General features: G+C 40.3%; 6 protein-coding genes, 1 long non-coding RNA gene and 2 pseudogenes across 20 annotated transcripts; 5 read left to right on the top strand and 4 right to left on the bottom strand.

Moving 5' to 3' along the window:
* Positions 1-8,841: 8,841 nt before the first annotated feature.
* On the bottom strand, positions 8,842-51,371 carry CAND1 (cullin associated and neddylation dissociated 1). 2 transcript variants are annotated; one of them, XM_047866030.1, is made up of 15 exons: positions 50,899-51,371; positions 39,721-39,864; positions 29,565-29,719; positions 27,661-27,784; positions 25,797-26,053; positions 25,612-25,717; positions 24,110-24,255; positions 20,681-20,973; positions 18,783-18,924; positions 16,959-18,452; positions 16,148-16,243; positions 13,313-13,482; positions 13,068-13,232; positions 11,360-11,467; positions 8,842-10,391 (listed from the first exon to the last, which is right to left on the bottom strand). In XM_047866030.1, the coding sequence occupies exons 1-15, from the start codon at positions 50,964-50,966 to the stop codon at positions 10,167-10,169; spliced, it is 3,693 nt and encodes a 1,230-aa protein (XP_047721986.1). In that variant the 5' UTR covers positions 50,967-51,371; the 3' UTR covers positions 8,842-10,166. The 2 variants fall into 2 exon arrangements, with proteins under 2 accessions (XP_047721986.1, XP_047721987.1); XM_047866031.1 differs by lacking the exons at positions 29,565-29,719; positions 50,899-51,371 and having other exon boundaries at positions 39,721-39,847.
* Positions 51,372-150,943: 99,572 nt separating this feature from the next.
* Positions 150,944-154,091, top strand: LOC125171338 (uncharacterized). The gene is made up of 4 exons (XR_007154272.1): positions 150,944-151,151; positions 153,369-153,453; positions 153,604-153,706; positions 153,996-154,091. It is a non-coding gene; the product is annotated as an uncharacterized LOC125171338 (long non-coding RNA).
* A 79,404-nt stretch (positions 154,092-233,495) lies between these two features.
* Positions 233,496-233,925, bottom strand: LOC125170653 (40S ribosomal protein S24-like; annotated as a pseudogene).
* Positions 233,926-253,697: 19,772 nt separating this feature from the next.
* Positions 253,698-941,398, top strand: GRIP1 (glutamate receptor interacting protein 1). 9 transcript variants are annotated; one of them, XM_047866736.1, is made up of 25 exons: positions 697,123-697,144; positions 698,389-698,688; positions 748,405-748,485; positions 783,325-783,460; positions 786,079-786,224; positions 794,193-794,276; positions 798,739-798,814; positions 801,227-801,372; positions 837,569-837,716; positions 839,594-839,763; positions 845,258-845,413; positions 846,091-846,243; positions 855,158-855,344; positions 855,927-856,072; positions 868,003-868,083; positions 880,467-880,536; positions 882,764-882,909; positions 896,507-896,651; positions 898,783-898,922; positions 899,077-899,271; positions 912,849-913,005; positions 913,967-914,078; positions 919,271-919,504; positions 937,497-937,643; positions 939,602-941,398. In XM_047866736.1, the coding sequence occupies exons 2-25, from the start codon at positions 698,406-698,408 to the stop codon at positions 939,827-939,829; spliced, it is 3,567 nt and encodes a 1,188-aa protein (XP_047722692.1). In that variant the 5' UTR covers positions 697,123-697,144; positions 698,389-698,405; the 3' UTR covers positions 939,830-941,398. The 9 variants fall into 9 exon arrangements, with proteins under 9 accessions (XP_047722694.1, XP_047722698.1, XP_047722695.1 ...); XM_047866735.1 differs by having other exon boundaries at positions 846,088-846,243; XM_047866738.1 differs by lacking the exons at positions 697,123-697,144; positions 698,389-698,688 and adding an exon at positions 253,698-253,933 and having other exon boundaries at positions 846,088-846,243.
* On the top strand, positions 482,631-482,976 carry LOC125170269 (60S ribosomal protein L35a-like; annotated as a pseudogene).
* Positions 941,399-944,035: 2,637 nt separating the features above from the next.
* Positions 944,036-978,017, bottom strand: HELB (DNA helicase B). 3 transcript variants are annotated; one of them, XM_047867726.1, is made up of 13 exons: positions 977,778-978,017; positions 976,130-976,540; positions 975,047-975,216; positions 971,868-972,746; positions 967,761-967,938; positions 966,192-966,333; positions 963,639-963,793; positions 959,910-959,991; positions 959,357-959,416; positions 956,842-957,070; positions 955,902-956,045; positions 948,566-949,051; positions 944,036-945,047 (listed from the first exon to the last, which is right to left on the bottom strand). In XM_047867726.1, the coding sequence occupies exons 1-13, from the start codon at positions 977,959-977,961 to the stop codon at positions 944,943-944,945; spliced, it is 3,225 nt and encodes a 1,074-aa protein (XP_047723682.1). In that variant the 5' UTR covers positions 977,962-978,017; the 3' UTR covers positions 944,036-944,942. The 3 variants fall into 3 exon arrangements, with proteins under 3 accessions (XP_047723682.1, XP_047723683.1, XP_047723686.1); XM_047867727.1 differs by having other exon boundaries at positions 977,707-977,915; XM_047867730.1 differs by having other exon boundaries at positions 976,130-976,248; positions 977,778-977,873.
* A 38,873-nt stretch (positions 978,018-1,016,890) lies between these two features.
* IRAK3 (interleukin 1 receptor associated kinase 3) lies at positions 1,016,891-1,068,535 on the bottom strand. Its single transcript, XM_047866582.1, has 12 exons — positions 1,068,388-1,068,535; positions 1,051,797-1,051,979; positions 1,046,852-1,046,910; positions 1,046,177-1,046,231; positions 1,044,761-1,044,912; positions 1,040,865-1,040,929; positions 1,034,462-1,034,576; positions 1,033,529-1,033,647; positions 1,020,257-1,020,455; positions 1,019,926-1,019,988; positions 1,019,667-1,019,831; positions 1,016,891-1,017,875 (listed from the first exon to the last, which is right to left on the bottom strand). The coding sequence occupies exons 1-12, from the start codon at positions 1,068,533-1,068,535 to the stop codon at positions 1,017,360-1,017,362; spliced, it is 1,839 nt and encodes a 612-aa protein (XP_047722538.1). The 3' UTR covers positions 1,016,891-1,017,359.
* A 14,005-nt stretch (positions 1,068,536-1,082,540) lies between these two features.
* TMBIM4 (transmembrane BAX inhibitor motif containing 4) lies at positions 1,082,541-1,102,319 on the top strand. The gene is made up of 7 exons (XM_047866380.1): positions 1,082,541-1,082,719; positions 1,085,930-1,086,038; positions 1,087,440-1,087,545; positions 1,091,694-1,091,727; positions 1,095,122-1,095,239; positions 1,101,439-1,101,484; positions 1,102,048-1,102,319. The coding sequence occupies exons 1-7, from the start codon at positions 1,082,623-1,082,625 to the stop codon at positions 1,102,252-1,102,254; spliced, it is 717 nt and encodes a 238-aa protein (XP_047722336.1). The 5' UTR covers positions 1,082,541-1,082,622; the 3' UTR covers positions 1,102,255-1,102,319.
* Positions 1,102,320-1,106,825: 4,506 nt separating this feature from the next.
* Positions 1,106,826-1,116,462, top strand: LLPH (LLP homolog, long-term synaptic facilitation factor). 3 transcript variants are annotated; one of them, XM_047866382.1, is made up of 3 exons: positions 1,107,786-1,107,936; positions 1,110,309-1,110,528; positions 1,115,845-1,116,462. In XM_047866382.1, exons 2-3 carry the CDS (start codon positions 1,110,324-1,110,326, stop codon positions 1,116,021-1,116,023), a joined length of 384 nt encoding a protein of 127 aa, XP_047722338.1. In that variant the 5' UTR covers positions 1,107,786-1,107,936; positions 1,110,309-1,110,323; the 3' UTR covers positions 1,116,024-1,116,462. The 3 variants fall into 3 exon arrangements, with proteins under 3 accessions (XP_047722337.1, XP_047722338.1, XP_047722340.1); XM_047866384.1 differs by lacking the exon at positions 1,107,786-1,107,936 and adding an exon at positions 1,108,905-1,108,963; XM_047866381.1 differs by lacking the exon at positions 1,110,309-1,110,528 and having other exon boundaries at positions 1,106,826-1,107,936; positions 1,115,845-1,115,983.
* The last annotated feature ends 36,971 nt before the right edge of the window (positions 1,116,463-1,153,433 follow it).

The raw sequence follows: 1,153,433 nt of genomic DNA, 5'->3' as shown, positions 1-1,153,433 counted from the left end.
AAAACAGGAATCCTTTTAGGCCAGCCGAGTCCCAGAGAGGACTCCAAACTGTGAGACATTAGGTACAGAGGAGGCCCGGGTTGCTGGTAGTATTAGGTTATACATAAAGGACTGTCTGCGAACAGTTGATTCAGTCAACTCTTCCCTTTGTCCTCCCCTACTCAGCAATCATAGGCAATGGCATGAGGAATAGCAGTGTCAGCACAACGGTAACAGAGGTGCTTTAAAGAAAAAAAAAAAGGACTATACTACATGTGTGGAAATGGGACAGGCTCCAAACATGGGAGTCGGCCCCTAGACTATGCCCTCTTTGTCACTTAGCAGCAAGGAAAACTCCCCGGACTCCTTGTCTCAGCCTACAAGACAGTATCCAGTCATATTAAAGGGAAGAGAAAACAATATATTCTAGTCAAAGGCATCTTTTAAACTTGAGCAAAGATACGAAGGTAAAGAACAGTGTGGTGGCTCAGGAAAACAGTTCTTTCTTGCCAGAGGATAAAGGTCAGTCCTTGGTGTGACAGATGCTAAGGCTAGCGGGACAGACAGTAAGTAACCACATCTGGAGATTGTACTTGCCCTATGGGCAGAAGGGAACCACTGAGGGATGTAGTGCAAGGATATGAAATGGTCAAGACCGCTGTTTTGGCAATTGTGTAGAGAAAGGAGTTGGGAATGCATGCTCTCCGGGTATTTTAATACGGTAGTTCCCAAAGTGTGGTCTGGAGAGGCAGAATCCCGGCCAGGCAACTTATGAGAAATGCAAATTATTGGGCCCCACACCAGCCTACTGGACCTGAACCTCTGAAGGTAGGGCCCAGCGATCTGTCTTAAGCCTTCCAGGTGATTGTGACGCATACTCACTTGAAACCACTCTTCTAAGAAAGACCTCTTACCTTGAAGCATTTCCTACGAACCTTTTCTGCCTCGCCCAGGTAGAGTGGATCATATTCTCCATTGTCATCCTCTCAATCCCCATCCCTCCTTATCGAGCAGAATTTTGTGGTGCTTCTGTAGGTCTGTTCTGTCGTGGCAATGAGCCCACTTCTTCGTATCAGGGACTGTCTCTCACCCGCCTTTGCAGGCCAGCAGGACCTAGCAAACCACTTAATAAATTAGCTTGCTGAATGCATGAACACAAAAAATACCTATTAGGAGGCATTTGCAGTAGTCCAATCGAGCTAAGGAGAAAGTGAGGTCTTGAGCCAAGAGGAGTTGGGATGGACCTGAGAAGTGTTCAGGAAATCAAATGGGCAAGATGCTAATAAGAGCTAACAATTACATAGCACTTACTTTGTACCAAGCGGTCTTATGGGCTTTACAAGTATTTCTACTCATCCTCACGATAACCCAATGAGGTAGCTACTATTTTTATCCCCATGCTATAAATGAGGAAACTGAGGCTAAGAAATTTACCCAAGTTGAGCAGCTAATATTCAGCCGACATTCAAACCCAGGCAATGTTTGGCAGCAGAATCCTTGGGCTTGACATTATTCTGCCTCCAAACTTGTGCTATTTTGAGTGGTTGGGTAAATGGAGGGCCTTCCCCAAAGACATAAAGACAGGAAAAACTCGGGGAAGATGCTGAGGTCAGCCTTAGATATGCTGTGTTTCACATACCTTGGCAGAGGGTCTAGCCAGTGGTTTGATGTAATAGTCTGAAATACAGGGGCATGGACTGGGCTCAGTATATGGATTTTAAAACCAACATGTAAACAATGAGAATGGATGAAGTTACCTAGGAAGTATTTGTTACGGGTATCCCCACTTTTCAAAAGTTAATGTTACGCCGCTGTGCTTTTATGAGAGGCCTACATGAGTACGTGTGTTCACGAACAAAAAGAAACCCCAAGAGGGTTTCTGCTTTTATGAAAGAAAGCAAAAACAGCATTCAGCGGTTGTTTTGCAGCAGTTAATAGAGGCAGTGAATGCTCCGAGAGTGGCGCCACCAACTCCTTCCCTGGAACCACACTCAGCAGCTCAGCAACACGCTGCCAGAGCTTTGAACTGTGTCTGTGGGCAGATGCGCTTTGTCTCCATTCATTTTCATTCATTCACTCCATTCATTCATTCATTCTGTTGGAAAGACGTGTTCAAAGGTGTCAGAAAAGCTGGCAGGTTAGTTTTTGGCTCTGGGAACACTCAGAAATGTTTCCATGTAAGTCAACGATAGTTGCATCTTCACTTTATGCCATTTCGTCTTATGAAAGCTTTGATAGAAGGCTCAACTTTTGGTAGAAGGGGAAACCTGTGTATATAAGAAGACATGTGGACCGAAAGCCCTAGTGAACAATATTTGAGGGAATCTTGAGATGCAGGGGCCTCATAAGGAAACCCCAGGAGACAGCAGAGTCTTAGAAGCCAAGGCAGCAGGTAGTCTCATGAAGGAAGTGATGAACAGTATTAGTATCCATACATTCAACTAAGAAAAAGAACGAAGGCCATCTTTTGGCCAAAAGAACGAAGGCCATTCGTCTTTTGGCATCTAAGACGTCACTAATAAAGGGATGAAAGCCAGATTAGACTATGTTCAGTGGAAAGGCGGCAAGAAAATTGGGAAAGCAAACCTCTTTCTCTATAGATAACAGGATATCTTGTGGAAGATGCAATTAAAATTAAGTTTTTAAGATGAGACTTCAGTGTACTTTTGCGGCCAGCGGCTGGAACCAGTGGAAGTGGTGTTGAGAATAAAGGGAAGAAATGAACCAACTTAACCAAAACCTGGGAAAGGCTGGAGAGCACAGGGCTCTGGGAGCTAACGGTTGGTCTTGAGCTAATGGGTAACAACTCAGTCTCTGAGATGAGGGTATGAGTGAAGATGGGAATGGATGTGAGAATTTTAGATGGAAGGATGACCTTAATTTTACCGATAAAATTAGACTAATGGTAATCCAGTAGGTATGGAGAAGAAAGCTAAGCATAAAACTTAAAGCAAGATTTAGGGAGTGAGTGAGCATCCTTAAACGCAAATAATTTTATGAGTGAGCCATTTAGAAAATCAAACCAGGAGATCAATACTGGGTGGAAAACAGGTTAGGAAGGACTGAGAACAAAAGTGTGGGAAATACAGACTGCAGGGCTCTATGAGGTCAGGATCAGTTTAGAGCCAGTGAGCACAGAATTTGATGGACAGGAAGTTGTAGTTGAAGTAGGATATCTGGGGTTAAGTTCAAATAGCTCTAAATGAAAATATCTAAGCTGTATCCCTCAGAAGGGTTGGTTGAAATAGTAAAGATGAAAGTTGACAAAAGGAGAGATCATAGGGTTGGTTATCTACATACGTCTGTTAGAAAATAACCAACATTGCTGGTACTTTCATTTGAATACACTTGAAATGGGGAGGGATGAAGGGGACTTTAGGCGATCCATTTCCCATGGCCCTGGGTGCCAGTGTTGAAAACGGGTAAAATTTTATTCTGGAAAGGGTGAGGGTAGTCATAGAGGATAAAGAGAAAAGATGGAGAGGAGTCAGACACTGGCACTGAGTGAATAAAAAGTTTCAGAGAAACTCGGCATGTTGATTGAAAAGAACTTGTTATAGGTAGGAACATCTAATTTTGAGTTGTGGTGGGGCATGCAAAGTGACAACTCTTCTACATCCCTTGCCTCTATTTAACAAACAAAAATCACAACTCAGCTTACTATCACAATTGCCTCGAGAGTGAACGTTGAGCTGTTACATATGGCCATGACTTCTTGCCCATCAAAATGTGGTAAGTGATATGTCATGGTTGGGCACAAGCAATAGGAGACAGATGTGATTCACTTTCCCTCCGTCACAGCAGTGGACAGGTAGCCCGGTCATACTGCGTCCTAGTGAGATGGGAAGGCGACCCCCCCCCCCCCCCCATGCTATCTACAGTAGACCTGTAGAATAATAAACAAGTTGTCATAGACTCCCTATTTGGGGGACTGTTCATATTGCAGTATTATTTTATATACTTCTGTCCATTTGATTTCAAACATCCTGACTTCCATTCCAAACTATATTCATTATTCGTTCAGCGTTAGCATTCCTTCTCACCTGTTTATACCAGTAATGTCCTAATTCATCAACAAATGTCTGACCTTCCTTTTAACCCATTCTCTAAACTAATTTTTCAAAAAAATACAAATCTGATCACATGACTCCCTAGCTTGTAAGTCTTTCTGTGGTTTGCCATCATCCCTGAAATTAAATCCAAACTGTTTACAAGGCCCCATATAATCTGCCCTTTCTAGCCTCTCATTATTATATTGCCAAGTACAGCCATACTCAGCTTCTGAATATGCCATGACCCCTTGTCTCTACGCTTTTGCCAGTTCTGTTCCCATTGGAGTACACAGCTTCCTTGGCTTAGGCTTGTTCTGAACCCCAGACCAGGAACCACTGTGGTACAAACCATGCACAACCTTGTATTTCCTCTATTATAACACTAATAGTAATTATGCAGTGTGTTTCCCTGTAGGTACTGTCTCCACTACCAAGCACATAGTACTAAAAAGTAGGAGGTACCAAGGAAAGGTGGGGGGGGAGGGGAGGTAATTAGCTTTGCCTCTGATACATTTACAGGAAGGGAAGCATGGTAGTATATTTTATATAAATCTTGACATGTAGAACTCTGTGAGTAGGGGCTATTGCAGAACACTTATCAGTCAGGGCTCTTATCTGGAGAGCAACGCATGGTCCTCTGATAATCCTTGACTGCATCTTAGAAGACAACTGATGCTGAAACAAATTTCTGAATCTTTTAAATGGCAATTTTGAAGACTGATTTGTCAAGGTTATTCTGGACCTACGCTGTGAACCAATGACCTCATTAATATTTCAGTATCATGTAAAAGGAGAGAAACTCTTATTTTTGCTCATGCCAATTCCCCCAAGTGGTACTTGAAAGATGACTCACACAGTAGTATTGTTTCAAAGAACAGGCAACCTTGTGGTCGTTCTTCTGCCACTTGCCTACCACCATCTGTCTTTAAAATCCCATGTGTGGGTATCAAGATTCATACGGAAGCATTTTGTTGTCTCCAAACATCAACTAATGCCAGAAAAATAGCAAAAATCTGCTATAGTCAGCTTTTCAAGGTTCAAATAGATATTGCCTTGGACTTACAAAAAACAGCACTATTCGGCAGGTCTTCACATATTCTAGCTAAATAGGAAATTGCCTGTACTGGGAAAGAAATCATTAGTTCATTAAGGTAAATTAATCAACTACTCTCTTGGAAGAGAAAATGAACAAATCTTATTCTTTTTGTAAGAATTAAGGAAAACGTACCAGTTGCTCATGGCTCCTGTCCCTAAACTTTTGTATACAGCGCATTGATCCCAAAGCGTTCAAACTGCTTCACGTCCCCTGTATAGTAGCAGCCCCTTTATGTTCATATTTCTATTAGGTGTGCAGAAAGCATTTTACAGCCAGAGAAAAAGTGTGTGTTAAGGGATTTAAGACCACCCATTTCAATCAGAGGCGCGAACAGTACAGAGAGTAGAAACCTATTTTCACTAAATCATGAGACTTGAACTTAACGATTAGGAAGAAAATAGGTTCATCTGAAGTAGTACTTAGGAAGATGAACTGACACAAGGAGGTCTGAAAGCTTCTACGTGTACAGTTGTCGGTTGGGTTTAGCTGCTAGAAAGAAATCTCTGCCACAATGTTTCTTAATCGGGGCGATTTTGCATACACGGGGGAGGGACATTTGGCAGTATCTGGAGACAATTTGGTAGTTAACAGCTGGGGCTGGTGATGGTACTACTGGTATCTAAGTGGGTAGAGGCAAGGGGATATCTTACTGCACAGGGCAGCCCTCATGCTACAGAATTATCTAGTCCAGAATGTCCATTGTGCCAGGGATAAGAAATCCCGGTCTAAAAAAGAACAGGTCTTTCTCCATTGAAATCTAAACCTTGGAGGAAAGCATGGATTTTAGATCTAGAATAAAGAGCCAGGAGTTTATTTCCAGCCCTTTTAGGAAAGCCTAACTAAACTGAGTTCATAGATGGTAATGATTCCAAACAGAATCACACACTTGTGTGTCTTCTAAAAATACTACACTAGGATTATAGTAAGCTACCATCACACACATTTAGCTGCCCTTACCTAAGAAAGCAGTTGGGCTTCTATTAAAAGTGAAATGTCTGTGAAACAAGTAAAACAGCTTTTCAGAATAACAGGGTTATTAGTCCAGGCTATTAAAACATGAGGTTACTATGATGCCATACATTAACCAGTTCTGGAGTACAATTCTTTACATCTCTGTGTGTGTGTGTGTGTGTGAGCATTCTAGAATAATATCACTCAATGTCCTTAGTTACTGATAATGGCTAAATACACACTAATTCCAATACTACCTAATCTGGAAAATTTTCAGTTGATAGAATGTAAGCTTTTTCTAAGACCCAAGTGAAACAATTCAATTTGCCAAAATCATCAAGAATAATTAAGATCAGAATTAAGTGGTAGGAGGAGGTCAGGGTATTAAGATTCCCTCTAGTAAAAATTTTGTTCTATTCTGAAATCTGACACACATTGACATCACAGGGTCCAAATAAAGTAAAACCTGCAATATCCCCTCTAGTAGTTTTAATTGAAGTTGGTTTTTTATGATGCCCAATGAAAAATCCCACTTTCAATTAGAACTTTATAAGCAGAAACGTGTTGCTGATAGATCTCGTCCTAATGTGTAGCATAGGTGTTCACAACATCTTTTCTAGGAATAGGAAAAGAAGTAATTTTACTGTGTATGCTTGAGAAAATGGCCTCCTCTGGTGAGCCCTTTGGGAGCTCGCCACCAAAGACTTCCATAGTGTTCCATATTTACAACCAAAGGTATCAAAGGAAAACTTATCACATTTAAAACCAGAATATCCTTTCCCCAAACAGTAATATGAAGTGTTACTCCATTTTCCATTCTACAGATTAAATGAGATTTTAAAAAGATGGATCTGGGGTGGCACTGCTTTGAAAAACCGGATTCAATTTAAGATAGAGCTAGAATCCAAAACATGCTGAAATTTTTAAGCTCTTTAATATCAAAATATTTACGAAGCATAATATATGTAAAGAATGGCAGTTAACTTTAACAATTTAAATTTTTGGTAAAATTTAATGTGGGCAGAAAATGTTACTTCAACATTTTAATTGTGAAGTATTGCTATATACTTTATCACGTGGCTGAATAAAGCTCACGGCTTATTAACTAGTGAAATGTTTCAGTGACTAGGGATTTTAAATATCTCATTCTTTTGAACTTCAACCATGACTGTATAATCATATTCGTTTGTTGTCCCCGAGCCTGAACGAGGTATAAACAAAAATCCCTTAGAAATGGTTAAAATAGATATGCTCATATGTTATTTACCCAACAAAAATGTAAAAAAAAAAAAAAAAAAAAAAACCAAAAACCTGATTTGAGTAATTATGGTTACATAAAATTTTTTGTAACTATTCAATCTTTTAAGCATTCTAATTCCCAATGGTCAGAAAGTTTTAGCCATCACTACTGAAGACATGACTACCTTTGCAAAAATTATCATTCAGGGGTGCCTGGGTGGCTCAGTTGGTTAAGCATCTGACTCTTGATTTCAGCTCAGGTAGTGATCCCAGAGTCATGGGATCAAGCCCCATGTTGGGTTCTGCGTGGAGCATGGAGCCTGCTTAAGACTCTCTCTCATCTCCTTTCCCCTGCTTACGCTCTCCAAAATTAAAAATTATTCAGTGCTATTGACTTTATATATAAACTTTTAGGTTAGGCCTTGCCATACCAAATTTCCTTTCTGCCTTGGTTTCATAAAATAGCCTCAAAATGCAACCCTGTATTGAACTTTTTTTTAAAGAGTCAGATCTAAACAGTTTATATGTCCTCAAGAAAATCGGCAAACAGCTGTTTTCTATTAACTTGTAGCTCTCCAGAGAAACCTACATATTAAGGAGGTTTTGCTTAATGGTTGTCCATAGTAGGTAAAAGACCAGTAAGTAGTATGAATGGCAGACTACGACCAGACCCCACACCTCGCAACCTCGGTTCCAGAATTAGTATATCGCCACTAGAAGTACCAAGTTAATCGGTATGACTCAACATTTAAATCGGAGTATTCTTCTCTGTTAACTAATTTTGTCATGTATGTAAATATATATATGTGAATATATATATTTTAAAAACTACTAAAACCAGATCTACTAGAAAAAAGTGTAATCTACTTTCGTATTAAAAGATAGAATTTCAGCTGTTAGAAAAATCAGCCGTCTTCCAAGACAAAAAAAACCATGCATCTTGGAAGTTAAAAAAAAAAAAATCCAATACATGAGAAGTATTTGGATTTAACGTTAGACAATTAACTAAGACAGTCACACAACATATGCATGTCAGTCTCCTATGTGGTCCTAGAGCCTGCAGTATTGTAATTTATTGTGAAACCATGTAACCAAATACTTAAATATATCCACAACATCTATACCACGGTAATGCATAGTACATAATATACTAACATCTCAAAATAAATTTCTATTACAGTTTTATGCAAATTATGGTAGAAGATTATCACCTGCCACATTTTGAAATGGCACCAACTTCATGTAACGTTCTAGATTAATGTACTAAAATCCTTACTGGTAATGATGTCTTATGCATTATCATCTGAACATTTGAAATCAAGCTGTTAATCGAATAACCACAGTATGTTATCAATTAAAATCACTGCATATTCAGATGTTAAAGCAGGAAGTTATACAGCAGGAAAAATATTTCTAATTCACAGTTTCAAAAATAAAGGGTGCAGTTTTCAAATATCTGATTGCTTAAAGTGGTCGATTTAACAACTGCCTCCTTCAATACATGTAAACTATGTTTGCACAGCATTAGGAGATGTCTTTTATTTCAGAAGTTAGTTCTTACTGTTACAGGAGCACCACAAATTTGAAGGAAGAGGCTACAGTGTGAAATGAGCTCACTGAAGGATATGTTAAATAAAAATTTCACTACAATATAAGGTACTGCAAAGCTTTGCTTCCCCCCAGCACAGACCCCTTAATCAGGAAAAGTAGTCAACACTTACCAAATACAATATGTGAATTAGCGCTACAAGAGGGGGGAAAATCTAACTCAACTAAAAGAAAACACTGTATTAGCTAACAAACCTGTGACAGCTTCAGAATTTTCCTAAAAATAAAATTCAAAAGCGTACACAGTATTTGTATCCTTCAATAAGGAATGTAGGGATCCAAAGGGAATGAAAGAAACATCTGGCTTTAAAAATTTCTAAGTTGGAAACACACGCACACAAATGGGTAACTGAGAAAAACTGAGTACTTAAATATTCAAATTTTAAATGTGTAAGAAAATTTATAATAGAAAAAGTGGCAAACTGTTATTGTGACTTGATTTGCTGAAAACATCTGCAAATTCACACTGGCATTAAGAAAACCAAAGTTTCAAAAATTTACCCCTCTCTCTCTCTTTCTCCAGATATGTTTTCTGTGCAAAAATAAATATCTGAAAATTGCACTAATACAATAATACTATTTTAACTTTTGTTATTATGAATAATCTGCACATGCTGCTTTACAGACAATACATATTTGTAAACTTGCTCATGCAAAATTAGTGTGCACAATAGGGATACTGTTAATCCCCATACTTAAAAAAAAATGATACCTTATCTTTTTTTAAACTGCCAAACCCTCTGAAACGTAACAAATCTTACACAGATATTCTTGTCTGCCAGCTAAAAATCGATTTATGTTGCTGAAACAAAAAGTTATACGAGAAAAACATGGTTTTCATCTTGTAAAATTTTTTGATTTTTTTTTTTTTAAAGAAAAATTATAAAAGAAAGAAATTCATGGTCACAAAATTTCAACATTTTAATCCTAAACATTACAGGGCAAATAGATACTGGACCCTATCTCCATAAATCCTAAATTTTAATTTCCATTTTTTAAATGTTGCCCTAACCACTAAAACATTAGTGGCTTTACAACCTCTGGAGATTGTGGAAATACATGTTTCTGAAATAAATGCTACAAAAACAACAATGGAAGAAAGCCAAACTGTCTCCATGAGAAGAGGGAAAAAAATGGAACATTTTGAAGCCTTAAATACTTCTCTTTCCATATCTTATGGTTAACCTGTCAATTCAGTGCATCATATGGTCAAAGTAATGGTCCCCGTGTTGAACAAACATCTAACTAGTGTCCATTGATTCCAAATTAGTAGACGATGAATCTTTTTGGATACTTTCAAAGATGGCCGCCAGCTCAGGGTTAGAACTGATCTGTGACTGGAATTCACTCATCAGTGGACTCTTCTCTGCTTCTGGAATGGTTAGCAATGCTGCTACTGCTCTCATGGCAGATCGCTTTAGTTCATCTTGCTTTTCAAACTCCTGCTTTACTGAATTTGCTTTCACCTGTAACATTGAGTAAATTTATATTATAGGTTATAAAGACAGCTCCTGAACAAAATTTAAGCATGTAGAAATTTCTGGTAAATAAAGCAAAGCCACTGTCTTATAGGTCCAAAAGATACATTATACCTAAACACAGTTATTTTTAAACTGTTGAGCAGTAGCTCTCTTCCTTTGAGGGAACATTTTATACAAAGCCCCCTTATAAAAACAAAATCCAGAGCCCTCATGGTTGAAAATAGAATGGGACCCAGAGCCTTACCTGCTTAAGCAAGTCCTACTCTGGCCTCCAAGAAACTATTCTTCTAGCTACCCTGTTCACTCATTTTTCTTCAAACATGTCATGTACTGCCATGAACTGTGTATTTCTTCTGTGAAAAGTCCTGTTTCCTTCTGAATCTAAAAATAATTCTAACTTTTCAAGGTCCATTTTATATGTCATCGTGCTCATATGAAGTTTTCTAGGACTCCCACTCACCACCTCCTCTACCAGAATACACCATTTCCTCCTTTATGGTCTCAGAATTGATACTTCAACATATGATACATAACTATAACATTAAATAAAAGCTTTTAAGAATGGCATTTAATGGTGCTACGTTTTCTAAAACATCCACATCTAAAAGGTTAACTTTTTAAATTTTTTAATGTTTGTTTTTGAGAGAAACACAGAGTGTGAGTGGGGAAGGGGCAGAGAGAGAGGAAGACACAGAATCTGAAGTAGGCTCCAGGCTCTGAGCTGTTAGCACAGAGACCAACGCGGGGCTCAAACCCACCAACCTCGAGATCATGACCTGAGCCAAAGTCAGATGCTTAACTAAGCTACCCAGGAGCCCCTAAAAGATTCACTTTTAAAGCCAACTAATACATAGGGTGTTAGCATGGTTAAATCTGGAAAACTACAGTATGGAATCAACTAGGATTCTTGAGTATACCAAGTCTGGCCTAGGGTGATGTCTATCAGTGATTACCTTAGTTGTACATGTGGCACGTAATGGCTCAACAAGTCGGTCCAACCTCTGTAGCACTGCACTTGGACAAAGGGTGGAGAGTCTCACCAACATTAAAAATGTGAGCATCTATTAGAAATTAAAACAAAAAATTTAGACTTTGCATTATTTTCTAAAGACAAAATTCCAAATCCTGACAAAGCTTTTAAGAGGAAATGCATAGCATGTACCATCAAGTTTCATTTTAATGTAATCTGCCATTTGGAATCACATAAATTTGTTTCAAACTTTATTCTGAGGAATATTAATTATGAGCATTAGGCAGATCGACCTTAGAATGTAGTCCTAGAGTCCAAAACTAGTAAAGTGGTTCTCAATCCTGGCTGCACATTAGCACTGGAAATCTTTAGAAATCTGCCCAATTCCTCAACCCCTTTCCCAGAGATTTTTACTTAACCTGTCAGGATAGGATCACAGATACAGTATTTGTTAAAAAGCCTTGTGTGTAACAGAATGGAAACCACTGAACAAGAAAATAACTAGAAGAAAAGCTCTGTAATAAGTTTCCACTGTCTTAGAAGATATTCCTAAAAAAATCAAAAAGACTGGTTATTCAGTCTTATATATTATCCATATATTATATTATCCTTATATTATAATATATAGATTACATATATATTCTATATAAATCTATATATACAGATAATCTATAGAATATATGTAGAGAATATATACATTATATTATATTATCCTTATATTATCCATATAAAGCCCAGTAACTCATTATCTTCTTTTTCTCTTACACTATAAACTACAGAATAAAACAGGAGGATCCTATTACTTCTTTTGGGGTTCTTTTCGTTGAATTTGGGAGGGTCAGGTTACTACCACATAGGAAACAAGTTGGAATTCTGATAGTATGGCTGAATTACTTTTCAACTACCACTTTTGCCCTGCTTGACTAAAGGGCCTGAAGAAGAGACAATGAACGTTTTTTAAATCACCCTTTTATAGTTCATATTTAAAATGGACATGAGCAAATAAAACAAAGAGCAGCTATGCAAAGTTCCTACTCTAAAACTTTGAAGGGTATTTCTAATTTCTACAGATTGCTATGTATATGTGGAAACAGTCCTTCTGTATTATCCTTTAACAATACTTTTGATATTAAGCCTATTATACTGGAAAATAAAAACCCCCCATTCATGTAAGTAAAACAGTTATCATATAGAACAGCTCTAAAGACAGACAAAAGAATTAGCCAAGACACTGATGGAAAACTAAAAAGGAAAAGAAAAAACTCCCTTGAGAAAATTACTGTCCAATATTAAGACAGGCCAAAAAAAAAAAAAAAAAATAGTAGTAGTAGTAGTAGTAGTAGTAATAATTTCACTCCTTATACTCTGAACACCAAAACCTGCCTGGACTCTTCTTTTAAGTAATGGAAAGATCTCTGGTCTATGCATTAAAGCAAGCTGGCATACAGAATTTGAGAATTTTCCATCCATAACTTAGACTTGACTTCCTCCTCCAATGAGGTTTCTGGATTTTCCCTGTAATGTTACACTGTATTACTATTACTTTTGCATATTCTAGTTTATAGTACACTTATTAAATCATGACAAGCAAATCAATTTTTCTTAATACACAAGAGTAAATTGCAAGGGTGAAAGTCACTATAGCAAAGTCTTCCTCTAAAGCAATTTATAAACAGGCACAAATATCTTACCTTAATATCATAATGGTCCTTCAAACCATCTTCAACATGATTTAGAAATTCAAAGATATCTAGTCTATCAAGACAACTGTCTAAAAGTGTGTACATACACTCAAAAGCTGCCTTTCTAATATCCAGTCCATCATCAACTGTATGCTTAAATGGACCCATTTCTACCTGTTGAAACAAAAAAGAATGTGTGGATATACTTAAAAGTAAAGGACAAGCTTAGATAAACAGTAATGTAACTAACTTACCTCTCTTATAAGCTCCTTTCTAACTTTTGTTTCATTATAAAGATGTGGCAGAACAGTATCTAGAAGATCCCTTATTAATGACGGTTTATTATGTGCTGCTGAATTGAATGTGACCAAGGCTACTCTTCTTACATTCAAATCTGGGTCTTCCAATGTTTTTAGGAAATCACCTGAAAATTTTAAGAGCAACATCATATAGTCATGGTAGGCTTAAAATACAATATACATTATATATTTTTTCTAAATGGCTAAGTTTATGTTGATATTATTATTTCTTCCATGCAGGTGACAGAAGGACACGATAAGTGAAATACATAACTTCTTTTGGCAACAGGTAATCAATTAGACCCACTCACATTCAGACATGATAACCAATTCTTAGCACTATTATATAATGCAGAGGGTATGGAATGAGTGAGCCCCAAAAGTTCTTCAATTACGTTTACAGATACTTAATTTAAAAAAAAGGTAGGTTGCACAGAGAAGTGACGGAACCAGCAGCTATAAAAATATTGCGAATGCTGCACTCAAGAGTTCAAAATTAGTATTTTCACTAAAAGCAACAAAAATAGAAAAAACTGAGTTCAAATAAAATAGTTAGCCTGAGATAGATCCGCTGCTTGATAAACTGAACACTATTAACAAGAACACAATTTATCGGATGATAAGGAGACATGCGCCTTCAAAATACTTTTATTTCTATCTTTAATGCCGAATGTATGAATTGGTAAGAGGTTAAGAATACAGAAGGAGGAACCTGAAACTCAACACAGAACAAAAAGTAGAAACTGCAAACGTGGGGAAGAAATTATAGCGCAAAGATGTTTGGAGTCACACAAAGGGGGATCCAAATCACTTCATTTGCCAATTTTATGACTTTTGGCAAGGTACTTTAGGCAAGAGCCTCAGTTTCTCAGCTTATAAAAATGAGCATTCCAAACCTTTTAAGACTACATGAGTAGAATAAGCTGCATGTACACTGTTGAATAGTCTGGGACATACCTGGTATTCTTATGGAGCTACCATTCTTCATTATGCAGTCTCAACCCTACAATCAGCAATCTTTTGGAATACAAGGGGAAAAAGAGCAGTGCCAACACTTGACTGTATCACAACGGCAATTTGAGAAAAATGGAAAGGAAGTAATACTTCAGACACCATACACTGGGGTGCAAACTCAAGGCTGACCCCCCAGGAAACTTCTGATCACAAAAAAGTTCAGGAGATACCTTGGATTCAAAAAGAATTCAAATACACCAGACTAAATCTCCTCATCTCTCTCTTTGCTTAGAATTACTAAGACAGTAAATGAGAATAATACTTTATTCTAATTATCTGCTTTCAGAAAAGCATCTAAAATATTGCTATTATTATCAACAAATGATGACATGGACTAGGATCAAAGATCCCCAAATCTTCAGTTTAAAAATTATAATTTTTAAAAAGCTTCCTAGGTGGTTCTGATGTTCATATTAGTCACAAATAATACTAAACTAGGTCATAATTCAAAGAGAATGACAATCATCTGATCAAATAACTACACCAACGATACACAATAGTTGACTTGTCAACTTGGAAATATGTCTCTAGAGATGTGGCACAGGATTCTTTGTCCTATCTTGTACAACACAAAAAATGTCAACAAATATATCAAAGCAAAAAAACAGGTGAGGAGAACAAAGGCAAGAATCTTCCAATACAGACCTTCTTTAAATTATTTCTAGGTCCCAGCGATAGCATCCATTTATCCCTGCATCCCTCTTATTAACTGGTAATCCATTTCTTAACTGAAAATCCATTTTCATTTTTATTTAATCCAAGTTAGTTAACATGTAGTGTAATCATGGTTTCAGGAGAATTTAGTGATTCATCACTTACATATAACACCCAATGCTCATCCCAACAAGTGCCCTCCTTCATGCCCATCACTCAGCCCATCTCCCCACCCAGTACCCCTCCAGCAACCCTCAGTTTGTTCCCTGTATTTAAGAGTCTCTTATGATTTGCCTCCCTGTTTTAACCTTACTTTTCCTTCCCTTCCCTATGTTCATCTGTTTTCTTAAATTCCACATGAGTGAAATCATATTCATCTTGCTCTGATTTATCTTAGCGTAATACATTCTAGTTCCATCCATGTTGTTACAAAGACAAGATCTCCTTCTTTTTGATCACCAGGTAATCCACTGTAATTCTTTTAAATTGTGTTTTTTCCCTTTGTTGGCCTACTGCACAATGGCACGAAACTACAAAGCTTCTTTGCCATATCCCTCTATTCTCTCTGCTGTTATTGTCATTGCTCTGTTTCCAAGAAAACACCAAACTAAGCTCTAAAGGTTTTTAGTTTTACCAACTCTAAGAAAATTGATGATGATGAAATCAACACAAGAAATTGTAAAATCATTACTAATAATCCTAGAAGCTAATTCTTGATGTCACAGAAACAGAGACAGCCCTAGTCTTTCTTGGCTATCTTAGTTCTACCCGACTCAGTTTTTTATTCTTCCACCGTTTCCACCTTACATATGAAGTCTTCACAGATCTCCCTGGGAGCTGGAGGGTTTACAAGTAATAACAGAAAACCGGGGCTCCCACAGATAAAGCAAGGACCAAATATGTAGTTGACTCTGAAGGACATCCTAGTGTTATTTACCAATTTCAGTGATTTGCAAAATTATCTGGTAACAACTGCAAACTGAGGGATGATAGATAATCACACATTATCAATTATCTTTTTAATGAAATAATTACCAGACCCTTAAAAGCATTTTAGTTCCTTGGTAGTATTTTTGGCTACTGAAATTATTAATCAGTATGTTCATCTTTGTTTCCACTTACCTATGCAGTTCTTTAACAATGGATCAATAGGTTGCGGATGATCAGAAATAGTAAACTTCACAGCTGTAACCACAGAGCTTCGGGCATACGATGAGCCTAATTAAAAATAAATTTTAAGTCTACTGGTATGTAAATTCACTAAAATCCACGGGCATCTTTATCATTTTCAAACCACTTTCAACTAACACCAGTGTCTTCAATTCCTTAGAATTCTCTTTGGTCCAGAGGGGTGACACTTACTGTTCTCAGGGAAGCAAAGTTTTACTCGTAAACTATAATCCCATTAGGTTTCAAAAGAAATAATGTCTTCTGGGAAGGAGAAGGGCTGGAAGAACAGCAGTGGGGGATCTAAGCCCTCACAAAAGGGAAGTGTTTAAACCCACAATTTCTTAAAAAAGCAGTTTCTAAAAAAAGCAATGGCTATTATTATCCCCTATTTGGTCAAAAGGAGTTGACACTGGTAATCTGAAAACAAAACTCTCCTAGGTTCTTTCCTTTAAACTAAATTCATTAATTTTAGTATTATAATTAGGACTACCAAGCTCCTTAGGAGACGTTAATTCAACAAACATCTGTCTTTTCCACAATTTTAAGATTAAAAAGTAGCACTGAAATATAATGAACACTGGAAATTAGAACAGATTCATTTAACCATTATCTTATTATTCTATCTTTTTAAACAACAAAATGTCACTTGAATATGGCAATAGGTTCTACATATAACACAAGATTGTTTTAGCTTCTGCATTAGGCATCTTTCAAGGTTACCAACTGCTAATAAAATTTTAAGTAAGAAAATCTAGGTACCCACCTGATATCAAATACCCCTTAAGCCGTGGAAGGAGAGTTTCTGGATCAATTAGAGTGAGTTTCCCTAGACATTCAGCAACAACATTTCTGGTTCCTTCTTCTGCACACTCACAGTGCTTTAGCAATAAGGCCCAGATATTTTCAACATATGGTTTAAGGCCCACCACTGATGCAGAGCTAATAATTTCCTTCAAGGAATGAAGCAGAAGATACTGCCTTTTGGGTTGACTGGTTATTTCTTGTAAGACAAATGGCAGATACTCAGGAAGGTTGCCCACGCTAATGCTGCCTAGTGCATAGGAGGCGGCTGATTTAACTTCTTCACTAGGAGATGAAAAGGCTTCTAATATTACAGATTTTAGTTCCAGCTGCCCACTTAAGTCAATATGATGCCCAACTTCTCCAAGAGAAAGCAGAGCTAAGAGACGAATGGAATCTGTAGACCTTGAGTTCTTAACATCTTGAATAAATTGACCTACTACGGCTGGTCCTTCTTTAGGGCATGCTCGAGTAAGGGCAGCTACACATTTGGCAATAGAATAGTAAGACTGCTTGTGAGTAAGAGCTGTGCTCTGAGAATAAACTGGACCAGTCAGCATGCGCAACAAATCCATGTAGCCTAGATTGTTTGTTCCAGTGACAACCAGAGCTTGGAAAAAGTCTAGCATGGCGCTAAGAGCTCCCCCCTGCAATAAAGGTGATCTCACAAGTCCAATAAGTTCATTGAGAATGGATCCACTTATTTTTGAAAGGGAGGAGGGATACACTTTCGCCAGTGTGGTAAGAAAACTGATAGCCATCTGTGAAACGTGCATATCGCTTTCGCTGATAAGAGGTGGGAGCTCATCTAGAACTGCATCTATCATGGCAGCTGTCAAGCTGTCACTATAGTTTTTAATTAGAATATCTAGAGCAGAAAGGGTACCCAGTTTCAAAGCTCTCTGGTTTTTCCTAAGAAATGAAGCAAGGATAGGAACCCCTTCTCCCAGGACAGGCCTCAAATCTATCTTCAAAGGCGACCCAGCAATCAGTGTCAACGCCTTCACTGTGGTTAACCGGGTAATTTCATTCTTTAGTCTCTCCAAGAAAATCTGAAGCGTATTAGGCAAATCAGAACCCAAATTGTCTCCAAGGTTGCAAATAATTTGCCCCATACAAGAAATAGCCCTTTCCTTGACTTCCTGATCAATGTCGGCTGCTTTTAACCTCTTAATGGTGCAGGTAAATAGATCTTTGATATAAGGAGTTGCATCAAACGAGGAAGGCTGATCTAAAGGACGAATTACTTTGACAAGCTGTTGGGTAACAAGAAGTGCTTCAGATGTAATCTTGTAAAATGGGTCTCCGACACAAGCCACCACTGGAGGGACCAAAGCCTGAACGTGAGGATGGAAGACTTGAGGAGAGTGGTTACAGAGGATTACATACAGACACGACAGAGCATCAATCTTCAAATTTGATGAACTTGATTTATCATTCAGTGAGAAAATGATTCCTAAAAAGCCAACAAAAAAAAAGTCCAATAATTCTTAGTTTCATGAAAGAAAAAAATTAAAACCTAATCCCTACAATATTACTAAAGTTCCCACTTCGTCATACTATCTCTAAAGTAGAGACTCCACAATCTACGATAAATAGGACAGCCAAGAAAGTTAGAGTAAGGTTTTAAACTTTGTACTTGAAAGTTTCTAACTTGAGTTCAAGATGGTTGTACGTGCAAATTAAGTTGTCACAAATTACGCTTTTGAAGGAAACAACGATTTAAGCTTATCGAAGACTTAATAATAGTCTGTGATAAGTCCCCAAAGTGATTTATCTTTCATACCTGGTACAAGTACAGGAATGTGTTGCGTTAGGGCTCCAGGTAGTACATTTACCAGTTCAGTTAACATGTTAAAACAACACTGACGGGTCTTGACACTTTTTTCTTTCATCTGTTTGTGCAGAGCTTTAACAATGTTGGGAACCTGTAATTATTACACACTCATTAGCTATTGGTATTTCCTCAGTACACTTACCACAAATTATAGGGGACAGGGAGAATGAACAGTTTATCTTTTTTTGTCAAATTCCTAATTCTGCTATCTACTAACAAGATTGTCTGATGCAGCTTTTGTTGTACCCACTACATTTGTTTTCTTTGAACTGTATTTGCTTTATACTGATCACAGAGAAAAGCTAGCATTAGCTCTCTAACAGAGCAACAAGTCTTCCTTAATTTTTGATTCTGAAATACAGAAGACTAAGTAGAAATCTAACCAAATAGTAAATTTTCAACCAAAATTTTAGCAACATAATTTATAAATGGCTTTTTGAACAAAAATAGCACAGATACGCATTAAACGAAAAGGGACAAATTATGGAAAATAAACCATTAAACAACAGGTCTTTATTTTTGCTTTTAGTTTGCTCTCACAATGAAATAAGACCTCACTTCAAAATATAGCTACATGCAGCAAGTTTATGATTCAAAGACATCTGCTTCTAAACTTTCTACCATTTTGTTAGCTGGTAAAACATAAATAGGGTATTTGGGTGGGAGGATACATACAGACACAAACCATGTTGAAGAGTGATCTGAGGGCTAGAGACAAAAGACAACAACCTGATTTGTCAAACCATCAGAATGTCCCATGATTTTACCTGACTTCTATACATTTATTTAATGGCTAGTGTCCTCCATACACTTTATCTGTTTCCTTCTACAGTGCATTCTTCAATGTTCACCTTTAAGTTCACCAGGAATTTTCTGTTAATTTGTACTACTTGAAAGCAAGAGACATACGGTATGTACATCTCCCATAGTTTCGTTGTTCAGTCCCTCTCAACATCTGTTTTGTAATTTATAAAAATGAACCAATGTGTACACCATTGGGCTGCTGTAGGGATTAAATACAAGATAGGAAAATGCCTAGTGTGCACCAAACATTCAATAGGAGCTATCTAGCTCTGATCTTTAGAATCTTAGAGATGTTCTAAAATGAAAAATATCAATGCCAGCTCTTATTAATAAAAATCCGTAAGTACTTACTGTGTACTAGGCACTACACTAAATGTTTACATAGGTCATCTCATCTCTTACTTCCCTGGGTAGACAATTCTAAGTAAACCATTACTACACGTGAGAAAAGTGAGGTTTAAAAAAATAACTACCTTGTCCAGGATCATGCAGCTAAATTAGAGCTGTGGAGTCACACTACTTGTGTTCATACTTTGCTTCACTCCTAAGATTCCTCTGTTAACATCAGAGATAATTTTACTGAATCTTAAAATTATTTTAATATTGCTTATCTAATAAATCAAGAATACCTCAATCAGGGTAAACTATAAGTGACATAGCATGAATGAGTATACATAAACTCCTATAGAAGTATATCCCAGAACTCTGCTTCTCTGAAGATGTTCTGAGACTCACATTTCCATATAAAAACCCAATTTTACAAGATCATATTTATGAACATGACTTTCAATCATACTTTTTTTTTTAATTTTTTTTTTTTAACGTTTATTTATTTTTGAGACAGAGAGAGACAGAGGATGAACAGGGGAGGGTCAGAGAGAGGGAGACAAAGAATCCGAAACAGGCTCCAGGCTCTGAGCTGTCAGCACAGAGCCTGACGCAGGGCTCGAACTCACGGACCACGAGATCATGACCTGATCTGAAGTCAGCCGCTTAACCGACTGAGCCACCCAGGCGCCCCTCAATCATACTTTTAAACTGACCTGACTCTGAAGCATTGTCAGAGGTGTTTCTCCCTGCTCCATAGCATCAGGGTCACACAGCCAACTTTGTACAGGACGAGTTTGCTTCAAAAGAGAAAGGTATGCATGAAAAACATCTGCCTTTACATTCTCTTCACGCTCTTTAAATCTTGATATCAGTGCAGGAGAGACAGTCTTGTAGAATTCTGGAAGCATTTCATGCCTTGTGCTAACTACAGCATCCAAGCACTTAGCGGCCGCACGTCTCACTTTCCAGCTCATGTCGTCATCATCGCTGTATTCGTCGTCACTCCCTAGAGAGAAGTTTTAATGTTAACAGGTAAGAAAAGTTTATCATTTAATACAGAAAGTGAATTGATATTCAGACTAAGACAGTTTTAAAACTTTTCACTTAAGTACAGCAAGTGTTAAAAGAGCAAGTACTTAAACAGAAATTATACCAAGTTACATATAAATTAACCTCTAAAGAAAATAATCGTAATTGTTTTTAACTCGTTAATCATCTTCTCACTTATTACGGGTAATGAGCAGCTTAAATCATTTAAAATCATTTTTAAGTTATTAACACATGAAACTTCTTTCCAAAATAAATACTTATAAAACATAAATCTCTCATCCCAACCTTTTAAACAGTATGTTTACTTACTTGACACTATAGGAAAAGCAATCAATCAATCACAGAAGGCGTTAATAAGATAAACCAGCAAATATGATTTGTCACTATAGATGATATATTAAAAAGCATGGTTACAATCCTAGGACATGCTGTAGACTAATTTTCTGGGGAGAAAAAGAATCCTGACTGACATCAGCTTTCTTTGGGATTACAAGGGTTTTCACTACATTTAATGATGGGCTCTTAGGAAAAAATATGTGTATTTTCAACCTTTCAACGTATTCTCATGACAGTTTAAAAACACAATACTTCCTCAATTACAAGAAAATCCTTCTAACAACAAAGCACCATCTTCTCCAAATTCCTGTTAAACCTTAAAATAATAAGCATTCCAAGTATAAGCATTATCAACTCCACCTCACTTATGGATGCTTCATTACATACATATGTAATGTGTGTGAAATCTCTGAAAATTATTTCCTTCCAACACTATCAGACTGAATCAGTTGGGCAACATAAAGTCAGGAGGATGGCAAAAATGCTAGCAGTTCTTAGAACAGTCTAAAATTAACAATAATTTTGTTATTAGATAAGATTATAGCCCTGACACGCTGATTCCTCAGTGGGGGGAAAAGATGTCATCTCTTCACGGGCTTATATTCCAATTAGCTTAGTGACAGCTAAATGTGGCCAGCTATGCCTTACAAAATCCTAGGATTATATTAAAGTTTTGTTCACTTAATTTCATTTTGGCACATTATAGGAAAACCTAACCAAATACTACTAAACCCAAGGCATATGACTTATTTGCAAATACATATTTGAAAACTAAAAGGTACTGTATCAAAATAGATTATTTAAAAGCAAACAAATAAATGAAGTTTTCCCCATGGCAACCCATGTGAATTACTTGGTAGAAATATACTTTATTGGAAAAAAAGGGTTATTAAAACATTAAATATCCTAATCACTGAAATTATGGTGCTTTTATGTTACAGTAACACTATGGTGCAAAGACAGTCATTAGTTATAACCCATGAAAACTGATGTAACGGCTAAAGGACTTGGTTAGTTATTCAACATAAGTACCTGGCACACTAAAAACCAACAATCAAAACTTGGAAGATATTGCTACTGCTTTTTCCAAAGGATATTCTATTACAATCTCTTCATTAATACAACACATTTACTGAGTGCCTACTGTGTGTCAAGCACTACCCTAGGCACTGGGATAAAGCAGTCAACAGAGAGACTAAAACTCTCTGTCCTCATGAAACTTACATCCTAGATGTGGAAAATAATTACAATATGTCAAAAGGGATTAAATGCAATGAAAATAAAAACACTGAGAAGGAATAAATAAAGAGGAAAGCCCGGAGATGAGAGACTGAATGAGGGGGGTATACAAGAAAAAGTAATTATGTATAACCTCAAAGTTTTTGGCCTGAGAGACTAAGATGAGACGGAAAAGGCTAAAGAATAAACTGGTTAGGCAGGAGATAGGGGAAAAGTGGGGAGAAGATATTTTATACATCTAAGCAGTGAATCAATTAAGCAGATGTATACATGAACTTAAAAGTCACAGGAAAGATCTGGAATAAAGAAAAATTTGGGTTTTCAGCATAATGATATTAAATGACATTTAAGGATATTAAACCTAGGAGACTAGGTAAGATTAACAAGAATACGAGTTCACAGAGAAGTCTAAGTCCTGGAATACTCTGAAGTTTAGTGGTCAGGATTATGAAGAGCAACCAGCACAGCGACTGAAAAGGGATAATCACAAAAACAGGACTACACCCAGGAGAGTGTGGTACCCTGGAAGTTCAAGAAACATTGCCGAACTTAGTAATAGGCAAACATTTGAGATCACTGGCAATCCTGTCCATCACTGAAGACTAGATTTAAGAGAGAAGAAAAAAGGAAGTGGAGAGCGTTCTTTTCAGTTCGGTTGTAAAAGACAACTGGGCATTAGCTGCCCGTGTAATATTGGGTTAAGGGAGATTTTTTTTTATAGTCGCTTGTTGTTTTAAGACAAATGAAATTACAGACTTAAGAGGACATAAATTCAAAAATCAAAAGTATGAAAACTATCATGAAATCCACCAACCCATATACCACATAACTTACCTATTATCTCCACTATGATTCTTTTAATACTAGCAGAAACAACTTAACACAAACATCTATGTTCCTAAAAGTGCTATCCCTTTCCAGAGTAAATACTACAAATCACAGCATGAGGACATCAATCTTAGGAGCCTGAGTAATGTTTAGATTATTTATGAAAGTTAAATGGAGCCTCAAACAATATTTAGGATTTTTCATGAATGTATACAACCAGCCAAACAACTGAATATGTATATCTACATCACAGTTTAAAATAACATTCATTTCCCTCCTTACAAAATCTTTGTAGAAATTTGAATAAAGAAACATAAAAACAAAACAAAACACACACACAAAACACAAATATCGTTTATATTGCTAAGGGGAAAATACTAACATCTTTTTTTTCTGTATATTAAAAAAAAATAAAACTGGGACATAACTTTGTCCCACTTTTTCACAAAGCTTATTAATAAGTGCCTTAATATTTTTCTAGAGCAGGACTCTGAAAATGTTGTATAGCAGTTTAATACATAGATGCCCCATAATTTATTTAATCAACTTGCTATTGTTGAATACTGAGGTCATTTCCACTTTCACTATTATAAATAAATGGTACAATTTGGGGTTAAGAATCCTCTCCATCTATAACACTGGCTCTTTGATGAAAATTTAACACACTGCTTCTATATAATTTGAAATACCTTGGTCGTCATCATCACCACCGTCTGCATCCATGGCATTTTCATCTTCATCTTCATCATCATAATTATAATTTGGATCATAGGTAAGATATTTAAGACAAATATTTATAATGGTAGAAACATGAGGATATACTTCCTTAGGACATCTGAAGAAAAAAAATAAAAGCTCCCTTGAATAACTATTTTTCCCCTTCATTTAATATCTGACACATTTTGCTTTATTACCAGATTTCTTTCTTCCCTTTAACGTAGCACAGAAAAAGTGGTTCTTAGCCTTTTCAATAGCAATGACTCGACATATTTTAAAATATTTACTTTTCAAATGACACTTAATTTTAAGATGAACTTTCCCCCTCACATTTTCACATCTCTGAAATCAGGATGATTCTTACAATAAATGATATACTGTGGTTAATTTAGGGTGGAATAGAAATCTGTATATTTATGTCTATCTTCTGAACATACGACTAGAAGACCAAGCCCAAGTGAACATGCTCTTCAGCAACTAGGACTGTTTGTAAAAATGCCAGTGCACGCTCTTCTAGGCTAGGTCTTCCAGCTATATGCTATACGTTCTAGCTCTGGCTATATGTTCTGAGACAGAACATAGAAATGCCCCACAATAAAGGAATAATTAAAAGAACAGAAACAAATCCCACAATTTCTGATTTTAAAAATTTGGTATGGGGGCGCCTGGGTGGCCCAGTTGGTTAAGCGTCTGACTTCGGTTCAGGTCATGATCTCACGGTTGATGAGTTCGAGCCCCGCGTCGGGCTCTGTGCGGACAGCTCGGAGCCTGGTGCCCGCTTCGGATTCTGTGTCTCCCTCTCTCTCTCTGCCCCTCCCCTACCCATGCTCTGTCTCTCAAAAATAAACATAAAAAAAAAATTTGGTATGACCATGAAGCTGCTTCTCAAAACCATGAGCGGGACAAAGGATTATTGCAGATAACAAGTGAAGTCTCAAGACACTGTGCTACCAAACTTAATTCTCACCAAAGGCAAAAAAAAAAAAAAAAAAATCTGCTACTTAGCCAGTATGGCCTTCTAGCACATAAATGCAGATTTTATTATTAGAACCAAGGTTTCCAAATTGAGATCCACTGTCCTAGCAAAATGGAGGTGATAAACCTCAACAATTGCTGAAAAGATATAAAATTCACTATTGATTTTTGGCCAGATAATTAATTTACCCTAATGCCCTTTAGGATAGTACACATTATCAAATTAAATGAAAAGACAATGATAAATGACTTTCTAAGTTCAAGTCCTAAGAATGAAATGGAAACATTTCAAAATAAAGACTGTATTCTGAAATATAAGATGATATCCACTTCAAATACTATATGATCAGCTTAATAATTTAATCAAGATACATCTGAAATCCAAAACTCAAATCCTGACTGTCAAAACAATCCATTTCTCCACACCCACCTAACCTAGAGCGTAATTATTACTCTAAGGGAACATTTTTATTTGAAAAATAGAGATCTTAAGACTTACCTTCTCACAAATGACTCAAAGGCTTGAATGCAATACTCTCTTAGTTCATCATCATCTACATTACAAAATTTTACCACCAAAGGAATTATCTTCTCAAGGTATTCACCTAAGAAAAGCATATTGGTTCTTAAAAATATTCATTTTTTTCTTTAAAGAAAATTTTAAAGTATTTAAATATTTCTTACCTATTCTATGACCAGCTTGCCTACTAATTGCAGCAATACATTGTATGTAGGTCCTTGTTGTTGACATGGAATCATTTTTGGACAATTCTGACAACAGATGTTCAATAAGATCTACAAAAACTATATTTCCACAGCTCATAACCAGATGGCCAAGAGCAATAATGGTTCTTTTCCTCACTGCAAGTCTAGGGCTGGTCAACTGGGGGAGCAGACAGGTCAGAATTGAAGGATGGAAATTAACAAGAAGTCCTCCTTGCCTTAAAATAAAAAAGAAAACAATAAATAAATTCAAGATGTTTGAGCACTACTTAAATATCTGGCCTCTGACCCCAATGTAGTCAAAGAGTAAAAATGTTAGAAGGCACTAATTCAAATTCAGAATTCAAGTAAAACTAAATTCTTACTCTCTCTACCAACCCAACTAAAAAGTTAAGTAAATACAGTTTTGAAATTTGTATCCCAAAATTCCCTTCTGCAATCTAGAACTGTATCCCTATCCAACCAACAAGCTTGAGAATACATGAAAAAACCAATGGTCTTGTCCCTTTCTCCCCCTCCCAGATTTCTAATTGTTTTCTCTATTAATAGCTTTTTCTCTATTATAGCTTTTTGGGAGTTCACAACACTCAAAATCTCAGCATCTCTTGACTATCCCTGCGGCCTTCCTCAACACATCTATATACGAAGTTGCATTGATCTTGTTGATTCAACCCTCTTCTAAATCATTTCACATGGGCAGGTCAGGGAGTCAATAGCAGTTAAGCATCTATGTGCCAGGACACTGCAACTGATCCAGTCACAGGACAAGAAGTCTAACTGAATAGTTCCTACTTAACCAAATTAAGTATAAATCCCTCACCCTCTTCAACATAACCACAACCTATGAAAATGATTTCCTACTACTCTTCTATTCATTTCATATATGATGGAAAACAAGAATACAATGTTTCCCAACTCCAAGATTACTTAATGCTAATATATCCTAAGCCTGGGCACATACACCAGTGTCCTATCCATTCTTCAAAATTAAATTCAAATGCCAGTCTTTCTTGGAATCTTGGAATCGTCCATTTTAAACCCAAAAATACACTTAATAGTTTCAGTATTTAGTCTCATTCAATCTTACATTGTAGTCATTTTTGTCCTTATCTTCTATAGTACCATATAAGCTCTTGTGTGTGCCAGGATGACTGCTCTTACCTTTCACTATAAGTATGTACCAGACGAAGGCATTTGATTATTTTCAAGTTGCAGTGGATCAGGCAAAAACAATATACAATGAAGACATAATGATTTGGAGAATTAGGGACAAAATGAAATTGACAGGTCTTTTAAGGTATATTCCCCCTAAGAGTTGCTTAGATCTTCCTATCTTCCCAAGTTTGACCTCCAGATGAAAGCAAACACGGAACAAATGTACAAAGTCAAGCTCCCTCCTCCCAAAACATGCAGTATAATCATGGGTGCTAAAATGTATACCAGCATTATTTTAACTGGAAAATTTGTTACTTCTACCCACACAACTCTTATCTAAATAGATCATTATATTCAAAATATAAGAGTAAAAAACTAAATATAAAAACTGTGATGAAACATTCAAATGACAAATTTTATTACTTTTCAAAACTACAAAAAATGCTTGCTGTGCAGGATTACATGATAAATAATTAGCTTATTTCTCCTCTTACCCCTAACCACATATCTATAAAACAGCCACAATTTAAATATGAACAATTAAAAAATAACAATATTAAAAATAAACAAACATGAACAATTTTAGGCCAAATTTTATTTTTATCAAAAGGCGTTTTAATAAATGCACAGTTTTTGTATTGTAAGTAATATAAATCACAGGCATGTTTACCTGCTCAACATATCAGCCATAATATCCAAAGCTTCTAGCTGAACAGAGACATCTTCCTGCTTTGCTATTGCACTGGTAAGACGTCCAGTAATCTTTTTACATACATTAGCAGCTAATGCAGAGCCTGCATAAATAATAAACCAATTATAATTTCAAGGCAAGTAAGTATGTTGATTCCACCTTGTATTTATGGTGGTTACCAGATATTCAACAACTCAAAACTTGATTATAATCAAGACTGACTCAAGAGATTCATGTCAGAAAAATATGTATTTCAAAACAGATTGTTTTCCAATAAAATAATTTATTAGACATAAACAATAAGAGATAGTAACTGCAGAAGGAGTACACGACATAGGCAAAACAATACCAATTCAACAGACTCTCCTGGACAACTACTTCTATATACAGAAATGACTCGCCTGTGGAGCCAGTAATGGCTATAGTGTTTGCACCTCTAGACTGGAAAGCAGAAATGATTATTCTTCTACTTGAATACTCTTATTACTAGTAACCTAGATATTTTAAAATTTCTGTGAACTAAAAACCAAATATATTCTAACCTCCAATACCTAACATGGTCTCTTAAAAAAAAAGAGAGAGAGCTGTAACCTAAAATAAGATCCTTCGTACTCCAATCCAAAGATCCCAAAACTTCATTATGAAGTAGAAATGCTGTTCCAAAGAACTCATAAATCAAGGTTATTACTATTCTGAAGTAGATTCATATTGTTACTGGCAAGTGGAAGAAAAAAAGGAACAAGAAATAATCTAAATGGTTAGAATTCTTGTTAGAACCAGAAACCAACTAAAACATGTTTCAATGAAAGAAAAGAACTAAGGATGATTATCAGTGTTAACTAATACAAGAGATATTTTACTGACATAATTAATCAATGTAATAATATAAGATATATTTTATTGAAATAATTAATAAGAGTAAGGACAAACTGGTAAGATACAATAGAAAAAGCATCAGCTTTGGATTAAAAGATAATGGAGGATTTGAATCTTTACCCAAACAGGTAATCAAAACTTTGGGTGAATTAACCTAGTCTTTCTTTCAGTTCCCTCAACAATAAACTGGAAATATTAAGACCTCCCATATGGCTGATCTTTAGACTAACTGAAATAATACACGTGAATCATCTAGCATGGTAGCTAGTAGAGCAAATGATTAATCAATACTTGTTAAGTAAAGGACTAAAACCTACACACTTAGACTACATTACCACCAGTCTCCATCTTTCCACGAAATAGGGAGGTAATAATTTCACCCCATCTGTGAATCAGACCATCAAAAACCTTAGCCTGCTGATTTTAGCTGATAGCTTAGTAGTCAAAACCAATTCTAAAATCTGCATTACCTAAATATTTGTGCCAGAGACCAAAATCTAATTAATAGACAAATTCATTAATTGTAGTTTTAAATTACCAAGGTAGCTGTAGATTCAGCCTTAAAGATACTAGTAAACTCAACTATTTCACAGCTGTTTTAACGGTGTTAAGTATTACACATCATAAATTTTGATACAAAGCAAAATTAATACTGAAAATAGAGAACTAGTCAGAAATAACTCAAAATTTTGGTTATCTTTTCCCTCATTGCATAGGTTGGCATTAACTCTATTCTGTAGTTATGGTACATACAACAATATAAAATCTTGGTATTCCTACAAGATACTTAAATTCAATCAAAAGATATTCATTTAAAACTGAAAATTGAATTTATTTTTAAGCAAAAATAGGACTTCAGGCTTTTTTTCCCCTTGATTGTTCAATGGGATCTTTACAAAGACCTTTTGACAGGCACTGCTCTCCCTCCCTGACCAGGAGAAAAAAAGGTGGAGGGCAAATACCTCCAAGTAAAAAGGAACTAGGAAGAAAATGGTGCTCTTGCTTACCACTGGAAGCTGGAGGAAGTTCTCCAATTACTGTTTTAAGGCCAATACTTGAAATATCTCGAAGTTGTTCTTTATCAGAAAGCATGTTAGTGCAGAGGGTATCTACAATTGTCTCTACTTGGTATTCTTTCACTTTACTCACTAAGGGGCCAAGACTGTAATATAAAATAGAAAATAAAGTTTTTAATTTACATTAAATACAAAAACAGAAAAATAGACAAGTAAAAGAATTTCTTCTGCCTAGCAACTACCGGCACAAAGCAAATACACTATGCCTGAATCACAGATAGTATATGAATAAGGGTTTAAAACAAATTTGATTGATGGGTTTCCCACATCTCCCCACTGATTTCTACCATGGTATCATGAAACAAGATGCTTACCACCCCCCCAACCCTTCAAATACAACACATTTTTTTAGTAATAAAAAGGCTAATTAGGAGTCTGCTCCTAACAGGGATTCTACGGTTTAAATGAAATAGCAATGCCATCCAATATTTCACTTCGCCAATTTTAACCCTTCCTTCCTCCTATCATCACCAACTCTATCTTGTGAACCAAAAAAATTTACATCCCTCTTATTTTCTTGTTTAAATTTTTAAAGCACTAAATAATCTGCTGCAAAAAGTTAGTACTACTCTGTCTTCCCAAAGAACCTTCCTTGTATATTCCTTCCATATTAGTATCTTACACTATTATTATAGGTTTGCATGCAGGTCAACTGTTTGAGGATGAAGAAAAGTTCTTCCTTTGCATGCTTCCCATAGAATTTAAGATAGTAGTTGTTTGGTGCATGAATTTTCACTGAAGAGCCATTGTATTCAAGACTATACTGAATAAGAAAAGTATGGCTCCTATCTCCATACATTTACCACTGGTTGATAAGGTAAGGAATTCACACAACTACTTGAGAAATGAAGGCATTCACTACTCTGCACAATTTCTTAAAAAAAAAATTAAAAAAAAAACTTTTAAATTCAATGTTATTAGCATTTACAGGACAGGAGACTGAACCTTAGGGACAGATTTTTAGGTACTGGACTTTGATGGAATATTGTTAAAAAAAAAGAAGAGCATTTCAAATGGAAAGATCAGAGAACAGAATGAGTGGAATGCATACTGAAAGAAATGAGGGGTGAAAAGAACTGCTTGATACAAAATACACATAAAAGAAAACAGGAAAGGTAGGCCCCTGAGACATTATGGAAACCTTTAAAGTCAGGCCAGCAAATTTAAATGTGATGTGGTAAAACTGGGAGCCAATGCACTCTGTCAAGCACACGTGACATGATAAAAATAGTTTAATTTGATAAATGTCAGATCAATGTTTCATATACAGACGCTCAATTAGCTGTCAACTACTTGACTAGAGAAGTCAAAGGCAGTGCAATTTGGAGAATTAGGAGAAGGACGAAAAAAAATCAGGAAGACTGGATTTCTCCAACAACAGTCCAATCCAAAATGATGGCAATGACAAAAGAGACATGGCATATATGTAGAGACCCAGGTGAAACAATGAAAACATTGAGAGTGAAAATAAAAGGGATTCCAAAAAGGAATTTAAAGAGTTTAGCTTCTGGCAATGGCAAAATAGTTTTGTTGGACGAACCCTTCTGCAATAATGTCTGTCAACTCTCTAAAACTGTATTTTTGAAAACAACAACTTGGATGCCAGATAATGATGTAACTAAAACCAGAGAAAGATCTACCTAGAACTCCAAATCCAATGAAATTATTCCTTAAAACTGTAAAGATAATTCATTATCACAAGCTGAAAATTTATCACCACCAAACCTATACTACAAGAATTGCCAAAGAAAAGTTCTTTAGGCTGAAGAAAAATTAAACCAGATAGTTACTCAGATTTACAAAGATCACCAGAAATGTAAATGTGCGTAAACATAAAAGGCTATATTTAGAAGACTATATGGGGCACCTGGCTGGCTCAGTGGTAGGGCATGCAACTCTTGATCTCAAGCCCTCCCACTGGGTATAGAGTACTAAAAAACAAGCAAATAAATTTAAAATTTAAAAAGACTATATAGTTTTTCTTCAAATTATAATATTGTATTATAGACACACATACATATATTTTTTTAAAAAAGCACAAATACAGGAAGAAAGTAAATGAAAAATGTTTCAAGGTTTTTATACAATTTATATCAACTAGTACAATATTAACTTTTAATAGATTGCCATAAATTTAAGATGCAATTTATAACCCCTAGAGTGACAATTCTCAAATTTTTGGCTTTAACACTTTGAAAATCAATCAAGATCCCAAAGAGCTTTTCTTTATGTGCACTGTATCTGTCGATGTTTATACCATATTAAAAAGTACAAGTAATGAAAATAAACTATACTCTCAAAAAAGGTGAGAATAATAGCACTGTTTTATATGTTTGCGCTTAAAAAAATGGATCTCATTATCTGATTTTGCATTCAGTCTGTTGTGATATCACATGTCATGTGGCCTCTGGAAAATTAAACCATGCATTTAAAAGAAAATGGAGAGCCAAGGGGAAAATAACACCTTAGAATTATTCACATAATTTTGACACTTCCAGGGTCATGGGATGTTCCAAGGTCCCCTAAATCAAACTTTAAGAACTGTTGCTATAAAATATTTGATTAATCCAGGGGCCCCTGGGTGGCTCAGTCAGTTCAGTGTCAACCCTTCCTATCAGTTCAGGTCATGATCTTGCAGTCCTGAGATCGCCCAGTGCATAGCCTGCTTGGGATTCTGTCTCCCTCTCTCTGCTCCCCCACTCCTGTTCTTACTTTGTCTCTGTCTCTGTCTCAAAAGTAAATAAACATTTTTAAAAAATATATGTGATTAACCCAAAAGAAGGCAGGGGAAAAAAAAAAAGAAGAACCCAGAACAACAACATAAACAAAATAAGAAGAATGACACACACCTAAATCCAAACAAATCAAATATTTACAATAAATGTCAATGGACTACATAGGCACTCCTATTAAAGGGCAAAAACCATGAAACAATCAGAAAAAAAAGCAAGAATTAACTATCTGCTGTCTACAAGACACATCATTTAAAGATAAAAACACAGATTCAGATTAAACTGAAAAATAAAAAAAAAGATACATTATGCAAACACTAATCTTAAAAAAGCTGGGGTGGGGGCGCCTGGGTGGCTCAGTCAGTTGAGTGTCCAACTTCAGCTCAGGTCATGATCTCATGGTTTCTGAGTTTGAGCCCCACATCCGGCTCACTACTCTCAGTGCGGACCCTGCTTCAGATCCTCGGCACCTCCCTCTCTCTGCCCCTCCCCTACCTACCTGTTTTTATTCTCTCTCTAAAGTAAATAAATCATTTTTTAAAAAGCTTTGAAAAAAAGCTAGGGTGGCTTTTCCACATTAACATAAGAGAAAATATATTTCACAATAAGGTATATTTAAAGAGAAACATTCTATGCCCATAAAGGTCAAACATCAAGAAGACATAATTATAAATGTATATGCACTTAAGTCATATAGCTTTAAAATACATGGGAGCAAAAACTGATTATCAAAGATAAACTATCATAGTTGGAAATCTTAAACACTCCTCGGTATTTAATACCAACAACAACAAAAAAATCACAAAGGATATAAATCTGAACCTTATCAACTACCCTGACCTTTCTAAAACATTATACCCAACTACTGCAGAATATACTTTCTTCCAAGTATAGATGGGACATTCACCAAGGCGTACCACACGCTAAACCATAAAAGAAACCTAAGTAGACAAAACAAACATCCTGAAATTTTAAAGAGTATGGTTCTCTGACCAAAATGGAATTAAATTAGATACCAGTAAAAATAAACATCTAGATAACCTCCAAACATTTGACAATTGCTTCTAATAACCCATGGATCAAAGAAAAATCACGCTGAATTAAAAATGTTTCAGACTAGGGGCACTGGCTGGCTCAGTAGAGCATGCAACGCTTGTTCTCAGGGCTGTGAGTTTAAGCTCCACATTGGATATGGAGATTATTTAAAAATAAAATCTTGGGGTGCCTGGGTGGCTCAGTTGGTTGAGCGTCCGTCCAGCTTCAGCTCAGGTCATGATCTCATGGTTTTTGAGTTCGAGCCCCACGTCAGGCTCTGGGCTGACAGCTTGGAGCCTGTTTCAGATTCTGTGTCTCCCTCTCTCTCTGCTCCTCCCCTGCTCATGCTCTGTCTCGCGCTCCCAAAAATAAATAAATAAACATTAAAAAAAATTAAAAATAAAATTAAAATCTTAAAAAATAGATTTCTACCAGAATTTGTAGAATGTAGCTCAAGAAGTAATTAGAGGCACATATATGTCTTTAAATGCTTAAAAATGTGAAAGGAAGAAGATGAAAAGAAAATAGTAAAAGAGAAGCAATCTATGAAATAGGCAACAAACAATAGAGAAAATTAACAAAACTTAGTTCTTTAGTAAGTAAAGTTGGTAAATCCCTAATTAGATGAATTGAGGGAAAAAAAGAGAAAACACAAATTATCAAAATCAGAACTGAAAGAGGATATTCACCGATGACACTGATGACCCGTTTAGGTAGAAAATCCTAAGGAATTAACAAAAACTACTATTAACCAGGAAAGTATGAGATACTATGGTTCCCTGTGAAAACAGTATTGTTAAGATGTTGTTTCTCTTCAGAAATCTATATCGCTTCAACACAATCCCTATCAAAATTTGAGCAAACTTATTTGAAGAAGAGAAATTGACAAACTGATTCTAAAATTTACATGGAAATTCAAAACAACAAAAACAAAAACCAACAACTAAAAATCAAAGTTCTCTTGGGAAAGGAAGAATGAAGCCACAGAACTTACACTACCTTACATCAGGCTTCTACAGATCTATACCAGCATTTTTGAACAAAGGGCAATTTTTACCCTCCAACAGACAGCTACCAATGTCTGGAGACATTTTTGGTTGTCACTCCCGGGGGAAGAAGGAATGAATGGTACTAGCAAATAGTGGCTAATGGCCACGATGCTACTAAACATCCTACAATACACAGGAGGCACAGGATAGCTCTTCACAACAAAGAATTATCTGCCCAAAAAGTCAATAGTGGCAAGGCTGACTAATACACTACACTAATGTAACAGTTTTGTACTGGCAAAAGAATACACAGAGACACAACAGAGCCTCGGAATACACCCACATTTTAATAGTCAATGATTTTTGACAAAGATATCAATGCAATTCAATAGAGAAAAGAAGGTGTTTTCAAGAAATGTTGCTTCAGCAAATGGAAATTTATGTGAAAAAAATGAACTTGGGGTAGCTCAGTTGCTTAAGCATCCGACTTTGGCTCAGGTCATGATACTGCATTTCCTGCGTTCAAGCCCCACATCAGGCTCTGTGCTGACAACTCGGAGCCTGGAGCCTGCTTCAATTCTGCGTATCCCTCTCTCCCTCCCCCACTTGCACACGTGCTCTCTCTCTAAATAAACATTAAAAAAATTAAATTAAAAAAAAACCCTCAATTCTTACTTCACAAAAAATTCAAGACAGATCACAGGACTAAAAGTAAAAGCTGAAACTCCTAGGCTTTTAGAAAAAAACAAGAGAAAATTGTTGCAACAAAAGGTAAAACTAAGGTTTCTTATGATAGGGAAAACAATTACCATGAAAATTAAAATTAATTTATAAATTAAATCAAACAAAACTGAATTTAAAACTAAAACTAAAAACTTAAGCTTATCAAGTTGGGAGAAAATATAAAATATATGCATGTATATGAATTGTCTATATTTCCCCGCCTCAATTGGGAAAAGTCCAGCAAAAAAAAAAAAAAAAAAAAAAAAGTCTAACAAACACAAAACAGCACTGTCATCATGGACATGTAATTAAAACTACACCTATACAAAAACAAAAACAAAAAAACTACACCTATACACTTATTGGAATGGCTAAAATTAAAAAGTGACAAAACCAAACGCTGAGGAGAATGTGGAGACAACTGGGACATTCGTGTAAAATGATAAAATACTTTGGGAAACAACTGGGCAGTTTCTTAAAAATCTAAATGGACAACAGCAATTTCATTCTTAGGTATTTATCCATAAGGAAAGACCTATATCCTAAAGAGGACTCATAGAAGAATGTTCATTTTATCTCTATTCAAAATAGCCAAACCCAAGAAAGAAACCAAATACATAAATAGATACCAATGGACTACTAATCAGTAATAAAAAGTCAAGAAATACTAATACACTCAACATGGATGAATCTCACAGATATGGTGAGTGAGAACAGCTGACACAAAAGAGGACATACTGTATAACTTCGTTTATATGAAGTTCTAAAACAGGCAAAACTACTTTAAGGTAAACAAAACAACGGTGACCTTAAGTAGGAATGTTGTATGTGAGATAAGGATACAATTTTATCTTTTTCAAATGGTTAACCAGTCTTTAAAAAAAAAAGTTCAACTTCCCATCACGTAGGTTCTATTCTATTTTACTCCATTTGTCCATTAATGCCTCACTACTGTGATTAGAGAAACATAATAGTCTCTTCATTATCTAGTAGGGCTAAGCAATACCTCTCCAACTTCAGCAACTGATATACTTTTTCAGACTTTTCTTGGCAAACACCTGCCTCCTTCCCTCTCCCATCAAAATATACTTTAAAGTGGGGCGCCTAGGTGGTTCAGTTGGTTAAGCGTCCAACTTCAGCTCAGGTCATCATCTCACAGAGTTCATGAGTTCAAGCTCCACATCGGGCTCTATGCTGCCAGCTCAGAGCCTGGACCCTGCTTCAGATTCATCGTCTCCCTCTCTCTCTGCCCCTCCCCATCTCGTGCTCACTCTCTCAAAAATAAACAAACATTAAAAGAAAATTTAAAAATATTTATTAAAATATACTTTAGAATCAACTTGTCTAGCTTGTGGAAATAACTGATTTTTACAAGTAAGTTAGCACTAAGCTTGGAGAGAACCAACAACTTTGTTGAGTTATCCTATCCAAGGGCATGGAATGTCTTTCCATTTATTCCAAGTACATTTTTGTCAGGGGTCAAAAATATTTTAAAGTTTTCCTTAAGTTTTGAAAAAGATAAAACTATAACCTTACATACACCATACGATACCCTTACTCAGGGTCACCACCTCACACTTCTTGTTACATTTCATTCCTAGGCATTTTGTCTTTCTGTTGCTGTAATAAATGAACATTTGATTCCATGAGATATTCCAATTGGTTACTGCTTGCTTATATGAAAGCTACAGATTTTTGTTCATTACTTTCACATCGTATTACTTCACTGAATTCTTCCTATTTGCGTTAAATTTTTTTGACTGACTTGATTATTCCCACGTTCCCATGAACCTCTTCCAATTCTTACGTGTCCAGTTTTATTACCCACTTGTCCTACAGTGACTAATACCTTCAAAGAGAATCTAGTGGAGATAGAGACCATCTTTGCTTTGTAGCTGATTTTAGTGTAAAGGTATCTGGTAATTTATTGGCTTTTGGGCTGAGGTATGAATGTATATGTTTGTGTACTTGTAATGCTAAAAAAGGTCTTGTCAACTCCATGTTATTAAATGTTTCCCTTGAAACAGGTAGCGAATTTTCCCTAGTCAGATAAAGCATCCCTGACCTGACCTGTTCTTCACTCCAATGACATATTAAGTAGGATATTGGTCTTTGGAAGGTGTTTCACTCCTCTAATTACACTAAGTAACCTAACTAAGTGTTCTGTGTTGTTGTTGTTGACCTAACTAAGTGTTGTGTTTTGTGTTCTTGTTTTTTAATTGTCAATGCTGAATCTTACCAGCGCATTGACAACTGTTTTTTCTTCCTCTTATCTGTTAACATGATGAGATATACTGATCAAGCACATAATACTGAATTGTCCTCATATTCCTGGGACTGATCTCACTTGATCGTGGTCTATTACACTTACTATATTGTTGGGTTATACTTTTAACATTTAAATGGTTTGTACTTTTCTGTTTTAGTATTATCTTCAGTCAGGATTTGTTATCAGTAGTTGGGTTTAAATAAAAGACAGGGAAGTTTTCATACTTTATTTTCTGAAATAGTCCTAGAACTCTCTGTACTGGAATTATCTGTTCTTTGAGGTTTCAAAGACTTGTGTGAAAGATTTCTGGGCCTGAGTTTCTTTTGGGTGATAGGTTCTTTAACAATTTTCCCAATTTCTCAATAAGGCTACTTAGTAATTTATCTACTGTGATTTTCCCTCCTCCAAGAATCACTCTTAGGTTTTATCTCCTACTGTATTACTTTTGTTTACATCTTAATTCCTTTCTTTTTTCCTGAACATATGTCATTTCTTCCCCCAACCTGTTAATTTTAAGTATAAAAGGTCTTCAAAACATCAAAAGCTCAGGTTCCTAATGATACATCCAAGTAAGAGCTATGTACCTCTCAACTCTCGACCTGGGACAAACACTACTTTCAAAAGCTGGTAAATGCTCAGCATATATTTTGAACAGAACTTAATTTTATTAAGCACAGGCAAAATCAATAAAAGATAAAAAATCATGATTAAAGTAAATTATACTCATTTGCATTATTCTGCATCTTATCTTTTGAAGACACATTTTATTTTAAACTTGCAAATGTCCCAAGTTAAAGAAAATTGTACTGCAGGTCTAGAAATTCTATGATGACCAATGATTTCTCACATTTTTGCCTGTTTTTACAGCAAGTATGTAAAAGCTTAGCCTAAAACAAACTTAAAACCTTTATAAATAAAATGCAATAAAAAAGTAATCATGAGACAATGCTTTATTTAAACTGATGCCTAATTATCATAGGCATACAAAATGACAAAATTCCCTAATCTGTCATACGAAACTAAACGTTATACTTTCTAATAACTTACTATGTAAATTGTTAAGGTTTTCTAGTATTTGATAGGCATAAATTAAACTATTTGTGAATAGAATTTACTGAGAACTCAAATTCTGTACCTGATTACTAAAAGTAAGAGGCAAACTGTCAATATCATGCCCAATTAGATGCTCCTACTGCACCGTACACAAAGACAATTGGAATTCCCACAATTTTTAGGAACAATTCTTTGTAACTGCTGTGTCATCACTGTTAATTTGGACTAACTATGGTTTTAACTGCTGCTATTGTTTACGAAGTCTTATTTTTTATTTCCCTTGATCATTGGTTCTTAAATTTTCATACAGAGATGAATAGAGGCAGGGAGGCCTTGTAACCCAGCTAAAAAAAATCAAGTCAAACAAGTGAAAGAACCGCTCTTTCTGAAGTTTTATATATATATTTCACGCAAATTAAAATACCATAGGTGCACTTGGGTGGCTCAGCCGGTTTAGCATCCAACTTCAGCTTAGGTCATGATCTCAGGGTTCATGAGTTTGAGCCCCGCATTGGGATCCATGCCAACAGTGCAGAGCCTGTTTAGAATTCTCTCTCCCACTCTCTCCCCCCCTCCCCTCCCTCCCTCCCTCCCTCTCTCAAAACTTTAAAAATAAATAAATAGGGGCATCTGGGTGGCTCGGTAGGTTAAGTGTCCAACTTCATGATCTCTAGGTATAAGGGTCGAGGCTCCACGTTGGGCTCTGTGCTGACAGCTCAGAGCCTGGAGCCTGCTTCAGATTCTGTGTCTCCCTCTCTCTCTCTGCCCCTCCTCCACTCACACTGTGTGTGTCTCTCTCTCAAAAATAAATGAACATTAAAAATTGTTTTAGGGGCGCCTGGGTGGCTCAGTCGGTTAAGCGTCCGACTTCGGCTCAGGTCATGATCTCTCAGTCTGTGAGTTCGAGCCCCGTGTCGGGCTCTGTGCTGACCGCTCAGAGCCTGGAGCCTGTTTCAGATTCTGTGTCTCCCTCTCTCTGACCCTCCCCCGTTCATGCTCTGTCTCTCTCTGTCTCAAAAATAAATAAAGGTTAAAAAAAAAAATTTTTTTTTTTAAAATAAAAATTTTTTAAAATAATAAATACCATAAAAAGCCACATCTAGTCAATATAGAAACTTTAAGAAGTGTGTATGTACCACTTACAAACATTAAACACCCACGACTCACCTGCAAACCCTAAAGAAAACTACAGAAAGACACAGCACAAAACTAAGATAATTTACCAACTATTACACTAAATTTTTTAATGGGGTGGTGGAGGTGGGAAGCAAGTAAAAAACACTTACCATTTGACAGCTAAATTCTGTACCTCTCCATTTTTATCTTCCAGTAACTTCAAAATCATTTTCACTACTTTCCTTTCACTATCATCATCCAACTTGATGGAATCTTTCTGCAGTTCTGTCATCAAATCATTTGTAGCCATAAACCTATCAAAAAATTAAATTGATTGGTAATTAAACATTTTTAAGCATTAATTTAAAAAAAAAAGATTCTCCTCCAGGTTAGTCCTGTTTTAAGTTACTGACAGGACCTACAGTGAATGCTCTTTCATTCTAATTAATAGCATCATTGCTTCCAGGAGGAGAAAGGTGCCTTTATTTTTTCTTTGCATGCAGTTTGAATTTTATCTAGGAAGCCTTTAACTACAAACATTAAGAATACCTTCTTGTTTACTATTGTGTGTGTTGGGGCACGGGGGGTGGGTCACACATTACAAAATTACTGGGAAACTTCCAAAATACCAATTCTCACCTCTACCCCAACTCCCATCACAAGGTATCAGGTGTATTTTCAAAATGATAAAGAGGTGATTCTAGAACATCATTCCATCTGACATCCAGACCCCTCAAAAACCACTTCCACAGACAAGTTTAATACTGAAAAGTCTGACAAAAAACCCAGACTGATCAACTGTCTAATCTCAGCTTTAAAGTAAAGGGTTAACAGGAGACAAAAATAAGGTAAACAGATATTCAGATTTTTTCCTCATATACCTCACCAAACAACGGTCTTCAAAGTAATTTCTCGTAGTAATATATAATCACATTGAAATAAAGCCTCTCAAATCTGTTTAAGGGCCAAATGAATTTTTCCCATAGTTCTTGGTTCTTCTCTACTTACTGAAATAACCTTATTTAAATAACAATTACTTAATGCTTTTCTCCTGTATTTGAACCAGATCCAGTTTGAGGAAAAGTGTAGTTATTTTATGTTACGTACAGAAATGTCAAATCCATGTTTAGATCAATTAAAAAACACAACTATTGGAGCTGAAACGATAAATAACTACACAGATAGTCTGGCAATATAGGCAATAAACTATGGGATAAGGACTAGCAAAACAACTTATTTAGGAATTTAAGGAGTTAGTATGTTCATTCACTTAATGCTGATTTGACAAAGTTTTAAACTATAATGCAAGCACAATTCTTACCAAGTTTTATAAAACAGCTTATAAAGAAAAGTCTGTGTTCAAATTGGCATTACACAAGGTAAAGTAAGCACACACTTTTTAAATGAACACAGTTCTAATTGGAAGCTCCTCTCCATTTTATATGATGACAAATGAAATTAAAACCACACGATATTCTAGAAAATAAAAAACAGAAATGAGCAGCACACTAATGCAGGCACTTTACACACCTTAAGCCATTTAACATCTTAGCCATTCAACTTACATAAAATCCATGAAATAAAACGTCAGTAGTTAGTAGTTAGGAGCTCTAAAGACCCCTGAAACGCTTATTATCTGGTTGAAAAGAATATGGCAATCTTAAACTTAGGTAAAAAAGCAAAAAATCTAAAGGCAAAAAGTTGTTTTATGGTTCTGAAGGGAGTCTACTGGTACACAGGTTCTTTCCTTTATTTACCACTTATTTATTCACTGCCTATTATGCTACAAAGGCTGGACTATGAGCAAAGGACAAAAAGTAAATAAACCTTGGCTCCTGACCTCAGAGGAGTCTACTCATTTTCAAAAACCTATGATTAATCCAAAACCACAAGGTACCACCTCACACCAGTCAGATTGGCCAATATCAAAAATACAAGAAATAACAAGTATTGGCAAGGATGTGGAAAAAAGGGAACCCTCATGCCCTGATGGTTAAGACGCAAACTGGTACAGTCACTAGGAAAAACAGTATGGAGGTTCCTCAAAAAATTGAAAATAGAAATACCATAGGACGCAGCAATTCCACTGATGGGTATCTGCCCCCCAAAAACAAAAGCACTAATTCAAAAAGATATATACACGGAGCACCTGGGTAGCTCAGTTGGCTGAGCGTTTGACTTCAGCTCAGGTCATGATCTCAGACTCTGTGAGTTCGAGCCCTGTGTCGGGCTCTGTGCTGACAGCTCAGAGCCTGGAGCCTGCTTCAGATTCTGTGTCTCCCTCTCTCTCTGTCTCTCTCAAAAATAAATGAGCATTAAACAAATTAAAAAAAAAAAAGATATATGCACCCCTATCTTCACTGCACCATTATTTATAATAGCCAAGATACGGAAGCAACCTAACTGTCCACTGATTGATAAAGAATGATGGAATATTACTCAGCCATAAAAAAGAATGAAATCTTGTCATTTTCAACAGCATATATGGACCTAGAGGGTATTAAAGGGGATTCAGAGGCACAAACTGTAGTTATGAAATAAATGGCAGGGATGAAAAGTAAAGCATAGGGAATATAGTCAATACTGTATTAATTTAGTATGATGACAGATAGTGACTATACTTATGGTGACGACTGTGTAAAGAACAAAATTAAAACTGTCGAATCGTTATGTCATACACCTGAAATATAACACTGTATGTCAACTATACTTCAATAGAAGTATTTTTTAATTTAAACCTATGATTAATGGTTAAACATTTTTTTTAAAGTTGAAATAAGCACCAGTGAAATTAGCAACAGGTATTTTTACAAATGAGGAAAAACAGATTGAAATAGTATTAAGTTATACCAAAAGTTACTTTTTATGGTGACCCCAAAACCAGAAGGTTCTAAGAATTTCTTCCTTCTGTTAATTTGATATAAAAATTTGCACTATAAATCATCTTATAAGAAAGTTGTTTGACGAGCTTAAAATCTGTCCATGGCAGATTCAAAAGACAATTTGTAAAATGTCTCTTAAGCATTTACTATTTTAGGTATGGTGCTAAGAACGAAGATGATAAAATAGACTCAGTCCCTTCCTCTTAACCTTTTCATCTAATACGGCAGACAGGTAAATGTACAAATCCCAATCTTACAGATTTTGAAAAATACTCAAGGACATTTGACAATCATCCCACCAAAGAACAGACTATTGGTTTGGATCTCAAAGGATTAACACCTTTGAGTGTTAATTTGCATGGGGAAAGCTGGTTTGGGATTTAAAATTTTCATTTTTGTCTGTATTAGTGTGGGGTGGGGTTGGTAGCACCAACAGCAATGCTAAGGGATGTAACGCTTCATGAGTGAAGGGCCAAGAAGCAGTTAAGAATGGCTGGGACACAAATAGAAAGAAACCTAACAGGAAGAAGACGGAAATGTAGGTTGAGGTCAGGATAAGAAAGGTCTTACATACTCACTATGTAGTGAGAACCTATTATGTATCAAGTACTATGCTAGGCTCTGTATAAACAAGAGATGGTAAAAGCACATAGTTCTGCGGTCTTGAAGCTTACAATACAAATAGAGACATTTTAATTAAAAAAAAAAACTACATATATGGGTTAATTATATATGTAATTATGAACAGAGATAAATGCTAAGAAGGGAAGGAAAGGAATATGGCACAAAGAGAACTCAATGGTATAACAAAATAACCTGATGTAGACTGCATTGGGGGTTGTGCACCAGGGAAGAGTGAGACCTGAAGCATGAGTAGGAAATTTTTTGGGGGGGGCGGGGAGCAGGGAGATGGCCAAGTAAGCAAGGACCAGGAGGTTAAAGAGATTTGGGGGTCTTATTAGGATTTTAGTCTTTATTTTAAAAGCAATGGGAAGCTACTGAAAGGCATCTGAGGTAGAGATGGGGAGACTATGGAAATGATTAAATGTGCATTTCAGAAACATTCCTCCAGCTACATACACTATGGTAAGAGTTTGGAGAGAACCAAGCTTCCTTCAGCCAAATTGAATGGAGAACAGTTAGGAGAGTTCGTGCAGCAGTCTAAGTGAGAAATGATGGTAGCCAGAATCAGGGTTATGACAATCAATGGAGGAAGAAAATTGGACATACAATCGATCCTCATTATTAGCAGAGTAAATGCATTCTTGTTTCAGCTCACACACTGTAGAGTATCCTCTTCTCTATGTATTGCCACATCTTTTGCATGTTTGTGCTTTCTGTTAGTAATTTTGCTGTTTAAAATGAACCCCAAGCATAGTGAAGTACTGTCTAGTGTTACCACACTACAAGAAGGCTGTGATGTATCTTCCAGAAAAAAATACATGTATTAGATACGCTTCTTTCAAGCATGAAGCTAGTGCTGCTGGTCATGAGCATGTGTGAATGAATCAACAACGTAGTTTAAATAAGGTGTCTTTAAACAGGAATACACAAAACAAGGTTATGAGCTAACCAACTATGAAAATGTTGTGACTAGAGGCTCACAGGAACCTACCACTGTACTTCTAGAAGGCTTAGAATCACTAATTCAACATTCATAGTAACTTTATAGTACTAACTACTGAGAATAATAAGAACCAATCATTTGAGATTTAAAAGGTTAAAGTAAGTCTTTGAAATGGATTAGATATGGGGATGGTAAGGGATGAGTTAGAAAATGGACAAAGGAAGAGGAGGAAAACCACAGGACTTGGGTGTTACAGTCAGGTATGTACCCCTTCAGGAGCCTTACTGTGATTTAACAGCCACTGCCACATTGGATGGTTCAACCACTCATCTTACAACAGGAGAAAGGATTAAGAAACCTGGCTCAACTACAGACTACACTGAATGTCCACTCCTCAGAATCCTAATCAACAAAATCTCGGCAAGAGTGAAGGTGTGCACACCATAAATCAATGCCCTGCAGCCAAAAGTGAGGACTGAGAAGGAAAAAAACTGTAGCTCTGCACTTCAGGAACTGATCTGAGGCTTATACCTCTATCTCAATGTTATTTCAAACCAATCTGATGCTTACAGCTAAAACATATTGTTTTCCTGTACATAAACAACCTCATAGAACATCCATCTCAGACAAGTTCACTTAGCACAAAATACGGAACATCCCCTTTCTAACTCATTAAGTGACTGCTTCTTCTTCAATTAGTTTTGCCTCTGCTTTAGTCTTGCCCTCCGTGTATAAGGATGTCCAACGACGGAACTGCCCCACTCTCCAACAATCCAATCTAATGTGAAACTCCACTTCCTCAGACCCTTCCCAAAATTACCCAAATGAATAGGACCCAACATCTTTTTACTGAGACTTCGCATAGTGTGTGTTCTCCCTCACTGTAATGGTAATAAACCCAACCTGTGTCAGGGATGACTCTACAAGAGAATTTCAAGGAGTAACAAGTGGTAAACAGTCCTTGTCTATCAAGTAGATAAACAAAGAAAATATCCACTGAATTAGTTACACAGAGCTTGTTAGAAATTTGGGGAAAAGTAGCATCGGTGATCTTAGGTGGGCAACAGCTAAGGAGTTTAGAGTTTGTCTTGCAGTCAGTGGGAATTAGTGGGGAAGGCAATGATCAGCTGTGACATTTGGAAAGAAAACTCCAATGGAAGAGTTACCAACAGACTGGATTAAAAAGAGGCCTGAGACGGGAAGACTAATTTGAGAAATACTCATCAGGGAACTAAATGAGACAGAGAAAGGTAGAAGGGTGACATCAAGGTTTTCCAAATTGGGCCATCCGGTAGATGGTAATCTAACAGGACAAAATAAGAATAAAAATGGCTTAAGACGGGAGACAGGGAAGTTAGAACGTTAACTTCCAGGCTTCTACAGGAGTCCTAGGTGGATGTAACCTACAGGCAGTGCCATTTCATTCATTATTCAATAAGCAGTTGGGGGGTACCATCATTAGGAACCGTGCCAGGCTCTGCAAACAGTTAGGAACACCTGGCTTATTCTACTGAACTAAAGTTCCTTGAAGTGAGTTATTCATCTCTAGTAAATCCAAGGTAGAGATGCAGAAACAGTGGTAGAAACAGACACCTTGTATTGCACAATGAGCAGCTCTCACAACCCTCCCCTCATGTACAAACACAATTTTACCCTTGTTACCAAAAGAAAGCTAAATAATACCGGCCAAGTGCATCATGTAGTGAACCAATTATCTTTCAAAGAACTTACCACTATCTCATTTTTTCTTATTTATTCCCTTACAACATGAATTTAGGACAGTCTTAGTATTGTCCATGTAAATAAGACTAATTTTTAGTACTCTTTCTTCTTCCCAGTTTCCTCAATGAGGTCTTTCTTCTATTTTTCAGTGGTGAGCCTTAATCATTGCTGATAATCAGCGTTAGCAGTACACCTTTATCAAGAAAAATCACGTAAGTGAAATCCAGTAGCTTACTGCCATCAACCAGCAAAGTACGTAAAAAGTGCCCAGACATCACCTTCTTAACCTCTACAAATCTATTTCTTCTGATTAAACTTACTTTTCTGCAAGTACAAGTTGTCCAGAGAACTTAGCTAGTATTTATTGTTACATTATTGTAAATGCCCATGTAGTACTTTCAGCTGTAAGACCTCTACGGTCCCTTCCAGCTCTGAAAGGCTATGATTCCATACCAGACCTGAGGTTTTTATTAATTAGCATTTTAAAGTTTCCAAGAGAAAATACCTTCTAATGTCCAAAACAACACATAAATAAATAAATTTGGTAACATAAACCATTATCAAGCTAGGAAATTCTGCAACGCACTAAAAAATTATTTTAAATTGTATCAAATGATATTAAAAAAAAAAAAGATTGGGAGATTTTACAGTGGTTTCTGGAAGACATTTCCCAAAATCCTTACACGCTTTTCTCTCAACTCTGGAATTAAAATCCAATTCAACTAAAACAAGCACCTATTAAGAACCCGCAAGGCCAAAACAGTACAGGATTCAGTTCAGTGAAACAAGGTCCCCACCCTCAATCAGTTCCCTACACAATACTGACCCCCAGCTCCAGTCAAAATTACCTACTCCCTCTCCCCCAATGGCATTTTGTACAGTGTGCTTTCATACTTATACTCATTTTCTCTACCTACAATTTCAAGGCCTAGCTCAGATCACTCTATGAACATCAACCTCCTTGCTTTCATCTTCTCTGCCACTTAAGCCTAATAACTACATACTGCCCTGGGTTCTTCACCTTTTTATAAAAATGTCTTAACCATTCCACAAGCATGGAGTATTACTGAGGGCAAGCACTAGATCTTAAACATTTTGTAGTCCTTCTCAGGGAGTTACTAAAAGCATCTTCTAGCACAAAATATTCCATAAGCCTGAGAAGGAACTGAAATTTAAGTTCTTAGTCTTAAATGTACCCTACTCAAAATTCTGGAGAAGTAACATAACATGGTAGCTAAGAGTTCATGTTCTGGGGGTGTCTGGAAATCCCAGATCTAATGTCTAACCCACCTTGGGCAAGTACTTAATTAATATCACCACATCTAAGATTCCTCAACTGGAAGAGAGACTGTTAGTATTCACCTTACTAGTATCATAATAAAGATAATTAGGATCAAGTGTATGAAGTCGACAGTAAGCATTAATGTTAACTATTATGTAGAAAAAAATAAAATAATGGTAAATTTTCTTTAGCTCTTGATTCCTCGTAATACCATAATTCAGTTAGTGGTGAAACATATGAAAATAAAAGCAAAACTTTAGTTACCTCAACTCACTGAATTTTCAACATTAATATTCATAAGTGGAGCATTCACATGATTCGTGAACACTAAAGTTTTCATTTTGTTATCTACAGAATTACCTAACTACTGGCACTAAACCTTAACATACCACCTTCAGGGATGCCTGGGTGGCTCAGTTGGTTAAGCGTCCAACTTCGGCTCAGATCATGATCTCCCAGTTTGTGAGTTCGAGCCCGGCATCGAGCTCTGTGCTGACAGCTCAGAGCCTGGAGCCTCCTTCGGATTCTGTGTCTCCCTCTCTCTCTGGCCCTTCCCCTCTCAAGCTCGTGCTCGTGCACTCGCTCTCTCTCAAAAATAAACATTAAAAAAAAAAGATACCACCTTCAAAGAATACAGAATACTAAAACACGAAAGAAAAAGACGTTAGACGCCCCCCAATTGAACCCATGATTTAAATCTTACAAAATGATTCTTTAAAAATGCTGACATCTGAAAATTTTGAAGCCTGTACCCATTTCTTTACATGAACGGACTATGTAGTTATCCAGAGACCTAAAATTTCAGGCCTATTAGGGACCTTTTGTAATCACTCATGTACAAAGTGAAAATTTAATCCCAAATAAAGTAGCCTGCCCAAGATTTCACAGATGGTTCACAGAAAAGACTCCTTAGAACCCATGACTAGAACCCATAATTTGTGACCAGCAGGTCATATTCTCTATGGATTCCACCATGAGAATAATAATCTTTTTTTTCTTTTTAGATATAGCACTGTTTTCTTCTGCCCTTAGCACAAATAGTGCTAAGTGCCCTTGCACATGTTTGATATTCCAGACTTTTAACTTTGTCCTCAAGATCTTTCTGTTGGTAGATATTTTAAAACATGTAGCAACAAAGTATGATATTTATACCAAAATAAATTTCAAGTGAGAAGTTAAAGGCATAATTTTAAAATAGAACACATACATTCAAATGTCTGTACTGCAATTATACAGAAAAATGTTCAAAATACTTGACTTCAAGTGCTCACTATTTTAATCAATCTGTTAAATATCTGTAATTTAATATACACAGTGCTTTAGTTCCAAAGACTTGTCTGTTAACTAGATGGCTTGAACATAAGACATGTCTTTAGAACAGAGTTAATAAAAATCTTAATGTCAAGGGGCACCTGGGTGGCTCAGTCGGTTAAGCGTCCGACTTCAGCTCAGGTCATGATCTCACACTCCGTGAGTTTGAGCCCCACGTCGGGCTCTGTGATGACAGCTCAGAGCCTGGAGCCTGCCTCAGATTCGGTGTCTCCCTCTCTCTCTGCCCCTCCCCCACTCACATTCTGTGTGTGTGTGTGTGTGTGTGTGTGTGTGTCTTTCTCTCTCGAAAATAAACATTAAAAAATTTTTTTTAAAAATCTTAATGCCAAATTGCTCAAGTCACGGTTTCCACACTTATCTTTCTATAATGTTCACCAACTATTAGAAATATATCAATATTACACTTTTAGAAAAATAATCCACCAAGCAGTGTTTTGATTTACTCTGGCTGAAACTGGCAGATAATCCTTATCAAGTTCAACACTGACTATAACTTAACATCAGAGCAATATTTCTTTCATATAGTTTATTTAAAAAAGAAAACATGAAAGCATGTATGTATTATCTTTATAAGAAATTTAAGTATCTTCAGTCAAAAATCACATATGCAACATTCACATGACTTGATTTGTTTATATCAAACATTTTACCCATACACAAGTCTCACTGGCTGACCAAAACAGTGCCATTATAGGAAAGTGCTACCTACCTCTAGTATGAAATTGCATACAATCAGAATGATATTGAGTACTTTTACAGAATGAGCCAAACTGACAGAAATGGGAAGGGGGCAAATCTCACCACACACTCTACACAGCCGTAAGTATGAATACATACACACACACACACACACACACACACACACACACACACACATAAATGTGTGTGTGTACATATCACCCAAATATGTATTTCAATTTCAGTGTCTTGCACTGGGAGCAAGCAAAGCTCCAAAGGGAAGTAAACAGAATTCTAACTCTAAAAAAAGCAAAAAAAAAACACCTTTTATTTTCTCCAATAATCTTGATTTTGATCTACACTACCCAAAACAAACTCGTCTCTTCCAAAAAGTCACAACACTAAAATCTTCGGTATTAGCAAACCAGGTTTAAAAAGTTTCAAATGCAAAACTTAACTCCCTAGGTAGCAAAACTTTAAAAAATTCATTTCTGGCTTTGAAGTCACAGAACCAGAACTGTATTTCACTGGGCATCTGAATATGCCAGCACATCAATTTAATTAGGAACGTGATCATTACATTTTTCATGGTTCTCTTTTCACAAATGGGGAATTTCTTCCTGGCAGGTAAGGTCTGGATGGGTTTTCAGGTGTTAAAGGGTACTGTTCATATCTACATAAAACTTGTGGAGACTTATAACTTATAGCCTTAAGACTTTGACTTCAGCCACGATTTTAATAGAAGACTATCTGTTCTTTTCTTTAAAATGCACACAAAACACAATCAACGAGCCTTAGAGAACAAAACGGGTATCAAAGAAATATAAAGCTTGTTTTTAGACCAGGAGCTTATTTATTCTGTGATAAGTAAGGATAGGAGGTAGGAAGGAAGAAATCCAACAATTACTGTAATGCAAAAAATAAAAATAAAAGAGAGAGAGAGAGAGAGAAACCAAGATAACCCGTGAAAATATAATATTTCTTCAATATGCATGCTACAAGGTTTGGAAACGATTGTACAAGTCTTCTGGAACAGAACTGCTAATAAATGAGGCTTCATATTCACCACCCTCGTATTTGAAAACTTCTATCAGTAAGATCCATTTGCTCATTTTACTCTTCTGTTTAAGGTTCAGGAATTCACCTTTCTGGCAGTAATTCTGGATATAAGGAAATGAGACTGGAATCCCCAATTCCTGCTTAGTTTTTACCTGACAAGGAAAAATGACAAGAGACGCTGGCGGGAAAACCCTGCGAGTCAAGTTTCCCCAGCCTGGCTCCCCTCCACCCCACCCCCTTCTTCCCACCTTCCCGAAAGGAATGGTCCAAAGAAAAAGTTTATAACCCAATCCAGGAACAGCCACCCCAAAACAAGCACATCATTGAAGCTGAATGCACCTAGGCCCACTCCCAGCTGCGGGAAAAGAGGCGGCACCTGGGGCCCGGAGTGGGCAGCAGCCAGAGCCCCAGCGAGCAGGGCGGCCTAGTGCCTGAGGCGGGCGGGCCGGTAGGCCCGGCCTCCCGGTCCCCAAGCCTAGAGCAACTCCCTTCCCCACAACGGCGGGTGATTTTGCCCCTTCACGCCACCTGGGACGCGAGAATCATGTCTCGGGATTGGGGGTGGGGGCAGGGAATGCAGTGGCGGCGTCTGGGGACGCAGAAGGGGCCTCAGACCAGCGGCGGGCAACCGCCTAGAGTAAAGAATGGGGGGAGGGGGCTGGAAGGTGGCTCGCACAGGAGCCTGCGGGAGCGGGGTGGTGGGCCGGAGACCTCAGGAAGGCAGAGGGACCCGCCAAGGCCAAAGGGGTGGGGCAAGGCCTGTGTGAGGGCCAGGGCCGCGGATGGGGCACCCCAAGGTGGGCGCAGGGTCGGATTTCGGCCTCACCTGAAGTCCTTGTCGCTGGATGTCATTTTTTCCAGCAAATTGGAAATGTGGTACGAGGCGCTCGCCATGTTGACGGCCTCGATCCCGCCCGCTGGCGTTGCTGGTGCTGCTGCCCGCTGCCGGCGCCGCTGTAGCTGGGGCTCCTCCTCTCGCTTGCGGCGGCTCCCGCTTCCAGGGTCGCAGAGCGACGCCGACGCGGACTAGGGAGGCGCCTCGACAGGCTGCCTCCTCCTCGGCGAGGAGCGGGCCTGTCCCGGAGGAAGCAGAGGCTTCGGGGCCGGCCTAACGACGGCGCTGCTCGCAGGAGAACGAGCTCATGGGCAGCGAGGAATACAGCAGGGCCTCTCCGGGGAGCTAGACGCCTCTACTCGGATCCGTCTCGCTCCCACTCTCTCCGCACTCGCTCCCTAGGGCAAGAGGCCAAAACCCGCCTCCTTCGCTCCAGGGGCGGGGGCGGCGAACGCGGGACGCCACGGAGAGCTGAGGTCAGGGTTCACGAAGGTCTCCCCACGCACGCTGTAGAGACGCTAGTTAAAAGGCAATCCTGTTGGCTGAAGACTCCGTCAGTCTTCGCGTGACCCGCCTTTCAGAAAGCATGACAACGACCAAAAGGGGCTGTTCTCGCGAGACTTGAAAGCGACGGTTAAAGGACGGGGGGGCGAGGGGGAAGAGCATGCTGTAATCTGAGAATAACTTGATTTTTTTTTTTTCTGTACGACAGTACTGGGGAAGGTTTACGATTCTTAAGGAGTATAAGGCCATAGAGTACTGATAATTAAGGTGCAGCGTGGCAACCAACATAAGAATTATTAAAAGGAGCTTTCATTTCGAATCGGACGCGTGGCCTACTTCGCCTTCACCACGGGGGAACAGTGTTGCCACGTGAAAACCACAAATCCCAGAATGCAGTCGGGGTTGTTACACTGAGTCAGGATGTGATTGGCTGAAGGAACTTGTAGCTTCCTCATTGGCTTCCGTGAGAGGAGTGGATGCCGGGATTTGTAGTCTAGCGAGGCAGTTGTGGCTAAAACGTTTAGCTCCCCGTGCCCTTGGTTTCTGCCGCGGGTTCGGATTTCCTCTTGCAGCTCTTTTTGCTGTTGTGGGGTGTCTGCAGAGCTTGGCTGCTGCGGTTTGGGCAGGCGCATTGCGGATCAGTTAGTGTTCTTGGCAGAGATGTAATAGAGATTTCCTAGCGCTAATCCTTGAGAATGATGGTAGTCTCATCCTCTGAAGGCAGCGGAGTCTCTGCTGGCTCCCTCAGTGCATGAAAGAGCTAGCTAGCTCCCTAAAGCAAGGAAGGTCAACGACCAACGATTGTATTCAGGCCTACTCGTTTTATTCAGATTACCTAAAGGACTATCCTCTGTAGTCAGCTCTTATGGATTTAATAATCCTGCAGTTGTGTATTTTATTGTTTCCAGACACACACATACACACACACAGCAGTGGGAGATCAGATACCAAATCTTTTGCTTTAGTACCCACGTTTTTATCTGTTTAATTGGAATTGGAGCTAGCTGACAGGCCTTTCTAAAAGAAGAATGGGAAAGCTCAGTCAGGCGACAACAAAAATGGTCTCTCTTACTGCTCTTGTTAAGAAAAAGAAAAAGCTCCTTCCTTCCAACTATAAAATCTGACGCTTCCCTACTGTTCTTTCCTGTAGCTGTCTTTTCTAAAAGTCAGGCACTGTTATAATCAATAACGGTTAAAACCGATGAAATGTGATCTGGCCTCATAATTCATACCTAAATTTTCCCCTCGTTTACTCCCACATGTCCTTTTGCTTTAATGCTGTGTTCCTCCCTAGTAGCACCGTATCTTTTCACTCATTTTACCCAAGTCGACCATCATTCTCTAAGAGTTTCAGCCACAGTTAACTCCCTTCTGAACAACCTTTCCACAATATTTATACAAACTATGCTTTGCACATCACACACAAACAAGCTGGTCATTTACCTCGGGTGGACCCCAAGGCTTAAAATCTCAATCATCTGGTGATAACATTTTTTTTTTAGCCTGAATCCAGTCAGACACCAACTCACGTTTTCTCCATTTGTGTATTAAATCCTTTCATTTTTCAGTTTCCAACTGAACTATGATATTTGTTGCCAGACAGCTTGGATATAAATTCTGCTTACTGACACTTATTAGCTGTCTTAGGCAATTCATTTTAAGGTCTCTGAGCCTCGTTTCTTTATGGCTAACACTACAATCATCAGAGTACAGTATTATCCAATCTGGCTGTTTTAAGAGTCAGGGTGGCTCAGCAGGTTAAGCGACCGTCTTCAGCTCAGGTCATGATCTCACGGTTTGTGGGTTCGAGACCCGGTTGGGGTTCTGTGCCGAGCGCTCAGAGCCTGGAGCCTGCCTCAGATTCTGTGTCTCCCTCTCTCTCTGCCCCTCCCCTTCTCATGCTCTCTTTCTCTCTCTCTCTCTCTCTAAGATAAAGTAAAAACATTAAAAAAAAAAAAGTCAAAGGAGCCATTGTCTGAGCCAGCTAGTGTTGCCATAACTAAATACCATAGATTGGGTGGCTCAAACAACAAGAACTTGATTTCTCATAGTTTTGGAGGCTAGAAATCCAAGTCCAAGGTAATAGCAAGGTCAGTTTATCCTAAGGGCTTAGCTTGCAGATGGTGGCCTTCTCATTGTGTCCTCATGTAGTCTTTCCTGTGTGCACCCACACCCCTAGTATCTCCTTCTCTTCTTTTAAGGACACCAATCCTATTGCATTAGGGTCCCTCCCTTTTAACTTCATTCAGTTGTAATTGTGTCCTCATTTAACCTCAGAGATCTCTTTAGCGGTTCTGTCTTCAAATACAGTCACACTGGAAGTTAGGGCTTCAACATTTGAATTTTGGGGGGCACACAGTTCAGTCTATAACAGATGTCCCATATAAACTGTTCAGCACAGTACTTGGAATGTAATAATATTTGTAAATAATATTTCTGGCATTACAAAGGTCGTGGAAAGCATCTAATAAAAGTCAGCTATTATTAGTAGTATATTCTCTCGGCCGTTTACTTGTCCTATCCCAAACCATTCTGCGTAGCCAGTTTAGAGTGTTTTAAAACATTGTTTTTAGAGTGCCACTCAGCAATTTAAAAAGTTCAGTGGCTCTCTACTACTGAATGAAGTCCAAATGTTTTGGCAATCAGTGGCCCCCTTCATCTGTCCCTAACCCTTTTTCTCCTGAACTTTCTCCCACTATTCTAATATAGGAATTGCTCCCATCAATTTTTGGAGTCCCTCAAAGACCCAACTCCAAGTTTTTGTACAATCATCACTATAAAAATAAGCCCTTACTTATAGGTCAGGTGCTAAATTCATTTAATCCACATTTTAAGTATGAGAGGCACAAACAGCTGAAGTAACTTGCTAAAGGTCACCAATAAGGTACAGTTGGGATTAAAATCCAGGCAATGTGTTTCAGAGCCTATGCTCCAAATCTCAGTACTAAAACGCTTGTCCCCACCTGGAATGCTATTCATCTCCCCTGTCTCTTTCTAGGATCTTGAACCACTATAATAGTGTTTATATTCTAGCCTCCAACAAGAGTGTAAGTTTCTTAAGAGCGTATACCAACTTTAAACAACTACTGCTTCTTTCAAGTACTTAGCCCATGCCAAATTCATAAGAGACACTCAAAAGTATTTAATTTGGGGGTGCCTCAGTCAGCTAAGCATTAGACTCTTGATTTCAGTTCAGGTCATGATCTCATGATCATGAGATAGATCCCCGTGTTGGGTTCCACACCAGGCATGGAGCCTTCTTAAGATTCTCTCTCTCTCTCTCTCTCTCTCTCTCTCTCTGTCTCTCTCTCTCTCTCCCTCTCTCTCCCCCTTTCCCCTGCTCACGCTCTCTTTCTTTTTCACACACACAAAAAATACTTAATTCTATTTTGTATTCTTGACCTCTTAGAGATTTGATCTGTGTATTGTTGAATATAGCTTGTAATTAAACAGTGGGAAAATGCTTTCCTTTAAGGATCTGTAAATGCTAAATTAATTTTAAGTGCAAAAGGAAATAAATAAACCTAGACAAGGCTGTCGTCCAAGAGTTGTCTTTCTAGTCAATGGTCATAATGGAAAACTGAGACAAGAAAAGAAGAAAAATGGTGTCCTTCAGCTCTTCGAAGCTTCTTCAAATATCAACCAGTAGGTTGGCTTAATTCACAAACATTTATTGAGTGACTACACTGTTCTAGGCAGTGTACTAGATACTGGGGATGCAAAGATGAGCAAGAAGACATTTTCCTTCGTTTGGGAGAGGCATTCATGTTGACCAAATCTTAAATTTCATACAATTTTTTTTTTGTATTTTGTCTAAAGGAATGGATCCTGAAATTGCCTTTAAGATGTAAATATGATGAAAGGTAAATATGGTAAAATGTAAATAACTATTAAAAGATAAATATCAGTAAAGAGAAGGCAATGGAAACAATACAATTGACTTAGGAAGTCATATGAAGTTGTTGGGGTACAAGCATGAAATGTTTTGTGTTTTGTTTTTCAAACAAACGCTGTTAATTCTTTTACATGACTCTTAATGGCATATTGGGCAGATCCCAGAACTTTACCTTTGAAGTCTTCAAAGTTCAGTCTAGTTTTGTTCAATGTCCATCCTGACACCACTTCCTGCTTCTATACCCCTTACAGCTAAAGGGAATGACAAGGGAGAAGATAAGGGGAAAGAGGAAATTTTTCTTTATTTACCTGCCTATAGTTCTACCTCTCTCTTGACTGTTGATCGCAGATACCCAAAGACCGACTGGCTCATGAGGGTCAAGGTTGTAAGTTCTTTAACGTGTCTTTCAGAGGTCTTCCTTCTGCACACTTCCATGACTTAACACATCTGAGCATTCCCTAGTCCTCCAGGTGGCAAATAGCACTCACAGATGGAGTCCCTCATGAAGGCTCCTGCCTATCTTATTTTGAAGGGAGTTGCTTACTTCGCCTGCTGAAACTCAGGCATCCTCACCACTATGGAGGGGGTTCAGGCTGCTGCACCGCAAGACCTCTTCCTGTACTGCCATTTCTCACCATTTTTCTTCTGCTCTCCTCAAAAGGGCACAAATCAGTAGGCGACCACCCAAGGAGGAGTTGGGGGGTACCAACATGAAATTTATTTATTGTTTTGGTTTTTTTCATCACTGCTCCCAAATACACTCCATCAAATACTTTCCTTTACCCTTAAGAACACATCTTGGGCAGACCTCAAAGCTCTCCAGAACTTTCTCTTCCTTCAGAGATTCTCATTTCTTCTGGGTGTGGGGATATTTTGTTTGTTTGTTGGTTGGTTTTTTAGAACGGGAAGGGGAGGAAAGACCCAGCACCGAGCACTTTCTGTCAACTGATGATTTCCACATTTCTCTTAGAATGTTCTCTTATCCCATGGTAGCCCTCTTCTATGGACTGAGAGGTGTTGCTAGGATGATGGTAACAAAGTCACTTCTAAGAGGGATGGCTTGGTGGGTCTCTTTAAAAATGGGATATTTTATGCCTAACATTTTCAACCTAAGGGCTTCTAAGAAAATAGAAGTGTCTCATTTTATACATATGTGGAGGGAATGTGTGGAAAGAGACATCTGAGAATGTGGAAGGACAACAAAGACAAGTTTAAAATGACAATGACTCTTCTATAGGGAAATTATAGGACTGGAGTGATATGACAAAGAATGAAACTTTCTTTTTCTGTTTTATGACTATTGAAGCCTTAATAAGTACCGTACAATTTCCCAGTGATTTGAGAGGAATGCTATTCAGTTCAGGTTAATTTTCCAAAAGATGCTTCAGGGCTTTACATCAGTTTCCATTACTACAAGGAGGCTCCCCATTATTACAAGGGGGCTATAACATAGCATTTCCCAAACCATGTACTGGTCCCAAATACTAGTTCCATAAGATGTCAATAGAAGCAGATATTATTGGGGGGTGTGTGTTATGGCGGGTAGCATTTTGGTTTAAAAAAAAAAGTTTAGGAAACAGTTTTATTAAATCCAGACAAATCTCAGGACATTCCATATGCTAATGTGATGTGAATACCCAAGAAGAATATATAGAATCCCTATGGACTGACCTGTGTGTTTCATTCACTCCCCACCCTTACAGGGGTGACAGGTTCAGATGCTGAAGGGCCAGCTTCCAGTGGTATGGTATTTGGAGACAGGACCTTTGGGAGGTGTTTTGGTTTAGATGAGGTCATAAGGATGGGGCCCTCATGATGAGATTAATGCCCTTAAGAAGAAACACCAAGAGTTCTTTCTCTCTCTGGGTCATGTCAGAAAGAAGGCAGTCAACTACAAGCCAGGGGGAGAGCTCTCACTGGTACTCAACCATGCTGACACCCTAATCTAGGACTTCCAGCCTCCATAATTGTGGGAAATACATTTCTGTTGTTTTAAGCCACCCCAGTCTATGGTATTTTCTTATAGCAGCTTAAGCTGACTAATACAAGTATGCAGGTACTTTACACATTTGAGCATAGAGGTTTTTTTAGAGTCCTACCTATTACCATTTCAAGGAATGAGTACCATGAAACATTGAAAATCTTGTTTCATTGGTGAATTTTATTCTGAATTGAATGCTGCATGGGTGATGGGGAAAAAGACAATCTTGGCAGAAAATAAGTTTATTTGACATTCATTTTAAAACAGCCTTCTGCCAAATAAATGTGGATTGTGCTTAATTCATAGATTTGCTGTAAACTGAGTTAAAGGAAATAAAGAGAACAGAACTATACTTATTCAACCAGTTACTAATTTCTGAAATATAATTCTTTGTAAAATGTCAAAGCTGATGTGTTAATAGTGGAGGAAAAGGGCGGTTGTCATTGTGTGTCAGCATAGACAGCTTTGCACACAAATAAACACAAAATGCACCTGTAACAGATCATTCGTTAATAATGAATTCACCTTAGATGCAAAAGGAAGTAAATGCTGTAGAAGACTGATCTTAAGAAGATTTATTTCCAATTGTTTGGAAACAATTCCACAGCTAGAGTTTTTTCTATGATCTACTCTCTTCTAAACAACTGCTAGACGCTCTTGGTTAATTTTTAGTGGCACTCTAAATCAAACTGAATTGTTATTCTATGAAGGGATTATTCTTTTAGAGTTAGAAATACATTTGTAGCGTATTAGAGAACATTACAAAGATTATTTATATCACAGAGGTGTTTCCTTTGGAACATCTACCATTGCATTATTACTTTTGACTCATAAGTCTGGCATTTTAAAATCATAACACCCTCTGATTTAAATTTATAAGAACACTGTCCAGGATTTTCAGACAACTAAAAATATAACTTTACAAATGTAAATCTGGTTATCAGTTTTTACAGAAGGATGCAGAAGAAAGTGCTAGAATTCAGCAAACGCTGCATTTTGCTTTAAATACGGATGTTGTACTGATGAGGTCTGATCCCGTTGTTTAAAATGGTATTCTGCTTACCACCAGATGCAAGTTTTGACTTTTGAGAAAAAGTGTGAAAAAGTAATTAAAGGGAAATAATGAGTCCACAGGATCAGAGATTGAAAAAAAAGGTACAGTCAAATGAGGTTGGAAAAAATGGCAATTTTAATAAAAATAAATTAAATGAAATGGTACTGGGATTCTTTCAACAGTGGGTATTTATACAGTGAAATTAGTCCACCATTATTATATGTACTAATAGGTGAAGTGATAGAAATAACACATTCTAGAAAGAAAATGCTGATTATATAAAATACTTTTTTATTGTATTTATATCACTTTGGAAAATACAAAATTTTCTGTATGATCTAAGCAAAAAAACCTCAAATTCATTTTACATTTCGTGGAGAATGCTACAAAAAAAATTGCATCATTTCCTAACAAGTGTGAGAGCTTTATTATAATGGAAGCAGTTGTTAACTCTTAACATATGTCACAATCTAGAATTGGTTTAAGGAAAATGTTTCTTGTTTGGGGCAAACTATTACTTTTAATAGTCCAAATAAGGCTTAAAACAGGAGAAAATACTTACAGAAGATACATTTGAGAAAGGACTTGTACTCAGAACTTATAGAGCTCAATAAGAAGACAGAAATTCCTATTAAAGAAATGGACAAAAGATTTGACCAAACTCTTCACAAAAGAAGTTACAGGATGACAAATAAACACATGAAAATGTGCCCAATATCATTAGCATCAAAGGACAAATCAAAGCTACAAAGAGATGCTGCTACAAAGTTTTTAGAATATTAACATCAAAAAGGCTGCTCATACTATGTGTTGGTAAGGATACAGCACAACTGGAACATTAAGACACTGCTCTTGGATATCAATTTGGCAGTTTCTCCAAAAGCTAAACACACATCTACCATATATCCCAGCCACTCCATTCCTGGGTGTCTACCACAAAGAGAAGAACATGAATGTTAATATCAGATTTATTTGTAGTAGTGCAAACTGGAAACAACCCAAATGTCTGCTGACAGGTGAACAGAAAGACAACCTGTGATATATGTACACAGTGGATTACTTTCTAGCAGCAAAGTGGAACGAACCACTGATAAACCCACCAGCATGGATGAATCTCAAAAGCATCATTTTACATGAGAGAAATCAGAGGAAAAAAAGAGTACAGACTCTGAGTCTATTGATATGTAATTTTAGAAACTGCAAACTCATCTGTAAAGACACAAAGCAGATCAATGGGTGGCCAAGAGATGAGGGTGGAGGACAGATTAAGACTCCAGGACGGTTTTGGAATTGATGGAAATGTGTGTTATTTTAACTGTAGTGATGATTTTGCAAGTGTATACATATGTCAAAATCCATTAACGTGTGCACTTTAAATGTGTGCTGTTTATTGGATGTCAATTATACCTCAACAAAGATGCCAAAATAATGATTAAAATAGAAGCGAGTTACCTAAAAATAAACAAACTTTTTAAAAATACAAGCGTCAGAATAACTTCAGTTTCTTTCATGGATTTTCCCTCAAAGAGAGCATTTACTCCAAGACATTAGAAGAATAATTCAGTATTGTCACCCCTGGAGAGCAAGAGATACTTACTACAAAGGAGGAACCAGGAATTGTAGAAAAAAGAGTATATATTGACCATATACCTATTTACAGTCTTGGGGTGCCTGGGTGGCTCAGTTGGTTAAGCGTCAACTGTTGATTTCGGCTCAAGTTATAATCCCAGGGTGGTGGGATAGAGTTCTACATTGGGCGTGGAACCTGCTTAAGATTCTCTCTCTTCCTCTCTGCCCCTCCTACTCTCTCTCTCTCTCAAACACAAACAAAATACATTTACAGTCTTGATAAAAAAATTTTAGAAACTAGTGATACTATATTTATGACACTTAAAAATATTTATGTGCTAATGCCTCATTTGAAATAACTTAGTATATACATTTATTTAAAAACTATTCACTACTCAAACATAAACCATTCCGCCTGTGCTCCATCCCCATAGGTCCAAGTGTTCTGGCATGTTTCTGCTTACAAATTGCACATTCACCTTAAACCCAAGTTGCCATATTGTATAGCCAGGTGATTCAGAGAGCAGACTCGACCTCACAGAAACCTGGATTCAAAGCCTGGCTATACCACTTATCCTGTAATCTTGGGCAAGGTCTCTAAAACGAGAATACTACTGATAGTACCTAGGATTGTATGAGGCTTAAACTAGATCTATATAAAATGCCTGGCACAGGTACTTAATAAATATTACCTACAGAGAAAGACAGATACCATATGTGTTCACTCTTATGTGGATCCTGAGAAACTTACCAGGAACCCATGGGGGAGGGAAAGGGGGAAAAAAAAGAGGTCAGAGTGGGAGAGAGCCAAAGCATAAAAGACTCTTAAAAACTGAGAACAAACTGAGGGTTGATGGGGGCGGGGAGGGGTATTGAGGAGGGCACCTTTTGGGATGAGCACTAGGTGTTGTCTGGAAACCAATTTGACAATAAATTTCATATATTTAAAAAAAACTGAGAACAAACTGAGGGTTGATGGGGGGTGGGAAGGAGGGGAGGGTGGGTGATGGGCATTGAGGAGGGCATCTTTTGGGATGAGCACTGGGTGTTGTATGGAAACCAATTTGGCAATAAATTTCATATACTTAAAAAAAAGAAAAAAATAAAATTACATTGACAATTTGTTAAAATAAACAAATCAATCAATCAATCAATCAATATTACCCATTCTTATTTAAGAACAAAATTAGTTTTCTCTAAAAATTTAACCCTCCTTCCCTATCACCATATTTCTTTTTGTAGCTCCCGCAAATATTCGCATCTTTTAGACTGAAAATCTTGGGAAAATATTTGAATTTTGTGTTCCCTTCATTATCTTCATTCACTGGAACACCAAGTTTTCATGAGAACGTTACTTAGATTTTTCTTTTCTAATCAACTCCCAGTACAATTGGTCTCTCCAGACCCTCTTGAACTCTGCTATACAGTTGTTCAGCAAACCATAACCACAGTAGACACTAGCTGGGTGATTGAGGCATTAGCTGGGTTACTTAGCCTCAGCAAGCTTCAGTGTCTCCACTACAAATGCAGGGTGGGGGGTGGTAATATCGACCTCGTAGAGTTATGCGAGGACTAAAAATCCTTTTTACGGTGCTCGTACAAGAGTAATTATCTGACAAACGGGGGGTTACTTTTACCATTTTCTAATTCTCTGTTCAATATTTACAACTTAAGATCATGTTAGCTTTTTCAGTCACCACGTCTCACTGTTGCTTTGCTGATTTTACAGTCCACAAAGCCTCCAAACATTTCCCTACACACACTGGGCTTTGGTTATTCTACATACCGTCTTCCTCTCCTTGCATAGTTAGTGATTCTCAGCTGGCTCAACTGAGAATGAACTGGAATGCCCCTAAAAATACTGATGCTCAGGCCACACTCAGACCAATTAAATAAAAATCTCTCTACGTCAATTCTAACATGCAGTGTTGGCATTGAGAACCGCAACTTTGTTTTGCTGGTTTGGGTTCATGTTTGCTTGGTTTTGTTTGGGACCTACTTGTAGAATTTTGCGTCCATTTCTGAAGATATTTTTGGATCTTGGTTTTACCGTAAGACATGCTACCTACCCCTTGTACTACCCAGTTTCTGCAAATTTAGGCATTATGTCAGCAACGTCCTTAACCAAATCATTCATAAAAATTCGAGAATAAGACCCTAACATACTCCTGGAGAATTCTCCATAACTTGGCATCAACTCATTAGTCAGCACTTTGGGGAATATCATTAATCGATTACTCTAATTATAAATCCACATAACTACACTGACAATATTTCTTGATGTGCAAACATCATTCCTTCTAAATCTTTTCCTACTAAGGGTACTATAAGAGACCTTGTTAAGGACTCTCTAAAAGCAATATATATATTATGATCCTATCTAAAAATGATATGAAGTTTGTATGGCCTGATTTTTCTAGTACACCTGCTCTCCTCCTGATCACAAGTTTCCTTTCTCAGTTCGTAAAGACTCAACAGTTCATCCTAGAGTCTCACTGGGAGTTATAGCATGCTCTCAACTCAATAGCTTGCAGATTCTTTTTTTTTTCTTTTTAATTTGAGACTTTATTTTCCAATATTTTAAGCACCCTTCAGTTCTCTCAAAATTCCTGAAGATTATCAATAGCCACTTAGTAATCATCCACAGCTCTTTGATGGATAGATATGATGGTATCTTTTTGAGATATTGTTCACCCAGGCCTTGAGATAAACTTGACCAGATGGGTATTTCTTTGCTACTTTACTCTCTTGATCTCCCTTGCTTCTTGTTACTATTTATTTTGTCCTTTCCAAGCGATGATAAATCTTCACAGAAAAAAAAAAATGGAAACGCCTTTAAAGTTAGTAAAAGTAAAGTTAGTAAAGAGAGTTCTGTAGCTGAATTTAATTTTTTTCTATTCAGTAGCATTGTGCCATTCACCCCCAGGTGTAGCCTTGTACCCCATTCTTGTTTCCTTAACTTACAAGTCTTTTTTTTTTTTGCTATTCATAATTTTCACAAGCCTCAGTATCTTGTGAACTTTTAGCTTCACTGACATTTCCATATATTCCTTGCTACTCCTCCCAATTATTTCCCCTTCTTCCTCCTCCACAAATTCCCCTCCTCCCCCTCCTCCTTTCACCTCTACCTCTTCCTTCCCCTCCTCCTCCTCCTCTTCTTCTTGTCCTCCTCCTCCTCCTTCTGCCTTTGGATCGTATTTCTTTTTTCATTTTTTCAAGAGTCCTTTAAATATGAACTTCCTGGAGATTTCTCCATGCATTCATATCCATCACTTTATCTTTCTCCCTTTTTCTCCCCCATCAATGTAGATCAGAGGTACAAGATTTTTTTCTGTAAAGAAGCAGAGCATTACCTGCAGGGTTATCGGCAGCAGTAGAAGCTAAGAGAATGGCATAGAACAGATTCTTCCCCAGAGCCTTCAGAGAGAACATGGTACTACCAACACCTTGATTTTGAACTTCTAGCCAGCCATGGGAGAATAAATTACTGTTGTTTTGAACCACACAGTTAGTTTTACTTTGTTACAACAGCCATAGGAAATGAAAATAGAAACACATACAAATCCACCTTGCAAATGATGGTATCTCAGCCTCAAGGTTCGTAAAGGTCTCTTCTGGATATTTGTTTATTTCCTCAGGGGTTCTCTCTCTTCTCTTCTATGCTGTCTTGCTTTCCAAAATGGCATCAGGCCATACAAGGAACATTTATATGTCATGGCTGTATTTGGGATGGAGGGCCTGGTCTTCTATGACCTATGGTTGATGTCAATTGTGACTTCTTAACCCAACTGAGACTTTTTTTTTTCCAACTGAGATTTCTTAACCCAGGGTCTCTATACCCTTGTGTCCAATCTCACTTCCTTCACTATGGTACAGCTTTGTCTTCCTGACTGAGGTATAGTTGGTCCTACCTAGTGTTTGGGGTCATACACTGGCAGCCATTGATGATGAACATGACCTTTCCCCTGACTCTTATTCCAAAGTGCCTGTTCTCTATGGCCTGCCCCAAATGAAGCCTGTTTGGTTATCATTGTCTCTTCTCTATTTATGCTATCTTCTTGTAGGCTCAGGACCTCTCAGTGAGATACTTTCTTTGCATGAAGTCAGACGGTGCTGGACACTGGGAGGCTGCCTTCCGACCCACAAATCTAGGGCCCTCCCTCAGCCTTCTACTCTACCATTTCTATAGCCTAAAGTCTGTGATGCTATATTAACCACGGCTTTCTTTGGGAGGCATTGAAAGTGTTTTCAGTCTTCACCTGAGGAAGCCAGCTACAGACTTCTGACCTGGAATTCTCCTAAACATATCTGGTTGCTTCTACTGTTGTGTTCTCCTCTGAAATTCACCTCTGGGCTAGGGAGGGAGAAAGCCACAGCTCTCCTGTTTCCACCCCTCAGCAGCAGGCAGACTATTTCTTTCCCTTACAGGGTGGCAAGAACTTTTCCACATTACATTCTCATTGTTTCTTCTGTATATCCAAGTTATGGTCAGTCCTTTTTCTTTAAAGTTTATTTATTTTGAGGGAAAGAGAGCAAGCACAGGGGAGGGGCAGAGAGAGAGGGAAAGAGAGAGTCCCCAGTAGACTCTGAGCCACCAGCTCAAAGCCCAACACAGGGCTCGATCCCATGAATTGTGAGATCATAACCTGAGCTGAAATCAAGAGTCAGACACTTAACCAATTGAGCCACCAAGCACCCCTCTGGTCAATCCTTTAAACTTTTGTTCTAGAATAAAATTTAAACTTTGATGATGGTGAGACAATCCTTTTTTCTCTGTTAAAAACCATCTTTCAAGACTGTTGTCTTCCTATAAATTTTTACAAGTCAAATTTGGAACTAAAGGCTGATCAATGACTTTTTCTTTCAAAACTCTACTTGTTTCCTTTTCCCAGAGATAAGATGCCCACAGGTAAGCCAACTCTACCTGGCAGAAGGACCATGGATGGTAAAGACGAGTTCTTGAAAAAGGAAAATACACCAGAAGACATTTCAAAATAGTTCTACAACAGAGTCATTCATAACTTTATTATCAGAACTTCATTTTTTTTTTTGAGAGCTTTCCTAACGTGTTGAGCTTTGTGTCTTTTAAGTGCAAAGAGTTGTTTTGTTTTGTCTTTACTTCTCTTAGAAGACCTTGAATTGACTTTACATGATGAATACAGCTATTTGGGGCTCTGATGAGTTAGCCATACTCTTTTAGCTTTAGAAGCTTCTCTACGGGACATTTAGAACAATTTCTCAAGAGCTGCCCTGGAGGGCATTCAGAAACCCTCCAGAGTTTATTCTCAAAAAAGCTCTCTTGTATCCAAGCTGAAATTCCCAAGGCCAGACTCATCTTCCATGACATAATTCTCTCCTATCTCTGGAAGGAATTTCTGTCTCCCTAGGCATCTGCTAGTATCCTGTAATCCCCTACACCGGCATTCCCAAGGGTCTCAACAAAGGTATCTTCATGGTTTCTCCTGGGAAGCTCCAGTCAAAGAGGATTTCTGATGACCTATTCTGACATCCAGAATTGTTGACAAGGGTGTGCAAATACTACTATGTGGCAGTGAATTTCCTGTCAAATTCTTCTATATTTTTAATATGTATCATTAACCATATACTGTGAATTGAGAAAAGCCAAAAAAGAACAAAAATTTTCAATGTAGATCACAAAAGTAGCCCATTCTCTCAAGTGATGAATTTTTCAGTATTTTCCCACTTAAATTGTGTTCTTTTATTTCCTAGTACTTTTCTTTGTTTCTTTAATGTTTTCTTATTTATTTTGAGGGAGAAAGAGAGAGTGAGCATGAGCAGGCTCTGTGCTGTCAGCACAGAGCCCATCACGGGGGCTCCATCTCACAAACTGTGAGATCATGACCTGAGCCGAAATCAAGAATTGGGCACTCAACTAAGCCACCCAGGTGCTCCTAGTACTTTTCTTTAGAACAGTACATTATTGTAGTCCACTGATTCTCTTCCCACATTCCTTTCCACATTCTTTTCTTTCAAAAGATGACAAAAATATATTTAAAGAACAATATGAATTTTATTTTTTTTTTTCAACGTTTATTTATTTTTGGGACAGAGAGAGACAGAGCATGAACGGGGGAGGGGCAGAGAGAGAGGGAGACACAGAATCGGAAACAGGCTCCAGGCTCCGAGCCATCAGCCCAGAGCCTGACGCGGGGCTCGAACTCACGGACCGAGAGATCATGACCTGGCTGAAGTCGGACGCTTAACCGACTGCGCCACCCAGGCGCCCCAAACAATATGAATTTTAAATGTCAATTTAAGGACTTATTAAATTATATGAATATATATAATTTGAATGTATACATTCAAGGTGGCTGTTTTGCATTTATTGACTCAAATTACCAAACGTTTGTGATTCCACATTTTGTACAAGGTGCTGTGTTAGCTGTTGCAATACCACACCAACCCTTTAACAACCCCAATCTGGTTATTATAATTCACAAGATACAGTATGGCAGAAGGGCATGGACTTGGAAGTCAGATCGATTTCAGCTCTTCTTTGATCTGCCATTTACAAACTGTGATATTGGGCAAAATAGCTATTATTATTATTATTATTCAGGCTGCTGATGAAAAGTACCACAATGTTCAGCGTGTGCACTGAAGGGAAGTGACTAGTTCTGAGATTAGTAAGGATGAATTTCAAAATATTTGACAAAGAAATGGAATTAGAGGGAAACTTTCAAACATGAGTAGGACTGCAGAAGGTGAAACTAAGGCAGGGCCAGGAGAAAAAGAATACTCCTTGGTTTATAAATAAAACACCCAAAGTTTAAAAGTATTTGTGTCTTCTTATTTGCCCTATCCATTTAATTAATATAAGGGTTCTAAATGTTATAATTAATTATATTATATTAATTATATAATATAAATGTAATAATTAACTATACATAATGAGCATACATGTTGTTTTACCACTGTACATAAATGTGCTACTTTGTTGTTTATATTTTATGACACATCCAAGTGAATATGCTTTGAAAATGTTATAATCTGATAAAACCCAAAGCATATATCACTTTTTGACCTACTATCGTATATAGTTAACCAAAAATGATCTTTAAAGTAAATAATTAAGGAATTCTGTACATTAGTCCCACCTTTATCCAGTGGGGTCTTTATTACTAACCTTGTGTTAAAACCTTGCACAGCCCAAAATCTATTTTCCTGGCTTCTCTCAAACTGGGTGCAACTCTGTTTTAAGCAGAACGCTTCACCACGTGACAAATAGCTTAGATGGTAGGGAAATTGTTTTTTCACTATTGCACACAATCTCTCTAGAAATGTTGTTCCTAAATGAATGCGCTGTTGTTTTTTTTTTTTTATGTTCCCTAATCTTGTTCCTGAAAGTTAAATACATTAAGATAGTTGCTAATCAGGGGACTTGTGGATTCCAAAGAAAGGACAGGCCAGCCTGTACTTGTCTAGTTCAGACTAGCAGTGCACCAAGTGGGGGGTGGGGGGAGGTTTGTGCATGCAGGCATGCTCAAAACCACCGAGATACAGCTCGAAAATATGAGGACTTATGTTTACATACATGTTTTTTACATTCTCCTTGTATACGTTGTTTCATCCTGCGCATACTTGGTTACCATCATAACATATGTATCCAATTTGTACAAAACAAAAAAAGCATTTAGATAAGTTGGGAGGAACGTGCTCAGTTGTTTTTAAACGTTAGGGATGTGCAATTGCAAACACTGATGCACTGCATAAGAGTTAGCACCCTCTGAATCTTATGCTCCGGGGACTAAGTTGGGGTTGGTCACACAACAGAAATAACCCGAACCTTCAGTGTCATTTAGCATATCTTCTGTCAGAGAATAGATGGGTTTATGAGCTACATTTGGACTTTTATGCTTGATTCACCATTGTAGGTGTTTTTTATTTTATTTTTTTCTTAAACAACAACAACAAAAACAGAAGCACTCCATATTGCTTGGCCCCCGGCTTCAGTAAGTATCAGTGTGCTGTTCTATTTATCAGCTTGAGATTGGCAATAGCAAATAATTAGCAGTAACTTCATAATTGCCACAGTGCTATCATTTATTGAATAATTTTGGACCTCACAGAAAATATAATGGGTAAAATGGGAACGGGCTTCTCTCACCTGCATTGACTCCAGAAGGGGAGGATTTTAATCTCAAACACAAAAACTACTTGTTGGGGCGCCTGGGTGGCGTAGTCGGTTGAGCGTCCGACTTCAGCCAGGTCACGATCTCGCGGTCCGGGAGTTCGAGCCCCGCGTCAGGCTCTGGGCTGATGGCTCAGAGCCTGGAGCCAGTTTCCAATTCTGTGTCTCCCTCTCTCTCTCTCTCTCTGCCCCTCCCTCGTTCATGCTCTGTCTCTCTCTGCCCCAAAAATAAATAAAAACATTGAAAAAAAATTAAAAAAAAAACTACTTGTTAACTTTTCTTATGGGAAGCCCCCTTCACCACCACCCCTTTCCTTCCCTACCATGCACACACGCGCGCGCACACACACACACACAAAGGTTGTTAATCAGAGATACTCTCAATTAGGGGAATGAAGGATTCTCTAGTCAGTTTTTTGTTCCCTGAATACATTTTGATTAATATAAAAATGATTTTTAACCAATGCTCATGTTGAAAATGACTTCAGAGGAGCACCTGGGTGGCTCACTCAGTTAAATATCGGACTTCAGCTCATGGTTCGTGAGTTCATGCCCTTTATCAGGCTCTGTGCTGACAGCTAAGAGCCTGGAGTCTGTTTCAGAGTCTAGGTCTCCCTCTCTCTCTCTGCCCCTCCCCCCCTTCTGTTTAAAAAATAAACATTAAAAAATTTTTTAATGACTTTCAGATGTTATACTGTACTTCATTTTAATAAACTGAACTAAATCTGTCTTTTTTTCTGATAAAGCATTTTGTAAGACCAAGGATTCCCATTCCTTATACCAACTTTCAACCTCTATAATTATAGCAGTAGGAGAATAAATGTCTATATGGACCTCAAAAAACGTTTGACATTTAGGGATTATTTTCACAAAATATTTAGGTTGACATCCTTTTCTTATCATCTATCTTTTTCTCTGAAAGTGTTACTGTCAGACTATTTTGGTTAAATTGAAGATTCTGGTCAATTGCACATAGGGGGAGAAGGTGGGTGTCCTATGAAGTCCCGTCTTACTTGAAATATTCCTTTGAGTGACCAGTGCCTTAAAAAATAAGTCTAGACAGAATCAACCATTAACACTCTTGAGAGTGTTAATGAAACATTTAACACTCTTTCTGATCCTGTTTTCTTCTTCTTTTTTAAAGATCTTACTTTTAAGTAATCTCTACACCCAATGTGGGGCTCAAACTCACAACCCTGAGATCAAGAGTCACACGCTCCACTGACTGAACCAGCTAGGCGCCCCTCTGTTTTCTGACTTTTTCTGTGAAAATTTAGCACCGAGGGCGTTGAAACTATTTTACATATTCTTTTCGCCAGAAAGTGTAGGAAATCTCTGGTATAAAAAAAAAAAATAGAGAAAGATCTTATAGCCACAAACATTTGGAAATCCTAGGTGTAAAGGAAACTAATTTTCTTCTGGTTTCCAATTTCTACCAACACATGCTATCAAGTTTGTTTTATATGATGAGCCCACTGCCTGAGTCCACAAAATCTCAGAGATGAGAGGGTCTAGCATCCACTCTATAAGAGATAAGACGCAGGGTACTTGTTTAATTTGGGCTGTCGATAGTGGTGAGCCATGACGCTTGCTTCCAGTCTTTTCAGAAAGAAGCATTCGTACCTTCAAAGGTAAACACGAGTGTTTGGGTGATGCAGTCAGTGAAGCATCCAGCTCTTGATCTCGGCTCAGGTCATGATCTCACGGTTTGTGAGTTCGAGCCCCGAATCAGGCCGTGTGCTGATGGCACAGAGCCTGCTTGGGATTCTGTCTCTTCTTCTCTCTTCCCCTCCCCTGCTTGTGCTCTCTCTCTCTCTCTCTCAAAGTAAATAAAAATTTTAAAAAAAAAGGTGACCTCAAAGAATGTAATTTCCATACTGGTTTATGGTATTGTTTGAGTGTTGTCTAAGGCTAGTCTCTCCTAAAATTATTTCTGGAAGAGTAGGCCAAACTTCACCATGAAACAAATCACCTGATAGTATTTTTTTTTCCAAAGGTGGCACTAGTACAACAAATTGTTAGAATAGAAGGTGCTTGATAACATTTTTGAGTAATAATACAAAATATTGCATCTACTCGCACAGTTTACAATAGCTATTATGTACAAGATGACCTTCAAATATATAATTATGTAGGAGCATTTTATGATTTTTAGAAATGAATATAGATCATCTCACCTTTAAATTACTTGATTGGGGTGCCTAGGTGACTCAGGTGGTTAAGTGTCCTGCTTGAGCTCAGGTCATGGTCTTGCAGTTTGTGGGTTCGAGCCCCGAGTCGGGCTTTTGCTGGCAGCTCAGAGCCTGGAACCTGCTTCGGATTCTAGGTCTTCCTCTTTCTCTTCTCCTCCCCCACTTGTGCTCTGTCTCAAAAATAAATACACATTAAAAAATTTTTTTTAATCACTTGAAGTTACTCAGTTTTATTTATTTTTTTATTTATGGCAAGAACACCTTAAGGCATAAAAGTAAAATGCTGATCTAATTGCAGCTAATGGCAGCGATAAGGCTCCGGAGTTGGACAGAAATGCATGCGTTAGAAAACAGAATCTGGAGCTTAATCAGCCTTATTTTATACAAGAATAACAACCTCTAGTCCACAGATGTGTTGTGAAGACGGAATGGAAACATGCAGGTGCAAGACTTCACCCAGCGTCTGGCACATGGGAAGCCCTCTCTTGGCGGGGGCTATTAATAGTCATGCCGTGATAGTTTGTAGGAGGCCTTAGAACAGAATTGTACCCTCTCCTGGAGAGCGAGAGAGAGATTTTGAGAAAGTGGCAGTAGTGTTTGTTATCTCGGAACAAGGCAGGTCATCTCCCTCCAAATGTTTACTGTCTTCATCAGCAGTATCCCGCCTATCATTCAGAAATAGAGCAAACTATTCTCAGAAGTTAAAACATTTCATTAACGTCATTCCCACGGAAACTTCTGCAGAAAAGAAGTCATGCTGATCGATGGTAATTGATTATGTTAGAATCAGATACAAAATTCAACTCTCACTGCTTTTTAATCCAAGCCTCCTCCTTTACACCCATTCAGGATTTAGCCAGGCCATTGCTGGCTCTGGCATGACTCAAGAAATTAGGCAGACACCTAGCCCATTTATGTTCGCAGGCAGAAAATCTTTATTCCTCTTTATCTCTACCAAACCATTTTGCAAATTTTCTTTGTAACATGCACACATGCTTTTGCACTTGCAAAAATTTGGGCCGATAGACAAGCAGTTCTTACCACAAATGTAATAGTTGAGTATAATTCGGTCTTTATTTTCAGCAGTCACAATAAAAGGACATTCAAAATTTATCAAATAGATAGCTTAGGGAGTGGTTATTCATATCAGAATTTCTTTATCATTAGCTTCTAGAATAAAACAAAGGGCCGTCAGAGAAGCATGAAGCTAAAATGTTAGGAGCTCTTGAGCAATGAAGCAATGAAAAAAATAATAAATTTACCGAACTTTTATTTACATAGAGTCTGCTGGGACAGATTTACCTCTGGATACTCCTGGATCTGTTTGTTTATTTGTTTTAATAATATTAACTTTTTAAAAATAATTCAATATATAAATAAAATTATTATGCCCCAAAGAAAAATATTCTGAGTTGAGGTACTTTTATGTCTTTTGTGTATGAAATGAAACGGACTCATGTCCTGTTAGGGACAAAGATAAGGATAAAACACTAAAATAAACAGAGCTGTTGTTAGTAAGGAGACATATTGAAAAGCCATGATGAAGTTTCTGCCTCTTCATTAGGCTTTTCAGTAGACACCTATAATGGATGGTCAGTAATCTGAGTGGTTCCAGAGTCTGGTGGTTAATTCTGGTTAGAGGATTAGTCTCCAGTGTGCCTTGGCATAGATCTTGTACTTGGCCATGTTTTCCTTTGTTGTCTTTGGACAAAATTATAATAATAGTGCGGAATCATTGTTTCTTGCCTGAGCTTAATGACATCACAGAATTTTCCAGTTCATGCTGGTCAGCTACCTGTCCATTTGCTCCTGGGCTACCATCAAGTTCTGGATTCAGATGAATTAGGTGCTATGACACACCATTCACCCCAATATTCCTTTTTTTGAAATCTAAATTATCACAAAAGGGAACACATAACTGTTGGCCTTTAACATAAATCTTAGAGAGTATAGAAAAAAATATCATCTAAAGTAGGGGTTTTCAGGGGCACCTGGGTGGCGCAGTCGGTTAAGCGTCCGACTTCAGCCAGGTCACGATCTCGCGGTCCGTGAGTTCGAGCCCCGCATCAGGCTCTGGGCTGATGGCTCAGAGCCTGGAGCCTGTTTCCGATTCTGTGTCTCCCTCTCTCTCTGCCCCTCCCTCGTTCATGCTCTGTCTCTCTCTGTCCCCAAAATAAATAAACATTGAAAAAAAATAAAGTAGGGGTTTTCAGACATATTTTCATTATGTCACACATTAAGAAAAACATTTTTATATCACAACTGAATACATGCAAATTTATAGCTATATACACACATAAGCATATGTGATATTGTGATTTATAATAAGTATACATGTGGTCTTTATCCCTTTCCAGCATAGAGCTCCTTAAACTCTTGCAATTTCCTAAGTGACAGGAGAGAGAAAGTTATCTTTTGTTTTGCTGATGAGGTGACTTTTGGACCCTACTTGGGGGCTGGTTGCCAGTGGAACCAACCACGTGATTAGAGGGATGGAAATTTCAATCCTACTATCCCACCTCCACACCTCACCCCCACATCTCAACCTCTAGGAAGAGGAGAGGCGCTAGAGGTTGAATCAATACCAGTGGCCATGAGTTCATCATTCATGCCTTTGTAATAGGCCTCCATAAAAATCCAAAAGGAGTTCTGGTCCAAGATGGCAATGCATGAGGACCTTGAACTCATCCCCTCCACAAAACATACCAAATTACATGTAGAGCTAGAACGATTCCTCTTGAAGAAGAATTGAGAGCCAACTGCAATGCAAAAGACAGAGAGAATGGTGAAAGAGAATACCGAGAGAGCCAGAAACATGGTAACAAAGGGAATGCCTGCCTCCCACACTACAAACTGCAGTGGGAAGAGATAGTACTGAGGGACCAAGAACAAATTCCTTGGTCTTTGGGCACAGAAACAAAGCCACAGTTAAAAATACAACTCACATAGAGAAGAGACAGCACCAGAACTTGGCCAAATGGCTGCAGAGGAACTACAAGAAGTCTCTCTGGGTCAGAAGGACTGGAGAAGGATGTGGTTTACGTTCCCAATTCTCCTTCAGACAACCCTGGTGGAGCAGGGTCAGAGCCCATGACTGGTAGGTCTGATCTACAAAGTGAGCTGGCTGCCTCAGCAAGCTCCAGGTCCGCAAGCCCCCACCAGCCCTGGTGGTGCTGGGGCATGGAATTTAAACCACCCGTGTTTTGTTATGTTTTGTTTTGTTGGTTTTGCTCTTGTTGTTTGTTCATTCCTTTTCTTTTTTTCCTTCTGTTTTCTTTATTTCCTTTGTTTATTCTCTCTTTTCTTTAAAAAGCCACAGTTTATGGGGCGCCTGGGTGGCGCAGTCGGTTAAGCGTCCGACTTAAGCCAGGTCACGATCTCGCGGTCCGGGAGTTCGAGCCCCGTGTCGGGCTCTGGGCTGATGGCTCAGAGCCTGGAGCCTGTTTCCGATTCTGTGTCTCCCTCTCTCTCTGCCCCTCCCCCGTTCATGCTCTGTCTCTCTCTGTCCCAAAAATAAATAAACGTTGAAAAAAAAATTAAAAAAATAAAATTAAATTAAAAAAAAAAAAAGCCACAGTTTAAAGGGCAACTAGCATAAAAAAGAGCCAGTCCTGGAGCTCCACCCAAGGTGGCGTAGTGGTTGCTGGAATGCTCTCTGGATGGAAGGGGACTACTGACAGACTCTCCACTGGCTCCCTTTGCATTGAAAGCAGAGACCAGTGTACCATGAGGGTTCCGTAACAGGCCTGCCACTTCAGTGAGCCCTGAGCTCCTAGCCCACAGGCCTACCAAGGTGGCCAAAGGCCATTGCACACCGGGACACCCTTGGTTAGAGCTCACTACAGCCCCAGCCTTTGTGTCAAGATGCCACAGGCACAGAACACCCTGGAATACTCTAGGCCTATACGACATTAGCTTCAGATGGCTAGCAAAAGCACCCCTGCTGCAGAGCACTCTGGAACCTCTCCGCTGACATCTACTTCAGACCCAACCACCCTGCCAGGGTAACCCCTGCATCAAGAGCCCTGGAACACTCCTGCCCATGCTGTACTGGGCTCCAGACAACTGGCCAGGGCACCCCCTCGGCTGAACACCTTGCGACGCCTTGGCTTGTACCCAATTCATCTTCAGCTATCCTGCAGATTACCTTCAATTTGGAGAGCCCCCGGATAACCCGGCTTGCAACCACTTCAGTTGTGGCTGTCCTGCCAGGACACATTTTGCATGCAGAGCCCAAGAATCACACCAAGCCCTGTCCATTTTAGCATTAGCTGTCCTGCAAGGAAGCTCCCTGCACAGAGTGCCCCAGGACCTCCCAACCTGTACCCTGCCTTAGCTCCAGTGTCCCCTTTAGGGTACCATTGGTGCAGAGAGTCCTGGAACACCCCAGTTTATATACACTTCAACTTTAGCTGTCCTGCCAAGTTGCCCTCTGTGTGTAGAGCCCTGGGTCCCCCTGGTTTGTGCCCACTTTAGTTTCAGCTATCCTGCCAGGGCACCCTCTGCATAGAGAACTCAGTGACCTCCTGGTCCACACACCACACCAGCTCTGGGTTCCCCACCAAGACACCCTGCACAGAACATCCCAGGACACCCCAGTTTGCATCCATTTAAGTTTCCGCTTGAAACATATGGAACCTCAGGACACTTCACCTGCATTTTCTTCAGCTTTAACTGACCTAAAAGTGTGCCTACTATGTGGAAAGCCCCAAGACCTCCAGCCAAGCCAGTTACAGCTTCAGCCAGCCAATGAAAGTTACCAACCATACACAGTCTAAATTGGGGATGACCATATACAAGACCATTCCTTCAATTTTAAAAAAAGTAGCTTTTCTGCCTACTCCATAGAAACAAACACAGAAAGTCAAACAAAATGGGTGGGAGGGGGAATATGCTCCAAAAGAAAGAACAGGGGAAAAACAACTCAGAAAAAGAACTAAATAAAAGGGAGATAAGTAATATGCCTGATGAAGGAATTAAAGTAATGATTGTGAAGATATTCACCAGGCTGGAGAGAAGAATGGAAGAACTCAGTGAGACCTTCAACAAAGAGATAGAAAATATTAAAAAGAACCAATCGGAGTTGAGGAATACAATAACTGAAATAAAAAACACACCAGGGGGAATCAACAGTTGGTTAGAGGATGCAAAAGAACATATCAGCAATCTGGAAGACAGGGTAATGGAAAACATGGAAGCTGAAGAGTGAAAAGAGAAAATAGTTTTTAAAAACAAGAGTAGGTTAAGGGATCTCTGGGACAACATCAAGTGAATAAATATCCACATTAGAGGGGTCCCAGAAGAAGAGAGAGAGAGAGGTCAGAAAATTTATTTGAAGAAATAATAGCTGAAAACTCTTCTAACCTGGAGAAGGAAGTAGATATCCAGCTCCAAAAAGCAGAGTTCCAAACAAGATGAATTCAAGGAGGTCCACACCATGACACATACTGAGTATAATGCCAAGGGTTTAAGATAAGGAGAGAATTTTAAGAGCAGCAAGAGAGAAGCAAAAAGTTATTTATAAGGGAAAACCTAAAAGCCTATCAGCTGATTTTTTGTGTGGAAACTTTACAGGCCAGGTAGGAGTGACATGGTATATTCAAAGTACTGAAGAAAAGAAAAAACAAACCTATAACCAAGAATACTCTGCCCTGTAAGGTTATCATTCAGATCTGAAGGAGAGATGAAGAGTTTCACCAACAAACAAAAGATAAAGGAATTTATCACCACTAAACTAGCCATATAAGAAGTGTTCAAGGGATTTCTTTAAGTGGAAAAGAAATAGTCATAATGAGACTCTGAATATAAAAATGTAAAATATGATAGCATGTGCATAAAATGTGGAATAGTTTAAAAAAAGAAGGAAAAAAAGGAAAAGAAAAAAGTTTTTTTAAAATTTTCCCTTTCTATTTCCTTTTCTTTTTCCTTCCTTTCTTTTTTTTCTTTTTGTTTTTAGAATGTATTTGAACTTAAATGACCATCAAATTAACATAGACTATTGTTTAACAGTGACATGCAAAAGAATGAACCTGGACCACTTTCTTACACCATACACAAAAATAAACTCAAAATGGATGAAAGAGCTCAATGTAAGACAGGAAGCCATCAAAATCCTTGAGGAGAAATGAGGCAAAAACCTCTCTGACCTTGGCTGCAGCAACTTCTTACTCAACACGTCTCCAGAGGCAAGGGAAATAAAAGCAAAAATGAACTACTGGGAACTCATCAAGATAAAAAGCTTCTGCACCACAAAGGAAACAATCAGCAAAACTAAAAGGCAACCAGTGGAATGGGAGAAGATACTTGCAAATGACATAACAGATAAAGGGTTAGTATCCAAAATCTACAAAGAACTTATCAAACTCAACACCCAAAAAACAAATAATCCAGTGAAGAAATGGGCAAAAGACATGAATAGACACTTCTCCAAGGAAGACATCCAGATGGCCAACTGACACATAAAAAAATGTTCAACATCACTCATCATCAGGGAAATACAAACCAAAACCATAATGAGGTGTAAGGTGTACCACCTTACACCTGTCAGAATGGCTAACATTAACAACTCGGGCAACAACAGATGTTGGTGGAGAAAGAGGATCTCTTTTGCATTGTTGGTGGGAATGCAAGCTGGTGCAGCCACTCTGGAAAACAGTATGGAGGTTCCTCAAAAAACTGAAAATAGAACTACCCTACAACCCAGCAATTGCACTATTAGGCATTTATCCACGGGATACAGCTGTGCTCTTTCAAAGGGACACATGCACCCCCATATTTATAGCAACACTATCAACAATAGCCAAAGTATGGAAAGAGCCCAAATGTCCATCAGTGGATAAATGGGTAAAGAAGATGTGGCATATATATACAATGGAGTATTACTCAGCAATCAAAAAGAATGAACTCTTGCCATTTGCAACTACATGGATGGAACTGGAGGGTATTATGCTAAGTGAAATTAGTCAGTCAGAGAAAGACAAAAATCATATGACTTTGCTCATATGAGAATTTTAAGAGACAAAACAGATGAACATAAGGGAAGGGAAACAAAAATAATATAAAAACGGGGAGGGGGACAAAACAGAAGAGACTCATAAATATGGAGAACAAACTGAGGGTTACTGGAGGGGTTGTGGGAGGGAGGATGGGCTAAATGGGTAAGGGGAATCAAGGACTCTACTCCTGAAATCATTGTTGCACTATGTGCTAACTAATTTGGATATACATTTAAAAAATAAAAAATAAAAAATAAATATATAGACTATTGTTTAGTTAGGATGTTATATATGAACCTCATGGTACCCACAAAGCCAAAACCTATGATAGATACACAAAAAATAAAGAGAAAGAAAACCATACATAACCTATAGAAACTCATCAATCACAAAGAAAGAGAGCAAGAGAAGAAAGGAACAGAGAAGAACTACAAAAACAACCAAAAAAAAAAAAAAAACAAAATGACAATAAGTACATACCTACCAGTAATTACTTTAAATCTATGTAGTTTAAATGCTCCAATCAAAAGACATATGATCGCAGAATGGATGTTTAAAAAAAATAACCAAGCCCCAAGTGCCTATAAGACACTCAGCTCTGACCTCAAAATCTATATAGACTCAAAATAAAGAGATGGAAAAGCATTTATCATGCAAGTGGAAGTGCAAAAAAAGCCTGGGGTAGTAATATTTATATCAGAGAAAATAGACTTTAAAGACTATAACAAGAGACAAAGAAGAACATTACATAATGATAAAGGAATCAATCCAACAAGAAGATACAGCACATGTAAATATCTCTGCACCCAACACTGAGGGCCTAAATACAAATATTGATATACAGAGAGAAATTGATGGTAATAGAACGTAGCAGGGGACTTTAACACCCTACTTACATCAATGGATAAATCATACAGGCAGAAAATCAACAAGAGAACAGTGTCTTTGAATGATACATTGGACCAAATGGACATAACAGATATATACAGAACATTCCATCCCAAAACAACAATATACACTTTTTTTCAGGTGCACTTGGAACATTCTCCAGAATAGATCACATATTAGTTTACAAAACAAGACTAAATAAATTTAACATTTAAATCAGGGGCACCTGGGTGGCTCAGTTAAGCATCTGACTCTTGATTTTAGTTCAGGTCACAATCTTACAGTTTGTGAGATCTACACTGTCAGTGCAGAGCATGCTTGGAATATTCTCTCTCTCTCTCTCTCTCTCTCTCTCTCTCTCTCTCTTTCTCTCTTCTGTCTCTGCCCCTCTCCCATTCAGGCCTTAAAAAAAAAAGAATATTGAAATCATGCCATGCATCTTTTCCAATCACAACAGTATGAAACTGGAAATGAATCCCGTGGAAAAAAAAATGGAGAAAACACAAACACATAGAGGCTAAATAACATGATACTAAACAACCAGTGGGTCAATGAAGCAATCAAAGGAGAAAATAAAAATACATGGAGACAAATAAAAATGAAAACACATGATCCAAAGTCTTTGGGACACAGTAAAAGCAGTTCTAAGAGGGAAATAAATAGCAATACAGGTCTACTTCAAGAAAGAAAAAAAGCTCAAATAAACAATCTAACCTAATACCTAAAGGAACTAGAAAAAAGAAGAAACAAATCCCAAGGTGAACAGAAGGAAGAAAATAATAAATATCAGAGCAGAAATAAAAGACACAGAGACTAAACAAAAATAGGGGAAAAAAAATCAATAAAACCAAGAGCTGGTTGTTTGAAAAAGTAAAAAAAATTGATAAACTCTTAGCCAGACTCATCAAGAACAAAAGAAAAGAAACCCAAATAAATAATATCAGAAACAAAAGAGAAGTAACAACTGATACCACAGAAATACAATGGGTTATAAGAGAATACTAAAGCAAATTATATGCCAACACTTTGGACAAACTAGAAGAAATGCATAAATTCCTAGACATATACAAACTTCCAAACTGAAATTGAATTGGTACTCAAAAAACTACCAAAAAAATAAAAGTCCAGGACCAGAAGGATCACATATGACTTCTACTAAACATTTAAAGAATAGTTAATACCTATATTCCTCAAACTATTCTAAAAAATAGAAGAGGAAGAAAAGCTTCCAAATGCATCCTATGAGGCCAGCATTACCCTGATGACAAAACCAGACAAAGACACCACAAAAAAAGAAAACTGCAGGCCAATATCCTTGATGAACATAGATGTAAAACTCCTCAATAAAATATTAACAAACCACACACAACAGTACATTAAACAGAGCATTCACCACAATCAAGTGGGATTTATTCTGGGGATACAAGGATGATATTTTTGTGTATCAATTGGTGTGATACACCACATCAACAAATGAAGGTTGGGGAACCTGGGTGGCTCAATTGGTTAGGCATCTGATGTCAGCTCTGGTTGTCATCTTGTGGTTCATGGGTTTGGGCCCTGTGTTGGGCTCTGTGCCGACAGCTCAGAGCCTGGAGCCTGGTTTGGATTCTGTGTCCCCCTCTCTCCCTGCCCCTCCCCTGCTCATGGTCTGTCTCTCTCTCACTCTCTCTTAAAAATAAATAAACATTAAAAAATAAATAAACAAAATGAAGGATAAAAACCATATGACCATCTCAATAGATGCAGAAAAGGCATTTGACAAAATTCAACATCCATTCACAATTAAAACTCGCAACAAAGTGGTCTTAAAGGAAATGTACCTCAATATAATAAAGGCCATATATAAAAAACCCACAGCTAACACCATACTCAATAGTGAAAAACAGAGATTTTCTTCAAGATCAGTCATGAAACAAGGATGTCGAGTCTCACTACTTTTATTCAACATAGTATTAGAAGTCTTAGCCACAGCAATTAGACAAGAGAAAGAAATTAGACGCATCTATATTGGTAAAGAAGAAGCTAAACTGTCTCTATTTGCAGATGACACAATATCATACATGGAAAATCCTAAAGACTACCAAAAAACTACTAGAAGTAGTAAATGAATTCAGCAAAGTTGCAGGATACAAAGTTAATACTCAGAAATTGGTTGCATTCCTATATACTAATAATGAAGTAGCAGAAATAGAAATGAAGAAAACAGGGGCGCCTGGGTGGCGCAGTCGGTTGAGCGTCCGACTTCAGCCAGGTCACGATCTCGCGGTCCGGGAGTTCGAGCCCCGCGTCAGGCTCTGGGCTGATGGCTCAGAGCCTGGAGCCAGTTTCCGATTCTGTGTCTCCCTCTCTCTCTGCCCCTCCCCCGTTCATGCTCTGTCTCTCTCTGTCCCAAAAATAAATAAATGTTGAAAAAAAAAATTAAAAAAAAAAAAAGAAAAAAGAAATGAAGAAAACAACAGCATTTACAATTGTACCAAAAAGAATACAATACCTAGGAATAAACTGAACCAAAGAGGTGAAAGACCTATACTACAAAAACTATAAAACATTGATGAAAGTAATCAAAGATGACACAAACAAGTGGGAAAGATATTCCATGCTCATAGATTGGAAGAATTTAGTGTTAAAAAGTCCATGTTACACAAAGCAATCTATAGATTCAATTCCTTATCAAAATACCAATAGCATTTTTCACAAAACTAGACCAAATAATCTTAAAATTTGGACACAATCAAAAAAGACCCCAAATAATCAAAGTAATTCCTAAAAAAGAATAAAACTGGAGATATTGCAATCTCAGATTACAAGAAATATTTCAAAGTTGTAATAATCAAAATAGTATTGTACTGGCACAAAAATAGACATATAAATCAATAGAACAAAATAGAGAACCCAGAAATAAATGCATGCTTAAACAATCAATTTCTCTAGGACAACTATGCAATGTAGAAGACAGTATCTTCAATAAATGATTCTGGGAAAACTGGACAGCAATGGTTGAAAGAATGAAAGTGGACCACTTTTTAACACCACACACAAAAATAAACTCAAAATGTATTAAAGACCTATATGTGAGACCTGAATCCCTAAAAATTATAGAAGAAACACAGGCAGTAATTCCTCTGATATAGGCCATAGCACCATTCTTCTAGGTATGTCTTCTAAGGCAAGGGAAACAAAAGCAAAAATAAACTACATCAGAAAAAAAAGAAGAAGAAGAAAGAAAGAACAAAAACTTTTGCACAGTGAAGGGAACTATCAACAAAATGAAAAGGCAATCTACTGAATGGGAGAAGAGATTTGCAAATGATATATTCAATAAGGGGTTAATATCCAAAATATATAGAGAATGCACACAAACCAACACCCAAATACCAAACAATCCAATTAAAAAATGGGCAGAGGAACTGAACAGACATTTTTCCAAAGAAGACATACAAATGGCCAAGAGACACGTGAAAAGATGCCCAACATCACTAATCATTAGGCAAATGCAAGTCAAAACCACAATGAAATATCACCTTACACCTTTCAGAATGGGTAAAATCAAAAAGACAGTAACAAAGTGCTGGTGAGGATGTGGGAAGAAAAGTTTCATACACTTTTGGTGCAAATGTAAATTGGTATAGCCAGTATGGAAAACAGTATGGAGTTTCCTCAAAAAATTAAAAATAGAAATACCATTTGATACCCTCCCAATAATTCCACTATTGGATATTGTATCTTCTACCTCTTCCTAAAAAACAAACAAAAAACCAAAACAAAACAAAACAAATGCCCACTAATTTGAAAAGATGTATGCTTATTACAGCATTATTTACAGTAGCCAAGATGTGGAAGTAACCTAAGTGTTCATTGATCATTGATAGATGAGTGGTTAAGGAATATGTATTATGTATATATCACACACACACACACACACACACACACAGGAATATTATACAACCATAAAAAGGATGAGATTGTGCCATTTGAGACAACATGGATGGACCTCTAGGGTGTTATGTTAAGTGAAATAAGTCAAAGTGAAAAGAAAAATACTATATGATTTCACTAATATGTGGAATACCTCCTCCCCAAAAAAACCCAACAACAAATGAATAAAAAACAAAAAGCAGAACCAGACCTATAAATACAGAGAACAAACTGATGGTTGCCAGAGGGAAGATGGGTCTGGGGTTGGGCAAAATGGGTGAAGAGAAGTGGAAGATACAGTCTTTTCAGTTATGGAATGAATAAGTCATGGGAATAAAAGGTACAGCCTAGGGAATATAATCCGTGATATTGAATGGCAATTCACAGGGATAGATGGTAGCTACACTTGTGAACATAGCATAACGTATAAACTTGTCAAATCCCCATGTTGTATGCCTGAAATTAATGTAACATTGTGTGTCAAGTATACTCAAAACATAACAAAATAAAACCCCAGAGGACTTGGTTCAGAGAGCTTCTGAGTTGGTGAACATGCGGGCATTGAGAGAGAGTGGTGCCCTAGAGAAGGAATGGAAGCTCCTCACCCTTTCCCCATACCTTAACGTATGCATCTGTTCCATCTGGCTATTCCTGAGTTATATCTTTTTATAATAAACCAGTTATCCAGTAAATAAAATGTTTCTTTGAGTTCTGTGAACTACTCTAGCAAATTAATTGTACCCAAGGAGGGGGGCTTGGGAACCTCTGACCTATAGCCAGTTGGTCAGAGAAGTGCAGGTAACAACCAGGACTTGGGATTGGCATCCTGAGTTAGATGAGGTTGTGGCAATCTCCAAACTTCAGAAGGCTTTGGTTGGAAGCACAGTTGATGACTGGGGCTTATAACTGGCATCTGAAGGAGCTGGGTGGAAATCTTATAGGACTAACCTCCTACCTACGGGATCTGATGCTATCTCTGGGTAGTGTGAAAATTGAGTTAAACTATATATAGGATGCCTAGCTAGTGTTCAGAGAATGGCTTGGTGGTGTGTGGGGAAGTCTACTCCCTACTTCTAGGAACTGGTTCTAGGAACTCGAAAAAAAAAAAAAAAAGCATGGATACACACACACACACACACACACACACACAATATGAAACTAAAATTTCATCGAACAGTACTTACTCTTACCATAGGCAACACACTTTAAAATTTTCTAATCATTTTATTTTATTTTATTTTATTTTATTTTATTTTATTTTATTTTTCTAAATGGTTGGGATCCACTAATAGATTGTGACCTGCAGTTTGAAAAACCCCCTTCTCGGGAGAGTCCCTAGAACTTGCTTCTTCTGGTGAAAATCTGCTGAGCTTGTCACTCTTAGTGTACAGGATAAAACCCTTCCCTTCTGCTAAGCATTTGTATAATTTCTGTATGGCAGAAACCAGTAGGAAACAGATTTTTGTCTCCACAATGGTAAATAAGTCCAAAGACATAGGCTTACAGTCTGCTTAAATATAATCAAATAATTTCTACTTGATTACATTCTAATGAACTTGTTAAACATACTGTGAGCTATAGGGAAGAATACAAAGTACTTTAAAATAAACATTTAACATTATCTCTGCTGGTTCCAGAATGACACCCGCAAATATTTTGCTTAGGGCAAAAGGACAGTGCCCCTTGCCAAAGGAAAGGATGTTAGCTCCTTGTCTGAGGTCAATTTAACATAACAGTAAAAGGTACACATACCCATTTTGTCCTAAAATGGGCAAGATCTACAGTCAAGGCTTTCCCTGCCCCTCACTTTCTAGATACCTTTACTCCTGCAATCTGTTTGTAGTCCATGGTTGGAAATAGGTTCTTCATATAGCTGTGTGTACAGCTGGTGACCAGAATCAGGGAGACTTCTGTCTGCCACAGTAGAAGCAAGAAGAGGCAGAGGTGGCCGTTGGATGGAGCTTGGATTCAGAAAACTGGGGTTTGAAGATTCCACTCCTTGGTGAACTACACTGCCTTGGACAAAAAAAGCATTCACCTTCTCTGAGCCACGGGATAATAAACACGTAGGATGCTATACACCTGCCATTTGCCAAGTATGGTGCTAGATTTTTACAACGCTAACAAAGATGACTAAAATATACTGCATATCCCTAAAATGGAAATGACAATACTGTTCTCATAGTTATTATCAGAGTTATTATCAGAATTATCTCATAATATATTATCTCTCATATCTCATATGAGATATCTCATATCTCATATATATTATCTCATAGTTATTATCAGAATCAGAAGAGAGAACAAACAGGAAATACCCAGCACAATGTTTTACCCATCTTAGGATTATTTGTTCATTTCTTTTTGTATTGGAAGCCATCTTATTATGCAATATAACTCACATTTAGAAAAGTGCAAAGGCATATCTGTTCAGCTAACTGAATTATTAAAAAGCAAGCATCATGTAACTGTCACCCAGGTATAGAAATCGAAAATTACCATTACTCCAGAAATCTCTACTTGCGCCACCAAATCACAACCCCTTACTCGTGCTAAAAGTAGCCGTTTGCTTGACTTTCACTGTTATCACTGTCTTGCTTTTCGTTATGTACACATCCTTTTTTTTTAAACCACATAAGTATGCATCCTAAACATTATAGTTTGATTTAGCCTGATTTTGAACTTTATATGTAATCTGGTCCAGCTGGCTTTTTTCAGTTATCGCATTATTTTTAATATTCACCCACATTGTAAATGTGAGTTGTAGTTAGTTCATTTCTGTTGCTATCTAATATTCAGTTAAATAAACATCCCACATTTTCTTTTTTAATCCACTCTATCATTGATAGATGTTTGATTTGTTTCTACTATTTGACGATTACACAACATCCATGATGAAAATTCTTGTACACGTCTTTTGGCCCATCTAAGTTTGCATTTCTGTAGAGTATATATTCAGGAGAAGAATTTCTGGGTCATAGGACATATGTGTCTTCATTCCTCCTAGATAACCTGTAATTATTCTCAAAAGTGTTTACACCAATTTACCATCAAACCAGCAATGGGTGATAGTTGCTTTTTACCACTTTCTCACCAACTCTTGGTACTGTCAGATTTTGAATTGTAGCTAGGGTATATAGATTTAATTTTAACTTAAATTTCTCATTCCTGATTGCTAATAAGATCAAACACCTTTATTAGCCATTTGGATTTCCTCTTATGTAAATTGCCTATTTGAGATTTTGGTGCATTTTTAATTTTTATTTTATTTTATTTTTTTGTTTTCTTTTTTTCCTTTAAAAATTTTTTAATGTCTATTTATTTTTGAGAGACAAGAGAGATAGAGCATGAGCAGGGGAGGAGCAGAGGGAGAGGGAGACAGAATCCAAAGCAGCTCCAGGCTCTGAGCTATTAGCACAGAGCCCAACACAGAGCTCGAACTCACAAACCATGAGATCATGACCTGAGCCAAAGTTGGACACTTAACCGAGACCCAGGTGCCCCAATTTTGGCCCATTTTTTAAAAATTGAGTTGTGTGTCTTTTTCATAATGCTTTGGATATGATTTCTTGGTTATATATGTAATATAAAGGCTATGCAAATGAATTCTCCCACTTTGTACCTTTTCTTTTCATCTCTTACTGATGTCTTTTAATGAACGTGTTCATGATTTTAATTAGTCTATGGTATCAATCTTTTTCTTTATTTTAAGTGCTTTTTTTTTGGTCCTGACAATATTTTTTTATGGTTATTTATTTATTTACTTATTTTTTTTAATTTTTTTTTACATTTATTCCTTTTTTTGATAGAGACAGAGCACAAGCAGTGGAGGGGTAGAGAGAGAGAGGGAGACACAGAATGTGAAGCAGGCTCCAGGATCCGAGCCATCAGCACAGAGCCCGACACAGGGCTCGAACTCACAAACTTGCGAGATCATGACCTGAGCCGAAGCCAGACGCTTAACCGACTGAGCCACCCAAGCGCCCCCTTGTTTCTTTTTGAGAGAGAGAGAGAGAGAAAGCATGAGCAGGGGAGGGGCAGAGAGTGAGGGAGACACAGGATCCGAAGCAGGTTCCAGGCTCTGAGCTGTCAGCACAGAGCCCATTGCGGGGCTCAAAGTCACAAACCATGAGATCATGACCTGAGCCAAAGTCAGACGCTCAACTGACTGAGCCATACAGGCACCTCTGACAATGTTTTTTAAAAAGAGCTTTTCCCTCTCCGTACTCCAGTGCTACTTCTGTGATGAATCAAGTGTTCATATATGCGTAGGTCTGTGAGTTCTCTTTATGGTCCCATTGATCTATGTGTCTATCATTGCAACAATCCCACAAATATATATCTTTATTAATTTTTATCTATTTATTTACTGAAAAACTGTTACAACTTTTCAATATGATTGTGGACTTCACTTTTGTAACTTTGTATTAATTTTTGCTTTCTATATTTGGAGGCTAAATTATTAGACACATACATTTTAAAGTTTGTTATAAATTTCTTGTGAGTTAAATGTCTTACCATAATGAAATTCTTTTATTTCTAGTAATTGAAATAAAACATTTTTTTCTTATCTTCTACATCTTTATTTCTTAAATGTTTCTTATAAACATCACCTAGTTGTAATTGTTGGAAAATCTTTGTCTTTTAATTGGATCATTTTGTTTACTTATATTTAATGTAACTATGGACTCATTAGTTTATACTATTATTGATCTATTGCCTCTGTGGTCCAAATCCACCCTTCATTGCTGTGCCTGTGATATTGAAACAATTCTCTCTTGACAGCTGGTATGATGTTAAGCTTCATCAGCTGAAGCCACTGGAGACAGAATGAAAGAGAATGCAGAAATAAAAAGCATGTAGCATCTCCCCATAGACAGCTCCCTCTGGCACTTAGAAGGAACTTCCCAGGGAGTTCTATCACTGGGACACCTCACTGGACTCTGTCATATTTTAACTACTTCCTTTTCCATGCTGTTTCTCGTGTTGAACTTTTCACAGTGCTTTATAATTAATCTAGGCATCAGATTCTTTTCACTACTAGGATATAACTTCCTTAAGAATAGGGTCTATGTCAACAATAGCCAAAGTATGGAAAGAGACCAAATTGTCCATCAATGGATGAATGGATAAAGAAGATGTGGTATATATATATATATATATATATATATATATATAATGAAGTATTACCCAGCAATCAAAAAGAATGAAATCTTGCCATTTGCAACTACGCGGATGGAACTAAAGAGTATTATGTGAAGAGAAATTAGTCAGAGAAAGACGAATATCATATGACTTCACTCATATGAGGACTTTAAGATACAAAACAGATGAACATAGGTAAGGGAAGAAAAAATAATATAAGAACAGAGAGGGGGACAAAACATAAGAGACTCTTAAATATGGAGAACAGAGAGTTGCTAGAGGGCTTGTGGGAGATGGGCTAAATGGGTAAGGGGCATTAAGGAATCTACTCCTGAAATCATTGTTTCACTATATGCTAACTAACTTGGATGTAAGCTAACAAAATAAGTTAAGAAAAAAAAGAATAGGGTCTATGTATTTATTATCTCTACTCCACAGTGCTCAAGCAGTGTTCTAAGCAAAAACAGTAACAGCTAACTTATTATATTCTAGACATTATCTCGTGTTTGAATATAGTTGATGTTTGGCCAATGCTTGTTGATGTAATAGCAAATTGTTATTCCCGTTTTTCAGGTGAAGTAGCTGAGGCTCACAAAAGGAAAATAACTTGCTGAAGTTCACATAATTAGTAAGCGGCATGATAAAAATTTAAGCATAGAATATGTTTCTCTCCTCTGTTCTGCACTTATTAGGATACAAGGATGCTTCATGCCAAGAAGGGCTTTTTTTATTTTGTTACGTAGAGTAGAATCCTTTGTTGAATTTGAACTCAATAGTAGAAAATAAGGAAGAGTCATACATAGCAATATGTGCCAAGCACCTTGCATAATACATTCACTGATAAGATGGGTATTACTATCATCATGTTACAGGAAAACACACTGAAGCCCAGTGAGGTTAAGTGCAACTTCTCAGGTCACACAGCTCCTAAATGGCAGAGACAGAACTCAAACCCCATTGGTCAAGCTCTTGAATCTATACTCTTGACCATTAATAAATGTATCAACTGTTGAGGTACCTAAAAAAAGGTAAGAAAACCAATGTAACAAATAGCCATGTACCTATTACTCACCATAAGAAAACATTAACCCCATATACTAATCACATTCTCCTGTATTTGGTGGCTTTGATTTGTATGCATATCTTTATGTTTTTATAATATGTATCTGAAAGTACTGTACAATATACAGTATTAGTGTCCATGTAGGTATACTTATAAAATGACCTTTCTCAGCAAATATTTGAGCGTCTACTCTGTGCCAACCACTCTTCTAAGTACAGAGAACACAGTAGTGACAGAACAAAATCTCTGCTGTCATGAAATTTAATTTTGTAGTTGGGAGACAGACAATAAAGCATAAATAGAACAATATACAATATCTCTGGTAGTAATCAGTAAAACAAAATAATGCATAGTAAGAGATAAAGAGTGATGAGACTGTGGAACAAGATAAAGCCCTCTTTTAACCAGAGATACTGAGCAGATATCTGAAAGAAATAATAGAGTGATGTCCTACATTAAAAAAAAACAAAAAAAAGACAATCTTGTCACTGTGGAGAATAGATGGCAGTGGGCCAAGTGTGGAAACAGGGAGACCTGTTGCAGAGAGTTCAGGTGAGAGATAATGATGGCATGGATGGTTGAGGAGATCGTAAGTGGTCAGATTTTGCTTGTATTTTCAAGGTAGCGTTTATAAGAGAAACGGTCTGTAAAATTTGTTTGTCCTTATGTTTCTCGAGTCAAGATTATATTAGTCCCATAAAATGATCTGGGCTGCTTTTGTACCATCTTTAGGGAAATTCATTTCAAATAGGAACTAACTTTTCCATAATATGTTGGTAGAACTCACTGTAAACCCATTCAGCTGGGAAATGTGAGGGTGGAATGAGATGGGATGGAGGTCTTTGGCTACCATTTCAATTTCTTTAATTCCTAGTATTTTCTTCAAATTCTTACACTTAATTTTAGCATCTTTTTGTTTTTGTAGGTGTTGTCTAATGCTTCCCCTGACTCCATGCTCCCATGCTCTTATATCAAATGTTTAGCTAATATATTCTCATGGCTCAAAAACCCAAAAGTACAAAACATTTTATAGCGGAAGCCTGACCTTCCATACTTGTCCCCATATGCTCAGTTCTTACCATGATACCCATAGATGACTATTGTTCTTTTTTTTTTAAGTTTATTTTTATTTATTTTGATAGAGAGATAGAGAGCAAGTGGGGGAGGGGCAGAGAGAGAGGGAGACAGAATCCCAAGCAAGCTTTGCACTGTCAGCGCAGAGCTCGATGCGGGGCTCAAGGTCATGAACCATGAGATCATGACCTGAGCAGAAATCAAGAACCTGATGCTTAAACAACTGAACCATCCAGGCGCTCCAGTGAGTACTGTTCTTAATTTCATATGTGTCATTCCAGAGTTTATGCATATTTCAGTGGATTTAAATATAGTCTCATTTTCCCACTTTTTAATTAAAGGTTGTATGTTATAAATGCTCATCTGTACCATTCTTTTAACCTAATATTATATTTTATAGATTTTCCATAACAATACATAAAATATTTTCTAATGATTTTTTAGAGTTACATAATATTATTTGTATTTCATTCCATCATTCTCCTAGTGATATACTTTCAGGTAGTTTCTCATCATTTTTGTTATAAACAATGTTTGTAGCAGATACTACTTGTATCTTTTCAGCCTCACCAGGGTCATTTTTCACTATTTTGTTTTCCTATTTATTCTTGTGTTGACCCGTCTAGCATGAGCTATTGCTTACTCCAACAAGACCGCACCTTGTTCCTTGCCCAAGATGTGTGACTTTCACTTCCTGTTTCAGGGAGGCCAGTTGCTACTGAGGCATGAGATACCCTAGGACAGACTCCGCTCTCATGCATTTAAAGCAGAATTGCACGAAAATAAATGTTAGAGAACCCCTGAGGGTAATTCTTCGAAGAAAGGGAAATGGGAACCAACGGAAAAGTGACCCACCCTCTCTCCCTCCCAAGGATTGCCCTGAAATACAGTAGTTCATAGGCTCTTAGGATCCTGCAAGATCAAGCAATGAGTTTTCTCTGAAACCGGGTGGGTAGCCTGCTCAGTATTAGACCTTGAGGTGGTTCTCTCTACTTCCTTGCCTCTTTCACCTTTGCCTTCCCTCTTGGGCTTGCATTCTCTGGTAAAGTAGCAACACGTAAGGGTTTGCCTCAGGCTCGGCACTTGAGAACTGAGACCTCTAAAAACCAGGGGTAACCCTTGAAAGCAGCCCTCTCAGGACAGGATTGGGGAGTTGTGTTTCTCGCCAGTTGGACGCCAATAGGGACCCTATTGCTGGTGGTAAGTGGAAGTGGCAATATCTCCCGCTTGTAATAGCATCAGGATCACTAGGGCTTTCATCCAGGACTTCATTGGGATGACATATGGGGGAAACTGAGGCCCTGGCATGTACTGTGGCTTTAGCACATCTCATGTCTCAGGGGATAAGGCAACAACTACAAACATAAGGATTATGGAGGAGTTTGGATACTGTTCATGGCATTAGGCATGTAAGGTCACACAGAGTAAGGTCACACAGAGCCAATTGCCACTGTGAGAGTCTGAGGGGTGCCTTGCTGATTATTAAGCTATTGTTTGCTCCAACCCCTCTTGTCTATATTTTGCTTTATGATGCTCTCTGTATTTCTGTTTTAGCAGTGGGCTTCCTGTTCGGTTTTTCCAAAAGGGAACACTAGAGGGAGACTGGAAGCCTGGAGGAGAAGAAACAACTAGCTCCTTGGTTTTTTGTGTTCTGTGCCTGTCGACATCACCTCCTCAGAGATACCAGCTTCCAGACCCCTCCTCAGAAGCCTGAGTTCCTGCTCCAGGGAGGTTCTCCAAGCTTCTGGGCTTTAATAAATCCAATCTCTTTGATCCCCAGCCCTTGAAATGGTAGCTTCCTTCTATGCTATTGCTTCTGTGTTCTCTCAGTATTTTCCTTTTGCCTTTTCAATATTTCAATATCTGTTCAACCAATTCCTTATGATACATTGTCTCTGTTACATAACTGGATTGAGTCAAATAAATTGAAAGGGGTACCCTTTTCAGAGACTATGGTGTAATGTGTTATTTTACACACCTGGAAGTGGCTCTAGTCGTTTACTTGGTTGGTTGACAGAACTTGGGTCCAGTGATGATCTGCTTTCACTGAGATGGGGATGCAGAACCTTCCTCCACATAAGGCAGGGGTAGGAACTTAGAGGTTTGGAGGACTGGGATATTGGAGTAGACTTATCATAAGTGGCCTGTACACTAACCCCCCTGATCCACCTTCATTACATCATCTTAGATGCCTCAGAAGACATTTCTTTCACTGGGGCATTAAGCAATATGTAGGTGAGGGGAGCACCAGTATCCTAGAAAAGTTCTGTGGTCTTTGTGGTCAGCAGGCCAGGCAAGATGTTGAGAAATGCTGCCATTGCAATGGGTCCCTGATTTCAACAAGGCATAGTGGCACCAAGTGGTAGCACTTACCTACTAGAGACAGTGAGGACACATTTCCAAGAGATGAGCATCCCCAATGAAGGGATAATCAAAATGTTTGGCCACCGGCCACAGAAATGAAATAGATAGACATACTACTAAAATGTTACTTGATGCTTAGAACAGGAAAATAAAATAATCCGGGTCTCATGACCAGAAAGCTGACTTGAGCCATCACAATGGAGAGTCAAAGCCTCTCATCTAGCTTACAGACCTAAGCCCGTTCACAAGTTTTGATTGGGTGGATCTGGGATACTTGGCTGGCTGAGTCAGAAGAGCATGTGACTCTTGATTTCAGGGTCATGAGTTTGAGCCCCACGTTGGGGTTAGAGATTAATTTTAAAAACGGTGGGTCCCTTGAGAAAGTAACCTGCGACACGGCCCTGAGTATATAGTGTAAATCTTCCTCAAAGCTTCCCTTGGTGAGACATACCAGAGATTTACTATCATGACTGTGTACTAAATGAAAGAAAATACTTAGATCTTGGCTGATAAAACTTCTGGAGGAGTTTATAAGAAAATGCTTGACTTCTGCAGTTACGAGGCAGACTGCCCTGAAAATCAGGCTCCAGATCCGATTTTAAGGGTGGCGGTGCAGCAAGGGACACTCGCTGCAAACTTGACAGATTTCTCATGTGAAACACAGGACATTGCTAGAATATGAATAGGGTCTGAGATCTGGAATTAGGGCTCTTAGATAGGTGAGTCTAAGATTCTGGGATGCCTAAATACTTCTAAACCCTCTAGACTGACAAAGAAAGACCCTTCCATTTGTTAGGAAGAGAGGCTTTCTTATATCCAGAGACCCTGCATGAATTCAGCTGCAGCTCTAGCATAGCTATAGTATCTCATAAGGTGGTGCCAACTATTAGCACACATACCCCACTCCAGGCTGAAAACCAAGATCAGATTTCAGCACAGGTCGAATATGGAGGTAGTCTGCTCCGGGAAGAAGTAGCTTACATATCAAGGGAATTGAATAATGTGAATCGTACATACACGCATAAACCAGGGGAACCCGTGAGGTACCAGATTGTAAAGAGCACTGGACCGGGTAGGAATGTGAAATATAAGGCTGGCTAGGGGATGATTATTGATATGAGGACACTATCTATCCCTCGGGATTCAATGTTTTGGGTCAGGCACATGGACCCAGTCTTCCCAGTCTGCTGGGATGGCTCTTTGCAGTTTGGATATCGCAATAGACTGTGTAATACCTGAGGACCTACCACCTCATAGTTCATCAGAGGTCCTGAAGGATGTCCTCTTCTTAAGCGCAACAGAATGTGCTTGTAAAGCATCACTGATAACTTTGAGAAGTTTAATGGTTGTTGTCCTGTGTAGGCTGGAGTTGACGGTGTGAGATGCTGCAATTGAAGTTGTGATCCTTGGAATTCAGGAGGATAAAGTGATTAAGAAATGGCAGAAGCCAGGTGGCAGCACTGAATCATCAGAGGCAAGATGGATCTAATTAACATGATGAGTAAGGTCAGCATATGTCACTGTTTGCTCGGGATACTTTTTGCCAGTTGTCCCAGTATAATTATTAATAGTGCCAGCTTTCACTCTCAAAAGTGCCCTCGTTTTGACAATAAATCTTTGGTTACCCTAGCAATGGACAGAAAGAGTAAATGACAATCAGGATGCCTTGATCCACAGGGATCTAGGGTGATGACTATTAGATCATAATACATCTAGTGTCAAAACAGAAGGACAACAGACAGCAGTGGTACCTGATTTGCAGAACGTCAACAAAAGCAATTTTTAAAAATGAGAGCTGATGGTTTGTAGGCTAATGTCAGCTATAGGAAATTGCAGTTTCTCATTCACTTTCCAGAGCTAAGCCAGTTCACAGACACAGAGCCAACTGATTGACGCAGAGAATGTATGCCCTTGAAGAAGTACCCCTCACAAGTATATATTTTTTCAATCCTTCCCTAAAGAGACCTATGATTTTTTTCCCCCAGGATAACTGTCCAGTGGAGAAAGGAGAACATTCAGACTTTTTGAGGGCCAGGGATAAGGTAAAATTTATGCATTCTCATTGATAAATGGAGTCTTGGCCCACGTCCATCATATGGTGGATCCAGTGAGCCCACAGATTCATCTTGTGGTAGTTTTCCTGGTCTTGAATATGTAATTGGAATAAATACTCTCGGCACAAACAGAACTTTTACATTTGACTATAGACGTGTGAAACAAAGACCACAGTGCTATTAAGAACCGAGTGAAGGGGCGCCTGGGTGGCTCAGTCGGTTAAGCGTCCGACTTCGGCTCAGGTCACGATCTCGCAGTCTGTGAGTTCAAGCCCCGCGTCGGGCTCTGTGCTGACAGCTCAGAGCCTGGAGCCTGTTTCAGATTCTGTGTCTCCCTCTCTCTCTGACCCTCCCCCATTCATGCTTTGTCTCTCTCTGTCTCAAAAGTAAATAAACGTTAAAAAAAAAAAAAAAAAAGAACCGAGTGAAAGTCCCTGAAACTGCCACCAACCCTAGGCAAAGAGAGTAAATTAGAAGTAATACCATCCTAGAGAATTGCACAGATTGGTGCACTGTACAAGACAGAAAAGGATGCAGGGATATTGCTTCCCATAATCTCAAGGTTTGAAACTTGCTCCTGCAAAAAAAGGGGGGTATATTATTGGAATACCATAAATATAGACAGTTGGTAGCCCCAATGGGCCAGTGGCCCCAATGCCCCAGTTTTAATGGAGCAGATCAACATAGTACTGGCATTCAGTATCCAACTATTGATTTGGTAAATAAATGTGTTTTGCTTAGTCTCAATTAGTAGAAAGGATCAAAAGCGGTTTACTTTCATATAGCAAGGACAAATTTATTAATCTTGATGCACGCCTATGTTAACTTTCTTACTCTCTGTCATAATGTGTCCACAGGCTGTTAGTCATTTTGATATTTCATGAAACATCACCAGTCCGCTATACTGATGACATCATGCTATTGAATCCTATAGCCAAGAAATGGCAAGTACCCTGGATGATGCCCTAACAACACTAGAAAGTGGAAGGAAAGTCCCGTGGAGATTCAGGAGCTTGCCATATTAGTAAAGTTTTCTGGAGTCAATGGATTGAATAATGCTGGGATCTCTCCTTCTAAGATGAAGGATATATTGTTGCCCCTCACACTTCTGTCACAAGAAAAGCAGCACTGTGTTTGCTGGGCCTCTGGATTTTGGAGTAAGTAGGTACTGTAATACAGAATACTGCTTTGACTCATTTGTGGCATGACTTGGAAGGTTTTCCATTTTCTAAGAGACCCAGAGCAAGAGAGGGCTCTGCAATAGGTCCAGGATCAACTGCAAGCTTCTTTGCCACTCAGGTCCCATAAACCAGCCATTTAGTTTTGAGTATGTAAGTTTTTCACATCTTTTTATAGATTCATCCCTAAGTATTTCATATTCTTGATGTCATTTAAAATGGTGTTTTTATTTCAATTTTTAGCTGTAAACTGTTGGTATATAAAAATACAGTTTAGTTTCACATATTACATCATACTCAGCAAACTTGCTAAGCTCACTCATTAGTTGACCGGATGCCAGATATTAAAATGTTACCTTGTTATGTGAATATTTTTGTGTTCCTACAATATTTTTCAGATTTGTTCTGGGATCTAGTGAATTTAGATACAAAAATACAAATAATCTGATCTTTTTCTGATTGGGTTCCCAGACCCAGAGTAGTGCTCAATGCAATTATTCCCAACTACTGAGGCAACTTCCTAAGATTATTAATTATTGCCCTACAAAATTTTTTTCAGTCTTATTGGTGGAAACAGGCACTATTATCAGCCAAGCACTGTTCTCCAATGTTTTCATCTGGGTTTTATCCTAACATTAGAGGGGGATTCTGCAGATGTCAGAGTTCTCTCTCTGTCAAACACTCTCATCTCTAGGACTCTGGTCTGCAAACTCTAGCTATTTTGGTCTACTCAGACTCTCAGCTTTACCTCCTCAACCGAGAGTGTCCACCAGGAATTCCTGGGTTCCCCTCCTCATGCAGTCATAGGGCAGTCTGAGCAATTGGGCAATCATAAGGCTCACCTCATTTTTATTCTCTAAGGATTGCTATTTTTAATTCTTAATATCCTTGAAAAACATTTGGTTCATATATTTGTTTTTGTTTGGGGGGGGTATTTTGGTTGGGAGGGTGAGTCTAGTTCCCATTATTCCCCCTTGGATGGAAATGGAAGTCTCAAAAATGAATTTTAAGAATACATTTGTGGGGTTCCTGGGTGGTTCAGTCGGTTAAACGTCTGACTCTTGGTTTCGGTTCAGGTCATGATCTTATGGTTGGCGAAATGGAGCCGTGTATGGACGTCACACTGACAGCAGGAAGCTTGCTTGGGATTCTCTCTCCCTCTCTCTCTGCCCCTTCTCCACTCGCTCTCTCTCAAAATAAATAAATAAACTTAAAAAAAGAATACATTTATTACATTTTATCTGAAATTTAAATAAACTTGAAAAAGAAAATACATTTATTACATTTTATCTGAAATTTGTAAGTATTCTATAGCTTAAGGATTTTCGTGTTTTTTAAAGTGGTGTCATCTGCTAGTTGCCTTCTTCCACATGCAAGTTCCCCTTCCATTTCAGTAACAGAACGCAGATTAAAGACACACCGAACTGAGAGATACAGTTCCCATTCCTCCTTGTATGTAGGTATGTGTATTTGACTAACTGTTGCTCATAAAGTTGTTAACAGTAATGTTTGAACTTCCAGGATTCTCCTTAATTTGTTTCTTTCCCCCTTCCTCTTGATTAGAATGTAACAGAATAACTGGAGTATCTTGGTCCATAAAGAAAATTTGCATGTTGTTAATGACTGATCAGAAAACTTAAATGGCCTGGTGTTTGATGATCCTAAGGAGCCACCATGGCATCTTGAGTCTGAATTTCCTTCCTTCTTTCTTTCTTTCTTTCTTTCTGTATAAAAAAAAGTTACCTTTTTCTTCTTTAAGCCACTGTCCTTGGGAGTTTTCTGTATATGCTCTGAATCATTCTGTCTCATGTCTAGTTTGCCAAATTGCCAGAAACTTAAACCAACAGCTAGAGACAAAACCTGCCATAAAGAAAAATTTGAGGTAGGGGAAATTTACTTGTGATTATGACTCACCATTTAGTGTCTTTTCTCCACTTTCTACCAACTAATATGCTCAGTGCTTTCAGTCTCTATCTCCCTGTTATCAAAAATTGCTTTCAAGAAAGGATCCAGGACACCTGGGTGGCTCAGTCAGTTGAGAGTCCAAATCTTGATCTCGCAATTTGTGGGCTCAAGATTTGCATCGGGCCTCCACTCTGATGTTGCGGAGCCTGCTTGGGATTCTCTCTCTCCCTCTTTCTCTGTTCCTCCCCAGCTCACATTCTCTTTCTTTCTCAGAATTAATAAGCTTAAATAAAAAAGAAATTAAATTCTAATAGTGAATTTTTCAGTAAGTCCAGACACTTCATTTAAAATTACCAGTTTTTAGTTGGGAAGGGATCCCTCGTGAAATTCTATTTTTCATGGGGTGCCTGGGTGGCTCAGTTGGTTAACTGTTCAACTTTGGCTCAGGTCATGATCTCACAGTTCATGGGTTCGAGCCCCACATCAGGCTGTCTGCTGTCAGCACATAGCCCACTTCAGATCCTCTGTCCCCCTGCCTCCCACCTTCCCCTGTTCTGTCTTTCTCAAAAATATACATTAAATTTTTTTTAAAAAAAGAAATTCTATTTTTCATAGAAGCTCAAGTGGGAAAGGTGGGTTTAGCTAATGAGTAGAATTTCCATGCATGTTTTAGACAGGCAATATGAAATATATGGCTCATCAACCTGCCTCCATCTTGAATTCAGAACCAGAGAGTAATATATTTGAGAGAAACCTCATTATTTATCTTCTCTGAAACTGTACTACAAAACTTGGGCATATCATCGCTATAGTTTCTCTCTGTCTCTGTCTCTCTCTCATCTGCTCTGGGAAGCTCATATGTTACAGTGAATAGACTCAGTTGACCAGACATCCACATGCAATTGAACCATTTACATGTAAACAATCATAGCAGGTAGAGAAACAAGTGTAATATAGTATGTCTCCCATTTACAAACCCCTCAATTCTTTTATTTATTCAACTTCTCAATGTCACCTCTACATTTTGATCTTGAATGTAGTTCTCTAGGCTTCTGAGGGGTGAAAAAGATCTGTGAGGTGAGAATGTTATTTTTATCAATTTTCTTCTTGTCTGCTATTTGTAGCAGTAGCGACAATTGCTTACTATATGCCAGAAAAAAAGCACAGGGATAAGATAATCCCTTCCCGTCCTATGGGATCCATATAAGGCTATAATTTTGTGGCATTGGCAGAGACTCCCTGAGAATTTCTTAGCCCTGGGGATATGTGTAATTCTTGGACCTAGTAAACAAACTCATTCATAACTCATATGTATATAATTTAATAGGACTGCCAAGGCATGTTTGCTTGGTTATGGATTTATGGGTATGAATGACAGATACAGAACAGAATTTCTTTTAAAAAGGAAAATGCACTTTGAATTTTTTATTCTCACTTGCTTAGTAAGTAGAGAAAAGCATGTGAAAGGGAAATATGCAAAAAAACTGTAATGTAGATTGCAAAATAAATTGTCAGTGAAATACTGTTAATCAACATATACTATTCATTCATTCATCTATAATACACACATTCATCAAGAGCACTTGCTTTCTTTCTCCAAGCTCTGTGTATGACCTCATATGGCATTCTCACCCTTCATTTGTCAGCTGGAAGCCCACCTACTTAGAGAGACCTTCCTGTGCCCTCCTATCTAAAATAGCCTCCCCTGCTTATGCTTTATCTCTTTACCTGTTTTATTTGTAAGATTCATCACGGTCTGCAATGATCTTCCTGACAATAACTGAGCTTTATGAAGTCAGGGATCTTTTTTTTTTTCCATCTTGTTCATCTCTGTGATCTGCAGTCTAGTGCAGAGTCCAGTACCTGGGATAGTCTCAGGAAAATAGTAGTTGGATAAGTATGACTGAAACAGTGAGCTCCTACTCTATGCCAGGTATCACCTAGCTAAGTGCCCCTCAACTTACTCAAAGTCTTATAGGTAAAGACAGGTGTGTCAATAGTAAATATTAACAATATAATCAGTTTTATTATTTTGTGAAGGTGCTGTGCAAACACATAAAAAGCTTCTAACTCAGAGATTCTCCATCTCTGCCTCGCCAACATTTTGGGGCCAGATAATTCTTTGTTATGGACAATTCTTTGTGGGGGGTGGGAACTAGGAGGAGGGCTCTCCTGTGCATTGTAGGATATTTAGTGGCATCTATGGCTTCTACACACCAGTTGCCTCTAGAAACCCTCCTCTGAGTTGTGACAACTGTAAATGTCTCCAGACATTGCCAAATGTCCCTTGGGAGCAATATTATCCTAGGTTTTATAACCACTGATCCAACTCAATCTATATGGTAAAGGTTTGAAGTTTAAATTTATTTTCCTATTCATCTGCCCATTATAATAGAAAATTTAAAAGGTACAGGAGCAAAGAAAAAAAAATCCATAATCTTACCTGGCTACGTCTTGGGATAACCATTATTTTAATGTATTGACACATTTCTTATTTATTTATTTATTTATTTTTATTTATTTTTACTTATTTTTTAAGTAGGCTCCACTCCCAATGTGAGCTTGAGCTCATGACCCTGAGATCAAGAGTTGCATGCTCCACTGACTGAGGAAGCCAAGCACCCCTTGACATATTTTTTTCAACTAATTTCACTCTGTAATTTTCCCTTTTCATAGATGAGATCACATATATTAATATGGCATAATATAATTTTGGCTTAATATTATTCTTCTGTAATTAAAAAATATGTAATCATCAAAACAGTATGGCATTGGCACAAAAACAGACACACAGACCAATGGAGTAGAATCAGAACCCAGAATTGGATGCACAAATGTATGGCCAATTAATCTTTGACAAAGCAGGAAAGAGTATCCAATGGAAAAAAACACAGTCTCTTTAGCAAATGGTGTTGGGAGAACTGGACAGCAACATGCAGAAGAATGAAACTGTACTACTTTCTTACACCATACACAAAAATAAACTCAAAATGGATGAAAGACCTAAATTTGAGACAGGAAACCATCAAAACCCTAGAGAAAACAGGTAACAACCTCTTTGACCTCAGCCACAGCAACTTCTTACTCAACACGTCTCTGAAGGCAAGGGAAATAAAAGCAAAATGGAACAATTGGGACCTTATCAAGATAAAAATCTCCTGCACTGCAAAGGAAACAATCAATAAAACTAAAAGGCAACCAATGGAATGGGAGAATATATTTGCAAATGACATATCAGATAAAGGATTAGTATCCAAAATCCATAAAGAACTTATCAAACTCAACACATGAAAAACAAATAATTCAGTGAAGAAATGGGCAGAAAACATGAATAGACGCTTTTCCAAAGAAGACATCCAGGTGGCCAACAGACACATGAAAAGATGATCAACATCACTCACCACCAAGGAAATACAAATCAAAACCACATTGAGATACCACTTCACACTGGTCAGAGTGGCTATAATTAACAACTGGAAATAGATGTTGACAAGGATGTGGAGAAATGGGAGCCCTCTTGCACTGTTGGTGGGAATGCAAACTGGTGCAGCCACTCTGGAAAACAGTGTGGAGGTTCCTCAAAAAATTAAAAATACAACTATCCTATGACCCCGGAACAGCACTACTAGGACTTTATCCTAAGGATACAGGAGTGCTGATTAATAGGGGCACTTGTACCCCAATGTTTACAGCAGCACTTTCAACAATAGCCAAATCATGTAAAGAGTCCAAATGTCCATCAACTGATGAATGGATAAAGAAGATGTGGTTTATATACACAATGGAGTACTACTAGGCAATGAGAAAGAATGAAATCCTGCCATTTGCAACAATGTAGATGGAACTGGAGGGTATTATGCTAGGTGAAATAAGTCAGTCAGAGAAAGAGAGATCATATGTATTCACTTATATGTGGAACTTGAGAAACTGAATATGATAGGGGAAGGGAAGGGGAAAAATAGTTTCAACTAAGAGGGAGGAAAACCCACAAGAGACTCTTAAATACAGAGAACAAATTGAGGGTTGATGGGGGAGAGGGGAAAATGGGTGATGGCGCACTGAGGAGGGCACTTGTTTGGATGAACACTGGGTGTTAAACGTAAGCAATGAATCACGGGAATCTACCCCCAAAACCAAGAGCACACCATATACAATGCATGTTATCTAATTTGACAATAAATTATATTAAAAAACATTAAAATAAATAAAATAAATAAAAAATGATTTAAAGGCTTTACAAATTAAAAAAATAAAAAATATATTCATGCAAATGATTTTAATAATTATAACTATATAATAAGTATTTTATGTATATGGTATCTATTTAGTAATATATAACATATAATATTCCATAAGGATTTTTATCATAATTGATATAACAATTCTCTTAATATTAGGTGATTTTAATTCTTTCAAAGTTCATACCAACTTACTCTACCACCGGTGGTATATAAAACTGCAAATTTTACTGTAACTTTACTAATATTATAATATTTAAAATGTTTGCTACATTTGATGGACAAAAAATTCCTCATTTTTACTCACATTTGCACAAAAACCATTTTTTTAAAGTTCACTTATTTTGAGAGAAAGTGTGTGTAAGAAGGAGAGAAACAGAGACAGAGGGAGAGAGAGAAGCCCAAACAGGTTCCACGCTGTCAGTGCATAGCCCAACACGGGGTTCAAACTCATGAACCCTGAGATCATGACCCGAGCTGAAATCAAGATGCTTCACTGACTGAACCACCCATACACCCCCTCATATTTGCATTTTTGTTAATTCATTTGCTTTGCATGTTAACAGACTTTGACTGCTTATCCTGGTGTTTTCCTTAGCTATTTTGAGAACTACTTTATGCGTTAAATTCTTTATATGTCATGTATTAAATTTTTGGTCATATACTCCAGGTTTTTAAAAATAAGGTATTTAACATTTAATTTGGTTTATGGTATTCTTAAAGAAACAGTGGCCAATTTTAAGATACATTTAAGTTTGATCTTTTTGTTTATGATTTTTTCCACTGATTTGAAACTTTGAAAGTCCTCTGTGTCTAGAGGATCAGATAAATGTTTATTTATTTATTTATTTACTTACTTACTTACTTATTTATTATTTATACTTTCTGCTGCTTTAAAAAATATGTTATATATATATTTCACTCTGTTACTCCTGGAATTTATTTTAGTATGTGAAGTGAGAGAAGACTACACTTGATATTCTTCCAAATAGCCAGACAATCATTCATGACATTTTTATTGAATCATCTTTTCCTCCCTTAATGTGTGTTGACTATTTTATAACAGTGTAAGTTTGTACACATCCTTGTGAGTGATCTTACAAACTAGGAATAATACTCTGACACAAGAATGAAACTTTATAGTTCATGTTTTATTTTTTAAATTAATGTTATTGTGGTATAATTTACATACAACAAAATGCAACAATTTTATTTTATTTTATTTTATTTTATTATATGAAATTTATTATCAAATTAGTTTCCATACAACACCCAGTGCTCATCCCAAAAGATGCCCTCTTCAATGCCCATCACCTCCCCTCCCCTCCGTCCCACCCCCCCATCAACCCTCAGTTTGTTCTCAGTTTTTAAGAGTCTCTTATGCTTTGGCTCTCTCTCCCACTCTAACCTCTTTTTTTTTCTTTTTTTTTCTTCCCCTCCCCCATGGGTTTCTGTTAAGTTTCTCAAGTTTCCACATAAGAGTGAAAACATATGGTATCTGTCTTTCTCTGTATGGCTTATTTCACTTAGCATAACACTCTCCAGTTCCATCCACGTTGCTACAAAGGGCCATATTTCATTCTTTCTCATTGCCATGTAGTACTCCATTGTGTATATAAACCACAATTTCTTTATCCATTCATCAGTTGATGGACATTTAGGCTTTTTCCACAATTTGGCTATTGTTGAGAGTGCTAAAATGCAACAATTTAAAAATGTACAGGTGAAAGATTTTGACAAATATAGACATTCATATATGCACTATGACACTGAAGTCACACCAGGCATCTTTTCTGACTATAGTGCTTTGTAACTAGAAATGAACCACGAAACAAAAATCTGGATAGCATACAAATACATGCAGGTTAAATAAAATCCTATTAAATAATGAGTGGGTCAACCAAGAAATAAAAGAAGAAAATAAAAATTACATGAAAACAAATGAAAATGAAAACACAATGATCCAAAATCTTTGGGATGTGGCAAAAGCAGTTCTAAAAGGGAAGTTTGTAGCAATACAGCCTACCTCAAGAAGCAAGAAAAATCACAAGTAAACAATCTAACCTTACATCTAAACAAGCTAGAAAAAGAACAAACAAAATCCAAATCCAACAGAGGGAAGAAAATAATAGAGATTAGAGCAGAAATAAATGATATAGAAACAATAAACAAAACAACAAAACAACAATAACAACAACAACAACAAAACAATAGAACTAATCAATGAAACCAGGAGGTGATATTTTGAAAAAATTAACAAAATTGATAAACCTCTAGCCAGACTTATCAGGGGTGGGGTGGGGAGGGGGACTCAAATAAACAAAATCACAAGTGAAAGAGAAGAAATAACAACCAAATACAAACAATAATAAGAGAATATTACAAGCTATTATATGCCAACAAATTGGGCAATCTGGAAGAAATGGATAAATTCCTAGAAACATATAAACTACCAAAACTGAAACAGAAAGAAACAGAAAATTTGAACAGAGCCATTGCCAGCAAAAAATGGAATCAGTAATCAAAAACCTCCCAACAAATAAAAATCCAGGACCAGACAGATTCACAGGAGAATTCTACCAAACATTTAAAGAAGAGTTAATACCTATTCTTCTTTTTTTATTATAAATTATTTTATTTTCTTTTTTACTCATCTACATACTTTTATTTTACATTTACTACATTTTACTACCTACATATTTTCACATTTTTATGGTAAGGATATATATTGATTTTATTATAAGAGGAATCAAATAAACATTACTATAGATGTCAAAACCCTGGTAAGTAATACCTATTATTCTTAAACTATTCCAAAAAATAGAAGAGGAAGAAAAATTTCCAAATTCATTCTATGAGGCCAGCAACACTTGGATACTAACATTGGAGAAAGACACCACACACACACACAAATAACTACAGGCCAGTATCTCTGATGAATATAGGTGCAAACATCCTCAACAAAATACTAGAAAACTAAATCCAACAATACATTAAAAAGAATAATTCACCACAATCACGTGGGATTTATTCCTGGGATGCAAAGGTGCTTCAATATTCACAAATCAGTCAATGTGATACATCACATCAATAAGAGAAAGGATAAAAAACAAATGATCACTTCAATAAATGCAGAAAAAGCATTTGAGAAAGTACAACATTCATTCATGATTAAAAAAAAAACTCAACAAAAGTTTAGAAGGAACGCACTTCAACATAATAAAGACCTTATACAAAAACCCAAAGCAAACATCATACTGAATGGGAAAAATCTGAAAGCTTTTCCCCTAACATCAGGAACATGACAATGATGTCCACTCTCACCACTTTTGTTTAACATAGTACTGTAATCAGCTAGAGCAATAAGAAAAAGAAAGAAAGAAAGAAAGAAAGAAAGAAAGAAAGAAACAGGGAGGGAGGGAAGGAAGGAAGGAAGGAAGGAAGGAAGAAAGGCATCCAAACTGGTAAGGAAGAAGTTAAACTGTCACTCTTTGCAGATGACATGATACTATACATAGAAAACCCTAAAGACTCCACCAAAAAATGACCAGAACTGCGAAATGAATTCAATAAGATCGCAGGATACAAAAAAATCAACGTACAGAAATCTGTTGCATTTCTATATACTAATAATGAAATAGCAGAAAGAGAAATTAAGACAATTATTCCATTTATAATTGAACTCCAAATAATAAAGTACCTAGGAACAAACGTAACCAGAGAGGTAAAAGACCAGCACTCTGAAAACTATAAATCATTGATGAAAGTAATTGAAGATGACACAAATGGAAAGACATTCCATGATCATGAATTGGAAAGCAAGTATTGTTAAAATGTCTATACTACCCAAAGCAATCTACAGATTTAATGCAATCCTTATCAAAATACCAATAGCATTGTTCCAGAACTGGAATAAAAAAATCCTAAAATTCATATGAAACCACAAAAGGCCCCAAACAGCCAAAGCAATCTTGAAAAAGAAAAACAAAACTGGAGGTATCACAATTCCAGACTTCAAGTTATACTACAAAGCTATAGTAATCGAACCAGAATGGTACTGGCACAAAAATAGACAGAAAGATCAATAGAACAAAATCAAAACTTAGAAATTAACCCACAATTAAATGGCCAATTAATCTCTGACAAAAAAGGCAAGCATATGCAATGGGAAAATGGCAGTCTCTTCAACAGATGGTGTTGAGAAAACTGGACAGCTACATGTAAAAGAATGAAACCGGACCACTTTCTTTCACCATACACAAAAATAGATTAAAAATGGATTAAAGATTTAAATGTGAGACCTGAAACCATAAAAATCCTAGAAGAGAACACAGACAGTAATTTCTCTGACATCAGCCATAGAAACATTTATAGCAGCATTATTCACAATAGCCAAATTATAGAAAAAAAAACCAAATGTCCATCAATTGATGGATGGATAAAGATGTGGTATTTACACACACACAATGGGGTATTACTCAGCCATAAAAAGGAATAAATCTTGCCCTTTGTAATGACATAGATGGAGCTAGAGAGTATAATGCAAAGCAAAATAAGTCAGTCAGAGAAAGACAAATATCATATGATTTCACTCATATGTGGAATTTAACAAACAAAACAAGCAAAGGAAAAAAAAGGAGAGAGAAACTAAGGGAATAGACTCTTAACTATAGAGAACAAACTGATGGTCACCAGAGGGAAGGTGGGTGGGGGGATAGGGGAAATAGGAGAAGGGGATTAAGAAGTGTACTTTTCATGATGAGCACTGGATGAGGTATGGAAGTATTGAATCACTATACACCTGAAACTGATGTAACACTATATGTTAACTATATTGGAATTAAAATTAAAACTTAATAAAAAGAGACTATACCTCTACTGAGCAAGGATGCCATAATTCTTTAAAAAAATTAAATGTTTATTTATTTTTGAGAGAGAGAGAATATGAGCAGGGAAGGGGCAGAGAGAGAGGGAGACACAGAATCAGAAGCAGGCTCCAGGCTTTGAGCCATCAGCACAGAGCCCGATGTGGGGCTTGAACTCATGGACCATGAGATCATGACCTGAGCCAGAGGTGGATGCTCAACCGACTGAGCCACCCAGGCACCCCATGGATGCCATAATTTTTGAATAAAGGATTTTGAACGGACTCCAGAAGTGTTATTTACCATTGTATCTCAAAGCCATAGATTAGCAGAGCAGTAGAAAGTAGACCGAAGAATTTAGTAACAGATAACATAGATTTGAATTCTTTCTCTGTTTTGGTTCACTTCAGATCTCTCACCTTTAAAAAGGATACTGATTTTATGTTGCAGGGTTAGTAGTAGTATTAAATGAGTTTTAACAGAAGAAAGTATGCAGCACAGCCTAAGTGCTAGTTTTATTTCTTCATTTATCTAAGTTTAATGTTGTTTGTCTCCAGTTGACTAAAGAGTGCACAATATTTTTAATTTATGTCCTTCCAATTTTCCATTAGCCTCACTGACTTATTCTCTTTCTGCATCTTCCCCCGACCCAAGTAACATTACCCAATACTAGCTTGAGCAGAAAGCACGCACAGCAGAAAGGAATACTATAAAAACAGTACGGTCATCGGTTTTGGTATGGCCATCAGAGTGGCAAAGAGTTCATGTTTTGAGTAAATTTTTTACGAGACACTGAAGGAATTTTTGTTATTTTGGTAAGGGGTCATATCAATGCTTGACAGTAATAATTTTAGTAATATTAGGTATGGTGAGTGGAAGACAGGCCAAATATCAAGTAGTTAAAATAGTGGGCTCTGAAAGCAGAATGTCTGTGTCCTTCCCCAGCCCCACTTGCTAGCTATGGAACTTTGGACAAGTTGTCCAATCACTCTATATTTTGGTTACCTCATCCATTAATGGGAACATTACTAACTCAACCCTTTTTATTTTTATGAGAATTAATTATGGGTTATAATAAGTGCTCTTTAGATTTGCAACTCTTTAAGTCTCAAAACTCATTTAAAAATTTTTTAATTTATGTTCATCTTTTATTGTCTTACTACTTAACAGCATCATAATATTTCTAACTACACAAATAATATTTATTCCTTTTGCTAATAGAGTATTCTCTGTTTACAAGCATGCCTCTGCTTTGCTTGAGTTAATTCTGGAATTTTGTCCAGGATTTTATAGCCTTCAGGTTGTAAAGCAGCCAGGAATTTTTTCTGTGTGTATTAGAAGTAAAAGTAACACGGGGCGCCTGGGTGGCGCAGTCGGTTGAGCGTCCGACTTCAGCCAGGTCACGATCTCGCGGTCCGTGAGTTCGAGCCCCGCGTCGGGCTCTGTGCTGACGGCTCGGAGCCTGGAGCCTGTTTCAGGTTCTGTGTCTCCCTCTCTCTCTGCTCCTCCCCTGTTCACGCTCTGCCTCTCTCTGTCTCAAAAATAAAAAAAAATTAAAAAAAATTAAAAGAAGTAAAAGTAATACAAGACTTGATGTTGTTTATAAGCCTGTGCACTGTAAAATAAGGTGATCATATCTGGGTTGACTAAAGATTTAGGTCAACAATGGAAAATGAAAATTCATGTTGATTTCCTAAAGTTGCACATCAAGGAGTTTTTGTTGGCTTGCTCCTTCCTTGAAATAAGTTGAACTTATTTTAACGGATTAGCACAGTACACACCCTACATTCCTCTTTGCTAGCCCCCCAAAATGTTACTATAATCTTAACCTTCCTTTAAAAGAATTTTTTTTTCTTCCTTCAATTATTCTTTCCCCAGTTCTCTCTTTGCATTTCTCTGTAAATCCTAAACATTTGTGGGCCCAAGTACTATTTTATTTTTCTCAGTGATTTGGCCGCGACGCTTTAGGACAAAGAAAGAAACATCTTTTCCTACTGATAGTGTATCAAATTATTTTTGGGAAAAATATAGAAAATTGGTAGAAGAATTAGAGTGACATCAGTATTTCCAAAGCTCACAAAGCTCCAGGTTATAGGAACGTAGGAAGCTGATTTGACTGTATTAGCGGCCACCTGGATGTTCTTGATAAATAATTTACAACTAATTTGCTTGTTTGAAAGATTAAAAATGGGTTTAAAGGGCCATTGGCACTCAGTCTGCCTGGTGTTGATCTAAGCAGTAAAGACAATAATGAAAAATCTCTCAGGAGATTACACTCCAAAGGAGGAATTTTGGGAGCCGGCATGAGGCCAGTTTTTGTCCAGTACTGTGAAAGCGTTTCAGAAACCAAGCGATAAAGTGTTGCAAGTGTTCCCAATTTCCCTCTTGATGTGTTTGGTGTAAAATTGCTCTCTGTATTTTCAGCCAAAAGATGCATGCATCTGCCTCTCAAAAATTAAACCATGTCTGGTGACAAGAAATAGGCACTGGGGAAGCATATTTGTTGTTAAAAGGTATGTTTTCTTTACACGAGGTGTTAAGGGAATGACAATAAATTAGCATTCTCCTGCTTTGTGTTAAGCTACAGAGTAAATTTTTGCTATACAACTCCAATCTCAGGAGACAGGATGCCTTGATTAATAGAGGAGGCCATAAGATCAAGAGAAAACCACTCTCTTGGCTCAGTCACCAACCTAGAACCATAATAATCATAAAACAATATTTGATCCCAAACTGTATACTGTCTCCAAATAATCAGTAACCTCTTACTATAGACACATTTCTCAAGGGATGTTTCATTTTTTCTTTCCATTCCCAGTAGGATTCCTACGTAATCTCCATCATAGAAGAAAACACAAAAATTAATTCACAAGACGTTTCAATCAATAATTCCTTTTACATCAGGTGTGTGTGCTTTTAAAAGTATTCAAATAACATAAACAGTTTAATTTGTTTTGATTTTTTTTCTTCTATTTCTAATTACAGTTGACCTTTGAATAACAGGGGTTTGAATTGGATGGGCCCTACTTATATGCAGATGTTTTTGATAAATACAATACAGTACTATATTTTCTCTTACAATTTTCTTAATAACATTTTTTTCCAGCTTACTTTATGGTAAGAATACAGTGTATAATAAATACTGCTGTTTATGTTATCATTAAGGCTTCCAGTCAACAGCAGTCTCTTTGTAGTTGAGTTTTGGGGGAGTTAAAAGTTGTGTACAGATTTCAACTTCATGGAAGGTCAGTGGCCCTAACCTCTGTGTTGTTCAAAGGTCAATTGTATTTATCACCTTGATTTTTTTTCTATATTCTTGTTCTTATTGTTTACTATTTTGAGAGAGAGAGAGACAGAGCATGAGCAGGAGAGAGGCAGAGAGAGAGAGAGAGAGAAAGAGAGAGAGAGAATAAGAAGCAGGTTCCAGGCTCAGAGCTATCAGCGCAGAGCCCAATGTAGGGCTCAAACTCACCAATTGCTCAACCAACTGAGCCACTCAGGCTCCCCTCAATATTCTAATAATAACAGGAAATATATACACTGGGAGAACTATCTTGAATGTTTTATCCACATTTTATTTAAAAAAAAATTTTTTTTTTCAACGTTTTTATTTATTTTTGGGAAAGAGAGAGACAGAGCATGAACGGGGGAGGGGCAGAGAGAGAGGGAGACACAGAATCGGAAACAGGCTCCAGGCTCTGAGCCATCAGCCGAGAGCCCGACGCGGGGCTCGAACTCACAGAGGGCAAGATCGTGACCTGGCTGAAGTCGGACGCTCAACCGACTGCGCCACCCCGGCACCCCTTATCCACATTTTGAAAACAAGGATTGAGAAATGTATTAATTACATATAAACATTAATAAACAAAATTTAATATTTCAACAAAATTGTCCTGAAAGGTGACTGTAACATCCTCCTGTGGAAGGGAAGGAATAAACAGAATAAATGGCAAGAGATGTCTACATATAAAAATAGAGTTATTTTTGGATAAATGCCCTGAAATACTATTTAATACTTATATTTCAGAATTATGCAAGCAAGAACATTCCCCAAATTTATTTACATTATACATAACTCAGTGGGTTAATAGAGATTCAAATGCAAACTCTGAAGCCAGTATGATTGAAGTTTCAAAGGTGAAGGATTTCTCAGATAGTATTCTGCTTAATTCACTAAGAAGTATAGACATTATGCTAAGAAATGAGTTATATATTGTAATTATCATCATGAAAAACTGCTAATGTGCTAATACTCTCAAAATGCTATTTAAAAATTGAATACCGGGGCGCCTGGGTGGCGCAGTTGGTTGAGAGTCCGACTTCAGCCAGGTCACGATCTCGCGGTCCGTGAGTTCGAGCCCCGCGTCGGGCTCTGGGCTGATGGCTCAGAGCCTGGAGCCTGTTTCCGATTCTGTGTCTCCCTCTCTCTCTGCCCCTCCCCCGTTCATGCTCTGTCTCTCTCTGTCCCAAAAATAAATAAACGTTGAAAAAAAATTAAAAAAAAATTGAATACCAAAATGAATTACTGGGACCTTATGAAGATAAAAAGCTTCCGCACAGCAAAGGAAACAACCAACAAAACTAAAAGGCAACCAATGGAATGGGAAAAGATATTTGCAAATGACATATCGGACAAAGGGCTAGTATCCAAAATCTATAAAGAGCTCACCAAACTCCACACCCGAAAAACAAATAACCCAGTGAAGAAATGGGCAGAAAACATGAATAGACACTTCTCTAAAGAAGACATCCAGATGGCCAACAGGCACATGAAAAGATGCTCAACGTCGCTCCTTATCAGGGAAATACAAATCAAAACCACACTCAGATATCACCTCACGCCAGTCAGAGTGGCCAAAATGAACAAATCAGGAGACTATAGATGCTGGCGAGGATGTGGAGAAACGGGAACCCTCTTGCACTGTTGCTGGGAATGCAAATTGGTGCAGCCGCTCTGGAAAGCAGTGTGGAGGTTCCTCAGAAAATTAAAAATAGACCTACCCTATGACGCAGCAATAGCACTGCTAGGAATTTACCCAAGGGTTACAGGAGTACTGATGCATAGGGGCACTTGTACCCCAATGTTTATAGCAGCACTCTCAACAATAGCCAAATTATGGAAAGAGCCTAAATGTCCATCAACTGATGAATGGATAAAGAAGATGTGGTTTATATACACAATGGAGTACTACGTGGCAATGAGAAAGAACGAAATATGGCCCTTTGTAGCAACGTGGATGGAACTGGAGAGTGTGATGCTAAGTGAAATAAGCCATACAGAGAAAGACAGATACCATATGGTTTCACTCTTATGTGGATCCTGAGAAACTTAACAGAAACCCATGGAGGAGGGGAAGGAAAAAAAAAAAAAGAGGTTAGAGTGGGAGAGAGCCAAAGCATGAGACTCTTAAAAACTGAGAACAAACTGAGGGTTGATGAGGGGTGGGAGGGAGGGGAGGGTGAGTGATGGGTATTGAGGAGGGCACCTTTTGGGATGAGCACTGGGTGTTGTATGGAAACCAATTTGACAATAAATTTCATATATTGAAAAAAAAATACCAAATGAACACATTAATAAAATTACAAAATAAGGCTAAAAATAAAATAAAATAAAAATAAAAATTGAATACCAAAGATCTAACAAATTAAATTATATAATGAAGTTCTGAGATCAGAGAGTGGATAAGTAGAATACATTCTGGAACATAATTTTTGTTTTGGGGGGATTCTTCCTTTTATTAATATTAGATTTATTTTTTTTTTTGGCCCTTTTAATGTTGTTCACCAAACTATGCTGTATTTATAATTTGAATGTTGTTATATCAGCTTCTTTATGTTGATATTTATCAAAATACTCATCCATTTTATCTATTTTTGGATAATTCTGGAGGCAGCAGATAGGTGGATTTATTTTTGCTAACTGAGAGTCTCTTTCAAAAGATAAGTTTGATACTTTACACATTTTATGATTACTGATATACTTATTCTTGTGTCTGCCATATTATCTTATGTTATCTATCATACTTTTATTTTTTTGCTGATTTTTTTCTTATTCTGTTTTCCTATCTTTTCTTCAAGTGATCAAGATTTTGTTTCCCCTCTCCCCTCTACTTACTTGGAAACTATATGTTCTATTTCTTTCTTCCTTCCGTTTTAAGGTTGACCCTTAAAATTGTTTTCTCCCCACCTGCTCCCTCCCTGACCCTCAAAAATTTTTAACATTCATGCATATAGTTATATTTTCTTAACAAAGCCCAAAGTTAATTAGTATCTCTCTCCTCCTTCTGAAGAAGTGCTAAGTCTACCTTAGCACACTTTACTTTTCTTCAACTGTTCCCCAACTTCTGTATAATTTTTGCCTGAAATTTTAGATCAATTTTGTTACTAAACATATAAAATATCATTTTGTTTTTATTTACAAACATTCATTTGCATTTCCATTATAGTTTCCTGATTCTTGGCTCACTTTTTGTTCTTGCTTATCACAACTCCTTCTAATTCTATAAATTTATTTAGTTGAAAATAGACTTTCAAAGTTCTTCTTATGATGGTTTATTTTTATTTTAGAGGTGTATGTAGGCTTTAAAATACCTTTAAAATTATAGCTTGACTGGCTGTAGAATTATTGCACAGCTCTATTTTTCCTTCATAAATTGTGTAGATACCAATCCACTTCATGGGTGTCTATTTTTACTGAGAAAACTCTACAGCTAATCTGATTTTTATCTTTGTTTTATAGGATTTTCACTTTATCTTACTATTCTGCAATTTTATTATGTGTCTAGATATGAATTTATTTATTTATTTATTAATGTATTTATTTATTTATGTTTTGAAAGAGTGCAAGCAGGGAGAGACAGAGAAAGAAAGAGGAGAGAATCCCAAGCAGGCTCAGCACTGTCGGCCCCATGTGGGGCTCAATCCCACAAAATACAAGATCATGACTTGAGCCAAAACCAAGAGCTGGTCACTTAACTCAGTGAGCTACCCAGGAGCTCCTAGATGTGAATTTCTAAAGTATATTTATCCCATTTGAAATGTGGTGGAATATATCAGTCTGAGTACTCTTTATTTGGTTCTGAGAAATTCTATGCCCTATCTCTGATGATATTGCTTTGTACCCATGTTCCCTCTTCTTCCTTTTGAGGTTCCCATTAGATTATGCCAGACCCATGGCTTCAGCGGGTTACAGCTATAGGTTTCTGTTTGATTTTGTTTGTTTTTATCATTTTTATGGTAATATCTTGGTTTCTGCAACGATATGTTCCCCTTTGTGTCTTTGAGTGTAGCCATGTGCTTTTCAATTTATTAAATATCTCTTACCTATCACTTATGTGTGTGTGTGTGCTGAAGATGGGAATTTTAGCATTGGTTCCATTTACCAGCCTGACTTCGAAGTTACCAGAACGTATTGAAAAGAGAAAAGAAGAAACAGTATACAGTGGATGCATGAAAATATGGTATGCTAAACTTACATAATCACTTACTTTATCCCAATCAATATCTGTCCCTCTGCCCTAAAATAAGATTAAATTTTAAATAAGTCACTCTCATAGGTACTACTGAGTTACAGAGAGTAATTCCATAGGGCCTCATTATTTACTTCTAAATGAAGAAAAAGGGATTTTCTTTCTTCTACTTCTCCCCAAGAAAAATATTTTCATCACTCAAACCCTATTTCCTCTGCAGTTCCTATCCTTTCTAGATTTGCCAGGGAAGAAAAGAGAATTATCTGAGACCATTAAGCCAATGGAACCATGTTACTCGGCAGAAAAGAAACAAAGAGGAGGAAAATGGCCTTTGATGCAGCAGAACTTGAGAAATGAGAACGGTACATGGATCAGAGGAGGACACACTTGCCCCTTCATAAGTCATAGCCAGGAAAAAGACTTTTGAATTATTACCTTACATTTGTATCGTTCCAGGTAGGCTGGTAATAGCAGTAGCTGTTGCCATGACAACCTACAGATGACGTTAGAGTTCTCCAAATCCTGAGGCACTTATATTGTAAATAACAAAGGCTAAAGGAAGCAACTTTTAGTTTTGTACTTACTTTTACATTGTTAACATTCCTCTGACATCATCCCATGGGCATTGTGCTCCCAAATGATTTTTATTGGTGTCTGCCACAGTTACCTGAGGCAAGCTGAAATAACTGAATAACTCTCAGACAGAAATAAAGATATTCAGATACAAAGCAATGAGATGACTGGCCCGAATCCCAGGGAGAAGTCAGTGACAGACCTCAGAACGAGGCTCATTGCACTTCAACGTTCCTCACCCCCCCCCCAATCCTGAGATAGCAGTTCTGCACACAACATTAATCATTCCAGCCAAACCCATTTTTAAAACGACCCCTGAAGTCAACAAACCAAACTCCTAAAATGGGATCTTCCTTGGCTGAAGAAAAATATAGAATTTGTTATCTGGTCTTTTCTTCAGATTATTTTCCAGGTGGTAATAATTAAATTAATGTCTCAGGCTGCATTGAATGAGGTACACATAAAATCCTAGTAACGTTGCAGGAAAATAATTCTTGTTAGGGCTGGGGGAAGTCTGGAATAAAACGTAAAACCCCAAGATCTTACTCTGGTCTAATGTTTATAGAATAGAAATTAAAGCTCAGAGACTTTAAATGCTTTATCCAAGGCCACACAACTTGTGGGCAAAGCCAAGAACAGAAAATCTGTTCCCCTCACTTGCAAGGCAGTGCTCCTTCTATGTATTACACCGAATATGATGAGTGCCTCCCTTGACACAAGTGACAGAGCCTGATGGATTATTAGGTAGGCAGGAGTCAGCACTTTGCTGTGGTACTCATCCTCCCCCTGTTATTTTCATATGTGGAACAGAAAGCCTAATTTTTGTTACACTAAAAGCAGCACAATATAAACAAACTTTCAGTTAATATTAGCCGTGTGCCAGGTGTCTTTGAGGCAAGTGATTTTTCTATCTTAAAATTCAGACCACTAGGGAAATAGAGAATCAGATACCGGAGTGAATTTGAACACGGTTGCTGATAAGGCAGAGGGAAACTCTACGGTTACTGCCAAAACTACCACCTCTAAATGACCTTCAGTAGTAGCAAAGTATTCCACCCCATTTGGGAAATGCTCATTTGGCACAGAAGCCCAGGCTTGCGGCAGTTCACGTCTCTGGTCTGACTCAGCTCTCGGTGATGTTGCCTTACAGCTAATATTTCGTTTCCTGAAGACCATCAACAGGTAAAAAACACACCGCCCACCAAAACCGTTCATCATCTTAGCTGCTATTGTTTTTTTTTTTCCGCTGCTCACTTTCAGTAAACATTTTAAAGAAGCAGATTTAGCTTTTGGCTTCCACTGTGATCACCTGATGAGTCACGGCACATCGAGAAAGGAAAGATGTCAAGAATGTTTAATCAGCAGTGATTTAAACAAGGGACATATTTGAGAGAATTAACAAAATCAGCATGCTCATTGCTCCAGGGTGATTTTTCTTGCTGGTAAGACTAAATGAAAATCAAACCCCAAAGCAGTAGAAGTCTTTCAGGTCCAATTCATGCTGCCAAAGTTAAAACACTGCCAGGATGGAAGGCTGACTCACTCCCTCTGCCAGTTACAGCTGTGTTTTTCGTATTTATAATGAAATCTTGATTCCAATGTTAAAAAAATTCACTCATCTTCCCAAGTTTTATTCTTATCTCTTACCCTCCATCCATTCCCTTTCCCCCCGTCCCCACTCCATTCCTAGGAATTGATTGCAAAGCAGTTCAAGGCATTTAGTATAACATCAGTTCAGAATGTCCTAATTTAGCCTGATGTAAACGTCCTGAGGTAAAATATCCTGAAGGAAGGCTGAATCAATGAGTGGCGATTCTTCTTCCTAGTGAAGTCATCAAAGATAAGTGGGCCAGAAAAAGTGCTTAAAACTAATAAGACAAAATGTATTTGGAAAAAAAGCCTACAAAGTGTAGGCTTAAAAAAAATTAATGGTGAAAGTCCAGTATGTGGGAGAACCGATCTTACAACAATTCACGGAAGAAAGGCTGGGTTTCTTTGGCTGCAGTTTCATCAGGAGCCAACAGTGCAGTGTTGCAAACTTTTGCTGCATTATGAGATGCATGATGGCCAAGAATAGTGTGGAAAAGAGCTAATTCCACCTCGCAATACTCTCATGACATCTGGATCCTTGTATATAGTTCTTGTAGCCAGGTTTTCATGTAACTGATGTTTCTGGCTGCTGATCTTGGTCACTTTTGTGTCAAATTAAATTTCGTAATGTGTGCCTGTGTCCTGTGTCTACCAACAACTAGTAATACCACATACTCATGGAAAAAGTGCCAAATAACGTATGAACAAGAATATAGTGACAGAGAGTGGGCCTATGAAAATCCAATTGCAGATTACAGACGGACAATTGCCTCACAATTAAATGCCTTTTTCAAGTAACATTAAGCTTCTGATTGAAATGAAGTTAATCTTTAGTGTCCTGCTTAGAGCTTCAGATATGACTGTAGAGCTCACGGATGCAAAATAAATAATATTCTTATATTTATCATGCTTATTATTATGGAAGCCAGATGGGAACATCAAAGTGGTATATTACAGATGCAGCACCTATTGACTAGAAAGCTGATGTCTTTCTGGATGTGTGGGGAATTCTATGTACGCATCGCCTTCAACAATTTGTTATGTCCACATGTTTATCAAAACCACTGCACCGGTTCTATTAAGAGTTGATAAGTTTCCTTACTTATTTCTAGATTTGAATGTTTTAGCTTGGGACGGAGAAGATAAGATATCCCATAGCAGCAGTTGAGGGTTACTTGCTTCCTATGTGCCGGTTGCTTCCTTTGTATGATCCCGGTCCTCCAGAAAGAAAACAGGACAAATTAAGGTGACTCCGCAGCACCAGGAAAGGAATTCAAGTCATACCACCATCTTTTGAGCAGGTTTAGAAGGACAAGCAGGCTTGGTCACTACCAGAGGCAGTAAGGAAAATTCCCACAGACCACAGCAAACAAAGGAGCACTAGCCCAGGGTATCTTCCCAGGGTTCAGCACAGAGGGGGCAGGCAAAATCACTCCTCTCTTAGTCTTTCCCTGAAAGGGGTCCATCTATATAGTTTGAAAGCTGCTGCCTAAGGGTCAGACCTCTGAGTTAGCACACATCTAGCGGCTGCCTGTGATACTCCTTGGGTGCTAGGGAAACATGGGTAATTCTGGAGGGTACGATGCGAAGCAAAATAAAGTAGCTGGAACAAGACCAGTTCTGCATGAGACTGGTTATATATGGAATCTTCAAAAAAGAGATAAATTCATAGAGACAGGGTAGAAGAGCAATTGCCGAAGCCTGGGGGTGGTGGCAGGATGAGGTTGGGGAGAGAAGTTGGTATAAGGTACAAACTTAGTTATAAGATGAATAAGGTCAGAATCTAATGTATACCATGGTGACTATAGTTGGTAACACTGTTATTGTACAGCTTAAATTTGCTAAGAGAGTAGATTTTGAATGTTCTCACCGAAACAGAAAGGGTAAATATGTGAGGTGGTAGGTGTGTTAATTAACCCAACACAGGCAATCCTTTTCCAATGTACACGTATACCAAATCACCACATACCTGGCTACAATTGAAGAACTAATAATAAGTATGTGCTATTCGTATCCAGTATCAGTGATCTAAATAAGCTTTGTTCACAGCCTTCTACGGAGTTAACCTCTACCAGAGTTAACATGGTTAGATCACAAGGAAACTTTTTTTTTTTTTTTTTTTTTTTTTTTTTTTTCAACGTTTATTTATTTTTGGGACAGGGAGAGACAGAGCATGAACGGGGGAGGGGAAGAGAGAGAGGGAGACACAGAATCGGAAACAGGCTCCAGGCTCTGAGCCATCAGCCCAGAGCCGACGCGGGGCTCGAACTCACGGACCGCGAGATCGTGACCTGGCTGAAGTCGGACGCTTAACCGACTGCGCCACCCAGGCGCCCCTTTAAATTTTTTTTTTTTTCAACATTTATTTATTTTTGGGACAGAGAGAGACAGAGCATGAACGGGGGAGGGGCAGAGAGAGAGGGAGACACAGAATTGGAAATAGGCTCCAGGCTCTGAGCCATCAGCCCAGGGCCCGACGCGGGGCTCGAACTCACGGACCGCGAGATCGTAACCTGGCTGAAGTCGGACGCTTACAAGGAAACTTAATTTACTGACCATCTTCTATTAAAACTGACCTTTTCCAAGGTGAACTTTTCACCTTTAGAAGAGGAGAGATGGTTTGCAACTGCATTATTCTTTTTTTTTTTTTTTTTTTTTTTTTGGTGCAAAAGATGTTTTTATTAAAGCATGGGGACAGGACCCAAAGGCAGGAAGAATTGCACTAGGATTGTGAGGAGTAATTGATCATATACTTTTTTAAAAAAATAGTTTATTTATTTTTAAATTTACATCCAAGTTAGTTAGCATATTGTGCAAAAATGATTTCACGAGTAGACTCCTTAATGCCCCTTACCCATTTAGCCCATCCTCCCTCCCACAACCCCTCCCACAACCCTCTGTTTGTTCTCCATATTTAAGAGTCTCTTCTGTTTTGTCCCCCTCCCTGTTTTTATACTATTTTTGCTTCCCTCCCCTTATGTTCATCTGTTTTGTATCCTAAAGTCCTCATATGAGTGAAGTCATATGATATTTGTCTTTCTCTGACTGACTAATTTCGCTTAGCATAATACCCTCCACTTCCATCCACGTAGTTGCAAATGGCAAGATTTCATTCTTTTATTCCTTATCATTTTCATTTCATTACTCAATGAAGTAATACTCCATTGTATATATGTACCACATCTTCTTTATCCATTCATCCATTGATGGATATTTGGGCTCTTTACATGATTTGGCTATTGTGTTGTTAGTGCTGCTATAAACATTGGGGTGCATGTGCCCTTTGAAACAGCATGCCTGTATCCCTTGGATAAATATCTAGTAGTGCAATTGCTGGATCTTAGGGTAGTTCTATTTTTAATTTTTTGAGGAACCTCCATACTATTTCCAGAATGGCTACACCAGTTTGCAGTGCAAAAGAGATCTTCTTTTTCTGCACCCTCACCAACATCTGTTGTTGCCTGAGTTGTTCATGTTAGCCATTCTGATAGGTGTAAGGTGGTATCTCATTGTGGTTTTGATTTGTATCTCCCTGATGAGTGATGTTGGGCACTTTTTCATGTGTTGGTTGGCCATCTGGATGTCTTCTTTGGAAAAGTGTCTATTCATGTCTTTTATCCATTTCTTCACTGGATTATTTGTTTTTTGCGTGTTGAGTTTGATAAGTTCTTCATAGATTTTGGATACTAACCCTTTATCTGATATGTCATTTGCAAATATCTTCTCTCATTCTGTCGGTTGCCTTTTAGTTTTGCTAATTGTTTCCTTCGCTGTGCAGAAGCTTTTTATTTTGATGAGGTCCCAATAGTTCATTTTTGCTTTTTGTTTCTCTTGCCTCCGGAGACATGTTGAGTAAGAAGTTGCTGTGGCCAAGGTCAAAGAGGTTTTTGCCTGCTTTCTCCTCTAGGATTTTAATGGCTTTTTGTCTTACATTTAGGTCTTTCATCCATTTTAAGCGTATTTTTGTGTATGGTGTAAGAAAGTGGTCCGGGTTCATTTTTTGGCTTGTTGTTGTCCAGTTTTCCCAGCACCACTTGCTGAAGAGACTGTCTTTATTCCATTGGATATTCTTTCCTGCTTTGTCAAAGATTAGCTAGCCATATGTTTGGAGATCCGTTTTTGGGTGGATCTCCACCAAAAACAGAATAGAAAATTCTGTTCCATTGATCTGAGTGTCTGCTTTTGTGCCTGTACCATACTGTCTTGATGATTACAGCCTTGTAATACATCTTGAAGTCCAGGATTGTTATGTCTCTGACTTTGGTTTCCTTTTTCAAGATTGCTTTGGCTATTCGGGGTCTTTTCTGGTTCCATAGAAATTTTAGGATTGTTTGTTCTAGCTCTGTGAAGAATGTTGATAAGGATTGGAAAGAATGTTGATAAGGAATTTTGATAAGGATTGCATTGAATATGTAGATTGCTTTGGGTAGTATTGACATGTTAGCAATATTCTTCCTGTCCAGGAGCATGGAATATTTTTCTATTTTTTTGTGTGTCTTCTTCAATTTCTTTCATAAGCTTCCTATAGTGTTCAATATATAGATTTTTCACCTCTTTGGTTAGATTTATTTCTAGGTATTTTATGGGTTTTGGTGCAATTGTAAATGTGATTGATTCCTTGATTTCTCTTTCTGTTGTTTCATTATTGGTGTTTAGGAATGCAACTGATTTCTGTGCATTGATTTTATATCCTGTGACTTTGCTGAATTCATGGATCAGTTCTAGCAGCTTTTTTGGTAGAATCTTTTAGATTTTCCCTATAGAGTATCATGTCATCTGCAAAGAGTGAAAGTTTGACCTCCTCCTGGCTGATTTGGATGTCTTTTGTTTATTTGTGTTGTCTGATTGCTGAGGCTAAGACTTCCAATACTATGCAACTGCATCATTCTTAAATGGTACTCTCTGTAAGTTAGTTACGGGTAGGGAAAGAGGAGTTTCTTTAAGCAGAGGAAATGGAGTCACAGAGACCAAAGAGATGAAACAGAAAGTCACACTTGCAGAATTTCAAGTAATTCATAATGAGAAAATAAGGGCAAGCAGTGAGGCTGCGTAGTCATAAAGAGCTTGTTGGTCTTGGTAAGGAAAATGGATTTTTAACCTGAGGGTTATGAAGGCCATTGAGGTGTTTTAAGCAGGTGAGTGTCTTGACTCATATCTACAATTTAGAAAGACTACTTTCCCTATGATATGGAGAATGGAATAGTACTGGGAAAGCCAACATCACATTAAGGAGACCAAAGAACAGAAAGATGTTCTAGTCATTCGGCAAAATTTGGTGGTATTGCTGCTGAATTGAGTGGCAGTGATGACACAAAGAAGTGAAAAGAGTCAAAGAACTATTTAAAAGGTAGAACTCCTAGGAATGGGAGTTTGGTTTGATTATGAGATGAGGGAGAGACAGAATTAAGGATGACTCCCTGGTACCTTGGACAGTGATGTAGATGGAGGCTCTTCCACAGATAGGAGAATATAGGAAAAGAGGGCAAGTTTGGGAATGGGAAGGCAAAGATGCTATGTTTAGTTTTGGATATGCTGAGTTTGAAGTGCCTCTGAGACACATAAATGGAGGGCTAAGTAGAGTTTATGTGCTACTAGCACTTGAAAATATGTACCTGGAGGTCTGAAGAGAGAATGTGTCAGAACTCCAGATATGGAAGTTCAGTATATATAAATGTTAGTTGGAGCCCATGGAACAGAAAAAATGATATAGGGAGATTCTGTAGAATGAAAAGAAAAGAATGTAAGGGATAGATCGCAGAAGAACATCAACTTCTAAGGGCTTGTCAGAAAAAAGAACCCATGAAGGAATTTGAGAAGGTGCAGTTTGAGAAAAAAAGAACCAGCTGAGTATATGATCACAGAAACCAAGGACAGATTTCAAGAAGGAAGAAGTGGGAACCGACGACAGATACTTCTGAGAGGTCAAGTAAGGAAAGAGCTAAAAGAAGCACATTATATTGGCAACCGTTAGAATACAGCAATGACCTGGCCTTCAAGTTTTACACAATTTACATGGGATTGGCAGGGAAGTGGTGAAACAAAGACATGGGAAGACAATAGAAACATAAGAGCATGTAAATTCTGCTGTGAGCATATATATACATAAGAATTAAAATGGTCTGAGTCACATTCTGCATAATTATTACTGAAAGGCTTAAAAATAGAATTTATACAAGGTTTTATAAGAGGGAGACATTTGGCTTGGTAGAAGATCCTCCCACAGGAGAAATGGAAAATCGATTCTGTTTCTGTAATGTTTTGTGGGATTGTTCTGAATTCTCCTCACATATTTCATGTGTTCAAGGTAAGTTTCAAAACTGTGGCAATTTTTATGGTAGCAATATATCATATCTGTGACACTTTGGATTCACTGACATATAATATGCAAGAGTTTTCTCCCTATGGTCACTGTTGGTTTCACTTTGTTATGATGTATTCAGATGTGAGGTTTTTGTTTTGTTTTGTTTCCTCCACTGGGGAAGGATAGGAAAATAAGACTTACTGAGTTAGAAGTCTTAGTCCCTACATATCTTCGAAGGGTAGGCTTTGCTATTCCCATTTTATGGGTGGAGAAGTTGAGTCTTAGAGAAGTTAAGGTCACAATGAAGCTTAACTCTTTCTAACATAATTTATTATGTTGTCTCTTCCCTTCTTCATTATTTGGAAAAGTTGTCACTAAATTGCTGGCAGGTTTCCCCCATTCTTTCCTCCTGATAGGTTTCTGGTAATATTTATTCATTCTAGTACTGCCCAAATGCCTAGATCAAAAATATCTGCAAGTAAATGCTGCTCTGAAAGAAAATGAATGTCAGAATTCTTTACCTGATGACACTTTAAGCAATTAGGATAATTATCATTGTTACCTTTACCACCATCACTGTTATCACACCGGCAGTGTACTCAGATAACAATAAAACGTAAAGACCTTACAAGGTGGCTTAAAAATAAAAAAGGATGACTAAGGTCATTCTCGTATAGAAGAATAAGTAGAGTTTATGTGCTAAAATCTCAGCGGTCCAAGAAAGCATGTTTATTTCTCAAATATCACTCCCATCCCCATGTATATTTGCTGATGTTTAAATTTCTATTAATTTTAGTGTTTAAAATTCTAATAACAGGGAATAAAGCCTTTTGTCTCACAAGAGAGATGAGACTTAAGGACACATACTTTTTGAAAGAAGGAAACTTGGTGAATAAAATAGACTCTAAGATACAAGTGACTATTCTAATTAGATCTGTATGGTAAAGAATAGACAGAGAACAGAAATCACTTTATGATTGAAGTTTATGATGAAGGAGTTAGAGGGTGCCACAAAAGGGGGGGGGGGTGAGAGGTTAAAATGACCAAAACTTGTAGCTTCATATCTTTGCTTAAAAGCATCCCTTAGAGGGCTAGGACCACTATGATTTCTTCTCCCCACATTTTGCAAAAAGTGAAAGTAATGTTTCTTTTTTTAATTCTGAACTATAGATATTGCTTTCTCTAGAAGTTTGTCTCTGGCTTCTACCTCTAGATTTATTATGCAGTTCCTTGCTTGTTGACATGTGCTTCAGCATGTTTATCCTTATTGATGGCTCTAAATTATAAATGCCTTGAGGCCAGGATTTAACTACCTTGCTTACCATAGCAGAATATTGGTAATATGTCTGCTAAACAAATAACAAATATCACTTGATTTGGTATGTGAAAATTAGGATTATTTGTCCTTCGATTACCTTCCACAGATGCTTCAAAGATTGGGAATGTAATGCAACCATTCTAGGTGCCTGTGAAAAAGGGCACTATCTTAACCTAAGGAAAAGAGAAACAAAACAGTGAAGAAGTCAAGAAAGAGTATAGATGATTGAGACAAGTACTGCTGTGACTCAAATTGCTTCTAAGTAGGTGCTATATGTTTAAAAAAAAAAAAACCTTTTTCAAATCTCTTCAACTGACAAAGGTGTGGATTTAATCTATTTAAAGATTTTTCTATTTCTCAAATCTTTGATGCTCATGCTTTGTATATTACCTTCCGAATAGTGAACACTTTTATTTATCCTTTTGACATTCCTTTTTCTAGTGATTACTTCAAAAAAGTTTTATTTGAAATGTCCCTGAATGAAAGTCACCTGAATACTACAAGGAATGATTTTTGATCAGAACACGTCAAACAGAGTTTTATATTTTTTAAATCCTAGAGACACCTTGATAGAACTTTCTTAAATTTTTCTGGCAAAGTATTGGAGTGATCTCCATTTGTCTTGGTCAGATGAACTCAACTGCCAGGGTTGGTCAGCCATAGGAAGGGAGAGATTTGTCTGAAAGAATAAAGCAGGATGCTATTTTGTTAGGGATTTCTTTCATGCTCTAAATTTGTCTAAGCACATTTTTTTTGGTAATGATCCCGAAGAGGACTGCCAAGGGAAATTCACATAGAATACATAGAATGTAATGAACCACGTAGTGGTCCTGATTCAAAGCATACCAGCAGTCTCCCTTCCATTTCTATTTCCCTCCATCCTTCCACTCCTCCCATTTTTCCTGTCCTATGTCTTCTTTCATGTTGGTGGAGGGGATTAGTACTGACAGTGGTCAAGAGGAATACTTGATGGTGAATGAGGTGAGTGGGCAGTTTAAGGTTGTAGAAGTGGGATGTGAGAGAAAGTCTTCAAGGCCTCCAAGGTTTTAAACCAACACAGTGTTGTTTGGCACATGCTAGAGGAGGAGGGGGTCTCTTACAATTATTCAATTGCCACTTTATTATCAATGTGACATACTTTAAGTTAGTCAAATATTTAATAAGGGTGAGATAAATTCTCCTTGTGAATTCAGATTAAATACAGTACCTGATTTTTATCTTTCTCTGTTTTTAGCTATATTTTAAAACCAGAAATCATCTTGTTGAATATTTCATGAACCCAGATTATAACTTAATATAACCTGTAAAGCATCTAAGTTAAGGAAAGAATCAGAATCATATATTTTAATAAAATCCCAATTAATCTCACTGAATTTAAAGTTCCTGCAACAGGTGTAATCTTTGGCAAAGAGGAGTATGAAATGAATAAACACAGGCATGCAGGTTGAAGGAATAACTGATCTGACACCAGAAGTATAACATACTGAGGCTAACAAGCATTTTTAATCAATAATCAGGCCAAAAATAAAAAAGATGACAGGGAAGATAAAATACAGAAGGTCATTTGGTCCATCTAAAGAAGACACTTTTTTTTGAGGAAAACATTTTAAGACCCTGCAAAATAAATTCATGAATTGAACAGCTGTGCTTTACTTCTAAAAGATTCCATGGAGAATATATTAGTATGCATCACATCTAAAAGCCTGAAGTTTAATTACACAAAATTATTAAAGAGAGAAAACTTGTGTTTCTCTTCCTTTCAATGAGAGAGAAAAATAAATGCTTAACTGGATACCTTCAGGGTCTTCCACAAAAGAAGTTGGGAACATCTTTACTTGTATAGTCTCAGGCTCTGCTCATATCAATCTCTACCTCTCAGGACAGAAAATGCATAGTGGAAAAATATGATAAAGTATGAGGGTAGCCTCCACCTCTATGCCACCCCAAAATTAACACAATATTCTTCCATGTTGCTGAAGCTTCAGTCAGGCTAGAAACCTAGAGTGAATATGAAAGGTAGATGAAGTTCATTTACTATTCACACCCCCACAACCCACCTCAGTAAGGGAAGAGCCAAAAATTACAGAGACCGTGACATTAAAATTTCAGTGCTTAGTCAGAATTAAAGCCTATGATGAGACGGCTCCATGTTTCCAAAAACTGACAAGAAAAATCCAGTGGTAGAGCAAGATTGGTGGAGCTGTCCAGGGTCCTGACACTAGTCTGCATCATCTGTGGCCCACTGTCTCCTTCTCTATCTCGGTTTTGAACACTAATCTTGACCTTCCACATTCCTTCAGAAATGCTGACAACTCTTGCCTACTACCTCAGAATACTTTAAGACTTTCCTATACAACCTTGCCTTAGAAAATAGTAGTAAATGTGGCTTTCTCTCCCCCTCAGCCTGTGAATATCCAGGATAGGGAAACTTCTGGAGTAAGGGAAGGTTTTGATGACACTGGAGAGATATAAGAGCATTCACTTTTATTTTTATAAGCACAAAGTAATTTATTTATATTTTAAATTTATTCCCCAAATTGGACTTCTTGGTTATAAAAATATCCATGATTTGATACTCTAGTGCCCAAGTGACTACAGTATAATTAGTTATTAAAAGACAAGGCGAAATAACATACTCATAGAAACTAGTTTCAATGTAAAAAGCCCAATATAACTACAGTCTGTATTCATTACAAAAATGTTCCCATTCTAGAGCAAATGCTGCTAAAGGGGAAAAACAGATATTAATATAACACAGTCCAGTTACCAGGAGTTATTACTATAATAGTTTTCTGTCTAAAGAAAGGACAGGAGAGGCTTAAGAAATGTCCTGAAATTCCTTATCAGTTTAGTCAATTATATAATATGAGTTAATATCTATTATTTCCAAATTTATCTATGTCTTTCTCTTAAAGCCATAAATGTTCAAAAACCCCTCATATTTGTAATAAATATAATTTATGGTTGGACACTATTTTTTTACTCTGGAGTTTTAGATTATTATTGAAAGTAATATAAATCCACGTGGCTAATTTTCCAAAAGCTGTTTTTAAAATCCAGTAAATTTATTCTTAAATAATGCAACTTCTGACCTGCTTAGTATTCAAAACCAAAAACTGAAATTCTGCCGCCCTCTTTGCAGTCTATTGATTTGAGAACTACAGCTGCTGAAATTAAACTTTATTGTTAGCATAGGGCTTTCAGCTGAGGAAGCAATTTCAAATTGGTTTCTTTTCTAGCCCAGCTTAATATTAAGTAAATATGTGCCTATAAGTGTCTCTAGCAGATTATTACCTAAAGTGGTGCATGCAACTCTGCAGGTGTAGCTCTGAGAAACTAAAATCTACTTTGGTAATGTATCTTACTACCCAATGGATAAACATTAGTTTTGAAACTGAATACACAGTTATCCTCAGAGCTCTAGAATGATTTCAAGTTAGACTTTTCTTCATTTAACATACTTTTAAATTTAGTGCTCTAGGACATATACATACAACAATGAAATGGCCACGGTTTCTGTGCTTGACAAGTGCCTTGTCTAGAGAGAAGACAGAAACAGAAATAGATATTATAATATAACCTGGCGATAAACAGAAATATGCACAGTGTATCCTGGGAAAGGCTTCTTACTCATGTAGGAGGTAGTTTTAGGGAATTAGGAAGGCCCCCCTAGAGGAAGTCGAGTAGAGATTGATGAGAAGGATGTCTTTGCTTTATTTCTCTAAAATAGCAAGTTCAATTTCCTGGTTCAAGAAATAGCTTTTATTCTCTAAAAATAATAAAATAATGTTCCCTCTGCTGGCATAAACAGTAACTGAAGTAGCGGAAATAATAACCCATCATTTTACAGACATTCTGAAAGACTAGGGGGAAAATGATGAATAGAAGAATAATATAAAGAGCTGTGAATTTTGAATAACAAGATCAGTAAAGATATCACCTATTTTCATCCCAAATCTATAGACAGAGGAAATTTGGGGAACTAGAGGAAAGAATCATAATGTCTCTTCATGAATGTCCTATCTTTTAAAGAAAATTGTGCCTTTCAAAGTTATATCTTGAACTACAATGAACAAAACATACAGAAATTTGTCTCAGAAATCAATAAAGCTTGTCTTTGTTTGATATTGTGCCAATTTAAACTTACATCTGAACTCTATCAGACTTCCCTTCTTGATAGAGAAAGTCTTCGTTACTAGCCTAAGCAAAAATAAATCTCTATCCAAAACATCTCATGCCAATTTACCTTCTGTGATGCATTTTTGTGTCATAAAAAGGTGAGGCTGAGAGTTTTGAGTGCAACTATTTGTAAAAAAACCCATTTTTATCAACTGACTGTAAAGAACAAGGAAAGGCAGTACCTGCTATGCCCTGTATCCACATAATACAAACATGAATGAAAGTTTTTCACTTTGACACATGGTTTAAACAAAGGAAAGAACTAATCTAGATAATTTAGTTGAAATGGGTTTGGGGCCGGTGGTTAAGTTCTAGAGTACAACACTAAGGAATGAAGAATAGGAAAGGGAAACCACTATGTTACCCACAAGCCAAAGAGACAAAACTATAAATCGTGATAAAACCTAGGGATAATTTTACATCCCAAAAAGAATACTTGAGCTAAGCCATATAAATGTCTTATTTATATACAGTGTTAACCATCACTACCACACTAACATTCACTCAGCATTTGCTATGTGCTGGCCCTATACTAAATGATACAACTTTATTATTTCATTACATCTCTGCAACAACCCCGTGAAGGTTGTATTTCCATATTTTCACAGAATCTAAGACATCATTGACTGTGATGCATGCCATTGTTTTATATATGCACTGTGAAGAAAGTAAAAACAATTAAGCTATGATTTTCTTTCCAGTTAAGCCACATTTAGATTTTAAAATCTAAAATAATGTGCACTTGGGAACAAATGAAATTCAGTACTTTGGCCCTTCTTTTAAAGAGGAACAAACTAAAGTAAGGTTGCTTACTGTAACTTTCCCAAGATCATATTCAGGCAAGAAAAAAAAAAGTAGAGGAGCCAGGGTATGAATCTGGAAATCAGGCCCGACCGGGGCCACTGTCTGTTTTCATGGTCTTCAACGACCAATGCCCCTCTGTACCCAGTATCCTTGTCTTTTGAAGCAGAATTTTCAGTTTTGAACTAGATTATTTCTAAGGTCCCTTTCAGCTCTCACATCTTGGATTCTTTATCTTTACCAACAGACAATGGTTTAGAATTTAATGAGAAAAAAAACCACAACGTGATCACACACAGCATAATTTTATGGCCATGGAAATGAAAATGGGCCCTGGGAAATAACTCAGACTTTGGGGACAGCATAACATAGTGGAAGCAGCAATGGCTTTTAAGCCAGAAAGTCCTGATTTCTAGAACCAATGCCAGTTCTTCTTTAGCTATATAACACTGGGAAAGATGGTTAGTCTCTTTAAACTGAAGTTTCTTTAAAAAATAAGCATATGCCTGCTTCAAAGGATTGTTGTGAAGGCGAACTATCATAATAAAAGTCAGTCCCTGGACATGTTCCATAAAGTCTAGCACCCCATACTCTCCTAGGATCTGGTCATGGGTATTTTGGGGCTATAGTATTCCCTGCAATGTCATATGACAATGGTATTGGAAAATTGAAAAGAATGGGGGAAATTGTGTAATGTATTACTAAGATAGTCATTTTAGAATGTGACAGCTGTAGAGGTTTGCTACCTCCCCCTTTGCCCCCCCCCCCCCCCCCCAGTATCCATTTCCTCTTCTTCTGGTGATAGTGCCATGGGAATCACTCTCTTTTTCATCTCAGTGCAAGTGCTTTGAATGTAGTTGGCTGAACACCTAACTCCATGGAGGGGCACGAGACTCCGGCTTGGAAAATCTAATATCTCATCAGATCCAAAGAGAGATGATCTGGAAAGTTTTGTTGCAACTGTTGAGAGGAAGCATGTACTCTTTTCCACTGGATTTGAACCTTGACACCTGGAGCAATTGATAGTCACCTTGCTAGCTTGTGAGTATAGGAAATGACACAGTGCTCTAGGAAACAGAATTGAGAGATACAGAGACACCGTGTCCTGATGGCATCACTTAAGTTCACCACTGGATTCAGTCACAGTGAAGCCATGGTTCAGACTTCCATAACAAAGTACCATAGACCAAGTAGCTTATAAAAGCTACTGGAGGCTAGAGTGCCAGCATGGTTAGGTGTTGGTGAGAATCCTCTTCTGTGTCACAGATTTCTCATTGTATCCTCACATGGTAGAAGTGGTGAGAGAGCTCTCTGGAGCACTTCTGTAAGGGAACTAATCCCATTCATAAGGGTTCCACCCTGCTGGCCTAATCACCTCCCAAAGGCTCCACTTCCTAATGCCATCACATTGGGGGGTAGGGTGGGATTTCAACATATGAACTTGAGGGGTGACAAACATTTAGTCTGTTGTAACCTCTGGGAACTAATATACTCCTCTCTTGCTTAAGCTTATTTGGGTTAGATTGTCTGTTACTTACAACCCACAAATATCCTCAATACTTTTAAATAAGATAATGTTATTAGATTGCTTGAAAGAATTTGTCTGTTGGGAAGAGAAACTACTATAATTTCTTCACATAATTCTCTTGCTAGGACTGGACAGAACCAAGACTACCACTATCATTTTGCAAGCTACCTTATTTGTAAGCACAGTGACAGGATGTCAGGCACAGAAGAAAAGAATCACAGCGTCTTTTCTAGTTCCGATGTGTGGACAACCTGTACCTATGTTGTTCCCAGAGTCACCACTTGTTTATTTTCTGACACAATCATTTAATAATCAAAGGTCATATTCTAGAGATTGCTTTCAGATTTTTTTCCTCTAAACCTTTTAGTACAATTGGAAAACCCAATGCATAAAATGTATCGGTATTAGTTTCACTTTATCTCATCCTGTGAAAGCACTAATGAAGAGGCCAGGGCAAATGAAAAGCAGGCTGAAGGAGAAGAGAGGCCATGGAGATCAGAAAAAGAACACCAGAGTGGGAAATTCATTGTACAGAACAGAGTTTATGTAGACTTGGAGTTAGTCCCTTTAAAACAAGATTTTCATTAAGTGTTTTCTAAATCTTATATGTGATTTGGATAAAATCCAAATGTATATCCATTCCACATTCCTTAGCCTGGCATTTAAGGCTTTCCATTATCTGACCCTAAACTACTCCAGCCTTACTCCTCCTGCCTTGCCCATACTAACCAACTGTCTTAGCCAGACCCACCCATTCCCATCACTTGTACACACTCAATAGTCTCCCATTGCTGTGACTTTAATCTTTCCACCTAAGGAAACCTCCTCTCCATTTGACTTTCTTAATTTCCCACAGAGATCAAATCAATGCCCTCTGGTCTCATGAAGCTTTTCCTGACCTCCTTAGACAAAAGGGATTTTTCCTTTCTCTCAACACTTAGAGCATTCATCTCCTATCTCTCATTTGACCTGTACTTATATATATTGCCTTGTCCTGTTACCTGTCCTTTAATGTGAATGCATTTTATTTCCCCAAGTAGAGTGTTTACTCCTTGAGATCAAGCATGATTGTACCTTATGTTTCATGACAAACCCAGTACTTCCTGGCACAGTGATAATGTACAGAGTAAATGTTCAAAAAATAATAATTTGTAGGTTAAGGATTGAGGCTGAGTAAATCGTCCCTCTACAAGTTTTTGCTCACAATTTCTCTTGAAAATGGTGTCAGTAGCTGGGTGTCAGGTCTGAAAGAAATAGAAATGTGGGTATTTGGGTAGGAATGACAAATGGATAAATGTTAAATGGAAGGGAATGATGGGAGAGACATGGTTGATAGAGTTGAAATGAAATATATACAAAGCGGTATTGTATCTGTGGAAAAGCTTCATTCCCAAGCCTTACACAAACCACAGCTACACAAGCCTCAACTGCAGCAAGATTGACCCCAATGTATACATATCAGAAATTGTTCAGTCCTCTTGATGATACTGAAGTATCTCCTTGCAGCTGGAGAGTGATAAATCCTGAGAGGAGAATAATTGCTCGATATGCACATGAGAAAGTCTGCTGAAGGAGCTGTCCTTAGGACATGGTTATGTGACTGAGTTAGTTTACTTAGCGTTTTGGAGGTTCGGTTCCCTCAGCTATAAAATGGCAGTAAGATTACTCTGACAGACTGCTAACAGCCTAGTTAAGATACATTTCCCCCTCTTCCTTACTAGTAGAAACTCTTTATTATTGGGGCAGTATATGATCAGCTAAAAGTACATTTCCCATCCTTCCTTGCAGAGATGGATGAGATCATGGATCACTGAACTGGAATTTTTGGAAATCTCTTTAAAGAGCACTTGTAACTTGGAATCTCTCTCTCTTTTTTTTTTTCCTCAAGTAGGCTTCATGCCCAGTGCAGAGCCCAATGTGGGGCTTGAACTCACAACCCTGATATCAAAACCTGAGCTGAGATCAAGAGTTGGACACTTAACTGACTGAGCCACCCAGCCACCCAACTTGGAATTATTTTTAAAAATAGATAGGAAGTATGCCCTTCTACATTTCAAGTTCCCTACTTCCGTCTCCTACCTGGAACATGTATATGATGATGGGAGCTATAATGACCATATTATAATCATGAGACTAGAAGCCATTTATTAAGTCTGATGAACACAGAGACGAAATAAGCCTGAATCTCTCATGGCCATGGGACTGAATCAGGGTTTTCTTTGGAGTGTTTTTATGTGAAGGGGAAAAAAATCCTTTCTTATTTCAGTTGCTGTTTTTCCTATCTCTTTTAGTAGTAACCAAATGCAATTCCTACTTCATAGAATTGTTATATAAATTAAATGAGACAATATTTAAAAGGCCATATGTGTGCTATTATCCTTTGGAGTAAGTAATTAATGTTTGGGATATCAATTTTGATTAAAATACTGTCATTTCATTTATTTTTTTTTACTGCAAGTGAGGTTGAACAAGTATTTTTAAATATTTACTTCACAAATGCTTATCATGAGTAATTGCAAACTCTTCTCTTCTTGTCAACTGTCCCCTCTGTTCTTTTCCCTTTCTTTCTCTCTCTATTTCCTGGCATTTGTAGACAGGTGCATGGGGCCACAGTACTTATTTCTAGTTATTACCCACTCTGTTCTGATCAGGCTGTGGATTCACTCTTTCCATGCTCTGTACATTTTTTCTTGTTACTTTTCATACACAGAAAGTCCTTGCCTGACTCTGACTACCCAGTGCCTGTTCATTCTTAAAGCTCATCTGATCTTATTTAACCACCCTCCATCACTGCTGATCACAGATTCTTCCATACCTGTGTTCCTTTACCGATTAACTACACCAAACTATTCAACACTGAATAATTTCTCCTTGTCTTGCTTTTTAGTTGTTAATATGTGGAATTCTTATCCTGTGCACTAAACTGTCCTTGAAAGATGATACCACATTTTTAAAAGAATGTTCTAAGGCCAATGTACATGACACTATTGTGGTTGAATCATGGTTGATTCTCCCATCTTCCAATCTCTAATAGTGTCTAGTGCAAAACTTGGCACAGAGAAGATGCCTAATAAACATACGATTAATGGAATTGAAAACTCTTTGCCTTGTTTAGGTTACGGTGCCAAAACAAAAAACATTCAAATGATATTCAATTAAGAATTTTCATCTGAAAAAAAAAAAAAAGAATTTTCATCTAGAAATTGGAAGTGCATCCCAATGAACTTGTACTGGAACAGACAAGTGCAATTGAAAAGAACACATAGCTAGCCAGAGATAAAATGGAAAAATACCAGGCTGGTCAAGAACCATTTCCAAGTTCTCTGTTTCCTTCACTGACCAAAGAATTTATTCAATCGGGTCAAGGAAGTACTTCAATTGAATGCCAGTGAGCTTCCTTCAACCTGGGGGAGGCAGTGGTAGAACTTGCCATCTTAGAAGAAGCCTATATGTGCATATTTAAATTTTTCTCTTAGAATGTCTGGCACAGAACAATTATCATTTCCACCTATCTCTTGTTTGGAGGAGGTATTTTCATGCTAAGTCAGAGATTAAGTATAACATTTAATTTAATTTTCAGTTTTCCATTTCCTTTACAGCTTTGAAACAGAAATTACTTTTATTAAAGTGTGAGTTGAAAGTCAAAACAAATTGTGGTGGCAGAATTTAAAATTCAAGTATATATAAAAAAGAGTCAAAAGGCATGGAATTCATTTCCACATCTGAGAAGGAAAGCAATTTTTCCAGTAAACTAAAATGTAACTAGTAATAATTTGATTAATATTTTTAAGGGAGTCTAGCAATCGTCCATTAATAAAGGTGCAGTATGCAGAAAAAATTGCTTTATTTGTATTATACAATGAATGTATGTCATTAGGAAAAGATTAGAAAATACAGATGATTATAAAGAAAAATGAAAAGAAATATCTTTAAATCATCCAAAAGCCCACTACCCTAGAAGAGAAGAGCAACTGTGGCCATCTGGAGGTATATCCACTAAGAATATGTATACTGTTAAGACTTTCTTTTTTTAATGTTTATTTCTTTTTGAAAGTGAGAGGGAGGGGCAGAGAGAGAAGGAGACAGAGAATCCGAAGCAGTCTCCATGCTGCACAGAGCTAGACATTGGACTTGATCCCAAAAACTGTGAGAATATGACCTGAACCAAATTCAGGAGTCAGATGCTTAACCAAGTGCGCCTCCCAGGCACCCCAAGAATATGTATACTGTTAACAAGGTGAGTTATATCCTTCTCATTCTCCCACAATTGAGGCTAAGGGCATTTAAGGATGAAAGTCAATCATCACCTCACAATCTAATATCCAACCTCTGGGGCCAGCCTTCCCCCTGCAGCCTTGCTGGAAAATACCAGTGCAGCACCTAGCACCAATGTCATTTCCTCCCTACCCCACAGTTATGTAAGATCAAAAGTAAAAGTAGAAGGATCCTTCTTCCTTTCTCACAGGAAGAAGAGGAGGTTGTTTTCTCCCCATTGAAATTCAATGAGGAAAACTCCAAAATGATCATCACAGAACATTTGGGGGTACCTTTAAGGTGAGGCATTAGTATTTTATTCTCCAGCTTGATGATGACTCAGGGACAGACTTATATACATGCTTCCTATATAGGAACAGAACATCAGAGAGTTCTTAGCATTTGGGGGCTTTGGGGATCTAAGACTATGGCACTGTGATTTTAGACATTCTTTCCATTTATGGGGAAAAGATGGTTTGCTTGCCATATGTCCTTTGAAGATTGGAGATGCATTTGGTTTGAAGAGTTCTCAAAGTAGGAGACCCATTATTGGAAGGCTATATCAGTCAGCAGTGCTTGGGTATAAGATAGATAGAAAGAAGAATGGTTCGACTCCTACCCCATTCTATTTTTTAGGAGCCTTATAGGGCATGAAAGACCCTGGTAATTTTCCTGGCTCCACACAAAGGATCATGGGAATTTTGAGACAGGAGACTTGAGGCTGCCCAGATGTGTATTTTGAGAGTCATGTAATGAGGTATTCAAGTTTGAGAGGGCCTCGGGAATACATACAGCAAGAGGAACAATAGGAGACACTTCTATTCTGTGAAGGGGCTCTTGAGCAATGGAAAGTGTCAGGTGAAGTCTAATACCTCCCCAAGAAAATCACACTCACAGCCTGTGAGGAGCTCTTCACAACAGTAGAGGTCCCCAATATCACATCAAACCAAACTGAACCAGAACAAAGATAGGGTCTAATTAACATTTAAGTGAGGAGACTTCTGCCAATTCTGTGTATCACCAACACTGAAGGAATTCATGCCTGGGAGAGGAAAAGAAAAAAGAAGTTTTAGAATCTAAACATACTATCATACTCTTTACTCCCTACTCTAAGGAAGCAGGGAAAAGAGATGAGGTTGAGCTTTGAACCAATAATTAGGAAATGCATCTTATGTATAAAAATAGGATTTTTCTAGAAACTGGAGGTAACTGAAAAGCTATGGAATCTAGCCAAGACTTTATTGAGGGAGCAACAACACACATTTTCATGCCCCAATTGCAAATTATCAATAAGCCTGTGTGTGTGTGTGTGTGTGTGTGTGTGCGTGTGTGTGTGTTCAGGTAATATGCAGGACTAGGTCATGCCAACTCTCCTATTAAAAACAACTAAAAATGCTGAATAACGTTTTTTTAAGGTTTTTTTTAACCTTAAGAGCATGGAAAAAACATAAATGATTATTAGACTAAAATTTAAATGCAAGAAACACTCAGAATGGTAAGTCAAGAACAAAGTCTCCTTTTGTCTTGAGGACATTTGCTTAAAACAAAGGAAAACAAGCATAGTTTTTACTGTCTGGAAGGCACAGGGAAGCAGTGGGCCTCCAAAACCTATCCATCCCAGTGTAAAACTTGGATTCCAAACTGCTACACACTTAGTGTAAAGATAAATCATAAGACATTTCCAAACAACTGTTTGTACCACCTTTACGGAAATAAAAAATCAACTTGAAAATATCTGCAAGATAAGAGAAATTATAAAAACAGATCATTATAAAACGTGATCCATCAGATTTGGGAAAAAGTAACTGTGTTTAATAGCAGATTAGATAGAGGTGAGGAGAGGACTAGTGAACTAGAAGATAGGTCAAAAGAAGTTATCCAAAATGCAGAACACAGAGAGCAAAAAATGAAAAATATGGAAGAGACATTAAAAGTCAAGGAAAACAAAGTGATAAATTGAATATATATTTAATTGGAATTCTAGTGGAGACAAAATAAGACAGAGACATATTTAGATAGATTATGACTGAAATTTTTCTAGAGATGGAAGCCACCAATCAAGCCATTCTAAATGCCCAGTGAATCTTGAGTGGTATAAATAAAAAGAAATTTACACCTAAACACACTAGAGTAAAATTTCAGAAAACCAAGAAAAATCTTAGACACATTTTAAAGTGATTATAACAGCATCAGATACAGTGACTGACTTCTCAAGAGTAATACTAGAAGCCAGAAGATAGGAGAATGATGTGTTGAATATGTTCAAATGAAAAACTGTCAACAGATTTAATACACAAAATTATCTTTCAACAATGAAGAAAAAATAAAGATATTTTCAGTTCAACAAAAACTGAAAGAATGTGTGACCATTAGACCCTCTAAAAAGAAAATTCTCAAGGAATACTTCAGGCAGAAAGAAAATAATCCAGAGAAAGGTCTGAGATGCAAGAAGAAATGAAGGCAAAAAGAGTGTTAAATAGGGGGTAAATCCAAATGACCATAGAATGTCATGAGCAACAATGATAATGTGTTGGGGATTAATGAAATGATAGCACTAAAATATGCTTAAGAAAACAAAATAAGATCATATAGGGGCTAAATGAAGTTAAAGTATTTTAAGGTCAATGACAAAAGTAAAGGTATTTATTAACTTTAGACATTTATAAATTACGTATGTTGTAAATCTAGAGCAAAAACTAAATGAATAAAAATAAATAACACTAGGGGCGCCTGGGTGGCGCAGTCGGTTAAGCGTCCGACTTCAGCCAGGTCACGATCTCGCAGTCCGTGAGTTCGAGCCCCGCGTCAGGCTCTGGGCTGATGGCTCAGAGCCTGGAGCCTGTTTCCGATTCTGTGTCTCCCTCTCTCTCTGCCCCTCCCCCGTTCATGCTCTGTCTCTCTCTGTCCCCAAAAAATAAATAAATGTTGAAAAAAAAATACTTTAAAAAAAAAATAAATAACACTAAACTTGTATAAGAGAAGTCCAAATGAAGCTACATAGAACAATAAAATAGACATAGGCAGGACAAATTCTTTTTTAAATAATAAAATAGATAAAAACCTAAATTTATAAGTAAATACTCTAAATAAAGGATAAAGATGACCAGAAAAATTCTAATTATATGCTATTTACTAGGAGGGATATATCTAAAATACAAAAAACACAGAAGTGTTAAAAGTTTAATATGTATATATATATAAACCATTTATTAAAATTTTTTTTTCAACGTTTTTATTTTATTTTTGGGACAGAGAGAGACAGAGCATGAACGGGGGAGGGGCAGAGAGAGAGGGAGACACAGAATCGGAAACAGGCTCCAGGCTCTGAGCCATCAGCCCAGAGCCTGACGCGGGGCTCGAACTCACGGACCGCGAGATCGTGACCTGGCTGAAGTCTGACGCTTAATCGACTGCGCCACCCAGGCGCCCCTATATATAAACCATTTAAATACTACAACTCTTCCCCTCTAAAAAAGCTGATATAGCAAATTAATATTATAAGAATGTTTTTCAAGACAAAAAAATCATTATCACAGATTAAGATAATAATATAAGAGATATATTGTTTTTTCAAATTGGTATGAAATATTTAATGTGTCAAAATTTATGAATAAAAAATAAATATAGAAAAATTAATAGCTTCATGATCCTAGTAGGAGCCTTTAAACAAATAGATAAGAGTTTAGCATAGAAAGAGAAAATTTGAACAGGATAATTAACACACTTGACATAATGAGCATATATAGAACATAATAACCAGCATCTGCTGAATATATATTATTTTTAAGGGCTCAGGAAAGTTTATGAAATTGATTATTGACCCATCAATTTTCAAAGGGTTGAAATCATACATTATAAATTGTCTAACCACATTGCATTTCAACTAGAAAGGAAAATGAGGGAGAGAACCAGAAAATCCTCATAGGTTTGAAAATTTAAAAATATGTTTCTAACAACCATATTGTTTAAAGGAAATTATAATACAAATCAGAAAATATTTTTAACTAAGCGATAATAAAAATACTATATGGAGGGGCATCTTGGTGGCTCAGTCAGTTAAGCTAGTGACTTCGGCTCAGGTCATGATCTCACAGTGGGTGGATTCAAGCCCCGCGTTGGACTCTGTGCTGACAGTGCAGAGCCTGGAGCCTGCCTGGGATTCTGTGTCTCCCTCTCTCTCTGCCCCTCCCCTGCTCATGCTCTGTCTCTCTCCCTGTCAAAAATAAATAAACATTAAAAAAAAAATTTTTTTAAGTTGAACTCATAAAAACAGAGAGTAGAATTGTTGTTGCCAGTGGCCAGGGTGGGGAGGTGGTGACTAGGGAGATATTGCTCAAAGGGTACAAACTCCCAGTTATAAGATGAATAAAGTCGGAGGACTAACATACAACAGGGTGAGTGTAGTTAACAATACTGTACTTCATACACTTCAAAATGCTAAGAGAACAGATCTTTAATGTTCTCATCACACACAAAAAACAATAGTAACTATTTGGGATGACAGATGTGTTAACTACCTTTATTGTGATAATCATTTTACAGTATACATGTGTCAAATATTCATGTTGTACATCTTAAACATACACAATGCTACATGTCAGTTATGTCTCAATAAAGCTGGGAGGGGGGGAGGGGACAGAAATCCTGAGTAGTCCTATAACTATTATATAAATTGACTCTATTAAGTCAAAATTTTCTACCAAGAAAAGTTAGGACCAAATAACTTCAAAGGTGAGTTTTCCCAAAAATTTGAAGAAGAAATCGTTGAATCTCATGTAAACTCTTAGAGAAAATTTTAAAAAGAGGGAACCCTTGCCAACTCATTTTATGTCAGCAAAACCTTGACACCAGAATCTAAAAGGATAATATAAGAAAAATTATAAACTAATTTCACTCATGAAAAAGTATGCAAAACTCGTAAACAAAATATTGGCAAACCAAATCCAGCAATATGCAAAAATATAATCCATCAAGCCAAGAAGCAGAAACAGTATTTAATAAAATTTAGCATTATTTCATGAAAAAATTCTTAGCAATCTATAAATAAAAGGGTGCTTTGTTAATCCACTGACAAAATCAAAAATACCTATTGTATCTAAAAAAATACCTATTATACACATCATAGTTAATAGCAACATATTAAAAGTTTTGCTTTTATAGTAGAAATGAGTCACCAGAGATGCTTACTATCACTACTTCTATCCCACATTGTAGTGAAGGTCTTCAATATCATAGTAAAGAATAAAATTATGTAAATAGTGAAGAGATCAGGAAAGAAAATACAAAATGGTTATTTTCACAGATATAATGATATACATAGAAAATACCAAAGAATCTACTCACAAATTATTAGAATTAATAGTAGAGTTTAACAAGTTTCCTGTAGACACTAAACATGCAAAACCATATTGTAGTTTCACATATAAATTGTAGTTTTAATACTTATAGTTGACACCCAGAACAAAAATAAAATTTTCAAAAGCATCAAAAATATGAAGTACCCAGGAATCAACTCAAAGATGTTCATGCTTCTAAAGGGAAAATTCTAAATTTGACTGAGAGACATTAAAGAAGACCTAACTGAGAACTATGCCATGTTAATAGACTGAAAGAACTCAATATTCTTAAAAAATTTTTTTTTGTTACATTTATTTATTTTTGAGAGACAGAGAGAGACAGAGCACAAGTAGGGGAGGGGCAGAGAGAGAATGAGACACAGAATCCGAAGCAGGCTCCAGTCTCTGAGCTGTCAGCTGAGAGCTCAATGTGGGGTTCAAACTCACAAACCATGAGATCATGACCTGAGCCGAAGTCAGATGCACAACCAACTGAGCCACCCAGGCGCCCCAAGAACTCAATATTATTAAGGTTTCAATCTACCCTTATGTGATTTATGGCTTCAATAGATGTTTGTGTGTATGTATGTAAGGGGAAAATTTATTAGCTAATATTACATTTATGTAAAAAGCCAAAAGGTTAAAATGGTCATGATCTCTTCAAAAAGAAAAATAAAGTATGAGAATTTCGTGTATCAGATAGCAATATTTAATATAGAAGGTGGGAAAGATACTAAGTCCAGTAGAACAAAAGGGAGTCTAAAAACAGTTGCAAGTATACATACATGGATGCTTGATACATGGCAAGAAGCACTGAAAATCAGTGGGAATGTTTGGAATATTCAATAAATGATGCTAAAACAGTGGTTATCCATATGGGCCAAAAAAGAAAATTAAACCACTACTTCACATCATATACAAATCAAAGACCTATAGTTGGAAAACAACAACAACAACAACAACAACAACACAACTAATAGCACTTTAAAGAGGCAAAATAGGAGAGTATCATCATTTCATGGCTTTTGAAGCAGGAAGGTCTTATTTAACTCTACACAAATAGCAATACCATGAAAGAAAATAATTAAAACTAAGAACTTCTATTCACCAAAAACATCATAAAAACAGTGACAAAAATGAACGCACAGTAGGAAAATATAATTACAACACACACAACTGACAAAAGTATATGCAAAGGTGTAGTATTCATATAAATAATTCATTCAAAAATTTGGATTATCTACTATGCAGCAGGCACTGGTCCAGGTAATGGAAACATATTCTAGTAGCAACAGAGACAATAAAGTAGGTAAAATACATGTAGTGTGTTACACAGGGATCAATGCCTAAGGGAAAAAGAACAGCAAAGGGGCATGATATCTGTTGTTGGTAAACATATGCTTACATTATCATTCATTCATAGATGCATGTTCTGAGTCTGAGATAACTTGGGACATGTGTAAGATCTATGTAGGCTTGGGCAAGGTATTCCATCTGCACCCCTTTCCCCCACCCCCAGGGTCCCCTGTGCATGTATCTGTACCTTCCCCTGGGCGCACACATATATATTTCCCTCTCCTGCTTGTGGATATACATAACTCCTGAAAAAGAAACAGAGCTTTTACCTTTTAAATGCAAAGATACCTTAGAGAGGTAACACTATACTGAATTTACATTTAATTTCAAATTAGACTTTTTCCCTGAGAAAACGTAAGGAGGAGAGACTAGTAAGAACTGATTTCTGGTGTTGAATGAATGGAAGGACTATAGAAACATGCAATGATCATGCAATTTCTCTTACAGTTCCTAGATACCCAGCTAATAAGTGTCTGTCTCCCCCATTGCTGGGAGTGTGTGGTGCACATGCTGGGGCTGGATTTGAGCTAGAGGCTGAAGTTTACTCTAAGTAAATTTACTCTAAGATAGTTTGAGGTGAGAATGTAAAAAGCATCTGTGGGAAGAAATTGCAGAGTTGGAAGAACTATCTGCAGAAACTGAGGCATTCTGCTCATCAGTGCATACCTGAAAGAACTATCTCCCACCACAAGCTCATATATCCTTGGTGTGATGATTTGGGACTGAAGTCATCATAATCGCAATAATAAAGTAGCCACAATCCAAAGCAGGATCAGTTGAGTTTCAGACTGCTGAATCTCTGACATAAGTTGGGGATAACTCAATTTTCAATTCTTTTATTGAATGGTTTGGGTAAAATGTTGCTTTTGTACAAAACACACTTTTATATAAAACAGACTTTTGCATATGTGCATCCTTTCAATTCCTTAGCAAACCAGAAGATACAGTTTAATAACAAAAAGAGGGGGAGGGCCCAAGAATGAGCACAAATACTGAGGAAGCTGGAAAGCAGGAACAGGAAAACATTGAGTAGAGGAAGTTTAGAGGCTTGAAATAAAATTTTGTTTACTGAATACTTTTCCTATGTAAAAATATAGGTCCCGGCTATGTCTTCCATTTTCCTGGGTTTGTCACTCTTCTTCTTCCACAATATTCTCCAAACAGCTTCAACTCATGATTTTGAAATGAAGGTAAATACATACGGTGGGCAGTATGGAAAGTTGAAATAATTGGGAACATCCTGTGGTTCCTCCTACTGCTCCCAAATGCCTGAATCATTGCATTTCATACATGGACAGGATCAAGGTCTTTGGAGTAATGGTGTCATTATCTGGGATGAAAATCCTGAATTTGGGTAATTTCTCACAATTACTCCACTCTTCCCCTGAAGCAAGAAAAGTGAGGTATAGCTATCATGATTCTGATTCCTGTTTAGTTCTGAAAATCAAAAGACTTTGAAAATTTGGTATCCCTCTTTCATTAATGTAAACATACCAAGGTCATTGAAAGCCTAGCACAGCATGTCCACATCTATTCCTTGGTACCACTGAGCTGATTTTGATTTGTTTTCATCAGTCTGTGAGATCATTACTATCCTGCTGTATAATTGAATGGTTTTGTATTAGCATCTAGCTTTCTCAAAATGAGTTCACCAACAGGGAGTGAATATTCAGTAGTAACAATCATCTGGGTATATTTCTCCCTAGCAACTCCTCTTATGGAATGTTTGACTTATACTGGAAAGTAAAGTCTCCTATTGATAGCTTTTACTAAATCCTCCTTTTCAATTTTCTCCCATCTCTCCATCATAGGTACCAAAAATAAAAACCCAATTTTTGGAATGGATGAGTTAGCATATGGCAGTCTTTCTCTATATGATTGTCCCAAATCTTTAATGTCTATAGTCCTTTCATTTGGGGTTTTTGTATAAAACTGTCATTGACCTTGTAAGTACCAGCTGTCCTCTTGAAATATGAGGATGGTAATGATGACACACAGGATTGATAATAACAAATGGTAGTTCATATTTCAGCTGAGTTGGGCTTTTATGCTCTGCTATTAGACCCAAAGTATTCCATATGGATAGAAAATATTAAAATATAATTCAATTGGCTAATCTCTTCTTTTTGCTACCAAGCAGGGCATCTGGATAGAAACCTACACTGAGTCTGCTCAAAATCAGGTCAGACAGGGCATTGGGGTTAGGTGGCACTTTTAAACTGAAGATTTGAAGTTCTTGTTTGGGGAGATGAGATTCTTATCTGGGATGGAGATTATTTTACCACGATCCTCCACTTTGTCATAGATTTTGTGAGGGCGAACTCACAAAAACTGGACTCTTTCATAGTTTGGAATGAAAATGAAGCTAAATCGGGGCCTTGGGAATAGCAAGGCAGCAAGTAAACAAAATAAAAGAGACTTGAGACTCAAAATAAGTCAAATGATTTTGACTCTAAAAGAGAATGTTTCTCTATACTATCTTCAAAGACCGAACTTTGGTCAAGTTAATGACCTTTCTTCTGGTCATTAAGAGATGTTAATACCGCCTTGAAAAAAATTTGCTATGACATGAATATAAAGAGAAACTACAAATGTTTAATTTTTCTTTAGCTTTCAAAAAAAAGACTTTTAAGAATCAAAAGAGAAGTTCCTAAGGGGAATAAGACATAGTATGAAAACAATAATCATCTCCCTGCAAGGACAGATTTTCCCTAGCAGCGATTAGCACCATCAAGAGAGCCTTCAGCTGTCAGCTCCTTCAGGAATTGCCCAGCTGCAGAGAGCTACCTCACCTCAGGCCCACAACTTTGGGAGAGATGGTCCACATCCAGTGGCTGATAAAGGTGGGGATATAGAGACCTAGTCCTTTTGTCTCATTGCAGGACAGCTGGGACCAGCCATTTTAGATCCAGAGGTCAGCCTAGGCAGTCATCAAGCTGCCTCACAGCTCTACTTCACTTTCTCCCAAATCCCACCTCCTTCCCTTTTTGCCACGTGTATAGATCCCAAGAGGCCACACTTAAGAATATTCTACACACTCAGTTTTAGTAACCAACCTGCAACAACAATAAAAGCAATAGAAAATAAAAGTGAAGGATGAATGATATTGTCTCTGAAAACTTCTGATTAGAGTTTTTTAGTCAAGGAAAGAGAAGGAAATTTGGTGTCTGTAGGTGTGTGGGCATGTGTAAGTGTGAGTGGGGTGGAGGGAGCTTCCCATACCATACCAAGCAATTTTATGACACCAGCAGGAATTCAACTCAATTATGACACTATCTACTTGGAGATAGTATCAGATCCCACAGGTCAAGGGTTACAAGACTGCCCCCACTGGGTCCCACTTCAGATGCCAGTCACAAGTCCAGGTTGTCACCTGTTCTTCAGACCAGCTGGTTCCCAAGACTCCCTACTTAGGTTTGACTAATTTATGAGAGTGGCTCACACTAGTAGATTACTGGTTTATTATAAAAGGATGTAACTCAGGAACAGTCAGGTGGAAGAGACGTATAGGGCGAGGTATGGGGAAAGGGTGAGGAGACTCCACATCTTCTTTAGGTATACCACTCTCCCCAAATCACATATTTACCAAATTGTGTCCTTTGGGATCTTGTGGAGGTTCTGATTAAATCATCGGCTATTGGCAATCAAACTCGGTCTCCAGCACCTCTCCCCTCCTGAAGGTGGGGAAGAGATACTCATCACTTGGTTGGTTCTCCTGACAACCAGTCCCCCTAAGTTACCAAAGGGCTTTCCAAAAGTTGTCTCATTACCATAACAAAACGCATCTTTATCACTCTTACCCCAGGAAATTTTGAGGGTTTAGGAGCTGTGAGCCTGGAATTGTAGACAAAGACCAACCATACGTGAGAAATATATTTTGGTTATCTGGATGAGCAGATACTCTATTTTTCTCATAAATCACAGTATTTCAGAAATCAACATCCATAGACTCCCGAGCACCTCTGGGTCAGCACCAGGAACTCAGGTGAAGAAGAATCAAGACTTCTGTCTTTGAATGAGTCTTCCTTCTCTCCTGTGCATAGGAGTCTTGTTAGCTCTATTTCTCATTTGCAGTTGGGAGCAAATTGTGTGCTCACCTATAGGTCCCCCCTTTCCAATAGCCCAAATCTTCAATAGGTCCTCTCCATCAGAGAGGGTTTTTCAATAGCAGTGGCATGAGAGGGATTCACAGTGAGGAAATTCACCTCCTGTGTGCTAATACATATCTCTTCCTTAAGACCCCTCTACCACAGAATCAACGGTGCACTTGGTCCAAAGGCTAACACTAATGTTTTCCCCAGAAGTGCTCCTATCCAGAAGAAAAAGAAAAACACATGCTTTGATCTGATATAGGAAATCAAATTCTTATGCTTATTTCTGAGTCCTGTCACATGGAACAAGGAAAACAGAAAGAAAAATGCGTGTTTGCCCTCCTTTTATATTAGCACGCCTAGTGACCTTGAGACAGAATACCCAAATATTAAAAGGACAGCCATCTTAGAAATGACTCCAGAAATTGGAAGACTTCACAGAGTGACAGAGAGAAGAGATTAACTTTTCTATGGAAAGTACAATTAAGTTCTGGAGTTTGCATTGAAAATATGTTAGGCTATATTACACAGTGTTCCCACTAGGAGAAAATTGCCTCTGAAAGAAAGAGGAGGAAGCAAAAGATTCTTTTAGAGGAAAATCCTTTTCATTTCAGCAATCAAGTGAAACAGATGGAGAAGGAATTCGTAAAGAGAATTTTTCATTGCAAAAATTTTGGAGTTTTAGTTGTTGTGAATCCCAAATCCAAACTCAAGTATTCTTACTGTGGACTGAAAGCAAATAATCATCTAATGTTCTAATGCTCTGATTATGGTTTAGTGGTGATGATGATAATGGTAACAAACACTGATAACAGACATTTTTTAATGTATCAGGCATTATTCTAACCAAATAAGCAAGTATGTCACGGCCTTCCATGCATTTGTTTATGCACTAGAAGTAGTATACAAATGGTTCTCGACACTTAACCTCGAATGTAGATAAATGATACATCTGAATTTCTATTTCAGCAGCTCTACCTTGAATTTCACCAACAACTCTGTACTCCTACTGAGGATTGGTTTTTTTAGTGGTGGTAGGAGGTGAAGGTTTGTACTTCTCTTTCACAGCATTTACAGTAGAATAAACATTTAATAATTTCTCAGAAAATTCTCTTAACTTTATTAAATATACTTGCACTCTTCTTTTGGTAGCCTGCTTGTTGTTTCAATTCAACTCAACAAGCAATTATTTGTATTTGTGATGTAAAGATGCTGCAAACAGAGAAAAGACATGGGAGGGTCCTCTGCCAAGACACTTGTAGTCAGTTTTAAAGAGAAAAGGCAAACACATGGAATGGGCAGGGAATAAGCCAAGGCAGAGTATCATTAAATGTCACAGTGTTCTAGGAGTTCTGACAAGGAGAGGGACCAGCAATGGCTGGAGCCAGGAGGGGAAAATAAGGTGAAGGGAGTTGACCAATGGCTAAGATAGGTAGAAGGAAGAGAGGTAGCTGGGTACTCCAGCAAGAGAAACCAATCGCAATGAGACCCATGTGGTCGGAGCCCAGAATTTTCCCTTTCTGGGAGGATAAAATACCTTTGCTGAGAATTCTAATTCTTCACAACACAAGACGCCAGATCATTAAAGATAATAGTTAACATATTACTTGATAATTCAGAACAATAAGAGCAAATATAGCATGTGTGTATTATCCTCACTTTTTAAGGGAAAAATATAAATCCAGATTAACATTTTGTATGTTAGAATAACTCATTAATATTTTAATTAGTGAAGATATTGAAATAAATTTTTTTAGAGTTGCTTTGCTGTGCCTAGGTGGCTCAGTCGGTTAAGCGTCCGACTTCGGCTCAGGTCATGATCTCACGGTCTGTGAGTTCAAGCCCCGCGTCGGGCTCTGTGCTCACAGCTTGGAGCCTGGAGCCTGCTTTGGATTCTGTGTCTCCCTCTCTCTCTGCCCCTCCCCTGCTCATGCTCTGTCTCTCTCTGTCTCAAAAATAAATAAAAGCACTAAAAAAAAAAAAGAGTTGCTTTTTGTGTCTGCTATTGTTTAATAAAATTTGAATAGATCTAGAATCATAGGTCATTAGTTGCTTCCTCCTTTGGGCTTCCACAGCATTTTGTATTTAAATCTTTTTTCACCTTAATTATATTGTGCAGAGTTTTGTTTTTGTTTTTGTTTTAAACTGACTTCCATGTAACCAGGTTGCCAAAGTAGATGACGCTCTCCATTCTGCCTATAAAACATGCTGACTGATGCTTAGGACATTTAGTGCTTGAAGATTCTACTCTTCAATATGCCTTCATATACTCACACCAGTCGAGCTATTTGTTTATGAAGAGTCAGTTGGGAGCTGTCTGGGTGGCTCAGTCAGGTAAGCTTCTGACTTCAGCTCAGATCATGAACTCATAGGTTCACGAGTTTGAGCCCCACATCGGGCTCTCTGCTGTCAGCACAGAGCCTGCTTCAGATCCTCTGTGCCCCTCTCTCTACTCCTCCTCCACTCATGCACACACACTTTCTCTCTCTCAAAAATAAGCATTAAAAAAAGAGAGAGTCAGTTGGGTTGGTTCCCAAAGTTCTTTAATCCAACTGTACTTCTATTGACAAAGGCAAGTAACTAAAAATTTCTATTAAAATAGATCTAAGTGATACAACTATAAAAAACTGGTTGTGGGGTGCCTGGGTGGCTCAGTCGGTTGGGCGTCCAGCCTCAGGTCAGGTCATGTTCTCACGGTTCGTGGTTCGAGCCCGTGTCGGGCTCTGTGCTGACAGCTCAGGACCTGAAGCTTGCTTCCGATTCTGTGTCTCCCTCTCTCTGGCCCTCCCCCGCTCATACTCTGTCTCACTCTCTCTCTCAAAAATAAATATTTAAAAAATTTTAAAACAAAACAAAACTGGTTGAAGGGATCAGACATGATTCTGCACTCAGATTGATGGCAGGTGCCTTTAAATTCCTGCTCCCCTTGAAAGAATTTGAAATTAATTTACTCACCAAGCAATGGGCCCATAGTTTTGTGACTCTACATCAAAACATTGGTGAATTAACATGCATTCATTTGTATTGAGAACAAAATAATTGTAGTATATACGTATCATACTTTAAGTATCTGGTTTCAATCTATTTTTTTCTATTCACTGACCAACCACTAGTCCCCATTACAAATAGGAATCTACTATCTTGTGGTATTTGGTTTATGAGCTTCTATGTGCTTGAGGCAACCACAAGTTCAAGTTCTGACTTGACTGAGTGGTCCCAGTGCCAGAACACTGGAGATGGGAGATCACAGATTCCAGTGGGCTACAAGAGGACCAAGACAAGCAGGGGTTCGTAGCTTTGGAACATCATAAACTGGTAACATTTTAGTAACATTTTGTTAAGTAAAAGCATTAAAGAAGGCTACCATGGCTACCGTGTGTTATCATCAATATTTTTTAGGACAATTTTAATCATCAAAAAAAGTTGAACATTAGCTAATGGACATTCCTTTAAATGTAGTATTATTGGGGCACCTGGGTGGTTCAGTCAGCTAAGCATCCAACTTTGGTTCAGGTCATGATCTCACAGTTCACGACTTTGAGCCCCCTTGTGGGGCTTTGCGCTGACAGCTCAGACAGAGCCTGCAACGTGCTTCAGATTCTGTGTCTCCCTCTCTCTCTGCCCCTCCCCCTGCTCTTTCTCTCTCTAAATAAACATTTAAAAAAATAAAAAAAGTAATAAGTATGGTATTACTTTGTATGATTCAAAACTCACTACACTGGGGGTGCCTGAGAGGCTCAGTCGGTTAAGCATCCCACTCTTGGTTTCAGCTCAGGTCATGATCTCACAATTGGTGAGTTCAACGGTGCAAAGTCTGCTTGGGATCCTCTCTCTCTCCCTGTCTCTGCCCTTCTCACACACTCTCTCTCTCTCTCTTTTACTATCTCTCAAAATAAATAAATAAACTTTAAAAACAAAATAAAAACTCACTAAATTGTCCTTATTTTGTATACTTTGCCTCAACTATGTTATACCTTCATTTGCAGTCTGCACTAATTCAAAGACCAGAAGTTTAGCTCCTGAGAGTGGTGTTTATGTAGTGTTTTCTCTTTTAAAAGGGAAAGGCATGTTCACACTCTCCTCCCCATGTTGCCTTACATTATTTTATTATAATGTAAAGTAAATATGCACATATTTTACGGGAACATAAAAGAAATATGAGCTAACAGCTCCTATCCAACTAAAAAACAAATGCAAGTTTAGAAATTAAATACTAACAAAACCACATAAACATTTAAAATTCAAATTAACAGTACTAATTTATTTATTTATTTTCAGTGTTTATTTACTTATTTTGAGAGAGACAGAGACAGAGCATGTGGGGGAGGGGCAAAGAGACAGGGAGACAGAGAATCCTAAGCAGGTTCTCTGCACTGTCAGTGCAGAGCCCGACTTTGGGCTTGAACTCATGAAACCATGAGATCATGACCTCAGCAGAAACCAAGAGTCGGATGCTTAACTGAGCTACCCAGGCACCCCACAGTGCTAACTGAATATAATACATGATGTCTTACTGGAACTACATTGCTGACATAGGCTTTAATATATAAGGACATCGTCTCAGGTCATATTTTATATGTAGTCATTTTTTATATTTTGATTTTAATAATACTAATGCAAGAATAAATGTGTATTCTCTTAAGTATGATTTTGTTTCCTAGTTTAGGATAAATAGTCTTCCTGTAGGGTCAAAACTCTTCCAGTGAATAATGGTCCTAGAATAATTATCATGATGTGTCAACTCTGTAAATTGTTTACTTTAAGGTAATTTTAACATTGTGGCATTAAAATATCTATATATGGGCATTTAATCCAGCAACGGAAATAATGAATACTTTACAGCATGTTTATTGTTCATGAAATGTTCCTAGTTAGTATCTGAACAATATTCCCACTTTGAAAATAAGCATGACGCCAGATGCTACGGTATGGGTTTTCTTTTTTTAATTCTGCATGTCTACACCATCATATTTCATGTAACGATCCCATTCTCCTACCACTTCTCATATTCTTATGACTTTGAAACCCTCAGCCAGTCGGCACTCTGATGCCATCTGATGCAAACACAATCACAAGTACAAACACAAGCTCAGGCACTAGAAATACAAGGCGTTAATTTGTTAGGATGCTATCATTGTGACAAGCCAGAATATGCTTACGTTAATTTTTAAATTTATCAGTGAAACAAAAACACAAATTTAAAAACCTTTTTCCAAAAACTGAGAATCCTCAGAACATATCCGTGCTTTCCCAGAGTTCCAAAACCCTGGTCCAGGGCAGAGTGAAAGGAAGAAGACCAGGAAATTAAAAGGACTTGAAGTATTCACAAATGTTTTGGAATAAAGAATCAATTGTCAATTACTTTATTTAAAAAATTATTTATTTAAATTTAAGTTAGTTAACATACAATGTAGTATTGGCTTCAAGAGTAGAACCCAGGGATTCCTCATTTACATACAACACCCAGTACTCCTCCCAACAAGTGCTCTCCTTAATGACCATCACCCATTTAGCCCATCCCTCCACCCAACACCCCTCCAGCAACCTTCAGTTTGTTCTCTGTATTTAAGTCTTTTATGGTTTGCCTCCCTCTCTGTTTTTAGCTTATTTTTCCTTTCATTCCCCTATGTTCATGTTTTTGAATAGAAGGAAAAAAAAGAACAAAATTGGGATAAAATAAGCATGGAAAATAAACATATGGGAAAAGCCAGGTTCCCAGGGCAAAGACTACAAACAAAGAGGAAGTCAAGAGCTAACCACCAATAATGTATCCAAAGGAAAGGTTCAATTGATGGAGGAATTAACAGATAAACCAGCAGGATCCAGGTGCTTAGGAGTTCAGCCCGAATGCTGTCAGAAAAGGTGTCAGCAAGGCTCTAGGATCTCTGTGGACATTTCTAGTTCAGTATTTCCACCCCCAATTGTTAAAGGGAGACACTGATACCGTCTATTTCCCTGTTTAGACTGTAAGCTCCTCAAGAGCTAGAACATGGCCTTTTTCATCTCTGTCCCTTCACTACCTCACACAGTTTCAGGTACACAGTAGAGCTCAAGTAAAACACATGGAATGGAATAATTTCTACATTAGAAGAAACGTTAAAGACCCTCTAGGCCAGTGTTTCCCAACTTCCAAGCTACAGGTGAAAGGGCGGGCCTACGCCTGCCGACTCCATCTTGTTCTGTGTCCTTCACCTTGACCACGCCTCCTCCCCTTGAGTAACCTCCCGCTCACCCGTTCAAACTTCCCAATCAAAACACGCCCTGCGACCTGCATAACAGAACTCGGACCCTTCCCCAGCCAATCGGCTGAGGCCACAGCCATTACCTCACCAACTGCCCCTAGGCCCCAATAAAACCTTTGTGCTTTTGAAACTCGCTCTCTCTCCCAGGTATCTCACCGCTGCGTCGGTGCAGGTAGGGGATTGAGCTCGAGCTAGCTCGAATGAAGGCTCTTTGCTTTTACATCAGACTCGGCTCCCTGGTGGTCTTTGGGGATCACGAATTCTGGGCATAACACAGATCAGGAGGGAAATTTTTACCTGTCTAGCAAAAGCTTCTGCTGTACTCTAGGCAAGAATATTTGATAACATTTATTGGCCATTTACTCTTCAAACCCAGGTCTTTCTGATTTTAGAGACAGAATTGTTAACCATTTTGATATAATACTTCCAAACAGGTTTTAAAGTCCTTCATCAAGTTACTAACTTATAAATACCTAATTTTTAAAAATCCGCAAGATAGACATTATGGTGGAGTTGACCAGCTATCTACCAAAATTCTTACTCCCCTTTGCATTTAGTATAGAGTTGCTGGAAAGTGGCAAAGTGACTGCCCAGCCACAGATGACATTTCTCAGCCTCATTTACATCTAGATGAGGTTATGTGAGAGTGGACAGTGACACAGCAAGTTCTGTGTGGCACCTCTGGGCCAGGGCTTTAAGAAGCATTGTACCTTCTCCCAGCTGGATTCAGATGATGATTATTAGATCCTAAGGCAGGCATCAGCAAACTTTTTTTGTGAAAGTACAGGTAGTAAATACTCTAGGCCTTGCAGGCTGTAATATTTCTGTTACAATTATTCAACTCTACCATTATAACGTGAAAGCAGCCATAGACAATATGTAAATGAATGGGCATGGCTATGTTCCAACAACATTTTACTTACAAAAACAGGCAGCAGTCCAGATTTGGTCCACTGGCTATAGTTTGCTAACTCCTACCCTAGAGGATTATGGAGCCACAATATTGAAGGAATCTAAATCCCTATATCCCTACACAGAAGAGAGTCTCCTGACTAATAGGAAACCCACTTTGGATTTGAGAGAGAAATACTTGAGTGAAAAATAAATTTCTATTTAGTTTGAGTTGATATATTTTTAGGGACATTTATTTGTAGCAGCACCCATCAACCTATTTTAAAAAAATGGATAAGTTGAAGTGCAATATTAGCATAACAAAAACCAAAAACAAAACCCTAAAAATGTATGGTACCAGCGTAAAGGGCAGGTGGTGGGCACCAAGGAAACAGATGCCTAATGCTAGAATGAATACGCAGTGGCAAAACATTTGGTAAAACTGTCATTTGCATTAGCTTAGAATGAAGATGAAGTGCCTACAGAGTTTGCAGTAGGGGGTTTGGAGGGGAGAGGATTGGAAAAAGCCAGAATCTTAGTGTGTATTGACAGTTGCATTAGTTGCTTGATTGCTGCCTTTAGTAAGATAGTGCAAGAAACTTACGAGCTCAGGCAAAGATTCTCTGGTTAGAGAGCAAGAAGTAAAAGAGATAAAATAAGGCTTTCCAGTGTTAAAGAATGTTTCTAGACCTTAAATAACAGGAAATAAGATGGAAGCAGATCTTGAATGACAAGGGTCCAATAAGACTCCTCAGTCAAATAAAGTGACTCAGCTCTAGCAAAGATACCATTGAGGGTACTGCCCCTTACTTAAGCCTATGGCTTTAGAGGCCTCAAGATAATTCTCATTAAATTGAGCAAGAAAGGGAAAGGGAGCTAAGAAACAAAACAGAGTTGAGAGCTATATGCTCAAGGAAAGAACTTGGACCTAACTGGAAGCAAATAGATTGAAGCCTACTAAGTTCCTGGGGAATCTGCTAGATTATATTATTGTCCCCTCCCTCTGATAAGATTATATGGCTCTGCCCACTGCCTTAAGACTGGCAGTGCCTCCCTGAGGGAGGAATATATTTCCCTGCCCCATTGATATTAGACTTTGGCCATTGTAATGTGAAAAGAAGTAATGAATGCTATCATGTTCTATCATATGCCTTAGGAGCCATTACATGGTTCTGCTAATTCCAGATACGAGTTGATCCCCTAGTCTGGATCCCAGAATGAAGTAACATAGAATAAAATTCTGCCAAACTAGTGCTGACATTTAATGTGAGCAAAAAAATGAATTTTTATTGCTGAAAGATACTGAGTTTTGCTTATTACCACAACAAAACATAGCAGTAACTGACTATCATGTAAAGAAATGGTAATCCTAGCCCAAAATCTATGATCACTTCAGCTTTAAAAAAGAATACCAGGTCCCAAAATCACACAGGCAAGAAGCAGCCTATGAAATCTGGACAACTCTCAAGAATGGCACACTCCCCAACATTTATTTCAGATGTGGGCAAGGAGGATAACAGACAGGAGGGACCTCCAGAAGAGGCGACAGCTTCTGTTCCTTGAGAGCAGAACCAAGGTCTAAGGTAGGAGTTCTTCATAGTCCTCCCCAGTAGGATTCTATCATTGCTATGACTGCTATGCATTTCCCATTCTTTCTTTATCTACATGAGAACTTCAGTTGCATGTTTCCCATCCCTGCTCTACCATTGTGTATCTTCTTTTCCAATTTATAGTTTGCCAGACCAAAAGAAGACCATTCTTAGAACTAGTGAAAAGGACTATGTATCACCAAGAGATCATGGAGTTTGAGCTTGTTGCAGAAAGTGCATGATACTGGTACATAATTCCCTGGGGGAGGAGTAAGCATATCCTATGGGCGCAAAGAAGGTGAGCACAAATATTTAGTGCTAGAGGGGCAGACCGTGCAGAGAGTTTGGTGCACTTCCCCTTTGTAGAGCATGGAATTATCCCTGAGAAGGCACAGCATTTCTCTGCCCCTCTTACATCAAAAGTGTAGGTTGATGACTAGTTCCAACCAAAGGAATGTTTGTGAAAATGATAGACATCATTCTGGGCCATGCCTTATAAAAAGAGAAGTACCTTCTTTTCCCCTTTTGTTGACTAGATGCTGATAATAACACTGAAGACTTATCGGATGATGGAACGGCAAGATAGGGAAAGCTGCCTGCTGATCAGAAACTATGCCTTGTATTGATACATGAGTGAGAAATTAACTTCTATAGTATTTAAGCTATGTAAAATTTTTAAGTTTGTTTCTTTTTTTTTTTTTTAATTTTTTTTTCAACGTTTTTTATTTATTTTTGGGACAGAGAGAGACAGAGCATGAACGGGGGAGGGGCAGAGAGAGAGGGAGACACAGAATCAGAAACAGGCTCCAGGCTCTGAGCCATCAGCCCAGAGCCCGACACGGGGCTCGAACCCACGGACCGCGGGATCGTGACCTGGCTGAAGTTGGATGCTTAACCGACTGCGCCACCCAGGTGCCCCATTTAAGTTTGTTTCTTATGATGCCTGGTGTTTAGGCATCTTATGATGCCTAAACACTTATGACTAAACCGTATTACAGAGATGGTAGTAATTCTAAGAGTCTATATTATTGGGAGGATTAAATCGAGAAAAGCAGCTCTGGTGAATTATGGTGGTTAATCTTTTGTGTCAATTTGACTGGGCCACGGGTGCCTACATACTTGTGAGATATGTTTTCCTGGGTGTGTCTGTAAGGGTGATTTGGGATGAGATTAACATTTGAATTGGTAGACCAAATAAAGCAGATTGTTCTCCTTAATGTGTGTGGGCCTCATCCAATCAGGTGAAGATCTAAATAGAAGAAAAGGGCTGACCCTCCCAGGATTAAGAGGAAACTTGACCTGCCTAACTACTAAGCTGGGAAATTGGTCTTTCCCTGCCCTTAGACTTGAATGAAAACATTGGCTTTTCTTGGATCTCAAGTCTGCTGGCTTTTGCACTGGAATTTACTCTATTAGCTCTTCTGGTCTCAGGCTACAACTATATACCATTACATCTCCTGGATCTCCTGGATCTCCTGGATCTCCACCTTGCTGACTGCAGATCTTGAGACTTCCCAGTCTCCATAATTGTGAGTGCCAATAAATCTATATATCTCTATCTATATCTATACACATACATACATACATCCTGTTGGCTCTGTTTCTCTGGAGAATCCTGACTCTTACACATATATTAAATGTTCAGTAAATATACATCCATTCTATTTCTAAGTGCAGCAGTTAAATCCTATTTTCTTTTCTGTTACCTCAGCTCTGCTTGCCTTTATTCCTAGTGTGTATGGCAGAGAATACTTGCTCCATTCCAGCCTATTTAAAGGAATCTTTCCTGCCCGTGTAAGAATGCACTATAAGTTTATAAAAGCTAGCCTTGGATAATAGATTTGGTCTCTGGAATTCATCCAGAACACATCCTAGCATATTTATTCCCATGCATAAATCTTTATTGTCACATTCCTTTACTTTACAACTTCCACTGGGTACTTTACCGTCCATGCTGATTTTTAGTTCAAATTCTGATCTTTCATGCTAGATATACATTGAGCCTATTGGACACAGTGATGATATTTGCCCTCTGGGATTCACCTCCACTTCTGGCTCTGTCCAACACTCGAGTCCCACTCACCATATCCATATGGAACCCTTCTGGAAAAGGAGAATTTTGTGTTCCATGGATTTAAAAGTGGCTTCCCCTTACATTTAGTTGAAGACTGATAGATTCAAGGATATTGTGTAGCTTCATGAATCATGTCCTTACTCAGGAAACTAAGAAGCACACTTGACAAATACCATTACTGTGCATTACTAAATGTCATCTCCCTCACGAGCTGCATGTTGGCAAGCCTATCAAGATATCAAAAAACGAATGGGGTCCTTTATCCATTACCAAAATTTCCCTTTATTGCTACACTATCATACTTAAAGATGTTAACCACTTGATGGCAGGGACTTTGGCTTCTCTGCTGCTGTATTCTGAATTCCTAGAAAAGAGTTTAGCATGTAAATATTTGTTAAATGAGTGACTAAACACTTATGATCTGTGCCCCCATATCCTTTTCTTTACCTTTAAACTATGCTACCAACACTATTAATATCTTTATTAAGTCTCCAGTTCACCTCCTCCCTATTCGCTAACGTTCTCAGTTTGTAACAAACTAAGAGACAAGGGCCCTGCTTCTGTGTAGTTAGCTCAAATGTGCAATAAGGACATTAGATCTAGTACCTAGGTTCCAGAAAAGCAGACATGTTTACTCTCATTGCTCAAAACCAACAACTTCTGCAAGTTCTTAGGCACTGATTGTTATAGTGGTCCCTCAGTCCAACTTCTATAAGTACATTGGGGCTTTGTTAGGATTACTAATGCCATAACGATACCATTTGAGATAGTTAACTACTCTTGCTAATTCCTATTATAGACCAGCTCCACGAAACCTTGGGCTTGATAAAGTTAAGACTTTTATGGAATCTACAGCTTTGGGCAAAAAGAAAGAATAATAAGTGATGACAGCTTTGCAGGAACATCTCAACTAGTTCATGAAATACATGAACACCAAATACACCAAATGGTGACATTGTTGAGCTGTTACAACAATCCTGCCTTCCGATGAGTCATAAAGGGGATACTCCATGAGTTTCTGGATGAGAAGGTTTCTTTATACTTGATTTTCAAAGAACTCTTCTTGGGTTAGTGTTATAGATGGGTCACATTTTGTCTAAAGTACATGATCCACTGATGCTAGAGAAAGTGAATGCTATTGTATTTAATATGGGGTACCCTGCAAAATCAAGAACTCCATGTTATTTCTAGTTTTTTTTCTGGCTATACATGATGCCTAGGGTTTTCTGGTCTTTAGCTCTCATCCAATGACTGTCAAAGTATAATCCCACACTAGCATTACCATTTAGGAACTTGTTAGAAATTTACCTATTCAGACTCTATCTCAGACTTAATTAATCAGAAACTAGTGAACAGGGCCTAGCAATCTGCGTTTAACAAGCCCTGCAGATAATTCTGATAGATGCTCAAATTTAAGAACCACTGCTCTAACCTGACTATACCTGGGAATTCTTTACATGGGGAACAGGGTTTTCTTGGTACCTATGTGTGACCATGGCCTCACAGTCATTTAAAATCTCATTCATCTCAGCTTTAAACCTTATCTGCTCTGATTCTTCATTAGCCTTCATGATATAGCAAACATTATTTAGAGGAAAGCATACTTCAGAAGCAGATCCAAGTCTGGGTGGCCTCTGCTCTCTGATTCTTCTAGAAATTGATTCCAGTCTGAGCCAATTACTCTGCGTGGGTATTAGAGGTCATGGCCACTTTTAGAAGAGACCCTGAGTGATGCTCCTAGACAACAATGAATAACTGAGGCAGACCTGTAAACTCAGTTCATGCCAGATGAAATGGACCACTTTATGCTGATATCTGTTACATGCTATGCAAATGGACCTGCCTGACTTTACTATGAAAGCCAGAGTATCAGCGGACAGAAGACAGACCCAACCCCAGCCAATCCTCTGACGCTATGGCAGTAAGTCAGTTAGTCAGTTCTGTCTGAGAGGGCAGAAATCGTTTTACCCTGGGATGGTCCTTAAGGCACAGAGTATTGGTAAACCCTTACATCCAGACCAGATATGTCTAACACATAGAAGTCACTTAAAATTTACAATGCAGCCCACCAGGATTTTTGGTCGTCTCTCACTAGATTTGAAACCCTGCAGCACATCCCTCCCTGCCATAGCTATCATGAGTTAAGGGACCACTGGACTTGCTGACAAACTTAAATACTCCTGCAACATGATCACCTTTCATTTCCAACTTCAGGTTTTCCCCCTAACCATCCTATAGATGGGGTACCTTGTCTATAAAAATGACACATTTTTTCCTGCTTTACCTCTCCCACATAATACCCCTGACATAACACAACAGTAACTATTGCAATTTTCTTTATTTTCTAATTCTTGGTGCTCAGATATCTGGGTCAAATCTATGGCCTTCTGTTTTCTCAGTGCTAATTTATTTTACAAATATTGGTTAAACACCTAGTATTTACCTGGCATGGAGAATACAACAATAAGTAAAGCTGATTACGCCTTCTTCCTTCCCTACCTCAGTTTTGATTCCATTGACTGAGCACTTACTATGTGCTAGGCACTAGGCTGATAGATTTACATACATTTTCTCAAATAACAGATGAGGCATGTAAAATTAATATCTTTATAGATAGGGCAATTAATGCTCACATGAGCAAAGTAATTTCCCAAGGTCAAACAGATGGTAATTAGAGGGCTTTGGACTCAAGCTGAGGTTCAGGCTCATGAATACCATAAAATACTGCATTGGCTACTTTTGCAAAGCCATTCCACTTCTTAGTGATTTAGTGAATTAGTTCACCTTCTCTCTCCAGAATAGTTCCTCCATCCAATCATGAGCCCTTTAAGTGAGTTTGAGTCAGCTGTGTAACCAAGCATTCGATGAGCAAGAACTCAATGGCTTACAGATGGAACTTTTTAGACTGAGTCTTATGTCATCTATTTGGATCAACAACTCAACTAATTTTATTCTCCAGCTTCTGTTTGATTCTATACCAACCCCTTTGAATAATCTAGTTTGGCTAGACCAGCATGTTCCCTCGGATCTTGGCACTTGTCCTCAGGCACCCGGCACCTTGCCAGCGGCTAAGTCACATTTCTAGACCCTTAATACAATGGAAATGACTAGACTGGCCAACTCTTTAAGAATTTCCTCACCAGGGAAGGTGCCGGTCAGATGAAAAATTCACATAATTTACCATTGTAAAAACCTAAGTATATTGGAAAACTCTGGAGTAGTTAAACTCTGCTTGAATTTAACATGGTGACAGTCATCTTAAGCTGTCCTCCAAGACACTTTTTACAGGACCGGTGTGGCCATTCCATTTGCAGACAACTCTTACTTATACTGGGATTCTACTAAATTTTTCCTGTGTTGTTGTTGTTGCTGTTGTCTTCAATCCATTTTACTTGTGCAGGATCTATTCCTTTCTGCACAGTACTGTTACTCAAATATTTTTATCTGTCAGTTTCCTTGTTGTGCCAAGTCACAACCCCTCCCACCTCTCAGTCTGGCTAAACCTCCCCAGTCCATATAACTTTTCCTTATATCAGGGTCTCCAGTCTCATTAGTGTCATTACCTTCTAATTACTCTCTAGTTTGTCTAAATCTCTCTGTAAGTATGGCATCCAGAATAGCACACAATTCTCTAGGACCTTAAAACACATCTTTCTTTGGGGCTCCTGGGTGGCTCAGTCGGTTAGGTGTCTGATTCTTGATTTCAACTCAGGTCATGATCTCATGGCTTCTGCGCTGACCAGGGAGCTCCTTGGGATCCTCTCTTTCCCTCTCTCTCTGCCCTTCCTTCACTCGCACCCTCTCTCTCTCTCTCTCTCTCAAAGAGAAATAAGTGTTTGAAAAAACCCACATCTTTCCTTTAAATATGATTATGAGATATTCTAGACAAACAAAATGTATAAAGAATATAACACTGACGTACCTATCACCAAGTTTAAGCAGGATAGTGTTGAATAGATGAAGCCTCCTATTTAACCTCCCCTTCAACCTAGTCTTACCGTCCAGAAGTAATGACTGGAGGACATCACCATTATCATAAACAGAATGATAATCACTGTTTACCAATCCACTGTATTTTTTATGCCAAAGATCATTTAAAATTATCCTTTATGCTGCGCATGCCATCCCAAGCTAATAACTATCAATCTTGTTTTTATAAACCTTCCAGAAGAGAGTTAGTATGAGCAATAGCTCTTTATCTTTGTTCCCAGCTTTTCATTATTATTTCTCCCAATGATTTTTTTTATGTTTAACTTAAATTCTTACTATTAACAGTTAAGATAATTAAATTTAGAATGGACGACAAGTGTTCTCCATCTTCTGATGTAATCTTTTCATATCATTTTGAAGACATGTTTTAAATCTTCTGTGCAACTATCTCCTCACCAATCTGGGTAGGTACTATAAATAAGACCACTTTCTGTTTTCTTCTCAGGAAGTTTGAGCCATGAAAACTGTAATCACTTCCCGTTATCGGAGGTGATATTAGTTTGGTAGTCTGAGCCTCTCTTGGGAAGATTAGATTTTCTCCTATATCTCTGTGGTCCTGTAAATCATCAATAGATTAATCTCCAAGCTGGATCTAGCAGATATCTGTGAGCTTCCCTGAAGGAATTTAAGTGATTACATGTATAGCATATTGTCTGTTCCAAAGCTAGTAACAATTGACTAAATTTCCCCATACTTAGGGACTGCTGATTATACTGAAATCGCAAATTCTTCAAAGGAGTTGATCAATAAAATAGGATAGCTAGGGAGATGATAAACAGCTTAAGAATTGTCTTTAACACTGTAATTTCAAGGATATTCTGAATACATATTTTAGAAGAAAACATTGCAACTTTCTGCTGTTTAAAATAGACTTCAATGAAATAATGCTTGATTTAGATGCTGTTGCAATTGAAATAAAACTAATTCCAAAAATACTTTTTCTGTGTTAAAGAAAAATGGCTTTACTTTCTGTTACCAAATGGATTCTATCTTCATTAGCTAGAAAACGGCAGCAGAGAAATCACTTTTGGCAGATTATACAAAAAGAAAGGAGTTAAATACAGTTTATACCCTTGAGAAAGATTATATCTGAACCTTTAATATTAAATAACCTGGAAAATGTACAAATCTCTGTAGTCATCAAAGTGAAATGCTAATCAAATGAATTATATAGCTTCAGCATTACTAATAAAGTTGTGCCCTTTATTTGTCCAAAAGAGAAGTCTATCAAAGAGAATAAAAAATTTCTGGGGAAAATTAATTAAATTTGTAGGACCCCTCCCCCAAAAAACCCCTAAAATAATACAGTTAAATAACCATGATTTCCCCCTTTTTTGGAAAGTTACTCAAATATAGAAAAAAACAACTTCATGTATTCATCATCACCCAAAATTAACAGATGCTATTAACATTTTAACATTTTTGTTTCCGATTTTAAAATTTAATAAAGGAAATAAAATATTTCCGATGAAGTTAAAATTTCCTTTGTCTCTCTCCCAGCCTTTAGTTCCAATTTCCTCTTTTCCTTCCCAGAGGCGTTTTCCACCTCACAAATCATGAATGTGATGTGTATCCTTTAGGTCATGTGTTTATACTCACTACATTCATGTACTCTTTTTATTTGTGTTCAATTTACATAAATGCTTTTATAGGGTATCTGTCATTCTTGAAATTCCTTTCACCATTCTGTTACTAAGGACCATCCATGTTGATTAATATAGCTGTAGGTCATCCACTTTAATTGCCGTATAGTATTTAATTTCATCACACAATTCACTTATTCACTAATGGAAAGTTAGGACATTTCTAATAGGTTGCTATTTTAAGCATTGCTGCAGTTGACATCTTTCACATGTCTTCTTGTGCACATGGGAAGTTTCTCCAGAAAATTACACTGTTAGGTGGGTGCAATTACCAAAATATTCTCCATATCCGTTGTACCAATTACAGCTCCACCCCAGAGTTCTTGTTTCTCTGCATCCTTTCTAGCATATGGTATTGTCAGTGTAGTGAACATTTGTCATGCTTTTTGGCTACCCAGTATCCTGCACATCCTTCTATATTTGAAGTATCTCCAATTATGAGCCTCTACCTCCCACTATAGACATCAACACTCTCTTTCCCACCCTCCCTAGACTTTGCCAATCAGACTCACCCACACCAGATGAGGAATGGAAAACCAGGGACTTAACAGGAAACAGGTGCTCCTTAGAATCCACTGTTAAAGAAAAAAGTAAATAAATTTACTCTACTGAGTAAATTTAAAGATCTAATTGGCTTTATTCATGATTCATGAGTCAGGCAACATCTAAAAAATAGAAGGGTATTCTGAGGAGCTGTACAAAATGGGCCGCTTTTATAGGCAGAAATGGGGTGGGAGGTGGCTGGTAAAGAGGTTATTAGCAAACAAAAAGAAAAAATTGTTTCAGGCAAGATCACCTTCCCTTTGAAGGAAAGCCAGGAGGTCTTATCATGACTACCTATCTATACTAATCAGGAAATTCCAGACTGATTTGTTTGAAATTCCACTTCTGGGTGAAGCCAAAACTGCCATCAGGTTAGATATTAGTCTGATAGGCTTTAGCATAAGTAACTCCAGTTTGGATCTGTTTTTTGTTTGTTTGTTTTTTTTAATGTTTATTTATTTCAGAGAGAGAGAGAGAGAGTGCAAGCAAGTGGGGGAGGAGCAGAGAGAGAGGGAGACACAGAATCCGAAGCAGGCTCCAGGCTCTGAGCTGTCAGCACAGAGCCTGACATGGGGCTCGAACCCATGAACCGTGAGATCATGACCTGAGCTGCAGTCAGATGTTTAACCGACTGAGCCACCCAGGAGGCTTTGGACCTGTTTCTTTTTAACACCACTCTTGGCAACAGCTACATCCATTTTTCAGAGGCCTCAGAGACAGAGATTCCAGAAGCAACATTCTGTCCTGGTACCAGTGATACAAACAGCGGTCGGTATTTAGGATTTCTTGATAGTTGTGGAGTTTCAGTATCCTAGGAAGGTGTGATTTGGGGCATGGCTCCTGGTCCTCCTTTAGACTCAGCATTTTCAAGTAGGCATCTGGATGTATCTCTAAATAGGGTGGACCTTGGAAACAGGCTGCCTCTGTAAAAACCATCATTTTTTTTTGACAAACTGTGCAACCTCAGGTAAATTAACCTCTCAAAGTCTCTGCTTCCCCTTCCATAGCAAGGGGGAAGTAATTGCACCCATCTTAAAGAGTTGTGAGGACATGATGAGCAAATACAAATAAGTCATTTAGAACTGTGCCTGCACATAATGAGTAATCAGTAAATAATAGCTACTATAATTTATAATTTACATTCTTTTCCTTCTTAAACTGTGCTGATTTCTGTAGGTTGCAACTACGAAAATGTGTGTGATCTATTCAGATGTTTTTATTTTTTTTCTGATTTGATAGACGAGAAATCATATCTTATGGATTTTATTGCATTTTCCTAATGCAAGTGGATCTAATCTTTTTTTTTTTTCTTTTCTCATGTTTATTGGTCATTTGAATTTCATCTTCCGTGAATCGCCTGTTAGTAGCTTTTGTGCATTGTCTATTGGGTTATTTTTCTTTTTCTTATTGAATTGTAGGCTGTCTTTATATATTCTGGATACTAAACCTTTGCTTTATGTGTTGCAAATATCTTCTCCCAGTCTGTCACTTGCCTTTAACTTTGTTTATAGTGTCTTTTACCATGTTGAAGTTTTAAATTTTGATGCGATCCAATTTATTAGGCTTTTCTTTTATCGGTTAGGCTTTTTGTGCTTCGTTGAAATTCTTTCCTATCCTCAGGTCATAAATATATTATCCTATTTTTTTTCATAACAGGTTGAAAGCATTCTTTTTTTTTTCTTCTTCCGTTTCAGTGTTTATACATAATGACCATGGTTTTTAAAGATAAATTATGTAAAAGGTTATAGCAATAATAACTTCCCATTATTTCTCAGCAAGCTGGCTTACCAACAATGAGAGCAGCAGGATTGTCCGTTCAGAGATTGGGGAACCATCTTTACTAAGACACAGGAAGCAAAGAGGCAGACTATCAGGAAGGACTGATAATACAAGCTGATGAGAGTCTAATTTTTTAGGGTTTCATCTTTTTAAAAGCCCTTGCAATTACATGCAAGCACACCTCACACATGGTTTAGATGTATCTATCTAACTAGAGGTCGGAAATCAAGAGACAGTGCTTATGTCATGCTAAGAGTAATTTTAATTTCCCCTGAGGGAATTCTAGGCTGCAGGGTGAAGAACAGAGTGAAGGAGCAGCGCGGAAAAATCTTTGGAGGCTCAATGTCCTCTAGCCACTGCATTAGTGCTCTTGACTCAGGGTGGAAATGGATTGTGTCATTTTAAATTAATCATTTCCAAACTTCTCTCCATATCTATTTTGGCCCAGAATAGAAGCCTGGTGTTGCAGATTCTTTCTACCACTCAAATAAAAATGACTCTCTTCATTTGCTTCCATATCTCGCACTCAGAAGTCCATATAAAGTTGGATTTTGTGCACATACTATATATTCACTTACTTATAACAACGTTAGTTGTGCTTCAAGCTGAAATCAGTGAGAGTACTGTAGTGCAGCTGGAAAGACGCAGCTGAGACATTTGGAAACATTTGGTAATTACACTGCTCTGGGCTTGAAGTCCTACCAGTAGATATTCGAGATTCACATGGATCAGTTAAGGCATTCATTTTCAAACTCTAGGGTCCATAAGAAAGAGCTGGAGAGCTTATAAAAGTAAAGGTTCTAATTCAGTAGATTAAGAATGAGGGCCAGGCATCTACATTTTTACATGCACTCCCAGTGAAAATGGTCCATGAATCTCTCTTTAAGAAAATGTAGGCTATGTTATTTCATCTCTAGGGAATCTTCTGTTGACTTCTAAACCCTCCAGAGCAGAGTAACACATTACACACCAATGTCAATCAATTATCAGTTTTGCTAGTCATTTAAGATCCTTGGTGGAAAAGGATCTGAGAAAAATTACCTTTTGTTGAAGTGAAAGGCAGAAGTAGGGATCAATTTACAGTGTAAAGCAGGCATTGTCTGGAAAGAGGAGGTTTTGGTGGACCAGGAAAAGCACAAGAAACATGTCAACTCTGTACATAGGAACAGGGATGGGTCACTGGGCATGATTCACTCGCTAATCCAAGCCTCCAGCTATGCCTATGAATATGGCTCAGTCTTGGGCCTCTTCTCAAATGACATTCTCTCCCTAGCCTATCTCACTTTGGGTAAATTTTGTGATATGTGAATTATATCTCTATAAGGTTGTTTGGGTTTTCCTTAAGCATATTGTATACAGCAAAAGGCAAAATTAATAAACTCAGAAAAGACAGGCCAATAGAACACATCCAAACTTGAGTACAAAGAGCAATTATTTTTGAGAGAGAGAGAGAACATGAGGGAGAGGGGGAGAGAGAGAGAGAGAGAGAGAATCTCAAGCAGGCTTCACACCCAGTGCTGGAGCCCAATGTGGGGCTCGATCTCAACAGCTGTGAGATCATGACCTGAGCCAAAATCAAGAGTCAGACCTTTAACTGACTGAGCCACACAGGTGCACTGAGCAATTTTTTAAAAAGCATAACAAGGAGAATAAAAGAGATATGCAGGACTATGCCAGAAGACCTAACAAAGAAATAATATGGCAGTAGCAATATTTGGAGAAATATTTGTGCGTTTTATGAAACTGTTAAAAAATATTAATCAATAGACTCAAGAATTTCAGCAAATCCAAAACAAATACAAAGAAAATTACATCATGGCATATCATAAACTGCTAAAAACCAAAGATAAATAAATATTTAAAAATACTGGAATCTCTCTTACCTGAATTTCACACACTGGTTCTAGAAGAAGTGGAAGCAAGAAAGGAAAGTGTTGGGAGAGGCTGGACCAAGTGATGACATTCTTCTCATGATTGGTGAAGGCCATGGTCTAAAGGACAGCCTATAGTTTTCTGCCTCCTAGGTAGGAAAAACCCAGTTATTCCTTATTGTTTTTCTTTATCCTGTGTGTCTCCTATACAATTCACACAGAACACTTCACTTCTGGCATTGGTCACCAAATGTGTGGGTTTTTTCCCCCACAAAAACAAGCAGCTGGTTGTCCTATAATTCAACTCAATTCTGACACAATTTACTTGGGAGACAGTGTCAGATCCCACATGTAAGGGCTCAGCCACACAAGACTGTCTTTCAATCCCCACTTTGGATGCCAGTTGAAAGCCCAGGTGATCACTTGTGCTTCTGACCAACCGACTATACATTGAATGTTCCAATGACCCTCTCCTCAGTTTTGATTAATTTGCTAGAGTGGCTCATAGAAATCAGGCAAACATGTTTATCAGTTTATTGAATGATATGATAAAGAATACAGATAAACAGCCAGATGAAGAGATACAGAGGGTCTGGTCTGGGAGGGTCCTGAGGACGGAGCTCCTGTCCCCATGGAGTTGGGGTGCATCACCCTTCCAGTGTGCATGATGTATTCACCCACCTGGAAACTCTCAAATCCACGAGGATTTGGAGGCTTATAATGTAGGCATGATCAACCATTAACTCAATTTTCAGGCCTTTGTTCTCAAGAGAATGTGGCTGGAGGTGGCAGGGGAGGGGGCAGACTAAAAATTCCAAATTCTAATCATGGCTTGGTCTTTTCTGGTGACCAGCCATCATCCAGGAGCCCTCTAGGAGCTCACCCAGAGTTGCCTCTTTAGAACAAAAGACAGTCCTATCCAGAAAAGTACAAGGATTTCAGGAGCACTGTGCCAGGAACCTGGGGCAGAGATGAATATATATTTTTTCTATTATCTCACACCTGGTATCCACCATATTTAAGTAAGAGTAAGAGAAATTGGAGCAGAATGAAAGGGCATTCTAAAGCCAGGTTGGCACATGTCTTCTAGCATAGTCCAGCCTCAAGGACCTTGCAAATATGACCTCATCCTGAGCGCACTTTGGTATGTTGGAATTTATACTCATTGATTTAAACCAATCACAGGGGCTTCTAGTAATAGGATATTGATCCATAGGTTGGGGGTAGGATTATCTCCATGGAGACCTCACTTGATGCACACCAGCAGAAGAAAGATATTTCTGAACAGGAGAATGCAATGTGCTTTAGAACCATGCACAACTGGGTTTGAATTCTAGCTGTACAATTGACTGGCTATGTGACTCTGGGATTTCACAAATTTTCATTTCTTCATCTGGCAAATGGAGATAATATTTATCTTGCAAAATTCTTGATAAGATTAGATGAATATATATACATACATACATACATATTAAAATAGAGGAGAATATATTTAATCCTGGAATATTGGGTTGTCTACATCATTAGTTTGCCTTCAACTAGAAAATGAGAGGATTCAAATTCCCATGCTCTAATTTCTGACACCATATCAGAGCAAAATGCTTAGTATACTTGCCAGGGTTAATAAAAATCATCATTATTTTAAAAGGGATACTTATATTTGGTTATTTGGCTTTTATATTATTCCCTAGACATATGACTTTTTTCCAGTTAAGTCAAAATTGTTTGCTTTATCACTATAGTCTTGCTTAAGAGTTTTATTTCAAAGGAAAATTTTAGCTCTTGCATATCCTAACAGAACAGAATAAATGTACCTAAAAATTTATTTCCAAGGACCTCTCTTCAAAAAAGTTTTTTCAAAAAAGTAAAATGCTAAAAATACACAATATAAAATGGATTGGCTACTTGAGTTTTACAAATAAAATAGAATTTGCATCACTCATGACACTCCTCCAGTTTGTTGCATGGACAAACCATTGCCTTTTACTTATAAAATTAGATTCAAGGAATAAAAATTTATCTATTCAACAGAAATTCTAATTCACTACTTGTGATAGTTGAACTTTATTCATTATAAATAATTTTCCGGTGTCTCAGAGTTGTGAATATTTTGGCACACATTTTCTACTTCCTTGCAAGGGGAGTCAAAACTGAATGAATATTCTCTTTAGTCTTATGAAGATAACCCAAAGACAGCTCCTGGTGGAGTTATCTCTGTAACATTTTCTGTGTTAGATGCGATTGCTCTCCTATGGATGTATTGCTATATTTGGGGAATTTTTCCCGACAATGTCAGTTTCCTTCCGTACATTTCAGTTAGGAGGTTGCCAAAAGATTAAAAGAACATTGGGGTAAAAAAAAAAACAACAACTCACTAAGATAAAGGAGCTTTTTTGCTTTCTGGATTGAGGAAAGTATTGAGTTTTAAGCTCACTCAATTATTTTCTCAAAACTCTTTGGTATAATTTCGCTTAAAAACTATTGTGTATTATTGCAGTTGATTGGATTATTTAATCTGTAACAGTGAATAAAAGACTTAAAAATGCAGTTCTTATTAGCTGGGTGATTTATAAATTCTTAATTTTGTATGAGTAATGATCACTTTTTTTCTTTGTGGTCAATGTTGATTATTCCATTATAATCTGTGATTCAGCAAGCATATTAACCATAATGATGTTTGATAGTTAATCAGTATCTTCCTCCTGGGGAAGGTTCCAACCACTCTATAAAGTTAAGAGAAGGGATAAACAAACCTCAGAGATCACAGCATTCACTCCTAAAATGTCTCCCCTAGGGTGAAATTGCCATTGCTTAATAGTGCAGAGTGATGTTTCACGCTGTTTAGAGGAAGTAAGCAAGAAAGAAGAGGCCAAGTCCCATTTCCAGGCAACTGAATAAGAATTCCTTAAATTTCAGTGACATATCCAAAATTTCTGGAGTATCTCAGGCTATGACTCAGGTTTCTATCCTTTGTGTCCAATTGAAATGTTATGGATATCAGAGCTGGCAGAATGTCAAACCTATATTAAAGCAAAGCTTTATCTAGGACATGAAAGGTGAAATCTACTTTGAGCCCATTTCTAGACTGGTAGAGCCAAGATGGAGAAACCAATTCATAAGATGGACAGAAAGAAATTATTTGGATATTTTAGAACAAACTTCTTAGGTAAACATTATTTTCTTACTCTGTTAGTTTTGAAGAGAAAATAGTCTTCCAATGAAAATGAAATCACGATGCAATACCACAGTATATTCACTCTGGCTAACAAACTCTGAGATGACTCCCCATGATCCTGACCTCCGGGTGTTTACATCTTTGTATAACTCTTTCCCCTTGACTGCAAACAGGACTTGTGATATGCTTCTAACTGATAGAATATGGCAAAGATGGTGGGATGTCACTCCTATCATGTTATATAAGACTCTGTATAGACATGCCTCATTTTATTGTTTCATTTTGTTGTGCCTTGCAGATAAAAATTGCATTTTTTTGCAAACTGAAGATTTGTGGTGACCCTGTATCAAGCAGGCCTATCAGCACTATTTTTCCAACAGCATTTACTCAATTTGTATCTTTGTGTCATGTTTTGGTAATTCTCACAATATTTCAAACTTTTAAATTATTATTATATTTGTTATGGTGATCTGTGATCAGTGATCTTTCATGTTGCTATGTTGTAATTGTTATGAGGTGCCATGAACTGTGCCCAGATAAGATGGCAAACTTAGCTGATAAATGTTGTGTATGTTCTATTTCACCATCCGGCCATTCCCGCACCTCTGCCCCTCTCCTTGGGCCTCCCTGTTCCCTGAGACACAATAATTTTGAAATTAGGCCAAGTAAGAATCCTACAATGGCCTCTAAGTGCTCAAGGGAAGAGTTGCATGTCTCTCACTTTCAATCAACATCTAGAAATGATTAAGCTTAGCGAGGAAGGCATGTTGAAAACTGAGCCTCTTGTGCCAGAGAGTTAGCCAAGTTGTGAATGCAAAGGAAAAAATCTTTAAGAAAATTGCAAGTGCTACTCTATGAACACACAAATGATAAAAAAGCAAAGCAGTCTTACTGCTGATATGGAGAAAGTTTCGGTAGTCTGGATAGAAGATCAACCTCACCGCATTTCCTTAAGGCGAAGCCTATTCCAGAGCAAGGCGCTAACTCTCCTCAATTCTATGAAGGTTGTGAAAGGTAGGGAAACTGTAAAAGTTTGAAGCTAGCCGAGGTAGTTCATGAGGTTTAAGGAAAGAAGCCATCTCCATAACATGAAAGTACAAGGTGAAGCTAATGTAATTCTACATTAGCTGATGCTAATGTAGAAGCTGCAGCCAAGTTGTCCAGAAAATGTAGCTAAAATAGTCAATGAAGGTAGCTACACTAGACAACAGATTTTCAATGTAGATGAAACAGCCTTCTGTTGGAAGAAGATTCCATCTAGGATCTTCATAGCTAGAGAGGAGAAGTCAATGCCTGGCTTCAAAGCTTCAAAGGACAGGCTGAGTCTCCTGTTAGGGGCTAATGCAGCTAGTGACTTTCAGTTGAAGTCAATGTTCATTTACCCTTCTGAAGATCCTACAGCTCTTTAGAATTAGGTTAAATTTATTATTTCTGTGGTCTGTAAATGGAATAAAGCCTCAAGGACAGACATTACATATGTTTACAGCATGATTTATTGAATATTTTAAGACCACTGTTGAGACCTACTGCTCAGGAAAAGAGTTTGCTTTCAAAAGACCACTGCTCATTGATAATGTACCTGGTCACCCAAGAGCTCTGATGATGATGGAAATATGATTCATGCTGATTTCATGTCTGCTAACACAACATCCATTTTGTAGCCCATAGACCAGGGAGTAATTCAACTTTCAGGTCTTATTGTTGAAGAAATAGATTTAGTAAGGCTATGGCTGCATAGGTAGTGACTCCTCTGATTGATCTGTGCAAACTGGAAAACTTCTGGAAAAGATTAACCATTCTAGATGCCATTAAGAACATTTTTGATTCATGGGAAGAGGTCAAAATATCCACATTACAAAGAGTTTTGAAAGAGTTGATTCTGCCCTCTTGGATAACTTTGAAGAGTTCGAGACTTCAGTGGAAGAAGTAACTGCAGATTTGGTGGAAATAGCAGGTGAACTAGAATTAAGTGGAGCCTGAAGATGGGACTGAATTGCTACAATCTCACGATAGAACTTGAATCGATGAGGAGTTGTTTCTCATGGATTAGCAAAGAAAGTGGTTCCCTGAGTTGGAATCCATTCCTGGTGAAATCCTGTGAAGATTGTTGAAATGACAACAAACGATTTGGGATATTACATGAACTTAGTTGATAAAGCAAGGAAGGGTTTGAGAAGATTGACTCCAATTTTGAAAGAAGTTCTACAGTGGTAAAAATGCTATCAAACAGCATGACATGCTACAGAGAAATTGTGAAAGAGTCAATGGATGCGGCAAGCTTCATTATTGTCTTATGTTAAGAAATTGCCACAGCCACTCCAATCTTCAGCAACCTCCACCCTGATCAATCAGCAGCCATCAACATTAAGGGAAGACCCTCTACCAGCAAAAAGATTATGACTCGCTGAAAGCTCAGATGATGGTTAGCATGCTTTAGCAATAATTTTCTAATTAAGATTTGTATATTTTTTAGACCTAATGCTATTACACACTTAATAGACTACACTATGGTGCAAACATAACTTTTACATATACTGGGAAACCAAAGTTCATTTGGCTCACTTTATTGCAATATTTGCTTTATTGCAGTGGTCTGGAACTGACCCTGCAATATCTCCAACATATGCCTGTATTAGCAGACCGGAAGTAATGTTGTGGACTTAATAAAGTACGTAGCTGAGTTAGAGAAGCCTATGTAGCAAGGAACTGAGGGGGGACTTTCGTTATCGTGGACAACTTCAAGAACCTGAAAGCAGCCTCCAGACAGCAGCCAACAAAAAGTTAGGGCTCTCAGTCATACTGAGGGAAGGAAATGAATTCTTCCCACAAGTTGAATGAGCTTGCAGGCAAGCTTCCAGATGAGAATGCACCTTGGTTGCATTCTTGATTGCAAGCTTGTGAGACTCTGAGCAGAGGACTCAGTTAAATTGCTCTCCTAATGCACAGAAACTGTGATAGAATAACTATTGGTTTTTTGTGTGTGTTTTTTGTGTTTTTTTTAGTTTTTTTTTTTTAATGTTTATTTATTTTTGAGACAGAGACAGAGCATGAACAGGGGAGGGTCAGAGAGAGAGACACACACACAGAATCTGAAACAGGCTCCAGACTCTGAGCTGTCAGCACAGAGACCGGCGCGGGGCTCGAACTCACAGACCGCGAGATCGTGACCTGAGCCGAAGTCGGACACCTGACCAACTGAGCCACCCTGGTGCCCCAACTATGTACTGGTTTAAGCTGCTAAGTTTGTCATAATTTGTTATGCAGTTATAGAAAAGTAACATACCCACCAAAATGGCAAGAAATGTCATGCAGAAAATACCAAGTGTTGACAAGGATTTGGCACAATTAAAATTTTCATATCCTACTGGAGAGAGTGGAAATTGATTCAGCTACTTCAGAATGGCAGCATCCTAAAACTGAGTATATATGAATCCTATGACTTGGCAGTTTCATTCCTAGATACATAACTGAAGTAAATGCATACACGTTTAACAAAATACATGTCCAATAATGTCCTTAGTCACACTGTTTACAACAGTCTCAAACTGCAAACAATCTAAATATCTATGGCAAGGAAAATGAAAAAATAAATTGTTTATTCTTAAATAGAAGTCTATACAGCAATGAAAATAAATGAACTAAAAATACACACAATATGGAAATTACGAGAATAATGTGAAAAGAAAAAAAGCTGGTGGTTTATATAAAGTTCAAGAATAGGCAACACTAAACTATGCTGTTAGAAGCCAGTACAGTGATTATTCCGGTGGGGGTACGGACTATAAGGGAACATGAGAGGAGCTTCTGGGTGCTAGTCATATCCTATTCCTTGATATGGAATCTATGATACATAAGTGTGTTCACTTTGTAATTCATTAAGTTACACATTATGTGTGTACTTTTTTTCCCCCTGTATGAATGTTATACTTTAACTAAAATGTTCCCCTAAAGATAGTATTTCCTCTACATAGCCTCTCCAAACTTTTTATGGTTAGATTCAATTCACCTGTCCTTTTGTACTTAGGGTATAAAGGAAGAAAGTAATAGGGAAAAAATCAAAGCAACTAATTGGTGCTAAAACCAGAAAGCAAACCCACGTCCCACATTTGTCTAGTATAAGATGTCAGGCTTTTTTATATTTATAGCTCTGAGATATTAGAGTGTAGATTGTATACAGCATGCCTTTCTATCCCTACATACTCCCATGTGTTTTTTTTTCTGAGACAATAGACTCTTACATAAACCACAGTATAGCTATCAAATTCTAGAAATTGAACATGAATGTAACACTTTTATGTAGCCACAGTCTGCCTTTTATCAATTTTCTCCATAATGGGCTTTACAGCATTTTCCTTCTCCATTTATCTATTTACCTATTATCAGTATGAACTCTTGAGTTTCAGTGACTAATAATTCATTGTGATCCTCAATTATTTTCATGCCCAGTTTCCCAGATTTGGCCAGTGGAAGTCCTTTCAAACTGCCATGTCTATTTGCTATGATCCATAATTTTTGACTACTTCCTTAACTTCTCACAAAAGATGTACTAGGCTTACATTATATTTTCCCTGCCTCAGACCTGAAATCAGGCTTTCTCCAAAGTACTTTGATTGCATTCAGTGGAAAGTAGTATTCGAAACCAAAATTTGGGTCTCAGGTGTGGTCATTGTTACTAGGGTGCTTTACTCCTAGCCCTTTTGAGGAACAGATAAAGATGTATATACATACATATGTACACCTGTATGCACGCGCACGCACACACACACACACACACACACACACATCCATACATCCACAGACACTTGGAAGTGAGAGAGCATAACTGAATGAGCAAATAGGGCTTCCTGTCAGTTCTATTCCCTTTACTTCTGAATTCCTAATCTTGCCTCTAGTATATCTAGCTAGGTCCTTTCACCATACATAAATGCAATTATATAATACTTTGTAGTTTATGAGGCACTTTCATGGACATTACCTCCCTTGAGCCTCATAATCACCCTCTGATAGAGCCAGGGAAATATTATTGTCATTAACTTATAGATGAGAAAACTAAATCTCTTAAAAGTTAAGTGTCTGATTCAGATCACCTTGTTAATAAGGGCTAAAATCCCAAGTCTAGTGTTGTTTACTTTGCACATCTCTCTCCATACAGGAAAGTTCATTAGTCCTTGAAGATGGCTAGACACTTCTTCAGCACAGGTAACACACAGAAAGTCAGGAGTTCCCTTCACATCTATGTGACTATTCAATTCCCAGCTTAACCCACACCTTTACATGCGATGTGGGAGAAAACAGCTGTTTCATCTCTCAGCTTGTATTGAATAATATAGCTTCTCTTCCTTACTTTTTGTCCAATATAATGTGGTAAGCAAGTAACATATTAAAATTCATCATTTTGAAGACTGTCAGAGCACCCTAAAGCTAATGAAAATATAGCATAAATGGGAATGCAGACAGTCTGCATCTTCACAAAGTTTTATCAGAAAGATTCCATGTTGAATCATTTATGAACTTAAGGAATTCCAGCCAAAAATCCAACTTGTGAAAATGTTAGTTTTTGGGAATAATCCCAGATATTTGGAAATAATAATTTTAGAGCATAGTGTTATTCTAGAGAGCACATTTATCTATCAGACCTAATATCCTTATCTCTACCCAAGTCATTTTGAATGAATTTGGTCCTATACCCATGTTTACTTCTAGTTTTATAACCTTGATATGTACACGAAATAAAGAATTTTACACGACAAAATCATGACTTCTTATATTTGCATTACATTTCTCCTAAGAGGCAATCTCCCATGAGCATATGGGGCAACTGCAAAATCCCTCAGAGCTTCCTATACAGAGTAGCTTAGCTACTAGGAGACTTACGGTTCTCCCCTGAAGGGGAAAGAAACACCTCATACCCTTTAAAATTGAGATCGCTACGGTACTTTAGGATTTCCTGGTTTATGATACTATGAGCCGTTGGCTATGATTACCCCATCTAGACTGTAGGTAGTATGTATCACCACTTCCTGATTCCATGGCAGCCATTGTTAATCCGTTGTTTTTTCTGGCTTTTTCCTACCTTCCGTCATCCTTTCCAAACACTCTCCCTCCACATTGTTAGTTCATATGCAGTCTCATAGTTCATAGAAGAGTATAGTTCAATAGGAAAAGCTTAGTATTGGGAGGCAGAAAACCTGGATTGTGTCTCCACTTTATCTAGAAATATCTGTGTCACTTTGAGCTAGTTCTCTGGGTTTCAGTTATCCTCTTTCACCACCATCATCCTGTTGTCATCATGATCTGAAGTTATTTAAGCTTCAAAATTTTGGTTTCTGTTTCAAACAGTATCAAACTAGTATAAAGGTATATACTAGTTTGAGGAATCAGTCCATTCTGCCTGATTCTGATAGGCATCTGTCTACACATAAATATGATGCCCAAATAAAGCTGAATATTGTGATTCCCAGTTAGGAACTAGGGCAGGGAGGCTAAGTGGGAACTTCATTCATTCATTCATTAAATATTTATTGAGATACCTCCATGAATCAGTTATTCTTCTAGGCATTGCAGATCCAACAGTGAATAAGAATGTTCAAGGACCCTGTTCTGTGGAAGATTTCATTATACAATGTGTAGACGGACAAACAATAAATACATAAAGATATTAAAGGAAAAATACAATTTCAAATGGTGAAAAATACTATGGAAGAACAAAAAAAATCAGAAAAATGGGATGTAAAGAGCCAGGCATATAAGAAAGTACTTTAAAATGAATGATCAAACAAGGCTTCTCTGGGGAGGTCACAGCTAAACTGAGCCCTCTGTCCAGTCATACAAAGATCCAGCTGCAAAGGAAGTAGCCTGTGTAAGGAAAGATTTTCCAAGATGGCTTAGTATGTTGGAGGAAAAGATTGAATACCAGAATCATTGCAGTGTAATGAATGACGAAAGACTTATTGGACCTGAGGTAAGAGAGGTGAGCTGGGCAGATGAGGAAAGGAAAACACTTTTTCCACATGAGGCAGGAATGATGCTTGCAAGGCAGTGGTCTTTCTCCTTGGGAAGAGCCAAGAGTGTCACAAATGTGGGATCAAGTAACACCAACTGTCAGACCAACAGAGCCAATCGTTGATTTAGGACTGTTTTATAGAAACCCTAAATCCAATTGGAAGTCCAAAGGTAGAAATCCATGTTTCAATCTAAGACGTTCACTACATTTTTCCTCTGAAAATCCCATTATGCTCAGAAAAGGAAACTTCAACCTGTCCCTGAAAAGTAGGTCATGAGAATGAGAGATAGTAATTGGGGGAGAGAGAGAGAGACTACAATGACAAATGATGAAGAATTAAATCATGCACCTCACTTGTTGGGAGGCTGGGAAAGCACTTTACCTTTCTTGATGTCTGTTTTGACAACTGTCCAATGAAGGCCTTAGACAAGATATTCTTTTTTTTTTTTTTAATTTTTTTTAACATTTATTTATTTTTGAGACAGAGAGAGACAGAGCATGAACGGGGGAGGGGCAGAGAGAGAGGGAGACACAGAATCGGAAACAGGCTCCAGGCTCCGAGCCATCAGCCTAGAGCCTGACGCGGGGCTCGAACTCACGGACCGCGAGATCGTGACCTGGCTGAAGTCGGACGCTTAACCGACTGCGCCACCCAGGCGCCCCTAGACAAGATATTCTTGAAGTCCCTTTCCCATTCTAAGGTGGAATTGTCTGTTTATAACTCTAAGATTTCTAAAATTGTTAATCATTTAAACAATTGCTATTTAAACAATCTCTGCTCTATCAGACTTAAAATTGAATAACAAACATCACTTTTTCTAAAGCATTTTGAAGTTTATCTAGTCCCAATCCTGTACATAAGTAATTTATATTATTTAGGTGGTTTATTTCCGTTAGTACACATATTCTCATTAAATTTCATTATATTAGCTTGCAACTCATATTTTGAACAGGATAAATTGAAGACCGAGTCCTATAGCAATCCACCAGAGACCAACATTTGGAGTCATTCAATAATAAGAGAATCTGCATATCTCCTTTATCACTATTGTATTGTGAAAATTTGGGGTCACTCATTTAATCGGGTGGGAATCTATATACCTCCTTTATCACAAGTATAACGTGCAAATTCTACCTTTGTTTTCCCTTTTGTAAAACTCGAGGCAACATTTATCAGTTTTTTATCCAGAAACTCTCTTACTCTCCAAGATTTCTTAAAGATCAGCAATCTAATCCATCGTACTAGGACTTTGGCAATTAATTCAGTAAGTCCCAAAAGGTTAAACTCATTTGAAAGTAAACTCTTGTAATTTCAGTAGGATTTAAATTATTCCTACCAATGTTTAATCTACATTTTTGGTCTGGCATCAACCACCATCACAGAGTATATAAAGAAAGATCAGTATATTCTTATTCTTCTCTTCAAGCTAGATCCTTTAAGAGTGCCCTTTATTACTTTCTATAAATTTCAATTCTTTCTGGACATTTATCTTTCTGATAATATCATAATTTGGTCTGTGCCATCCCTTAAGTGTCTTAAATTATGTGTTCTTCCTTTCATATTTTGTTTGCATTAAAATGTGACTTTATCTAGTAGGCAAAGGTTATCACATAGGCAGTTCACAAAAGGAGAAACATGGGAATACATGACGTATCTCACTATTAGTCAAAGTAATAAAATTGAAGCAATGAAAAGACATAATTTGTTCAACAAATTGGATAAGTTTAATAGCTAGTGTAGGTAAGGGTCAGGAGATATGGAAACTATCCTATTCTGGTGGTGGGAAAATAAATTTGCATAACTTTACCATAGGCAGCATTTGATGTGTACTTTTGATGGGGCTCTTCCTTTTCAAATAATTTATCTTAAGGAAATAATCAGTTATGTGCACAAGACTATGTCCAAAAGGATTTTTTTTAATGACAGGACTGTTCATAATTCAAAGCAATCTAAATGTCCATCAGCAAGGATTATGAGTTGGGTTCCTCTCTCACTTGAGTCTTGAGTAAATTCTAAATTTAAGCCAATTCTGATCTCACAGTTCTCACCAGTGTGACTTAAGTAAAAGTATATGGGTATGTGTGGGAGTTATTTCTAAGAAAGGGGTTCTTTCTTTAAAGAATCACACTGGAAAAGATGAAAAAATAAAGGTCCTTTACTTTGACTGGATTTTATCTTTTTTGAATATGATACAAGATACCAGCCAAAAGAATGATTAACAATTTCCAGCCCTAGTCATTCTTTTGTGAAATTTGTGTTTCCATCCATATTTTCCTTTTGTCTGAAGGACTTTAACATTTTTTATAGTGCACGTCTGCTGGAGATGAGATTTTTTAGCTTTTGTGTGTTTGAAAAGGTATTTATTTACATATATTTTTGCTGGGTATAGAATTCTAGATTGAAATGTTTTTCTCTCTGCTTTAAAGATTTTTCTCCACTGTCTCCTAATATATGTTGTTTCCAACAAGAAATCTGTTGTTATCTTTATCTTTGTGCTCTGTACATAATATGTCTTTTCACTCAGGTTGCTTTTAAGATTTTTCTCTTTACACTGGTTTTAATTTTTTTTTTCAACGTTTATTTATTTTTGGGACAGAGAGAGACAGAGCATGAACGGGGGGAGAGGCAGAGAGAGAGGAAGACACAGAATCGGAAACAGGCTCCAGGCTCTGAGCCATCAGCCCAGAGCCTGACGCGGGGCTCGAACTCACAGACCGAGAGATCGTGACCTGGCTGAAGTCGGACGCTTAACCGACTGCGCCACCCAGGCGCCCCTCTTTACACTGGTTTTGAGCAAATTACTTATGATGTGCCAGGGTATGGTTATCTTCATGTTTCTTGTGCTTGAGGCTCATTTATCTTCTTGCATTTATGGGTTTATACTTTTAAACAGTCTGAAATTTTTTGATCATTGTTTTTCCAAATATTTTTCTGTTCCCCCATCCCTTTCCTCTCCTTTGGAAAACTAGTGATATGCACATTAGGCTGCTTGAGGTTGTCCCATAGCTATTGGTGCTATGTTAATTTTAAAAAGTTTTCTTCTCTCTGTTTTTCATCTTTGATAGTTTCTATTGCTTTATGTTTAAAAGTCACTAAAGGGGAGTTGCGGCAAGATGGCGGCTTAGGAGGACGCTGGGCTCACCGCACGTCCTGCTGATCACTTAGATTCCATCTACACCTGCCTAAATAACCCAGAAAACCGCCAGAGGATTAGCAGAACAGAGTCGCCGGAGCCAAACGCAGACGAGAGGCCCACGGAAGAGGGTAGGAAGGGCGGCGAGGCGGTACGCGCTCCAAAGACTGGCGGGAGGGAGCCGGGGCAGAGGGGCGGCTCGCCGGCCAAGCAGAGCCCCCGAGTCTGGCTTGCAAAAGCGGAGGGGCCGGGCGGACTGTGTTCCGACAGCAAGCGCGACTTAGCGTCTGGGAGGTCATAAATTAACAGCTCTGCTCAGAAAGCGGGAAGGCTGGAGGACAAAGGGAGGGAGAGCTGCTGAGCCCCCTGACGACAGAGCTCAGTTTGGTGGGGAACAAGGGCGCTCGCCAGCGCCATTTCCCCCGCCCATCCCCCAGCCGAAATCCCAAAGGGAACCGGTTCCTGCCAGGGAACTTGCTCGCTCCGCGCAAACACCCAACTCTGCGCTTCTGCGGAGCCAAACCTCCGGCAGCGGATCTGACTCCCTCCCGCTGCCACAGGGCCCTCCTGAAGTGGATCACCTAAGGAGAAGCGATCTAAGCCTGCCCCTCCTGCCCCCGAGCACCTTGCCTACCCACCCCAGCTAATACGCCAGATCCCCAGCATCACAAGCCTGGCAGGGTGCAAGTAGCCCAGACGAGCCACACCACCCCACAGTGAATCCCACCCCTAGGAGAGGGGAAGAGAAGGCACACACCAGTCTGACTGTGGCCCCAGCGGTGGGCTGGGGGCAGACATCAGGTCTGACTGCGGCCCCGCCCACCAACTCCAGTTATACACCACAGCACAGGGGAAGTGCCCTGCAGGTCCTCACCACGCCAGGGACTATACAAAATGACCAAGCGGAAGAACTCCCCTCAGAAGAATCTCCAGGAAATAACAACAGCTAATGAGCTGATCAAAAAGGATTTAAATAATATAACAGAAAGTGAATTTAGAATAATAGTCATAAAATTAATCGCTGGGCTTGAAAACAGTATACAGGACAGCAGAGAATCTCTTGCTACAGAGATCAAGGAACTAAGGAACAGTCACGAGGAGCTGAAAAATGCTTTAAACGAAATGCATAACAAAATGGAAACCACCACAGCTCGGCTTGAAGAGGCAGAGGAGAGAATAGGTGAACTAGAAGATAAAGTTATGGAAAAAGAGGAAGCTGAGAAAAAGAGAGATAAAAAAATCCAGGAGTATGAGGGGAAAATTAGAGAATTAAGTGATACACTAAAAAGAAATAATATACGCATAATTGGTATCCCAGAGGAGGAAGAGAGAGGGAAAGGTGCTGAAGGGGTACTTGAAGAAATCATAGCTGAGAACTTCCCTGAACTGGGGAAGGAAAAAGGCATTGAAATCCAAGAGGCACAGAGAACTCCCTTCAGACGTAACTTGAATCGATCTTCTGCACGACATATCATAGTGAAACTGGCAAAATACAAGGATAAAGAGAAAATTCTGAAAGCAGCAAGGGGCAAACGTGCCCTCACATATAAAGGGAGACCTATAAGACTCGTGACTGATCTCTCTTTTGAAACTTGGCAGGCCAGAAAGAATTGGCACGAGATTTTCAGGGTGCTAGACAGAAAAAATATGCAGCCAAGAATCCTTTATCCAGCAAGTCTGTCATTTAGAATAGAAGGAGAGATAAAGGTCTTCCCAAACAAACAAAAACTGAAGGAATTTGTCACCACTAAACCAGCCCTACAAGAGATCCTAAGGGGGACCCTGTGAGACAAAGTCCCAGAGACATCACTATAAGCATAAAACATACAGACATCACAATGACTCTAAACCCGTATCTTTCTATAATAACACTGAATGTAAATGGATTAACTGCGCCAACCAAAAGACATAGGGTATCAGAATGGATAAAAAAACAAGACCCATCTATTTGCTGTCTACAAGAGACTCATTTTAGACCTGAGGACACCTTTAGATTGAGAGTGAGGGGATGGAGAACTATTTATCATGCGACTGGAAGCCAAAAGAAAGCTGGAGTAGCCATACTTATATCAGACAAACTAGACTTTAAATTAAAGGCTGTAACAAGAGATGAAGAAGGACATTATATAATAGTTACAGGGTCTATCCATCAGGAAGAGCTAACAATTATAAATGTCTATGCACCGAATACCGGAGCCCCCAAATATATAAAACAATTACTCATAAACATAAGCTACCTTATTGATAAGAATGTGGTAATTGCAGGGGACTTTAATACACCACTTACAGAAATGGATAGATCATCTAGACACACGGTCAATAAAGAAACAAGGGCCCTGAATGAGACATTGGATCAGATGGACTTGACAGATATATTTAGAACTCTGCATCCCAAAGCAACAGAATATACTTTCTTCTCGAGTGCACATGGAACATTCTCCAAGATAGATCATATACTGGGTCACAAAACAGCCCTTCATAAGTTTACAAGAATTGAAATTATACCATGCTTACTTTCAGACCACAATGCTATGAAGCTTGAAATCAACCACAGAAAAAAGTCTGGAAAACCTCCAAAAGCATGGAGGTTAAAGAACACCCTACTAACGAATGAGTGGGTCAACCAGACAATTAGAGAAGAAATTAAAAAATATATGGAAACAAACGAAAATGAAAATACAACAATCCAAACACTTTGGGATGCAGCAAAGGCAGTCCTGAGAGGAAAATACATTGCAATCCAGGCCTATCTCAAGAAACAAGAAAAATCCCAAATACAAAATCTAACAGCACACCTAAAGGAACTAGAAGCAGAACAGCAAAGGCAGCCTAAGCCCAGCAGAAGAAGAGAAATAATAAAGATCAGAGCAGAAATAAACAATATAGAAACTAAAAAAACTGTAGAGCAGATCAACGAAACCAAGAGTTGGTTTTTTGAAAAAATAAACAAAATTGTCAAACCTCTAGCCAGTCTTCTCAAAAAGAAAAGGGAGATGACCCAAATAGATAAAATCATGAATGAAAATGGAATTATTACAACCAATCCCTCAGAGATACAAACAATTATCAGGGATACTATGAAAAATTATATGCCAACAAATTGGACAACCTGGAAGAAATGGACAAATTCCTGAACACCCACACTCTTCCAAAACTCAATCAGGAGGAAATAGAAAGCTTGAACAGACCCATAACCAGCGAAGAAATTGAATCGGTTATCAAAAATCTCCCAACAAGTAAGAGTCCAGGACCAGATGGCTTCCCAGGGGAGTTCTACCAGACGTTTAAAGCAGAGATAATACCTATCCTTCTCAAGCTATTCCAAGAAATAGAAAGGGAAGGAAAACTTCCAGACTCATTCTATGAAGCCAGTATTACTTTGATTCCTAAACCAGACAGAGACCCAGTAAAAAAAGAGAACTACAGGCCAATATCCCTGATGAATATGGATGCAAAAATTCTCAATAAGGTACTAGCAAATCGAATTCAACGGCATATAAAAAGAATTATTCACCATGATCAAGTGGGATTCATTCCTGGGATGCAGGGCTGGTTCAACATTCGCAAATCAATCAACGTGATACATCACATTAACAAAAAAAAAGAGAAGAACCATATGATCCTGTCAATCGATGCAGAAAAGGCCTTCGACAAAATCCAGCACCCTTTCTTAATAAAAACCCTTGAGAAAGTCGGGATAGAAGGAACATACTTAAAGATCATAAAAGCCATTTATGAAAAGCCCACAGCTAACATCATCCTCAACGGGGAAAAACTGAGAGCTTTTTCCCTGAGATCAGGAACACGACAAGGATGCCCACTCTCACCGCTGCTGTTTAACATAGTGCTGGAAGTTCTAGCATCAGCAATCAGACAACAAAAGGAAATCAAAGGCATCAACATTGGCAAAGATGAAGTCAAGCTTTCGCTTTTTGCAGATGACATGATATTATACATGGAAAATCCGATAGACTCCACCAAAAGTCTGCTAGAACTGATACAGGAATTCAGCAAAGTTGCAGGATACAAAATCAATGTACAGAAATCAGTTGCATTCTTATACACTAACAATGAAGCAACAGAAAGACAAATAAAGAAACTGATCCCATTCACAATTGCACCAAGAAGCATAAAATACCTAGGAATAAATCTAACCAAAGATGTAAAGGATCTGTATGCTGAAAACTATAGAAAGCTTATGAAGGAAATTGAAGAAGATTTAAAGAAATGGAAAGACATTCCCTGCTCATGGATTGGAAAAATAAATATTGTCAAAATGTCAATACTACCCAAAGCTATCTACACATTCAATGCAATCCCAATCAAAATTGCACCAGCATTCTTCTCGAAACTAGAACAAGCAATCCTAAAATTCATATGGAACCACAAAAGGCCCCGAATAGCCAAAGGAATTTTGAAGAAGAAGACCAAAGCAGGAGGCATCACAATCCCAGACTTTAGCCTCTACTACAAAGCTGTCATCATCAAGACAGCATGGTACTGGCACAAAAACAGACACATAGACCAATGGAATAGAATAGAAACCCCAGAACTAGACCCACAAACGTATGGCCAACTCATCTTTGACAAAGCAGGAAAGAACATCCAATGGAAAAAAGACAGCCTCTTTCACAAATGGTGCTGGGAGAACTGGACAGCAACATGCAGAAGGTTGAAACTAGACCACTTTCTCACACCATTCACAAAAATAAACTCAAAATGGATAAAGGACCTAAATGTGAGACAGGAAACCATCAAAACCTTAGAGGAGAAAGCAGGAAAAGACCTCTCTGACCTCAGCCGTAGCAATCTCTTCCTCGACACATCCCCAAAGGCAAGGGAATTAAAAGCAAAAGTGAATTACTGGGACCTTATGAAGATAAAAAGCTTCTGCACAGCAAAGGAAACAACCAACAAAACTAAAAGGCAACCAACGGAATGGGAAAAGATATTCGCAAATGACATATCGGACAGAGGGCTAGTATCCAAAATCTATAAAGAGCTCACCAAACTCCACACCCGAAAAACAAATAACCCAGTGAAGAAATGGGCAGAAAACATGAATAGACACTTCTCTAAAGAAGACATCCGGATGGCCAACAGGCACATGAAAAGATGTTCAGCGTCTCTCCTTATCAGGGAAATACAAATCAAAACCACACTCAGGTATCACCTCACGCCAGTCAGAGTGGCCAAAATGAACACATCAGGAGACTATAGATGCTGGAGAGGGTGTGGAGAAACGGGAACCCTCTTGCACTGTTGGTGGGAATGCAAATTGGTGCAGCCACTCTGGAAAGCAGTGTGGAGGTTCCTCAGAAAATTAAAAATAGACCTACCCTATGACCCAGCAATAGCACTGCTAGGAATTTATCCAAGGGATACAGGAGCACTGATGCATAGGGCCACTTGTACCCCAATGTTCATAGCAGCACTCTCAACAATAGCCAAATTATGGAAAGAGCCTAAATGTCCATCAACTGATGAATGGATAAAGAAATTGTGGTTTATATACACAATGGAATATTACGTGGCAATGAGAAAAAATGAAATATGGCCTTTTGTAGCAACGTGGATGGAACTGGAGAGTGTGATGCTAAGTGAAATAAGCCATACAGAGAAAGACAGATACCATATGGTTTCACTCTTATGTGGATCCTGAGAAACTTAACAGGAACCCATGGGGGAGGGGAAGGAAAAAAAAAAAAAAAAGAGGTTAGAATGGGAGAGAGCCAAAGCACAAGAGACTGTTAAAAACTGAGAACAAACTGAGGGTTGATGGGGGGTGGGAGGAAGGAGAGGGTGGGTGATGGGTATTGAGGAGGGCACCTTTTGGGATGAGCACTGGGTGTTGTATGGAAACCAATTTGTCAATAAATTTCAGAAAAAAAAATCACTAAACTTTTCTTCTATAGTGTCTAATTTATTCTTAATCCTATCTAATATATTTTTCATCTCAGACACTACAGTTTGCATCTCTAGAAATTTTATTTGGTTCTTTTCTTTTTAATACCTTCCATGTCTCTACTTAACATTTTGAACTCATGGAATACAGTTATAATAACTCTTTTAATGTCCTTGTCTGCTAATTCTAATATCTGCATCAGTTCTAGGTCAATTTCAATTTATTGCTTTTTCTTCTAATCATGGACCAAATTTCCCTGCTTTTGCATGTCTGGTAATTATTTATCAGCTGTCTGACATTGTGAACTCTACCTTGTTAGGCACTGGGTATTTTTGTATCGCCATAAATAATTTTGGGGCCTTGTTCTCAGATGCAGTTAAGTTACTTGGAAAGAGTTTGATCCTTTGGTTCTTGTTGTTAAAATTTGTTAGACAGCTCTGAACAGCATTTAGTCTAGGGGTAGTTATTCCTCGTTCTGAAAGCAAATTCCTTTGAGTACTCTACCAATGCCTTATGAATGACAAGTTTCTCCAGTCTGGCTGATGGTCACAGGCACTATTCCCACCTATGTGTTGGTAATGGTAATCATTCCCTCTAAGCCTTATGAATGGTTCTTTCCTATCCTCAGGCAGGTTCCTCACACGTGTGTGCTGATCAGTACTCTGCTGGATACCAACGGAGACTCTCTGTAGACCTCTGGAGTTTAATGTCTGCACTGATTTCTCCTCTCTGTTACTCTGTCTTGTAAATTCCAGCCACGTGAAGTCTGCCAAATCCTCACCTCAGTCTCCTCAATTCAGACTTTACCTGGGCTCCCCTTTCATGAACTGCAACCTGGAAATTCTCTCAAGGCAACCATCTGGGACAATCGTAGGGCTTGGCTCATATTTTACCCATCTGTTGGGGATCACTGTCCGTAGTGGCCAGATGTCCAATTTCTTAGAAACAGCTTTTTCATATATTTTGTCCATTTGTTGGTTGTTTCAAGTGAGAGAACAATTCCAATCCTTGTTACTTCATCCTTTCTTTCATATTTTAAACATGTTCTTTAATAACTTATCAGAGACCTTTCTTTGTAGTCACACTGGTCTTTTAGATGCCTCACACTTGTCTTCCTCATTTACAGTTAAATATTTCTGCAAATGCTCACTCTAACATTTAATGTAACTTCATTATAATTTCAGTATAATACCCTGAGGTTAGAGGTGGCTGGGTGGCTCAGTCAGTTAAGTGTCTGACTCTTGGTTTTGGCTCAGGTCATGATCTCACAGTTTCGTGGGGTTGATCCTAGAGCCTCACATGGGGCTCTGTGCTGACAGTGCAGAGCCTGCTTGGGATTCTCTCTCTGCCCCTCCCCTACTGGTGCTGTCTCTCTCAAAATAAATAAACTTAAAAAAATACCCAAGAGTATCTTCCATTTAATGTCATAGGTATCTTGACAGACATTTACTGTCTTCTGAATTTCCATTTGCTTGGCCACATATCTTTGTAGTTAGGGTGGACCATGAGACTACTAGTAAATGGGTGATGAGTGGAAATGGCATATGTTGTTTCAGGTCAAAGTTTTTAAAAGAGTGAGTTCTCCATTCACCCTCTTCAATGGTACAGGGAAGGCTGAAATCACAAGTTGAGATAGCAGTACCAAGAAACAGTAGACATTCCATCATTCTGAGTTCTTGGAGTAGCTCCCTACCAAACTGCCATTCAACATGTAGTGTGACCAAGAATAAATGTTTGTTCTGTAAAACCACTAGGACCTGGGAGTTGATTTAGTAACACAGCAAACATGGCCTAATCTGAATAACACACTCAAAAATAATATACATCCTTTCTACAATCAAATATATTTTCTTAATATCTAAGTTATAGTAATGGAATTTCAAACAAATCTCAACTACTTGGAAATATTAATAATACATTTTTAATCCCCTCCAAAATAATTTTGGAGCAAAGAAAATGCTATTTCAAACTACTTGGGAAATAATGACAATGAGAACACCTAATAAAACCTATATGCAAAGAATTATTATAGCTGATTGAATTTAATACTAAAAAATGTACCATGACCAAATAAGCTAATTCAAAGCATGATTAATGTTAGAAAGTATAAAGCATCCACACCAAAAGGTTAAAGAAGAAAAATAATCTCCAAAGATGCTAAACAGAAAACTTTAATTTGATTTTAAAAGAAAAAAAAAAAACCTTTGAGCAAGTGAGAATTAGGAAGATGGTTCTTAAAAATTATAATGAAAAATATATCCCAAACCAACTACAAATATCATGCTTAATTACTAAACACAGAGATTTCTTATTTTGAAGTATGAAAGACAAAGACTTCCTCTATCAGCACTCTTACTTACCATTTTTCTGCAAATGTTGGCCATTATAAGACAATAAAAGCAAGAAAACAGAACTGTCAGAATCTGTTACCTAGAAAACTCAAGAGAATCAACTGAAAAGATTTTAGAAGCAATGAAAATGTTTAGCAATATGACTATAAGTAAATAAAAATTGGATTTTTTAATATACCAGCAAAATCCAACTTTGAGCAAACAAAGTCAGATTTCCAGAAAGCACACAAACAGGCCTCTGCAACAATATTTATTGAGGAAACTCATAGAGATGGAAGCAGTAACATGGTCTGTGAGTTTAACATTGCTCTGCACATTCTGAAAAAGCACAAAGAGATTTAGCAGTGTCTGGGGTCAGATACTAAGAGAGGGCCTCTGGCCCTAGGAATATGAGTCTTAGAAATTGTTTGGGGAAACACCAGCCTCTCACCAAGCACGATCAAGATTCTGACAGAAGCTTATTCCTTATCACCACACTGCCACTTTAGCAGTTACTGTTTGGGAAGAATCAGTCCTCCCTTTGATATTATTTGGGGACTGTGGCAGATTCTGTTATCCAAAAATTGCCACAGCAATATTTCTGATCCCACATGCTCTTTTAGAGACTCGCTATATTCCATCAAGTATAGGGTCTATCTAGTATCTCCTTGAGCTAGAGTATACATGTGACTTCTCTGACCAATAGAATAAAGAGGAAGTGATACTATGTAACTTTCAAGGCTAGTGCAACAATAGGACACAGTTTCCAACTGGTGCTTTCTTTTTGAGAAGTTGCAGTGGGGAAACCAGCCACTATGTTAGGAGAAAGCCCCAACTAGCCTATATGGAGAGACCATATGGAGAGGCCAATGTGGAGAAGAATGAGCCCCCCCAACCCCGGCTCCCCCCACCCCGCAACCAACAGAAACGGGTGAGTTAACAAGCCTTCAGATGATTTCAGGTCCAACCTTCAAGTACTGCAGCTGAGCCTCAGACATCAAGAGCAGAGAGACTGTACTCACTGTGTCCTGCCCAGATTTCTGATCCATGAATGCAGTAAGTGGTTGTCTCATGCTATTCAATGTCGGGATAATTTGTTATGAAACCTTAGTAACTCAAACAGCTACAAAAGTTTAAGTATTGCATTTGTAACTTATGTAACCGATGGCCTGATCCACCACCTCAATATTATGCCAGAATTGATTGCTTTCACACTTGACTTTATCCAGGTTTCATGGAGTTCTGTAGAAGGCCAGTTTTCTGGGAGACAAATCTCAGAGAATCAGTCAAGGTAACCATTACCTCTGAGCCAGATAGAAACTATAATGGAAAAAGGTCGCATTTATAATAACAGCAACAAAATATCTAGAAAATAGCAAGATATTCACAGGGCCTAAATAAAGAAAACAAATTTTCTTCTGAAAAACATAGATGAGGGCTGGTTTATCTAGAAAGAAACGTTTAATGCTGAAAATATGTCAATTTTCATAAATTAATGTAAAGTTTTAATATAATCGTATTTGGAAAATCTAAAAGTGTTTTTTTCAAAATTTTACATACGAATTCTAAAATTCATCTGGAAAAATACAAAAGAGGATTTATGAAATTTTTGAAAAAGAATGCTATCCTTCAGGGTCCAATCAGGAGACAGAAGCAAAACAATAGTTAAAACAGGAACCATTAATGTTAAAAATTATTAACTATGAGAGAGAACTGGAGTAATGAGGGGTTAGCTAATAAGAAGTAAAGAGAGCTAAAGAATATAATAGCATATAGCCGCTAATTCCAGGGCTGCAGAAGAAAGAGCCTCTCCCGAGGGCTGAGATCTAGATTTTGTTGAAGGCACACCTGTGTCTCACTGAATGGCAAAAAAGTTACTATGGCATTGCACCCATGGAACTTGCTTGAAATTTGCTTTCTAACGTGCTGGAGAAAGCGGTTCACTAGAAGATGTCCTGCTGAAAGGATCTGCCCCAAAACTGCCAGAGGGAAGTGCTGGGGGCAGGTATCGGTTGTTGGGTACTCCAGACTGCTATGCCCTGCAGGAGTTAGGCACTACAGAACCCACCCACGCCTGCTGCAGATTGGTAAGCAGCACCCCAGAACTGAGGATGGTCTCTTCCTCTTGCAATATCTCTCTACCGCCCCCTACTGACAAAGATTAATGTCATGCCACCTGGCAAAGGAAAATATTTAAAGGATTCGACTCCATTTTCCCAGAGCATTCAATGAAGGGTGAGTTTGGAGCTGAGAAGCAGTAAATTGATTACTGGCAGAAGGTGATTTGGATCGTCACTATCTGATATTAAAGTATACTTTAAAACTGTAATAATGAAAACAATATGAGAGTGGGACGGGACTAAGAAACTGACTAATGGGAGAGACTAAGAGAATAAAAATCTCAGAAACAGATATGTGTGTGTGTCTATATACATACACGTACAGATATGTGCATATACATAAATATATACAGTTAGCGTATGAAAGAGGGAGCATTTCAAATCATTGAGGAAATTTGAGGAAATAAATTACTTGCTGAGAAAATAGCATAAGATTACCATTTCACACCGTACACAAAAGTAAATTTCAGATGGACTAAAAAATTAAAGTTTGGAGAGCGTGGTCCTTTATGATTGCATCAATTCTTCCCGGTGCCACCAGACAGCTCACAGCACCATCTCACTTGCTGGCGTCTATGACAACAAGTAGGACTCTGATAGTGAGAAGAGTCTTGTTTCAATTCACTTGAAGGAGCTGAATCTGGACATCAAGAGCTCCACCAGAAGGAAGTTCAACAAGACACATCCAGGTTCGTGGGAAAACAATAAAGGTACACATAGGGTATGGAGGAGGATAACAACGATGCTGCTGGGCTAGAATATCATCATACAACCCCAGGAAAATAGGTGCCTTGTGGTTTATAATGATGCTAAATGTGTCATATATGAAAATATGGACTGGTGATTAAAAGAATGAAGAGGTTATGACAATAATATTTTTATGACAATGCTTGTTCGGAACAGGAAGTATTTACTTCCTCTCCAGGCAGTCCCAAAAGATGAAACAAGAGGCTTCTCTGAAGAAAATCATGTCATTCATTGAGACATCCACTTTAAATGGTACACAGGTAGAGTGTTTACAGGCAATCCTTCCTGGGACATTCCATATTGTTTCTCGGAAATAAATGAAATAACCTTATAAACCTAAACAACTTTATAAACCTAATGATGTTTCACCAACCACTAACAAAAAGTTCAAAGGTACAATGAGATCATAACCTTCCCTTCTTGCCTAGTTATGATTTGACTTGCAGGTCATTTACAGTTGATCCTTGAACAACTTAGAGGGTGGGGGCGCTGAAGTCCATGTGCAATTGAAAATCCATGTATAACTGTTGCCTTCTCCAAAACTGAACTACTAATAGTCTACTACTGACCAGAAGCCTGACTGGTAACATAAACAGTAAATTAACCACATATTTTGTATGTTATATGTATTATATACTGTATTCTTAGAACACAATAAGCTAGAGAAAGGAAAATATTAAGAAAATCATAAGGAAGAGAAAATATGTTTATAATACTGTACTATAAATCTACCAAGAAAAATCCGTGTATAAGTGGACCCACACAGTTCAAACTTGTGTTCAAGCGTCCAGAGTAGTTAAATATATGTAAGATTCACATAGCTAAAAAATGAGTTCAATTTTTAAAAGAAAGTCTTTTAAAGTTGTTCAAAAATAAGGTTGAATATTTATCTGAACTCAGCACAGTGTCTTTCTGAACATAACTGCAAATAAAAAAAACAAAGAAAATATTTATATATTACCTAAAATTTTAAATCTAATAAAGACACCATGAGCAGAATTTTAAGGTCAAATTTTAGAAGAGAAATTTGAAAATTTCATGATAAATCTTGACTATCATTAATATGTAAAGAGTTCTTACAAATCAATAAGGAAATTTTAAAAGCCAGTAGAAATTATGCTAAAAATATTGTCAGGTATTTAAAAATAAGTCTAAGTAGCCATCAAGTTTATTACCTCATTAATAATCTAAGAAATATACATTTAAAGAAAAAAATGGTTTTTCCTGCCAAATTGACAAACATATTTTTTTTTAATTTTTTTTTCAACGTTTATTTATTTTTGGGACAGAGAGAGACAGAGCATGAACGGGGGAGGGGCAGAGAGAGAGGGAGACACAGAATCGGAAACAGGCTCCAGGCTCTGAGCCATCAGCCCAGAGCCCGACGCGGGGCTCGAACTCAGGGACCGTGAGATCGTGACCTGGCTGAAGTCGGACGCTTAACCAACTGCGCCACCCAGGCGCCCCGACAAACATATTTTTAACTATATAATGTGTTAAAATTATTGTATACTCTTTCGCTCAGCAATTTCATTTCTGTAACTTTGTCTTAAGCTAGTAAAAATAGATGTTCACAAAAATGTATGGTCAAAGTTGTTAAGGACATTATTTATAATATTTAAAACTGTAAAACTTTTAGAAATCCAACACAAGGGGTGCCTGGGTAGTTCAGTCAATAAAGCATCTGACTTTGGCTCAGGTCATGATCTTGCAGTTCATGAGTTTGAGCCCTGCATCAGACTCTGTGCTGAAAGCTTGGAGCCTGGAGCCCACTTCAGATTCCCCCCCCCCCACCCCTTCTCTCTCTCTCTCTCTCTCTCTCTCTCTCTCTCTCTCTGCCCCTCCCCTGGTCGCACTCTGTCTCTATCTCAAAAAATAAATAAACACTTAAAAGTTAGAAATCCAACAGTAGAAGATTGCGTTAAACTAATTTCTATAAATTCCTACAATAAGAGAAATACCATAATGTAGTAAAGGGCACAGACTTAATTTTAAATTAGCGAGATTCAAATCTGAATTTCGTATTCTTAACTTTAGGGCCCTTGACAAGTTATTTATTTTACCTAAATCTCAGTATAAATGGGGAACCCTAAAAGTGCTTAACATAATTGAAATGAACATTAAATGAGGTAATCCAAAAATGCATCCTTTATGCAATGTTAGCACATAAAGCCAATGAAAATTAACTTGGTAATTTTTCTTAATAGAGTATCATGTAGATATTAAAATAATGTCTCAGTTGACCATGTAATAAAATAGAGATGAAATAAAATAGTGTTTATGATGTATTAATGAGAGAAAGAAAGAGTATAAAATTTTATATAAACTATATACAAATTGTATAACAAGAAAAGCGTAACGATTACTACATTATTTTCTCCTTGGTAATTTTCTACATTTTCTGCATTCTTCTGCAATGAACACCTATTTTATAGTAAAAATAATAAGGGGCGCCTGGGTGGCTCAGTAGGTTAAGCATCCGACTTTGGCTCAGGTCATGATCTCGCACTCGGTGAGTTCGAGCCCCGCGTTGGGCTCTGTGCTGATGGCTCAGAGCCTGGAGCCTGTTTCAGATTCTGTGCCTCCCTCTCTCTCTGCCCCTCCCCTGCTCTGCTCCCCTCATCTCAAAAATAAATAAACATTTACAAAATAATAATAATAAATAAAAATATAATCGGATACATTGCTGAATACAGTCCAGCTTTTTTCTCCTTGACTATCACAAAATATTATGCAACGTCATTTTATTCTTCTAAAGTTCTAGCCCTTTTTCTTTATCAACAAATTCTTTATTGTAGGCTAGGATTAGATTCAAAGCAGCATTTCCCCTTCACTGCTTTCCTTGTCATTTGGCAGATGGAATTATCAGGAATGCATGTCAAGAATGTATATTCCTGGTAATAGCTGATCTAACACTGGTGTCACATTTAAAGGGGTGTTTTAATTTTTTTTTCCCTTTGTACCCTGATAGGATTAAGGGTATAAAGATACTGTTGATATGCCAATATTCAGAAGAAATTTATTTCATTTGTTAGGAATAAAGTCAATGCAGCATCCACTTGCACATTTTAATATAAGTGGCCTAAATAACAAATATAAAATAGTGCTGATAATAAAATGATAAGATTTTAAGTGCCAAGCACATAATATATGATCAACAAAAATTAAATAAAAGAAAACCAAAATAGGTATCAGCCACTGTGTACAAAGTATTCATATTGAACTTATTAAATTATTCTTAAATTTTAGAGATACTGTGTTGTTCACCATTTTTTTGGCAGAAGACTTCCATGAAACTTTTGCCTAGGGGACTTGGGAACCTATATTTTAATGCTGTCACTGGGTTAGTGCTAGCCAGGGCATGCTTGACAATAGCAGTTAGTGACATTCTTTTCTCCCCTTTATAATAAATGTCCCTGCGTTTTCTGTTCAACCTACAAAAGTCCCTGTTTCCACTGTTCATTCTCTTAGGCTTAATTCATACTCCTTATCATTGGTAGATTTCCTGTTCCTATCACTATCCACCTATATCAGCCAGGATTAGGTTTGGTCCAATATAACAGAAAACACAACACGAAGTAGCCCTGGCTATTTTAGGAAAGTTTAGGTGAAGGAAATTAGAGATAGGCAGTCAGTGACCAGTAAGGGGGCTCCACAGTGTCTTCAAACGCTTCCACAAGGTTCGTTCAACTCAACATTCTGCCATCCCCGGAGGGTGTCTATTAGAAGGTGGAGAAGGGACAGTAAAGTGTTGTCTAGACCAGAAAGCACTTTGAAACAGAAAAATGAAGCAAGCCACTCCATACCCTTTACACAGAGTTTTATGCGGGATAACTTACTGACAGAGGGGAGGGGGTGAGTGGAGGATCCAGGTGTTATGTACCCATTCTCTGCCCTCCACATCTGGACCTTAATCCACAGCTTTTATAGAGTGGGGGGCGTTGTGGTGAGGTCAAAGGGTAGTTATTCAAAGTGGCACCATCTGTGGGACAGTTATCTCTACTAGCTACCTGAAGTGACACCTCCTGTGTGCCACTTTAGGGAAAATCAGAACAAGCCTTCCCACCTTCTAGTCAGGGCATACATTAACCTCCAAGGGCCCTTGGAGGGAACCCAGCGAGGGTCATTGCACGGGCATGAGCAAGAAGGAGGGCCCAAGATGGAGTCGGTGCTCTCAGCACTCCTAGAGAATCCTTGGCTCCATGATCCAAGATAGCTGATGGAGCTCCCGCCAGCACAGGCATATTCCAGGCAGCATGACACATGATGGCTATGCTGCTTTATTTTAGGAGACTTTCTGTGCATACCTCGTGGCACTTCCTTAATACCTATTTTAGTTTTCTCTTGATGTGTAACAAATTATGCCAAAACTTAGCAGCTTTAAACAAAAAATATGTGTTGCCTCAGAGTTTTTGTGGGTCAGGAATCCGTGTGAAATTGAGCTGAGTACTTCTGGCTCAGGATTTCGCATGAGGTTGCAATCAAAGTGTTGTCTGGGTCTAAATCATCTGAAGGCTTACCTGGAAAGGATATGCTTCTAAGATCACTCATGAAGCTATTGACTGGCCTAGGGTCCTTTCTATGTGTTGGCTGGAGCCATCAGTTTCTTGCCATGAGTCTCTCTGTAGAGCTTCCCTCATAGCAAAAGAGTGTGAGAAGACACCACAAGATGGAAGCCAGAGTCTCTTTCTAACCTGATCTTAGAAGAGACATTTCTTCACTTTTGTGCATACTCCATTCATTAGAAGACCCAGCTGATTCTCAAGAGAAGGCAATATCAAAAGGGATTTTTGGGAACCATTTTTTTAGAGGGAGGGTGCAAGTGAGAGAGGGGCAGAGAGAGAGAGAGGGAGGGAGAAGTGGGGCTCACCCGGCGTTCATGTTTATACCTGAAGTGGGGCTCCAGCTCACCCAATGCGGGACTTGAACTCACCAGCTGTGAGATCATGACCTGAAGCAAAGTCAGATGCTTAATGAGTGAGCCACCCAAGTGCCTGGGAACCATTTTAAAAGCTGCCTACTACAAATCTCATTAAACAAAACATGGCCACATATACAGATCTTCCTCGATTTATGATGGGGCTATGACTGGGTAAGCATCACAGTTTAGCCTAGCCTACCTTAAATGTGCTCAAAACACTAACATTAGCCTAGAGTTGGACAAAAGCATCTAATACAAAGCCTATTTTATAATAAAGTGTTGAAGACCTCATGTAATCAATTGAATACTGTACTGAAAGAGAACAACAGAATGGTTGTATGGGTACAGAACAGTTTTAAGTGACCAGTTATTTACCCTTATGATGGCTGGCTGACTGGGAGCTGCCCAGCATTACAAGACAGTATCCTGCCACATATTGCTAGCCTCGGAAAAGATCAAAATTGAAAATTTGAAGTACAGTTCCTACTGAATGTATATTACTTTCAGACCACTGTAAAGTAGAAAAAACATCGCAAGTCAAACCATCAAAAGTCAGAGACCAACTGTACCATAAGGGAATCTGGAAATGTAGTTTGTAGTTGGTTGCTAATAAGCTCAGATAAAATTCTGTTTCAAAAAGCAGACAGAACTGTTTGGCAACAATCATAGTCTCTGCCACCTTCACTGATCCTTTGCTCTTCATCACATGATCTCCCTTTTTTTCTCCTTTCTCTTCTTCCATTAGTGTCAATCCTACACCATTTGTTCAACAGAGACCTCCATATTTGTTATTGAAAGGTATGAATATTGGATGTAAAACACCATCTTCTTGACCCTTATTTATCAGGATGCTCAGGAATTAGCAATTTCACCCATTTACTCCATAAACCTCTCCTATAGATCTAATCTAAGGTCAAAAAAACAAGCTCTTTCTTTGTAAAATCCCTCAGAGCCATGTCTTTCTTTTCATTCACACAGTAACTACCTTTACATGGTCGCTCAACATATTGTATCTAAAGATAATTCCCTCCTTGATTATAGTATCTCCTCCTTAAATCCGTCCTAAATGATCTTATAAGATGATAAAAAAATGAAGAAAGGCCTGATAGGAAGAGCTCTTAGATAGAATTTGGGGAACTTGGGGGGCGCCTGGGTGGTGCAGTCGGTTAAGCGTCGGACTTCAGCCAGGTCACGATCTCGCGGTCCAGGAGTTTGAGCCCCGCCCGTGTCAGGCTCTGGGCTGATGGCTCAGAGCCTGGAGCCTGTTTCCGATTCTGTGTCTCCCTCTCTCTCTGCCCCTCCCCTGTTCATGCTCTGTCTCTCTCTGTCCCAAAAATAAATAAACGTCGAAAAAAAAAATAAAAAAAAAAAGAATTTGGGGAACTTGGGATCTAGCCTTGGCATTGCTCCTCACATACTGTGTAACTTCACAAAACCTACAGACTCCTCTAAGACTGAGTTTCCTCCTCTGTGATTTTAAGACCAAGTCATAGTAGGAACACACTAAAGTTCCCCAGTGGTGGAAGGAATGGACATAGCATGCCTTGCAGCTTTCTCCTGCTGCCTTAGATCCCATACTCTTTTAAGTGATAACACAATTTATCTGGCTTGAATCCAGGTGAGATACACCCCTTGCCCAGCAGCTAGTGAAGGGGTAGGAGATGCCTCAATATTATAAAACCACTGTCTTCTTCTAGATTAGAATGGTATGTACCTTGGAATCCCTTTCTCCTTCCTATTACTGAGTCATAGTCATTTCTAAGCAATATTTCAGACCTAGGGAGCTTTTCCTTCTAGGCTAGCAACAGAGTTTTGGGGCCATATTTTTCTGGGCTGATTTTATAACTGGTTTGTCTTTTTAAAACTCATTTCGAACTCTGCTGTTCAGTTACCACTGCACAGCAGTCTATAATCTACAAAATAACTTTCTGGACTTGTTGTTCTAGTGTACAATCATTTGCTCCAAGGAAGTTCATCAACGGCCCCCTCAAGGATTCTGGGGATATTTGAAATCCAATGAGAGAGAGAGAGAGAAGTATTCTTGAGACTTAGAAATGTATTCTAATAATAGCATCTAGGTCCCTTGTTGTAATGTCAGGCATGGGTGCATTAAATAGATTGAGTCCAACTGTGCCCAGTATGTACTTGTGCTTCACACCATTAATGATGGGCAAGAAATCAAACCAAGTATTTTCAGCAGTAACTCAACAAGCCATTCCACCAGGAAATCATTTCCTTCAGTCAATCAGGCACTGTGAAGTCATTTCAAGTATTTCTCTCACTCCTATTTCAGCCAAATGTTTCAAATTCTTCCAATAAACTCTTTCTGAAAAGAGTTTAAGATACAAATTAGTATTTGAAGGATTAGACAGGACAGTGGTTGAACTCTGAGACAGCAAGCACTTGCTGCATGACTATCACAAGACACCCGACCACCCACACCTTAATGAATTAGAAATTAATGGCTTCAGGGAGGTATGTGCCTAAAAGAGTGTGAAATCCATGCAATGCTTTGAAGAGACTGTTATATAATTTAAGTTCATCACTACTGATATTAATCAGCCTCTTTTCGTGATGCATTATTCATGTCAACTAATTAATATAATTAGTAGGACTCAACTTTGTCTTTCACGGTGAACACAGCACTTCTTTTGTCTTTATTCTTTTTTTCTTATTTGCATTTAGCCTTTAACTTGGCAGTAATCAACCATATATACTTCACTCACCGAAAAAGCAACACATTAGTCATCACCAGTCATTAAATATGTTCCTTTATTTTTGAGGGAAAAATCCCTCCAGAACAATCCCTACTCTCTGCCATGTTTCAGTACCATGGATGTTGATCATTGTTCTTGCCACTTTTGCCCATAAAAAGCTGAGAATCTGAAAGCCAACGGCATGCAGTCACCTTTTTTTCTTTTCTTCTTCTCTTTTCTTTTTCTTTCTTTTCTTTTCTTTGAAAGAGTGGAAGTGGGGAGAGGGGCAAAGAGAAAGAGAGAGAGAATCCCAAGCAGGCTCCACACTCAGCATGGAGCTTGATGCTAGTCTCAGTCCCATGACCCTGGGATCGTGACCTAAGCCAAAATCAAGACTCAGATGTTTAACTGACTGAGCCACCAAGACATCCCTCAGTCACATTTTTCAATCCTTATGCAACAGTTCTTTCGCCTTGAAAACACTAGGGTTGGCCTCAGTGATAAACTGAAAATTCTCTTCAGTGCAAGACTGAGGCACAGACATAGCCTTAGGCTGTTTCAGGTTTTGACTTGGAATTTACATCAAATGTTGGCATCACCACTTAGCTGGGAACTAGGGAAAGATTGGACCAAAAATCACATAGAGGGTAAAACCTTTGAATGCCACCCTTCTACTTCCTATTTTTATTCAATCTCAATAGTCTTAGCTGCCCATAGTTCCTGGTTTATTCCCAGCTCTATGCCCCACTTGCTTTTTTCTCTTCCTCTGTGCAGGCTCTTCTATTCCAATATTACCTAGAATCTTAGAAACTTAGAATCTCAATGATAGAAAAGAACACAAACTTCTCTGGTTCAAACCTCTAGGCAGTGCATCAATCCTTTCTATAACATTTGTCAGAATATTTTCCAGTCTCTGCTTGAGATCTTCTGAAATGAGAAGGTAGCAGCCCATTTCAGTGTAAAAGGTTACATTTTAATCTAATTGATTAAAAACAATTTTCCTACCAAACTAAAATCTTCAGTTAGTTTCTATTTACAGCATTGTATTCATTCATTTATATATTGAGGAGGGGAAAATTGGGAGAATTTTAAGGGCAACTCTTCAGGGTTTTCAGAAAAAGAGGGTGTCAACACCTCCAGGTGGAGAGAGAAAGCAGAAAGAGCAGTAAGTGAAACATCACAGAAAACCTAGCTGCAAGCCGTTTGGGGATAGATGGCTTTACCATCTTTACCATATCCTTGTATGTTTCTTTTTCTTTTTTTTTTTTTAACTTTATTCATTTTTGAGAGAGAGAGAAAGAGAGAGAGACAGAGCATGAGCAGGGGAGGAGCAGAGAGAGAGAGGTAGACACAGAATCCAAAGCAGGCTCCAGGACTTCGAACGACACGGGGCTTGAACTCATGAACCGAGAGATCATGACCTGAGCCGAAGTCGGATGCATAACCGACTGAGCCACCCAGGCACCCCTGTTTCTTTTATGTCTTGAAGAATACTTCATCCTTTACCAACCACATCCTTCTCCAGGACCTTGTACTACCAGATATCATCTCTTTTTCTTTGGTGTCTTTGTCTCTCCTATATCCTTTCAATAATGTTTGAGTCTTTTCCAATATAAATGCCTTCCATTTATACTGCCTAGCCTCAAGTTTCCACCCTTCTTTTTCCTTCCAAGTAATCCATGATGAGAGTAGCCCAGTGTTCTCTAAGGTGTGGTTCGTAAGCAATTCATACCAGAGTCACCCAAATCTTTGTTTAAAATGCAGCCTTCTGGGCTTTGACTCCAGAAGATGTGAATCAAAATCTGTGCAGCAATCTATTATTTTTTTTCTTTTTAAATAAAGCTACTCTAACATCCACAGAAGTAGTCAATATTCCAAGTCTCCTCAGCACAATGTAAGCAAGCTCCCACCCCACTTTGCTACCAAAAATCTCAATAACCTCTGCAGCCATCACCTTCTTAAAAGTTCTATCTTCTTGTTTTCTGAAATCACCATCCTTTGGTGATTTCCTACTTTGCTTTTGTCTCCTCTTTCTCTGTCTTTTCCTCAGACTCTATTTGCTCATGCTGTAAATGAAACTGTTTCTCAGTTGTTAATCCATGATCCTTTTCTCACTGCACATGTACTTCCTGAGTAACTCATGGCTCCAAGGACCACCTATATATGATCTCCAATACCTGTGTCTGCTTTATCCCTATTTTAAACTTCCTAGTAATTATAGAGAATCATCAAAATCAACATTTAAAAAGTAGAATTCTCTCCATAGTATCCCTCCCCTCAAACCTATGTCTTCATTTTTTAGTTAATATCAGTAAGGCTGCTTTCAACTTTAACTTACAGAAAACTCAGACTCAATTGGTTTGAATAAGAAGGAAAATGTATCGTTTCACATAATGAGAATTCTAAAAATAGGTTAGTCTCTTGATTGGTTAACTCAGAGCTAAATGACATCAAGCAAGACCCAACTCCTTCTATTCTTACTTTCTCCCATTTTTAGCCCGTTGGCTTATCCTCAGACTAGCCTCTCATTGAGATCACTGCAGCAGTGCCAGTCATCATATCAAGACAAATAATGTCTGTTGGAAGAACATAGGGACTATTTCTTTTCCTGTGGGTCTTCATATCAACAAGAAAGGTTTTCTTTCCCAAAATCCCTTTAAGAGATTTCTCCTCTTGGAAAGAGTTAAGATGGTGGAGCAGTGAGGGGACCCTGAGCTTGTCTCTTCCCTAAAACATAGCTAAATCAGCATCAAACCCTTTTGAACACCTAGGAAATTGATCTGAGGATTAACACAACAATCTGATTAATTTGAGTGAGAGATCTTGGCAGGTACACCATACGGTTCAGTACACCAAACTGGGGGAGAGAAAAGCCGCAGTGTGTCAGAGGTTAGGGAGCCATTTGTGCTGAAAGAGGACAGAGAGAATGAAAGATAAAGGGGAGAGTGCAGCACGTCAGGATCATTCAAGATAAGCACTCCCCCTGAAAGTAGCTGTAGAAAAAGAGAGAGAAAGAGTGAAAACACTCAAGGGAGAATGGACAAGAAATCTGTTCCCCAAAATCACTGATGGGGGGAAAGGAGACGGTTTCAATGCCAACAGGATTCTATAAACAGTGGAGCACAGAGTCTGAAGTTTTGGAGCTCAGCATCTGGTAGTGCTCCGACAAGGCCCAGGGTGCAGGCAGTGTGGTCTGAGAGGACTGGGTGCCCCACAGGAAGAAGCAGTTCCCTTGCTTCAAGTGCATTGGGTAGAGACGATACAGCCTCCCCACAGGCAAAAGTCCTAGTGGACCCTGGAGAGGTGCCATGTTTATTGATATTGGAACAAAGACACCAGAATGCAGCAAAACCTGGTGCTGGCTGTGTGTTGTGATTTACCACAAACTCTGAGCCTCTGCTGCTACCCGATCACACGAATATTTTCTGGGGCAAGCCAGCATCCAGCCATAGCACAACTAGACCCTCCCCAACAGGATCATCACAGTCCAAACTGCTTGGGTCTCTGAAGTGTGGGGTTTTGAAATACACGCCCATCCAAGATAAAACTTTGGAGGAAGGTGCCGCCTGGCAGATAGATAGCTTGGATACAGACAGGGTAAAGGCAGGGACTGAAGGAAGCCTAAGACAAAGGAGGGGTGATTGATGGCATGTCTTTGAGGGCATAAAATTCCTGTGCCACAGACTAGAGAGTGGGGTGAAGCCATTTTCACCTCTAGCACAATGACGCTAATTGACCCCAGTGAGCTAAGCAACACCACCTAGTGGAGAATGGAGCCATTACACCAATCCCCTCCAACCTCCTCCCTCCAGGCACATCCCACAGAGGACCAGCACAAATCCCTTCCACCTGCTTACACTATGGACCATAGTGTGCTGCAAAGTTTCAGTTCCAGGAGAAATTGGATCTAGCTTCATTTGGGTTTCATTTTGTTTGCGTGTTCATTTGTTCATTTCCTTTGCTTCTGTTTTTGTTTACGTTGTATTCTTTTTAATTTCTTCCTTTTATTTTGCTTTGTTGAATACAGAACTAGCAAATTTTGTATTCTACTTTATTTATTTTACTTTATCCTATCATTAACGTTTTTAACTTAAAAAAATTTTTTTAATTTTCTCTTTTTTTAAATTTTTTAATATTTATTCATTTTTGAAAGGCAGAGTGAGACAGAGTGCGAATGGGGGAGGGGCAGAGAGAGAGGGAGACATAGAAACAGAAACAGCCTCCAGGCTCTGAGCTATCAGCACAGAGCCTGATGCGGGGCTCAAACTCATAGACCGCAAGATCATGACCTGAGCTGAAGTCGGCTACCTAACCGACTGAGCCACCCAGGTGCCCCTATTTTCTCTTTTTTTAATTTTCTATCACACTTCTCTCAATAAGCAGACCAAAACAGACCTAGGATCTAGCTTTATTTGATTTTTGTGTTGTTTTGTTTTTAGTTTTTTAATTTTAATTTTTTATTTTATTTTACTGATTTTTTTTCCTTTCTCCAAAATGACAAGACAGAGGAATTCATCACAATAGAAAGAACAGGAAGAAATGACATCCAGGGATTTAATCAACACAGATATAAGTAACATGTTTGAACTAGAATTTAAAACCAGGATAATAGGAATAATAGCTGGGGTTGAAAACAGCATAGAAGACACCAGAGAATCTCTTTCTGCAGAGACAAAACAACTAAAATGTAGTCAAGCAAAAATTAAAAATTCTGTAACTGAGATGCTATCTCAAATAGGTACCATGATGACGAGGATGGATGATGCAGAGCAGCAAATCAGTGATATAGAAGATAAAATTATGGAAAATGATGAAGCAGAAAAAAAGAGGGAAACAAAGGAAAAGATCATGATACAAGACTTAGAGAACTCAACAACTTACAATAAACCAGCCTTACAACAAAATTTTAAGGGGGACTCTTTGACTAGAGAAAAAACAAAACAAATGACCAAAAGCAACAAAGACTAGAAAGGACTAGAGAACGTCACCAGAAACAACACAATGGCAACTCTACAGACAACACAATGGCACGAAATTCATATCTTTCAGTAATCACTCTATATGTAAATGGACTAAATGGTCCAATCAAGATGTGTGGTATCAGAATAGACTTTTAAAAAACAAAAACAAAAACAAGATCCCATGGAGTACCTGGGTGGATTAGTTGGATAAGTCTCCAGCTTTTGATTTTGGCTCAGGTCATGATCTTACAGTTCAGGGGATCAAGCTCTGCATTGGACTCTGCTCTGACAGCACAGAGCCTGCTTGGGATTCTCTCTCTACCTCTCTCTCTACCTCTCCCTCCTTACCCTGTCTCTGTCTCTGTCTCTCTCTCTCAAAATAAATGAATGAACATTAAAAAAACAAGATCCATCTATATGCTGCCTACAAGAGACTTATTTTAGACCTAAAGACACCTGCAGATTGAAAGTGAAGTGATGGAGAACCATTTATCATGCTCATGGACGTCAAAAGAAAGCTGGAGTAGCCATACTTAGACAAACTAGATTTTAAAACAAAGACTAACAAGAGATGAAGAACGGCATTATATCATAATTAAGGGGTCTATCCACTAAGAAGATCTAACAATTATAAATATGCCCCAATGTGGTGACACCCAAATATATAAATCAATTAATCACAAACATAAAGAAACCCATTGATAATAATACAATGATAGTAGGGGACTTTAACACCCCACTTACAACAATGGACAGATCATCTAAACAGAAAACCAACAAGGAAACAATGGCTTTGAAATACACAATGGACTGGATGGAATTAACAGATATATTCAGAATATTTCATCCCAAAGCAGGAGAATACACATTCTTTTTGAGTGCACATGGAACCTTTTCCAGAATAGATCACATACTGTGTCACAGATCATCCCTCAACAAGAAAAAACACTGAGATCATACCACATGTACTTTCAGACCAAAATACTATTAAACTCAAAATCAACCACAATAAAAAATCTGGAAAGACCATAAGTACTTGGAAGTTAAAGAACATCCTACTAAAGAATGTACAGGTTAACCAAGAAATTAAAGAAGAAATAAAAAACTACATGGAAGCCAATGAAAATGAAAACATGACTGTCCAAAACCTTTGGAATGCAGCAAAGGCAGTCATAAGAAGGAAGTATATAGCAATCCAGGCTTTCGTAAAGAAGGAAGAAAGGTCTCAAATACACAACCGAACTTAATATCTAAAAGAGCTGGAAAAACAATCAGCAAATTAAGCCCAAAACCAGCAAAAGAAAGGAAATAATAAAGATTAAAGCAAAAGTCAATGATATTGAAATAAAAAAAAAACCAATAGAACAGATCAACGAAACTAGGAGATGGTTCTTTGAAAGGATTAACAAAATTGATAAACCCCTAGCCATATTTATCACAAAGAAAAAGGAAAGGACCCAAATAAATAAAATCAGAAAAGACAGAGGAGAGATCACAACCAGCACCACAGAAATACAAACAATAATAAGAGGATATTACAAGTAATTCTATGCCAACAAGTTGGGCAATCTACAAGAAATGGATAAATTCTTAGAAAAATATAAACTACCAAAACTGAAACAGGAAGAAACAGAAAATTTGAAGAGACTCATAGCCAGAAAATAAATGGAATCAGAAATCAAAAATATCACAACAAACAAGAGTGCAGGGTTAGATGGCTTCCCAGGGGAATTCTACCAAACATTTAGAGAAGAGTTAACACTTTTTTTTTTTTTAATTTTTTAACTCTTTATTTATTTTGAGAGAGAGACAGAATGTGAGCAGGGGAGGAGCTGAGGGGAGGGAAACAAAGAATCAGAAGCCGGCTCCAGGCCCTGAGCTGTCAGCACAGAGCCCGACGCGGGGCTCGAACTCACGAACCGTGAGATCATGACCTGAGCTGAAGTTGGACGCTCAACCGACTGAGCCACCCAGGGGCCCCACGTTAACACCTATTCTTTTGAAGCTGTGCCAAAAAATAGAAATGCCAGAAAAACTTCCAAACCCATTCTATGAGACCAGCATTACTTTGATTCCAAGCCCAAAGACCCCACTAAAAAGGAAAATTACAGGCTAATATCCCTGATGAAACTGGATGCAAAAATTCTCAACAAGATATTAGCAAACTGAATCCAGCAATACATTAGAAGAATTATTAACCACAATCAAGTGGGATTTATTCCTGGGCTGCAGTGGTAGTTCAGTATCTGCAAATCAATCAACATAATACACTATATTAATAATAAAAAAAAAGGATAAGAACCACATAATTCTCTCAATAGATGCAGAAAGAGCATTTAACAAAATACAGCCTCCTCTCTTTTTTTTTTTTTTTTTTTAACTTTTTTTTTTCAACGTTTATTTATTTTTGGGACAGAGAGAGACAGAGCATGAACGGGGGAGGGGCAGAGAGAGAGGGAGACACAGAATCGGAAACAGGCTCCAGGCTCTGAGCCATCAGCCCAGAGCCCGACGCGGGGCTCGAACTCACGAACCGCGAGATCGTGACCTGGCTGAAGTCGGACGCTTAACCGACTGCGCCACCCAGGCGCCCCTACAGCCTCCTCTCTTAATAAAACCCTCAAGAAAGTAGGGATAGAAGGATCATATCTCAATATTATAAAAGCCATACATGAAAGACCCACATCTAATATAATCCTCAATGGGAAAAAACTGAGAGCTTTCCCCCTAAGGTCAGAAACATGTCTCTCACCACTGTTGTTCAACATAGTACTAGAAGTCCTAGCCTTAGCAATTAGACAACAAAAAGAAATAAAAGGCATGCAAATTGGCAAGAGAGAAATCAAACTTTCGCTCTTCACCAATGACATGATACTCTGTGTGGAAACCTGAAACACTCCACCAAAAAACTGCTAGAACTGATACATGAATTCAACAAAGTCACAGGATATAAAATCAATGTACAGAAATCGGTTGTACTTCTATACATCAATAATGAAGCAGCAGAAGGAGAAATCAAGGAATTGATCCCATTTGCAACTAAACCAAAAGCTGTAAGATACCTAGTAATAGACCTAAGTAAAGAGGTAAAAGATCTCTGAGACTGCTGACAACTATAGAAAGCTCATGAAAGAAATTGAAGAAGATACAAAGAAAAGATAAAACATTCTATGCTGATGGATTGGAAGAACAAATTTTGTTAAAATGTCCATTCTACCTAAAGCTATCTACACATTCAACACAATCTTTATCAAAATAACACCAGCATTCTTCACAGAGCTAGAACAAAAAAATTCTAAAATTTATATGAAACCAGAAAAGACCTCAAATAGCCAAAGTAATGTTGAAAAAGAAAACTAAAGCTGGAAGCATTACAATTCCAGACTTCAAGCTGTATCACAAAGCTGTAATCATCAAGACAGTATGGTACTGGGATAAAAACAGACACACAGATCAATGGAACAGGATAAATAACCCATAAATGGACCCACAAATGTATGGCCAACTAATCTTCAACAAAGCAGGAAAGAATATCCAATGGAAAAAAGGACAGTCTCTTCAGCAAATGGTGCTGGGAAAACTGGACAGTGATATGCAGAAGAATGAAACTGGACCACTAACTCATACCATACACAAAAATAAACTCAAAATGCATGAAAGTCCTAAATGTTAGACAGGAAACCATCAAAATCCTAGAGAAGAAAATAGGCAACAACCTCTTTGATCTTGACTGCAGCAACTTCTTACTAGAAAGGTTTCCAGGGGCAAGGGAAACAAAAGCAAAAATGAACTAGTGGGACCTCATCAAAATAAAAACTTCTGCATGCTAAGGAAACAATCAACAAACTGAAAAACAACTGACAGAATGGGAGAAGATATTTGCAAACGACATATCAGATAAAGGGTTAGTTTTCAAACATCTCTAAAGAACATATGAAACTCAACACCCAAAAAACAAATTATCTAGTGAAGAAATGGGCAGAAGACATGAATAGACACTTTTCCAGAGAAGACATCCAGATGGCTAACAGACACATGAAAAGATGCTCAACATCAGTCATCATTAGGGAAATACAATCAAAACCACAATAAGATACCATCTCACACCTGTAAGAGTGGCTGAAATTAACAACTGAGAAAACAACAGATGTTGGCGAGGATGCAGAGAAAAGGACTTTTGCACTGCTGGTGGGAATGCAAACTGGTGCAGCCACTCTGGAGAACAGTATGGAGGTTCCATATACAAAATAGAACTACCATATAACCCAGCAATTGCACTACTAGGTACTTATCCAAAGGATACAAAAATGCTGATTCAAAAGACCACATGCACCCCAAAGTTTTTACCAGCAATATGAACAATAGCCAAATTATGGCCCAAATGTCCATAGACTGATGAATGTATAAAGAAGATGTGGTATATATACAATGGAATACTGCTCAGAGATCAAAAAGAATGAAATCTTGACATTTGCAACAATGTGGATGGAACTAGAGTATATTATGCTAAGCTAAATAAGTCAGTCAGAGAAAGACAAACATCATGTGATGGAATTTAAAAAACAAAACAGATGAACATAGGGGAAGGGAAGGAAAAATAAGAGAAAAACAGAGGGAGGCAGACCACAAGAGACTCATAAATACAGAGAACAAACTGAGGGTTGCTGGAGGGAGTTGGATGGGGATTGGACTATATGGGTGATAAACATTAAAGAGGGCATTTATTGGGGGTTGCCTGGGTGGCTCAGCCTGTTAAGCTCTTGATTTTGGTTCAGGTCATGATCTCACAGTTCATGAGTTCAAACCCCACATCAGGCTCCACACTGACAGTGCAGCCTGCTTGGGATTCTCTCTCTTCCCCCCTCTCTCTGACCTTCCCAAGCACTCCCTCTCTCTCTCTCTCTCTCTCTCTCTCTCTCTCTCTCTCTCAAAATAAATAAATAAACTTAAAAATATTTTTTAAAAAAGGAGGGCACTTGTTGAGATGAGCACTGGGTGTCATATGTAAATGATGAATCACTAGGTTCTACTCCTGAAACCAATGCTACACTATATGTTAACTAACTTGAATTTAAATTAAAAAAAAAAAAAAGATTTCTCCTCTTCTCATTGGCCATAATTGTGCCACATACACTTTCCAAAATCATCTACTGTAAAATGGACAGAGAAGGGCCACGGTGGTAGGCCCACCTCTCTTGCACCATAATGTTACCTCGAGGATGGTCAGTATGTGATGAGAGTCAGGGTTCTGTTAGAAAATAGAGAAGATAGTTGAATCAATCATAATTAGGTTTTTGGTTGCTGTTAACAAACACCCAAATTCAATAGTGGTTTAAATGTATAAAGAAATGCAGAGGCAGAAAATCCAGGAGAGCTGTTTTAGTTCCATGAAGTGATGAGGGATCCATGCCCCCTCCAAGCTTTCTGCTCTTCGGCATGAGGTTGTCATGCTACAGTCCAGCCAATAGATCCCCAGTCTACACAGTAGTGTTCCAGAAATGAAAGAGAAGAACTCAATCTCTATCTCCTTAAAGGAAACTGCCCAGATAAGATTTATTCTTAAATTGCAAGGCATCTGGGTGGCTCAGTTGGCTAAGCATCCGACTTTGGCTCAGGGCATGGTCTCATGGTCCATGGATATGAGCCCCCGGTCGGGCTCTGTGCTGGCAACTCAGAGCCTGGAGCCTGCTTTGGATTCTGTGTCTCCCTCTCTCCCTGCCCCTCCCCCACTCATGCTTTCTCTCTCTGTCTCTCAAAAATAAATAAACGTTAAAAATTTTTTTAAAAATAAATTGCAAAGGAAGACAATAAATGTCATTTTTAGCTTGATACACTGTCCAAGGCTTTGTTACTAAGGAAGGAGGAAGGTCTATTTGGAGGCATCCAGCAAATCTGCTGTGGGGTGAGCGTTCATGTGGGTAGCCAATTGTGTCTGGTGCTGTCACCATTTGTTTCCCCAAGCCATCCGAGCTGGAAACCAAGCATCTTCTTGCATTGTTTCCTATCATTTGACATATGATACGAACCCTGACGATTTTGTCTGCAATGGACTTAACAAACGTTTTCTTTTATCTCAATTCCCACTGCCCCTGTCTTTGATAAGAACTTCATAATATCTGGACTCTTGTAATAGCTTTCCTCCCCTCCTGTCTGTATCTAGACTTCTTATTTCAGTCTATTCCCCATGCTACCTTCAAATTCTTTCTTAAACACAACTGTAATTTACTAAAATAACTCCAATAACACTCTATTGCTTACTGAATAAAGTTAAATTGCTTAGTATGTCAGTCAAAACTCAACACAGTGACCCCAGCCAATCTCCCACTACCCCCTGCACTTTCGTTACACAAGACCAAATCCTTTCAGGGCCATCCAGGTAACACTGATTCGTTTAGTGGTATTTGTTTTGCTAACAGATTACAACATGTGGTTAATATATATTTTTCATTTTTCCTCTTGCTCCCTAGGCTGCCAAATTCTTTCAGAAAATTATATCCCAGTGTGCTTTCCTAAGTTATTTTGGAGTGTGTATGGTTTATTTCATCATAGGCTCTCTGTCATCTATTTTCATAATCTAGCAATGAGTTGGGATCCATGATGGCTCACTAAAGGCACGCAAGTCACATTCTTGAACAGATCATGATAGAGCAAAGGGAAAAATGACTATGGGAACTTAAAACACAGGTTCCTTTTTGTTTGTTTGTTTGTTTTTCCAGTTTTATTGAGGGAGACTTGACAAACAAAAATTATATACATTTAAGGTATAAAATATGATATTTTGATATATGTATACATTATAAAATGATCACCATATTCAAGCTAATGAGCATATCCATTACCTCACGTAGTTATAATTTTTGTGGTGAGAACACTTAAGATCTACTCTTTTAACAAATTTCAAGTATACAATGCAGTATTTTTTAAGGTGTACAATGTGATAATTTGATACAAGTATATATTACAAAATGATTATCACAATAAGGATAATTAACACATCCTTCACCTCACATAATTACTATATTTTGTTGTTATGCTGAGAATATTTGAGATCTCTCAGCAACATTCAAGTATACAACGCAATATTGTTAACTATAGTCACCTAGATTTACATTAAATCCCCAGAACTTACTCCCCTTATAATAGGAAACGTATACCCTTCGACCAAACTCTCCCCAGTTCCTTTACCCTCCAGTCACTGGTAACCACCAATCCACTATCTCTCTATGAGTTCAGTTCTTTAAGATTTCATATGTAAGTCAGATCATATAATATACATGCAGATTCCAAAGAGGGTCAAGACACCTTCAAAGAGATAATGAAAAAAAAAAGTAGCAATCCTCAGATAATTAGGAATTGATGAAAGTTCTCTGACATCTCAGAAGCACTATAATACTACTGCAGACCAGAAAGATTAACCATAACCATCTATTATTTAAGTGGGAAGATGCGTAGGTTGGAGACACGTCATGATTCCAGAGATTTGATAAAATAGCTGGTGGATGATACTGGAAAAACATTTTCCCAAATGTATGCGATGACACGATTTTGTTTTATTTTATTTTATTTTTTGAGACAGAGAGAGACTGGAGAGAGGAGACTGGAGGAGAGAGACAGAGAGAGAGAGAGAGAGAAAGAGAATGTTAAGCAGCCTCCACACCCAGCATGGAGCCCGACTTGGGGCTCCATCTCACAACTGTGAGATCATGACCCGAACTGAAATCAAGAGTTGGGCACTTAACCGATTGACCCACCCAGGCTCCCCAACATGATTTTATTTCTAGGAATGCCTCTCATCTTCAAGTACTTATAAGTGAAAGCATATGTATTATGAAGCTGATAAAGCTTCAATATAAGGACCTCCACCAGTACAGGTCCTTTCTGAGGTTCCATGACAGGGCCATAGCTATACATTCATGTGGCTTCATGGGTATTTTTTAGTAATTTAAAAATGACAGGAAATTGCAAAAATAGATACATCACTATCATCCAGAGACCCAATATGAGCTTTTTCAGTTGTCCCAATAAAGTGATTCAGTGTATGATTATGTATCGCACTAAACTCCTTCAGTCTGGAACTGTTCCTTAGTCTTTCCTTGACATTCATGACCTTGATGCTTTTGAAAATTACAGGCCAGCTATTTTGTAAAATGTCCCTCAGTTCAGGTTCATCTGATATTTCCTCGTAATTAGATTCAGCTTATACATCTTTAGCAAGAACATTACAGAAAGCTCTGTTCTCATTGCGTCTCTTCAGGTAGTACATGATTTCCATCTGTCCAGTTAGTGGTGGTGTTAATTTTGATCACGGCTCAGGTGGTATTTGCTGGATGTCTTTAAAGTTACTTTTCCCCTTTGTAATTAACTTATTTGAGGGAGGCTTTTTGAGACTTTGTGAATTTCACCCCACTAGTTTTAGCATTCATTAATGACTTGAATTATTACTATAATGTTTGCCAAAAGATGATTTTCTAATTCCCTTATTCCTTCTACATTTATTAGTTGGTATTCTACTCTTTCTTCTCTCCATTTATTATTCACGAATTAATTTGTATTGATGTGAATTCATGACTGTTATTTTATTTAATGAGCAATAATCTGTTATTATCATATTTTATTTTGACCTCAAATTGTCCCTGATTTGGCCAGTGGGAACCCCTTCAAGCTGGCTTCTGTGAATTTTGACACATCGCCATTATTCTTTGAGTATCTCTTGCTTTCTAAAAGAGCAGTATTTCCAAGCTTATCTTACAATTTCCCTGCTCCAAACCTGCAATAGTATTGACAAACCAAGACCTGAGCATTAGGGGTGCTCACTATTTTGGGGTGTTGCCTTTCCCAAGCCTTCTCAGTGGAGGACCTAAGGAACATATACATATGCACACGCTTACATCTATATTTATTTTTATATCTTCATATGTCAGTTCACACTGATCCCTCCTATTGCAATCCAACACAAGGTTCACCTTAACTGTCTCCTTAGCATATTTATAACTCCGTTCTCTGACAGTGAGAAACCTGGCTACCAAAACCTGGATTTATTTAACTATTGGAGCAATTACCCCTTTCTCTTTCTGTAACCAATCTTCCCCCCAATCCCTGCCACATGGATGTCCCCTATCCCACCCCACGCCACACTACCCCTGACCATGCACTGGCCTTCTCCTCATCCAAATAAGCCCTTCTCTAGGCTGCCTCTATCACCCAATCCTGCCTCACTCTGAGTTCAGATTCCCTCTTTACCACTATTGAACTCCAAAGTCCACCATTGGCCTCATGGACAACCTCCTCATTCTTCTGGGGCACCACCAGCCCACATCTACCCATTTCCAGCCCCACAGAAGATGCCATCTTCCTTCATCCCATTTGGTCTTTGATACATCATGCTGCTGTCATGACCACGACCACTTCTGACAGCCACCTACTTCACTTGGTCCCAATTAGTGTTTTTTGGATTAAATTGTTTCGAAAATTTAATCCAAAATTTAATCCAATCCTCCCTCCAGGATTGGAGGGAGGAAGGGTTTTAATGTTTTTATAAAATAAGGATATTTATGCTTTCATAAATTTGGAAAAGAAAGATATTTTTAACCACAATCAATTAAGAGCACTCTCTCTTCCTATTGTAGTTTTTCTCCTGTCACATGACCCCCAGCGTCGAGCGGCACTGAAGAAGGCATAAGCATTTCTGGGATCTAGCTAATGAGAACTTGGCCTGGAGTTATGTTTTGTTTGGATATAGTGGAATATGTTTATGTGGAACAAATATTATATATTTATATTTAGCTTTATTTTGCCACCTGAAAAGAATTTATGTGTGACTTTATTTAACAAAGTGAAACAAATGTTTGATTATAACCTGCCACCAGGCAACATTTACAACCAAACATCATGACAACACAGCTGCTATAAAAGGTGAGCGAAAAGATCTCAATATTGATCATATTGATCAAGTTTGCCCAATATGTGCCCTATGTAGCTCACTCCTTAATCGTGCTGTAATAAAAAAAAAAAAAAGTAACCCCACAGTTCCTGAGGTTGTTGATTGCTTTGATATTTGGCAAACGTTCAGTGTTTTCTGGTTCATCTCCTGGATATAGTATGTAAACCCACATACCAGGGGTGCCTGAGTGTCTCGGTCAGTTAAGCAACGACTCTTGATTTCGCTTGAGGTCATGATCTCCCAGTTTGTGAGATCGAGCCCTGCGATGGACTCTGCACTAACGGCAGGGAGCCTGCTTGGGATTCTCTCTTCCTCTCTCTCTGCCCGTGCCCCGCACATGCTCACTTGCACATTCTCTCTTGTTCTCAAAATAAATGAATAAATTAAAAAATAAATAAACCCACATATCAATGTGGCTTTTTCTTTTTTTAACTTTTAGTCTAGATGTAACAACGTGATCTGCCCCTTATAAAGGTGTTCAAGACTTGCAACATGGACACAAATAAGATGCAAAAAGTTTATTTAAAAATTAGTAAAACTCGGGGCACCTGGTGGCTCAGTCAGTTAAGCATCTGACTTCAGCTCAGGTCACAATCTCACGGCTTGTGAGTTCAAGTCCCGCATCTGGCTCCATGCTGACAGCTCAGAGCCTGGAGCCTGTTTGGGATTCTGTGTCTCCCTCTCTCTCTGCCCCTCCCCTGCGCACACTGTGTTTCCCTCTAGTTCCCAAAAATAAATAAACATCAAAAAAATTTTTTTAAGTTAGTAAAACCCAAAAATACTCTTTAACTATAATGTGGTAGCCATTTTACAAACACTTCAATAGAACAAGTGAGAAATTATAGATTCCTGATTTAAATGCATGTGAAGGGTACCTCCTTTTATTTTATTTTATTTAAGTTATGAAAGAAAAGATTTAGGTGAAATTAATAAAATGTGAAATGTGATAAAGATGAGTGATGAAATCTATAGAGATTGTTTTGACACCGAAAAGTCACTCAAAGGAAGAGATAAATTTTGAATAAAAGTAATAAAAAAAGTCATGGATATTGTTTGATAATCCAATTAATGAAGAGTGAAGCATGTGACTACAGTGGGAAAAAAATGTTAAATTTCTTGCTGAATTGACATAAAATTACTGACATCAAGGAAGATAAAATAAAACCCATGATATACCACCATAATGAAAACATTAATGACAACAGGATGATAGTGTCATTAATTCAAAGAGAATTAAAGGCAAGTCACTGCCAAAAAGAAATTGAAACACCCTAAAATCTTATAGCATACATAAAAGAAACTCGATAGTATTTCCCTAAATTTGATAACAGCCCTAAAAAATTAACGTGGTATTAACAATAAAGACTTGTGAACTTGTAACATATTTTTTTCTCAACTGGTAATAATAAAATTCAATGTTGGGAATGCAAGCTGGTGCAGCCACTCTGGAAAACAGTATGGAGCTTCCTCAAAAAACTAAAAATAGAACTACCCTACGACCCAGCAATTGCACTACTAGGCATTTATCTAAGGGATACAGCTGTGCTGTTTCAAAGGGACACATGCACCCCAATGTTTATAGCAGTACTATCAACAATAGCCAAAGTATGGAAAGAGCCCAAATGTCCATCGATGGATGAATGGATAAAGAAGATGTGGTGTGTATGTGTGTGTATGTATATATATATATATATATATATATATATAATGGAGTATTACTTGGCAATCAAAAAGAATGAACTCTTGCCATTTGCAGTCATGTGGATGGAACTGGAGGGTATTAGCTAAGTGAAATTAGTCAGAGAAAGACAAAAATCATATGACTTCACTCATATGAGGACTTTAAGAGGCAAAACAGATGAATATAAGGGAAGGGAAACAAAAATAATATAAAAACAGGGAGGGGGACAAAACAGAAGAGACTCATAAATATGGAGAACAAACTTAGGGTCGCGGGAGGGATTGGGGGAGGAGGGATGGGCTAAATGGGTAAGGGGCACTAAGGAATTTACTGCTGAAATCATTGTTGCACTATATGCTAACTAATTTGGATGTAAATTAAACAAATAAAAAATAAAATTAAAAAAATAATAAAATTCAATGTTATCAAGCATCATAGAAAAATTATTAGCTTTCTTTTTTCCATACATACAATATTGTAAAGTTGTTGCTATATGAAGAGGCTACCAAAGAGTAGGAGAAGCACCCCATCCCCATTTCCACCAAATGATGGGGAGAATATGGTAAGTAGTGAATTAATTATATTATTATCTTATTATTATAATATAACAAATTATATTATTTTTCCAGATTCCAGTGATATTTACCAGCTTTTACACTTATAATTTGTTGTCACTACTTTCTCATTCTAAATAAATCTTCATCTTAATATTTTATTTCATATTCATAATTTTTATTATCTTTATTAAAGAGGATTTCCAAGTATATAATCTCTGGGCCTCACATAGTCTGGATCTTCCCCTCATAGAATTTATAGTATTCAAGCAGGCTTCTCAAGCCTTCCACTCATGCTGTTCCCAGTGCCTGGATCTGCCTCCATCCATGTTTGTTACCTACTATTCAAGATTTAACTCACACATAGCCTTCTCTGTGAAACCTTTCAGCCTCCACTCCTACCCATCTCTCAAGCAGAGTGCTTTCAGAGAACATTTACATATCTTATTTGTAATAAGATGGATAATTATATCCTATGATAGAAAGGAGCTCTTTAAAGGCAAGACAGGGCCACCTTGTCCCCAGCTCCCAGCCTTACACCTGTTACTCAAGAAGATTTAGTAAACATTGGGTGACCAATGACTTTATGAATGAGTTGCAATGTCACACAATATGGTAAAAATTTTAAGAGGTACAGTTGCCAATAACCAGAGATAATATGGTGCTTCCTTTTTTATCTTGTTACTTCGATTTCTGGACCTTTTCCTGAGCTCTTTGGTGCCTGTAATCCATCCAACTTTTATGGCAGGTCTTCTGGTGGTGGAGAAGCACTTTTATTTTCGTAAGCTGCTGTTCAGGTGTCTTTTACAAACAAGTACCTTATTGGAGGGGAAAAGAAGATGAGAATGATGGGTCCATAACGCTCAGGGGGGACTTATCATTTCTTTGTATTGTGGACAAAGGAACAGAAGCCTCTGGAAAAAAAAATTCATTTCCTGATCTATTCAGCAATCTATTAACTTCCTTTCCCTCATACACAGTGAGCATTTTTTTCTGCTTTTTTCCACTCCCTCCGTGGGCTATTTCATTTCCTCTCTCATATTTAGCACATTAGCACTTCTCAAAGTTTCAATTCTCTTGCACTGCTTAATATCAATGTGCTTAAATGCAGAACTCACTTCTCAGGCCTGCCTGCTCCTGTTTTTCCAATTTGTCCTCATCACTGGTTCATAGCCAAGCAGACTTGCACAAAGCCTTTGCTCAGGCCTTTGATGTATATTGTGTCCTAGAATGAATGCGCCACTAGGCCCAGAAGTTGCCTGTCTGTCACCTTCTGCCGTGCATTGTAAAATTAGCTGGAGCCTCCATCATTCATAAACAACATGCTCCCCATGATATATGTCTCTGAACATTGTTTATTGAAATGAGGGCAGCCTATTATCATTGAGTTGTTTGATTATTGTCTTTCTGTTTGTACTTGGTATTCATTTATGCATTTATTTATTCAACAAACTATAATTGAGTGCTTCATAGGTATCAGGGACTATTAAGATATTGGTGGTACAAGTCCTAGAATTGGGTCTTTCCCCACCAACAGTTCTGTGTGAATTATAGAGTGACAGAAAGCAGAAGGGCTTTGAGTCAGAAAAGTTGGGTTCATATCCTGGCTCTGTCTCCAACTAGCTGTGAAGGGGTTTACCTGGAGTTCTTTAGTTTTTTCAGATGTAAAACAAGGGAAACAATATCTTTGCTCTAGTGGTGTTATTTGCATTAAATGATACAATTTTCAAAGCATCATTGAATGGTTGATTAGGGAAGGGAGGAAGAGGGCTAACATCCCAGGGTTTTCTCTGTTTTAGTTGGAAACACACCTCTTCCCCTTCAAAGGAAATGAAAGGGCTGGGGCTACTGGGCAGAAGCAGAGACAAGAGAAATGGTCCCAATGCCAGATCCCGGCCCAGCACTGGGAGGAAACACATTTCTGCTCCTTCCAAATCCTCCTGAACATCAGGCCCCGGGCCCAGAGCTACTAGTAGTGGCTGGCACTTAACAATGACCCTGATTGGGAGAAGCATCAAAGACAAAGAAGCTGTGAGAGCTGTCCCCAGCACCAGCACTCCTGACAACACCCAGGAAGTGGACATTCTGAAGACAGGGCGGTATTCCTCAGATCCCAACGTCCAGCATTTAATGCAGTGAGCATGCCCTTGACATCAGCTCTTGACTGCTGCAGGTGGAGCCGATGACCTACCTCTTGATCCAGAAGGAGACACCGGGGTCTACGATTAGTGGTACAGGAGGATAGCTGGAGGCCAGAAGGATTCTTCTGGGCACTGTCAGGAACTGTTAGTATGACTGCACTCCTACATTCCCGATAACCAAACACCACGGTCTTTTCCCAATTTCATGGTGGAGGAGATGCCTGTCCCGTGTCCAGAACCTCAATCCTGATGTATCGAATGCTTTCTATATGGCAGACACCTTATCAGATTTTCTGTACATATTCCATCTTCACAACTCTTCGAGGTGAGTGTTATTCCCATTTTACAGATGAGACACTCGAGTTCAGAGAGAAGATAAGTACCTTTTCCATAATCGCACAGGGGAGAACTCGGGATTCTACCCGGGAGTCTGATGCACACGGCCAGACTGCTCCTGACTCCCACTTTGTAGGTGCTCGGCTTTATGGCATGAATTTTGAATGAAACTTGGGCCTGCCTCTCTCTTCACAGGGCTCAAGAGATTCAAATATAAGCACTTAAAGTTTTCATGGCTATTACTTACTTCATCATCTCCTGAGGAGGGCAATGGAACTGTGGATTATACCGGGGAGAATTGTTCACAGTGCTGCTCTATGACCTTGTTCCACTTCAGATAACTCCTTCTTAGTGCGTGCGTGTGTGTGTGTGTGTGTGTGTGTGTGTGTGTGTACTATTGCCTGAACTAACATTGCACACAGGGGACTGGGATTTCACAATCATAAGTAGAAACAGCAAAATTCCTCGCCAGTGCCTTTATCGCCTCACTTCTTCCAAGAAACTTTGCCTGAGCGAAGCCACCAGGTCGTTCATTCCTGTGGCGGTACGAAATGCTTTCTCTTAAATTGTTCTCCTTGTTTCATCCTGCTTCATTTTTAAAAAACATATGGTGACTCCCAAACTAGATTAAAGTAAACATCGTTTCTCAGGTTTGCTCGTATCCACGCTGAATGTTGCAGGTGCTCATTAAACGTCATCACTTCTGAAGCACTGTGCACATGTCGAGGATAGTAGTGGGGAATGGAAGGGAGCAAGCAGTGAGAACAGCTCACAGGTCACAGACATAACCTGTGTCTCCCCAGGTCCCACCAGCCTCGGGGATGCTAGCAAGGCAATAGGACCGAGAGATTTAAAAAGAAAATTAATGTTTATTGACTTTTGAGAGACAGAGCGTGAGTTCAGGGGGACGGGTGGGCAGAGAGAGAGGGAGACACAACATCTGAAGCAGGCTCCAGGCCCTGAACTGTCAGCACAGAGCCCGATGCGGGGCTCAAACTCACTAACTGTGAGATCACGACCTGGGCCGAAGTCAGATGCTTAACTGACTGAGCCACCCTGGGAGCCCCAGGATCAAGAGATTTTTCACCGAAGAGTATCTGCCTGGTCTTTCTAGATGAATCACAGGACGCTCCAGCCCCGTCTCAGACATCCTGGAGTGGCTAAGGAAATCCTTAGAAGTTGGGTCACCTCCTGGACTGCCAGGTTTAATCCTCCTGGCTGTGACATGGGAGTCTTCTGCCCTCCTCTTCCCCACTAGTTCTCACTTAGGTGTCACATCCAGCAGCCAGGTGGCTGTGGTCCGGGCTCTTTCACTCATACAACATGGCCCAGGGGATCGTAGGTGGCTGCTGTGAATGACATCCCCAGCATGTAAGTGCTGTAACATGCGCCAACCGCCCTGAGGCTAAACTGAGGAATTTACCCCACCCTTCACTTGACTTATATTCTGTTACAGGCCACAGAGCCATGCTGCCCGACCTGTCTTTTACAATGATGCTGGTGATCAGCTTCTTATCAAACACTCTTCCTCCTGAGACTTGGGCACCGGTCTCGGGATGCAACGAGGGCCGGAAGGAAATATGAGCCACATAAACCTTGTAACCTCAGACTGCCCCTCCCTTCTGACAATGACCCATTGTCCTTGGACTGAGCTTACACACCTCTCCCTTCTTTGGGTGAATTCCTTCCCACAAGGCTCCGTGGTTCCTCTTGTAAATAACTCCCTACCAGGCAGGCATGCCGGGCTGATCCTCCAGAACGTTTTGTGGAGTATCAGGATTTACAGCGGCTTCTCAGACCCCAGGTCTCACTCTGGAACTCTGCTAGGCATTGGCTTCCTTTGGCCATTTTCAACGGTGAATTCTGAAGATGTCTGTGTGCCAAGGGTGCCGCACTCTCAAAGATCTCTCTTTGCTCCCTTCCCCCACATCGGACTTGCCAGTGGGTTTGGAATTTTTTCAGGTTGTATCGCAGGACTCGTGCTCACAAAACTATTTTGTTCCTAAAATTTTATCTCAAAAAGCAGCCCTTGAATGATTTAAGCAACTAATTCTTGATATTAAATTCATTGGACTTGCTTAACTATTTTATCCTAAATAGGTGTGAAATTAGATATTAGTAAGGGTTGTGCCATCTATGAAAAGAGTTGCTGAGAATTGGAAACTTGGCAGTCACCCAGGAGGGAACAGTACATTTCAGGTCTTTAGTTTTTCTTTTGCAATAGGGTCGAAACTCTGCAGAGTTCTCAAAAGTCTACTAAAAGGGATTAATGGTATTCCCATTGAGGCCAAGATGAGAATTGGAGAAGCATAATGAGCTTTGAGAATTTTGAAAAAGTCTCCGCTTTAGGAACACTACCAAAAGGAAAAGTAAATTTCAATTGCTTCTCCTATAACTACAATATCCCTTCTCGTACTGCTACCCCCCAAAAAGAGAAAACTTATTTAGAACTGTGTTGAATTGATTAAACCACTCTCACAACACACAAAACAATCACAAACACACAAGAAAACCTTTTTTTTTTTTCTTTTTTGTCTTAGTTTGGGAATTTTAAGGAGTTACCTTCAATTTCTGAAATATTTAAAGTATGTAACTGGAATCTTGAATGTATAATCTTAGCTGTTATAATGTGGTTAATCCTGGTTAAGCTTGTAATGTGTTGCTTAGAAAAAGACAACTTAATCTTCTTATTTCTTATCCCCAAGGAGAAGTTTATGCATATGTAATCAGAATAATCCTAATAATTAAACTAAGGGTCTTCAAGTTTCATGATATTGTGAACTTGTCCTAAATTGTTTCACTGTCTCAGGCAGTTCTCTTAATTTGGATCTTGTCTGTATGAAGTAAGTGTATACAAGTGAATCGTGTTACTTTGCATGAGTTCTTTCTTCAATTCGTGTGACTCATTTTATTGAACTAAATGAAGCAAAAAGAAAAATATACAGGTGACATATTTGTTTCAATAGCTTAGTAAAGGTAACCCTATTGAACAGTAAAAAAGGGCAAATGCCACGAGGTTGTAAACTCTGGTGGCTTTGTAAAACCACAGAAAGCAGGCAGATGAAGGTCACCCTTTCAGAGAGGCAGACAGAGAGAGGGAGGCACACTGATAGTAGCTGATAAACACAAGACCTGAGGCGGATAGGTAGGCTGTCGTTACATTAAATAATTATTTGTAAGTAAGTTACGCAAATTCAACTGCGTTTGCTTGGAATAGAGAGATGTTAAAATAGCACTTGCCTGCTGTCCCCTCAAGTGAACAGCCTCCCCAGAGCGGGACAAGAGACTTGAATCTGCTATGACCTCGTCAACCTGAGTTCCCTTGTAATCCTCTCACCACGTTTAGACATTTCAGGTGGTGGCCCAACGGTGCAAATCGATTATTTTATCTGCTGCTCAACCAAGGACACAGAAAACTACTCTGATGCCAAAAGAAAACCTGGCAATGCCAAGTTCGTGAGAGTTGGTCTGCTGGTCTCCAATGGGCACTTTGCAGAGGAATTTTCAAGGGTGATTTTCAACATTTCCATTAGGTCTTCAGCTGAATGCAGAATGTCCCCTTGAAGTAATTTGTTCTTCCAGCGTATAATCATCTCTACCATTTACCTCCATCCCTGCTCCCATACCTTCTGGAAAAACCTGTGATTTCTCTTCTCTGTTCCATACACACTTCTTTTAGGAGACGGAGTTGGAGGGAGATGGAGAGGGAATGGAATGGAATCTGTCTCCAGAACTCTCCTCAGCTAGGCCTTGACTCGTCAATGCTATCCAAAACTGGGCCATTGTTTAAAATGTCTATGCACTATATTCTACATGGTCCTGCTCAAGTTCATCTAATGGAAACTCTGAATCCAACTTCGCCAGACTGAGACTCTGGTGCCACTTTTGCTGTGAGGCCTGCCCTGAGCAAGCTCTTTATTTATTTATGTATGTATTAATGTTTACTTATTTTTGAGAGAGAGAGAGAGAGAGAAACTATGGGCACGAGTTGGGGAGGGGGAGAGAGAGGGAGACACAGAATCCAAAGCAGGCTCCAGGTTCTGAGCTGTCAGCACTAAGCCTGATGATGCAGGGCTCCAACTCACAAACCATAAGATCATGACCTGAGCCAAAGTCAGATGCTTAACCGACTGAGCCACCCAAGAGCCCCTGAGCAAGCTATTTAAAATGGTGATGTCTGGGGCGCCTGGGTGGCGCAGTCGGTTAAGCGTCCGACTTCAGCCAGGTCATGATCTCATGGTCCGTGAGTTCGAGCCCTGTGTCAGGCTCTGAGCTGATGGCTCAGAGCCTGGAGCCTGTTTCTGATTCTGTGTCTCCATCTCTCTCTGCCCCTCCCCCATTCATGCTCTGTCTCTCTCTGTCCCAAAAATAAATAAACGTTGGAAAAAAAAATTTAAAAAAAAATAAATAAAATGGTGATGTCACTTGTCAACATTCTCAGCGCCTCTTGCCTGACTGTCCCTTTTCCTTTTTCTCGTGGCACTGTCACCTTCTAACTTTTTTTTTCTGGCTATTTTATCCTAACTTTTATTCTGATGCTTCTGACTCTCTTAATATCTTATTGTTTGTTTCCTGTTACTGCTCCCCCCCCCCCCCCCCACCACCACTAGGAGTAAACTCTGCAAGGTAGGGATCAGTCTGTCCACTGATGCATCTCAACCATAGTGAACAGTGCCTGGCCCACAGTGTTTAATGAATATGCTGAATGAATATGTGAAGATTCTACATCTGAATTCCCTGGGCAGAAATAGTTTGACGGCCAGTTACTGGTTTAAAGCGGGTCTTACATCTGTGCTCCACTAAATTCTTTAATTTTATCACACTAAAAAGCAGCCATTGGTAATTAGCAAAATTTCCAGAAGTTGCTCATCAATTACTTCATGCATGTGAAGACAGGTACAATGTCCAAAACAACTGACCATTTTTACAATATATCAAAATCCATTACTGCAAATATATTTGGAGCAGAAATTTGTATGACAGAAATGTCTAAATCTAGCCAGTGGCCCATTTATTTTAAATTAGGTTCTTATCCACAAAATCCTATTAGAGCAAAGTGATTTAAAGAGATTCTTCATCTTCTCTTTAATGTAACTTAACCTGGGTATTAAGAAGACTTCAATTAAATACTCTGATGAGGAGTCTACATTTTATAGACCATAAGAGTAATTTAAAACAAATGGCACTTTCTTAAACTCTGCTATTATCAAACTCTCAACAATGCCTGTCTCTTTCTGAAGTCTTTTTAGTTAGGGACACGGTCAAGACTTGACTGTTTACCTCCTTAATGTCTGTCGGCCTATGCCCTGCAAAGGGAAAAACTATTTTTAAAGGTTTGAAGAGTTACTTAAACACCGATCCACATTTTTCTCGACAACATTAGAAACATACCACTGCCTGCTCACTTTAGGTATAACCATGATCTATCTGATAGAATTAAATTAGTAAATCAATGAAGTGCTATTTCAGCACTGCTGGTCACAATTTTCTCTTTTTATTAAAAGTCTAGTTTGTCTAGACTCTCATTTTGTCATGTCCAGCCATTATAATGTGTACAGATGATTTGAGCTACAAATGGAGAGAGAGATCGTATTTTCTGAAACAAAAACATGCTGTAGCAATCCGGGGAATCAAACATACACTGGTTATTAGTCTGGATATACTACTCCCAGACTGGGCCTCACCATAAGTAGGTATGTTCTCTATCTATCCTCAGTTTCTTCATCCGTAAAATGAGTCTGTTCACACCCACTTTGCAGTATTACTAAAGTTAACCTTCCAGTAATATCTGGTACATGGAGGCTATGTGCCATGAATTGTAATTCTAATCATAATCATTCATTCATCTGACTTGACTATTTATTTGAGAAATTTTATAAAGGCCTAAAACATAAATAAGTCTCTTTAAAGTATGTTTAACCAATTGTTTCCATTGAAAACATTGCAAGGAATCGGTGTTATCCTAAAAATACAGGTCATGGAATCACTATCTTTATAGGTCCTGGTTCTCACGCAAGATCCTGGAAGTTAGTTCAACATTTCAGGAGGCCCTAACATCATTATGTGTCCCCGCAAAGGTGTGAGAGTTCTAAACCCCAACACCTGTCAATGTGACCTTATTTGGAGACAGAGCCTTTGCAGACAATCAAGTTAAGATGGGGTCATTAGGATAGGCCTAATTCAACATGACTGTACCCTTATAAAAGGAGGGAATTTGGACACAGAGACAGATGCACGCAGGGAGAACACCATGTGAAGATGAAGGCAGAGACCAGGGCGATGATTCTACAAGCCGAGGAAGCCAAGCCAAGTTACGCCGAGTATTGCCAACAAAATGCCAGAAGCCAGGGGAGAGGCCTGGAAGAGTTTCCCCCTCATAGCCCAGAAGGTAACAACTCTACTGATACCTTGTTCTCAGACTTCTAGCCTCCAGAGCGCTGAGATACTACATTTCTGTTTTTTAAGCCACAGGTTTGGGGTACTTTGCAACAGCAACAAGCTAACATAGCCCCCAAGCCACAGGGTGGCTGTTAAGGGAAGAGGGAAGCCGCATACCTGCCATTCTCAGCATTGTTGCTACTTGGGCGTGCTCACCTAGTTCTGAGAGGGTGAGTGGAGACTGGGGTGTCTATTTCACGGGGCAATCTAAACTTACCTTGTTGCCTGGCCCTGCGGCGGAGAGGGAGAGAAGTGAAGGGGAAACCAGCAAGTTTGTTGAAATGTTGCCAAGAAGAAGGTAGTGACACAAAGGTCTTGAACGTTTTTCCTTGTCTCAGCCTCAGGCAGAGAAATCTGGCCACCATTAGGGTGGGGATTTTTTTTTTTTCTCTTTACCAAAAGAAAGAAAGCTTTGAGCATTCACCAGTTTCACAAGCTGTGTAAACTGAGCTTCACCAACAGCAGCTGAGCAATTGCTACAGGGCTATCCCTTATTGGCCAGTCTTAGCCTGCAAAGCACCAGCGGGGCTAGAAAGAGATGGAACACTTCGAATTTCCCCACCCCATTCAGGGCCCTTCTGTGGCCAATGTGCCTCGCAGAACCATCAGCTGTTGGTGCTTTTCCTTAATCAACCAAAGTAGTGTTGGAAAGCACCCATCTGCCCCCCCACCCCCACCCCACACACACACCACACTTGGGCTCTCTAAACAATGTAGTTACTAATAGTCATTGTTTATCAATTATGTAGTGTATGCCAAGACTGTGCTAAGCATTTTGCACTCAGTATTTAGCAAACCTTCACTCAACAGTGGTGAAGAGACTACTATGTGCAAATCATTAAACTGCGTGCGGGACACAAAATGATGAATAAGACAGATACAATCACTGCCCATGGCAGACACTAGTTTTTTGCTTACCAAATATACACTACACCTTTCCTCCCCAATTTAGACTATGCAAAATCTCACTGTCCTACCCTCCCTTGCAGCTTAGAGTTCTAAGCACCTAGTTATGGCCAAGCTCAAGAATGGAAAGTGTGCTTTCCTACTAAAATGAGACAGATATGATTTTCGTCATTATTCTTCCTTTCTCCCAGCCTCGATTTGAATGTGATGGTTGGAGCTGTAGCAGCCATTTTGAACCACTGAAGTAAAGAGCTATCCTGCATTATCAACAATAACCAAATGTCCATCAACTGATAAATGGATAAAGAAGATGTGGCATATAGATATAGATATAGATATAGATATAGATATACAATAGAGTATTACTCAGCCATCAAAAAGAATGAAATCTTGCCATTTATAATGATGTGGATGGAGCTAGAATGTATTATGCTAAGCAAAATAAGTCAGAGAAAGAAAAAGGCCATATGATTTCACTCATATGTAGAATTTAAGAAATAAAACAGATGAACATATGGGACAGGGGTAAAGAGAAGTGAGAGAAACAAACTACAAGAGGTTTTTACTGATAGAGAACAAACTGAGGGTTGATGGAGGGTGGTGAGTGGGAGATGGGCTAGAGAGGTGATAGGTATTAAGGAGAGCACTTGTGATGAGCACTGGGTCTTGTACGTAAGTGATGAGTCACTGAATTCTACTCCTGAAACCAATATGTTAACAAACTAAAATTTAAATTTAAAAAATAGAGAGAGACCCTGATACAGTTAAGCCTTCAGAACATTACTAGCAGCTGCTACCTCTGTGCTTCTTTTTACATGAAGAAGGTCAATCCCTATTTGTTAGGTTTTCTGTTACTTGTTGCTGAATGTGCTCCAAAACAGATACAACTTCCTTGATGAAGTTTATGCTCTATTTGGGGAAACAGACATAACCAATTTCCATCACGATAATTACTTAATTGGCATTGTGACAAGTGCTACGAAGAATTATAGGGCACCAGGAGCATGTATAACAGGTCTGTCCATTTCCAGAGTCTGTGCTCCCTGGGAATAGAACTGGGTACATTCCAGATTCTGCCACCTACTAGCTATATAACTTCAGGCAAACTACTTAACCTCCCTAAACCACGGTTACCTCTGTAATATGTCAAATTGTGAATATAATGTTCTCTCTCATAGGTTTGTTGTGAGGATTAAAGGATCAAATGCACATAAGCAGGTTTGTAAGATCCTAGAACATAGTAAGCATAATTATTATTATAAATAACCATTATTGCATTATGTTATTATATGTCACATGTATGTCGATATTACATATGTATATTAAGTATAGAAAAATATATAATGTATATTAAAATCAAATTTTAAAATGCCCAAGATTCCCACTCCTTGACAGGCAAGCCCTATAGAGACCCCTCCAGAGTCTGGACTGAACTTGTGAATGTCTGATATATCATTCCTGGGATTATATTATGGCCTTGATAACTAAAGGTTTTCAGGGTGGGCCTGACTTATTCAGATAAGCGCTTCTGTAGCAGAGCTTTCCCCAGATTGCAAACATCTGAGCAACAAGTCAGAGAGACGTGCTCTTGACGGCCTGAGAGCAGCAGCAGCAATTATGGTGCAAACTACCAATGGGCGCCATGTGGAAGGAAGTGCTCACAACCTCCAGGAGATGAGAGGGGTTGCTGGCCGACAGCCGACAGCCGGCAAGGAACTAGGGACCTCAGTCTAGAGCAGAAAGGACACGCATTCTGTCCATTACACATGAGATGGGAAGGAGGACCCTGAGGCCTGGATGAGACAGCAGTCCCAACTAATACCTTCATTTCAGCCTGAAGAGCTGCTGAGCAGAGAGACTACCTAAGCATGACCTGAAGACTGGTGACATCACAAACTTCTCTTGTTTATGGCACGACATTGTTTTTTGGCAATTTGTTATGTAACTGTAGAAAATGAACATGCATATATATATATATATATTATCATATTATATTTTGTAGAAGGGTGTATTACATAATATATTGCATCAGGACAAAGTAGAGGCCTTTTCCAATTGATCCAAAAGTACAGAATGTTTCTCTCATTCTGTTACCCTGACGATCCCCCAGAAAGAGCCCTGTCCTCATCAGAATCATCAAAGATGGGTCCTGGGCACATCTGGGAAGCGTTCAAGAGCCCAGGTCCAGAGCATCAATTTCATTTTAAGCAAATGATGCAGGTGGTATACTCACCACTTCCACTCACGTTCCATTTTTGAGAACTTAGTCCTGTGGCCACACTTAGTCTCAAGGGAGACTGGGAAATGCAAGTCTTGAGGCTGGATGAGGATATGTGCAAAAGAAGAGGAGAATGGAGTTTGGTCAGCAACGGAGAGTTTCTACCACAGATATGATAAAATGACAGTAATCACTATAATACACTGCCAAATTACTCTCCAGCCTTGCTCCTGCTGAGCACTTTGTTTTGATTACTTCTGAGAGAGCCAGATTTGATTGCAGAGGAGATACCTCACAGTTTTGTAATGCTGAATCACTCATTCGTGTGGCAACGTTGACCTCTGCCTGGAATAGCAGTAGCACTGACATTAACGACTGTGCCGCTCACCGCTCATTATTGCAATTCATAATCAAATGTACTTTTCTTGGTGCTTTGCAAACTGATACAGATACATTCCAATCGATAGGTTTTATCCACCTATCCATCCTCACCCGTGACATGGTGCTGGGGGGGGGGGGTGGTGGTGATAAAAAAAGCAGAATGCACATACCCCCCTGCAACAACCTGGCATTTTCCCTACCCCTCATCTTTTCCCACTTTAGAGGATTACAGGAAGAAGAGTTCTACAAGATATGAGCCATTTTGCTGTGATTTAGTCAATGGGCTAAGAGGGTGTGTGCACTGCTGGATGGTTTTTTACTTGTGGTAAGAAAGGCCATGAAGGCAGCTTCAGATTTTCTTTTGAGGATTAGGCTGATCAAAACACCCCTTTCTAGTGGGCTGCCTGGGTGGCTCAGTCAGTTAAGCATCCAACTTCGGCTCAGGTCATGATCTCATGGCTCTTGAGTTTGAGCCCCATAGGGCTTTGTGCTGACAGCTAGAGGCCTGGAGCCTGGAGCCTGTTTTGTATTCTGTGTCCCTCTCTCTCTGTCCCTCCTCTACTCACACTCTGTCTGTCGCTCTCTCAAAAATAAATAAACATTAAAAAAAATTTTTTTTTAATATCCCTTTCCTCAGACTCCTCCAGGGACTGCAAGAGAATGGGTGTTTTGCAGGCATATGGAGAGAGTAAATTTTATTTGGTTGACTGAATAGACACACAATAAATGTTAATGATGCCAATCATAGTATATATACCAGTGTTATCCATTTTAAAGGAAAGGGGAAATTGTCTCAGACATTTTCAGAATTCCTATCACAGAATCTTATTGATGGTTGATTTCCTTTTTTCTGAAGCTGGAGCTCAGCTTCAGAGTTATTTTTCAAAATATTGTGTGTTTTGCTAACAGTATATAACTCCATATGTCATTTCATCCATAAAACTTGTTCCTAATGTTTTTTTCCTGCGGGTTCTAGGTTGATGATACCACCAGGCCTTGAGGAAAAGTCAGCCTTCTGACAGGGCTGTTATCAACTAGCTAAAGTTCTAAGATTCTGATAACATCTTTTATGAAGGAACTCAAAGCATCTCCCCAAATGATGAGCCCCTTCTCTTATTCTGTTCTATGCTCCCACAGCAACCAGGCCATTTAGGTATTAGCAACATTTAAATAGCAATATTTGGTTTTATTTTTCTCCCAAGAATATTTCTCAGGTAGCAGAATCCATTTCACATCGTCACCCCAATTAATGGTCCAATTCTCCATACACTGAATTCAATCTGTGCAGAGGCAGAAAGCTGGACTTTGTAATTTCTGATTAGGACAGTCTTATATAAGAAGAAAGATCATGGACCTATGGGGTGACTCAAAGTATGGTTAATCTACTGCCAGAAAACCTAAGAAGAGGGCTGTGTAAGGCAGGATAAGGAGGAAGTAAGGAGCAGGACCCCTATTCCCATCTCTTTCCCAGCATTTCCCAATTCCAAGGGCAAGGGATAGATTGCACTTTATTAAAATAACATGTAGGCACCTGGGTGGGCTCAGTTGGTTAAGAGGCTGAGTCTTGATTTCAGTTCAGGTCATGATCTCACAATTTGTGAGTTCAAGCCCTGCATCGGGCTCTGCCCTGACAGAGTGGAGCCTGCTTGGAGTTTTCTCTCTCCCTCTCTCTGGTCCTCCCCTGCCTGCGCTTGCTCTCTCTCTCTCAGGAAAAAAAAACAAACCTTAAAAAAATAAAATAATAGGCAATCATCCAGGTGAGGATATGGCTGCCAGCAGTGTTAGGTCTCTACTTGACCAGATACATAAAAAGAAGAAATGACTCTCTTTTCCTAATTCCTGCAAACACAAGCTGTGACAGGACATAGAAGGAGAACTCATTCCCATTAGGGTTTGAGATTTCATCCAGCCCTCTGATGAGTTACTGAGGTAGGTCTGTTGGAGAACTGACTAACGATATCTTGAATTAGCATGGCCATTTACAGCCTTCACATTTCACTTCTTTTGTCTCAGATGCTCCTCTTAGCAGCTCACGGGAGTCAAAATAAAAGGAGCTCTATAATATAGAGCATTTACTGGGTGCCAAGTGTATATATTCCCGTTCATTGATTCTCCACAACACTCCTCAGAGTTAGGTTCTATTATGAATTTCATTTTACAGATGAGGCTTAGAGAGGTTGAGATTCCCAAGCTCAACCTTTGGTAAATGACAGGATCAGCTGCGTAAACCTAGGCAGTCTGGCTACCAGGTTCAGATGCTGAACCATGACACCATTGGCTTTACGGTTTTTAGAGAACTTAAGTGACCAGTAACCAGCAGCATTGGAACTAAGACCTACTTGTCTGCTTCTTTCTTATTTCAGCATTCTGCTGGTTTGGGGACCTCTGGGGTTTGTGCTCACTTAGATCAATTGTGGCTGTGTTTCCCAAACTCCCACCCCCCATGGCCACTCAAGGAATCAAACTTTTCTCTAAGGTCAAGTTTAGGATTTGAAACCTTTAATTTCCTTCCAGCTGACATTTTACCATTTCATAGTCCCCAAACCTCTTGCAGCTTATAAAGGAATGATTTCAGATATCCACTCCCCACAGCTCCGAGAGCAATTCATTTTAATGTTGGGACATTGCCCAGAATTCAAGAAAACTAGCATGATCCTTCCAGTCTGGCTTTTCACTCTACCTATTGTCTAAAACACCGTTTATAGGCATAAACTACTAGGCTACACATGGGGGAAAAATTTTAGTGTTCCAGATGATAGTCTTAACTTTAACAAGAGGCCCAGATATTTGATGAGTTTCTTTATTCATTTGTATACTTGGGGGTCACGTCAACAATGGAAAAAATATGTTCCATAAGGTTTTATCACCATTTAAAAAATAGTAGTAAAAAACTTTCCCCAAACTAATCATAATAAAAGTTGTTCAGCAGATCCAAAATAAGTCCATTGAGTCTAAGAAAAAGAAAAGTTTTAATTATCTGTGCCAGAGAATGGCTTTAGAAGATTAATGTTAGGGAAGGTTCTATAATGGTCTTTTGGGAACCCACAAGGACTTATAAAATGGAGACAACAAATACAGTGGAAATGTCTTCAGCAACTTGGCTTTAAATGAACAAAATTACAGCATTCTCCTACAGAGTTGGTCTTGATTGGATGGCTATTGATCAAAAATGATGAAAAAGATGTTAAAGGGGCTACTGAGTTAAACATTTATCTTCCCTGTTCCTTAAATTCTGTATCTTGGGGCACCTGGGTGGCTCAGTCAGTCGAGTGTCTGACTTCAGCCCAGGTAATGATCTCGCAGTTCGTGAATTTGAGCCCTGCATCAGGCTCTGTGCTGACAGCTCAGAGCCTGGAGCCTCTTCGGATTCTGTCTGTCTCTCTCTCAAAAATAAATAAACATTAAAAAAAATTTTAATCTGTATTTTTACAATTATGCCTTTTTAAAAAAGCCAAAATTTAGAGTTGTCAACAGCTAACCTAGTAAGATATTTAAAAGTAAATACAACAATGAACTTCTGTTCTATTAAACATTAGTCAAATGATCCTTTTAAAAATAAGCATAAAAGCCCATGACTCAAAGTCAATAACAATTCTAGATTGTGTGTCTAACTAGTCAGTTAAATGTCCAACTTTTGGGGTGCCTGGGTGGTTCAGTCAGTTAAGCGTCCGACTTCAGCTCAGGTCATGATCTCGTGGTTTGTGAGTTCAAGCCCTGCATCAGGCTCTGCGATGACAGCTCGGAGCCTGGAGCCTGCTTCAGATTCTGTGTCTCCCTCCCTCCTTCTCTGCCACTCCCCCACTCATGTTCTCTCTCTCTCTCTCTCTCTCTCAAAAATAAATAAACATTAAAAAAAAGTTTCAAATGATATCCTTGCCCTGCCCGAAGGAATCAACCTTTTGATATCACTTAGGTTTCTTGCTTCTTGGAGGTCCCATGCCCAATGGGTTGGTAGTGTTGAAAATCATGGAAAAGCAAAAGATATAAATCTTTTGGACAAGATGGCATTGGTAGGAAACTCCCCTCCAGCTTTTATACCTCTGTGATGATGGGATGGGTTGCTCCTGGGAAGAGACTAGCCAAAGTATTGTAATATTTTGACTCATAAAATTTTCACAAAACAACTCTTTCCAAAACAAGTTGGACAGGTTGAGTATGTGACTTTCTTGGTATGGGGCTGCCACATGCTAATAAAACCTCCCAAGTGTCTGCTATCCTGCAGTCTATCTTATTTCCATTTATTCCAGGACCTCAAATGGTCAAAAACAGTTTTAAAAGGGAGAGTGGGGCTCCTGGCTTCTTTAATACTATATTTTATGGTCCATTTTAAATTTCATTTTCACAACAATTCTTCAAGATAGATAATATTCTGCTCATCTCACAGATGATAAAACAAGCACTAAAGGACAGGAAACTTGCCAGAGGCTAGTGAGCTGGAAAGAAATAAAACCAGGACTCGATCCAGGTGGGTTTGCCTCTAGAATCCCAAGCTTTCCCACGGACTCTTCCGTATTCCTCCTTTTGTATCCTGTTGGCTCTCCTCTACTGCTGCCTAAGCAGGGGATTGGCATTTAACAAGGGGTTGGGAGGGATGCCAAGACGAGAACAACACCAAGTGGATAGAACAGAACTGCTTGTTAGAGGCCTCTCCCTTATGCTCAGACTGTTAAATGAGCTGAGAGGCAGAGTGTGCAATGGTAAAACAACTGGTCTTGAACTCAGACCGGGCTTCAAATTCCTTCTCCACCATTCCTGAATGATACCTACTGCCTGGGCTCAGTTACATGTGACACTAGACTCCTAGGAGACCACCTGACCAATGGACCCACAGCCTCTCCACTAAATCTGCTGTATCTCCCCGGCCCTCCAAAGTATGTGTTCCCAACTCCTGTCTCTACTCCAATTCAACCTTATGGCTGAGCCTCTCCTGCTTACTAGGTTGGTTTCCAATGGGCTCCGACACCTCTTTTTTAGCCGTGCCGGGCCTGAGAAGTCTTTGTGGTGGCATCTTACACCCAAACTCCCTGGTTTTCAGCCTTTAATCTTTAGCCAGAATTAGAATTGGACTTGTCGTGGCTTGAACTTCCTGATTTAGACTGTAGATTCCTCCCTAGGAATATGTCAGCCCCTTTGTTCTCAGTTTTCTCTAACTCTGTTCCTTTAGTGGCAGCTTTTTCTCTCCTCCCAGGAAAGGAACCATCAGCTACATGGCTGTGGCTGCCCAGATAATGCACTGGGCATTTAGGGGGACTTGCACTCACCTGGGACTTGCACAGATTGCCTCCAGTCTGGATCACCGCATTCCTTTCTACAGCAGTGAGGACAAAGCAGAGATTCTCCACAACTAACAGATAAACCTGCCACTTCCCTAGTGAACACCATTCTTCCCACCCTCCAGTCACTCAATGTCTACATTTTAACAGACAGTAACATTTTCTGAAGCTTTTTGGAGGAAAAGGAGAAGAAAGTGGGTTAAGAGTATCACTACACTCCTACAGAATAGCTTCCATTTGATAGGCTATAATTTCTAGAATAAGCTTCTCTCTTGACACTGGAGTTCCTATTGCATCTGCAGAAAAATGTATTATTTGCTGACTCTTTTACAACTTATTATGAAAAATTTTAAGCATATACCAAAGTGTATAAAAATAGTATAATGAACTACCATCACCAGCTTCAAAACTTGTCAATTCATGGCCAATCTCCTTTCATCTTTACCCCATCCACATCTTCTGTCTTCTGGATTATTTTTATACAAATCCAAGAGTTTATATAACTATATCTATGAGTGTTTTATGATATATCTTTTAAAGATAAGGATTCTTGGGGCACCTGGCTGGCTCAGTCAGTAGAGCATTGCGACCCTTGATCTTGAGGTTGTGAGTTCAGGCTCCATGTTGGGTGTGGATATTAATTTAACAAAATAAAATTTAAAAAAATAAAGAGAAGGATTCTTTCTAAAAAATAACCACACTACCATTATGACACCTAAAATTTAATAAATAGTTCCCTAATACTAGCAAAAACCCAATCTTTGGATTTCTCTGACTGTTCCGTGAGAGATCTGTTGTTTACAATTGCTTTGCTTTGTTCAAATCAGGAGCCAAAATGTATACATTGCACATTAATCTGTCTCCAAAGTTTTTGTAACATATGTGTATCCTTTGCTTTTTTGTTTTTCTTGTAATTTATTGAAGAAAGCAGATAATTTTCCCTGTAGAAATTTTTACATTCTGGATTTTACGGATTGCCTTTGTGATATCCTGTCTCCTAGACAACTGGCAGTTATATCTAGAGGCCTTGATAAGAATCTCTTCCACTTTTTTATGAGAATATTTCACAGTTAGGGTTGTGTGTGTGTATATGTATATTACTGTGTGTATATGTTATTGTGTATTATATATGTATTGTGTATCCATATTATTGTGTATATATATTATTATCTATTAACAAACTCAGAGCGTTTATATATTTTACATATATAATACATTTCTATTTTACATATAAACGCTCTGGGTTTATTAATCTTCTCAAGAAAAATCTGCACAATCAACACAGATAGTCACTGCAGAGTCTTGACTCCTTCTTTTTGCCAATACCAGCAATGGCTTGTGCAGTCCCCCCAACTTTCTTCATTCTGGTCTTGCATTCCTTTGGCTGCTTCCTTGACGCCTTTTTCTTCTCATACAGGCCATGTCTTGCAAGTCTACATCTGGGTTCGTTTTTCATGACATAATCCGAGGGATCACAAATCATGCCAGAGCCAATTGTCTTGCCACCACCACAGTGAGTTCTGGATCCAAATATAAAGATGCCGTCTGGTGTAGTCTTATACATTGTGGCTAGCTTTTCCTGAATTTCTGCCGTAGGTACTGTTTGTTACCTTGCTGGGGTGAAGCATGTCAAGGACCGTGTGTTTCTGCTGATGTAGTCAGTTGGTCAGGAACCTCCTGGTCCAGATAGTTACTGTGTCGTCCATGATGGTGGCCAAGCTTCATGACGGTGGAAAAGCGCTGTCGTATAAGGAGACACAGAGTGTGTGGTTGTTTCTCTTTGTGTAAAGTTAAACCAGATCCATGGGTTTTGGTATCGTCAACTTGATCCGTTCTTTATAAAGCTCCCCATTAGTCTTTCACTTAATGGCCCAGAAGCTATTGATGGCCTTTGCCCAGATTCTTTATCTTGTTAGGGATTGCAAAGTGGTGATGTTTAAATTCTATTGTCCTTTCTGCATTTATTAGCTGCAATGAAAACAAAACAAACAAACAAACTTTCCCTCATCAACTCTTTGGTTACTCTGAGATACAGTCCTTATGGGAAAAGCATGATAAATGCTTGATTCTGTCTCTCCCTTTCCATTTTGTTATCAGCTTCCAAGATGACTAATGAATACTTTTAAGTATTTTTTATAAACTCATGTATTTTTTAAGTATATTTTATAAACTCATGTAATGCATTTCATCATGCTGAATGTTAGTTATTTCTAGATAGGTAATGTTCTTTAGACTGTAGGTATGGCATGCCATTACAGACCACGGAAAGGCAAGGGCTATATGCTAATCTCAATTGGGAAACTCTGAAAGTAATAAAAAGGACCATTAGCAGAAACGTGATCAAACTATGAAAAGTAGTCAACAACCACACAAAGCCCTGAAAGAACTGAAGCAGAACAGACAGGACTATGTAGAACCATCCCAGGAAGCAGGGACACTGGGTCAGGGGGCAGTGGGAATGTCACAGGGGAGGGGCAGATTGGAGAGAACGCAGAGCCACTGAGTCAGCATTCAGGGGGACGGCAGTGAGAATACTTTGAAACTGGAACTAAAGATGTAGAGCGGGGAGCCAGTGAGAGTCTTGAGTAAATGTGGGATAAAAGGGACGAATGTGAGCCAACAAACTCTGTAGGGAACCTTGAGAGGGAGTTTTTGAATAAGAGCAAAGGGGTTAAACTACGAAACCTCATTTAGGGTTAAACTACAAAACCTCATTTAAGTAAAAGCAACTGGGTATCTGTACATTGACCAACTGTATCTAGTATGTGAGCTCAGATGTGTTCATTTGTTATGCCCTCCCGCTGGGCCTGTGTCACTCCTTAGAGATATCAAAGCGGTGGTGGGGGGGGGGGCACAAAGAGGGGGAAGGGGATTCAAGAATAAAATCTTTGGAGGAGAAATTTTTCAGTGCTTCCTTTCTCTCAGGCAGCAACCCAAAGACACTCGGAGAGCTCCTTAGAGATTGCTTAGGATCTATATTCATCTCAATAGATGGCCATAGTTGACATAAATATTTTCATATTCTGCCTTAAGCTAATATAACAGTGAATTCTACTTAACAATTAGGATAAATATTTTTTACCTTTAATTTTAAGGAAAGTTATAATAAAATCATCAGAAATCATAGCGTAGGAAAGGATCTTAAAGGTCAGATAGTTGTAGTCCTAAATGAGAATACTAAGTCAAAATTCTCATTCCATAAAAAAAACAACAACCCAAAAAACAGTTGACATTTAGATGAACTAATTCAACAGAGAGCCAAGCTCTTGCCTTCTGGGCATAGAAGAAATAACAGCTTTATGAAAGAGTTTTAATAATAAAAAGTAACAGGAAAAACAAACATAACTCTCAACTATTGTACGTTTTTTTATAAAAGGTGTTCTCCTACTATATCAAAGTGCAGATTGCCTACTTGATTTCCTTTTTAGAACCAGTTTCAAGCCAACCTGCAAAACATTAATATTGAATCCAAGATTCAGCATGAATACAGAAGTATTCTGAACAGAAATAGAAAATCAGATGTGAATTTGGGTAAGATTATAGCTACTTGATATTTTTCTTTTTATTAACCATAGCTTCAATAATCCACTTTTAACTAGAAGAGAGAAATTTTATGTTTTTAAAAAATGTTTGTTTGTTGGTCTTTTTTTTTTTTTAATTTTTTTTTCAACGTTTATTTATTTTTGGGACAGAGAGAGACAGAGCATGAACGGGGGAGGGCCAGAGAGAGAGGGAGACACAGAATCAGAAACAGGCTCCAGGCTCTGAGCCATCAGCCCAGAGCCCGACGCGGGGCTCGAACTCACGGACCGCGAGATCGTGACCTGGCTGAAGTCGGACGCTTAACCGACTGCGCCACCCAGGTGCCCCTGTTTGTTGGTCTTTTTAAATCTTTTATTTGAAATGCAATATTAAGGCCACTGAGAACTAAAGCTTACCAGACACAGTATATTTTCACATAAATATTGGGATCATTTGTGACATGTACTATGACAGAATGGTCATAGACTTAACTTTAGCCTGTTTTTTTTTTTTTGTTCCTACTTTTGAGCTGCTAAAGGAAGTATCTTTTTTTTTTTCAAAATTGCCTCAAAAATTACTTTTAATGGTTAAAAAGCATAACTTTACTTTTGAAAGTACTTTCACTTTCTTAAAAAGGTAAATCCTCATTATTAATATTGAGTATTTTAGGGCAAGTTCACACATGAACTCACAGCTCACTCTTTACCCACATTCCTCTCTAGATATGCAATCTATTATTAAGGAAAGGCTAGAAGAATATCAATAAATGTATATATAAATCTGAAAATATGCATTTAAACATAACACATACTAATCAAAAGAACATATTTGGGACAACTATTTTAATGGATATCTCTTAAGGCAATATGATCTCTTCAAATTTTGTATATGTGTGTCTGTGTATGTGTATGTCCTCAGATGATACCAGAATACCCATTGAAATATTATGGGGTATTAGTCTGAGAAAATAAATGAAGAATTCTGTAACTAGCCTCAACACAATTTAGAATTACTCTCCTCCCCTATAATAGTTCTAAAATACAATTTTAATTAGTCTCTGCATATACTTCTGAACTGAACTGAATGTTGCTCTTGCCTGTGTGTCAGACTAAGCCACAAATATTGAATGTTCTATTCAAATAGAAATGAGACAGCTTCTGAATGCCTCATTGTTCTTATTTTAACAGAAATCGTAATATATTTTACCTACATCATGGGGATATTAAACCTCAGTAGCCAATGACTTTGAAGGAGTTGTCACATCTAGGTAAGACGTGACTTATTTATATATGAAATCTCTCTTTTTGTAAATGTTTATTTATTTATTTTGAGAGTGGGGGGAGGAGGGGCAGAGAGAAAGGAAGAGGGAGGATCCCATTATGACCTGAGCCGAAATCAAGAGTCAGACGCTCAACATACTGAGCCACCCAGGTGCCCCTAGATATGAAATCTCTTAAATGAGATATGACATATGTGTAGAAGATATGATTACAAAATAGTTACAAACTCCAACAGCCAAGCCTGAAAACATGTCTTATAATTGTCCTGGAGCTTTTTCTGAAGACCTGAGTTACTCTGTAACCACTGCCCACCTCCCAACTCTGTTCTAACCAAAGAAGCTAGCATTCATTGGAAATTGTTTGCTCTTGGGAATTATTCTTACACTCTTGGTTAAAGTAAAAAAAAAAAGTTGTGTAAAAACTGACTGACCCAATTTAGATAAGAATTGATTGTTTCAAACTGCCCACTCTTCTTTACTTTTGTGGAGAGAAGCAAAATTTGTACATATGTGTATGTGTGTGTGTTCCCGAAAGGTTACTTTAAACTGGAGATAAGGTTAGCGATTTTACAGAAAATAGCTTTGTGTTTTTCCACGGATCAGTGGTATGGTCATTTTTGACCTCTTGTGGCACAACTCAAATAATAAAAAATTCAAGTTCGACTTGCCATTCATTCTAAAGTTAAACTGACTTTCAGATCATTATCAGAAAAAAAAAGCTCAGTAAACAAACTTTTGAACCATGAAACAAATAACTCCCAGGCGTGCCTCCTAGAGTCAGGCAATTCTAGCCTGCATTTTGGAAAACAGAAAATGTTTCCATCGAAGCAAGCCTGTGTCAGCATCTCAGTTCTATCACCTCCTTTCCGTCTTCACTTTAGGAGTGTGCTATCCAAGTATTCGTTGGATGCCGGTAAAGCCTGGAAAACCCCCCTCCCTATGTTTATTGTTGTTTTAAGGTAGCCATAATCACTTCTAAATAGATATTGACTATCATCATGTAGCAATGTTTAGTTTGAGGGATGTGTAAGGAAGAGGGGCAGAGGAAATATTTTTTCCCTGCCTGCTTTATAGGGGTAGGTTTGGTGTAGTTGCACATTTGAACTGTGAACCAGATTCTGGCTAGCAGAATCACCTTATCCCAACGTGCCTGTGCTTATTGGGTCTCCACCCAGCAATGGGGATTTAGCTGATACACAAAGCACGGAAACAAGCCCATCCTTTTCCGTCAGTATTCCCTGCAGTATGGGGCTAGGTCTGCAAAATACCCATCGCAGACATTAAAGTGGTTCCCTACCGGCCCCTGCGAAGAAGATATAATCAGGAAATGTAAAATTGAAAGATGCTACTGTTTTACTGCAACTTCTGACTTTATTTCATTGGCTACTCTATTTTATCACTACGTATAATTGTCTTGAGGCACTGGAAGATTAAGGAACTATGTTACATGACTGATTTACACGTGATGCCATAATAATCTGTGCCCAGACTGATCTTTTAAATAAATACTGTAATGTTTTATTTGCTAGTACTGCATATGTTTACTAATGATTACATATTCATAAGTTAGTCTTGTCTCCCCAACTTTGAGGTACATTACTTAAGGGAAAAGACTAGGGTTTATATGTCTTTTGTACTCATAAAGTCCCTGTCCCAGCACTGAATACTTTATAGTCATATCGTTCCTTGACTACAATTTATTTGTTTAGAAATTTTAGTGGTAACTGTCTCTATAATTATAACGTATAAAATCTTTATGTATCACAGAAGTAACTTCTAGTAGAATAATATTTAATTTTAAAAAGTGAGTATGAGCTGACTTACTATGTTCCAAGAAATACTGATATTATCCCCATTTTCCAGACAGAAAAACTGACATTCAACAGGGTTTCAAAAATTCACACAGGTAGTAAGTGAGGGGGCTGCAATCCAAAGCAGTTCTGTTGGATTCTATGCTGTTATTCACAATGCAATTCTTTCTTCCATGTTTACACATTTAATATGCTTCTAGTTTTCAACTTTAAGCTTTTCCAATTAAAACAAAATAAAGGATGAACTGTTGTGGGAAAGGATTTCATAGGGGGAAGGAGTGAAATGGCTGTCAGTTGCTCTTGATCCCTTAAATTTAGCAGCTTAGGTTTGAAGTGTTTTCCACTTATGTGACTGCAATTTAAAGGAGCTTGTGAATATCAAGACTGCTCACCAGGGGGGTGGGAGGGAGGAGAGGGTGGGTGATGGGTATTGAGGAGGGCACCTTTTGGGATGAGCACTGGGTGTTGTATGGAAACCAATTTGTCAATAAATTTCATAAAAAAAAAAAAAAAAAAAAAAAAAAAAAAAAGACTGCTCACCAGTGACGTCAGAGTGTACCAAGAAAGATCAGGTTGCAGACTTTTCAGCATGATCTGGGGGCCCAGTACATACCAATGATTTTTATCAGATTAGAAGTCAGGCAGTCTACTGATATCTATATCAGAATTAAATGCAATTACAAACTTGTAAACAGCTGAAAAGAAAAAAAAACCCACAGAAATGTTATAAAGCTGTAGCTGATAATGTTTTGTCCTTTTTGCTGCAGACTTTGAATATTTTATTCAAAGAACTGATCCGAAAACAGTTGCCTCAGACAGATTGTGAGGAATGGGGTTCGTCTCTGTAGGGCCCTTGCGATATTAGCTGACCCTCCACTCTCTTGCTGGGTGGTACCCTCCGGTTGTCGGTTCAGGGACCTTCTCCAACCCTTCAGTGTAAGTTTGCTTACCGAAGAACAAACAATTCCATGTCTGCTTTCCTCTGTCTCCCTAGTCTCCTGGCAGTTTTTACCTGCTCAGCTGGTTGCTAGTTGGTGAAAATGCAATAAATCAATCTCTGATTGTGTCATGATTGATACTAATAAGGCATGCTTCAATGTGGATTTCATGGAGACCATGATTTGACCCAAAGATTCTCTTTCTAGGACTAGGAAGGGTAATCTCAGTAATAGAAAAAAGAATAACACTGCAGTGGTCTCACAGCCTGTGGGATTAAATTTAGTGGCAGAAAAAAAAAAAAGAATTACTGCTCAAAAAAGAGCACGGTTTGGTGCTTATGTCAGTCAAATGAGTGGGACCACTGAACAGCACCGGTGGAACGCAGTAATAACACTTAAATTTCCTGACCCCAACTATACTTTCTTTAGCAATTTTCCCCCTATAGTGAATCTTTTGCTATAGTGAATCTTTTGCAAGACTTTTTTCCCTTTTGGTATCTCAATAAGTCTGTGAGTATAGTATAATCATGAACAAAAAATTCTTACTCTTGGTTTAGAAGATGTAGCTTAATAAATTATATTCTTATGAGTACTCGTTGAAGCAGGAAAAATTCCTATTCTTCCATTCCAACTGAAAGCCTTCCCCTGAACAAGTTGTTAAGACACGTTCAGAGATGCCTATCATGGGAACATATACTAGGATAAATTGACTGTAGGAGAAGAAGGCAGAGATTAGTCACTCACAAGTTGGCAGCATAAAGACCAGGTAAAGAACTGCACACCAGCCTGACAATCAGGAGATAAACTGGCACCCTGCCCTGGTTTGGGTGGGCACTTATTTCTTAATGAATTAGTTAGTTTTCCATAGACTTTGTTAATGAAACTACAGAATAAAGAAGTTTAAAATACATTTTAGGGGCGCCTGGGTGGCGCAGTCGATTAAGCGTCCGACTTCAGCCAGGTCACGATCTCACGGTCCGTGAGTTCGAGCCCCGCATCAGGCTCTGGGCTGATGGCTCAGAGCCTGGAGCCTGTTTCCGATTCTGTGTCTCCCTCTCTCTCTGCCCCTCCCCCGTTCATGCTCTGTCTCTCTCTGTCCCAAAAATAAAAATAAACGTTGAAAAAAAATTAAAAAAAAAAACAAAACATTTTAAGGGGTGCCTGGGTAACTCAGTCGGTTAAGTGTCTGACTTTGGCTCAGGTCATGATCTCACGGTTCGTGAGTTCGAGCCCTGCATCGGACTCTGTGCTGACAGCTTGGAGCCTGGAGCCTGCTTCTGATTCTCTGTCTCCCTGTCTCTCTGCCCCTCCCCTGCTCACACTCTGTCTCTCTCTCTCAAAAATAAATAAACATTAAAAAATTAAAAATAAAAAGAAGTTTAAAATACAATTTAAAAAGAAGACTTAAAGAGTTTCTACAGTCACAGTGTATTCCTTAGGGATTATTAACTTCTTGACGAAGTAAACAATGATTAACTCCTTTGGATAAAGTCTGAAACTATAGAAAGTGAACATGTCAAGTATCAAATGCAAACTTAATGGGCACACCCCTGTTTCCTTATGCAATTGCTTCATTGCCTCAAAATACCTGGTCCAGAATAAATTCTTACTAGACAGCCATCCTGGTTCACAAGCATCCGGTGATACCCAAGATAACCAATCTGCAACATATAAGGCTACTTTATTTACTTAGCGTTTCTGAGATAAGAATTATGCTAGCAAATATTTGATCACTAACCCACTCCTGCTGGTGTCCCCATATCCCATGAATGTGACTGTGCGAGAGGATGGCGAGTTGCAAGTGATTTTAACTGCCCACGGAAGGAAAGGGTCAATCCGAGGCTGAAGGAGTTTGGAAGCCAGCACTAAATGAGTGAATATTCAAAAAGGAAAATATCTCTTTCTGCAATACACATAGTGGAAGTGAATAAATGTGGAAGTGGGTATCCTTGAAATCCCCAATCGATTCAGTGTTTGCAAACACTGAACAATGCCAAACCTCCTCAGAATTATTGGTGTGTATATCGGGGGGATATATTCAGAAGACTAAAGACAAATTACACAATGATCTTTTCTCTTGCCAGTCCTTTCTTTTTTTTTCTCTCCTTAGCCTCGTTTAATCTGACAGAATGGGCTCCTAAATCTTACTTGGTGGCATCAGCCAGTACCCAATTCATTGTCCATTATTTCCACAAGGCTTGATGATTTTCTCCAGAATACATGTAAGCACAATATGGAACACAGAGGTATTTTCCATTGCCCCTAACACATACGCCCAATGACAAATTTCTCATTAAAAGTCATTACAAAATACGCAGACTTGTACGAATATGTTTGGTGTTTTCTTTTATGTCCGTAATGGTTTTTTTTGAAATCACCAGGAAAGAATAGATTCTAAAACGCAGTGGTTCGTCTCTCAGACCTCATTATTCTGTCCTCACAATGTGCATCACAATGAAATGACTGACTAAGGACTTTGAATACAAGTAAATATAGAAGCTCTATGTAAATAGGCTTGTCGAATCAGGAGAAAGAAAGAAAAGGCTCTGAGGAGTTGTTTATGCTTTCTTTCATCTGAAGTGCCATTTTCTCTGTACATCAGATAGCATATTGATTTTAGTGTACTTCAATTCTCAATTTTCCATAAACCATAAAAACCTTAATGGCTTCTCCAAAGCTCAAGTGAGAAACAATCAATTAATTTTCCCAGTAGTTCAACTCTGTCAAAATTAAAGTGCTATTTTAATGAATTTTTCAGACATTGAGGATCTACAGAGCAGCAGTTTAATGCCAAAAAGGCTTTCTTTTACTAAGGCAAGAAAAGTTTAAATATACACCAATTAAATAGAGAGTTCAAATGTTTTAACCTTTATTAAAGACATGAAAATGCAAGTCGCTTTTCCATGGCATTTTTCTAGGGTTTAACCTAACACTGAGTCCACAGCAGTTCTGAACAGAACTGTTGCAGAATCATCCATAACATAATAATCAAATGCATCAGCTACTACCCTGGGACACCATTCCTCTGTGTTGTGATTTGAAGAATAACAAAAGGGCTGTCCTACTTTCTCCCACAGGTCCGTATCAGACCTCAAATTCCCACTGCTAATACCACCTCTATGAAACAAGGCATTTTTTTTAAAGGCCACAGTAAAAATTCCTGGAAGGAGAGGAGGCTGGGGAACCAACATGTTTTCAGTTGCACAATAGTAAACGGATAGCCCATTAGCATAGATTCCTTTATCAGATTAGTTAACTGTCACATAGAAAGCGGAGATTACAGTGGAGACAGGTGCAGTTTGGGAATGGTGGTGAGGAGGTGGGCAGGTCTCTATCTTGAAATGACGATGCGGACAGCTCCCAGGAGACAGAAAACACATAGAGATGATGGAAAAGAGGATGCTAAGAAGGGTCAGGATTTGAACAGGCTGTGGGCAGCCTCAAAGTAAAATTTCTTTCAGGCTGCTCTGAATAGGACGAAGAAGATAAAACACCAGAACAGTAATTGGAATGGTGAAATGAGTTGAAAAATAGACCTAAGTTACAGGCAGAGAGGACATCCTAGTCCATTTCACTAGTAGACTATGGACTGTACTTTGCTGAAGTAAAAGGTAAGTGATGTTGATTGCTTGACAAAATTCAAATTCACTTTGTTTTGGATATGAGAGAATTTTCTGTGATCCTGAGAAGATATCATGGTGTTTCATCTGGTGGCTGTTCAGGCTTTTTGTTCTGTTTTTGTTTTTCTTCCTTATTTGATTGTTTCTTTTTTTTTTTTAATTGGGTTATAATGTAAAACTCATTTAATAACTTAATGAATTTAGGAAAGTTGTTTTGAGGAGTCTAACTTATTTTTTTCATTTCTTTTTTTTATTATTTTTAAAAATGTTTATTTATTCTTGAGAGACATAGAGAGACAGAGCATGAGCGGGGGAGGGACAGAGAGAGAGAGGAGACACAGAATCAGAAGCAGGCTCCAGGCTCTGAGTTGTCAGCACAGAGCTCGAAGCAGGACTCAAACTCAGGGAGCAGGGAGATCACCACCTGGGCCGAAGTCAGACGCTTAACGGACTGAGCCACCCAGGTGCCCTGAGGAGTCTAACTTGTTTATAATTTCCTCCAAGACTGGATCTGTTACAGTTCCTTCACAAGAAGGAGGCACTTTCGTATACAACCATTAAACAGACTAATTTGCAATTTGGCCTATTTCTTGTTAGATTTCAGGGTGGCGGTAGATGGGCACATTTTTTGTTGCTCATCTGGTCCATTGTTTATTAAAATTTTGAAGTAATTCCCTTTGTCTACCTGTTAATCGCCTATAGGCATTTCCACAGTACAGGTCTTTTCTGACTTCTTAGTGCTGGGGTAGCTTCTAAGTAAAGCCCCCGGGACTTCTGCTTCCCATTTACAGAAAGTGGGTTGGTATTTCTTCTTGGAAGCTGATCTGCCTCAGGGTTTCTAGGAGGGGCTACCTGTTGTCATTCTGAAGTAAGTAGAGTTATTTCTCTCCCACCTTCATTTCTAGCCACATAGTTTCTTAAAGCTTCAGCTACTGTGTGGGTGGGCAAATGGAAGGTGCTGATTATCTTTCAGGGCATAAATAAAAATCAGGAGGCAACCCAGTCACCGAGTGCAAGAAGGAAAATCACATCATAAATCTCAGAAGTTCTTTTCCATTTACATAACCAGTAGCAAATATCACTGTAGTGCTTAAATAATGTAAATATAAACTAGGAGTGACTCTATCCATGGATCTTAATGAAACATCGTATATAATAAGTGCGGAATAAAAAGGCTCATTGAACAGATTTTTAAAAGTCAAAGAGAATATAAACAAATGCTCATACATGCATAATACATATGTGTCAGGCACTTTGTGTTCAATGCTATCTTAAGCTGGAAAAATAAATAGGCTTACAAATCCTTAAGGGACTTTTTTTTTTCTTTTTAACCTTTTACACATTACACAGAAACTGCTCTAAGGTTGGTGTTCCTGGGATTTCAATGGATTGGCTGGTCTGGGCCCCACAGCTAGTGTAGACATGAATGCTGCTTAATGATCGGTTAAAGGGGAGATAGACTTGTCTTCACAAAATGCGTTGTTCGTGCTCTTCGCCGAAACGCTATGCAATTATGATATAATCTATTTATTTCATCCCAGATGTTCACTCACTGTTACTTCGAAGTAGGCAAGTGAGCATTATTTTGTATTTCTTACACCTGGGAATATGAAAATTCTAGGAAACTCAAATCACTTGCAAATAGCGAAGGCTGGCAGAGGCAAGACTGAAACTCAAACTTCTCAAATTCAATTTCTTAGCCTATTTACTTCACAATAGCTGATAGGTATTCCAACTCCAGAGAAGTTGGGGAACAAAAACCTCAAGTCTTCAAACATTTCTTTACACTATTGTTTTTAAAAACAATATTTATTAAGAAATTCCAATTAAGAAATGTAATATTGCTTTTTAGAGAAATTGAAAAATACAAAAATGTATGAAAAGATGAGAATAAAATTCACAGATAATACCCAGAGAGAACATATGTTGATGTTTCTTTTCCTCTCTAAAAAAATTGGATTCATACCATATATATATATGTTGCTTTTCATTAATCTAGTAAGTCATCTATATTAACATCTACCATAATTATATGTACTAGTAGGAAACAAGAAAAAAACCTGCCAATACGATGACACAATGCTTAACCACTTAGAATTATTAGTTTATACTTGTTGAAAGAAATTCTTTAAACATAGTTTTATCAAATATCTTGAGTTTATATAAATAAAAATGAAGTGAAATTAATTGGTTAGGTATTCCTAAATTTTTTCATATTTAAGTTTCGACTCTTATGATTCACTCTGTGATTCAGACTTTTCAATGTGTGTGTTTTTCTACACAGTTATTTTCTGTCTCCACCAAGGTGTTGGTGACGTAGCATTTCTTGAAAGTATTATGCTTTTGCCTCTAGAACTTGCCTTAAAGCTGATGTCCCCCATCTGCAAGTTTTTAAAAAAAATTTTTTTTTTTTAACATTTATTTTATGTTTGAGACAGAGAGAGACAGAACATGGAACATGAACGGGGGAGGGCCAGAGAGAGGGAGACACAGAATCTGAAACAGGCTCCAGGCTCTGAGCTGTCAGCACAGAGCCCGACTCGGGGCTCGAACTCACGGACCATGAGATCATGACCTGAGCCGAAGTCGGACGCTTAACCGACTGAGCCACCCAGGCGCCCCGAAATTCGTGATATTTAAGGCCTTTCAACAGCCAGTATAATTTATGTAAACAATTCCCTATTATTGGACATTTAAGACATTTTCAATTTTTTGCCATCCTAAAAAAAGATGTGACAAACATCTTTGAGTATAAACCTTTGCCTTCATCTTTGATAATTTCCTTAAGAGAGAGTTCCCAAAATAGCATAACTAGGTAAAATGATACGTAGTTTGCACTTCCTCTATATTGCCAAATTACTTTCCAAAATCGTGTATCAATCTGTAGGCTAACCAGTAGAATATGTGGGCACACAGGGTTACCTAATCAGTGTTTTTCACTATTCACTAACAGTATGTACAGGTTAAATCTTGCTTTTTGACCAACCTACCCTGTTCTTTCATTTCTTCCTTTATTTTTATTTATCACCTGCCAACATGATAAATAATTCCTTTCCGTTTTTAGTATTTATAACCTTTACTGATTCTATGAATCTCAACCAAAAAGTTCTTAGTCATTGCTTTGCCAATCTTAATTTTCCCTCTAAAGTCAGTTTCCTTAATCACTTCACTGCTCTAATTTTTTAGATACTCAAGGGGCTAAACCTGGATTCATTATTAGAAACTTTTTTTACAAAGGTAGGAACCATCTATTTAATTTTCTTGATGAAATGCTTATTTATGTCTAGAACTCTATTGAATTAGTCATTTTTGCTCTTGTTCATAATACTAATATTAATCCTAATAATAAAAATCACTGTTCTCTATCCTGACCTAAAAGGTTTCTTTTTGAAAAGTTGTCAAACCTTATTGAAATAAGCTAGGTAAAATTATCCAAAGGTAGCACATTAATGGGCTCTGTCTTCATGATCATTGGATATTAATTTAGGAAGTGAAAACTATTTTTAATATTCATCTTCTCAGCAAACCTCTGTTGAGCACACACTATAACGTACAAATGCTTGATGCCTATGGTAATGCCAAGAAGCATAAGGCACATTCCTGGCCCTGCAATAATAATATGTAAAATCTCTTAGATTCTCCCTGTGTGCCAGGCACTGGTCTGAGTCCTTGACATGTACCGACACATCTAATCCACTCGACAATGATGAATGATATGAGATTAATCTTATTAATATCTGTATTTTATAGATAAGGAAACAAGGCTGGGAGAAGCAAGTGATTGTCCAGGATCATACAGATGGATTTGAACTTGACTATTATACTTCCGAATTAATTGGCTTGTTTCACACATACTTTCCTATAAAAACTTACAGTATATAGGATAGACAGATTTACATATAAGTTACAATAAAATGGTGTAAAAATAAGAAGATATGGTAGTGCCGAGCGTTGGGGAAATGAGAGAAACCAAGATGCAAAGAAGAGGTAGGATATGAATGGGCCTTGAAAGATGGAAACAGTATAGTTTGAGATAGAAATAAATTTAGCATGGGGTGGAAAGATGAACTCTAGACCCCAATACTCCTGGATTCAAATTCTGACTGCAGTCCATATTAGTTACAAGACAATTTCTCTTAGCTTCAGACCCTCAACTGGTTTTGGTTCTAATGTGCAAAGTTATAAACATTTGGAAGTGTACGATATGTTGGGGGGTACTGGGGCAGCTCAAGGAACAAGGGAGGGAAGGAAGGGCAGGCATCTGTGGGGAGCAGTTGCAGCTGAAGACAAACGAAGTGGGCATGAGGAATTGTTAGATATTTGAGACAGAGGAAAGATAACTTGTCCTCATGTTATGAAAATGGAAACAATAGCAATAAGGTTGGTTATGGTAAGGTTTGGAGCAAGGAGAGGCTGAAGAAGGGAACCTAGAAGAGGCTCACCTGGTTTGCCCAGGTAAAAGATAACAAAGGCATGAATCAGGGCAAAGGAAGAAGAGAGATTCCAGAATACTTTCAAAGGTAGATTTGAAAGAATTTGGTAACCAATTGGGGACTTGGGATTGAGTCAAAATGTTCCTCAGATTTTCCTCCCAGGGGCCTGAAATGATGATAATGCCTTTCACAGAGAGAAATTGCAGTTAGTTTAGGAATGAATCAGAGTTGAAAACTTGGGTGTCAGCAGTATAGATGACTTTGCAAAGTTTGAATGTAAAGAGAAGGAGAAAGTTGGAACTTTGAGTATCAGTAATCCTAAAGCTAATTTAGGAAGGTAAATCTCTTTTGGATTAATACTTTCTTTTATTCAGCAAAATATATATATATATATATATATATTTATTATGACGTCTTCTTTTCATTCTTATCAGGACCTTTTATTCTCTTTTTGGATTCTCTCCAAGGCATTCCTCTGAGAACTTATTGAAGGCTATAGACTTTCTTATAACCCCAAGTGTGTATGTGCAGATATATGTGTGGAGGGAGGGAGGAATCATAAACATACATACACAATTTTGCATACAATTTTAGGGAGTTCTTGTATTTTTTGAGGCCAAGCCCATGAAACCAAAGAGTCCGCTCTGCATAATTTATTTTTTTTACCAATGCATTAATATTTTCTCCAACTATAATTAACTACATGTCAGTGTTGCACTAAGTGCCTTATCTATACCGGCTCATTTAATCCCCATCATGTATCTCCATATAGGCATTACATTTCAAACAGGGAGAACACAGAATTAGGTTAAATAAATTGCCCAGAATTATAAAGTTAGTATGTGGTAGAGGCAGGGTTTGGATAGGTATCTGTATGAGTCAGGTTTCTAGGAGAATCAGAACCAATAGGGTGTGTGCGTTTGTGTGTGTGTAAAGAGATTTATTCCAGTAACGTGGCTCATGTGATTATGGAAGCTGACAAGTCCCACGATTTGCAGTCAGGAAGCTGGTAACCTAGAAAGGCTGCTGTTTTAGTTCCAGTCTGAGTCCTAAGGCCTGAGACCCAGTGGTGTAGTTCCCATTCAAAGGCTGGCAGGCTTGAGACACAGGAAGAGGTGATGTTTCAGTTCGAGTCCAAAGGCAGGACAAAGCTGATGTCCTGGTTCAAAGGCAGCCAGGCAGGAGGAATTCTCTCTCAGTCTGAGAGGAGTCAGCCTTTTTCATACTATTTGGACCTTCAACTGGTTGGATGAGGACCACCCACATTAGGGAGAGCAATCTGCTTTACTCAGTCTACTGATTTAAATGTTAATCTCATCTAAAAACACCCTCCCAGAAACACCTAGAATAATGTTTGACTAAATATCTGGGCACCCCTGTAACCCAGTCAAACTGACACATAAAATTAACCATTGTTCTCTCTCTGACTCCAATTACTCTGCCCAGTACTGTCATTTTAAAACTTACTCTATTTTTCTTAGATGAACTTTTTTTTTTTTTTTTTTGCTTTCACACAAGCTTTACTTAAATTATTCATGTTAGAGCTTCTTCTCCTATGTTTTCCCTTTCCGCAGTTACGTTCCCCTAACCAAAGATTTGAAAGTAAAGAACACTTGGATTCATTCTGTTTGCTTTCTGCTCTCTTTTCTCCCCCCAAGAAGATAAACTATCCAAGGAAGCTTCTTCTTTCATTTTGAATGTTCAAAAAGGGTTTTGCAGCTAAAAGTGAGTTAACAACATCTAAAAGACTCCACGGGTACCCACTCGAAGCGTCTATCAGGTGTGAAAAGAGTTTTCAAATGCACTGCATGCAATAGAAAGGATGTGTTAGGTTTGGTAGCAGTACAGAAACTTTCAGGTGGTTGCTTAGTATGCAGTGTGTGTGTTCGTGAAAGTCAATGCACGATTAAAAAAATGTATTGTGGATGTTTTTAGGCCCTGGAGCAAATCCAGAAGAACAGCTGGGATTTTACATCTCCCAAGGGACTCCTCAAACTCATGGAATTCAGTCCCAAGAAGTCATAACACTCCGTTAGAGTGGAGGCCCCGGAGACTGGAGGCTCACTTGTCAGAGTACAAAGGTAATGAAAGGGAAGTCGCTCTTTGTGTCTGTCACACACATTGTCAATTTTTTAAGGGCCTGGGTGTGTCCACGTAAGCTGGAAAAGGCGATCAAACATGAAAAGTAAAGCTTTCGGTTTACAGGTTTTGCCTCCTTTTCTCTCAGGGGAGGGAGGTTATAGTAGCAAGAGGGCATGCCTTTTCTTCATTTTATTTTGAAGATGATAAATAGAAAAGTAGATAAAGTGAGGCTGCATTTAGGAATGTGTTCCATGGCCTGTGCAATCAGCTGTGCACGGTAACCAGTTAGGCAATTAAATGAAATGGAATTCTGTAAACGCAGACTGTGAAACCATTCAAACTGTACAAATAACTTGGCTGGACAAGTTTACGTTCAAAAAAGGAGCATAAATTCTTTTTTTTAAGTAGGCTCCATACCCAATGGGGGGCTTGACTTCAAGACTCTCAGATCAAGAGTCACATGCTCTACCAGCTGAGCCAGACAGGCACTCCCACAAATTCTTTTTTTTTTAAATGTTTTTATTTATTTTTGAGAGCGAGCATGTGAACAGGGGAGGGATAGAGGATCTGAAGCAGGGTCTGTGCTGACAGCGAGCCCATGTGGGGCTTGAACTCACAAACCAAGAGACTGTGACCCAAGCCGAAGTCAGATACTCAACTGACTGAGCCACCCAGGTGCACCCCCCTTTTAAAAATTATTTATTTATTTATTTATTTATTTATTTATTTATTTATTTAGTGCAAGAGGGAGTGTGAGTAGGGGAGGGGCAGAGAGAGAGGGAGAGAGAGAATCCCAAGCAGGCTCCATGCTCAGCAGAGAGCCTGATATGGGACTTGAACCCACAAATTGTGAGATCATGACCTGAGCTGAAACCAAGAGTTTGACGCTTAACCAACTGAGCCACCCAGGTGCCCCCACTCCCAAAAATTCTTAATGTAAGTGATGTCTAGAAACAGATGTTGCATTGTAGCTGTAGTCTTTGAAAGGCACTGATTTTCAAACTCGATGAAGGAGAAAAATACTGAAGGAGAAAAATCTACTGGCTGGTAGATATCTTCTGTATGAAAGTCCCAGTAGCACTACAATTTCGTTGGAATAGATTTTTATATATAATGCTTGGAATATGAGATGACTTTAGACAATGGAACCAAATAAATATAACAGACTAACTTTTAAATGATTTCGTTTTTTTTTTTCCCGGTTTGATATTAGCAAATGATCTCACAGTGTCATGAAAAGGATTCATTAGGGTCTGGGGTGATGTGGTAGGCACAGCTCAAGGGTGATTAAATACCACCATCATCAACCATCATTGACAAGTGCTTACTGTCCCTGGAATGGAGATGCAAAGAGGTAAGCCATATTTGCCCCTGACAGAGCTCAGGGCCTAACAACAGACGACTTACATGTACATACAAAGATGATACCAGACACTGGATATTGATGAACAACTGTTTGGACAATAAGTACTTTGAAGAGTTTCTTTACCAGTCTCAGTTGTACAATCTGTAAAATAATATCTCACCCTAACACACAAATAGAATGTATTAAATTGATCTTCCACTTCTAAACTGTAATTTTCTTCTTGTATCTCTAGCCTTAGCCCAGAGTCTAACACATAGTAGGAATTTTGTCTCCCTGAGTTAAAATGCTATTATTTTAACCCTTGTGAGCTGGAATTCCTTATCAACTGTAATCTGTTACTCAGCAGGACAAATGCACCACTGATTGTGATGTAACTATATGAGCATGATTCAATCCATACTTTAGCGTACCGGTCTTCTGGGTTATGTTTGTTAGAGCGACCACACACTACATGGCTACTTAAGATGCCATTAAAGCAAAAAGCAAGCACAGTCAATGTTGTGGTTATTTCTATGTTGTCAAAACCTAGATCTCTGCCTACACACCAGCTGGCCTGGTTATGGCTGGGTTTGTCCTGTTCCTTTGGGGGGAATCAATGACAAATGCCTTTCTCTCCATAAGATTGGTGGTTCTAGATCTTGAAACAAGATTAAGAGAAGACAAAAGTATGCAAGGAGTCTTGTTTATTTCAGGATGGAGGGTGGACCATTTAAGAGTAACAGGTGCGACATTCGGATTGATTTTCTGGATTTTATTTCTCAAAGAGTCTGGAAAGAAGATTTAAGCAGCTCAGACGGGATTTCTACTGATAACCCCCTGGGATGGTTTGACGATGCCCTTCCTTTAGCTCTTCAATTCCTTTACCTTTGAAGCTCCTGGGCCTGGGCCTCTCCTTTGCTTAGGAGAGATAGCCGCTTGTCTTTGGCAGCTGGGCAGTTTTGTAATGACAGCTGGCCACCCAGCCAAGGGACAGTGGCAGGAGCAAACATCCCAGCCTGATAAGACTGTGCAGAAGCAAGGGGGAAAAAAAAGATCCTATCTTTCCATTTTTTTTTTATTTGTGGTTCTCTGGCTGTAGGGTTATGTTTCCAAGAGAAGAGACAGACAAGGCTGGCAAGAACCAATGTCCTCAGTTTGGGAGCGCGACCTGCAATTCCTTCAGAGGCCAAAATAAACTGCAGGACAGAGAGTCCTAACAGTGCAGTGGTTGGTCCCCAACAACCACAAACCGGTAGTTACAGCCTCAGGGGTGAAATTCTTCAGTCCACATCAGACACTCAGGAGGTGAAGACATAGGGATTATCTAGCCAGTCCCCCAGCTTTGAGGCAGATGGATGTCATCACCCCACAGGGCAGACAGTTGCCAAGTGTCATCTGGAAGACTGTCAGGAGCCCCTCCTAGCATTATGCTTTGAAATCACAAGCAAGCGCCCCCATGTCTGGGCAGAATCTTCCAGGCTCTACAGTAAAGCTGTCCCCCTCCCCCATATCCATTCTTCCACCCATATTCTACAAGCCTATGACAAGGGAAAGAAACTAATCATAAAACCTGATCCTAAAAGCCTTCTGATACTTGCAGACAGCGATTACATATTCACTCAGCCAAGGTCTCCCTGCTCCATTTAAAACAAAAGAGGTTCTCCACTCACGCCCTTCCCACTCCACCAGAAGACGTATTTCTGGAACCAGCGCTGGCCATCCCGAAAGTTGCTATTTCCCTTAGTTGAGGGCGAAGTTAGCGAATCCGTAGCTGCGAAGTCTCAACTCGGGGGAGGGGGCGACAGCCCGGGCGGGGGAGAGCGGCGAGGAGGAGGGACTAGAGGGAAGGACACTGCCCCCTACTTCAGCGAGGTCGCTGCCTAAGCCGCTGGAGCCGCCGGTCTGGGTTTTGGGAGGGAGGAGTGGCGGCCGTGGCGGAGCGGCGTGGACTCCGCACCCGCGGCTCGGTGCCAGTTCGGTACCTGGCGGGCCGGGCGCGCCTCGCAGGCCGGCCGCCCGGGGCGCGGAGGGTGTGAGCGCGCGCGCCCCCTCCGTGCCCGCTCAGCCTCGCGCGCGTCTCGGGGGAGGCTCCGCCGAGAGGCGCCGGGGGAACCCGCAGCCTCAGTCCTGCCGCCGGCGGAGCTTTGTGCGGCGGCGGCGGCGGCTCCGAGTCCCACCTGCTGGCGGCGGAGAGACAAGGAAGGGGAAGAAGAAGGAGGAGGAGGGGCAGGAGGCGGCGGCGCGAGCCCACTCCTCCCGCCGGCGCCCACCTCCCGGGAGCTCCGCAGTCCCCAGCTCTCGGCCTGCAGGCGTCCCGCCCCCGGCCCGGCCCGGCCTCAGGTCCACGCCGCGGCGGCCGCTGCTGCAGCCCCGGCAGCCCGGCCCGGCCCGCCCGGCCCGGCCGCCGCCACCCGGAGCCGCCGGCGAGTTTGAGGCGAGCGCGGGGCGCCCGGCTCCGCCTCGATGTGCCCGGGAGCCGCCTCGGCGCCCCAGCCCCGCTGAGCAGCCCCCCAGCGCACAGCGGCCGGCCCGAGAGGGCGAGCGAGGAGGCGCGGCGAGCCCCGGAGAGAGGGGGCCAGCGAGAGAGGAAGAGCGAGCCCGAGAGCGAGCGCAGGGAGCAGACACCATGCCGGGCTGGAAGAAGAATATCCCCATCTGCTTGCAGGCGGAAGAGCAGGAGAGAGGTGAGTGAGGCGACGGGGCGGGGGAAGGCAGGGAAGGGGGGTCCGGGCCAGGGGCCGCCCCCGGTGCCTCCCTCTCCCCCAGCTCCCCCTGACCTGTCCGCCGGCCGACGGGGGAGGGGCGCCGCGCCCTCCGGGGCCGCTGGCGGATAGAGGCGGCGCCGTGCGAACTCGGACCGATTTCTTCGGTGGGGGTGGGGGGGGCGGTGCGGGGAGAAGGGGAAAGAGGGAGGCTGCGGTAGGCAGGGAACTTTTCGTTTGGGGAAAGATTTTTTCGAGGTGGGGGGCGTAGGGGGTACTGTAGCTTCTCCGGGGCCCGCTTGCACGTGGAACCCTGGGCGCCTGCCTGCGGGGTGGGCGCTGGTAGGGGGTCCTGCAGTGTTTTAAGTGACTTTTCAAACTTTCCTGCCTCTCCCGCGGCCGCCTTCGCGGTGTCCCTGCCTCTGGCTGGGCTCGATGGTGCTAGGAAGCCCAAAGTTGCTGGAGATTCAGGGACGAGGAGGAGGAGGAGGAGCAGGGGGAGGAAGAGCTTCGGGGCGGGAAGTGGGCGCTGCCGCAGGTCTCCGGAGCGGGGGAGGGGAGGAGGAGAATGCTGTCCCTAGGCTGGGGGTCTGGGGCTGGGAGCGATGCCTGGGAGATGAGTTATGCCCTAGCGCAGTCCCTGCTGTCAAGTTAATACCGCAGGACTGCGGGCTTTTCATAATTACTGTCTATTTTCTTTTGTAAAGGCGACTGTCCGTGCCAGGTTGCTTGTAGACCTTTTGTTGCTTGACGAAGTGTGCTGGGCACGTTGCTTCCAAGTGACTTGAGAGGAAAGTTGAAGGGCCTTTGTACCTCAAAGGCTCGGTTCTGTTGAGGTCATTCCACGCTGGTTTGGATTGTGCAGAGGCTGGCCAGGGAGCTCAGCTCGGTAACCTGGATGTGATGTACTGAGTGCACCAGAATTTCCTATACAGGCCCCACGGGGCTAGAGAGGTGTGCGCCGTGACTCTGCTGGCATCCAGAGGGACCCTGGCTGGCAAGGTCCACCAGGGTTTATTCTCCTGCTCCTCCCACCCCTGCTGGCCTTGGCTTCGAGGAAAATGCTTTAGAATTGGATGTGCTTCCGGATGCTGGGTCCGCATGGGCTGTGGCAGCAGTCGGTGCTGAGGTTAAACGGTGCTGTGTGGGTGGGTGGGTGAGGAAAGCAGGGGGAGGCAAATCTGGTGCGTGGAGAAGGCAGAGAAGGCAGAGTTGTCAGGAGAGCTTAACTCCGGCAGCTTGATGAGTTGGTATGGAGGGTGGTTTGGTTATTGGGCATGCCAAAAGTTTCAGGCTTTTGAAATAATGCTTACTTACTGAAGAGCCAATGTACGATTTCCAGTTTTTCTCTAGGTGGCACAACCTGTCTTTGGTTTATATCCTGTTTAATGACTCAGGGAATTCATCCCTTTTTAACCACTTCCTTATTAGATATGTGCATTCATTTTCCAGCACTCTTTCTGGCAGGGGACCTTATGTTTACCCATTCAAAAGGCACCCCTGCTTTAGAAATGCTCCTGGTTTTCCCTCTAGGAAATCATATCTTAAAAGTTGCAAATAGTGGTACTAATAATTTATAACCAGGTAAAAAGCACTAAATGAAAGCATTCTGTCAAGCATGGAGTGTCTGTCCTGTCCACTGAATGTCATGATGAACTTGGTGTTAAATGGATCTGTTTGCTAAAAACATCAAACATCGTGGTACTTCTAACAAGTTTTATCAGAATGCTGAAACGGGTAGATTTTTGAATGGTGACAAAATGTACTTGTATGTCTTTTAGAAATGTATGGTAACTTTGAAAGATGATCACCTAATCTGCTTGGAGGAGATAAGACTGAATTTCCTCCAGAACATAAAAATCTGAGTCAGAAATGGGGTATTCTTTACCTTCTCCAATAGGAGAATACAGGCATGTTTGTTACTTGGTGTCTTTTTACACTTTAAAGATTTCTTCTTGCTTATATTATATGATGCTTTTCTAATTAGCATTGTATCTGATTTGCTTGTGGCGTTTCTTTTTGGGGTCCTGATTCACTGGGAATGCACAATTATATGTGTTTTGTTCTCTTTAAAACCTACCTGGTGTCTCTGTTTGAGTTGCGTGTGCGTGCACATATGTACATATATATTTAAATTAACTGCGCTGCCTGCATGATTTTTAATGCACATGTCAGAGGATACTGCTTGAAATTGCTTATTCTTTTGGAAGAATATTATTGGAATGAGTAGTTTTTTCTATATGCGTTTGTCATCAGCTTATATTTAGGTTTTTTTTCCCTTTGGAATTTACAATTTTAAATGATTCAAATAGTGTTGAATTAGTTCTTGTTAAATATAAACAAAAATGTTGAACTATCAGGTTGGTCAGGAAAATAATGAACATAGAGGGAACAAGTACATGTTACATTTTCTCTGGGGATAACATTGGACAAAATGCCATTTCTAATATCTTACCATTAAAGTCTGATGTTGGTTGTGCTCACATAACCATTGCTCTTTTCATATTCCCCCCCCCCCCCCAACTCCCAATTTATATTTAAACATTCTGAAACCTATCATGGAGACTACTCTAGCATAGCATTTTTTCATGCAGATTCTGTTTAGCTAAATCTCTTCCCGAAACTTAATGCAAATGAATACAGATTGCTAGCTTCTTTAAGGACTACTTATTTTTACAAGTATTTCTTAGCATTAATGTTTATAAAATATCCTAATCTCAACTCAAGGATTTAGGGAACCTGCCTTCTTGGTATGTATCATATACAAAGAGATTTGGCCAGTATGTCTAATTTCATGACATACCTATACACCATTCCTAACTTGGGTTCATCTTGAAGGCTTCTGTCAAGATGATATTGAGTGAACTATTGCTATTGCATGCAATGCTGAGCAGAGAAACTGTAGCATATGGGTTATTGCAGTTAATGCAGTTACTTCCAAAATGACATGTTAAGATTCACTCATGTACGATGACATACTATTAAAATTCAGGACACATTTCTCTATCTCCTCCCTCCTCCGATTTTCTGCCTGAGATGATAAACCCAATCCATTTAGAAGTCACCCAATACATTTTTGGCTAAATGTTTCAGAAGAGAAAGGACTCTAAAAACTGTTAATTAACCCACTCAAATTAGATTAAGTAATATATTAGTTGTTTTAATCTGCTCATTAGTTTATCATGTGTAGTAGAAATATAGTTGTTAAGGAGAACGTTGGTAATTAATGATGCTTCCTTTGGCTTGTAGCTTCCCTTCTGATTTCTGTGGCTTTGGTTAGTAAATATTCGTGTGTGTGTGTGTGTGTGTGTGTGTGTGTGTGTATGTTTATTCACCAGGGGAAAATGTATGTATTTTGTATAGCTCCCTTTCTCCTGGCGTTTCTATTCTTCTCATATGTTTTGGAGGTGTACAAATAAACTTGAGAACTTTCTTTTGGACTTCAGTAGGAATTATTGTATCTGGGCTTTTGCTTCTGTTTTGTTGAATGAGAGTTTCTGGATCCCTTTAGATATAAAGACTTTAGTTTTTATAAAATATCAGTGAGAAAGCACAGGGGGCTTAAGTAGTGTGCTTTATTATTGTCTTTGGTTTGTTTCATTTTCCACACCACAAGGAGATCTGTTGACCCTATTGTACACAGCCTGCTTATCAAAAATTCCAATTTGAAATTTGACTTTTGACTGGAGAGTGCTGTGGGGAAAAGAGAAGAAATCAAAACGCATGGAGAGTCTGATATGTGTTGGGCATGGTGGTTGACACTTCACATGCATTATTTGGTACAATCCTTACCACATGCCCGTAAGGTAGGTATTATTATTTCCCCTGACAGATGAAGAAACTGATGCTCACAGAACAAAAAAAAAAAAATGCCTAAAGTTAAAAGGCCAAGACTTAGGGCACCAGTTTTTAAAGAGAGAATTCAAAAAAGAAGTTAAGTTATATTTCTTGAGATGGAATTTTTAGCATTATACACATGCGTGCATGCGTGCGCGCGCGCGCGCGCACACACACACACACACACACACACCCCCATGGATTTTTTGGACCTATTTAGCGGACACTAAATCTTTCATTAAGAATTTATAGAAAGAGTTTTTTAGTCATGGATAGTGGGACAAAGCTTCCAAAGTATATTTTGGGCTTTTGACAAACTGACCAGATGGATTTATTAACTCTAACAATAAGGATTGAAATGTCAACATATTTTTAAGTAGAATTATTTGGTTAAACTTAAAGACAGTCATTTAAGTGAAAGGCTTTTCTCTAACTACTTGTTATAATTCCATAGTTTTCCTTGTTTTCAAAGAGTATTTGCCGTGAAGGCAAGAATTAATAAGAATTAAGTATTTTGCCTCACCGCGATGAACTGGGAAACTACTGTATCGTTAATAGCCATTGTGCATTTGCTCTTTTGCCAACATTTTCTTTAATTAAAGCCATTCATCTGAACTCTCAGCCTAGCTATCTATCAGAAGGCCCAGTAGCCAAACAGATAATGCTTTCTTCTGTGGTAAGCTGATTGGTTTTTTTTTTTTTCATGAAGAAAAAGAAGTACCAATTTAAATTGGTAAAGACTATTGAGAATTGAATATCATAGTTTTTAAAACTGTTATATTAAATGCTGCATGATGGCTGATGGTTTAAGGTTTTTAGGATTTGATCTGCTTACGTTCAGTTAAGTTATAATAGTAGTTCAGTCATACAAAATATAAAAGTAATAGTAATACAAAGCAACATGTCCAACAGAGAACAATATTCAAATGCAAAAGCAAAACCTGACTTTGAATCTCTTGATTTATCTTTTGTTAAAGTCTATTTCTTCATAAATTCAAAGATTACCTAAATATAAATATAAAAACTTATCAATACAAATTTCCTTATTTAAGAAACCTACTTGTTTAGGCATGTCAGTGACCAAAGGGTGCCGTCAGTTTTAAGGGAAAGTTAATGTTCTTGAAATGTATCTGCTGTGGGGCACCTGGGTGGCTCAGTCGGTTGAGTGACCGACTTCGGCTCAGGTCATGATCTCACGGTTTGCGAGTTCGAGCGCCGCGTCGGGCTCTGTGCTGACAGCTCGGAGCCTGGAGCCTGCTTTCGATTCTGGGTCTCCCTCTCTTTCTGCCCCTCCCCCTCTCATGCTCTGTCTCTCTCTGTCTCAGAAATAAGTAAACATAAAAAAAAAAATAAATGTATCTGCTGATTAAAATGCACCTGATTGAATTTCTTACTGTCTTTCATTTCAACAGTGATTAAACTTTAAGCAGCAAATCAGGTGTTGAAAAGAATGTGAAAACGTGGTTAGTATCCTAGATAGATTCCTTAGCTCCACCCAGCACAGTGGTGGACAGTAAGATACTTGAAGTCAAACAACAGTGGGTTTAAATTCCATCAGCACTTTCTAGCTCTGTGCTCTTTTAAGTTCTCAAAGCCCTTGTATTCTCTTTTTGAAGATGAGGACAAATAACATCTACCTCTTGGGAGGAGTAAATGAAATTAACAAATGTGGAATTTATGATAGTACCTTTCATATAGTTCTGGCTCAGTAATAGCAATTCATTATTTTTATGATATCTTGATATAGATCTGTAAACTTAACACCTCAAGGTGTCCTGATGATAAAATGACAAATTTTTATTCTTTAAAAACTTTATAAACCAGTAAAAAAAAGTCCAGGGTTTTGTGAAAAGCTATACTAAGCTGCAGAACTTTATGAGGTCATTGATAAAGTCGAGTCTAACTGTCACAAAGATGAAGAAAGTCCTAAGGCCACACTTTTTCATACATGCAGGAAACTTTTATTTACCACTCACTGCCATGATGGGTACCAGGGATGAGAAAATCATGGTTCCCATTTTCAAGAAGACTGTTATGGGTAGTTATAGAGTCATGGATGTGACAAATAACTCAGTACAGCCTCTCTTCTCCTGTAAAGATTAGTGCCAAGGGAACAGAGAAGAGGGATTGACTGTATTGAAGAGGTGGCACAGAGGAAGTGTTAAAAGACTTGAAGGAAGGAGAAGAACTTAGAAGGTTGGATGGGGATGTGAGGATGGATATTTCAGGCAGCGGGCATGGTGTGCTCCAAAGCGTTGTAGAATAAATTATACCAGGAACCACTATTGGTTTCTTAAGGAGCCAAAGTATAGAATAAGACCATGCATATGGAGTGTAGAATATGAATATTCATTTCCCCATGAGGTAGGGAAGCTGGTTGGAGAAGAGGAGCCTAGAGAGGGCCAGATTTGGAAGAACTTTATATATGTCGGATGAAAGAGTTCAGATTGCATCCATCAGGTGTTGGGTGAGTTGAAGGACTTCCGACAGAGAAGTGAAGGGATCAGATTTATATCTTGGAAAGGTCATCCTGGTAACAAGGAGAAAAGATTGGGGAAAGGGAGATTCTGGAGGGGTGGGGTCACGTAGGAGGCTACTGCCCTGTTTCAGGCCTGCAGAGATACTCAGGAGGAGGACAGGTGAATGTAAGAAACATGGGGCATGTAGGTTTTTGGTTTAGACTGTGATTAGAATCAGACTGTGTCTTGAGACCCAGTGCCTTGATACAGACACTGGTATTCTTCTACCTCATGTTGCCTTTCTTTATTTCCTCTTCATCAAGTTTATGTCGGGGAGGAGGAAGGGGGCGAATATAAACATGATCTGATAGAACAATGTGAAAATAGAAGGCCACCAAAGTGATTGGGTCATAGTGATGGCTTAATGTGCACAAGTTTTGTTTAGTTGTTTTTAATTATGTAAAATTCGTATACCGTCTGATCCTAAAGGAAAAATAATTATTATCCTGTGCATTAGTCTTCTGTAACTAATTAGGAATTTTAAGTGATCCTTAAAAAACGTTATTTATTTATTTATTTTTAAATTTACATTCAAGTTATCATATAGTGCAACAATGATTTCAGGAGTAGATTCCTTAATGCCCCTTACCCATTTAGCCCATCCCGCCTCCCACAACCCCTCCAGTAATCCTCTGTTTGTTCTCTATGTTTAAGTCTCTTATGTTTTTATATTATTTTTCCTTCCCTTCCCTTATTTTCACCTATTTTGTACCTTAAATTCCTCATATGAGTGAAGTCATATGATATTTGTATTTCTCTGACTAATTTCGCTTAGCGTAATACCCTTTAGTTCCATCCACGTGGTTGCAGATGGCAAGATTTCATTCTTTTTGATTGCTGAGTAATACTCCAGTGTGTGTGTATGTGTGTGTGTGCGCGTGTGCGTGTGTGTGTGCGTGTGTGTGTGCGTGTGTGTGTGTGCATCCATTCATTTTTATCAATTCATCTGTTGGATATTTGGGCTCTTTCCATACTTTGGCTATTGTTGATAGCACTGCTATAAACATTGGGGTACATGTGTCCCTTTGAAACAACATACCTGTATCCCTTGGATAAATACCTAGTAGTGCAGTTGCTGGGTTGTAGGGTAGTTCTATTTTTACTTTTTTGAGGAACCTCCATACTGTTTTCCAGAGTGGCTGCACCAGCTTGCATTCCCACCAGCAGTGCAAAAGAGATCCTCTTTCTCTGCATCCTCGCCCACATCTGTTGTTGCCTGAGTTGTGAATATTTGCCATTCTGACAGGTGTGAGGTGGTATCTCATGGTTTTGATTTGTATTTTCCTGATGATGAGTGATGTTGAGCATTTTTTCACGTGCCAGTTGGCCATCTGGATGTCTTCTTTGGAGAAGTGTTTATTCGTGTCTTTTGCCCATTTGTTCCCTGGATTATTTGTTTTTTGGGTGTTGAGTTTGATAAGTTCTTTGTAGATTTTGGATACTAACCCTTTATCTGTTATGTCATTTGCAAGTATCTTTTCCCATTCCACTGGTTGCCTTTTAGTTTTGCTGATTATTTCCTTTGCGGTGCAGAAGTTTTTTATCTTGATGAGGTCCCAGTAGTTCATTTTTGCTTTTGTTTCCCTTGCCTTCGGAGATGTGTTGAGTAAGAAGTTGCTGTGGCCAAGGTCAAAGAGGTTTGTGCCTGCTTTCTCCTCGAGGATTTTGATGACTTCCTGTCTTATGTTTACACTTGATCTTAGCCAAAAGGCCGAGAAGTGATTCCCTGTCTCATGTTTAGGTCTTTCATCCATTTTGAGTTTATTTTTGTGTACGGTGTAAGAAAGTGGTCCAGGTTCATTTTCTGCATGTCGCTGTCCAGTTTTCCCAGCACCATTTGCTGAAGAGACTGTTGTTATTCCATTGGATATTCTTTCCTGCTTTGTCAAAGATTAGTTGGCTATAAGTTTGTGGGCTCATTTTTGGGTTCTGTATTCTGTTCCATTGATCTGAGTGTCTGTTTTTGTGCCAGTACCATACTGTCTTGATGATTACAGCTTTGTAATACAGCTTGAAATCTGGAATTATGATGCCTCCAGATTTGGTTTTCTTTTTCAGGATTGCTTTGGCTATCTGGGGTCTTTTCTGGTTCCATACAAATTTTAGGATTGTTTGTCCTAGCTCTGTGAAGAACGCTGGTGTTATTTTGGTACGGATTGCATTGAATATGTAGATTTCTTTGGGTAGTATTGACATTTTAACAATATTTGTTCTTCTAATCCAGGTATGTGATTTTTTTTTAATTGAAAGAGAAATGTGGTAGTTATTATGTTGTGGAAATGTCTTTCCTACTAATAGAATTGGGTGGGGTTTTTAACATTATTATTTTCTGAAAACAACTAAATGCTCTGTGAATAATGTTTAAAAATAGTTCGTATATAGGACTCAAAATGACAAAACTGGGGTTCAAGTCCTCTCTCAGCCATCTTCCTGATCTTTTGGCCTAGGCATAGACTGCCCCCCCCCCCCCCCCCGTGAAACTCCCTTTTCTCATCTCTGAAATGAGGATGATTCTTGGCATACTGACCTCCTGGGATTATGTTATGGAGTGAAACCTGTTAATTTTACATGACAAAGGGGAGAAGTAAAAACCTTAATTCTCTGGGCACCCGGCTGGCTACTCTTGATCTTGGGGTTGTAAATTTGCGGCCCCCATTGGGTGTAGAGATTACTTAAAAACAGGAAAAAAATCTTCCAAAATGAAGTTCAGCTATGTTATGAGGTTTGCCGCGTTAGGCTCCCATTTGGTTGCAAAACAACTCAAATAATGCAACTAAATTACAATACATTCAAAGCTGCACCGGAAGTCAGCCTCTTTCCTGGTTGTCCTTGGAAAAGTCCAGCTCAGACTAGGAGTCGACCTTGTCTCTTGCGCCCTGTTGTTCGGTTTCTGCTTCTCACCAGTCCAAGCTTCTGATCTCAACCCAATGTCCAAGGGACCATTACTTCTCAAATTGAAATCACGTATAGAACCTTTTTACAGGAGAAAAAATTTCTTGCAGATATCCACTGCTGACTTCATTTTTACTATGCTGCTTAAATACGTACTAACATAAAACTAGGTGTAAATTCCTGATGCTTATAGCTCTCATACAATCACAGAACCACAACAGATTTTACAAGTGAAATACAAACAAAACTACTAAAAAATCAATAACTTTCAAATTAATGACATTTATTTCATGTGACTTGATATTGTTTGCCTGAAACTAAATCTCCTCTTGGAGCGTGAATATGGTACTTGCTGCTGTGGAAAGTAACGTTGTCACATGCTGCTATGGAAAGTAATATTACCTTTTTTTTCTCCCCCACTGGCTGAACTCCTTTGGAACCTTGGTTTTAACAATCTGTTGTTACTTGGTTGTTTTGGGTATGAACACATCATTTATATGTGAAGTCCTCCATTCTTTCTTTTTAAATTTTTAAATTTTTTTTAACATCTATTTATTATTGAGAGAGAGAGACAGACAGACAGACAGACAGAGCATGAGCACGGGAGGGGCAGAGAGAGGGGGAGACGCCGAATCCGAAGCAGGCTCCAGGCTCCGAGCTGTCAGCACAGAACCCGACGTGGGTCTCGAACTCACGGAGTGTGAGATCATGACCTGAGCCGAAGTCAGACACCTAACCGACTGAGCCACCCAGACGGCCCTGAAGCCCTCCATTCTTATTGATCTGCTTTACACCATGGTGATCCTAAATACAAAAGCCAGCATTGGCTTTGCAGCTGGTAGCAGCAGTGGGCTACATGCTGATCTGTGTTAGTGCTTCTTAAACTATTCTGATGGAGGCTCTTTTCATCCCAGTCTGGTAAGTGGTCCCATACAGCCCAGTGAGTGTACTAGGGCTCACCTGAGTTACCGGAGTCTGACCACATCTGTATATGTCTTTACCCTGTTCAGTGAGGTGAGCGCATTAATCCCAGACTGGGATGCTAGGGCGGTGACACATTGCTATAGGAGTTTCTGAATGCCTGACTTCATTTTCAGTATTTATCTAACCATGGGCGAGTAATAAACAGTTTTCCTGACTGACACTGACCACAGACCACAATTTGGATAGTACTGGGTTAGAACATGTTTATGTGGCAGGGGTTAGGGAGGAAGGTTCGGAAGGATGGGAGAAAGGTGTGTGTGTGTGTAAAAATGTACACAGTACGTTTGAGATATACAAATGAAACATTATTTTCTGTAGCTGCTTTCCCCTTGCCTTTGAGATCCCACTCATGTTGAAGATGGAAAACGTCTGATCTTATTAATTAAGAGCATAGTAGTTTTCAGTTTAAACACTCTTTCTTTGGTGGTTGCTCTCATTTCTCAAGGGTGTTCCCTCATTCTCTGAAGGGGAAAGTTAGTATCTTTATGGCGCTGGGTGAAGGGCATTTGATTCACTGTGTGACCCTCACTTTGTCCCCTGCTCTGCACTTGGCATGCTTGGTGACTGGGCGCTGTGCCCTGGTCTCCACTGAAATGAGACTGTTCCCATTTGGTCTTTGAATGTCATCCTGGCAGCTGATTTGGACTTCCTGGACCTTGCCGTTGTGTCTACTTGTGAGATCCTGTAGCCCGTGACCGTCTTGTCAAAACTATGCCTTTTTTAAGTACCAGTCCTGTCAGCATTTCTGTATCCCTCTTGGGCACTTAACTCTTTCCCTTGAATCATGGTGGAGTTTGTGGGATCTTAGGAGGTGCCCTCACCACCTCTGCAGATCTGGCACCTTCTGCAGACACTACCGCTGCTTTGCTCTCATGCCATGTTGAATGCTGTCTCTGCCAAATAACCATCATGCCGGGTGATGAGGATCACTCGTCAGAAAGTTCACTATTGCTCTTAAAGCTACACAGGTGTTTTTCTCTCTTTTTGCACTTGTCAAGGAGTTTTAAATCCTTGCAGCATATTGGACACTTGTATCTGATTATTTGTACCCCTGTCCCTTCCTGTTTTTCTCATTCTGTGCTGTATCAGATATCTAGAATGGCTTCAGTGACTTGAAAACTTAAAACTAGAAGGCACAAGGGTCAAAAGGGTGAGTGAACACAAGGAACAGTCCTGTTCGCATCTTAGGTGGGTTCCTCTCCGTAAGATCGGAATGTCAGAGAAGAAAGAAAGAAGTAGCCTAGAGTTGACGTAGCCTGAAGCTGACCGATACCTTGTATTGCACACACACCTTTTTCACTTAATAGTTTTATTAGAAATCTGCCCTTTATATTTCATCAGCAGATGTGTGAACGTGAGAACTGACAGTTCTTCTCATGATTGGAAGTGTAATTGCAACGTGCATTAGCAATTAGATATTCATGTATTTTATTTATTTATTAAAAATTTTTTAACGTTTATTTATTTTTGAGAGACAGAGAGAGACAGAGCATGAGCGGGGGAGGGGCAGAAAGAGAGGGAGACACAGAATCCAAAGTAGGCTCCAGGCTCCGAGCTGTCAGCACAGAGCCCAATGTGGGGCTTGAACCCACAAACCATGAGATCATGACCTGAGCTGAAGTCAGGCGCTTAATCGACTGAGCCACCCAGGCGCCTCAGATACTGATGTATTTTAAAAGTTTACTTTTTATTCTGAAGAAAGATGTTTAAAAGAGATCACTAGATATCCTTAAGACTTCTAGTATGAATTGATGCTAGAATTATTATTTTACTAGCCAAGTGTTAATTTAGTTTATTTTCACAATTGTTGAATAGAGCAGACAGTATGAAAGTCTGATACAGAGTTTGACATCTTTTTATTAGTAGAGTCTATGTCTTTTTAAGTACAGTTCATAATTTGAGAAAAAATTAAGGAAGGTGGTTTTTACCTGTTAGTACATTAAACAACAACACCAAAACAGTAGATAATAACATAGGTGAATAATCAGATAATAATGTAGTAGTATTTATTTGTTCATTTATTCTGATACATACTCTGTGAATAGTTTTCCTCCTTGATATCTTATGATGTCAAGTATTTGTCTCTCCTGTTGCTGATCTTCTAAATGCCATTGACACAGACTGTGGACTGTGCTAACATGCTCACCAAGTCATACTTCGACAGTCAGGATTTCTCCGTTGCCCTCCTCAGAAGTGTCAGGATTGTTGACTAAAAGAGATTGGCATTAAAATTAGATTTTTCAGATGAATTCAAGTGTTTCTTTTTAAATGTGTAATTTTCCAGTGTGTGCAGAGCACATTTTCATTAAATGAAAACCTTGAACAAGGCAGTATAAATTTAGTTTCTTTGTTACTGTTTCACTTTTCTCCCCCCCATAATTTTAGTTAGGAGAATGAAAATTTGCCAGGCTAGAAGCCAACACCTGTAGTGCTGCATCTGCTGAGGAAGTACCTCATCTGGCTTTGATCGTGCACTTGAATGCTGATGTATGTTTTATATCAGCTGATATATGGTGCTGGGGTGTGTGTGTGTGTGTGTGTGTGTGTGTGTGTGTGTGTGTGTGTGTAAAAGCTCTACCAATGAAGGGTAGTCTTGCTTTCTCATCAAGAATCTATAATGTTATTGGGTGTGATCTGAGCCCTGCATTCAGTGATACGTTTACTCAAAACCCCACCCTTCTCGCTTCGACTCATCATAGTGAAAAAGGAAGAGAACGATGTATTAATTTTCTTGGGATTTCCTAACGAAGTACCACTGACTGGGTGGCTCAGACAACAAAAATTTATTTTCTCACAGTTCTGGAGGCTAGAAGTCCTTGATCAAGGTGTCATGTTAGTTTCTGGTGGGAGGTCTCTCCTTGGGCTGCCAACAGCTGCCTTCCCCACTGTGTGTGCTCACATGGCCTTTCCCTGGAATATGCATGAGGTGCAGGTGGAGAGAACTCTCTACTGTGTCTTCATACAAGGACACTAATCCTGTGGGATCAGGGCCCCACCCCTGTGATGTCATTTAACTTTAATTACTTCCTGGAGGCCCCATCTCCAAATACAGCCATGCTGGGGGTAAGGGCTTCAACACAGGGACAGAAACATCCAGTCCATAACAGGCAGGAACAGAAAATCAGTCAATGGCATATATAATGTTTCTATACGTTTCATCTTTCAGCATCTGGAAACTGCTCCTTTTGCACAGAAGTTAATGTACTTAGAAGATGGTTTTAAAATACAGCCTCCAATTTTTTTTTTTTTTTTTTTTGATAGTTTTCCCACTGAGTATCTGTGTCCCCTCCATTGGGATCTGGGCAGGCTTGTGGCTGCTTTAAGCAACAGAGTATGCTGAGACTGACACTGTGTGACTTTTGGGGCTCAGGTACAACAGATGGTGTGGCTTCCCCCTTGTTAGCTGGAACACTCGGTTTGGAGCTCTGAGCCACCACCGGGCTCTCCTGCTTCTGGTGAGTCACCACACTGTGTGGAAGTCAGTTCACTTGGAGAGGCCCGCATGTAGGTGCCCTGTTTGTCTATCCCGGCCTTCAGTCTTCCCAACCTAGGTACCAGACGTGTGAGTGGATGAGCCTGTGGATAATTTCAGCCCTCAGCTGTTGAGTGCCCTGGCCTGTGACTCTTCCTAGCTGGGGCCGCAGACCATCATGGAATCGATACAAGCCATTGTGTCTGTCATGTCTGAATTCTTGATCTGTGGACTCTATTAGCATCATTAAATGGTTCATAAAAAGCAGCTACATTTCGGGGTAATTTGTTACATGGCAATGGTAAGTGAAACAGAGGCTGTATGGCCCCGTTTTGGATCCCTTATCTCCTGTTCTGTTGCACTCTCTGGAACTCGTTGTTTATCATCAGCAACATCCTTTATAGCCTCAGCCTCCCCTGGAACTTCCCCTTCCCTTTCTCGATCTAACTGAAACATGGCTCTTCCATTGCTTCCTTTGTGTCCTCTCAGGCGGTCCTACTCCTGGAGGAGGGACAGAAGGTCCTTTCCGTTCTTCTTTGCTGTTTCCAGTCAGTTTTCTTCCCCTCCTTTCTGAAAATTTGTAATTTTGAATCTCGTGCTATAGCACCCTACAAACCACTGCTCCTCTCTGTTGTGGTCACTTCTCTGCGGTATGTGACCATTTTAACTCCTGGCTCACTGCCACTTGTTCCAATGTGGCTTCTGTCATAATTCTTATGACTTCAATATTCATATAAATGGTCCCTCCAGTTTCTTGGTTTGCTTCTCCATCCTGTGTCTTTCTGTCTTTTGGTTGTTATATCCGACTCTCTACCTCAGCTGCTCGCTTCTGTGACCACATTCTACACCAGCCGTTTTCAAAGTGAGGTCCAGGGGCCCCTTGGGGCTGCAAGCCATTTTCAGAGGGTCTGTTAGGTCAAAACTATTGCCACAATAATACTAAGACATTATTTGCCTTTTTAATATCTTTGTCTTGGGAAAGCTTTCCAGAGAGCTGCATGATGTGATGAACATCTTCATTCTGGCCACTAATGGAATACATACTTGTATATTCTTGTGTTTAAAAATTTTTGTTTTAATATTGATATTGTAAATATTAGTAGACATACCTTGCATAACCAAAAACTTTTTTAAGGTCCTCACTAGTTTCTGGGAATGGAAAGCCACGCTGAGACCAACATGTTTGAGAATGGCTGTCCCAATACTTGTCGTTACTAATGACTGCACCCTCCATTATCTCATTCTGCTCTCCAGTTGGCACCTGTCTTTCTGTAATCCCGACTCCAACGGACTTCAATTCCAGTAGGGCCTAAAATCCATCGGCTCTCCCCTCTTTATACGTACTGTTAACACTCCTCTCAGGTCTTCATTTCCCTTCTTTCCAGCTTGACTTTCCATTATATCATATAATCAGTCTTTTAGGAGGATTCTTAATTCGCTCATGCCTCTCTCATTTGGTAGGACTCATCTGGAAAACCTGGTGAAACTCCCTACCACTCTAGTTTACTTCTGTAACATTTAATGTGGTTGGAGAAAAACACTCAGCCAAGCTGACTGCTTTCACCTTAATGCTGTGATTACTGATCCCTAACGGGCCCTTAGTGCTGCTAGGTTATCAGGCTGCATTATCTTGGTCAATTCATTCATGCCTCTGCTCTCCCAGATGACTGATACCTCCCACTCTTCCCTGTTTCCTCGAACCTTCAACACCTCCTCTTCCATTCTCACCCTCAGTGAAAACTCTGCTTCCTATTTCACTTAGAAAACAGAAGCAATTAGAGGAGCATTTCTGTTTGCCTCTCTGCCCATATATTTTGTCTTCACTCTTGTTACTGTGGTTGAACTGTGTGCTCCTGTGCAAGGCCGGCTCTCTACTTGTACACACGATCCCATTCCCTCTTGCCCACTCCAGAACATGGCTCCAACATATTCTCCCCCCCCCTCCAGCATCATCAGTCTCCCCCTCTGCTGGATTATTGCCATTATGCATACATCCGTGGTATTATTTCACCTACTTTTTCACCTCTTTTGACTCTCAATCCCTCTGGTTACCACTACAATTTTCTGTTCCCCTTACTAGTGAAATCCCTTGAGAGATGTTCCTATGTTCACTCTGTAATATTTCTTTTTTTATTCTCTCTTGAACCTTGTCCGGTCCAATTTTTGTGCCCTATTCTATCTTCTACCAAGAAAACCAATGACCTCCATATTGTTAAGCCTAGTGGCCAATTCTCAATCACCTATCTCCTGACCAGTCAACAGAATTTGACATCATTAACTACCCCCCTCTGGAAACACTTCATTCATGTGGTCACTGGTTCATCACATTGTCCTACTTTTCCTCGTCCCTCATCAGCTACTCCTCTTGGTCTCTTCTGGTATTTTTTCCTTGGATCCCTGACATCTAAATATTGGAGTGCACTAGGTTTTGGTCCTTGTACCTCCTGTTCTTTTGTGCTCCCCTCCAGTCTTACTGGTGCTGGTGCTTCCCCCGTTTGTATCTCCAGCCTATTCCTTTCTTTTAATCCAAGGCTTCTGGATTCCTTGATTTGCAACAGTTCCATTTGACTATCTGACAGGCAGGCATCTTGCACCTAATATACCTAAAATCAAGTTCCTGACTTTCTCCCTCAAACCTATGCCTCATTTTGTTTCTGTCTTACTGCTTGTTCATGGCAAAGCCCCTGGTATCTTCCTGGATTCCTCTACTTCTTCATATCTCACCTCCAGGGTGTTAGATCCTGGATCCTATGTGTGGAATCCTGTTGATTCCATCTTCAGAATATATCTAGAATCTGATTGTCATCACCTACCTCTACCACGTCCAATTCAGCTACCAGCATCTGTATTAGCTAGATTACCACATTTTCCTCCTAACTGGTTTTCTGTTTGTCCCCTTGTCCTTTGTTCTTACAACAGTTTTCTGTAGAACGGCCAGAGTGATCATTTAACATGTCAGGTCTGCTCAAAACACTTTAATGGTGGCCCATCTCACCCAGAGTAAAAGCCAAAGTAGAAGGCCTTAATAACGAGGCCCTGTATAATCTCTGTTACCAATTTATCCTTATTTCTCTGTCCTAGCCCCCCCTCATTTAATCTACTGCAGTCAGACTGGGCTTAGCAACACCCAGTTTACTCCTATCTCAGGGTCCTTCTTTGTACTCACTCTTCTCTTTGCTTGTAAGACTTCCTTTCTCACCTTCTTCAAATTTTTGTGTAAATGTCACTTTCTTAGTGAGGTCTTCCCTTACTAGCTTATTTGAAATCACAACCTCCTCAACACTCTTTCTCTTTCTTGCTTTAATTTGTTCCTTAGGACCATATGACATACCACTTATTTTACTTATTTATTTGTATATTGTGTATGCCTAGTGTTTATTGTTACTGGAAGCTCCCCGAGGGCAAGGATTTTTGTCTGATCTATTACTGCTATATCCCTAACACACAGAGAATACTTGGTTCATAGTAGGTTCTCAATTGAGTTTCCAAGTCAGTGGTACTCAGAGAGCAGGAGAAATGATTTTCGGATGATAGAGTAGTGAAGTTCACATGTAGGTTTCGTGTTGCTTTTCAGGGTTTATCTTTGAACTTGAAGCACTTTGATTCTGGCAGAAGATTCTTCTTCCCCTAGATTTTCATACCGCCTCATTCCTGGTCTCCCCTATGGGGTTGAAGAATTGGGGGATCTAAATAGACTACTCCCACCTCAAGAAAGGTAGCTGGCAGGTGAGCAGGGAGTTTCTCTTCTATCACTAGCAATCCATGGACTGGCCTTTGAAAAAGTGCTCTTTCACGTTTAAGACTACAAATATTTTCTGCTAAGATATATCTCTGTTGATGATATACTAGATGTGTTAAAGGAGAAAAATGTTAGAGGAATGTTTTACAGTGGAAATCTTTTTCTTGATAACTCTGAAATACGATGGTTACATCAGTGCCTGTGTGATAGTCTTATTTGTGTCCACCCTGCCCCCCATGGCGCAGGGCTCCGTGTGGATACTTAATATTTTGTTAAATGAATGAGTAAAGGGAACAAGATGAGTTGGCATTATGAAAAATCATGGTGGGAAAGAGATAGGCCTATCTTTTCCCCTCTATCTAGAGGCAAAAGTTACGTAAAAGTGAAGAGTACAGTATATCACCACTTAGTATCTCTGAATTGTATCTCTCAATTGCTTTACGTAAAACAAACAAGCAAACAAACAAAACAACCAAAACCAAACCAAAACAAAAAAAACACACACTTGTTTTTGATATTTGAAGAAGTTGTGCTAAAGACAAGATGATTCCTTTTAAAACACATATGAATAGTTTATGTATTTCCTTACCTATGCTATTTTTTCTTTTCATTCTTGATTCTTAAAAAAGTACTGAAGGCAACGTCTTTCTAACGGCTTCTTTCTGGCCCTAGATGAGTCCAGTTGGTTTTGCTAGTATATAATAACATGCCAGTAAAATGAGGATTAGTGTATTTTGCCCTATTTTTTAAGCCAATTCATTGCACTCTAATGGAATGACATAAAACATGGCCTTTAATTGAATAATTTATTATGCCATTTGTTTTTTTCTTAAAATCAAATGCAGAAGTAGTGCTTAATCAATTTCCTGCTTATTACTGCAACCAAAGGGCTGCATAGTTATATGGCAGACCTATTAGGAAGTGTTTATGTATTTTTTAGGGAAACATTTATAATGTTATTATATAACATTGTTCTTTGTTCTAAAGCTGCATTTCATATATACATGCATCCTAAACTACACCATTTTTTCTTTAGATACGGTTGATTGCGTGGTAGATAATCTCAAATTTCAGCATAATCATGAATCATACTTAGATTAAGGCAATTGGTTTAATGCAATAGTTTTTCTCCCCCAAAGCATCTCTTTTTTTTTTTTTTTTTATTAATTTTTTTTTAATTTTTTTTCCCAACATTTATTTATTTTTGGGACAGAGAGAGACAGAGCATGAACGGGGGAAGGGCAAAGAGAGAGGGAGACACAGAATCGGAAACAGGCTCCAGGCTCTGAGCCATCAGCCCAGAGCCCGACGCGGGGCTCGAACTCCCGGACTGCGAGATCGTGACCTGGCTGAAGTCGGACGCTTAACCGACTGCGCCACCCAGGCGCCCCCCAAAGCATCTCTTTAAACGACTAATTTTCCCAGGCTTCTGTTTCATGTAAACTGTCACTTGACTGTTTATCAATGCTTCTTTGTCCTCATAAGATCTGTACTCTATTTCTTCCTAAATTCCCAAGGTATCTGCTTGGTTTTCGCCCTTATCCCCCAACATTCGGATGTCAGAATAACAATCAATTCTGATACTCCATTGTGTTTTTTCCGCAATGCCTAGCATGAGAAGTCTCAGGCATTCAATAAACACTTGTGGATTGATTGATCTAATCCCCAACTCCTCTCGGAGTTTAACCTAAGGAAGACTCTGAATGAATCAAAGGCCCCCCATGGATTCCTTATCCTGTCAGTTAGGTTTGGAGTGTATGCAGTAGGTGTGGCAAAAATATTCAGTGATCAAAAGAATACTTTCTATTATGGAAAAGCAATTTGGGAAACTTGGTTTTACTGCAGGATAATTAGAGATGTGAGCTCTTAGAATCATAAATGGATTTGAATGCTAACTCCTCCCCCACTGGCTCTTTGGCTTGAGGCAAACTATTTGACCTCTAGGTTTCTTCCTTTGTAAAAGGACCCCATAATAACACCTACTCCTCAGGGTTATAGATTTTAAGAGTTATCTGTAAAAGTAACTGTCGGCTATATATAGAACTGTGATGGCAGCTATATATAGAAGTGTGAAATCCAGATGAGTATAATAACTTACAAGATCCTATACAAGAGAGGTTGAGGTTTTCAGGTTGTTGGGGGATTTGCAGTTACCTGAGGACTGTTTTAGAAGGTGGGTTCCCGGATGTTTGGAAATCCCTGTATCTCGTGAGAAGAGGGGACGTTCACACATTTCTCATGATAAAGTAAATATTTGGTAATGTTAACAACTGGTTGCAAATATATTAAAAAAATAATTATGAACATAGCCTAGAAATTTACCTAGGCTATTTGCATCAGTGTTAAGGGTCCCCAAACGCATAGAATTATACTATACCTAGATAAAAGGATTGATTATGAAATCACATGCTTCCGTTTATTTTGTGGCTGATGCGTGGTTCAGACCTCAAGCTCTTGAATAACAGTTTTTCATTTCTCTTCCTGTCAGTGACTTCATTTGAACAATAGCCTTGTGCAGCATACGGCTTTCAGTATATATTAAACCATGACAATCAAGTAAACATACCAACCAAACTACTGTCTTGCAGTGTAGGGAACCTGCAAAGATGTGATGATTTGGATTTTGTTTCAACACTTTTTCAATTAATGGCTTACAGATAAATATAGAACAAAACAAAGCAAAAAAAAAAAAAAAAAAAACAAAACCAAACCCACCTGGAGATGCTCTTTGACTTGAGATTGTGTCAAACCTAACTTGGGATCTCGGGGATTCCTTTTGCCAGCTCAGTCCCCTTCTGCCACTGGAACCTTGCTTTATCTACAGCCACTCTGAGCTGCCTGGCTTCCCACGGATTACTAGATATACCTCTTTGACTCCACCTTGTTCAGTGTCTAGCCTAGTTCAGGTCTTCCAGGGGAACCCGTGCCTGGGGGAGCTTGGTTTGTTATTAAAATCAGTGCTGATGGTTCCTCCCACTTGGTACTCAGTCCCAATCACAGGAGGTGTAAGGGGTCTGCTGCTAGGGTACCAGTCCAAATGATGCTGCACATCACTGAAATAAATCAGGAATGTGGTGCAAGTTAACTCAGGCCTTCTATACCTCCTTCTATCCTAGTGGACAGACCCTCGAATGGAAATTTTTACAAGTTTCTCTGCAGGAATGTGCCCTGCCCCTAGTAAATGAATGTTGAATAACCAGGCTGCCTGGGAAGCAAATGATTGACGTTCCTAGGAATCTCAGCACATGTTGTGGTCCAGCCCAGCTCTTGGTGGTTGGGATTTACAGTATTGCCAAATCCTTTCACTCCATCTTCAGGGCTCTGCCTGGGTTCCTGCTGCATGATGCTTATTTTTTACCCATACCACCACAAAGCCTAACTCCTGCCAATATCCCTGAACGACTCATACCTGGTCCGTGTCTCCTCCACTCATCGGTCTTTTCCTGTGTCCTAAGTGTGTGCTTTGTCCAGGATCTTCCTAATCCCAGGATACTGATTTTAGCTTTTTACTAGGTCGGACCCAACATTTCCCTGGTTCCCTCCTTTTTGTCTGGGCACCCCAGAAAAACTCTGATCTTGATTTCCTCTCTGTATCCTTTGAAAACTGGTACCTGCAGAATTTCTAAGAATGTTCATGTATGCAAAAGTTCATTGTGCCTCTGGTGTGGGAGTGATTTGAGGAGAAGGGGTGAAGCTGTGTGCAGTGGTTGCCGAACTTGTTTGACTGTGGGACATTTGCTGTTGGAGCATCTTGGTGTTTGATAGTTCGTTCAGAACTCACTTCGAGAAATGCTGCCAAGCATAGTAATTAGAGATATTTGGGGCTTGAAAAAAACGTGAAGAGCAGGTGTTATTCCCTCAACAACATAAGAATATCAGTGCTGTAGAATATTTCATTTTGAATTTTCTTGATGTTTTTTGTGTAGTACTGCAGCATCACTCTAATTAAAAGCTTCCCTTTCAGTTTTGATGTTTGGTTACTGAGTTTGCCCTTACTGATTGCTCTTTTCTCTCTAACTGAGCAAATTCAGTGTTTGTTGAGAACCTACTATGTATCATATGCTGTGCTAGTTGCCAGAAACACAAATGTAAGCTCTGCCCTTTAAGAAACAAATTATAGTGTAAAATGAACATTTTATAAAGCTAGTTCTACATTAAGCCAATTATTTTGTTTTTCTTTATTTCAGGCCCAAGACTTATTTAACAAGGCTCTATTCTCTTTCCACTCCAGATGATAAAGGATCCCCTTAGGGTAGAAAAGGAATTTCTGAGCATGTTACAAAAAATAGAAAGTGGAATGAGTTGCATGAAAATTTAGTATTTCTATATGTCAAAACCTACCATAAACAAAATTCAGAGGCAAGACTTTTGCAACGTAAAAGACAGAAGTTTACCATCCTTAATCAAATGGGCACATAGTACTTTTTAATAAGTCATTGTTGAGTGAAGGAATGAATGAATGAGTGCATGAATTAAGTGAAAGCAGTAAGGGAAAAAAAATCACCCAAATAGAAATAGGAAAAAGATGTGAACAGTTGGCATAGCACAGGTCTCTCTCTCTCTCTGTCTCTCTGTCTCTCTCTCTCTCTCTCTCTCACACACACACACACACACACACACACACACACACACACACACAAGTACAAATCCAAATATCAAAAATAAAGAACTGCAAATTAGAAGAAAATAACCTTTTAATCTATCCCTCATTAATTTGATAAATGCTTGTTAAGTACCTGTTATCACCATACTGTTAAAGTGCTTTGTAAGTTATAGTATTTCATTTAATTTAAACAACACTTCACCTGAAATAGGTATTATTATCTTCGTTTTACCAATGAGCAAAGTTATGTCTTGTAACATAGTTAGGATTTTGGAGGCAACATTTGAACTCTTAGCTGTGTGTGACTAAAGTCCACACTCTTACTTACCATAGTATTCTGTTGGCATTAATAATAATAATAGTAATAATAAAAAGCTGTTTGAAGGTATGGAAAGTTGTTTATGAGAGAGCCTGGGTGTCTTAGACGATTAAGCGGTTAAGTGTCTGACTTCAGCTCAGGTTATGATCTCATGGTTTGTGAATTTGAACCCCCATAGGGCTCTCTGCTGTCAGTGCAGAGCCCACGTCAGATCCTCTGTCTCCCTCTCTCTCTGCCTCTCCCTCACCTGCATGCACTCGTGTACTGTCTCTCTCTCTCAAAAAAAACCCCACTTAAATAAAATACCGTTGTTTATGAAATAGAGTTAAGTAAAAAAATGATTACAAAACAGTTTGCACATATGATCCCACATATGTTCTTTTAAAAATGATATAGCACACAGCAAAACTTGGAAAGATATATACTAAAATGTGAACAGTGCTTATCTGGGACTTTTATTTTCTTCTTGCTTATACCTTTTAATTTTTCTGTAATGTGTATATATTGTGTTATAAGCAACAATATTTAAAAAATTTTTTAAATATTTATTTTATTTTTGAGAGACAGAGAGTGAGTGGGGAAGGGGCAGAGAGAGAGGGAGACACAGAATCCGAAGCAGGCTACAGGCTCTGAGCTGTCAGTGCAGAGCCTGACAGGGGTCTTGAACCCACAAACTGCAAGATCATGACCTGAGCCAAAAGATGGACGCTTAACCGACTGAACCACCCAGGTGCCCCATAAGCAACAGTATTTTAAAAATCTTTCCAAATTTGTGTGTGTATGTGTGTGTCTGTGTGTGAACATGACAACATACTTGGAATTTTATAAGAAAGAGTTACTAGAACCAACTTTTTCCCCAAAAGAAGAATAAAGAGAAGGCACACCCAGGGAATAGAAGAGTGTGTGCTCCCCATGCAATACAGAGTGAATATGTACACTGATAAGTGATGTGACTAAACAGCTCAGAGAGTAGGAAGTACAAATGTCTGCTACATATTTGGAGAAATAGTCAATATTAGTAATTAAAGACCTGCGAGTGAAACCATGATGAGATCACTATTTTCATTGTAAGGGCAGGACAGCTTTTTTCAAAAGGAGTGCAGAAACAGGTACCCCGAAGTTGCTGCTTTGGAGAAAGCAATTTGATGATAGCAGAAGCCTGAAAATTGTTTATATAAACCTTGCCCCAGTCCGTAATCAACTCCTGGAATTTGATCTCAAGTAAATAATCCTAAATACTCAAAAATACTTGTGCACCAAGATCTATGGCATTACCCATAATGGGAAAAAATGGGAAACAACCTAAATGTATAGCACTACAGTCGTGGGGTAATAAATGAGAGGATAAATCATGTATTGATTAATTTATTCAACAAATAACCATTGATTGCCTATCCTGTACCAGGCATCGTCTCAGTGCCAAGGTCACAGCAGTGAAGAGAGTCTTTTCCCCAAATAATTTTTATTTATGTAATCAAAAAAGATTTTTTTATGTTTATTTATTCTTGAGAAACAGAGAGAGAGAGAGAGACAGAATGCGAGTAGGGGAGGGGCAGAGAGAGAGGGAGACACAGAATCCGAAGCAGGCTCCAGGCTCTGAGCTGTGAGCACAGAGCCCGACACAGGGCTCAAACTCAAGAACCGTGAGATCATGACCTGAGCCAAAGTCAGATGTTTAAGTGATTGAGCCACCCAGGTGCCCCATCCCCAAATATTTTTTAAAAAGAGGATTCCATAACATTTTGAGATGGTAGGTATAAAAAGTAAGATATTAAATTATAAGTGCATTGGCCTCAATGGTGTGAAAAATAGAAAGGCCTGAAAGGAGGTACATGGAAATATTAACAGTTATTTTATAATTGGATTATGTATGAATTCTGAAAAATATTTTTCAGTATGTCCCAATATTTCTACAATAAAAACATATGTTTTTTTAAGTTAGCAAAATAAATGTGAAACTTAATTGCCATAATTTATTATATGTTTGCACTCTCCTTTTTAAATAGGAAAAGAGGAACTCGTGTCTGAGCAATGATGGGAATTTAATAGATCTAATTAAAACTACCAGAATTTGTGATTTTATTGAGCTCCTAAAACATCTTTGGTTTTACTGATATGTTTAAAGCCTTTAAGATGCTACTTTCATTAAAGCACTTCTGTAGTAAATGGTAATTGTGTATTGAATAGATAAAAACTTACATTCAACAGATCAAAAAGTCCAATGCAATGTCAATTTGATTAGGTAAATGCAAATTTAACAGCCTAGTAATTCTTTAGTCTTATTTTACATGCCATGAAGAGCGGGATAATATAATTAAAATTCTGAAAATGGCTGTTTAGGATAATGGTGTGTTTTTCCCTTTTCCTCTTTTAAAGTGAGATGAGGGAATTTACATTTCCACTCAAATGTTATTTCCTATAGTGAAGGATCCCACTACGGTGGTCTAAGTAAACTTTAATTATGTTCCATCCTTATGTGTAAATTTATTTTTTATAATTGGTTTGTGTTTTGAAATGTTTTGGATAGATTCCCTTAAGTTTAGGAATTGTTTTTATACTTGGTGTTTGAAAATTGGTTTGCATTAAAAATAAAGATATTTTAAATTTATGAAGATATTTATGAAGAAATTATGAAGAAATTTATGAAGAAAAATAAAGATATTTAAATTGATGAAAGATGTCAGTAACAGCTTACAATCTTGAATATAGGTCAGAAAACTCTGAATTTTGGTTGTATCAGAATTTATTATGTCTTATGTAAATATACAGTAAGGTTTAAGATTCAGGGCTCAAAATTATGAAAATTAGCATGAAATTCAGTCAGGTGTAAAAGTTAGTGGTGAAGCAAAAACCCTTGCTAGGGGGTTAAGCCGGGTTAGGAGTCTTGGCAGATGAGAAGCCTGTGAATCGGATTTATCAGAATCGTTTCTGCACTTGAGAGTCCATCATGGAGACTCCCTCATGGAGACTCCATCCTTGGATTTTCGTAAGTCGTGTGGCATGCAGAGGAGACAGCCTCTCTCCACAGCCACCGCTCCTTGCACTGTACCGCTCATGTTCCTGCCCCTTCTCGAGTGTGGCAGGAAGTGAAGCGTTCCTGGCTCTGACTTTGAGGCTGAACTCATTTGGGAAGTGGAGGTCAACTAGAGAGGGCTCACGTTGTTTTTTCTCCCCAGTTTTATGAGAAAACAAAATGGCAGCTGCCCCCTGCCTGCATCTCTTCTCTGTGGAATGCTCTTCTCTCTGAAGAGCTTAGGAAAGACAGCCTCACCCCAGGGGTGTGCTTCAGACATCAAAATGTGTGTGTCCTGGAATTGCAAAGTTTTTTGTCTGTGTGTGAGGTTAACGTCCGCCTTCTAAGGAGCTCACCTACTCAGGCCTGGCCAGTGTGAGCACAGTCACGCCTGTGATTGGTGCAGGTCTGACTGCTGTCTTGACAGTGACCCATGTGCCGACAGCCCCGGAAGCTGTCACTAGCGCTGGACGGTGTTGGTGATCACTGTCCAAGCCCTCGGCTAGTGTGAGGTTCACACGCACAAGCCCAGCCTCCAAACAGAGTGGTCTAGACTGCCCCACTGCCCCTAAAGGCATCGTTTTGCCCTTTTTCTTAATGTAGGGACATCCTTGCGTTGCAACTTGAGACTAATTCCTTGGTGTGCTCACAGTCCTGTTGGGTCTCACACTGGCTTCCTCAGATGCAGATTCCCCAGTGTAGACTTTGCCCTCCCCAGATCCAGACACATGCAGAATAGAATGGCCCACTCTTGCCCGTGTAGACACATCTTGATTTTTTTCTTTCCCCTGAAACAACAAGATTTTAAATCTCATCTCCTCTGTGCTGTTTGATTTCCTCCGTTGGCAGAGCAGAGGTAGGGTTGAGAGTCAGCCCCTGAAGATGGTCTGCTTCCATTCACATTCTGGCTCTATCATTTGTTAGCTGTATGATCACAAGCAAGGCTTTTAATGCCTCTGTGCCTCAGTTTTCCTACCGGTTAAAATGGAGATAATAATGATACCTTTCTCACCTGCTTGTTGTGAGGATTAAATGAACTAACATACATAAAACACTTAGCACCTAGTAAGTACTCAGAAAGAATTATTGTGGTGCTGACCAACTCAGCATCTCCTTCTGGATTAATACAGTGCAAAATGTGTTCGAAAACGTGTCCTTAGGGCATGGATTTTGTTGTTGACTTATTTGATTTTTTTTTTTCTGTAGACTAGTATATATTACATGACTCTGGATTGGAATCTGTTTAAATTCTAACACAGAAACATTATGACAGTCACTAGAGGAGAATTAGAAGTAGCTAGTGTCAGCTTTTGCACGCAGCGGAATGAGATAAAGAGCAGTCGTGATACATAACACATCCTGGGAATCAACGGGAATTTTACAGTCATTATGATTATGACAACAGTTTTACTAGATTTTCACAGTAGCTTTTTATTTCAAAGATTTTCAGGGGAAATGTATAGCCACTTAGGAAAATCTGTATGAGAAAAATGTTTAATCACTCTAATTTTGTATAGAAGGTGAATGTGAGCAAGAATATGGTTGAGTGGTTTCCCTGGGGAATAATACCAGATCGATCAGGGGTAAATCCAAGCAGCTTAATTTCTGATTTACTTCTTTAGTGTCTACAAATCCTAGTTCTCTCAAGATGGGAGCAATTTGCATGTGCAATTTAGGAGAAAAGTTCTTTGGATTAAATTCCTTAAAAGAATGTAACATGGTTTCCTTCAGCAAAGATATTTAACTGGTGGAAGAAATGTCTCCCCCCCCCCCCCCACTCCCTCCCTCCCCCCACAACCCCTCAGGAACGAATGGACTGAAATAGCTCTTGGGGAAATTTCCAGTTTTTTTAGAGTTGAATATGCAGAATTTATAGGCAAATCCCTTAAGATTAAAACTCATTGCTCTATTATAAAGGATTCTCACAGGGTCAGTCTTACCCGTGGGTGGAGTGGGCCCTAAATAACTTGTTTCATTTCGGGCTGAGAAATGCCTTTGAATTCTCTCCAAATAGCTTATCTATTCAGTGTTTGAAATTCCACATTAGAGATTCTTCTATCTTTGCTTTTTTTCAGACTTCAAATTTTCTATCTTCTGGAAATGCAGATATGGCAGGCATGTCTAAGTAATAACAGGCTCAGCCCCACAGTAGCATGTTTGTGAGTTTAGAAACTCTTTTCTGGGTTCTGGGGGTTCTGTTTGGCCGTGAATAAGAGTAAGGAGAGAGCATCGTGATTCTTGGTTGTTGGGGGAAAGGGTGGGAGAGTAAGAGGGTGATGGCCCCACGGTGAAAATGGGGGTGGGGCACCATAGAAGAAAAGCTGGGTGACAGGAAGCCATATGTCACCTGCTTCCTCCTTTTGCTTGGGGTTAGGCCTTCTGTTTTGATCTTCGAGTAAACAAACAAAAATCTCTAATTTTATGCCTCAGTACTTTTAGTTGTATCTTTAAGAGGGGCTGATCTAGTTTGCTTTTTTTTTTTAGTTTTTATTTTAGAGAGTGTGCAAAAGGGGCAGAGGAAGAGAGAGAGGGAGAGAGAGAGAGAGAGAGAGAGAGAGAGAGAGAATCTGAAGCAGGCTCCACACGATCCTGGGATCATGACCTGAACTGAAATCAAGAGTGGGATGCTCAACCAACTGAGCCACCCAGGTGGCCTCCCCCCCCCTTTTTTTTTTGAGAGAGAGAGGGAGCAAGTGAGGGGGGGGGGGCGGAGACACACACACACACACACACACACACACACACACACGACTCATCTGAAGTGGGGCCTGTGCTCACCGGAGGGGAGAGAGAGAGAGAGAGACAGAGAGACAGAGAGAGAGAGAGAGAGAGAGACACACACACACACACACACACACACACACACACACACACACACACACACACGACTCATCTGAAGTGGGGCCTATGCTCACCGGAGGCAGGGCTCGAGCTCACCTGAAGTGGGACTCAAAATCATGAACCAAACTGTGAGATCCTGACCTGAGCCCCCCAGGTGCCTTAGTTTGCTTTTGATTAAGCACTTGGAATCACTTTCATTCTCTGAAAAGAAAGAAGATTTTTGGGGACTGAACAATTACAGTTTTAGGGAAAGTGGGAAGATTTTCAATTCTTCCCATGTTCTCATTGCAGCTTTTGGGACTTTTTCCAGAGGTTAGCTATCCCTCCTTGCTGCAGGCTCCAGAAGATAACTCTATGGAATAAAAATGAATATGTAATTCTTGGCTTCTAAGAGGATGAAAACCAAAGGAAGAATCTATGCTTTATCAGTTTCAATGATGGCAGTGGAACTGCAAGGGCTCCCCAGAGGACCTCCCTCTCAGCTGCAGTCACCAGCACCTGCAGAGCCAGCCTTGGCCTCTGTCCGGGAACAGCACACACCTGCTAGCCTTTATCTACCCACACTAGTGAGGCCATTTAAAGCCAAGACAGCAGGCAGATGGCTCTGCCCTGGGATCCTCTGTCATTCCAAATTGTGCTGTCATGTGGACGAGTCCATTTGTCCCACGTGAGGCTCTTCCCTGCCTGTTTCCTTGCAACTTGGCCGAAAGATGTATTCTGTTCCTGTCCAGGTTATTCCCCTGGACACCGACCCTTTCCTTCTTACTCATACTTAGAGTCTAACCCCATGTTCACTCTGTCTCAGCCCCCATTTCTCTGACTTCACTCACTCCTATGATTCACAGTTGTGATACACCTCTGCCCATCAGAACTGTCCCTTGAGTCTTCCAACCTGGTGCCCTCCTAATTGTTCTCACCATTAACTTGGCCTCCGTCCTGGACCCCCAAGCTCTTGCAACCTGCTCTCTCACAGACGTGTGTTTCTGACGATTAAAGAAGTAGAGGTATTTAAAGCCAAAAACCATATAGGAGACAGGCAATTTAGGACACACAACTATGAGAAATGAACAAGTAAAGAAATAAAATGCCTGGCAGAGGAATGAAGATATTTATATGCTGTGAGTTGAAATAGAATGAAATTACAGGGTTTTGGGAAATCCTCTGACCCTCTGCTAAAGAAAAAATGTGAAAGGAGATTGTGAAAAATTTCATACTTCAAAGACGTGAAGCCAGTTTATAACCTTTCATAGACAAAGGGGTTTCATTTTATGATAGTTATATGAGCAAAACGTAGGTCATAGAAGCCTTTGTCTACAAAATCAGTAGGCACTAAGTGAATAATCATGTTGTTAACATTACTGTTGTTTTGCTAGAAAGATGCAGGCATTGTATGTGCTCTTCAGGGGCTTACAGTGTAACATAAATACAATAGTAAAGCATATGAAACAATTTACTAATTGAAGATCTTTTGCCGTGGCTTTTCTTCTGTAAAATTTCTTATAAAAAAGAGAAACGGTAAAGTTGTCACCTTCACTTGCAAGTGGGTTTAAAGTGATGTTTCGGTACCAAGATACACTTGTATACTAGGTGAACTACTCTGGGACACGTATTTAGAGATCTGGTTTTGCTGAGGATTATCCTATCCTTTCTTGATTTGAAGAAGTTTGAGGACATGATGCTTTTCTTCCTAGCTCCTTTGTAGCTGAAATTAGAGGATGTCCAGTGTATTTGATTTAATAGCATAATAATGATGGTGGTTATAAATAATTATAATAGTAACTATTATTAGTCAGGGTTTTCCATATATGTATGGAGAAGGAGAAAGAGAGAGAGAGGGAGGGAGGGATATATATATATATATATATACACACATATATATATATAGAGAGAGAGAGAGAGGGAGAGAGAGAGAGAGAGAGAGAGACTGATTGATTAGGTGGGGTGAGGGAGAGATTTTAAGGAACTGGGTTGTGAAATTTTGGAGGCATGGTGAGTCCAATGTTGTCTGGCAGGCTAGAGGCTCGGGGACGTCTGCTGGCAGAACTTCCTCTTGCCTGCTGGGAGGTCAGTCTTTGTTGTTGTAAGATATTCAACTGCCTGGATGAGGCCCGTGCACATTATTGAGGGCAATCTGCTTTACTTCAAATCCAATAATTTATTGTTTTCTCAACCAAAGAAACAACTTACAGAAACATCCAGAATAATGTTTGACTGAATATCTGGGCACCATGGCCAAGTGAAGCTGACATGCAAAATTAATCATCACAGTGACCAACAACCTTTATTGAACACAATTAAAAAACATCGTTTGTTTATTTTGAGAGAGAGAGCGTGCAAGCAGGGGAGAGGCAGAGAGAGGGAGAGAGAGAGAGAATCCCAGCCAGGCTCTGCACCGTCGGTGCGGAGCCTGAGGCAGGGCTCGAACTCACAAACCATGAGATCATGACCTGAGCCAAAATTGAGTTGGACACTTAACTGACTGAGCCACCCAGGCACCCCTCTGAGCTGTCAGCACAGAGCCCGACGCGGGGCTCAAACTCACGGGCCGTGAGATCATGACCTGAGCCGAAGTCGGATGCTCAACCGATGAGACACCCAGGGGCCCCTCATTCAGATCTTTCATTAACTCTGTCAGTTTGGTGTCTCCATTTCACATCTGAATACATACAATACATACAATAGTATGAATAGGGATGGAGTGGGTGAGTTACCTGCTCAGGGTCATCCAGGCAGTAAGTGAGGTAGACGGGGCTGACATTTCTTACCTTCCCTTTAAACATGAGAATGTCTGGTGGGCTGAGAACTGCTGGGGGTCCTGTGAAGGGACATCGGAATTGCGTTACAAAGAGTTCTTTATGCAAATTGTCTGTTCCCTTACAGGGATGGTGACTTGTTTCCACAATAGTGGGTGAAACAGGGATTTATGACTATGTGAAATGGAGCCTAGGGCAAGGCTCAGGAAGGTCTTTTGAAAATCTTATTGACAGACTAAGGAACAGAAGTTAGACAGGGTAGATTTTGTGTCCCAGGTTGAGGCAGATGCTTTCTCTAGTTATATTGAGTCAAGGATTATTTCAACTTGTTGAAGCAGGGACTGGCCATGTGCTACTGGAGCTCATGCATTATACCTTTCTGGAGAGGGACAGTGTGTGGGATAGAATGCACATGGACTGTAATTACCTTGCAGGCATCTGGAACTTGGCTAGTAACCAGAGAGCATGCAAAAAATGCTCACAGATGCCATGAAAATCATGGATTGTAACCTGGGCCTTGAGTTGGCCTATTTGCTCTTACCTGAAATGTTGGTTTCTAAAGTTAGAGCAGTGCAAGAGGCTGTCTGTTAGGAGGAGGCAGGGAGAAGAGGTTCCACGGGGCAAATAGCTTGAGAGTAGGAAGAAACAAATAGCTGAAGAGAGAAGCTTAATGAAAGCAAACATAAACCTAAAATATACCACAGCCAGGATCCAAGTAGCATAAATGAAAACATCCTTTTATACCAGAGGCCGTTGATATTAATTGTTGTTCATAGTGAGTCTCTAGGAGTTCAAAGTTCAGGTTTTCAACACTCAGGTTTAGAAGGCCTCAAAGTGTGCAGTGCCTTCTAGAAGGATCCTTTGGAGAATTGGGAAGATGTTTTAGTGCTTGAAAGAGCAAGCCTTCAATTATCTGGAAAGAAGTTTCTCCATAATGTTTCACGCTCCTAGGGTTCTGGATAGATATCTTCTTGAAATAATAATAAGCATTATGAGACTCCTTTGAATCCCTCCTATTGGTCCAGAACCAGTCAGTGTTGCAGTGCTTTTTTGGAGTTGGAGCCGTCGGCTTTAATTGACTTTTGCCCGGCGCCCATGTTGGCTGTAGTTTAGGCAGAGTTAGAGAGCCCAGCTGTGTGGAATTCTTTTCCAGTGTTAGAACTCAAATTCCTACTGACTGTGTGGCAGCCTGACTGCCTTTTATCCTGTCTGAAACAAATTTATTTTTGTTTTATATGCTGATAATAGAAAAGTCACTATTTAGAATTTATTTTTTTTTTTTCCTGCCCATGTCTGGTAGAATGGAACATGTAAAAAAAAGACCAGGGCCTGCTTTCTTGTGTCTCAACACGTTTTTCAGATGTTTGAGAATAAACATGATGTTTAAGCAATAATTGAATTGGAGTTGTGCTTTGGGAAACTTCCCAGTTAAAAAAAATATAGTATTCCCCTCATCCCAAATATAAATCTTACCTAATTCTTGATTTTCAGTATGGTTGGTTATAACTTTAAATTTTCAGGGGCGCCTGGGTGGCGCAGTCGGTTAAGCGTCCGACTTCAGCCAGGTCACGATCTCGCGGTCCGTGAGTTCGAGCCCCGCGTTGGGCTCTGGGCTGATGGCTCAGAGCCTGGAGCCTGTTTCTGATTCTGTGTCTCCCTCTCTCTCTGCCCCTCCCCCGTTCATGCTCTGTCTCTCTCTGTCCCAAAAATAAATAGACGTTGAAAAAAAAAATAAATTTTCAGGACCTCTAGTTTTCATTTTAAAATTATTTTGGGGAATAAATGCCAAGAGTGTATATGTGCATATGTGGTTTGTGGCTTTTTCTTGTTACGTATTTATAGAGATTTGGGGTTGTTCATATTAAGGCCTTGCTTAGGACTTCAGGATATGTGTGTGGTATTGACTCATAGCAAGTGTAGAGCCATGCTACATTAAGGCATTGATCATATTTTTAAAAGTCAGTAGTGGATCATCTAAGGTAAAATGTGTATTTGTGGTAATTGAACTAATTCTGAGCCGGGGGGGCGGGGGGAATGCCCTTTTGATTTGTACAGAATTTGCCTTTGCTAAGATGGAATGGGTAGTTGCCTGTGTGATATTATTTCTGGGATTTCTTCCTCAAACCTTCCCTTTCACAACCGTATTTTGAGATTAAGTTTGAAATGCCTTGGTTGAGAAAACATACTGTATAAGTTTATACTAATATATATATATATATATATATATATATATATATATATAATCATTGTTTTTCAAAATATGTTCTGTGAGGCACTGGCTTGAAGGTTGTTAGTAGATAATGATGAAAAAGAGTTTTACGGGTGTACTAAGTTTCAAAAATACTGCAGAGTTCTCTGATGCTTTATATTAATGTACATTGTGAAATTCTAAGGAGGGAGCATACTCTTTTAATAGTTAAAGATATTTATTCCAAGCCACAGACACCAACTGGAAATTAAATCTAAAAAAGACAGAGAATTTATTATAAGGACTCAGAGATGTCTCATGGAATGTGAAAGTGGGAAGGGAGCTGGATCACAAGAATGGTCTGGAAAACCTTCAGGAGTTTCTCCCCATGTCCTTATATTTGCTTCTGTCAGTCCCTCTGCTCGATTTCTTCCCTGTCTCCATGTTAGCCTTTTGTAGTGACTCTCCTTAGAAATCCTTCTGCTTTTATTTTATTATTTTTTAAAGTTTATTTATTTATTTTGAGGGAGAGTAATGGTGGGAGAGGGACAGAGGGAGGGAGAGAAAGAATCCCAAGCAGGCTCCATGCTGACAGCAGAGAGCCTGATGTGGGGCTCAAACTCATGAACCATGAGGTCATGACCTGAGCTGAAGTCGGATACTTAACCAACTGAGCCACCCAGGTGCTCCGGAAGTCTTTCTGCTTTTAAAACAATGTAAGAAGATTTTAAAAGGTCATTGGTTAGTCTTTCATTAGCTAGGTTAGTACTGGGTAGTCAGGCAACAGTTACAGACAGATACAAGATGGCCAGTGTGAATTGTATTGATGAGTTTATGTTTCTCATCAACTTATGTATTTAAAGTTGATAAGTGGCTTTTGCCAATTTCAGTATATTTAGGATAGTACACACTTTAAAGTAGCTTTAGTAATATTAAGTCGCCTCTTTGAAAGTTATTTAAAGAAAAACCTGTGTAAATTTGTAGATGACCTAATATTTAGCAATCTAGATCAGGTCAATATCCCACTGCCAGGCTGAAATAGAATATGAAATCAAATTTATAACCTTAGCATTTTGTTTGAGAACAAAAGTTTGACTAAACTTTTCTGGTCATAACCCATGATAAATACAATTATACTTTAATGATTTAGGGCCTAGATTTAGTTTTTATACATTAATAGATGATAAATATCTAAAATATATTTAACTTTTTTTGGTTTGGAATATAGCTCATTTTCTTTATATCTGCTTTTGCTTCATATGAAGAACATCATAATTCCTCTTTGTCAAAATGCCATAAAGTTCCATTTATTCAGCATCCAAGAGCTCAAATAATCATATTTTCTTTCTGCAGCGATGTATGGAGAGAATCGATGTTCAAAGTAATGCCCTCCAGGCACTGCAAGAATTGGCTTCCGAATCTCCAAAAGCAGATTATTTGGTATAGCATCAGCATTAGAGTATTTTATTCTTATTCATAGAACATTGGTACAGTATTTAACTATGTGCTCATAGCCCCCAAACCATACTGGCTTACACGCTTGTCAAAGACTGCAGGGTTTTCATGCCTCCAGAAATAGATATAATGTTTATTTTGTGCATTAATATCTTTGGATTCATATTTCTGTGGAGTTTGGAAGAGTATGGGAGGAGGTGGCAGGGAGATAACTTGGATATCTTGTTGAGAGGAGTGAAGGCTTCAGGGCTTGAAGTGATACGTAGAAACGTTACTGGGAGCCTTGGACTAGAGGCCTTGGATTGGAGGGTGTGGATTCAGAGGCCATCAGTTTATGAAAGAGATTTAATTATGATGCTGCAGCCGAGTGCTGCGAAGGTACAAAAGCGCTGACATCTTTATTCTCTATTATTGTGATTATACTCCTTTAGTAGAATATAAGGAAAGCAGGAGAGAACACTCATCATGATGGTTACTCTGACAGAACGAGAAAGTAGAAGTGTAAAGTTGGCTTCTAAATTTTTCATCGTAGTCCAGGCTAAATAATTATAAACCTTTGGGCAAGTCACTTAGCCAACCCAAGTCTCTGGTTCCAGGGGTGGAGTGGAATTTGGTACCGTCCATAAATACTTAAATATTAAATGATTTTTATGAAAATTTTACATGAAGAAAAGTCATTTATACCAGGCTCTGTCACAGTTGTATTGTCAAATGACAATTTCTATCCATCTTTTTTATTAATTTATTTAGTTTTTTAAATTGAAGTCTAGTGGACACACAACTTCAGCAAATATTTTTTGAGAATCTACCATGTGGAGAAAGGGGGTGGTGTTCTAGTATTGAGGATATAGCACCGTCCCTGCTGTCCTAGAACTTAACGTTCTATTGGCAAGGGAGGCACAGCACACACAAGTTTCAAAAACCTACTCGTATATATAATTTGTCAAGGTGAGAGAAGTGAGCTCTTTTAGACAAGGTGGTTAGGGAAGTCAGTATGCAGTTTCCAGATGGAATTCAGTTTATTCACCCTCTCTTGTTTTTACCGTATTTTGATGTCCCCTTGGCAGCCTCGCGTCACTGCTAACCTCCCCACTCCATGGGATCACGTTTTCCAGCAAACACACCATGAGCACTTATTTAAATGCCTAATCACTGGCAGCAATGCAGCTGTGTTCATCATTGTCAATTCAGATTTGTATGATGTTCCCATCCAAACATACCTCAGGGTACATTTGCACATCTAATTACAACATTAAAACTAATAATAGCCTGATAAAATACTACTCAGACAAATGTCTAAGCAAACAGCTGGCTGTTTCATTGTGTCCTGAAGGACAGGCAGATTCAGACTTTGTTCCCTAACTTGAGGGCCTGAATTCCAAACTGCAAACCCTCCTCCAGAACACCCTGCTGAGGGAATGCTTAGGCAGGAAGTATCTAATTCAAAGGGATGTCCTTAGATAAAAGAGCCTGCATGAAACCAGAGCTTTATGGAATTGCATGGAGGGGAAAAAGTGGCTTTCTTTCATTTCACCCGGGGAAGGACTGTGCCTACGTTTCTTTTCTTTTTTTAAATTTATTTATTGTTTAATTTACATCCAAGTTAGCATATGGTGCAACAATGATTTCAGGAGTAGATTCCTTAATGCCCCTCACCCATTTAGACCATCCTCCCTCCCACAACCCCTCCAGCAACCCTCTGTTCTCTATGGCTTTCTTTCTATTCACCCAGGGAAGGACTGTGCCTAAATTCAAGTTGGACCAAAATACGACAGAATGTTGGAGAAAGTGTTATTCACGTGCCCACCTTTCTACAGACCTGGAAAGTTAATATTTAAAGTTTCCAAGAAAAGTAGGCTGAGGAATAATTTAATAATGCTTTTCAGATATTCATGGGAGTCATGCTGTTATCACATAGGAACCATGGCAAACTCCATTTTCCATGAGTGATTGGCTTTATGTCTGTTTCTGTTGAGAGAGGAGAAACCTGGTAATATTGTTTTTTATCTTACTGGCACAGGAAGCCTTCCTATTAGCCAAACCAAGTAAAGATGGAGTATTTAGGGGGTGCCTGGGTGGCTCAGTTGGTTAAGCACCCGACTTCGGCTCAGGTCATGATCTCATGGTTCTTGGGTTTGAGCCCCACATCAGGCTCTGTGTTGGCAGCTCATGGCTTGGAGCCTGCTTTGGATTCTGTGTCTCCCTCTCTCTCTGCCCCTCCCCTGCTCACTCTCTGTCTCTCTCTGTCTCAAAGATAAATAAACATTAAAAAAAATTTATATATAAAAAAAGGTGGAGTATTTAGGACATAAAAATAAATCCTTCTTCCATGATGAGTTTCAGTGCAGGAAGCAGGTGATGACCCTAACCCCGTTAGGTAGTAGGGAATTCTTCCTCCAGGGTTGACATGTGTCCTTTGGCAGGTTCTGGTGGCCCGGGTGGATTGAAGCTAATAATTAAGCTCTTTTTTGGTTCTTGAAATGCTGACTGGAAAATGTAGACCTACAGGAAAACTTTTGGATTGTAAGAATTGTCCCTCATTGGAATGTATTGTTGAGAGAGGTCTTAAAATCTTTTCTTTAAAGCTGTTAAATAACAATTTAAAATTTCATCAGCCTTGGTAGATTAGGCATAATCCTCCTGAAGGGTAAGAATGGATTAAAATAAATCTCCACGTTGCTTCTTACCTTCTGATTCTATTATGTGCTACCCTTTCCAGATTCAACAGCATTTAGGATTGCAGGAACAAGGTGCCTGGTATTTTCACAGATGTTCATTCATTTGAGGTAATTCTCACAAAAACACGCAGAGTAGATACCGTTGTTTCTGTTGTAGATATAAAGAAGGCAGTGGTCCAAGAGGTGAAGCCACTCATTGAAAATTGCACATCTAGGAAAGGGTGGGGGAAGGGCTTGGAGACAGGACTCCAAACTTGGATTCTGGCTTTGACTCCCATTAATGAGCTCTGAGATCTCAAGCCAATTTCCAGTCCTGTCTAGATCCTAGTTTCTTTATTTGTGGAATGAAGGATTGGGATGAGAAGATTTGGAATAAGTTTGTCTCCCATCTCTATAATGTATGACCTGGGGGAAACAAGAGAGATCAATACTTAATGAACATGTTTTCGTGAACACTGTGAGAGCACCTTGTATAGGGCATATAGATACATGTTATATAATATTATAGATACTATTTCTGGGTTGGGAATGTGGGGTTTGGAGGGCATGAAGAAACTGGCATCTCTCTATGACCTAATGATTGAGTGAGCTAGGGGAAGAGAATTCTCTTACAGCCATTTCCTGATTTTCCTTTTCTTTTTTCACATCTCCTTTCCTATCCCAAGTCCCCTATCATCTGTCTCCTTTGAAATTTTCTGAGTTTATAACTGATCCTGAACTATGCTGTATTTGATTATAGCTATGAATAATTAGGAGACAAGAAAAGAGAAGATTTCTTTATTCTTGAAAAAGGAGTTCTCAGTGTAGAGAAAACTGTCTAGATCTGAGCTAACACAGTAGTCACTATGGCTGTGAAGTAAATGAAGTGTGACTAGTCTGAACTAATGTGCTGTAAATATAAAATACATACTGGAGTTTGAAGACCAAGAGGAAAAAGAACGTCAAATATTTTAACAGTGACTTTTTTATATTGGCCACGTGTTGCAGTGATAATATTTTGAATACATGGGGTTAAGCAAAATGTATTATGAAAACAAATTTAGTTTGTTTCTTTTTACTTTTAAATATTGGCCCTAGAATATCTGAAATTATATACATAGTTTGCATTTGTAACTTTGATGATATTTCTGTATGATAGTACTGCTTGAGATTGGTGATTCTCAACCACAGGAAAGCCTCCTACCGTACCCCACCCCTCCCCCCGCCCCGCCAAGGTATGTTTAGTAATATTTAGAGACACCATTGGTTGTCACAGCTGGGCATGCTACTGCACCGAGTGAATAGTGGCCAGAGATACAGCTAAATATAGGACAGACCATCTTCTCACTCTCCAAAAAGGATTATCTGGTCCAAAATGTCAATAGCTGCTGGGGTTAAGAACCTCTAGTCTAGGAGGTTCAGAAAGGAGAAGTCGAAAAAAGAAAGACTGGGAACCAAAACTACTTTTAGGTTAATTTAATTTAAAATATTATGATGAATAAGTACTTAGCAGCATTAAAGAAGGACTGCTGTGGTAGAAAAGAGTAAGGAAGTTGGAAATGGCTAGAGGGTAAGCAGAAAAGCAACAGGTTTTGGTAATTACTTCAACAAATATTTATTAAGTGACTACTAGTTCTTTTGGGAACAGGGGGAGGGAAGATTCAATGCATGTATCCAGGCATATACAGATACTGAATTCTGATTGTATCCAAAGCTTCTACAGAGAAAATAAAGATAAATAAAGTTATGATTCCTGCCTTTAAAAAGCCTGTAGGTTAGTAGGAGATGGCATGAGAAGTACACTATCTTGCAAGGCGGCATCTGATGTTGGAAGAGAGATGGGAAAAACAATAACAATAAAAATTACGGCTTCAAAGGAAAATATGTTTTCCCATGTTCAGTTGGGGAAATCACGCAAAGGTTCATGGAAAAGGTTCTATTTGAAATGTACCCTCAATGAACAGGATAACAACCCATGGAGATGGTGGAAAGGCATACACAACGGAGGGAAGAGCATGGCCCATGACAAGGGGAAAGTGAAAGATGGGAGTGTGTTTGGGGAATATCCAATAGTCACCTTGGCTCAGAATCCCAGTGGGAAGTAGTTGAAAAATGAGGCTAAAAAATGAAAACCCCCAACAAAAGAAATACATGCAAATGAGACTGAGGTCACATGTAACAGACTGGCAAGGTGAAAAAGCAAGAGAGTTGAGAGAGGCAAATAGAGGCAAATGTATTGGAGTAGGCAATTGACTTGAGTGTAGGTTGGGGAGAGGGAGGAATCAAAGATGATCCTGGTGTTTTAAGCTTGGGTGTCTGGGGACATTGATTGGAATAGAGGTCAGGCGAATGGATTGGTTTAGCAAGAATGGAATGATGATGATGAGTTCAAAATTGCCTTGTTGAGTTGGGGTAATAGTACATTATCTAGAGGATACATTATCTTGTATAATAGTACATTATCTTGAGGAACCCCCTGGGAATCAGCTCTGGAGACTGAGAGAGTAAAAACGTCTAGGAACAGAGATTTTAGAATCACCTCAAGTAAAGTGATCACTGAGGTTTTGAGAATGGATTTGAGTACTCAAGGAAGGGAGTAGATAGTGTCCATCGAAAAGGACGTGACATACTCTTAGGTGTGACTGTTGTTTGGTGATGAAATGAAGAGAAGCCAGTGAAGGACATAAAAGATAAGGCAGAAGACACAAAAAAGGGATTTTGTATAATTTAGCATCGTAGAAGTTAAGAGAGACTTCACATGGGGATGTTCCACCATGTTGAATAGCTTGGCCCAGGATGGGGGGTGGAGCTGAAACAGTATTTAGGACTTGGGTTTCACCATCAGAAGCCTGTCGGTGGCCTTCTAGTAATGGGGCCGGGGGCCGGGGAGCAGATGGGATAGGATGAAGAAGTGAGTGGGCACATTGCTTTTGTGGGCCAGCCTGTCCCAGAGCCTCTGGTGGGAGAATGGCACATGCTAATTTTGTGACATGTTTTCTCTTAGGTCATTCATTCCCTCAGCAGATATTCAGTGAGCATATATTTATTATTTTACCTACCATGGGGAGTGGAATTGGGTATATATAAAGGGAATGAAGATATAATCTCTATCATCTCCACCTGTAGGACAGAGCTAACAGGGTCATTGCTTGGAAAAAATGATGGAAGGAAATTTTTAGTAATTAGGCTCTTAAATCCCAGGACTTTGTAGTTGTCCATATTTCTTCTCTATCAAAGCTCTGAAGGCTTAGATATTGACATCCTAAGTAATGTCATGTCGAATTCTACTTGCCCTTATGCTGCTTTTGGCTAAGAACAATGTTTCTGATAAACAAACAAATTAGAAATGATCACCCAGTGGGGGTGCGGGGGGCAGGGGTGGGAGAGGTTAAAAATAAATAAACTTAGCCCAGCATTGGTTGCCTTTTCATGGTTGGAAGTAATTTGAATTTTTAATTTTATCTGCTGTTTTCGGGTTTGGTGAAAGTGGAGGCCAGACTGCTCTATTGTAATATTTATTACTGAGAGGTTAGGGGAAATAGCTGAATAGGTTTTTATGAATCAGAGAGAAAATAATAGTATAGTTCCAAACTGGGAACTTTTTGCCATTTGACTATTAGAGGACACATGTTAGATGGCTAATTTTGTTCTTTTCTGAATGATCCTCATTGCTAGAGTTAAGATAGTGCAAAGAGATGGGTGTTTCTCAGTCTGGGTTGGGTGGGGACGCATTTATATCCAACCTTGAGGTTTGCATCCCTGCGTGTGCCCCAGCTGATGAAGCCTGTACTTGCCTGCAGCAATAATCTTTTAATGTCTTAAGAAAAGCTTATAGTAAAACTTCAGGTAAGATTTTGATTTTTTCCCATACTATTTTAATTGGAAATAAGTGGGTGAAAACATGTAAGCAATTCACACTTGAAGAACTTGAATGTTTTAAAATATGAAAGTACAGAAAAACACAAAAATAGCAACACGATTGCTAGAAATTGCCAGCAGTATAAATAGTCAAGGTTTCAGTCAGCAGGACGGGTGCACATCGGTTACTGCTTTTGAGGAACTTTTATTCAAAAAATAGATGGAAAAGTCAAAGCAATGTTATGTGGTTGCCAGAATTTCAGTTTGATAATCAAAATATATCTGCTTTCCTTCTGGATTTGCTAAAGGTTCATTATTAGGCCTTGATTAAATTTTATGTAAACCTATTTAATATTGAAGCCCAAGCTTCCATGTTTATAAAATGAGAATACCAGTGAATCTCATTACCAGCTCCCCAGTGATTAAGTCTACAGTGCTATCTTAGGAGCTACAAAAAAATAATTATGAAAATTTGAGAATTTCTATGACCAATGTTCTCCACAAATGGTATTGACTAATTAATTTGAAAAACTGATTTATAAAGTACGGGTACTGTGAGATGTAAAAAAATATATTTCCTAGGACTGTAGTGAACACTTACCGTAGGGATTACTCAGAGTACTCCTTGCTCTCTGCATTTGGGGTATATTACTTCTTAAATTATTGACATTAAAAACATGATATGGAGAAAAAGGAAGAGAGAGCCATGGCATTTAATCTTCTTAGTAAAAGATGTTGAAGAGGTAGAATCTATTGAATCAAAAGAGTTCTTGTAACAATACATGTATCAGCAAGGCAAAAAAAAGAGAGTTCTTAAATGTTAGTCATAAATGTCTATCATACGTGCTAGCTGTGCTCCGTGTGATAGCAGATAATAGGGACATGGGTGATGTTTCCTTTTTCAGCAACCTTTTCACAACAATTTCTACTTATATGAGAGCTGAAAATTGCTGATGTGATTACAACTATCCATTGGATCCAAAACATGCTTGTTAAGAGACCACTAAAAATACATCTGTTTCAAAGTGGTTCTGTTCAAACACAGTTCTTTAACTGGCACGTTGAGTTTTTGGAAGGTAATAGTTGGAACCTCAGTGTTCGGTGGTTGGTGTAGACAGAGGCCCCAGTTCTCCCCAAATTCCTGGCGGAATGGTGGAAAGATAAAGAAATAGGGGGATCTCAGCATTAGCAAGAGAAACACGTAAAGGATACAGTTCCTGTGGCGGAAAGTAAGGTGAATTTTTTGTTGGTGGTTCCTCGGTAGATCCGTATTGAAGGGGATCCCAGAGCCCCTTTCCCTCACTGGGTGACCTGAGTGATGGCAGTGTTCACAGGTAAGGATGAGCTGAGGGTGTCTGGTGAATGTGTGGCCACAGCCTCTTGTGATTGAAATGGCCTCTGCTTATCCCCCACATCCGTCTTGCCCTCTTCCAGTTTCTTCTTCTCACTCGACTTCTATGATCAAGAGGCAGGTCTGTCATACGATCCTTTGCTTAATTGCTTCCATGGGTTTGGACTATTTTTAGGATCAAGGCAGACATCCAGAATACGGACTTCTCCTGCCTCCCAGTCCCATGTCTACCGTGCTTTGGCGCGGTTGTCACACTGACCTCTTGGGATTCACTGGTCCTGGGGCCTTGCACTGGTCCTCAACTAGTTCCACCGCTTAGACATCCTTTTTGCTCCTCTTTCCTAGTTAATTCCCAATCATCCTTCTGACCTTGGCTCCATTGTTACTTCCTTAGGAGTCCTGAGAGATCTTGCTTTCATGGCACTTTGTGATTCTAATTGTACATTTTCGTAATAATTCACTTAGTATTTGTCCTATTAGACTATGAGCTCCATGAGGGCATGAGTGGAATCTGGTTTCGTACACCGTTGTGTCTCTGGCATTTAACAAGCACTTGACACATATTTCTCAGTAAATATTTATAGAATACAGGGTGCCTGGGTGGCTCAGTCCGTTGAGCATCTGACTCTTTGTTTCAGCTCAGGTCACGATCTTGCATTTCGTGGGTTCAAGCCCTACATCAGGCTCCATGCTGGCAGTATGGAGCCTGCTTGGGATTCTCTCTCTCTCTCTCTCTCTCTCTCTCTCTCTCTCTCTGTGCCCCTACCCTGCTTGCTCTCTCTTGAAGTGAATAAATAAACTTCAAAAATTTTTTAATATTTATCGAATGAATGAATGGATGGATGGATTGGTGGATGGTAACATTCAGATTTGAACAGCTACCCAGGATACCCCTGTCCTTTGCTCCCTATGTAGACTGTTGCCACAAGCAAAGGACCTGGAATAGTCATAGGAAAGCCCTGCTGGTTGCTCTTGTGGCTGTGACATCAGGCAGAGGTTCTAGAAAATGAGGTGTTTCCAAGGAATTGGATCCATCTTGGAGGTCCAGAGAGATATTCGCCTTATTGTCCCTTTACATGGGCTGTAACACTGTCTTCCTCTTCCTCTTCTATCTGCTCTAGACCATTTTCCTTCAATACAGACAAACGTGTCTCTAAGAAAGATAAGAATGGGAATCCACAACAAATTTTGCCAGGAAGCAACTCACCTCCTATTGGAAGATTATTTTATCAGAAAGTAAGGCTCTCCCGTGGATTCTACTAAGAGACTGTTATTCAAAAGAAAGGAATCAGTGTTCCTAAGGCTTCAGAGAAATTGTTTTCTCAGTAGAGATATGAGACAGTCTTAGAAAAAATATATATGTATTTTTTGCTTTCAACAACACTTGAGAGGATGCTGCTTGTGTGAAACTATAGCTAAGCAGGCCATCAGGTAAAGGAAGAAGAGGAAGGATTACACAGAGGTGAAATATGTAAAAGCCAGCCTCCATAGAAATAATGACAAGAGCTAGTATTTATTGAGCACTTGCTAGGGGCCAGCCATTGTTCTAAGGGCCTACATGTTTTAGCTTGTTTAATCCTTAAGACAACCCTATGAGTGATATACAGTTATTAACCCCATTTGGGAAGCCTTTGTAGAGGAATCAATAGAAAATGGGACGCTGAGAAATATCACAAGTGGTGAGGTAGAAAACAGACTTGAGAAAAAAAATTCAAACATAAGGGAAAAGGGATGAAAAAGTAGAACTGGAGAACTGTGGGGACATGTGCAGTAGTTTCTAGTGGTATTATCTTTGGGTGGTGAGATTAGGGATTTTTTTTTCTTTTAATTTTAATTAGTTCACATACAGTGCAATATTGGTTTCAGGAGTAGAATTCAGTGATTCATCATTTACATACAACACCCAGTGCTCATCTCGACAAGTGCCCTCCTTAGTATCCATCGCCCATCTAGCCCATTCCCCACCCATCTCCCTCCCAACAACCCTCAGTTTGTTCTCTATAGTTAAGAGTCTCTTGTGTTTTTCCCCCCTCTCGTCTCTTTTTCAGGGTTGGGTTTTTTTGTTCTCCTTTATACTTTTCAGTATTTTTTAGCAGGAACTTTAAAAAAGACATTGTTCTTTTAATAGAGAGCAGAGTTGACAGAAGGCATCTGAGGTTTTCAATAAATAATCTTAAGTAATTCCAGGAAAATTAACTTGCGTTTGAGGCGGTGTCGAGGGAGTTGGGAAAGGGTGAAGCAGCCCAGGTAGGAAGTAAACCTCCTAATTGGGAGAAGGCGGAGAGATTCATGTTGCCCAGGAAGCACTGTGACTGTGCACTCACATTCTCCCACCTGAACAAAAAAGGAGAAAAAAACAGCACTGGCCAGTTAAAAGAGTATTTTGAGAATTCGGATTAGAGTGCTGAGAAAGCACTGCTGTACGTGATAATTAGAAGCTAGTTATTAATTTATGCTTGCAATTTTAATAATTTATTTTTAAAAATAGAATGTGCATAATTGTCTGGATTATGTGTTCCTTCATTCATCCACACCTGGGGTACAAACCTAGCAGACTGACCCTTGCTGTCATGACCCAGGATACCACCTGGCGGCAGGTGTAGAAATTGCAAGGTGAAACCCGGGGGAGAAATAAATCTGTGAGGGTCCAGCCTTCGAAATTCCAATCTGTGAAGGGATCCTGAAGGTAATGAACATTTGAGAGTGCTAGGATTGTCTTATTTATTTATTCTATCCCGTATTTGTATGGAAATAGAAGGCTAAAGTATAAACCTGTCTAAAAGAATAAAATAATTATAACTGAAATAGATAATGGGACTTGGAATTCCTTACTTTCCCAGTTTCTCTTAGTAGTATTGTTTTTTGAATTGCAGACCTTTTTACCCTGGCCATGTGGTTGTTCTTTTTGCTTATTCTTCTAGAGGGGATTTTAGGCTTTCTAGTAGTCAAGTAGAAATGGTCTCTTTCAGAAATTGCCATGGGTTCTCAACTACATCTTTTGGAGGAATACCCTGGACTAAATTTAAGAAAAAAATGGCAGTGAGGAAAGTGTCATAATTTCTTTAACCTGAAATGAGTTTATGAATAGTGTTGGTAAGAGAACCACCGACTAAAAATAATTATGACAGACATTATTATAAAGATCTGTTGATTAAAATATATGTGTATGCATCAGTCATTTTATTTCTTTGATCGTCTCGGAGTGAAGTCATATTAAATGTGGAAGAGTAGCCATTTGTATTTCTGATCTTCTGTAAGTCTCTAAGAGATACAGAGATCTTAAAAATTCTATATGTGAAGTGATCAGGGTCATAATACTTTTCCTCTCTACCATTTAGAATTTAGACTTTGCACTTAGGACACAAATTAAATAAGGGTGGTGAGAGATTTTCTTTCTAATGGCTGTTTTATTACAGAGGCAGCCCCTGACCTACAAATAAATCCTGTGTTGGTAAAGGCCTCTAGGAACAGTGCCCCAGTATGTCCTATTTCAGATATACTGCCTCTGCCAGGATTTCGTCCCTTTCTCCTTCACTTCCCCTTCATTGCTCTGGTTTAAAACACTCTTTCCTGTCTTCCCCTGTTCCTTTTGATGCTTTCCCCTCCTTAGTTTCTATGGCTGTAGGTCTGTCCCTCTTCCTTCTGTTCTTTCTTGTGTTCGGACCAATGTTGCCTCAGCCAGAACTCCTTTGAGATGGTTTTCTCCTCAGAAATACACATGACTCTTCAGTTCTTTGGGCCATCACGGCTGTAATTCTTTGTATTTCATCTTTTTCTAGAATCGTGGAAAGTGAAGAATGGGACAGTGATGAGTGATGGGAGGAAAATCCTATTTTTGATGATTTAATTTAGAAAGGACCCAAAGATCCCCAAATGTGGACATTCTCAAAAGGGCCTTTTGCTTGCTTCAGGGGCCTGAGAGTTGGGAAACTGTTGTGAACCTGGTTTCCAACCCTGGCTGGAAGGTACTGGTGTTAACAGTGGGAAGGGAAGCAGGGGAGCCAATCTGTGGAAGGAATGAAGGGAGGGAGGGAGGAAGGAAGGAAGAGAAAAAGAGAAAAAAAATCAAAGAAAGGAAAGCAAAGAAAAAGGAGAGAAAAAGGCAGAAGAGGGAATTGGCTCTGGGCCCCTAAGGAGTCATACTAGTAGGAGCCACCTCACCTATCTGGTTGACTCTCCATCCCTCACCCTCTGGACCTAGTTTTGCATGGGTGGGAGGCTGACAGGGAGGGAGGAAAGGATGAGAGTGGAAGTTCAGGATTCTACCACTTTAAATTACTTCTCTCTAGACCAAGCAATAGATTCAATGCAATTGCAATCAAAATCCTAGCAGATAGTTTTAAAAATAGAAATTGACAGACTGATTCTAAAATTCCTTTGGAAATACATAGGACTTAGTATAGCCCAAAACAACCAAAAAATAAAAAAGAGTAAAGTTATATGATTAGCTAACTGAGTTTAGCATTAATTAAAATGCTACAGTAATCAAGGCAGTGTGATATTGGTATCAAGTTAGATGAATAAATCCATAGAAGAGAATGGAGAATCCAGAAATAGATCTACACATATATGGATAGCTTCTTTTTGTTGAAGATGCAAGGACAGTCATGTGCAGGAAAGAGTCTTCAACAAATAGTGCCTGAAAGATGGTTACCCATATGTAAAATAATGTGCTTCAGTCTGCACCTTATATCATAATAAAAAAATTAATTCAAAGTGTGTCATAGTCCTAAGTGTAAAACCTAAAACTATAATACTTCTGTAAGAAAACATAGGGGAAAGCATTTATGACTTCGGGTTAAATAAAAATGTTTTAGATACATCACCAAAAGCACAATCTCCAAACAAGCAAATTGATACATTAAACTTTATAGAAAATGCCTGATCTTTGAAAGACATTGTTAGGACATGAAAAGACAGGCTACATACTGGGGGAAGTATTTGTGAGGTATATATCTATCTTGTATCCAGAATATACAGAACTTTCAAAACTCATTAATAAGAAAACAAACAACCTGGTTTTTAAAAATGGGCAAAAAATTTGAACAGACACACAAAGAAGGTATATGGATTGCAATTAAGCACATAAAATGCTCAATATAATCGCTAGAGAAATGCAAATTAAACCCATAATGATTTATTCATATACACTTACTAGAATTGTTAAAATTAAGAAGACTGACCATACCAAGTGTGGGCAAGTAAGTAAAGGGGCTGGAACCCTCATATACTGCCGATGGAGTGTAAAATGGTATAATCACTGTTTTCACTGTGGAAAAGTTTGGTAGTTTCTTAAAAAGCTAAAATCTCACCTACCAAATACAACGCTCCGAGGTGTTTGCACAAGAGAAATAAAACCATGTGTAGAGGCATACCTTGTTGTGCTTCACTTTTTGTGTTTTCAGACACCACAGTTTTTACAAAGTGAAGGTTTGCAGTAACCCTGTGTTGAGAAAGTCTATGGGTGCCGTTTATCAAACAGCATTTGCTTAGTTCATTTCTCTGTTGTTACATTTAGGTAATTTTCTCAATATTTCAAACTTTTTCATTATCGTTACATTTGTGGTTGTGAGCCGTGATCAGTGAACTTTGAGGTTACTATTGTAATTGTTTTGGGAGTCGCATACCATGCCTGTATAAGATGGCAAACTTAGCTGATATATGTTGCTTGTGTTCTGACTGCTCCATTGACTGGCCATTCCTCAATCTCTCTCCCTCTCCTTGGGCATCCCTATTCCCTGAGACGTAACATTATTGAAATTAGGTCAAGTGATAACCCTACGATAGCTTCTAAGCGTTCAAGTGAAGGGAAGGGTTGCACGTCTCTCACTTTCAATCAAAAGCTGGAAATAATTAAGCTTAGTAAAAAAGGCATTGAAAACTGAGATAGGCTGAAAGCTGGGCCTCTTCTGCTGAAGAGTTAAGTAGGTTGTGAATGCAAAGGAAAAGTTCCTGAAGGAAATTAAAAGTGCCACTCCAGTGAACACAGGAGTGATAAGAAAGCAAGACAGCCTTATTGGTGATTTGGAGAAAGTTTTAGTGGTCTAGATAGAAGATCAAACCAGCCGCGACATTCCCTTAAGCCAAAGACCCCTTAAGCCAAAAACTAATCCAGACCAAGGCCCTGACTCTTCAATTCTGTGAAGGCTGAAAAACGTAAGGAAGCTGCAGGAGAAAAGTTTGAAACTAACAGAGTTTGGTTCATGAGGTTTAAGGAAAGAAGCAATTGCCATAATGTAAAAACGCAAGGTGAAGCAACAGTAAGTGCTGATGTAGAAGCTGCAGCAAGTTATCCAGAAGCTGTAGCTAAGATAATTAGTGAAGGTGGCTACACTAAACAACAGATTTCAATGTAGGTGAAACAGCCTTGTATTACAAGATTCCATCTAGGACCTTCATAGCTAGAGAGGAGAAGTCAATGCCTGGCTTCAGAGCTTCAAAGGACAGGCTGAGTCTCTTGTTAGAGGCTAATGCAGCTGGCGACTTCCACTTGAAGCCAGTACTCATTTGCCCTGGACATCCCAGGACCCTTAAGAATTATGCTACATCTGTTCTGCCTGTGCTCTATAAATAGCAAAATCTGGATGACAGCACATCTGTTACAACACATTTTACTGAATATTTTAAGCCCACTGGTGAGACATATTGCTGAGAAAAAAGGATTCTTTTTGAAAGATCTCTCCTCAGTGACAGTGCTTCTGGTCACCCAAGAGCTCTGTTGGAGATGGACAATGAGATTCATGTTGTTTTAATGCTTGCTAACACAACATCCATTCTGTAGCTCATGGATCAAGGAATCAATCAACTTTCAAGTTTTATGGTTTCATAAGGCTATAGCTGCCATGGGTAGCAATTCCTCTGATGGGTCTGGGCAAAGTAAATTGAAAACCTTCGGAAAAGATTCACCACTCTAGATGCTATTGACATTCATGATTCATAGGAAGAGATCAAAATATCCATATTAACAGGGCTTTGAAAGAAGTTGAGTGGAGCCCTCACGGATGACTTTGAGAGGTTTCAGTGGGGGAAGAAACTGCAGATGTGGTGGAAATAGCAAGAGAACTAGAATGAGAAGTGGAACCTAAAGATGGGACTGAATTGCTGCAGTCTTATGATAAAACTTGAATGGATGAGAAGTGGCTTCTTATGGATGGATGAGCAAAGAAGGTGGTTCTTGAGATGAAATCTACTCTTGTTGAGGATACTGTGAAATCACAGGAAAGGATTTAGAACATTATATAAACTTAGTTGATAAAACAGTGGTAGGGTTTGAGAGGATGATTCCAATTAAAAAAATTCCTTAGTTGATTTCTTATCAGATTGAAAGGAAGAGTCAATCAATCATTATTGTCTTATTTGAAGAGATTGCCACAGCCACCCCAACTTTTGGCAGCCAGTACCCTGATCAGTCAACAGCCATCATGATGGAAGCAAGACCCTCCATCAGCAGAAAGATTAGACTTGGTGAAAGCTCAGATGATGGCTAGTATGTTTTAGCAATAAAGTATTTTTTAATTAACGTATATACGTTGTTTTTTTAGATCTAATGCCATTGCGTACTTAATAGACTACAGTATAGTGTAGACATGGGTTTTGTATGCACTGGGAAACCAGAAAACTCATTAGACTCGCTTTATTTTGATATTTGCTTTATTGTGGTGTTCTGGAACTGAGCCCACAGTATCTCTGAAGTATGGCTGATTCAAAGACTTGTAACATGAATGTTCACATGAGCTTTATTTAGAATAGTCAAGACTACAAACTACCTGAATGTCTGTCAGCACATGAATGGGTAAATTGTGGTAGATCCATACAACAAACACTACTCAGCAATAAAAAGGAATACCCTATTGATACGTGCATCTCAAAATAATTATGTTGAATAAAAGGAGCCAGACACCCCTGCTTCTTTCCCTCCGAATGGTACATCCTATATGATGTCATTTGTAAAAATGCAAAACGTGCAAGCAGACCATTATCTGCCTAGGGACAGGGAAAGGGAGGGATGGACGACAGGGTATAGTGGCAGGAAGCAACTAACGAAGTTAGGAGGAAACTTTTGGGGCGATGATGTTATTATGACTTTGGTGAAGATTTCTTGGATTTACACATAAGTTAAAACATATCAGATTGTGCATTTTAAATATATGCAGTTTATTATATGTCAGTTAAACTTCAGTAAAGTTGATTTAAAAAAAAACAATATTAAGTTTAACCCACTAAGGTGGGTTTACTCTTACTGGTTTAAATGTGCTTTTTAAAAAGTTTCTGCTCTTAGGGTAATACTTTCTGACAGTTTAAGTTGTTGACAATTCCTTTAGCATTAGTGATATTTAAATGTTTTTAGATGTTAAATGTTAGGCACAGGCTCAAAATAGCCAACATGGAAGGACTAAAGTTTCATGAGAGGAACTGTGAAATAAAGCAAGATGAATTACTTCTTAAATCACAACTTTCTCCATATAACATTGTAGAAAGTATAGTGTGATCAGTCCTCTAAGTTCCTCATGTTCATTTTACCCATAAAGTGCCAAAAAAGAGGTCACAAAAGAAGAGCTGACCATAGGGGGACTCTTCCCCAGTAGAGTGCTTGCAAAGGTGAGATTTAAGTACACATTCAAGTAAGCAACGTGAAAGGACAATTTTCACTAAGATCAAGAGTAGGGTGGTTGACATTTGTTTCCTCTAATACTTCCCTTTTCAGGTATTGATTGAGAAACCAGGTTTCTTCTGCAGAAAATCATGACACTTTCTCATGTTTCAGATCTTTACATTAATCTTTCATGGGTATATATTTTATCATAAATCACCTGTCTATTTTAGTAAGTGGAGCTGAGGATCATAAGAGAATTTAATTCTACATTTATTTTCCTTTTTAATATATTTATCTAAGACCTGGTTTGAAAATTGCTCATGCTATTGCTGGCTTAGTCATTCTCATTGGAAACAGTAACATTCAGTGATATTAGCATTTTTTACAGACATTGCTTCTCCAGTTGTGAAGATTTTCCTTTTTTGATTCGTGTGAAGCTTAGAAACTGAAGGTACTTTCTGGAAAAGCATCTACCTTTTATTTTGCTCTTATTTTGAGTGGCTTTACGGTGACCACTTTTCATGCTATATGTATGTCTTGAACACATTTCCCTTCTTTTTATTTCATTCTTTAGGGTCAGAAGAGGTGCTGAGTTGCTGTGTGCCTGTCACTGGCCCCCGGGCAAGGTGGTTGAGAAGGAAGTGTCTGTATTCACATCTAGTCATCAGGCAGGGTCTCCTGAGGTGTTAACAATGGTTGCTTGCATTGTGCAATGACTAAGCAGGTTCTTGGCCTACCTGCTTCTCTGGGAAAGAGAAAAAGAGACAGACAGACAGACAGACATATGTATATATGCTAGCTGTGGGCAAAATTGTAAAGTAGAAAGTTTGTCTTTTTTGCCTGAACCATCATTTTTGAAATTATTTCTCTGTCCTCCATTCAGGGTCCCTTTTTACTTCTTTTCAGGCTCACAAGCTTTGTTATCATTAATACCTCTTGTAGGGGAAAAAAATTCTATTATCAGTTCCATTTAATATAAATTTAAGTCAGCCTTCTCTTTTAAGTATTTGCATTTTAAACTTTATCCCTGAGTATGATGTGCAAGTTTTGCTCTCCTGAGGATTTCAGGCTTTCGGGAACAAGTGGAGAGAAAGGTTTGGGGAAGAGACTGCCTGCTTGGTGCATCTGAAATTGGCTGGGGGTCAGTGGTTTTCCAAGTGTTTTTAGTTACACATCTTTCTGCTCAAGGTCAGTATATAAACTTGGTTTTTAAAAATGGAGCTGACTAGCCATAAAACAGAATGAAATCTTGCCATTTGCAACAACTTGGATGGATCCAGAGGGTATAGTGCTAAGTGAAATAAGTTAGAGAAAGGCAGATATCATATGATTTCAGTCATATGTGGAATTTAAGAAACAAAAACAAACGAAGAAAGAAAACAAAGAGACAACTCCTCAAACAGACTCTTAACTGTAGAGAACAAACTGATGGTTACCTGAGGGGAGGTAGGTGGGAGGATGGGTGAAATAGGTGAAGGGGATTAAGCGTACAATTATCTGGGGTGCCTGGGTGGCTCAGTCGGTTAAGCATCCGACTTCAGCTCAGGTCATGATCTCATGGTTTGTGGGTTCAAGCGCCGTGTGAAGCTCTGTGCTGACAGTGTGGAGCCCGGACCCTGCCTCAGATTCTGTGTCTCCCTCTCTCTTTACCCCTCCCCTGCTCGTGCTCTCTCTCGCTCAAAAATAAATAAACACTTAAAAACCTTTAAAAAAAGAGTACAGGTATCTGATGAGTACTGAGTAATGTATAGAATTGTTGAATCACTAAATTGTACACCCGAAACTGATACAACCTTGTATGTTAACTATACTGGAATTTAAAATAAATGGAACTGACTGGCTGAGACAGGAATGGAGGGTTCAGAGGCCTGTGTATTCACCTTCCCCTTTTCCTGGGTGCTGCCCTGAGACTCCTCTGTGGACTTTCCAGAAGTCACTGCATCACAATATAAAAAGCAACTAAGCACTTCTCACTTCTACCTGGTATGTAGAAACCTGACCCAGGAAGTAATATCCCAAATCCTAACTTTTCTTAAGCCCATCAGAGAGCTGAGGTTGCAGGGCAACAGCTAGTATAAAATCTCCCAGGAGAGACTGAATGCAGACATTGGCTTATCTGTTGTACAACTCAGGAGGCAAGAAGGAGGGTCTGCTATATAGAAGCAAGCAAACTGAATTCAGCTACACTTGTTAAATTTCAAGACGCTAAAGTGTGATAAGATAGAATCCCTGGAAGTCTTAGACACTAGGGGAGTTGGCACCCATTTGAAGGCTCTCCTCCACGGGCCTCCCTGGGTGCTCATAAGAAAGACTGAAGACCAGCCAGGAGATCTGAGAAGTCTCTTTTGGTGGTGTAGGCCTGGAGCTGGAGAAGAAACTGTCTTGGGCCAAAGACTTATAAGAGGTCTTTTACCACTGGAGGAGGGTCAGAATCAATGAGAAAGCCCATCTCTGAGACCCACGGACACAGGGCTTTCCTAAGATTGAGGCTGGACAGGACAACAGGCATCACCCACCTCAACAGCCGCACCTTAGGCAAGTTTGAATCCCGATGTTTTAGTCACTCTGTTCCAGGTATCTGCTGCAGCATAGCAGACCATCTTAGAGTTTATCAGCCTAACACATAAGCAATTTACTATCTCTGTAACCCAGGCAGTAGGAGCAATTCTCTGTTCCACATGGGGTCTGCTGGCACTGAAATAACCACGATGGCTTTTGCATTCGTAAACTGGCACCTCTGTGGAGTCGCTGGAACTGCTACGGGTTGGTTCGAGAATGCCCTTTCCCCTTGCCTCTGTCTTTGGCTTTCTTGGTTGTTCTTTTCAAGAGCAAAAAACAGGAAGGTGCCCAGCCTCCTAAAGGCTAGGCCTGGATCTGGCACCTTGTTGTTTCCAGTGCATTCTAGTCGGGGCAAATTAGGAGGGGAGCCAAGATTGAAGGGAAAGACAGGCCATCTGTTGATGGGTAGAGCAGTATGCACATATAGGGAGGGAAAGAATCAATGGCAGCCAACTCAGCAGATTATACACTATACTCAATTTGCCATGTTTTTCTTTTCCTGCCTCTGTCTTTGGCTTTCTTGTTCCCTTCTTTCTATTAATATTCTCTTCCCATTAAAATATGCCCCATCCTTTAAGGTCCAGTCTGAGTTTCACTACCTTCTTGAAAAGGCTGATCATATAATCTGTCAAGCAAATTGGGGCACCTTTCAGAGGAAGAGGCCTCTAAAAGGACAACAGGCATAAACTGGGATTGTTCCTGGCAGACTGGGGCTTATAATAACTGTTCACGAGCCTCTTCTTGAATCTTCCATTCATGAATGATCTTTCCCTTCTGATGAATTTGTTTGTATCTCTGATGGGATACATTTCACTCTTTCTGGTATTTTGAGTGTGCAAATAAGTCTTAGTGCTCTCTTAAATTGTAAATTCCTAGAAAGTAGATTCACTGTCTTATTTATTTGGCTTTCCCAAAGCATTTGGCATAGCGTGTGCATATAGTAAGTACTCAGTTGTGAACTAAAGAAGAGAATGGAAGACAGAAAAATACCAACACTGATGTTATTAAGTCACTAAAAATGTCTTACAGAATTGAATAGCCACCATCAGATCTAATTTATAGTAATTCCATACTCTTCACTAACCTTTCATATGTCCCTGGACAAATGATTTAATATCTAAATATCTAAGTTTCTTCACCTCAAGAATGCGGGAAAGTATACTTATGCTATATACTTTATGGGAATATTGTAAAATGCAAAGGAAATGATGTCTGCAAAAGCACTTTGAAATACTATATGTGAAAGTATTCTTATTCCACTGTGTTTATTTGTTTCTGATCGAGTGGTCCAGATAACCTCTTCATCAGTTGTTAAGTTCTTTCCAGTGGAAGTTCAGGTATTAATTCCTTTCCCCTCCCAAATTCTTAACTCCGGTTAAAATAAGGTTAAGGGGACAGTAGGTTAGCAGTAACCGGATACAATTTCCAGCCCAGCCATTTCCATCTATTGTTGAGCATGTGAGCAAGTCAGTCAGCTTCTTTGAGTCTTTTCCATATCTTTAAAAATGAAATCATACCTACTCTGTCCAAGGGGATAGTAAGAGGCTCAAGTTAAATGTATGTGAAAGTCCTTCTGAAATAAGATAAAGGATCATAATATTAGTGATTGTTTCAGAATACTCCTTTGTTTTATGGCTTGCTGCCTTATGTTTGATTATCTATCTATCTATCTATCTATCTATCATTGATCATTCTCTCTAGCTAGCTCTCTATCATTCTATACCTATCTATATTTTCTTTCTTTCTTTCTTTCTTTCTTTCTTTCTTTCTTTCTTTCTTTCTTTCTCTTCTTCTTCTTCTTCTCTCTCTCTCTCTCTCTCTCATCTCCATCCATCCATTCATTCATCCACCCATCCACCCATCCATCCATCCATTTGTCCATCCTCCTATCCATCCTTATGTGTATATTTGTGAATTTGGAGTTATCAGATATTTGGAATTTTTGAGTGTCTTACATGCTTCAGTATCTGAAGTGTTTGGAATTTCTTCTATCTTTTTAGAGAAAGGAACCATTTTAACCTAATATCTTACATTTACACAATCACAAACTGAAGCAGAGTGTTATTTCCTCTCTCTTTTCAGGGATAGTCTCATGTGCCTCTTAAATAAATGCATTGACAATTAAAACTACTGTGATACAAGTTGGGTGGAGGACCTTAGCCCTTCCGGTAACCCAGAGTTGCATGGTTCCAGGTTTAAGTAATAAGCTGTTGTGCCCTTAATTCCTTACTTCAGCCTCTTGAGACACCCACAGAAGCAGAAGACATTAGCAGTGGTGCTTGGTGGTGGGCACACAGTGGTGAACCACAGCTTGGATTCCTGGTGGCCAGAACTCATTAGAATGAACTATCAGGGTCATTTCTACTTCATGTCCTCATCTAATGGAACTTTGTTGTTGCCTCTCAGGTGGGAATGATATTGCTCCTGAGGCCCAGCATCAAATTTTCTGATTTTATGCTAAATGTTGCATTGCCAGCTGTTAACAGTTCTCCTCAAGGATGTATCATGATTCCTTCTCCTGTAGAAATTGAAGGGAAATTACTCTCTGACCATCGCAGCTTGGTTGAAGCCCTTGGGCCGGATTGTTTATACTCAGCATTCATGGAGGATTATTTGTTTGCCTCCTTGCACGGCTTTGGGTATTTGATGCTCTAGCCAAGCCATGCATTCTCTTTCCGTTTTCACGCTCTCAATTTCATATGCCCAACATGGAATATCTGTCAGAAGTCTTTTTGGAGTGGTTCTTGAAAGCTCCGAGGACTTCCTGAATTATAAGAATTCACCAGGCTCAAGTGGTAGAGAAGATGCTGGTCTGTCTGCTGTAAGTAGGATTTATTTTAGGGCAATTCCAAAGCTTTTTGTTTTATTCTACTCAGAGTCAAGAGAACCCCTCTTGGGGACAGTGAAATATACTCTGTCACATTCCTCTTGAGCACATGTTTATATTTCAGCACGAAAGAGCCCCCTAAGCTGGCTAAGAATTTATCTAGCGAAGGTTGCAATTTCTCAAGTCCCTTGTAGAGTCATTCTGGTTGATATGACCTCTGGGATAATATACAACTTAAAGTGTTGGAGAATTTCAAGTAGTTTACACATTTCTTGATCAGTGTAGAACTCTCTAGTCAGACATAATTACTGACGTGTGTGTGTGTGTGTGTGTGTGTGTGTGTGTTTGTGTGTGTTTTCATAGACTTTTTCTCTCCTGGGTAACAGTGTGTGTGTGTGTGTGTGTGTGTGTGTGTGTGTGTGTGTGTTTGTGTGTGTTTTCATAGACTTTTTCTCTCCTGGGTAACAGGACCTGTACCCTTCAAAAAGCCATAGCACCTTAAAAGGTGCTGTTTTAGTAATGTGCTAGAGATTCTGTTATTTACCATTCTTATTTAATTAGTCACTAGGAGAGGTGAGGTTTTTCCCATTTATTTATTCTTAAAATTTTAATCATTTTGGAAGGAAATCTTTCTAGAATATATTAAATACTTTTCATCTTTTAATTTTTTAAAATGTTTATTTATCTTTGAGAGAGAGAGCACAAGTGGGGGAGAGACAGAGAGAGAGGAGACACAGAATCTGGAGCAGACACCAGGCTCTGAGCTGTCAGCCCAGAGCCTGACGCAGGGCTCGTACCCACGAACCGTGAGATCATGACCTGAGCTGAAGTTGGACGCTTAACCAACTGAGCCACCCAGGCGCCCCAATACTTTTCATCTTTTAAAATAAAAAACAGTACATGTAATTTGATGATTTATTTTTGGATGACTCAGATTCATTAATTTACTGACTATGGCTTTTCTCAAATTGGCGTCAGCAGAATAGTTATCTACTGCATATTAATAGGTATCTTAGAAAAACAATTCTCTGTGATCAGATAGCTTGAGTAAATACTGGGGTAAACAAAATAAGTAATTTTCTTTTTTTTCAGGATGACTCAGAGCCCTTAGCACTTTCTTGTGTATTTTAAGTCTCCTAGGGGAGTTGTGGAATGGAGCTTTTCTCAATTATGGTGGACCAGAGAACCTCCTCTATGTTACATTTGTTATAGTTCCTGGAGAATATATTTAGAACTTTTGGGGAAAATGATGTTTTAGTGTGATGGCCTCTAGAGCTTTCAATATATATGGGATTATTCGGCTTTACATCGAATGGCCCCAGACTGCTGCTGGATTTTTATGTTTCCTTTTAAAAGACATTTACGTGCATTCTTATTTTTTTACTGTTAAAAGGTATCACTGTGAGTGTTTTGACCTCCCCTAACTGTCTAATACTCTCCCCTCATCCCACTTCAATTATGATTTGGGTGCCCATATAATTGGTCATTCAAACCGGGATACTTTGGGAAGTGAAAAGGAACTCTGCCAATAGTTCTACTGAGACAATAGCTGTAAACTACAAGGCAAACAAAGATTGTTATGACTAACTCAAAATCCAGTACATACTAATTTAGTTGAGCAATAGAGGGTTTAATGGCTCATGTACCTGAAAACCTCAGAGATTGAGTTGGCCTGTGTGTGGCTCGATCAGAGATCTGGCTTCATTGACCTGGCTCCGTGTGTAAGGTTTATCCTTGGGCTGATCTGTATCATGGTGCAAAATAGTTGCAGTGTTTTTAGGTTTTGCATTTTGTCATTCACGTTGCAGTTTGCCATCAGAATAGAAGAACATCTTGGCTGAGAATTGTTAGAAATTCTGAGTTTTGCGTCAACTAGACAAACTCCTAAACCAACCCCCAAGGAATTTGAAGTGCTTATTGGTTTGGATATGATATAGCAATTAGTGTGAAAGGGAGATGGGAATATTTTGATATTACCATGCTTATCAGAGAATATTCCTGGAGGTGGGACTCAGTCCAACGCAGGAAGAATGGCTTTCTCCCACTGGGGATCAGACAGAATGGACACTGGGGAGATAACCGTGTTGTCTACTACATATCCCTTTTTGTTTCCCCAACTCTGTGAGAGATTTGGAAACCACTTCTCTGAGTTTATTAGAATTCCCTGTAAAATAATAAGAAGGACTCAAAAGGTCCCCCTGTAATGAATGTGCATGAATGCTGGACTCGTCACGTCTATTTGGGCTGTTTAGAAGTTTGTTTGCCTTCTTCCTAATTCTCAGTTGTGTTCTGGGTAGATGAGGCCAAACAAATGAGTAATAGGTACATGGAGTAATTAAGAACGATTTGGTCAATAAAATTATGGAGAAAATATTAAGATATACATCTCTTAATCGAATTGTTTTTGAACATTTTATTATACAAGTAATATATGTTCATCATTAAAAATATAGAAAAATAGAGAAGCAATTTGAAAATAATAAAGAGCATTTGTACTCCCACTGCTTTGACTTAAAAACAAGACTAGTTTTTGACCTCCTTCTGAAGTAAAAATTGCCTGTTTTTATATGAGCATTTGTATATGGGAATGGAAAGTCTATTCCATCTTTGAAAATCAGAAAAAGCAATATTTATTCTGTGATGTATCTGGTATTTTTTGCCCAACAAATGTTGCCCAAATTATGTGATGTAGTAATTTATATTATTACCTAATATTTTAGCTATCTGTTTTCCCTTCTGTGAAGTGTAGGTTGAAAAATAATAGGTTTCTCACAAAGGTGAAAATGTTTCTCTTAGACATAAATTATTTTCTATTTACAAAGCTGTTATATTTATTCAGCATATCTTAAAGGAAAATTGTTTTCAAAAATGACTTTCGGGACACACATTTCTTTATCATTTCCTCCGAGCCCTATCATGGATTTGATGCAGACTACTTTTTGAGTGGTTTATCTTTTGGCTTTAAATATATAGGGACTTGTTAGGAATTACATGTTGTAGTTTGGGGGTGTAAGTATGGTGCTTGAGAAGGGACTGGTGTGGCCGGGGGGAGCTGTGGAGTGTGTGACATGAGCTCCTGGTCCTGGCACTGCCCCTTTACTTTCACATCTTTGAATCTCCGCTGCTTCTCAACAGCATGAGGACAATGCCACTTGAACCTGAAGGATTGTTTCAGGACTTAAATAAATCATGACATATAAAGCTCTTGTCACAAAGTCGGAACTTAGTAAATACATTATTGCTCTTAATGAGCAGGTCCTAAGTGATGATTTAGACTCTTTAAGTTGGAAGGCATCTTAGAGGTCTTCTGGTCCAACCTCCTGTCAGTGCAAAAGTCTGTCGTGGAGCACTCCTGATAAATGGGTCTTCAGGCTCTCATTAGATAACCCAAGGGCCCTGTTACCTCAGAAGGCAGCCTACACATGTTTCTGGACATCTCTAATAAGGGTAACAGCACACATTTTGCTTATAATTTATAGAATGCTTTAATAACCATTATTTTAGCTAATCTTTATGGTAATTCTGTAACGTTGGTAGAAATTTTATTTTAAGAAGTTTTCCTTTACATTGAACCCAAGTGTGCCGTCCTCTAACTTGTACTTACTGATCTGTAGAGCCCCATGGAGCAGACCTTATTGTGACATTCTTTCATATTGTGTCCATTATTTAAAAAAAAAAAAATTTTAACATTTATTTATTTTTGAGACAGGGAGAGACAGCAGGAACGGGGGAGGGTCAGAGAGAGAGGGAGACACAGAATCCGAAACAGGCTCCAGGCTCTGAGCGGTCAGCACAGAGCCTGACGTGGGGCTCAAACTCACAGACCGCGAGATCGTGACCTGAGCCGAAGTCGGACGCCTAACCGACTGAGCCACCCAGGCGCCCCATTTTGTGTCCATTAAACCACTGTTTATTGCACAGCTGCTATATGCCAGGTACTTACTAGGCAAACTGAGATAGGGCAGTAAGAATAAAACAGTCGTATCTCTGCCTCCCTCGAAGTTATAGTTAGTGAGGGGTATCCAGCTACAGTCTTTAGTTCCAATCCAGCCCAAAGCCTATTTTCCGAAATAAAGTTCTATTGGACTACAGCCACGCCCGTTCTTTTACATATTGTCTCTAGCTGTTTTTGTGCTACAACAGCAAAGTTGAGAAGTTACAGCAGAGACCCTGTGGCCTGTAAATCCTAAAATATTTACTTTTTTGGCACTTTATAGAAAAATTTTGCTGACTCCTGGCTTGGCAGATAAGGTATATATTATTCAGTTTTTGAATATATCAATAAACATGTCATTTCAAATTTCTGCAGTGCAGGGTGCTATGTAAGAGCTAACAGGGAGAACCTAATTTCGGTTGGGCAGTAAGTAAGGGCTCCCTGAGAAAGTGACATTTAAGCTGAGCCCTGGAGGATAAACAAAAGAGCTAGAAGATTATGAGGGTTTGAGGCACAAATAGGCAGAGAGACACCATGTGTGAAGTCCTGAAGAAGGAAAAGAGGTTGGCATGTGTGAAGAACCGAAAGAAGGCCAGTGTGGTTGGAACCAAGTGAGGAGGGAAGGTAGGTGGTTTGAGGTCCAAAGAGAGAGGTAATCAGGAGCCAAGTCAGGCAGGACTTTTTAAACATGCTATTCTTTTCCTAAGGGCACTGGGGCATTACTGAAGGGTTTTAAATAGGTTTGCATTTTAAAGCAATTGGGTGAAGATGGAGAGAAATCGTTGGATTAACTATTTGGTGAACCAGTTGCTTCGATGTGTGAAGGGGGCAGGGAATCTAGGGGTGACTCCTAGTCATCTAACTTAAACAACTGGTTGAATGCAGTTGCCATTTATGGGGAACCCTGCAGGAGGAGTAGGCTTAGAGGGAGATATTGATGATTTGAGTTTGGGAGATGTTTAGTTTGAGTGGGATGTGCAAGTGTGGAGCTTTGAAGAAACGATGGGTGGTAGTGATAACTGGGAAGTCGTTGGCATTTAGGGTTCCCTGAAGCCATGTTGGTGGGTGAGATTTCCTAGGGTGATGGGTACAGGGAGGAGAGTACTGGATTCACTTTCTGAGGACTCTAACAATTTATAGTCTGGGTGGAGTTGGAGAGGGAGCCTCCTAGGGAATGCCGAGGAGGAGCAACTAGAGAAGTAGGAAGAAACCTAGAAGAATTGGTATTCTTATGCTTAGCAGGGAGTGTGTTTCAAAGAGGGTGGGTTTCATATGCCCCATGCTGCTGCTGATGTAAGCTGAAGATTGAGTGTCCATTAAGATGGAAACATGAAGCGCACTGGTAAGCTTAGCAAGAGCAGCTTCAGTCTAGTGATGAGGGGAGAAACCAGATTAGGGTAGATCAAGAGGTACACGAGTAGGAATTAAGGACAAAGAGACATTTTTTCAAATTGTTTGGCTGTGAAGGATAGGAGAGAAGGCAGCTGCTAGAGCAGGAGAGGAAAGGTAGAGAAGAAGTTTTGTTTGTTTTCAAGGTGCTGGGCCTCAATGGAAAGAGCAGGAAAGAATAGGGTGGGAGGAATCAAGAGACAGGATTAAAGGATAATAGATGAAGTCTCTGATGTTGCTAGTTAGGAGGGAACCTTGGGTCTACATGGAAGGGCTGGCTTTAGGTGGAAGGAAGCACATTGCCTCCATTATAACAGGATGGATACAGGTGCACATTGGTTTGCCCATGTGCTAGCAGAAGAAGGAGGATGTCCATGGGTGGCTTCTAGTTTCTCCTTGAAATATGAAACAAGGTCACCTGCTACAATTGGGAGGGAACAGATGTCAGGAAGGAAATAACATGAACATGCAGAACGTATGACATGGTTGTTACTTGTTGCTGAGAGAAGGAGAGCATGTTAGAGAAAGAAGTAGGATTGCTAGTTGTTTGGGGGTGACGATTATAACTTTATTGTGAATTAATCTGTGGTTTTGTGATTTTTCTGCAGAAGAGATCCATACTTCAGTTCATAAAAAGAGAAGCAAACAGGGAGGTTAGGCAGAAGGGTGAGATGGAAGGCCAAAGGGCAAGACAATTTATGGTGTCCCGAAGTGAGTTCACATAATGATGGACTGTGGACCCTAATGTAGATAAGGAGGATAACGCATATACAAAGGGACACATGGGTAGGGATACAGGAGTCGGTGGGTTGAAGGTGCCCGTGAGATGTATGCATGCACATACATACACACACACACTGTGTTGGTACTTGAGCTAGCAACCTGGAAGAATAGTTGACTACAGGCAGAGAATGAGATGTTTGGATTAGTGACTTTAATCTTGGTGATGGCGAGATCCAAGATTTGAGAGAAAAAAATGAAAAGGGGAGAGTCGATATGCAGTGGTTCAGACCAGACTCCCAACTCTGGTCCTAAAGCAAATAAGACTAGACAGCTGCAGCAGACCTGAATCTCCTGGAGATAGCCAGGTTTCTGCTCAGGTAAAGAGGTGAAGGCAAGGAAGCAAAAACAATTGTTCAGAAAAGAAGCTAAGGATGTGGGTGACGCAGTGGTCTCTAGAGTTCCAGAGGCCATAGTTAAGAGCACAGGAGGGTGGGACAAGTGGTGGTTGGCATAGCAGAGAGCATTACTGAGTAGTGGGGGAAATGACAGCCGTGGTAGATTACACCATTAGTGGTCCCAATGAACCATGCCTCCCTGAATCATGTCCATGCACAATCCCCTTCCCTGGAATTTGCTCTGAGTCTGTGCCTTGCTTTAACCAATAGAACGTGGCAATGATGAAGCAGCACCCATTCTAGAACTAAGCTTTTACTCTTTTGTAAGTTCTTAGATGCCATTAAAGAAGCCTGGGTACCCTGCTGGAGAGAGTACATGGAGAGTCCACATGGAGACAGCATGTGGAGAGGGAGATCACCTAACATGAGAGAGAGAGAGAGAGAGAGAGAGAGAGAGAGAGAGAGAGAGAGAGAAACCCTTCTCAGCTGAGCCCAGCCCCCAGGCATTCTGCCTGCTGAATGCAGCCACTGAATGATTGCTAGTAAGGTCAATAGAAGAATTGTCAGGCTGAGCTTAGCCCAAATTGCACAACCATGATTTTTAAAAAAGATTGTTTTAAGCCCTACATTTTTGGGGTGGGTTATTAGCAACATCAGATAACTGGAGTAATATTTGGGAAGAGAGACCTGCATGGTAGGAGGTAACCAAGGAAAACAGAGAATGTAAGGCATCTTGGTGGATTTGGTTTTGACATTCCCCTAAAGTGGGTGGTTCCTAGGACATGAGATGATTCATCTGTGACCTGGACTGAAGGCTCAGGAGTTCTGGTTTGGGGCCCTATGTTCCCCATTTCTGCACTGAGCTCTCATTGACATTCTTGGGTTAACTACAATGAGGAGGCGAACATGTCACCACTGGCCTGTTCTTCCATTGTTTTTTCTTCTGGTTAATATCTTAATTTCCTTTAGTCCTTTTTTATATCTGGTTTTGGAACTCCTTAACTTTCTTATCACTTTCTGTAGGTGTGTTCCCGCTTGTCAGTGGCCTTAAATGTAGCACCCAGAACTGAACACATCAATTCATGGTATGGTTGTAGCTGTTCATAATAGAAAAGGACGATTGTGTTTTCTTGCTTTAGGCACTGTTCTTTTTAAATTTAATTTCAGGTTGCTTTAGCTTTTTCAGGCAGCTGTAATGCTATTGTCTCATATTTAGCTTGAAGCAACTAAAATGCCTATATCCTTTTTTTTTTTTTAACACAAATTGCTATTAAGTCAAATCCTATACTTGTGGTGCAGTCAATTTTTTGAAACTAGGAATGGAGTATTAAATTTAATCTCTAGGTTTTGGTTCATTTATTTAATCTGTTGTCACCATTTTGAATCCTGTTTTTTTTTTTCTTTTGTGTTATCTGTTAGGTTTGCATTATCTGCAGGTTTGATGAGTGTACATATATCTTTCTTCATCTGAATCACAGATGAAAACCATGGAAAAGAAGCTTTGGAGACAGTCCTGTGGTATACCCATGGAGATTTTGTCTGGTTGACACCAGACCATCAATAAACACCCCATGAGGTGGGGATACATCTGCCTAGGACTACCTCCTTGACTTCCTTATACCTCTCCTTTTAGTAAAAACTCAGTGTGCAGATGTCATTTGAAAGTCAGGGGAAAAGTAATCACTCACTACCTGAGGGTATTATGAGAATGTGTTGAAATCCTGTTCCAAGTGATGGATCCTGAGATTTGTTCTTCAGCTACAATTTCTTTAAGTTGGACCCAAAGTGTAGACTAAACTACTCAAAGGTGGCTTTCAGTTTTCCCCAGTTATAGATCCGCCATTTGTCTAGGTGCACATTCCAAATGTACAGGCTTCTCAGTAGCCTTCATTGAGTCTTATAATCTGTTTTGGATGAGGATTAATAGGTTGTAGTCCTTGTCAGTTAGATGTTCACGACCAATGAAGGACTTTGACAAGATTGATCAATCTATCTGCGGTCAGTCTTTAATCCACAAGCAGAACTGTAATTCAGCATGAATTACAAGCTGTTAATTCTTCTAAAGAGTCTGTGTCATATAAAAGCATTCTGAGAATGAGAGTGGGTAAGAATATTAGATCTTTGTAGATCAAATTCCAATCCTAAATAATATAAAGCAGAATTGTCTTTTAGCCATCTTGACTTCCAACAGCATTTAATAAGCCAGAGTAGCTTTTAGATGAGCTGTATGCATACCCTCCTGTCAAAGTTAATTGAAAGATAAGCATCTTCCTCCATGTTGTTAGCAAGGCAGGTAAATGCAGTGGCTAATTACTCTCAAAAAGAAAGCTAAATAATCCTCTCTGTCAAAATCTTTAGCGATTAGATGTACAATATCAAATAAATTACTTTTTTGTTTAATTCTCAGGGGAAACAGTTTCTAGCTAATTCAGTATGGGGACACAAGAGGATGCAGTTTTTAAAAATAGAAATCATAATTAAAGTAGCCAGCTGGTCGTTCCTGCTCTTAAAATATTCTAGACCAAAGTCATTGCTATCTGTTTTATGATGTAAAACTCTAGTGTCTCAATTGCTTAGGCCCTTGAAACAAATGCAGAATTACTTCCTGAATCACATTTTTCTCTTAGAGTTGCGGGTTTTCTTATTGGCCATCTTTGTGATAAGATGAAATGACTTTTTTCCTTGAGATGGGAAGGGGTCAGGTTCTTTAATTTTTGTACCTATATGGCATACACATTTGCGTCAGTGGAAGCATATAGATTTTTTTCTTTTTTAAAATAGTTAATAAGGATGACGTGGCAGTTTGGAGAGTCCTTCTAACATCTTCTACTGTCCTTACTAATTTCAAAATTAACAGGGTCTGTAGTTTTTTGAGCACTTATTATTTGAACCCAGCACTGTGCTGCCACTTTATTACATTATGTATGTTATTTTACATAGTCCCCTCAGAGGTAGGTATTATCATTCTAGTTTTACAGGTGAGAAAATTGAGGACTGGGGGTGTGAAGTAACTTGCTCAAGGTCATACAGCTTGTAGTGGTCCCATACAGGTTGTAGTGGTCCCACCCTCTCTCTCTCCAGAGTCTGGGCTCATAACCACCGCACCAAACTGCTGTTTTTCCAGTCTTCGACATGACGTGCCTTTTATTGTACATTAAATCGAATTCCTTTTTGAAAGTAAGCAGAATGTAAATAATAATGTATTGAGTGGCCTTCTGTTAAAATAAACTTATAGCCTTAATTTGGGAAGTCCTGAAGATATATTTTTATACATAATATGGTGAATGAATGTGAGACTTGCTTTTCACACTTCACATTTTTCCTCAAAGGTGGCTACTTCTGCAGATTTTCTTTTACTTTTTAAATTTCGTGTGTGTGTGTGCGTGTGCACGTGCGCGTGTAAAACTGTACTTTGAGCATTAAATCGGGGCAGTACCCTTATCCTCCCCCGTCCCCTACCTCACATATGAAGAGGCAGTGGATGCTGTCAGCATTTAGACTGGCAATATCTTTTCAATGAATACAGAAGGATTTGATGATATTCTGTGGTTTGTCAAAAAAAAAAAGTTTAAATACATGCTTATCATCCTGTGTCATAGAAGCCTTTATTATGATTGATTCTTTCTGAAGCCATATACTATGCAGATGTTTTATTCATGAATTGTTATTTCTGCAAAAACTCTGTGTGTTCCTATTCATTTTCCTTGGCTGAATATGCCATGATTTGTTTTTTTTTTTGTTTTGTTTTTTTGTTAAATTTATCCTTATATAGGCAGTGTTATTTCTGAGATGTTAATGCACGTTGTAACTAGAACACAGCTGTTTGTGAAACTTAATAATTGTTGACTGCGGTTTAGTCCCCATGAGTTTAAAGAATAGATATCAAAAAGATTGATTGTGCAAAAAAATCTCATCTGTGATTTTTGCGGCAAGACTGCTATTATACCATGACCCTAATTTCCCGTGGTGGCTGAGACATTGGTGGGTATGGCATTGGAAATAAGAGATGCCACTAGTAACAGTAACAAGAGGGATAAGGTATGTGAGTGAACTCATCTCTCTAATAAACTTTTAAATATTGTATATTTACATGTCTGAGTCTACAAACCAATATCATATTTGCCCATCGTTCTTCTGTTGGCCGTACTCTTCTTTTTTGGGGGTGGTGGAGGGATACGTCTTTGCGTTGCTTTCTGCTCATATAAGAAATGCAATGGATTATGAAAGATTTTGAAAGAAGAAGATAGGTTGCATCTGTTGGGCACACATACTTTGGATATTACTTTGCTGAATAAATGCTGAGTAGATCCCTTTACCTCTCTCACATGAATCTTGTTGCCCTGAATTTTGGCAGATGATCATATTGAACTCGGGTACAGAGTATCCTTGTGTGTGTGTGTGTGTGTGTGTGTGTGTGTGTGTGTGTGACAACAGGAAGAAAATCATAATTTAAGGCATTTTTTTCTTCTTCCAACCTATCACCACTGTGCTGTCTCCACTAAGTTCTGTTACCCATTCTAGACATTAAAGGGAAACTGACAAGGTGATCAGTGGTTGCTCTAACTTGATCCCAGCTATGAATTCATAGAAACTAGAGGAAATGTTTCCCTTGCATGTACTTGGCTTTACAAACCAAGGCAATGCGTTGTCTTTATGAAATTCTCATGGTAGATGAAAAAAAACAACACACACACACACACACACACACACACACACACACAGGCCCTTTTTGGTTTACTTATTGCTTCTCTCTGCTTTGGACCAAATTATTTCCTCTATCCCTCCATTTGGAGACTGCTCCCTTCGGTCTTTAGGTTTGTTCCAGCCAGCAGCTTCTTAAATGCACCTGAAACTTGTTGTCTCAGGTGAAGGCTGGCATTGTGGCTTGTTTTTTTTCTTTTTGTAAATGTTGGTACCTACCTGACTGGATACAGGCAGCAGTGGGAAAGTGATTTTTGACTTGCTTTTGGTACTTGTATTTTTCCTGCCTTGTTTATGGATGCCTCTTTCTAGTCCTTTCCTCATATATACTTACTCCTAGAGTATCAAGTCATTAGAAAACCTGGCACTGTTTTTCCCATTAAAATGTATTAAAAGTGATGATGCTACCCAATCCTTACCTTTGAAAGCTGAGGCATTGGCATCTGGATATTATGCACAGGAGTCCAGGGGGATGGATGTTTAAGGTAGTCAGCTCTCAATAGGCAGATAGGATGACTGAATTCCCTTTCTGTACTTTGTCAGAGAAAGTCTTATTAAATACACCGTAGGTCACTAGCCTTTATTATTGGCATACTTGTCAAGGATACTTCCTTTTATATTTTCCTTACTGTGTTTAAATGCTGATCTACCTTTTACATAATGTTTTTGTGTGGCAGATTCCTTCATTGGGTTTAATAATGGGGACCTCCCTTCCAGGGAGTTTGGGAGACATGTCTTCATATTTGTGTGAGATGTCTTGGGCAGCGCCTGGGACACAGGAGACATTCAGTAAGTGATGGGTGCTGTTTATTGCACAGCCACAGCAGTCGATGAGAGTTCCACTCTGATTTAAACTCTCTGAGTTTGAATCCTAGCTCAGCTACTTTTGGTTTTGGAATCTTGACTTTCTTTTCCTTTGCTGTAAAATTTCCATGCAAATGGTACCCTCCTCACAGATTTTTTTTTATGAGAACTTAAAGAAATCATCCAAGTTAAGTGCTTAGCACAGTGCTCGACTGGTCGCAAGCTATGAGTGAATGTCAGCTAATATTATCATTGTAATGAATTTCTGGTCATTCCCTTACTATCTTTATATTTCAGGGCTGTCACAGTTTTTGGGTTATCAACACTATGTCTATGATGGCCAGAAGATGTTATCACCAGACTGCTTTCTCTCTAGGTTGCAGATTCAGATTAGATATAGAAGATGAAATGGAAGCATAGCTTCTGAAGTATTTGACTTTGTTTTCTGAGGAATTTGAATTTTGTGAAGGAGAGAGAGCAACAAATTATGTAAACATTCTAGGTGGTCTGAAGAATATCTCCCCATCTCCCACTTATGATAAGACCGCTTTAGCCAGATATTCATAAAAAATTAAAAATTCTTGCTCTCATATTTCCTTTCTAGAGTGATCAAAATAAATTGATAATTTGTCTTCCTTTAAAGTTTATGCAACAAGGCCAGCCTTTGACCTTTAAAAAATGCTCACTTGAAGATGGCTTTTTTCCATTGCTTTTAATCCTTTGATGATAACTTAAATTCCTCTCTTCCCAGTATGCACACATTTCAAATGTCTACGATTTTTTCCTATCTTAGATGAAGCTTGACTAAATTAGTCATATACTCTGTCCAATTTTCTCAAAAATTAATTCCATTCCCAATTCTATTATACTTCTGTTCTTTCCCTTTAAGCTTACAGTGTTATTATTTGCTGTTATGCCGTGCTCAACATTTAACTCCTGGGTTTTCATGTGGTGTCCCAGATAGAATATTTTGTTGCTTCTTTTTCTTCATTCCCATCCAACTAGAGTGTCATAGGTGGATCACATTTTAACATATTCTCCTCTCCATAGCCAGGTTTGTTGGTTTTGTAATAATAGAAAGTTACCTTATTCTTGGAGTGCCTTCTAAACTGGGGCTTCATCAAGTTCTGGGAGGTATAGTTTTATCCATTGAATGATTTCTTACTGTAGCCCAACTCTGCCATCCAGCTGCTTTTCCAGATCAAGAATCCTGAATCTTTTAGCTCCTAAGTGCTAAACTAAGGTTGACTGTTACAATTGGGGCTGGTTTAGTAAGAATGTAGTATTCACAATATCTGTATAATTGAAAGATAATGTGCCCTGGCTAATGGTTTTCAGCCAATGAAGATATTCTACATGTGGTACCATACTCATCTTAGAGTAGGTTGAATGATGGTCACCCAAAGAAATTTGGGTGTAATTTATACCTATTACTATATTTAGATGAAAGATCTTCGTAGATGTAGTCAAGGATCTTGAGATGGGGAGATAACCCTGGATCACCCAGGTAAACCCTGAACGACATCACAAGTGTCCGCATAAGAGAGGGTAGAGGGAGATCACATGAAAAGAGGAGAAGGCGGGCAGAAAGTAGGATGATGCAGCCACAGTCCAGGAACTCTGAGGCAGCCCCTAAGAGCTAGAAGAGGCAAGGAAGGCTTCTCACCTGGGCCCTGAGGACTAAGCATGGCCCTGCTGGATCCAGACTTCTGGCTTCCAGAACTGTGAGAGAATCCATGTTGTTTTAAGCTGCCCAGTTTGTGGTAACTTGTTATAGCAGCTTCAGGAAACTGATACACGTTTATTCTCTCTCTTGATAATTTAATGGTGAAAAGTGGGAAAGTATGGCAGGAATTATCATTTTTGAGCTGTCAGTATCTATTACAGAATTAGTAGCATAGAATTTCATATTCGAGAAGTTAATTGGAATAGTACCAGCATAGAAGACAAAATGCAGTACTCTAATTGCAACACATTTCTTTCTTCTTTTAGCAATAGTTTGCCACGGGGAATGTAAGACTGTTCAAGCAAATTGGTGTCTTTGGGGTTAGGGTGGAAAGGCAGCAGAAGAGGAAAAGAGGGTGATGTGATATGCAAATTACCAAGAGGTGGTGTTCCCAGTTACTATGGTACTTTTCTGTAAGTTGCAGGTTTCGGGTTGTAGCACATTTCTTTATAGGGGAACAAGGCAGGGGCTGCTTTTCCTGACCACGGCTACCCTTTCCTTCTGGGACATGGTGCTTAGAGAGGGGGAGAGTAGAAAGCAAGTGGCGTGGAGTTACCAAGGTGCTCATGGGCAGGTGGAGGCATGAGGGGTCACTGACTCTCTCCTCTTCAAATATTTCTTCCTGATGGCAGAAAGCCAACGGTAATGCCGATTTAATCCTGGTAGGGACAAAGGACGTTTTGCTTTAGAGATGTCTCTAAAAGTAAATATTAAAAGAAGAGGAAAAGAAAAAAGAGGAGGGCAAAGAAACTTAATAAAGAAAAGGAAAGTAGAAAACCATAATTCTGGTACAGTTCTACAGGCAAACGGTATGTCTGAGTTCTCTTAAAAATGACCACATGACTAAAAATGAGAAGACAGGTACACGTACTGTGTCCTGAAATCATTAACCTAATTAATTATATGTGGTTGCTGTAATAAAATAGTTTCTTTAAACTGATCAGAGAATTTTTTTTTAAGTTTATTTATTTAGAGAACGACAGAGACAGCACAAGCAGGGTAGGGACAGAGAGAGATGGAGAGAGAGAGAATCCCCAGCAGGCTCTGCACTGTCACCACAGAGCCTGATGTGGGACTTGAACCCACAAACCATGAGATCATGACCTGAGCTGAAACCAGGAGTCAAAGGCTTAACCGACTGAGCCACCCCGGTGCCTCTGATTAGAGAACTTTAACTTACTTTGTGGTATGAATTGCCTTGTGGTAAAAGCCGGTATCACCCCCTATTTAGCACTTTGGGGAACCAGAACCCTTGTGAGGTTGCAAGTCGAGGGAGTTTGCCGCGGACACGTGAGACAACGCACTATCCCAGGATTGCGTTTCAGTCTGTTCAGTTTCTGGTGTGCAGTGCGCAACGATTGTTCTCTTGGTCGAATCTGTGGCACTGTCTCATTTACAGTCTTTGTGACTGTGTGAGTTTCAGCATGAAGGCTTGCTGATTTAAATGTTTTCCTTCAGGTTGTCTTCACCTTTTGCCAGATTGTACAATTCACGAACACGAGGTTTTGAGGAGGAAAACGAGTTGTGCTATGCTTCTTCCGAATGGGGCGTACTGGTCGCATTCACCGTTGCTCTAACGATAGGGCGAGTACTGCATCTGTGCCCGCTGAGTTTGAATCCAATACCGTTCACTTTATGTGCAGTACTGGCAGGATTTACGTTTCTTTCTGGCTTTATAACTTTGGTACCTATTTTCCTCAGGCTGTTTTTTCCTCATCTCATGTGCAAAACTCGATCTTGGGTCGAATTCAGATTTGTTTTACGTCTGGGCAAACCTGGTCTTCTGTCCAGGCAGACATCGTACAAGGGACTAGTAGGCACAGTGCAAGGTTGGGACCTGCTAGGAGGGACGTGCCTGAGTAGCTGTCTCTGCAGATGCGAAGTAGAAACTACAGTGGTTGGTCGTGTGGACGTGTGAAAGGTGAGGCCTTGGCATGAGAGAGCATCCAATGCAGCCATGTGTCTGGTGGGATGCAGTTGAGACAGTGGGGGGGGGGGGGGGTGCGGGTAAGGTCTTTGGGGGTCTTGGGCACCTCTTCACTTCCAGTCTCTGGTTATCATGTAGCAAAGCAGGCTCAGAGTTGCTGGGTCCTTTTGTTTTTTTCAAGAGAAACCACAGAATTTTTAGGTAATACGCTGATTATTAAGCCTGGGTTATTGAAAATTCTAAAAAACTACCACAGAATCTTGAATCTGCTGCCTGCTTCTCCATGACTGAGGATGTATCTTCTTTTTTTTTTTTTTAATTTTAGTTAGCTGACATAAATATTGGTTTCAGGGGTAGAATTCAGCAATTCATCACTTATATACAACACCTAGTGTTCATCACAACGCGTGCCCTCCTTAATGCCCATCACTCATCTAGCCCCCCACCCCCACCCCCGATCAACCCTCACATTGTTCTTTATCGTTAAGAGTCTCTTATGGCTTGTTTCTGAGGATGTATCTTGATTATTTTTTTCCCTTTCTCTGCCCTGGATATCCTATACCTTCCTTCACTCATAATTATTCTCATGCCATTTTCATTTCAGGGCCCCAACTTTTTTCTTCACTCCCTCTCATTAAGTTTTTTCCAGATTGAAGAACTGAAAGATTTCTCTCCTTCTTTATTTCAAAGATTTGCTACAACTCACAGGCTCCTGGAGCCTGTGGAAGAGAATTTAGGCAGCTTATAAGTTTGCAGTATAATTTATGTTGGGAAACACTGGGAGAGACTTGGCTCTTTTAAAGCAAAGAGCTGAGCTAGAGCAAAGTCTGAAGAGATGATCAGAACTCCTTTAAAAAAATCTCCAGTAGGAACAGAGCTAGTGCAGCAGATACAGTAAGAGGGGGATAGATTGGATTAGCCAGGAAGCGTTTTACAAAACTACAGACCAGTTTAGGCAGTGCAACATCAATGGTAAGTGAAGATGGTTCCAGAAATACGGGAAGTCTGATTTCTGTCTTCTAGGGTAGAGTTGCCAGATAAAATACAGGACACCCAGTTAAATTTTAATTTTAGATAAATACTGATTTTGTGTAAATATGTCCTATGAAATATTTAAAAAGTATAAATAAGTGTGCCCCAAACACTGTAAGGGGCATCATTGTACTAAAATATTTGTTGTTGTTTTCTATAAAGTTCAAATTGAACCTGGCATCTTGTTTCTGTATTGTTTGTATTTGCTGCATCTGGTAACCCTACACTACAAGCCAGCGCAAAATTCAGTGTCTCGGCCAGAATATCCAAAATTCACAAGCTAGAATACAGTGAAAAATTGTAACAAATTCTCTCAACAGTATTTGGACTGATTGTCTGATGTTGAAGTGTCCTTATGAACTTGCTGACTTTTAAAATGACCTTTACTAGGGACGCCTGGGTGATTCAGTCAGTTAAGCGTCTGACTTTGGCACAGGTCATGATCTCACAGTTTGTGAGTTTGAGCCCCGTGTCGAGCTCTGTGCTGACAGCTCAGAGCCTGGAACCTGCTTCGGATTCTGTGTCCCTCTCTCTCTTCTCCTCCCCCATGCATGCTCTGTCTCTTTCTCTCTCTGTCTCTCAAAAATAAATAAATATAAAAAAATTAATAATATAACCTTTACTGGAACTGCTACAGGTGAGGAGGCAGACTGATCTATGCCTGTGTGGGGCTAACATGGAAATTTGGGGGAGAAAGCAGTTCAGATGTTTGGTCCATAATTGATCAAAGGTTCTCCAAAGGTGTGACATTTTTAATGATGCTTTGGAGGTTGATAGATATTTTTGGTCAGATATATTGGCAGACACATAATGGGAAGTTACTAGATATTAGTAATGGCTAGTATTTAATTCCTATTATTTAACTGCAAAAGAAATAAATCTGTTTCTCTAAATCTGAGAAACATAGCTAATTCCTACACAAGAAAATGTTCTGTAGAAACATGTATTCTTTTATTTTTTTTATGATACTGTCATAGGTATTCGATAATTGAATATGTATGGTATTCTGCTTGCCTTCCACTATTTATCTAATTTATGTATAAAATACTGTGACAGGTCCTGAGGAGATAAGGAGATGTATGTGACAGAGTTGCCTCCCCCCCCCCAAATTTGGTCCCAGTTTAGTTTGAAGTAACAATAAACTTGGGAAAAGACCGAGTAATATATGATATAAATGTGTGCTGTCACATAGCTTGTTACCCTGTGAGTTGTAGCAAGTTTTTGAAATCAAGGAGAGAAATATTTGAGTTCCTAAATCCAGAAAAACTCAATGGGAGGGAGGAAAAAAGAGTTGGGGCTTTAAAAAATGTTTTTTAATGTTTATTTATTTTTAAGAGAGAGAGAAAGTGAGAGAGAGCACTAACGAGGGAGGGGCCGAGGGAGGAAGACCCAGAATCTGAAGCAGGCTCCCGGCTTCGAGCTGTCAGCCTAGAGCTTGATGCTGGGCTCGAATTCACGAACCGTGAGATCATGACCTGGGCCGCAGTTGGATGCCCAACCCAGGCGCCCCTAAAAAGTGAGGGCTTTGAAATGACAATGGCGTGAGAACAGTTACGGGTGGAAGGAGGTATAGGACAGACATCCAGGGCAGTGAGTGTCCATTGTAGCATGTGTGGTCACCTGTTACCAGAACACCTCATGTCACAACCAAAAATTAATAAGAATTGTGAGCATATGGATCCATGTTATCTGATTTTGTCTTCATTCTCTCTATATTTTTATTTTTTGCTGTTTTTACTACAAACTTTCTTTAGTACTTTTTTTTTTCCTTTTAGCTTTCTCTTTTTGCTCTCATATGTGTCTTAATTATTTAGGCAATTTTGTACTATAGTTTTCCTTACTGGTGGGTAATGCAGTTTACCTTTATTTTTTTTTAATTAATTTATTTTTTTAAAATGTTTATTTATTTCTGAGACAGAGAGAGACAGAGCATGAGCAGGGGAGGGGCAGAGAGAGAGAGGGAGACGCAGAATCGGAAGCAGGCTCCAGGCTTTGAGCTGTCAGCACAGAGCCGGACGCGGGGCTCGAACTCACCAACCGTGAGATCATGACCTGAGCCGAAGTCGGTCGCTCAACCGACTGAGCCACCCAGGCGCCCCCAGTTTACCTTTATCTTATACCTTTTGTTATTTTCAAAGTTCACTTCCTTAATCTTCTTATTCTTGAATTATAATTTTGCTTTGTTTTGTTTTGTGATGACTGGGCCAAAAACTTCATTCAGCAAACAAACAAAAAGTATATTTGTATACCTGTCAATATAGAGAGGCAGCATGGGCTCTGAGGAAAGCCTGCTTGGGCTTCAGCCTGGCTTTTCTACTTACCTGTGTGGCCTTGGGCAAGTGACATAACCTTCCTGGGCTTTAGTTTCCTGGACAATAAAATAAGGCATTAATAGTATGTTCCTCAAAGCTGTGAACATTGAATAAGAATCGTGTTTGGATCATGGCACACTAACTATTGTTATTTTATTATGGTTATTATTTGCTCCGTTGGAGATGTGGGGTATAAATCAGCGGACAAGGTCTGTGGAGATGGAACTGTTTTTTCTTCCTGATATAAAAGTGTTATGAAGAAAGCATCCTAACGTTATAGAGGGCATATGTGGGCATATGAAGTGTGGGTAGCTTTGCATAGGATGGCCGGCGAAGGGCACCTTGAGGAGAAATCATTTGATCGGAGACCTGATTGAGGAGGGCAGAAAAAAGGAGGTCATGTCTGGAGGGCACTTAGCATCCAAACACTGTTTCTGTTCTTTTTCTTCTTTTTTTTTTTTTTACTTCAAAAAACCTGAAGTATATTTGACATACAACATTGTATTAGTTTCAGGTGTGCAATATAATGATTCGATATTTGTATATATTGCAAAATGATCACCTCAATGGCTAGTTAATGCTCGTCATCACACATAGGTACAGAATTTTTTTTTCTGGTGATGAGAACTTTCTTTTACTCTCTTAGCAAGTCTCAGACATACAGTGTTATTAACTGTGGTCACCATGCTGTATGTTACATCTCCGAGACTTACTTGCTTTATAACTGGAAGTTTGTACCTTGTGACCCCTTTACCCATTTTACTCACCCTCCAACCCCTGCCTCTGGCAACCACCGATTTGTTCTCTGTATATATGAGCTTGTAAACACCATTTGTTAAAAAGAAAGCTCTGGAGCCTATTTGAATGCTGGTGGGCAAGACCCAGTAGAGAAGGAGACATCAGTGTCGCTGGGGAGAGAGGAATCATGGCCTAAGTGCCATATCTGAAGTGGACAGAGGGCCAAGGTACAGCTGAAGGGGTTGCACTGTCTTAGCCGCTGGGGCTCTTCGTCATTTGCAGAGGAACATGGACCAGATGCAGGTGGGTTCCTATGCAGTTGCTTTATTTTCTCTTTAAAAAAAATGTTATTTATTTATTTTGGGAAAGGGAGAGAGAGAGAGCACGTGTGAGCAGGGGTGGCACAGAGAGAGAGAGGGAGAGAGAGAGAAGCCCATGCTGGCTCTGCACTGACAGCCCCAAGGCTGGGCTCAGACTCACGTACTGAACCGCAAGATCATGATCTGAGCCGAAATCAAGGGTCAGACGCTTAACCGACTGAGCCACCCAGGCGCCCCAGCTTTCTCTATGAAGAATGAGGTGATGTCTTTGGTTCAGAGGGACCTTCGGAGAGTTGGAGAAGAGAGGCGGGCAGGGAAGGGGGGGCTGAGTTTGAAAGAAGAATGTGTGAAATGAACTTTTCCGGGATACAGAGCAGAATTCCAGGCAGTTCTTATTGTCCATTTGGGATTTGTGGTCATGAATTTAAAATGAGACTGGTAAGCCAGGTTGTATGCATAGACAAGCCTTTTTCTCAGAAAGCTACAGGGACAGTATATTTTCTGAGATTTGTAAAGGTCTAAAACATACTTTCGCTAACCTCAAACAGAAATTCCAACTTCTCCATGCAATTATTTGGTCAGGAACTTTTATTCAAAACTTGATGGGCTAGCTTGATCAGTAGAACCTTCTGCCGTGATAGAAATAGTCTGCATCTGTGCTGTCCACTATAGTGGCCAGTAGCCACGTGTGACTCTTGAACCCTTGAAATGTAGCTAGTGCCACTTGGGGACTAAAATTTGCATTTTATTTGCTTTCCAGTAATTTAAATAGCCACATATGGCTGGTGGTTGCAGCATAGTTACAGACATGACTCCAATGTCTTCTGGCATTTATTATTGCAGAGGAGAATCCAAACTCAGGCTTTCTTTCTTTGAGAAAACAAAGTTCATAAATGATTGATAAGGCTTTTAGATTTTCAATTTTTTTTTAACGTTTATTTATTTTTGAGACAGAGGGAGACAGAGCATGAATGGGGGAGGGGCAGAGAGAGAGGGAGACACAGAATCTGAAACAGGCTCCAGGCTCTGAGCTGTCAGCCCAGAGCCCAACGCGGGGCTCGAACTCACGGACCGTGGGATCGAGACCTGAGCTGAAGTCAGACACTTAACCGACTGAGCCACCCAGGCGCCCCTAGATTTTCATTAAAAAAATTTTTTTTTTAAACATTTTCATTTATTTTTGAGAGACAGAGAGAGAGCACGAGTAGGGGAGGGACAGAGAAAGAGAGCCGGAGACACAAAAGCCAAAGCAGGCTCCAGGCTCCGAGCTGTCAGCACAGAGCCCGACACGGGGCTCAAACCCACAAACTGTGAAATCATGACCTGAGCCGAAGTCAGACGCTCAACCGACTGAGCCACCCAGGCGCCCCAATAATTCTTTTAGATTTTTAACAACTGTTAACTTGCTGAGCACATGGCAATCACTAGTCCTTTTTCAGGTTTTGAAAGTGTGACTGACAGTAACACACATTTAGGGGCCATACAGACCTGGGCTTGTATCCCAGCTGAAAATGCCTTAAGTTTTTTCAAAATTATTTTCCTGCAAGGGAAAAATCAGGTTAAAATAGACAAGTGTTTCATTTTCTCCCACTCCGATAAAATCATTTGCTTTGGTTTCTACTTCAAGAATACCTGTTATTCATAGGCAGGAATTCTGATCAGACTTTCCGAATGGTTACCCGTAGACTCATCCTCTTGCTCAACTTTGTTCTCCATCCTTATTCCATTTTCTTTGGTGTCGAGCCTGTTTTATATTGCTTCTGGTTTGAATTTTACTTCCGCTGTACTTTTCATTTTACTGCTCGCTTTTCTTATTCTGCCTACTCTTATTTAATAGAAACGTCCTCTTGAATCTTGGTGGGAACAGCTCTATGTATCGCATATGCTCTATGTATTACATGCCGGGTTGTAAAACCACTGAAGAGGAGGATTTTGCATTACATTCTTAGAGAAATGTCACTCTTGTGCTGCAGATTTTTTCAAAGTTTCCATTTTTAAAAGTTTTTGAGTAAAGGCAAAGACTCCAGTATTGGAAAAGAGTCAAGATTTAAGGATTCCCTCTTTTTTCTCGGTCAGTCTCTCTGTTCAGGAATTGCCAGGTGTATCTTCTTAGGTCTTCCTGTGGAAGCTGTGTGGTGGAACTAGAGCCACAATTCTTGGGACATGGCAGGTCAGTGCTGGTTCTTCCTTCTTCCTTTTACGTGGCAGGTGTTAGTAGCTCTTTCTGGGAGTGAGGGTCTTTCTCAGGTTTGGAGTGAGCTGTGAGGGTGAGAGGGCCTCTTTTATTAGGTGGAATGTCACTCAAAGGAGTGGGAACGTGAGAGAAATCCACACAGTTCCAAAGAGAGGATAATACAAACAATGAGGTTATAACTTGTAGGGATTCCCTAATTTCACTCCGCTCTGTCTTCCAGCATGAGCTAATCTCTAGGTACCAGGGACTAACAGTTCCTCTACTTTATGCCATTTTTTTTTTCCACTCTGGTCAGGGGGAGGGAAATCAATAAATTTGGTCTGGGCTTTTCTATTCATGCATGTACCAAGGGAGTTATTGGTGAGGTGGCGGTGATGGTGGTGTGGAATGGATGATTCAGCAGGGCCACCCTTGCGACTCCAAGGCCATCAGGCAACATAGGCACCATCAGAGTATCTTAGCCGTACTGCTTTGGCTCAGGTGGTCGCTGGCTTCTAGAACTTTTGTATGTAGTCAGAGGTCTCATTTTTTTTTTCCCATTGTGAAAGAGTTTCAGATTGCTAATTCATATTTTAACAGCGTTTTGAGGCATAATTTACATACACAATTCACCAGTTCACTCAAAGTGTACACTTCAGGAGCTTTAAGTATATTACAGAGTTCTGCAACTATCAACACAATCAGTTTTAGAACATTTTCATTACTCCCCCCCCCGCAAAATCCCATCCTTAGTAAGTCGTCAGTCCCCCATTGCCTCCCCACCAGGTTCTCAGCCCTTGGCATCCACTAATCTACTTTCTGTCTTTATAGATTTACCTGCTCTAGACACTTTATATAAATGGAGTCAGGCAGTATGTGGTCTTTTGTGACTGACTTCTTTGACTTGGCACAAGTTTTTCAAGGTTCATCCATAGTAGCATGTATTGACAGTTCATTCATTTTTATTGCCAAATAAAATACTCTATTGTTGGCATATACCACATTTTATTTATCCAGTCATCAGTTGATGGACATTTGGCTTGTTTCTACCTTTTAGCTATTATGAATAATGCTAGTATAGACATTTGTATACAAGTTTTTGTGTATTAACTCTTCCTTAAATATTTGGTAAAATTCACCGGTGAGGACATTTGGGCCTGAGCCTTCCTTTGGGGAGGTTTTAAAATTACTAATTCAGTCTTAAGTCTATACAAAATGTTTTTAAATTCTTGAATAAGTTTTGGTAGTTTGTATTATTTCTAAACAATTTGTCTGTTTCATCTAGATTTTCTAATTTGTTGGCATCCTGGTTTTTTGTAGTATTTCTTTATAATCTTGTTTATTTCGGTAAGGTTGGTAAGTAATGTCCTTGCTTTCATTCTTGATTTTAGTAATTTGAGTCTTCTCTCTCTTTTTTCTTGGTCAGGCTAGCAAAAGTTTGTAAATTATGTTGATCTTTTCAAAGATCCAACTTTTGGTTTTATTGATTTTCTGTGTCTTTTTTTAAAAATTATTTTTTATCTTACTGATTTCTGGTCTAATCTTTATTTCCTTCTTTCTGTTTGCTATTGGTGTGGTCTGTTTTTCTTTTTCCAGTGTCCTAAAGTGAAAGGTTAGGTTATTGATTGGAGAGGATTCTTCTTTTTGATATAGATATTTCTAGCTATAAATGTCCTTCTATGCACTGTTTTTGCTGTACCCTGTAAATTTTGGTATGTTTCTTTTCTTTCCTTTTTTTTAAAGTTTATTTATTTTGAGAGAGTGAGAAAGAGTGCATGCGTATATGCATGGGTGGGAGGGTCAGAGACAGGGGGAGAGAGAGAATCCCAAGTAGGCTCTGTGCTGACAGTGAGGGGCCTGATCCCACGAACCATGAGACCATGACCTAAGCCAAAGTCAAGAGTTGGATGCTTAATGACTGAGCCACTCAGACACCCCTGGTATGTTTATTTTCCTTTTCTTTCATGTTAAAGTATTTTCTAATTTCTCTTGTGATTTCTTCTTTGATCCATTGGTTAATTGGAAGTTGTTGTTGTTGTTTTTTTTTAATTTCCACGTATTTTTGAATTTTCCAAATTTCTTTGTGTTACTGATTTTTAGTTTCATTCTGTTGTGGGCAGAAAACATAGTTTGTATGATGTCTATTCCTTTAAAGATATTTGTAGGCTTGTTAGGGCCTACCGTACGGTCTATTGTGGAGAATGTTTTCGTGTGCACCCGAGAAGACTGTGGATTCTCTTGTGGGTGAAGTGCTCTATAGGTCTTGTTAGTTTACAGCACATGGTTTATCTTAAGCATTTGTGGAATAGATTTACCAAGCTTTTACTTGGGACTTATTGGTATTTAAATGTCTCTGAAAGAGCCAGCTGCCTGTTTGGTTGCACTTTCTTTCTGAGTTGACATATATCTGCATATACTGAAATTGAAATTGTCTTAAAAAGCTAAACAAAAGAAAGATTAAAAAAAATTTACAATTACTGTTCTAGGATGCAGGCATTAGGCTTCCAGTGAGGCACGTGGTTGCCATATGCAGCCTGCTTATTCTTGTTCTATTACTGAATTATCTTAAAACTAATAGAATTACTGATTCTTTAAGAATTGTGCCACCCCAAGAATAAATTCACAGTTCTGGAGGAGGTTTGCAGGTTTCGATCAGCATGAATCATGCTCTAAGTTTTTGCACTCATTCCTGAATATCTGCATTAGCAGACCATGGCCCTTAGTGCATGGGATATTCAACTGAGTTCAATCTATGCCTAAGAAAACATACCCATAATATTCTTGGAAATGTGAAATTTCTGTTCATTTCAGTTCTATATTGAGTAATGTTTGAATGTATCCTGTTCAGTGGAAGCATGTTCTCTTTCAGGAAACTGCTAAAATTCAGGCCAAGAGCTCCTGTTACTGTTGTTAATTTGGAATCCAAATTGAGACGGGCTCTGGCTGAATACACCCCGGAGAGTCAAAAAAACAGCTCAGTTTGACAAATTCCAGTGTTCTTATTGATGTAGTTAGTATTGATTAAAATATACTTATTATTATCACTAAGTATACTTTGGGATGAATTGAATTGCTTTGTGCGGCTCTTATATCACCATTAAAAATCAAACTGGCTCTATTTCAGCATTGCTATTAATATATCATTTGGCTCTCACAATATGACTTGTGAATATGCTGCCCATTATTGAAAAAGTTGGTTGTGCCCAAAGCTGTCTTTATGTTTTCCTTAGCCCTTTCATTCAGAAATAATAATTATTTACAGAAATGAGTATTTTAACTAATAATTCCATATTTTACTTTGACACTTGACATTATTACATATAACTCCTTGATTTCCCCTCACTCAGCTACATGGAAGAAATATTTCTTTCCTCCCCTACCTACCGTGACAATGCCACCTTCTCCCTAATTTGGAAATGAAGCCACATCTCTAATCATTACTGATCGATTTTTGTCTGTTGCAGATGTTTGTTGAGTCCACATAAATGAAAAAGCTGATTCCTCCTGAGCATAGTTTGTTTTACAAGCAACCCTTACCTTCCAGTCTGTTGTATGTTGTATTTGGATATATTTGTTTGCGTAGTGGAAGGAACAGATAGAATGGTTTTAAATCCCAGCTTAACCACATTGCTACGTGAGCAAGATACCCAATTTTTCTGAGCTTTGGTGAGTCCTGCATAAAATGGGGATAATGCTGGGAAAATGATGTAACATGGGAATAATTGTCCAGGTTGTTGTGAGTGTTTAATGAGTTCATGGCTGCAAAGTGCCTCTTTTAATGCTTGATATACAGAATAGTCACACTTGTTAGCTTCCTTTTCCTTTCTGTTTCTCCTTTCCAGTAGTACATAAACTCCTTTATGTTGGTAGGCTTGTATTAATTTCCTGTGTATTTTTCAAACGTGGCCCAGAGCTGGAAACTTGGAAGTTTTAAATACGTTGTTTTTACAACTTTAACAACATTTTCCCAGATATTCGAAACAAATCCATGTCTCCCTCTGTTTCTGACTGCACAACTTGAAGCAGTATTTCCCTCATCCTTGTTATGCGCCATGCTCTTTAATGAAATATATTTAATATATTACTAGTCAGGAACAGGCAGAATATAATGAGCTTAGAACTAGCAGAAATACTTTCATTTATTTTAATTCTATGAAAGCTTACCAGAAAACATCTAACTGTACATTTGCAGTTTTATCATTTTCCCGTGGAATTTGTAGTTTCTTTTAAATAATTTGCACTTTTCTTCCCTGCCTCCCACATTGCCGCAATCAATAGAGTTGATTGTATTTACTTCTCTAGTTGTAACTAAAATTCTATGAAAGGCTTGGGTGCTGCCAGCCAGATCATGCTGGAGCCAGGGATCCCATTTCTCAGTAATAAACTAATATCTTCCATTATTTTTCCTTCTTATCCAAAGCAAACGTGAAGCTTAACTTTAGAAACATCGTATTTTAATTTGACCATATTAGACTTAAAAAAGTTCTCTAAGCGTGAGATAAAAAGGTTTTCTGTGTAATGATGATTAATAACCTATTTAGATGTATTCATCTGAGGAACTGAAGATAATTTTGCCATTAGGCCATTTGTATAAGGGCAGAAACAGATGGGTTTTATTCTCAACCCTGAAGGCAAACAGATCAGACACCCCTTTAATTGCTTGTTGCTTGGGGAAGATTTCCGTGGCCATGGCTCCCTCCCAAGGACACACTGATCTTCACTGTGACAACTCTCAAATTTGATAATTTTCAACAAGGCAAAAAACCTTACTGCATTTATTCAGTGAAAACTTCCTATACTGTGCCACAACTGGGTACTCAGAGTAATAACAAAGAAGAGAGTCTCCAGTGAGTAAGTCTGCATTTTAATTGTGAAGCAGAAGCAAGTTTACGGACAAGAATATCAGATTAACAAAAACTTAGAAATGTTAGAACATTGGTTAGAAATTGCTTATGACTCTTGGGAACGATAGCTTTAAAGTCAGGAATTTATGATTCACAGTATAATTGTCTACAACCTTTTGTGTCTTTTGTAATCTGTTCTATGGGATGAATAATACCTTTTTCAGAGGACTGTTTTGAAGGTGGATTATAAAGCACCGATCCATAGTACGTGTCCATCAAGTCATAGTTATGATTACATTTAGCTTATGGATATATTTATAAATGAAGGTTCTGATCACCCCCTAGCTTGCTTAGCCATTACTCTAGTTCAGAGAGTTAAGCAAATCTCAAAAACTGAATATTTTCCATTATGAAGTAGTGAAATCAGTCATTCTTTATTGAGAGTTCATCAGTAATCACTTAGCTTTTTAACTGTCTCATGAATAACTAGATGAGTGAGCTAACCGTGCAGTTTATCAGAATTTGGATGGGACAAAAACCTACATTTCCAAACCATGGATCAAAACTCAAGGAGATATCATTCATAAATACAAGTTCTGGAATATCAGGAAAGCAGCACCAAACTTATGTGTACAATAAGTGCCTAGTTATTTATTGGTCAAAGAAGTAAATGGCCATTAGATTACAAGACAGAGTTAACTAACGCCACTCTTTTACACTATCAGAAAGATTATTCTTTGGAGTGCCCTTGTTAATTACTTATTGATTCAAAGAATTTGCAACCTAGAAGAGACTATTAAGTTTATTTATTCTGACCTCCAGGGTTATGAATGAAGAAACAAAGATCCTGGGTGTTAAATGACCTGGCCATAGGTAGATATGGCCAGTGACTGAGGCAGGCTTGGAAGTCAGGATAGATTTACCAAGGGCATAAAGGAGGAGAAAAAGCCCATCTGTGGCCTACCACATGGTGCTATTGACTGGGCATTTCTGAGAGCAGTAATGGTCATCAGGATGGGCAGAGAAAAGAAGAGCCGAAAGAAAGAGGAAGTTTCTAAGACTTTAAATGAAGGAAGAACCTCATTCTTACTAATTTGTAGTGGGTCCAGGGAAGAGTGGAAGATATGCAAGTATCACGCTTTGGTGACCACTCCGTGACCTTTTCCTTGTAGAAGGCAAGTGAGCTTAAAAGACCAAGCTCCAGGTAATGCTCGTTTCCAAAAGGAGCGGGGCTGCAAAGATGACCTGTTGTGTCGATGTGGACGGATTTCCTTTTGACAGATATTCCTTTACAGTGTCGTGGGGAGATGCGACTGTGTTCTTCAGCTCTCCAGGCAGGGAGAAGGTTAGCGTCCTACTCTGGCTGAGGTTTGTAAAAAGGGAGAGAGATTGGGAGGTTGATAAGAAGGCACGGGTCTAAAGGACAGGGTCTGCTCTCAAAGGAGTGAAAGCCTGGATTCCCATCTCTCATTGCACTGTATCTTGAGAATTACTACTATGTACTGATAAGGTTTTTTGGGGTGATAGTGGGGTTTGTGGGGTCTTGAGCCAATGGCCAAGAAAGAATTCTTGAAGATGTCTTTGGTGCAAAAGGTGGTTTTATTGAAGCATGGGGACAGGACCCTTGGGCAGGAAGAGCTGCCAACGGACCACCAGGAGAGACTGGTTATATGCTATGGGGTTGGAGGAGGAAAAGTCCGGGGGAAGTTTCCAGTGAGATTTTCATATGGTAAAGAAGACTCTCAAGACAGTGGAGACCTAGCTATTGTCAAGTTAAGGTGGTTTTCCCTGTAGCAAAGCATTAGCATTAAGACAGTAGGGAGTTCCTGGAGAAACATTTTATCTGCCTGCCTCAAGTATTTGTCAGTGGGCTGCAGGTTATAAGGAAATTTAGTTCTATCTGCCATTTCCTTCTGCCTTTGTTTCCCACATTACTATGGAGGAGTGATGGAGACTTTTAGGTCCTGCAGGGCTGTGATCTCTATCAGTTAACCTTTTGTTTTTCCCCTTTCTTTTGTTCTTGGGCAGCCAGGAGTGCAGGAGGAATATCACACATAGCCCACCTGGTTGAGGTCGGGGTGGGGTGTTTGAGGCCTTTCAGCTTGTCTTACGCTCCCTTATCATGTACTACTGTCATTTATTCATTCAACAAATGCTGGTTGAATATCTGCTACTTGTCAGGAACTGTTCTCGGTGCTGCAGTTATCACAGTCAACAACCACCCTGTCTCCACAGAACTTATATTCTGGTCAAAGGAGACAATAAATCCTATTTTTCCCCTTCCCAAGCTATTCCCCTTGATATCCTGCCCCCTAGGTTCTCAGTCCTCCCTCTTGCCTGGAAACATCCGTGAGTTCAGCAATTCTATTTTATTTTACCTTCTTCTGCCCCTGTTAAGTTTCACCTTGTGAAGCCATAAGGCTCAAACACTCTTGCTGAACCCTTTATTAACTTGCTTAACAAACCCTAAATAGGGGAAGCTCTTGTGTATTGTCTCTCTGCATTCACATGGTATCTCTGAGCGTCTTGGAATTTCTGTAGGTCTCCAAATAATATTCAGATAAGAATTTGGTTACTACAGGTGTATCTCTTGCACGGAGTATGGATGTGTGTGTATTCAGGAGTATAGAAATCAAGATTTGTGATTGAATTAAGTGATGTATGAGATTTAGGTCAGCTGGGGGAAGGGCATCTGAGGCTGGAAAACAGTATCTCTCAAGGGTGAAAGCGATGACGGAGAGCAAAAGTAAGCAGCGCATTTAAAAAGATGACCCTGAATTTTAGACACAAAAAATACTTGTAGTCAGAATGAAATCAATAACTGTTGCTGACCATTGACCAGAGGCACATGAGTTACAGTGATGGAGTTGTTTTCTTAACTGATTGAGCCACCCAGGTGCCTCGACGGAGTTGTTTTCTGGTGTCCTCACTGAAGGATCTACAGTGACATGCCAACTTGGTAGAGTGAATTGAGATTTTGATTTACAGTGCTTTTTAAAGGCAGGATGAAATGTTTCAGAGGTAGTAAGGTGTTACTGAAAATGAAATTTTATCTTGGAGAACCTCAGCGGCAGTGCTAATTTTTTCTAGTTTAACATGATGGAAAACTCCAAATCTTTCATGATATCAGTCGTCATTTCCCTGACTATTCCCATTAGAAAAGTGATTTAACCTCACATTTGGTCCCCAGGAAGTTGATATCACATACAATTAAGTTGTAAAACGAAATGGAGCTTTATAATGGAAATCTGAACAGTGAATATTTATTTTTAAAATAACTTACAAGGTGTTTAATTAGGACATTGTTGACATAACTTATTTTTTTATTTTTATTTTTATTTTTTGAGTTTTTATTTAAATTCCAGTTAGTTAACATTCAGGGGAATATTAGTTTCAGGTGTACAATATAGTGATTCAGGACTTCCATACATTACCCTATGCTCATTACAACAAGTGCCTTCCTAAATCCTCATTACCTATTTCACCCATCTCCCCCCACCTCCCCCACACCTCCCTTCTGGTAAGCATCACTTTATTCTCTATAGTTAAGAGTCTGTTTCTTGGTTTGCCTCTCTTTTTTTTTTCTTTGTTGGTTTGTTTTTTTTCCTTTAAATTCCACAGATGAGTGAAATCATATAGTATTTGTCTTTCTGTGATTGACTTGTTTCGCTTAGCATTATACTCTCCAGCTCCATCCATGTCGGTGCAAATGACAAGATTTCATTCTTTTTTTATGGCTGAGTAATACTCCATTGTATTGTGGTATATATACCACATTTTCTTTATCCATTCATTAGTCGATAGACACTTGGGCTGTCTATAATTTGGCTATTGTAGGTAATGCTGCTATAAACATTAGGGTGCATGTATCCCTTCAAATTAGTATTTTTGTATTCTTTGGGTAGATACCCATTAGTGAGATTGCTATATCATAGGGTGGTTCTATTTCTAACTTTAAAAAAAATTTTTTTTTTTAACATTTATTTATTCTTGAGACAGAGACAGAGCATGAAGGGGGGAGGGTCAGAGAGAGAGGGAGACCCAGAATCTGAAACAGGCTCCAGGCTCTGAGCTGTCAGCACAGAGCCCGATGTGGAGCTTGAACTCACGGACCGCAAGATCATGACCTGAGCCAAAGTCGGACACTTAACTGACTGAGCCACCCAGGGGCCCCTATTTTTAACTTTTTGAGGAACCTCCATACTATTTTCCACAGTGCTGCACCAGTTTGCATTCCCACCAACAGTACAAGAGGGTTCCCCTTTCTCATATCCTTGCCAACACCTGTTGTTTCTTGTGTTGTTGATTTTAGCCATTCTGACAGGTGTGAGGTGATATCTCATTGTAGTTTTGACTTGTATTATCCTGATGGTAAGTGATGTGCATCTGTTCATGTGTCTGTTGGCCATCTGTATCGTATTTATTGTATTTATCGTGTAGGCCCATCACATGTAGCTTTTGAAAAGCTATAATTCTGTTACCTTAGTGTGAATGATTATATTTTCCAAAGATGGCTGCCACGATATATCTCATATTGCAAGCTGTTGTTACATACGACATTGACACTCTTTCCATTGAGTGGTAGGATTCACGTCTCTTCTCTTTGAAGCGGAGCCAACTTTCTTATTGCCCTGACCAGTAGTTGGAAGTGATCCTATGTGACTTCTGAAGCTAAGTCATAGAAATGCCATGTATTATTCTCTTAGGATCCTTAATCTTAGAATCTAACTACCATGCTCTGAGGAAGCATGCCGATAGGTATGCTGGCTGACTGCTCAAGTTGAGGTCCTATGTGACAGCTGGTGATCAACTAAATGAGAGAGTGAGTTTTCCAATGATTCCGACCTGCAGGCATAGAGTCATGTTCTGCCTCAACAGCCTTTCAGCCACCTCAGTTGACACTGTGTGGAGCAGAGACATATCCTGCCCAGATTGCAGATTCCTGAGCAGCATAGAATGAATGATCGTTGTAATGTTAAGCCACTAAGTTTGGGATAGTTTGAAATAGTCTATTCCTGGCAGAATACATGGCTGGCCTTCCCAGACTTAAAAATAAAGCTTATTAATCACATTTCTATCCAAGGGGCTGTTTACTTGGTTTACTCATACTGGAGAATGATATCTTGATTCCAGCAGCCAGGTAGGGTCCAGGTGATCTAGCTAACAGATAACAACATCAATGTATTCTTAGTGTGGTGGCCTGAAGTAAGCCTATCTATATACAGCTCTCTCCCCTCCTAGTTTATGGGCAGGTGGGCAGGTTACTTGATTTCTTTTCTTTTTTTAAAATTTCTTCATTTATTAATTTGGGATGATACTAACACACTTAACTCCTAGACGTTGTGAGGATTAAATGAATTCGTACACGTAAAGCACTTAGAACAACACCTGGCACTTAGTAAGTACGCGATAACTGTTAGCATCATTATAGTTCTGATAGTTTATGAGGACAATTCGAAGATTTGTTGAAAACAGTTGAACCTACAACTGATTCTGACTGTCTCATAATTTTCTAGATGTTCTTACATATGATAAATTGTATATGCCATATAATAGCTTTTGATATTAGTCCCTTCTCCTTAGTACGGAGCCCTGGTGAGAGTCTATCACCACTGGGGACATGGAAATGATTTTGGTCCAGACTAGATCCCCCCTGTGCTTTTGCATCTGCTGAGATGCCTGCTTTCTGCTGTAGGCTCATTATAACTATCTTTCTCTTTTCTTATGGTCTTGCAATACAGTCTTTAAGTATAGGCTAGAGGCTTGATTTATCTTTGGATTTCTTAAGTGTGGCTTTGCTTCTCTTGAGTTTGCTCTGCAAATTGCTGGCTGTGGTCACATAATGCTGTATCTCTAACCTGAACATCCCCATCTGTGTTTTCTTTGCTGTAATCGATGTCTTCTGTGTGCTGCAAAGATAGAGGCGGGTTTTAAATCTCCCTTGGTGGGAAGAGGTGCTTCCTGCCTGGAGTCTGATTTGAAAATAGATACCCCATTGTGCAAAAACACAGACACCATGAGACTTCCTGGGTAACACCATTAAGTATACCCTTGATAGCAGCATCCAAGGGCAGTACTGTTTAAGTACTTCATGCACAATACCCTGTAAGTTGCATTGATGACACTGGCTGATGAGGTATAGGTATTGAATTTAACTTGCTACTTATTGGGCTTATATTTCAGATCTTTTGTGAATTATTTAGAAAGCATAGACACGACCTCATCAAATCCATATATAGCATAAGGGAGAGATGTAAAACTTGGTGTTGGTTATATTATGGAGTTACATTAAATGAGACGTTTTATTATAACTATTAAAATAATTACCTACAAATAATTTCCTTTTTCAAAAACTTATTAGTATGTTGATTTTTAAAATATTGCTGAGAGTTAAAATTAAACATTATATGTTGTCAGTAATGTTATACCTGGTATTGTCATTACATATTAATATTTTCAGTTCTTAAATATATTTATATTGCATTTTTATGAGAACAAAGCACTTCAACACACCTATCTAAGAAGGGGGAGATGTTATTCACCTCTGATTTTATAGAGAAAACAGAAGATCCAGACAAAGCTGGAAAAGGCATAAATTAGAATCATAGTTGACTCCAAATAACAATCAAATAAGGTTTCTTTTTCTTTTGTAACAAAATGTCAAGGGGATGGCATCATAGAGATGCCCCAAGTTCTTTCCCTTTCTTCTCTGCTTTTCTTAGCATGTAGGTTTTGTGCTCCTGGTTACAAGATGATGGCTGCAACTTCGGGCATCGCACCTACATTCCAAGAAGAAAGAAAGGGAAGGGAAAAGTGCCAAAAGCTCATGACAGCTGTTTGCCCCTTTCTATTAAGCACGAAGTAGTTTTTCCAGTAGTCCCATTCATTGGACTTCTACTTACATCTCAGAAGTCTTATAGCCCCTACCAGCTTCAAAGGAATGGTGTTAGTTGTCTATTGTTGCATAACAAATTATCCTACCTTTGAAGCTGAAACCACAAATGTTTATTATCTCCTAGTGTCCATGGCTCAGGGCAGAGGCTGAGCTGGGGGTCTCTGTCCTGACCCTTGCAAAGCTGCAATCAAGGTATCAGTTGAGGCTGTGGTTTCGTATGAAGACTTGACTGGGGGAGGATCCACTCAAGCCTCCTCATGTGATTGGTGGCAGGATTCAATCTCTAATGAATTGTTGGACTAATGGCCTTGGTTCCTTACTTTGATGACCAAAATTCCTCTGTTCCTTGCCACGAGAGCCTCTTCAGGGGTAGGGTTGCAACATGGCAGTTGACTGCCCTCAAGGTGAATGTGAGAAGAGAGAGGGTATTCTAAAATAGAAGCCTCAGCCTTTTTAAACATAATTTTGTAAGTGACATCATTTCACCTTTGCCCTGTTCTACTTACTAGACGTGTCACTAGTTCCAGCTCACATCAAGTGGGAGAGGATTATTCAAGTACTGCAAGGTGAGAATCATGCAGAGCCATCCGAGAGCCTGAATGCTTTTAGTTGTGATCTTACTGTAACACACAAAGTCAGGAGGAAGTGGAGAATGAATGTTGGGTAAGGCAGTTAGCTGTTATTACGACAAAGAGTGGATAAAGGGTACCGAGTGTGCAGATAGAAAGAATTGGATTTGAGTCCTAAAACTGCCACTGATGAAATGAATTTATTAGCATCTTTGATCTGTTTCTTCCACAAAAGCACAGTATATCGTCCAAATAAAATGAGATGATATAGCATAAAAGTGTGCTCTGTAAAATCTCAATGAGTGTTAGCTCTTTTCTTTCTTCTTTTTTTTTTAAAATTTTTTTTAACGTTTATTTATTTTTGAGACAGAGAGAGACAGAGCATGAACGGGGGAGGGTCAGAGAGAGGGAGACACAGAATCTGAACCAGGCTCCAGGCTCTGAGCTGTCAGCACAGAGCCCGACGCGGGGCTCGAACTCACGGACGGCGAGATCATGACCTGAGCCGAAATCGGATGCTTAACCGACTGAGCCACCCAGGCGCCCCTCTTTTCTTTTACTATGTAGGGGCACTGGAACTAGAATCCAGTTTTTCCAAAGGTAAAAGGAGTGATAGCCCCCAATATAACACAATGCAGCCCAGACACACAAATGATAAGATTGAGAGTTAAGAAACCTAAAATATAGGCATTTTACTTATTTATTTATAGATTACCTTCTTTTTGAGTAGGCCATCTCACAGTCTAGGCAAATGTAAAGGACCTGTGTAAAGCCAAGCTGAGTCATTTCTGCCATCAGCGTACCTGCATCAATGTGTTTGTCTTTTTAAATAGAGTCTTTATTTCTTTAGCATGTCTTTGGGTTAGATAAAGGTAGCTCAAGACCTTGCTGCAAAGCTACATTTTTGTCTTTTCTGCTTTTCAACCTTAAATCTAACTTACAGTTTTTATAATTAGATAGGAACCTGATTCTTTAGGTGAAATTCCTTTATATTGCTTTCCATGGATTGAATAATCAATTTATGTCTAGAATTCAGCATATTATTACAGTAGGATCGCTTGCCTAATATCATGGCTGCTATATATTTATCTAGTTATTCATTCAGCAAATGTATTTTGAGCCCCTGCTTTATGCAAAGCACCAAGGAAATTGCTGTGGGGGAGACAGACATAAAATGTAGTTTTGACGTCAAGGAATTTGTAATGTAAAAAGGGAAGTGACACGTGAACACAAACAATTATAATAGAAAGTAGTTTCTGATAAACATCATAAACTAAGGCTTAAGGGGATTTAGAGAGAAGAAGGGACCACCTCCAGCTTGTGGATTTGGGAAAACCACTCTAGTGTAGGGCCAGCTCCTGATTAGGCATTATGTACATTAAGCATTTGAAAGGAATACTCACGGACATTATCCCCTTCTCTGCTTAAGTGCTTGAATGACATAAATAGGAGTTTTGTTTATTATACATTCAATTGGAATAGCAGTCCTTTTAAATAAAAATACTTGGGGTGCCTGGGTGGCTTAGTCGGTTGAGCATCCGGCTTCAGCTCAGGTCACGATCTCCACGATCTCACCTTTGGCGAGTTCGAGCCCTGTGTCGGGCTCTGTGCTGACAGCTCAGGGCCTGGAGCCTGCTTCAGATTCTGTGTCCCCTTGTCTCTCCGCCCCACCCCTGCTTGTGGTCTGTCTCTCTCTGTCTTTCAAGAATGAATAAACATAAAAAAAATAGATAAAAATACTTAACCTCTCTGCCCTAGGAGAAGTAGGAAACTGCACATTTGCAGGAAGGGCTCAGCTCTGCTACGCGTAGGTCCTTTATACTGCGTAGTGGTAATTTGGCCAGTGCCCAAAATGGGGTAATGGAGAACAAGGCAGGAAGAATGGAGAAAGACAAAAGGCACTGAGTAGAAAGGGTAACGTGGATAAGCTAGGTAGTCACTTCATCCAGTGTGAACTTGTAGCAGGGACTCTTGCAAGCTGGCGAATGCTCTGGAGTCAGACTGTAGGGTGTCGAATTGTGGTTCTGCTGCTTTGTAACTACGGGACCTTGGGCAAGTGCATTTCTTTTTTGCCTCAGTTTCCTCATTGACGTAAGAAGAATAATAATATTACTATTTCATCGGGTTGTACTAATTAAATGAGGTAATACATATGAATTCTTAGAGGAGTGCCTGATGCGTGGGAGACATTCAATATACGGTTGCCGTTATTGTTTGAACTATGGCGAATTTGTAGAATGCCAGCCACTCACATTCAAATATAAGTGCAAAATGCTTTGAAAAAGCAAATTGATTAACTGTTTTCAGTATTTCATCTCATCATAAAGAACTGGGAATTGAGCACATCTAGTGCATGATAGTAGATGGTGACTCTTCTGATTGGAGTCTGGAGTCTTGTAAAACAAGGGGCACTTTAGAAGCTTTGCTGGCACTCTGCTTAATGTGCTCATCATACTGTCTACTTGTTTCCTTGGGCTGCCACAACAAAGGACTACAACCCGGGTGGCTTAAAACAACATAAATAGGGGCACCTGGGTGGCTCAGTTGGTTAAGCACCAGACTTCAGCTCAGGTCATGATCTCACGGTTTGTGAGTGTGAGCCCCGCACTGGGCTCTGTCCTGTCAGCGTGGAGCCTGTTTTGGATCCTCTGTCCCCCCCCCCCCCCCCCCCCCCCCGTCACTCTCCAGCTCTCTCGCTCTCTCTCTCTCAAAAATCAATAAAGATTAAAAAAACAAAGACAACATAAATGTATTCTCTTACAGTTCTGGGGGTTAGAATTCCAAAATCAAAGTGACAGCAGGGCCCCAGCCTCTGAGATTCTGGTAGAATCCTTTCTTGCCTCTTTCTAGCTTCTGATGTTGGCTGTCCATCCCTGGTGTTCCTTGGCTTGCACGGTCTTACTCTAGTCTCTGTCTTTGTGGTCACATGGCCATCCCTTTGTGTGTGTCTCTATTTTCATATGGCAATTTTCTTATATAAGTCATATTGGGATAGGGCTTACCCTTATGACTTCATTCTAACTTGATTTACATCTGCAAAGACCTTGTTTCAAAATAAAGTCACAATCACATGCATAGGTACAGGTATATATCTTTTTGGGGACATAATTCAGCCCATAACACAGCATCTCTCAAAGCTGAGGATTGCAGCCCTAGAACACATTGGGAGATGTTTTTATGAGTTCGTTAGGAAGTCACTTTTACTCCTGGGTCCACTCATTGAGTTTCTGTCCACCTTCCCAAAGTGTTTGAATTCATACCAAAGCAAAAGTAATTCCAGAATTATCTAGTGGTGATGGTACCTGCAAGATGACACATTTTTCTTTTGTTTTGCAACCCCCCCCCCCCACGCCGCTTTTTTAAATAGAAGAGAAGCTTTGGGGGTTTGTGCAAATCTTCAAGTGGTATAATGGGGATCAAAATGTTTGGGATTTATTGCTGTTTAGGGAGAGCAGTGCATTTTCTATTTAATTCCTTGGGAAGAGTCACACATGGGATCACAGCGGGTTTAGTAAATCATATATCTTGGGGCAGCAACCCAGATGGTGTAAAGCTACTGACCTAGCACAGACGAGTGGAGGCATGCGGCCGAAGGCATAAAGCTTGGCCGGCTTCTGCAGGCTGAGCTGTGGCCGTGTCACGGTCTACCACTTTGCCATTTGTCCCCGTGGATCCTGAAAACCGCAGATAAAATTTTCAAAGGCTTAGCTGCCTGTAATTTAAGAATGAACTTGGTTAGAAGTCAAATCAAGTTAAAGAAAATGAAAATGTCATTGCACAAGAGAAAAATGAGCAATCTGGCGGAAATGCAGTATTTTAAAAATAGAGGTGTTTGTTTTTCGTCAGTTGTTTTTGTTTATTTTTTATCTTAGCTTTTGAGGCAAATACTTTTCGGCTTTAATCTAGTAACATTTAATGGTTGGGGAAAAATAGAAAACAGCTGGTCTGAGGCAGATGCAAAAAGCAGTGCTGAAGTGTGATGCATGGAAGATGGAAACTCTTACAAAAGCATTGTCTCTTTGGGGAACATATGACCAGTTTGAGGAAGACTGGAGCTGTTAACATAATTACCCAAGGCAGAAGCTGATGCAGGACAAGGGGTGGTCATTTCAGATTACATAATCAAAAACAGTTAAATAAAAAAAAAACAAAGATGTGATTTTGATACACACGCATTGACCTATAATTTAGAAGTTTCTACAGTTCATTTCTGTAGAATTTCTTTTAACCCAAACTTTCAAGAGAACTTTAGAGAATAGGGCTTTATTGTTACTCTTTTTAAGGTAACGAAAGGTAGTTCCCTTTTTGTATGTGTGAATATGTACTTTACGCTATCAAAAAATCATCCTAACCCCTCCCCCTTCCCCACCTTTGAATCTGTTTATTAACTTCTGTTGAGATACTTACTGGATTGGAATTTAAAGTCTAAAATGTGAAACTTCATTGAAAAAAGAGCCCCACGGCCAAACTAACTATAGTGACTGAAGGAAGGCATTCCTCGGTGATGTTTTACACAACTTGGGTGTTGGGGCTAGTATTCTTATACGCAACAACATAACTAGGAGAAAAGGAAGCCTGATACAAAAAAAGTGTGTATTGGATAATTCCCACTTATAGAAAGTTCACACATAGGCAAAACCAATCTACAGTGTTGAAACTAAGAATAGTGGTGTACTTTGGGGAGATGTAGTGATGTGGGCTTCCCACAATGAGGGCTTCCCGGCTTCTGGTAGTGCTCTTGTCTCTTTAACTGGGGGTTGATGACCTAAGAGTGCTCATTCTGTGAAAATTCCTCAAGCTGAATATTTAATCATTTGTGCATTTTTCTGCTACATTCATGTTACACTGTAAGTTAAAATGCTATGTTATAGAGCAATGGACTTTTCAGAACTTTTCTTAAGATAATTTTATCCTAAAGAAATTTAAATGTTGTAGGCTTGGTGATGTATCCTGATGAAAATCTGACCTGATCCGAAGCATGGGAGATTTGGGAATGCTAATGTTTATATTTTGTTTTTCATAATTGCATCAAAATCGAGAAATCTTTCTCTGGGAGCTGTCCATTGATGTTCCTTGTAATTAGCAACCTGCTTCTGTTTCTGCAATTATATTTTCAGTCATCATCTAAGTGTATTCAAAGGCCCCAGTGGGGGGTCAGAATTAGCTACAATTTATGTTCAGCTGAAAACATAGAATTTGTTTCTCAAATTTCTCATTAGCTCACAGTTCATAAACTGCGAATGTATTTATATGTGTATGTGACTTTTAGGAATCTGAGGATTGGATGAAAGAGAAACATGAGAATATGGAGGAGGTTTGGGAGAGTTCAAGAAGAGTGGGGGTGAGTGGAAATAATGAAGACACAAGTCTTCTGATGTTCATTTAAAAGCATGACAATGGGATGTGCTTTGGGCTGGACATATGATACATCCAGTGAGGCGTTTGTATTTAAGTCCTGTTGAGTGAATGAATTTAGCCGTTCAAACTATAAAAGTGGCGGTGGTTTAAGGAATTTAGATTTTGTTTTAAACACTGCTCATTTAAAATACTTTGGTTGAAGGGGAGTGAGAGGTACAGGCTTCCAGCCATGGGATGAATTGGTCATGGAAATTAAAGGTACAGCATAGGGAATGTAGTCAATGATACTGTAATAGTGTTGAATGGTGACAGATGGTAGCTACACTTGTCGTGAACATAGCATGACATACAGAGTTGTCACATCACTATGTTGTACACCTGAAACTAATGGAAAATTTTGTTTCAACTGCACTTCAATTAAAAAAAAAACAACTGTGGGTTCTTTCCTAGGTGAGGGGTATAAAATATATAATATAATAAAATATAATATAATATAATATAACATAATATAACATAATACAAAAGTCTGCTCATCAAGAACTTTTCCTGCCTATCAAGAACTTATCTTTTAGTTGGAGAAACAAGGCATTTAGAGCTAAAACATTTAAATGAAATGTATGTGCAAGGTAAGTCGTGTAAATACACATAGTAAGACTGTTTGACCCTGATAGAGCATTGTGTACCAACCGAGTGACAAAGACTCCTTTCTAATAGAAAAATGCAAAGGACTGGACCATCTATGTGGCAGACTTGAGTCAGTTTGGCTCCAGGACTTGGCTCACAAACAGCTTTGCAGTGACTGCCTCAGGTTGCATCACTGTATATGTCTGTTGACTGTTAACGACCAAAATGTTTTTGCAACTTTTTGCCCCTCTCCTGCTGATATCCTGGCCTAACTCTCAGTCTTGTCTCTCTCAAATCATTGGCATGCCTCCTCTGTGTTTCACAATTGACAAGAATGTACATATTATGTTTAGTAACATTTTTAGTAATTAATTTCCTGACATTTTTCTGTAATAATTTATTCCTTATATTATTTGGTTACTCTTTGATTGTCTTTTCATATGACACTGATTTTGTGTTATTTTCTACAAAAGCACAAGAAAGATAAAATTAAGTTTTCTAGCATGGTAGATGGAAATTTCTTTCTGTTTGTACTAGCTGGGATTCATAAAACTTAAGTTCACACACACATATATTTGCTATTTGTAGTACTACGATAGGTTTGTTGTATTTATAATTGAATATACCCACATTACTGAATATATTCCAGACAGAGGATTCCTTCCATTTAGTCTAGGCACTGATGAAAACTGAATTGACTCCTTCACTTACAATTTGAGACGCCTGATGATTGGAAGGATTTTCTACATATTCGTTTCTGGTTCTATAATTTCCTTCTTTCTTTTTCTTTTAAATGTTTATTTTTTGAGAGAGAGAGAGAGTGAGCACAAGTGGGGTAGGGGCGGGGGGGGGGGGCGGGGAGAATCCCAAGTAGACTTCACACTCGGGGCAGAGCCTGACCTGGGGCTTGATCTCACAACCATGAGATAATGACCTGAGCTGGTATGAAGAGTGGGATACTTAACCGACTGAACCACCCAGGTGCCACGAGGTTCTATACATTTCAAATCCTGTTTCTCCTCCACTACCCACATACTTCTGGTGCCAAGTTTGGCAAGAGGCATTCTTGTGCCATCACCTATGGGGGGGGGGGGGAGGTGAGTTGGGATAATGGGCAGTAGGAATATTCCTGGGCATTTCTAGTCTGGAATAGCTATCACTGTCTTTGGAAGTGACCTCAAAGTCCATATATAAACTAAAGTAAACTAAAGTAGAATTCCCAACTCAGTTTGCCCTTATTGGCATCCAAAAATGCCCATGGCTATTTCAGAACCACTCAATACAAGGGGAAGCTGGATGAAAGGGAAACTGGAGTGGAAGTCAACAGCAGTCAGAACAGGTGCAGTTAAAGATCTGATTTTTACAAATTTTATAAAAACATATGGTCATGTGAATATAATTTGGGAACTCTTTTCATGTCTTGGAAGAGGCTCTAGTAAATGATGGGCCCTGAAGATTACACTTTCTTAGGGACTTAATATGCATATGTCTCTGTGATCAGCGATTGCACTTTTCAAGAATTTACCCTAAGTTAAGTTTGTGCTAAGAATCAATGATAGAAAACAATTGTTGAGTTCTTACTATGTACCGGACACTTTGTTAAGACTTCATTTTGATTTTTTATGATGAGCATTTTGACCAGTTTATAACAAAAAATTTTATTTCTATTTTTTAAAAATTCCAGAGAATAATACCAGGATTTAGAGGATTTGAATTTAGACAATGTTGAAATTATGATCATTTTTGCTTTACCCTTTCACTTTATCCTGTGTATGAACCTGTGCATTAGATTTATGTGCCAATGCCTTATTGAATGCTAAGCAATGTTCCAGGCCTTCAAATCTCTGCCTTTATGAAGCTTATATAAATAAGTCAACAAATAAGATGAATAAGTAAAGTCTCTAATATGTTAGATAGTGTTAAGTACTAAAGAAAAACAGTATAGGAGGCAAGGAGGTAAGAAATGTACATGTGTTGGGGGTAAAGATTGACATTTAAATGAATCAGTGCATGGAGAAGGTGACATTTGAGTAAGGACTTGAAGGAATTAGGCAGCTTTGTGGGGCATAGTAAGGATTTTGGCTTCTTCTTTGATTGCATGGGAAGCATTTGGAACATGCTGAGGAATCACATGATCTTATTTTTGAAAGCATCTCTCTGGCTGCTGGGTTGAGAATAAAAGAGGTCAAGGGCAGAATAGGGAGATGGGTTAGCAGGTATTCTAGGGATCTGACAGAGTCATGAGCTGACAGGGATCTGACAGGGAGTCACGGAGATGTGGTCTAGGGAGGCAGTGCTATAGATGGTGAGATGAAACCAGATTTTGTGTTTGGTTTTTAATGGTAAAATAGACATTCGAGTGGGGGATTCTAAGGCTGTCACAGCACAGTTCTTAAGAGTCAACTCCAGACTCCAGTGGTCAGACTGACTTTTCAGTTTCTTCCATTCAAGATGATTTAGAGGGACTTTTGTACATGTCTCATGGTTATTTCTTCCTTTAGAACTGGAAAGACAAAAATAAATGTTCTAAAGTTTGTGTGGAAAGATCTAACTGCAAATAGATTCAAATTGTGCATGCTCTGTCTTCTAGTCAGTTGTTATTAAGAAGTAACCTGCAGGTATGGGGTGATGTCAGGATGGGGTATTCTTGTTTGTTTGTTCGTTTAGGATTTTTAAGGTTTATTTTATTGAGAGAGAGAGAGAGAGAGAGAGAGAGAGAGAGAGAGAGAGAGAGACAGTGCCAGGGAGAGGGAGAGAATCCTAAGCAGGTTCTGCACTGTCAGCACAGAGCCTGATGTAGGGCTTCAGCCCATGAACCATGAGATCATGACTTGAACAAAATCAAGAGTTGGATACTTAGCTGACTGAGCCACCTGGGTGCCCCTAGAATTTTTATATTGTAGCCACTGCAGTTGCTTGTTTAATATTTAAACAAGAGACAAAAAGAAATTAAGAGCAAGAAAAAAGAATGCCCTCAAACCCTGGAATCTGGGAAAACTGTAGACTTGAATATTCATTACACCATAGGATCTTCTTATGTAATTTTAATGCTTAGGTTAAATTAGGATGATAGTAAAGAAAAGCCACAATGATCCAAGTAGATGATGTGCTTTTCCTTGATATATACCATTGGAAAAGGCAATAACACTATCTATAAAATTGTTTCGGTGTTATGTTACATGAGGTCTTTTATTGAATGGCATTAGAATAAATTGCCATTTAAGGTAACAGGATGACCTTTCCTGGAGTTCTTTAAAAATAGGATAAACACTGGCATAGCTGTGATGTTTTGATTTAGGTCAATAGAGGTCAGATTACTTGACAGACCGTGGGTCCTTTGATTTAGTAAGATGAATTCTACAGAATTCAAAAATCTTTTCAAAATATACTCATCTAACATGGAGGCAGCAGGCTCTGAACCAAGGGAATTGCAGATGTCTTTAGCAAACTGCAAGAAAGGTTTTGAAGTGCGTTTTCCTTTTTTTTTTTTAAGTTGTCATGTCAGTCAGAAAAATAAATAAATAAAATAAGTATCCCAAGACTCTGAATAAGCTAGAGTGTTTTTTTTTTTTTTTGCTGGTGGTGGTGTTAAATGATGCCTTTAAAAAAATGCTTTCAACCATAGTTCTCCTGAAAATAACATAGTTTTACATGACACACAGATTTATAAAAATTACATGTTACTGTGTTTATGGAAGAAGAATGATGGGCTATTTTTTTAGAAAGAAAGTGAAGCAACTTTTTGTGAAAATACCACATAGGTGGTATTGAAATAGAAGTCAGACTTTAAGGGCTCTGGGGGTCCTAAGGTCTGCTTTCACTCAGTGTCTTAATAGTTATGTGATGCTTCAGAGCTAACTTTAATACTACCATTGTATCTCATTTTCTTTTATCTTCCCCTCTCACTCAAGCCCCCTTTTGGGGGGTCAGGGATTCCTATGAGAATCTGAAGGCAGCCATGGAAACTCTCCCATCAAAAATGCACATACGTTCGTAGCAGATTTTCATGTAAATTCAGGGGTGTTTCACGGTTTCTAGAGACCATCTGTGGACCTTAACCGAGTGTGAGTGAATTGGAATGTGTCAGTAAGAAGATGGGGCTACAAAATATGCCATGTGTGCAATGGTTAGAGCATCAATCACCGTGTGATTACCTAGAAAAAAAAGCTTCGGAGATAGACCAACAATGGGCTATCACATGTATTTGAGGACCTGTCATGTGGAAGGAATATGTTTATTCTGGGTTGCTTTAGAGCTAGGCAGGCCAATACTTCAGCCACTGGCCATAGGTGGCCATTTAAATCAAATCAAAATAGAACAAAAAATAAAAAGTTAAATAAAATAAAAAATTCAATTCTTCAGTCATGGCAGCCACATTTCAAGTGAGCAGTGGCTGCGTGTGGAGAGCAGCTACTGAATTGAGCAGTGCAGATATAGAATATTTCAACATCGCAGAAAGATGTGTTGGACAGAGCTGCTCACATTTTAAACGGAGTGGATTATGGAAAGGCAGATTTCAGCTCATTATGAACAAAAACATTCTATCAGTTTAACTCCCCAGTGCCCATTCTGTCGAACTAGCTGCCTCCAAGAACAGTGAGCTTCCTGTCACTTGACTCATCCAGAGACTAGATTGCTACCTATTTGGAATGATGTAGAAGATTCCCATTCAGAACATTAAGGTGTTTAGATAGGAAGAGGACTCAGTGATTGAACTTTTTGGTTGGTTGGTTGGTTGGTTGGTTGGTTGGTTGGTTGGTTTGTATTCCACTCACTAGCAAATGTTGTAACAACAGGGTCCTCACGGATCTTGTTGAACAACACATTTCTGATTTTGGTGTAAACCAACTTTTTTGCTGTTCCTTTGTACTACCTTGCACTGAAAACTACAGTGCAGCCAAGCTCAATGGAACATGCTCTTATATTGGATTGGTTGTGTTGGAACCTGTTCTCCTCACTACCGCTTTCAAGTCTTTGCCATTGCTGTGTCCTTCATCAAAGTGACATTTCTTCACAACCTTAATTCTACTTGTTTCCTAACTTCTGCTCAAACCCCAGAATACTTTAACATATTGCCATTCCTTTTCTTTGCTGAATCACCGTATTACAGTGTACTCAGATGTATACACTCTTTATGACGATTCCATTTTGTTTTGCCACTCTGATTAGCTTCTTAAAGGCTGAGGTTACTGGTTTTGTGTGTATGTACTTTTTCTCTCTAACTAGAGTATAAGTTCTCTGAGAGCTGAGGCCATAGCTTTCTTCATAACCATATCCCTACTGTTCAGTACATGGCCTACTATCATATAGGTGCTTAATAAATATTTGTTGAGTGAATGAATTTTTATCTTCCAGAGTACCTGGTACCATGCTATGTTTGTCATGAGTTTTCAATAGATATTTCCGAGCCAGACATTTATGTTCTCTAATAAAAATAAATATTAAAATATGAGTATGGAAAGACTGGAAGGAGCTCCAACATATAAAGAGCTTGGAAGTCCTCACTCCTGTCCTTACAATCCTGGATGAACTGAGGTCAGTGACTTTTCTTAGACCCATCAGTAGTCATGGGACAAATGCCACTGAAATCTGGAGAAATGTAAATCCAGACAGTCACAAATAAGATTTGCTTGCCTGAGGCTGATGTAGAGAGAGCCACAACCTGGGACGATCACTTAAATAGTGATTTTTGATGAGTTGCTGGAGGCTGAGTATAGTTTAGCTTGAGAGTGAGAAATTCCTGGTCATTGCAGTTTCAGAGAGATCTCACACCTAGATGGAGTTTGTTTCTAGGAATTCCATCAACTTCTCACAGTGAAGAGCCAAGAAAGACAGTCTCTTGGCTCTGAAAAAGGGAGGGAAAAAATAACCATTGTGAAATACTCCCTGAGCATTCTCTAGCACAAAGGTCTACTCTCCAGGGGACATGACTCTACCAGTCTTATACCACCTGGTGAAAGGACATTTCTCTGACTCAAACCATTGCTAGCTTATTTGTGTCCCCTAAGGGCGAAGGGGAAAAAAAGCTAAGCAACACTTGTAAAGGTCCTAGCACAGCAACACAAAGCCCACCAAAAGACTGACATTTAATCGTGAGGTTATAGAATGCTTCCCCTTTCCCACCTCTTACCACCATGCTAACAGAGCTCTCCTGTAACAGTAGGTTCCAGCTGAAAGAGCTGCAGAATGCACACTCTGTCCAAGGAGGGGTTCCTAGGAAAGCCCAAAGATAATAGGAGAGGCAACATTAAGACCCTAGAGGAGTTTTAAGCTTCTCGCACCTGTGTTTACAGCAAGCATTCAACAGCCCGGCTCCTAGCCAGGTTACCATAAAAGGCTTATTTACCTCAGTTCCTATTCTCTAAAATACCGAGTCTGCCTTCCAACACAAAGTCACAAGCCATGCTAAAAGGCAAGGAAAAACACAGTCTAAAGAGACAAAGAAAGCATCAGAACCAGACTTAGATGTGACACAGATTTTGGAATGATCAGACAGGGAATTTAAAATAACTGTGATTCATAGGCTAAGGACTAATTTGTCTACAAATGCATGTTGTATACAACATGCAAAAACAGATGGATAATATAAGCAATACAAATACCAGAAAATCTATCCCTAAGTATATGATATTCAAACTACAGAAAACCAAAGACCAAGAGAAGATCTTGGAAGAAGCCACAGATCCAGGGCTGGGACAGGGGGACCTCACCTTCAGAAGAACAAGAATAAGAATTACAGTGGACCTCTCACTGGAAACCACACAAGAGGAAATATTTAAAATGTGGAAAGAGAAAAGCCCCACCAACCTTGAATTCTGTATCCAGAGAAATTATCCTTTAAAAACAAAAGAGAAATACTTTCTCAGACAAGCAAAACTGAGGGACTTTATTACCAGCAGACCAGCCCTTCGTGAAATGTTAAGAGAAGTTTGTCAGAGAAAAGGAAGATAATATAGTTTGGGAACTTGAATCTACATAAAGAAGAGAAGTGCCTCACAGGAGGAAATAATGAAGGTAAAACAAATTCTTTTGTTATTGGGGCGCCTGGGTGGCTCACTTGGTTAAGCGTCTGACTCTTAATTTGGGCTCAGGTCATGGTCTCATGGTTTGTGGGATCGAGCCCTGTTTTGGGCTATGCACTGACGGCAAGGAGCCTACTTGGGATTCTCTCTCCATCCCTCTTCTACACACTCTCTGTCAAAAAAAGAAAATCCTTTTTCTTATTTAAAAAAAATCTTTGGTTACTAAAAATTCAGAAAATGATTTAATACCAGTAATGATGTATTAGATGGTTACAGCATATGGAGAAGTGAAAGGAATAGCAATGGTGTCACAGGGACAGGAGATGGTATGACAGTACTTTATAATAAGGTCTAGGCACTGCACATGGAATGGTGTAGTGTTACTTAAAGGTGGGCTTGAATTAGTTTATTTTTTTAAATTTTTAAATTTTTTTAATGTTTTTATTTATTTTTGAAGGAGAGAGAGAGACAGAGCATGAGTGGGGGAGGCAGAGAGAGAGGGAGACACAGAATTCGAAGCAGGCTCCAGGCTCTGAGCTGTCAGTGCAGAGCCTGATGCGGGGCTCAAACCCACGAACAGTGAGATCATGACCTGAGCTGAAGTGGGATGCTTAACTGACTGAGCCACCCAGGCACCCCTGGGCTTGAATTAGTTTAAAATGTGCATCGCAAACTCTAGGGCAACCACTATTAAAAAAAGTTTAAAAAGAAGTATAATTGATATGCTGGGAGAGAGAGGAGATAAAATAGTATTATATAAAATACTCATTAAAATAATAGAAGGCAGGGGCACCTGGGTGGCCCAGTTGGTTAAGCATCTTACTTCAGCTCAGGTCATGACCTCTTGGTTTGTGTGTTTAAGCTCCACATTGGGCTCTGTGCTGGCAGCTCAGTGCCTGGAGCCTGATTCGGATTCTGGGTCTCCCTCTCTCTCTGCCCTTCCCTCACTCATGCTCTGTCTCTGTCTCTCTATCAAAAATAAGTAAACATTTAAAAAAATTAAAAAAAAAGTAGAAGGCAGAATGGGGGGGGGGGGACAAAGAGAAAAAATGTATAATGAATAGAAAGCAGAGAAAAACATGGCAGATACTAATTCACCTGTATCATCAACTTTAAATGTGAATGGTCTCAATATACCAACTATCCAATTAAAAGACAGAGATTATCGGAGTAGATTAAAAAAAAAAAAGACCCCACTCTCTGTTGCCTAAAAGAAAAAGATGTCTTTCAGCAGATAAATGGTTAACAAACTGTGGCACAGCCAACAAAAAATAAAATAATGGGGCAAAAGAGGCAATCTCCCCTGCAGAATTCCAAATATTTATGTAGATACTGCAAGAAGGTGGTAGATACTTTACAGTCAATAATACTTTACTGTCGAGAACATAACTCTCCACTCCTTAAGGGTAGGCTGTGCATAGTGACTTTGTTCTAAAGAGTACATTATAGAAAGGAGGAAAAAGTAGCCTTACAGAGGTTTGGTAGTTAGAAACATACCTTAGCCAGGCGATCAAGATTGACAGTAGCAGTGATGAGTGTTGTTGATATTATGTACTCTTGACATGACGTGATGGAAATGCGCTTTATGGTCTTCCCGAACGTATAACCCCCATCTTAGCATTAGGCAAATCTTAGCATTAGGCATTATCTATAAAAACTAGGGAAGTCTAAGAAATTATTAGAGCCAAGAGGAGCCTGAGACATGACAATTAAATGAAATGTGTTATCTTGGTTGGAATCCTGGAACAGAAAAGGGTATTCGGCAAAAACAAAGAAAATCTGAATGAAGTAGGGACTTCAGTTAATAGTAATGTATTAATATTGGTTCATTAATTATAGCTAATACACATGTAGGACTATAATAACCTGGGGTTCTAGAAACTCTCTTCACAATTTTTCTGTAAATCTAAACTGTTCTAAAAATACATTTTAGCTTAAAAAATATCAATGCGAGCATACGTACACATGTTTCATTTGTAGAACTCTTACCCACAGCCATTTGTTCCTCCTTCAAGAGTTTCTGCTGATAAAAAACTCTTGGTATTTATGATATTCACTTTATTTCTGGACTACAGCAGTTCTTTTATTTTCCCTTACAAACATTTGCAAGGAAAAAATTGTCTTTCAGCTGTTAAAATCCCATGTCTTCCAAATGTTTTTCAGTGTTCATATTATTCATTGTCACTACACAGCTTACTATTTAGGGAGAAAATATGTAGCGTCACAAATGAAAAATAAAGTCCATTTCTTTCATCTATTCCTTATTTTATCATCACGTTATGGAGTGCCAGGATGGAGAAGGCATTGCTTTGAAAGCAGACTATGTGGCAGAAGCTGCATTTTGCAATGGTGTCATCCAAACTCTGGGGAGCCCTGTTATTCAGAAGTCTCCCTGGTTCATTCATGCATTAAGAGGATGAGCCTTGCCGCTTTCTCATCCTGACAGAGGAGAATGTTGCCATGACAGCTGTTCGGAGAGTAGAGATGCTGTAAAGAGCATCCGTAATGAAAAGAGAAAACAGTCTAGCTTCTTGGATCTCACTGATGATGCATGGAATAGTATGCATGGATTCTAAAAATGCACCCTGAAAATTTGTGAACTTCATTTTAGGTATAGTATTTTATGGACACACGTGTGCACATACACACATAGTTCATTTTTCAGTAGCTTAAAGCAGCATGTAGAAAAATTAAATCTCAATTAAGACCACCCATAGATAGTTCCTCCTCCATCACTAGAGTGTAGACTGACAGCTACCATATTGAAGATTTCAAGTGTGTTTAAAAATTTTTTTTATTACATTTATTTACTTTTGAGAGACAGAGTGAGACAAAGTGTGAGTGGGGGAGAGGCAGAGAGAGAGGGAGACACAGGATCAGAAGCAGGCTCCAGGCTCTGAGCTATCAGCACAGAGCCCGATGCGGTGCTCGAACCCACAGACCATGAGATCGTGACCTGAGCTGAAGTCGGATGCTTAACCGACTGAGCCACCCAGGCACCCCAAACATTTGTTTTATAAACAATTTATTTATTTATAATAAATTTATTATTTATTTATTTTTTATTTATTTATTTTTTTCAATATATGAAGTTTATTATTAAACAATTTATTTTAAGAGAAAACTTTTTGAAGAGGAGAGATTTTTTAAAAAAAATACTGTTGTTCTTCCAAATCTGAAAAGATGTTAGGACGTAATCAGAGATTGAAGTAGGACTTATCTCTTTTGTCCCCAAGAGAAGGCTATATTGTCTTTATCTAAATACATTGAAGGGATATTTACTGATTAAAAGATATGATATCTTGAATTTGCTTCAAAATAATAAAAGGGATTGGGGGGAGCGGCTAGGGCTATAGGCAACACAAGATTGGCCATGAGTTGATTATAGAATACTGTTATAGGCTGAATTGTATCTCCCTCAAATTCATGTGTACCTCACAATATCACTATATTTGGAGATAGGAACCTTTGAAGAAGTGATTAAGTTAAAATGAGGCCATTAGGGTGAGTCCTAATCCCATTTAACTGGTGTTACTATAAGAAGAGGTAATTTGGACACACAAAGAAACACCAGGGATGTGCACACAGAGGAAAGACCATAGGAAGGTATAGGAAGAAGGTGCTCATGTACAAGCCAAGAAGAGGCCTCAGAAGAAATCAAGGCAACTGACACTTTGGTCTTGAACATCTAGCCTCCAGCACTGTTGATTAAGCCACCGAGTCTGTGGTATTTTGTTATGGCAGATCCGACATCATCAGAGCACATGTTCTCTGCTCCGTGGCGCTTATAAAGTAGAAGGGAAGACAGATGAGTAACTATGCAATACCAGTATAGTATAGCAAGTGTTAAACGGGCTTTGGGAGCCCTATGATGGGTGGCAAAACCAGAACTGGGGGGTCAGGGAAGACGTGCTAAAAGTAGGTAAAAGCCCGATGAATAGGGCAGGGGGAGAGAATTTTAAGTAGAACAGCACGTTCAGATGCCTGGGTATGGGAAATGGCATATTTGGGAAATCAAAAGTCGTTCGAAAGGGATGAAGTCTAGGGTGTGTGTAAATGAATGAGTGGTAAGATTTGGCCTCGGAGTAGTAAGCTTTTATCCAACAAACAAGAGCATGTGCACGTGCGCGCGCGCGCACACACACACACGCACACACACACACACTCTTATTTTGTTTTAATATCAGCCAGTCTCTCCTCATTAGAATGTAAGCTCCATGATGCCTTTTTGCCTCTTGCTCACCATTGTATTTTCACTAGCTAGAATGGTGCACATAGAAGGTGTTTAGCAAAACTGCTAAATAAGTGGATGAAAATCATGACTTGTTCTTTTAAAAAATCACTTTGGCAGCACAGTGGAGAATGTTTGTGGCCCCAAGTAGGGGTAACAGGAGGCTGTTGGAATGGTTCTGCCACAATGGATGGAGGAGGTGTGGACAGAAGATAGTTTGATAGGGGGGAGTTACTTCGAAGGTGAATCAGAAGAACTTAAAATTCCTCAGGTCTTAAGGCTTGAGGAATAAGAGGGGAGTCCAAGGTCAGTCCCACGCTGCCTCTTTAGGCACTGAAAGCAAGACAGGGCCATTTCCTGAGGTAGGAAACAGAGGAAGAAAAGTAGATTGGGGGGGGGGGGGTGCGGGTTGGTCGGAGGTACTGAATTCAGTTTTTGGATCTAGCTTTAGGGAGCAGAATGACATCCATATCAACATGTGTGCTTGCTTGTGTCTGTAGAGGAGGACTATCTGGGCTGGATGTAGAGTTAGAATCTTCAGCCGAGGGGTCAAACTAAAGCCATGGACCTGGATGCAATGATTTCAGAAGAGTGTCTAGACACTGAAGAGAAGAACACAGAGTATTGTGAGTGAAATGGGAACAGGAGTTAAATGGCAACAGGAAATCAAAGCAAGCCGTGAGAAGCCAGTACTCTTCCCAACATTCGATGAAATCTTTCTTGTTACGTTTGTTGTTACTTTATAGAACTTTAAGAAGAAAGCAGAGTCCAATTTCTAGCTCTGAAGGTATGTTACTTAACTACTTCCTGCTTTACTGTTCTTCATCTGTGGAATGAGCCCAAGGATTACACCTACCTCTATCCTAGGTTGTTGGGAAGATAGATAAGATATACTTACAGCGTCTATCGTATAATGTGTACTCAATAATTGTGAGCTCTTGTCAATATCATTGTTTAATTATATGATTATGTTTCCAGTTGTGAAACATCAGTGCCTACAGCCTCTAAGATTGATCACAGGAGATTTCTCGAGGTGGATTGTGGTCTAGGTGGGATGTGATGGAGCACTCCTTTATGTTATGTTTGCAAATACGTGTGTATGTGAATAATTATTAAAATACACGGTCTGTCTACCAACTACTAATTACAAAGCGTGCGCTAAATGATGTGAAACTTAAAGCAACATGGAGTAAAATACAAACTCCAGAATAAAACTGAGTGTGTTATTGACTAAATCTTATTCACTGTTGTTTAATCTGGGCCTTACTGTTTTCTCCTTTTTGTTTTCAGATGGCCCTTTCTGTTAGTACCTTGAATATCTGAAAGTCCCGGAACCCTGTACATTTATTGGCTCACTAAAGTGTGTGTTAGCAGGTTTTTTAAAAAAAAATCTGTTGTCTTCTTCAATCGGCAACTTGATGGAGTGGCTTCCTTCGGGACACTCAGTTCTTCCTGCTTCCTGCTTGTTTTCTGTTGAGAAGCGGCTCTCGTTCTCTAATATCATGCTTTGGTCTAAATGGCACCGTTCGGCTATAAGAAAAGCACGTTACAAAGGCCTCATGCTTGAGCTCACGGTAGAATGCTCTCCGATGACTATCTTTCCCTAATCAGAGAAGTCCTCTCCGCCTGACCCACTTTTCTTCTCTTAATTCCATTCCCCTTTGAAGTCCAGTGTGAAAGTTCCTCCGCATAAAGTTGTTTACGATAATACATTAATCCTGTTAGGTTTCTTAACATTTCAAAAACTTGCCTCTCCTGAAGATTTCCTTTTATTACCGAAGGGATTTGACTGTTGCACCCTAAATTTTAAAACTGTTGGTTAGCTTCAGCTATGCTTGCATCACCACTTGCAGAGCCATGGCAAAAATAGTTGTTTTCGTACCTGAAAAGGAGGAGGGGGATAAAACTATAATTGTATGTACCATGTGAACAAGGCTGACCTCAAGGGGAAGCGCTCAGGCAGGACGGGCCTATTTCTGGGTGACCTTTCTGCATCAGAATACAATTCTTCACACTACCAGGCTATTTTCCGAAACATTTATATGGTAATTCTGCTTAAAAATTTACCCTTTTGAGGGGCGCCTGGGTGGCGCAGTCGGTTAAGCGTCCGACTTCAGCCAGGTCACGATCTCGCGGTCCGTGAGTTCGAGCCCCGTGTCAGGCTCTGGGCTGATGGCTCAGAGCCTGGAGCCTGTTTCTGATTCTGTGTCTCCCTCTCTCTCTGCCCCTCCCCCGTTCATGCTCTGTCTCTCTCTGTCCCAAAAAAAATAAATAAACATTGAAAAAAAAATTAAAAAAAAAATTTACCCTTTTGAAATACGTTAGAGTAAATGATCATCATTTTAAAAACAAATACATTCATTCACTTGTTCATTATTCATTCTGTAATCAATTATTATTTTGGGGGAGCCAGGCAGTAATGGCATTTTCTTAGCCTGTAGCAGTGATTAGAGTAGACTTGGTACCTGCTGTCATAAACTTAGTGTTGAACGGGGGGACACAGACACTAAAAAATAACTATGTAAGTTTAAAAAAAAAATACTTGGTGAGCAAATGAGCTTTTTAAAAAATTGGGATAGAGGGTGTTCCCAAGAAAGGAGAAGACGGATGAATTTATCCTAACCCTCCTGGGCCTCCTGAACTCCTGGCCTACAGGTTGGCCTTCATCAGCGTTAGCTGGTAACATAGGTGAAACAGCCTTGTAGTTTCCCCTTAAACTTCACTTCTCTAACATTGTGTCTGTGGGACAATAGGTGCAAGTTGCAAATAAAACTTGAAATGATCATTTGGAATGCTGCTTTTTTCCTGTGTAAAGTCATTCATCCTTTTTCCTGCCAGATTCCCTGCCTCCTCCTTCCCTCCCTAATCTTGCTCCTTCTAAAACAGTAGTCACTCCCTCCCTCCCCTGTGAGGCGAGCATCTGAGAAAAAGAGAAATTAGGAAGGTGACCAAGGTTGGGGGTTAATGAGAAGGGATGCAAAATTCCATTGCTCTTTCTAAAAATGTATGCCTAGTTTGTGGCCTGCTGAAAAATAATACAAATTTGAATGCACTTTAGGGGAAATTATTTTATAAATGTTTATTTGTTTATTTTGAGGGAGAGTGAGTGAGCGAGTGCAAGCAGGGGAGGGGCAGAGAGAGAGAGAGAGAGAGAGAGAGAGAGAGAATCCCAAGTAGGCTCCTCACTGTCAGCACAGAGCCCAGCATGGCGCTTCATCTCACAAACCCTGAGATCATGACCTGAGCTGAAATCAAGAGTCAGACGCTGAACCAGCTGAGCCACCCAAGTGCCCCTAGGGCATATTCTTTTAAAACTCTTTTCTGTATGAATTAGACTCTGGACTAGTACAGTCCTTCATTTCTCAGTAGCAGCATCCTGCTCTGTTTGTTGCCCGTGTCTTTGAAAACTCCCTTGATGTTCCTGGCAGCAGGCACTCCTGGTGTTCCTCCTAGTTCTGCGAATGCTCCTTCTCAGGCTCTGTTCCCGACCCATTTTCATCTTCAGGCAGGGTTCCTAAAAGCCCTCATTTCATCACACCGTATATCAGGGTTTCTCAGCCTTGGCACTCCTGGCATTTTGGTCTAGGTGACCTTTATTGTGGGGGCCTGTCTGGTGCATTGGGATGTGTACCAGCATCCCTGTCCTCACTAGATGCCCCATTTGTGACAACCAGAACTGTCTGCAGACATTTTCGAGTATCTTTTCAGGGGCAAAATAATTCCTTAACCCTGGTTGAGAACCACTGCTTTACATTCTTTCCCTAAACAACCCCACCAGCACACTTGTTCTTTCCCTAAACAACCCCAACCCCACACTTCAATTATGAGCAACATGTTAATCATGCTCATTATAGAACTTGAGTTCAGACCTTGTGTCGAGCTCCAGTGACAACATGTCTTTTTAGATAGATCAAAGAGATCGCAAAGCTGGAAGTAAAAAATGCTGATCTTCTTACCACACTTCTCTCTTGGTGTTTCCTATCTCATGGTAAGGTAGAGCCATCCACCCATCTCCCTTATTTCCTGTTTCTAGTCAGTCAATAACAGCTGTTGATTTCACATTCCAACTCTACCCCAGATCCATTCCCTTCACTCCATAGTTACCACCCCACTGCTGCACGTCAAGCCACCGTCATCTGTTGCCCAGACTGCTGACAAGGCTCAACTCTGGACTCCAGGGCTTTCTAGCTCCCTTCAACCCATCCTCTGTATTACTCGGAGGATGGAGTAAGAGGAAGACAATAAATTTGAATAAGTCACATGTGCTTTCACCTGCTTTCAGGTTGAGGACCCAAATCTCTAATAAGACTAGATGGCCTGTATGGTCTGGCCCCTGCCTACCTTCCCTCCATTCCCTGAAGATACCATGTATCTTCCCATTGCTATGTCTCTGCATGTGACTAGAATATTCTCAGCCAGCTCCCCCTCAACCCCACCATTCTAATTCCTAATCTTAGGAGTGTGTGCATTTTTTCTCTCCTTTCACTAATGCTACTATAAAGAAGATGGCTTCATCAGTTTCTTTTTCTTTACTTTTGGTATGTGCATGTTTCTTATATTCAGAAATTCGAACATGACATGAATGAATGTGACAACCTGACAACATGAATGTCTATGTTACATCTTTTTCTAAAAATGAGAAAAATATATTTATAAAGATATGAAACTAGAGTGAGAGATAAGGAAGTAGAGATTGAATTCTATACACACATACACATATATACATGTATAAATACAGTTGACCCTTGAACCACATGGCAATTGGGGAGCTGACCCCCCATGCAGTCAAAAATTTGATTTGCATGTAACTTATGGTTTCCCCAGAATGTAACTACTAATAGCCTACTGTTGACCAGAGGCCTTACTGATATCGTAGTCAGTTAACACATATTTTATGTGATATATGTGTTATAGACTGTATCCTAACAATACAGTAAGCTGAGAAAAGAAAATATTAAGAAAATAATAAGGAAGAGAAAATATATTTATAGTACTATATACATACATGTATATACATGTTTATAAAATCAGTATTTAAATGGATCTGTACAGTTCAACCACATATTGTTTATGTTTCAACTGTATTTGGAACTGGTTTAAACAATGATGCTTCTTATTTATCACTTGTTGGTGTGTGTTTTCTGTTTTTTGTATTTATTTATTTATTTTTGTTAAATATTAAGATGTTTTTAAAAAATGCTCTGGCGAGAATATGTGCTATATCATAAAGATTCAAAGGAAGATAATTTGTGGCTACTGAGCCAGAAATGTGTATGAGTCATAAATTAAACCTGACAAACCTGTCATAAAATGTAAGTTTTAATAGAAGCATAATCTGTGCTTTCATGACTATGTCAGAATCAATAATACATCATCAGCTCTTTTTTTAGATTGGCTCACAAAATGCAAAAATGTGAAAGTAAACACATTTTTTAAACGTCTGTGAGCCAAATTATAAAACGTAAGTGTGGCTTGGGGAAAAATCCATAAATTATTTGTTTATTTTAATGTTTATTTATTTTTGAGAGAGAGAGCACCAGTGGAGGAGGGGCAGAGAGAGGCGGGTACAGAGGATCTGAAACGCTGACAGCATTGAGCCCCGTATGGATCTCGAACTCAGGAACCACAAGATCATTTCCTGAGCCAAAGTTGGATGCTCAACCTACTGACCTACCAAGGCCCCCCTAGATATTAGTTTAAACTGTAGAATATGGAATATGGAAAGTTATTGTTTAAAAATAAGTAGGCCATAAACCAAATTAGAAGACAAATGACAAACTGTCAAAGATAATAGTTAAATAATGCATGTATACAGACAAAGGGTTAATTCCGTTAGTATACAAGCATTGTTGCATATTAAATTTTTAAAAACATCCTAGTAGAAAAGTAGGCAATGTGCCTGAACAGAAAAAATAAATTTTGTAAGGGAATTCAAGTGGCAAATATTTGGTCATTTTAGTTGGGAATCAATATCAATTGACAAAGTAAGTTTTATCCATTAAATAGGAAATGATAAAAAAAAATAAAACGAATAACGATAGATACCCAATGTTGGAGAGTATGTGGGGGAAGGGCACTCATTTTCTGCAAGTGGGACTGTGGAAGACTTGTAATATGCATCAAAAGCCCCACACTCGCAATTTTAAATTTGAGGAATTTATCCTAAGGAAATAATTAGTCATAAGCATGCTGATTTTGATAGCAGAAAGTTTACTCCAGAAAGTTGATATCCAAACAGCTAGAAACAATACATATATCCATCAGTAAATGATATTATGGTTTATTCTAACAGTGGAATATTATGCAGTTCAAAAAAATGATAATTTATAGTGTTTATTCACATGGAAAATACTTATGATGAATTGTTGTGTCAAAAATGTAGGCTACATCTAGCACCCAGATGTTGGTTCCTAATACCGCTCTCCAATAAGAGAAAGCAGGGCTCCTTGGAGAAATGGCTGCTTCTAAGACTGTGTCAGCAAATGTACAAAATGGGCTGGGAGCATCCTGTAGTGCCAGAAAGTAAGGGAGTATTAAAACAAACAAACAAACAAACAAACAAACAAAACAACAGGTGTGCTTTGGTGGCTCAGTTGGTTAAGGGTCTGACTCTTGGTTTCAGCTCAGGTCAAGATCTCATGGTTCATGAGTTCGAGCCCTGTGTCAGGCTCTGTGCTGACAGTGTGGAGCCTGCTTGGGATTCTCTCTCTCCCTCTTTCTCTTCCCCTCCTGGTCTCTCTTTCTCTCTCTCTAAAACTAAATAAACTTTAAAAAAAAGAAACAAGACAAAGCAAAAAAACAAACGGAAAACTCTACCAAGATACCAAAAATAATCCCTGCAATGATGGAGTATTCAGAAGAATACAAGAACCAACTGGAAGAGAGAGTTCCGAATAGCCAAAGCTGGGACAATTTGAGCAACAAAATAAAGAAACATTGGATTATAATCCAAAGCATAAAGTAAATATTCATTAGTGTATGCTTATATAAATAAATTATAGAATAAGTCAGTAAATGGAGAACAAGTGAGAAATCTCCCATGCAGAAAAATTCCAAATGATTTACTTGACCCTCAAGGAGGTAGAGTGTAGCCCTCAAATCCTTAAGTGTGATCTATGCTTAGCGATTTCCTTCCAAAGAGTACTAGGAAGAGGGGAAAGAGTAGTTTACAATATAAGAAGTCCAAACTTCCAGTTATATAAAAAAAAAAAATCTTGGAGATGTAAGGTACAGCACAGGGAATAATATTGCAGTAACTTCGTAGGGAACAGATGGTAACTAGACTTATCATGGGGATCATTTCATAGTCTATAAAAATATCAAATCACTGTGATGTACGCTCAAAACTGTTAGGATATTGTATGTCAATTATACTTCAGTTAAAAAAAGAATAGGTTTACAGTGGAGAAATGTGGAAAGCATTACCTCAGCCATGTGGTCAAGGTAGATATCAGTAGTGATAAGTCATGTTGATGTATCCTTGATACAATGTGCTGAAAATGTACCTGTTTCATCTTTCTCCCTCAAACCCATAACCTCACTCTCATCATGAGCAAAACAACAGCCAAATCCCAATTTAATGACATTCTACAACATACCTGATTAGTAGTCCTCAAAATTGTTGTGGTCATCAAGAACAAGGGAAGTCTAAGAGACTCTCACAGCCAAGAGTGGCCTTAGGAGACATAATGGGTAAATGCAGTGTGTTCAACGGGATAGAATTCTCGAACAGCAAAAAGGACATTGGGGTCAAGCTAAGGAAATCTTAAAGTACAGATTTTACTTAATAATAATATATCGATATTGGGTATTTAATTGTAATAGCCAAAGTCTGAGATCAAGGTTTCAGCAGACTTGGTGACTTTTGGGGGCCATACGGGAAGGGACTGTTCTAGACTTCACTCTGTGGCTTATGGATGGCTCTCTTCTTCCTGTGTCATCACATTGTCTTCCTTCAGTTTGGACCTGTGTCCAAATGTCCTCCTCTATTAAGGACACTAGTTACATTGGATTAGGGCCCACCCTAATGACCTTATTTTAATTCATTTAGTTACCTCATTTTAGTTACTTTTTTAAAGATCTCATCTCCAAATATGGTTTCAACCTGAAGTTTTGGGGTTAGGATTTCAACATATGAATTTTTGTGGGGATACAGTTCAGCCCACAACACCAGGTTTCTCACTGTCAGAGTTACAAAGAAGCAAAAGAGGAAGTCTAGAATGAACCTTGTGGTAACAGATTTGAATCAAAGATCTTAGTGGGAACTTGTGTTCACTTTAATAAATATACATACAGATACAGAAATAAATATGGAAATATGTATATGCATATAGTAGTAGATATGCATGTATCACATAGGTCATCTGCTGAGAGGTCCTGGAAGCAGTGACATTCCAGCAAAAACAAGCACTCCTGGCCCCTAGATAGCTTCTAAATACCATTCTCTCATGAAGGAGAAATGGCCAGTCTGGGACTGGGACAGGAAAAGTACAAGGTTAGTCTCAGAGAGAATTCAAGGAGACCTAGGGTATGTACATAGCTTCAAATTATGTCCTCACCCATATTTATTAATTTATTTAAAACTACCCCTGTGGTAGTTTTAACATATGTCCATAAACTCCCTTACATGCCTTCTTTCAAGAAGCGGAGCTCACTTCTCTTTCCCTGAAGTATGGACTCAGTGACTCACCTTTTGAATTCATGGAAAGAGAAGAACAGGAACTTCACGGTGGCGAAAGCTGGTGGACACCACCTTAACCAAGCCATCAAGTTCAGTATCAGCAGTGCTAAGTCCTGTTACCGTCACATACCACTGATAGGATGAAACAAGGAGGACACTTTGCCTCTGTCACATTCTTCCCCCAGATCCATACTTCTGGTTTATTCATGGGGGGAAAACCAGCAAAAAACTCCCATTAAAAGACATTCAACAAAATACCTGAGCAGTGTGCTTCAAAAGTGTCAAGGTCATGAGAAACAAGGAATGATGGAGAAACTGTCACAGATCAGAGGAGAGTGAACAGGCACCGTGACTAAATGCAGTCGGCTCATCTGGACTGGGAAAGAACATTTGTGGAAAAGCTGTGACATCTGAATGAAGTGTGCATGTTAGTTAATAGTACTGTATCAATGTTAATTTCTCAGTTTTGATAAGTATTATTTAAGATGTTATCATTAGGGGAAGCTGCTTGAAGAGTATATGGGAATTCTTTATGCTGTTTTCACAGCTCTTCTGTCAACATTCTGTCAATGATGGGATAGTATTAATTCACACAAAAGCTATTTACTGAGTACTTAATACACGCCAAGTCGTCTTTCTATGCGCTAAGAATTCTACAATGAATAAAATAGATCGTATCCTTGACCTTGTAGAGCTTTCATTTTATTACCAGTTGATCCTTTTTTAAAAAGAACTGCAGATTTGTTTACATATTTATAATCTATTCTATAATAGACACTTGCTTTTATGCTTCATTGGGATGGTAAACGGAAACATTGGGATGAAGGTGCTATTATTTGAACGAGGGACTCTAACAGACACCGGAATGTGGGAGTTTGGAGACAGAAATGTTTTACAGATCACCTTGTTCCTTGACGTCAGTGGTTCTCCAGGTGTGCTCCAGGAACCAGTAGCATCGGCATGGCCTAAGAACTTGTTAGAAGTGCAGATTCTCAGGTTGGACCCCAGTCATACCGAATTGGAAACTTGGGTGATGAGGCTCAGCAGTCGTGCGTTTTAACAAGCCCTCCAGGTGATTGCGCTGCTCCAGACCACGGTATCCTTATCTGTAACGTGCAAACAATAGTCATACCCACCTCTTATAGTTTCACATGTAACTGGAGTGTGTAATGCAAGTCAGTTAGCCAATTTGCCCGGAATATTGTAAGCGTTTCCATAAAAGGTACCAATTAAAGCCAGGTATCACCACCCCTCCCCTCAAATTCTTCATGGCTGTCTCCTTTACCGCCTTTGGGGCTTTGCTGAAATGGCACTTTATCACGGAGGCCTTCTTTGTTTGCCCTCTTTATGATTGCAACCTACCTCTCCCTCTTGCCCCACTGCCTGGAACTCCCAGTCGTCTTTTCTCCTCCCCACCTTCCCCAACTCCCAGTTTATAATTCTCATAAATTATGTAGTTTATACATTCATTATGTGCCTTTTAAAATATGTGTCTTACCATGCTCAACTGTAACTCCTCAAGGTCAGGAGACCTTTGTTCTCACTGATGCAGTCCAAGTGCTTAAATCAGTGCCTGGCACATAAGTAGGTACTTTCACATGTTGGTAAAGTAGGTACTTTATTCTAATGAATGGTCAATATTGTTTTATGAAATGGGTCATCCAAACATTCTTCAAGCACTTCAGGTGTACTAAATGTTTGATTTGACTTATGAAAAGCTTCCATAATTAGGCTGTGCTTTTGGCACTGGTTGGTGGTCTCCACACCCTGAAGCTACTTGGTGAGCTAGTGTGGTTGGGGCAGGAATAGGGTCCCAGTCCACTCGGCTGCCCCAGACACCCATCCTTCCCCCAAGAGTCCTTGTGTGGCTGGATTCTGGAAGAAATTTCACTGGCAAGAGGACTGTGTAGCCTAAAGAGTTTGAAACTCCCTTCTCTATACCATTAAGTTAGAATGAGTTTGTGTTCCCAAGCACTGCTGAAATCTGCAGTCATTTTTTATTGGTTAAGAATGGCAGTTAAGAGCTACGAAGTTGTTCCTGGCAGAAGGAACTGAGATGTCATGAGGAAAGAGTTAGGGGAAGGGAAGAAATAAGACAAAGGGGAGTTAGATGGACCAGGCAGATGTACAGATAGCGGTAAATAAAACTGGAGAGGTGATAAAGGCAAAGCCCACACGAGGAGGAAGCTGTGAAACCCAGTAAAAGAAATGTGAACTCTGTTTGCAGGAATCAGCAGAGAATTCTGAGAGAGAAGTGTTGTGGACAGCTGGAAATAAGATGGGTTTGGTAGCATTTTTTTCAACAGATTTGGGGGATGCAAAGACGTATTGTACTCTGTTGAGCAAGAGACCACATTGTGAGTGCAAAGTATTATCGTAGATGGTGAGAAGACCAGGTCCTCATTATTTAGGTTGTAGAGGATTGTGTGTGTGTGTCCTTCCCTCTCTTTGGTCTGTCAATTAGTAGCCGATGCAGGGTTACCCAGTGTTACTCAGTTTTGTTTACTTTTATTCCTGCTTCTCTATTTCTTTTTTACTTTTTTCCTAATCTTTTATAGTACTCCCTCCTTAATCTGCCATTCTTGGAGAGAATAGAGCCTTCACAAGAAGCCATTGGTACCTGTGAGTACCAATGCAGTAACACAATCATAACTATCCCTTTAGTGGGGACATTTCTAAGAGCTTGCCTCCTCTCTTATTTTGCTGAGCAGGGCTTAAATTTTCTTGATGTCTCAGGATGACCATCACGAGCATTGTAATTTATGCTACAAACAAACAAAAGCAAAATACCACTCTAAGTATTAGTATTCTTGTCTTAATGATATTACCACTCAATTCAGAGAATTGTTCTGAGGATCAAATGAGATCATCCTTATGGTGCTTCCAAAGTTTTGGCACAGTGGTAGGTCCTGAATCACCATTTTTCCAGCCCCCAAGTCTGAGTCCAATAACTCCACCTTCTTCCTAGTCCTTTCCTTCAGAGCCTTGACAACGAGTTGTAGTTTTCCTCACACACAGAGCATGTCTGTCTGTTCACACCTGTGGCCTAGTGCCCAACAAATGCTGGACACTCAATAAATATTGGCAAAATGAATCAATGAAGACATGACTACTTGTTTTTTTTTTAAGATTAAAAAGCATTCTTAAAAAAAAAGTCATTTTCCATTTGTCGTTGGCTGAATGATTTCTTTTGAGATGTGGTATAATTTTTGTGCTTTGAAAATGTACTCCAGTAAACATTTCCTCTTCTGATTTGGGTTGCAGCTATGCTCAACCAACTTTGGAATTTAAATTTCTATGTGTGACATAGTTGAGCTATACAGAATATTTATAAAAGTCCTCATGTAACTCTAATTGTAAACTTGAATAAGTTTGCAAGTATGCACAATAAAAATGAACTAAAAATGGCATATGTTTGCTCATCAGAATCATGTTCCTTTCAGTATTCTAGGGTCTGGTTCATGTATGCAATTTATGAAATCATTCAGCCAGCAGCAAATGGAGAATGTTTTTAATGAGCTGTCAAATCAGATTGAATTGTGGTCATGAACGATGTTGAATATATTGAGTCAGAGAAATTTGAACTCTACTGAGATGAAACATAATGCTTTGTATTAAAATGAAAAAGTAAGTGTTTATCTGGCATTCATATTTTGTTTTTAAGTCCGATTTTACTATAACTAATGGCAGGAGGATGTGATCAATTATGAAGAAAAAGATGAACAAATTTTGGTGTTGTTGTTTTTACTTTCATTATAAAAAGGAGACTGGTGGTTGCCCTTTCATTGGGTCCCCCTAATAGGCCATTGATAAATAATACTATATATGATTTTCATTCATAATCTTGAGCTTTGAAACTCTCAATATTTATATAGGAGAAACTCTATTTTGTGATCACCAGGATCTCTGATGCCCTCAATGTCCAAGATCCTAGAATACTTTCCAGGCTTTTTTGTTTAATCTCTAAACAGTGTTCCAGCTGATGGCCACTCCCTCCTTAAACTGTCTCTTCCTTTGACTTTGGAGCATGGTTTTCCTTCAGATTTTCTGTGTTCTCCTTCTCTGTCTGCTCTTCCTGGCCATTCATCCTGTGGGCTCAGTCAGTCCTGGTGCTTCTTCCATTCCTTTTTTTTCTCCCTGCCCCTCCCTTTCCCTCTCATCTCTTCTCATTTTATACTTTTTTCCCTAAATAATCTCATCTGTGGTCCTGTCTGTTGTCAACTTCCTGCAACTATGGTGTTGACTTAAAAATCGAATCTTTAACCCATACCTTTCCTCTGAACCTCAGACCTCCCATTTAGACATCTCCCCTTTGCCTTTAGGGCATATCCATTGCTCAGTTTAAAATCCTCTTCCACATTGGTCTACATAAACAGGAGACCGAGGTCATATCCTGACAGTGCTTCTCTTTTCTTCACCCTCTCAAATCTACTCAGTCTACCTGGCTATTTTACCCTCTTAATAGTTTCTCTTCATCACAAGTGCGCCTGGCCACTCTAGGCTATGCCAGTAGAATCTTCCAGGTAGACTACACCAGGGATTGCCATTATAGGCTAGAATAATCTCCAGGTTTGTTTTCTCACATCCATTCTTGTTCCTCACTTAAACTTTATTCACATTGCAGCCAGAGTAATCTTTTGAAAACAGAAATTTGATTATGTATTCTCTCCTTTGTTAAGACCAAAATCTTTAACAAGGCTGCTAGTTTCTGCATGGTCTTGCTCTCACTGACCTCTGCCATCTCATTTCACAAGATGCTTCCTGTTGTGGTCTCCACTATAGCCATTTTATCATTTTTTAGTAACTGCAAATGTGCCCTGCTGTCTCCTGCCACAGGACCTTTGTGCCTTCTATTTCCTTTGCCTGTAATGTTATTCTTGTTCCCCAACCCTCACTGTACACTACTTTATGTAGTTAATTACTTCCCATCCTTAAGAGCTCAGTTTAAATATCATTTCCTCAAGAAAGTTAATACCACTGAAATATTAATTAATATCAAATATTATATTATAAGATACATCTTATAATATCATATTAATGATTTATATTATTTTTTCAACCAAGTGAGACTTACTCATTATCTTTTTTTGTTACCCTTCCTAGCATTTAACAGCTATACTTTTTTTTAAAGGTTTATTTATTTTTTGAGAGAGAGAGAGACAGAGCCTGAGGGGTGGAGGGGCAGAGAGAGAGGGAGACACAGAATCCGAAGCAGGCTCCAGGCTCCGAGCTGTCAGCACAGAGCCCCACGCGGGGCTCAAACTCATGAACCACGAGATCATGACTTGAGCCGAAGTCAGACGCTCAACCGACCAAGCCACCCAGATGCCCCTAACAGCTATAACTGTACCTTAACTGTGTGTTTATTTGATTAACATTTGCTAGACTGTAAGCCTCACGACAGCAGGGCTTATGACTTTTTTGCTCACCATTTTTCTCCCTGAGCCTATCATGGTGCCTTGATAAATTAATCTTAATTAATCCAGCACATTGTCAAGTGTTCAGCTGATCAGTCTTCAGCTTCAACATACTGTAAGCAGCTTCTTTAGAAGCAGCTTCCTTCATCTTGCAGGATGAGCTAGTGGCCAACCTAGACGTTGCACATGGTCTCTAAGATACAGAGAGATGTCTACTCGTCAGTATTCAATACTTTTTCTAGAACAGTATTTTTCAAAATTTTTTGGCCACGACTCAGTTTATCCCATGATCTAGTACAGATGCACATGCACACACAAAACTGAAATAAAACCTCAGAAATCATTATGTTTTCTTGCTACCAGCAGTATATTCTGTTAGTTTCTTTTCTGTTTTTTTTTCTATTTTGTACTACTCTATGTTATTTATTTATCAATATTAATTAAAACCAACTTAATTGATTTCACAGTTGGAAAAATTTTTTGAAGAACATTTTATTTTTAAAGCTGTGGCTTTAATATAAATATTAAAACTGAATAGTAAATTAAGGTTGCATACACATTTTCTTTTTCAGATTTAAAAAATTTTTAAAAGTAATCTCTACGCCCAATATGGGGCTTGGATTTACAATCCCAAAATCAAGATATGCGTGCTCTACCAACTGAGGCAGCCAGGTACCCCTAATTCAAGAAAATTATTTTGAGTAAAGAAACGAAAATGTTTTTGAGAGTTGAGGGCACTATCTCACTTAAAATATAGGAGAGTTAATATACCAAAATTGTTTTTCAGCTAGCACTTTGAAATACTAATTTTGAGAACTATTAGCTGTTTTGGAATTCCCTTTATTTTTGTATTTAAAACCATGTAGTGCAATATGGACATTAAATTTGGCTTTTAGTTCAGAAATCAGAATGATCAGGAAGTGTTTGATATGTATTTTTTTAATTTTAGAGAGAGAGAGAACATGAGAGCAGGGGAGAGGGAAAGGGGAAGAGAAGGAGAGAGAGAGAACCCCAAGCAGGCATGAAGCCCAATGCAGGGCTCAATCCTAGGACCCTGGGATCCTGACTTGAGGCAAAAAATCAAGAGTCCGTTGCTTAACTGACTGAGCCACCCAGGCCCCAGAAAGGCTTTGATAATGTTTTGATGACATTTTGGATGGGAAAGACAAACATGAAAGAAGGAAAGTTTAAAGGAAATAGAATTCCTACATCTGTTATTAGTTCATGATCTTAGATTTGTAGTCAACTTTTAATACCTGGTTGATCGTAAGCCATGGCCAACCAGAGAAGTAAGGATGGTTGATGTCCTTTATGTCTACTTTTTAGAATAAGAGACACAATTTGTCATTAAGATACTTTAACTTTAGTAAGACAAACATCCTTTTCAAAAAGTTTTTAAAAGAGAGAAAGGTACATCTTGCATTCATCTTTTCTTTGGTTTGCCATGACCATTAGCAATTGGGCTTGCTAAGTCCCATCTTAATCAAGATTTACATTCATGTCAGGTAGGCTATGAGAGTTAATTGTACGTGGATCTCTCATTTGACTTCTCAGTCTAGTTGGTTAGAGTAAAACTGGAGGGAAATGGTTTATGATTCTTCCTCAATCAGAAGGATGTTTCTGTTTGTTTTGTTTTGTTTTTAGTTTCACTTTATAGAAAAGTCTTGGGAATTTTTTTCTAGGGACCAGGTACAACTAGGTTAATATTCATACTTTTTTTCCTAACAGTTTTTTTTTTAAATAATCAATAACTTAAACTTGTGGTATAGAGTGCCCATAATTATGTCTTAAATCATGTTCTAAAGAGCCAAAGTCCCCAAACAAAACATTTTCCACTAAATTTAAGCACTTGTTTTATGATGAGCTTAAGCTAATTTAATCAGATTATTCTGGTGAAAAAGTAGAAAATAATGTTGAATTGGAGGGAAAGGTCTTCTGTTTCTTTCCTTAATTTCCTCTCCCTTTCAGCTACATGCTTCTAGTTTATGCTTTTAAATGCCACGCATCTTCAGTAATTTATAAGAGGGATTCCCTAACATTGGCTAAAAATGGAAGTGAAAGTAGATATAGAAATCTACAATTCCAGTTTTCTATGGTGGGAATTTAGGAATTGTCCTTGATGCAAATTGAAGAAAGGATAGAATCTGTATGAATATCTTTCCTTTCTCTTCTTCCATTTATGGATATATTCTTTGAAACCTAACTCAGACAAAGCCTCTGTTTGAAGCCTTTTTCATGCCCTAAGAAGTTCCTCTCTCCTTACCCACTATTTCCAGTGTGCTGTACTTAGTCGGCTGTTTGCATACCCTGTTTTACCGTAGTTTAGCTAGTGACATATCTGTCTCTCCTCCAGGACTGTGGGCTTCTTTAGGACATGTACAATTACTTACTTGTCTTGGGTACCCCTTTGTGTGACACTGTCCTTAAGACGATGTTTATTGGATCTGCCCAATAAAGTTGGATGATTGCATAGTAAGTTTTGAATATCAAGAGTTCTTTACATAGTCATGCCCAGATCATTTTAGCTAAATGAAGTTTAGAGAAGAATGAAGAGAAGAAAGAACAAATAGATATCTAACAAACCTAGTATCTGAGAAACTGACTACTACCTAAGGACAAATCTAAAAGTCTGCCCTCCCCCTCCAAGGATATATGGTGGCAATTTAAAGTATTCAGGTACTTCAGGGGTGCCTGGGTGGCTCAGTCAGTTGAACAGTTGAGTTGAGCTTAAGATTTCGGCTCAGGTCATGATCTCCTTGTTTGTAAGTTCGAGTGTCACGTTGGCTCGCTGATGTCAGCGCCGAAGCTGTCAGAGCAGAGTCCCTTTGGATCCTTTGTCCCCCGTCTCTATGCCCCTCCCATGCTTGTGCTCTCTCTCTCTCTCTCTCTCTCTCAAAAATAAATATTTAAAGAATTAAAATATTTCTACTATATAAGAAACATCAATCTTATAAATCAGTTTTTTAATGTAAACCTTTAACTCGGCCTTGAGAATAAACACATCATCAGATTTTAGTTTTAAGCTTTCTTTGCTACAGTGAGAGTGGTTTGTATATCTTGATGTGATCTGACACTGTGAAGTAAACTCATTTTACAGGGTGGTTTTGTTGGCCATTCTTTTGTAAACAATGAGGTCCTGCATCCTTAGAGATGACTCCGAAAATCACTAAATAAGTGACCAAGGAGACAGGAAAATGGGGGTAGGAACAACCCGACCCCCTTCTACAGGGAACCACCAAGATGGTTTTTTGATTTCAGCTGCAAGTCTTGCTTACAGGGCCTACCACTGTGTGGCTTCATGTCTTATGCTTGGTTATTGATTAGGTTGGAAAATTCAAGGACTCCTGCAGGAATAGCCTGTCTCAGGAGGAATCTCACTGGTGAGAAAACACTGAATAGTTGACGCTGAACAGTGGCTAAAATTTTGATTACAATTCTCATTCACAATGCTTTGTCACTGATGTCATGGGAGCAGCCATCGAATCAGAACATCAGTCCTTTCTACACTGGAAGTCACCCATCTGCCACCTGCTCAGAAGAATAGGAAAACTATTGTTGCATCTAAAAGCTAAACATGAAGCATCGTATACCTTTTCGACTGCTTTCATCTTCAAATTCTCACTCTTTACACATTCTCCTCCGCCAGCACACAAGAGTCATCAGTAACAATCACGGTGATTTAGGGGAAAGTATGGTGATGGAAAATACGCATCATCTTTTCCCTTTTCCACGTTTATAATGTAAGTCCTGAGCATATCCTTCTGGCTGCTGTGATGACAGGGGCCTGGGAGGGATGATTAATATGCAGACCACACCAGCCTTTGTGCAGTAGATCTTACAGAAAATAGCATCCCGTGGGAACAGGATGATTCATCACCACGCGTGGGCTGAAAGGGGACAGGTGAAAGTATTCGCTACCTACACCTTCAGCAGTGAGCTCCAGCCATGATGTTAGCAAAAACACTCTATTATGCTTCCTGCCCTCCTCAGGCAGAGAAGATGAAAACTTCTGTTAAAGCAGCGGTTCTGAGAGGGACAGAGTATTAGTCACACCCGGACCACGTCTGAAATGCAGATTTCCAAACTTCCTGAAACCTGAGACCGTGGAGATGGGGACCCAACAATTTGTGTTTTACCAAGCCCTCCAGTTGATTCTGAAGCATGCTAATGTTTGAGAATAACTGTATTAAAGAATAATACACTCTTGATGTCGATTTCACAAGCCATGATAATACACTTTAGGCTAACTCTTGTTTAGAATTGATGTCCATCATCTAAAGCATATGTTTGAATATATTCATTAAGAAAATGTTATTATTTAAAACCATAACTACTATGAATTGCCAATCATTTTTATGGAAAGACTGTGATCTCAGGCTTCCTCCTGGGTTTGGATTATTCAAAGGTGGGCCTGGAATTAATTTATAGATAGAAGTGGAGAGGATTGAATTACTGTAAATAATAGAGAGGAAGCCTATGTAGACTTTTCGTGGGCATTGTGGGAAATAGGGGGGAGAGAGGAGCAAGCAAAAGTGAGGAAACTAGATAGATCGCCTTGGGGGAGAGGCAGTAGAAAGGTCTTTTAGGAAAAGGTTTAGTTGTTGACTGGGCAGTGCTATGCATAACACCTCCCCCTGACCCAGCATCTTTCTCTAAGTGTTCTGCTACATACAAGAATTCTAAATGATTCCATGGCAGGAAGAAGGGTGGCATCCCGGGGAGTTCCACATCTGGGCCTCTGTAGAGGTGGATGAAAAGCAATGGTGCAAGGTGTCAAGCAATGGATGAGAATTCAGCTGAAGTGGAAAATCACGGCCAGAGCACATAAGCCTCCAAAGCTTGCTGGAGAGATTATTTCATAGAATAATCGGAAATAATCTGATGGATTATCACTTGGTTAATTAATCTGTTAATCTGATGAATTAATCTGATGGATGTTTGAGCCAAACATTTTTGGATTTTAGAGGGTATCATGGTTGAGGATGGCATTTGGACTCCATTTCCATTTTAACAGTTAGATGAATGTTGCCGTAGTGAATCTTCTTATCCGTGAAAGAGAATTGACAACTCTATATTAGAAACCTCCTGCATTAATTTGACTTTGAAACTGTTGACAAGAAAAGAGTACAGAATGTCTCAGTGGCGGCTCTCTGAGTGACATCTGGGCCCTGCAGTCCAGGAGAAAACACTTACCCTTCCCTTTCTGACCCTCTGAGCCACTCTCCTGTCATTGTGCCCCTCCCCCTACCAGCTCTTCAGTTCTCCAGATTTTCTTGCACATCTTGGGGTCCTCTAGCTGTGTACTTCCTTTCAGAGTTTTGCCCCTTCTTTTTCTTCAGTTTGCAGAGTAGATACACTGGCCTCTGTTCAGCAAAGTGCCCCGTCCAAAGTGTTTGGTGCTCTCAGTAAAGTGAATCAGTACTCCACTTCATCAATGTGAATTTCCAGCTGTATGTCACATTTACTTAAAAAGACAGCATTTAACACAGGAAAGATAGACTTTTTATAGTAGCCTCAGGGTCAGGCGCTCTGTCATCCTAAAACTCTATAAAGGAGAAAACTGAGTCTTTCGCAATTCATAGAATCATAGCATTGGAGGGCCTTCGAGATTGTAAAATCTAACCTGTTTATCTAACAGATCCAAAGCCTGAGGGGCAAATGAGTTGCTTGGGTTAAGGAGGGAGTGTTCTTCCACAGCATGGCAGCCTCTCTACGTCCTTTCTGTCCATGACGTGGAGAGAATCACCAGATCACCTCTGCCACCGAAGCTCCAGCTAGGAGAACCCACGGTAACATCACATCAACCCCTGAAAGCTTGGGGGTTGGAATTATTAGTCATCTCAGGGTATCAGAGGAAAGAATTGAAGAAGATAGATTTCAACAGTATTAATTTTTTCTTTCAGTTTACCTGGGTCAAAGTGAACCTTAATAAATACTTAACCTTTCAGGACACCAGATAGGACCCAGTTGCCTGCTTCAGATGGATACAAAGGAAGCTTAAAGACTAAGAATGTGTATACTGAAGTAGATTCTCCCATCGTTTCAGTAGATTTGTAGTTACGTGGCATTTTTAGGGACCAATGAAGATCCTTTTTAATTATAAAAAACAAAACACACAAACAAGAACACCTTGTGAATGTACCATGATCCAACATTTAAAAAGATGATTATGATATCTATCAAATGAAAATTCATGAGCAGAATGATCTGTAAATGTACTTACTGTAATGCTGCTTCTCTTTTAAAACCTTTAATGAGAGACATGCATACTGCTTTGCTTTTGCATTTGTCACGAACTGAAGGAATTTCACAGAAAAAGGAATATAGATAACATTAAACTCCAAATATTTGTAAAGCTACCTTTTTAGTAAAGATGTCTTTAATGCCTATAACACTTAATAGAAGAAATCAATTTATGGATATCAGTTGTGTGTGTGTGTGTATATGTATATATATATATATATATATATATATATATATATATAGGTATATACATGTATATATACCTATATATATATAGTGATTCTTCATGTCGCTCAAAGATCTGCTCATCAGAAAGTTCTTCCTTGATCAGGCTTCCTCCCTTTCCTTTCCAGCCTGGCACTCGTTCCTGGAATCCCCAGGACCTGTCCATCTTGGGGCCTTTGTATTTGCTGGGTACCCTCTACTCTGCCCTTCCCCTCTCCAGCTTAACCCTTAGTTGATCTTCAGATGGGGCATTGACCCAGGAAATCCAGGATTAGTTCATTTTAGATGTGCCAACAAGGAAGATGGAGAGATTCTGCATAAGATTAGAAGACAAAATTATCGGCAAAGGAATCTTTGAAGTTTCACATTTGTGCCCTTCTTTACCAACCCACATGCTCCCGAAGCACCATCTGTAAAAGAAGACTTCAGCATCACAACACACACTGCTTTTTCTGATCTGCCTTTCTTACCAACTGCAGATACTGCATCAAATGAAGGACGTCAGGCATGGTTAGTAACAGATGCTCTGAAATAACCCCCTCCCCCCACGAATGTTTAAAATATACCTCACTGTTCAGTTCAAATGCCAAGTCACATTTGGAGTGCCCTTCTTCTGACCTTGGGGGGCATTTATGTACCTGGGAGAGGAACTGAGTCAAAGAAGGTAGGAAAAGTAGTAGTATTATGCTTGGTTATCTACGTAATATAAATTTGTGACCGAAGAAGACCTCACATCACTTAGCATTAGCAAAGATATTGGGGCAACCAGGAAATAACAGAAAAGCTGAAAGGAAAAATAAAAAAAGAAGGCAGGAACAAGAAAGAAACTATTTATTTTGAAATTCTTCCCTGAGGCCCTAGGGGCAGTGCTACTGACTAGGAGACCTTGGGTAAATTCCTCAACCTCTCTGGGACTTGGTTTCCTCATCAGGAAATAACAATCATGACAACACCCACCTATGGTCCTTGTGAGGATTAAGTGAATTAATTCGTGTAAAGCATTTTGGACTGTGCTTGACACACAGTAAGTGCTCAATGAAAGTTATTTGATAATAACATTATTACCCCTTTTCAGTGTAGAAACTGTCTTATTGATTCTTCTATTGGTAGAGCTTGCCACAGAGCCTAGCTTAGGGCATGTTGTGTAGTTGGTGTTCATTAAATGCTTTTTATATAGTGGTTGGGTGAATTCTGTCTTTGAACGTAAGAGATGAAGAGGTTTGATAACTGTTGACCCTTACAGATCTAGATTATAAATAATTCTCTACTGAAGAGTGCCAGATATTTCAGGAAAATCAATAATTGAGGAAGGTCATGGTTATGTTACTGGTTTTCATTTAATTTTTTAAAATTTATCAGTCTAGTTTTGCTTCTGTTTTAAACACCCCAGGGTGGTATGAAATGAAAATCAAAAGGTGGGAAGAGATGGGAAGATAGAAATGAGCCACGGTTGGCAGACATGGTACCTGGATGATGCCCATAGCGGCACGTCATGGTGAAACCATATGGGTGGAAGGAACGTTTAGCTTTGAAGTCCAAAGAGCTTTGGGGACGAGCTCTTTTATGGAAGGGGGATTAGATATGTGCTATAGCTCAGGACCAGAGGATAAAAATAACTAGGAAGAAGATATAGATTTATTATAAAGAAGACATTTCAGAAATGGCAACAGTGACCTTATAAAAGGAGACATTGGAATTATTAACCAGAGACCAAATAACCTTCATGGGGTATTCCAACACTAAGATTTTAAAGGTAGGCAAATGAATCAGCTGATTTGGCTTCTAGTTCACTTAGAAAGTGTGACTTTGGGTGAGTCGCTTACCCTCTCTGAGCTTCCTCGCCCACAAAGTTGGCTGGACTTGTCCTGAATAGATTTTTAAAAAACCATATGACTTCATGTACCGTCTTGTTGTAACATGTTGTTAGGTGTGCTTGCTTTCACTGTTTATTTGTCATTTGCTACACATTAAGTGCTCTATTCACTAGAGACTGTATCAGCATTGTGCTTTATTTTAATCAAATGCATTATTGTTTTCCTTAGAAACTTTTTTTTTTGGTGGGAATTGTACTTATTCAAATAAAAAAAGGAGACTCTGATATCAAAAATGGAAAGTTTTACTAGATAAAAATAAATGTATGTCTTCTCTCCACAGAGGATTTAAGGCAAGTTATTTTCCCTGATAAAAACACATCCTCTTAGGGTTATTTTAAGATGTTATTCTTCTATTGAATTTTAGATTGTTGGAATTTAGTGGGTGAAGTTTATGAGTCTTTATTCATGTTGATAAGGAGAAGATTCTCATCACAACTTTCTATAATTTGCTTTCTAACTTTGTAGAAACCGAATCAAGTCTGTGATGGCTGTGATGATTTCCCTGCTTTTCAAGGGCTATTCAATTAGCTTGGATTAATTTTGCTAGAAAATCCTTAAGCAGTTAATTTTTAACAGAAATTAATGACATTTTTATTCTGAAACCATGTTCTTCCATTTTAATACACAAGATATGATTGACTGCTGTCACTGATGCACTGGCACCTTTAGGATTGCGATAATTATTATGCTGACTGATGTAATTTTGTCTTTCTTTGGGGGATAAATGGCCACAACTAAAAGGGAAAAGGAAAGGATTGGAGAACTAACACTTACTGAGCACCTACCATGTGGCAGAATGTTTGTCTAATTTTCGTAGTCCTGGGGGTGTGCAGCACATTACCTCCATTATTTTAGTGCTGGAATTTAAGTTCTGGGTAGTTGATTAACATTCCTAAGATTCTAAATTCAAGAAGCCATGGAGCTGAAGTTTGGATCTCGGTTTCTCCGATCCTGATGCCCAGTACCTCTCCTTCTAACCAGGATGAGCTCTAGAGGTGATCAGTGCTTGCCCCAGACATAAATGTGCAACTTGTGTGCCCCGCCTTCTGTCCCCAGTACACACACACACACACACACACACATACACACACACACACACAAACACACACACACACACACTGGTTGTTAACCAGTGTTATCTTCACCTTTACTGTGGTGCTTTGAGAGAACCAAAAAGGTATAGGCTTTACCTATTAGTAGACACAGGCTGATTTGTTTCTACTAATGAGATTTTGCTGTTTCTTATTATACCTTTTGGAAGCTAACTGTACCAAACAAACTGTATGATAATTTTTGAAGGAAGTCAGGAAAAGGAAAGAAATATTACTCTCTTTTGTAACCACCTGGCATCTTAAGATAGTGAAAGCAGGTAGCAGTTATATGCACATCCTGTTTTCTATAAAGATACCTAAAAATAATATTGCAGAATATAAGCTGGTATTTTTACAGTTTTTGAATAAAGTACAGTTATACTTTAAATGAGAGTGGAGTACATTTGTAGACTATCAGTTAATTTCCTTTGTATCTGCAAAAATTTTATCTTTCCCCCAGACAAAAAAGCTTTAATGTTTTTAAGTAAAGAAGACATGACCCTTTTGTTGCTAGAGTTAAAATTGTGCTGAATGGACTATTTCTACAATCTTTGCCCTAGTTGAAATAACACACGGGACTTAAACTGTGTACATCTCATTCTTGGCTCTGAGCTCAAGGCCTAGTTTATACTCAGTTAATGCATTTGCCAGGGTATGTATTGGAATGTATCGATTTTTATATACCTGTCTCTCCTACTAGCCTGAGAACAATTTGAAGCCAGGAACTTATTCATTTTTTAAATCTCTGGAGTCCAGGTGTATTAATTCTTTAATAAATGTTTGTTGATTGACTGCGTTATAATTGGATGACTTATTCATCCACCCATCTCCCAAAGGGAACTCGAGGAAGTGCTCTTGACTTTGGAACCAGCATGGAGTAGATGAACTTCAAAGTCTTTACCTCTCCTGTGATTTGATATGCCAATCTGCCTCTGACCCCTAAACTGTACCTTTTTTCATCTTTTTTAAGTTGAGCTACAATGGACATATAACACTGTGTAAGGTGTACTGCATGTTGATTTGATGCATTTATGTATTGCAACATAATTATTGCCATAGTGTTAGCTAACATTTGTAACATGTCCTTTTTTTCAAATAATCATGTTATTTCCTCCCTGAGGTCATAACTGTTTTTTCCCTTGAAGATACCGCTTCTTTAGCAAACTTCTCTAATGTCGGGGGGGGGGGGTCATGCCTTCCCTCATTTCTCCAGATTCATGAGGCTGATATACCTGCAGAATTCTTCATATACCCCTTGGACACTTATAACTGTTGCTGTCAATAGACATATAATGCTAGCCTTCATATGTCATTTTAAATGTTCTCCTAGCCACACTAAAAAGGTTAAAAGAGGGGTGGCTGGATGGCTTAGCCAGTTAAACATCAAGCTCAGGTCATGATCTCACGGTTTGTAGGTTCCAGTCCTGACTCAGGCTCTGTGCTGACAGGGCAGAGCATACTTAGTGTTCTCTCTCTCTGTCTCTCAAAATAAATAAACTTAAAAAAAAAAGGTAAAAAGAAATAAGTGAAATTAATTTTAATTATATATTTTATTTAGTCCAATATGTCCAAAAGGTATCATTTTAGCATGTAGCTAACATAAACATTTTTAGTGATATGTGTTACCTTTCTTATTCACAATAAAGCTTTCAATTTTTTTAATTTTAAAAAGCATTTTGTTTCAAAATTTTGGAAAGCGTTCATTTTACACTTTTATGATATATCTCAATTTGGACTAGCCACATTTCAGGTGCTTAATAGCCTCTCTGTCTAGTGGCTACTGTACTGGGCAGTTTAAACTATTGTTCCCTTGAAATTTCTCAGTATTTCAGAACCTTTCTCTTACACCACCTGTTTTCCATAATCTTTTCAGAATTATAGCAGCATCAACTGCTATCCAGTTTCCCCCGTTCCTTTCTGTGTTGTCATCTTTAAAGATTCTAAGTCTGTGATCTTACCCTCTCTCTCTCAATGTCTTATGTCATTTCCACATCACTCATCATCGTCATCTCTGTTCTTTGATCCTTCTCATCACCCTCAAATCTCTTACCCTCCAAAACTCCTGTCTCTGACTAGGGTTCCTAGCGTTCTGTTATTACCTATCATCATTCCCTTGCTCCTGGTCATTCTGAATTGGGGCGGTGGGGGGGGGAATACTTTTTACAATTATTCCAGGTTATGAGCATATAGATTACTTAATTAAGCTGCTGTGCCTACCTCATCTCAGAAAAGCTAATCATTGAGTCATCTGTGAAATATATAACGATATTCATTTGTGAGCTATTTATTTGTCATGCACTTCTCTGGATGTTGAAGGGAAAGCAGTGGACAAACAATAAACGTCCTTGCCCTCATGGAGCTTCCATCTACTGAAGAAATAGATGAGAAAGAAGTCATTACCTCATTTTGCTGCATCTCTGGTGAAAATGAAGACCATTCTCAGAAATCAGAATCAGAAATTCCAGAAAATGTCAGTATCACTCTGCAGGGTCACACTGTTACTGTGAAGGGCCCCAGAGGAACCTGCAAAGGGACTTCAGTCACATCAGTGTAGAACTCTTGTCTCCTTGGAAGAAAAAGAAGAGACTCCGAGGTGACAAATGGTGGGAAAACAAGAACTAGAACAAGAACTGTTTGCACTGCTGTAGTCAGGTACAGAGCATGGTCAAGGGCGTTACACTGGGTGTCTGTTATGAGATGAGGCCTGCTATGCTCACTTCCCCATCAACCTCGTAATTCAGGAGGATGGTTCTTTTGTTGATGTCCGAAATTGCGTGGGTGAAAAATACATCTGTTGCTTGTTCAGTATCTCAAAACCAGAAAGGTAGGTTAATTTTTGGAGGAAATAACATGGAACTTGTATCAAACTCAGCTGCCTTGACTCAGCAAGCCACAACAGTTAAAAATAAGGATATCAGAAAAATTTGGGATGGTATTTATGTTTCTGAAAAAGGAACTGTTCAGCAGGCTGGATGAATAAGATCTAAGTTATCCAGCTACAGAAACAGCAAGACGTTGGATGATTTTTAGACTTATTTGTGATATTTTAAAGCTGTGTTGATCTGAGGAAAAAAAGGAACCATTGTCATATATAGTAAGTTAGTTTAATAATAAATGCCATGGAGCTAAATAAAGCAGAAAAGGGAGTGGCCGAGTATCAGTGATGGGTTTTGAAATTACAGCCAACATCGCCAGTGAGGATTAACAGAAAAATGGCATTTGTGCAGGAAAGCCTTGGAGAAAGTTAGCTAGCAGTAAGGCATGCAGATACCTGGGAGTGGAATGTCCCAGGTGGAGGGAAGAGCAGGTGCAAAGGCCTTAAACCCATCTGTAACATTGCTAATAAAAGAAGCCTATAGATGAAAATTATTCAGAGGCAAAAGTGATCATTGGCTTTTCCAGATTAAGGCCTACTGGGAGCAGTAGAAAGATGGGAAATGGCAAAAGCCATGGAGTCCAGCCCCCCTCATTTACTGATGGGAAAATTGACACTCAGAACAGTTACGTGGCTTGCTCAAGATCACAGGGCTGTTAAATGGCAGGTTTGACTCTGGACCCAGGTCCTCTGACATTTTTTATTAGTGATGAATGAACATGGTGATTGTGTGGTTACCATAGTAGAATCGTGTATTACTGCAATACAGTTCTGATGCTAACCACCCCAAGGAGATTCCATAGCTCAAGGGCAGAATTCCCAACAAGACTGCCCTCACTTCAGGTGTCAGCTGCAAATTTGGGGGTCCCCAGGCCACTGGCACTTCTGACTAGCTGGCTATAACTTGAGAGTATCCCCAACTGCCTCAGGTTTGATAATTCATTAGAACAACTCACAGAATACAGGAAAGCATTATGCTTACAGTTACATTTTTATTATAAAGGGTACAAATCAGAACTAGCCAAATGAAAAGGAAAAATGAAAAGGGCAAGGTCTGGAAGGGTCCTGGACACAGAACTTTCATGTGCTCTCCCATTGGAATCGAGACACGTTGCCCTCCGGACACATCAATGTGGTCACCTACCCGGAAGCTTGTCAGAACCTTGGCTCAAAGTCCCAACCCTCCAATCACCTGGTTGGTCTTTCTAGCACACCAGCCCTCCTCCTGCAAATAGTCTAGGGGCCCACGGGAGCCAGTTAATTAGCATAAACTCTGAGGTGGTCTGAGGGCCTACCGTGAATAACAAAGACATTCCTGTCTCTCAATTCTGAATTTAGAAACTCAGTCCCAGGAACCTGGGACAAAGACCAGACACATTCTTTATTATACAACAGACAGAAATTCGAAAACAATTTGGCCTATGAATCTTAACAATATACCTGACCCAGAGATAAGAAAAAAGCAGCCAACTGAGGTGAAAAACCTCCTGACTATAGAGGGGATATTCACAATCAAAGCTGAAGTTCATCTCTTTGTTAGAGGGGCATAAAGTAATGGTAAATGAAAACGTATTTAGCTCATCTCTTTCTTTGAGGCCTCTTCCGGAGGACAGGACATTGTAGATGGATTTAAATTGCTCAGGATAAAGTTGATGTCACCCACTCCTTGGCTTGAGGGCTTTGGCAATTCCCCTTTCATTACCTCATAGGTGAAGGAAGATCTTTGCTAATGAAGTTCTTTCTGGTGTCTCCTGGGCAGAGGGTAAATCTCATAACAAATATTTGTTCAGTTGCTTACTGTGTTTCCTCTATCAACTTCCATGATCCCTGTAGGATTTTTCAAGTTTCAACATGCATTCACTTGTGTTTAATATCTAGTTAGAGCAAAAAGCTACATAAATAGCTTATGTTGAAGAAAGAAGAAAAATATTATAGATTTTACTCGCTGAAAGCTACTAAAGATGTTTTCTCTGCTCTTCTTCTGCACTGACAATAAAACTTTATTATGAATTATAAAAAGAAGAAGGAGAACAGAGCAAGTGAAGAAATATTCTTTGGTTTAGGGGGAACTTGGTAATTTCACAAGTTTTTGTCCCTTGCTGTTTTTTATTATATCCAAGTATGTTTTTTATTAACATTTTTTTCCCAACGTTTATTTATTTTTGGGACAGAGAGAGACAGAGCATGAACGGGGGAGGGGCAGAGAGAGAGGGAGACACAGAATCGGAAACAGGCTCCAGGCTCTGAGCCATCAGCCCAGAGCCTGACGCGGGGCTCGAACTCACGGGCTGTGAGATCATGACCTGGCTGAAGTCGCTCAACCGACTGCGCCACCCAGGCGCCCCAGAGACAGTTTCTTAGAGGAGGCAGTGCCTGGACTAAGTATGAAAGGGTGAAGAAGTGCTCCGCCTGGCAAAGAGTGTGGTGCTGCTAGGCGGTGTGCAAAGCAGCAGCGAAGGCCTGGAGGTGAGAGGGACCTGCGGTTGAGAAACAAAAGCAATTCTGTGAAGTCTGAAGTGAGTTGGGAGAAACGACCTGGAAACATAGGAAGGGATCACGCTGTGTGCCACATTAAGTAGATCCTGGAGATCTCGTAGAAGATGAGCTCGAGGGCAAGAAAGCACCATTCAGAGCAAGGTGGTCTTAAGTGAGAAAGCAGACTGAACAAGGACATGGTGGTTCACTTTGGGACAATGAGTAACACTGCTGGGGGGAAGGGAGGCGGGGTGAAGAATGGAAAAACGAAGACAGTGTAGGCAAGGGAGCAACCTGCCGTGGGCAGAAAAAAAGCCCAAGGAGCATTATGGGAATCTGCTAAGATTTAGGTCTGGGCTAGAGTTTAGTACTGTGCGGAATAAAAGTGGCTTAGTGGCACACTTAGCTCCTGACACTGTTCAGATATTTCCAGATTTAAGAAGGGAAGCAGATTTCACTTTGATGAATAAACATTGCTGGACTACACCTGTATATGAAGGCGGTACATTGCTATATCCATCCAGTGAAGTGTGAGGTCTATGAGATCAGAGACTTCACTTTCTTCATTTCACCCATTATGGTGTCCTCAGAACCTATAACAGTGGCTGGTACATAGTAGGCCCTCAGTTAATTTTTGTTGAATGAACTGAATATGCAGAAATGAAGATGGATACCCTGTTGAGGCTGCATGAAGGAAGAAGTAAATAACAGATATTATGTGTTTAATACGATCAGTAAATTTTAAAATCAACCGCATGCTAAGCTGAGCTAAGCTCTCCTAAGACTAGAGTTATGTTTGGGGAACATGTCAGCAGTCATTTCCATACAACATAAGACAATTTACTTTTAGTTTAATTACACACAGTGATCTCATCTTTTATGGTAGATTTCTCTGGAGAATTAACTATGTTGATGATCCTGAACCCTTGTGCAGCTCCTCTGGGAAGAGCTACCATCCCGATCATGCCTTTATGTTGGAGAAGTGGAGCCAGCCTCTGTCTGTATTGACTATTCAAGAAAAGGTTAGGTCAGATCATCAAAAGTTAATTTGCTTTCGAAACTTATGCCCAGCCAGAAAGTCTAGTATCCAGAAGGAAAGTTAGACTAAAGGTTAAAAGATGTCACACATAGGAAAGATTATTCATAAAAATGAAAGCTGCTGCCTGTAGGAATAATATCATCCCTTGCTAGGCTCACTGCCACGAAACCACATGGATAATCTGTGAGTCTTTCCCTCCCTCTGATTTTAGCCACTTGAGCTAATGTCTTGGATATTGTTTCTTTAGTATATATAATCTTTATTCTTCTGCTCACTTGACTTAAGAGATTCAATTCAGTGTCCAATTAAGTGACCTATTTGCTTGAGTCTCAGAGCCTGGTGTATAGGAGTCCTCAATAAATACTTGTTTGAGTAAATCCCTTTTTAAAAGTGAAAATATTTAAGCAGTTGCTGGATGATTCTGATGTTTCCTTTCCAGGGTGGGAATTCGTTCTTAGAATGGTACAGTTTCCAACTCGGTACCTTTCTCAAATGACCAATGAAGTAAAAACAATTAAGTACCAATAGATGGTTAGACTAATGGGGTGAATGTCTGCTAGTTTGTGCTTTTGTTGCTCCTGGATGGATGGAATCTTCATGAGGCTCTCTCCGGGGGTGTAGATTATAAGTGAGACACACGATTCTCTTAGTTCTTGGGTTCCACTGCCCTTACCAAATTTGCTTGTGGCTAAGAGCCTTTATGTTTTCACTTAGTCTTGCTGGGTTGTGGTTGAAAAAGAATGGCTCTTTTATGCTTTCAGAATGTAAGATATGAAAAGAAATAATAAATGACTTTTTCTTACCTATGAAAACACATATATCCTCTAGTAATCTTCATATTCAGAGGGTGTGATAATGTTGAGACATCACACTTTACAAATTCACTGTTTGATTTAGTTGTAAGAAGGCTTCAGAATTTGGCATATAACCTATAGTTGATATTGGGATCATGTAACAACAAAATATTAAAAAGAGACGTCCAAAATCTCCATGATAATTTAGCAGAATTAAGGAAGAAATTTTGGGGTCCAGTGTTAGAAAACTCCCAGAGTCTTTCTTCACTGATATTTTATCTAAAATTCTCAGATTTCTAATTTCTGGGATTGAATTCTGCCCTCATCCCTCTTGTGCCGCTTTTAAAAAGGGTGTGCATAATGGTTATGCTCACTATTTCCTAAACCCTAGGTAGTCTTCCTAAATTCAAAAAAGGAAATGGTGATAATTACTTTTACTGAGAAATTTAAATAGTGCTTGCAGATTTTAACATCTTTCCTAAAATATTAATATCGATGACTATTACCTATTTTTCTGTATTTCACTTTCAGTCATCCTCCACAAGCATGTCCTGGTTTCCCTTTCTAAATCATTTTACTCATTGCTTAATCACCTGCCACAGTGATATTCTTTGTTATCCTTCTGAAAATTTCAAGGACATCAGCAGCCTCCTAATCATGCAGTATTCATTCATTTTTCTAGATGAAATCATTGCCATTGGTGGTCACTGCTTTGCAGTATTTCAGCGCTCCCTCCTCCTCAAGTCATCTCTGTGGTTGTTGTTATCCCTAACTGTATCGTTATGCATGGTTATCGTTTAGTACTTGGAGTGTTTCTTCGTTCTCTCTCTTCTTCCAGTCCTTATTTAGCAATATTTAATGGTTTTTGGCCCCTTGCTTTTTCCTTTTGTTTTATTTACTGTTAAGAGACTTTAATTCTGTTCCCTCCACTTTCAATGTCGATTTGAAGGCAATGAATTCAGGAGACAACAGGGCAGAACATAGTCTAGAGGGAGCTGGGGAAAGAATGCATTGTATTTTAGGAAATCTTTTACCCTGTGCATGCTGGTGGTTGTGGTTTTTCCTACACTTCTGAACTCCATCATTTGACATAACTGGGAGGAGAGTCCACCCGGGTCCACTGGAGCTGTTCTGAATTAGCCTAGACTCCTAGAGCCAGGATAGAGCTGGTGCACCAGTCTTTTCTTTGCTTTACATCTGGGATTAGACCTGCTCCCTGGCGGACTCTCTGAATTACCTATTTGGCCAATACAGGAGTCTGGATAGAACTCCCCTCCTTCTAGGCTGAAAACAGAGGAACTCCTACGTGTATAGCCCACAAAATAACAGTGCAGGTTAAAGGAAAGAAATATCAAGCTGAAGGATCAGAGGAGGAGAATACTTCTGAATATGATTTATTACAGGAAACATTATACTATTTTGAATAACTTAGGCCTTCTACATTGACCGCAAAGAGGTAGAATCTCAATGAAAGAGCATAAAGCCCAGTGGAAATAATGCTTTGAGGTAAAAAAAGAGAACCTGAATGACATGAGCAAAAGATGACAATGGAGAAAAAACAAATGACATGACAATTAAAATTTGTATTGGAGTGTTTAAGGAACAGAATTGACATAAGGGAAAATATAGTCAATCACGAGTAGGATAACCTTACAATGAATGAATGGTCTTCTAGAACACAGAGAAAAAATGCACTGAGATAAGAAAGGCAAATGAACAGGTAACTGAAAGGAAGGACTGAGTTCAGAGATCCAGCTTTGTTAGGATCTAGGAATACAGATGTGAATAAGGCAGGTTTCTGGTCCTCAATGTCCTCCCAAGCAAGTCAGGTAAATAGACTGAGGGGAGGCTTCCTGAAAGATGTAAGATTTGAGTTGTCCTTAGAATGGGTAATACTTGAGCAGGCAAATGTGAAGGAGGAAAGGCATTCTAGGGGAGTGGCAGCTTGGGTAAAGGTAGAGAGGAGAGTACCGGGTATTCATTTATTATTAAACAGTATCTTTCAAGCATCTTCTCTGTGTGAATGCCCAATTGTGGTGTGAGCAATGAGCAAGACAGACAAGACAGAAAAGGTCTGTTCTTCTGTGGCGTTCATATTCAAGAGGGAGGAAACCAGATAATGGACAAGGGAACAAACATATACGTATGATAATTTCATATTGTGATGGAGCCTATGAAGGAACCAAATCAGATTGATAAGGTAGAGCTTAACTGGGGGTGGGAGAACCAGTTTGGTAGGGTGGCTATGGAAAGCCTCTTCTCTAAAGTGGTAACATTTGAGCTGAGATAGGAATACGGGGATGAAACAAGCCATCCAGAGAGCTGGAAGAGCCTTCTAGAGGAAAGGCATAGCAAATGCAAAGGCACTGAGGCTAGGCATGTTCAGGAAATGAGCTGTAGCCTCATGGATTTGATTCAAGCTGTAGCTGAACTTGTAATTTGGGTTGTTCTTATTTTCATACAAGGACTGGAAAAAGCATTTGGAACGAGTACTGGTATTGAGAGTTAAAATGAGCTTGATTCTGGGGGCGCCTGGGTGGCTCAGTCTGTTAAGCATCCCACTTTGGCTCAGGTCATGATCTCACAGCTCATGAGTTCGAGCCCTGCGTCAGGCTCTGTCCTGACAGCTCAGAGCCTGGAGTCTGTGTCTCCGTCTCTCTCTGCCCCTACCCTGCTCATGCTCTGTCTCTGTCTCTCTCAAAAATAAACAAACATTAAAAAAAAAAAAAAAAAAAAAAAGAATGAGCTTGATTCTGTTCTGAGCTCTGCCAATAACTATCTTCAGAATTTTGGGCAAGTTATTTAACCTCTCTTGGCCTCAGTTCTCTGATCTGTGACATGAGGGTAATGGTCAGTAGTCGTATGCTTGCACTTGGGTAAATTTACCATCTACCCCTGGAGATACACCATGGTGTATCAGTGAGGTCAACCCAAAGCCACAACACAGACACTGGACAATTTTCTGGGCTATTAATTTCACTAAGGGCTTGGGGAAAATTATATATAAATAATATTCTGCACTAGAACATAAAATTCCCTTACATTTTTTAAGATTAAAAAGTCAAATGTCAAAGATATTTCATGCTTTCGACAGGCCACTTTTGACTATTTCTATACTCATGAAAATGCTTCCATAATGGATTTCAGTGGAAAAGTTTGAAAAGCATTAGTCTAGACACTGAAGTTTTTCAGCTGCAATTCTGTGATCCACTATTCTTTTTAAAAGTTCTTCATTCTTGGGTTATTCATTGTTAACCTCTTTTCCTCTCTAACTGAATGAATAATCCAACATAGATGGCTTTATATTCCTTTTAAGGGAGCTCCTTTCAATTCAGAGAAAGAACTTTAAAACCAAAGTATTTCTAAGAGTTCTGGAGGGTATTAAACATCAAGTTTGAGGGGAGGGAAAGGCACCTTATAAACTATTAACTGTAAATATTCTTTTCATTTCACAACTATATTCACAGATGCCTCACTGCCCAGCTGGGTCTTGGAAGAAATATGTTGTCCTTATGATCAGAATTTACATTTAAAAATATATCATGTATTCAAAAGCATATTTTCTTCTCTCCTGATTTGGGGTTCAACCAGTAGCTTCTAGAGGATCGTATCAGTGTATTTTTAATTATAAGTAACAGAAAACCTCACTTAAACTGGCATAAACAATAAGCAGAGATATTATCACACATAACTGGAAGCCAGAAGTTGGCCAGTCTCCACTCCATTTTTCTAGGATCTCAGCTCTGCTCTCTTTCGTGTGTCACCCTTTTTCTCAAGCTGGCTTTCACCGTGGTCACAAGATAATTGCTAATACTAGCAACAGTTGTCCCTAATTGTAGTGAAAGAAAGGACTTGTTCTCCAGCCATAGACTAAAAATTCTTTCTTGCAGTCTGATTGGCTAACTTAGGTCATGTGCTCACCCCTGAGCCCTTAATACCAAGGCTAATGAGATGATCGTGGGAATTGTAGGCTCTCTGGCCTCAGCCTTGGATCTGGGGATAGGATCTGTTTCCCTTGATAACAATGGCTGTCCTGAGAGGAGGAAAACCCTGACCTAAATCATGGCTCCATTAGGTAAGAGGAAGGAGGAGGATTGACAGTGGGTGGCAACCACTCCTATAAGGTCGGCGTCTGTAGAAATGACTAAAGACCTCTTAGTAATAAATTCTATTTGTTCTTTACTGTGGCAGCCAAGTCCTAAGGAGCATCAGTTTCTTTCTTGTGGACAGAAAAAGAGACGGACTGAAATGTTTCATTTAGAAAATATTTACCGGGTTCATAATGTGTTTCAAGAACTGAAACCCACAAGGCGGTCACGTAGACAAGTAATAATAGTGACAGGAATGGTCAAGAGCACAGGGACATGTCTTATTGATCTTACTCACCTTTAATCAGTATCTACTCAATGATAAGCTCTCTGGGAGTGGGAAATTTCCCACTGCGTTCTTGCGTGCATACCTCCAACACCTAGCCCACTGCTTGACACACATTGAGGATGCCACTGTTATTTATTGAAATAATGTTTCTTGGAGCCAAAGCCATTAATGATTTCTGAAAGGAGAGTGGAAAAATAGAGCATGGACAACAGAAGCTCAGTCACGTGCTTGAATGGTTGGAAGGTTCTGTAAGGTAAGAAGTCTGAGGAGGTAAATTAATTCTCTCGCTTGGAGGATGTTAGGGTATGGAGAAGGGCTTCTGATGCCAGCAAAGCTCTGAGACCTTGATGTAATATAACAAGTTGGGTGATGTCTCTGCAGAAGGAAGCTTTTTACTTAATAGGAATATTTGGCACAGCACCTAACACATAGTACATATTCAGTAAATAAATAATGAATGAATGATTGGTGAGCTTCTAATTAGATTTGGGGAGAATATCATGATTAGATTAAATAGTTCATATCCAACTGTGCCTTCATGCATTTGTTTTTTTCTTTGCTTCTAGTGGTGCGATTTCTGGTACTATTAGCTTTGTTATTTTAATGGGGTGCTGTATTTCTAGTGGAAAAATGTAACCTAGTGAAATGTGCTTTGACTCTCCATTCCATGTCGAACAAAGTCTGGTTATGTGGAGCACAGGGGCATATATTTTGCACCTTACAAAATTGCCTTCTCAGTATCTGAAAGTAAATAACCTCAAGCCCTACCAACCAAGTACGCAAATTGATGTCTAAAACTATATATAATAGTTTGATGCCATATTTGGAAAGGAGTTGAAAGGCCATCTAATCCAGCTGTCCCATCTTGTAGATGGCAACCTTGAGACCAGACAAGCAGGGTGATGGCCTGCTATTTCAGTGCTGGTTAAGTGATAGAGGTAGAAATCGAACTCTGGTTTCTCAACTGAACTGCAGTACTTGGACTATGTGAGGAAAGAAAGGATAATTGAGAGCAGCAGGCTGATTTTAAAAGTGTGATTTTAGGCAGGAACTGGCTTTGAGCTGGAGGGGCAGGGGGTGGTCTTGCAAATCCTGAATAGACCTTTATTTTACTAATACGCCATTTGGAATAGGAGAAAAAAATGAAAGTAACAGTCTCCTAAGGTGGTGGAGAACATTATTACATGTAAAAGACTTCAGTTATTATCAGAGGAACTGGTAACACTGACCATAAAACACTGAGAAATTTAAACCAAAACTCCACAGTGACTCCCGAAGAACAGTGCGAGGTAATGATTTTGCTCATGTTGAGAGAGGAAGCAGTCTTTTGAGAATGCTGTTTTACTTCCTGTGTTGAGGAGAGTCTGTCATGTCGCCTCTATTATCATTATTCCTGTATTTACATGTCTAATGAACATAGTCTGTTAATTTATCCTACTTCATACTTAATGCTATTTCTCTTTATTGCTCAGAAAGTTTCTTGGACGGGTTTGACTGTACCACGATATGGTTGTTAGGGTATTTTCTGGGTTTAGAAATCCCTGACCTCCTGTATTCCCTCCATCTGACTTCAGACCAATGAAAACAGAATATACGCTCATTCACTCTTCTATATAATGTGAGAAGGTATTGTACTGTACTTCTCATACTTAAGAACGTATTTTTACTTCCTTTTGCCTTTTTCAACAGACTTTTTCCTTTCCTGTGTATCACTGCTGACCTAACTGATGGATGGTTTGGGTAGTTTACGTGCCGCTTGGCCATCTGCCCTAACCCCGTTCCATCGATACTTGCCCTCTCGTCCACTTCTGGGCATCAGTGTGTATGTATAGATTTTTTCTTTGCCATTTTTTTAAAAAAAATATCTCTGACTTGGCTACTTAAAAATTCTTTGGCCATTGTTTCTTGAATTTATTTACTTATATCCTCTTCCTGGAAATCTCATCTGCCCCCCAAACTGCCCAAAATCTGTTAGAAAATCAAGAATCTCATCATTTCTTTTAAAATGAAATGTCACCGGGGCACCTGGTGGCCCAGTCAGTTAAGTGTCCAACTTCAGCTCAGGTCGTGATCTCACAGTTAGTGGGTTCAAGCCCTGCATCAGGCTCTGTGCTGACAGCTCAGAGCCTGGAGCCTGCTTGGGATTCTGTGTCTCCCTCTCTCTCTGTCCCTCCCCCACTCGCACTCTGTCTCTGTCTCTCAAAAATAAAATTAAAATAAATCAAATATCACGAATACTATAATTTATTTATATTTTGAATGAAAAAATTCTTATCTTGCTGTGTTCATTTTTACCTGGCTACTCTCAATGAGCTAAGCATCTGTTTTGTGATACCTCTCAAAGTTCTCCCAGTGAGTCAGTCCAATCACTGTTCAAATCAGCCAAATGCATTTCCATACCAAGTTGGTTCTTTTTGTTGCCTAGCGAAGAGAAAAGGAATTCAGAGAATGCGATTCTGTCTGCTGATGATGCAACTCTGGATACGCTATGCAGACACATCTATATCTCTCTACCTTCAACATGGGCTTGATTTTTTTTTTTCAGGGATTTTCACTAACTTGAAATGGAATTTGCTTAACGTATAGTGCATTCAGCAAATATATATTATGTGTCTTGTGTGTCAGACTCTTTGCACCATGGTGATTGTGACAGATATGGTATAGACTTAATTATGATATGAACTAGCATTGTTTTTCAGTGTCTTCTATGTCCCAGGCATTGCAGTAAAGTATGCTAAAAATGTATCTCATTTGATTAACCTTTCAAAAGCTTGTGAGGTTCATATACAAAAATTATTTACATTTTCTGGATGAGGAATCAAAACTTAGGGTCAGGGATCTGCCCAAGATTTCTCAACAAGTGGATGAGGTTCCAACTAGGTCTCTCTGAATCCAGAGTCTGGGCTTTTAACCTGTATGGTCTCACAAATGGAGATTTGAGGCTTTGGTGGAAGAAGCAGTGATGGCCCTTACCTGATAATTTTTACTCTTTTTCCTGAAGTGGATTATGAGATGTGCTGAGTGTGGAGTAGGGTTCGGAAGAGGATAGGGGTTTGTGGAGATCTGGGGAGACTTGGAAGAACTCTCATTGAGTAGGCAAGTGAGGTGATGGTGGACACTGAGCTGGAGTGGCAGGCATTCCCAAGAAAACAGCTGATGCTGTGGCCCATGAATTAGCGGTGCTCTCAATGTGTCAAATCATGTGCAGTGTTGCAATACAGATTTTTAAAAAGGGAGTCAAACTACCTAATAATTACTTGTATCGTTTAGGATTAGTTTCAGCTGCTAGTAACAGAAACCTGAGATGCTAGGCATTTAAGACAGAGATTCATTTTTCTTTCATGCAGAATAAATCTTAAGGTAGGTCGTCAAGGGCTTGTATGATATCTACACAGTCATCAGTGGCTCACCTGTTTCTGTGTTTCTGCTCCACTCTTCCTAGGCTAGGCTCTCCATCCTCAACATTACCTCCTATTCACAAGATAACTGCTGGCAGTCTGGCCATCATGACTATATTCCAGATAGGAGGAAGGGCAAAGGCTGTCAGCTGAGTCAGCTCCGTTGTAGCATTGCCCCAGAAGCCTGTCAATCACTTCTGCTCAAAATTTAGATTCTCTTAAAATCAAGGGAGTTTGGAAATGATAGTGTTTTGTTTTGTTGTTTTGTTTTAAATCCAGGCACATTGCCGCCTGTAACAATGTAGGGATCTGCTTTTAAAGAAAAAATAAAACTGAATGTTGAATAGACAATTTCAGTCTCTGCAACACCTTTCTATACTCAAATCCTCAACATTTGGAAACCTTAGATGAAAATTAGACATCGGATAGTACATTGTGGCTTTCTCTCACAAGGTTAGAATGTAAATAGCCACCATTATTTTCTACTTTAAGATGACTCTAGAACGTGGAGTCATGATTTTAAAGAGGGGGGAAAAAAGCAAAAAATGACACTTCCTTTTTTCCCCCAGGGCAAGCCTTGTGCCATGTAAATTGTTTTGGGGTTACTGATGTGTTCTAGAGGCAGGAAGCTGGATATATTAAAAAAGTGTTTCCTGTTGATTGTTTTGTGTATTTATTAATTGGTTTTCTTCATTCTTTCCCAAAGAGATTTCACAGTTGTTGGTTCTTCTTATAAACAGTTGGTTTCTAAATGAAATATAAATCAGCTACATCCTTTATAAAATGATCAAGTAGAAGAAATGCTTTTGAAACAAACACAATTTGTTTCATATTAATAATTTTCTGTATTTCTGTTCTTGGAAGCAGTGGTGCTTTTTTCCAATTCTCTTTCCTTTCAGATGGTAAACAAGTGGAGAAATTATCAAGAGCCTCTGTAGCTACTTTATGGCAACAAAAGGAAGAAATTAAAGATGGCCTAAAATTATAAGGATCTACAGAAGAGGAAATTTCAGAGCCTAGCAAAAGATAATACCTTGAGATCTATAGAATTGATTCTTCCAACATTCAAGTGCCTCCAGATCAAGCTTCCAATTTCTCTGCTTGGTTTTAAGCAGATTCAGATTAATGATTTGTGTTTTCAGTTCTGGTCCTTTGTTGGTTGATGTTTGACTCAGTGTTACATCCTGCCCCTAGAGTGCAAACGAGTTGGGGGCATGTATGAAGGTCCACAGTGTGCTGAACTCAATAACAGGGGTCTGCAGCACAGGAATGGGGGATGGGATGGCAGGTTCAGCTGGGAATTAGAAATAAAGAACAAGGTGCAAGAATTGTTCCGGAGACTGGCTGGAAGGCAGCTCAGATGCCTTCAGATGATCCAGGTGGTTGTTTTGTTCTTATGCATTGATATGTCAATACCTGGGAGCCAGGAGCGATCCCCTTTCTCAGTACTTTGTTTGGAGTTTTGCATGGGGGTGTAAGCAACTGACACATCTTGGGCTTATGGAGAAGAGTTTTCTTGGATATTTCATTTGTCTCTTAGCATGGCATATCAGGTCAGGGGCTATCATAGCATTTTCTTTGCTGTTATAAACTGTCCTCTGAGCTGAAAGGCTTCTGAGCTCATCTATTATCTCTCTCTGGATGGGAAGTGATGTCTCATGATTGGTAACAAAGGCTCATGTATCACCTGCCTTTAATGGTAACATCAGGGCATCTCATTTCCCAGTAGGGTGACTTTAATTTCCTGTCATCTGGATAGCTGTATTCAGAGGCTGGGTTGTGCCATCCCAAATGAAAGGGAGTGACAGGAAGTATCCTTTCCTCCTGTTACAGTTTGCCAGAAGGTACTCAGAAGTCCTTTTATGCCTAACTCAAAATGAATGGATTTCACTGTTGCATTGTCATTATTTGGTGGCAAGATAGGGGTGCTGGGGAGGTACAGACTGTTACATTCAAAATAAGTGGGACTGTCAGCAGGGCAGCAGATATGGTCCTCATGAACACTAATAAGGTATGGAGAAAAGTTGAATGGATCAGAATGCCCAAAAGTTAACGCTCAAGTAAAGAAAAGATGAGGAAGAAGCTGAATAGAGATCTTCTAAGGTTATGTGAAATTCTAAGGAGAGCCTTTTGTGGTCTGGACCTGATTAAGGCTCACCATGTCCACTAGTAACTAAAATATAGATGAATTACATAATTTCTTTTTCTGGAATCATGGACATTTGACTATGAGTGATAAATGATAGGGAATTGATTCTGAACCAGATACTAACATGTCTCCCTAATCCCTGGGTTTCTTCCATCATTGCCCTGATGGTACTTTGCACTCTGGATAGCTTCTCTTGGTACCTTTGAGAATCACTGGGTGGGGCTCTTTTGAGCTTTTTGGGACACAGATATAATGAACGTGTGATTTATCATTGTGAGTGTGGGATTTTCATTGTTGTTGTTTAAGCTAAATTTAACTGCTTGGGGGAGATAGAGAGAAGGCACATGTTTGGGTATAATCAGGTGGTTATGCTGTTGAAGGAGAAGGACCAGGGATGGGGCAAAAGAGTAGTTACAGTAGTAGCCATGAGCCATGAAGCTGAGTAAGCAGGAGGATGACAATGTGAGGGAGGTGATAAGTAAGGCTTGACCTACTGTGTTAGTGTAGCTGGAAGAGAACACTGTCAACAATGCCGGATGAGGGAGATTTTAATATTTAATGCAGGTCCATCAAATTCTGTCATTTTTCATAGCTTATCTTTTTTCTTGCCTTATCCTAATTATTGATCATCTTTATGGGTTTTATGATGCAAATTGATTTATAATTGCCAAAAATAGCTGCATCAACTATTCTTTATATAAATATTCATGATATACCTATAAAATATCATCTCCTTTGTATTTATATTATTGATAATTTTTACTTTTCTAGTATTTCTAGTTAATCTCCCTTTCCTGAAGGAACTTCTGTATCATATTCAATACAAAAATAAATATTCCCACCTAGAAATATTTTACCTTTAATTAGGTAAAAACTTACTTAAGGTAAAGTTTTTGTATGTAAGACTTGCAAAAGAACCTGTAATGTCTTCTTAACCCATTGACAGCTCTTTTCTTTATTCAAATGTCTACTGTATTCTACTTTAATGGAGGGGTGAGTCAACATGATACACTGTGACACACGTTTCTGGCTTATTTCACTTCCTTATGCCCCTCATTGGAATGGTTAATTGAGGTAATTATTTGGGGGCAGTTCAAGCCCCAAACCAAATTCTTGCTTCATTTCACTGGTGTCATTGAGGTGCCTCCCTTTATGTCATTAGGAAACAGACAACAGTCTATTATGTAAGCTAAAATAAAAGAGAATGATGTAATGATAAGTGCAAAGAAGTTCCTGTGTAGTCCGGAAAAGAAAAGGGAGTTGCAGAGAAAGAATTTACAATTTTTCTCCAGCACTGCTCAGAGGGCAGGTGTTCTGATTGTTAATGAATCATCTTGCTCTTTATACAAAAATATCCCCAAGGTAGAGAAGGGTAGCTCATTGGGCTACACCATTCAGATTCCCTAAGGAGTTTCACAATCTTTGCTCTCTTCTGTTGTCACCAAGCCAGCTGCCAATTGCTAACTTTGCTTCCATGTGAACACCCTCCCTTCTACCACCCCTGCCAACCCCCAAGAAGGACATTCTTTATAGACGTGTCCCTAGTTCTTGGGTCACATAAAATCTTCCACTTAAAAAATTGATGATTTAGGATTTAAATAGGTTTCTTCTTCAGTAAATTATTGTGAATCTGTTCCGTCATGCCTGTTAAAGCCTGGGAGAACCAAATAAAACTGCTATTCTGAAACTGCACAAAAGTCAGACCCTGAATTATGGTGATGACCAAAGCACTGCCCTCTGTTAACCTGAAGCTCCAGTGACCTTCTGGCCTCACCCATTTCTGAACTATTCATGGTAGATGTTCAATATTTGTGTGTTATTTTTCATACACGTTTTAAGGTTATTCCAGAAGCCTTAAAGAAAATTTGAATAACATTTTGTGACATTTGTATTAATTGATTCATATATTCTTACTTCTCACTTTACATTTCTATAAAATGTCTTTACCTTGTAGCACTAACGATATTTTGTGAATTTGAGGGAGAAGTTGCCGAAGACTGATATTTGAATTGAGGCTTAGCATTTTCTTTTAGTTTATCTTGGTGATAGCACTCTTTTATTGGGAAAGCTAATATAAATATGCAACTCTTACAAAATATGAGAAAGTATCATTTTTCTGCTTAAGAAGAAAACTTATTCCTGCTGATTAGGTTTTCTGAATAATTTAAATTATAATTGTTGTTTGGAAATATATTAATCCTCTAAAACTCTGGAATTTGAGAGAATTAGGGGAAAGTATAGAATAAAAGTGAGTATATTTGGCAACATCATTGGTTGATGTGATGGTTAATTTTATTTGGGCCATGAGGTGCCCAGGTATTTGGCCAAGCATTATACTAGATGATTCATTCTGTGAGGATGTTTTGGATGATATCAACATTTAAATTAGTAGACAGAGTAAAACAGTCTGCTTTCCCTAATGTGGGTGGGCCTCAATCAACTCAGTTGAAGGCCTGAATAGAATAAAAAGCCTGACCCTTCCAGGAGAAAGAGGGAAGTCTTTCCATCCGACTGCCTTTGAAGTGGGACAGTGGCTTTTTTCTGCCTTCAGACTCAAACAGAAACTTCAGCTCTTCCTAGGTCTTGAGCCTTCTGGCCTTTGGGCTGTAACTATCCCATCAGTTCTCCCGGTTGTCAGGCCTCTGAACTTGGACTAGAAGTATACCATAAGCTCTCTTGGGTTTCCGCTTTCCCAGTCCACCCTGCAGATCTTGGGAATTGTCCATAATTGTGTGACCCGGTTCCTTATAATAAATCTTTTTCTTTCAAGACTTCTCGGGGAGATGGCAAAGTAGGAGGATCACCTTGCCCCATGATACAACTAGATAATACCCACATCAGTGTAAATAACCCAGAAAATTACCTGAAGACTGGCAGAACAGATTCTCCACAGCTAAATGTAGAGAAGAGGCTGTATTGAAGAGGCTGGGAAGGGCAGAGATGTGGTTGGGAGCCAAGTGTACCTGCAGAACTGTCATGGGAGAGCAGTACTGGCTGGCATGGAGAGGAGAGAGGGGCATATCCCCACAACAGCCCCTCAGGCATGGGGGACCCACACAGGGAGGACAGATCCCCTTTGAAAACCAGTGGAGCCTAACAATCAATGGGGCTTAACGCCTGGAACTTTAAAACTCAGAGGCCTGGGCTCTGGGAGAGGCTAGAGGGTCGAGTCCTTGCCCTCGAAGAGATCACACAACAAACAACCCTGCTGAGAAACAGCATGGAAGCAGCAGATGGAAAAACATGGGAAAGAAATTTATTTACTAATTTCAGAGCATGGGCTATGGGGGCAGGGATCTTTGAGAGACCTCTCCAAGAACAAAAGGGCTGGCAGGTGCCATTTCCCTCCCCTGATTCCAACCCTAGATACATAGACCCTGTGGGAACCAGCTCAGCATCAAGACTGTCTAGTTCACTAACAGTGTGCCCTTCCTCCAAGCCCTTCTGTAGATTTGCCCCCTTCAACCTAGCTGGCTTTGGCAGGAGTCTTCCCCGGAATGGCTACAGATCCCTTCCCGAAGTGGACTGGAATGGATGTTGATGGCACTTTGAACCCTCTCCCTGCATTCTACGATCTGCCCCCTTCAATACACCCTTGGCTGGAGTCCATCCAAAGCAGTGCTAGCAGCCTGGCAGTGTGTAAGCAGCCCCAACAGGGATCAGCACCACTCCTGCTCTGGGGATATGGAAAGATAACCACAAAGACCAGTCCAACTGTGACTCCAGCAGTGGGACTAAGGGCAGACGTTGAGTCTGACTGCAGGTCCTGCCCACAAATGGAAGCTTCTCAGGGGACAACACAGGGAAAGTACTCTGCAGTTCAGTGCTACTGCATCTCTGGCAAACACCTGGTCTAACCCAACTCAAGCCCAGCGTGGCTCCCAACTGACCCATTAATGACACAGGGACCAAATCCTGCCAATAGCAGGCAGAGAACCATTGCAGATAACTGGACTGAGGGCAAACATGGCATAGCCACAATAGTAGGGCACATGCAACACACATGGATGATACCCCTGAAGTCTCAGGTTCTGGTGAACAGGGGACACTGCACTGCAGGGTACTATAGGACCTCTTCTTCATAAGGCCACTCCTTTCAAGAGCAGGACATGTAGCTGACTTTCCTAACACATAGAAACACACACAGAAAGTTAGACAAAATGAAGAGTCAGATGACGAGGTCCCAAAGAAAGAACAGGACAAAATCACGCCAAGAGAGCTAGATGAGATAGAATTAAGTAATATGCCTGATAGAGAATTTAAAGTAATGGTCATAAAGATATTCACTGGACTTGAGAAAAGAATAGAGGGGTTCAGTGAGACCCTCAACAAGGAGATGGAAAACATAAAAAGGAACCAATTAGAGATGAAGAACTCAATAACTGTAATTTAAAATAAACTGGATGGAATAAATAGTAGACTAGAAGAAGCAGAAGAAAAGATCAGTGACCTGGAGGACAGAATAGTGCAAAGCAATCCAGCTGAACAGGAGACACGAAAAAAAAAAAAAAAAGACGAGGAAATTTATATATATATAAATAGAACAATGGAACTCGGCAATGCCATCAAGTGTAATAACATTTGCATTGTAGGGATGCCAGAAGGAGAAGAGAGAGAAAAGGGGGCAGAAAATTTATTTGAAGAAATAATAGCTGAAAAGTTTTTGAATCTGGGAAGGAAACAGAAATCCAGATCCAGGAGGTCTAGTGTGGCCCCAACGAAATCAACAAAAGCAGATCCACAGATACATAGTAATTAAAATGGCAAAAAGTAGTGATAAAGAGAAATTTTAAAGCAGCAAGAGAAAAGAAAATAGTGCATACAAAGGAAACCCCATAAGGCTATCAGCTGATTTTTCAACAGAAACTTTATAGGCCAGAAGGGAATAGCATGATATATTCAATGTGCTGCAACAAAAAAAAAAAAAACTCTGTGAAGGATGACAAAAAGTAGTCAAGGATGCTCTATCCAGCAAGACTATCATTCAGCATAGAAGGAGAGATAAAGAGTTTCCTGACCAAAAAAAAAAAAAAAAAAAAAAAGTTAAAGGAATTCATGATCACTTAACCAGCCCTACAAGAAATGGTAAAGGGAACTCTTTGAGTGGAAAGAAAAGACCATAAGTAGGAGTAAAAAAAGGAAGCATAAAAGCAGTAAAATGAAGTATATCTATAAAAAAAATCAGTCAAGGGATTCACAAAACAAAAGGATGTTAAGTATGACACCATATACCTAAAACATGAGGGGGGGAGAAGAATAAAGAATGGGTTCAAATTTAAGTGACCATCAACTTACTTTAGACTGCTATATGCATAAGATGTTACATATAAATCTAATAGTAACCACAAATCAAAGACTGGTAATAGATATGCAAAAAATAAAGACAAAAGAATACAAATATGTCACTAAAGAAAGACAGCAAACCATGAAAGAAAGCAAGTGAAGAAAGGAACAGAGAAGAACTACAAAAACAACCACAAAGCAAATAACAAAATGGCAGTAAGTACGTATCTATCAATACTTTGGATGTAAATGCTAAATGCTAAATGCTCCAATCAAAACACAGGGTGATGGCATGGATAGCCAGACCCATCTATATACTACATACAACAGACTCATTTCAGACCTAAAGATACATGCAGATTAAAAATGAAGGGATGGAAAAGCATTTATCATGCATATAGAAGTGGAAAGCCAGAGTAGCAATAGTTGTATCTGACAAAAACAGACTTTATTTATTATTTAAAAAAAAAATTTTTTTTTCAATGTTTATTTATTTTTGGGACAGAGAGAGACAGAGCCTGAACGGGGGAGGGGCAGAGAGAGAGGGAGACACAGAATCGGAAACAGGCTCCAGGCTCCGAGCCATCAGCCCAGAGCCTGACGCGGGGCTCGAACTCACGGACCGCGAGATCGTGACCTGGCTGAAGTCGGACGCTTAACCGACTGCGCCACCCAGGCGCCCCATGACAAAAACAGACTTTAAAACAAAGACTGTAACAAGAGACAAGGAAAAACACTACATAATCATAAAGGGACCAATCCAACAAGAAGATAAAACAGTTGTAAATATTTATGTATCCAAGATGGGAGCGCTAATAACAAACAAGGAAGTAATTGATAGTAACACAATAATAGGGGACTTTAACACCCCATTTATATCAGTGGATAGGTCATCCAAACCGAAAATCAATAGGGAAACAGTGGCTTTGAATGGCACATTTGACCAGATGGATCTAACATATATTCAGAACATTCCATCTTAAAACAGCAGAACACACATTCCTTTCAATGCACATGGAACATTCTCCAGAATAGATCACATGTTAAGCCACAAAACAAGTCTCAACAAATTCAAAAAGATTAAAGTCATACCAGGCATCTTTTCTGACCACAATTCTATGAAACTTGGAAATCAACCACTAGAAAAAATCTGGAAAGAACATAAGTACATGGAGATTAAATAATATGCTACTAATAAACAATGAATAGGTCAACCAAGAAATCAAAGAGGAAGTAAAAAATAAAGGGAGACAAATGAAAATGAAAACACAGTGATCCAAAATCCTTAGGATGCAGTAAAAGTTGTTTTAAGATGGAAGTTTATAGCAATACAGGCCTACTCAAGGAGAAAGAAAAATCTCAAGTAAACAACCTAACCTTACACCTAAAAAAGCTAGAAAAAGTAGAACAAACAAAACCCAAAACCAGGAGAAGAAAAGGAATAATGAATATTAAAGCAGAAATAAATGAAACAAACAAACAAAACCGATGTTAACAGATCAGTGAAACCAGTAGCTGGTTCTTTGAAAAGATCACAAAATTGGTGAACGTTTTAGCCAGGCTCATCCGAAAAAAATAGAAGACTCAAATAAACAAAATCAGAAATGAAAGAGGAGAAATATAAAGGACTTTAAGAGAATATTATGAAAAATTATATGCCAACAAACTGGACAACCTAAATGAAATGGATAAATTTCTGGAAACATATAACCTCCCTCAAACTGAATCAGGAAGAAGTAGAAAATTTGAACAGACCAATTACCAGCAGCAAAATTGAATTAGTAATCAAAAAACTTCTGATAAACAAAAGTCCAGGATCAGATGGCTTTACAGGTGAATTCTACCAAACATTTAAAGAAGAGTTAATACTTGTCCGTCTCGAACTATTCCAAAAAAGAGAAGAGGAAGGAAAGCTTCCAAATTCATTCTGTGAGGCCCAAATCAGACAAAGACACTACAGAAAAGAGGACTATAGACCAATATCTCTGATGAACAGAGATGCAAAAATCCTCAACAAAACACCCAATAGTACATTTAAAACATCATTCACCTCAATTGAGTGGGGTTTCTTCCTGGGATGCAAGAGTGGTTCAATATTCATAAATCAAATAATATGATACATCACATCAATAAGAGAAAGAATACAAACCATATGATCATTTCAGTAAATACAGAAAAAGCATTTGACAAAATGCAGCATCCATTCATGGTAAAAACCCTCAATAAGGTAGAAGGAACATACCTCAACATAGTAAAGGCCATATATGTAAAACCCACAGCTAATATACTAAATGGTGAAAACCTGAGAGCTTTCCCCTTAAGATCGGGAACAAGACAAAGGCATCTACGCTCACCACTATTATTTAACATAGTATTGAAAGTCCTAGCCACAGCAATCAGATAAGAAAAAGGAAACAAAAAGACATCCAGATTGGTAAGGAAGAAGTCAAACTTGTCACTATTTGCAGATGACATGATACTATTCATAGAAAATCCCAAATACTCCACCTAAATATTAGAAGAATTGATAAATGATTGCAGTTAGATCACAGGATACAAAATCAATATACAGAAATCCATTACATTTCTGTACACTAATGATGAAGTAGCAGAAAGAGAAATTAAGAAAACAATTCCATTTCCAGTTGCATTCAAAATAATGAAATACCTAGGAATAAACAACCACGGAGGTGAAAGACCTGTATTCTGGGAACTATGAAATGTTAATGAAAGCAACTGAAGACACCATAAACAAATGGAAAGACATTCCATGCTCTTGTTTGGGAGAACGAATATTGTTAAAATGTTCATACTACCTAAGCATTCTACAGATACAAGGCAATCCCTATGAAAATGTCAACGGCATTTTTCACAGAACCATAACAAATAATCCTAAAATTTGTATGGAACCACAAAAGACCCCAAATAGCCAAAATGATCATGAAAGAGAAGAATAAAATTAGAGGTATCACAATCCCAGGTATTAAGAAGTACTACAAAGCTAGTAATCAAAGCAGTATGGTACTGATACAAAACTTGAAAAGAATAGAGAGCCCAGAAATAAACCCACTATTGAATGGCCAGTTAATCTCCAACAAAGGAGGCAAAAATATGTGACGGGAAAAAGTCTCTTCAACAAATGGTGTTGGGAAAACTGGACAGCTACATGCCAAAGAATGAAACTGGACCACCTCACACCATACACAAAAATAAATTCAAAATGGATTAAAGATCTACGTGTGAGACCTGAAACCATAAAAATCCTAGAAGAGAGCACAGGCTGTAATTTCTCTGACGTTGGCCATAGCAACATCTTTCTAGATATGTCTTCTGAGGCTTGGGAAAAATAAGCTGTTGGGACTACATTAAAATAAAAAGCTTCTGCACAGCAAAGGAAACAACCCACAAAACTAAAAGACCTACTGAATGGAAAGATATTTGCAAATGACATATCTGATAAAAGGTTAGCATCCAAAATATATAAAGAACTTCTGCAACTCAACATCCCCAAAGCAAGTAATCCCATTACAAAATGGACAGGCGACATGAACAGGTATTTCTCCAGACAAGACATACAGATGGGCAACAGACACATGAGAAGATGGTCAACATCACTTATCATCAGGGAAATGCAAATTAAAAACACAATGAGATACCACCTCACATGTATCAGAATGGCTAGTATCAAAAACACAAGAAACAACAGATGTTGACAAAGATGTGGAGAAAAAGGAACCCTTGTGCACTGTTGGTGGAATGTAAACTGTTGCAGCCACTGTGGAAAACAGTGGAGGTTCCTCAAAAAATTAAAAACAGAATTACCAAATGATTTGGTAATTCCTTTATTGAATATTTACCCAAATAATATGGAAACACTAATTCAAAATGACACATGAACCCCTATATTTATTAAGTATTATTTATAATAGCCAAATTATGGAGGCAGCCCATGTCCATTAATTGATGAATGGATAAAGAAGGTGTACACACACACACACACACACACACACACACACACACATACGTGCATAGGAATATTATTATATTATTTAGCCATAATAAGAATGAAATTTTGCCATTTGCAACAACATGGATGGATCTAGAGGGTATAATGCTAAGTGAAAGAAGTCGGTCAGAGAAAGACAAACACCATATGACTTCACTCATATGAGGAATTTCAGAAACAAAACAAATTAACAAAAAAAAAAATAGACCAAAAACCAAACCCTTAGCTATAGCGAACAAATTGATGGTTACTGGAGGGGAGGTAGGTTGGGGAAGGGGGAAATAGGTGGAAGGAGTTTTACGAGTTTGCTTATGATGAGCGCTGAGTAATGCATACAATTGTTGAATCACTATATTGTATACCTGAAACTAATATAACACTGTATGTAAACTGTACTGGAATCAAAATTCAAAAATATCTTTTTGCCTCTATCTCGAGGTCCTGTCTGCTTATCTATCTATCTATTTACCTGTTTATCCACGTCCTGTTGGTCCTATTTTTCTGGAGAACCGTAACTAATGCATTTGGACTAAGTGGTTTTGATTCATGGATCTAAACAGAGAGATGATGGAATGTAATTATTTTGAAAATTACAAACACCAGAGGGAACATTATACAAAATGACTTAATTTGTCCAGTTTCATAGTTTTCTAAAATATCTGATCTAAAAAAGAAATGATGCTGAGACAACAGGGAAAATTGAAATAATGTTTTTTTTTTTTTAATTTTTTTTTCAATGTTTATTTATTTTTGGGACAGAGAGAGACAAAGCATGAACGGGGGAGGGACAGAGAGAGAGGGAGACACAGAATCGGAAACAGGCTCCAGGCTCTGAGCCATCAGCCCAGAGCCTGACGCGGGGCTCGAACTCACGGACCGTGAGATCGTGACCTGGCTGAAGTCGGACGCTTAACCGACTGCTCCACCCAGGCGCCCCTGAAATAATGTTTTAAAAGTGGTTGAGGACATTCCTTAAAATGTCTAGTGTTTGAAATGACTGCAGTAAATTTCCCCTCTGGTATATTTTAGGTATGGGATAAATAATGATTAAAATGAAGCAGTACACTTGGCATGTGATGAAAGGAAATCACGCCTCTGCCTTGTGATTATCAATTAATTCGTGCTTTAATTATATTTTCATGAAACCATACAGTTATAAGCCCTAATTTGTGCTTGATATACATCGTGGCATTGTTTTACCATAAAAAAACAAAGAATAGGTCCTCTTTGATAAGATTTTTTGGCCTCCCTAGTTGTTCTGTTACTCCTCAGTGCATTTCTGGATTAGAGAAAGTGGTTTCACCACGTTTAGAAAACACTTTGCTATGCAGGATAGACCGTATTTGAAACACTGTTTTAGGAAAGTGTAGATAGAGATCATTGGTCATGGGTTTTGTGGTTTTTGTTATTGATTGAGAGGTAACATTAAGTAAAGATGTTCTAAATTAGGACTAGGAATGATAAATAGACAAAAGTTAAAAATAAGCATAGATAAAACACGAGATGAAGAACTTGAAAATATTCCTTAAATGTATGGGATAAATTTAAGATTCTCTTTAGAATGTCAGGCCTCCACGTAAAGTCGATGGCTTTTGATCCTGGGTAATAGGACATAGTATAACCAACCATAATTATTTCATGTTAAGATTTTTTTTCTATGCAAATCTTCAGTTTCTAGATTTTCTTGACTATTTTGCCTGACGCTGGCTCCCCTAACAGTTGAACAAAAGGAAAAACCAAGACTTAAATACTTTGTTTTAATCCCCTAAGAAACTTGTTGAAATGTGAGGTTTTGAAGTATATGCATTTTACTTGTTTAAAAAACATAATGCTTCTAATACTTTGTATTTGAAGGGGTGTTGTTGGTGTTTTTTTAAACATGAAAGGCACTTTATGGTACATTGGCAGCCTCTGAAGGGGGTTGCTGGAGGGCGCAGGGCTGAGACTGTTGTCTGTACAAAATCGGGACTTCCCAGGAGAGTGGAGCTGTACATGCCTAAACCTGAATAGTTATAAATTGTGTGGGGGTGGAGGGGAGCACGAACACAAGGGTTCTGTCTCCCTCAGATTCTCCAAACAAGACAATCTGAGTCCCCGAGAGCCCCCTGCTGTGGACTCTAGCCTGAGAGAACAGATTACACAGATCCATCCTTGTCAGCTATGTAAGGCCCCAACCTTAAATGCCGCGCGGGATGCTTTGTCTTTTAATTGTGAATTTGAATGGTCATTTCATTTTCCGTTTTCCTGTTTTCTAGGCTTTCTTACAAAAATCATTTTGTATTAGAGAGCAGAGGTGGGTGTACTTAGGGCCCATAAGGGCCACACTGCACCGTCCTGAGTGTGCATGTAAGTGCAAGCATGCACGTGCTTAATGTGTCGTTGTATTCAGCCAAAGCTTAGTGGGTCCATAACCCCCCGACTCTTGCCCTGCAGAAGGTGCCTCTGGTATGATCAGGTGGTCACAGACGGCTCCTGTGAGAAGTGTTCTGAACCCTTCCCCTCTCACTTTGCTTCTGATGTTGATGGAATGTTCCTAAGTACAGAGCCACTTGAAGGTAGGACTGTGTTTTCTTCTTTGTCTCATCCCAGTGTCTAGCCCAATACCTGGCCCACTTATTTGTCTAGTGAGCATCAGGAAACAATCCTGAGGAAAGACAAGGCTTGAAGCCTGGTGGCATACAAGACCTAGGCCCCACCCCAATTCAGCCCACTTGATACAATATTCTTTCTCATTAACTGAAAGCTCTACCATGGAGAAGCTTCCCAGTTGGGAGATCTGCACCACCCCCAGAACCTTCTTGGCTAAGGCTCACAGTGACGGAAGACAGACAGCAGCCTCCATTCTGTACCACTGTCAACGTCTGCTGAGAACCCGGACTCCGCGTGATTCTTACTCTTTCTGTCTTACTCGCCGTTGTCACAACATACTCTTTTCCTTTTCTAAAGCTAGCTGTCTCCTTGTCTAGACAACTCCCCCTCCCTTCCATCTGCAGATGGCTTTGTCTGGAAAGCCCACAGACTTTCTCTCTACCAAGAACTTCCCCAGGATGCATAGGCAATTAAGCTAGTCTGACTCTCGAGGTGTTACTCCTGTTAGTAGGCATTTGCCAAATAAGTAAGCCTTTGCCAAAAAGAAAGTGACAGCATTTTTCCTCTCTTAGTGAATTATTTGGGATGTTTATTCCTTTCAGTGGTTAAGGAACACATCAGGATGAGCATCTCAAAAGCAAGGTTCTGGTTGGCCAAGGTTCCTTTCAGATTTTTTTTTTGTCATTTGCATCCAGGGGCCCTGGGTTTTAGGAAACAAATTTCCTCAAGATCAGGTAAATTGAGAGGTACAAAACTGGGCCATCCAGATGCGTGATTCATGTCTCATAAAATTGGAAAGCTTATTTCTTTCTCAGCTTTAGTCTGATTTTAATTCAGCTTTCTGATTAGACCCTCCTGTAGTGCCTTTGTGTTTGTCTTTCTCCTGCCAAGGTGCGTATCGAGTCTTTGGTTGCCAGGTCTCAGAGTCGCGATCTTTATTTACTCGGTGCCCCCCCCCCAAACCTCTTATTAGAGAAAAATTGAACTGGACAGGCCTCTCCCAAGGGCAGTTTTTAATACAGCCTGTTCTTACATACTAGGACATGATAGACTAATCAATCAGTTGTGTGGTATTCTGGATACACTAACAAATCCCCAGATTTGCAAATGATTTCCTCTTTCATGTAGTTTAAAGCAGATTCTGATTTATTCCTATAATCCTGCTCATTGCTTTATGATATCCTTTCTTAGGTGGAAGGAAACTATGAATAGCCAGTCTGCTGTGGTCATTGCTGATGTGCTAGTAAAAGTTTTGATAATTGCCAGTTATATTTGTATCTACACCACAGCCATTAGCAAATCAGCAGAAAAGATGATGATGCACATAAAACTTGCAATAACATGATTCATGTTTATTACAATTAAAAAATCTATAAATACTGTGTACTGTGACTTGAAACAACACACTAATATATTCTTATGCTTGTTCCTCAATAACGCATGTCTTTTGCTTAATTAACTTTACCTGTGGAATAGCATTTGGGAAGAGACTCACATTTAGAAATTTTTCTGAGGTAAAAGCAACTATATTTATTCACTTTTTTCCACATAAAATGACAAAACTTGGAGAACTTACAAATTGCGACTTCCTGACCCATGTACCTATGAAATACTTTTATAAATACCATGGCAAAAATTCAACCACATTCGCAGTTTATTTCATCACTATTTGGTCTTGTCAAAACCAGGTTGGGTTTTACAGTATGTTCTATGTGAATCTCATCAGTCGTTGGTTAAACAGGGATGGCCATAATACCAATCTCATGGGACTGGTATAAGAAGGTAATAACCTTAGTATACCATGACCTACAGCACAGTACGTATTGGCTGCTATCATTATCGAGCCCAACCTAGTGATGATTCTTCAAAATCAGTATTTTAATATATTTCTTGATGACAGGAATGAAAAGGAATTATCTACTAATAGATTAGATTTTGATATCAAATGTCATAAGCAGTATAAAATTTAAATGTCCTTCCCATGTAATTTATCTTACTATTACAACTTTCCGATTTATTATTTCAGTGACCTCCTGACGTAATCTAATAGAAAAACATTCCTCTTTAGGCCGAAGACATTGAATTTCCATCTCCAGCCCTAGAAGGTGGTTCATCTTGTTATGTTATTCTCTAAAGGAGCAGCTTTATATAATCTGTGCGGAAGCTATTGTTATTTCGTTAATAACTCTCCAACAATGATAAGCAGTGCTTTCCTGAAACCTGTTTTGTTCACTTGCTTGGGGGCATACTTTAAGATTAATTTCATGTGGGAGGTCTTTGAAGAGTCGGTGCTGATGAAAAACCAAACATATTACTGGAACAGCACTGAGGATCTTTGTGGGGGGAGGAGGGGCTGAGGTGGGGATACCTGTTTCCTAAAGTGGGGCTTCTGGCATTTCTGGTGGTATTTGCCAGACTGTTCTATAATTGGTCTTGGAAGATTCTCTGGGAAATGGTATCACGGTAGTCAGATAAGTTTATTGCTCATTCTGTGCCCACTGTGGGACGTCCACACTGCATGTTAGCTAATTAAAAGCTCTGAGAAGTCTTGGAGCAAAGAAACGCTCGGAGAAACAATTTTCTTTGGTACAGTACTGTGGAATTTTAAACAAGCAGTTTTTTCAAGTACTTGAGCCTCTCCAAAGCTGTGTCTTGAGGCCAATTTTGGCCCTAGATGCTATGACTGACTTGTGTGGCAATGGGGGGTGACCCTTCAGCCAGGCAAGGATTAGAAATAGTTTTTCAGTTTCTATAATGGAATGTGAACTCTGTGCTTTCATGTTTGATATCCTGAGTTCTTCCTTTGGGCACAAACACAAGGTACCTACCCTACAGGCTTTATCCTTAGAGTTTAAACTTGAGATAGCTTCCATCTATATCAGTCTGTAACAGTTGCATTGGGGGAAGAGGAATACAGAAAATAATTGTCGTCTCTTTTCTATTAATTCAAGTTTCATTCATGAATTAATGATTGCAGTTCACAAAAGAGCTACATTCCTTGGTTTATTCAGGATAGTGCTCCATAAAAACACCCTTACTAAATTACATTAACCCTGTACCCTTGAATTCTATAGAAAATATGTAATATATAATATTATTGGGATCGTTTTCTAGCCTTCTGCATATCTTTGTTGAAGACATGGGTATTGCTGTATGTCCTTTGTTTAAATTCCCTTGACTAGTACTTCTTGATACATTCTGTTTTGAATTTAGTAGAAAAAAGGTTATTGTTTTCCTTACAAACACCAACAGTGGTTATTTTATCTTCTCAGATGTATCAAATATAATTAATATTCTTTCATATTTTCCTTTTTGCCTAGGCTGCCAGGAAGATCAAAGTCAAATTTAATATACACCACAGTGATATCTGTACATGCTTTTCTTTAAAAAATAGGCTTATAGAGGGGAGGGATAAGATGGTGGCGTAGGAGGACCCTGGGCTCACCGCATCCTGCTGATCACTTAGATTCCACCCACACCTGCCTAAATAACCCAGAAAACTGCCAGAAGACTAGTAGAATGGATTCTCCAGAGCCAAGCGCAGACGAGAGGCCCACGGAAGAGGGTAGGAAGGGCGGAGAGGTGGTGCGCGCTACACGGACTGGCGGGAGGGAGCCGGGGCGGAGGGGTGGCCTGCCGGCCAAGCAGAGCCACCGAGTCTGGCTTGCAAAAGCGGAGGGGCCGGACGGAGTGTGTTCCGACAGCAAGCGGGACTTAACATCTGGAAGGTTATAAACTAACAGCTCTGCTCAGGGAGCGGGAGGGCTGGAGGACAATGGGAGGGAGAGTTGTTGAGCCCCAGATGGCAGAGCGCAGCTTGGCGGGGAACAAAGGCGCTCGACAGCGCCAATTCCCTTGCCCATCCCCCAGCCAAAATCCCAAAGGGAACCCGTTCCTGTCAGGGAACTTGCTTGCACCACGCAGACACCCAACGCTGTGCTTCTGTGGCTCCATCCCTCCAGCGGCGGGTCTGACTCCCTCCCGGTGCTGCAGGGCCCCTCTGAAGCGGATCTCTGAAGGAAAAGTAAGCTGAGCCTGCCCCTCCCACCCCCGTGCACCTTGCCAATCCACCCCAGCTAATACGCCAGATCCCCAGCACCACAAGCCTGGCAGTGTGCAAGTAGCCCAGATGGGCCACGCCACCCCACAGTGAATCCTGCCCCTAGGAGAGGGGAAGAGAAGGCACACACCAGTCTGACTGTGGCCCCAGCGGTGGGCTGGGGGCAGACATCAGGTCTGACTGCGGCCCTGCCCACCAGCGCGAGTTATTCAAGACAGCACAGGGGAAGTGCCCTGCAGTTCTATCCAAAATGACGAAACGGAAGAATTCCCCTCAAAAGAATCTCCAGGAAATAACGACAGCTAACAAACTGATCAAAAAGGATTTAAACAATATAACAGAAAGTGAATTTAGAATGATAGTCAGAAAATTAATCGCTCGCTGGCTTGAAAACAGTATAGAGGCAGCAGAGAATCTATTGCTACAGAGATCAAAGGACTAAGGAACGGCCAGGAGGAGCTAAAAAATGCTAGCAACAAGCTGCAAAATAAAATGGAGACAACCACGGCTCGCATTGAAGAGGCAGAGGAGAGAATAGGGGAACTAGAAGATAAAATTGTGGAAAAAGAGAAAGCTGAGAAAAAGAGAGATAAAAAAATCCAGGAGTATGAGGGGAAAATTAGAGAACTAAGTGATGCACTAAAGAGAAATAATATATGCATAATTGGTAATCCAGAGGAGGAAAAGAGAGGGAAAGGTGCTGAAGGTGTACTTGAAGAAATAATAGCTGAGAACTTCCCTGATCTGGGGAAGGAAAAAGGCATTGAAATCCAAGAGGCACAGAGAACTCCCTTCAGATGTAACTTTTCTGCATGACATATCATAGTGAAACTGGTAAAATACAAGGATAAAGAGAAAATTCTGAAAGCAGCTAGGGATAAATGTGCTCTAACATATAAAGGGAGACCGATAAGACTCTTGATGGATCTGTCTACTGAAACTTGGCAGGCCAGAAAGGCATGGCAGGAAATCTTCAATGTGATGAACAGAAAAAATATGCAGCTGAGAATCCTTTATCCAGCAAGTCTGTCATTTAGAATAGAAGGAGAGATAAAGGTCTTCCCAAACAAACAAAAACTGAAGGAATTCGTCACCACTAAACCAGCCCTACAAGAGATCCTAAGGGGGATCCTGTGAGACAAAGTACCAGAGACATCACTACAAGCATGAAACCTATGGACATCACAATGACTCTAAACCCATGTCTTTCTATAACACTGAACGTAAATGGACTAAATGACCAACCAAAAGACATAGGTTATTAGAATGGATAAAAAAAACAAGACCCATCTATTTGCTGTCTACAAGAGACTCATTTTAGACCTGAGGACACCTTCAGATTGAGAGTGAGGGGATGGAGAACTATTTATCATGCCACCGGAAGTCAAAAGAAAGCTGGAGTAGTCATACTTGTATCAGACAAACTAGACTTTATTTTTTTTTTTTTTATTTTTTTTTTTTTTAAATTTTTTTTTTTCAACGTTTATTTATTTTTGGGACAGAGAGAGACAGAGCATGAACGGGGGAGGGGCAGAGAGAGAGGGAGACACAGAATCGGAAACAGGCTCCAGGCTCTGAGCCATCAGCCCAGAGCCCGATGCGGGGCTCGAACTCACGGACCGTGAGATCGTGACCTGGCTGAAGTCGGAGGCTTAACCGACTGCGCCACCCAGGCGCCCCGACAAACTAGACTTTAAATTAAAGGCTGTAACAAGAGATGAAGCAGGGCATTATATAATAATCATAGGGTCTATCCATCAGGAAGAGCTAACAATTATAAATGTCTATGCGCCGAATACAGGAGCCCCCAAATATATAAAACAATTACAAACAACCCTATTGATAAGAATGTGGTAATTGCAGGGGACTTTAACACTCCACTTACAGAAATGGATAGATCATCTAGACACACAGTCAATAAAGAAACAAGGGCCCTGAATGATACATTGGATCAGATGGACTTGACAGATATATTTATAACTCTGCATCCCATAGCAACAGAATATACTTTCTTCTCAAGTGCACATGGAACATTCTCCAAGATAGATCACATACTGGGTCACAAAACAGCCCTTCATAAGTATACAAGAATTGAGATCATGCCATGCATCCTTTCAGACCACAATGCTACGAACCTTGAAATCAACCACAGGAAAAAGTCTGGAAAACCTCCAAAAGCATGGAGGTTAAAGAACACCCTACTAAAGAATGAGTGGGTGAACCAGGTAATTAGAGAAGAAATTAAAAAATATATGGAAACATAAGAAAATGAAAATACAACAATCCAAATGCTTTGGGATGCAGTGAAGGCAGTCCTGAGAGGAAAATACATTGCAATCCAGGCCTATCTCAAGAAACAAGAAAAATCCCAAATACAAAATCTAACAGCACACCTAAAGGAAATAGAAGCAGAACAGCAAAGACACCCTAAACCCAGCAGAAGAAGAGAAATAATAAAGATCAGAGCAGAAATAAACAATATAGAATCTAAAAAAACTGTAGAGCAGATCAATGAAACCAAGAGTTGGTTTTTTGAAAAAATAAACAAAATTGATAGACCTCTAGCCAGGCTTCTCAAAAAGAAAAGGGAGATGATGCAAATAGATAAAATCATGAATGAAAATGGAATTATTACAACCAATCCCTCAGAGATACAAGCAATTATCAGGGAATACTATGAAAAATTATATGCCAACAAACTGGACAACCTGGAAGAAATGGACAAATTCCTAAACACCCACACACTTCCAAAACTCAATCAGGAGGAAATAGAAAGCTTGAACAGACCCATAACCAGCGAGGAAATTGAATCAGTTATCAAAAATCTCCCAACAAATAAGAGTCCAGGACCAGATGGCTTCCCAGGGGAGTTCTACCAGACGTTTAAAGCAGAGATAATACCTATCCTTCTCAAGCTATTACAAAAAATAGAAAGGGAAGGAAAACTTCCAGACTCATTCTATGAAGCCAGTATTACTTTGATTCCTAAACCGGACAGAGACCCAGTAAAAAAAGAGAACTATAGGCCAATATCCCTGATGAATATGGATGCAAAAATTCTCAATAAGATACTAGCAAATCAAATTCAACAGCATATAAAAAGAATTATTCACCATGATCAAGCGGGATTCATTCCTGGGATGCAGGGCTGGTTCAACATTTGCAAATCAATCGACGTGATACATCACATTAATAAAAGAAAAGATAAGAACTATATGATCCTGTCAATTGATGCAGAAAAAGCATTTGACAAAATTCAGCATCCTTTCTTAATAAAAACCCTTGGGAAAGTCGGGATAGAAGGAACATACTTAAACCTCATAAAAGCCATTTATGAAGAGCCCACAGCTAACATCATCCTCAGTGGGGAAAAACTGAGAGCTTTTTCCCTGAGATCAGGGACATGACAGGGATGTCCACTCTCACCGCTTTTGTTTAACATAGTGTTGGAAGTTCTAGCATCAGCAGACAACAAAAGGAAATCAAAGGCATAAAAATTGGCAAAGATGAAGTTACGCTTTCACTTTTTGCAGATGACATGATATTATCCATGGAAAATCCGATAGACTCCACCAAAAGTCTGCTAGAACTGATACATAAATTTAGCAAAGTTGCAGGATACAGAATCAATGTACAGAAATCAGTTGCATTCTTATACACTAATAATGAAGCAACAGAAAGACAAATAAAGAAACTGATCCCGTTCACAATTGCACCAAGAAGCATAAAATACCTAGGGATAAATCTAACCAAAGATGTAAAAGATCTGTATGCTGAAAACTATAGAAAGCTTATGAACGAAATTGAAGAAGACATAAAGAAATGGAAAAACATTCCGTGCTCAAGGGTTGGAAGAATAAATACTGTCAAAATGTCAATACTACCCAAAGCTATCTACACATTCAATGCAATCCCAATCAAAATTGCACCAGCATTCTTCTCGAAGCTAGAACAAGCAATCCTAAAATTCATATGGAACCACAAAAGGCCCTGAATAGCCAAAGTAATTTTGAAGAAGACCAAAGCAGGAGGCATCACAATCCCAGATTTTAGCCTCTACTACAAAGCTGTCATCATCAAGACAGCATGGTATTGGCAGAAAAACAGACACATAGACCAATGGAATAGAATAGAAACCCCAGAACTAGACCCACAAACGTATGGCCAACTCATCTTTGACAAAGCAGGAAAGAACATCCAATGGAAAAAAGACAGTCTCTTTAACAAATGGTGCTGGGAGAACTGGACAGCAACATGCAGAAGGTTGAAACTAGACCACTTTCTCACACCATTCACAAAAATAAACTCAAAATGGATAAAGGACCTAAATGTGAGACAGGAAACCATCAAAACCCTAGAGGAGAAAGCAGGAAAAGACCTCTCTGACCTCAGCCGTAGCAATTTCTTACTTGACACATCCCCAAAGGCAAGGGAATTAAAAGCAAAAATGAACTACTGGGACCTCATGAAGATAAAAAGCTTCTGCACAGCAAAGGAAACAGTCAACAAAACTAAAAGTCAACCAACGGAATGGGAAAAGATATTTGCAAATTATATATCGGACAAAGGGCTAGTATCTAAAATCTATAAAGAGCTCACCAAACTCCACACCCGAAAAACAAATAATCCAGTGAAGAAATGGGCAGAAAACATGAATAGACACTTCTCTAAAGAAGACATCCGGATGGCCAACAGGTACATGAAAAGATGCTCAATGTCGCTCCTCATCAGGGAAATACAAATCAAAACCACACTCAGACATCACCTCATGCCAGTCAGTGGCCAAAATGAACACATCAGGAGACTATAGATGCTGGTGAGGATGTGGAGAAATGGGAACCCTCTTGCACTGTTGCTGGGAATGCAAATTGATGCAGCCGCTCTGGAAAACAGTGTGGAGGTTCCTCAAAAAATTAAAAATAGACCTACCCTATGACCCAGCAGTAGCACTGCTAGGAATTTACTCAAGGGATACAGGAGTACTGATGCATAGGGGCACTTGTACCCCAGTGTTTATAGCAGCACTCTCAACAATAGCCACATTATGGAAAGAGCCTAAATGTCCATCAACTGATGAATGGATAAAGAAATTGTGGTTTATATACACAATGGAGTACTACGTGGCAATGAGAAAGAATGAAATATGGCCCTTTGTAGCAACATGGATGGAACTGGAGAGTGTTATGCCAAGTGAAATAAGCCTTACAGAGAAAGACTGATACCATATGTTTTCACTCTTATGTGGATCCTGAGAAACTTAACAGAAACCCATGGGAGAGGGGAAGGAAAAGAAAAAAAGAGGTTAGAGTGGGAGAGAGCCAAAGCATAAGAGACTCTTAAAAACTGAGAACAAACTGAGGGTTGATGGGGGATGGGAGGGATGGGAGGGTGGGTGACAGGCATTGAGGAGGGCACCTTTTGGGATGAGCACTCGGTGTTGTATGGAAATCAATTTGACAATAAATTTCATATATTGAAAATAATAATAAAAAAGGCTTATAAAAAATTAAAAATTAAAAACAACTTATAGATTACTTCAGTTCCCTTGGAAAGAGGCGGTACTTAAATGTTATATTAATAGTGAAACGTACTTTTTATGCAAAGCCTGTGCTCCGAAAATTTACCTTCAAATCATCTTAACTGATAATTTTTTCATAAAGATAAATGTATATGTGTATTAGGTTTCACACCAGCTTTTAAAGCTCCTTAATTCATTATATAGCAAAATTCTTGTGTATAGAAATTGTAGTTAAAAAAATACTGAAATGCTTTATACAGTTAGGCCTATTAAACATTTTAGAATATTACTTAAGCACAATAATTGTCTAAAGGTTTTCAGCAGTTAAAAAGTACCCAATAAGTGAAACACTAAAATGTAATGAAAAGTAGGTGTTGGCCATGAAATCTACAAATGTAGGTAATATTAATTTTTTAAAATTAATCTTCCTTGTGGTGCCTGGGTGGCTCAGTCAGCTAAGCCTCTGACTTTAGCTCAGATCATGACCTCATGATCTCACTGCTTATGAATTCAAGCCCACATCAGGCTCTTTGCTGGCAGCTCAGAGCCCGGAGCCTGCTTCAGATTCTGTGTCCCTCTCTCTCTCCCCCTCCCCCACTCACACTCTATTTCTCTCTCAAAAATAAAGAAACATTAAAAAAATTTAAAATTACTCTTCCTTGATTTCTTCTAGAACATGCTAAAGGTGCAGGTTTAGCCAGTGGAAATCTGAGGTACTATCTCTCAGGCAACATTTCTTAGATGTTTGTGCAGGCATTGATGGGAACTGTTAGTACACTGGTTTCATTCCAATTTTGAATATTGTGTTAAACTATGCGTTTTAATGAGGGGCAACACATTGAGCATGTCATGTGTTGTAACAGCAGTAAGTCATTTTTATGTATGTTCTTGTATGATTTTGACCACCCTCTAGACTTCCATTAATTTTCAAATGTTAATAATGAAGAAAAATGAGCTTTAAGGATATGTAGTCACATTTTATTATGTCTAATTTCATTTACATATTTTTCTTGATTCCAGGAGACCCAGGACTGTTTTTACAATTATCCCAAATAGGAGCCATTTCTTCAATTCTCTATTCTCAAAAAATTCTCTCCCTTTTTGTCTCGGTTACAGGAATCCATAATATAATTGGTATAAATAAAGGCTGTATGCCTAAGGGAGTAGAAAGTCAGGGGAAGGGAATGATGACTGAACTCAAATCTTAAAATGCAATCTTTTGGAAAAGGCTAGTGGGCGTAGCCTGGGTAGACTTAGAGACAGAACTAGAGCCAATGGATTGAAGCCACAAGAACATAGACATCAGCCCTAAAAAGAAAAACTTCTTAAAATTACACGTGTTAAAAATAGAATCGACTACCTTGTAGAATTACTGGATATGTTTAAGCAGAGCTTCTAAGCCAATTTACAGATGTTAAAACATCTGTTTCATGGAATCACAAAGCTCCCTATTCTTCACACTGTACTATGTGCTTTGTGTCACTTATCTGTTTCTCCATCTGCAGGAAGAACCCATTGAGGGCAGCACCCGTGTATTACTCATTTTTGCACCTCCAACCCGTAGCACAGTGCTTGGCACATAGTAGATGTTCAACAAATGTTTGTTGAATGGCTGGAGTTTGATATAATGATTTTTAAACTTTTTTTTTTAACCTGTCCTCCAAACTGAAGTCTGACATGGAGGTCTAGTATGTGAAAGAGATAAAAGTGGAACTATGCGGGTTAAGTGGAGTGCTAGGGTTCTAGAGACCTACCCTTAAACACCTCTGAAGAACACAGGTTAAGAACCACTGATGTATAAACTTGAACTTGGAAGAATTCTTTAGTTTACTTTTTGCTCTTTAGGTCTTTGATTCTTAATCTTTTTATTTCACATTTTCTGTGTTTCGTTTTAAGACTTTTTCTTACCCTCAGCATCTTTTCTGAGGTGAAGAGCCATATGCTAAATAGAAGAGGCACGTGCTTGGATCTACCTCCAGATACAATTTCATAGGTTCTTAAGCTGGAAAGGCTATACGATACATTCCCCAGTTCTTGCTGAAGTATTTTCGCTATGGGCTTTTAGTTTCCATACATTGTGGGTGACAATACCATGTCCTCCATGTTCTGGCACCTGGCGCTGCCTGTGGATTAGGTGGGAGCTTGGTAAGCCCGTAGTCGTTAGCCAAACGTGAAATTGCATTTCATAGAAGCCAGGAAAATAAAGGGAAGGGGAGGCCCAAGACTGCAGATGGAAATGGGGGTCTAAATGACCGCAGCCTTGCTTCTTTCTTTGCACTTGGGCAGAGAGGGGATGAGGACTGGAGACTCATGCTAGTGATGAGTTCTGTCAGCAAACTGGCCAAGGAGGCAGAGGAAAGGGGGAGAACGAATGGCTAGAAGAGATGGGAGAGATGGGTCTGTGGCCTGGGTGTTGCTTCCAAGCAAGGGATTTTCATGATCCAAGTGCTTCTATGTCTGGAATTCCGTTTATGACCGGTACTAGTCATCCTAGTGATAACGCTTTCCAACCTTGAGTATCTGTTAAAAGAAGACTTTGATTAAATGCACTGACCAGAGTTAGGAGAATACTGGGATTGATTATGCTTTGCTTAGATGAAGTAAGGAATTGAAGTGATGGGGATGAGATAGTTTTGATGCCATCAGTTTGGAGATCTTTGACCCTATTTTTAAGAGCTCTGACACCATGATGGAAATAAATTGGAGCCATTTTATTGTGTTTGGTCAGCTAGCTAGAGATTAGATATAGTAGAAGAGAACTAGTCTGGGGTAGAGGGAAAGAGAAGGTAGAGTAGAGGCTAAAGAGAAATAAAGGGAGCCAGAAAGTATTTGGAAGAACATCATAAACCTTGTTCACATGCACCCTATAGTCACCTTCATCCTAGCAGCTTTCATATATAATTACTTGGATGAACAAGTGAATGGATTCAGTAGGCCCTCAGCAAATCTAGTTGGGTTGAAGTAGGAAAGAAGTAAAAGACATAACTGACTACCGGCAACAAGGTTGGGGATGATAAGGGGCCTTAAAATGACCTTGTGGGCTGACAATGAAACATCCCTGTTGAAATGTTCTGTAAGCAGGTTTTGAAACTGGTTTTGCATATGGAACAATTTTCAAAAGTCTTATCAGTACCAAACAGTGAGTAACTTATTTGTCTGAACCATTCTCCATTTAGCATTCACCACAAGCTGTGTGCTCCACGTCACTTCCCCGTCCCTCAGCAGATGACCTTCTCCCAGACTTCACAGAGGAGAACATAGGAAGGGTATGGTGGCTGGTGTTGGAGAGGCCATTTGAGATGGAGGACGGAAGTACCAGAAGCTAATACATCATAACGCACTAATAGGGCAAAATAATAAAACAGAGAAAGTTAATGATAACAAGGGCAGAAAAAAGGAAGGAGATAAAGAAGATTTCAAACACTTTAGCGAGAAAAAAATGTAAAATAAGTCAGTAAAGGGGCGCCTGGGTGGCTCAGTCAGTTAAGCGTCTGACTCTTGATCTCAGCTCAGGTCATGATCTCAGTTTGTGAGATCAAGCCCTGTGTCAGGCTCTGTGTTGACAGCAGGGAGCATGCTTGGGATTCTCTCTCTCCCCCTCTCTGCCTCTTCCTTTCTCTCACTGTCTCTCTCTCTCTCTCTCTCTCTCTCTCTCTCAAAAATAAACACTAACAAATAAATAAAATAAGACAGTGAACAATATTAGCCATAGAAATAAAAATAAAATAAAGGAAAATCGCAAAATTATCAAGGAATGTGCTAAAAAGGAAGAAGGGTATTTAGTCCTGCTAAGTTAGCATCTCCATTGTGGGGCAGAGTTACCATGTCTGAGGCATGTCTTGGGGGCTACTGCAGGCTTCCCTTGGGTCCTCTTAAATCGGGGGTTGTTTGGGGGGCAGAAGTCCCCGACTAGGGGACCCCTGCAGATGTACAGACCTTTTCCAGGAAAGCAAGAATCTTCCAGTTCACTCCTCCCTTTGGTCTAGGAATGTACTGCCCTCCATAAAAATATCTCCTCCATCCTGCATTCAATGTATACTCTTGCTTCATGCTTTGCCTCATAGACAAAGTCTCTGGAAGACAGTTTTCAATATAGAGCACTGTTTCTTCAGGTCACATTCACTCCTCAGCTTGTTTCAATATAGTGTCCACGCCGTGACTCTTTTTGAAAGTATTCTAACAAAGGTCACCCGTGACAGCTGCTTGCTAAGGGTCAGATTACAGGAATCATTTCAGTGCTCCTCCGGCCTCACCTCTCTGTGGGAGGGCATGCTTCCTCACAGTTATCTCTTTCCTTAATTCCTGTAACCACATTTCCCCTAGACCTTTCACTCCTCTCTGCTTCAGATCTTCTTAGGCTCCCAGTCTGCCCCTCACACTCTCGGTGTCAGCCTTCCGCCACCTTTTTGCCAGCCGTCGTCCACACTCATTCCTCTATCTTGTGTTTCAATAGTAAGTGTCATCAGAATCTGTAGTTTCAGCCCAAACCAGGAATCTTAGAAGCCAGAAACTCTAAAATGATACCTTCTATGAGATATGATTCAAAGTAAAGATACTCCTGAGCTATTAAAATAAGTTTAAAAGTCTAACAGAGTTCTTACACTTTCCACGATATTAATGCTCTTTTGGGAAGACAATAAATCTCTTTATTTTTCAAAATTTTATTCCGTGCTTTTGGTACCCTAACTCTGCTGATGTCCTAACCTTCATCATCTTGAAGGGAAATCCAACATCTTTCTTGTCCTCAGGTATCTCTGGATGCTTTGTGTATGTTCTTCTTACATTGGCATGACCTTTCTCCCTCCTCTTTGCTCCAGCCATCCTTTTCCCAAATAACGCAGAAAGTTCCTCTCTCTCCAAGCCATCTAGCCTCTCTTCTTTATACCACCCCCCTCCATCATATGTTCCAGTGATGCAGCATTTGAAGTTCTCCGAATCTGACAAGTGCTCTTGACTCTAGGCATCTGCAGATGCTGTTCCCCTTTCTGGACTCTCTTGTCCTCCCTTCACCTGACGAATCCCTGGTTAGATTTCAGTTTACTGCCGTTTCCTCCAGGGAATCTCCCCTCACCTTCTGGGTGAAGTAAAACCCATTTGCCGAATTTGACCCCAGGTCTTCTTACCTCCTCTTTGTAACTGTCAAGGTATTTGTCAAGACCTATTTAATACCTCCATAAGATGTGTAAGAGCAGAGACCGTTTTTGTCTTGAGGGTGCAATCACAATGCCTACTATTCTTCTCATTACTAGAAATATATGTTAAAATAAACAGATGAGATATAAATAATAAGTTGGCAAAGTCCCACTTCATTTTTCCAGACCCATTTCAAATGTCATCTTACCATGAAGCCACCCCATCTCCAGGCAAAAAAAACCCCATAGCATCCTCATGGAATTCACACTTCCCATTATGATTGTTTAGAAGTCAACTAGCAGAGAGGTCAGAGTCAAGAAAGTCAAGGGGAGACTGAGGAATTGTCAGAGAATGCAGCACACTAAAGAGGCACGATGATTAAATACCACTTAGGACTGCATAGTGGATGCCGAAACAACAGGCATTAGTGCAAATACTGGTGAAATACGAATAAAGCATGTAGGTTAGGTAATCATATTCTATCAGGGTCAGTTGTTTAGTTTTGATGATTGGCCTGAAGATTGTGCAAGATATGAACATGAGGGCACAAGCTGGGTGAAAGGTGTATGAGACACCTTTGTACAAATTTTTAATAAAAAATGATCTCAAAATAAAAAAAAAGTTAAGGGAAAAATCAATGAGAAGCTTTCCATAGACAGAAACTGTGTCTTAATATTTAGATATCCAGCTCCTAACATTGCACAGCCTAGTAGATGCTCAGTAAACACCAAATTAGTTTACCGTTACTTGCTCCTACTTAGGTTATTTGCAGTCTGTGTCTTCTCTTTGCCCTTCCTGCTTTACCTAGCAACAGCTTGGTGCCTTTAGGGAGGACGTGGTCCCAGAGCGCATGTGCTTGAGAGGCCAGAAGCCTGCCTTTTGGTGGCAATGCTATTGTACTACTTACATCCTGTGTGTTGGTAATTGGCTTCCAGCAGGACTGAGGGTAATAAGAGTTGTGCTGGAGAAAAACAAAGTAAAAGTGGGGAATCTGGTCTCTTTATACTTTGATCTTAAATTGTATATATTTTACCTGTGAATTTAAAATTGTTCATATCGAATATCAAGATACTCCAGTAAGATTCCCAACTGAGCTTTCTTTCTTTTCTTTTTTTTTGTCTCTTTCTTTTATTATTCAGTACATTTTTATTTTACTTTACACTTTGGGGACTGATTACCTTTTCACTAATAGCGTCCCCTCTCAAGTTTCGTGAAGAAAATGTTCCTCTGAAATGTTTGAAACCTACTACAAAAGAATATATTTATGCCGATTCATTGTGATAGAAATCCAAATACTATAGTTACTAACTTGTAAAGGTTGACAAAATAAGTTTCACACCTCAGATGTGAAAACATCCTGGAGCATTCCCCAAAGCACCTAAACTTAGTCCCTTTCTTTAAAATGATTGTATAGTAGCACGTTAATTAATAAAAGCTATAATATGACCTAATCAGCTGGAAATTAATAAGGATTTTCTAAAGACTTCTTTAGAAAAGAAGTCTTCTTCTAGATTGTTTCTAGAAATGTAGAGTCGTTCTGTAGTTATTTTCCTCCTGCCTGTAAAGCTTTGGACTTTCAGTCATTCCTGTTGAAAACACATGGTGTTCCATTTCGACCATAACTGAACTGCCATTTGCTCTCATAAACCACGCACTTCTAACCCCGGAGCTGAGGTTGTTGTAGCAAAGTCCCTCTTGTCTGTTTCTGGGCATCCTCCCCTAGGGCTTTCTGCTTTCCACAGCTGCCTACCTATGTGTTTCTGCGGCATCTACCATCCCTGTATCTAGGCACTCCACCTCACAAACACAAACATCCGCAGATGGAAACTGTGGGGCTTGGAACAGAGGCTTCCTATAGCAAACTTTTTTTTTTTTTTTACAGTGCAATGGAGCAACTTGTCCCATACTTGTTCCTTCAGCATAAAATCCTGGTAACTGAGTAGGGGGCAATGTCAACTAGACAGAATTCAAAATTAAAAATGGAACAGTCCCAGTTTTCATATACATGACAATTCTGGGAACATTTACTGAATACTTGAATGCTATGCACTTTGTGAGGTATCACAAATGCCCCTACGGGGTCAACGCTTGTAGAGATGCAGCGACATTTGCCGTATCTAAGGACCCTCATCTCATGGTGGTGGCATTGCCATTCTTGAGTACGCTACACATGTGGCCTGCCTTCTAAGCTCACTTTTGCTTTTCCATTAAAACGATGAACAAAACCCAATATTTCACATTTTACATCTTTATGATCTGTTACATGTTAACAAGTTTTCTATATCTAAAGGTGTGGGGCTTCCTTACACAAGACCTAAGTATATGATGAAATCCTTAATTAAGTATATTTTCACGTACAATTTTCTGATTTAAATTCCCAGCGTTTCATACAGTTCCTTATTAAAAAAATTTTTTTAATGTTTATTTATTTATTTATTTATTTATTTTTAAATTTTTTCCAACGTTTATTTATTTTTGGGACAGAGAGAGACAGAGCATGAACGGGGGAGGGGCAGAGAGAGAGGGAGACACAGAATCGGAAACAGGCTCCAGGCTCTGAGCCATCAGCCCAGAGCCTGACGCGGGGCTCGAACTCCCGGACCGCGAGATCGTGACCTGGCTGAAGTCGGACGCTCAACCGACTGCACCACCCAGGCGCCCCAATGTTTACTTATTTTTGAGACAATGCAAGAAACAGAGTGCAAGCAGCGGAGGAGCAGACAGAGGGAGACACAGAATCTGAAGCGGGCTCCAGGCTCTGAGCTGTCAGCCCAGAGCCTGATGCAGGGCTCGAACTCATGAACCGTGAGATCATGGCCTGAGTCGGACGCTGAACCGACCGAGCCACTCAGGCGCCCCATATAGTTCCTTTTTTTTATTGTTTTAATTCATAATATCAGTCAGCACTCAGATTAACTGGTTTTCCATCTGAAATCGTGAGATCCTTGCTCCTTATTAGGGCTGACTTTTTTCTTCACGACTTCCATTTTTTTCCATGCCATTTCATACAACAAGAAAAGAAAATAGGCTGAAATATTCAAATATAAACTGCCGCTCACTTCAAGACTGTATCACTGTCCAAATTTGTGTGTTGGCCAGCAGGCAGCACCACCATGCAGTGGCTTGAAGTACTTCTCCCATATCTGATGTCCAAAAGTCTGGGTTATACAAAGGTTGAAGACATACCTACTGAGATTATACCACAGTGCCCTCTAGCCTATATAGCAGGAAGAAAAATGTTTCCCCTCACTACTGTTCCTTTCTGGAGCAACATTAGTTAGCAACAACCTTTAACTATAGGCAGGCTAAATATATTTGTTATATAAAGGATATTAACCTTCTATTAAGTACTTCCTAAAATTTTTTGTGGCGGATGTCACGTCACTTTCTTGAAGAGCCACTGCCTTCTTGCAGAAGTATCCAGTATCCTAAAGTATCAACAGGTGCAAAAACATAGAACTACTGTATCTAGGGGCTCTATCGATAGAGCCGTTTGCTCGATTGAGTAAGAGCAGAGGAGGCTCCAAGTTCCACCTTTCCTCCTGTCCCTCATGGGAAAGCAACAATCAATACACCGTAGCCTTGAGCATGGCAAAGACCGACATCCTCAGTGGTATCTGATTATCATTGATCCCGAACTCATTATTACCTATTACCCACATTCTCCTCCTTCATACTATTTTGGGAAAGAAAAAGAAATGTGTAAATTTAAGCCTCCCTGTCTATGTCGATTTAAGTTCAATAAATAGACTTTAAAGAGAAAATGTAGTATTTCCTAGAATCTCTCTTTGATTACTTGTTTTCTATGGTTTTCTTCACCACCTCCCCTTCAAGGAGAAACCTTGACAATCTAAAACTTTAACCCTAAGAATTTCATTAAGTAAGGCCCAAAATACGTATTTTCTTAAGATTTTTAAAATAAAGGATCTTATTCTTCAAAATCTCTAACTTGTAGAAGTAGGTGAACAGTAGAACATAATTTATTCTGCTCTGTCACGAAATAACCTTGGAAGTTTTCTAGAAAGGCAGTCTCTTCTGATTATAGAAAACATTTAATGGGAAAACACACTCACGAGGTTTGCAGTACATATACTTTTTAACTTAAAAAAATAAATCGTAGCACATTTACACTCTGCCATAAAATACTATAATGAATAATTAAAATAGAACTGGGATTGTCAAAATAAATGGTAACTGTGGATTGTGGTGTGGTGCTCTTAAATTTTTTTGCATGCTTTTTTTTTTTTTGCTTGTTGATTTGCATAGCATAGTAATAGGCAAAGGACTCCCCAGTCATTAAATGTGAATTAACAAGAAAAGCTTTTCATGGGTATTTTGGTCTCATCTCAGATTTTAGCTAGTTATTTCATTCTCTACTTTTCTCTTGCATTTGCTCTGAAAAACAACTTAGTTATTTGTATAAATAATGAGTGTTTAAAGGTAAACAGATTAGAACTCCATGACTGGAAAAATAAAATTTAGCAATTAATTTTTTACATAGACAGGAAGCTTTCCCTAGTGCTCGATTGTGAGCATTGAAGAAATGAGCAATTCAGACAGAGCGTGTATCTCTACTCTTAAATAATTCAAAAGCAGTAAAAACAGTATACGTTTAGGGTCTTTATATTTCATTTTGATATATAAGCTCTAAAAACACCAACACTATTCCTGTGTCTATATCCAAATATATTAAATGATTTCTAAATGAATTTTCCCAGAAGACTGTCACTACTTCCTATGTTAGGTCACTGGTGCCCAAAACTCCAGTTCACTCTCCTTTCTGCCTGCATCTCTTTTGCAATATTCCCAAATACCCTTACCTGGTGACTTCAACTTTGAGCTAATAAATGGAACTGGCAGTTTTTACATGTGGTTGCCTAGTCCTACAGCAAAAGACTGGGCAGAGGATGAAGATCCCTGAATGATGTCTGGGAGCCTGCTCATGTGGCTTTCCCGTATTCCTGTACCTTCCTAGAGTCCTTGCTGAGATCATTGCTGAAGCCAGCTGCTTCTTGGAGGTCTGTGCCTAATGTCACATTGCGAGGGAGAAGTTTTTATCCATGGCTGTACTGTTACTGGCATCCTCATTGAACCTCACAGTGTATTATCGTGATCAAATTGTGCTAAATATGTGAACCTAAATGCAAAACAATGAGTTGTTGAGAGTGGGTAAAGGGATGGGGTGGGGAGGTAGGAGAGAGGGAGAGATTCTAACATTTGTTGAATACCTATTAAGTATCAGGTGGGGGCTTAATATGCATCATCTCATTGAATCACTGAAGCATCAGTGTAAGGAAGTAAGGAACTGGTTTCCCAGTTTTGTGTGTGAAAAGTATTCGTTGCTTTCCTGGTGTTACTCTTGCCCAGTGAACCACAGATCTTGGATTGCCAGCCAGGTATCTGTGGCTCTAAATCTCATGTTTTCCCCACATATGCACTTGCTCAGGGGAGGGGGGGGGGTTCCTCAGGGAGAAATACTTTTGTTGCTGTTGAATGCACCACAAGGTTGAGAAGACTTTGTATAAAGCAGAGATCCCCAGACATTACAGTACAATTGTGGAACATTACAAGGACCTTTGGTTCACTTCTGCAGTGATTAAGTAACAAGGAAATAAGCAGAGCAGATCTTTGCCTTTCTGCTGTTCCCTATGTCTTGTCAGATACTGGCTTTCCCTCTGGCCGGCGATGAGGCTTGGACCTGTGGCTTGGGTGTTATTGGCAGGGCAATTACTGCTCAGGGGGAAGAGTCTCTGTTGCAGGTTTTAAAGGTCAGTCCAAGTTTATTAAGTCTAGCATACATCCCAGCGGTCTTCAAATAGCCCTGAATTCGGGGGCTTTTATTCTTTGCCCTAAAAGCAACCTCTTAACTATGCGTCATCTTAGCTTTGTGAGGCTATCCTTATAGCTTGACGCAAAAGAAAAAAGTCCTCTGTGAAACCATGTAGCCTGATTTTTCCACTGAGAGATTCTGTTTACTGTAATCACAGGGTCTCAGGAAGCATAAAAGACAACTGAGTAAACACTTGAGACCTCCTTTCTCCCCCCCCCCCCCATGTGTCACACCCATGGCTGAGTGAAGCCATTCCTCTTGTCAGCAAGAATGACAACCACTTTTTTTTTTTTTGGTCTATTGCTTAAAATAACTGAGCTTTATATTATTTTCCCTCATCATGTGAAATTGCAGATGTTTACTGGTTTCATTCCTTTGTTGAACTAACTCCCCCTCTGATGGATGTTTTTTATTTTCAAAACAAAGCTCTACATTTCAATTTGAATAGCTCCCTCTGACACGATAAAGTTCTGTTGTTTTACTTATATAATCAAGCTTTCCATTCATTTTAACGTTAAAAATGACCTAAAAGATACGAGTGACAAGTTTTCATGCATCAGATTTATATATCCTGGTCTGTTTTCATCCCCTGTCTCTCCACTGCCCCCAGGGGGGAAAGTGTGGTGCGTGTCCTCCCTGCCCTTAAAACACATGCAGGGTTTTGAGAACCACAACCGAAAGTATTTTGTCTTAGCTTTTAGTGTGGAAACTGCTAGTTACCTACCCAGTATCCATTCTACTTTACTTCCAGAAAGTTCTTCCCTTCTTCCTCCTCTTTCTGCCTGAAACGCAGTGTCTGGAGCTGCACAGACACCTTGGGCCTCAAGGATGAAGGCCACGTGGAAAGGTCGGACGCAGAGCTTCGGCGGGTTTGGACCTGACGTCGCAGCATGTCCCGCCCACATCCGTGCTTCCTTTATCCGGACAGGAAATCAACTTCTGTCTCGGTTAAGTCAGGGACTCGGGCGTTCGGTTACATCCAGACAACCGAGTCCTGGCTGATACCGCTTTCTTTAGCTTTTCCATCGCCGTCGTGCAGAAACATCTGTTCCCACTCCACCAGTGCCTTCTCCCAACTCTCAGCCCCTTTGTTTTTACGTATTACTAGCATTCAAGAGGACATTTTCGGACAGGAAGTGCCTCTCTGAAAATCATGCAGGCCGGTCCTGCCCCAGAACGGGCGCGCAGCTGTTTCTGCTGTTCCTTTGTCCTCCTTTCAACACGAAGATTTCAGAGCAACACAGAGACTTTACACAGCAGCACTCAGGGCAGTAGCTGTGGGGTGGGGTGTGCGGGACGGGGCAGTTGTTTTGCCCGCATGAGTCATTGAAGTCTAGAATCTACTCTGTAGCAAAGGGGAAATGGACAGGGTTACTATCTCCCATGGGACAGGAACACAGTTCCTTTCCAATGATGTCTGCAGGAAGTAGAGTCTGTCCTGCCAGCCGCGCTTTACTGGGGGAGGGTTTCATGGACTAGCGCATGGGGCAGCCCCCTTTACGCCTTCCCTGATCGGGGGTCTCGTACCTGCCTTCCTGCAGCTTTCTGTGAGATGGCTCATGTGGAGCAAACTAGAGGTCATAAGCAGCCTGGGGTAGGGAGTGATTCGGTGAAAAGAAAAGAAAACCTCGTGAAGAAGCAGGACGGACATAAGTTGGGAAGATGGAGCAAGTTTCTCAGGCACAAACACGAAGGGAGGGCAGGGATGCACCAAAGAGAAACGGGACAACCCCACCCCTTTCTATGCCACATGCCCCTGCTGGAAGGGCGATGCTGTCACACGCATGGCATGTCATATTGCTGTCTCCTCCTGCCACTGTCAGGATGGTGCTGGGGCCTCACACGAGCTTCCTTTCTCAGGGACCAGTCCCTGTAAGCGCAGTCTGTTTCCCCTCCAGGCACCAAAGCACTTGGCATGCTTGTAGAGAGTAATTTCAAGGTAGATTATTATTGTTGATAATAAACACACTACATTGGGCACAAGCTGGACTAGGAAAGGGTATCATAAAAAGAAATCTGTGATGATAATGGATTGTAAGTGGATAATGAGTATCCTAACAAGATAAGGCTTTTATTAAAATCATGAGTCTCTCTCTCTCATATAAAAGAACTAGAGGCGGGGATTATGTTGGCTTTACTTGGCATAGACTCTACATTATAAGAGGGGTGTGTATATGTAATATATATGCATTTGGAGGGCAACAACAAGAGCTTGCAAGAGGCCCAGAGAAGAGTGGATGCAGTTACCAAAAAATCAGAGCTTGAAACAAAAGGTTGAAGGAGTAGGATGCATTTAGTCTGGAGTAGAGGTGATTTAATAATTGTTAAAGAACTGTTATTAAGGAAGTGGCTGACCCACGCACTCTCTTCCCATTGAGAACATAAATAAAAGGAATTGCTTAAAATAGAGGAGAAGAGAGGGATTTAGATGAAGTACTGGGAAGCATTTCTTGAAAGTGAGCATCGTTAGAAGAAAAAATGTCACAAACGATAACCAGTTATTGAGGAAGGTTGGGGAATCTTTCTCAAGAGGTCAGTGTCGCGCACATAGCACAGGCTCTGAATTCAGAACTGGTTTTGAATCTCAGTTCTTTGCTTTAGCTAACACGAATAAGATGATCTTTCTCCACTTTATGGAATTTGGGGGGCATTGTGGAATATCGTATATGGACGAGCATGTAGGTGACAAAGGTGATTGAATAAACATTATTTTTCCCCCTTATCTTCTGAACTATTATTTGTTTTTTACAGCACAAGGGTTAGGCAATGTGCTCATGTCAGTATTGATTATTTTTCTTTGTTTTGCAAGTATCTGGCTTTTAGAGAAAAATGGGTCCTAGCATTTTGTGGCAGGTGATTACTATTACTTGTTTTTACAAAGCCGTAGCTGATATGTGTTTGTGTGTGTGTGTGTGTGTGTGTGTGTGTGTGTGTGTGTGTGTTTGGATTCATACCTACACCATGAACAAAGCAATATAAGAAAGGTATTTCAAAAGCAATGTCAGGAAGAATTAAGTATTATAAGTCTCACAAAGAAATCACTGGTCTAAAATAAACACTACATGCCTGAGGCTCAGTATTCATTTACCGTGTTTTGCCATACTAGATCTGTTCACATTACCAGGTTTATTGTCACTTTGTGAACTCCTGGTGAAAGTCTCTGTGGAGAGGAAGCACTGTTCTGATCTCACATGCCACCATCGCTGACTCCCTCCTATTCATGTGTATCTTTGAGACAAGCGTTCTGAAGCTGCTGATTGCCTGCCTTGGCTATAGTCTCTGGGTCTTGGTGGAACAGAGTGTATTTTTCTTACCTAAATGATATTTAAGCCTGTGCAGATGCAAAATTAGTGTCAACTTTCTGTATTGCTGGAGGCTAATAAAGAAGCAGCAGAAACTCCAGAAGTTGCTGTGCCTTGACCCTGACCTCCATGGAAAGCTAAAAGAGTCCTAGACTGTTACCCTCATTTTTCTCGCTAAGTTGCAGGGCATGATTCCTAGCTCTGAGGGCAGGGCTTTAGAGTACTTTCCGTGAGCTGTTTCTTTTATATAATAGAGAAAAACACCTACTGAGTGTCTTCTAGGTACCAGGTGTCAATCTAAATGTTTTACGTGTATTAACTCATGTTATCTTCCCTACAACGCTGTGAATCTGTGCTAGTGATTATTGTTCACATTTTATAGATAAGAAAACGGAGACAAGAGAATACAGGTTGCATGCCAGGATCTCAAAGCTGGCAAATGACTGAGCCAGCACTTGGATTTAAGCAAGCCAGCTCTCGTGTCTGCATACTTACCCACCATGCCACCCTGCCTCTCCGTTTGAGCAGCTCCCAATTGCTGTGAAAGCAGGACTTTGGGAGAGTGTTTGAAAAATGACTTGATACATTCTAATTATTTGTTCCCTTATCGTGGGAATGTTTTTGAAATTCTCCAACCAGAAAACTGCCAAGCTACCTTCCTAATCCTTGTTTCATGACACTTAACTTAGAATACAGAATTTATTATGGCTGGTTAACTTGGAGCACTCTGGATTCTAAAAACAGCCTCCAGACTTATCCTTCAGTCTGCTGAAGTTGTTCTTCATGGCAGTCTTTTAACCCCTTCCTACCTTTCTTTATGTCACCAGGACTTCAGCTTATTCCACAACCACCTGTTTGAGAAGGAGTGTCCATTCACATGCAGAAGATATTCCAGATGGCATTGTAGGAGCCTTCCTTCGTTAGGATTCACAAAACACTGAGTTAGCTCTCTCTTCTGTATGTTGTGGGGAATCCAGGCCCACCAAAGACTTTTTGGGGTGAGGCAAGTTCCTGAGAGGTAATATTCTCCCAGTCACTTCTGGTTTTGAGCTTTAATTCCCACTGAAGTCTCTGTCTCTCTTGGCATTTTCTTCCCTCTGCTCCATGTTAACCTATACCTGGCTTTTCACCTTTAGATTTCCCTCATTCCTCATACATGGCATTTTTAGGTGTTAGAGACTTTAACTGAATGTTTGGAGGACGACGGGGGATGTTAGTAGTGATGTCATCACAACACAAATAACCTAGAATTGAATTTAGACAGCCCTTTCCCTACATGTGCCTCAGCTACTCCATCCCAGAGAATTTTCTCACCAGTCACCCTTGTAGAAGGCTCCAGACTCTTGCTCAGCCTGATGGCACTCCAGTTCTCTGCACACTTCAAATTCAGTTTCCCTCATTTTCTAGGCAGCATTGTCTAGCCACGGCCCATTCTTCAGCTCCATGCCTACCTTTGCCTGAGGGATTCATTACTATCTCGTTAAACAAAATGGCCATCAGTCCTTATCAGTATAGGAGAACTGGCAGTGACCTTGGCGTTTCAGCATTGACTCTCCCTTCTCTGTCCCATCTCTTCACTTCTGCTCATTTTCTCAGTGTGGACAAGATCAGAGGAGAAAACTTATTTTTTTTTTTCAATGATATGCATTTTGACTTTCCCATTAGATGGCAGAGGTTGACTACAGTCAGTTTCAGTTTTTAAATACATTTATTCTTTGGGCTAAACTAGTCACAAAGACTGCTAATATTATAGCTAAGACACATAATAGGAACCACAGGGTACTCTAAACTGTGTGTAACCTCCCTTCCTTCTGATAAATGAACATTAATGTGAAAGGAAACCAGTAGCCTGATTACATTAACTGTAGGAGGTAGTGGCAGGTCTGGGGCTACCTGTACCTTTGAGAACAAATCCTTGACTAAGGCAGTGGTTGATAATCGAATCTCATTTTCACTTATTAATGCTGCTCAGTAGAGCGTGCAGTGAGCTTGAGACCTACAGGTCTCAGGCAGAAACAGGAGAGAATGGAGTCAGACCAAATGAGGCTGTGACACTGAGTGCTGGATGGGCATCTGAGCAATCTGAAGAGGTGTCCAAAGAATGCGTGTATTTGGGCAGGTAGTCCATGGTCCTAGAGATCGATAGTCCGGCAGCTGAAGTACACTAGGAGCTCCAAGGGACAACAGAGGGCAAAGTCAGGCATGGCTGAGCCACATCTGAAGACCCTGTTCCTTCACAGTGGGATTACAGCCATGGACTGGAGGATAAGGGGAAGGAGTTCCAGAGCATGCAGTATCTAAGCCCAGTGGCTAAGGTTCCAGTCCTAGTGGGAGCCTTGGTTATTGGTCAGTATAACCAAGATGATTATGGAAAAAATTGTGTCAACACAGTAGCTAGAAAAATTGCCATTGGGAGGCTTCTTGGATGCATACTGCTCATCCCTTGTGAGGCCTGATTGACAGTATAATTATATTCCCAGGTCTGTCTGGGAGGCTGTCTGTGTCTTCTGACCCAACTCTTGCCATTTTCATGATTGGCTCAGGAATCAGGACAGGCTTGGGCCTTTGAGGACCTGGGAGGGCAAAGGACAGGGAAAGGTGGCAGGGCTGGTGATCACATTTAGAGCACCTTGTAGGAAACAGAAGAACCTGGCTTCCTTGCTGATGTGTAGGCAGCTGGAAAGATCTTTGTTCCCGTCCCTGCAGTGAAAAAATTGAAAAGCATGTTGAACTGCAAGATCTTGCATTTCCCCAAACTCCTCCCTAGAGGGGTAGCAGAAATTGGGGAAGTACACACTCTCTTAATGGGTTTTGCCCAAGAGCTCTAATGGGCATTCACAGAAAAGCTTAGAGAAAGAATCTTAGGAGTATACGTTCTGGATAAAATAAAGCAGGAAAGGGAGGTACTGTAATTTTAAAGACTGGGCTTTGGAAACGAGGAAGGCACAAGGACTTCTGAGGGATGAGCTGTTGGGACAGCAGATATAAAGGCCCTGAACTGGGAGTGGCGTGGTTGGTGAGCAAATAGAGAGGAGGCTAGTGTGGCCAGAGCAGAATGAGCAAGTAGTTAAGTAATGAGAGGTGAGGTTAGAGAGGTAACCAGGGGGTGCAGCTTGTTTAAGGTCATGCAAGGGTTTTGACTTTTACTAGAGTAAGACAAGAAGAAGCCACCAGTGGGTTTTGAGAGAGAAGTAACATAACTTGACCTTTGGTTTAAAATGATCCTGAAGGGGCACCAGGATGGCACAGTTAAGTGTCTGACTCTTGATCTTGGCTCAGGTCATGATCTTGCAGTTCATGAGTTCCAGCCCTGCATCAGGCTCTGCACTGATGGTGCAGAGCATGCTTGGGATTCTGTCTCTCCTTCTCCCTGACCCTCCTTTGCTTGTGTGCTCTTTCTCTCTCTCTCTCTCTCTCTCCCCCAATATAAATAAATAAACCTAAAATTATTTTTTAAATAGAAAATAAATAAAGTGATCCTGAAAATAGTTTGGCAATTCCCAGTAAAATTGAACATATACTTAACCATATAACCCTGCAGTCACACTCCCAAGTGTTTATCCTAGAGAGGTGGGAACTTACGTGTGCGCAAAATCCTGTGCATCAGTATTCATAGCAGCTTTATTTGTAAAAGTCAAAAACTGGAAACAGCCCAAATGTCCCTCATTGCTCAGTGGGTGAATGGGAAAACAAACTTTTGCACATCCAGATAATGAAATACTGCTCTAAGATTAAAAAGAAAGAACTATGAAACACACCTAAAACAACTTGGATGGAGCTCAAGGACATTACCCTGAAAAAAAGCTAACCTCAAAAGGTTTTAAACTATGCAATTCCATTTACATAACATGTTTAGAATGGTGGAATTATGGACATGGAGAACAGATGAGTGGTTGTCAGGGGTGAGGGTTGGGGAGGCTGTGACTACAAGCAGTAGCACAGGGAGTTTCTCTGTGGTGATGGAACAGTTTTGTATCTTGATTGTGATGGTGTCTGCACACCACTGTAGATGTGATAATATTTCCTAGAACTCTACAGTAAAAAATGAGTAAAAGAAAGAACACGGTGAAATTCTAATGAGGTCTGTAGCTGAATTAATAGTATTGCAATGTCAACTTTTCTTGTTTGATAGTATAGTATAGATATATAAGATGTTATTATTAGAAGAGTTGGGTGAAAGTACACAGAGTCTCTCTCTGTACTATTTTTTGCCATGTTCTTGTGAGTCAAAAACTATTTCTAAATAAAGTTAAAAAGGGGCTTCCCCAGCAGTTATGTTGAGTCAACACTGAAGGAAGAGGAGGGGGAACAAGAAAACCATCTACATGAGATGATGGTGGCCAGGGCCAGGGTGGGATTGATGATGGAAATGTCCTTTCTGAGCTGTGCAGTGGAGCAACTTTCAGAAAAGTGCCAGACACCCTGCCTGTCACCACCCTGTTGCCATCTCTACTATCCCTCTGGATCCAGTTGTTTACTTCTTGCTGATCCTAGCACTACTTTCTGCCCCTGTGCCTGAAATTTGAGCATCACAGCCAGTGTGAGTGCCACTGCCCTCATGATGCTATGGACTCTTGTCTCATTGTGCCAGAATTGCCTGGGCCTTCCCAGGTCCTTGACTTTTATTGTCCAAGCTATATTTTCTCAGTTTGTCTACTAAGAAGGAGACTACAACCTGCCCCATGTGGTTTGAACTGGACAGTTTCCCACTGGAGGTGGATCATATTCTGCTCTCCCCTCTCTCTCATTGACAGGAAGCTTCTAATTCCTTCTCCACGTCCATGGGGAAGAGTTCACCTTGGGTATATTTTCCAGTGAGGTGTCCTCATCTCTCAGCTCTTTCTCAAGACACATTCCCAAGTGAGAGAAGGAGGGAAAACCTCTGTGGTAAAGCATTTTCCTTCTTACTGATCTCGTTTTATGGTATGTGTCGTCTCTTAGGATTATGGCTGACTCAATGATCTGAGGATTAGGACTAGCTCAGTGATCTGCAGAGGCTAAGTCATCCCAATTTTCATCACTAGGATATGCAGGATTTTCATCCCTATGATATGCCACTTCTATTTTTGGCAACCAATGCTTCAGATGTCATTCTAATATCAGTACACTGCCCAGAACCTTCCAGCGCATCTTTCCGGTGGGAGATAAATTCCTTCTCGTTGTTTCTGGCTGCAGCCAGGCACTCCACCTCCTCAGCCTCCTAGAACCATATGCTTGAAGTTTTGTGACCACTCAGATATGAACACTTTTCTAGGGCTGACAGTCCTGCCAGGTCTTTGATACACAAAATTTATATCAAGTCCTTGAGCAGTTCTGGACCACTGAATCATAGCCACAACCTACTTCTTAGTAAGGTTATGGGAAGCTTTGTATGAATTTTGAATCATCATTGACATTATCTCAAAAAAAAAAAAAGATTGGGACTTTTTCCAGTTGTTTTCCAAACATAGACTCAACCTTTATGCAGAAATATAAAAGCTTAAGTTGCTTTGAGATCCATCAACTTTTATTCCAATAAAACAAACTCTTTATCAAAATAGGCATGAATTCTAGGTACCTTAAAACAATCATGAAATTGCTACTAGAAAACCAACTATATAATCTTTAGAACAACAATAAAATATAGCAATACTTTACATGTTCCCCCACTTCCCTTTGAAATCCATATGTTCCCTGTGGTATTATTTAAGTCTCTAAGAAACACGTAATAAAATCATTGAGCATCCACCAGTATCCTACCAGATGAAAGACCCACAGTGTTAGTTCCAATCCCCACACTGATGCAATTCTTTCTTATGTAGCACATCTGTTACTGTTACATTCCCTGCCCTCCTGCTAAAATTTACCTTTAGTCAGATAATCTATTTTTCAGATGGAAAGATGGTTGATCCATTAACATGTAAAATAAACTTATTTGTATTCCAGTTATAATCACCTGAATTATTTGCATTAAAAATTTTTTTTCTGCGCCTGTTTTTCTAATTTTATATTCCCTGGTGCTCACTCTCAGGCACAGAGCAGATAATAGTATTTAGTTACAGGTGTATCCCTTCTGAACCCTGTGTCATCTTTCTCTGTCACTCAGACTAATAAGGAGAGTCTTTAACATTATTACATTCAGGTTTTATCAATGTTAATCTTCATTGTTATCAGTGTTTTCTCAAACAATTAGAGTTTTTCAACCTGAATTATACCTAAACTCAATTTTACCCCAAATTTTAATGTAATTTTACATTCAACAAAATTAAACTTTGAGTGGTCTCAAAGTAATTATTTTAAGGTGGTGTAAATTTGTGGATCAAGCATTATTGGCTTTCTATCAAAAGTGGTCTGGATTGGAATCCTTACTTTGCCATCAAATGGCTGCACTTGTGAGCACCTTGAGTTCTCTAAGCCTTAGTTTACACATCTATGAAATTTATGTAAAAATCTTAAAGCCTGTATATGTAAAACATTTAATACAATGAATAGGCACTCAATAAATAGCAATTATTATTGTTATAATAGCATTATTTCAATGTATTATTGTTATTGTTGCAAATGTGGTTCCAAATCCCATGACGTGAAATGTAGTAGGTTAGCACATTGCCATCATTCTCTATCTAGGAACATAGCCCAGGCTGTGATATGATATGATATGATATGATATGATATGATATGATATGATATGATATAAATGCTTAAAATATTAGGCAAATGGTATAAAATAAAATTGAGAAAATTAGTATTATACAACTTTTATTAAAGTTTGGAAGTCAGTTAACTATATCGATTCTGATCAGAAGCAAAGGATATATTTTAGCTTACATCACTGACCATTTAGCATAATCACTTTGACTTTTATGGATATATTTTAAAATATTCAACATATATAATGTAGAATAGGTAACATTTACTACTGGATCATAATTCTTCAAAATGTGACATTGTAAAAAAAAAAAGTTCTTGTGTGCATGCGCAGAAACCATTAGACTTATAATAGAAAAAGTGTGGCAGGATTGGAAGAAACAGGTTTGATAGCAGAGTCTGCTGCTGGCTTTATTCCCTTGAACAAATCATGTTCCTTCCTAGAGCTTCACTTTTCTCTAGATCAGCTGTGTTTTCTAGCACTATTTCTTCATTAACATCCCACTGTGGTTATACAAGACTAGATTGTTTATTCAAATGTCATCTTCAAAGCTTTTTGGGTACTATTCCTTGGATCAAAATATGGCTTGATTTGTTTAAATGTGGCTTTTAAAGTCTGATGAGAACAACTGTGTTGTTCAGTAGAAAAACAGTACAGAAACAAAATTTTCATTCCTAATTAGCAAAACAGAACTTGGAAATCTAATTTTGATCCATGGTTCTCATTCTTATAACCTGACTAAGCTTCAAAAGTTTTCAGTTTGTGGGCTCCACCCTTGACCAGTAGAAGCAGAATCACCAGGGGTGGGACTTGGGTTCTGTATTTATTAAAAGCTTAGGGAATATAGTCAGTAATATTATAATAACTTTGTGTTGTGACAGATGGTAACAACTACTTGTGGATGACCATTTCATAACTTATATAAATGTCAAATCAGTGTGTTATACATCTGAAACTAATATAATTGTATGTCAACTACATTTCAATTAAAAAAAAAAACAACAACAACAAACTCTACAGACCCCAGATGATTCTGATGTACACAGGAGACTGAGAGCTGTGGATTTAGGCCTATCCTTATCTAAATTAAATTTACTTTTAATTAAAGTAGGATTTGTTTTTTTTTTTTTTTTGATAGGGAGGCATTTATGAACTAATACCTTCACAGTCTTATTGGAAAAATCTTTGGTTCAGGGGAAGCACTGAACCTGAGCTGTCAGCACAGTGCCTGATGCAGGAATCGAAGTCACGAACCACGAGATCATGACCTGAGCCCAAGTCGGACGCTCAACCGACTGAGCCACCCAGGTGCCCCATAGGTACCATCATCTTGAGGGTTAGGATTTCAATGTATAAATTTTGGGGGAACACAAACATTCCATCTATGGCAATGTACATATATAGAATTTTGAAGTTAGTTAAAAAGCAACTAAATATCAGCTATAAATATCCTTGACACCTAGAAAAAAACCAATGACCTATAGTTTCTTATTCTATCATTAGAATCATGGGCTACTAGCTAACATTAATGGGCTCCTGGTGTGCCAGACAGTATTCCAAGCACCTTAGGGCAAGATCTCACTCAATCCTCATAACAATCTTTGAAGTAGGTACCATTTTAACCACATTTTACCCATGAGAACGTTGAGACCACAGTGAGCAATTTTATAAATAGTATGTAAATATTATCATTAGTAATTACAATTGGAATTCTAAGCCTTCTTTCTCAAAAATGTCTATACTTTAGCAGTCCTTATTATTTCTGACTATTGCTAGATTTGAAATGGCAACCTTTATTAAAATATGTTTTACTCCTAAGGCAAAGTCTTAAAAGTGGTTTCTTCTCCTATGCCACCATAGTTAACAAAGCCAGAGAAACAAAGGGTAAGGTCAAGTGGTTCGTACACCACACTTTTAATTGCTTTGCTTTCTCAGTTCCCCAACTTTCAAGGTTTGAAATCCATTTCATATCTAGTGAGTGATACTGGGTGATAGTAGGGGTGTGATCTTGCAAAACTCCCTGAACCTGTTGAGACTTCATATGCATACTGTCAAACAGGGAGAAGTAGTAGGAACAGCAGTAATTAACAATGACAACATAGCTACTGTGGCTCTTCACAGTATTATTGTCACGGATGACAATAATTTGTCAAGGAGTGCTCTGGGGCTATATGATGATATCCAGATATTAGTTTTTCTTATTATTGTTATTTTATTGTAACTATCATTATCTTATTACTTTTGTTTATTATTGCCACATACTCCAATGGTCCCGCCTTTCTAAAGTAGATGGAGGGTAGGATGAATGAGTGCCAGGGACAGGCATCTATCCTTATAAGACTTTGTAAGACCATTGGGAGCTTTTAAATTTAGGAATGTGAACGTATTTTCAGTAGGGAAGTCTCTTAGTTAGCTTTGCCTTCAAAAAAGAGAATTTTTACTGCAGGGGAGGTGGAGAATGGGGGGAGGTTGTAATTGGACTTGAGGAGTAAGCAGAAATTGAAAACTAGAAGTCATTCCAGATATTGATCATTGTTAATTTGTCAGTCCAAATGCACATTGTTTCACTTTTAAAGGCAGTAATTTTATTCTGTTTATTATGAGCATTGTTACTGTAAAAGCCTCTATTTATATGATTTAAGGATAATCTTTTGTCTTTCCAAAATTATTCTATATCAAGGCCCATATTCAGTTATGAAATCAGCTCTCAGCTTCATTTACTTCTTTAAAAAAATTTTTAAGTTTATTTATTTTGAGATAGTGACAGTGCAGGTGGGAGAGGGGCAGAGAGAAAGGAGACAGAAAATCCAGGCAGAAAATCCAATCCATGCTGCCAACACAGAGCCCAATCGGAACTTGAACCCATGACATCATGAGATCATGACCTGAGCCAAAATCAGGAGTCAGACACTTAACCGACTGAGCCACCCAAGCGCCCCTTACTTGAGTTTGAAATAATCCACACTCAAATATTAATAATAGTTGTGGTGTACACACACACACACACACACACACACACACACATTCAATATTTGTGTAGAGGAGGTAGCAAACAAACTCTAAACCTTGCAAATAAGAATAATCTCACTTCCGGTATTGCTTCATCATCATTCAGAAAGGTCCATTTTTCGGTATTACGAGATCCAAATTAGTGTCAGGCATGTGTAGAGTGCATATGGTGAAGCACACGCCAGAATTCTGTTCCTCAGCCTCCTCCCCCCTAATTTTCACGTGCTGACATAAGAAAGAGAGCCTGGCCTTTGGGAGTCAGGGACAGCCGGGTTTGAATCCCAGTTTTGCCACCTGTCAGCTGTGTGACCTTGTAAAAGTTCCTTCGCCTCTGTGACCCTTGGACTTTTTCATGTCTTGTCAGGAGGTTGTTGGGCGCATTAAATAAAGAGTATGTTTCAGTAGCAGGACTGTCGAAGGCCTATTTTAGCTACACTGTGCCCCCACCCCCACCCAGGGTTCTGTCTCCAACTTTTCCGACAGTGTCCTTCTTGCTTTAAAATGCAGACCCCCTTTCCCAGGGAGTTAGGAGGAAGTAAAAATGCTCTGGGTTGGAACTCAAGTCATCTTCTCAGGATTCACTTTGGTAACAAAAATGCTACCAGGCGAATTTTTCATAGATTTGACACATAACGTATTGGGGGATTTTAAATTTAGAGTCTCATACCATAGCTTTAATTTTCTCTAGCCAGGGCACTCAAGTCTCCACTTCCCCACTTCCTCATAATTTTGTCCACTCCAGATAATAGGGTCAGTTCCATGTTAACTCACCGTTCATCCACTTAAAGTGTTAGTCTTTCAGAGTTTTTCTCCTTTTCTCTCCAGTGGAGCCCGGGTGGCAGAGTGGGACGTAGATTATGCAACCTTGAAGGTTTGAGGGGAGGCGGTGGCTGGCTTATCAGCTGTCTTCTTCTCCCTGCCTTCTCTGAGACGTCTTGTCCTACCTGCTCTTTGGGCACTAGCTTCTACTCTCACTTCATCTGCTACTGAATTGTCCCTGATCTTAGCACAATCCGTACCTGGAGGTCTTTTTCTGCTGACTTGGCCATCACTTTGGCTTTTTCCTTGCTATTTTCTCTCTCAGATTCAGCCCCACCGACACAAAATCCTGGCTTTGGTTTATCCACAGACTTCGCTACAGGTTCTTATTGTCTGGGGCCACACATGTAGGAGAACACATTTGCTGGCAATTCATAGCCACCCTCTATGCCCCTTTCAAGGGCCCATGAGGATTTTCCAGCTCTTCTCCATCCCCCGTTGGTGCCAAGAGGAACTGGTATGGAGGGAAGGTGGGGGGGCTAGTAGGAATGTGCCCGCTGGCATTTCTCTGTCTCAGCCTTCTTGAGTGGTGTGGGTACCATTGAAAGTTTTAGTTGAAAATGGATCATGAGTGTCTTCTGCTTTGGGATGCTCAGTTTCTCTGAAGAGTTCCTGGGGTTTTGATCTCAGTGGGCAGATCTGTTGGCTCATTGTAGAATTTTATACTCAATTCTGTAAGCTAACCTTGATATTTAAAGCATATCTTTGGAGTCCAGGGAAACCCCTAAGTACCCAGATTTTACAAGGGAAAATCAAGGTGTTCATGCTCTGTTTTAAAACAGGTCTACTTTGAAATCCAAGAATGGCAATGGCTTGTTTTTACTACTTCCTGGCCCTGCCCTCTACTTTATGCCTCAGCTTCGAAGAGTAGAGGACTTCGAGGCAACAAGAATTGCTACGAGTGATGCCTATTTTAGAAGATACTTCAAAATCTTATTCTTCCACCTGCACAAGTTGTATTTTACTTTTTGTCCTTTTATTTTCTGTTTTGTATTTCATTTTTTCCCCCTCTCCTTTCCTCTTTGGTTTAAGAAATTGTGCATCAGATATTCATTGGGTAGTGTAGAATTCATTGAATTCAAGACTAAGCTTGATCTATCTCTTTTTATAATCCATTTATAATTCTTGTGTCTTAAGGCTTTTGTTTCTTACAACTTTTGCATTTCATGATCATCCATTTCCAATTGGTGTCAACTCTGCTGAATAATAATATGTTAAGCTGCATTAACCTCTCTTCTTATTTCTATGTATTTTGATTCTAATTCTTCTAAAAGACATTTATCACTTATCATAAGACAATTCTAGAAAGCAGGAGTCTTCCTTTCTAGTCTTAGCCTTCTTTACCAATTATAGATCCTCACTGATATGCTTTATATTATTATTAGAGGCTAGAGAGAGGCAATTTCTCAAACAGCTCTCTATTCCCTTGTGGCTGACAAGAGTTCTGATACATCAGTGGGAGGTGCAGATCTCTACTCCCTCTTGTAAGCAAAAGCGCTAAGTGGTCTCACTTAAATTATTAACAAAATACATAGGTCAAGCATGCAGCTTTTTGTCCTGCTTTTCCCCATTTCTCTACTCTGAAAAGGGCTATTGTAATGTTGCACAAAAGGCATTCATACATGGTTTGAGTTAAAAACCTGATCGGTTTGTTGCCAGAATGTGTTGTAGAGTTAACATTTCGTAATTGTATATATATATTTTTCTGTTCACACAGGTACATTTGAGTGATCAACATCAGTGATAATAATAGTGGCCACCATCTGTGCACTGTGCCAGGCATTATGCTGATGACTTTGCATGCTTTGTCTTGTTCGATATTCACAATCCGGTGAGGTAGATATCCATTTTGTAGATGGAGAATGGGATATCCATTTTGTAGATGGGAGAATGGAGATATCCATTTTGTAGATGGAGAGGAGTTGGCCGAGGTCACAAAGCTGGAAGGTGACCGAGCTCACACCCAGTCTGCCCTTTTTCCCACTATGTAATACAGTATATGAACTGGGACATCTTTCAAAATTATATGGGTCACTATTGCTGTTTACATTGGATGACAGTTACAAACCAGTTTTTCCATGCAGACAGGACAAATGTTTACCCTAACTGTAAACTCTCTTGGTGGAGAGCTTTGAATCATTGAGACAGTAAAGGGAGACTCTGGAACCTTTTCCAACCTCCTTCCCCCAAAGTGGGAAAGTGCTTGATCCTAAGCAGACTCAGTTTTTGCTTAAAGGCGGCCCCTTTCCATGCATGTGGCCACTAATGACACAAACCATGTAAATACGGTCAGGGCGGTGCCCCTGTCCCGCTATGTTTGCATTAATGGAGTTTCAGCTTCTGTGTGCAGCATACATTTGTTGAGCACTTAACATGGGTGGGGCATTTTGATGGGTAGTGAGAAAATGATACTGTCCATGGCCTCAGGGAATTTGTAATCTAGCGTGGAGACAAAAGCCAACAACTGTGGAATACGGTGAGCAGAGCCATGAAGGGAAGGAGGAGAGCACTCATGCAGTGGGACTGAGACTGGAGGAGTCCATGTGGAGTAGATGAGGAGAGCCCCTGGAGGAGAATGGTGTGATGGGTTTTCATGTGGAGAATGCTGTGAGGGGCAGAGACAGAAGAGACAGGATGAACAGGAAATGGTGGTTTCAGTCATCCAAGGGCCAGATGAGAAAGGCCAGGCTAGTGAGGATGGGATGGAGAAAAGAGAAATGAAGGACACCGTGGGGGCGGGGGGGGGGGGGGGGATGGTGGTGGTGGTGGTGGTGGTGGTGGAAGGGGAAATGAAGGACACAAATAATATGGCGATTGGTGGGATGGAAGGGGAGAGAGGAAAAGATCCTTCCTCCCAGCTTTTGTTTCTTCCCTTGCTTATGTGTTTGTCTCCACTGTAGGAGTTTCCTTAGTTATGACCCTGGCAGAGGACGACAGAGTAGAACAGTATTTAAAATGGCCTTAGATTCCTTGTCAGTGAAATAGAGATAATTATCCTTCCAGCCCACGTGGCTGTTGGGAAGCCCAAATGAGAGTGTGAGGAGGGTGCGTTTGATACTGAAAAGCAAAATATAAAATAAGAAGGATATTATTGTGATTCGTATTGATGACTCTAATATTCATTCTGGGTTTATCTTGAAAAATAAAATGATGGTAGTGGTCGTGCTGGTAATAGCAGTTACTATTTTCCTTGGCGCTTAATACATTCCTGACACTGTTCCCAATGCTTTCGTAGACACATAGGCTAAGTAATTCTCATAATAACTTTACAGACCCAAACGGAGGCACAGAGAAGTTAGGCAGTTACTCAAGGTCACAGCTGTTCAGTAACCTAAAATGGGTTTGGGTTGAGATCCACCTGCTCCTCTTACTTTTTCTCCTGTGCCACTGTTGTCAGACCCGGAGTACAGTGTAGACCTTCATTTGCATGCAGGTTTTCTCTGGTGACTTTGAGGTTTCCTGCCAGCGGACACCGCCCGGCCTGCCAGTTTCCAGGTGTAGTTCCCTTTTCCACTTACTATTAACACACCGCCAGCTCAGGTGCTCTAATGTCAGCACTGCCAGCAGAGTGGCCTTGTAAGCGATGGCAGACTATGTTTCCACAGGGGGTGCAGGCCATAGGGCCCAAGGTTCAGGTCTCTGATGAGTGTTTGGTGATGAGGCTCCATGCCAGTTCTTTCCGGGTGCCTCCAGAGGAAATAAAAGTGCTTATGCATGCAATGGAAGGCATGAGGAGGAGGAGGAGGGGGGGAGCAGGGGGAGGAGGGAGAAAAGGGGGCAAAGGAGGCAAGTGTACATAGGAAAAGTAAAAACAGAGGAAGAGAAGCAAAAAGTGAGTTAATAGAGACTGGAAATCAGAATAAGATACTCCTTGACTGTTCGAGTGGATGAATGAGTGAAAGGACCTCTTTGAGAACCTGCTGTGTATCAAGCACCCTGTTAGGCTTTCTCGTGATCAATTATCTCAGTTACTCCCGACGACTACTCCAGTCTTTGTTGAACAAAATGCCGGTGTCTGACCATTTTGTTATAGCCGTGTTCTTATACGCCTTTTATGTCCAACAGCCATCAGCCACACATTGCAATGTCAAGTTTTTCTTCTTGCTGGGTCCAAGAGTTTTTGAGGAGACAACTATGCTGGGGATTTTTCAAGCTGCTCAGTCTTCTACAGCTTTGTGCTTGACCCTTTTTCCCTGCTTTGTAAAAATGTCTGTGGCTTTCATTTCTGCCATCCTTTGGATTCTTTTAACAAGACCTTCGAAAGTTGTAAAGCTCGATGGTGCGTGTGATGGATGGTCCAGGAAAGGTGGTAAAAAAAAAAAGTTCTCTATCGATGCAGGCTTCCAGTTAGGGAATGAGTAAGTCCCAGGAATAAAAGGCATAGCGTAGGGAATATAGTCTGTGATATTGTAATAGCGTTGTATGGTAACAGATAATATCTGCCCTCGTGATGAGCATAGCATAGCCTATAGAGATGTTGAATCACTATGCTGTATACCTGAAACTAATGTAACATTGTGTGTCAACTATACTCAAAAAAAAAATAAATAAGTGAATACAGACATGTCGTACCCTTGCAATATCTATAATATCGTATGTCAACTTTACTTCAATAATAAAGAGGTGAATATAGAAGGAAAAAAGTTACTCATCCATACCAGGTCCTATGAAGGAAAAAGTGAATAATGGGTTAAGTGGAGCTCTCAAGTTATAAAAGTCACAATTATATATGCGTGTAATTTTTAGCATAGAGATTTATTAATTTGCATTCAGATCATTAGAGCTAATTAGCAGCTTCAGCTTCTCCAACTATGCTTTAAGAAGTTTACCCTTTACTTTCCTTGTGAGCCCCAGAGCACATCTTTACAGACTAAGGCTTAAAACTGACTGCTGGTATTAGCGTTCAGAAAAAGGGAGTTCTGTGCCGCGGCTCTCTTGCCCCACTACCATGCACAAGAGCTTCTGCTTTTTTTTTTTTTTCCTACTCATTGGGTTCTTTTTTGTTTTTGTTTTTGTTTTTTAAAGGAAGTCTATTTGCTATTCATCAGATAGCCCATTTGGAGTAATATCTGCAGGAATTAGTAAATGAAGGGAAAAGAAATGAAATGGTCTTCCGTTTCCCACTTACATGTTATTTGCAGGAAAGGAAAAGAACAGAAGAAGAACAGGAATAATGCTTGAAAACCTGACCTCTCGTATTAGGCTACAGGTGAGAATTGGAGATGTTCTTCTCATTCCCCTCACCTCTTACTTGGAAATGGTGCCTGTAGGGAACACATATTGAGTGAACCTTAAGAAACATTAACAAAAATCTATTTAATTTTTAAGGTACACAGTCAGTTAATCAGCACAACGTTCTTTTGAGATTCATTTGGCTAATCTTTGGCTCCTACAAATTAGTTACATGTGTTCTGCCATGTTCCCACTACTTATTGTCCATGGCTGGCATTTTCTTCCTGTTACTTCTGCTCAATTCTAATTACCATATAAACTCTTTGAGTTGGAAGCAATATAGCCTATGTTCTTTATTACTACTAGCATTGAATCCTTACAAAGAATTTAAAAATTAGTCCGGAATCCATCATGCCCACCATGGTTGTCGTTATTCCCTGGTTATTCCTGCAACCTCTTTGCTTCCGTTCCTAAATGGTCGAGAATGGATCAGAATCTCCCAACTGTGATGTTGATCGACGTGTGCGCTGACCGATAAACTCAACGTCAAGGCACTTTACCTTCACTACATCCTCCGTTTTGTCAGGATGCATTTATGTTGGATCCCCTGTTAATTTCCTGTCAGTTTAATTAACGTGAATATTTCTGATGTTCTCTGTCCTAACGCTTTCATCTGCCCCCACCTCCCCTTCTCTTAGCAGATGATGTTATATCCACAATTTTAGAAAATGTGAGGTTCTTAGGCTTCATCTGCCCCATCTCTTGCACACTGAATTTGCTCTCAATTTCATCCATCCTTAGCTCCTTCCTTACGTTTGCATGGCTGACCATGCCCTTCATAAGCTGGCCTCTGCTAAGTGCTCCAGCTTCATCTTTTGCAAATACTTACAGTCCCTTCTTCTCTCCATATTAACCATTTATTTGCATTTCTTCAAGCGAGCCGTGGTTAAACATCTCCGATACTGCAAATAGACACCTCAGCCTCTGCTCAGTTTCCCTCTTCGTCTCTGAACTTGTCTCTGAAGTCTGCATTTTAGACAGGCCCTCTACAGGTTCCCATGCCCTGTGTATATGTCTTTATTAGAGTACTAATCACACCGTATTCCAATTACCCGTAAGCTGTCTTATCTACTCTTATAATGCAACATCTGGAATGAAACCTGGCACATAAGCTTCAAGAAATATGCTTTGAAAGTTGAACATTGAAAAAAATGAATGAATGAATGAATGAATGAGTGAGTGAGTGAGTGAATCTTATAACTAGTTGCTGTTCAGTCCATTTTGCCTTGACACCGCCTCTTAACTCTGTTGCTATCTTTCTCAGCCTTCCTTCATGTTCAGTTTCCTCCAGTTCAAGCTTTTATTTGTTGTTGGAGAGGCAGTTTTGTTCACTGGTTTTGAGTAGAGTCTTTGGAACTTGGCTGCCTTGGTTTGGAGACTGTATGGGTTGGTTTGCTAGCTGTATGGCCTCATCCAAATTACCTAGCCTCTGTGTCCCATTTATGTTTTGTTACCTGTAAGTGGAAGATAGCAACAAGACCATCTTCCACAGGGTGGTTGTATGGATTGGTTGAGGTAGTTCCTGGGTATCACATAGTGCCTGGTACATAGCAAATGGTAATCATAATAATGTAATTACACAGGAATTATTTTAATTATTCCTAGTGTCCACATTAACAATGGTTTTATTTTTTGTGAACTATTTCAGACTGCAAATAGGAATAGAGATCAATATAGCAAACTCACTACTGGTTTAAAAAAGAAAACAAAGAGGGACGCCTGGGTGGCTCAGTCGGTTGAGCGTCTGACTGCAGCTCAGGTCATGATCTCATGGTTCATGGGTTCGAGCCCTGCATCAGGCTCTGTCTGACAGGTCAGAGCCTGGAGCCTGCATCGGATTCTGTGTCTCCCTCTCTCTCTGCCCCTCCCCTGCTTGTGTTCTGTCTCTCTCAAAAATAAATAAATACATATTTTTTTAAAAAAGAAGGAAAACAGAGATAGTAAAATCCACTTGAAGACCCTTTCCTACATCACCTTCCTTCTTGCTTCCTTCCTTTTCTCTCTTCTTCCATCTCAAAGGTAACCACTGACATATATTTGCCATTTGGCATTTGTAGGCATGGTTTTATACATTGCTATATAGCTAGAAATCATGAACAGTATATGATGTGCAATGCAGTCTGCCGCTTCTTTAGTTACCCACTCCTCAGTGCACTCCTAAATCAGTAAGCCATATTGTTTCTGGAGTTATCACCCCAAAATGTAAATCTGATTCCGTAAATTGTTCACAGTCTCTCTTCTTTAAGGGACTTTTTCAAGAACAGTTTTATTTTACAACCAAATTGAGAGGAAGGTACAGAGACTTCCCATATACTTCTTGCTCCCACCCATGCAGAGCCTTGCCCATTATCAACATCACTCACCAGAATGGTACATTCTTACCAAAACAATGAACCTACATTTAGTGTCATAATCACCTAAAGTCCATAGTTTACCTTAGAGTAACTACACTTGGCACATACTATGGGCTTGGACAAATGTCCAATGACATATACCGATCATTATAGTATCGTACAGAATATTTTCACCGCTCTAAAAATCCTCTGTACTCTGCCTATTCCTCTCTCTTCCTCCACCCCCACCAGCAACCACAGATCTCTTTACTATCTCCATAGTTCTGCCTTTTCCATCATGTCATGTAGTTGGAATCCTACAGTCGGTAGCCTTTTCCAGTTGGCTTCTTTCACTTAGTAATACACATTGAAGTTAGCTTTATGTCTTCTCATGGCTTCGTAGCTCGTTTCTTTACGGTGCTGAATAATGTTCCATTATCTGATGTGTGACAATTTATTTATGCATGCAGCTACTGAATAAAGGATGCCTTAGTTGCTTTCAAATTTTGGCAACTATGAATAGAGCTGCTATAAACATCTGTGAATGGGTTTTTGTGTGGACATAAGTTTTTATTCCTATGGGTAAATACCAAGGAGTGTGATTGTTGGATCATATGGTTAACAGTATGTATAGTTTTGTGAGAAACTGCCAAACCGTCTTCCAAAGTGGCTGTACCATTTTGCATTCCCAACAACAACAGTTCCCATTGCTCCACATCCTTGTCAGCATTTGGTGTTGCCGGTGTTCCAGATTTTGGCCATTCCAATTGGAGTGTGGTGGTCATGATTTGTTCTTGAGTCCCCATTCCATATATTCTCACCTCCTACAAGCCGCTGTTGGAGCACCACCTTCTCAGTGAGCCCTGGACCTTCTGAACTGGAAGTTCCCAAGTCCTCTTCCCTTCTTCCTTTGTCTCCACGATACTTCTCAGCCTCTGACTTACTATATATTCTTTCTTATTTTTTTCTAACTAAGTATGTAATCTCCATGAGGTTTTCATCTGCCTTGTTTTCTGGTGTATCTCTGCTCTCTAAAACAGAGTCAGATACATAGAAGGTGCTCTGTATAATGAATGTTGAATATACAGAATCCTCAACCTGGATTTCAAAGATAGCTTTATTTTGGCCCTCTCCAGTGTCCCTTTTCTACCGTAACACCATCACTCCATTGTGCCCTATGCCTTCTCCTCTCCCAGGCCTTGGTTCAAGCTGTGTCCTGTGTCTGGGCTCCCTCCCCACTCCTGCTCATTTCTACTTATCGAAGCTTTTCTTCTCTCTAAAGCTCAGTTCAAATCCTACCCCGCCCAAGAAGCCTTCTCAGATTCCTCCAGCTGAAATGAATTTTTTCCTCTCGTGGGCTCCTTTAGCACTTTGTGCTTCTCGTAACTGTTTTTTGTCTTCCTCACTTCAGATTTATTTATATGTGTGTGTCCGGCAGGAATGTGGAATGTAGGAATCTCCTCATTTCCATCGCCCTCCCTCGCACCCAGCGCAGTGCTCCGCCCATCTGTTCAGCGGGTGCTCAGTAAATGTTTAGTCAGCTGAACCTGAAGGTGAGAAGGGACCTCAGAAAGGCCATTCATATCCCTCTGAAAATAGTTCTGAAGTCTTGTTTAATGATTGTTTGACTAAGGGAACTTTCCAGATGGCAAGGCACTGAGGAAACTTTAAACTCTTCTTCATTTACAATGTGATACTTCATTGTAATCCTCTGAGTATTTCCATAATGTTGGCCCACAGTGCAGAGTAATCAAATTACTTTAATTCCACATCATTTCTCTCATTTGCCATTTATTGTTTCTGTTGCTATTCCGTTCACTCACTCTTTCACATATTTTTTTGATTTAAAATCATTTTATGAGCATAGTCTCATTTCATTTTCTAATCTGACTGACTCTGCCAGGTATGATTTTGTGTGGGTTAAGAGGAAAGGCTGGATATGCAGGAGTGGACGTGGAATGCCATTTTCTGCCGCCTAGACTAAGAAAGGCAGTTCCCCTTATATAAATTTGCAAATCAGAGAATTTCCAGAAATATAAAGTGTGTGTCCTTTGAGCAGTAATGCTAAGTAAGAGGGAGTGTGCAGTTTACTTTTGATTTTGACTGTAGTCACGTTTGTAGAGGAAATCACTGCTTATGGCTTTATTTAATAGGATGAAGTAGAATTTTAAGTAGAATTTATCTAGGTGGGACCCTAGATACCACTCAGTCCAGAATGTCTGTAGGCTGTCACAACCACTGTACCCTTTTTTGGCAAAAATTTAGTAACAACAATTTTGTGGCTTAAAATAAATCTCACCAACCATATAATCAACTCAAATATATTTAAAAAAAAATCAATATCACACCCTGACTGAAATGTAAAGGAAAAATAAAAAGAATAATTAATTACGTATGTATGTAAAATTAAATGTATGTATATAAAGTTATATATGTGTACTTAAAGTTTATATAATTTATATACAAATTGTGTTTATGATGTATAAAAATTACATATGCCTCAGTATCAATATATAAACGCTCGAGCATGACTTCTCTGGAAGACATATAGAAGTAGTCAGATGCTTGCACCTGTTTCATAGAATCATCATAAATGGAACAGCCACACATGCTGTCAGATCAAATACCATAATTGGCTTCATATCAATGGTATAATTTTCCTAGATGGCGTACCATTATTGCTAAAGTTCAAAACGAAGCAAGATTCACTCACACATACCCAGTCACCCACACGTACATACATGGTAGGTGCATTCCTGGAAAATTCATTGTGTATTAAAATAGCAAAATACTTGGTGTTTACGTGTGAAAAAAGAGTTAATGTACAGATTCAAAGAGTTATAAAAAGGGTTTATCTAACATCTGAATGTCTGTTGGAGCATTTGCAAGATCAAGCAGAACATAAGACAGTTTTCCTGTTAGCGGAATTGCCCACTCATTACAACCCCGGTGACTGACTCTTGCCCACCAAATGCCCAGAAGAGTGGTCCGCAATCATTGTGATCTCACGTCCCCATAAATGTCCAGGTTTTCCCCCTGAACAGTTGGTGCCAACCAGTTGCAAATCTCTAGGTTAGTCCTGCCACCAGTGAGGCATTTGAGAACCAGGAAGTTTCATTTACCTGAAACGAGTCACATAATACCTTGTTAAGCTTCATGTAGCCCATGAGCTGCCTGGCAGCTTTGCTCTGTCGGTAGCTCCTGTCTCCATCATACATAATGTCAGAAATATCTAGACAGATGATCATTATGAGGGAATGTGAAATCAGACTGTTGGGAGTTTGAACCTACCACTTACAAGGCTTAGGCAAATAATTTGTGCTAGTTAACCTGTTTTGGCCTCACTTTCTTCAAGAGTCGACCATAGGCAATAATAAAACTTAACTCAGAGTTGTTTTGAGGAATAAATTAGAAAATGTATATAAGATACTTGTATGTAAGATAAGAGTAGCCATTTGGTAAAGAATAGCTGTGGTGGTGGTGGGGAGTTGGTGGTGACGGCGATGTTGATAATGACAACAATGATGACAACAGGGACAGTGATAAAGAATTACATGTGATATAAAAATGTTCTTTATCCTTGATTTTCTAACTTAACTAGATTTTTTTCTAAATAAGCTAGATAGCTTATTTTTTTTTATTTTAGCTGATGCTTATGATCCCTTTTGTAGATTTCTTTGTTTTAAGTTAAATGTCATCCTTTTCCTTTGAGCTAATAATATAATTTAAATTGCGTAGCCATCGAAATCTTTTCTTCACTGAGATTTGCATCTGTGACTTTAAATGAAGTTACACTAATAAAATCCTTTTTTGCATTAGTAGAGAATAAATATCTAATCTTACTGCACCACTATTTTTGAAAAGAGATCTTTCCCTTCACTTTTGCAGAGGCCATATTCCCAGAACTTAGCTGCTGTAATGATTTCTTTAGTAGCACACAAATTCTGTATTAATCTCTCAGCAGTTTTCTCAGTTAAGTGCATTTTTATGCTTGGCAGCATTAGGGTAGTCTAGGAAAATTAGTTTTCTTTTCTTATTACTTTTTCTGTTTAATTTGTAACCGGTTAAAATACCACAATATGATGGATGATTGATCCTAGTAAAACTGCAAAGTTAAGGGATAATTGGCAGACTTTGGTTAAGCAATGAAGTCTTCTACTACCTTTCAAGAGCCTTTAAGACAACCTCATTATTAAAATGTACGTGCCAGCAAAATTCTGGATGTGCCTAGAATTTAATTACTGACTAACAACAATGCCAGGGTTTTATTTTTATGGTGAATGTGTTAATGTTTATAATGCAGCCTGTGAAATGGGTGAGCCCTTGCAATCATAGAGAACTTGTATAAAAATGGAATTTTGCAGTTAGATGACTACATTCTGGTCACTTCCTGTTCTTTTAGCACATCAGTGCAACACTTCTGATTGATCAGACCAATCAAGAACCATTCCTGGAAATCTAGCTCAAGTTACATAGTTTGCTGGTAGAAATTAAATCCTTTCTGGTGGTGGCAATTTAGGATTTGAGCCAATTATTTTCTAAAGAAGCTGAGGTCCCATTTTGTAACAATGTGGATATTACCATCTTTATTTTTAGGATGAGATTGATTCATGAAATAATGAATGAACAAGACAAGGAGACCTAAAATCCAAACCTATCCTATCATTCTTTCATTTATTCAATCAATCATTGTATCAGTTTACAAATGTTTTTTGAATGCTACTCTGTATGAGGCACTATGTTAGGTGCAGGAAATATATAGTATAGACATGGTTCCTGTCTTCATGGATTTGACTTTGTAGCATAGAGACAAGGTATGTATGCATGAAGTGTAATACCTTAAAATATGAATATGATGATTATCTCATGGAATGTCAGCCATCAGAAGTTAAAAATTGAAGATCCTAGCCAAATATTTAAAAAGTCAGTATTGTAGTATGAACTATATGTACATGGAAGTAATGTGCAATCATAAAATTCTTGCCCATAGGCGGTTGTTGAACAAACACTACATAAATGTACTGAACTGGGCATCAATGGGTAAGACTTAAGCCCTAGACTTGAGGAACAAATACACATGACATTTTAAAAATGGTAGATATATCTTCTTCTGGAAAGGTTTGATACATTAAGAGTAATAGCTCTCAGGTGTTGTCTTTGCAATCAGACAGTCAAAGCTTTTACATTTACCGAGAGAATAACTGATGAGCCTGTATCTTGAAACAGCATAGTTCTCCCCCAGAATACATACTGACAAGGAGAAATGTCCTTCAAGAATCTTAAGAGACTCTTTGTGGCAGAACATTTTTTTTTTTTTGTCTAGAAGGGAGTTAGGAAAGATTTCAGTGCATCCTTTGGCAGTGGTGTTAAAATGTAGAGAAATGTAATTGAATTTTTCAGTGAAAAACTCAGTTGCAATGATCTGCTCAGTGAGTCTGATATAAATTATTGTGCCATTATCAACACCATCTTCCATCTATAAAACTAAAGGATATACATGAGCATCATAAAATTCCTTTTATCATCAAAAAGACTTTATATTCATGACATTTCTGTGAAAGCAAAACAAGATTTTTCAAGGGATCTTTAACTGTTTTGCAGAGGAACCATAGCACCAGGGACTTATGATAAGCTGGAAGAAAACACAAACTATATATGAATTTGGACTACTTAGATATTTTAGTATTCAGAATATAGGTAGTCACCAGATTCTTCCAGACAAGTATTCCATACTCAAATTATGTACTGATGGGTGAAAAATAGAAAGCAAAATTGAGAAAGTCAACTTACCCTTTTGGGATCGATACCAGATAAAGAGTATTAAAATGACATCAAACCTCAAAGTACCCTAGCAGTTTAAATGTCTGATTGTGACTCCTAGACATCCTTTAATCAACACTTAGATTCTAAATCCATTTTCCCAACATCACCGTGGCAGATTTTATTTTCCAAAAACGGATGCAACAACACCTCTTATCCCACATGCTCTTCTATGGTGTGGCTTTGCCACTTCCCCATTAGGAGGTGGAGTCTAATTCTCCTCCCCTTGATTCTGGGCAGGCTCGTGACTGCTTTGGCCAATGGAGTATGCTGGAATTAACAATAGGGTATGCATCTTCCAAGATGGGCCATGAAAGACACTGTACCATCATCCCCTTTGTTTATAATTCCACTGACAAGTGACAAGTCTGATTACCCTGAGGCAGTATTTTGTGAGGGAGCAAAGACCTCCAGTCAGTAGTCCTAGTCCTTGCGTAGGTCAGGCTAAGCAACAGAGATGATCAAGGAAAAGGGGGTCTCCAGAGGATTCCAACTCCCAGTCATGAGTCACTCTTCAGTTCTTCCTAGCAGAGGCTCCAGATCTTGGAAGAGAAAGGAGACATCTCCTCTGAGCCCTTTCCAAATTCTTGACCCACTGTATCTGTGAGCATAGCAAAACTGTTGTTGTTTTAAGACACGAAATTTTGTGTGTTAAACAACACGAATGTTGTTTTAAGACACTTATTATTTTGTAGTATAATTAGAAAAATCATTGATAAGGTAAACTTGACATTACAATGGCAAAGCATTATTGTCCATTGCAAAGGCCTAAACAAAGTCTTTCTGTTTCTGTAGAAGCAATATTTATTGAAAAATATGGAGAAGAAATTTGTACATTTAGGGTTGACGTAATTGTATCAACTGCCATTTTTAAATAACATTTATTATGTTTATATTTATAACATTATTCTTAAGTAACATTTAAATAACAAATATAAATGACATTTATATTTTAAATATATAAAAATATATATTTTTATTTATTTATTTTATTTATTTTAACCTTTTTTTTTTTTTTTTTTTTTTGGACAGAGAGAGAAAGAGCATGAACGGGGGAGGGGCAGAGAGAGAGGGAGACACAGAATCGGAAACAGGCTCCAGGCTCCGAGCCATCAGCCCAGAGCCTGACGCGGGGCTCGAACTTATGGACCGCGAGATCGTGACCTGGCTGAAGTCGGACGCTTAACCGACTGCGCCACCCAGGCGCCCCAACGTTTATTTATTTTTGGGACAGAGAGAGACAGAGCATGAACAGGGGAGGGGCAGAGAGAGAGGGAGACACAGAATCGGAAGTAGGCTCCAGGCTCTGAGCCATCAGCCCAGAGCCCCACGCGGGGCTTGAACTCACGAACCGCGAGATTGTGACCTGAGCTGAAGTCGGACGCTTAACCGACTGCGCCACCCAGGCGCCCCCAAAAAATATATTTTTAAATATATATCTCCTGTTATTTACTTTACTCATAGATATAGCTGAAAGCAACACAAACCAGCTTCGGTTGATCAACCGGAAAAGGATTTTATGATAAAAATATTACGTAGCTCACAGAATTGTGAGGAGAGCTGGAATCCAAACATACAACCGTAGTTGAGTCTGAACTTACGGGAACCATCTAAAGCATGCATCAGAACCAGTCTGATGAGCAAACCGTAACTTCTGCTGCCCAGTGAGCACCGGAGGAAATCCCTAGGCGAGCTGCTCCTGATTACTGGATGCCTCTGCTCCCATCAAAACAAACAAAATGGACTCCTCCCAAAGCTTGTTTCCTTAAGTTGCTTGTTTTTAAACCAAAGAGTCAGGAGCACGTGACTCGTTGGCAAAATGTAGTCCCAGCTCTTGTGTCTTAGCTGCAAGGAAGTCTGGGAATTTGAGTTTTCTGGATTCTGCTCTGATGAAACCAGGTCCATGTGGCTGCCAATTTCTGAAACATCCTGAGAGTATTTGGAAGGTGCTGGGTAGCTTGAAAACATGACAGTTATGCACAGCTGGGATACATTAAAAGAAGATAAACAGAAGTCCTGCTGACCACAGCTCAGAACATTGCATCATTCCGGTTGGTGGTGCCAGAAGGCAAAACTAGACAGCGGATGGAGTATTCAAGTGTACCAGCAGGCTAGGTGTTAAATTTCGTACCAGTGTAAATAGTTCAAGAAAAATCCCCTGCCCCAGCACAACATTGCTCGATCTTATTTAAATTTCAAGTCTCTCAGCAAAACCCCTACGGGCATAATATGGAGATAAGGGGTTTATGATCAGAGGAGATGAAATAAATAAGCTTAACTCTGCAATCTTTACACTGTAGGCTGGGGATGGGGGTCCCCTGCCCACCAGTTCCTGTCTCTTGGCAGAGTGCGATCCTGAAGACAAATAATGATAATGATGCTGCTGATGATACTGATACTTCCTGATAGTTAGTATGTGCCACTTTTTAAAGCCCTTTACACGTATTAGTTATTTGAAATCTTTACAACAACCCTATGAGGTAGATAATATTACTCTCTGATTTTACGGTTGAGGAAACTGGCACAAAGCGGCCACATAGCTAATAGTGCAGTGCTGGCATGGGGACTCAGGTATCCTGCCCCTAGATCTGCTTTCCTAAGTACTGACAGATGGGGATTTCACTCGGTGTCTAGGTGGTTGTGATTGCTCCTGTTTGAGTGAATTCCAGGAATATATAGCACTTATATATTAACTAGGGGGAAAAGTGAAAAGTGTTCTGAAACAATTATCACAGGTTTTCCTAAGATGATTCTGTCTGGAAAAAAAAAAAAAGGGAGAAATGGGTGAGAAACTGCAACACTGTCTAATTTTTTAGGAGTCTGCACTCTGGACCCTGATTCCCAGGAAATCCTTCTTCCTCTGCTTACAACAATTCCAGTGGTAGCTTTCCAAGCTTTTTGCCTCTTTTAAATTTTTTTTTTTTTTAACGTTTATTTTTGAGACAGAGACAGAGCATGAACAGGGGAGGGGCAGAGAGAGAGGGAGACAAAGAATCCGAAACAGGCTCCAGGCTCTGAGCCATCAGCACAGAGCCCGACGCGGGGCTCGAACTCACGGACCTTGAGATCGTGACCTGAGCCGAAGCCGGACGCTCAACCGACTGAGCCACCCAGGCGCCCCGCTTTTTGCCTCTTTAATGCTCACCTCAGTGTGGAGAGGTTGGTCATTTTTACACATGAGAAAATGAGTGTCAAGGTTATGTTATGGTCAAGACCACATAGACCATCGATGGTAAAAATCTAGGCTTTGAATGCAAATTCCACATTCTCAACTACTGTGTAAGCTATACAGTGAAGGTTCTCAGTGAAATGCAATATAGTGAAATGCAATATATGAAATGCAATGTGGTTCTTCCTTATCTGTGGGGGATACATACCAAGACCCTCAGTGGATGCCTGAAACCACGGATAGTACTGAACCCTAATATGCTATGTTTTTTCTTATACATACCATACCTATGGTAAAGTTTCATTTATAAATTAAGTACAGTGAGAGATTAACAACAATAAATAATGATCAAATAGAACAATTATAACAATATACTGTAATTAAAGTTATGTGATTGTGGTCTCTCTCAAAATATTTATTGTACCGTACTCACCCTTCTTCTTGCGATGATGTGAGGTGATATAATGCCTATATGATGAGATGAGACGAGGTGAGGTAAATGACTCAGGCATTGTGACTTAGTGTTAGGCTACCATTGATTGACCTTCTGATGATACAGAAGAAGGAGAATCATCTGATTCCACACCGCAGTTGACCACGGGTAACTGAAACCATGGAAAACAAAATCCCAGATAAGTGGAGATTACTGTTTCACACAGCAAGACAAGGCCAGAAAACCACAGTGACAGGGAGACCTGATTGGTGTATAGTCTTTGGAAATGGCATGGCTGTTTATGAAATGGCGGCATACAAAGTCCATGGCTTTAAATTCTAGTATTTATGACCAGTTTACATCATGTTGGTCATGTAGCAATCTTTCCAGTCTGATAGCGCTTGCCAGGAATCCTATCAAGAAGCATGAACTCAAATGCTCTTCTTTTTTTATTTTTAAATGTCTATTTATTTATTTTGAGAGAAAGAGAGCGTGCGCATGCGTTCAAGTGGGGGCAGAGAGAAAGGGAGACAGAGAATGCCACGCGGGTTCCATGCTGTCAGCTGTGAGCATAGAGCCCTGCGTGGGGCTCCGTCTCGCCCATGAGATCATGACCCGCGTCAAAATCAAGAGTCAGGCACTGGACTGACTGAACCACCCAGGCACCCCTCACGTGCTTATCCATGCCCAAATTTGGCTGACCTTACATAAGAAATAACTTCTGCAGTTAGACGAGGTGCATTTGGTGAAACCCAGAAATAATTGGAAAAAAAATACTTCAAAATCAGAACTGCAGAATATAGCTAATTTCAACCTGGTATTTGTAAACCTTTGTATTAGACTACACAGATGTGCTTTTTATTGCACCAAGAAATGTTTTGTGGAAGAACAACATTGCCCTGTAAAAGATGAACATAAAAAAAGATGTAGGGTCTATCTGCACATGGCTTTGCCAAACATTCCTTCAACCTAATTTTTTCAACCGGGTCCACTTCCTAAGGTGAAATTCCCAAGCCTGCATCCTGTTTATTAATCCTTCTATGATTTAAAAGGCACCTTAGAAGTGCCTCCCTTTGAGGAGGCTGGGTGGCTCAGTCAGTTGAGCATCTGACTCTTGATTTCAATTCAGGTCACGATCTCACGGTTTGTGAGTTCTGACCTCCTGGAGCCTGCTTAGGATTCTCTGTCTCCCTCTCTCTGTGCCCCTCCCTCACTTGCTCTCTCCAAAAAATAAACATTAAAAAAAAAAAAAAGTGCCTCCCTCAACCACATCCAGAGTCCTGAAATTTGGTAAACATATACCTATTTGCACCAACTCTCTCGCGGAATGTTTATTTCTGTCATATGCTTATCAGATTTTATCTGTCGCCAGGGAGTTTCTTGATCACTTTAGAGTAGTGGTTCTTAAACCAGACAGGTTGGCCCCCAGGAGACATTTGGTAATGTCTGGATATATTTTTGGTTGTCATAACTGGGAGTGTGCTGCCGGCATCTAGTGGGTAGAGGGCAGGGATGATGCTGAACAGTCTGCAGTGCCCTGGACAGCACCCCACAACGAAGAATTATCCACCTACAGTGTTGCCGTTGAGAACCCTGCTCTAGGTGTATCTCTCTGGATCCTTTTCTACTCTGTATGTCTGTCCTTAGGCACAGCTACAGAATCCGGCTTTGGTGCAAAAGGAAAACAATACCTTTTGGTTTTCCAAATCCTGCCTGATAATACTTGGAAATTTGGAGTCTGTGTGTTTAGAAAATGCCTGAGTTGAGGGGCTTTATTACTTTCCTAAATTGTTACTAATGGCTCAGAGTCTGTCATCTTATATGATACTTTTGTATTTTAATCATTAGTTTGTACTTGTCTTCAATGGAGCACATCTGTCACTTTTCGTTCCACTCAACTCTTTGCCGATTTCTTTGCCATTTATGTTCATTAACTTGACTTCTTATCTGCAATCTGGAACATTTTATAGCTTCATCAGCCAGATGATTTATATTTTTTAACATGTTAATTAAGGTCAGCTGCAACAGACTCTTCGTGGCTAGGGCCTTTTCATTTAGAGAAATTATATACTTATCCTTCTTGTTTATAGTTTTGAACCGGTTTTCTTCCCTTGACACAGCAGTCTCCCAATTACCATGCAATTCAGTTGGAAAAGTATATCCACGAGTTCTTAGCTACAAACTGATGTCAGTTTCTTAAAAAATTCTAGTAAATCAGTGGCATAGTATTTTCCCCAACAGAAACCACAGTTACTTGTCCACACAGCTTCCTGATGTGGGCAGGGGCGGATTCAACCAAATATTGAGTGTCTATTAAGTACAGGTTAGTATGCCAGGCTATCAGGGCATAGAAAATGAATCAGAAATAGCCCTTGCTAAAAGCTAGAAGCCTTGTTAAGGGGGTAAGATATGTACATAAATAACTGTAGAAAGAGGTATGTGTGGGATGTGCTTTCTGTGGGGTATCTGAAGCATCAGACTTAGAGAGTCCACCTGCCAGTCATGCATGAAAGTTCAAGTTCCTGATCTAGACCTCCGGAACCCATATTCTGTAGTAGAATTATGCTGGCAGGCTTCCAGACTCCTCGCATAAGGATAATTTTATAAGTGACAAGTTGTACATTTTGGCCCAGTGTTGCACTGTTTCATCCTGAAGTTCCTTGAAACCTCTAAAGTGTGTTACAACCACTCCTGGTGATTTATTTATGTCTGGTGTGTCAATTAGACTCAGAACATCGTGTATTCTTAACATTAGTTTGACCTCTCTGCTTCAAAAGATGATTTTAGCTTTCAGATCTTCCTAATAACTACTGCAATAAGGACTCAAAAATTTTGTTTAACTTCTGTACTCTTTAGTTCTACCATTTTTTAAGATAGATGATGGCCCTCTCTTCCTTCACCCCAATGATGTTTTGTAGACTTTTCTATTCTTGGGATGGCATAGTAGAAACATTATAAGCTTTGGGCCAAATATATCTGGATTTATGTCCTTGCTGTAACTTTGTGTCTTTTGATGTAACTTTTCTACTTCACAAAACTAGAATCTCCTCATCTGTACGGACAGGATTAATAACATTTACATTTCATCGGTTGGAGAAGATTATTGAGGGGACACATAAAATGCTTCCCAAAGATGCCACAGTGAGCTCTCTCCCCACCGTTCATCTTCCTCACTTCCATAATATTTCTAAAGGGAACTCTCCTTCCTTGTCCTCTATGTCAGTGGTGGCTTCTGTTGTTTTCACTGTTTACCAGCACAGATGTTCCCCCCACATCACTTCCTGATCATTCTCATCAACAACATAACCAACATCCCTCCCCCCATCTTCTAACGAGGTGTATTTAATGCAAAATTCTAAGTAATTCCATATCGTACCACTGCTATTGTCTGAATATTGGTGTCCCCCAAAGTTCCCATGCTGGAATCCTAACTTCGAAGGTGGTGGTATTGGGGGGCAGGGCCTTTAGGAGGTGCTTAAGTCATGAAGGGTGGAGACTTTATGGATGGGATTAGTGCCCTTATGAAAGTTGTCTTAAAGAGCTCCCTTGCCCCCTTCCACTGTGTGATCACACACGGAGAAGTCTGCAGTTTGCAACCTGGAGGAGGGCTCTCACCAGACCCAGAGCATTTCTGGACTTTTAGGCTCTAAAGCTGTCAGAAATAATTGTGTGTTGTTTACAAGCCACCCTGTCTGTGGCGTCTTGTTATAGCAGCTTAAATGGACTAAGACAACCATAGTTTCCTTTGTTTAAGTGAACCACAGTTTGGATTTTTAAGCGGTTTGCCTTTTGTTGCACATATGCTGAGATTGATTATGTGATATTTATTGTTATCCCATCTTTTACTAATCATTGCTTCCTTTTTTCTATTCCTATTATTTTTTCTATTCCTTTACTGTATTAAAATAAAGAATCAGGGGCGCCTGGGTGGTGCAGTCGGTTAAGCGTCCGACTTCAGCCAGGTCACGATCTCGCGGTCCGTGAGTTCGAGCCCCGTGTCCGGCTCTGGGCTGATGGCTCGGAGCCTGGAGCCTGTTTCCGATTCTGTGTCTCCCTCTCTCTCTGCCCCTCCCCCGTTCATGCTCTGTCTCTCTCTGTCCCAAAAATAATAAAAAAAAAAAAAAAAAAAAAGAATCATAGTCAGTAGAGCATGTGACTCTTGATCTCAGGGTAGTGAGTTCAAGCCCCACGTTGGGCATATAGCTTACTTTAAAAAAACCAAAAAAATAAAGAATCGTGTTTTTCTTTTCATATGGAGTTGAAAATTTAGTGTTGGTTAATACCAACTTCCGCATGTCTTTCTATAGAAGGTTTCTGTTTGCTGTTTAGCAGTCTGTATTTGACTTCAAGGACCTTCACTGAACGCATGCTGTGTATGAAGCAATGTATTAAGTGGTTTTATATTCATTATTTCACAACTTTACAAAAAGTTGTGAGGCATCTTTATCATATGAAGTATCTTTAGTACCACATGTGGTTTTCTGGTGGATTTATTTTTATTTAAAAGTGTACACCTACAGAAAATAAGTGTTGTTTCTGCCATTTTCTAAACAGATAACATTATAAATCATAATTCTTTTCAAAGGATGGGCTTTAATAATTTTGTTTTTATTATATATTGAAGGTAGATAAGATAATTATAATTGATGTATAAAAAATAAAATAACATTGTGTATCCACCAACCAGTTTAAAAAACAAACATATGTACGTTTGAAAGCTCTTTGCTCCTTGCCTACCCTTTGTGGGTTCCAGCCCTGTTCAAAGATAATCTTTAATTTTTTTTTAGCATTTACTTATTTTTGAGAGACAGAGACAGAGCATGAGCAGGGGAGGGGGAGAGAGAAAGAGGGAGACACAGATCTGAAGCAGGCTCCAGGCTCTGAGCTGTCAGCACGGAGCCTGATGCGGGGCTTGAACTGACGGACTGTGAGATCATGACCTGAGCCGAAGTCAGACACTTAACCGACTAAGCCACCCAGGCACCCCATCAAAGATAATCTCTAAGTGCTTAAGCTTTATATTTTATAATGTGTAGTGAAAACAGTGATGCATATTGAGGACTTCAAGCTTCCATGGGATCAAATCAGTTCACCAGTGTTTGCTTAGGAAAATCAGATTTTGCTCATGGGTTTTTCAGTGCATAATATGAAGTCACTGCTTTTTATTTTTAAAATCATTTAAGAGTGGGTCTTTCTCTTATTTCTTTTAGGCTTCTCATACAGTTGTAGGTTATTTCATGTGTTTTCTCTGGGCAAAATATCAGCACAAAAGCCACTGAGTGAGAAGTCTGTTGGGAGTAGCAAGTAAAGTCATAAGCCCAGGAGGGGGTCCAGAGAGAATACCAGGCAAAGGAAGGCCTTGGTTCTTTGTTCTTTTCTTGCTTTACGTAGACCCCTGAGCAAAAGTTATGAGTCATGTAAATTTTCTTCTGCAGATTGACAGAAAGAGATGCAGAGTTACATAGAGAAGAAAAGGATTAAATTTAGGAAATGGAGAAAAGTGGGTTGGGGACAAAGGTAGAAATAGGAAAATTGCTGAAGGAGGATGATTAACCAGGAATAAAAGAAGATAACCATAAAGATATGCCTAGTGCTTAGTTTTAAATCTTGCAATTTTGAGGAAAAAATATTTTTATTTCACTCAAGTTTACAAAAGGGAGAGAGAAATTGATTGATACATGGATATAGAGAGAGAGATCTATGTGGGTGAGTGGATGGGTGGGCAGATGGATGGATGATAGATCAACAGAGAGATGTGCATCATAGTGCACAGGATGGATGAATGATGGGTAATGAATAGATTGTATTACTGACTGTTGCGGATTGAATGCTTGTGAATTCCCAAAATTTGCATGTTGAAATCCTAACCCCCAAGGTGATGGTATTAAGAGGTGGGGCCTTTGGTATGTAATTAACTCATTAGGTGGAGCCTTCATATGTGTGATCAGCACCCTAATAAATGAGGCCCCAGAGAGATCCCTCATCCCTTCTGCCATGTGAGGACACAGAAAAAAGATGCCATTTATCAACCAGGAAGTGGGATCTTTGTAGACACCAAGTCTGCCTGTGCCTTAATCTTAGGCTTTGTAGTCTCCAAAACTGTGAGAAATAAATTTTTATTGTTTATAGGCCACCCAATTCATGGTATTTTATTATAGCAGCCTGAAAGGACTAAGACCTTTTAAACCATATGTGTCAAATTAAGAAGGTGCCTTGGCAGCTAGAAATGAGCTTATTTCTGTCCATGCAATAAAGCTATAGCAAAGCCCTCCTGCTCTGTTTAGGTAGTCCTTCTTACTGTCTACCTACTCTTAAGAGATTTTCCTCTTTTGTAGAGGAGAACGTTCTCATTTTGAGAAGAATAATGTCATTCTGTGATTAGAAAAAAGTGTTCTGTTTTGTTTTGTTTTTAGCCGAGAATTTCATCCCAAATCATGATTCAGTCCAAAGATACAAACACTGAAGATTGTGCAGCCAAAAATGTGTTTTGCTAGTAAAACTAAAGTTAGAATCACCATGAACTTTTTCATGTTGGATTTTAGAGCAATAATTTTCTTTCCATGCTTCTCTGGGTTAAAACATTGAAAGCTAAATTTTCAACTTGCTGCTGGGTTTTTATCTTACAGTTCCCTAATCCAGATGTTTAATTATTCTCTTACTCATTTAACATAGCAGATCATTACTTCTGATTTGAAAATTAACTGTAGGTCTGGGACATATACAAACAGTGCTGTTTCTTGGTCACTGATTTTTTCAGGGAGGCTTGGAATTCTTCAGTTTTACAGGTCAAACTTGCATTAGAACATATTTCATTAGAAAAGAGATCTATATAGCACTAAAATTGTAACAAGTTCCAGCCAATGGGCCATGTTTTTCAAGAAATATGCTATAGACAAAAGATTACAACTACAAAAGTTTTATCCAGTAATAATTTTCTGGATTTGATCTGTAGAGTAACAGGGAGCTTGAAAAATGTCAGCACTTTCCCCAAATGCTATAAACAGGCCTTTAAATAACTGTTTTATATACTCATATCATATTATTGATGACCAATCTTTATAGATCTAGTTTAGAACTCAATTCAAGAGCATGTATTGAGTGTCAGGTTAGCATAATAAGTATAAGATTTATGAAATAGTCTCCGATATCTAGGAGTTTACAGACTGGAGAGATGTGACATGTACTCAAAAAACCATAATATAGTGTAGATGGATGCCATGAAGACTATACCACAAAAAGAGAAAGATTTTCACTGACAGCGGTTGCTTTCAGTGGGAGTGGAGGAGGAGCCCTGAGATCAGGTCAGGATGCAAGAATGTGGAGTGCTTGGAGGGCTGCTGGCTGAAGGATTCTCTGTAAATAGTGAATATAGTTCATGTAACTGAGTGAGATCTTGCCCACGGTTGTGAGGGAAGAGCATTTCAGTCCAAAGGATCAAAGGTCTCTCTTCTCGTGGTGGTGCAGTGCCCTCAGAATGAAATTCACAAGGCTGGCCCTGGCCTCCGTGACCCCATCTCAGTGCTGTTCAGTGTGGCCACTGGGTCGCCGCTGGTCTGAGAAGGGCCAGGGGTCTCTGAGGAGATCAATCTAGAAGCTTTCAGAGCAGTAGATGTTACTGTGACATTTATTTTTATTTTATTTTTTTTAATAACTGATCTGCAGTGGATTGTGAAGAACAGAGAAGTGGTTCTCTATCACAGAGTGTTTGAGGAGCGTCGTGTGATATGGTCTTCCCGCTGGTGTGTCAGTGGGGTTCCTGATTGTTCCCTGAACATGCCAAGCAAAAGCCTCTCACCCTTGCTTTTCCCTCTGCCGGAATGCACTTCCTCCATATCAATATACCTGTCTGTCCTTGCTTCCTCCGGACCTCTGTTCAGATGTCACCTTATCAGAATTGCTTTCCCTGATGACTTAAACAAACCTGCCTTGTCACTCTGGCTCCTAACCTGGCTTATCTCTCTTCCTGTAAGTGCTTAATCCCTCCTATACAGTTATTGGTTTGTTTACTTACTGTCTGTCTCGCCCTACTAGAAGTCAACAGCACAAGAACAGGGACTCATTTATCCTTGGACAGCACTTCCCCCCCATCTGCGGTTTCACTTTCCTGTGGTTTCAGTTACCGAGTCAACCACAGTCGGGAAGCAGATGATCCTTCTTCTGACATGTTGTGGGAAGGTCAGGAGTACCCTAACGCTACATCGTTCGCCTCGCATCCTTAGAGGAAGGGGAGCATACGTTGCAGTAAGATATTTTGAGAGAACCCACATTCCCATAATCTTTATCGCAGTATTGTTATAATTGTTTTATTTTGATATTAGTTATTTTAATCTCTTACTGTGTCTCATTTATGAATTAGTCTGCCTCGGTTTGTATGTCTGGGGAAAAAAAAAAAGCCCCGATATATACAGGGTTTGGTACTATCTGCGATTTTGGGCATCCACTGGGGGGTCTTGGAATGATGTCCCTGCACATGAGGAGGGACGACTACAGTGTGCATCACCATATGCTTACCACCTGGGTGACACATCGTTGGCCTTGGTAAATATTTGCCATTTGGACGGATGCCAGGAACAATTGCAGTCGGGCTCGCAATTGCAGGTGTACTTTAGGGAACAGTCAGTAATTTAATTTGGCTAGAAAAGGGGAGAAGAGAAATAGAATTTCAGTTGGCTCTGGTTTCAGTTCAAGTGGTTAGAGTCGTATTTTGGTTCTAGACTGCAGCACGTGTAATCAAAGAACATTCTTCTTTTCCTGAGCCGACCAGGTGCCGTCTCGCCATCAAGGATCCTCTTCCTAACCAACTCTAGAGGTGTTTGCTTTGTTTTGGTATTTCAGTCTTAGTACCTCCTATTTTATTTTTATTTTTATTTTTTAAATTTTTTTTTTTTAATTTTTTTTCAACGTTTTTTATTTTATTTTTGGGACAGAGAGAGACAGAGCATGAACGGGGGAGGGGCAGAGAGAGAGGGAGGCACAGAATCGGAAACAGGCTCCAGGCTCCAAGCCATCAGCCCGGAGCCCGACGCGGGGCTCGAACTCCCGGACCGCGAGATCGTGACCTGGCTGAAGTCGGACGCTTAACCGACTGCGCCACCCAGGCGCCCCAGTACCTCCTATTTTAATTTCCATCATCTTACCGTGTAAGTGGTTCCTCACAAAACTCCGCTTTAGCTCCCCCTGAAACTGCAGCATATTTGAAGTTCTTGTGGACCCAGAAGAGGGGAGAAATGCTACCCTTATCATTTGTGGAGATGGCACGTAGGGCCCTTTCCAGCAGGGCTGAGCCCCTCAGGCACTGCTTCTAGCCAATGCAGATTTACAGCTGGGACTCCCCACCCCCCAATTGCCCCATGGAGGGTGATGAGGGCCTGTGGTAGGGGTTCGCTGAGGCTTCACAGTTGGAAGGAAAGGTCAGCTCTCTTGGGCCACTGAGGGGATCCTCCAAGATGAGATAAGACAGGCGGATGAGAAATCTGTGCCCCACCTGTGTTCCTGGCCCTTTTGGCATGGCAGCTTTTTCCTTCCAAGAGCCTTGCAGTGCACCTCGGTATCACTAAGAGGAAAGCAATCCATTTATGACTAGCAGGGAAGACATTTTCTGCTTTCAGAGTGGCCTGGCGTACAGATAGCATACATAATTAATATGCCCCAGAAAGCCATTTAAATTAATTATGGGATTGTCCCCCAAGAAGTATGCCATGGAAGGCTGTGCTTTAGGATTTTTAAGCGGGTTCCGGGAGTCCCAGGTTGTTTTTTCCCTCACCATTAGGACTTAGTGACCTCAGGCAATTCACTTAATGTTCTCTAAAGTACGTGTAAGGTATTTTATTGATCCATATTTTATTCATACTTTTCACTCCTGAACCTTAGAAAACCTCCGTAGAGCCATTCTAAGGGTCATTGAGTGAAAGCCAGCACGATAGCACTATCCTTTGAGATCCGCCATAGAAAATTGCTTAAAAGGGCCTGGTTACATATATATTTTTTAACATCCCAAAGTAGATACTTCATAGCACTAATCATTCTTCATTAAAATGTCTAGTTAAACGTGCACATCTGCTTAATTCTTTAAAATCTATGACTGCCCAAGACGTAAGTGATCAGCTCTTGCAGCTGGACTGAGTGCATATTCAGGTAGGAAGTTGTTAAATTATTGTCAGAATTATACCACCTCTGTGATAGAGCAAGTTGCATTTTCCTTGAAGGAAGAGTGCTAGGAAGGTCTTACATAAGCCGTACGTTTTTCTCACTTATTCTGTTCTTGCCATTTGCACTAAAGAACTATGACTAATTTTAGGGTTCAAGAGGAACCCGTGTTCAGAAGTGAATGAGATTAGGAATTTGTATTTTCTACTTAGCTATATCTATTTTTTTTTGTTTGTTTGCAAGAGATGCTGCAAAGTATTGTGCACTAATATTTTATGGATTAAGAGTCATGTGAACTCCATTAGTGTCCAAGATACCAGATTTTTTCTTGGGAGAAAGAAGCAGTTTCTTTTCTTTTTTTTTTTTCCTCCGTGGCTGGTATGGAATTTCTGTGTTGAGCTTTTAGTCCTGCATCAATATGCTTATCTCTATAAAACTGTTCTACTTTTCTAAGCAGAAAGGGCATAGACACTATACAATATTCTCTTCAAATAAGCCAGTGCCGAACTATAGGAAGTTGCCTTAGTTTGCATAAATCTTTTTGAAAAACTGCAAAAAAATTTCATGTTATTATTCCCAATGGGTTTCCTGCATTTTTCTGCTGTTTAGCAGCTGTCCAGCAGATGGCACTGTGAAGTAACTAGATGACAGCTTTTTTTTTTTTTTTTGTAAATGTGGCTGTGTGCATTTCTACCATATCTATATTTATAAACACGCATTCTGTTAACATTACAGTAGACAGTATGACACGTTTTTGAAACACAAGTGTCTGCGATTTGTAAATTTGTGTCTTGTACTGGCACATTATTATGTAGTATTTCATGATACAAATAAAATAAAACTGTTCATTGTTCCTTGAGCTTTTAATCTTTCTGATTATTAACATTAGAGTTCACTTAAAAGCTTGTGCCAATAGGGTGGAGATACATCAGCAAATAATCCCCATACTGATATCATCCTGGCTGCCCCTGCCCTGTGTTTGATTTGAGGCAGGGATGTGGTTGGGCTAAGGGTAACAGCCCTCAAAGAGTTGCTCACAAACAGCTCACTTCATGGAGTATTGTGGCCAGAAAGGAAGGAAACAAAAGGAAACTAGCACCCATTACTCTTCAGTGTGTCCTAGAAGCATGGGTCTACTTGGGTGCTTGTCAGAAATGCAGTGTCTTAGGGCTTACCCTAGATGTAATGAATCCGAATTGTTTTTTAACAAGATTCCCAGATGAATCATATGCACATCAAAGTTTGAGAAACATTGACTATTTAGTGCTTCCTCTTAGCTCAGGGTTGATGGGGGGTGGAAGGGAGGGGAGGGTGGGTGATGGGTATTGAAGAGGGCATTTTTGGGGATGAGCACTGGGTGTTGTATGGAAACCAATTTGACAATAAATTTCATATAAAAAAAATAAGTGCTTCTTCTTTGAATGTACAGCAGATGTTGAGAGCCTACAATGTGTCAAGCAATTCATCCTGGGCTTGGGTTGCAGAGATGGCCAAGTCAGGATACTGGCCATCAGGGGATAAGCGGCATGTTAAACAAATAATCATAAACAATGAAGCCAATACAGCAATGTAGGTGCTAACAGGTATGTCCTAGTTGCAAATGTGTGTTTGGTAGGCGTTGGGCTGAGGTTCACATTTAATCTTTTGTTTTGGTTAAGTTTGTTCATTCACTTTAGAGAGAGAGAAAGAGGGAGGGAGGGGGGAAAGAGAGCGTGCACAAGCGGGGGAGGGGCAGAGAGAGAATCCCAAGCAGGCTCCACCCTGTCAATGCAGAGCTCGAAGTCATGCATCGTGAGATCATGACCGGAGCTGAAATCAAGAGTCGGGTGCTTCACCAGCTGAACCACCCAGGTGCCCCCCACATTTAATCTTTATAACAACTCTGAGAGATGGAAATTGCTGTCCTGGAAGAGGTAACTATGAAAAGTCATTCAACAGCCAGTCAACGATGAGCTAACACTTGAACCCAGCTCTTTCAGGCTCCAAAGCCCAAGCTTTTTCAATAAACTATATCTTAGAAGCCCAGGCTTTTTCAGTAAATGAGCTATCTGTGTAATCCCTGTTATAGATAACAAAGGAAGGTGTTGCTTTCCAGACCAAGGATCTGAGGACCTTGCATTAAAAGGTAATTTTGGAAAGTTTATAAGTTAAGCACTTAAGAGTGATTTCCCCAATGAGTGGTGGTCACCCAATACCTTGCACGTGGGTCATCTCAGTTCCTCTATCGGGACGTCTGGAGATCCAATGCAGCCCTGCCATCAGGAGGAGGGAGGGGCTGGCTGCAGATGGGCGGCTCTAGGGGACTTTTAGATGGCGAATTTGTAACAGAATGGGATTATATTTGCTGAGCTCAGGAGAGGTAAGAATCTGGGTATTCTCTCTCACAACCAGTCAGGTACTGCTTGTAAGTCAGCAGTCGTCCGGATGGTGGTAACACTGAGCCCTGCAGAGGCCACAGAGCACGGTTTTGAGCAATTGCCCCAGACTGACACTCATCTCTTCAAAACCATTCTCAGGGATTAATATGGTTTTAATTACCTACACTTATGTGAGCCTGGCTGTTTTATCTAAGTTCATTGATGAGTCTCCCACAGAGAATGGAATTAGACATCTCAATAAGATAAGGAAATTATATCTATTTTTTGTCACTGTATGTGGGAGGATTGTGGTTGAGTCTGAGAAAATTATTTCCTTCAGGGCCTTTTATCCTTTTGTATTATCATTTATTATTTCACATATTATATCCACCTGTAAGCAAAACCGAATATTAAATTTGAATCACGGTTTAGAAACATACATACATAGTTGGCAAAAATAACACCTGCCTCTTGTGAAGAACCTACGGGTCAAGAAATGATGCTAAAGGAACTAACTGCCCTACACGCCTTTGATGGCTAATATTGGTATTTTTCAGAAAGTGCTGGGAATATTTAGCCTGATCTTTCAAGCCCCGTCTTGTTATTTCCAGGCAATTTGTAGCATTTAGTACCCTAGAGTCAAAAATGGTTTTGCTTCTATCTTTGGCTAACAGTGGCGAATGCATATTCCAAATATGGCTCATATTCCCAAAAACAAAGCGGCGTGGGATGTTGTAGAAGTTGTTAGGGGGAAAAAGCGCGTGTACAAATTCACAGGGATTGGGAGTAGCGACTGGGTCAAAATGGTCAGCCATGATGGCTATAGTGATGATTTGTCAAGGAGCACCGTTGCCTCATTCTTTAAAAGAATAACTTTGATATGCCAACATTTCTATATAACCAACAACAAAAAAGACGCTGGCTTAATGCTATCTTTTTGTCCAAGGGTGAGCTTTTCCTCCATTTCATTGGAACCGCCCTCAAATGCTCATCCACGCCACTAGCTCATGTTTCATTCTCAATCTTGCTTCGACTCCGTGTCTTCTTGGAGTAGAGTATTTTATTTTAAATGTAAAAAGGAGAAAGGTGAGGTGACGGCATCTCTGAGAGAAGCCTGCTAAGAATTTTGTCTGGTTACTGTCTCCACTTTTCTAAAGCGGCCTCTTGACCATGTCATTTTGCCCTCACCTGTCTCCATAAAACAATGAAGTGTTGTCTGGAAAAACAGTAGACGTTGTTACCTAATAAGCTATAGTAGTTACGATATGCAAAAGAGGAAAAAGATACCAAAGAAAACAAATGAACTTGAGGGATTTTTAAGAGTATTTTATGCATACATGTATATTTTTTAACAGTTATTCATTTTTGAGAGACAGAACATGAGTGGGGGAGGGGCAGAGAGAGAGAGAGTCACAGAATCTGAAGCAGGCTCCAGGCTCCAAGCAGACAGCACAGAGCCCGATGTGGGGGCTCGAACTCACGAACCCTGAGATCATGACCTGAGCTGAAGTCGGACGCTTAACCGACTGAGCCACCCACGCACCCCTTTTTTATGCTTATATATATATATTTAAATTTTTTTTTAACGTTTATTTATTTTTGAGAGAGAGGGAGACACAGAATCTGAAACAGGCTCCAGGCTCTGAGCTGTCAGCACAGAGCCTGACGTGGGGCTCGAACTCACGGACTGTGAGATCGTGACCTGAGCCGAAGTCGGCCGCCTAACCGACTGAGCCACCCAGGCGCCCCGATGCTTATATTTTTAAGACTAGTTCTAGAGTATGTCATAAAGTCAATTCATATTTACCTTAACTTCTTAAACATACAAAGCTCAGAGTTAACGTAATGTGTCATGGGGTGCTAGCAAATTATCACAAAGAAGCAATACGAATGCCATCTGTATTATAAAATGTGTTGGCCTTTGTTTTAGTCAAGAGTAGCACACGGGCCATTGTGAAAATTAGAATCAAAATGATCTCTCGTGTATATAGTAATCCTCTACTAGCCATATTATTCAATTAAATGGAACATGCATTCCTTTTCCAATGTAAATAACTAAATGGTACTGAAATGGTACTTAAACAAACAAAAAACATAATGAAGATTGTTGGGAGGGTTGCCCTGGAAAATATAATCAAAGAAAAGGTGGTAAGTGTCTTTTCCATACTTCCCTGCTCCAGCCAAGCTTTGTTAGTGACAGCCCCCTGAGCCTGCTGTGCTATTAACCTGTAATGCCACCTCTCTGCACACGTGATGAACTCGGGCGTGTCCTTCAAGACTCCGGTCGAGTACCCTCTGATCTTTGAAGCTAGCTCCTCTGATCACTGTTTGTCTCCTCTTTCTGTTAGGGCCTCCTATTTTTGCTCTTGTCTCACGATGTTGAAATTATATGAGCCTCGCCCTCCTCCCACCCCCAGATGAGCCCCTTGAAATCAGGAACCACATTTCATTCATTTATGTATCTTCAGTGCCTAGTTCATGTATGAAAAATGTGAGGTACGTGTGCCTTCAGTCTTCAGTTCCCGCGTCTGTGACAGATCCTGCAAATCAATCATGGCACTTTCTCTCTCTCGGAGACTAGGCCTAGCTCCCTAGTACTTCTGAATGCCACACTTGAAGCTGCTACTTACCAGACAGGTTCGTTGTGATTGACATGCTGGTTTCAGCTGCCTTGTGACCACTGGCCTAGCCGAACACCTAGCGCATAGTAAGCAGGCATTGTTATTTTTAGGTGGAAAATGATATTAAATGGAAATCATATGAAACCTTTGTTTGTGGCTTGTGGCTTAAGTATTCTGATGGAGTTGAATCTAGCCATGTTTTAAAACTTGCTGATACCTCCAATCACTGAGATTCAAACATGGTGTTGTTTCACTTTCATTATTTTGAAACATTCTGAGTTAAATAAAGTTAAACAGCCTCCTTTACATTGCAAAACCTACCCTTTTGTGCCAGAGTACAAGAATCTGCATGAAGAGAATAAAATATTTAATGTTTCTCAGACTATTGGAACAACAAAGGAGGGTTTTATGGAGCTACTGTTCCCCAGGACCCACTCTGTAGCAGATTCTAGATAGTTCTGCCCATGTCTTCCCCACACTGTGTTATTTATGTATTTATTGTTAGTATTGGGAAAATGAAAACAACAGGCTTCCTTTCTTCTGGTTTTGGAATATAATCTAGAATATTCTTTTATAAGTATGTGACAGTGATTGCTTCTTCCTCTAATTTCCTGCTGGTTTCTCTAAGTGCATTGACCTGTGAAAATATATTATTAATTTTTCTTTCCGAAGCATGAAGTTAAAGTAGTAAATGATATGAGTCAACAGACTTGGATTCAAAGACCCCAAGTCCAGGGCACCTGGGTGGCTCAGTCGGTTAAGCGTCCGACTTCGGCTCAGGTCATGATCTCACGGTCCGTGAGTTCGAGCCTTGCGTCAGGCTCTGTGCTGACAGCTCAGAGCCTGGAGCCCATTTCAGAATCTGTGTCTCCCTCTCTCTCTGCCCCTCCCCTGTTCATGCTCTGTCTCTCTCCGTCTCAAAAATAAATAAACGTTAAAAAAATTAAAAAAAAAACAAAGACCGCAAGTCCGACATTCACAAACGCCATGGGAGTGCAGTTCTCATTTCTCTTCATGACCCTTAGTTTTCTCACCTATAAAGTGGGGATATTGAGTCCCCGAAGTGTCAACACAGGCAGAGAACAAACAATGCAGAGATGTGTGTTTGCTCCCTGCCTGATTCCAGATGTAACTAACACTCTTAAGGATGTGTTTTTAAATCAGTTTGCTTAGAGAGCAGTTTCATTTCCAGAAGCTAGAGATGACTTGAAAGTGACTTGTGGCACCTGACCAGTTAATAACACATCTTATGTGTGCAGTAGGAGCTGGTAAAACCTAATGTCTCCGACTCAGCCTTAATGATGTAGTAACATAGTTTGGGATATTTGTTGCCAATGTAGTTTCTCCCCAGATCCCCCTTCTGCCCTCAACACCCCCTCCCCCCCCAAAAAAAAGCAGATGGGAGAGGAAGAATAGACAGAAGACATCACTTCAAATAGGGATGATGTTGACAAAGGTTGACACTGTGTTTTAAGAATAAGTAATTTCTCAGAATAAAGTGCCATGGGGGAGGGGAGCTGCTGCTACTGAACTTTGGGTCCAAATAAGTGGGGCCTACTAGGAACAGGACTCCTAAAATGACAAGGATGTCTGGGAGGGTGTGGTCCGGAGCCATTTTTGCTGGCTATAAGCAGGGTCTCTGGAACCAGAGGGAGCACACAGCTCTTTTTAAAATTGAAGGAGTTTATGCTCGAGATGAAACTGAATTCTATCTAGGCAAAAGATGTGCTCATATGTACAAAGCAAAGAACAACATAGTGACTCCTGGTGGCAAACCGAACAAAACCAGAGTACTCTGGGAAAAAGTAACTTGCGCTCATGGAAACAGTGGCATGGTTCATGCCGAACAAATTCCAAAGCAACCTTCCTGCTAAAGCCATTGGCCACATAATCCGTGTGATGCTGTATCCCTCAGGGGTTTAAACTAACTGAAAAGTAAATAAATATAGGTGTAGATTTGAAAGGAAGGAAGGAAGGGAGGGAGGGAGGGAGGATCATGGGAAACGAAGTCCATAGTGAAAGCATTTGGGAGTTTCTCCGTTATCTGCCTTATTGGGTAGTATGGATAGTAACATTCCTGTCCCGGGGCTCATTTCACAGATTCCCCTCTGGCATCAACACTATAACTTCTGTTTTAACTTGTAACAGTACCCTGTATTTATGCTTAGGCTGCACCTAGATTGTTCCTGTTTCCTTTTGTATTTTGTGCAACATGTTGATGTCGTTGGGAAAACTGGGGATTGCGTATCGGGCAGCATTGTAATTCCAGTCTTACCACTTACCGCCTGCGTGATCTTGCCAAAGCATTTAACTTCTCTTGGTCTCCCGTCCTCTGCTGTGAAATGGAGATAATGGTGTCTAGGATTCTTGTGAGGATTCAGTGATACTAAAAGTAAAGAACCTGGTGGGGCATAGCTGCTTCCTAAATGCTGGTTCCCCCAAAGCCCTCCTTCGCGTCACTCCGAGAATAACCAGTATAAAATGTTAATCTGAATTTGTCTGTTTCAAATTTATCAGTGGTTCCCAGTGCTCCCAGGATCAGATCAAGGCTCCCTGCTGAGTCATTCAAGGCTCCCCCCCCTCCCCCATGAACTGGCTTGTTTCCAAACCCATTTCCCATCATTCTCATCTCCACATGTTATGACCAGTCACCCTAAACTTCTCTGCTTTCCTCTGACCATTATGGTTTTGCTTGTTGTGTCATGCACTTCCTCTCCTCCCTAGGAGGTCTTTCCTGGCCACCCCTTGCCCCACCTGTCCAGAATGAGTGTCTCTCTTCTGTGCTGTTTATCTTGTGACACTTTTTCATTTCAATACGATCTGCTTATCTGTTCCCTCACAAGATGGCACATGAAGGGTGCAACTTGTATCATATTTATATTTATATTCCCAAGGTACAGCATCTGACGTACAGCAAGTGCTCAGGAAATCTGTTTCCTGGATTCTGTCTCACCTTTTTTGTCCCCCATGCCTGTCAACCCCCAAAGACCCATTATTATTATTCCTAGCAGAGCAAGACATATTTTAGTGATTTTGTGAACCCCCCAAATAACTTATTTTTAGTGTCTATTTAGAAAAAAAGAGATACATTTGTAAGTGTATTAAAAACAACAACAACAACAACAACAACAACAAAAAACCACTCTAGGATCACCTGGGTTGCTCGGTCGGTTAGGTGTCTGACTCTTGGTTTCCACTCAGGTCATGATCTCACGGTCCATGAGTTTGAACCCCACGTCAGGCTCCATGCTGGCGGTGAGGAGCCTGCTCTGGATTCTTCTCTCCCTCTCTGCCCCTGCCCTACTGATGCACATTTGCACTCTCTCTCTCTCTCAAAATAAATAAACTTAAACCCTCTAATGACAGGAACCGATCATATTCATGAATTCTCAAATTATAGTCTTACAGAATTAAGGTAATCAAACCGCAGATACTTCCGTCTTTTCAGCATCTTGTCTGCCGTCAGCGTCAGTGATTCGGGCAGAGTTCTGCTGCTAGAATGCACGCCGGTCACTGTAGGCTCAGGTATCAGGGAAAGGTACGCACTTCGGTCTTAACTTTGGCCCGTGATTTATAAATGTCTGGATGGCAAAAAGACGTTTCAGAAGTTTATTTCTTCCAAGATGTGGTGTTAGAGCTGCCGAAAGAAACTCGGATTTGTTAGAATTGGGCTGACATTTAAAAAGACATAAAACCTCTGTGTGGCAGCAGCTTTAATTATTACTTAAGAGCAGAGTTGTTAAAATGGCTTCCCCAGATACTTGAGCTCTTGATTATGTAAGGAGGAAAAAAGAAAAAAAAAGATAAATTTCAAAATTGAAGCTCAAACAGTTCGCACTGCCAGTTACTCGATAATTCATTTTGGGGACGGCTTCTATGTGTGGTCTAGGAATGAAGCCAAATATCAAATGCATCACTGGCTGCTGACAGGTAATGATAAAGTGTTAAGGAAAAAACAAAACAAAATGGAACAAATCACAACTTGCCTCCATCAGAAAGATACGGGGATATTTACTGAAGTATTTGAGTATCTTCAATGTACACGAGCTCCACAGCAACCTGTAAGATTTAAAATCTTCTTTTCCAGGGGCGCCTGGGTGGCTCAGTCGGTTAAGCCTCCAACTTTGGCTCAGGTCGTGATCTCACAGTTCGTGAGTTCGAGCCCCGCATCGGATTCTGTGCTGACAGCTAGCTCAGAGCCTGGAGCCTGTCTTCAGATTCTGTGTCTCCCTCTCTCTCTGTCCCTCCCCTGCTTGCACTGTCTCTCTCTCTCTCTCTCTCTCTCTCTCTCTCTCTCTCAAAAATAAATGAAGAAAACATAAAAAAATTTAAAATCTCCTTTCCTGGTATTCCTATAAAGAACTTTTTCATGGTTACTTTGAGATTTCTCCAAATCAGAAGAAAAAGCCCCCCACGTTTGATCCTTGAGACAGGAACTCTAAGCTAATAGCGTCTTAGTTGTCTGTTACTTTTCATATTTATCAAGGGAAACTTTAACAAGGAGGGTAGTATCCTTGGAGGGCTAAGATGCGTTCTGCTAGTGTGGCATGTTTTACTTACTCTTATGCTTGCAATAAATGGAGGTTCGTCTGTGTTAGGATATGAGGCTATTCTCCAAAGACATATATGCTGATAGCACTAATGATTTGCAATATTTAACAGTAAAACTGTTTCACTTGCAGTGACTCCAGGCTTTGAATTATAAATGGAATCATTTTATATCTTTTGGCATTAGTTGAAATACATGGGAATTGGCCCAGATTTCCCATTAATAATGTAGCAAGTAAACGTTTCAAAATCATTAGAGGTGATATCTCTATTTAATTGGTATTTGGAAGATACATTTTATTTATCAAAATATACATTCATAAAATTTATATAAATTTATACTGATTTGAAAAAAATCTAAGTTTATTTTACTTAAAAAAAATTTTTTTTTAACATTTATTTATTTCTGAGACAGAGAGAGACAGAGCAGGAACAGGGGAGGGACAGAGAGAGAGGGAGACACAGAATCTGAAGCAGGCTCCAGGCTCTGAGCTGTCAGCACAGAGCCCGACACGGGGCTCGAACTCATGGACCGTGAGATCATGACCTGAGCCGAAGTCGGACGCTTAACCGACCGAGCCACCCAGGCGCCCCTAAGTTTATTTTAAAAGATACGATACTATATGTGTACTATGTTATGTTTATCTGTATGTATAAGCATTTTTTGTTTATTGTTTGGGCTGTTTAAAAATCACAACTGAACTCAGGGGGTACTAAGAGGTGATTTTCTGCTGTGATCTCATTCTAAGTGACATTTCTTTTTTATTTTAAGTTTATTTATTTATTTTGAGAGAGAGAGAGAGAGAGCAAGCAAGCAGGGAAGGCGCAGAAGGTGAGGGAGAGAGAGAATCCAAAGCAGGCTCCGTGCTGTCAGTGCAAAAGGCCCAACGTGGGGCTTGATCCTGTGAACCATGAGATCATGACCTGAGTTGAGGTCAAGGTTGGACACTTAAACAACTGAGCTACCTAGACACCCCACGTTTCTTTTTATTTGACCTCAATTTACCTGCCGGGGAGGACTGCTAACTTATCACAGTGGGTAAATCTTACTGATTTAAGGCAAATCATAGCAATTTGGGGAAGGCATCAAATCACTTTTGAAAGAGAAATTCCCTGGCATGGCTAATGTAAGATATAACTTTCATGACTAAAGTGGGTACAGGAAGGTGTCCAAAAATGGGAGAATGAATTTGTGTCTGCACCGACAGCCCTTTTCACAGTCTTGACCCAGTCCTTCTCTCCTGAATTTACTGGCTCTATTTACAGAAGACTTTAAGTGCAATTGAGTTTTTATTTGAAATTGTACACCCTCTACTTATAGATTATGACTTTATTTATTAATTTTTTTTTAATTTTTTTTTTTCAACGTTTATTTGTTTTTGGGACAGAGAGAGACAGAGCATGAACGGGGGAGGGGCAGAGAGAGAGGAAGACACAGAATTGGAAACAGGCTCCAGGCTCTGAGCCATCAGCCCAGAGACCGACGCGGGGCTCAAACTCAACGGACCGCAAGATCGTGACCCGGCTGAAGTCGGACGCTTAACCGACTGCGCCACCCAGGCGCCCCTAGATTATGACTTTAATTCATGATGACGTGATGAGGAAAAGGAATACTAATCGTGGCAAAGTCAGAACTGTTAATGATGTGAACTGGCATGCTAGGTAGGTTTTTGATAAAGTTTTACGATTATGAATGTATGTATCTGTAATGATAGAGCGAACCTAAAATTGCAAATGATTGGGGATTGGAGAAAGAATGCCCAGCCTTGTAACACTTTGCTTGTTTAATGTGAAAAACTTTATAAGGAGACATAAAATTCAGAGAACAAAGTGGGGAGGATACCACACCTTGCTCAGCTGGGTACTATGGGAGGTTTGGTGAAGTTACCCACTTTCCATGGCTGGGAAGGTAGAATTGTGGGATTTTAGAACTGGAAGGGGATTTCAGCTAGCCCATATTATAGATAGAGAAACCGAGTCCAGAGAGGTGAAGTTGATGTGCTTTACCCGGCATACCAACTTCAGCTTCATAGTCACTTGATTTCCAGTGCATCATAGTCACTTCTGGAAAAGCCCAGCTGGTAAAATCTTTCAGGACGGCTGTGAAGCCAGCATGATGAAGAGTTGGTTGGTGTTTTCAGTGTACAAAGGCTGTATAAATTTCAAATGTAATTATAATAAAACCCTGTATTTTGGCTTGGGGCTGCTGAGCTCTCAGAGGAACACCTGCTCTAGTCACAAAAACATCCTCCCGCCTATAACTTCTTTTATCGTAGACAGACGCTTGCCTTTGTCCCTGCTTTCCTTGGATAGCCTCCTGTTTCCACTTCTAGATGTCCTGTGTCTTGTGAAAGAGTGTCATTCTTTCAGATGCGGAAGCTTTTTAAAAAAGATTGGCCATTATCACTTACTAATATTTTACGTCCATAGCCTCTATTCCTAAACTCCTCTTGATTTTCAGTTAATCCTTCCCTCTCAAGAAAACCAGGGGTAATTTAAATAGAGAAAAGAGAAGAAAACTAACATTTATTCAGCACCTACTATTTGCCAAGTATTCTCTTTAAATTGCTTTTGGAATGAGGTCAGTATGAATAAATAAATCAATAAAAGATCCTATCCTGCTAAGATACCTTGCCTACATTATTAATTGCTGAATAAATCAAGGCTCAGAGATGTTAAATAAGCCAGAGAGAGGAATTAAAAAGCCAGTAAGTCTAAAAGGAGAGACATCTCCAAGAGAGAGGTCACATTTCCCTTTCCTCATTAATAAAAAGAGTGCTAAACAAAAATAGAGGAAGAAAAGGAAGGAAGAGGGGGAAGGAATGTATTTGGTTACATGCTGGGTGCTACCTATCTGAAAATAATAAACAAATATATCTATATAATTTTTGTAACAGAAATAAGTACTTTTGAGAAAATGTGCCCTGAATTTCTTTGCCTGTTACCTCCATGCAGGTAACTCTTGTGGGAGTATCACTGATGTCTTAGGCATCCATGAGGCATGTCCAGGTGTTCCCGAGATGTCCCTGAAATGTTGGGTTTGTTTTTATTGCGTCCCTTTCCTGCTCCAGGCTAATGTTGCATCCAGATCAATGATTCCAAGATAGAAAGTTTGAAATCCATTCTCACGAAGCATTAAAACACGAGCAAACAAGAACAACAACCAAAACAAAATAAAACCTTTGCACTCTGCAAATACAGTCGGGTGATAGTTCCCTAAGTCTTATAATACAGTTTCATCATTTGATAGAGCCGTTCCAAGGGCTTGAAAAGTGTCCAGCCACCTCAAGACCCCAGATCTGTGTTTGTAAGGCTCTAAGAAAGAATGAAAGTTTGAATTGCTTGATGGTTGACTGGTGTTGTGAGCTGTCTCCCTAGAGAGATGAAGTGTTCAGACGATAGGCTGTTGCCTCACCCGCACAACGGTTTTACGCGCTTTTTTTTTTAATTGAATTTGTAATTTAATTCATCTCCTCTCTTGTCTCAGACTCCCTTACATTGAGGAGTGCCTCCCCGTGTAACCAGGTACCCCTCTGCTTATCTGTGTGTCCCCACAAATCTGAGACTGAAAAGGGACTTTAAATACTATCTGGACCAATCTCCATTTTGTAGGTGAGAAAACTGTGGCACAGAGAGACTGAAAAATGAGGTTAGAGTTAGCCAGCGGGAGACCAGCTGAGCCACAAACTGAGCTTGGAATTCTGGTCTTCCAGTCTAGTGCTTTTTCCACTGGGCTGTGTCTGCTAGCTGAATGATGTCTGGTCCTTGGAAAGGAATGAGAGAGGTAGACCGAAGAGGTAGGAATGCTTTCTTTCTTATTCTAGGACTAGCACACGTGCCTTTTGGGAAGTAGGTAAAAATCTATGTCTCTCTCTTTTTTTTTTTTTTTTTTTTTTTTATTCAATTCAGTAGTAGTATGGGCTTAATACTACCCGAAGGAGGTAAGGAGGGGAGATAAATAAAAGGATTTAAGAGCTGGGGCGCCTGGGTGGCGCAGTTGGTTAAGCGGCCAACTTCAGCCAGGTCACGATCTTGTGGTCTGTGAGTTCGAGCCCCGCGTCGGGCTCTGGGCTGATGGCTCAGAGCCTGGAGTCTGTTTCTGATTCTGTGTCTCCCTCTCTCTCTGCCCTTCCCCCATTCATGCTCTGTCTCTCTCTGTCCCAAAAATAAATAAAAACGTTGAAAAAAAAATTAAAAAAAAAAAAGGATTTAAGAGCTAAAAAATTCCACAGTATCATTAGGTAAATAAAAATAACACAGATTGCAGTGTTGGGTAATCAAAAGGGGATTTCAGATAAGTGGCGTGGTAAATGTTCAGAGAGAGAGGAGACAGGGAAGGCTGGAGTGACCTGGGGAGGTTTCACAGAGAAGGCTAGAAAGTGAGCTTCCTGGGCCATACGAGCTTCCTGGGCCATAGCAGAAATGATCAGAGCAGAGAGGAGGCCGAGGGCTCTTTAGCAGGGAGGAGCAGCTAAGAGGGATCCCAGCATCGGGTTCGCATTGTAACCTGCTCAGGGTGGAGGGCTCATCCTGGGGAGATAAGGTGGGACTGGTAACGGAGGTGAGATGAGATGTTCTCTTGAGGGCCACTAATACCAGGGAGGCAGAGAACTGGCATAAAGCAGTGCTTTAGGAAGCTAAATCTGGTGACAGTGTGCAGGATGGATTGGCGTTGAGGGGAGCTAGGCGGTCAAGAGACAAGAGATAATGGAGACCCAGACTAGGAAGGCTCAGACACCGATAATGAGAATCCCGGCCTGGAAGGAGTTTATCAAGTGCCATCCCCTAGTTTATAGATTTGGGGTGAGGCCTTGGAAGTCGAGGTGACTTCCTCAGGATGACAGAGGTTAGTGAAGGAATTGGGCATGCCAGAATATGTATAGTTAGACTTTCAGTCAGCGCTCTTTCTATTTAAATTGAAATTTCACTGGAATGTCCCTCTGGCTGATTGTTTTATGCTGTAGTTTAGATGCCGCTTCCTCCAGAAAGCGTTCTGCGATCCGTGGGTTCAGGTTATTCCTTTTCCTACATGCTTTTATAGCACCCCACACTCATCTCCCACAGGGTAGGTCACATGCTGGGTTATGACTGCCTAATGGCTGGTTACTTCTTCGGACTGTGAGCTTCCCAGTGACAGGACTATCTTCTGTCCTGTCTACCGTTTAATCCTTAGGGCCTGCTGTAGTGTCTGCCATATAGAAAGTGCTCAGTAAGTTCTAGGGAAATAGCTGAACACAGATTTGTGTTAGGAGAGAGAGGAGGGAGGTCAAATCACTTATGTCTGATGCGCCACCTACAAAACGAAGAAACAGTTTCCAGTTGGGGGTGGTGCCTGGGTAGCTCAGTCAGTTAAGCATCCGACTCTTGATTTCTGCTCAGGTCTCACAGTTGGGGAGTTTGAGCCCGCATTTGGTTCAGCACTTGACAGTGTGGAGCCTGCTTGGGATTCCGCCTCTCTCTCTGCCCCTCCCCTGCTTGCTTACACACAGACACTCACTCTCTCTCTCAAAAGAAATAAACTTAAAAAAAAATTCAAGTCAGGGAAATTATGACAAATCCGAGGATCAAATAAACTTACTTCCTACCTCAAAAACATTTTTTATTTAAAATGATGATAATGCATCATTAAAAGAGAAATTAAAACACATTCTCATATCCTATTTCTGCAATCTAAATGCGGTAGGGAAAATTTCATCTTGAAATGATTTTCTAAATGAGTTTTTAACATGTTACCATTAGATCTTGAGGATGTTTATGAGTCTGATGGAATTGTCGGGCACATTCTAAAGCAAAATTTGTGGCTATGTTAGCTCGTAAAGTTCCCTGAAACAAGGATTGTCTGAATAGAACATTTTCATTGGAAGACTCAACAACCAGATTTAAGATGTCTATCTGAAAGCTACTCTTTATGTGGAAATAAATTCAGCCCTTTTAACTTCAGGGTTTATATTAATGGTGCAGATAAATACGTATAATGGATAGCACCATCTGATTAATCAAAGTTAAATAACATTACATAATTTGCCAAATAAAGATAAATCCTGTAAATGGTTTTAATTTAAGATGTCCATCAGAATTCTTGCAACTGATATATTCTCAGCAGGAAGTACCTTTTTGTGGAACAAATGAGAGATTGTATATACAAGTAGACAAGAATGAATATATAGTTACAGGAAGCAAAGTGCAACTGAACCTGAGAAATAAACAGGGACCAGAGTATTCAGGGGTTCAGAAGCTATATTAGCAAATTCTGTCTTTATTCTAAGGAAATAGGAAAACTGAAGGCTTCTAGGAGAGAGAGAGAAGGAGTTACAGGTAGAAGATCGTGACTGACAGAGACCATTATGAAGCTACTGAAATAAACAGCGCAGGTGATGGGGCACCTGGCTGGCTTAGTGGGTTGAGCGTCTGACTTCAGCTCACATCATGATCTCATGATTTGTGGGTTTGAGCCCTGCACCGGGCTCTGTGCTGACAGCTCAGAGCCTGAAGCCTGCTTCGGATTCTGTGTCTCTCTCTCTCTTTGCCCCTCCCCCACTCATGCTGTATCTCTTTCTCAAAAAATGAATAAACATTAAAAAAAAAAAAAAGAATGGTTTTAAAAAAAAAAAGAAAGAAAAAAAAAAACCCAGCCCAGGTGAGATGCTTGTAATACAGTTATTTAAATACTGTCTTGACTCTGTTTTGAGGCCTTGGCTGGAGGCCAGTCATTTCCTCTTCTGGAATAGCTGACTAAGTCCTCATCACCAACCATCTCCTTTATTGGGCTTTCACAGGCTGGGCCACTATTCACCTGCTCGAACCAGGGCCAGATAGCAGACAACTAGGGACAGCCCCTATTCCCCAGAGCCCACTGAAATTATTCAAACCAGCCAATCCTAAACTGGTTTACCCAGCCTTGCCCATTCCTTCCCATGAAGACCTCAATAAAGATTCTTGCCCACAGTTCTTCCCTGCCTCTCTGCCTCCTCACAGACCCCTGTGAATCCGGGGATGCACACCCCCCCCCCCCCCCCCGCTGTGACACGCACTTCCTCCCTTAGGAATTGTGAGTAGAATAAACTGCCTTTTCAATGGTATTGTCTTCTGATCTGTTGGCCTTATCATTCCTAAATAACAATCAAACCCATTACATTTGTGCTAGTCTAGGTCAGTGGTAGAGGCAGCAAGAAGCTAGTGAATGCAGAGATATTTAAGGGATAACATTAACAGAATTCTGAGATAGGTGCATGTGGAGGATGGGAGGAGAGAAGGCAATGAAGATGAGTCATAGATTTCTGGCTTGTGTAGTAGGGGCCATTCATCAAGACTGGAAAAGGCTCTGATTGTGGGATAGTCTTGCGTTCAGTTTGGGGCATTTTGATATTGGGGTAACTTTGAGATGTTCAAGTGGAAAGGTCAAGGAGACAAGCAGATATACAGTTTCGAACTGGTGACTAGATCTCATTGAGAAAGGATAATACATGCGTAATAGACTTTTAAAAAATCCCAGCAAGTGAGAATTACAGATGGTAGCACCAACAGCAAAGATGGCAGTCGCCAAAGGCTATTCATGAGGAATCTCTTCCTACAGGGACTGAGATGTCGGCATTGTTGGACTGCGGTAAAAGAATACTAAGCAGGAGAAATAAATAGTGTGAACAGAGGTTCAGAAGCAGTGTTGCAAATTTGAACAATGAATAGTCCAGCTTAACAAGAGCAGATGATTTGTATGGGGTGGGGGGAGCAGGAGCAAAGGTGTAGAGTATCTGGATACTGAATCATTCAGCCCTTGAAGGCCTTGGAGGTGGGGGGTTTATGAAGTGCCAGTAGTCCTCTGGGTACTTCATTAAGAGAATTAAATAGAGTTCCTTTTGTTCAGGCTTTTCTGTCTTTTAGAATAGATGTTCCTGCAGGATAGAGTTTCTCCTTTGCCTGCTGATCATGCTCAGCTCATGTAGAGAGTATTAATGTTTGAGGCTCAAAAGAAGATTAGCCAAACATTATTATGTTAATTTCATTTCAGTTAACTACCGAAGATGATTATAAGTCTGCTGTGTACCCAAAATCATGGGATCCAGACCATGATCCTGTGGAAATTAGAGTTATGTTGGGGAGACAGAACTTATCCTTTTTAAAGGCTATATCCTTTTCAAAAGAGATTTTAAAAAGAGAGAAGTGGAACCTAAAAATTAATGCAAGAAAGAATATATTGTGAAATATTCCTGTATTTATCCTTAAACATTTTTATCATGGATTTGTTTTTGATTGTGGTAAAATATACAAAATGTACATTTTGCCGTCTGAACCTTTTTCAAGTATACAGTTTAGTAGTGTTAAGTACATTCACATTGTTGTGCAACCCTCTCCAGAATTCTTTTCATCTTGCAAAACTGAAATTCTACACCCATTAAACAATAACTGTCCATCCCCACCTTCCCCCTCTAGTCCATGCCATGGACTCTAGTCTCTTTTCTGTCTCTATAATTTAACTACTCTCAGTACCTCATCTAAGTGGAATCACCCGGTATTTGGGTTTTTGTGACTGGCTTATTTCGCTTAATATAACATCCTCAGGTGTTCATCCATGTTGTCATACAGCTCAGAATTTCCTTTACTTCATGGCCAAATAATATTCCATTATATGTAGGTACCGCATTTTGCTTATCCATTCATCTATTGGGGGACACTTCCATCTTTTGGCTATTGTAAACAATGCTGCTGTGAACATGAGTGTACAGATATCTCTTGAAGATCCTGTTTTCAATTATTTTGGACATATGCCCAGAATGGAATTGCTGGATCATGTGGTAATTCTATTTTTAATTTTTTTGCGGAACCGCCATGTTGTCTTCCATCCTGGCTGCATCATTGTACATTCCCATTAACAGTGCAAAAGGGATCCCAGTTTCTCTGCATCCTAAACAACAGTTGCTATCTTTGTTTCTCTTCTTCTTTTTTAAAATATATAGTAGCCATTCTAATGGGCGTGAGATGTATTTAAAGTTTCGTTTTCTGTAGTGTGCATGTATTTTCATTGTTAGGAAAAGAATGTTTAAAATATGCCTCTTCACAATAAGTGGACTAATATCAAAGCATTTGAAGTTAAACTCCATGTTTGGAGTGGCATAGCATAGGCACAACATTAGAGAAATCATTGCTGATCTTACTTTGGAAAAAATAATCTATGTAGATTATAGAAGATTTTGGTCCTGGGGTACCTGGGTGGCTCAGTCTGTTAAATGTCTGGCTCTTTTTTTTTTTTAATTTTTTAATGTTTATTTATTTTTGAGAGAGAGAGAGAGAGAGAGAGAGAGAGAGAGACAGAGTGTGAGCAAGGGAGGGGCAGAGAGAGAGGGAGACCCAGAATCTGAAGCAGGCTCCAGGCTCTGAGCTGTCAGCACAGAGCCTGATGTGGGACTAGAACCCACAAACTATGAGATCATGACCTGAGCCGAAGTTGGACACTTAACTGACTGAGCCACCCAGGTGCCCCAAATGTCTGGCTCTTGATTTCAGCTGAAGTCATGATCTCATGGTGCATGGGATCAAGCCCCACACTGGGCTCTCCACTGACAGCACAGAGCTTGCTTGGGATTCTCTCTCTCTGCCCCTCCCCTGCTTGTGCTCTCTGTTTCTTTGTTTCTCTTTCAAAATAAATAACATTTTTAAAAAAGAACACGCATGTAACTAGATTTGCTCTCTATTTCTGTAGGAAGTTGCTCCTAGTTTCCTCTTTGGCACGAGCATATGCCATATTTTCTTATATGACTTTGCTTTTGGTTGATGCTCACTGAGGACAGGAAAATAAACCTCTTGGTATTCCTTTAACACCTAACAGAGGAGCAAAAATAGATAGGAAAGAGGAAAGGAGGAAGGAACAAAAACATGGGAAACATCTACTGTATGTCAATCATTCAGATCTTTGGTTTTGGTTCCTTTTTGCCTTCTACCCTGATGATTTCCCTTATATCATTGCAAGCTCATCTGTAACAGATTTTACAAATAAAATACAGGATGCTTAGTTAAACTTGAATTTCAGAAGAGCAGCAAATACTTTTTTAAATGGAAGTATATCCCATGCAGTGTTGAGATATACTGAAAAAAATATTCATTGCTGTCTGATATTAAAATTTAAATGGCCATCCTCTATTTTACCTGACAACTCATTCGAATTTTAAAAAGATTAAAAAATATGTATTTTAGCTAGTTAGAAAAAAGTAACTGAACAACCAGCCAGTTAAAATTTTAAAAGACTCACTGGGCTTGTCTGTTCACATTTGACCCTAGGGTTTTGATCAGGCACTGGAGGACCAGAAACTGATACAACCCCTACCCTGTAATACCTCTCAGGCAGCCCAAAAGACCAGTTAGAGGGTTTCGGGACTCTTGTTCTATCAAGTTTGGCACATAATAGGTCAGTATGTTTCCATTTAAACAATACATTGTTCATGGGCGCCTGGGTGGCTCAGTCGGTTAAGCGTCCGACTTTGGCTCAGGTCATGATCTCACAGTTTGTGAGTTTGAGCCCCGCGGCGGGCTCTGTGCTGACAGCTCAGAGCCTGGAGCCTGCTTTGGATTCTGTGTCTCCTTCTATCTCTGCCCCTCCCCCACTTGTGCTCTGTCTCTCTCTGTCTCTCAAAAATAAATAAATATAAAACAAAAGAAATAAATAAACGATAGATTGTTCGGTAGTATGAAAAATCTTGGATGTTTCAGAGTTAATTCTCTGTTCTGATGTTGTAAAATGACTTCACTTTGCAAGGTGAATATTAGCATCATTGGCAAGAAAAATGTCAGCCAATCAGCTAGGAAAATTTTTACATACGCCTCATTAACAGGCAGCCCTCACTGTTGTTGTCTAATGATCTTGTTCCTTCCCTGCTCTTGTCTAGGACAAACATTCTGCTTTTAAAGCTGCCTTGGACATTGTTTTCTAGTCATTTTCCTGGCAGATTAACATTAGGAAAATGTTAAGTTTTTGCCACTTCATTAGTGATTAAAAGCCACTACCCCAAACTTGTAGCTTGTTATTGTCTCTTGGTAAGAATAATCCCTATTGCTTTATACTTGAAATAATAGCATGAGATTAAAAGCCCCTCAAGGTTGTTTTAGTTGATAGTCAATACCAGGAGCCTGTTATTATGACTATCACTATCATTATTATTATTATTATTATTATTTTAAATTCCCAAGTAATATTTTTCCTTTAATTACACATTGAAGGGCTGTTTTGACCTTGTGCTTGGGGTTGCCAAAGATTGAGGCATTTATGGGCTTGATTGGGAAAGAATTCGTATGCCTAAACTATAAAACAGCAGTGTGGGACCAAAGCCTGGAAATACCAATATTTAAATCAAAGTAATTTCCCATTTTGGTCCTGGATTAAATCGTATTGAATTTGTAGCTTCATGGATTATATTTGCTAGCTAGAGTATCTATTGAACACATCATCAAATATAAGTGGTGATAATATAGGGGAAGGGAGGAGACTGGTACAGGGGACCAATGAATGTGAGTTCATCTGACTCTCTATGAACCCGATGCACTTGGCAGACAGCCTTGCACAGAGTAAGTGCAAAATGAACACCTGTTGAGGTGAGCTCCAAGTCCCCCTCCCGGTCTCACCAGGTGGGATACCCATTCTCCCAAGTAAGCTGTCACTTACCTATCTATACTGCTTTAGGAATCCATTGTGCCATGAATTCTTGTTTTCTTTTTGGCCTTTGAAGCCCAAGCTTGTCCCTTTGGGGATACAGCTCTTCGCTTTTCATGCTACACAGCTGCTGAAACTGAATTGACAGAGTTGAATTTTTCAGATGTTTTTTTCTGGGGCTGTAAGTCTTCATATAGTCTCATACATATATGCATAGACTGAGGTATTCATGTGTGTATGCAAATATATATTTAAAACAAACTCACACATGAATATTACATGCAATTAGCTTGCAGAATTAAACTCTTTTGAAAATTCTCATCCCACAGAATTGTGTCTATTACAGTTTGACTTCATAAACAAGTGACATGGGAGAGAGTCATCTGGGCCTGTGTACTTGTATTACTTGCCCACAATGGTTTTTAATAGGTTCATTAGGGACTGACTCTAGAATTAGATTTGGCAATTTCCATTTGTCCCTTATTTACCAGCAGTGAATCAGAGGATTCTTTCTGTTCATTAAATTCAAGTTTTTTCCATTTTTCTCTGTATTTCTTTTTGTATTTTTACCTCAAATATTGGGAATTAAGTCCCAATTAGTCTACTTTTCTCTTTTAGCAATAATCATTTTACAGTAACGCTCATTATTGCATTGGCCAGCACTTAGCGTCTAGAGTTCACTGCTCTTTGCTATAAAATGCTCTCATCTGTGGTAGAGTTCTTGTAATGTTCGGACTGAGGCAGCTCATCGTTTCTGTCTCTACTCTGATTTGCCCTTTAAAATGTCTTATTCACTGCTAAGTTTAAAATTGGCCTTTATATATAGGAAGTTGCCCTTATCTATGACCCCAATATTTTACTCTGACAATTCTGTTATCCTGTGCCTCTTCTGTCATCCTTTCTTATTTAGTGGGTTTCTCTCTCTCTCTCTCTTTCTGTATTAACCTCTTCTATTTTTTCATTTACCCAATCACTGCTATTACCAAACCAGAAAGAATCACCTGACTCGCTCACTTATTTTTATCAATCTAAACCAAAGTACTCCATGCCCCCTTATCAGGTGACATTATTCTGTCCTTGTGCTTCCCTTTTCTGTTATTTTAACCCAGTCACTGATCCCAAACATTCCTAATCAAATTCTTTGGCTTTATGATGTCTAAGATGATTTGTCCCCATGCATGAGTAACTGTGTCACACCTCTGCTTCTGGCAGGATTCTTGCCTGATCAGAGTTTTGCATCTCCTGTGTTCGCTCTAGGCAAATAGTCCTATCTCATCAATGCAATTCCTTTTTTTTTTTTAATTTTTAAATATTTATTTATTTTTGAAAGGGAGAGAGACAGAGTGTGAGCAGGGAAGGGGCAGAGAGAGAGAGGGAGACACAGAATCTGAAACAGGCTCCAGACTCTGAGTTTTCAGCACAGAGCCTGACACAGGGCTCGAACCCAGCCCCAGGTCATTGAGAACTCAGCCTCAGGTCAGTGAGATCTTGACTTGAGTTGAAGTTGGACACTTAACCAACTGAGCCACCCACACGCCCCTCATTAATGCAATTCTAATGTTCCTACCTCATCTCTCGGTTAATGATTCTACCTATTGCTACTAAGCTTTCTCACTCTGAAATACTTGAAGTATTTTTTAAGGTTTTTAGAATTAGTGCTTTAAAATACATGGAAGCATAAATGGTACCCAGTAACAGATTAAGGGGTGAAGAAGAATATTTCTTATACCTTATCTATTGCTGTTACGGAGAGGATGAACTCATTGCCTTTCTCTCCAAACCTACTGGATTCTGTATCCCCTTTCTCAAAGAACCCAAGCTTGAAACTGGATGCTCATCCCTGACGCTTTCCTTTTTATTCTGTTTCTAAGTCTTAAACATTCGCCCTTTCTTCTTTACCCCTCTGCTACTGCCACGGTTCACACCCTCACCTCCCCTCGCCTGGACACTTACAATAAGCTTCTAACCATCACCCTACCACCCTTGTTCCCGTCCACTCTCTAATGGCAACATGATGAGTCTTCTAAAACTCAAATCAGTTTGTAGCCATTCATTGCTTACAAGATCGAATATTAACTCTTTAATATGCCCTTCCATTGCTTTGTCCTTGCCAACTACTCCACTGTCACCTCATTTTTTCTGCACACATACCACACTGAACTAGTTACAGCAGATCTCTGGGCATTGGTGCTGGTTGCTGCTGCTGCTGCAGCAGGAATGCATTTCTTTTCTGGAAGTATACCAGGTGCACATCGGTGATTGGCTCAGACATCTCCCTTCCGAAGCTTTGCTTGACCCACCCAAGTAGGGTGATCACTTGCTTGTTCGTTCCTTCTCTCTATGTTTTAGATAGCTTTGTTAATGCAACTCCTCTCTAAATCTCTCTCTCCCTTACTCCAGTGTGAGATTTTAAAATTAAAAAGAATGTTTTAAATTGAAGGTTGACATATTAAGTTTCAGGTGTACAACACAGTGATTCAATATTTATGTATATTACGAAGTGTTCACCATGCTACATATATCTACCATCTGTCACCACACAAAGTTATTGCATCTTAACTATTTTCCCTGTGCTACACATTATAGTAGTGTTCTAGTAGTAGTTCTAGTAGTAGTTCTAGTTCTATATTTCTTTTATAACTGGAAGTTTGTACCTTTTAATCTCCTCCATCTATTTCCCCCTTTACCCCAACCCCCTTCTCTCTGCCCTCTGGCAGCCACCAGATTGTTTTCTGTATCTGTGAGTCTGTTTCTCTTTATTCGTTTGTTTTGTTTTTCAGATTCCACATATAAGTGAAATCATGCTATTTGTCTCTCTGTGACTATCTTATTTTGCTCAGCATGATACACTCTAGGTCCATCCACGTTGCTTCAAATGGCAAAATCTCATCCCCTTTTATAACTGAGTAATATTCCATTGTATAGATAGGTAGGTAGATAGATAGACAGACATACTATATAGAGTACACCATTTTTCACTCCTCCTAACAGTGCACAAGGGCTCTCTTTTCTCCACATCCTTGCCGACAGTTGTTATTTCTTGTCCTTTTTAGTCTAGTCATTCTGACAGGTGTGAGGTGATACCTCATTATGGTTTGATTTGCATTATGTCCATGATTAATGATGATGAGCATCTTTTCATATATCTGTTGGTCATCTGTATATCTTCTTTGGAAAAATGTCTATTCAGGTCCTCTGCCCATTTTTAAATTAGATTTTTTTTGATATTGTATTATGTGAGTTCTTTATATATGTTGGGTATTAACCTCTTATTGGTTATATCATTTGCACATATTTTATCCCATTCAGTAGGTTGCTTTTTCATTTTGTTGATGGATTCCTTCACAGTACAAAAACTTTTTAGTGTTGTGTGCACCAGTTGTTCAGTTGCTTTTATTTCTCTTGCCTGAGAAGACAGATCCAGAAAAATATTGCTAAGAACGATATCCAAGAGCTTCCTGCCCATGTGTTCTTCTAGGGCTTTCATGGTTTCTGGTCTCACATTTAAGTGTTGAGTCCATTTTGAATTCATTTTTGCGTATGGTCTCATTTCATTGTTTTGCTTGTTATTGTCCAGTTTTCCCAGCACCACTTATTGAAGAGACTGTCTTTTCCCTATTGTATGTTCTTGCCTCCTTTGTTGAAGATTAATGACTGTACAAGTGTGGGTTTATTTCTGAACTCTCTCTTCTGTTCTGTTGATCTATGTGTCCGTTTTTGTGCCAGTACCATATGTTTTGATTACCATACTTTGTACTGGGGTTTGAAATAAGGGAGCATGATACCTTCAGCTTTGTTCTTTCTCAATATCGCTTTTGCTTTTGGGGATCTTTTGTGGTTCCATACAAATTTTAGGATTATTCTAGTTCTATAAAAAGTGCCATTGGTATTTTGATAGGGATTGTCTTGAACCTGTAGATTTCTTTGGGTAGTATGGACATTTTAACAAGATTCATTTTCCCATTTTCTTTCATTAGTGTCTATACTTTTCAGTCTACAGGGCTTTCACCTTCTTGGTTAAATTTATTCCCAGGTTTTTTTTTCTTTTTGCTGCAATTATAAATGGAATTGTTTTCCTATTTACTTTTCTCATGGTTTATTATTAGTATGTAGAAACTCAATAGATTCATGCATGTTAATTTGTATTCTGCAACTTGACTGAATTCATTTTTACTTCTAATAGTTTTTGGTAGAGTCTTTAAGGTTTCCTGTTTATAGTATCATGTCATCTGCAAATAGTGACAACTTTACTTCTTCTTTTCTAATTCGGATGTCTTTTCTTTCTTTTCTTGTCTGATTGCTGTGGCTAGGTGTTCTAGTAATATATTGAATGAAAGTGCTGAGAGTGGGCATCATGGTCGTGTTTCTGATCTTAAAGGAAGAACTTTCAGCTTTTTACCTAGTGTAAGATTTTAAAGATTAGGACAATGTCTAATTTACCTTTGTATCCTGGTGGCCTGATGTGGCTCATAGTAAATACTCAGTAAATATGTGTTAAATTAATTTGAGTGAGAGAATAAAGACATTACTAACCTTTTCTTGGAAAAAGAAAAGCCGTGAGCAGTGATTCTAGGGAAATAAATGGAAGTGACAGACTCAATGATTCAGTGCACAGTGGAAATTATTTTATACTAGGTTGTTTGACAGCAATGATCATTTGGATAAAAGCATACACTTCCTCCTCTATAACCCCCTTTTGGAAGATGGGCTTTGAAAAGAAAAGCAACACGAATGCACCCTTTCTTTTTTTGCAAAAGCCGCATGCTGTTTTGACGGTTGAGCTTCCCAACTGTGAGCAATAAACATCCCCCTCTTCAGATGAACTAATCATCACTCATACTTCTGGTGGGGCAACCTGCTGCCAGCCTGCAAATGAGGCCTCTTAATGATACTACTAATTTCAAGTCTGTAAATGTAAACACAAGGGAGGGAGGACCCCAAGTATTGCTGCCGGCCATTAATCCATGTTATTAATGGAGGCATTTTTATCAATGCCAGTCTCTCATCCTTCTAATGAAAGGGTTCTCGTTTCTTCGTTGTTTAGAAATTAAAAGGTATGTGTGTTTATAAATAGAGATTCATGAGAAGAAACAAAAATATTATCCTTGCTGTATTTTCTCTCCATATTTCGTGAAATCAGTCTGGGGGAGGGTGGTTGTGGGGATCCTGCTAATGACATTTCTATTCCAAGAGCTATGGCCTACTTTAACAGATGTATTGAAGAGTATGCTGATGTGATTGCCACTGTGTCACTGCCTGAAAGCTCCTATTAACTAGTAGCAGGCTTATATAAAAAGGCTGTGAATGAAGGCTGAGGAGGTCTGGCTTAGGGGAGGTGGACATCTTCTGGGAGGAAGTGAGGTTTGGGGCTTCTGGGCCTAGGCTCTTGCAAGCACTTAGAAAGGTTGAGTTGTGTGTGACATTGTTATCTATAAGAAAAACTTACTCATGATATCCTAGATGGATACAGAGATCTGAGACACGTCAGAATGGTAAAACAGTCATGTGATTTTTGCTATTTCCTTGAGAGCCTTAACTCCTTATTAATAGTAGTAGCAGGCTTAGATAATGGGCTATTTTTACCCATACATACAGTGCAGCCAATTGCACACTTCTACTAAAATGATATAAATCATCTATAAGCCTCAAATACTTTTGGGGGGCAAATACAATGGAGAACAAGACATAAAGAATATTGGTTGCTAATTTGGCTATCACTAGTTGCTATTTAACTAAACCTTAGTTTTTCCTTGATCCTAAGGAAGATCTTTAATTTCATTTTCCCCTTGGGATTATAAGGCCTTATCTTGATTTATCTTGTATCTGTAATAATTCAGAGTCGCTGTTTCCTCATGCATATACAAAACTGTCAGGAAAGAGTAAAAGGCCACCGCATAATTATTTCACAATGGCAGTGCAGTGTAAGGGTTTGAATCCTGGCTCTGCCTGACTCTGTAGCAGGTATGATATAACCTCTCAGAGGCTCAGTGTAATCATTTGTTGAATGCAGCTAATAAGAATAATACCTACTTCATTGGGCTATATGGAGGAGTAAATGATAAATAAATAAAATAAAAATGGTTAAAACTGTTTTTTGATGCCTGGCATACAGTAAACCCTTGACACATTTTGTCTGTTATCAACTATTAAGGCTTTTCTCTCTACTCCTGATTCTTGAGCTTGCATTTTTTCAAATCTAAGATATAGAAAAACAATGTGACTTGTTGTACCCAGCTGCACACAGTGTCCAGCTTCAGGATGGTTTTTAAATTGCGATAATGATGGCAGGAAACAAGCCACAGTTTAAGTTTGATTGTAGAGGTACAGGTTTGGGTCAGGGAGGGTAGAAATCTACAGGTTACGAGTGAACTAGGGGACAACGCTGGTAAAGGAGGAGAAGGATGGGAGGGGAGACAGGAGAAGCTTGTGTCCAGGGACACAGGAGAAAGGCCTGTTTTTCCTGGAGAAGGGCAGACCATGTGGTAGAGCCCATACAGTGGAGAAAAGATGAAGATTTTGTGGGTCTCACTTGGGGCCCAGGGAAGAATGTTTGACAACATGTTTCTACCTTCAGAAGAAAAGGAAAACAGCTCCACTCTTGTGCCACAATAAAGAGGGTGGCAACAGTTGAATATTCTAGATGGACTGCCATGGAGTGCACACCCTACCTTGGAGCTAGGGGCCCCTGTGAAAAAGACAGCCTTTACCCCACCCTAGACCAATTCAAGAACGCCTCCTTCACACCAGTGCTTGTGGCAGCCTCCAGGAAAGTTGGCTGCATTGTGCACCAATTGACGCCAGGTTTCAGGAGGAAACTGGCTTTGTGACACTGGGAATTCCAGGGTCAAATTCTGCCGAGTTGACTGAGGTCCGTCTCTGTGTCTCTGAAAGCACTTACCCAGAGAGCCACCAACCAGGAGGAACACACATCAAAGCAAACCCCATTCTGCAGGGGGCGGAAATAACTCAGAAAGTTGGTGGTGCCTCTCATCATGCCTGTCATCATGCCTATCATCATTGTGGGTCAGAGATATGAACTTGGGTGGCATCAAATGTCTTCCCCTGGGAACCACCTGTTACATAGTCACTGATGCACTTAACGTGGTCGCACTTGATTGTCACAGCATGCCTGCAGTATAAACAGGGTCGTTGCCATCACACCCTTTTTATGCTGGGTTTGCCTGAGAGCAGATAAGCAGTAAATAAAAGAAGGCTTGTATAGAATCTGTTTCTCCTTATTTCCAGTCTAAACATCTTCTGAGGCACTCACTACAACCAGTTAAAGTACTCACTGCCCCTGGCCCCAGCTTGCTCTATTACCAGAGCTCAGTTTGCAGTGCATTGCCTCCTTACTAAATTCTGCAGTCCTATAAGGAAAATAAACATTTTTTCCATAAACAGATGATACAGCTTTTTTTTTTTTTTAAATTGAGATATTCATTGGTTCCAAGGAAAGATGGAAGGAAGAACGCATGAAGTGTGAATCTGGAAGGAAGGATATCAGCTAAAGTTCAAGAAACCTTTGTAAAATAGCACAGGTCTCTGTAGGAAATTCTAGACTACATTTTATGTATTCCTGACCTCGAGCCCAAAGTGAAACATGAGGCACTGTGCTCATGACTTTGGGTCTATCCGTGTCTGACATTTGAATCAATTACCACAGGAAGCTATAAAATCTCTTTCTCTGGAGGTATTTCAAACTGAAGTGAATAATTTCAGAAGGGACCAGGCCACAGCTTGAAGATGAACCCAGTGACCTCTTGATATTTTCTAAGCATGAAACTAATTCGGTAGGAATGTATAGGTCTTAAGTGTACACAAAGCAAGTCTCTGAGGTAGCTTGTTTCAGTTCGCAACTTGTCCTGATCTTTTGCAGAGGCTAAAATTTCTCCAGATATGACTCCACGTAAAACAAGGTGTGTAGTGTGGAATGATTGAGGAAAGTCTAACTTACCACTCAAATGTATTAATAAGTAATAATAATGGTTTAGAATATGTACTTTATCTCAGGGCCTTTGCCAAGCAGTAGACATGTATTAACTCATTTCCTTTTCACTGTGGTGTCTGTGATAGGTGTTACTGTCCTGGTTTCACAGGTAAGGAAACTGAGGCGTTGGGAGGTTAAGTAACTTGACAAGTAAGAGATAAATATGGATTTATAGCATACTTCTTCTGAGGGCAACGGATCCTCCTTGGTGTGAAATCTAGAAAGAGCATATGTCTTGGAGATAGATTGGCTTGGGTGCAGACTCCAGTACGGCCATTTTCCAGCTGTGTGACCTCAGGAAAGTTATTTGACTTCTCTGAATCTCGGTTTCTGAAACTGTAAACGGAGAATGAAATACTTGCTTTGAAGTGCTGTTCTTAAGGACACACACAGAGCATAAACTCTTAGCCATTACTATTTTGAAATATTTCCAGGGAACCTGGTATGTTGGGTCAACGTATGACATTTTGAAAGGACCTTGACTGGTTCTACCTTTAAACTTGGGGTGACCGAGACAACTCATTCTTTGTCTTATCATTCTTGAGAGAAATTGCTAATATAAGGTATCTTACAGTCCTTGAAAATATCAATAACATTAACATAATGCTAATGTGAATAAATCAACATGAACTAATCAGCATTCCTGGAAAATCAGAGCCAAGTGTCACCTTGTAGAGGTAAAACAGCAACGTACCGTGCATGTGTGAATCTGATTAGGTGGCCAGCTCTTAAGTAGTTGGTGGGAATGAGATTCAGAAGTCACTTCCCGGGAGAGAGAGTTTCAGGTGATTCTCGAGGCTTCTGAAGGGGGATTCAGGAGCGGGGGTAGAGGGCAAGCAGGAAAGCAGGCTACACTTGCTCCCACCTCCCACCCCCAATATCTTTCCACTGGACAAAATTCTTTGATTTCTTTTATACAATGATGATTCCATGTAAGATTTTGAAAAATAGTTATAATTTTTTTTGAGTTTGAAAGTCATGCTTTGGAATATATGCTGGCCTAAATGGCTTTAGAGTATGAATAAAGTATTTCAAATAGTTTTGTAAACTGAGTGCTAGGAGCTAGTGGTGAAAAAAGGTGGCCATTTTTTTTTAGCATACTGAAGAAGTACAGGGAGAGTAAGGGGGAAGCCCACTTTGAAATGGTAAAGATCTTTCTTTTTTTGGTTTTAAGTTTATTTAGGTTTAGTTTTGAGAGAGAGTGTGTGTGCAACCAGGGGAGGGGCAGAGAGAGAGGGAGAGAGAATCCCAAGCAGGCCTTGCACGGTCAGCATAGAGTCCCGCTCGGGGCTCGAGCTCATGAACCGTGACAACGTGACCTGAGTTGAGATCAAGAGTCCAGTGCTCAGCCAACTGAGCCACCCACGCACCCCAGGTAAAGATCTTTCAAACAGTGGCTAAATGTCAGACCATTGGTAGGTACCCTTTGTTGAATACTTCCAGGAGCAAGAACACTTTTCTGATGCATTATAGGAGCAACCCCAAACACAATTAAAAACAGGTGAAATCCCTTTCCTTGATGAGGTTCCCATGTAGCAAATGAAATACAAAACACACTTCAGAACAACCAAAACTTCCGAGGAGGAGACAATATAACACAGAGATCTTCCGTGCGGAGAAGCACATAAAGGTGGAAGGAGGCACTGGCAGAGGGAGAAGGCTCTCTTAGAAGGCTTCCTCACCTGAGGAATAGTTGGAGCTGAGTTTTGAAAAAGTAAGTGTTAGTATAATTCTCATTGCAAAAGAGAGGTAAAACTCATGATATGTACCAGAAGTCAGACTTTTAAAAAGAGGTGTGTGTGTGTGTGTGTAGGGGGTGTAAATCATAATTCCATTTTTACTTATCTGAAATGATATAATAGTTATGAATATGTTTTGAAAATGTAAAGGCTATGGGGATGTGACATATTGGTTCTTTTTTTTAATTTCTTTTTTATTTTAATGTTTATTTATTTTTGAGACAGAGAGAGACAGAGCATAAACGAGGGAGGGTCACAGAGAGAGGGAGACACAATCTGAAGCAGGCTCCAGGCTCTGAGCTATCAGCACAGAGCCCGACGCGGGGCTCGAACTCACGGACTGTGAGATCATGACCTGAGCCGAAGTCGGTCGCTTAACCGACTGAGCCACCCAGGCGCCCCACGTGTCGGTTCTTAATAATGCTGGTCATCTCCAAATCATATTATTTAAGTACTGTACATCAGTAGGCTAGAAAGTGGATGGTGTGGCCTTACATTTTGAAGAGTGAAGTAATGTCCAGAATTCCAAGTATCATGCTTACCTATTAGTTTTTTGTATGTGTGTGTGTTTTGTTTTGTTTTTTAGTATAGCCTTTGGTGATCTTTTTAAGTTTCTACTATCCCATATGGCATTATCCATAATTGTGATTATGTCATCTATAATTCTCAAGTACTGTTTTGAATTTATTAAAGCCTATAGAAAGAGTGGTGTTGCATTCGTGTTAAACTAAAATGAAAGATTGTCTCAACACAATGCTGGTAAATTATGTCATCTTGGACAGATATTTGGTCCATTTTGGACTCTGGGGCATAGGAGTGGCAGATGCAGGACAAGCCAAGTGATCCTTGGGGATGTCTTTGCTTCCTGGTCCAGGCTGAAGTGTTGTCCAGTGAAAGATCCATGAAAAGACTGTGTGATACATTTTCCTTCTCAGCAGCCTCCAGCCACTGAAGAAACACTGAGAAAAATAGAACCCTAAGCTCTGGGAAAAGTAGAACCTGACACATTTATTCCATAATCAGTCAAATAAGCAAGATATATTTTTATGAAAAGGAATCTTTTGAAGTTTGACTAAGCTAATGTATGGCTACTTTTCATAATCATTTCAAAATAAGACCTCAGAAGAACAAGTACTCAGTTACTGAGGGAGGACAATGAAGGGCAATGTGGAATGGAGAATGGACTTTTTTTCAGGCTTTTAAAATCAAGATTGTCATTCTTCCACTGAAGATGAATCTTTGAATAGGAATTTAAAGACATGAGTGTGGCAGGCACTCTTAAAGTGGCCTCCATGTCCCTTGCCTCTTGGTATTCATGCCCTTGTGAGATTCCCACCCTTTGGGTGTGGACAAGACCTGTGACGTGCCTCCAACCAGTAGAACAGGGCAACAAAGATGGGATATACGTGATTACATGCATATAACTATGTGATTATGTTACATAAGATCTCAGTGTCTGTTTTCTGGGGTCTCCCAACCCCTCTCCCTCTCCCTATCTCTCCCCTTTGCTGGTTCCTTAAGGAACCTGATGTGGGAAGGATCTGCAGGCAGCCTCTACAAGCTGAAGGCAGCCACCAGCTGATGGCCAGGAAACAATGGACACTCTCAGTCATACAACGGCAAGGAACTGAATTCTGCCAACAACTTGCATGAGCTTGAAGTGGACCCTTCTCCAATTGGTTTTCAGATGAGAACCCAGCCGTGTTGGTTGCAGCCTTATGAGACCCTAAGCAGAGGACCCAGCTAAGTCTTGCTAAAATTCCCGACCCTCAGAAACTTGGAGACAGTAAATGTGTGTTATTATAAGTTACTAAGTTCGGGTAATCTTGTTATGTAACAACAGATGCTAATACAATGGATTTAGATTTTTCTCTACATCCAAAAGTTTACCTCCAGGAGGAGAGAGAGGAGTCCAGGCCATAGGCATTAAATAAGCTGATAACCATTTTGGAAAGTGTAAAATATATTTAGGATATTGATTTCCCTCTACTCATACTCTTTTGTGCGTTTTCAAAAAAACAGACACCATAGCCTGTGAATATTTTGAAAGGAGGACAAGCACAGATGATGTAGATGATCAGAACATGAGAATTCTCCCCACCATCACCCCAATTTTAATTTAATTATAGCATTTCGGGTTTTGAACTTGGGAGGAAAATCATTCCTTTCTCACTTTTATTTTTTGTTGTTGTTGTTGGCCATAATTTACTTCTTTAGTATTTTTTTTTATCAGTGACTTTATTTTCATCTAACAGGTGTAGGGCAGAGATTTTTCTGGATGGCATTTTAAATCCTCAACCCCAGTGGCTTCAGCTAAGTTTTCATTTCAGTCAGCCTCATTCTCTACAAGTACTTTGGGATCATAAAAGCCCTGAATGTTAGTGGAAGGTTTAATTCCTTAATTCCTGATCAAGATTTTTATTCCATAGAGACAGGATGCTTTTTCACATCTTAAAACATAGTTTTGTTCCTTGAACATGGAAAAAGATTTCTGAGTCATTCAGAAGGCATCCTCATCACTTTATTATAACAGCAGCAGTGGAAGAGTGACAGCTGACATGTACTGAATGCTGGCTACTTGCAATAATCTTTACAGGCAGCTGGGGATGTAGGTGCTGGTATTATGCCTGTTTTGCCGATGAGGAGACTGTGGGATAAAGATGGTAAATGCCTCCCCTCAGGTCTCAGTGGTAGCAATTGGAAGGGTGGAATAGCAACCAGACTGATGCCAGAACCTAAGATCATCCTACTTAATAATCCCTAAAAATAAGAATGGAGCCCTTTCTCTAGCAAGCTAGCTCCCTCATGAGAGAGGGCAGCTAATGCCCTTTGTACTCAATAGTATGATCGTGCATATTACAAACAGACTCTATTTAACTACAGAGAAAGGCAATAGCTATCTTATAAAAATCTTTAAATTGAGGCTCCTGGGTGGCTCAGTCGGTAAGCGTCCCACTTCGGCTCAGGTCATGATCTCACAATTCGTGGGTTCGAGCCCCACATCGGGCTCTGTGCTGACAGCTCAGAGCCTGGAGCCTGCTTCAGATTCTGTGTCTCCCTCTCTCTCTGTCTCTGTCCCTCCCCCACTCAAGCTCACTCACTCTCCCTCTCTCAAAAACAAACAAAAAAATTAAAAACCTTTAAGTGCTTTATATAGCAAAAACTGTTATAACATAAAAAAAATTCACTTATGAACTGATCACCTTAAAATTTGTCCTTAGGAGAACATTCTTCCTGTATTTACTGTCTACCCTTGTCTCTAGTCTTTTTCAGTCAGCCTCCCTTCCTTTTTAAGAGATCCACAAATATGTGCGGTTACCGATGACCCTTCCTGACAATGAAGAATAATGTAAATTGAAAATCTTGCTAAAAACTCAGAGTTTCTTGAGACTGCTAAGGGGATGTGGACAGATGACTCAGATCTAAAGATAGAATTGGACTAGTTAAAAATTGAATATGAAAAATGGACAATAGTGGTAACGTGGGCACTTATAAAGAGAACAATTTGTGTTTCAAGGGATTAAGAAAGGCCTTTGGGAAAATTAATAAGGGTCTTGAAAACTTTTACAAAAATGACCTTCTTTTTAAGACGAGGCCGTGAAAGTCCAGTTGGAAGTGAAGGATGTTAAATTTTGTTGTCGTAAAATTTCCAGCAAAATGTTTTATATTATGCACTCTCCCAAAAGTATAAAAGTCAATACTTGACTCTTTTTTTTTTTCTTGGTTCATTTTTCTAGCCTTCTTGGTTTGTGCTCTATACGATGAAATTTAGCTTCTGTTTTAAGTGGGTTCTCTTTGGGTGGTCTTTTCTTGGTACCAATTATCCTTGAGTAACGAGTCCCCTTGTGCTTCCTGTAGACAAAGCGTAGTTATTTTATTCTGATGAACTGAAGGAGAAACGGGACAACCATTTGTCCAGATTATGCAGAGGGGATTCAACCTGGTGGGGAGGAGATGGTGTCTGGACTTCATGCCCTTTAAGGCTACTTGCAATGCCAAAGCCTTGTGAAATCCTCTGAGGTCGATCAAACCAAAAAGAGTCAGCAAAAACCTGAAGGCGCCTGCTTGGTGCCATTCATAGGAAGCACGCCTTGTGTTGTAGAGGCTGGAGCTTCAACGGCACATACTATGTCTTTATTCACCTTTCTTTTCCCTATCTCACATCACCTTTTCACAACCCCAAAACGGCTTCTGTGAGAGCACCTTTCAACCGGTGACCCTTGATTCTTTATTCTCCACCTTGGGTGTGTGTGTGCGTGCGTGTGTGTGCGTGTGCATGCGTGTGTGTGTCTGATTTTCTGATTGATGATTAAAAAGACCTTATTCTTGAATCTCAGCATTTAGGAATTGTGCCCCACCCACCTCTTTAAAAATCCTGGCAGACTCAGGGCACCTCTGCCATGGTTACATTATGGAAATTATTGCTAATGTTATTAACATTTGAAAACTTGTCAGGCTTGCACACAGAATGAAACATTAGGTTCTTATGACAGCTGGAGCCCACTTTTATCTACTCTCCTGGAAAGGACAGACCTATTAGCAGAAGTAGAACTGGTTATATCTGGGAATCATCAGATCCCCTGTTTCACAGTTAAGGATGGCATTACATTTTCTTGTTTACGTCTTATCCGACTGACGAGAAATTTAGTTCACACATGGCAGTAAAAGCACTCGAAGGCCAGGAAGGGAGGGAGGCTTGTGCTATCTCCCCCAAATCCTTTCGGAACCCCTTTGCCATGAGTCTGGCACCCCATGAGAGCTGCAAGTTAGTGCCATGATTCTCAGGTGCAGGAAAGCATTTGTACGGAGAGATGGTTCCCTACAAGTGGTGTTTACTCAGTAAATACTTGATTTGCACCGCTGTTGTTTTTAAAGGTCTCTAATTTTTTGGTCAAAGTACACAATTTTAATTTGTCTGCTGACCAGATAGATACATATGGTTGTTAGGTGCCAGAGTATGTACTAAAAACTAATGAAAGAGAAAAATGAATCTTAATGGAGGTATAATTTTCGTATAAACCAATACTTTATCAAGAGGAGCTTTTAATGATCATTGATCATTTTTATCGTGAAAACGTTAATGTGCAAAGCACTTTACTAGACATTGTTGGGTAATTAACCAAACAGAAATCAAGAGATCTCATTCCTCAAGGAATTTTAATCACCCCAAACAAAACCAAAGGCAACAACTTGAGGACGATTTACCAAGGAACACGTAATTATAAAAAAAAATAGTTCTTTGCAACACTATCTTAATTTCCTAGGAAATTTTGATGTTTGAGATATTTACAGGTCTGAGGGTATATAATCGGATAGTTGTAGAATTTTAGAGCAAACAAACAGGTAAGCTGTCTTATTGTTCAGTCCCTTCATTTTACGGATAAGAAAACAAGTCTAGAGAGGTGAAGTCGTTTGCCCAAGGTCATGCAGTTAGTTGGCAGGTTCTGTGGAACTAGTAACCAGGTCTATTATCAAGAAGAGACCTCTCTCTGCATCACTAGCTTTGGCTTTATAAGTGAAATGGTTACTGACCTTTGGAACCTTTCACAGGTATGCTGAATAAGGGGAAAGTTTTGTTAGCGTTAAAACACTATGGGTGAAAATAAGAACACAGGTACGTTGCAGTATGGCTTCTGGGCTTTTGTTAAGTCACTTACAGTCAGATTAATTTCTTCCTAGCCCACCTACATGTTTCAACTGTACGATGCTTTCTGAATACCAAGCATTTAAAAAGAAAAGGAGGCACATGCTCCTTTGGATGCTGTGTACATATACACAAAAGACAGAAGTGGCACCATCACTTAGCCACGGTTCTATCTGCAAGGTAAAAAGTGGTCATCATCTAGGACTTCTTCCTGGGTTGGATGTGGTTGGCCAAGGATGTGACGGTTCACAACCCCTCTTAGATCGCAATGGTTAGCAGCAGAGCCTCCACGATTTGTTTCTTGATGGGATATACACAGAAGTTCCCCTCATTCTGAGGGGCGTCCAAGTCTCAGATTCAGTGTCACCCATTTCCATGAGGAGCCATCTATTTCCACAAGACTACTCTGGAAGGGGGTGGGGGTGGGGATTAACGATCTCAGCGGCTTATTTGTTTCCCAAACCAAGAAGAGTATGTATAGGAGATTTTTCTAATTACTATTGGCTCCATTTCCCTAGGGAGACTATTTAGCACCACTAAAAATTAAAACATGACGTCAGCTAAATTGTATTGACAAGGATAGTGTTTTTACTTCTGTAGGCTGACATTTGTTTAACTTTTTTTCAACCTGAGTTAGAAAATTATAAACGTAATCTAAACAAATATTGTTTCTTATGTCAGAAAGCAAGAAGTCAAGGGAGAACCACATTAATTCGTGCCATGGTGCTTCTGAATTGAGGACTCATAGTATCCATAAGCAAAAAAATATCATTGACCTTTATTCACCTATAACCTTCTATCTTTTGGCTGAGATGCAAAATTTTTAGCACTGTTACAGAATTCGTTATCTTATGATGAATTTTAATAACAATGTCAAGTAAAAGTCCATTTTACTCACCTCTAGTAGGCTCATAATTTTAGCCGTAAATGCTAGAATAAGATTAGGTTGAATTTTGACGGTGAATATTAAAGATTATCAGTTTAATCTGACAACTGTTGCATATAAATCTCAGAAACTACCTTACACTGGCATTATAAAGAATAGTTTCAATGTAGCACTGTATGTTATTTAAAAGCTCCCTTTACTAAATGTTTTGCAGTGCCCAGCCCAATTCCTGGTATATAAGAGTAATTTAACCAATATTTATTAACTGTTGAGTGAATGGTTTAATTCATGTGTTTTTACTGTAATTGCTCTATGAAACAAATAACCTTAGAATAATATAGTATAATTACTTAAAGGAAGCATTTGACAGGTTGATTACTTAACATTTTAAAATATTGATGTTTCTGGGGCGCCTGGGTGGCTCAGCCGGTTAAGCGTCTGACTTTGGCTCACGTCATGATCTCGCGGTCCGTGAGTTCGAGCCCCACGTCGGGCTCTGTGCTGACAGCTCAGAGCCTGGAGCCTGTTTCAGATTCTGTGTCTCCCTCTCTCTCCGGCCCTCCCCTGTTCATGCTCTGTCTCTCTCTGTCTCAAAAATAAAATAAACGTTAAAAAAAAATTAAAAAAATAAAAATAAAATATTGATGTTTCTTATTATAATTTGACAGAATTACCACCTTATGCTATACATCGCTCCTGTTGATTTTTGTAAAAACTTTCACCAGCTAAGCTCATTGACTGAAAGGATTACATTTGTAATCCTAGCTCTAAATCCTAGCTCTAAAAAACAACACAGTTTTGTTATATACACAACAGTTTGGATATTACCTACCAAAAAAAAAAAAAAAAAACTGGTGAAGGCAGATGTGATGACTGAGATAGTCAAGCCTAGGGCTTCCTCTACCAATCCATCTGGAAACAGTTGCAGACAGAAATTTTAACTTAAAAATTTATTCTTTCAAATGCACTGAACAAAATTTTCGGAAGAGAATTTAACTAAGTTGCTAGCATTTATACCTCTGAAATTACTAAAGCTTGAAACTGCGCTAAGATTTTTGAGAAACCCTTTGTTAGGACTTGGAGCAAATCACAGAGGACCAAGGCTCTTGTGTGTTTTCACTCAGCAGTGATTTTGTGTAGTAGGGTTACCCAGTGATAGATAACATCTTTAATGATTTAGCATCAAGGCAGTGGCACCAAAGTGGACTAGTAGCCATTTATATTCTTCACTACCAAACACTTGCAATTTAAAGCAAAAAATAGGTTTCATTTAAGAATATCTTTGATAAGATAATAAACATCATTTTAATATTCTATGTTATGAAATAGGAAGTACTCTTAAAGCACTTCCATTGCATCCCAAAGTACTATGACGGTCATGCAGTTGAGAAACGTGTAATTTTGAGGGTGCCTGGGTGGCTCAGTCGGTCAAACGTCCAACTTTGGCTCAGGTCATGATCTCACAGTTTGTGAGTTCGAGCCCTGCGTCGGGCTCTGTGCTGACAGCTCAGAGCCGGGAGCCTGCTTCGGATTCTGTGTCTCCCTCTCTCTCTGCTCGTCCCCTGCTCGCACTTTGTCTCTCTCCCTCTCAAAAGTAAATAGACATTAAAAAATTAAAAAAAAAAAAGAAACTGTAATTTTAACTTGGTGTTTCTCAAACTCTAAGATGAAATCCTATTTGTTTTCTGAGGAAGGTATGTTTGAGGAATAATACTTTGCAAACATCGCTTCAGTTACATCTTGCTTTGAAGATGCAGTGCCTTGCATAGGTTAAGATGTTATTATATTGCAGGATTTCATTCATTTTTAAGGCTGAATAATATTATATTGTATGTATACAGTGCATTCTCTTTTTCCACTTACTCATCAATGGACATTTAGGTTGTTTCCACATCTTGGCTATTGTAAATAGTACTGCAGTGAATATAGTAATATCTCGTTGGGATCCCCATGCCATTTCTTTTGGATAAAGACCCAGAAGGGGGATTGCTGGATCATATGGTAGTTTTATTTTTAACTTCTTTGAGGAGCCTCCGTACTGTTTCCCATAGTAGCAGCACTGTTTTTCATTCCCACCAAGTTTTAGTCATGCAAGATGAATGAGTGGTGGAGATCTGCTGCATAACGTTGTGTCTCTAGTTAACAATATTGTAGTGTACAGTTACGAACCTGTTACGAGGGCAGATTACATGTGAAGTGATTTTTCCACACTAAAATAAAAAATTTAAAAAGTTAATATAAACCCTATGACTTTCTCACGTGGAACAGACAGGTTGACAACCTTAATCATGAGGCAAATGATAACACAATATTTAATGAACTCAAGTGGCTGAGGATCTAGTTTTTGCCTTTTTCCAAATGTTTTCAGGGCTCTGTAAGAAGTTCAGTCTTTACCATCAGAACTCTTGTTTCTTGTTATTCAGAAAATTTACATGAATATAGGGAAAAAATAAGGCTGTTAATGTTAAAATATTATCTGAAAATTCTAACACATGTCTGATGGAAGACTTAAGGCTACATTTTAAAATCGTAGCCTCAGTTTTTGGTGTGTACTTAAAATATATCAGCATGATTTGTTGTAAGAACAAGGGATTTGAGGAGTCATACAGATTTGGTTTCAAATACCGGATCCATAATTTAGTGAAACTTCAATCAGTAAGTTTATAAATATCAGCACCTATAAAATGAAATTACTACACCTATATCACTAGGTTGTTGTACAAACAAAATGAAATTTTGATAGAACCCATAGTAGAGTCAATACACAGGAACTGAGGACCCACTAGCGGCAAAGCTTTCTTCTAGGTACCAGAAAAACAAAAATGATTACAACACTGGCTCTTTGCTGAACAGACCTTGAGATCAGCCCCAAGGAAAACCAGATAATGTCTCAATTACAACAGAGAATAATGTTACAATTAAGTAAGTGAGGGGAAACAAATTGGTTATTCTTCAATACTTACCCACCCATCTTTAGTAATAGGAAGTTCTGTGTTTTAGCTAGACATCTGGCCACCCAGCTAGAGAAACCATATTTCCCTTCCTTGATGATAGTGAGGAGTGGCCGTGTAACAATGGTATCAAGTGAAAGTAATATGTACAGCTTTCGGCCAAGTTCTTAAAATGAAACTTTACTATCTATTTTCCTCTTCCTTCAGGCTAGAACTTGGCCATAGTGGTGGTGGGTCACACTCACGAGTCTAAGAACAACACGTCAAGGTATAACGTTTCAGAGAGCAGGAACCCGGATCCTTGGATAACTATATAGCAGCACCACCTACTCTCTCCCGACCTTGACACGCCAGATTACCAGCTCAGACCTTCATGTGCAAGAGAAATAAACCTCTCGTCTTGATTAAGCACATTCACTGAATTGTTAAAGCACCTTAACCAGTATCCTAACTAGTAGGGTAAGTTCAGGATACTGTGACTCCCAAGCCTAGGATCTTTGGAAGGGATGGGGGAAGTGAGCATCAGGCAAGGGTTGTTGTAGGAAGGAGTCCCTGACCTGCATTTTGAAAAATCATTGTGAGTTGGAAAAACCCCCTCCCCAGGTGATTCTGCCACTACCCTCTTAATAGTCTCTCCCCATGAGTCATTGCTGTGATGCCTTATAATGAGATTTGCCTTTTCCATTGTTAGTAATCCCACTGGAAGATTGAATTAAATAGTAATTGCTTCATTCTTTAAACAAATTTATATGGAGCACTTACTGTATGCATGTAGATAAAGGAAATAAATATCCAATATAGGCCCAAGGTCCTTCTTACTGATTTTCTCTATATATTTACTTTTTCTATAAACTATCATTCCCCTCTACGCAGAATATAAGCTTCATTAAAATATGATTATTGTCTCCTTTTTGTTTTTTTTTATGGGATTACTAGTACCCAATGAAGCTGGTCACATAGTAAGCATTCAATAAATTCTTTGTTGAAAGAACCAATGAATAAAGGGGAAATTGTACACTTAGACATTCAGCCTCCAGCAATAAAAAGGAAAGTTTTGCCTTTGAATTCCCAGTTAAGAAAGAAGATGATGAGGCTGTATAAAGAGCAGCTATAATAAAGTTAATGAATATATTCTCTGAGGTAAACTTTGACAGTCATTACTGCACAAAAATAAGTGAATTTTATTTCTTCAACGTGCATTACATGCACTTGAACAGTGCAATTTTAACAACATCCCTAAAATACCTACATCACTTGAGCACCAGGTGTTGTATGAAGTGATGAATTGAATTCTACTCCTGAAAACAAGATTGCACTGCATATTAAGTAACTAAAATTTAAATAAAAATTAAAAAAAAACTACGTCACTTCTTGAGAGTTTGAAATCACTGGGGTACTAATTACAGCGAGAAATTTACTAAAGAAAGAAAAGAGTGAAAGAATGAGAGAGAGAGCGAGAGAGAGAGAGGGAGAGGGAGAAAGAAAGAAAGAAAGAAAGAGAAATAAAGAAAGAAAATGAGAAAGAAAGAAATTTACTCAGTGATGTACCAGTGATATAAAAGAAAAAGTCAATATGGATGTGGATAAATGACTTACATTGCCCTCTAGGATTTGATGCAAATCATGACTAATGCTAGCATCTCAGGCTCTACAGGATAAAGCTCCCCTACTGGAGAATAGCATGTACTACAACTTTAATGAAAATGTCTTTGGTTCATATCTGCCAGTATTAATGTTCGATTAGTCAAAGAGATATTCACGGATGTAAAATCTGCATCAGTAACCTGCCTTTATAATAATTTGTAATTGGAGGTTGATACTGTGTAACAGTTTTTAAAGTGAATAAATCAAAATTGAACAGAAAGTCTCACATATGGGATTTTGGTATAAAAAATATGAAGTATATGATGAGGGTTTTTTTTTTCCTGAGTATGTTCATGTTGTATCTTTATTACATTTATTACATAACTGATAAATGCAGAATGACAAATGAATTGGCAGTATTACAAAACCAACATGTTTAAGAAAGCTTCCTCTTTATATCTATCTAAAACTGCAGGTAAATAACTGATGCATAAGAAGTTACCCAGCACTCTATAGCACTCACTCTTTAGTTTCCCAAACCCCTGTGTAATTTGATGATTTCTTCAATGAATGTACTTTCCTGCTTTCATTGAAATGGATACAAACTGTTTAAAGAAATTTGCCATTAAGAAATGAAAGTGGCATCAAGTTTCTAAAGAAATGTGAATGCAGGAAAAATACAGAGAAAGACAGATACCACATGTTTTCACTCTTATGTGGATCCTGAGAAACTTACCAGAAGACCATGGGGGAGAGGAAGGAAAAAAAAAGAAAGGTTAGAGAGGGAGGGAACCAAAACAGAAGAGACTCTTAAAAACTGAGAACAAACTGAGGGTTGGTGGGGGGTGGGAGGGAGTAGAGGGTGGGTGATGGGCATTGAGGAGGGCACCTGTTGGGATGAGCACTGGGTGTTGTATGGAAACCAATTTGACAATAAATTTCATATTTTTTTAAACGTTTATTTATTTTTGAGACAGAGAGAGACAGAGCATGAACAGGGGAGGGCCAGAGAGAGGGAGACACAGAATCTGAAACAGGCTCCAGGCTCTGAGCTGTCAGCACAGAGCCCAACGCGGGGCTCGAACTCACGGACCGCGAGATCATGACCTGAGCCGAAGTCGGCCGCCTAACCGACTGAGCCACCCAGGCGCCCCAATAAATTTCATGTTTAAAAAAATAAATAAAGAACCAAGATTCATAAACTTAAAAAAAATAAGTATTATTTTCAGAAGAATTTTTCCCTGAATAATTCTTAATTGGGCTTCTAACTTGATTCTGTCTGATCACTAGTTATTTGTGTTGTACATTAAATACAGTATAGAGACACCTGCCTGAGCAGTAATACATATAGCTTAAGTTGGCTAGTCTGCAAGTTGATGAATAAACCAAGCCAATTCATCCATCTGTGAAATATTTCAAGGTCGACCATCCATTGGCTACAAGATTTTGAGTTAAAAAGACAGTGGAGGACAGTGCTTATAGTTTGATAATGTTTGCTTACTGAGCGTGAAATGAAATTTAACTGTGGCATGTCTGCATTTGTAAATTTATTGTAGTTGTTTACACTTCTTGCAAAATGAAATGTCAGGCAGTCCTTCTGAGATTCCAAATATATCAGGCTTCAAAGGGCTTGAAGAGGTGAGATTATTCTTTCCGTTTTTAAAGATATTTTCTAATTTTTTCAACCACATCAAATTAATAGATTTAGTCAGTAACTATGTGTGGAATGAGCATAGGTGAGTCAAAAGTAAAAACAAAAATAACTTCCAAATTTGAAATGGTAAGTGTACCATCGGAATGTTACAGGGGTTTGAAAAACATGGAAAGTATCACACTTCATATTTTCCCTGAAGATGTATCCTAGCTAGAAAGATTTAGATTGGAAAGTCTCTTCCAGCTGTAAGAGGTTATTATTTTTGTGTAGCTAGATGCTTTCAAGTGATAGTAAAAAAGAGTGCTGATTATGAAGTTCTTTTAAATAACTGTGGGACTTCACAGGAATCATTTAAGCTCCTTATTGATGGTTGTGAACAGCGTGCTACCTAACGGTTCCGTTGCCTGGGAATTTATTCATACTTCTTCCTCTCCTCCCTCCCCTTTCCTCCCCCTATCCTGTTGTCCTTCCACACTACTAGAGGGCAAGAAGTCTATTTTGAAATGGTACACATTTATTTGTTTATGTTTCTTGATTGGTTGATTCATTTTACCAAAGCACTGCATTTCAGAAAGCTTAGTAGTTTGTTTGTTTTTTGTTTTTAATTGACTCATTTGGCTACAGGAACCTTTGGTTGGTATTTAAAATAGTTTCCTATAGTCTCACTTCTTTTTCAAGTTGTGGTGACTAGTTTAATTTAAATTTCTCTTCTTTTCCTTCCTCAAAGTGCTTTGCCGTATTATTCATCTTACCTTCTTAACCTTTTTCTCTCAAAGCCATTTCTTAGACCCCAGTTCTTGCTTTCAGGCATTTTCAGGCACACTTGTCTGGTTTCCTGTCAAAGAACTTACGAGTTGTTGATTTTTTTTTAAAAAAAAAGCTCTTTAATTTGGATTCAATTATGTTCTTGGCTGTCTGCTTCTATTATTGAACTTTAATTGGTTCACTCATTTGTTTATGCATTTATTCACTCATTTCTCCCCCACCTACATACTGAACACTCAATATGTATTAAGCAGTGGGTATATACCAGGAGGGGGGGGGCGATTCTGAACCAGGTAATTTCTACTTGATATTAACTTCAGTTACAACTTTCGTGAAGACTTTAAAACCATTAGCTTGAAAAGGTTTTAGAATGTCTGTAGCTTTAAAGAATCATTTATTCACTCTATGAAATGTATTTAGCACCTGTGACATACTAGCTGCTTACTCCATGCCCACTTTTAGAACTGACCAATCATTTTTTTTTTTTTTTTTTAGAATCTGACCAATCGTTAGAAGCTTTAGAACTGGTCCTCTCTCTTATCCTTGCTGGCTGATTTTGATGCTTGATATACTTTTTAGGAAGGAAACTTTAAAGACCCTTGTGTAATTTAAGTGGTATGTTTAAATAAACCACGAACAATATGTGCTTACATACACTAAATCTCATTCATTCATTCATCCATTCAGCAAGTGCTTATTATTTGCCTGTATTGCCGAGCACTGTTCTTGGCCCAGAGTTAGAGCAGTGTACATGAAGGTAAAGGTTCCAACTTTCATGGAAGTCATGTTCTAGAAGAGAAGAAACAGGTAACATACAAATAAGCACATTATCCAACAGTAATTTCTGGCAGTGGTAAGTGACAGAGAGATATGATGCAAGGTGACTGTGAAGCTATATTATTAGGGAGGCGTCTGGAAAGGCTTCAACAGAAGGAGGCAAAATTTAAATTGAGACCTAAATAATACAATAAGTTCCATCCATGCAAAGATTTGGGGACAGTACATTTGGTGCAGAGTGAACAGGAAGGGCAAAGACTCTGAGCTTGATAAGGACAAGAAGAAGGTCATTGTGGGGAGTCAAACGAGAAGAAGCAAAAGAGGTGAGCAGAGACCAGCTCAACTTGGGCTTTAAAGGTCCTGATAAGGATTGTGAAACATATAGACCTCATTTCAGAGTTAAAAGCAGGGAAATGATGTTACCCGATGTATGTTCCATATGATCATTCTGGTTGTTGTATGGGAAATAGAACGAGAGTAGAAACAGGGTGCTTAGTTAGAAGATTGGCTTTGGGGGTAGCAGTGGAGCATAGAAAAGTGGGTAGGTTAGGGGTTTATTTCAAAGGTATAGCCAATAAATTGGGTGTGGGTAATCTAAAGGAAAGGAATCAAGGTTTGTTTTGAGTAATGGTGAGGATAATGCTGTGTACTGAGCTGGGAACTCTGGGGGGAGGTTTGAGGACTGTGCTGGAGTGTCTGACCTGGCTATCTTGGAGAGGCCTGTTATGTATTTTAACAGGAAGCTGGATGTGGGTATGTGAATCTGGAGCTCCTAGGGGCGTTAGTATACGGGTGAGAAGAGAAACAGATAGCATTCTTTCCTTTAAATACATAGTTCCAATTATACATTGGACTAAACTGCTTCTCTATGTTTTTTTTAAAAATATTTATCTATGTTTGAGAGAAAAAGAGCAGGGAAGGGGCAGAGAGAGAGAGAGAGACCCAAGCAGGCTCTGCACAATCAGCACAGAGCCCAACGTGGGGCTCTATCTCTTCACTGTGAGATCATGACCTCAGCTGAAACCGTCAGATGTTTAACCGACTGAACTTACCCAGGTGCCCCACTATCTCTCTGTGTTTATTTAGCCTTCTACCATCAAAGTATCAATGAAATATTTACAAAGCATTATGTGCTATTTACCTGTGTAATGTATAGTATGCTCACTTGTCAGATAAGTACATGAAAAAATATAATATAGGCAGATATTGGCTATTAGGCACATTTGTAAAACTAATGTGGATAGGTTGTTTTAATGTTTATTTTTTACAGACAGAGAGAGAGCATGAGTGAGGGAGGGGCAGAGAGAGAGGGAGACAGAAGCCCGATGTGGGGCTCAAACCCATGAACCACGAGATCATGACTCGAGCCGAAGTCAGACACTTAACTGACTGAGCCAGCCACCCAGGCACCCCCCCCCCCATATGGATATTTTGAAAGACTTAGCAATAAACTCCATACTTCATGTCATTCTTCTTGAAAAAAATAATCCATTAGTTTAGATTCTTTTTTTCAGGTATATTTAATCATGGTACAAAAACAGAATAATAAAGGTTAAAAGTTGATCAACTGAGGATAACTCTCCAAATTCCAGTCTTTCCCATTAACATTTTACATTTTGTTCATGTTACAATTAGTCATGAGACTAAATTTCTGGACGAAGTGATTCGTTAGAATTAATGAAACTTGGGGCGCCTGGGTGGCGCAGTCGGTTAAGCGTCCGACTTCAGCCAGGTCACGATCTCGCGGTCCGTGAGTTCGAGCCCCGCGTCGGGCTCTGGGCTGATGGCTCAGAGCCTGGAACCTGTTTCCGATTCTGTGTCTCCCTCTCTCTCTGCCCCTCCCCCGTTCATGCTCTGTCTCTCTCTGTCCCAAAAATAAATAAAAAATGTTGAAAAAAAAATTTTTTTAAATCCTGCTAAAGAATAACTCGAGAGGCAGCTTAGCATTGTTGATTAGGAGCATAAACTCTAAACTGCCTGGTTCGTTATAGGAGGTCAGATGTATTTTAAATTATATACATGCAGGTTATATCATCTACGGATTGCATTTCAGACCAGTAAAGGTGCCGCTCTTCACTGTGTTGATTATTGCCAGGTTACTTAACTGTTTCGTATCTCTTTTCTTCATCTACAAATGAAGATGAATGATAGTACCGACTTCATAGGATTGCTGTCAAGATTAAATGACTACACAAAGCTCTTGAAGACAGAGGCATAGCAAGAAATATTTAACTTTGCTGTCATTATTGTTATCGTAGGTCCACTAACTGAAAAGAGCCTGGTAGGAAAAAATGGCAAAGAGAGTTAAAAGTCCTAAGTATATGAAGTGTGTATTTATCATTTTCCCTGAAATAAAACAAAGACAGTACATCAAATAAAACTATGCATACCATTTACATATCTCAAATTAGTGATAATGGCTACTGTACATGAACTAACTAGGTGTTTGAGTCAAGGGGCACTGTGATGGGGAGAAGAGTTATTATTGTAAAGGAGGCAGAAGCAAAGTACCATGAGTGTGCCCGGGAAAAGTCCGTTCTGCTCCAGAGTAGAGCCAGGATGTGTCAAGTGGAGATCGCACTAGGGCTGGGTCTTGTGGGATTGCTAGTGTAAATGTGGTGAGAACCTAGGCTTTGCGTGTTGGTGGAGAGAGGGGAATACAGAGACTGAGAACGATCTCTGAAATCTTTTCTAATATCAGTATTTTGTGAATCTGATTTCTTAAAAATGCCATTAGATTTTATCTGTTTTGTTAACTAAGGTATCTTGGCATTGTTATCATATGAATGCAAAATAACAACAACAACAAAAAAGATTTATTGAGCACTACTCTCTGCCAGGGACAATGGATACCTGTCTCTGTATGGATATGTTTACTTACCCGCAGGTAGTGTGCCTGGGGAGAATTTAGAAAGAAATACTTTTAATTGAAAGCATTGTACTTCAGGCTCTGATGAGCCCAGTTTGGACCCTGGGCTATTGTTTTACTTTTTTTTTTGTTTTTTTTGTTTTTTTTAACAATGAAAACAAGTGTTTTTATTACTTAAATAAATGTAAGAATTGGAGCATTTGTTGATTGCAGGGCTTTGGTGACTCTTTCTAAAGCGACTTAATTCTAGTATACCAACAGTGTTTTCCTTCTAGTAGGTCGAGGTGACGTTACTGGCAGAACAATGATTTAAAATGCCTTGGACTTGGTGTGAAGCACTTACATTTAATTTGAAGCATTTATTTTGGGACTTAGTTTCCCTTAGATTTTGTGCAAATTCATGAAGAGCAAGAAGATAGAAAATATGAGCATTATATAATTCAAATTCTTGGGATATTACCTGTTTTTGACTATCAACTGCTCAAAGAGCTGAGTAATACCATTGGTCTTCACCCTACAAAGTATCTAAAACAAGGAGAACAAAGAGGGGTGAGGAGGTATGAAAGTACAGGAGGAAGAATTGCAGGGAGAAGGGAGCATTTGCTTGGTTAATTTAGCTCTGGGGTCATCAGCTGGAACAGCCCCAAATGCCCCTATTAGACATTTATAGGGCCATTATGGATTACCACAACGCTAGGTAAGGCGGAAGGGAAAGGGGGCCTGCCAGCATATGGTGGAAGGGGGCCTGGGCTGCTAGAAATACTGATATGAGGGAGAAACTCTTACAAAGCTGAAAATCTCTCTTGCGTTTGTACAGCTTTCGGATATCTACATGAATAAATATTCCTGTAAGTGAGCACTTATTTATAATGATTTGAGCCTAGAAGCTAATACTGTTATACACGGAAGCATAGAGTATTTTTTAATGGACTCCATTTTTTAGTGCAGTTTTAGGTTCACAGCAAAAATTGAGCAGAAGGTACAAAGATTTCCCACATAGCCTCTACCCCTACACATGAGAGGCTCTTCCATTATCGGTGTCTCCCGCCAGAGTGGTACATTTGTTACAACCCATGAACCTACAGTAATACATCACTATCAGAATCCTTAGTTTACATTAGGGTTCACTTTTGCTGTTCTGCATTCTATGAGTTTGGACAAATGTGTAGTTGACACGTATCCATTATAGTATCATACAGAGTGGTTTTACTGCCCTAAAAACCCAATGTGCTCTCTCTCTCATCTTTCACTCCTCCCTAACTCCTTGTCAACCATTGGTCTTTTTACTGGCTCCATAGTTTTGCATTTTCCAGAATGGCATAGTTGGAATCATACAGTATGTGTCCTCTTCATATTGGCTTCTTCACTTAATAACATGAATTTAATTTCCTTCTGTGTCTTTTCAGGCTTGATATCTCACTTCTCTTTAGTGATAAATAATACTCCGTTATCTGTATGGACCACAGCTTATCAATTCACATTCTGAAGGATATGTTGGTTGCTTCCAAATTTTGGCAGTTACGAATAAAGCTACCATAAATATCCAAATGCAGGCTTTTGTGTGGACATAAGTTTTCAACAACTTTGAAGAGTGTGATTGATTAATTATATGGTAATAGTATGTTTCGTTTTGTGACAAATTGCCCAGCTGTCCTCCAAAGCGGCTGTACCATTTTGTATTCCCACCAGCAATGAATGAAAGTTCCTGTTGTCATTGCTCTGGATTTTGGCCATTCTTACAGGTGTGTAGTGTTATCTCATTGTTGCTTTAGTTTACATTTCCCTGATGCCGTATGACGTGGAACGTCTTTTTGTATGCTTGTCCACCGCCTGTGTATCTTCTTTGATGAAGTATCTGTTCAAGTCTGTGGCCCATTTTTTCATCAGGTAGTTTATTTTCTTATTGTTGAATTTTAGGAGGTTTTTTTTTTTTTTGGATAATAGTTATCTATCAGGTGGATGTTGGTAAATATTCTTTCAAATCTGTCTTCATTCTCTTGACATGAAATATTTTTCACAGTTTTACTATACAGCAAACATACTAATTTTTACTGTGGTGTCCACCTTTGACTCTACTCTTTTATTTTCAGTACATTGTATGGAATGGCTTCTGATCATCTCCTAAATTTAAAATTGTTCATTAGAAGTAGGTGCAAGAAGGAAGGAAACCATGAACAAAATGAAAAGCAGCCTACTCAATGGGAGAAGACATTTGCAAGTGATATAACCAATAAGGGGTTAGTATTCAAATATATGAAGAAGTTACATAACTTAACACACACACACACACACACACACACACACACACACACAACCCAATTAAAAATGGACAAAGAATCTGAATAGACATTTTTCCAAAGATGTACAGATGTCCCACAGACACATGAAAAAAATGCTTAATGGCACTAGTCAGGGAAATACACATCAAGACCGCAATGAAATATCACCTTACACCTGTCAGAATGGCTAGAATCACAAAGGCGAGAAGTAGCAAACTGCTGGTGAGAATGTGGAGGAAAAGGAACCCTTGTGCACTGTTGGTGGGAATGTTGCAACTACTGTGGGATAAAGTATGGACATTTCTCATAAAATTAACAATAGAATTACCATGTGATCCAATAATTCCACTACTGGATATTTACCCAAAGAAAGCAAAAACAGTAATTGAAAAAGATTTATGCACCCCTGTGTTTACCGTAGCATTACCATTCTGAGATATGGAAGTAACCCATGTGTCCATGAGTAGGTAAATGAATAAAGAAGATGTGGTGAGGCGTGCACACACACACACACACACACACACACACACACACACACACATTATTCAGCCATAACAAAGGATGAGGTTTGTTTTTTAAATTTTATTTTAATTCCAGTGTAGTTAGCATATAGAGTTTTATATTCAATTCCAGTGTTTCACAGTTTCATAGTGATTCAACAATTCCATAGATGACTCAGACAAGATGAGATCTTGACATTTGCAACAACATGGATGGACCCAGAAGGTATTGTGGTGAGTAAAGAAGTCAGACAGAGAAAGACAAATACCAGATTATTTCATTTATATGTGAAGTCTAAAAAAAACAAAATAAATAAAAAGCAGAAACAGACTCAAATACAGAGACCAAACTGATGGTTGCCAGAAGGTGGGGGTGGGGGGGATTGGGGGGAAGAATGAAATAGGTGAAGGAGACGAAAAGGTACAAACCTCCAGTTACAAAACAAGACACAGGAATATAATGTGCAGCACGGAATATAAGTAATAGTACGTAACAACTTTGTATGGCAACAGATGGTCACTACACTTGCGGTGAGCATAGCATAATTTATAAACTTGTGGAAGCACTATGTTGTACACCAGAAACTAATGTAACATTGTGTGTCAAGTATACTTCAATTAAAAAAAAAAAAAGAAGAAGTAGGTCCAAGGATCTAACTATATCTGGTGTGGTTGTATCCTCAGATTTATTCATTTGAATACATATTATTAAACATATATTTAAATATATGATGATGTTGGGGCACCTGGGTGGCTCAGTCATTTGAGGGTCTGCCTCTTGCTTTTGGCTCAGGTCATGATCTCGCGGTTTCACGGGTTTGAGTCCCCTCATCAGGCTCTGTGCCGCCAGCACAGGGGGATTCTCTGTCTTCCCCTCCGTCTGCCCCTCCCCCACTCACACTGTCTCTTTCTCAAAAAGTAAATAAACTTTAAAAATAAATATATATGATGATGTTATTATATGTTTAAATGATGTATGCTTGCATCACATGATATGTGAATTTCACTTAGACTAGTCAAGGGGGATATTATCAATCATTTGCTACAACACAGTGGCGTTGGGTCTGATAGGGTCTGATTAAGAATATGAGTGGGCATTTCCGGGTCCCAGAGTGTTTTTCCTATGGTCACAGGGAGACTGCCATAGTTGTTGGCGTTGTCTGCAAACACCATGGTATCTAAAAAGGCCAGACTGATTTCATGTCCCAAAGATTTCCTTGAGACCAGACCAGATTTTCCATTGTGCAAGTCAGAAAATACTGTAACCAGTACTCAATCTATTTTTTTTCAATATATGAAATTTATTGTCAAATTGGTTTCCATACAACACCCAGTGCTCATCCCAAAAAGTGCCCTCCTCAATACCCATCACCCACCCTCCCCTCCCTCCCACCCCCCATCAACCCTCAGTTTGTTCTCAGTTTTTAAGAGTCTCTTATGCTTTGGCTCTCTCCCACTCTAAACTCTTTTTTTTTCTTTTTTTTTCCTTCCCCTCCCCCATGGGTTTCTGTTAAGTTTCTCAAGATCCACATAAGAGTGAAAACATATGGTATCTGTCTTTCTCTGTATGGCTTATTTCACTTAGCATCACACTCTCCAGTTCCATCCACGTTGCTACAAAGGGCCATATTTCGTTCTTTCTCATTGCTATGTAGTACTCCATTGTAACCAGTACTCAATCTAAATAAACACAAATGTACTGCTTCATCAGTGATCTAGGGAAGGTAGTAAATGGAAGATTTAATCTCAATCATTGGCCTATTCCTCCTTTCCTAAAAAGGGATGGAGAATCTAATTCAGAAGAATATGGAAGCCGTGCAGTTGCTGTCCAGGCAATTGCCTGTTTCCCAGGGGGGAAAAAAAAGAATTAGCTTTTTTCCCCCCATGACATATATTTGCTATTGTTGGTTGAAGTACATTTTGTTGAATAATTCAACCTGCTTTATCTTCTCTTGTGAACAGTTTTTTCTAAGAATTTTAATTTTATGGTTTAGTGGACATTTCACTCAACTAACAGCAATTGGTGATAACAGTCTACTTTCTTTACGTGAAAATATTGGGGAGCTGCAATGTAAAGAAATTACCATTTTGGAGCTGGCTAGTGAGGATTGTACCTCAAACAAGCTTCGTAAGCAGAAATGCCTATAGGGGCCAGGTGGTAACTGAATGAGAGAATTGGGCCCAGGGGAGGAGACTGCGGCCAGGTGGAAAGCACGCATTTATTAATGGATGACAGCCACCATTCAGCTCTAATCAATAGTCGCCATGTTGCACCTGGGCCTAGAGTTGCCAGATCATTTGAGTTTTCAAGAAGAAAAAATAAAATGGCTGATTTATTTGTGCAATTCCTGACTTTTAGATATTGGCCACGTCGAAAAAAAAACCCAAAACATAAACAAAAACATATACCTATGTGAGCCAAACAAAACCATTTGTGGGAGATATTTATTCTGTGCACTACCATTTTCAATTTTTAAACTATCCCATCTGTTTAAACTATGGAGTGCAGCAGTTGGTGAATAGCACCTCTTACCAGTGTTTGTGCTATGGAGCGAGTGGGTGTAATTCTCCACGGAAATAGTCGTACACCTAACTGAATGGACTTGAACTTCACCCCACTAATTTGTCACTTGTGGTAGGGTGTGAACTTACTGTTTCATAACAAGTCCTTAATAGATTTCAGGTTGGTCCTCCATTGCTAACCATGGAGAAGTTAGGATAGAAGATTAGAAAAATTCAGAGGTTGGACCCAGGAAGCTTGAGGAAAGTATCCTGTGCACCTGCACCATCCCTCCCATGGTCCATTGCTAAATTCTTTCATTCTTTGTGATCCAAGTACACCTCCTTTAAATAGCAGATCCCCTATTCCTGCTTCCTCAGCATCTATGATTATTTTAATAGGGCTGTTATTTCCTCTGCCATACCCCTCCAAGTGTATGGCTAAACTATAAACTTTTCCCATGACCACCCAACCTCAGCTTTGATACACATTTTATTACTGTAATCAGATGCCAAAATGCTAACCTACCAAATAAATTCCTCTGAAACTATGAAAATAATAGAAAGGTACATAAGCCTAAGTTCTCTTTGGTATGTAGGTAATTTTACTTTGCATTGGTTCTTGGTCAAAAATGATTGCTTACCACTGCTTGAGAAAATCTGTCTCTTTAAATCATTTTATTTATTTATTTATTTATTTATTTATTTATTTATTTATTTAGAGAGAAAGAGCGTGAGCAGGGGAGGGGCAGAGAGGGGGAGAGAGAGAATCCCAAGCAGGCTCCACACTGACTGCACAGAGCCTAACGTGGGGCTTGATCCCAGAAACTATGAGATCATGACCTGAGCTGAAATCAAGAGTCGGACGCTTAACTGACTGAGCCACCCAGATGCCCCAAAAGTCTGTCTTTGTAAATACTAAAATTAAAAATCAGTAAACCGTACTGGAGTGTTTCAAGTTAGTCTATGCAAAAAGGATCTTCTATTAAAATATCATCTGCCCTATAACGTCAGTCCCTTTAGATTCAACTAGGAGCTTATAACTACAAAACTTAAATAATGTGGACTCCACCAACTTAGGAGTTATAATAGTTCAGGAATAGTTGGGTAAAATTTGTTGCCTGAATAATCTCTGAGGGACAAGTGTACTCAACAAAGTCCCATATAAATCAGGACATCTGTTTGGCCCAATTAAAAATGAAAATCAACAACTAGGTGGTGCCTGGGTGGTTCAGTCGGTTTAGCATCTGCCTTTGGCTCAGGTCTTGATCTCAAGGTTTCTTGAATCTGAGCCCCACCTCTGGCTCTCTGCTTCAGAGAGCCCTCTCTCTGTCCCCCTCTCTCAGCGCCCTCCCCCCAACTCATGCTCTCCCTCTGTCTCTCAAATATAAATTAATAAAAACTTAAAAACATTTGAAAGCCAACAACTATTTTCAATAGCAAACTGACACAGAAAACAATGAATCACTGAATGCAAATAATTCTTAGATAGACAAGATAATCTCTGAATTTGTATGAAAAAAAATACATAGCACTAAGTAGTACTTGGCAGTGTGACTTTTGTGACCTTGGCCAAACCACTAAAACATATTTGAACCTTCTCTCCTCACTCATGGGGGTATTACCTCATTATAAATGTTGTTAGGAGGATTAAATGAACAGATTGTGTGTAATTATTATCATTGGTTTAGTGACCTCTTCAAGGTCTGGACTCTAGATATTCAAATTTCTAGTTCATTGTTTTTTTTTTTAACTGTTCTAGTTTATTTTGGTTGAGGGATTCAGAATAATAAAGAAAGGAATTGGAACCTAAGGACAAGTGATTTTTTTGTTTAAAGATGTTCATAAAACATTTTATGGTATCTTTTTGTCAGCATCATTAAGTTTGTGTTTCTCTTCACAGACTCATTCATAAAAGCATAAAAAGTGGGAAGACTCTAGGAACAGGGAAAATTCATGTAACCATTGAATCTCACTTTACACATTTTAGAGCTGAAATGTTATTGGTTGATGAATGTTTACCTCTGTGAGTAAATGTCTGCCCACTCCATCCTTAGCAATTAATATCTGCAAATAGAGAACTATTTAAATCTAGAGGAGAGACACATTCCCTTGAATCTAACAACAGATAATGCAGAGTGCAATCACCTTCCTCTAGGATGGTCCTACAAACTGGTATTACATAGATATTGAATTATATACAGCAAAAAAGCTTTTAAAAAATTACATTTCTGGTAATATGGAGCTGCAGAATATTCTTAGTTTCATAGGTGATATGCTGACATGTTTATTAATTATATTGTAAACAAATTGAATTTTTCCTGGTGTTAAACATTCACATTCATTTGGAGACCCGAAGAAAAAAGCTAGAGAGAAAAAGATCACCCATGATTAATGCTGACCTGTCTAGACTTTAGAGTACCTCTTTAGTCTAGTCTGAAGTGTTTCTGATTGTCGTACTCAAAAAAAGGAAAAAGGTTGTGATTTTAGAGACAAAGAATGAACAGGGTGTGGGCATTTTTTAAAACTTCCCCACCTCTCTCCAAGAAAAACTAAATTTTTCACCAAGGAAACTAAATTTTATTTGCTATTTAGTCCCTTTCTTTTCATGTGTGTTTTTTTAAAAAGTGTAACAACTCAAATTTATATTTGAGTTCAGTGGGATTGTTTGTGTTTCTTTTCCCAAAAAACCATGCAGTTTCTTTTATTTGCCAATTATGGTATGCTGTTACTAAGCCTATGAGAAGTCTCTCTGTGAAGTGCATTTTAATATTTAGATCAAACAGTGATTGGAATACATTAATGCCCAGTGGGTAAATGTGTCATTTGAAAGCAGCTGCTGAGCCTTCTCCCTGCTGCTCCAATTAACACATACAGCACACTTTTGTCAGCAAGAGGCAGTGCATATGGATGAAACCACTTTAGTGCTCATTAATATGATATGCACGAGAGCACAAAGGGTTAATCAATCTGCTCATTGCAAAACAATAGCTTTCTGGGAAGTTTCCCAAGCATGTGCTTTTGTGATCAAGGGTGCTAGGATTAGGGGGTGGGATTAGCAGGTAAGAAAAAGCCGGTTCAGTCTCCAGCTTTGGTTCAGTCCATTGACTAACGTGTTTCCCCGCCCCTCTCGTCTCCTACACCGCCCCCCCGCCCCTGATGATGGAGATGTTGGAGAGTGAAATTGTAGTGCCGGGACTCCTCGGGCTTCAGCTGAATCTCTTGTTGAACTTTGTTGTTTTGTTTTGAAGCTGTTTGAAGTCCAGAGCTTTGCAGTTTATTTTTTTTTCCTTTTAGTCTTTCGTTATTTTACTTTCTCTCTCTTTTCCTTGTTTTTTTTTTTTAATTGCACATTTGATAGTTTATTGAGCAAAGTAAGAAATCTTGTCAAGGTAAACCCATATCGCTGCTATTTTTTTTCACCTCCCATGGCTAAAGTCTTGGCGTCGATGGTAGCACAGAAGCCGATGGAAGGGTAGCGCGTCCCCAATCCCCAGGTTTGGTGTTGTGCGTTCATGCGCCACCAGGTCCCGGAGCAGCTGGGCTGTTGCTCCTCTCTGGTGCTGGCTGAACCAGGCTGCACGGTGAGTGAGAGATGGACCGCTTCCTGGGTTTTGTCAAGCAGATAAGAAGATCTAGGAGAAGAAAGGGGAAAAAGTACCGACCAGAAGAGGATTACCACGAGGGCTATGAGGATGTCTATTATTACGCCTCAGAGCATTTTCGAAGTAAGCACTTCCCTCCACCCTCCGGTTCCTTCTAGCACGCTGGGCTAACAATAAACCTTGTATGGAGCTTTAATGTTACATGCAAAAGGTTTCCCAGATGGTGTTCTCTGTGAGCAGTCTGTAAGTACTGAAGTGCTACATTTTGCTTGATTTGTTGCAAGAACAGCTATCAGATAGCATCTAGACAGTATAACCCGTCGAGTACTATGCCTGGTTAATATTTTAGGTGCAATTAGTTGGTTATGTTATTGTTGTAACGAACCATTCAGAAAAGTATATCTTGCAAGCCAATGTGGTAATTAGAATATCTTATGTTGTAGTTGTTTTTAAATAACAGGTTTTTTTTTTTCTTTCCAAATAGAGAAGGCTAGCTTATTAGGAACAAATAATTGTTCATGTTCAAGTTGATGTTGATTAATGTTCCTGATACAGACTTCTAGATAGTTATCTGTGATTAACCTGAGGTATTGCTTGTAGAAGGAAGTTCAAATTATTTTCTCTGATGCATGTTCATCATTTTATTATTAAATTAAGGGAACACTTATTTGCTGTTAACTAGAAGCAGTGATACCTTAAGAATCCACATTAAGACATTTGTAAATTAGCTTATAAATAGCAGAGCAGAGACCTAGAGTCTTTCTTGTACTTATCAGTGCTTTAAGTTCCTGGTGAGGTTTAGACTCATCCCCATAGATTTATAATGCCCAGAAATGCCTAAAGGTACAGAGAGAAAGCAGCTACATGCAGAAATCACTGGGTTTATGAAGTGCCCTAAATGTGGGAGACTGACAGTTACATATACTCTATACTGACAACACTAAAAGTTATTTTTTTATCTTCTTGAATAAGGATCTTTCTAAACTCGTATTTCAGTTGTAATTCAGTTCTAATTCTTTCTGGCCTTTTGATGTCTAATCATGAATATATCCTACCTACAACCTCTGAGCGGTGACTAATAAAAATTTAGATTCTATTTCTGTGATATTGAAATGCATGAGAATTAGTGTTAATGCCAGAAATTCTGTTGTCATTGATGAAAGTTGAAGGTTGAAGATTCGTGTGGTGGTAATAACATAATAATGAAAAATTTTAACTCTGACACTTGCTCAAATAAAATGGCTATGTTGCTTTTACAATCTCTGAGTTGTAGAGATGTTTCTCTTTTATAATGCTTTTACATTAATAATTTGTCCTAATGTGGTGACAGTATATGTTTACTAACCTAGTTTCCACAATATACTTAAAAAATTAACCGAGATTTGTGTGACATCACAAAATACTATCTGCTTGCATGCACAATTCTGAAAACCTGGAGGTTGAAAAAAAAGAGAAGCTTAGGAACTTTCATTACACTGGTGTCCATTGTACAGATTTCTCACAAGCACTATGTGTTGAGTCAAATTCACACCTTCTCGGGTTTGTGCTCTATGTGCTTGTACAAATAGAATCAAATTCTCTCTCTCTGAAATATGCCTGCATCCTAATCGGTTTAGTAAGAATTTAGAAAACAAAATAAATACTTTAAAAGTTTACAAAATATGACTGCAGAGAAATATTTATGAAAGTGTCTAAGAAATATCCTCGAATTAGAGTTAGGAGAATGATATATAGCTATGGCATTAGTCTTTATACATCAAGCGCGGTAACTTAGAAGCCTGTCTTCACTTACCTGATTTGTGAAGGTCATGCTGAGGATACGGTACTAAACATCAAAAGTCACTTGCTTTAGGTATATAACCGGCATGTTTTCCCCTCGCTTTATCCAAAAACACCAATTTACTTTGTGGAGTTAGATGCATGTTGAGTCCTCCAACTTCCAACTGCTGCATAATAAACAGAATGTGTCTCAGTGGAGTCAGACACTTGGGATTTGACATTTCGTCAAATGTCAAAGTGCCAGGGCTTTTAAAGAAGACATGTCATATAATATAATGACCTCTCAGTGCACCTTTTGGCTTCGGTTTCAGGGCCTATTTGAATTGGGTAGGGAAGACATCCACTTATATTTTACGGCTATAGAAATGTATTGAAGGGTGAGACAGATCCTTGAAAGTAATCCTCTCAAATGGGTAATATGGTTGGATTCAATTACATCTACAGTGTATCTATTTTAATTAGTCTCCGGCATAATTTGAAAGTGTGTGCCCTGTGTTTCCCGAGATAGCTTAGAAAAACTGTTTACATTAAGGCTCAAAACTTGGTGGACTTTACGGAGGATATTCACATCTTAGTTAATGGTGCTATTGATAAACCAGAAGTGTCATTCTTATTTTTTTCTCCCTGTAGTTTTTTTTTTTCCTCGAAATAAACTTAACTCTCTGTCTTGTCAGTTTATTTAGTGGTTCAGATTACCACAAAGATTCTATGCATATGATAGTGAAAGATGGAGCTAGAAAAGCCTTCCCAGAAAACTCTCCAGTAAGTCTGCTTTTCCCTTCATACATTCTCAAGTGCTTGCTGATATTTAACTTTATCCTGAACAATGTCTCTTCTGCTGTGGGCTCGGATTAGGATGTCTCCATCCTTTTCCTTCATTTTAGCTATAACACAGTTTATAATCTCATGAAATGTCAAAGCCTGAATCAAAATGTCATAGGGTCTGATGCTACGGAAGAGAAGTTGTTCTAAAAATGGATGATTTTTCTGTAACTCTATCAAAACTGAGTTTTAGCAGTGATGACAGTAATGATAGACTGATTTTATGCCTTCCCTGATTTTATATGGACTTGATGTATGTCACGGTGCTTGGGATGACCGTATTTGATTTTTTTAATTCTGCTTTCATTACTCGTCTGTCTCTTCAGAATTCTAGACTTAGAGTTTAAATAAACGAGACAGATGCTTTGGGCAAATCACCAAACTTTCCTGGGTTGTTTCCTAAAATATAACCAGAGATATCTTTATTTCTTAGGATGTTTCAAGTTCTATAAGTATATGATCTTAAGCTTTATCTCTGAAATAATTTACATAAAGGTATTGGCTGAAGGATTTTAACTGCAGTTTAAACCAAAAAAGTTCACCTGAATATCCTGAGGGAATTTTTTTCCTGGAAGGAATTGTCAGTAGGGAGATTCCTATTCCTTTAAGATAGTAATCTATCATTGAGCCTGAGGCAGTTTTGGAGAGTGTTTATACCTATGAAATTCTGAACATATTGGTAAATCCTAGACTTCATTTTTTACTTTATCTTATCTGCCAAGAAGCACCATTTGCTCTGAAAATCTCACATAGATGACTCATTTGGTATTTTTTCCTTAAGGGAAACTTGCATTGATTACAAAACTGATTCATAAACCTGAATGTAACAAAAAGTTAGAAAAGGATCCTGAAATTCAATTTTATTGTGTTTTGTGCTTGTATTTGTTTTTCACTAAATACTGTGTTATGGCAATTCCCCTTTAAAGGCTTTGGCATCTATTTTGATTAATCTGTCAGGCAATAAATAAACCCTCTGGCCCTATCAAATGTATATTTTTATTTAACCACACCAGATAATATTCAAGTGGTAAAACAGATAATGTACATTTTTTAAGCATTCTCTTAACACTGTTCATCTTCATGATAGAAATCCTGACCTGCCGTGGGCCATGCAGGAGAAGGTTATTGAATTGCTTGAAAAGGAGAAATTTGTTTTGCTCTTGCGCATATGAAAGTTATGAGTCACTTTCCCTTATGACCCTACCACCTTTTGCACATGGGTAATGGCATTGAATTAGGCAAGGAGTTCCTCCATGGTAACCACTCTTCTCTGTTTTCATTCACTCTCCTAGGCAGGAGAAAAGCTATGCGGGGAAGCTGTTCAGGGAAGACATATTGATTCACTCAAGTTTCCTACTGAGGTCAGTTCAGAGAAACTAGAGAAAGGGGGGGGTGGGGAACAAGAATATGGTTTAGATCTTTTGAGAAAAGGTCATCTGTATTTACAAACTTATTTTATTTATTTTATTTTATTTTGTTTTGTTTTATTTTATTTTATTTTATATTTTTTGCCCTATTCTAGTAGATATTTAGCAAAAATCATGACGTGGTTATGTAAAAATGTTGTTAGCTAAGTGACTTTATTAAACAATATGTGCATCTAAAATCCCTAGCTAGGCAATTCAGGCTTTCAAGTGCCTAGATGTTCAAACTGTATTTTAAGAGGGGTGCTCACTTTTTTAACTTCTTTAAAAAATGCCCTTCATGGTTCTTCTTGGAGAAAAAAATGTTGGTAGTGGGTGTTTGTAGTAGGAGAATTTTTAGGAATTGGTGTAGGTAATTAGTACAGGTAATTTTTTCTCACTAGTTCCTTTGTTTAGATTTTTTTTAAATAAATATGCCAGAGGATAGAGTGAGAATTTTTACAGGTACTTGAGAAAGATAGCTGATCCCTGCTGGCATTCCTATGGAAGCTGAACACATAATCAAAGGGGAAGTTGCCTTGCTCAGCCAAGGGAGGAGAGAAGAGCTGGGGAAGGGAAAGGGGAAGGAGAGAATGCAGCATATTTCATAGGTTATCCTTACCTTTCCAAAGTTTACAAACATAAAAGCCATTCATTTCTATGTTTAAAACAGTCATCATCAAGCTGACAGGTCTTGGATGTGAGATACTGATGATTCAAACCTTAGCTGTACTTAGTTTGACTCAAGAAATCCCCAATGAATTGGAAGAAACATCGATTATATAGAAACAGGGCAAACTTGCTTGTTTTATGACTCTACTGCTTATTTTTCTTTCCTAAGGATTGCTTTCCATCTCTAGTAGAGTTGTTTTGTTGAAAATTGATTGGCTACCATGCTCCATTTGTCTGGAGTATTCTGTGTCATCAGCTTTATTATCTCAAGCTGTATTTTTTCCCACATGGAATAATTTGAAGGACTAAAAGTTGAAAGGGACTTTAGAATGCACTTTGTCCACCTTGAGTATTTTTTTAGATGAATAACTAGGATACAAACATGTTACATGATTTATGGCAGCCCCGCTGATCCTTCAGAAGTGGGACTAGAAGGCCTACCCGTTGGTAAGGTCTGGTCCTCCTTCGGTTATTCCACACCCATCTTTTAGTCCCCGGATGACTATTCCCCTGGTACTTGAGGGCTGGAATCCATCTGCATATGAATTAGAACTGTTAATTTCCTTTGTAGGTAGATTTGTTCTTTGGATCAATGGGTCACCTTATCTTAAACTAAATTCCTGAACAAAAACTGCCAATAAAGTACTGCAAGTCAACTTAACATGGTGGCTTTTTTATAAATGATATTAATGACAGTGATTGTCAGTGATTCAAAACCCAAAGTACAGTATATTCTGTATCACCTCCCATTTTCTCTGTGGTTTGCAAATACGGCCACTTTTACCAGTAATTATCCCTTTGGGGGATTTAAAATGGCATGACTCTATCAGAAAATATTAGAGGAATCTTGAAGTTCTGTTAGGAAAGCCTACTGTTCAATATAGCAAGTCCTTTCTCACCATCCCTACTGTGTGGATATCCAGCTTTTGTTTAAATCATTCTGGTATGAACACATTCACTTCCAAAGAAGGCAAGTCACTGAATAAGCCTATGTCTCTTTTACACAAGTTCTGAATTATACGTTGAGTTGTTTGCGTATCCCAACGAATACAATATATGGTCAAAATTGTATCTTGACCCAAATAAGTATAGATTCTACTAGATTTAACGTGCAGTAAGATTTCACGCATCTTCTCTATTCATATTAGTCTTTTATCGATGTAACATATGGTATGTGGAGGTGAGTAATTTCTTCAGTGCTATTTTTGTTTTAACTACACAAACCCAGAAGAGCTCTGTATTGGGCCCACTTCCATGTAAGTTTTCTCTTTTTCTTCTTTTTCTTTCTTTCTTTCTTTCTTTCTTTCTTTCTTTCTTTCTTTCTTTCTTTGTGTGTATTACTAAAATGTCACTAAACCTGCCATTCATTTAATGAAAACACAGTCTAGTGTTTTCTGTTCGCATGATGTAGTAGACATTATTTGTATGCCCTGAAACTCTTCTTTTTTCCCTGGGAAGAGCAATCCTCATATTTAATATACTCCTGTTCCACTCCAATTCGGTCATTATTGATTGATTAAAACTGACATATTATACCATTTCCTTGGCTGTGGTGATTGGGGTGACAATGGACATAGAAACCAAGCCGGCTCGATCAGTGCTCCTCTGGGAGTTTGCAAATCCAAGATGGTGCCCTCTACCACGTAAAAAGGAGTCAGGAATAGGCGAGAATCAAGTCAAGATGGCAAAGATGAAAGACCAAGAGACCCTCCGAGTTCTGAGGTTACCACTCCCAGTCCTCGAGGTCTGTAGCGCTGCCCGAATCAAAGGTCACATAGCTAGAAGGGATCAGAACAAAGATCGAAACTCAGATGGGATAGTTTCTAGTTTGATAGTCTGGGTAATTTTTTTTAATTTGGAAAATACGTTTACTTGGGTGTTTTTATTTGACAGAAATAAGTGCCAGAGACACAAACTAGATTTTTTTTTTCAATTAAAGTTGCTACCCTCCAAAAAAATGTAATTTTCTAAATGGGGCTAAGGAGTTATGTGACTTCAGGTGAATCATTTCGATCCCTATGCTTCTGCGGTTTCTTATTTTTAAAATGAGAGATTACACACCAGTGCTGAGTGCTGAAGATCCCGACAGAGGAATCGATGACAGGTCTAGTCAGTAGAGCCATAGCTCTCTTGCAGTGCACAGCCAAAGCTGGGGGGGGGGGGGGGGGGGGGGGGAGAAAGAGCCTGCAGGCAAATTTGAGCAGATTTCTTAGCAGCATAACCACTGTGTATTTAACACTTTCCACCCTCACTTTCAGTTCAGAATTTAATCTTGTTTGGGGGATTCACATAACCTCCCCATCCACACCTCACCAGAGTTTTTCCACCAGTATCCACAGCTGCATAAAAGAGGATTTGGATACATACAAGATGATTCTTTCTTATGAGCACGTGCCTGAAACTAGGCGCTTTAGAGTAGGAAGTAGAGGACAGTGAGACCCCCAGAAGGTTAACAGGTATGTGCGTTCATGTGTGGATACACGTGTGTGTGCACACACATGCGCATAGCACTTACACAGTTTTGTGTGAGATCAAGAAGAACACCCTTTCTTTACTCTGAGGTGATACCTGTTTCTACAGAGACAGCTGTATCCTGCTGGTTAAGGATGGGGGACCTGGATGAGAATACCTCAGTTGGAATCCTCTCAGTTGGAATCCTGGCTCTCTCTCTTAATAGATATGTGACCTTGACAAGTAAATCGGTCTGTGCCTGAGTTTCCTCATCTGTGAAATTGAGTCAATAACTACCCACCTCTTAGGGTTATTGTGAATTAAATGACATAATACAGCACTTAGTGCTTGACACCTAGTGAGCACTTAGGACATGTTAGTGGAAGAAAGCCTTATTCATAAAGATATTAAGCAAAGCGTGTTGGATAGTTATGAATGGCAGACTAAGAAGCTTAAATTCATTGTGTAGGCGCTGGGGCACTCTTGTAGGCTTTTTAGTGGAGGTGTAACCATGGAAGGGCTGCACTTTTGGAAGATTAGGTGGCATTAGTGTATAAAAGGGATTAGAGAGAGAGAGACATAAATACAAGGGCAGATATAGCAGTTGTGGGAAAACATCGGGAGGAGCAGAAGGAATATATTCCACGTCCTGAGTTTGAGTTGCCAAGATGTCTGAGGAGAGTTCTTAGGAGGTAGCTTGAAATGAGGAAGTTGGGGTTATACAGAGGGGATAGAGCTTAAGAGACATGCAAGACATGTGTTGTAGGTCTGATGGCTGAATCATGGGACTAGGTGAACTTGGTAAGAAAAGAAAGGTCTCTTGACTCAGCTTAATGCTAAGTGTTCTTGAGGCCAAACCAGGAAAACTGATTAAACATATGATTCTGATGGTGTAAGAGAGTTTCGACAGATAGAAGATACCTTAAGAGAATTTGCAATGAGTACTGAATGGATCGGACATTTGATAAATTTCTCATAATGATGATATAGAAGGCTAAATGAAAGTTGATCATGCAAAGGGAAATGAAACTCAGAATAAGTGTTAGGATTCAAAAGGTGGATTTTTATTAGTGTATGTTCAGATAATGCTATTTCTAAATGAGTTTAGAAAGATAGGAGACTTGGGGCACCTGGGTGGCTCAGTTGGTCAAATGTCCAACTTTTGATTTCAGCTCAGGTCATCCCTGGGTCATGGGATCGAGCCCCACGTCAGGCTTGGGCTGATCGTGGAGCCTGCCTGATATTTCTCTCTCTCATTCTCTCTGTCTGTCTGTCTTTCCCCGCCTCTGCTCCTCCTGTGCCCCACTGGTCTCGCTCTTTCTGAAAAAAAAAAAAAAAAAAAAAAAAAAAAAAAAAAAAGATAGAGTAGTTTATGGTACAACATAGAAGAACCTCAAAAATGTGCTAAATGAAAAAAGCTAGACTCTATAGACCACATATTGATGCAAATGGGCACAAGGTTTCTTTATGGGATGATGAAAACTTTCTGAAGATTAATTAGACTGTGGTGATGGTTGCATAAGTATAATCTTTTAAAAAATCATTAATATGGGACACCTGGGTAGTTCAGTCGGTTGAGCGGTGGACTTCAGCTCAGGTCATGATCTCGCAGTTTGTGAGTTCGAGCCTTGTGTTAGGCTCTGTGCTGACAGCTCAGAGCCTGGAGCCTGTTTCAGATTCTGTGTCTCCCTCTCTCTCTCTCTCTTCCCTTCCTCTGCTTGAGCTCTGTCTCTCTCTCTCTCTCTCTGTCTCAAAAATAAATAAACATTAATTTTTTTTAAAAAATCATTAATATTTTTAATATAGAGGGATGTTCAAATGAATACATGTAAAATTTTGTTGTTGTTTAACAGCTCCCAAACTGGCAGTCAGAGGTTTTTTTCTTCATTGTGGGACATTGGCTCAGTCATGAAGTATTTAAGTACCTACTCAGGAAAAAAAGAGTTAAATAAAAAGTACAATACAGAGTGATTCACCATAATGCCACAGGGAAATACTCCCGTTGGTGTTTTAGAATATATAATAGAACTGATTATATGCTTTTTAAATTTGAAGTGTTAGAGTTCTCCCCAGTATCTCAACTGTTGTTACATAAGCTTAGAGTCAAAAGACATTTCTGAAACATTGAACCATAGAACTGAGTTTTTTGGATATGTGGGTTTAAATTAGATATTAGCAGTTAGGTCTACAAATGTGTAGAAATTGATGTGAATTTCAGTTAACATTCTAAACTTTTGAAGATCTCTCTTCTGGAAACTGTTGGAATAAAATATAAGATATAATATAATGCTCAAATTTTCTTTATTTTTCTACCTTGTCAATAATAGGAAGATTCAGAGGCACCTGGGTGGCTCAGCTGGTTAAGTGTCCGACTTCAGCTCAGGTCATGATCTCACAGTTCGTGGGTTTGATCCCCGCATCGGGCTGTTTGCTGAACGCTTGCTCAGAGCCTGGAGCCTGCTTCGGATTCTGTGTCTCCTTCTCTCTCTGCCTCTCCCCTGCTTGCACTCTGTCTCACTCTGTCTCTGAAAAATAAATAAATACAATAATTTTTTTAAATAATAGGAAGACTCACTTTATCCTAAGCATTTCACAGTTTTTATTCATTCAGCAAATACTTGAGGATACCCACCACATATCATCCTAGGTGCTGGAGATACAGTGTTACAGAAGATACAGAAGGTCTTTGCCCTGTTGTAACCAACAATCTAACAGGGAAATAGAAAATAAATAATGATAAAGAGCCATGAAGAAAATCAGATCAGATTTACAGGACAGAGTAGGGAGGTAGTGAGAACGGTGAGTGTTTTTGCTAAAGTGATCCCTCTTGAGAATTAGATGTTTGAGCTGCCCCTGATCGAAGAGATGGAGCCACTGTGTGGTGATCTGGGAAGGAGGCTGGGGCATGAAACTCTCTGGAGCTAAAAATATCCTTATTCTTTTTAATATAATACTTGTATTGACATCTTCTGAATGGGCTATTTCCTGAAAGTTCACTTGCAAAATCTGCTATTTGGGATTCCAGATGCATTTCTTTTTGGGAAAATGTGGGTTTCAAGCCAGATCTGAACATCAAGGCCTGTGTGATATTTCACTAATAGGTAAAATATGACTGTGGCCAAAGGGGGCATGGTTATTGGAGAAAACCTTTATTTTGCTGAAAAAGATAGAGAGGTAGTTGCTGTTCATATATAGGTCTCTTCTCTGTCTAATATTGCCAAGAGTTGCCTGAAGTAGCAGTGGTGTTTTGGAGGAATGAGAAAATGGTTTATTTTTCCTTTAGGTTAGTACAAGTATGTGATGGTCTTCTTTACATTTGGTTTCTAAATATCCCTTGAGCAAGCTCTTAAGCTAAAAATGTGCTTGCGTTGTAATCAGAAGATACTTAAATGTATGACTGATTTGTAGCTTAAAAAATTTTTTTAATGTTTATTTTATTTTTGAAAGAGAGAGAGAGAGAGAGAGAGAGAGATATGAGCGGGTGGGGGGGGGGGAGGAGGGGAGGGAGCAGAGAAAGAGAGAGACACAGAATCTGAAGCAGGCTCCAGTCTCCGAGCTGTCAGCACAGAGCCCCATATGGGGCTCAAACCCATGAACAGTGAGATCATGACCTGAGCCAAAGTCAGAAGCTTAACTGACTGAGCCACCCAGGTGCCCCTGTTTCATAGCTTTTCATTCATTTTCTGAAAGACAAAATTATACTTTGAAAATCACTACATTATAGAAACTCTCAATGGCTTGTGCATTTGGGGGGAAAGATGACACATCAAAGACATTCTTCTCCAGAGAGTGAACAAAGTTGTACAGGATCTTTCGGGTTACAGCCCACAGCATTGCCGTTCTCTGTGCTTTATAGAGAATTGGACCCCTTAGGTTTCTGTTGTTTATTATTTTACTAGCAATAGATGACCAGGGACACTTTACATTGCTTGTTGGAATATTCAACTATGTTCTAGATCAGTTACTGTATGTTAAATATGATTCACAGTATTATTTTTTCATATTTAGACATAAATTCAGTGTGAGATTAAAAATCTTTCTTTCTGATAAATGTCTGAACTGCTTTTCAGGAGATGCAGCTAACTAGTAAACTTTTAAAATGTGTGCCTAATTTCAGGACAGTGGCTTGCGTTTTGTAAAAACAGGTGCTTCTGATTACTGCTGAGTTGGTCTTAGTTTTCATGTTGCTCTTTGGCTGGTGGTGTTATGCGATTCATGATTTTGCAGGTGTGGAAAATAACATTTGATTTGTGAAGCCTCATTTTTGAGACAACACTAGGCACATGTCAAATGTAACCTGTATAGAATGTGAAGCCAAGAGTGGCCATCTTGCTGATTCTAAAAACTGGATGTAGGTTAGCAAATAGCTGCAGTGAAGAGTTTTAGTAACAATTACAGTTGGGGTTAACACTTGTTTTTGTAAACAGTGCTTGACATGTGTTAAAACTCATTTCTGCAAGTACTTTGAAGACATAAATACAACCTTATACTTTGAAAATACTTTGCTCAGTACATGTCACCCTGCCTAGAATCATGATGACTTTTTAAGGGAGCAGCGGTCAAAATTTAGTGTGAGAAATACTGGTATTCAGCAGTTGGTTATAAATGTCCATTTTATAGATTTACAGTGGTCTTTCATTGTTGACATAGAGTTGGGGAATTCCCAGCACCTGAGAACTGTTGTTTGTGGCTGCTTTTATCTGTCAGTACCAAGTTTTCATGATTTACAGGGGCAAATACCTCTTTCATTCTTAAAAATCCCAAGCTTTTGTATAATGGTGTTTTAGGACCATTTGGAAGATGATCAGGCATAAAAGAATCTTACAGCTAAGAAAAACTATTGGGATCTTTCAATCCAACTTTTTTAAAAACTGTTTTATTTACTTTTGAGAGAGAGATTGGCTGTGAGTGGGGGCGGGGGCAGAGAGAGAGGGAGACACAGAATCCATAGCAGACTCCAGGCTCGAGCTGTCAGCACAGAGCCGGACGCGGGGCTCGAACTCATGAACCGTGAGGTCGTGACCTGAGCCGAAGTCGGACACCCAACCAGCTGAGCCACCCAGGCGCCCCAATTCAGCTTTTTGCTTTTACATATGATTATTACCCTTAACAACATAGTAATTTGGCCTTAAGAGAAAAAAAAAACTGATTTAGGATTACAGTCAGCTAAGAATACAGGCATAAAAGTATTTAACTCTCTAAACTTGGTCTATTTTTAATCTTACATTCCCTCAAACCCTTCTCATTGCTTCAAAGACTGCCTCCATGTGAAGCTTTCCACCCTCTACCCCAGTCCCAAGGGGTGCTTTGTATATGAATGATGTCTCACTTACTCTCCTGTTTTGTAATGACTTTTCTGTCTGTCTCTCCTGTTAGTGCTGTGTAGGCATGTTTATATTCCAGCACCTAGGACAGTGCCTGGCTGCCTTAATACACTGGGCCATGCATAGATGTTTCGTCCTTGAAAATCTGTGGAGACTGACCACAGATCAGTGGGTCTTATGACCCACTCACAGAAACCTACCTCATTCCTTTATAGCCACCATTCACATATCTGAAATGAGAAGGAAGTTTAGCAAATAGTAATCTTTGGCTCTAAGAATTTGAGTTTGCAGTACCCATAATTCTGATACTGTCCCTCTCCCTTCTCCTACCCCAGTAGCATTAAGAGAACACAGCTCTGACAACAGACTTTTTAGAGAATCTGAGTGCAAAGAAAATAGAAGTGGAATGGAAGTGTTTATGTTTTATAATATTGTATAGACCTACCTCTTCTGAGTTTAGTGCATTCTGGAATCTATGCTAAGTACTTTACATGCATTAGCTCTAAGTACTTTACATACATTAGCTCTAAGAACTTTATATGCACTAGCTCATTTAATTCTCACAACTCTGTAGGACAGATATTATCCTTATTTTCTATAAAACTGGGGCCAAACAAGCTTAATTGATTTTCCCAGTGTCATACAATTATCTGAGCTGTTAGATCTTGCTACCAAATATTCATTAAGCACATACTATATTCTGAGAGCTTTAAGTGCATCGTATCTCCCATCTGCAATGCTGTGTGCCTTCCTCCCTCACTTTGCTGTTCAAGGATGTTGTCAGGAAGTGGACCTCAGCCCTCTTGACAGGTTGATAGACTCATGAGTCATCTTGGCTATAATTCCTTGTCTCTCATGGTAGGAAAAACATCAAAAGCAACTGCTATTATGACTAACCATTTTTGTAATGAGATAAATTTTCTTCTTCAACGTCTTCATTCAATTATGTTCAGTTCAATTGGGCTTTGAACAGGACAATTTGCTTTACATTCTGGTGTAACTTTGTGGTATGTGTGTGTGTGTGTGTGTGTGTGTGTGTGTGTGTGTGTTTCCCCACTAAATTTGAAATTAGGAACTGATGTATATAATTCACAGCATATTTGGATTGGAAGAATATTTATTATCACCAAGATGAGCAACACATCTGGTGTAGGACAGGGACCTCGATCAAGCCTTGTTCACAGTCCTTCAGCAACACAGGAGCAGAGCAGGAGGAATGAGAGTATCTGGCCATCTGAATATATGAATGTGAATGCATGTTGTGTCTCAAATTAATAAAATTAGGCAGTATAGAACCAATGCAGCTATATGAACAAAAATGTGAATACAGGCATAAATCTGTCATAAAATCTGAGTTCTCTTTGAGGTTCCACATAAATCCTTGAATTCATGAGAATTGGAAAATGATATAGGAATTAGTTTTATTTATGTTCTCTATTACCAAGTCACACATGAATCATATCCCCCCTGACAAATAAAATAATTGGTTGATGGGAAATATTTCTCAAGTAGAGTGAAATTATTTACCGTAAAGTATAAATTTTAAGACTGAATATTATTCTGTTTCTTGACAGCAGTGATCAAGGAGCTCTTAGTGTCAGGCTATGTCTTTTATATTATCCGGTTTGAACTTGACTTTGTCAAAGTGTCTTACTTGGGGTTTTGTAATTGTCTCAGATGATTAGCTCTTTATTCTTTTCATTTGGAAAGTTTCTGTTTTTTATTTTTAATTTATTTTCCTTCTTAAAATTGCATGTTTCCCAAATAGCTAGAAATTACAATATTTTATTAACCTGACAGGGGTCTCTTGATTTGAAATGTGATGTCAAGCCTCAGAAATGACCTGATACTACTTGGAATTATGTAATGTTAAGAGCAAAGTATATATTTTAAGTCATGTAGAGAAGAATAGCGAAGTGTATCATTTTTAAAGTGTAGAATCAGTTCTCTTGCTCTGTTAAGCCATGTGGTAATATTTATTTTTAGCAGGTTTTCTTATTTTTTCAGGTTATTTATTTTGAGAGAGAGAGAGGTGGGGGAAGTAAGTGACGGAGGGGTGAGAGAGAGAGAGGGAGGGAGGGAGGGAGAGAGAGTACTAAGTAGGTTCCATGTTCAGCACAGAGTCCGATGAGGGACTTGATCTCAGGAACCATGAGATCATGACCTGAGCTGAAACCAAGAGTCAATTGCTTGACTGACTGAGCCACCCAGGTGCCCCTCTCTCTTTTTACTTTTTTATTTCTCTTTTTATTTAGTTTTATATCTTTTTCTTGTCAGAAATCTCATAAAATTCCATTTTTTTCAACCTCTCCCTATCACATCTGAATGTTAAACTCACCATGGCCTTCAGTTCCTGTGTCCTCTCCACTTGTCAGAACGTTGCTGACTTTTCATCCTGTCATGCAGTTTCCAGTTCCCTGCTTAATCTCCAGGCCCCTCAAGTGCTTGTCTCCCCTGGACTTTGGCCTCATGCGCCTGCCAGTGCTTGGCCTTTGTGCCACTAAACCATCTGTTGTCTTTACTCCTGCTCTCTGGCTCCTAACATTCCTGGAAGAAAAAGACCAGACAACCATGGAGGTTGGCTGTGTTACAAACTTAGGAGTTCCAGCCTCAGCTGGGCTTTCAAAACTAGTCATCAATCTTTGCCTTTATCTGGGGTCAATCCCTTTTCCTCTCCCGGCGCAGTTATTCCCAAATTGTACCTGTCTTCTGAATTCGAACCTACTCTTCCCCTCCCTAAACACACTCTCAACTGAAGATATAGACTCATTCCAAGTTCTCTACTTCTCCTCATCCCCTCCCAAATATCTCTTATAAAAAATTCTATATATACAGGCAGCATGTTCCCATCCCAAAGTATAAAGAAGGTTCTCAGTTAATATTAGACTGGTGGAATGATGCCTTGTGGTCCTCCAATTCCACACCAGCCACTCCACTGAAAGTGATACAACAAAGATCACCAGTGACCTAATGAGTGTAAATTTAGTTGTCTTTAAAATGTTAACATTTTTGAGCTTTGTGTGAAATTGGTCATCATTTGGTTTTTGAATCTTTCCTGACTTGGCTTCTATGACTTGTCTTCTAAGAGAGAAAGGGAGAGAGAGAGCAAGCAAGGGAGGGGCAGAGAGAGGGGGAGGGAAGGAGAATCCCAAGCAGGCTCAGCACTGTCACATGGAGCTGGATGTGAGGCTCAGTCCCATGAACCATGAGATCATGACCTGAGCTGAAACCAAGCTTCAGAAGCTTAACCAGCTGAGCGACTCAGGTACCCCTTTGATCCATCTTCTACCTGGTCCTTCTCTCCTTCTCTGATCACCTTCTCCTTCTTCCCCTTTTATTCTGGCACTGCCCAGAGTTCAGTCCTGGCTGTTTTGCATTCTCCGTCTGTAAATTCATCCTGGGAAATAATCTGGCTCCTTTTTGTAGTTTATATGTCACAAATGAGCTCTAGATCCATATTGCCAACTCTCATCTGGATGTTCTGTCATCTCAGATTTCAGCGTTTCCTAAACTGAACTCAGTACCTTATCTCCTGCCCCAAACAGGTTTGCTCTGCCTTCTCTCTTTTCAAGGCATTGTCCTCTAAAAAGCTGTCTAAAATAAGAAGCTCAAAATCATTCCTCATTCAAGCTTGTCTTGAGTTTTTCAATTATATTTTATCTACTTCGTCTACTTTGTATTCCCTCTCCACTTAGGCTAGTTCATGGTTGGAGCTTAATAAATGTTTAATTTTGTTTTATTTCACATCAAACTGTAGACAACTAGAACAGTGGATTCCAGGGGACGTATCTATCTTCAACTTTGATGTATATATTCATCTTTAGGCCTACTGGAAAGATACTTGGCAGTTTATGATGCCTCGAGGCTAAAATTTTTCTGAGGTAAAGTATTCTATTAGTGTCACAGTATTTTCAATTGATGATTTTCACCTTGTTCATTAAAAGCAAAGTGGGCAGCTCAAGTCTCAAGGACCTGGGTATCTGGAAATATTAGCTTGGGGTCTAGAATTCAATAACCATTGATTGCTCCGTCCAAAGTAGTTTATTGTTGATATCTTTTCCCTAAAATGGAATCAATTATTCTTGCCTATGCATTTTTATTAATGGGCTGGCTATTTGGATTAGAATAATGAATTGAAGTACAGTGGCATATTGAAAATATGAAAAATAAAGTGTTTTTCACTTTAAAATGTTGATCAAATAAATCACAAAGTATATCAGAGGAAGTTTAATGAAGAAAGGCAATAGAGGTAATGAGAACATTTAATTGATTCTAAATGGTAGCTCTAAACATTGTTTAAATTTAACATCAAAGAAGATTCTTTCTCTTTTTTGTAGGACAAAAACTTTTTTGCTTACAACAGCTATTAATTGGCCAAAATGATTACAATTTTTGTGTTCTTTGTAATTTTCATTGTTTTTCTTTAAACCATTACAATAACTATTTTCTCACAGAAAATAAAATTATGAGAGATTTAAATTCAGAGAAGTAATTTGGATTGCATGGTTTTGAAGAGATAATCGAGACTGACCAACTTTTGGAGTACAAATTTCAAACTTAAGGACATGTTTAAATAGTTAAAAGAAAAGAAATGTCACATGCCAGTAAACAGCAAATTAATTATGAGTCATTCTTAGCTATTTCTATAGTACAGCCTGTATATTATGGTTTGATGATAAGCATTGCAGTAATTATAGCTTTATTTTATTTTATAATTTTATAATGCTTTTATACACATTTTACTTTGTGGTCCTTCTACCAACTTATAAGTTGATAAATCAGCTGTTATTATTGTTATTCCCCATTTTATAGATGAAGAAAAAAAGCACTGGAAAATTAAATGGCTTGTTCATTGTCATACAAATAATGAATAGTGGCTCCTCTTGATTCAGCTGTTTCCAAATCTTTTAGGCCTTTTTACTTTCCTGAATGGACTTGAGCTCTTTGAAACAGGCTACCCCGTGCCATTTATCTTCGTGTGCCTGGAACATAGCAGGTGCACAGTGTATTTGTTGAATAGATTAGCCTATACTAGAATAGAATTTCAACTATCAGTCCCTTAAAGAATCTTCCTACTCAAATACAGTATTGTATCAACTTAATAGAATTATGCTGTGCACTTGAAAATATTAACACTGCATTTTTAATATCCTGTAAATGAATAGCACTTTTTATAAATTGGAAGTCATCATGGGAAACAGCAAAGAGGCAAAGGATAAGTATTTTATTGTTAATCTGTCTGGGGTTAATTCCATTCTAGTAGTTATCTATTGCCACATGACAAATTACCCCCAAATATAGCAGCTTACAACAGCAAACACTTATTATATTATAGTTCTGTGAGTTGGAAGTTTTGGTGCAGCTTAGCTCAGTGCTTGGGCTCACTGTGTCTCATAAGGCTGCAGTCAATGTTTAGACTGGGGCTGTAGTCATCTCAAGGCTGGGTGGAGGGAGGACCCCCTTCCAAGCTTACTTATGTGACTGTGGTCTCAGGTCCTTGCTGACTATCGGTTGAGGCATCAGTTTTTCCCACGTGGGTCTCCCCACTAGGTAGCTCGAACATGGCAGCTGGTTTCACTCACAGCAAGTGAGCCAAGAGAGAATGAGAAAGGGCAAGTAAGACAAAAGCCAGTCTCATTGTAACTTCATTTTGGAACTAACAACCCATCACTCATGCTTTCTGTTCATTAGAAAAGAGTCACTGGGTCAACCCAAACCCAAGAGGATGGGATTACAGTAGGTTGTGAATACTAAGAGGTCAGAATCATTGGGGCCATCCTAAGACTGGGTATGACATTTATATTAAATGCTGTTGCTCACACAGAATAAATCAGAAGAAATAAAATTCCAATAGACTGACCTCCACCTTGTCCAGACTTTTTAAGGAAAAAATCATAGAAACCCAACTCAAACTGGCTGTAGTCATTTCTCCTTCAAAATAAGGTAATTTGTTTTTTTACTTAAAAGTATCTCAAGGGCACCTGGGTGGCTCAGTCGGTTGAGTGTCCGACTTCAGCTCAGGTCATGATCTCACAGTTCATGGGTTTGAGCCCCGCGTCGGGCTCTGTGCTGGCAACTCAGAGCCTGGAGCCTGCTTTGGATTCTGTGTCTCCTTCTCTCTCTGTACCTCCCCCACTCATGCTCTGTCTCTCAAAAATAAATAAGCGTTAAAAATTAAAAAAATATATATATCTCAGAGTTGTTCTGAATTTTGAGCCAGCAAGGTTCTCTTCTGTCCTGTCTTTAACTTTCAACTCTGCTTTCGTTTTTGTTTTGGCTTTTCTTTTCTTTTTTTTTTTTTTTTTTTAGTTTTTATTTTAATTCTAGTTAGTTAACATACAGTCTTATATTAGTTTCAGGTGTACAATGTAGTGCTTCTATCCTTCCATATATCACCCTGTGCTCATTACAGCAAGTGCACTCCTTAATCCCCATCACCTATTTAACCCTACCCACCTCCCCTCTGGTAACCTTCAGTTTGTTCTCTCTAGTTAAGAGACTGTTTCTTGATTTCTCTCTCATTTTCGCTTTGCTCATTTTTTCCTTTAAATTCCACACATGAATGAAATCATATGGTATTGTCTTTCTCTGACTTATTTCACTTAGCATAATACTCTCTAGCTCCATCCACGTCATTGCAAATGGCAAGATTTAATTCTTTTTTATGGCTGAATAATATTCATATTATTCATAACACACACACACACACACACACACACACACCCCACATCTTCTTTATCCATTCATCAGTCCATGGACACTTGGGCTATTTCCATATCTAGGCTATTGTAAATAATGCTGCTGTATAAACATAGGAGTGCATGTATCCCTCTGAATTAGTGTTTTTGTATTCTTTGTGTAAATACTCAGTGTAATTGATGGATCATAAAGTAGTTCTATTTTTAACTTTTTGAGGAACCTCCATACTGTTTTCCACAGTGACTACACCTGTTTGCATTGCCACCAACAGTGTAAGAGGGTTCCTTTTTCTCTGCATCCTTGACAACACTAGTTGTTTCTTGTGTTTTTGATTTTAGCCATGCTGACGGGTATGAATTGGTATCTCATTGTAGTTTTATTTGCATTTCCCTGATGGTAAATGATGTTGACCATCTTTTCATGTGTCTGTTGGCCATCTGTATGTCTTCTTTGGAGAAATGTCTGTTCATGTCTTCTGCCTATTTTTTAATTGGGTTGTTTTTCGGAGTGTTGAGTGTTTATAAGTTCTTTATATATTTTGAATACTAACTCTTTATTGGATATGTCATTGGCAAATGTCTTCTCCCATTCAGTAGGCTGCCTTGTAGTTTTGTTCGTTGTTGCCTTTGCCGTGCAACAGCTTTTTATTTTAATGTAGTCCCAATAGATTATTTTTGCTTTTATTTCCCTGGCCTCAGGAGACATGTCTAGAAAAAAGTTGCTATGGCTGATGTCAAAGAAGTAACTGCCTGTTTTCTTTTCTAGAATTGTTATGGTTTCAGGTCTTTAATCCAGTTTGAGTTTATTTTTGTGTACAGTGTAAGAAAGTGGTCTAGTTTTTTTCTTCTGCATGTTACTGCCCAGTTTTCGTGACACCATTTGTTGGGGAGACTGTCTTCTTCCCAACGGATATTCTTTCCTACTTTGTCGAAGATGAATTGACCATACAGTTGTGGGTTCAACTTTGCTTTCTTGAATAGCTCTGAATGGGTTCTTTTGATCTGTCTTGTGCTTCATTCCCATCCCGATGGTCAGGGGGAATGGAACTCTCCAGTTGACTCGTCTTGGGTCACCTTCCCCTTCCTGGAACCTGGGGAAAGTGACAAGAGCAGAAATCTAAATCATATGAACTGAGAGTTGGGGGAAAGAAAAATTGAGGTGCTGTTGCTACAGTAGGGAATACTGGCTAACAGGCAGGCAAATCACTATTGCCTAGTGCACTCATCTGTTCCTCTTGCACCGTAATCTGTTTTCATTCATGCAGTTTACTGTGCTTGTGGTGAACCTAAAGATGTGTAGGATGACATCCCTTGTTTTGGTATCCCAAACCCTTGTTTGGGGCTCCCCCCCTACTTTTAGGTATCTAAAAGATTCGACCTGAGAAGTCAGCTATAGCTCTTTTTCAGAGAGAAAGCAGAATTATTAGACTGTCATTGTGATCACATTCAAGTGTATGAGGTCGATCGCAAAACTAAAGCTCATTTGTCAGAGTCGCTGCAGTTTCCACCTGTGGTTCCATGAAAACGGGGCCCTGCTCAGCATAAGCATGACTGTAGGCTTCTCCTCTTCCTACACCCAGGAGGACCCCTGACGTCCGTATGTCCTGGAGAGCCAGCCAACTAAGGCCCTCACCACTCTCCTTCTGGTGGCAGCACCTTACAGGCTAGACATTTGGCGGGGAGACTGTTCCGCAACATTCGTTCCTGAGTGCTCATTTCTAGACATTGTCTGAGGGCTCTGGGGATGCCGAGAAAAACAGAGTATCGTCCATGGTCCACATAAATGACATCTGCACTTGGGTTTTGAGGGAGAAGAAAGCAGCAGCTTAACTGGTCCTGGGTTGAACAACCATGAGGGTGAACTTGGCTTGTGAAACCATCCACAGTCCTCCTGCTGCCTGCTGGTTGCCACATGGCTCACATGGTGATGTTTTTCCTGCCCATCAACCAAGTACTTACGGCCTCCATGTGTCTCAGGCATTTTGGTCACTGTGCCAGTTCAAAATCCTCTGCCCTCTGTTCATCCATTTCTACTGACTTCTATTGTGCAAAACATGGTTATTGTATTCATCCTCCAGAATGGATTTTGGTTTTTCTCCCCTAATACGCATTCATCCCTAAATTCCCAGCTTTCTTCATTTTCTTCCCAACTCATGTCCTGGTCAAAAAGTTACCATCTCAATTCCAAAACTTAGGTCATTTGCTAAACCAAATTAGTTCCTTTTTAAAACTCACAGGATGGGTGATTGGTAACTCACATTATTATGGATGAGTTTTTGTTTTGTTTTTGCTTATTAACCACAATAAACCTTTAAATGATGAGACTTCAGGCAAAGTAGGAGAGAATATTTTAGACTGGATCACTTTTGCTTCTAAGCATATTCTATTTAGATAAGACATTTCGGGGCACTGGGTGGCTCAGTCCGTTAAGCATCCGACTTCGGCTCAGGAAATGATCTCACAGCTCGTGAGTTCAAATCTGCGTCGGGCTCTGTGCTGACAGTTCAGAGCCTGGAGCCTGTTTCAGATTCTGTATCTCCCTGGTTCTCTGCCCCTCCCCCTGCTCATGCGCGTGCGTGTGCATTCTCTCTCTCAAAAATAAATAACCATTAAAAAATTAAACAAAGAAAGATAAAAAGACATTTTGATATGGGGATTTGCAGCCTCTCCTATCAGAAATAGTCCCATTTCCTAAACCTTCTTCTCCCAGCTCTTAGCTTTCTTCTACTTTCCTTTTCTCATATCCAGTTTCTTCTTCTTTGGAGTCTGAGGCCTGTGCTGACTTAGTAAGATATTAAATGGTCATCATAAGTCAATAGAGATATGAAATTGGCTTTAAAATCAGTCTTCAGTTGTGATAATAAAGACAGCCAGAACATGAAAGGTACAGATAGCCCCAACGTACTCTGGGCTGGTCAGAGCTCACTGGAGAGAGATATGGGCAAACTGAAGCCCTGCCAGCGAAGAATGACTGGATGGAGACATGAATGGCGTGTACAGACTGACTAAAAGGATAGAATGTGTTCACCTTAGTCAAGAAGAGACTTCTCAGAAAAAGAGCAGAAAGTAGGTTAGAGGTACAGTAGTGCACATGGTGATGTGCAACCCACGAATTTCCTCTGTACGGCCTTTAATCAAAACAAGGCTAAAATCAATGAGTAGCTTTGAGGATTTTTTTCTTTTTCTGAGAACAATAGCATTTCTTTTCTGTGACCGCTGTTAGCAACGTGATGGAAGGAGTGCATGCATAGAGAAGCAGGATGGAAAATAGCTGATATATTATGTGCTAACTCCCGTCAGTTGGCAGAATATGGTTATAATAGTGTAGTCAGTGTGAGCAGAGACCTAGGAGTAAAATGAACCTGGCTTTGAACGTAAGCTCAGTCCCTTCCAACACTGTGACTTAACATCTAATTCTCAGTGTCTACATCTCTAAAAGGGGGAAAATGGTAGTATCTATCTCACTGGGGATATTGTGAGCAGATAAAGCATGTAAAGCCTTTGGTACAGTGCCTTACACATGGTAAGTGATAAATGTTAGCATTGAGAAAGGTTGTGAGGTCAAAGAAAGAAAGATTATAAGATCGTGTTAGGTGGGAAAGCAAATGTGATCAATTAGTGATGTCTGTCATGGAAGTGAAGGAAAGTAGGCCATATATTTATCATCTTTGGGGTATAGTTGAGTGAAATGATCACTTATATTCAGTCCTTTTATTTTTTCATGTTACGTAGCTATTTACTTACTGCTTAAATAATAAAGTAGACGGAACATTAGTTTAATCAGGGAGTTTCTGCCATGCATCTTTCTTTCCTTTCATCTTGTCTTATTATATCTTAAGTTTAAACATATGACAATTATATGGAAAGAAAATACCTTGTTTTTCTACCATTCCGTTGACCTTGCTAGTCTTGCAATGTGAATGAAGTGGAAGGAAATACACTTTACAATGCACAATGAATGAGCCTGTGCTTCATAAATGTCTTAGTTCTACTATCGATTAGATATTTGGAAAGAATGTGAAGAAAATCAAATGCTAAAAAGCAAGCTATCTTTTGCCAAATCAAATATATCTTATCTGAATATACTTTTCATATATTGAATATACTTTTCATGTATTGAACTCATACTAGTGTTTCGTGCACATTTTAGGATATGAATAATTCCCTAGACTCTACTGGGAGTACCTTATCTTATATATCCATGGATACTTAAGAAGAACACTGTAAAATTGATGTTTTGATCATGAATCTTTAACACTACCTATTGTATGTTGTCAAGAACATTGCTAAGGAAATAAAGATGTGTCATTAAAAGAGGTAATGTTTCAAGTTAGCTTCCTGGGTGTTGAATAACTCCTAGAAAGCTAAGCACAGCCACTTTATGTATAGATTGTTGCCAAGAGGAAACTGTTAGTGCTACTGAAGATGGTATTGGTCCAGTGGATGGCTGTATTTTCCTAAGACATAAGTGAGAATAGCTGGATTACAAGATAGAAATAAATTACTCGCTTTTTTTCCCATGACATAATGATCAAGAAACCACACGTGTGTTTACTTACTTACCTTCAACTTAGAAACATGGCAAGGTACTATCAACTCAAAGAAGTTGTGTTGTCCTTTGGCCACATCTTAGCCTCTAGAGTGAGAACCAATCAGAAACCTGGATCCTCTGCTTAATTGATTTAAAAAAAATTTTTTTTTCAACGTTTATTTATTTTTGGGACAGAGAGAGACAGAGCATGAACGGGGGAGGGGCAGAGAGAGAGGGAGACACAGAATCGGAAACAGGCTCCAGGCTCTGAGCCATCAGCCCAGAGCCCGACGCGGGGCTCGAACTCCCGGACCGCGAGATCGTGACCTGGCTGAAGTCGGACGCTTAACCGACTGCGCCACCCAGGCGCCCCTTAATTGATTTTTAACCTTGTCAAAGTATATGAATTTTTCTAATCATCTCTAGTTGCTCCCTCTGTAAAATGGGGACAACTGTTCGTAGCTGTTCTCTTTTGTGGGGATTCCATTATATGAATAGGAATGCTGTTATCATAGAGTCTGCTGCGTGGGAAGCAATAAGAGTAACCATCATTATTAATGGTTATAATGGTTGATGAGTCAAGACCCTGGGTTCTGAACCCATCTTTAATACTAACTAGCTGTGTAATTTTGGGAAACTTTTATTAATTCTCTGGACCTCAACTTCCGTAACTGTAAAGTTAAAGAAATTGAATTATTTTGAATATTACTTCTAATTCTAAAGTACTATCCTGGTTAGCAAAAGCGCTTAAAAATTCAAAGTAAAAAAGCCTCCACTATTCCTAAGTGGTGGTTAATTTTCCCTTCTTAAACATTTCCTTTTATAAGGGAAAGACCTTTTGCTTTTTCCCACCTCTGTTTTCCCTAGGAATTTCATTGCCTCTAGTTTAAAGGAAAGGTGTTAAATAGAAAAGTTAACGCCTTGTTGCCATGTGAACACTAAGTGCTCTTAATTACTCGCTTTAAAATAGCTCCCTGTTAATGGGCTTGGAAATCCTGTCTCAATCCAGATTCTTAATATTCCTCTTGCAAACAGAAACCTCTCCATTCATGTAGAAAAGCACACCAATTAAAGATGCTGAACTTGCTAAGTTTTTATGAAGTGAACACACCCATGTAACTGGCACCTGGATCAAGAAACAACATTACCAGCACCTTAAAACCTCCCTCATGTGCCCTCTCCAATCACTAAGTCCTGCCTGAGATTAACCACTATCCTGATCTGTACCTTTATGAATTACTTTTGCATGTTCTTGAAGTTGACGTAAGTGAAATCAAATGGCAAGTACTCATTTCTATTGAGTACATAGTTCGGAGTGGAACTACTTAATACATAGTGTCCATGTATGTTCAGCTTTAACAGATCATGCCAGTCTTCCGAGTGGTCCCACTAATTTATACACTTGGCCCCTAACCCCTGCCCCAGCAAGAGATGAGAATTCCGCTTCTGATTATCTGTCTCATTTAAAGCCACATTTCTTGGGACGCCTGGGTGGCTCAGTCGGTTAGGCGTCCTACTTCGGCTCAGGTCACGATCTCATGGTTTGTGGGTTCGAGCCCCGCGTCGGGCTCTATGCTGACAGCTTGGAGCCTGGAGCCTGCTTCGGATTCTCCTTCTCTCTCTGTTACTCCCCTGCTCTCACTCTGTCTCTCTCTGTCTCTCTCTCTCTTAAAAATAAATAACAAAGATTAAAAAAAAAATTTAAAGCCACATTTCTTAAAGCAGGCCACTGTTTTGAATTGGGTGATACACATTACTTTCTAACGTCTGTACCCTCTACTTCAAGTGATGGGAGACTCTGGTTTGCCCTGGACAGACCCTGGAGGTACCAACTTGATACCTGTTGTCTTTGAGTACTTATTATTAATGCTCCCTTTACTTTCAAATTGCCTAGGGTTCTGGAGGGATAAAAATGTTCTAAAACTAAATGTAATGATGGCTGCAGAACCCTGTGACTGTAATTAAAAAAAAAATGATTGAATTGTAACATTTATATAGACAGATTTTTATGGCATGTGAATTATATCTTCAATAAAGGACTCTTGAAAAATTGCCCCAGTTTGGATGGTAAATTATGTGGTCATCCTGCTTGACCCCGTTTCTGCCATTTGTAAACAAGTTTTAAAAAGAGAGAGGAAAAACAAAACAAAACAAAACAAAACAGAATGAGTCTAGCTACTTCTTTTCAAAAAAACACAAACCTCCCTAACATGAGTTTTGAAGCATTTGCTACAGAGATGCCATCTAAAGCAAAGGAAAATGGATTAGGTTACACCAATCCATTAAGCTGCTCTTTTGAAAGGGGAATCCTACCACTGGTATTGAGTTTGTTTTATAATTTATCAAAAATAAAGGAGACCTAGATAAAGAAGATGTGGTTTATATATACAATGGAATACTACTTGGTCATGAGAAAGAATGGAATCTGGCCATTTGTAGCAATGTGGGTGGAACTGGAGAGTGTTATGCTAAATGAAATAAGTCAGGCAGGGAAAGACAGATACCGTATGTTTTCACTCATATGTGGATTCTGAGAAACTCAACAGGAAACCAGAGGGGGAGAGGAAGGGAGGGAAAAAGTTACAGAGAGGGAAGAAGGCAAACCCTAAAAGACTCTTAAATACTGAGAACAAACTGAGGGTTGATGGGCGGTGGGGGGGAGAGAGGGGAAAGTGGGTGATGGGCATTGAGGAGGGCACCTGTTGGGATGAGCACTGGGTGTTGTATGGAAACCAACCTGACAATAAATTTCATTAAAAAAAATAAAGGAGACTTTTTAAATAAACATGTCTCATAAGCTTTTCCATGAGATAAAAATTGTTAATGAAAACTATGGCATGGCTGTCACTAGCGGAGTGACAAACCACCCTAGGAGTTAGCGGTAAGAATAACCACTTCACTATGCTCGTAGATTCTGTGGGTCAGGGATTCAGATGTAGCACAGCAGAGGTGGCTTGTATGCTCCACTTTCTGAGGCCTCAGCTCATGGCTGGCTGGGACCTCTCAGCTCAGCTGTCAACTAGAATGCATATACATGGCCTCTCCCTCTAGGTGAATTTGGGCTTTCTCATGGCGTAGAAGCCGGGTTCCAAGAGGGCAAGGTGGAAGTGAATGGCATTGTTATGATTTGGTCTGAGAAGTCGCCTAGAGTCACTTTTGCCATACTCTGTTGATGAAGTTTGTCACAAAATTCTGTCCAGATTCCAAGGGGAGGAGATAAAGACCTAATCACCTGATGGGAGGGGCGCTGTATTTATTAAGAGCAATGTATTTATTAAGAACATGTAGAATGGGAGATCCTGTGGGGTGCAGCTTCGGAAGATATGCTCCCCCTTTATCTGGCTCTTCTCTTTCCTTTACCTCAGTTGTTCCTGTCTTGCTCAACTTTGATTTCACCCCCAGTAGTTTCTCCTCAGAATGGGGTCCTGTCCAGGAAGGGAGGCCTGATTGGATCGGATGCAAAAGTTCACAGGGCCTAGACAGAGTCTGACTGTCTAGGCCTTGCCATGGGCCCCTTGCCCTCACTGGCTTTTGGATTAGGCAGCTGCAACCCCTGTTATTACATTGGCCTGCAATATTCTCTAGTAAATACCTTATGTTGGCCGTTTGTGGGTTCTCTTGTTCTCTGATTCGTCAGAGACCTGCTTCTCTCTGCTTCTGCACAGACGCTAATGTTGTGCTTCTTGGTCATTTGTCACCAGCTTGGAATCTGGAGTTTTTGAGCTACCTTGTTTCCTAATTTTGTGTAAATATCGTCCCTAGAGTTTTGACTTGGATGTTAGTTACTCTGTCTGTTTTGATGTAGGGATTTGGGAAGATCCAAAACTGTGCTGCCGTATAACTACCATTTTACCAGAACTCACTCAGAATGATCTTTTAAAAATGTGAAACTGCTGCATAAAAGCCTCCAAAGGCATCCCCGCAACCAGAATAAAATGCAAATATCTCACTTTGTGCGCTCGGCACATCAGGATGTTGCTGCTGCCTGTGTCTCGTCCTCCATTGCCTGTGCTTGGGAATGGCTAATCCAGGTTCCCTGACGATGTGGTAACGATCGTGACGATGTCTGAGCTGCTTGTCTTGTAGGCCTCAGTTTTCTGAAAAGCCTTCCCGGCTCTAATAAGTGTTTGCTACAGTAAACCTGTGACATTCATGAGGAATATGTCCAGGGGGCCTCCTTGTTTCCACAAATTCACGAATATTATAGCATAAAATTTCTTCCATAAAATGCAGTAAAGTGTAACTGAAAAATTTAAGTGACCTCTTAATGTTTCTTTGAATACAGCACTAAAATCATTTCTGAACCTTTAAAATAAATTCAGCCACTAACAGAAATGCTGCACAACACTGCACAAGTTTTTTATACTCAAGAGGCCCTGTTACTCCCCTTGCTGCCCTGTGGTCACATGTAGCACTTCATCTTTATTGCACAAGTGTTCGGGTTTCTCCCTCTTCTCCTCTGTGAATTCCTTTCTTTTGGGAGACCTGCTCCCAAAGCAACACGGTCAGTTGATGTGTTCACCTCTGAACCTCATGAATTGTTCCTCATGTTCCCAACCTGACTCTTTCTGGAGGTGAGGTCGGTAGAGACCCTGCCCTCACATCTTCTTGATGGTGTTGGTACACACTCTACAGCTGTCCATCGGTTCTCATTTCCTTTTCTTCTGCCTACTAAAGTTTCTACTGATGGGTGAGCAATTTGGCATCTACTGAATACCGTGAAACTACGTAAAAATATGGTAGCACCCCTGCACTGAAAATTCACGCTTTGTTCTTTCATTTATTTCCTGCTTATGTTTTTCTGCATAAGGTTCATATCTTTATTGGGTGAGTTTACTTTCTTTTCCTTTCTCATAGGTCATACAATCTGCACGACAATGATACTGCCCCATTGCTAGGTGGTAAGGCTCATGGTTCCTTACTAGCCTTATGAACTATTTTCCTCTGGAAAGAAAACTACATTTTATGGCACACTTCTGTGTGCCAAGTACCTTGCGTACATTGGTCTCGTTTAATTTCCACATTAACCTGGATCGTATCCCATTTTGCTGGCAAAGGAAACTAAGGCCCAGAAAAGTTAAGTAAAAACAAAATTGGTTTTATTCCAGGTTTTTATGTCTATCTCTAAGCTTCTTTACCATTCTTTTTTTTTTTAATTTTTTTTTAACGTTTATTTATTTTTGAGACAGAGAGAGACAGAGTATGAACGGGGGAGGGTCAGAGAGAGGGAGACACAGAATCTGAAACAGGCTCCAGGCTCTGAGCTGTCAGCACAGAGCCCGATGTGGGGCTCGAACTCACGGACTGCGAGATCATGACCGGAGCTGAAGTCGGACGCTCAACCGACTGAGCCACCCAGGCGCCCCGCTTCTTTACCATTCTAGTTAGTGTGTGTTAGTGTGCATGTGTGTGTGTGTGGGGGGGGGGGGGGGTGTTTGTTTATCTATCTGATTTATTTTTGGGCAGAGAGCAGCACTTTTAATGGAATGTAAATGCAAGTCATATACATGATTTTATATTTCATTGTAGCCACATTTTTATTTTTATATTTATTTATTTAAAAATCTTTTAAATGTTTATTCTTGAGAGAGAGAGGTGCGGGAGGGACAGAGAGAGAGAGGACAGACACAGAATCTGATGCAGGCTCCAGGCTCCGAGCTGTCAGCACAGAGCCCAATGTGGGGCTCAAACCATGAACCACGAGATCATGACCTGAGCTGAAGTCAGCTGCTTAACCAACTGAGCCACCCAGGCACCCCTGTAGCCACATGTTTAAAAGCCAAAAGAAACAGGTAAAAATAACTGTAATGATATATTTTATTAAATCAATATATCCAAAATAGTACCATTTCAACATGCAATCGGTATAAAAATTGTTAATGAGCTATTTTCCATTCTGTTTGGGGGACAGTTCAATTAAATTTGGTATGTATTTTTTCACTGACAATGTATTACGATGTAGACTAGTCACATTTCAAGTGCCCACTAGCGATCAGTGGCTAGTGCCTACTGTATTATGTTGTATAGAGAGGAAGGGAGGGAGGAAGAAAGTAATAATGTATAAAATGGTATATGTAGGGGCACCTGGGTGGCTCAGTCGGTTAAGCCTCCGACTTCGGCTCAGGTCATGATCTGACAGTTCGTGGGTTCGAGCCCCACGTCGGGCTCTGTGCTGACAGCTCAGAGCCTGGAGCCTGCTTCACATTCTGTGTCTCCCTCTCTCTCTGCCCCTTCCCTGCTCATGCTGTGTCTCTCTCTGTCTCAAAAATAAACATTAAAAAAAATAAAAAATAAAATAAAATGGTATATGTAGTGTGAAACAAGACTCGCTACACTTCTGATTCTCAATTCCTCAATCTTCCTCCTCAAAGGCAAACATAATTTCCGATGTACTAGTCAGTTATTCTATACATCAAGTGTATTTTTCCTTATTTTTTTATGTAAACAGAGACAAACTGTACACACTTTTATATGTTAGTACTTTGTTTTTTCGCTGAACACCATCATTTGAAGATTTCTCCTTAGTGGTTCAAGTGTGTTTGGTTATGTATGTGTGGAGCTATACACGTATATGTGTGTTCAACTACGTTTAGCAAATATTGCTGACAACCTACTGTGATCTACACACTTTGCTAGGCACGTGGATTACATCAGTGGACAAAACTGATATAGACCCCTGCCTTCGGATTTTCCATTTTAGAGGAGTAAGAGAGACAACAAATGCTTAAGCGAACTATATAGCATGTTAGAAGGTAACGTGTCTGTTATGTATGGAAAGAAAGAAAACAAAAAATGGTGGGGGCAGGAGTTTCCATTTCAAATGGAGTGCTTAGGGTACCTACACCTCATTAAGATCTTTGTTCAGGACCTTGAGAGAAGTGGGTAAATTTGTGGGTAAACTTGGGGGGGAGGGTGTTTCAAGCAAGGTGGGGGCTCAAGTGGGAGGAGCCTGGTACATTTGAGGAGCTGTGAGGAAGCCATTGGGGCTGGGGTGAAGTGAGAGAGAGGCACATAGACGTGGGGGAGGTTATATTGGGAGGGGAGTAGATCTTGTCTGCTTTGTAGGCCATTGTAACCACTGGGACTCTTGCTGTGAGTGTGGGGACGCCTGTCATGCTTCCCGTTAGCAGCCACCAAGTATTCTAATATACGGATGTACCATAGATTATTTACCACTGTCCCTATGGAGAAGGACACTCGGGTTGTTTCTGGTCTGTTCTTTATTCTAAACAATGACATAGTGTATGTCCCGGAATCTACATCTCTTTGCTCATGTAGAATAAATTCCTAGTATTGGAATAGCTAGGTGAGGGAATGCTTATTTTTAATCTTCCCAGACATTGCCGAACCACCCTCCAAAGAGATTGTACAAATTTATACTCCTCTCCATTATAGGTGAGACTGCTTATTTTCTTGTTAACACATAGCAGTTAATCAACAATTTTATTTTTGCCAATTCTATAAGTGAAAGTGTTCTCTTACTGGTATAATTTTGGGGGGATCTGTCCTCCACTCTAAATCATATAATAACGTGGATTCTATTCCAGTCCTCTTTCTTTTCTCAGGGCTCCTAAACTGCTTTGCACTTGACATCTATTACAGCACACAGTGCTTTGTATTTGAATTGTTTATGTCCTTGTATTTCCCTCTTTATTATAAGCTTCTCAAGAGCAGAGCTAACCTCTTATTTTTTATACCCTCCCCCAGTGACTAGAACTTTGCTCCATACATAAGAAGCAGTTGTATCTTTGTTGGTTAATAAGTAAATGACTTAATTCTGTTTGAATTATGCAGCATAATCTTATACTGATGTTATCAATGTATTAATAATTAAAATGACAGTAATAACTGTCACTGAAACTCTTGGATTTATTGGATTATATGTTTTTGACTGCTAGCGGGAACAGTATTCTCTCTGTAGCCTTCAGTGTGGAAATAGTCCATTTGTTATCTTATTTCTAATCCCTAAGGTAGGCATTTCTTTAAATATACAAAAACCTGAGTAGGACTGAATTGGATACCTATGTAAGTGATGGTAAATACAGTTTAGCCAGGTTCCTATAGCTTTGTCTGCTTCTGTCTGGTTTGCCATCTTGAAACTAAGCAGCAATTTCTGGCTTGTAGCCTTGGGCATCTGGCTGCTGAGGTCATTAGGCCAATGGCTACACCGTTGCTTAGTTTTGAGAATCTTGGAAATGTGATTTGAAGATGGATTTGGACAGAGGAGTATGTTCTGGGTCAGGAAGATGAGCAGCATTTCCTGGGCTGGTTTCTCTGTACACTAGGGTCCCTGGAGAGAATAACAAATGTTCCATTTGGGAAATGTTATACTGAGTCTTCCCTCTCCATGCACATAAGCATATTAAGGATTCTGAGAAACCCTGCCGTAAAGAAACCTCTTTATCCTAGAGTCTCTCAGATTGATTTGACCCCAGAAAACTATTCTTTTTTTTAAACTAGCACCACCTGGCAATGTATCACAGAATACCAGTTTTCTAGAGCAATTGTTTTTCTTTGTGTACCGAGAGAGGTAACTATATAAATTTAGAAAGAACTGTTAGGTATATATATTTTAAGTTCCTCACATGCATTGATGAAATGAAGAGATGCTTATCTACTATGTGCTGGTTTCTAGTCAGTCGATCACAGAAATAGGCCACAGATGAATTGAACATTTTAATTCAATGATCTGTTTTTTTAACAGACTCCATCCCAGGATTCATTAGAAACATTAAAGCTAACCTGAGAGTTCAGGGACCATGTTTAAGTCTGAAAATTGATATATTGAAGAAAGTGATGATTTCAGTAAAGAAACCTAGCTATTCATTTCCCCGAATTACGTAATATTTTTAGATACCTGAAACGTTGTCGGAGGAATGCTTCTAAAACTTCTGTCTGTGTGGTCAAAGATACCAACCGATAACTGTTCTTACTTGGATTTTAAATTGGAAGATTTATTTAACAGGCACTCGGAACTTTGATCTGTGCCTAGAAATTGCTAAATGCCCCTCCCCACTCCTTTTGTGACAGCCTGTGTGTTTCTGGCTCTCTAATGTACTCACCTTGCTTCTTCCTCTTCTCGTTTCTCCCCCTTCCCTCTCTGTGCTGCTTAAAAACATCTACTAGGCTGGCAATTAGGGGCTGAGCACAGATGCATCCTTTAATTTAATTTCACATTCCATCATCTGAAACATGACCGAGTGTGTGCTGCTCATGGCCTTCAGAGTGCTGGGAAATCAATATGTTAATTTAGCTCCATCTTTTCAAATCATCTTTGAGTGAGAGCAAGCACTTCCTGTGAAATGTGAGGCTCACAGCCAGGAGGGAGGTGGCTCTGTGTGTGAGACGTGGCCCCAAGTGCTTGTGCTCTCATGCCCCACCCCGGTTTGTGAATGACTTGTGTTCCAAAGTGTATTTCTAAATCGACGGCTTCGAACTTTGAACATTTTTCCCCCTTCTGTTGAAAAATACTGTTCATGATAATTATGATCCTAGACCAGCCCTTAAAAGCCCATTAACCCCCCGTGCATCTAAGTCAGGCTACAAATAGTTAAATCATGGAGGCCGCAATGGTATGAGTGTATTTCCAGTTGAAGAGAGATAACAGTCCTACTGTATTCTACTAGAGCGGTATTTCCATTAGTGCAGCTTAGGGATGTTAAAGATCCAGATCTTATTGTTGACTTATATTCAGCTTATGGTAAGATGAAACTTCCAAGGCTTTTCAAATACTTCAAGGTTAGGGCTGTACCTCCCCACTTTTTATACCTGTGCAGTTAAAATGTTTTATATTTTTTTAAGTTTTTGTTTGTTTGTTTAGAGACCATAAGCAGGACAGGGGTCGGGCAGCTGGGGAGAGAGGGAGAGAGAGAGAAAGAGAGAGGGAGAGAATCCCAAGCAGGTTCCATGCTGTTGGGGCAGAACCCAATGTGGCGCTCTAGCCCACAAACCCTGAGATCATGACCCAAATCAAGAATTGGACACTTAACTGACTGAGCCACCCAGACACCCCAAAAATGTTTTCATATTAATGAAAGTGTATGCCTGTTACATTCTATCTCATTTGGGTTTGTCTCACTGTTCTGTAAGTGGAGTGCTTTATTAATCGTCACTTAGTCGCTATTAAACACATTAGCTTTAACTTAGTCATGTCACTTTCATATTGGGTTAATTTCTTTTCTCTATGTTTGTACAAAATGTACATAGAAACATGGGGCATCACAGCTTCAAGAGCTTCAGTTTTCAGAGGGTTTTCACAGGAAACATTATTCCAGCTGAGGATCCCTCAAACTGGGACTCAGCCATTGATCTTGAAGCTTTCCATTTCTGTTGATGACAAAACAGAGGCAACAGGGTTATGAGTGAATGATGACTCTGAACCAAACTCTAAGCATTTAGTTTTGTCATTTTTCTACAACATGACAATATCTCACTGTGTTTGTTTTCAAATACACTGTTCTCTTCTGAACTTTGACATATATTCTTTTTTACCCCCGCCTTCCAACATAATTCAAGTTTCCCAAGACTGCAGAAATTAACCACAGTAGTGCTTGGGTCACTGACCCAATAATTCTTGGATTCAAGAGCTACTGTGGCTCATCTCTGCATAGTCATGGTAAACTTGAATGTACCACAAATGCAAAAAAAGAGAAAAAAAAAAAAAGCTCAGGACTTCTGTTTGTTTTAACATAACTCCAAACAAAACATCTCACCATCAAGAACAAAAACAATGACCTACAATGAGTTAGTCCCATTCTTTGTCCTGTTCAAGATTAGACCTAATATAACTGATCTCAGCTTCTGAAGGTCCTACTGACCTGAGGATAAATGAGTATTAAAAGGTCATTTCTTGCCTCTGCTTCTCACCATTGAGTATCCCCCACCTCCACCATGAACAAAATTGCAGGAATTCCTTCTCCTCTTCAATCTTTTCAACATATCATCTCTCCAACCTATTTTGGAAGTCTTTTTTGTTCACTTGGTCTAGGAAGTTCTGTTTTCCCAGCTGCCATGTGTTGAGGTTGCCTCTCTTGTGGCTTTATGGGTCTGATCCCACGCCTAATGCCCTGAGGCATGGCTCCTTGCCCAGTAGTGCTCAGGCCCCATTTGAGTCTCCAGTGGGCTTCAAGAATCAACTCTAATGGGAAAACTCCTTTCCCTCTCACTCATGCTACACTTTGTCACATGGACCTTGGAGCTGGCTGCTCTGTGCTCTCCAAAGCCTAAGGGGCTTTAAAGAAACAGTGTTTTTCCATCTTAAGTCCCCAGAGCTCTGGCACAAGCCTAGGGGGTGGGGGAACATACGCTAATGACTGGGAATTAGGCACCCCTCTAACTTGATGCCATTATCCTTTTAGACCAAGCTTTCATGTGGCGGCAGCAGGCCTCTCTCATAGGATATATTATTCCCTTAGTGGTTTCTCACTTTTCTGTTCAAAGATATATCCCATTAGTCCTTCACGCTGTCCAGCTGTGGCTGAAGCTTGGCGCTAACAGGATTTGTGCTTTTAATCTTAAATTCCATCAATAAAATGTTTGTGTGTGTGTGTCATTTCCAGTAATATAACAAGAAAGATCTGGCTTATTTGGAGTTTTAGCTCATGCTGTCCTTTGGGATCACCCTTTAGTATTCTTTCTTGACTATGTGCCCATTCTTCCATGTCGTATAATTTCCCATTTAAGATCTAAAACAATTGAGGAGTTCTCTGCTCAATGCTCTGTATTGAGAGGCAGACTGGGCGAGGGCTGAGGGCTTCAGCTCTGGAGATCACAGGCTTAGGTGTACATGCTGGCTCTGAACATGATTTGGGGCAACTTACTCAATATCACTAGGCCACAGTTCTCTAAATTATAACATGGGAATGATATGGTACCTATCTCATGGGGCTGTTAGAACATGAAGTAAGATAATCATGTAAAATGTCTACCCATATCTAGAATTTGTTAAGCTCTCAATAATTATTCGTCATGTTTATTACAATTTTTCTCATGCCATTCATTTTTGTGTGTCACCTGTATGTGTAGGACCTGTTTTAGTAAATTGAAGATTCTTTCATCAATTGTGGCATTTGCAGTGTGCCTCCATGGATTTACCTTCCATAGTAGATCCTAGACTTGGGTGTATGTGACCCAAATCCAAGAACTTAGGCTCTTTCCAGACCTAATGAAGTAGTTTTTCTTATTTACTTCAGGCTTAAGGGGATTACTTTTTTTCAAAACCAACACAAGGAGACTCTCTGACCTCGAAGTGGTCTTTGTTCACAACAAACCCTTCAGAAACCAGGTCAGTTGTTTAACCTTCTAAACAAATTCAGTATATCTTAGAATTGACCTGTTCTGAATTTATCCAAAGGCTACACAAAGGCTGATTCAAAGGGACACATGCATCCCAATGTTTATAGCAATGCTATTAACAATAACCAAATTATGGAAAGAGCCCAAATTTCCATCAACCGATGAATGGATTCAGAAGATGTGGTGTAAGTATAGAATGGACTACTACTTGGCAATGAAAAAGAATGAAATCTTGCCATTTGCAACAATGTGGATGGAACTGGAGTGTATTATGCTAAGTGAAATAAGTCAGTCAGAGAAAAACAGATATCACATGATTTTACTCATGTGGAATTAGAGAAACTTACCAGATGATCATAGGAGAAGGGAAGGAAAAATAAGGTCAAAACAGAGAGGGAGGCAAACCTTAAGAGACTCTAAACGTAGAGAACAAACTGAGCGTTGATGGGGGTGGGGAAAAATGGGTGATGGGCATTAAAGAGAGAACTTGTTTGGATGAGCACTGGGTGTTATATGTAAGTAATGAATCACTGGGTTCTACTTCTGAAGCCAAGACTACACTGTAGGTTAACTAACTTGAGAATTAAAAAAAAAAAAAGAATAAAAGGAAAGAGAAAGAAAGAAAAAAAAAGGAAAGAGAAAGAAAGAAAGAAAGAAAGAAAGAAAGAAAGAAAGAAAAAGGGAGGAAGGAAGGAAGGGAAAGAAAGAATGATCTGTTCTTTGGGAACCCTTTAGCCTGGGATTGGCTAAAGGCAGATTGAATCTAAGGCTCTTTAGACCAGAGTGAACCCAAAATTTAATTTAGCCTTCACATACACTCCAGGTATCTGTAGCAATAGAAAATGAATGGGCCTTATTTTATGATGTACTCTATGGTTTGATTATATGTGTGGATAGGAGTATCAACATCTATGTGTGTTGTATGTGTATATGATCTTATATGCTTATGATTTAATATATATATGTAAATATAATTGAAATGTAATGGTGCATTGTGTTACTGTATTACCTTTGAGTATAAGTTTGGGAAAATGTAATGACGGGAATAAATGTATTGTCACTAAAAGTGAATTTCCTTTAAATAAAGTATTTTCTGAATTTAAGTGGGAGATTAGGATTCCAAAAGATGAAATGGTCTGTGGTGTTAAGTTTTTGGCATGTCTCTGAATAATAAAACACGACACATAGGCCCACTGCTGAGTTTTTATTGTGGGTTTAACTGATAAAGTTAAATTGGAGTTGCTGGTACCATGAGATATAGGGAGTATGACTTGTTATATTTAGCAATATGAATGGGAGAAAATCTATAATACATAGTAAAATTTAAAAAGATTCCTGATCTATCCAGCTCACCCTTTTAAGCTTCCTTGCCCATGTCCCTTAGTCCCCTGCTTCTTTTTGGCCTTCTGATGGCCCTCGTCCTTTGCCCTGCCTCAGTTTCCCAGTGGGTCAGCCTCAGGGCTTTACCTCCAGCCCTATTAGTTGTCATTCTGTGCTGGTTAACTGTCTGCCCCGTTACATACAAGGCCTGGGTCCCTCTTCTTTTTCTTGGCAAAAGTAACTTTCACAGCAAGCTGGGCCTGACTCAGCTGTAAAAAATAAATTTCATATAACTTCTGTTAATGAACTTCATACAGAATCATATTCTCTATCCAGGTACTCTGATATTATAGATGCCCTGAGCAATAGCATAGTCTAAACTTGGAGTCTGACAGACCTAAAGGACAGCCTTTCCTGTTGTTTATTTGGTTAGCCATTTGTTAATTCATTTATTACATGCTTTCCTCAGCATTCACAGAATGGCCCTTTTGTCATAATAAAAACAAAAGCTCACCTTTACTGAACACTTACTATGCCCTGGGTGCTATGCTCGGTGTTTTATATGGTTTAGTTCATTTCAAGACCTCTGTGAATTAGGCATTATTATTACCTCAGTTTTACAGGCAAGGAACTGGAAGCATGGAGGGTTAAATAATACCCCCACTGCCACCAGCTGGTGAGTGGCAGACCTGAGATATAATCCCATATTCGAATGGTTCCAACACCTAATCTTCCAACAAGTTACCAGAATAGTTTTAAACTGTAAACAATTAAACTATTCTATTGTCCAGTTCCCTTATTCTTCAGAGAAAATAACCAGAGAATGTTAGCAAGGTGGAATGGGGAAGAAAATATCCTTCTTTCCTAATACTCTTATTTTTTGTGAGCTCAGGAGTGGACACAGAGATAGGGATGCACGAAGCCAGAAAGGTAGAAAGTGATATTGCACGCACGCACGCGCGCACACACACACACACACACACACATACACACACACACCATTGGTTGTTACAGAGAACTTTCTGGAAAGGAAGATTTTTTTTTCCTCCCACATTCAGAGGGTTTGCAGCGATAAGAAAGATAATGAAGAGTGTGTGCTCAGCACACAGGAGACTTTTCTCTACAACACAGTCAGTTTCTCAGACACAGTGTTCTGAAAATTGCACTTGTGTCCTTGACCCCTGCCCCGTAGAGTAACGCAGTGAAGACGCTACACCATAGGCAATTCACTCTTTCCTGCTTCTCAGGGTGGGGGCGGTGGCCTTTTCATGCTGGAGTAATTTTGGTGATTAGGGGAGAACTGTTTCAAACACCAACAGAAAGCAGAAGTAAAGAAGTGGTTCTTAAACTTGTTTGTGCATAATCACAAGTGTGGGGATAGTAAAATAAAAAGGGACCCCCGTCCCTAGTGATTCTGAAATAGCACATCTGCTGTGGGGACTGAGATTCTGCATTTTCAGTAGGCATACCAGGGAGTGGTAATGCCAGTAGTTGGAAAACCATACCCTCAAAAAGGCCAACAGTAAAGAACATTTCTAGTCAGAGAAGCATTCATGCAGCTGAATACACTTGCTTGAGGCAGTGATCCTTAGTCCTCAAAGTTGGTTCCTGGACAGCCTCAGCATCACCTGGGAACTTGTTAGAAATGCCAGTTTAGACATACTGAGCCAGAAACTCGGGAGGTGGGTCCCAGCAATCTGTGTTTTAACAAGGGCTTCGGGGGATTCTGGGGCACCCTCAGGAGCAAGGCCAGGTGGCCAGGGCAAGTAGAGTGTCGTAGTGGATTCCCACTCCATTGGTTCTCAGATGCAGCCGCCCATTAGAATTACCTGGGGATGTTTAGAAACTGGGTCACATTCCCAGAGATTCTGATTGAGTTGGTCTGAGATGTAGGGTGAGTATTGGGATTTTTTCAGAAGTCGCCATACTACTCAGATATGCAGCAAAATTGAAGACCACTGTCTTCTAGCTTTGGTTACCTGAGTTGTTTTGTTTTTGTTTTTGTTTTTTTTCTCACTCTGTAATGTGAAAACATTCATGTAAGCATTGTCTTTGTCCTCAGTCACCAATAATGAAATGCCACTATCAAGTAAAGGATGAATGTAATGTGTAAACAGTGTCTAGCTGACATGTTTATTCTCCATAATATGCCTTTACACTATCACCTGTGTAGGGAAAAGATCAATACCTTCCTCCAAGCCATTGGGTAAATCAGAGGTAAGGTGAGATGAGAACACAGTGTTTCCACTTTCACTCCCATGGCCTGTTGGCCAGTCCAGTGGGCCATACCAACTCTCACATCACTAATATCCTCACTTACCCCAAGTGTGTCATCCCCTGTGCTGGCAAATTCTCATCTTTATTGCCATAGAAGCAATTGGCAAGGTCGCAAGTCCCAGCCAACAAGACCTGTAGCATCCCCAGCTGTATGTGAGCTTCCGTTTATAGACAAACACATCAGTGATTGGCGATAGTAGGCAATGCAATTTGGGGAAGTAGGTGCCTGCTAAACCGAGGTTATATAGAATATTAATTCCCGTGATGTTCGTCAGATAATGCCCGCAATTTGCAAATGGCATCCCGGGATTCCTTACCTAGCTTTCTCAATGTTGCCCCTCTAAGTACTAGCAAGCAATATTAATGTGCCACCCCACCTCCACCTTCAATAAAAAATATAGCAAATAGAGCATTTAATCAGTGTCACTGGATGCATAGTTCTGTGACTCTAGCATTTCTCAAAGTGCTTCTTCAAGGACGCAGAAGTTATTACTCATTGCCGAAGTGAATTGATTCTACCTTTTATAAGCCTGCAGGATACCAACATTTGACAGGAATTGTGTTGATTCTGAACCCTCTCTTCTTCCTGTTACGAGCTCTGTGGTTGTTTTCACAAGGTACATCAGGAATGAGTCCTTGGACCTCAACATTGTTGCAAAGGGGGAAAACTCAAGGCTATTACCTTGTTAAAGACATTACCTCACCATGGCACCAAAACATGTATGTTATGTCTCTGGTGGATAAAGCCGAGGAGAGGCAAACTGACATCCTGGCAGGGCTGCTCTGTCTCAATTGACTCATGTATAAATTATTTGCTTGTCTTCCGCTTCAGCGATTATGTAATTTTCCCTCATGTTAGCTGCAATTTTTCAGCCTACTGTGAGAAATCGTGCCCGGTAGCCTATTAATCCCGTCAAAGGTCAGTTATACTGATTAAAGCTATTTTTTTTTAACATTGAGACAGCCACTTGCTGGGAAGGCAAAAATGATGATGTATAGCATTCTTCTTTAGCTTCTACTGTTTAATTAGATGTATCAGAAAACTCCAGTGCCTTTAATCCTGTCCCAGACCTTTCAGTTGAAATAACTCTTTCAACATCTAAGCATAGAGGGTATAAATAATGAAAGTAGTTTTGTTTGTTTGTTTGCCTGTGAGTTCAAGCCCTGCGTGGGGCTCTGTGCTGACAGTTTGGAGCCTGAAACCTGCTTTGTATTCTCTGTCTCCCTCTCTGTCTGTCCCACCCCCTCCACCATGCTCATGCTGTCTCTCTCTCCCTCTGTCTCTGTCTCTCTCTCTCTCTCAAAAATAGAACATTTAAAAAAATTAAAAAGCTCTTATTCCATTTCTCCACTATTACCTAAGCATAGACATGCTAAATTGACTTTCAGTCTTTAGTAGTTGAGTATTTGCTAGTCATGTTTTGGGCAATTACCAGAGCAATTAGGTCACATGATCTACTGCTCTTCCATCAGGCTTGCCTTTGTCTAGTTAATGATATCTGGTCCACCTTCAAGTCATTTCAGTTTTTATTCAAATGCCTAAGACTAAACGATTGAACTATAGTTTTGAGTCTTCTCTCACTTAAAGATGACTAAACTCGACCTATTTTTAATGGGTAGCAAATCCCAGAGGAAAAAGGGAAGTCAGAGTGATTTCCCTATCCACTTACTTATTCTCTGTTCATCCACAGTTGATGCCAAAGTGGATAAGTTCCTCAGTAGGTATTACTCAAAAGTTCGGTTGATCATTTCTTCAGTGGGTATTACTCAAAATTTCAGTGGCTGAGAGTATGCTTGCATTAACATTGAATTATAAAGAACAGATTGGGACTCCATTAAATAAAAATCACAAGCATGCCATTAGCAAGCCTATAATTTAATGAAATGATTCACAGGCTTGGCCTTGTTACCTGTAAGTCCAGGTCTTGTCAATACCTGGAGAACCTCCTGTATCGCCACCGACTGCATCTCCCTAAATATAAGACTGCCCCAGGCAGAAGTGTTCCCTGTGTGTTGGATTCTTCATAGGGCAGCCATTTGAGAGGAACGGGTGACCGTGCAGGTGTGATACAAAACACCGAGAATATAAAAATAACCAAGATACAGTGTCTGTCCTCAAGGAGCTCACAGTCTAGTGGAAGAGACAGACATGTGAACTCAGTTAAAGTACAATAGGGCAGATGCTTTCCTGGAGGTGTGTGTGCTGTGTATTTGAAAAGCTTATAGAAGGGAATGACAACTTTGCCTGGCTCACCAGCCACCTTCTCCAAAGAGGTGCCATGTGCAGAGATCTGAAAAACCCTGATGAGCTTTGATACAAAGTCCAAGGGGGAGCTCCAGGAATGAGGCTGGTCCTTGAAAGGCCCATCGACCCCTCCCCCCACAATATCTCTGCCACGTGCTGAGTGATACTCTAAGTTCAAGACGTAGAGCTCCAGCCCTCTAATATAAAATTTTAATTCCTGTTAAAAATATACTTTTGATGATGCTAATGTCAAGTTGTCTGCCATTTACATTCATTGTGGATGAGCTTCAGGTGTGTTTTGTTTGGTTTTCCTGAGTTTTTTGTTTTCATAGTTAAAAAAAAAAATCAGTGCCACAGTGTAGGGAGTCCTGGAAAAGGATGGAGAAGGGGGCTCAGAAAGATGCACGGTGGTATCCGTACCAGAAGAACTGTCCAGGGTGGTCTGAAAGTCTGAAGACAGCTCTTCTTCTAAGGATGGCCTCTCTCTGCAGCCATTTCCTCCTCCTTGTTCCTCCTCCTCCTCCCCCATACCCTCTTATCTCACCCTTTTACCCTCCTCCTCTTTCTTCAAATCTAATGTATAATTCTTTCACAGAAATAGAGTTTCCATACCATTTTTAAGAGAAAAAAACTGGTGGGGCGCCTGGGTGGCTCAGTTGGTTAAGCAGCCGACTTCGGCTCAGGTCATGATCTCTCGGTCCGTGAGTTCGAGCCCCGCGTCGGGCTCTGTGCTGACATCTCACAGCCTGGAGCCTGTTTCAGATTCTGTGTGTGTCTCTCTCTCTCTGACCCTCCCCTGTTCATGCTCTGTCTCTCCCTGTCTCAAAAATAAATCATTAAAAAAAAAATTTAAAAAAAAGAGAAAAAACTGGCTTCAGCTTCACTCATCAAGAACTTCCCACTCAATATAATTTTTACATATTATTGGTTTCTAGTGTGTTTTCATGAAGGCAATGTGAAGGAGTCTTAGCACTTTCAACGGTGGGGAAGCTGGATGAAGCCACTAAGGGTTTGAAACAAGAAGTGTGACAACCAGGAATGAGATCAAATCTCCCAATGCACAGATGGGGACCAGCCTCCTTCATTTCCTCATGTAGAGTTCTGTAACATCACACTCTTGATTTTAGCTAATATCCATTAAACAAACAAACAAACTACAACATGGTTCCTGACCATTTCACTCACATAGGGTAACACTGAAAAGGACAAAATTCTTGACTTACTGAAAAAAGACCCATTTCAAAGACTGTCATGAAGTGTGATTCCATATGAGAGCTTTGGCACCGGGAACTTTCCATCAACAAAACAGGTTGGAGGTGTTCAGATGATGGCCAAAAATACATTCAGAAAGGATGCTTCCTGCAGTAAGTTGAAACATAGCTGTAAATGATTTCAAGGTCTTTTATATCTTTGAGACTATTTGAGTCTATGAAATATCATTAGTGGATCAGATGGGCAGGCTGTGCCAGTGACCTGTCCCATCAGCAAGAAAGACCAAATGTACTTTCAGTGAAAGGTATGTATTTAGTAAGATAAGTTATGTTATAATTGTGTATTCTGTATTTAGTGCTATGTTCTACATTTAGTAAGATAAGTTCTAGTTACGTACTCTAATGAAGTTGCAGGAGGGTAGCTTTCTTTATGAGAAAATATGAAATGTCTAATATAAATACATATATCTCCATTTCCTTATATATCAAATAAAGGTTATACTCGAACGTCATAAGGTTTTGTAAGGATTAGATCAATCACCTCACATAATCACTTAGAGAGCAATGTCTGGACCACAGGAAGCCCTAAATAAACTGCTATTAGTAATATTGTTGATATTGTTACGGTTTGCAGTCTACGTGAAGTGCCATCCATCTCATAGATAGGGAAACATAGTAGTGGCTCTATAGACCAGGCAGCTGTCGGAGGGCTTTGCTCAAGTTCAAGTGACATTTTCTTATGCCTGGCTGTACTTTATCCTAAAAGAGAACAGTATAGTGAAAAGACGAAACGGAGTCACCTTTTCCATCCCTCATCCTGTTAGGTAACTGAGTGTTAATAGGCTTTAATAAATATATAAGCCTTCTAGAATGTATTCATGACTAGATGGGGCTTTAGTAATTATAACCCTTTCATTTGCTGTCAAGTGTAGGTGGACTTCTTTTTATGAAATGAAGCGTATCCCCGAGAAGTTGAGCTTAAATGAAATCTTGGTCAAGGATTTCAGTATAAATAAAGTAATAACTAGTAGCAACATTTCTTTTGTCATTTATTACATTCTCCTAAAGCATACCTTGAGATTTCAGTAGGCTGATGTATTATGATGCTCTAGCCAACCACATTAAGACTGCTAATTAATAGTGAAATGACTATAGCCAAGAGCCAAGATAAAGAAATTCTAACCCCTTTCATCTTTGATGCTCAACCTAGATCTTGCATTCTTTATATTGGTCAGCTATTGGCCTCAGATTCTTTCCCATTTAATTTTTACTCTCTGTCCCATTTTTCGGGGGCCAGAAATACAAATGGAACCTATTTTCCAGATGATTGTTTATATCCAGTTTTGATTCGGACAGCCAAATGGCCTCTCTTCATGGTCCACAGCACTCTTGTCTTGCTTATTCACAGCTGCACAGTCCTCTTGGCACGTTCAATGGTATGGGGAAACATGATGTCCCGTTGCTGTCCATGGCAGGCTGCATTTGCCTTGTTAGGCAATGTAAATGCCTGCTGCACCGCTTTGTAATTTGTGTCACTTGAATACAAGTGGGAAGACTTTGAGAGAATTTTCAGAGAAAAATATAAAACAAACTCTTTGAAAATGTGAGAACATAATACATGCTTAGCAGAGAGCATTGTCACTGGTGATTTGTATATAATTATTACTCAGTTTTAGGTGGTACTTAAGCCCTTTGTCCAGGATGAGAAGATTCATTTGTATACATCATCATTATCCCTCCTGACGTGTGCTTTGGTGACACTAATCTGTGTTTTATTTCCTGCAGCAGTAATGACGGGGTTGTCTTCTGTGGCTTTATTATGTTGTCATGTTTTTTCAGTGATCGCCCTCATAGTACAAAAGAAATCTCTCATGTGGGGATAAACTCCAGAATAGCTGACATTTAGCAGTCATGCTGGCAAGCATCTAGTTTTCTTCCACTTCATTCTTTTTCCTTGTCAGGCTGAGTCCCGGGGAATTATCATCGACTGTGGTCAGACCAATAGTCGTTGTAATTTTAGGTCAGATCACATTTCTGAGGTGGAGCTTGTTTCTAAAGACTAGATAGCTTGCCCAGGGGTAGGCTGGACAGGACATCCATGCAGGCCTGCAGATGACAAGCCGATTGGCAGGAAGCTTGGGGAAAAAAAGGGCGGGTCACCAGGGTGGCTGATTTGGAGGAGCCACCCATAGTCACAGTTGTCGGTGGCCTTCCTAGCTCAGGGGCCAACTTCTAAATCTGACACGGGAAGCACCAAGAGAAACAAATGCACCAGGGCCTGTTGGGAAGATACTGAGAGTTAGTTTAGCAGTGGAGATCTAATGAATCATCTAATTTTGAAGCGACAATGTTCCTTTAAAGTACATCGTATCCCTTTTATTTGCATTTTGCAGTAACAGAACAAACTGTGGGGGCACGGCTTCTGTAAACAGAATATTCAAGAGTATGATGATAGTGACTATTCTCTGTACTTCAGCTCAATAGCCCCTGGTAACAGCCTCATACACAAAACACGGTAAACACAGGGAATGATGAAATGAAATCGACTAGTATCGCTTATTAATTTGTTAGCTGTTTAAATAAAGCCAATCCCCAGGGCAGAATCAATCTGTGCAGCCACTCTGCACGGTCTATGCTCCTGTCGAGGCATGTCACACATTACCTTACAGCTGTGTGTTTGCATTCTGTCTCCTTCAAATAAATGTGAGCTCCCGGAGGGTGAGGACCTTGCCTCGTTTTTCTTGGATTCACCAGCAGAAGCCCAGCGCCTAGCACAGAATGGTCCTAGTGGTGTTCGGGGAATTAAATTGAACCAAATACCGAACTAAATACTGCATCTATTTGCTGGAAGATTTCAGCATATGTTTAGGTACACATTTGAAGTTGTACAGCCATATTCGGAAATAAGCGTAGTGGGGATTAAGAAGGGTATTGACAGGGGTGCCTGGGTGGCACAGTCGGTTAAGCGTCCGACTTCAGCCAGGTCACGATCTCGCGGTCCGTGAGTTCGAGCCCCGCGTCAGGCTCTGGGCTGATGGCTCGGAGCCTGGAGCCTGTTTCCGATTCTGTGTCTCCCTCTCTCTCTGCCCCTCCCCCGTTCATGCTCTGTCTCTCTCTGTCCCAAAAATAAACATTGAAAAAAAATAAAAATAAAAAAAAATAAAAAAAATAAATAAAATAAAAAAAAAAGAAGGGTATTGACAATGGGGCACAGGAAAATGCAACTGGGAGAGGAAGAGTGTAGACATACTCCCAGCCCCCCGACCCCTTTGCTTCACCACCAGCAATGTGGGCTGAGGGGCCAGGGTTTGCCCCCCAGCCTCCTCTGACCAGAGGGAAATAAGCCTGTTGACACCCACCATTGTGTAGCAGAAAGCTTCCTCCAGGCCAGCTAAGTTGCCTGCAGTCTAGAATCTCCTTGTTGACAATTCTGCCTGCCTTGACATTTAGTGTTAAGTAAAGCTCACACTAAGGAAGTATACATTGCCACAAAGTTTCTCCAAGTTCACAAGACCGTTGTCTCAAAATAGAAGGTGGCTATGATGGAAGGAGCAAAAACATGGAGATCCAGTTTAATATTCTTTTTATTTATTATGTGTCAGGCACTGAGCTGAGGGCCATACAAATATTAGCTCGTTTATTTTACTTAATAACCCTCAGCTTAGAAAATGTAATGATCCTTCTTTTATAGATGAGGAAACTGAGGCAGAGGACAATAAAGTAACCTGTCAAGGTCACATCAGAGCTAGTAGGTGGCAGAGCCAGGCCTCAACCCCAGGCAGTCCAGCTATGGCTCATGCTTCTCCTTGCTACACCAAGTTGCCTCACCCTTGTTCAGTTGTGTGATGAAACACAAAGACTTGAAGAATCTGCAGTTGGAATCTTCTAGTTCTGAGATTCCTTCAAAGCTCAGCTTACAAACACCAACAGCCCTTGGGGTTGATGCCTTAAATCTCCTGTTTCCCTTAAAAACACATTTTGCTGTGTGCTACCTTCCAAAGGAAAAGCCAAGATATATATGGCATACCTTTCCGTAAGAGAACTTTTAGTTGAGTAGAGAGATGATACATGGCAGAGTGAATGGGGTGACCCAGGTGATGCCCGGCCCCAGTGTGGTAGGGATCAAAGAAAAGAAGCGATCACATGGAGCTGAGAAGGTAGGAGGCTAGAATGTTGGAGAAGGATTCCGAAGGATTAGTATAGGCTTGAGGTGAGGCTGTAGGCACTTCATTTTCAGTGCAAAGATAGACACGAGGAAACAGCAGAAAACACAGTGGAGGTGCCAAAGAGCATGCACCCAGCTCTGGCTACAGAACATGGCCGGTGTGGCCATGGGGGACAGTTGAAACTGTAGGTGCTTACTTTGGAAGGAAAAAGGAGAGTGTGGACATTTGGGGCTAGGGAGATGACTTGTGCTTCAGAAAAATGTACCTGCAGTGATGCTTAGGATGCTGCAAAGGCAGGATCTGTGTAAGGGTCCGTCACATGGTATCAAACAGGAAGAAATGAGGTGGGGGCAACTGGAAAGAAAGGAATGAAAGCAAGCGATCATTTGCACTCCTGGAAGACGGCGGCGGGACAGGATCGGTCTTTTTGCCAAGTCGGTTGAAGAGTGGGGACAATTCTGAAGCGATTCGAGTTGGCCTACCATCTCTTCTTGCTCTAATTCATAGAGCTCCAAGCTGTCATTGCATTATGCTTTCTCTCTGGCATCCCGCATCATGGTAACTGACAAAATAGTCTGGGGCACTACTTCTGGGGAGCAGAAAAGGATGCTCGCTAACAGGATGGGGCACTAACACTGAAACAAGTTCCAGATCAAGTTAAGGATGTACAAAAATATTGATAGTGTTCAGCCTTCATTGCGTATGCATTTTTATCACAAATTAATTTCACAGTACTTCTTTGTTTTCAGAAATATTTTTTTTAATTTCCTGAGCTAACTAGATTTTGTAAATATGTATTTTTTTTCACAGATTTCCTACATTTCCTGTTTTATTCCTCTAATAAAATACAGAGGAAAGCTTTATTTTCTTCCTAGATTTGTTTGCGGAAAAATAATGGAGAAAAATGTGTGGATCAATGAGGCTTTTTCATTTCATGGAATCATTTTTGGGGATTTAACAACAGGAAAGAGGTGCATGTAAAGCACTAGTGAAGTTCCTGGCACATAAAAGGACTCAGGTTGATCTGACTATTTGAAAGAGAGGCAGAATCTATAGCACACATGGTTAAGGGCCAGGCTCTGAGGGCAGAAAGGCTTCAATTCAAACTGTGGTCCTGCCACTTACTGGCTCTGTGGCCCAAGACACGTTCTCAGTTCATCCTGTTAACCTCAGTTCTTTATCTGTCATATGATGAGATGATGAGACTTCTAGCACATAGGATTAAATGAGATGGTACAGAGTACCCGGCCAGAGGTGCTCAGTAATGGTTAACTGTCTCTACTACCACACATCATGGCTAACACCCTGTCACCACCATTGTTGGGGCTCTTGCAGCCGGTTTAATATCTCTAATATAAGTTAGGATAAAGCCTAGGTACTTACCAGAAAAGGTACTTACGACATGAAGTGTTATTATATGATACAAGTTCCTAAACTAGTCCTGATAGGCAAACCGAGGGTCTCCTTTCAAGAGACAGGGTTTTCTGCTACAATGAGTGAAATCTCATTTATGCAGAACACTGTTCTAGCCAGAATTTTCTAGAGACTCACCTGAGGCAAGGATCGAAGTACTCGTTTGGGAAGTACTTGATTTGGGATGTACAAATCCAGGCCAGTGAGGTGAAGGAAAAGGAAGTCACCAAAAGACCAATGAGGCATCTAAAACCGCCACATCCCTAGAAACGAAGCAGAATGGTGGTTGCAGGGGCTGGAGGGCGTGGGTGGTGAGGAGGGAAATGGGGAGCTGTTCAGTGGGTAATGTGTTTCAGATAAGAGGTGAAAGAGTTCTAGAGATCTGTTGCACAAGGATGTGAATATACTTAATGTTGCTAGATGGTCAGTTTTATGTCCTGTGTTTTTTACCTCACTTTTTAATTTAATTTAATTTTATTTTATTTTATTTTATTTTATATTTATTTTTAATTTTTTAAGGTTTATTTATTTATTTTGAGAGATCGAAGGCAAGTGGGGAGGGGCAGAGAGGGAGGGAGCAAGAGAATCCCAAGCAGGCTCCACACTGTCAGCGCAGAGCCTGATGCAGGACTTGAGCTCATGAACCGTGAGATCATGACCCGAGCTGAAACCAAGGGTCGGAAACTCAACTGACTGAGCCACCCGGGTGCCCTTATCCCAATTTTTAAAGTGGGGAAGGGGAGGGAGGCAAACTCATGTGACAGTCAACTAGATAAAAGAGTGTTAAATGAGGGCTGCCTTTATCGTTACTTTTCTTTATTTTCATAATTATGTGTTATTAGAGATCACATGAGAGGAAGGCCTTATGCGTGCAGTGACCATAGGAATATCTTGCATCCTCTTATTCTTTGTTGAATGTTAGGGAATTCCTTCTAGGGAAAAATTAAAAACCGAAGCTTTCATTCTCAGCTTGATCTTTTCCCTCATTAGGGGATTCATAATGTAAAGAACCCCCATAGAATAAAGGTGGGCTGCTTTGGAATCAGAGTGAAGATGTAGATGATTTATTAGGCCAACTCCAAGAGATGGGCTTCTAAAAATGTGGAATGTAGTTATTTTTAGTGGCATTTGAGCTTTTCACCCTCCACTGCTTTCCACCCTCGCTTTGCCATCGCCCCTCTATGAAGATGGGGACTCTCCTAGGCCGAGGTTCATTTGAGCATCAAGAGAACTCCATGCTAGTCATACTCCCTTCTGGAATAATGATATAATAATAATATAAGGCTCCGGTTTAGGAAGAATTGTGCTCTCAGATCCTGTGAGACCCTAGGCTGGATGAGCAGTGAAGAGACAGTTCTCTGCTGTTACTAAGAGTTCTGAGGGCCAGTAGAAGCTGCATGGAGATGATATTATGTCTCTTCATTAATTAAATGAGGGATTCAGTCCAGACGTATTCTGTGTGTGCACATGTTTGAATATGCACATATGGTTGCTCCATTCCATCTATAATCCCCAAGATATCCTATAATGTGGTAATGCAGCCTGGGAAGAGAAGCAGGCACATAATACTTACGAAACTCAGAAGTGTATGGGTTTGCTTTTAGTTTCTGATATTATAGACTACAATCAAACCTTTGCATATTTTTGGTTTTATATAAACATTTGTTTTTCACACTCTTTTTAATTATTTCTGGCTAGGTTATTCTTGAATGAATACCAAAGGTATCCTTCCATCAGTCTGTATTTTTTTTTGTCAACAAAGAAGAATAAAACTATCCTAAACTTCACAACAGATCATAATTATTTACCAGCATGTCGTCACTTAAACCCTAAGGGCTATTAAGAGTCAGAGTAAGAGGAAATGCATTTATGGTAGTTGAGTTTGATGATTCACATTGCTAAGCATCATAGAGGGGAAAAATAAATGAACCATGTGTATCCAAAGAAATGTTACTGTTTAAGCATGGCATTTAAGTGTAAGTTGAATGCACTGCTGAATCCAAAGTAGTGTTTTCTCACGAATTAAAAGTGTTTTCTCTTGTGTTCTAAATCAGATTCATGTGTAAGCATTCTAGTAAATTAATACAGCTTTCTCAGATACCATCAATCATTCAAGAATGTTCACTAAACATTCATTGACTACCTACTATGGGCTCGGTTATGGATTTTCAGAAGAATAAAACTGAATCTACCCTCAGGGAGCTCGCAAGCTAGTTGATGAACCAGCTAGCAATAAATTGTAAATATATGTAATAAATGCTCTGGGAACACAGTGCAGTAAGTGATTAATCCTGCCTGAGGGGGTGGAAAAGACTTTGCAGGGGAGGAATCTTTGATCTATGACTAAAAGACAGGTAGGTGTATGGGTTAAGGGTAATAATGCCATCTGCCATGGCATCAACTCTTACATCTCACTCATATCTCAGGCCAGCAGCCTAAAGTGGATCAGCAGTCATGGAAGGAGGCTTTGGCCACAGGGTGATTTGGGAATCATGGATCATTGCCACTTGCTGCTTTCCCTTCCTTCTTCCAGAACGTTGGAATGAGAAGTTTGCAGATGGAAGTTATTATGGGCAAGACCAAGAAGGAACCCCCATCACTTCTGTTCACATTCTGTTTCCTGGGACTCAGACGTATGTGGCCACATGTAACTGCAAGGAAGGTGGAAATCTACTTTAGACATTAGAAAGTAGTAGTAATCTTGCTACTGTGAGGGGTTGTTTTTAGATTTGCTAGAAGGGTGGATAGCAATATAAATAGAAGAGAAGAGCATGAGAAACAGTAACATGAAAGAGGAAGGAATATTCTGTTTTGGCTAGGGTGCAAGCACAGAGGCAGAGAAGGCTCAGGGAGAAAGACAAAGTTTCTACTAGTTTTAGAGTTCTCCATTGTTGTTCTAATGTAAGCAAATATTAATTGACCGATTTACTGTGCTGAAATTTACTTTTTTTAAAAATATAATTTATTGTCAAATTGGTTTCCATACAACACCCAGTGCTCATCCCAACAAGTGCCCTTCTCAATGCCCATCACCCACTTTCCCCCCTCCCCCCTCTTGCATCAACCCTCTTTTTGTTCTCTGTATTTAAGAGTCTCTTATGGTCTGTTTGTAACTTTTCCCCCCTTCCCTTCCCCCATGGTCTTCTCTTAAGTTTCTCCAGATCCACATATGAGTGAAAACATATGGTATATGTCTTTGTCTGCCTGACTTATTTCACTTAGCATAAAACCCTCCAGTTCCATCCTCATTTCCTCAAATGGCCAGATTTCATTCTTTCTCATTGCCAAGCAGTATTCCGTTGTTTACATAAACAACATCTTTATCTATTCAACAGTTGATGGGCATTTAGGCTCTTTCCATAATTTGGCTATTGTTGAGAGTGCTGCTATAAACATTGGGGTACAAGTGCCCCTATGCATCAGCACTCCTGTATCCCTTGGGTAAATTCCTAGCAGTACTATTGCTGGGTCATAGGGTAGTTCTATTTTTAATTTTCTGAGGAACCTCCACAGTTTTCCAGAGTGGCTGCATCAGTTTGCATTCCTACCAACAGTGCAAGAGGGTTCCCATTTCTCCACATCCCCGCCAGCTACTATAGTCTCCCGATTTGTTCATTTTAGCCACTCTGACCGGTGTGAGGTAGTGTCTCAGTGTGGCTTTGATTTGTATTTTCCTGATGATGAGTGATACTGAGCATCGTTTCATTCTGTTGGCCATCTGGATGTCTTCTTTGGAAAAGTGTCTAATCATGTCTTGTGCCCATTTCTTCACTGGATTATTTGTTTTTCGGGTGTGGAATTTGGTGAGTTCTTTATGGATTTTGGATACTAGCCCTTTATCTGATATGTCATTTGCAAATATCTTTTCCCATTCCATCAGTTGCCTTTTAGTTTTGTTGATTGTTTCCTTTGCAGTGCAGAAGCTTTTTGTCTTGATGAGGCCCCAATGGTTCAATTTTGTGAAATTTACTTTTGAAATAGTTGTTATATTTATTACATCAGATCTGAAGCATAATATTTTGATAATGCATTTTTTTAATTTAAGTTTTGTTTTTCAACAAAATTATAATCTTCTTGTAGGTAAGGGCCCCATTTATACTTCATATATTTCCCTATAGTTTCCCAAGACCACTAAGATACAAAAGTAGTTAGTCAGTGTTTAATTAATTAGCTTATCGTTTAATAACAGCTTCACAGATACGACTTTTATTTAAAGAGGTATAAAAAAAACAATGTCACTAACCATGATACTATATCTAAATAATCCAGGAGTTCATACTTACTAGCAACTAAGGGGCATCTGTGTTGTATCATTAAATCAAATATTTTAATTGCCCATTGTGTATAGGGCTTTGGACATATTAGTTAGGACAAGTACTTGTTTTCTAGGTATTTAACTCTTCAATAACTTTCAACTTGAAAAACATGTATGATTGTCGTTGGAAAATCTTTATGATATTTAAAGGAGTATGCTAGTCCTATATCAAAATGTGTTTGGTTTTATTTACTATAAAACTAAATGTCATTTTATTTCAAACTGAAAAACATTTCAGATAGACATTTGAATTCAGTCTCCCTGAAAATAGTAGATTGGTGGGACTCTCACATGAAGGACTATGCAAGTATTTGATGAAAATATTCTGCACTCCAACCAATTCACTTTGTTCATTCTGTGCCATGGTCCTTAAAATCATAGTCCCTGTTGTCTCTTAGGTTTTGTTTTTGTTTTTTTTTGAGAGAGAGACAGAGATAGAGACAGAGCATGAGTGGGGGAGGGGCAGAGAGAGAGAGGGAGACACAGAATCCAAAGCAGGCTCCAGGCTCTGAGCTGTCTGCACAAAGCCTGACACGGGGCTCGAACTCACAGACCGCGAGATCATGACCTGAGCTGAAATCGGATGCTTAACCGACTGAGCCACCCAGGTACCCCCCTGTTGTCTCTTAAATTGAAGCTTCTAACCATAATAAATTCTAATATCAGACTTTGTTATGGTTTATAATATGGATAAATATTTCCACTCTATGAGAAGCATTTTCATTAGTAATGTGCTGAAAAATCGAGGTCCTGCCCACGAGAATGATAATCTAGTGTTCTCGTTCTGTGTGCCTATCTCATCGGTCTCTTGGATTTGTGACATGCGTATGTTATTGATAGTTACTCATTGTGGCTCTGTGCTTTGCTCTTATCTGAAATTGCAGCAGGGTCATTTAAGTCACTTTAGGTTTCATTTGCCATCATTGGATCATGATGTAGACTTTAAACTGGTGACACATGTTGTCAGCACTTTTAGATGATATGTGAAACTTAAAAGCATATTTGCCAAGTCTATAAGTGAGGGAAACTTGGTATGAAATCTAAATCTATTCATTTTAACTAAACAAACTGTGAATTGTTTCTCATTGGGGTTAATGAAAGTACCGCTCTAAATCTACAGTCTTATATAATTGAAGCCTTCCTCTGTGGAGCATCTGCCAAAGAGCCCATCATGAATACCAAGGAGAGCTCCTAACTCCTCTCCTGTGGGGAGAGAAGACCTCAGGGAGGAAGTAACCTTTGAGCCAGGTTGGAATTAAAGTACACAGAACCAGGCACTCAGCAGTTGCTCCGTGGGCTGCACCCTGCTCTTATGGAAGATAATCCTGCGTATTCCTTTACCTTTGATTTTTGAAGTGTGTGGACTAGGTTGGGAAGTTGGAGAGGGTACAGAATGCAGACTATGGGGCAGGGGGGAGAGAATAGTTTCCTGGTTATTCCGTCTACTTTTTCTGTTCATATTTCTGGGCATCCATAGATAGTCACACTTCTCCTAGTTCCTTACTTACCTTACTCTTCTGCATTAGTTTTCTTAATCTTTCATTTAAAAGTTCTCTTTTTTGTATCCATTGGCTGCTAGAGCCAATAGAGGCAAATTCTTGCATGATGGAATTCACCGTGCTGTTGGGGGCAGCCATTCCAGTGTTCCTACCTTGAAGTCGAGTAACAAGAATTCTGGAGGGTTACTCAAGCTGCATCTATAATTCTTTGCCAATTTCTCACCTAGATGGTATTTCTATTTTAACTTAAAACCTTTTTTTTTAACCACTGCTATCCCCCCCAAAAGCAGACTACTATAGTAAGTATCTGAAGATGAAAGAGAATAAAGTTATAGCAAACTTAGAATATTTTAGTCTTTATTGGTTTAAATCAATCTTCCAATTACTTTAGAAGAATTACAAGTTCATTGCCTATGCTCTTTTAATGGTCACATGTAAAGAATTTATTCAAAATTCCCTTTGATGTCTATAGTTAGGTGACTTAACCCCTATTTCGCAAGTCTTTTGCTTATTCTATGAACTTCTATTGCTGTTAGTATGGATCATTTAAGACTGATTTTAGGATTATATTCCCTTTACTATCTGTAGGTATCTGGACAGTCTGATACGATACAACAGACTTATTTAAAGTTGTTACTCAGAAGCAGCTATATGCCCTTAGAATTGGACAGGGAGTGTCAGACCCAGGATGACTCAGTTGACTCAGGGTTCACTGGACAATAAGGCAGCTAGGACATCGTAGAGGAGGGGCTGCCTTCTTCTCCCAGGGAGTGAGGTTACACCTAAGCTCGCTTTTCTCTAGGATCTGTGGCTTCATCCCCTTGAGGGGTGGACTGTGGCATCCAGGTGTTCAGTTTTCTCTGGCTGTTCCTACAGGTAGCTGGCATCCTACATTGTGGCTTCTCGGCACTGAACACTGATGGGGCTGCTTCTGATTCTTGCCTTACACCATGGAGACACAGGAGTGAGATTCCTCCACTGGCACTCTCAAACAGTTGCCAACAGCACCCTGCCCCATAATAAATAGTTTAATCTTCACTAGTCCGCTTAGCTTGTCATCACCATCATTTCCATAACTCAGACGAATATAGTCTAATTTATCGTAACGCTGTTTGGCCCATAAGTGGATTCTAATAATTTATTGTTCTGCTAGCGGTAGTCTGTAGCAGGCAGGGACAATACAGACCTGGAAGCCTTCCCAGCTCCAAAATCACTCTTTCCCATAGACTACCAATTAGAAATCCATTTGGATTAACAGATACCCTTTAAAATGTCAATACGCGCTGAGGATGTTAATCCAGTCAGCCTTTTACACCTTAGCACGATATTACTTTGATGAGTTAATCCTATTCTTTTTCTTTTAGTGCCTGATTAAGCTCAGCCACAGTGGTGTAGGCATACAGGTAATGTAGGCATTCTAGGGAAACGGCTGATAGACCTGCAGGATTTGAAATTGAGAAAGCCGCAAGAGGGCGCTGAGGGCCAGGGGTGGAGAAGGGCATGTTTCTGTGGAGTGCCTTAGGGGTAGCTGCCCTGCCCTCATTGTAGCATGGACAATTTCCCCAGTTCTGTAGAGTAATGATTCTCAAATGTCAATGTTGCCTATGATTCATATAGGGATCTTAATGAACTACAGATTCTGATTCTATGGATCTGAGTGCAGCCTAAGATTCTGCATCCCTTAACAAGCTTCCAGATGCTACCGATGCTGCTGGTCCTGAGAACCACATTTTGAGTAGCAAGTCTACAGAATACCCAATGTATCCTGGAAAGCAATAGAAATAAGTGTTTGTCCATTTCCAAATTTTTTTCTGGCTTTTCTTACAGAGATTCCTTTCTCTTCTAACCCCTCTTCCCAGCAGTACTATTTGTTTTTCAAGCAAGAAGATTTCTGGTGTTTCCATCCCTTTTATCTTTGTTCAAAACTTGTAGATGGGACAGCTGGCAAATCCTACCAGTGCAGAATGTGTCTTTTCTTCTGGCTGGACCAGTCCTTTGCATGATGTTTGTGAGATATTCTAAGCTCACACATTTAAGAATGAACTTCAAGTGAATAAATTTATCCTTCTTAAATTTTAAGTGTTCAGTTTACTCCACAGCAGCAAAGTACCACGTCCTTGGTTAGGGGGTGATTAGGTGATAGAGCCTGGCATCGCAGTGGCCCAGCTTTGCTGCTGCTGACCGTGCTGCCCACACTGTGATCACTGAGCATCTCTCCTCTTGGGCTTCTGGGATGCCTCTGTGTCCTGCTCCTAACCGGTCCTTTCTAATGCACTTTATTACCTCTACCTCCTTCCTTTGGTGTTCTCAGCCTTTCTTATACTTTGAAATGTCCCTGTACCTCTGCATGTCAAGTCTTACTCATTTTTAAGATACGTCCGAAGGTGGGGTGCCTGGGTGGCTCAGTCGGTTGGGTGTCTGACTTCGACTCAGGTCACGATCTCATGGCTCATAGGTTCGAGCCCCGCGTCGAGCTCTGTGCTGACAGCTCGGAGCCTGGAGCCTGCCTTGGATTCTGTGTCTCCCTCTCTCTCTGCCCCTCCCTGGCTTGTGCTCTGACTCTCTCTCCTTCAAAAATAAATAAACATTTAAAAAAAGATACGTTCAAAGGTTGCTTCCACTTGCTCCGTGCGTTTAGCCCTTTCTCTCTGCTCTGTAAGGACTTTGCATAATTCTAGTACCATTGCACTTACCATCTATTACGGTGTTTTATTTATGTGTTTGTCTTAGCATTGGGATATGAGCTTCTTAAGAAGAAAAACATCATCTTGTTCATTTTCATTTCTGTAACTCCTATTGCAATATCTGGGACCTACTGGGCACAGAATACACGTCAAATGAATGCATTTATTGATCAGCCTGTTTTTCCTTCTCATTCACTCTGTATAATTCCTGAGTTATCATTTACCCCTGCATAACTTGCCTTTCCTCAGCTTTGATTTATCTGTGGTCCTGGCCAAACCAACAAGGTCTTTCTGTTCTCTCTATAAATCACCTGCAAGTCATTTGTATATTTTCTGCTGGGTTTTACTGACTATTCCTGAATGCTGATTTGGTAAAACTGCAATCCTTTTTACAGGCTAGTTTATATATGTTCTGGTCAGACTTCCTGTAGAGGTAATTTGGTAGCTTTGCCACCTGGGAGCAATAGAAGGTTTTGATGTTCCTCACTATCTATGGATCTCGTGATGGAGCGATCCTTTCAGATACAGCTGTCAGGCGATGCATGAAATGCTTTGTCCCTGACATTGAACTGGTCCCTGCAATGCAGTGCTTCCTACTTTTGCCTTTTATAAGACCAAAATGACTTTGTTAGAACTGGAAGCCCAATTCATTAATCTCCTGCTGGTGATATATAGCCATACAGTACTATGAATTTAGTAATTGTCAGCAGCACTAATAGAACTGTTTATAATGTAATTGGGTAGGATTTCTGTGTATGAAACTAAATTATGATGGATGTGTTACTCAAGGGTGAGGGAAAATAACCTTTAGATAGTGTCAGAGTCTGGGTGGGACTGAGTTGTCTACACAGAAGGAGGTGCTGAGGCAAAAACAGGAGATGCATAGGATGGGGGTGTCAGGCCTCCTCTGGGGCAGGGGGGCTGGGAAGGAAGGCTCAACATCGATGACCTTAAACATCAATGAGTTTAACAATCCAGAGCAGACTGCTTCACAATCGGGGACCCTCATTCAGACACATCTTGGACGTCAGAATGTACGGTAGGACCCAAAACCAAGAAGACAAATAAAATGGCAAGAATCCCCTGAGCAATCTAGGAGCAAGAAGAACCAGAAACTCAAAGTGATTGTGTATAGGGCAGAAATGGGGCCCCATGCTCTTTATTATCTTTTCAGGCACCAGTCCACAAGAAGGGGTAGGCTATGTATTGCAGAAAGAATTAAATGGCTGGAAAAGGAGTAAAGAGGCAGGGGAAGGGTATTCTTAGAGGACTGGACCTTCCCCACCCCCCCTGCCCCGAAATAAAGGACCATCTTGATAAATGCATTGATGAGAAATGAAGGGGAAAGAGGGACTTGAGGAAAGAATGGAACTAATCAGTGTTTATTTCATTTCAAATGTTTTTGTGCATTTGTTCATATATTAATTTACAGTGTTGCTTACTTTGGTAGCTTTCCACTGTCACACCTGGAAGAACAGGAGTTTAGTGGATCTCTAGGGAGCATGCTTAGGAAATGAAGATAATATTTTAATTATGACATAGACCGCGATGGGAAAGCACTAAAGGCACCTGAGAAAGAAATGGTTATTATCATAGGTAAGGGCAAGAACGTCTATACAGCTATAGTGTCTCTATTTTTTACTGTAAGGTAAAGTTACTACTGGTAATGAGAATTTGCCTCCTTCCACTTAAGCGTGTAGTGTAGAGAAGGCCCTCCACAATGATTTCAGTCTTTTCATACCTGTGGCCCTTGTGCCGTAAGCCACTGGGAACTGACGATTTTGAATAGAAGATAGATTAATTTGTTAACACACTAATCTTACCACTGTTTATCTTGTCTGGTTTTATTACAGATTGTTAACTTTCTTTCCCCTCCCTGTTATCCCATTCTTCGGGGTTGGGGGGGGGCGGTTTACACAAAATCCTAGACCCTTTAGGACAGGCTCCTCCTGAGTCCTGGTAAAGGTCAAGGGCCTGGTTAAAAAAAAAAAAAAAAGTCGGGGCGCCTGGGTGGCGCAGTCGGTTAAGCGTCCGACTTCAGCCAGGTCATGATCTCGCGGTCCGTGAGTTCGAGCCCCGCGTCAGGCTCTGGGCTGATGGCTCAGAGCCTGGAGCCTGCTTCCGATTCTGTGTCTCCCTCTCTCTCTGCCCCTCCCCTGTTCATGCTCTGTCTCTCTCTGTCCCCCCAAAAATAAATAAACGTTGAAAAAAAAATTAAAAAAAAAAAAAGTCTACATTATGGGTATCATTTACTCCACTTGAACCTATGAAGCATGGCCACTGTTCTGCACTGGCTGATCTATTGACTTCTTCCAGGTCCCTGGCTCTTGATCCACAGATCTAGTCATATCGGTCATACCTGGGCTTTTGATAGAGTTCCTCCTCATGACTTCTACTCTAACCCCTACTCTTTTGATAAAGTTGTTTTGTTTTGATAACTCCACCAGCTCAGATAATAGCAGGACTCATGTTGCTTCTGAGTCTTAACCCTTCCACTTTGGGGGAAACTGACACTAAGCCAGTGTTTCCCAACATTTTTTCTACCCCAACATGCTTGGGGATAGAAATATACTTAGTATTAACCTACAGCTGAAGCCATTGCCCCCAAATATTTTTAACAGATATTTAATGAGTACCTGCTGTGTGCCAGGCATTACACTGAGCCCGAGGGTGAATATTAGGCGGATAAGTGCAGTCCCTGCATTCTGGCTTCAGACCAGTTCCCTTTTTTAATTTTTTTCATACAGTGTGTTTTCGAGGGCTGCTTGTTTGCCAGAGAAGTAGACATCTCTTATTGGCCTATTTATCTGCAAACTGGAATCGGGGAAGGCTGCTAACGCAGTGGGACCTGGCAAAGCTTCCTCATCACCTAGACATTAACCATTCTGTTCATAGAAAGGTGGACACTGCTCTTTTCTCAACCTGAATTTAATTCTTAAGTTGACTATTTTACCGCCTACTTCTGCTAGTCATTAACTGCCTTGATTTAACTATCCTTTTGAATTGTCAAAATACAGATAATAAATAGGGCTGACATTCCCTTTTTATTTTTTTATTGCCTCGTCGTGTTTCCCTTGCCCTTTTCGTCTCTCAGCCTGCAGTCTCCTCCGATTATCATCTGGGGGAGAGCAGCCATTTCTTCCCGTGTTACTGTTTTCTGTTTCCCACGCCATCTCTCATTTATGATGTAATGTTTTTGTATTTTTCTGGGTCAGATGTGTATGGTGTGAAACATCAGACACGACCACAGATCTGTCTTATCCAAACAGTGTAAATCTGTTTAGCACCTCGTTTGCAGTTAACCTTTCTTCAGTGTGATCTTGGAAATGCTATGGTTGTTTTTTCTTGACTTTCTAATTATCTTCCCGTATATAACACGTATTCTCCTTGCAGAGGGGTTGGTGGTTTGGTCGGGACACCTTCTGGACAGCAGAGCTCCGTTAGGCAACGTCGTACCAGTGCCTTGATGATTACAAGCAAACGTGTCTGTCTGGTGCCCATTATTTCCTTGGAAATACTGTTCCCTGTTCCCTGCCTCTTTCTGTCACCCCCACCACTGCAGAAACGATTTCATTAGCAGTTTGTTTGGAACAAACATCCCAACTTCTTGGAAAGAGCAGGTGAGTTGAGGAGGCTTCCAGAAAAAATGCAAATGGACACAGTTCATATCAGAAGGAGGTCACCCCTCTCCTGGAGGAAACTGTGTGGATTTTCAGTAGTAAGCCTGTAAAAAACTGGCAGCCCTGATAAATCAGAAGCAAGACAGGTGAAAATAAAATAATACAAGAGCAGGGAAATAACCTAGGTACTGTATAAGCAGAGGGAAAGAGGTATGATGGTATATAATTTCTTCTGTATGGTGATCTGTTGACAGAAAATCATTTTTTCTAGTGTGAATTGAGTGAAGAATTGATAGAGAGGATGGGAAGCAACGAAAAGGGAAAAGTGCCAGGAAAGAAAAGGATGAGGAGGGAGCTAGCTATTCTCTGAAGATGGGAAGCCATGATGTTTTGGAAACTGGAAGAATATTCAGATTCGTGACATTGTAGCTCTTTGTTGTCAACATAGAGCCACTGGCCACAAGAGGCTATATAGTACCTGCAACGTGGTCAGTCCAGATTGAGTTGTGCTGTTAAGTAAAGAATACATACCAGATTCCAAGTCTTAGCGTATATATAACATACAAATGATATATTATATTATATTATATTATATTATATTATATTATATTATATTATATATGTAATTTTAATGATATTTAACAAGATATGAAATATCTTATCAGTAACTCTTGGCTTGATTACATGTTGAATGGATAACTTTGTGATATTGGACTAAGTAAAATGTTATTAAAATTAATTTCTGTCATTTAAAATTTTTTTAAATATGACTACAGAATATTTAAAATTACATGTGTGGCCCACATTTCTATCGGCTAGTCTAGTCTAGCCCTACGCTGTGTTAGTATGACTATCTTGTATCTTTGGCATTTTAACCATGGTTGACTTTCTTGTGTGATTGCTTTTACTTTCTCCTCACATTTTCCTGTGAATATGTTAATTTTCAGGGAGTTGTTTCATTTGTTTTGGAGTTGTATTTTTAAAATAAGAAGTAGATATGAATAAAGAGAATGAACAACATAATCAGAGAATTATTTTTATGAACAGGCTCAGGAGACATTCCTCTGAAATAAAGGATTTTTAAGCACTTCTTAAGTAAACAGTCTTGTCAAATTTTCATTATTGGTAGATATACTACACAAAAAAGGACCTAAGAGAATAAATTGATTCAGAATAATCCTATTTTATTCCTATTAGAGGAGTCGATGTTGCATCATCTTTTAAAAAAAAAAACAGAGAGAGAGAGAGCGCCGTGAGCAGTTTAAGAAGAGAGGGGAGCTGTTTTTCTGAGCATTATTCTTTATCACCAAACCTTTTTCTTACAGATTCGAGAAGGCTTGGTCAAATTTGGACTTTAAAAAAAAATTCTTTGCATTTCTAGCTTTGAAATTTAAACCTGTATACATTTTTTTTCAAGTTTTTATTTAAGTTCTAGTTAGTTAACATATAGTGTAATATTGGTTTCAGGAGTAGAATTTAGTGATTCATCACTTACATATAACACCCACTGCTCATCACAAGTGCCCTTCTTTATACCCATCACCCATCTAGCCAATCCCCCACCCATCTCCCTCCATCAACTCTCACTTTGTTCTCTATCGTTAAGAGTCTCTTGTGGTTTCTTTATCTCTCTCCTCTCCCCTCCTTCCTGTATGTTCATCTATTTTGTTTCTTAAGTCCCACACGTGAGTGAAATCATATGGTATTTATCTTTCTCTGATGTATTTTGCTTAAAATAATACACCCTAGCTCCATTCACATCATTGCAAATGGCAAGATTGTGTTCTTTTTGATGACTGAGTAATATTCCATCATACATACATACCATATCCTCTTTATTGATTTATCAGTTGAAGGGCATCTGAGCTCTTTCCATAATTTGTCTATTGTTGATAATGCTGCTATAAATATTGGGATGCATATGTCCTTTCAAATCAGTACTTTTGTATCCTTTGGGTAAATACCTAGTAGTGCAATTGCTGGGTCGTAGGGTAGTTCTATTTTTTAACTTTTGAGAAACTAAATCTGCATACAGTTAAGGCATACGTGCCCATATCCGTGTCTTTAGTGAATCTGGTTCTGCTGAGAGGAATATATGAGCCCTTCCACCAAGTTCTGGCTGGCTCCTAAAGTTCATCCATGTCGACGTTCTTGATTTTAGGCAAGTTAGTTCATCTCTCCAAGCCCAATTTGTCTCATGTAACATCAAGATAATTATAATAGCTAGTCATTGTATTCTTGTGAGAATTAAATGAGATAATTATCCAAGGCATTTAGCACAGTGTCTGACACATTAGTGCTCAATACATATTAATGGATCTTAGAGGTATAACTTTGATTGTGGAAATAGCGTCCTCATTTACCTCCCCTTATTTTGGCCCTATATTCTTCTAATTGGATGCATCAACAGAAGGCTAAGTGATTTTTCCAACATCTTTAATGAGTTGAAAGCACTCTTGGCTTTAGAACTCAAGTTCCAGTCCTTCTATGTTCTGGGCCAGGAGCCAGAAATTATTGCTGGCTACAGTTCAGATTCTGGGAGAGAAGCAGGGTGACTACAGTCCTGACAAGGACTTTTGTGGAAGTCAAGAACCTTACATGGGTCCTGACACTGTTATTTGTATCACTTATGTTTCATAGGCACTGACAGGGCTAGGGATGACCCAGTTAAACTCAGATAGCTAAAGCAAACTGAGAGAAACATGGCCTGGGATTAGATCTTTCCGACTATAGGGTGGTAGTGGGGATAGGAAGGGCAAGCAGAACACACATCAGAGGTTATGGCAACAAACGTACTCATCATTGGGGTCCAACGTGAGTGACATCGTAACAAGAACATCTGACCGCCAGGCTGTGCACAGCCACAGGTTCTCTTCACGTAGCAATGTTTGAGGATCTACTCAATTCACATCTGGGGCATCTGTTGGAAGAGCCTAGATAACATGCCAGGACTCAGGACTGCAGAGGAAAGCTCAAGAAGATAGGATCACAGTCCTAGAAATACTGGGCACTCTACTAGGATAGAAGCTCAGGAAAGAATCTGTCCAAGAGTTCATGCGTGAAGAGCAGGGGACTCCAGTAACAGGTAGAGGCTAGTTCCTGAGAACTGAGCCTCAGCAGATTTGTGGTAAGATTAGCTTGATGCTAATTTTCCTTGAAGAACAAAACCAATCCAATATTGTTCCTTAAATCTCTCTTGCCTGAGTTCTAGAAGGCGATGGGACTGGGTTTATAGACTGGGAAATGGGAATTAGTGACTATTCAATGACACCTTACTGAGGAAGAGAAGTAGTCAAGTTATGATAATCCCAACAGTCAGTTTGACAAATATGGGTACCACCGAGACTGTGGGAAATCTCAGTAATACCCCTAACTGGTATATGGGACTTGGAGCCTCTGATTCCTTTAGACGATCAAGCCTCTTTTTTTCCTTTTTATAATTTAATTAATTAATTAATTAATTATAATTAATTGTCAAATTGGCTTACATACAACACCCAGTGCTCATCCCAACAAGTGCTCTTCCTCAAAGCCATCACCCACTTTGCCCTCTCCCCCACCCCCCATCAGCCCTCAGTTTGTTCTCTGTATTTAAGAGTCTTTTATGGTTTGCCTCCTTCCCTCTCTGTTTGTAACTATTTTTTCCCCTTCCCTTCCCCCATGGCCTTCTGTTAAGTTCCTCAAGATCCACATATGAGTGAAAACGTATAATCAAGCCTCTTCTTGTGAGATGTTTAGTACCTTAGATAGGTAAGTTAGTGGAAGAGTCACACTCTTGGCCCCACCATTCATTGTTTCTTTGTGCAAATTACTTTGCTTTTCTGAGCCTCAGTCTATACAATGGAGATAAATTATAGGACCCACCTCATAGGATTTCTTTGAGGCTTAAATTAGATAATCAACCTAGGATATTTGGCGTATCTCTAAGTACTCAATAGGTGTTAATAGTAATTATTATTATCTAGTTACTAATCTTAGTTTTCCTTTTGGCAAGTGTTACAGTAGACAGTGTAGTGTGCTTCTCTGATAACTTCAATATCATGATCCTTTTAGCCCAGAAATTTATCGTGACCCAAACAAATTGTAGAGCCAGTATCTGTGGTCACTAGGACAGATACTGACTTACTAATCATGTCAATCTGTGAACAAATATCTAAAGCTCTTTTGGTCAAGGATCAAAGTTCCTGAGGAACTTCTGGGCAAAGTAAAGGAGGGAAGAATACTGAATAAGTAAAGGAGAAACTGGGCAGGGTAGGTTCCTAGCAGGAGGGAAGAATACTGAATAAGTAAAGGAGGAATTGGGCAGGGTAGGTTCCTAGCAGGAATGGAGAAGGCAACTTGGGAAAGTAAGGTTCCATCGTGACCATTTAACACCTTCATGTTATTGCAGTAGGAGACACATCAAAGGCATTTGTTAGTCGTCTTACTTGCATAATTAACGTAGCTCACTCCCACCAATTCCCATTCATTCCCACTGCTAGCACCATGCACTTACCACCATGACCTCCTAGTGGTCTCCCTGTTCCCCTCTTCCTAATTCTGATCCATCTTCTTCAGGTCACAGGAATGACCTTTCTCAAAATATACAATGGACCTTTTCCTCTTGAACTTGCAAGGCTCTCAAGTTCTGCCCCCTGCCTGCCTCATGGCTCTTCTCTCGCTCTGCTCCCTCTCAGTCCATCTCTGTACTTGTTTCCAGTCCTCCCATATCTGTGCTAGTCTCTGCCATGAGACATTGCATTCAAGGGCACCAGACATGGATTTCCCTGAAAGCCCTTCCCTTCCCCTTCCTGAAACTGGTCAGCTCCCATTGTCAGGTGCCGTCTTTGCAACCTGCCCTTCTCTTTTCTACTATGCCGTCACAACTTTATGAAATAGTCACCTGTTTGGTGTCTGCCTTCTCAACTAGAATTTAAAACATCAAGAGGACATTAAAAAATCTGTCCGCCTAACATGGCACCTGATACATGGTGGGTGACGATTAGATATTTGTTAAAGGATGGACAAAAGAGTAAAGAAATAGGTCCAAGACAGAACAAAGAGATGTGGCAATATTGTTAGCTTTTAAAAATAATCTCAAAAGGGATACTAGGTTGACGGGAGAGGAAGAGGGAGCTAGAAATTATGCTGGAAAGACTAGAGAGATAAGAAGTAATGAGGTGATTTTATGAGGTGAGAGTGTGTAAAAGAAACAGACAGTGAGTATCCTGAGAATCGCTAGAGGTGAAATAGAGGACGACTGGCAGAACCTAGAAAAAAAACAGTCACAGTGAACTGCAACCAAAGCAGAGAAGCACCTTTTGCAGCGGAGGGTAATGACTTAGTAACCTTCGGGTACCAGAGGGAAGGAAAGTGACCATTGTTTATTTCACTGACACAGGTGCACACATGATCACGGTCAGCTCTTCAAAGATAAGTCTTCCTTGCTGCTTTGCAGCTCTACTTGAACATTCCTGATGAACAGTTGTCACTTTGCAAGGCTCCATGAATGCTAGGATGTATTTTAACAACAAGAAGATTCGCGAACCAACCAAATGCCAAAGCAAGCTCTGTTGTATATTCAATGCGAAGACTTCTTTCTCAGGAAATGCCATAGTGAATCTCGTCTAATTTCGACTCATGACACCAGTGCATCTACCTAACAAACCTCTTTCCCAGATCTCTTTAAATTTTTCACTTAAAGCTTTTTTTTTCCCAGGGATTTTTAGCAGCAGAGAAGAATCAACTCACGTACTTAGAATATATATGTTCACCTTCTCTGTCCTTTTCTTGGATGTCGCATCGCATGTCTGTCTCAAGATTCCTCTTCCGATTTAACTGTGTCATATCCTAAGGGCCATCTTTGCTTACTGGTAAGCAAGGAATGGAGGGGAAGCCTGTTTAACGCTGAAGCATATTCCCCGGGGGATGGATTCATGCTAAAATTGATAAGAAACGGGATTAGGAAAAGATTTGTCTTGGTAATGGCAGCTTTTGTATCTGGAAGTCCCGCCACTTAGAATTGATGGCCCCTCTCTTTCTGCAGCCTGCCTTCGCTGGCCTATTTTCTCAGACAGCTTCTTGATGGTTTCCTTCCCCTGACACCTTCCTTTCACCCTTCCTGCCACCTTTGTTCTTAGGATTTCTTCACTCTTGTCACCTCTGTTCCTTTCTGTTTCTCCTGCTGTCACTTAAACTTTTTATCTTTCTACCAAGTTGGATCAGATTTTCCCTTTTGTCACAAAGGAGCCTTAGAATGACTCCAGGCAATATGGAGTGAGTCCGAAATTTATGTGTGGACTCTGGCCTGGGTATCCCGGCAGTCTCCTCTGGCACCACTGCCACGGGGCAACTTACTGCAAGTTTTTATTACTGCCTCCGTGGTCTCTTTCAGGCAGTTGGTTTCCATAACTTTTCTTTACACCGGAGTTCGGTCTCCTTCCCAATCTTTCCTCCATGCCTTGGAAAATTCTTCTTATCAGTTCAACATTACAAACCTAAGGTTTAATTTCTGCCTGAGCACCTTGAAACCTGCTTATCGTCTTCTTTCAGGAAGCCACGGAAGTCGGTTATGGTAAAGCTTCCTGTCGAACAGATTTGCACAGCAGCCAGGGCAAAGCCTTTAAAGAGCGTACCAAGAAGAACGCAGGACGCTCTGCCTCCTACTGCCCATCACATTTCTTGGCTCCCGTGTCCACATCTGTGAAATGGGGATAACAAAAGTACCCACCTCGTAGGATTGTCATTAGTGTTAAATGAGTTCATGCATGTTAAAAAGTTATCAACGGGCCTGTCCATAGTTAATGCTCGATAAATGTTAGTCATGATATTAATTATATTTGTTATTACTATAACTGACGTTTGACATAATATGCAGCCTTTAGTTTTTTAATATTAAAATTTTTTTTTAATGTTTACGTTTATTTTTGAGACAGAGAGAGACAGAGCATGAGCGGGGGAGGGGCAGAGAGAGAGGGAGACATAGAATCCGAAGCAGGCTCCAGGCTCCGAGGCATCAGCACAGAGCCCGACGCGGGGCTCGAACTCGCCAACGGCAAGATCGTGACCTGAGCCCAAGTCGGACACTCCCATCTGAGCCACCGACTGAGCCACCCAGGCACCCCTTAATATTTTTTATGTTTATTTATTATTTTTGAGAGAGAGGCAGAGCACAAGTGGGGGAAAAGCAGAGAGAGACACACACAGAATCCAAAGCAGGCTCCAGGCTCCGAGCTGTCAGCAGAGCCCAATGCGAGGCTTGAACCCGCGAACTGCAAGATCATGACCTGAGCCTTAGTCAGTTGCTTAACCCACTGAGCCACTCCGGCGCCCCAATATGCAGCCTTTAAATACGTTATCAATCTAATAAGGAGATTTTTACTCTTCTTTAAGCCTCAATTCTTTCACTGGTACTTCTTTCTAATAACAGATCTTCTAATATTGCCTCCTTGCTGAATTTTTATAACTCTCTTCCCACTATTCACAGAACTTAGGTGTTTATTCCCATCCATCTTTGGAGAGTTCCTTATCTGAAGTAATTTTATTCTCATAGTAATCTGAGTCGATCTCTTTAAATCTCTTGCCTGTTTTGTTCCCTGCAAATCATTCCATCTATGTGCCAAGAAAATTAACACTTCTATATCCTGACTCTGGCTTCCCTCTTTAAAGTACAGTTCAGAGAGGTGATTTTAATTTTTAAGCACTAATCATTTTGAGCCTTTGTTACCGTAGAAACCACAGTTCTCATCCTGAAACATGACAGCAGCGATCACCCCTGACAGTTCACAGACCTGAATTTCAGACAATCAAAGGCAAAGTAATTTGGAGGTCTGTTCGTTTAGAATTTTCTCTTTCACAATTCCAAGGGAGCACAGCGCAGGCTCTCTTCCAATTTGTCAGCAGCAAGAAAAGGCATGTAGATAGAGAGCTGAATACCACCTTTCAGGCCAAGGTATCAGCCCCAAACACATTTTTATTATTCTCTGGAAAATAAGGTTGTAAAAAAAGTAATTGCTGACACCACCTTAATGATAGCACTTTAAGTATGCTGCTGTAATTAAAATAGGAATTTTATTACACTAGACCTCGGAGAGCCTAGCGTATATACCATTCAGATCTCAGGATTTACAGAGCAAGCAACTTTGATTCCTGCTGTTTTTGCTGCGTGGGCCACACGTTTCCTTTGTGCCTCACCTAGTTGCAGCTTATGTAGAAAACCACCTCTCTCCTTGTGAACAACAATAAGCATCTGTGTTTAGAATGATGCCCTGCAGTGATGGTGCCGAGGCTTTCAACAAACTCTGAAATGTCACAAAAGGAAGTCCTCTGCCCCCTTGGGTTTCTTCTAGAATAAAATGTATACATCTTGTGCAGTGAGGTTAGAATCCTGCAAAACAGTTTGGTTAAAATTTGAAAAGGGCTCTCTTCTTTCGGTGGGACGTCCTACCCATTTTATTTCCATTACCTGATCCATCAGTTAGAAATCGTATACACCTGCTAGTTATAAAGACCCTCTTTTTTAAGGTGTCAGCCTCTTTTTTTTTAAGGCGTTTTCCTCAGAAGTCCCATCCAAAAACTTCTATCCACACCTTGTTAGCCAGAAATTAGTTACCTGGAAAGTATATAACTTATCAGCTGAATATATTGCCTTCTGTCCAAAAAATCAGTGTTCTATATTAAGGAAAAAGGAAAGAAGGGATATTGGTTTGGCAGTTAGTAGCCTTCACCCCAAAGGACAAAGTATAAAAACAAGTATTAACAGCAGATTCCTGTCTTCCATACTCTCTCTCTTGAATTGTTTTTTTTTTAATTTTTTTTTTAACATTTGTTTATTTTTGAGACAGAGAGAGACAGAGCATGAATGGGGAGGGGCAGAGAGAGAGGGAGACACAGAATCGGAAGCAGGCTCCAGGCTCTGAGACATCAGCCCAGAGCCGGATGCGGGGCTCGAACTCATGCACCGCGAGATCGTGACCTGAGCTGAAGTTGGACGCTTAACCGACTGAGCCACCCAGGCGCCCCTCTCTCTTGAATTGTTTATCCACAGAAAAATACTTATTTATTCAGCATACAAATATTCAGAAATATTTTTCTGTTGACAGAAAAATTACTCTTAATCACAATAAAATTGAATATCGGCCCGATCCTTAATGGCTTTTCTGAATCAGCAATGTTCTGTTTTTTAAGTATCGTTTTCATGCAACTTGAGTGTTTTAAATTATTTGAGAGTGGGCCATTTGGATATGACACGTTGGGTCCCAGATGAAAAGAATGTTTCATTCTCATCCATATTACACTTCTCAATCCTTTGAACTAAAGCAAGTTTCTTATAATCCTAAAATCCAGTACATAGTTTTCAGAAGTTAAAAGTTGGTCCCTGACACCCTTCCTGTACTAGTACGGATAGGTCCTGCCTCTATTATTAGTCCACTGTAGTCCGTTTGATGTACTTCGATACGAATAATTCTCTGAAGATTGTTTTGTAAGTGGTAGTAAAATATACATAAAACGTAAGCACGTACATAACATAAAATTTGCCATTTTACCTATTTCTAAGTGTACATTTCAGTATTGTGAGGTATATTCACGTTGTTGTGGAACTCCCCATCGTGTTTTTATGTCTTTATTTTGACCTAATCATTTTCTTGTCTACTATAGTCTCTGGCACAAAGTAGTGCTCTGCCACTGTTTGTTCATGCAGGTCAATTTTTCTTTTAATGTTTATTTATATTTGAGAGAGAGAGACAGAGTGTGAGCAGGGGAGGCACAGAGAAAGAGGGAGACACAGAATCAGAAGGAGGCTCCAGGCTCCGAGCTGTCAGCACAGAGTCCAATGCAGGGCTCAAACCCGTGAACCGCGAGATCATGACCTGAACCAAAGTCACACGTTTAACTGACTGAGCCACCCAGGTGCCCCTATCTAGGTGAATTTTTGAGTAGTCATGTTCCTACCATATTTATTTGGCATTCCAGTGATTAAATAAGGCAGGTACTTTGTAAACAGCCATAAGCCGGTCTAATTGGGCAATGTACTATTTAGCAATGAACTTTCTATCCAAAACACTGCACAGGTGATTTTATGCAGTACAGTATCGTCATGTCACAGTCCCTAAAACTAAATGTAAGACATTTAAAGCCCCAAACGGCTCAGATAATTTTATGACATGAGTAAAGTCTCTGAGTCCAGTGTGTTACAATACCAGCTTAATGATAGTCCAAAAAGGTTTCTCATTTTTAGTATTTTAATGATGATTATAAGAAAGGTCTCTTTTGGTTTTATATTCTGTTTCATTCTGTTTTGTTTTAATCTGTAGAACTTATTCTTTTCTTCTTTGACAATTCAGTGGTTCTCCTTAAAATAATGAAATCCACCAGCAGGGAAAATATCTAATGAGATCTCTCCAAAGGTGCCAGTGAGAACTGACCAAAGAGTTTCAGGGGGACTCCAGTATATTCCAGAGTCAGACCTAAGCTCCAGGCATGCCTGAAGATGTTTTCCTACTCTGACATCCCAAATTTTTGTTCACACATTGCGTTCACAGTGCTCCGCCCATCAGACACAGTTGTTCCCATTTTCCAGCCTCCAAGAGCATTGTAACTCGAATGCAGGAAGATAGCTCTATATTTTAATAACACATAAACATTTGAGCATTGTTATTTCTTGCATCCCTTCTTGTGAGTCCTAGACTTTTTTTTTTAATTGGATTTTGTTTTGAAACTTTGCTTCTATATGAACACTCAGAGGAAAAGTACTTACTTCTTGCCAGTTATCTATGAACGAAGAATCCTTTGATTTGTAGTTTTAAAGATTAACCCTCTGGGTTCTCTTCACAACTGCCTTGACATTTTGGGTTCTGTTAATTTTAGTTTGCTTTTTTTTTTCACTTTTGCATTTGAGACCATTAAATTTGATTTTGTTGCTCAGGAAAAAAATAATATGTGTATAGAAGATCTCATGGGCTCTTTATGACCCCAGAGCAAGAAAGAGAAGAGTGGGCTTACAGTCCTTCTTTATTATTTAACCAGCAGAGATTAAAATGACTTGAATTTTATCATTAATAATAATGCTTTTCACACCACGTTAGTGCTTTTTATTCCCAAGAGAACCGAATATTGTATTTTGACACAACCCAAGGGACGTAGAGAAATGGAAGTTATATATACATTTAAAAAAAATTTTTTTTAAATGTTTCTTATTTTTGAGAGAGAGACAGAGATAGAGACAGAGCATGAGTGGGGGAGGAGCAGAGAGAGAGGGAGACACAGACTCCGAAGCAGGCCCCAGGCTCTGAGCTGCCAACACAGAACCTGACGCAGGGCTCGAACTCACAGACTGCGAGATCGTGACCTGAGCTGAAGTCAGCCACTCAACCGACTGAGACACCCAGGCACCCCTATATACATTTTTTGAAAATTTGAAATAAGCCACTTCCTTTGCATACCAGATCAATGCTGTGTTCAGATGCCTTTCCCCCATGCATAGTGGACATGGGAGGTATGACATCTAAGGTAGCTTTTTCTTTGTTGATGATTGTTCTCGCATCTTATTCTTGGGCTAGCATCCAGTTAAGGTCTGGGCCTTGCTGTTAAGAACAAGCATATTTTAGCGGCATCTGGGTGGCTCAGTTGGTTGAGGGTCCAACTCTTATTTCATCTCAGGTCATGATCGCAGGGTCGTGGGATTCAGCCCTGTGTCAGGCTCTCCTACTGGGCATGGAGCCTGCTTCAGACCCTGTCTCTCTCTGTCTCTGTCTCTCTCGCTCTCTCCCTCAGCCCCTACCCCGTCCTCTTTCTATAAAATAAAAAAAAAAAAATTAAGGAACAAACATATTTTAGGTTACAATTTATATCTTCTTTGGGTAACCTGCTTTTGAGAAAGGATGTGTAAGTGACATATATTTTTGAAATTTGAGCCCCTTTTTTTTTGAACAGATAATAATATCAAAAATCAGGAGATGGCTGTTGATCTTTAAGTTAGTAAAAGAAATTTAAATATATTCATAAGCAATAATAATGCATTTCCCAGTCATTGTTTCTGGTCCAGAATGTTTCAGTAAAACTCGTAGTTCTGATATTAAGACATTTACATTAAAACTACTTATGAAACTATTTACAGTATTCTAAAACTTCTACTAGCTATTAGTGATGGATGGTATTTTATAGTAAAAATTCAGACTGGTGAAATTGTATATGATGTGGGAAATAAGTGTTATGGTAAAACAAAAGTGCTAATATGGCATATATGTATTGGAAAGTCGATAAAAAAAGAGCTACTAATAAGTGTAATCATGTCACATTTCACTGAGTGGCTATTATATATACATCACTGCTGGACACTGATTTTGTGATGAATCAGAGATAGAATTTTCTGAATATTCATTTACCTAGGAGACGATGATAAGCCAAAGAGGAAGTACGAAAATGAAAGCAAATATGAAATTATCTAGTTATCTCCAAAACATGTGCCATTTCCCTTAAGATAATGTGCTGCAGCAAAGCAGTAGGTAAGCTCGAGCCTTATCAGAGAGACTTAAATTTGTATCCTGGTTTCCTCTTCCCTCATTGAGTAATATGTGACTGTGAGCTAATTACCCATTTTGAGTTTCTATTCTGTGATTTGGAAGATACAATAGTCTGTCCTTCTAGGTTTATTTTTGAAAAAGGAGTGAAAAGAAATGAGTAATTCAGGTGCATAGTATGGTGCCTGGCACATAACAAGGGTTGACTGTATGCTCACTATTTATCTTGTCATTACAGAGAAGCCATATACATTTAATTAGAAAAATATGCACATAATATACATACATAATTAGGCACCTTCAAAATACATACTATATATGCAGGAAAAGGTTAATGTCAACACGCTTCATCTTAATATTAACCAAACCTCTGAGGTAAAGTTAAATATCAGCAGGAAAACGACAGTATGCTTCTTTTCACCAAATTTAGGCCATTAACGCTAGTGATGAAGATTAACGTGTTTTGCCTAAAATAAGCTCCCTTAATCCACTGAACCCACCAGCACTTTTTGACCTAACTGGTACGGGTGTTTGGGATGATGTTGAAGATTACTGCATTTTGGATTTTAATCAGCAACAAGGAAGGAAGGAAGGAAGGAAGGAAGGAAGGAAGGAGAAGGAAGGGAGGGAGGAAGGGAGGGAGGGAGGAAGGAAGAGGGAAAGTTTATAGATTTCCTCTTAGTTAAGTATATGCTGGGATTCTGTGAGTTAATGTTGTTAGTGTCGTTTAGCTTTTGAAGTGAAATGCTACCGCCCTCTGTGTGTTTCTCGTCTTGCTTGCCATAGTGATTTAGGGCAGGCTGTTGAAGGACTGCTTGTTTCTTGCTTACATGTTGTACTCTCAACACAGTAAAAATAGTAGTGGAGGCTACTGACCTTCTGTATCCATTACTCCCTATTTCTTTAATAATAGAACCCCCATTTTTCTCAACTGGGTGCATTCCTTTAAAGCTACCTGTGAATCTACATTATGGGTAATATGATAAAAGCTAAAATGTCACATGGGATATCTGGGAAGCATCCTACAAAGAAGGGGCATGACTTCCTTTATCTTTTCCTCTGTTCTACTTCTTTAGTGTGGATCTGATGGCTGGAGATCAGGAAGCCATCTGAGAGCCGAAAGGGGCACCTGTGTGTTGAGACTATGGAGCAAGCAAATGGAAAGATCCTGGGTCTGCAGCATAGCGATGAGCCATTCCAACCCTGTAGGTTTTGCCCTGGAACATTTTCTGTAAGAGAGAATAAATTCTACTATGTCTAAGCCATTATTAATTTAGATTATCTGTCACACCTAGCCAAGCCTATTCCTAAAAATTAAAAGTAACATAAAGAAATTTGTATAGATTGTAGAATTTGTACTGCATTAAATTCTGAATTAACTTCTTCCATTTCCTTGTCATAACATATCAGCCTTCAAGGTGGAACTTTTGTCTTGGCAGTGTCTCTGTTATATTTTTCTCTTTCGAGTGCCTTGTCTCTTCTGTAAAATCTGTTAAATATTAAATTAGCCTTTCTGAATTTGAAAACTTAACTTAGGTCAAGATTTAGCATTATCAAGGACAGTGCTGTTTAAAAAATTGAGATTTTTCTTACCCATTTTCTTGTGCAAGCTGAAATCCTTCTCCTTATATAGAATTTTTCCAGCTTTCTCTCAGTATATCAGCAGCTCCTAAGACTTTATATGGGTACATTTATACCCATTTAATCTATTGCAGCTTCTCCATTGTATTTTATAGATCCTCATAGGACAACCATCCTTCCTTTCCATGGCATTTCTTTCTATTATTTTCCTACTTTCTTTCAAGAGGCTTTGTGTTTAAAGAGGGAGAATTTATAGAGGTAATTTTGTAAATAAATAAAAGAAAAAAGAGTCTGCTTCTGTGTTTTCCTCATTTGTATCAGTTAGGTTTTCCCCATTAACACAGCATAGTTGACCACCCCAAATGTCAGTGCTTACAACAATCTCCATTTATTTCTTTTTCTTTCCTGGGTCTATGGGATGGCTGGGTCAGCTTTGTCTCTAATGTGGATTGGGTTCAGACCTGCCCCATGTGTCTCTCATTCTGTAACTGACAGCCGCATGTCATATTCTTCTCCTGGCAGGTGGTGGGACAGCAAGAGGACTGAGTCACTTAAGACATGACCTCGGAACTATCATTCTGTCACTTACGTTAGATTCCATTGGCCCGAATTAGTGAGGCAGGGGGATTATCTACTCCACCTGTTCCTTGGAGAAGCATTGCAAAGTTACAGGGCAAAGGGTGCAAATCTGTAATCTTATTACAGCAAACTGAAATATTGGAAGCAATACTTAATTCTAGCATATAGCTACGAATGAATGTATGCCTTCACTTGATGCTCAACGTCTACACATTTGCAGACACACGTGCACGTGAGCACACACACACACACACACACACACACACACACACATAGACATACATACAAGCACAGAATCATCTAATTCTGGCTTTAAGGTCTAGATGGAGTAAAGTCCAAAAAGGTGAAAGGAATTCATGTCCTTTGGGAGGTGTGAGCTGTATGTTAGAGAACTCTTTATATTCATCATCTTTAGAGAGAGTTTTTCCATTTTCTCATATTAAAATATAAATGGGTTGGTAAGTTAACCACACTGTATACTGTACTGTTAAATTCTACATTTATTTATTTTTGAGAAACAGAGTGGGACAAAGCGTGAGCGGGGGAGGGGCAGAGAGAGAAGCAGACACAGAATCTGAAGCAGGCTCCACGCTCTGAGCAAATGGTCAGCACAGAGCCTGATGCGCGGCTCAAACCCACAAACTGTGAGATCATGACCTGAGCCGAAGTCAGACGCTCTACCGACTGAGCCACCCAGGTGCCCCTGTATTATTTAATTCTAAATGCCAAGGCTATCAGCCAATATCCTGAGACCTGAGGCACATCGGGTCTCTTGAGGAAACTTGCTTTTGCTTCTGATAACTGGTGTCACTTCATTTTAGAATCCAGCTGATTTTACTTAATGGACAAAATGAAGATAGTGGCTAACTTTACTGCCTCAAATTCTTCCAGCTCAGTGGTGCTTTGAGAACTGTGCTAAAAATACCCTGCTCGACAGAGTGTAGTTTCTATATACGATTGTAATATACTTTGGGGCCTCTACGGACATAAAATATTATAGCTCCATGACAGGCTGCTTCATTGGTTGTTAGAGGTCGGACCAATTACAATAGGTGCTTAGGCTTTCAAAAATTTATTGTTCATGCCCCCAGATCACAATTTGAAAAACAGAAACACTAATCATGATGATAGGTTGGACACTACAGTTTTATACTACTGAAGCTGAAGAATATGCACTAATCAGGCTCATTATAGTTAGTCAGTTTCTAACTATTTGGGTATAATTCCCTGAGGAAGGAGAGACATTTACTGCTCACAGAATATACCTATGCCCCTCTACCTTTCATGGCTCCCTTTGCATCTAGGCAGGGGCCAGTGGCTCGATTTAGACAATGACCTGGGAGTCGATATTACTGTTAAGCTGCTGGGCCAGTGCATTTAAGAGCCATCATGTCACCCTCTGGCTCTTTTTCCCCTGCTGTCCTGGCCTGGGAGGCACAACTGGTGATGGTACCACAAGACTGAAGCAGCCAGGGTCATGTTGTTACCAGCCGGGCCTCTCCCTCAGCCTGCAGTGGAATTGGCAAACCCAGAAATAAAAGTTTTTTGGAGTTATATCCTACATGTTTTCAAGTGTAGTCATTTCCATTTTAGGGATAAAGAAAGTAACTGAAGTTCATAAAGTCCAGATCTTCTGCCAACCCAGATTGATAATCTCATATACTCTACAGTGGTGTGGCTTAAACTTATCTAACTTACCGACTCGTATCTGCAATAGCTTGGTCTTTAATCAGTTGACCGGACCTGCTGGCCTTAGAACGTTATAAAACCATGTGAGGAAATTAACTCATGAATCATAAATTAGCTATTATTTAATTTTATTTTCCCCCATGGAAAATGTTGAGCATTTTCCTCCATATCTTGGGGTGGTGTGTGCAGCACACACACACACACACACACACACACACACACACACACACACTCCTCTGTCTACCAGATCTAATCCTGGTTTTGACAATACCATTCATTGCATGATCTTAAGAAATCACATACTTTCTCTGAGCCTAGTTTTCTTCTTCTTAAAAGAAGAGATTTCGTGAGATGAATTTTTTTTTTTTCGAACTGTGGCTCCCAACCCATTCGTGAGTTATAAATCCACAGAAGATGTCTACCAGCATTTTTTCGAGACTTTATTTTTTTAGAGCAGTTTTAGGTTCACAGAGAAGTTAAGAGGAAGGTACAGAGACATCTCATATCCTGCCTTCCCCCATCCCCTACACAGAGCCTCCCTCCTTATCAATAGTCCCACACCAGAGTGGCACATTTGTTAAAATTGATGAACCTTCATTGACACATTGTACTCATCCAGAGTCCATAGTTTACATTAGAGTTCATTTTCGGTGGTTTCATTTTATTTGGGTGCGTCTGGTTTGGACCAATGCACAATGCCATGAATCCATCATTATAATATCATGATTTAACTACCCTAAAAATCCTCTGTGCTCTGCTTTTTCATCCCTTTCTCACCCAACCCCTAGCAACCACTGATCTTTTTACTATTTCCATAGCTTTGCCTTTTCCAGAATGTTATAGTTGGAATCATATTGTATGTAGCCTTTTCAGGCTGGCTTCTTTCACTTAGTAATATGCATTTAGGGTTCATCTGTGTTTCTTCATGGCTTGATACGTTTTTTCTTTCTAGTGCTGAAGAATATCCCACTGTCTGGCTGTACCATGGTTTATTTATCTCTTCACCTACTGAAAGATATCTTAGTTAGTTCCAAGTTTTGGCAGGATGAATAAAGCTGCTGTGAACATCTGAGTGCAGATTTTTGTGTGGACGTAAATTTTTACTCCTTTCGGTAAATACCAAGGAGTGCTGGGTCTAAGCTAAATTTCTGGATCATATGGTAAGTTCAGTTTTGTAAGAATCTGCCAAACTGTCTTCCAAAGTGGCTGTACCATTTTGCATCCCACCAGCAATGAATGAGAGTTCCTGTAGCTCCACATCCTTGCCAGTATTTGACATTGTCAGTGGCACTTTTAAAATATAATAAAAGGAAATTAGAAATTAGTAGAGCGCTTCTTATAGTAAGGGTGAGTGTTATTACATGAAACTCTTGTTTCTGTGTGTGTGTGTGTGTGCACGTGCGTGTGTGTGTGTGCATGACAAATATGAATGTGTGTGCTGAGTTGCAATACAAAATATATTTTTAGTGTGGGATTGTAGTCAAAGTCTGAATAGATGGTGTCTTAAATCTTTTCCAGCTCTAATATTCTTTGGTTCTATGAATTTTCACACATACATACAACTTAGCGACTTTTAAAGATCTTCATAATATCCTAAGGGAAAAACATCTCATTTTGTAAAAGCAGTACATACACATAAATTTTATGTGTGCATATATACAGTCTAAAATATGTATATATGTGTGTACACACACACATATAATAGAAAAATTATAAAGTTAATACCAAGATTAGATCTAGATTTGTTAGTTTGCCTTTACATTATGTAATGTTTATGTATTTTACTTTTTTAAACTTTTTTATTTGTTTATTCTGAAAGAGACAGAGACAGCGTGAGCAGGGGAGGGGTAGAGAGAACAGGAGAGTGAGAGAATCCCAAGAAGGCTCCATGCTGCCAGCACAGAGACTGATACAGGGCTCGAACCCACAAAACTGCGAGATGATGACCTGAGTGAAAACTGAGTCGGATGCCCAACCGACTGAGCCACCCAGGCACCCCCTATGTGTTTTACTTTTTTAAACGTACTTTGAGGGGTGCCTGGGTGGCTCAGCTGGTTAAGCATCTGACTTTGGCTCAGGTCACGATCACACAGTTTGTGGCTTCAAGCCCCACATCGGGCTCTGTGCTGACAGCTTGGATCCTGGAGCCTGCTTTGGATGCTGTGTCTCCTTCTCTCTCTGCCTCTGCTTCTGCTGTGTCCGTCTCTCTCTCAAAAACAAGCATAAAAAAAATTCTTTAAAAAAATGTACTTCGAAAAGATTTCTCTAGTTTGAAAAATAATCCTTAAGTGGTGAGCTTTTCATTTGGGCAACAAAGTGGAGAGTAGTAAGTACTGTAGGGAGAAAACATCGTTCAAGTCAGGGGCTTGGACATGCCTCCTGTCACACAGCATTTCTGACACGGGGTCCGCTCTCAAACAGCCTCTGCTTTGACAATGCCCCTTCCACTTCTGAAGGCAAAAGGTCTCTAAACTCCTTGGATTTTTTCCTTTGGAGCAGCAAATAGTGAGGTGAGAATCCCAGGGTAGCAATAGCTTTGTTTGTCCATCCAGTACAGGAAATAACTTCTAAAGGAAAGGTTCTAGGGTAAAGAACAACACTTAGTCACCAGTCACGTGAGGCTATGTTGTTAGCATGATCTCGGGAGTCCATTTTGGACATCTGATGACAAAAGCCCCCTGAGAGAATCAAGAGATCAGTTTTTTTTTTTAATTTTTTTTTCAACGTTTATTTATTTTTGGGACAGAGAGAGACAGAGCATGAACGGGGGAGGGGCAGAGAGAGAGGGAGACACAGAATCGGAAACAGGCTCCAGGCTCTGAGCCATCAGCCCAGAGCCCGACGCGGGGCTCGAACTCACGGACCGCGAGATCGTGACCTGGCTGAAGTCGGACGCTTAACCGACTGCGCCACCCAGGCGCCCCAAGAGATCAGTTTTTAAGGTAAACAGAGCCAAAGGCTGGCCGATTTTTCACCGAGATGTTCTATGCTCTAATGGGGAGTGTGATGTTGGACAATTGAGAGAGAAGGAGCTGTGATGCAGTCAGTTCCCTCTACCTCAGTTATCGAAGACACAGGGCATAATGCTCGGTGCCTCTTAGCACCTCTGAACCTGCTGCCTAGGCTTCTGAGAGAAAGTCACACTAAGTGTTCTATTCCTTTGGATAGCAGGGACACCGCATTTGCTCCCGTTTCCTAAGAGTGTGATACAGGCAGTTTGCTGAAAATGCTGCGACGTGTCCAGAAATGACTGCCAGCACCCTGTTCTGATATGTCAGAAACCTCTCACTGCACGAGAATCAGAACAAGCTTTTGAAAAAGCTCTTACCAACCTCACAGAGCCACATACAGCCATCTTCTCTCACCGTTCAAGTGTGAATTCCCAGAGTCCCCTGAGTCACTACATGCTAATTCAGCTTCCAGCCTCTGGTTTTGGACTAGAGGAATACCAGGGTGTTACAGCTTGCGAGCTTGATGCTTCCCTGCCCCATCACTTCTCTAAAGTACCATTCTGTGTTTTACTTTGTTTTTATGTCCTGACTAACCCATCTTTTTTCCTACCACTTCATGGCTTAATCGATAAGCCATTGACCTAATTAAAAAAATGTTCATTTCATTGAACCACTGTGTTTTATTCATCAGGTGTGAGTTTGAAAAATGACCTCCCAGTTTGGCACTTGTGCTTGAATTCTTCGTCTTGGGCTACCTCTGATCGTTCTAATTCTGTTTCTCCTACCCGCCCCCCTTTGTGTGTATGTGTGGGTGTGGTATGAAGCATCTCAGATTGTTTTGCACGTAGACACCTTGCAGTTGTGTGGTTTTATCAGACCTTAGGAAACTCCATGGTGAAGCCAGCTGTGTGTACAGAGCTCCTAGTCTGCATTCTCAAGCCAAGAAGAAAATTTTTAATGAAGTTAGAGGGAACTCAGCACCTTCCAATGCCTGAAAATTCATGTTAATTTGTTAGTATATGCTATTTTCTTGTATGAGAATAAGTAAGAGAATTTTACCTTTTTGTACATGTCCTACTCAGATTCATACCTACGTTATTATTTCAACTCTGCTTCTAACTTATTATGTGATTTGGGGGCAATATGCATTGTATCTCTAGGCCTGTGTCCTTATGAGAAAATGAACAAACCAAATTAGAATGACCTGCAAGGTGTTCCTTACTCTCTACAGTTTGTTGATCTACAAATTGTATCTAAGTCTGAGCTTACCAGTCCTGTAGTTTTAACAGCACTGCCCCTGGGAATTTTCAGAGCATTAATTCTTACATAAATGCAATGACCTTTTTGAGACCAAGGGCTCATGGCAAAGTATTCAGTGAGGTTTAAGTTGTGTGAAACTGAGTCACTCAAGTTTGATCATCTTTCTTGTTCTGTAGTGTATTCCTCATATGCCTTTAGGCAAATGGTTAATTGGAAAAAGTTGGATTATAAGACATTTTGAGTTCTTCCTTGAAACAATCACATTTACTTGGATTGAAGTGCAGTACTGTCTCAGGACTTTGTAATAAGTTCCTCTTATAGTCAAATCATAGAATCGTAAAAATATGAGTTGTTTCTTAGAAATCATGTACTCCTAGCTCCTCTGGCACCCCTCACTGGTCAACATCTAACCTGTGTCTGAATACCTCTTGAGAGGGAGGGAGGAGCCACATCTTCCTAACAGAATCCATTCCCTTTGTAGACAGATTAAATTGCTAGAAAGTTCTTTTTATATTGTGTAGAAATCTTCCACCATGCAATTTCTCCCTCGTATTATTTTTGTTGTCGTTGTTTTTATTATTGTCCAGAGCAACACAGAATAATGTTCATCCTTTTGTATCTTATAGCACTCAAGTAGAGGATCACTATTATGACTGCCTTTTTCTATTATTGTTAACCCTCAAAATGTTTTGTTCTGTTCTATGCCTCCATGTGGTGACCATAGAACCATCCAGGACAGTCCCAATTTACGCCTGTTTTCCTAGCAGAAATAGTAATGGCATCTCTTTGACTCTCAAATTTTTCCTAACAGGACAGTAAACTCTATGCCTCCATGGTAGTGTCTACCAAATTTATTCTGCCAATTTCTAGATCTTAAAGGTGCTCTGTGAGAAAAGAGAAAAAATATTTAAGGAATGCTCTCCCTGCAGATTGACAAAAAACATGAGTAAAAATTTCTGTAGGAAGGAAATCTGCTTTACTTTATTTCCCCTACTATTTCCAAAACTTACTTAATCATGAAAGTACCTATTATTCCAAGAAATACAGCTTGAAATTCCCTCTTTTAGAAAAATAGCTTAGGTAAATTTTAACATTAATTCCAATTACTTTAAATGTTTTTTCCCCAAATTTTTAGAAAGATTATCCTGAATATTAACCACAGGGCCCTTTCTTTTCTGTCTGTAAACTGAGGGAATTGGAGTGAGCTCTGAGGTTCCACAAATGGGGGGAAAAAAATTGGCAACCGTCTTTGAAGAATCTCCCTCATATTTCTCAGCGTTGAGAAATCATGGTAACTCAGAATCAGCAAGGCATTGGGGATGGTAGGGATCTTTTGGCATTCATGAAGGATATCACTGCAGCCTGAGAGGACTGACTAGCCATTGGGTGAATGGTAGCTGGAAGAATCTGCATCTGGAAACTCATCGGGGGATTTGAAGAAAATTGAAGCCCGATCACCAAAGTATGATGTCAGAGACAGATCTCCATGGAAACTGTGTTGTGATGACCCCACTAGCACTGCAACCTCTAGAAATACATCTTCCCAGGATACAGGGTGTCATCCACCAGCTCTCTCCTACACAGAGAAATACAGATGTGTTATCATCTAGTCCAAGAATAGCTGTGTTGACCAAAGCATGAAAATGGGAGAGACTTTTAAAGTCCACTAACGTAATTTTGTCAGTCGTGTACATTGGATTTAAGGGCAGTATCATGTATACTTAAAAAAAAAAAGACCAATACAATTACTATTCAATATGCATCACCATTGTAAGGCATAGTCAGTCATAGAGAGTCAGTTTTAAAATGATCTGCTGAAGATTACGTTTTTAAGTGTCTTTCAACTGCACTAATATAAATCACTGGGGCAGTACATTTATTGGATTTGCATAATGACAGAGCATGACAAGATCAGTTATCATTTTTAACTACTGAGTTTTCTGGCGTGATGCTTTTTACCATATCTGTGTGTATACCCTTTCCAAAGCCGTGTCAACATCGCATGCATACATTTTTCTGAACCAAAGAAATAAACACCTTCCTGGGTCCTTTTTTTTTTTTAATAGTGAGCAAAAATGCCAGCCCACTATAAATGACCAAGCAGTATTTTCAAGTTTAAAAGGACCATGACGCAAAGATGCTTAAAGAGCATTTTCTGTAAAATCGGCACATAAGCTTTTGCTTGTACAGTTGCCTTGTGCATGCTGCCCTCTGTCTACAAAATGTAAGAAAAATAAATTTTTGTCATAAGTTGTCTGGTAATAAGAACAGGCTATTCTGAATATGTGTAGTCTGTAACATTTCTCTCGAGGGTAACAGAAACAACTTCTGATCTAAGAGTGGGTTGTGTTTCTAAAGATCACTTGTGACTCAGGTCTTTGGAACTGGGAACATGATCTGACATAAAGACAGAGTTACATAAATAGTAATCAGGTTCCTAGCAATTTTATCTATTTCTTGCCTTGGCTGTATTTGGTTTTTGAAGGGTCAGGAAAAGAGATTGTTAAAATAGCTGAATTAGAATATCCAGGGCAAGTCGGGGTTTCCTATTTTGAGAGTTGGGGCTGTGGAGTTTCTGAGGCTGTCATGTTTCTTCAACTCTTAAATGCTCCTTATCTGTGGCATTGCTCCCATCAAGCTCCCAGGATTACAGAGGCCAGAAGTTGGGGGGCACGTTTAGCATCTAGATTCTACATCAGTCTGTCTGGAGCCCAAATGTCTGTGTTCTTAACTTAACACAGGATTCCACACTGAGGAACACCTTCTTTTTTTTTTAATTTTTTTTAATGTTTATTTATTTTGGGGAGACAGAGAGACAGAGTGCAAGCTGGGGAGGGGCAGAGCTAGAGGAGACACAGAATCTGAAGCAGGCTCCAGGCTCCGAGCTGTCAGCACAGAGCCCAGTGCAGGGCTCAAACACACGAAGCTCAGGATCATGAACTGGGCTGAAGTAGGATGCTTAACCAACTGACCTACCCAGGCACCCCCTAAGGAATACCTCCTCCTCCTCCTCCTCCTCCTTCTTCTTCTTCTTCTCTCTTTTTTTTTTTTTTAGCATTTATTCATTTTTGAGAGACAGAGAGAAACAGAGTGTGAGTGGGGGAGGGGCAGAGAGAGAGGGAGAGACAGAATCTGAAGCAGGCTCCGGGCTCTGAGCTGTCAGCACAGAGCCTGATGCGGGGCTTGAACTCATGGACCGCGAGATCGTGACCTGAGCTGAAGTCAGACACTTAACCAACTGAGCCACGCAGCTGCCCCTGAGGAACACCTTAAAGGTTATATGCCTAAAACAGTGATTTTCAACCTAGCTGACTATTGGAGTTCTACAGGAAACTTTTGTGAATGTGCAGATTCCCAGGTTTCTCTCCTGGAGCCCCTGACTTCTCAGAGGTGGGCCAGGGCATCGGTACATCCCAGGAGCCTCCAGTGAACAGGGAACCAGTAATCCAAACAATCTAAATCCCTTGCCTCCTAATCAAAAATCCTGTTTCCACAAGTCAGTTAAGAAAAAAATACAAATTAAATGAATTCTCATCAACTGAGGATAGAAAGTTAAATTTATTTCATTTTCCAATATTTCTAAATGTAGTTTCACTTCATTATGTTTGAACTTTGTAACAGAGAAAAGGGGAAGGTTATTATCATTTTTAGATCAGGAAACTGCCCTTGTGCATCAGCAATGGCGAGTCCTCCTTAGCACAAAATGGGTATAAATAAACCTCAGAAGCATTTCCAGTAAGAGGAATTTTAGATGAGCAAATGAAATCTTCATGCCAGGTGAGGAAGGCTTCTTCTGATCCAGGGGCGCCCAGAGACTGGCTGAGCCGGATTGAAAGTTCCTTTCTAGGAAAACTCTCTAAAGTTGTTCCAGATTGTCACTGTTTCCTTCTTCTTAAAGTTCTAGACCAAAAGTGTTTTCATCAAAGTCCCCACAGCAGAATCAGTGAGAAAAACAAAGAGTGGTGGGTAAGGGAGGCAGCAGCAATTCTTGTATCCTAATTACTCTGCCCATATTCCCACCTCCTGCATGCTTTAATGTTTTTATCATTTCTGGCACAGTTCTGAGCAGGACCCGTCTTAGCGTAGGCGAAGTAGACAACTATCCATTTATTCAACTATTCACTATGAACGTACATAGTAGCTATCTTTCTGATGCTAGGCACTCCTCCGGTCATGGGGGCAACAAAGATGAACAGAAGAACTCCTATTCACAAGGAGTTTATTCTGGAGGGGAGACACACACAAAGCCAACCCACCAAAAACTATAATCAGAATGTTTCTATGGTGGAACTATGCCTAAGCTCAGATCTAATAGACAAAATGGGAGTTTGTGAGTCCGATAAGGGAGGAGAAGGTTCTAGAGACAGGGACAGAATGAGCACTGTCTAAGGAGACCCCATGACAAGTTCCAGAAAGTATAAGCAGTATAGCAAGTATTGTCTGAGGGCCAAATTTTTATTTGGCTTGGGAGACAGATCATGAATGTCATGTGTACCTTGCTCAAGATTTCAGAGTGTGGTGTCCTTGGCGATAGAAGATAATTGAAGATTGTTCAGCTCGGAAGTTACAAAGATCACTGTCTACATGTAAGAAAGGAGGAGAGAAAACAGAATTGAAGGCCTGCACTAGAGCTGCAGAAGTGGACACAGAAAAGAGGAGGGAGCTATAAGAGACAAGTATGGAGTGCAATCTATGGAATCTTGATTTGACCAATGGATGGACAAATGGATGGATGGTTGTATGAATGGATGAGGGAGAAGAATCTAGGCTGATTCCCCATTTTCTGGCTTGTCCACCTAGAAGACTGGGAATAACATCTACCAAGTGTATAGAAGGGGTAACACTGTTGAAGAAGTCATGTCAACAAGGGCTTATCAAATAAGACAGAATGACATGCAATTTTTTGGTAGTGTACTGAATAAGATAACGTTCTTTGTAAACCATGCATGAAAAATTCAGTGATTAGTTAATAATTATTTTTTGATAGTTCAAAACTATAAAAGTCAACATTTTATGCTAATCTCCTTTAAAGAGATTACTTACCTTAATTACATACAAATTAAGATTATGTGATATATTTATTTTAGGTAGATCCTGATACAAAGTTTTATAGCAACAATAGAAAATGAAAGATTGAGAGGATACATTTCACAATAAAATTGATGATTAAGTCCGTTCGTATTCACTGAATCTTCTGTGCTTCAGTGAATATCACTTCACTGTGATCTTCTGTGCTTGTGTATTTCCCTTCCTTCTTGTAGTTTCTTGTGTTCATTGTGTTTTAAAGAGTTTCTTTATTATTTTCAGTGAAATACGGTGTGAATAGAAAATAGAAAACATTTACTTCAGATATTTCACTTGAACACACCAAATCCTTTTTATGAATTAGGTCTAAGAAGAGTCTTCATTATATAAATCAGGCTTTCAAACAGAACTGACAGGTAGATTTAGAGATTAAAACAAAGGTATTTTTTCAAGTTGGTTTAGAATTCTAAGTCCCAAAGTTTGAAATTACAACTGGAGACATCTGGTAGGAAATTTCAAAATAATAATAAAATTCTATGTCTTGTGAAAACAATTCTGCAGTTTGGGAATTAGATTGTGTTGGGTCGCTGAACATGCAACGGGATGAATTTAAATGAATTTTTTACCCCTCTACCTATCTCTGACTAAGGAAATTCTCAACTTTATCTATCAGGGAACTTTAACTTTCTTTATTTATGATTTAGCAAATTTTTCCTGACCATCCTCCACACACAGGCTCTGTGTAGGTACCAAGATGCAGAGGTGAATGGGGGGGAGTTTCTGCTGACAGAGTCCCTGACCAGTAAGTGAAGTAGACATAAACCAATCAACTACACAACAGCATATACCATTGTCATTGGTAGAAATGAGTGCAAGGGAAACAGAGAAAGAAGGAATTAATTCTGTAACTCTGTGGGAGAGGGAGCATCAGGCGAGGTTCCTACAGGAGGTAGCTTTGGAGTGGAACTTGCAGGTGAGCAGGGAGGGTAATGATGAATAGAGAATAGTTCAGATGAGTAGCAGAGACTGGGCAATGTTCTGAGAGTGGGGGGCTCAGGAGACAAGTCTTCTGGCTTCTGGGCCTGATATCCAGAAATTCCAGGTCCATTGCTCTGGGGAAAAACCCAGGAGGCTGTGGTGTGTGTGTGTGTGTGTGTGTGTGTGTGTGTGTGTGTGTGTGTTGTAGTTATTTATTTCGAGAGACAGAGAAAGCACAGGGGAGGGGTAGAGAAGGAGGGAGAAACAGAGAATCCCAAACAGTCTTCTCACTGTCAGCACAGAGCCCAACACGGGGCTCGATCCCGTGAACCGTGAGCAGAAATCAACAGTTGGGCGCTTAACCGATTGAACAACCCAGGAACTGCCCCCCCCCCCTTTTAAAGTGTATTTGTTTAAGAATAAATATGTTTTTGACAAGTACTCTCAGATGTGCTCAGGCAGACTACAGTTCATCTTAGGGCAGTCATTCTTAAATGTTAAATTCCATGAATAGAGATTGTTTTACTTATCATTGTATCCTCAGTACCTAGCACACTACCTGGCACATAGTAGATGATCAATGATTGTGTTTTGAGGAACAGGACCACTTGCTAGACATTGGAATCATTAGAAGTAATTCCTGCTCTCCATTTCTTAGCTATTTTCTGCATTGGCTGTGAGTAGATCTACTGCCCCATCCCACTTTAAGGAAGTTAAAGAGCGGACTGTGACAAAGACAAAAATTAGGGAAGGGAATTTCCAACAGAAGGGCATTAGGTTATGTCATTGGAAGATAAAATAAGCTGCTGCTTTATTTTCTGTCTTTTCTGCCTCAAAAGCTTACTATAAAGATAAGAGAAGCAGTCTATGAAAGTACTTTCAACTTTTTGAAGAGGCAGTGATCATTCATCGTGCTTTAGCCACCATTTTTTTTTTTTTTTTGGACATAACTAATCTGCTGATAGAGTCCTAGGAATGTATAGAGAGAGATGAAGAAGACTGCCTTCAGTGAGCACTGGACGTAGAAGTTAAGACAAGCAAAACTCAGACTCATGTTGGTAAGTGGTAGGACCGCAGAATGAGTGCTGAGTATGCGGTCAAGGACTTTTCATATGTTATCATCTGATTTAATCCTAAGAACTATAGCAGACAGATATTTTACAGATGATTCAACTGTGTTTTAGGAGTTAAGTGATTTACCCCAGCTCACATAATAGCAAGGAGTGAAGCTGTAATTTGAACTCATTGTCTGTAAAAGCACGTTATTGTAACTCACTGGATTTCTCAATCACTTTACTGTCCTTTTGCCTATGCTTGGCGCTATTTGTTCATGCCTAAATAATCATGAAGCATAATTGAGCTGTATATATGTCTTCGGTTCCCTCAAAATTATATTTCAAAATTGAAAGGTATCCCAGAAGAATTTATTAAATTTAATTGCATAAAATTTCAAGGTTTCAATGCTCCCACATTAAAAATTAAAAAAAAAAAAAACTTAAAAAATATTTGCCACTAACATAAAAGGTAAACTACAATTCCGAGATAACTGAATTCAGCTGATATTTCACTGATATGGCAATTTCCCATGAATATGAATCTTTAAAAATGATACTAGTGCTAAACCACTTGGGAGTCTTTCTGATCATGCCAGGTAGTGGGCCAGGTTTGATTTACCCGTTGAGGATCTATGGCTCAGTGTTCTGCACAACTCAGTGCATAACCATGTTATTCAAACTCGGTCTATAAACTAGTAATGCTATTAGTCATGCATTCTCACATATAATGCATCATGGCAGACCTAAACAGGCCAATTCTAAGTTCCAAAAGGATATTTTTGGCAGGTAGATTTTTATTTTAGCCAAGATTTGTGTTTTCGTGCCCTTGGATTTATAGTTGTTCAGTTTATAAGACGCATCAATTTACCAAGGTCTGGATCAGTGTGAACTCAATTATTCTACCAAGAAAAATCTCAATGTTGAATATAAATATGTGTTATGCCTACCATATTTTTAGGCTTTTTAATATCTAAGAGCATAGTGAATTGTGTTTTATCAGTGTATTTCAAGACGTAGGCAAAATTTAATTTTCTTGATGTCAAGACTCTTTGTTGATCTCCAGTGAGGTAAAATTTACCATTCTCAGAAATCTTTCTTGATGATTTAATGATAGCAATCTCTAGATTTTTTGTATGAACATTTACAAAATTATATATCCCAGACACGTGTATTTAATGACAACTGAGATGCATCAATGTTAAATCCATTTTTAGAGAGTTTGCTTTTCATTTCTAAATGGAAGCTTTTAGGAATACCCTTTATTAAAATCTTGTGTTCTCATTATTTTCCTATTTAATACATTTTTAACCAAACATTTTGAAAATAACTGTTCCTTAAAGCAGGAATCAGAGCAAACATGCTCCCAAGCAGGTTACCCATCCGAGCCCTAAATCAATACCCAAAGCTATTTCTATATTGGTCTAGTAAATTACATCGCTGTGTTTGAAGAATGAAGGAAAAGATATCCTCTATGAAGTCACGACAGATTACTTGAAGACGAATGTACCATATCTGAGCTAAACATACCATATTATCTCATATTTTCAGAAACACTTGTGCTTTGTACTACCATCATAAAACATGCTGCATTGATCCAGAAAGGTGGAAACGTTTGGAAGATTCTTCCATAGATTCATTTCAAAGATATTCAGAAATATTCACGTATTGTATTCCTTCCCCTTCAGAAGACTCCATCTGAATTGCAATTTGTGGTTTTATTCTTTAAAAGAATGGCATGAATATTTTAAATGCAATTTGGTGAACTATGTTATTGATCGTGCATTATTTATGTTAAGATTCTCTTTAATCATAAGGCCTTGCAAAGTGTATGACAGAGGGACTGGGTTGAATTTCTTCTTTGTGTTTGGGGTCATTAACTCAGGGGTTATAGCAACAGTAAATTTTCAAGGTAAGCACATTGGTTTCTCTCCATCTTGTTTATAGATGTGAGGAAGTTGATACAAAGGTTTGGAAACCAATTGATAGGATTTAGAAGTAACACTCCCGTGTGCCTTGGTAATATGTTTTAACAAATAAATATTAACTTCCTTCAAGAATAAGATAGATTTGCAAAAGACGAGAAAAGCAGAATAGCTGACCTATGTGTTTCACATGAAAAGGAAAATCATAGAGTCCTTCTCAGCTGGAAAAGTCTTAGTAAAGCTCCACTATTTCCTTAAGAGACTATTTATTATTCTAAGAGTTCCCACAGCTAGTTTATAATCTCCCAAAGAGCAGACTGCATTTTGTTTATCTATTTCTTTTCTCTCTTAAGACATAACTCTACTCTCTTTTACTTTTAAAAACACTCTAGAGAGGTGGAACATAACTCCCACTCCTTAAGTGTGGCCTACTTATAGTGACTGCTTTCCAAAGACCGCAGTATGGCAAGCAGGGAAAGAGTAAGTTCATGGCTGAGAAAGCTGACAGATACTACCTCAGTCACATGATGATCCGCATTGACAAGTCTTGTTACTAGTATGCATCCTTCACGTTATATATTGATATGATATGCTTTGATCTTCCTCCCGCTAATATAGAACCCCAATCTAATTGTGAGAAAAACATCAGAGAAGTCCCAGTCAAGGGACATTCTATAAAATACCTGACCAGTACTCCTCGAAACTATCAAGTTTATCAAAACCAAGGAAAGTCAGAGAAAAGTGTCACAGCCAAGAGAAGCCTAAGGAGACATGACCACTAAATGCAATATGTTATCCTGGATGAGGTCTTGGAACAGTAAAAGGACATCAGGTAGAAACTACAGAAGTCCGACTAAAACGCCCTTGAGTTAATAATAGCATATCAGTATTTACTCATTAATTCTGACAAACATACCACATTCATGGTCAAATGTTATTAAAAGGGGAAAGAGTGGGTGTGGAGTATATTGAAATCTCTGTACTATCTTTATTATTTTTAATAAATCTAAAACTATTCTAAAATTAAAATTTTATACAAAAAAAATCCCTAGAAAGTTGTGTACATGAATGATCTGCATTATAACCATTATATACCCAGAACAATCATCACATCTGTCTTAGGTTTATTGGATTTTTCTCTCATTTTTAAAGAGCCATGTCTAGTTGTAACTGTTCAGAATTAGTACTCTATCTAACAGGTTCATCTTTAGATGGCTGTCATTTCTGAGCCCTGGGTTATCCAAATTTATATTTACAGACCAAGAGGTAAAATCTTAGGACTCAACTCTACTTCTACTGTGGACTCAGGTACGAGCCCTTCTGTGGTACACAAAGAAATGATACTATGTGCGCGTTCTGAGGCAAGATTTTTTTTTTTTTTTACTCAAATGCAATGTGCTGTATAGCGAGTCTGAGTAACCATGATGTATCAGTCGTTTACATAGTCTCAACCAGCCTGTGTTGAACATCCATTCTGAGGTAGCACAGGCCTAGCTAGAGACTGAGGCTAAAAGAATCCTTGCTGTAAAGAGCTCACCCTAGTGGTAGCAGACAAAGTAAAGAGTTACACAATGCTGTCTGGAAGGTAGGCAAGTAATTAACTAGTGGGCCGGCCCTTGCAGGGCCCAGACTCACCACTAGGACTCCTCGTTTCTTTCAGCTCATCCGTTCATCCCCCAGATATTTACCGAATAACGACCCTTTAACAGGCGGTGTTCTGGTCACTTAGGGACATGGGTGAACAACACAGACCAATACCCCTGGCTTTGTGAAGCTCATAGTGTCTGAAAATTACAAAAGTCCTCCTTCTCTGCAGCGAAAATCTGAATCCCTTTCACTCCCATTAGGAAAAAAGTTGTTGTTTTTTTTCCACATAAAAGTCTCATATTTGAGGATAGCCATTGTGCCTCTAATTCCCACTCCCCACTCTAAGCCCAACAGGTACTGTTTCCTGGCAGCACTTTCCCAACTCCTGCCAATGTCCTCAACATGATTTAGATTTAAGTCCCTTCCCTGTCCTGTTCTGGGTGGCGGTGTAGTTATAACGGTGCTACTTTCAAAGTCAGGAAGAAATGGAACCAACTCCCGGTCCTGCCATGTAATAGCTGTGGTGTTGGCATACGTCATTTGGCCATGCTTAGCCTCAGATTCTCATTTATAAAATGGGAGTAATATTTTTATTTTACAAAACTATTGCAAAATTAGAGATGCTTTATATAAAGTGACTAACAAAGGGCTGGGCAAGCAGCACATATTCAAAATATAGCAGCTCACTATAAAGTAGCCCGTCTCCTTTTATTAAATATGCTGCTAAATCTTTATTAAATCTCCTGCATTCATGCCATTGAATTTTTGGTTCCACGTGCATACTGGCATTTACCCCTTTTAGTTTAGTTTTGTTGTAGTTTCACAGTCCCTTATCGGAAATCCGTAAACCAGATGTGTTTTTGAACTATCAGCCTTTAGAAGGTAATGCAATAGCCTCTGTATTACCTGTAAGTTACAAAATAGGCCCACTGCCCCGCCCGGGATTATCCTGGAACAGCTTCTGGTTATCAAACATACTAATGTAATGCTTCTGCAGTGAAAAGTATGGATATTCACACCAAGTGGGGCTGATAAAGATTTTTGTAACCTCCTGTTAGCTCAGGTCTGATTTTGCCATCAAAAGGGCAGAATCAGCAACTTTCCTTTTTCAGTGCTTTTTAGTTCGGGGACTATAGATAAACAGTTAACTTTAGTCAACGGTACCACCCTGTAAGGATCATTTTGAGTTCTGAGTCTGTTCACCAACAGTACATGAGTGTTTTCTCCTCCTTCTGAGTTATTGACAATTTTATAAATATACTTGAAAAACCTTTCAAGTCATTGATTAAAAAACACAGTGAACAAAAAATATTTTCCTCACAGATCTGATCAGATCCTGATATGGTTTCTTTTTCAATCATTGAAAAAAAGTTATTTGTCCTTCAATATGATTATCAGATATTTGGATAAAAACTTGTTTCAAAATTCTTTGAGTGTTTCCCTTTCTTTATAGTAAATGTCCTGGGAATTTTTTTTCTTATTTTTCATTTTGTTCTAATTCATGATGGCATGTTATCTTTATTTTATATTAACTTCCCTCTGGTTAAAAAAATCATGTTGCATGGTCATGTTGTGAATTTGTCAGATTCTGCAAATCGTGGTTATTTCATGTGTCAAAATCTTGACAAACATGTTTTCACAAAAAGTATCCTTTTTAGCCAGTAGAGGGAGTCAACTACAACTAAATGTAGTTTATGACATTCAAAAAAAAAGTATAGACTTTAATTAAAAATATATATATATACTTTTATTTTAAAATGCATAACAATATATTTTTATGTGCATAATCATATATTTTAAGTATATACATATGATCTACACATAAATATAACTTAACTTCATGTATTTTCATTGTGGACAGACCACAAGTTTATTTGTCTTTTCATTTCTATAAACATATTCATCTATATTCTTCTGTTCTTCTACCTGACATATTGTTTTAATTCTCTTTTAATGCAAAGTATTAAAAGGATATTAATATTATTTGAATATCTAAGACAGGTGTTTATATCTATAAAAACTAATATCTCTTAATAAAGAAGTAAAAATATATTCCTAAATTATAATTAGGTCAAATTATATCTTTGAACCTGTGATGTACCATTAGCAAAGGAACTTTTAAAACTGTTACAAAATCTTGGAGCACCTGGGTGGCTCAGTCGATTGGGCATCTGACTTTTCAGCCCAGGTCATGATCTCGCACTTCACAAGTTCGAGCCCTGCGTCGGGCTCCAGTGCTGACAGCTCAGAGCCTGGTGCCTGCTTTGGATTCTGTGCCCCTCTCTCTCTCTGCTCCTCCCCACTCATTCTTTGTCTCTCTCTCTCTGTGTCTCTGTCTCTCTCTCACACAAATAAACATCATTTAAAAAAAAAATTAACTGTTACAAAATCTTAAGGTGAAAGAGTATGTTACCAGCATCTTCCTGAAACACCGGTCATGAACCCTACGTGGACCGTGTGTGGTAACCACAGGCTGCTCCAGGAAGCCCCTGCTTACTAAATCTCATTGGTGAAAAAAGCCGGCCCCTCTGCAGCATTTTCTCACTGCTCCTTGTCTCCCTTCCTTTCTACCTTGTCACATCATGGCCCTCCTCAAGATGAGTTTCTTTTACTTTGCTGTATCGATGGGGAGATAAATGTATCCGTTTCCTTGGCAAATCTGGTGATCAGGAAGGTCTAGGGACACACCCCTGATCCAGTGTCAAAAGTCTGTCCATTCCACAGGATTGTACAAAGGGAACACTATTAAATACGTGTGCCAGTGCCCACTTTCTCCATCTCTTGATTGTTCGGTGTGGTTGGGCCCACCCAACCAGAGGCTGCTATTCTCCCTGACATACTTCTTAAATTGGGGTGACTATTGTCTGTTTAGTTTTGAGGAGAAAAAGAAGACTGAGAGAGAGCACTGAAGGGTTGGTCTTATTTTTCATTCTATTTTTAAAATGATTTATTTGATCATCACTTGGGAACACTGGATTAACATTGATCTCCCTGATCCTGAACTAAGAATATAAGCGTTACACATTAAAACTTCCTAAAAGAACTTAGGTGAACTAACAAATCAACTCTGGTGTTGCAAACCTTTAGAATCACCTTGATTTAGTCTGAAAGACACTCCTTTCATTACAGATACCCAAAATGTAAACAAATAAAATTTTAGACAGGTTAGATCGTTTCTCTTTTTTTTTTTTTTTAACTACTTTAATTTGCCACATTTGACTCTGTGAGGAAGTTATGCTTAATTCTGTGTATCGAGTACTGATGTCAAAGAGCATTATTGGGGCGCCTGGGTGGCGCAGTCGGTTAAGCGTCCGACTTCAGCCAGGTCACGATCTCGTGGTCTGGGAGTTCGAGCCCCGCGTCGGGCTCTGGGCTGATGGCTCAGAGCCTGGAGCCTGTTTCCGATTCTGTGTCTCCCTCTCTCTCTGCCCCTCGCCTGTTCATGCTCTGTCTCTCTCTGTCCCAAAAATAAATAAACGTTGAAAAAAAAAATTTTTAAAAAAAAAAGAGCATTATGAACACCGTCGTTACCTTCTTCCCACGGGGTGCATGCGCTGTGCGCTGAATGTCCCAAGACAGGTCCCAGTGCTGCTGCTGGATAGGAGACTTTATGACCAGCTCACTTTGAATATTCAAAAGATAGTAACAAGGAAACTTGTAAATATGCCCTTTTAGACTTAACAGCAGCATTCTTAGAATAGGGACTGTCATACAAACACACATTGTTTTTCTCTGTTTCTTTTTTAAAAAAATTGTTAATAACCTCTCTCAGGCAAGATAGACCCTCAATTAGCATTCAATATTACACATAATTAGTAGTCCTGTCTAATTAAAAAAAGAAACCAAAATCTCACATAGTACACTAAGTTACTTTTAATGACACTAGCACTCTCTTTTTAGTTTTTATTTAAATTCCAGTTAACATACAGTGTAATATTAGTTTCAGATGTACAATTTAGTGATTCAGCACTTGCAAATAATGGCCGGTGCTCGTCAAAACAAGTGCCCTCTTTAATCCCCGTCACCTATGTCACCCACCCACCCCCACTCCCCTCTGGTAACCATGGGTTTGTTTTCTAGAGTTAAGAGTCTGTTTCTTGGTTTGCCTCCCCCTTTTCTCCCCTAGGATTGTTTGCTTTCTTTTTATTTATTTATTTATTTTTTTAAATTTTTTTTTTCAACGTTTATTTATTTTTGGGACAGAGAGAGACAGAGCATGAACGGGGGAGGGGCAGAGAGAGAGGGAGACACAGAATCGGAAACAGGCTCCAGGCTCTGAGCCATCAGCCCAGAGCCCGACGCGGGGCTCGAACTCACGGACTGCGAGATCGTGACCTGGTTGAAGTCGGACGCTTAACCGACTGCGCCACCCAGGCGCCCCAGGATTGTTTACTTTCTTAAATCCCACATAGGAGTGAAATCATACGGTATTTGTCTTTCTCTAAACCGACTTTTTTCACTTAACATGATATTCTGTAGTATAACATTAATGTGTAACATGTTAAAACTGAGGGAGCACTGCTTTAGCAAAAATGCGTGGGTTTTTAATTTTCAGTAAAATTAGCGTTACAGGGCACCGAAAGGAATTTTAGGAGCGGTTGGGTTATGGGGACATTCACCAGGTTCCGACTTTGTGAAGGAGGAATAAGCAGGAAAAAGGTGGAAGGAGGGGGTCACCACCGTCTCTCCCGCCACTTTCAAGAAAGCCCTCTCTCTTTTTATTTATTTATTAAAAAAAATTTTTTTTAACGTTTATTTATTTTTGAGACAGAGAGAGACAGAGCATGAACAGGGGAGGGGCAGAGAGAGAGGGAGACCCAGAATCCGAAGCAGGCTTCAGGCTCTGAGCTGTCAGCACAGAGCCCGACGCGGGGCTCGAACTCACGGACTGTGAGATCATGACCTGAGCTGAAGTCGGATGCTTAACCGACTGAGCCACCCAGGCGCCCCAAGAAAGCCCTCTCTCTTTTTAAAAGAAGTTGTGTGGGAAGTGCTCAGAGAGGGTCAGGACCTCTAAATAGACCAGTATATTCACCACTTTTTTTTTTTTTTTAAATCAGTGATTGGTTCAGGCAGTAAAATCACCAGGCCTATCGCTACTGCTCAGAGAAGAAGGATAGTGTTTACTATTTTTAATCAGACTTCAGAGACAGAGTATAAGCACTTTTTTTTTTAATCCACATTGCTTATTTACAGGATGTGTTTTAACCTGTCAGAGTGTGTGTGTACTTCAGTAGTAATAAAGAATTCCTTAGATCTCACAATCCAAGAGTCGCATCCAGGAAATTCTCAGAGCGGCAGCTACGGCCTGGAAGCTATAGCATATAGGTTCTAAGGTTGGACATTCCTAAGAACCTGTGGATTCTGGAGACAGAGTAAAGGTCACAGGGTAGACACAGCTTGAACTGCTTATTTCATGGGAAGCCAGCTCACAAGCTGCAAAGTGGTTGAATTTGTTTTCATTTTTCCCCTACGGAAAAATTAAGAACAAGTATGAAGCAGATGTTTTTATTGGTTTTAAATCCTATGCAGTATTTCACAGTTGATTTATAGAGCATTGACCTATAAGGTACTAGGTGAACTGTATGAAAGGATGCTGTTTTAAATAACTTTTATTGTAGTTATTTGGAATTAAAAAGTCACATAAGAGGCACCTGCGTGGCTCAGTCAGTTAAGCATCTGACTCCGGAATTTGGCTCAAGTAGTGATCCCAGGGTTATGGGATTGAGCCCTGGGTTGGGGTCTGTACTGAGTGTGAAGCCTGCTTGGGATTCTCTCGCTCTCACTCTCGCTCTTTCTCTCTCCCTCTCCCTCTGCCTCTTCCTCTCTCCCTTTCTTTCGTCCTGCTCATGTTCTATCTCTTTCTCTCTCTCCAAAAAGAAAAAATAAAAAGTCACATAAGATAATTGTGGACTCTTAGGGAGAAAAGAAAAGTAAAATTGATTACAGGCTATTTCTCAGTAATCATTCATTCACTCATGCATTCATTCAACAAGTACTATGTATTTGCATTTGGGGCTCTGTTGGGTGATGGATATATCAGAGAGAAGAAGACCTTCATGGAACTTGTCATTGAGACAATTACCAGCATAATGAGTGACATCAAGGGGGGGGCTGCAGGATCCTAAGTTAATGTAGAGCAGGGATAGCAGTGTGGTCAGGGTTCAAGGACACCTGAAGGAAAAGAAGGAATTATATAGAGGAATAATGGGGAAAAGTGTTACAAATGAAAGAATTATCGACAAGTTCTTTATTTTTAAGCCGGTAAAAGAAGAGAGAGACTGTGATGATATGCAAAAATCTTAGCTGCATTTCCAAATATTTCTTTAGGTGCGATCTCAACAATGCAATTACTGGATCAAGGGTTGGGAACATGTTTAAGGCTCTTGCTACAAGTCACCAGGGAGCTCCCTGGAAAAGCAGTACTCAATTGATCTCCTGCCTATGGAACCTAGGCACGTACATGTTCTGCAGAGTGCTTGTGAGCATTGGTCAGCTCTTAATTTAATATGGGAATCACATCTCATTGCTCTGTTCTGCAGTTCTGTGATTATGTGTGATGCTGAAAAGTTTTTCATATATTTCTGGGATATTTATATTTGTCCCTTACTGTGCTATTCCATCACATCTTTTGTCTATTTTTTTTATTTGGATCTTAGTGACCTTTTTATTGATTTCTATGTGTTCTTCATGGAATAATATTAACTTTTTTCATATTCATGTCAAATCCACTACAGTTCTGACTTATATTTGAATTCTTTTAACATTAACCCTTTTTGAACATGAAAATTTGTTGATATTTTTCTTGATAATTCTTTCTTATGATAAACATTTCTTTATAATTTTTTTCTTCCGTTGCTTTTATGCTTTGAAAGTTCTTTCCTATCCACAGATCCAATATTCACATAAAATGGTTTTACAGGTGTTTTATGCTCATTATTTACGTGTTACACTTATCAAACTAGAGTTCATTTTGATGTTTGTGCAATGTATCTACATTGAATTTTTCAAAGGAGTTAGCTAATTTCACCCTGTGTCACTTCGGTAGATATACCCTTCCTTTGTCTCCTGGATTCTTCCGTATACCGGGATCTGCTTTAAAATCTGTCTGTTCTTGGGGCACCTGGGTGGCGCAGTCGGTTAAGCGTCCGACTTCAGCCAGGTCACGATCTCGCGGTCCGTGAGTTCGAGCCCCGCGTCGGGCTCTGGGCTGATGGCTCGGAGCCTGGAGCCTGTTTCCAATTCTGTGTCTCCCTCTCTCTGCCCCTCCCCCGTTCATGCTCTGTCTCTCTCTGTCCCCCAAAAAATAAATAAACGTTGAAAAAAAAAATCTGTTCCTTTTCGTTGACATACATGTGCTCCCCACACCTTTGTTACATGGTGGTTGGGTTTTTTAATCATTCTAACCATTTTTTTAAATTATTTTACTGTTTATTTATTTTTGAGAGAGACAGAGACAGAATGCGAGTGGGTTAGGGGCAGAGAGAAAGGGAGACACAGAAGCAGAAGCAGGCCCCAGCTGTCAGCACAGAGCCCGATGGGGAGCTCGAACTCACGAGCGGTGAGATCATGACCTGAGCCGAAGTCGGACGCTCAACCGACGGAGCCACCCTGGCACTCCGGTTGTTCTAACCATTTTTAAGTGTACATTTCAGGACATTCACAATATTGTGCAGCCATCACCATTGTTCTTTCCCAGGTCTTTTTATCATCTCACATAGAAACTCTGTACCTGTTAAACACCAACTCCTCATTTCCTCTCTCCCCGCTACATGGTTCTAATTAGTATAGATTTGTAATACACTTTAATGTCTGATAGGCAGAAAGTCACCCAGCCCGTTCTTCTTTAAAGAAGATGCTCTTCATTTTGCTCATGTGTAGTGTCGCTCGACATGCTCCTCCTGGTTTACCTCCTCTCCTGTGAGTGGCTCCATCCTCCCCCCGGACATGAGATCTGGGAGTCATCTTGGGTTCTTCTTTCCTCCTCGCTCCTCATATTCATCAGTCACTGGGCCGGTTGGTCCTCTATCGTTAACATTCCTCAGATGTTCACTCCCTTTCTCCCCCGCATCGGCCCTCCCCTCATTCTGAGCCCCGTCACCTACCACGGGGGCTCACCTACCACGTCATCCTCTACACTGGTGCCTCCTGGTTGTCTTTAAGGCAAATGCCATCAGGCCACTGTGCTGGCTTAGAGGCTTTCTGAAGTTCCGGACTTCCAGATTCTTTGAGGGATTGACGGATCTTTGCAAGCCGATAGACATCCCCTACTGTTCACGCCAGCTGCGCTTGCCTGCTGTGTACACATACCCAACCCTCACGCCCACATAGGCTCACGCGGCCAGCAAGCTTCAGCCTCACTACATTGCATTCGTGAGACGGCCTTTTCCTCTTTCTCCTGCCTCCCTCTCTCTTTGACTCCCACCACTACCTCCGGCTATTAGATCTCCTCCGCTGACTTTTAAGCACTTTGCCGGCTCTGCTCTGGAGGTCGCACCACGGCAACGTAATCAGGTGTCCACTCCCCAAAGGTTCCATGAAGGCAGGACCCCCGTCCTTCAGCAGCACAATAGTATTTACGGAACCAAAACGTGGGTATGACTGTGTGCCTGTGCTCACTTGCGCTTCATTCGTCTCCCGGTGTTGCTTTTAAAACAGATTAAAGTTGGTAAGAACTGTCTGGAATAATTTTTCGCAAGGTGGCTGAGAGTTGCTTTACTCCTTGAATTCTAACTACTGCTTTTTACCCATCTCAGCAGAGACCCCCACCCTTTCCTACTTTACCCCCTGTGAAATAGAATGATTCATGAACTTGCACATGAAAGGAACTTCATGTTTCTACCACCCACTCTTGTATTTAGCTTCTGAATAAGCCATTAATGTGCATCGCATTGTGTCTCTTTTTCGCTTTGCTGTGTGACTTTTAATTGAGGCTGTCTTTATTACACCGCCTCTTATGGCCACTTTGTTGTAACTCATTTCCTAGTAATTGGATATGTACCTTCTCTGAAATGCAATTTTCTTTGGGCTTGTAAAATGCACAGGGCAAGGCATTCACTTGAACCCTTTCATAGAATTTTTGCTGTCACTAAAAATAAGTATCAAAAATTACTACCCTGAAAGCAGACTCTAAACCATGACTGGAAACTGTCAAGAGAACAAAAGAAGCGAATTTAGCATAAGAGATCCCAAATTAGGGGAGGAAATTGTAGTTTTAGAGCATTATTCAATGAGAACAGCATTGAGTCGCAGGGAAAAGAAGAAACTGGTCTTTCCTTGACAGATTATCTGAGATCCGTTCCCTTGAAGAGTAGGTAAATGAGCCTGGTGGTCTCCTTTGAATGCAATATCGTGAACGTAATGGAGCCAACATCTAAAATTTAAAATTTAGCCTGAGTGTATAGCCGAGAGTAAATGGGTAGACATGGCAGAAATAATACCCCTATTGGGGCACCGCAGGAGGAATCTGTACTCCCTTTTCCCCAATATTGACAACCCAGGCTTCTCAGAGTGGAATCGAAATTTGTGTTGCATGACTAGCTCTGTGATACTTGAATGTCTTGAGATTTAGGTTTTTAAATGACTGCATTCACCGTAATGTCATCATCCATAATAATTTTTTTTTCTGGCTACTTGTACTTGGAGTTCTAAAAAGAGATTGATGACCAATTAAGTAGATAGCTATTGCAAAAGTAACCATGTAAAAAGCTTGTGAATGGGTTCTATTAAAGGTTTGCATGAAATACACCATTTAAGCTAGCGTGAAGTTAATTCGAGGAGGTTTAATTAATCAGCAGGTATTTATTGAACAACTACTGTGTGTCTAACATTCTGATGTGTGTGTAACAGCCATTGCCCTCAAGGAGACAAGGCTAATATGTATGAAACAACTTGAGGTTAATTGTATGCTAAAATCCGGGGCACTGCTCTGTGGATAAATAGGAAGAATCCAGAGGAAGAAGACAGCAGTGAACACAGGAGTTGGAGAAAGCTTCCCATGGGCAGCCTGAAGGGCATGCATCTATTTATGGTTCTATATGTCTTATATATCTTTTCAGAAGCATTTCACAAATTGGTAACAGTAGCTGCTCCTGGAGAAAGGACCTGGAAGAGTACTTGCTTTTTATTGTATTTTAATGAAGTGTTTGAATTCCTTACCTTGTATGTATATTTCCTATTCACAAAATAAAATGTGTGCTGTTGAATAATTAAAGTGGGTAGCTCAAGGAGGTGCTCAATGGAAAAGCATCCGAGTAGGCAATGCCAGGAGGCAGCTGTGAAAAAGGAGGATGGGGTGGGGCGAGGCAGAGGAGACCAGGGAGGGCACTTTGGTACCTGGAGGACCTGGGGGAATATCAGCAGTAGAGGAGGACAGTATGAATGAGTGTAGAAAGGGGGAGGGTCATTTTGGTTAATTGCACAGGTTTTGGAATTAGACTGCCTAGATGTGAATTCCTCCTACTCACTGGGTCTTATTAGACCTAACCTCACTGATTCTCAGTGACCTCTTCTGCCAAACAGGAGTTATTAACACTCCCATCATGAAGGTCAATCATGTGGTATAGTGCCTGGCACAAAGCGGGACCATACACAGCCTGCGGAAGATTTAAAATGGTTTGGAAAAAAAGGATGGCTTGGAGACAGGAGGACTCAGGCAGCAGCAAAGCATTTCCTAAGCTTTGTCGGTGATCCTTCCAAAATATTTCCCAAGTCTGTCTTTTCTTGGGCCCTGACTACCTCAGGCTCCAGGAAGTATTTGAATACCCTCAGAACTGATCTGATGTCTCCCCCTCCAGTCCATCCTCAACAACCACCACAGTTGTTTGTCTAAAACACAAGTCCGACTATGTCAGACCTTGACGGAAAGCCTTTGGTGGCTCCTATTACCCATGATGAAGTCGACTCCCCGTAACATGCCATCCAGGGCCCTCCCCAGCAAGCCCCATCCTGCCTATCTCCCAGGCTGGCCTTGCTGTAACTCCTGCTTGTTCTCTGAAATGAAACTCCTCCAGGAGTTTTGCTCTGGTTTCCTCTAAGCCCCCCCCACACAGCCTGGGTGATGTCATCACTGCCACTGCAGTACTCTGCAGGTCTCTAATATTTCTCGTGCAGGAGGTGGGAAGCTTCTGCCCCCTCGCTGCATGGCTCTCCCCCAGCTTGCTTCCTCACAGGAGGCCGGCTGGTGGGTCTGGTTAGTTGGAGTAGGAAATTGAGCATGCTCTCTTAAACTCCTCCCTCTCCCCTCTCTTGGGGAACCAGTGCTCCTGACTTCTACCCGCCTTACATTCTTCAGGCACAGGCCTCCTGCAGGGGGTTCTCATTAGCTGTGTTTGCGACATTGACAGTGTAAGTTGGTCTGACTCACAGTGTGCTAGCCAGCCGTTTGGATTCTCACACTAAGCCACGTTCTCCAGGATCAGGTTTATTGGTTATGGTGGCAGTGCTTTGCTTTCCATCCACCTGACTCTTGCACATCTCTCTTGCGTCTGACCTTGGGAAGGGGAAGGGAAGTATTAGTTACTGAACCGCCCAGGGCTCACCAGAACCAGCTTATCGCATTTTTACTTCAATCGTCTATATGTGTCTACCTTGGACACTAGACTTATCTTTGTAAGACTAAGGACTTGCTCATCTTATCTTTGTATGCACAGCACCCAGTATTCGTGGTGCCAGCGGACATGGTCATTGAGCGCTTGTTTGTTGAATGCATGTGGTAATCCGATGTGAAGTGGGCATGTGCGCTGGGACTGACTGGTGAAAATGGAGAATGATGGATGCTGATGACGACGACGACGAGGACGACAACGACAGTTGGCATTTATTCAGCCTGTCTTGGACCCCCTGAGCAACCAAATAAGTTCAACAGGCTCCTCCTACCAAACCCCTGGAGGGGAGAGGGTGGAGGACTGACCTGGAGTCAACAAGATAGCTGGGGAGTAGGAGGAAGACGACGGTCATCCTCACTGAACACATGAGGAAATGGAGACCCAGACGTTAAGTGAATTCCCTCCCGATGCAAATCTAGTATTTTCTTTCTGTGCTTCTAGTGATGGCAGAGTCCCAGAGGATGGAGGCAAGAAAAGAGAGAACATTTCTGCCTAGATGTCTAGCTGAGGAGACGAGGGAAGCTGGTCAAACTGACAGAAAGGAGATACTGAAATGGACCTATCTTGGGGAGAATTAGTTAAGTTCTGCTCTGCATATGTGGAATCGAGAGAATCATGGAAATGTCAAGTTTTGATGGCGTGTGTGGTTGAAAATATGGCACAAGTACAATCGTTACTGTTCAATAATGATTTTTAAAAAAATATCAGGCATTCTCATAAAGAATATGATGCTGTGGACAAGTAAAATTGTCTTTTTAAATCCCTTGCAATTAATTCTGGTCCTAATTATGTTTGCTCACTCCTGGTTCTATTTTTGATGTGTTGATCCTTTCCAGTGCATATGCAGATCCACGTGTGTATTGATAGCATGGTGACTGAGAAGAATTTTGAGACGGATCTCATGAGCCTGCATAACTGAGGGTAGTTAGTAATAAGTTCCATTTAGCAGAGAAGTCCCATTTAGTAATGAGCTTCATTCTTTCCCAAGCTTCTAATCTCTGATTATTTTACATATTGTAGAAACCATTGCTGTTGATATTCTTTTCTCGATTTAATTCTATGCACTGAATTTTTTTTTTCTTGTTCTGGGATCCAGATGAACTTAGATGTATGGGCCAGATCAATAATAAGGAGATCAATAAGCTTTTATTTTTATTCCACTTCCCTATACTGAAGGGTTCTTGATTTGCATCTGCTGATGAGATCAATTCTTCCACAATGTTGACATGAGAAATGTAGCTTGAATAGGGTCAGTACTTTCCATTAAAAAAAATAAAAATAAACTGTTGAAATATCTTCAAATCCCCTGTTTTTCATTTTTACCCTTACTCTCCTGGAATTTAGTTGAAAATCAGGGCTTTCAGTGCACAGAGAAAGGTGCATTTACTTCATCATTGCCTCCCACCAGTCCAGTGCCGGTGAGCACATTCACCAGCCCTTTACTACACAACCGCAGGTAAGGGCTTATGTTTGTGATCGCCCCCAAACCGAGCCCCATGTGAGTCCGAGGCTGAGGACCAGGTAGGTTTATTTTGTCGGCAGTTTTCCCTATTGCCACACATCCCCGTCCCTCTTCTAACTGAAGGCATCTGAGATCTCATCAAAAATGGTTTGTTTGAAGACGTGAGAGGTATGTTTTCACAAGAAGCTCATAATGATGAGGTTAATACCAGTAGTGCCCCTCTCTGGTGAACTCCAGAAGCTTTGCACGTATTAACATATTTATCTTCGGGGTGCCTGGGTGGCTCAGTTGGTTGAGCGTCCGACTTCGGCTCAGGTCATGATCTCTCACTCTGTGAGTTCGAGCCCCGCATCAGGCTCTGTGCTGACAGCTCAGAGCCTGGAGCCTGCTTCGGATTCTGTGTCTCCCTCTCTCTCTGCCCCTCCCCCACTCATGCCCTGTCTCTTTCTATATATATCAAAAATAAATAAACAAAAAAAACCATATTTATCTTCCCCACCTCCCTCTGAAGTGAGGAAAAGGTCATTTTTCTGCTTCTCTTGATCCAAGAAAAGTAAGGTATGGCAAAGGTGAGGTTGGAGGTGGGTCAGTAGAGAATGAAATTCAGTCTTTATCTTCTTCATTTAGACTTTACTCTCTTGTTTCGGGATTAGCAGTGTTCAAACAGCTCCGTCCTTCTATTTATTAAAGTATTTGCTTATCCCTTCATTTGTTGACTGTCAGATATTCATAAAGCACCTGTTGTCAGGTACCAGGCCAAACTTGTCTACAGAGAAGCTTAAACCTTCATTGCTGTACAGAGATTACTTTGGGGTTTACAGACCCAGCGCCACCTCCAGGATGAACTGTTTCTTTTTTTTTTTTTTTTTTAATTTTACATTTATGTATTTTTTAGAGACAGAGAGAGACAAAGCATGAGCAGGGGAGGGACAGAGAGAGAGGGAGACACAGGATCCAAAGTAGGCTCCAGGCTCCCAGCTGTCAGCACAGAGCCTGACACAAGGCTCGAACTCACGAACTGTGAGATCATGACCTGAGCCAAAGTCGGACACTTAACTGACTGAGCCACCCAGGCTCCCCATAGGATGAACTGTGTCTAAACCACTGAATAGAATAATTATTCAATCATTCATTTAACAAGTGTTTGCTGAGCATCTGCCATGTTCTATTAGGGCAGGCTGCCTGACATCGCCCCTGGATCTAAATTTTTATAACTGTAATTATTTTTAAATGTTGTTTTCGTATTGGAGTCTATTCTACCCTGCTCTAAGTTACGTTATTTTTGGCCTCTGACCTTTGTGACTGTTGGGAATAAAGAGCTTGTAGAATTTCTTCTTTATTACTCCATCCATAATAATGTTTAGATTAGTGTTCTACTTTAGGCTGGTGTCTTACTCACCAGAAAACAAATTTTAAAAACGACAAGGAGCATGCAAAGTTAGAGCTTTCTGTAGATTTAAAAAGCAGAATGGGTTGACTTGTGCTTCTGTATGCTCACTGGGTCGAGGGACCATTCCTGAGAGGGGAAGTACCCTGTATTTGTTAAGAACCCCACATTTGGAAAGTGTTGTGATGTGTTGTCTTCATAAGAAAATGGTGTTTTGAGATAATAGTAACTTTGCGCATCGTTAGCTTCCCCCAAATTCATTAGGCTAAATTTTAATTTGGTTTTCTCTTCACTTAGTTCTTTCCATTTCTTTCAAGCTCTGTTCCCATCTGCCCCATGCCGCATGCTGTTTCTCTTCTCTGGAATATTTGCCTTCTCCTCCCTCCATGGATAAGCTTCTGCTTTGCCTTCAAGATCAAGCTTCAGGGCTGTCTCCTCTGGAAAAGCTACCCACAGTTTCCTCACTCCCTAACCTACCCACTCACCCCACTATTTTTCTCTTTTTTTTGCTTCTATAGCATTCTGTTGATAATCCTAATATGACATATATCCCAATGAATTATTGTTACTTGTTTAAAGTGATCCTGCCTATGTAAATTACATTCCAGAAAAAGTAATCGTTTAATGGTATTTCCACTCCATTCTATCATAGTCATTAACCCCCAACAAGCTCCCTAAGCTCCCTAAAGACAAGGATCATCGTGTAGATATTTTATCTCCCGTCCCCTACCCAATGCTCGAAACGTTTGCTTTTAGACTAGTAACTGCACGTGGTAGCAGTTTGGGATAGAATAACCTCCCACGTGCCTAGCAAGGCCCTTCAGATTTATGCCTGTGGATCAATCCCATTAGTAGTGGACGTGGACTAGAGCCAAGAGGAGAAGCAGAGCCAACCGCTGACAAGGTGGCAGGATTTCCTCCTACGTGTGGCCCCACGCCCATGCTGTGTATGCCAACCTTGGGCTAATCAGTCCATTTTTAGAACAGGTGTTCTCTGTCCTCGATACTGTTGCTGAGAGCAGAGGGGAAGAGTTTGCCACCTGGTCAGAATTTATATAAACAGATGCCGTAACGAAAAAGCTTGCATTACGTGCTGTGTTAGCAGTGTGGGAGTACTTGGAGCAAAGTGTCTTCACTTCTAAGTGTAAGACTACTCCTCACACATGCCCTGCCCCCCTTCCCCCATGCCTAAACATCAGAGCCTATTCGAGGAACCAAGATCTTTTATACTGCTTGTTTCTCAGGTTGAGAATCTAACACGCCTCATTGGGAGCCTGATGGTCCCTATGCCTTGGATAGGGACAGATGACTTAGGAGTGGGAACAGAAAGCCCTTTTCCCTTATTTTAAAAAGGAGCTGCTTTTCTCGTATGAAATTAAAACAACAATAACAACAACCAGTAAGACTTCGGTGGTCCAGAGAGGTGCCGACTCTCAGAAAAGATAACAAAAATAGAAGGTCTCCATTAGTCACATCCTCCTCCTGGAGCTGGTTCTGCCCTTAGCTCCTGGGATGCCTAGTGTGGTCATCCAGGATGGTCATCAACACCCACCTCCTGAGATATGAGCATCTTATTACTAGTGATTACTGGGAAACTGGGATGACAGAATACCAGCTGAGTGGTCACAGGAAGCATTAAACCACAGAAATTATAACAGCGGTTAATATCACCACCGATATCAACAAAAACTAATGTCACTCCATGGTGCTTAATTTACACGTAATTTAATATAGTGCTTACACTCAGTATTTTTATTATCTCCACTTACAGGTAAGAGGAGCCATGTTAGCAGAAGATAGCAACAACATGTAATACATATTGAGCATTTCCTGTGTGCTGGCACTGTGCCCATCTGCCAGGATCTGGCAGAATCATGATTAAAACCCTGGTTTCCATGGTTATAAAGTCAAAACTCCTGGAGGAGTCTGAGTAAGGGATATGTGGAAGCTCCGTTCTATCTTTGTAGCTTTTCATGAAGCCTAAGGGTAGTTCAAATAGAAAGTTTTTTTAAAAACTCAACACGACAAAGCTTGCAAGCACTGCTCTCTTTGCCTCACTAGATAGCAGCCTTCTGTCGTGATGGTCAGTCCATGCCAGGGATGCTTACAATCCCGATCATGCTGGAAAGTCTCTTGCAGCTGTGTGCTACTCACGGACCCCATGTCAAGGGGGGCACCGTTCTCCTCTTGGACATGATGACTGGATGTACTTCCTATGGCATCTTCCTGCCAGCAGATGGCAGTAAGATGTCTCGAGAAAGGGATGCCTTTCTCCAATGCTTACTGTGGTACCTTGTGGGCTAGCAGTTGCCCCTGCCTGGCAGTGAGATGTGGAGGAAAGGTGCAGGAGTCGAGAAATGTTTAGGAAGCGAGATGAGACAGCAAACCCATATGATACTTGCATTTTAAAGATGTAAAATTGAACTGAAACCAAATCAACCACGAAATTTGTCCTTTCAAAGCATTTCATCTCCATATGCCTTGTCCTTCAGTTTCTGCTTCTGTATAACTTACCTTATTTTCATCATGTTCTCCCCATGGAGATTGTTAGAATTTTCTTGCCCATGAATAAACCCTTAAACCTGGGAATTTCTCCAGGAGTGGGCTTCTTTAGGGGTTCCATAGTCCCCCTGGAATTAGCAGTGTTGTAAGCATCTGAACTTGTGTGTACAGGGAGACTTTCCCTAACATCCATCAGAATTTCAGTCGAGGTCGGGGCCATTCAAAACACGTTCTGTTTGAGGGCATATCACCCAAGGAGGCCTAGACTGGATTCAGGGTGTGGTGGAGAGAGCAAACACAAGTACCTCCAGAGGCTGGGCAGATTACATAGTGAATGGACATAATGTGGTGAGGAGTAGGGTCAGCTGCGTAAGGTGTGCCCCAGCTATCTGGAGGCAGCCACATTGCTCGGCCCCAGGCCCCGAGTGGCATGACCAATGGAGTTGTTGTTTTGTTTTTGTTTTTGCTTAGTTTATTTATTTATTTTGAGAGACAGAGAGCATGAGCAAGGGAAGAGAGAGATGGAGAGAGAGAATCCCAAGCAGACTCCACACTGTCCGCGCAGAGCCCAGTGCAGGGCTCAAACTCACAAACCATGAGATCACGACCTGAGCAGAAATCAAGAGTCGTGGACATTTAACTGACTGAGCCACCCAGGCGTCCCTACCTCTGGGCTTGTTAGAAGAACTTGCAAGTCCGTAATTTAAAATGAACTTCAGAAATTTCTGAAGGGTACAACTAACACTTTTAAACAGCTCAGGCAAAATGAGTGGACCTATAGTCCACGTGTGACTCTTGAGCTGTCAATTTGACAAACTGAGTTAAGACATCAGCCTGTGATGGCGCGCCTGGGTGGCTCAGTCAGTTAAGCATCTGACTCTTGATCTCAGCTCAGGTCGTCATCTCGCGGTTCATGAGTTTGAGCCCCGAGTAGAGCCCCATGTGGAGCCCCGCAGGGAGCCCTACACCAGCCTCTGCACTGACAGCGTGGGGCCTGCTTGGGATTTTTTTCTCTCCCTCTCTCTCCTCCTCCCCACCTATTCATTCTCTCTCTCTCTCTCTCTCTCTCTCTCCCTCTCTCAAAATAAATAAATCAACCTATTAAAAAAAAAAAAGGCCGTAGCTTGTAATTAATAAGCTCAAGACCTGGCTCTCTTGGGATGGGGACACATACCCTACTGGGGAATCCTAGTACTACCATTACTAAGAACTATTGTTGTTATTGTAATAACAACATTCATAATAGCACTGGCTGACACTCAGCACCTACTGTCTACCACACACTATTCTGAATATTCACAGTAACTCCTTTGAGCATGTCAGCAACCTCCTGTGGGAAGTTATTACTGGTTTTGTAGGCATTTCTGTAACATTCGCCGTGTGTCGGATGCTGTTCTGGGAGCTTCTGGGCACACGTCTTAACTCATTTAATCCTTATGACGATCTTATGAAGAGCTAGGGACACTGAGGCACAGAGTTGTTTGGTAACTTGCCTTAGCCCATATCCTATATGCAAATGCAGGCGAGCCTGCGCTCTCAACTCCTGTGCTGTTCTGACTATTTTGTGGTGCGCTGGGTACCGACCACTCTTCAAATACCCCGTAGTGGTCTCGGACAAACCCTGTCCACACTGGCATCGTGGTGTGGCATTTCTGACTGAGTGTAGTCAGCCCCAGGTCTTCTGAGAAATCCGTCATTTTCATGCATCACCAGACATGCTTTATTCAGCCTTTGGTATTTTTTTTTAATCTCCTGTGAAATGAGCAGATCATAAATCCTTTGCTAGATGAGATTTCCAAATAATGGTGATAGATGGCCTTGTCTCCTGTCTCTCAACAAGTTTGGCCGCCACGTCATCAAAGCCATCAAAGGCTTTGTATTAGAATAAGAAGGCAGGGGTGATAAAGAGAGTGACCTCTTGGTTCTCCACTCAAATTCCCGTTCCATCTGAGCCACCTCAAATGAGTGAGGCTCCCTAAAGGTTTGCACAAAATAAACTCCTGAAATAAGTGAAAAATTACAGTTGCAATGGCAGAGAATTGACTTTAAGTGTAGCAGCAGCAGGGAATCTGTGTCTGATGAACGAGGACGGAATTACAACATGGGAGCATGGAGTGATTTGCAGAATGCACTTGTTTCCAATTCCATCTACTGGTGCCAATGCTGACATCTAAACCCTGCTGCGAGATTGATAATGAAAAACCGAGAGAAGGAGTGAGGAAAAGGACAGGGTGTGAATTTACTCCACAGCTGTCCTATGCCATGAATTATATCAAATGGTCCCCTAATTTCCTACTTCGAAGATGCCCCTTATTTGAAAAACGAAATGTGGATTTGGCTACTGCTTTACAGCTTTGCATTTCTAGCAGCTAACCAGTTTATGATGCTTCCTGTAAGCAGTGGGTCGTAGCAGTCGGTGCACTTCCATTAGCATATGCCTCTGCAAAATATTTCATCCTTTCGGGACTCCCTTTTGATCAATTAAGCGCCTGAATCTCCCTCCCTAAACAAGTGCAGAGAAGATTTGTGGAAGACCTCTCTTCCTGGGGACTAGTTTTAATGTCAGCCCTGAAAATAAAACATTAGATATGAAGCCAAATGAAAGGTAGCTTTGGAATAAAAAATGCCTGTAAAGAGAACTTTTTTATTGACCACTGAGACTCACAACCAAAAATATGGAAGAATGAGTGACCAAGGGCATTGTGGGAGCATTGTAGAATTCCAGGCTTGATAATATAGCCAGCCATTAAAAAACACTTAAAGAACTATACAATGGGAAAAGCAAAAGTTGATGGAGTGAACTACTTTTTAAAAAGTATATGCACTTTTTAATATTCCTTAAAACTTGAAAGTAAACTTTTCTTTTTTTTTAATTTTTTTAATGTTTATTTTTGAAAGAGAGAGAGAGAGAGGGAGAGAGAGGACAGAGTATGAGCAGGGAAAGGGCAGAGAGAGAGGGAGACACAGAATCTGAAGCAGGCTCCAGGCTCCGAGCTCTCAGCAGAACCCAACACGGGGCTTAAACTCACAAACCGCAGGATCATGACCTGAGCCAAAGTCGGACGCTTGACTGACTGAGCCACCCAGGCTCTTTTTTGTTTTTAATTAGATGTTTTGACTTTTTTTTTCTGGTACTATGGAAGAAAATTTGGGTATGTCCATTTGATAGTTTTCCTTATTGGCCCAAACATACATCACAGGATTTGCACAAATGTAATGTTTCTAATGGTTTGTACTCTTGTCCTCAGTGAAGACCATGGATATCAATGACTGAAGAAACATTGCTTAAAGAACATTCTTACTGTGAGAAATGACATCATCAGAACTGATTCAGAAAGTCTGTGAATTTAGTAGCGCTAGAGCATGTGGAGGGTAATTCTAAAGTTAAGTGAATCAAAATCCCATAAAGTCAAAATTATCCTTGACTAATCCTTGTATATCTTAGGTTAAGCAGATAAAACAGCTGGCCAAAATGTAGGGGCTGAGTCATATGCAAATATAGAATCATATTCAATGAGGTAGACTGCTCACCTAATGACTGAGAACGCTTGTGGAATATGAAAAGACAGAGAATTTGATACATGAAATATGGCATATTGTGTGTGTGTGTGTGTGTGTGTGTGTGTGTGTGTGTAAATAGTGAGAGAAGAGAGAAAGACCCAAAGTGGCTGAAATCACATAAGTTAAAGGTGTATAGTTTGACCACTACTTTGCATTTTTGACCCAGAATGTGATGATGTGTTTTTTTTCTTACCACAAATCCAAGTTTTGCTCTTTCTTCCAAGGCTTACTTCTTCCATGAAGGCTGCCTAAAAGACCTGAACCTCCAATCACATTTTCTTCACTCTGAATGACTACAGCACCTATACTGCTGAGACCTATTTCATGATTCATTTATTTGGGTACTTTGTCAACTAGAGCTTAAGCCCCTCAAGGCAGGTACCCATGTGTCCCTTCTCATATCTCTCACAGTATCTGAAACATGCTCGTCACAAGGCAATATGTGCCATTGAATGAATTCCTTTATATGGCTGTATACTACCTTAGTTTGGCATGCATGTAAAGCTACCCCTATCTCTTGCCTTAATTAATATTTTCATGTAAACCAGATTCTGTATCTGAAAACTTCTCACTGACTTGTAATTCACAGTTTACAGCTGAGAATTATCTTGAGAAATCTCTTGACCTGAAGAAAATGATCTGTAACAGATAAATGTTTCAGATTGTTAATGCTTCTTATAACTGGTATTGACTAACTTTATTGACAAAATCTGAGCCTTTTGGGGAAGCATTGGGGAGGAAGGGAATGGCTTGAGAGATTTACCTAGATAGATATATGGAGTTTTATATATATACACACATATATATATATATCTCACATACATATATATATATATATATATATATATATATATAACTGTTTTAGACATTAGTACATATAAATTGTAAATGTTTTGTAAATTTTATATATGATAATCTATGTAACAGTTTTTACAAGCCTGTGAAGTTGGCAGGGCAGTATTACATTTCACATTTTATAGGTGAAGAATCTTAGGTTTGGAAAGGTTAAGTGACTTCTCTGAGGCTGTGTAGCTAGAAATTGATGAAGTCACATCTCAGACTAAGGACTTTTGAATTTTACTATTTATTCGTCCATTCATTCATCAAGTGCCTTCAGTGTTCCAGTTACATGTTCAGTGTTATAGATTCAAGGACAAAGACCCATCTCTTCCTTAGGGAGCTCCCAGCCCAGTAGAAGAGATTAATAGGTAAGTAGTAAGCACATTTCACAGAATCCCAGGCAAGGGTGGTATGGCAGGTGAAAGCATGGATTTTGGAGTAGACGGTGTATTCTGGATGTTTCTTGTCATTCTGTATGGCTGGATCCTTACAAATAGGATTGGTGAGACTGGAGAAGCAGGTAGGGACCACTTCACAAAGATCCTTGAAGGCATCACTACAGAGATGGAAGGGTTTCAGGGGTAATCAATCTTATTTTAACGTTTATTTATTTTTGAGAAAGACAGAGAGCTTGAGCAGGGAAGGAGCAGAGAGAGGGGGACAGAGGATCCCAAGTGGGCTCCATGCTGACAGACCATTTTGGCCAGAGAGAGCTCTTAAAAATATCCCGAGAGACACTGGGAAGGTAGCTTCACATATGAAGCACAACGGGGAGATTCTGTGGTGTATGCTCCCAAATCCTTGCTGCCTGAAGCCTTTTTTTTTTTAATTTTATTTTTTTTAATATACATCCAAATTAGTTAGCATATAGTGCAACAATGATTTCAGGAGTAGATTCCTTAATGCCCCTTACCCATTTAGCCCATCCCCCTCCCATAACCCCTCCAGTAACCCTCTGTTTGTTCCCCATATTTAAGAGTCTCTTATGTTTTGTCCCCCTCCCTCTTTTTATATTATTTTTGTTTCCCTTCCCATATGTTCATCTGTTTTGTCTCTTAAAGTCCTCATATGAGTGAAGTCATATGATATTTGTCTTTCTCTGACTAATTTCGCTTAGCATAATACCCTCCACTTCCGTCCACGTAGGTGCAAATGGCAAGATTTCATTCTTCTTGATTGCCAAGTAATACTCCATTGTGTGTGTGTGTGTGTGTGTGTGTGTGTGTGTGTGTATATATATATATATATATCACGTCTTCTTTATCCATTCACCCATCAATGGACATTTGAGCTCTTTCCATACTTTGGCTATTGTTGATAGTGCTGCCCAAAGCCTTTTAAACACCTATTATCTACTGATTTTTAAGGCAGTGTTATCCAATGTAAATATAATTCAGGCTACAAATGCAAGGCCATGTATAACTTATTTTTTTCTTTAATATAAGTATTTTTAATGTTTTTAATTTATTTTTGAGAGAGAGAGAGAGCGCGAGCATGAGCAGGGGAGGGGCAGAGAGAGAGGGAGACACAGAATCCAAAGAAGGCTCCAGGCTCTGAGCTTGTCAGCACAGAGCCCAATGCAGGGCTCAAACTCACGAACTGCGAGATCATGAACTGAACCAAAGTCAGATGCTTAAAGACCTAGCCATGTAGGCCCCTGCCTTGAGGTACTTCTGCTGTATATTCTGAAGCCAGGGAGTTTCTAAAACTTTCTAAGAAAACTCCCAAGAGACTTGGATCATACGGCCAAGATGTATGCTTGGGGAGAAGCAGGAGATACAAGGGAGGCTCTGGGAGCCCAGAGAAGATTCAGAAATGGAAACACAGGCCCTAAGCCTGACACTACTTACTAGAGCTCTCTTAGACAAGGTCCCCCCACATGGTCCTGAAGCATCCAGACCCCATAGGTGACCTTACACCTGAAACCCCACCCTATTCCAGAATACTTATGCCAGACACTGGGAGTGCCTACTCCTGGATCTTGGAATAGACTGGTGTTTTCTGGGTGTTTCTTGTCATTCTGCATGGCTGGATCCTTACAAATAGGATTGGTGAGACTGGAGAAGCAGGTGCCTGCTTATACCAGGCACTGGGAGTGCCTACTCCCAGCCCTTGGTTAATATAATGCTTCCTAAAATGTCTATTCATTCAGCTTCTCTTCTGCAAGAAAAGGCCTAAGGAAGAAAAAATCCAGAGGTAGTAAGGACCTCCTGCAAGTGAAAGCTGTTGCAGGACCCCACTACCTGGAGCTGAGATGCCTCCATTAGGGCTAGGCTACTCTCTGGGTGCACCAGTCTGAGAGCTGCAGCTCTTGGGTGGTTAGTCCCCAGTCTTTTACATCCCAATGTGTACTGACTAGACCCTTTGAAATAGGGCATTCTTGTTCACCTGGTCCTTTCTTCTTGTAGTGGCCCCCTTCATTCATTCTTTCTTTCATTCAACAACAACAAAAAAGCTTAAGAACCTACTGTTCTCCCAGCCGTAGTCCCTGAGACCCTCAAAATGAAAAGACTGCCTGTGTCCTCCAGAAGCTTTCAGTCCCCTGGAGAGTTGACCGTGCAAATTTACAATCGTTGCTCCAAAGTGCAGTGGGCAAATAGGAGAAGGAACTCCCTCAACTGCAAAATGGGGGTAATAATTTCACCTGCATAGACTTTTTGTGAGGATTTGCTGAGGAAATAAATGTCAAGGCTTAGACCATGCCCGGCACCTGGAGAGCTCCACGCAAGTGCTAGCCATGCTGTTGCTGCTGCTGGCAATGACAATTGATGATGGAAAACCTGAAAACAGTCATCACAACCCACGGACCTCATGGGTTCCCTCAATTCTAATCAAAACTCAGATCCCTCCGACCTCCTCCCCACCTCTCCTTGACTTTGACTCTTGGCTTTCCCCTACACTGCTGATTTCCTAGTGCCTCTCTACCTGTGCTCCTGTCGTGGATACTCAGGTGAGTCCTTGCATTGCCATGGACACAGATTGGTCATAAGCCATATAGGAATTCTGAGGGGCCCTCTGCAAGTTAACCCTCCCTGTCCTATGATGGGAAGCTGGACTTAGTCTTGCAGTCACCTGGTCTGTCCCTGGACCTACCTGAGCCCTGTGCTCCCGCTTCTGATACTTTGCTGCCCTCTAATAGCTGTCCACCCCATTGCATAGCAAGAACACAGAACCTGCTTTGCTCTTGCTGGATGGCAGGGGCTTACAAACCTGGATCTTAAGAAGATGCCTCATGACATTAAAGGAGGACACTTGTAGGGATGAACACTGGGTGTTATACATAGGGATGAGTCACTGGAATCTGTTCCTGAAATCATTATAGCACTATATGCTAACTAACTTGGATGCAAATTATGCATACATACATACATACATACATACGTACGTACAACCTTGAAAGTGGAAAAAGGAACACAAACTTAGGAATAGATCCTCAGCTTCCCGAAAGGCCAAGTAAATACAAATTTTTCATTAGATTAATAAGAGAATGATCTTTTGCAGAATTGGTGATGGTCATTAGAAATGGACACGTTCCTATATTGTTGGTGGAAGTCTAATTAGAACAATGTTTGGGGAAAGCAATATGGAATGTCTATTGAAGTTTTAACGTCAAGCTGTATAGATTGACTATAGCTTTTTGCATGCCAATCACTCCCCAGTAAAGGGGTTAAATTTGAAAAAAAAAAAAAGAAGAAGAAGAAGGAGGAGGAGGGGGAGGGGGAGGAGGAGGAGGAGTCTCATGAGAAAAAGAGACCCAATGTAGAATATCCCCCCACACCAACTTGTTTTCATTTATTCCTCATTTCTGCACTCCTCCCATCTTTATAAAGGCTTACCCCCACTTTAGGCATTATTACGAGGTTGGTCCTCTTTTTCTTTTAGAGGAAAATAAAAGAAACACCTTGACATTTTTTTCCCCTCAGAATCAGTGATTGGTGATTGAAAGCATTTGCAAAACATCCCCAAGGAGACCTTAGTATTATTTTTATGGGGGGGGGGGAGTGAAAAATAGTGAGCAATATTTTTTTTAACTGAGAGAAAAGGGCCCTTCTTGGGTGGAGTAATGAACTTAGGAGCACAGCTTAGGTAATGGTTAGTAGAAACCTTTGAGATTTGATAAAATGTGGATTTCCTAGGAGGGAAGCACAGAAAGAGCAAGACCTTTCTTGTCCTTGTTTTCTGAATCTGTGCTTCTTACATAACTAGATTATTACAAACAGTGTGTACTCTGGAACCTCCTAACTTTTTTTTCAACACACATACATACATACTCACTTGCATGTATATATATATACATATATATGTGTGTGTGTATGTATATATGTGTATATACACACATATATATGTATATATATATACATGCAAGTGAGTGTGTATATATATATACATACACACACATATATTTAAATTTGAATATTATCATTTTCATAAACCCTCCTATCCTTTGTAGAGCACTTTAAAATCAACAAAGCGCCTTCCTCTTCATTATCTCATCTGATCACCGCAGCAACCTTATAAGATAGCTGAATAAGATAAGACAGTATTATAATAGAAGGGCAGAACTGTAGGGGATTTTAGAGAGACAGCCTTATTTTGCAGGTCAAGAATGTGTAGCCGAGAAAGAGTAGTAGTCAGGGCACTTCTGATCCCAAGTATCAGAAACCCAATTCAAGCTGGGTCAACAAATGGGGGATAATATTGGCAAATATAACCAAAAAGTCCAGGCTGTTAGGCCTTTGGGAATGGATAGATCTCGATATTCCAGCAACATCTTCAGGAATCCATCACTTTCCATCTCTTGACTGTTTTTCTCTGTCTTGGCATGGATCAAGGGTCACGTCTCCCACAGTGGTGATAAGATGGCAGTTCTTGCGGAAAGAAACATATCTCCCTTACGGTCTTTCTAGCAAATGTCCTAGGATTGCATCTCATCAGGCAGCCTTGTCTGACTGCCTATTTCTGGACCAATCCATGTGATTAAGTGGACCATGTGCTTACTTAGTCAGACCTAATGGCCTGGAGGGGCAGTTAGAGGGAGTGCCCACCCCGCCCACACCATATGGACTGAGAGGGAGTCCTCAGAAGAAAATTGAAGTGTTGTTCTTCTTTAAAGGGAAGGGTGAGTCTCGATGCTGCCCGGACATAAGCAGTTTATAAGGCTCTATGTCATTTTATGTAAAGTGGTTCTATAGTTTGTTGTTTAGAATCCTGGTGTGTAATATATATTGTTCTGAGTTGACGTTTCCCCCACTATGTACTTTTTCAGCACAAAGTACATGGTCTTTTTCACCTTTGTACTTGCAGGGCCCATGGTGGGGGCCAGCATAAAGGAGGTGCTCAGGAACTTTCCCCCAAGAGCACACGGCCAGTCTGTACCACATCCAAACTTTAACCTGAGACTGTCTCCTTAGGACGCCTTTCAGTCCTACCATCCTGTTTCTCATGTGTACTTGTCCATTTTCATACTTTCCATCATCATTTCAGTGTTATTTGATCAAAATATTAGAGTGGGTGGTGGCATTGGCCCTCCAATTGCATGTGTCTTACAGGTGGCTTGAAGGAGTGAAGGAGTTATCCATTTCATTGTATCAAATATGATAAGAAAATCAAGACTTACTTTTCCCTCATTGCATTCAAACTCTTTAGATTGCCATATATCTACAGGATACATACCCTTCAACTTTATTTGAATGAGCAAAGTATCCTAGAACTGAGGTGGCTGTGAGGTGTCGTTTGTTTTTAATGCATGGGTTCTAACCATGGAAAGGGTAACTTCTATATCAACAAAATGAAAACTGTCAAAATAGCAGCTAAAACAGCAACAAGGTTAGTTTGGAGGTTAATTGTTATATAGTACAAAGCCCTGTTGAAGACGGAATTACCAAGTTATTTAGCTGTGTGCTCCTGGATATGGAAACTTTTAAACACAGACACATCTGTTATCTTAGGGATACATTATATCCTTGACAGCCCACAATTAGGAGCGTTAGACCAGACTCGACTCTCAAGATGAGCTGTCCTTGCTACCTTTCTGCTGCCAAGCCAGAGAGAATCCTTTTCAATTTTAGCATCTTTTACTTTGGATTTTTCTTTGTTGCTCCTCCTGCCTCTGACTTCGGTGAAAAACTAGGGTTGCTTCTTCCTATTTCGAGAACAACAGGGTCCTTATGAATCATCTTGTCAGAAGCGCCAGGAATAAATCTGAGGTGTGCCCTGGAAAGGAGGGTACATGGCATGTTTCTTTTTTTTTCCCCTCCTCAAACAGGTAGCCTTCAAGAAACATATTATTCAGAAGAATTTGCTCTTAAAGAGGCAGAGATTCCCACCCCCTCCCCCAAAGTTGTCAACTTCGTCTTTCACACAAGAGCTTTAGAAAGTCTTGCTTATAAAAGAAGTCCACTAGAAAGGAAACCCTCTAAAATTATTCAACAAAAATTTTTATGAAATAGTGTCCATGTGCTGGGTGCAGTCCTAGGCAATGAACACAGACAAGAAATCCTGTTCTCATTTGGAAAAAAGAAAAAAGGGGTGGGGGGGGGAAGCTCCAGGCTGCAGAAGGGCAAACAGTAAACGGATAATGAAAATAGTGTGTTAGATGGTATTTAGTGATCTGGGAAAATAATAAATCCACAGGTTGTAATAGGCTGGGTATGGAGGGCGATATTGGAATAAGCACTTCATGCAAACCTCGTTGGGAAATCCCATGTCTTCCCTTGATCTAATATCGCTTCTGTGCACACACCATCACTCCTTATGGTTGGGCTTTTGAATTAGTTCTGTGTCTCGCCTTCTTAGTAGCACAGAAAACCCCTGCACACATCCTGGGAGTGTGGAAAATGAACAGTCCTTTAAGTCAGCATTAGTCCATGCCCCTACAGTTAGTCTTTTTAATAATGAGAGAACCTCTCCTGTTGGACTTCCTTGGTTTTTTTTTTAATTGAGGTATCATTGACATGTAACATTGTATTCATTTTATGTGTACAATATAATGAATTCAATATTTGCATATATTGCAAAATGACCACCATATTGATACCAATAACTCTTGTTAACGTCAGTCACCATACATAGTTAACAGAATTTTCGTGTGTGTGATGAGTATTAAGAGCTATTCTCCTAACAACAACAAAAAGAAATTAAAAAAAGAGAGAGAGAGAAAGAAAAGATTTATACTCTTAGCAACTTTCAAATGTATGCTGTAGTAGTCACTATGCTGTACATTATATCCCCAGGATTTATTTATCTTATAACTGGAGGTTCGTACCTGTTGACCTGTTCACCCATTTCACTCAGTCACCATCACTTGCCTCATCTGTTTTCTATACTTATGAGATTCGTTTTGTTTTGTTTTTTAGATTCCGCATGTAAGTAAGATCATACATGTATGTCTTTCTCTGTCTGACTTATTTCACTTAGTATAATGCCTTCAAGGTCCATTCCACGTTGTCACAAATGGCAAGATTTCAGTCTTTTTTATGGCTGAATAATGTTCCATTATATGCATATATGTATATAATCCTACGCACACACATACATATATATGCATATATACATATAGGCATATATATATATATATATTTCTTTGTTCATATATCCATTGATGGACACTTAGGTTGTTTCCTTCTCTTGGCTATTGTAAATAATGCTGCATGAACCTGGAGGTGCAAATTTATTTTCAAATTAGTGGGTTTTTTTTTTCAGATAAATACCCAGAAGTAGAATTGCTGTATCATATGGTAGTTTTATTTTTAATTTTTTGAGGAATCTCCATACTGTTTTCCATAGTCCCTGCACCAATTTATGTTTCTACCAACAGTGTGCAAGGGTTCCCTTTTTATTCACGTCCTCGTCAACGCTTGTAATTTCTTGTCTTTTTTCAATAATAGCCATTCTAACAGGTGTGAGGTAATATCTCACTGTAGACTTGATTGTCATTTTCCTGATGATTGGTGATGTTGTCATGTATTTGTTTATTATATGTATGTCTTCTTTAGAAAAATGTCTATTTGGGTCCTGTACCTATTTTTAGTCAGGTTTTTTAGTTTAAGTTTAATTTGAATTCTAGTTAAAATACTGTGCAATATTGGTTTCAGGAGTAGAATTAAGTGATTCATCACTTACATACAACACCCAGTGCTCATCATAACAAGTGCCCTCTTTTATACCCATCCCCCATCTAGCCCATCCCCCACCCACCTCCCTCCATCAACCCATAGTTTGTTCTCTATCATTAAGGGTCTCTTGGTTTGCTTTTCTTCTCTCCCCCCCACTTCCCATATATTCATGTTTTGTTTCTTAAATTCCACATGTGAATGAAATCATATGGCATTTGTCTTTTTCTGATTGACTTACTTCGCTTGGAATACATTCTAGCTCCATCCATGTCATTGCAAATGGCAAGATTTCATTCTTTTTGATGGCTGAGTAATATTCCAGTGTGTGTGTGTGTGTGTGTGTGTGTGTGTGTGTGTGTGTGTATACCACATCAATTGACGGACATTTGGACTCTCTCCATAGTTTGGCTATTCTTGATAATACTATTGTAACTATTGGGGTACATGTGCCCCTTCAAATCAGTCAGATTTTTTTTGCTATTGAGTTGTAAGAGTTCTTTATATATTCTGAGTATTAGCCCCTTATCAGATATATGATTTGCAAATATTTTTTCCCATTCAGGAGGTTGCCTTCTCATTTTCCTGATGGTTTCCTTTGTTGTGCAGAAGCTTTCTTATTTGATATAGTCCACTTTTCTTCATTCTTGAAATAACATACTACCTCCAGGTGATCTGCAAATTGTTGGTCAAGGTATTTGGCATAACCTGGGCAATCTGTTGTCATAATACATGAGATTATTTACATAAAGTACCCTCTAATTTTGCCCTAAAAAAAAAGTTTGACTAATACTGCAAAATTTGAAAAGTAATGCTGCCCCCAAGACCTACTCAGATATTAATAAAAATTTTAAAACTTGTTGGCCACTGATTCTAGGATGAGTTCACTGGCATACCTAGTATGGGGCCCAATGCCCCAGTGCCTAGAACAGAACAGTCAATATATGTTTGCAAGAGAAGACTTCTGTGTATAATGACTATGCAGGTTTCAGCCAGCTGCTGGCACTCAGAAGGGGAGAATGGTGAGAGGGGTTTTACTGGTGGATTTGAAAGGAATGACTATAAAGGAAGAGGGTGGTGAGTAGCGGGTTCATGGAAGAGGAGAAGCCATCCTGTTGGGGACAAAATGAGGGGTGAGATTGGATTCCAGGATAATCTGAGATGTCTATGAAGGGCGCCACAGATCTGGGAATCAAGGATCCGGGAATGAGGTTTGGAATGAGAGCAAGATTGAGTTGAAGGCCAAGGTTTGGGAGTCAAAGTAGAGAGGTGACCGCTGGAGTCTGGAGTAGATACAATGCTGCAGATGGGGTAAGGCGCTCTGACCGAATTTGGGGAAATGCCATCATTCAGGAGTGGGAGAAGGAGGAGAGATGAGGGCAGGAAACAGGAGTTGAGGGGCGATTACTTCATGCCACTGCAATCATGGAAGACTTCACAGAAAAGGGATCATTTTAGTTGTTATTAACCCCAGCCCTACCTCAAGAGCCTGAGCTCTGTAACCAAATGCTAAATTGTATCATTGAATTCCCCACCTAATACATAAAAACTAATGAATTTTTTTTTACTATTCTCTGTTCTAGGCACTTTACGTAAATAGCTCAATGAATTATTAAAACAAGCTGGGAAATGATTTTCACCATTTTAGAAATGAAAAACGAGAGGTTCACTCACTCGCTCTATGTCACCCGGCCATTTAGTGGTAAAGCACAACTCAAAGCCAGTTTGATTCTAAAGCCTGGGCTTTTGGCCACTGCACCATCTTCTGTCTTCATGGTGCCCCAGTAAATATTTGATTTAACCTGGTCTTTTGTGGGGTTGATTTCTGGCCGGTTTCCTCTTGTGCTGCATTTCTCGTTTTCTACATATTCCATTCTTTAACATTTCCAACCAGATACTTTTAACTGAAAAATCTCTAAAGTTCTTACCTTTATGGGGGCTTTCCTGGCCTTCTCATGTTAACTGCAGGCAACCTTCTTCCCCTGGCCCCGTGAAGAGCTGAATTCAGAGCCCTAACGAGATAAGCAAATAACACATAAAGTGTGCATTATACCCTCCCTTTTATAGCATGGCACACCAGGGGCTCAGAGCCACTAAGTGCTTTTTAATCACCCCAGATTTGCCAGAGTATGTCCTAATGACACTTCCTAAAGGGCATCGTTACTTCTACACAAATGTTTTCTCATAAAATATTTGTTAAAAAATGCCTTATAAATCCTGTCTTGGGCAATTACACCAAATCTTCACACCCTTAGAACCTCTATCAGCAAATTAAGTCTTGCTTTTCCTATTTCTCAATAGTCCTCAGCTGCAGCTTGGCGATGACAGGTTCTGTCTGGAGTCCAGTCTAAATGTTTGGTCTCACACTGACACACTCTGTGAACTGAGTGGCAGACAGTGGTCACGAGAATTAGAATATGTGTGGGGATCATAGTTACTCTCAACATCTTTGAGAGGGAAACTAAAAACGACTGGTTATAATAAGCTATGGATGAGTCAACAAGATTGCCAGTAAGTAGCTGAAAAAGACGTCCTGGTCACATTTTGAGACCTCCGAGAACACTGTGTTCTAAAATGCTCTAAAGATTTGGGAGATGCCTAACAGTTGCCAAGTGTGAGGGGAAAAAATCAGTATACTGATTCAATACTAGCTGATTCAAGATATCGTGTGCTGTCTACATAATGGCCTGACCATGTTAAACAATTTCAATCAATTGCATCCAAAGAAAAAGGTAATAGCTAAATAATCAAACAAGTAGGATCTATGAAATGTATTTGTGACGGATTTACAAAATCAGTTGAAATGAAGAGGAAAGTACACAGTATGTGTGTACTTTAATCAAGTTGATTCTAGTAATATAAAGTAGTGGGGTATTTGTGGAGTTGACCCCATTGTTTTTGTTTTTTTTTTTTTTTAATGAATTTCCCAGGTAGAAGTATATGGCAGGAAACTTGTGACTTATGATTTATTAAGAATCAGAAGAACTAGGGGCACCTGGGTGGCTCAGTCGGTTAAGTGCCGACTCTGGCTCAGGTCATGATCTCGCAGTTCATGAGTTTGAGCCCCCCTGGGCTCTGAGCTGACAGCTCAGAGCCTGGAGCCTGCCTTGGATCTTGTGTCTCCTCTCTCTCTCTTCCCCTTCCCCACTCACGGTCTGTATCTCTCTCTCTCTCTCTCTCTCTCTCTCTCTCTCTCTCTCTCTCTCAAAAATAAAAAAAGTAAACATAAAAAAATTTAAGAATCAGAAGAATCTGTAAACAGCACTGTTTATTTTGGGGGTGGAGATTTTACACAGAAGAAAGGTAAGAATCAAGGAGATGAGAAAAAGTAGCAGGATAAGGTAATTTGTACCATACTGTCACTGACAGAGATACTAAAATATTTACATTAAATTTTTTTTTAAAAAAGGGGGGTGGCACCTGGGTGGTTCATTCGGTTAGGCATCTGACTTGAGCTCAGGTCATGATCTCAGCATTCGTGAGGTCGAGCCCCGTGTCAGGCTCTGTGCTGATAGCTCGCAGCCTGGAGCCTACTTCGGATTCCGTCTCCCTCTCTCTCTGCCCCTCCCCCACTCACTCTGTCTCTCCCTCTCTCAAAAATAAATAAAAATTTTAAAAAATAAAATATTTAAACACAAGTATGACAAAGATACCACTTGGTGCATAATGATCTGGTCCCTGGAGGAACCTGTCTTAACTGCCTCCAGTTTCTGCGTCCTTTTGGTCACTGTAGTTGTAGACACACTGGCTGCACCTCAGCGGGGCATGGGTGAGGGCAGGGAAGAAGAGGTGGTTGAAACGGTAGACTCTAGATTTGCCTCCTATCATAAAACGTAACTGCATAGAAATGGTCTTTGTTAATGGGATATTCCCCCTGTAATCAGGATTACGTTTTCTGTCCGTGGAAAAGAGGCATAGTAACAAAGTAAAGAGTAGAAAGACTATTCAGCCAGGGTGAGAAGCCTTGGATTCTTTCTAGTTCTTTGCAACTTAGTAGCTGAGTGACTTCGATGAAAAATGCTCTGAGAACCAGGTTCCTTATCAGGAACAAAAACCCATAAGGGAGTCATTCCAGTGATGCATTGTGTGTGAAAGTGCTTTGTAAACACACACACACACACACACACACACACACACTCTCTCTCTCTCTCTCTCTCTCTCTCTCTCTCTCTCTTAAGAAAACTAATATTTGAAAGAAACCCTAAAATAAAAATGATCATTTTAAGGGAATAATCAACCTTAAATCCAGCAAGCACATGTTTTCATATATTGAGGGTATTTTTAAGAAAAGAGGAGTACACTTCATCAGCTGTTTTCCAGATCACTTTGCAGCTTAATCAGATATGTGTATTATACCATTTTGCCTGCTTGTATCTCTACGGTTCCCACATGGTGACCCTCAAAGAGCATGCTGTTAAGTTTGAGCTGGCGAGACAGCTGGGCCATCGTAATTGTCGCAGTTGATTATAGGATTCCAAAGACACATACTTCCATTAAACTGGCGGCTGAGAAAGGCAGGTTACTCTGCCCAGTGGTAGCTTATGTTAGGAGACCGTGGTCTTGCCCACTTGAGACCTTTGTCCGACAGGCCAGTAAGTTTTGGGATAGAAAAACTTGCCTGCTGGAAGCTGTTCTGCGAGCATTAGAGTCCAGGATGTGAGGCTAGGCTGGAATGAGGTGAAGGGCTTAAGATAAGAAGGCAGAGCTGGGAATGGCTCCCAGGGAAATCTCTGAGGACCAGAGAGGCCAAAAATGGAAGAAGGTAGACACATATGGCAGGTTCCTTCGTTTCCTAGAAAAGGGTCAGTCCGGGATGCCTCTATTTCTGTAAGATTCCTGGAGCTGAGCCTGAGCTGTTTAATAGGATATATATGGATTGGCAGCCATAATTTCCAAAGAGAAAAAAAAAAATCCCCTAATTTGAGCCTCCAGGAACCTTTCAAAGGGCTCCAGGATAGGGTTTTTTTCTCCTGCCACAAAAGTAGATATTTTAGTAGTTCTGAGGATCTTTCTTAGGACCAGAAGACAGAGCTTTTAAAAAAAAATTTTTTTTAACGTTTATTTATTTTTGGGACAGAGAGAGACAGAGCATGAACGGGGGAGGGGCAGAGAGAGAGGGAGACACAGAATCAGAAACAGGCTCCAGGCTCCGAGCCATCAGCCCAGAGCCCGAGAACTCACGGAGTGCGAGATCGTGACCTGGCTGAAGTCGGACGCTTAACCGACTGCGCCACCCAGGCGCCCCTGAAGACAGAGCTTTTAAAAAGTAATTGAGCCTTCTAGTACAAGAGGAAATATTTGATCACTTTAGCCTTAAGGAAGAAGCATATTAGATCTGAGTAAGCATAGTAGGAGGGGGCAAGAGATTCCTGTATGATTCTGAGTTTTATTTGAATAGACATTAATAAAATGGGCTGGAGTTGTGATACTCCCCAGGCAAGATTTTACTAATGCTATTTGACAGCTGCATATTCCGAGTACCTAGATTTAAAGAAAGTTGTTAGTTTTGGGGAAGGATCTTTGAAAGACCTAACTATAAATATTTATCTCACTTTTGCTAATAACCCAATTCTCTAGCACTAAGGTACATTTCTATCAAAGCAAAAAAAAAAAAAAAAAATCAAGAAGGCTAACATATTACTAGGGATGACCTAATAAAGATGAAAATGAGATGGGTTGAAATGCAAAAACAGATTTATGCTAATTGGAACGGTTATAAAAATTTGATTCTGCAATACAATCCATTTAATGTACTTTCCTATTGATTAGTAGTAGCTGACTGCTTTAGCTAGACCATCTTTGGTCAGGGAATTCTGTTCTTTTCAAAAACCTTTAAAGTAGATGCTTACGATATTCAGTTATTTTTCACACAGAGATTATTTTTCTATTGGACCCCAAATAGCATATGCTTTTCAATATTGGCAGATTGAAATTGTTTGGCTTAATCTGGAATTTATGAATGAAGAGGAGAAAGTTTTATCGCTAAATTTGGAATATTGGATGTTATTTTAGAAACCAGCTTGGAAGGTTTTTTTTACAGCCTTAGAGTAGAGAATAAGACCATTTGAATAATTCATATAGTCCTAGAAATATTAATCAAATAGTTTGGACAGTGATATGATATATCTTTTCATTTTGACTAACTGCTAATTTTTTTAAGTTCCTGACCAACTGTGATTTTTTTTTGGGGGGGTGGGGGGGGGGCTCTGAATGTTTGTGTTAACTCCTGTGGGAGATTCTTGGGTTTTGATTAAAATTCCATACCAAATGTTAGTTTGTATTGACTCAATGGTGAGTAGGCTGGTGCAAACAGATGAAGAAATGTGCCCCTCCTTCCTGTCATTTTGTGAATGGATTGTGAGGGGTTTGTTAATTTCCTCTTCACTCCACTGGAGCAGATACTCATGAATATCTGCAGTGTCGCAAGACTGTTTTATTTGCATAATGAGAAGAATGGCTTGGTGGAGAGTTGTTTGGGAAATAGGATGATAAAGTACATTAAAAATAGAAATACTTGGCCGTGTTTGCATTTATTCCTGGTATCTTTAGAAACAGTCTTCACTGTGTTGCTCTCCAGCCAAGTTTCTTTTTTTTTGGAAAGGGTAATTAAGGGGGCTGGGACTCCATCTGCCTGATGGCCCCCTTGCCTGAGCCCTTTCCCTTAGCCCTTGCTGCATTTCTTCTCCAAAGCTAGACTGCCTTGCCCTCACAGATTTGCAAAGTGCCAAATAGGTCTTTCCGACTCTGTTATAGGGCCCTTTCCCTCCTGTTTTCTACTGAATCCTGAAGATAAACTGCCTCCCTCCTTTGCCTTCCATTCTTGTTAAGAAAACATGGTATATGATAACATGCATTTCTTTGTAAAGTGAGAGTGCGAGCATCTCAGTAACATTTCTAGTGAAATGAGACACATAAAGCACCCTGACTTCATGCTGAGACGGAAGGGAGCGGGGGTAGCTGAATCGGCTGGAATACATAGCCCTTTGCCTAAAACTGAATGCATCGCTCAGTGCTTAGTATTAGATTTATGGAATGGCTCCTCTCCCAGCCTTGTCCCTGCTTTCCACAATTTGGTGCTTTGTTGCTATCGAAACAGCCTTACTTTCTAAGCTATTGTGATTGTGCAGGGGGAGGAGGCTGGGGCGGGCGGGCAGGGCTAGTAGTAGTGAATGACACAGCTTTGCCAGATGACACGGAGCGGACCTCTGCATCAGCCAAGAGGAATTAAGCTTTGTCACTCCCCACTGGGACTACCTTTCTCCTGGTATGTGCACAAGGAATTCATATGCTGCTGCTGCAGCCACCAGAGCAGAGCCCTGAGTACACTTTGCCACAGAAGGCAGTGAGCAAGAATGATAGCTGTCTCTTTTAAATGCCGTTGTCAGATTCTGAGGCGACTTGCGAAAGGTACCGTGATTTCCTTGTTATTCGCTCAGCCAGTCTGGTGCAGTAGCCTGTAAACACAGTGGAACGGTTTTTACTTTCAAATAGGACTGCCTTTACAATTTATTGTCAGGCAACAAAGAACTCAGTGAGATATGTACAGACATATACGTACAGGTGGAGTCTGCTTTGCTTTTCATCCTTACATCCCGGTCGTGTTCGTGCTGAAATTAGGGGGAGAAAATGTGGCTTGTGCGATTGCCTGTTCTTTTCGTAACGACTTCTTCGTTCGTTGCTGAAAAGAAAATGTGTTTGGGTCCGGTGCTGAAGTTAATATGAGAAACCGTCATTTTGCATAGTGATTAACTGGTCAAGAGGAATCAAGTGTGTGTTACCGTCCTTTGCATGATACATGTACTAAATGCAGCTGGCAGCTTCAGGACGCGCACAGCTGGTGAATCTACAGAACCGTTGTTTATTCTATTAATTTCTAACATCTCATGAGCTTTCTCCAAGGACAGTTTTCTGGGTTTTTTCCCTACGTGTTAGAATTGCATGTTCAGAAATGTAGGTAATTTGAAATGCTCGGGTCCTGGGTGATATTTGAAGAAGTTTATTTGCAAGTAAAAACCGTTGCTCTGTATCTTATCATCAAGAATTACTGGCTTGAGATTGTCTTTCTTAGAACTCTAAGATATCAATCACATCTCTCTGTAATATTCACATTATGCTTTTCTTTGAAATCACTCTATGCCATCTGATTTTACTTTGTGTACATTCTGTCCCAAAGTTAGTGAATCGTTGCTTTAAAATTCTGTCCTGGCTACATACAGATAGATATGTGAGCCCTTTTGCTTTCTTTCCTTGAGATAGAACATTCTTTAGTGATAATTTATTATTAAAAAAAGAACACTTTACCATTTGTGTACCTGCAAATGTCTTTCTTTTTTAGCCTGTAATATAGACTACTGTCAAGTAATTAATGGGTGTAATTACGCACTAGAAGCTCTGAACCTATAAATATGTTAATGGATGCTATTTCTATCAGTTTAGCTTGACATATCAGAGTTCTTTGATCACCAGCAGTGCAGCTAAAAATGCAATTAATATTTTATTTGGCAGAAGAATGAGCACAAAGCAAATAGTGAGAAATAGATCTTGAGTCAATAATAGGAAAGAGAATAAATACTGTAGCCCAACTTACCGAATGCATTTGCAAGTTGTTTGGATAGCAGAACAAGTCTTTTTAAAAGGTACTTTGGGGAAAATATAGGAAAGACTATCCATTTTAAATGAGGCTGTTAGCACAAGATAGTAAATTCTGTTTTGACATTATCCTCTGCAATTGGTATAAACATAGAATTTCTGTTTGTGAATCACTATTAAAAGACTATCCTTTATGTTTTGGTTTTGGCTAAGACTTTTAAAGACAGGACTCAACCTAAAAAGTTCTTTTCTTAACTGATTTTAGCATCTTCTTGTCTCCATGTTGAGAAGTTGATGCTCCTCTTATGTTATAATCATGAAGCAATCATTTTTAGTCATGTGTATCAGAACTTCTTTTTTAAATCCTACCTACTGGAACCAGAGTGAACCCAAGCAATGTTGTTACAAACATTTTGTTTTTAACCATTGCCAGTTTTTGGAGTCTTCTGGAAGCATTGGTCCCCTGCAGTGGAAGGAGATTTAAATGTTCACTAAGAGAGTTGTGAAAAACCTTGATAAATGAGTTAAGTATTGATACCTTCTCTGTAGTTGCCATTTCACTTTTCCCCCCCAAAATCTTTACATCTGCTGTTTTCTGTTTGGTACTTAGCTTAGCTGCCAATTGATGACTCAAATAAAATCTATATGTAGAAAGTTTGCCATAATTTGACTCCTCTTGTGTCTGACTGCATGTGAATCATTGGCCGGGATGTGAAACATTGTGTCTGAGTAGTGCAGCGCCTTACCTTGCCGTCCACTCGCGGCTCTGTCAACCAGGTTCAAGGCTCACCAATACTACTGTTGTTCATTGAGTTCTTTGAACCCCACCCCTCTCTGTAGTGCTGTTGTTCTTAGACTGTAATAATAAAACCAAGAAATACAAGTTAAGCGGGAGACAGGAAACCACCAAAATCCTAGAGGGCAAAACAGGTAATTACAATCTTAATGCTCCTTCTTTGTTTTTGGTTTCTTTTTTGGGGGGGGGGGGGAGGGGGGCGGGGCGCGAGGGAGGGGATGATGGGTGGATTTGCACCAGGATGAAGTTCCTTTCTTTCTTGTCTCATCCTCCTCACCACACAGTTTCCACACCCTCACTCGCACCCCTCAAACACACGTATTTTTTTGTACTCACTGAGGACGCAACTACTATACCTTCCCCAGATATTTAGCACAGTGCCCTGCATGTGGTAGGCTCAGAGTAATTGTTTGGTAAAATGAACAGGATTTGCATAGTTGGAATTGGTAGGACTGTTGAATTCTCCAGGAGCTCTTAGCAAATGCTTCAAGTTCTTAACTAGACCCCCGGTGGCTAGAACCTTATCCAGACCTTGGGCCGAGGGGAGGGGAGATGTGCTTCATGTTCTCTGAAACTGCCTTGCTATTATATGTGCTTGATGTCTTCCGGAAATCATAGGGCAATTGCACTGTCTTTTTAAATCTCTTAAGGAGAAAAGAGTACAAGTAAAGGAAAACATTTTCTACACATACCCACACTCTTAGTAGTTTGTTTGGGTCGTTAGGTTCTTCATCCGTCTCTCTCTTGTCCATTTAACAGTTAACTGTTGAGTACCTAATGTGTGTTCCAGGCACTACCATTTTTTGCACTAGAATCCTGGGCTGGGCTTTTTATAGGCGTATCAAGCATTTTTTAATCAATGTGTTTTTAACAGTAAATAAGTGGTTCTTTATCTGAGAATAATTTTAATTTTTTTTTAATGTTTATTTAATTTTTGAGAGGGAGAGACAGAGCGCGAGTGGGGGAGGGGCAGAGAGAGAGCGGGGGAGACCCAGAATCCGAAGCAGGCTCCAGGCTCTGAGCCGTCAGCACAGAGCCGGAGGCGGGGCTCGAACTCATGAACAGTGGGATCATGACCCGAGCTGAAGTGGGCTGCTTAACCGACTGAGCCACCCAGGCGCCCCTATCTGAGAATAATTTTATTTTACTTTTTTTTTTATTTTTTAACGTTTTATTTATTTTTGAGACAGGGAGAGACAGAGCATGAACGGGGGAGGGTCAGAGAGAGGGAGACACAGAATCCGAAGCAGGCTCTAGGCTCTGAGCCATCAGCCCAGAGCCTGACGCGGGGCTCAAACTCACGGACCGCGAGATCGTGACCTGAGCCCGAGTCGGCCGCTTAACCGACTGAGCCACCCAGGCGCCCCCTGAGAATAATTTTAAAGGATCATCCCACACAGAAGCGTGGCCCACAGTATTGCAGCAGAATGTGTTTTAGGTGAACCTAACACTTCTCACATTTGGGAATCGAGTGTTTTTCTTATTAAGGCTTCAAGGGACTGTTACAATTTGTTTGCCTTACTGGTCCTCTACCAAAGTAGAGCCAGAAGAAAATAACCTTCACCCGAAAGGCCTGTCCCTACCAATAGGAAAGGCCTCTCCCTACCAGTAGGAAAGGCCTGTCCCTACCAGTATGAGGGGAACTTTGGGCCAACAATAGACCAAACACCATCAGAAACATTCTTTTACCCCTGGTATTGAAATCTAGAGAAGAGAGGCTGTCTTCTGCCCCTGCCCCTTTCCCTGTCCTTCATAATGAGACTGCCTGTGATTACCTGGCCTTGGAGCCAAAGTCAAAAATAACATTGTCTCAGCTTTCTTGCCACATCTGACGAAGGAGTTTTCTTGAGCGAGTAAAGCAAGACTCATGGGGGCCCGCTTGACCACCACTACCTCTGCGAGTCCTGCCTTCTCTGCTGGGGGCTACGGTACCTCAAGAGAAGTGAACAGACTCTCTGAGAAGGGAATGTATTTTCACAGCTTCGACAGGCTTTGTTCGTTCTCTCTTGTCAGGATTTTGCCATTTCTTTTTCCTTGAGACTGGTTGGCCTCTTGCGCGTAGCGTCGTTGTCCATGGTGATAACTGGGTGTGACTCGACTTCTTTCTCAGATGCCACCGCTTGGGGTCCACAGGTCTGAACTGTCATACCCCATTGGCAATGGCATTTTCCTCTCCCAGGCTTTACTCTGTCTACCAAAGCCAACATCAGCCAATAAGTATTAACTGACGTTCCACGGGGAGCCTGGCTCCGGTCACCTTTTATTTTTTGTCGCCACTCATTTTAATCTTCCTGTCTTCTCTCTGCTGGCTCAAAACTTGGGTTCAAACATCTCTGCTTTCGTTTTACTGTCGATTCCCAAATCATAGCTGGCCTAAGTGTCATTTTACTTTCTACTTGCCTTCCCTTCCTCTCTCTTCCCAAGCACACATATGGCCTGAATTAGAATTAACTCTCTCGGCCCCTGTCCCGTTAGCTTACTATACAGGCAGCCCTGTTGACCTGCATCTCAATGAGGTGTCTGAGTGAGGCGTTCGTGCATGGCTGGCATCCAACCGCTCCCTGCTGGGCTTCTTTTCTTTCTGTCTGCCCCTTTCTCCTTCCTGATCTCCCTCCTCCAAACCTTGCTACCCTTTCTCTCCTTCCTCTTGAGCATGCCTGGGCATCAACTGTATCCACTGGCACTGAGCAGGACTAACAGACTGTGTTCCGATCACATCCACATTCTCTTCCCTTCAGTCTTTGCTCCTTACACTTCCCCCAATCACAGACTCGTCGTGCTTGAAACGGAAGGTCAGACATTAATCTAGGACCTGTCTCCTGAGAGAACTGCAACTCAACTATCTTGGACAGCCAGCAATCTCATTCTTAATTCTCCCCAACAAGAACAATCTCACAACGCGTCTGATAATCTTCCAAAGGATTATTCAAGTGACCTCCGAGTCCCTCTAAACTCTGAGGTTCTTTGATTGACACTCATCCAATGTTTAATTTTTTTCCACTCAGAAATTCATTTCCTAGGTGCAATCTCAACCCACTGCAACAGTACACTTAATCTTTTTTGTCTTAGCGGAGGAGGAAAAATACTTCTTAGCCCTTCCCTTTCTGCTACATTCTTTCAATCCAAGGAACTCTGTATCAGTCATTGAGCTCGTGTCATTGTTCTGCACATGATTGTTCCTCTTCTGATAGCCTGAAATTTTCTGTTTAGGTCCCCCCTCACTTCCCCATCTGTCTGCGTCTGGTCTCCCGGGTCCTCCAGCGTTCCCTTCTAATGGCTCCTTATCCACTCTGTGATGTGATTCAGAATTGATTATCATCTAGGTTGAGAATGCCCTCTCTCTGCTGGACCTCATTCTCCCATCTCCCCATCCTCATTCCTTTTGCTAACCCTCCCTGGCCTCCTCTGTCAGACCCTGCCATCTGGAACAGTTTGACTGTATCTCTCCACCTCATTAACTTTCCATCCCTTTTCAAACCTCACCTGAAACATATCCTTTCTCCTTTGCCTCTACCGCTTAATTTCATCCTACCAAAACCAGCTTATCATTCCAGCCTATAACCTTTTAAAAATACCATGCACTTAAAAGTTGTCGCAGAAAATAAGATTGATTGGATTGGATTGGAGTTTGAGCTGTTGTCAGGGCATGGACATATTTCTGTCATAAATACGGAGAGTGGAGAATTCTGCAACCAGATCTCGGGCATGTCTTGCTGTTCTCCCCCAAGTACCACTGATGGTGGGGACAGCGATGGAGTTCCTGCTGTGCTCCTAGTCCAGTGCTCTGGAGGGTTTACACCGAGTGACTTGGACCATGTTACTCCTAGTGGGTCTGAAGGTTTTCTTTTGTAAACTGGCTAGACTTCTCATAGCTACAGGTTTATTTCTCCCCTCCCCACCCCCCATCTCCTGCATAGGACTTGCATACTAGAAATGCTTTATCTCCTTGCAGGAGGCACCTGTCCTACTGAGGGCCTATTTGGCTGTCCCTCACATAACCTCCGGTGAACAAGAAGGAGTCCGTACCCTTCTGATGTAACTGTGGCTGATCAGGAGGGAAAAGCTGGTTTGTTACTGGGAAAAGGAAGGCCAATTTAGGATGGTCATTCTAATGTGTTAACGTGGGCATTTGGGGAAAATGAGCCCCAGTGTTTCATTTTTGCCACGTTTTCTAGAGTAGGAGAAGGGGATGGGGACTGTATACCTGCCCACCTAGAATATTAGAATCAACCAAGGCAGTGTATCTCTAATTCCTTAGCGTTCCACGCAGTATTGGGGGAAATAGAATTGACTTGAAAGTGAGAAGATATGTGATCCTGTGCCAGCTTTTCTTTTTTTTACCTGTGTGACAGGGGGAACAAAAAGAAGAAGAACTGAACCTCCTCCTTGAATCTCAGTTTCCCTATCTATAAATTAAAAACCATATGTTTATGCTCATGTTAGCGATAGCAAAATAGTTTCATTTTAATTTACTATTGCGGTTGATTTATTCAAGTTTTTTCCTCTTAGTAAAGCCCACCTATTCTGGCAGAAAACATATTTTTAGTAATTTCCCACCATTCGAGAGAAGGCAATATATGGCATTCTGAAGACTTGTAGGAATATAGGGAGCAATCAATGTTTAGATCCTTCTCTCTCTTTTTCTTTCTTATATTAAGTCTCTTGGCACTATTTTGTACATACGCATGAGAGTTGTGCATTGAACTAAATATTAATAATCTATGCATTATGAATCTACAGAAGAAAATTTTCTGCACAGTTTCTTTTGTAATTACTTTATTAAAGTTCCAATACCACATATATTCGAAACAAAAGCAATGAACCAGATGTTTATTACAATTAGCTTCTTGAAGGTTGTTGCTTCACCTTTCAAAGGGGAAGAGACACTTTGACCTTGCCATTACAAAAGCAGTAAAAACAAAAATGGTCTCATATTTCTCAGTCAGTGGTGACCACCTAAGTTCAGACGAAGCTTTGGAACAATTAGAAAGTGGCAAAAAGCTTCTTATTAATAATTCAAACTCAGTTATTAAAAAGCACAATAATTGAAATTTGTGCCACGAAGTTCTGTTTGATTTTCAAAACAAAACTGAATTTGTTTCAAGAAAAGTTCGAATCTAATGTCACGTCACTAACAGTACGTTGCCAGTGTTACATTGGAAACCTTGGAGAGGAGACAACTTGATTACAACTTATTCTGTGTGCTTTTTATTTTTATTTTTTTTAAATTTTTTTTTTCAACGTTTATTTATTTTTGGGACAGAGAGAGACAGAGCATGAACGGGGGAGGGGCAGAGAGAGAGGGAGACACAGAATCGGAAACAGGCTCCAGGCTCCGAGCCATCAGCCTGACGCGGGGCTCGAACTCACGGACCGCGAGATCGTGACCTGGCTGAAGTCGGACGCTTAACCGACTGCGCCACCCAGGCGCCCCCTGTGTGCTTTTTAATAAGACTTGAAGTTTTATTGTAGGTGCAATACATACTTTTGCCCTACATTTTCTTCTTAAAATTCTACCCATTTGTGCATGTGAGCACACAGTTGTAGGAAAATGTATTGTCAATAGTATTCTGTTATGTGGATTTCCATAATTAGCATATCTCCCTAATTTGTTTTCAGACTTTCATTCTAATAAGTGGTGGTGTTGGGTATCTTCAAAGAATTTCTATTGTGTTCTAAAGTGTTGCCTTAGTGTATTTTGACTTTCAAGTCTCGTGATAGATATTTCCTGAGAAATGTGTTTAGGATACATATCCATTTTGTCCAAGGCTTACAAAGGTGGCAGAAAGAAAAACAATGAGGGAGGGAGCATTGGATGCCATAATATCCAAAAAACAAAGCAAGGACAGTATTTCAAAAAGGGGACAGAGAGCAGCCTTCAGTGAGAAAGAGAGGGAAAGAAACAGCCATTTGCTTTTGTAAGTGGGTCACTGCTGACCTCTGAGAGAGCAGTTTCGGCAGAATAGTGATGTCCACAGGCAGATGATAAGGCTGTGAGCACAGAGTCCTCTTCTAAGGTGGACAGGAGAGGTGAGGCCAGCTGGGCAGTAGCCCCTGGGAGTGGAGGGTGGGGCCACAGGGAATGGGGAAGGGTATTATGGGATAGGAGAGATCTGAGCATATTTTCTTTACTTCTCCAGGAAAGAGCCAGCAGAGAGATGAACTTCAAGATGCAAAGAAGAGAAGGGATGATTTCTGGGAGCCAGGCAAGGCAGGGCGAGAGGGAGAGAACAGAATGCAGATAGAGGATACAGATGGTTGCTAGCCTGGGCAAACAGAGGGACGTTCTGTCACAGAGATGGGAAAGCATAGGCAGAAAGATTTTTGAGGTGGGCATTAGGGAAATTAACCTAACCTGACTATCTTAGTAAATTAGAAGAAGATTCTAAAACCTCATATTCTTATGAGCTCCTCATCCAGGGGTTTCTACATTTGTCTCTTCATTGGAATCACCCTGGGGAGCTTAAAAAAAAATAGTGACACCTGCGTCAGCCCCAGAGATTGTGATTTAATTGACTGGGATGTGGTCTCTGCTTTAGAATTTTACAAAAAGTCCCCAGTGATTGTATTGTGCAGATGAGTTTGGGAGCCAGGGACCTAACCATTTAGGCAGCTTCATAGAGATACCACGCTAGTCCTTTGGAATCAGACATGTTTTGGCCAGAGACAAGCCCAGGAATTTTATTCACTGCTGGAGAAGTTGAGCAGATTAGCCTTCCTGTGACTTTGAAGGCAGAGCCCATCTGAAAGTGGAAATGGAGCCAAAAGAAAGAGACACCATGTCCCGGTGGCATTACTTGAGCCTCTGGTCAAGAACTACCTTAAGTGAGCTTGAGCTCCCCCCTAGACTTCTTCCGTTATATTAGCTAATAATTTTCCCCAACATCTAAACTAAGCTAGAGACAGGTTTTGTCAGTTGCAATCAAAAGAAACCTGATATGGATTATCACACGTTTGAGTATACACATTTTGGTAAGATTTTTTTAAATGTAGCTAAAATGATAATTGACTCAACTACTTTTGGACTCCTGGATCACTCATATTCTGCAGAACACCATCATAGTCTCAGCAAATCTTGGCCCCCCAGCTCTGCGTTGAGTAATGAGCACCACCACCAACTTATGATTTTCACTTGGCCATTTTGTTTAGTGAACCACTGATCGAGTGAACCCACCGCTGCCCCCTTGGGAGTCCATATCATCATAAACTAGACGGAATGTCCAGACAGGGATGGAAAAGCAGTGTTTTGTTTCCATGCTATTTTCCTGCCCTTACTATTCTAAGACCTGAGGGCCAGTTGACTCCTCCCGACCTCTCTCGCCCTGCTAAGCAAAAGGTGACTGTTTAACAAGAGCGGACTTTAAAAAGCAGGGTTGTAAACTGTGTTGCTTTGGCTATGTGTAGTGCACTGGTTTTCTGGGCGTGATCAGCTCTTCTCCCTGATCCCTCTTCCCTTTTGTTACCTTTCTCCTTCCAAGTTCGATGGACATTAACCTGCTTATGATAAAGGGTTTTATCCTCATTGGTATCTTGGAGGATGTCTTTCGCCCCGTCCCCCAGTTACAGGTAGCTGTCTGCTGAAGCCAGCTTGTACTGGCGTAAGAACCTACAGCCAAATTTTTAAGAGTTTTGTGGGCTGGTTGTGAAACACATCTATTATTAAACATTGTTTTATATTAACTTATAGTGAAATAAATTGTATTAAAAACAAATGTAATAAATACTGAAAATTCATCACTCTCCAATTATTACCTACGTGTTGCTTCACTAGATTTTATTACTTGTCCTCTTAACGTATGGTGTAGCAGTGTGGCCAAAATATCATACGATGGTGTGCTGCCGCACATCAAGTTGAAACTGGCTGTGGTTTGAGTGTTTACACGAGGGAAATTGGCAAAGCCCGAACCCCAGAAAGCCAGGGGTTAAACACTTGCCAACGCACCATCGAATAGATACCTCTGGTCTCTCTGTTCATAAAACCTCTGTAGATGTTTTTCATTATGCTGTCTAAATGGGGATAGTGATTGATTATATGTCAATCTGTATGCAACCATCAGACTATGAATTCTATGAGGTTAATATATATGCTTTACTTATCATTGTATCACCAGCAAGTACCCACACTATTTGACACAGAGAAAACCATATTGAATGGATAAGGTTAGTTTCTAATGATCTCCTGGATTAATCAATCTCCCATGTTTATTTGGACTTAGAATGTTTCAGATAACTCCTTTCATTTCACCAGAGCTCTTGACTTTTAAAGTATTTTTTCACATTTTCATAGTACATCAGGAAGTAAGCCCCAGGACTATTCCAAGGAGGTGCAACATCCTCTCTCACCTGCTCATTTCCCAATTTCCTTTTTAACTGGAGGGGTGTTCCATGCCCTCCTTCTTTTCCTCCTCCTCCCGAAGCCCTCTTAAAGCAGTCTAGGGGAAGATACTGGCAGGAGTCCAGGAATAGCACCCGGGAGCTGGAGGCTGAAGGACAAGACTGTTGTTAAATTCTGCATGACAGAATTCCCAGTTGAATTCAATCTGGGGAATATCTAGGACCCCACAGAGTTTCTGATTGAATTGAGTCTTTCCCGTTCTCTAAAGCTAGGTGACCTCATAAAGATCAAAAATGAATTTCATTTATTGCCTTTGTTTTCTAAATGGTTTGTTAGTAAATTTGGTTCATAAACTGAAGATTTAGTTATAAAGTCTCAGAATCAAGACAGTTTCCAAGAGTATTAATTGTTAATGATATTCTTATGTAGATGATATTTGTTTTAAATGTAAGCCTCCCAAATGTTAAATTCTGTATAAGAATTAGGGGCTCAAGGCACACTGACCGAAAAGTGTTTCCCTCAGCTGCATCCCAAATGTCAGCATGAAAGTAAACAGTTCCAAAAATGGGAGGAATGATATCGAGAGACCAGAGATTTTCAGAAATTTCTGCAAGATGGAAAGTGGATAAACCAAAGCAGACATTGCCGTCCAGAGCAAATATAAGAACAGTAGAAGGGGGAGGTCATACTTCCTGGCAATGGAGCACAGACAGGCTCCAACCTTGTGTTGGTTTGGGACATTAGGAAGAAGAAGGGGGTTGGAAAATAAGGCGATTGTTTGAAGGATGGAGCAGCTGGGAAATTATAACATGATTGATGTAAATTCCTGAAATTAAAGAATATTTTCAGATTGAAAGGGCCCATTGAGCCCTAAGCAGGATGACTGAAAAAAGATCTAGGCAAATTCTCACGAAATTCTAGGACATTATGAAAAAGAAAAGATCCTAAGAGCTTGTCATGATAAATAAAAACAGACTTCCTATAAAAGAATAAGAATCAATTTGGTATCAGACTTTTTAAGACACTAGATCCTATCCCTTTTGCACTGCTGGTGGGAATGCAAGCTGGTGCAGCTACTCTGGAAAACAGTATGGAGGTTCCTCAAAAAATTAAAAATAGAACTACCCTATGACCCAGCAATTGCACTACTAGGTATTTATCCAAGGGATACAGGTATGCTGTTTCGAAGGGGCACATGCGCCCCCATGTTTATAGCAGCATTATCAACAATAGCCAAAATATGGAAAGAGCCCAAATGTCCATCGATGGATGAATGGATAAAGAAGATGTGGTATATATATACAATGGAGTATTACTGGACAATCAAAAGGAATGAAATCTTGCCATTTACAACTACGTGGATGGAACTGAAGGGTATGATGCAAGCGAAATGAGTCAGAGAAAGACAAATATCGTATGACTTCACTCATATGAAGACTTTAAGACACAGAAGAGATGAACACAAGGAAAGGGAAGCAAAAATAATATAAAAACAGGGAGGGGAACAAAACAGAAGAGACTCTTAAATATGGAGAACAAACAGAGGTTTGTGGGAGGGGGGATGGGCTAAATAGGTAAGGGGCACTAAGGAATCTACCCCTGAAATCATTGTTGCACCAAGGATGTAAATTTTTTAAAAAAGAAAAAAAAAGACACTAGATCCTAGAAAAAAAGCATACTTCGATACTTTCAAAGTTCTGCTTTTTTTTTTTTTAATTTTTTTTTTCAAACGTTTATTTATTTTTTTTGGGACAGAGAGAGACAGAGCATGAACGGGGGAGGGGCAGAGAGAGAGGGAGACACAGAATCGGAAACAGGCTCCAGGCTCCGAGCCATCAGCCCAGAGCCCGACGCGGGGCTCGAACTCACAGACCGCGAGATCGTGACCTGGCTGAAGTCGGACGCTTAACCGACTGCGCCACCCAGGCGCCCCTCAAAGTTCTGCTTTTAAACCTTTGTGCCTTTAAATCAAAGGTGAGCATAAAATAAAGACCTCTTTAGGCATATAATGATTCCGTTTATATCCAACATACACTTTTAGAAAAAAACTACCTGAGGATATACTTAATCAAATAATATGTGTGTGTGTGTGTGTGTGTGTGTGTGTGTGTGTGTGTGTGTGTGTATACATGTGCCTGGGTGGCTCAGTCAGTTAAGCATCTGACTTCTGATTTCAGCTCAGGTCATGATCTCTCCATTCATGAGACTGGGCCCTGCATCAGGCTCTGTGCTGACATCGTGGAGCCTGCTTGGGATTCTCTCTTTCCCTCTCTCTCAGCCCCACCCCCACTAGCACTCTGTCTCTCTCAAAATAAATAACAACAACAAATTATATATATATATATATGTATATATATATATACACACACACACACACACACATCATCTAGATGAGAGGAGAAGTGTGAAATTCAGCAAGCAATGGATGTAAGAGAACAGTGAAAAGATATCCCAGAATAGTAGTTATGTAGTGGGAGAACAGTCGATCCAAATTAGAACATATGACCAGAGTCAGAAGAATATCTTCCAAAGAACATGGATGTCTTACAACAATTAATGAATAAATTGGGTATATTAATAATGAAGTAGAGATGTAAGTACTCTTTTGTCAACAAGAAAAAGAAAGGCAGTCAGAAACCTTAAGAAGTATGAAAGCTGGACAAAAAAGTAAAAATTAAATATAAAGCAATATAAAATGTATCATGTTTTTGAACAGTTGTTCGAGAATGAACTTGACCTTTATTCTTGGAAGATTCTTGGGGTGGCTCAGTCGGTTAAGCATCTGACTTCAGCTCAGGTCATGATCTCATGGTTCTTGAGTTTGAGCCCCTCATACATAGGTCTCTGTGCTGACAGCCTGGAGCCTGTTTCAGATTCTGGGTGTCTCCCTCTCTGTCTCTCTCTCTGTCTCTCTCTGTCTCTCTCTCGCGCGCGCACGCGCACGCGCTGTCCCTCCCCAACTCATGCTCTGTGTCTTTCTCTCAAAAAAAAAAAATTATATTTGGAAAATTCTCCATTGAGTAGCACAGATCTAGTGACATAGAATTGCCTCTCCTGCTTTAGGAATTCTATCACATTATTTTATTTTGCAATGAATAATATTTATATAATCATAATTTTGTAGTTGTCATTTATTGGATTTTTCATTTTTATAGTCTATCTGTACAGAGAAAGCATAAAACTAAATTATAATTAGAGAAGAGAATGCACATGTTATAAACTTTTATAATATAAATATAACTACATACCTGATAAGCTTGGAGGCTTTATGGAGGAAAGTATAGGGCTACTAATGTCCTCAATTTTTGTGTAATATGTTTTAAGGTACTATGTGAAGTTGACACATTAGAAGAAAACACCACAGTTAAAAAGACTGATACTATCAAATGTTGGCCTGGATACTGAAACTTTTATACGCTCTCATGGAAGTATTATTTGGAACTACTACTTTTGGAAAACTGTTACTGATACGTAACATATACATATCATATGACTCAACTTTATAGCCAACAAAAATGCATAGTACGTGACCCAAAAGATTTGTACAAGAATGGTCGTTGCAACACTATTCCTACTAACATGAGACTGGAAACAACACAAGTATCCCTTAACAAGTGAATGGATATAAATACGTAATGGCATTTAATGGCATACTGTGTGGAATAAAAAGAACATGCAATAAAATAGATGAATATCACAAACATAATGTTGAATGAAAGGAGCTAAATATAAAAAAGTATACGATTGATTGGTTAAAAAGTTCAAAAACGTTCATCAAGTGGAGACAGGCAGATTTATGGGATGCTGGCACCGGTCTATTTTTCTGAGCTGTGGTTCCACGAGTGTGTTTATTTTGTGAAAACTCATCTAGCTATTCCTTTTGATTGGTGCACTTTCTGTGTATGCACTATATTCCCATAAAAAGCTTATCTAAAAAACTAAAGTGTTAAGTACATTATGTACATTTCATAAGCATGACTTATCAAAGAACTAATGATAACTACCAAAACAGAGAGGAGGAGGAGAAAGAAAAGTGAAGACTGACAGGGCGCCTGGGTGGCTCAGTCGGTTGAGTGTCCGACTTCGGCTCAGGTCATGATCTCGTGGTCCGTGAGTTCGAGCCCCACGTCGGGCTCTGGGCTGATGGCTCGGAGCCTGGAGCCTGTTTCCGATTCTGTGTCTCCCTCTCTCTCTGACCCTCCCCCGTTCATGCTCTGTCTCTCTCTGTCTCAAAAATAAATAAATGTTAAAAAAAAAAAAAACTTAAAAAAGTGAAGACTGTCTAAGTGAAACAAATGTCCCTCTTTCATAGACGACATTGACCAATACTGCTCAAAATTGACAAGAGAAGAAATGATAACATTTATTTTGGCATTTTCAGAAATTTGGAGACTGAAACTGTAAAAAAAAAGAAATGTTCCCTATTGAGGCATAGGAATGAGAATGAGAAATAAGGAAGGAAGCTTTTACTTTTCATCTTTTACTTTTCTTCACCATTAACATTAAAAAGAGGAAGACAAAACAAAACTAATATTAACATTGTTAATAATAACACTGCCATTTATTTCATGCTTACCATTACTGAAATACTGAAGCAGATGTTCCACTTAACTTATTTCAATTACATTTTCACACTTGATGTTCTTCACCACATTTATTAGGGTGAATTTATTAACCCAGTTATAATGATACAGGCTAAACATCAAAATACCCAATTATAATACAAAAGACATAAAACATTCAGAAAGAAAAATGTTCAGCTACTGAAAATATGTTTGTTATATTAAGGCACATTTGCATTTGAGCTCCCTAGCAGTCAAGGAGAAAAAAATAAGTTTTTATTGTGTTTATAAATCTCACTTCCCATTAAAAACTTTTGAGAGTTAATCAGTACTTTGCAACAAATTCTAGCAAAAATGTACATTATAAATGTTTATTTAACATATATTAGATACTGGGGCATCTGGATGGCTCAGTCGGTTAAGCGTCCCACTCTTGGTTTTGGGTCAGGTCATGATCTCACAGTTCATGAGTTCGAGGCCTGAATCAGGCTCCGTGCTGTCAGTATGGAGACTGCTTCGGATTCTCTCTCTCTCTCTCTCTCTCTCTCCCTCTCTCTCTGGCCCTCCCCTGCTTGTACTCTCTCTCTCTCTCAAAATAAATAAGTAAACTTAAAAAAAAATTAAATATATATTAGATACTATAATTATGTTATGGCAAAAAGAGAGGAGTTACTTTAAAAACTCATTCCTTTACTGACTCACTGTAAAACCCAAAGTCCTGATATGATATAATAATGCAGTGAAATAATTTCTTCAGGAAATGCGGGTAGTAGAATCTGGACATATTGATTTGGGGAGCATTTCCCAACCTTTATTATTCAGAAAATTAATTATGCTACATGTTAATAGTTATTCCATCAAAAATAGGTTCAAGAAATGGAAAATGCAACAAACTGTAACCTCCCTTTTGTAGATCCAAAACTGTATTAGCATATTAAAGACCCTTAGAAGTCCAGTAAGAAATAAAGCTAATTAATTTTGTTTAACCCAGTATTTTCCCAATTTATTTGATAATGGCACCTTTTTTCATTTAATACTAACACTGCAGAAACCAGAGTTTGGAAAACATTAGTTTAACTCAATACGGATTGGAACATAGTCAACATAGAAGCACTAGTCATTAGTAAGTCCCTAGACAGTAGCTTCCAAAACTCGTTGTTTCAAATATAGGCTTGGCAAGTACTGAAAGGTGAATTCTCCGAGAATTGCTTCAAGTGCCAGTATTCTCTGGTATTGTTTATAAAATTAGAGTCCTATGGTTTAGAGTTTAGAAATGCAGAAAGCATAGTTTGTGTCCTATTACAAAAAGTGAGGAGTCTGACAAATTCTGTCCTAGACATACGCCTCCCACTTTCACACAAAAATAACTACAGGGGTGTCTACAGCTAGATGAAATTCCCTCCCCCACCCCAGAACCTGTCATTTCAAATAAATTCTGTGTAACCTCTAAATTCTGCGCCACGAAGCACAAAAAAAAGATGATTTGAATTCCTAACATTTAAAAAGCCGCTGTTACGAACTGACCGACCTAGACTCTCATACGCTGTCTAGTTTTCAATACAAGTACTTCCTGAGGAGCCTGGAAAGTTGCGTCCTCTGCAAAGTAGGCACCCCTTCCCTGGGTAGCTGAATGAGTGAATTTTGTGTATGTGGGATGGGGAGAGGTTCAGTTTTTCATTTGTATATTAGAGAATGTCTGCCAAGAAGACACACGTGATCATAAGGATATATTGTGTGGAGTTCTTTATCGCAATAATCAATCAATACATCCTGATCATAAAACAGTGGCATACAGTCATCTTTCAATTTGTTAGAACCTATGGGCATAATTCCAGTTGAGCACAAAACATGATCAAGTTATCTTGATAAAGGTTAACACGAAAGGGGATGCTGCTCCAGTTAGAATTAGAACTTGATCTGTCAAACAAGCATTCTTATCCACACTGATTCTGACAGTAGGATTATGGCATACCCTTTGAAAACGCGTTAATAGCCTGGGCTTTAATCCAAGAGTGTACAGCTTGACTTACAGATAGTTCCTGTTTATAGAATCAAAGGCAAAAAAGATCAATGAACATGACAAAAAGTCTTCCCTCGTCTTAGCGTGATAAAGCGAGGGTAGAACAGTAATTAACAGTGGAAACCTGGTTCCTTAATGTAAGAGAGTAGATTGAGGGACCCCGACTTAGTTTTTTTTTTCTTTCCTTTTTTTTTTTTAATAAAGAAAATGAGTCATAGTTTTGCACTTTGGATGAAATGTAACATGGTGTCCCCACTTTGAAAGGAGAGCCCACCGCGAAGGAATGATGCCAAAGAAAGTCATTACAGAAAGGGGCCTGGCAGAAAAACTGCAGCCACATGGGACAGAAATTTAGTAATTCTCGGAGGGAAGGGTATTCTCCCGAGATTTTTTAGAATACTTAGGTAAGAGATAACAAATTTTTAAAGGGATTTTTGGGTTTTCGTTTGTTGGTTTGGTTTTCAGTAGGCCATAAAATGTGGGAAAAGCATCATGAAGTAATTGACCTAGTCATCTAAAGAGACATGTGCGTCTGCTCTTCCTCCTGGAGACCTCTTTGCTCAGGTTATGGGGCCCAAGAATCGTGTCAGCCAGAGGTTGCTTGCAGCAATTTATTAGAACCCTTCCCCTGCCCCAAAGGAATACGTTACTCTGAAAAGATTTGAAGTTAAAGTGGTTTATGTGTGATTTCCTCCATACCTTGTTTAACTTGTATAGACTTTTGGCGGGAGAGTAGATGGGGAAATGGGGAGGGAACCTAGAAAGGAAGAGGGAGAGGAAGAAAGCGGGACTCCTGGCTCCAGCAAACAGTGAAATGGAAAAAAAAATCAAGATTAGTAGGGGCACCTGGGTGGCTCAGTCGGTTAAGGGTCCGACTTCAGCTCAGGTCACGATCTCACGCTCCGTGAGTTCGAGCCCTGGACTGGACTGGTGGCTCTGGACTGATGGCTCAGAACCTGGAGCCTGCTTCCGATTCTGTGTCTCCCTCTCTCTCTCTGCCCCTCCCCCGTTCATGCTCTCTCTCTGTCCCAAAAAATAAATAAACGTTAAAAAAAAAAAATATTAGTAGATACTAGTTAGCCCTAGTTGGAGGGAAAACCTCTGCAGAAGGACATTTTGAGTAGAATAAATCCAGATCTTTTCCAGCCTGGTGCCTAATTTGAAACACAGAGCAATGAACATGTTTTGGGTGATTGTTTTCTTAAATCTCCCAAGGGGGATACGCAATTAATGTCATTCTACATGCAGAAGAGTGTGACTTAGAATATTAGGTCTTGGGGCGCCTGGGTGGCTTGGTGGGTTAAGCGTCCGACTTTGGCTCAGGTCATGATCTCGCGGTCCATGAGTTCGAGCCCCACATCGGGCTCTGTGCTGACAGCTCAGAGCCTGGAGCCTGTTTCCGATTCTGTGTCTCCCTCTGTCTCTGCCCCTCCCCTGTTCATGCTCTGTCTCAAAAATAAATAAACGTTAAAAAAATGTTTTTAATTAAAAAAAAAAAAGAATATTAGGTCTTAAATCTCTTACTGAACCCAGAGTGAGAAAGGTACATTGCAACTCATGGAAAGGAAAAGATCCTTGCTTTATCTAAATCTTACTTGGCCGAAATTCCACTGTTCAACTGACAGGTGTGGCGACATCTTAGAAGAGTTATATGACGTGCTAAAGATTAATTTTGGGTTGAATTTTATTTAAGTTATCTCAAGGGCAGAGATGGAAAGAAAAAGAGCTTGGTAGTTATAGACATAAGATACTGGCCATTGTAAAGGCTTGAGTTGGTACTTGAGTAATGCTTAATGTAAATCCAAATGGGAACTCAGAAAGACAGTTGTTTGGGAGGAAGAAAATGTGTAGATGATCTCATCTTTTTTCTTTTTTTATTTTTAGAGGTGGGGACAGGTGAGGGAGAGGGAGAGAGAGAGAATCCCATGCAGTCTCCACACCCAGCACAGAGCCTGATGCAGGGCTCAGTCTCATGACCGTGAGATTATGACCTGAGCCACAATGAAGAGTTGGACACTTAACCGATTGAGCCACGCAGGTGCCCCTATGATCTCACCTTTTCTATAACTTTAGTGAAATTTTAGGCAAAACTGTGTGTAAAATATATGTTATGTAGTATCTGGTATGGAAATAAAGTTTGTCTGAGGTTCTGATGAAGATGATGATGAATTTATTCTAGACTGGGCTGTCCCTACGTCAGTTGTAAACAGTATTAGATACGGTTTGTTTTGGTTTCTTTCCCACCTCTCCTATTTTTTCCAGAGGCTGACCTATTTTTTCCAGAGGCTCCTATTTTTCATTTGCACAAGATGTTGCTCTCAGAGCTAGTGGGGTTTTCCTTGTGATGGTGGTGGATGTTTTTGAGAGAAGTAGTTTCTGATTTGAGAAATCAGTTCCTAGGGACTTTAATTGTTTCACTGTTCCAGGACTTGACCTTTTACACTGGGAATTTCAAATGAGTAACATCTCCTCAAGATTCATATCTCCAGAGGCAGATCTTTAAACTCTGGCCAGCTCATACTGGGTACAGGAAGTTCAAATCAGCTACATAGTTTGCTTCCTACTCTTAAGGGCAATTCTGCTTTCAGATTACCATATAGAGACCACTTTTTCCCCAAATATTACTCAATTTCTGTAAGTCATGAATTTTTCATCACAGCTATAAACTTGAACATATTTCTATGTTTCTACAGATCTGCATATTAAACTTTTATTTTCCTAAAAGTTATAGCATCCGTTTCAACTTCAATATTTATGTATGTTCAGAGTATAACTAGTGACTTATGTAGAGAGATCAGATGAGGTACATATGTATAATCTATAATATATACATATATGTATATGCATATAATACATATATAGTACATATAATACATATGTATATAATTTATGCATATTGATGGATACACATACATACACACAAAACATGGACACACAAATATATTGGACACTCTGAAAAAATACATTTACTTTCTCTCTACCTAAACAGCCATTACTATAAAGGGCATGGCCCATATCTTACTCCTCTCAGTATCCCCAGCACCTAGCCAAATGCTTAGAAGATATCAAGCAATCAATAAATGTAAATATATAAATAAATAAAATTGAATTTATAATAAATTAATAACAGCTCTATTCACACATCTTCCCGAAAACAGAAATGTGTGAGAACGTGTTACCATATGAAATAGTGGGCTGAAAATGGCTTGAGAAATGTATGTGAATGAGCTTTGTAAAATTTTATATAAATATTGTATAGTGTTAATGTTCCTATAAAATATAAACATCTGAAGGGTTATAATTGTGTTTTTTACTAATAGACCCTGGGTTAATAATCAGCAGTTGGTGCTAGTTGTTAGCAAGGAGTAAGTTCTAGATTTAAAATACCAGTGAGGGCGCCTGGGTGGCTCAGTCGGTTGAGCATCCAACTTTGGCTCAGGTCATGATCTCGCGGTTTGTGAGTTCGAGCCCCATGTTCGGGCTCTGTGCTGACAGCTCCGAGCCTGGAGCCTGCTTCTGAATCTGCGTCTCCCTCTCTTTCAGCTCCACCCACCCCCCCCCCCCCCCGTTCACGCTCTGTCTCTCCTTCCCTCTCTCAAAAATAAATAAACATTAAAACAAATTTTTTTTAATCAATGAGAAAAAGCCTGGATAGCTCAGTCGGTAGACCATCAGACTTTTAAAATATCAGTAAGGATAATTCATAGATTTAATTATTTTTCTTTCTTGCCTCAGACAGCATTAAATGTTTATCTGTGACTGAGGAAGAATTTGATAAATATTCTAAGACTAGGATGTTGCCATTATTTTGAATATGTAGGCACATCATTATAACAGGTGGTGCGGTATGTTATGGTATTGATCTCATTTTAGGGTATGAATGCTAGAGATCATTTTAGTGGAATTAAGGGTTGAAGATATATGAGGATAATTCTAATGAGGACACAGTGTCGACTCCTTAGCCTCAAAGACGGCCAACAGTTCACCGGGGCTGAGGCTACTGAATCCTATGCAGCTTAGGCACCAGCATGGCAATCATAAAAAAACATCAGATAATTTATTCCCTCCCCACCTCTCTCCCCACCCCCACCCCCACCCCGCCGGAGCAGCATGAACATTGATTTACTTTTACAGCAAACAGAATCATTTTAGTAGAAAAACAATCCTTTGTTTATTTTATGTGTAGAACCTGTGTGTTAACTTGAGATATATTTGGGGAGTTTATACTAGGGAAGACCATTTTTCTGGGCTAAAAGCAAGGTAGAGCTTTGTTTTCTTTTCCACTAGAGAGATTTTACAGGAGAATTGCATGGCAACAATTCACCAAGAGTTAACAGTTATTGAGCCTCTAGTGAGTACATGGAACAAAGCTGGGTCCTTCAAAGAATATATCTTTTAAATATCCATGTTTAGAGCACATACTGGATACACGGTCAGAATGAACAACCGTTTGAAAAGAGAAATAATTGCTTTCTTAGATTGAATTCAGTGTACGTATATAGTTTATATCAAATTAGAATCTATACAGAGACTGGTACATGTGTTCTTTTTTAGTAGCTTATAAAATGAAAATAGTACATTAATATTCACATCCTCAAGGATTGTGTGACACTGTATTACACACATGGAGAAATGTAGCTTTTAAAATGTTTTGTTTTGAAGGACATAAAGCAAAGTTGTTTTTAAAATGTTGGGGTGCTTGGGGTGCCTGGGTGGCGCAGTCGGTTAAGCGTCCAACTTCAGCCAGGTCATGATCTCGCGGTCCGTGAGTTCGAGCCCCGCGTCGGGCTCTGGGCTGATGGCTCGGAGCCTGGAGCCTGTTTCCGATTCTGTGTCTCCCTCTCTCTCTGCCCCTCCCCCGTTCATGCTCTGTCTCTCTCTGTCCCAAAAATAAATAAACGTTGAAAAAAAAATTTAAAAAAATAAAAAATAATAATAAAAAAAATAAAATGTTGGGGTGCCTGGGTGACTCAGTCGGTTAAACGTCTGACTCTTGATTTTGGCCCAGGTCATGATCTGATGGTTCGTGGGTTCAAGTTCCCCATCTGGCTCCGTGCTGACAGTGCAGAGCCTACTTGGGATTCTCTCTCTCCCTCTCCTTCTCTGTCCCATCTCTCTCTCTCTCTCTCTCTCCCTCCCTCCCTCCCTCCCTCCCTCCCTCCCTCAAAATAAATAAAATTTTTAAAAAATAATGTACAATGGCAGCTTCATTCGTTCATTCACAAGTATTTATTGAGCATCTGCTAAATGTGAGATAAAGTTCTGGTTGGTGGGAGTTTACACAGCAGTGAACATCACAAGTGTTGTCCTTGCATCAGTGGAGCTTAACTTCTCATGGTAGAGTCAGACAATAAACAAATGCACAAATAAATGCATACTCTTAGTGTTATGCTGAAAGTTAGAGGAGGATGTGGGGTTAGAGAGTGAAGGAAAAGGCCCTATTTGAGGTAGGATTGTCAGGAATGGCCTGTCTGATGACATTATATTTGAAAGCCAAGAACTGAAAGCCATGCAAATATCTATCCAGGGGAAGAGTGTTCTACATAGAGGGAACAGCAAATGCAAAAGCCCCTAAGTTGGAATGACCTTGGTGTATATGTCTCATCAAGGGAACAATATTGTTAGAGCACAGTAAGCAAAGCACAGAGTTCAGAAGCTCTTTTTTAAATGAGGGATTTTAAGTTAATTATTTGTCATATGCATATGTAGTCACACTTCCAAAATACTCCACAGAGGCATAGATTACAAGAATACAAGACTACACGTTTATTTAGTACCATACTTACTGGGCATTTCTTCACATGTACAAGGACCATTTCTTTTTCCTTTCTTTTTTTTTTTTTTTTTTTTTTGAGAGAAAGAGGGAGAGAGAGACAGAGAAAGAGCACAAGCAGGGGAGGGGCAGAGAGAGGGAGAGAGAGAATCCCAAGCAGGCTCCATGCTGCCAGTGCAGAGCCTGATATGGGGCTCAAACTCACAAACTGTGAAATCATGACTTGGACCAAAACCAAGAGTTGGAGGCTTAACCAACTGAGCCACCCAAATGCCCCTATAAGGGCCATTTCTAGCTGCAAAGAGAGCCTTCATCCAGATCCACTGTCAACATAGAGTTTATTTTCAGGAGAGGGAGTGCGGTGGGATAGGGGCAGACAGAGAGGGGGACGAAGATCCAAGTGGGCTCCAGGCTGACAGCAGCAAGCCCAATGTGAGGCTTGGGTCTCACAAATCGTGAGATCATGGCCTGAGCCGAAGTCGGATGCTCAACCGACCAAGCCACCCAGACAGCCTGGCTGCATTAAGTTCTCAAAGAAATTTGCTAATTGATAGTATCAACAATGCATGTGCATTGTTTCCATTGTTGTTCTTAATATCTTTTGTATCTACCTTTCTGGGGGGGGTTTCTGTATTAATATGCCAATCAAAAATTCGTCATCATATACATTAACTATTGAAATAATTATGTACCATTCATTTCATCAGTAAGTACCTTTTAAAATCAAGAATTTGCCATCCTAGGAGTTTAGTGGGAAGGAATCCCCTTACTAGGGTGAGAGAAGACGGAAAACTATTCACTTATAAAATTGAAGCTATCTTTTGTTTCTGTAAGAACTAAAATTTAAGTTGAATCCCAAAAACAAGTGCCTTTTTAAAAATATTTAAGAGTAAACCTTACAATCACCTAAAACAGAGTTCCTCCTGGTTTCTCAATGATGTGGCTATCTGCTGTTTTATCCAAGTATGAAGATTTTATTAGTTTATTTTGAAATGTTTATTGACTTTTGAGAGAGAATGAGAGGGGTGGGGACAGAGAGAGAGGGAGACAGAGGATCTGAAGCAGGTTCTATACTGACAGCAGAGAGCCCAAAACAGGGCTAAAACTCTCGAACCCTGAGATCATGACCCGAAGTCAGGCACTTACCTGACTGAGCCACCCAGGTGTCCCAAGATTTTATTTTTCATGGCAGTTTGGCACATGTGAAATACAGTGAGATATCTTTAAAATGCAGTGAAAGAAACTGTTATAGCTGGAAATAAACCCATATAAACATGGGATGAGGGATGTACAGCTTTTAGAATTTGCTTCTCCTCCACTTCTAAGCTTGGAAAAAAATTACTTTCTAATCAAAGACCATTTTTCGTAAATAAGAATAACCGTCTATTGATGTAAAGGGACCTGAAAGGACTTAATTCATTTGAGCAGAAGATTGGAGTAAAGCTCAAATAAAGTATCATTTTCAGCCACAAGGACTCCCCACTTAGCACCTTCTGCCTCCTGGTCCCAACCACCTTTTCTAATGCTGTACTCTGTCCAGCTTGGAGGATTGGGTACCAAGGTGACTCCCAAGGACAGAAGTGTTCTGCTTCTCTGGGAGTCCTCCTGAAGTCCGAGAGTGACTTTTCCTGGGGATCACACCCTATGCTGCCTTTGACCGAGAAATTGTTATTAGAGAGTCGTCTCACGTCATTAAAGATGGCAATGTGATGAGGGGAGTCTGCCATAGCTGGCGTTAAAATGAACCACTCCCATGTTTTCTTATTTAAATCAAAATCATACAAATTTCAATTTTTAGAATTAATATATGTGCTGGTAACAAGCTCTGTTAGAGTCATGACTGCTCCTGTTGGGCAGTCTAACAGAGAAAGTGGAAATTAAGAGGGTTTCCTGGAACCCTCTTTTAATTTTTTAATGGAAATTAAGAGGGTGGACTGACTTCCATTCAGGTCCTGATCTCATGGTTTGTGAGTTGTAGGAGCCCCACGTCAGGCTCTCTGCTGTCAGTGCAGAGCCTGTTTCAGATCCTCTGTCTCTCTGCTCCTCCCCTGCTTGTGCTCTTTGTCTCAAAAATAAACACAACATCAGAAGAAGAAGAAGAAGAAGAAGAAGAAGAAGAAGAAGAAGAAGAGGAGGAGGGGGAGGAGGGGGAGGAAGGAGAAGGTTTCCAGGTTATTAGGGAGGATTTTCTATTGGGATGAACACTGTGTGAAAATCAATACTGAAAAGCTGAAGCTCCTTTCTTTATAGTTCACGTAAAAAATATTATATTCTAAAAGTATCTGAGGAGGGAGGGTTCGATTGCTCACCAAAATGTCAATAGAATCGACGTATTTAATATTTATGTAATAAATAAATACGTGCTGTTCCCCGTGACCTAGACTGCCTGACCAGGAGACGCTGTTTGTGTGCGCCATTGTGTGTTGAACATCTAAGGATATATAGTCTTCACTTTTGCAAGGAAATGTGTTCTCTCCAATTTTGTGTGAAGCACTGGGCCCTGTCAGTCCCTCTCTGTTTTTTCCCCTCTTTCTCAGAGGCTAGGATACACTGAAATATTTCCTACCGTATGAAAAACAACCGTGCAAGCAATAATCCGTCGTAACTGACAATTGGCCTGGGGGTCAGAACTGCAGGGGGAGGTGTTGGTATCATGCTGGAAACATACGGCCCATTTAAAGGTTACTGCAGCCACTTACCTCGATTGTTGCCAGGAAGAAGTACAAGCCAGGCATTGTACAAGCCAGGTACTTAGATGTTGCAATAAAAGCAAGGTATCTGTTTTGTGGTTTTTTTTTTAATTGGGAAATCTCACAATCTAAAAATGTTGGTTCTATGAAAAAAAAATACCGTGCTGGTTAATAAAGTTCACTTATAGTTTAAATTCACCTGCGGTTTCCTTTTTCCAAGCCGTGCATTGCAGACTTTACAGCAAGAAAAGGGCAGAGGGGAAGAAAGCTCCATTCATTCATTTAGCCAACGTTCGTGGAGTATCGCATCATGATTGGTGCTCTGGGACTTTCAAAGATAAGTGACACGGGGTCATTGCACTCAAGACCTCAGGGTCTAGGGGATGCCTTGTCCTTCCTGGAAAATAAAGCTGTGCTCACAGTTCAGTTATTCTCTGTATGTTTATAGGCTTCAAATCAGCACCTTAGTTTTAATCTCTCGCCTGACCTTCAGTATATCTAACCTCCTTCAAATATGATATATCAATAAGCTAGGTCTACCTGTATCCACATCAGTACGTGTTCAAAGCATAATAGTGAGAGAAAAGAAGAAATAAAAAGATGGCAAGAAATATGCCGAAGGATTTTATGTGAATTGGTAAGGCACGGAAAACAGTAGTATATATTATAGGAGCATCCAATTAAAGGAAAAGTATAAAAACCTCCACAGCTGAAGGATAACAACACCCAGTTGAGGATAGTGGTTGCCTCTGGGGGAAGAAAGAGGGAAATGAGATAGAGATGTTGGTCTGGAGTTGCATCTGGAACACTTTATTTCTTTAAAAATATCTGATGCAATTTTGCTAAAATGTAAACATTTGTTAAATCTTGATGATGGGTAGTAAGGCGTCCCACGTTTTCTTCATCTTCCTGCTTATAGTAAAATAAAATGAGAATGCTTAAAAATAAAATAAGAATGTGAAATACCAACATCACTAAATTAGATTTTTTTTTTCTTCATTCCCGAGGGAATGCCTTTTCTCATTTTCACCATTGCTTTAGTGGCGCCAGCCTCCCAGACTTGAGATATTTAAATTTTCCCTCTTGTTTATCCCCAGTGGCTAACCCAATCTGTTACTTAGGGAATCTACCTTAAACCATCTCTTTCCATTCTTCTTGAATCATTATGGCACAAACATCATTCTGTAACATCTTAACTACCCTCAACACCTCCTGAAATGACTGGCGACTACCCCATTCCCTCTCTATTCCTTCCTGCACAATGCCGCTACCTCTTTCATCACATCTTCGCCTGCTCCCGTTGTTCACAAGTCACATTAACTTCTCTTCCTGGCCCTAGGGCGTCACCATAGTTTGGCCCCATCTCTATATATAAAGCATGTCTCCCTTTCCCACAATTTCCAACCTCTCTCATCACCCCTCCAATAACTCCTAGAAAGCAAGGACCATTCCACATTGGATCACTTCCATGATTTCGCCTATGTGGTTCTTCCTCACGAAATGCCCCCTTTCTACTTTCCCAGAATGTCTTCCCACAAGTCCGATTCAAATTCCACCTCTTCTGTAGGATTCGACCTATGTCTTTGTCCTTATCGTATTTTTGGCGTGGATTGTTTTCACTGTGGTATGATATTATGCTTCTTGTTTGCAGGTTCATCTTAGGTGGAAGTTTTCCTTCAGTTATTGTTGTTTTGCTTGTTTTGCTTGTTGATCTTTTTCCCCTTTCCTCAAGGTCGCCTCTCCTTGTCCCAACTTCTTGTAGTTGTCTTTTTTTGTCCTCCTGGGTTCAACCATTGAGAAGCTGGTTTTTACGGGACTGCTAGGGATTCTTTTCCTGTGTTTGAGAGAGTTTAAATCTAGAGCCGAGGTTTGGTAGCTATGCTCCTTCCCTCCTCCCCAGCCAACTAGTGATCACAGTCCTGGGCAGTGGTCGAAGCATTTTCAGCCTCTGCTCACTGGCAGGGATGCCTGCCCCAGCTCGCTGTCGCAGGTGATGATCCCACATCCATAGGCATCCTGCATCCATGGACTTTTAGTCTCCATTCTCTCTGATTCTGTGTGTACAGTCTGGGTCCACTCCTGAACTCAGTGGGCCACCCCTGTATCTACCCAGTGGTGTACATTTCAGTTCAAAGTTTCATTCAAAGAGATACTTGTCTACGTGTGGCTGTGCTCCCTTAGCTTTGCTTTAAATTTTCATTGCTATGTGTCGGGTATGAGCGGGAGAAACAATCCTCTTGGAAAGGGCTTACGATAAATCTGCCACATTCTTTTTTTTTTAATGTTTATTTTTTTATTCTTTTTGAGAGTGAGAGAGAGAGAGAAGGAGGGAGAAAACAAACAGGGTAGGAGCAGAGAGAGAGGAAGAGAGAATCCCATGCTGTCAGCATGGAGCCCAACGTGAGACTCAACTTCACAAACCGTGAGTTCATGACCTGAGCCGAAATCAGGAGTCGGTCACTTAACCCACTGAACCGCACAGGCGCCCCAAATCTGCCACATTCTTATAGCAAATAGTTTCTTCCTTTAGGTCAAGCATGGGTCAATAACTTCCTGGGTTCGATATACTCTCCGTGACATAAATGCTGACATGCCAAGGTGTGGAAGGAACTGCAGAAAAGGTTATACCGGGGATAAAGCTTCTACTACATCAGATTAATACATGGAGGAACTGCTAATCCAGAGCTGATAGATTGTTCACTGATTCTGTTTCCCGAATTAGTATTCACTCTAGGTGATACTTTTAGGAGATAGGCGGGCCAGTACAAAATTGTTAAATCCTCTGTGAAAACATTAGCTGTTCAGCTTATAGGGGTACCTAAAGTTTGTAAAGTTTAGTAGCTTGCTCTTTGGCCGCACAGATGCCTGGAAAATTATAATAGGGTAGTGGTTGGATTCATTATGCTAATACTTTGGGGAAGGAGATTTGTGGGGCTTTTAATTCCCTTTTCAATTGGGAAACTCTGTGAAAATTGTATGTGCAAACAGAACTTGTGATCTAGAATCACTGTCAAGGAATCCAGGGACCCAGCTCATTCCAAAGGCAGCAAAGCCATCACACAGGTACAACTCATCGGGCCCAATATAATTGTGAGCACAAAAAATTATCCAAGAACAACCAAATGAAAACACGCCAGGTTTTTGTTTTTGTTTTGTTTTGTTTTAATACTCTTCTTTGCCTCTGGAATCTTTCAAGTAAAGCAACTGGCATTTCTACTTCACAGATCAAACAAACTAGAGGCGAAAAGCATGTGGCCTGTTTTATAACCCTCATCTACGCCTTTCTCCCATGTGTGAGGCAGACCTAGGCCCTAAAGAAAGTTCCAGGTAAGAGCCTCTGAAGTGGAAATCTCTCACCAGATTCTAAGAGGAAAGGCTAGACGTCTCATTAGTCACATCAGGCCACACAGGGCAGAAGCCCATGGGGAGAGAGGGACACATCAGCTTGCCGGCGACATACTTTGCCCAGCATCCTGTGGCCAGTGCTCCTCGTGTAGACCCTGCTTATTGACACCCCAGCACCCGTCGCCCAGTGCCACCTGCAGACTCTCAAACTCACGTTTCTCTCTACCCTACATTAGAATCTCCGTGCAGTCAAAGGCATCCCCGACATTTCCTCGTTTTTCTCTATAGGGCTTGCGTCTAGGAGCAGTGGAATAACAATTTGTTTCACCTCCTTTGATTTTGTGTTAAGAAATGTCTGGGGCGCCTGTGTGGCTCAGTCGGTTGAGCGTCCGACTTCGGCTAGGGTCATGATCTCGCGGTCCGTGAGTTTGAGCCCTGCCTCAGGCTCTGTGCTGACAGCTCGGAGCCTGGAGCCTGTTTCGGATTCTGTGTCTCCATCTCTCTCTCTGACCCTCCCCCATTCATGCTCTGTCTCTCTCTGTCTCAAAAATGAATAAACGTTAGGGGCGCCTGGGTGGCGCAGTCGGTTAAGCGTCCGACTTCAGCCAGGTCACAATCTCGCGGTCCGTGAGTTCGAGCCCCGCGTCGGGCTCTGGGCTGATGGCTCAGAGCCTGGAGCCTGTTTCCGATTCTGTGTCTCCCTCTCTCTCTGCCCCTCCCCCGTTCATGCTCTGTCTCTCTCTGTCCCAAAAATAAATAAACGTTAAAAAAAAAATTTTTTTTTTAAATTAAAAAAAAAATGAATAAACGTTAAAAAAAATTTTTAAAAAAATGTCTTCCATTTTTCCTGAAAGGTGGAACACTTCTCTTCTCTTCACTGGAAACATACGACCCAGAACCCACCCCCCCCTTTCTAATTTCCAGGTGCCACCACCACGGCTGAGAAAACCCTTAAAATACGGAGTGCGGTATAGGGCTCCCTTCCTGATTCTAGTATTTTTTTCCTTAATAACAACAATGTATTCAGAGGCGATGGATGATATTATTTAGCTCAGAAAGCATGAGTAAAAACTCCCCTTTGCTCCTCCTTACAGTTATGTCCATAGAGATTTCCAGCAAGCGAAGGCATTTTTTCCTCATTACCCAATATAGTAACATTTCACTTAATGTGTTGCCAGTGTGCCGGTGAATGGTTACAGGCCTACAGACACAATCCTAATGTGGTTGTTTGCTGTTTTCCCCCAATTAGTCATGGTGTATTAAAGTGAATAAAATCTTTTAAAGTCTTTTTGGCAGCTATTTTTGCAGAAGCTCTCACATCCACATTAAGAGAACAATAATCGTGAGTATTCTGATTTGGAAGTAAAGAGAAATTGAAAACGGGTTTTTTTTGGGGGGGGGGTTGCGAACCACTAAGTGACAGAGGGAGAAAAGCAATCCCTAGAGCGGAACGTAATAACTCTTAAAGCTTAAGATTTAGGAAATAATTTAAATTTTGCTGATGCCTCTCCTCCAGCCTCAGGCTTCCTGGGCTCTACAGAAGATTCTAGGATGTGGAATGAATCAAGTATCGATCCTGCTTTGGGATAATCCTTTCATCTATGGGATGTGAATGTAAGGAGATTAATGGTTACAATGAATGAAATTCTAGGTTTCTCATTTTGGAGCTTATTATTCTAAAGTTGCTACACGACTGCTTGACTGGGCAGGGCAGAGTCCCCTAAAATCACAAAATTACAGGCATCCCAATGGGAAATGGATGTTCTGGCAAGAGGACCTATCACACTTAGGTGATCTATACTAACACACACTAGGCAATCACAATGATACCAACAGCAAACTGTTTCATGAGCAGCTTCCATGTGTATTAGGCATTTTTTGAAGTGTTACCCATAGTATCCCCTTTAATCATTATATCAGGGCTGGCAACTGGTTATTATTACCATTTTAGAGATGAAGACGTTTAGGGACAGAGAAGTTAGATTGTTTGTCCAAAGTCGTGCTGCTTGATGTGAAACTGGTGAGTGTGGTTCCTTATGTATATAGGGGTTACCAGGGGGGTTTGTAAAAGAATGTGACACAAACCCACAATAAGCTGTTAGTCTGAAATATTACATACCCCAAACTACAAAACACACGAGGAGCACCAGTTCATGGTTTCGCTCATCGGTTACCATCTACCAGATTACTAGCAGACAGCCCTCGAAGAGAGTATTCTTGATCTGTAAGGTGTGTGTGTTGCAAACGCTGGTGTCTTCTCTAATTCTTTCTCGGTAGTTAAGATCAGCCTGCGGTTTAAAATCTGAATAGTTAATAATAGTGACCCTATGTGCAAGCTAGGCTTCAAAGAAGGTATTACTTGTCATAGTGTCTGGTGCTTAAGGGAATATATGAAGTGTTTCCATTGGGTCCTTTGTACTGAGAAAACTTAAGGTGCATTGCAGTGACAATATTCTACTAAAATTCAAATTCTGAAGCATAGCATGTTTTACAGCTTGATCTTTGAGGGCTCAAAGTTTCATCAGAATCAGACTGACACCAGAGAAGATAATCTCTCTCTAGTAAAATACGTTTTGTTTGCTTACTAAATTTCTTGGACAAAGCTCGTAAGAATATTCAGGAATATTTCTGTCCTGATGCTTCTGGTCTCCCTCAAGCATCCTGACATACAGCTGGCATAGATGGACGCTGGCTAGTAAGGTATCCCATTGGCCAGATGACCCAAGTAGATTTTCAAAAGCACGAGTGCCTCGGGGACTTCAGCTGGGGTACAGATTTCTGGTGGCTGCAAAGGCGAGGTCAGATACTGTCCATTGGATTTGGAGCTAACCGCCATGATGCAGAAGGAAGGAGCGGCCAGGAGAGTCTGTGTTTTACTCAGCCGTTCTTGGGGGAAGATAGGCCCGTGGTAGACATGCGGATGTGGTGGAAAGAATATGAGCTTTGAAGCTTTAAGTCTCAGATCTGTTACTCACTAGATCTATTCCCTCAGAGCACTCGAAAAGCTCTCTGTGGCTCAATTTTCCTTTTCTGTAAAATAGGCCCAATACCTGGCCCTGAAGCTCTCATCCCTTTGGCCATACGGCAGAGAATACAGTATTTCCATCCTCTTCTCTCACTGCCTGACCACCCACAAAAATTAGATATATTCCTTCCTCTCTACATGCATACAGGTTTTTTCTTTTTTTTTAATTTTTTTTTTTTTAAATTTTTTTTTCAACATTTATTTATTTTTGGGACAGAGAGAGACAGAGCATGAACGGGGGAGGGGCAGAGAGAGAGGGAGACACAGAATCGGAAGCAGGCTCCAGGCTCCGAGCCATCAGCCCAGAGCCTGACGCGGGGCTCGAACTCCCGGACCGCGAGATCGTGACCTGGCTGAAGCCGGACGCTTAACCGACTGCGCCACCCAGGCGCCCCTTTTTTTTTAATTTTTTTTAACTTTTATTTATTTTTGAGACAGAGAGAGACACAGCATGAACGGGGGAGGGGCAGAGAGAGAGGGAAACACAGAATCGGAAGCAGGCTCCAGGCTCTGAGCCATCAGCCCAGAGCCCGACGCGGGGCTCGAACTCGCGGACCGCGAGATCGTGACCTGAGCCGAAGTCGGACGCTTAACCGACTGAGCCACCCAGGCGCCCCTAGGTTTTTTCTATTTCAGTATCTTTGATTATGTTGTTCCTTCCTTCTGGAGTATCTGTTTTCCTCATTTCTGTGTGTCTGAATGCTACCTCTTTTGCAAGTCCTAGTTTAAATATTCTGTCTGAAATGAGACTTTCCCCAATTCTTTCAAACAGAAGCAATTTCTCTCTTCTCTGTATTCCAGCCACTCTTGGGGGTGCTTGATGGCATTAGCATGTCCTTTCTTGGGCTGCTCTCATTTATATGCTGCCTTTATCTTTCCTACTGGACTATAGGCTTCTTGTGAGGGAAATCAAGTCCAGTCCATCGCTGTATCCCTATGCGGTGCTTAGCACGGTTCCTTACACATTGGCAGTCAATAATTGTGTGTTTGATTGAATTGAATGAAAGAGGGAAACTGAACTTGTGCAAATCTCTGGACCTTTCTCCCTGCCCAGGACTGAGGGACTCAGCTTCTTGGACTGAGCCTGGTATAACCTGAAGTGATAAGGGAAACAGAGCTAATGATTTTCTCTAGTCCTACATATAATCTTCTATATGCTTCAGGAATCTGTTGCCCCCTGGTAGATAGATGTACTCTGAGGTTTTATAGATTGAATACATTTTTTAAAACACTATCAAAGAGAATGGAGCCAGACCAACTTCAAACATGAAATTGCCAGGGGAAAAATATACAGACAATCTCCATTTTGTTTGATTTATAGTTAGGAAATTATTGATTCTTTTTTCCTCTCTTAGTTATTGCATATGGTCATCTCGCCTTTTTAAACTACTGGAGTATTCATTCGTTTCTTTGCTGACCCTCTATGAGTGAGAAATAGGTGAAAAACCAAGAGAATGAATTTGCACATTGCCATGTGTATGATAAAATGGAAGCCACAATCAGCTAAAGTTTATAACTGGTGCTCACTCACCAGGATTATCAACACATCTTACACATTGATTTTTCCCTCTCTGTTGTTTTAGAAATATGTGATTAGCAAGTTTCCTTTACAGTGTTATTCGTGCAATTAGGTGACATAGAAAATGCCTTTAAGGGGCGCCTGGGTGGCTCAGTCGGTTGAGAGTCCGACTTCAGCTCAGGTCACGATCTCGCGGTCCGTGAGTTTGAGATCCGTGTCGGGCTCTGGGCTGATGGCTCAGAACCTGGAGCCTGCTTCCGATTCTGTGTCTCCTTCTCTCTCTGCCCCTCCTCCGTTCATGCTCTGTCTCTCTCTGTCTCAAAAATAAAAATAAACGTTAAAAAAAATTTTTAAAAATAATTAAAAAAAAAAAAAAGAAAATGCCTTTAAATCTCCAGTTAAGGAGAGTGTGATGCTAAGTGAAATAAGCCATACAGAGAAAGACAGATACCATATGTTTTCACTCTTATGTGGATCCTGAGAAACTTAACAGAAACCCATGGGGGAGGGGAAGGAAAAAAAAAAGAGGTTAGAGTGGGAGAGAGCCAAAACATAAGAGACTCTTAAAAACTGAGAACAAACTGAGGGTTGATGGGGGGTGGGAGGGAGAGGAGGGTGGGTGATGGGTATTGAGGAGGGCACCTTTTGGGATGAGCACTGGGTGTTGTATGGAAACCAATTTGACAATAACTTTCATATATTAAAAAAAAATAAAAATAAATTAAAAAAAATAACTAAATCTCCAGTTAAAACTGGACTTTGCACTGTAGATGCACATAGGACAGTCTGGTGCTAAAGATTTGCTCTAAGTGAACCTCAAAGCCAGTGTCACCACGGACAATAATCTTACCAACTCCCTCATCAGCTTCTTGCTCTCTGCATTCAACCCTTCTCTCATTAAATCCTTGATTTAATACATTATCCTATTTGCCTAGTTTGTGACTTCTCAGCAGCTACGAGTAAACCCAAAGGACTTGATCTTCCGGAACATTTTCATGACTGCAGTAATCACGCTGGAATACTTTATAGTAAAAGGAATATTTTGACAAATGCAACACACACTTGTCGAGCAACTGCCATGGGCTGGAAAGCTTGGGATACCCACCCGTCCCTGATTTTGTTTGAACTTAGAGAGGGAAAAAGACTCACACCCAGCTATCATGTAGGTCAAGCCATAATAAGTATGAATAGGGAGAGGCAAAGTACCTAAGGATGGGGAAAGGAAAAACATTGACACTTACTGAATACCGTATCTTCTCAGGGATGGTATTCAAGACACTTAGCAATCTGTCTGGCTAGGCACTGGACAGTCAGAAGGGACATCAACCATAACTTATGGGAAGGTCTGGGGGCTTCTGGGTGCACTGGTCAGGGCTGGGGTTGCAAGAAGGTGTGTGTGTGTGTGTGTGTGTGTGTGTGTGTGTGTGTGTGTGTGTTGGAGGGGGTTCATCTGAAGGGTAGCAGGCTTTGCCAGCTGTTTTGAAAATATTTCAATATTTACCCCTGCTGTGACCATTCTGGTACAAAGCAGCAGAAGATCAAACACAGCCACTCTATGAGCGAAGTATTATTAAGCAGAATTTAGAATGAGGACATCACGTATTAAGGATAGGATAGAGACACAGAGTTAGTAAAAGGTAGAACTGAGTTTAACCTACTTCTCCCTTAGTTCTAAAGCCCAGTGTCTGTAATAGTAACTAATTCATCCTTACAAATTCAGAGAAGAAGGAGGAAGATGACCGTGATTGTGATTTACAAAGGAAGTGCCTATTGAGCTGAGCCTTTAAAATATCAAAAAATACTTTCTCATCTCATTTGAAGAGTGTGTGACGTCAGGTTCGTTCCATTCCTGGCAAGAATCTTACTGTCCCCTTCCTAGTTAACCTTCTTTCCCTTTCTTTCTTCACACATCTATCACTTCCTTTAGATAAAAAGTCTTAATCTATGGTTCAGATGCAAGGGGACTATGAATGGGCTTCCAGAATCTTAGAGCCCATTGTGTTTGTGTCTGCCATCGTGCATTTTTGTGGGAAGAGGATCCATAGTTTTCTCCAGGTTCTTCGAGGCCTCTGCATAACTCCATTACATTAGAGGAAATTAAATGACATTCCACAGATGGTAATTTCGGGCATTATGATGTCATGGAATGTAACATTCTGAAAATACAGCATATCCACTTGAATTTCAAAGGACTGAAAGTGAGTACTCTCTCTTTGGCACTACTTATATTGTTATCAAATAAATGGCATTTCCCCTTGCACATACCAGTAAATACTCTTAAGTGTTTTAGAGACATGAGAGACCATGGAACCCAGGCACCCTAGCTTGACAGACATTTCCAGCATGTTACCGGTAGCTGACATTTAGAAATCACAGCCCATGCTGGCAGTTCCAGCACACATGCGAAAGTGGACCGGGGGTCTAGTGCAGTGGTTAAGTTCAAGCTCAGATCCAGCCACTGGGGTTCAACCTTGGCTGTGTGCTTCCCTACACAATACCTTCAGACAAGCTACTTAATCCTCATGTGCCACCATATTCCTATCTCAAAAATGAGGTTACTGATAACACCTGTTTTTTATAGTTGCTATGGAGAGTAAGTGGTCGATACAAGGTGGCACTACAGAGACTCACAGCTGCTGAACTCTTGCACCAAGGTCAGAGGACCCAATGGCCCCCCACTAAATCCGCTCCTTTCCGCACTCACCTCATCTTGCTCCCTAGTCTCTATTTGCCATCATTTCTGTGCCAGGGTCCCCTATTCCTGTCTTCTTGTCTTCAGACATGGCTTCCCCTGTCCTATCAATGGAGTGGGGACAGATGTAGGGAATAAAAGCTATGACATAATTCTGGAGGCTTGTCTGTTTTAATGTAGCAAATAAAAATATCTCAAGACTCCAGAATTACTTATCCAATGCAGTAAAACTAAAACCGAAGGAGAGCCGGGACGCCGGGATGACTCAGTCAGTTAGGCGTCCGACTTTGGCTCAGGTTATACGCTCACGGTTCACGAGTTCAAGCCCCGCATTGGGCTTTGTTCTGACAGCTCAGAGCCTAGAGCCAGCCTGCTTTGGAGTCTCTCTCTGCCCCTCCCCCGCGCATGCTCTGTCTCTCCAAAATGAATGAACATTGAAAAACAATTTTTAATAAAATTTAAAAAAATAATAAAACCAAAGGAGAGCAACACCTGTATTTTATGTTTTACCTGGCAAGGTTCATCTTCTTAGTTCCCTAATATGTTTCTACAGTATAGCTTATGCTTATGCTCAATAAAGCTGTCAATCAATGCAGGGCTTGAGAGCTCAATATACTTACAGCGTAAAAGGGGATAAAAAGCATTTGTGTTGTAAAACAGAAATACAGGTGATGCAAAGATTAGCAAGGATTCTGTATCATCACCCATTCCTATTTAACTGAAATCTTGTCTACCTTCGTTTGTGTTTAGGGTTTTTTGAAAGATGAATGGACATTGCAGCCCAGTTTGAGACAGCCATGGCAAAGTCAGTTAAGAAACTTCAATTTAGCACTTCCAACCCTTCTGTTCCAGCAAATTTAGTCCTCAACAGGATCTCCTTTAATGTTGATGGTTCCATCCAGTATAAAGAAAAGCCATATTTCTCTGCCTCCAAAGCCCTAGATGCTTACATTGACGATTTTTACTTAAGCTGTAAGCTGCCTGATATTAATGATACAAAGGTTAACCTGCATCAGAGCCCTCTCGAGTTTCTTGCTAAACTAAACAGTGGTAAGCTTCCATTATTCTCTGAGTTCAATTTTCAATTATCTATAGGAAGCTGACGCTTTGAGATCTGTGATCAAAAGGACTTTTTCTTAGAAAATAATGGTCTTACAATCTGTGGATCTTTTTATGAGATGGTTATATAATTTTAAGGCTCCAAAACTTTTTCAGCATTGGATCCCTTTGAACTGAAGAGTTAATTATAGCAAACACACCCCCGCCTTGATTTCAGAGTGGAAAAGCTCTTACCTTTGGCTATAAAGCCTTGGGCCGTATGGCTCAAAGTGTTACAAAGTCACTTAAATTCTCCCAAATGAGAATAACAATATTAACACCTCACAGGGTTGTTGTGGGAACTTAATGTATGTTGAAATGCTCTATGAATTGTCATGGTCGTAGGGGCTCAGGTTCTCTGTGCAGCATGATGAACGCTCTAACGGAGGAGGTAGGCGACTTGAGGTCTGGCTCCCATTCTGCTAATGAGGAGGGTCACTCACTCAGTCTCCCTGGGTTTTAGTTTCCTTTTCAGTAAGATGAGACTGAACTTTATGAGTTCCATAATCTTAAAATTCTATATTGTGTAGATTACACAAAGATAAAATTGTTCAACTCCAGTATTTCTCATGTAAAAACTCTTATTTGTAGAAGCTGAAAAAAAATATGTCAGCATGAAAACAAAACTGTGTATGAATCTGAATCTGTGACCGATGGATTCTGAAACCCTTGGGGATATAATCTCCTCTGATAGTAACTTCTTTTATGTGTATAAGCAGGAATAAGAGTAATGATACTAATAGTAAGAATGCCTTGCCTGTTCCTTCACTAAACATGGGAAGCTATACATCACAAAAGGAAGGTGGCATTTATTGTTACTGATTTTGAATTATTATGAAGACAACATTTACATATTAAGGCATGCTATGATTGATCTGCAACGTTGGGGGGTCTGCCAAACAGCTTTTTGTTGTTTGCTAAGTGAAAAAACATAGAGTGGCATGAGATTTCATGCAAACGTGACCTCCACAAGGGAAGACTATGACTCTTTAACCTAAGTTGTACTGTATAAAATTTGACGGGATTTGATCAGTTGACAGGCATGAGATGGGGATTGAGTGTAAAAATGTGGTTCTAGTGTCTGTCTTACCTGCGCGACTGAAGTGCAAAATGTATTGTAATTTAGTCAGTAACCCGCTGGCTCTCCTGACAAGGATTTGTATTCTTTTTTTTTTCTTGCGGTTCAGTGTAGAAAGTCTTCCTGCGTCTGTTTTTCTCCTTGACTCCAGAGAAGAAACGGTACAGCAGGCGCTTGTTAATGACTTGGAATGTGATGCAGGCGCTTGCTCTTTCTGCATCCTCTTGAGTTATCAACCCCACCACCGCTATATTCTTGACACTTCTTTGTAAAGGGAAATAGAGGTTTTACTTTTCTTTTCTTTTTTTTTTTTCAATTATAAAAGCAGTCACGGCAATAAAATTGCAGAGAATGCATGAGAAAACAGAGATCAATTATCATCTCATGGAGAAAACTACCATCAATAGTTCTGCATGAACTCCCCCTTTTATTTTCAATGCAAATACATATGATAGCGTTGTACTACCTACTCTGTCCCAGAATCTTGTTTATTCACCTACCAATAAATTGTGAATATCTTTCGATGTCATTAAACTAGTTCTGCATCTTTACGTTGTACGGCTCCACAGTACTTCCTTGTCTCTGTCAGGACATTTTCGTTGTCACTATTTACAATAGTGTTTACTATTCAGTGTTCACTATTCAAAATATTGCACTTGCCTCTATCGTACATACTGTGTTGAGGTTGCTGTCCAGTTACTTCCTTAGGATGCATTCCTAGGTATGAGGTTTCTAAAGGTTTGATTTACATTATTAAACTGTCTTCCAGAAAGGACATACCAATTTTATATTCTCACCAAGGGAGTGGACGTGCCCTGATTCTCCTAGAACCTCACTGTCCAGGAATATTATCCTTGTACATCCCTGCCAACCCACTGCATAAAAACTGCCATTTGTGTTTACTGAGTATTTGCTCTCCTTCTTTTGAGAACTGCCTGGCACTGGTTTTCACCTGTTTTTATTTTGTACCTTGAAATCTTCGCTCCATCTAGAATTTCTTTTATTGTTATGGCCAGAGCCTCATTACTTTTTAAAACAATTCCTCTTGCCCCTTTGTCACGACCTAAATTCCCATCTATACTTAGGCTTCTTTCTTGACTTTTTGTTCCAATCAGCCGTCTGCGCCATTTCTGCTCTGCTGTCACTCTATTTTAATGACGGCCGTTTTACAACGAATTCAGTGTCTTGGCTAGGACAGAGGATGGAGAGCTTGGAAGGAGTCACGTCCATTCTCACTCATTTATTCTTCCAAGTGGACTTGAAAATTATTCTAAATAATCTCCAAACGCTGGTCTTTGGAGTACTTAGATTATATTTCTAATTGCCTTCCTGGGCCCTACACATTCCCTGTCCTCTACTCCGCAGCTGGAGGGATCTTTATGAAGCACAGATCTGCTCCCGTCATCTGTGTGCTTCAGGCTCTGTACTTGTCCCCCAATAGCCTGAATATAAGGCTTAACGTCTTGTTCTTCTGTCCTTGTTCTATAAGGAACTTCCCCCCCCCCCCCCCGACTGGGGTTTGCAAACTATTTCCAGGCAATATTTTGTCTGTTTTTGCCTTGAAATACAAGTGATTTTTCTTGGCATGGAAAATGTGCTTTGGGAGAACCAGAGAGTAGATTCTCTTGAAAGATTGTGGCAAAATCCTATATGGCTTTTACTTGAAACATTAATCCCTTGAATACTCCTTACTTTTAGTTTTTATGCTCACGTGTGGGGAAAATGATCCCGCAATGCTATAAGAGCCTATTTTGTGGATGAGAGAGTTCTTCTTTCACAATAATGAAAAATCATAACTATTGGTTTGAAGGTGGACCGATCTGGAAACCAAAGCAGAGTTTCATTGGACGTGAGAGAGAAAAAAATCATATTTATACCACTGCCCAAAGCCACTTTGGGAGACACTGTGTGAGACTTCCATCCTGCTTTGGACACCTTTGGGGCATTTTTCCATGTTATCTATTTGTAGTTTTTCGGGTAGCGAAATCAGAAATCTGTTTTAAGGTCATTTGTTATTCTCAGGGTGATAAATTTATTTTTCATTCTGTGCTCGCCTGATGTTAACAAACTACACGCAATTATCTAGTGCCAAATATGTGCTAAGTAATGTGTGTTATTAGGAGTATAAAGTCATGCGCGATCTCTGTTCTGAATAACCATGGTCCCTGCCTTTGATGACCTCATAGTTTATTGCAAATAAATATAACACCAACAATTAGAGTACAGTGTGATGTAATATAATTGCTAAGATGGGAGTATGCCTGAGGTCTGGGAGCAAAAGGATGTGTCTCTAAAGCAGATTGGAGTATCGGAGAAGGCTCCCAGAGAAAATGACCCTTCCATTACATTTTGAAGGCCAAGTAGAAGATATCAGTCCAAAAGGAGAAAAAAGGGGAGCATTCTAGAGGCAAGCATGACAACGTGGAAAGGTACATCCTGCATTCAAGAGGTTAGGTTACTGGTAGTTCAGAATAGACAAAAAGAAGAATGATGTCGTTTTAATTCTATTTCCTTCAAGTTTGTCTCAACCTCAATTTTAATCCTACTACTGTAACTGTGCTTGCACTAAATTCATCCAGCTCCTTATATGTGTCATGAGAAAATACATTTCTCTCATTCTCGTATGTGGCAATTTTTAATAGAAAAATGGCAGTGAAGGGGTGCCTGGGTAGCTCAGTTTATTAAGCGTCCAGCTCTTGATTTTGGCTCAGGTCATAATCTCACAATTCGTAAGTTCAAGCCCCACATCGGGCTCTGTGCTGACAAGCACACAGCATGCTTGGGATTCTCTCTCTCTCTCTCTCTCTCTCTCTCTCTCTGCCCCTCCCTGCTTGTACTCTCTCTGTCTCAAAATTAAGTAAACATTTAAAAACGAAAGAAAAGAGAAAAAAAAGAAAAATGGCAATGAGGATATTTGATGCAGATGGTTTCTACAACTTTTACCTCTGAAATTTTTTATTTTCGTACTAGAAAATGCAAACATTTGTAAAGCAAGACTTTGATCACAGTTCAAGCGGACATTTTATGCCGGGTTATTTATCAGTCTTTTCCATGGTTCTTTCTAGCTCCTAGAACGATTAATCTCTTCACAGCCTGCGTGCCTGGAAGAGTCAGTTTCTACTTGCTGTCCGGTCCCTGTGGTCTACCTCAATGTGATCTCCTCTCCAACTACTACACTGTAACTGGCCCCTTGACGCTGACGTTCTGCCCCACCAGTCCACCCTGGACATCATGCTATTTCATGCTGTGTGACTTCACATGTGCCGTTCCCTCATCCTGAAATACCCTCGCTCCCCAGAACACATATCATCTTCATACATCTGACTCCTGCTTACCCTTCAAAACCCACCTCAAGCTCAGCCTCTGCCAGAACATCTTCCTAATCCTTTTCTGCCCAGATGCCTCGCCTCTGTGCCCCTGCCCCCTCACCCCTTGGCACCTAAGTGTACTAATAGTAATATGCTGTGCTATTAGTATACTATAATACTGATAGTAATATCTAACATTTATTAGTGCGTAGAATACATACATATGTGTGTATGTGTGTTTGCTGCTAATGATAATGCCTATATTTATCAAGCGCTTATTATCTGTCAGGAACTATTAAATGCTTTGTGTGCATTCTGTTATTTAATTCTCTCAACCAAACTATGAGATATTATCCTCTTTTTACAAAAATGCTAAGACGCAGAGGGGTGATGTAAGCTGCTCAAGGGCACAGAGCTATGTGTTGCCTCTGGATTTATACCCAGGCACTCTCACTCCAAAGCCCCCACTCTGGACCAACACTGTACCATATGCACTTCACAGGTGCCATACATAAAGCTGTAGAATATAAGGCCGAGCCAAAAAAGAAAACAGGAAACAAGAAATCCTAAGACTCATCTTAGACTCGATGATCTGAATTTTGTTCGTTTGCTAATTGTTTTTATTGTAGTTGACATACAATGTTATATTAGTTTCAGCTGTACAACATAATGATTAACCATTCTAAACATTACACAGTGCTCATCACGCTGAGTCTAATTGCCATCTGTCACCATACAAAGTTATTATAATATTATTGACTGTATGTAATCCTTATGCTGTACTTTTCATCCTATGACTCATTTATAACTGGAAGTTTGTACCTCTCAATCCCCTTTACCTATTTGCTGTCATTTTAAAAAACAGTTTTTAAGGCAGTCATAAAGAAATAGTATAGGGGCGCCTGGGTGGCTCAGTCGGTTGAGCGTCCGACTTCGGCTCAGGTCATGATCTCATGGCTCGTGAGTTCGAGCCCCACGTGGGGCTCTGTGCTGACAGCTCCGAGCCTGGAGCCTGCTTCGGATTCTGTGTCTCCCTCTCTCTCTCTGCCCCTAACCCACTCACATTCTGTCTCTGTCTCTCTCAAAAATAAACAAACAAACAAAAGAAACACTATAGTGGCCAAAATTCTTACTTTGAGTAAGGACTAGGTTTGAATTCCATCAGTCTGGTTTTACCTACACTCAACCCTGGGCAAGGTATTTAATCTGTCTCTCTCTTCACGTATGAAATGGGAAAAGTCATTCCTATCAAGGATGATATATTGAGGATTAAATAAAATGGTAAATGTGAATGGACCTGAAACAGCTATGTGTCACATCATCAGTGCCCCCGGAATAATTTGTTTACCCCGGTGGGATACAATATAAGATACAGCACTTCTTAGTGGTTTCAACACTTTTTTTGTTAAATCTTTGCACTCATTGTTTCTAACATCTCACTCCTACCTCTAGCTATAGCAAAACAAAAACAAAACCAAAACAGTATATGCTTTCACGTGGACAATGATGTTCTCACCCTGAAGGGGGACAGTTGATCTGGATGATTGTGTGTATAAGCCGTGGCATATCTCTAAGTGGCCCTTGGACTTTACATATATGATGTGGAGTCTTCGTTGACAACATGCAGAAGACCTTTTACTGTTCCTGATGCCTTTTGGGAGCCGGCACAGATTGTGCAGCCCTTTTGGTAAAATTGTGAGTTACGTAGCCAACTCTTTCAGGCAGTTCAAGTAGCTTATTCAATCAGAATTTGGCTTGCTTTGTTATCTGTCCCAGTTATGCCCTGAAACTGGAAGTTTTATACTCTATTTATTTATGACCTTCCATTTCTCTCTCTCTCTCTCCTGAATTAGTATATGATAGACACTTAATGCCGAGAAGTTGTATAATGCGCCTAAGCAAGACCAGGACGGCTATGAGATCAGTATGATTTTAATGGAAGATTGGTTCCCAGGACACTCAGGTTTTTGTTGTTGTTGTTGTTGATGATGATGATGATGATGATGATGATGTTTATTTATTTATTTTGGAGAGAGCACAAGCGGGGGAGGGACTGAGAGAGAGAAAGAGAGGGAGACACAGAATTTGAAGCAGGTTCCAGGCTCTGAGCTGTCAGCACAGAGCCTGACGTGGGGCTGGAACCCACGAACCGTGAGATCATAATCTGAGCTGAAGTCAGACACTTAACCGACTGAGCCACCCAGGTGCCCAGATGCTCAGTTTTTTTTTTTCAGTATATGAAGTTTATTGTCAAATTGGTTTCCATACAACACCCAGTGCTCATCCCAAAAGGTGCCCTCCTCAATACCCATCACCCACCCTCCCCTCCCTCCCACCCCCCATCAACCCTCAGTTTGTTCTCAGTTTTTAAGGGTCTCTTATGCTTTGGCTCTCTTCCACTCTAACCTCTTTTTTTTTCCTTCCCCTCCCCCATGGGTTTCTGTTAAGTTTCTCAGGATCCACATAAGAGTGAAACCATATGGTATCTGTCTTTCTCTGTATGGCTTATTTCACTTAGCATCACACTCTCCAGTTCCATCCACGTTGCTACAAAGGGCCATATTTCATTCTTTCTCATTGCCATGTAGTACTCCATTGTGTATATAAACCACAATTTCTTTATCCATTCATCAGTTGATGGACATTTAGGCTCTTTCCATCATTTGGCTATTGTTGAGAGTGCTGCTATGAACATTGGGGTACAAGTGCCCCTCTGCATCAGTCCTCCTGTATCCCTTGGGTAAATTCTTAGCAGTGCTACTGCTGGGTCATAGGGTAGGTCTATTTTTCATTTTTTGAGGAACCTCCACACTGCTTTCCAGAGCGGCTGCACCAATTTGCATTCCCAGCAACAGTGCAAGAGGGTTCCCGTTTCTCCACATCCTCTCCAGCATCTATAGTCTCCTGATTTGTTCATTTTGGCCACTCTGACTGGCGTGAGGTGATATCTGAGTGTGGTTTTGATTTGTATTTCCCTGATGAGGAGCGACATGGAGCATCTTTTCATGTGCCTGTTGGCCATCTGGATGTCTTCTTTAGAGAAGTGTCTATTCATGCTTTCTGCCCATTTCTTCACTGGATTATTTGTTTTTCGGGTGTGGAGTTTGGTGAGCTCTTTATAGATTTTGGATACTAGCCCTTTGTCTGATATGTCATTTGCAAATATCTTTTCCCATTCCATTGGTTGCCTTTTAGTTTTGTTGGTTGTTTCCTTTGCTGTGCAGAAGCTTTTTATCTTCATGAGGTCCCAGTAGATCATTTTTGCTTTTAATTCCCTTGCCTTTGGGGATGTGTCGAGGAAGAGATTGCTACGGCTGAGGTCAGAGAGGTCTTTTCCTGCTTTCTCCTCTAAGGTTTTGATGGTTTCCTGTCTCACATTCAGGACCTTTATCCATTTTGAGTTTATTTTTGTGAATGGTGTGAGAAAGTGGTCTAGTTTCAATCTTCTGCATGTTGCTGTCCAGTTCTCCCAGCACCATTTGTTAAAGAGACTGTCTTTTTTCCATTGGATGTTCTTACCTGCTTTGTCAAAGATGAGTTGGCCATACGTTTGTGGGTCTAGTTCTGGGGTTTCTATTCTATTCCATTGGTCTATGTGTCTGTTTTTGTGCCAATACCATGCTGTCTTGATGATGACAGCTTTGTAGTAGAGGCTAAAGTCTGGGATTGTGATGCCTCCTGCTTTGGTCTTCTTCTTCAAAATTCCTTTGGCTATTCGGGGCCTTTTGTGGTTCCATATGAATTTTAGGATTGCTTGTTCTAGTTTCGCCAGATGCTCAGTTTTTAATGGATAAAATGAAAAGTTGAGATCTTTGAATTGAATACAATTACTTTCCTTAACTCTTCATTATCTTTTGTAAATAAAAAACACAAGAACCTAGCAAGGGAAGAGAAATGTAATTGTTATCAAAAGTTTTGGACCGAGATGAATCAAATGTAGTTAGGTTATGCCTTTGATAATGCATATTGTCATTAATTTCATTTATTTCATTGTTAATAAATATTCTGTATACGTAAAATAAAAGTATGGTAAGACATCCACATGCCTACCACCCAGCTTAAAATTGATGAGTGCAGTCCCCTCAAGGATGCCATTGTTCTTTATCTCCCCAGATGTAATACCATCCTGTGTTTTTCAATTTCCTATTCACCTATTTTTCTTTATAGTTTCTCTTTTCCTCTCAGTGTATATTTTGGGTATTTGCAGATTTTGCTAACACAAAAGCTGTCCCAGTTAACGTCCATGTACTTCATCTGTTGCCCACATGCTGGAGTTTCTCTGGACACACCAGACAGTGGATTTGCTGGGGCTAGGGGTGCTCACCTCTTCAGGCTGGCTAGACCAGACCAGTCTGTTCCCACATACGCCGCTGTCAGCAGCTTGTGAGTTCCCATTTCTCCACCATTACTTAGTCAGTTTGGGCTTCCTTAGCAGAATACCATAGACGGGTTGACTCAAACAACAAAAATTTATTTTCTCACTCTTCTGGAGCCCGTAAAGTCCAAGATTGGGGTTCAGTTACTGGTGAGAGCTCTTTTCCTAGCTTGTAGATGGCTTTTTTCTTGCTGTGTCCTTCAGCTAGAGAGGGAGCAAGCTCTCTGGTAATTCTTCCTTTTCACAAGGGCATAAGTTTGATAGGATCAGGGCTCCACCCTTATGACTTCATTTCACTTTAACTAACTCATGAAAGGCCGTGTCTCCCATACGATCACCTGGGGCAGTCAGAGCTTCAGTAAATGAATTTTCCGGGGACACAATTCAGTGCATAGTAATTATAAATACTTGGTATTGTCAGAAGTTTAGGGGTCTTTTGGTTTGTGCTTTGTCCATCAGTGGATATAAACTGGTATCTTACTGTGGTTTCTTTCTTTTTCTATCATGGGAAAACATATACAACATAAAATATACCATTTTAACTATCTTAAGTGGACGGTTCAGGGATATTAAGTCCGTTCTTATTGTTGTACAACTATTATTACCATAATTCATTCCCAGAACGTTTTCATTTTCTCAAAACGAAAACTCCATACCCATTAAACAAGAACTCTTCATCCCTACTTCCTGCCAGCCCCTGGCAAACACCATTCTACTACTTTCTGTCTCTATGAATTTGACTCCTCTTTGTACCTCATGTAAGTGAAATCATACGGTATTTGCCTTTCCATGCCTGGCTTATTTCACTTAACATACATGCCTTTAAGTTTCATCCATATTGTCACATCTGTCAGAATTTCCTTCCTTTTTTTTTTTTTTAATTTTTTTTTTTAACATGTATTTATTTTTGAGACAGAGAGAGACACAGCATGAACGGGGGAGGGGAAGAGAGAGAGGGAGACACAGAATCGGAAGCAGGCTCCAGGCTCTGAGCCATCAGCCCAGAGCCCGACGCGGGGCTTGAACTCGCGGACCGCGAGATCGTGACCCGAGCTGAAGTCGGACGCTTAACCGACTGAGCCACCCAGGCGCCCCAGAATTTCCTTCCTTTTAAAGGCTGAATAATTTTCCATTTTAAGTATTCCATTTGTAAACAAAACACATTTTCTTTCTCCACTCATGTGGGGTTTTTAAAATTTTTTTTAAATGTTTATTCATTTTTGAGAGAGAGAGCGTGCACGCGCAAGAGAGAGCACGAGCGGGGGGGAGGGGCAGAGAGAGAGGGAGACACAGAATCCGAAGTAGGCTCCAGGCTCTGAGCTGTGAGCACAGAGCCCATTGTGGGGCTTGAACTCACAAACCGTGAGGTCATGACCAGAACCGAAGTCAGACGCCTAACCCACTGAGCCACCTAGGTGCCCCCTCTCTGCTCATTTATTGATGGACACTTGGGTTGCTGTCACCTTTTGGCTATTGTGACTAATGCTGCTATGAACACAGATGTACAAATAAGTGTACAAATACTGGTGTACTCTTTGAGTCACTGCTTTCAATTCTTTCAAGTATATGTCACTGTGGTTTTTAATTTTTATGTCCCTGCTTACTAAAGAGGTTGAATATCCATCTTATTGGCCATTATTAGCCACATGGGTTTTCTTTTCTTTACAATATACATTCATATCTTTTATCTTTTTTCTTATCTAATGGGTAACTTGGATTTATTTTCCTTTTTGATTCCTAGGAGTGATTTGTGTATTCTTGATACTAATCTTTGGTTGCTTATATGTGTGGCAATTTTCTTCTCTTGATTTGAGACTCTGATTTACAATCTCCTTATGGTAGTTTTTGGTGAATTAGAACCCCCTAAGCTTAATATAGCATAATTGATTACATTCTCCTTTTCTTATTTAAGAAGTCTTTTCTTTTCTCATTTAAGAAGTCTTCTACCTTGAGGGCATTAAGATGTTTAATTTTTTAAAATTCTAGTTAAGGCAAACATGGGAATTTTAGGAAAGAACATGTAAACTATGAGGGAGTGTTTAACGTTAAATCTGAGACTTCATTTATGAAGTATTTATTGAGTCACGCTATGTGACACCCTCTTAGAGGCCACAGATTCTTTGCCCTCGTGGAGCTTCTGTTCTTTGGAGGAAAAAGACAATAGCCAAATGAATATGGAGCACATGCCAGGTTGTCATAAATACTATGAAGAAAGGCTCAAAGAAATTCCTGTCATTAGGGCCATAGAACCCTCACAGCCACGTGAGCTATGTGAAAAGCTTAGGAAGAAGGGTACATTGGCAGCCCATACACAGGACTTCTAGTGCTGGTTCTCTCACTCTATAAATTGGGTGAAACTTATCTTATTTGTCAATTCAGTGCGTGGACTGAATCAGATAACCTGCACAAAACCTTTCAACTTGAGAACTTTTCTATGATTCTGAACTCTAAAAGGTTTTGCTTTATTAAACCCCTTTGGGAAAAACTGTTTAGAAGGAAGTACGATACGTTTAAGTGTTTCTAAAGATAAAAGAGTGTAGTTCACTTCCAATCCTGATTCTTAATTCTATGTCCCAGGAAGAGTAATTTTTCATCATTTCCAATAAAACCAATATGAGATTCCAGCCGAAGCACTGTAAAATGGGGAACCATTTGTGAAGGGATTTCCCTATAATTAAGATGACTCTGCAGAGAAACCTATAAAAGCAAGTCTTCCATGATTGGCTGCAAAAAGGAAGGCACTAAAATTGCTAAGTAATACTATAGATTTCAAAATGTATATGTATCTTTGGAGCCAGTCTCATAAAAGGAATGATTATTTAACAGTCTAAATTCCCGAAAATGGTTTTCATAGCGGAAAAAAAACGTAACACATACTGCTATACTTTTTTATCTGTGGACATTAAAATGTAAATTTCACTTTGGGGCTTGTGGAAGATCTTTTCATGGGATGAATGCTAAATTAAGTGTGACAGGTGATTGTGATTAATCACTTCTTATTACCAGGAGTGGAAGAAATGAAGCCTTTGTTGCCTAATGGAATATAACGCAACGCAAAAGAAAATGGAGAGATGGATCTTTTCGAAGGAAAACATAAACTGTTTTACACCTCTTTGAAAAACTGAATGAAAGCATACGAATCCCATGCATATGAATCTTCCCATTTATCTGAGGGTTACCCTGGACTCTGACTTTCTTGACCTTAAGGTTCAGAGTTCCTTCGAGATCATACTCCCAGGGGTGCTTACAGTATGTTATTTGATTGCCATTGACAACTTCAGTTTAAGACTTTGCCAGTAAAGATGGATGAAGCCAGAGACTGCTTAGGCTGTGGCCAGACGTCAGATAGCACAGTGGGTAATAGCACAGCCTCTGGAATACAACTTCCTCATTCAGATTCTAGTTCTGTCACTTACAGCTAAGAAACCTTGGGTAGGTTATTGAACTTCAGGTAATTTCTACTCTCCAATAAAATGGGGATAGTAGTAACTTAACCCACGTCTTTAAGGATGAAAAGAAAAAAGTTGTGGTCATCTTTAAGTATTCAAAAGTTTTAAAACACCCATTTCCCTCTTTTTCCACTTTACCCTTTTTGATCCTTGGAATTTGGGATGAAGTCTTCATTTATATAACTCATCGTAAAAAGTATGGACATTCTGGAGTGCCTGGCTCTTTCAGTCCACAGAGCATGTGACTCTTGATCTCAGGGTCATGAGTTCAAGCCCCACACTGGGCATAGAGCTTACTTAAAAAAAAAAAATTACATTCTTATATCTGCTATAGAGACAGATACACTTCTTATCCTGCCCTTTACCATCCCTTGAGCAAATCACTTACCCTCCCTGAGCTTTACCTTTCTTATTTGTTAAATGGAGTTGATACCTAATGCGTGTTTGTGTTTGTGTATTTGCCCTTTGAGGCCGACCTTTGGGACACGTTCACGTTCATTCCATTTTTGTCCTAGTTCTGTCACCTTAATACATCTCGTAACAACCTTCTGCTTAACTAAGAATTTTTGTATCAAGTGGCTCGCATGGTGGGACCATATAATTTGTTACCCGTCTCCATCATAATGACAAGGATAGTATCATTCACCCTTTCCCCTTTGTTACATAGAAAGTCAGATGGCCACAGTGGATTGCATTGTATGAAGACAGAATAAACTCTTCTTCCTAATGCTTACTAAATGGAGAAAAACGTCAGCAAAAACTGATACACTACATATGTCTTTAGTGTTGTTGTGATGGTGATTTTTAAAAAAGATTGAGTATAAGTAGTGTTTATTTTTCTTCTTAGTAAGTTTTCCTGTCCTATTTGAATACCACATTTACTATTCCTTTTATCCAAACAGTAAACAAAGTCAACGAACAAATACTTATTAAGCACCTATAATATACAAGATACTGTGTCGGGACAAAAATGAATAAAAAATGGCCCCAGCTCCAGTGATTTTCTTATCAGGTCCATGACCAAGGAAATACAGCTTTTCCAATTATCTTACTCTCATTACAGTAGTAAGAAGCTTTACTTTCCTCATTTACTAGTCCCAACTATCCCCGTAAATGCAGCCAACAGAGATGGAAATTTGATTTCGCAGGAATGTTTTCTGGTCTTTTGTCTCTGTAGGTCAATTCCAACAAAATCCTAAGGATAGACATTTCTCCTTCAATAGTGACTTTCATCTTTTGGAGAACATCTTTTACTACACTAAAAGTATGCAGAAACAGATGTTACTCTCTGATTCATAAAATGTTCCTGATCCATTCGAAAAGGTTCTGCTCCCTGCCCTCATGGGCTTTGTAGTTCCATCATAGAACAACTAACTCATGAATATATGGCCTGAAAAGATGCAGGTTGACATCCTGTATTTTAAGATCCTTTCAACTAACTTCTCTAAGCCTTACTTTACTCCCCTGTCAAATGAGATCCATTCTTTCACTCAAAAATGTCTTTTTTGTGCAAATTGAGCCCTAAAGCCTACATTTCTCTGCCTCACAAGAGTTTAAGCACCTTGAGGACAGAGAGCAGAAGAAAACAAATCAAGGGAGGCTTGCCGCTGGTATCTGAAGACAAGGATTCTGGAATTTTTTACATCTTCTTCAATACCTAGCCAAAAGGGCCTTGTACACTGTAGCTCCCAAAGACAAAAACAGAAAAGATGCCTAAAGGCCCCAAAAGCCATGACCTGTATTTGACAGAGTGACTACCAGTGACTTTGGTAGTTCGACATTTTTCAGGGGAAAAACTCATTTTTTTATAGTCAAAATTAAGCTTGTATTATTTGAAACTAGAATCTTGAATCATTCTTTCCATATAGAATTTCTTTTTTTTTTTTTTTTAATTTTTTTTTCAACGTTTATTTAATTTTGGGACAGAGACAGAGCATGAACGGGGGAGGGGTAGAGAGAGAGGGAGACACAGAATCGGAAACAGGCTCCAGGCTCTGAGCTATCAGCCCAGAGCCTGACGCGGGGCTCGAACTCCCGGACATTCATATAGAATTTCAACAGGGAAATATAAAAGATGAATGGTTTAGCATGCTTTCAAATGAAGGTTCTGTGTATATTTAAATAATTCATTGCCTCATGGAGAAGGTAAACATCTCTGGATGAAAATAGGTGCAGTGTGTGTTTGCAACGTGCTTTTAAGGAGGGTGTCATTTATAAACTAGTTTCTTTTTGATTTTTATAAGGTAGTGTAAGTATATTGTTTTAGATCCAGTTTCATAATTAACCTAGTCCTTTTCCAAATGTTGTTACATTGTAGCTCTTCCAGAAATTGACTTTCATATAAAAATCACATTTGAATGTTCACTTTGAGTTGAAGCTTTGAAGCCAATATTATGACTCAAGATTATAATTAGACGGTTTAGAACTACCAGTCATTGAAGACAAAGCTGAATAGAATCCAAGTTTATTGTTACCAGGGAGCAGTTATGAAGTATAGGAATCTGTATCATCATCCACTTCAGGAATATTTTGATGATGCCAGTCTGCTAACTCTGTGACAGGCCGGTCATCATGCACGTTAGGCTGCCCGCTATTTGTGTCATTGAGGCTTGTGAGTTCTGTGTGCTGTAATCACTGCAGCCAGAGCCATACATTGTATGCGTCTTGTCAACCTCCCAAGAATTTCCTAATAATTCAAAACAAATATTTGCATATGGGATATTTTCACTTTGGAACGGAGCCTCCTCAATTAGACCAAAATACAGCCATGCATGCAACCGACAACTTTTGTTTCTAGGAAATGGTACATGAGTAGAGAGAATTTAATTGTGCATGCTAATATACACACTTGCCATAAAGGATAAATCACTTGCATACTGTATTCTGCTTCAGAGAGTAAATTAAGCATTTCTTTAAAGACCATATTCAGGCAGATGATTGTTGAGTCCCTACTACCTGTGAGTCTTTGGTAATATTATGGTACAAAGCAGATTTGGTTCCTACCTACCCTTTTGGAACTTACCGTTTAGCGGGGAAAAATACAGGAATCACATAACGACAAAAGGAGATCAATAGTTCTAAACTGTGATGATTTATGTAAGAGTTTCACAAGCTACTGTCATTTTGGGCCAGCTAATTCTTTGTTGTGGGGAGCCATCTTGTATTTTGGGAGTTGTTCAGCGGCATCCCTGTCCTTTATCTGCCAACAGCAACCCGCCTCCCAATAGTAACAATCAAAAGTGTCTCCAGCTGTTGTCATATGTCCTCAGGAAGGGGGAGCAAAATCACCCCAGTTGAGAAGAACTCCTTTATACAAAGGAGAAATGCAAGGTATTTTGAGAACAGGTAACAGGGAAACTGGCAAGGCTTTCTGAGAAGTGACATGGTAACATTTTTACTAAACTCTGAAGGGGCATTAACTAGAGTATGGAGACAGAAAAGGACATGGAGAGGTGGGGGAAATGAGAAATCGAACAAGTGATTTTAGGGTTCTTTCTGAAGTCCAGTTCTCTGTACATGTTAGTTATCCTGGCAAGTTCCTCAAGGGAAGGGCCACCATTCTGCTCCTGTCTGAACCCCCTGCATTCATTCAGGGCTGGGTACATAGAGGCATTCAAGGAATTTTTGTTGAAGGCATGCTCTGTACCCAATCTAACAGGCACAATGCTAAGCACTAGGAGATACAAATATGACCAAGCCATGCTCTCTGTTATCTGTGACCTTACAAGCTATTAAGAGCAGAGTAAATGAAGCAAGTAATCCTTCTGGGATGGGGTTGGGGGGTGGAGGTGAGGCGGGGAGGGGCTGGGGGAAGGAGAGAGAGCCTTCCCTAAAGAGGTGGCATTTAAAGAATAGTGGAGAACAGTCAGGTGCCAGGTGGAAATGCATTTTCCCAGCTGCTCCAGGCAGAGCTGGCTGCTTCCTCCTCAGTGTTCATTTTGTAGTTTGTCAGTGTTTCCATCATTGGCCTTAGAGCTTCAGAGCACAACTAGATCTAAATGGGCAAATGTTGGAATAGATGGATAGATAGATAGATAGATAGATAGATAGATAGATAGATAGATAAGATGTCTATATGTATATCCATGTCTATTTATCTACGTATCTATCAGGAGGTGCTAATAAAGGGAGAAATGTCTGCTAATTAGGCAAAAACATCACTTGTTCCCTGTAGTAACGGGATCCATCCCTCTCTGACTACCGTGGAGTCCTGATACAGTCACTTTGACACTGGGAAGACATGTGCTTGACACATGGAAGATATTCAGTAGATTTTGTGGCCGTTTCTTGAACAACAAGCAATTGGACTGATATTTTCATTTTGTTCTACACATAGAGGTCTGATGATTGAAGAAGAGTCAGGAAAACCAGTTAGGAGTCTGTTAGTTCAAGAGAGAGATTTGGTGGACTTGAACAATAAGCAATTGAACTGATATTTTCATTTTGTTCTACATATAGAGATCTGATGATTGAAGAAGAGTCAGGAAAACCAGTTAGGAGTCTGTTAGTTCAAGAGAGAGATTTGGTGGACTTGGTCATTGTGCTAAATTTCTGGGTTGCAGTCTCCTTCCTAGTACAGAAACATAATGTCCTAAAGATTAGACACTGATCTCTGCCACAAAGAAACCATCTGATGAAGACCAAAAGTGATACAGTGTCAGGTGTCAAGCTGTCCTAAGTGGTGACAAAGAACATCTAAGTTATTCTTTATCAAAGGAAAAAGTACAGCTGTCCTAATGTTCTGTAAGACAGATAATGGCTTAGCAGCCAGTGGCAGGTTGAGCAAGAGCCTCATCTGGAAGCACCTGTGGTTAGAAAATGGGAAGGCACAGTGTGCAATGACATTTGGAGCTTAATGTCCACGCGCATGAATTACTTGGACCAGGCAGAGATGGTCAGAGACTACAAGGGTATGAATCCTGGCAAAACAGCATCCATGCCAATTCCCTGGGTATCCCGGTTCAGTGCCCTTTCTTTTTGCCACCTGCAGAGTCACCTCCGTAGAAAAAAGCAGTGCACTCTCTTATCAGGATTCTGTGCTCATTTCCAGAACTGCGAAACATGGATTTGTGACACTTTTTAATTGAAACAGTGGGCTTTCTCAGCTTCCGCAGCTCGCCAGAGAGGGAGCTAGCACATGAGACACTGGCAGAAAGGACAACAGAAATAAGGACAAGGCAGATTTATTAGGACAAACTGTAACCAAATATTTTGAGGATAGGGGCTATCCAGCTATTCCTAGCTTCTGCTGGCTTATATTCAAAATATTTAAGAAATTTACTTTTGATTTTCTTTGTAAAAAATTATTTATTTATGTATACATATTTGGTATACATCTCTGTAGGTATAAGTGTACATATGTATACATATATTTTGTCAGAACACAATATAGATGCACTGTAGAGATACATTAATTTGTAATTGAACTTCTGACTCTTAGCCTTTGGTTTTAAAGATAAATACACTCTTAACGTGCTCTTGAGACTGATGTGCCTGCCCTTTGTCTTTGTCTGGAGCCACCGTCCCCAGAGATAGGGCCGGTTCCAGGTCTTCATTTGAATCCCAGCATGTGTGGCCTTTGCCTCCCCAGAGAGGCATTCCCTCCCCCATGGTGCCTCCTTCCTTCCACTCAGGACTCGCAGTATCTGAAATCTTTAGTAGGCATGAAATAAATATTTGTTGAACCCGATATGGAAGATACTTGCAAATCTCTCTACATACTCTTTATGCTACTTATATATATGGCAAACTTCTTATCTATATAATCCCTGACTCCTAAAATTGATAGGTTATCTTAAAATTATTCCCTTTTAGAAACTCCATTTAAAATATATGTTTGCAAAACTTGTCCACCTCAGTGACTTTTTCCATTAAACCCTAACAGTTATAAAACTATATATTGCCTCAAACTCCAAGGTTAACTCCATCCTTTTGAATTTCTTCATTTTATGCTTATTGTCAGCAGGTAATTGTATTAAAAAAATCACTATACCAGTTATGGTTTCTTTACATAATAGTTCAAATGAATGCATGTCAATCTAAATTTATAAATATTTGTGTTACTTTATTGAGTCCCTTTGAAAAGTAGTGATTTGTAACATTATAAATGCACAAAAACAATTTCATTAGACCTACTGGTCATCAGTTCATATGGGAAAGCACATATGTGAAAATCTGTTTATTTGTAAATAAGATGCATGAGCCAGATCAGAGAGTCAGTTCAGTTTGGGCAAAACATAATGTAAGCTATCCATAGTGAGAAGCTAATAGAAATATAAAAGCCAGGATTTGAACTATATTGGTTAACAAAAAATGAAGCTAATATAATATATGTGATTTAGAAATGACCACGCATCTGGTCATTTGAAAGCCTGTCTTCAAATGGGAGATTAGTAAGTATAGGGTCATGACAGATGTTAACATGTGACCTCTCCTCCCTGGGACCTTCCTGCCTGTGTGTTAAAGAATGACATCACAAGTTACCACCTACACCAAACTTAGTTTTCTGGAAAAGGAACTGAAATACGTGATCTAAAAGTAAAATATAGTCTTGCCTGGGTTTTCATTTGCATTTGGCTTTTAAACATGGCAAAAACCAATAATGGGTTTTCACTTTGAGCTATTTCTAAATGTTATATTGGAAATTAGCTGCAAATGTTACATTCTCTGGAACAAGTTAAATTGAAAATGCTGTCCGTGGTAAATGAAATATACCCCCAAGCATTCTTAACTATGAATGAGAATCCTGGAAGAAAAATGTACTTCTCATGTAACTTTTAAAGATTTACTGCATTGTATGAGAAATTTCACATGGGGAAATCCAAATAATAACTGCTGTCTTTCCTTAGAGATCTATTAAAAAGGGCAAGAGGTATAAAAATGGATGTATGTGCTATTAACCATCAGCCTAGTACTTGCTGCAGAGAATAATTTTGATTCTTTACTGTATGTCCTTAGCATAAATGATGATTTTACATGCTTTATTTCTCTAATACATTCAGAGAGAATCAATAAATTATATTTATTATTCAGATGCAAGAGACGTTTTGCAGTCTATCCAGTGGTAAATTTCTAATATATCCATCTTTCCTTAAAATGTTACTTTACTTCTAATTCTTTTCTCTCTTTTAAGGAGATTAACTCTTAGCTTTAACTTGATGCACTTTATGTACTTTAACTTAAAGTTGTAAGTCATCTTGTTTTATATTTTTGTACTTTCTGGAATGAGATGTTTTGTTTAATTATTCAAACGAAGGTAATGGTACTGACTTCTGTGCAACTGTAGCCCGATGAGTGAGCAAATATGAATACAGAAAAAGAGGAGCCACTGTAATAATTTATTTTCTTACAAAATATTTTTACTATCCCAAATCAAAGAATGATTTAACTTGCATGGTATTGAACAAATCTTTAAAAAAATTTTTTTTTATTTTTTTATTACATTTATTTATTTTTGAGAGACAGAGTGAGACAAAGTGAGAATGGGCAAGGGGCAGAGAGAGAGGGAGACACAGAACCCGAAGCAGGCTCCAGGCTCTGAGCTGTCAGAGATGGTACAGAACCCTATGCGGAGCTCGAACCCACAAACTGTGAGATCATGACCTGAGCCGAAGTCGGACACCTAACTGACTGCGCCACACAGACACCCCTAAAAAAAATGTGATGTTATATTTGAGAGAGAGAAAGAAAGAACGCAAGCAGGGGAGGGGCAGAGAGATGGAGACAGAATCTGAAGCGGGCTCCAGGCTCCTAGCTGTCAGCACAGAGCCCAACACAGGGCTCCAACTCAAAAGCAGTGAGATCATGACCTGAGCCGAAGTCGGACGCCCAACCAACTAGCCACCCAGGTGCCCCAGTATTGAACAATTTTTTTTAAATGGGAAAAACATTGGCTTCTTAAGGATAAAAGTTATATTTCTATTATCTAACACAGTGTCTGGCACCTTGAAAGCGCATTTGAATAAATAGTTGAACAAATGAATGAATGAAGGAGGAAGGAAGGAAGGAAGGAAGGATGGAAGGAAGGAAGGGGAGGACGGAAGGACAGAGGAGCTCTGTTTAAAGAGATACCTTGCTGCATAATAATAATAATGTGGCTGAAGATTAGTTTTACTAAAGACAACCAAAAGAAAATGGTTCAAATATCCCTCAAAGCGGTAAGCAGTGGTACTACCTACCAGCTGAAGTTCAAAAAAGAATATAAAGGTCACTTTAGCTAGTTATTTGAATACCTTGATAAAATTAAAAACAAAGAGGTATCAGAAACCAGGTAAGAAATTTTGGTTTTAGTCCTGAAAATAATATGGTTCTTCGGTGCTTCTGCTTCCAGCAGCGGAGCCTCCAGAAGGGATGAGGAAGTGAGCTCAGGTTCTGAGAGACGGAGTAAAAGGGGTGAAGGGTTGATGGGTACATAAACACCAGTTAGGAAACTTAGGGCTCCTACAAGGTACATCGGACTGTAAATCTGAGGAGGCCACGAGCCAAGTTTAGAACACTATAAATATCATGAACTTGACCATCCTTCTAAGTCTGAAATGCTCCAGTGTATGTTGTTTCACGTTTATTTGGAACTTGTCACAACCAAAAGATGACACAGGCTGACCAACTCTAAATGGACTCAGGTCCAGTTAGTAGCTGTGTGACCCTGGGCAAGTTACTTAACGTCTCTCTGCTTTTACTTCATTCCCTAAAAACAGCAAATAATACCTACCTCATCAGGCTATTGGAAAGGTTAAATGAATTAATATTCGTAAAGTACTTAGAACAGTGCCTTGATTAAAGGTTTGTTTTAGATAAACTTCAAAGAGAGGAAATTGTTGAGAAAAACAGGGAAATTTATGGCATATCTTTGAATTTGATACCTCCTCATGAAAAGATTTCTTTACTGCTAGAAACAGAGCACCGGGTTGGCAAAGCTGTTGGTCTGGCTTATTCTTTCACTCATCAGATATTTACTGAGCATCTACTGTTTGCCAGGAATTACTCTAGGTACTAAGGATATAATGATCCAAATAAATTTTAGATATCGTCACCGTCTTCAGGGAATTTATGATCTAGAGGGTGAGTGAGCTAAATAAATAATAATTCTGTATAGTAAACCCTGTGATAAACACCATATGGGGTGCCGTAGGATCTCAAAGCTAGCACATCAACCCCCTGGCCAGATGGATGCTGGTAGGAAAACGGGACAGAACATGGGATAGCTCCTAGAAGAAGTGGTGACTGGGTTAAGACTTGAAGGATGAGTAGAAGTGAGACAGCTAAGACGACCTATATAGAATATTCCAGAGCACAGGGAGTTCAGGATTACTAAAGTTAGATGGTAAGGGTGAGATGAGGCTAAAGAAGGAGGCAAGGATCAGATCATGAAGGAAAACCAGTGCCATGCAGTTTGAACCTTAAAGGCAATCGGGAGCCAATATGAAGTCACCCATACATCTTTTGCCTTTTATTTCTTTAGAATTTATGTGGGAATCAATAAATAAATAAACTTACTGTAGGTGACCTATAGAAGAATACCGCTGAAAAGGGTATCAGAGACTAATAATCAAGTGGAACCACTGCAGTGATTTCTTGGGTATGCCATCAAAAGCAACAGACCTCAAAAGCAAAGTAGATAAATTAGACTTCATCAAAATTAAAACCTTTTGTGCATCAGAGGACACTGTAACAGAGTGATAGGCAGCCCACGGAATGGGAGAAAATGTTTGCAAATCATATATTGATTAATATATTCCAAAATATGGAAAGAGTTCCTATAACTCAAGAACAATAACAGTAAAAACCAAACCAATTCCAAAATGGACAAAGGGCCTGAATGGATATTTCTCCAAAGAAAATACACAAATGGTCAAAAGCATAAGAAAAGATACTCAACATTAGTAATCATTAGGGAAATGATATTAAACTACAATGAGATATCACCTCATACCCATTAGGATGGCTATTATTCAAAACCAAAAACAAAACAAAAAAAAACAATGGAAATTATAAGTTTCAAATATTGGCAAGGATGTGGAGGAATTGGAAGTCTTTTGCATTATTAGTGGGAATATAAAATGGTGTAGTCACTGTGGAGAATACTTTGAGTTCCTCAAAAAGCGAAACAGAGAATTACCATATGATCCAGCAATTTCACTCCTAGGTGTATATCCAAGTGAATTGAAAACAAGAACTTGAAAAGATACTTGTACATGAATGTTAATAGCAGTGTTATTCACAATAAGAAACAGGTGGACACAGCCCAAATGTCCATCAACAGATGAACAGATAAACAAAATGCAGTATATACGTACAAGGAAGTATTATTCAACTGCAAGAAGGAATGAAATTAGGACAATATGGTTTTTGTGGGGTTTTTTTAACGTTTATTTACTTTTGAGACGCAGAGAGACAGAGCATGAATGGGGGAGGGTCAGAGAGAAGGAGACACAGAATCTGAAACAGGCTCCAGGCTCCGAGCTGTCAGCACAGAGCCTGATGCGGGGCTTGAACTCACGGACTGCGAGATCATGACCTGAGCCGAAGTTGGCCGCTTAACCAACTGAGCCACCCAGGCGCCCCAGGACAATATGTTAAAACACAGGTGAACCATGAAGACATCATGCTAAGTGACATAAGCCAGACATAAAGGGACAAATATTGTGTGATTCCACTTATCTGAGGTACACAGAGTAGGCAAATTCATAAAGACAGAAAGTAGAATAGAGGTCACTAAGGGCTGAGGGAAGAGTAGAACGGGAAGGTAGTGTTTAATGCGTTATAGACTTTCAGTTTTACAAGACGAAAAGAGTTATGGACAGGGATGGTGGTGTTAGTTGTTCCACATTATAAATGTATTCAAGACCACTAAACTGTATACTTAAAAATGAGTAAGGTGGTAAATTTCATGTTATGTGTATTTTACGACAATATCAAAAAACCTTTAATGGGATGGCTAATGCCTGCAATTTATAAAACGTTTTCCCAAAGACAGAACTTTTCTAAATACAATAACCTCTTTGAATTTTTATATCACTCACTATCCACTCGCTACCTTTGGTACTTTTGGAGTGTGTAAATTTGAGCCAGTTAGAGATGTTTTGAGTGAATAACTTCATGCTCTAGCTTCCAAACTTCAAAGGAACATCTATAACCCAACTCTTAATTTGTGGTGAGGAAGAAGCCCCTTATGCCACTCTCCCCAGCCGTAGAGTCAAAGAAGCTTTAGGTGAGTGGTGGCGGAAGGCAGTCGGGGAAAGACCAAAAAGTTTTGAAAGCTCTGGTCTGCAACATCATGACAGTCTTATTGTTGTTGTTCTCGCGCTTAAGAAAGGCACAATATCCTCAGAGAGCAATTACCTAGAGTATGAGATCAATCTTGCTGGCTTCTTAATTGTTTATTGTTCTTTGAACATCTCTAATTGTTAACATCTGTCTGATGTTGACGTGAAATGTCCAGAAGGTTAGAGTGAAGCTTTCCCAGCTTTTCAGGGTAGCCTTCCCAGGAATTTGAATCAAAGGAAAATCAATTCCTTGCTCAACTCATGGTTCAAAATTATATTGGCCTTTTGGGTACAGGGAATTGAGGATCCTGGGTGGTGACAATGAATCAGTGTGTCTTTGTAACTAACACTGAACCTATTTTTGAGAGCTCCCTCAGCACACCATTGGCATAGACTATCAAAATACCCTTAGTCCCTGGCTGGTTACTCCACAGGGGAACTGAATGCCTCATTTTTGTAAAGACTAGTAGGGCACCATTACGTGCAGATATCCTTGAGGCTCTGTGGAGCATAGAGCTCAGAATTTGTGCAGCTATAAAGTGGGTTTGAGTCCCTGCTCCACTAGTTTCTATCTGTGCAAACTTGAGCAGGTAGCTAAATGCCTTTGAGCTTTGATCTCTATATACTGTATATATTACAGAGATGATAATATCAGCTAATCAAATGGAAAAATGGATGTAAAGTTGCACTAAAATTGTAACGCGCCTTCTAAATAAGAGTTGTTTCTATTAGCAGTTTTGTAAGAGGCACTAATGTCAACCCCTAACAATGAATTACTTTTATTTCTCTTTCAACAACCAAAACTGTATAGGAGTAAACTAGTATTTTTTAATCTCATTCTTTTCTCCCCCCTCCCCAATGTAGATTTCTCTCCAGATGTTTGCTTTTTCATTGGAGGATAAAATCAGACAGACAGTTTGTAGTCACCTGCTTTTTGTAACCATTTTGAGAGAGTTGTGGCTTCATAATTATCCTCAAATCTTTTTTGTTTTAATCTTCTTTTGGTTTTCTTGGACAAAGCAGGTAAAAATGAAAAAGTTTAATGTTTTGGCCATTTTATAGTCTTTATTGATTTCGCTGTCAGTGTTCATTTATTGCTCTTCTATTAGTCGATACGCGGCAAACGTTAGAAGCTTGCCCCTCTCCTTTTTGAAGTGGGTGTTGAGTACAAATACTGTGAACTGCTATTTTTGTCAAAGATGCCACCAGGAAGAAAGCAAAGGACCCTTGATGTGTACTCTTGATTCAGGGAGATCAAGGAAAACCACCCATAATGGCTCTCTACTTACATCTGCTTTCTCCTACTCTGCATTGGCCCATTAGATCCCGTGATCCGGTGTGTAGTCCTCAGTGTGTCCTTTCTTTTTCTCATTTCATTTGTTTTGTAATTTAAATTGTAGTTAAAATACCGTGCAATATTGGTTTCAGGAGTAGAATTCAGTGGTTCATCACTTACATACAAAACCCAGTGCCCATCACAAGTGCCCTCCACCCATCACCCATCTAGCCCATCCCCCCACCCATATCTGTCCATTAACCCTCAATTTGTTCTCTTGTGGCTTGTTTCCCTTTCATTTTCCCCCCTTCCCATATGTCCATCTGTTTTGTTTCTTAAACTCCACATATGAGTGAAATCATATGGTATTTGTGTTTCTCTGACTTATTTTGCTTAGCATAATACATTCTAGTTCCATCCACGTCATTGCAAATGCAAGGTTTCGTTCTTTTTAATGGCTGGATAATATATATACATATGATTGAATATATCACATCTTCTCTCAATGTGTCACTTTAAAATTGTGAATTGTGAACATTATAAGTCCATTTAAACATACGTTATGTAAGTAAGCTTTTGGTTGCTTTTTAAAAGAGAACTATGACTCTTACATATTAGTACTGCTTGTCCTATGGCTTCTGAACTGTTTCTCTATTCACAGTGTTTCCTTTCATTTTAAGTGTGCATTTTAGTTTATGTTACTGTCTTCTATCTTGATATGGAAACCTTGGGTTCTTTCTGTATGTTAATTATCCAGGCAAGGCCTCAAATAACTGCAATAACAACAGACTTGGAGGAAATGCCCCTTATCCTTATATCTGAGTATTTTAAATATCACTTGGTCATACCTGCCCGGATATTGTTTTTCAGAGTAATAGAGTAATAGGACTTTTAACTTCATAGTATTAGAACCCTGTTATAAAAATAAAATAAGTAGATTTTTAACTTACCTTACCAAAATGATATGTGGTAGCTACTGAACATCACATTTTTGTCTTCTACTCCAGATGATGGTGGTGCTTGTCTTTTTTCAGCTGGTCTCCATCTAATAAGTTTTAGTCCCTAATTGTTTTACAAGTATGACATTTAATCAATGCTAATTCTCAAGAAACTTAATTCGCTAATGCATTAGTGGATCTTTAGAAGTGTTTCATTATGCACATGCATTCATGAAATGTCTTTAATGCTTATCTTCTGGAATTTATTAGATTCTTCCTTGGCAAAGAAAGCTGCCAGGGAAAAATTTAAGTGTATTCAATAATATAGACACAATATGTTCTAGAAAACCAGAAATTGTAACATTTTAATCAATTATAGTTTTGTGGTTTTTTTTTTTTTTGAGGAGGTAAATAGGTAGATTCTGGTTTAACCAGATGACTTGAAATACAAAACATAAAAAAGATGTGTAATGAAAAACTTCACTCTCTTCCATGCCCTCCAACCAACCAGGTCCCACCACTACATACACAAAATGAAAATCATGCTTATTGGCTTCTTAGAATTCCTCCAGATGTTCTTTATGCAAATACAAGCAAATATAAATTCATATTCATAACTTTCCTTTTTAAAACAAAATATAGCATTCTGTGCACACTGTTCTGTATGCTGCTTTTTTCACTGAAAAAAGCTATCTTGGAGATCTTTCCGTATTGGCACCATGCGTGGTTTATCATTCTTTATTTATGGCTGCATGACAGTTTTTTGTATGGCTGCACCCTGCTTTATTTAACCATTCCCTCATCCGTAAATATGTAAGTTGTTTCCAGTCTTTACTTATGAACATTTTAATTGTTTCCAATATTTTGCTATTATGAAATTACTATAATGAATATCCCTCTACATATATTATTTTATCCATGTGTAAGTGTATCTGTAAGATAAATCACATTAATGGAAATCTGGGTTAGAGGGTATATGCATTTATAATGTGGATATATATTGTCAAATTGACCTCTTCAAAGGTTATACCGATTCATATTTCCACCTGCAGTGTGTGACAGTTTCTGTTTCCCCGCAGCCTCACCAATATGTATGTTATCCAACTTGGAGGATTTTGCTAATCTGGGAAGTGAAAAATATGGTATTGCATATGGCTTTAATTTGCCTTTCTTATGAGTAAGTTTGAACATCTTTTTTGTACTTTTACTATATCCTTTTCTGTGAATTTCTGTTAATATCACAGGCCCATTTTTCTACTGGCTTTTGGTTATAGGGTGTTAAAATCAAATGTATGTAAATATCCCAGATTTGGGCAAATCTTAGACACTGATCTCTAACCAAAACCAATCTATCTGTGGCCTGTCGCACTTGGAATATGTCCGCTCTGAGTAGAAAAGTGGGATAGCCAAGTCATCCCTGGAACTTCCATTTTCTTTGGGAAATGATTCTAATTAATATTGACAGAAATAAAAAGAGAATGTGATGAAGCATTCATATTGCTCAATTAATTCATGTGATGATTCAAGTAGCCTGATGTCATTAGCTTTGATTAAACATCATTCTTGTAAAAACAGCTAAGAACTAAAGCTTATTAGATGGCTAATGTCATTTAAAAAAGATGAATAGAATCACCAATGTAGCAATTTACAAGCATTTTTTTCTCTCTGGCTAGGTGAAGGAAAGAGCCAGATCTGAGATGGGGTCTCCTTGAACAATTAAGCAGACTTATCTCTCGGTTCCACTGTAGAGCTGGTTTCGGAAGTTGAAAGGCACCTCAGACTATACGTCCCTGCCCTGTCCCCCCCCCCCCACGCCCTCCTAACTATTGCTTATCAAATTGTTCCCTAACTCTTGAGGAGACAACTCTGGTTTCATTTCTCCTCTGACTTACTCTTCAGCACCCAGTAGACCTTTCAAAACACGCATACAGCCACTCACTTTCCCCCTGAGAATCAGAGAGGGAGTGGGTTGAGAGAGATGCAGACAGTCACATATGGTACTTTTACTTGTTTGCTGGGTTGGTTTTCAAGTTCTGAGATACAAACTTTCCATCCTTCCTTCACTTCTTGTACACCTGATTTTAGCCGCCTTTTGAGGATAATGTCTCCCCCGACCCCGCCATCTTGTTACTCGTTTCCTGGATTGTTTTTCAAGTTCTGAGACACAAACTTTCCATCCTTCCTTCACTTTTTGTACATCTGATTTTAGCCGCCTTTTGAGGATAATGTCTCCCCCAACCCCCGCCATCCTCTCCCCACACCTCTTGCTTACGGTTGAAGTGAAGAGTAGAAAGAAAAGAAAATCAGATATACAAGGCATGTCATAGGTACGAAGAAGGCCACTCGGCTCAGGTCTCACATTTATAAAGAACCTCAAACTTAGATTTTTGCCATTATTTGCATATACGTGTCCCAGAGATTCATGGGCAACATTGCAAGGAGTAGGTGTTCCTCGTACAGTTTTACAATGTATGTCCCTGCAGTAGATCACAGAGCTCTAAATGCGTGAAGGATAAACATATTTCATAAATCCTATAACTATATGGCACTCTTTGGAGTTTAATATGTCAATTTGTTCGATATAAATATTTAAAATATTCGATAATTTGGGTAACCTTATTTCATAATTTTATTACTGGAAAAAAAAAAACCAATTGTCTCAAAAATTTAAAGTAGTATAGGCCTCTCTCAACTTCTGTGAAATCCCCAGGCACTCAAAAGGGCTGAATTATATACATCATTGTGTCTCGTAACTAAAGCCACCCAGATAATGAGATGCGGCTATAAGGATTTTTGGAAGTGATGTTTATGGACATTTATGGAGAGAAACTAAGTGTCTTCTGGCCGTATTTCTAGAAATGTGTCATTCAGTGGTCCCTGAAAAAGGTGTCCTAAATTCTAATGCAAGCATACTTTTAATTAAAAGGTTACCATTTATTATGAACTCTAGTATATTGACTTAAGATCAATCAAATTTATGATTCGAAGTCATACTTTTACTGGTGCATAGTGGGTGTGCGTTTTGATGCTGAACTTGGGTTTCTTTGTGTTTTCAGTGAGTTCTATACAATTGCTCATGTGTAATATGTAAGGAACAGCCCGTTGTATTTGATGCTCCAGTGGTGACCTGGCCAGGCCTGACTCACCCTCTCTCTTAGTTTGTGAACTGTTAGTGGCTCACCGCCCCTCTCTGATCCTCAGAACATTGTAAAACAAGGAGGTGGCCCTTTAATTTCTAAGGTCCTTCCCAGTTCTTGAACCCTATGGCCAGGAGCATGGTTTCGTTATTTTAAATTTTTATAAAGGATTTTAGTTGCTATGTGTGACTTTATTATATGGTATGTCTATACATCGGTACATATATATGTTGGTCAGGAATGTATTCAAAATATTCATTCAACAAATACCTACTGTGTGCTAAGACATATAGACAGTATATACAAGGCTCCTGCTCACACGCGGTTCATAGTCTGGTGGAGGACGCAGACACTAGACGAGTAAATAAATAGCCATTGCTAATAGTTTTAGGTGTTGGAAAGGAAATAAAAATAAGTTAATGGATAGACCATGGCTTGGGAAGAGAGGGCCAAATTGGGAAAGGATGCCCAAGGATGAGGAGATGGCATTTTAGCAAGATCAGAATAATAAGGCTGGTGTACAAAGGCCTGGGCAAATAATGTTCCAGGTAGAAGGAACAGCAAGAGTGAAAGCTCTGAGGTGAGAATGACCTTACCGTGGTCAAGGAGCCAGAGTAAGGCCGTTGTGGCCGGAGTGCAGTGAATGGAGAGGAGAAAGATATAGGATGGGGTAAGAGAGATGAGCAGGGCTAGGTGATACCTGGTACCGTGGCTGAGTGTCTGCATATCACCCTAGGGATAATGGAAAGTCTCTGAAGAACTTTAAGCCAAAGAGTATTGTGATTTTTTCAATTATTTTATGAGATAATTCTGCAAGCCACGTGGGCAATAAGTGGGCAAATTTTGGAGTCTGTTTCAATAGTGCAGAGAGATGATAGTGACTTAGTTGCTGTGTAGGTGGTGGTAAGTGAATGGATTGGATGACTATTCCAAGGAAGAGCTGGCAGAATGTGCTTATGGATTCAAGGTAGAATGTAAGGGCAAGACAGAATCCAAGATAACTAAGAGTGTTTGGCTGTAGTAACTGCTTGAATGGGGGTGTCACGGAGTGCTGGTGGGGGGGAAATCAATCACTCCATTTTGGACATGTTAAGATTGAAATGCATTTTCAATATTCAAGCAGAGATGATAGATAGACAGCTGTATATCCTGAGTCCAGAGTTCAGGGAGAGGCCATGGCTGCAAATATAAATATAAGAGTCATTAGCATTTAAAGGCACGGAACAGTTTGAGATGGTAGGGGATAGCAAAGAACAGGCATATCCATATTTACAGGCTGAAAGAGGGAGGGGAGGAGGGAGAGGAGGCATCAACTAGTGGAGGCTGAAAAAAGGTGTGGTTGGTGAGGTTAGTGGGGACCTAGGACCATCTGGTATACCTAAACCCAAGCAGACAGAGATTGACTCCTATGATGCTGCTCAAATGTCAAGAATGAAGAAATCAAAGAATAGTTTTAAAATAACATTGATGATGAGAGAACCTTCTGATCAAAAGTCAGTGCTACCTATACTGCATTTTAAGTGTGTACTATTTTTATAGTTTTAAACTCCAGAATACCGAAGCATTTTTTTTTAATGCTTGCACAGAATAAACTTCAACCCAATGAAAAGTAATTGCCCCCTAATAGTGATTCAGGAAGAGAGAACAAATCAGTGTGCCCTGGGCAGCCTTCCAACGGATCTCTCTTCCTACGACCTAGGAGATGATTTATAACACCCAAGAGTACTTGCCTTTCGCCATATTTCACTTTTTAAAATAAAATTTTATAGAAAGACATTAAAAAGTTCTTTTTTTCAGAGTTGTTGCCAAACTGGATAATGATACCACCCTGTCCTTTGTCATCATTTATCATGTAAAGCACGGATACTAGTGCATCCTCATTATTTGAAGAGCTGTGGCGGCCTTGTTATGTGGTTGTTTCCCTTTTATTTAATTAAAATTCTGAACCGAATTGTAACGTAAAAAGCATCCCATGTGTAGACACAGTGTACATCCTAGCGTTGGGCTGTAAACGAAACAGTGTCACTGAAGATACTTAAAGGAACAAAGACAAACAAGATTTGTGCAATTAGTGAAAATTATACATAAAGGATCAGATGAGCAAGCCGTCTTTCTCAGTGTAACTTAAACCTTTACGAGGAGCAGTAGTTCTGGGGCCACCAGGGCACTATAAAAGAAGTAATTTAATAAATGATATTCTAGTACCGTCAAAGAATTGGCATTCGCCCACCTGATGTGTCTGGGGTTGGGGACTGAGTTGTGCCTCTGGGAGGATTTACCATATTATTTTTTAAAGATATGTTTTATATTTAATAGGTTTCATGTGTATTTTTAGGATTATTTGACTGTGTTTTTAAGGAGCCATTTTTAGCCTTCTCAGAACTCATCTCTAAGTAACTCAATTATGTGTGAACAGCAATGTCTTTGTTCTCAGTTGTCAGGGTTCTGACAATCCCTCAAAATAAAATAAAAACATATGAAAAAGAAAAAGTCTAGGCCCTTAAAAATCCCCCTTTGCATGATTTTTATTTCTACTAAATATGATCAGTTAACATTTGTCAAACGTGCAAGACCTCCTTGAATCCTTACCAGGCCCACGTTGCACAAAGCAGCTCGTATTATTGGGCCTGGGCTATATACTGAGGTCTTCGCATGCATTCTCCCAGTTAATTCTCACAAGTTTGATATTCTCACAAAATAGATATTGTTATCCCTATTTGAGAGATGAGAAAATTAAGGCTTAAAGGATTTATGTTATGCACGCAAAGTAAATGGAGACATCAAGTTTCAAACATTTTATGAACATAAAGCCTGTGTGCCTTGCACATTACTATGTTCACTTTACTTTTTTTTTAGTTTTTTTTTAAATGTTTATTTACTTTTGAGAGAGAGCGAGAGAGACAGAGTGTGAGCAGGGGAAGGGCAGAGGGAGAGGGAGACACGGAATCCGAAGCAGGCTCCAGGCTCCGAGCTGTCAGCACAGAGCCCAACGTGGGGATCGAACCACAAACCATGAGATCATGACCTGAGCTGAAGTCGGACGCTTAACCAACTGTGTCACCCAGGCACCTCACTATGTTCATATTCTACAAAAGAACGCCCATTTCTATGTTTGAATTGTTTGCAGTCATATTAGCTGAGAAACATTAGGCATTAGGTGAATATAATGTAAAAATAGTGTGCACATGCACTCTGTTGCTGTAAGCCTTAGGAAGAAAATTTCTGTAATAAAAAAAATTTTTTTAATGAACAGAGAACGCTAGTAAATGTATTTCCAAAGAAGACGTGCAGATGGCCAAAAGACAAATGAAAATATGCTTAACATCAATAATCATCAGGAAGACGAAAATTAAAACCACAATGAAATATCACCTCACACCTGTCATCAGCTGTTATGAAAAAGCCATAAAATAAGGGTGGGTGAAGATGTAGAGAAAAGAGAACTCTTCTACGTTGTTGGTAGAAATGTAGGTTGGTGTAGCCACTCTGGAAAACAGCATGGAGATTCCTCAAAAAATTAAAACTAGATCTACCCCATGACCCAGCAATTCTACCTCTGGGTATTTATCCAAAGAAAACAAAAACACCCATCCAAAGAGATATATGCACCCCTATGTTTACTGCAGCATTATTTACCACAGCCAAATATGGAAGCGATTGTCCATCCATAGATGAATGAATAAACAAGAGGTAGTTCATAATACGAGGGAATGTTACTAAGCCATAAAAAAGATGGAAATCTTACCGCTTGTAACAATGCGGATGGGCCTAGAGGGTATTGTGCTAATTAAATGAGACAGAGAAAGACAAATACGATATGATTTCACTTACATGTGGAATCTAAAAAACAAAATAAATGAGCAAACAAAATAAAACAGAAACAGGCTCATAGACACGGGAAACAAAGTGTGGGTTACCAGAGTGGGGGTTGCAATAGGTCATGGGGATGTAATGTACAGCATGGGGAATGTTGTCAATAATATTGTAATAACTTTGTGTGATGGAGAACTAGACTTGTGGGGATCATTTTGTAACGTATAAAAAATACCAAGTGACTTTGAGGTACACCTGCAACAAATAGGATATTCTAGGTCAATTGTACGTCAATTAAAAAAAAAAAAAAAAGGAGGGGCGCCTGGGTGGGTCAGTCAGTTAAGTGTCCAACTTTGGTTCAGGTTGTGATCTTGCAGCTCGTGAGTTTGAGCCCCTCATTGGGCTCTGTGTTGTCAGTGCAGAGCCTACTTCAGATCCTCGGTTTCCCTCTCTCTCTCTGCCCCTCCCCTGCTTGCACTTTCTCTCTCTCTCTCTCTCTCAAAGATAAACGTTAAAAAAAATAAAAATAAATAAATAAATTTTTTAAAAGGAGAGGGGGTGCCTGGCTGGCTCCGTCGGTGAAACATACGACTCTTAATCTCGGGGTTGTGGTTTCAAGCCCCACGTTGGGTGTAGAGATTAAAAATAAAATCTTAAGAAAAATAAAATTCAATTTTTTAAAAAAGGAGAAAACTAAAGGAGAAAAGGAGAAAACTAAAAAGACTTCCCTTCTCTCACCTACTTCCAAGTGGCTTATCTTTGCTGATGGCAGAAAAAAAAACAAATGTGGTCAATGTTTGCGTCCCTTCTGTTTATGAAATTTGCAATAGGCCTATGTGATTTTGCAATCTAGGTGAGAAGAGATCATTTAGTGGATGGACATCAAGTTCTTTTTTTTTTTTTTTTAATTTTCTTTTACATTTATTTACTTTTGATAGACGGAGAGAGACAGAGTGCAAGTGGGGGAGGGGCAGAGAGAGAGAAGGAAACACAGAATCCAAAGCAGGCTCCAGGCTCTGAGCTGTCAGCACAGAGCCCGACGCGGGGCTCGAACTCACAAACTGTGAGATCATGACCTGAGCCAAAGTAGGACGCTTAACCGACTGAGCCACCCAGGTGCCCCGGACATCTAGTTCTTAAGTGTGAGAGTCGTTACTCACCAACCAGGTCACCCTCAACTGAGCCTGGGGGCCTGTGAGATGAGGCCCACCCTTTGTATCAAGTTCCATCTCAGTTACATGCAAATATGCGAAGCAAGAGCTTTTGGGGTCAAATGGAAAAAAGATAAAGGAAATGGAAAAAGATGATTTAATTATGCAGGTTGCTTGAGGCTTTCTGGTATTTCTTCACCAAAGTTAACATCTTTTTTTTTTCAATTAAGTTTGTAGGTATTTAAGAAAGGTGGTAAAGTTTTCTACTTGGTTGAACAAAGAATTGTGTGACCTAATGGATTTTTAGCTAAAATCTCCCATAATTGCAATTTAAAAAGTATCCCTTGAATTCGTTTCCTGGAGGGAAGATACTGATGGGAGCAGAGTGTGAGCGGTGCTTTCATATTTCAGTTTTATGATCTCTGTTTACATAAATGTGACGTTTTTCAGATAACACACAAACACTTGAACTTATTTCAAGCAATACATCCCTAATTGTCAAAGAAGCAAATATCTGAGCTTTATTGTACCCAACATAGCCATTCTGTGTTGTTTACTCCATCACAATAAATAGCAAATGTTTTGTTAAACTTGTCTTAAGCAAAATAGAAGCCAATAAAAGCTGCATGTACACAGTGAAGAAGCACAAAGCCAGACTATACTTAAAATCAGTACCCAGATTGTTCAATGGATCTACACTCGCATGCATAACCTTTATGCAGTATATGTGTAGACAGTACGCGTCAAATGGTAATCATGCCCACCTCTACGATATCTGCTATGCTGTGAATATTCACTCTAGACCCCTGAGATAAACGGACTTCTCACATAGCTGCTGTTCTATACGCTGTGGATCTGCACTACGTATTTGTAGACGGTCTCCAAGCTAGATTGCAATTTCTCCGAAAGCATCTCTTGATATAATGTGGCAACCCCAAACATAGAATTCCGAAGTCTATGAATTTATATAAATTAAAGCACAAATTTGCGTGTATTTTCTAAAAGGTGACGTCTCTGGAATATTATAGGAGCTCTGTACCATCTTGATTCTTGCCATTAGCTCTAAGCTCTTGCTCATTTTACTCTAGGGCTCAAGAAGAAGTCACTGGGATAAAGGTGATGGCCTCCAACTTCTGCCCATTGTATTTTCCCTGTAGAACAGGAGAGGAGGGATACTTGGGGGTTGAAAGATCCTTTTAGATCTCCTGTTCATATGCATAATTTTTCCTACCAGTACTCATAAATAGATACATATATATGGATACCTACATCTATCAAATGCATATGCATGTATTTGTGTGTATTTATGTATGTGTGTATGTAGATATACGGATACAGATATATAGTTATACAGATATAGATACAGACCTTCCTGATTGCCTCATATGGCATTGATATACACTGATCTGGAAAATTGAAACAATGTTTATATTGGAAAATACTTAGCAGTTTGCTACTTAACATTGGATTTCATAAAAATCTGTTTCAAAATATACTGTGGCTCCGAGTTAAGTGCCTCAAAGTGCCCTTCTCAAGCTTTGACAGTGTGATTTTAAAATACCTTAAGGCAAATTACATGGTAGATGAGAGTGAGTTAGAGAAAGTTTTAGTTATCATAGATGAACCTCCTCTAAGGTGTTATTGCTAATAAAACCCAATGTAGTTTTCCATGATTTCTTTCATGATTGAAGTGTCCCAAAGCAGACCCCAATTCAGTAATGAAACTGACAACAGTGATGGAAGAAAAGGTTTCTTTTATTCTGGATGTTTGTACATGTCAGTAACTTGTTAATTGGAAAATTGGAAGGGTCCTACCGAGTCTAATGCTACAAAATCGGTTCAAAATTAAACATTCACGTTTTGTGTAGTTGAATTGCATTTTCCTTGTTTGTCCTCATTAACTACCAAAGCTGAATCTTTGTTCAGGCAAGATTTATGGGAAAAAATAGTGAAATTGATGAAGTAGACACAACCCAAGGAGAGTTAGACAAGCAAGTAATTCGTGAGGAAATTGTACGTCTGAATAATTTGTCTCAGAAGCAAATGAAGATAATTTGATCATCTTTGGACTATTAAATCTAGGTACCTGGGTTTTAATTTTTATTTTGCCACTGACAAATTGAATCAGAATAGACTGTTTAATGAATGTCAGTGAGTTTCTCCAACTGAAAACTCAGCAAACTATAGCCCAGAGCTTTGAAAAAAAAAATGATGTGCCAACTATCTGCCTCTTCTTTAAGATAGAAAACGGAAGGACAGGTTGGACAATGGTCATATTGGTTTACGTTAGTCAGATAACACACTTCTGTCTCCACTACAGGTTGTTTAAACTCTATTGAGGCAGTGCAGCAATACTAGGGAAAGAATGGTCTTTGATGTCAGGCACCCTGGGTTCGATTCGTGGCACTTATTAGCTGTTTAGGCTGAGACAGATTTTTAGCTTCTCGGAAATTTAATTTTCTCATCTGTAAAAATGGGGAAACCAGCGTCTATGACTGTAAAAGTAAATCCCCAGTCAAAGGCGTCCATGTGGTAGTGAAAAGCAGGTCGACGATTACAAGGTGATATAATAAGGGCTCTCATGAAAACATAGATTTGTTGCTGGGGGCTCTTTTGTTGCTGCTGGCTCTTGTGTCTCATTCAGCTTCCTCCCTCACCGGGTAGACGGATGGGGAACCATCACCTTTGGAACTCAGATCAGTCCTGGTGCTTTATTTACACTGTTTATTCAATCCTCACAGCAATCCTAAGAGGTAGGTAGAGTACTATTTCCACTGTAGAGGTGAGGAGACTGGCGCTCCAAGAGAATAAGTAACTTGTCCCTGGTCACGCAGTAACTAGCAAAGCCGTCCCAACCGTGAAAGTTGCAGTGCAGTAAAACTCGGGTGCATTAAAATGGGTTTAATGTTTTGCATCCAAAAATTGTTTCCGGTCCAACACCCTTGCAAGGTTTCATCTGTATAATCACTGCCTCTCACTGTAAAACCAGAGAGTATCCAAAGTAGGGCTTTAAATAACAAACCTCACAGACTCCCTGGATTCTGGCAGCCATGATAAATCCTGCTTTAATCATGCATGAAAAACACATGTCATCTGTTTGATAAGCAGTCATCTGCTGTTGCTTGACCTGGCGATGAATTAATAAAGCAAAACATGTGGCAACTCGAGGCATACGTATGAAGTATATTGTTCCCAAAGCATCCAAATGTGATTCTCACCCTTCACCTACCGGGCAGAAAGGTGTTGGCTCTAAAATGGCATGTAGCGACACTAGCCCGCACTTACAAATTGAGCTGACACCTGGGAATGTTTAAAACTATAAGCCATTAAAGAAAGCGAGTTCAGAGAATAGGCCCTGAAAGGAGCCAAGGCCAGAAGAGATGGCAGTCTGGGAAAGAATGGCTAATTAGGTGTTAGTCACCGGGCTTCATAGGCTCCCTGTGAAATTATTAGGGGCAGCAAAGAGTCTGCACCTGTCTGTCCTGTTACTCCGCTGCACAGAATCATTCCTGAGTCTGTAAACTGCCTACTCTGGAGCCCGGATCTTTGCAGAGATGGGCTGGGGGAGCCAGAGGAGGAGGAAAGACAGACTTCAATGATCTCCTTTGCCAACCGCACGAGGCGTACCGCCATTTTCTTCGTCGTCTTGCTGGGGGTGGCCTGGTCCAAGATTTATTTTCCCCCTCCAGCTGCATGAACACTAAAGAAAGGCTTAAAATATTGTAAGCAGCAGGCTATGAACGTGGTGTCTGGAATACTAGAGGAGAAAAGAGAGTGTCCCACAATTTATTCATTGTAAGATGATAAACCACTTGTAGGAACTAGTTCATAAATGCTCTATCAGTAGAGAATGGTTGGCATAGAGGAAGAGTTAGAGAGATAAATTCAGCCAGATTTCATCTCCTAAAATACTTGGAGCTCCTTGGCTAAAAGGCATTCTTTCAAAGTGATTTGTTTGTGTGCCAGAAAACAAAAAAAAACCTTGAATCTTATATCGTAAATTAAGCTAAGAATTCATGACAAGGAAGTGAGATCTGAAAACTGGGAGATGATATTTTCTTTTCTAAATTCAAATTCCAGGAAATCAAATGCAGCCCCAAGTCCCTGTCCTCTGTCAATATGTGTAGTCAGCGAGAACACACCCAGACGTGACTGCTCTTTGAAAATGTGCCTCTTTTTCGTACACACACATAGAGAACTTATAAAAATGGATGTGAATCAAATTTTGGTAAATAACACATCATTGTGGTGAACAGCCGACTCTATAAAGATGTGTAAGTTAAAGCTTCATTTCTGCACTTGGTTTCCTGGGAGCATTTAGGCATCTTATTTCATTTCTATAAGCCTCTATCTCCTCATATGTCAAGTAGTATAATTGTACCTGAACAATTAAATTGTTGTGAACATTGATTATGTCTTAAGGTATTAAGAACAATGCTAGGCATGTAGTATACCCACACTGCTTTTGATATTTTAAAAAAATTTTTAATGTTTATTTATTTTTGAGAGAGAGAGACAGAGAGGGAGAGATAGATCACAAGCGGGAAGGAGCAGAGAGAGAGGAGACACAGAATCTGAAGCAGGCTCCAGGCTCTGAGCTGTCAGCACAGAGCTGGACGCAGGGCTCGAACCCATGAACCTCAAAATCATGACCTGAGCTGAAGTTGGACGCTTAACCAACTGAGCCACCCAGGTGCCCCACTCTCAATTTTAATGTCATAGTAGTTGCATTAAATTCACCATGGAATACTATTTAGGATGAGCAATGGCACATTCTTCCTTAAAACTAGAACTCCTTTTGTAAAATGAATTTATCTCTCTCTCTCTCTCTCTTTTTTTTTTTTTTTTTTTTTTTTTTTTTTTGCTATTCTAAGTGTTATTGAGTTGTGAGGATAAGATTATACACATAAAGGACTTAGATTCATACTGTCATACCATGAGTGTTCAGTGAGTATTAGCTATAAATGTTTATAGTATGGTCAGTATTATTTACATCTTAAAATGTCTTATGGTGGAGCGCCTGGGTGGCTCAGTTGGTTGAGTGTTCGACTCTTGATTTTGGCTCAGGTCATGATCTCATGGTTTGTGAGATTAAATCCTATGTAAGTCTCTGCTCTGACAGCGTGAAGTCTGCTATTCTCTCTCTTCCTCTCTCTCTCTCTCTCTCTCTCTCTCTCTCTCTCTGCCCCTCCCATTATCTCTCTCTCAAAATAAACATTTTAAAAGATAGTAAATAAAATGTCTTATGGTTGACCCAAGTAGTTTGAACTACTTATTAAAGAGAGCACAAAGTCTGGGGCACCTGGGGGGCTCAGTCAGTTAAGCCTCTGACTTCGGCTGAGGTCATATTTCACTGTTTATGGGTTCGAGCCCCCTGATGGACTCTCATTTCAGGGAGACATTCTTTGTCTCCCTCTTTCTCTGTCCCTCCCCTTGCTCGCACTCTGTCTCTTTCTCAAAAATACATAAACAAAAGAGAGAGAGAGAGAGAGAGAGAGAGAGAGAGAGCACAAAGTCAGAAGTAAAGGTCTGTAAGAAAGTATTTAGAATACTTGTAGAGGAAACCCACGGCATTGATGTATAATGAAAGAAGTATCTAAAAAATCTTACATGATGACAATCAAACCCTAATTTTTCTTCATGTAACTAATATCTTTCACATATAGCCAGGGAATTCAACCTGAGGTTCACTTTTCCTTGTTTACTTTGCTCTCCAAAAAATTCTGGTTTAATCCTCTTTCCCCATTACCATAAAGTCTCATCTCCTCTTTCACTGTTTGGATTATTAATGACAGTGGACCCTTGGAAAAAGTTTTGGTTTTTCTTGGCATATTGGAAACATCCTTTGGAGTATTGTTTCTGAGGACCCACTTGAGCCATGAAGGAGGGAGTTGGGAGTCACACAATGAGGTTGGCTCATATGATCCTCGTGGTTTGGTTAGATCAATGACCCTGGGAAAACAGTCTGTGCTCCTAGCTGCAAAATGTTACCCAAGGTTAAAATCTATACTTATTTTTCCCCATTCTTTTACTCCAGGATGCTAGATACAGAGACAGATTTTTCAGCTTATGTGTTAGAAACTAAGTCTGAATGGTGGTGGTTATCCTTTTTCGGTTTCATTTAGCAATATGTCAGCAGTAGTGACTAGCTGATCATTTATTTGTATAAAGTCATTCGCCAGCAGCTGGCATTTGTTTTAGCTTACACTATACTTGGTTAATAAGAAAAAGGGGGGAAAAAAAAAGAAAAAAAGAAAAAAAAAGAAAAAAAAAAAAGAAAAAATACTAAGTCACTGAACCAGATTGGAAAGTTGCCTTAGTTGTAAAATTGCATAATGTCACTGATTGCTGGAGCAACAGGTGAGGGCTTTAAAGGTTATTTTCTCAATAATCAAACCTATACCAGAATGCTCCCCCCATAGCTATAAGTGAATCCTTCTTTTATCTAATGATATCCAGTGTTTCTTCCCTCACTGGCACGAGATTTAGACCTCTTTTTTTTTTTTTTAGTTTTTTTTTAATGTTTATTTATTTCTGAGAGAGAGAGTTAGAGAGAGACAGAGTGGGAGTGGGAGAGGGACAGAGAGAGAGGGAGGCACAGAGCCCATCGCCAGACTCGAACTCGTCAACCGCAAGATCATGACCTGAGCTGAGGTCGAACGCTGAACTGACTGAGCCACCAGGCACGCCCCAAGATTTAGACCTCTTAAAATAAAGCCGCCCTGATTGCATTTTCCTTCCTCTAATTTTTTTCCGTAAACTTTGACCTGTTTCTTGTAACTGAAATTTCATACTGAAATTTTCTAAATATGGAAAGCTTTGCAGTAAGATCACGTAAAAGAAGAGTCCTTGAAGAGCCCTGATTTTACAAAAAGCTCCGTCTTTTTCTCTATGAGTTATATTAGATATGCAAAAAGTGTCCCAGACAAAGGGGCAAAAAAACCTAAGTGATTTAAGTAATCAAGAGATAACCGTTTAAATGATCCACTTTTGACGCCGTGACCATTGTTATTGGGATGTTAAAAAAAAAAATTTCAGTCTTTTCAATGGAGACATGTTTAACATTTTGTTTCACGAGTTCGCTCAGGAAAATCTACGTACTCGTAAAAGTTTTTCTCTAAAAGTTACTCCAGTTGAAATTGTGATCAATATGTATCAAAGTAACTCCTTTTTAAAAAATTGTTTTTTATTCAGCTAGAACTAGCATACGGTGTTATATTCATTTCAGATGTACAGTGTAATGATTCAGCAGTCCTATCCATCTCTCAGTGCTCACCAAGATGAGGACACTCTTCATCCCCTTTATCTGTTTCACCCGTTTCCTCACCCCCACCAACCACCAGTTTGTTCTCTGTATTAATCAAAGTAACTTCTTCATTTCATCTTATTTATTGGTCAAAAATTGGGGAACCTTAGTTACTCCAAATGTTTTATTTCTATTGATCCTCCCACCAAACTCCAGTTCTATTATGTATAATCATACGAACCCCCCCCCCCAAGAATACTCAGATATGTTCTAGCCTATTGCTACCCACATACTGCTTCCTGAATAACGGTGCACTTTTTTTTTACGTTTATTTATTTTTGAGAAAGAGAGAGAGAGAGAGAGAATGAGCAGGGGGAGGGGCAGAGAGAGAGAGAGAGAGAGCGAGAGAGACAGAATCCGAAACAGGCTCCAGGCTCTGAGCTGTCAGCACAAAGCCCAATGCAGGGCCCGAACCCCTGAACTGTAAGATCATAATCTGAGCCAAAGTCAGATGCTTAACCAACTGAGCCACCCAGGCACCCCAGTGATGCACTTTTTAAATAAGAATTAGCAAATGTGGCTTTAGATGCCCAATGCTCATTACCCTGAAGTAACGCATATTTTTCATCACATTCTTAGTCTAATGCTAAGCACCTGTGGAACCTACACGGTTTCATAATGTTAAGATACCGAGAATATCAGCTGCCATAATCTGGTGGTTAAATCAAAGAATTAAAGTGTATACTGTCCCTACATATAGCAAATGTAGAAGCTGTACTGACTTTAACTATTTAAAGTTTTTAGTTGGGATCTGTTATGGTAATGAAAATAGGCTTCATGGCATTGTGTCCATCCCTCTAGAAATACTGATTCCTTGGTGAGGAGGCCAGCCTGTGACTGCTGTGACTCTTGTTCATCTGTTCCTGCTAGAAACAATACTTAAGAAGAAGCATAGGGGTTATCATTTATGATTCAGACACATGAGCAAGAGGAATGCCAGAGGCAGAAAATGTACAATTTCATGCTCATTAATTTCAGAGAGGATTTGCAAATTAACCTGGCTTGAGATATTACTCTTCGAAACAACCTGTAGGCATCACCAAGAGGCACAGTTATTGCAGACCACTTCCACAAGGTTGACCAGATGCTCGGGGGCTGCGGTGGTCCTATGTATCCCCCCATGAAGATCATAGGCCAGTTTCTGGGCCGGAGACCTCCCCGGTTCCAAGAGAACTGTGCACATGCGTCAAGGGAGCAACTTTGTGTCTGAAGAAAAAGAGTTTAAGGAGAGAGTACCACAGAAGATTCTCTCCCCCATGTCCCCACCATGACGCAGGACATAACTTTACATTTTCAGTCGACTTTTATTGGCTAGGGGGTAATCACACCATACTATTTCCTGTCTCCACCTTAATCCATCCACTGCTGTAGGTAATCTAACCTTAGATGTATCCAGTTACCCCCATGAACTAGCCATTTTAGGGTTGTAAAGGGGTTTAAAGTGGATCAGGAGAAGATGAAATTCACTCAGAATCGTAACACTGCACCAGTTTCATTTCCATTTGAGGAAATAATTCTATAGGTAATTTGATAATTATCATATTTAAGAACTGGGAATACCATTGAAGCCATTCTGCCAGCTTCTTTGTGGGCTGCCACTGACACTGTCAGGTGACGAATAGGACAGATGCATCCTCACTGCCCGTGCTGTTGCTGTTGGGTCAAATCAACTGGACCAGGGCTTCCCAACCTTTAATGCACATACAAATCACATGGAGATTTTGTTAAATCCGATTCCATAGGTCTGGGCCGGGACCTGAGATCCTGCGTTTCTGACAGGCTCCCAGGCAATGCCCAATGCCACTTGTCTATGGACCACATTTTGAGTAGGAAGGAGTTAGTTAACAGGGCAGTGAGGGAGAAAAATGGTCTTATACGACCGGCCTGCAGCAATCTGAGCTCTATGGTTGGGATGGTGTTTAGCTGTAAATATGTAATCCCCGAAATGGTTATGTGATTGGGATATAATTTTAGAGGACATTCTATCATTGTGACAAAACCACTGTACCTTTCTTTGTAAAATGAAGTCATTCTCTGTTTGGATGATTTTTTTATTTGATGTTCAAAAGTCAAAGCCTTGGTCCCATTTAAGAATGTAAAGCACATCTGTGTCTGATCTATAAAACTATACAGAAACCTGCAGAGCCAAGGATAGACAACAATGCCACGCAGATGCAAAACAAAGAACACAAGAGAGGAGGGAAAGACAGTTGGAGAGGGGAAAACCATCTCTTAATAGGAAGAAGACTGTCCAGGAGCAGCACACCGCCTCTGCCTCCTGCCATCAAGCTCAGATCATTCCTCCTTTCTTCTGGTTTAAATCTAGTGTGTGGACTATTGTATCCCATTGGGCAAGGAGATGAAATTAATTCATGCTCATGATCAGTTGTAAGCAGGTATCCAACCTGCTTCCATACACCAAAGCAATAGAACCGAAGCCCATGTAAGACTCAGAAGTTTCTGACTCTGGAAAAGATTGAGAGTGCATTTTTCATTTGGTCCTAGGGGAAAAAATACTTTTTTATCAAAGATTAGGAACCATTTCGGATTGAAGAGGAGTATTGTGCTGTATCTTTGTGCTTTTCTTTAAATTATGCAGGGAATGGTGCTTGTATTTATACATTATTTTAATAAGGATAAGACATAACTAAGTTCTATTGTCAAAACCCTTTGACAGCTATCCTTCTGGACATCTTGCTTAAATTTTAGAATGTGCCCCAAACTGCCAAGGCAGCAAATGAAATTGAAGGTCTAGTATCTAAAAAAGAGAAACGGCCGACTTACAGCACATTCATGCTGGGCTGGGATGAGATGAAAAGATTATGGTCCCACGTCACACAAAACTTCCATGTTAGCTGAAAACTAAAATGGCCCATTTCTTGATTTTTCTGCTTGCAGAGCTCTGAATAAGTTCATTTCAGTGGCTCTCCCTTTCTCTTCCCATGCCCCTCCCCACCAGCACCCTAAGCCCATGCTCATTTCTCCCATCAGCTAATGAAGCACGTGTTCCAGTCTCAAACCCATGAAGCAATAAGGATTCCTCAATCACCATTCCACTTAAAGTTTTATTAGCTTTTATCCACTTTGATTCTTAGTTTGCACACAGTAGGCACTAAAATTTCTGGGCTGTAATTGAATTCAAGAGGCAGATCATTCCCTTCACAATGGATTTCATTTTGTTCCATTCATGAAAAACAGTTTTCTTCGGAGTTGGTAATGACGTGCATGAACATTGTGGCATGAGCTGCCTATCTCCCTGCTGCTAGGAAGTGGTCCTAATGTTTAATTGCACAAAATGCCTTCCCCCCCAATCAAGAAGTTAAGAGATCTGCTGGCTTAGCTGGCGCCTCAATTGTGCATAATTAGTTGCTAGGCATTGTTTAGCATAGGCTGATTATTAGTCTCAGCCAAAGGAAATTAATTTTTTTTTCTTCAACATAGCCATGAACACGGCTTGAGATTCTTGAAACCATAGTCATATCCTGTCCCGCTGGGAATCCCAGACACTGGGACTAGGGGAGGCAGGCGATGGAGAGACAAGAAGCAGCCTGATTACACATGGATGCTATTTGATATCAAGCAACCATTCAAGGTTGTGAGAACATGAGGGGACCTGAGTCCGTTCCTCAAGATGTGGTTTTCTCAGCCCCAGCATGGGCTTTGGTTGTGATGCAGAACGAAGGCGCCTGTGTTTGCTTTCCAAGTTTACAAAAACCAGCTTCACTCAGAATATGTAATCAAAACAAATGATTTGTGTTTGCCACTCCTGTGTTTGGCACATGGGGAGACTGACCAAACTTGGGGGAATGAGAGGGACAGATGGTCTTCCCATTGTTCCACTTCTGTTGTAAGTATATGCTTGACTAAGCCCTTTCTGTGCCTCTGTCACAGTGTCGATTCTCCATTTAATGGAGGGCATTTTCCCTCGCCTCATGGGATGTCACTCTAAAGGGGACCTATGCTCTTCCTTGTTATAACCAATACATAGCCCCTATGACAGTGGGCGGCCATCATGTGTGACAGTGATTATTTAGCTGCTAAGATGTCATTAGAGAAGGTTGACAGTTCTGACACCCTATGGTGCCCTTAATGATTACTTACAGCATTCACTTCAGTGAACAGTAGCTCACCAGTTGAATGTTTGCTTTGCCCCTATGGTGACTTTCAATAAGGATCCCTTTTTATGTGATCTATCATCAAAGTCAAGGCTGGAAGTCCTGTGTGAAAATTAGAATTCTTTTGCTTAGAGGCATTATCCTAAAGGACGTTTGACAAATCTTTCTGTAGTCTGAATTAAAATTAAAGGAAATATATTTTTTATTTTAAAAATATTCTTTTAACATTTATTCATTTTTGAGAGACAGAGAGAGACAGAGCACGAGCTGGGGAGGGACAGAGAGAGAGGGGGACACAGAATCCAAAGCAGGCTCCAGGCTCCGAGATGTCAGCACAGAGCCCGACGCGGGGCTCGAACCCACGAACCCGCAAGACCATGACCTGAGCTGAAGTCGGACACTTAGCCGACTGAGCCACCCAGGTGCCCCAAGGAAATATATTTCAATATTAGTTTTTATAAAGAGTCACAAATTCTTTACATACATATTAAGTCAGTCCTTAACAGCTATTGGAGGATGATGTGACATTAAAAGGACTTGGCTATAAACCTAGAAAAAGAAAATCAGAGGTAGGAAGAAGGATGGTCCATAACAAATGTTTGATTTTCTTCAGGTTGCTTATTTATAATTAATTTATAATAAATCTATAATAAATGCCCTAGGTTGAAAAGTTGAATATAATTCAATCATCTATCAGCAAATGTCTAATGAATATATGTTATGTGTCAGGCACTGTTCTAGAGATATTATCTACTGATTGATTCCTTTCCTTATTATTTGACCTATTTTTTTTTTAACTCACCTGTGTAATTGAACGGAACTTGGAAGTCTGTTTAGTGTCTCCCTGATAAAAGAAAGAAGTATTAACATGGGTCTTTATATTCAGGGAACCTTTTAAGACCTTAACTGAGGAACAGTGAATTGTACTGGCATGTATTTTAAATTTTTATCTTCCGGGGTGCCTGGATGGCGCAGTCGGTTAAGCGTCTGACTTCAGCCAGGTCACGATCTCGCGGTCCGTGAGTTCGAGCCCCGCGTCAGGCTCTGGGCTGATGGCTCAGAGCCTGGAGCCTGTTTCCGATTCTGTGTCTCCCTCTGTCTCTGCCCCTCCCCCGTTCATGCTCTGTCTCTCTCTGTCCCAAAAATAAATAAACGTTGAAAAAAAGAATTAAAAAAAAAAAACTTTTTATCTTCCAAAAAGTGAACTTAAAAGGATGGATTGATACTATGGTACAACTTAAATACACTTCATTTTAGGCCAACAAACATATGGGGGGGGGGGGGAATGAGATTTCTATACACACAAAAGAAATTAGCTCTGATTGCTCATTTTCATAGCCTTCTCCATAGGAATTCAGCTTACATTTTGCAAGCTGGCGGCTGGAGTGTTGTGTTCATTCGCTTACCTGTATGATACAGAAACATGCAAAGAACCTATCAAAGCTCGTTGTTAATGCAAGAGGAAGTAGCATAAGGAGGAAAGAGCATGAGAATAAAAATAAACGAAATTCAGTCCAGACTCACTCTGGATGTGTGTTGTATAAATTTACCTCTCTGGACTTTAAGTCCTGACTGTAAAATGAAAAGACTAGCCTACAATATCCCTTATAACATGAAATTCTGATGCTATGTCAACCAATCTCCATTAAGGAACACATGAGAAAACCACAATAGAAGACTCCATAGCTCTCCATGACTTTCCGCTTAATGATTAAAAAGGTGCCCCCGACCTTCTTGTCCTTTAGTAACCTGCTCTAGAGCCATCAGCCACTGATTTATTCAGTGTCTTTCCTCCACTTCTATTTTCAAGCAAAGTTTGAATCAAGAGTTGACTTTGAGTAGATCACATCAAGAGTTGATGTCCATTCTGTAATGGGCAGCTTTTCATAAAAGGCCCGTGATGCCTCCTAGAGGTTTAAAATAAACAGATGTTCTTAGAATATCTTAGAATGTATTCTTAAAAGCAAATGTGAGATGGTGCCACACTGCTGTGTTGCTGTGCTCGGCTTACTTCTCATGATAAATGTTGCCAGGATTCTGACTTGCTTTCCATTAGGAATTATTGCTTTCACCTTGATTGACTTTGGCAAGCTATTCTTAGATAATGTCAAGTTTACTTCAGTCTGGAACTTTGGCCAATACAACTTTGGCTTCTAGATGATTGTTTACTTTTGTTTATGCTCAGTAAGGACACTCTTAATACTGGGAGAAGGAGCAGGAGACTGAGGAATGGATATGTAGAGGCTGGCCAGGTGGCCATCTGTAATGTGGTTTCAACCTTTTAGGATGTGCATAGCTAGACTATGTCAGCTCTAAATCAAGGAAACTGTTTTCAAATATAAATGAGAAAACAATTTCACCAAAGTTGTCTACTTTTGTAGTGCAAAGTGGTAAATTTCTAAAGAAATAGCTCCTTAAAATAGAACATTGAGTGCAAAAAACCCCAGAGTCTCCTGGGTAAATCTCTTATTGCCCTTTAAGAAAATCCAACACTGGATTCAACCCAAGACTTTAATTGGCTGGACTCTTGACAAACTGAAAACGGAAGAAAGCTTTTAGGCTTCCAAGATGCTATTCCTAAAACTAGTTGCTATGATCCATATCTCCTTGACTCAGCGCTCTGTACTCATACATATACAGTTTCAAAGATTTGGATTATAAAGGGAAATATATTTTTAGTTGGTTTTATAAAGAATCCAAATTTTCATATATAGTAAGTTTGTTTTAATAGGTGCTGTATAAAACACATTGCATGGTTATTAAATCAATACTGTGAGAAAAACACTCAAATACTCAGGTGGAAATGATGGGGCAAATAGAGACTTTTGTAGTGCAATGTTTACATTTTGTCTTGTGGTTTCTGATTATACTCAAAATTGCATCTGCATCAAGAAGAGTCAAAGATCCAGGATACTATATTATAAGCAAAAATGATGCTGTTGATTATATTGGTATCTGAAAGTTGGTACATTATATCTGTGGTTGGAAGAACATAAAGAATTGTGTGACAAATGGAATATAAACATGAAACAGCGTGATTTCCATTTTTTAAGTTAATTGCAGCTTACAACAGTGTTAATCTTTGCTTTTTGTCATTGCTTCTAAAGGCCTTGTTAGTTTTATGAAGAAATCATGAATCATTTCAACCAGAAGTACATCCTAGAAAGGAATTGAGTTCCCCAATTTTGAAACACAAACCACTTAGTTGGGAGAATTAATGTTTTCAGATGATAAAGCCTACTTGCCGAATTAACTCCTTGTTACATTTAATAGTTTGCATTGTACAATACAGTTCTTTTTAATCGTCTAGTGATTTCCTATTACAACAACACCCACAACAAACTTACCTTACAGTATGGCCAGAAGTACCATTTGGGTCATCTAGCTTGACTCGATATGGTAGATAATTAATTTACATTATGTCCACTATGGCCATACATATCTTATTCTTGAAAATGTTTAAGACTGTCACTCAGACATCTCTTACTTTATACAAATGCCCCATGCAAATTAGGGAGAATTCTTCCTTTCTTTTTTAACCCTAACATTTGCCATCCTAGTTCATTACTCCTGTATTCCAAGCCAGATTAAATCCTTTTCTATATTTAAATAAAACCACTTTACTTAGAATTTCATAGATCCATCACCTCTATGATCTTGTCACCTAGTGTTTTGCTCATCTAGCTTCTTGCCTGTCACAGATATGCTGAGCTTTGGTCCTTCTGTCTTTTCAGTTGTTCTCTTTATGGTTCTGCAGGTTATTTTTATCTCTTTCTAAAAGAGGGCAGATCAGCCCATTGCAATATACGTCCTCTTTTGCCAAACCATCATTCCTTTCCTGTTCTCAGCCTAGCTTCTCTGGTCTTACTCTAAATGTCCATGTCCCTCCATATATCTGGATGCCATTTTGCACTTCCAAGAGGAACCCACTAATTTAGTGTGTCTTTATTTTCCTGCAATACTAATGCTCTGTCATCTGCTTATAATGCCCTGTCATCTGAAATATAACATTTCGTTTCATTTCCTTTGTTCTTCTACCTGATTATTCTTAGTGCCCACTGAGCCATTTTATTCCTTCTTTGTCTTCCTCTTATTGATATTCACTGATACTTATTTATCAATGCATGTAGGTGACAGGCAAATAATTTGTATGCTGTATTGCATAGTTCTTACCATGTTATGCCTTCAGGTACACGACAGCTTGATCCTGACAGTCCTAAGAGGTAGATGAGAAAGTATCTCTCTCCCTCTTTTATAGGGGAGAAAACCAATGCTCAGTGCATTTTAAATGACTTGCCCCACAGCTAAGCCAACGTTAACACTCCGATCTCCTGACTCTTTCTACCATACCATACCATATCACCTCTCTCTGGCAGAAGGATTGCAGTCCATTAAAAAATCTTCACTGCGTTAGAAACTGGATGGAAATTAACCAAACGCTTCATTGTACCTTTGCAGATGAGAGCCCCTACACTAAATCCGCCAGCCAGACAAAGCCGCCTGATGGAGCGTTGGCTGTGAGGAGACAGAGCATCCCAGGTTAGACCAGACTGTTGGATTTTTCAGCTGTTTTACTTTTGAACCCTGTTATTTGGTGATCCTAAACAGTTCCAACTTGGTAATAAAAATCAATGATATTTCATAGGGTATAGACTGCATTCCACCCAACTTGTTCGAAGGATATTCATAAAAACTAGACTTTGGAAAAGCTTGGCAACTTGTGAGAAATCATCTGATGTGCAACTCCTTGGTAAAATGACTTGGAGTTATGTCAGCTCTCACTCATTTACTTACTGTCTTCTCTGTTTTCAGGGGGTGACTTTCACGGCAGCATCTATTTCTTTATTGAGACGTACAAGGCAGAACAAAGGGTGCAAAATTGCTGTGGCCGAACATATATATATTCTGAATAACAAATTACTCCTTTCTTCTTATCTCTTTGAACCTGGATTTACTTCCACTGGGCAACTCTTGTAAAATTCTGGGGCTTTGTCTCTTTAGGAAGCTGCGATTAGGATTCCTATGACACAATAAGTGATACCTGTTTTTTTCAAAAAAACCATTTTGGACAAATATCTTAAAAGCCTTACCCCAACACTTCAATGTTTTTGAAGCTTTGAATTTGAGAATGACACAAAAGTTGTAAAAGAGGGAAAAAAATTCAAACTATTACTCAAAATTTATAAAGCTAGTTGATTTGTGAAAAACCTCTTATGGAAGTAACTATATTTAAAAGAAGGGTTAAAATCATTAATACACTTAGACATTTATAAAAATAATGCCTTTATATATTTTGGACAAGTGAATTGAGCACAGCTAAATCTTAGCTATGGGATTTTAGAGCATGGCATAGTAGTTTAACAATTCAGGAGAAATAAAGCAGTGTTTTCCAGTATTTCAGTTGAATGGTTTGGCAAATCTGTCAGTGAATAGGGGAATTTTTCCATTTGAATTAGAGCAATATGAGTCCAGTTTCTGAGCAACCCTGTTCATGATTATTATTTACTTTTATAAGAGTGACATGTGGTTATTTTTATTCTTGCTGTGAAGGCTTAGATTCATTATGAAAGTACATGGCTTGTAGAGAGCCATATTGTGAACATGCTATATACATCCTTGTCTGGGTGTTTTGAAGATTCTAAAGTAATTTGACTTCTATAATTAGATGGCATCACCCAGTGCGGAGATTTCTTCTATTCCATCCCATAAGCCCATCATTCTTAGTGCTGATCACATTTAGAAAAACTACTGTAGTCAGCGATGGGCTGTGTTCTCTGCTTTCTCCTTGTCAGCAGTAAGGAAGTACCCAAAGTTTGAAGTTCAAGAATGCCAGTTATCCATCAATTCCTTCTTGGCTTGTCTACATTAGCTAGTATGCAATACTCTTCTCTTGGGAAGAGTGAAGGGACTTCCTAGTGTCCTTTCCCCTTTATGTGATATTGAACAAAAGCACTGACTATAATTATGTTTTCTTTTCATGGGTTCTCTAGTGTTACTAAATTATAACATGTTTGAGGGTCAAACTTTTCCCTAAAGTCATTAAGTAGTTTTTTAAGTTACGCTCTAGGTACAAAGAAGTCGTTCATCATAATCCTTAGCTCATGACATATAGTGATTCTTCATTACAGAACTTTTTCCTTTAGCCCTCCTTATATCAATTTAATTAGAATCACGAACCTATTTTGTAGGCTTCATGGGTTATTTTCTTGGGGTTTCAACATGGACAGACACCTTTTTGTTGTTCTTTAATGAGGTAGCAGCCAGAAGGGTTGGGGATCCTGAAAATTTTCTTATTTAGAATAGCCCAAGAAGAAAGTCATCACCACCCAGAGGGCTAAGAAACCAAAGTGGTTAATAGCTGATTATTACTTACTATTATCGCAAGGAGAAAATTAAGGGACTTCTTAGAAACTGTTTCCTGACTGACTTCTAATACTTGGAATTCTGAACTTGTGCTTACTTGACTTTTCTGTCTTACTACTTACAAGAACCTATTCTTGTTCGGGGGGGGGGGGGGGAGGTTGTGGGGGGCATCCTCCCTTGATCTTAGGCCAAGAGGTCACTTAAGGAGAGATCTAACCCAGCATCCAGAAGTCTTAACCAGTCACCTACTATGTTTACCACCTTTACCCCATTACCCCTACCCCATGAGAAAGAGATACACAGAGGAAGAGGCAGGGGGAAATGCATGGCCTTTATTCATTGCTGGAGCTTTAGCTGAAAAATCCTGAAATGTTCTCTGGATGAACTCCATTGAACCACACGGACCATAAAAGCAAAATGCAGGTTTACAGCCTTCGTTCCTTCCTCCTGTGCTCCCCTGCCAATCTTACTTTCCTCAAAGGTGTTTTGCCACCTTGGTAGCAAGGAAAGATGTGTCTAGAGAAAAATGCAGCAAGGAACTGAAATGAGGCCTAAACAAGAGCGTGGCTAATCCAGCAGACCCTGGATCTTCTCAGTGCAAAGGTAACTCTTAGGGCAGACATAGCCTTAGCCCTAGGGCCATTTTGCTGCCCTGGGCACTATAAGAAAACACAAGGAAACTGGAACCTTCAAGGAGCTATGGCTTTCCTCACATCTACCCCCAGACTTCACTCTCAACCATCCAGTGATGGTGATGATCACTCACGTGAGCACTTTCTCTGATAGAAGGGGTGAGAGGTAGTGGAGGAAAAGCGTAAGGTAGGGAAAGCCATCTTAAACTTCTCTATCCAACTTTTGTGAAAGCTCCATTCTTTGAAACTTATTCTACAAATGAAGACCCTGGGGCTTCTTGGAGTAAATATTTATATACGTATACATAGATGAGATTTCTTAACATGGGCTCCACTGTTTTCATGGCATAATAAAGAGTAATGTGTAATAAGTCTGTCCCAAAGAAATAGCCTTGAATGTTAACAGAAATATAATTTGCTTTTTGTTCATATTAAGATCCACCACCCCGTCTAAACTCAATATTACTGCAACAATTATTTTATACTTCACAAGTCAAATACGTATCTTTTATGAAGTGACAGTTCTAGCTGTAAATCCTCTCATTCCTTTCCTTGTCCTCCATTTCTCTTCTAAAAAACAACAACAACAAAAGAGGGAACGGATGAAACATCCTTTATGAGCAATGTACACTTGCTTCGGATAAAGGGGAAATGCATTATTCATGTCATTTGGAAACTTGTCATTTTAGCCATCTCTCTTACGACATGAAATGTGTAGGAACAAAAAAGATTTTTTGGCCTTTTATGAGGCTTTTTTAAAATTTTAATAATGATGACAGTAAAAAAATGACGTGAGTGTCTACGACCCTGAAGTTTAAATTTAGATGAAAGATCTGTTAAGTCTATTAAGAAATATTAAGGAGGCGTATCTTCAGACTCATTTCTGCCCATTTTTTTTTTATCAAAGAGAAGATGATTTCCAAGTACAAAGATATTTTGAAGTAACAGGTTCTCTCACACATCTGTTTATTAAAAACAATCTGTTGATCTGTTCCCCTCAGTCTGACAGATTACTGGTAAAGTTTACCACTTGAAGGTTGTGTCCAAATTACTAAAGGAAATCTGTACTGATTCTTAGTTTAACACATTGTGCAATAATTTATGGTTTTGCCCACTTAGAGATGAGGCATTTAATTATGTATGTCCAACATGAATGACGGAAAAAGATAGGATACTGCTATAGACCTCAAGGCTTAGAGTTAGTGTGTTATTTATTCGACATGCTTCCTCTTTCCAAGTAGGATAGCTTTCTTTTATTATGCTAGTCTTCACAAAGATTCCTGGCCAATTCACAAATACAAGAAGCTGTCAAGCGTTTCACATCCAGTGTATTTGCAAACTTGGTGCCCCGGGAAAATGATCTTAACTCTGTAGCCAGAATGAGCTACAAAAGTTTGTGTAAGATTTCTGTTTTTGCTCCTAGAATATAAAAAAGACACTTAACAACTTGGCCATAATGGAATGAAGTCTATATCAGTCATTCTTGCTTCTCACGTTTGGGTGTTTGCTGGGGGAGTAAAAACACGGAGCTGAGTCTGAAATGTCCATTAGCCTCAGACGTATACACCCAAGCTGTTTAGAATACATCCAGGAAGGGTCAACACCTACTGGAAAATCAGTCTGGTAAATCATACAGGGCCATTGGCACCACGGAGAAGCTGTCAACCTTGAATTAAGAAGGAAAGGACAGGGGCGCCTGGGTGGCTCAGTCGGTTGAGCGTCCGACTTCTGCTCAGGTCACGATCTCACCGTTCGTGAGTTCGAGCCCCGCGTCAGGCTCTGGGCTGATGGCTCGGAGCCTGGAGCCTGCTTCCGATTCTGTGTCTCCCTCTCTCTCTGCCCCTCCCCCATTCATGCTCTGTCTCTCTCTGTCTCAAAAATAAATAAACATTAAAAAAAAAAAAAAAGAAGGAAAGGACAAGAATTTTAAAGGTTCCTGCCCTCTCTGTTCAGCATTTCCCTGCCTTTGTTAACACACAATTTGACACTTCATTGGTCAAAATCTTCATTATGACAGCATATATAGTGTGACATTTACACAGGATTTTACAGCCATGACATTGCTCAGGTGTATGAAGGGCATTTACTCTGGTTGGGGCTGGTTCTCCTTTCTTCCTTTTGGTTCCACCCTTGAGTTCCTCCAAAAAAGTGGGCAAGTCTCACAGGTGGTAAACTAAAGTCAGCTGAATCGAGCACGTATGAGGCATCACACAAAAAGAGGCGCTGCACAACGTATCCATATATCAAATCATCACATTGTTCACTTACTTGTCAATTACATCTCAATAAAGCTGGGAGGGGAGAGGTAAAGGACCGTTATATTTCCAGTGTATTCTCATATGATTCAGAAAAGAAAAATTGATCTGTGAGTGTGTGTGTGTGTGTGTGTGTGTGTGTGTGAAGGAGTATTTCATAGTGGTCCTGCAACTCTTCTATAATTTTCAAATTATTTCAAAGATAAAAAGTAAAAAAAAAAAAAAAGAAGAAGAAGAAAAAGAAAGGAATGGTAGCCTGGTGCACTAATGCTGCCCAAAGATACTGAGTCAAACTCTGGCATTAGTGAGCTAGTGACCCATGCGGGAAAATACCAAGACAAGCACCTTTGCTACTCAGTCAGGCTGTCCCTGTGTCCTCAAAACATCCAGCGGGGCCAAGGTAAGGACAAGGGGACTTAGGTCCGGGGTGTGCCCTACCAGAGCCCCTCAGAGTCCACAGTAAGAACACAAAACAACAGGGTTTACCAGCATTCTGATTGTTGCATTTTTAAGAAATTGGCAGAACTATATCACGTCTTTAGAGGTAAATGGCTAAGGTGGTAAAGTCCAGAGTCTTGGGAACTGCACACGTGTCTGAGATCCTGTCCACACCCCCACCTTTGTTTTGTCCATGGTACTGTATCTACCATTCTCTGAAATTAACTGCTCAATTTATTGTTTTTTCTGCTTTCTCAATCCCTCACTGAAACGTAAGCTACTGGAGGGCAGTTGCTGTATATGTCTTGTTCACCAGTGTGTGTCCACTGCATAGAGCTAACAGCGCTAGGCAAGTGGTAGGTATCCAGTCAATACTTGTGGAATGAATGAGCAGGCAGAGATCAGCAGGCACGTTTTCTCTGTGCGGTCTGTTCCCTCGTGACTAATACGCTTCCTTTACAAAACGAGTGTAACAATCTCTGTTTACCATATATTTCCTGACTCCTTGAATATGCTGTTCAGGCGGGCCCTGAGGCTGCTCCAAATATGGCATTTCTAAGGAAATCGTCTGCTGCCCAGGACTAATGAATGGAATATAGGTCAGCTAGAAGCTAGAGAATTTTAAAGGCCAGAGGTCTCCCTCCAGCCTTATGTGTTTCTGTCTGAGCAGACAATATCTGTGCAGTTCTGGAACACTGAAAGTTTGAGCAGAATTTAACAATACAAGTGGCAAGATGAGAATGACTCGTTCAAGTGTTCTGCTGTAGCAAAAAGGCTAAAACTGACGTGAAAATAGCCAGAGTCTATAAATAGAGTGGTGCAAGGCAGAACTTATTACTTAATATGGCAGGTACACATTAAATATTTCCCCCAGAGAACCGATCCACTTGGCCATGTGGCTGGTTGTACATACTGACTTCTCAAATAACACTGGGCAAAGCCAGCCAGCCTGATTTGTGTTCTCAATGCTGCCGCCTTCATTAGCAATTCAAAAAATGGCAGTCTATTACGTTTGAACTCCTCTCACACCTTAGTAAACACGGATGAAATATAATGAAGTGGTACATATGCAGCAAACAATTTTTTTTTTAATTTTTTTTTTTCAACGTTTATTTATTTTTGGGACAGAGAGAGACAGAGCATGAACGGGGGAGGGGCAGAGAGAGAGGGAGACACAGAATCGGAAACAGGCTCCAGGCTCCGAGCCATCAGCCCAGAGCCTGATGCGGGGCTCGAACTCCCGGACCGCGGGATCGTGACCTGGCTGAAGTCGGACGCTTAACCGACTGCGCCACCCAGGCGCCCCAGCAAACAATTTTTAAATAATAATTCTCCCAGCGTGCAATTTAGGGGGAAATCATTTGTCGCGAGTTAGTACTGTGCCTCGATACTTCCCGAGTCCCCCTGTGCTATAGGAGTGGTGGCATTTAGTCAATGTCACGCCCTGGGTACACACAGTAAGCTCACGGAGTGACCGCGTGACCGTGATGGCCAGCACAGCCTCCCAGGGTCTGAAGAACATTTTACAAAGAGGCTCAAGGACATGTGTGCGGGAACTGCAAGGAGCAAGTCTTTTCCCTCTACCCCTTTTGCAGCGAAGAAAAATTAATTCTCCCAGTTTCCAAGTTAGGGAGCCCTTCAATCAGGGTTTTTAAATTAAATGACTTTAGAGAATTAGGCTGGGTGAAAGTTGTATTGATTGATTGGTGCTAGGAAAAGCCAAGAACCGTCTTACACAATTTACTGTAGAATAGGGCAGTTGGGCCCATCAATACTCCTTTCTTATGGTTCAGGCTTACCTGACTTAGAATAGCTTCCCAAATTTCTGCCGCTCCCATGTTCCCCTCATGATGTTTATTATATATCTGTGTTCCACCTGTACTATAATTCATGTGCTTTTCAGTAAATTTAAATGGATTTTTTTTCTTAGCCTTATCCAAACCTTTGTTATCTGTGCCTTGAAATACTAATGGTATTTTTCCAACATAAATTTTTTAAATGTCTAGTTCTGAAATGGTTTTAAAGGCATCTGTGTCCTCTCAAATACACCCGTTAATGTTTACATATACCATACTTGGAGAAGCACCAGCTTGGAATGAGAGTCTCCTCAGAAGAAATGACTCCAAGAACCCCAGTGCTGTGTACTTTGTTGGTAGATTGATAAGTAGTCGGAGATTCAATGTGCAGAAACAGGTCATCTGAATGGGAGTGGAAGGCATTTGGGGCTTTTGCTATATAAAGTGAGAAGAAATACTGAAAGAGAAAGATGAGGTTGAACAGTATTAATCCAAAGTGTAGGGAAAGACAGGAATGAAATGATCATAAGAGTAACCTAATCTAGAAAGTTAAAGTGAGGGAAACTATAGATAATTATAAGAATACTAGTTGCCGTTCACTTCATGCTATGCTTCAAGTATTAGACTAACCATGTTGATAAATATTGGTTTTTTTTCTTCCTCCCAGTTTACTTCAGGAAGTAAGTTTTATTTATTCCTCTCTAACAGACGAGCAAACTTAAGTTTGGAAAGCTAAAAAGACTTGCCCAGCATCACAGGGTCTGGAAAATAGTGGAACTTGGGTAAAGCCTAAATAAAAATCAAGTTCAACCAGTGTCCTGAGCAGTGTGTAAAAGGAGAAGGTGGTGGACGGGACCCCTGGGTGGCTCAGTTGGTTCAGCATCTGACTCGCAATTTCGGCTCAGGTCATGATCTCACAGTTTGTAAGTTTTGAGCCCCACGTTGGGCTCTGTGCTACAGCACAAAGCTTGCTTGGGATTCTTTCTCTCCCTCTCTCTGCCTCTCTCTCTCTCAAAATAAATAAATATTTTTTTTAAAAAAGAGAAGGTGAGGGGCGCCTGGGTGGGGCAGTCAGTTAAGCGTCCGACTTCAGCCAGGTCACGACCTCGCGGTCCGGGAGTTCAAGCCCCGCATCGGGCTCTGGGCTGATGGCTCAGAGCCTGGAGCCTGTTTCCGAGTCTGTGTCTCCCTCTCTCTCTGCCCCTCCCCCGTTCAAGCTCTGTCTCTCTCTGTCCCAAAAATAAATAAATGTTGAAAAAATAAATAAATAAAAAATAAAAAAGAGAAGGTGGTGGAGAAAGCCCATAATGAGTATGAGGTGTAAAGACTTTGACTTCTGCAGGCCAACTGAGTCTCTGCCCAGAGTATCCAGAAAACGTAAGATGTCCATCTCAGTCATGACTGACTGGCGCCCTTCATTAGATGGAGGTCAGTGAGTAAAGGCTGAAGTCATGGGGATCATACCATTATTTCTCTTAGTAACAAAGGGCCAGGAGAAACTGAGGAAGAAAACTGGCAGTGCCTTCAAGCTGTGCTATAATTTCTTCTATACACTTGTGGTTTTCAGGGCTTCCAATTCAAAGGAAAAAATCAAAATTGGCCAAGAAGTCTTTAATATAATTGTTCTTAAACTGGCGACTCCATTACTCTATAACTTCATGTTTCCCTTTTAAGACTTTGGAACAACCTGAATAAATGGAAGCAATCACTTTTATCTGTAGCAGAGCATATAACCTCACAAAGAGGTTTCTAAAATCAGTACATATATATCCCCCATTATCAGATTAAATGCTTAAAGACTGACTCCAAGCAATGTGCTCCCTCTCTCTCATAGATAGATAGATAGATACATAGATACATAGATACATAGATACACACACACACATATATATACATACACACACACATACACACACACACTTTAAATTCTTTTAAAATTAGACATTCTTACACATTCCTAAAGCCTGTTACTGAATTAGATGTTAAACTGATGTTATAAGATTTCTCCTTCATAATTTTGGAGGGAAATACTTTATAACACCTGCCAAATCTCTTTTTTTTTAGGAGTTTGATTGCACCTCTGGTGCTTTCCTGTTATATGCATAGGATGGAAACTGTTGGCACATGCTTTTTACCCTTACATACTTGCATACTTGCATTGCTTTTTTGGTTTTCTCCAGCTAAGCTTTTATTTGCTCGCTAAATCCATTATAATTAAAGTGATCTCTCATTTCTTTGAGTTTTTATCGAAACGGACCCTTATACAGTCATTCAACATTTAATCATTCAACAACTTGTTGGGCACCTACTATGTTCCCATTACTGTTGCTGGTGCTAGGAATATCCTACAAGCCTCTGTCCTCCTGGAGTTGGCTTCCTGGTGGAAAAGACATATATTCAACAAACTGCCTAACGTAAGGTCACACAATGCTAAGTACAATAAAGTGAAATAAACTCGTATAAGGAGTAGAGAGTGGTGGGGGCAAAAAAATATGGGCTGTGCATTTGAAAGGCAAGTCAAAGAGGTCCTCCTGGAGGCAGTAACATTTGAGGGAGCCTAAAATGAGGAGCAAACCACATAATGGTTTGGAGGAAGTAGACTGTAGGCCAAAACAATAGCAAGTGCAAAGTCCCTGAGGTCAAAATTAGTTTGGCTAGTTAAAGAAACTGTAAGAAATGGGGCGCCTGGGTGGCGCAGTCGGTTAAGCGTCCGACTTCAGCCAGGTCACGATCTCGCGGTCCGTGAGTTCGAGCCCCGCGTCAGGCTCTGGGCTGATGGCTCAGAGCCTGGAGCCTGTTTCTGATTCTGTGTCTCCCTCTCTCTCGGCCCCTCCCCCATTCATGCTCTGTCTCTCTCTGTCCCAAAAATAAATAAACGTTGAAAAAAAAAATTAAGAAATGAGGTCAGGGGTGCCTGGCTGGCTTAGATGGTAGACCATGAAACTCTTGATTTCAGGGTTGTAGATTCGAGCCCCACATTGGGTGTAGAGATTACTTAAAAATAAAATCTTCTTTAAAATAAAGAAAGAGGGGCGCCTGGGTGGCGCAGTCGGTTAAGCGTCCGACTTCAGCCAGGTCACGATCTCGCGGTCCGTGAGTTCGAGCCCCGCGTCAGGCTCTGGGCTGATGGCTCAGAGCCTGGAGCCTGTTTCCGATTCTGTGTCTCCCTCTCTCTCTGCCCATCCCCCATTCATGCTCTGTCTCTCTCTGTCCCAAAAATGAATAAACGTTGAAAAAAAAAAAAATTAAAAAAAAATAAATAAATAAAATAAAGAAAGAAATGAAGTTGGAGAGAGAGAGACAAAAGTAGGTTCTGTAGAGCTTGTAGCCAAGGTAGGAGTTTGGAACTTATCCTTAGTGTGACAGGAAGCCATGGCAGGGGCTGAACAGTTGAGGTACAATATAATTTTCTTTAGAAAATCTCTCTGGCTTCTATATGGAAAATAGACTTTAAGAAGACAAGAGCAAAAGCAGGGAGATCAGTTGTCATTGCAGTGTGTCAGACAAGAAATGGTGGTGACTTGGGCCAGGATGATGAAGGTGTAGGTATTGGAAAATGGGCAAGTTTTGAAGAAAGACCTCAAAGAACCCGCTGAGAAATTAGATGGGGAATGTGAGAAGAAAAGATGTGTCTAGGATGAGTCAAAGGTTTCTGCTCTTCATTGGATAAACAGCGGTGCCATTTACTGAGACAGAGAGCCACTGAGGAAGAACTAAATCAGCAGGAGGGGGAGTAGAGAACTCAAAGGAGAGGAGAGGCCAGTGGAGATAGAAATTTTAGAGTCAGCAGTTGTATTTACATCCCTGGGGATGAGTGATGGCATTTAGGTGGTGCAGATAGGTTAAGGTGGGGTCCAAGGCCTGAGGCTACAGCACACCAGCCTTCAGAGGTCAGTAGTGAAGGGAGTTTCCACAGAAGACATGGAGAAACAGACGCGGTAAGAGGAGAACCAGGCAAATACGCTGTCCTGGAATCCAAGCCAAGAACACCATGTCCCTGAGGGGGAAGAAACAAACTGGGCCAAATATTGATGAAAAGGTGAATAAGATGATGGCTGAGAATTGACCGTAAGATTCCTCAAGAAGAAAGTTTTTAGTGACTCTGACTGGTTTTCAGAAAACAGTATGAGCCAAAGGCCCATCTGAGTGGGTTGAGGTGAGAATAGGACTTAAGTAAACAAAGGCAGAGAATGTAGCCAATTCTGTCAGCCTTTCCAAAGAAGCTATCAAGAGGAGTAGAAGCATGGGACAGTAGCTGGAGAGAGCATACGGTCCTGGGAGTGCAGGGGCTCCTTTTTCAAAAACTATGGGAGAGGAAACTGCGCCTTTGTGTGCTGATGTGGTTGATCCAGTGGAGTGGGAGAAATTGACACAGGAGGGAGAAGGGATAAAAGCAAACACAAAGTCTTTGAAGAGGCTAGAGGGAGGCCATCAGCATGTAGTGGAGGTGTTAGCAGGAAGCAAGGCCAACAGAGTCCAAGGGCACAAAGGCAGGAGGATGGTTGATTTCCTGCTGAGAGGATGCGTGAGTCCTCTTCTGATGACTATTTTCTTAGTGAAAGAGGAGGGGAGGTCATCACAGAGAGTAAGGAAGGGAAAGGAATGCTATAGGCTGGTAGAGAGAGGAGGTGTCATTTCAAAGCTTGGGGGGGAGTGGATTGCCTAGGGCAATTTCCAAGGATTACCATGCAGTCCTGTAGATCTCCAACCAAACAGAACCTTCTCTCTTACAAACCCTGCCTCCTCAAATCAAAACAGGCTAAAATGAACTTACCCACCTAATGCTGATACCCCCTGTTGCCAGTTTATAGTCTATTTCCCCCAGGGAGCTCTCCTCCAACTTCTTCCTTCCAGGATCATTTCTTTTGATGAACACCCAGAGCATTATGTGTTCTTATTAAACTTTTTGGCAGTTTAGCTCGTCCTGTTTCAAGCTGCTCTGCAATTATTTTTCTGGATTCCAGACTTATCTCTAATTTGAGATTAGAGCCCCTTAGATTCAAGAAAATGTTTCTTTATTAAAATTGCCTCCGCACTGTTTTGCCCAGCAGGATTCATAGCTCAGTGGAGTCCATGTGGGTTGTGTGAAAGACTCCTTGCATCACTTACCTTAGGATCTGATCGCCATTATACATCAAACATTACAAAATAATGAGATGCGGTGATGAGTACAGCTCATTATACTCTTACTGCTGTTTCTCTAATAAACACTTAGACCTACCACACTCACTTGTATGTGCGCGCGCGCGCACACACACACAAACACACACACACACACACACACCTTTTTTTCTCTTTTCCTCTTTCAATATAGGAAACTAATTTCTGCTCCAATATTTATAGAAACAGGAAACTTACTATCTTAAAAGGTAGACCCACTTTTTTATATCTCTACTTGTTAGGAAGTATTGCTTATGCCAACGAACTGAAGTTTCCCACCTCGTACCTCTCCCCATTGGCTCTTCCAATTCTCCCGAACATCCTCAGGTTTTCAAGTATGTTCACGCACCTGGTCATCTCTCCTTTGAGTTGGTGTTGTTTGACCAGGGAAAGCATGTTCGTTCCTCCAGCCCTGTCTTCTGTGACGTGTTTGCCACACCCTGGTAGTCTTTCTCACGTTTGTCAATGCCCTTTACCATTTGTGGCCCAAACTGAACCTTCTCAAGCTGAAGAGAACAGAGTGTAAGAAAATCATTCCCTCCCCGATCTGGATACTGTACTGGATTAATGTAGATTAAGATTGTATTTTTAAATGAAATAGTGATGTTTGTTTATACTGAACTTGCAATTGTTCTCATAAACTGACCCTATGAGTTAGGCTTTCTCCCTTGAGAAGCAGCACTCTGTGTAATGCAAGGCAACACTGTACCCTTCATTCAGTTGTCTGTACATTTACTTCTATTACATTCAGCTAGTAAGATTTGAGAAGAGGAGCGTAGGAAGGGTACTAACAATTGTTGGGCATCTATCATGTACCAGTCTTATTCATTCAAAACAGATAGCTCATTATCTCGATTTTACAGAGGAAGAAATTAAGGCTCACAGAGGCTTAAGTGACTTGCCCAAGTTTATCCAACAACAAAGCGGGTATTTGAACATAAAATTACCTTAATCCAGGGCCCCTCATCTTTCAGGTACATACGCAGCTCTCAAATGATTCAGCTCATCTTTGCAACATGATGCAAATAGTCTCTCTTCCTGCTCATCACATATATTTACCACTCTTCTTAGCAGTGAATTAACCACAAATTTGATAAAGCATCTAACAATGTTAAAATTCGGGGGCATAGCAGTACCACGGACAGAACTCTGAAACACCCCACCAGAAACTTTGACCTTCCCCCATTAATACTGATTTGCAGGCTTCGGGTAACCTGTTCAGTGAGCTTCAAAACCGCAGGCTTTGAGTTCACAGTACTCTGTTCTGTCCACAGGTGATCATGAGAGATCTTTCTCAAAGCCCACTGACAGGCTCAAGTATGTATTTACATTATATTATTTTTTTAATTTTTTAATGTTTTTATTTATTTTTGAGACAGAGAGAGACAGAGAATGAGCAGGGGAGGGCCAGAGAGAGAGAGTGAGACACAGAATCCAAAGCAGGCTCCAGGCTCTGAGCTGTCAGCACAGAGCCTGATGCGGGGCTCGAATTCATGGACTGTGAGACCATGACCTGAGCCGAAGTCGGACACCCAACCGACTGAGCCACCCAGGTGCCCCTACATTATATTATTTTTATGTATATATGTTGATTTGTATGCCTCACTTTTCAGTGGTGTAGTAACCCTTTCTAAAATTTTGCTAGGACATCCCTTAATCCTAGACGTCTATGATTTCCAGAGCTCTTCAGTGTAGGAATTGAGATGCTCACTCGTTCCTAGTCTTTTTGGCATATCTTTGATTTTTATCTTCATTTCATTATCACATCTGCACATTCTTTCAATTCTGGGGGAGGTAATATATCTGACTCTATGAAGCTGCTTAGAATATATTTTTAAAAGCTAAGGAATTGTTTTAATATCACTTCACCCACCTTTGGCATAAGTTTTCTCGTACATTAATTTTAAATTCGATCTTTTTTAGTTTAAGACCATTCTAGAAGCCGCTGGAGATGCATCATTGGAATTGAGTAGCTCAGCATTTCACCATGCCAAAAGTAACATTAGACCAGCTTCTACCAGCAGTAGACTTCTTCCCCATGTTCTTGTTCTGGCCTGGAGAACTTGGAAAAATTCTTCTAGTTTGTCCGTAACACCTCCTATAGTTCTCACATGATAAAATTGTCCGTATTACAAAAAGCATATCCAAGAACTATTCTTTCTAGAAGCCCACATGAAGGTGGTAGTAATTCTGGTGGCAAGAACCCTTCTTCTGCTCTCAGGAGCAAAAAACAAATGGGAAAGATATTAGGAGTTTACAAAAACAAAAAAAAAAAAGGAAATGGCAAATACTTAAGTTATATACAGTGCCAACAGGATACAGGAAAATAGAATTATATATTGTTGGTAGGAGTATAAATTTCTTAGAAGACACATTGGTAGCATCAATCAAAATGTTTAAAAATATATCTGGGGTGCCTGGGTGGCTCAGTCAGTTAAGTGTCCAACTCTTCATTTTGGCTCAGATCATGACCTCACAGTTCATGGGATCAAGCCCTGTCAGGCTCCACATTGACAGTACAGAGCCCTTTTGGGATTCTGTCTCTCCTTCTCTCTCTGCCCGCCCCCTGCTTGTGCTCTTTCTTTCAAAATTAATAAACATTTAAAAAACTAAAAATATATATCCACTTTTCCCACCATTTCTGGGAATATATCCTACAGCAATCCTCATCTTTGTGCACAAATATGTAACCATAAAGTTGCCTACCTATAAGATGTGGTAAAGAAATGCTTTGAAAAAATGTCAGTGGCCTCCCAACAACCACTGTCACTATCACTCACTGCCTTTGAGATAGAGAATCATTAGCATTGGAGGAGGGTGACTCTGGGGATAGTAAGGGACCTCTCCCATTGTGCACAAATATGTAACCATAAAGTTGCCTACCTATAAGATGTGGTAAAGAAATGCTTTGAAAAAATGTCAGTGGCCTCCCAACAACCACTGTCACTATCACTCACTGCCTTTGAGATAGAGAATCATTAGCATTGGAGGAGGGTGACTCTGGGGATAGTAAGGGACCTCTCCCAATTCTGATGCCTCACTGTTGAAAAGTGGGAACTGAGACTCCCTTCAGTCAGCAATGAGTGGACAGGTGATGTGTGGTTGAAAATGGGCAGGACTGGAAATAATGAATAGCAAATCAGTATGTACAGAGATGTTCACTGAAGCGTTGCTTATAGTGAAATATTGGAAACAACCTAAAATACCTATCAATTAAAGAATGGTCAAACAAATTAGGGCATAGCCATTCTAAGAAAAATTACAAAACTGCTAAAAATATGAAGTAGACCTATGGGCCATATCATGAAAAGATCTCCAAGATATAGTGTTATGTTGAAAACAGAAAGTTATGGTGTTGATTATTCCAGTTTAGGTTAAATGTTAGTGTCTGAAAAGAGAATGGAAGTTTCGGCATAAATGTTGACAGTGGTCTCCTTTGAGATGAAAGGAGGAATAGAAGGCACCCTCACTCAGGCTTTGCTCCATATGCTTATGTATCACTTGACTCTTATGCTAGAATATGTAATAACCTGGGTAATTGTTGTAAGTACTGTAATGACAAGCATTGTGTGGATTACAGCTACCTACAGAACGATATCTGGGTAGGCACACCAGACCCAACCCTGCAGATGGAGAAGAGAAGGAGGGATCTCTGAAAGATGACACTGCAGAGTCAAGAACCTTCTAAGTATTTATACATGTGTCAAGGAGACCATCGGCAAAAGAGAACAACAAAAATGTGAGGTTGTCACCATTCATATAAGTAGGAGAAAATCGAAGATATGAAACAAAAATGATCACTAGTTTCAAATATTTTATCCCTGTAGAAAAGGGGTCAATGTGTTCTTCATGATCTCAGAGGCATAACTGGAGCTCCTATGTTGGAGGTCACCAACCAGCATCACCCCGTTGGCTCAGGGAAGCCTATAGACACATTTCTTCAGCCAGCAAATACCATGAGGCAATGACTGTTGCTCTTCAGTGTATTTCATGCCCACACCACACCCTCCCACCCAGGTTGCCACAGCCTGTTTCATTCATTTATTGCATCTAGTTAGCACCTGCATTTGGAGTTTTGACCTCTTCTATGAGGATAAGTTACAGGAAATCAGATTCGGAAGCAACTTAAGGTAGAGCGTAAGTTTAGAAAAGCAATATACATTGCTGATTAGGAACACAGGCTCTGGAGTTCACCTGTCCTTTTAAGTTCCAGCCCTGCCACCTACTGCTATGTGGACTTTGCCAGGTTATTTAAGTGTCATGCTTATGTATCAGTTTTCCCATTGTATGAAATGGGAGAGTAATGAAGACTAACAAAGTTAATGCATAGAGAGCGTCTATATTGGTTTTTTATTGCTAGGTAACAGTATTACCACAGACTTAGCAGCTTAAAATTTTCTGTGGGTCAGTGGGACTCCTGGGTGGCTCAGTCAGTTAGGTGTCTGACACTTGGTTTCAGCTCAGGTTACATGGTTTGTGAGACTGAGCCCTGCATCAAGCTCTGTGCTAATAGTGTGGAGCCTGCTTGGGATTCTCTGTCTCCCTCTCTCTCTCTGCCCCTTCTTCTCTCTCTCTCTCTCTCTCTCTCTCTCTCTCTCTCTCTCTCTGAAGAATAAAGAAACATTTTAAATTTTTTATGTGGGTCGATAATCTAGGTACAGCTTCTTTGGTCTTCTCATAAAGCTGCAATCGAGGTGTCAGCCAGGGCTGCAGTCTCATATGGGACTCGACTGGGGAAGGATCTGCTTCCAAACTCACTCAGGGTGTTGGCTGAATTCCATTCAAGGCTTCAGTTTCTTGCTGGCTATCAGCCAAAGGCCACCTTCAGCCCCAACATGGCTCTCTGCTTCCTCAAAGCTCATAAGGGTACGAAAGCCTCCAGGTAGATGGGCACTAGTCTTACGTACAAAATCACGTACGTGTAATAGCATACATGCTGGCACCTTTGCCATATTCTACTGGTTAGGTACGAGTCGTAGGTCACATGCACATTCAGGAAAAGGAGCAACACAAGGGCTCATGATCAGGAGTTAGGGATCATAGAGGACCACCCTGTAATCTGTCTGCCACAGCATACTAAATTAAGCTTAGTCCCTATAAGGTCTTTGATAAATGTAGTGTTTACTCACTCATTGAAACTGTCTGAAGAAGACATGGTAGCTTTCTGAGAAGATTAGTTTCTCACACTGGGAGTATTCAGACAGGTGCTCGATGCTGATTATAGGCACATAGTGAAGATAACCAAATGGATGTCGGTCTTTAACTTGCAGATCATCTGTGATGTAATTCAGTCACCAGGCAAGGTGAAGAACGGCCCTCCTCCTTCATGGTCTCCTCCAGCATCTTCCTGGGTTCATTGCTGCTTTTGTTTTTACATGCTAGCTTTTTCATTTTTACTTGTCTTCACCTGTATACAAATGGGAACTAGAGCATCCTGTATAATTTTCTCTGGGAATTCTGAGTGGCTTTGGTCCCTCTTCAACAGTCAATCTTTAGGAATGGGGTAGGGAGAAGAGAAAGAAATATATTTTACCTTTACTAAGATTGGTAGACTCTCAGGCCCTATATTCAGCTTCTCTCAAAGCTCCGAACAGGTTTGTATACCTATACTTCACAGTAAAGGCTGTATAACATTCCTGGGTGTTTCCCAGAAGAGAGAAAGATGACAGATTGGATTTCCAGGTTCTCTCTAGATCTTGCTGCTGACAAACAAGGGTTTCGACTTGTCTGATTCACTCCCCAGCTCAGTCACATGCCTCTGTTCTTTGTATAGAAGGCTTGTTAAATGTGAACGTCCCACGTGGTAGCCCAGCTTTGGAAGAGAAAAGATAAGGCAGTTCCACTGTGGTAGCACATAATTCAGAAATGTGTGTTTTGTTTTGTTTTTTATGCCTGAGAGGTTACTGATCTAAGACATATAGAGCCTTTCATGTTGATTTCATTAGTGCATCTACCAATCCTATTTCTGCACCGAGTCTCTGAAGAATGAAATGACTGAAGTATCATATGTGCCATACATGCAGACATCCAAACACACCCCGAGTCATGTACACACCAGCTCTTGACCCTGTTGTGATGGGGAGAGTGGATGGGAGTGATTGAGGCACTCTCCAGCCATGCTAGTAACTAAATATTAGAAATACGATAACCATAAAGCATCCCTGTTATTTCCTTAATTTAAGCAATTTCCCAGTAGAGTGTTGAGGCGCTAATTGCTTCTGCACTTCTTTAGTTGACAGATATGTCCTTTTTCACCTGGGTAAGAGAAGCAATTATTGTAATGCTCTCCTGGGCTTGGTGAGATATTCTTTAATGGATTTTAAAGGCGTTGGTAGGGCACTGTGCTTTTAAAAAGAAACTGTCCTTTGCTCTGTTCATACTTGATAACATGGGTGGGTATTGTATGCAGACCACATGATGAATCTGTTAAAGGAAAGTATGCAATGGGGCAAAACAGAGGCTCATAATATTTTTTTAGGAAATATGTATCCAGATTTCAGACATGAGAAAAACACATTCGTATGTGTGTGTATGTATCACTGGTTGAACAAAAATTAAACAACCCCAAAAGAGTAGGCCTTTCCTTTAGATATTCAGCAGGGCATATTTCTCAAGGATTTTAACACAAGGTTGTTATTTTCTGGAACCGGTGTGGCCTTCCAGATGAGGAGTTGGCAGGTCCCTAACTCAATACAAACCAGTGAGTGTTCTTTCACCTGTCAGGTGAAAGTGACTTTCACACTCTTTGAACTACAGTTTGTTTTACTGTTTCATACTTACATTCAAGAAGAAAAAGAAGAATAGTCTTAGCACGTTTTTGTTAGAATTTGGAACTTTTTTTGCCACGTGTCACTTTGGCACCTCGTCAAGCCAAGACAGCACAAGTGAACCAAAGCGATGTAGTAGAAAGAAGGGAATTTAAGGTTAGAGCACCTGGTTTTAAGTTCTAGCAAATGATTTGCCTGATAGGGTATCCTTAGGCCAGTCACCTAATCTTGGAAGGCTTCTGTGTTTTCATCCCTAAGACCCTAGGTTTCCGTGAGAATCAAATGAGAAAATGTGTGCGCCTCTATGAGGCAACCCTTAGGTGCTATTTGGATGTGAGGTGGTGTTATCCTAGGAAGACCTAGGTTTTTTGGCACCTGAAGCTTGTGCAGTTCGAGGGGAGACAACTCTAAGGAAAAGAATCCAAAACTATCCTTTTCAAATTTTACACAACCATGCAACCATGGGAACTCAAGGAACCAACTGCAGATATGTTTCAAGCAGTTGTTTCCTAATTAGCCCCGGGCGAGAACCCTTCCCCTTTGTCTTGCTAATTATTCCTAGTCATACTGGTTATGATTTTTCATTGTGTAGGGTCTGAATTTCTTACTAGAATATAAATTCTTTGAGGGCAGGGACCAAGTCAGTCTTGTTTATTGCTAGAAGGCAAGGTGCCTAGCATTTAGCAAATTGTCAATAAATATGCAATGGAAGGATGGAGGGAGGGAGAGTGGGAGGGATAGACAGGACTAAAACATTTCATATTCGGAGTGAAGCTACAAGGCAGTTGGGTGAGGTTGTGTTCCCTACGGTGATTGAGGTACTAATACAAAGGACTGAACAGAGAAGAAACAATAATGACTCTGGTTTGTCTGTTCATTCCCTGCTGCTCACCCTAACGGGAAGCCTTTTCCTTTGGGACAAGAATATAGTTGTTTCCCACGTGGGGCAGAAGAAAGAGTTGGACCAGGAGGGGGGCTAGGAGAGCAGTCTGTTGTCCTTGTCAGAGTGGAGGAAGCCGAAGGTAGGATGTGGGAGCTGTCCTTGATGTGGGCAGCACAGCCTCCTTGTGTTCTGAATTGCAGTGAGGTCTCAAGAGGGTTCCAGTAAAACTCAAATTCACTGCAGCCCTGCTTCCTAGCTTCTCCATGGAGAGTCTACGGGGCTCCCTTGATGCCTTGCTTCTTGGTTATCTGCAGTGAGTGCACTATTAGTTTTCCATCTGGTCCTTTATTTGAAATGGATCAAGTCTTATAAAACCAAAGAAAGCCAAATAAGTGCCTATGCCATCTGTAACAAAATGAGAGGGACTGATTCACTGGCTTGCTGTTATTCTGGTGGCTTGGTGTCTGCCTCAGGATGACCTTATTTTTCAGCCCTTTTCTCAGCAGTATTTCATTACCTTCTTGTATCCATCGTTTATCAATTACTTTATGATGAGTCTGAGCATTTCTAGCATTCAGTTATATGAGGAGGCAATTGTCGTGTACCGAAAACAGATACAAAGTTCTGCATAACAAACTAATTTTCAAATTTCCGTTTCCTAATCTATAAAATCTATAAAATCCTATCCTCTTCACAGAGTTGTACTAAAGGTTAAATGAGATCGTGGATATGAGAACATTTTGAAAAGTATTAGCTGCTTTAAAAGGATGGATAATCTTAGAAGGTGTCAGAAATATTTTCGTATTTTAATTTCACTATGCAGTCAGGTTGTCTAGCTCGTGCTGGACTCGTGGGTACGGAGGTATCCATGGAAGGAGGAGGCCACGCAAGCGTAGCTCTAAGTCCCACTTTGCCCTGATTATTTAAGAAGTCTAATTTCTTGTCAAAGTTTTATCATCCGTCCATTTCCTTTTCACACTGTATGAGACCCCAGTTGTCTTTGAAGCAGCTACAGTGCCTAAGCAGCGTTCAGCATCCCCATCCTGGGCATTGACTAAGCTACCTAACCCATTTATGACTAGCTCTCGCTAGCTGCCCGTGCAGCCTCACCTGACATCTGTCTGTCTCAGATGTCCTTCCTTCCCAGCATGCTTCTGTCTTGCCACCCCTCAGCTGGACAAGACCTATCTCTCATACCTTTTGTTCAGCTAGACTCCCAGACAAGGCCAACTGGTCACTCTAAGCCAATCCTACACAGTAGCTCTGGCTTTTTATATCTAAACAGCTATGCAACATAAAACACTGGTCAAAAGGACGTCTAGAAAGACACGCAAAAACCCAGCCATACCTTATTAATCTGCTAAGCAATTTTTGGTACCTCTATATCTCCAACTATAAGATGGAAATGATAGTAATATCACAAGAAAATCACCTGCAGGATGAACTTCAACCTCCAACTACACATCTGTAACCTGCAGGAAGCTTTCCTAGGAGCACACGTTGAACTGTTATTGCTCCGGCTCCCAGGCCATTCTGTGGACCAAAAACACTTAATTGAAATAATTAGTGTAGACATTCACCCCTTAGACATGTAGAATGTGAGCTGCAGAAAGGTGAAGGCGGTGATTATTGGTCGTTGAAATGCCAGCACAGTCTGGCAATAGTGGATGCTCAAAAATATTTTTGAACCAAAGTGGCCCACAAGTAGCTACAAGAATGCAGTTAACTTCTCTAGGAAACCAGTGAAAATCAAGGTAATTTCAAAATTAGCTGCGCCAGTCGTTTAACTTGTAGAATCCAGTTTTCCACTGTGTCAACAACTTTGAAAATGTGATGACAACCGCCTACAAGTAAAAAGTCACAGATGGAGAGTTTTTCCCAAAGAAAAACTGCCAGGAGCTCTTAAGACAAGGCCATTTACCGCATCTCCTGCACAGTCCCTCTTGCTGGTCCTTATGGATTCTCAGATATAAATGTCTACCACATAGGCCAGCCTGCTCAGGAAGAGAGGAAGTTTCACTGACGTGAGTCACTTCCTGTTTTTGGTATTTTGCATATGGTTTCATTTCAATTATTAAATGACCACAAAGGAACATATGAATGATAGGTTTGGGCATTATGTGCTATTTCATGACCCCTCCCTGATATGTGCACAGATTGTGAAATATCAGCCTAGCAGATATTCTGTGATTTTCCTGTGGCTCAAATATGATGCAACTTAAGATCCTTATGGTCTCTTGAGTACAGGAATGTGGTCCAGAGTGATGTGCCCATGAATTCCCCTAAAATTGTATACCAATTTTTTTCTTTTTTTTTTTAGTGTTTATTCATTTTTGAGGCACGGAGGGGCAGAGAGAGACAGGGACAGAGGATTTGAAGCAGGCTTTTCGCTGGTAGGCTGACAGCAGCAAGCCTGATGTGGGGCTTGAACTCTCAAACCGTGAGATCGTGACCTGAGCCAAAGTTGGACTTTCAACTGACTGAGCCACTCAGGTGCCCTAAGCAAAACTTTTCTGGGGAGGAGGCCCATGGATTTCACTAGATTCTCAAAGGAATATATGACTTAACAAATGGTTAAATACCACTGCTAATTATCTTGTCTTCTATTCATAGCAATCAAAATACAGTAGAAGATTGGTAATCTGCATACCTGGAATTTTTTTATATCCTACTAATAACAACAATAGTAGTAATACTATGACTAACATGTGTATTGAACACTAAATATGTGGCAGGTACTATATTAAATATAATAATTATTATTAATATAATGCATATTAGGTCATGTGTGACATACTATATTTGTGCCAGTTTCTATAATAAAGTAATATCATAAATTCCTTATAAGAATTTTATCACAATTTTCACAACACCCTAAGGGTAAGTACTCTTATTACCCCTATTTTAGAGATAAGGAAGCTAAGACCCAGAAAAATTCAATAATTTGTTAATAAGTTGCAACACTGGGAAACTTAGTAACACATTTTGACAAACCATTGATTTTGAAGAAGTGGGAACTGAAAGAATTCTAGTTCTGCCATATTTTAAAATCAAGGATATTTTTTTCTTGATGCTTTAGGAGACATGTGGCATCTGAATCAGTTATACCAGAATCCACATCTCAGCTGTATCTATTTTTAAATCCTGATCTATTCATCACATAATTTCAAGGGGCTCAGATTTTTATATTCGGTACTACATATTTATATATTCTCTTTCTCTCAAGGTGCTCTAAGAAACATACAGATATTAATCCAGCTGTCCCCATCACTGTGTAAGATAAATACCAATCATAATTTTGTTTCACATGAGTATTTGTGCTGGGTCATATTTATGTGCCGTACATCCCTGTCACTAATCTAACTTATGCTCAGATTCCCAGGGGATGAAAGAAATGCTGGTACATCCTTCATGTCACCACACAGAGGTGGAAAGTGCCAGAAGACCTTTCTCTGCAAGTCTGGGTGGCAGGAACCGAGACTGAAAATGCAGCCATTCATCACAGAAACCCAGCTTTGATCCCAGCAGCTTTGCTGAACCAGGGGTTGTTAGGAGGAAACTTGAAATGAGTATTGGAAAAAGCATCTGCTTACTTCCTGAGGGGGATAAACTTCCAAGTGGCACCGCTAAAAGTAATATATAGATAAAACTGTAGTGTGAGCAATAATATCCTCTCCAGAAGCAATACATAGATATAGCTGTGGTATTATGGTGTGGGCCTCAATCCACCTTATTAAAGAAATGGTTAAATAAATAAATAAATAAATAAATAAATAATAGTGATGATGATCAACCATGTAAGCTTAGGGAAATAACCCTGTCTACTCCTGTTCGAATTCTGCTCCTTTCTCATTTTGCTTCTGCCCTATCCAGCAATAATTCTGTTTGCTACAAGCCAGTGCTCATTGCCTGGTCATCATCCCTCTGTTGGGATTGGGGGATTCATTCATTCATTCATTCATTCATTCATTCAGCAGTTACCAGGAAGTACCTACTAATGTGCCAGGCACCATTCTAAGCACTGGACATACAGAGGAGGAAAAACACTGTCGCTGTCATTAGCATTTGGAAATTTATGACTCGTTGCATAGAGTTTTCATCAATAGTATTTCCATTTCACTGTTTATGATCTCTTTTTAAAATTCAACGTAGCTAATAGAACTGTGAGAAGTAAAGGGGTTTGCCAATGCTTATCTTGCTGGATGTGCCTATGGTGGTTGCTTTTAAAATGCCCTTTCTATTTTTATGTTACAGCTATAGGGTGGGGGTCTTACAGACTACCCGCTTTGCTTAAAGTATGATGAAAACTATACTAACACTAGGTGTTTCCCTGATATTTAAATCACATTTTACTTCTCTCTCTGTGGCATGATATCATGTGACTACCCCCTCTCCGATGAGGCACAACACAAACTTTGTCTCATTTTCCAGATTCCCCTTCTTATGGACAGACATCAATATCCCACCAAAAAAGTTGGAATCCTTGAGGTCCTCTTGTTCCTCACAGATCCTTGCTCCCCACACACTGATTTGTCTCCCACTCAGGGCAGTTCTTCCTCAATATATCTGGAGCCCGTGCCATCCAAACAGCTACGGATGGATTTCAGTCTCTCAGGTGTTTCCTACCTGTTTCTAAAAACCCACCCCACCTTTATTGTTTTGGCATCTGTCTACACTCCAATTCTTAGCCTCCCTGATACTTAGGTGCAGACACGAAACAAGTTCTTGCCACTGGACTATGAACAGAAGTAGGCCATTTTGGCTTTTAAGAAAGCCCTTTTGCCCCTTAAACCGGGTGAATGGAGACAAGATAAAGTCCTAGGTCACGAGTTTCTAAACTTTCTCCATTGACAGCCCTTAGTGCCTCGGTAATTTTTTCATAGCGGCTCTAGGTGAAATGAAATATCAATAGTTCCATTTATTAGGTAGTGACGTCCAAATGGTATAGTACATATTGCATCCTAACCACTTAATAGACATTTGAAAAACAATACGTATAAACTGGAAGAACCAGAATACTTAGTAGTGGTACGTGTGTGGTTACTGGGCATCGCATAGCTTCTCAAACTTCCAAATCAAATTAAAGAGTGGCAGCCTCATTTCCTGTTCCACATTGATTTTCACGTGGAACTCCCTTTTTCTAAAACCCAAAACCTAACTTTGGAAAGATAGGACATCAACAAAAGCGATATAATATGAGCCAATGTTGAGCAACACTGCTGGCAGCCGGTACATAGTGTTGTGTCTGAAAGATGTCAAGCATGGCTCTATGCTCCTCAGAAATTGACAATAATCCATGGTGCTCCTGTGAGTTCACTAGGGAACCTTGAGGCACCTTAGTGCGCAGTTTGGAAACCAGAGCCCTAGAAGATGACAGAGTCATAAAATTGAAAAGAGCGGAGATCCCTGAACCATCACGTGGAGAGGAGCTGACTAAGGATCAGGAACACCCACCTTAGACTGGCGTATGAGTCTCTGTTGTGGTCGAGCAATTACTCATTTTTCATTTTGTTGACACAGCAAAGCCTAACTTAATTAATGTATCACTGAGGTGGCTTCTAGTGGTTCTCCTTGACTCAAATCTAGTGACTTTTTCCCCGGTGCTTCATGCCATCATTTCCAAGTCTACTGCTTCACAGTAAATAACAGGCTTACCTTTCCTAGAACGTAAATCTGAACACTTCCTTTGTTTGCTTCCCAGTCTGTTTTCTACCAATTTTCCTCATGCACCGAACCCTAAATCAGTGTCTCTTAATCTCGAATACATGTTAGAATCACCTGGGAGCTTTAAAAAAAAAAATGCCTATGTCCAGTTCCCCACCTGCAAGGATTTGCATCCAATTGAAATGGACCAATTCCTTGAAAAGCACAAATGACCACAACTCATCACAATACGACATAGTTAATTTAAATAGTCCCGTAACTATTAAGGAAATTTAGTTTGTAATTTAAAACGTCCAAAAAGAAAAATGTTCAGATTTAAATGGCTTCCTTGGAAAATTATACCAAATGTTTAAAAAAATAAACATCAATTCCACATAAACTCTTCCATAAAATAGGAAAGAAAGAAATGTATTCCAATTCATGTTATGAAGCTAGCATTATTATCCTGATACCAAAACCAAAGATAGTACAGAAATAAAATTACACACTATATCTCTCATGAATATAGATGCAAAATAAATCCTTACCAAAATATTAGTAGTAGAATCCATCAATACATAAAATGAATTGTATATAATTAGCAAGTGAGATTTATTTCAGGGTTGCAATATTGGTTTAATATTAGAGAATCAGTGCAATCCAGTGCATTATCACATTAAAGAAGAAAAATCACATGATCAATTAATCAGTGCAAAAAAAATTGACAAAATTCCTACTCATCATGATAAAAACCCTCAGAAAAATAGGAATAGAGGGACACTTCCTCAACTTGACGAAGAGTATCTACGAAAACCCACAGCTAACATAATGCTTAATGATGAAATATTTAATGTCGTTCCCCTAAGATAGGGAAGAAGGAAGGATATCCACTCTCACTACTCCTATTCACCATTGTGCTGAAAGTGCTACCTCATGCTTTAGGTAGGAAAGGAAAATAAAAGGTATACAGTTTGAAAACAAATAAAATTGTCCTTTTTTGCAGATGACATGATGGGCTATACATAGAAAACCCTAAGGAATCCACAAAAACAAAAACAAAACAACAACAACAAAAACTCCTTGAACTGTGAAGTGAGTTCAGCAAGACTACAAGATACAAGATAAATATACAAAAATCAATTATTTATTTATTTATTTATTTATTTATTTATTTATTTTAATGTTTACTTATTTTTGAGACAGAGAGAGACAGAACATGAATGGGAGAGGGTCAGAGAGAGAGGGAGACACAGAATCCGAAACAGGCTCCAGGCTCTGAGCGGTCAGCACAGAACCCGACGCGGGGCTCGAAATCATGGACCGCGAGATCATGACCTGAGCTGAAGTCGGACGCTTAACCGACTGAGCCACCCAGGCGCCCCAAAAATCAATTACATATTTATATACTAGAAATGAACAGATGTACATCAAAATTAATAACAATATCATTTGCAGTTTTCCCCCCAACAAGGAAATAATTAGGTGTAAAACCAACAAAACATGTATAGGACTTGTATGCTGAAAACTACAAAATGCTGATGAATTAAATCAAGGAAGTTCTGCCTAATTGGAGAGACATAACATGCTCATGGATTAGAAGACTCAACATAGTAAAGATGTTTATTCTTTCCAAATTGACATACTGGCTTAAATACAAGTCCTTTCAAAATACCAGGAAAAATTTTGTAGATAAAGATAAGAGTATTCCAAAATTTATATGGAAAGGCAAAGGAACTAGACTAGCTAGAACAATAAAGTAGGAGGAATCAGCCTACCCAATTTCAAGACTTATTATATAGTTACAGTAATAAAGTCTGTGTGGTATCTGTGGAGGAATAAATACATCAGTAGAACAACATAAAGAATCCAGGAATTGACTTATTTTTGGAAAGATGCAAAAGCAATTCAGTGGAGTAAAGATAGCTTGTTCAACAAATGGTTACCGAAGCAATTGGCCATCTATAACCCTTTGCCCTCAAAAAATATATGAATCTTTGACTAAGTCTCACACTTTATGCAAAATTTAATTCAAAATGGCTCAAAGACTTAAATGTAAACCATAATATTATAGAACTTTTAGAAACTGTAGAAGAAGTATAGGAGAAAATGTTCAGGATCTAGGGCTCAGCCAAGAGTTCTTAGACTCACTAACAGCATGACCTGTAAAAGGAAAAATGAGTGATTGGACTTCATCAAAATTAAAAATGTTTGTTCTGCAGAAGACCTTATTAAAAGGATGAAAAGAAAGTCTAAGACTGGGAGAAAATATTTGCAAATCTCATAATCAACAAGGGGTTAGTATCTCGAATATATAAGCAACTCTCAAAACTCAACAGTAAAAAAGTGAACGATCTAATTAGAAAATGGGCAAAAGACATAAAGAGACATTTCACCAAAGCAAATATGCAGATGGAAAATAAGGACACACACACACAAAAATGTTCAACATTTCCCACTAGGGAAAGGACTCAAATTATGCAAAAATAAAAACCACAATTAGATATTACTGATACACCTATCTGCATAGCTAAAATAAAAAAACAGTCACAACATCAAGTACTGGACAGGATGTAGAAAAACTGATATTTCATACACTGCTGTCGGAAATATAAAATGGTATGGCTACCTTGGAAAACGACTTAGCCATTTTTTAGAAGATAAATGTACAACTAGCATATGACCCAGCAATTTTACTGGACATTCTCTGGACATTTATTCCAGAGAAATGAATAATTGTGTCCACACAAAAACCTGTGCCTGAATCTTTATAGCAGCTTTATTCACAATAGCCCTACCACACAAAAACCTGTGCCTGAATCTTTATAGAGCTTTATTCACAATAGCCCTACACTAGCAGCAACCAACACATCTTTCAAGAGTTAAATGGTTAAACAGACTGTGGTATATCTATGCCATGGACTCCTACTTGGCAATAAAAAGGAACCAACTATTGTTACGGTATGGAAAATTATACTGAATGTAGAAAGTCAACCACAAAGTGTTCATACTGTGGAATTAAATTGACTTAGCATTCTTTAAATGACAAAGTTATAAGCATAGAAAATAGGTCAAGGGTTGCCAGGGGTTAAGGAAGGTGTCCAGGGAGGAGAACAGTGGGTATGGCTATACCAGATAATATGAGGGAACTTGTGATACTGTATCTTGACTGCATCAATGTCAATAAACTGCTTGTGATATTGTATTACAGTTTTGCATGATGTTACCACAGGGGAGAACCAGACAAAGGGTCCAAGGGATCTCTCTATAGTATTTCTTAAACCTGCGTGAGAGTCTACGGTTACCTCAAAATTAAAAGTTTAATTTAAAACATTCCCATCAGGGGGTATTCTGATGATTTGTTCTCGGTTGATCCCAGGCATTGCTATTTGAAAAGCTCCCCAACTGATTCTACCACGCAGCCAGAATTGACAAAGTGCAAATTGAATTGATGGATCTCCTCTCCCCCGAACCCGTGTAATCACCTACCATTAACCGTTCCTGTGCCTCTAACACCTTCCCTCCTCCATTCGCTGAACTGAGGCTGTCTTCAGAATAGCTCAGGGATAATTCTTCCAGGGAGCCATTCAGAGCACTACCTGCTCAGCCTGATTAGGGGTCCTCCCAGGTTGCACCTTTATTTACTTTTGTCATAGCCTTTGTCACTCTTTGTTGTCATCATCATTTTTTGTTCCCCCACTTTCAGCAACTGTTGAAATTGTGCACTTTGTGATTCCCTGTTCATTTAGCCCCTAAAATTTAGGGACTTGCCAACAATTAGAGTTGACTCTCTTTTTCTGGTCTAAGCCTATTTTTCTTTTTTTAAACAAGCAATGAAGCAAAAATGTCCAGGCACCAAGAGTTTTACAGAACAAAATAAGATTCTTATGCCATACCTTTATTTCATGCAAACCAGTATTACAAAACTCTAAGACAGTCTAATGATGGGTTCTGAATGCCATATGGCTATGCTACTTCTTTTCTTTTTTCTTTGTCTTCCTTTCTCTCTTCCCTTCCGTCCCCTCCCCTCTTCTCTTCTCTTCTCTTCTCTTCTCTTCTCTTCTCTTCTCTTCTCTTCTTTCTCTTCTTCTCTTCTCTTTCCTTTGGTATAGCCAAGCAGATCCAGACTCTGACCAATGCCTGGGAGGCAGAGACGGAGGCTTTGTCAGACTTCGCACTCCAGGCTCACGCTTCTGGGGCATCTGGGGAGATACAATTAGTAATGTAACATCCAGTCACAACTCCATTAACTCATTCAGGTTGGCATCATGGGCGGGCTCTCTATATTCTTTCATAGCAACATTAAACAGGTCTACTTTGGGACCATAATTTTTCACAGAACCTTTACAAGGATGCATGTTCCATTTTTGCAATAGTATTAAATAGATCTTTTGTCCAAAAAATCTTATTGGCATTTTTATTGATATTGTGAACTTCATAGATTAATTTAGGGAGGATTGACATATTTTTGATATTAGATTATGCTACCCACCGGAGTATTAGTTCCTAGATGGCAAGGATTTTCTCTGTTTTATTTGGTTTCCAAACTTTTTTTCATTTTTGCTCAGTCTCCAAAGCCTAGAACAATGCCTGGCATATAGCAAGCACTCAGTTTTTTATTGAATGAATGAGTGGGATGCTTTTACATTTTTTCTGATCCTATGTTCCTCAGAAGTGCTTTTGAAGTTTTCTTCACATACATCTTGTAGGTTTTTCATTAAATTTTTTTTCATGTTTTATTTTTTTTGCTTATTGTCAACGGGTTTTTTTTCCCTCTGTGATAACTTCTAACTGGCTATTTGCTTATACAAAGGATATGGTTTTCGGCATATTAATTTTGTAACCAATTTTCTTATTTGCAAGAACTTCTCAAAATTCTCTTGTTTTCACCAGGCATCATTGTTACTTTTCTTAAAACTTTCTGGAGTTTAGCAATTAAGAGTATTGAATTATAAATCCAAGGAAAAACAGCAAACAACTAAATCCTACACTGGCAGTGTGATTCTCGTTGGTTATGTTGAGTGAGTACTCCTACAGAAGTAAACCTGCAATTTCTTTGCTAAGATCACTAAATCTGGTGATTAAGGAAGATGCCAAGTCCAGAACCGTCTCACTCCTTGCCAGCTGAGCATCATCTATTCCCTGTGCTGCTTACTAACTTGGGGATACTACTGTCTTCGCTACATTCTTCTTAATTCGGGGAGGGATGTTTGCAGTTTAAATCATGAAGAAATTGTCACGATGTATTGACTTGTCCAAGTTCCAGTGTTTCACTGCAGAGTGTTGTTAAGTAATCTTTGATAAATAAGTGAACTCATGCAAATGAATGCATCGTTCATCATTTCTCTTTACTATTACGTCATTATGTAAACATTAAACACCAAAAGATACATAAAATGATTGATTCATCTAATGCAGGGTGCAGGTTAGCAGAAAGTAAATTCCAGAAGCATGTTCCTCCCTCTTCTGACTGCTTCTTTTCTCCTGTTCCCTTCAAAACACCAGTAAAAGATTTCGTCAATCCTTGAGGGTCTAGAGATACCTACTTGGCAGTTAACATTCTTGTGATTCAGCGCATTTTCTTGCAGCAATATTTTGTCTTTACTCCTGAGTTTTGCCTAATTTAGATTCCTCCTTAGTCTGTTCTGCTCAGCTAATCCTGATCGATAAATACAGACAGATTAGACAGGAGACAAAATTGTGAAATAGATGTTGCATTTGGAACACTGAGTCTTCAGTCTCTATTGCAGCCAGGACCTTCTCTTCTATGCCCCTCTTAGCCCAAACCACACTCTGGCATGCTGGTCTGTGACTCCTTTGCCTCTGTGACTAGGCTGTAAGCATCTCTAACTTTTCTCGTCTTTTGAGTTTCATCGTCTGGCTCTTCGTAGGCACTCAGTAAATACTTGAATCAATGAATGTACAGATTACTCAATTAACTGGTACATCAGTATTTTCTTTCTTTCATGTTATTAAAACTGGCTCTTGGGGAAAGAATTGAAACATTTTAAAATTAAAGGGTAATTGTGGCGCCTGGGTGGCTCAGTTGGTTAAGCGTCTGACTTTGGCTCAGGTCATGATCTCATGGTTCGTGGGTTTGAGCCACATATCAGGCTCTGTGCTGATGGCTCAGAGCCTGGAACCTGCTTCGGATTCTGTGTCTCCCTCTCTCTCTGCCCCTCCCCCAATCGTGCTCTGTCTCTCTCAAAAAATAAATAAACATTAAAAAAAATTGTTTTCACTAGAGGGGAATTGACCAGTTCACAAGGAAACCCAGATGGGTTTATATTTTAACACAGATTAAATTAAAGGAATTAAGCTTTTTCTATGGGCTGCCTGGGTGGCTCTGTTGGTTAAGCGTCAGAGTCTTGGTTTCGGCTCAGGCCATGATCTCCTGGTTCGTGAGTTCAAGCCCTGCATCGAACCCCACGCTGACAGTGCAGAATTTGCTTGGGATTCTCACTCTCTCCCTCTCACTCTGCCCCTCCCCTGCTCCCCGCCCCCCCCCCCCAAATAAAGAAATAAACTTAAAAAACAAACAAACAGGAGTTAAGGTTTTTCTAGATTTTCAGGATTCAGCCAGAAGTCTGGTAAGGACCTCGGTTCCTTCTGGAGAAAACTACATTGTGCACATCCCATAAAGCTGCACCTGTGCACTGGTAGCCCATTTTATGCAGGAAGCATGTTCTTGAAAACCTGAGTAGAAATGAAAATTTTATTAGTTAAGATTTATTTCTACCTTGCCTGGTATTACTGTTTCATCATTGCTTCTTTGCACATTTCTGATTGACCTTTGAGATTTGACCTTGAGATGGGCCCTTAAAGAACTATGCTTCTAATTCTTCACGTACAGACCTATAACCAAATGCTCAAATGATCAACGTACACATTTAGACAAAATGCGAAGAGTTCTTTTGTTGGGCAGAATCGTTGAGCACATTATGTCTCTGTAATGTGAATGGTCCTCATCTGTTATGTAGTTCTCATTACTTTAATTACTTAACCTGATTTTTAAAATAATTTACACCTACCCTTCTGCCAAGAAGGACTTATAGCAGTTGTTAGGTTGACCTCTTTAAATACCAGTTGGGCCTATGTATGTTTTTATGGGACGTAGAAGGGGTTGTTTTATTCTGTTTTAAAAGGGCACAGGTTAAATGCACCCAACGATGGAATTTTGTTTCAAATGCGTCTGTTAAGTGATGTAAAAGGCCCTGTGCTTTTACGCACATGACAAGAATTTTGACTATTGAATTTCAATCATTATTTGGTCTCTCATACGAAATGTAATGAATGAAGCTGACAGCATTCACACTCTTCCTTGGCTTTTACTTTAAAAAGCAATAACAGCTCATGTATGCAGGGTCATGAGTCTGTCATGAAAAAGGGTGTATTTGCGTGCTAAGGTCACAGGACCTGGGAATCTTGAAAGCCCTGCCTGGAATGGTACTCAGTACATTGCTGAGGAAATCAGTGTCCTGCCCCCCTCGCATTCCTTCCTGGAGTACTCTGTTCTCCGTCCAAGATCCGATGAATGATCATTCCTTTTATTAACATGATTTGATTTTTTTCATCAGCTAGTGGGATAGTATACCAGCAGCAACAATTTAAGAACTTTTATGATAAGCATTGATATAGATTTTTGAAATGATAATTAACTCTGTTATGTGTAATTAAGGAAGGGGAAGAGGTAGGCCGATAACCTTTTTGGTTTCTTAACTTCGAAGAAGAAAGTCCATTCTTGCATTTTTAAAAAAAATTTTTTTTAATGTTTTTATTTATTTTTGAGACAGAGAGAGACAGATTATGGACAGGGGAGGGGCAGAGAAAGAGAGGGGGACACAGAATCTGAAGCAGGCTCCAGGCTCTGAGCCATCAGCACAGAGCCCGACGTGGGGCTCGAACTCACGGACTGTGAGATCATGACCTGAGCCGAAGTCGGACGCTTAACCGACTGAGCCACCCAGGCGCCCCCATTCTTGCATTTTAATATGAGACTCTTTGATGTCCTAGAAGTTGAGAACTCCCGAAATTCATAATGTGAGTCGGGAGGAATTAGAAAGCTTGAGTTTCCCGTCCCTACCCAGAAAGTGTGTATGCAGAGGGGGAATAATATAACAGAATTTGAAAACAGTGCTGATCAGAATTGACGTCTGGATAGGTAAATGTTGACTCGACTCATTTTTGCTTCTTTTTTTTTTTTAATTTTTTTTTCAACGTTTTTATTTATTTTTGGGACAGAGAGAGACAGAGCATGAACGGGGGAGGGGCAGAGAGAGAGGGAGACACAGAATCGGAAACAGGCTCCAGGCTCCGAGCCATCAGCCCAGAGCCCGATGCGGGGCTCGAACTCGCGGACCGCGAGATCGTGACCTGAGCTGAAGTCGGACGCTTAACCGACTGCGCCACCCAGGCGCCCCTGACTCATTTTTACTTCTGAAAGAAAGGGTATTCTTAAAGGTTTCTCACTTTCTGTTGTGCCTAAAATCAGAAGACTTGGGTTCCCTCTTGGTGTATAGACTTTGGATAAGATCTGTGAGATGAGGGATTTATGGCAGTTATCTGGAGTTTCTGAGGACCAACACCACCTTACCATATTGTGACACATTTTGGTAAGAAGTGATGTGAGTTGTTACGTGAAGCCATTGTACTTTGTTTTCTGAAAGATAGAAAACAATGGAGTCAGTAATATTTTTTGTTGAATCTGTAGAAAGCTCTCTTCTCTTGTGCCCATTGGCTTATTCAGCTGAAATGTACCAGGAACTTGAGGTCTGCTGCTGCATGATATGTATTACTATTTAAAATTATTTTGGAAGCCCTTGGGGTGGCTCAGTTGATTAAGCGTCCGACTCATGGTTTCGGCTCAGGTCATGGTCTCACGGTTTGTGATATCAAGCCGGGCATCGGGCTCTGTGCTGACGGTGTGGAGCCTGCTTGGGACTGTCTTTCTCCCCCCTCTCTCTGCTCCTACCCCATTCGCATGCTCTCTCTCTCCAAATAAATAAACGTCAATAAATAAATAAGTAGATTATTTTTTGTTGTATTATTATTTGAAATTCTGTTCTGGGCCCTTATGTTACAACTCTCTATTGTTCCCTTTGGAGTTACAAGGAGAGAAACCAGAGAAAGTCCCTTGAGGATGGCAGAAAACAAAGGGCAAATATCATTGTTTGTATCTAACCCATGTCAGACTCTTTGTTGTGAACCTTGAGTGGATTACCCCACTGGTACCCATTTTAATAACCTATAACGGGATATCTGCGTCGACTTCATCTGCACGCACATCTTTACGAGACACGCTGCAAACTGCAAGGGAAAAGAGGCCACAGACCTTTTCTCGTCCAAGAGAAAGTGGAAAGAATTTATGGGAAGGAGTCCCTTCACCATGCGCAACTGCGCCTCGCACTTCTCTCTTTAATAAGGCAAATGCTTTTCTCTTAACAGAGGAATTCAAGGGCTCCACCGTGGTTGAGCTGATGAAGAAGGAAGGCACTACCCTCGGGCTGACGGTATCGGGCGGAATTGACAAGGATGGCAAGCCACGCGTGTCTAACCTGCGGCAAGGGGGAATTGCTGCCAGGTAACTCCCTCTCGGGGAAACGTGGGAAAGGGAACACAGGGTGTGACTAATCCAAAAACCGAAGCTCCATCAGAAACGGTCACTAATAAATAAATGACAGCTGCCATCTGCCGGGCAGAAGCACACCCGGGCGTGTTTGTAGAAGCTTTTCTGGCCCGTGCCAAGTCACCGGGGAGCCGCCTGGCCCTCGTAAGACTTTAATTTTAAAACGTCTTTGTGGCTCCAGTCCCCAACTATGCCGCTGGACAGCAGACGGGCTGTAGTGGGACTGATGTGCTCCGATCATGTAAATGGAACAGATGGCCCGTATCATGCGTATGCAGGGAGCGCCCGTGCAGGGATGTGGTAAGCCTACAGGAGTAGGGAAACCCAGCTCTGAGTTCCTAAGTGACGATTTTGCTTGTCTCCCATCTTCTCTGCTTTTCTACTTGTGACATTTCCCTTTTCATCAAGACAAAGATGAGGTTTCCAAAAGGATAGGAAGCATAGATGGGAAGGTGTCGTTCTGTCCTCGTGCGATGGGCTGCAGACTGCACTCGCTCTTGCCAAAGGCAGAATGTCCTGCGTGCTGGGTCCAGGCGGGCTTGCCTTATAGACAGATTCAAAATTTACTTCAGATGCAATGGTCAGGTTTCGTTAAAAGTGAGGTTAATGTATCTTAAGTCCCGGACACCAATAGTCTTGTCCACGTAATCACAAAAATAGTTTGGGCCTTCTTAACCTTACAAAGGATCATCAAAAATAGTGATTACTTTTGGTGATCAACCCATCTGTACAATGTATAAGCTTAAGCCAACTGACTGCTTCATAATCTGAGGTACTGTTTATGAAATAGGCTGATGTCAACACAGGCACCGTCATCTCCTTTTTTCACGAGGGAAGAGATTTCTTTCCACACCGACAGCTTCCTTTATTTTATAACAGTCATGGCCAATCTCCGATGCTAGGGTCTCATATGTCTCCAGAACTTTCTCATAGGTAGGCCCTGTAGCACGGGTAAATAGGGCGAAGATCTTCAGTCGTATTGATGCTATAATTAAAAGTATTGTTGGTATGGTCAACTGTGGAGACTGCCCACATGTCCATCGATGGATGAATGGATAAAGAAGATGTGGTATATATCACAATGCAATGGAGTATTACTTGGCCATCAAAAAGAAGGAAATCTTTCCGATTGCAATGATGTGGATGGAGCGAGAGTGCATTATGCTGAGCAAAATAAGTTAATCAGAGAAAGACAAATACCATATGATTTCATTTATATGTGGACCTTAAGAAAGAAAACAGATGAACATATGGGAAGGGGCGGGGGAGGGGGGGAGAGAAGAGAGAGAAACAAACCACAAGAGACCCTTAATGGTAGAGAACAAACTGAGGGTTGATGGAGGGAGGTGTCTGGGGGATGGGCTAGACGGGGGATGGGCATTAAGGAGGGCGCTTGTGATGAGCACTGGGCGTTGTATGTAAGTGATGAATCACTGAATTCTACTCCTGAAACCAGTGTTGCACTGTCTGCTAACTAACTGGAATTCAAATAAAATTTGGAGAAATAAAAAAAAAAAAAAAGTAATGCTGTGCCGGTTATATTATCAATGACCAAATTAGTCATTGTTTAAGGCAATACCATTTTATAAGTAGTAAAAGAAAATAATTAAAGATAATAACTCTGCCCTAAGGGGGCTGATAATTTACTAGAGAAGATGGGTATGAACAACATGAAAAGTTTGGGAACAATAACAGCATTGCCACAACGTGAGCATCATCACAGAGCGTTGGGTGGTTACGTTGCCCAGTGAGTTAGTGAACCCGAGGGAGGAAGGACAGCATGGACCGCAGGCTGGCACAGATGAGGAAAGCTTGCGAAAGAGGAATGATTCAGGCCGGACTTAGGTAAAATAAATGCACACGTGTTTCTGTTTGGGGAGAAGGTATTATTGAAGGTCCTTATCCGTGACGCGAACTTTAAGTACTGTCTTTGGTCTCATTGCTTGCTCTTGCCTTAGAAGTAAAGTCTGCCTAAACCCCCAAAGTAGCCATGGTTCTTCTATGGTGTTGAAGAGAGGCGAGAATGGTACTGAAACCCGATGCTTTCATTGTAATTTGTTCTTTTTTTTATCAGCCCTGCTGTAAGCATTCAATAGCAGAACAAGTGGGCCCTCTCCTTAGCCCTCAACAAACTCCCAGTGCAGATACTGAGAGCTAGGAAATGTCCAGGAGGCAGGCAGCAAAAATGAGAGAGAATGAAAGGAAAGAAAAAGTCTGGGCATGCCAAGATCTGGACCATCTGTTTCTAGAGAACCAAACTCTTTATGGGCAGAGCAACCAAAAAAAAAAAAAAAAAACCACAACAACAACAAAACAAAAAACCCAAAACCTCTTTATTTTATTTCATGTGCTCTTTAAAAACAAAAGAGGGAAAGGGTTAGGGAAAAAAATGAGAGACCGTAGCAGATCCAATAGAGGGATATTTCAAAGTATCCCTCCGTATCCTAGGAGGCAGGGGCTCCTGCCAGGCAGGCCTCCCGGGCTTACGTGCATTTGCAGGAAGGGAAAGTGGAAAACAGGGGCAGGCCTGGAGAGAGGACGGGTCCACTGAAGCCACCTTGCCTATTTTGCAGAAGCGATCAGCTGGATGTGGGTGACTACATCAAAGCAGTGAATGGGATCAACCTGGCCAAGTTCCGCCATGATGAGATCATCAGCTTGCTGAAGAACGTTGGGGAAAGAGTGGTTCTTGAAGTCGAGTATGAGCTGCCGCCAGTCTGTAAGTAATCACAGTTCAGGGGCGGGACAGCTACGCCACCCCTCTGCCTAAAACAATTCGTTCTCCATGTTTTCCCTTTTGGCATCGTTGTCTCATTACAGGAGTGATAGAACACCGTTTCTGGATATTTAGAAATTATTTAAATTGATACACCTATAGCCCACTCCGGAAGAATCAAAAAGAGCTCAGAGAACAATAAAATTATGCAGGACTCGTGTTCCATTAAGGTCACCTGTGTATATCACCATTTGTAAGGTCTGCACATTAAGTTCGATCCAAGCTCTGCACAGAGGGACTAGGGTTGGGAAAAGCATGTGTAATGTGTTCTGTGTTGATTCTTGTATAGTTATGTTAATTTCTGAAGCATGAAAATTGATTCAAAGCACATTCTTACCAAGTAAAAATAATAGTAATGTAACAAGAGTAGCCAACACATTTCCAGAGCTTACTAAATGTCCGGCTTTATAAGGAACTTGACCTGCACGGATACGCTTCATTCTCACCATAAGGAGTGTCAGCCTAGCAGAGCTGGACTTGGATGTCAAATAGCCAGGTTCAGATCCCAGCTTCACCTTTAGCTGCGTGCCCTTGAGGAAGTTGCTCAAGCTTTCTGTGTCTCAGTTTCCACATCTGGGAAATGGGCGTAATGTTAGTTCCTGCTCATATAGCTGTTGGGAGGATTAAATGAGTTAGTATTTGTTGGGCAGTTAGAACAGTAGCTGGCACAATAAAAATTTTTGATAAATAATGTATACATTAGCACTGTAAGAGAGGCATTATTATCATTAAATTTCTCATTTACAGAGGCTTGAGTGAAGTATCTTTCCCAAATAAATAGGCAGCAGAATCAGTATGTGAAGCCAGGCTCCCTGACTCCAAAGTCCATATGCTTATTCGTTGTGACATATACTTATGCTGTGTGTTACTGCGGGCCTGCATTTAAGCCATGCTCTGCTAACACCACGTCTTCTATTATTAAGCTGTCAACGTAGATGCCAGCCTGACAAAGCCCTTTGCTTTTCTATGCCAGTGAGAACTCAGACTGAATATTAATCATTGATAATAACTCATTTGTTCAGCAATGACTTATTGAGCATTTGTTACATTGCGGCCGCCGCGTTGTATACTGGTGGAGTTTACATTTAGACAAGGGAAGACGGATAACAAAACAAGACCCCAGTAGATAAGTAAACTGGACAGCATGAATGCTAGGGGTCATCAATGCTAGGAGAAAAAAGAAAGAGCCAGGAGAGGGATTGGGAAGGAGGGGAGAGGTGTGGGATTGCAGTTTGAAATCGGGTGGCTCGGAAAAGCCTCACTGAGGCTGTGTCGGTGACTTGAAGGCAGTGAGAAAGTTGGTCGTGTGGATTTCTGGGGAAAGAGAACTGCAGAGAGAACAGCCAGTGCTAAGATCAAAGGCAGGAATACACTGGGGTTGTTGGAGAGAAGTTAAGAAGGGTAATTTGGCAGGAGCAGAGTGAGCGTGAAGAGAAGTAGAAGAGGAGGTCAAAAATGTAAAGGATGAGGTATATTTGGAGGCCGTTGGAAGGACCTTAAGTTTGGCTCTGGGTGATAGAGGATGGCATTGTATGAGTTGGGGCAGGAGGCACAGGGTCTAATTCCTGTTTTCAAAGGCTCCCTCAGGCTGTTGTGTTGAGAACAGACTGCAGCGGCTAGGGTGGAAGCTGGGAGACCAGCTGGGGGGCTGTTGTCGTGATCCCGGTGAGAGACGGTGGTGAGGATGGCAAAAAGCAGTTACCTTCTTGATCTATTTTGAGGATAGAGCCATCAGGACCTCCTGACAGATCGGATGTGGGTTGTACAGAAATAGAGGAGTCAAAGACCCCCAGGGGGCGCCTGGGTGGCGCAGTCGGTTAAGCATCCGACTCCAGCCAGGTCACGATCTCACGGTCCGTGAGTTCAAGCCCCGCATCGGGCTCTGGGCTGATGGCTCAGAGCCTGGAGCCTGTTTCCGTTTCTGTGTCTCCCTCTCTCTCTGCCCCTCGCCCGTTCATGCTCTGTCTCTCTCTGTCCCCAAAATAAATAAACGTTGAAAAAAAAAAATTAAAAAAAAAAAAAAAAAAAGACCCCCTGAGATTTTGGGCCTGAGCAACCGGACAGGCAGGGTTGCCATTCATGGGGTTGGGCAAGAATGTGGGCAGGGCTGATTTGCGAGGGGGCCATCAGAAGACGTTCATTGTTTGAAATGCTACAGTGGTTGTGTCTCTTTGATGTGCAGAGAAGAAATGTCAAGAAAAGCACTAGAGATGGGGTTAGGAGTTTGGGAGAAAGATCTGGGCTGGAAATGAACATTTAGAGTAATGGGAATATAGAGGGTGTTTGAAGCTTTGGGACCAAACGTGAGCACTCAGGGAGTGAGCGTATATGACCAGTCGTGAGTTCTTATTCTGAACATAAACTCCAACACCAAAAGTATAATGGTGTTTTTATAACAAAATCAATTGAGGTCTGTGTTCAAAAACCTCCCTGTAACATTTTTCATTTTCAGCAAGAGTAGACAGTAAAATCGAGCGCTGAGAGCTTGGACTGTGTCACTAGTTAAATATCAGTTTCTCCCGCTGTCCAGCTATGTGACCTTGGGCATGTTATTTAAGTTCTCTGAGCCTTAGGTTTCTCATCTGTAAAATGGCTATAATAGATGTAGAATTTTTGTCAGAATTCAAGGCTATAATCATGTGAAATATTTGGATCATCGTCATGTACTCAGTAAGACATAGTGCCTGTTAGTCATTATTACATTATTATTATTCCACTGAAAGTACTGTGTTTTCTTTTACTTTAAAGGAGTCCGTTTGTTTTGAAATCACTATCTCAAAGCATCGCCAAGGAGTTAAGAGAATCCAGATATCTAGACCTAATGCTCTTGGATTAACCATTTTGATTCCACTGGGGAAATAAATATCAACCAAACACACCCTCTTTCTAAAACAAACTCTTAGTACAGCTTTCCAGGGGTAAGACCAGTAGTGGAGATTTGCCAAATTATGTGTGAACTACAGCGAGGAGTTTGAGAAGCTTTGAAGGAGGTTATGCAGATCCAGTAAGAAGAGGAACATTTTGGGCAGAGGGGAGAGCAAGGAAGGAGGAACTTAGCCCACTGCACAGGTTTGAACCACAAACGGACTCTTGTTGTTGAGGCACAAAGGGAAAGAGAGGACCTGGAGGGAGATAAGGCCAGTGAGGTGGACAGGAACAAAATGATGGAAGCCCCACTGGTGGAGCCTGGATAAATCAGGTGGGCAGCAAGAAGCCTTTAAAGGCTTTTAAAGCCAACGAACATCATCAACAGATTTGAGTTTTTGGAGTTCTCATTTTAGGAAGCCAAGTGGAGAATAGATAAGAGGCTATCAGCCTGAAGGCTATCACCAAAAGAGAGGTGACATCCTGAACAAATATAGCATTAGTAAGGTTAAAGAGTAGAGTGGATATCAGACATATACAGGAGTTAAAACCTATCATGACTTGGTGATTATACCACCTTTTCCTTCCTCGTGCATTAAAGCTGATGAGGAAGAGAAAAAATACTTTTTAAAACAAAAGTGTGAATTCGATGGTAGAAATCAGATAGAAGAGATCTATTCTCCAAGGATTATCTCTGTCTCTATTATGTTTGGGTAAATTAATAAGATCTTTGAGTTCAGGGAGGTTGAAGGGATTAATAAACATCCCCTTCACTGAGCTCAGACTGCTAGAGCTGGACCAAGCCGCTGCAGTGAGGCCCTAGGGAGAGAGCAGATTGCTGAAAAGTAAGCTGCCCAAGGCCAAGGCCGAGACAGGTAACTCTCAAGAATCACATCATTTGAGGCTCAGCCACCCCCAGAGTCCAGAAAGAAGTGGAGGAAGGATATTTGTTGCATGTCTGTGTGTATGTGATCTGATAGAGAAGGAATGGAATTCTGACCTTGCTCAAACCACTTACCTTTTGTAAGACTCAGATTCTTTATGAAAATGGAGTGGTTGATCTACATGAGCTCTAAGGTTCTTTTTGACTTTAGAATTACATTGTAGTTTTGAGACTGTATTTAGAGAGAATATTTCCAAACTGTATCATAGATATTTATGTATTAAAAGTTGGTCTATGGGGGGTGCGCCTGGGTAGCTCAGTCGGTTGAGCGTCCGACTTCAGCTCAGGTCCCAATCTCGCGGTCCGTGAGTTCGAGCCCCGCATCAGGCTCTGGGCTGATGGCTCAGAACCTGGAGCCCTGCTTCCGATTCTGTGTCTCCCTCTCTCTCTCTGCCCCTCCCCCGTTCATGCTCTGTCTCTCTCTGTCTCAAAAATAAATAAATGTTAAAAAAAAGTTAAAAAAAAAAAAGTTGGTCTATGGGTACCTGGGTGGCTCAGTTAGTTGAGTGTCCAGCTCTTGGTTTGGGCTCAGGTCATGATCCCGAGGTCATGGGATCGAGCCCCATGTCAAGCTCTGCACTGAGCGTGGAGTCTGCTGGGGATTCTCTCTCTCTGTCTCTCTCCCCTGCGTGCTCTCTCTCTCTAAAATTAAAACTTAAAAGTTGGTCTAGAGCAATGCCTTCATGTTTTGTGGTGACATAATCCCTAAAGAATTTTGAAACCATAATCCTCATTTATTTTTTAGTAAGCCACCTAACATTCTTTATTATAAGCTTAAATCATTGGAAAGGATATAATTTCTGGCATGCTGTTCATTTTATATACCTTTAAGTGAAGTTTCCATTCAGACCTTAGAGCTACGTATTTGCCTCATTTATTTTATGGAAAATGTCTGCTACAGAATCTGATTGGCAAAGGCAATCCTCACTGTTAAACCGTCGGCTAAATCAGATTAGCTTTCTATCCGACGGAGTTCTTTAATTCAAAAAGATGTGTTAAAGTGTGTCCCTGTGATTGCCTCTTACTTCTCAATTCCAATTCTAAGAGAGATAGACAGGTGACAGATGATGATGATGATGATGATGATGATGGCGATGGGGGACGGGGGGAGCAGTCTCAGGTCTCCTCCACGTGGTTCCTTCTGGGATTCAGTCTGAAGGAGCAGAAACCACCCAGAGAAAGCTCTTCCTGTGGCCATAGCAGAGGAAAAGCAGGATAGTCCCAACTACCCGAGCACAGTTCCAACCAAGTGCTTATTACATCTCTTAACATCCCATTGGCCAAAGCGAGTCACATGGGGAAGCCCGACATATTGAGGAGGGAAAGTATACAACCCTTATCATGCTATTGAGGTAGGAGTTGAGGAGTCAGGGAAATAGTGTATCATGTAGAAAAATCTAATCTGCCATAGCAAAATAATATGGATAGCAGTACATGCATATTCACATATAGAAACAAGGGACAGCAGCACCACTAAAATACTGAGAAGTATTTTTGCTTTGCAATATTCATTTCAACTTAACCCTTCTGTGTACTGCATTTGATTCTCTGGGGAAGCTCCTTATGTGGATCCATTATGTCCACATACACAAATGTGAAGTAATGAATAAAATGCACATGGCAATAGCAGGGGTCCTGCTATTGCATATGAAAACCCAGTCACCAAGATCCAGTCATGCAAATGAAAATTATGAAGACCAAATCTATTTCATTAAGTATCAAAATGTAGTTAACATTCACATTTATTTTTGTGAAGGATAAACAGCAAGAGTATGGATAATCCAAAGCTGTAGATAATCCTAAAAGTCTTTATATTGACTCTAGATTGGAATGTAGGAGTTTGTGGTCCACAAGATTGAGCTCAAGCAAAATTCAAACTACAGTGAACTATGGTGCCTTTTTTAAAAAAATTTTTTGAGGTTTATTTATTAATTTTGATTGAGAGAGAGAGAGAGAGAGCAGAAGAGGGGCACAGAGAGAGGGAGACGAGAATCCCAAGCAGTCATCACGCTGTCGGCACAGGGCCCGATGTGGGGCTCAGATTCACCAACAGTAAGATCCATGACCTGAGCTGAAGTCGGACGCTTCACCGACTGAGCCACCAAACTACAGTGCCTTTCATTCCCGGAACAGACACCCGGCCAACAAGGACAGGTGGCCCCAAATTAGAATTTGGTTGTATAGAATTTAAAGCTGATTTAATGTTTAAATGAAATAGTATTTGTAAACCACTTTGCAGATTTCCTGGCACACAGTGGACGCTCATTAATTCTTTCTCCCTGTATCTTTTCCTTTCCTTTCTATTTGTTTCATTAGAACAAAAAGATCATGTTCTCAACCAATTACCTCAAGTGGCTTGTTTGTCATGAAAATAAGAAAACGTTTGATTTGAACTCAGTTTCTTTCATTTAATTAAAACTGTACCTCAACACTTTCAGCTATTTGTGTACCGTTCCTAGCTGATTAAAATGAACTGAAATTCCCTTGCTAGCAAGAATATGACATTTAATTAAATCAGCAGTATACCAAAACATTTGTTCAGCTGTAGGGTTATGTTGTTTTTCAGCAGATCCAAGTTCGTGACGTACTTTATATCCCAGCCAGATGTGCGCAGTTTTGTGAATTTATCTGTGTGCTTTTCATAATCATGTCTATTCCTTTGAGGATTCAGAATTTCTGATAATTAAAAATAATTGTAATCAATGCTAAATTAAAATTACTTCCTATTTCTGTAAATGGCAAGAAATGTTCTTTTAATAGATGCAATTAAATTCTATCTTTAGAATCTATACCTATATTCCATCATATATTTCTTATTGATAAATGTTTCATGCAATAAAGTTTTCAAAATCTAATTGCAATGTTAAAAATATGCCATTGATAAGGACCACAGCATTAAGTAATTAGATATCATTGTACAGATTCACTTAAGGATCTAAGACCATCAGATTCTATACTTGCAAATTCTTTTCTCTCTCTGAATAAAAACATCCCTGTATCCATAATGATGAAATATTAATTTGTGGAAATTTGGTTGTTGTTGTTGTTTTTTAATTCAGCAATAGTGTACTATCTAAGCAGAATTACCCACCACTTTCCTGGAAACAGTCTCACAGAAGAGTTTAGTTACTATACCTTCATACAACCTACACCCCGTATTACACACATATACTGTATGTGATATTAATTAGAGATATCAACTTGGCCATGCAGTTTTATTTTGTGAAGTGAGAGCAGTAAGCAGGAAACATAACATAAGCATGATAGTATCAAATGAAATCAAGTAAATATTTTATTAGACAGCAGTAACATTTTGAATGTACAGAAATATTTTTGCCCTCCAGGTTTGATTTGGGTTGCTGATGTCTTTGTTAGTTGCTATGCATCGTGTCAGAAAACCTGTCTTCATCGCCTAATCTATTAGTGGTAATTTGAGAGTAATACTTTTTCTTCCTGCATTTCCTCCAAAAATAAATGTAAATACATTAATTATTTCAAGGTTTACAAAAATCATATTGCTTTTGCATTTCCAAAGGGAAAATAATTCTATTGATTACATGAAGAGTATCTCTCCTGGTATATAGAGTTTTAACGATGTGAATATTACACTCTAGCTAGAAGCTGGCTACATAAGAAGAAAGGAAGTGTCTATGATTTTGATTCTACTCGGGTCTAAGCCTAAGTCCCTAATGCAGACAACTATTTTATGGTATTTTTATGTATTTTTTTAACATTTTCTTTGAAAAGAAGTTATCGCCCTTGTATTTTTCATAACAAGAATTATTTGCAAGGGGGATCTGTAGTGTTTTATGCCACATCAAAAAAAACTGGAGGGGCGTCTGGGTGGCTCAGTCGGTTAAGCGTCCGACTTCGGGTCAGGTCACGATCTCGCGGTCCGTGAGTTCGAGCCCCGCGTCAGGCTCTGGGCTGATGGCTCAGAGCCTGGAAACTGCTTCCGATTCTGTGTCTCCCTCTCTCTCTGCCCACCCCCCCCCCCCGTTCATGCTCTGTCTCTCTCTGTCCCAAAAATAAATAAACTTTAAAAAAAAACTGGAAATGTTGTTATGATTTAATATATTTCTCTCTCTCTTTCCTGCAATCAGCTGTTCAAGGATCGAGTGTTATTTTCCGAACGGTGGAGGTCACATTACATAAAGAAGGCAATACCTTTGGTTTTGTAATCCGAGGTAGGTGATGGCTAGAAAACATGAATCATCAGATATTCTTAGAGAATTTGTCAATGAAATATTGGGAGTGAACTAGAAAGTCATCCTGAAAACAACAGCAACAACAGATGTTCCCAATGCATAAAGTCCCCTTATAATATTTGCACCCATTCTTTTAAAAAATAAAGCAATGAGTAGAAATCAAAGTGGAATCCAAATGACTTAGATCTGCTTTCAGTCCATACAGAGTAAAAAGTCACTGTTTGTAAACCTTGCCAATTCATTCATCCTGCTGATTTGCCACTTTTCTACATGTCTTTTGCTTTCCCTTTATACTTTTCTGTATCTCTGAGTCAAAAATGTTGATGAATATGGCTTGGTTTGACTTAATACACTAGGATTAAACAACTTTGCTTAAATTATTTTCTCCTGAAATACATTTTGTTATTGTAGCTTTCTAAAAATGGATTGAAGATAATCTGATCCCTTGGGAACCTATGTGCATCAGCTTAACTTATTTTATTATGGGATGACATTAATAATAAAGATTTCAGGTGACTCCAACTTGGCTATAAAACCATGAATTCTGAGCTGTAATTCTGACTTTTAATATTTTATTTTTCTTATTAGCAGTTTCACCCCTCAAAGACTATACATAAACAACTCATAATTCTGCATATGACAATAAAGTTCAATAGGGAACTATGTATGCATCAGAAATGTTTTTAACATTTCACATTTCGTGATGTTTTTTGCTTTTACCTATTATATTCTATACTTCACCAGGGTCTAAAATTTATCCAAATTATTAAAACATTAATTAAAATTAACTAAGCATCTTGGGGCGCCTAGGTGGCTTAGTCGGTTAAGTGTCCAACTTCAGCTCAGGTCATGATCTTGTGGTTCATGAGTTCGAGCCCTGCATTGGACTCTGTGCTGATAGCCCAGAGCCTGGAGCCTGCCTTGGATTCTATGTCTCCCTCTCTGCCCTCCCCAGCTCGTGCTCTGTCTCTCTCTCTCTCTCTCTCTCTCTCTCTCTCAAAAATAAACATTAAAAAATTTTTTTAATTAACTAAGCACCTTAATAAATGCACATGCATCAAGGAATAAAAGAAATACATTCATTTATACAGATTTGTCTTAAGTGACTAAGCTTTAGATTCCATTCTGTACCAATCATTTAGCAAATCAATCAGTCAGGTATTTATTAAGGACAGGTCAACATGTCAGCATAGGGCCAAGTATTAAGAGAGTCATAGGACAGGACCCCTATCTGCAGGGAATTATAGTCCAGTGAATTTAAGACAAAGTGCCTGAGTGAGCAGTAGAGAAAACGGAAAACGAGGAATTCACTGAGTGGTTTAGACCAGCAATTATTCCCCTTTTCTGACCAGCTCCTTTTTTTAGGTGGCGCAAACAGGATCATTTTACTTTCATCATTTACCTTAACCATTCCCAAATTTCTGTGTAAAAGAACTAGATGAATATAGTAAAAAGTCAATATGAAAGTAATTTTGGCTCAGAGGGTGGTACAAATCCGTTTTTGCAGTGTAGTATGATAGAGAGGCACTCTTGAATCACATGCATACAAGCCTAATTACTGAAAAGCTGCAGTAAAAAATACTGCTGGGTGCAAATATTCATTACTAGTTGTTGTGTGGTTAATCAATAGTAAATCAAATTGCTAATGAAAGAACTAAAACAACAGTAATTTATCATTAGGAACAGAAAAAAACGGAAGCATTTGAAATCTACAACCACCACAAGACAGCTGATGATATAATGTTAGCAAAATGCTTATCTTGCCATTTGCAGGAATTTCAAATATCTGTATGTGCATGAGTAATAAGAATTTTATAATATGAGCCTAGGATACTATCTGGTACATCGTAGGCCCTTAACAAATAAATGAATAAGTAATTGAATGTTGCCTAGATTTGTGCGGACATCAGACTTCTTAGTGCTATAGTGATTTTAGTTTAGGGGCACCATATTTTGGTCAGCTTTAAAAACTCACTTAGTATATTAGTTGAACGTAAAAGTTTGTGAAATTTTGCGCAATTTCTCATAAGAATCACATAAAGAACTTAATGTTTAGATTAGTTTGAGGCCTATCTGAAGGCTCTTCCTTGCTCAAAAGGTGACCCCCACCCATTGCTTCAGAATCTTGATTAGTCACAAAAAGAGTTGCAGAATGAGAAAGTACTGTGGGCAAGTGTTATCATGGCCAAGAAGACATTATGGCATAGATGGAATTTGAGCTCAACTTATTTTAGTGAGAACACCAGGACTTTCAGGAAGAAGGAAGACAATATTACAGATGCGGCATATTCATTTAGTACTGGTGAATTTCTTCTTAACCAATTAGAATGGGTCGTAGAACAATAATACGGGCTTTTACCTGATGAATGGAATTGCATTTCCAGTGCTACGTGTCATAGGTTCTAGCACCTTGACTCGCCGAACAGTAGAACCTGGCACCTTGAGAATGAAAAATGATGTTCTGGCCTAAATCTTGCCAGAGTTAAATTTCAGTTAATTCCCTCGCCGCCAAGCTAAGGCGAACAGCTTGGGACAATAGGGAAAGCACTCTGCCACTAAGTTCTTTTTCACTTTGGGCAAGGAAAATTTACCTATCGATCATTCTCAACTCTAAAATTATAGGTAGGTCTACTCATCTGCTAGATAGAGCCCAATGTTCAGATTTGGTCTGTGTTGTGTCTCTGGCATTGATACTTTTAAAAAGCATTCCAGGGGACTGATGCCAACAGGCAGCCAGGATTGAGAAATACCACTGGGCTCTGTGTGTGTCAATTGCTTTGCAGTTTCAAACTTGTAAAATGTAAGTGAATCGCAAGCTACATCTGGTTCATTATTTCAAATAATGGTAAAATGTCACATATCGAGAAATTCAGAGCCATCTCACACTTTGCCATGCATTCACTGTTACAGATTTAAATTTGGACCTCCAAATCAAAATTATGGAAGCTTGTATGGCCGTCAGCCCCCATCCTTTTCTAAATCAATATCCCTTCAGGCGAAAACAAAGCTACCTTTTTATGATCCCCTTGCAAAAGAGAAATTACACAGTAGTATTTATATAAATATGGCTAAGCATGTGCTGTAATTTATTGTCATGGTTTCATTTTAAAATCCTTTTCCAAGGAAGTTGTGAATTTCCTATTGTAAACAAGGAGTCATTTCAAAAGAAACCATCAAACTGAGTGGAAGAGTGAGGTGCTGAAAGGGAGCTTTTATCAATCAGCCAGACTGAATAAATCATTGGTAATAGAAGTAAGCAGAAAGGAAGCATTTGCCTTCATCGGGAGCAGTGAATGCCTTTTGATTTGCCTTTTAGGTTAGATTCTTTAAGTTGACCTCTCTACCCATTCCAAGTTTGGGAAATGCCAGTCTGTTCTACCAGGAAGGCGTTAGGGAAGGAATATCTGACGATAACATTCGTATTTATCAGATACTGGCAGGTATCTGGTGGGTAACCAGGATGGTGAGGTATACAGAAATCAGGTCAGATGCAGAATAGTTAAGAAAGTGGAAATGTCCAGCCTAAAGAAGATGAGACTTAGCAGGTGTATAATCACTGTTTTCAACTTTCAGAAAAAGTTTCTTGTAGTAGAAAGCATACATTTTTGTTTCACTGCTCCAAATAATAGAATAAGAACAAGTAGGTGAAAATTGAAGGAAGTTAGGTATCAGATGAATAATTAGGAAGAAGCTTCTAACACCCCTACACGTCCGAATGTGAAATGGGCTGCCTCAAACCTAATAAGTAGGCCATCTGGTGGGTCTCAAGAAAAGACTGGGAGAGCACAGACTATGGACGTTCTACAAAAGGTCCTGGATTTAGAAGAGAGTTTATAATAAATTACCTTCCATCTAAAAGCTTTTGATTCTTGAGCAGAAGTTTTCATATACGGAAATAAAATCTCCATTTAAGCATTGCACTTGTCTTGAAATTATGTGTCCATTTTTTGAACACCCCAACTTTAATGGAACCCATCTCAGCCACTTGAAGTTTTTTCTTTCTTGTTTTATATACTTACGTATTTTCCCCCCTCTCCAGTTTTTGCTTCCTTTATGCCAGGTTGTAGACCTATTCACCTGTATTATAGCCCAGGTTAATTGGCAACAGGTATACCCACCTGCACTTTGTTGATAACTGGCTATTGTCATAATTAGGCTAGTACTTGTTAAGTAGTTTATGTTCTTACGACGCTGGGTTAAATATTTTATATATATCGCCCCTGGATACAGCCATGTATTTATTGAGAGGTGGAGACATCATGACTTCAAAAACATATTCTATATAAAATGAATAAGATTTTTGGAAAAATTTTACATGTTTTCCTCTATACATCAACAAAATGTACTTTAGTTTCTCAGCTGCCATTTTGTAAGTGAATTTTTTTTTTTTTTTTTTTTTTTAATGAAGGCACTTATAAGCTGTATTTCTTTTGTTTGCCAGGAGGGGCACATGACGATAGAAATAAATCTCGTCCAGTTGTAATAACGTGTGTTCGTCCCGGAGGACCTGCTGACAGGTAAACTTCCTCTGTCTGTGTCACTATCCAAACAGATTCAACAAAGCTGGGGACTTTGGCATAGAGTTGAGGAATTAGAAATTTCATAGTGACAGGTAGATATTAAGCAAACGTGTTGGAATGTGAATACTGAAATTGTTGGGCTGCCAAATCAGAAGAAAGAAGGTTTGACTCCAGGCTCAACACTCACTACCCTATGTGTTTGGCAAGTGACTTACCAGTTCTAAGCTCAGTTTCCTCCAGTGTGAAATGTCGATAATAATACCTACCTGACAAGGTCTTCAGTTTTATCAGAGACTGGCTGGGGCCTTGCAGGGGACCTTTCATGCAGTAGATACTTAATAAAAGGTAGCTGGCTTTTTAAAGGCACGTACTTTAAACACATCATCTCCCATTGCTAACCTCCTCCCCTGGAAAGATAGGTGGTGATGTTCTGACTGTTACTATTAATCAACATCCTTCTGGTTATTATTATCTGTTGCTGATGATTATGTATGTGAGAATGGAAGTGATTTCAATAAAAGGGAAGGAGTGTTGTCAGTATCTAGAGCTATCTCTTCGGGACTAATTTGAGTATCTGAAGAGGCAGCTCCTTCATCTCTCATATCACAAATATTAGAGGAGGTCGTACATAAACGCACAACTTAGCTGTCTCAGGAGATGCTTGTCTTTGTATTAGTTTCCCATCGCAAACGTCAATTCCATAAAGGCAGGGGACCACAACTCCGGCCGTTCGCTGTGGTTGAAGGGTGGGAGAAAAATGCCCTGGTTACCCCTGACTCTGCACTATGTTTCAAACCGGGATATAATGTTTAAACCTTTTCTTATGCAATATAAATAGTAATAATAAATACAACTGATTGAGCACCGAGCCATGTGCTAGGAAATGTACTATGTGTTTAGCAGACACTATTTTATTTGTCCTCACAACTGCCTACTAAGTACTTTTTAGCCACACTTACAGTGATAAAACTGAGGCCCCGTGTGGGTACATGACTTACCAGCTAGTACACGGAAGAGCCAGGCTAGGAATTCAGGTTCATTCTCCTTCAAAATCCATACTGTTAGCTCACTTTTCTAAAAAGTTTGTGTTTAATATAAAATAAGAGAATATGAAGATACTGGTTTCTCACCTGTGCCATAGTATGTTTGCCTTTGCAGAGGACAATACAAAGTCAGAATTTGCACAGAAATCTTACCTTTTTTCCTCTCTCCTGCTTCTCCTGTGAATTATTCTTCCTGCAGTAAATGAGAATATTTCTGTTCCTTATTAACATTTACCTTGGGGTTAACAAAAATGTCAGAAGCAAGCTACTAGTTTCTGAGCAACATATTATCAAATTAACTTAGGATGAAATGGAATCTAAAAGTTTAAGATAAAAATTTAGAGTCAAAATTCTTAGAGAATTATCTAGGCGAAGGATATTTAAGAGATCACTCTTATCCTTTCCAAATCCTCAACTTGTAATCCTCCCACCCCAGTTTGATTTCTCATATCATGACCCTCCCTGAGGCAGGAAGGTTATAATCTGGAAGCCTCCTGGCTATATTTTAGTGGTGTCCCAATGTCCTCAGGCAACTTCTTCCAGTGCTTTGAGTGTCTATGGTCACAGCAGAAAGAATAGTATTTCCCTGTCTCTTCCAAGGAATATGAGACTGAATCAATTTAATGATTGCCAAAATGGCCTTATAAATCAATAGGGAAATGTCTAGACTAGGGAAATTTTTCACCAGTGCTCCCAGTCCTGCTTGGGTTCACTGATAATAAATGGAATGGAATCAGCAGGCTTTTCTGCTCACCTGGCTTTGGAAAAAATAGGTAAATGCTATTTTCTGGGCCCTAATAAATCAATTTTAGGTATTTAGACAAGAACCTAGAAAAGGGAAAATGTGCCTTTAGTATTTTTGCACCCCAAGAATTAACTGGGGGTAACTTGGTGATCGACTACTGGGCAGTTATTTCCTTATTTCTGACTTGCATATTGCAGCAATTTTCTGTTCAGAGCCACCTCTTTAGTCCCTGACTATCACACTTGATGCTTAAGACGAAGCACAAATAGGATGGATGGGGGAAGGTGTGAAAGAACCGCTTTGGCTGAGCGACTCTTTTTTTTTTTTTTTAATTTTTTTTTTTTAACGTTTATTTATTTTTGAGACAGAGAGAGACAGAGCATGAACGGGGAAGGGTCAGAGAGAGAGGGAGACACAGAATCCGAAACAGGCTCCAGGCTCTGAGCCATCAGCACAGAGCCCGACGCGGGGCTTGAACTCACGAACCGTGAGATCATGACCCGAGCCGAAGTCGGACGCTCAACCGACTGAGCCACCCAGGTGCCCCTTGGCTGAGCGACTCTTAATGCTAACCCCCATTATGTTACATTAATGAAGACTGTTTCTGTGTTCTCCCTTCAGAGAGGGCACCATCAAACCTGGCGACAGGTTGCTCAGTGTGGATGGAATTCGGCTTCTTGGAACCACGCATGCCGAAGCCATGAGCATTCTTAAACAGTGTGGACAAGAAGCAACGCTGCTGATAGAATATGACGTCTCAGTGATGGGTATGTCGGAGTCCTGAGGTTGTGCTCACCAAGCTCTGGGTCAGGTCATTGTCCGTCCCTGATAAGCCACTCTGGGTTAAGAATCTGTTCTGTCCTCCTGCGGCAGACAGAATTTCATCAATACTCCATCATTACTCTGTTGGGTTCAGGAAGAGGTGAGTGGTGCTTTTCAGCGATTTAGAGTTCTTGTGTCAATAGCTTCTATAATAAGGTCTCATTCCATCAGAACGTTTCACCTGGCAGTCAGTTCTATGTGGATTATACTTTGGCAGCAAAGTATTTTCCCCTCCAAATCACAAGAAGAGTATTATTAACTAAAGGGCTGGTACTTTTTCCTTTACTACACGGAGACTGAGAAAAATAGGAGATTTCTTTCCTTCTTGTAACTTCACAGCATGAGGCCAGCGAATCAGAATTCATGGAAATGACCAATCATCGTATCCTAACATTTAGGAATAAAGAGAGGAAGGGGACCATATAGTATCAGTGGTTAAAATGAGAAGTTGAGTACAGTATCCTTTTTTTTTTTTTCTTTTAATGTAGTTGACCCACGATGTTACATTTGTTTCAGGTGTACAACATAGTGATTCGACAAGTGTGTGTGTTTTGCCATGTTCACCACAAGTATAACTACCATCGGTCACCATGCAACACCATTACGATACCTTTGACTGTATTCCCTTTGCTGCACCTTTCATTTCCATGATTTACTCATTCCGTAACGGGAAACCTGTGTCTCCCACTCCCTTTCACCCATTTTGCCCTTTCCCCCACGCTTTTCCCCTCTGGCAGCCATCAGTTTGTTCCCTGTGTTTAAAGGTCTGAGTCTGCTTTTTGTTTGTTTATTCACTTATTTGGCTTTTTCCAGTTCCACATATGAGTGAAATCGTATGGTATTCGTCTTTCTCAGTCTGATTTATTTCACTTAGCATAATACCCTCTAGGTCCATCCATTTTGTCTAAAATGGCACTATCTTGTCCTTTTCTATGGCTGCATAATATGTGTATAAATCACATCTTCCTTATCTATTCATCTATCAGTGGACACTTGGGTTGCTTCCGTATCTTACCTATTATAAATAATGCTGCGATAAACATAAGGTGCATATATCTTTTTGAGTCAGTGTTTTGGTTTTCTTTGGGTAAATACCCAGTGGTGGAATTATTGGACCATATGGTATTTGCTATCTTTAATTTTTTGAAGAAACTCCGTACTGAAGCACCAATTCACATTCCTACCAACAGTGCACGAGGGTTCCTTTTCTTCCACATCCTCACCAACACTTGTTATTTTTTGTCTTTTTTTTTTTTAAATATTTATTTATTTTTAAGAGACACAGAGACAGAATGTGAGTGTGTTAGGGGCAGAGAGAGAGGGAGACACAGAATCTGAAGCAAGCTCCGGGCTCTGAGCTGTCAGCATAGAGCCTGACACGGGGCTCAAACTCACAAGCTGTGAGATCATGACCTGAGCCAAAGTCAGATGTTCAACCGACTGAGCCACCCAGGCGCCCCATTTCTTGTCTTTTTTTTTTTTTAGCCATTCTGGAAGGTATAAGGTGATACCTCATTGTGGTTTTGATTTGCATTTCCTTGGTGTTTAGTGGTGTCCAGAATCTTTTCATGTCTCTGTTTGCCATTTGAATATCTTCTGTAGGAAAATGTCTATTTAATTCTTCTGCCCATTTTTAATTGGATTATTTGTTTTTTTGGTGTTGAGTTATAGAAGTTCTTCCTTTATATATTTGGGATATTAAACCTTTAACAGACATATCATCTGCAAATCCTCTTACATTTAATAAGTAACCTTTTTGTTTTCTTGATGGTTTCTTTTGCTGTGCAAATGCTTTCTATTTTGACATAGTCCCAATAGTTTATTTTTGCTTTGTTTCCCTTGCCTTAGGAGACATATCTAGCAAAATGTGGTGTAGTATTGTTTCTTTCAATAATGATTACAATAGAAATTAATTCTATTAATTTACCCTTACAACTATGGTAAAACTTGGAAGGTATCCTCATCTGGCTTTTAAATGTTAAGAGAGAGCCCAGTTTTGTGTGATGTTGACGAAGGCAGAAAAATTATGAAATAATGAATTGGAACTTGAAATTGAAACTAAATCATGTTATATACACTTCTTAACAATTGTCAGACATGATTATTTGACCTGATTTTACCAGTAAGTTTTGTGCTGGTGAAATGTAGCAGAGAAAAGAGGCTTACTCTATTAACTGCAAACTCCTTTCTCCTTTATTTCCCACCCTGTGTGATTCATGTAGAACAGTGTTGCTTAAAAATATTAATATGTCTATTGGCCTGAAATGTTTTAAAAGGTATGAGGTTTCTAAAAAATTTTTAAGTGTGAGATTTAAGGAGTTCTTAGCGGAATAACCAGTACGGTATGCTCTTGACGTGGAAAGTTCGAAAATGAATGAACTTCCCACCCTCCTCTACCCTTCTCTTGTATTCTCTCCCACCCTCTTTTCTTTTTCTTTCTCTTTGGTTATATAGGTGTTGTTTTTTTTTTCAACGTTTATTTATTTTTGGGACAGAGAGAGACAGAGCATGAACGGGGGAGGGGCAGAGAGAGAGGGAGACACAGAATCGGAAACAGGTTCCAGGCTCCGAGCCATCAGCCCAGAGCCTGACGCGGGGCTCGAACCCACGGACCGCGAGATCGTGACCTGGCTGAAGTCGGACGCTTAACCGACTGCGCCACCCAGGCGCCCCGGTTATAGAGGTTTTAAGTTAGATTTGGAGTTAGGTGATTTGGGTTCTGTTCTCACTCTACTGATTTCCAGCTATTAAGGTGGACCATGTTTCCTATTTCCCTGTGCCTTAGTGACCTCATTTGTCAAATGGGGACTTGCTTACCGTTTCTCAACTTTTTCTCTCTCCCTCTGTTCCTCACTGTTTGTCTTCCATTCTTCCTCCTTTCCCTTCCAGCCACCCAATTCTTCTTTGATATTCTGCTCTCCATTTCTCACTATGAGTACTACTCTATTCTAACTGTCCTACTCAGCTTTTTTTCTAGTATTCCCTATAGCCTTCCTCCTTTTTCTCTGTTTGTGTTTCTTGCTTGCTTGTTCCATTCCTGTTTTCCTAATTTGGGTTAAGATAGGATTAGGTATCCATAAGCTCAAATAATTGTTTTTATTTTTTTAACATTTATTTATTTTTGAGAGAGACAAAGACAGAGTGTGAGCGGGGGAGGAGCAGAGAGAGAGGGAGACACAGAATCCAAAGCAGGCTCTCTGAGCTGTCAGCACAGAGCCCGACGCGGGGCTTGAATTCACGAGTCGTGAGATCATGACCTGAGATGAAGTCAGACACCCAACCGACGGAGCCACCCAGGCACCCCATATAAGCTCAAGTAATTGAGAATGACAATTGGAGGAAAGAGAAGTACAAATGATGTCCTAGAATGAGATACTTTCAATTAGAATTGTTCATCAAATATGAACTGATACTTTCTATAGCAAAAAACACATTTTCCTTTTTTCTTGTAATACTTTTTCTTTTGCAACTTTTGGAGCTCTTCTTTCTCAACAGGAATAAAATGAGCTCTTATGCAACACAGCCTGGGAAAATGATGAGCAATAATAGCTCAACCGTATACAAGGACAGCATCAAGTACAAATAGCAGAAACCCAATGTAGACTAGCTTCAAGAGGGAATATGTTAGCCTACAAAAGCTTGGATTCCAAGGTGTAGCCTGGCTTCAAACATAAGTTCAGTAATGTCATAGGCATTCTGTCTCTCCGATCTCCTTGCCTAGGAAAGCCGCTCCTTATGTTATGACAAGATGGCCCCAGCAGCCACACGCCTACATCATCTTGAGAGTTTATGACACTAGAGAAAGAAATGAGAATGGATCTCCTGTAAAAGATTCTCAGTGACTTAGCTTGGAGCAAATGCTGACCATTACCCTAATCACTGTGTCCGGGGATATAATGCACTCTTTGCTCCTTTGGTAGGAGAGGCAGAGTGTATGTTGAACAGCCCCAGCAGAATGAAACAGAGAAATGGCACTTCCCCAAAGCGGATGGTGTTGAGTTGATGACAGTAATAGATGCCCTTTTGAGAACATATTTTGATGTTAAATATTACATTCCCACTCACAGGAGTTATATTCCCTCTAATCTGAGAGTTTTCCTTGCTTCACATCCTCACCAGCACTTGGTATTCCCAGTCTGGTTCATGCTAACTATTCTGATGGATGTTAAGTGATATCCCATCTTAAGCTTAATGTATATTGTCTCCATGAATAACCACGTGGGACACCTTTTCATTTCCCAGCAGGACATACTTGTTGCATTGACTTTACATTTAAGACTTTTATTTATTTATATACTATTGAAACTATGACACATTATATCTTAGAAGTATGTATACATCTGTAACCATAGATATAAATATTGATTTTAATTACTTATATACCCTTAAAAGTACACAAATTATTTCTTAGGAAGTATGTGTGTGTGTGTGTGTGTGTGTGTGTGTGTGCATGTGTACACATCCAACCATAAATCTCAACCCTGGAATCAGATGTATTTTTCAGTAAATCTCAAAATATAAATGTCAGCAAAGTCAGTAGTCTATTTAGGAAAGCTGTTGACACTATAGATTTTATTAATTAAAGTTGAATTTAATCTATGTTAAAATTTTAAGGAAAATGTATTGAGATAAGGAAGACTGTAAGAGGAATAGATTTAGGGGAAAATTAAGAGCTCGGTTTGGGATATGCTATGTTTGAGATGTCTCTCTACCATTCAAGTGACATGTGACATACCCAACTGCGTACAGTTGGGTATTTAAGCCTGGATTTCACTGCAGAAGTGAGGGCAGGTGATGTGAATTTTTAACTCAACAGCACAAAGATGGATCATAAAACCATGAGGCACCTGAGGGGGGTGAGACAGAGGACTGAGCTCTGGGGCTCTCCAAAAGTGACAAGTCACAAGTCAGGAAGGTAAAGAGGAACCTGCAAAATAAATTGAGTGATGGAGACAGAGAACCGAGGCAGAGTGTTGAGGCATGGAGGACAGATTTTTCCTTTGTAAATGGTGGTAATTATACCACCACAGTCACAAGTGGCTGTGAGAAGCGAAAGAATTAATACATATGCAGTGTTTGGCACATAATACGTGCATAGTAAATATGAACTAATCATTTAGAATGTTAACGAACATTCTGACTTCAGCAAAATGTAGTGCCTCTTGAAGTCAAAAAAACTTGATCGAGTCTTGGTTCCCTGTTGACCTTGGACGAGTTATTGAGCCTCTCCAAGCTTCGACCTTCCTATCTCTAAAATAGGGATGATAATAGCATTTCTATAAAGGATTGATGGAAAGACTGAGTGAATATATATAAAGTGCTTACCATAACTAAACTGACCCATTATTGAATACCAGGAAATTAAAGTTGACTGTTTCCATGCCCCACTTCCCTAAAATGAACCTCACATCACCCATTATTACCCTGGATGAAGAAGGAGCTGAATCTTCATTCTGTGACAATACTAAGTCATTGGTAGAAAGGATATTTGAGTAATAACGTGTTCTGGATTGTTTTATTTTCTAAAATTCACTGAAATACTTATTTTGTTTAGAACTTTGCTGAAAATATTTCTAAAGTATGTTTCCTAGAATGTATATTAAATTAAAGATACTTGAGTCTTTGATAGAGCACATGGAAACAGTCCCCCAAGATAGAGGGCATTGTTCTGAACATCAATCTTTGGGCCAGTGCCACAGAGTCAAGAGGTTTAGAGATTATGCTAAATCTGTACTGATTCATAATTTATTCCAGAGTTTTAAAAATTACAAGATCCTCTAATATTATTTATTTTATAACTTTCCTCTTTCTTCCATGGAAAGAGCTGTGGAAAGCCATCCGTTAATATGGATTTCTTATCAGTTATATTAAACAAGGCTCACTGTAGTGTAATTTAAATAAGCTTTCTCGCCAAGAAACAGTAATCATAGTCACTTAGTAGATGTCAAATGTAAACAGCAAATTATTGTAGTTGCAAATAAAGATGGAAAGACAACTAAAATGTTTCTCAAAAACTGTGAAATACAGTGAAATTTTCCACTGTCATCCCTAATATTTACTATCCCCATGCATAGACCTTTCAAAAATATACTCTCTCCCTCCCTCCCTCCCTTCTATGCATATATGCCCACATCAAATCCACCTCCTTCCCTGATCCTACTCTTATTTGGTTCAGTCAGTCTCTCATTTTCTCTCCCTTTTGAACCCCACTGGCGCTCCCTTGGCAACTCTGGAGGGCATTTACATTTTGTCTTGCCTAAGTTATCTGTGAGTTTTTCTGTTGTGCCTTTAGGTTCCATAGACTCCTTGGGGACAGTAATTGAGTCATCTTTTTTGCTTATTTCTATTGCATCTCACATGAAGTCTCCAGATATACACAGGAGGTTCTTAATGATAATTGTGGCTTGAACAATGCAGTCACCTATAGATGAGCTGTTTTTATGACTGATCATCATGAAGTGGATGCGTATAGAATATAGCAAAACGTCAATGTTTATGTGGTAGGTTTAAAATGAAGTTACTTCATGATATCATCTTACATTTCAGAATGACATCACGAATCTTTATGTTTTTATAATTATGAAATTTATTGTCAAATTGGTTTCCATACAGCACCCAGTGCTCATCCCAACAGGTGCCCTCCTCAATGCCCATTATGAATCTTTAAATTTTTTTTTTTCAACGTTTATTTATTTTTGGGACAGAGAGAGACAGAGCATGAACGGGGGAGGGGCAGAGAGAGAGGGAGACACAGAATCAGAAACAGGCTCCAGGCTCTGAGCCATCAGCCCAGAGCCTGACGCGGGGCTCGAACTCCCGGACCGCGAGATCGTGACCTGGCTGAAGTCGGACGCCTAACCGACTGCGCCACCCAGGCGCCCCCCATTATGAATCTTTAAATTACAAAACCTCTTCATCTACCTACGGTGTTTTTCTGTGTTCCTGTAATCCTCTGACTCTTCTCTTAACTATTTCTCTGCTCAGCTTCAAATATTTCCTTTCATTTATCTGGACTAAGCCAGCATGCAAAACCAAGAATGCTGAAAAAAATGTTACCCTTTCCTTTGAAATGCCCACGCCTATTCTATCTTTGCCCAGATGTGTGGATGGTCCTTACTTCTATTCAATCCTTAGTAATTTTCAAGTAATTGTTTTAACAGATATTGATTTGAGTGTTATGAGTCTTCGGAAAAGATGGCTAACTCCTTTGCAATCAAAAGTATAGGTTTGTGTGGCACCTGGGTGGCTCAGTTGCTTAAGCATCCGACTCTTGATTTTAGCTCGGGTCATTATCTCGCAGTTCATGAGTTCAAACCCCGCATGGGGCTCTGCGCTGACAGTGCAGAGCCTGCTTGGGATTCTGTCTTCCTGTCTCTTTTTGCCCCTCCCCTGCCCACTCTCTATCTCTCTCTCCATTTCTCTCATTCATAAATAAATAAATAAATAAACATTTTTTTAAAGAGTATAGGTTTATTGGTGTCATCACAACTGTATCTTGGCCATGCTTTGCATTTCATTTTTTCAGAATATCAAGATCAAGATGTAACACCTTCCACCAGTGACTTCTGAGTCACAGGTACCAAGAGTAAATTGGCCACTATCTGTGTTCTCTAATAAGTTTCTTCTAGATGATCTCAATGTACTGGAAATTTTTTCCATCGAATTTTTCAAGGGCTCCTAGAAGTATTTATGACACACATGCTTCTCTATGGGTCACCAGCATAACCTCCCCTTCACAGAAAATTTCATAAATGGAAGACCAGAAAGTTTTCCACTTACAAAAAGTCTAATTTTCAAATGGCAACAGCCATTTATTTGGAATATTATTTTTCTAAGATAAAAGGCAGATCTCCTTAACACTTCTCCTTTTGATCTAAAAAATGATGTTTTGCAGCATACTCTTGTTCCTAGTCATCTAGTTCTCTTTTATGTATTCAAACTAGAGCCATTTAACATATGTTTATGGACACAAAAGAAAGGGTGAGGAGAAAGTTACCTTAAATTAGAAAAGGTACATTTTTTATTTTATATTACTAGATTATAACAGAGGGGTTTTAAAATTCACTTTTAGGGGCGCCTGGGTGGCTCAGTTGGTTGAGTGTCCGACTTCGGCTCAGGTCATGATCTCACACTCCGTGAGTTCGAGCCCTACATCAGGCTCTGTGCTGACAGCTCAGGGCCTGGGGTCTGCTTCCGATTCTGTGTCTCCCTCTCTCTCTGCCCCCACCCCCCGCCCCCGTTCATGCTCTGTCTCTCTCTGTCTCAAAAATAAATAAAAAACATTAAAAAAAATTTTTTTAATTAAAAAAATAAAATTAATTTTTACATTATAGTACAAGATGCAAGTAGGAAAGTGCTGAAATCTTATTTGTACACATTATTGAAATACCACTGGCATATTCCCCACCCAGGTCAAGAAATAGAACAGAACCATTATCGCCAAAACCCCAATGTCTCCACCCAATCGCTACCCCATCTCTTTCCACAGTGTAACCCCCATCTTGACTGACTAAACCATAAATGTATTTTCCTGATTTTTGAACTGTTTATAAATGGAGCCATGTAGCCTGTTTCTTTGGTACTGGGCTTCTCTTGTCCAACAGTATGTTTGTGAGAGCCATTCCTACCGTTAACCTGCAGCAGTAATTCATTCTTTTTGTTATTATAGCATTCCATTATACCAATAGATCACAATTTAGCCTTTCCCATTGATGATAATTCATATATTTTGCAGTTTGAGGCTCTTACAAATAATGCTACTGTGAACATTCTGGTGTATGTCTTGTGGTAAACATATATATGCATTTCTATTAGGTTATGCCTAGGAGTGGAATCGCCAGGCCATATGTTACATGCATGCTCAGCTTTAGTAGATAGTGCCAAACAGTTTTTCCAAGTGGTGGTACCGATTTGCATTCCTGCTGACTGTTTTGCTTCCTTCCCACCCTCACCAGCACTTGGCATCATCGATCTGTTTCATTTTAACCATTCTGAGAGTGTGTACTGTTAGCTTTTTGTGGCTTTAGTGTGTATTTCCAGATGAATAAGGATGCTGGGCACCTTTTCATTATTTGTCATCTGGATATTCTCCGTTGCAATACGTTTGTTCAAGTCTTTTGGTCCATTTTTTTTTTCCGTTAGGCAACTGTATCATTATAGATTTATATGAGGTCTTTGTACATTATATATGCAAGCCCTATTGTATTTATATATGTTACAAATTAACCCTAACTACTGTCTGGAAAAGGAATGCCAAAATTGGTAGATTTCAGCTAATCCATGACATTCCAATAAACTGCTTGGTTGCTTTGTGGGAATGTCCTGAGATTTTGACAAACAGAAGCCTGGAAGCGGATGTAAAATTCCATCTAGTTTGTTCTTCCATCTTCAGGTAGATGTTGCCATTGGAGTTTAGTACGATATTAGTATTAGCTATTGCTGTGTAGCAGAATGTTAGTATTAACTCTTCCTAGGGAGCAAAATATCACAAACCAGTGGCTTAAAACTACACCCATTTATCACCTCACAGTTCTAGAAGTCCTAAGTCCAGGCGAGCTCTTCTGGATTCTTTGCTTAGCATCTCTCAAGGCCCAAGTCAGTGTGTCACCTGAGCTAAGGATTTATCTAAAGGCTCTGGGAAAGAATCCGCTTCCAAGCTTACTCAGATTATTGGCCAACTCCAGTTCTTTGACGCTGCAGATCTGAGGTCCCCGTTTCCAACGGGGAACTGTTTCTTGCCCTTAGAGATGCCCACATTCCTTCTCACATGGCCTCCTCCATCTACAGCCAGCAATGTAGTGTTGGCTATCCCTCACATTTTAAACCCCTGACTTCTCCTTCTGCCAACAGTCAGAGAAAGTTCTGCACTTTTAAGGACTCATTTGATCACGTGAGGCCTACCCAGATAATCTCTCTTTTTATTATTTTTTTTTCGAACGTTTATTTTTGGGACAGAGAGAGACAGAGCATGGACGGGGGAGGGGCAGAGAGAGAGGGAGACACAGAATCGGAAACAGGCTCCAGGCTCTGAGCCATCAGCCCAGAGCCCGACGCGGGGCTCGAACTCACGGACCGTGAGATCGTGACCTGGCTGAAGTCGGACGCTTAACCGACTGCGCCACCCAGGCGCCCCTAATCTCTCTTTTTAAGGTCACCTGGGTCGAACGATACAACACAGTCATGGGAGTGATACATTATCTCATTCAGAGGGTCTGGGGATTAGCACATGATGGGAGAGGGACACCATGGTTTCAGAGATTCCATCTACCACAAAATCAAAGAGAGACAGGAACAGATTAGAAGAGAAATGCCAGCACTTAGAGATCGAAACACCTGTGGAGAGGTGATCAGCTAGACCAACATCGATGCCTACTTTGAAGTAATTCTCAACATGTTTTGCATGAATGAGTACCTTTGAGATTCTGTTTTATGCTGTCACATTATATCACCTGTCTCTGAATGTTCTTGTACAAATAAACGGCTACAGTATCCCCAAACTATAGTTCAACTAGAATGGGAAGAATCAGTAATTTTCCGGGTTTTTTTAATGTCATCTCTGATTAACAGGTGGTGGTTGTCTGAACCACTGTGGTAAGAAGGAGCTTGAAGTTTCCAAGCTCAATGGAAAAGACAGTGATCACTTACACCATGTACTGAGTGCTGCAGGTACCTATGAGTGCAAATGCCTTCTTGTTACGACCCCTTGCCCACTCAGAGGTCCAAGGGATACTAGCCACCGGACCTGCGAACTAGTCCAAAGTTGAATCAATTTTAGAGACTCTCTGTCTGATAAATCTGAATAATACACCACTTCGTATCATTGTCTTCTCACCATAACTGGAGGCTTGTCTGTTTTTTTCTACAACCACATACGATAATCCACATTTTTTTACGCTCTCGAGGAGAAGCAGCAAACTGGAAGGCATGGAGCATGTATCCTTTGGTCTGCACCATGATTTGGAAAAGTTAGAATTGGTTTTGAACATTTAGAAATAAGAATTTCTCATTTAAAGTAAATCTAAGGGGCGCCTGGGTGGCGCAGTCGGTTAAGCGTCCGACTTCAGCCAGGTCACGATCTCGCGGTCTGGGAGTTCGAGCCCCGCGTCGGGCTCTGGGCTGATGGCTCGGAGCCTGGAGCCTGTTTCCGATTCTGTGTCTCCCTCTCTCTCTGCCCCTCCCCCGTTCATCCTCTGTCTCTCTCTGTCCCAAAAATAAATAAACGTTGAAAAGCAAAATTTAAAGTAAATCTAAATATCCGACTGCCCTTAACAGTTTAACAGCACTAGGTTGGCCTGCCCATATGGAACCACGGGCTTAAGCTGAGTCTCAGGCTGTCTCTTTGGATAAGGGATATTCTCTCCCATTTGTCCAAATTGTTTCCCTGACACCCACGCCTTGCAGCAAGTCTCCTGCCCACAGGCATTTGGGTTTGTGATCCTTGCTCTGCACTGCGTGACCTTTCTGTTCAGCCAGCGTAGCTCCAAGACAGGATTGGGCAGGCTCTCAGAAAAAAGGCCCCTACCAGCAGTTTCTGTCCTAAGTGGTCCACATCCTTGTCTGTCTAACCTCGCATTTCCCCAAACAGGTATTTGATGACTCCTGGGGGTGATGTGAAGAGTTTGGCAGACTGGTAGAGATGGGAGCCGAGATGCTCAGCCTAACTCAGCCCCCTGTCGATCCCTCTCATCTGAGCCACCACGGTTCCCCATTCTGCTGCCTACTGGGCCGGCTTCCTCATGCTTACTACACCCTGATTCTCTCCTTGGGCTTGGGGGGTAGATACGTATCTTGAAAGCTCATCCCAAGTAAGTTAGTTTCTGGGTCTCTAAAGCGATGCGGATAGTCTGGTTTTAGCGTGAGAGGTATTCATTAACCTTTTTAACTAACTCAGTAACATTAATGGAAGAAAATAAAATACCGTAGCATATCATTCAGGAATTCACACCTTCTAGAAGTTTCCTGTTATATGAGGTACTGAGGAGATGAGCGAGGTATCAGAGTAGGAGTAAGATAGAGTAGTAATTTAATCTCTGCCTTTTTGTTAAGAGCCCATTTGACTATATTTTAGGCGATATCCATTGTGATAGAATCAGAAGGGTCTTTTAAATCTTTGGGACCACTGTTCCTCACTTGTGGCATGAGGGGACTAGACCACACCATCCCAGAGGTTCTTCCAACTCTAATATTCTGCCTCTTTGAATTTGATAACTTCTCATGAAAGATTTTATTTATTTTTTTTTATTTTTGGGACAGAGAGAGACAGAGCATGAACGGGGGAGGGGCAGAGAGAGAGGGAGACACAGAATCGGAAACAGGCTCCAGGCTCTGAGCCATCAGCCCAGAGCCCGACGCGGGGCTCGAACTCACAGACCGTGAGATCGTGACCTGGCTGAAGTCGGACGCTCAACCGACTGCGCCACCCAGGCGCCCCAAGATTTTATTTTTTAAATTTTTTTTTAACGTTTATTTATTTTTGAGACAGAGAGCGTCACAGCATGAATGGGGGAGGGTCAGAGAGAGAGGGAGACACAGAATCTGAAGCAGGGTCCAGGCTCTGAGCTGTCGGCACAGAGCCCGACGCGGGGCTCAGGCTCACAGACCGCGAGATCATGACCTGAGCTGAAGTTGGGCGCTTAACCAACTGAGCCACCCAGGCGCCCCTCATGAAAGATTTTAAAAGCTATCACCTCTTCTGTTCTCATTGATGTAATTCTAAAGCAAAATACTATAAATAAAGATAGCTTTAAATAATATTTAACTATAGTTCAAACTGAATTAAAAGGGTTACGGTTAAAACCACTATCTAAAAAAGGAAAGTTGGGAGTGCCTGGGTGACTCAATTAAGTCTCCAGCTCTTGGTTTCAGCTCAGGTCATGATCTCACGGTTAGTGAGATTGAGCCCAACTAAGAGAGAGATTCTCTCTCTCTTGCTCTCTGCCCCTCTCTCGCTTGTGTACACATGCATGTGCACATTCTCTCTCTCTCTCGCAAAATAAAGAAACTTTAAAAATAAAAAGGAAAGTTGGTCACTTCCCTTGTTAATCACAACAAACCCAGCAATCTCATTTCCCAGAGATTTCTTCCCAGCATTTCCATAATAGGCATAAGGCCAAGTTGCTGCTACGAAGCCACTATCTGCAAAGATCTTGATCTTGGCATTCTGAGACATTAACAAATTAATGGAAAATGGGTTAAAATTCCCTCATTTCAGATTGAATATTATGCTTCTAAAATTAAACATGTCCCTTAAGGGGAAAATTGGTCCTTTAATTGTAGTATATTTTAGACAAATGAAAAACTGCCTAAACTCTGTCAGAGGAAACCTCTTTGCATGGTAAGTTTCAGTAAGGTCACATACATGTATTAGGTAGACCAGAATTGCATTTCCTTTTAAGAAGGGTAACAGGAAAGCACTTTTATCGATCACAAGGTCAGTTCTTGGACATTTTTTTAGAGTACTACCCAAGTGCTAATCAAGATTACTTTTCTCGGTGGTTGGATACTAATTCTGTAATTCCTTGCTGTCAATTGGGCAAGGAAAAGTAAAGTAAGTAACTAAGAAAAGTAAAGTAGGATACCAAAATATCTTTTACTGGGGAAAAATCATTGTTCTTTATATCTTTGTATCTTCCATCAACCATTATGTATAACTGCAGGCTATACCTTCCAAAGAAACAGAAGACCACAAGCTCCCTGTGAGGCATGAAACTCTTCTAACTCTTTTCTCCATATTTTAGTGATCCTTGTTCAACAGCATCCACTTCAGGTCCCGTATACAGTAAAATTAGTATTTTTAGCATTGTTTATGATATAGTAATAGGTAGTAAAGGATCAGGTTGACTCCCAACAGTCATAATACCAAGGGAACAAGCTATATTTCTACTTGTTTCTGCAGCTGTGATACTGAATGTGGCTCCCAGACCCACTGTCTTATCACTCATGAGGGTGCCTTTACTCTATATGATAGCACCCACTGTATTCCCCTGCCTCTTGGATTTTCCATATGATCCACAATTATAATGGTAGAAACTGCCCTGAATCTGTCTCCATGAATTCAGGAGGTCAGAGCCGTTTTGTAAGGATCCTCTGGTTTACTTTAAGATAAATGGACATTTTTCTACTGTGAATTCTCAGAAGCAGACTGACCTCAAACTTTTCATACGGACATCCTTGAGAATACACCAACACCCAGCATCCTCCCTCTGTAGCATCTGGTTCTCATCCCCTGAAGGTATTGTATTGAGAGTAAAATAAGAAATGGAAAAGCCAGCAGGTTTTCGCCCGATCTCTATGAGGGCAGTACTACACGGCATTAATCTCGCTCAGAATCCCTGTAGCATTTAATGGAGTCATTCACAAGAAACAGCAAATGACTGCTAAACGGACCACACCACCTCCTGCAGAATTATTTTATTTTAAAACAAGTAAAATGCAAAGAGCCATTCCGTAATTCTTCCCTCGACTTCTTTACTTTTTCTGTCTCTGAACATACTCTCTCACAATGTTACCATCTATTCCGACAACTACCACCGTCTTTATTTGGACCTCTGCCCACCCGTTAGCTATAAAATCAAGTCCAAAGTCTTTAGTCTGACACTCAGGCTGTACCCAAGCTTTTCCTAACCTACCTTTCTAGGTTTGTTTTTGGTTATATCCCTGGAAAACCCTGGGCTTCATTCAGCCACACTGGACATCTAATGATTTGTGAATGAGGTTTTACCATGTTTGTGTGTTTCCTCACGGCTTTCATCCTACCTGTACAGCGTAGTGACTTAGTGATTAACAGGACCCAGGTTGGATTCCTGGCTCTGCAACTTACTAGGTATGTGACCTTTCTAAGTCTCAGTTTCCCCAGCTGTAAAATGGGAATTCATCACAGCAGCTCCTGCCTATGGTTCGTGGTGGTTAAAGTTGTTAATACATTTAAAGCACTTGGCATATTCCTGGCACACATAGAAACTTAAAAATCTGCTTTTACTATTATCATTATTATTATTGTTGCTATGTGAGTTTTCTCACTCTCGTATTACAGCCTGTCAACTTGACTTCTATTTCTTGAAGTTAGACCTAGCAAATCCAACTGGTAGCAATCCCTCTGTCGTCTTAACTCCTGTGGTGGCTTTTTTAGACACCTCTTTATAGTCTTTACCCCCGAGTATAGTAGTGTGGTTTTCTCTGTGTGTGACCATGCTCCTCTATGAGATTAGAAACTCCCCGAGGACAGGCGCTATTTCATACCCATATGTATCCTCTGCTGTGCCCTATACATGGAAGATACTATCTCTTGGTTGACTGAGCAAATGAATGAACAAATAAGCAAGGATTAATTCAAAATAAGCCTGTCTTTACCCTAAATTTAATAATATTCAAAATAACTTCTCATGTATTTAGAACACTTTTAGTCTACGGGACACTTCACAATCACTATCCTACCTTATCCGTACATTACCTCTATAGACCACACTTCCTCTTGTGTTTTGAGAGAGCCTGAAAGAATTATGTGGACCCTGGGAGGCTGACACTTTCTGATCCACAGTACAAGGATCTACATGATTTCTACAACAACAGGTCAGTTCACATTAAACTTGTGAATACATTTGTACTTTAAGTGAACAGATCAAAACATATGCTTCATGACCATCACACAGGTAATGTTTACTGTTGAAGGTTACATTTCTAGAATATTCGGTAAGAACTTTGTAGTTCATATTCGCATATCTTGGGCAACTTTCTGTTCCTTCTCAGGGAACACATGTGAGACAGACCTTAAATAAGGTCTTCCCCCAAATCACTGCTCTCTTCGCGGTGCCATTTTTTACAGAGTTCCTGGAGCCACCCACTGAATATTCCTAATCTTCTCTTCCCTGTGGTAGAAAAAAAGATCCTTCATCCCAGGTTCCACACCAGTGGCAACCCTGTTCCATCTCTCAATGGCAACTCTGGGCTCAAGGCTAAATCAATGATGTTGGAGTTATCATTATTGTTTTTATATACCTAATGAGGTAGGAAAGGGAGGATTTCGACTGTTCTAAAAATTAGAAATCTAAGGTACGTTATTTGCCTTGATGACACAGTTTATAAATGTCAAAGTGAAAATTCAGCCTTTTTGCTAACATAATATGTTGCTATTAGCAAACTATAGTAGTAGTAACTGCCATTTACAAAGTGCCTATTCTGTGCAAAGGCATTTTATAAACATTATCTCCCTGTGACCTCACCTTCAGAGGTAGGTGTGTGCATATTCCCATTTCAGGAAACAGAGAAAATAAAACAACTTGCCTGGGTAGAATATAACAGAGCCAGAATTCAAACTGTTATATCTGATTCCAGAACCTTTGCTTCCAGCAATTTAACCACTGGAGCAGTCTTAATGCAACATTTATAGGATACTTCCTAAAGCTAAATGTTGAGAACTGAACTTGAACCTTCCCCTTGGTCTGTTCTCCCATCTTCCCCATCTCAGGTGGTGATGCCTCCCTCTGAGCAGCTCTCAAACCAGAGCTCTGGGTCATCCTTCATCTTCCCTCACCCTGCTTACACTAAGCTGCCACTTCCTGCGGTCACCGGCTCGGTCCACGTTAGCCTTCCATGCACCTGTCCTTGCCTCTCACTCACAGATGCAGCCCTCTCTCTCCCAGTCACCTCCCGGCTTGCCCGTCTTCTCTTTACCCCCCACTCCCATTCAAATCTGTGCTCCCACAGAAGCCCCAGAGAGGAACCCATGACATCGCATCATCCTTCCTCAATGTTGCCCCACTAAATTCCAATCAAGTTCAGTTCTGTGCTGTGCCTATGAATCCCTGCATGCTCTGTTCCAGAGCCTTCCCCCATCTCCACTTTCCATGGTCTCCCAGAAGCTCTCTTCTCTTTGAAACCCTGGGCTTTTTTTTTTTTTTGCCCCTCCCCCCATACCAGTCTCCCACCCTCAGAGACTTTGCAAGTTCTGTTCCCACTGCTTCAGAAGTGATTCTCCAGCCCTTGCACATGAACAAACCCATCCTTTACCCAGCTCTTTGGTACATGTCCTTTAATGTCTCAGCCTCAGTGTCACTTCTTCAGAGAGAACTTTCCTGACACCTTGTTTAAATTAGGTCCCCCCATTTTACTTACCCAGGGAACCCTGACCGAAGGGTTCATGATAATTATCACCACTATAATGCTAATTTGTTGGTGAGCCAACCTGCTGTCTCCACAATGCTGTAAGCACCAACAGGGCTGGGACAGGAACAGTATGTATTTTTTACCAATGTATGTGTGAAGCACAAAAAAAGTACACATTAAATATTTGTTGAAAGACTGAAACGCAAACAGCTTATTTGTATTGCTCCTGTATTGCACTAAATTGAGAATAAATGTTTACTCATTTCTGAAGAACTCCAAAGGTAGTAGGAAAAGATGCAATAAAGTCCTAAGTAACCAATTCATATTCCTATTCTGATATTCTTATTCGTTCTTCTCTTCCCTCTCATCTCCTCCCCTGCCCCTTTTGTCCCCCTCATTTCCCCCCTCCCCTTCACCTCCCTGCCCTCCCCTTCCCTCACCACCATCCTCCCTTTCCTTCCCTTCCCTTAAAGAAGCATTTCCTCCAGGTAACAGACAAAAGCATCAGGGTGCCTAAATCCCGGAGACCACTTGGCAGGATTTGGGGTGACTCATAGCCCATGCCCACAGTTGATTTCTTGCCCAAATTTTCATTAGCTATTTTCAGTGATTCCAGAACACCATAGTGCCAGAATCTAACAGTACTCTCTGTTAGGGACTATACCAGACCCTTCTCGAATTAGATGTACTGGTGTACAAACAACAAATTATTTCTCTCCAGTTCTTTGAAGATGGAGAAGTACCGGGATCAGAGTACAAAGTGACCAGTTATCACCCTGTGACCAGTCCTCCAATTTCAGAAGACGCTTGTTTGAACAGAGTAGCGAATATGAGTCTTCATGATCAAAGTTCCTAATGCCATAGCTTCTGAGAGTTGACCTGCTACGGTGTCTTAGCTGGTTGAAAACTTGGTTTTCTGCATTTGAGGTCATTTGAGGATCCTCGGTCTCTCCTTAATTATAACGGTTGCTATTAATGGGAGTGTAAGTCTATTGTATCATCCATACTCGTTGTCCAACCTCTGGTGTATTCCATACCTTTCACCAACCTTATGGTCACTGGTAAAAGAGAAAATTCTCTTAGACACTCCTAAGTGTGATTCCAGATAAACATCATATACTTGAACAAGCTAGATTTTGAGACCTGACATGTTGGGTTCATTAGAGACTTTCATCCTGGCATATTTAAGTTTGTGGCTATCAAAAGGTTAAAAACAACAACAACAACTACTAAGCTACACACATACTCTTTCTCTCCCCCCGAGGGGAGGGAGGAATGGTTGTCATTAATTCACAAGAACTGGGTGAAATATTCAAGCAGTATTTTAGCAGCACACATGTAAAATCTCACTGGCTTTTTGCCCTATGCACTTCCATTCATAATGTTGGTTGCCTCTTCATAGCACCTCTTTGAAATTTTGCTACAGACTCTATCTGCGATGTCTCACGCTGAAGACATGCTTTGGGCTACTCTGGGACCTCTTACTTCTCAGAGATGACTTCTATAACTTGAATGCCTCTGCTGAGTTCTTTAAAAGATAATTTTGTGGAGGGGCACCTAGGTGGCTCAGTTGGTTAAGCATCCCACTCTTGGTTTTGGCTCACCCATGAGCTCATGGTTCCTGAGTGAGTTCGAGCCCCGCGTCAGGCTCTACGTTGGCAGCTCAAAGCCCGCTTGGGATTCTGTCTCCCTCTCTCTCTGCCCCTCCCCCACACCCCCCCCCAAATAAATAAAAATAAACTTAGAAAAAAGATAGTTTTGTGCTGAGTGGTACATTTACCGTGCAGAATCTGCTTCACTGGAGCCTTCCTATACAAACAGAATTGCAATAGAAGTTTGGCAGCCTTACTAGCAGAATTCTTCCACTCAGAAGGGCATTTGGGGGCATAAGGTAGGTTTTAGTGTGGTCAGTCGAGCTGAAGATGCTATTAGGCAGATTTATGAAATATCCCATCTGTGGAAAAAATGAAAATTAACTTAATTTTCATAATTGTACAGTTCAGAGGCTCCATGTGTAGGTGTTTCTTGAGTGCATTGTCCGAGATAAGGATTCATTAGTTATAGATTATAAAACTAAATTCATAGCGGGGTAGATCATCTGAAATTGCAGACAGAGTAATATTGAAATCATTTACAGCACTTAAAGCTAAGTAAGTGGAAAGGTACATGGAAATCTAACTAATGAGGGGTGTCTGGGTGGCTCAGTCAGTTAAGCATCTGACTTCAGCTCAGGCCATGATCTCATGATTCGTGGGTTCGAGCCCCACATCGGGCTCATTGCTATCAGCCTATCAGTGCGGAGCGGGGAGGCTCCTTCAGATTCTGTGTCTCCCTCTCTCTCTGCCCCTCCCCTACTCGCACTCTCTCTGTGTCTCAAAAACAAATAAATGTTAAAATTTTTTTTTAAAAGAAAGGAAATCTACCTAATGATATACTAGAATACTATCCACCTCTTCCATCCTGCCCCTCGTTTCTCTTTCTGTTAAAACTTTGTCTTAATGACAACGTCACTGCATCTTACATTAGGCAAACACTCACAGTTCTGGGGACACATACATAATAACTTAATTTTTTGACGTAAGAGTTTTTATCTTTCTGTGGCTAGGTAAAGAAAGTAATCCTTCACATCAGCTAGGAAGTTAATTAAGCAGCACAGATGAAATCAGCATGTCCTGGGTTTATCCCAGGAAGTAGAGAAGGAGAGAACTAACAATTTGCGTGGTTCATTTCTGCCAAGCAATATGCAAAGTACTTTACCTGTTTTATCAATTCTAATTATCATACCAATCCTGTGACATACACTGTTATCCTTATTTTTCATAAGTGAATTGTCTTCAAGAGACATCACTACATTAACTGCCCAAGATCACACAGATAATATTGTGGTAAACCTGGGATTAAACCCGATTGACTTCACAGATCTGATTATGTGCCCACAGAAGATTGACAGTCGTTATAGCCAATGTCTGCAACAGTAAATATTAAAAAAAAAGAAACATATATTTTAAGTATGGATGAAAGCTTTGAAAGCAACAGAAAAAATAATGAAATATGTCTTTGTATATTCTAAACCTAAAATTCTGAAATTGACATGTAAGACTCAGTTCATATTCTTTCAAAACTAAATGTCTCACAGAGAATGTTTAAAAATAAAAGTGAAATCTTATGATTTGAAATATAATCATTTTAGGCCTGGGTGCATTACTGAGAAAAAAAAATCGAGAAAATCCCAGAACATCAAATATTTAACATCAAGCACCTAAGAGCGTTCTGAATAACAGGAAGAAAGTGAGACAGGGAATTAATTATCTACTAGTGTTTAATCATTCAGGCATTTTTATTGATATGAATTATGGTAAAGCCACTCAGACTAAGGGAGTGAGGCATCGGAATCCAGGAACCCTTTTACCTGTTTTTTCTTTGGTCTCTTAATATGTCATGTGTGCCCAGAGACATCTTCACAGATTCCTGAGCACTGCATCTACAGCTCACATTTCCATAAGAAACAGAAGTGTTAGGATCTAGCTGGTCTCCAAAGACAAGAAAGAAATAGATAGTTCAGGAAAAGGAACACAAGTATAGTCCCCAAGTAGGGTCTGTGTTCACTTCCTAACCTAGTGAAGAGATCATGAGTGATATTATAGCGCCATCATCTAAGTCAGGGTTCCATAATGAAAGATTTAAAATGGAACAGTTTGCTAGCTCTTGCCCTTTGGCAAAGGCTCTCGCCTTCTTTAATTCTGTAATCATGTGCAAAATGTACTTGGACTCCATAGATTCTCAAGTTCCCCACAGAACTACTTGGCTCTTCTTTCTGCTGTGTGTACGGGTTTAGGGAAGTTTTCTACTTTCATCTTTTGATGTATTTCAGGAGTGGTTCCAATTTCTTCTTTATTTTGTAAGGTTTATTTATTTTAAGTAATCTCTACATCCGACACGGGGCTTGAACTCATTACCCTGAGATCAAAAGTCACACACTCCTCTGACTGAGCCAGGCAGATACCCCCACTTTCTCTTAAGAGTAGTATATCTTAGAGTGACATAGAAGGCTATTTGTCACTTTCGAATGCCCTCTCTGGTCAAGAAACAGATGCCTCCAGAGGAGCCATCTAACTGTGTAAGTGAAAAGATGACGTTCAAAACATACTTCTTTTTTTTTTTTTTTTTAATTTTTTTTTCAACGTTTATTTATTTTTGGGACAGAGAGAGACAGAGCATGGACGGGGAAGGGGCAGAGAGAGAGGGAGACACAGAATCGGAAACAGGCTCCAGGCTCCGAGCCATCAGCCCAGAGCCTGACGCGGGGCTCGAACTCACGGACCGCGAGATCGTGACCTGGCTGAAGTCGGACGCTTAACCGACTGCGCCACCCAGGCGCCCCTCAAAACATACTTCTGAAGGGATATAAGGCTCCCTGGAAATGGTATTCTCTAAATTAAGACACCACGGTTAAATCTCAGCATCATCTGCTCAGAGTACTCTCCAATGCCGGAATCCCTTCAGGACCTTCCCTACCAAGCTCTATTTGAACACCTCTGATAGCAAACACCTTCCTGCCAACCAACTCCACAGCCAAAACCAAGAGTCCTTCACCTTCAATGCACAATGGGATTACCTGGAGAACATTGAAAATGTCCATCCCATCCCAGAGGGTTGTGACAAAAAGAACACGATGATATATATGAAAGCGCTTTGTAAACTACAACTCACAGTAAAAATGGAAGGCATATCATCATTTACCCTATTAAATCATAATCATTATTAAATAATAATATAATAACCCTACTAAATAATATTCATCCATCATTCCACCCTGCCTAAACTTTTTTAGATCTGACATCCAACTTATTTTCTGCCTTTTCCAGCTATCTCAAACTTTTCTAATTAGGATTTTTGTTTATTTATCATTAATGAATAAGTATTTATTGGGGACTTAACCAGATTCAAAACACTAGACTCTGTGCTTATCATTCCTATCTAATGGTCACCATTGGCCCAAGCTGGGAGGCCTCTTAGTGCCTTTGCATTGTTGATGCCCTGGTCAACTTCCTTTGCTTCTTCATTGATGAGGCATTGTGGTTTTTTGTTTCTGTTTTTGTTTTTGTTTTCATATGGTAGTTCTATTTTTACCTTTTTTTAAAATATAATTTATTGTCAAATTAGCTAACATGCAGTGTATACAATGTGCTCTTGGTTTCAGGCGTAGATTCCCATGATACATTCCTTATATACAACACCCAGTGCTCATCCCAACAAGCGCTCTCCTCAATGCCCATCACCCATTTTCCCCTCCCCCCACTCCCCCGTCAACCCTCAGTTTGTTCTCTGTATTACAGGGTCTCTTACGGGTTTGCCTCCCTCTCTGTTCTATTTTTTCCCCTTCCCTTCCCCCATGGTCTTCTGTTAAGTTTATCAAGTTCCCCATATGAGTGAAAACATAGCCATTGTGGTTTTAACGCATGGTGGTCAAGTTGTTTTTCCTTCTTTTTTCTAGCCATATCTTTAGATCCGTACATTTGCCCGGTATGGCTTTCTTTAAATACTGTCTTTACCTCCTGTAAAAACCCAAGGTCAGCCAGAAATATAGATGCTTTAAATATCTCTAAGTATATTTTGGGCAATTTGCAAGTAAATCGGCTTTTAGGATGTCTGTGTGGTTGGGATTCACTTGTCTTATTTCAGATCCGGTTCCTGGTGAAAAGGATACTTTTTTTTTTTTAAACTGTATATATAAAACCAAATCTAGCACAGGACGCCAGAGAGAGTCTGTCTGTATCTTGCTATTGAGCCATTCACCCTTCTTGACTGAGTGTTCCTCGTAGTCTTTGGAGGTTAAGAATCCTGAGTAGTAGGAATTCTTTCTCAGGCTGGCAGACACTTATTCCTACTTAAGTAGTTTCTCTGCCTCAGCAGAATCTGATGGAAATTCATCCTTTTTTTTTTCTTTTTTTTGGATCACTTATCCAGCTCAGAAAACCTGACAGTGACTATTTTTAGACTGAGGAGGAATCAGAGTTTCTGGAAAATGATGATAAGGAATATGATGATTACACAATAGCCATGTATAAATGCCAAATCTTTGTAACGGTCGGGGCAAAGGGTTTTTCACTTTGTGGCAAATATTTCTACTTTCCCATTGACATTGCTCACTTAAAGCCCTGATTCATTTGGTTGTTCACACTTTTTAAAGCAAATAGGACATAAACTTTTTGAGTTTCCTGAAAGCTTGCTCCTAGTAGACAGAATTATGCCCTTTTTTAAAAAGTCATCACATTAGGGGCGCCTGGGTGGCGCAGTCGGTTAAGCGTCCGACTTCAGCCAGGTCACGATCTCGCGGTCCCTGAGTTCGAGCCCCGCGTCAGACTCTGGGCTGATGGCTCAGAGCCTGGAGCCTGTTTCCGATTCTGAGTCTCCCTCTCTCTCTGCCCCTCCCCCGTTCATGCTCTGTCTCTCTCTGTCCCAAAAGTAAATAAACGTTGAAAAAAAAAAAAAAATTTTAATAAAAAAAATAAAAAAAATAAAAAAAAAAAAAGTCATCACATTAGTACTGACTGTGGAAATGGAAGCTTCTGGAGCTTGTGCAGTAAAGAGACATGGCATTGTCTACAATGTGTGCCCCAAGTCACTATGTCTGAACTCATAAATTCCTTTAAGAAATTTTGGGACCTGACTTTTCTCATCCTCTCTTTTAAAAGTTTAATAACTCTTTATTACTTATCTACATGGGACAAGATTAGAGCCAGAGTAATTAAAGTTGGAAGACTTTTATTAGTATCCTACAAAACATGCTTAAATATCTATAAGTACTATCTGTCAGTCTATAAAATTTAATACTGAGCCCAGCCATGTAAATCCTAACATGATTATTTTATGTATTGTTATTCCTTTAGCCAGGGGCCTAAACTCCTTCATTTGTTTAGTTACTGGGTTCTGGTTTCCCCTGAACTAGCTCCACGGTGAAACATCACTCTACAAAAGGCCAAGAAAAGCCAAGGCAGCCTGGAAGAAGTACAGCAGACTCAGAGAACTTGTATTACCATATGTCAAGATCTGTTAAAAAGCTAAAGTGATTAAGACAGTATGGTACTGGCATCAGAACAAATTGACCAATGCGACAGAAAACAGTGTCCAGAAACAGACCTATACATATATAGTCCTCTCTTTTATGATACAGGTGACATTGCAATGCAGTGAGGAAAGAATGGTTTTTTTCCAGTAATGACGATGGGTCACTTATATCCACGTGGAAAAATATACATCATGACCCTGCCCCACCCCATGCATAGAAATCAATGCAGATGGATTATCTATCTAAATGTGAAAATTAAATAATAAAGCCTGTAAGCAGAGATTTTTTTTTTTCAGTTTTAACATTTATTCATTTTTGAGAGACAGAACAGGAGCGGGGGAGGGGCAGAGAGAAAGGGAGACACAGCGTCAGAAGCAGGCTCCAGGCTCTGAGCTATCAGCAAGCTCAGAGCCTGACTCTGGGCTCAAACCCACGAATCGTGAGATCATGACCTGAGCCGAAGTGCGGCACTTAACTGACTGAGCCACCCAGGCGCCCCAGTAAGCAGAGATTTCTTTTTTTTTTTTATGAAATTTATTGACAAATTGGTTTCCATACAACACCCAGTGCTCATCCCAAAAGGTGCCCTCCTCAATACCCATCACCCACCCTCCCCTCCCTCCCACCCCCCATCAACCCTCAGTTCTCAGTTTTTAACAGTCTCTTATGCTTTGGCTGTCTCCCACTCTAACCTCTTTTTTTTTTTCCTTCCCCTCCTCCATGGGTTTCTGTTGAGTTTCTCAGGATCCACATAAGAGTGAAACCATATGGTATCTGTCTTTCTCTGTATGGCTTATTTCACTTAGCATCACACTCTCCAGTTCCATCCACGTTGCTACAAAAGGCCATATTTCATTTTTTCTCATTGCCACATAGTACTCCATTGTGTATATAAACCACAATTTCTTTATCCATTCATCAGTTGATGGACATTTAGGCTCTTTCCATAATTTGGCTATTGTTGAGAGTGCTGCTATGAACATTGGGGTACAAGTGCCCCTATGCATCAGCACTCCTGTATCCCTTGGGTAAATTCCTAGCAGTGCTATTGCTGGGTCATAGGGTAGGTCTATTTTTAATTTTCTGAGGAACCTCCACACTGCTTTCCAGAGTGGCTGCACCAATTTGCATTCCCACCAACAGTGCAAGAGGGTTCCCGTTTCTCCACATCCTCTCCAGCATCTATAGTCTCCTGATGTGTTCATTTTGGCCACTCTGACTGGCGTGAGGTGATACCTGAGTGTGGTTTTGATTTGTATTTCCCTGATAAGGAGAGACGCTGAACATCTTTTCGTGTGCCTGTTGGCCATCCGGATGTCTTCTTTAGAGAAGTGTCTATTCATGTTTTCTGCCCATTTCTTCACTGGGTTATTTGTTTTTCGGGTGTGGAGTTTGGTGAGCTCTTTATAGATTTTGGATACTAGCCCTTTGTCCGATATGTCATTTGCGAATATCTTTTCCCATTCCGTTGGTTGCCTTTGAGCTTTGTTGGTTGTTTCCTTTGCTGTGCAGAAGCTTTTTATCTTCATAAGGTCCCAGTAATTCACTTTTGCTTTTAATTCCCTTGCCTTTGGGGATGTGTCGAGTAAGAGATTGCTACGGCTGAGGTCAGAGAGGTCTTTTCCTGCTTTCTCCTCTAAGGTTTTGATGGTTTCCTGTCTCACATTCAGGTCCTTTATCCATTTTGAGTTTATTTTTGTGAATGGTGTGAGAAAGTGGTCTAGTTTCAACCTTCTGCATGTTGCTGTCCAGTTCTCCCAGCACCATTTGTTAAAGAGACTGTCTTTTTTCCATTGGATGTTCTTTCCTGCTTTGTCAAAGATGAGTTGGCCATACGTTTGTGGGTCTAGTTCTGGGGTTTCTATTCTATTCTATTGGTCTATGTGTCTGTTTTTGTGCCAAAGCAGAGATTTCTTAAAGAGAACAATAAAGTACCATAGAAGAAAAAAAGAATAAGAACTTCTCTTCATTAAAAGACACCATTAAGCATCTGAAATGGTAAACCAGAGAGGTGAAAATCGTATTTGCAAACCATACATCCAATACAGGACTCCTATCAGCGTATGTTATTTTTAAATTCCCACAAATCAATAAGCCAGACAATGTGATGGAAAGTTGGGAGGCAAGACTTGGGCAGACACTTTATGAAAAACAGATGTCCAAGTGGCCCATTACCCGGGAAAGATTGCTCATCACCTTAGTCATCAGGTGAATGCAAAGGGAAACCCCAGCATAATACCACTGGACACCTACCTGAATGGCATAAGTGGAAGAGACTGACCACAGCAAGAGGTGACAAGCATGTGGAACCACTGGAACTCTCATTCCCTGCAGGCGACAAGATAAATGTATACAACTCCTCTGGTTGAACACACCCCACAGCCCAACAGGTCAGTCCTAGTTATGACTCCCACAGACATGCATTCCTGTGTTCACCAAAAGACATACTAGAATGCTCATGGCAGCAATATTTGTAATAGCCAAAAACTGGAAAATACCTAAATAGTAGCATGGATCAATTATGGCATATTCACCCAATGGAATAGTATATAGCAATGAGAATGAATGACCTAAAGTTACTCCCCAAAATGTGCGTGAATCTAACGTATTATCGAGCAGAAAAGCCAGAATCAGAAGAGTAAAACATGGGTGTATTTTCTTAAAAGTCCAAGAATAATCAATGCCAACCTATGCTGGTAGAAGCCAAGATAGTGGTGACCTGTGGGACAAGGGCGTGATTTAAAGGAATATAAAAGCAGGAGCATTCTTTAATGCTGGTACCGTTCTGTTTCTGGGTCTGGCTATGGATACACAGATGTGTTCAGTTTATGAAAATATATCAGGCTGCTAACTCATGATTTATGCATTTCTCTATATGTTTATTATACTTCAATAAAAAGTTTAAAAAACACCATAACCCAATAAGCAAGGTACAAAAAATAACAGTAGCAGTCATGTAAAATACGGGGAGGGGGCCAAGATATTCCAAAGTTAGTAAAATTACCAGGGTGAGCTGCTGTAGAGAACAAAAGTCAGTCATCAACCATGCTTTAGCCAAACCTAAGGGACATGGGACATACTACTGAGTTTCACTGACTTTGGACTCTTCTTACAAGGCAGTAACTATGCAAATTGTCTCCTTTAACTCCCTAAGAAAAACAGGGCTTAAGATACAGTTCATTTGAACATGGAAGGTACGCTTTGTTGTACTGGGAATATTTCCCAAGCAGTGTATTTTAAGAAGCAAAAATAAATTGGCAATTTTTGTTGAAAGTTAAAAAAAAAAATGTATTAGAGTTTAGCTCATCTGAAAGAGATTGAAATTATTAGTAGCATGATTTGAATAGGCTATCACTAATAAAAATACTTTTAACTAATGGGTACATTGAAAAGCACCCCAAAGGTACTTTTTATCTGAATGAATGTAAGGCAGGCAGAGCTAATAATACCATGTAGTCTTTCTGCCACCCGGGGAGGTTCTAATCAAGTCTTGTGCTCTGATTGAAATGCAGAGCTCAGAGTGGGAAAACTGATTAACAAAATAAAAAATCCGGAGTGTTTCCCATGCAAACAGTCATCAGCGTATCTTATGTAATTATGTAGGCCATAAATCAACACGGCCGTGCAAGGGCTTCAGCCATAGTGTAAATATCTTAATGACTGAGACGTCTTTAGCCATGAATAATTTATATCTGCATGATCCATTTTTCTCAACCATGCTTCACTTAGGCAGGACAGACTAATCTGCTGTCAGGGGATGGGCTCTTGATTACTTCTTCCTGATTTTTCTTCTGTTTATTTTTCTCATTTTGACACACTCCATTTTTCCCTCTCGCACTTTCTTAAATAAGGGTGCCTCATTCATCCACCCTGTCTGCTTGCTTTTACTTTTGCTATGCATCTTATGAGACAGCTTGGAATAAAGCCAGGGCTTTTGGACTCCTACTTTTCATAAGGCCCTCTGTAAATGGAATGAGGTGGCAACTAGGGAAATAGGCTTAATACCACAAGGCAGTGCGAGCTTCTTGATGTTGTTGTGGGGAAACATTTATTATGGAAAGCAATTGCCAGAAAAGGCTAATGATCAATTAAACGTTAGCATTTGTAGATCCCCTTCTGTGATGCGGAAAGTAACTGCCACATGGGTAATGCTGGAGAGCTTACTTGCTAAAATAGTTTTGTTGTTTTCTTAGAGCCCATTAAAAGAAAGGCAGCAGAGAAACATTCAGATCAAATTCTATGTTACCTAAAATGCAGGCAGACAGTCCTTATGGACAGAGAACTTTGGTCACCTGTGGATCAAATGACGAACTTGAGTAATTTTCCTAGAAACCTGGAAATCACATCCTGTTTGACAGCTCATTATTTTTTATAAGGACATTGACTCTACCATATTAAAGATTTCATTAGAGGGGAAAATTGCCAGGATTATACGGCCTGCAGTAAAAAAAAAAAAACAACTAGAAACGTCTTGAGGTTCAGCAGAATCGTTTTCCATTGTGGAATCCACTAGTTTCCCTATCCTATACCCCCCATCTTCTTGGCAAGGGATCCCTAGGGGTTACTAGAAGGAAGGGACAGTACACTATCATCTTTGAGTCCTCAGTACCTTCTGATGTTCCTGGCATATAGTTAGCACTCAATAAATGTATTTTTAAAGTTCATTTTGTTGCAAGAATGGTGACTTACCCTGCAGATTTAGAAAGTTTAGTTCTGTGGGAAGTGAGGTAGGTGATCTTCTAACCTGGCAAGAATCTGGTTAGGCTTCTCATCTCCTCATAGTACACTAATCCTGTAACTGATTTAGCCGATGTCCAAAGCAAATGGATCTGGTCTCAGTCACTTATATAAAATGCCAGCATACTAAGGTCTTCTTGCAGAGAACCATCTTGAATCACCTAATAGCCAACTTCTGTTGGAAACCCAAGTGAGGGAGAAGACTGATATCTAGGAAAGATCCCCAGAGAGACATCCCATCTGTCTAAGCTAGGATCTGCCTTTAGATCAAGTTGACTACCACATTAGCTTATTCCATTATAAAGACACTATCATTGATTTGCTTTTTAATTTTATTCCTCAACGTTGATGAAGGAACAGCCATTGGACACTACCTCTGTGTCCTATTATAAAAATGTGTTGAGGGGCACCAAGGTGGTTCAGTTAAGCACCTAACTCTTGATTTCAGCTCATGTCATGATCTCATGTTCATGGGATTGAGCCACATGGCGGCCTCTTCCCCAAGCCCGCTCACACTCTCTGTCTCTCAAAATAAATAAACATTTTTAAAAAGGTATTGAGGATACTCCCATTATATCAGCACGATAGATAGACAGATAGATAGATCTATATCTATCTATAGATAGATAGATAGATCTGTATATAGATATAGATTATAAAACCCCATGGGAGAGAGATCTTTTAAAGCTTCCCGCTAGAAGAACCTTTATTTCCACTGCAAGGACTAGAAGACTTCCCCCTTTCCAATGGTGATAACTGCATAATTGACCATGTTTCCTTTATTGTCCCAATTTCCAGGAATCTCAGAGTAATATTTTGTTTTCACTGAAGCAAAAGTCGCTAGGTGGCTCAGTCAGTTAAGTGTCCAGCTTTTGATTTCAGCTCAGGTCATGATCTCACGGTTTGTGGGTTCCAGCACCACATCGGACACTGCACTGACAGCAAGAAGCCTGCTTGTTATTCTCTCTCTTCTCCCTCTCTCTCTCTCTCTCTCTCTCCCTGTGCCCCTCCCCCACTCACGCTCTATGTCTCAAAATAAATAAACTTAAAAAAAAATAAAGTGTAGACCCTCAGCTCTGTGTAGTTGCAAAACTTAAGCAGTCACTTCCTATTCCCCTCTGCCTCCACACCCTGGCAACCACCAATCTACTTTCTGTTTCCTTGAATTTACCTATAGTTCAGAGTCATTTTTGCAATTCATTCAGACCATTTCTGTTAACCCCTGTGGGCAAGGCACTTGTAGGCTCTTTTTCTTCGTCCTGATTCTTTCTTTATATCACATATTTCGTTTAAAGCAAGCAGCCTCCAGACTTTGTGGAAAGAAGTTGCATGGAGATATATACAAACAAGGATATCCTCCTTTTTACCTCTAGAGCCACTCGCCACCCCTCTCCGTGCCACTGTGTGCTGTGACCTATATGGCCCACACAATGGGCTCTCATGTCCCCTGGCTCCATTGGGTTTAGCTAACAGGGAATCATGGCAGAAGATGAGAGGGAGGGAAAACAGTGATGGAGGGTGTTATTCCCAAGCTTCCTCCCTATGGATTCACTGGGGATGGCTATGTCCTTTGACTCAAGGTGCCAGCTCCTGTCAGGTAGCCCTTTCCACACAGACCTTTCTGAATCCACATTTCACTAAGAGTTCTAGCCTTTGCTCCTTCAGGACAGTGTAGCAAAATGCTCTTTGGTTCTGGCCCCACAGTATTACATCATCCTGGTGGTTTCCCTCTAAGTTGCCCGCAGCTTTCTAAATATTTCTTTTATTAAACTTTCATCAAATTATCCTGATTTGAGTGTGTCATCTGTTTCTTGCAAGGACCCTGACTCAAACAAGCATATTCTACTCTGTGGTTCTGTTTAGCTATAGGTCAACTTGATACGCTCAGAGTCCTCTGCAGAGAAGCTGGTCTGGCAGATTTTCCTAGGGCCAGAGAATTCTTCTCAAAGACACCCAAAGCATTCACATCTCTTCATGGTTTTAAGGCGCAGGACCTTTGTGTCAATCCCTAAATGGTAACAGTCTGTTTTAAGAGCTCATAATCCTGGAGGTGGTTTCTTTACTTGACCATTTTCAGTCGCTCTAATACCCACTTACGGAGCTGGAATGATCAATGAGCTCAAGTCCCATCTGAAAGAAGGTGGGTTCCCTTTCTGCCAATGCATTGTTCCCTAATTCTTTCATTCTTAGAGAAACTCAAACACTTCTCAGTCTGATATTGTGAGACATTAGATGGAATTCATTATAGCAGGCTTAGAATTTAGACAAGAGAAGAATCTTCCTCATCGTCAACATTACCTATGTCATGCATATGCAGCCTGTTACAAAAAGAGCCATTGAAAGGATTTAAGCATAGGGTGAACATGATCCCAGCTACACTAAGAACTACTTCAAACAAAAAAATATGATTTAAATTTCTGTATCATCAATATAGTTAGCATAACACCTTGAACAAAATGATAGGTGTGTATGCTTTCTCTCGTTCCGCCAATATCACTGAGCACCTACTGTGTACATAGATATTGTAGACTGTGGAGTCACAGTCATGAGGAGGGCATTCACAGTCATGAAGAGCTGCACGGAGCTTACACTTTTAATTGAAGAACTATTAGGGGCGCCTGGGTGGCTCAGTGGGTTGAGCGTCTGACTCTTGATTTCGGCTCAGGTCATGATCTCATGGTTTGTGAGATTGAGCCCCACATTGGACTCTGTGCTGACAGCATGGAACCTGCTTGGGATTCTCTCTCTCTCTCTCTCTCTCTCTCTCTCTCTCTCCCTCCCTCTCTCTCCCTCTCTCTCTCTCTCTCTCTCTCTCTCTCTCAAAATAAATAAATAAACTTTAAAAAACAAAGAACAATTGGATAAACAGCTAATTAAACAACTAATTGTGGAATCACATTTATTAGAAGTCCTGTAAAGGAAAAAAGCAGGGTTCTATAAACACATTTCACAGGCAGGTTGACATGGTTTTCAGATCAGGGCAGGAATCCCTGAGGAAGTTACATTTAGCAAGGCAGTGGTGAAGTAGGTGAAGGAGAAACTGGGCGGGGGGTGGGGGGGGCGGTTTGGAACATTCCAGGTAGACAGAACCATATATATAAGGGACCAGAGGCAGGAAGGCACAAGGCATTTTTAAAAAATTGAAGGAGAAGTAGGGGGTAGAGCAGAGAGAACAAGAACAGAATGATGGAAATAAAGCTGTTGAAGCGAGCAGGAGCCAGGTGTAGGTCCTTGTAGACCGTGTTAAAATGTTTTACCCCACGAGAACAGTCATTGAAAGGATTTATGCATGGTGTTCACATGATGAGATCTATATGTTTTTTTTTAAATCACTGGAAGGTGGAGGCCATTCGAGGATAAAGAGATATCAGATGATGGTAACTTGGACTGAAAGAGTGATTGTGGAGATGGAAAGAAATGGTGAAGTTGAGAGCTACTTAGGAACAAGAGGCATTTGGGAGGATGCGGGAGACGATGGAGTTGAGATGACTCCTAGGTTTCTGGTTTGCATGATGGAATATAACAGGCGTCATTCACTGGGAGAAGGAAACATGGATGGGAACCAATGGAGTGTGGTGAGCTCGCTATCAGTTTTACACACATTGTGTTTGTTGTGCTCGTGAAACATCCAAGAATTGTTCGAGGTGGGGGGGGGGGGTGGCAGTGGAAGCTCAGAGGAAGGGTATGTGCTGGACACATAGATTTAAGAGTGATCGTGGTCAAGTGAAACTGGGCTCCTAAGGAAAAAGAATAGAAGGCTGAGCTCATATTCAATAAACTGTTGTCAACAATTGCGGATCGTCTTTACATGAGATAAACACCTTCCTTCCTGTGCCATCCTTTTTTTCCTCTGGGTAAGTTAGGACCTCATTGTGACACAGTCCTGCTAGAAACTTAAACTTGTGCCCTGGAAACCCCTTAATGTGAAATCTTTATATTATATAATGAGAGTACAAGGGTGGGAGACTATCCCTCAAACTCAGTCTTTAAAGGATGTTACTGTTGTCATCAAAATATTTAACAGTCTGATGTCTTGCATATCATCTTGGTAAACACCAGCTGTATACAGTCACTTTATGTCCAGCAGGTCACCTCTTCTACTCATTAGTAGGAAATTGGAATTTAAATTTAGCTATTGCATATCTTTGTAAAGTTTATTAACCTTCTCTAGTTTTCTGATTTCCACGAGGCTCTTCCTTACCTGACATTGCTATCTCTCTGTAGAGTCACAGATTATCAGGGTTAGAGAGCTTTTCATTGAAGTCCTCTAATTTTTCAAAAGAAGAAAATGAGGTCAAAGGGAGACGATGGCTTGAGCCACATGGTAAGTTGGTAGCATAGCCAGGCATCACCCTCCGAGCCTCCCGCCCTGAGCCCAGCTTAGAAGTACACTGTTTCTTCCCTTAACCATGACTTTAAATGTCTCTTCTCAGAATTCTGAAGCTTTGTAAAGTTTAAAAGAAACTCATTAGTTGCACATTAGGCTCTCCCAAAAGGAAATGCTGCACTTGTTCCTTTGAAGCCTTACTGGGGAAAGTACTACTTAGAGAGAACTTGTTATTCTAGTTCCCATTCACAGAGGGGCACCAGAGCAGCTGTGGGTCTGATCTCTCTTCTCTTCTAAATTAATGGCGGCAGAAGATCTGGTTCCCTTTTTCTATGCTTCTTTCCTCCACCCCCCCATAAATCACTTTAATTGTGTGCGCATCATCTACTTCAGAGTCTAAGGGAACCTGATACTTGTTCTAGACTCACTCCATTCTCATCAGTCTAATACCAAAACCCCTCTCCAAATGGAAAGATCCATTATTCAGTGACAGCAGGACACTGACAGGCACTTACGAAGCTAAAAGGATGAGGGGAGCAAAGGTCTCCCATTACCTCCTTAAACCTTTTTTGTCAGCTACTCATATGCATTTAATGTGTAGCACTTCGCTTGTGAATTTCGGTTCGCCTCCTTTCCTACCAACAATTTCTCCTAATTGTTCCATTCTTCTAAGACACTACAGCCTGATATAGCACCTTTGCCTTCTTCTCAAAATGTTCTTAAAGACTAATTAGATCCTTAAAGAACAAAAAGTTAAAAGCTTTTTGTGAGTAATCAATTCCCTGCAAGTTTGCTAATATTTTTCTGTTTCTTGGTAGCATGTTCCACAACATAGGCTGATAATCTCTTTAAAAACTCTGATCCTTAATCGTGATGTAATGTTTTAAGAAAAATGCATACATAGTGTGTACTAGATAATGGTTGATTATGGTTTTGTTAAAAATTTACACCTGCAAATACCTAGTTATAAATAGCTGCCCCTTAGAATTCAAGAAAGGTACATTGGAGGGATAGACTCCAGTGAAAAGCCCTATCAGGATCCAGATTTAGCTTTTAACAAAGACCCAAACTTAAAATATTAGCTTCAATATGATAGAAGGTTATTTATCAGGAGATCTCCAATCTCTGGATACAGGGTTTCAGAAACCTAAGCTTCCTCTGTGTGGCTTCCTGCTCTTGTCTACATGGTGGAAGATGGGTCACCAGTTCTGGGCCCACACCGCAACAGCAACAAGGAGGAAATGAGCTAGAGGAAAGCACAACCATCATTTTGAAGAGCACATTCAGAAGGGCTCACTTCCCATTGGCTGGTACGAGGTCACATGGCTGCACCTCCCAGCAAAGGAGGCCAGGAAATGCCCTTAGCTGGGCAGGACATTTGCTCAGCTAAAACTTGGAAAGCTTATTACTGAAGAAAGAAGGGAGTATGGGATACCAAGGAACAACTCTCAGCTTCTGTCATTCGTAAGAGATTAAGTTGTAAGTAACAGAGAAAATTTATTCCTTTCATTTGTTAAGCCAAGGAAATTTATTCGACGTGGAAAAAAAAAGTGGAAGAATATCTGTGATCGTCACCTCCCAAAGCTATCTATTAAAATCCAGCCGAGTCTGTGGGAAGTGGTTTTGGAAATTAGTCCTTCTAAAATTATTCCTTCTATTCTTGGGGTGATCATTTCACTGTGTATACGAATATCAAATCCTTACATTGTTCACCTGAAACTAATGTAATATGCCAAACGATCCCTAATTAATTAATTAAGTCCTTCTGGAGTTCTATAAAGATAATGGGAGAAAAGGCCCTGCTGGACCAGAGCCCACATGAGGGTCACCCTTGCTAGGGAGCATGCTCAAGGAAGGGGAGGACAGCAGACCTCAGGGGGTGAAGCTTGAGGCACCAGATTATGTGCGTTTGCCTTAGCCACAGAACTTGACTAGCAGAGTTGAGAAGCGAGCAGAATCGTCTCCCCTAGTGAAGGAAGGACAACTAAAACAGGGGTAACGAGGCCTGACAACTATTTATTGCACACCTCCTATGTGCCAGTCATTATGCCAGGCACTGAGGAGGGTGCGATCAATAAGATGTCATCTCTGCCTTCCCAGCAAGCTTGCAGTCTGGCAAAGGACAGAAGCATGTAATCCACACTGGCCACTATGAAACAGTGAGGCGTGTGCCACAACTGTGAAGGCATCTAGCAGGCTATAGGAGCACGTGAGAAAGTGATCTCCCAAATCGTGAGTCAGGAGAGGCTTCTCAGAAGAATTGATGTTTACACGGAGTCGCCAAGTAGGAGTTGAAGGAATAAAGAGTGTTCCAAGCCAAAAATAAAGCATGTGCGGTGTAAAGTCACTCCTGAGGGTGAGGTGACCCTAGATCAGGTCCGGGATAAAGAAAGATCCAAAGGATTTACAAATTCAACTTAGGGTCTGCATCCCCAGTATTTGGCTATTTAGAGACATCATCTCTTCATCCTTCTGTCCCATCCATCCATCCATCCATCCATCCACAGTAGATGCTGAGATGTTTGAATTAATTAATTTTTAAAACTGTTACTGAGAAACCTAGTTTTGCCAGGCACTGTGCCAAGTGATAAAGAGGGCATAAAGAAACACAGAACATTATCCCCAGTGATGTGAAGCTTAAATTTTAATTGAAGAGATAAATCTGTGCACATATTACTAGATACGCAAGCTGAATAGAACATGCCTAAAACGTGTCCTAAAACGTGCCCTAAGAAGTTACCACTGGCAGGGGTCATGTTACCTGGAGGGAAATGTAAGTTTCAGGGCTAACATTACCAGACCAACATCAGACTGAACACTCTCCACATTTCTCATGTGTCTGTGTTTGCTTATCGGGTTTCTGTTTTGTTTTGTTTTGTTTTGTTTTCTGATATTTGTTCTTCCATAGATTCTGTGGCAACAGCGTCCGGGCCACTGCTAGTTGAAGTTGCCAAAACTCCCGGTGCCAGCCTTGGGGTTGCCCTGACTACCTCGATGTGCTGTAACAAACAGGTCATTGTCATAGACAAAATCAAATCTGCAAGTATTGCGGACAGGTGAGTGTTGTAGAAAGTGCCTACGTTTCAAAACTGCATGAGTGTTAAAATAGATATCTACATATATTTCCACACGCATATACACACATGTAATACATACACATATACACATGCCTTCACACATGTACATATCTGATTTTAAAAAGAGCTCTTCTGCCCATCTATACAAGTTTCATCAAGAAAACAAGTTACGGTTCTAGGGTTTAAAAATTAACCCACCTGTCAGCCACCCCAGATGTTATGTTGCCTCATCCAGACGTTTGGTGTGGACGTTTCCTTTAGAAATAGGAAAAAAAGGAAGTCAAGCAACTGAACAAGTTTCCCTACCATGTTCTAGGGTGATAGATTGGTTTTGCTGTAAGGTAGCTAAGTATATCTTTTGTGTGCTCCATTTAGAGAAGTCATGGGTTTTCGTGAACTGTTAACAGTTAAATCTTGCCACCATAAAATCTTATTCTTTTTTCTTAAATAAGTAAAACAATATTTTTGAAATAATGCAGTCTTTAAAGAGAAGTCTTATGCTGTCACGGAATGTTAATCTTAGGGTTTCACAATCTTCAAGGGCCCCTGAAAACATCATTCATTCCTATGACACAATAAAAACAAAAGCCCTTTTCCCTGAGTTCTTTTTGCGAATTAATATTTTAGACTCACAAGGTGAGAAGGGGGGGAAGAAAGACTACCTCACCCCCTAATAAGTTATTTCACAGCTCCTGATAGGAACTCCCCCCCACCTTCACAGCTGAAGCTCTTTAAGTGCTGCCACTCGAACTTTTTAGACAGAAGGGATGAGTTGAAATGCTTTTTTGTCTTGAGAAGTAGACTGTTTTCACTGTGGAAGTCTCTAGACATACTCCAAAAGGCCCAGCCTCCCTTGCAGGTTCCCAGCCTCTTTTTCATATGCCCTCGCCTTACCTAGGAAACCTCCAACTCAGACGCAGTAACCCGCAGCAACCCCTGTCTTGGTCAGTCTACAGCTCCACTGTGGTCTTACCCTACATTCAGCCCTTTAACAGTGACGGCCATTGATCCAGGGGTGTTCTCCAGTTCAATGGTGCAGGATGCTTTAATTTTCTCCCTCTGTTTTTTTTTCCCGTTCCGCAGGGGGTAACCAGTTTAAGGAGCTGTCCACTTGACTGGTACGTCGGGATGCTGACTGCTGTGTTTGCTTTTCTCAACTCATGCAGTAGCCAGTCTCTTGAGTTCAGCAAGGTGTAGCTCTAGCCCCCGCTTTCCCTTCACTCACCACGCAGGCCTCCTTTATGGCTCTTTTGACTCCTGCATAATTTCCATTGCCATCGAGAGCTTTTGTACTAATCGATGTTTAACTCGAAAATAACAAAATATAATACAGTAGTAAAGAACTGGTGATTTGGCAGCTTGTGTGAGAGAGTTCTGAAAAAAGCATTAGCTGAATCTCCCCGAGTTATTCCCATTCACACATAAACTAGTTGTAAATGATCCTGTTCCAGTTATGTGAGTCGCATCTTGACATCCTGAACATTGACCAGCTCATATTTATAGATATACAAACCAACAAGGAAAAATCACGGAAGAAAGTCAAGGGGAAAAATGTTCCTGTTCTTCTCTTCCCTCCCACACACTTCCCTTCAACTTCTGGCACCACCACCCTGAAATAATACGATTTCTTAAGAGGCACAAGAGAAGAACATTTCCTTGAGTTTTTCTGTATCTCCCACATTCCTCTTCATACGCAAGGTGCTTCACATTTGACAGATGGTGTTTCCTATAACACTCAGACTTTTCCTTTTTGAAGTAAATGCAAACCGCGTGAAATGTTAAGACTACGAAGGACATGAAAGTCATGTTCCAAAGACGAGAGCCCTCATCGCACTGAGTATTTCTCCTTTCCGTAGATGTGGCGCCCTTCACGTGGGAGATCACATCCTGTCCATCGACGGAACCAGCATGGAGTACTGTACGTTGGCAGAAGCCACCCAGTTCCTGGCCAACACCACTGACCAGGTCAAGCTGGAGATTCTTCCCCATCATCAGACCCGCCTGGCCCTGAAGGGACCTGAGCATGGTGAGAAGGATCCATCTGGATAAATCTCTTTATCTTGCTTTTACAGTTATTGCTTCTCTCCCAGAATTAGAAGCAGAAAGACACAGAGGCTAATTCTGGCTTTATCATTTCTTTCAGAGCAGCGGGTTATCTTTTGTTTACTTTCCTTCCTCTCCCAGATCCTTGTTCCGGAGCCAAATGTAATTTATTTGAAACCTCAAAATTGAGGAAAGAAACATTGTTTGAAATAGAATTTTCAGGCTTGTACTATTTGATATTTAAAAAAAAAAAGAAGAAGAAGAAGCAGCAGCCTTTGTTGCAAATTGAGTGTGAAGAGAAGGGGAATAATTTGACTTCCTGTTACGCAGAGTGAATGTCCACTCTACCTCAAGGACGATGAAGGCAAATTATAAAATTCTCAGTTTTTAAAAATAATTATAAAATGGGTATTAATGGCAGACGCCTCAAATTTGGGGAGGAGAAAACAGTTGTGTGAAAGGTTGACTTTCTCTACAGTTTGTCTGTTTGCCAGAATAGCTTTTTCCTTACCCCTTCCATAAAGGAACGACCTTTATGATGAAATATCTTTCCTGGGCGTGTCAGAATATTTGACTGCTTTTATTCAGTAACAAGTGTCAGCTGAGGGGACCTGCATTTTCACTGTCTGAAGCTCACAGGTACATTTGCTAAGTGTTTGTACACCATCCACCTAAGCATCTTTAAACAAAACCCAGTACAAGAGAAAGGACTTGGAGCCCAAAATCACATTGAAGAAAGACTCTTCAAGGGGGTTCTTTGTTCCAACTCCTCTCTCCTTTCCCGTAAGTCAAGTGCCCCCCCTTTTTATTCCCTGAAATCGATTCCTTGAAGCTTCACTAGTGCTGTCAGGGGGCCCTAATGGAGAAGAGCACTTTTTTTTGTATGTTTAGAGAAAGAGAACAATTTTCTCCGGAATTGAAATTTTGTTTGTGAAGAGATCATTTGTATTATGTGTCTCCCACCTTCTGAAAGACACCGCACTTTTCCACAGTTTGAAGAAAAAACGGAGGGACCGGTTAATTTTCATACTGAATGAGTCAGCTGGATGCAACCTTTTTTAATTAAATGGAGCTTAGACAGCCCTGGAGCTAATGAAAATCTCTAGTACAGCATTACCTTTATCAGATTTTAATTTTACACAATGGAGCCGAGAAGTGATGCAGTATAGGCAGGTTATGAAAAGAAATTCTGCCTCATTTGCCTAGAAGTGGGAAGGGGCTCCAGGAGGTACAGGTCATGGGAATGCACACCGTTCCGGTCAGGAGACCCCTTGGGACACCCTGGCAGAGGGGAGAGATTTCTCAAACTCAGTTTCTTCTAAATTAATCTGAAGCCGTCACTGGATTTGGAGCACAGGAGGTATAAGGATATACACTGTGTAGCGCTTTCTCAGCATGAGATTTGGCTTGGTAAATCCTGCTATCGGTGAATCAGAAATATGGAGCAGACCCTTGCAAAATGTCATTATCTTCAGCAACCTCATTTTCCCCTTTTTATTTGCCCTGTATACAAATCATAAATAGTCCAAATAGTTTCCAACTCGTGAAATATTAAATATTTTTACCTGTCAAGACAATTTGAGAGGCTGAATGTATATACTAAAATGCATGAAGACCAAGAACAAATTATTTTTTTTTTAAATACGGAAGCCCTGTTGTCATTGTGACTTTTCAGAGGGGTGCAGGGTCGGGGCTGGTAATTTAAATAATTCAAGCTTCCATTTCTGACCCCATCATCTACTTTGGCTAAAAGTTGCTCATCATCTTTCTTCTCTAGCCTACAGGCATCTCCCTACAGTTTACATTAAAATCAGACTTGCATTTCCAAGAAGGCAAAAGTATTAGCTCCTGAACATAATTAAATCACAGTTAAGAATAGGGGGGAATGCCCCCCAAATTATGTTGTTTATAATTCTCAAACTTATGTTTTTCTCTGTGGTAGAGTGGTTTTACATAGTTTTTCCCTTTTTCCACAAGAGAGTTCTGGCTATCTTTTCAGGAAGCCTGATCCCTGAACGCTTATGTCTCATCCCATGGTAGATGGAAATATATTTCCCACATTTTGTTTCACAAGAAAGCGTCCACCATAGTGTTTTCAGAGAAATAAAGAAACGGGCACATCAGTTAGGAAAAAAAAGAGATGAACTGTGCCTTTTGCTGGGAAAGAGCATTAATGGGGCACCTGGGTGGCTCAGACAGTTAAGCGTCCAACTTCGGCTCAGGTCATGATCTCACAGTCCGTGGGTTCAAGCCCCGCATCAGGCTCTGTGCTGACAGCTCAGAGCCTGGAGGCTGCTTCGGATTCTGTGTCTCCTTCTCTCTCTGCCCCTCCCCCACTCAAGCTCTGTCTCTCTCTCTCTTTCAAAAGTAAATAAATATTTTTAAAAATTTTAAATAGCGTTAAAAGTGCTTACAAGAATGAGCTCTCAATAAGATTAGAAATTGTTCCTACTGAGGGTATTTGGGAGACATAATCACGATTGAATTTCATGAGACTTTGAAAGAGAAAATGGGAGAAGAATCGCAAGGCTCAATAGAGTCAGGGCCCGGAGGACCTTCCATTTTTGAGTTCCAGGAGCAACCACAAAAGCAGCTGTTGCCTATGCCCCTCAGACATCCCAGACAGGGCAAGAGGGTACAGTTAGAAGAGAGAACAAACCAAAGGACCCTCCACGTCAGATACTTCTTAAGACTCCAACAGTGATGTCATCATAGAAGATGTAAAAAGTATTCTATTTTAACTTGCCGTTTATGTATCTGTATCAAATCTCGGAACGCCCGCAGGAGGCAGTGTAGTGCGGGTGGGCTGAAGGCAGGGATTCTTGAATCAGACTTCCAAACTTAACTGGGTGCTACCATCTTTAAATATGCCCGGTAATGTCCAAAGTCCTTAACGAACTGGGTCAGAGAGTGTGGATTTCTAAAGTCCATTCACTATACCCTGCCCTCATTTGAAACGCAGACCGTACTTAGTAAAAAAGACATCGGAGTGGCTGTTGGGGTCAATGAGCCAGACCCAGCAATGATTGCATCTTGGTAAAAAGTCATCTTACACTCCCCAAAAGAGAATGAGGATGGGGAAAGATAACCCATTATGAACTTCCCCTACAACACTCTTTATCAGGAGGAAAATGCTGCCGCAGTGTAGACATGCACACTCTGGCTGATTCCTATTCACTTATGCATTCATTGACTCATCAGTCATTATGGACTAGGCACTATTCTAGGTGCTACAAGACATCTAGTGAAGGAGACAAAGTAGATTCCCATCCTCGTGGAATTTCAGTGTAGAGAGACAAATATTTAAAATATGTTAAATAAATAAAGCCACTTCAGACTAAGTGAATAAGTACTATGAAGAACATAAAATACTAATGGGGTAGCATAGAGTCGGGCATATTCAGCCTGGGCTGGGGGGTGGTCAGAACAACTCTGAGGAGGTGGTGGCCCCTTAGCTGAGACCCGAAGGAGAAGAAGGAGTCAACCGACTGCAACCACGCAGTCAACTGGGAGAAGAATACACGAGGCAGAAAGAATGGCAAGGGCAAATGCCCTGAGGCAGGAAAGCAGCCTGGCTTGTTCTAAGAACGGCAGTAAGACCAATGGTGGCTGAAACAGTCAATGATGGGGAGAGTGACAGGGGATAAGCCCGCAGAGATAAGTAGGGGTCACATTTGATTCTCTTTGTAATTGTACCCCATTGAAGTAGCTTAAATGGGAGTGACATGATCCACCTTATATATTTAAAGGATTACCAGGTCGTACAGATACTGGGAGGTAAGTATGCAGTTGATGAAGTGGGGAGCCAAGTCTGTAGGTGTTGCAGAGGTTAGGTAGAGGAGGTGACGGCTTGGAACTAGAATGGTGGAGAGGCAGATGGAACCCAAACCAGAAACAGCAGCGGCACAGAAGGAACCGGCTGGGCCGCCTAGGGCTGTAGAATTATGGTGGCTATGCAAGTGATACTCTCTCAACCTAAGTGTCCAGTGAGTGAGATTTGTTGAGTGAGAGATACGTATTTCCTTCAAAAGATACTTTATTTGTTGGCAAGTAGAGCGAAAGTAGGCAGAATCAATGTTATCCGCGAGAGTTCATCTGTTTTTATCGAGTGTACCGGCACCGTGCAAGCACCTTGCATATAGACCTGTGGGCATAATTCTCACGGTGGTCCTGCGGGGGCGATGCTTTCGTGGTCTCCATTTGACATGTGGGGAAACTGAGGCTAAGGGAGGCTGAGTAACTAGCCACGGTCCTATAGAGAGGAAGGGCTGGAGCCAGAACTGAAACCCAGGCCTGCCTCAGCCCACAGCGCTCTTTCATTGCTAGGGCTCTGGTTCCACGGGTAGCCTTACCCCAGAAAGGCTGTGAAGTGGCCAATGATGCTGACATCACAGATGGTACAACTTAAGCCCTTGTCTAAATGAGCTTCCTTTAAATACTTACGGAGCATTTGATTCTCTGCATGAATAAATACCGTCAACTCACATGTAAGGCACCTCACGTTAGAATCATGATACTAAAAGGAGGTACGAGTTCGTTTGTTATTTTTCACTCTTGTTCAGTGAAAGACTTCGGATCGGACATAGTAATGAACATGACCTTGCTCATCTTTCAGAACACCTGGTAGAAAGTCTAAATAATATTGAAATTAGAATGGAAACGCACTACACATTTTTTTTCAATAAAGGGGACACGAAAATTTTGAAATAGCTTAACTAAAATGTTGTGGCGTCTTAAGAAAATATAAGAACACGTGAAATCTTTTGAGAATTAACTGTTTCTTTCAAATGTAAACATATCTTTTTTCAGAGATACAAAAAAGCATAAAATCTATTGAGACCTTTACTTATTAGGATACAAATATGATTCTGATATTGGTAGACGATTAAGAGTGGGTTGGTTTTTTTTTTTTTTTTGAGAAAAATCAAGTCCAAGTGATGGATCGGACTGTAATTAAAATGTCAGAACAGTAAATTGTGATATGTGACTGGTAAAGCACTTGAATCATGAGCCAGCATGATTTATTATTGTTCCTTCTATTCTTTTTCTCAAAACAAGTGCTACTAACTGACCAAGATGAGCAAATCTTTAATTACTAATCACGTGCCATAGATCTTTATGGCGTTGACTTTTAAGTTTAAAAAAAAAAAATGTTTTCAATCTGGTCTGTGAAGCACAGGGGGAGATTAGAAATTGATTCAATAGTCATTTTAAAAGAAGAAAAAATGGGCTGGCGAACGACATGCATTATTCTTGGGAAGATGGAAGGCTTCCATTCGCGATGTTAATCATCTGTTCTGCTGACCACTGAAAAAGGGCAAAGCCAGTAGATTTTCTTTTTCTTTGCAAGCAGCTTTCATTTTTTGTTACACTTTTTATTTGTACAGTTCAGTTACTTTTTCTTTTGTTTTGTTTTGTTTTGTTTTTGGTTCTTTGTTTGTTTGTTCTTATTTGTCATCATCACCTCATGTGGGCAGTGAAAATTCAGAGGAGCGACAGGCAACTTGCGTGGGATTCCTGGGCCAGCGACCACTGCAGCCTTCACACCTACCAATACCCTAATGCGTCCCACCCCGACCGTTGCAGAGCTCCGGCCCTGCCAGCCCCAAAGGCGCCTCCTCCCAACAGCCCTCGTAATGTTCCAGACTTTCTCCTCCTGGTCTTTTGTGAAAATTATATTCTGCCTCTTCCTCATCTGATTCATACCATATTTGGCTTCATGGGTGCTATGTGCTTTTTTTGTAATAGCAACTTATCGTTTCTGACATCTTTCTTAGTCTCTTCCCCTCCCGCCCTCCCCCCCCAATCAGAAAGCATTTGTCATTAGAGAAAGATGTAAATGTTCCTAATGCTTTATATGTGGTCCGGAAATTAACAGTCCAAAATATGATATAGAATACGATGTGCTCAGAACTTCCTTGTGTGCTTGGAACCACTGTGAAATTCACGTCAGAAAAGATCTACGAACGATGCATGTCTGTACTGGATGCACGGAGTTGTTGTTTACGCAGAAACGCGGTTTCATGTTTATCTCTGTGTGTGTCTAGAGCAAAATTCATAGAGCCTCCCTCTGGGTTGCATTGTGCTCAGGAGGATCGTGCTGCCCCTCAGGCAGCGGTGGGCTCTTGTAACTTTGAGATTCTACAGTGCCGTCTCCGTGGCTTCTGAGACCTGGTCTCTGCCCGGTCGGGGCACTGACTAGCCATTGCTGCCGTGTGTGTCTCTCGGGGTTGTCCCTGGCTGGCAAGGGTAGCAGGCTCACACCCCACCTGAGAATGCTCTGTGCCAAGTCTCCACTCTCTTACAGCAGCTTTGGTGTCTTCACCCTTCTCTCCTACCTCCATGAGTGCATACAGCCTGAGTTCCCTGAACATGGGGACTTTACCTCGAAGCCTCTACTCCACTAGCCCTCGCGGGACCATGATGAGGAGGAGACTGAAAAAGAAAGACTTCAAAAGCTCACGTAAGTGAAACAGTCACCGTTGTCTCATGGGCTGGAGAAGATGGGCGGGCTGGTCGGAGTCTGTGGGAAGAGTGTTTTCTGGTGCCTAAATGATCAGGTGGATGCTAAGGGGCTCCCAGCTCTATGCCAGAGGTCCCTGAAATGCTATCTAGTATCTACATGATACTGATTGCCCAGAACAATTTCAGACTGAATTAGTTAGTTTGTACTATCTTTGCCGACAACTTTTTGTTTGAAATTTCTTTTCTTGCTCTTTGGATCTGATACGGTAACCAAAGAGGTGATTTTTTTTCCCTTTGAGACTCCTTCCTTATATTCTGGGTGACTTTGGACATGAAACATTTGTTCTCAGTTCCTTACTCACTCCAAATCAATGTTTTGAAAACTAGGTCTCCCTCCTGATAAATATAAGAAAGAACCCCATGCATCTGTTTAATATGATTATATCATGTAATCACTTCTCTTTCCAACCAGATCGAATCATAGTCTAGAGAGGTGGGAGTATTTCCTGTCCTATATGTCCCCTTTGGTGGCTGTAGTTGTGATTCCTATAGAGAAACTCAAAGAAGGTGGGGTCTCTTCCTGCACTTACCATAAAAATAAAATAAGGAACACCCTTGAGTTACCTAAATAAAATAAAACCCAGACTCTTCAAGGCTGGAAGTGAAGAGAATGTTAGGAGAAGGGATGTTTGGACCTATTGGCTTTTCAGCTTGTTTGTCAGAGATTCATCTTCACAAGAGGACCCACCATGCCACCATCACGGAGACCAGCCACCACCCACCCTGGGAAATGGTCTCTTCATGTTACAGGAAGCTGAAGGTTTCCTTACAAAGAAAACCACTGCAAAAGATAGGGTCACACCGTGGTATAGTCATGATTTTGCCTTGCATATCCCTTCAAATGTAAGGGGATTTTTTCATCTTTAGTATATGTGCAGGACAGTAAATTTAAAAATAGGAAAATAGAAGGAAGGTTGAGTTTAGGTAAAATGAGAACAAACGGCTTCTGGAGTCTCAGATCTTTCTCAGCTGACATGAAAGTAGATTATTCAGTCTTGGAAGAAACCATTTGAAGGCAGTAGAGTGAAGTGGTTAGAAGCATAGATGTGGGAACCAGGCTGCCCGTGCTCTCATCCCAGCATCATTGCTGTAGGACCTTGAGCAAGGCACCTAAGCTCTCTATGCCTCGGCCTCCTTAGCTACAAAACAGGGATTAATTACTTACTTCATTGGGTAATTGGGAAGATTATATGAAAGAATATACATATTCACACCACCAAAAGGGACATATGGGACAAGAAATACACTCTGTGAGGAGAATGTATATTATTAAGTACATATTATGCATATTATTTTAAAATTATATATATTGGGGCACCTGGGTGGCTCAGTCAGTTAAGCATCCGACTTCGGCTCAGGTCATGATCTCATGATTCATGGGTTCGAGCCCTGTGTCAGGCTCTGTGCTGACAGCTCAGAGTCTGGAGCCTGCTTCAGATTCTGTGTCTGCCTCTCTCTTTGCCCTTCCCTCACTTGTACTCTGTGTCTCTTTCCTTCAGAAATAAATAAACTTAAAAATACATATATACATACATACAATAATATGTGTTAATACATGTACATATATGTATATACATATTATACACATAGTTTATGTATGTGTTATATATATAATTTTCTCAATTATATACCATATACAATATACTATATACAATAAATACTATATATATTATATACATATGCTAGAACAACACCTGGTAAATGGTAAACACTATTTAATTGTTAGCCATTTGAATAGTTTAAGTGTTAGTTAGTATGCCTTGAATCTAAATTGCCATGTGTGAAAATCTGTTGACACTGATCCCAACTTTAGACATTTTTCACAGTGACTACTTTGGCATAATACATAGGTTCTGGGTCTTCCATGTAATGCCATCAGGGCTTGTGGTGGATTTTTGTATATGAAATTTTTTACAAGTAATGCCTTTGGGTGCAGCGTCCCTCACCGACAGCAACAGCCTAACAGCCCTCATCAGGGAAGAGCAATTAAAATGAATTCATTAATGTTTGTACTTCTGCTTGAATGGCTACACATTTGTTTGTGTTAGGTAAGACTCACTCTGTTGACTAAAGGCATTAGTGACTCCAAATGAGTGATAATATGCTTGGCTATCTCGGGTTGATATTTACATAGCTTGAATTTTACAGTAGGAAACAAAGCTGAGATCACACTGTCACTGATCCCCATAATCAACTCAAATTCTCTTTTGAATCAGAAAGTTATTCTCCAACATAGTAGAAACAGACAGACACGTGGCTCCAGAAATTGCAAGCTATTTGTGTTTTTTGGAGACATCGGCCACCAGGGCACCACTGACCGTATACCTACCAGAATGTTTATGAAAGTGTCTCAGGAGATCACACATTTTATATTGTGATCAAACAACAAGGTCCAAAACTTTGATTCGTACTCCAAAAAGGCCTACAAAAATAATGATAGCATTCCAAAGCCAGAAAAAAGTAATTGCTGTTTTTGTTCTTTTGTTTTTCTTAAGTTTCTCTTTTCTCTCTCTCTCTCTCTCTCTCTCTCTCTCTCTCTGTCTCTGCTTCTGGTATGGTCACATTTGATGTAAGGGTTTTCCCAAATAACTGATAATAAAAGTTTTATTATGCTCTCACTATACCATGGTTTATTTCCACCACTTTATTTATGTCTTTGTTCTATGCCACCGTTTGCTGCCCCCTTTCTAATACTTACGTTTCCATGGCAACCAGGCCATTTGTATGGACGATGAATCATGGCAAAGTCACAACAAATACAATAAAAAGTCTCTTCGCTGTACTGGTGATGAGGTGAGGCCAGAGCCTACAAAACAGAAAAAATTCTCACATATGTTCCTGGTACAAAAGGACATGCCAGAAAAGAATTGAAGTCTTCTCATAAATATTGAAAGATTCTGTATCATTGACCGAAGGGGCGAATACAGGAAGTCTGTAACAACATGTAACAAGAATTAAAGCAGGAAAGTTCCGTGTTTGTTTCACAGGAAGAAGGATGAGTATCCCCAGCACCAGGCTGGGAGGAGTGTCACAAAGCCCTGGAAGGATTGCAGAGCTGTGTCACAGAGGGAACCCTTTTGTCAGCTCTTCTGGAATCTTACTGACCTTTGCCTCACAACCTGGGCTGTCCCTTTTTCTGCCTCAGAGGCTAAGGCTCTTTCCAGAACCCTGTCATCCCCCTGTGATGGCAGCATGACTGAGCAGCGGACCCGGTTCCTTCCCCCTGCTTCCTGCTTCTGCACACACAGCCAGTGTAGGCTCTGCCTGTTCTCAGTCCACCTGAATTGCAGCCAAGCGTAGAAGTTAGATGACATTCCCAGAATAGTCTTTGCCTCTTTTGCCATCCCCGTGTGCTACTAGGGAGGCCAACATGGAAAAGAGTTGAAAGGAAGAGAATGAAAAAACCTAACAAGTTTTGTCCCTGCCACCAACCACTGAAAAAAGATCGGAGGACAAAGGCGGCTAATGGTGAGCTTTTATAAGTGAGCATGCAGGGAGCCCTTCAGGGAACAGCCTAAGAGCTGCCCGCCCCACAAGCTGACCCCCATCTGGAGAAGGGAGCTGTTGGACACCCATACCGTGCGCCTGAACTGGATCACACGGTACACAGTGGGCTGGATCCCCAGCAGGCCGACTGTAAGGGGAAATACTTGAGTGACACAGAGGTCTTGAGTTACAGGATCAAATAATGGTGAACACCATATATGGATAAACCTTTGCAATCCATTGCTCCCTATACTTTTTAAATGCTTTTCCTATCTGACAGTTAACCTCACAGCCTTCTAAGAAGGCAGATTTTTAAGCTTTAGAAGCTAACAAGTTGTTTCTGGTTTTCCTCCCTTCCTTACACTAGAAAAGACAAGAATTGACAAAAACCACAGGGTCATTTCCTGCAAACCTGAAGGGTTGCGAACAGAACCCTCCAAACGTGAACAGGAGCAGGACAGAGCAGATGCGGATCGTGAACACAACCGTGGGGCCCACACCATTTAGCAGTGTTCACAGCATGTCAGTGATTTAGTCCTTTCCTTCCTCGCCTGTGAGTAGAAGAAATGGGCGCACTTCAGTTCAGAGCCAGGACCTTGCAGGAGTCTCTACTACCGGAGAGAGAATTCATCATACAAATTTTTAAATTACGGCATTATAATTCATAATAATTCACCTTTGTGAATAGTTGGCCACATTAATGAAGCAGGATAATCAAGCTCATCTTTTTTTCCTCTGAGTAATATTGGTTGCTTTTCTTCTTCTGGCTCATCATCTTTAAATCTACCATTTATCTTTTTCATGTCTGGTTATAATTTGCAAGACTTTAATTTGTGTGAGTAATCAGTACGTACAATTCCAAATGAAATTTTACTGTTCCAAAGAACATTTCAGTGTATCGAAGGACTTTCAGAGTTAATTATAAAATCCTAGATTATTTAATATAATCCTACATTTATTAGATACATTGTAAACTTTTATAATTATAAAACCAATATTTAACATAATTTTAATCCTAAATTAAAGGTCCTAATAATTTCTATTGTCTCAACTTGACTCCAGATGACGCTTACAAATTTAATGATGCCCACAGTGAGCACTTAGATCTATTTTCAAAACCTTCTAGAGAAGTCCGTTTCTGAACCATCTTCTCTAACTGTTGCAAGAATGCAGCAAGTCTCTCCTTCGAGAAGATCTTTACTATATCTAGCCTAATCTGTTCCTCCTATTATGATTGACCCATTTCTTCTTAATCCTCTCTTAGTGGAAATGGCATTTAGCTGACTTAAAGTTTCAAAAGTGGTTTTTAACTCCAGTTAAGTTGTCCAAAAATCTATACCAAACTGAGATCTCCGATGAAAAAACTGTGTATATTAATGTGAACCTATAGAAAAATTCACAGAAAGTATTCCTATTGAAGTAAGAAGTAATAGAAGATAGAATGGAAGTAATCTGCCAAATAGGGGATGTCCTAATATTATATTCCTGCCTACTATGAGAACAGACTGGAAAGAAATGCAACTCTCCGGATCCATACTACCTACTCCTGGCGGTTCTGTGCCATCAGGAGCAAAATGTGTAATCTGGAGAGCAGGTAAAGTACAGTTGACATCAACAAAGCACACTAGAAAGTGTGATCTGAATGAATATAGTCCATGTGTCGGATCTTGGAATTGTAGGCCACCAGCTGTAAAAGGCTCAGGGTTGGAAGCTACCTTCACCCCCTACTGCAGGCTACTTTAATCTCATTGATGTGAATTTTGTTGTGAGAACTATGATGATGTTTCTTAAGAAGAAGTAGATTTTCCTTCCTTCTAGACAGATGACCTATCGCATCTTCCTCTGCCATGTCAGCTACAATGTCGGGATGAACTACATAGTGGAAAAATTGGGGTCCTGAGGGACAACTTTCTAGTTCCTTAACTCAGCAGAACCTGCATGAAATGTTGGTTCCAAAAAGAAAAATGTGGATAATATCACAAAACTCAATTAGTTCTTCCTTTATTTAGTGTTCATTGAATGTTCCGGGCATTGGGATTTCAAAGAGGAAAAGATCTGGGTTCCAATCTTTAAAAACAAGGATGCTGAATGCTGAAGTAGGACCATGTATTAGAAATGTGTAGATGTAGACAGGGGAGTACCTAACTCTGCCTGGAGAAAGCAGGGAAAGGGACATTGAAAGCCCAGGGGAAGAGCTAAAGGGACAGAGGGATGTAAGCAGGGCTGCAGCAGATAGGCAGGAGACTGGATAGGCAGGGGACATGAACTTATGAAGGTTCCCACGAGCTCTGTTAGCACTGGGGTGGTTGTTCTATAGAAAATAGGGAGGCGTTGAAAGAGTCTAAATGGGAGGATGACCTCTGCCCATTAGATAAGCCACTCTGGCAGCAATTGGGAGGCTGTTCGCATAAGACAAGAGGCAAGGACATGGTTCTAAGTCTATATAGTGATCTGTATTAGCAATGATGAGGCCCTACTTTAGAGAATAGATACACTGGGGGCCTCATCATGAAGAGAAAGTTAACCTGGCAAGTTGATATGTAGAAAATGTTGGGCATGAGAGGACCAGAAACATCCATATTCACATATTTGAAATAAACTAAACATCTGAAATACAAATAATAAAAGCCTGGACTGAAGCGTTAACAATAAGAAGGGAAAAGAGGATTTATAGAAGTTAGATTTCAGTGGTCATCCTGAAAGGACTTAGCCATTGTCTTGATTGAATTTGAGACGATGGGGATGTTCTGAGTCAAAGGCTACTTTGAGATTTCAGGCCTGGTGGACTATAAGCATGATGGTCCCATTCATAGAAACCGTAGGGGGAATGCAAAAGAGAGGATGACTAACTCAATTTTTAAAATGTTGAGCTTCGAGGAGTCCGTGAGACCTTCTTGTGGATGGGATATCCACGTCAGGAAATTCATCACCGGAGCTTGAGAGAAACTGGAGAGGTAGATTTGAGAAGATACATGCAGAGGTCATTTTACAGAAGCAGTAGAAGTAAATGAGGGAAAGGAGAGTAGAGAAGGCTTAGAAGAGAACCACAGGGAAGTCTATGTTTGCCGTGTAGACTACGCAAAGGAACTGGGGGGGGCTGAAAAAAGTCAGAAACTAAGAACGAACCTTCACTGAAACCAAGGGAGCAATTTCAGAAAGAAAAGGATAGTTCCCAAGCCACTTGCTTACAGAGTAGTTAGAGCAGAAGACGGCCATTGATTTTGGCCGTCAGGAAGTCATCAGTGAGAGTAGTTTCAGTAAAGGGTGAAAGGAGAGGCCAAGTTTTAAGCAGGCCCAGAATCAGTACAAACCCATAGGGAGAGGTCAGAAAGCTAGGGGAGTGAGCAGGAAAGTTGGAAAAAGCAAGAGAGAAGTATTTATGACACAAAATCACAGGGAGCCGAAATGGATAGGACCAGAAAGGAGGAGGTAGCCTTGAAATGGAAAGAAGGATACATCCTCCTGGGGAAAAGAAGGAAGTTAGAATAGATGATACAGAGAAATCGAAGTTGAAAAGAATGCTTTTAAGGAACTCTTGTCAAATGGCTGGATCTTTTCAGTCTGGTAGGAAATGAAGTCAGGAGTCAAGTTTGATCCTTATAAGGGTGGAAATGTTTGAGACAGATCCCGTGAGAAATCAAATAAGGAGTCAAAGGGGGCGCCTAGGTGGCGCAGTCGGTTAAGCGTCCGACTTCAGCCAGGTCACGATCTCGCGGTCTGGGAGTTCGAGCCCCGCGTCGGGCTCTGGGCTGATGGCTCAGAGCCTGGAGCCTGTTTCCGATTCTGTGTCTCCCTCTCTCTCTGCCCCTCCCCCATTCATGCTCTGTCTCTCTCTGTCCCAAAAATAAATTTTAAAAAAACGTTGAAAAAAAAATTAAAAAAAAAAAAATAAGGAGTCAAAGTATTACACAACAGAAAATTCCAGGGCCCCATAGAGAATTGTGTGAATGTGTAGTGACTTTCTCTAGCACCCATCAGCAACTTAGTAAGAGCACGGGAGTGGAGTGGGCATTACCAAAGAATATTGAGTATTAGACTATAGAAAATGTCATGAGCTTTCAGCATCTCTGATTCCAGCAGCTGCATCATTGAAGTGGTCACCAGGGATCCAGGGGGAGCATGGAGGGAAACGATGCCAGTAAAAGGCAATACATAAAGATGGTAACTTTCAAACTGGATTCCCCAGATTCCCATAGGAGGAATGGGAAGGCCTCCTCTAGGGTCTCCCATTCCTACCTCAGTATCTTCAGTAGCTCTGGTTTTATCTGAAATACAAAGACATCCCTTACATGCTTTCATTTGAAGAGGGAGGGGTCAGGGGGAATCTGTTGCTAACAAGTTTGCAAACCACTGGACTGGAAGACAGGTGAGAGAGAGTGGGGCTAGAAGTCATCAAAGAGGGAGAATGAGGTCGGAAGGACCGGGGGGAGATGGCTACTAAGATTGCGTGGTCAACAAAGAGGATTCAGATATGAAGATCCCAGAGCGGTCTCCAGTTGAAGGATGGTGGGGTCCAGCACAGGGTTCTGCTGATAGAGAGCTGAAGTCGGGTGCAATTGCTAATAATCAGCACTGAGAGACCCAAAGAAGCACAAAGCCAGGCGTTCAATTATTGCCATGATGTCAAAGATACTGAGGACATGGAAAAGCGACAGACTAGAAGGGGCAAATTAAGAGCCGAGTCTGAAGTCAGTGAGGAAATGGGGGGGAAACAGGAAAAGTAGAGAACATCATGGGTTTGAAGAGGAGACAAAGCAGAAATAAGTACATAATATAGAACTTCAAAATAGGAGTGGTTTAAGGTAAAAAGCACTGCATGTGTGGAGCACGGAAGGTTCTAACCCTTTCTCTGTCCTTGTCCCCTGCAGGGAGAGTGAAAGAAAATAGCTTCTGGGTGGAGGGGTTTCTGAGGTACATGGTGTCAGCAGATGTCAATTGCAGTAAGGAGGCCAGACTCTTTTGGAGGAAGTGACAGTCCCACATGGGACCCTGCAGAGAGCTTGCTCACAGAAAGCAAAGGAGGCGCAGGTCCCAGTGGGCATCAATGAGAGAAAGGCATCGGGGAGTGGAGTGGCCTTTTCGTGACCCGCCAGAGATCCAGTGGGAAAGAACAAAGGCTAAAGAGCCAAAATTTGGGGATAGGAGAAATAGAAAGTTTAAACGACTCCATCAAGCCAACCCAATGCTAGATTAAGGTTGACGAGCAGCACGAACTTATTTCAAGGAGACCAAAATATCCCACCATTACCAATGAGCTTTTTTTTAAATTTTTCCTTCTTTCAGAGACATAATCTGTGTCAGCAAGGCCGGCGTCTCTGGTGCTTGCTCCAACCTAACGTCATTCTTTTTCGTGTTTGTTCCTCCAGTGTCTTTAGCCTCGAGCACAGTGGGCCTGGCTGGGCAGGTCGTTCACACAGAAACCACAGAAGTTGTGCTGACAGCCGATCCCGTCACAGGATTTGGGATCCAACTGCAGGGCAGTGTGTTTGCCACGGAGACGCTCTCTTCCCCACCTCTGATTTCCTATATTGAAGCTGACAGCCCAGCCGAGAGGTAAGACACTCCTTGACAGCATCCTTTTCTGTGTATTTCTTGTGCCCGGTATCTTTGAATAGCTAATAAATTAGGGAACAGGGCTCAATGCAGGAAATGCAGGATGTGATGAACTCTCCGTTCCGACAGTAAAATTTTACGTTCTTGATAAGGTTTGAGAAGAAAAACGAGTGTGGGTGCCTTTATCTAGCAGATTGTTGTCTGGCAGGGACTGGAGGCTGTATTAATTAAAAAGGAAAATATCTCTGAAGTTCCAACTTTATTATAATCATTCCTCTGCTGTGGGGAGCTGTACATTCATCACTACTATATATTGGTTCAGATCAGATTAAAACAATGCCATAGTTTTAAATTATTTGTTCCTTCTCTGGGGTACATCAACATTGCCTGGCTCACATCTGGAGCCATCAAACACAAGAGTGCAAGACCTTGCAGTTGACCTAATACGATGCCCACAGCATTGAATGAACAAGACCGAATGGTTACGCTATTTCACAAGGATCAAACAATACAGATTTGGCAACTTCAACTTGATAATTACTTACTCTGGCTACAGTCTCTAACATGTGGTTCTAAATATAGATGTGGGGTGCTACAGATTGGAGACAGAGTGATAGCCATTAATGGGATTCCAACTGAAGACAGCACCTTTGAGGAAGCCAACCAGCTCCTCCGAGACTCTTCAATCACGAGCAAGGTCACACTGGAAATCGAGTTTGATGTTGCAGGTATGGTCATATAATCGCGAGTCAGCTGCAGAGTCAGGAGTGGACCGCATGTGAATTATATGGATTGTGTGGCAGATGGGGAGCTATTTTTTTTTACCTACTGAACATGTTTTTGTTTAGGAGATTTGGGGTGTCATTTTGTATTGAGCATTACTTTTGTACTATTCGTTAAAATGTCACCATAAGAACAGATGAAAATAAATGTGACAAAGTGAATAAGTATTAGCTGCTATAAAGGTGATTTTTAAAAATCACGTACCCTTTATTCTTCCTGATTTTCCCCTATATGCTCGAGAAACCATATTCTTCTGTCACATGGATGAGAAAAGCCTGTCTTTGACCCTTCCCACTGCAAAGAACATGTGGAAGTTTGGTAGGGAACAATGAAAACGCATTAGGTGGATTTATACAAGCCCAGCAGGTAAATAATTCATTCTCTAGTGTGAAAAAGAAATTGCACCGGACACTTGTTAAAAACAAGGAAGACTTTATTCAAGACTATTTCAAGAGAGATCAAGAGTTGGAATAGGGAAGAGAGATTAAACTCAACCCCAAAGACAGTATGGGCAGGTGGGAATTTATGGCCACCAAGCAAGGTGAGGGTAGGGAGTCATGGAATGAAAAATTACTAACAGGAACTTGATTAGATATCAAGGGGGTGGGAATGAAGAATTTGATTGTAGATTCCAGGGTGGGGGGATTCCAACAACCTGAGTTAGCAGGATTCTCGCTAAAACTGGGCTCGGCAAGTCAAAGATAAGGCCTCGTTGAAAAGAGGACCCAGAGGAGCCTAACTTAAGTTTGATCGGGAAGGGAATCCTTGTCAGTAGCTAACAGGTGTGTGGATTTTAGAGGTCGCTGCTAGTTTCCATTTAATGAAATGGTCTTCATACAGTGATATACCACTTCATAGAGCCAACAATCTTTACCAACTGGTAAAGATACGCCTTTGGACGTAGGGATTGCATCTTCCCAGCAAATGCTTGCTGAGTTTTTACTGTGGGCCAGCTGGAGATGCAGCAGTAGACATGGAAGAAAAAATAACTCCTTCCTTCATGAAGCATATAGTATTACAGAAAGTTGATTTTTAAGTTAATGAATATAACTTTAGACAGTAATAAGTGCTCTGGGGAAAAGAAAACAGGATGGGGATGAGAGAATGGCTGTGGGGAGCTATTTTCATGGGATGATTCTCTGAGGAAGTGACATTTGAGCAGAGATTTGAAGGTTGGGAAGGAGCCAGCTACGTCCTGGGAGGAGGGTATTCCAGGTAGAAGGAACAGCCAGCGTAAAAGACATGGGCCAGATTAGTAAGATGGATGGATTTGAGAACCAATGGAAAGGGTTCTCACTGCAGCATAAGGAAGTTGGGGGTGACGATCACGTTTGGAATTGGAGATGGGGTAATAAGGATTGGACGGGGCCAACTTAAGATGTGGCTTGAAGCAGGACTAGCAGAACTTGTTTATGGAATGGATATGGAAAATGAGAGAAAGGGAAAATCATGGATGACTCCTGAGGTGTAAGAGTCAGCAATCAAGTAGAGTGATGGCTTTAAGCGAGAGGAAGACTTGAGGAATGGAAATTTGAGGATAACAACAAGTTCTGTTTTATGCGAGTGGGTTAGGGGCAGAGAGAGAGGGAGACACAGAATCCGAAGCAGGCTCCAGGCTCCGAACTGTCAGCACAGAGCCCGACGCTGGGCTCTAACTCACAAACCGTGAGGTCGTGACCTGAGCTGAAGTCGGTCACTCAACCAACTGAGCCACCCAGGCACCCCGAACAAGTTCTATTTTAGACATGACTAGGCAAATCCAGTTTAGACATGACTAGGCAAACTGCCAGTTCTAGGGGGAAAGGGACAAGCACATCCATTCCTTAGTTCAGAAGACAATTATCGAGCACCAGTTACTCAGTGCTAGGCACTGTGCTATGTTCAGATCATTTAAAGGGAAAATAAAAAGGATTAATATCTTCAAAGAGCTCAGAGTCAATTAGACAAGAGCCAGATCTGCTAAAAGATAAGAATAGACTTACTGAATGTGTGTTGCCACTGGCATATGAAAGGAAGTGCCCGATGGGGGATCTGGGCCAGAGAGCAGCCTTGAGGAGGAACCACCATGTCAGTGACTGGTGAAGTCACTGAAATACAGGAGACCAGTAAGGAACGAGTGGCAGGAAGGAGGGGATGCTGCCTGAGGAATTCTAAGATGGAAAGGGGAAGGATGCTAGCCAAGGAAATAATGTAGGTGCAATATGAGAAGTGAAAGGAGAACCCAAAAAAGGTAGCATTTTGGAAACCAAAACAAGAACTTCAAGGTCGTGGTCAATAGCATAAAGGGGCTTCAGAGAATTCAAGTAATATAAGGCAAGAAAGGTCCATTGGATTTGGCAATTCAGAAAAAAAGACATTGCAGAGTATATTCAGGGAGTTGGGGGACAGGAGTCAGACCACAGAAAGCCGAGGAGTGAGGAATGGGCAGAGAAATACAGGCAGGCTATGCTTGCTTTCTGCCAATGAACTGGGTTTTGAAAGAGGGTAACTAGAAAAATGCAGTGAATGGATAAAAAGGACAGAGGCCACTGTGGCCTCTTCTTCTTTGAAAACTTCTACAGCATTTAATTACATACTGGACACTCTGTTTTATCCTCTAATCAGTGGTTCTCAGTCAAGATCAGTTTTGCCCTGTGGAACATTTGGCAATGGTAAGAAATTTCGCTGTGGGTGAGAAAAAGATGGGGTAAAAGATAAAATATTCGGAGTTCAGAGGGGAGTTATTTGTTTTGTTGTTTTGTTTTGTTGAGATTGGAGAGATCTGAACATGTCTGAGGCCTGAAGTGAATGAGGGAGAAAAAAGATAATTGATGGATATAGGTCCCTAAAGGGATGAGCAGAGAAGTTGTCTAGAACACAGGTAGATAACTAGTCTAAGACAAAAGGTTGATGGCCGCCTCTTGTGAGTTTGAAGAGAAGGATGTGAGAATATAACTATTGAGACATTCATGTAAGAACTGTCAAGCAAAGGTAAAAGGATCAGCATCTTGGAGAGTTGAAAAGAATGATGGTTTAGAATAGCTAATGGGGAAATGACTGAGAAAGCTAACCAGACCCATGTACAGGGATTTTCCAGTTGGGTGGTGGACCATGTAAAGTCCAGAAGCTCTAAGTTAATAGCACTGTCAACCTGCACGGCCAAGTAGTTTTTTGTCAGGTGGCCTCAGCTACTGAGGAGTAACAGCAGAGGTGCTAGGTGATTAGACTGAACCAGAGATTGAGATTTCCAGAGAAGGGTCAACAGAAAGAAAACTAAAGTCGCAGCAGTTCAAATTGTTGCAGGAAGAACAGATGAATAACTATAGTAGTAACATCAAAATCATGGTAATACTACGAAATGCTTACTCTATGGCATGTCACTCTTCTAAGCACTGCATGTGCATTAGCTCACTTATAACAGCAATGGAGGTTACTATTATTTTGTCGCTAGAAAACTGAAGCCCATGGAGTTAATGGTAGGGCAGGGATTTTCACCCAGTTGGTCTGGCTCCTAAGGCCATGCTCTAACCACTACACATACTGCCTTGAGGGAATCTAGGCTACAGATGGATGGAAGTCAATAGTGGATCATCATGGTAGACTGGGAAGAAAGAGAGGACTCAAGGGCTTAGGAGTATTCAGGAAGAAAAATGGGCGTAGTAAGAGAAAGTTGAGGAGGGAGCTAATGGCGGGAGACTGAGGTCAAAGTGGCATATTAGAGCTTAGCATTTCAGAGAAGGTCAAGTAGGGCTCAGGGTAGTGAGCTGCTGAAGTGAAGTAGAAGGGAGGCGAATATTATTCAACCAGAGGTCTGGGAAATTGGAATGCAGTGTGATGGAAAGAGCATCCACACAGTGGAATCTCCCAGAAGGAGGGCAGGACGTGGAATGAGGGAGTATGAACTAGCTTCTGTTGACATGCTGAACACAAGCCCATCAGAGGATCTCTGCAGTTTCCCCTGCCTGAGTAGCTTTTCCCTCCCACGTTCAGGTGGTTTGTTACTTCATTCAGATCTTTGCTCAAATATCACTCGTTCAGGGAATCATTCCCTCACCATAACACTCTGTTCCTGTGCCCAGATTTATGATGTTATATTGTGGATGTACTTATTGTCTCATCTTCTCCACTGGAAAAATATCTATGATGTCAGGGACTTTGTGCCTTTTGTTCACTAATGTATCCCAGCACCTAGAATAGTGCTTGGAATACAAGAGCCTCTCAGCCAATACTTGGTGAATGAATGAATGAATGAATGAATGAAGTGCATTTGTCTCTCCTGAGGGACTGGATCCAGGAACCTCAGTTTGCATCAAGAACTGATTTCAGGGGTGCATGGGTGGCTCAGTCACTTACCCTTCTGACTCTTGGTTTTGGCTCAAGTCATGATCTCACAGTTCGTGGGTTTGAGCCCCACATCAAGCTCGGTGCTCACAGCCCAGAGCCCGCTTGGGATTCTCTCTCTCTCTCTCTCTCTCTCTCTCTCTCTCTCTCTCTCTGTCCCCCCCCTCTAAAAATAAATAAATAAACTTAAAAAAAAAAAAAGAACTGATTTCATATCCACTATTTCTCTGGAGTTCCTGGTCTCTCGGTGTTGCTTGTCTCTGCGTATCTGCTCCATTTGTCTCTCTACAAGTTTTTTCTGGCTTTTGATTGTACTTGATTGCCCCATCTTTGCTAAAGGGCCCAGCCAGTGCCAGCCAGTTCAAGTTTCTAATTCTCAGATTTGTTAGCTTCCCCTCTTGTCAGCTGTGACCAAGCAGGAATCTGGTAGAAAGACCCCGTAAGGATCAGTCAGATGTTGATGAGGGTGTGCTTTTCAAAGAAGGCTGTCCAGCAGCCCCAGAATGTATTACTACAATCACAGAACATTAGTGGTGAAGGGACTCTTACACTCCAATACCTTCATTTATTTATAAATGGAGAAACTGAAGTTTGAGCGGGGAAACTCAAGGTCATAGAACAAAGTAGACTGTTGACTTGTGCCTGTCTTTTTCATATCATATTACACTGCCTGTTCAGGAGATGTGGGGGTTTCCAGCACGAAAGCGCAGGATTTCTGAATTTCTGCCTATTGTCGTTGTGTGTTTAGGGGAGATGGCTATCCTGTGCATTGTAGGATGTAACACAGCATATTCCTGAAACCCCTCTGTAGTGGAATGGCCAGCACAATTTGACCTCTGCCATAAGCAGAATCCAAGCATTTACTTGTGCTATCAATACATGTTTATTTTATGTGTATCCTCAATGTTTTTTCATTGTTTAATCCATACTTAATGTATATGTATAGCTTAATATTTGCTGATTAACTATTTGAATATCCTTGGTTTAAGCTCCTCTAAGAAATAGAAACTTGTCTATTAAACTCACTCTGTTCAGTGCCAAGTTTGCTTGAATAAGAGACAGGGGAAAAGGGACCAAAGGTCTTTCCCCCCTGCCCAATTATTCCAGAAATCAACGTGTTTCAAATGGATAGAAATGATGTAGAATAAGGCCAGAAAAAAAAATATGCTCCCATCCTGTCATTCTCTCCTCCCTTGCTCATGGCCAACATCACTAATTGATTTCAGTATTCTCCTGCTGAGCCCAGACACAACATCAGAATCTCCAATAAAACACTTTAGTTAGTCATTACCAATCTACTGGAATCTGCTGGAAACTGCTGGGGTCAGAAAGCTCTCTTGTAGCCAACTGAGATCTTGGAACATTGGTATAGGAAATCTCTGGACATGAGCTAATTCAAGACTGTCCTATCCTGGATTCACTCCTAATTGCCCGAATGTGGGCCACCCATTTCCAAAATTCTTCCTCAGAAATATACCAAGATATTAATTCCCAAACTATTGGGTCTCAGAGATAAGCCATCTCTATTTTAAGTAACACAGAGTTTATAAAGCTTGCCTATCAGTGAAAGACAGATATCATATGTTTTCACTCATATGTGGATCCTGAAAAGCTTAACAGAAAACCATGGGGGAGGGGATGGGGGGAAAAAAAGTTACAGAGAAGGAGGGAGGCAAACTATAAGAGACAAATGCTGAGAACAAACTGAGAGTTGATGGGGGGTAGGGGAGAGGGGAAAGTGGGTGATGGCATTGAGGAGGGCACCTGTTGGGATGAGCACTGGGTGTTGTGTGGAAACCAACTTGACAATCAATTATATTTAATTTAAAAAAAAAAAAAGCTTGGGGCACCTGGGTGGCTCGGTCAGTTGAGCATCTGACTTTGGCTCAGGTCATGATCTCACAGTCTGTGAGTTCGAGCCCTGCATCAGGTTCTGTGCTGATGGCTCAGAGCCTGGAGCCTGCTTCCGATTCTGTGTCTCCCTCTCTCTCTGCCCCTTCCCTGCTCATGCTCTGTCTCTCTCTGTCTCTCAAAAATGAATAAACGTTAAAAAAAATTAAAAAAAAAAAAGCTTGCCTGTGAGTACACTCTTGCCTAAATCTATCTCTTTTAATGGGCACCACTGTATAAACAACATTGTAGGGGCGCCTGGGTGGCGCAGTCGGTTAAGCGTCCGACTTCAGCCAGGTCACCATCTCGCGGTCCGGGAGTTCGAGCCCCGCGTCAGGCTCTGGGCTGATGGCTCAGAGCCTGGAGCCTGTTTCCGATTCTGTGTCTCCCTCTCTCTGCCCCTCCCTCGTTCATGCTCTGTCTCTCTCTGTCCCAAAAATAAATAAAAGTTGAAAAAAAAATTAAAAAATTAAAAAATAAACAACATTGTAGTGACATTGATGGGATTCTTTTTAAAGCTGAAATTATTCACAGCCTCATCACTTTAATAAAAGTTTTTTTATATTTCTTTACAAGGTCATTTATCATGTATATAATTTTATAAAGCTATATTTATAATATATACACAACTTACATTTTGCCTTTTTCAATACTGTCTTTTAAATTTTTTTTTTCAACGTTTATTTATTTTTGGGACAGAGAGAGACAGAGCATGAACGGGGGAGCGGCAGAGAGAGAGGGAGACACAGAATCAGAAACAGGCTCCAGGCTCTGAGCCATCAGCCCAGAGCCCGATGCAGGGCTCGAACTCACAGACCGTGAGATCATGACCTGGCTGAAGTCAGACGCTTAACCAACTGCACCACCCAGGCGCCCCTCAATACTGTCTTTTAAATGCCAGTCTACAAAATTGTGAACACTTGAAGATTCTGCTTTGACTATAAAGTTATTCTGTCAGAAAAAAAAAAAAAAAAATACGGCTTTGTTCTGGAAAGAAGTCCCAGTGAAAATCCTATCAAATGATGTTTGCCATCATTGCGGGAGCCCCCCGTGCTTTCCTCTGAGTGGCTGGGGGTTAAGCATCTACGTTTCCCCGCTCCCTCTCAGAATCCCTTACTTTTTCAAGTCTCACAAGGGTGTGCAGGTTGATGAATTATGATAGGGTGATTATCTTACTGTGCCAACAACGAATGCTTCAGGCAGGAAAAGCAGGCCGATTGGAAAGAAGGGAGCCTTTGTTTACCCAAATGTGTTTTTAATTACAGTATTAACAAAGATAAGGCAAAACAAGAGAAGCACAAAATAATCACATGGGAGTCTAACAAAGTAAACATTCCAACTGTTTGTTCTAAACCTATGATTTCTCCAAGTATCTTTTCCTCTCCAATAGTAGTTCTTTAAGAAACACCAACGTAAATAGGCCTTTGCTTCAACCACCAAATAACTGTGTGGGCAAAAACAAAACAAAGAAGCAAAAAAACTTACCAAGTATAAAATAAATCATGTTAGCATTTAAAGATTAAAATGAAGCCACGGCTGATCAAAGAGATTCATTTGTTGATATTTCTTCATCATTATGAATATTTCAAATCTCGTGTTGTCAAACATGATTCATTACTATTTTCCAGAAAGTGGTAATATCTCCTCCAGTGTCATTAACAATGTTAATCTCGGTCAAGGTTCCCTGCATTAAAAATTTATAAAAGCAAAATGTTGCTATAGTAACAATTCTAGATCAATGATTCCCGGCCCGTGGGGTTCCAAGACCTCATTTGTATAGTAGCATCATGGACAAGCCGTTATATACATACGTGAATACATGTATACATACATACGAGCATACCATATGCTCCCCTCCCCTTTCACAGAGAATTTTTGTAAAAAACACAGAACACTAAAACAAACATACATGAAGTGAGTTCTGGAATTAGCGAAGCCGTTTCTGCCTCTAAAGCTTCTTATGCATGTACTCACGGACCACTTGCAAGCCTTATCTGGGTAATGAAATTCCTACCACACCCATGAACACTTCTGTGGAGGCTTTCTGCTTAGCTCCCATCCCATTTCCTCTACCAGCTCAGTGTGTTCACAGCCCTGGAGGACAGGAAATGCAGACAGCCCCAGGAAGCTCTAGAATCAGACAAAAGGGCTGTCATGGCCAAGCACAGGCTCTCCAAGACCTCGTGCAGGCTCCTCATGTGCACTCGCTTCTCTCTGCAGACTGGCTGTTGGTGCAGATAGGCAAAATGTGGTCAATTCAAATGCCCTCTCAGCCCCCAGTCTGCATGCTAATTCCCCACTCTTAACTGTCACTTTGGGGGTGAGAAGAAGGTGGCAATTAGTCTTCCATTGTTGGAACAGGGAATGTAGAGGACTGAGGGAAGAGATGGAAGAAAGGCACAGATTTGAGAAATGTTTGGGAAGTAAATATTTATACCTGCAGCATCAAAAGCCAGGAAGTAAGCACACCTATATACTGTTACTTACCTCTTTTCTTTTTCTCCCCCAGTGTATCAAACCTAGCCAGTCTTTTTGAAATCTATTAGGGAAAATAATTTTATCTATCTCAAGACCTATTGGGAAATGGGAAGGGTACAAATTCTTTTTTTTTTTTTTAAGTTTATGTTAGAGAGAGACAGAGTGCACATAAGAAAGGGGCAGAGACAGAGGGAGAGAGAGAGAATCCCGAATAGGCTGTACTGTCAGTGCAGAGCCCAATGCAGGACTCGAACCCAAAAACTATGAGATCATGACCTGAGCCAAAATCAAGAGTCGGATGCCCAACCGACTGAGCCACCCAGGCTCCCCAAGGGTACAGATTCTTTATGAATAAACAAATAAATATATATGGGTCCTTTCTGGTACATCAGTGTGTTAGTTGGGGACAACAGCAAAGCCAAAGACATCCACTCACAGTCCGTGACACTCATCGAAGAGTTAAGAAGAGTAGGAGGGTGCTAAGCAAAATAAGTCAGAGAACGATGAATACCGTATGATCTCATTCATATGTGGAATTTAAGAAACAAAAAAAGAAAATAGGGAAAAAGTCTGAGAGAGACAGAGGAGAGAGAGAGAGATTGGCAGACCAAGAAATAGACTCCTGACTGTAGAGAACAAACTCGTGGTTACAGGGCGGGATGGGGGTGGGGGGGCAGAGGGATGGAGGAAATAAGTGATGGGGATTGGGGAGGGCACTTGTGATGAGCACTGGGTGTTGTATGGAGGTGTTAAGTCCCTAAATCACACACCTGAAACTAATATTGTGGTGTATGTTAACTCATCAGAATTTAAGTAAAAACTTAAAAAAAAACAAAACAAAACAAAAACAAAGACCAGTGGGAGGGGCTGGGAGAAGCAGCAGCCTCCCTAGCTTCCCTGGGAAGTGTGCACAGCACCGAAAGAAAAGAAAGGGCCCCAAAGGGTAGACTTGCCTTCACTTGGCCCAACAGCCAGGACTGTGAGAAGCAGCTTGGGGATCCTTTTTTCACAGGTGGCATTCTAGAAGCCCGGAGGGCCCAGAGAAATCAAATTTTTATTGTGTTTTCCAGTTGAACAGCCTGTGGCATATCTTCTGTTTTGGAAGATCAGATTCTTGTCTTATAAAAGGTTCACTGGCCTCAATTCCTCCTAGAAAAGTCCAAAAGGCCTGGACGGGCAAGTTAAGGCTGAGGAAGGGAGTCTCCAGCTATTTTCATGAGACCATCCCCACTTCCACCTAAGCTTGGCAGAGACAAAATGTGTTCAGTATGTGATTAACAAATTGAACCCAGGGCCTCATGGTTGTGGTTGAGTCCTTGTGTGCGGGTTAAGCACTGAGCGAAGTCAAGCAGTAAAAATGCTTTAGTTCTGCCATCCCACAAGCCCCCACTTACGCTAATGCTTCCCTTCACGGGCGCCTTCCACCCCTTTCCAAAACCTTCAAGAAAGGATTACAGTCATTAGCAGCTTAGGGTGAATAGATGTTATCTCCTCAGAGGATATTTTCTTGCTTTCTTGCTTTCTTTTCTTAATGTTTGTTTTTGAGAAAGAGAGAGAGAGAGCGCATGAGCAGGGGAGGGGCAGGTAGAGAGGGAGACACAGAATCTGAAGCAGGCTCCAGGTTCTGAGCTGTCAGCACAGAGCCCGATGTGGGACTCGAACTCACGAACCTCAAGATCATGACCTGAGCTGAAGTCGGAAGCTTAACCGGACGTTTAACGTATTTTCTTTTCAGCCTTAACTCTAACTGAAGGTCTCCCAGACTGTTAAAGGAATTTTAAGAAGAGTCTATTTAAGAATATGTAGCAGTGTCCTCTTTTCTCCAATACTAGTCAGGCCCTGGTAAATCAACTGAGTTCTATCCAGGGTTGAGATTCAGCCAGCTCCACTGGTTCTCTCTGTTGCTACAGTGTCACCTTACCTCTGTACCGGTTGGACAGGATCTGAGCCAACCTGCACCCTGTCCCAGTGCCCCCTGCCCTCCCGTTCCTCCCCGGGACCTCCCAGAGCTCCCCATGATCCAGAAACCTAAGCACAATCCTCGATGCAGTTGGGTCCTCCAGGGATCCTCTGTTCCAACCTAGCAGTCAGCGTCCAGTCTGACTGGTTGTGGCCAGTACCCTTCTGGCTGCAAAATATTTTGAGAATCACTCTTGCTTCTACCTCTTGAGGGGTACTTTTCACTGTTTATATTACAAATTAAGGCACCTCCTATCCCCCACCCCAGCCCCTATCAACAACCATCGCATCAAACTGAAATTTCTCGTAAAACCTATTCCCCTAGCTACTTTCAAGAAACAGTTGAAAAAAAGAATTGCTGACTAGGTAATTCTGGAAAAATATGGTTGAAGAGGAAAAAAAAAAAAAAAATATATATATATATATATATATATATATATGTATATGTATGTATGTAAAACCAGACCTATGATTAAACTTTAGTATGCCTAAGAATTACCTGGAGAGTGGGGCACCTGGAGCCTGCTTCAAATTCTATGTCTCTCTCCCTCTGCCCTTCCCCACTCACTCTCTGTCTCTCTCAAAATAAACATTAAAGGGGCACCTGGGTGGCTCAGTCGGTTGAGCCTCTGACTTCAGCTCAGGTCATGATCTCACAGTTCGTGGGTTTGAGCCCCGCGTCAGGCTCTGTGCTGACAGCTCGGAGCCTGGAGCCTGCTTCAGATTCTGTGCCTTCCTTTCTCTCTCTGCCCCTCTCTTGCTCACACTCTGTCAATCTCTCTCTCAAAAAATAAAAAAACATTAAAAAAAATTTTTAATAAACATTTTAAAAAATCTGTTTAAAAAAATCACCTGGAGAATATGTTTAAAATGTAGACGTCTAGGCTTTATCTTCAGAAACTCTGATTCCATAGATCCCGGATGATTCAGGAATCTGTTTGTAACTTGCGTTCCAGACAAATTCGATGCAAATGTTGCCTGAATAACACTTAAGAAATACTGAACTCAGCTGTTGCTGTGAAATGCACACAGTTGCCTCCGGGCAGGACATCCACTCTTAACCAGGAATGCAATTTATCAGGATTTTATAGGCATTCATTTACTTCAATTCCTACAACTTGAACTTCAGACGTTTATGATACAAGAATCCCTGATGCATTTCCATTGATTGGTGCTCCATTCTTCCTGGTCACCTACAAACGTGCTCTTCTTTGTTTTGAAATTACAGAGTCTGTAATCCCAAGTAGTGGAACGTTTCATGTAAAGCTCCCTAAGAAGCATAATGTGGAACTTGGAATAACCATCAGTTGTAAGTAAAAGTGACTTTTTTTTTAATGCAGCATTTAAAAAAGACATTAGGAAATTGTATTGTCAAATGGCTTACAGGTGTGAAAAATGTTTTAAGTGTCATTGCCAAGTTTCCCTGTAATGTTACAAACATACAGAGCCACTCACACCTCTAGCACTTAACTAGCGGTGTGAATGGGGCATTTACTTAAACTGTCTCCAGCCTTATGTTTCTTCATCTGTCAAATGGAAATAAGGATATCTACAAAATATAGGATTGTTTATACTCTGGTTTCTCTTCAGATCGCATAAATCTTTCGCCTTTTACAAAATATAGAATTGTTTGAAGTATTATGTAAAATAACATATTTATATACCTAGTATGTAGGTATATAACATATTTATATACCTAGTATATAGGTATATAACATATTTATATACCTAGTATATAGATATATAACATATTTATACCTAGTGCAGTCCCTGGCAAGTAATAAGTGCCCAATAAATGTGTCTCACCCCCACCATGAATAATTAAATGAGCATATAAATGCATATAGGTTCCCTACATTTTATTATATTGTGATTAAGTCTTCACAATAATCCATTTCACTAACAAAAGTTGCATTTATTTCCTTTTAAAACTATCTTCCTATCTGCCCACTATGCATCTATAAGCCATTTTACAACACTGAAATATTATCTCTTAATTTAGTAACTTTCTGAATTCCTGCATGGTCCAAGGTGTCTGGGTAACCAAACCAAAAAGAAAAGCAGAACTATAAATGTGTTTAATTCCCTCCTTTCCTCGGGCTCTAGATGAATAACTGCTTTGGTAAAACAGCTTTGAAAATTTCAGCCCCTGTTTATAGAATGGGAATTGACGTTTTTATGCTGTTAATATCCATAAACTAGGTTCATCCTTAAATGCCCCAAGAAAATGAAGCAAATGATTAATACATGAAGACCAAAGAGGCAATGTTTGTGATCAAGGAGTGGTCCCTTCAAGACAGAGTGATGAGGTTACATCAAGGCACTTTATGCCATGCCTCGCTACACTCTGTTGGATCGCATTTATGTCAGCGGTTAAGGCAAAAATAGTTCTCAACTGGGCAGTGTGAAATGGGGGCTGTCCACTGCAACTTTGACAATATAAATGCAACACTGAAAATGAAATTTCAGTTATAACCAATACATCAGACAGATCGGGCGCAACACTAAAAATAGTGGACCTACAACACAGAATCAGTGTTAAGGACAAGAAGCTATGTGTATGAGAGAGCACCTGTACCCACCTCCTGAACGCCAGTGTGGCCTCCTGGGAGAAGAGTAGGCCCGAGGTGTCTACATGCCTCTCTATGATATGTAGAAAGGTGAGGTGGGATTTGGAAGACTCTGGACCTCTTCTAGGTACTACCAAAGTCACTTATGCCTTTAACTGGGTCGCTTAGCCTCTCAGTCTGTTCATCATGAAACGGGATGCGGTTATTCTCTCAACAGCGCTGGTTACTGAAATTAAGGGAGAGCTCATCAGAACTTACTATTCTAAAAATGTTTGGGGCTCACCGTGGCTGCTGCAACCCCCGTGTAGCTTCAAAGCTGCTCTCTATTCTGTTTATTCCATTCCGTTTATTTATTCCTTCAGAATTGGCTATGAAAACGGCCTCTCTTGGAGTAGGGCATAAACTGCTGGCTTCTCACAGAGGCGCACTGTCCACTCCGTTCTTTCTTCCCTTTGCCTTCGTTAAATAAATGCGTCCTGAGCGCCTACCACGCCTAGGCCCTCTGCTACGTTTTGAAAATGCACTCCCTGTCCTTAGAGATGTGTATTGCTTGTGCACAGGCCAAAGACACCCACTGCTCAGAAGCTTCTATTGCCACATAGTCATTTTACTTCCAAATTTTAAGTGGGAAAATTGTCTTTATGGTTTTTCATGCAATCGATTTAGTCTTTTTTTTTTAAGTTTATTTATTTATTTTGAGAGAGAGAGAGAGAGAGCACGAGCAGGGGAGGGGCAGAGAGAAAGGGGGGGAGAGACAGAGAATCCCAAGCAGGCTCTGCACTAACAGTGCAGAGCCTGACATGGGGCTCGAACCCACGAACTGAGAGATCACGACCTGAGCCAAAGCCAAGAGTTGGATGCTTAACCGACTGAACCACCCAGGCGCCCCTGCAATAGACTTATTCTTAAAAGTTGATATACATAGGAGAGGAGAGTAGGGAGGTGGACAAAATGGGTGAGGGGGAGTGGGAGATACAGACTTCCATTATGGAATGAGTAAGTCACGGGAACAAAAGGGACAGCATAGAGGATATAGTCGATGATATTGTAACAGCATTGCATGGTGACAGGTGGTGGGTGGCCGCACTTGTGGTGAGCATAGCATAACAAATAGACCTGTCGAACCACTGTATTTTACACTTAAACTAATGTAACGCTGTGTGTCAACTATACCTCCGTTTTTAAAAATTTAAAGAAAAAAATTGATATACACAAAAGCGTAGTTTAACTATAAAGGAGAGTATCCATGTAGAAACTAATCCTATGATATATTCTTTTTTTTTTTAAGTCAGCACTTAGCTGCTTACTCTTTGAATACACTTTGAATACACTTCGACGTGTATTCAGGTACACACAAGTACAACATATTTTATTCATATGAAGAGTCATTTAAAATTATGCTTTTTGATGGTGTTATACATGTATTAAGCATTACATTTAATACCAACAATGGAAACTACCCCAAAACCCCCACAAGAACGGCCTGACTTTTAGCCAGCGGTAAGCTGAAGCGGTTAATGGAAGCTACCAGTATGATGCTATTCCTGGATGAAGACGGAGATATGACACATAAGCTTGTCAGACATGCTTGTCAGCCCGTCTATGGAGCTACAGCTCCATTTATGCAACTTATCGCCATACTGAGTTTGTGTCTCCTCATGGAAAATACTCATATTTTCCCAAAGAGAAAACAGAATTTACTTTAAAGAAAAAAAAAAAAAAAAGGCCAGGGGCACCTGAGTGGCTCAGTTGGCTAAGCACCTGACTGCAGTCCAGGCCATGATCTCACATTGCATGAGTTCGAGCCCCACATTAGGCTCTGTGCTGCCTGCCAGCTTGGAGCCTGCTTTGGATTCTATGCCTCCCTGTCTCTGCTCCTCCTTCTGCTCGTGCTCTCTCTCTCAAAAATAAATAAGAATTTTTAAAAAGGCCAGAATCCATGTTTATTGTTATGAAATAGTAAACTCCTGAGGCCTCACACAGTTCCTGACGTATACAAGGTGCTTATTTCTTTTTATGTTTTGTGGTTTTTTTTTTGAGAGAGGAAGAGAGCAGGGAAGGGGCAGAGAGAGACAAAGAGAGAGAATCCCAAGCAGACTCTGCTCTCCAAGTGCAGAGCCCAATGTGGGGCTCAATCCCACCAACTGTGAGCTCGTGTCCTGCACCAAAATCAAGAGTTGAAGGCTTAACCGACTGAACCACCCAGGCGCCCCTACACGGTGCTTATTTAATCCCTCTCTTTGTTGAGTGAATGAATAAGGAGTCCATCAGAAACAATCTTCTACTATCTTCTACTAACAACTGTTCACTCCAGAAAATGAGCCTTTGAAGGAGACAATGAATATAGATGTTTAAGCAAAGGCCTTTGTGTGAGCCAAAGATACACTAACTTGAAAAATGATGAAGAGCAAGCCTCAGAGCCTAGACCACCCCACTCCTCGATTCTCTTGACCTCTCTGTACCATGTTCTTATCTATTAAACGGTGCACTTGCTCCCTTCTTGATAGCATGGTTGACAAGATTAAATGAGTTGGTGTACGCAGAGTGCCTAGAACCGATTATGAACCCTAAGAAGTGTTCGTTATTATGATGATTGCTATTTATCTTACATATAGAGCCTCATGAAATATTTTAACTCAAGCTGTACCGCACACAATTACGGCACTTGGGTAGGAAACCAAGGGATGCTGTTCTCAAACACACGCAGGTACTGTTAGTGAAACTGAGGCAATGCAGGGCTTTATTGACGTATCGCACTATCTTTATACAAAGTCCTCATCCGTCTTCTTCACCTTGTGAAAACCTGAGTGGTAAGAAGCAGGCCCTCATCTCGGGACACATTCCACCGGCGCCTTTTACACTTGGCTTAAGCCTCACTCTTCATACCTAATTGACTGAGAAATGAGCCTCTCTGACTTTGGATGTGGTGAGCAGTTTTAGACTAATTTTCTTCAGTTCCTGATGAGACACTCATAGCACATTAACATCAGGCATTACTTTTATTGATGTTATTGCTATAACATGGAGCAATTTATTATAGCAAATAAAGTGGAACAGCCTCGCAGAAGGATGGGGTATAGGACAACATCCTAAAACTCTGACAGCTCAGCCAATCAGATGCCAGAGCGCGAACCCTCTAACACGGCCCGGCTGCCTTCCAAGCCAGAGAGCCCCGGCTGCCTGTCATGCGCGGTTGTCAGTCAAGTCACGTTGATATGGGTGTTTTCTTTTGCTGTTTTACTATAGTTTGTATCTACTTTGTACCAGGCATGGAGATAAGCAATGTATGTGTGTTCTTACATTATTAATCCTCAAAGTGGCCCTGTGGCGTCAATGCCCATTTTCTAGAATAGAAAGGCTCAGCTGGGTAACCTGCCCAAGACCCAGAACTCATCAGGGCCACACGGGATTCAAACCCATTCTGTCTGACTTCACATGGGTTTTGCTGCCACACCACCACCCATCGCTGCCTCCACCTGATTGATGACCCTTCCCGCATCCTATATCAGAAACGCAAAAGACAGCGTTTTGTGAGTGGAGTTAATTTGTTGGCTTTCTTTTTTAGTTGAGACTGAATTGTTTTCAGGAACAAAGCCTTGCTTTTTTTATTTATAAAATCGTAAAGCAGCCTTTATGACAAGCACAACAAATCTGTCATTTTCCCCTTAAGTCTTAAACGTATTTAAAGAGAATGGCTCAAGTTTTTTGCCAACTTTGCAATAAAAATTCTACTCACTGCTCCATTTCAAATCAAATAACTTGTTTTACTTGCCAGGTATCATATATACAGTTGCAAGTAAAGCTGAATGAGTGTGTGTGTGTGTGTGTGTGTGTGTGTGTGTGTCCAGTGTAGTTTGGACACGTTTCTAGTCCCTTTGAGCAAAGTACCTTGACTAGCAGAGTAAGATCCATGAATAGCTAGTTATTATAGAATGTTCTTGGGATGCTTTGTTGAGTCATATTTAATTAGCTCCAGAATTCAGAAGATTTTACCTGTCTTCTAAGACAGACAAAAATTTTTAAACAAAAGACAGCGTCATTTTCTACCTCTTCCGACAACTGTTTGAGAAGCAAAGAATACGTGTTCACTTTAAGAGCCAGTTCTGATAGTGAAGGATGACTAGTGGGTTTGAATCTTCAGAGGTCAAAAGATGATAGCTTGAACGCTGGCATTTTGCTCTGTTCCCACCCCATACCATTTTTAAATGACAGTATAAGATTTTTCAAAAGGCACAAACCCAAAAGGAGAAGGGGAAAATAGTTAACGGCAACCAAATTTGTTTTTTGGGTTTTTAAATGTATTTTTTTAATGTTTATTTATCTTTGAGAGGGAGACAGAGAGAGACAGAGCATGAGTGGCAGAAGGGCAGAGAGAGAGAGACACACAGAATCCAAAGCAGGCTCCAGGCTCTGAGCTGTCAGCACAGAGCCGGAAGTCAGATGCTCAACGGACTGAGCCACCCAGGCGCCCCCACAGCAACCAAATTTGGAAGTGGCAGAGAAGATGGAGCAAGATGAATTTATAGAAGCAGAAGGGAAAGCTGACAGGGAACCCGGTTTGCATTCGAAACTCCCAACAAAAGCAAGACTTAGTGGAGTCAGGAACTTCCAGCAGTGAGAGTGATGGTAGAGGGGAGACAGGAGGAATGGTGGGAAGTCTGTTAATTATTCCTAGATGCTTCCCGCAGCCAGCACAGCCAGAACCTAGGTTCATTCTCTGGAAAGCATGACATGGAGGGTCTCCGGACAAGAGAGCCCAGCTGAGTGTAGCAGTACCACTCTAAAAACAGGTGAAGGGAAAGTGTATATACCGAATATATATAGGGAAAGTGTATATACCTAAGACTGCCAGCCTTCTTCCCCTCCGAAGGCTCAAACAAGCCAGGCGGCCAGGCTTAATACCCTCAAAGCGGGAGAAAGAATCAGGGCCATGTGACCCAAAGAAACAGCCTGGCCTGAACTATCCAGGGAAGACCACAGGTACACCCAGCTTTCAAACAGCCTTTTAGGGGTGCTCTCCTTAATGTGAACAGACAGCTACGAAAAAGCAGACACCCGAGGAAAGAATCTAATATGCAAGACTGTAACCAGAAACAAAAAAGAAAAACAGAAGCCGCACATTCAGGAAGGAGAAAACTTTAACAAGGAAAAAGCTTTCATTAACATTAGTGACAACCTGTGATGTTGTATCTGTGGGAGGCAGGAGACGACTACTAATATAACATAACATACTGAGGGGGACAAAGAGCTCTCGGAGCATAATGTGGCAGAAATTAAAATATTGGAAAATGAAGCTGAGGGAAAAGTCCAGAAATGAGAACAAAACAAATAAATGAGGAATCTAGACTAGAGAAGAATTATTCAGGCTGAGTCCAAACGACACAAAATCCAAAGAATAGCCATTACAGAATGAAAGAGGGGAGAAGTAAACTAAGTGTTATTAGTTTACTAATGTCATTAGTGTTAAGAAATAAACTAACGGACGTTAAACATTTTAAGCGTTTATTTGAGCAAAAATAGATTCGAGTCAGGGAGTGCCAAACTGGAAGTGGTTAGGGGCACTCTACCCACAGGAGCCTGGGGAGGACACGTAAAGGAAGTGCAGATACAGAGAAAGGAGATTATTGGTTGGATGTAGCCGAAAGCCCAGTTGGCTGTTTGTGATTGGTTTTCCTTAGCTTTTTGATTGTGTAACCTTAAGACATTGACAGGCTGAGATTTTGGTTTGCTTCTATAGGCCAGCACAGCATTAGAGCCACCTCAGTCTAATGGCCTCCATGTTTAATAAGTGTAACAAAAGTCAAGAGAACATCTATCTGGGTTCGCAGGCTCTGTGGGAAGGAAGTTCCCAAGATCTGGGTAGCAACCCTAGGAAGCAAACAGCCCAGACAGGTTGTGAACCTTTGCTAGAATCCCTCATCTGATTATATAGTATATATAGTATATATAGTATATATATACTATATATATATACACATATATATGTAGTATATATAATATATAGTATATAGCATGTATATATATAGTATATATACTATATAGTATATATGTATACTATACATATATACTATATAGTATACATAGTATACTCTATATACATAGTATATATGTACTATACATATATAGTATATATAGTATGTATATTGTATAATATATATAGTATATATATAGAGTGTGTGTGTATATATATATATATGTTTAGTTGTTTAATGTTTATTTGTTTTTGAGAGAGAGAGACAAGAGCATGAGCAGGAGAAGGGCAGAGAGAGGGAGACACAGAATCCGAAGCAGGCTCCAGGCTCTGAGCTGTCAGCCCAGAGCCTGATGCGGGGCTCGAACCCACAAATCGTGAGATCATGACCTGAGCCGAAGTCTGATGCTTAAATGACTAAACCACCCACGTACCCCCGATTTTACATATTAAGAGGAGCTTTATATAATCTGAGAAATCTGAGGAGTTGGATTCATGATAAAGCCAAGAAAACTAAGCAAACAAAGACACCAAGACAACAGACGACTACAGGGAAAACATGTCCTATGAAAAGGCATGGTATGTGACATGACTTGTCTGTGAGTACTGTTTACATAGTCTGAGGAAAATATTGATCTTATGAAAAATTAAGAGAAAACTGTGTTGGAAGAATGGGGGGAGCCCACAGGACAAGCAACATATATGAGTGTGGTGTTGGTATAGAGCGGGAGAGAACGAACTCCCCATCTTTCATAATAGAAGGTAAATGACTAGCACTGAAACGTAATGAAATAGTAACAGTTGTATGATACTTACCAATAGAGCAACAGCCAAAAGTTGCACCTGGGGAAGTCGGAAGTAAAGGGCTGCTCTTGCAGAAATCTGACATGTATAATTTTGATATAAAAAGTAAAAAATAGAAATGCAGATTTTGAGAAGCAATAGAGTAGGTAGTGTCCTCTTGAGGATCAAGAATGTACGTCTGTGGGCAGCATGGAAATGTCGATCATTGTGATGTTATACAAACAGGTACTTGTGATTTAGGATAAAATTTCTAGGGACCTCCTCTTGTTGGATTGCGAAACAGCTGTCATTGCTGTCTCTTGTCAGCTGGATTGCGAAACAGCTGTCATTGCCTCTTTTGTCCTAGGCTTTCAGTTCTGCACATGTGACCAATTGATACTGAGATTTCAGGCACTTGTGAGAGCATTTTGGTTTTTTCAGAACTTTAATAACCATGTGTTACCCTTCTTTGCTAGGCCACACCCCTGACCCATTTAGTGTAACCTCCCCACCATATGATGTGCTTGTATGGCCTTCCCAGTTGGAATCACTTGGTGGAAAAGAGAGCTTCATGCCTAAGAACTTCATGAGATTTAACCGGCCCTGCCTCTCCTTGCTATCCAACTTCTCTAGGGTTTCATGGCCAGTGGCCAGAGCAGAGCTATCTAACTCAGAGTTGGTGTTCAATAAGTATGTTTTAAACAAATGATTCTGTGGAGATCTCCAATCAAATGTGAAGCACTGAGTGCTGGTGTATTCTCATTCAAAGGGTCACAAATTCCGAAGCCCTCAGGGGTGAGGCAAGTCAGTGAATGAGACCCATCCAAGTGAGGACAGTGACAAATGGGAAATTGAAGGCTCCATCCAAGGCAGGAGTTGGAACATGTCCAGTGTTGATAGATAATCATTAGAGTGAACGCTCACGTCCACTTGCTTATGCACTGGTCCAGTCGCTTTAATGTAAAAACTCAATCCTCATAAAAAAAACAAAAAACAAAAAAACCACTCTCTAGGTAAGTACTGTTATTATTCCTCATCACCATTTGGACATGAGAATACTAAGGTACCTAAAGACTATGTCCTCAACTGCACATGGCTAATAAGTGGTAAGGCCAGGATTTTGAACCCAAGCATCTGGCTGCCAACTCTTGGCTCTTAATCACTATACCATATTGCCTCCCTAATTTTTTTAAATTTTTTAAAATATTTATTTTTTTAAGTAATCTCTACACCCAACATTTGGCTCAAATGCATAACCCCGAGATCGAGAGTCACACGCTCTTCTGACTGAGCCTGCCAAGTGCTCTGCCTTCCTAATTTTTTAAAAGAAGTTACACATGAAATCTACTAACTTTTAAATGCTGGGAACTAATCTAGCTTTTTAAAGCATCACAAGGCAAGCAAAGGATGCTTGGTTTGTGACTTCTTCTCAAAGAGTGGAGAATTAAAACATGGTACAGTAAAACCTTGGTTTGTGAGCATAATTCATTCTGGAAACATGCTTGTAATCCAAAGCACTTGTATATCAAAGCGAATTTTCCCATAAGAAATAATGGAAACTCAGATGATTCGTTCCACAACCCCAAAATATTCATATAAAAATGACTACAATACTGTAATATAATACCAAATAGTAAAGAAAATACAAAATATAAAGAAAAACAAATTAACCTGCAATTACCTTTGAAAACCTTCGTGGCTGGTGTGAGGGGAGACAAGAGAGAGGAGGGTTATTGTGTAGGACGCCTTTCACTATCACTAACAGAATCATTGCTATCTGTTGGCTCAATGGGACCTTTTTCTTTCCATGCAACTTTAACAAGGAACCTATCCGATGACCTAGAATGAAGCAAAACATTCCTAAGCTTACTCTTGAATGGGAAAGTAAAGGACTGTCCATAGTTGCTTTGAAATGACAAAAAAATACACTCGTGCCAGTTGTGGGCACCTTCCAACGTTCTGAAAAATCACTGCTATCTGCCAAACACCACAGCCTGAGACCAAGCATCCGAGCATGGGAGGTGATCACTCATAATCCTGCAGCAAGAGAGAGAGAGAGAGAGAGAGAGAGAGAGAGAACCACCATTGGCTCACTTGCGATCACCTGACGTTCGGTGTCACATCCTACTCGAATTGTGAGACATCGCCCGTTTATCAAGTTAAAACGTATTAGAAATGTGTGCTCGTCTTGCAGAACACTCGCGGAACAAGTTACTCACAAACCAAGGTTTTACTATACTAGGGTGTGCAAACAATGACTGGGCTCCCAGAGCCACATTCATTTAATATGCCTGCTAGGCATGGTACTGACGGTGACAGGAGCTCGTACAGATTTGGACCCACTTCTGGGTTCGGCTTTATGACTCCAGTGAGCCTCTACCCTGATGAATTTTGCAAGCCTCAGCTATGGTCTTGGTTAAAAGAAAAAGAGAAGAATCTAGTAAACGTGAGAATGGCCACCATATGTGCCTACACACCATGATGACCTTCAAGCCTCTCTGCAAAGCTGTGTGGGTTTGTCCAGGAGGTCCCAGTGCTAGTTTCCTCTGCTGCAAAGATGACAGAGATGGGTTTGGTGTAGTTTGTTGTCTCCACTATTGTTTCATATCAGACCATTTCAGTGGAACATGGATTTTATTAAAAACCAAGGGAAACATTGAATGCTCTACGATGTTACTACAGCTCAGCAAAATACAGTGTAAATTCATTGGCAGATGCTAGAAAAGTTGTATTTTCTGGTGATAACAAAGTTTTTGTTTTTGTGCCCTATGCCCAAAACAATTTGCGGTTGTGAAATATGACATGTGTAAAAATGCTCAATGTTTCTATTTCTCTAGCGGAATTATATCAGATCATTGAGTGGAGGTTTAAATTATGAATTAATTGTAGTGAATAGAATGTTTTGCATACTTTGCTAGAAGCTAAGAATAATGATTGAATGAAGTCCCATTAACATTTACTATGGACTAATTTAGACAGCGGGTAAGGTATTGGTATATGTGTTTGCTTTTTTTTTCAATGTTGTGTTGAGATATTAAACCATCTGTTCCTGAGTATAAACATTTTCCTGGGATTCAGATGGGATTATGGGATATGATATGGTTCTATGATTATTATGGGGTGATCAGCCTGTTTATAATAAAATCTTACTTTAGGGGCCTTTTAATGATCCTTAAAAGGAAATCACAACATACTTCAAACTGGTAAAACCTCTTCTCTCGGAGGCGAATTGTTTTTTTTATAAATGTCGGTATGGGTTATTTTAATTATCAGTCTCCTACATTAAATGTAAACCTTCTAGATCAAGATGGTATTTTTGTACTTATGTGAGCTGTAGTTCATTTTCAGGATTAAATCTAAGGTAGTCTCATCAAATGGAAACATCCCTAAGAGAAGTTATAAAGCCCAAAACTGACCACTGTGCAGGATAATTGAATAATCTGTAAACTCGATAAAAGTTACATGTATATATTTAGAATATGCATATGTATAAACATGTAATTAAGTCACACCAAATATTTACTATTCTCAGTAAAACAAAATAGTCACATTCCAGAACATTTCAGAGCATTCTAGGTGTGAATGTGTGAGCAAAATTTTAAGATTTACTGTCTATCTAGCAAAAGATTTCCTTCTGAAAAAAAGAAGAACTTTAAATCAGTGAATCTCATCCACTTTCCAGCCCCATCCACTTGAGTAATATGGCATGGTCCCATAAAAAGTGCTGTCCCCTCACCAAAAAGAAGGGAAGGGAGAAGGGAGCACATGTGAATACCCCTCAGGGGAGCCCCCAGTTGTGTCTGATACTCTCCAGTTGGGGTGTTCACCTTTCACCTTTCTCTTGGGAATCACAGGTTGAAATAGACTTAAACCTGATGGGAAGTTCTGCAGTTGCTTTCTCAAACTGCAAATTTAAAATGACTTTGTTTTGGGACTCCTGGGTGGCTCAGTTGGTTAAGCGTCCCACTTTGGCTCAGGTCATGATCTCACGGGTCATGAGTTCAAGCCCTGTGTTGGGCTCTGTGCTCACAAGCTCAGAGCCTAGAGCCTGCAATGGATTCCATGTCTCCCTCTCTCTGCCCCTTCCCCAGCCCACACTCTGTCTCTCTCTCTCTGTCTCTCTCAAAAATAAACAGTAAAAAAAAATTTTTAATGGCTTGGCTTTTGTTTTTAAGTTTGTAAATACTTCAACACAAATATCTTTATATCAAGAAGGTGTAATGTGCACATTTTCTAATCAAACAGATTAGAGCAGCTTTGCTTTGCATACAAACTGTACCTGCATTAACCATTGCTACAAACTGGAAGTGTACAGTGTGGGTGAATCATGGGTATAAAGATGTGACTGTTCTAAATTCATTATTACAGCACCATCCAGCAGAAAACCAGGAGATCCCCTTGTCATATCAGATATCAAGAAAGGCAGTGTGGCACATAGGTAAGGAAAATGAATTTTCTGGTTCATTCCAAGGCATTTCTTTTTTTTTTCTTTTTTCTCTTTTTTAAGTAAACTCTATCCCCAATGTGGGGCTCGAACTCATGACCCCAAGATCAAGAGTCACATGCTCTAACGACTGAGGCAGCTGGGTGTAAGGCTTCCTTAATTAAAGTAGAAGTGACCCGGGGTGCCTGGGTGGCGCAGTCGGTTAAGCGTCCGACTTCAGCCAGGTCACGATCTCGCGGTCCGTGAGTTCGAGCCCCGCGTCAGGCTCTGGGCTGATGGCTCAGAGCTTGGAGCCTGTTTCCGATTCTGTGTCTCCCTCTCTCTCTGCCCCTCCCCTGTTCATGCTCTGTCTCTCTCTGTCCCAAAAAAAATAAATAAACGTTGAAAAAAAAAATTAAAAAAAAAAAAGTAGAAGCGACCCTTTCCACACCCAAGGTAGACCTTCCTAATGAATCATTTTCCAGACAGCCACTATTAATTGATTATATTCAACATTTCTCATGCAATGACTGTGTAGGTCTCCCACCTTATTTATTTATTTTTGTACCCACTGTAGACAATAATCACCTGAAAATATTTGTTAGGGTCCTTCCCGAATCTATCATAGGCTCTCCTTCACTGACTATCTTCATTTTCCAGCTAAGAAACTGGAAGTGGTCCTACTTGTGGTCCCAATTATAAAACACCCCACATAGAGATAATAGCTTGTGGGAGAGCTTTGCGAGATGCCCGAATGTCCTCCCTAGCCAAGCCAGATCCCTGAGCCTAGAACAATGTCCTATTTGGCCCATATACCATTAAACTCAGGGAGTCTCAAACTTTCAGTGTCACAGATCAAAATATTTTTAAATGTTTGGGAATACTTATATAAGACTTAACTTTCTATTGTCCAATTAAGACTTTAAAAAAAAAAAAAAAAGAAACCCTGCTATTATCACAGTCATTTCATTAAATAAATACTCTGATGCTCAAAAAGCAGGAAGGACATTGTATGGGTTTAGGTATATCGGGATAGGCTCAGATGCCATGACAGGGAGGCTCATAAACAGACTGGGTCAGACAAGACTGCACTGCATCTCATGTGACAGCTGGGAGGCAGGCAGGCAGTGCAGGACTAGGGCAGCAGTCCTGCCATCCTCACCAGCTTGCTCCCGTCATTGCGGTTTTCTAGCCATGAAAGGGAAGTGAGAGTGGTGTCGAGGGAGTCTGGGACATGCGTCTTCAAGGAGCGGCCCAGAAGAAGAGAGAGGAAATTAGATGCAGGAAAGCAGTTAGCAATCTCTGCCACAGACATAATGCATGAAAGATAGTCCTTCCCAAAACATAACCTTCCTTACAAATATGTATGTGGGTGCATATATGCACAAACACGTATCCATTCTCATTATTTTTCTTATTTCATGATGGACCTTAAATAGTTTCAACAGACCTGCAGAGGTCCATGGCCAGTGTGAGACTCTCAGTGGCCACCTCGCAGATAGGTAGCATCAGGTTCACCCTTTCTCCCTATGGCAGCCACAGTGTGTTTCCCGGGACAGGTGGAAAGGGCAGGGACACCAAGACTCTGACATCCACTAAGTCTCGCCCACCATCTCTCAGCCCTCTCCTAGTACCTGGAATTGCCCAGGAAGAAAAAGAGTGCACCGATGCGGAGAAGCATGAGGACTCCCAGTGTCTGTAAACCCTGCCCCTTCACCTCCCTTCCTGGGAAACTTAGAATTCCTGAGTGAAGCTTATATAGCTGTCCTCGATGACTTGAAGAAACCACTTAAAAAAAAATGTTTTTAGGGGCGCCTGGGTGGCGCAGTCGGCTAAGCGTCCGACTTCAGCCAGGTCACGATCTCGCGGTCCGTGAGTTCGAGCCCCGCGTCGGGCTCTGGGCTGATGGCTCAGAACCTGGAGCCTGTTTCCGATTCTGTGTCTCCCTCTCTCTCTGCCCCTCCCCCGTTCATGCTCTGTCTCTCTCTGTCCCAAAAATAAATAAACGTTTAAAAAAAAATTAAAAAAAAAAATGTTTTTAATACTCTGAAATTTGGTGTCATGGCAGCCATCCAAAACAAGACTGGGAAAAAAGGGATTTGTTCGTAAGATGCAATTTAAAAATAGCTGGAGGACGTCTTTCCCTCTCAAGACTGCCATTACTGCCACACTCTTCTTAATGCCTCTTAAATGACCAGGGTAAGTGCTCATTCATCATGTGTCGCTGTGCATTTACTAACAGGACTGGCACCCTGGAACTGGGGGATAAATTACTTGCGATAGATAACATCCGGCTGGACAACTGTTCTATGGAAGATGCGGTTCAGATCCTCCAGCAATGTGAAGACTTGGTGAAGCTCAAAATCCGCAAAGATGAAGATAATTCAGGTATTGATAGCCTTCTTAGTTACAACTGACTTCTCTAACTGCCCGTCTGTCACAAAAGATATGACATCTTGATGTTTTACATGCGACAGCTGGCTAGTGACTTTGCAGCAGAGTCTTACATAGTTAAAGGGGTCTTTACATTGTGTGTTAAGAGGGTACTATGAATTTTCAATAGGGGTGCTTTTAAATTGTACAGTTAAGATTTTTATTATACAACATTATTGCAGCTGTATCAAAGCAATGTTTAAAAATGAAAACTAAAGCATCACCCAACACTACCCTAACACAATGGAACTAGTCATTTTCTAGTTGATATTTGTATTACATAATCAGTGTGTGTTACACCTTCATAAGCACATTACCCACTTTTCAAACACTTAATATCTACCATTGTCTGTCTATAATTTATTTATCATTTTTCTCTTCTTACTTAGATGGCTTCCAGTTATTGTAGATAGTACAATCACAGACATCTTTACGTATGGATATCTTTACTCAACTCTTCTTCTTCTTTTGAATTATTCCCTTAGGAAATATTTTTAGAAGCAGAACTGCTGAGTAAGAGTAAAAAGGAACTTCTCATGATTCCTGATGAGTCTTGTATCATATTGTTTTCTTTTTTTTCTTTAATTATTTTTAATTCTCAAGTTACTTAACATACAGTGTAGTCTTGGCTTCAAGAGTAGAACCCAGTGATTCATCTCTTACATATAACACCCAGTGTTCATCTCAACAAGCACCCTCCTTATTGCCCATCACCCACTTACCCCACCCCACCCCACCCCCAACAACCCTCAGTTTGTTCTCTGTATTTAAGAATCTCTTATAAGGTCGCATGGGTGGCTCAGTCAGTTAAGCATCAGACTTCGGCTCAGGTCATGATCTCACAGTTCATGGACTCGAGCTCCACGTCGGGGTCTGTGCTGACAGCTCAGAGCCTGGAGCCTGCTTTGGATTCTGTGTCTCCCTCTCTCACTGCCCCCCCCCCCCCCCTCGCACTCTGTCTCTGTCTCCAAAGAATAAAAATAAAACATTTAAAAATTTTTTTTCCATGAGGTAGAGACTTAAAAAAAAGTAGAGTCTCTTATGGTTTGCCTCCCTCTCTGTTTCTATCTTATTTTTCCCTTCCTTCCCCTATGATCATCTGTTAAGTTTCTCAAATTCCACATATGAGTGAAACCATGTATCTTTCACTATAGAAAGCTTATGAAAGACATTGAAGAAAACACAAAGAAATGGAAAAATTTTCCATGCTCATGGATTGGAAGTATCCTGCTGTTTTCTAAAAGGGCTGTATTCATTGGTAGTGTTTCCAGTAATGGAGGAACACAATGGGACAGGGCGTCTCAAACTTTAAGGGCCTCAGAATCACCTGAAGAGCTTGTTAGAACACAGTTCCTGGATATTACACCCAGATGAGGCCCGAGACTCTGCATTTCTAGAAGCCTTCCTACTGTGGTCCAAGGAACACAATCTGAGCAGCAGTAGAGGCTCTTTTATCTGATTATGATAAGAACCTAGAGGTGATTGAAAAAAGCCCATAATTGAATGACGCAGTTAATGTGGGGAATTAACAGAAAATGATAGCTATGGATAGCATAAACATTTAACTTAAAATTTTACCAATCTCAGGGGTGAAGCCAACTTCTTTGCTATGAATATCATTCTGTTGATCACAGTTACAAGTCTTTTTACTTGTTTGGATTCCTAAACCATACATATAATATATAGCTCATGATCTCCAGTTTTGTTTTTGTTTTAATATAGTGAAAATTTAAAGAATTTAATCTGAATGTTTACTCCATTTAGATTTTTTTTTTTAATTTTTTTTTTCAACGTTTATTTATTTTTGGGACAGAGAGAGACAGAGCATGAACGGGGGAGGGGCAGAGAGAGAGGGAGACACAGAATCGGAAACAGGCTCCAGGCTCTGAGCCATCAGCCCAGAGCCTGACGCGGGGCTCGAACTCCCGGACCGCGAGATCGTGACCTGGCTGAAGTTGGACGCTCAACCGACTGCGCCACCCAGGCGCCCCCATTTAGATTTTTTACTTGCCCAATATTTTCAAGTTTTTCTTCTACAGAATTAACAGTAGATTTTTGCCTAGCGACCTCCCTTATTGAATCTTTCCAAAGAATTTGATTTTGTTTTCATAGAACCACTGTACTCATGTTTCATAGGTTATGTGAGATTCATCAGATTACATAGTTACAAAAACTAGTAAAACTAACATCAGCAAGCTTGGGAATAAACAAAATTGACTAAATTTTTAAGCTTACAACACAATTGTTAGCAGGAACAGAGGTTCACAGAGGTACTAGAGAGAGAGACCTATTACATTAGAGCATTCGATGGCATTGTAAGGTACATTTTAGGGGCACCTGGGTGGCTCAGTCTTAAGCCTCCAACTTCAGCTCAGGTCATGATCTCGCAGTCTGTGAGTTCGAGCCCCGTGTCAGGCTCTGTGCTGACGGCTCAGAGCCTGGAGCCTGCTTTGGATTCTGTGTCTCCCTCTCTCTCTGCCCTTCTGCCACTCATGCTCTGTCTCTGTCTCTGTCTCTCTCTCTCTCCCTCAAAAAATAAATAAACATTCAAAAAATTCAAAAAAAAAAGAAAGGTACATTTTACAAAGAGGATGGAGAATCAGTTAATCTAGTAATGGTTACAGAGAGAGTGGTTAAGAGAGCTTCGTTCCAACCAAAGACAAGTTATTGTCAGTGCTCTAGAATCTTCTATAATTAAGCCATCTAGATCTAGAGTTTGTGGTCTGGTAGGTGCATCCATCAGCAGAGCTGGTAAGGATGATTGTATTCAAATATATTTTATAACCAACATTTAAAATTTTCCACTCATTATTTCTCAAGCAACTGATTTTCTGTACCAACGTTTGCATTCTTCTCTTTACAAGCATGCTTCAGTTGCACTTTCTTTGGGGGATTTATTTCCAAAAAGGATAAAGCCTCAAGCATCAGTCTGGGCTGTGTCCTAGTGAAGAGGCAACACTCTGTGGAGAAACCCATTTTGTATGATTTGCCAAGCTAAGCAGATCTCAGCCACCTTCCTTGCAGAGTAAAAAACCCAAGCCAGAGATGAATATGTATAGTGCTCACAGTTGGCGGTGTTCCCAGTTCCAACACCAGGCTGTGCAGACATGTCAGGCAGGAGGAGTTCCAGAAACAATAACTGAGCACTTGGAGAGTCAGGTCTTACTTTCAATTGCTTCTTTCCTTCAGTTCATCTTTCCCCCCTTTCCCCTTTCCCCCTACAATCCCTATGCCTAGTATTATGGTAATTATCATGCTTATTAAGTTTTTTTTTTATTTTTTTAGGAGGCTGTATTTTTATTTTATTTAATTTTTTAATTGTTTAAATTTATTTTTGAGAGAGATTGAAAGAGAGAGAGAGAGAACAAGCGGGGTAGGGACATAGAGAGAGGAAGACGCAGAATCCGAAGCAGGCTCCCTCCGGGCTCTGAGCTGTCAGCACAGAGCCCGACGTGGGGCTCTAACGCGTGAACTGCGAGATCAATTCTTGAGCTGAAGTCAGATGCTTAACTGACTGAGCCACCCAGGTGCACCAAGGAGGTCCTATTTTTAAAATTCTAAATCCTTCTGTTGAAAACCGTGCACCTACCCAAAATAAGACTGTAAGTATAGATGTGAGAGACATATTTACCCAAACCAGATTTTCTCGAATTGGCATATGAAAATATATACTCATTCAGACATGTTTTTATAACAGACCACTATTTGAAAATTACCATCTGATCATTGATTGGAAGAATTTAAGTGTTTCTATATCCTCTTCCAACATGAGGATATAAAGTACTGTATAACTTGAGTAGCTGACTACTCTTATTCAGAACAGAGCAAGGAGTGGGGGAGGAAATGATTCAAAATGAGTTAGTTCAAGGCAGACTGTGTGGTCCTAAAGAGCGCAATGCTTTAAGATCAGGCCTGAGTTTAAAGTCCAGTTCCACCACATTTGAGCTATGTGAGTTTGGGCAAGCTACTGAACCAATCTGAGATTCCGCTATATTTTCAGTAATGTACAGACAGCAATACTCGCCTTACGGAGCAGTTGTCACTTAGTAATAGAAATATTTACTGGCACAGTTGGTGTTCAATACATGGGGACTATTTTTATGGCTACTGCTTCCTAAAATGCCTTTCTCCACCTTTGTTCTTATCATTCAGCAAGATTTAAATGAATGGGAAGTAAGCATTAATCATAACAAGTCACTGATTTGGGAAGTTTGACGCTGTGCTTAATCTGAAATTAAACCGGTGATGTGAATTATTACCATCCTTGGTCTCAGTGTTTTAAAATGGCAATATTCAGCATATATTCTCCACTCCCTAAATGTTGTTCATATTCATGTTGGGCTTTCTGTACTCTGGGAGTCTTCCAGTGCTTTCCTTGACCCGGCCCCCTCAATCCTTGCTGCTGTCATCAATTGCAGAAAGTTTATAACCATACGTGATAGAACTTCTTTTCCTAAGCTAGCAATACTGCAGTTGGGTTTAATAGCTGTGGCTTCAAAATGTGGGCACGTCTTCCCGTTACACTAATTTTATTGCTCTGCCTTGTACCTTACCCAAGGAGATGTTAGAACTACTCTCAAAATTGTTAAAGTCTTTGTTTTCCATTCAATCATGCCATCGGCATGTATTTGATGTGTATGAGGTGTTAGGGTCAGCCAGTTCTTAGATTAAAAAAGACACAATCAGGCCGCCTGGGTGGGTCAGTTGGCTGGGTGTCCAACTTCGGCTCAGGTCATGATCTCACACTTCATGGGTTCAAGCTCCACGTCGGGCTCTGTGCTGACGTCTGGGAGCCTGGAGCCTGCTTCGGATTCTCCCTCTCTCTCTGCCCCTCCCCTGCTCATGCCCTGTCTCTCTCGGTCTCAAAAATAAATAAAACGTTAAAAAAAAAAAACACACACACACAATCCCTGCCCCCAAATCAGTCACCACCTTATATGAGACACAGAAGAAAATAATTGATAGTATGATGAATGGGCTAGGTGTAAGCACAAAATGTTAAGAGAATATGGAGGCATCCATTTGAGCCTGGGGAGCTCAAGGATTTCTAACCACTTTGGTCTTGAAAGGGTTTGGGAGGTGTTGTTAGAATTAACCAGAAGACAGTGAGCCAAAGCAGGAGATCAGAAAGCATGACACATCCTAGTAACAGATGTAGCCGGTGCACAAATTATGTGTAAGGACTCGGTAGTTGGCAAGTAGAAAGATATACTGAAGCCAGACCATTACAGTCCTAACCCATGTTAAGAAATTCAAACCTTACTCCAGAAGCCAATGGGAGCCATTAAAAGACTTAAAGCAGGGGAGTGAAGCCATAGTATTTGGTCAGTGATGACCCGGTTGCCATTGTTTAGTGAAGAATGGGGCACACTCAAGGGTCTGAATCAACTCTTGTTTCTAGTCCAGCCTCGGGGAGCAAGAGAGTGAAATGACTAAGAGCTCTAGGCTAGCTTCACAACTGACAAGCTGGGAAATGGGAAAATTAAATTCTCTGAGCATCCGTTTCTTCATCTGTACATGTCCATTTAATGCCTATTTCACATGGCTGTTTTCAAGCATCCAAGGAGGTGATACATGTAAGCGTGCAGCAGTGATGTGTGGTGCCTACTAGGGCTCAATGAATCCTAACTACCAGCTGCCAGTATTAGGATGCTTTTACGTTAATCTTAGCTTTATTTTACGATGTCCAAATCTTTTGGAACCCTTGGAATTGTAGGGATTTGCCTCCCTCCCTCCCCGCGATGTTCAGTGACCATCCTGCCTTCAGGAGTTTTGTGTTTGTCATCTTTCATTACCACAGGAGGATAAGCCAAGTAGAGCCAGATGGCTCTTGCCTGGGTCCAAGGCTCCAAAACAAGGGCTGTTACCCAATCCTTAGGTCCCCAAAGATGCAAATAACCCTCTTGAAATAAAATCTATTGTCTTTTTTTGATTGTGTCTAGATCCAATGTAAATGAAGAGAGGGAGAGTGGCTAGCCGAGAAGCAGCCCTGAAGCAAAACAGTTGAGAATTTGGGGACTTGAAGGAAGAAATAGGTGGAGACTTGCAAATGTGTGTCAAATAATTCCTAAGGGCCTGTGTGCTCTGTATTACTGCCTTTGTGCCAATCAAATATATAGCTGTTAGCGATTTCTCTCTTGATCTGCAGATCAAGAGACCTCTCTTATAATATAGAGCATGTTTTTAGAGACCATAAATGCAATATTTTACCTCCATGGGCTCTAATTTATATAGAGAAACATTTCCAGGCTACAATTTGTCCCATCAAAAGCAAATTACCTGTATGCCTTTCCAAACAGAGCCTTGTGCACAGATAGCTTTAGTACCAGTGAAATCTGCCCTTCAAAGATTTGAGCTTTCTTTTTTTTTTTTCAGTAATTTCCCCTAGCTTTTCTCCCCTTCAAATCTAGACTGAAGTAGCAGAAAGTCCCCATTACAAGCAAGCAAGAATGATCCTTGCCGCGCTAGGAGCGGTGGTTAAGGGGTGGTTTTGGCAAAAGACTGGCTTCAAGAAAGAACCTATAATAGATTTTTAAAAAGGGGGGCAGGGGGAGGGGTATCTTCCCTTTTTTCATGCTTGATCTCAGAGTAATGGTTTTATTTTTTTAAATATTTATTTATTTGGGGGAGAGTGCAAGCAGGAGAGAAGTAGAGGGGACAGAGGATCCAAAGTGGGCTCTTCGCTGACAGGCTTACATCAGAGAGTGCAATGTGGGGCTTGAATTCATGACCTGAGCCAAAGTGTGATGCTCAACTGACTAAGCCACCCAGGCGCCCCTCATAGTAATGGTTCTCAAACTCTAGTCAGAATCACCTAGAAGTCTTGTTAAAACACAGATGACTGGGGGCGCCTGGGTGGCGCAGTCAGTTAAGCGTCCGACTTCAGCCAGGTCACGATCTCGCGGTCCGTGAGTTCGAGCCCCGCGTCAGGCTCTGGGCTGATGGCTCAGAGCCTGGAGCCTGTTTCCAATTCTGTGTCTCCCTCTCTCTCTGCCCCTCCCCCGTTCATGCTCTGTCTCTCTCTGTCCCAAAAATAAAATAAAAACATTGAAAAAAAAATTTTTTTAAAAAACACAGATGACTGGGTTCCTCCCCCAGACTTGGGGATTCCTATATGTCTGAGGTGAAGAGAATGTGTATTTACAACAAGTTCTTAGATAATGCTGAAGTTCCTAGTCCTCAGACTACACTTTGAGAAGCACAGTCACAAAGCGTAATGTGGAGATGTGTATGTATGTATATATGTATATGTATATGTATATATTATATATACATATATAATTATCATAAAAGAAATTCAAATTCTCCTCTCTGACACTGAGCAACTCCTTGGAGCTCCGTTGGTACACTATTTAGTGGCCAGATAAAATGACCACACAAGAGTAGGAAGCTGTAAGGGGTGTTGTTCTAAATGGCTTATTTTCTCAGTCCTGTCCTCCAAGAAACATAGCCATACTCCGTGAAATGAATTCTGTCGCTTTTAGTTGAAGTGAACTTTGATTGACCTGTACGTTTATGCATTCCAAGGGCTCTCTCCCAAATCCAGGCCCCCCGTGTGGTCACAGAAGCAGCTGCCATTATGGATTCAAGCCGGATAGTGTTCATTTGGTTAAATAGTCAACACTCAAGACGCCCGAAAATAACATTGTAGATAAGTAACGCTGCAATTTTGCATCTGTTCTGTGGTCCCATTAATTTTCTTAACTAGAGCCGAGCAGAACAAACAAGTAGGCCGGCCCCCTTTCATGTCTTTCGCTAATAGTCGTAAACCTTCTGTTGCGATATAAAAGCTTCTTATAATATCATTAACATCTGTTTGGGCTCACTTTGAAACTTACTGGCGATCCTGCATTTTTGTCTTCTCAGAAAGTTTTTGTTCTGGCTAAACACTCCCGTTGCTCCTTTCTAAGCTGGAGCAGCCTCAAGGAGAGAGGGTCTTGGAATGCTTCCACCTCCAAAATGGCCTGAGCATGAATGGCGGTTATCACCCTCCTAAGCTGTAGGACCTTACAACTGCCAGTCGGGCGAAAGCCCGAGAAGACAGATGGAGTGGGAAGTGTAGCCTGAAGCTGACTCAGACACTCTCAGCGCTGTGGAGGGAGGATGCTCTAGGTTTGCTGGTCCCCACGGTGGCAGCCCGGGTCTTACTGTCACTCTTTGAGTGAGCCATAGTTGGGTTTACATCACCTTGCGGAAGAAAACTAGACCTCAGAGTCGCCGGGACAGTGACTCACGAGGCTCTCTGAGAGACTGCGTCCCTCGGAACTGTGACTCAGGCTAACAACATCCACTTATCCTCTCGCTCATTTGTCCAGCCGTTTACCAAAGTCCCCGGGGGTGCCAGACATCGTTCTGGGGACATGAAGACAACATGTCTATTTTCAAGGTGATCCTATTCGAATGGCGGAGACAAGTAGAGAAATCATTCAAACATAGAGTGAAAAGTATATACTAGAACATGCATGCATTCTTTTTTTTTTTTTTTTTTTTTTCAACATTTATTTATTTTTGGGACAGAGAGAGACAGAGCATGAACGGGGGAGGGGCAGAGAGAGAGGGAGACACAGAATCGGAAACAGGCTCCAGGCTCTGAGCCATCAGCCCAGAGCCTGACGCGGGGCTCGAACTCACGGACCGCGAGATCGTGACCTGGCTGAAGTCGGACGCTTAACCGACTGCGCCACCCAGGTGCCCCAAACATGCATGCATTCTTGATGGGGGCAAATATTGGTTCTCAGGGAGCAAAGAATCTTAGACGTTATATTAGAATGGTTTGTGGCCCTTCAAAGCCTAACCTTACCTGACTGAATCCATTCTTCAGATTTAATTTCTCTTGTTACAGAGAATTTAAATTGAATTGAATGTTTCTCCTTGAGGAGGGGAACAAGAATGAAGAGGAGTTGAGAACACTGGTAGAATACACAGGAGCTATGGGATCCCCTGGAAAAGCTGCTGGCCCCGGCCCGGTAACCAGGAAGGCTTCCTGAAAGACGAGACCCTGAGCCAAGTCTCAAAGGAAGGGTAGAAATTCTCCGGAGAAAGAAAGGCATTTGTGCGTAGGGAGTAACACATGCCAGGTTGAAGATGTTAGAAAAGCACTTTTCTAACTACGCTTTAAGGAGCTACGGCTGGTTCAGTGAGGAGAGAAGTTAGGAGATGGGACTGTGGTGGGAGAGGGGGCATGACCCTCTGGGGACTCAGAGGCTCCAGCTCAGCTCATACAAAGTGGTTGTATTTTATTCTCAAAAGAACTGAGGAACTACAGGAAAGCTTCAAGTAAGACAGTAACATATTCAGATTTATGCCTTAAAAATATTCTGGGAAGAAAAGAGGAGAAATTGTCTATTGGCAGCACTGGTGAAAATAGATGTGGGGGAGGGGCAAAGGCAGGAGCCCAACCAGGAAAACAATTTAGGAAGAAACTGAAAAAACAGGGCAGAGCTGAGGTGGGGGCCTCTTCTAGAGCGAGTGTCGGTGGGAAGTTCTGGGAACGTCGCCTGGTGGACAGATGGCTCATAAGGGTCTGGATGAGACAGTGTGTGTGCAGCCACCACCGTCTGTGAAAGTAAGGAAGCCAGACTAATTAAATAATCGTTTACTCAAGGCATCCATGAGTGTTTTCTAAGGAAATTTCTATCTTTTTTTTTTAAGTTTGTTTAAGTAACCTCTACACCTGAGGTAGGACTGGAACTCGGGACTCTGAGATCAAGAGTCGCATGCTCCTCCAACTGAGCCACCCAGATGTCCCGATATTTTTACAGTTTTCGGGCGTCTGGGTGGCTCAGTCGGTTAAGCATCCGACTTAGGCTCAGGTCATGATCTCGCGGTTCGTGAGTTCGAGCCCCGCATCCGGCTCTGTGCTGACCGCTCGGAGCCTGGAGCCTGCTTCGGATTCTGTGTCTCCCTCTCTCTCTGCCCCTCCCCTGCTCCCGCTCTGTCTCTCTCGCTCTGAAAGATAAACATAAAAATATTTTTAAATAAATAAATAATAAAACCAATTTTATTACAAAAACTTCAAATGTATTTTTTAAATGGAGAAGAATGGTGGCATGGACCATCCAACACCACCAAGCATCATGGACCATCCAACACCACCAAGCATCATGGACCATCCAACACCACCAAGCATCATGGACCATCCAACACCACCAAGCATCATGGACCATCCAACACCACCAAGCATCAACAACTGTTAACTTAGGATCAATCTTGCTATACGGCTCCACTCTGATCCTAATTTCCCCGCTCCACCCACACACTGAATTACATTGAACAAATTCTAGACACCTATCACCCCACCTTATAAATACTCTTTTTTTTTAAATTTTTTTTTTAACGTTTTTATTTACTTTTGGGACAGAGAGAGACAGTGCATGAACGGGGGAGGGGCAGAGAGAGGGAGACACAGAATCGGAAACAGGCTCCAGGCTCTGAGCCATCAGCCCAGAGCCCGACGCGGGGCTTGAACTCACGGACCGTGAGATCATGACCTGTTTGAAGTCGGACGCTTAACCGACTGCGCCACCCAGGCGCCCCTTAAATACTCTTAATGTATCTACAAATGATGTTCTTTTAAAGGATTTCTAAAAGATGTAGCTCCATATCATCACAGTTTAAAATATTAGCAATAATTCCTAATATCATCCAATATTCATTCAGTGTGCCATTTCCTTGATTTACGTGTGTGTGTGTGTGTGTGTGTGTATCATTAGTTATGTAGGTAGAGATAGATAGATAAACTGATAGATTGATTTAAAAAAAAAAAAAAAACAGGGGCGCCTGGGTGGCTCGGTCGGTTAAGCGTCCGACTTCGGCTCAGGTCGTGATCTCACGGTCCGTGAGTTCGAGCCCCGCGTCCGGCTCTGTGCTGGCAGCTCGGAGCCTGGAGCCTGCTTCGGATTCTGTGTCTCCCTCTCTCTCTGACCCTCCCCCGTTCATGCTCTGTCCTCTCTCTGTCTCAAAAATAAACATTTACAAAAATTTTTTTTAATGAAAAAAACAGTTGGTTTTAATTTGGTACAAAAAACCTACTCATTGTTTTTGGTTGAAGTGTCTCTTAAATATTCCCTTTCTGGTCTTTGTTCCTGACAATTTACTTAATGAAGAATTCAGAAATAAGCTTCTATTTCTGTCGTAATCTAACATAGCCTCACTTCTTCCTGTTTCCATCCCAACGTGACAGATAACAGGAGTGTGTCCTTCCTCACTAAAATACTGCCGTTTTTTTAATTGGCATCCCCATCACAATGTAAACTCATCGAGTGCCTTAAGAATTGACGGCTTGTTATTGTGAGGCCTCAGCTGCCTACGTTAAAAATGTCCCTACATAAAGTGGCCTGTCTTAAACCCATTCACTCTATTCTGGTGTTATTTTGCCATCTTTGTGATGCAAGTTGCAAAACTGTCAAAAACAAAAAACAAAAAACACAAAAACAACAACAACAAAAACCACCCAGGGCACTCACTCTGGATCGCCTAAAGAAGAAGTGAAATAGAACCAGCTTTTCCACCTTTTCCCAGCTAGTGGGACTGCACCCAAGCCCAGCTTCCTATAGACCAGTGGTTATTTTCATCTGGGCTGAAGTTTTAACTGAAACTTCCCACAGGTTGCTGGGTTCCGGTACTGGACAGCTGTCATTTCCCACAACTCCCATTAAGCACCGGTGGCCAAGTCCAGACTATTTGGTGTCCATTGACAAAGCGGTGTTCCTGCTTGCCCTATAAGGCAGAACAATAAGGGTCAGGGTCTTTCCACCGGCATAAACACCCGCACTGAATGACCAGTAGAGTGAGTGCCCCGGGGGTGACTACTATTTAATAATGCCAAGGTCTACTAATCAAATGACTCACCTAGAATCCTATCCAGAATATAGTTGGTAGCACAATCTACGAAGTACATGTAATCTATCCAATAATACCCTGTTCCTTTATGTCAAAGCCAGCTCTGGAGGATGATGACGTATCATGGTGTCGAAAATTTAGACTTTTGACCTCTGCCTCCACACGGTACTGTATCCTCCTGCTTCCTTCAGCAGCTCCCTAGCACATGATCACCACCTTGTTGGCCACTTGGGTAGAAGCCTGTAAGTAGTTTGTGAGCCGTCAAACTAAAGCTCTTGACACTGGATGTGGAGGCTTCTTGTCTGCCAGTACAGATTTGAGTGTAATATTGGATATTTTTATATCGTAAGAGGTTGATTTAAGCATTGCCGTGTGTGGTAGACGGTCTTGAATTCTCTGTGCATGGAGCTTATTAGGAGTAGAGTACTGAGGAAGTGGGGGGGATGGGTACATTCCAGAAGTTGCAGTCTATGGCAAGAATGAAGTAAACGCTGGCAGGAGAGAACATATCACTTCCTACGCTACTCTACAGACCTTTCATTTTATGCTCATTGTAATTGTTCACTGTACACACAGATAATTGAATCGTTCATTGAGGCTCTTCTTTTCCTCCTTATTTCAGGGTTTCATGTCATAAATGAACAGCTGCTCCTTGCAGAAATGTGACTGTGGTAATGCTTAACTAGGATACAGTCTGACTGTAAAACTGACTGTGTTAAAGTAGCTCCGGGACCATTTCACTGTATCCTTGGGTACAGAAATGAAACAGCTCCTTAGCCATTGGCGGCTCTGGGGCACAAGGAGAAGAATGAGAAATGCCCAAGGACTTGAAGCATGTCACAAGCAAAGAAAAACACTTTGAAATCTGAGACTGCATATTTGTAACCCTGACGCACTGAAAACCCCCAACAATGTTAAAGGTGTCCCGTGACATCTTGCAGGCCAGTGCTGTGGGAAGACCACACTGACAGAGGATTTCCTTCATACTAATGTTAAATAGTGAAAGTTGTTTAAGACCGTGGCAGCCTGGGATATGCTCCCGAAACGTGATTTGCATGGCTCTTAATCTCTAGAACAGAGGAGAGAGAACCATTCAAACCACGACTTTAATACCTGTGAATTTATCCGTAGGATTGACGTTTCGAGATACAATCAGTGGAATGGCGTGTAAGGGATTTTAGATTTCTAAGGCACCTCGTCCGAGCCCCGCTTGGCCATGTATATGCTAACGTTTGCTCCAACCCTGAGTAAAATGTTCTCATATTGGAAGTTAGCTTGCTTGGAAAGGCCTGGAAATAGGAGTGGCCTGGCCGGGTCTCTGTCACTGCATGACTCTCTCTCTCCTGCTTCAGTTCCTCCTCAGCCCTTCGCTCATGCCTCAGGTATTTGTGGCACACAACTTCTGGGCAAGCCCTGTATTGGGTATGGACACCGTCCAAAGGGCCTGCGGTGCCAGCTCGGTGGCTCACTCACTGATTTCAAACACAGGTCATTAGGCAGTGAACCCCTTCCCGGACACTAAGGTAACCACATCCCTGTATTAGAATGTGATATATCCTAAGGAGATTCTACTTCCCCAAATAATGATTTCCTGAGACGTAATGTTTTCACGATGACATTTCGAGTTTCTTATTTTGTGCATGAATATATGTGTCTTCTTGCTTCGCCTTTTCCAAAGAAACCAATTATGACTCCTTGGCGTTTATTGCAGATGAGCAAGAAAGTTCCGGAGCAATTATTTACACTGTGGAGCTTAAGCGCTATGGGGGGCCCCTTGGCATCACAATTTCAGGAACTGAAGAGCCGTTTGATCCTATAATCATTTCAAGCCTCACTAAAGGGGGATTAGCTGAAAGGTAAAACTTCAAGAAAATGCTACAGTTACCTGTGTCTGAGATGGGTTGCTGTCCTCACAGCCGCATAGAAGTATGCTCCCCTCTCCTGCTTGGTTACCTGTTGACTTTTTCAGATCCGCACAAAGAATTGATTTTAGAGCTTGAGAACTCTCAGGCAGAGCTCCGACTTGACTTTGAGGGGCATCTTACAGGCAGTAACAGATATCATGGGCTTAGCCTTGATATTACTCTCCGGAAATGTGTACACTTGACCACAGTCGACTGGAGGTGGGTTTATATTGTGTCCATTTTGAGAGGAGACTGAAGTTCAGGGAGGTTAAAAGGCTTGTCCAGTTCAATTCTGCAAACATTTACTGAGGCTCTGGTACCTGACAGGTACTGGGTTTGGCCGCTGTGTTTTCCAGAGAGGATGACACAGGCTTTGTCTTCAAAGATTTGGGGAAACAAAGTGTAGTGACCCATCTTCGTAATGTCTTATAACTTAGAAGGTCCATCTGCTGCGTTGGCAATGATGCACACACACACCCAACCCCCGCTAAACTGCTTTTCTTTCTGAGACGTGATATGGTGCATCTTCCAAACCCCATAACCAGATCTTTCCTCTGGTAGGCTTGCTCAGGGAAGCACACACGTCATTCATGCCGACACAAATAATGGTTTGCAGAGTAGAGATGCAGCACTGCAGAATTTTGGAGCTTCCAGGCACCTTGGAAGTCAGCTCCCCCAACATCTTCATCTGGGAGATGTGGGCACTGAGACAGCTCAGAAAGGTTCACCCTGTAGGAATGTCACAGTCCGATATTAACAGAGATGCCGGCGCTGTGGTATTCTTCAGATATTCTCTTTTCCTGGCTTCCCCTGCTAGAGAGACAGTCCCACATATCTCTGTTGGGAGACAACAAGAAAAGATTAATATTGCTCTGATTCAGCCACCTACCGGTCAAGTGTTCTATGGTTTACAACACCGATCTTTCATAAACTGGAGATCCTTTATGAATGAATTAAGTGATCTTTTTTTTTCCCCCTAAGAAAAAATTTCCTTGAGAGTAGATGCATCGGTCGACTCGTTAAGCGTGCTCTCATAACCTGCGTGACCGCATGTCACCTCTGTTACCCCAGTTGCTGCTGCCCAGTGCCCCAGAAGCAAGCTGTGGTCAGAACGCTCAGCCTCAAGCAGCCTGTGAGCTGGGCCACTTCCTTCCCTCAGCGTGCTTACAGTGAGCCAGTACAATAAGAGGCTAGCGCTTGGAGAGACTGAGTGTTTATACCATCCCTGAGCTTGAAAGCTTATGACCCTCCTCCTTCCCCACCCAGTGCTTCCAAAGATGGATATGGTGAACATCAGAATTATGAATTCCAACCTGCCTGCTCAGAACTGGGTGAGGACGGAAAGAGAAGAGAAAAGGCCAAAGGTTTATTAGTTCATCGATCAATAAATTTTCTTTATCCATCTTTCAAGCAGCAGGCTGAGCCCTTTACATGAGATTCCCCGTTTAATCCTCAGGGCTCCCCTGAGAGATGATTATCCCCATTATGCCCCCTGAGACGTGAGGAAACTGACACCCAGAGAGCTTAAATGAAGGTACCCGGGCCACACAACTGGGAAGTTTGGATTACAATGTAACATTAATTGATTCCTGAATGGAGCCTTTTCTATCCTTGGAATTACCAACAGAGGGACCCCGACGCACCAGGGTCTGGTGTAGGTCCCCACCTCTCTGAGCCTCACTTCCGGTGAGCTGCGGGAGTGATTGTGTTCAGTCTTTCAAATCTGTCAAAAGAAGGCATGCCCCATACTAAACATCGCTGCGTTTATTGTCCAACATTGTTTCTTTCCTCGGGATCTTTAAGAGGTTACCAAATGACCCAGCGTTTTTTTGGAACGTAAAAAGCACACAAGTCCGTTCGAAATGCTAATTAAAACAGTTTTTCTGATTTTATTTGAAACTAAAAAGTGATTCCCAGCAGATGCAGTTATCTTGTACCATTGCCCAGGAGAAAGCTAGAAGTGGCTTCTAGAGACCCTTGCCAAATCTTTATTACTATGAATATATAAAGTATGGTGGGGAATTGATATTCAGCTGCACACAGGGATTATTTCTACCTTTCCTATTACCATGTGGTGTTTCAGAACCGGCGCAATCCACATAGGAGACCGAATCCTGGCCATCAACAGCAGCAGCTTGAAAGGGAAGCCTCTGAGTGAGGCCATCCATTTGCTACAGATGGCCGGAGAGACCGTCACCTTGAAGATTAAGAAACAGACAGATGGTGAGTGGGTCGAGAGCCACAGTGAAGGGTTTTCAGTGCATTTCTTTGCCTGCGTGTGTGTGTTTCTAAGGAAATGACTCTCCTGAGGGAGTATGTCAATATCTTTTTATTTAAATGGACGCTTAGACTTCAAACTCCTTCTCTGTCTTTAAAGCCCAGGCAGCATCAAGTCCCAAGAAATTCCCCATCTCTAGCCACCTGAGTGACCTGGGAGATGTGGAGGAGGACCCCTCTCTGGCACAGAAGCCAGGCAAGCTCACTGACACGTACCCCTCCACCGTGCCCAGTGTGGACAGTGCGGTAGACTCGTGGGACGGCTCTGGAATAGATAGCGGCTATGGGAATCAAGGTATGTCCTAGCCTCAGGGAGCAGGGGACTGACTGTTGAAGCCCGTGTGCCTCAAAGAGCCACCCTCTGCTTTCTGAAAAGAAACACCTTTGTTTATTTTACTTGCGTCTACTTCAGCATAACCAGATTGAACACACTGAATATGGCGGCCTGGCATTTTCTCCTTAACACCCGTAAGTCATGAGCATTTATCAAACACTTGCGAGGCCCTCACCAGATCTACTGATGTCTAACTGTTCAATCCAGAACTTGCCCTTCGTACGTAGATTAATATGAAGCAACCCATACAATAAAGCGGTTCACTGAAGACAGGCCCCATTCTTACTTTTTAAGCAGGCTTTCCACAAAGATGGATTGGGAGCGCTGAAGGTGTGTGCTTCAAGAGATGAGTCGGTGACTTGTGACCCCATTTATTCCTGCCTCCCCCTGACTTTTAATAGAAACTTATCCAGGTTTCCCAAACACTCGCTATTAGAGAGCTGTAGCCACGATATATGAAAGTAGAGAGCAGATTTTTCTCCACAAGCATCATCCTCATGTGAAGAAGGGTAACCTCCGTTAAAAGTTAAACCTCACTGACAATGTGAACGTACAAAAAGTGTTAGGCTGAATGCGGACTATAAACTAAAAGCTTCTTGTCTCTTCCCTTCGACTCTTTCCTTCGAATGATACACAGCATCAAAAGAGAAATGTGTCAAAAATTCTTTGTATTTCTCCCACATGGGATTGGGACGTGATTGCCCCCATCTGGATCTCTGGTGAAAATGCCCCTCGAGGAAAGGATGTTCCAGATTGCCCCTGTGGTGCCTAGAGAATATTTGAATTGCAGGTTAAGCCACATCTGCTCAACTACCTAAAGGGGGACAGACTGGCCACCAGCGGGGACTGGGGTGTCCTGGCCATCTTCACATGTGCTGAAAGCTGTAGGTGGGACACTGGCCACACAGAGGAGTTGGTTTGAAAGCAAGATACAACAGATACACTTAAAAGACCACGGCGGAAGGCCTCACAAATGCTCCTAATCTCTTAGACCTTGCAATTTCATTTCTGGGACTCTGTCCTAAGGAAATAATTTTACCAGAGTCAGAGATACAAAGACATTGTTTTAGGCACTGTTTACAATGTGTAAATATTAGTGAAACAAAAATGTCAACGGGCAGGGAATTAAATAAATTTTCGGTGTATCTATTCCAAACAAACACTAAAGCTAAAACTTCACCTTCTCTTTTTTGCCTTGTATAAATTCCAGCCTTCACATCCCTTTTCTGCTCTGATTTAACTCGGTCAGAGAATAAAACACATAAACCAAGAGTCTGGAGTCCCACACTCACTTGGGTGTGGGAGTTGGTTTGTAACTTATTTAGCTACTTTTTAGGAGACTGTATCCAGTTTGCTCTCTTCCTGGTTCTGCTAGTTTTCTCCCCTCAAGTCCCATGAAGAGTAGAGGACAAGGAAAAGGAATGATATTTCAAAAGTTCTCAAGTCGTCACTTGTCAGAGAGGATACTGGAGTTTGGTGGAGAAAATATTCTGAAGACCCAAAATAGAATTGGAGCTTTTATGTATCTGCCAATTAATTTTTCCACGTCATAATTGCTTGTGACGGCTTAGCTATCCCATCAAATAACTGCTCTTCTCATTGCCTGTGAGTTGATGAGTCACCAGAGGTCTCAGATAAAGGACAGAAGTCAAATTCTCTCAGCGTAGACTCTGAGGTTTATTTATTAATGTGCTTGCTTCTTTATTGTTTGTTAATGTGGAGACTTTCATGTTACACAGATTGTTTGTAAGGATGTTCTTGATTTTAATGATGTCCACCCATAAGGTAACGTGTAAGAACTTAGCTACTCTCAGGGCCACCTGGCTGGCTCAGTCAGCGGACCGAGCGACTCTTGATCTTGGGGTCATGAGTTCGAGCCCCACTTTGGGTGTAGAGATTACTTAAAATGAATAAACAAATTTTAAAACTTAAAAAAATTAAAAGAGAAAGAGCTTAGGTACTCTGCCCCTTTATACCATAGGATGAGGACTGTGATTAGCATACTAAATATAGGGCCTTTCCCAAAGTAATAAAAAATGAAGAACCACTTATTATTCATGAAGCTTTTGGAAATGTGAATTCCTAGATGGAGAATTGTGATCATAATAATATTAAATTTGACGTTAGTAAGTTAGAAACCTTTATGAGGTTAGAGAGATGATGAAAACATAGTAACACCTTATATTTGTGAAACTCTAATCTCAGTTCTCATAAGGAACATGAAGTTCCTCAGCGTGAGGGGAGAATTTAGGAGGCAGCTCTCCCACATCCTCGCCGGGAGCTCTGATGGTCTGAAGTTCTCACTCGTACGGAGCTGAAATGTGTCTGCCCGTGGCCCCTGCCTGTCGGTCTCAGTTGTGCCCTCCAGGTCATTCAGAACTAGACTGAAGTGTCTTCTACTCAACAGCCCTTCAGATACTCCAAGTCGGCTATCGTGCCTCTTTGGAGTCTTTCCTTCTCCAAGCAAAATCGCCCCAGGTCCTTAACTGTTCCTCGCATAAAACTTACTTTTGAGTGTCTTTATCATCCTGAGGGCCTCTCTTCTGAGTATGTTCAAGTTTAACTTTATACTTCTTGAAGTCTATCTCTCAGAAAGGAAGGTTATACAACAGCCTGACAGTCCAGAGCAACTCAAGCCTGTCACCTTCATCACTGAAAATTTTAGAGCCTGTGAACACAGCCTATCTTAACCTCAGCGTAAGAATTTTGGTGGTCAGATCCTGTCTGTCACTCATTTTGAGCTTATTGTTTACCAAGATCTCAAAGTATGTTTTTTTTTTCCTTTTCCTTGTGTTATTAGGTTAAACCCAGTCTCTCCAGATTGTGCTTGTGCAGTTGGCTTTTTTTAAAAGTAAGGCATAGAACCCTACTTCCTTTTCCCTGGTAAATACTGTGTTGTGAGATACAGATGATCTTCAACGTGCTCTTCCAGACTCTCAGCAGACCTTCTACCATATCCCGGGAAGACGTTGCACATTCTGACTGTACCCTGCAGTCCACAATAGCTGTCCCATTCCCAATAAGATGTCACACCTCCATGATGCACATCTTCCTCCTTGGGGCCAATGTCTCTGCAGCCACATTCCTTACTGTTCTCTGCTTCTTCTCCAAAGTGTCGAACTTGTCCCTGTCATTCATTCAACAGATATGTAATGGCTGGCACACTAAAAGGCCAGCATACATGGATACACATGATGGGCCAGAGAGTTGGGGTCCCCATTCTCATGGAAGGGGTAATGTACCTGAAGGGCCAATTAACAAGCTCCTACAGTGCAAAGTATTAATTAGTTAACACAGGAAGAAGTAGGACGGAGTCATCAAAGCTGTGGGGAAAGGAGTGTGTTTAAAGAAGTCTTGGGGCGCCTGGGTGGCTTAGTTGGTTAAATGTCCAGCTTCGGCTCAGGTCATGATCTCGCAGTCTGTGAGTTTGAGCCCCGCGTCGGGCTCTGTGCTGACAGCTCAGAGCCTGGAGCCTGCTTCGGATTCGGTGTCTCCCTCTCTCTCTCCCCTTCCCCTGCTTGCACTTTCTCTCTCTCTCTCTCTCTTTCTCTCTCTCTCAAAAATAAACATTAAAAAAAATTTTTTTTAAAGAAGTCTTACAATGGGATGACTCTCATTTCTATTGTGCAACTCTAGGATGCAGACTTTTTCTAGTCTGCCTCTGGGTCAGCTTCTTCTATTTCCCATTCTCTTGACCCTTATGTTCATACCCTCCTGCCTTATCGAAATCTTATGCTTTGGCCCTCTTGTCTTATTTATGCCTCTCACTCAAAAAACCCTTTCCTTGGATTTAGCAAAGGATGGACTGACAAATTGCTTGTACCTGGACTCTGTCATTCTCCTGGATGGCGTAGCTCTTTTGTTGTCTGTAATTCTTGACTCTCAACTCAGATAGCTTTGTTTTTGTCTTATCCTACCCTAATCTTTAGATATTTCTTTCTTTTGAGTTCATCTTTTTCAGCTTTATTGAGATATAATTGACATAAAATTGTATATATTTAAAGTATACAATGTGATGATTTTGATGTACAAACATATTGTGAAATGATTACCGTCAAGTTGATTGACACATCCATCATCTTACGTTGTTACCATTTGTGTGTGTGTGTGTGTGTGTGTGTGTGTGTGTGTGGTGAGAATGCTTAAGGTCTACTTTCTTAGCATATTTCAAGTATACAGTATTTTTAACTGTAGTCACCATACTGTAAATGGTGTGAAGTTAATCAAACTCTGTAAATCTGCAGAACTTATCATGTCTCCATTTCTCCCACTCCCCGGCCCCTGGCAAGCACATTCTACTGTCTGTTTCTATGAGTTTGACGTTTTGTTTTGTTTTGTTTTTAATTTAGGCTTTACATATAAGTGAGCTAGTAGTATTTGTTTTCTCGCTCACTTATTTTATTTAGCATAATATACTCCAGATTCACCCATATTGTTGCAAATAGGATTTCCTTCATTTTTATGGGTGAATAATTTTCTGTTGTGTATATACATTACATTTCTTTATTCATTCATCTGTCAGTGGACACTTAGGTTGTTTCTGTATCTTGACTATTGTGGATAATGCTGTTATTATATTCTATCTCTTCAAGATACCTACTATATTTCCTTCTGGATATATACCCAGATGTGGGATTGGTGGATCCATTTTGAGGTCATTTGTATCATTTGTATTTTCTCAGAAAAAAAAATCTGTTTCACACAGGTTTTTAAATGTATTTGTGTACAATTAAGGAATTTCTTGTTTGACTCTTTTTATTTTCTTGGTTTCTATAATTATTTCCCCAATATTGTCCCATATTTGGTATATTTGTGCTTTTATTCTTTTTTCCCATGAGCATGCTGGTAATGATTTATTTTTATTTAGTAGTTTTCTGAAGAACTGACTCTTGCATTTATTTATTAGTTCTGTTCTTATTTTTTAAAATACATTTTTGCTTTGAGTTTGATTAACTTTACTCCATTCTTCTTAGGTTTTCTGTTCATGACTAGAATTGGGTACCTGATTCGTTTATTTCCATGCTTCCTTGTACTTTTCATAAAGATATCGATGACTGAGAAGAGACATCAACATTATGAAAGTGTTGAATCACTATGTCATACACGTGAAACTACGAGTACACTGTAGGTTAACTAAGTGGAATTTACATAAAAACTTAAAAAAAGAGAGAGACGCCAACAAATATAGTCAGAGAGCCCAAGCTCCCTTTAATATAGTTAAGGAACACAACATAGTACATAAAGAGAGTAGCCAGGGCAGAAGACTGAGCAGTATTCTCCCCATTGGGAGGGCTTTTCTTTCTCTCTTCTATATCTCTTCTGACCTCTACAATGTCATGTTTTATCTCCTTCTATCATGTGGCCTTGCCCAATGTTCCTTGAGTTCTTCTATCTGTGCTTTGACCTCTTGCTTTATAGAGGTGGTGGTTTCAGTGTGCATCTTTTAAATATCGTGATGATGTATTTGGTCATACGTATCATTTGCTCCATGGCAGCCTTGTACTCATGAGTATCCTTCATCTGCTATTGCTTTGTTTTTCTGTTTCTTCTCCCCCTTGTTTGTTTTTTTTTTTAAATATTAACTTGGTATACATCTTATGACAGTTCCTTTTTAATTATTGCTCATCTGTGGGTGAGATGACTTCTTTCTAAGTTGGAAGTTTGAAAGAGGGTCTCTTTCAAAGAAGAGCCCAAGTTGTGCTCCAGGCTAGGAAAAATGACCCCCCCCCCCCCCCCCCCTGTTCACAGTGACCTGTGATGAGTGCCTTCTTCCCCAGCCCACAGAGATGGCAACCGTAGGCTGCCAGCAGTGCAGAATTCCTTCCTGCTTGCCTGATAGATTGCTTCTTGCAGGTGGTGGCCTATCTGTAGGTGTGGTCCTTCAGCCCGCCTCCCTGGCTTGCCCTGGTGCCAGACTGGGTCCAGGGCACTTCCTGCCACCAGCATGTGCAATCCATTCTAGTCTTCCAAACAAAGGACTGTTGTTTTGCTTTATGCCATGGCCCCTGCTTTGGAAGCGTGGGCCCTCTCCGAAATCGCTGGCCATAGGTGTCTCCTCATGGCTCCTTAATACCGCTTCTCACTCCCTGTTTGACTCAGGGAATTTGGTAACTTTTTTCGTGTATTTATGGTTTGAGATTCTAGTTTTGCTGAAGATGAAGTTTATGTTGTTTGTCAACCCTTTTTGTCTTGAGATGATTTCTGGAAAAGATAGAGAACTATTTTGCTCTGCCATTTTAAGACCACATTCTCATCTAAACACCTTGAATATTTCTTGGCTAGAACAATTACAAGTAGTTACACAAATGTATGATTTGATTTTCTCATTCTTAACGAAACTCGATTTTTATGAAACAAATTTTGGCAGGGAATTATCTGGCTCACTTGACTATCCTAAAATTGGCTTCCAAAAATGAAAGTAACGGCAGGAGCTACAGCCCCCAAATTGCACAGTTGAAGACTGCATTTCAAAACCATTCTCTGATTTCAAATTTTATGAATATGAACCAACATTGTTGAGTTCGCTTTTTAAAATTAATACTCAGTGTGAATTAAGAACTATAAATGTAACATATTAATCTGCACAGTATTGTGGTACTAAAAACCAAATAGTACAATATTGGAGTATCAGAATTTTACAGGTATCTGAAGTGTAATTACCTTAAAAATAAAAATCATTATACCAAGATTGCCAACATTTGTACAGACCTATTTTCCATTACGCTAATGAATAAAACTAAACATTACTCTCAGTGAAAGGAATCTAGACTGAATTTTTTTCACGTTTATTTATTTTGAGAGAGAGAGAGAGTGTGTGCGTGCACACAAGCAGAGGAGGGGCAGAGAGAGAAGGAGAGAGGGAGATTCCCAAGCAGGCCTCGCACTGTCAGCGCAGAACCTGACGTGGGACTCGAACCCACGGACTGCAAGAGCCAAAACCAAGGGCCAGATGCTTACCTGACTGAGCCATCCAGGTGCCCCTAGACTGGATTTTATACCTTGCATCAGTTTGCCTGGGCTGCTATAACAAAATACCACCGACTGGGGAGCTTAAACAATAGAAATTCATTTTCCAGTGTTCAGGAGGCTAGAAATCCGAGATCAAGGTGCCAGGTTTGGTTTCTCCCCGTCTCTTTCCTCGCTTGCAAATGGTTGTCTCCTCACCGTATCTTCACATGGCCTTTCTTACGTGTGAGCTCATCCTTGGTATCTCTTGTGTGTGTCTAAATAGTCTCTTATAAGGACTCCAATCAGAGTAAACTATGGCCTCACCTTTTGACTTCACTTAATCCGAATTACCTCTTTACAGGTCTTTAAATGCAGTCCCATTGATGGCGAGGGCATCAACATACGAATTTAGGTGCAAATACAAGTCAGTCCATAACATACCTCGCGTTATGTCATCAAGGATAAGACCAGATACTGAAACGTAGATGGGAAGGAAGGAAAGAAGGAAGGAGGAAGGGAGAGAGAGGGAAAAAGAAAGAAAGGTTTCCAATGCTAAATAAAAAGAGTAATGACTTAGGAAATGCATTTTTTAAAAATTACATCTGTCTTTCCATGGATTTATCAATTTTGAATTTAAAATCTAGTTTCCAATATCATACCTGCTTGTTACTTTTATGTGCTCACACCATCATTCAATAAAAACAAAGTCTAATTGTATTTCTGGCCGTTGATTTTTCTCACACCTGGGCTGCCTCACTGATTCCGTTCCTCCTGTGGCGTTTAAGTCTGACTCCCCTTGTAAAGGGATGTTCCTCAGGGCTGCTAACTTCTCGACTATGGCAACCAGCCTGTCTTTATTTAAGCTCAATTTCCGTCAGATATTCCCTATGTTCAATTATGCTCCCATCCTCCACCTGCATTCGTTAGGTATCGAGTTCACGTACATATGAGAGAAAACACAAAGGACGGCGTTTAAGCAAGTGAGTTATTTTTCTCCCGCTGTAGTAGAGCCTGGAGGAGGCAGGTAGCCCCGCGGTGTCGTCGTGGACCAGCATCTTCTACTTCCTCCCTGCTTCGCATGTCTCCTGTCTCTCCATTCATTGCCTTTTCTTATAAAACCTTCATCATGCCTGAACTATTTACCTCTTCACCGGCTCCTTACTTTGAGTATATTACCATCAATGATCCTTAAGAAACAAACAAACAAACAAAAAAACCTAAATCTAACCTTGCCCCTCCCTTAAAAACAAAATAACAAAAGCCCTCTTGGTGGTTTTCTGTTGTTATAGGATAACATGGAAGGTCCTTAGCTTAAAGCACAGAGCTCTTTGTAATGTAGGTACAACTGCCTCCTCAACCTATCTCCTGACTTTTCCCTGCAGGACCTTTAACCCTATACATCCTGAACTTCTTTCTCACTCTTCTCCAAGCAAGCTTTGCTCTTTAGTACTTTATAGCACTAGGTATTTTGATCCGGTAATCAATCCCTGCCTTGATCCATTCTAAATCAGTGGAGAAGTAGAAATGGGGGGGGGGGGGGGGACACTTGGGTGGCTCAGTCTCAGCTCAGGTCATGATCTCACAGTTCATGAGTTCGAGTCCCTCACTGGACTCAACTGTTGTCAGTGCACAGCCCCGTTTGGATCTTCTGTCTCTCTCTCCCTGCCCCTTCCCCGCTCGCATGCTCACTTGCTCGCTCTCTAAAAAAAAAGTAGAAATGGAGTCAGCTATGGATTAAAAATTAACTATTTTTGGTTTTTTGGAGAGGAGGCATTTTGTTTTGTTTTGCTAGAAAAGCTGAGTTGAACATGCAGCCAGAGAATCAAGATTGTTATTTCCCAGGTGCCTGGGTGGCTCAGTCGGTTGACCATCTGACTTTGGCTTAGGTCATGATCTCACAACTCAGCTCCTGAGTTCCAGCCCTGCATTGGGCTCTGTGCTGACAACTCAGAGCCTGGAGCCTGCTTCGAATTCTGTGTCTCCCTCTCTCTTTGCCTCTCCCCTGCTCGTGCTCTGTATGTCTCTCTCAAAAATGAATAAACACCAAAAAAAATTTTTTTAATATTGTTATATCCCTACCCCTAACCCAAGTCTAGATGTTGGGACATAAATGAGGGGGAAGTCAGACCAGCAAAGCAAACTGTTGGATTTGATTTAGCTGAATAGAACTGAATACCTAACGTTACAGTGGCTTAAATCATTTTTTTTTAAGTAGGCATTTCAGAGCTGGTATATACTTCTACAGTGTTGTCAAGGAACCACACTCTTAAATATTTCTTCTCTATTGTGCTTAGCCCTTGGCTTCCGTCTTTGAGTTTACCACATGATCCAAGGTGGTTACCAGGGTGCCAGCTATTTCCTCTACATTCCAGGCAGCAGGAGAGTGTTGTAAAGAGCCTTTCTGGAAGTTCTATTTACATGTCATCGGCCAGAGCGTTTTACATAGTTTCCGTAGTCAACACTTAACATCAAGGGAGACCCAGGAAATACAGTCTTATCCTGAGCACTAATATGCCCACCCCCAAAACTGGTATTCTGGTAAAAGGATAAAGAGAAGAATGGATGTTTGGATAGGCGGCTGGTAGCCTGCCACAGTCAGCTCACTGCACAGTCTTGGCCTTGCTGTCCCTTGGGAGCTCATTGAGCCCCAACAGTGGGACCCAGTTGTGCTTGCCTTACAGCACAGCAGCAGTGGGAGAGAATGAGTCCAGAGGGAGCCAAGAAGAGACCGAGGGTCTCAACAACCCCCTGTTTTCTTCCGGAACTCGACAGTTAGGTAACTCATTGCTCTTCCTGTGGGGAGGCATAAGCCCAGATGGCAAGGGGGACCAGAGTGTTTCTGGAACACTGTTCCCTCCTTCAGAAACCCGCTGATGGAACATGAGGACAGGGCTCACCACGACTGCACGTTCACCAGCCTCTCCTGTGAGGCCTGCGCCGTCTTGCCCAACACTTCGACAAGGAAATGCCACCTCACCCTCTAGCTCTAAGCTTAGAGGGCACCTTCCCTTTGCACCTTTCGTGACCCACATTCTGACCCCCAAGCAGGTCTTGGTTCTTGCACATCAGTGTGTTCAGACTAAAAGGACAGCACTCCTCAGATGCAGTTGGAATTGTCCCTTTCTATGCCTGTTTCTCCTCCTCTCTGTTCCAGACAATGCGAAAGTGTGCAGTGTTTGAGGATAGGAACCTAGTACTGTTATCTTTGCATTTCAGCTCCTCACATGTTACCGAACACTGAAGAAGCACCAAATGTTCACTCGGTAGTGCTGAAGCTTTCCTCCTCTCCTGCTCTCCCTGTTTCAGAGATCTTGAGAAGTTGAATGGCTTAGCACGTAGTAAAAGTAATGGGCATCTGTACTTATTAAACCCTCATTATGTATGAGAGTCTGTGTGTATTATTCTCAACCCTCTTATCAACCTGGTGAGGCACATGCATATCATTATCCCTATTTTACCCTGAGAAGAGTTGGCCAAGGTTACAGAACAAGGAAGTGGCGAAGCTGGGATTTGAACCTAGATCTCTTTCTGAGTCCCTGTGCCAGCACAGTGCGGTCCAGACCCAGTTCTTCTGAGTCTATGCCTAACCCAAAGATACTTGAATTTTATCCCCTTTTCCTGCCCTGCTTTGTTGTAATGCAATAATCTTTTAATGCTGCTTATTAAGACGAGGCATCCTTGGTGTAGACAGGCATGCTTCTCAAAAGAGGCATTTCCCCAGTAAGGAACAATGCTGCACCTCTGCTCAAGGCCTGCCTGCAGCTGGCCCAAGTCACCAAGAACTACTTACAGACAACATTTGGAAGGAAAATCAGAAAGTTAATCTGTCCAGTTTAAAACCTGCTGGAATTTGGGGCGTCTGGGTGGTTCAGTCAGTTAAGCGTGCAACTCTTGATGTCGGTCGGCTCGGGTCATGAGCTCACGGTTCATGGGATCAAGCCCCACGTCAGGCCTCCGCGCTGACAGCATGAAGCCGGCTTGGGATTTGCCTGTTAACAGGTTTACATCTAATTAAGGCCAGGGAGGTGCAGGCTCCCCCTAGTTCTTTTTGTATCACAAAAAGTGAGACTTCACATGTTTAGGGAGTTGGTTTATCTCGTCGGGAAGGAGAAAATGGATAGCCTGTCACCGGGATCCAGGAGAAATGCAGTGGTGCACAGAGTCACTGCCCTTCAAGAAGAGATTCATGCGTGTTCCCTTAATTCACCACTTTTGACAGAAGGCAGTGCATCCATCACACAAAATTTCTTCCCAAACGGCTAGCCACGTTTCTGCAGTTACCCAAGAAGAAAATGAGATATTGAACTGTAAATATTTGCTCTGCACCGTGGACTCCTAATGCTTGATATCCTAAAGCAGAAGGTTCATAGAAGGTTCTTGCAGCCTTGGGCGTTCCCCTGCGTTCTTGAGATCAAATCCTTTTGATGAGAGCGTTATCCTTTGGGACATCCTGCTCCCCCTGCTCTCTCCTAGTAAGGATGGCATTATAGGCTCCAGCAGGTTGAGGGACGGTGAGTTAAGACGAGCAGGGATGGCATGCAGACAGTCATGTGATCCCGTCATTTCATTGTATGTGAGAATGGGGGCCTCAGCCTGTTTACTGTAGTAACTGTTTTTAAATGCAGTCAGAAATACGTATTACATTGCAACCCAGTATATACATGTAAACACCTACAGAGACACACGCATGCACACACATAGCACACACAACCTGAAATGGTGGGTGAAGCCGTGCATCATGATCACAGCACAAGCTCGAAAGTCTGAGCTGCCAACAAGCCCTTGCTCTCCTCTTTAAAACCTCCCGAAAGAATTTTGAAAAACCGCATACCCCATCACAATTTAAAGTTGTCGTCTAATGTTTTTTCTCCCCAAATTTAAATACTTGCAAAGACCACAACTTCCAGTCTGCCGTTAGTATGCCTTAAATATAGTTTTGTCAAACTGTGGAGCCATGGATTTGGCTCAAATTTATGGAAGAGCTCCATTGTATTACCCAACGGCCAAAGCTATTCCTCCCTGCCTCGCCTATCAAGCTAATCAGACTTAACTCCCTGTCAGAAGCGAAGTCAGTCTTCATTTTGCAATTCAAATAAAATAATAATGTGCCCACCTCCCAACCGACAACTGTTTTGAATTCTAACTCTGAGACGCAGAGAGACAGGTGAATGAGAGAGAGGGGAAAGCCTTGCCAGGAGTCCGTGCCTGGTTGAAATAAGGCACTATTCCCGAGAGACCTTCTCTCAGGAGCGAGGCTTTCCCAAATTATCCCTTGATTTGATGACTGGGGGTTTTTGCAGCCCAGGGCCAATCTCCTGCAAAGGTTTGAGATGGATAAGACGTGTGTCTTTCATTGGTAAAGTGGCAGAAGACCAACTGTGACGGTGGACGTGAGAAGGGAGAATCAACAGATCTCAGATCTCTGGTCCTTTTCAGTAGGGTCAGTGTGGGGAAGACGTGCTTAACGGTTTGTGAGTTCGAGCCCTGCATTCAGGCCCGCTGCTGTCAGCATAGAGCCCACTTTAGATTCTCTGTCTCTTTCTCTCTCTGTCTGTCTCTCTCTCAAAATAAATAAACTTAAAAAAAAATAAATGCGGAACTGATTCTGCTAAGGTTACGACTGGAACCCCCAGGAGAGTTCGCAGATACCCCTAGGTACTTGAGCCACTGTTCTAAGCCCTTAGTACCCTCAGATGTAAAGTGCACACAGTAAAAGTACCTACGTTCAAAGACGGTTCTGGAGAATGAATGAGGTCATTTAACAAGTCACTTCTCATCGGACCAAGTCATCCCTGACATGAGTGGGTCCTGACCCCACCTAGCCAACTCCATCCACACTCGGCAACCAGCAGCCTCTCGGCCGCCCCTTGGGCCTGGAACCCCCATCTGGTGGCAAATTTCAATCGTAAAAGGACAGACTTGGGTAAGAAGCTCTCACACACCCTGGAAGTGATCACAGGTTTGCCTGGGCAGGAAATGTAGGCACCTCACTTTATAGAACTTGCTCTAGAGAGGGTTGGATACAGGTCTGGTGGGCACCTCACCCCGGTCCAGTCGATTTCCTGCCCAGACAGAACAGAGCAGGAGCCCTCATAAAAACAGGTCCAGCACCGTGGGCCCGCCTGCTTAGATCTGAGGGTCTTACCTCAGGGCTGTTGGAATCAGTTGACATAACGTGCGAATGTGTTTCAAATATAAGACCTGGGGATTATCTCGATGGCCTTCAGAATCCCAAATTCAGTAAGGTCAGCTGCCTTTTTTTTTTTAATTTTTTTTTTAATGTTTATTTTTGAGACAGAGAGAGACAGAGCATGAACGGGGGAGGGTCAGAGAGAGAGGGAGACACAGAATCTGAAGTAGGCTCCAGGCTCTGAGCTGTCAGCACAGAGCCCGACGCAGGGCTCGAACCCACAGACCGTGAGATCATGACCTGAGCTGAAGTCAGACGCTTAACCGACTGAGCCACCCAGGCGCCCCTAAGGTCAGCTGCCTTAAACAAACTAACGGGAACCGCAGAAAAAGGCAAGTTCCCGAACAGATCTCCCGAATCTTTCTCAGAAACAGAAGATGACACTTTGTTTTCGTTCCAGGCTCTGGCTTTCAGGCGTCAGGCTACAGTTTCAACACTTACGAGTGGAGGGGTCCAAAACAGAGAGGTAGCCTGTCCCCAGTCACAAAGCCACGAAGCCAGACCTATCCAGATGTGGGGCTGAGTAATGAAGACTGGGACCGGTCCACAGTCAGTGGGTAAGGTTTTCGTCAGCTGCTGCTTTGTGGCCGTTAGCCCAGATCCGAATCGCTCCACTTCCGATGGCACATACGGCTAGCGTGGGAAGGAGCCACTGTCATCATGCCGGCCCCATGGCAGGGCTCAGAGACCTGTGCCTGCCCGGCTGGATCCCGGGACCACCCCACGGCCAGACAAGAGTTCATTTTCCCCTGATAAAAACAGTAGCATGTGGGAAAAACTACATCTGTAAACCCTGTCCTCACTCCCTGACTAGTCTCCTCTCCTTTCATTTAAAAGGTTGCTTCACGAAAGCATAAGAGACTTCAAAAACTGAGAACAAACTGAGGGTTGATGGGGGGATGGGAGGGTGGGGAGGGTGGGTGATGGGTATTGAAGAGGGCATCTTTTGGGATGAGCACTGGGGGTTGTATGGAAACCAATTTGACAATTTCATATATTAAAAAAAACCTCTAATAAATAAATAAAAGGTTGCTTCATGTCAGCTTATGTTAAAAAAAAAGTTACATCGAGGATCCCATAGTTTGAATTGAGATGTATTTTAGCATTTTGTTCCTTACCAAAGTATTTTAAGGAAATTCACAAAAACCGATAGCACATGAATGATCTCTCCTGACATTTATAAGTGGGAAAACATGTTTCTTTTAGAGGGAAGCTTGATTTCTCTTGCACTAGACAGATCAGTTGAAAGATAGGCCCACACGGTGCCATGTTGATGCAATTCACCCTGCAGGAGCCACGAACGCCCTAAAATTCAGTTAACAGGACCGTGGTCCTTCCCTCCCTCCATTCTCTGAGATACTCTGCATTTCCTAGAGCACCCTCACTTGGTGGTTACAGTTGGAGGAAAGCCAGATCCCCAAAAAGAATCTCCATTTTTTTTACACGTGGGATGAAAGAGAGAGATTTCGAATGATGCCTCGGCGAGTTGTCAACCCAGACTGTGCTTTTTGACGACAGTTTTACAGGGGCTCCCGACAGTACGGAGGCTGAACAAGAGGAGAACTTCTGGTCCCAAGCGCTGGAGGACTTGGAAACCTGTGGACAGTCGGGAATTCTGAGAGAACTCGAGGTAGCCTCGGTCCTGCTACTTGTACTGTTTCTACATTCATTTTTTTTTTTTTTTTTGGTCCTTTTGAGTTTGCATTTATCACATCAGTTCATTTAAAAGCTTTAACCCCTTTCCACAGGAGAAAGCTGACAGGCGTGTGTCTTTGAGAAACATGACTCTCTTGGTAGCTACCCTTTATGTTTATATTTTTGCTTGTGAAGCTGCCTTCCCTGCCCCCTTGCCTCCTGGACAGCAATTTGATTTTATTCAGTGCAGTTGAAAGTATTTATTTCCCCATTTCCACCCCCACCCCGAGCTTTCTGACTTGTGGCTTCTGCCATTGCTCCCTGCTAACCCTGACTGTACCTGTTTGCCACCGAATCGCTGGGGAGGGAGCTAAGCCCCCCAGCAGTGGCGCATCTCACTCTCTGAGTTGCTTTAGAAAGGTTTCTTTGGCATGTTTTCATTTGTACCTGGTAGAGCAATTGATTTGATCGTGAAGAGGAACATAAGAGGAAATTTTATTTTATTTTATTTCATTTTGCCCTTGAAGTAGATGACAAATGCAGCTGGTGAAAATGGCCAGTCTGTGTGAAAAAAGCAGCCAAAATATTACACAGTACTTTGCTGTTAATTGCAAATCCTGATTCCGTATCGACTTAGGGTGAATTCTAGGAGTTGTGGCAAGATGGAACACAATAGCTGGACTCCCGGTGAGTTCTTTAATCAAAGCCATGAATTTGCTGACGATATTCACACTGTGGTCTAGGAGGTCCTGGACTGTTTCCTTTTATGTTCTTTTTAAATTTTCTGAGCTGTAAGAAGTAAAGTGGCGAAAGTCTCATTTTTATTTTGACGTCATCTGAGGTCCCCAAGTCACCATAAGGAATGTGAATGGCCTAACTGGGGGAAACTGCAATTCTGAAACGAATACTCATCTTTATATTGTTTTGCTTCTCGGTTGCATGTGTGGATATTTTCATGTGATTCTAATGTTTGTGAATCTGCAAAGAGAATTATAAAGAAAAATAGCAGTTTGAATTTATAAATATAGTATTACCTGGCATGAATTGAAACTTCAGAGCACAGTTAAAGGGCCTGGAGGTGGATAATACTATAAAACTTAAATAAATTAAGACATTGGCCATCGATTCCTTTTTAGGCACCTTTCAAAAAGAGTAAAACGCTTAAGTATCAGCTGGCTTATTTAAACTTTTACCACTTCCTGGATGTAGAATGATTAGCAGAAGGGGTCCCAACTGGATACTGAGCTCAATTCACAATTCTTGAACATACGCCTGCTTCTGAAAGCGCGCTTGGCCCATATGCCTTTTCCACTTTGCGCTCTGATACTTCTCTTTTATTTTTTTTTTTCAACGTTTTTATTTATTTTTGGGACAGAGAGAGACAGAGTATGAACGGGGGAGGGGCAGAGAGAGAGGGAGACACAGAATCAGAAACAGGCTCCAGGCTCTGAGCCATCAGCCCAGAGCCCGACGCGGGGCTCGAACTCACGGACCGCGAGATCGTGACCTGGCTGAAGTCGGACGCTTAACCGACTGTGCCACCCAGGCGTCCCTGATACTTCTCTTTTAAAGAAACAACTATTCTTCTAATAACATCTTTCACAGCAAGTAAAACCAGGGCGATGTAAAAAGTGGCACAATGAAATTGGGTTTTCACTCATTTCACTCAATACTCTAGTCATTGTCCCCATTAGCTAGCAAATTGATTTATCTAATGAAAACAAACATCTATGAGCATAGAAATTATGTTGCAAATAAATAAATTAATTAATTAATTAATTAAAAAATAAAAAAAAGAAATTATGTTGCAAAAGCCTATAAATATAAACTTTTTCTAGCATAGCTTCAGGCAGGTGTGGCCCTTGAAATTATAAATGCAGAAAGGAAATGGGTTGAGTGTGTAAGCCAAAAGGAAGTCAAAGTCCTCAATGAGGAAGAATGATTGGCAAATCTAAAGAGACTTCTTTAGACTTTTATCAAAAAGAATATTCTATTCATTCACTAGTTTCAATGAACTCTGATCGTGTGATTGTAAATGTTACCGTGCAAAAAATACTATGGGAGCTAGTTTCCTGCGTATGAAATTTACATCCAGCATTAAAAGTTACAGCATATTATAACCATAATAAATGTAAAAGATTAGCTAACATGAAAAATGATTACGATTGAAATGGAAATGAAAATTATACTAGTCATTCTTCCCATTAGCTGGCAATAATTTATGTTCAACTTTAGCACTGAAAAATGTTAAAACAGAAGAAAAAATTTCAGACTAAGACTTAGGACGAGTTACTTAATCTCTTTTACCAGATATTTATTCTTCTGTAAAATAAGGGGATTATAATGACTAATGCTTATATGGCACTTAACACAGAACATAACACTCGATAATTATTCAGTAGAAGTTATTATTTTTGCCATTTTTATTAATGAACAGTGCCTTAGCTATTTTCTGTTTAGGATAATATATGAAAAAATTTTAACTAGATATCAGAAAGAAAACTCTTGAACATACCCCTCTAAGTTATATGTATCTCAGTTATCTCATTGAGAACTTGGGAGGTTATAACTATAAATTATTAATTGTGCAAAATGGAAACAGGCAATAGATATTCTTGAAGTGAAAACAAATCCTAGATAATTTAAAATAATCATTTTTAAACTTTATTTTAGTTTTTATATTTGTACTTTAATTTTTATATTCCTTCATAGTAATTCAACTGAAATCCACTTTATTTTCTTTTTAATTTTTTTTTCAACGTTTTTTTATTTTATTTTTGGGACAGAGAGAGACAGAGCATGAACGGGGGAGGGGCAGAGAGAGAGGGAGACACAGAATCGGAAACAGGCTCCAGGCTCCAAGCCATCAGCCCAGAGCCTGACGCAGGGCTCGAACTCACGGACCGCGAGATCGTGACCTGTCTGAAGTCGGACGCTTAACCGACTGCGCCACCCAGGCGCCCCGACTGAAGTCCACTTTAAACAAAGCAATCAAGCTGTGCTTTGGAAACTTGGTTCCATCAGAACTCCATTTAGATCAGTTTGGAACTTCCGTAGTGGCTTAAGGTTCAGCCAAGCAGAATTGTGATTAAGTATTTTACTTCCGACGTGTTTCCTACTGGTCCCCTGAAAAATGAATATAAAACATAGATGTTAACAAAGCAAATAATGTGTCTAAGTAGGTAAAAACAATAGAGGGGTGGTCAGCACAGCAAGAAAATAATCCCTGGGTTCTGTCATCAACAGTAGACAAAAAAATGTTGTATGTGGGTTAAGTGCCATAAAATAAAGGATGTCCCATGACACCAACAAAGCTTTCAATTTTAAAAAGGGATTTAACTGAAATAAAGCAATAATATGGCTAATCCACATTTGTTTCAATATTAATCTCCAAAAAGTCAATTTTATATGCTTCAACCTAATACTTGACTGGGAAGCAATACAGCCTGGTGGTCAAGGGTAAGGTTTCTAGAGTCAGAGTGTGAGGGCTATAATCCCAGACTCTTGGGCAACTTGCTCAATTTATCTGGGCATCCCTTTCCATAACTGAAAGGGGGAAGTATGATGACTGTAATACCTATCAGAAACTTATCATAAATATTAAATGGCATTCTACATACACATGTATATGGTATTACACGTGCTAACATGTTAAAAGTCAATGGCCAGTAAGTTTTTTTTTTTTTCTTTTTCAAAATTATCAGTAAGATAACTGATCCAGTCAGGATATTGATAACTGGTTGTGTTTTTTGTTTTTTTTGTTGTTGTTGTTTTTGTTTTTTTACAAGAGTTGTAGATATACCACATGTGCTCCAATACTGGGCTGCCATTCGAAGATCACGTTAGTGGTGCGTGTATAGTCGAACGCCAGGTGAATCTTAGAGTCACAAAATCTTAGGGAGATAACAAATGAAAGCTCTATCACTTGGCAGTGTTCCCTTCTAACCAACCATTTTAGACAGTGCCCTTGGCACATCTATGTGATGGAGCCTACGTGACCTTGAGTAAGTCAGCCTCTTTGTGCCTCAGTTTCTGCACCTACAAATTAGGAGTAATAACAGTGTCTGTTTCACAAAGTTGTTGTGAGGCTTAAATAAGGTAATACAAGGACACAGCAAAGTACGGTTACTGTTAGCATTAGCGTTCCCGTAAACCACCAGTCGCATTGTAGCCGGCACACGGCACGTGGGGCTTGCTCTTTTTCCCATGACTTCGGGCACGTTCACCAATGCTAGTTTACCATCATCCAGCCATCCTATCAAGGAGGACGGAGCTGGCTCCAGGCACAATTTTGAAATGTTGGCATTTCCGAACCATGAAAAATGACCATTCTCAACAGGACATTGGTTTCAAATGCTTAAGTAGTTTCACTTCTAAGATTCAGTCTTATTTGGGATCTAATCTCGCCTTTCCTTGTGTATGAACATATTTGAAACTGAACAGACTTCCCTGTTCACCGGTAAAATCCAATCTAAGTTTCCCAGCTTTTGAGCAAAGGGTTGAGTCCGGTAGCACAATATAGGATTCCTCTTTAAACTCTCTGAGCATCTCACACAAAGGCTGTTTCTAAGAAAGGTTGACCCATGCTAAATACGCGGAGACCTCGCTGGTCTACACATTTCTGGGGCAGGTCACATGGCCCAAGGAGAGACCATATGCTATGGTAGGCAGGCAGCTTTGGGTAGAAGCCCTTGCCTTTGTATCAATAGCCCTGTTTCAGCCCATTGTTACCTCCAGGGGGAGCTACAGGCAGCATTGCAAATAGACGCCACCTGGTCCAGTTGAAAAGTTCTTCGTCCATTTCTGTAAGATATATTGAAGCTGCTTCACGAATCCCATCTTTAGAGCCCACTCAGTGGAAAGTTAATGGCTAAAATGTAGTTTACAGTAAGCAAATGTTATCGCTTTTCAATTTGCCTCAAAACTGCCAGGGGTGGTATCTGATTAAATAAACTCAATGGCTTAAGTACTTAAATTGGATTTGAGATGTGCATTATAAATGTCACTTGCAAAGCATTTTGCCAGACTTTCATAGTTCAATTAGTACGTCCATTCTCCAGCCTTTGGTTATGCCCCGAAGAGACTGTATCTTGACTGGGCAGAAGGAGAGATGTGCTTACTGTTGAACAACCGAACCCTTTTCTTAGTCCATGGCTTAATCGTCTCTGAAAATTGTCAATGCCACAGGCAACGATCATGTCGGGGAGCACGATGAGTTTGAATCATGAGGCCCCAACACCTCGCAGTCAGCTGGGGCGACAAGCCAGCTTCCAGGAACGGAGCAGCTCGCGGCCGCATTATAGCCAAACAACGCGGAGCAACACCCTGCCCTCCGACGTGGGCAGGAAGTCTGTCACCCTGAGGAAAATGAAACAAGAAATAAAGGAGATCATGTCCCCAACTCCTGTGGAGCTGCACAAGGTCAGGATGCTTTCTTCCCTCCCCTTGGTCACATTCAGTAGCCATTCGGCTGCGCGTGAGCACCCTGATGCAAGCATAGTGATGACACTGTACTGTCGGCTCAGCCAGGGAGAGAAGCCAGAGCTTAAAGGCAGAGCATTAGAGATTCTGTGCTCAAAATGCGATCTTTGGGAGGGTATCCTGTAAAATCGGGAGAATTCGCTTCGGAGCAATGAATTTCCTAATGATGCATTTATGGCCAAAATCTTCTTGCAAAAGTTAGAGGCTCTCACATCCCATGGAGTTGCGATGAATTGGTCTGTCATTCCAACTTCTTTGGAAATGGGAGAAGGATTTTCTTTAAAAAAATTTTTTTTCGACATGTATTTATTTTCATAGAGAGAGAACGCGTGCGCATGTGAGCAAGGTAGGGGCAGAGAGAGAAAGACACAGAATCCAAAGCAGGTTCCAGGTTCTGAGCTGTCAGCACATAGCCCGACGCGGGGCTCAAACTCATGGGCTGCAAAATCATGACCTGAGCCGTAGTCGGAAGCTTAACCAACTGAGCCACCCAGGTGCCCTGTGGATTTTCTCTTGTACTTTTTAAATTTTTTTTAATGTTTATTTATTTTTGAGACAGACAGACAGAACATGAGCAGGGGAGGGGCAGAGAGAGAGGGAGACACAGAATCTGAAGCAGGCTTCAGGCTCTGAGCTGTCAGCACAGAGCCTGACGCGAGGCTCGAACTCGTCAACTGCGAGATCGTGACCTGAGCCGAAGTCAGACACTCAACCGACTGAGCCACCCAGGCGCCCTGTGGATTTTCTAAGTATCATACACTCATAGCTTCACTGAAAATGAGCTTCAGGTGTAATGTAGGAATGCTTACTCTTTAATTGAAGGCTTATCAGTAGAGGGTTATATTATGCAGAAGACATGAAGTTCTCTTCCAGACATAATTTAGATGTCTTTGGGTCAGGACAGGGCAAGGCCTCATATGTTCCGTCTCAGCCTGTGATGGTTGCCTCATTTGACTTCATGGAAGAAAGCCCACTATGGCACCCAGAGCTGAATTTGAGTTGCTGGCAGAGTTTAAGCAAGGCATATGTAAGGGACACTGTTTGCAGAACCCAGGGAAGGAGAGCAGTAGTAAGGAGGTGTCTCTGATTTTCTTTCGTAGAACTAATGCTTTATTTTTATTTAATACATAAAGATGCATAGACAATAATAATCTGTCCCACTTTTCTTGAGAACCAAGACCCTCTCTGCAGTCAATAACCTATTAACTAGAAATTAGTTGTTCGTCTTACCCAGAAAAACAAGTAAATGTTGGACTGAGAGGAGTTAACAGGCCAGACACTCCCTTTTTCCGCTAAAGACGTCCATTTCCCCAAGCACCCTATAAAAGATATTTTATACGTTTTGGAGCTATTTACTTTGAAGCTGACAAAGGATGTGATGAAAGAGAGGCATAGAATGGGCAGTTGAGTTCTGAACTTGGTGCTCCAATCCCCAGGTTGATTCATTTCCCACTCATTCACTCATTTCATACATGTACCGCGCATGCATTCACTTAACTAGTGTGTCGCGAATCATCAGCGGGCACACGGTCTAATGGGGAGACAGTCTGGGAAACAGGGGGAAGATGGTGAGGTGAGTACAATGAGAGAGACAAGACCAGGCTGCCTGGGGGGGGGGGGGGGGCAGAGGGTGGACCCTCACCCACTACAGAAAGAGACCGGAAAGGCTTGTTAGAAGTAGGTGCCGACTCTGCAGGAAGGTGGAGGTTGAAGGAAGGAAGGAAGCTTGTGCAAAGGGATGTGAAAGATTGTGGTACATGGAGGGAGTGGAAATACCCCGATCAAGTGATCAAAGCCTTGGCGTGGAGCCTTGTGCGTTAAGAGGAATTGCAGACGTACAGAAAAGCAGAGAAGTTTTGGATATTTTAGGGCGGCGACCCATGTTAGCTCCATGCCACAAGTTAGCTTGTGTGTCCAGCTACCCTGAATCGATGCGTCTGTTTGGTAGACACAGTCTTCACTGCCTGTCAAACGTCCTCTTATGCTAATTGACAAACACCATTAGGAGGCTGTAAGGTCCCCCATGGTGGTTAAATAGCAGGAGCTATATAGTCCGTGCTCTTTCAGCTGTACTAAGAAAAAGTTAGCCTAACCTGATTCCCTCAGGTGTCTTAAGAATCCTGCCTTCTCTTCTCAAAAGTTCTCCTGCCCAGGCAGAGAAGAGATTACATGATAACCCATCCTCCTCCAGCCCCAAAGGGAAAAGATACCAACATGTATTGAGTTCCTATTATATGCGATACTCTGTATTTTTAGCCCTTACGATAGCCCTTCTGAGCAGATATTTATTATCCCCATCTACAGGATAGGGAAATAGCAAGTATAAAATAGACTCATTTTTCCTTCTAGAGCGAAGCACTTTCCTCAAAAGATTATTGATAGCGCACCCGTGCAAAGACCTGTCTCCCCATCCTTCCTGCACTGAAAGCATTTAGCAAAGATAATGACGATGAATGGGGTGTGCAAGTTGTTACCGCTGAGGTTTGAAACAAGTGACGATGCCGAAAATCGATCTTATTTTTTGAAAAGGCAGCATCCGCTTGCCAGCCCGATGAGTGGCAGTGTGTGGCCTATCGCTGGAACATCTGTGTGGCAGTGTGTGAACCCGGAGGCCACCGGGTCACACACACGGATGGACCCACTTGACCTTTTCCCCTTAGTGGTGGCAATAAGGGCATCGTCTGAATTGAGCCCAAATAAAACAGGACTCTCGTAAGTGGATGGTGTGCTGGGCATTATAAGGCACACAAGAAGACGTAGTTGAGTGAAAAGGTAGCCAGGGAGGCTGCAGGCTGACCGTGGGGAATCTGGGAGCGGTGTATGCTCACAGCCCGGGTAGCCTTTATTTTTTTTTTTTTTTTTTTTAAATTTTTTTTTTCAACGTTTATTTATTTTGGGGACAGAGAGAGACAGAGCTTGAACGGGGGAGGGGCAGAGAGAGAGGGAGACACAGAATCGGAAACAGGCTCCAGGCTCTGAGCCATCAGCCCAGAGCCCGACGCGGGGCTCGAACTCCCGGACCGCGAGATCGTGACCTGGCTGAAGTCGGACGTTTAACCGACTGCGCCACCCAGGCGCCCCCCGGGTAGCCTTTATTTTTTAAGTGAGTTCGGTTATTCGTCAGGCCATCCAGCGTTTGCTGTTAAGTGCGTTCTCCAGTCTTGAAGTGCGTGAGAAGAAAAGCCGCTCAGCCCGTGGCTGTGCTTGTATGTTGTACGTGGGGTGTCCTTTGAACGCTGCGAGATTGCCTGACACCGTGAAAAAGCGCAGTGACTTGTTGATGGGATTGAGTTATCCTCCCAGTGGGGGGCTGCCAGCCTGTACTAATCCTTTGTAAAAATGAGAAAAGGCACTCTTTTGGGTGGTGGCCGTGGAATGAGAAAAACGTTCCTTCTTCAAGTTGAAGGTAACCCCAAGCTGGATACACAGCTTGACAAGCGGGATGAGGGCTGGCTTTTAGTTCCCTGAGCCCCCTTGCTGGACTTTTCCGAATGGATCTGGTGGAGGAGTTCCCAAGGGGCGGCAAAGAGGAGAGCGAAGAGGCTGGACGAGGTACATGGCACGCCATCCTGAACGGGCTTGGCGTCATTTTCGGTCGCCATCTTTCTTGTGGCTGTTTGCTACTTGATGAAATCTGCGTCCTTGAGGACGGGTTACAGGTCTGGTTTTGTCCAAGCCAGCACCTACAAACCGATACTGTGTTCGATAGGAGCTAGGTCAAGAGGATACGGATGAGTGGGCAAGTATCCATCCTCATTTCTGGGAAGAAAAAACATAAAGCAAAAACAGCTCCAACTCTGCATGGCGGGTTACTAACGTCATCTTCACGCAGAGAGAAGACAGCGTGGGCTTATCTTCCAATTTCTTGGGTTTCAGCTGCTTTCCATTATTTGCCTATGATTTTCCAACCAGTCCTCCTTGCTGTTCCTTCTCTTCCTTCAGACCTCCGGAAAATCCTAAGCTCAGGTCAGGGTCAATATGGTTTTCTTTCACTTCACGCCATCCGATATGTCTGAAGCTCTTCCGGGTTTGACAAAGTCTTCCTTCAAGCTGTCTACATTCATTCCTCAGCCCCATAAGCTAGTTGTCCTTCATGACATTTAGAACAAACATAAGAAATGCAGCCCCACTTCCTTTGTTGGCCGTGTGAATGGGGGAGGACATTAGAGCTGACATGATGATTTGATATTTGGTACGGTGTGGGGGACAGTGAGAGGGGTCACAGGGAGATAATACTCAAGTCCTGAGGCCACTACCTCTCAGACTGTGTTGGCCGAGACCACCCGAAATACATTTGACTTCACGATTCAGGACGTGCATACATCCACGCTCATATAGGAATGAATCCAAAACCTGACTGCACGGTTTACACTAATATTTTCTATTTTTTATTTTTTTTTCAAACGTACTCTCATATTAAGCCGCTTGTGAAATTTATTGGAGTCTCAGCCAAAAGTTTGCCTAAAAATTTTGGCCTAAAACGTTTGCCTAAAAAGTTTGGCCTAAAAATCTCTGATGATCTTTACCATGATTACATGGGATGCTTGTTAAAGTTCAGTTTCCTAAACCCCACCCAGACTTACCCGGTCAGCACTTTCTGGGAGTACAGCCTAAGAAGCTGCATTTTAGCAACCTCCTCGGTGGGTTCTTTCGCACCAGAAAGACTGAGAATCACTTCTTTTTTTTTTTTTTGTAAATTTTTTTTTTTTCAACGTTTATTTTTGGGACAGAGAGAGAGACAGAGCATGAACGGGGGAGGGGCAGAGAGAGAGGGAGACACAGAATCGGAAACAGGCTCCGGGCTCTGAGCCATCAACCCAGAGCCCGACTCGGGGCTCGAACTCACGGACCGCGAGATCGTGACCTGGCTGAAGTCGGACGCTTAACCGACTGCGCCACCCAGGCGCCCCTGAGAATCACTTCTTAAGGTTTTGCTACTGGAGGCGATTTCTCTGTTTCAGGGAGGTCATTGGCAACAGCTAGGTGGCAAGGTAAAAGGGAAATGAGGCTTCATCTTCAGCCCTAGCCCTAGCCTTCTGGGTTTTATCTTTAAAATGAATTCCGGTTTGTACTGTAGCTTACCACACAGATTGATTCTCTTTGCAGAAAAGGAGCCTGTGATCTTAGCTACGGTTCATTGATAGCCCTTTCCCTTCTGATGCTTAAATATCCTTTATGTCCACTTACTCTATTTCTGGGACAAATTCTAGCTTCACTTCTTTGCATACTTGAAAGCAAAAAGATTATTTTTCTGCAAAATAGAAAGTTACCCCACATTCAGAACATTTGGGCTCTTTTTTTTTTTTTTAAGTCCATTTATCTGAGAGAGAGACAGCAGAAGTGGGGAGGGGCAGAGAGGAAAGGAGACAGAGAATTGGAAACAGGCTCCCTGCTGCCAGGGGCTTGAACTCACAAAACCATGAGGTCATGACCTGGACCAAAATCAAGAGTCAGACGCTTAACCGACTGAGGCAGCCAGGCGCCCCTGGACTTTATTAAATTTTTAAAATTTTTTGGGGCGCCTGGGTGGCGCAGTCGGTTAAGCGTCCGACTTCAGCCAGGTCACGATCTCGCGGTCCGTGAGTTCGAGCCCCGCGTCGGGCTCTGGGCTGATGGCTCGGAGCCTGGAGCCTGTTTCCCATTCTGTGTCTCCCTCTCTCTCTGCCCCTCCCCCGTTCATGCTCTGTCTCTCTCTGTCCCAAAAATAAATAAAACGTTGAAAAAAAAATTTTTTTTTTAATTTTTTGAAAGTTCATTTCTTTATTTTGACAGAGAGGGAGAGCATGAGTGGGTGGGGCAGAGAGAGAGGGAGAAAGGATTTCAAGCAGGCTCCCCGCTGACACAGCACAGAGCCCGATGTGGGGCTCGAACTCACGAACTGTGAGAGTGTGACCTGAGCCAAAACCAAGAGTCGGACACTTAAGCGACTGGAGCCACTCAGGCGCCCCATCCCTGCGCTTTTTTTTTTTAATCATGATTGACATTTCCTTTGCCTTGTCGTTTGTGTTTTTAAATAAAATTGTATTCCTGAATTGTATGCAGCTATTTTGTATTTATCATTTTACGGAAAAGTTTTAAAAATACTTTCTCAGCATCTACTTTTATTTATGGCTGCTGGTGGCATGACCCTGGAACATTCAAGTCATCTGTCAGGAACCTCTTTGTTTCTTACGGCCTTTGCCACCATCAACTTTTTTCCCAGCCCAAGTTCACTTTGCGTTTTCCGTATATCTGAATGTTTTCAGAGGGGATCTTTGTTTTTCTTGATATGAGAAAGCTGTTTTTCCCCGTGTAAGGAGTGTCGTTTTCAGTGCCTAGTGGCAGCTGATTTTGCAATATTCTTCCTGAGTCAGGAAAAGAGGCTCAGCCCTAGGAGGTAATATGAAATGCAAAAACATATCTTATTCAGACACACGCCTCTTTCTGCACCAAATATTTGGAGTTGGTACTCAAGATGAAGTGAGTCCTCATGGCAGGTGTAGACCTTCTCCAAATAGCTAGTATAGAATTGTCTTACTATGGAAGTCACTAGAAGCTAAAAATGACAAACTGAATATATGAACCTTTTGCTTTTGTCTACCCCTCTTTGCTAGCTGCGGTTTCTGTTTCTCCAGGCAAGGGGTGATCTGTTAGAGAGAATACAGACTTCGTCGTCAGGCAGACCGAGGTTCGGTCACAGTCTGACAGTCATTAGCCATGTCACTTGTCTACACCTTAGTTTTCTCATTTAGCAAAGGAGGGGGCAGGATCCTGCTCAGGAAAGGAGCCTTCACAAATAGCGTTTTCCCTGAGGAAGCCACCATCATTCAGAGTCTTGCCTTAGCCGTGCAATGTCAGTAACCCAGAAAATCAGATCCCCGCAGAGTCCCAGCCTGAAGAGAAGATTCAGCCGCTGCCTTAGAGCCCCCGAGAGGAGATATGAACCAGAATGAGAATCTGTTTACAAAGACAAATGGATGTGTGTCTAGTTACTACTAGTCACTACCTCAGTCTGACAGACATATTCTCTCCCTGTAAAACCAGGGGCAGCTGATAATCAGAACACTGTTGGAGGGACGTGGATGTGTAGAATAAAGGTTGGAGGTTGCATTGTATGTTTTCAATGAGTAATGGCATTCAGCCCTGACAGTCCTCCGGAGCGATCATTCCCTCCGCTTTGTCTAAGTATTCTATGATACTTTTCAAAATGTCGAAAATGTAATTCTTTTTTTTTTGAGGGTTTTGGGGTTATTTTTAATTTTTTTTTATGTTTATTTTTGAGAGAGAGAGAGAGAGAGAGACAGAGGTGAGTGGGAGAGGGGCAAAGAGAGAGCGAGACAGAATCCAAAGCAAGCTCCAGGCTCTGAGCTGTCAGCACAGAGCCCGACATGGGGCTCGAACTCATGAACCACAAGATCATGACCTGAGCAGCAGTCGGCTTAACCAACTGAGCCACCCAGGCGTTTGGGGTTTTTGGTTTTTTTTTTTTTAAGTTTATTTATTTTGGAGAGAGAGAGAGAGAGCACACACGAGTGGGGGAGGGGCAGAGAGAGAGGAAGAGAGAATCCCAAGCAGGCTTCTCGCTGTCAGCTCAGATGTGGGGCTCAAACTCACAAAAGGTGAGATCATGACCTGAGCCACAACCAAGAGTCAGATGCTTAAATGATTGAGCCACCCGGGCACCCCATAAAAAACATAGTTCTTATAAAAATGATAGGCTCATCTCAAAAATGAATGTATTTTTTTTTTTTAACTCATTAATGATGAGTGGGACGACAAAGCTTTTTCAAAGGGGGATAGAGACACTTTCTGTATGTCTCAGTCAGTGTGGGAGGGTGAAGCAATAACGCTAGAATGAGATTTCCAAGTTAGGATGAAAGCCGCTCTGTGACTTATGGGGGGGAAAAGCAGAGCCTTTAAGGTTATCTTTTCATTTGCAACCCTACGTGGCAGAGCCCATTCTGCATCTTACTATTTTCCAGCAAGTTACCATCCGCCTTTGCAGAGTCTGAGCTCTGAGCCATAGAAATGTTAAGGCCAACAGACTGGCAGGCCTCCAGACTCAGATGACCCTCAGGCCTTCTCAGTGCTCCGATGTGCTTTATGTTATAGCTCCAACGTTAGTAGCTTCCCTTAAGTCTAACACTGGCCGGGGATCCTTCGTCTCTTCCTGATGTTTCTATGTCTCTCTGTCGTGATCAAGTATGTTCGTTTATAGGTTGTAAGATACTGTATTATCTATAGGATGTTCAGTTACGGATGGCGTAGCTCTCTGAGGGTCACTCTGTTCCCCTGATGTCCTGGTCCTTGGAGACAGGTCCCGCAGAACCTCTTCCTTCACCAGTGTTCTGTCCTCTTACTTGTCTGGCTATAGTAAGGATTACGCCGACAATGGTCTTGCCCGGGGCTTGTCTCTTTCTTTGCCTTAGACAGATAAGAGCTCTCGCCTTGTTCTGAGGAACTTTGTCGTAGTGTCCGACTTCCTGAATGACAGTGAGCCTGGCCCTGAATTCCCACAAGCCCAGAGGGTGAGCGGAAGGCCTTCCGGCTAGAGATGCGGGTGGCCCTTGAAGCGAGGAGGCCCACAGAGACTTAAGGAGACTGGAGGTCAGTAGGTTACAGAGGGAAATGGGAAGGTTCAGCAGCTGGAGAAGAGCCAGGCCAGGGCAGACCTGGGAGCCAGAAAGCAGAGGCAGGAGCAGAGGGAGCAGGTGCGGACCAGGCTGTCCTGAGAAAAACCCTGGAACAGAGACTCTGCCAGCTGACTAACTTAGTGGTGGCAGCAGCAAGGGAAGAGGCTGGTGGCAGTGTTGCTGGGTGAACCGGGGAGACCCTGTGCCCTGGGGCCTCGGCTCAGTTCATCCCAAAGATGTCGCTGAAGGTTCTTAGGCTCCTTATGGGAAAGAATTCAAGGATAGACACACAACATAGTGGACACACACAGCACAAGCAGGAACGTTTATTAAAGTGGAAGTATACTGGGGCACCTGGGTGGCTCAGTCGGTTGGGCGTCCGACTTCGGCTCAGGTCATGATCTCACGGTCCGAGAGTTCGAGTCCCGCGTCGGGCTCTGTGCTGACCGCTCAGAGCCTGGAGCCTGTTTCAGATTCTGTGTCTCCCTCTCTCTCTGACCCTCCCCCGTTCATGCTCGGTCTCTCTCTGTCTCAAAAATAAATAAACGTTAAAAAAAAATTTTTTTTAAGTGGAAGTATACTCTTGAGATGTGAGATTGGGCAAATGAGAGAGAGAGAGAGAGAGATGTGCACCCTGGGGTTTGGGTTTTCTGTCTTTTCTTGACAGTTGTCAACAAGGAGGTGGAACACTCATTACTTGGGGAGGAGATGCAGGATTTCGAGCCTCTTCTTCCTTACTTGGTCAGGGGTTTCCTGTCGTGACACCCGCCATCTTAGGCCTTTCTGGTTTGACCCAGTTTCCTGCCAGGACAGGATAGCTGGGCAGGCCTCTCTCATTGCCGGCCTCCAGGCATCCTGTTAGAACCGAATTGACTGCCTACCCTGACAACAGAGCCCATGACAACAGGTGACCAAGGTGCCCATGGCTTGGTCTGATCTCCCAGAGAATTTGGAGACTGATCTGGCTCTTTTCTCTTTGATGTGGCATGAAGTGATGGAGGTGAAGTTGCTCTGACATGAACTGGGAAAGCAGCACATAAATCCATCTCAGATCTTAAAAACTGTGATGCTCTCCTTGGTTAGGACTCCCTTCTCCAAGGGCCAAGTCAGCCCTGACGTGCTCATACTTAGAGCCAAAATCCAAGCTACGGAATCTCTTGTTGTCGAGCCCCTACTTCCCAAGCCTGTGGTGCCACACACTTGCCAGGAAGCAGCAGGAGGCAGTGTTTGAAGCAGCTGTCCCTTTCTCTCCCCTGCCAAGGAGGATCCCCAGACGGGGCAGCAGCTGTCTTTCCTGACCCAGTTTGTCTTGAAGCCCAGTCTGAGTGGCATAAACTGAAGTCGCTTCCTCCTGGGCTGGAAGAATGCAGTCGGGAGGCCATACGTTTGTTTCTTCCAGCCTCACAAGTAGTCATAAGATTATCCTCCAAGCCAGCATTACTTGAATTATCGGGTTTAAAGGCAGAGAGCTACCTCAGTAGTGTCCGCAAGAATAAACCCAAGTGCCTGGTGATTTATGGGCAAAGGAGTACAATCTCTGTGAAGTAGGTGTCGATTTGGCCCTTAAGGCCATCAGGCAAGGGGCTGAATGATAGGAAGCCTGCCAGGGCTTCAGAAGTGCTGCTGGGATAACTGTCACTTGCCGTGACTTGCTCAAGATAGCAGACACAATGGCCCTTAAAACCCAAGTGGGGAGAATTGCCTCTGCCCGCTTAAAGACTTCCACATGTGTCAAAACCGAAACCAGAAACAGTAGGTTTCTAATCTTTGCCTTGAGGACATTGTTCAGACATGTGAATAGACTTGCTTAGAAATAAAAAACAAGGCCCAAGTTGAATCGTGGTGAACGCTTCTGCCTCCTGTTAAAGCTTCTGTTCTCGGGAGGGTCAGAAGCAATCGCAGCGTGTGCGGACGAATAGTTAAGATTGAACTGAGCTTTGTAAAACCACGTTCTGGCCCAGAGTTATGTTTCAAGAGGCTCATTGGCCCTTTTAGGACAGAAAAGTGTAGCCTGGTGCTCATAGTCCAGGTTCCCCGGCTGCATCCTGGGGGTCAGCACCGAATAGAGACCCCACAAGAAAACTTCGTTCCCAGGAGCCAGAGGGGAACATGAAGAGCGCAAGGAGCAGAAGTTCAGGCAGATGTTCATGGAAAGCCACGGAGGGGCTCTGATGAAAAGAAATACAGCAGAATGATAAATTATTCATCTTTCGCTTGTTGGGCGGTTGGAAATGGATAAAGGCTGCCTGACCAGCTAGGAGATTATATGTCCGGGAGGGGGGGTGGGAATCATGATTTAGTGGAAGGAACACGGCAAATGAGGTCAGATATTCAAGTACTGAATCCCAGAGCTTATGCATTGTAACTGGACAAGTACGTCCATCAACTTCTTGAAGATCAGTGTTCTCATTAGCAGGAAGGGAATAATCCTGCTACACAAGATTGCTAGGCGTTCAAAAGCAATCGTATGTAAGAAAGTGCCTGCATAAGGACTTCATCTGTGGCAAAATTAAAAAAAAAAAAGGGTGGGGGGACTGAAACCTTGGAATCCTTAGAATTCCTTTTGGACGGGAAATAAATCAGAAGTAACCACCACCAGTCTCCATGCCAGCAGGAGGGAGGCAGCTACGTGGCACAAATCTTCTCCTTTGTGTCACTTCAAAATAATTTCATTTTTGTTATGGGCCATCTCCAGGAGAACCATAGAGTTAGCTCTGAAAATCCCTTTTCCTCTAAACTTAGGAAATCCTTCTAGCGAAACAGATTAGTTTCAACTTTTTTCTTTTCAGATTAGTTTCAATTTTAAACCATTGGTTTGCCTCTTATCTTGAAGAGTTTTCCATCAAAGTCTGAGGCTCAGAAAAACCAAGCCTCTTGGCCAACAACTCTGACCTTAAAGTTAATGAGCTAATCTGTTAACCTGCTCCGGTTGACATCCAACTCGAATATTTTGGTTAATGTATTACTCCTGACTGGTGTTGGCATTGTTTGGTGCCCCTCCCGGGTTCTGGCTATGGAGCTGACATCCAAGAATCACAGGCCAACTGAGCAATGAAGAACTTCACTGTTATTCTAGGCCACACCAAATGCTGCCCCCAACGCAAGAATACTGGTCCCTGTGTTGGAAAACATGCCTTAGATCTAAGACAGAAGTGGGCTTCTCCATGTCCATTGCATGTATAGGCTTTGCAACCCTCACATCCGGGTGCACCTCAAGAGTGTGGCTGGGCCTGCAGAGCAGATGCCCCACTACCCATCCAGCAAGAAGCACAGGGTCTCCAGGACCCTCACCCACACCTAGCTATAAGTGGAGCAGAAAGAACTAGGATGCACTGCCCTCCAGGAGTCGTGGGGACGTCCCTCCCTAGGAGCACTACTTGTCACATGGTGGGAACATGACTAGAAACAAAGGGGCAAAAGGATACAAAATCCCACACACAAGGCACAAAGCCAAAGAGAGGCACAGAAGCAGGAACCTTGAATAAAGAGAATCATCTACTAAGAAGCAGGGCCCAAAGAATGGCAGACTATCACCAGTCCTATTAGCTATTTGCTTTCTCCTCCTGATTCTCATCCACGTCCTCCTCCTCCTCCTCCTTGTCTTTGGCCTTCTGACCCCATTCCCCCTCTTCCTTCCTCTGATAAAGGAGCATGAGGATGGGAGGAAAGGAGCTAGAATATAAAAATGTTTCCTCCAGTCAAGTCACCTTGGAGAAGTGGCTGATTCCAGATTGGGAACAGGAAATATTCATGATGAGTCATGATATCTTGGAGCCAGAAAACAAAGAAGTTACCAAAACAAATGGGTCATGTCAAAAGGACATCGAAGTCAACATGAAAGAGTCCCCTTAGCCAAAGATGAGAGCTTTTGAGCACCCAAAAGAGTAATGATGAAATTAATTGAAATCCATTCATCTATATATAAACCCAGAGGTTCGCAGGGATACTTTACTTAACAGAAGTCATCCCCCCACCAAAAAAAAAAAAAACAAAAAAAAACAAAAAAAAAAAAACCTTTTTGGGACACCATTGGAAGTGTTTAGTGTACCAATTCCCTACACTAAAAATGAAAGCATTAGAATTCATTCAGCCTTTCTGGTACGAGCTGCACTTCAGGGTAACCAAACAGCACTAACTGATGAAAGGAGACTTCTTTACCAAAGAATTCTAGCTGGAGCACCTGAGTAGCTCAGTCAGCTAAGCGTCTGACTTTCGGTTCAGGTCGTGATCTCATGAGTTCGAGCCCGCGTGGGACCATCTGCTGTCAGCACAGAGCCTGCTTCAGGTCCTCTCTCTCTCTCTCTCTCTCTCTCTCTCTCTCTCCCTCCCTCTCTCCCCCTCCCCTGCTCATGCTCACTCTCTTTCTCTCTCTCAAAAAAAAAAAAAAAGAAAAAATTCTAGCTAACAAATATGGAAGCTATTATAGGATTAGAAAAAGAGCATCACTCTGAAGCCCCTAATGAAGTTAATTGATTCAGACAGTGGTCACCATCAGTCAAAATTTACATTTAGAAGAGAGGTTGTTGGGAAGCCTTACAGTGGAGGAATGAAGCTGTCCCCACCTGGACACGCGCCCCCCCCCCCCGAAAGTGGGACGAGTAGACATTGAATGACGTGACGTCATAGGAAGCACACCCTTCCCCACAAAGCTGACCCTGACTGCAATCAAGGATCCCGAGGTAACTTCCATTTACAGGGAAATGGGCTCTAGAAGAGTGCACTGCGGGACAAAAGGCGCTGTTCCCACAGTAAGGGAGCAGCAGGGGGCATGTTCCAGATGAGAGGAGGCATAAGACACCTTACATTCCGGTGTAGACCTTGTTGGGATCCTGATTTGAACAAACCGACTCTAAAAACCACTTTTGAGACAATCAGGGAAATTTTGTCACAGACTAGGTATTGGAGTGTGTCAAGGAATAGGGGTTAGTTTGTGAATGAATTAATGACCTTGAGGTTATGTAAAAAGAATGATCATGCCCCTCCCCACCCCCCCCCTCCAAGATTCATCCTGAGGTATGTAGGAGGGAAATGACTTAAGGATTGGCATTCACCTTAAAATAATCCCCCAAAGAAGGAAAAAGAAGGGTGGATGAAGCAAGTGTGGCCTGCTCTGAAGGGTTGTAGGATCCGAGTGATGAGTCTATGAGGATTCATTGTTCTAGCCTCTCTACTCTTGAATCTGAAACTTTTTGTTAAAAAATAGCTTTCTCCTAACTCAACTTATGGTGGTAATGATTTTCCAATATATGTATGCGAAGTCCCTTAACTTATACAGAGCTGGATGTCAATTATATCTCCACAAAACTGGGAATTAAAAAAAAAATTTTAATACCTCTCTCCGATAACTCCCCTCCCCACCTTAGGAAAGGGGCAGACCTCACCTGAACTATGGCCTGAGGCCAAATCATAATTATAGAGGGGCCTAGGGGCCCTGGGTGGCTCGGTCGGTGAACCACCCTGCTTTTGGTTTCAGCTCAGGTCATGATCTCACGGTTTCATGTGAGTTCGAACTCATGTGAGTTCGAGCCCCACATCTGGCTCCGCGCTGACATTGCAGAGCCTGCTTGGGATTCTCCCTCTCCCTCTCTTTTTCTGCCCCTCTTCTGTTCACTTTCTCTCTTTCTCAAAATAAATAAACTGTAAATTTAAAAAAAAATTATAGAGAGGCCTAAAAATTCTTCTTTGTAATGGGTATTCATTAAACAACCACACGCTAGCTAAGGAGATAGTGTGCCTTGAAAAGATCTCAGCTTCGCAGTCAGAACCTCTTGGGTTTGAACCACTTCTCTGTTGCTCGCTACTAACTCTCTGAGCTTGAATTCAATTCCCCGTCTGTATGGTCTACTCCACAGACATGGTAGTCAGTAACATCCTGTTTGCTTTTCAGTCTGCTCATTCAAGGCTCAGGCTTCATCTCTTATTAGCAAGAAGTCTGGTATTTCCTGCTGGAGGACGCTCCATCCTACCTCCCTGCCCTGCCCAAGAATGGGGGAGGCGGGGGGCTTCCTTAGCCCTTAGGGCAGGCCTGGCTTCAACGTCAGAGGTTGTCTCACCTCTCACGTCCACACGGTGTCGCCATTGAGCTTCATCCTGCCCTGGCCCCAGCCACCTAGCCACCCAGCCACCCTGCAGCTGCAGCTTTGAGAATTCTCAGCAGAGCCCTGGGGCGGGAGAGGGAGTGGGGAGCACGGCTTGAATTAAATGCCTCTTAGTTCATGCGCACAGCACCTCTTGGCCAGTTTTGACTGGCTTCCATAGTCAACCACTCGGTATGTCAGAACCAGACCTTTCATTTATTTGACAAAACACTAACCCTACTATGTGGCAGACACCGTATTAGGGGTTTGGGATATGTCAGTGAACAAAAAACAGATTCTTTCCCCACTCAGTGAGCTTGATGGGTGTGGGGGAGGGTGAATCTTCTATATTCTCTCCAAGGCCACCTGAGCCCGGGTCACCAACGAAGACTTCTCCTCACCTCCTAATGAGTTTTGGTCTGGAGGGAACTTTCTCACTCGTGTAGAGACCTACTGCTCCCTGTGCATCATCAGGGTGCACGTCAGATGGGGGCTGGATTTTACTAAGCTACGCACACGCATGTAGTCACACGTATACACACACACACACACACACCTTCCATAGTGAAGTAAGTCTTTCTACTTTTATACCTGTACAACTAACTGAGTGCCATGAAAGTGATCCTTCCTTGGGAGTCAAGTCATTTCAGATTTTAAAACTTCACATACACTACCTCATTTAAAACTAAGACTCTTGGGGCATCTGGGTGGCTCAGTCGGTTGAGCATCCAACTCTTGATTTTGGCTCAGGTCTTAATCCCAGGGTCATGGGATTGAGCCCTGCGTCGGGCTCCATGCTGAACGTGGACCCTGCTTGGGACTCTCTCTCTCTCTCAGTCCCTCTGCCACTCTCACTCTCTCTCTAAAAAATTTAAAGATAAGTAAATAAATAAAAAACCTGAGACCCTTACCCATCTCTAAGGATTGTTACGAGGATTAAATCAGATATCTTCACTGGTGATAAACTCAAGAAGGCTATGTTTTGCTCACTGCTGTATCTTTTTATTTTTTAAGTGCTATGTCCTTAGTCCTTAAAACAGTGCCTGGCACATAGTAGGGTGCATGCACACGCACACACACACACACACATACACATACATTCACATGCACACAATGATAGAATGAGCCTGCAAAGGCTATCATTCCATTAAACTTTAGTTCCCTCGATTCTTTTCCAAACATGTGATAGCCCCTCTTGTGTGTGGAGTACCACGTGGAGCAATTCTAATGTGCACAGGAATCACCAGGGATCTGCAGGTGCCAGTTCGCTGGGGCTGAGATTCTGCATTTGGAACATGCTCCCGAGAGGTGTGGATGCTTCCGTTCTGGAACTCACTTCAAAGCGCATTTTTTTTTCTCTCTCTCTTAAAGCAAAGTTGCAACAAAATCCTTCCAGTGTACTTGTAGGAAAGAGCCAGGTAGGGGTAGAATGTTTATATATCTTAATTCATAGGATCTAGGTAAGATGCCATCTATTATGAAACTCACCTGATTTCAGAGAGTTAAATATATATATATATATATGCCTATCTTAGAACCTATGAAATAAGGCATAAGTGTGCGGTGTCTGGAATCAGACAGGGCCCTGCTATTCATTACCTTTGTGACCTTGGGAGAATTACTTAACCTCTATAAAACTGAATTTCCTCACCTCTGATATGGCAATAACCATGAGGGCTGTCTGGTGAATAGTACTGACTCAGCCAGCTTGATATTTTAGCGCTCTGCCCAGTGAAGTAAAAAAAACCACAAACACCACTATTTGTAGTTCTTTCAATATTCTCGACTTCTCTGAAATACATTAAGTGGGTATAAAAAATAGACCTGTGTCGTCTTTACTTTTTGCCCTGTACAGCTCTGAATTTTCTACTGTTTTACAGACACATATTCATGTATTACTTGCATGAAAACAAAAGACAAGAAAACATTTTTTAAAAATAATTAGCCTAAGACAGAAAGCCCAGATCATTGCTTGAAGAGTGCATCAGTTTGTATGGAGGGCATCGGGCAAATCTTAGCGGTATCAGTGGCCAGCTTAAAACATTAGGTGAGCACAAAGTGCTCAGTATGTCCCCTGGCAGGGTCCGGGACAGCATATGCTCAGTAAATGTTACGCATAAATGTGCTTGCCTCTGGAAGGCAGCCTCCTCTCTCGTTCACCGCTGTTTCCCAGCACCCAGCACCATGTTTAGAACATCAGAGAGACTCAGTACACATTTGGTGAAATGTATGAATGACTGGATGAATGTATGAACCTCAGAGTAACTCTTGCAGGTGGTCAGATGGGAGGCATGAGGATCGTGGGAAGCTTGAACCGACAGGTGGCTGCAGGTGCAGAGGGAACCAGTGAGGCCCCTAGCTGAGAAGGGGCAGTGCCTGGAGTTGCTAAAACCAAAGCCTGGTTGCTCTTCAGGCCGGACCCCAGAATGTGTCAGTTACAAGAAAACTTTCAGGTCTTTTAACTCATTTTTGCTCTCAGTATGGACGTTCTGATTGGGATACCATACCATTGGCGTCCATGGCGCTTGCTCAAAGGAAAATGATATACTGAGCGCTTACCTGGCACAGCATCGGGCTCGGTGGGCAGGAAGGAAAGGCCTTTGGCTTGGTCCTGATATCCAGCAGCTGCAAAGGGCTGCTACTGGCTGCCCCCAACACCCGGGTGCTGCTCCAGGAAAATAGAGAAGCCAGCCTGCCCTGGGAAAATGCTCACCTAGACCCATCCGAGGACTGTGATTAACAACAATGACAACAAAAAGACCAGGACTCTCCAGTAGTTCCCTTCTCCTTCCTTTTCTGAGTTCTGAGTGGGACTTTACAGATTCCAAGGATGTTCTTGGAGAAGGGGAAAGCAGCAGGGGGATGGGGAGCTGCCTAATGTATTACAAATCTATGATGCTACTGAGTAAATTTGTTTGACAGATTGTCAGACAATTGTGGCACGAAAAGTTTCACAAACAAAAGTGTCCAGGGGCGCCTGGGTGGCTTGGTCGGTTAAGCGTCCGACTTCGGCTCAGGTCATGATCTCACGCTCCGTGAGTTCGAGCCCCTTGTCGGGCTCTGTGCTGACAGCTCAGAGCCTGGAGCCTGTTTCAGATTCTGTCTCCCTCTCTCTCTGCCCCTCCCCTGTTCATGCTCTGTCTCTCTCTGTCTCAAAAATAAATAAACGTTAAAAAAAAATTTTTTAAAAACAAAAGTCTCCAGCCAAGCTAAATGTCCCCTTCACATTTTCTCACTTTGCAGGTAACCTTGTACAAGAGCTCCGATGTGGAAGATTTTGGGTTCAGCGTAGCAGATGGCTTGCTGGAGAAAGGAGTATATGTCAAAAACATTCGCCCAGCTGGGCCAGGAGACCTTGGTGGCTTAAAACCCTATGACCGACTCTTACAGGTAAGACCTCAGGTGAAATTCTAATTTAACTTTCCAAAGTCTTACCTGACCGATGCCTACCCATCTTTCTTTGCCTCAACACTAGATCAGGGCCCCTCCTATATGGGATAAAAACCTTTCCCTTTGGTAAAATTTACCAGTCATTGAAATTGGTTCCCTGTGTATATTCCCCAGCAGCTTAGCAACAGCTTGAGAACGGAGCTGGTACATTACTCTCCCATCTCCCGGTATACAATACACGATATCTCAGCATCTCACACAATTATCTGAAAGCAAGAAGCCAAACCTTGTTTACCGAGTGGAATACCATCATGGTCATGTATAGTTTCAGTGAGCTAAGCAAATCCCTGACTTGTACACTTGTTAGGAATAGCATTTTGTAGGAAGAAGAGAGGGTTGACATCAGTCTTGAAAGTGTACCTAACTGGAATGAGTCTGGCACCAAAGAGCTGACTTTCAAAGCATGAGGCTATACTGATCGGTTGGCCTTCAGACACGCGTTCACCAGAGCAAGTTGTCGTTGATCAATTACGGTTTTAAAACCAGTTCTGGCGATCGTCTTTACCATAGCAATGGAACAATTAGTCTTATGCTGGCAGGATGGGACACTTTTATTTTCCACAGATACTCTAATATTTGTTGAAAGAACAACTGTGGTTACTTAACTTCTATGTGGCTCTTCCTAATCTATAAATTGGGGCTGCACTGTACCTGCTTTCATGGAAGTTGAGGCTACAAAGGTAGACTGGGTTCAGACTGTGAAGGGCCTTGAACGCCACGGTAAATCTCTTGGACTTTGCTCTCAAGCATATTAATTTCTTAAGCAGAAAAGTGACATAATTTGTTAATTTAGAAAGACCATAGAATAATACCATACGTGGATTGGTGTAGAATGGGGAAGGGGAAGACCACAGGGAGGGAGACGAGGTAGGTGTGGGTAAGATACCTCTATCTGACCTGAGACCTTAATGCCTTCAGTACTTCCGGGTAGAGCAGTCTGGGAGGCAACTGGCAGTTTGGACTTGTTGCTCCGAAGAGACGTCAGAGCCAGATTTAGGAGATTAGGTTACTGAAGGCATGGGTTTGGATGAAGTGACCTCTGGTGGGCTTATAGTAAGAAAGAGAACAGAATCAAGGAGAGAATCCTAAGAAAAACGAATGTAAAGGACAGGAAGAAATAAAGGTAGGCGAGAACTGAAATCAAGTTAAAATGGATCCAAACAAACTGATGTCACAGAGAGCCAAGGAAGGAGAGTTTTAGGGATGTGTGGCTGTCAGGCACAGCCAGTGCTAAAGGCCAAAGCAGATGAGACCAGGAAACACCGTATCTGTATTAGACAGTTGGGGTCATTTGTACACTGTGTCGGGTTCCAGATGTGGCAAGATTGAGAATGGAAAGTCAAAGAGTGGAAGCAGGCACGTAGATGGTTTAGAAACCCTTGCCGGTGAAGAACAAGGAGAAATAAAAGAAGATGAGTACATGCAAAAGCTGAGGAGGGGATGGGCTCACTTCTGAGAGGTAGTTCAACATCACGGCCAAGAGCACAGCTCTGGGGTCAGCCAGACTGCCTGGGATCACATCCTATCTGGACCGCTTACCAAGTGCTGATCTAAGGCAAATCTCTGAACCACTCTGTGCCTCAGCTACCTCATCTGGAAATTATAGGGACAATGTTGGGCACTAGGACCACATGCCACGTGCGAGGCAATCTGCTCAGCGTGGGGATGTTGGGACGTGTCCCTGTTCCAAGCTCTCAAGGGCCTTACAATTTAATAGCAACGAATAAGTCAGCCAATGACCACCTTCTAGGGTGGTCAGAGAAAGGATAGACCTCTCTGCGTAGAGGGCTCACTTAAGCATCAGCAGACACCTGTTAACATGGCAAGTGTTACTCTGGGTTTTGAGAATTATCTCAGACTATGACAATAATTCAGAGTGGCCCTTCTTGATTTTTCAGGTTAATCACGTCCGAACGAGAGACTTTGACTGCTGCCTTGTTGTGCCCCTCATAGCAGAATCTGGTAATAAGCTGGACTTGGTTATTAGTAGAAACCCACTGGCCTCACAGAAGTCTATAGAACAGACTCTACCAGGAGGAGAATGGAGTGAACAGAACAGCGCTTTTTTCCAACAGCCTAGTCATGGTAGTAATTTGGAGATACGAGAACCCACTAACACATTATAGCAACGCTTTTTATAAAGCAGGACAAAAGACAATATCTACATGGTGCTAAAATATCGCTTTCAGATTTCTGTGGCATTTAAAGCACAGATAATCACGTGGCATTAACCGCAAGCACAGGGGTCTTTTAAATCTCTCTCATGGCTCATGTTCACTTCCCCTTTCAAGCTGAAGAGGTTTCTTCCTTGGTGACCACTATGGTATATGGCAGCCAATTCCCTGCCAAGCCCAATGGTAGAGAAAAAGAAAAGTAGACGGGCTACCCCTCCCCCCAGTTAACATCAGAGGAAATTTTTTTACAAGGTCATCTTCCAATCACTTTTTAAAAAGAGAAATGTCTGTTTGAAACTGTTCTCTATGACAATTTCCTTAATTCACTTTGAAATCAGTTTTCTTACCGTGAAGTCGTTAATGTTAAGAACTTGACCAAGTCGTTCCACAAAGCTGGCTCTCCTAGGGGAACTCGAGTTTGAGATGTGGCCGGGGACTGCTGCCATGGGAGGGGTACAGGTGTAACATTAAAGTTCTCTTAAAACGTTTCAGCGATGATGCACGTAGGAGACCATAATAGGTGGTGGTAAATGTTTTGCCCCCAATATAGGAATGATCTTAACTAAGATGTATGCTACTCCCTATGCAACAAACTAACAAACAGGATATGTCTTGTGACCTGTTTTTTTGTTTTTGTTTTTCTTTTTTTTTAAGGACACATTTTTAATAGCTGCAAATCTCTGATAATGAATTAGAGTGCTTAGGAACACTGAGAATGAGTTATCTTATTTTTAAAATTCAGGACTAAGAACTTAAGAGAGAATGAAGAGTCTATTAAAATGAGGTTTATCTTAATGATAGGCAAATCAAACTCATCTTGCTTGACATGTTTGGAAAACTGTTTATAGAGGGGTGTACAGGACACGTACTTTAAAATGACACTGGACTATCTTTTGTTCTGAGCCATGCCACTTCTCGAAATTGTAAATACATCTTTCACAAAATGCATTGCCAATTACTACCATCCCTCAAAGCAATAAATTGTGACAGTTGCTTTTAATGTTTGTCAGCAACTGTTCTCATTTGTTCAGATATTTTGAATAGTTACACTAATAACTGTTATTTGGTGAATATTGAAAAAAAGATAGATCTGTATATGGATTGTAGAATCTCCATATTGAAATGATTATTTTGCAAACATCTTCATTTTGGTCAGTAATTCAAACGACTGCTTAGGTAAAGCATTTGAACACTGTGTCCTTTGTTTAAGGAAAAAGTTCACCTTTCTTTTTGTGCAAAGAAATATATTATTTCGATCATATGTCACAACCCGCCAGGGCAAGAAAGTATAAAGCAGAATCATGTTAAGAAAAAAAAAGAAAAAAAAAGATCATGAGTCACTTAAATATGTATTTTTATTTGTAACAAACAAGTATTAAGCTGTAAAGTATTTTTGTACAAATTTAATACTTTAATAGCATGGTATTTATCGTCTATGTATGGTTTTGGGGACTTCAAAATTGTTGCAAATATTTGTATGGAAAAAAAAAACCCTCTACCAAATGGAATAAAAAGTGATTTTGAAAAGCCAAAATTATGACACAGTTTTTTGGTGCTTTGAATATATTTTATTCTGGATGACCCATATACAATGCTTATTGCTGTAGAATTTTCTTTTTTTTAATGTTTATTTATCTTAGAGAGAGAGAGAGAGAGAGAGAGAGATTGAGATGGAGTGTGAGTGGGAGAGGGGCAGAGAGAGAGGGAGACACAAAATCTGAAGCAGGCTCCAGGCTCTGAGCTGTCAGCATGGAGCCCAACGTGGGGCTCAAACTCACGGAGTATGAGATCATTACCTGAGCCAAAGTCAGACACTCAACCAACTGAGCCACCTAGGCACCCCTAGAATTTTCTAAAGGGGAAAGGTTTTGCCTTAAGCTTGAAAAGCAGCATTGGAAGAATGGGAAGAATATGAGTTTTAAAATCAGATCTGGGTTTGAATTCTAGCTCTGGTACTCACTGGTGGTACAAAATTTAGTTACTGTGAGTCAGTTTCCCTACCTGTGATACTGAAGGTCATAACTGTACTCCAGGACCATTGTAAGGACAAGATGTAAAACATACAAGGTTTAAGTCCTAAAACAGCCTGCAGACAGAAATACCCCAGACTAATTATACAATTATTTTAGGTGACAAAGACAGATTTTAACTCAACAATCATAATAACATCTGCCCTCAGAGAACAGTACATGTGTTCATGAAATACATTTATTATATATACTAAGATGTACCAATTTTAATGCATGCTATGCTACTTAAAACTTACACTTATAGTCCCAACATTTTCATTTTTGCAGACTGTCTTGCAGGCCTTGTAAATTCACAGGAACAAGGTAAGGATGTCCATTCTCACCATTTGTATCTAACAATGTATTAAAGGCTCTAGCCAGAGCATTAAGACAAGAAAATGAAATAAAAGGCATCCAGATTGGAAAGAAAGAAAACGATCTCTATTTGCAGATGATATAATCTCATATATAGAAAATCCTCACTAAGGAATCCACTAAAAACCTATTAAAACTAATAAATGAAGTTAGCAAGGTTGCAAGATACAAGATCAGTTGTATTTCTAAACAGTAGCAATAAACAACATCAACATCATGGGAAAATTTTTTTTTTGCAAACAGTAGTTCTAAGAAGGGACTTGCATATCAAATGTATAAAGAACTCACACCTCAATAAAAAGAAAAATAACAATTTATAAATGGGTAGGGGCACCCGGGTGGTTTAGTCGGTTAAGTGTCTGACTTTGGCTCAGGCCATGGTCTCACGGTTCGTTGAGCTCAAGCCCCGCAGCAGGCTGTCTGCTGTGAGCACAGAGCCTGCTTCGATTCCTCTGTCCCTCTCTCTCTCCCTGCCCCTCCCTCATGTGTGCTCTCTCTCTCTATCTCTCAAAAATAATAAAATGAAATAAAATAACTTTATTTTAAAAAATGGGTAAAAGATCTGAATAGACATTTCTCTGAAGAGGTCATACAAATGACCAATAAGCACATGAGAAGATAATTAACATCATTCGCCGTAAGGGAAATGCAAATGAAAACCACACTTCACACCTACTAAAATGGCTATAATCAGTAAGTCAGATAATAGCAAGTACTAGAACGTAGAGAAACGGGAACCCTCACACACTCCCAAGTATAAATACAAAATGGTACAGCTGCTTTAGAAAATAAGCTGGCAGTTCCTCAAATGGCTAAATAGAGTTAGCATAGGACCCAACAATTCCATGCCTAGAAATATAATGAAAAGAAATCAGGGACACCTGGGTGGCTCAGTCAGCTAAGCCTCCAACGCTTGATTTCAGCTTGGGTCATAATCTCACGGTTTGTGAGATCAAGCCTCAAGTCGGGTTCCTGGGCTGAGAGCACAGAGCCTGCTTGGGATTCTCTCTCCCTCTCTCTCTGCCCCTCCCCCCGCCCAAAATAAGTAAAAAGAAACTTAAAAAAAAAAAGAAATTAAAATCCATGTCCACAGAAAGCTTGTACGCCAACACATTCTATAATAGCCAAAAAGAGGAAACAACGCAAATGTCCATCAACTGATGAACCGAGAAATTCAATGTGCTATACCCGTACGACAGAATAGTATTTGGTAATAAAAGGAGATAGAGGCCTTTTGTCTCACTGCACTACTGGGAGCAAGATAGGTCACCTGCAGCTCTACTGGAACCACCCGCAAAAATTCAGCCAGGGTTCCTGGCTTTGTCTCATCGGCTCAAACCAACACGGTGTGATCCAGAAATACAGCCTCCATATATGCTGCCATATTTTCCATCAATACACCAAGGATATGAGGCTTCATCTGGTTAGACTGAGTGATTCCCCTTGAATGGACTATCCAAGACATCCACCCAATAAAAGGAACAATGCTAGCTCTTGGTACATACTTATTAATCTTTCATAAAAAGACAGATATGAGAGGCGCCACAACATGAAGTCTGAAATCATTATGCTAAGTTAAAGAAGTCAGTAACAAGGAACCACATATTGTAGGATTCCATTTGTAGGAAATGTCTGCAACAGGCAAATCAATGGAGACAAAGTAAATTAGTGTTGCCCAGAGCTGGAGGGGACGAGGGGGTCAGAACTACGAGGTACAGGTACTAAGAGGCACATCTTGGAGAAGACGATGCAAGTGTTCAAAAATCCATTGTGGTGTCAGTGGCACAACTCCATGAATGTACTAAAAGCGACTCCGTTTTACCCCTTTAATGGGTGAATTGTATGTGAATTATAGCTCATTAAGGTTCTTTTTCAAATATTGGAATCACGGGTACATTTTTTTTTTCTTAACCTTTTCTTTCACCGGTTAACAATAAATAGAGCTCTAAAAAAAATAAAATCACTGAGAGAAAATAATTTTCGGGCGGTAGAATACCTTCAAAACAATGTATTCATAAAACAAATAACAGTCATGTGCCATGATGGAGGGGTTAGCTGATGCTACAGTAGAAATCATATTGACTATATAAATGTATCAAATCAATACACTGTACACTTTCAAGGTACACAGTGGTAACATATGTCAATGGTATCTCAAATACAGAAAAAGAAATGTACTCCCAAATCAGAAGGAATTTCCAGGTGAAGTGGGTCCGGCCGGCCGTGATGGAGTAAGGAGCCTTGCCAGATGAACACTTGGCAGAAGACCCAACATCCTGAAAAATGTGTGTCAGTTAATAATACGAGAGGCGTAATTACAGTCTGTCGTGACCATGGCTTCATACCATGGGCAAAGACCACCCAACATGATCATGGAAGTTAATAAAGGCATTGTTGCAAAAATAAAACACTTTTTAAAGTACAAACTTTAAAAAATATATACATATATGCTATCAGTTCTCATGATGACAGATGTTGAACTCATTAAGGTTTTCTATGATCAAACGGATTTAAAATATCTGCTAACACAAACACCTTAAAATAAAACCCCAGTTACACATATCCTGTTTTGTACCTTAATATTTTCAAGCTACGATGTTCATTTGTGTTAAATAGAAAAAAGACAGACAGAGAGAGAGAGAGAGAGAGAGAGAAATTACTTTGCGCAATCTGAAATCAAATTAAGTTTCTTGATTACTTGTGGGTATGAAAAGTTGCCGGGGGGTTAAACTATTCAGTCTCAAATTCCGAAGTTTCAAAGACACTTGCGGAGATGATTCTTCCACCTGTTAGGACAGCAATAAAAATGAGATTAATTTCGTGAAAATACACACAATTTGCCCTATGTACTTCTGTTTCTTCTACTTCCACGGGAGACTTAATATCTTCCCCACCCCTTGGAAGACCTGAGGAGACCACAGCAATCAGCTGTCGGCAACTTGTGGGATCATACCTGCTTTGGCTCACTGTGGTATCCCTAGCACCCAGCTCTGGGACGGGCATGAAGAAGTGACTATTTGTGAATGAGGGTATATATATATATATTATATATATATATACACACACACTATATATATATACATAATATATATATATACACACTATATATATATACATAATATATATATACACACTATATATATATATATATATATATATACACATATATATATATAATACACACACACACACACACACACACACACATACTTTCTACAGGTATGGCCACTACATAATTTGGCAGCTCAGTTCAAAATGAAAATGTGGGCCCTTTGTTCAAGGTTAAGAACTTCAAGATGGTTAAGTGCAGAACATTAAAGCAAGTATGGGGTAGTTTTAAGCACAAAGCCCTGAATGACTGACTACTGCTCAGCTGCACATCCGTGACACCGGCCTTGGGTATGATAAGACAAAACACTGCAATGCCGGTACTCTTGGTGCTGTTCGTGACTCCCAAGCACAAGGCAAGGGATCAGTACGGTCATGAGAAAGTTTCACCGCCATACATAGGGAAATGAGAAAAATAAGTACAATCAATCTTTCACAATGCTAAACCTGTTCAATTTAGAGGACTATACTGGTTAACTTTATGTATCAACCTGACTATGCCATGGTACCCAGATATTTGGTCAAATATTATTCTAGATGTTTCTGTGAACCTATTTTTACATGAGGTTAACATTTAAAAAAATTTTTTTAAGGTTTATTTATTTTTCAGAGACAAAGACAGAGCGTGGGGGGGGGGGGGCGGAGCAGGCAGAGAGAGGGGAAGACACAGAATCTGAAGCAGGCTCCAGGCTCTGAGCTGTCAGCACAGAGCCTGACGTGGGGCTCAAACTCACGGACCGTGAGATCATGACCTGAGCTGAAGTCGGATGCTTAACCGATTGAGCCACCCAGGTGCCCCAACATTTAAATCAGTAGACTATGAATAAAGCAGATTACTCTCCATAATGTAGGTGGGCCTCAATTGATCACCTGAAGGCCTTAAGAGAAAACTTAAAAGAAAAAAGATTGCTTCCCAGAAAGAAAGAATTCTGCCTGCCCTTGGATGCAAACTGCAATGTCAATTCTTCTTTGGGTCTCCAGTCTGCAGGACTACCCTGGAGATTTTGGACTTGTCAGCCTCTACGATCATGAGCCAATTCCTTAAATAAATCTAGACAGATAGATGACAGGTAGGTAGGTAAATAGACAGGGACACAGACACAGGCTACTGGTTCAGGAGAACCCTAACAGAACTATCTTTATTTAGGGATTTTGTGATTACTCCCTTTCTAGATTTTTTTTTTTATAATAAAATGTCATTTTCTTTCAAAAAAATTCTGGAAATCACTGCTTTATATGATAAATTTTTAAATATTGATGCATATGCTTTTATTTAAAGGGGAATTTCTGTTTTGTACCCCCCTCCCTTTTTTTTGGTTGTGGGACACAAGGCAAAAAAAAGCAACAAAACAAAACCAAGCAAAACAAACAAACAAACAAAACTCAGGACAATATTTTAAGCTTTTTTTTTTCAAAACCCAAAGCTATTAATCCACAGAAAAGCCAAAGCTTTCATGTAGGAGAGGCTCAGCCATCAGTACTTGCAGAATTAAAATGCTGATGTGGTTCTTATGCAGCCACCCGTATAGGAAAGAAAGGTGTGAGGGCAGCCCCGGTCAATGAATTTGAGCTTCTAGAAATCACATATCTCACAATTATGGAAGACACAGAAGTCCCTAATTTATCACTCGCGAGCCTTTGAATTCTTAGTTTCCTCATTTCCAGGGATTTCTGTAGATGTCACATGTTTTTGGCAAGGCTTGCGAGAAAACTGACCCTCTGCGGCCAGCGCTGGACTCTCCGTGTTCACAGACCAGAGCTTAAAAAGTTTGGCAAGCTCGGCAGCAAAGACGGGTAACGCTGTCATTGTCTCTTTGTACCACCCAGAAGCCAGAAGCCACCCATCCCACGCTGGCGTGAAGAAATATAAAGCAAGAAAATTTTAGGCCAAGACTTTTTGTTTGGAATTTTCTGTTCCAGGTCCAAAGCCTTATTACCCCAGGGTCTTTGTAAGAGGTGATACAGTCAATTTCAGGAAAAGATGTTTTGCTGATTTGGTAATTCCATATCAAAGAGTTGACTTGGAGCACCAAATGAAGCTTAGAATCGGCAGGGATCCTACTACTTCCAAGAAGGTAAAAAAAGAAACTTTGGGTTTTTTTTTTTTAACTATGCCTCCTCTTGTCACTTTCCTTACAAAACCTGTCCCTCAGCCTCATTTCCCAATCCTAATGTAGCTGGATCCCCCCGGGAAGCCCAAGCCAGAGCCCGAGAGTCCTGCTCGGGCCCAACCCCACCCACATATAACCGGCCATCAAGGCCCGTGCACCCCTTGTCCCTAAGCATCTCTTTTCCAACCCCATCGCTACCACCTGACTTCAGAACCTAATCATTTTGTTCAAGCCACTGAAATCATCTTTGCGCTAGGAACTCATCCCCTATGGCCTCCCAAAACACCACTCAACTCCGAAGTGACCTTCCAAAACTTCAGTGCACCGGGCTCTTAAAATGCCTCTAGCGTTCTCCGCTGTGTTCAGAAGAACGTTCAGCCTCCTGGGAAGAGCCTGTGTCTTCCGACTCTTCCAGTGTCTTCAGCTCAGCCTCCGATGGCGTGCGTACTCCAGCCACACTACTCCATACTTGCGATGGCCCAACAGGCCAAGACGTCACATGCCGCATGTGCCGGCAGCATCTCAGAGGACAGTTTCACTGTCCCCTATCCATGTGGGGTCAGAGGCTATCTCTGTCCTCCTTTCAGAACTCTGCTTGGTACTGACAGCTCACATTAGCACTTTCCCCTCGGGGCCCCCACCCTGGCCCCTTTCAAGGTCATGGCCTTGAAAGCCTACGGACCCCAGCACCCCAGCACGTGAAGCGACTCTCAAACTTCTACTGGAACTTCATTTGTTCCAAGAATGTTGATAATTACCCGGCCGCTTTCACGGACAGTGGGGATAAAAGTGAGACTGTGGCCTACAAAGGGGAAGGGGAGGGTGACAAGGAAGCTATGCGGAAAGACGGTGCAGGATGACAAGGTCTCTCGGCACGCCACCTGTGCCGACCTCATGCCAGGCGACAAAGCGCGCTAGGATCGACCAGGCACAGGGGAGAGGACACGTGGCAGAGGGGAGAGAACACTTGTTTTTAGGTCCGATAGCACAATTTAACACTAACGAAAAATCCACAGCCACGTATCAGCACCCTGAAGTCAACACGACTTAAATACAGCGGGAGCACACGGGAACGTCACTCTTACCATCAGGACTTTGCTTGGACTTTCAGCATCACTCATGCCACAAGCTCTTTTGGACCCACGGGGTTTTGATGGATCTTCATCTGTATCCACCTCAGCGGGTGAAGAGAATTTCCACTCTCCGGCCAAGGGGAACGTCCTGTCATCAGCTGCGGAGGCCTTGCTTCTGGGTGTCACGGTGCTGGCTGTGACTGCAAGGTGTGACGGTGTTGACGGCTGTGTGCCGGGCCTGCTGCTGTCTCCAGAGCTCTCCGACGGGGATGCGGAATCCGCCAGAGACGCGCAGCTCTTGGAGAGCTTGTTTTGCAAAAAATGTTTCAAACGGGTTTTTCTAGGGGCACTGCTTTTCATAATTGCACTCCGGAGGTGAGACTCTTCTGCGATGACATACACTCTGCCGCGGCCCCGGGTCACTGCCGTATAAACGTGCTGCCAGTGCTGGCGGCCCGCCTTCCCAACCACGTACACGACCGTCTGCTCCTCAGACCCCTGGAGTGGGAAGAATGCGGTGGGAAGGGTTAGTTTTGCACAGGGGGCTCTTGTCTTCACACGGTCCACCAAGATAGAAAACAGACAAGTCCTAAAAGGGATCTCTGCTAGTCGGCCAGAATATTCACCTAAATCCACCTTACGCTTCTGGTTTATTCATTATCCGAGACCTCATGATTCCTAACTGTGCTGTTAAGTTCAGGTCTGACGGATCCACAGCTGGCTTGTAGAAACCCAGCAAAAGCTTGAAAGATTGCATGCGGTGCCAAATCTTCCCTCATAAAAAGAATGTTCAATGATCGTGTAGGCTCTATGGATAAATGTGTTACCCTATTTGTACCTACAGGAGAATAGATAAGTTCGTTTGTTTATATTCATATCAAGTATCTGTATATAAACATTTGAAATACTATTCTGCAAATGGCAAAGGCGCTTTAAAACTTAACAAAATTTTAAAAACTGGATACTTTTGGGGCAGCTGGGTGGCTCAGTTGGTTAAGGGTTGGACTCGACTTTGGCTCAGGTCATGTTCTCGTGGTTGGTGAGTTCAAGCCCTACGTTGGGCTCCACACTGGAACCTGCTTGGGATTCTCTATCTCCCTCTATCTCTGCCCCTCCCCTGTCTCCCTCCCTCCCTGCCCCTCAAAATAAATAAATAAATTCTAAAAAAATAAAAAACAAAAACTGGATACTTCTACATAAAGCGTGATCCCAACAATGTAACACAAAATAAAATTACTCTGATCCAAAAACATACACACAAATGAACACAAATACCTAACAAAAAAGAGTCACACAAAAGAAGAAGGAAATCCTATCAAAAATTTAACTAGTCTATCTCCAAAATGGAGGCTCTATGGATTACTTTTTTTCTCCTACTTTTCTGTATTCTCCCATTGTTAAACATTTATTACTTTCATCAAGGTGAACAAAATAAAAGAGAACAATGAACTTGTGCTTTTTAAGTTTAGCAAGAAGAATTACATAGGCAAGGAAAATGCCCAATGTCACCACATAACTGTGAGCAAACAATTTCAAGTTTTGGGACTATTCAGAGTCCCTATTATTTTCAGGGCCGACATAAACTAAGAAGTGCTTTGAACCATTCTTTCTCCCAATGTCCCATGTCCCCATACTCCCCCCACCAAAGGAATTGTGGGAAGACAAATGAGAAGACGAGACAGGTAGGAAACACAGATCCCCAGTTAAAACCCTCTTCCACAGCAAGCCCTTCTGTCTTACCTAGACACAGAAAATTGGAACCAATGCTTCAGATTATCAAAGTGTGACAAATACTTCCTTCTGGTGCTGCTGAGTCTCAGAAATGTACTTCAATGACACCTGATTATGCAAACGCCAAATCTATTGCAGAGATGCACAGCACCATTTGTCCCTCTGGACTTCATATTGGGTACTCCTAAACTGGTAAATGTCTAACCTAAACTTAGTTCACTGAGCTCCTAATCAAGGAGCATAGAAAAACCCAACAGCTTCATAGTCCGTCTCCCTCGCACACACACGTGCTGCAATCCACGGCCCTCACAGCATCTATAGGGATACGCATAAAAAGCAAATCCAATCACATCCGACTCCGCTTAAAGCCACAGCTCCCGAGCTCTCAAAGCAAAGTCCTAACTCCTTACTATGGCTCGGCTGGCCCTTCAGAAGCCAGCCTTGGACCTGCTCCCTTCCCTCCTCCTCTCCTCTCCTCCTTTCCATGCAGAAGCCACACTCCATCCAGCACCACGAACCTCTTTGTGGTGCTGCCAGTGCCAGCCCCCTTCTGGATCAGCTGTCCCATCTATGCACATTCCAGAGCCCCAGATTCCCTCTGTCAGGGACATTTACTGAGCTGGAATGTAACTGTCTGCCGCCTTCACTGTATTCCTCCTTGCTGGACTGTAAGCTCTGCAAAGGCAGGGCCGCGTCTTTCTTGTTCACTGCTCTTTACCCAGTGTCTAATGAATAATTATAAAAATTAAACAGCCATGCCAAAGGGGTGCTTAAAAAGCAGGACATGGACATCTGACGTCATGGCAATAACCTGCTATAAATTATTCGTCCATTTTTCATATCTTCCTTGAATCATGAGAGCTTTCAAACTTCTTAAAGGAGGCAGGTTTCCTACACTGACTTTTAAATTATGTATACGTCCGTTATCTAAATGTGTTCTAAAACTCTACATCTGTACGAATAAACACAAACCATTGATTCCTTTCATGATGTTACAGGCTCAGAATCTGAAAATATACGGACCTTAGAATAGGGGTTAAAACACTCTCTCTGCAAATGGTCAAAAAATAAATACTTTAAGTTTTGCAGGCCAGCTGTTCTCTATGGCAACCACTCAATTCTTCCTTTGTAATGCAAAAGCGGTCAGAGCCAATATGTAAGTGAACAAGTGCTGCTGTGTTCCAATAAAACTTTCTTTACAAAATCTGGTAGTGGGCCAGATATGGATACCATATTAAATCATACAGTCCTATGGCACAAAAACAGACACATAGACCAATGGAATAGAATAGAAACTCCAGAACTAGACCCACAAACGTATGGCCAACTCATCTTTGACAAAGCAGGAAAGAACATCCAATGGAAAAAAGACAGCCTCTTTAACAAATGGTGCTGGGAGAACTGGACAGCAACATGCAGAAGGTTGAAACTAGACCAGTTTCTCACACCATTCACAAAAATAAACTCAAAATGGATAAAGGACCTGAATGTGAGACAGGAAACCATCAAAACCTTAGAGGAGAAAGCAGGAAAAGACCTCTCTGACCTCAGCCGTAGCAATCTCTTACTCGACACATCCCCAAAGGCAAGGGAATTAAAAGTAAAAATGAATTACTGGGACCTTATGAAGATAAAAAGCTTCTGCACAGAAAAGGACACAACCAACAAAACTAAAAGGCAACCAACGGAATGGGAAAAGATATTCGCAAATGACATATTGGACAAAGGGCTAGTATCCAAAATCTATAAAGAGCTCACCAAACTCCACACCCGAAAAACAAATAACCCAGTGAAGAAATGGGCAGAAAACATGAATAGACACTTCTCTAAAGAAGACATCCGGATGGCCAACAGGCACACGAAAAGATGTTCAGCGTCTCTCCTTATCAGGGAAATACAAATCAAAACCACACTCAGGTATCACCTCACGCCAGTCAGAGTGGCCAAAATGAACAAATCAGGAGACTATAGGTGCTGGAGAGGATGTGGAGAAACGGGAACCCTCTTGCACTGTTGGTGGGAATGCAAATTGGTGCAGCCGCTCTGGAAAGCAGTGTGGAGGTTCCTCAGAAAATTAAAAATAGACCTACCCTATGACCCAGCAATAGCACTGCTAGGAATTTATCCAAGGAATACAGGAGTACTGATGCATAGGGCCACTTGTACCCCAATGTTCATAGCAGCACTCTCAACAATAGCCAAATTATGGAAAGAGCCTAAATGTCCATCAACTGATGAATGGATAAAGAAATTGTGGTTTATATACACAATGGAGTACTACATGGCAATGAGAAAGAATGAAATATGGCCCTTTGTAGCAACGTGGATGGAACTGGAGAGTGTGATGCTAAGTGAAATAAGCCATACAGAGAAAGACAGATACCATATGGTTTCACTCTTATGTGGATCCTGAGAAACTTAACAGGAGCCCATGGGGGAGGGGAAGGAAAAAAAAAACAAAAGAGGTTAGAGTGCGAGAGAGCCAAAGCATAAGAGACTGTTAAAAACTGAGAACAAACTGAGGGTTGATGGGGGGTGGGAGGGAGGGGAGGGTGGGTGATGGGTATTGAGGAGGGCACCTTTTGGGATGAGCACTGGGGGTTGTATGGAAACCAATTTGTCAATAAATTTCATATTAAAAAAAAAAATCATACAGTCCTAGAAGCTCTTAGGAGGTGATCTGGCCCCCAATCCTTCTACCCTCCCTTATCCCCCCTTGCTTCTCTGACCTCGTCTCTTGTCACTCTCCCACACTGGCCTCCTTGCTGTTCCCGTTCTTCAAATGACAGACAGCCTGCCACCTAAGAACTGTGGCCTTGGGTATTCCGTCAACCTAGAATGCTCTTCTCTCGGATACCCACATGGTTAACTTCTTTACCTCCTTCAAGTGTTTGCTCAAATGCCCCGTTCTCAATGAGGCCTACACTGACTACTATTTAACGTTACAACTGCATCCCACACCTATCCCTGCCCTTTTTCCATAGCATTTGCCACTTTCTACCATAATATGTACAGTTGACCCTTGAACAACATGGGTTTAAACTGCACAGGTCCACTTACACATGGATTTTTTTAAATAATAAATACAGGGCAGTCCTGTAAATGTATTTTCTCTTCATAATAATTTTCTTTTTTTTAATGAATATTTTTTCAGGTTTATTTATTTTGAGAGAGAGAGCACGAGTAGGGGAGGGGCAGAGAGAGAGAGAGAGAGAGAGGGAGAGAGAGAATCCCAAGCAGGCTCTACGCTGTCAGCGCAAAGTCGAATGTGGGGCTCTATCTCATGAAATGTGAGATCATGACCTGAGCTGAAATCAAGAGTCAACTGCTTAACCTACTGAGTCTCCCAGGAGCCCCTTATTTATAATTTTTTTAATATTTTCTTTACTGCAGCTTACTTTTCTAAGATTTTGTTTTAAAGTAATCTCTACGCCCAGTGTGGGCTGAACCTTACAACCCCAGATCAAGAGTCACACACTCTAATTCTTGAGGCAGCCAGCTGCCCCTAGCTCACTTTATTGTAAAATAACGTATATATTACTAATGTATAACATACAAGATACGTGTTAATTGTTTGATGACCATTAAGGCTTCCAATCAATGGCAGGCTATTAGTAGTTAAGTTTTCAGGGAATCAAAAGTATACATAGATTTCCGACTGCAATGGGGGGTTGGTGCCTCGAGCCTCCACAATGTTCAAAGGTCAACTGTAGTTTACTTGTTTTAAGGTTGTATCTGTCTCTTTCCTCCTCCCCAGCAAATGTAATCTTCACAATGGCAGGTATCTTTCTTTGTTTCATGGACTGATCTAAACCAAGCACCAAGGACAGTCTGACTCAATAAATATTTGTTGAACTGAACACGGAAGAAACAAACTACACTGATACAAGATAATAATCACGAATGTTCTTCGAGGTAAGAGATGCTCTTTCAACCACAAAATGACAGATTCAATAAAAGGAACAACTAGAGATATTTACTCCAACCTTAGCAAAGTAATAAAAAGACCTCTTCAAACTTCATTTGTCCAGAAATGTAACAGAAGACTGGATTATAAATTTGAGGAAATCTCTTAGGAAAAAAAAAAAACAGCAAAATAATAATGAGATGGAAAACAGGAGAGAGGTAAGAAATTCAGACAATCATTTCTGGAGGCCCAACATAATAGAGATTCTAGAAAGACAAAACCCAGAAAACACAGGGCAAGAAACTTAAGGAAATTATTCAAGAAAATTTCCCCAAACTGAATGATACGAGTTTCTAGAATTACACAGAGTCCATCATAAAGATCCAAGGGAGAAATTTTGCCAGGACCTGCAGCCAGGAATATATGTACTTCTTAACAACTGGCTGTTTTGGGTTTTGTTTTTTTTTTTACCCAATAGACACAGTCCACTGACTGCTTCTCTCTTATTTTGAAAACAAAGCCAAATCTTCAGCCTACATTAGCAAGCAAATAGGTCAGTGTGCATATGCGCATCCCAACCCTCCCTTGGCAGGAATGCGTTTACCACCCTTACCTTGATCTTCTGCATGACATCATTTCTTTACCTTTTAAAAGGAAAGGCTGAATTGGGGCTATTTTTTTGAAAGCCATTTCGACTTCTTTTTGGAACTGAGATGGAGTAGGTTAATAAATAAAACACCATCCGTTAAAAAAAACCACACACACAAAAAACAGAACCCGTATGCTAATTAGTTTGCCTACCAGTAGAGGATACAGGCTAACCTAAATTTTTCCACATGCAAATGTAGGCTCATGCAGCTTCATGATTAAAGCAACATACCAACATCAAAGAGGGGCACGCAAAACAACGAGTTAAATACCAGAACCACAAATAGCTTATGAGAAGTCAAGAGTATTAAAATGAGCTTAAAAGCAAATTGCACTAAATGCAATGTTGTGTCCAGGATTAGATCCTGGAACAGAAAAAGGATATTCTTGGGAAGCTGGTGAAATCCAAATAAAGCGTGGAGCTTTGTTAATAGTAATTCTTCCAACGGTAATTTCTTAGTTTTAACACAAACACCATAGTTATGTAAGACGTTGACATTAGGGAAAGTCAGATGAAGGGTATATGGGAAGAGTCTCTGCTATCTCTCAAACTCTTCTATAAAACTAAAATTATTCCCGGGCGCCTGGGTGGCTCAATTTCAGCTCATGTCATAATCCCAGGGTTGTGGGAATCAAGCCTTGTGTCAGGCTCCACGCTGAGCTTGAAGCCTGCTTAAGATTCTCTTTCTCTCTCCCTATGCCCCTCTCCCCAGCTCACGCTCTCTCTAAAATTAAAAAAAAAAAAAAAAACAAAAGCAAACCTAAAATTAAAATTATTCCCAAGTAGAGAGTAGTTGCCTCAGAAGAACAGAGGAAAGGGATGTATTTGTCAAAACCCATCCGACTTGATAAATTTAAATATGCATGCAAATTATACCCCAATAAAGCTGATTATACAATAATAAAAAAAGCAAGCTGCAAAAATACATAAACATCAGGAAGCCATTTATGTAAACTTTGGTAACCTTGTTCCTTTTTACAAAATTAAGAAGAAAATCTTTGAAGGTACTACTCCATGGCTTCCAAACCAGTTCAAATCACTTTATAAACGTCCACTGTTACCTGAAAAGTGTGAATAGTTCTTGCCCAGGCATGTTTTATATGACAATATTTCATCAGTTTTTCAAAGTCCACGGTTATTTCCAAGCCAGCCATATTATTAATGGTCAAAGATCTTCTCTTTCCAAAAGTTACATCAGTTACATCCTATGATCGAAACAAAGAATTATTTTGTATGTTTTCAAATAGGCACACTGTAAATATAGTCTATTTTTGTGCTGAATATTAAATGCAGACTCAAGTAAAATTGCATGTATATTCACAATTGTTAAGAACTTTCAAAAGGCTTAAAATCTACACTTGAGCACAAACTAAATATATATATACACCCAAACTTGAATAAATTTGAAACTTAACCTTAATCTGATTCTATGGAGAATAGTCTGTGTGCCTGACTTATTCTGAAGTCTATACATTTTTCACTTCTCGCACTGACTACGTAAGTCTGCACATATTCTTTGCAAAAAGTTTATGTTTCCTCACATCCTCACTGCTTGTAAAGAATAAGCTTCTATGTTTAAGACGGTGTTTATACAATGAGAACAAATTCAAAGAAACCTCAATGGTTTTTGTATGTAAGCAGCAACCAAAGAAATGATGTTTTGCAAAATATATTAAGTATGTCACTTGTCCCTTATTTTTTGTTACTTGAGCCCTCCGAACTTAATAAAAATGTTTCTTCACAAAGTCTTCCAGAAAATATGAGAAAGAAACCTATCCCACCTCATTTTATGAAGCCAGTTTTACTCTGACACCAAAACCAGACAAGACGTTACTAGAAAACTACAAACCAATATTCCTCATAAACGTGAATGCAAAACTCCTTAACAAAAAATTATGGAAGAATGTCAACAATTCCGATATGATTAGGTTCTGAATCAAACCTAGGGCAATTAAAAAAAATCTACCTCTAATAAGGTACTATTTTTCTGTTGTCACCTACCTTTGTTATAAAAAATATTTCTCCATTGCAGAGTCGAATATCACCTTCAAAGTCATGCTTATTTTTAGCAAAACCACAAAGAGTACCATTAAAGTCTTCACCACTGGCCTCTCGTTCATTACTCTCCTGACTGGGAGAGGTATCTTGAGGGAGTAGCTCCGAGAGATACACATTCCTGGTACAACAAATTTTATCACCAACTCCAAACTGAAGTCTATTCCGATGGTCTCTGAGTTAGAAAATGAGAATATGTCATCAAGGTTTGGAAAGCCTCAATTTCATTTTGTTTAGGCATTAACCCCCACTCAGATCTGATCCAATTCTCAAAATAATTTCCAAACTCTCTCTCCTTCACTTTTGTTCTCCAAATGTCAACAAGAAATCAGGCTCCCACAGTCGTGGTCTGGTTACCTATCCTGTCTGTGGCACCTCAAACTCAATGACATTTCCCAGGCAGATGTTTTCAAGTTAGAAATCTTGGCATAAATGCTGATGTCTCTCTTTGCCTCTATAGATTCTAAAAGTTATCCAAATTTCTTACTTGACACATCTCCAAAGGCAAGGGAATTAAAAGCAAAAATGAACTATTGGGACCTCATGAAGATAAAAAGCTTCTGCACAGCAAAGGAAACAACCAACAAAACTAAAAGGCAACCAACGGAATGGGAAAAGGTATTTGCAAATGACATATTGGACAAACAGCTAGTATCCAAAATCTATAAAGAGCTCACCAAACTCCACACCAGAAAAACAAATAATCCAGTGAAGAAATGGACAGAATACATGAATAGACACTTCTCTAAAGAAGACATCCGGATGGCCAACAGGCACATGAAAAGATGCTCAACGTCACTCCTCATCAGGGAAATACAAATCAAAACCACACTCAGGTATCACCTCACGCCAGTCAGAGTGGCCAAAATGAACAAATCAGGAGACTATAGATGCTGGAGAGGATGTGGAGAAACGGGAACCCTCTTGCACTGTTGGTGGGAATGAAACTGGTGCAGCCGCTCTGGAAAACATGGTGGAGGTTCCTCAAAAAATTAAAAATAGATCTACCCTATGATCCAGCAATAGCACTGCTAGGAATCTACCCAAGGGATATAGGAGTGCTGATGCATAGGGCCACTTGTACCCCTATGTTTATAGAAAACATGTTTATATGGCTTCAACAAGAGCTAAATTATGGAAAGAACCTAAATGTCCATCAACTGATGAATGGATAAAGAAATTGTGGTTTATATACACAATAGAATACTATGTGGCAATGAGAAAGAATGAAATATGGCCTTTTGTAGCAACATGGATGGAAATGGAGAGTGTGATGCTAAGTGAAATAAGTCCTACAGAGACAGACAGATACCCTGTTTTCACTCTTACGTGGATCCTGAGAAACTTAACAGGAGACCAAGGGGGAGGGGAAGGAAAAAAAAAGTGAGAGACGGAGGGAGCCAAACCATAAGAGACTCTTAAAAACTGAGAATAAACTGAGGGTTGATGGGGTGGGAGGGTGGGGGGGGGGGTGATAGGCATTGAGGAGGACACCAGTTGGGATGAGCACTGGGTGTTGTATGGAAACCAATTTGACAATAAATTTCATATTAAAAATAAATAAAATAAAAAAATAAAAGCTATCCAAAGTCTTATGGATTCTGCCTTTTAAATTCATCTTCTCTCCAATCTCTCCTACCCCTGCCCTATATCACGTCTTATCCCACGTACACATATTTCTATTCTTGTAACTATGATGTTAGATCGGAATAACAGCAGCAAGTTGAATAAATGCTGGTGATGTACCAGTTACCGTCATAAGTGCCTTAGAGATATTATTTCATCCCATCCTGACTACAACTCTATGAGGGAAATTCTGCATCGGTATCCTATTTTTACACATATGGACAAGTTAAACTACCTGCCTGAGATCACAGTCACTGGGACACAGACTGGGTGACCCACCGCTGGTGCTTTCTAATCCTTTGTTAGGCTACTAAAGTGGGTTTTTTTTGTGGGTCATCCCTCAACAGACTGGGAGTTCCTCCTGCAACTTCCACATCTTTATTCTCTGCACTTAACAAACAGTACAGTGTTGATAAATGCAAGAGAAGTGAGTTAATTTTTCCTGTGTGTAAACACAGTAGCTTTTCTACACTGCTATTTCTCTGATAGATGTCCCCTGGGGTTGTTCTCTATGGGCATCCTGTTGCTAAGGGTCTTGGACATGCCTACACACATATTATACTTGAAAAAAAATTCTCCTGAATTCCCCATACTCATCTCCAAGAAGCTGGAGGTTGCCAACTTGAAAACCACAAGAAACACTGTATTCCTTATTTTTCTTATTACACTGATTACTGAAACAGTTCCCAAGGAGACATATTTAATTGAAGAGATCATTTCACTTCACAAATGAGAATAAAAAAGATTTCTGAGTATGTGGCTACAGTGATAAATGTCAAATAAAAGAACAGCAAAGGAAGGGCTATCCTCAAGCATTCAGACCCCTTGTGCTCACTTGATCAGGCGGCCCGTGTAGTGCTTACAACAGCAGGCGTTGATTAAGTCACAGTCTTGCCTGAAACACACAAACAAGCAAGGGTCACCTTAATGATATCTGCTTTGTGCTCACTTCTGTTACCAACAATTACAATGTACTACATGCTATAAAAAGTTTCCAGGAATCTCACCAGAGAAAAGCATTTTGTAATTTTCATCTTTTTAAAAAAGATTTTATTTTTAAGTAATCTCCACACCCAATGTGGGGCTTGAACTCACAACCCTGAGATCGAGCATCATATGCTCTCCTGACCGAGCCAGCCAGGTGCCCCCAATAATTTTTATCTTAACATAAACCGTTTCCATTCAGATTTCCTGGGAGTTTCCAAATATAATATTTGGTAGAAAGAGTCCTGTTTAAAAACTTCCCTCTGCCATATCTAACAAAGAAAGACCTCAAAATTAGAGACAAAATTAGCAATGAGAGTCTCCCATTCATACAATACCTGTATTGGTAAGTTACGAGATTTAAATGCTACACTAAGCACACTAAAATACTGCAAATGCTTTACCTTCTAAATGCAATGAATTGCGACATTTGTGCATCCTGTAGGTCATTTTCTTTGAGCAAGGTTCCAACTGCAGAATATAAATCTAATACAAGAATATAAGAGAAAAAAAGTTAACAAGGAAAAGCACCAAATTACAACATTGTTTCAATGGAGAAACTAACGCAAACGGAACACAAGTTCTCTATGGGAACATCAACCTCATTTGCTACAGCAGCCAGAGCAACACAAGAGAGAATGGAGATAAGGGTTCCAGATACCCTATCCTCAACAGAGAGGTCAACCACTAGCCATTAGAACAGCTCCTAATCTAGAACACAACCCCTCATCACTGATGGCTTGTGAAAGCTGAATTTAAAATATGAGCAAGAAGACAAAATATGTAATAGAATTACTGCACCGTAAGACTTCTTTCTGTCTTAAGTTCTGGTGGGAATGAGAAATAATTTGAGTATCTATAAGCTTTGCATCTGTCATTTCACTTTTAATCTTTACAACATGCACAGGAAGCTGTTATTATTATATCCAAGGTTGATACTTAGTAGAAAATATTAAGATACTTCCACAAAGGATGGCAAACAGCTACTCCCCAAACACTGCAACGCCCCACCCCCCACCCCAACCATGTGTTTCCTACCTACCCCCAGAACCCCCAAACCTCCCCATGGTTCAGCAACTAAAAGGTTAACCCTGGCACAGCAGAGGCATCCATTCTAAGAGTGACCATACCTCAGCTATTACATAGTTTGACCACAAACACTGATTACAGTCTAGATACAATGTGGAGCCGGGGCTCTTGGAAGTAAAAGCAATTTTCCAAAAAGGGTATGGTGCCTGGCCTCCCTCTTTCAGACTTCAAATCATTGGCAATGATGACATCCACTTCCAACCTCCCTTAAAGTAGAGAAGTAGGCTTCCTCTAACCTGTCTTACCAATAGTACAAAACAGTGAACATTTCTCATGAGAGACAGATGTAACAATTTGGGTAAGAACATTCTAGGCTTTCGTGCCTTCCCCTCACAGCAGATGAATCCCAGGGGAATGAAAAAAAACAGCCCAGGCCTTGTGATGCCCTGCTGGAGGAAGCCTAAATTAGTTGCTTACTGAGCCCTTCCTGGTTCAGATGAAGGGAAGATTATCACTAAAAAATGGCCAATGCTCAGCTCGCCCCCCAGCCAAGCCCTGGGCTGCCCGAGCAGGAATTTCCAAAGGTCTCACAGGGTATTGTTTTCCTTTATATGTACAGGATCGTGTTGTTCTGCTCCTTGCTTTTTTCACTCTCCCTACACCTTACAGATCAATACGTACACCATATTTCATTGATTCTAAGATATACATTTTTCTCACACTTTAGCATCTCTGAAATTCCAGCCCAGCTCTGAAGCCTGTCTTAGGCCCCTGTACTTTGGAATATAATGGAGTCATGTACTCAGTGATTTCATTATCAGTGAAAGTGCACTATATGCCTCTCTCTAAGGAATATTTATTTACTCAGTTCTTTTAAGGAAGGGACTAATTTCACAGCTGAAGTCTGTGACTGAGATAGAAAAACAGCATCAGCTGAGGGCTCTGTTGCCATTCTGAAACAGAGCACTTTTTTTTTGTTAAGTACATTCTCATTAACATAAAGAAGGGGTGTCAGAAGGAAAACCAACCGTATTTCAGGTAAATCTACAAGGAGTGGCAAGGAGGGCGAGTTATTTAACTGCCTAAGTCTTATTGTATTTCATAATTATTAACACCTACGCTTAACTAAACTGTCGTGAGAATAAATATTACCTATTAATTCTTCATAATACGTGTAATTAAAAACATCACAAAACGATGCGGCTTATAATCCCATGTATTAAAATGGAAATAAATTATACATGCTTGTGTATGGATATCATAAGGTTTAAAGGATAAACACCTAAGTCTTACTACACAGCAGGAGTGGTGGGCGAGTAATGGTGATAGTATGTGACCTTTCGGGGTTGCCTGAGAGGAAATCAAGAGGAAGAGTACAAGGAAATATTCGTTTTTACTTCAAACACTTCTGTATTATTTGACCCTTTTTAAGGAATATAAGTTATTTCTATGATCAAAAAAAAAAAAATCAGGGGCACCTGAGTGGCTAGTTGGTTGAGCATCGGACTCTTCATTTCGGCTCAGGTCATGATCTCACAGTTTTGGGATCAAGCCCCGCATCCAGCTCTGCGTTGGGCGCGGAGCCTGCTTAGGCTACTCTCTCCCTCTCTCTCTGCCCCTACTCCCACTCTCGCCCTCTCAAAAAAACAAAACAAGACAAAACAAAAACCGAAAGGGCATTTAGAGAATACTACATATCATATGATCCCATTCCAAAAGAAAAAAAACATTACTGTAACACATGAATGGACACGAAACCAAGGGAACCACATATGCGACACACAAAGCAGGAAATGCTTACGTGTAAAGCCGTGCGTCACCTGCTTCACATACGAGCGAAAGTAGCTCAGTAGTTAGGGCACACCCGTAACAATGATGGCAACTACAATAAATTCCCAGCAGTGATCATTTAAATCCTCACTAATTCAATTTTGAGTAAACCATCACACTATTTTTTTTTAAAAAGTTTGCTAAGTTTAGAATACAAATAACGATCAAAAGGTTTACTCTACTTGAATTAACTTGTAATAGTTCATTTAAGATCTATTATTTACAAAAAAACTAACAGTGCCTCAAAACTGAAGAATGCCCTCAACCCTCCTAACAGCCCCACAGGCAGTGCCACTGTGATCCCCAGTTTACAGATGCTTAAGTGATGTGACCTGCGTCGGGAGCCTGTGCTCTTTTTGACCTTGTTGTGTTGTCATCCTAACACCCACAATCAGAAGCGATGCTTGTCATTTTGTAAGAAACTGTAAGAACTAGTAGGAGGAACTCCAGCTGGCCACAGTTTCACAACCACTACCTCTGGTTCACAAATGTACCCAAAGCAACAAATGTATTTACTTTCCCAACTGTTATAAAAGAAAATCTTCATTAATTAGGATATGCTTCCTCCTGAATGAACTTGGATTCCCGGAGCTTTGCTTCATTTTAAACTGATCATCTATATCCAATTATTCACTCAACAGATATTTACTGAGCCCTTAGTGTGTTATGTGTCAAAAGCTTACTTCTCGTGTGTGTGTGTGTGTGTGTGTGTGTGTGTGCGTGTGTGTATGTGTATGTGTGTGTGCATGCGCGCATGCATGTGTGTATCATTAGTCCTTCCAAATTCCTTCCAGCACGAGCTGTTACAGATAAGACCTGTTAAGGCAGGTTTGGTCACATATGTTGGGCTAGGAAAGCTTACTTCTTTACAAAATTCTAAGGTACTCTGCTTTTGATGATTAATAAATTAATTTATGGTTTTTTTAAATTTTTTACTGTTTATTTATTTTCGAGAGAGAGAGAGAGTGCAAGCGGGGAAGGGGCAGAGGGAGAGGGAGACACAGAATCCGAAGCAGGCTCTAGGCTCTGAGCTGTCAGCACAGAGCCTGATGCAGGGCTTGAGCTCTCAAACTGTGAGATCACGACCTGAGCCTAAGTCGGACGCTTAACCGACTGAACCACCCAGGCGCCCCGTAGTTTATTCATTTTCGGTGCCTAAATTTTTTACTAGCAACGTTTACCTTCACCGTCAAATAAAATTATAACCAGTCATTTAATAGGTACATTGCAAAACTGAAACCATAACCCTACACAATACAGAGGCTTACACTTACAAGAGTGATGATCACTTTTTGAGAACTGAGAACTGGCATCCTCTTCTGGGAGTCGGATAAAAATAAATGTTTTATCTCGTATTGAGACAGGGAATGTTGGATTATCAGAGATATTCAGCTCTGCATCAAATATTGGAAACTGGCGTCTTGCGATTCTTAAGTGAAGATAAAATAACACACCAAGAACATGAGTATCCAAAAAAGTGTCTTCGTATATCATCAGAGATAATGTCAATACTATAACTAAAATCCGCTAATAGATAATAAATAGGGTGAAAAGGCTTCCCATATATGCATGGTAAATAGTAAACGAGTTTTACAATAGACTTAGCAAGACCATAATGTTACATTTATCAATCAATCCCCTGTCTCTAGCAAATTAAAAGCATTAGAGAAAAATGTCAGGGAATTTACCATTCTGGGAAGTTGACCTACCTTCCTCCAGACCACAAAAGAACTATAGGAGGTAGGTATTAGCCTCATTTCACAGGTGAGCAGCACGAGGCCCATGGCCAGAGGGAGAAAGCAGGGGAGCTAGGAGGCAAATCCGGGCCCTTCTGGCTCCATAGCCCTTCCTATTTACATTAATGTGGACTCTTTGGGGCCTTTTCCAAATGCTTACATCACACTCTTTTTCTCCTTTTTTCTGTGTATAGCATTTACGTGGCCTCATTTTCTCACCGGAACCAAATATCCACATCTCTTGTCACAACAGAGTCTCTCCTTGGTTATCTGGAAGAAGGTGGATTCCCTGACAAGACCCAACATCAGCCTGGCTATCAGAGCTAGTGGTACCCTACTGTCACCTTCAACCCTCCCCAACAGGGTTGAAAGGAAGAAAAGGGAAGGAGGCCACCCTGCTGAAATATCCCTGCAGATACAATTTTGGGAGTGCTGAGAATCACCATGGATTTCAGGTTTTGCTTCTGACCCAGAACATGAAACATAACTTCTATCTCTAGGAGTCCTTCCCTGGTATCATTGGGATCCTTCTGACATTAAATATCTGGTGATGATGATTAGGAAGAAATGATAAAGGCAGCACAGCCTAAATGACATCAAAAGCATTACTAAGAGGAATTCCTAAGTTTCAGATAAAACTGAGTTCTAAGAAATCTAATGTGCATTGGGTTCTTCTAAGATTTTCAGATTTTAAAGTGACCAATCATCTACCAACCTCCCCAAAGTGAGGTGGCCTTTGGGTAGGAACAGAAGGGTTATACAAAAAGGGTCTAACTGCGTTCTTTTGCTTAATGTCTTAATAGGAACCTACAACATCCTACCCTATCCCTGTCAATTCTTCCTATAGTCCTACCCAGGGCAGACAGGGGCATTAGAGAAGGTCGGTTCTAAATGTTCTAATTTCTGCTGACATCCAATGAAGAAAATGTTCAAGCAACAAAAACAGCATTTTATAAGAATGTCAATCAAAAACAAAGAAAAATTTCGGCCCAATGAATAAAATGGTCTCTTAGTATTCTGAGATCCCACTCCATCTATTAGAGGATCACTCTAAAGGCTTATGAGAAGACTAAGGGAAGAAAAGGATTCTTTTCTACACTAAGGGGAGTAAGATGCAATGGGGGCCACCCATTCCATCAAGGAATACAACAGTGTGTTCCTTTTTTTTTTTTTTTTTTTTTTTTTGGCTTGGGGCTCCCCTTACAAAAATTGGAGATAATTCTTCCCCATTCTCCTTTGAACTCTAATGAACTCATTTCCAAGTCTCTGTTCCCCTTGGGCTTATTCTAGTCTCTAAGGTTGATAATAACTTTATTCACATATATACTTTTTAAATCAGGAAGGTACATTTCTTTTTTTTTTAAGTTTACTTATTTATTTTGAGAGAGAGTGAGTGAGAGCATACAGGGAAGGGGCACGGAGAGGGAGAGAGCGAGCGAGCGAGAACAAAAGAGAGAGAGAGAGAGAGAGAGAGAGAGAGAGAGAGAATCCCAAGCAGGCTCCATGCTACCAGCTCAGAGCCCAATGCGGGGCTCAAACCCACAAACCGTGAGATCATGACCTGAGCCGAAATCAAGAGTCAGTCACTTAACTGACTGAGCCACCCCAGACACCCCCAAAAAAAGTCATTCTTTTTTTTTTTAACGTTTATTTATTTTTGAGACAGAGAGAGACAGAGTATGAAGGGGGGAAGGTCAGAGAGAGAAGGAGACACAGAATCTGAAACAGGCTCCAGGCTCTGAGCTGTCAGCACAGAGCCCGATGCGGTGCTCGAACTCACGGACCGTAAGATCATGACCTGAGCCAAAGTCGGACGCCCAACTGACTGAGCCACCCAGGCACCCCCAAGAAAAGTCATTCTTAAATTTCAATAATAATTCATGCTAGACCAGTAATGAAAAATATTACCTTTGTTTTTCTAACTGTGGGTCAAAAAGTATATATATACCTGAAGGCTAGAATAGGTTCGCTACAAAAGCACAGTAAATGTACTGCACTGAATTGCCCTAATTCAAAAGCTAATATGTATTTTTTTAACCTTTGATTTCTAATACAACAGAGAGAAAACGCAAAATTTTAGTTATACTGTACCTCGTAGCATTGTTCACAATTAGCTCAGATTCTGCTCTGTGGTTTGTCTTTAGTTCAATAGCACAATTTCTTGACTTAAGAGTCTCAAAAAGATCTCTCAGCAAATTACCAGGTTCAATGCTGGGTAACTGTCTAATATCACCTAAAAGGGGAACAAAAAGGATACAGTAGGTTCTAAGTAACGAGGGTCCTGAAATTTAGAAGTTGTTTTTATTTCTCCCTACTGACATATGTTATAATTACAAAGACTTACTCTAAGAAAAAAAAAGCCCCAAACATCTTTGTTTAAAATTACTTAAGAACATGAACTCTTTAAAAATATTTAACAACAAAGCACTGAAAGTAAACAATATGAAATATAAAAAAGCAATAACACAATAAGGTAAAATCTGAATTGAATTCCTTTCAGACCTATAACCCCAAGCAAACTGTGCAGGGATATATATTTTAGCCAACATGTGAAGAGAAAAACAGGCCTTAGATCCTTAGATATATGGTATTTAGTCCCCTATTCAATCTTGCTCAATGTCTTAGTAGACCTGGAAGAATCTACGGACTCAAATAAATAAACTAAACACATGAAATACAAAATAAACAAACCCAACATACTTGATAATAAATTTCAGTAATACAGTGATAATGTTTGGCTCTATTAAAATTCTCTTTTTTTTTATTTTTTTTTTTATTTTATTTTTTTAACATTTTATTTATTTTTGAGACAGAGAGAGACAGAGCATGAACGGGGGAGGGGCAGAGAGAGAGGGAGACACAGAATCGGAAGCAGGCTCCAGGCTCCGAGCCATCAGCCCAGAGCCCGATGCGGGGCTCGAACTCATGGACCGTGAGATCGTGACCTGAGCTGAAGTCAGCCGCTTAACCGACTGAGCCACCCAGGTGCCCCTTAAAATTCTCTTTAAACAAACAAAACTTGGAGTTAAAAAAAACAACAACTACTTTTTCAGCACAAACTGGGGAAATGCTTAAGCCATTAACAGAATCAAATGCTCAGAACACATCCTCAAAGACCTAAGAGAATTATTTATATACAATTTGATTCTCACAACGCGATTCTATTTTTTCTCCATGAAATCATACAGTCTACAGACCAGAGGTACCCAACAGAATCTAACTAAATCTCACCAGAACGGGAAAGAATTTAAGAGGCTAGTGAGGTCTAATTTGGGTTATTAGCTGAAAATCATAAATTTACTCCTAAGTGGTCTGTAATTCAGACTTTGTATTATTCCCAAATGATCCACATCGTTATTTCCTCTGAGTGTGTGACATTTTTACCACCTGAACGGTCATCATTTAGGTGATTAGCAATAACCCCTAACAACTCTATTTCATTTCACCACCCGGGCTGCTAATATCCTGGCCCAAATGAAGAACCACCCAAGCTAATAGAGGGAGTAGTCAGACTGAACTCAGGGTAGCTGGAGTGTGGACTCTGAAAACTGGCTTCCCACCTGCAGGATATGGATATTAAAACCACCAAACGGTGTAAGCAACCTATTAACTGCAATGCTTTGAATAAACAAATTAGGATTCCAACAATATTTCACTTACCAAGGATAATAAGCTTAGAAAGTTTGGAGTGCTCGCACAATAAATTTAAAACTGACTTGAAGATCTTGACAGATACCAAACTCCCTTCATCTACAACCAGAACTCTAACAGAGGAAAACTTCCATGGGCTGTTCTTGGCCGGGTTTTTTTTCTTCCAGTAATAGAAACTATAATTGACCTATAAGCAAAGCATGGCATTTTAAAATTCAGGTTATAATAAATTTTACGAAACAAAATTTTAACATGTTATTTTAAAAAAAAAATTCTTTTTTTAAAGTTTATCCATTATTGAAAGAGACAGAGCACATGGGATGGGGGGAGAGAGAGAGAGAGAGGGAGAGAGAGAATCACAAGCAGACTCTGCACCACCAGCCAGAGCCCGATATGGGGCTTGAACCCAAAACTCTTGGGGCACCTGGGGGCTCAGTCGGGTAGGTGTCCAACTTTTGGTTTCAGCTCAGGTCATGATCTCCAGTCCGTGAGTTCAAGCCCCACGTCGGGCTCTGTGCTGACAGCTCAGAGCCTGGAGCCTGCTTCAGATTCTGTGTCTCCCTCTCTCTCTGCCCTTCCCCCCACTCACACTCTGTCTGTCTCTGTCTCTGTCTCTCTCTCAAAAATAAATAAATATTAAAAAAAATTGTTTAACAAAGTTCTTAAATGAGGGGCAGGGGGATGTACATAGAGTCACATAGGGAAACAGGCTAAAGAAATAGAGAACACAGGGGCGCCTGGGTGGCGCAGTCGGTTAAGCGTCCGACTTCAGCCAGGTCACGATCTCGCGGTCCGCGAGTTCGAGCCCCGCGTCAGGCTCTGGGCTGATGGCTCAGAGCCTGGAGCCTGTTTCCGATTCTGTGTCTCCCTCTCTCTCTGCCCCTCCCCCGTTCATGCTCTGTCTCTCTCTGTCCCAAAAATAAATAAAAACACTGAAAAAAAATTAAAAAAAAAAAAAGAAATAGAGAACACAAAAGTTTTAGGGCTCGATACACAGAAAATATAGATCAAGTAAATTTAAAAAGAAAAGATCAAATAGTTCAAAAAATTGCTTCCTGATAAGTACTATGTGTGTTTAACAAGCTTTGCACACGGCACTATTCTAATGCAAAATCTCCACCTCTCTCTTACTACTCTTGATTAAAGAGCTCCCTATTCTTTTCCAACCTTTTCTTGGCCTTCTGAGATGGTCCTGTCACTTTGACTCACCCCCTCTCCCCACTGGAATACTCCATTTTAGAAATAAAAGGCTGCCTTCCCAACCTATGAAAATACTATTTTTCTTCTAATATTCTAAGCTCTCTTACTTCCTTACCATTTAAATGTTTATTTTATTTATTTTTGAGAGACAGTGAGGAAGATGTAGGATCCAAAGCAGGCTCCAAGCTGTCAGAACAGAGCCTGACGCAGGGCTCAAACAGACAATCTGTGAGATCATGACCTGAGCTGAAGTCGGACGCTCAACCGACCGACCCAGCCACCCCTTACTTCCCAACATTTAAAAACATACCACCAAGGCTGACAGCTCAGAGCCTGGAGCCTGCTTCATATTCTGTCTCCCTCCCTCTCTGCCCCTCCCCCACTCACACTCTGTTTCTCTCTCAAAAATAAACATTAAAAAAAAGTTAAAAAAAAATACCACCACCAACAACAAAACAATTAAAGGAACTATTTATTAAAGATGTAATGGGGCGCCTGGGTGGCTCAGTCAGTTAAGCGGCCGACTTCAGCTCAGGTCATGATCTCACAGTCCCTGAGTTCAAGCCCCGCATCGGGCTCAGTGCTGACAACTCAGAGCCTGGAGCCTGCTTCCGATTCTGTGTCTCCCTCTCTCTCTTCCCCTCCCCTGCTCATGCTCTGTCTCTCTCTGTCTCAAAAATAAATAAAAACATTAAAAAAAATTTTTTTAATAAATAAATAAAAAATAAAGATGTAATAATATTTACTATTTTAAAAACATAGATGAGGAGAAAAATTTAGAAAATACAACCAAAGAACATTAAATATTTTGGTATACATCATTCCCAAAATGTTTCTACATTGTCACTATATATATAATATACGTACATGGATTTTTTAAATGGTATCGTATCTTTATTTAATGTTTCTACTGCAGCTAGGTTCAACATATATCTATTAAGGAAAAGCCTTCATATTTTCCACATGAATGCATCAATTCCCTTCAATAAAACCCTCATTCTCTCAGTGGCCTTGTCTCACAATAGAATGTTTGGAATCACTGCTAATTTGATTTTACGTATTCAATCAGTTACCTTAGAAATGCCTGGTTGACATTTTCCACTATACTTTTAGTGCTACCAATTCAATACAGGACCTATCTATGAGCCTAGATTACTCCCACAGCCTTACAGCCATGTTCCCTTACACACTAACTCAAAATGAAATTGCCTGATGAAATATAGGACACCTAGCTAAAACTGAATTTCAAATAAACAATAAATGACATTTTAGTACAAGTATGTGTGATCCAATATTTGGTACATCTTATAGTAAAGACTTGTTTTTATTTTTATCTGCTCCATCTGGTAACCCCAGCCCAAGGATGATAAATAAATGGGACAAATGCCCCATCAGTGCCTTTCCTATGGTCCTACACTCTCTCCTGCCCCTAAATGTGGCTTCAGAAATACTCTCCCAGCAGCATTCCAAGCAGATATTAACACACTGCCAATTTCATTCTAAATGAAATTCAAGATGATCCCACTCTGGCTCTCCTCTTCTAATCCAACCCTTAGACTCATCAGACGTGAAGGTGTAATGGAAAAAAATCATAAGCTGATCAGAAGACCCTTCCATCAATGAGCTACACTGAACCTCTCTAGGACTATGTTCACCCTCATGACAAATAAAGGTAATAGGTAACGTCACTTCTGGGGTGGCTCATGGCTCTGTGATTCTATACAGTCTTCCTTAAAACCGCTTTCTTCATTTCACTCTCTTGCTTAGGAACCTAAACAGCTCCCCAGTAAACCAAGTGCAAGCTTCTCTGTTAGGTCTATAATAAATGAGGAAAGTATGGCACCCCCGGAAGAATAATAAGCAGGGAGGTGAGAAATCTGAATCCAGGTGCTAGGTGCACTCCTGGTTAAGATCGTGGGCAAGTCCTTTAATGCTCCCAAATTTCAACTGGCTCTTCTACAAAATGACTCACGTCACTGATTTATCAGGGATTTAATGAGATGGCAAAATACTTTGCAAACTTTAGAGCTCAAATTCCCAGTCGAAACCAAATTCAATTTCCATTATTTTGCAATACATGGAATTCATTCCAATCAATGCAGTCACCTCAAAACCCATCATGATCGTTTTCCTCAATGCCTGTGGAAAGACCTGCCCCCTAAATAAAATGTCCTTCTCCTCACCTGAGGCTCTCTGTCCTTTAGAGTCCAATTCAATGATCATTTCCTTCAGAAATCTTCCAACAGCTAAGTTCCTGGATCTACAAAATGACAGGTCAGAGCTAGAAAAACCTCTCCAGCTCTTTACAAGTTTGAAATCTATGACTTCTAACTACAGCCAAAACTCTGTTTTTCAAGCATGTTAATTCATTTGAAAATTTCATTACGTGTGACTATTTGCCAGGCATTGTTGTGGGTGACAAAGATAAAGAACTAAGCTAGATGATGAAAGTCTTCCCTTTTATGGAGCTTTCCTTCTGTAAAATAGAATAAAACCTTTCCCTTCCAATGCAAATGCTTCTCAAAATAAGGCCTGTGGACTGTAACATGTTTGTAGCCAGTCCCAGCAGAATAAAGCTGGTGTCAGAATCTAAACTAACTACATCATTAAGCATACGCTTCAGTTTAGCTGCCTTTCATTTTTCCATAGTAGTAAGACTTTCTCAACGTAGGGAGCAGTGTACTGATTTACTGTCCAGCACTAGCTCCTGCCTCACGCAAACCAGTACAGTTTACAGCCTGGATGTTCTGAGTGGCACTGACCTCAACGTTCAGCTGCTACAAAGCGCGGATCCGTAAGACATTCAAGAAATACCTACTGATTGTCATCAGGGAGAAATAAAACATCAGCTGATTCAACAAAGCTTATCTTTAAGGCAAATGTTTTATCTGCAGAGACAAATGTAAAAAGCTTTACCTGACACAGTGTATAAGCGTTAAAACCAGTCTTCTGTCGCAATAAGCCAGCTGCTTTTCCTGTTGGTGCTGTTAATAACACGTCTATAGCCTTGTCGGCCTTCAGTAGACTTTGCTCGGTAAAGGTAATCCATTCGTCTGGTACATCCCGGTCTTGTTCAAAATCTTCACAAGCTTTTTTTACTTCTTTTTCTTCCAACTGCTCCACATGCTTAAAAAGACGGCTAACAATCGTGGTCTTCCCACAACCGCCTTTCCCACTTATGACTGTCACAGCATTGGAACAAATCATTTCCAAAGCAGCCACCTGATCCTGATCCAGCAGAGCGTCACTGATTTCTGCGTTAACCTCATGTTCACCATTGTTCCAAATATGGTCACCACTGTCCTGGCTCTCCAGAATGTCCACAGAAGTTTCCAAATTGCTCTCATCAGGTTGACTTTCGCCCAGTGCATCATCGCTTCGTGAGTTCTCTGGTTGTGCGGTGTGAATAGACGCAAGCACCCTTTTGACGTCGACATGTAAATGCCATGGGGGCCTCGTCATCAGGTCACATATGGAAGAGGCAATGTCTTTCTCAGCCTGGTAAAGGTCATAAAGAAAGATGCAGCCCTTCTGGTAGGTCACCACACCAATATCCTTCAAAAACCTCAGAGACTGCCAAGCATCATGGAAAGACATATGGTCTGACAACTTAGAAGTGAAGTCAGCTTCTTCAACACACGTGTGCCCTTGGTCTCTACATATATGTTTCAGTTTAGAATATATTATTAATGCATTTTGCTCCAAAGCAGTCATCAACTGGAGGAGAGACTTGCACTGACAAAATGATGTCCAACTTGCCTCACACTGCAAAAGCTTCAGTTCTGTGTAGGTTATCTTTAAGAAAACAGAATTCAAGTTGCTTTATAAAAATTATAAATGTCGATGAATCTTATTAGAAATACAGTAAAAACTATGTAATTTGTCAATAATTGCTTAAGTCCCAGAAGACACGTATGTCAAGTTGGAGGAAAAAACTCTGTACCTAATACATCACCAAGTTTTTACTGTCCTGTGATTAAAGATCTAGATACCGGGCACCTGGGTGGCTCAGTCGGTTAAGCGTCCGACTTCGGCTTTGGTAATGATCTCATGGTTTGTGGGTTAGAGCCCTCAGAGCCTGGAGCCTGCTTCCGATTCTGTGTCTCCCTCTCTCTCTGCCCCTCCCCCACTCTGTCTCTCTCAGCCTCTCAAAAGTAAATAAACGTTTAAAAAAAATTTTTTTAAGATCTATATACATTTTTAATTAAAATTCTATTTTCTCAAAACAATACATACACAGTTTCGAAAGTCAAATAACACCATGAAGCTTATCAAAAGACAGGAATCCCCTGACTTACTCTTTCCATGCTGACAAAGTCAACACTTCCAACACTTTCAGTTATTTATTCCAGAATTTACTCCACATTTCCAAGTACTGTTTACACTATCCTTTGTGGGGGTTTTTTTGTTGTGGTTTTTTTTTTTTTTTTTTTTTTTTTTTTTTTAGATTTTCGATATTTAGTATGAACTCCCTACTATGGAAAGTCTTTCTCTGGGGAAGCTCTCTCTTATGCCATCACCTCCATACCTTCTTCTCCTCCTCCCATCTTTGAACAAAAGTTATAGTATACATTTTGTTAATCAGTTTTGGTTACATTGATGTTAAATAGGATTCACAGCTGAGCAACATGATATACCACGATTACATGAACTTTTGTGTCAAACTCTTGTGTGTATGATGACTGCTTCACCTTCTTGGCGTGTTTAGGTTTCTATGTGCCTCTCAACAATTCTGCCCCAACTCTACTGAAGAGGCAGAGAACTTCCTTCACCATGATCCACTCAGCAAGTTCTCCACCAGCTCCATTTTTTTTCATGGAGACATCCCTGCTAGAACCTTCCTTATATCTTACGGGCTGAAATGTGTTCCCCCCCCCCCAAATTAATATGTTGAAATCCCAACCTCCTAGTATTCCAAACTTGGCCATATTTGGAGATAGGGTCTTTAAAGTGGTAATTCAGTTAAAATGAGGTCACTGGGGTAGGCCCGAATCCAGTATGACTGGTGTCCTTATTAGGAGAGAAGATTACAACAGACAGGCACAGAAGGAAAATCATGTGAACACACAGGGAGAGGTGTCTTCTCATGACCATGTACAAGCTCAGGAGAGAGGACTCAGAAGAAGCCAACCAGACCAACACTTTGATTTTGGACTTCAAGCTTCCTGAACCATGAGAAAATAAATTTCCATTGTTTAAGCCACCCAGACTATGGTATGAAGCACAGATTTAGATGGTCAGCAGCCCCAGCAATCTTAACCCCAGTAATGGTCTTTATTCTTGATGGCAGTTCACACACTGAGCAATGGACTTCAAGCCTCCTTCTCCCACTTGAGTCCCAGAATATGCATTGCTCTCTCTTCTCTACTTGATAAATACAGGCAATAATCAAATGTTCCAGAATCTCATTTTGCAAAACATCCTGAAACCATCATCATTTTATATAGGGAACAAATTCATTGTTCCAGTATTACTCAAATTGTGGGGGGAGGGGATTCTAGGAACATTCCTGGAGATCCAAGAATTATCTCAGATTTTTTAAATTGTATTTTCAATTGGAAAACCGCCCATAACAAAGTCCTGCAACATTTAAGGGCCACATTTGGTTCCCAACACCCCTGAAGCCTCATAGCGTCACTCCTACTTTTGGTCTATGATGATAAGAACAGAAGTGGGTTCATACGTAAATGATATTATTGTGCCAAATACTAAACGTTTTCAAAAGTTCAGACAGGAAAGGGAGGGACTGAAATGAACTTGCCAAATTCATAAGAACTTGTGCCTTCAATGAGATCTGTATTCAAGTTGCAAATGGCCATTTAGTTACCAAAACATGTTTCCTATTAAATCATATAATGAAATTATTGACAATGTGAATGTCATCAGTTTTGTTATTTTGTTTTCCTTTATAAATTTACTGTGTATGAGCTACAGGTGTAAGAACTTTATAGTTGGTTCTAACACGAAACGAAAAATAAATCAACATTGCAGTCCAATACAAATTTTTTTCCTTTGAGAGAGATGTAAAAATTGTCAAGTTTGAGACCTCCCCCCGCCCCCCATACAACATGCTGCTGAGTAAATGTCTTACTTACTTTACCAAATCCAAGTTTCCACGGATGTGTACTTAACATCTCTTCTATGGCTCCCAACACCTCCTTAGAACCTGAACTTATGAGCCGTTTAAAGTGTCGAGGCAGAAGAACTGGAAGGAATTCCATTATTTTTGGAAACTGCAAAGCTGTCATTACACTTATAAATGGAACTATAGGGTAATAGAAAAGAACACATCAAACATACAAATGAGTTCACAGAACAACTGATTTGATGGACTTTCTCACCCAGCACAACCAGTTTAAGAAATCCTAATCAAAGAGAGATCAATAAGTGTATTTAACCAGCAAGAAAATTGATTGTATTATAACAATTGATTTTGTACTAAGGTGGTTCTCACTGTGTTTAACTCCAAAATTTATGTTCCTCAAATGCTTAGACAACTGCTTCTCGGCCTTCTGTTTCCTTCTGGTTACTATATAATCAATAAAATTTGTGACTCTGTGATACAAAGATAAATTTAAAACTAAGCGTAAAAAATAACTCATTACATTTTAACCTTTATAATCATTTTTCTGACTGTAATCATGATTCTTTTGTCACTGAAGTTATTCAATGCTGTCCTGCCAAATGTATTTGATATAATTAAGAAATGAAATATCCCACTCATGCGGATGTCCAGATAGCAAGTCATAATATATAATTATTTTATACCATCTTGGGCTGAAATTTTTCCAAAATGGAATACTCAAGAATATGAGTACCTTTCTCCTCTGCCGTCTTAAACAGAATCATAACTAGAACCGAATAACTAACAACTGAACTTTTTCTTAATGACACAAGGAAATCCCATGGACACAAAAGTTAGAGACAAAGACAGAATCACAGTTTTAGAACTGGGGAGGAACTGAAAGGAGCTTAAAGATCATCTTACCCAACTCTCCACATTAATGATGAGGAACCTTGAATGACAATGACACATCCCAAAGCGATAGAAACACATTTTCAAAAACACATTTTAAAAAAGAATACTAAGCCAAGATACTATAGGGGTAATGTCTTAAACACACTAGTCATTAAGTATTTCCATTACACTAAAAGTGGATGATAAAAATCACACCTACTTGTGTTTTCCAGAGGAAGGCACATCTCATTTTCTGGTAGAGACTCTTCCTGTACATTCTGTTTTGACTGTTTTTGACGATTCCTTTCAATTTCCTTTTGGAAAGTTCTTAATGTTTCCCTAAGATTTTCAAAGTTGAGGTTTTTATAGCTTGATACAGCATTTACCCATGCTAAAAATTTATTTATATGATCACTGGAGACTTTACAGTCTTTAAGAAACAGGGAACAGATATTTTTTTGATTGGGTGGTGACATATCAGACTGTAAAAAGTAAGATGGAAATCCTTGAACTTGATAGCTCCTCAGTCCCAAAGGTTTCACTTGTACTTTCACTCGCCACCAAGGACCCGTTACTGGAAAACGTCCAAACACTTGACATTGCTCTTGAGTGTTTTCATCAGGAATTACAACTTTAAAAAAAAGTTAATTTAAGATATTTAAAACCCCTTTTTCAATATTTTACCAAATCTACCGCTCTCTTTAATCGCCCCACAGCACCCTGTACAGATAGATGTCTATGAGGGAATCCACATAGCTGTTCCACCTGTTTCAAATGTTCTCTTCCTTACTGTTTACCCCATCTGCTACAGACCTCAGCTTAATTGTCACTTCCTCAAGAAAGCCTTCCTTGAATCTCAAGAATATAACCTCTCCTAGCACTACTTACTATTCCTTCTATGCACTAAATAATAATATAGTTACTTCTGTAATTATTTAAAGAATGTCTGTTTAATTTACCAAAGGATAAGCCCCATTAAGACAGAAATTTCATTATCTTATCCCTCCTGGGTATACCTGCAACAAACACCACCTTGCTTGGAACAAGATAGCCAGTCACTAACACTTTTAGGATAAATGACTACACCCTCCACAAACACTTGAAAACTTTCTGTGGAAACTTGTGCTGGCCACTCACAGGTAACTCTTCAAATTCAATTAATTAAAATTAAATAATATTTAAAATTCAGCTCAATAGCACAAGCTGCACTTCAAGGTCCTTAATAGTCACATATGGCTGGTGGCTATTGTACCGGACAGAGCAAATACTGAAAAATGCCATCAGCACAGAAAATTCTACTGGTCTTTGGTTACCACTAAAATATTCTTAAATAAAATATTCTTAAATATCAGTCACAATGTACACATAACAGGTATAATTTATAGCACAGGAAACTACACAAGGTAAACAAACCCCCATCGCAACACTATTAACACAAGGTTAATGAATCAACAACGCCTTGAGGTGTTTCTTGCGTACGTGCGTCTATTTTCGAAGTAGCTGAAAAATAAATACACATTTGATTCCAGGCAGGACAGGAAAACAGTCTGAAAGTCTGATTCCGGGTGTGAATACAGGCTGGACATTCAACTGTTTCCTCGACTATAAAATTACCTCAAAGAGTTGTGAATATCAAATGAGATAATACACACAGAACACAAGCTTCACGCATAGTATTTACTCAGGTCACTGCTATTATTATTATTATTATTAATATTAATATTATCTTATCCTAAGTAGGATGAAAACAGAGAGGCCGTCCTAAAAAAAAAGTCTGTTAGCAATGGGGCGCCTTACTTAGGACAACACCAGAACGGGAAACACTTCAGCCTCCAATCCCATCCCCTTGGGGCAGGGGGCTTCCTCACCGCGGAGGAGTCCGGGGAGGCCGCCAGCCTTTACGCCCCCACTGCACAGCTCCTCGGCGTCGACAAACACCAGATCTTCAGTCTCCTCCGCTTCGTCCTGATAGTCATCGTCCTCCTCCACCAAGTCCTTGGGTGGGAGCAGAGGTCCCTGCAGTTCGCGCAAGTGCTGGGTCAACCAGGCCATGATGATCCCCCCCGAGCCTCTCCCCACATTCCGGAAAACCCCGGCAGGTACACAGCCATGATCAGCCAATCAGCTTCGCGACGTCCGGCCTGCGCGCGCGCAGAGGGCGGGGCAGCGGCGAAGCTCCGCCCCAAGTCTCCCGCGGGAGGCGGGGATAAGACGCAGACGCCGGGGACGGGGCGAAGGTCGGGGTGAAGAAGAGAGTGCACGCCGGTAACCGGACTCGACTGTCCTCGGGATTCCTGGACCAACCCCGCTGGCTGGACAGCGTCGGGGGGGGGGGGGGGGGGGGAATTGCAGAACTTCTAGCACCTCCGGAGAGAGAAAAGTGAGGGAAGCCCAGGTCTAGTGAGCCAAAAAGCCCGGAAAAGCAAGCCCTCCTCAGCACCCTAAAACGAAAACCCAGATGCCCTTCAGGACAATCGGCCATCACCCAAAGCACAGAGCAGCGAATCTCCAGTCGAAGGACCCGTTTATTCGTGGCTGCTTTGGTCCTCCGCTTTCTTAAGGAGTTAAATTCATATCATCAAAGGCTCTTATTCAAGGTACAGTTCTCTACGCCCCGTTCCAGACGCAGAGTATAAGGATCTAGGGCAGGGACCCAGGATTCTGTCTTTTTCAGGCACGTGCCAGGTTATCTATTTCGATGCTCAGCCGGGTTTGGAAACTACTGGATTAGATGACATTCAAAGTCTGTTTCCTCTTTTCCTCTGTGAGTGCACACTGGTCTCCCAAGCTCCTTGCAGCTGGACTACCTACCTGCTAACAGTGGGGCAAAACAGCATCTACTTATAGCCAAGAGTATGGACAGGGACTGGGGAAAGGAAGTAGAAGAGAAAGCAAAGAGGCTTAAAAACTTATTCCGGAGCCATGGTTCCCATACGGGATACTGTTTGAAAGTCATGGTACTCTTATGGGGCGCCTGGGTGGCGCAGTCGGTTAAGCGTCCGACTTCAGCCAGGTCCATGGGGCGCCTGGGTGGCGCAGTCGGTTAAGCGTCCGACTTCAGCCAGGTCACGATCTCGCGGTCCGGGAGTTCGAGCCCCGCGTCGGGCCCTGGGCTGATGGCTCAGAGCCTGGAGCCTGTTTCCGATTCTGTGTCTCCCTCTCTCTCTGCCCCCCCCCCCCCCCGTTCATGCTCTGTCTCTCTCTGTCCCAAAAATAAATAAACGTTGAAAAATTAAAAAAAAAAAAAAAGTCATGGTACTCTTTGAGGAACACCATAAAACATATGATTACCTTACTATTTTTATACTATTTATTATGAAATTACTCTATTAATAATAAACCTAAAATACCTAAACGTGCTGTTTGCTAAACCCCAAAGCATTTTATGATAGATTTTAATATACATTAACAACAGCCAGCACCAAAGTTTTAAGAAAAATCTATGGGAGAAAATACTAAAATTGATTTTTCCCTTTGGATACAAATCTCTCTTCTTGTTGCTTTTAGAAAAACTCTGTTGTAGCTGACAAAACACCAGGTGTTTCCAAGATTTCCAAGGATCATCTGTGTGAGGTTGAATTCCTTGCTTAACACTCAATAAAGGCTACTGTTCCCACCACAGTATTAAACCTGGTCTGCCACAGTCCTGGTCTCTTGGATGGAAATCAGTGGATACCTTCTTGCCTTTATTTTACCTCACCTCTCCACCTTTGACACTGGTAACTGTTACCTTCTTGTAACACTTTGTTCCCTGGGCTTTCGTGTCGTGTGTTCTCATTCTCAGGGCTTCCTCTTACTTCTCTAGCCACGTATAGTTTCCTTGGGCTCCTCTACTGCCCTCTTAAGTACTAATATTCCCCAGAGGTCCATCCTAAGCACCTTCTCACTCTGTAACCCTCCCCTCGAGCATCTTTCACCTACTCTGGCATCTACACTCAATGACTCCTAACCTCATCTCCAAACCTGTGCAAAAAACCGCCTAGTAGATGCCACTGCTGGATGTACCTCAGCTACTTCAGACTCAGCGTATCTAAACTGAAAGTTGTCTGCTGCCCAAATCTCGGTCACTTATGTGTGTCCGAATAGTATATTCTTGTTACCAACGTGGTGATTAGGGGACAAGACTCCAGAGGTTAAGCTACTGTTTATATAACTCAATTGCATTCCTCGAAGTAAAGCGACGATTTGGGATGGTGCGAACTTTGCTTCCCTACCTGTTGTTTCTTCGTTTTAAAAATGTTAACTATTCAAGGTTTCTGAATACCATTTTTACCCTTTTTACACAGTAAGCAACAATACTCCAATCTGGCTATGCATGAAAATCACTTGGGATGTTTCTAAAAGTGAGATTCCTGGATCTACCCTGAAGGTACGTGTCCATAAACACAGACGTGGAGTTATTCACTCTGTAATTATTGTAGTAGCAAGTAAGTGGAAATAGCAGAAATGTGTATAAGTAAGAGACTTACTGAATTATGACACATCCATCCAATGGAATATTCTCCAGTGACTTTAAAAAAGAAAGGAAAATCTCTATGAACTGATAATGAGTGGTTTTCAAGATATTCAATTAAATAAGAAAAAGCAAAAGCCATGCATATAGTTTTATTTATGTGTATGTGGGTATGCTTGTTTGGGGGAGAAAGAAGGAAGGAAGGGGGATAGGAAGACAGGAAGGCCAGGAGGGGTAAACCCAGAAATTAATGAAAATAGTCACCTACAGGTAGGATAGAAAGAAGGTAGAGGAAACAAGACTGGGAACAAGATCTCTGAGCGTAACTTTTTATAATGGTTTTAACTTCTGAACTGTGTGAATGTTTCACTTATTCAAAAATAAATAAGCCCAAAGCAAACCTGAATTGGACACAAACAGAAACAAATGAAAGTGTCTATCAAACATATACTACTATAACCTTTCAGGGAAAATAATTACTTCAAGTTACTTTTGAATACTTTGAATAAATACTTTTTTAAAAATTTTTTTAAAATTTTTTTTTTTAATTTTTTTTTTTCAACGTTTATTTATTTTTGGGACAGAGAGAGACAGAGCATGAACAGAGAAAGAGGGAGACACAGAATTGGAAACAGGCTCCAGGCTCTGAGCCATCAGCCCAGAGCCTGACGTGGGGCTCGAACTCACGGACCGTGAGATCGTGACCTGGCTGAAGTCGGACGCTTAACCGACTGCGCCACCCAGGCGCCCCTTTTTTAAATTTTTTTTAACGTTTATTTATTTTTGAGACAGAGAGAGACAGAGCATGAACGGGGGAGGGGCAGAGAGAGAGGGAGACATAGAATCCGAAACAGGCTCCAGGCTCCGAGCTGTCAGCACAGAGCCTGACGCGGGGCTCGAATTCATGGACCGTGAGATCATGACCTGAGCTGAAGTCGGACGCCCAACCGACCAAGCCACCCAGGCGCCCCTGAATAAATACTTTTAAGTTACTCTGACCATAGACCCTTAACAGGATATATGCTGAGGACAAAAGATCTACAAAGTAATCTTAAACTTCACCACACACTATGGTTAATGCTGGTTTTAATAATGTTATGATAATTTTGAAATTCTGTATCACAGGATAAAGCAGATAAGTAAATGCCTTTATGTTTTTATCAAACGAAGGTTTTTAATGTATATGAAAAGAAAACAAATGGAATGAGAAAACTCCTACAATATTAAACTTGGATTAGCAATGTCAATATGAGCTGTGGTTTCTTAAAATATATTTTCTAGTTCTGTCTATTGAGAGGACCTGAAAAGAATGTCATCCCAGTAACTCTGATCACATCTACCACCCTAAATCTTGGTTTTGGAATACCATTTTGTCATTCAAAGAAATGGAGGCTTCTTAAGGAGTGGCGGTTTCTACCTCCAAAACAAGGAAAATAGAAGGCAGACCTGGGACTTGTTGTACCAGATGGCAAGGAAGCCCTCAAAAACCAATGGGGTGATGATAAAAAGATTCAGGCGCCACCTTGAAGGGACTTCCACTAGCCAAATTTCGGGAAGCTTGAGAATCAGAAAAATCACTGCACTTGATTGTAACACACTGAGTATGTAAAAAGTGATGTGTCCATTGTGATACTTCCTAAAAACAAAAACAAAACAAAACATGGGGCGCCTGGGTGGCACAGTCGGTTAAGCGTCCGACTTCAGCCAGGTCACGATCTCGCGGTCCGTGAGTTCGAGCCCCGCGTCAGGCTCTGGGCTGATGGCTCAGAGCCTGGAGCCTGTTTCCGATTCCGTGTCTCCCTCTCTCTCTGCCCCTCCCCCGTTCATGCTCTGTCTCTCTCTGTCCCAAAAATAAATAAACGTTGAAAAAAAAAAAAATTTAAAAAAAAAAAAAAAAAAAAACAAAAAAAAAAAAAACAAAACAAAACAAAAAAACACCTTTTAAGGAAGAAGGAAAGGGGGAAAAAAAAGGAAAAGAAGAAAAGAATGTCAGGTAAGAAATTTAAAAAGAAATTCTAAAAATATAAAACACCATTTTGCAATCCGCAACGTAATAATGGATTCAAGCAAGGGTCACAAAAGGCTAAAAAAAAAAAAAAACAAAACATTGAGTGAAAAGTCAATGGGAAACCGTGGCTCAATAGTCTTACGGCTATAATAGATTACAAACTGCAAAGGGGAAAATGTATTTTTACAATGAAGATTCTTGTCAGTCACCCCTTTGTCAAGTTTTCAAACTTCACGCCATTAATGAGACAAACTGATGTGTGTCCCATGGTAGGATGCAGTATAATGTACAGAAGATCAGCTGTGAAGTATTTTTGCCAAAAACATTTAACCTCGTTTTAATTAAGGCTGTAGACCACATTGTTCAATGAAAATATGTGAACTACATATGTAATTTAAAACTTTCTAGTAGCCACATTAAAAAAAGAAACAGGTACCATTAATTGTGATGATGCATTTTATTTAATCAAATATATCCAAAATATTTTTATTTCAACAGGGTAATCGACATAAAAATCACTAATGAAAAATTTATGCTCTTTTTTTTCATGCTAATTCTTTGAAATCTGGGGTATATTTTACCCTTATAGCACATTTTAACTTGGACTAGCCATATTTCTTTTTTTTTTTTAATTTTTTTTTCAACATTTATTTATTTTGGGGACAGAGAGAGACAGAGCATGAACAGGGGAGGGGCAGAGAGAGAGGGAGACACAGAATCGGAAACACGCTCCAGGCTCTGAGCCATCAGCACAGAGCCTGACGCGGGGCTCGAACTCCCGGACCGTGAGATCGTGACCTGGCTGAAGTTGGACGCTTAACCGACTACGCCACCCAGGCGCCCCGGACTAGCCATATTTCAAGTACCCAATAGCTACATGTGCCTGCTGACTACTATATTGGATAGCACATTTCCAGATCTAATTTCCAACTTGCCTAAAATCCAAGGAACCGAGGTATAAACTAAATAATGCCACGAGGAAACAGAAAGATCTAAAATAGAGGTCAGAATACAGTTTTCATAAAGGGCCAGATAATAAATATTTCAGGTTTTGCAGACCCTGTGGTCTCCATCACATAATTCTCTTGCCTCCTCCTCCGGCTCTTCCTCCTCCTTCTCCTTCTCCTCCCTTTCCTTCTTTCTCTTCTTTTTTACAACCCTTTAAAAATGTAAAAGCTGTTTTTAGCTCTAGTGCTGTTCAGAAACAGGCCATAAATATATGCAACTTGACCTAGCACATGTGACATTCTACAAGACAACTGACCTGGATTTTCTGAAAAGCCAGCGTCATGGGGGAAAAGGTAGGAAAGAAAAGAGGGATTCCGGGATTGACATAAGTCCAGTCACTGAAGCCAAGAGTATCAGGAATGGGTACAAGGTGAGGCTAGAGAGGTGGGCTAGAGCCAAACATGCCGTGCCTTGGGAGGCCTCCGTAAGGTTAGTGAGAAACCACTGAAGGCTCTAAACAGCTTAACCATTTTCTCCTGAAACCGTGGCTATTCATCTCACACAAAATCAAGCTCTCGTGTCAATGTCTGCTTGAAATCTATCCTAGGAAATTTGTTAAATAAATCAATCTGAATCATGAAGCAAAGAATTTTCAGTATCTCATTCATGTTGCTTCTCATGCAGAAGTCTTTTTTCGCTATGTTACCTATAATGTGTCTTCTGGTTATTTTGGAAATGTATTTGTTTTAGAATTCCTGGAGGGGGTCAAGGCAGGTAGCCCACTGTGAAGTTATCATTAGTAAAGCCTAAACATTTTATTGGGAGAGCAGGGAGGGAATAAGGTTTAGTGACCTGTTTAATTAATGTAATGGAGTAAAGCACACGGTTAAGGTGTAGTCACGATAATGATGGTTTCACAGTTACACGAAAGCACTTCAGATTAATTTATCCTGATGAGTGTTTGAATTAGTATTTTGTCTGTTTTGTTTGTTAAAGTAATGTCTGGAAGGAAATGGTAGAATCAAAACAAGAAATGGGTTAGGGGCGCCTCAGGGACTCAGTCGGTTGAGAGTCCAACTTCGGCTCAGGTCATGATCTCATGGGGGTTGGCTTGTGAGTTTAAGCCCCGCGTCAAACTCTGTGCTGGCAGCTCAGAGCCTGGAGCCTGCTTCAGATTCTGTCTCCACCTCTTTACCTCTGCCTCTCCCCTGATCACGCTCTGTCTCTCTCTCAAACATAAATAAACATTTAAAAAAATTTTTTTTGAAAAAGAAATGGGTTAAATAATAGGACCGCAAAAAGATTGGTAATTACATACAGAGCAGAAACATTAATCAAAATGTATTCAATTTCATTTAGTCAACAGATATACCTATGTGTGGCAGTTAGTACTGTTGTCAGCAGATGCCTAGTTCCCCTCTCATCCTAAGCACATAGGACTTTACTTCCCCACCTATTTGAAGTCAGTCATGGCCATCTGACTTGCTTTGGTCGATGAAACGAGAGCAACGTGTCACTTCAAGGTGGAAGTATTTAATTGTGGGTGCTCCGCTCTCTGCCCCTAATTATTCCTTACCTTGATGATTGTGGGAGTGTGAGGTACAATGGCGATCCATCATATGATGAACAACTGCCCTGGAGAGTTCTAGAGACCTGCAGGAAACTTTGAGTCAATGAGAATAAATCTTGGTTGGGTTAACCCACTAAGATTACGGAGTTGTTTGTCTTGTCAGCCGAACCGAGCCTATACTTCCTGACATAAAGCTGATCACATACTAGGTGGTTGTGTTGGTGGGCACAGTGAGAGGCCTAAGGAAACAATTATAAACCTTGCCACAAAGTTCCTATAAAATAATTAAGGTATGTACATTGGGAGTTAATGGGATGAGGGGCTGGAAAACCGTGCTAAGGGCTGATTCAGCAGAGTTTTGAATGCTAAAACACTGGGATAGCCTTGTGCGGTAGGAAAATGGATTAAAGAAGTATAAAGCCTTACCCACAAAGAGTGGATATCTAGTTTCATAAGTCTCCAACCAGAAATCCGGACTCCTAGTAGTTCAGTAGTGATAGACCAAAAAGGGAAAAAAGACAATAAAAAAGTCCTTTGGGAGTGCCTAGTTGACTCATGATGTTATTTAATACGTAAGGTATGTCTTTATAGTGTTTTTAAAAAATGATATGTAAGATGACAAACTGATATGGATTTTTAAGGTGAAAGAGAAAAGTAATGTCACCTCTGAGGAGACAGGTTGGGTAGTAAATACCACGACATCCCATGAAGCCTTCATGGCCTCTTCTTTACCACCTGGGTGCCTCCGTAGAAATATTGATCTCAGTAATTGCCATTGATGTTACGCCCCTGTCTCTAAATGTTACAAAGTAATGGCCCCAGTTATCTCAATTACAATTGAATTTAGTCTGCATTATTATGTAAGTTTTTACTCAAGGTAAAATAACATGAAGGGCTAACTCCATGCCCTTCTATTTCTTTTAAAAATTTTTTTTTCAACGTTTATTTATTTTTTGGGACAGAGAGAGACAGAGCATGAACGGGGGAGGGGCAGAGAGAGAGGGAGACACAGAATCGGAAACAGTCTCCAGGCTCTGAGCCATCAGCCCAGAGCCCGACGCGGGGCTCGAACTCACGGACCGCGAGATCGTGACCTGGCTGAAGTTGGACGCTTAACCGACTGCGCCACCCAGGCGCCCCATGCCCTTCTATTTCTATTTCAGCATATAAGACTTTAAGTTCTAGGAGAGTATGTTGATGAAAGAATTATTGCTTTCTTAAATATGCTTTCTAGAGGCTCCTTTCTTAACATGTATGCCATGATTGAAGTAAGCACCGAAGCAAACGCACAACAACTCTGCTACCCCAGAGGTACGGTGCTGCAGATAGATCCCTCGTTGGCCATCTTGGTCTTCAGTTGTTAGGCAGTTTATGAAAATTATTGATCTCACAGAATAAGTGGGGGAAAAACGCAGCAGAAGTTTGGAAAGTATTAGTGAGAAACAGCAAATGGTTACAACCCATTTATTCAGTCAATACGTATTTCGGGACAGTTACTGGGCACTAGAGAAGGGTAGTGAACAAAACAAGTCCCTGCATATTCTAGTGGAAGGAGATAGACAAAGAACAAGGAAATACAAATAGCAAGTGGTGCTGAGTACTACGGGCTACACTAAGATTAAGGGGAGAGAGGATGACAGGAGTGGAGGTTTCTTATTTCAGATAATGGTGATCGATAGAAATAGAGACAGAGATAGTATTAAACTGACATTGATAAGATAGTGTGCTATGTTGGCTCTGGGATGAATTATTGAACAGAAGAAGTGCACATCGAGGAACAGGTGAAAAATGTAATAGTTATGCAATCCATAATCAGTAATAGAGGAAGAAGACTGACGTCATGGAACAGAAATATATTTGGGCATTCCACAGGGTCAGCCTGGTTGCAGAAGTCAGAGTGCCTTCAGATTACCAGCTGTGTTTTCCTGGGCTCATTGTAAGTGGCTGGAAAATTCCCTCCATCTGTGCGAAGATTCTACCTATGACACATACCTCTGGTCAAAGACAGAAAAAAAAAAAAAAAAGTCACCCAGCTCATGAAACATTGAAGAAAAATAAGATACAAAGAACTAGGGTGGAATGATAAGGAGCAAAAGGGAAGGAATGAGTGAAAGACAAGTAAGAAAGAAAGAGAATTACACTGAGGATAAAGCCATTATATGCAGGGCAGTAGAAAAAAGAATTTGAAAATTCTCAAAAAAAAAAAAAAAGCCATAAAGCTATAACAACAGTTCATTTTACCCAATGGCTTATTTCATTAAGGAAGATAAAATCTGTGAAATTCCACTTTTCATAGACGAAAACAGAATTTGGAGAGGGCGCAGAAAGATTCTTTCACACCCAGAAAAGTAGAACATTTATGTATTTTTATCTTCCTTTATTTATAAACAAGAAAAGTAGCTAATTTTGAGTGCTTGTGATGTGTCGGCCATCAAGTGCTTTTAGTGAATTAGCTCCTTTACTCTTTCCAACAGCCCCAGGAAGTAGGTACCAGTAAAATATCCATTTTACTTCTGAGGAAACTGTTGTGAAAACGTTAAATAACTTGCTTAAGGTTGGAAGCGGCCGAGCCGGGATTTGAACCCAGGGAGTCTGGCGCCAGCGCCTGTGTTCTTTGCTGCTGCGTGTCCAAGCACAGCTCTGTGTTCTCAGCATCTGTGCACAAAGCCAAGAACATTGGGGTTGTGTGGAGACAAATATTGCTGCAAAAGAAAACTCCTTGATTTTCTGCCTTCGCTTATTTGTTTGAGATTTGTAAAACATACACACGTTCCTTTGAGATCCTCAAGTAGGTGTAAAACAGTCATAAAGACAGCCACAACGTGATGTCATCTCTGAGTGATCCATAACTCAAATTGCACGGAGGTTACTTTTCACGCAGCTGCTGGATCAACCTGTAAGAACTCCCTGCTCCGCGGTTTCAGATCAATAGTGCATGTGGGAGAAATGAATGTTCCTTACCTCTTTCCTGGCTAGCTCTGTTTTGGAAAGATTATTGTTGGCTGACACCTTCCCCATAACATTTGACCACTACTTCACATTTTGAGAAAAAAAAACCACTTCCTTATAGCTCCCACACTGCTCTTTAAAAAGCTCCACCTATTATCTCTTTGCTAGGTTGTATCATTGCCATATAATAGGGGGAAGTACAAGGTTTGAACTATTTCTTTGGGGGGGGGGCGGGATTCACTTAAGAAGATGATACTCAGATATCCGGACATCTAATTAATCCCTAAATTGCATCTATTCTCCTTTTCCTCTAAAATGTCTCTTCGATTGCCCCTTCATTACTATGTTTCACTCAGGGCCCTTCCTAGGGTGTGTGGAGCCATGGGCAACTATTTTTTGCAGCGCTCCTGTCTGTATAAACGATTTAGGCCACCCTAAATCAACATGACAGTGCCATTCTGGCAGCCCAATCTCATGCTCACACAATCCTAAAACAAAAACAAAAAAACCTGCATTGCCCAGTAGGTGCAATTAGCTTGCCGGGTCACCCTCCCGGAACCAAGACCTGGCCACAGAACCCCAGGATGATAGCATAGTCGAGGACCACAGAGCAACTTGGGATGTCTGATCAAGTCCACTCATTGGACAGGCAATGGAAGATTGTCCACAAACAGAGAAACTGGTACTGAGCCCACATGGAGCCCCGATTCTGGCTGGAAGTGCCCCATCCAGATGGACACCAATCCATTCTCAGCTGGTCCCAGGTACCGGAGAGGGTCTGAGGAGATTTAAGGAAGTCACTTCAAAGAGTGAGACCCCCTGATGCCTGGGGCCCTCGTTAGGAGCCCTGAGTTACAATTCTGAAAGTTATACCAACACCTTATTCTGTACCTTCTCACCTAACTTACTACAACTCTGTCCTGGCTGGCCTCACAACCTCCATTTTCCTTCTTTTTGTGGTCATTGTTCTCCTGGTGCAAACATATTATTTCACTGTCTTATTTTGTGCCGTGTTGCCTCTTACTGATTTTATCAAATACCAAGCCCTCAGTTTTAGTCCTCATTTACATTATGGTCTAGATCCTAGCCCCTCTCCCAGTGCCTGGGTGGCTCAGTCAGTTAAGTATCTGACCTCAGCTCAGGTCATGATCTCACGGTTCGTGGGTTCAAGCCCCATGTTGGGCTCTGCTGATAGCTCAGAGCCTGGAGCCTGCTTCAGATTCTGTGTCTCCTCTCTCTGACCCTTCCCTGCTCTCACTCTGTCTCTCTCTCAAAAATAAAGTGATATCTAGTAGATAGATAGATCGATCCTAGCCCCTCTCATCTGCTCAAGATCATTCACTCCAGCAGCCCTTCCCTGGTTAAGTGTCTTTTTCTTGATCTCAGCTCAGGTCTTGATCTCAAGGTCCAGTTGGTTGTGAGGTCTGGCCCCAGGTTGGCTGTGAAGCCTACTTAAAAAAAAAAAAAAAATTTCATTTCTCTGTCCTCACTTCCCCCACCAGCCACCAACCCATTTCTTAGCTCTCCTGCACCAAAATCACTTAATAGGATTGTCTATATTTATTTATCCTCAATTCCTCTCCTCCAGGGCTAACTTGTGCTCTGCCCAAAGGCATTTGATAGAGGAGGTGCTGGTAAAGGCTGAAATCTAATTCATTCTTTGCTTGCCAAGCAAAATGCTTAACACAGGACTTTGTCATTTTTGAGGCACAACATTTGAAATTGATCTACCTCGAGGCATCACTGTTTCCAATTGGCCAGCCAGAAACAGTCTTTAAAAAAAAAAAATTTTTTTTTTAATGTATATTTATTTTTGAGAGAGACAGAACACAAGCAGGGGGAAGGGCAGAGAGAGAGGGAGACACAGAATCCGAAGCAGGTTCCAGGCTCTGAGCTGTCAGCACAGAGCCCGATGTGGGGCTCAACCCCACGAACTGCGAGATCATGATCTGAGCCAAAGTCAGACACTTAACCGACTGAGCCACGCAGGTGCCCCCAGAAACAGGCTTTTTTTTTTTTATTGATTTTGCACAAAGGTCCTGCATGTTCTCCTGGTCTTCGTTAGCCCACTTCAGTCAGACTTCTACTCCCATCGTTCTCCTGAAACTCCTCTGCTCCAAGGCCACCATGTGGCCACGAACACAGGACACTCACATCACTACACCCCATGGTTGGGGTATTTGTTTCCTATTGCTGCTATGACAAAGTACCACAAACTTAGTTGCTTAAAACAACACAAATTTATTATCACACAGTTCCAGAGGTCAGGAGTTCAAAATGGGTCCGCAGGATGCCTTCCTTCTGAGGCCCTAGGGGACAGTGCGCCCCTTGCCACATCACTCCAAACTCTGCTTCCATTGCCCCATTGCCTCTGCCTCTGACTCCAAACCTCTTGCCTCCCCCTTCTAAGGACACTTGTGATCACATTGTTCCCACCCTGACAATCCAGAACAATCTCCCCATTTCCAGATTATTAACATGATCCCATCTACAAAGTCCCTTTTGCCATGGAAGGTAATGTATTCACAGGTTCTGGGGAGTAGGATGTGACTGTCTTTGGGGTCCCTTGCTCAGTCTATCAGTTAGCTCTCAGCTGTCCTCTTACATGACTTCTCAGAGCCACATTGGACGCACCTAATCTCTCCTTCTGCCTTCATACATTTTGGGCCCCTGGTTTCAGGGACGCCACCGTCTCTTGATTGTCTCCCTTTCTCGTGTCTGCTGCTTCCGAGTAGTTGCCTTTTCGGGTCTTCCCTGTTCTCCCTGACCACTTGGTCTTTGCTCTTCTCTCTACACTCTCTTTATTTGGTCTCATGTCTTTAAATAGCATCTATATGCCATGATTCTTTTTCTTTTTTTCTTTTAATTTTAGAGAGAGAGATTGAGAGCACAAGCCGGTGAAAGGGACAGAGAGAGAGAGAAAGAGAGAAAATCCCAAGCATGCTCCACATGCAGCAGAGACTGATGCGGGGCTCAATCCCATGACCGTGGGGTCACGACCTGAGCTAAAATCAAGAGTCAGACACAACCCACTGAGCCACCCAGCAGCCTCGTTATGCTGTGATTCTTAAGTTTGTATTACTGTCTGTTCCTCTCTTTTGAACTGTAAGCTTGTATTTCCAACTGCCTGTCAAAAAACCCCATTTAGATCACTAATACACATGTAAAACTTAATATGGCCAAATATGAATCCCTGATCTTTTCCCCTCAGATCGGCTCCACCTACAGTCTTCCCCATCCCACAGTGATGGCAACTTCATCCTCGTGGTTGCTCTAGCCAAACTCTCTGGATTCATCCCTGACTCCTCTCTGTCTCCTCCATCCCATAACCAATCCATCAGCAAGTTCCACTGACTCTACCTTCAGAACAGGCCCAGAATCTGACAGATCTCACCATCCCCACTGCTTATACACTAGTCCCCCTTCTGCCTTCCTTTCTGTGCTAGCTTACCGCAGCAACCTCCTACCTGGTCTCCTGCGCCCAGTGCTCTCCCGATAGAGCATTTCTCAATGTAACAGCCGTAGTGATCCTTTTAAAACAGGTCTTAGTATATCACTCCCTTGCTCAAAACCCAGTGATGGCTCCTTATCACACTCATGGTAAAAGCAAAAACCTAAACGGTTCTATGGGCTCTGCCCTACCATCAGTCTCACTGACAGTATCTCCTCCTGTTCTGCCCTTGGATCATTCTGCTTTGGCTGCACTGGCCTCTTTCTTGTTCCTTGAACGCATCAGTCTCAGGGCACTTGCCTGGTGTGTTCCCCCCTGTCTGGAAATGTCTTGCCCAGGGATCTGTGTGTCTAGCTCATTCACCATCTTTGAGTCTTTGTTCATATATCATCTTCTCAGTGGGACCTTCCCTGTTCACTCTGCCAAAGGCACCTGGTTGGGAATGTGAATTGTTAGAACCCTTTGAAAGTGATTGCGAAGTGTCTTTTAAAACATATTAACACATCCTTTAATATAGTGATTCCATTTGGGGGGATCTCTCTCACAGAAATAGAAGGCGTGGAAGAGCCCTGTATAAGTTTATGGGGATATTTATTGTACATCTTTCTTAAACCAAAGAGAAGCCGGGAACAATCTGATTGTTAGTCAATAGGAAAGTGGTTGGATGAATTCTAGTAAATCATATTAAAGAGCATTATGCAGCTATTAAAAAGAATGAAGTTTCTTGGGGCACTAGGGTGGTTCAGTCTGTTAAGCAACCGACCCTTGATTTCAGATCAGTTCATGATCTCAAGGACATGAGATTGAGCCCCCGAGGTGGGCTCTACACAGAGCGTGGAGCCCGCTTGGGATTCTCTCCTTCCCTCCTCTCCGTCTTATAAGAAATCAACATTAGGGGTGCCTGGGTGGCTCAGTCGGTTAAGCGGCCGACTTCGGCTCAGGTCACGATCTCGCGGTCCGTGGGTTCGAGCCCCGCATCGGGCTCTGTGCTGACCGCTCAGAGCCTGGAGCCTGTTTCCAATTCTGTGTCTCCCTCTCTCTCTGACCCTCCCCCGTTCATGCTCTGTCTCTCTCTGTCTCAAAAATAAATAAACGTTGAAAAAAAAAAGAAAAGAAATCAAAATTAAAAAAAAAGAATATCTAACCTAGTAACTAACTTAATTAATTACTAAGCCAAAGGATGGCAATACTGGATAATTAAGTGAAAACAGCACGTTGCAGACTAATGTGTAAAGTATGGTTACATTTTTGAAAAACAAAAACAAAACAGAAATTCACATAACTGTCTTAAGATCACACAGAAAATGTAGCTGGATAAACACTACACTGTTAGTATCAATTTCCTGTAGGGTATGGGAACAGAGAAGGAAAATAATTGACTTTTTCTTGAAATATTTTTGTGTCACTTTATTCACTAAAAGGTGCGCATAACAATTCAGGAGTTGCAATTATTTTTTAAGGTTAAACGGCACACCACTCAACAACAACCTCATAATCCATTTCCATTCACTTAAGTGTTTGCTGATCACCTACTGTGTTTCAGGCACTGTGCTAGATGCAGGATGATGGGATGGGTCAGGCACAGCGGTGCTGGTGGCAGTGGGGGGACAGGTATGCTTGTTTTCCATCCAATATCTGAGGGTTTTTTAAATTAAATTATTTGCCCCATTTAAAAATCAGAATATTTTGCATCAAAACTTTAGGCTTCCAAATTTAGTATATCTGGCAATACTGGGCCTGCATTCTCTCTTAGAAAAAATTGACATAAACTACGTACTTTGTCTCCTCTTTACATGAGGCCCATTGTCTCTAGTTCGTCATAGTTCTCACTGCCCCCTATTAAAGGCACGTGTCCCTTCTCACTTGCTTTCCTCCTGTATGCATTTGAATCTGTAACTCCTGACCTAACGAAGGCAGGGTTGTGTGGATGCAGAGGAAGTAATGGGTAAAGAGGTGTGAAGGGCAGAGACTTGAGAGGGCTTGGTGACCAATTTGTGGGGGGGACAGGGTGGGGACAAGGAGACTTGCGTGGATAATTACGTCACTATCTAAAACATGGAATACAAGAAGAGAGCCCAACTTGGGGGAGGCTAAGAAAAAAGATAAGCGTTCTGTTTTGGACAGTTGGAGATGTCTGTGGAATATCTAGATAACAGTTGAACATCTGGATCCTAGGGAAATCATCAGAATAAGAGAGAAAAATTGGGGAGTTGAAGGGGTAGTTTTTATACTGACTAAAACAATGATAGTTAATGAAATTGTGCAGGGGGTGGTGGGAGAATGAACTCTAAAGAACATTCCTTGTAGACTAGAGTAGAGGAAGGCACTAGCAAAGGAGTCAGAAATGAGCATCCAGGAGACAGAGGAAAATCTAAAATTGTCACAGAAGCCAGGGACTTAAGGAAGTTTCCCAGGAGGGGCTCCTGGGTGGCTCAGTCAGTTAAGCATCTGACTCTTGATTTTGGCCCAGGTCATGATCTCCAGCCCCAAGTCGGGCTCTGCTCTGGGTGCGGAGCCTGCTTAAGATTCTCTCTCTCCCTCTCCCTCTGCCCTTCCCCGGCTCCCTCTCTACCCCTCCTTCTCCCCTCTGCCCCTCTCCCTTCCTTATTCCCCTCTGCTCCTACCTCTCCTAGCATGGGTGAGTCCACACTCTCAAAAAAAAAAACTTTCCCAGGAGAAAATGGTTACTACCCAAATGTCACTGGACGTCATATCTAGTCTTTCAGAACCTAATCTTAAACACAGATGGGAGTCTTGAGCTCTGTCCCAACCCTATCTCAAGCTTGGGGAGGGAACTTACACAAGTCTTTAAAAATTTGGGGGCCTCCGGTACCACATCTGTAAGTAAGGAAGTTGGACCAGATGATTGATCCCTAAGGTCTTTGAAGTACTAACATTCTAGGATTGTTAGAATGTTCTTCTCCAGCCAGCTATCACTAGTACCTGTTGTTCTTGAATCCATGCAGCTGTACGAGTGTGTGTGTGTGTGTGTGTGTGTGTGTGTTTCAGTTGCTTCTATATACAGAAGGATGACTGAGGCTAGATTTGGTCAGTTCTACCTAATGAAAAGAGGAAGCAAGTAACTGCTCCTTGAGAAACAACTTAAAGAAGCCTCTAGTAGCTTTCCCAATTCCCATAGATCAGTTATAACATACACATGAATTTTCTTACCCTGAAGTTACTTCCAAAAGTAAATTCATAGGAATAGGAGAACAGTGATTTACAAGGAACCAGTTGTTCTCTCCACCCCAGATCAATCACTTCTTACAGGGGGGAATTTCCCTTCTGGTTTCTAATGTTTTTATTAACTATGTTATGAGTTTCTTAATGGTGACATCTTTCTCCTACATAGTAGGCCCTCAATAAGTGTGTGTTGAAACAAATGTGTTTCTCAGCTTATTCAATGTTTATGTTTATCAATTAGATTAAGAATGGGTACCTCCACTTAATCAGAGAAAGGTACGTTTAAGAAGCATAATTTCAGGGGGTGCGTGGGTGGCTCAGTTGGCTGAGCGTCTGGCTCTTGGTTTCCACTCAGGTCATGATCTCACGGTTTTGTAGTTCAGGTGGAGTCTGACTCTGACCATGCCCAGAGTCTGCTTGGGATTCTCTGTCTCCTCTCTCTCTGCCCCTCCTCCACTTGCTTTCTATCTCTCTCTTTCCAAATAAATAAATAAATATTTTTAAAAAAAGAAGAAGAAGAAGCATAGTTTTAGGAGGTCCCTAAAAGAAAATGAACCTTGGGGAAAGGAAGCATCATAAGAAAAATCTGTGGAAAATGGCAGATTCTGGAATAAGGAGAATTGGTTGTGATTCAAGTTGAAAGATGCCAAGATCAAGGAGGAGGGTGGATACAAGTTATAGCTGTCACAGTGCATGGAGTTAAGCAATTATTGCTCAGTCTATGCCCACATACAGAGATGTTGCATATCCTCTTTCAACGGTAACTATCTGTTGCACTGCATGCAAGGGCAGTCACATTTCCTGCAGGAAGGGGTAGAGGAGGGATCTGCCACCCTGAGTACTCAGGTGCTATTACAGTTTTCTCCTGCAGGGCAGATTTTAACATCGGCTAAGCTAACACCGTTAGTCAATCCCCTCTGTGATGAACGTGCACATTTGATTTTTGTAAGCTCACCATACACCTTCCCCATTAAATTCCTTCCAACAGGATCCTGATAAGGACCAAAGCCACTTCTTGAGCATGAGGCTCATGTGCAATGGCACTTGTTAGAGTTGCCAGGTGAAACACAGGGCACCCAGATAATTTGAATTTCTGATAGACAACGAAAAATCTCTAATGTAAGTATTCCCAGAGTTTCCTGGGGGTTTTTTTTGTTTTTGTTTTTGTCTAACTGACAGCCCTGCATTCTGTATTCCATGAGGTTTCTGTTACTGATGTTTCTGATTGACTTGGTTACAAGACTTCAGCCATCCCCTCCAGGGTGCTTTTGTACCTCTGCTGCCCTCTAATGGTCACGGTTGGTCACTGGCACCAGAAAGGCTGGATCACTCCAGTCTAGAAGAATTTCGAGGGAATGGGGATGACCATTCAGCAAACATTCCTGGAGCGCGATCTTGCTTTGCTCCAGGCATTGTGCTGAGCTAGCTAGCAATTCCACACCCTCAAGAAGTCCCAGGCCAAAAGGCTAGAGAGATTTGTTTGTTTCTAATGTTTCTCTGTTTCTGAGAGAGAGGCAGAGCACGAGCAGGGGAGAGGCAGAGAAAGAGGGGGAGACACAGAATCAGAAGCAGGCTCCAGGCTCTGAGATGCCAGCACAGAGCCTCACGCGGGGCTCAAACCCATGAACTGTGAGATCATGACCCAAGCCAAAGTCAGACACCCAACTGACTAAGCCACCCAGGCACCCCCAAGATGAGAGATTTGTACAGAAAGCATACTGGAATCAAGGTCAGATGTCTCAGAAAAAGATGTTCTGTTCTAAAATCTGTCACTGACAGTGCTGTGCACTTAGATTTGGGGGCTTCTGTTTTCTCTTCAAAATAGAGTAAAGACAGCAGGAAGGAAATAATTACTGTTTGAAAAGTGCAGCAGAGTTCATCTAGAGAAAACAGCTTTGGGCAAACACTTGGCCATGCAAAGCCAGGAGACGGAGTCTAGCAAGGATGAGAAAAATTAAACATAAGTAAATAAAACTGATAAAACTGCTATAGATAAAGAGGAAAAGGGCATTATCCTTAGATGACTTATGTGGATGATCACTGATTTGGGAAATGGGCTGGAGACAAAGGATTGGGGTCTTAAAGAACAGGCAAGAGAGGAACCAGGCGAAGACACCTATTGTAAATGAGAGCATGCACGTCTAGCAGGACAGCAGCTGGCCAGCCCACGGGGCAGTCTGAAATCTGAGTCTCAAGTTCCTTAATTTGCTCAGTAATCTTCCTCGATTCCTTCCAGTCTTTTGTAAAGCAAGTTACAGGCAACAGCGTTGGGTCCCTAGGTCCTAGAAATGAAAGCCTAGGGCTCTGGGGCCAAGTTAGAGCGAGGGAATTGAGACAGAGCCAGAGCATGAAGGGGAGGCAAGGAAGTAGCAGTAAGAGGGGATTAAGGAGAAATGGAGCATTGCTCGTTCCCGATGACAATAGGCCATGCAAACATCCTCCTGGAAATACCTAGAAATAGTTGGGTGTTGACTATATTTCCTACAGTTACAAAGCATAGGTACCTGAGATATTTTACTTGTATAGGAGGGCCCCAGAAGGCTGGAGAGTTTTGTGATTCCTAAAGCTCATATATGATGAGGTTGTTGCTAATCTGTGCGATCCTGTACTGTTCCAACAGTCTGTGGTTCTTACGTGGATTCCAATCGAAAGAGAAATGATATACTAAAGGAGCACAGAGAAATGGGTGATAAAGGTCAGCTGCTGGGACCGTGGAGCGACTCCATGACACGTGTATCACACCTGGCCTTCCTCCACTAGCTCCTCGAATGCTACTTCCTCTTGCTGACTGCCTGGGCTAGAACCCTAGAGGCATCCTCCACTTCTGGCTCTCTCCGCCCTCCCTACCCCTGCAGCTCCTCACCAAATTCTATAAATTCCACCTCCTAAAAGTATGCTTACTCTGTCCGCTTATCTCCTTCTCCTCTGGATCACCCCCGTGCAGGCCACCATTATGTCTTCCCGAACAACCTCCTAAAAGGTCTTGCTGACTCAAGTCATCCTAAAAATGAACCCCATCAATAGCTTCTCATTGCTCATAGCATGAAACGTGATGAAGAGTTTCTTTCTGAGCCGGCTGGTGCCAGCCAACTACTGAGATCACTCAGATAACTGCTGAGTTTATCTTCTCCCCACTACCGCTCTCTTTCATCCTAAGCTCCAGCCATCCTGAATTTTGTGCAGTTCATCGGTACGTTGGGCTCTCTCTTGCTTCAGATCTTTGTACAAGTACGACTTCCTCAAGGGAGTCTTTCCTGACCCTCCCTAGAGGGAAAGTTTCTCATTCTGTGTGGCCAGTTCTCCTAGAGATAATAATGGTAATGTTAGAAATTATAGTGTCCACTGCAAGCCAGGCATGTCAAGATGATTAGTAGGAATACACCATTATTTTTGCAACAGAGTAAATAAGAATAAAGAAATAAAGCTTTAGACAATTGGTCTTTGGGATAAACTGTAAACATACTTGAAATAAACTAATTAAATACTAATATCCTTATCTAAGGATATTAACCTTAAAAATATTGAAGAAACTTTCACATAAATTCAGTGATCTGAATTCTTAATATGCAAAATTAAAAGCCACGTTCAATTTTGGGTTTTATCCAAACGTGAATTTTGACATTATCCATAAAACCAGAAAGAGCTGCAGATCACATAGTGCTGTGAGGCTTGTACGACATGGCAGAATTTCAGTTTCCATTAAATAAACAATAAATGACTTTAAAAATTAAACACAAAGTTAAATTTTTCATAAAGAATTGATTTACTAAGTGCCTGCACTGTTCCTTCCTAAAATGTAAAGAAAGCGACCCCTGGTGGAATGCTGATGAAGCGTTTCTCTAGTGTTTTGAATTTATCGACTCAACCACTGTAGGGGTGATAAAGGTCTGTGTGCCAGGCATTGTGCTAGGCTCTGGAGACAAAGACAGGACTGAAAAGCGAAGTTCAGAAGGTTGAGAGGCAACGATTTTTAGAAAAAGCCGATCATAGCTGCAGGGGTTAGAGTAGAAGTAATGAATTTGGTAAGGGATGTGGGAGAGATGGTCAGGGGTGGCTGCACAGAGTAGGGTAGCAATAGAGACAGGCTATTTGGACATGGTACCTTCCGGAAGTTGTCAGTGGTTTCATTTGGTGGTGCATGAGCACTTACGGGACAGTGGAAAAGTAGGCAAGCACCTAGCCTTTATCCTATTGCATTGTGCCTGTCAAATGGTCTTTGCTGGATATGAACAGAGTTGCAATAAATCCTGCACAAAAATACATTGAGTGGGCGCCTGGGTGGCTCAGTGGGTTAAGCATCCGACTTCAGCTCAAGTCATGATCTCACAGTTCGTGGGTTTGAGCTCCATGTTGGACTTCGTGCTGACAGCCCAGAGCCTGGAGCCTGCTTTGGATTCTGTGTCTCCCTCTCTCTATGCCCCTCCCCTGCTTGCACTCTCTCTCTCCCACCCCCCTCTCTGTCTCTAAACAATAAATAAACACTTAAAAAAGTTAAAAAATAAATAAATATCATGGCAATGAGCAACAGCAGGGTCGCTAGAGTTTATTGAGGCATTTATATGTGCCAGCAGCTTTTTCTGCATTTTAATCCTCACGACAACCCCATAAGCTATGTGTTGTTAGTCTCACTGTCCGGTGGAGGAGGCTAAAACTTGCATAGGTTAATGATTTGCACCGGGCATTTAGCCAGTAAGCTGTGTGGCTGAGCAATGTGACGGCCACTGTGCTACTCTGGTCCGGTGGGCCTGGACCCCAGCACTGGGTCGTCAGAAAAGATAGGGTGGATAAAGCCACGAGGACAAATGAATTCAAGGGAGGCTTGAGAGGGAAAGAGAAGGGGGAAAGGTGGAAGCTGAGAGAACAGCAACAGTGGAGGGAGCAGCAGAGAAGGCGAAAAAGGAGAAGGCAAAGAAAACAGAGAGAGAGACCACCTAAAGGAATTAGAATTCCAGAATTCCTTTTCAGAAGGAAGTAGAATTCAACCATGTCAGACACTGCAGAGAAATGAGGTGTGATCAAGTTTAGATGTTGATCACAGATGGGCAGTTAGGAGCCCACTGAGTGTCTCAGAGAGACAGATGTTCCTGGAATGGAGGACAGCCTTCTATCAAGGGAGCTGAGGAGCTGTCGGAAGTGGAAGAAGGGAGCGAGCCAGCACGGTAGGCTTTGTCAAAGGGCCTGGCTGATGAGATGGAAAGGTTTCCCCGTAAATTAAATATTGAAGAAGGTATCATTCGGGGGAGGGGCAGACATGGAGAACAAGAGGTTGACGGTAAAGTGGAAAGAATGACTGTCCAAGTTGGGAAGCAACAGAGGACCCAGAGTGTAGAGGGAAACAGGCAAGAAGAGAGATACGCAGGAAGAGGGGGAAGGAGGGAGGCCCCACATACAGGGGTCTGTCTGTAAGCAGAACAGGGAAGGCAGAGTCAAGCCCAAGGCCTGCTTTTTACCTCTGGAGTCGAAACCGGGGACAGTGGCTCAGAGTCAGAGGATAGGAAAGGACAGGAGGCTCGAAGAGAAGCCTTCTCACAACCACTGTGGGGTATGGAGGTTACGGATGAGCCGAGACCAGCAGGAAGGGGCTGGCTGGAGTCGGCAGGCACACGCCAGCACAGCAGGGTTTCAGCCTGGGAGCAGAGAAAGCAGATCACAGGAAACTAGAGAGGAACTAGGTAAATTTTTACAGGGCAGATATTTTGCAGGTCAGCTATGGCAGAAAAGAAATGAGAATCCTGCCAACATTTGAAAAAATAGGGGGTAGGGTAGGGAGTGAAGCCTGGGGATGGACAAGGGTGTCGTGATAGACTGACATAAAAGGGGGAGATTGAGAGTGGAGATCTTAGTGTTGGATGCCCGTTTGGTGGGGACAAGAGGGTGGGAGCTCAAGGGTAGGAAATTGTGACCCAAGGGGAAAATGCTAGGCTTTTAGTGAGAAGGCCTATCTGTGTGCCAGGCATCATGCTAAGCACATCCTATGTATATGTATATGTATATGTATATGTATATGTATATGTATGTATATATATGTATGTATATAGATATATATACATATATATACATATGTATATATACATATATATACATATGTATATACATATATATGTGTATATGTATATATGTATATGTATATATACATATGTATATACATATATACATATGTATATGTATATGTATATATATGTATATGTATATATGTATGTATATAGATATATATACATATATATATACATATGTATATATATACATATATATACATATGTATATGTGTATATATCTATCTGTATATATAGATATATGTGTGTGTGATTTTGCTCAACCTTACAGCAAACCTACAAAGTAAACATTACTCTTCTCCTTTTACAAGTTGATTTGCCACATGGCGTGTGCACTAAATCACAATGCTGAGGTTGAGAGGTGGAGCAGTTGGGTGATGAAAGACGAGGGTGGGTCACAAGAGGGAATTGTTCTCCTAGATTGGATTTGAAGGTTGGGGAAACAGGGAGCTGGATGTGGCTAAGTCTGACACTCCGGGAATGGCCACCACACCATGATGGCCAGGAGCAGGGATAAAGATACGAGCTAAGGGAGTAAATTATAAGCACAGAAGCAAGGGTACTGAGGAGACAGGATGAAATACCCGGATTGTATGAGCTCTAAAAGTAGTGACCTTAAGGTGTGGGGCTGGCCTAGGCAGGGCTGGCGACATAATTTATAGGGCCCAGTGCCAAATGAAAATATGAGGGCCTCCATTTAAATAGAGCGCTGTTGGGGTGCCTGGGTGGCTCAGTCAGTTAAGCGTCCGAATCTTGGTTTCTGCTCAGGTCACAATCCCGTGGTTTGTGGGTTCAAGCCCCGCATCGGGGTCCTTGGTGAGGGTGCAGAGCGTGCTTGGAATTCTCTGTCTCCCTCTCTCTCTGCCCCTCCTCTGCTCACACTCTGTCTCAAAATAAATAAATTTTAAAAATTATATATAATGCTGTTAAAGTTACTAAAATATAGAAAACTCTTTCCTTTTTTTCTGCGGTCTCTTGGCCTGTCATGGTGTTTTTACTTGTAATTGCATGTTGTGGTCCCTTGGACATGGGGATACTTGCAGAGTGAGTGCAGACCCTCACAGGTGCCCCGTGGGGGCTCTGTCCCATGACTCAGTGCAAGGCCCATTGGCTTCCGATTTCTACCTCCCTGATGTGCTGCACCTGCGCTGAATGGAAATAAGTTGGTCTCTCCTTCCATAGCCCACCATTCCAACCAGAGCAGAAGGGCAGCCGTGAAGGAACCACAATTCCTGGATCGGGGTGGGCAAGAGGCTAACCCTTGCCGAGGACCCACCAGACACAGTGGTGCTGCCAGCTGTGTCTGAGAACAGAGATGGTCCTGACGTGCCCTACCTAAATGCGTCATAGGGAATGTTCACTCAGCCTCAGCCCTACCTGTGCCCGCATCCAGTCCCCAGCCAGGGCCAGGGAGCAATGATGGGACACAGGTGCACTTGCTCTGCCGACATGGCCCACTCACTACCCCAGGGAGGGGACAGGAAGGGGCAGAGTGGGCATCACTCCAACTGCTGGGGGTGTAGGAATTGAGGGGAAGTATAGGAAGCCAAGAATCTGACCAGGGAAGGTGGGGAGACAGTGGGAGGTGGGACTCATGAACTGTGGCTCCAAGCCTCTTGAGTACTGTTCCTTCAGACTTCACGTACAAAACATAAATTAAAAGGTAAAATTGTTATATTAGATTGCTAGGGCTGCTGAGGCGAAGTACCACAGACTGGGTGGCTTAAAAAGCAGAAATTTATTTCCTCACTTGTTTGGAAGCTAGAAGTCCTACATCAAGATGTCCCTTACAGGTTGGTTTCATCTGAGGCCCTTCTCCTTGGCTTGTAAACAGCCATCTTGTTTCTCATCCTTTACCACGTCTTTCCACTGTGTCTGTGTCCTAATCTCTTCTTTGTACAAGAAAACAAGTCATATTAGATTAAGGCTTACCCCAGTGACCTCATTCAACCGTGTCTTTAAAGACACCGTGTTCAGAATCTTTTTTTTTTAACGTTTATTTATTTTCGAGAGAGAGAAGCAGAGCTTGAGTGAGGGAGGGGCAGAGAGAGAGAGAGAGGGAGACACAGAATATGAAGCAGGCTCTAGGCTCTAAGCTGTCAGCACAGAGCCTGACGCAGGGCTGGAACTCCTGAACCATGAGATGACCTGAGCTGAAGCCAGACGCTTAACCAACTGAGCCACCCAGGCACCCTTAAGGACCCCATGTTCAAATATAGTCCCATTCTGAGCTACTAAGTATTAGGTATTCAACATAGGAGTTTTGAGAGACACAATTCAGCCCTTAACAATTGTTAAGAGTTTCAAGACAACACTATAGAGCATTAAGCCCCAAGCGGGGGTATTTCTGTGCACGGACGCTGTGTGACTACACCGGACACATGCCCCTGAAGCCAGCCCTGGGCTGGGAGATTGATTGTATAGGGACAGCAGCATGCAGCTGGAAGCATTGGACTGGCCCCTCCCAGACCTAGAGGCATCAGGTTCACAGCAGAATGAGCACCCTTCCCTGGACAGAATTGTAAATGAAGCAAAGCAGTGCACTTGATGAGAGCCAGGTTTCCTTGAGATGATAGAGAGGATGAAAATGCCTTTGAGCAGGTTGAGAATAAAGAAAAGTTTCTTTGCAAGCAAATGAACCTCCCACTGCACAGAGCAGAAATGTCCAAGAGGGAGGTCAGCAGTGAGCAAATGAACTCTGGAGGGAGTGTAAAGAGTGGATGGGAGTATAAAGAGGATACATCCTGGAGGACCTGACATTTCATTACTTTTCCGTTACACTGGTCTTAAATTCCCAGAATTTTTAAATTAATTTAAAATCGAATTGAATTCTGATCAAATATTAACATTTCTTGATCCAACCGCTGTGGTACTTCCTATACAAATACGTGGTGTTAACGGATTGACCAGTGGAAAAGTGTTTCATGCCGATCTACCCTCGCTCTCTCGTGGCATCCGTTCCAATCAATGCAATATTTACAGAGGATGGATTATGAACAGGTACCTACTGTAGCCCTAGTATACAGCCCACTCTCCCACACTGGAGACAAAATCAGAATTGTTATCACAACACGGTAGTGCTCTAACAAATTAAGCTTAGTCCCTTGTATATTTGCTTGGGAGTCATTATCCTCGTTCTTATATTAGTCTCTTCCAGAGAACAACAACGAAACAGACTTGTCTGCAATTATATGGATAAAAATACAACCAATTAATAAATTTAAAGAGCTTCTCTATAGTGGAATGTCACTATAGGAAATTAATAGCCCATGAAATGGATAAAAGCATTTTTCTTACACAGAAAGCTACCAATACTGACATATGGTGCATATGATTTTTGTCTTTTCTTTAAATCCCATCATCTAAGATTACAAAAATAATTTTAAAACTACTCAAATAATGACAATTATTTTAAAAATTAAAGTAATAGATGTTCCTTGCAAAAAAATTTTAAATATAGATAAGCAGAAAAGAAAGGTGGCATCATTATAATCCTAACACCCACTTACTTTTAGATGCTTTTGTTTATTTTTTCTAGTCCTTTTTCTATAATTATAGACCCATTCACTTCCTTGTTGCAAAAAGTAGAATCCTGTTTACATAGTGTTTAGTAATCTGCCTTTTACCACTAACAATGTAAGATGAACATTCTTGTAGAACATTGTGTTAACGACTACATTTAGTTATAATTTATTTTTTAAATTTCCTATTATTGGACACTTACATTGATTTCAGTTATTTACTATTATGCATAATGTAGAAATGTACATCCTTCCAGCTATAATTTTTTGCACCAATACGATTATTTCCATGAGATAGATTCATAGATGTCAGTTATATCTCAAAGTGGGAGATGGAGAAAGGGGAACCCTCTTACATTGTTGGCAGGAATGCAAACTGGTGCAGCCACTCTGGAAAACAGAGTGGAGGTTCCTCAAAAAGTTAAAAATAAAACTACCTTATGATTCAGCAATTGCACTACTAGATTTTGTAAGATTTTATTTTTAAGTAATCTCTACACCCAACATGGAGCTCGAAATTAAAACCCCAGGATCAAGGGTCACATGCCACTGACTGAGGCAGCCAGGCCCTCCCGCACTACTAGGAATTTACGAAATACAAATACTAAATGACAATACAAAAATAATTCAAAAATACTAATTCGAAGGGATGCATGAACCCTGATGTTTATAGCAGCATTATCTACCATAGCCATTATGGAAAGAGCTCAAATGTCCATTTACGGATGAATGGATAAAGAAGACGTGGTATATTTATACAATAGAATATTACTCAGTCATAAAAAAGAATGAAATCTTGCCATTTTTGCAATGATTTGGGTGGAGGTAGAGTGAGCTTAGAGTGTGCTAAGTGAAATAAGTCAAAGAAAGACAACATGATTTCACTCGTGTGGAATTTAAAAAACAAAACAAATGATCATAGGGGAAAAAAGAGAGGTAAACCAAGAAACAGACATTTAACTATATAGAACAAACCGATGGTTGCCGGAGGGGAGGTGGGTGGGGGGATGGGGACTAAATAGTGTACTTGTCATTAGCACCAGGTATTATATATAGGTGTTGAATCACTAAATTAATTGGACTCCTCAGGGCTCCTCGGTGGCTCAGTCGGTTAAGCATCTGACTCTGGATTTTGGCTCAGGTCAAGATCTCACGGTTTATGGAATCAAGCCTCAACTCTCTCTGGGCCTCTTCCCCTGCTCTCACTCTCTCTCCCTCAAAATAAATAAATAAACATTTAAAAAATTGTACACCTGAAACTAACATATACTGTATGTTAACTAACTGGAACTTAAACAAAAACTTAAGGGGGCGCCTGGGTGGCTCAGTCGGTTAAGCTTCTGACTTTGGCTCAGGTCATGATCTCACGGTCTGTGAGTTCAAGCCCCGCACCGGGCTCTGTGCTGACAGCTCAGAGCCTGGAGTCTGCTTCGGATTCTGTGTCTCCCTCTCTCTCTACCCCTCCCCTGCTGACATTCTCCCTCTCTCTCTCTCTCTCTCTCTCTCTCTCAAAAATAAACATTAAAAAGAAATTTTAAAAAAAACTTAAGAAAAAGGTCTCAAAGTATATGCATGTTTTTAAGCCTTTTAAAGAAAAATACCTTTAATCAGGAAGAAAAGGTTAAGAATTCATCTGCTTGTACAATTATTAGTAGGTATTTCCACTTAGAGAAGTATAGTGAAAAGCATACCAGATTAAAGCAGTAAGATCAAGGTTGAATTTTTGCCTTGTCCATTGGCAAACTGCAAGACCTTGATTCATTACTCAACCCTTTTAGGTCTTGTCATTAGAGTTGACAATGAGTCAACAATACAGTTGTGCTTGAAGTTAAATTAGTTAGATCCACACACAGTAAATATGAACAGGAAAAAACCAGGAGAATATCCATGAATATATAAATGGGAAGAATGGGAACTCAAATACGAATGTCACTTAGTCACCAGGCATTCAGTGAAATTTCTCTAGGTCCTGTTTGGGCAAAGACATGTTGGTTGACAGTAGCTACACAAGAAATGGATGGCGAGCTGCCAAGCTGAAGGTGATCCCCCAGGCCCTACCCAGGGAGTGGCAGCCTTGGCTAGGCAACCTCAAACATCATAGTGTCCTTGAAGGCACTGTTTCCCTAGTGCATGAGATGGTCTCAAGCTTCCCTCACCAAGAAATACTTAAAATCAATCAATCCCCCTGTACCATATCATACTGCTTCATAAGGAGATAATACACTAATAATGTTGATGTGAGAATTCAATTCTCTGGACAGTTAGGCTTTTCATTATAAAGTAGAAAATCAGTGTGCTGATTTTTATCTATGAACTTGATCACTTCAGATCTGCCATTGAGAGATAAGTCCATTCCAAGGAGACTGAAGAATTCTAGCCTCTGAGATGGCAGGGCTAAGATGGATTCCCCAATATTCACCAAGGTCAGTGCCACTCTGGTGGAAGCCAATCTGGAGTATCAGTCACTCCTATTGGGTGTGAATTACTTTCTTTAAACTCCAAAAAGTAATGGAAAAAATATTTTGTTAAGTGTTTCATTTGTTTAATAGACATCAATGAGTATCTAATTTCATACGCTGGAGAAGGTCACAGTCTTAACTCCGAAAAGAGACATAAACAATATGATAATGATTACAAACAATAAGCAAAATGTAAAAGTTTATAAATCTAAATTACTGAGAAAGAACAGAGGAGATGATTATATCAAGGAAGTTTGAGAAGGATTCATGGAGGAAGTAATATTTATGCTAGCTCATGAATGGTGTATAAGGATATACCTAGCTGAAGGTGGGGTGAGGAGAGGTGAGCATTCCAGATAGTTGGAACAGCATGTGCTAAGGCATGGAAATGAGAAGGGACATGGTGTGCTTTAGGAATCATAACAAATTTAGTGGGACTAGAACAAAAAATATAAAATCTATGGAAAGGAACAAGAAAGAGGTAGTGATGGGATTTAATACTAGAAAGATAGTTTGGGACCAGCTTATGAAGGTCATCTTATGCTATTTAAAGGAGCTTGGATCATATCTTGTAGTCAAGATAGAGAAACATGTTGCAAAAGTGAGATAAAGTCAGAGTTGACTGGATTTTTTCCTAAAGATGTTTTAATTACTGGAAAGACATTAACCTGAAGGAGGATACTTGGTGAAGTGCTGCATGGTTCTGAAGTTGACTTTATCCTGTAGAATACTTTTTATCAACAATTTTGTGGATAGAGAAAGTAATTTCATCAAACTGTCCAATCATGCAAGCCTGGAAAAAAAATGCTAAAATGTTGAATGATGGAATTAAAGATTTGAAAGACTACACTATCAACAATAGCCAAAGTATGGAAAGAGCCCAAATGTCCACCAAAGGCTGAATGGATAAAGAAGATATGGTGTGTGTGTGTATACACACACACACACACACACACACACACACACACACAATGGAGGATTACTTGGCAATCAAAAGGAATGAAATCTTGCCATTTGCAACTACATAGAGGGAACTTGAGGGTATTATGCTAAGTGAAATTAGTCAGAGAAAGACAAATATCCTATAATTTCACTCATATGAGGACTTCAAGATACAAAACAGATGAACATAAGGGAAGGGAAGCAAAAATAATATAAAAACAGGGAGGAGGACAAAACATAAGAGACTCTTAAATATGGAGAACAAACAGAGGGGTTGTGGGAGGGGGGGTGGGCTAAATGGGTAAGGGGCATTAAGGAATCTACTCCTGAAATCATTGTTGCACTATATGCTAACTTGGATGCAAATTAAAAAATAAATTAATTTTAAAAATTTGAAAGACTCTTCTAAAAATGTTTATTGAGCATCTATTATGTCTCAGGAAATTTTCTAAGTGCTGGGGATCCAGTCATGACCATGTCAAAGTCCTTGGCTTCATAGAGTTTGTATTCTAGGGAAGAAGACTGATGATAAACAAATAGACAGGTATATATTACAGCGTCATGCACTGACACATGAATTGAAGGAAACTGGTACATTGTAAAAGAGGATAGGGAGTAAGAGCAGAGAGAGAAATTCTGGAGGAAGAGAGTTCCAGGCAGGGGAACAGCAAGTGCAAAGTCCTGAGATGGAAACAAGGTTGGCATGCAAGAAGGCTAGAGTGGCTGCAGCTGACATATGATGGGGAGCATGATAAGAGATGAGAGTGGTAAGAAATGGAGTTAGGGGCTGCCTCAAAATGTTGGATCAGTGATTCCAAATAAACAAGATAGCAGTGAACCACAATGTGTATTAAGTCATTCAAAACTAGTTGGATGGTGTTAAGGCGATAAACATATAATAAGCTCTGGGTTTTATTTTGTGAAAATCAATTACACGAGGAAAAGATGAAGGAGATCTATGCTATCGGCTGTTTATGTGAGAAAGATCTCAAGGCTGTGGTAGATCCCCAGGCTAGTAGGAGCGCGTATGAAATGATGGCTTTGACAGACACACATACCGACACTTAACACAAACTCAGACTAGATTCACAGAAACATACCCCAGTTGAGTAACAGAATAAATACTCTTTTTACATACAATATTTAAAGTATTACGTTTGATTTGGTATGATAAATTTTAAGAGAGCTGTTGATTTAAAATGTTTCCCATTATTCAATGACAAGGATGCTGAGAAAAGTAAACACATCCACTCATACATACTTTTCTCAGCTTCCCATCTCATCATTTCGGAGCTCTGCTTATTTACATATTTACATATGTATGTATTTACTCACTGTACGCCCAACATGGGGTTCAGACTCACAACCCTGAGATCAAGAGTGGCGTGCTCCCCCGACTAAGCCCACCAGGTGCCCCTTGAGCTCTGCTAGTGGAGAGCTCTTAGATCTCAAGTGAGAAAAGATCCCAGGCGGACACAAGCATGGTTTTACAGACTGGGAAGTGGAGGCTGTCATTTTGGGCTCTTCAAGCCACTGAACCAAGGAGAAAGATGTAGCTTATGACACAGGTTCTGGGTATTGATTGCCGCTGTCAAGGGGGAAATGAGATTGGGGAGCACAAGGAGGACAGGAAGGCTTTAAGACTGAAATCCGGGGAACTCCGCTTACTAACAGTTCCATCTCCAGTGATGAAAGTTAATGTCAATTCCAGCACCAATAAAGACCACTGAGGGCTCACACCCTTTAGCAGTGAAGATTTGGCGCACACCATCAGGGAAGGAAACCGAGAGACCCAAAGTGCCGGCCGAGGCCAAGGGAGCATGGAAGGAGAGTGAAATTGCATCCTGGTGACAAATCACAGAAACAAAGACAATAGCAGCCGCGCAGGCTTCCTTTGTTTTGTGTGTATTTGCGTCTATTCACCACTTACTTACTTTCCCTCTCTTTTCTCCTATATTGTATAAGAATTGTTGGAGATGATTACCTCTATTTTTAGAAAACTTAGGCAGAAGATATATTAAAATCACCTGGAGACAGATATAATGACTGATGAGAGCCTGTTCGTCTTTTGAAAGAGTGACAGCACCTTCGATTATTTGACGAATATTTGCATGATATTGTTATTGTTACCGGAAATTGAAACAGAAGGTAGAAAGGCGAGAATAAATGCTGAATAGCCACAGGGTAGGATTTGTCTGTTCTTGCCCTTCTGTGCTTTCCTTTGTAGTTTAAAGAAAACTGCATCTCCTGGATGCCCTTGACAGCTGACTCCTCATTATAGAACCCGGAAGAACTAGAGGAGCCTTTTCTTTCTCTGCTTCTTATTGGGCCCCTGGCAGTAACATAGGAGCTGCACAGGTGGTGGTCAGTCCACGTTCCCGCTTTCCTCCATGGAAATGCATCAGCATTGCACGCATCAGGAGCAAGCTCTCTGTGGCCTCAGCAGAACAGTGGTCATGGCTCTTAGTTACACCTCTTCTCTTTTTTTCTCCTTCATGCACAACAGTGAAAATGGCTTCCTGTAGTTCTTAATCTCTGGATAGCTACACATTTTCCTTTTCTTTTCTTTTTTTTTTTTTTTCCTCTTCTGGCCTTTCCAAGTCTTTGATAACCAACTGCCAATATTAAATTCCATCTGTTTGAAATAACTAGCAGGGGTTCTCGTTTTCCGTAAGGACAAATACTGATACAGATGAACCCATGGCCCAACCTCTGCAAAGAAACCATGGAGTAGATGGGGAGGAAAAGGATGGTCATTGACAGGCCAGGGAAAAAAAATGGGGAGATCAGACAACAGGATGTCTTTATAAAGTCCAGGATAGCATATTGTGATTTCTGATGTGTAGCAGCTTCAGGTAAGAATGGAGTCCAGAGGGTGTGGCCTTGGAAATAGTGGCTGAAGTAAAGTAGAGGTGTAGTTTCACTGTGATTGATGAGATCTGTGATGCAGGGATGCTACTTGGGTCACTCAAATGGCCATTGAAACAAGGACAAACGATGCTGGGATTATGACATAGGGAGAAAGATGAGAACATGTTAGATTATGTCTTCTAAAATACGGTAATAATTTTTTTTTAGAGAAATACATTTTAATGGCCAAGACAGAATATTAGAAATCATATGAATTATTTCCCCCTCTTCAAACTGCTAAACAAATGCATAATGATTGCTCTGCCTCTTGTCTCAAGCCTTAGAGCTACTGGCAGTGACTTAATACGAACATGCACACTTGGCTTTGTAAGCATACTGGAATCTCACATTTTCCTCCAGGGCACATAAAATAAAAATAATAAAAGTCACAGATTTATATTTGCCCTTGGCTGAGATCACTGCAGCTCTTTTCTTAAAAAAAAAAAAAAAAAAATCCTGAAAGAAAAATCCCGTGTTACAAACATAAAATAAAAAGATATATCAGAAGATCCAATGTTTAATGGTCCAGCAAGTGCACTGTAATTAGCTAATATGCTTTCAGAATGACATGAAATTATCGTTAGTGAATAATGGGATTAAGAAGACTACCGGAAGTTATGCATACTTCACCCCAATGTGCTGTCAGAGTGACTTCATTTTACACTCGATTTGCGTACTAGATTCCTTAACCTCTCTTTTGCTGAAATCTCTGCAGTGATGATACAGTTAATATTACCCGGCATTTCTCTTCCAGGAAACACAAAAATAGCACCAACGTGTTAATTTGGTATCAAGAGAACAAAATTTGTGGCAGGGTCATGCTCCTCAAAAGCCAGCACGAATTTATCTTTTAGCTGGATTTGCCTGTGTTTTTATCATATTCACTGTCCCCTGTAACTTACGCCCCACAAAACAGTCCGTCCAGGATAGAGCTCATTAGAATTGGTATTTTACCCTGGAGTACACTTTGCTATTTCCCGTTATAATTAATGTATCGTGGGCCCCATTAGCATTGTTACATAGGCTCCATCTCTACCTGCTAGAGAAAAACACTGTATTCTGTCACACTTTCTCTGCACTGTGGCAAGTTTTATCTTCAACTCATAACTACAGCCCTGAGTCTACTAAATTCAGTAGGTTAAAAGTCGTATGTAGGTTAAAAAGGGATAATGGGACCTAAGTCTGAGGAAGGGAGAATTTATGGTTAAAAATTTCTCTCTCCAAAGATCTTTTAATTTTTTTTTTTTAATTTAACCGTAGGCTATGCCTTGCAGTGCTAATTTGTAAGGAGAGAGCTTAAGGGTAATTTTTAAATATTTTACCAAAATCAACTGTAATTACAAAGCATGGTGCACTGTGATCTGTTCTCCACTCTTCTGTATTTTAGCTGGTCTGGTTTTTGCATCTTGGCTTGCTTTTTTAATTTGTTACCTTTTTTAATTTTAATTAGGCTCCACACCCAATAGGGGGCTTGAACTCAGGACCCTCAGATCAAGAATTGCACAGTTCACCCACTGAGCTAGCCAGGCACCCATTAGATTGCTTTTTTATAAGTCCTCTCAAAACTTGCTATTCAGGAGATACAAGATAGATCTATGTGGGAGCTTCAGTCGCTGAGGCTGTAAGATAGAAATAAGGGCAATGGAACAGAAATATTATTGGTGGTTGACAGTTGTTATCAAGGGCACAGCTAAGCAAAGAGGTAAATATCGACATGTATAGAATATTTTTTTCCAACATAAAAATACCTTTATTATTTTCTGGTAATAAAAATGATACATGCTCATTATACAAGTTTTAAATACATAAAAGGCAAAAGAAAGTAAAGATCACCCAAATCCCATAGCCCAGAGAAAGACATCATTTTTGGCAAAGATCTCTGTATGAAACATATATTATTTTAAAATATCCAGTGTTAGAAATGGGCCCATATTAAACATATTATTCTATATCTTGCTTTTTCACTCAATAATATTTCAGGGACAAATTTCCATAGCAATAAATGCAATCTAAATAATATTTAATGACAGTTGTATATGACTCAATAGTATATATGTGCTAGAATTTATGTAACCCACTTTCTGTTGAAGGATATTTAGGCCATTTCCGAAGTTTTAATATCATGAATATCATAAAGTACATCTTTGCCCTCATGTTTACGTACTTGTGTAGTTTTTATTCTTTAGGACAAATTGTAAACACATTGCTGGGTAAAAGTGTATCATTTAAATGTTTGGTATATATTGCCAAATTTGATACATACTGTCTCTAGAAAAGTTGTACCAGTCTTCACCCCTGCCAACAGTGAACAAGAATGTCCCTTTGTTCATATTTTGTCAATTACTTTGATATTTGCCAATCTTGGAGAATACAATTAATACAAATAAGATAAACACATATGTTATTACTGTTTTTATTTTCAAATAGGGTATGCCTTTAATTTTTTAAAGTTTACTTTTTTATTTTTGAGAGAGAGAGAGAGAGAGAGAGTGCATGTGGCACATGTGCACAAGCAGGGAAGAGGCAGAGAGAGAGGGAGAAAGAGAATCCCAAATAGGCTCTGTCAGGGCAGAGCCCAATGTGGGCATCAAACCCCGCAACCATGAGATCATGACCTGAGCCAAAATCAAGAGTCAGACACTTGACTGACTGAGCCACCTAGGTGCCCCAGGAATACCTAATTTTTAAGTTATCCCTTTTCAGAGCAAATATTTCCTGGATTTGAATAAAGAGTTTTCAATTTGTGTCCATACTTCACTATCAGCGTGACTTGGGATAAGAGTCAACTTTCTTGATATCATTTTCCTTGCTATTATAGTAACAGAACCCAACTCAGTTGGCATTCAGAGTGTAGGTGATGAAAGCACTTATCACACTATTAGACACCTCAGTGTTAACTGAGTCTGAATCTCCTGCACGTAAGTTCTTTCTACCTGCTTACTCTCCATTGCAATCAATGTTGGTCTGTAAGAAATTTTAAAATTAATGGGGCGCCTGGGTGGCGCAGTCGGTTGGGCGTCCGACTTCAGCCAGGTCACGATCTTGCGGTCCGTGAGTTCGAGCCCCGCGTCGGGCTCTGGGCTGATGGCTCAGAGCCTGGAGCCTGTTTCCGATTCTGTGTCTCCCTCTCTCTCTGCCCCTCCCCCGTTCATGCTCTGTCTCTCTCTGTCCCAAAAATAAATAAACGTTGAAAAAAAAAAAATAAAATTAAGGAGCCAATACAAAACTTTGGAAATATTCGCTTGCAATTTATAGAGATTGCCACAAAGTTTTCAACAAGACAGATGACATTAATAAGAAGGCTCTAAAGTGAAGGGCTCGGTAAGCAGTGTAGATATTTGGAATAAAAATGCCTTCCAAGAAAATACTTGCATGTCAAGTTCAATGGACCATCAAATATATACAAATAATTTGACAGAAATATGGAAACAAAATACCACAAGTATCAGTTTATCCCCTATCAAATGTTGGTTTATCATTGCTTAGAAATGGTTTGGGAATATTTTCTACCATGAATCAAATCTATAAACAATGTATACACAATGTCTAATTCCTCCTTTCAAAGATATCTCAGATTTAATCCTTAATAACTTTTATCTGAGAATAGTGGGATGGAACCATCTAAGCAAATTAATAATGGTAGTATGGGTATTAGAAAGATGCACTTTAGGGGCGTCTGGCTGGCTCAGTCAAAAGAGCATGTGACCTTTTTTTGTAATGTTACTTATTTTTGAAAGAGTGTGAGTGGGGGAGGGTGAGAGAGAGGGACAGAGACTTAGGATCTGGAGTGAGCTCTGTGTTGTCAGCAGAGAGCCCGATGTGGGGCTAGAACTCACAAACTGCAAGATCATGACCTGAGCCAAAGCTGGTCGTCGCTCAACCAACTGAGCCACCCAGGCGTCCCATGAAGAGCATGCAACTCTTGATCTCAGGGTCACGAGTTGAAGCCCCACGTTGGGTGTAGAGGTTACTGAAATAAATAAAACTTAAAAAAAGAGAAAAGAGGGGCGCCTGGGTGGCTCAGTCAGTTGAGCGACCAACTTCTGCTCAGGTCACGATCTCGCGGTCTGTGAGTTCGAGCCCCGCGTCAGGCTCTGGGCTGATGGCTCAGAGCTGCAGCCTGCCTCGGATTCTGCATCTCCCTCTCTCTCTGTCCTTCCCCTGCTCATGCTCTGTCTCTCTCTGTCTCTCAAAAATGAATAAACGTTAAACAAATTTAAAAAAGAGAGAAAAGAAAGATGCACTTTGGGTGTAATGTAGATGACAGTCGTGATATACTAGATACCAATGATTTTGAAGATATTCTAAATGACTATTTGGTTCATTCATTTTATAAATATTGATCAGGCCATATTATGTACCAGGTACCATACTCATTGTTAGAGACACAAAAATGAGCAGGATATAGTCCCCGTCCTCAAGAAGTTTCAGTTTTGTGGAGAAGAGAGAAGTCAACAGACAATTACATTATGGAGTGATAGGGAAGTGAGGCATGTGTAGGTGCTTCAGAGTCCTTAGGAACAGCCAGTTGAAGGTGCCGTTGGTAGCTAGATGAATGTCCTGGAGAAATCATAGGTCAATGGAAGAATCGGACCTGTCATGATTGCCATATACCACAGACTCCCGGTGCACACTAATAGCAAAGCAACCAGCTACCATGGAGACATCAGCTGTACCATAGGGTGAGGGGAAACCTCTGTGAATCCCTACAGAAGGGCTGGCAGAGAAGCTGGAGTCTAAGTCCAGACAACACTCACAGATGGCTCAGTGAGGCTGGTCTCCTGGAGAGCCACCAGTTAGCATTAGAATTGAGATTACAACTTCCCCATGTTGTTTTCTTTCATCCATCCATTCATTTACTGACTAGAACATAAGCTCCATGAGGGCAGAGATCTTTGTTGGGTGTGATTTAAAAAAAAAAAAAATTCTTAATGCTTATTTACTTTTGAGAGAGATAGAGAGCAGGAGGGCTGGACAGAGAGGGAGACACAGAATCCAAAACAGGCTCCAGGCACTGAGCTGTCCGCACAGACCCCCACACAGGGCCCAAACCCATGAACTTCTCGAGATCATGACCTGAGCTGAAGTCGGACGCTTAACCAGCTGAGCCACCCAGGCGCCCTCAGTTGGGTGTGATCTTCACTGTGTCCCCAGCTCCCAGAACAATGCCTGACATAAAGGAGGCTGTTGATAAATATTTGTTCAGTGAATGAATGGTTAGATCAATGAATTCATTTAACTTACATCTAATGACTAAAGAGGTGGGTAACTGTTAACAGAGGAACAGGATAGTAAAAAAAGGCAGAAGACATGGCAAGCCTTGTGTGCTTACTGAAAACCTGTTGGAATCAACAAATGAGCTCTCACCTCTATCCCTTTCTATAAAAGCTTGAATCTGTGGGGGCTTCTGTATGCAATGTGGAATATAAGAAAGAGTGTGCGCTTTGATATCAGACAGCTGTGCTTTTAAATCCTGGCTCTTCCATTTCTGGGAAAACCCCAGGCTCAAAAGTTATTTAACCTAAGTCAGTTTTCTCATCCTAAAATGGGATTTGTACCTTCAGTGTGGCTGTGAAGGATTAACAGGAAAAAGCATGAAATGCTTTGGACCGAGCTCCCTTTGCCCTCACCCATCCTTCCAAGTGCGTTATAATTTGTTCTAGCAACAATAGGAAATTAATACAGGTAGTTTACAATCTAGTAAGAGAGAAAAGATGGCACAGGCAACATCGGTACAATTGAGAAAATAACAAGTATGAAACAAATACAAAAACAGTGCTATAGAAATGCTAAGGAAGTGAGTACTTCTGGCTGGACAGATTAAGGAAGCTTCCTGGAAGAGGTAGTTCTGCTGGGCCTTGAAGGCCTGGGTACGATTTCAACAGGGGGAGACCCAGTAAACAGCAAGAGTAAAGGCACAGAGTTGGAAGGTACAGAATCAAAGAAAAAGCTAACATAAGCCCTTGTGACCGGCCATTTTCTCAGAAACAAAAACTACTTGATTAAAATTTCACACATTCTACTCAGGATATAATGGTCTCTAGGTTTGTAAAAAAAAAAAAAAAAGTAATAATAGTAATAATAAAAAAAGTATTAATAGTAAATTAATAGGTTTGTAAAAAAAAAGTAATAATAGTAATAATAAAAAAGTATTAATAGTAATAATAAAAAAAGTAATAATAAAAGTAATAGTAGTAATATGTGATAAACTATCCTAAGGGTTTAATACAGAAATACAGATCTTGGGCAAGAATCCCCTCTCTACACAGAACATGTCAATAGCCAAGGGTGAATTTGGCTCATTTTCTTTTTTTTTTTTTTTCAATGTTTTTTATTTATTTTTGGGACAGAGAGAGACAGAGCATGAACGGGGGAGGGGCAGAGAGAGAGGGAGACACAGAATCGGAAACAGGCTCCAGGCTCCGAGCCATCAGCTCAGAGCCTGACGCGGGGCTCGAACTCACGGACCGCGAGATCGTGACCTGGCTGAAGTCGGACGCTTAACCGACTGCGCCACCCAGGCGCCCCCTGGCTCATTTTCAAACAGACAGGCTTGACAGGGAGGAACAGAAAAATACTAAAGGTTAATTAAGATAAACACAAAGGTAATTCTTTAAAAAGGCACCTGTTAACATTTACAAATTAGACACTTCTTACAACCTTCACAAGCGAGCCAAACTGAATAATGCAATCTAACTGAACTGAATGTACTTAGCAGACTGGTGGCACAGGGGCTCATGTTGATGACGATGGAGAAGACCGTAGAATCTAGTCCCTCTTTGGTAGGTTTTGTTTGTCTAAAGCCACAGCTCATGATCTTAAGTAATTTTGGATGGCTCTCATATAGCCTAGGTTTGAGCCACTCTGTTTTCGGAGTTGGGAAGGAAGGGGTAGAATTGTCCAGAGAGTAGATCCGCATCACCCAAACTCACCATCCATTGTCCTTTTTCGCATTACTTATGGTAACAATGTTTTCCCAAGATGATACCTGTACTCAGAGGCCTTAGCAATACTTGCTTTCTTCTTTATCTTCTGGTGAAATCGATTCCTTTTTGTACTGCTCACATTCGTTCCAGGAAGATTCAGAGGAACAGCTGGTCTCCACTGGCCTGCTCCTGTAAGAAGGGTCTGGAGCTTCTGCAGAAGGGTCCAGATCTGCACCACAGGCCCCTGAGTCCTGTGATAGAGCTGAATGCTTTGCAGACCAACTTTCTTTACAAGAAGAACTGGGCGTGTTGCATGCATCCTCTTTTCTCTCACCCCCTGACTTTCTGTGAATGCCCAGAAATGTAACCTCAGACTGGCTGCATTCAAATGGAACTTTCGGAGTCACTCCATCTTTTCTCAAACCTTGATCATGAGGGTGTGAGTGATTATTCTGGTTTTCATCATCTTCCACTGGAATACTTGGTACGTTATCCAAGAATAGAGGAGAAGGGCACCTGAAGGACTTTAGTGAAGTGGGAGGGTCCTCAGCAAAATATAAGCAGGCTTGAGTACTTTCAAGAGTAGTTAGGACCTAGGTAACCAAGAAGCAAACATTGAGTTAAGTTTGAATAACCTCTCCTTTCACCTTTTTTTCTGCCTACTTATTAAGGAACAGCCTCTTGTTTTCATGAAATAAGTTCAACAATAGAGTTTTGAATGAGAAGCTATTAAAGATTAGCTAGACCCTTTCTTTCACAGACTTGAACCAAAGTATAAAAGATAGGGGCCCAGGAATCTGTATTTTAAAAGCTTCCCAGTTGATCCAGACATGCTGTTGAGAGCTGTTGACCTGATTTAAAAGAGCATGTAACATATCTTTACACACACACACACACACACACGTACTTTTTAAAAATGTATTGGGGCGCCTGGGTGGCTCAGTCGGTTAAGCGTCCGACTTCAGCTCAGGTCACAGTCTCACAGTCCGTGAGTTCGAGCCCCATGTTGGGCTCTGGGCCGATTGCTCAGAGCCCGGAGCCTGCTTCAGATTCTGTGTCTCCCTCTCTCTCTGCCCCTCCCCTGTTCATGCTCTGTCACTCTCTGTCTCAAAAATAAATAAACGTCAAAAAAATTTAAAAAAAAAATTAAACAAACAAATCAATAAATAAATAAATAAAAATAAAAATGTACTTAGAGAGTTTTACTATTTACAAAGTGTTTTCACACCCATTCCCCCTTTTAACCTGTACAAACAATATTATTATTCTCATTTTACAGATAATAAAGCTGAGGCTCAAAAAGGGAATAAATATCACTAGCCAGTAAGGAACAGATCTGTTGCTTGACCTCAGATCTGGCTCCCAATTGCATTATTCTTCCACTGTGCCTCTCATAGCTCCTTTTGGGCCCAAGATTTCAGGTCATATAGCTCTGACACTGGTGGTGTCAGGCCTCGAATATACCTCTGCTGACTCCCAGGCCAGTGTTCTTTATATTCTGATTATGTTGACCTCTTGTTTAAAATCCCTTCCTGCTTCTACAATAGACTCAGGATTAAACCCAGACTACCACAATGGATTCATGTCTGTCCATCATCTAGCACTTCCTATTATTTTGAGCACTCCAGCTTTTCCCTTATGACATCCCACTTCTCTGAACTACCTGCAGTATTAGTGCCATGGAATCCATCACCTCTGAGCTTTGCATGCATAGATTCTCGCTGACTGAAGTGTCCTCCTATTCTTACTGTTGCCTCAATTCACCCTATTCCGCCAACCATAGCACAGCCGTCACTTCCACCAAGAAGCTTCCTTGACTTCCATAGGCTGGGGTGTATTCTGAGCCTATGCTCCCATACTGACCTGGGCTTCTACCCACCCCTGATGCCATGTTTACTGATCTGACTCACTCGGGACTGTGAGCCTGAGGGCAGCAACCGTATCTTGATTACTGTTGTGCCCAGTACAAAGTCTGGCACATGCAAAGTAAGCGCTAGCTAAATATTTGTTGAACAAATAAACAAATAACTGACTGGATGATTAAACTGATGACTAAATTAAAAAATCAGTAGGGGGAATAAGTGCTACATTCTTAATGGACCAGATCTCTTAATGAAGGCTGAATACAATTCTCTCCAAACTACTCACTTATGTCATTTCATTAAATTTTTTGTGGTGCCCTGATCCCACCCAATAATGACCTCTACCAGAGTACCAAAGAATGTGACTTGGTGACTTGGAAAAACTATCTACTAGGTTAGAAATCTGTGCTAGGGGCTGGGTTTGCCTCATTGATAAAGAATTTACTTAGACACGCAATCTATCCAATTTAGATTTTCCATGGTTCTGTGGGCTTGGTTTTGAATAAAACCATGTGTACGTACTTCATCCATTGATGGTCTTAACTTTGCCCGCGTGGTAGCACACTGGCCCGCCAAAGAGAATAGCTTGGCAGAAAAATTCCGAGGACAGGGACGCACTTTCTTATCTAGAAACGAAAGGCATGAATCGAGTCCTCTCTTCTCCATCAACTCCATAAGGAGATCCCTCTAGGAAGAGAAGAAGATAAGGTATCTTTGTCTTTTAGAACTCTATCCAAAAAAATGACCAAGAAATGGGTGCAGAGATGAAGACAATTCTTACCAGCTGGATATGCTTTGGATCATCTAACACCACTTTACAACCTGTCAGAACTTCCATGATTACCTATAAGGAATATACAGAAGGTCAGCTACATACGTTAAATACATACATATAATTAGTTCAACAGTTAACCTTGACAATGGATATAGTTCATTCTAATCAATGACTGTATATTTTATTATTTGACAGATTGCATGAGATTAATGTATAAGACACTGGGTAATGGGAAGTCAGTAGGTCTAAAAGTTAAAGCCCTTAAAAAAATTCTTAGAATCTAGAGCATTCCTGGTGATAAACTCTCCTTCTTTGTTGACTGGTACTTGGTACTTACAATTCCAAAGCTATAGACGTCCGTTTTAATGGAAAGTTTGCCCTGTCTGATATACTCTTCAGGCATATACCACAGATGTTTAGTGCTGCTGCTAGCCATGCTTATGGTAGAGCTCTGATGTTCCGGGTGGGGTCGGAAGTGCGCCATGCCAAAGTCCGTCAGTTTGGGTTCAAACCGATCATCCAAAAGTATGTTCGCACTGAAATTGTAACCGAGGACAAACGAGACCAAAACATCATAAAGGCATTCCAGCGAAAAACAAAATGGCAAGCGTACCCTGATATCTGGTTAATTCCAAACACTGACAACACAAAGCCGTACAGAATTTTCCGTGAGGGTATCTTCCCATTTTTCTTAAAATATAAATACAAGGATTATATAAAACTCGAAGATGAAAACCTGGCCTAGGGACAGTGGGCTTTTCCAATTTATAGATACATAGAGGGAGTTGGTAGATAAAGCTGATGACTTGCCAATAGGAGGAACTAAAATGAACCAAAGCAGCTTTCCTTATGCTCTTCTGATATGCGGTGAGCACACTAACTGGGTTTTAGTCAGCTAACAATCAAGTACCTGTTATGTACAGAGCTGTGCTGCGGAATGCCCGGCTTCTCAGCAGAGAGCCACTAACCTGCAGCGATGTGAAGGATCTTTGGTAGCCCCTGCCTTAAGGATAGCCCTTCTCTATTGTCCCATCTCTATGACTTTCTACGGACTGAAGACAAAAATGTCTTTGAGCCTTATTTAAAATATAGATATCTGCTGCGGTAAAGACAAAGTGCTTAGCGTCAGTTTTAGCTACTTGTCACATAAAATCCTAAATAATCACTTAACATCTTGGCTGACAGTAAGCCTCAGCTTACATTTACCTTCAAAAGGCTGTCACAGCAGGGATGGAAAAGGCTAAGCCCATGCATTTCACATGGCCCACACCTGGGGTGAGTCCCAGCTCTGCCTTTCCCTGGCTCTGTGACAGTTGATGGGTTACTTCACCCCATAAGTCCCAATGTCGTTTTCCTCACATGTGAAATGAGGCAAACAACAGAACTCACAGAACCGATAAGGGGAATAGAAATAGCCTACTATCTAGCACACAGGAACGGTCGATAAATGGTAGGTAAGATGAAAATTACTAATTAATCATAAGAGAACAGAAGGATATTGATAAAAGAGGTGGGTGGGCCAAGAAAAAGTAACCTATTTCTCAGTTTTGCTTCGGGCTCTTCAGAGCTTGCTCTTTGTCCCCTGAAACCAAAGCTTCCAAAATGCCAAGTGGTATATTTGAAGTACTACACATTGTTATTAAAAGTGGTAATAGGGGCACCTGGGTGACTCAGTCAGTTGAGTGTCCAACTTTGGCTCAGGTCATGATCTCACAGTTCGTGAGTTCGAGTCCCACGTCGGGCTCTGTGCCGATGGCTCAGAGCCTAGAGCCTGCTTTAGATTCTGTGTCTCCCTCTCTCTCTGCCCTTCCCCTGCTTGTGTGCTCACTCTTTCTCTCTCTCTCTCTCTCAAAAATTAAAAAAAAAAAAAAAAAATGAGTGGTAATAGCCAGAGGAGAAAAATAAGAAATTCTTAATCCTCAACAAATATTGAATCTTACAAAAGTTCCAGAAGTCCTTGCTGTCCCTGTACGAGTGGGCCGACAGGCAGACCCTAGTTTCATGGGTCTGAATTGCAGGTGTTCTAATAATTCAGAGTATTCAGACTCCTAGTTCTGTTTTGAGGATTCAGAGCTGAGGCCTTTAAGAATTCTAACCCAGACTCTGTCTAGAACTAAACTGCCAACAGACAGAATGAAGAGATTCTCCGGGGCCCTTTAAGGGTAGAGAAGAACATGTCCTATACCTGACGTCACCCTCTATCCTTTAAGGGTGGCAGGAGAATTGCAAAATCCAAAGAGCCCGCCGCCTCATGTTACCCGTCCTAGGGCCATTCCCCGTGGTGTGATCCTTGCACTTACGAGGAGAAACTCAGAGAAGGCCTAGCCCTCCCCACTTGAATCAACGATCACGGTTCTCATTTTTCTCCTTGCCTTGTCTTTTCTCTCCATTGATTTCAAACCCGGCAGCTTCTAAGGCCGGCCCGGGGCTCACACATCTGTGTCACTCATCATCTATCTCACTTGGAACACAGTGCTGACCACCCTGACAAGCCTCTGAAGACGAGGAATCCCCTAGAGCCAGATCGTACCTTCTCCCCAGCTCTAGGTGAGTACAGACACTTGGTTTGTAATTACTTCTTCCACAGGTGGATCCCCTGATCATTTTGGAGTGCCGGGTATTTAGCGCAGGAGATTGCGACGTGTGCCAGGAGGTGAGATGGGCAGAGAGGTTCGTTAGGTCCCGTTACCAGTCCCCAAACTCCTGCCCCTCCAGCTCCTGTTACACTGACAGCCTAGCTGTCTTCTGCATACACCCCCAACCCCCACACGCACACCCTTTATTTCAGCCAAGGGGGGCGCAAGAGCTCTGAATGTCAGAGTTTCAACGGCACACGTCTAGCCCTCTCCTTCCTCAACTCAGCTCTGAAGACAGTATCAAATCGTAACTTAAAACGTCAGACCTGGGGCACCTGGGTGGCTCAGTCGGTGGAGCAGTTGCGCGTCTGACTTTGACTTGGGCTCAGATCACGATCTAGCAGTTTGTGAGTTCGAGCCCCGCACTGAGCTTGCTTCTGTCGGTGTGGCACAGAGCCCACTTCAGATCCTCTGCCCCCACCCTCTGACCCTCTCCTGCTCCCGCTTGCTCTCTCTCTCTCTCTCTCTCTCTCAAAAATAAACATTTAAAAAATGTTAAACGCTACATCCAGGAGGATGCGAAAAGCTGAATTTGCAAAACACTTAGATTTCCTGAAGAACGGATCTTTTCTAAGCACAAAAGAAGAAAAAATAGCGAGCAACAAAAACCAAACCCATACTCTAATGCCTTTATTTGAGCCTCAGCAAAACTAGTGGGAAGCTTTCAGCACTTGGTGACTCATGCTTCTGAAAGACTTAGGGAGAGCAAGTAACCACAATGTGTGACACAATAAATCCCACAGAGGACTTTGGGTCAGCGAGAGGCCATCAGTGAGAACGTGAAATTGCCCCCAGGGCACTGCATTGACACTTTTCAGGATGATAATCTGGTGAAGAGACAAGTTGTTTACCCGCAGACTAGCATGAATTTTACGTCCAGCGATTTACTTACTCTGTTCTAAATAAGGTAATAATAGCTGAGGAAGAAGAATGTTCTATTTTAATTAAATAGTAACTGCAAAAGCCCCTTGAACAATGAGTTCTACCCTAGTTCTTTCCCCTGCCACAGCCTTCAATAGGACGTTCATACGCTGCCTTCAACTATTATGCAGGTCAAGGGAGTATGTTTATCTTAGGGGGGTAAAACCAGTCTAATCAAATAAAGAGAACATAAAAGAACTACAATCAGATACCAATATAGTGAAACAAAAGGGCAGCTTGCTAACCATGGCGCTTACCAAAGAGACAGACAAGAACCCTGTCACGGCCCACACCTTCAGCTTAGTGTTTCTACAAGCCATTTCTTCTGTTCTTTCCCACAGAGCTACTTACTGTAACACAGACCATCACCTCTCTAGATAATTCTTTTAGTAGAAGGGTCAGTGGAGGTACACTGAGGAGATGGGGAAAATCCTACTACACAAGGTGATCGATTTGTATCCCGACTCTGGGGAGTAACACGCTCTCTCTCTTTTTGTGCCAGCGATCTCCAGGACGAGTCTTTTGGGGGCCTGAACCTCCTCCCAAAGGCTACAAGGATTGCTTTCTCTGCCCACCAGTTTTTTTTTCCTGATTTAGCCAAAGCCCTTGGGCCTAACATAGAAACAGAGTTCAAGGACACACCTAGACTATAATGCAGAATTTGGATTTAAGTAAAAATAAACGTTTGACCTGTAAGCATACGGTTGGTTTTTAAAAATACCTATTTTTAAAGTATTTTAGGGAGACTATTATTGGTGTCTAATAACCCAGTCTGGAGTACCTGGCAATTCTCTGGCAAAGTCCGGACACCAACCCATTGGCTCCAGAGATAAAGACGACCCGCTGGCCTCTTCCTGACAGCCTGAGGCAACAGGACATCTCACTGTCTGTGTCACTACTGTTGCAACACCAAGATACCCCTCACCAGATGAGGCAAGATGCAGCTTCTCTGGGATCCTACAGGTTACTGGAAAAGGGCACCCACGCCCCCTCCCCCCACTTCAACATGCAGTACATCTGACGAAGTTGAGGCCCTTTATTCCGCCTCAGACTGTGCAGCCTTCTCTTTCTTTTCCACTGAACCCAGGCAGGGCCCAGAGACGGTATTAAAGCTTGTTACTGCTTTATTGATGACTTGTGAGTCTTAGGCTCTCTGTGTCAAAGGCCCAGCCAATAAGGGGTATTCGTGCTTTAAATGTGAAATTTCATCTCTAACCAAACTAGCACAACTTCCCTAAGGCTCAGTTTCCTTGCGGGTAAGAGGAAATGAGCATGCTTACCTCTTAGGGTCGTTACAAGGATTAAATGAGAAAATGTAATCAGAGTGCCGGATACACAGGGAGGGCCTCGAAATATACTCTGAAGGATGTAGGCTGGCCTTTGTCCATCCTATACCCACCTTAAAATCCCAAGAAATTTGGGTGGGTATGTCTAGAAGTTCAAGGCACCAATCTGAAGTAACAAAGGTACAGGAAGTTGCAGGATGACCCTGAAGATCTGAGGATCATCGGGTTAATCATTTTCAGGGCATCCGTTGAGTTTCAAAATAGTTCCAGAGAAGTTCTGGAAAAACCTGAGTAACGTAACATTTCCAGATACTCTAAGATCATGGAGAGAGAAAAAGAATTGTTTGGTATATGTATGTGCATGCATGTAGGTACCCATGTGTATAAATAAATGAATGTTGGGATTTAGAGACTGTGGTGGTAAAATTAATAGGAGAAATTTTAATTTATGCAACATTTAATTGTGCCAGCATCCCTTAGAAATGATGAACTTATTTGGAAATTTTAGAAGAAGGGAGACACGGCTGCAGGGAGAGGAAAATCTGGGGGAAAAGAATTATTTACATCTGAAATACTTCTGAAAAGAAAAGTAGGTTTTTACGGGGAGGGGATTGGGGGTTGGGTAGAGAGGAGACTTGTTAATTAACCAACCAACCAACCAACCAGTCAAACAAACAGACTTTGCATTCCCTTCAGGCTCTGCATCCCTACTAAATGCTAAGCGGGAGTCCTAGCCACACACAGCAGGTCTGGGGGGGGGGGGGGGGGGGAGGCGGGGTAAAGGAAGGTGGAGCTTGGGTCCTCAGGCAAGGGTGTTACGGTGGGAGGAAGGGGCTGATCAGTGGCTTCCTAGCCTCCCTCCAAACCACTCAGTGTTTCTAGTCCCTCACAGACGAAATTCTCCACGCACTCAACTACCACCATCTCTGATCAATTTCCCTCTTCTAAAAATTCATTTTTAAGCATATGGCTTTTTCCTTCCTTTCCTTCCTAGACCACCTCCCTTGTATGAAAATCTGTTTCACTTGGCAGGAGACACATGGCAATACCGATGAGAGAACATGATCTTATAGGAAACATTAGAAATGTTCACTGAGATTATCTCGGCTTTGGAAACATTAACAGGAATGAATGCCTGGGATGAAAAATGCTGAGGATAAAATGCACTTCAATGTAAAATTGTTCATAAATGTGAAAACAATTAAGCTGGCTAAGGGATAGGATGGAAATAACAAGAGGGTTTACTGCTTTCAGATGCTTTTAAGTGATCCTGTAACTCAAAAACATCTTCGTTTCCCAAATAAAAATGTGAGGGTCTTTTGCCAAGAACAGAGACTTCAACTCTTCAAGATTCTTTTCTTTAAATCCTTTTCCTCCTTAAATTCCACCATCTGGAAATGAATTTTGTTTTTCTAACATTCTCTTTGAAGAGTTCAAATTACTAAGACATATTTGGGCTAACTAAACCACCAGACTTCTTGAAAATACCTTTGAAATGTGGGCTTGGCTTCCTCCTTGGGTATTCTGCAGCTGCGTCCTTGACAGTGTCTCCTTAGAAGACTCTTTATTCTCACTGCTTGAACAAGACCAAGATTCCCAATGCAGACCTCCAGGCCTAATCTCCCCTCAGAGTCTGCTGCCTACTGCCATTTTCACTAAGGGTCCAATGTCAACATTTCCCAATTTGCACATACTAGTTAGTTATGTTCTCTTCTCCTGCCCAATTTCCCCGTCTTTGCCCATGAAACCAACATGCTCCCAGGAATCCAGGCTAGGAACCCTCAATTGCCCGATAAGACCATGATTGTTGGACCCACACAAACATGGAACCCCACCACCCTTCCCCATCTACAGACATGGAACAGAGGCAGATCACAAACTTTAGTGAGTTAGCTTTCTCCTCTGCCGCACTGAGGTAAGACCAATGATACACAAACTCAGGGCTGTTGGGAGGAGTAAGTTATTCATTGGGCTTTGTAGTCAGGTCTTAAGTCAGGCTGGCTATCACAGAACTTCTCAGTCTGTCCGCAGCCTATCAGCTTCCCCGAATGCACTGGCACTTACCAGTGCTAGACGGCGCTTATTAGTGTTTTGGGACTTTGTTTATACTGTTCCCCTGACCTGCAAAGTACTCCTCCCTCCCTTATTTTCGTTTCAACCCTCAATGCAGCCTAAGATTCACTTCCTCCATGAAGTTTTCACCCCACTGCTCTGAATTCCAGTGATACTCACTCCCTTCTCCACGTTCCCACTGTGCAGCCCGCACCATACCATTTGGTACTTCCTCAGAGAGACCAGCTTGTGTTGTTTACATAAGCATAATGTTGAGTCTATAGAAGATACCGAGCAAACATTTGTTGATATAATCAACGTGTTAATTAAGAGAATTTGAAACCATAAGTGGACCCAGACCACTCTGCATATGGCAGATATACGGCCCAAATGCTGCCAAAGCAGCTTCCCATTTTCTTGGCAGACATCACTAATTGAGTTCAGAACGCACCCACCCCAGGTTCTCTTTCAACACTGCAGGTGGGAAGTCATTACCAATCAATCAACGATGGAATGTGAGCTGTAACTGATTTGCCATCGCTGCTACAGTACAATCACTTCCTTTTCAGATGAGGTAGATGAGCCCCGCATGGTTGTAATGACTTGTCTTTTTGCAAAACAGCTTGTTAATGGCAGAGTCAGGACTACAGTCTAACCCTCCTTTTTCACTTTGCTACTCTTTCAATTTACTACAGTTAACCGAAAGAAACATCTTTTTATTCAGCTACTCATAAAAGATTAAGAAACTGTTGATGACAAAGCAGAAGTAAAATGGAGTTTCTCTCTTCTTCAGGTATGTAGAGATAATTGTAGGGGCACAATGATGGTTAACGGATGAGTCACAGGAAGCCAGATTTTAGCTCAAAATAAATGACATTCTAATCGTTAGAGCTTCACCCAAATGGAGTGCTAACAACACGCTGTGCAAGGGTCCGAGGACAGGCTGGATGAGACACTTGGAGGCAGAAGGAAGAGTCCCCATGAAGTGGGATGAATTACAGCTTATTTCCAAGTCTTGGGCTGTGCTTTACATACATTATCTCACTTCATGTCCACAGCCCTGGGAGAAGATTCAGTAGTCACCTGCCTGGTTCCAGACAAGGACTTTTCTCTTAAGAGTAGAACATAATCCTTAAATAAAAATTTTTAAAGCATGATATAGAAATAAAAAGAAAACATTAAATAAAAAGCTATAGTCTCCATCTAAATGAAGCCTCATTGATATTTTGGTATGTTTTGGGGCACCTGGGTGGCGCAGTCGGTTAAGCGTCCGACTTCAGCCAGGTCACGATCTCGCGGTCCGTGAGTTCGAGCCCCGCATCAGGCTCTGGGCTGATGGCTTGGAGCCTGGAGCCTGTTTCCGATTCTGTGTCTCCCTCTCTCTCTGCCCCTCCCCCGTTCATGCTCTGTCTCTCTCTGTCCCAAAAATAAAATTTAAAAAAAAAAAAAAAAAAAAAAAAACGTTGAAGATATTTTGGTATGTTTTAATCTTTTTTTTTTTAATTCATGAATTTGTAGTTCTAAAAGTTATAACTGTACCGTATACCAGTTCAATTTGGCCTTTTTAAAAAAATTGTTTTATTTATTTTTGAGAGAGACAGAGTGCGAGCAGGGGAGGGGCAGAGAGAGAGGGAGACACAGAATACGAAGTAGGCTCCAGGCTCTGAGCTGTCAGCACAGAGCCCGATGTGGGGCTCGAACCCACAAGCCATGAGATCATGACCTGAGCCAGTCGGACCCTAACTGACTCAGCCACCCAGGTGCCCCCAATTTGGCCTTTTCCCTTTAATCTCACTTTATATACATTGTTCCATGTTATTTCATACTATTAAAAACATTATTTAATTGTGTCAAATGATGTATGACAAACTCTCCTGTGATTCATCAGTCTGAGGTCCAGAAAAGAAAATAAAGGTAACAATATCTTCCATTTCTTATTCCATCAAAAACAGAGTCCTGACTTAGTCACAGAAAAGGTCGCTATTGGACATATTTTGAAATGTCCTTTTTTGAGCCAATTATCAGGGCCATGAAATAAAATGACACCTCCCCTAAACGCTGCCTTACAGAGAATGAGAGAATTAATATGATGCAGGCAGAAGAACAGGAATCTCAGACCTTCCTGAAAGCACTAGGCTGTGCAAACAGGAACCAAGAATCAGGGAGGCCCAAGTTTAGAGCAAAGTGAAGAATTCATTTAAAAGATTTGGGAGGGTGACCTGGGTCAGCCAATTCACATTTGGTCAAGCTTGCTGGAGGCTGAATGTCATTACCATCAGATGTTCAGTGCCCTGAATGAAATGAGTTGGTTTCATTCCAGTTTCTAGAGAACAGGTGCACACATCACCAAAGGAAAGGGGAGGAATCTACTGTTATAGCTGGTACTAAGTAACATCTTTGCTGGCAGGCTCAGCAAAAAGGCCAAGAGTTCACTGGCTGTAGAAGGGCTGATTTGCTCTGGAACAGACAGGGACACACTGATGAGCCCTATGAAACCACAGTCTCAAAGAAATGCCCACAGCTCTGGAACTCTACACCCTGACTCGTGCCCGGGCAAGCATAGTCTACAGATGGTTATGTTTGAGTCCTCGAACCCTTTGGAAAAGCCAAAAAGGCAACAATCAGCAGCAGCCCCATCACCAACTTAAAAATTAATACATTGTTAGCACATTTCCAGTTTAAATCCTGCCTCTTCCGTGAAATTCTCCATCTCTGACCAGATCTCTCTTGGTGCTCTTTATCTGTAATACTGTTGGGCACTCTGTCTCGCAGTGTTGCTGAAATGGTTTTATAGTTGGCCCCATCCAGACAAGTACCTAAGATACTGGCCTGGAAGAAATGGCCTCCTTCCGAGTGTGAGACCTCCTAAGAGACTCCAGAACCTTTCTGTTCCCACCTATGGCCCAGAAGAGCCTGAGTCCCTCATAGGAGCCTCATTTATCCTACCCAGGTCCTCAGGCTGGTTGGCATGCAAGCCCATTGCACCCCTGCCCACCCACGTTCCTCACTCTTCCCAGGAGCCCTTTCCTTCTTCTCCAGTCTTGTTTCTTCCTCTCCAGCTAACCCATTTGTCTTGCTTTCATTATACACTTGGTAAATGTTTACTTGACTCTTTCCCTTGAACAAATTATTGCCTCCACTAGGACTATTCTTCCCCCTTCTTTCAACCAATCCACTGCCATGACCCATCTCCTCAAAGACTGGGCTTGGAACTCTGTAATTAGAGCGAGCCTCTTCAGAGCAGGCAACCACTGAACATCTTTAGTGTTGCACCATATATCTTCTGGGTTTGTGTTATCCCTCTGATCAGCAGGTTGAACCTGCAAGGACAAGACTATGATCACCCACATCTACCCCACGTGGTCTAATACAATGCCCTGCATACAACAGGTGTTCCGTACATATTTATTAACTCAAATAAACATGATTTGCCAAATGTGCAATAACCATATGTTGACACAGAAGCGATCAGTCTTAAAACAGAGCTTAGTTTGGAGGTCTACTTTTCGAACACAATAAATTGGTGATAGAAGTAAGTGCTGTGGACACAATGTTTGGGTCCCCCTCCAAATGCACGTACTGACATCCTACCCCCCCCCCCCCAATGAGATGGTATGTGGAGGTGAGACATTTGGGAGGTGATTAGGTCAAGAGGGCAGAGCCCTCGTGACTGGGATTAGTACCCCTGTAAAAGAAGCCCCAGAGAGATCCCCTTCTACCCTGTGAGGACACAGAGAAAAAGATGGGCATCAGTGAGTCGGAAAGTGGGCCCTCACTAGACACAGAATCAGCTGGTGCCATGGTCTTGGACTTCCAGCCTTCAGAACCGTGAGAAATCAATGTGTTGTTTATAAGCCACCCACTTTCTAGTCTTTTGGCTATGGTTATTTATCCTGAATGGACTAAGACAGTAAGTAAGTTCAAAGACTGGCTGGCCATCATCATCTCTTAGCCTCTGCCCCTGCTATTCCTGCCACGTTTTCACCAATTATAACATACCCTCTGCCAAGCACCATATATATTTTATGCCATTGAATCCTAAGAGATAGATGCTCTTATTCTTTTGTTAGCATTTTGCAGAGGGAAAAACTGAGGCCTACCGAAACTAAGCAATTTGCTCAGAATCCCATGTTAAGAAGAACATCGCCGGCTTCTTAAATCAGATGTCTGACACATGAGGGGAAGTGAGCTGAGAGGAAAGGATGGGAAGAAGGTGGAGAGGAAAGTATGAAGAAGAAAAATCGTTTGGTCACATTTTGCAGAGCGTTAGCCAGTCAGATCCCCCTCCGGAAGTGTGGTGGCCACCGTGGTGTGGTCCAGATCCCTCCTACAGGACCCAGGGACACAATGGTGGTTCCCCAGCCAGGGGAGGGGTGGCTGTGGATAGCCCACAGCTGTTGATGCCGTTGGTGGGAGGGGGCTGCCTTGCCGTCAGGATATTTTCAAAGGGCCACCCCAACACCAGTGCTCCCCGTGGCATCGGAAGGGCCTCTACTACAATATCCCAGCTCGACTTCTCCAATTGCCCGATTCTGCCTTCCTCCTTCCCTCCCTTACTTCTGTTGTTCCTGACAGCACTCTGAAAAACCTGCTGCAGGCAAATCTCTCCCCTGAGCCTATTTCCTAGGACCCTGCCTTGAAGACACCTATCCAGAACGAGAAAGCGGGTTATCAGGGCCACAGCCTGAGCTCTATCTAACCAGATCCCCGGAGACAGATGCTGGCAGGGCACATCCAAAGCTGAGGAAAACCTTGGACACAAGGCAGAGGCTGGATCTGTATCCCTCCACCACTACCACCCATCCCCCCCACCATGCTCCCAGTTGGTGGTCTTCCCTTGTGCCCCAGGCCCATCAAGTATCAGAACCTTGAGAGTCTCTCGCTTCTCACTGCTCTCTCCTATCGAGTTCTGCTTCCAGGAAAGGATTTGACGAACTCAGTCACACAAAAGGGAAATTAATAACATTGATGTATTACTACTGCTTGGGACAGAAAACAAGCGATACTCGCGTTGACTTTACACCAAAGGAAGAATATATACAGCAAAATTCCAGATATTTATTTATTTCCTCAGATAAAATATCTTTGAGCACCTACTGTGCTGAGCTGGTGGTAAGGTAGGGGGAAGAAGGATTCCTTCGGGTTGGGGGTGGCCACTTCAGCTCTTCGAAACAGACTCCTGACACCTTCGCTGTGTGTATCTTTGTCCCAGGTCCCGTGAGGGAGCACCCACTTTGTGCTGATTCTATGGGGCCACTAGAGTTGATGAATTACCATTACCACACTGCCACAGGAGCAGACATCTATGGGTGGTTCCCCTATGAGCCCCAGGGCTAAGTAAAAATCTAGTCTTTTTATATGGAGTTCATTTCACCAGAAAAACAAGGAAGTCAGCAAGCAATCGGCTCCTCTTTTGCTCAGCTCGAAAGCACATCAGAAGCTTTTTCAAGATACCAGGAGATGGTTCCGAAAAGACAGCAGCCTTTTAAATTCAGTCATCCCTGCTACTCAACAAAGGTGTATTTACCCACTGTTGAACAGATTCAAGATGAAGGGCACACAGAAAAAATTCACCAGGGGGATTTTGTCACAGCGTACCTACTCTCTGAAAGATTCTTTAGGTCTACTGAAGAAAAAGAAAGACGGAAGATGCTGCCTCTCATTTCCTCCTGTCTCAAAAATGCACACCGGAGTTACTGCTTGGCTTGTCACTGATGTAAACCTAGGAGGCTGCAGGCTGCTTGCTAGAATCAGCAAGACACTGGGGACTCGGGGACAAAGAATTTTAATCACCGTCTACTGTCTACTGCGGTTATCTTGCTGGGAATCTCCGTACAGGTCACTTAACCTTTCCTTAAACTTCACTCGAGAAGAAAAAACTGAGATTAATACAGGTTTGCTTCAAAGTTTAGTGTCAACTACGCAAAACTGTCTACCCTACGTTGTTCGTTAGTAATTCCCAAAGATAATATAAACTCTCCCTTTGGCAATATAAACGTAGCTTCTTAAATTGGGTAGACACATTCTCATTAATAAAAAATAAACAAATAAAATCACTAGAAGGTACACCTGAAACGAATTGGATATTGTATGTCAGTTATACTGCACTAAAAAAGTAAGATTTGGGGGGCACCGGGTGGCTCAGTTGGTTAAGTGTCTGACTCTCGATTTTGGCTCAGGTCATGATTTCATGGTTCGTGAGTTCAAGCCCTGCCTCGGGCTCTGCGCTAGCATTGCAGAGCCTGCTTGGGAATTTCTCTCTCTCTCCTTCTCTCTCTGCCCTTCCCTTGCTCTCTCTCTCTCTCTCAAAATAAAAATAATAAAATTATATTTTAAAAAGTAAGATTTTTAAATACTTAGATGAGCACTCTTTTTTTAATTTTGTTTTACACTTATTTATTTTTGATAGAGACAGAGCACAAGTGGGGCAGGGGCAGAGAGAAGGAGACACAGAGTCAGAAGCAGGCTCCAGGCTCCGAGCTGTCAGCACAGAGCCCCACGCGGGGCTCAAACCCACAAACCGCAAGATCATGACCTGAGCCGAAGTCGCACGCTTAACGGACTGAGCCACCCAGGCGCCCCAGGTGAGCACTCTTAATCCTTAAACACACATACATATCAGGGAAATTGCAGGCAGAAAAGAGTGTGAGGCATGACTCCCCTGTGATGCTGAAAGGGGCTGTCAGGAGCAAGCCAAGCTCTGAGACAACTTACCTTGATACACTGCCACAGATGACCGAGCACGGCTCCGTGTTGTGCAAATACTGAATGGCTCTGGAGGTTCCTATTAAAACACTGATCCGAATGTGCCAAGACAGTGGGGCTGTGTTACCCTAAAAAGACAACGGTAGTTGGTCTGGGAGCAAAACACACGGGTGCACATTACATAGAAGTATGCCAGAAGAGAGGCAGATGGTGAGGCGGGGTAAGGTGGGTGAATGAACCTTTTGGTTTCCCATAACCTATTTGTGATTCAAGATGGGTTTTCCTCTACCAGTGACTCTCGTCCTCTTTACAGCTTCCCATTGGTAATGGAAATACCCAATAATCTGAACCTTAGCTTAGTCAAAATACAGTTAGGAAGGTAACTATGTTTGTAAGTTCATTAAGTAAGATTTTAAAAGTATTTGTGGCATAATAGTGTGGGTAACAGAAAACAATCTGTTTTTATTCTGACCCTAACTGAAACGTCACCTGTTCAGAATGACTTGTTAAACTTAGCTTTCACAAATACGGGGAATCAAGGCATTAATTCAACCTTCTTCTCTTTAAGGAGTCTGCATTGCCTTTATGCCTACCCTATGTATTGAATGGTATTTTGTGTAAAGTTAATGCAAATAAAAATTATGTAAGAAACAAGAGTAGTTAATGTAAACTCATTGAAGATATGGAATCAATAAGAAGTAAGGATCCAGCAAATCTTTTGGCCACCATGTTGCACAACACACAATAACTCAGGTATTTATGCAGTTGTTTTTAAGAGTAAAATATTAATTCATGGAAAAGTCCTCTACTTCCTTGGGAAACCCATTGTTGGCTATCCCCTCCTGTGAACACATGTTGGCTCCTGGATCTCAGGAGATTTCAGCAGCTCCCTCAGGGTTTCAGGGGGTCAGAGAGTTGGAGAGAGCAATAGGTCCGACTTACTACACACTGCAATCTGTCAAAAAGTGATCCATTTCTCATATATGGATAAACAAGGCAGAACTTCTCACTCTCTGTAAAATACGCAGTCAACTCCAGTATGTTTGGATGATGGAACCTTGAAACAAAAGATTTTTAAATCCATCAAATTGTTCATTCAAATAGGAAATGAACAGTGCTGTGGTTTGGGGGTGATAAGGTGGGAATGGGGAATAGGTCTAAAGCAAAATATAAATTTGGCCAAGGGAAAAGTAATCTCACTGGACACATGACATGACACAGATCTGTTTTCCAAATTGGTCTAAAGAGTTCTGACAAATACTAGCCATTCTCTGATTGGTTGTGATCATGCAACTATAAATAAAATATCTAACTATAAGACAGAAAAGTTAAGAAAGTGACGATTCCTTAAGATTTGGGAGTCTTGGGAACTTTACAAGAAATAGACAATACTCTCTAATAAACTATGTTTATCAATATGAAAGCTGATGTAACTTATTAAATAAAGATAATACAACTGAAACTATTCATTTCATTGCTTGAAGTATACTGTCTAAATCACCAAAATAGAAGAGTACAGGAGACTATTTTTCATTCATTTAGTTCATTCATTTAGTGAGTATTACTATGTCAGATTCTGTGCTAGGCACCAGTCACACGACTAGAGACGACATCCAGGATCTTCATAAAGCTTTATAGTTACCTAAAATCCATGTGGTTAGTAAAGTCTGATGTTGAAGAACATACCACTGATTTTTATTGTATGCATGTATTTATTTATTACTGAAGATTTCTTAAAATGTTTATTCATTTTGAGAGAGAGAGTGTGCACACATGAGTGGAGGAGGGGCAGAGAGAGAGGGAGGGAGTGTCCCAAGCAGGCTCTGCACTGTCAGCACAGAGCCCACCATGTGGCTCCACCCCACTTACCTTGAGATCATGCATGACCTGAGCCGAAATCAAGAGTCAGACGCCCAACAGATTGAGCCATCCAGGAGCCCCTAACGTTTTTATTTTTAAGTAATCTCTACATCAAACATGGGGCTTGAACTCACAATCCCAAGATAAAGAGTCACACGCTCCAGCAACTGGGCCAGCCAGGTGCCCCAAATATATCACTGATTTTTAAATGACAGAGTTCTGGGGTGCCTGGGTGGCTCCGTTGTTTAAGCATCCGACTTCAGCTCGGGTCATGGGTTCGAGCCCCATGTCGGGCTCTGTGCTGACAGCTCAAAGCCTGGAGCCTGCTTCAGATTCTGTGTCCTTCTGTCTCTCGGCTCTTCCCCCACTTGCACTCTGTCTCTCTCTCTCTCTCTCAACAATAAACATTAAAAAAAAGATTTTAAATGACAGAGTTCTATATCAGTGTAGCCTACATTTTCAGCCTCTTTTCCTTTAAAACCCTGTTTCTTGAATGCCTGTATCATCACTGTGAAAACCAATGGAACTCAGGTAACAAACATGAAACATAAAATGTGAAATTCACCTGTGATCTCAGTTCAATTATTTATTGACTACCTACTATGTTCTAGGCATGCTTGGGGATATTAAAATAAGGTTGTTTTTTTTTGTAAGATTCTATTTACAAAGGCCTCTTATTTAGTTTCTTCAATAGCAAAACCTTCCTATAAAACACACACACACACACACACACACACACACACACGGCTTCAGATTTCTTTTATTCCTCCTATCATAAAGAAGGAAGTTTTGTGTGTATGTGTGTGTACAAGATCCCTACCCCTATTACAATTCAGACCATATCTATAAAATGCACCACAATGGACTGAAAAGGAACGGAGCTGGTGTATTTGGCTGCCTAAAAAACTCATCTATACCACTACCTGGTAACCTTAAAATAATTTAAAGAGATAAAAAATCTTTTGGAAAGCAGCTAGCAGACCTCGTACAGACACAGTCATGGCCCTGGTTCTCTGCTCTCTCGCTCACAGGGCAGAAATGACCATTTGCTTATTTTTAGATATTGCCAATCTAGCAGTCAAATGGACACTGTATAAGTTTGTGAGGTATGGAACATGGCACAGCCATAAACACTGCTGGTTTTGCATCTATAGACCCTTCTCATCCACCTTTCGCTACAAATTTTTAAGTCAGTGGGATTTTAGATTATATAGGTTGGTCTGAAGGTCAGCAGATACAATACCTTTTTTTAAATGTTTATTTATTTGGGGGGGTGGGGAACACACACACAGAATCTGAAACAAGCTCTAGGCTCTGAGCTGTCAGCACAGACCCAACACGGGACTCAAACTCGGGACCAGTGAGATCATGACCTGAGCCAAAGTCAGATGCTTAACCAACTGAGCCACCCAGGTGCCCCTGATACAACACCTTGAAAATCAATTCAATCAGCATTTGTGAGTGTCAGATAAACACAATGTGAGGCACCACCATGTGGTAGACTGGACAGACTTGAACGACAGACAAACCTGGGTTTGAATCTCTGGTCTTCTTTTTATCAGCTGTGTGAACTTGGGCAAGTCATTTAATCTCTGTGAGACTCTTTCTTTGCTATGGTCTGAATTGTCTCTCCCCCCACTCGCTACCCCCTGACCCAGTTCGCCTGTTAAAGCCCTAACTTCCAATGTAAAGGTGCTTGGAGATGAGGCCTGCGGGAGGTAGTCGGGGTTAGGGTTGGATCCCTCATGATGGGATGATGGGATGAGTGCCCTTATTAGAAGAAACACTGGAGAGTCAGCTCCCTCCCTCTCCACCATGTCAGGACAGAATTAGAAGGCAGTTGTCTACATGCGAGGAAGAGCGCCCTCATCAAGAACCAAATCTGCCTTGATCTTGGATTTCTCAGCCTCCAGAACTGTGAGAAATAAATTTCTTTTGTGTAAGTCACCCTGTCTCTTTTGTGACAGAAGCCCCAGCAGACTAATATTCTTCAACTCTACACAATAATTAAAATGTCACTTCCCAAGGTCCTCATGAAAATTAAACGAAAATTTAACTGTTTAGCCAGGTGTTAGGTCCTCAAAAATTATTAGCTCCCTTCCCTCCCCTTGGGAAAGGAGGGAAAAAAGGAATCAGAAGCCACGTCCCGAGGACTTCACAATTCTGTTTAAGGGACAGGGGTTACACACTTCCTTACTATTGAACTTAAAAAACTCACCCTCAGGTCTCAGCCTAGATGTTACTTTTTCCGAGAAGGCTATACTGCCGCCCCCCCCCTCCCCCCGCCCCGGGCAACCATTTTCTGCACCCTCAGTGCTCTGTACTTGCCCATCCTACCACTTAGCTTACTGAAATTGCCTGTTTACCTATGTGCGTCCCTCCTAATCCCACTTCGGCCAGCATGTTCTGAGAGGAGAGGGCTACCTCTGATTTATTCATTAATAAATATCTGAGAAGGAGGAGATTGAAAACGATTTAGGAAATGAGTTGGGCCTTCTCCAAAAGGTAGGATCTACCTCAGTTTCCCCATCTGTACGATGGGGATAATGGCAGTATTTACCTCACAGGATTGTTGTGAGGACTGCAGAATTAATACGTGTAGTGTATTTGGTATTAAGCCTAAAACTAAATAAATATTAGCAGTATAAATAATAAAAATATCACACCAAGAATATTCAACATCATGGAGCTGTTAATTCTCTTAAAAGTCATATATAAACACCTCACCAGAATAAATCCAAATGGCTAAGAGATATAAATGTAAAAAATGAAATCATAAAAGTACTTGGCAAAACCATGGTAGAATTATTTGATAACCTTTCACCGGGGAAGGTCTTAGAAACTGTGATATAACACCCAGAATCCATAAAAGAAAGAACAGATTAAATTCAACTACATTAAAACCATTTCCACATAGCAAAGACTAGAATAGGCAAAGACAAATGTCAATCTGGTAAAAAATTTGTATTTCATAACATAAGACTAAGGCTAATTTTCTCTAATATATAAAATGCTTCTACAAGTCATTAAGAAAAATAACAGCCTAACTTTTAAAAAAATGGGCAAAGAATAGCATCAGGTATTTCATAGAAAAGGAAATATGTCTCTTAACATGTGAAAAGATTCACTCATAATAAAAAAAAAGAAATTTAAGGCACATTAAGAAACCATTTTCACCTAGCACATTGGCAAAAATTAAAAGTTAAGAATAAATGCTTTGTAGGGCGCCTGGTGGCTCAGTGAGTTGAGTGTCCAACTTAGGCTCAGATCATGATCTCACGGTTTGCGGGTTTGAGCCTCACATCGGGCTCTCTGCAGTCAGTGCAGGGCCTGCTTCAGATCCTGTGTCTCCTCTCTCTGCCCCTTCCCCACTCACCCTCTCTCTCAAAAATAAACATTAAAAAAAATACTATGTTGGCAAAAATATGGTGAATGAGGCACTCATATATGCCTAGTGTAGGTATAAATTTTTATAACTTCTTTTGGAGGACAATTTGGTATTATGTAATGCGTGTAACCATTTGACCCTGTAATTTTATTTATGGGAACTTAGATCTACTCAAACAGTTACAAAATAACATATATACAAGTTTTTCTGGGGTGCCTGGCTGGCTTAGTCAGTAGAACATGTGACTCTTGATCTTGGAGTCTGATGCCCCACATTGGGTGTGGAGCCCTAAAAAATAAATTAAATATTTAAAAAATAAAGTAAAAAAATAAGCTTTTCATGTTGCAGCATTCTTTTCTTTTTTTCTTTTTAATGTTTATTTATTTTTGAGAGAGAGAGAGACACACACACACACACACACCCAGAGGTAAGCAGGGGAGGGGCAGAGAGAGAGGGAGACACAGAATTTGAAGCAGGCCCAGGCTCTGAGCGGTTAGCACAGAGCCTGACGTGGGGCTCGAACTCATGAACCGTGAGATCGTGATCTGAGCCGAAGTCAGATACTTAACCGACTGAGCCACCCAGGCGCCCCTGCAGCATTATTTTCTAACATTAAAAGATTAGAAAAAAATCTAAAACTCTGTTAATATAAGAATGGTTATTCAAATTACAGTACAGGAACACAACGGAATACTAAAATAAGCAACGTGAACAGTATATTTATGCTACCTCTGATGGGAAAATAAGAAAACAAAATACAGGGGCACCTGGGCAGCTCAGTCAGTTAAATGTCCGAGTCTTGATTTTGGCTCAGGTCATATCTCACGGTTTGAGCCTTGCACTGGGCTCTGTCCTGACAGCACAGAGCCTCCTTGGCATTCTCTCTCTCCCTCTCTCTCTCTGTCCCTCCCCTGCTCCTGCGCACGCACATGCATGTGCTCCCACGCTCGCTCTCTCTCAAAAGAAATAAACTTCAAAAAAAAAAAGAGAGAGAAAAAATACATACATACTTACTTGATGTAAATGCATATAAACCTTTTTCTGGGAAGAGGATCTTAAGCTTTCATCAGATTTTCAAAAACCCATTAACTCCCAAACAGATTTCTAACCACCGCTTTGAGTTAGAAGTTTCTTGTGCACTGTATTATGTTGCCATATTTTAGATCTCCGGGAAGATCTACAAAAAACTGATGACTGCTGCCTTTGGGACAATCAGCTGGGTGGTTAAAGACAATAGTGGAAAACTCCTTTTCTTGGTTTACCCTTTGGCACTTTTGGAATTCTGAAAGATTTCAATTTGTTACTTGTTCATTACAAATAAATACAGCTTACATGTAGAAATCTACTATTACAATGCTGGCTTTAGTTTCTTGTTGACTAAATGGTATGCGTTAAGTTTTTCTGATTAGAACTCTAATGTTTTGATTGCTGGCCCAGGGTACAAAAGCAGGATTTAGCACAATGACTCCTCTTCCACCACCATTTCACATATTGGTTTAGAAAACATCTGAAAAGAACATTTCTTTTCACAAAGGGTGCCGATGAAGTCTGTAGGGTTAAGGACCTCCGATGAGCCGGCTGGACAGCCGCACAGCTGCAGTTATGAATATATATGAAAATGAAGTCATTTTAGCTTGTCTCTGAGGACCCCTGGGCTCATGAATGAAATCCCAGAAAACAATATGCACATCAAAAGCACTTGATTTCTCTGTCTAAACGCTCTTCCGAAAGACGGTTATACTGACAAAAGTTTCTTGACTAAAGTGTCTCTAAGGAAGGGGGGAATGGTAGAATAGACACAATTCTAACGTTCGAGGAGTTATTTTACATTCAGCCATGTTAGTCACACATGATTTAATCCACTTCCTTGTGACAGTTCCTTGTTAAAATACGTTCAAGTGAATTATGTGAATGGTCTATTTTAAAATGTGTTCTGAAGAATATACTAAAGCAGATGTCAAAAATTTACCCAAAGTCCTAATATCCAACCCACCTTTATTACATGCCCACCATGCCAAGCACTGTGTTATAGAATCAAAGATGCACAAAGATGAAAGCCAGGCACAGAGGCAGAAATTCCAGACCAAATATACTCACAGTAGTAAAACTTCAAGCTCAGATAAAAACTGCTTCCATTGTTTCTTACATAGCATTTTTTTCTCCTAAATATCATGGAGAAAAATAAGAAAACAAAATTAAGGAAAGGACCTCTGTTTCTGGGATTTGTAAACCAGGGTCTACAGTCTTCCTGAAACCAGCTGACCTTTTTGATGTAAATGCATATAATTCTTTTACCGGGGAGAGGATCCTTAGGTTTCATCAGATTTTCAAAAACCCATTAACTCCCAAACAGATTTCTAACCACTGCTCTTGAGTTAGAAGTTTTTCGTGCACTGTATTATGTTGCCATATTTCATATTCGAACCCCTTTACCATATTTTGTACACATTTACATACATTTAAAAACATTATATGTATTCAAAGAAAATCCCATGACAGAAATCCCCTACTTGGTCTCACAAAGGATCCAGTTTGTGATAGCTGTATTCTGGTTAGAAGGGGATTTCACCAATTCGGTATTTATGATTTGGGTCATTTGGATATGTCGATTCAGGTTTACCTTTGTATTAATGTTGAAATGGTGGACTTACTAAGAAATTGAAAAACGTAACTCCTTACTTCAAAGAATCTTCAGAAGCTAGCCCAGTGCCTGACACAGGAATATTTATTGAATACATTAATGAATTCAGTAATATTGTATGAGCGCCTACTCTGTCCCTGGTATTGTTCGTGATGGCTTTAGTTTATAAACCTTATGTCGCTGCGCGTCTCTGCATCTCAGGATCCTAACTTCCACCACGAAAGAGTTAAGTACATTGTTAGGCTCCATCAGCTGTAAGTTTCTATCATTTGTAAATTGCAAGACAGGGCAGGGTTTTTAGAGCTCTGTTCTCAGGAAGAAAGGGAGAGAAATCCAACAGGAATTCTGGAAGCTATTTTCCAAGTTAATCCAGGAAGTCAGAAACAATAAACGAGGCTAACAAATCATTTTCGCGGACCACTTTATGAGAATTTACATTTTAAAATACCATTGTCCTGGGAGCCAGGTGGATTTGGTCTCAGTCTTATTTCTAATACGCAATATTTGTGACTTTTTGTCACTTAACCTCCCTGAGATCGCTGTTTTCTTAATCTGAAAAATGAAGGGGTTAGTTTTTGTGTTCATGCTAACCTAGCTTAACTCTCAAAGTTTGGGTCTGTGCACAAGGAACATCAGCTCCACAGGGAGATGGTAAGAAATGCTGACTCTCAGGTCCCTGCCCAGGTGTGCTCAACCAGAATCTGTATTGTAAGGTCTCCAGGCGATCTGGTCGCACCCATCTAAGGCATCTTGTACACTTTCCCACTTCAGTCCCTCCAGGAAAGGTTGATGAAGTTAATGTTCCAATTTTACAAAACCACATTTCTTTAGAAACAAATGCTCTATGGCTAAGGCTTCATTAAATTTCCCATCTTTCCCCGGTGTGTGTGTGTGTGTGTGTGTGTGTGTGTGTGTGTGTGCGCGCGCACGCGCACACACACACAGGCACACACTTAGGACTTTGTATGGTGTCTAGGCCTTTGGTAACTTTGTTACTTCCTGTCCTTTTACTCCTAGAGATCAGCAACTAAATTCACGAAAAGGACATACACACATGCTTCATTCAATTCACCTAACGAACATTTACTGAGCAACTTTCATGGGCCAGGCTCTGTAATAAGGCTCTGGGATTCAAAGATAAATAAGATCTTTAAAAACCATCATCTAGTCCATTGGGAGAGGTGCGTGAAGAAACCAGTATTAGGAGGTATTGCTATGGTGCTGTGGCTGCACATTGGAGGGTCACCAAAACTATACCAGAAGGGTTGGAGGCAATCAAGGAAATGATCATTGTCCCTAGGACAGGAGGGAAAGGAGATCTAAAGGCAATGACATTCCATTCTGAAGCCAGACTCCTGGAATAAAAAATAAATAAATAAATAAATAACCCCAAACCTCCCAAAACCTTCCAAAAACCTCACAAAAACTCCCAGTGTGAGTTGGTGGCAGCCATGGAGAGAAGAGGAAAGTAGAGAGAGGGCTGGAACCTTTTGGGGAGGTGGCCGTGGGGCTCAACCCCAAGAGAACATACAAATGGGACTGGGACACACTGGCCCTAGGAAACAGGCTTCAGTTAGGCCACCTCTAGATAACCACATTCTCTTTGTTGAATGGTGTTTCATTTCTTTATTAGACCGTTTGTCTCCTCAGGAATCTTGAGACGTCCGTATAAAATCAGTGGGTATAGAATGCTATGTAAGGACTTGAGAAATCAGGTTAGTAATTAAAGAAAAAAAAGGGCCCCATAATCTAAGCTGCAGAGGAGGAATCGCCCGAGATCCATCCTCTCCCCCATTTGCCCAGCCCTATCTCACCGATCGTGAGATTTGGTCCATTTCACCTCCTGGCTTAGACGTACCTTCTCCTTGCCTCTGCCCTAGCTCAGAGCGGGGCTTCTCAACGCTGGCTACCCATCCGAACCACGTGGGGAGCTTTGAAAAAATACGGATGCCTGCCACCACTATGCTGACCTAACCTGATGCTGAGGGATCATTTCTAAAAAGCTCCTGAGGTGACTCTAATGTTAGGCTTGAGGACATGGGTTTAAGTCCCATCCATCTCTTCACTACCCATCTAAAACCCCCTCTATCCACCTCCAGCCTAGTCCTTGCCATCTCTGCTCCAGTGCCTCTGCCGACTTCCAGCCCATCACCTAACCTGTGCTCAGAGTTATATCTCAAAAACACAAACCTAATCCGTTCACTCTCCCACTTGAGCCATCTTTCCCGTGTCATCTGCCATTACCTTACCACCCCCCACTCTATGTTCCCTCCACCCAATGATCCGTTATTAGTGAGTAAGGCATATGTTTGCACACACGCACCTCCAGGCTGTTACACCTGCTATTTCTTCCACCCAGAAAGCACTTCCCATGCCTCGCTCCCCACCAAAATTCTACTGGGCTTTCAAAATCCAGCTGAGAGGTCACTTCCTTTCGTTCGCTTTTCCCATTTGTCTATTGCAGAAATGTTTATCAAGTACTTCCTCTGTGCCAGGCTCTCTTCTGGGTGCTGGATCTGCCCCTGCCCTGGCTGTCTTTTCTGTGCTGCCATGACCTCCTGGTGCAAATCCGGGCTCAACTACTTCTCATGCTGTAGCTTAATCTTTGCTTTCTTTACCTGACCGTTTGTTTGCCCCACAGGACTGAGCTCCCGGAGGATGGAATGATGCCTTATTCATCCTTGCCCAGCACCCATTTCACAGAGAGAGTTGAATGAATGTTTATTGACTGCTGACTAACGATGAAGAACGGCAGAGCAGTTCTTCTGGGTGTATGTGTGCATACCTGTCTCTTCCTGACTCCTGGGTGTGATACCCCAACACCCTTTCTGCTTTACTGGCTGCAGTCACTCAACTTTCTCCTAAACTCCAACTCTGATCATTGCCCCGCTCCTTCTATTTGAAGCCTCCCCTTTCCCACCCTCTTGAACTGTGATAAACGATAATTTACAAAGTAGCACCAAAGACCAATCTGGGGCTTAGCCTGTGAAGCTGCCTGGAGGAGACACGGCCCATCCTAAAAACAAGACCAAAAACAAAACAAAACAACACAAGAAAACTGGAGCAGACCAGCACAGGCAAAGTGCCAAGCTCCTACACAGCTCTTCAGAAAAGCCTTTCTCCTTTGACACATCTGGGGATGGGAAGAATTTCACTTCCACATTCCTGCAAGTCAGGCATTCATTTCATGGCCTTTTCTCCAGTCACCTGAGGTCATATATCTTATTTCCATTTATTAAATTTTATTTTCGAGTATATCTCCTTTCAATGTTGATGAAAAATGACACATTCTAGCATGAAATATGAGCAAATAAATGGAACTGATATCCTGTGATAGTAATTCTTTCCATACCTGTTTAAATAATTTAATGGCATATGTTCGGTTTTGGATCTCTGCTCTGTATACCTCAAAAATCTCCCCTTCTCCAATTAGGAAGTCTTTGTGGAAATTTTTGGTTCCATCTCTGATGTTTTGAAAGCTGACGGAGGATTTAAACAATATTCCTTAGGACAGAAAGTAGGGAGAAGATAAGTTACTTTTTCTTTTCTTTCTTTCTTTTTTTTTTTTTAAAGAATCAACATCACCATTAAAAGGAACCATAAGTTCCATATTAGAAATACTTCAGAGCCCAGCAGAGAGCCAGGAGCAGAAGGCCCAGGAACCAAAACTGAAGCCCATCTCCGCACATTTACTTGGGTCTGGCTCCCACCATTCCACAGAACAAATGCCTTTTTAGATATCTGAATAATAGTACTGTGATTCTATCACCCTTCCAAAGAGGTCAAAGAACTCAGTTGAGGAAAGTTTTCCAGGACTCCACTTCTTTGTCATTAGATCAATGGGTTGCTTTTGACTCACTATGAACCTAAAATCATTCAAAATAAAAAAAAAAACCTATAGGAGTAGAAACTTTGTTATGATTAAACAATATTCTCCAAGTATGACTGATAGAATCATTTTTCATGAGCCAAATCCTCTAAATTTCTAACTTACTTCCTCAGAGTAAATTAGGAAGATGCTTCAGCTTTTTAAAAAATCATCCAAAGCAGAGATTGGGAGAAAACATTTAGAAGGTAATCAAATACATATCCAAGGGGAAAAGCTTAACTAAATCCTTCAGAGCCCAATTTTGGCTATATTTCCACATTTGCTGTTTGATTTACATCTTACTGTTAAATCTTAAAGGACCAAAATTTTATCCAACTTCTCTAATTCTCTTTTGAACCAAGGAAGGTACAGATCTGGTGGTAAAGACGAGGCAAAGCAGCCTTAACTAGCCATTAACGTTGATCAGAATGATTCCCAGGTAGAATTAAATTATTCTCCCTGCTAATAAAGTAATAAAAGTGATAAGGAAATAATGAGACTTTCATAGTGACCTTCGGCATTGCTCTACAAACATCTCTAAAGATCTCTGCAAGGGCTATCGCAATTTCTAACACTATATAAAACCCAATGTAATTTTTAAATGTTTTCCTGTGACACATAAAAATGCAAATTTCACTAACAGAAAGTATGAAACCCCCCCCCAGGGAAGAGACCACAATTATGTTCTCCATTGGCCAGTGGATTTTTAATATAACAATAATATATCATCCATCAGAACTTAGTGTCAGTCAAAGCTGCAAGTATTTCAACATCCATGAAAATTTTACCCTAAACCTGCATATTAATGAATAGTTAATGTGTTCATTGGATATTTGTCTCTGTAAGTTAACTTAAAGCAAAGCACGATTTAAAGTAAAAAAAAAAAAATTTTTTTTTTACCTTTTTCATTATGTCCAGGAATAAGAACATTATCCACTGTGACACTGGCTATTTCCTAAGAGAGGAAATACATACTGAAGTAATTCCATTTCATAAGCCTAGAAAGAACAGAACCTTAACAGAAATCCAAAGCTCCCCCTGGACTATACAGTGCAATAGAGCAGAATCTAATTTAGAAGAAAGCTAGTAGAAAGCGAAGTTACTTTATTTAATTCAACGGTATTCATTGCCTTATACATTTAAAGCTTCCATACTAACTACAAAAACTCAAGTATCAATGTCATAGTTACAGTCAATTTTAAATGACTTCTAATGCTATAAAAAATGATCGCTGCCAATTTATTTGTTCCCATAAAAACCAACAGCAACATGCAAAATGCCAAGTAGAACAGGAAAATTAAAAGCTGAATTAAGACAAATGTGTAACTCACAGCACTCTTCCTAGTTCTAAGCCTTATCTATGACAGATCACTGAGAGGAGAAAGCTCTTCACTCCTTTCCCACAAATCTCTAGTTTCCTGAATCCCCAACCAAAGCAACAAGAAAGCTAAAGCTTTACTGGTTTTAAAAAAGTACTTGCAAACCATCATTTTTCTGTCTGATAATTTCATCCCCCATGCTCAATTATATATGCAACAGAGTTCAAGGTTCATTATCTCTGCACATACACTCTACCTTGGGTAACATGTTTGGAAATCTATCTCCATGATGACTCTGACTCTTCAAGGGTGCTCCTAAAAAGAAATAAAGGGAGGTAGATACAGATAAAATTTTATGTCTCTAATAAGCATGTTGTTTTTTCCTTTCTTAGACTGTGAAAATAAACACCTTGCTAGTAGTGTTAATTTCTAAAGTTCACTTGCATTCCCTTTGAATGGTTACAAATTAACATATGTAAATAGCTTTGTAATGATCAAATATTATTCAAACATGTTTTTGTTTACCTAACGTATAATACCTACCTTACATTATTGATAGACATCATTAAAAATATTAAAGTAGAAAGTAGAAAATTGAAAGGAAAAAAGCAACATTGAATCAGCTTTTTGCCCATATATTTTAAAGTTGTATAATTATGGGATTATATCTCCTTAGGTTAGTTTATTTTGTATCCCCTCTTGTGCCATAAGATATTAGAGGGGTGTGTGTGTGTGTGTGTGTGTGTGTGTGTGTGTGTGTGCACGTGTGATCAGCCACAAACACCTGTCACCCCTCCCCAAATATACACCATAACTTCTGTATGTTCTATTTGAATTGAGGTAGTCTATGTAGCTTCCTGCAAAAGATGAAAACCCTGAAGTATCTTGCTGTCACATCTGACATTTTGATTCAGACTTCAGAAAAATTTTATTTCATCTTCTAGTTTTTCTTTGACTGTATTCTAATGTTTTAAAAAACTACTTTGCCTAGAGGACCGGCAACAAAACATAACCAATTAATAACAGACCTCCTTGAGCAAACTACAAGCCTAGATCTAGCAGACATTCTCTAGAATATTCCATCCAAAAACAAAAGAATATACAAATACTTCACAAGAGCATGTTGAACAGTCTCCAGGATAGACCATATCTTGAGCGATAAAATGAGCCTCAGTAAATTTGGAAGGACTGAAATCATACAAAGCATATTCTCTGACCACAATGCAATTAAAATAGAAATCAGTAATGGAAGGAAATTTGGGAAATTCACAAATACATGAAAATTGAACAACAAGTCCATAAATAACCAATGAATCCAAGAAGAAATCACAAGGGAAATTATAAACTACTTTCAGATGAATGAAAGTGAAAACACAACATACCAAAACTTATGGGATGTAGCAAAAGGAGCACTTAAAAGGAGATTTATAGCTGTAAATGCCTACCTTAAAAAAGAAAAAGGATCTTCAATCAATAACCTGAATTTTCACCGAAGGAACTAGAAAAGAAAGTGCTAAATTGAAGGAAGCAAAGGAAGGAAAGAATTAAGATTACAGTGGAAATAAATGAAATAGATAATATAAAAACAAAAGAGAAAATCAATGAAACCAAAGGGGTTTTTTGGAATAATCACAAAACTGATTTAGCTAGACTAACCAAGAAAGAGAGGAGACTCAAATTACCAAAACCAAAAACAAAGAGGAGACACACTACCAACCCTACAGAAATAAAACGAATTGTAAGAGAATATGATGAACATTTGCATGTAAAAAATTAGATAACTAAGGGGCACCTGGGTGGCTCACTTAGTTAAGTGACTCTTGATTTCAGCTCAGGTCACGATCTTGAGGTTCGTGGGTTTGAGCCCTGCATCCGGCTCTGTGCAGGTGCAGAGCCTGCTTGGGATGCTTTCTCTCTCCCTCTCTCTGCTCCTTCCCCACTTGCGTGCTCTCTCAAAATAAATAAATAAACTTAAAAAAAATTAGATAACTGAAATGGCACAGACAGATTCCTAGAAAGACACCAACTGCCAAAACTAACTCAAGAAGAAATAAACAATCTGAATGGGCCTATTGCAAGAAAAGAGACTGAATTAATAATTTAAGATTTCCTACACACAAAACCCCAGGCCTGAATGGATTCACAGGTGAATTCTATCAAATATTTAAACAAAATTTAACATCAGTTCTTTACAAATTTTTCCAAAATAGAAGAGGAGGAAACAACTCCCAAATCATTCTATGAGACCCAATATTATCCTAATACCAATGCCAGGTAAAACTTCATAGGAAAACTATAGTCCAATATCTCTTATGAACATAGATGCAGAAGTCTTCAACAACAAGTCCTCAATGAAATATTAGCAAAGTAAATCCAGAAACATGTAAGATTATATGCCATGATCAAGTGGGATTCATTCGGGAATCCAAGATTGGCTTACAATATGAAAATCAACCAATGTAATACACCACATTAATAGAATGAAGAACTAAACCCATGAAATCCACTAACCTATCGTAAAAACCCAAGGAATAGAAGAGAATTCCCTCAATTTAATAAAGGGTATCTGTGAAAAGCCCACAAATAATGTCATACATCATTATGAAAAACTGAATGCTTTCCCCTTTACATCAGGAACAAGAAAAAAATGTCTGATCTTGCCACTTCTATTCAACCTTATACCAGAGGTTCTAGCCAGGGCAATTAGGCAAGAAAAAGAAATAAACATCATGGGGAAGTATCGTGTAGAATAAAATTTGAACTAAGGGCACTAAAAGTCATTGTCTTTTTGTTGCCCATAAAAAGGAAGGCAATATTCATTGTCATATAAAATTGAAGATTCATAATGGCTCTCCTAAGAAGCCAGCAGAAAACTGTGGATTTTATGTCAAAAGTAGAAAACAATTATGACCATTGAAATATAAATGCAAAATGTGATATGTAAGAGCAGGCATACCAGAAATATAATGAAAGCAGGTAAGGATTCTCGTTTCTTGAACAACCAGGCTATGTCCTGAGATATTAGGGAATGCTTTATGGATGTGAAAACACCTAATGGCAGCTACCCGAATCGCAGGAATAGTGACTGGGAGGAAATACAAGACTTTTCTCAGGAGGACTTATAAGAAATTCCAAATCCACAAAGTGATCTCTCCTCTAAAATGAAAACCATCCCACCAAACTGACAATTTCAAGGGAAGGGAGGCAAAAATGGATATTTGAGCAAATAATGGATTATTTGGATAACTGGTAAGTCTGTGCATGGGAGCAACAAACAAAGACTAAATCTTTTTATGCACTTTCAGTTAGGAACTCTAACTTCTAATTCATTGAGTAGCTATCATAGGAGACACGTGTTCAGTAGGCTCACTTAACGGTTTCCATGAATCATCACGCTGCTTCTTTGAACAAGCTAAACAACTAACATTTTAAAGATTTAGTTTCAAAGCATCCACTCAACAAGTTGCAATTAAATAATGCTATTTTTCTCAGCAAAGGACTCAGACCAAAATGCTATCCTCCTCTTCATCTCAGATTTACCTATCTCCTGATACTAGGGCAGTAAATAATTGTCTTTCCACCAATCAGCGAATCTCCTATTTTTAAAAATGAAATCAATTTTGCACGTGCAACAGGAGTCAAGCAAGGATGTGAAATTTTCGTCTACTCACAGTCCACATCATTCTCTGCTGTGTAAATAAACAACACAGAGAGTGAAAAGGTATCCTGAAATCTATTCCGGAATCTGTAAATGTAAAACATAACCCTGCGTCCTATCAGATTGGTGTGAGTTTATATTGTGAACGATAAGTTGTGTGGGTGGTTCCAGCAGCTGGAAAAGGCTCAGAGAATGAAAAGGCAGTGCATTTACAGCGTCCAGGGAGTCACTGTACTTTACTTGGTCAGTCAGCTTCGTAGTGAAGCATTCCATGGGACTAAGCCAAGTGAGGAAACAGTGACAAAAGAGATGAGCCACGTTTTACGGGAAATACTGTAGTGGGAGCCTATTGGGAAGTGTCTAATATCCCATTAAACGTAAAAAGCATATAAAAGTCAATCTGAAGGTACAGTGTTCTGGTACAAATTTCGCAGGATTTTTTCTAGGTAGGGGTGATAAGGTAGAGGTATATTTGCTTGCAAATATATGGAACTAAAAATACCTCTGGACAAAAGAGCCAAAAGAACAAGGATGCTGATTCAAAAGAATTTTCAGCCTAAGAGCCCTGAGTCTGTAACGTAAGACCCAAGATCACTCGGGATCATTCTTGTTGAAGTGAATAAATCTAAAGTGGAGTAAACAGAACAGGGGACATTAGGAACTTATTTTATTGATAAAGAATGAACAGAAAAAGTTTCATGAGCTTTCCTCATCAGGTTGCTTTTAAGTGTAAGTCATGACACAGCATCAGAAACACATAAGACAAATAGAGGGAGGTATTAGGCCACTGTGAAACGAGACTCGTAAGGCAGAGTTAGAGGCCCTGGCATAAAAACAGCACTGAAGATAAAAGATAAGCCCCAGGCATCATTTGCACTAAAATACAAGGGCGGGGGAAGAGAGAATCCAATTATATTTTGACTTATATGACAAAGCTAATTATAAAAGTATTTATGTTTTACTCAAACACTGTGATTCTGTTTACGATTCAAATAGTGTCAGAGTTTTGGATGGAAAACTGATTCTCTTAGCTAAGAGTGAAACGTTTAAAAAAGTGCAATTTAGAGGTACCTGGGTGGCTCAGTTGGTTAAGCATCTGATTTCGGCTCAGGTCATGATCTCACCGCTTGTGAGTTCGAGCCCTGCATGGGGCTCTCTGCTGACAGCTCCAGCAAAGTCTGGAGCCTGCTTCGGATTCTGTGTCTCCCTCGCTTTCTGCCCCTCCCCTGCTCACACTCTGTCTCTGTCTCTATCTCAAAAATAAATATTTAAAAAAAAATTTTAATGTGTAGTTTACAAGTAAAAAATTTTAAAAACCCAAACAAGTGGTAGAAAGGACTGTGTTGTATAACATAGGCAATAAGGAAAGAAAGTGTCACCCAAAAGAAGTGACAAAAGCCTTCAGATAAAGCCTCAGGTAAGGAATCCTTGACATATAGTATAACCAGTCATGGTCTTGAACAAAATGCAATATTTACATTTATAAATTGCAAACTCTATAAAATAGACAGAGAGCCACATCATAAGAATCATAAATGTTTACCATGGTTCACAATTAAATGGATAGCTCGATGATGCCCCATCTCCTGGAGGATCTGTAACAAGTCACCGATGGTCTTGTTTTTCTGTGCCCAGGACCAGAGTAGTTCTCTTGTTCCACTTTTACCTTGGTCAACATATTTTTCGATGTGACGAACATCCAGCCAGCTGTTTGAAAGTCGCTCCGCTGTAGAAATCGCAACAGGAAGAACCCAACAATAGTTTACTTTTATTGGAATACATGTATAGGGATACTTCATATGTTTTAGTTTATAATTTTTTATAACATTATTTATAATTTTTATTTTTTTAATTATTTTTTTAATGTTTATTTATTTTGAGAGAGAAAATGTGAGCACAAGCAGGGCAGGGGTAGAGAGAGAGGAAGAGAGAAAATCCCAAGCAGTGTCCTAGCTGTCAGCACAGAGCCCGATACGGGGGTCGACACAGAACTCAATCCCATGAGCCATGGGATCGTGACCTGAGCTGAAATCAAGAGTTGGTCACTTAACCGACTGAGTCACCCAGACACCCTGTCTCATACCTTTATCCTCTGGAAAGTCTAAAAAATTTAAAAAGCCAGATACACATGGATGGATGAAATCCAATTGTCATCCGAGTGTGGTCGTGGGGACCCTCAACACGTCACCATAACTGGCTATGGAAATCAGCCTTTTCTTCTGCCACACACAAATCTGGAAGCTTCTCTCCAGCAGTAACCAAGGTAACCTCATTGGAGGACTCACCTATCCCCCAGTGATACTCTCCAAAGGTTGATGTCCTTTTAAAAGACGAACAGGGGCTCCGACCTGAGAAGTGTAATAAGCCCCCTACAGAACTATCTCTCTTCAGTCTATTTCAGACTCTAAAAGACTCTAAAGTTTTAAAAAATTTCTTAGGGAGCTACTACACTAGTTATAGGACTTGAATTTTTTTTTTTAACATTTATTTATTTTTGAGAGAGAGAGAGCATGCACCCACGAGTGGGAGAGGGGCAGAGAGAGGGAGACACAGAATCCAAAGCAGGCTCCAGGTTCCAAGCTGTCAGCACAGAGGCTGATGTGGAGCTCGAACTCACGAACTGTGAGATCAGGACCTGAGCAGAAGTCAGACACTTAACCCACTGAGCCACCCAGGCACCCCAATAGCTGCGGTATTTGAATCAAGACATCAGAAAGACAAACATCTTTTGATTTAATATGGCATCCCTTCTCCCCACATTTTCAGTCCTTCAAGGGTTTGCTAGACTATTCAGTTTCCTTCAACTTTCTGTTTTTGCTGAGAGTCTAAGTACATCCTGAAAGTTGACAGAGATCACAACATGCAACCATAACTGCCCCCCTCTTCCTGTGGACCAAAAGTGGACTCGGTAGATATTACCAGCGCTCACCAATATTTCCAATCTTCTGCCCCTTCAGAGAGGATTACATCTTCCTGCCCTGGGTTAGTTATGCCTATGTGTCCCTTTCAGCCAGGAACACTGAAGAGCCAGGGGGCAATTCACCAGGCACCCATGCTCGCCACCAGGTATAAGCACATGTTGATACGGGGGTGCTTCAAGATCAAAGCCACCTGGAATGCTGGGCCACCTCATGAGGTCAGCTGTTCTGGACTCTCAGTGCTGTTCCCACAAGCAAAAAGCAAACTTCGGTTATGTTAACCACTGGCAGTGATTTGGGCAGTGCTTGTTACTGCGTATAACTTAGCCTATCCTGGTCAATACCCACAAAGTTTCATCTTAAACGTTATGTTATTCAGTCACATCTTGTATCAGAAAAGGGTGAAAGGAAGTGGCATATCCAATAAAGGATGATGAAGTTGAGACATTCAACTGGAATGTATGCTTAGGCTGTAAAGGAAAAAACAGCTACAATAACGTATCTGACATCATTAAGTTGGACTGTTTTTGCCTTTCCTCCATATTTTAAGTTCTGGCAAGAATATCTTTATTATCTATTTCTTAGAAGAGATGATGTCTCATGAAGAGGCAAGGACTATCCAACTGTCAATATATGTTTTAGATAGCTTCACACTAAAAAATAGAAGGGGACCTTCAAAGCAAAAATATTTATCAAGATATAGTAACTCTCTATTTTTTTTAAATTAAGTCTGCTTTAATGTTTATTTTTGAGAGAGAGACAGAGCGGGAGAGGAGCAGAGAGAGAGAGAGAGAGAGAGAGAGAGAGAGAGAGACAGAATCTGAAGCAGGCTCCAGGCTCTGAGCTGTCAGCACAGAGCCTGACGTGGGCTAGAACCCACGGACCGGAAGATCATGACCTGAGCTGAAGTCAGATGCTCAACCGACTAAGCCAGCTGGCACCCCAGTAACTTAATTTTTAATGTATTTCTTTTGATGATGTGATCTACCTATTTGGTTGAGGCACACTTTTCATAAACACTTTAACTATTTCTAAAAGCTCTTAGAGGAAATAGTGCAAATCGGTACAATTTGTCAACAGGCCCAAAATGGCGTCACTTAGGCCAAGTCACCAAACGGGGCTAAATACCTAATCCAGTACTGTAGTTTCAACCTGCATCAGAAATATAAATCTTACCCAGTTAGTCAGGAATTTTCTGATCAGTTCCTTTGAACTGATCTGTTACATGGGCCCTCTGTATCCCCAGGGGAAGATGAGGTAATCTGCATGATAAGACCCCCTGCTCTTCTCCCTAAGGGAAAGAATCTTGCCAGGAACAATCCTTTTTTTTTTTTTTTTTCCCTTTAAGTTTTTGTTTATTTATTTTGAGGGGAGGGGGAGGGGCAGAGAGTGAAGGAGAGAAAATCCCAAGCAGCTTCTCTGCTGAACTGGGGCTGAAACCTATGAACCGTGAGGTCATGACCTAAGCAGAACAATACTTTTCTTTTGCTAATAATTTTCTTGCCCCACCATCTTTCCTGGAAAATAACCTTCCATTTTGTACAACTCCCCGGAACTCCCTTCTGCTTGCTAGACGGAATACTGACTGATTCATGAATTATTAAATAAAGCCAATTAAAATCTTCAGATTTACTTGGTGGAATTTCATTTTTTAACAAGTGCAAACATTTGTTGACTGTGCTAGTAGTATAGTAATTGCATACGTCAAGTGTATATGCAGCAAGAAGAGGGGTCCCTAACTAAAAATGGGGGCCTCATGGAGGTGCCTGGCTGGCCCAGTCGGGAGAGTGTGCAACTCTTGATCTTGGGATTGTGGGTTCAAGCCCCATGTTGGGTGGAGAGATTACTTAAAAATAAAATCTTGGGGCGTCTGGGTGGCTCAGTAGTTTAAGCGTCCGACTCCAGCTCAGGTCACGATCTCGTGGTCCGTGAGTTCGAGCCCCGCGTCGGGCTCTGGGCTGATGGCTCAGAGCCTGGAGCCTGCTTCCGATTCTGTGTCTCCCTCTATCTCTGACCCTCCCCTGTTCATGCTCTGTCTCTCTCTGTCTCAAAAATAAATACAAAAATTTTTTAAAAATAAATAAATAAATAAAATCTTTTAAAAAAGGCAGTGGGGGGGGGGGGGCACCTGGGTGGCTCAGTCGGTTGAGCGGCCCATTCTTGATTTCGCCGCCCAGGTCATGATCTCACGTTTCACGAGATGGAGCCCTGCATTGGGCTCTGCACTAACAGCACAGAGTCAGCTTGGGACTCTATCCCTCTCTATCTCTCTCAAAAAGATAAGGGCATCATGGAAAGCTTCCTAGAGGAATGGTTTCTGGAGCCTGAGCCAAGTTTAAAATTATGCATACTTCTAAAGAGAGGCCGATACTCAAGGAATTATTGGAATTAATATACTATACTGGGGAGAAAAAAAATCATGGGAATTTCAGTTGGAAAACAAAATAAAGGAATGAACTGTGAACCCCAAAAGTAGCCTACATTGTCTTCAAAAGAGAAGTCTCCATCAAGAGAGAGGACCCTTGTGGCCCCCTGGGTATACCCATGAAAATGTGTGTTTATTCGTGGCTCTGCCATTCGCCTATGGTGCAACTCTAGGCAAGTCACTGAGCAATTTCAAACTTCTCATCAGTAAACATCCTCTGAAGTCCATTTGAACTTCCTCCCAAAACGGACACTAAATTTGGTTGCCCCTCTCTGGTCTGCTGATTATAGCAGCACTGACCTTAAAATACCTCTTCCAGTCTTTAGAACACTTCCCAGTCTCCAGATTAACATTCCAACAGGGGAACACTAAATATCAAATCTCAGCAAAGTGAAAGTTTAGGTTTCTACTTTTTCTATTAGTAGATTACTTGGCTGACATTTATAGAGTATCAGGCATAATGTACCATATAAATTAATAATACTTATACAACATACAGCAAGCTTTTATAAAGAAAATAAAATAAAACAGCTCCGTCTCAGGGCGCCTGGCTGGCTCAGTTGGAAGAGCATGTGACTCTTGATCTTGGGGTCATGAGTTCAAGCCCCACGCTGGTGTAGAGATTACTTAAAAAAAATTAATTAATTAAAAAAAAAGCAAACAGTTCCCTCTCTACTTTAAAACTCTGGATAAGACATGACCTGATTTTGGGATGAGACATGAAGGGAGATGACAGCCTTGTGGGCTACCACAGTCAGGGAGGAGTATGAGGGTGGGACGTTGTCACCAGCTAGACCCCAGGACCTGGCCTTTACTATCCACCTGCTACACGCATTAACTTTTGTGTTACATTTTTCCCTAAGCTCTACTTTCTGGCTTTTCCCTTAACTCAGACAAATGAAACCCAAAACCACCCCCCCCCCCCCCAACAACCCCAGGTGATGGCGACTGCCTTGACAAGACCTCCTGCTGGCCCAGACCACCCAGATCATTTATGCTCAACCAGCCTGGAGCTTGTGCGGCTGGCCCATGGAGTGAGCTGTGGAATAACTTATGATTATCTTTATCTCATTATAATACTAAAATCTCCACCCAAGGAGGAGCTTCAGTGTCATTTACATAACACACGATGTCATATTGTCATGTTTCCTTAAGGTGCATGTGTGATGTTATGCTCACCTCTACACAGGAAGACAAGGCTTCCCAATCCAAATATTCATCCTAACACTGAACAAAAGGAACCCATTCACCCTCTCTCAGGCAGTCATGGCTTTGGAAGCCCGTCCCCATGATCTTATTTGCCGCATACAAAAGTTTTCTTTGTGGGAAAACGCAACCTGGTGCAGTTTCTGACTCACCAAGGCACCAACTCATGTTTGTTCGGTTACGACATCAGCTCACTTTACAACAGGGTTGAATTGGGACAAAACAGAAGAGCCTGTCAGATGGGGAATTGTTCCAGAAATGAAGGAAAGGGCCTGAGAGGGCAAAGAAGAGGCCAGTATGCTTAGAGCAGAGGGTTCACGTTAAAGAAAAGGTGAACAAGCCCCATGGGGTCTCCCTGTTACCTTTGTAGGTACGCACTTGGCACATAGTAGATGTTCAATACGTATTTGCTGAGTGACAGAGGCCCTGGGTGTTAGCACACAAACTTAAGCTCTATTCTGAAAGTAAACAAGGCCAAAGATTTCTGAGAAGGCAGTGCAAAGATGGAAGCTTTAGTTTTGGGAGGATCCATCTGGCCGCAGAAGTACCAGGAGTCTCATATACCATATTTGCACATAAAAAGGTAAAAACATTTTATGGCTCACAATTCTCACAGTAGAAAAGGAATGGTTTAGGGGCACCTGGGTGGCATCCAACTCTCGGTTTCAGCTTAGGTCATGATCTCACAGTTTGTGAGTTCAAGCCCTGCGTCGCATCAGGCTCTTTGCTGACAGGCTGCTTGGGATTCTCTCTCTCCCTCTCTCTTTCCCTGCCCCCTCCCCTGCTCATGCTCTCTAAATAAATACACAAACAAACAAAGGAATAGTTTATAACCCCAAAGGAGATCTAGAGTTAACTTTTCAAGTCCCAGGGAATATCGGATTTCCCACATCATTCTAGTCCCCAGTTTTCTTTTTCTTTGTTCAGTTTCTGAATTTCCCTTTTAAGAGTGCAACAGGCCATGATTCTGTGCTCTCCCACCTTGTGACTTGAGACACAACAGATACCAAAAGAGCTGAGGTTTTGCTTCCCTAACACTGACCAGGATCAAAGGGTTCTGAGTTTGCACCAGGTCTATGGAAAGCAAAGGCATTTTTCTAGTAGCAACAGTTCATGGAGTATAACTGGCCCAGGCTCAGTTGAAATGGATACCGCATGCATGGGTTGCTTCCAGGATAAGAAACGAAATACATTTTCTCTTTCTCTAACTGGTGATTCATAGTACAAACCTTAATAGCTTTTCTTCAATGATGATGCATTCTGCATAGAAACACCACTAACGAGCATTATCAGCATCCATAAAGTGTATAATTCATTTAGGTCAAATTCTAGACAAGAGCTTCAATGTGATGATACAGGAAGGCAAACTCTTGACATGTTTATTAGTCAGATCCTTCCATATTCATAGTTTTCTCTAATCCTTTCCTGTTTTCTTCCAGAACATATATCTTTGTTTATTCATGGCACTAAACAAATAAAGAGTAAAGTTCTCAATGACTAATTGTGTTGTTAAACTTAAGAGCATTCTAAATGAAAAGATAAATTAAGAAAAATACGCTGTTGGGGCTTCTGGGAGGCTCAGTCTGTTGAGCCTCCAACTTCGGCTCAAGTCATGATCTCCACGTTCCCGAGTTCCAGGCCTGCATCGGGCTCTGTACTGACAGCTCAGAGCTTGGAATCTGTTTCAGATTCTGTGTCTCCCTCTCTCTCTCTGTCCCTCCCCTGTTCTCTCTCTCTCTCTCTCTCTCTCTCAAAAATAAATAAACATTAAAAAAAATTTTTTTAAGAAAAATATGCTATAGTTAAGTATTGTTTAAAAAAAATTTTTTTTTGGAAGGCAAATCTTTTCTTTGAAAGGCATCTTGGCATAACAGAAGCCAAAAAGTCCACCTGAACAGTTCAGATTAGTTTATCTGAAGATACTGATTGCTTAATACTCATTTGACACTCAAAGGTCCTTTTGGGCTCTGTTTGAGAGAGCAAGACTATCTAGGTAATGCTTAACCACTGGGGAATTCAACTGCAGAAAGCACTCTCCACATGCAAATATGTCTCTGAAGGGATTTTTTAGACTAATGCAACACACCCTTGTTTGGAATCTTTGTATTTGCATATAACCACAAGTCAAAACCCCTAGTAACTTAAGACTGCACTCTTGCAAAGTTTGTTTTGAGACAATATAATGGGAAAAGGAAAAGAAGTCTCTCTTTCTTCCTACAAAGCACACAACGCAATTAGGCATTCTTTTAAAAGAACATTTAAGACTGAAGATATTTTTAATTCCAAAAGAAATAACACAAGTCAAATGTGTCAGTTAGCTCAACTCCTCTTACCAGACTATAGCATTAACACCCACTAGCTAAACATAGGGAAAGGGAAGGAAAAATAAGATAAAAAGAGAGAGGGAGGCAAACCATAAGAGACTCTTAAACACAGAGAACAAACGAAGGATTGCTGCAGGGGAGGTGGGGGGGGGGGGATGGGCTAAACGGGGGATGGGCATTAAGGAGGACACTTGTTGGGATGAGCACAGGGTGTTATATATAAGTGATGAATCACTAAACTCTACTCCTGAAATCATTATTACACTATATGCTAACTAACTTGATTTAAATAAAATTTAAAAAAAACCCACTAGGTAATAAATTTTACAAGAAGTAATTCTTATCCATACTTAAGCTTATGTTTACATTTTACCTGAGCAGTACTCATATTCCATGGAAGGGCTATGCATGATTATTCACATAGCCTTCTGCCCTACTCCCTCCTCAATCCCAGACTCAGGTAAGGACCTAACATTAACTACCTCTGGGAGAAAATTTTACAACAGTTCACCCTGAACACCAGCATTTCAGTCTGAAGCAGAGCTGTGTAATTCCTTACCCAGGTTATGATCAGTACTATCTCCCCATGTTTTCTTCCTTTGTTAAACTTCTTTATAAAATGTGTACACGCCGGGGCACCTAGGTGGCTCAGTCGGTGAAGCATCCGACTTCGGCTCAGGTCATGATCTCATGGTTTGTGGGTTCCAGTCCCGTGTCGGGCTCTGTGCTGACAGCTCAGAGCCTGGAGCCTGCTTTGGATTGTGTGTCTCCTTCTCTCTCTGCCCCTCCCCCACTTGCAGTCTGCTTCTCTCTGTCTCTCAAAAATAAATAAATGTGTAAAAAAAAAAAAATGTGCATAGGCCTGTTGCCTACCTTAAATTGGAAAATCCCTAAAAGCAGGGACCATGACTTGTATCAGGTACAACGCTTTGTTTGATATTTTGCCCAAGAAGGTTTTGGATATTTAACAGACATCTGTTCATTATTCATTCAATCGCAGATATTTATTGAATGCCTACACTGTACTACGTACACTTTCAGATGCTAAAGGAGTAAGCAGGACATAAGGCAAACAAAAAATTCCCTGCCTGTGAGAAATAAGCCCACTGACCCAATCAAAGGAGGGATGTTGAGACTCAGAGCACAGTGAAGCGAAGCTTTAATCAACATTCTTGCAAGAGCGGGGTATCTAATGAACAGGCAAACTGGGGGAAGTCACAGCAGACAACTTATCTCCTAGTATGTAAGCCCCTCCCCTGGTTCCTCATTGGCTGAGTACTATAGCAGTGACAGCTTACCTGGATGTTGCCTGTCCCCACGTAAGGCAAAAAGTAGTCTGACTGGCACAAATACACAGAGACCTTCAGTCCCTTTTCCCTCTGTTCTTTGGCGCATGTTCATTGCAAAGCCCGCAAAAATAAGCACAGGAAAGAGAGAGGGGAAGAACCAGGAAGCGAAGTGTCTAAGGGTTTGGGACTCCACTATGGGGTGAGGGGGCTCATACATATTCCCAATAGGTTGCAAACCTATCGTTAGGCAGCACAGCTTTTATTTGGTATTTCTAAAAATGACTCCTCCCACTTACTTCTCACACTGTCCCCTTGAAGCTTACTTCTAGATTGGCAAAAAAAAACAAATAAAAATCTACAAAATATTTGAAAGATGGTAAGTGATGGAGAGAAAAAGGAAGCAGGAAAGGGGCATAAGGAGGAGGGGAGTGTCTAGTTTAGTTTGAGAGACAGAGACAGTGTGAGCAGGAAAGGGGCAGAGAGAGAGGCAGAGAGAATCCCAAGCACTGTTGGGCAGTGCAGAGCCCAACAATGAGGCTTGAACTTGCAGAGCTCCAACTCACAGACTGTGAGATCACGACCTGAGCCTAAACCAAGAGTCAAGCTCAACCGACTAGGCCACCCAGGCGCCCTGGGGGGGGGGGGGGTGTTGATTTTAAAAGAGTGATCAGGAGAGATAATAGTTCATCAAAAACACAAAGGAGGTAAGGAGATGAGCCTCAAGGCTACCTGCAGGAAAAGGTTCCTTGCTTGTCCGAGGAGGCCAATGGAGCTGGAGTGGAGCAAACAAGAAGGAAGTGAGAAAAGGCATGTAGGACTTTGGTGTTTACCGTGAGGTGGGAAGCTACTGAAGGGTTCTGAAGAGGACAATGATATAATATCCCCTGCATATATACTTTAGTTCACCGGTCGGTGGCTGTGCTGAAAAGAGACTCGAGGAGGGCCAGGGTGGTAGCAGCAGGGAGCCCAGTTAGGAGGCCGCTGAAATTAGCCAGTGGGATCTCACGGTGGGTTTGGACCAGGAGGGCTGTGGAGGCTGTGGTAAGAGGTGATCAGATTATTAGATAGATCCTGAAGGTAGAGTTACCAGTATACACTGAGAGACAGGGTGTGGCTTGTGAGAGAAAGCTAGAAGTCACAGAAGACTAATATTTTCGGCTTGAACAAATGAAGGATGGGGTTGCCATTAGCCAAGATGGGGGAAAACTTTGGGGGAGGGAAGCATTTCTGGGCTGTTAAGTTGGAAATATCTGTCACGTAGGCAAACAGAGAGATGGTACTGATGTCAAGAGGGAGACCTAGGCTAGAAATGTGGCATTATTACCATACAGATGCAATTGACAAGATAGTGGGTAAAGTAGATAAACAGAAAAGAAGAGGGCCATGGACTAATCCCAGGGGCATTCGAGGAGGTCAGAGAGATAAAGAGGAACCTGTAAGAAGACAAGAAAATGAAGAGAGTGTGAATTCTAGAAGTAAAGAAAGTGCTTCACGGAGAAAGGAGTGATCAATTATGTCAAATAAAAAGAGACTGAGAACTGACCATTGAATTTAGCTGCTGTGACCTTGGATGAGAAGAATTTTAATGGAGCAGTGGGGCATGAAACCCTGACTGGAGCGGGTTCAAGGGAAAATGGAGGGCCTGGAATATAATACACAGAAATTTGTCTTAAAGGGAACAGAGAAATGGGGTGGTAACTCAGAGTAGAAGTGAGATCTAGAGAGAACACTGCAAGATCAGAGAAATTACATGGTGGTCAAGAGAACACAGGCTCTATTCCACTTTCAGGGAGGGGAAGCATAACTCTCTCTTCCTTAAGTGTGGGCTGCACATGGTGACTTTCTTCCAAAGAGTATGCCAAGAGGGAGAAGTATCGGTGTAGAAAACAGACAGACACTACCTCAGCTATGGTTAACAGCAACAGCGCTAAGTCATGTAAACAGTGGGCACCCTTGATATGATGTAATGAAAATAGCACTTTACCTCTGCCTCTCAAAAATCCATAACTTCAGTCTAGTCATGAGTAACACATCAGTCAAATCTTAGTCAAGGGACATTTTACAAAACTGTAGACCAGTGCTCCTCAAAACTGTCAAGGTCATCAAACACTAGAAAAGTCAGAGAAACGATCATGGCAAAGAGGAGCCTAAGGATACATGATGGCTAACTAACCTCTGGATGGGATCCTGGAAGAGAGAAGGGGCATTAGGTAAAAACGAAAGAAATCCCAATAAGATATGGACTTTAACAATAACATATCGATATTGTAACAAATGTACCAGACTGTGGGGGATAAGCTTAGGAATCCCCCAGGGCCTACACCAATGGGTTAACAGGGCATAAAGAAACACAAAGTCATAAAATGCTCACACCCGAGTTTGGGTAAACAGATTGGCACTTTAAGGATAGGGAGGCACAAAGGTGGCAAGAATAGGGAGGCACAAAGGTGCCAAGAATAGGGAGGTGCAAAGGCACCCCAAAACAGGGAAGGGGTGCTGAACCCCTAGATATACATACAGAGAGGCAAAGGCCTGAAATAGAATCGGCACAAAGGTGCCCAATACATAGGAATAACAAGATTAGATATTCAGGGTGAAAGCACCCCAAGTTTAGTACTACAGCAGAAAGCTGCTTTCATAGAAGAATAGGGACAGTTTAGGTAAATTGGTGAATTGGACTCTGGACCTCTGCGCTGCAGGCAAAGCAGCCAGAGTGGAGATGGTTAACAAAAGAAAAGGTGTCTTGTTAACCCTGAGGTTATTCCCCCTGTCTGTCTCATCCCCTAGGCTGGCAAAGATAAACAGACACGGTGCCTCCTGTCTGCCGTTAACAACCATCTACCCATCTGCCCGGTGCCTGGATTTTGTTTTATATTGACCCAAACCCCAAACACTGTATATCTTCAAAATTCCCTTTTCCCCCTCACATCCACAAGTTAATGTTCCGAGTTTCTTTGTCTCTTTGTACACACCTATCACGTTTGCAAGCCTTCTGATCTGAATAAATACGAGGCAAGGACCCTTATTCGGGGTTCTTATCTCCCCCCCCCCCCCCCCCCCGACATTAGCCGTCTCTCATTTTAATCCTGCATCCGCTCTTTTGCTAGACAAAAGAGAACTTTAGACTTAGATTCTACAACACCAGACTAGTGTAAGATGTCAATAACGGGGAAATTGAGTGCAGAGTATGTGAGAAAGACATTAAATATATAAGAATTCTTCTTGTCTGTAAATTTAAAACTGTTCTAAACAATAAAGTCTACTTAAACATTTGTAAAATTTTTTAAATCTATTTTGAGACACAGAGAGAGGGTGAGTGTGTGTGTGTGCGCGGGTGCACAAGCAGGGGAGAGGCAGAGGGAAAGGGAGAGAATCCCAAGCAGGCTCTGTGCTGTCAGTGTAGATTCTGTCGCAGGGCTCGATCCCACGAATGAACTGGGAGATCATAACGTAGCCAAAATCAAGAGTCGGACACTTAACCGACTGAGCCCCTCAGGCACCCCTAAACATTTTTTTTAAAAAGAACATAGGCTCTGGAGTTTGACCATCTGATTAGAAACCTAGTCTGTGCTTTACAAGACCATGACTTGAGGTAATTTGCTTATATTCTCCGAGAGTCAGTTTCCCTACCTATAAATGGGAATAGGAAAAGTGACTACCTCACAGGATTTTTGTGATAAAGGACACACTCCATAAAGTGCTTAGCACAGAGTATCTGGCAAAGAGTGAACAGTAGATGGCAGCTACTATCGTTATTATTCCTATTATTTTGTCTTTAATATTCAAATACATATTTAATGTAATTTTAAATTTAATGATGAATTAAATTAAAATGAATGAATAATAATTGCTCTGATAATTTCTTTTTTTCAGAAGAGGAAATCTAAATACAACCATTATAGACTATCTGTAAAAGGGTCTCCTTCTCAATGTATCATAAGCATTGAAAGGTTTCAATTTAATTCGAATAACACTCAATAACCCTCTACCGTAAAGTAATGAAATGACTTGCCACCAAGTACACATGTTCCCATGTCTGTAAGATAGTATAAAATAAATAACATTTTCGATTTGGTCTCCTACTTTCATTGCGAAGCCATAAAATCATCACCAACCAGAGAATGTTAACCTAGTGATTACACTATTCTTAATAACAATACATGATAAAAGTGACTTGAAGAGGGGCGCCTGGGTGGCGCAGTCGGTTAAGCGTCCGACTTCAGCCAGGTCACGATCTCGCGGTCCGGGAGTTCGAGCCCCGCGTCAGGCTCTGGGCTGATGGCTCAGAGCCTGGAGCCTGTTTCCAATTCTGTGTCTCCCTCTCTCTCTGCCCCTCCCCCGTTCATGCTCTGTTTCTCTCTGTCCCAAAAATAAATAAACGTTGAAAAAAAAAAAATTAAAAAAAAAAAAAAAGGAAGAAAAGTGACTTGAAGAATAATATGTAGAATACGTTTAAAGATAAAGAAAATTAAGTGGAGGAGCACCTGGGTGGCTCAGTTGGTTAAGCGTCCAACTTCGGCTCAGGTCATAATATCACGTTCGTGAGTTCAAGCCCTGTGTCGGGCTCTGTGCTGACAGCTCAAAGATTCTGAGAAGCAGACAGCCTGCTTCAGATTCTGTGTCTCCCCCTCTCTCTGCCCCTCCCCTGCTCGTGCTCTGTCTCTCTCTCAAAAGTAAATAAACAAAAAAAGAGAAAAAAAAGAAAATTAAGTGGAGAAGTGAAAGAGTGTGGTAAAATAACTGTTATGTGTATATATTTTTTAAATGTTTATTTATTCATTTTGAGAGAGTGCATGTGCCGGCATAAGCAAGGGAGGGGGAGGGAGAGGTGGGGAAGAGAGAGAGAGAAGGAGAGAGGGTGAGGGAGAGAGGGAGAGAGGGAGAGAATCCCAAGCAGGCTCCGTGCTCAGCACAGAGCCGGACGCAGGCATCGAGCTCATGACCGTGAGATCATGACCTGAGCCGAAATCAAGGGATGGACACTCAACTGACAGAGCCACCCAGGCGCCCCCAAAATATCTGTTATATTAAGATGCCACTAAAGAAGAGAATTTGGCCTAAGCAAAGGCTCCCAAACCAGGCTGTGCTTCAGACTCACCTGTAGGGCTCAGCAAAAACCAGAAAGATGCAGGATCCTCAAAGCAGGCCTACTGAATTGACAGCTCTGAGCCATCTGTGTCTTTAAAAGGTTGCACAGATGATTCCGGCTTGCGAACGACTAGGCTGCCATATGATCTATCTGTGGTGGAGCTGCCTTTGCAAATATAGTCTGATGTTCACCATCATCAAGAAAAAACACAATCGGCTTGAGACAGTCTTACCTATTACGGTTGTTCTCTATACGGAATCTAGACACTCTGTATCTTTAGGCTCTCCACTGTCCTGAGCATAAATAGGGCTGTCTCCTTGATTCAGTCCCCTAACACTCTCCTCCCTCTACCTTCTAAGGTCAAGTTTTCCCTCCCTGCACCTCTTCCCCTCTTTCTCCTTTCACAGTGCCAATAGGGAAACAGCATACTTAAACATGGGCAGTTGCTCTCAACCACCCTGAATTGAGCCAGGCTTCCTTTCTTGCTGAACCAATAATTCATGAGGCAGCTGGTCTGTTCTAGATCTCCTTTCAGAGCTATGTGGTCCAGCTATGTGCATAATAAATTATAGCTAGGGAATCAAGGGCTAGACATTTTAGATTCTTCTCCTATGAAAGAATATACAAAGGGACAATGGCCAGACTATATATAAAAATAGAACTGTGACCCACAAGATGCATCAAGCAGCCCAGGATGCCAATCTACTACCTAGGGTGCCTAGCCTGGGATGTTATATTGGCATCTGTAGCAACTAGTCCAGGAAGCCAAACAATAATCGCTACAGCAATCAGCCCCAAATAGTCAGGACTTGATCAACAAGGGACAGCTTTCCTAATTTTTGCCCCTGCTTCCAGTTTAGGGCCATCTGGAAAAAGTCAAATATGCTCCCTGAACAATCACATAGAATGCTCTCCTGCTAGTTAGCTTGTCCATAGCTTCTCCATGTCAACTGCCTCCAGTAAGGGCAGACCTGAAGCCTTCCCCTTTTTTCCAACATAAAGCTTTTCCACTCCTCAGCTTGCCTTTGGGTCTCTGTCAGATGCGAGTGATGGTGGCTGACTCCCTTGCTTTGAATAAACAGCCCGAGCTTGTTCTCATTTGGGTGGTCTGATTTCCACAGCTAGAAAAATGGGGCTGCATGTGTGAAATGGCTCACTGAATTGTTCTCTCATGGCTGAAATGACTACATTTTGGAGAGGCTGAGATACAGCGGAAAAGAGCACAGAAGTCAGGACCCGCGACCCTGAGGAAGTCAGGGTCGGGAAGCGTAGAGTGGCTGTAGGTTAAGGGCACAGGCAGTGGATCCCAACTGCCATGGTTCGAATCCTGGCTCTGCCGCTCCTTAGCAGTGTCAATTTGGGCAAGTAACTTAATGTATATGTACCATGATTTCCTCCCCTATTGAAACAGTGTGATGATAATCGCACCTACCTCCCAAGGGCAATTGGAAGTGTTATATGAGACAGCCCAGGTAAAGCACGAATATCTGTATTTCAGTGCTGAGAGAGAGAGAGAGTCCAGCAATTCTGGGCTGGACTTCCTGAAAAGTGGCAGTGACCTGGGACTGAGGACTAACTGCCCCTTTCAGATGGGACATATGTTCTTCATTTCCAGTCTTCAACCTGACTTACTCATTTAGGATAGCTGCCTGGCCCTATTCATTACCTGTGGGTTGGACTAAAAAAGTTTCTCTCACAAACGTAGTAATTCCAGGAAACCAATGGGTGCTAAAACTGCCCATGTCATTACCCATTTCAAAAAGATCTGGTGTGGAAAGCATCTTACCCCTCAAACGCATACTGGAACTCTCTATGCTTTCCAGAAGCCAAAGAGTCAAGCACCCTTTTCTGAGATGTTTACATCAGGGTCATACTTTCAAAGTGACAGAGCTTATAATATAATTTACACTAACTCAAAGCCCAATGCCACATTCCAGAATGTGTGACCGTATTGCTCATCAACACAAAACTTTTTTCTCATAGGTCTTGTGCTATTGTTTAAAATAAATGAATAAGACAATTTCAGAGAATCAAGGCTAAGTTATTTTGACATGACTGTGTTTATTTTCAATCATATTAAATGTGGCATCATGGAAGATCAAATCTAACAAAAACCCCTGTACTTATCAAAACAAAGGATTTTTGTCCGAATTCTGGTGAAGACACTCAACACTTGCCAAAAGCAGTCGGTTGCCCAACTCCCCAGTGGCTGCATAAAATGGGAGTCTTAAAAGCCAATTTTCTAGATTAAAATAAAAAGCCAGCATCTAGCATAAACTTTCATGCCACAAATTGGGTAAATAAGCCAGAAATACTTAATGAGGAAAACTGGGAGCCACATTATTTACAAATCGTATTCTACTTTAGCATTTCACCTGAAATTTAAGGAAGGTGGGGGTACTTGGAAGTGGGCTGAAAACACCAAAGGGTACACTGAAAGGCACAAAAATGTTTTGATATGAAGATTATATTCTGGGGTAATTTTGCAGTAAGAGGACATCACATAGGCGTTCTGACTGAAAATACTCTGAACCAAGCAAAGGAGGCACAGTTGATAAATATTAGATGGTTTCACGCGGGTTGCCGCTTTTCCCAAGCCTCCGCTCACTTAATCTTGCACAGACACCCCAAGTGTCTTTGAAAGAGAGGGGGGAGCTCTCCTTCGGGCCTCGGGGCGTGCTTGCCTCCTTCCCGGGGCGAGGAAAGGGCAGCCTCCCCGTCGGAAGACCCCGGATGCCGCGCGGCCCCTTGCGGGCCGGACCGCCTGCAGCCCGGCCGCGAAGGCGGCGGGCCCTGCTGAGCATGCGCGCCGCGTCCCCACCGCCCCCCGCCCCGCCCGCCCGCCCGCCCGCCCGCCCCGCCGCAGCGGCGGGCCGCGCTCACCGAGGCCGCGCCAGCCCAGCGCGCCGTCGCAGCTGTCCAGGACCGCGCACAGCTCGCCCAGCAGCGCCGGCGGGAGGTCGAACAGGAGCGTGTGCGCCGAGAGCGTACCGCGGGCCCCGCCGCTCGCCGCCGCCGCCGTCCAGGCCATGGCTCGGCCGCCGGAGACCAGGGGCCAGTCCGAGGAGGGATGCGGAGCCCAGGCCTCTCCGCGCTCGCGAGGTGCTATTACACAACCGCGGAAATCCTGCTTCCACGACGGCCAAGGCTGCAGAACTTGCCGAGCCCGACCAGGGGGCGGGCCCACATGACGCAAGGCGCTGCCCGGCAGAGATGCCCCTGGGGACGCCCGGCCTGGCGGCGGGGTCTCCCCTGCGTCTGCGTGGCCCTCCTCACTGGCTTTTACGTTCTGAGCAGGGCTTTCGTCCCTCCGGGTTTGGGACGTGACTGGAGAGGCAAAGAGCGAGAGCTGGGGGAAGACCAGGAGGGCAGGGCTAATGCAGGAGAGTCTACACCCCACTCTGCCTGCCCTGGCATGGGCTGTCTCCTGGCGTGGATGGACAGAAGACCGGTCAACAGTTCTTTTAAAAACGCGTTTTGGGGGCGCCTGGGTGGCGCAGTCGGTTAAGCGTCCGACTTCAGCCAGGTCACGATCTCACGGTCCGTGAGTTCGAGCCCCGCGTCGGGCTCTGGCCTGATGGCTCAGAGCCTGGAGCCTGTTTCTGATTCTGTGTCTCCCTCTCTCTCTGCCCCTCCCCCGTTCATGCTCTGTCTCTCTCTGTCCCAAAAATAAATAAACGTTGAAAAAAAAAAAATTAAAAACGCGTTTTGTTTTACCCTGCCAGAAAGCGATACATGTGTCCCGAGGCACTCTTGGGAAATCCAGAAAAACTGACAGGAGAAGATCGTCACTCAGCTGAAGACAACCATCCCAAACGTTTGGCGCATTTCCCTCCCAACTTTTACTGAAGTCGAACAGGTAAAAAGGTGCACATACGAAGTGATTGCTGGAAGAGACCAAAGAAGATGCCAACAACAGGAACGCAAAAGAGAGAACAAAGCAGAAGAAAATTGTGCTCGTTTTCTTCCAGACGCTGCCCATTCTCCACGTTGCTACTTGGTTTTTCTACATTTTTTTCTCTCTGGGCTTTCTTGATAAAACATTGTTCCGCTACTTTTCCTAGTTCAAAGTGTGTCGCAGACTGTTTTGCTTTCAACGTGGAGTTTAAGTAAACTTGGCTGTTGTTTTGAAATATTCTGTCACGGTATGCTGTACCCACCGCAAGCATGATACGAATGCTACTGACAAAAAAGAGGAGATGCTTTGAAAGTGCTGAGAAAAATCCCAGCCTTAATGAGTGGAGTGGACAATGGCCATCAACCGAACAATATCAACCCTGTTGAAACCTTTCAGATTTGTACTCTTTGGCAATGGCGCCCCCTAGAGACCAATAGTTGATGATACACCATCGTTTATTACCCCTGACGCTACCTGAATCCCAAGTCGTTCTCAGCTGAAGTATACCACAAAATATACTTGAAAATTGGTGAAACCAATACCGGTTGGGCAAAGGTTTCTATATGCCTTTGTTCAAATAGCTGAAATTTTGTCTATCTGTACACGGTTAAGAAACTCTATACCTTTCAAAGGTACTACCTGAATAAACAGCAACAGGCAGGATACAAGTATTTGGTAGCTATTGGATTGGTGAATTAGTACGATGAGAGATCCAAACTCAATTACGCAGAGGATCCAGGAATCACGGTTGCTGAGTGAAGCAGTCAACAAGGCCTGCTTTTCCAGATCTTCTGATTTACAGGGAAGCAAGAATTTTATGTGAACACCATAGTATTTGAAATGTATATGGATTATGTGAAATTTCTTGTATTTTTAATGTTGGCAGTTAGTATCAGCCCATGCTCTCTCTGTATTCCTTAAAACTGCCTTTGATTTCTGAATTTTATATCATCAGGTTATATCGCTCACTGTTCTTCACCATTGCTGTCATCCACTGCTCTCCCCCACCTTAATTCTTCCCTCTCATTTTTAGACGATATAGCTCCTGCTCACTGCAATTCTCTCCAATACTAGCCCTATCTTATTTGATGATTTGAAATCTATGTAGAGTAGATGATGATCTTTCCAATACCCTGTCCTGTGAGTTCTTTGACCGATCCTCCTCCAGTAATCTTATTCTCCACCCTATTTCAGCCACTCACTCCCATGATCATTCCCTTGAACTTGTCATTATCGACGGTGCCCCTTCTGTAATTTCTATTTCATGAATCCACTCTCAGACCACATCTCCTGTCCTTCCAGTGCATCCCCTCTAGTGCTCTGACCCCAACAATTCTTCCCCCCGCCCCACCTTCCCACCCCCGTAGGTTACCAAATCCAAAATCTTGCCACCTCTTCTCTGGCCCCACCCTCTTAATGTCCTTACTTCTCTCTTTATCCATAAAATCCACACTCCATGTTTCTAATCCCTCTCACATATGCCCTCCATTCTCTTGCTCCTCTTTGGCTTTGTTGAGCTGCCTTGGCACATCTACCATTCTGATCAGATACAATTTTCTAATTTTTGGCTCTGCCTCCCGTGCACCAGAATGTAGCTGGAGGTGGAGTGGGGAATAAAAACCCTGTTAATTGGACCAATTTAAAATCAAAGCCATGGGGCGCCTGGGTGGCTCAGTCGGTTAAGCGGCCGACTTCGGCTCAGGTCACGATCTCGCGGTCCGTGAGTTCGAGCCCCGCGTCGGGCTCTGTGCTGATGGCTCAGAGCCTGGAGCCTGTTTCAGATTCTGTGTCTCCCTCTCTCTGACCCTCCCCCGTTCGTGCTCTGTCTCTCTCTGTCTCAAAAATAAATAAACGTTAAAAAAATTTTTTTTAAATCAAAGCCATGACTTTCAAATGGGTCCTTTATGCTTCCAGGTTGTCACACTAAGTGCCCTTTGTTCACTTACTCTTCAGGTCCCCTTGACAACTATCCTATGCCTTCTCTTTTCCCAACTCCGTTTACCTTCTCCTCCACCCTTCTGCGCAGCCAATGATCTTGAGAGTATTTAGTGAAAGTACCGAAGTATCAGAAAAAAACATCCACAGACTCTCAGCACCATCAGCACCACATTTATCTGCCCACCAGCATCTGCAGGGACATACACGCCCTCCCTCCTTTTCCATTAGTCAATTCTATCTAAGTCTAATCCCTTCACTAGTGTATCTGATCTGATCTCCTGTCTCCTATTCAAAGATATCAGGGCAGCCGTTCTCACTCTCAGCTACACCATCAATTTCTCACTCTTTGCTGCATTAATTCCATCGGCATACAAATATGATGTTATTTTTCCATCTTAAAATAAACCAAAAAAATTTGATATGATTTCCCCCCTTTGATGCCATAATTACCCCCATTTCTTTACTCCTTTTTGTAGTAAAGAGTTGAATCTTCTATCTCCAACTTTTCTCCTCTAACCTTCTCTTAAACCAACTCCTAAGCCACTCCTCCTACCTTACTCCACTGAAATGGCTCTCAGGGTCATTTATGTCCACATCATTGCTAAATATAACAGTCAATTTTCAGGCCTCATCTTACTCAACCTATCAGTAGTTTTTCTGTTTTTGTTTTTGTTTTTTTTTTTTACATTTATTTTGAGAGAAAGAGTGAACACATAAGCAGGGGAGGGGCAGAGGAAGAGGGAGGGAGAGAATCCTAAGCAGCCCCACATGTGGGGCTCAATCTCACCAAACCGTGAGATCACAACCTGAGCCAAAATCAAGAGTCAGATTAACCAACTAAGCCACCCAGGTGCCCCAACCTATCAGTAGTTTTTGACATAGGTGATCCCTCCCCTCCTTCTTGGACACTTTCTTTGTTTTCCAAATTCTCTTACATTTTAGCCTACTTCACTGGTCACTCTTCAGCTTCCTGTGCTGTCCCTTCTCTTCTTCCTTAACTCTTAATGTTGGAGTGCCCCAGGGTTCAGTTCATAGTTCTCTCTATGTACACCTACTCCCTTGATGATCTCAACCAGTTTCAAGGCTTTAAATACTATCTATCTACCAAGGACTGCCAAATGTATATGGTTAGCCCAGACCTCTCCCTTAAACCTAAGACTCATGTCCGAAATTGAACGCTTGATCCTGTCTCCTGAACCTGTTCTTCAACATTCTTCCCCATCCAGGTCACTCTATCCTTCCAGCTGCCTGAACCAAAAGCTAGAGAGTCATCCTTGACTCCTCTATTTCTTCACAGCCCATGTTCAACCCACTAGCAAACCCTGTTGACTCTATTCAAAATATATTTAGAATCACACTTTTCTCCACCTCCACAACTGCCAGCCTGGTTTGAGCCATCATCATATCCTGTTCGGTTTACTGCAGTTGTCTTCTAACTAAGTAGCTTCCACTGTTACAATCTATAGACTGTCCTCAACACTGCAGCCAGATTCATCCTTTTAAATCAAATCTGACTATCTGATTATTTGACTATGTAAACTAAATCTATTTAGAAGCCAACAATGGCATCTAATTTGGGTCAGAATAAAAGTCAGACTCTTTGTATGATCTGCACTCTCTCTCTCCTCCCACTCTGCTGTCACCTCTGGTCTTATTCCCTTGTTCATTCTGCACTACCACACTGCCTTCTTGTCGGTCTGTGAACACACTAGGCAGAGTCCCACATCGGAACCTTTGCACTTGCTATCCCCTTGCCTACTATGCTCTTCCCATCTTGCTGCAGTCTACCCTGCCCTCCGTATTTGAAATTGCACTCAGACTCAGGCTGGCGTGTGACTACAACAGCCAATAATACATGGCTTGGAGTACCAGATCTCATTCAAATTTCTCCTTCTGGATCTGAACAGGAACATGTGGCAGCTCTGGCCATTTCTGGAACCATTTTGCAACCACATGGAGATAAATATTAGAATGAAGTGAGCCTTGGGGATGGTCTCGGGAGAGAAAAAAACAGATCCTTCATAATGTCATTAAGCAGCTCTTTTGTTCTCTCCATGGAGAATGTCCTGCTTATGGGCTTATAAATTCTATCACATAAATTCCTTACTAAGTAGGTTTATAAACTAGGAATCTTGTGTTTGCAGCCAAATGCATCCTGATACACTGAACAGACATTCGGTGATACTTCCTATTTTGTTGATGGCCTGTAAAACTGTGGGAAGAAAACTAACCTCTGTCCAAAACTGGAGTTCAAATGCATACAGCTATATCTGTGAAATGTCAGATGGGCATGGAAACTGGATGGTAGAGGGAGACAACCAGGCCCCTGAGAGAAAGTAAGTGTTGGTAGAGAACGGTTCTGACAGCACAGACAGAAGCGGTATGAAGTTCCAGACGCACATGACACTACACTGAAATCCACACAAACCCAGACCCTGAACTGCGCCCTGCCCACCCACTCCCAGCATACGTGCTTCTGGCAAAGAGAGGGCTGCGGTTAAACCTAAAACTGTCTCACTGTGTGACACTTTTGCCACGGGAACTTTTGCCTCTCCAACTCTGCCCCCCATCCCCCTGCCCCTATATTTCATATACTAGAAGAAGAGCTTCCTTCCTAGCTGGAGGTAAGAGAGTAATGAACTACACGGATTACGAAATGGAGATGCCGAGGAAACCCTAAAGGCTATGGCCCAGATGGCACAATAGCACAGATACACAGTATTATCAGTGGCAAAGTCCCAGCTAAGCATAGGCATCAAAGCCTAAGATAAAAAATCAGGTGAGGAGGAAACTAGAGGAGTCAGATAACAGCTCTTTGTATACATGGAAAACTTTTCTTGGTGGCAGTTACTTACCCAGCATCCCTAAGGATGAATGTGCAAAGGACACCCAGCTTGTGGAACATAGATTTTCTGGTTTGGGAAATAATTTTCAAAACAAAGATCACTAGCGTATTCCCTCTTTGAGCCTTATCCCGTCCCCAGGCCATAGAGGGTCCTAGGTACATTGGAGTTCAGGGGTGAGGTAAAGATCAGTAATGGGCGAGAACATTTGTGGTGCATATTACTTGGTAATTCTATGAAAGAAAAGTTGGGTGGTTTTAGGCCTTCATCAAAATGACCTAGTAGTAATAACATGCAATAATTATTCCTCCAGTTCAGTGTGGATTTTTAAATTTTTTTTTTAACGTTTATTTATTTTTGGGACAGAGAGAGACAGAGCATGAACGGGGGAGGGGCAGAGAGAGAGGGAGACACAGAATCGGAAACAGGCTCCAGGCTCTGAGCCATCAGCCCAGAGCCCGACGCGGGGCTCGAACTCACGGACCGCGAGATCATGACCTGGCTGAAGTCGGACGCTTAACCGACTGCGCCACCCAGGCGCCCCCAGTGTGGATTTTTAAAGATTAGGTTTGCATTGTCTTATACAACCCTTCCCCATTTAAGATACCAAAACCAGTGTTCTAAAAATCTATTACTTTGCAACATGATCTATATTAAAATTTTAGCAATTATCCTTTTAGGGTTGAAGGAAGGATAACTGGTGATTTTATTTTCTTACTCTGTGTCTTCCAAACTTTCTAAAGTCAACAGCTATTGTCTATTAGAAAACCCTCAACTATAGAAAATAATTTCTTCCAACATTTTCATGCTTCATCTCATTTCACTATTTTCTTCTTAAATCATTTTCCTAGTATTTCTCACCTCGAAGTGTGTGGCTATAATAACTTTTGCCTAGTCAGCACTGCCTTCTAAAATCTGATTTTTATAATTGAATAGTTTTCCGTCAAGGGCTTTCAATATTAGCTAAAGCTCTATTTTTGAAGCAAACATTTATTTACTTCTAGAAGAACCCCAAACATGTGAAATAAATCTGAGATTATGGCGGAATGTTTTCTTTTGCAGTCAAGTATCTACTCAGACTGTTTGCAATTTGATAATGGAAAATGGCTTAGACATCCTAATCCAACTTCTGCACTTCACAGATGGCTAAACTGCTGCTGGCTAGAAGAACTCTGGAGGCAACGTTTGTTGGAAAAATAGATGAAAAAAAATCTCATTGAGGATTTCCAAAGTTTCCTTGTCAAGTTATAAGCACAAATCTTGTGCATTTTCCATCTCAAGGATTTGGCCCTCCTTTCCTTGTTATTTAGTAAATCCCCAAAATAAATCCTGTCTGTTCAGGCTGGCATTGAAAATGTCACAGACTGTGTGGTTTAAATAAGAGAAAATTTTTTTTTTTTTCACAGCTCTGGAGACTACAAATCCCAAGATCAAGGTGTCCACAGGGTTCAATTTCTGGTAAAACCTCTCCTGGCTTGTAGATGGCCTTTCCTGGATGTGGGCACACGCACACAGACACAGGCACACGCACACATACATTCAGAGAGAGAGAGAGAGAGAGAACACAGGAGCACGCAGGCCAGCATTCTGGTGTGTTTCCACTTATCTAATCTGATCCTATCTAGTGTCTCATCTCCTCTTCTCTGGTCTGATCCTATCTGATCTGACCCTACTCTTATGACCTCATTTAATCTTAATGAATTCCTTCCAAGCCCTTTCTCCAAATCCAGCAACAATGGGAGTTAGAGCTTCAACATACAAATGGGGGGCACACAAACATTCAGTCCATAACAAGCCCTTTGCACATCAAGAAATGATGTCACATCATTGGGTCTCAGAGGACGCATTCTAAAAACACTTGGTAATTTAGTTATCCACATCTTCTGGCCTGTCATGGCCATCATAGTTCTTCTTGTTCCTACTGATTTTGTTTCATTGTTCTGAACCTTTGAAACAAAAATAAAGGCTTGGGTTTTGAATCCGGCGCTGTTGATAATGAATCCGGCGCTGTATATAAAGTCTGTATATAAAAATATCCAGCATAGGGGCGCCTGGGTGGCGCAGTCGGTTAAGCATCCGACTTCAGCCAGGTCACGATCTCGCGTTCCGTGAGTTCGAGCCCCGCGTCGGGCTCTGGGCTGATGGCTCGGAGCCTGGAGCCTGTTTCCGATTCTGTGTCTCCCTCTCTCTCTGCCCCTCCCCCGTTCATGCTCTGTCTCTCTCTGTCCCAAAAATAAATAAAAACGTTGAAAAAAAATTTTTAAAAAAAGAAAATATCCAGCATATTTGGATTTAAAAATACTAGTAATTTCAGATCAAATGGCCTTTCCTCAGGGCTTACTCTGACAGTTCCATAGCATTGGTCCCTCATCACACCACCTTTTGTGAATTTTTGCCTTTTTTTGTCTTTTATGACGATACTCAGTGTTTTCCTACACTCCTGATGGTTTCTTCTGTTTTCTGAACTGACTCTTCCTTTGGCTTATACCATGCACTCACAGGCGGAATTCTAGTGATCATTTTATTCCAGGTCTTGAAGATTTCATATAATCTCATTGTTCATCTGTTACCTCATGCTCATATTTGTGCCTTTAGTCCTAAGCTGTCCTATAGATTCCCTTCTCACTCCCCACCTCCAGTGTTTACTGAACAATTTCATTTTGATTTCTTTCTTTCATCTCAATTCAGCATGCTCCAAACTGATCATTTCCTAGAAAATCAGCTTTCTTGTGTCTGGTCACATGGGCCAAAAGAACTCTTAGTAATTTTGATTGACTGACTAATCAACTGATATAGTCAGAAGAACTTACTGAGCACCTGCTATGCCAGACATTACACTTGGTGGTGCGTATATCCAATAAATCACCAAATGTTATTCTTCTGTAATGTCTCTCATAAGTGTCTGGGTCTTTTCCAATTTGTACTAGTTATTTCATATTTGGATTTTTTTTTAAGTATCTCCTACCTGATGAACCCCTAATTATTTTTTAAGATGCTATTGAAAAGTCACCACCTCTGTGATGTAGTTTGACTGGTGGGCTCCCATAAAATACATGTAAGTCTTAACCACTGATATCTTTGAATGTGACATCAACTGGAAATGTAGGCATACATGGAACATATTGCAGATTTGGTTCTAGACTGCTGCAATAAGGCAAATATCGCAATAAAGCGAGTCGAACTAATTTTTGGTTTCCATATAAAAGTTTATACTACACTGTATTACACTAAACTGTAGTGTATTAAGTGTGTAATAGCATTATGTCTAGGAAAAAAGCATACACCTTAATTTTAAAATTTGCTAAAAATGCTAACTATCTGAGCTTTCAGAGGGTCATAATCACTAATCAGATCACCATAAAAACATTATAATAATGAAAAAGTTTGAAATATTGTGGAAATTACTAAAATGTGACAGAGACATGAAGTGAGAAAATGCTGTTGGAAAAATGATACCAATAGACTTGCTCAATGCAGCAAGTGGCTCAATGCCATAAATCTTGTTTTTTTTTTAATGTTTATTTATTTATGTTGAGAGAGAGAGCGCGTGCAAGCAGGGGAGGAGGGGAGAGAGAGAGAGAGAGAGAGAGAGAGAGAGAGAGAATCCCAAGCAGGATCCACCCTGTCAGCACAGAGCCCCAGCACAGGGCTGGATCCCACTACCTGTTAGATCATGACCTGAGCCGAAATCAAGAGTTGGACGCTTACCTGACTGAGCCACCAAGGTGCCCCCTATAAACCTTTAATTTGTAAAAAAAAACACAGTATCTTCAAAGCACAGTAAAGTGAAGCACAATAATACAAGGTATGCCTGGAAAGTCTCCGCAGATGTAATCAAGTTAAGATGAGGCCATAGTGGATTAGGACTGGTGTCCATAAAAAGAGGGAAATTTGGACATGGAAACAGAGGAAAGAAGGCCTGCTGCTGCTGATGGCAGAGGTTGGAGTGATGCAGCCACAAGCCGAGGAAATCCAAGGATTGCCAACACCAGAAGCCACTAGAGCATGGAACAGATTATCCCTGAGAGCCTCTGTAAGAAACTAACCCTGCTGACAACCTAATTTCAGACTGGTGGCCTCCAGAACCGTGAATGAAGAAATGTCTGTTGTTTTAAGCTACTAGTTTGTGGTAATGTTTTACAGCAGCCCTAGTAAACTAAAACACTCTGTGAAACCGCTTATAATCTCCCCCAGAGCTCTCATTTCTTTTGCAGTTTCTTTACTTGGCGTGTTTTTTTTTTTAACTTTCTATTTAATGTCCTTTAAGTAAAGGGAAAAATATCACTTAAAACTATTAGCACGAGCTTTATAATTGATCTTTATATTGTGCAATAGCAGTTTATTTTTTAATATATATATATTTGTAATGTTTACTTATTTTTAAACTTTTTAAATGTTTATTGTTTATTTTTGAGAGACAGAGACAGAGCCAAATGGGGGAGGAGAAGACATAGGGAGACACAGAATCCGAAGCAGGCTCCAGGCTCTGAGCTGTCAGCACAGAGCCCAAGGCGGGGCTGGAACTCACAAACCTTCAGATCATGACCTGAGCTGAAGTTGACACCCGACCGACTGAGCCATCTGGGCGCCCTTGTGCAATAACTGATTTAAAATGCAAACTCCTATGTGGATCATCCAAATTACAGTTTGCATTTCATGGCCTATATATGCATATGTATTTCATTCTTAACTAGAACTGTGAAAAAACTGCATAAAACTAATTCATATATATATTTTTAAGCTTATTTATTTTTGGGAGAGCAAGAGAGAGAGAGAGAGAGAGAGGCAGGGAGACAGGGAGACAGAGAATCCCAAGCAGGCGCTGCACCGTCGATGCAAGACTCGAACCCACAAACTATGAGATCATGACCTGAACCGAAATCAAGAGTTGGACACTTAACCGACTGAGTCACCCAGGACCCCCACTCATATATTTTTATTTCACTTCTCTCTACCTTCAGCTTACATGTAAGGAAAAGAAACTATAGTTGTCCCTCTTACCCTTTCCTACAACATCTTCATTTTTAGTGTTAGTGGCTGGCTAATACTGGGAACTGACACAAGTGAAAAAGGATGTGATAGGATTCCTTGGTCATTTATGCTTCTTAGAATACCATTGCCTTCTTTCTACATTCACAGTAAGTTCACAGCCCTTGGCACAGTCTGTGCCCTCCTTTTCCTTCCCTTTACTAAAGTGTATGTATAATACACTTACCTTGTACTGGTTTTGTATCTACTCTAACTTCCATTCTTTGTAGTTTCAATAGAATTCTGTGCTCACGGGGCATCTTGAAAGCTAAATGCAAATGGTTGGCAAAGAGTGGACACTCATATATTGTGTGTACCTCTTCTGCTCATGCTGCATTGTGCTTCCACTCATACAACGAAAGTTCAAAGGCAAAATTATTAAGTATTTCAAAACGGTGACAACTGAGCATTAAGCCAAATGCAAGGTCCTTCTGAGAGCAGGGCTCTGTGCAGTTGCACAGGTTGCATGTCAAGGAAGCCAGCTCTAGTTTAAGAGTCCCAGTTAATCCACAACCTTTTTAATACTTGGTATTGTTCACCTCTTAATTTTAGCCATCTGTGTGGAGATACTGTGACATTTATTTGCATTTCTCTGATCATTAATGACGGCAAGCATCTTTTTATTAGCCATTTGGCATATGTGTGTGTGTGTGAGAGAGAGAGAGAGAGGTAGAGAGAGAGTGTGGTGTGCTTATTTGAGCCTTTTGCCTATTTTTCTGTTGGCTGCCTGTCTCTTTTTTTCTTCTTGATTTGTAACAGTTGTTTTTATATTCTGGAAAGGAGCATTATGTAGATTTCATGTGTAGCAAATATCTTCACCCATTTTGTGACTTGGTTTTCATTCTCTTATATTTTGATTACTAGAAGTTCAAATTTTTTTAAATTGTTTTAATTTAAATTATTTTTTATTTTATTTTATTTTATTTTTTTAAATTTTTTTTCAACGTTTATTTATTTTTGGGACAGAGAGAGACAGAGCATGAACGGGGGAGGGGCAGAGAGAGAGAGAGGGAGACACAGAATCGGAAACAGGCTCCAGGCTCCGAGCCATCAGCCCAGAGCCCGACGCGGGGCTCGAACTCCCGGACCGCGAGATCGTGACCTGGCTGAAGTCGGACGCCCAACCGACTGCGCCACCCAGGCGCCCCTAAATTATTTTTTAAATTTACATCCAAGTTAGTTAGCATATAGTGCAACAACGATTTCAGGAGTAGATTCCTTAGTGCCCCTTACCCAGTTAGCCCATCCCCCCCTCCCACAACCCCTCCGGTAACCCTCAGTTTGGTCTCCATATTTATGAGTCTTCTGTTTTGTCCCCCTCCCTGTTTTTATATTATTTTTGCTTCCCTTCCCTTATGCTCGTCTGTTTTGTGTAAGATTTTATTTTTAAATAATCTTTACACCCAATGTGGGGCTCCAACCCAAAACCTAAGACCAAGAGTTGCACGCTCCACTGACTGAGCCAGGCAGGCACCCCTTAAAATTTTAATATAGTTTGTCAACATTTTCCTTCAAAGTTAACTGCTAGTTTGTATCTGGTTTCAGAAATCTTTGCTTTTCTCCAAATCATAAAGATATTCTCCTATATTATCGTCTTAAAATTTTATTGTTTTGTCTTGCACATGTAGATCCATAATCCATCTGGAATTTATTTTTTTTACAACTGGAAAGAGGTAGGGGATTAAATTCTACAAATGCTGCTTTTAGTTAATGAAAAGATGGATTGGCCGCGCAACTCCAGTTTGTCCCATTTAGCAACTCCTTTTATGATTTTATATTAAAATGGGTAATATGGGGGAGCCTGGGTGGCTCAGTCGGTTAAGCGTCCCGCTCTTGATCTTGCCTCAGGTCATGATGTAATGAGTAGTGGAATCGGGCCCCGTGTGGGGCACTGTGCTGAGAGTGTGGAGTGTGCTTGGGATTCTCTTTCTCCCTCTCTTTCTCTGTCCTTCCCCATTTGCACATGCATGCACACTCTCTCTCAAAATAAACTTAAAAAAATTAGTAATATGCTTCTAAAATGAAAATCATAAAAGGTAAGGTTTTGTTTTGTGTTGTTTTTGGCTCATCTTTTTGGAAGTGAGTTTAGTTCTTTTGACCAAAGCTTCCAATAACATCAAGTTGAAGGATTTTGTTTCAGAATAGACAGTTCCACAGCTATTCTGAGCTCCACCTACTAAGTCTTTTGAGTGTTTACGGTTAAAGTGGAGACTAGGTGGATGTGAGTGGATCAAAGCAAACTCATCAAAAAACTCCAAGGACCCCTGGGATGGTATTACTCTGGGAATACCTACATCTCATATTTGTATTTGAATGACAGCAATACCATGAGTATTCACTCTGATCCATCGAATTTGCCTCATCATTTGTTTTAGATTAAACCAATATTCCCTTTTTCCTGCCTTTGGTCATGGCTCTCTCCAATGTATTCTGCATCTGGCACACAGTGATCTGGCCTTTATTTATCTATCTAGTCTCATTTTTTTAAAAAAATTTTTAAATGCTTATTTTTGAGAGGGGGCAGAGAGAGAGAGAAGGAGGAGGAGGAGGAGGAGGAGGAGGAGGAGGAGCAGAGACAAGGAGACACAGAATCCGAAGGAGGCTCCAGGCTGAGCTGTCAGCACTGAATGGACACGGGGCTTGAACTCACGAACCCTGAGATCATGACCTGAGCCGAAGTTGGTGAACCCTGAGATCATGACCTGAGCTGAAGTTGGTGAACCCTGGGATCATGACCTGAACGGAAGTAGGACGCTTAACCAACTGAGCCACCCAGGTGCCCCTATCTAGTCTCATTCTTTGTCATTTGTATCTAACCTTAACTGAGCTTTGTTCCCCATCTCCCCACCCCTTGCAGATGCTGGTCTCTTGAGAACCTACCTACCTGCATCAGCCCACTCTTCTCTGGTTGGCTCTTGTCTTCCAGGATTAAGCATCATCTCATTCAGAAAGCCTTTAGAGAAAGTGCTCAAGAAACTTAGGGATTATTATTAACATTAAAAAATATATAATTAAAAGTGTGTCTCCCGTGTGGACTATGGACGGAATATGTGAATGAGAGATTTGTTGAAAGGATGGATGGATGGGGCCTCGGTTCTATAGCTTTCAGCAACTCTCCTGGCGAGAGGATCTGAAACACCTTGCTGAGAAAGCTCTGAGAAAAGTTTCACTTCGGATGATGCGAACAACGTCATTCGTTTTCTCTCCTTCCCCAACTTGAAGCAACCTCCTTTTCCCCCAGCCGAACTGAAGCCCTGAGGTGAGCGCATCGATGAGCGTGTGCTGCGCATCGATGGGCGCGGCGACTCGGCTAGTTGGGGCTGGATTGCTTCATCCCGGAAGTGGGTCGAAGGCCGTTGAGCCCGGGTACTGGGCCTCGCTGGGCGGGGTGGCTGGGGTTCTGCTACCGACATGGCCGACCCCGACCCCCGGTACCCCTGCTCCTCGATCGAGGATGACTTCAACTATGGCAGCTGCGTGGCCTCTGCCAGTGTGCACATCCGAATGGGTACGTCTCCCCCCGCCCCTTCGGGCCGCCCTGCGTGGGGCTGCTGCGCTGTCGTCGGCTCTGGGGGCGGCTTTCGGCCTCCGGGGACAACGCCTCCCGGGCAGGGCTGGCAGGCCAGCGCGGGTCTCCAGGAGCTCAGAGCGGAAGCCCTGCTTCCAGTTCGCCGCCCCCAGGCCCCGGGCTCCTAGGAAGAGCGCCCTCCCCCGGGAGTTGGGAGGAAGTGTCGCTTCCGCTCCGCCAGGGCGCCCGGGGAGAGCACGGCTCTAGGGAGGTGTGGTGGTCCCCTGGCTGTGCGACCGAGAACCGGAACAGCAGCCCGTCCCACTTTAATCCTTTCCCTCCTCCGCGTAGAAAGGGTAGATGAAAACCTCAGCAGCCTTAATTTGGCGTCTTTATATTAAAAGAAACTAAAGGTTACTTTTAAGGTGAAAATAAGTTTATTATGCGATCATGGTGACGTCCGCCTGAATGCAGTTACTTGCCGGCGCGTCTTTGGTGTAGGGGATGTGATCGCGTGTCGGGTTTCTATTTACTTGTCTGCCTCCTTTACTGGATTGTAGGATCTGTGAGGGCAGGGACCATATCTCTTGTTCACTAGTCTCTGCAACACCTGGAACGCAACCTAAGTTTGAGGATTCGCTGACGCAGTTGCTGGAAATGGAAGCTTTAGAGGTCAATCAAAATGCAATCTTCGTTTTAAGGAATTATACAGTATTTAATGGGCAGAAATTATGTTGAATTTAAAATGCTTAAAAAAAATAAAATGCTTACCTTCATGTAAGTGGAATTCATTGCCCGCTCTAGTTCAGCCAATTGACTACAGAAGTTGCCCCAGATTTTCAGGCTATCCCTGTGGCTGGAATTTGTTCCGCAAAAGGAATTATGAAGATCTGATGCATTAAGAATCTCGATCCCTAACATCTTTATTCTTGGAATGGAATTTTGGAATGGTTTTGGCCAATGAGCGTAGTTTTTTTAAATTAAGATTTTAATGGTGGTGAAACACAGCCCATTAAAAATGTACCATCTCCACCATTTTTCAGTTCAGTAGTGTGAAGTATATTCACATTGTTGTGCAACCAATCTCCATGACCTTTTAATCTTGCAACACCGAAACTATACCATCAAGCAACTCCCTATCTTCCCCTCCCCCAGAGCCTGGCAGCTACCATTCTACTTTCTGTTTTATGAATTTGGCTACGCTAGATACCTCATATAAGTGGATCATGAAGTATGTGTCTTTTTGTGACTGGCTTATTTCAGTTAGCAGGTGTTCACGGTGTATCCATTTTGTAGCGTGTGTCAGATGGCACTTTTTTAGGATGAATAATTTTCCATTGTGCAAATAAACTACATTTTGTTAATCCCTGTATCTGTTGGTAGACGCTTGGGTAGCTTCCACCTGCTATGAATGATGCTGTTATAAACATGTGGCACAGTACCCCCTTGAGATCCTGCTTTGAGTTCTTTTATGTACATATCCCAAAGTGGAATCACTGGATCATACGTGTTTTTCCCCCTTGAGTACGGAAAAAACCCAGTTCGTCCTCCTATGTTTCTCTTCACGGCTCACACAGAACACTTCAGTTCTGACACTTCTGGTCACCAAAGTGTGGTTTTTAAAAATTTTTTTTCTACACCAAGCAATTCTCCATGACGCCAACTGTGGGTCCTACAGTTGAACTCAATTCTGACACCATCTCCTAATAGATAGTAACAGATCCCCCAGGTTAAGGGCTCAGTCCCATAAGAATACTCCCACCCCACTTCAGATGCCAATTGTAAGTAATAGGTCCCCGGGTTACCCTTAACTTGTTAGACTTGGCTGTAAGTTGAAGGTTCCCATGACTCCCTCCTTGGGTTTGATTAATTTGCCAGAGCAGCTCACAGAACTCAAGGAGACACTTTTACCAGTTTACCAAAAGATATAGGTAAACAGCCAGATGAAGAGATATATTGGAAGGTCTGGCTCCTGTAACATTCACTCTCAGTGGGACAATATTGACTCCAAGGGGGCGGAAATTTGTTCTTGAGGTGGAGGGCAAAAAAATCTCAAATTTTACGATAATTTTAGCCTTCCAAAGACCCGTGGTACATAAACAGATGTATGCAGCATTAAAATTTTATCGGCAGACTATTAGGAAAGTAATGTCCAGAAGGCTCCTTAGGTTCACAATAATGAAAAAAGGAAGGTTGAGCAACAGTGCCCTAGAGTGAGTCCTCTAAGAAAGAGCAAGTGGATGGCTGTATTACTTTTTTTTTTTTTAACTAAGATGTAAAAAATTACCTTTTATGACTTAGCATTAGGCATACCATACATTGTCACTTCTGCCTTATTTTTGTTGTTAGAAGTGAATCTCTTGAACGGAGTGTCAAAAAATTGTGGCTGATTTAAACCACCATTCCATCTAAAGGATAAAGGCATTCCAGGCAGGGGAAATAGCAAGGGCAAAGGCCCAGACATAGGAAGGAGTTGGCATGCTTGGGGAACAGAAAGGTGGCTAGCGTGGGTAAAGCATAGTGAGGAAGGGAAGACTGGTGCATGGCTTGGAAATTAAGATTTCTTTTTAAAATTTGTATCTAACCATATGCTCTCTATTCTAGCTTTTCAGTTTCAAGATAGATTTGTTGTTTGGAAATGTTCTGTTTGTAACCTTTTGCTTTGTTTATGCTGCTGTGTACAAACAGTGTTTTATACTTTCTTTTCCTTTTGATGAAAACATTTTCTTTTCTTTTCTTTTCTTTTGTTTTCTTTTGTTTTCTTTCTTCCTTTCTTTGTCTCTTTCGTTCTTTCATTCTTCCTTTCTTTGTCTCTTTCTTTCTTTCTTTCTTTCTTTCTTTCTTTCTTTCTTTCTTTCTTTCGTAAGCTCTATGCCCAACATGGGGATCGAACTTAAAAAAAAAAACTCTGAGATCAAGAGTCACATACTCTACCTACTGAACCAGCCAGGCCACCCATGGTTGAAAACATTTTTATTCTGGCCTATTAATTTTTTTTAGACTCATGCTTCTTGAGGGATAGTTATCATTTACAATTTGTGATTTCTTTGGAAGTATTTTTGTTTTTAGTTTAAGTTCCAGACTACATTATTTGCATTAAGATTTACAGATTATATATAAAAATTTAATGTTTCTAAGAACATATTTGTTCCTGCTGTTCTGTGATAAATGCTTAAGAATACTGTCATGTGTAATTATTTTCTTTTTCAGGCTTTCTAAGAAAAGTCTACAGCATCCTTTCTCTGCAAGTTCTCTTAACGACAGTGACATCTTCTTTTTTTTTATACTTTGAGTCTATACGGACATTTGTACATGAGAGGTAAGGTGATAAGATGATTTTCGAGTCATTTTCTGCTGCTGCTTATGATCAAAAGGGCATATTATAAGCAAAGTTCGCTTTTTCCTCTATTAACTTCTGAGGTTAGAATGTAAAAAAGGTTCATTATTAACTCTTACGAGTAAGACTAGTTTTGATAAAGAAAAGGTTCTGCAACATGGTACTTACCTCTGAACTTTTTAGCTGACAGTTTTGTAGGGTTAAATTTTCATCTTCTGATGAAATTAAGAATTTTTACTATATGCAGGTTTTTTTTAAGTTTATTTATTTATTTTGAGAGAAAGAGAGAGAGCATGAGCAGGGGAGGGTCAGCAAGAGAGAGGGAGAGAGAATCCCAAGTAGGCTCCACACTATCATCAGCACAGCCTGATGCGGGGCTCGAACCAATGAACCATGAGATCTTGACCTAAACCAAAATCAAGAGTTGGTCGCTTAACCGACCCAGCTACCCAGGCATCCCTACTGTATGCAGTTTTGAATTTTAATTTTTTTGCTTTTATTATACTTATGCCCAGTCCTCAAAGCCTAAGACAGTGCTTGAATAAGCACTAATAACCGTGTGTTTAACTTATCTTGGTGTTGGCTCATGACTAGGATAATTTCACTGAGAAATTTCCAAAGGAGCTTCATGTGGTTCATCCCTAATTTGTTTAAGATTTGACCTCCAAAATAATTATTTCCATAGCTAAAAGTTCTATAGATTTTTTTATATTAAAGGAAAAATATGGGCACCTGGGTGGCTTAGTTGGTTAAGCGTCCAACTTCAGCTCAGGTCATGATCTCACCGTTCATGAGTTTGAGTCCCGCACCAAACTCTGCGCTGATAGCTCGCATCCTGCTTCGGATTCTGTGTCTCTCTCTTTGCCCCTCCCCTGCTCATACACTGTGTCTCTCTCTAAAATAAATCAAACGTTAAGAAAGGAAAAAGAAAGAATGAATATTTTCTTGGAAGTAGACAATTTCTATCATCACTTCTCCTACAAAAAAATTAGTTTGCTATTTGAGGTAAAGTCCTTTAATTTAAATGATAGCTACATAGTAGATGTATATAAAATTTGTTTATTATTTAATAGCTATTCTTTATGTCAGTTTTAAAAAGCAGTATGCTAATTGCAAAAATATTCAAATATGCTAAAAGTTCCTGAAGTAAAAAGGAAAAGTACTCCCCATTTATTATGGGCTCTTTTCTTTGTCCTGCTGCTCTTTCCCAGCTCACACTCCTCAAATTCCCTGAATGGAAAAATAGTTTCTTTTGACACTTTGGTGTGGTTCCTTCCACACCACAAATACACACAAATACAACAGACAGATTTTATTCTATTGGTTAATACTATTTATACTGTTCTTAAGCTTAAAAAATGCTTTTAATTTTATGTCTTTTAGTCCTGCCTTAATTTTGGTGTTTGCCCTTGGATCTTTGGGTTTGATTTTAGCATTGACTGTAAACAGACATAAGCATCCCCTTAACCTGTACCTGCTTTTTGGATTTGTGAGTATTTTGGCAGTATCTGTTACTTTGTTTTATTCTTGTGTTTTAACTTTCTTTATTTTATTGAGTGCAAGTACATATGTAATAAATAGTAGCAAAACAAAAGTAATGAGTTTTTAATAAATTCAGATATCTTAGGAAATTACTTGTAACTTTCTAGTCTTTTAAAATTAACCTTTGTCAGTTTCAAAGTGGTTTTTTTTTTTTTTTTTTTTTTTTTTTTTTCTATTGATATTATGACATAGTGGAAAAGAATAATGAATTGGACTCTCATGACTTGGCTTTGCCACCATCTGGTTATGTGACATTTGGCAGGGTGTTTAGCCTTTCTGTACCTAGTTAGCTCATATGTAAAATGAAAATGTTAGAGTAGATTATCCCTGTGATACTTTGTATCCCTAATATTCTGTGATTTCCTTGAGAAAAAAATTGTAGCCTTAATTTCATAGACCTTAAATTCAAATCTTTATGATTAACTCCTCAGTGTTACTTATTTTTTAATTTCTTTCCAATGTTTATTTTTGAGAGAGAGAGAAGGAAAAAGAGCAAGCGTGAGTTGGGGAAGGGCAGAGGAGGAGACACAGAATCCAAAGCAGGCTCCAGGCTCCAAGCTGTCAGCACAGAGCCCCATGCGTGGGGCTCAAACGCATGAATTGTGAAATCATGACCTGAGCCAAAATCAGACACTCAACCGACTGAGCCACTCAGACACCCCCTCAGTGTTATTTTTATCTTAGTTATCTGTTCTTTTAAAAGACCATTTTGCTCAGTTGATGTGCTCTACTAATTTGTTTTAAAATCATCATTGGGGAGGGGAGCCTGGGTGGCTTAGTCAGTTAAGTGTCTGACTCTGGATTTCAGCTCAGGTCATGATCTCATGGATTCACGAGTTCAAGCCCAGCATTGGGCTCATGGAGCTCGCTTGGGATTCTCTTTCTTTCACATTCTCTTTGCCCCTCCCCTGCTTGTGCTCTCTCTTGCTAAATAAATAAATAAATACATACATACATAAATACATAAATACATAAAATCATAATTGGGGAACTTAACTTTAGGTCATGTTTGTTTAGATATTTGTGAAAATTAAAACCCAAACTACTACCTATTAAAACCCAATCCTATAATATGACCAGAATGAGGTGTAAGGCTCAAGTTATATATCTTTTAAATTATTTTTCTTGTTCTCATATCCAATATGACTTTGGGTTCTAACCTAAAAATTTACTTCAAAACATTTCAAACTAATGCTAATTTTATCGTCGAATAAGAGCGAAAATGCTATTTACCAGATTAAAATGCTTTAAACTAAAGATAGTTTGTGAATTCTGGTAACAAGTTTATGTTAATATGATGAAACAAAAGCTCATGACTTTAGAAATTTCAATTATAGGACAGGTTATTCATTTAAATCTTAGGTTCTTTTGTTTGCCAGGTATCAGAACCCTAACCCAAGTTATCTCAAGTAATGTGAAGTTTATAAGAGCTTGGGAACCCCCCAAGAAGGGGCCTTAAGAATTAGACAAGGAACACTAGAGGAAGCTTCCAGGAATGATGCTATTGTAGGGAATTCGAAGCAAGAATTGGGAGTCGCTTCCCCCTTCTGTAACATCTCTTTTCTACCTTACAGTTGTCCTTACACATAGTTTTCCTCTTTGCTGTCTTTAGTTATTTTTTTTTAAGTTTGTTTATTTATTTTTAAGAGAGAGAGCAAGTGGGGTAAGGGCAGAGACAGAAAGAAGAAAGAAAGCATCTCAAAGAGGCTCTGCACTGTCAGCTGCACCGTAAGCACGGAGCCTGATGAGGGGCTCTAACTCACACACTGAGATCATGACCTGAGCTGAGATCAAGAGTCAGACGCTTAACCAACTGAGCCACCCAGGCACCCCTGCTATCTTTAGTTTTTATATGGTGCATTGTGGGCCCTCATATGGTTCGTTAACCTTTAGCTTTAGCTCCTGCTGCCATAACTTCTTTCTCTAAGTTTAGATTCCCAGGTGAGAAAGAATCTGATTGGCACTGCTTATTATTGGCACAGGTCACATTGTAGGTTGTTAACCAATACACGGGTTGGTAGTCCTAGGGTTAGATACCAACTCCTGCCCCAGTCATCTTTGTCCTAGGAGAGAGAGAGGGTCCTAAAAAGAAACTGTCATATGGAGTTCCTCTTCAACTCTATATAAAGCCAGCCTCCTTTCAAAAAGACTGGTTGATTTCTCTCTGGTATGGACTGACGTTTGTCCAGCAGAGAGAGAACCTACTAGAAAAGCATTAGCCAAATGCTTGTGGGCAAGGTGATCACTTATTCCTATACCCATAGCTAAAAATGGGTGAATAACTAAGGAAGCATGTAAAATACATTTCAGATTATTCAGAGACCTCTGATATGAGGTTACTTTGTCCTGCTCTACCAAAGTAAGCAAGGAGGTGGATCTTATCTTGTTTTAGAAGGGGTGTGTGTGTGTGTGTGTGTGTGTGTGTGTGTTCACATACTTAAAAGAGGGCATTATTTTGGGGTGGTGGTATGTTTTCCTAGTCTTATCTTTTCTCCTGTTCATCCTGTCCCGTTTCCTTTGGATACTTGAGTAGGGGGTAGGATTTCTTACCTCAAGTCATGTCACAAGTATCAGGACAGTGGTACGATCGTATTTGCCCGGAAAAAAAAAAAAAAATCTTTCTATCATCTTTTGCTACCACTTCCCTGACGCTGCCAACAGCATTATGACAAAATGGGGCGGTGGCTTCATTGCCTCCACGTGTGTGTCCATTTCTAATGCCATTTTTGCTCTAGTTCTGTTAGATGTCTTGATTTCAGGTGGGGAGAGTTACCGGGAGGGCTTCTCCCAAGACTATGAGTATACAGCCACTGCTTGTTACTTCTGGCTTGGCTTTGTGATACGGTCTAATCAGATAGTTGGTAAAATGTAACTAGAGTAAGCATGTCAGACGAAACAAAGGCATGTAGATAAGGAGAAAGAGAAGCTGGAGGATTAAGACTCAATGTCCCTAAATCTTGTATTAGGATATGAGTTCAGCTGCATGTGACATGGGGGAAGCAAGATGGCTTACTTCTCTTTCATGTAAAAATCTGCATGACTGTTTAGTGAAGTTGTCAGGGGCGCAGACACTTGCTGAAGTTCAAGTACTCCTTAAGCATTGTGTGGCATAAGTTAGCTCACCGCCAATATCCACATTCCATCCAGTTATTTAAAAAAAAAAAAAATGAGAGGGGCGCCTGGGTGGCTCAGTTCTCACAGTTCGTGAGTTCGAGCCCCGCGTCGGGCTCTGTGCTGACAGCTCCGAGCCTGGAGCCCGCTTCAGATTCTGTGTCTCCCTCTCTCTCTGCCCCTTCCCCACTCATGCTCTGTCTCTCTCAAAAGTGAATAAACGTTAAAAAAAAATTTTTTTTTAAATGAGAAGATAAAGGGAAGAGCAAGCCCCTTTGTTTTTAGTAGTTGTACACCTCTCCACCCACATTCTATTAGCTACAATAAAGTCCTATGACCAGATCTAGCTGCAGGGGAACCTGAGAAATGTAATGTTTAACCTGAACAGCTATGCGTCCAGGTAAAAATTCTGTTACTAGCGAAGAAGGAGAGAATACTGGGAGACGGTTTCAGGACTGCCACACCAAAGTGCTACCTAAATATTTTATTCTTCCTAGGTGTGTGTGCCACTAGAAGTTTTTACGGATGGGCATATCATTTGTAATTTCATTTTACTTACAGAGAGTATGAAAAATGGAATTTCCCATACTATTTCTGTTCCTGTTACAGATACGCAAACTCTAGTTAGGGTTTAAGGATCACTATTAGAATCTAAAGACTCCTACTCAATACTTTGAGGTCTCATTTTCTTTTTACTTTTTTGTAAAGCTTTATTTATTTAAGTAATCTCCCCAACGTGGGGCTCGAATTCACGACCCCAGCATCATGAGTCATGTGTTCTTCCAGCTGAGCCAGCCGGGTGCCCTTGAGGTCTCATTTTCATTATGGTGGGCTTACCAAATGTCCCGTGTAATTCAAAGGCTGCTCTGAAGCTAAAATGAGATCATAAACATGGAATCACATTGAACTCTTAGTAATTAGAATATGTACATGATTTAGTGTAAATTTTATGTGCATCTGTGTAATTTTAGTTTCTTTGTTTAGACACTGTTCGAAGCTCTGACTGTGGCCTTTGTTGGTAAGCCGTAATTCTGCTTCTCTTATGTTACATTAACTTTTTAATGTGGATAAATCTTTTGTGTAAAAAGGTGTTTGGGACTAAAGCTTAACTTCATGAAATGTCATATTTCAAATACATAGCATAGGATGAAGAATTCCTAAAATATAAGCAAAATTAAATGTTTATACTTTATGTAGTTCAACTAAGCTTAGAGGAAGTGGAAAAGAGTTAAGAAAACAGCAGAATGGAGAACAGTATTCATGTGTGTTTATCCATTTATAAAAAACAAGACAGCTAATGTTTTCCCGATTTAAAGGGGCCTTGGAGGAACTGATAAAATATATTTTGAGCCATACATTTTCATCACATGAGCTGAGCCTCTCAAATTGCTACACTGAACTGTGCTTCATTATTACATCATATTTTATTGAATGGCACTATAAGAAACTTGGTAATTCTGTTTTATATTTGGTGTTAAATATGTATTTGAAAATGTTTAAAAAAGAAAAGAAATGAATTGTCATAATTATTTGATGTATCATATGTAATGCCTCAAGTAAAAATTTTCATGACTCACTGTTCTTTTAAAAAAATTTTTTTAATGTTTATTTATTTTTGAGAGAGACAGAGCACAAGCAGGGGAGGGGCAGAGAGAGAGGGAGACAGAATCCAAAGCAGGCTCCAGGCTCTGAGCTGTCAGCACAGAGCCCAATGTGGGGCTTGAACCCATGAACTGTGAGATCATGACCGGAGCCGAAGTCGGGCGTCCAAACCACTGAGCCACCCAGGCGTCCCCATGACTTAATATTAATAAAAATTCAGATAGTCTCAAAATGATTAACCTAGGGTACCAAAAAAGTTAGAATTAACTATTACAATAATAGTTAATTGTTAATCATTATGTGTAACATATTTGTCTTTTCCTATTTTGTCATTGTTGCTTTTAACCTAAGCCAGTTTTATTGAATCTACATATTGTTTGGTAATTCACTTCTTTCTTTTATAAAGGAATCAATATAAGTCAATAATAATAACTACTAAAATAAATAGGATTGAAATTTCTCAACATAGAAAGGAAGTATTATTAACATTTACTTAATACTTATTTTTGGTAGAACCTTTCCTTTTTCTAAATTATTTTTAAATTTTTTATATTTTGAGAGAGAGAGAGCGTGCATACACATACACATGAGTGAGCAGGGGTGGGGTGGAGGGAGAGGAGACAGGACCTTAAGCAGGCTCCCTATTTAGCGCAGAGCCCGAGGTGGGGCTGAGTCTCCTGACTGTGAGATATGACCTGAGCCGAAATCAAGACTTGGACAGTTAACTGAGCCACCTAGGCGCCCCAATTATTTATTATTATTTTTTTTCAATGTTTATTTATTTTTGGGACGGAGAGAGACAGAGCATGAACGGGGGAGGGGCAGAGAGAGAGGGAGACACAGAATCGGAAACAGGCTCCAGGCTCCGAGCCATCAGCCCAGAGCCCGACGCTGGGCTCGAACTCACGGACCGCGAGATCGTGACCTGGCTGAAGTCGGACGCTTAACCGACTGCGCCACCCAGGCGCCCCTATTTATTATTATTAACATTATTATTAACGTTACTATCCATGTTATTATCAAGTCCATCTCTGTCTTCCCTGGCTCCCACCACGTGTAATGGATATAGGAGGAGAAAGATTTCCTAGTTCAGGGTTATTGGAATAGGGGTGGACATACACAGATGGGATAATCTGAGAACTCTATTTTCCTCCTTAATTATAATATCCTTTCCACCTAATCTCATTCTAAAATTGTTGACAAGATAACTTCATGTTTTTCCTTCTCTGCATTTACCTTCCAGATCCTATAACGATAGAAATAGAGAAATTCTTTTTTTTTTTTTAATTTATTTTTAACGTTTATTTATTTTTGAGACAGAGAGACAGAGCATGAACGGGGGAGGGTCAGAGAGAGGGAGACACAGAATCCAAAACAGGCTCCAGGCTCGGAGCTGTCAGCACAGAGCCGGACGTGGGGCTCGAACTCACGGACCGCGAGATCATGACCTGAGCCGAAGTAGGCCGCTTAACCGACTGAGCCACCCAGGCGCCCTGAGAAATTCTTTTTTTTTTAATTTTTTAAAAATGTTTTTATTTATTTTTGAGACAGAGAGAGACAGAGCATGAGCAGGGGAGGGGCAGAGAGAGAGGGAGACACAGAATCTGAAGCAGGCACCAGGCCCTGAGCTGTCAGCACAGAGCCTGATGCAGGGCTCGAACTCATAGACCGTGAGATCATGACCTGAGCCGAAGTTGGACACTTAACCAACTGAGCCACCCAGGCACCCCAGAAATAGAGAAATTCTATATGTAGTATTTAAGAATAGAAATTAATCCCTGAAAAATTAAAAATTACTTAAATGGTTTTGGTTGAAAGTACTTAACCTCCTTTAAAGAGGTTACAATTTAGCATTTTGTTAAAATGTTAAGCAGTTGTGTTATAATTACAATAGCCATGGTCAATTCAGATGTTCATTCTAAAATTTCAGAAGGGAATTTGGTATATATTCAGGAAACCCCCATTTCTGTATTCCAAGATGATGCAGGTATGGATATAACACAGTTAGTGGCTGGTTCCTATTGTCTACAGGGTTGATGAATGGCAGACAATCCCAGACAGTGCCAGTGTTTTTTCTTGCCTAGTTTCTTTGATTTGGGCTGATGGACTGGGTTATGCAATGAAACAGGTGATTGCTAGAATTGCTGCTACTGCCCGGTGATTCCCAGTCAGCCACAGGACCCCATTCATCCCTACTGATACTTAAGTCAATAAAGGACAGTTACCACAGATCGTCATAAAACTCAGCTGGGACAGAGATGGTGGGAGTCATCCCACCGTATCCCCCAAATCCTGAACCACCTGGCTGTGTCATATCTCTCCAGTCGTCTCTTTAACTTCATAATGATGTGACCCCTTTATTTTGTATGAATGAATATTTTGGAGCCTGTTTATTGCAATGTGGGTGTGGTTTTACCTTCCAAGGCTGGATAAAGAGTCTTCTATTTTTTTTTTTTAATTTTTTTTTTCAACTTTTTTTAAAATTTATTTTTGGGACAGAGAGAGACAGAGCATGAACGGGGGAGGGGCAGAGAGAGAGGGAGACACAGAATCGGAAACAGGCTCCAGGCTCCGAGCCATCAGCCCAGAGCCTGACGCGGGGCTCGAACTCACGGACCGCGAGATCGTGACCTGGCTGAAGTCGGACGCTTAACCGACTGCGCCACCCAGGCGCCCCAAAGAGTCTTCTATTTTTATTGGCAAGTAGTACCGAAGAAAATACAGCATTTCTGCTAAATGCCAGGGGAAAACGCTGTTTAAAGTTGAGTATGTTTAAGTGCATTTTTAATCAGTGTTTTTTAATTTTACAGTTTCTTTCTATGATATATATATTATTCTGCAAGCATTTATACTGACTACTGCCGTATTTCTTGGTTTGACTGCATATACTCTGCAATCTAAGAGAGATTTCAGCAAATTTGGAGCAGGGTAAGTTATATATTCATGACTATGATAGATAAATATCCTTAACATTATAGGTTGTCCTAAGATAAGTGCTATATTGTTAGCTTTGGATACTGCCTTCTAAAATGGAGGGTGATGAGAGGTCATCTCTCTGAGTGTTAAGGCTGGGCTCTACTCCCAGAACATACAGGGAGACGGAAAGTGGCTTTGAGTCATTTGCTTCCGCTCTATATTGAAAGGAACGGGAATGTCAAAAAACAAACAAACAAAAAACAAAAACAAAAAACAAACCCAGTTTTCTAGAGAGGCTAGGCTTGTATGCTCTATGAATGCTATGGAACTTACTAAATTATTCAGGCCTTTGTCTTAACATCATTGTTACCAAGACCATCCACTCTCTTCTTTGTGGGAGAAACCCAGGTGTTGGTGATACCTGCATGAACTTTAAAGCCTTTTTGACCTATCTAGATTAACCTGTATCTTTCTTCAAACTAATAAATATATGGAATGATACTTTTTATATAGGATAATGGTACAGTGTTGCCCTCACCTGGTAAGAATGCATGTATTCTTTTCTAAGCTCATAATGGCTTCCTGTTGGCATATCATCACCCCAGCATCGTCTGTCCTTTTTCCTGTTACAACATTAAAAATTTACAAAAGTCTACTGTGGTAAACATTCTTTCATCCCCTTCTTTCCCCCTGGAAATCCAGGCTACCAGAAATCTCTGTTGGGATAAGATACAACTAGTCATCCAACACTGACAATTGTGCAAGATGCTTAAATCATTGTATTAGAATGGAGTTTGATTTACAGGCAATATTTTTTCCATTTCCTGCTTTTAGTGCTGTGGTGTGGATACATACTCATGTGGTACATACGGTGAAAGATTTGCTCTCTGCTTCTTCTCATGCCAGTCTCCATGTGCTCCCTGTCTCCCATCCGTTCTAGTATAGTCTCTAGAAATCCAGTTCTGGTAAATAATCTTACTTTATGTTTCAGCCTCTTCATAATATATTATTCTTATTTCAGTTGAAACTTGATTCCTCCTTGAGAACATTGTTCTCTAGCTGCTCATTCGCACACACCCTATGTAGTTTGGGTAGGGGGTTAGTATTGCCAACTGCTTCAGTCCCCTAGTGCTACTTTCGTTATTTCTTTAGTGTGCTAGAAATCCATTGCTCTAAGGTGTATGTTGTCCGGCTCTATACTTCCTAATCATCCTCATTATTGCCACTGATTCCCTTTGTTCAGGCCTTCCTCCTTTTTATTTTTTGTTATTTTAAGTTATCGCCGCACCCAGCGTTGGGCTCGGACTCACAACCCCGAGATCAAGAGTCGCATGCTGTACCATGAGCCAGCCAGGCACCCCAAGCTTTCCTCATTGTTTAAAGACTCTAGCATCGAACCACATGTTAGGCCCATCTATCACCTTAGCTTCTCAGTGTGTCTGGCCCTCTTCTTCAGCAACTTTTCGTCTCCCTGCCATGGCTACACCGCAGACTTTGTGGTCACTGGGGATTGTTCCACTGAAGAAATCTTAAATGCCAGTGTCGCACTTTCTTTCTTCAGCCTTCTACTAGCTCTCTTATTTCCCTGCTCTGACAACACCAATCTACTGTGCTTGTTCTTTAACAACTGCTATTGCTGTAATAAACTCCTTTGTATCAGACCTAGGGGTCTCATGTTTTCTACGGGCATCCATGAAACTGTGCCAGACTACCTCATTATTAGCTTGTGAGTAGAGTAAAACCTCAGATGCTTTCTTAATGCCACCTTCCCCATACTCCTTGGTGCAGAAGCTTTGGAGTTTTCCTAAGGTTTAAGTGTGGAAAAGCAAGTTCTGAGTCCATTTCAGCCCTGAAGGATCTATACTATGTGTTGTTATGATACGTCATTCTAACTTCGGTCTTCCAGATGTCTCAGTAGAAGTTTTGTGGCTATTCCAGCAAGGGAATTGAGAGCTGGAATCTCACCATGCCCTCAATTCACCACACTGGGTTATGATCCTATTATATACTTAATTTCTGATTTTATTTTGTTGTTAAATAACATATTCTGCATGATTTCAGTCCTTAGGTATTTATTGAGAGTCGTCTTACAATACTTAGTAAATGTTCCTTGTGCACTAAAAGAGAATGTGTGTTTTGTTGCTGTTGGATCAGTGTTTGATGAATGTCAGTTAAGTCAGGTTCATTGATAATAGTGTTGTTTAAGTGTTCTGTGTGCTTAACCAATCTTTTCTGTGTGCTCATTCTATCAATTAATGTCAAAGTAGTAGTGAAATCTTCAACTACAAGTACGGATTAGTGTATGATTCTCTCATCATATCTGTAAGTTTTGCTGCATGTTACTTTGAAGTTCTGTTTTTACTTGCATAAACATTTAGGATTGTTATGTCCTCTTGATGATCCTTTTATTACTCTGTAGTAGTAATCTCTGGTAATATTTGTGCCCTAAAGTACTTTATTAATACACTTACCTCAGCTTGCTTGCTTGCTTGCTTGCTTGCTTGCTTGCTTGCTTTTTTTTAACATTTATTCATTTTTTGAGAGACAGAGAGAGAGCACAAGCAGGGGAGGGGCAGAGAGAGGGGGAGACACAAAATCTGAAACAGGCTCCAGGCTCTGAGCTGTCAGCACAGAGCCCGATGCGGGGCTTGAACTCATGAAACGCAAGATCATGACCTGAGCCGAAGTCGGATGCTTAACCGACTGAACCACCCACGTGCCCCATACCTTAGCTTTCTTTTAATTATGTTAGCATGATAAACCATTTTCCATCCTTTAATTGTTAGCTGATTTGTGGCTTTATAGTTAAAACAGTTTTCTTACAGGCAGTATATGGTTGGCTCTTGCTTTTTTTTTTTTTCCTAAATTCAGTATGACCATCTCTGCTATTAATTGGAGTAGACTACTAACATTTAATGTGATTATTGATCTGATTGAATTTAAGCCTACTATCTCAGCATTTGTTTTCTTGCTGTTTGTCCTGTCTGTTCTTTGTACCTTTTTCCCTCTTTTATTAGTTATTAGCTATAGCTCTTTTAAGTAGGGGTTGCTCTAGGTTTTACTGTTTATTTATTTGTTTGTTTTCTTCTTACTCCACATTTTTAAAATTTATTTAAGTAATCTCTACACCCAACGTGGGGTTTGAACTCACAACCCCGAGATCAAGAGTCTCATGCTTTACCACCTGAGTCAGTCAGAGCCCCCTACAGTACACATCTTTAAATCATCCTCATCTACCTCTAAGTCATATACCATTTCCTGTATAGCAAACTTACATGTCCTCTCCCCTGCCTTTGTGCTATTGCTACTGTAACTTTTAATTCCACATATGTTACACACCTCGTAAAATATTATTATCTTTGTTCAAAACATTAAATTATCCTTTAAGGAGACTTAAATATACATGAAATCTTTTATGTTCACCCACATATTTGTCATTTCTGTTCTTCATTTCTTTGTGTGGATCCAAATTTCCATCTTATATTTTCCTTCTGCCCGTGGGCTTTCTTTTTAATATTTCTTACAGTGCTGGTCTCTTGATCTCAACTTTTGCATGTCTGAAAAAATATTTTTTCGCCTTTGGTTTTAGATGTTATTTTTATGGAGTGTAGGATTCTAGGTTTGGGTGATTTTTTTTTTTTTTCCTGTTTTCCATATTTTATAAGATATCATTCCGTAGTCTTCTGGTTCAGGTAGTTCTTGACAAGAAGTCTTCTGTCTTTCTTATCTTTGTTCCTCTGTACATAATGTCTTTTATCCTCCATCTACCTTTAATATTTTCTCAGTAATTTTCAGTAATTTGATTAACATTTTTAGTAATTTGATTATGATACTCCTTGGTGTAGTTTTCTCATGTTTCTTCTGCTTGCATTGTCAGTTTAAAATTTCCATCATGTTTGGAACATTTTCAGGAGCTGTTACTTGAAACATTTTTAGGTTTTGCCTTCTCTGTTGAGATCAGCATATACGTTAGGCTTCTTGATGTTGTCCCACAGTTCATGGATACTCGGTTTATTTATTTATTTTTTTCTCCTCGGTTTTCTCTCTGTGATTCGTTTTGGTTCATTTCTGTTGCTACTTTTAATTTGGTAATGTGTTCTTCTTTAGTGTCTAATCCGCTGTTAATTCCAACCAGAATATTTTTCTTTTGACATATTTTTCATTTATGGAAATTCAGTTTAGTTTGTGTCTTAAAAATATATATCTTCCCCTTGTCTTCTCATGGTGATGCTTTCCTCTAACTCCTTGAACATATGGAATATATTTTTTTTTTTTTAAATTTTTTTTTCAACGTTTATTTATTTTTGGGACAGAGAGAGACAGAGCATGAACGTGGGAGGGGCAGAGAGAGAGGGAGACACAGAATCGGAAACAGGCTCCAGGCTCTGAGCCATCAGCCCAGAGCCCGACGCGGGGCTCGAACTCCCGGACCGCGAGATCGTGACCTGGCTGAAGTCGGACGCTTAACCGACTGCGCCACCCAGGCGCCCCTGGAATATATTTTTTAATGTCATTTACTAATTCTATCATTGTGTCATTTCTGAATTTATTTATATTGATTGATTTTTCTCATTGTTATAGGTCAGATTTCCTGGTTCTTTTGCATGCCTTTTAATTTTTTATTAGATGCTTGTCATTGTAAATTTTATATTGTTGGGTGTTGATTTTTTTCTTTCCTTTAAATATCTTTGGTTTTATTCTTCTCTTAAGCTGTTAAGTTCCTTGGAAACTGCCTGAACCTTTTGATGCTTGTTTTTAAGCACTGTTAGGTGGGTCCAGAACAGTGTTTAGGTTAGGGCTAATTTGGTCCCACTGTTGAGACAGTATCTTTCTAAGAATTATTCAGACCCCACGTCTTAGGAGGTCTTTCCACTTTGGTTAGGGCGAACTTATTCCTGTTCCCGTTTGGGCTCTGAGGATTGTTCTGCCTGCTTCTCTTTCCCCAGCCTTTGTCACTTCCTCAGGAGTATGCATTGATCTGTGCTCAGCTAAAGACTTAAAGGGGACTCTCTGCATATCACCAGAGCCAACTAGCTCTCTGTATAGCTCTCTCCTTTCTGGAACTTTGCTCTGCAAATTCTAGCCATGTGGGCCTCTCTGACTTCTGAATTCTCACCTCCTCAATTCAGGGAGACCAGAGGGCTTCATATGGGTTCTTGTCCTTACACTGTGGTCCGGAAACTCTTTTCCAGCTGGGTCACTTATAGAGCTTACCTCTTCTGTTTCCCTTATCTCAGGAACTACTGTGCCATGCTGTTTGCTGTTCAGGGACTGAAAACGGTTATTTCATGTTTTGTGTGTTTTTTACTTAAGGAAGAAGGGTACATTTGACCCCAGTACTTCCTTGTGACCTAAAGCAGCAGATGTGTATTCACATCGCATATTTGATAACAAAGGACTGACTGCTTAGATATCCTGTGTTGTATGTTTATACTTTATAATACCTCATTATACATCATGTATAATATGTATGAGTGGTGACTCATGAAATTATAGCAGTGGTAAATTTATGTGCATAAAGTAAGTTCTATAATACATTAGAATAAAATAGTACGTTGGGAACTTTGATAGATATGCATATTCACAGACTAATTTGACACTGTTATTTGGTTTAAAAATAGTTATGTTTCATTTGTTCATTGTTCTAAAGGTTTTATCGATTTCTGGCTTAAAATGCTTCTAATGATATTTCTGCTTATATCAGTGTTTTTTTGGTGTTCCAATTGAAAACCTTAAAAATGGTACTTTAATCTGGTTTTGTTCACCATAAAAACAAATGTTGAATCGATAGCTGGTTTTTCAATTTCTGAGTATTCTACAGTATTCATTGTATGTTTATGAACTCTTTTTTAAGTTTATTTATTTTGGGAGAGAGAGAGTGCACGAGGGCACAAGTTAGCGGGGAGAGAGAGAGACAGAATCTCAAGCAGAATCTGTGCTGTTAGTGCAGAACCCGACGAGGGGCTGGATCGCACAAACCGTGACATTGTGATCTGAGCTGAAATCAAGAGTTGGATGCTTAACCAACTGAGCCACTCAGGTGCCCCTGTTTATGAACTCTTATAGTTCACTTATTCTTTGGCAAATGTCAGGATGGATGTTTTTTTTGTTTTTTTTTTTGTTTTTTTTTTTTTCAGAAAATGTTGCATCAATTTACATAGTTTTTTGGTAGGGAACAATATTCTAAATCACTAATATTTTGTTTTTATAGACTGTTTGCTGTTTTGTGGATTTTGTGCTTGTCTGGAATCTTGAAGGTAAGTTGTTTTAAAATGCTAACTTGAAATTTACTTCTGGGCATGTCAATATAAATAATCTTGAAAAGCTATAAGAGGTACTCTTGTGATAGGATACTTGGTTATAATTTTTTGGAACACTTGTATGTAGAATGACTTAAAAATTACCTTTTAAAAAACTAGGGTCTTATGTTAATCAGTATTATGGATTGAAAGAAAGATGAACATATCAGTTAAATTACATAGAAAGAGGCCCTCACTTGTAATTGCTCACCTCCAAGTGACACGTATAATTCTGAAAAAGAAATCTACTTTTAAATGATTTATATTTGGAATGCTACTGTTCAAAGTCAGGTGGGTAATTTAATAGAAGGGAGGATATCCATCGATTGATTCATCCATTCATCCTTTCATCCAACAGAGATGATGATGGACTTGCCTGGCCTTTTTCTATGTTTAACATTTGTATTTAAAGTTGTAAAGCATTATTAAATATGTATATACCATGTGTAACTTCAGAGCAAGTAACTCAAGTATTCTTAATATTGTTCTTAAATACAAACTTATTAATATCTTGCCTGTAGTTATTTTTCTATAACGAAACAGTGGAGTTGGTCTTGGCTGCTGTGGGAGCCCTTCTTTTCTGCGGATTCATCATCTATGACACACACTCCCTGATGCATAGGCTGTCACCTGAAGAGTATGTATTAGCTGCCATCAGCCTCTACTTGGATGTCATCAATCTATTCCTGCATCTGTTGCGGTTTTTGGAAGCAGTTAATAAAAAGTGATTGAGAGCAGTGTTTGGAAACTGATTCATTAAGTAATAAAGTTTGGGATATAATTAACTAGTAAATACTTTTGTGACTTTATGTATATGCTATGTACTTCTGAGCCATTGCTATAATATAGTATAATATTATACTATAGTATAGTATAATATATATAGAATATTATAGTACAGTATTATACTATAGTATAATAGCAATCTCTGTATTACTGTTATATAGTAGTAATTATAATAGTAATTATAATTATATGCATATATATGATAAATATATAATTACTAGGTTATATTCTAGTAATATAAATCTTAACTATTCTTTATGATATCTCATTTCTAAATTCTTGATTTAGAATCTCAGGAAAGAGATACCAAAATTCTCTTTTTCAGTTTTTTCAATCCTAAATTTGCCATATAGAGATTGTTTACCTGCAATTCAAAAATAATTTCTTGAGTAGATAAGACTATCAATTGATCTTCTAGTGACTTTATGTAAATTTTTCCTTAATTAACATTAGAATTGATTTTGATTTTAAAGTACTTGTGGCCTCACCATTATAAAGTATAAGTTTCCTTTTACTAGGAAATTTTAATCTTACTTAGAAAGGAAAAAGCAAAAAAGATAAATTCTGCAGAATTATTCCACATTATATTAAAATTAAAGTGTTAATGACATTTCATTTATAAAGTATACTAAAAGTTAGATGTCTTCTTGAAAGTCAGATTTTTGACATAAAATTTGACATTAAGTACAGGTTTCATTTAAAAATTACAGCAGTGTACCAGTGGCCAAGCAAACTCTGGCAGATTCCTTCACTGTACTAGTTTGCTAGGGTGCCGTAACAAAGTACCGCAGACTGGGTGGCTTAAAAAGAAAATAATTTTCTCCCAGTTCTGGCAGCTAGAAGTCTGAGATCATGGATTGGTTTCTTCTGGGGTCTCTCTCTTGGCTGGTAGATGGTCATCGTCTCCTTGTGTTTTTACATGGTTTTCTCTCTCTGTACTTGTCTGTGTCCAAATTTCTTCTTCTCACAAGGACACAGTTAATATTGGATTAGGGCCCACCCTACTGACCTCATTTTACCTTAATACCTCTTTAAAGACCCTGTCTCCAAATGCGGTCCCATTCTGAGGTACTAGGGGTGAGTACCTTGTAGTAAAATAGAATGTTTGTGCCCTCCCCACCCTCCATTCACAGTTTGAAACTTAATGCCCAGTGTGATGATATGAGGAGGTAGGGCTTCTGGGACATGCTTAGGTCATGAGAATGGTGCTTTCATGAAGGGGATTAGTACTCTTACAAAAGTGATCCCACAGAGATTCCTCACCCTTTCTGTCACATGAGGTAGCAGTGAAAAGACACAATCAATGAACCAGGGAGAGGGCCTTTAACTAGATACTGAATCTGCCAGCACCTTGATCTGGGACTTCCCAGCCTCCAGACTGTGAAAAATAAATTTCTGTTGTTTATAACTACCCAGTCTCTAGTATTTTGTTATGGCAGCTCAGGTAGACTAAGGGAGATACGAATTTTGGGGGACACAACTTGGCCCAGAACCTCCACGAAGCATCATTTCCCAGCTATTAAGTTGAAATAAATTAGTAATATAGATTTAGCTTCTGGTGAGTTTTCGGTGTAAATTTGACTCCATCATTACCAGTTAGTTGTTGAATACCCAATTGTATGGTGCTCTACTCAAGTTTAACATAGTATAGGGGGTAAGAGCACTGAAATTGGAATCCTTGCTATGCAACCAACTGATTATGTGATTTTTGACAAGTTAGTTATCCTTTCTTATCTAGGTCTTTGTCTCATCTTTCTAATGGGAGTAATAATATCTACCTTACTGGGCTGTTACAAGGTTTAAATGAGATGGATATATCATATAAGTGTTAGTTAATGTCAGCTACTATTGTTAATTGTTATTGGCCATCCAAAGGCAGAATGTACTGAATTGTAACTAAAGATACTAAATAAGCAAAAACAGATTTGACATTTTAAAAAATGGAAAACAATGCTGTTCTTTTCAGTAGTTTATTTTAAATAAACATAATGTCGGGGCGCCTGGGTGGCTCGGTCGGTTGGGCTTCCGACTTCGGCTCAGGTCATGATCTTACGGTCTGTGAGTTCGAGCCCCGCGTCAGGCTCTGTGCTGACAGCTTGGAGCCTGGAGCCTGCTTCAGATTCTGTGTCTCCCTCTCTCTCTGCCCCTCCCCTGCTCATGCTCTGTCTCTCTCTTCTCAAAAATAAACAAAAACATTAAAAAATAAAAAATAAAAATAAATAAATAAATAAATAAACAAACATAATGTAGACATGTAATTCATACATCTTTTTTAAATGACAAATAAGTGTAAGAAATTGTTTTAATTTCTGATACGACAAATGTTGAATTTCTAAGAGTGTGAAGAGATCACAAGACCAAGAAGTTTGAAAAACACTGATGTAGGCTATATTTCATAAATGAACTATAGTTATTCATACATTCTTCTGTCAAACATTTTTATATGGTTCCTTCTTTTTTACTGGCACAATCAGTGTGTCCCTGTATATCTCCCAGGGTGCATAGATAGGAGTTTGCCAAGATAGGGAAATAGAAGTGGAATTGCTGGATAAAAGGGTGCATGCAACTAACAGTTTTTCATAACAAAGGTGAAAAGATGCAGACTCCAGAAATGCTTTAAAAAATGGAATTAGCAGGACTTGGACAGAGTGACCAGCAACTCCACACGCAAGGTACAAAGTACAGCCAGAGGCAGGAGGAAAATGGGGAGAGAGCAGTATCTGAGAGCTGTTTCTATTGAATGTATTCTTGGGAAAGGTGCGGTGGGCCCTGTCTGCCTGCCTACATTTTTTTTTTCTGCAGGTCTCACCCCAGGCTTTGATCCACTTGATGCACTTCTGGGGACTAGTGGTATCAGCAGCCAGCTGTGGGCCTTTTTGGAACAGCTGGGAACTCGGGCTTTTTTTGCCTGTTCATCTTTGTAGAGCTTTGCCTTGAAGTCCCTATCACCTGGGGTCTGGGCAACATGGCGTCACTGTCTGAATCCCAGAAGGCTTTGCAGTCCTCACCGAGTGATTGGTCAGACTGGGAGTTCCATGGGAGAGGCCTGGCTGCAGAGAGCCTACTGGCTGGTGCTTGTTTGGCATGCCTTTAAGAAGGAGAACTGGTCCACCTCCTAGCCTGTATTCAGTGCTACACACGTACCTCCATTCCAGGGGGCTCCTTCCGGCTCTGGGGGGGAGCTGAAGCAATGTTCAGTTCGACCTGTAAGCCTTGTCTCTCCATCAGGGGCCTAAAGTTTCCTGAAGCTGGTAGTTTAGTTTCAGTCTTCTTCATATACCCAACATAGAGCCTGTCACAGAGTGCATACTCAAAGGTTGAATGAGGGAATTATAGATTTTTAAATATACTAAGGCCACTTATTTATTGTTAGAACTGCTTTTATACAAACCGGTGAGGAACATAAATTTACAAGTTGTTTTTTTTTTTTTTTTTTCCAGTAACGCAGCTCACCATTCAGCTTTTTAAAGTATTAGTACTGCAGAATATACTTAACACCATGACATTTTCACAATAGGTAAATTTTTCTCTCTTCTGGTGCCAGGCGTCTTCAAGTCTTGGCCTGGTTTGTTATTTAAAAACTTTTTTTTTTTTGGTATATTTACACATTTTTGAAAGAGACACAGCATGAGTGGGGGAAGGGCGCAGAGCGAGGGGGACACTGAATCTGATGCAGGCTCCAGGCTTTGAGCTGTCAGCACAGAGCCTGACACAGGGCTCAAACTCACAAACTGCGAGATCATGACCTGAGCTGAAGTTGGAGACGCTTAACCTACTGAGCCACACAGGCACTCCTTGGCCTGGTTTATTAAGAGAGATACAGTTAATTAGTACTGCCCATGAGCTTTCTCTAAAATGCAATGTGAACGTGTATTTTTGGGAGAGGCAGCTAAGATCTATGGTTAACTTTTAGTAAGATAGAAATTCACTTGCTTTGTAAAGGCTTACTCTTATTTAAAGAAAGCAGGTTGTTTTTTTTAACTTTTTTAATGTTTATTTTTGAGAGAGAGAGAGTGTGAGTGGGGGAACGGCAGAAAGAGAGAGGGAGACACAGAATCAGAAGCGACTGAGTCACCCAGGCGCCCCAGAAAGCAGGTTTCTAATGTGTGCTGCTTTTTTATATATCACATGTTAAGAGTTTGTCAGCCACTTAAAAAAGCCTGCTGTATTCTGAGTGTACTACTTTCCATATGTTGCAGGGTTTCTTCGGGGACACAAATTTAAAGAAAGAAGGTACACACAAATTTTCTTAGAAATTTCCTTTTCTAGCAACCAGATATGAATTTACTAGACATCATTAAAGACAATTTCCTGTTTTTTTTTTTTGTTTTGTTTTTTGTTTTTTATAGCATATGTTATAAATCTCTGGGAAATAACAGTTTAGAAACAGTACTGTGGGACCCCTGGGTGGCTCGGTTGGTTGAGCAACCAATTCTTGATTTCGGCTCAGGTCATGATTTCCGTTTGTGAGATTGAGCCCTGCTTCTGGCTCTGTGCTGAAAGCCCGGACCCTGCTTGGGATTCTCCTCCCTCTCCGCCCCTCTCACTCACTCGCTCTCAGAATAAATAAAGAAAAAAGAAACGGTACTGTGCATGTTTGAGATTATGTAAAAAAAATTATAAAAGCTACCATTTGTTGAGCTCTGTATCACCTACAACATCAACTGGGTTGTATGTATTAGCTGGAGTCTATGGATAAGGCATTCCAGGCTCTGAGATACTTACTTTTATTACTCACAAGGAAGTGTTGGAACCAAAAATGCAACACAAGACATGTCTGGTTCCAAAGCCTATGCTATTAGTAGCATATGTAAAATAATAATAATAATAAAATAATAATAATAATAAACTGGTGTTTGTGACCATCACCTAAGACTTATGTCTGGTTTACATTAAATTATTGTTAGCCAGGTAAAAATTGGTTGAACTGAATCAGTATGATCATTTTACCTTTTGAATTTGTCTTTGGGATGGGAGAGGGTTTTTGGTTAAAAAAAAGTTGAGGAATAATGGACCTACAATAAATCGCGCATTTAACGTGTACAATAGGTAAGTTTTGACAAATGTGTACATACGTGAGATCATCACCCGTGATGGGAAAACGTAAGGGCTGCAAATAAAGATTTCAGTTTCCCTTCTAGAAGAACACGTGTCTGGAACGATTCAGTCTAAGGAAATCCAAGAGTATCGTGTGAATGGTGATGTGGGACCTGAGATGTAAAGGGAGACTCTGGGCTCACTACTGGGCAGGCAGGGTCACCTGGCCAGGATCACTGTTTGTGTCAGCGTGTCGGAGATACCCCGGTCACGATCGGGAAACTGGTCTAGCTGGCGCCCCAACAGCCGTCCGGATTTTCCGCAATGTCCAAATCCCTCTTGGGAACCCACGGGGGAGGAGCCAAGCTCCTAAAACCGCACTCCCATCAGAGGGAGGAAGTGCGTCAGCGCCAGACTCCAGAAGGCCCCGCCCCTCGAGGCCTTCCGGGGGCAACTTGGCTCCCGGCATGCAGCGCGCCCGTCCGGGGCTCCTGGGAGTGCGTGGAGGGCACCGGCAGGAAGGCGGAAGTGTGGAGGCTTCCGGTCAGCGTGGTCTGCGTGCCATCTGCGAGTTTCTGACTTTCCTGGTGAGTTCTCTGCTTTCCCGGTCCAGTGGGGCCTGGGACTTGGGAATCTAACCTGCCGCCCGTAGAGAATCTCATCTCAAGCCCGGTCCCTCTCTGGGCAAGGTTGAGCCCGGCCCGAGACGCAGCCCTCCGTCAGGAACGAGAGTCTCCTGTGGTGTTGGTGGTGGCCCTCGGGCTTCCCCGTGCTCTGTGCGAGGTGGAGCCCTCCTTTGTCGGTAGTCTCGCTCGGGTTAACCTGGGCCTTCAAAGTTGTTTACTGCAACTCCTCTGTTCTTGCCCCTCGCAGGCTTGGATTGTTGTAGGCAGGGGGACCGTGAGTTTGTGGTTGCTGGTTGTGGTCCCCAAACTGTTAACTGTTAGTTATCCATTCAACAAATGCGCCGTGCGTTGGGGGATCCACCGGTGAACGAGACCCATTTAGTTAGCGCCTGCCTCCGGGGTCCCCGAAGTCCCCCGGGATGACAGAAAATAAACTAAATTTCAGAATGTAATACGTATTTAAAAGGAAAGAAAAGGATGGTGTGGTGGAGAGTAGGAGGGAAGCTTACGAGGCGGGGTGGGGAGGGGGGAGGTCGTCAGAGAAACCCTTTCTGTGGTACTTAAGTGAAGGAGCAAGCTTTGGGAAGGTCATTCCCAGGCATGGAAGCAGCAAATTGTAAAGGTGCTAAAGTGGAGATAGTTTGGACTTTGAAAATTTTTTTTCTTTCTTTCTTTTTTTTTTTTTTTCAAAATCATGTCTTAACGTTTTATTTAACTGCTTGATTGATGTATAATCTGTTAAGTTGCACATGTTTATAGTGTGTAATATAAGTTTTTTTTTTTTTTAATGGCTGTTTATTTGAGAGAGGGAAAGAGAGAGCAGGGGGAAGACAGAGAGAGAGGGAGACAGAATCCCAAGCAAGTTTTCGCTGTTAGCCCAGAGCCCATGGAGGCTGAGGGGGACTGGAACTCACCAACCATGAGGTCATTACCTGAGCCGAAATCAAGAGTCGATGCTCAACTGACTGAGCCACCCAGGCATCCCAGTGTAAGTTTTGATATATGTATACAAACATCCATCAGTGCAATCAAGATTGTGTTATAAATCACTCTCAAAAGCCTTCCTCCAAACCCTTTATAATACCTAGAATTCCTTCCTTCCCATTCCCTCTCACCTCCCCATACTGTGCCTGGGTTGTCACTGATTGAGCTTTTTCTCTGATGTAATTGGTACTTGGGGATGGGGTGGAGCTTGGAGCCTGAGATGAAATAGAGTTGAAAGTCACAAATAGTCTTGTAGATCTTGAATATGAGGTGGGATATCATTAAAGAATTCCATGAAAGACTATGGAAAGCTCTAAGTTTTTTTTTTTTTTTTTTTTTTTTTATTTTTTTTTTAAATTTTTTTTTTTCAACGTTTATTTATTTTTGGGACAGAGAGAGACAGAGCATGAACGGGGGAGGGGCAGAGAGAGAGGGAGACACAGAATCGGAAACAGGCTCCAGGCTCTGAGCCATCAGCCCAGAGCCTGACGCGGGGCTCGAACTCCCAGACCGCGAGATCGTGACCTGGCTGAAGTCGGACGCTTAACCGACTGCGCCACCCAGGTGCCCCTGAAAGCTCTAAGTTTTTAAAAGGTCACACTAACTGCCTTTTGGAGGATTTAGGGCTGGGGCTAACAGATGAACAGCAAGAGTGGATATGGACAAGTTTAAAATAGCTAAATTGAAGGGCACTTGGGTGGCTCAGTCAGTTGGTTAAGCATCCACCTTTGGCTCCTGTCACGATGTCACGGTTTGTGGGTTTGAGCCCCGCATCAGGCTCTCTGCTGTCAGCACAGAGCCTATTAGGGATCCTCTGTCTCCCTGTCTCTGCTCCTCCCATGCACATGCTTACTCTCTCTCAAAAATAAATAAACAGTTAAAAAAAAAATTAGGTAGATTGAATTGAGGGGAGCATAATGAGGAAGACTGGGGTAAGGTGTCCTATAAGCTCAGAGGCGGTCAAGTTAAAAGATACCTATAAAAACATTTTGTAATTTGTAAGTTGTTGCATAAATGTAAGGTGATGATGCTCTTTGCATTTTGGGGGAAATTCAGTTTCTGCATCTTGTATGGAAACTCCAGGAGCTTTCAGAATTGGCTTGACTTACAGTTTGCCAGTGACCACAGGGAGTTTGATTTGGTGCTCTTGTTATTTAATGGCTGTATATGCAATGTTGATTCTCCCATAATTTGTGCATTATGCTATCATAAATCATGAACAGAGTGAAGTGTGTTACCTTTCGTTTGTTCATGTTTTGTAGAGATACCTTTTGACCTGGTTTTCCAAGGATTTGCCCTTCTTTTTTTAAAAGTATAAATTTTTGCTTTTGTGTATGTATTTCTGTCAGCTTTCCAGGTAAAATATGGCTAAAAGCTTACGGAGTAAGTGGAAAAGGAAGATGCGTGCCGAAAAGAGAAAAAAGAATGCCCCAAAGGAACTCAGCAGACTTAAAAGTATTCTTAAAATAGATAGTGATGTTTTAATGAAAGATGTTCAAGAGATAGCAACTGTGGTGGTACCTAAACATTGTCCAGAGAAAACTGAATGTGTGGTACAAGATGAAAAAGGTGAGTTTAAGTGCTTTGTTTAAAAAATAATAATAGGGATGCTATGGGTGGCTCACTAGGTTAAGCGTCTGACTTCGGCTCAGGTCATGATCTTACGGTTTGTGAGTTCGAGCCCTGCATCGGGCTCTGCACTGACATGGCAGAGCCTGCTTGGGATTGTCTCTCTGTCTCTCTGTATTTCTCTGTTTCTCTCTCTCTGCCCCTCCTCCGCTCTCTCTCTCAAAATAAATAAACAAAAAAATTAATAATAATTCTATCAGTTTCCTCTTGTGCCTCTTTTTCCCTTTTTGACTGTCCTCCACTCTTTCCTGCACATGCTTCCCTACAAACCTCCTGCCATGCCCATTTGATTCTTTGAAGGCTTATAGTGCTGCTAGAGATTCTATGCTAAACTATTTTAAAGGCACTTCATGTGAATAGGCATGTTTTGGATTATTCAGGGTATTTAGGCTTATACAATAGCCTAAGTGTGTCAGAAATACAGCATAACAGGAGTTGACGAACAACGTAGACCCATCCTTGTTGGAAGAGTGTATCATTCAGTCAGGGACTAGGCAAGATAGCAGATCGTTTTCCATTTTATCCTTTGTAAGATCTAGTTCCCATTCAAAGAATCGTTATATGCCGTTTTATTATTTTCCTAAAACAAATCAAAGTTTCCTGTATTTGATTTCGACAGATTCTAGGTACCTGTCTTAATCACAGTCTAAAGTTAGAGGCTGTGTATATTACTAGCTTCAGCACACAAAAGGACTCCTTGGTTTTCACATCCTCATATAACAGTTTGGCAGCAAACTGAAATAAGCACTCATAATACTCAGGCTCTTAAAATAGAAGTGTATTTATGTGGTGTCCAGTGGTCAAGGAAGAGAGCAGTGATCCTCAGCCTTCCAGTCCTAGAAGTTTTCCCTCTTGCTAATTAATATTACTCTCTCAAAGGCCCGTATCTCCGCTTGTGTTCTGAATCCTCTGCATTCTCAAGGGCTATACGCCTGCATCCTGCTTATCAGTCTGTCTTCTTCACCGGGTCACTCCAACAGCATAAATATGTTCTAGGAAACAAAGAAAAATCCTTCCCTCGATCTCCCGTTTCTCTCAATCTGCTGTTTTATTTCAGCTCTCCTTGAAACTTCCTAACACTTGCTGTCTCTTTTTCCTCGTATGTACTGCCTCTGCCCATTTGCTCTTTTTTTGTCTTTAAGGTACAATTCACATAACATAAAATTAACTACCTTAAAGTGTGGAATTCAGTATCATTTAGTACGTTGGTGATGTTGTCCAACATCACCTCTTTTTCCAAAACATTTTCATCACCGTAAAAGGAAACTTTATACGCATAAAACAGTCTCCCTCTTCCTCCCTTCACTGAGTCTCTGGCAACCACTGATGTGTTTTCTGTATCTATGGATTACCTCTTCTGGATATTTCATATAATTGAAATCCTGTAACATATGACCTTTTGTGTCTGACTTCTTTCACTGAGCTTAATGTTTTTGAGGTCCATCCATGTTGTAGCATGTATCAGTACTTCCTTTTCAAGGCTGAAGAATACACCGTTTTATGTACATACCACACATTGTTTATCCATTCGTTGGTTGATGGGCATTTTGGGTTGCTTTCTTTCACCTTCTGGCCATTGTGAATAGTGCTGCTGTGAACGTTCGTGTACACATTTTTGTTTGAATACATGTTTTCATTTCTTTTGGATTTGTACTTATGGATGGAATTGGCTGGGTCGGTTGATAATTCTGTTTACTGTTTTCTGTATCAGGCAGCCATTTTCCCCTTTTTCCTTCTCTTTTTAGAATTGCCTCATCCTACTGGGTGTGAAGTGGTGTCGCATTGTGGTTTGGATTTGCATTTCTTCAGTCATTTAATGCTGTTGAACATGTTTTCATATGCTTGTTGGCCATTTGCATATCATCTTTGCAGAAGGATCTTTTCAAGTCCTTTGCTCATTTTTATGTTCATACCGGCAAGCCGGTGAGGGACAGAGGGAGAGGGAGGAGAATCTTAAGCAGGCTTCATGCTGGGGCTGATGTCTCATGACCCTGAGATCATGACCTGAGCTGAAATCAAGAGTCAGGAAGCTTTCAAATTGGATTGTCCTTTTGTTGAATTGTAAGTGTTCCTTATATGTTTTGGATGGTAGATGCCTATTTGCTTTTGAGTGTTTGCTTTTGAGTCTGTTTAATGTATTCTGTAGTTTTCTCTCCTGTTTTCTATTTTTCTCTTATACTTTCATAACTTTATTGTTTATTTCTTATTTTGAGTTGTTTAGTTTTGCTATTATATTTTTAATTTCTGAGTTCTTTTTTCTCTTTTACTCTTTGTTACAGCCTGAGGTTCTTAATGGATATATATTCTCTAATCTCATTGAGGATTTTCATTATAGTTTGAAAATTTTTGATCTACTCTGCCTTGTCTATGTTCTTGAATTCTTTTTTCCCTCCACCCCCTGCATTCCTTTATTTTTCGTCTTTCTCTTTCACAATGAAGGCTTTCTCCAAAGCCTAGTAATGAATGGTTGTTTATATTTAAAAGTAAAGCACTAAAATGATGAATGGACGCTGGCAGGGGAGGTGGGGACAAGGTGTGGGGGAGGACTTATCAACTGTTAGACTTGGAGTATGATTGGGTTGAACCTAGAAGGTTCTGTTGTGGAGGATGTATGTCAGAACCTAGGTCTTTTCTCGCATCATTCTTAGAGAGGGATCCTCTCATCTGCCTGCAGCAGTGTCCAGCTACCCTCCTTGGAATATTTCAGGAACTAAATGGGGATAGAACTGAGAGTGGGGGAGTCTTTCCATTTAGTAATCTGCCTGGTTGCAGTGTGGTTGCTCATCTCTGCCCTCAGGTTTGTGTTTCCCCTTACTTTGTTTCCTTCAACTTAAGCCACAAACCTAGTAGTCACCTTGATCCCTTTTTCCTTTATTTCTCACCTCTAAAACATTAGCGCATCTTTGAATATCTCCAAAATACAGCAGGAATCTATCCATTTTCCTCCTCCTTTCATGTTATCACTTTAAAATGACTATTGTTTCTTGCCTGAACCAAGATGGTAGCCTGTTTTACTTCTTTCTTCAGCATTTGCTCCCTTTTGATTTTTTTTTTTTTCTTTCCAATTTGAGAGAGGAGAGCACATGCAAGGGAGGACAGGCAGAGGGAGAGAGAGAATCTTAGGGAGGATCCACGTTCATTGTGGATACCGATGTGGCACTGGATCCCAGGACCCTGGGATCAGGATCTGAGCCAGTATCAAGAGCCAGATGCTCAACTGACTGAGCCACCCAGACACTCCCTTTTGATTCATTTTTGACATATCAAACAGTATGATTGATTGATTGATTTATTAAATGTTTATTTTTTTTGAGATGGAGAGAGAGGCACACACACAGAGTGCAAGTGGGGGAAGGCCGGAGAGAGAGGGAGACACAGAATCTGAAGCAAGCTCCAGGCTCTGAGCCATCAGCGCAGAGCCCGACACGGGGCTTGAACTCACAAACCACGAGATCATGACCTGAGCCAAAGTCAGACGCTCAACCGACTGAGCCACTCAGGCGCCCCAGTATGATCTTTTTAGAATAAATAAGGCAAATTATTGTCATTCACATCATTAAAACATCTCATTGTCTTTCCGTGTGCTCATCAGAGCCTGCTGGGTCTTAGTGCGGTTCTGGTGCTTCTCTTAAAAAAGCCACTTAATGCAGGCTGCGGTTTGCTTTGTTATTCTCCCTTCAACAGAATATTGTAAACTCCATGACAGCAAGGAGTGTATTTGGACCACCATATCCCCAGAACCTAGAAGGGCACCTACAACAATCATTCAAAAACTAGTTATTGAATGGCTAGTATACAGAAGGCACTATTCTAGGTACTGAGGAAATAATGATGAATATCAGAAATTGCTTCTATCCGGATGGGATTTACATTGTATTAGAGGAGACTGAAAGTAAACCAGATAAACAAATTAATACAGTGTCAGGTGGTAGTGATCATGCACGACCTTGTATACCCTGGTAAGTTCCCATGGGAGGACATTCTGGGCCTGTCCTTCACAGTAGATAAGGTTGGTGATAGATGTACCACAGCATGGTTGCACTGAGCTCCCTGTCAGGGAGATTGCTGGTCTCTGGGTGTTACCTGGATAAGAGTGTCAGCCCCAGTGTACATCCAGGCTTTTCTTTCTTTCATTTTTCTTTTTTTTTTTCAATACACTTTTTTTTTTTTTTTTTTAAGTAAACTCTACCCCCAACATGGGGCTCAAACTCAGGACCCCAAGGTCAAGAATTGTGTGCATTACCAACTGAGCCAGCCAGGCAACCTTATATCCAAGTTTTTCTTTTCTTTTTTTTTTCCTTTCTTTCTTTAAGTAACCTCTACACCCAACGTGGGGCTTGAACTCACACGAGCCTGAGATTGAGAGTTGCATGCTCTACAGACTGAGCCAGGCAGGTGCCCCCATCCTGATTTTCCTTTGTCATCTGCCCGTCACAAGCTTGTTGCTTACTACTCCGACTCTTCTGAGTACACTTCATTAGAAGTGGCCAGCCATTCTTCATAGTTCATTTACTTCTTTTTTAATTTTTTTTTTTCAATGTTTATTTATTTTTGGGACAGAGAGAGACAGAGCATGAATGGGGGAGGGGCAGAGAGAGAGGGAGACACAGAATCGGAAACAGGCTCCAGGCTCTGAGCCATCAGCCCAGAGCCTGACTCGGGGCTCGAACTCCCGGACCGCGAGATCGTGACCTGGCTGAAGTCGGACGCTTAACCGACTGCGCCACCCAGGCGCCCCTATAGTTCATTTACTTCTAATTCTAAGGCCTGTCCATTAAAAGTGTGGGTACACTTAATAGGCTCAACTGTCCTAGTTAGCTCAAGAAAGCACTTAATCTGAGAAATGTTCTTGTAACCCACTTCTGCTCCCAGCCATATACTTACCCTTCTTGCAGTAACTCAAACCCATACATCCTAAATGACTGCTGTTTAACTTTTACTAATGCAAAGGACAGTCATGACAGCATTCTTCAGAAAGTCTCTTAGTGACTAAATAGAAGACATGTCTAGTTCCTCACAAATACTTTTTATGTCTTTCATGGTTGTAGGAACCCATGAGAGCATGTCTGAGTCCATTGAATGCGCTGTGTGGAGTTTTCAGTGTTAGTCAAAGAGCATTCCATAGAAAAAGGGATTTTTTTTTTCTTTTGTAGTCTCAGACCACTTTCAGTTCTGATGTTCTCATTGCATTAACATGCTTTTTCACAAGATTGTTTCTTTATTCATGAGCATTAATAGTTTTCGTTTTTTATTCAGATGACATGAAGATGGAGACTGATATTAAGAGAAACAAAAAGAGTCTTCTAGACCAGCATGGACAATACCCCATATGGATGAACCAGAGACAAAGGAAAAGGCTGAAGGCAAAGCGAGAAAAAGGGAAGGGGAAAAGCAAAGCAAAAGCAGTAAAGGCAGCAAAGGGTTTGGCCTGGTAGACTCTTTAAAAATTTGAAAAATCCTACATGGGACAGGTCTTCGATTAGAATGTATACGTGGATTTCAGCTTTCACCAAATGAAAACTGTGTTTCCAGATTTAACTTGGCCTTTCTCTTCAAACCCAACTTAACTCCTCAAATTTGTTTTGGGAGCTTGATAAAATATTTTCTTTGATAAATGAAAGCGACACTGGTATTTTAATTGGATGCTGTCCAATGTGCAGGGGTTCTCAGACTTCAAATTTCTATTAAGTGTTACTGTGGTTGTAATTGTTTGGTCTCCATAAAGATAAAAGAAGATATTATACTGACACATTTCAGCTAATTCAGGTTTAAAGAAAACTTACACAACTAAAAATATGTCAGTGGATCTTATAAGCACTACTTGTTTAGAGTTTTGATTTTGTTTAATTCAGAATAAAAGATATTTTGTCTAGATCTTGAAGTGCTTTTCTTTCATGTGTCCTTAAGGTTTTCTAGTAGGAGAGAAGACCATCTGCAATTAAATTGTTAAAAAATCTTAAGTTTTTAGGTAGAATATTAACATCTACAAATTAATAGCCTCCATCTTTTTAGGAGATAGAACAACCTGGGAACTAGTTAATGTCAGTTTTTATATTATGTAGCGTAATATAACACAACATTCCTCACACTGTGTTTCTTAGAATCAGTTTTTCTGGGGGTACCTGGGTGGCTCAGCCGGTTAAGTGTCCGACTTCGGCTCAGGTCATGATCTCATGGTTTTTGAGTTCGAGCCCTGCGTTGGACTCTGTGCTGACAGCTCAGAGCCTGGAGCCTGTTTCAGAGGCTGTGTCTCCCCTCTCTCTCTGCCCCTCCCCCACTCATACTCCGTTTCTCCCTCTCAAAAATAAATATACATTAAAACATTTTTTTAAAAAATCAGTTTTTCTTCATGTGTGGTGAAAAATATATTTCATAGTCACATCAGTTTGGGAACTACCACATACCTGGACATTCACAAACAGTGTTTAGCTTAGTATGGTCTAGCAGAGATCTAACAAAGAGACCTATTTAACTTTGACTCTTTCAAACTATTGTTCTGAAGGCTCTACTCTTGGAAATCCTGGTAAATGAAATCATTTTTGTGAAGTCTGTTTTGCTACAGTTTACTAATTTTACTCTTCCTTTAAGTTTACTTTTAGTTAAGCAGTTTATTTTTTTTTTTTGATGTTTATTTTTGAGAGAGACAGAATACAAGTAGGGGAGGGGCAGAGGGAGAGGAAGACAGAATCCGAAGCAGGCTCCAGGCTCCAGGCTCCGAGCTGTCAGCACAGAGCCCGATGGAAGGCTTGAACCCACGGAACTGTGAGATCGTGACCTGAGCCACCCAGGTGCCCCTATATTGAGTTAAAAAAAAAACTGCATTATATTGATGGTTGCTCTGACAATTGATGCCATTTTTTAATTACTGTTTTTAATGTTTATATATATTTTTTACTGTTTTTAATGTTTATATATATTTTTTGAGAGAGAGACAGAGTGCAAGCAGGGGAGGGGCAGAGGGAGAGGGAGACAACAGAATCCAAAGCAGGCTGTAGGCTCTGAGCTGTCACCACAGAGCTCAGTTCGGGGCTCAAACCCATGAATCGTGAGATATGACCTGAGCCAAAGTCAGACGCTTAACTGACTGAGCCACCCAGGTGCCCCTAGTTAAGCAATTTAAACTTTGTATTCCCTCTGGAATTTTACAGTAGTCCTCTTGACCATCCTTACATGTTCACTGGAACAACAAATATTTATTGAGTGCCTACTATGTGCTGGGAACTTTTCCAGGTGCTGGGGACACGGGGAGGGAGACTTAGGAAGTTTATGAGCCTCTACTCCAAAGAGGCTGTTAGCTTCCGAGGAAAACCAAGTTAAAAGTGAAATCTATGATGTTGGGATGAGCACTGGGTGTTGCAAGTAAGCAATGAACTGCGGGAATCTACCCCCAAAACCAAGAGCACACTTTATTTTCCAACTATTTTCTATTAGCTTCTTTTGAGAAAATGTATTTTAAGTATTTAAATATTATCCATTAACCTTTCAGTTAATTATCCATTAACTAATCACTGAGTAAATTGAGAAAAGTCTAGTATATAAAACCACCTTAAGATTTTCCTGTCATTAAATTTTAAAGATTCAAATCTCCTCCTCCTTTTTGCCTTTTGGTATAGTTAGGAACAACAAATAGTTTACGAGGAAAAAGTAAATACATAAATGTTTATCCTTGAAATAAAAAGTTGCTAATGTTTTCCAATTAAGCCGCTGACAATATCAGCCTAAATACACTAGCTATTTACCTTTTTTTTTTTTTTTTTTTTTTGTAAGTAATCTCTATACCCAACTTGGGGCTTGAGTTTACAGCACCAAGATCAAGAGTCGTGTACTCCAGCGACTGAGCCAGCCAGGTGCCCCAAGTTGTTTACCTTTCATTCCATCATAGCAATTGACTGCATCACTGATGTTGCACGCTTAGTGCTTATATAAAATTTAACACCATGGTCAAGTATTTTAGAGCTGGGTTTTCTTTAAATTGAGGTCAGAGGCCAATGTCAGGGATATGTTCATGTTTTCTGCGGCTGATGAGTTCTAATTTGACTCCAGTGGTAGGAGCTTAGAGCTCTCATCCAGGGCCTCTCGATGTCAGGATGTTCACTTCAGTTTGTCCGGTCAATGAAATTTGTCTCTTCAGAATTTAGCTTAAAAGTTAACGATAAGAAACCAAAACACCACCGGTGAAAGGTGGCTGTTAGAAAGGGTTTGGCACTCAGGTGTGGCTGGGGCTTCTAAGGCATCCTGAGGTGCACCTCCAGCAAGATTGTTCCCACCTCTAAAGTGTGGCGGGAAATTTAGACCGAGGTTCCAAAAAGAGTTTAGGAGTACAGTCACTTCTTGCTTTATTCATAAAGGGCATCAACTAAGTATAGCACAGTCCCTTAATCTTTTAGATGATGAGCTAATCTTTTTTAGAATCTGTCATTTATTTAACTCGTGTTTTCCAGAGAATTGCTGTAAAACCACCAGATGGAGCTCAAGGTAAACATCAAGTCAGTTTTGGAATTAGCGTGGGCTAAGTCACAGTAGGAACTGAATGTAACATTTTATTTTTATTGGTTTTTTTAAATGTTTAAAAATGTTTTAATTATTTTTGAGAGAGAGAGAGAGAGAGACAGAGAGACAGAGAGACAGAGTGCAAGCAGTGAAGAGGCAGAGCAAGAGGGAGGCACAGAATCCGAAGCAGGCTCCCGGCTCCGAGCTGTCGGCACAGCCCGACGTGGGGCTCGAACTCATAAACCATGAGATCATGACCTGAGCTGAAGTCAGACGCCCAACCAACTGAACCACCCAGGTGCCTCTTTTATTTTTGTTTTCTAAGAAATTAAAATAAGGATAATCAAAGTTGTTTTCATCTATTTGTTATTTGTCAAATAGACCTTGGGCGAAATGATTTAATCCTAAACTCTCCAGTCAAAGTATTAACTCAGTTAATCCTCCTAGCAATACCTATGTTGGGTTCAGTCCATTTTGCAGGCTCAGGGTTTATAGACCCCTTCTCAAATCTCAGCCTAACCCAGACTGGAATTCTCTAGGTAGTGCTTCTGTGGAATGGGCTGACCTAGTTCTAAAGGTGTGGCCCACAGTCTGTGGTACCAAGGCTCTCAGGGCAGTCAAGTGAACTGTAGCTGAAGCTCAAAGGCAGGCTCAAGTAGTGGTTTTCAGCACATCTTTTTTTTGCTTTTGTCTTTTCTAGTGTCACATTCATTGTAGGTACAGTTTTTTCCTCCACTAGTCCACATACTGCCGAGAATAAATATGCAGCAGAATATATTTGCTTATGAGGGAATTTGGGTGTTTTCAAAATTTAGATTTACGTATCTGGGATATGAGTTTTGAGAGGTGGAGAATGAAAAATAACTGGCTATAAGTGCCTTGGTTTAAATATCTGAGATGGATTATTTGTGACCTTGAGGGTTAGGGGTGTGTAGTTTAGATCAGTGAACACTAGCCACAAAGTAAATGGGAGGAATCCAAAGACATTAAGGAATTCCCAAATTTATAAATACTGCAATTGAGAAGCAGATGTTGGGCTGTTGACTAAGCTTACTAGCTAAGTGACTAACTTCTGATGCCACCTGGCAGAGCAGTTGAAATTCATGCTAGCCACAAGGTGGAATTCTTTTTCCCCCGCAAATGCCATGCATGGTAGCAGACATGTACGAATATTACAAGGAAATGTTGGGTGTGGAGGGAGGTGGATGGAGAGCTGTTAAGCACTCATGTCAGGTCAAAGGCCCCTCTGCTGCTCCCAGGGCCCTCAGGCAGTAGGGGAGCCAGGGCGAGATTTGTGCCTACCTACCCAAAACCTTAAATTTGATAGCGTTGAATGCCAGAGGTCTTCACCTATTTTTAGAGCAGGAGAAAAATGTGGTATCACATACGACTCTTTTGGCAGAATAATAGTCATGATAACAACCCACGTTTAGGGAATGCCGAGTTAAGTGCTTTACCTATATTATTTAATCCTTAAAACGATGCTGTGGGATCACTACTCTTACCCCAGTTTTCAGATGAGGGAACAGCTTGGAAGAGGCCAGTGTATTTGCTCACAGTTAGGCACCTAATCAGTTGCGAGCAAGGCTGCCCCAGGCTGTAGAATGAATGCCTCTGATGGGACGCTTCAGAGAGACGGACTTTGAGTCAATCCAAGGAAGAACCTTCTGACCAAAGTGTTGGAAGTTGGAACAGGCAGCCTTGGGAGTACTATTCTGACACGCTAGGGGTAGACAGGCACTTGGTTGGAACACAGCAGAATGGATTCAAACACTGTACTTAGAAATTGGGTTGAAAGCTGCTATCATCATTTTAGCTAAGAAATGCCTTGTGGGAAGTTGCCCCGTCTGAAATGTGGTATGCTTATCTCACCCTTGATAGTCTTTTGGTGCTGCACAATTACAGACTTAAGTATCCTTTTTGGTGGAACTAACAAAATCCAAAATCTTAAATTTGTTAATGTATGTTAAGTCTGGTATTTATTCCAGTAAGTTCCACTTTAAAGTATGGAAGAAGGTTACAAACATCTGCTTTTAACAATGAATGGGGTACAGTTCTTCGCATTGTAATTTAAAGAATGGGACAGTTTTCTAATACATTAAGTTTACAATATGCAGAGTGGATTTAATTTCCTAAAGCAATGACTTGTCTTGGCATTATGCTATCTTATGAAACACTCTCTCACTCTCACATTGTGTCTTTATAGTTTTCAATATCAGCAAAACCTTTACATAGTTTAACTTGGGTGTTGTGTATCATTGTACAGTAACTGCTAGTACATATGGTATTTCTGATCCGTGTAATAAAGTACATTTGTCATGTATCTGTGATCTGCATACCTTTCAGCTGTTACTTCATAAATCTGTTCCATCGGAGAACTGCTTTGTACAGCAATGGTCGAAGCTGCTTTTAATAAACTAATATTTTGTGTCTTTTATATGTAATCAACAGGGAGTATTATAGACTTGTGCCTCTGTGGAGAAACATTCCACTAAACTTCTTTTCTCTTGACAATAATGGAAAAAAATAGCTTGGGAAAAGCACAGATGTTCAAGAACATATGTTGTTTGCTCCTAAGAGTCAGCTGAAGATCTTTTGTATTGCTCCAGGTTTTCTTTTCTTTTTTCTTTTTTCTTTTTTTTTTTTTTTAATGCTTTAGAGAAGAAACAGTTTGAGATATGTGATGGCAGGGGTGGGGGCAGAGTTACAAATTTAAGTGAGAGACCAACGTTGGGTGCTATCTGTCAAAATTCTGAAGTGCCTTGAAGCAGTGATACTCTTAAGCAGAGCGGTAGGCAGTTGGCCAAAGATTGGTCATTCCACATGCTTCCCTACTCAGACGTAAGCATTCTGCCCTACTTTTAGTCTTTGTTCTGTCCCAGACTTCAACCTAACAGTGTCTTCACAAAAGCAGAGGTATTTAATAATTCAGGTAATCCCTTGAGTAATCAGATAGGCGCTATTGTCTTTCTTTGTAGAAATTTGCTCAACGAGTCAGCTCTCTACAGACTAGGCAATTATTAGTAACTGCTTAGGAAAATATTCTAGGAAAATGCTAGAGAAAAGGAAGCTGTATGCCGTAGGTGAAGTTGGTAGGGACGTCCTGTGTAAGCCTATGAATCTTTAAGAAGAGTTGCCATAAAGAGAATGGGAACCAGCTGTTCCAAATCTCCACTGACGAAACGGGTTTTAACTGTAGCAGAAGGGATTTGGGTTAAATGTAAAGAAGAACTTCCTGAATGTGAGTGTTATTTAAAGCCAAGTATGGCTTGAAAACAGGCTGTTGAATTGTCTCTGGAGGAGAGAGCATGCTAGAGGAAGAAATGGAAGGGGGCCGAGAGTGGGAGATCCCCACTTAATCGAGATGGTTTAAATGTAATTCTGCCCAGTAGGTATGAAGGCTTCATTCTCTTCTCACACTCACATCTCAGGTTATGAGGTTTGACGTTAGACCTGAAAGGTAGACTTTAGTCATTAGAACTAAAATGCCAGAGGATTCCTAGGTCTGGAGGTCCTTTTGGTACAATTCTTGATTGGAAAGAAACGCTAAGGTGTGACCAGTGGATGAGGAAGGTGACCCATGGCTGATTTTCCACCCTTGTCATTAAAGACTGGTGTACGCACTGAGTTCACGGTGTGCCGGGGAGGAATTTGACACTGGGCGATTTCCGGAAAGACAAGTGCATGATAGGCTGAGACCACTGGCCGTGGGATGGGTTGGAGGCCTGGGGAGTGGGTACGGCTACCACGTCACGGCAGGGCATATGCCAGGTGGATGTTTTTACCAGGAAGTCTCCAACAAGACCAGAGGGTTTCAGATCTAACTTGACACTTAGAATTCCAGAGAGAAGAGACGAAGGTCAGGGAAAATGGACCTTTTTTTTCTTACCTGCTGGCTGTCACCACCCTACCTGTGTCCCCACTTGGTGTTCCCTTTTGCACCTCCCTTTTCTTTACATACCTTTGCTTTTAGTCTTTCTCCTTCAGTCTGTTTTTCTTGCGTGTTACTTTTTTTTTTTAATTGTTTTATTAAATAAAAGCTTAAAGCTGTGAGTCAAACAGTTTTTATTTAACTTTTAGGGGAAAAAATGCTACTGAGCTTAGTTATAAGTGCTCTTTGTTTATAAATGACCCCTGGTGTTTTTCTCTGTGGCCCTGTAACTATAGTAGAAATTTTCCTATTTCTGTGCTGTTTCTTTCCATCGCTTTGTCTTTCTCTCTCCCTCTGTATGCCCCCCCACATTTTTTTCCCTATTTCTATTCTGCCCTCTTCTCCTGTGTGGATATTATTTTAATTTCCTCTTCAGGCTCAAATCACCCCCTTCTTGCATCCTCTTTCTCCCTCCACACTTGGTTCTTCCCCTTTATCTCAATCTTCCTGCCCGTTATGTTTTTCCTCCTCTTCCTTTTCACCCACATCTCTTAACCTTAACTGGATGCATGAATAGAAAATAGGCTCTACAACGGGGACAAACAGGCTGGCCATTTCTTTTTATAAATAAAGTTTTATTGGAACATAACTACACACACACATTCATGATTGCCTGGGATTGTTTTGTACTATGAAGGCAGAGTTTAAGAGTTATGAATGAGACCTCTTCTGGCCTGCAAAGCCTAAAATACTATCTGGCCTTTCAAGAAGTTTGCTGAATTTTGCTTTAAAATATTTCTGTATTAAATCTGGCCTTTCAAGAAGTTTGCTGAATTTTGCTTTAAAATATTTCTGTATTAAGTGAAGGCTTAATTTATTCTTTATTTAGAAATTCAGGTGATTTGGATCAGTTTTAGGTCTCCCATCTCTACTTAATGAATTTAAGTCACCTTTTATATTTGCATGTTCCTGTAAATTTCTTACTTGAAGGCAACTGCATCCAAAAGAAAAAGGAGAAGCTCATCCTGACTATAAAGCAAGGTGGGTCACACCAAAGGGTTGTTGTTTGTAGTGTGTTTGTGTTGAGATGTGTTTCCTGCCTTCCACCTCTGACTGGACTCTTTTTAGCCTTTGGACGAAAAAATAAATAAATAAAGATTCCATTGAAAATATTTGAGAAATTTGACAACTAAGTTTTCTTTTATTTTTTTAATTAAAAAATTTTAAAAAATGTTTATTCATTTTTGAGAGAGAGAGCATGAGCAGGGGAGGAGCAGAGAGAGAGGGAGACACACAATCTGAAGCAGGCTTCAGGCTCCGAGCTGTCAGCACAGAGCCGGACATGGGGCTCAAACCCACGAACTGTCAGATTATGACCTGACCGAAGTTGGAGCCTTAACCAACTGAGCCTCTCAGGCGCCTCAAATAGCTAAGTTTTCTTTTAACTCTATGAACCGTTTTTGGAAATGTTAGATGCTAGTGAAAAGACTTTTAATTTAACAAAACACCTCGAATACTAACACAAAGAAAAGCACTCCAATTTAGTTTGCTGCGGTAGGTCGTCTAGTTGAGCATTTTTAACACAGATACACTTACAGGTTGATTTCATTAACATGCAATTAATATGGATTAAAATAGCCATAAGGTTTAAGGTTGAAAAACATTTTAGAGATCACCCGTTTTCCGCCCTGTGCTTTTCAACAGATGAGGAAACTGAGCTCCTGATTTTCCCAAGATAGTAGGAGTTCATGACAGAGTCCAAGTGTCTTTATTCTCAGACCAGGCTTTTTCTAAACCATAACACAGTGACAACTAGCTGCTCAAGTGTAACCTTCTGACTAATGTCAAGATTCATTCTATTCCTTTCCTTTCTCTAAAGAGAGGGGGGCTGCTACATGAAGCTATGGTGTGTGACTGGCAGTCTTTTCTGCAGGTCCACTTCTGCAATGGTTGGTAATCAAACCTTTTCCATTGGTGGCTGGGCCTCTTTGCCTCACAGTTGGTGCAACATCTTTTAGATGAAACAGAACAAAATAATAAACCATCCTCTTCTCCTGTGCCTCCCCTGAAAGCCTGTATTTTTTTTTTTTTTTGTCTCTACTCTTGTAATTCAACTTGTGTGGCTCTCAATTTTATTTTCTTTTTGTAACTTTTATTATTTACATAACTTCTATTGTCTATTACAATTTTTATTGTTTTTTCATCTACCTGAAAGTAACATGTATATGTTGTAGAAAATTAGAAAACCCAGGAAAGGCTCGGTGAAATACAATCATTCACAGTCCAAGCACACAGAGAATATATGTCGGTGTGTATATTTTCATAATTGTCTTAACCCTACATAACTTTATATTCTGCTTTCTTAACTTCATATCATGAGGATTTTTCCCATGCCACCAAAAATTCTTGAAGTGTTGTTTGAAAAGTTCCCTCATATTCTATCTTGTGGGTAAACTGTAGGTTTTCTTGTTTGCCTACGTTTAGACACTTAAATTTTTTCAGAAAATTTCTTTTGCACCCAAAATATCTCCCAGTAATATTAATGGTCTCACTAATCCTTAGCTGATTATATTCTTGTAGAAGAGTTCTAGAAGAGAATGAAACTTTCTTTTTCTTTTCTTTCCTTTTTTTTTTTTTTTTTTTAATTTTTTTTTTTTCAACGTTTATTTATTTTTGGGACAGAGAGAGACAGAGCATGAACGGGGGAGGGGCAGAGAGAGGGAGACACAGAGTCGGAAACAGGCTCCAGGCTCTGAGCCATCAGCCCAGAGCCCGACGCGGGGCTCGAACTCACGGACCGCGAGATCGTGACCTGGCTGAAGTCGGACGCTTAACCGACTGCGCCACCCAGGCGCCCCTGAGGATGAATTTTTCTTAATAAGACTCCCAATCCATATCACCAAACCGCTTTCCCAAAAGGCTGAAACAATTAAAAATTTTTCCAGAAGTAGTGCATCTGGCTGCCTGTCTGAGGCACACTTGACGAGCTCTAATTAAGCCTTTTAAAACATTCCTTTAAATATGTCACTCCCCAGTTAGGAAACTTCCCATGGCTGCAAGATCAGATCTAAACTTCTTGGTGAACACTCTTCCATTTCTTCACTTGCAACTGATTTCAACCACTGCAATCTGGCATCTGTCCCCCGCTGTCTGCCTGGAGACATCAAATAAACAGCCCTGGACTGGACAAAGCGTCAGGAAATTAGGGTTCAAATCCCAGTGCTGCCACTTCGTAGGATGTGACCTTGGGCAAGTAACTTAATTTCTTTGAGCCCGTGTCCTCGGCTTTAAAATGGAAATAATAAAACAGACCTTGATTTGTGGGGCTCCTGTGAGATAATATAGGCAAGAAATGTTTTTAATCTGTAAATGTTAGGGGGTATATTGTTATTGAAACTACTCTTGGGGATAATGTGGTAGTTATTAGTGCCATTCACCAAATATTTCTGATTTCATGTAGGCTTATGGTAGAATTTCACTTCCTTGCCCTCCTTAATTTGGATGTGGCCACATGACTGACTTTTGCCAATGCAATATGAGTGGAAGTGATATATGCACCCACACTCAAAATCTTAGTGGCCCTTAGCCAGTCACTCTCCTGTTCTCTCTCCCATGACAAAGGGCAATTCTGGAGGTGGTTGCTCCATGAGCCTGGGTCCTCGACAGAGAACGTCAGCATGGAGAGGAATCCCCGGCCAACCAGTGATGGACCTGTATCTTGAGCAAGAGTTAGACTTGGCTTTTCTGAAGCCTGGCATTGGGGGTTGTTCGCTATTGCGCTCTGATCTACTAGTATGAGCCCACTCTTGGTTCTTCTTCCGCTGTAGCATTTGCTATTGTTGAAGTTCTTGAAGCCCTCTTTTGTTTTACCTTGGTGCCATTAACACTTCTGGTGTTTTCCCCCATCTCTAACATTATCCTCAGTCTCCAATGTGTTCTGTTTCTTCATTTTCCACTTAAATATGGATGTTAAATGAACTTCTGACCTCATCATCTCCTTTCGGTACCTGCTTCCCCTGCCAACTTTGTTTTGCTTACAGTTTCAGTATATGTGTCTTTTAACCCTGTATGCTTGAAAAAGTTTTCCAGTTTGAGAATCACTGGCTCTACTCTTTTTTTTTTTTTGGTTTGTTTGTTTATGCCTTGAGGGCTGGGATCCTAGACTGGAACCAGATGGCCAGCTGGCTCTTCTACTTATCTACCTGTGAAAGACTTAATCCCTCTGTGCCTCTGTTTCTGCATCTATCACATGGGAATAATTGTAGTTCCTACCTCATAGGTAATTTTGTGGATTAAATAAAATACATATAAAACACTTCCAGTGCTTACCTAGTACACAGGAAGCTTTTTATACATGCTGGTGGTTGTTTTGTTGTTATAGATCTTACCTCCCTCCACTCCTCAAGTTCTGCCTCCAGTTTCTGGTAAGACGTGCTTAGAAGTAGAAACCCTATAGCAAGTATTTGTTGTAGGTCCAACATCACATTAATGTCCAATATCCAGAGTGAAAAATTGGTACCCTTCCCCTAAAGATATTTGCATTGCGTTTGCTTTGTTTTTTAGTTGAATTATTGCCTTTAGGTGGGTCGGGCACTTCTAGGTTCTTATAGTAATCCTTACTCCATACTGTTTTATACACAGTTAATTGACTGACCCTGGGAGGAAATTTGCCTTCAGCAAACCTGCTTTGCCAACACTCACTCATCTTCGCATATTCCAGGCCTATCACTGCCAGGGCACGTTGGTTTCCACTGTCTTCTCTCATGACTATGTATTTAAAAAATATTTTTCATTATGGCAAATATACATAACATAAAATTTACCATTTTAACCAGTGTTAAGTACAGAATTCAGAGGCATTAAGTACATTCACAATAATGTGCAACCATCACCACTGTCGGTTTCCAGAACTTTTTCACCATCTCAAACAGAAATTTTGTCCCTATAACTATAACTTCCCATTCCATCCTTCCTTTAGTGTCTGGTTACCATTGTTCTATTTTGGCTCCATGAATTTGCCTATTCTAAGTATACCTCATACAAGTGGAATTATACCATATTTCCCTTTCTGTGTCTGGATTCTTCCACTTAGCATAATGTTTTCAAGGTTCATATGTATTGTGACGTGTGTCAGAATTGCATTCATTTTAATGGCTGAATAATATTCTCTTGTATGGATATACCACATGTTGTTTTTCCATTAAAACGTCAGTGGACACTTGAGTTATTCTACTGAGAGTATCTCGAGGCTTAATATGGTGCCAGCTCATCCAAGTTCTCCATTCTCAAACAACCTCCCCTCCTTGACACTCCTTTGTCTGAACCCTTTGTATGCCTCATAGTCATATACTGAATGATGAAAATATTGGGGAAGGAGATCAGGAGGGAACAGAGGGAGAGTTCAAAGACTATCTAAATGTATTTTTTTAATGTTTATTTATTTATTTTGAGAGAGAGAGAGAGTGAGCGAGTGAGCAGGGGAGGGTCACAGGTAGAGAAAGAATCCCAGGCAGGTTCTGAGCTGTCAGTGTGGAGCCCAACTGTGAAATCATGCCCTGAGCCGAAATCAAGAGTCGGACACTTAACTGACTGAACCACGCAGGTGCCCTAAACTATATCGATGTGATAGTGATAGATTTTTATTTCTTTTTTCAAAAAGGGTGTAATTTTAAAAACTACTGAGGTTAACACTCACAATCATGTTGTAGGTTTCATATTTTTGGTAGATGATTTGATGTGTTTTTTTTCCCCAATACTTTTTGACTGCTATGAATAGCTTTTTTTTTTTTTCTTGTTTGGAAAGTTGGTGGTGGGAGATACACAGAACCTCTCAATGTTATACTTACGCTAACTTGTGACATTTATTATTTTGTTTGGTGATTTAACTTCTGAATTTGGGAGGTTGGATACCTCATGTCTTTGGCACTATGTTTCAAGTTTCTCCAGGGAGGAGACCATTCTGTAATTTGGTATATCCAGATAAAGAACATACATCTCTTAAACGACTTGATGCATATTTGGCTCTCCTTAAAACGTTTCCTTTTACTTTCTGTTTCTTCCAGAAACATCCAAAATAATAGTATGCATTTAGTAGGCATGCTATGGTATACTATTTAGCAAATTGGTTAGTCTATTGTTTCCAGCTTCTCAGAGTACCTGGTTTTTGTTTTTGTTTTTTTTTTTTAATTTGACACTAGAATATTTGAAATATCTATTTTCCCTTATAAGCGCTGATATTCTTATTAGGATACATTCCGTACTGATCTTGAGCTGTAATACAAAGTTATCGGTTTATATCAGCCCTACCTATAGAAAAAAAAATTTTTAGGGGCAAAGGATGAAGTTTTTCCTTGCTAAATTTTATCTTTCTCTGTGGGCCTGTGTTAGTTAGCATCCCTGGTTTATGTAGTAAAATATTTTAGTGCTTATTATAGTATCTTAACTCCCTGAGCTTTACCAAGGACAAATGTGATCTTAGTATTATATTGTATTTCATTTCACAGGTTTGTTTCATAACCTCAGTAGTTATTTCTATTTGCAATTCTGTTTCCTTTCTAAATGTGCTAATAAAATGCTTGCATTAAGATTGGCTTGACTCCAGAATTTGATATGGTCATTCTTCAAGTAAGTGGTAAAACTCGTGACAGTATAGCACTTGGAGATCTTTGGATGCATCCTAACTATACAAGTGGGGAAACTCTTAGTTCCTTATAGAGTTAAATTAAGGTCAGACCTGGTTTCCGACACGAAGTTCAGATGTATTGGCAGATCCCCATGCTTGCATTTATTATACTGTAATTTGGGGCTTAAAGAGTTATATCCAGTCCATCCCCAACATCTGGATAGTGTTTATAACGATCACATTTGATCCTAATGTAATTTTGTTGGGGAATTCACTAGAATTCCTCTGTTGGCTACGTTACAACTGAACATGAGATCTGCTAAAATATTACCAAAAACTAGTGAATATCCATAGAGAATACAAGAATAGATAGATTTCATCCCCCATCGCACCCCCCTGCATCATGTTCATCTATCTGGGCTTCCTTGTCTCCATTGATAAAAATAGGGGTGACGCTTTAACAGCAGCCAACATTTGTCAAGGGTTTTGAACCCTGAGAAGCAGAGCAGGCACAAAAATCTTTCAAGGATGATTATTGTACACGTGCAACCACAATGGCAGCATCATAGACTCAACAGATATGGATGACATGAGCTTGATGGGGATTTTTCCTTTCATTTTCATTTTGATTTAGATGCTGTTCCTTAGGGTTAGGAAAACATCACTGGGAAAGTAGGGCCAAAAGATTGGTTTTAACCAACCCCCCCATCAATGGGAGCCCCAAAATGAATCAAGTTGGACCTTTTAAGGGCTGTAAAGGGAGCCTTTAATTATGTGAGGGAGACATGGGGGAGGGCACGTGGGAAGTTTGGCCATGCAGTTTCAAGACCTCCCAGCCCTGCCAGCAGGAAGATTATTAGCATATTTCATGTGATTTGTGCATAGCTCTGTACCCTCCCCATGAAATAATTTTAACATTAAAAAAGAGACAGATGGGAAAAGAAAAAGATAGGGAAGGACAGAAACTGTAACAGTCTTTAGAGAGGGAAAATTATTTCATTAAATCGAAGCAGCGTATGCTTTTCTGATGCATAGCATATGCAAGTCTATGCAAATTATTTAATAGCAGTGCGCTCAGAGTAATTTCCATTTCCTCCCTCGCTTGTGACGGGAATATTCCTTTTAATCAGATTAGATGACATCCTCTGCAAACTTTTGGGGGTTTCAACTTAATTTACCATGCTAAGTAGTTAGGGTAATTTGAAATAAAGCAATCAGCGGGCTGAAATGAAGCCAAACCTCATTTGTGTCTTTGAGATGAGGAGCTGGCCGGCTGTGAGAGCCCCACAGGACTTCTTTCCCCTCCTCTCCTCTCCCACTCCCCAGCACGCGAGACCTCGGCAGAGTTTCCAATGGCCAGTTGCCTTGTTTTGATGGCACCTAGTCAGATCTGTTTCCCGTCTGCCAAGCTTGCATGCCAATGCTGCATTCCCTTCCAGGTCCCTTGGCTGTCGCAACTGGCGGCGCTGCCTCAGGCAATGATGGAAGGATGAATTCACACGCCTTAAAAACTCCTTCACCTGCGGAGGTCGTGGGCTCCTGAAGGGTCTTTGAAATGGTCTGGAGGGGACCTACAGATATCCCATCCGAGAGGTTCTGGGGAAAGGGGGAAACATTGAGTCCAGTACTGTGGGTGAGCAAGGAGAGTCCTTGCAGGCACGAATTCCTGTGGGACGCACCCCTGAAGGTGACGGCTACTTATCAATGGTGCCTGTGCTCCAGGAGTAGTGCCAGCCCTTGGCAAAACCGTGAAGCTTGTCTGGGGGCATTTGTTCAGATTGTGCGGGCTTTGTGTTGCGCAGTTCCAAGGAGTGCCATCCTCTGGCAGGCATGGGGGCATCTGTATAGCTGATACCTTCAGCTCTCCAGCAGATGGTGGTAAAGGGTCTTGAGGAGAAGGTTCCTTCTAAAATCTACCAAGCGGCAGTTTGGACTGGACTGGAGGCTGGTGGGCCCGGCCTTTCCTAGTCCTCTTTTACGGGTGGTGATGCATGGAGAAGGGCAAGGTTTTAATTGCTTAAATGAATTCCCTGCAAAGTGTTAGTAGATGAGGTTTAAATATCGTCTATACTGAGGCCACTAGAGATTTACTGGCTACCAAGGTATAAAAGGGAGAAATTTAGTGATGAAGTTTCACGTACCACGACAAGTAGTAAAGTTTCTTTCCCTGTTTTTTCTTCAGCGTCACCTTGCGCTCAAGGCAGTGGGATCTTGGTTTTGAGGCACCGAGAACTACTCCCTGTGGCAGAGCCAGGCGCATCTTACTAAAGGTTTGTTCACGCCCTTTGGATGTGACAGATGGAAAAGAACAGGCTGCAATCAATTAACTCTTTAAAAATCTTGAAGGACATCCTGTAGCCAAAGCAGGCCCCTTCCAACAGGCAGAGAGGAAATCAGGGCTACTGTGTTTTTCCATTCATTGCTTTTGTTGATCCCCAAGGCCATCATTTACAGTAGTTATCATCTCCCCCATTTCACAGAGAAGAGGGCTTCAGGCAAGTTCAGAGACTGGCAGGAAGTCTCACAGCCTGTAGATTCAAATCTTTTTATTTTTTTTAATTTTAATGTTTATTTTTGAGAGAGACAGAGCACGAGAGGGGGGGGGGTGGGGGGTAGAAGGGGTGTTGGGGAGTGGGAGCAGAGAGAGAGGGAGACACAGAATACGAAGCAGGCTTCAGGCACTGAGCTGTCAGCACAGAGCCCAACATGGGGCTCGAACTCACAGACTGCGAGATTGTGACTTGAAGTCAGAGGCTTAACCGACTGAGCCACCCAGCTGCCCCACATGGATTCAAATCTTAACCTGGCTGACCCCAAAGCCCAACCTCATGTCGGTAGAACACTCTACCCCATGGCTCCTAAAAATGGGACCAAGGGGGACATTTTCTATGATTTTGCTTTTTTTCGTTGAAGAGGTAAAATACTTGCATGATAAATTCAAGTACACAGTCACAAATAGGTTTCCGTCCTTCCCGCCTCCTCCCATAGCTGCACTCCCATTGGCTACCGTAGTTAAAGTTTCCTGTGTATTCTTTCAGATATATTTTGAGCTTTTATAAACATATACATATATATTCTTTCCTCCCCTTATATAAATGCTAGCACATTCTAGACACCGCTGCATCTTTTTTTCCACTTAATAATGTGTCTTGGAGGTAAGCTAAATAATTATTTTTAACAGCTACAGGGTGGGAAATACTTCCCATTGTATGTATGCACCGTAATTTTATGTAGTTGAATTGATTTATTTAACTGAATTTGATGAATCTAACAGAAATTTTACTGTCACGTGACAATATTCCCATCGATGCAGCCAGCCTTTAAAAACTTTTTTTTTTTTTTTTTTTAACGTTTATTTATTTTTGGGACAGAGAGAGACAGAGCATGAACGGGGGAGGGGCAGAGAGAGAGGGAGACACAGAATCGGAAGCAGGCTCCAGGCTCTGAGCCATCAGCCCAGAGCCCGACGCGGGGCTCGAACTCACAGACCGCGAGATCGTGACCTGAGTTGAAGTCGGACGCTTAACCGACTGCGCCACCCAGGCGCCCCCCTTTAAAAACTTCTTGATGAACAAATCAAGACATGGCTTCCCAGAGTCATCAAATAGTAAGTATGTTTTTGAAGAAAAGTTTTTTTGTGTGTTTTTTAAAAATATAGTGTTGCCTCTAGTAGGTGTGCCTACACACACACACCCCACTGGAAGTAGAATTAAAGATTCCCGAAGAAAGCCACTAAAGATGATCAAGAAAAGTGATCAGTGCTCTCAGGATCCTTATGCTTCTTTCAGAGTAGTTGAACAACAAAATGTAGTCTGTGGGCTGTCGAAATCTCAGCTCTTTCTCTGGGATGGGGTGAAATGGATCAGTAAGAAAACTGTAGGAATAGAGCATCCCTCCAGGAAAGAAAGAAGGAAATAACAAAAGAAGGAATTTTACAATCTCTAAAGATAAAGAGGGAAATTCCTTTCTAATCCAGTAAACCTTCAATCTCTTTGGATAGAAAAAATTCTTTTGGGGCTGATGTAAATACTGGTCTGCTTTCTATGTTGACACCTTATTAAGATGAATTACAACTTTAAAAGTCCTTGAGAGTTCCCCGAAAGGTGGAATTTATCTTATTAATTTTGTATGCTCTCTAGAAGTTACAGGGAACTTATTTAAAGAGAGAAAGAGAGCTTAAGAGAGAGAGAGAGAGAGAAAAACCATACCAGTTATTTTCCTAATATCCACCTACATTTAAGGTCAGGCCCTGTCTAGGAATTTCCAGGATATAAGGGGAACATCTGTGATGATGGGACTTTCAAACATTCCATGTAGTTTCATTTTTCCTCTTAGGTTTTCTGTTCACATGGCAAATCTAGGACTCTATTAAGTGTTACTGTTGATCCAGTGTTTCTAGTATGGTCCTTTGATTTCCACATTTGTGCTCTTAAAGGAATTTTGCCCTATTTCCAGGACCCCTTCCAGTCTATTGCAAGCAGCCATTTGATCTGAGAGTCCAGGGGTCAGGAAGCTGGTATCTGGGAGATCAACTGTCTCCACGACTCCTCTCCACACCACACAGGAGCTACACCACCTGCTGCCCCATCTCTATATTCATCTCCTCCCCCATCTACAGGCTGTGATACAGGACTCTGGAAGGTGGAGGCCTCTCGTATTTGCTAGTTGCAAGAGACCTCAGAAGTAATGATACTAAAGCACAGGGACAGAGAGTGACCTCCATTTGACTTAAAGCAGGAACTGCCAGAAGGAAGGGGCTACGTGTGACACAGGCAAAACATAGAGTGGGTTGGATTATGTAGAATCATGATGTTTTAGATTTGGAAGAATCCTTTGGAGGTCGTCTAGTCTACTGGTTTCTGCGCCCGGTCGTAAGCATCAGTGGAGAAATATTACATACACACACACACACACACACACACACACACACACACTGGCAGGAGTGAACTTACACCACAACCTGCAGGTGCAAGAAGTGTCACATCATTTATCTAAATCAAATGAAGGTGTTTGTGACCAAGAAGGGGGAAGTCCCTTTCTCTTTGGGTTGTATAAATGTTCCTGGGGACTTTTGTGTGGTTATAATAGTCAGCGGTCGCTGCAATCATGTTTGTATCACAAGCTCAGTGGCTTATAGCAATAAATTTATTTCTTATGCTCACAGGTATGCAGGTTAGATGGGGCAGATCTGCTTAGGCTATAGGTTGGGTTCTGGTGTGTTCCATGAGTCTTTCCTTTTCCTTCAATCAGCAGCTACTTAGGACATATTCTTCTCATGGAAAATGCCAGGGATGCAAGAGATAAGACAAACCATGCAAGTCCACCTCAGGCCTCTGTTGTATTCACGCCCACCAAAGTTATTCATGTGTCCAAGCACACAGCAAGTGGGGGAACTATCCCCATCACCGTGGGAAGGCACTAGAAAGTTACATGGCAAATGGTTTGGATGTAGAGTCCCATTACAGGCAAGTGAAGAATTGGACCAGTGATTCCTGTCTTCATCTGGCATCCGAGACATTGTACTCATGTTTTTTTGTCCCCTTCACTGGTTATTCCTGCTAAATTGCTTTTGTGGATCCTTCTCTCCCCAAGCATTCAACACTGTAGATTCCCAGGGCTCATTTCTTTGCATTCTTTTCTATTTGCTTGTATTCCCTTGTTCATCACACTGTGGGTTCATGGCTATAAATACCGAGGACACATTTCCATCTCCACCAGTTCTGAGGTCCAGATGCATATATCCTTTTGGATGTCTTACAGACATCTCAAACTCAGTATGTATGTCCCACTGCTCTCCCTACAACCTTGTCTCTTTCAGTGATTGGACAATCCATCTTCCAATCATCCAACTCAGCAACCTTGGATTTATCATTGAGTCTTACCTTTCTCTCACACTGTTACCCAATGTCTAGGCATATCCAATTGGCTTTACCTTCAAAACAGAACCAGAACCTTATTTCTTAACCACCCTCTGAGCGTCTTCTTTGTCTGGGCCAGTCATTTCTCACGTGGACCGCCAAGATAGCCTCCTGACCCCTCTCCCCACTTCCACTTTTGCCACCTACAGTCTGTTCAGAGTAATCCTTTCAAAATGTACTTCAGGGTGAGTTACTCCTCTGCTCAAAACCCCATTTCTCCCAAACTAAAAGTCCAGATCCCTAAGACGAATGCTCCATAATACCATACATCATCTGTTCCCCACCCTTACTGCTCTGACAGTCCTCTCCAACCATTCCCCTCCTCATTTACTCTGCTGCAGCCATTCTGGCCTTCCTATTGTTCCTTGAACACACCATACTCCTGCCTCAGTGACTTGGCTCTTTCTCAAATACTCTTCCTCCAGGTATCTGCTTTTCTCAGACATCTGCCCCAGATTATTTCTTTACCTCCATGTAGTCTTTGCTTAAATGTTACCTTTCAGTGGAACCAACTCTGGTCAATATATTTAATATTGAACCTGATGCCTCTCCCCAGTCCTGACTTGGTACTCCTGATTACTCTTAACTTGCTCTACTTTCTCCTTTTCCATAACACTTATCACTTTCTCAGAGTATATCGTTTATTAATTTATCATGCTTATTATTTATAGTAGAATAATTTGTCTGACAGATGGAGGTAAGATGTCTTGAGGACAGAACATCTTTTTTGTATTAACGTAAGGGTTCCATTTTTGCTGGCAATAACCTTCACTTGGCACAAATTCATAAATTACTTTTCGAATCCACTTCTTTTTCTCATTAGCTCATGATAATAAATTTGGGCTCTGAAATTTTGAAAACAATTGCAAATATGGACACTATAGTCACTCAGTTAAATATGATCATGCTGGTAAGATGATATTAATTGTTATTTTAATTTAAGAAAACACGCAAAACTTGCTTCAGAAAACTCTCTGGACCTCCAAGAATAGATCTGTGGACCCCAATTTTGGAATCACTGCCCTGTGGAATGATAGTTTCTTAGCAGCTTATAAAGTCACCCAAAGGAAAACATTGAGCTTGGAGCTTCAGGGATGTTTCTTACAATGTTACTTGTTCACCTTGTGAAGCAAAGCATAAATCCTATTGTTCCTTCCAACCCCTTCTCCCCACCAGTAAGTAGATCACGATCAAAGTATTAGGTTGATACTCAGGTTGGCTGAGTTGATGGCTCAGGTTGAAAAGGAAAAGGAAACTAGTCTTTACTGAATCTCTAATAAACACCAGTGTATGCACCATCTCATTTATTTTCCCATCAAAACTACCAAATTATTTCCCTACTTTTACAGAACAAAAAACAAACTTGGAAGTTCAGTGACCTGCCCGAGATCACATAGAAAGTGGTTGAATTCCTTAAACAATACTGTTTATTTGACACATTAGAGACTTAAAGAAAATTTGCAAGAGTAGTACCAGGAAATCTACATTCTTCACCCAGACACCCCATTTAAAATTTGTCAATTCTCCCAATTATGTCCTTTACAGCAAAGAATCCAAATCAAGGACACATGTTGCACTCAATTGTGTTTTCAGTCTTTTTATTCTGGAGCAGATCCTCAGTCTTTTCATGATCTTGGCACTTTTGAAGATTATGCACCCGTCATTTGTGGAATATCCCTTAGTTTGTGTTTTTTTTTTTTTGTTTTGTTTTTTTTTTTTTGTTTTTTTTTTGTTTTTTTTTTTTAGAGAGAGAGAATGAATGGGAGAGAGGCAGAGGGAGCAGGAGAGAGAAAATCTCAAGCAGGCTTCACACCCAGCATGGAGCCTGAGGCAGGGCTCAGTCTCATGACTGTGAGATCATGACCTGAGCCAAAATCAAGAGTTGGACATTTAACCGACCGAGCCACCCAGGCACCCCTCATAATCTTTTTTGTGACATCTTACCGAAAACCATGTGGTGTCTTTCCTGTTGCTGGCAGTATTAACTTTGACCTCTTGATTAAGACTGTGGTGTCTGCGGTGTCTCTCTACTGAAAAGTTATTTTCTCCCCTGTTATTAACAAATATTTTGTGGGTAGATCCTTTGAGACTATAAAATCTCACTCCCTACTCCATGTTCACCTAAGACTTTTGGCATCCATCGACGTTTCTTGCAAGAGTTAATTATTACTATAGTAATTGCCACCTGGGTGGCCTTCCAATTCCATCATTTTTCCTGTATTTCTTGTCTGGCTTTCTGCTTTAAGGAAGAGGTTTCTCTTCTTTTCACTCACTCATTCATTCATTCATACATACATACATTCATTGATATCAGTGTGGGCCCATGAATTGCTACTTACAAGTGGATTAAAATCTGTTACTGTCATTATTTATTTTGATGCTCAAATTGTCCCAGATTTGGACAGGGGGAGCCCCTTCAAATTGGTTTCAAATCCGTGTTTTCTAGATCTGGAATTTCTTTCATTATAGCCTTTATGTTACATTAAACAGAGATAGAGGGAAAAAATACATGTAAAATTGGAAAAGGAATCAATAGGAATGATCCATGGCACAGGTTAAATAGGCCTGAAGTCATCAAAATCTTGGTTAAAATCCTGGTCTGGTCTTGTCTTGGTCTAATGATATTGGGCAAGTTCTTTGCCTTACCATGCCCTCATTTGCTCATTTGTAAAGTGGAGAGGATGAGAATTATGTTACTAGGTTAGTAGGTTGTAAGAATTACAAAAGATCATGTATTGTATTACGAGATGTGACACAGTGCTTATACACAACTGGTATACAATAAATTGTAGTGATTATAAATAATTACGAGCCACACTCTTCTCACCTTTAAAAACTGGATAGGGACCAAAAAAATCTACCTCACAGAATCATTCAAAAGATATGAAGCAGCATATGTAAAATCACTGAACACATGTAAGATTTTAAAAATGTAACTATTATCACTGATATTATTATTTTCTGGGCTCCCACCTCCTCACCGTTAAGAGGTCAACACTATCCACGTCACAGATTTGTTGTGCGTATCAAATTAAGTTACATACATAAAACTCCCAGCCCAATGCTGGGTACTTAGAACACACACTGTAAATAAGAAGTGTGGTTATTGCAAAGCAGATTTAAGAACATCTGGAGAAGTTTTAGGGAAGGAAAATGCCACTTCACCGGAGGAAAATCATGCATGCTCTTGCGTGTGTGTGTGTGTGTGTGTGTGTGAGAGAGAGAGAGAGAGAGAGAGAGAAAGAGACAGACAGAGACAGAGACAGAGACAGAGACAGAAAGGCCGACGACTACTGCTTACACTCAGAGTTTGAGTCTCTCTTTTCCTGGATCATTGCTCACTCCTCTGGATTGAAGGAGAAAGCTGACTTAAACGTAATTGGTTTGGTCAAGTGCAGTGATTTAGAGATGCACTCACATTCCCTAATCTCATTTTTATCCACTTGCGTGGAGCACAGATTCTAATCAGCCTCCCCACTGGTTCACTTCACTTCCGGCAATGAAAGAGCTCTCAGAAGTGACATGAAAGACGCGGAGGCGGTCACTGAGGGATCAGCACCTTGGCTGAAATGGATATAAAGAAGGCTGTTTTAATAGGAAAAGCAACACATCAGCATTAATGCTTGCAAGTTAATATAAGTCATGCTTTGGTTTAAATTTTCCGTTTTCATTCAAAACAAATAGCATTCAGTAGGTCTGCAGCCAAGCAAGTCAAATGCCAAATTAAGTTTATCTTTCATAACTAAGACTAGTGACAGCGGAAATTTAGATCCCCTCAAATAGGTAAGGAGTGCTTGGAAAACTCTCGCCAGGTGGTTGCCTCGGAGAGACAGCCTCCTACTATCCCTCCTCATTCATTCATAGTAAATGCCCAAGGCATTTCATAATCAAGTATTTTACACAAATGAAATGCAGTCAGTTCAAGGCTTTAAGCACAGCTGGGTGGCGCTGAAGCTCAAACAGTTTGGCAAGGAATCCCCAAATCTTTCGCGTATGGTGCGCTGGGCGCAGCAGTCAACGCATGCCACGGATTATTTTATTTAATTCTCACAACAGTGTTGGACGGTAAGTACCGTACTTGTTCAACTTACGGACTAGGACACCGAGGTAAAGAGAAGGCTTTTCTAAGGTCACAGGGCAGTGGCTCGGTGAGGTCTCACACGGAGGCAGCCTGACCCTGGAGTTCAAGCTCCCTTCCTCCTCTCAACACCAGAGGGATTAGAGTTTTGTTAGTACTGCTCCTTTGTTTTTGATACTTCTCTTTGCGGAGCTGTCACTTGCCCTGGGAATTCACCTTGAGCTGAGTAATGACATCAGACGACACCAAATTCTCTCTGGATGAGCCTGGATGACCCGGGGCCCGGTCCCATTTCTCAGACGAGCCCTCCCTCCACCTGCCTAAGGTTTTGCTGCGGAGGGGCTAACTGCTCCTTCGTTGTGACTTTTATTCCGACGGTGATATCTAGCTACGCGACTTCTGTTTGATTATTTCACCTTCCCGGCCTCTATTTCTGAATCTGTACTCTGAAGGGTTGGAGGAGATGTTCCATAATATTCCTTCCAGCTCAGACCTGCTGAGTTTCTAAATGGCTGGGTAACTATTTTATTACCTCCCTTCCTCAACCTCTTCAGGGATCCAACCCCACAGGGGAGCCCTTCCTTGGCTTTTAAATCCCTCCTTGTAATTTTGTCTCCCCTTCTCTCTTTTTCCATCCTTCCTCTTGCTTTTCCCCTCTCATCACCTGTCTTATGCCCTCCTGCTCTCCCTGCCATCTTATTTCCTTCCTCCCTTCTTTGATTTCCTTTCTCTGCCCCCTTCACTCTCTTGCCATCTCCCTGCCCATCACCTCTTGTCTCTCCTCCCTCTCTCTATTTTGTATCTCCCTTTTCTGGGAATATTCTCTTCTCTCCCTCTCTTCCTCACACTTTTCTTTTTCTTTCATTGAATTAAACCCACCTTGTTTTTCCTTTGCTGTGCTGTTTAGATACCAGTAGATCCTTGGAAATTACCAGAAGGATTGATCAAAGGAAATCCGGAATGGATGGTACATGTCTTTCAAAAAAGAGGAACGAACACTTAAGGAAGTTGGAAGTTTGGGCACTGAAAGTATAAGAGTTTTTCTGTGCTGAATGGATAATCTGATTGGTGTCATTGCAAATATGATTGAGGTTTTAATTCAATGGAATGGTTTTTTTCTTGGAAGTTCTGTGTTGTTGGTGCCTTTCTAGAATAATCTGGGTTCTTTCCTACAATAAAAATAACACCTACAAATTGAAAGTTATCTTTAGAAAACTTGAAACAAAGGAGTGATCCTCAAAAGACCCAAACTGAAACTTAACACTTCTGTTAGCATATCAAGTTGAAAATTCACATATTATATCAGCTGAATAGACTCAGTCCATGATGTCAATATTTTATCTTGTATCTTTCTCTGTGCTTCACTAATCTATTTTGTATCCCTTCATTTCTAGTTAAATTATTAAGGACTTACCCTTTTCTAAAAGGCTTCTTATGTAGAAAAACGTCTTCTATAGAACAAAACTTCTGTTTTGTTTCTTATAATGAATCTTCTGTTTACCTACGGACACACAAACATCAGTTGGATTTTAGCAGTGTCTTTAGAGTTGCACGATCTTTCAGGAAACAAGTAATTTTTTTCTAGGCCTCTTTTCTGTGCCAACTGAAGTGAAACAGGCCTTTTTAAAAAATAAAACAGTGTGGGGTGGTGGGGAGGCATCTGGGTGATTCAGTTGGTTAAGCGTCAGACCCTTGATTTAGGCTCAGGTTGTAATCTCCTGGTTCATGATACGGACCCCCGTGTCAGGCTCTGTGCTGACAGCGTGGAACCTGCTTGGGATTTGCTCTCTCCCTCTCTCTCTCTCTCTGCCCCTCCCCAGGTTGTGCACACACGTGTTCTCTCTCTCTCTCTAAATAAATAAATAAACATTCAGAAAAAGTAAAATAAAACAATGGTTAAGTCAACTTTGATTTTAAAAATCACTCATGCTTATAGAACTTGTTTAAAATATTTGCTGTGATCTGGGACTTTATACCGTTTGCTCCTGTAAACACGTAGATCTTTTCCAATTCTTTCTTTCTTTTTTTTTAACATGTATTTATTTTTGAGAGACAGAACGAGACAGAGCACGAGTGGGGGAGGGGCAGAGGTGGGGGGGGGGCTTGGGGGACACAGCCAAAGCAGGCTTCATGCTCTGAGCTGTCAGCACAGAGCCCGACGTGGGGCTCGAACTCACGGAGTGCGAGATCATGACCTGAGCTAAGGTCAGACGCTTAACCGACTGAGCCACCCGGGCGCCCCAACCATAGCATTTGAAGAGGTTAGGTTGATATATGGTTCAAGAAGGACTCTACCCTCTTGAGTCTTGGATTCTCGCCTCGAAATATACGTCAGGTTTGGAACTTAATTTAATTCTTGGAAAATAGTTTCTTCATAGATTTTTTAAATAAAAAAGAGACTTCAGAAGGCTGATCAGGTGGTCTCCACACAGAGGCCTACAGACCACTTTCTGATTTGTGCGTGACCTCTTGTGTAAGAGGACCCTGGCTGCTCGGTCAACCGGCTTAACCAACAGCTCGGGTGGCTCTGAAGCTCTTCCGCTGCGGCTGATGTGGGCTTATGGTCTAAAGTGTCCAGGCCCGTGAGAGCTCCAAACTCAGGGTAGCTCCACGGGAGTTCGGGCAGGATAATAAATGGGCCCATTAGTGATGCGTAGAATATCCATAAAGGCCTTTTGTACCCGAGACACAGAAAATATTACAGAGGAGAACAAGCTTAGCTTCTGAGAGACAAATGGAAGGAGAAAGATGCCACAGAAAGAGCCTGCATTCAGTGGGGAGGTAACGAAGGAAGAAGACATTGGGCTGGCTCTCCAGGAATGGACCTCAAGAGAGAACCTGCTCAGAAAGTTGCTGGTGAAGGTGAGCCCTCTCCTGGAGGCTGCCATGATCTTATGACTTGTGAGGGGATACTGAGGGGGGACAGGCCTGTCAACTCCTGCCTTTACAGAGGAATGATCCTTTTAGCACCAACACCCGATACCTCCCCCATTTTTCCACAGCTTCACCCTACTGGGCACATTCTGTGCTCCTAAGATGGTGTTTCCATGAAGACTCAGCTGGCCAAGAGTGCTCTCCCCGCCTCGTTCTGATACATAGGCACAGCAGGACATCTCACTGCAGTTGAGCTGTGGGTTCCTAGTGCACAGTGTAGCTTAGGCTTTTTATTGTCAGAAACGTTGCCGCTCAGAAATGAGACGCCTTATAATTCCGATAACGCTCAACAATTCGCATATCCTTTTATGAAAAAAGAAAATCAACACAGTTGACATTGTCTTAAAATTGGGCTACCTTTGGAGCCGTGGTTATAGGGCAACATGGAGTTTGCTTTGTGCCGAAAACACAATTTTCCAAATCCAGGTCTCCCAATCGAGTCATGTAACAAACGGCCGGTAGATGGCACCATGAGCACCTTATATCAGATCCAAGGCTGAGAACGTTTATCTTCTCAAAGCTCTTCTCAAAATATTAAGCAAAACTTTGACTGAAACGCAACCGTATTTGGACAAGCAGGTTTATTTTACTTTAGTGCTTTGTTATTAGAAACATACATATGTGTGTGTATATATTTTACTATCAAACCCTAAAGTTATGGAAAGTATCCTTGATGGTTAGGATGGACTGTAAACTTTTACAGTATTATTTGCAGGCAGATTTTTCAATTTCTTATTTAAGCTAACTTTTTCCTAATATGAGGTTTAGTGGTTATGTGTCATACCATTGCCCAGTAAAACTCAGGAGAATATTTTTTATGATCTAAGTACCCCTGTAAAAGAAACTCATTCATATAGGAAGAAGCAGAAATGCAGTATAACATATTGTGTGCTTTTGAAAAGAACAACATGAATAAATGTCTTTATTCCAATGACTGCATCTGTACCGAGATACGTACACAAACACATACCATAAACAATAGCTCTTTGGCCAAGACGAACAAATATTAAATATAATTTAGTGTAGTATGCCATCCCTATTTTAGACTCCACTCCACTTCCAGACCTGAAGATTTATTTCCGAGTAGGAAATGACTCTTAGAATTCAGTTGTAGATACGGCCTTTGGAAGAGAAGCTATTCTTTAACTAAACAAACCATTGCCTTGGGTGGAAGTCTGAACAAAACCTTCAGCTGTCTCTTTGCAGATACTCCCCTTGCTGGATAAGCAGTCAAATGAGACTTGGCGGAGAATAAGCAAAAAGTATAAGACAGATCGGAGGGTGAAAAACTGAAATCTAATGCCCACACTGCATTTGGAATAGAAGCAAAGTCAGAGACAGTTATCAGAAGAGTGTTAATGAGAGACACTAAAGTGCCAGAGGTATATAGAAAAGGAGAAACTGTGGGAACATTCAAGACTCCAGATGAAACGTGCACGCACGTGATGACTAGCACTTGTGAGCAGGAGCACAAAGGTAGCTTCCTGGGATGAACATCGTCTGCTTATAATTTCATTCCATTTGAAGGAGCAAGATCTGCCTTCACGGAAGCCTCTTTGCCCTTCTCGATGGCACTCACCACCTCCCTTTTTTTTTTGGTACACAGTATTTGGCAGACTTACTGACCTCTTTTTAATCCCAAATATTGACTCTATCATTAATCCTGAGTTGTTTTTTTTTTTTTAATTTCTAGCTTTAACTCAGAGTTGTATCTTGTAGCAAATAACATAATTATTCTTTGAGGTAACCTGGTATCGAAGGGGAGGAGTCTTGGGAATGTCCAGAGAGGGTGAGCTGGTGTTGGGTTCCTATGGGAATTTCAATCATCGGGGTTGCAAGTTGGTTTGAGGAAATCCTTCAGGAAGTTGAGTGGGAGAGGAGGGTGGCAGGAACTGCAGGAAGAAAGAATTCCTGGTCAGTGCCACCCATGCCCAAGGCCTGATGTTAGCGATCATGAAGTCGTAGGTGTCCCCAGGAGCACTGATCTACTGGGGGGAAATGCTTGTGCATGTGGCATTTGGAAGCAGATTCAAACGTAGTCGGCTTTAGGGGTCTTTGTTTCACCCTTCCTCGAGACAGGTACGTTTATGAGCTCATTGACCTTGGTGCACAAAGATGAAAACAGTAAAAGGGAGGCAAGAGCAAAGCCATGTTGACTTCAGTTGAATTTGAAACATGCAGAGAAAGAAATATTAGAGTTTCCCAAATGGAAACAGAGACTAGTCTGTGGGAAAAGCCGTTTTGTTTTCAGTCTTCCAAGTAGATATTTCAAATGGCAAACCATAAAAAGTAATATGAAGATTATTGCGGAATTGCCTGAAACACACAGAAAGGGACCGGGCCATTGTTCCAACAAACAGGTAATCATAGGAGCAATATTGCTTTAGTGTCCACAGGAATGTTTCAGACTTTTAAGGGGAGAGAGCACAGAGAGCAAATATACCTAATTGCTTCTAAATGGCTAAAATAAGCTAAGTCTGATGCTTTCTACTTCCCAGGGGCGCCAGAAATATTGGCAAGTGTGGGAATTTATTCGGTTCATTCAACAAAGCAGTATTATTGCACAGTTTGTATCGTTCTAGTCTTGGTATGAGGTCTGGTTTTGAGTTGATGCTCCAACACATGCTAATGTGTGATGGTCAGCAAGTTCCTTAACTTCTCAGAGTTAAGACAATCATACCCACTTTAAAGACTAAATAAAAGCATGTTCTAATGAATATAGAAATATTATCATTCATACTGATGCTGAATGCCTACTACAGCCTCAACACAGATGATCAATTACACTTTTTTTTTCATAATTATTTATGCCCTAGATGCTGGTTTAGGACTTTGTGTCATGGGGGAGAGTTTCCCCCAAAGACTGAAAAAGCTAATGTCCAGGAGCTAATTTTGCAAGGCCCTCTGAAGACAGAACATATTCTCCCTTAGTAAAAGCATGGGAAAGGAAAGGATTATTACTATCATTTTATTTTATTTAGTATTTTAAAGTTTATTTATTTATTTATTTTGAAAGGTGGGGGGAGAGGGGGAGTGAGAGAGGGAGAGAGAATCCCAAGGAGGCTTTGCACTGCCAGCATGGAGCCTGATGCAGGGTTTGAACCCATGAACCATGAGATCATGACCTGAGCTGAAATCAAGCATCGGATGTTTAACCAACTGAGCCGCCTAGGAGCCCCAAGGATTATTACTATCATTTATTTTAAAGAGAAACAAACAATGAGATGTATTATTGGATTTCCCCAGTGCATTTTCATTGTTATTATCTGAAACCAAGAGTCAGACGCCCAACCAACTGAGCCACCCAGGCTCCCCAATAATTCCGTCTTTAAATGAGTCAAAGAGAGAGAGAGAGAATTCAAACTAAAGTAAGCTAATGTGCTCCTACTCACTCAACAAAGTACATTCTGTATTTGTACATAAGCAGTTCTCTCATGGACTTGGCTGTGCACCACCTGTCAGTGATAGCTAGAAGTATTCAATGAATTCTCTTAACTGCAAGAATTATTCCTGCAGAAGTTTGTTAATCTGGAGGAAGAGTAGTACCAAAATCTGTCCTGCATCTGATACAGATAGTTCCTTCGGTTTGTCTAATATCTTGATTTTGTCTATTACTCCTACTGTATTCCTAATTTATAGAATTTTTATTTGGTTCATTTTCGAATCTGCTCTGTTACTTTTTATGGTGTCCAGTTCTCCAATGAAATTTTCAGGCTTCACTTTTCTTTGTAAAATGTAGCATAATTGTTTTGTAGTCTTCATCCATTAATTTCAATCTCTCAAATGTTTATGCGTCTGCTATCTGTTATTTCTTACAGTTGTCATTTCAAGTGTCTTGCTTTTTGGTGTGCCTGATTATTTCCGTCTATGTGTTGGACACCGCACTTAGGGCTACTTTGAGGCCTAAAAACCTATCTTCTAAAGCATATTATCTTGCTTCAACGAGGAGCCTGGGAACACTACCAATCTGGGAATATCTTAATCTCCTTTTAAGGCTTAAAGTTTCCTGAACAACCCAGATGAAGCTAGATGTAAATCCATGTGAAGACTGGGTTATTTTCAGTTCATCCTTCTACTTCTACTTCTCTCTTAAGGGAGAGTTTACCAGAGTCTTTGCCTTTGGCAAGCCCTAGGCTTTTACCTTCATCCTTTTGATCCTTTGAAGTCCCCTCAAAGTACAGCTAAGGTTCAACATTGTTTCTCACACATCAGCAAATGCTCGCAAGAGCAAAGCAACTTTGAATCCTGGGTTTACCTCTCTGGGGTCTTGTTTTCATCTGGATTTGGGCCCGGTGATTCTTCACTATTTTGTTAGCTCTTGGATCCTTTTAAGACGATACTTCTGCTCTTTTAGTTTTCTTCAGTGGAAAGCCATTTAGTCTTAGTTCTGCCATGTTTGGAGGATTGCTAATGCTGTGGTTTATAAATAATGGAATTCTGAAATGGGTATGAAAATGTGCTCAATTCAGAAAATGATACCTGTAAAATGAAAACTAAATACAAATGAAAAGCGATAGAAGCATCACTACAGAAGGGAGTGTGAAGCCTGATTCTTCTCCTACATATAGATTCTCAACAGCGCGGAATTTTAGATTTTGGTTTCGTTTTGTTTGTTTGTTTGTTTTAAATAGAGTTTGAAAGCACCGTATTTAAAAAATCGACAAGTCTATTATTTTACTATGCAATAACCAGCCACAGTATATCGGTGGCTTACAGCGATAAGCATGTAACGCTTGCATGGGTCTATGTGTTGTCTAGCGCATAGGTGGAATTCACGTCTTATTCTATCACCCAGACAGGAAGAATGGCAGCTCTCATGGCAGAAGTCAGAAGGTTCCTGAGAGATGAGGGGATATAAGGGATGACTTTTAAGGCCTCTGCTAGGAATTGTTGCTCTGTCAGTTCAGCCCACATTCCACTGACCAAAGCAAATCATATTTCCAAGCCCAACGTTGGTGAGATGAAGAGGGCATCTGAAAAACAATCTAATGTGCCAGAAGTATGTGTCCCAGTGAACTTCCAGATGCTAGGAAGTATTGGTGTTTACAAATTAGCAAGTATTTGGTACAGATTTGGTGATGTGAAGTCATACTTTCAAGTACTAAAATTCGATGACCTTGTTTTTGCAAGTTTTCTTTTTTTTTTAATGTTTATTAGTTTTTTAGAGAGAGTGCTAGAGTGTGATCAGGGGAGGGACAGAGAGAGAGGGAGACACAGAATCAGAAGCAGGATCCAGGCTCTGAGCTGTCAGCACAGAGCCTGACGCGGGGCTCGAACCCACGCACCGTGGGGTCATGACCTGAGCCGAAGTTGTACACTTAACCGACTGAGCCACCCAGGTGCCCCTGTTTCTGTACGTTTTCTTAAGGCCCAATGGTAATTGGGCATTCAGAGCTTTTCCACATTTGTTCCTACTTAATAACAAGCATCTAAAAATGACTGGATAGCAATTAATAAATGTTTTCAAAGTATTTCATATCCTTTTTTAAAAATTTTATTTATTTATTTTGAGAGAGGGAGAGAGAGAGGGAGAATCTCAAGTGGGCTGTTCGTTGTCAGTGCAGAGCCTGACATCAGGCTTGAACTCACGAAACTGTGAGATCATGACCTGTACCGAAATCAAGAGTTGAACACTTAGCCGGCTGAGAGCCACCCAGGCGCCCCAAAGTATTTTATATCCTAATAGACACAGCAAATAGTGAATATGATCTTAATAATGTTGAAACAATTTTTTTTTAATTTTTTTTTCAACATTTTTATTTATTTTTGGGACAGAGAGAGACAGAGCATGAACGGGGGAGGGGCAGAGAGAGAGGGAGACACAGAATCGGAAACAGGCTCCAGGCTCTGAGCCATCAGCCCAGAGCCCGATGCGGGGCTCAAACTCCCGGACCGCGAGATCGTGACCTGGCTGAAGTCGGACGCTCAACCGACTGCGCCACCCAGGCGCCCCTGAAACAATTTTTAAAATACAATTTGATTCTTTCAATTTTGTTTTTATTTCTGCTATTATATATTTTAATATACAAGATCTGAGTATTCTATATTCCTTTTTAAAAGAGTAAATTCCTATTCTTATGTCATGAATGCTTGATCTTTCTTAGGATATCAGTGACTATCTGACATTGTTTTCTTATAGCACAGTCATTTAGTCTACTTTTTTTTCCTCTTCGTTGGATGGGACCCCTCTCTTTTACATAAGAAGATGTGCTCAAATGCCTGGTGATCCATATTGTCTGCTCATATTTAATATTTGAGCTATAAAAAGATGATTGGAACTTTGTGCATACGGGAGGGGCTTGGAGCATGTGGATTGTTAGCCGGCGGGGTGGTTTGTTTGAGGATTGTCCCCTTAGGCCAATCATATGACCTAGAAAAGACTCTTCGAAACTTCTGCCTAGATATCAGGATTCTGGAAGCACCATGGGAAAGAAGGCTTAGTGGTTTCAACGTAAAGAATGTCAATTTCCACTTAATCGTTATTTTCAGCATGATACCTTTGCCTTCGACTTAGCCTGATAGCCTCCAGTCTGAATGCCCTCCATGTCCCGCTCCAAAGAGAAGGAGTCTCCTGGCTTCTGCTGGGGTAGAAGAAGGGCAGTTGACCAACTGCATGGAGTGGGATAGAGGCGTCTGGGGAGGAGTTCGCTATTTCTCAAGCAGACTTCCAACAGATCCTTCTGTTTTCAGTCCATCTTCACCCCTGCAACCAGAGATATTGTGCCATAAATATTCGAACCTTTGTGAGTCCCCAGTGTAATTCAAGCTGCTTGTCAGTATTCTTGGTTGTTGGCTTCAGATGTAGCTCTTGAGTCTGCTAAATGCATTTCCATTTGCCCATTAGCCTGTTAGCTTTCAAAGTGTTGTTGTTCTCTCTCTCTTTCTCTTTATACCTGTGGGTATACACTTAAAAAATTTTTTTAATGTTTATTTATTATTGAGAGACAGAGAGAGACAGAGCATGAGCATGGGAGGGGCAGAGAGGGAGGGAGATACAGAATCCGAAGCAGGCTCCAGGTTCTGAGCTGTCAGCACAGAGCCCGATGCGGGGCTGGAACTCACAAACCACAAGATCATGACCTGAGCCGAAGCTGGACACTTAACCAACTGAGCCACCCAGGTGCCCCCCCACCCCTTTTTAAATTTTTTCTTGGCTGTTGCTTTTATTGAGTTTGGGGAGAGAGCAGAGGCTGTTGCCATCTTTAACCAGAAGCCTACTTTACTTTTCCAGATAAAGTTTATTCTGCTTCAACCCAATGGCCTGTTTAAATGGCCATGGACTTGTTCTCACTTAGGACGGTTCTTCATGCTATATGATCAGGACTCCTGGTTTTAGGTAAAAACAAAAGACAGGAGTTGGCAGGAGCCTGGGAGCCCTCCATCTTTACCGTCACCCACTGTGCTGCCCAGTGCCATTGTTCTGTGCTAGTCTCTGCCCTCTGTCTCTTCAGCCCAGTGCTCTGGCCAAGCTTAGAGATGCCTTTCCTAGTAATCCTCCCCGGAGCTCAGGATCAACATCTCACAGCTCTCTCTTTATATAAAGGGTTGCTACTCCTGCTACTTTATCCTCCATCTGTTACCCAGTCTCAGACTCCCCTAACAGTTCAACTCCGTCGCTTTCACCTCAAGGTCTACCCAGTTTTCACCTCAAGGACTATCCAGTTTAATCTTCAATATGTGTAATCTACACAAGTTATTACTTACTCCACATCCTGAGTGAGGGCTGGTGGTAGTAATGATGGGGGGTAGATGTCGGTGTTCTAAGCCTTATTGATCAGCTCAGAAACTCAATATAAGTTTCTCTTTCTGGGCTGGTGATGGGCCAAGAAGATGCCAACGCTACATACTTTTTTCCCCCAGTAACTCATGCTCTTGGCTTAGAAACCCTCTGCCTCCCTCTTCCCATGGGCTTCTCTTCTCCCACTTCTTGCTTATTCCACTGGGCTTTTAATTTACTAAATCCTCTCCTCTGTCTTCTCCGGGCTTGAAACACTGACTCTATGTGAAGAGAGGCGCTCTGAGACTGGGGCCGTCCGTGGTCCTCTGTGGTTGAAGTCCATTTCTATCACTGGGTCAGGGAAGAAATGGGAAAATCAATCAATCTGTCGCCAAGTGTTAATGAGCTTTCAGTTTCCCACTGCACCACATCACCATCCTCTCCATCACTCTGGTACCTAATCACTTGCTGGTTTTCACTGCAGGTATGGGGTAGGGTGTAGGATTAAGCCTCTGTACCGATGAGAATTAGAGCAAGTATGCTTTGAGGTCCCATTTGAGGGGAATCTGCTCTGCTCATACCCGTACCTTATAGCTTGTTTCTTACCCTCCAGCCTTATAGATGGTGCAATCTCATCTTCACAGGTAGAAAAACAAGGCTGATGACAATTGTGGGTATTGGTATATTGAAACTTTAATGCAGTTAAATATATATGTTTATTTACATTGGCGATTCTTTTTTTTTTTTAATTTTTTTTTTCAACGTTTATTTATTTTTGAGACAGAGAGAGACAGAGCATGAACGGGGGAGGGGCAGAGAGAGAGGGAGACACAGAATCGGAAACAGGCTCCAGGCTCTGAGCCATCAGCCCAGAGCCTGACGCGGGGCTCGAACTCACGGACCGCGAGATCGTGACCTGGCTGAAGTCGGACGCTTAACCGACTGCGCCACCCAGGCGCCCCTACATTGGCGATTCTTAATTGAATGAGATAAATCACCTGAGAGATTTATTTATTTATTTATTTATTTATTTATTTATTTATTCAGACCATCTCTTTTCCAATTCTAGTATAACTTCCAAGGGCTGTTGTCTCCAGATGGAAAAATCTGCCATAAAAGGTCACTGTTATTGATGAAGTACATTATATCCCTCAGGTTTTTTAGGTTAGAAAAATCTTGAGAGACACCAATTGTAAGTGACTCACTTACTGAGGTTTGAGATGATAGTGTCCTCTTAGTTGAGAACCACCCGGTTTTGAAAATACATGGAGAACGTGTACTCATTTAAGTTTTCAGAACTTCCAATTAAAATGGCCTTGTAGTACTAAATTGGTAAATTATAAAATTTACAAATATGTATCGCAAATACAATAAAGCTGAGTAAATTTCGGTGCAGATTAGTAAAGTGTCTTAGGAAACTGTGATACTGTATCATCAAGAAACTTAGGGCAATAATTCTGCCATTAACTATCATTTAAACAAAAATTTTTAAAGGTTTATTCATTTTTTTGAGAGCCAGAGAGCCTGAGCATGAGTGGGGGAGGGGCAGAGAGAGAGGAAGACACAGAATCCGAAGCAGGCTCCAGGCTCTGAGCTGTCAGTACAGAGCCCCACGCGGGGCTCGAACTCACAAACCGTGAGATCATGACCTGAGCCAAAGGGAGATGCTTAGTGGGCTGAGCCTCTAGGCACCCCTTAACTATCATGTTAGTGGTGTTTGCTGTGTGCCATATATTGTTTTTTTTTTTAATTTTTTTTAACGTTTATTTATTTTTGAGACAGAGAGAGACAGAGCATGAACAGGGGAGGGGCAGAGAGAGAGGGAGACACAGAATCGGAAGCAGGCTCCAGACTCTGAGCTGTCAGCACAGAGCCTGATGCGGGGCTCAAACCCACAGACTGTGAGATCGTGACCTGAGCCGAAGTTGTACACTTAACCGACTGAGCCACCCAGGCGCCCTATGTGCCATATATTGTGCTAAATACTTTATGTAAATTATTCCATATGATCCTCTCAACATCCCTAAAACACTAGGTATCTTCATGCCTATTTAACAGGTAAGAAAGGGAAATCCAGAAAGGCTGAGTCGCGTGTCTCAGATCACATACTAAGTGATCGAGCTGGGATTTGAACTCCGGGATCCCTGACTTCAAATCCCATGTTTTTAACCCTCTTTGCATATTTAATCTTTCTGTCACGGTAATGTTACTCTAGGAAGTATCACCTAAGGATGCAGTTCTTAAAAAAACAAAGAAAAAGTGGCACCCGGGTGGCTCAGTCGGTTAAGCGTCCGACTTGGGCTCAGGTCACGATCTCACGGTTTGTGGGTTCGAGCCCCACGTCGGACTCTGTGCTGACAGCTCAGAGCCTGGAGCCTGCTTTGGATTCTGTGTGTCTCTCTCTCTGCCCCTCCCCTGCTCATGCTCTGTCTCTCTCTCTCTCAAAAATAAACATTAGAACAAGAAACAAAAACAAGAAATTAAAAACAAGAAACAAAAAAACAACAAAAAAGCCCCACTACCTAGACACAGATAGATGTGTATTGCAGTGGATTGTATTTAGCAAAAATTGGAAACTACCTACATCTGTCATAATAAGAGAGTGACTGAGGAAACCATAAGAGATTTGCTCCATGCAATATCATGCAATCACTGAACCAGATTATTAGGTTATTTTGAAAATATATAGGAAATATTTATAATTATATAACTTTAAAAAGACTGAATGCAAAATGTTTGCCATCAAGATTTCGACCATGATAATATATGCATACAAGCAAAGACCTAAGGTTACAAAACAAGAAAACAGTTTTCAGGCATGGGATTAGGTTTATCCCCCCCGCCCCCCCCCCCCAAAATAAGACAATTTCTTGTTATTGAATTAGCCACAAACCAGTTTTAGTTTTTCTGCCTCAACCAGCAGAAATGCATAAAAATGGCAGTGACATAAAAGAAACTCTTGTTCATAATTATTGCACAGATGTATTTCTTTGGGAAATATAAGAACTCCAAGATTTCACAGGTTTGGTATTTGTGTATTCATCTGTATAGCTCCCTCACAAGATTTTGGCTTTGGGAGCAAGGGGAGTCCGATCCCTGTAGCGGACTTCTGTTTCAGTTTCCCACACTCAACATGTATCCCCCCTTTTCTTGATAACAAGCGCCTCCTTTCTTACTCCAGGTAGGCGGTGGGGAACTGGTTTCAGGGACGGGCA

This window comes from Prionailurus viverrinus, chromosome B4 (genome assembly GCF_022837055.1).
Source record: "Prionailurus viverrinus isolate Anna chromosome B4, UM_Priviv_1.0, whole genome shotgun sequence".
Taxonomy (NCBI): Eukaryota; Metazoa; Chordata; class Mammalia; order Carnivora; family Felidae; genus Prionailurus; species Prionailurus viverrinus.
Note: the sequence above shows the minus strand (reverse complement) of the source record. Positions and strands in the feature narration are given on the sequence as shown.

What these genes read in the sequence shown, in the direction of transcription:
- CAND1 (XM_047866030.1), bottom strand. Translation starts at nt 50,966, where the DNA reads ATGGCGAGCGCCTCGTACCACATTTCCAATTTGCTGGAAAAAATGACA. An exon ending in TCCAGCGACAAGGACTTCAG is followed by an intron (nt 39,865 to 50,898) that starts GTGAGGCCGAAA and finishes ATTTTTTGATAG; the next exon opens with GTTTATGGCTACAAATGATT. An exon ending in CAGAATTTAGCTGTCAAATG is followed by an intron (nt 29,720 to 39,720) that starts GTAAGTGTTTTT and finishes TTTATATTACAG; the next exon opens with TCTTGGCCCCTTAGTGAGTA.
- GRIP1 (XM_047866735.1), top strand. Translation starts at nt 698,406, where the DNA reads ATGGACATTGCAGCCCAGTTTGAGACAGCCATGGCAAAGTCAGTTAAG. An exon ending in CAAGGGGGAATTGCTGCCAG is followed by an intron (nt 783,461 to 786,078) that starts GTAACTCCCTCT and finishes CCTATTTTGCAG; the next exon opens with AAGCGATCAGCTGGATGTGG. An exon ending in ACTTGGAATAACCATCAGTT is followed by an intron (nt 868,084 to 880,466) that starts GTAAGTAAAAGT and finishes TCATTATTACAG; the next exon opens with CACCATCCAGCAGAAAACCA.
- HELB (XM_047867726.1), bottom strand. Translation starts at nt 977,961, where the DNA reads ATGGCCTGGTTGACCCAGCACTTGCGCGAACTGCAGGGACCTCTGCTC. An exon ending in CAATTCATTGCATTTAGAAG is followed by an intron (nt 959,417 to 959,909) that starts GTAAAGCATTTG and finishes TGTGTGTTTCAG; the next exon opens with GCAAGACTGTGACTTAATCA. An exon ending in AAATATTTTTTATAACAAAG is followed by an intron (nt 956,046 to 956,841) that starts GTAGGTGACAAC and finishes TTTCGATCATAG; the next exon opens with GATGTAACTGATGTAACTTT.
- IRAK3 (XM_047866582.1), bottom strand. Translation starts at nt 1,068,535, where the DNA reads ATGGCCTGGACGGCGGCGGCGGCGAGCGGCGGGGCCCGCGGTACGCTC. An exon ending in GAGCTTGAAGTTTTACTACT is followed by an intron (nt 1,034,577 to 1,040,864) that starts GTGAGTATATTT and finishes TTTTGTTTCAAG; the next exon opens with GTTCCATCATCCAAACATAC. An exon ending in ACGTCTATAGCTTTGGAATT is followed by an intron (nt 1,019,989 to 1,020,256) that starts GTAAGTACCAAG and finishes TATTCCTTATAG; the next exon opens with GTAATCATGGAAGTTCTGAC.
- TMBIM4 (XM_047866380.1), top strand. Translation starts at nt 1,082,623, where the DNA reads ATGGCCGACCCCGACCCCCGGTACCCCTGCTCCTCGATCGAGGATGAC. An exon ending in CAGTGTGCACATCCGAATGG is followed by an intron (nt 1,082,720 to 1,085,929) that starts GTACGTCTCCCC and finishes TTTCTTTTTCAG; the next exon opens with GCTTTCTAAGAAAAGTCTAC. An exon ending in TGTACCTGCTTTTTGGATTT is followed by an intron (nt 1,087,546 to 1,091,693) that starts GTGAGTATTTTG and finishes TTCTTTGTTTAG; the next exon opens with ACACTGTTCGAAGCTCTGAC.
- LLPH (XM_047866381.1), top strand. Translation starts at nt 1,107,508, where the DNA reads ATGGTGATGTGGGACCTGAGATGTAAAGGGAGACTCTGGGCTCACTAC.